Raw genomic sequence first — 1123631 nt, 5'->3', positions numbered from 1 at the left:
AGATATCCTTAGTCTGCCCAGCTTTTTCTCCCGTAAAGCAAAGTTGGTCTGAAAACACAGATGTAAAGATAGTTTCGTCTGGGAGCTGCCTTCCTTCTTACAGAATACTGTTGATCGCAACTGGGAGCTCACTGCATTAGCTTTACGACACCTTGATTCAATCTTGCTTACCATCCTGGGAGAACACACAACCTAAATACTTGATATCGACCTGTTCTAGCTTTGTATCACCAATCTGACATTCAGTTCTGTTGAATTTCTTACCTACTGACATCAATTTAGTCTTTGAAAGGCTAATTTTCATATATTCATTGCACCTATTTTCAAGTTGCAAGATATTAGACTGCAGGCTTTTGGCACAATTGCCATTAAGACCAACTTGTCAGCATAGGCCAGACGGTTTTTATTTCCACCTAACTGAATCCCTCCCTGTCAGTTTAAACCTTTCAGCAGATGATCCATGTAAACTACGATCAACAAAGGTGAAAGATTACAGCCTTGTCTAACCCCTGTAAGTACCTTGAACCAAGAACTCATTCTACCATCAATTCTCACTGAAGCCCAATTGTCAACATAAATGCCTTCGATTGATTTTAATAATCTACCTTTAATTCCATAGTCCCCCAGTATAGCGAATATCTTTTCCCTTGGTACCCTGTCGTATGCTTTCTCTAGATCTATGAAACATAAACACAACTGCCTATTCCTCTCGTAGCATTTTTCAATTACCTGGCACATACTCAAAATCTGATCCGGACAAACCATCTATGGTCTGAAACCACACTGGTTTTCATCCAACTTCCTCTCAACGACTGATCGCACCCTCCCTTCCAAAATGCTAGTGAATACTTTGCCTGGTAACTAATCAATGAGATACCTCGATAGTTGTTGCAATCCTTCCTGTTCCCTTGCTTATAGATAGGTGCAGTTACTGCTTTTGTCCAATCTGAAGGTACCTTACCAACACTCCATGCTAATTTTACTACTCTATGAAGCCATTTCATCCCTGCCTTCCCACTATACTTTACCATTTCAGGTCTAATTTCATCTATTCCTGCCACTTTATGACAATGGAGTTTATTTACCATCCTTTCCACTTCCTCAAGTGTAATTTCATCAACATCATTTTCCTCCTCCCCACGAGCTCGGCTGTTCGCAGCACCACCAGGATGATTTCCTTTTACATTGAGATGTTCAAAATATTCCCTCCACCTCTCCATTGATTCCCTGGGTTCTATTATGAGTTCACCTGAATTACTCAAAACCCTGTTCATTTCCTTTTTCCCTCCCTTCCTAAGATTCTTTATGACTGTCCAGAAAGGTTTCCCTGCTGCTTGACGTAGCCTTTTCAGGTTGTTACCAAAATCTTCCCATGACTTCTTTTTGGATTCAACAACTATTTGTTTTGCTCTGTTTCTTTCATCTACGTACAAATCCCTGTCTGGCTCGGCCCTTGTTTGGAGCCATTTCTGATAAGCCTTCTTTTTACGTTTACAAGCTGCTCTCACTTAATCATTCCACCGAGATGTTCGCCTTTTCCCATCTTTACACACAATTGTTCTTAGGCATTCCGTTGCTGTTTCTACTACAGCATCCCTGTATGCCACCCATTCACTTTCTATGTCCTGAACCTGTTTACCTTCTACTGTTCGAAACTTCTCACTAATCATATCCATGAACTTCTCTCTAATTTCCTCATCCTGGAGATTTTCTACCCTTATTCGTTTGCAGACAGATTTCACTTTCTCTACCCTAGGCCTAGAGGTATAGTTCACTACAGATCAGATAGTGGTCTGTATCATCGAAAAATCCCCGGAAAACTTGTACATTTCTAACAGATTTCCTGAATTCGAAGTCTGTTAAGATATAGTCTATTATGGATCTGGTACCCCTAGCCTCCCATGTGTAGCGGTGAATAGCCTTATGCTTGAAGAATGTATTCGTAACTGCTAAACCCATACTAGCACAGAAGTCCAGCAAACTCTTCCCATTCCCATTAGCTTCCATATCTTCTCCACATTTACCAATTACCCTTCGGTATCCTTCAGGTCTGTTCCCAACTCTCGCATTGAAATCGCCCATTAGCACTATTCTCTCCTTGCTGTTGACCCTGACCACGATGTCACTCAACGCTTCATAAAACTTGTCAACTTTATCCTCATCTGCACTCTCACATGGTGAATACACGGAGACAATTCTAGTCCTAATTCCTCCAAATGACAGATCTACTCACACCATTCGCTCATTTACGTGCCTAACAGAAACTATGTTGCGTGCAATGGTAGACTCCGCCCTTCCCTTTCTAACACCTGTCAAGTACACTTTATAATCTCCTATCTCCTCGTTATCTCGCCTTATGGGAGCGATTGTCAAATTGTGTCTACAGTAGAAACCCACTGTAGCAGCATATAGCAAGAACTCCATTATGATGATTACTATCTTTTTTTCTGTCCCTTGAAAATTCCTGTATTAAACTGTGTATTAATTATCCTTCGGTTATAGTGAGAACCCTTATCACTGATACATCTGTTATTACACGCGATTAAACCTGGGTTATTTTTTTCCCCATTATAGATATTTATGCACTCCAGCGATTATATCAAAGGTGTATGATCATCTTTGGTATATTTTTCACGCTAAGTGCACTAGTAAGCTCTCTAGTCGACGTTCTAACTCGGAGGGGTTGTCGGGGTCGATTAGTAATACTCGTCGACTTGTGTTGTGTAAAGACAATTTAAAAATGGAAGAGATCTTTCTGTAATAAATGTGTAAATAATGAGGCCGATAGTAGTAGTAAACTCACTCAACACCAAGCACAGCGATCGACGTTTTAAATCTAGCACACTGGTATGCCAAACACTCGATTGACGTTGAACCCATATATGCCCACAGGTTCGAAAACGACCCACAATAGTCATTTGCCATCATTTATCTCCATGCATTCGTTTTCGACTTAAAATCATGATTATGTATTTGTCAGCATGTTGGCTATTATTGTGAATGTGTGATTGTTGATTTGAAGCTGTATTGTTTGCCTTGTAACTGCAAACAGATTGCTGTGTTACATCCTTCAGCATAGTATTGATGCAGTGCGGCAGAAAATGTAAGTTGACAATTTTGCTATTTATTATTTTAGCTTGGTTCTTGTGCTGTTACTTAGAGTAAAGAATATAGTTTACGAGTACATGTCCCAAGTTTTTAAATTTTTCTATATGGTCATGTAATTAAACGAGATATTTGATATGGGTCGTTTTCGACCCTGTGGGCATATAAGGAACCTCTCATGCATTTCATCAAATATGATCATAATTGCATTATTGCTCAATGATAAGATATAGCTTAGTTTCTTTCCGTTATTATTGCAACGTATTTATATTTGGGGAGAGGGAATTATCACGGGAATCTATTACCGACTCGGTACTAAAACTTGAGAGTTCTTCTCATGTTTGCTAGTTTCCCAAGCAGTCTTATAACTTTTGAGATTTTAGAAGAGCTTGAAAGGTTATCTTCCAAACAAGAGGTTTCAACTATTGATGTGGCTATACAACCTCCCGCTGATGAAGGTCATTGCTTCAGACAAAAGGTGTAAAGGCAACAGGAACTGTTAGAAAGGACCGTACAGGACACTGTCCACTAAAGGGAATTGATGTTATGGGCAAGGAGCGTAGAGGAGCATTTGACACCATGTTAAACGGTATCAATGCAATTAGGTGGCGTGATAACAACGTTGTTACGCTCGTGTCAAGTGAGTACAGAGTTCATCCTATTCAATCCACGCAAAGGTACTCTTCAGCACAGAAGAAAGGAATTGTCATTCCTCAGACATTCGGTTTTCATCAGTACAATGGTTATATGCGCAAAGTGGATCAAATGGATAGCAATGTTGTTGTGTACCGGGTTGGAATTAGGGGAAAGAAATGGTACACACCGATTGTATTTTGGCTGCTAGATGTTTATGTGAACAATGCCTACCTTCTAGCTCGTTCCCTTGGAAGAACCAATGATCTTCTATCATTCCGTAGGGAACTAGCTAAAACGCTTCTTCTGAAATATGGAGTTGCGCGAACACAACCCGGCCCATCTACCCGATCAAGGAATGTCATAAAGAATGTCCCAGAAATTTCACGCAAGTGATGGTCATATGATTACTGTGGGTCAGAAATGTAAAAGATGTGTTTCGTGCAAAAGTAAAACCACGAAAGAATGCAAGAGATGCAATGTCGCGTTGCATGATAAATGTTTCTTAAAGTTTCATGCATAGCTTTTCATGAAGTCTGAGACTTCAGTGTAAGATGCACAGTGCTTGTAACTTTCTAGTGCTGCAATATTTTTGTGAATGTGTTGTAATTCACCATTGTACTTGAACTCATAATTATGTGTAATAATATTTGTGTATAATTGTAATAAACAAAACAATAACATTTCACACAATAATGGTTGTCTGTATTAGTAAATAACTGTAAGATATATTATGACAACAATTTAGGAAAAGGTAGTTTATATGCCCACAGGGTCGTTTTCGACCCATGGCCAATCAGACAGTAATGCTAATAGAAACACAAAATCAGTGTTGGCATTGACCTAATATCACTAAAAGAAGCAACAAATGTGAAAATGAGCGCTTCATTCAAAAACAAAAGTTGCGGGCATATATGGGTTAAGTGTATATGTTCAAATAGTTGATTGTAGCTCCAATAGATGTCACCCAATGCAGTCTTTCACAGATTCAAAATGAAGGATCAGTGTATTGATCTATAAACATACGAACCACATTCCTTAATAAAGTAACTTTCTGTTTACAACCGAACACGTGCTGTCTTCGCTTGTTGAGAACTGCGTGTTTATTCTCATTGCCTTCACGCTCTTATAAAATGAGCTGCAAATCGTACAAAAGTGCAGATTACTTTCATGTGGCGAAGTTAGGGCACCCGGCCCTCTCTTACACTCAATCACAATACAACAAATAATATTGAGGCTGCCTATTACTAATTAAGCTTAAGTTACACACCCACACAATATGCAACTTATTAGCTCGTTAATTCAGTCCTCTTTTCTCTCTCACACAGACACTTGCATACACACTTACAATTTACACACTGATCAACTACCCTTACGTTAACATTATATAAAATTAACATAACCATTTTAAATTTTTCAGTTACCAATCACACGCACATATACACACTTCAATCGGTAACTCTCAACAGGAAGTCTTAGCAAGTTATTTCAAATTTGAGGAAAGAGTCAATGGCCCTGACACTTACTGGCAGGGAATTCCAAAGCCTGGAACCGGTTACAATAAAAGAATTATACACAGAAGAGTAGTGAAGAGGTATAGCTAGAGTGGAGCCAGAGCAAGTGTTATGGTTATGGAAGGAAGAGAGGAAGTGAAGTTTAGATGAAATATAGTGGGGGGGGGGGGTTTACTATGCAGAAGTTTGTGTATTAAGAGGCAGCCGGAGTCAGTTTTAAATCCACCTTTTATTTCAAAATATCGCCACTAGTCTCGGTGCTGTCGACAGCTAACTCCAATGATGGTTACATCGCTAGTGCATAGATAGCAGTAAGAAAGGCCGAGCGAGCGATTTCCCTCTCACCCTCTGGCATGTCGTGTCACCAGAAAGTTGAGATAACAGTACTTGCACGGAGCTGATGGTGTTGACATCTGTACGGAATGCGAAACATTCCAGGAAATTATTGAGCCTGGGTTAGTGCTGAGCAAAACAGAGAACAGTCAAAACAACGTACTGTTTCCGACAAAAATAAATGAAATGGCGTATGGCTTTTAGTGCTGGGAGTGTCCGAAGACAAGTTCGGCTTGCCAGATGCAGGTCTTTTGATTTGACTCCCTAGGCGACCTGCGCGCCGTTATGAGGATGAAATGCTGATGGAGACGACACATACACCCAGTCCCCATGCCAGAGAAATTAATCGATTATGGTTAAAATTCCCGACCGTGCCGGGAATCAAATCCGGGACCCTGTGACCAAAGGCCAGTACGCTAACCATTTAGCCATGGAGCCGGACACAGTTTCCAATGTTGAAATGAAGTAGTGCATCAACCCCGTCCCTGCCTCACGTCTTTCCCTGTACCGGCCAGTCAGTGATACATAATATAATTCTATCCAATGAAAATACAAACTGATATAAAATAAGTGAATTCATTTACGCATTTTTTAGTCGCACAGTGATACTTTGGACATACCGCAAAGATTGTAACACGACCAAGAACGGAATTTTCCAACAACCCCGAGTCAAAAAAAAGCCTTGCAAATTTATAACAGTTTTTTCCCTTGGAAACAAACGGTTCTGAAATATATAAACAATGTATAAAACATCCCATTGTACATTTTGTTCAAATTTGGATTCGATCAAATAACGTGTTTTCGGAGACGCAGAGGTGCCGGAATGTTGTCCTGCAAGAGTTCTTTGTGTCGACACGAGGCTGACATATTTGAGCACCTTCCATTACCACCGCACTGAGCCAGGATCGAACCTCCCAAGAGGCAGAAGGCCTGTGTTTCATGCTTCGAACCGCTGTGTGAGTCTCTTTGTCTTTACAAAGACGGATTTGAAATTGTATGTTTTCGTATAAGTTTTAAATAATAAATGTTACAGCATCTAAAGATCCATTAGTACTGTATTTCATGACTTGAGTGGAGTGTAATTAGAGGAAGTACTAAGCTAACAAAAATAGCAGTTTATTCTCGCTCTCGGTGACGTCAGGCGCTTTAGCCAATAGCAGCGCTGCTCTCAAAAATGACGATCTGACCTGTGAGTTATTCTAGTTACGTTGGAATACCCCATTTCCAAGAAATACAAGGATTGTAAACGACTGTTTTGTATACTTACCCGTTATGGACCTCTGGAACGGTGCTGGTGAAGAACGCAACTGAGGGGCACTGCAACTTCCCTCTGTAGGTGGGGGTAGTAGAATAACACCCGCAGTATCCCCTGCCTGTCATAAGAGGCGACTAAAGGGGGCCCCATGGGCTCTGAACTTGGGAGTCTGGGTTTGCGACCACGGAGCCCTTAGCTGAGTCCTAGCATTATTTCCACTTACGTGTACCAGGTTACTCACTTTCATCTATCCTTCTTCAAGTTTCATCTCTTTTCAGAAGATCGGCTACCATCATAGAGATTATTGCTTTGGATGTTGCTCAGTAGTGGAACAGCTGAACCAAGTTTTCAAATTATCAATCCAAGGAATGCGCCTTCTTCCTGGTCTTCTTTTGCCTTGTATCTTCCCTTGAATAACCAGCTGCAGTAGACGATATTCTCTCCTCTTATCTACCCTATCCGACCACATTTGGTCAACTCTTGTTCTTTTTCGACCGCGACGGTATTACGTAAGGAGGCCTATGGAGTCTTTCATTTTCATGCCCTTCATGGCCCTCGTCTTTCTTTGGCCGATACCTTCATTTCTCGAAGTGTCGGATCCCTTCCATTTTTGTACTCCCTGATTAGTGTTGTATAGAGGATGGTTGCCTAGTTGTACTACCTCTTAAAACAATAATCACCACCACCATCACCGCACTGCAACTGAAAAACGGTTATATTCTTGTAACTGTTTCAGTCAACGACGGTTGTGTTCCCGAAACGGTTGCGTTCTATCTGTCCCAGCTGTAATGGGTATTTCAGACAATGACATTTGCACGGAGCCTCAAGAAGGGTTGTAATGCAGAAACAGGGTAGGTCCGCCTGCATGCCTCGTATCGAGAGCAAGGGAAGCAGTGTATCGGTGAGTTAGCGTGCACACTAGTAACAAACGTAGATAAGTATGTTAAAGTAGCCCCTTAGAGAAAAATATAAACTTCCCTACGGTATAGTTTGCTTCTAATTTGAACACCATCTTGACTTAAAACAAGTTTAGGAAAACCGTGGTTCAGAGCTCAATTTTATATGGAGATTTGTTAATTTAATTACCATTTTATAACTATATTTGCATTTCTTTTTGAAATACTTTTACACTAATGAAAAGTGTATCACAGACTACCGTGCGCTATAAAAACAAAATAATTTTACCTTGTTCCGTTTCCCTATAAAATCTCTTACAAACTTTTGACCCATGTTACAACTACCACTGAGCTGGTGGCCAGCCGTTCCAGCTCCGGCCGCCTGTTAAGACAAGTATATGATATTCACGTCTCTTATCAGATTTTAACCAGTTCAGTGCTTGATAGTAAGGAGTAATATGCACATCATACCTTAGGTTAAAAATGAATCTAAGGCAACAGTTCATAATACGCTGCAGTTTCCTAGTTTGTTCTTTAGTAGCGTCTACCAAGATTACATCACTGTAGTCACGGATAGGAAGAATTAGGGTCTGTGTTAGTCTTTGTCGCATATTTAGTGGTATAATGTCTTCATTTAATTTCAGTGGGTGTATAGTAGCAAACACATCTGACCTACGTTTTTGATATGTTCTGTCCAATTTAGAGTTTCAGTCATAGTCACCCGAAGATTTCTCACTGTTTTATTGTACGGGATTGTGCTATTATTTATTTGTAGAGGAGGACTGATTGAATCGTTGATCTTCTGTAGGAGCTTCTGGGAACCGACAACGATAGCTTACAATTTTGATGAATTTATGAGAAGTCTGTTTGCGAGAGCATATTCACCGAGTTGTTTCATGTCATCATTTATGCATTTTACTGCATTTGGTAATTCGCCTGAACTGCAATGGTAATATATTTGGAGATCAACGGCATATAGGTGATACATGTTTTTAGAGAAGATGAAATGTCATTGATATACAATGTAAAAAGCAACGGTCCTAAAATACTTCCTTCTGGCTTGCCTACTTTACTTGTACGCCATTCTGAATTTCTTTCGTGAGTTATCACCCGCTGCTTCCGATCATTCAAATATGACGTAAAAAACTTCAGTACTAAAGGGTTAAACAAGTAAGATTCTATTTTCTTAATTAGTAGCTGTAAGTCTATTGTATCAAATGCACCACTGAAATCCAGTAGTGTTAGTACTGTAACTTGTCGTTGTTCCATAGCTAGTCTGATGTCTTCTGTTATTTTAAGGAGAGCCGTGGCAGTGCTGTACCCTTTCTTAAAGCCTGATTGTAATGGGTCATGGAGAGAATAGTTATTTAAATATTTCAGTACTTGATCATACACCAGTCTTTCCAAAGCCTTAGAAAGTGCTGGAAGAATAGAAACTGGGCGATAGAGGTCAGTTTAGGATCGGTTATATTGGGCACTGGGATGACATTAGCTTGTTGCCAGAGTGCAGGGAATGTTCCATTTCTGAGACAGTAATTGAATCTATGTGTGATAATCGGGAGGATAGTGCCTATTATATTATGTATGAAATGCATAGGGATGTCATCTACTCCTACTGCTTTAGATTTAATAGAATATAGTACTTTTTATATTTAGTTGCAAGTGACGTCTTGGAAAGAAAATTGAGGACGGTTAAGTGGAGGGATGGCTGACTGATTCATATGTAATTCTGCCTGATTGTTTTAAACGCGATTCGTTCTTCAGAGAAATATGTAATAAGTTCGTCTAAGGGAACAGTTGGTTCTCGTTGCTGTTGTTGGCCTTTTACAATACCAAGTGAGCGTAGTTCTTTCCAGGAATTCCTTGCATTTAGTTTTCCTGAAAGACAGTTTAAGTACTTAAATTTCTGATTTCTTGCTTAATTCTGTTCCTGAGTACCCGATAGTATTCAAAATTTGATTCATTACGGGTGCGTTTATACCGTCGGAACTATGAATCACGGCGAGCCATCAAATTCTTAATTTCGTCATTTAATAATGGGCAAGGGGGGGACTCACTTTCACTTGTTTGGGAGCGTGTTTGTCGTATAGGCTTATAATGAGGGAATTTAGTTTGTTTATTTTTGCGTCAATATCGTCTAGTAGTAGAATATCATTCCAGGATAGGTTGTAGGCTTCATACTTCAGGTGATCTAGATATATCTCTTATATTCGTACAAGTGGTGATCTTAAGTTTGTATTTGGGTATGCGAAGAGAATAGGATAAACAGAATAGGTCGTGTGTTGAGATCGATGGAACAGGAATTTGGCCGTGATTTAAAACTTTCTGTGGATTGTTAGTTATGATTAGATCAATTAGTGAGTGTTTAAGTGTGATTATTGCTATATATATGGTTGATGGGATTTAATGGGAGAATCGCAAGGTTACAGGAAAATAGTATATCAAGTAGTTTGTCCTTCTGAGCTGATTCTTTAGTAAGTTTATATTTAAGTCTCCTAATAGTACGATATGTTTGTAAGTTGGTACTAGGTTGAATAAACAAGCTTCCAATTCAGTCATGTTAGAAGTGCATGCTTATTGTGAATGGGAAAATGATTTAGTGCCCTCTGTGGAGAAAAGTGATAACGATTCATCTGATGAAGTCGCGAGTGTGAACCTGATGAGGTAGGTCCAGCAATGGTTAACGATTTTTGTCGGAGGATATATCTGGTGTTGATTCAGATGACTGGTCAGACGCCGATTAACCTGGACACATGCCCAATTCAATGAACACCGGAATGAGTTAATTACCTAGTGATGAATCTTGCATTCAGTTTTCCTGAAAGACAGTTTAACCGTTACGTGAAACATTTTTTGACCACAGTAGAAAGATCCTTTACTAAATACTGCAGGTATAATAATTGGAGGCCTGTTACTTAGGATGAGATGAGTACTTTTTTGTAGGACTCTAGATGATGACCTGTATCATAAAAAAGCCTAGGTTAGAAATGTATTGGACAACAGACATGTTTGCTGGTCCCATATTCAATGAAGTTATGCATAGAAATCACTTTCAGCTCATTTTAAACGTTACTGAAAATGCGTCTTGGTGTGGGTGTGCTAAGTACCCATTGATGAGAGCCCAACTTAGCACATAGCGGCGAAACGCTGGCAACCAAGAATGAGTTAGCTGAAAAATTCATAATGTCCAATAACGGACCATTAAATTGGTATTAGGACATTAGAAGGCGAATAAGTTTGAGTTGTGTCTTTAAAAGTAGGAAAGATCAGAATATGAAGATAAAGTTGGAATTCAAGAGGACAAATTGGAGCAAATGTTCGTTTATAGGAAGGCAAGTTACGGATTAGAATAACTTGCCAAGGGAGATGTTCAATAAATTTCCAATTTCTTTGAAATCATTACAGAAAAGGCTAGGAAAACAACAGATAGGGAATTGGGCAAATGGTCTAGTGGACAGAGCCCACTCGGACATGTCCGTATCAACCAAGTCCCATTGAAGATGTACACCACGAGACATTGCCTCAGACAAGCTTGCTGGCGCAAAGCAGAAGCCCTTGCATCCGCAATCCTGTTTCAGGACCAATCAAATTACTCAATTTCGAACAGGCTGTTTCATGACTAATTAGATTAAAATAATCTAATAATAATAATAATAATAATTTTATTGCGCACAATGTAAGTAGGGATTTTTTTTTTTTTTGCTATCTGCTTTACCTCGCACCGACACAGATAGGTCTTATGGTGACGATGGAATAGTAAAGGCCTAGGAGTGGAGAGGAAGCGGCTGTGGCCTTCATGAAGGCCCAGCATTTGCCTGATGTGAAAATGGGAAACCACAGAAAACCATCTTCAGGGCTGCCGGCAGTGGGGTTTGAACCCACTACCTCCTAGATGCTGGCTCGCAGCCGCGTGCGCCTAACTGCACGGTCAACTCGCCTGGTAAAAAGGTTTTTTAGAAATACAGTTAGTGAGTGAATGAATCTGTAGTATGGTATTTCTCCATGGACCACCCAAATATTTAAAAAAGCTGAATTTTGTCTAAGACCGTTCCAGTTATGAAGAAAATTCATATGACATTTCCTGCAGAAAATTTACACAATGATTAAAATAATCTTCCGCTATGATGTTCTCGAAAGTTTAGCATCACTGCCAGATAGACTAGTGGGAATCCCACGAAGAAACAGTGTCTGAAAATTAGTTGTACTATTACCGGTACATAATATTACATAATGTACTTAAAAACTGGTACAATTCTTAATAAAGAATTAAGAAATAAGCCCACAGCAGTTCTCAAATATAGATAAGCATGCATAGCACTCATGAATACAACTGTAACCTACAAGTGCTTTCCACAGAATGGCGGGGTCATTCTTCAACTTGCCTGTTAAACTTACATACTGTGCTTCATGTGACCCCGCTTATGCAAAAAATGAGGTTTTTGTTGCTAGTTGCTGTACATCGTACCGACACAGATAGGTCTTATGGCGATGATGGGATAGGGAAGGAAGCGGTCGTGGCCTTAATTATGGTACAGCCCCAGCATTTACCTGGTGAGAAAATGGGAAACCACGGAAAACCATCTTCAGGTTTGCCGATAGTGGGGTTCGAACCCACTATCTCCCGGATGCAAGCTCACAGCTGTGTGCCCCTAACCACACAGCCAACTTGCCTGGTCAAAAAAAATGAGTAGGTAGCTTATTCATTAGTGAAGGTTGGTTTCTTTTTAAGCATCACAGAGGCACTTAAATAACAATAATAATCATCATGTGAAATTTGATCTTCTTACCTGAAGGGATATTAGAGACACAGTAAGTGAATGAGTCTGTAGTATATTTCTCCGTGGACCACACCCAAAAACTCAGTGGTGGTGATTATTGTTTTAAGAGGAAGTACAACTTGGTAACCATCCTCTATATAACAGTAATCAGAGAGAAAAAATGGAAGGGGCCCGACACTTCGACAAATGAAGTTATCGGCCAAAGGAAGACAAGGGCCACGAAGGGCGTGAAAATGAAAGACTCCCTAGCCCTCGCAAACCTAATAGCGCCGGGGTCGGAAAAGACCAAGAGTTGACCAAGAGAGGTCGGATATGATAGATGAAAGTGAGGAGCCTGGCACAAGTAAGTGGAAGCAATGCCAGGACTCAGCTGAGGGGCCCGTGATCGCCAACCCACGCTCCAAAGTTTAGAGCCCCTGGGGCCCCTTTTAGTCACCTCTTACGACTGGCAGGGGATACCGTGGGTGTTATTCTACCGTTCCCACCCATAGGGGGAACAAAAACTCAAAAAGCTGAATTTTGTCGAAGACCGTTACAGGTATGAAAAAAATGCACAACATTTTTTGTAGAAAATTTACTTTCAAGGCCACAAACTGCACTTAAATTTTTGAGAGAGAGCCAACCACTTACCCATTATTTTAGTTGAGGTAGAGCAAAAATTGCCCAAATTTGGGACATGCCCCTGCATAATTCCTCTCTAATTTGAAAAGGTGATATACAGTATATCAAAATCAAAAATATTCTTTGCATGATTCAGGATTTCAAGCTATATCCTGAACAAATTTCAGCTCAATTGGTCCAATAGTTTTTGAGCCTATCCAGTACAAACACCATCTCATTTTTTATGAATAGTAATATAGTGTGTTACCGAGCTCGATAGCTGCAGTCGCTTAAATGCGGCCAGTATTCGGGAGATAATAGGTTCGAACCCCACTGTCGGCAGCCCTGAAAATGGTTTTCCGTGGTTTCCCATTTTCACACCAGGCAAATGTTGGGGCTGTACCTTAATTAAGGCCACGTCCGCTTCCTTCCCATTCCTAGCCCTTTCCTGTCCCATCGTCGTCATAAGACCTATCTGTATCGGTGCAAAGTAAAGCAACTAGCAGAAAAAAAAAATGTGTGTTAGAAATGACTATGTGCAGCTGCAGCGTATCGGAGTGCATAGTTCGGGTGGCTCCAAAGTCTGCTCAGGGTCAGATGCGAGCAGAAAGCTCAAGTAATTTTGTAACACAGTGACTACACAGCGGTTCTATAATAATAAAATAGATGTTAGCAAAGCAACTTGAAAAGGAATGAATTGTAAGCCTAATGACTATTGCGCACTTACCAATTTCACAGCAGCATGTTCACCACAAAGTTCCAAGAACAAGGCAATGCGTTTGACTTTATCAGAAACTTTCCCCTATGTTTCACTGCGCATGGAGTTCACAAAATTGGTTATGGCTACTTTCAATTCCTCAATTGTTCTGGGAATAGACTTCGCAGCGCCGCAGAAAAAAAAATCTACAAGTTGGCTACAGCCCTCGTGAAAATATTTGTTCCCCGAATATACTGCTTAAAAACTGCACGCAGCAATTGGAGGTATAAGCACATAACTTCTTTTTCATTCAGTTCCGCAATGAACGGGTGCAAAATTTCATTACAGTAAGCTTCTGAATCTACCGCGTTAAAAATAACAGCCCAATAATTTGTGAATTTGAGATTGCATTCCACATGCCAATCTTTTGAGAATGAAGTTGTGTTTCATAAATTGCATGTGGACTTTCAGATTCCAGAGTTGGGTATTTTGACTTTTATGTAACCAGTTAGTTTTTGGGTGCTGGGGAAACTGTGAGAAGTGGGCAACCAGTACCAAACTACATCAAGATTGCAACAGTAAATGTCCTGACACTGACGGGAAAGACAGAAAAACTGGTTGACTTCTTGAAAGAAGAAGATATAGCCATACTTGGACTGTGTGAGACCAAGAAGAGGGGTACAGCAGAAATTCCTCTGAAAGAAGGATACAGGCTGTATTACTGGACCTGAAGCAAAAAATAGAGTGGCCATCATACTTAGAAAAGAAATCCAAGAATATGTGGAATCTATAAAATGTGTTAGTGGTAGGATGATGGTGGTGAGACTCCAGTTTGAAAATGGCATGAAAGATTTATTTCAGTTGTATGCCCCACAAATGGGATGCATAGATGAACATCTAGAGGACTTTTTAGAGGAAGTGCAGAGACAGATAGAAGATAAGGAAGTGCTACTGATGGGAGATCTAAATGCACAAGTTGGAATGGAAAGACAAGGAAAGGAAGATGTTGTAGGGCCCTTTGTATATGGAAATGTAAATCCAGAAGGCGAGTTGTTGTTGGATTTTTGTATGAACCACCAAATGATTGTTGGAAACACCCAGTTTAGGAAGAAGAACAGTCAGAAGATTACAAGGTATGGTTGGGGAGACAGACGAACAAAGACCACGATTGATTATATAATCATAGAGAAAAAATACCGGAAGAACCTTTTAGATGTTACAGCCATGCCTGAAGAAGCCTTTGGTGGAGATCATAGAATTGTGATAGGAAAACAAAAGTGGGAAAGATCGGAAAACCCCCATTAAGAAGAGAGAAACAAATTAAAGTACCGAAGTTGGAGGAGGAAAGCATACAAGAAGAATTTCAAAAGGAAATAATACCCTTGGTACCCAGGACGGAGATGGGAAATGTTGAAGGTGCATGGAAAAGATATAAGGGAGCAATGGTTCGATGTGCAGAAAAGGTATGTGTTAAAGCATCATAAAATGTGAAAGACAAAGAGACACACTGTTGGAATCATAGGGTAAAGATTAAAGTGAAGGAAAAGATATTGGCATGGAAAGCTTGGAAATCATCTAAGACAGAAGAAAACGTGGATGCAAAGAATTTGGCCAAGTAGTGGACGAAGAAAAGATGAAAAGCTGGGCCTTATTCATCCAGAAATTGAGAGATAATATGCAGGGCAGCAAGAAATTATTGTATGGTATCTTAAAAAATAAAAAGAGAGATCAAGTAAATGCCAGATTTGTGAAGGATGAAGGAGGCATAATATTAACAAAGCCAGAAGAAATAAGATGGAGAGTATTTTCAGAAGTTGCTGAACATGAGAACTAATGGCAGTCATTTAACGGACCACCAGGAAAGGCAATTAGTTGATGAAGAATGGAAAAACTGCTGGAATAGATGAAATTTCAGTGGAGATAAAAGGCAGCTGGACCTGTTGGCCTGCAGTGGACATATCAAGTTCTCAGAATTGTCTGGCAAAAAGGAATAATTATCCCAATTTTCAAGGAAGGCGATAAGAAAGTACTGAAGAACTACAAGGGAATTACTCTGATGTCCCATGTTGCTAAGATAATGGAGAGGATACTGGAAAGTAGGACAGGGTTGAAAGTCAGATACAGGAAAATCAGTTTGGTTTCAGAAGTGGAAGGTCAACAACAGAGACCATTTTCATTATGAGACAACTAATGGAAAAGCAATGGGAGTATGGAAATGATAGTGATGACATTCATTGACAATGAAACGGCATATGACAGTGTCCCCAGGACTAAAGTTTGGGACAGTCTGGTGCAAAAGGGAATTGGACAGGGATTAATAAAAATGATCATGGCAATGTACAAGGAATGTTGTAGTTACGTGCAAACACAAGTTTAAAATCACTAGTGGACTGAGACAGGGAAGTGTTCTATTGCCAATCCTGTTGTTTTCAATAGTAATGGATGACATCATGAGAACAGCATATGGAGGAAGAGAAATGAACATGTTATTTGCAGATGATGATGTGATTTGGGAAGAAGAGGACATGAATGTTCAAGAACAGTTGGATGTGGTGAATGAGAAGATCGAAGAATATGGATTGAAAATAAGTGCAGAAAAGAATAAAACTTGTTATGACTAGAGGGGAGAAAGAAGGGAAAAGTCAGATTAGACTTGCAGACAAGACCCTGGAAGTAGAGGAGACGTTCAAATACCTGGGGAGTGAATTAATGGAGAATGCTCGACTGGATGCTGAAATTAGTAAGAGGATTCAAGCTGGAAATTGTTTCTATCATAGTGAAAGAAACATGTTATGGGACAAAGATGTGCCAATGGAAGTAAAGGAAACTATGTACAAGATGTATTGAAATGAAATGGCGTATGGCTTTTAGTGCCGGGAGTGTCAGGACAAGTTCGGCTCGCCGGTGCAGGTCTTTTGATTTGATGCCCTCAGGCAACCTGCGCGTCATGATGAAAATGAAATGATGATGATGACTACACATACACCCAGCCCTCGTGCCAGCAAAATTAACCAATGATGGTTAAAATTCCCGACCCTACTGGGAATCGAACCCGTGACCAAAGGCCAGCACGCTAATCATTTAGCCATGGAGCCGGACACAAGATGTATTATGTACCCATAACAACTTACGGAGCAGAAACTTGGACAATGACAAAGAAGGATGAGAGTTGAACACAGGCAGCCGAAAGAGACAAAATAAGGAATGAGAAAATCCAGGATGAAATTGGAGTGGAAAAAATGAATGACAGAATAGAGCCAATCAAGATGGTTTGGGCGTATAAAGTGAATGAGTGATGAAAGAATGCCAAAAAAGGTTATGGGAATGGGAATGCAAATGCAAGGAAGGAGAAGCCGCGAACGACCATGATTGTGTTGGAAGGACACAAACCAACGCAGTATTAGAGAAAGAAACCTGGACTGGGACACTGTTGGAGGAGGAGTGGTGGAAAGACCGAAGAAAGTGGAGAGGAACCATATTTACCCCTACCTGGCTACAACTGGATAATGGGAAATGATGATGTAACCAGATATATGCAACCAAGCTTTATAGGTAAAAATGTTCCATTTAACACTTCATTTCCATGATGATTAACTAACTGCTGGAGCCACTCACAACCACTGGGTGATTTCAGACAAAAGAGTAACATTACAAGAATGTTGCAAAATCTTGTTATTATGTCCACCTTATTCAATACATAAAAATGTTTATTGTCTCGAAGGGCATTTATTACAATACGAATATTAAATGGGACATGTTTCGCTCGTTGTGTCGAGCATCTTCAGCCATTTTGTACGATTATCTCAATTATTTGTTCATTAAAATGTTATTACACAATAAATATCATTACTATATAAAAAGTAAACAGGAAGAACTAACAATTAAAATGGGTCTATAATAGACGTTAATCACAGGAGATTGATATCCAAGTCATAGTAATGTGCCAATTAAATTGTAAGATTTGGCTAAAAATTCCCGTTTTTTCTAACACTACTAGTATTAAGTAATTTATCAAAGTATAATATTCATATGAAGATTAATGAATTAGAAGATTAAACTTGCAATATACTCTCGTTAGATGAGAATTACACCATTATTAAAAGATGAATCATTGGAGGTTTGTAGTCTGTTGTATGTGTTATATTTGCAGTCTTCATCAATTCCCAACTGATTTGAGTCGGCCAATATTTACTGGTCTGTTTGTTATTGAAGCGTGGTTATAAGGGACACAAATATTTGTTACTTAGTTGTTGGTGAGCTGTTTACTGCAACGTTATGGATGAATATGACTGTAACAAAATAAAAAGAACTGAAAAAGGAAAGTTAATGTCTGAATATGAAAACATTTATATTTATTTAGATCAGTACTTCAACAGGGAAAGAAACCTAAATGATGCAAACACTATAAAAAGTCCATTAATAGAACATCTACCAAAATTGCTACAAGCCTTCAAATCAGATAACAGTAACATTTTAAAAATTTTCAACCTTAAACCTTCTAATACGTCAACAAATACAACTCCCATCTTGAATATACATAGACCCCCCTCCACAAGTTAAGTCAGCATCCAATACCCGGCCTACGTTCCCTACTTATCCTCCTCACGTTATGCCAGTACCCAAAGCTCCGCCCACAGTTCCTTCTCTTTCCCCATCTACTCGCCCTCCACCACACCCACCCCATACGTATAACGCAAAAAGTAAGAATATGACAACAAATACTCTCAGTACTGCAACAAGCACTGCTAGGCACCATAGCGTGAAATAAAAAGGGGTAAGTGATGTTTCAACCTTAAGAATCTATAAAAACAATTACACACCATCACACTCATAACATTCTTTTGTTACAGACATACTCATCCATAACGTTGCAGTAAACAGCACACCAACAACTAAGTAACAAATATTCATGTCCCTTTTAACCACACTTCAATAACAAACAGACCAGTAAAAATTGGCCAACTCAAATCAGTTGGGGATTGGTGAAGTATAATGCATACAACAGACTACAAACCTCCAATGCTTTATCTTTTAATAACAGTGTAATTCCCATCTAACGAGAATATATTGCAAGTTTAATCTTCTAATTCATTAATCTTCTTATCCCTTTCAGACCTGAAAGAAAACTGGCGGTGTGAATTTTTGTTTGTACGTCAGAAACAGACTAAAATGCTCTTAAATACATATATTTTTAGTTTATTCTACAAAATAAAAATTAACATCTGAAAAAAAAAGCACCCGCACAATTATGCGTGTCAAGACTTAATTCACTACTTACAAAAAAGAAAAATTACCTCAATGCATATGAATATACATATGTACATGATCAAATGTTCTATTTTACAGTGGGGAATAATTTAAAACAATTAAATCCTCGTTCAAACACAAGCAAACGTTACATTTTCTACATTGAGGAGGAGTTTTGCTATTACTGCCCTTTTGGCAGCAACAGCTTGTCGTGAGACCTGAAAGAAATCTGGAGGTGTCAAAACGTCAAAAACTTACTAAAATGCTCTCAAATACATGTTTTTACAGTTTATTTTACAAAATAAGAACTATCGGCTGAAAAACAGAACCTACACAATTGTGCTTGTCAGGACTTCATTCACTACTTGCAAAAAATTAAAAAATTCAACTCACTACATGTCAATATGTACATGACCAAATGTTCTATTTTACAGTGTGGAACGATTTTAAACAATTAAAATTTTATACATTACATTTCTCATGTAGATTACGAGTTTTTCTTTAACAGTCCGTTTTGTGACAGCACCCAGCACTCCTGCATGCATTGTCTGTAAGGAAACCTAGCCCGGACATATGTGCGTATCAACATTCAAAACCTCATGGTATTATGTACGATGTTGTAAGTTCACAATTTACGTTTGCTACACAATCTACACACTTCATTTATTATATTCTGATATTCAGTAAAGCTTCTAGATTAATATGAATGCAATAAATAAATAAATAAATAAATAAATAAATACCTACTTTGGGCATTACTGCTTCCTGCCATACTGCTAATGAACTGTATTTTTAAACTCTTCTTCCTGCCCCCTGGTGGTCAAGTACTAAATAAAAACAGCTGAAGTACATGCTACGTGTCCCGCACAAGCACTGCAGTCCAGTCTAGTGCCAAGAAAACGTCAAATAAGCTAAGACAAATAAAATACGAACCCGCACAATTATGCGTACATGGTCTGAAAGGGATATGAACATTTATACTTTGATAAATAACTTAACACTGGCAGTGTTAGAAAAAAACGGGAATTTTCAGCCAATTCTTATAATTTAATAGGCACATTACTACTATGACTTGGACATCAACCTCCTGTGATTAACATATAGTCTATTATAGACCCATTTTAATTGTTACTTCTTCCTGTTTACTTTTTTATATAGTAATGGTATTTTATTGTGTAATAACATTTTAATGAACAAATAATTGTAAAATATGGTTTAATATAATGACTCAACCTTGAGATATTCGTACAAAATGACTGAAGATGCTCGACATAACGAGTGAAACATGTCCCATTTAATGTTTGTATTGTAGTAAATGCCCTTTTAGATACAATAAACATTTTTATGTACTGAATAAGGTGGATATAATAACAAGAATTTGTAACTATTAGTAGCAAGTTCAATACGGGCAAAAACATGAAATTGGTCTTATGCAATAAGTGGTATGTTACGAGCTGTCAGTGGAGAGATGGCGTGGAATGACATTAGTAGACGAATAAGTTTGAGTGGTGTCTTTAAAAGTAGGAAAGTTCACAATATGAAGATAAAGTTGGAATTCAAGAGGACAAATTGGGGCAAATATTTGTTTATAAGAAGAGGAGTTAGGGACTGGAATAACTTACCAAGGGAGATGTTCAATAAATTTCCAATTTTTTTGAAATCATTCAAGAAAAGACTAAGAAAACAACAGATAGAGAATCTGCCACCTGGTTGACTGCCATAAATGCAGATCAGTAGGGATTGATTGATTGAATAATTATTTTCTGTGTCCACCGACTTCAACTTCAATTTATAATTTAGCTTCCTTGCTGCTTCTGTGAAGACAGATATGCCAGTCTTCTGTGCCAATTTCTGCATAGATTTTGACAGACTTTGCCTGTCAGAAACATCCAAAAACTGGTGGTTTACTGCACTTCAGAGCATTGAATATGGCACTACAGCTACAAAATTACCTATTAAATCTTGCACAGTATCACAATGTGGTAGAACTGAGTTAGGAAACCATTCGTTCAATCATCTTTTCACTGCATCCGTTTATTTTTCACCTTCCCCACAAAACCCGTTCCACTAAAAACGTTCGCTCCTCTGTAGTATGCATCTTAAGTCTGCAAGCTACCGACCATCTCCACGGACCTTCACTTTAACTGCATTGCATCCTGCTTGTCTTGAGTGTTGCCAACAAATAAAGTATCACCGCCAGCCAATGTCATAGCGAATACTCTTTTTTAATGGACTGTAGATTATGTAGATAAATGCTACAGTATAGAAGTACATTTTTTATTTTCAGTCTCTTTGTATGTTACATTGAATTAACCTTTAAGTCAAACAGTATTTTATCTGATCTTTCTGATCTTTTTCCATGTACGTAATTGGGGTCAGCACTTACTGGGGATTTGTTGCAGTTTTCTGGCCGTATGCCCTTCCGGACGCCAACTCTATGTGGGGGGATGAATTATTACTGCATTTTTATAGTATGAGCCTAAACACCCAGCTCGTGATCTCAGCCAAGGCAACTTCCACTCTACCTGTGTATATTTCCAATATTCATGATCTAATTTGCATTTTCCTATTTATGAAGGGTCTGTCTTCTACTCCAATCAATTCACAGCGTTGTGGGGGACGAGTTTTGTGAGCCATGTGACATTTCTCACCCAGTCTAACTAGCATGACTGAACTCGTCCACATTCAGTCTTCGCAACTGCAATTTCACTGCTACGGAGTACATACCCATACAAATGCAGGTGTGATTCTTGCATTTTCTCTGCAACTGGGGTAATCTTCTGCACATCGTTCCTGACATGATCTATTCAAGCCAAGCCGTTGGACCATCGCAGCATCTTCATTTCCATTGCCTGTTTGTGGTAGAATTTGCATGCAATGGAATTTTCTTACTGCACAGGACTCCAAAAGCCAGGCACCATTTATTCTATGCGACACCAACTGTCTTGACATTGGAAATGGTACTGCACGAATTGGGTCACTTTATTGAGCTGAACACAATACTGTCTGTATTTCCTATATATAACAAAAACACTGACATAAAAATATGATCTGCTCATTATATGGAGGTTCAAATGTATTTGGTCTCCATATAAAAAAAACACTGACAAACACGATCTACTCTTATATGGAGGTCCAACTCTTTTCCTACAAATGCCACCTGGAAGCACTGTTCTTTAACAGTCTGAAAATTAATTTATCATGCACTTTCACTACACATCTAACAAGGTAAACAAGTCACTGAATTTTATAACAGTTACAGTGATCCCTCGAATATAAATGTCTGATAGCCATTGTGCCATATTTCCAGGCATTCTCGAGAAAATCGGCTTTGACAAATTCTAAGTGCATGGTTCAGTGAATAATGCCAGAGTGTAGTAATCAATGGCTTGCTGGTTTGGCATGGTTTGCTTTTTCTTTCTCCTTCCATTCCCTTTTACGTACTGAATATTCTAGGTTTGTTTAGCATATGTCTAAGGACATGTTTGGCTTGTCTTCCTATTTGACACTTGTGGGTGTGAAAGGATGATGAAGATGAGGAAGAAAGTGAAACCTGGTGTCAGCATGTAAATTACCCTTGTCGTATAACACCAAAGGGTCTACTCAAGGCTTAACGTCCTCACCCCATGGAAAAATTGCCACCAACAGCGTCGTACACCTTGTCCACATGAACACAGTAGAGAGGTTAGGAACTGAATGCAGGCTTTTGGAATGCAATCTAGTGATAATATTTGTAATGGCTCAAAAGCTGTGTACAAAAATGAACTACTCTGGATCGGAAATTAAACATTTTTGTATATTTCCATATCGAAATGAAAATTAAATGCTAAAGTAATGTCATTAACAACCATTTTCCTTAATTGCTAACTGCACCTTATTATTCTTGATTCTGAGCTGCAGTGTGGTATTCACCATAAAAGCACAGTGTTCTGTGACATCTAGCACACTGCACAAATGTCCTGTTTTTGCAGCGGCATAATTGTTTCAAAATTTTTGCACTGACACAAATAGGTCTTATGGCGACTATGGGATAGGAAAGGACTAAGATTGTGCCTGGTGCAAAAATGGGAAACCATGGAAAACCATCTTTAGGCCTACAGACAGTGGGGTTTAAACACACTATCTCCCAAATGCCAGCTGACAGTTATGTGCCTTCCATGCAGCCACTTGCTCGATATCGGAAAAACAAACTTCATTTACATTCATAAAAATTCCCTTGTCGTCGCACAGTTTTGCAGTTTTGATAATTTCTCAACATTAGTGTCCGGGCTATGACATGTTAGTATTTAATTTTTGCTCCAAAGCAGAAGAATACAAACATGTTCCACTTTCTACCCGATGTTTTTCATTTTTTTAACCCATGTTTTGAACAGTTACAAATGTACTATAGATAGAATGGAATTAAAAAGAAAGAGAAAACTATATATGCAGCAGGACCTGAACCAGTGGTCCCTCAATTACTACACTTGGGTGTTACACACTGAACCCTTCCCTTTGTGCTCACTTCGTTAACATTTAGTTGATATAAGGAACTTTGAATTTGTCAAAACCTATTTTCTCGAGAATGCCTGGTTATCTGTAACAATGGCTTTTTGAGAGGTTCCCTTGTAAAACATACATAGAGGAGGCTAGGGTCTTAATCAATACGTTTTGTGTATTTCATGTTAGAGTCAAAGTACAGGAGTATCAAAATAGAAGAACTGTTTATAAAATATTAGCTGGTGCTGGTCTCAGTGCAAACATTCGCACCTGGTAGAGACCTGGAGGAAAGTTGTTCTGCTTTGCTTCTCTTATGCTCGTCAGCCCAGCTTGTTCGAACAGCGACTTCAACACGCCGATGGGGCGAGTAACCGACGAGTCCTGCTCATCGATCTCCACCTTATCGCTCGATGTTAAGTTCTCCTTGACAACGATGACCCCGTTAGGTTTTAAACCTTCACTGCAAAAGAAGAAAGAGTTTAGTGGTGAGAGCAAGCAGATTTGTCATTTTACATTTCCACTTTCCTTCAAGCAGATTACAGTATACTGATCCTTATATTAACAAAAATTACAGGGAAAGTATGTCACATTAAAATAGTGAACAATGACTGGATATTTCTCCTTGATTTCAAATCTTCCATAGCAATGTCTTTCTCAGGAGTCCAGAGGGTAAATACATCACATGGCTACACAGAAATGTTAAGGAGAATAAAATGTTTGTTTCCTGCTATAATCACTTTCTAAAATGAGGTATTGTGCAAAACCATTCTTTGACACATCTGTACATTGGAGAGAAAACAAAGGCTAGTATACTAAATTTAAGGATAGAACTATCAACAACAGCACAAAACTTAAGTTGATCGACGGTCTGATGTTTCCAATCACCTTGTATGCCCCGAGACATAAGGAGATAGGATCTCAAGAGGCTTGGAGCAGAGGACAGGCTCACGAGCCATCTGAAGAAGATCCAGAACTTCCTAGGCTTTCTACATAAGTTTAGAGCTATTTTATCCCTGGCCAGGCACTACCTGTTGATAAACTTACAGTGAGCTTTGGTGGTAGTGGTGGTGATTGTTTTTAAGAGGAAGTATAACTAGGCAACCATCCTCTATATAACTCTAATCAGAGAGAAATATGAAAGGGATCCGACATTCCAAAAATGAAGGTATTGGCCAAAGGAAGACATGGGCCAGGAAGGGCGTGAAAATGAAAGACTCCCTAGGCCTCGGAAAGATAATACCGGCGGGGTTGGAAAAGAACAAGAGTTGACTAAGGGAGGTCGAATAGGTTAGATGAAAGTGAGGAGCCTGGCGTGGAAGCAATGCCAGCACGTATACTGTGGTCGCCAACCCATGCTCCCAATCTGAGAGCCCCTGGGGGCCACATTAGTCGCCTCTTACGATAGACAGGAAATAAGTGAGCTTTAAAGGACAGATTTCTTTCACAACGTTTTTAACCCAAGAAATGGGGGTTTGGGAATTTATGATTTGGCAGATTCAGCTGTGAGGTATATTCACTCATATTATGGTAAAGCTTAAAATGATGCACTGGAGAGAAGTGATGTACCATTTGCAACAACAATTGTGATGCTCTTCTACGACAAATTATGTCACTCTGTACTCCTTGCTTCAGGCTATCACATTTATAAAAATGTCATACGACTGCTAAAATTAAGATCACGGCACGAATCTAGAGCATACATGTGGTTCTACATGGCACAGAGCTGAAAAAACTAACATAGCATTGACCACTTCTTCTCTAGCTAGGTCTATCCTGCGGTGGGGTCTAGGTGTAACCATTGTAAATGCTTTTCATTGGTACAGGATGAGAACAGAAAAAGACGGGAAGAAAGCAATGTCTCACCTTGAATTCTGAGGGAAACTGATTGAGGAACTTTCAATGAGGTGAGTAAAGCATGATCATCCATCATCGTTTGATGCATGTGACAGACTGAATGGGAAAGTACATTTCATTTCACAGCAACACCAAGACTGTGTAGATTGCTGCTGTGAGAATGTGACTACATTCACGTGTTTGTTCCCAACTGTACCACACAAAGTTTGACTACACGACATAAACCAAGATCAGAAAGAATATCAAAGCTAATAATTCATTTTCGAACTGAATAATAAAACTGTGTAAACTTTCTAACTAAACCAACATTCACTAATTAAATATGACTGTTTAAAGTAAAAATTTAATCCAAAACAATGACAACATGGCACACACCTGAGAATACTAACCTCTAAGATAGGAAAGATGGCACACAGATGAACAAGAATAATATATTTTAATAATGGAACCTTGCAGCAAAGAAATAAATAGAGTTATTTGGTGCACAAGAGCCACATTTCAATAAAACTTTGGTGACTGATCAATTAACACAGCTGCTTCTTCTTCCAACCCTTTTCACAGTTATTTTGCAGGATTTAGCCCAATTTTACGGCCCGATTCCTTGTCTTTTTTTTTTCTTTTCTTTCCTGCTTGTTTAATGTCGCACTAACACATCGAAGGTTTTCGGCAACAGAGGGATGGGAAAGGACTAGGGCTGGGAAAGTACCAGCCGTGGCCTTCATTAAAGTGTGCCTGGTGTGAAAATGGGAAACTATGGAAAACCATTTTCAGAGCTGCCAACGGTAGGATTCAAACCCACTCCCTCTCAAATGCAATCTTACAGCTGCGCAACCCTAACTGCACAGCTAACTTGCTCAGTTTATTGTAAATATGTACAAGATATTAAAAAAGGAAGATCAGGTGGATGTGAACTGCAGGGATACAGCAAACATTAAAAATTGTGGAGGAAAGAATTTATTTTAACCTTGTTTCTATGATAAGTTTCCGACATAATAAGAATCGGGCAAAATCAAAATAAATGTCAACTTTCATGATCAACATGGACTGTCATTCTTGACTTCATTGTAAGTACTGTTTGCAGAAAGTACGTGTGTGGGTTTTTCTTAATTCCTCAGTGAGCTTGAAAACTGACTTGATTATTAATACAGTGATTTATTTCATATGGCAGTATGAAGGACACCACTGCATCTTCAGCTTTATGAACATTATACTCAGTTAAGGGAATCTCCATTATTGCTGCTTAGTTTGTACTGGTAATATTTGATGATATTTGATATGCAACTAGTCAAGTTGACAGCAGTGATGCACAGTACTTACGACAGCCATATTTGCATTCTTACAGACCAACCTTACATGACTGTAAGTATAATTTATGGAAAATTTGAGTGTGCTATAAAGCTAACAGCTAAACCCATACTAGCACAGAAGTCCAGCAAACGCTTCCCATTCCCATTAGCTTCCATATCTTCCCCACATTTACCAATCACCCTTTCGTATCCTTCAGTTCTATTCCCAACTCTCGCATTGGGAATAGAACTGAAGGATACGAAAGGGTGATTGGTAAATGTGGGGAAGATATGGAAGCTAATGGGAATGGGAAGCGTTTGCTGGACTTCTGTGCTAGTATGGGTTTAGCTGTTACGAATACATTCTTCAAGCATAAGGCTATTCACCGCTACACATGGGAGGCTAGGGGTACCAGATCCATAATAGACTATATCTTAACAGACTTTGAATTCAGGAAATCTTTTAGGAATGTACGAGTTTTTCGGGGATTTTTCGATGATACAGACCATTATCTGATCTGTAGTGAACTAAGTATCTCTAGGCCTAGGGTAGAGAAAGTGAAATCTGTCTGCAAACGAATAAGGGTAGAAAATCTCCAGGACGAGGAAATTAGACAGAAGTACATGGATATGATTAGTGAGAAGTTTCGAACAGTAGACAGTAAGCAGGTTCAGGATATAGAAAGTGAATGGGTGGCATACAGGGATGCTGTAGTAGAAACAGCAAGGGAATGCCTAGGAACAACTGTGTGTAAAGATGGGAAAAGGCGAACATCTTGGTGGAATGATGAAGTGAGAGCAGCCTGTAAACGTAAAAAGAAGGCTTATCAGAAATGGCTCCAAACAAGGGCCGAGGCAGACAGGGATTTGTACGTAGATGAAAGAAACAGAGCGAAACAAATAGTTGTTGAATCCAAAAAGAAGTCGTGGGAAGATTTTGGTAATAACCTGGAAAGGCTAGGTCAAGCAGCAGGGAAACCTTTCTGGACAGTAATAAAGAATCTTAGGAAGGGAGGGAAAAAGGAAATGAACAGGGTTTTGAGTAATTCAGGTGAACTCATAACAGATCCCAGGGAATCACTGGAGAGGTGGAGGGAATATTTTGAACATCTTCTCAATGTAAAAGGAAATCATCATGGTGGTGTTGCAAACAGTCAAGCTCTTGGGGAGGAGGAAAATGATGTTGGTGAAATTACGCTTGAGGAAGTGGAAAGGATAGTAAATAAACTCCATTGTCATAAGGCAGCAGGAATAGATGAAATTAGACCTGAAATGGTGAAGTATAGTGGGAAGGCAGGGATGAAATGGCTTCATAGAGTAGTCAAATTAGCGTGGAGTGTTGGTAAGGTACCTTCAGATTGGACAAAAGCAGTAATTGCACCTATCTATAAGCAAGGGAACAGGAAGGATTGCAACAACTATCGAGGTATCTCATTGATTAGTATACCAGGCAAAGTATTCACAGGCATCTTGGAAGGGAGGGTGCGATCAGTCGTTGAGAAGAAGTTGGATGAAAACCAGTGTGGTTTCAGACCACAGAGAGGCTGTCAGGATCAGATTTTCAGTATGCGCCAGGTAATTGAAAAATGCTACGAGAGGAATAGGCAGTTGTGTTATGTTTCGTAGATCTAGAGAAAGCATATGACAGGGTACCGAGGGAAAAGATGTTCGCTATACTGGGGGACTATGGAATTAAAGGTAGATTATTAAAATCAATCAAAGGCATTTATGTTGACAATTGGGCTTCAGTGAGAATTGATGGCAGAATGAGTTCTTGGTTCAGGGTACTTACAGGAGTTAGACAAGGCTGTAATCTTTCACCTTTGCTGTTTGTAGTTTACATGGATCATATGCTGAAAGGTATAAAATGGCAGGGAGGGATTCAGTTAGGTGGAAATGTAGTAAGCAGCCTGGCCTATGCTGACGACTTGGTCTTAATGGCAGACTGTGCCGAAAGCCTGCAGTCTAACATCTTGGAACTTGAAAATAGGTGCAATGAGTATGGTATGAAAATTAGCCTCTCGAAGACTAAATTGATGTCAGTAGGTAAGAAATTCAACAGAATTGAATGTCAGATTGGTGATACAAAGCTAGAACAGGTCGATAATTTCAAGTATTTAGGTTGTGTGTTTTCCCAGGATGGTAATATAGTAAGTGAGATTGAATCAAGGTATAGTAAAGCTAATGCAGTGAGCTCGCAGTTGCGATCAGCAGTATTCTGTAAGAAGGAAGTCAGCTCCCAGACGAAACTATCTTTACATCGGTCTGTTTTCAGACCAACTTTGCTTTATGGGAGCGAAAGCTGGGTGGACTCAGGATATCTTATTCATAAGTTAGAAGTAACAGACATGGAAGTAGCAAGAATGATTGCTGGTACAAACAGGTGGGAACAATGGCAGGAGGGAACTCAGAATGAGGAGATAAAGGCTAATTTAGGAATGAACTCGATGGATGAAGCTGTACAACGCATAAACCGGCTTCGGTGGTGGGGTCATGTGAAGCGAATGGAGGAGGATAGGTTACCTAGGAGAATAATGGACTCTGTTATGGAGGGTAAGAGAAGTAGAGGGAGACCAAGACGACGATGGTTAGACTCTGTTTCTAACGATTTAAAGATAAGAGGTATAGAACTAAATGAGGCCACAACACTAGTTGCAAATCGAGGATTGTGGCGACGTTTAGTAAATTCTCAGAGGCTTGCAGAGGTGGTGGTGGTGGTGATTATTGTTTTAAGAGGAAGTACAACTAGGCAACCATCCTCAGAGGCTTGCAGACTGAACGCTGAAAGGCATAACAGTCTATAATGATAATGTATGTATGTATGTATAAAGCTAATGAAATAAAATTCATCCTGTGTGGTTTTTGGATTGGGTGTTCCACGATGTTCAACAAATGCAATAAGCTGTACGCTCAATATCAGTGTAACATGAAAATATGTCTTCCCCTGTATTTAACTTACGCTTCTTGCATTTATTCAGTGCGCCATTGCTTATCACAACTTGGAACTTTGTGCGGCCAAGCATAGGACTTGATCTATGGTTTCTCCTGCAAGTAGTCTACCCTTCCTACACAATACCGAGCTCTATCTGGCAGTGAATTTCAAAAATTGTGTCATGGTCAATTTCATTTTTGGCAGTGGTACCCCTTCCTGAACAGTTAAGGTTGTACTTACCGTGTCCAATCAGCAGCTGGCCTGGTCACTATAAAGAGGGACTCAGTTTACTGAGAATGGTCATCGGTAGTTTGTCGGGACTTGAATATTCTCTCTCCCTCTCTCTGCATGGAATGTGACAAGGCATCATGGCTGGTGGACTCTAAAGGAAGGCACTCTTTAAAATGTGATTCACTGAAAGTACTCCTAAGTTCCCTACTGGTTGAGGGAGATGTTTTATAGGCTTTTAAATTAATGTGTAGGCCAATCATGTAAACGTTAGAATAAGGCATTCGGTTTTTCAATCAAATTATGAAGGGGAAAAAAAAAAAAAAATTGTCATTTAAGGAAGTAAAGGGTAAGTTACCTTTTGGCCATGTGGGCCTGACGGTACTGTAGGTGGTCGAGTGATTTACCCTCCATGCCCTTATTTCTCTTCTTTTACTGCAGCTAGCGATTTTCAAAATTTAAACCTTTATGAACCAATTTAGATTTTCTCACAGCTTAGGATGGGCTTATCCCCCGTTTCTATTTTGTGCCCAATTATGTCAATATTTCTTGTATCATTCTTTGGCATGTCATGTGATGTTTTGCTATTTTCAGATCTTTTCTTCTTGTTCTGGTGTAAAATGTTCTTCCAGCCTATAACATGGTGTGAGATTAGTTCTTGAATTCTAGGTTGGAAATCCTAGTTAGGATTTGATTACTAGAATCTTTTGAATGCAGGAGTAATTAAGTGTCAATAAGTGAATATTCTTTTGCAGTACGTGAAAGTACCAATTCTATTGTGTCAAATAGGAGCCCGTGAGCCCATTCCATGTTCCCGACACATCTGGAGCCGATCTGTCATCCACGAGCGGAGAACGGATATATCAGGTTATAGCTCTTATTCAAAACTGGCGCCGATTTTCACTATAGTAGTTAATGCTACGCTCAGAAGATGGCAGCACCATGCAGACACAGGTTTGATAGTTAACCGCTAGAGACCTCTGTGACATCACAAATATTTGCAGCCAGCTGTTGATTCAAATGCTTGCACGTGATAATTTGTAGGTGTTAGAGTATGTTAGTTTTTCTGGTATTTGTTTGATGCTTTTCATATAATGTCATGGAAAAGACTATGGACTGATGAGGAAATAGTATCTGCTTTGGATGTGAGTGATGATCACATTTCAGATATTAGTTTTTCTGAAAGTGATAGTGAAATAAGTGAAACTGACGAGTGTAAGAACAACAGCAGCACAAGTGAAAGTGTGGCGTCTGATGGCGACAATGACACAGAATGGAAAGATGTGTCTGATAGCATTCCTTTGTTAGGTATAAACCCTGGTCCAGTTCTTCCATCTAGTTTTGTTACTAATACAGAGCCTGTAGAGTATTTTGAGCTATTTTTTGATGATGACTTGATAAATATAATTCGTGAAGAAACTTGTCTCTACGGTGACAAAAAAAAAAAAAAAAAAAAAAAAAAAAAAAAAAAAAAAACCAAACAAACCAAACCAAACCAAATGAACACCCCCCACCTAACACAGGAGTCAAGGCTAAATGAATGGAAACGTCCTTTAAACTCAGATATAAAAGCACTCTTAGGAGTTGTGATAAACATGGGGCTTCACCCCCTCATGGATATTACTGAGTCTTTCTCGAAGGCATGGGTTAGTAAGGTACTATTCTTTACGGACGAATTTCCCCGTGATGAATTTTTACTCCAGTTTTGGAATCTACATTTTGCACACCCTCCCCCAAATCAAGATCTTCAGAGAAAAGTGTATGCTTCATTATATGCACAGTGAAAAGTTTTCTATTGATGAGAGTATGATATCCTTCAAGGGGAGAGTTGCATTTAAAGTATGAATATACTAACAACAGGTGCAGTCATGCCATCCCGTAAGGACATACATCAGCTCCAAAAGAAAAATCTGAGCAAAATGAAACAAGGAGACAATTTCTTTTCGTAAAGATTCTAAACTTGCTCTGGCATGGGAAGATAAAAGGACAGTTTTCATGTTGAGCACTAGCCACAAAGGGTCAAAGACAGATGTTACATCAGTCAGCTCCAAATACCCAAACAAGCCCCCAATAGACAAACTCAATATGACGGTAGACTACACGAAACACACATGGGTGGTGTGGGCCGTAGTAATCACCATATAGCCTTTTACCAATTCATCCATAGGACAGTAAAGTGGTATAGAAAAATGTTCTTCTGGCTCCTTGAGATAAGTATTGTCAACTCATATCTGCTGTATGTCATGGTCCAGAAAAACTGTAACTCCGAACCAATTACACATATTTTAAAATTCAGAAAAAAATATTCTGCTCAGAGCCAAAAAAGCATCCACTTGGGAAGGGTTAAGTTTTTCCCCTTATATCTTTATTCCTCTGTGAGCTTTAGTTTGTTAATGTCTGTAAGGCTGGTTCCCTAATTTTCTAAATTTCGTTATTATATAATATTCTATTGCTCTTAGATTAATTTTTGAGCTCATTTTATTTACTTATTTATTTGTGTTTTCAGCTTTATATATTTTGATTTTAAAACAAGATAAATTTAGGAGTTTGTTCTTTTCACAAATACCTCATCCAGCCCTGAGGCCCTACAGTCTACTGCTGCAACAATCAGGAATCACACAGTGATGCAACAGCTGACGATCTCTTGAAGGATTTCAATTGGAATGGAAGAGGAAAAATGGTACAAAATCACAGTGAGACTGAATCTTACGTATTCAAGTCGATAAGCCGGGAACCTCATAAGGAAACTTTCATTGATTCAAGTTTACCGAACAGTGAATGCAAATACTGTTGCTGCCAGACTGAGGAGCATCTCAAAAGCTAAGGTAGAAAGGCACATGCATGAGCTGTGTAAAAAAAAAAAGAACATCAGAAAAGATCTCAGCTCGAACCCCTCTTCGACTCTGATGGTGAGGTGCTTAATGTGTAACCTTGGACTTGTAGAGGACCTATAGAGAGAGCTAATGGTCTTTATGGAGTGTACCCAGAGTCTCTCACAGCAATAGGTCCTCAAACAAAACTATGAATTACTGAATTTTTCAAAGAGATAATGAGAACGGAATATTATCTATACAGTTTAGGGCCTGTACTACGACTGTCACGTAAACAGCCAGATACGTAGGCTGCAGTTTTTCAAACTATAAGTTAAACATTTTCTTGCGTACTACCAACGGATTTTAACGGCGGTATTGTAATGCGGAAGATGTAGTAACATTTTTATTGGGTTGGTAATAAGGTTACTGAAAATATAGTGAAATTTAGCGTGGTGGTATACGTGTTCCCTGGTGATTTCGTTTGTTTACCTCTATTCCTTTTGAAATTGTATTGCTAGAATCCAATATCAGACTTTTATTAAGCTATAATGTGGAAGTTCAGGTCAAAAACAGAATTAGGACTGAAATCTACACATACGAAAAAATATTAAAATTAATTAACTATGTAACTAAACTGTTATAGAAAATAAAGACTGAAAATGTAACCTGGATGCAAAAGTTAAGATTCAGGTTATGTATTTTTTTTTGTCTAGTACTATTTACGAGGATGCGCGTTACGGCGAAAGTAAAGTTTATATTCATAATTAATGCTACTGATGCAGCGTAGGATCATTAATTTGATTATTAATTCAATTTCTTGCTTGCTCATTGAATAAGTGTCAGTTTCTTTCTTTTCAATAGAATGTGATAATAGTTATTAGCAAGCATTTATCTCACTTTAGTGTAAATACTTAGTAGCAAGTTGTTATGAAGTCGAAGAAAAATAACCTTCTTAATATCGTCACTCGACGGACGAATCGCTAAGAACAACGTCATATACCTTTACCCCATATGTGCGTCGCGGATAGATTTGGAATAGAATCCACGCTTTTGACACGCATTCTAATGATTAGGAAATGTGTACTATCACCTCTAGTACCCTACCAACTAACATTTAGAAGGTAAAAAAAAAAAAAAAGTTCAACTATTGGGACTCGAACCCATGAAGAAATGCATAGTAGCAAACGATGTTGCCCTAACGACCACAGCTAACGATGAAGCTTGCTGCTGATTTGCTTGTGTGCAACTCATATAGTCAGTAGCAACAACTTGCTAGATTGGGAAATATTTTAAGAATTCTGTGATAGTTGGACTGGAACCATGCCATACTTTATAAATATATACACAGATTACATTGTAACAACTTAAATTTCGTACAACATCATGCACATGTAGATTTATCTTTATGTGTAGCCATCTTGATTCTTACAGTAGCGTCCCCGATAGGAGCAAAGTCCCAGATAAGAGCGTTAACTGCCTCTACAACTTCGGCATAGCTAACCTTGAGAATATTCTCCCAGATTGCACATAAACGAAAGTCGTAGTACGCGTTTTCAACCGAACTTCCAGATAAATGTGCTAACTGACACATAAATTTAAACTGAATTTTTATCTGGCTGTCGTAGTACAGGTCCTTAAACAACCAAAGTAAATGCCGTTCTGATACCAGACAAATAAGGAACTGAAGCTTCAGTTTACTGAACAATCTCTCTACTTGCAAGTTACTGGAAAGGTTCATTCTAAATCACATCCAAGAGACCATTGAGTAAATCATTCCGGTCAAGCAGGGAAGCTTCAGGAAACATCAGAACTGCTGTGATTAGTTGTTAATATCGACAACATTGGCTGAGTCTGGATTTCACCTGCAGCTTTTGTGGATCTCACAGCGGATTAAGACAAAGCATGGAGAGATGGACTGATATTCTTACTGAACAACACGCTCTCCGATAGGCGTTTTACATGTTTCCTGATGGAAAAGCTGATCACATGGAGAACTCTAAATAATGGTCTATCTCAAGGATCAGTTTTGGCCTCCATTTTGTTCAATCTTTACATCCTATTTATTCCAGATATCAACATAAAGAATATCCAAAATGCAGATGATCTAGCACTACTAATACATCAGAGCAAAATTCCCATGCATTGCAAGAATGCACTGACAAATGACATCGCTGTTTTAATTGACTACTTTCAGAAATGGAGACTCGAGACAAATCCATATAAGACTGAGGTCGCTGCATTTCATTAGCATAGTATGAAAGCATGTAGGAAGCTGAAAATGGTGTTTAGTATCTACTAGTAACTTTTGATCAGCCCTTGCTGTTTAAACAACTTTGCAAATCTCCTCCACAATGTAGCAGAAAGCAGCCTTGGAGCAGATGCACATATGCTCTGCACTGCTGTATTTGCCCTTGTGTAGTCTGGTGTGGGAAAACAGCGTCCATACAAGAAAAGTTGACAACCATCTGAATGAAGCCATGGTTCCGTCAGGTCCACTCCCATGCAATGATTGTGTTTTAGCGAATATACAAAGGTGGATCAAATTTAAATGAGGTTTAATTTTCAACACTTTTTTAATTTGCTGTTACAACATAAGGAAGTATACATCACTTTTCTATGTACCGTATAATCTCGAATACCACCCGCCACCGAATAAGACCCGCACCCTTATTTTGAAAGAACAAAATTTAAAAAATAGTGAAGTCAAAATTATTTACAATCTTTACTAACACACATCAAATGATTAGAAAATACAAATAAAAGTAAACAAACATTGTCAGAACGATATCCAACGAGTTCATTCATCCATCATCATCATCAGTACCAACTTCAAAACTTTCATTACCATCACCTTCCCACAAAATGTCGTCATCGCTGCCATCCATAGCATTAGAAAGGCTACATTTCCTGAAGCTCTTCCGTATGAGATCTCCAGGGATACGATTCCATGCCGTCAAAATCCACGAACACAGCAGCTGAACTTCCGGGCGCTGAATGCGACCAGTTGGCGTCAGTGTGTGATTATCAGCCACCATCCATTCTGTATAGAGCTGTTTCAAGGCTGCTTTTAACGGACGGTTCACGCAGACATCCAGCGGCTGTAGCATAGATGTCATACCGCCCGGAATGACTGCTAGGTCGGTTTTCCCATCCTTGATATGTTTCTTCACAGCATCTGTTGTGTGGCCGCGGTAACTGTCGAGAACACGCAAGCTCTTTTGTCCCAATAATGCACCAGGGCGACGTTGCCAGACAAACTTTACCTAGTCTTCCACAAGTGGGCTGTCCATCCAAGCGGAGTTCTGAGATCTGACTATAACACCAGCGGGTAGATTTTTAGGAAGCGTCTTTCGCTTGAGAACAAGGTATGGTGGCAATTTGGTTCCGTCGGCGAGAATACACAACATTACCGTACACCGTTGTTTTTCATTACCACCTGTTCTAATGGTAACACTTTTCGCACCCTTAACATTCACAGTCCTGTCCACTGCCATTTCAAAGTAGACTGGCGTCTGATATGCATTGCCAATTTGGAAAAGCAAATATGCATTTTCCTTCCGCAACCAAATTATGTGATGCTGAAACGACAATAACTTCTCATCGTAGACACCAGGACGACGCTGTGAAATTGAGGTACGCCTTCATACGCTCAATCCATTTCTTTTATAAAAATTACAAACCCATCCTCGGCTGGCCTTAAACCCTTCCGATGAAAATTCCTTGGCGATCTCTAATGCCTTTCGCTGACACATTTTGGATGACACACCATATCCCAATTCCTGCCTTTCTGTCACATATTTATGAAGTTTTTTTTTTTTTCAATTTCTGGAAACTGTACACTCAGTCCACGAAAAACTCTACGATCACCACTACATGTTAATAGCACATTTTTCTTCTTTCTACAATCACGAATGCATGACTCATCAATATTGTATTTCCTACCGGCGGCACGATTTCCAATCATTTCGGTTTCCCAAACTACTTTCAGTTTCTCACTCGCAGTAAAAGATCGCAAACGCTTTGTGGAATTCATGTTGATACTCCGAGAACGTGCGTGAGACTGACGCCAAGCACGGAAGTAGTGTATACTGAAAGCGGAGAGAGCATTGTTGCCAAGCCGCGCCAGCGGTGATGCCCGATTTACGCACATTTGGAAAGATAAATTTCCCAAAATTTTAAATAAGACCCATAACCCAATTTTTGAAGCGATATTTTCGAAAAAAGAGTGCGGATGGTATTCGAGATTATACGGTAATCTATGTAATTGGCAGCTTCTTTGAGCAGAGTTGTGTCACCAGCCAATTGCACACGGCTGCATCATCCTCAAATCGTTTGCCTCCTAGTACCTCTACGAGGGGTACAAAGGGATGAATATCCCAGGGCAATAGGTCTGATCTATAAGGTGGGTGGGTGAGTGGTGTACATCTCATTTCTTCCAATTTCTGGCAAGTGAGAGACGCAGTATGAGAGTAGGCATTGTCGTGAGGGAGGAAGACTTCTCATATTGGTTGGTTGAGTCATTTGCGGTGATAAACAGGTCTAATAGCTGCAGTATGGAGGTAGGCATTGTAGTGAAGGAGAAAGACTTCTCATATTGGTTGGTTGAGTCATTTGTGGTGATAAACAAGTCTAACCTCACTCAGAAAATCACAGTAATATGCTGTTTCAATGGTGTGATGCCTTTGTAAAAAATGAATATGTAAAACGCCATGCCAGTGAAAAAACACAGCAGCAACTGCCTTGCCAGCTTACAGTTGATTCTTGGTTTTCACTGGAGTTGCCTCATCCTTCCTTCACAACTTCTTACTTGGTTGTATTGGAATGGTGTTGCCAAGTTTCATCATAGATGACGATGTGATGCAATAAACCTCCATTCATCTGCAAATCTTGCGGAGTGCATTTCACTAATCCGCAGACATTTCAACTTCTGTTCTTCAGTCAACAGTTGAGGGACCCACCAGGATGAGAGCCTAGTTCTTTGTGATGATGGCTTGACAGCTCCCATAACTTAATCCGACCTGAGAAGCAATTTCGGAAACCATGAAATGTCTGTTGCCTTACATGAGATCATGAGTGGCATTAATGTCTTTCGTAAAGCTTGTCTGTGGATAAAGATCATGGATGACATTTTCAAGCCATTCACAGCTTTCCTTGAACTCCGTATGTCAAGCACACTCACAGAGTTTTCAAAGTATTTGGTCACTGAACTGTCCTTTCAATATCCACAAAATTTCTGTTGATTTCACGCCTTCATAAGTAAGAAATTTGATGATGATGATGATGTGTTGTGCAGTTCTGCAACAAACTTGTTGCACAGATATCATAAGCAGTACTAACGTACGAGTCTCAAAGGCTAACCGCCTGCCATCCGCACTCATACGCTGTAGAAGTTGCCACCCAATATCTTCAACATTACACACTCAGAACGCAAAGTTTCATTTAAATCTGATCCACCCTCGTAGCTCCTTCAGACATCAGAAGAAAAGCAGAGCCCCATCAAAAGTTCTGATACCAGGCAAAGAGGGAACTGAAGCTTCAGATATTCAAGATTGTTCATGTTATCCCATGTCAGAAGCTAGCATTCTTACTGAACAACATGCTCCCTAATAATGATTTACAGGTTTCCTGCATGGAAAAGCTGATGGGTGGAGGAGGACTCTAAATAATGGCCTATTTCAAGAATCAATTTCAGCATTTTGTTCAATCTTTATGTCCATTATTACGCATTTTGTAACATTCTGAAGCTGTTTACATTAGCTTGATCTGAACACACTTTATGTAAATCTGCCATTTCACTATTCCTGAGTGCATGTATTGAGTTATAACAAATACATAAGTAGCATCACTCACCATGCAGTGAACAAGCTGGTTTTCAGCAAAATGACTGCCTTTGGCAGGTAACAATGATTACAATGCTCTGCATGAATATGCAAAGTACAGCATGGGAATTACAGTGTATGACTAGAGTAGTATATTACTTAAGAGCCATGTGATGATGATGAAGATGAAAATAACAACAAAAATCAATAAACTTACCTGCATGCTCTGAAGAACTCAACAAAGTGGTAATCTGTCAGATGTCCTAAAACCCACTGACACCAGATTACGTCGTACGTGTTTTCAGGGGGACGGAAATGCTGAAGGCCTAAAACACAAAAAAGGGAGAGGATCTTGGCTGAAAAGTGAAAGAAGCTATCTAACAAAAAACACACAATTTGATAATGATCAGTGTTGGCCTCTGGATCCCAAGATCACAGCAGATTTTTGAATAGCATCACTCCACGTCGTATGATGTCGGCATGTAAAAGATGTCTACTGACACATTTGGTGTTTATCTGACAAAATTAAATAGGCACTTACACAAATGGAGGTCACTGCATTGTCCTACAAAGGAGGCTTGCAGTGGTGTCTCAACGGTGCACTAGTTGCCAACATCTTGGAATGGTGCAGGGGCGAAATGCTGGTAATTCCATAAATGAAAAAGCCTAGCAAGCCTGAATATATTACTATTTACACCGTTTGGATCACGGATATACGACAAAACCCCATGACACTACAGCCCTTGAAGGGCCTTGGTCTACCAAGCGACTGCTGCTCAGCCCGAAGGCCTGCAGATTACGAGGTGTCATGTGGTCAGCACGACAAGTCATCTTGGCCATTATTCTTCGCTTTCTAGACCGGGGCCGCTATCTCACCGTCAGATAGCTCCTCAATTCTAATCGCGTAGGCTGAGTGGACCTCGAACCAGCCCTCAGGTCCAGGTAAAAATCCCTGACCTGGCTGAGAATCGAACCCGGGGTCCCTGGGTAAGAAGCAGGCACACTACCCCTACACCACAGGGCCGGCATGGATATCCGGCAAGTTCCATTTAATTTTCTGTAGGGGGTGATACAATCATCATAAGCTCCCTGAAAGAAATTCTACAGCTACCCAAAGACACAGAGTGACACGAGAAGTTCATCTTCAGAAAATTAGTGCATGTAACATTCTTTGTAGAGCCAGAAACATTTCAAAAATACACGATTTGATAAGTGAAACTACACACTGTTTACAGGTTCTTAACATTATTGATGTGAACAGTTTAAAACAATCTTCCTCATTCTAGAAAAATCTGCCAAGAACTGAGGAAATATTTTCATAATACACATACAATCAATCAACACAATAAATTTTCTGATGCAACAACAGTGAAGCTTCATATATTGGTCAAACGGGCCTGAGTTTTACAACGTGGTACTTGGAACACATCAATGCCACTATAAAAAATAGATTCTCCGTCATGGGACAGCACATGTCCGATTTCAAACATAGTTTCACTTTTGTTCAACAAGATTATTATAAGGTCATTAAAAAGGGCATCCTACTCATAATTCTAGAGAATTGTTTCATTCATCTGGAATGACACTTTAATCCTAACTACAAACTTAATGAAATCTCTGAAAAACCAAATATTCTATCTGACGTAATTATCCCTATATATGATAAATAAAAATCTTGGAGAGAACAGAAGTTACAACTCTCCTACCACTTTCCACCATTCCTCCGTTCCCTTCCCCTGATCCTCATTCCTGCTGTTCGCCTCAGCTCTCATACTGCATTCGGTGCGGCGCCAGTTTCTGTAGTTTACAGACACATTACAAGCTGTGTATTGGGGGTAAGTCTCATGCAGCTTCAAGTTCTGTTTTTCTTTCTATTACTTCCTCTTTTATCTCTTTCAGAATGAGTTCCTTTTCTATTCTATTTCTTTTTCAGATATCAACTATGTACTTGATCCACTTGACAATTACAAAAAGTTTTTCCACCATACCAACAGTCCACTGATCTAAGTTGTAGATGTCCCCAAACAGCCAATCAACAAGAATGTAAAAATCTTATTCTTTACTCTTCAGTGAACCAACTCACTTCCACTCACACCACCTTTTTACAAATGCGCCAATCAACTGATTAATATCACCTGACAAGAATCAGGAAGCAATGAATGAAAGGACAATGTTTTAATGTCCATAATGATAACTGACAAAGAACTTGGGATTTTTAAAGCGTCTTCCATCATTTAGATATACAGTTTTCCTGTGTTCATATAAATTTTTAATAAGTTAAACTCGTCAATTCCTTATGAGGGATTCTAATTGTTATGACAAGCTTATTCTTAATTTTGTGCTAATCAGTTAATCACTGTCACCAATATAAAAACCCAATGAATGGATGGACAATACCTTACTGCTTTCACCATTAATGACAACATAACCCCAAGATTTCTAAGTGCTTCATATTTATACTTTGGTGTTTTGTGTTTCATTTATTTTGATATTGTACCAATTATGGTTCTTATGATATGGCTGAGGATGACCTCACAACATAGAGGTCAAAACTAGTCTCATTAATGAGTACTCTATGAATAAAACAGTCATATCTAAAGGGCATTGAATATGTAGACCCACTCCTACTTTATTAACTTGTGAAAAGGCTAATGTTACAAAAATGTTGCAAATTTTGGGCTCGGAAGACTTGGGAGTAAGGAGATAAGCTGCTCGACTATGCAGTATGTTCTGGGCTGTCAGTGGAGAGATGGCATAGAATGACACCAGCAGACGAAGAATCTGGAGTATAATAATAATAATAATAATAATAATAATAATAATAATAATAATAATAATAATAATAATAATAATAATAATAATACCGGGAGGTACACCCACCCCGTTCATTCAAATGAAGCTGCTTGAAGAATGCCATCTACAACTAAAATGCTCCAAAACTAATACAAGAAGTTTGGACTTTTCTCTACAGATGTCACTACTAAAAGCTTATGTTATGCCCTCTGGTGTGAAGAGGAACTACCTACTAAAATTCTTAAGTAATTTATTTTATTTTAAGGTTTCCTAAACTGAATTGATTATTCTTTGTTTTTGGCGTGTTGAAGTTTACAACACTTCTATCTCTGCCCGCCAGCTTCAAATGTTGACCAATAGAAAATTTTGCATACTTATTTTTCAGCCAATAAGCTCTGTCTTAAAGTTACCCAATGAAAATTGGGGGTGTGGTGAGCGTTAGCCCAGATATATCTGGAACCTATATATCTGGAACCTTCCTCTCGGGTATATAAGCTGGCCCATTTTTCGAGCCTGGTTGTCTTCTTGATCGTTCTATTTGACAGAGTGTGTGTTAACAAAGGAGGCACGGGTGCCTCGCCCATCATCGAGTAGACCATCAGCTCAAGGTAATGGCAGTCCTGGTTTTACTAAGTGATAATCTTTGAAAGCTAGCTTGAGGGGAAAGTTCCCGATTTTTAACTATGTAACTTTAATTTTCTGGAATGTAAATTCCAAGTTCAAATGTAAATTTCAAACAAGTCAAAAGAACCTGGCCAAAATCAGGGAATAGAGAGTGTGATACCCTCTCGTGTTCCCTATCAACCTGATTTTGAGGGGACTATGATTTTGTAACCTTTTTCAGTTTGTAAACCTTGTAATTTAAATATTCTCTCCATCTAGTCACCTCAGTAGTATACAGGCTTAGCCTTTTAACTTCGGGCCATAAAGCCCAAATAGGGTTTAAAACTTTCATTTTGATTCCCAAGGAATGCAAGTGTCCGCCTCCTCACCATTTTGATTTTTGGACCAGTAACCGAATCTGTTGTTTTTCACAAAGGCCCGGTAGAATGCGTATTCAATGCCCCTGTGAAATTCTATGTCATTCCTTTTATGTAAAGATGTAGATTGTTGAACACAGAAGACAGTGAATACTGTGTGTGTTTGTAAAAGGTAGGTTTTGCCTTTGATAGGCCTGAAAAGTGTGAAATTTCAGAAATAGATTTCTAAGTGTAAATTGATAGAGCAATAACGCTCTTCATGTTGATGTAAAAGAACTTGGGAGACTTGTCTCCTTCATTGTTTGTAAATGGGAGCAGTTGTGCTCATGTAACATTGGTAATAAGGGAGCTGCAAGCTCAAGTTTGCTAATTTGTCATTAGTAATTGTTCTGATTTTCTAAACGTTGTGACCTAACTTGTAATTGTACCTGAAATTGTAAAGTCTAACTCTGAAAAGAAACCAAAAGATAGCTGAGAAAGAAATATCGCTATAATTTTAAAGTTTTAAATCAATCTTCTGATTACCGTATCTCGAGCCATTCATGCCCGCACCTTCTTTCACCTCTGTCCACCACGGTATCCCCATAACAAGTGGTAGCAGAGCGTGGTTGAATGGGTTTCGATCAAGCCCCTTTAGGCATAGATATCAAGGATAATTTAATAAAAAACCACCTATTCAATACTTTCCACGTTTAATGTGGTTATTATCTACATGATTTTATGTAGACTTATTTGGTCAGGTACATGTTTCACCCATTATTTTGGGCATCTTCAGCCTGTAAACAACCTTTAGGTCAAGGTTTGGGACCTTTTTAACCAATATAAACATACCAATATATACACTATATACAACATATACATTATATACAATATATACAAACATAAGTCAATACAGTATTTTTGGTCCTAATCTATCTAATATGGAAAATGTCCAAAACTAAAATGGATCTTCTTTTCGGTGAAGAGGATTGCATATCGGGGTTTATGTGACCCCTATATCATATTAAGTTCTTGACGTATCGTGTCTGGTGACAGGATGTGTCGTCAATCAGTTCAAATCTCCACTTATTGTTGACGACACATCCTGTCACCAGACACGATACGTCAAGAACTTAATATGATATAGGGGTCACATAAACCCCGATATGCAATCCTCTTCACCGAAAAGAAGGTCCATTTTAGTTTTGGACATTTTCCATATTAGATAGATTAGGACCAAAAATACTGGATTGACTTATGTTTGTATATATTGTATATAATGTATATGTTGTATATAGTGTATATATTGGTATGTTTATATTGGTTAAAAAGGTCCCAAACCTTGACCTAAAGGTTGTTTACAGGCTGAAGATGCCCAAAATAATGGGTGAAACATGTACCTGACCAAATAAGTCTACATAAAATCATGTAGATAATAACCACATTAAACGTGGAAAGTATTGAATAGGTGGTTTTTTATTAAATTATCCTTGATATCTATGCCTAACGTCATCTTCAATACGGAACAATAATGAGAGTTGTTACTTGTAACAAGCCCCTTTTGACGACTACTTATAGAAATTGAATCCGAACTCTAAAAATTTTCTTGGTTGCTGGGAATTTTCAAAATTCGTTAGATTTTCTATCAATATGTCTAGTCCTTCTGAAATCCTTGCACCTGGGTACCTGCGCAAGGAAGAATTAATTTATGAGCTTCCGATTAGGAAGGTCCAATCTGGCGGCACGGTTGTTGCAGATATTGCCAAACTTAAGGAATCTTTAGAACTTCCTATTGTATCCCGGCATTTGGGGACAAAGATATTGATGGGGCTCTGTCCACTATCACGGATAATACCACTAAGCTAGCTTCTGTAGTTAGATTTTTTGAAATAAGTGATCCTTTGACTAATCAACTTAAGGGGACCTTGTAGGTAACGAATGTCTCATTTAATTAAATGCTAAAAATGAACATATTTAGGTATGCCCTGTAGACAAAATAACCATTACATTATCTTTAAGAAATTCATGGATGTAGGGTATCTCATGTTAAACAATGCCATGCATATTTAGTACATTTGCATTAATGAAGTCTGAGAAATAAAATAAGTAATTAGGTGATGCATTTCTTTTCAAAAGATCACAATGTTCAATGCTCTTCACGCAAGTATTTAACCCTAGAGAGCTAACGCTTCGTCAAAATGATGACGGCCATGATAAAATTTCTCTCCCCCACCCCTTCTCGCAACTTCAGCTGCTTGGCTCCTTCAGTACCTTCATTTGTCCTTGAGCTGTGGGTGATGTTACATCGGTAGCGTCGGAGACCTGTCTCATTAGTGTGTTATGTGCTGTGCGTAGTCTTTCTGATTAAGCCTTAGCTTAGCCATAAGTATAATTCGCTATTCGACTGAAGTTGCTGAACTATGTTCGCTGTTTTATTTTAACCCACTTAACAAGAATCCTTCCTGCTCTCTGTCTAGGTATTGAATCACACCTTTTGGATATTTTCATCTGAATTTCCAGTAATCAAATGAATTGTAGAAGGACAAGAAGATGGCCACTTTGTGTCTTCTTTGGTATGCTGAATATTATTCTAGTGAACTCATGTGATTTATGTTCACAATAAGTTCAACAATAAAGAAAAGCCTTTGACTAGGAAGCAATTTGCAAAAGAGCTGCAGTATGAACTTATGAAGCCATGGGTGACACATCGCCTTGGAATGCGCAACTTGCCGTGCATGCTGCGCTCATCTATGGCAGAAATACTTCACGTGAATATGCCTATAGATGAAGCAGAATGCCTTGAATCAAGAAAATGCAAGAATGCAGTAAGAATCGGAGGCCGACAAAAGTGTATTGTTGTCATTGCTCCAGACCTTTATGCGGGGAACATCAAACAAGATGCTGTTTGGAATGCAACAATGGACGATGAATGTAATCGGAATGTTTGTGTATGCTGACAAGACTCTATCAAAGAAATGTATCATGTAAAATACAAAAATATGTACCAATAAGTAATTTTTACATAGCAATAAATTTGTTCGTCAAAATGACTATGCGTTAGCTTTAACGTTCCTTGTATACAACATTAGCTTTCTAGGGTTAAACATCTACACAATATATTGACCTAAATTTGCATCACTTTCAATATTTGAGAACGAAAAGTAAGTTCAGTAAGTTTCATGGTTATTGCTCTCTTAATTTTCAAGAAATATGTACCTAAAACTGAAAAAAATTACTTTTCTGGTAATTTTAATTTAAAAGTTTTACACATGAAATACAGTACTGCCTTCATAATTAGAACAATCATGCCCCATAATCTACATTATCTGCATCACCCCATAATCTAGATTATCTGCATCATTGGCTTCTTCCCTCTTCCTTTTAGTGTTCCTCTGATGCTTTCTGGCATCTTGCCAAATAACGTTGGTTCGCTTTTTAACCATGATCACTCGCTGATTGTGTTGACACCTGGTTCACTACCTAACAGTTTCTTCTTGTCACATACTCCTTCATTGAAGCAAAAAAACTGCATCATACACATCAAATTTCATTGTTTACAATCCCACGTACACAGTTGCTGGTAACTTTGTCCATATTACAGAATTGAAACCTTCATTTGGATTTTGTGTTGCACCATGCAAGCATTATAGGAGATTCGGCTTGCTTAGTTCCCTGTAACTAGGCTTTATTGTCTCCATTACTGGACCAGATAAGGGATGTTTGTGGCCATAGGTGCTTCCTTCCTTTTAATTTTATCGGAACCTGCACCATATATATGTAGTTCAACTTTTTCTTGGAAGCACTTAGTTTGTCTTGGAGGTTAGGTTCAGTTTTGCACTTACTGTTCCTTATTTCAATAATAGTTCCTTTAGACTCCCTACACTGACTTATGTTACAGGTGTACCTGATTAACTCTAAATTTAGCTTTGGGGGATAACTTCTTTAACCTAGGCATTGTAAGATCTATATTTTTAACACAATTCAACACATGCACACAAATCACAAACAAGATGAGAACTGACATGTATTCCTGCCCAAACTCTCTCTCCAGAGAATAAACAAGGAAACTGCACATACAGTACTGCCAATACACGTATTTAAAGATTACCGTTATCACAAATACGCTTCTGTGACACTGCTTTACAGAGATCTATGTCTTTTAGTTTCAGCAGGGGTGTGGCATCCATTGTGCACTATGGCACAAACTAATTTATATTTCAAAAACTAACAATTCGGTCGTCATGAAACAAACTAAGATTTATTCAGGAAAGTGTGCGTAATTAAACTAAATAATAAAATAAATATCCCAAAATTGAACCCTTTAGCCTACAAGGTCCCCTTAAAAGAGTTCAAGCTAGACTGTTTCATTTTTATAATATGTCTAGGGACCTACTGTCTCTAAAACTAAGGGATGATCATGCGAAGGAGCTAGTCGGATATGTCTAATAGGGTTAGTCAATTGTTGTCTCGGGCCGCTAGTGCTAAAATTGACCCTGTTCAAACTGTAAACCTGGCTGCGGAAGAGGACTCTAGTAAGGCTACTGAGGTAGGAAATCAGTGGCTACCCAACAAACATCTGCCCCATCGGAACAAGTGTCTGATCACTTAAAACAACTTCCAACTTTCTTTATGAGTAATGCAGTGTTTGAACCTTCTCAACCTCCAATGCCGTCCCCTATTATGTCACCCGGTTTTAGCAGTTTGTCCCGCCCCTTAGCCATGTTGCTTAAAGGCATATCCAAGTTTTCCATTAACTAATGAGTTGATTTCATTTCTAAGATTCTTAGTCGAATTTCAAGACCATGCAAGCCTTGGTATTTGCTCTCTCTCACTCTCAAATTCTTCAAATAGTTTACCCCTATTCCATAGGCGTCCTTTCAGACAAAAAGCAATAGCTGAAAGATGTTCGATAGAAGATTTGCATGCCCATCTTCTGGCTAACTTTATTCCTGCTACAGCAATGTCATCCCAAATACAGAAGAACTACTTCAGAGTACAGAGGTTGGATGAAAATCTGGCTGACTTTATTAAAGATATAAAGTTTTATACAAGGGTATTCACTCTCCATTTCCCAAAAGAGCAAATTGTGCAAAGCATAGTAGAAGGAATCTCTCCACCCTATAGGTCGTACTTATGTTTTGCCGCTCGACCCCACATCTTCTCGTGTCGTGGCAGTGTCAGCGGAAGGAGTGAGGTACGCTGACACATTACGAGTCACCAGTGAGCCTTCTCCGTCATCTAATAGTTCTCGACCACCATCTCACTGAACCTTCCCTACACGCAAGTGTTATGCGTGCAGATCGACGGAACACCTTCGAAATAAGTGCCCCTTGGTAAAATCTAGCACAACTAGGAATGGAGCAGGTCCGTCCCAAGGTTGTTTCAAATACGGGTCATTTTCCCATATAGCCAAGAATTGCACTTCTCTTAACAGCACACCGTCCTGTTCAACTTCTGGTGCTGCCTCCACTAACCCAGGAAATAGGAAGCGACTAGTGTCATCGGCTGAGTCATCATCATGTTCACCTTTCCGAGGCTCAGGCCCCGTTAAATCAGGCAACGAATCCTCTAAAGAAGAGACTTCCTCTAAATTATCATTTGAAGGCCCTAAGGAATGCCTTAAAATTGCTTTTGAGACCCCAGAATTCGTGCCATTTCTGAAAATTGCAGTGAATAACGAACCCGTCATGGCGTTGCTAGATTCAGGGAGTGTTAGCTCCATTATTTCCGAGGAGTAGTACCTTCAACTGAAAACTTGCTGTAAATTTCTGGACTATCATTTGTCTTCTATTAAATGTGTTTCGGCAAATTCGTCACCATTGGAAATTTTAGGCTTTATTTTTGGTAAAGTTCGAATCTCAAAATTTACATTAAGTTATTTGTGGCTAAACAGTTGTCTAGCCCTGTAATATTGGGGGCCGATTTCATGTCTCATTCTGGTCTGGTGTTCGATTTTCAGAGCAAGTCGTGCACCTTCAAGTTTGTTAGTAACCTTAAAAGTCCTCTTTTGAGATGTAACTCTTGTGTCGTTTTCATCTATTTGGCCTACCCAGAGTGAGATATGTCGTTAGATCTTGGGCATCTACCTGAGGATCAGGCTGAAAGTATTAGAAGGTTATGTCAGTCTTTTCATGACGTATTTTCAGAAACCCTGGGCGTCACTGACCTTATTGAGTACAAGATTGAGCTAGCCGATTCTATTCCAGTTAGGTTTCTTCCTTACAGGCTATCTCCACCTAAAATGAAAGCTCTTAAGGAAATCATTGAGGAAATTATTTGACCTTCAAAGTCGGCGTATTCATCGTCCATTTTTCTTGTACCGAAACCTTAAGGTGGTTTCAGGCCTGTCATTGATTACAGGGCTTTTGAACTGTAAGGTCGTGTTACAGTCTGTGCCCCTTCTTTATCTTCATTCTTGTTTTTCATGATTTTGCAAGGCTAAGTTCTTTACCATCATCTTAACCAGGCATATAACCAGATACCTCTGGCAGAAGAATCCAAACATCTGACGGCTTTCGCCACTTATTGGAATTTGTATGAATACAACCGTGTGCCTTTCGGTCTCCCCATGGGTGCAGCTGTCCTTACTAGACTACTGGATAGGATCTTCTCCGATATCAAATTTTAATATCTTTATCATAATCTCGACGATTTCACTGTGTTTCCAGAGACCTTTGAAGAACACTTAGATCACCTGAAGGAAGTTCTCAGACACTTTCGGAAGGCTTGGTTGACTGTCAAATTATCTAAGATAGCTTTTGCTAAGCCTTCTATGTCATTCTTAGGGCATATTGTGTTGCCTGATGGTGTTTCTATCGACCATTCCAGAACGCAAGCTATTCGTGACTTTAAGCCTCTTAAGGACATCAAAGGAATCGCTAGGTTCATAGGTATGGTGAATTTCTTTTGGAAATTTATCCTTAACTTCGCTAAAAGAGAGGCGCCCCTGAACCTACTTCGTAGCAAAGGTGTCAAATTTGAATGGGGGCCGCAAGCTGCGTTTGAAGATCTTAAATTAGCTCCTTGTAACGCCCCAGTATTAGCTATGCCCGATTTCTCTAGGAAATTCATAGTCTAAACTGATGCCTCTTCCTCTTCTGTTGCTACAGTACTTCAGGAAATGGAACTCAGAAGGCGGCCTATGGCCTATGCATCTAGGACTTTATTGGCTCAAGAAGCCAAATAGTCTGTCTATGAATTAGGAGGTTTGGCAGTCCCGTTTGCCCTGGAGAAATTCCGCCTCTATCTGGAGCATGACAAATTTGAATTAGAGACAGACAATCGAGCTTTGAGTTGGGTCTTAGCTAGGTCTCGTTGTACTCGGCGTATCGCCCGTTGGGCTATCAGAATTTCAGCCTTTCAATTTGATGTGCGACATATTAGAGGATCAGAAAATGTAGTTGCAGATGGACTAAGCCGCATATTTTCTAATGATGTTGAGACCAGTGAACAGGAAGATAGTTCTTCTCTTCCCATGCCCATAACTTCTAGTATTAGTGCTATTTTGACTGATGCCCGTATGTTATTTCATGATATCTAGTAATATCAATGAGAAGATCCCATGCTGGCTCCTATAATGGGAATCCTTTCTTCTGGGGAACATGTTGTCTCTTATATGTTGAGGAACAGGGTTTTGTGTTGCCCTTCGAAGCACGATCAGAAGATGAAAGTAGTTGATCCAGCTGTGCTTGTGCATATGATTTTCAAATACTATCATGAGACCCCATTAGGGGGGCATTTAGGAATCTTCAAAACAAGAGAAAAAATCAGGGAAATGTTTATTTGGAAGAGTATGGATGGCAAAATCAGAGAAATGTTTAAAGCGTGTAAATCTTGCTTGATTAGTAAGCCCACCTTGTCAACTAAGCTAGGGCTATTGTCATCCCATCAAGCATCTCGCCCCATGGAACGTTTGTACATACACTATATCGGACCTTTCCCTCAATCGAAGGGGAACGGGAATAAATTCATCTTTGTATGTGTAGACGGCTTGACTAGATTTTCATGGTTATTTCCGTTATTTCTGTTTTGATCTGCCCATATCCCATGTAACTACTTCCACTTCTTACCCTCAACCATCTCTGGCTGAGCGGGTCAATTGTAATCTTCGATCTAATTTGATAGCTTTTATTTTTTTTCATTTTTTTTTTTTTTTGCTATTTGCTTTACGTCGCACAGACACAGATATGTCTTACGGCGACGATGGGATAGGAAAGGCCTAGGAATTGGAAGGAAGCGGCCGTGGCCTTAATTAAGGTACAGCCCCGGCATTTGCCTGGTGTGAAATTGGGAAACCACGGAAAACCATCTTCAGGGCTGCCGATAGTGGGGCTCGAACCCACTACCTCTCGATTACTGGATACTGGCTGCACTTAAGCGACTGCAGCTATCGAGCTCGGTGTGATAGCTTTTCATCATGAAGACATTCCAGGTGGGATACTTCTCTGCATTGGTTATCTTTTGCTCTAAATGCAGCAGTTCATGAGTCCCACAAGTTCACTCCTGCCTCTCTCATGTTCAAGTTTGTTCCCTACACGCCACTGTCGAATCTTTGGTCACTCAATGACATATTGCCAGAAACAATAGATCCTGATAATATTAGAGACCTGTGGAAGAAGGCCAAAAGTAACCTTAAGGCTTCTCATGAAAAGGTTAGAGAGAGATATGATCGTGGACGGAGGCCCAGCAATTTAAAGATCGGAGATCAGGTCATGGTTAAGAATTTTGTACCTACAGGCAAGCTTACCCCCAGATTTCATGAACCATGTATTATTTTAGATTTCTTAACACTGGTCACACTTTTGGTGAGTAACCCAGCCACTGAGAGGATATTTAGGGTTCATATCTCCCAGATAAACTAATATAAATCTTTTGTTTTTGCAATATAGGCCACAATGTTATGGCAATAAGAAATTAGCTATAGATCCTTCCTCAACAGCTCAGTAACTTGGAAGTCATTAGTTAGAGGGTATGGGGAGGCCTTCTGACCCGCCCATATGTATCTATAGTAGCATCTTGTGGCTGTATATGTTATCCTGTACAACTCTCCCCTCTAGTAAGGTTTATTTTCTCCCGTTACATGGTTGCCATTACCCTTCCCCGCCTCCAAAATCAAGCCTGCAATTCACACACTCATCCTCGATGCCGCCCGCCTCATATGAACCTGCAGCTTAGAAAAATAACAACTCTCGCTCTCCATCAAACAATCTCTGTCGCCAAGTAAATTACTGTTTCAGTGCCCCCTCTGTCATCTGCGGCCATGTCTCAACATCTGGAGACTGATGCTGGCGTGGGGTAAGGGCCCACCCTGCTCTGGCCCAGTCTCCTGCATAACGGCGTATTGGAACACCATCCCTTCCGGCGAGGGCTGATGTGCGGTAACTTAACCACCTACCCACCTTGGAGCAGTGTCTCTATATCTGGTCTGTGGCGACCATCACCATGGCTAGCCCTCTCAAGGTAGCGGGAGAGATGTATCTGAGGGTACTTTGGGGGTCCGAGGGACACCACCTTGGTATCAGAAGCGGTGGCCGCTCTTGCCGTCAAAAATGAACTTAACATCGCGGACTTCTACGGCTTCAGAGAGACTTCAGGACTTGTTTTGACATAATTTTTTTTTAAATGAACTTTTATCAAGAAAATTTCTGTCTATAAAATTCAACTTAAATTTGTCTAAGAAGCAAGACTTCAAAGTGTCACTGCGAAGAAAGATTTTCGAGGGGGGAGGTCTGTACCGGGAAGTACACCCGGTCCGTTTATTCAAATGAAGCGCCTTGAAGAATGCCATCTACAACTAAAACATGCAACAACTAATACAAGAAGTTTGGACTTTTCTCTACAGATGTCACTACTAAAAACTTACGTTATGCCTTCTGCTGTGAAGAGGAACTATTAAAATTTGAAAGTAATTTACTTTAAGGTTTCCTAAACTGAAATTATTATTCTTTGTTTTTGGTGTGTTAAAGTTTACAACACTTCTGTATCTGCCTGCCAACTTCAAATGTTAACCAATAGAAAATTTTGCATACTTATTTTTCAGCCAATAAGCTCTGTCTTGTATCTATTTAAATTACCCAATGAAAATTGGAGGTGTGGTGAGCGTTAGCCCAGATATATCTGGAACCTTCCTCTCGGGTATATAAGCTGGCCCATTTTTCGAGCCAGGTTGTCTCAGTAATTGTTCTAGTCGAGAGTGTGTGTTAACAAAGGAGGCAGGGGTAACTCGCCCATCATCGAGTAGACCATCACCTCAAGGTAATGGCAGTCCTGGTTTTACTTAGTGATAATCTTTGAAAGCTAGCTTGAGGGGAAAGTTTCAAATTTTTAACTATGTAACTTTAATTTTCTGGAATGTAAATTCCAAGTTCAAATGTAAATTTCAAACAAGTCAAAAGAACTTAACCAAAATCAGGGAATAGAGAGTGTGATACCCTCTCGTGTTCCCATCAACCTGATTTTGAGGTGACTATGATTTTGTAACCTTTTTCAGTTTGTAATCCTTGTAATTTAAATATTCTCTCCATCTAGTCACCTCAGTAGTATAGGCTTAGCCTTTTAACTTCGGGCCATAAAGCCCAAATAGGGTTTTAAACTTTCATTTTTATTTTCAAGGAATGCAAGTGTCGACCTCCTTACCATTTTCATTTTTGGACCAGTAAATGAACCGGTTGTTTTTCACAAAGGCCTGGTAGAATGCATATTCGATCATCATCATCATCATCATTTCCCTTTATCCAGCTGTAGCCGGGTAGGGGCAAATATGGTTCCTCTCCACTTTCTTCGGTCTTTCCACCACTCCTCCTTCAACACTGTGTCCCAGTCCAGGTTTCTTTCTATATTGCTGCGTTGGATGGTATCCCTCCATCTCAATCGTGGTCGTCCACGGCCTCTCCTTCCTTGGATTTGCATTTCCATCAGCTTTTTTTGGCATTCTTTCGTCGCTCATTCGCTTTATGTGCCCAAACCATCTTAGTCGGCTCTTCTCTATTCTATCATTCATTTTTTCCACTCCAATTTCTTGCCGGATTTTCTCATTCCTTATTTTGTCTCTTCTACTCTTCTGTATCATACTCCTCAAGAACTTCATTTCGGCTGCCTGTATTCGACTCTCATCCTTCTTTGTCATTGTCCAAGTTTCTGCTCCGTAAGTTGTTATGGGTACGTAATACATCTTGTACATAGTATCCTTTGCTTCCGTTGGCACATCTTTGTCCCATAACATGTTTCTTACACTATGATAGAAACAACTTCCAGCTTGAATCCTTTTACTAATCTCAGCATCCAGTCGAGCATTCTCCATTAATTCACTCCCCAGGTATTTAAACGTTTCCACTACTTCCAGGGGCTTGTCTGCAAGTCTAATCTGTCCTTTCCCTTCTTTCTCCCCTCTAGTCATAACAAGAGTTTTACTCTTTTCTACACTTATTTTCAATCCACAATCTTCCCATTCACCACATTCAACTGTTCTTGAACCTTCCTGTGAAATTCAATGTCATTCCTTTTATGTAAAGATGTAGATTGTTGAACATAAAAAACAGTGAAGATGCGAGTTTGTAAAATGTAGTTTAATTTAGCTTATTGCCTTTCTTATAAATTTTGTATTCTTATTGATAATTAAGAAATTATTACTTTCTTAAGTTAGTGAGATCTACTTTTTACATATTTGAGTACCACATTAAACATTTCCTTTTAAATAGTCTCGGATTGCCTATGCCTCTAATTTCAGCTGGGATTGAGTTCCAGGAACGTATGGTAGCAGGTATGAATGAGTTGTTGTACAAGTTACTGTGGTGAATGGGAATGGACAAGAGGGAACGTGTGTATGACCTTGAGGGAGCTCTATCGGAAGGGGAGAGCTATTTAAAGTCTGTTCTAAGATAGTCTGGTTTGCTTGTTTGCAGAATACTATGGAGAAGGGAAACAGCGTGGTATTTACATCGTTCAGTCAATCTTAGCCATGGCAGCTGAGAGAGGAGAGGGCTAATATGAGTTTGGATTGGGATAGTGTTTTGCTCATAGTATTATAAACTACATCTCCGTAGTCAAATATTGGAAATATTAGACTCTGAACTAATAATTTTCTTGTGTTTCTTGGAAAGAAGTCCCTCATCCTTTTTGCAGAATGTAATGAAGAGAATACTCTTTGACAAATTTTTGTGACATGTTCCGACCAACTTAAATATTTATCGAATACTACTCCAAGGTTCTTTACATGATCACTAAATGTTACTGGTATTCCACTGAGCGTAACACTAGGTATAGATGTGTTTTGTATTTTAGTGTGAAATTTATACGTGCCAATTATGATGGCCTGTGATTTTGATGGGTTCACTTTCAGGCCATGTCTGCTAGTCCAGTCATTAACATTTGCTAGGTCTTCGTTTAACTTAGTGATTGAATTGTTTAAGTCATTAGGCTTTGTGTGAATATATAATTGAATATCATCTGTATACAGGTGATATTTACAATTAGTCAGCATCTCAGATAAGTCGTTCATGTACAATGAGAACAGAAGTAGTGACAATACTCCACCCTGAGCCACGCCCAACTTAGTGGTTTGCCACGAATATGTATCGTTTCCCACTGATACACACTGCTGACGATCACCAAGATAGGACTGTACCCAGGTTAAAGTGCTGTATGAAAATTTCAGCATCTTAAATTTAGCGAGTAATATGTCTCTAACTACACAGTCGAAGGCTTTGCATAAGTCCAAGAGAATAAGTTAGTCATTTGTCCTTTATCTATCGCTAGTTGCATGTCATTTGTCACTTTAACTAATGCCGTGGTAGTACTGTGGTTTTGTCTGAATCCTGATTGATATTTGTCATGTAAGTTGTACTGTATAAGATATTCAGTCATTTGCTTATGTACTATTTTCTCCAACATTTTTCCTAATATAGGAAGGATACTAACAGGACGATAATCTTCGGGGCCGTTGTTTTTAGGGAAAGGTTGGATGATTGCATGTTTCCAATTCGAAGGAAAGACTCCAGTCATGAGTTGTTTTTTTTTTTTTTTGCTAGTTGCTTTATGTCGCACCGACACAGATAGGTCTTATGGTAACGAGTTATTAATGATATGCATGACCGCTGGAAGTATGATGTCTATGATTCTTTTTAAAAGAGACAGGTTGATTCCATCATGGCCAGTGGACCCTGACTTTATTTCACTGAAGACGCCTCTAATGTCACTGGAGGTCACATGAGAAAAGTAGAACTGCTCGCCATTATGTCTTGCTTTTGAGGATATTCTGTAAATTACTGCTGCTTTGGTCTATTCGTCAATCTGAGAGGATCGTGAGCTAAAATGTGAGTTTAGATCAGCTAGTGATACATTACAGTTGTTGTCATTTGTCTTGTTTTTGCATAATCCCTTTTCGCAAAGAGATTTCCAAATATGACTAGAATTTTGAGTGTTCAAAATATCATAAGAGTGACGTATTTTAGCATTTCTCATTAACTGTGTTGTTCTGTTTTGGAGTTTTTTATACTTTCCGAAATTGTCAGATGTAGGATGTTTCATGTAATAATTATAGGCTGCATCTCTTATTTTCATCTGGTCACGTATTTCTTGGCAAAGCCATGGGTTTGAAGGTCTCTTTACCCTAACAGTGTGTAGTGGTGCATGCCTGTCATACAAAGTCAGAAGTAGTTCGTTAAAATGATTTACTTTTCTGTCAATGTCATTTATGAACTGAATGTTGTGTCATGGTGTGTTAAGAGCATCTTCAAAAAATGCGTTTGCATTAAAGTGTTTAAAATCTCCATATGTAATTAATTTCGACTTGAATTTAGGGCACTTCAAGGAAAACGCAGCGTAAACCATGTCATGTTGGGAGAGACCGGGAACGGGCATTTGTCCATGAGTTAGGATTCGGTTGGTATTATTAGTAATTATTCGATCGAGGAGCATACACGAGTTGGCAACATGATGTGTAGGGTTTAGGGGTAGTATTGTGAAATTGATGGATGAAAACACCTCAGTCAATCATTTTGTTTCGGTAGATTTGTTTGTAAAGTCTGTATTAAAGTCTCCCATTAAAATCAGACACTCATACCTGGGTGTTACGTCATGTAGGGCTCCTCCAGATTTGTGATGTTACCAGTCCTCGGTGGACGATACACCACACCAAGCAAGCACTTCGTACCATGAACTATGAGCTCAACAAACAAGAATTCAGGGCTATTAGAGAACTCACTGGGGGATTTTAATATCACCTTATAATTCATATCATCCCATTATATACATATCGACTCCTCCACCGAGCTTACCGCTTCTGTCATTCCTAGCTAATGAATAACCATTCATAGCAACAAGAGATGAAGGGATAGATTGATGCAACCACGACTCAGAGAATAGTATGCCATGCAGGTTACAGGTTGAGATTATTTCAGAGAATTCCGGAAAATGAGGGAGAATGCTCTGAGTGTTTACATGAGCTATTTGTAAGGAGGTAGGGTAAGGCGAAAGAATGTCCTGAAGGTGATTAGCGGTACTTAGGGTAGGGGCTGGGAGATATAGGTAGTGACCTGCTTGGGACTGTGGGTTGGAGAGGCTGAAACTAGAGGCATTTGTTTCCTGGTTGCTTGTTGCTGCCAACTTGAAATTTAACTGTAGATATAAAAGGAAAACCTACACTACATAAAATTAATTAAAAATTGAAATAAATTATTAAAATGTAGGCTATAGCCACAGTTGAAATTCTGATTAAAGTTTTATACAGCGGTATTTAGTTTACAGAATGTCGGCTCATGGTTAGCGAATACGATCGAGATCTTCGCGGTTTGACACAGGTATTTTACGAGTTCCCTGCTTAACATAAATTATGCCACCCTTCGACCACACGTTCCGCACAATGAACTTACTTATAGCGTCCTGCAGAAGCCGCAGTCTCTCTGGGGTTAGGTCTTCTCTAATTGTTTTGTTTGTACCCTTGAGTTTCTTTTTGTTTACAAACAATGCATTTCTTTTCTGGTACGAAACTAACTTCACAATTATGGGTCTTGGACGGCCATTCTGACTTTTCCGAACCCTATGTGATCTGTCTATTTCGCCCACTGAGAGTTCCACCCCAATTACTGTCTTCGTCACCTGACCTTGGATGAGATTGGCAATCATGCTGAGAGTTTCCTTACTGCTCAGCGCTTCCTGCACTGCTTCCTTCACAATGGCTTCCATTGGCTACTCTTTAACTTTGGGGGGCATGGTTGTTTTTGTAGATATTTCACTTCAGGTTTCACTGAACACTTCACGAACACTCTGACGTGAATAACTGTACAAGTTAGAATAATGTATCACACTTACGACTGTCAAACTGCTAAAATGCACCTCCTAATGCCGCACAAACCACGAGCCTCATATTTCGTGACTATACACTATCCGCCATTACTTTAATGTAGGTTGTGCCTTTGATAGGCCTGAACAGTGTGAAATTTCAGAAATAGATCTCCAAGTGTAAACTGAAAAAGCAATAACGCTTATTTATTTATTTATTTATTTTTTGCTATTTTCTTTTACATCACACTGACAGAGATAGGTCTTATGGCTATGATGTGATATGAAAGGCCTAGGAATGGGAAGGAAGAGGCCGTGGCCTTAATTAAGGTACAGCCCCAGCATTTGCCTGGTGTGAAAATGGGAAACCACGGAAAACCATCTTCAGGTCTGCCGACAGTGGGGTTCGAACCCGCTGTCTCCCGAATGCAAGCTCACAGCCGCGCGCCCCTAACCGCATGGCCAACTCGCCCGGTAACGCTCATGTTGATGTAAAAGAACTTGAGAGACCCGTCTCCTTCACTGTTTGTTAAAGGGAGCAGTTGTACTCATGTAACTTTTTTTGTGCGGTAAAAAGGAAAACAGGTGGGTTTTATGAATTTCTTAACGCAGAATTTGAGTAAAAAATTAGTTTTGGCGTATCACATCTGGTTTAGTGGCAATTTTACAAAATGTTATTTAGTTCTTATGTAAAATTGTTGATACTTAGTACTGATTAAATTTGATATATTAATGTAAATTTCAGCTTGCAAAATGTAATCATATTTTGCGTGCATTAAATACATTGTTTTGTAAGCAAGTAGATGGTTTGTATTATATTTTTAATGTATACTGAAATTTGTGAAACTGAAGCATAAAGCGCCTATTTAGTTTCGGCTGTACAGTTGCTTTTAAATTAATATAACCGTACCTCGAATAAAAATTACAAGGTTAAACATACATAGTTTTGTTACTTACATTATGTGCAGGTTAGATTCACACCTCCGTCTTTTTCTGTTTTCCGTGGAATTTCCCGGTTTTTGAAGTTCTTGAATGATCTCTAGAAGGGTCATCTGGTGCGATCGACCAACAGTAATCGGCCATCATATTCACATCCAAACATCCCTGATAGCGTCGTTCTGTATCTTTGAGATCCTGGTGAAACCTTTCACCTTGTACTTCACTAGCTCCTAAATTTGGAGGGAAATAATCCAGATGCGAAGCTAAGAAATGAAGCTTATGGCTCATATTACAACCGAGTTCCTTAAACTTTACCAACATTTTCCTTACAATTTCTTTGTATTGAGGGTCCTTAATGTTTAGTCACTACATCTCTGAATGCGTTCCATGCCTCTTTCTCAATTTTGGTCATCGTGTCTGTGAAATTTTTATCCTTCATTAGTTTACGAATCTGTGGTCCATCAAATACGCCTTCTTTGATTTTTGCATCTGATAATGAGGGAAATTTAGTGGATAAATATTGGAAGCATAGGCTTGACATACTGTTTCATCAATCCTAATTTGATGTGCAAGGGTGGAAGTAGAATTTTTTCACGGTCAATTAGACTTACATTAAAGACATTTTTGGCTCCTGGCTGTAGTTGTTTCCTTTCTGACCAATTCACTGTATCCGAATGTTTATCCTGTGCCCTGCTATCCCATTTGCATAGGGAACAGGGAAATTTTGCGTAGCCTTTTTTTGTCCCAGCAAAATCCAATGATCTTCAAATTACTGCAAATTTGCCACCCATGCTCGTGACATTTAATTTTTTCAAGCACCAACTTTAAGGTCTCGTATGTTTCAGACATTTTTGTGGAGTGTGTAAGTGATACGGATGCCAGAACACTTGTATTATGAGGCAAAACAGCCTTTAAACTTCTTTTGGAAGAGTCAATAAAAACACACCATTTACTTGGATCATACTCTTTCTCTCCCAATTGACGCAGAAGATTTGAAACATCTGTACAAAATACAAGTTCATCTTCTTGAGTATAATACTTTCGGAATTCTTTATCACGATTTCGGTACCAAGAAAATGTATCACTGTGTGCCAACATATTCTTTTCGCGCAATCTTGAACCAAGTAATTCCTTTTTTCTTTGGTTAGTTCTAAGTTCCTTATCAGATCATTCAATTCGGATTGCATGAATTTGTCTGAAGGTGTGTCATATTGATGTGGCTCGAAATCTATTTCTTCATCATCAGATTGCAATGAACTGCTGCTCTCCTCACACTCAAGTGAGTAGGTGGAGTAGGTACAGGTAAGTCAGGTCCATGAGGAACTGGTCGAAGAGCTGACTTGAGTTTCGGATATTTAATTTTGTTTTTACTTTTCTTATTGTAACCGACAACATGGGTCATACAAAAATAACAGTCATCATGATGGTTCTTTTAATCTCCCCATTGCACGGGTATAGCAAACGGCATTGAGTTTCATTTGCCCTCATACCAGTAATATAGTCCCTTGACACAGGTATTGCATGCAATATGAGGTGCGAAAGATTTGTGTTGATCCCCAAGTTTCAATCTGAAGTAAGAAAAATAAAGTTTCTTTACAAACAAGTCTATTTGACGCACCTTGGAATCACACACATAAACTCCACAAATGTAACAAAACTTTTGAGGACTTTGCTTACCCTGTCTTCTGTGCACCCCTGAAACACTAGCCATGATGGTGTTAAAACACTAGAACTTCATTTATTAGTGATCAATTTGAAATTAAATTACATTAAATCTCGCGCACACAATTGGCCTACAATTAAATGAATGTGAACTTTAAAAGACGCACTAAACACGTACCGGTACTTCTTGGAGCCCGTCTCAGGCAACACTGTTATCTTTGAAAGGAAATTGCTTTATCAGTCCATCATAAACATTGCTTAAGGGCTGGGGCTTTTAACATGTCTGTTTATTCAAGTGGTCTAAGATGAAAGACAAACTCTCAACTGTCTTATCTTCAATCCTACATACCTCGCTGTCTATTGCGTATCTGGGGGACTTTGTTATGAATTTACCAGGAAACCCCCAACTATAAAATGAACATTTAGACAGCAATAAACCTGTAATAAATGCAAATAATAACATATCAAATCACATAATTGTATTCTAAGAAAAGTTGCGCGAGAACATCTCTCAACAATACATCTTACGAATTCATGCAGGTACTAAAATACCGAATAGCGTCAAAACTAGACCTGATAGGAAAAAAATAGCATCATTTTCGGAATCAGGGCAGCTATTTCCATAAGAATTACATATTTTCGATTTTACCGCAAAATCATGTTGGTTAGTGTAATTATTCTGATTTTCTAAATGTTGTCACCTAACGTGCAAGCAAAATTTTGGTACCTGAAATTGTGAAGTCTAACTTTGAAAAGAAACCAAAAGATAGCTGAGAAAGAAATATAGCTGTAATTTTAAAGTTTTAAATCAATTTTCTGATTACCGTATATCGACCCATTCATGCCCGCACCTTCTTTCACCTCTGTCCACCACAGTATCCCCGTAACAATAATAATAATACTAATAATAATAATAATAATAATAATAATAATAATAATAATAATAATAATAATAATAATTACTTTTAAGGTTTACAGAGACATCAAGGTGCCTGAATTTTGTCCGGCAGGAGTTCTTTTACCTGCCAGTAATTCTTACAAATACTTAAAAATTTTTAGTGGTTCCACCTATTCAATACAAAACAATGTTGCCTGAATGTATTACAACATATTAACTTTATGTAGCAGTACTAGTTTCGGTGTTTCTTTAGCGCCATCATCAGCTGCAGAAAAGTAATGAAAACTGGCAATTAATATAAAATATACATCAACATTTTTGTACAACTAACTCCTATAGACCTATAGACGAGGGTAATCCCAAAAATAAGGTCTCGTATTTTTTTTATAAATACACAACTCTGTTCGTGTGGCTGTTGATCACAATACTGTGAAGAATGTTTCGCACGCTTGCATATAAACATGCGCACGCCGCACTAAGGCACTCAGTCTAGTCTTGGCTTGGCAGCCGTTGAATACGGAGCTCCCATTGCTCCCAAGTGCAAAGTGTGCGCAGTTATTCGGTATGTGAACACAGAAGGTACTGAACCGATTGAAATCCATTGCCAATTGATGGGAGACCGTCAATTTCCATTGAGACAGTCGTGAAGGTTGAGCAAATCATGCGTGAAGATCAGCGGATCACCCTGGATGATCTCTGCGCTTTGTTTTCTGATGTTCCCCAAAGTGCCGCTCACAGAATTTTAATGGAAAAGTTGAAATACCGGAAGGTGTGCACAAGATGGGTGCCAGATGAAAGATGAGGTTCACAACTTCCTGAACAGCATGGCGGCGAGCTGGTATAACATGGGCATACAAAAACTGATGCAGCGTCTACAAAAATGCATCGATCGAAATGGTGATTATGTAGAAAAATAGGTAAATGTTCAAGCTGTAAAATGATGTAAAGCATTGTAGAAATAAACAGGTCTATATATTTATTAAAACAATAGGAGACCTTATTTTTGGGATTACCTTTGTGTATATTTAGATAAAATACAGAATTGTCTCATATTTCTACAAGTTCACAAACTTGTGGGTCAAATGTTACAATTAAAAACAACCTGAAGAAAAAGGAATAAGATTTGTGCGCATTCAAAGTTTTTCATCTTGGGGTACTGCATTTGATCTTGTTTACTTGGTACTGCTTAAATTAATCCCTTTATTTTTAACACCTTGTATGTCAGTTCAATAGCACTGGCCTACAAGGTCGAATATACCGAGTTAAAACTGTATACATTCAAATTTGTTGGTGTTAAAACACTAAATTTGTTTGGTTTGAACTTATATTATAACTTAGAAGACAAAATACTGTGTAGCCGACATACTTTGTCCTTGTGGCAGCCTCCGCGTGGGGGAAGTTGTAATAATAATAATAACAACATTAATAAAATTAAATTACATCAAAATCTCATTGTGCTTGCGTTCGGTTATAATTTTATGTACTAAAATGTGCCATCCTCTAAAAATTTGATTCCTGTAGCAGAATGTTTACTATGCTTGGCAGTGCTGTTGCGTGTAACCTAATAAGGAGGAAACGTACAAATATGTTCCGAAGATGTTAACATGGACTATGTATGTTTCTCAGTTCAATATTGGAAACCTCAACAAACCGTAGACTTAACATAGCGGCTGTAGCACAATGAATTGTTTTTAATTGTGACATTTGACCCACAAGTTTGTGAACTTATAGAAATATGATACAATAACTTTTTATTTTATCTGAATATATATTTTAATATAGGGTCTATATGAGTTAGTTGTATAAAAGTATTGATGTATATTTTATATTAATTGCCAGCTTCTCATGACTTTTTTGCAGCTGATGATGGCTCTAAAGAAACGCCAAAACTAGTACTGCTACATAAAGTTAATATGTTGTAATACATTCAGGCAACATTGTTTTGTATTGAATAGGTGGAACCTTTAAAAACTTTAGAAGTATTTGTGATCTCAGTTCAATAAGGATAAAATAAAAGATGAAATTTCTTATGCTAAGCCAGTAATTCTATCAACACGAGGCTGACGTATTTGAGCACCTTCAAATACCACCGGACTGAGCCAGGATCGAACCTTTTAAGTTAGGCTCACAAAGCAGCGCTCTGCCATCTGAGCTACTCAGCCTGGCAATATTAAGTAGAACTTTTAGAGGTATGAAGGTGAAGCTGTAATTCAAGAGGACAAATTGGGACAAATATTCATTTACAGGATGAGAGGAATTAGGGATTGGAATCATTTGTCATGGGAAATGTTTGATAAATTTCCAATTTCTTTGAAATCATTTAAGAAAAAATCACTAGATAAACAACTGTTAGAGAATGTACCACCTGGACGAATCCTAAATTCAAATCAATGATGATTAATTAATTGACATTCCCATCAGGTCTGGTAGAAACCTAAAGAAGCTGGAATCCATCTTTCCATGCTGCACTTGCTCCTAGGGAGTGCTCCTGAGGGAGTCAACCCTGGAAGCCATTTCCAAAAGAATCCTCTCTGAATCCCCAGCAACTCGGATTACAGGTAGACTTTGCAGCCGCCACGCAGTCAAGACTTGGACGGTTTTGTTCAGTGCATGTTAAACGATGCCATACCCCATAGCATATACACAAGGGTTCCAACTCAGGTATTCGTCTATGTCAGGACCTATGTTTCAAGGTGGGTACCGTCCGAGCTTCTGGACATAGTGCCACATAAGGTGCCTTTTCCTGTGCAACATGGAGATTAAATTTTGAATCTGTCCAAAAAAAAAAAAAATCCTCAAGAGATGACTGATGGCCACTGGACCATTTTAGCCCCCTTCTACTACAGGCAGGGATTACCTGTGGATGTTTTCACACCCTCCCATCCACAGAGAGTCCAATTCACGAATCCAATTGCGCTGTCCAGTGTCTTGCCAAGGTCACCTTGTATGGCATGGAAATATTCTACCTCCCCCACCCACAGGGTGACTAATCGTCCTGTCGTACATTTTTCTCTGACTTGCTTCACATTTTCATTCACTACATGGTTCCATTAGGAGATAGCTTGTACGTCGACTGAAAGCTAAACAGATCACCACTCAGATTTATACAGGGTTATTCACCTAACATGTTACACGCAAATAACTTCTAAACCATTGAAGATATCAGCATTCTGTTTTCATATTCGTAAATGGTACGCAGGGTCTTGTAAAATAACGTGCTACTTAGTCTCTGGAGTGATTAACAACCGAGATATTGATACTAATGCCATATTTTTAAATGGAACGGCACAATTTTATACAGAAAAGTTCATCTGCGTACAAGTTCAAATATGTTGGTATTTTCAAAATCAGACAATTACTTTTTGAGATATAAATAAGAACAGCATGCGCGGTTTTGCATGCCGCATCAGACGGTGTGAAGTCGGGCAAGGACATATTGAAGCGCAAGCTGCTTCCTGGTCTTGATTCCAGCCACAGAATGGATACCAGGCATGTACTGTAAACATAATGTGGTGTACCGTAACATACCCTGGGTGTGCAACGTTATTGTATGACTGGCGAACACACAACGGGGAAGGGAGATTAAAGTTGTATTGTTTTGTTTTGACATGTAATAGGCTGTGCTCAGTTTAGCGTTTTTTTCTGACGGATGGGAATGGGAAGGATTTGGAAAGAAAGTCGGCCGTGGCCTATCACAAAGGTACCTATCCGGTATTTGCCTGATGTTGAACATGGGACACCATGAAAATCAATGTCAGGTTTGGCGAGGCAGGACTCGAACCTATGCTCTCCCGAATGCACGCTACTACAGTCGCGCTGGAGCTCTGCAGAGATTAATGCGTGTAAAATAAAAACATAAATAATAGTGTTGCTGCCATTTCACTACGATCAGCTCTGAACATTTGCTTTTCTAGAAGGAGCTCTTCCGGTGTTTTGTGTTATGTTTATTTCTCAACTCATAGAGTAGTATGAACTGTACACCAAAACCAGTGACAATTATAGCTTTCGTTATGCTCCTTTCAAGGCAAAGTACTTATTTTATTCGTTTTAAACACATCAACCCTTTCTGTCCTGTCATGTGTTCGCCTGTCATACACACTTTGCAAACCCATCGCATGTGTACGAGGTGCTTACATGCCTGGTACCCATTCTGTGGCTGAACTCACTCCCAGAAAACTGCTTGCGCCTCAATATGTCCTTGCCCGACTTCACGCCGTCTAATGCGGCATGCAAAACAGTTGTTCTTACTTATATCTCAAAAAGTAATTGTCCGATTTTGAAAATACATATTTGAACTTGTAACGCAGATGAGCTTTTAAATCAGCTGTATAAATTTGTGCCATTCTATTTAAAAATATGGAGTTAGTATCAATATCTCGGTTGTTAAACACCCCATGAGACTAAGTAGCACGTTATTTTATAAAACCCTACGTACCATTTACGAATATGAAAACAGAATGCTGATATCTTTAATGGTTTAGAAGTTATTTGCGTGTAACATATTAGGTGAATAACCCAGTATATTAGTAAGGATTACATTAGCACTCACCAGTACTGAAGTAGTTCTCCACCTTCTTATTAGGTCCAATAAATGTTTTAGCTTCCTCTAAGAATTTAGGATTCTGTTCCACCAAATCCACTTTGTCGAAGAACTGAAGGAGGAGATGTTTGGTGATCCTTCCAATGCCAGCACCACAATCTATGGCCCGTCCTGTTCCAGGAGCATCCTTCAACTGCGCAGAGAAAGGACTCTATCTACACCCAGTATATGTTAAACATTTGAGAAATGTTAAATGTACTCTTAAATCTGGTACCTTGAACAAATTTTTCAAGAAGGCTTTTGATCCTTGAATGTCTGTGTTGGAGACAAAGCCAAACCCACCGAGCATGCCATCCACAGTAGGCGGAATTTCGGACCAGTACTTAACGGCATGTGTATAGAATGGATGTTCCTCTGCGCTTTCACCTTCATCCATCGCACTCTCCTGAAACATAAAGAGCTTTTAACTTCACCGAGTAGATATGAAATGATGATGTACTTGAGGTGGAATGAAAGGAAGCCATAAATGAAAAATTAGATGAAAAATAGTAAAAAGTGGAGAAGCCCAATCAGAAGTCAAAGTAAAGGGGTGAAAGAAAGTTTTTTCCTTATTATCCTAGAACAAGCTATTAATAAGTAATCCAAGGGGAGAACATGAGGATGCTCAGATATGCCAATGACACTGTAGTACAAGCTGACATTCAACAAGACCTTGAAATTTCATACAAAATATTGAACACAGTTTGGAAACTAATGGGTTGAATTAACATTGGTCCTCTTAATGCTCTCCTAACAGTTACTTGACAAAGGGGCCCCTAAAGCTCACATATCATTAATCACAGTCCTCCCTAACTAAGGTACAGCTCTCAGAAGTAGCTTTCAAATTTCAATTGTGTGGTACAAATCTGAGTCAAAAGAATGAAAGTCATATTACTGTGTTCAGCTTAGAACCATTCATTTCTTGGATATCTATGTTGGATAGTGTTATTCTCAGGGTGTCAAAAAATGTGTAAAGTTAAAGAAAATACATATTTGCCCGAAACATTGGGAGAGCTTTCTCTTAATGCTAAAGGTATATTTTGAAGAGCGGTTTTTATTTTTCACATAGCATCTTCCATGAATGATACTGATGGTGAAAGTACATTTAATTTTGATTTCTGTCATTCACTTTCCATGATCAGCTGCAATGTGATGTTTGCAGAATTTGAAATTATATTGATACTAACTGATGTACCCGTGCTTCGCTATGGGATTCTCAGAAAGACTGACTTTGTGATTTTCCTAACTGAAGTCAACATAGGTCATTACAAAAACATCAGTAGGAATGTAGCAATTAAAAGCAATGTTATCATATAAAATACTCAATCAAATGAAAAACCGCACATTTTATTACTTTTAACGAACAGTACTAAGGTGCCAATCTAACAGTCCAAGGTTCCAGAGCTGGAATGACCAGGCCGCAGTATGCCGTGAACACTCCTCTGCCATTATTCGGTTAAATATGCACACTGCTCATTCCAATCAGTGCCTCAGAGTAGGGATTAAATAGCTCAAATGCTATGATGAACAAGTGTGTTACGTACCAGTAGTATCAGAAAATTTACGAACCAGAGGAATGGCATGCTAAAAAGAAAGTTATCTAACTCCCAAGCTACTTCCCGTCAATATTCAGGCAGGCTGTTACACTCTGTACGACTGGGGGAGTTGCCCGTGTGGTAAGCTGTGAGCTTGCATCCGGGAGATAGTGGATTCGAACCCCACTGTCGACAGCGCTGAAGATGATATTCCATGGTTTCCCACTTTCCCACCAGGCAAATGCTGGGACTGTACCTTAATTAAGGCCAAGGTCGCTTCCTTCACACTCCTAGCCCTTTCCTATCCCATTGTTGCCATAAGACCTATCTGTGTTGGTGCGACGTAAAGCAACTTAAAAAATACTTGGTACGCAGCAGAAATCTTATCTACCGGAGATGAGTGGCAACAGAAGACACAAAGCACATCACAACAAACAATGGTCAATGTAATGTGATTGTTGATCAATGTTATGAGCTTTCTATATTGTAAGCCTTCACATTTAGTTTCCTTTTGACTCTGTGATTTGTAAAATTATGTATAGCGTAGACTGTAGTTACTTATTCTCCTACTTGACATACCGATTTTCATTAAGTTCTGTTTACCCATTATCTCATGACTCGGCGCTGATATGGAGTTAGTAACAAATATAAAAATTCATAAATATCTTTGTGATCACAGCCGGTACGGTAACAATGTGTAAGACATAAATGATCGGAAATTTAATACTAACTTTAGTTATGTAGTATTAATCAATATGACCTCTAATAACAAATATTTGAGAATTAAATTTTAGGCCTTCCCCTAAACTACCATTTCATTCAGCGTGAACAATATTATTTATGGCCTAGATTATAGCGACTTATTCCCCGACTTTTGATTTTCATTAAAATAGGACCACTAATAACAAATATTTGAAATTTACATTTTAGGCCTTCCCCTAAAGTACAATTTTTCTCAGCGTGAATACAATTATTTATATCCTAGATTGTAGCAACTTATTCCCCGGCTTTGCATACCGATTTTTATTAAAATACAACCACTAATAACATAAATATTTGAGAATTAAATTTTAAGCCTTCCCCTGAACTACCATTTCACTCGGCGTGAATACAATTATGTATGGCCTAGATTTTAGCGGCATATTCCCCGACTTCACATACTGATTTTCATGAAATTCTCTTCAGCCTCCTCATCGTTTCGCAATCATCGTCCACAGAGATCCTTTTTCAGCTTACCGAACACATGATAATCGTATGGCGCTAAGTCTAGACTGTAAGGAGGATGTTGCCATACCTCGCACTTGAATCGCTGCAGCAGTTTTAACGTTTGGTGGACCATGTGAGGTGTTGCGTTATCGTGCAACAAAATCACACCGGCGCTCAATTTTCCCTGCCGCTTATCTTTAATTGCCTTAGGAAACCTTTGCAACGTTTGACAATATGAAGCTGAGTTGACTGTCATTCCTTTCGGCATAAATTGCACATGCACCACACCTCCATGTCAAAGAACATTGCTGCCATTACATTTCCTGCTGAAGGTTGGACCTTGGCCTTCTTTCGTGGTGGTGATGGGGTGTGCACCTATTCTATCAATGTTCTCTTTGTTTTGGGGGGTGAAGTGGTGGACCCACGTTTCATCCCCTGTGAAGATTCGCTGCAGAAACTCTTTGCCCTCCACAGAATACTGTTACATGCCACCCAGTGGTAGCCCCTTTCGTTACTTCCAGGAAGGCGCTGGTGACTCAAGATGATCTGGAATCTCCCGGCCGGCTTGTGGGGTGGGGCCGGCCTTTCCGTGTATTGATCTCGGTTTTATTATTTATAAATTTCATTTTCCGTATTGACAGATTCAAAGTATAGATAAGAAAAGTGTTTTTCCACCAATCAATACAATTTATTTTAAATAGATTAAACTAGTACCGGTTTCGGCTCTTTAACGGCCATCATCAGCTAGTACATGGTTTGTTTCCAGCCATTAGACAATTCACAAGTTGTTATTGTATTAGACATCCGGATGTCTAATGGGGGATGGAAATGTGTACAGCAGCATGTAATTAAAATATCAGTAGTCAAGGTAAAAAGTTACAATAAGTTAGAACATGAGTATGTAGGACATATTAAAACATATGGGTCATAATATAAAACACTTAAAAAGTTTTAACACATTAAAATTTGGTAAGTATAGGTAGACACTTGTTAAAAAATTTTAGTTCATGTTACATAGGTTCCATTCTTCTATCTTCTGTGTAGTTCCTTTGCTTTTATGTTATGTTGATTTTAGCTGTGTATGGTAATCTTTGAGAAAGTTCTGAAGCTGGTATGCGTCATATTGATATGGACCTTTGTCATGAAGAAATTTTTTTATATTGTGTTATATATTCCAACTTGTGATGTACTCTGGTAAGTTTTAATATAGTAAACAGCAGGTCTTGAGTTTGAATTAGAAGTAGTTGGTGGCAACACCTCTCTCGTCTACGTTTATGGTTGTAGTCTGTAAAGATAAGGTAATATAAGTATACCGGTGGTGTGTGTATGAAGGAATGCCTGGTGTGTCTATGGAAAGAGTACTTACTTTAGTTGTTGTGGAAGTCTTGTGCCGATGTGTTTGAAGGCTTGTTGTGTTCTACTGCGAGTGCGTCTGGGGCTCATATTAGTTGTGGAGGGGGATGTAGGTGGAGGGGAAAAGGAGTGGCCGTTGGGGAAGTAGGGGCGGGGTCGGGCTTATGATTCGTTGGTTTGTTGGAGCGTGTGTTTACTATTTTGAGGTAATCATTCTTTAGTGGCGGAATGGCTTTGTCAAAAATGATGCTGGTTTTTTCAGTAATATCATTAATGTTATGATTGGGGTTAGCGTATTGGTCTAAAGAAATGTAGAAATCTTCGGTTATGTTGAGCAGTGGGCCCTTGGAGTTTATGTTCAGTATCGTCATGTCGTTATTGATGTCTGTGAAACTATGCTTGGATTCTTCTACATGTTGGCCTATTGATGAGAAATGGTTATGTTTTACTGCATTTACATGTTCATTGTAACGGATGGTGAAGTTTCTGCCTGTACGTCCTATGTAATTTGTGTCACAGTTGTTACATTTGATACGGTAGACACCTGATTGGTTGTATTTATTGTTATTGACTGTTTTAGTGTTATGTATAATGTTGGTACTATTGTGTGTGGTTTTGAATGCTATTTTCATGTTGTGCTTCTTGAAAATATTAGTTATAGTATATATATGGGTGTTGTTAAAGGTAAATAGGGCATAGTCTTTTTTGGGTTTGATTGATTTTACTAATTTAGTTTTAGGTTGTGATTTTATTTTGTGAATGATTTTGTTGACCATTTCTTTGCTGTATCCGTTATGTTTAGCTATGTTGTGGATTAACTTCAATTCATTGTTTTGGTCTTCTGTTGTCATTGGGATGTTAAAAGCTCTATAAATCATACTATAATAGGCTGCTCTTTTTTTTGTATTGGGATGAATTGAGTCATTTTTTATGGTATTTGAGGTGTGTGTGGGTTTCCTGTAGATTTTGTAAGATAAGTGGTTGTCGTGTCTGGTTATTGTTAAGTCTAGGTAATTTAGTGTACGGTTATTTTCTGTTTCTTTGGTGAATTTAATTTGGGGATCTAGAGTCTTAAGTTTGTCTAGTATAGCTTGTGCGTCAGTGGATCTATTATCTAAAATTACGAAGATATCGTCAACAAATCTGCACCAAAAATGTATATTATCTATTTCTTTGACGTATGTTCTAAGTAATCTATATATATTTCTGCTAAAATTCCGGAGGTAGGCCTTGTTGCTGATAAATGGTATCGTGAAATCTGAAATAGTTATTGTTTATGGCGAATTCAAGTAAGTTTATGAATTTGTTTATTTCTAAGGTGCTCAAGTTGCTATTGTTTTTTAGGTTAGATTCTATTATTTTGATTGTTTGTTTAACAGGAATGTTAGGGTACATATTTATTATGTCAAAGGAAGCAAGGGTGTGGTGGTGTTCAATCTTTAGCTCTTTGGTTCTGTTGCAGAAATCTATTGAGTTTAGTATTGTTTTGTTTGCTAAAAATGTATAGTGCTTTTTAAAATTTTTTTGGATGAATTGCGATAATTTGTAGGTTGGACTGGCTCTATAGTTTATAATTGGTCTCATAGGTACGTCTTCTTTATGTATTTTTGGGTAGGCTTTCGCGGACGGTAATTGGGGGTTCATTGTTATGAGTTTGGCAGATTCAGTTTCGGTGAGAAGAAAGTGTGTGTTTTTAAGTAAAAATTTTAAATTCCTTTGTATGTTATTGGTTGGATCTTGGCGTTTAATAGAAAAAGTATTGTCTTGGAAACATTTTTTAGTCTTTGTTATGTATTCATTTTTATCCATTATAAACGTAGTGTTGCCTTTGTCGGCCTTCGTTACTAGTAAATTGTTCTGTTTTATTTTATTTTTAAGTTTGTTTAAGTTCGATCTATTGGTGGTATTCATGTTTAGGTTATTATTGTGAATGTTATTGATGTATTGCGGGATCTTTCTGCTGATTTCGTGTCTAACTTCGTCTCGTACGTCATATGGGATCCTTTGTAAAGCAAGTTCTGTTTCGGTAATGGTAGTTATAATATTCTAGTTTAATCTAGTTTAATCTATTTAAAATAAATTGTATTGATCTCGGTGGCTGGCTTACCTGCGAGTTCCTTGGAGATTCAACGGGAATGTTCTGCCTGTAGTGACATTGTGAAGTTTCTGGATCAAGCGAGCTATAAAAAGGGAGGCTAGCCGCGGACAGTCAGTAAGGGACTCCCAGTCAAGTGATGGACTCTGAGTCAGAGTTGGGCTCCGCGGTGGAGACAGTGTGACATTCGGTAAGTTGGGGTTCGGTGGCTGGGCTGAGGGCGACAGAGGTGTTAGCTGTAGCTAGTGTCCCACCAAGGTCTGAACCAGGAATGGTTGTTGTGGTGTCTGAGAGACCAGTGAGTGTGTAACTGGAAGCGAAGATGACTTAGTAATTGTGGTATGAGGTAAGGTGATGAGCATTATCCAGGACCTCATGCATAGATCACTCAACCTTGTGGAGAACTGGTGTCGGGAAGAACAACTATCAATCAAATTGAACAAGATAACTCTGGTCCCTTTTACAAGGAGAAAATTAGAGGGAAGGAGATCACTGAAGCTCTTAGGGCAAGATATATATATGGAAGAACAGGCACTGCATCTAGGTATAGTCTTAGATAAAAATCTAACCTGGAATCCATATATAGAAAGGAACATAACCAGGGCCAAGAACTTGCTGTATGCATGTAAAAGAGCCGTTGGGAAGACACGGAGCCTATGACCATCAATGGTAATGTGGATAAACATAATGATTATTAGACCGTTGATGGCCTATGCTGCAATCATCTGGTGGCAGAAAGTAAGTCAAGGAAAAGTCGGCAGTAGATTGGATAGCCTACAGAGAATGGCATGCATAGCCATAATTGGGGCTATGAGAACTACGCTGACAGAAGCCTTGAATACTTTACTAGACCTCCCATCACTATGCAATTTGTCCGGCTCCATGGCTAAATGGTTATTATTATTTATTTTATAAACGGTCAATATAATTATTATTTGACTTGTTTTATATGACGTGGCTCAGGCTATGAAGCCTGCTGTTGTGCCAAACCATCTTATATGTGCACATTATTGTGCTACACGGTTAGCGTGCTGGCCTTTGGTCAAAGGGGTCCCGGGTTCGATTCCCGGCAGGGTCGGGAATTTTAACCATCGTTGGTTAATTTTGAGGCACGAGGGCTGGGCGAATGTGTTGTCTTCATCCTAATTTCATCATCACGACGCGCAGGTCGCCTACGGGAGTCAAATCGAAAGACCTGCACCTGGCGAGCCGAACATGTCCTCGGACACTCCTGGCACTAAAAAAGCCATATGCCATTTCATTTTTTTTACTATGCAATTTCATAAAAGGACAGCTAGAATTGGCACAATCAGAGTGCTAGAATGCACAAAGACCCAATCTAGGACACTGTAAAATTAACAAAGTAATAACAGAGAGGTTTCTACACATGCCTTCTGATCATATGATACAAAAGTACAACTTTGAAAAACCATTTAAAACCCAGATAATAAAAAAGACTGGGATATCAACAAATCGTCGTCTTCCTTTAAAAACCTTGTAAGTCCGGTTTTGGTCATTTTTGGAGTCTTACATGGTTTTTAAAGGAAAAAATGTGCTCTAACTGAATTTAAAACCCTTGTAAGTCTGTGGAGGAACCCTGCGCCTCTATTGGTCAAATTAATAAGCTCGTATGTCCAAGAGAGCTGTTCATAGATTAAAAATCTCGTATCGGAGACTTACGAGCAAAATAAATTTATGCTATTTGACTCTTTACCTTAAGAGCCTCGTAAGTTTGACATATGTGCTTTTTAATGCCAACAATGTTACAATTTTACCACCAGTACCACATTGTAAAGCAGACTACATTAGAGTTATACTACACGCGCCTTTCACATGTTGACTTCCCTTTCGACTGAAAATGGATGACAGGTGCTACAGGGGTAAAATACTTGTGGAGAAAGCATTACAATCTTATTTAGGTGAGTAATGTTACGAATATTATTTACTATTAGATTGCATTAATATTCTTTACCTATTGCTTTTACTGTGGAAGCATTATATTTTCAGGTGACAGTAATACAGAACATAGCGTCGATAACTGTTCCAAAGTACAGAATGTAAAACAAGACGGACAAGGGAGTACTAGTGAAAAAGGTACTGGTAATATCCGCATAAAAGTGTTCTTGGTTATCTCCTTCACCTGTCATCTAGGTGTTGAAGCGCACCTAACTTGGAAATATTCAAGTGATATTGAATTGCTTCTGTGTATTTCAGGATTCACTGAAGAAATCTATGATGCAAAACTGAGGAAAGAGTTGGACGAGTTCTTACAATTCAATCTCTTACAGCCGTCTGCTGTTCCGATAAACTTGTATAGTGGTACTTGCAACAGTGAGCAACATTTACATGATGATCTTCAAACTTAAGAAACTCTTTCTAATACAGAGTTATTGGAAACTCCTGTTGCTATAGCTTCTACAGAAAATATTATTTGTGATCAATCTACTGATGAACCTCAACATGAAAGTGACAAATTACTTGTGAATTCTGTTGGTTGTGTTAATGTAGCTAGTCCAAATGATAACGCATCTGTTAGTGCTGATGGAGTGGAACCAATGAAACGAACGAGGTCAGGAAAGAACCATGCTCGACCTGATGAATGGGTTGTCAGGAAAAACCAAAAGAAGAGGGAAATGGGATTGCCATATGAAGGTCTTTCAAGAGGGAATGATGAAAAGTGGAAATATCAAGCTGCTCGTCAAGAAAGGAAGATATTGCCTAGGTGTAAGTGCACTTCGATTGAAAAGAAATCTGTAATAAGGTGCAAAGAGTTGACGCATTTGAAACAGGAAGAAATATTTCAACAATTTTGGAAAGTAAGTTGGAAAGAGAAGAAAATGTACGTAAAAATGTTCATAGACGTTTCACACACTAAGGATATTAAAAATCGCCATGGTGATTCTTCTCGAAGAAACAGGCCACTGACTTTTCATTTGGAAAAGAACTGCCTTCGTATTAGAGTATGTAAGCAGATGTTTCTTAATACCTTAGGCATCAAAGAATGGTCAGTTCGGAACTGGGTCAAAAATGGTAAAATCCATGAAACTACAACAAATGAAGAGAAATCACTGACCAAGACGCAACAGAAACACAAGGAAAGTCAAGAACACATTCACAGTTATCTCGTGATGTTTCCCAAAGTTCTGTCTCATTACTGCAGAAAATCTACTGCCAAGCTGTATTTGGAACCAGACTGGACATCAAAAGTTCACCTATTCCAGGAATACCAAAATTATTGTGGTGAAAATCATTTAGGAGCCATGAGATTCAAAGTATTTGATGACATATTGACTGAAATAAATATTTCAATATTTCAACCGAAAAAGGATCAGTGTGATATCTGCATTGGATACAAGATAAAAAATGTATCTCTTGAAACTTACAGTGAACATCAAAAGAAGAAAGACGAGGCAAGAAAAGAAAAAGAGAGAGACAAGGTTGTAGGTGTGTATACGATGGACCTTCAGTCTGTTCTTCTTTGTCCATCCCTGAAAGCATCGGCGGTGTACTATAAAACGAAATTAGTAGTGCACAACTTCACTATTGTTGATATAAAAACAAGGAACAGATTTTGTTATTTGTGGGATGAAACAGAGGGATCTATGACAGCTAACAAATTTGCTTCAATTATGTGTTTTTCATACGTAATGAGGTACCATTTGAGCGTGGTGATGAAGTAATTCTCCATAGGGATGGATGTTGTCATCAGAATAGGAATATCACACTATCTAATGCACTTCTAAATCTTTCTTCTTTGTGTGATATTACAATTTTTTTCCTTTTTTTTTTTCCTAGTTGCTTTACGTCGCACCGATACAGATATGTCTTATGGCGACGATGGGACAGGGAAGGGCTAGGAGTGGGAAGGAAGCGGCCATGGCCTTAATTAAGGTACAGCCCCAGCATTTGCCTGGTGTGAAAATGGAAAACCATCTTCAGGGCTGCCGACAGTGGGGTTCGAACCTACTGTCTCCCGAATACTGGATACTGGCCGCACTTAAGCGACTGCAGCTGTCGAGCTCGGTGATATTACAATTACACAAAAGTTTTTAGAGAAGGGGCACACACAAATGGAGTGTGACTACATGCACTCCACGATAGAGAAACGTCTTAGAAATCAAGATATCTATTCTCCAGCAGTATACACAGATGTCTGTAAACATGCAAGGATGAATCCCAAACCCTACAATGTCAAATATCTTCAGCTTGACTTCTTCAAGACTTACAATAAAGCCTGTACGATCTACAAATCATTGCATCCTGGAAGTAAAGTGGGAGATCCTGTTGTTACAGACATTTGGGCCATTCATTACAACCCAAGTGGGACTATCGATTACAAGCTGAATCACTCTGACTCTTGGAATAATCTTCCTGAAAGGAAACAAAGGGGTGATACTCAGTGTGCAAAGGACAAGATTCCACCACTGTATACTCAAAAGCTGAAGATCACGAAAGAGAAATGGAACCACCTCCAACAATTAAAACAAGTACTGGACAGTGAATATCACCATTTCTATGATAACTTGCCTCACGAATAAGGACGACAGTCATATTTTGAATCTGATGTTACTGAACTGTGGGGCATAACTGTAAATATTTAGTTTTAGTTTAGTTGTACGTTTTTAGATTAAATAGAATAAAAATAATTACTAAAATAATTAACAAGTTGGTTCTTCTATTCTTTAATAATAGTCTATAAATAACTACAATATCTGAACTCTTTGATTTTCTCTTCAGTGTTACTTTTTCAAAAAAACATTACGAATCAACAATCAGTACATTGGTAGGTCTTTCTTTTTCGTATGGCTTTTATTGCCGGGAGTGTCCAAGGACATGTTTGGCTCACCTGGTGCAAATCTTTGTACTTGAAGCCCAAAGGCGACCTGCGAGTTTGGATATGGAATGATGATGATGATGATGAGGTAGGGAGAGTGTGAAACCCGGTGTCGCCACGTAGCCTACCCTGTCGAATAGCACCTAGGGGTCTGCTCAAAGCTTAACGTCTCCATCCAACAGACGAATCACCATCAACAGCGTCATATGCCCTCCCTCCATAGTTGAGTGGTTTGGAATTTAATCTAACGTTTGACACGCAATCTAGTGATTAGAAATTGTATACCACCACCTCCCCTATCCTGTCGGCCAGCATTCTGATGTTGAACATTTTTTTGATGAACGGGACTCGAACCGGCTAACTTCAAGGAGTTAATGATCACGGCCACCACGCGGACTATATTGGTAGGTAAAATTAAAAATTATGAAAAAAAAACTATGGACTTATAATTGTTCATTCCACATTTTTACTTCAAAAACCTCGTGACATAAAATGTGTTGAATTTAAGATTAAAGAGCTCGTAAGTCCACATTTGATCGAATTATAAAATGTATATTACTTAAACATATATGTCAGTGTAGTCACAAGATGAATTTTATGCGAATTAACGGAAGGCACCTATAAAAGAACAAACCGGTCAGCATTTGATGTCATGGAATGTTTTTTGTCTCTCCTGTAAAATTTTATAATTCTGACTTACGAGGTTTTTAAAGAAAGGTGACGAAATGGAATACTGAAAAAGAAGATATAGTGTGGTGGACTGATGGCTCAAAGACTGGGGATGGCACAGGAGGAGGGATCAACGGGGTAAGACCTGAGAGATCAATCCAGATGAGACTGGGCAAACACACTACAGTCTTTCAAGCGGAAGTGATAGCTATCACAACATGTCTTGAAGAAAATCTGAAAATGAACTATAGGAATAAGAACATTTTTATGGACAGCCAAGCAGCCATTAAGGCTGTTACCGTGGTTTGGTGGATCAGCAGAGGTGAAAGAAGGTGCTGGGATGAATAGGTCTCAATATACAAAATTAACGTTAATTTAAAATTTAACAAGGTTATATTTTCTTTTTAAGATCAAGAAATAACAAATAAAACAGGTACTCAGTAGCCTAGCAACAAATCGAGAATGTACAATTACAGTGTTACAGGATTTGGGCTCCGAGAGCCAGACACACAATTCTTGAGCAATTAGCCCAACTTTAGCCAGATACCAGGTTTGACAAAGGGGCAGAAAACCCCAATCATGCCCCAGAGCACTTGCTCCCTATTACTCAGTAAAGCCTCCTTGAGGCACACAGAAACCAAAATTTTAAGAAAGAGCAACCCGCTCTTAAAGTTCAAGCCTATCAAAGGCCACACCAAACTCCACATTCAAGCTGTCCTCCAAGTACAATAACACAGGGGTAAAATTACCCAACCTACTGAGGCCTTCTCAGTGAAGAAACCGGACAATGACATGACCCCAAAATACCAATTTGAGTGGAGGCGTACTTGCACTCCTAATACACTTTATTAAAACCTAATTTGGCCTTAGGCCGCTTATGCAAGGGCTAATCCCATTCTACGGAGGTGACATGATAGAAAACTTTATGACATTACGAGTAGAAGGGAAACAGTTATGAAAACGTAGTCACCTCAAAACAAAATGAATGGGAGCTCGAGAGGGTTAGGCACTCTCTATCCCCATTTGTAGTTTAAAGAGACAGAATTTATACCAAGAGTCTTTTACATTTTAGAGGAAAGTTACATGGTAAAAAGTATCAAACCTGCCCCGAGAGTTAAACTGCTGAGCTAGCAAGAAAAGAAGTTATTAAAAGGCCATTACCTTATTGATGAACCGCTGCCCAAAGAAAGAGGCGCTTCCCGCCCCCTGCTACATAATTTACACAATGATAGATGTTACTGAAGTGGCCCGGAGACCAGAAAATCAGCAGTTTATATACTCTCGTGGAACATTCGAGACCTTTCATGAATGATAACACCCGCCCACAAGCCTTTTATTGGACGGCCAAAAGATTACATGTCAAAACTGGAGAAGAAAACCAGGATTGGTGGAAAATTAATTACATAAATTTACGATTGGCCAATTTCAAAACTGGGGGAAAGAACGGATTAACATTGCCAACTTAAACAAGGGCTGAAAGAAATTTAATAAAGAGCAAACTTATGACTACAAAATTTCTTCAAAGAAAGTTCCTTCACTTTGCACTAGGGTGCACAATTGTAGTTCTTAAGTGGTGCCATCTAGAAGAGAATGTTCACACTTCTTGCTACAGAGAAAACAAATATGAATCGAAAAAGACACGGTTCAGAACACTTCAAAATTTATAGTAATGACATCTGATAAACTTTAGAATTAACATGGTTGTTAGAGTTCCGGCTTCCTCCAGTAGAGGAGTTTCAACTGGCGCAAAGTTTGAATTAGCGGAGCGGAGGTGTACCGCCCGGTACAAAGGCAATAGAAGCTGTCCGGATAATATCCAGAATTGTCTTGTATCGTCACTTCTCCTGAAGCACTCCAAGTACAACATTGTCAAAATAATATGGGTACCAGGGCATGCAGGTATAGAAGGATATGAAAAGGCAGATAAACTGGCCAGGAAAGGGGTAGAAACACATTTTGTAGGCCCAGAACCTGTATGCAGGATTTCCTATGGACAAGCCCAACAAAACATAGGAAAATGAGTACAAAAGAAACAAATGGAGAACTGGAAATATACTCCAGAATGCAGGCTTGCAAAGGAACTGATAAAAGGACCAAACAAGAAGCATACTAAAGAATGTTGAAACTCAGCAGAGAAAATATAAGATGGGTAGTAGGACTGTTGACAGGACACTGCCATCTGAAAAAACACCTACATAGAATTGGAGTAGTAAGAGACAATATATGTAGGAAATGCAATGAAGCAGAGGAATCAGCTGAACACACACTTTTCGAATGTGAGGCGCTGGGTAGAATCAGATTCTCCACTCTAGGACTACCAGGTGTAAAGAGAAAAAATCCAAGAAGACCCAATAAGAACAACCTGCAGCTTTGTGAAGGGAGCAGATATATCTAGGTGGGAATGAAGGTAAAACATGGTAGCAAAAGATCTTAGAGGTCGACGCTAATTAGGAACTAATATTTAGAGGCCCCATGAAGAAAAGAACAAGACAGAGGCATCTCTCTTCTGCAAATTGCATACAAGGTATTTTCAAAAATATTGCTGAATAGAGTAGAAACATCACTTGACAAGCAACTGGCTGAGTATCAATCTGGATTTTGAAAAGGTAGATCTTGGTCAGAACAAATATTTAACTTAAAATCCATAATTCGCCATAGGATATTGAATTCAAAGGACACTGTTGTGACTTCTGTAGATTTAAAAAAAAGCCTCTGACTCGGTTAATAGAGAAACCATACATAAACCTATTTGTGAATTCGGAGTGAAAACTAAATTGGCAAACCTAATATGTGAAACACTTATTGTATGTATGGACTAAACATACATACAATATGTGAAACACTTACTGACACAATTTCAAAGGTGAAATTTATGGGTGAGATATCAAAACCTATTCAGATAAATACAGGGGTACGGCAAGTTGATGGTTTGTCACCCCTTCTATTCAACTGTGTTCTAGAGAAAATTGTAAGAATTGGGAATGTAAAGCTTAAAGATCATAACATTTTGCCGGTAACTAGATAAAAAACAAAGGCATTGAAATAAATTGCCTAACATTTGCAGACAGTTTTGCTATATTGTCAGAAAGCCTAACAAATGCAACAACACAAATCAATCTCCTGGAAGAAATAGCCAACAAGACAGGTTTGAGAATTGCCAAAGAAAATACAAAATTTATTACAAACATCAAGAATGCTCCAAAATAATTCAAGAAAATGGTTTAGACAAATCTGTAGTAGAAGAAAGGGTACACAAGATGGAAAGAGCATATGGTATCAAAGAATTTTTATAACAAAAAGTGTCTGCCAAAAAATCGTAAAATAAGACACTACGCTACAGTGGTGAAACCGGAATGTCTACATGCAAGTGAATGCCTGGTACTAAACTATAGATTAGATAAATTTGAGGTACTAGAAAGGTGAATTGTCGGGCCCGTCGTGAGGGGTAGCGTGCCTGCCTCTTACGCGGAGGCCCCGGGTTCGATTCCCGGCCAGGTCAGGGATTTTTACCTGGACCTGAGGGCTGGTTCGAGGTACACTCAGCCTACGTGATTAGAACTGAGGAGCTATCTGACGGTGAGATAGCGGCCCCGGTCTCGAAAGTCAAGAATAACGGCCGAGAGGATTTGTCGTGCTGATCACAAGACACCTCGTAATCTGCAGGCCTTCGGGCTGAGCAGCGGTCAGTTGGTAGGCCAAGGCCCTTCAAGGGCTGTAGTGCCATGGGGTTTGGGGTTTGGTTTGGTTTAGAAAGGAGAATCATGAGAAAAATCTTAGGCCCTCTGAAAAAAACAGAAGTATGGAAATTAAGATCTAATGATGAAATATACAGGAACATAGAAAACATAACAGAAACCATAAGAAAAAGGAAACTGCAATTTTTTGGACATATTTACCGAATGGATGATTCCAGATTAACAAAAAGGATTTTCAAGTACCTTTGGGATAAAAAGGCAACAACTAGCTGGGTTCAAGAAGTAAAGAAAGGTTTAGAAAGAAATGATATAAGAGAAGAAGAAACTATGGAGATTTTTAGAAAGAGGGTAGTAAGTATGGAAGGATTGCAAGGAAGACTGAACAAGAAACCTGGCGCGACGAAGTGGTCGGAGGACAGAAAGAAACAGCATAGTGAAAGGATAAAAGAATATTGGAAGGAAAGGAAGAGAAAACAAAGTATGAAGAACTGAACTGAAATACACGTGGTCCTTAGCAAAAATCCAAGAAGACCCTATAAGAACAACCTGCAGCTTCATGAAGGGAGCAGGTATATCTAGGTGGAAATGAAGGAAAAACATGGTAGCAAAAAATCTTAAGAGGTGGACGTTAATTAAGAACTAATATTTAGAGACCCCATGAAGAAAAGAAGAAGAAGAAGAAGAAGAGAACTGGAGGTGACAGAACTGTAGGCTGTACTGTGTGTTTGTGTAATTCTGTGGAATGAGAATCGCCATGAGCCACCGAGGAAACGTGCTATCGTGAGTGCGAGGATAAATTGACCTGTGTTAATGTTTGCTGTTGTGAGTATCGTCCTGCTGTTGAATACTGTTGAGCTGTTTTGTCATTCACTGCATGGAACTGTGCGAAGTACGTCTGTGGAGCTGAACCAATGAACAGTCCTCGTGTGTTGTATAACCAGTGGCACTGTGTTCAAATCCAGCTGTCTACACACAGTGGCTGTAGGAGGTGACTGGACTTTGGGAAAGTAAGGATTAGCGAACCAGGTAAAGGAACGGGCTGGACTCTTGCTGCGCCATAAAGTAGAGAAATTTGTAAATAGACTGGTAATTAGTATGGCCAATCATAACTGGTTAGAATTGTTTGTGTTTAAATATGTGTGTGTGCATTTATTAGGCCATCCTGAAATAAATTAGAGTAATGAACAAGATGGAGTATTATTCGTAACAATACTGTTGCAAAAATGCCAATGACTATAGGAAACGCTGTCACATGTGAACATCGGTGAGCAGACATAGGACTCATCTTTGACACAGTTTATGAAATTCAAATTCAAGGTGCTGGTGAACAATGGAGAACACACTGCCATATGAAATGTTCAGCATGCTGGCAATTTCCTGCAGTGTTATGAGCTGGTTCTCTCTAATGATCCCATCCACACGGTCACGATTTGCAACGGTACTGGACGTTGGAAATCACTGCGATATTCATCCGTGAGATGCGTGCGTCCGGTTCAAAATGCTTACACCACTTTACAATACCTGGGCGAGAAATTGCACGCTTACCACATACAGCAGTGATTTCACGATGATTGTCCATGCAATCGAGCCGTTTAGCCCATAGAAATCTGATCGTTCCACGCACTTCCAATTTGGAGTGAACATCCAGTTGTCACGCCAGTGAGCCTAGCCCGCTCTGCACACACAACATGACAGGAAACCACACCAACCTTCCTCTCGGACGTGTCAGCAGTTACTTTAGCTTGCTCCGCATTGGCCACGGTCACGACACACAGCGTGCTCTCATGGCAAGCTAGTGTAACTTAATTTTCGATTCACCCTCGTATCTCTTCATATATTCTTTCAATTTCCTCATCATCTACTGAACTAGTAGGCATACAGACCTGCACTATTGTGGTAGGCATTGGTTTGGTGTCTATCCTTTCGTTATGCTGGTCGTAGTAGCTTACCTGCTGCCCTATTTTTTTATTCATTATTAAACCAGCTCCTGCATTTCCCCTGTTTGACTTTGTGTTGATAATTCTGTACTTGCCTGACCAAAAATCCTGCTTTTCCTGCCAACGTACTTCACTTATTCCAACTAAATCTAACTTTATTCTATCCATTTCCCTTTTGAGATTCTCTAACCTACCATAATTCATACTTCTAACATTTCACGTTCTGACTTGCAGAATGTCAGTATCCATCTTCCTGATGATTGCCGCCTCTTGTGTGGTCCCCATCTGGAGATCCGAATGAGGGATTACTTTACCTCTGGAATATTTTACCTAGGAGGAAGCCATCATCAGTACATCATTCATACAGACAGAGCTGCATGTCCTCGGGAGTTAGTTACAGCTGTAGTTTACCACTGTTTACAGCCGTGTAGCAGTCTATATCAACACAGCTAAACCATGTTGAGTATTATGTCTTATTATGTATAAAAATGATATGAGTAAAGAACTGGACTCAGAGATAAGGTTTTTTGAGGATGATGTTTTACTGTATTGAGTAATAAATATGTAACAAAATTGTGAGTGGCTGCCGACCTGGACAATGTTGTAAGATGGGCAGCAGGCAATGGTAACGTTGTTAAATCAGATGAAATGTCAGCCTGTAAATTTCACAAAGAGGAAAAGTCCTCTGTTTTAATTACTGCATTGATGAGGTAAAAGCTCCTCATGGGGATCATTATATGTACTTGGTGTACAATATAAGGATTTCGTAGGGAGTTTCATTGGGCTAATCACATACACAGGATTGTAAATTTAAAAAAATAATAAATTAAAAAAAAATTACAGATCCCTTCATATGGTGGTTTAGGGGTTATAGTAAAGATGTAAGGAAGGCGGCAAGTTGATTACACATCCAGAATATATAAGGAGTTGATGGAAAAAGTACTGTAATTTGATAAGCTGCTAAATGTGAGAAATTGTGCAGAGGTGGTAGTATACTCAATACTAACGACTCAACAGTAGAGGATAATATAATAATGTTAGAGGTGGGATTTACAGTCCATAAAATGGAAATGAGGGAGGTACCAGGGATGGATAAAATTAGTGTGGATATGATAAAGGCTGCTGAACTTATTGGACTACAATGGCTGTACAGATTGTTAAAGTGTATATGGAAACAGAAATGTGTGTCAGAAGACTGGGAAAAGGTAATAATAATACGAGTCTTTAAGAAAGAGGACAAAAGAAAGTGTGTGATAGTTAGTTCTTTTTTTGCTAATGGCTTTACGTCGTACCGACACAGATAGGTCTTATGGTGACTATGGGACAGGAAAGGGCTAGGAGTTGGAAGGAAGCGACTGTGCCCTTAATTAAGGTACAACCACAGCATTTGCCTGCTGTGAAAATGGGAAACCATGGAAAACCATCTTCAGGGCTGCCCACAGTGGGATTCGAACCCACTATCTCCCGGATGCAAGCTCACAGCTGCGCACCCCTAACCGCACAGCTAACTTGCTCGGTACTATAGAGTTTTAATTACTCTTGCAGCCAAGCCAAAGAAACTACATCTAATACAAGTGTACATGCCAACAACGGAAGCCCCTGATAAAGAAATGGAGGCAATCTACGGAGCTGTAGAAGATATATTACGACAAACTCCATCGAAGGAACTTGTTTTAGTTATTGGCGACTTCAATGCCTAAGTAGGGAAAAGTGCAGAAGACCATCTGGAAGGTACAGTCGGGGTGTTCGGATTAGGAGTATGAAATCAGAGAGGAGAAAACTTCATCCAGTTTGCAACTGAGAACAATCTTGCCATAATGAATACCATGTTCCAACATCATCCACAAAGACTGTCGACCTGGATCAGTCCCAGTAAGCAATATTGGAATCAGATTGACTTTATAATAATCAAGAAGAGATGGAGGACTTCCACGAAGAATGTTAAACCTAGGTATGGTGCAGATTGTGACTCTGGCCACAAACTGCTATTAAGTACATTCTCTCTAAAGGTATGGTTCCTGAAGAAGAGGAAAAGGCAGGATAAGGATAAGGCTTACTTAGGAAGGAGTGATCATGATGTCAATGTCTATTGGCAAAATATCAAGGATTGGGCTGGAGAAGCACTTAGGGCAAGTGAAACAATTCAAGTTAATAAAAAGAAACACTGAATGACAGATGACACAATATAACTGATAGAAGCAAGGCGTTGCATTAAAAGCAAACTCACTGATTTGGACTATGAGGATCGACTGCATCAGATCAGCCAGAAGATAAAATGAGCTTGCTATCAGGAGAAAAACTCCTACCTGAGAAATATTTTTCCAAGCTTGAGTGACATGCCATACGAAACGAAACCCCATAACCTCTTCAGAACTGTCAAGTACTGGTATTTGACCAGAGAATTCAAAACCCAAACCCACGTAATTGTGGACAAATGGGTGTGAAGATCACAGACCAAGAGGGAATCACGCAACAAGAAGGTGACAGTACTATTGAATTTGTTCAAGGAAAACCGGGGCCATGCCGACCCCCTGGATGGACCTTACGAACTGGAACCTGGTATCTTACAATCTGAGACCGAAAATGCCATCAGTCAGCTGAGAACCCGGAAGTTACCCGGGATGGATGGCATAATTGCCGAGGTACTGAAAGCCATGGGTAAAATTGGATCAAACAAAATCCTAGAGCTATGTGGATCAAACAAAATCCTAGAGCTATGCAGTATCATCTGGAAGACTGGGAGATGGCCAGATGAATAGTGTCACTATCTTCATTCCCATTTACAAGAAAGGTTCACTGGATGAATGTTTCAAGTACAGAACTGTAGTTCTCATCCCTCACGTGAGCATGTACTTCCTATAATGCTATGTGATTTGCTATCAATGTAACAAGATATTAGAAAAGAACATCTGATAGGCAGGTTGTAACCAGTTTTCTGAAAAAAACTGCCTGTATATTTATTTTAAGGCCTCCCATTAATGATATTTTAATGTTATCAAGCTGGAAAATTGCCTAAACAAGGTAAAGATATAACTGGTACAAATACTATTCAAATCAGACGACTGATAGTATGCTTACGTTCTGGGAAACACCTCACACAAGAATTACAAATGAAATTTCTTTTTCTAGGCCCTGGGATTTAACAGACTCCACTCACAACAGCGTTGTTGGCTTGGGACACTTTATTAGTTCCAGTCAGAGAGCAATAAAAATTAAGTACTTATTCAATAAAAATTTACTGCCTTATTATTCAATTTATAATAATAAAAGGAAGTGTTTGTCTGTCTGTGTGTATGTCTGTGATGCCCAGCCAAATCTACGGCATGCAGAGATCTGAAATTTTTAACATAGGTAGAGAGAAGGGGATCCAAATGCACCTCGAAGCTGAATTTTAAATTTTAATTTTCATTAGTGAGTTATGAATTGAAAAACTAGTGGAAAACGTGTGTTGGGTTATCCATTGTGCTGTCACGAGGATTAAATGTATAGATTCACTGTCGCTAAGCAACATACATAAGATGGGTAGAGAATATAAATCAAGGAGCCATTTTAAGTCCACTGTGCAGGAAGCAATTTCAGTCCTCAACACAGAGAGCCATATTCAGTACCGGTACTTAATATCCAGAACAGTTTGTCTGTGTGAACATGTGCGATGCCCAGCCAAATCTACAGCAAGCAGAGATTTGAAATTGTTAACAGAGTAGTATTCTTCTTATTTTTTATCATTTCAATTATTTATTTCATATTTACCTGATATTCATTTCCTTCACTTATTTTTTAGTTGCAACAGCGCTGTAAATAAAACACTTCGAAATGCATGTTAGGGTTAGGCTCAATATTTAGCCAATATTCATTTCATTCACTTGAAATTTTCATGCATTGATACGTCAAGGAGCAATTCTTGCTCTGAGAAATGAAGCTGTAAAGATCAGCAACAAGCAGCTTTTATGTGTGTGATGCCCAGCCAAATCTACGGCAAGCAGAGATCTGAAATTTTTAAGAGAGGCTTTTATAAACGAGTCTTTAAACAGGTAAAGACCTGCCTTCATTAATTCTTTTATTATTTTTATAGTTTCAACTATGGAGCAAGACTTTCAGTAAAGAAACTGATGCCGAATATTATTGAAGCGACCATCATGACTGGACGTGCCACGGAGAAAGTAGTCTTCATTCCAGGGATTCAAATCAGTCCTTTGAATATACCATTTCAATTTAGACATCTGCAGTTCCCCGTTAGTTTGGGTTTCGCTATGTGCATCAACAAGGCACAAGAACAGTCACTTAAAAATGTAGGACTCTATCTTCGGAAACCACGCTTCTCCCATCGTCAAATGTACGTTGGTTGTTCAAGAATTGGAAAGGCGAACACTCTGTACATCTTAGCTCCAAATGGAAGGACACTTAATATAGTTTTAATATTATCTCTACCATCCACCAACCCCATTTCTTAAACATTGAAAGTAACAATATAATTTAAAATAATGTAATTCATGCAATTTATGAAAAACCAATGTGTGTTAATAGATATTTTTTTTATTTTGCTTTCAAATAAATGGTTTAAAAACATCTAATGGTTGAATTAATAAACACGGGCAAAGCCGCAGGTGCATGAATCTATATGGGGCTATGCCTATAATTATACAGGCTGACCAGATTTGTATTTGGCCAAAGGAGAACATTTACCCACATACCTCAAATACACAGATGAGCCACCCCGACCCAGAAACATTTATTGTGCCTGGAGTGCAGAGATGTACAGGTGACATGCTGGCAGCATGGTACATATAAAGCAGGTCTATAGGCTTGCTGTTAGTTGTGTCTCCAGCATCAGAATGGGAAAAAGGAGTGATCTCTCTGAGTCTGATAGAGGTCAAATTGTGGTGGCACGGGGTCTTGGTACAAGCATCTCTGATATAACATGGCTTGTTAGCTGTAGGTGCCTTCGTTGCAAGCACATATCAATAGCAGTGAAGCAAGGGGCAAGCAATGACATGCTGTCCAGCCATGTATCGACAGTGGCTCATTGATGCCAGAGGCCAGTGGAGGCCGTGCCACATTTTTCGTAGCGACTGCAAGGCCACAGTATGAGTAAGCACCCAGAGGTACAACACTAGTAACCAAGATAATGTTCCTCAGTTCACAGTTTAGCGAACACAGCTGCGTATGGGACTATGGAGTCGAAGACCCAGTTGAATCCCAATGATGACTATATTTCACCAGTAGCAGTGCATGAGGTGAGCACAAAATCAACAATGGACTGTGGATGTTCGGAAAGAGGTCACCTGGTTCGAACCTGGTAGACAGTCGAGCATGTGTATGTCAATCACCGCTGGAGACTATGGCAGCTGATTGCTGATGGAGGAGATGTGATATTACAAGCAAGTTAGTCCACTTTTATGCGGTAAACACTTTCACTTTACAATTATGATTATATTGGGCTATACATTCACATTCTAAATTCCTTTTTTCTCTTATTCAGTTACAGACATCTCATAATTCCTCCCAAGGTTGAACTATGCAACAATGGAAACGTTAATCAACAAGAATGGCACAATATTTTTTAAACAATTTATCAGATGAGCACCAATGAACAATACCAACAATATGTTTCCAACATACATGCTTTAACCTATTAAACATTACCGTCCAACCATGCTTCTTTCTAAAGGAATATTTAAATCCAACACAATTGACTTTAACCACAGTTCCGGTTTTGCAACAATATACTTATGATAATGACCATAACCACCTTTGAACGAACCAGCTGTAAAACCTTCAACCTAATGTTCATCCGTAAATAGAAGCCCCAATTCATGCTGTGATCAATCTCTAGTCAAACAGTTGGAGATACTCCAATTTACGCTATGATCTTTTTTTTCTCTTTTTCTGCTAGTTGCTTTACGTCGCACCAACACAGATAGGTCTTATGGCGATGATGGGACAGCGAAGGGGTAGGAGTGGGAAGGAAGCGGCCGTGGCCTTAATTAAGTACAGCCCCAGCATTTGCCTGGTGTGAAAATGGGAAACCACGGAAAACCATTTTCAGGGCTGCCGACAGTGGGGTTCGAACCCACTGTCTCCCGAATACTGGATACTGGCCGCACTTAAGCGACTGCAGCTATCAAGCTCGGTAATACGCATGCTATGATCAACCTCTAGCCTATATGTACACATTTGCATAACTTTCTTCCAGACGTCTCAGACGTATTCTAGTCATTGTAAAATAAAATATTTTATTGCTTCCTTGTTCACAAATTCTGGCATTTAGTTAATGTACATATTGTAAACTATGTAAATATGTAATAAGCATAAGACCATTATATTTAGTATTTGATATTAATTTAAGTTTAGTATTAAGTTTCAATATTAATAGAGTTAAGACTTGACCTTAAGATTAGTATTAGGTTGAAGATGCCCAAAACTAGGGCGAAACATGTCCCTAACTAGTGTTTATATTTCATGCAGAATGTAATCACTACAAAATATAATTGTATTGAATAGGTGGACACAGTTATTTTATTCGAGGAGATGTGATAGTCTGTGTGGTGCTTTCATGGTACAATGATACACCAATCTCAGACAGCTGTCCAGTTATCTGTACTTTATTGGGAATGTCAATGATATTTGTGCTGGCGACAGCCACTTCCAACAGGACAATGCGTCATACCACTGCCGGGATTGTGAAGGACTTGTTGGAGGAACATAATACTGAATTACTATAATGCGGTAACTCCAAATGCCCAGGTATGAACCCAAATGGACATTTGTGGCTAGACGTGGATAACTGGATTAAACCTACATCATCACAGCCCCACTGCATGTCAACTGGAAGACTGTCGTATGAGATACCTCATGCAATCCTGTTGAATCAACGACTAAAGTTTGTTCAACTGTTGATGTTCTGTCACCCTCCACCTTCAATACAACATTATGAACTGTGGAAACTAGGGTATAGTGAGAGTGTTCTTAACTTCACTGGAAGAAGAAGGCTTGGTTAGAGGAAACTGCTGTAAATTTCCACGAAAACTGTGTTGAATATTTCGATCTGTAGTTTAAATACATCAAGGACTTGAAGGATTTCCTCTGGGCTTCATTAAAGCATGTTCCTATGTGGTCTTGATATAGATGAAGATACTGAAGTATCTGATGAATTTTAATTCTTAACAAGGTAAATAATACCAGAAAAATAAATCTACAGAATAGCTTGGATGATCCTGAAGTTGTAGACAAACGATGAACAGAAATCTTTGTTCACTTTAAGGATTGAGAAAGTTGGATTTTAGGCCTGGATATAAATCCAAGATTCTGTTTCCAGCTGTACCCTAGGATTTGTTTACTTTCAACATCCACAGATGCACAGAATTCTTTTAGTTCTTCTACCCTCACTCCTCAACTGCATCATATCCTATGCCTTGCAATTCTCTCTCCAAAAATGTGTTTCATTTTCTGAATATGTGGTTCTATCCTTTACTTTCAACTCACTAAAACTGCAATTTATGTTATCACCACAGATCACCTTACTTGTGAGACAGTTTTCAACCAGCACTTAACAAGTCCGCCTGTAAGCACGGAAAAGCAACATGCCTCTCCTAATTGCTACTTTACTTCCTGCGTAGAAAAAGATGCAAACACTTCAGTAGCAATGACCTCACATTTAGTATGGGTGGACAAAAATTTTGGCTTAACACACACTCAAATTAGTTTCCAGCAGCAGTCATTTCCACTGAAACTCTGATTTTCTTTATGATAGGCTGAAACTCCTTCATATGAAGTTATTTCCCAAGATCTCTGGATGTTGGTTCAGTATTTTGCTGTTTAAGTCTAAATTCAGCCTCCACTGACATAGTGGGTGAAACAAGGTGAGAAAGAAAATGTCCAAAATGACCGAGATTGTTGAATCCACAGTTTTCTAGGTTGCAAGGCTGATTGGTGACAGTCACAATGACAGTTGGAATCATGTACATCATATGTATAGTGTGATGTGTAAATACATACCCTACAGTTCTCATTTATTTGTATTATTTACTTGAAAGTATCAACTACTTCCCAGACAATGAGGGCTGCCACAAGAATAAAGTTTAATGTGAAACAAAATAATGTAAAACTAAAATTCCAAATTAAACACAAGAATAACTCTAAAACTACAAAATACTTTGTAAAATACCAATCAACGTCACTGTACCGGCTGGTACACCTCCACGCCGCATTTGAATTTTCCGCCTTAAAGTACTCCTCTACAGGAGAAATTCTGAACTTTAACACCTGTATCAACTTATAAGTATTCTCAGAAGATGTCACTACCCCAGATTTTCTGATTTTGAAATTATCAATACTGTGCGGATTTCAACGTGTTTTTTTTTCTATTGGTCAAGAAGTGTGGACATTCTTTTATAGATGTCTCTACTAAAAAACTATGATCATGCACCCTGGTGCGAAGTGAATGAACTTTCTTGAAGAAATTTTGTATTCATAAGTTTTTGTTCTTACTAAATTTCGTTTTTTCATGCGTGGGTTGGCAATATTAATCCTTTCTTTCCACCTGTTTTGAACTTAGCCAATCAAATGTTTATGTAATTAATTTTTGACCAATCGTGTCTTTCTTCTTCGAATTTGTATGTAACTGTGTACTCTAGCCAATAAAATCTTGTGGGTGTGTCTTAATTATTCATGAAAGGTCTCGAACCTTCCCCGAGGGGATAAAAACTGCTGATTTTCTCGGCTCTTCGCCACTCGAACAACATCTAACCTAGTGTATGGAAGTGTAGCAGGGGCGGGTTGCGCCTCTTCCTTTGGGCAGCAGCTCTTCAACAAGGTAATGGCCGTTTAACATCTTCATTTCTTGCTAGCTCAGCAGTTTAACCCACGGGGCAGGTCCGAAACCTTTGATATGTAACCTATCTCTTGAAACATGTAAACTTTTTTCAGTCTTTGTAAAAGTTCATATATCTTTAACTGTAATTTGGGGATAGAGAGTGCTTCACCCTCTCGAGCTCCCCTTCATTTTGATATGAGGTGACTACGTTTTCGTAACCGATTTTCTACTCTTCCCTAGTGTGGGAATAGCCCCTGTTTAATCAGCTTCGTGCCACTTAGGTTTTAACAAGCGTTCATGTAGGAGTGCAAGTACTCGCCTCCATTCATTTTGCATTTTGGGGCCATTTACTTAACCCAGTAGGTTGGGTACAAGATACCCCTGTTTCATTATGAGTTGTGCCTTGATGGCAATTAATTGTAAAGTATGGTATTGCCTTTAATAGGCTTGAAAAATTGAGAGCGGGTCAGCTCTTTCTGAAGTGGTAAAAGTGCCTCTAAGAGGCTCGATATGGTTTTTGGAGCTAACGCTCCTTGAATGAAGGGGTTTTCTGCCCTTTGATCTAGTGTGTACCTTGGTAAAGCTGGGCTAGTAGCTCAAGGATTGTGAAATTGGGGCTCGAAGCCCAGAACTTGTAAAGACCCTGAAACTCGGGCTTTTGTTTGTAAAATTATACCTTGTACCTGGTTATTGGATAGTTGTTGACTTCTTGTATTTGTTTCAAATTCTATTTAAAAAAAATTGTAAAATCTTGCTATGTTCGAAAATATAACCCTAATTGGAATTTTAATTCATCTTTCGGCCTTGTAGTTAGACCCATTCCAGCCCGCACCTTCTTTCACCTCTGCCTTCCAAGGGTAACTCCGTAACCGTCACAATAAAGATATCTATAAAAAATCACTTTATGCAAAATTAACAGGTAATACAAATCCTAAAAGTAAACATTCAAAAACGTACTTGGGTAGCACCGGATACTACAGCTTGTTGATATTATTTTTGAAGGCTATCATAGTAATTCTACAGGTACAGGAGACAGAGCTGGTCATGATAAGAGGAACCAGCAATGGCACTGGAAGAGGTGGATAGCTTCTATAATTAATGATAGAATTGCTAAAAGAGAAATAGGACAAAAAACTTTCCAGTCCGCCAAACACACAAAATGTCAATAAAAGTTATAACACTATAAACATACCTGTAAAAAATACACACTATTACACAAAGAATGACATGTTTCGTTCTGCAAGAACGTCCTCAGATTCTATCAAATTGCTTAAAATCATATGTAAATATGTACAGTATTGTTTATGTTGCGTAAACTTGTCAATGATAGAGAGTTAGGTGATAATATCAACAGCTATTAACAAATGATGATTTTATAAGTACTCAACCAACACTGTATGAACATAATGAAAAACAAAATTCTGTACTTATCTGGATTGCCGAAGCTTAGTCCGTTGTCACCAAACACTATTTCATGATGATGATGATGATGCTTGTTGTTTTAAGGGGCCTAACATCGAAGGTCATCGGCCCCAAACAAACACTATTTCATGACTGTGGTCAAGGATAAGCTAGTGGAAGATTTTGGGCAAAGTACGATGTTCCGCGGAGAGGGGAGGAGACGCAGGAGAGGGCCTAATGGACGTTATGGATCATTCCTATCGGATAGGGGAGAGCAGGTCAGTACTTTCTCCAGGTTATAATCTAGCATACTGTGCTGTGGAGAGGGGATGGGGAATTTGATGTGAGTGTTGTGGAATCTTCCTTCATCTAATGGATAAGGGGCAGGAGGAAGGCCGGAGGGGGGGAGAAGGCTATTAACCTTCTTCGCATAATAATGTATTTATGTATTATGGATAAGTGCAAATTAATGATTGAATAAAGTGCAAAATTGAAATGGAGAGTATCTATTAGACGTTACTTTTACGATAGACCATATAAAAAATGCTGTCAAGCGCTAATTTAAACAGTAAGTGTTGACCAGATGTTATGTAAGTAGAGTGAAGAACGGGGAATTGTTTAAATGTGTATGGTCATTTAACCCACATGTGCCCACTGTCGACATTTGTCGACGTTCATATCTGAATATTGTCAATCTTATATCGGTAAACCGGAAGAATATTTTTGAGGCGCATAGTTTGATACTTACTGCACAGCACGAAAACAAGGAACACTCGATTTTGCGCCTTATTGTGTGGCTGCCTATGAAATATAATTCCATATACACTCAAGAGGATGATGCTTCCGTCGCGATGAGTAATATTTTCTTATAATATTGTTACAGTTGAAAGTAAGATCGGACTGTTGTGTTAAACATAATAACAAAATGTGCCCTTAACACATTTTGAATTCATTTATGGCTGATTTATAGTTGATTTTGTCCAGCAGAGCACAAAATTTTCACGTCGACATATGTCGACAGTGGGCGCGAATGGGATTGCCTCAGTACTGATATTGAATTTTCATGTATTCTTCTTAGATTGACTGTCGAGCAGATCATAAGCATCCTGGAGGAATCACAAGACATCCCAGATGCTAATATATACTGTAATGGTTATAGCGTCCGCCATGCCAACTTGCTACGGGCCGAGCTCATCACCCATCACCCCACCCCCCTTACGCTCAACCGTGCCAATTGCGAGCACCATTTAAGTGCTGGGCCGGCCCTTCTCTCTTCTATCCGCCGCACTGGACGACGGAAATTACTCGACTGTTAATCTGGAGTCTTCTATCTCGCGAGTTTCCTGGATATATCTAGCATCCGGACGATTCTGGAAGGGCTAGTGCAGGTATATAAGAGAGGAACGACCTGCCTACAGTCAGTGAGAGTTAGTTCGTGAGTGAGTGAGCGAGAGCGAGATTGAGTTCGCTGGTAAGAGTTAGTGAAGAGCTCAGTCAGTGATAGCTTGGGCTGAGATGTCAGCCTGATGGAGTATCTGCCTGTTGGAGCTGAGGGCTCGTTCCTGTTTCCCTGATGTCGTGTGTGTATGTGTGTGTGTCCCTTGAGGCCGGCTGCTGGAGAAGAACCTTGGGTGTTCTGGAGCAGAGCGAAGGGAACACTGGGTGCCGACTGCGAACGGGGTTCGACGGATTGAGCGAACAGCGGATACTATCTCGAACTGCGAGATTGATGTGTAGGCTGTGGACCGTGACAGCGCTAACGAGTGTGACTGAGTGGCTGAGTGAGTGTAGTGTAAATAATCGAGGACTCTCTCTGTGTGTGTGTCATTGCAGATGGAACATGAGAAACTAAGAGAGAGCACGAACCGTGTAAGTGTGTAACCGTGTACTTGTGTAAGTTGTAAGCTCGGCTATCGTCTGTGTGTGTGTAAATCTGTAATTGTAGTGCTAAGTTAATAAATCTTAGAAATGGGAGGCTACCAGGTTCTGTACTCATTTATTTACTTATTTACCCCGCCAACACGCTACAATACATAGAACCACCTGAAAATGCTTAAGATAGTGACGGGGATAGCGATGATGATGAGTCATGTGGAGATACAAACAGACTCTGGTAATCAACTCTGGGGTGGTGCTGAACTAGTTTCTACAAAAATAAATGAACACTGTTTGACCCCAAAGGGCAAAGAGGAAAATTTAGACCATCTCGGCTTCACAAGGTACATCGTTAGGGTATATATCCGATCTTGTGCCACTATGCGTCCTAACGTAGGAAGACCGAGTATGAAAGTATCTTCACGTGTGTTGCCAGAAGGGCGTTTCAATGGGGTATCCTGCTATCTCGAAACAAGAGAGAAGCAAGCGCGGTGCGCTCAATGTGGTAAAGCTGCCAGAAAACAGTGAAAAAAATGTAACGTTGGCTGCCACGTCCTTTGCTTCGAGGCATTTCACTCATGCTAAACCAGACTGGATGACAAAAAGCAGAGTGTAACCTCAAAACACAGACTAAACTGTTTTGAAGTTCTACCCGTAGTTTTCCTTTTTTTACTATTTTCAGAGTGATCATACTTGCTGAAACTTTGGTATTGTGTGTGTAACGAGTACTACAAACATACAAATATTGTCCTTTTGTTTTGAAACAGTGTGCATTATAAATTGAGACAAAACTGTTCCTCATTTATGTTTGAATCATATATTTTGTATTATTTTGTGCTTATTCAACACTTGTGTGACTAATATTTACTAAGTGATTAATTATTACATTCATATGAGCTTAAAATGTGAAGAAAAGTTCCTTTATTGAGCATGTCTTTTACCCTACCCGTCCATGCTCACTGTCGACATATGTCGACACGGTAAATCTCCGCGAAAATATGTTATTGAAACCTAAAATCATCATAACCCTTTTATTTAGGTTACAAACAACTGTACTTACAAAATATATCGCAATATTCCACAGATGTAAATTTTGATTGCTTCCTTAGTATTCAAAGACTTACTTTTATTTTCGATGTGTAAAATTTTTAGGCCTGTGCTATTGTCAGTGAAATGGTGTTAACAGTCGTATATATGCTCTCCGAAGGCTGAATGCCAATAATATCTTATCACATTTTTGTGTTCTTTCTATCTTGTGTGGAAATTACGTTTTGCTTGTCTTATATACGTGGCATTGCAGTTAGGTTCTTGGCACTTGCATGCATAGACTCCTGACTTGGAGAAAGGGTCTCTTTTGTTTAGGTTGCACTTGCTCACATGTGCCTGCAGCGTGTTGTTCATTCTAAAGGCTACTTTTAGACCTTGTTTTTTGAAAATATCAGTTACTTTGTATGTGTTCTTGTTAACGTAGTTGAGGTGCACGCAGAAAAAGGCGAAACAAATATAACTACGAACTGACCCAATACCGGTTCTACAATCAGAGACGGAAGGCAGTAAGGCGGGTGTTGAAAAACAAGTCCGAGGTGTGTAAAATCGACCTTGGAAATATCCATAGCTCCTTTTCCGATACATTTTCCCATGAAAATTTACACGAAAGGGAAACTTACCCTTCAAAAATCACTGAAGCGGAGCGTGTGGAAATTAATGAAACGTTCGTGCCCACCGTGTCGAAGGAGGAAAATACGTCATTATTTATTGTTGACTTGGCGCAGAGATCGCCGGACCACCAAGGGGAACCAACCCACGGAGAGGACCCGCACCACACCCCCCCACAGTCTTCCCCCGCTAGACCCCGTTTATTGAATTCTTTCTTTGTACATTTATATTTACATATATTTACATTTTGGTAATTGTTTTCTTGAGCCTCTTCTTTGGTTAGAGTCTTTATGTCCTTCTTGCTGATCGTATTCACTACATATGTATCAATTTACATAATTACATATCAAGCACAAGTTATATATTTTACACATTTTTAAAGGTAAATTTGTTGTTTCGCGGAGCCTCTTGCTTGGCTATAGTTTTTAGGTCCATTTTGTTTTTGTATTTGTAACATATGTGCTAGGTAATACGATCCACTTTTGTATTTCACAAGTTACATTATTTAATATTTATTTATACAGTGGTTTACACTACTTAGTACGTCTCTTGTGGGGTATGGTCTGTCTTGTCTTGGTGTTATTTGTTTGTTTATAAACATCTGTGGTAGTACTACTAGTCACATGTTTGTTTGGAATGTCATTCATAGTCGTAGTGGTCACTGTGTTAGTGGGTCAGTGCACACCGTGGAGGCCACTGCGCAGGCCAACTGTTGCCACCGGCAGCGCCAATGCACCATGAGAGACCCCGTCTCATTACCAAGATTAATGCCTGCTTGGCCATCAGATGATACAGATGTTGATTCCAATAGGGAATCTGAAATATTTGTTCCGAATGACTAAATTTATAATACCAATATATATGGTCCGTTATTGGACATTATAAATCTTCCAGCTAACTCATTCCTGGTTGCCAGCGTTTCGCCCCTGTGTGCTAGACCAAAAGCTCATAGTACTAAATTCCTCAATCTGTCCCACCTGATATACCCTTTCCTGACATGCAGTTTCAAGAAAATTGCACAGAAATTTTTATCCGATAGCGATAAAATTATTAAAAGGGCAACGAAGGAGATATTGCAGTTGCCGACAGATACCCCAGATGGCATGATGTACACCGAAAAGAAATACAAAGGACTCGCTCTGATTAAAACCTCGTGGGAAGTTTACCTACAATGCATTAATGCCTGCAATATCTTGCTGAAGACTTGGTGTCGCTTCGAGGGATTCTCAAGTGGAGAGTCGGGGATGTATAGAACGCCTAAAACTAACAAACGCTGATACCCAGAAAACAACCGCCAAGAACGGCCTGTACGATACTAAGAAGATCCGTCAAGAGCTACGAGAAAGTGAATTCACCTCCTGGTGTTCACTACCGCAAAAAGGACTCGGAGTACAACTTTACAAAGAGTATATACCAGCAAACTCTTGGGTGCGAGATCATACCTGACTCTCTTGTAATGAGTGGAGAGAGCCTATAAAGATGACTGCTAATGTTTCTGCGGTGCGCTCGGTGCCAGGCAGATCCCTGGACAACAACCTCTGTCGGCATTGCCACGGAGAGAAAGAAACTCTTGGTCATGTCCTGGGATTCTGCACATGCGGGGAGCTCCTAAGAAACACGCGGCACCACCAGATCAGATCCTTCATTGCCGAAGAATGGAGAAAGAAGGGATTCAATGTACATGAGGAGGTACACGGACTGGCCATAAATGGTAGTTCGCAGAGAATTGACATCATAGCCTTTAAAGAAAACAGCTCCCAAGGATTCATATTAGATCCGACTGTCAGGTTTGAGCACCATAGCGGTCAGCCAGAGGAGGTTAATCTATAAAAGATTAACAAATACAAACCCACTATCCCTTACTACAAATCAAAATACCACCTTCAAGAAATTGAAATAATAGGGATAATGGTCAGAGCTCGCGGTACCATACCTCGTCACTTTGTCGCCACATGGAAGCGCTCCCAACTCCCAATGAAGCTCATCCCCGAAATCGCGACCCTCGTCCTCCGAGCCTCCATCAAGATCATGAGGCACCACCTCTACAGCTAGGTTTGAATTTTCTTTAATTAGATATGTACAGAAAATTGATATGTTTTACCTTGTTCTTAGCGGCAGCCTATAAATACAGGAGGTCTTTCCAAAATAAATGGAAATTATATAACCCTCTACAAATATTGAGCTATGCTGCTGAGGGATGGACAGTAGCCACCAGAGAGGCAATGAAAATGAAGCTTCTCGGAAGTACAAACGGTGTAACAAGATGGGACAAAATCAGGAATGAAGAGTTCAGAAGGAAGCTAGACGGGGGACTAGTAGGTGGTTTGGTAGCAGACAGAATTCCACGAGTAAATCTGGAATAAAGGTGTGAGGGAAAGAGACCAAGAGGGAGACCCAGGATACTGGAAGAAAATATACAAAGGAGGGCAGTGAAAGGAGAGGATGACCCAATAGCTCCCTAGACGACGGTGACAAGTGAATGATACTGATGATGTAAGCTGAGTTAAACCAAATACAGTAGAGACAATACGTGACACTCAACGAGATATTGAGGGACAGCTATTAGAGCTCTCTCTAGCGGATTGACCTGAGAACTACTGATTCTGTCATAAGAGCATGTGTATTTGTGTGTGAAGTTTTTGGTGTTATTTGTGCGTTTTCAGTGAGTTGACATAATTAAATAGTAGTGTGTGTCATTCCTTGATATCTCCTCTCAACATGAGGGGAAAGGTATGTGCTGTGTTTGGCTGCAGTAACTATGAAGTAGAGAAGAATGTGCGCTCTTTCTTCCGGTTCCCTTGTGACAAGAAAATGTAAGTAATATTGTGTTTGCATATATAATCTTCCAGTGACAAAGAGATTTTTATAGTACTTCATAATCTTCTGACCTGCTCGACCCATATTTTAACTGGCTTAAAATATAATACGCACATTTTATTGTATAGTGCAGCAGTTAACCACCGATGTGTTGTAGGTGTGATCTGTGGGTTTGATTTAATTCAGGAAGATACATATGCATATGAGTGTGGCTGGTTGTGTTCCAAGTTACCCCATTTGGAATGCCGTAATGCGTTGTCAAGTACTGATGAAAATATGGGTGATTTAAGAAATGAACATATTTTGTTAAAACAATATGATGGAAATTTGCTTTACCGTAATGTACTGGCATTATGGTAATTATAGCTTATAGGGAAAGTTTGAATGTTTTTGAGGCTAAATTTATAGATTTTCTTTCTGTTAGTAGGCTTCAAGTTAAAAGGAAAATTGTCCAGCTCTTAAATGTAAATTAATTGAATCATGTGTGTAAGGAATGTGCCGATATTTTTTGTTGACAAGTGTTTTAATATGATGATACAATGCTTTTAAATGAGAAAAAAGAAAAATCTAGCCATGAACGTTCAGGCAGGAATTCTAAAGCTAAAAAAGTAATGCATAAATGAAAGATCAAGCCCTTTCACAGCAGTCTATTTCACATCTTGATTATATGTCTAATTTCAGTCTTTAAATAATAACCTAATTCTTCATTCATTTATCCAGAATTGCTTTAGCAACTTTGAAGTTAATATCTTAGTATCACTTTCTTTCTAGACATAATTTAATTATCCATTTCCGCATATACATTTCCATTGATATTTGAATTTAGAGCGAATTTTCAGGTCAAGCCACTAGGAGTGCCACTTGCAACTTGTCTCCCATTTTAAGAAGGCTAAATCAGGAAGTGTCGCGTATTGTCTCTACTGTATTTGGTTAAACATGCTCTAAAATGGAACAGATGCTGAAAAGGGACGCTTGGAAGCAGCTCATCTCATCAAATTCCCTTTTTATGACTTCTGAAATGGCTAAGCAATGTATTCTACCAAAAATGACAAAACCTCTGTTTCACTTTGTAGAAAGGTAAAATGAAATGTACGGCTGTAACTCATCTTCCTCCTATGTTGGTCACTCAATTCAAGCAATGAATATCATTATTAATATTCACTGAATAAAAATAAATACAACAAACCTGCTGCTTTATGTTTTATGTGAGAACTTGATTTGAACTGGATAAGAAAAGAGAAATGCATTTACACGGCAAACAACATTGTACTGATATTGTCTTTTCTGATCAGAAATAACAAGTGGCGAGTTACATCTTACCTAACTTAGTTTATAAATTACCAGCTAGCTAGTTAGCAATGATATAATTCATTTAACAATAACATAGCGATTGATCACCTGATACAATACTGCTTTCAGCGCTCACGAATACACATGAGCCATAAGAACACTCGTGGCTATTATCGTATCAGTCACTGCTGATCTGCATTTAGGGCAGTCGCCCAGGTGGCAGATTCCCTATCTGTTGTTTTCTTAGCTTTTTCTTAAATGATCACAAAGAAATTGGAAATTTATTGAACATTTTCCTTGGTAAGTTATTCGAATCCCTAACTCACCTTCCTATAAACTAATATTTGCCCCAATTTGTCCTCTTGAATTCCAACTTTATCTTCATATTGTGATCTTTCCTACTTTTAAAGACACCACTCAAACTTATTCGTCTACTGATGTCCTCCCACGCCATCTCTCCACTGACAGCTCGGAACATACCACTTAATCGAGCAGCTCGTCTCCTTTCTCCCATGTCCTCCCAGCCCGAACTTTGCGACATTTTTTGTAACGCTACTCTTTTGTCGGAAATAACCCAGAACAAATTGAGCTGCTTTTCTTTGGATTTTTTCCAGTTCTTGAATCAAGTAATCTGGTGAGGGTCCCATACACTGGAACCATACTCTAGTTGTGGTCTTACCAGAGATTTATATGCCCTCTCCTTTACATTCTTACTATACCCCCTAGATACCCTCATAACCATGTGCAGAGATCTTTACCCTTTATTAACAATCATATTTATGTGATTACCTCAATGAAGGTCTTTTCTTATATTAACACCTAGGTACTTACGATCCCCAAAAGGAACTTTCATCCCATCAACACGTAATTAAAACTGAGAGGACTTTTCCTATTTGTGAAACTCACAACCTGACTTTTAACCCCGTTTATCATCATACCATTGCCCACCGTCCATCTCACAACACTATCGAGGTCACCCTGCAGCCGCTCACAATCTTGTAACTTATTTATTACTCTGTACAAAATAACATCATCTGCAAACAGCCTTATCTCTGATTCCACTTCTTTACACATATCATTGATATATGTAAGAAAACATGAAGGTCCAATAATACTGCCTTGAGGAATTCCCCTTTTAATTATTACAGGGTCAGATAAAGCTTCGCCTACTCTAATTCTCTGAGTTCTATTTTCTAGAAATATAGCCACCCATTCAGTCACCCTTTTTTCTAGTCTGTTTTTGACATGCTCTATTTTGAAAAATATCTAATTCCCTCCATGGGAACTTAAAATTTTAAATTTGGAATTGTTAGGCGGGCAATAATTCCATTGTGGAGATTTATCTCCCATATGCAGTTCTCAGACTGTGCCTCCTATAAATACCCTCAGCGCTCACGAATACACATGAGCCATAAGAACACCTGTGGATATTATCATATCAGTCACTGCTGATCTGCATTTAGGGCTTCTGATAATTTCACCTGCATACACCCCAGCGTCAGTGGGTAGGGTCTGACACGTCCTAAGACAAAACGCTGGTTAATAGAGCGAACACCTGAAAAGCCTTACATCTGATCTGTTTTAGTCCAATAGCACTCCTATTTGCCAATAGTCTTCCATGATCTACCCTATCAAATGCCTTAGATAGGTCAATCGCAATACAGTCCATTTGGCCTCCTGAATCCAGGATATCTACTATATCTTGCTGAAATCCTACAAGCTGAGCTTCAATGGAATAACCTTTCCTAAACCCAAACTGCCTTCTGTCAAACCAGTTATTAATTTTGCAAACATGTCTAATATAATCAGAAAGAATGCTTTTCCAAAGCTTACATGCAGAGCATGTCAAACTGACTGGCCTGTAATTTTCAGCTTTATGTCTATCACCCTTTCCTTTAAACACAGGGGCTACTATAGCAACTCTTCATTCATTTGGTATAGCTCCTTCAACCAAACAATAATCAAATAAGTATTTCAGATATGGTACTATATCCCACCCATTGCCTTTAGTATATCCCCAGAAATCTTATCAATTCCAGCTACTCTTCTAGTTTTCAACTTTTGTATCTTACTGTAAATGTCATTGTTATCATAGGTAAATTTTAATACTTCTTTAGTATTACTCACATCCCCTATCTGGACATTATCCTTGTCACCAACAATCTTTACATACTGCTGACTGAATACTTCTGCCTTTTGATGATCCTCGCATACACACTCCCCTTGTTCATTAATGATTTCTGGAACGTCCTTCTTGGAACCTGTTTCTGCCTTAAAGTACCTATACATACCCTTCTATTTTTCACTAAAATTTGTATGACCACCAATTATGCTAGCCATCATGTTATCCTTAGCTGACTTCTTTGTTAGATTCAATTTCCTAGTAAGTTCCTTCAATTTCTCCATACTTCCATGTGACTTCCCCTCTCGGAGAACAATCATCAAATGAGAAATGCAACCATTCAAGCTAAGGGCGCCAATCTTTAAGTTGAAGACTTAAAGATAAAAATTTATAATCAAGCTTGGACGGACTCTTATCACAGGGGTGGGGTGATAGTACACTAATCATTAAGCAGGAGAATTAAAAATCAAAAGGCTAATTAAGGCAGATTGATTAAAGTGAACTAGAAAAATACTATTTATTATATTTAATATAAATGACGACGGTTTAACGAGAACTGAATTTAAATTAACAAATGAATTTAACAGAAAATTGAATGACTCTACTTCGCGAAAACTTGCAATATCTTTAACTCGCTTGCTCACCATTTAGTCTTGTTCTGCTGGTCCTTGGGAAGCTTCCATCCTTGTAGCGGGAACATCATCGGTCGTCTTTGAGATCTCTTCATCTGCAGCTAAGTACCATTCCTGCCTTGTAAATTGCACCCACCACTAATTGGAAGATGACTTCAAAACTAACACTCCCTATTATGCTTTATCCCGTATATTGGAGATAAGCCCTAAGTCATAGTTAGCAGAACCACCTTGGGTTATTTGGAGAGGATACTCAATTAAGAATCCTTCCAACTTTACTGAAAATGTTCTTTGAAGTTTCATTTCTATCTAGATTAATACTACCTATTGACTTAGACTGGTTCAAACCGGTCTTGTCGCCGAGCTGTACTTACTTCCTGATGAGAGTGGCTATACATCCCTCATTCAGAATTTCTAAGTACCACGTCGTGGTAATGAAGTAATTAATGTAGAATACTAATGCAGAATCAAACGAAGAAGATTAAATAGCCGGTCACGTAGAAGATCCAAGATGCAAGATGCAAGATCCCTGCCAAGAGCTCCAGCACGCCCTTTTATAACCTTCACTGGCGCTAATTACAGGTCGCTACACGTGGTCCAATCAGATGACATGTCTCTCCCCACTCCAGATATTAGAGTTGACGGGTCTTAACTCTGATATTAACTGTTCTTCTATTGGTCCATTCTCTCAGTATCCATGGCAATATGACGCTCCTTTCAAAATATAGGCGTTGATCCGTTTGAATAATTCTGGTCGAAATACGGTAGCTTTCGTTGGGACGCGTGAACACGTGCTCGCTTTCCTAGAACTTGGTGTCTAAATTTGTCCTTCCTCCCTCCTCGGTGATGTGGCAAGATAGCGGAAATCTACTGCAAGTTAATTTTAAACAAATGTCGCAAGAATCTAAGTGAATATTAGAATATTCAGCCCTCGTTTATAAGTCGTAGTTACAAAGTAATGAAATGATAGTGAGCAAATGATTAAACATGAATTATAATACAATTACATACTAAAATAAATATCATGACGTTAAATTCCTGAATTAATTACACATAATAAAATTAACATAATTACACTGTAACGTCTGGAACGTTACATACGCCCCCATGAGTTCTTAACAAATATCACATGAGTTGAGAACTCACACACTTACTCCCACATTGACTTGAAATACCTCTATTACCTGCCCATAACGAGCGACATTATTTTCATACAATTAATTATATCTCACTCTTTCCATCATATCTCTCTTAGACTGCTTACCATTGCGACTGTCTGTTATTTCAGTTCATCTTGAGGTATAGCTAAATTATGCCCAACATGAGCAACTTTTCACTTTTGTAAAAAAAAAACAAGATTATCCTAGAAAATATAACATAATATATATACAATTCAGATTACAGACTCTGCCGAGTGTCTATCTGTCCTTTTACTCCCCACATCTCTCCGACATTCTTTGCTAGATAGCAATAACACGTTCTCTTCCAATCTTTTACATTAGAAACATAGAAAACAAATAATACAAACAATTTACACTTTTATCACTCTTTCGAATGTTTCAACTTTATCTTGAAGCAGGATGCAATACACTTCACTCGAATACACACGTGATTTAAGCTCACGGTAAAATTATTGCAAGTTAGAAATGCACATACGGGAAAATTAATTATTTGCCGTCGTCAGCTTTAATTAGCCTTCTGTAACATCTCAGAAAACAAATATATAAAATTTCATGGCCTCACATACGGAAAACAGATGATCGATCGTCTTTGAACAAGCGTAAATCTACCGCCACACAAACACCTTCCTTGTTTACAAACACAACTAGGAAATACCACCACAATTGAGACGTAAACACATACCGCTCGTAGTCTGACATAACAAGTAGCAACTTCCCCGAGTTACTGACCTATATCTCACAATCCGGTTCAGCCACCTCACACGACAGGTATCTCCGTAAACTACTAATGTTATATGAACCATTCATTACGCTCTCGCCATCCGCTAACTTGTAAGCACAGGGTCCTAGTTTTCTATGTACTTTATAAGGGCCTTGATATAACAGAAAAAATTTCTTCGTTACCTTATCCTCACTATTTGACAACACTGGAACTCTCACCAAAACCATATCACCTACCTCAAAGTTATCAAGTACCTTACGTTTCTGCTGTCTTTTACGTTTATCTCCAGATTTAATCAGGTTCTCCCGTACCAGTCGGACGTAAAATTCAGCATTACGAGGTGGTTCCTCAGGCAAACCTAACACTCTCACTACGCTCTCGTATTCAATACACAAACGTATTGATCCATCAGACTTAGGCACAACAATTAAGGGATTAACATATTGACTGTTTGATAATTCAATCACATCGTCTGCTAACATAGCTTGAATTTGATCCTCTACGGCTTTTGCATATTTGTGTGGTATCGGATACCGCGGTCCGCTGAATGGAGTCTTATCCAGCACAGAAAAAGAATGTTCATACAGATGGGTAACACCAGGTTTCTCGGAGAAAATCTCCACGTGTTCACATAACACTTCAAATAACTTGTCCTTCTGGATTTCATTTAACTCATTTCTACTTACGGCTTCTTTCAAGCCACATATTTTATCCTCATGAATCCACAACTGGCACAACTTCAGGCCCTCACTAGCCTCTTCATTTACTTTAGAAACCTCTCTCATTCTCCACACTGTACTAACTTCCGTTTTCCTCTGAATTTCCTCCTCAAACTTGACCTTGATATCCTCATTATTCCACCTCAAATTTAGCACAAGATCATCGTAATTTAACTGAGCCAATTTTAACGTTAACCAGTCAGATCCCAAGATAAGATCAAATATCAAATGCGGAATTACCAAACATATCTGAACGCTAATAGAATTATTAATACAGATCGGGACAGCTACTTGTTTACAAATTTGCTTAGACTTCTTTCCAACAGCCGTAATGATAAACGTAGACTTAACAGGCATTTCCTCCAACTGAATACCCTGTTTCACTAATGACTCATACCACTGAGAACTAATACATGATATTTGGCTACCAGAATCAATCAAAACTTTAACCCACGCCCCCCAGACTTTCAATTTAACAACGGGATTGACTACTTTATTACTTGAATCTCCATTATTCTGCTCGGGTTCATACAACAAATCGTTTCTAACATCTAGGTCATATGGTAACACTTTCATGGCAAGACACTTCGCTACCTTCGTACTAGGCTGGAATTCTGACCTAACATTACAGCCTCTAGTTAGTTTAAAGTTTCCCTTTGTGTATTGACGTTGGACTCATTAGTACATTGCTCTGGCCTCCGTTGGGAATTTCCTGTCCTATATTCAGGTACTCCGCTCCTGCTGTTCTGCTGAGGTCTGAACTGATTGCGAGCTTCGTGATTCTGTGTTCTACCGTTATGTCTCATTCCGTTGTGATGACTAAAGTTCTGAATATTCTCCGTTCTACTCCTAAGGTTACCTAACGCATCAAAACTGCCTAGTAGGTTCTCCATCTCCTGAATAGTTCCAACTTTTTGCATGCAGGCCGCTTCTCTCACCCTGTCCGGAAAATGTCTTAAAAGTAGTCTTACTACATCAGACCCTTCGGTTATACCATCTAAGTTCTGACAAATCATGACATGTGCCAGGAAGTACTCGGTCATAGTAACTCCTTCATGCTGTTTGTACCTCCCAAATACCACCCTTTCTCTCTCTCGAGCTTGTATCGCTTCATTCCAGAATTTCTCTCTAAATTTATTTCTGAATTCTTTTAGGTTCGTCATCGTCTGCCTATATACCATGAACCAAGACCGAGTTTCTCCTACAAAAGCATGGTCAATATTTTCCATAACGTCTTCCCAGTCCATAGACCCTTCCTCTAGACGCTTTTCAAATCGTTTTTCTATCATCTTAAGGAAATCTAGCGGGTTCGTTTGTTTCCCATTAAATTTAGGTAGTTCAATTTCCCTAATGTAGCTATTTCCTAGACATTGCCTTCCCGTGAAAACCTGTTTATCCTTTGCCACCTGTTTTAACTTATTTTCTGCTTTCTCCATCCGGCATTCTACATCTCTGTCTCTCCTATCAATTTCTCTCTCCAAATTAACCTGCTTCTCTTTCAATGTCCTAATTTCAATCTTATTCTCTTCAGCTATCGCAAACCTTTCTTCACTTGCCCGGGTCTCATCTTCTATTCTAAGCTTTACCGTGTTAATCTCTTGTTGGACGTGGTCTTTAAATATCCGTATTTCCCCTCTTTGAGTCTCAACTCTCTTATCAATACTAGTGACCTGCCTCATTACTTCCTCCCTAGTAGAGTTGTTTTCCTTCCCCATTAATTCCAAGAATTCACTTCTCTGTTCCGCAAACTTTTCTTCTACCTTTTTTCCTTGCCGTACATATTCACTTTCCTGGTCCTCTAATCGCTTATTAAAATGTTCATTTTTTACCACCAGATCGCGTAACTGCCTACTGTGTTCGTCCATTCTCCGATTCGCTTCCTCCTTATTTTCCCTCATCTCCCTACTTAATTCAGCTTTAGTTTGCTCTAACTGTTCTTTAAGTTCATATTTAATATTCTCAATTTTAGTGTTAGTTTGTTCTAATTCACTTTTAAGCTCAGATTTAGTTTGTTCTAATTCACTTTTTATTTCAGTTTTACTGTCCTCTATCTTACTTAACATTAACTGCATCATTCCCATTAACTGATCATTATTATTACTTTCATTGTTAGTATTTACTTCCGCTTCGCCCCCCATCCTACTATCATCTGACTCCATACTGACTTCTTTCTGCTTGCCTTCACTCTCCATACTACTTACACTTCTATCTTCAATTTCCTCTCCTAGACTACACAACTCTTCCTCTGAACTCAATACATTATTGCCTTTTATCGCCCGTCCACTGCGCAACATCCTCTCCTCTTTCGTCTGATCAGCCATGACCCTTCCCACAATCAAACACTCTTAATGAAACGTGGATATCCAAATTTTGCCCATAATACTAATTCTGATATCGTTACCGTTATTAACTGCTCCGTACTTAATGATTTTCTCGCCACACGTTGGAGCGGCATTTATGTGACTTCCCCTCTCGGAGAACAATCATCAAATGAGAAATGCAACCATTCAAGCTAAGGGCGCCAATCTTTAAGTTGAAGACTTAAAGATAAAAATTTATAATCAAGCTTGGACGGACTCTTATCACAGGGGTGGGGTGATAGTACACTAATCATTAAGCAGGAGAATTAAAAATCAAAAGGCTAATTAAGGCAGACTGATTAAAGTGAACTAGAAAAATACTATTTATTATATTTAATATAAATGACGACGGTTTAACGAGAACTGAATTTAAATTAACAAATGAATTTAACAGAAAATTGAATGACTCTACTTCGCGAAAACTTGCAATATCTTTAACTCGCTTGCTCACCATTTAGTCTTGTTCTGCTGGTCCTTGGGAAGCTTCCATCCTTGTAGCGGGAACATCATCGGTCGTCTTTGAGATCTCTTCATCTGCAGCTAAGTACCATTCCTGCCTTGTAAATTGCACCCACCACTAATTGGAAGATGACTTCAAAACTAACACTCCCTATTATGCTTTATCCCGTATATTGGAGATAAGCCCTAAGTCATAGTTAGCAGAACCACCTTGGGTTATTTGGAGAGGATACTCAATTAAGAATCCTTCCAACTTTACTGAAAATGTTCTCTGAAGTTTCATTTCTATCTAGATTAATACTACCTATTGACTTAGACTGGTTCAAACCGGTCTTGTCGCCGAGCTGTACTTACTTCCTGATGAGAGTGGCTATACATCCCTCATTCAGAATTTCTAAGTACCACGTCGTGGTAATGAAGTAATTAATGTAGAATACTAATGCAGAATCAAACGAAGAAGATTAAATAGCCGGTCACGTAGAAGAACCAAGATGCAAGATGCAAGATCCCTGCCAAGAGCTCCAGCACGCCCTTTTATAACCTTCACTGGCGCTAATTACAGGTCGCTACACGTGGTCCAATCAGATGACATGTCTCTCCCCACTCCAGATATTAGAGTTGACGGGTCTTAACTCTGATATTAACTGTTCTTCTATTGGTCCATTCTCTCAGTATCCATGGCAATATGACGCTCCTTTCAAAATATAGGCGTTGATCCGTTTGAATAATTCTGGTCGAAATACGGTAGCTTTCGTTGGGACGCGTGAACACGTGCTCGCTTTCCCAGAACTTGGTGTCTAAATTTGTCCTTCCTCCCTCCTCGGTGATGTGGCAAGATAGCGGAAATCTACTGCAAGTTAATTTTAAACAAATGTCGCAAGAATCTAAGTGAATATTAGAATATTCAGCCCTCGTTTATAAGTCGTAGTTACAAAGTAATGAAATGATAGTGAGCAAATGATTAAACATGAATTATAATACAATTACATACTAAAATAAATATCATGACGTTAAATTCCTGAATTAATTACACATAATAAAATTAACATAATTACACTGTAACGTCTGGAACGTTACATCCATAACCATTTCTAACTCTATTTCGTTCCAATCTGCACCTCCTTCTTAGTCTCTTTACATCTCTGTTATAATACAGTGGATCTTTACCATTCCTTACCACCTTTAAAGGTACAAACCTATTTTCACATTCCTCAACAATTGCTTTAAACCCATCCCAGAGTCTGTTTACATTTTTTTATTTACCATTTTCCAGTGATCATAGTTACTTTTTAAAAACTCCCTCATGCCTCTTTCATCAGCCATATGGTACTGTCTAATAGTCCTAATTTTAATACCTTCCTTTCCTTCACATTTATTTTTAACTATGACAAAAACAGCTTCGTGATCACTAATACCATCTATTACTTCAGTTTCTCTATAGAGCTCATCTGGTTTTATTAGCACCACATCCAAAATATTCTTCCCTCTAGTTGGTTCCATCACTTTCTGAATCAGGTGCCCTTCCCATAATAACTTATTTGCCATTTGTTGTTCATGCTTCCTGTCGTTCACATTACCTTCCCAATTGACATTTGGTAAATTGAGTTACTTGTAAATTGAGATCACCCGCTACAATCACGTTCCGTTCCTTATCGTTTCCCACATAGCTGATTATCTTATCAAATAATTCTGAATCAGCGTCAGCGCTACCCTTTCCCGGTCTGTACACTCCAAAGACATCGAGTTGCCTATTATCTTTAGAGATGAGCCTTACACCCAGAATTTCATGTTTTTCATCCTTAACTTTTTCTTATCATACAAATGCTTCTTTCACCAGAATGAATACTCCCCCTCCTACCATTCCTATCCTATCTCTACCATACACACTCCAGTTCCGTGAGAATATTCCTGCATCCATTATATCTGTTACCGTGTTTTTGCGGTAGGTAGAGGTGAAAGAAGGGTCTCAAACTACGGAATCAAAGTTAATGTAAAATTTAACAAGGTTATATTTTCTTTTCAAAATGAAGAAATAACAAGCACGGCAGGTACAGAGTAGCAAGGCAACAAAAGGTGCAATTACAGTATTTACAGTATTTGGGCTTCGAGCCCCGAATTCACACTTCTAGGGCAATTAGCCCAACTTTACTCCAAAATAAGTTTTAACAGAGGGGCAGAAAACCCCATTCATGCTCAGGAGCACTTGCTCCAAATTACACAGAAAAGCCTCCTCGAGGCATACAACCCTCAATTTTCAAGAAAGAGCCACACGCTCTCAAACTTTAAGCCTCTCAAAGGCCACACCAAACTCCACCTTCAAGTTGTCCTCTCAGGACATAGACACAGGGGTAAAATACCCAACCTACTGAGGTCTATTAAGTGAGAAAAAGGATTAATTATATGACCTCTAAAATAATAATTTGAGAGGAAGCGATCCGCCTTCCTAATACCTTTTGTTAAAAACCTAACCTGGCTCTAGGCCGCTAATGCAAGGGCTAATCCCATACTTAAGAGGTGACTTATGGAAGGAAACAATTTACCTTACATTAAGGAAGAATCGGTTGAGAGAAATAAGTTCACCTCAAAGCAATATGAGTGGGAGCTCGAGAGGGTTAAGCACTCTCTATCCCGATATGCAGTTTAAAAGATAGAATAGATACTAAGTGTCTTTACATTTTAAGGAAGGTTACATTATGGAAAAACTTCGGACCCGCCCCGAGAGTTAAATTGCTGAGCTAGCAAAGGAAGAAGTTATTAATCGGCCATTACCTTGTTGTTGACCGCTGCCGAAGAAAGAGGCGCTTCCCGCCCCCTGCTATGTACTTTACACACTAAAAGATGGAACAGAAGTGGCGCAGAGACCCAAAAATCAGCAGTTTATATACTCTCGCGGAAAGTTCGAGGCGTTTCAGGGAAGAAAACACCCACCCACAATCACTTTATTGGTTAGGGATAAGCAGCATATTCAAGTTGGGGGAAGATACATCAGATTGGTCAGAAATTAATTAAAGAAATTCGGGATTGGCTAAATACAAAACAAGGGGGAAGAGAGGGGTATACAGCCAACTTAAACAATAACAGAAAGAAATTTAACAAGAAACAAACTTTTGAAATAAAACTTTCTCCAAAAAGCAGTTCTTTCACATCGCACTAGGGTGCACCATTGTAGTTTTTCAGTAGTGTCCTCTAGAAGAGAAAGTTCACACTTCTTACTACCGGTAAAACAAAAATACATCAAAAGTGACACAGTTCAAAAACTCCAAAATTTCCAAGTAGTGACATCTTCTGAGAAACTTGAAAATTAATACCGTCGATAAAGTTCAGACTTCCTCCAGCAGAGGAGTTTCAACTGGCGCAAATTTTAAATTAGCGGCGTGGAGGTGTACCGCCCGGTACAGACCTCCCCCCCCCAAAAGTTCCTCCAGGGGTGACACATGAAATTTGTTTGAAAACCAGGTCCAAGTTTTGATGTTGATATGGAGATTAATTGCAGAAGTATTTATAAAATTTTCTTAATTTGGTTTGATTCAGTTTCAAAATTTTGTAATAACCGGTGAAGTAAAGTCTTTATGTTTGCAGAAGTTAAATTCAGAAGGAAAACTTTAGTTTTTAAAGTTGAGGAAAATTTTCTAAGTCCACCAAATATTGCAGTAGAATACCCGAGAACAGGTAGTAAAGTTGAACTGGAATGTCCATATAGCTGGATATGTACTTCAAACGTTGATGATTTTAACGGCCAGACCAGCCGCCACTGCTTGCGTTCAGAGGAGGCCGCCCGGGCCCCTCAAGTACCCTGAGATACCGCTCGCCCGCACTATGAGGGGAGCAGAGGTGTTGAAGCACGCCGCGCCCGCGGTGAACATATACAGGCTGCGGGCCAGTAGCAGGTCGTGCGCCGCACATCAGCCTTGGCCGGGAGGAGAGCTCCGGCTCGCCGTGCACATGTCGTCCTCGCTGGGATCGAGGGGGCCCTTCCTCTATCCCAGTCGCGGCACAGTGCCGCGCGGCTGCGGGGGCACTGAAACATTAAAGTTAGGCGGCAGAATTTTGTTGGACCAGAATACTAGTAGGGTACATTCATTGTGGTGAGGTTGAGGGGCCAGCGGCGTGGAGATATTTATTTAATTCCCACAAGCCACTGTGTGTAGTGGAGCAGGAGACGGGAGCGTGGTAATGGCCGTGGTAAGGACAGAATGGCAGTTTAACTAATCGGGGGAGGTTTACAAAAATGCTTAAATATAGAAAAATATTATAGAAGGGGCAGAATGCCTGAAAAGAGAAAACTCAAAAAAAAAAATATAACCTTCATAATCCTTTCAAGATTATATGAGGCAAGTTAGCATAGAAATTATACCGGTTTCACCTGCGACAGGTGAACCCTAAATATCCTCTCGGTGGCTGGATTGCTTAATAACAACGTAACCGGCGTAAGAAAATCGAGAATTATGCACGGCTCATGAAATCTGGGGGCAAGCTTGCCCGCGGGAACAAAATTCTTGACCATCACTTGGTCGCCTACCTTCAAATTGGTGGGTCTCCGTCCACGATCATATCTTTCCCTAACCTTTTCATGAGACACTTTAAGATTGGCTTTAGCCTTCTTCCAAAGATCTTTGATATTATCCGGATCTATTGTCTTGGGTAGATTGTCACTCAGAGACCAGAGGTTAGAGAGCGGCGTGTTGGGAACAAACTTGAACATCAAAGAGGCTGGAGTAAACTTGTGAGATTCATGAACCGCCGAATTCAAAGCAAAAGCTAACCAATGCAGGGACGTGTCCCACCTGGAATGATCTTCATGATGATAGGCAATAAGCGCGGACCTGAGATTACGGTTAACCCGTTCAGCCAGAGATGGTTGAGGGTAATAAGCAGAAGTAGTCACATGAGAGATGGACAGGTCAAAGCAGAATTTACGAAATAGATTAGATGTAAAAGCCTTAGCATTATCAGATACAATATATTGACACGGACCAAAAGAAGCAAAGATAGAATTTAGACAAGTAATGGTGGACTGAGCGGTAGCCAGCTTAGTCGGAAATAACCAGGAAAATCTTGTAAAACCATCTACACATACAAGGATGAACTTGTTGGCATTTCCCTTCGACTGGGGGAAGGGTCCTACATAATCAATATACAGGCGTTCCATGGGGCGCGACGCTTGATGAGAAGATAACATGCCTACCTTGGTGGACATGGTGGGTTTACTAAGCAAGCAGGATTTACAAGCTTTTACTAGTTCACGGATTTCACCGTCCATACCTTTCCAGATGAACCTTTCACGAATCTTTTCACGGGTTTTAAAGATTCCAAGATGCCCCCCTAATGGGGTCTCATGATAATACTTGAAGATCATAGGTACAAGAACAGCTGGAACGACGACTTTCATAATCTTATCATGCCTCGAAGGGCAACATAGAACACCATTCCTCAGTACATAAGGGACAACATGTTCCCCAGAAGAAAGGGTTTCCATTATCGGAACCACCGTCGGATCTTCACGTTGGTATTTCTCAATATCCCTAAAGAGCATGGGAGCATCTGTTAAGATGGCATTAACATCAGATAGTAGGGACTCGGGAGGTGATGAACTGTCGACCGGTTCAAGGATCTCGACGTCGTTGGAAAACATACGGCTGAGTCCATCGGCAACAACATTTTTGGTCCCTCTGATATGCCTGACATCGAATTGGAAGGCAGAAATACGGATGGCCCAACGGGCTATACGACCAGTACGACGCGGCCTACCTAAGACCCAGCTTAAGGCTTGATTATCTGTCTCCAGGTCGAATTTGACATGTTCCAGATAGAGACGGAACTTTTCTAAGGCGAATAAGACTGCCAAACCTTCGAGCTCATAGATGGAATACTTGGCTTCTTGAGCCGATAGAGTCCTAGATGCATAGGCGATGGGTCGCCTCCCTAATTCAGTCTCTTGAAGAAGGACTGCAGCTACTGCTGACGACGACGCGTCAGTTTGGACGATGAATTTCTTTGAGAAATCAGGCATAGCAAGGACAGGGGCATTACAGAGAGCTAATTTAAGATCTTCAAAAGCGGCTTGTTGAGAAGGTCCCCACTCGAATTTGATGCCTTTCCTACGAAGAAGGTTTAAGGGCGCCGCTCTATTAGCGAAGTTAGGAATAAACTTCCTGAAGAAATTCACCATACCAATGAACCTGGCGATACCTTTAATGTCCTTGGGCGGTTTAAAATCACGGATGGCCTGTGTTCTAGAATGATCGACTGCAACACCATCAGGTGACACAATATGCCCTAGGAATGACATAGAGGGCTTAGCAAAGGCAACCTTGGACAACTTGACAGTTAACCCAGCCTTACGAAGGCGAACGAGAACTTCTCTCAGATGATCTAGATGTTCTTCAAAGGTCTCCGAAAATACGACGACATCATCCAAGTAGTGATACAAGTACTCAAATTTGATGTCGGAGAAGACCCTATCTAGCAGCCTAGTGAGTACAGCTGCTCTTGTGGGGAGCCCGAAAGGCACACGGTTGTATTCGTATAAATTCCAGTCCGTGGCAAACGCTGTAAGATGTTTAGACTCTTCCGCAAGGGGAATTTGATTGTAGGCCTGATTCAGGTCCAAGATAGTAAAGAACTTGGCCTTACGAAACCATGAAAAACAAGAATGAAGGTCAGGCAGGGGCACAGATTGTAACACCACCTTCCGATTGAGAGCCCTATAATCAATGACAGGCCTGAAGCCCCCTTGGGGTTTCGGGACTAGAAAAATAGGTGACGAATACGCCGACTTAGAGGGCCTAATAATACCATCCTTCAACATCTGATCGATGATTTCTTTCAGAGCCTTCATTTTAGGTGGAGATAGCCTATAAGGTGGAAAACGGACAGGAATCGAATCCGTGACCTCAATTTTGTATTCAATAAGGTCAGTAACACCAAGAGTATCAGAGAACACCTCTGGAAATGACTGACATAATTTACAAATACTATCAGCCTGCTCCTCAGGTAGATGTCTAAGGTCTAACAACATCTCATCCTGGGTAGGCGAAATAGATGAACATGATACAGATTTACACTTTAACAAGGGGATTTTACAATTGGAAGCAAATTTGAATGTGCACGACTTACTCTGAAGATCGAGCACAAGACCAGTGTGAGAAATGAAGTCAGCTCCCAATATGATGGGGCAAGACAGGTGCTTAGCCACAAACAATTTGATTTTCCATGTAAATTTAAAAATACGAATTTTGACCTGTACAGAACCTAGAATTTCTACTGGAGATGAATTAGCCGAAACATATTGAACAGTAGATGAGCCATAGTCAGGTAGTTTACAAACAGACTTCAATTTTGAATACCATTGGTCCGAAATAATTGAACAAACCCTGCCTGAATCTAATAGAGCGGTTATAGGCTTGTTATTCAACTCAATCTTAAGAAAAGGAACAGGTGCGGGGGTATCCGCCTCAATCCTAAGACACTCTTTGGGGCATTCAAAAGATGGATTTGCAAATTGAACGTTCCCTGAATTTACGACCTTTTTGCCAGGGGCTGAGCCTTGGGAAGCAGAATTAGTCGACTCAGCCGAAGCCGCTAGTCACTTGGTATTATTGGCATTGGTGGGATTTGCACCAGAGGTTGAGCAGGAGGGGGTGCTATTTGAATTTGGGCAATTCTTGGCGATATGTGAGAAAGCCCCACATTTAAAACAGCCTTGTGATGAGCCAGCTCCATTATTTGCCCTACTAGCTTTGATCAATGGACACTTATTGCGAAGATGGTCAGGCGACCCGCAAGCATAACATTTACGGGGTGTGACTGGTCGGCGAGGTGGAGGCCGAGGATTACTAAACGAAGGAGGGGGTTCTTTCGCGACACGCAAAGAATCGGCGTATCTAACTCCTTCCGCTGAGACGGCCAATGCTTCAAGTTCAGAGAAGGTTTGCGGGCACGCCGCGAAACACAAATATGACCTATAGGATGGTGAAATTCCTTCTACAATAGCCTGTACAATCTGATCTTCAGGAAAATGAAGAGCAAAAACCCTAGTATAAAACTTAATGTCTTGTATGAAATCCGCCAGATTTTCGTCCAATCTCTGTACTCGATAATAGTACTTCTGAATCAGGGAGGACCTTGCCCTAGCCGGGATGAAGTTAGCTAGCAAGTGGGCGTGGAAGTCTTCGATCGATGATTGCTCGGCAATGGCTCTAACTATTTTGTCTGAGAGAATACCTATTCCATAAGGATAGATGATTTGCAAAATTTGACATGGAGAAAGAGAAAAAACAAGGGCATGATCCTGAAATTCAACCAAAAACCTTAAGAAAGAAATAACTTCACTGGTAGTGTTAACAGAAAACTTCGAGATACCTCTGAGCAACATTGCCAATGGATGAGGCAAGCTGCTGAACCCAGGTGACATAGTCGGTAAAGGTTTAAGTGGCAAGGAAGTTAATTCAGAACGTACATTATTCAATGAGTTACGGTGTTCTGACTCGTTGTCCAATGGGGCAGAGATAGTTTGAGCAGCAACGGTTATCCTATTGACTTCTCCCTTAGGAGGCTCTTCCTCGCTACCTGCATTCATCGTGGTGGGTTGATCGATTTTGGGAGGAACTTCCCCAGTTAACAATTGGGTAACCTTACTGGATAATTCAGAAATATTTTCAAGCAACATACTAGCTTCCTTCCTCTGAACGTCATTCAACTTCAGAGACAACAGATCGTTAACTCTATTTGAAAAATGATATAGCCTGGCTTGCACACGCTTAATTTGATTAGGAGAAGGATCATTTTCGTCAAAAAAACTAACTACAGATGCTAGCCCAGTAGTATTCTCGGTGATCGTGGAAAGAGAGTCGTCAATTTCTTTCTCTCCCAAAGTGGGGATGGAAATGGGCAAATCAAGGGACTCTCTAAGCTTGTTTGTGTCTACCGCAACCGTGCCTCCAGATTGCACATTTCTGATAGTTAATTCATAGATTAACTCCTCCTTGCGCAAATAGTTAAGATGGAGAACATCGCGAGGGCCGGGCATGATGACAGAACAATTTTGAAAAAATCAGAAACTTCCAGCAACTGAGAAAATTGTTAGAGTTCGGAACAAAACAATGTTTAGCCGTCAAATGGGGCTAAATTGAGACCCATTCAACCACGCTCTGCTACCACTTGTTACCGTGTTTTTGCGGTAGGTAGAGGTGAAAGAAGGTGCGGGCTTGAACGGGTCTCAAACTACGGAATCAAAGTTAATGTAAAATTTAACAAGGTTATATTTTCTTTTCAAAATGAAGAAATAACAAGCACGGCAGGTACAGAGTAGCAAGGCAACAAAAGGTGCAATTACAGTATTTACAGTATTTGGGCTTCGAGCCCCGAATTCACACTTCTAGGGCAATTAGCCCAACTTTACTCCAAAATAAGTTTTAACAGAGGGGCAGAAAACCCCATTCATGCTCAGGAGCACTTGCTCCAAATTACACAGAAAAGCCTCCTCGAGGCATACAACCCTCAATTTTCAAGAAAGAGCCACGCGCTCTCAAACTTTAAGTCTCTCAAAGGCCACACCAAACTCCACCTTCAAGTTGTCCTCTCAGGACATAGACACAGGGGTAAAATACCCAACCTACTGAGGTCTATTAAGTGAGAAAAAGGATTAATTATATGACCTCTAAAATAACAATTTGAGAGGAGGCGATCCGCCCTCCTAATACCTTTTGTTAAAAACCTAACCTGGCTCTAGGCCGCTAATGCAAGGGCTAATCCCATACTAAAGAGGTGACTTATGGAAGGAAACAATTTACCTTACATTAAGGAAGAATCGGTTGAGAGAAATAAGTTCACCTCAAAGCAATATGAGTGGGAGCTCGAGAGGGTTAAGCACTCTCTATCCCGATATGCAGTTTAAAAGATAGAATAGATACTAAGTGTCTTTACATTTTAAGGAAGGTTACATTATGGAAAAACTTCGGACCCGCCCCGAGAGTTAAATTGCTGAGCTAGCAAAGGAAGAAGTTATTAATCGGCCATTACCTTGTTGTTGACCGCTGCCGAAGAAAGAGGCGCTTCCCGCCCCCTGCTATGTACTTTACACACTAAAAGATGGAACAGAAGTGGCGCAGAGACCCAAAAATCAGCAGTTTATATACTCTCGCGGAAAGTTCGAGGCGTTTCAGGGAAGAAAACACCCACCCACAATCACTTTATTGGTTAGGGATAAGCAGCATATTCAAGTTGGGGGAAGATACATCAGATTGGTCAGAAATTAATTAAAGAAATTCGGGATTGGCTAAATACAAAACAAGGGGGAAGAGAGGGGTATACAGCCAACTTAAACAATAACAGAAAGAAATTTAACAAGAAACAAACTTTTGAAATAAAACTTTCTCCAAAAAGCAGTTCTTTCACATCGCACTAGGGTGCACCATTGTAGTTTTTCAGTAGTGTCCTCTAGAAGAGAAAGTTCACACTTCTTACTACCAGTAAAACAAAAATACATCAAAAGTGACACAGTTCAAAAACTCCAAAATTTCCAAGTAGTGACATCTTCTGAGAAACTTGAAAATTAATACGTCGATAAAGTTCAGACTTCCTCCAGCAGAGGAGTTTCAACTGGCGCAAATTTTAAATTAGCGGCGTGGAGGTGTACCGCCTGGTACAATATCATTTCTCAGTATTCACAAAAACGCACACATGGATGCTGTCAATTGTGTACACTGTTTTATTTACAAATTATATACACATTATACACACACATTAGTGAACCACCATCCCAAACTGAATCAAAGAAGAAGAAGAAGAAGAGAAGAAGACTGTCACATTAGCATGTCAACCAACTACCAACACGACAAAATCTTGAGTTCACACACTGAATTCGGCTTAACGACTTGCACTCGCAATTCAACTCCATTCGCAAGATAGTCTTTCTTATACCTTGCCTGGCCAGGCTTCTAGAAAAGTATGATACAACATGCTTTCTCGTATCTTCTCGAGTCTCCAATAACCTGTGTACAAATGGACAGAACATTCTGCAAAACTCGAGTGATAAAGGTGCATTGTTCTAGACTATAACCCTGTGTTGCACATTACATTGGATTTATACATATTTACAGGTAATAATAAATTATATACTATTAATTACGTGTTCTTACATTAAATAAAGTCGGATTAATATACATACAGCAGAAGTATTATGACATAACCTCATGTTTTGTTACATAAGACAGATCATACAACACACAAATAATGATACGGCTACGATTTATACCAAATAAAGTCCGTACTGACAACCTCTTGTACATAACTACGTAGATAATAATAGTAATAATAGACGTAAACAACTTCAAAGCCACACCTCACAAGTAATAATAATAATAATAATTATTATTATTATTTATTTATAACGTGTCAGAAGTACACATAAGTTTTAAATTAAATATGAGGAAAGAACATAAAACATAATATAAATTCTTCAGTGACGAAGAGCTACATTAAACTATGCGAGTCCAAAACCTTGCGACATCAAGTGCATTTCGCTTCGCTTTAACCAGGTCTTCTGTTGTGCAACTGAATGGGCATGAACTACATTGCAGCAAATGGGCTGTGGTCTGCTCTTCTCCACATACACACAAGGTACTGTCCACTTCGAAACCCCATTTCTTCTGGTTGACCCTGCACAGCGTAACACCAGAGCGCAGTCTACTCAGTGCTCTCCAATTCACCCAATCTGTAACATGGCCAGGAGGGAGTTCCTCTTTTGGGGTCATCTATTGACTGATATTCGTATGTTGACTCCTGGAGTGCCAATCTTGAATTCCTGCAAGTGTTTCGGTTACTCTCAAGAAGCTTTTCCTAGACTTAAGGCGCTGGCGTGGTGGCTCATATCCAACAAAGTGTGGGCTTCAGATGTCAACGTCTTTCTCTTTTCTTTCTTGGCTGCCACTTCACGGTGGATATCGGGAGGTGCTATCCCTGCAAGGCAATACATTTTTTCCAAAGGTGTAGGTCTCAAATATCTAATAATAATGCGGCAGGTCTCGTTGAGTGCTACATCAACCAGGCATGCATATTCAGCTGCAGAATAGCAGAGCGAAAGGGCAGATGTCCACACTGTGTCTGGTTGTACTCCCCAAGATGTTTCAGTTAGCTTTCACACAATATTGTTTCTAGCAGCCACTTTCTGCTTGATGTTCAAACAATGTTTTCTGTAGGTTAAGGAACAATCCAGAGTGACTCCGAGGTACTTCGGGGTAGGATAGTGTTGTGATGCTATGCCTTGCGAAGTGACCTTCAGATTTCAGGAAGCTTCTCTGTTGTTTAGATGGAAAACACAGGTTTGTGTCTTAGTTGGGTTTGGTGTTAGTTGATTCTTCTTGTAATAGCCAGCGAGAGTGTCTAGAGCTTTGGACAATGTTTGTTCAATCGTCTCAAAGTTATCCCCCTGAGAAGTGATGATACAATCATCAGCATAGATGAAACTATTTGTCCCGGCGGAAAGAGGCTGATCACTGCTGTAAATATTGAAAAGCATTGTTGATATAATAATAGATAGTCAACGGTCTCGAAGGCGAAAGAGGAGTTCCATTTCCCAACGGCGGAGAGAACGGAAGAACTGAATGAAGCAAATCTTTCTGCATCTGTATTCGGAGCGAGCGGCAGGGAATCAGCATCTGTTCACCTAGTTGGTGCGGCTGCAAACAAAGCTCTGGAACTACCCACTCCATTTCTAACCACCCAGCAAGAGCTGGACCCACAAGTGTCAACATGCATAGACATGGATTGTGAGAGGAATAACTTATACCCCAGGTGGTAACCAATCCACCAATGCTCTAGGTAGCATCGCAACCGGACCGTTGGATTCTGGGGAGTCCGGCCAACCGCGAGAAAAGAGGGAGTAGGAGACCTCTGGCAAACTTCCCATCAAGGCAAAGACCGACATAGGGACATTGAATATCAACACGCTAAACAGAGCAGGGAAATTACTAGGGTTGGAAAAGATGCTAGAGGAACAGAAGATTCAGATATTAGGAATCCAAGAGACGTGCATAACAGATGACAATACGATAGACTTCGGCAACTACAGGTTAAATACCAATATAGTTGATCCATTATTGGACACAACAAATTTTCCAGCTAACTCATTCCTGGTTGCCAGCGTTTCACCCCAGTGTGCTAAGTTGGGCTCATCAGTTGGTAAATAGCACACCTACCAAGGCGCATGGCTAGTGCATACTAATTTACTCATTCGGAACAAATATTTCAGGTTCCCGATGGGAATCGGCATCTTTATCAACTACAGGTTATTCAAGAGCAAAACAGACAGGAAAGTAGGTAAAGGAACACCGCTCCTGGGAATGGCCTTCGCTGTCAACAAGAACATACTCATCCCAGTAACAGAAGTCAAACCAATAAACAACAGTCCGATAACGATAAAGCTCAAATGTGCTAACAAGTACTATACAATAGTCAACATACACACACCAGTAAATGAAGATAACAAGAGAGATAAAGAAGGAGTCAAACAGTACTGGGACCAACTTGAAAAAACAATGAGAAAAACCCCTAAAGGAGATGTAAAAATTCTACTAGGTGACATCAATGCGCAATTAGGTAGAGAAAGAAGATCCAGAGGAACAATAGGACATTACCCCAGACATAAATTGACAAATTCGTCAATCTTCCCTTATGCGGGACCCTATTGCCTTTGTTAGTTTTAGCCTGAATTACACAACTTTGATGATACAAGTGTCCATTCGACACTCCATGTCATACAATGTCGACATGTTAAAGATCTCTGGTGACAAATTCGGTGCTTACCCAACAAAATTACTTAAAACTCATCCATGTATTTATTGTTCAATAAGAGATCCAGTTTACTCAAAATGGAATGTTAGGCAGCCTATATAGTGTCAAATGAAACTGCCTACACAAGGTAGCTGCGGCCATATGATTTTGGTGAGATAAGCGATATAGTTTAAATTGTGAAATATTCAAATCTGGTTTAAAATGGACAATTATGTTTGGAATTATGGCTTCATTTTTCCAAAAGAGAAAGTGATCCTTTCTTAAAGGTTTGTTTTTCACTCTGAAACTTGGTTTTCAGGCTCAGGAAGGTCACAAAGGAATAATCTGTCATGTTACATTGTACCTTCTATTTGTTGATTCAAGGTTATTTCCAACAACTTATGACCAACTTATAGCAGTATGCCTGTCTGAAGCATTTTGAAGTCTAGAAGAAGTTACTTTTGAGAAAAAAGTTAAATTGGAACCTACTAGCACATAAACCTTTTTTGGTTCTATGACCATTTAAGACCACAGATGTTAAAAAAAAATGCTTAATCCTGACAATTATTTCCAATGCCCTACACAGAAGGAACCCACCATTTCCCTAATGCAAGCATAGCCAATAAAAAGAAAAATGAGGTTGTCGCTTACCTTCCGAACACTGGATATCTATATCTCTGTAAGCATTCCTGAAACAAATAAACAAAGAGATGAGCTACAGCAAGTTTCTAAAACTAATGCACTAAACTGCTCCCCATGATAATCTCCTTTCACAATGTCTGAACACTGTCCAGGAATTCACCCACACACAGGCACGAATGACACACCTTTGTGCAGTAGCAACATCATCTGGTGGCCATGTCTTCCTGCAAACACTGAGCTCGCATTTCAAACTGCTACTTTTCTAGAGTCATAACGGGAGTGTCAATTATTTCTGAATGCCCTAAATATCAGTATCAATTATGTGACCTGGAAATGAAACCCCTAATTTTGAGTGTAAAACTGAAAAACTCCACAGAGATACGTCAGTGGAATGAACGGATGTTTTATTAGATTTTAAGACAGTAATATATAACAATAATTCAAAGAAAATGGTTTCTAATGATTGTGAATGCACTCTTTTAATCGTTAGTGTAACAAACCAAACAAACTAGTTACTAGATTTTAAGACAGTATACGAAGGTCGATCAAATATAAACAGGATTTTTGTTCTTGAACATCAACACTTCGTAGGACTGGCCCCACGCTTCTGCTATGCTTAGGCAGGACCGTTAGGAGTGGGGAGAGCGTGCTGTTAGATATTTCCCGCCATTTCATCAGTAATGCTCACGATATCGGAGCAACAGGTACACCCCTCCACTGCGCAACGCATAATTATAAAATTTCTTGCTCATGAAGGAGTTACAGTGGCGGAATTTTACCAGAGATTGACTGTACAGTTCGGTGATCAAACATTGTCAAGGACGCATGTGTGTAAGGAGTGGCAGAGGAAAGGGGAGGCAGCATCAGTGAAAGCCAAGGCTCGATTGTCAGCTGGCAAGGTTCTTGCAACCGGTTTTTTCTCAATTGGCGAAGCATTTTGCTGATTGGTTTTTTGCATGAGCAATGCACAATCAATGCTGCTTTACACTGCGAGCTGTTGACCAAGGTGAGGGTTGCATATTGCCACAATAGACGAGACCAACCGATTCGACTATGCGTGGCCCCATATTGCAGCTCTGTCTCCAAGCTATAGGAAATGCACTGGACTACACTAGATCATCCTCCTTACAGCCCTAACTTATCGCCCTGCGATTTCCGTTTGTTCGGACCGCTTAAAGAAGCTCTAGGAGGACAACGATTTGAAGATGACGGTTGTGGAAGACTTTGTGCGCAACTGGCTGGTGACACGACCCTGGTCTTTTTATGATGAGAGCATCAAAAAGCTGCCCATACACTGGGATAAATGCATTTCCAAAGTAGGAAACTATGTGGAAAAATAAATTGTAATTGTCTTGTGTTTTATAATAAATAAATTTAAATAAAAATAAAATCCTGTTTATATTTGATCCCCCCTCATATCAATATGCTAGTGAAATGAAACATTGAAGTTTATTAGATTCCAAGACTGTGATATATGATAAAATCAAAATGATTGTGATGTACTATTTTAATTGTTAGTGTAAGCAATCAAGGATGATCCATGGATCAAAATTAGTACTGAAATGTAGATGTAAATAAATCAATTTTACAACATTTATATAGTATCGATTAGGTAGGAATGTCAGAAAACTGTAATTGTGGTCGTTCAATACTCGCAACGTTATATAGGCGCGCTGAATCCTCCCCTGCAGCTGGACTCTGTGGATGGCTCTCGGTTGATGGACAATGCTGCACCCGTCGAATTCTCCCACAACCTCATTGTAGGTCAAACATGACTGGGGGCTGCATCGTATCTCCGTCTCCTGCATACGTACATTTGGCTCCCTCTTCTGACATCGATCTGGTCTTGAACTGAGTCCAGCACGTTCCCCAGGCAGTGATCCTGTCAACCCGTGGGGTTTCCACCTTCATGATGCCGGAGCCGCCATTGTTGCTGATAGACTTCATTAGTATTAGTATCTCCACCGCCATTGTATTATCGTGTGGGGCACTCACTTCCTCCTTCAGGTCTCGAACTCCGGATTCAACAACTGCGAGCAGCACTTCGGACCGCTTCCCGTGCAGTTCGTTGTCTTCCTGCAGGACATCACTGTTCACCTTGGTTTCGAGAGAGCCCACTTCATTTTGTGGATTTAACTGTTCGCCAATCAGTTCACTTAATTTAGGCTTAAGTTCGCACGTAATCTTACATTCCAGTTGATCACAGCTGGATGCAACTTTACTTGCAGTTTGGTTATACATAGATTTAACTTCGTCCAGCATATTGAGGAGAGTGTGGAACTGTTTGGTATTCATTTTGTCACTCAGTAGGGATTTCTGTATGTTCTGAAATGCGCTACCAGCTTCACGAATTTCTGACACCAGTTTTACATACTAGATTATCCACTAGTTTATCACACTTGTCCATTCCACTTCTGACACCAGTTGTAACGTGTTGTGGGGGTCGATAAACAAAGCCAGAACCTGGTAGCATTCTGTTACTAATAAGGGACACCGTTGACCTCGAACGCTCGGAACCGCACAAAACTATGCTTAGAATAACAAGTAATCATAAACAAAACAGTGGTGTGCTTCATTTCCATGTAAAACTCTGCATTTGTCTGCTGGCGCCACTAGATGGTGGCATAGTGTAGCTGCACTAACCAGTGCTCCAGTTGCATGAGTGGTACAGCTGCAGTACGTATTTGTCTCTTGGAGTTTTCACAAGCGAGTTACTGTGTAAACTGTGTATAGTGCAGTGATATCATGAAGAGAATTAATCCTACGCATGTGGTCCAAATATTAGGGACCAAGTTGCGACGTGCTGAACATGGAAATGACATCGGGGCCGAGGATATGGAGTTTGCGGATATATTATATAACATAATAATTCAGAAATATAATGGCGATGACATAGAAATACACAACATTACGCTGGATATATAAACAGATTTTTAAGGACGGGAGGAACTTGAACCTGAAGGTGGCTCTTCAAGCAGTATACGACATTCATCTCCAGAGCAACAGGAACAGTCAAGTCAAAGTGAGTACGAACTCTCTCCACCCAAAAAGACGAGGTCCAGTGTATTAAAAGATATTGATGACAGCGTACTAGAGAACATTTATGAGGACTATTACAATCGTGGCTTCAATTCCTATAGCAAACTAATGAAGCGCTCTAAGTACATCAAAAGTAAATCAAATTGCACATTAATTCTAAATTATACTGTATGTCTAGCAAACGGGGAGCAGGTGCTTGTTTCAAAGGAAACAGACTGTTGCAATTGCAAACCATAAAAGAGTACGTAATATCGCAATTTGATTGTGCAAGGAGGTAAGGGTAACTCGTGTCCTCATCCCGAGGTGGGGCAGCTCTTTTCAGGCACACCTCCAATGGAGGTGAGCTGCATGTACCATTTCAACCACATACCAGCCCTCCTGCCATTCTTAAATTTCTGGCAGTGCCGGAAATCGAACCCGGACCCCCGAGGACGGCAGCTAATAACACTAACCGTTACGCTACGGTGGCAGAGCGTGCAAGGAGGTATGGATCTACAGTTCACTATTGGCATCTGCAGATGTGGGCACAAGAAGGGGCTAAAATGGTTGGCTTGGTCAATTTCAAAGCTTCCATTTCCTTTATCGACCATCTCAAGGCTGAATATGGCATTTCATCCAGGCATATTACTACATTTGTCATATGTAAGAACATAGGAAGACGACAATAGTATACGTCAGAAAGCACAACAGTTTGTGGAAGAAGTGAACATGTTTATAACAGAGGAGGGTGTGGAGAAACGTAATGTTTGGAACAGTGACCAGAGTCAATTCCAATATGAAATGTCTTCAGCATCAACACTGTCCTACAGAGGAGAGAAAACTACAGGTACTGTGTTGCAGTCTGTACATAGCTCTACCCAGAGCTGCACAACTGATGTGGCTTTATCAATGGCAGGCAGACTAGCAAACAAGTTGTACATGTGTTTTCAAGAGACACAAGGCACTTTCGGTCCAAATATTTTACAGAAACTTGGAACAACCTGTCCATGAAACATTCATGTGGAGGCAAGCAAAAGTGGAAAAATGACTAAAGAACACATGAAACGTTTTCTAACTTCAGTCCTTGGCGAACATGTAACAAATGAAAAGAGCCTATTGTTGTGTGCTTCCTGGGCAAGTAATACAGATCGTAGCCTTCTAGATGCAAGTTTTCCAAACAAAGATGTTATACTGAAGATATTGCCACCGAAAACAACAAAATATTGCCAACCCCTTGATGTTTACTTCTTTCGGCAATATAAACTCTATATCAGAAGGATTACTGATTTTGTAAGACTACAAGGTGCCAAACCACAAGTGAAGGTACATGATCATTATTCCATCATGAAACTTCACTCTGTGATTTACAATCAATCTGCTGCACCTACGTTTAAGCTTAAGTTGCAATATGCTTGGCGAAAGCCAGGTTATGACATGACATACCATCATCATCATTTAAAAATGTAATTAGTGTGGCTTTTGATATTGGACTGCGTGAATGTGAAAGTGATTTGGAATGTGATAACGTGGCTTTAGTGAGGTGTGCACATTGTTCTCTCCAACTTTGTTTTAACCACTTCATCGAAATCCCGCATCTGCACTTTGAGGACTAATATGAGCAATGTCAGGTGTGTGGTACTGCTGTATATGTGTGTTTTGCGCTATTATAAGTCCTTTAAGCAGAGAGTTTTTGGCTTTGCTGATTGAAAATTTAATGATACACTGACGCCATTAAATTACATATACTGTACTTTCCTTCCTATGGTATTGCTATCTTGTCACTTTGTTTCTCTTTGTTAAAATGTTACTTGCGGTAGAATGCAACGTTTTGAATGGAAATGACTCGCACCACTGTTTTGTTTATGATTGTGTGTTATTCTAAGCATGGTTGTGTGCGGTTCCGAGCGTTCGCGGTCAAAGGTGTCCCTTATAAGAGTTATTAACTAAGCAAAAAAAACTACACATTTACACACAGGATTACTGAACTCACAACTTTCACTCATAACACACAATTACACAGTTTGCTCCCTCTGTATCTTTCTCTCTTGTTTACACCATTTATTTGTACTAATTCACCCAGACTAACACTGCAGTTTCACTTAGTCACACAGTTACTTTTGTTACTGCTGTCACGGTCCGCAGACCACAGCCTACACATGTCAGTCGCGCAGTTTGAGATGGTATCCGATGTCCACTCACTCTGTAGAACTCCGCAGTCTACACACGCTGGCACCCAACGTTCCTTTCGTACGAATTTGGAAAACACCGAAACAAAATAACAGTATGGAAAGGACAGGGAAGAGAACTACCTAAATAAATCCGTAACGGCTGGCATCCATGTATTACTTAACTGACAGCCACTGTCCCAGTTGAAATTATTAGGATTTTTAAGTATTTCCACAGCTTCCTGTATAATCCTAGACCTGTAGTGTTTAGTATGGGTAAGAGCTCGAACATCTTGGAACATGACATCATAACCTGACGATAAGGCGTGCTCAGCTACTGCTGACTAGTTGGGCTGGTTGAGACAGATATTTCTTTGGTGTTCCTTGATGCGAGTCCCAATGGACCAGCATTTTTTGCCAATGTATACCTTGCTGCAAGTACAAGGAATTTTGTACACCCCAGGGTGTGATAGTGGGGACAATTTATCCTTGCTTTTACCTACACTGTGAGCAATTTTAGTGACGTGACAAACACAGATTTTATATTGTGCTTGCGGAGGGCCTTGGCAACTTGGTCTGTGGTTCTGTGAATATAAGGCAGGTAGGCAGTTCCTTTCACTTCTTTCTGTTAGCTTTGCTTAGCTGTCCCCTGGATGGAAGGGCTCTATGAGCACTATTGTAACCATTACCCCTGAATGTGACTTTGAGTGTGTCCATCTCCTCCTGGATATCTGATGGCTCACAAATTCGTATCGCTCTTGTAGTGAGTGTCGTGAGAATGCCCTGTTTTTGTACTAGATGGTGGTGAGAATCTGCATGGTGGTAGCGATTTGTGTGAGTAGGCTAACAATTGATGGTATGTCCTAAGGAGCTGTCCGGTTTCTTTCTTACTAGAACATCCAAGAAAGGAAGGCATCTGTCCGACTCCATCTCTATAGTGAATTTAATCGAAGGATGTTGCTGATTTAAGTGATTTAAAAATACATGACGTTTCTCAGGCCCTTCTGTCCATAGGCCTACCACAAATGTCATCAACATACCTCCAGAAAATCTAGGTTTGATGGGCGCCGAAGCAATAGGCTTAGCCTCCTTCTCAAAATGCTCCATACCGGGCGAGTTGGCCGTGCGGTTAGGGGCGCGAGGCTATGAGCTTGCATCCGGGAGATAGTGGGTTCGAATTCCACTGTCAGCAGCCCTGAAGATGGTTTTCCGTGGTTTCTCATTTTCACACCAGGCAAATCCTGAGGCTGTACATCAATTAAGGCCACGGCCACTTCCTTCCAACTCCTAGGCCTTTCTTATGTCGGTGCGACAAAGCCACTAGGAAAAAAAAAAAAAAAGTCCATAAATAAATTAATAACAGTGCCGGAATTTAGTCCCTCAGGAGTTCTTTTACATGCCGGTAAATCTACAGACACGGGGCTGACGTATTTGAGCACCTTCAAATACCACCGGACTGAGCCAGAATCGAACCTGCCAAGTTAGGGTCAGAAGGCCAGCACCTCAACTCTCTGAGCCACTCAGCCCTGCAAATATATAGCCACTACCGGCGAGAGTGGACTTCCCATAGCCACACAATCCTTCTATTTGTAAAACTGCCTACCCCACAAGAAATAGCTCAAAGTCATGCAGAGGTGAAATAGCTTGGTAATGTCCTCAGGGAGCAGATGCTCATTGAGAGACATGACCGAGTCAATCGACACTTTCGTGAACAAGGACTCCACATCGAAACTCGCCAGAAGTGCATTCAGTTGAAGGGTTATGGTTGACACCTTATTAACGAAATACATATTAAAATAGTCGGTACGTCCTATTTGCGGCCGAAGCAACTTGCTTAGGTATTTAGCCAAAGCATACGTAGGAGAATCTATCGCGCTAACAATAGGTCTAAAGAGAACGTCTTATTATTTAAGACTTCCTCATGAACAGTCGAGATTTTCTTCTGATTACGCGGAGCAAAGTTCTTTGCGAAACGTAGAGTTTCACCTTGTTTTCTTGACACGGCATAAGCCCAAAAACCCATATCATGTCTACAAATACAATTTAGGCCTACATCAGATTTATTGCAAATGAATGCTATTTGCTAGAAATATTAAAATATTTTGAGTAAAACCCCACGAAGTACTTGGCAGTGACTATGTGCTAATAGAACTGACAGCAGTAGATAGAAAATTTCACATTATTACGTTCAACAGATCTCCGAAGTATGACGCTCAATCGATTTTATATCGTACAAAAAACGTTATCAGTTGCACCTCGGCAGGAATAACTTTCGTCGGCAACCAAAATAAAAACTATGGCATGTAAATACATGTCAAAGGTGATTGACGCAATCTCTCCAATGCAACAAAACGTAAACCACTGCTGCTTTAAGAACGTGGTAATTTCTTTTAGTGGACGACTTCTTATTAATTTGAGACTGTTAATAGAATTGTTTTGTGCAGAAATAAAATCAGGATTCTGATTAAGATACTACTCCTCGTAAGATTAACTATAATACTGTACTTCAAGACACATTTTAATTGTGAGCTTTTAAGTATTACGATATGTATTTTAAAATATTTGAGAGAATATTGAGTATTAAGTTATACTTAAAAATATAGCAGTTTACTCACAAATTTAAGTAGGCATTTCTCAACCGAGTAGCGAATTGAAGAAGTCGCAACACATGTTTTCTAAAGAAAATGGATTGTAAATTGCTTTGCCCGGCTTTTTCGGGTGTTGTCGCGTATTTTGTTTTGTTTCCATTGGCGGTTGACGTTTTTCTACTGTCAGTCCTGAAGTCGCCAATCAGCTGATCCAGAATCTTTCCAAACTCCAACATGGCAGATATGAATAAGGCAGAAAAACTTGCTGCGGCCAGACGAAAAGTAAGGGCGAGATTTTAGTATTGTTATCTACACTAACTTTTTATATTTCAACAAGAGTATTTTAATACCCATATTAGAATCCATTGATTCTGCACCATAATTTTGTAATATGGATTTGACGTGGCATAATGGGGGAGTGTCGTACCAATCTGTCAAGATTTTTACGGTCTTGTGTTTTCTTTCCACTAGCTAAAAGAGTACCAGAAGAAGAATAAGGATACTACAAACAAGGCAGATTCGCAAAAGCGCACTCCGAAATCTGCTTCTGATGGCGGAAGAAAAGGTCCGTACGAGCAGAGTTCTGTGTTCGATTCTGGGACGGGAGAGTCATCACCGAATTTGGTACGTAACTTTATTGTAAGAACATTTTGGAATTTTGATGAACGTACGTGTATTGACTGTGTTTTCATTAAAAGGAGGAAAGATCACAATATGAAGATAAAGTTGGAACTCAAGGGGACAAATTGGGGCAAATATTCTAGTTTTTAGGGAAATTGTCTGCTCTGTAGTTACAAGTTTAAACTCGATGTTAAATCTCCAGTTATTACTGTGTGGAATAACATCATTGCCATGGATAAAGATAGTGCTGCAAGATCTTTTATCTTGTAGATGGCCCTTATCGCTGCCGCAGTTCTTTCTTCTGTGCGGTAACTTAACTGAAGGACACTGCTGTGGTTTGAAGAGCTATTCCTAAGTACTTAAATTTGCTGACCGTTGTTACTAAGAGTTAAAAGAGTGTCTTTTGTAGAAGGTCTCCCTCCTTTTCTGAAGGTCATTTGTACCGCCTTTTGAAGGTTGAACGTGAGCTGATTTTTGTTAACCCACTTTTCTAGAAAAGCAGCTGGAATTGATAAGGTTTCAGGGGATATACTAAATACTATGGGTTGGGACATAGTACCATATCTGAAGTACTTATTTGATTATTGTTTGCATGAAGGAACTTTACCAAATGAATGGAGAGTTGCTATAGTAGCCCTTGTATATAAAGGAAAGGGTGATAGACATAAAGCTGAAAATTACACGCCAGTCAGTTTGACATGCATTGTATTAAGCTTTGGGAAAGCATTCTTTCTGATTATATTAGACATGTTTGCAAAATTAATAACTGGTTTGATAGAAGGCAGTTTGGGTTTAGGAAAGGTTATTCCACTTGTAGGATTCCAGCAAGATATAGCAGATATCCTGGATTCAGGAGGTCAAATGGACTGTATCGCGATTGACCTGCCTAAGGCATTTGATAGGGTAGATCACGGACTGGCAAAAATGAATGCAATTGGACTTGACAAAAGAGTGACGGAATGGGTTGCTCTGTTTCTAGAAAATAGAACTGAGAATTAGAGTAGGTGAAGCTTTGTCTGTCCCTGTAATAATTAAGAGGGGAATTCCTCAAGGCAGTATTATTGGACCTTCATGTTTTCTTATATATATCAATGATATGTGTAAAGAAGTTGAATCAGAGATAAGGCTTTTCACAGATGATGTTATTCTGTACAGAGTAATAAATAAGTTACAAGATTGTGAGCAACTGCAAAATGACCTCGATAATGTTGTGAGATGGACAGTAGGCAATGGTATGATGATAAACGGGGTTAAAAGTCATGTTGTGAGTTTCACAAGTCCTCTGTTTTAATTACTGCATTGATGGGGTGAACGTTCCCTTTGGGGATCATTGTAAATACCTAGGTTTTAATATAAGGAAAGTTCTTCAATGGGGTAATCACATAAATGGAATTGTAAATAAAGGGTACAGATCTCTGCACATGGTTATGAGAGTATTTAGGGGTTGTAGTAAGGATGCAAAGGAGAGAGCATATTAGTCTCTGGTGAGACCCCAACTAGAGTATGGTTCCAGTGTATGGGGTTCTTACCAGGATTACCTGATTCAGGAACTGGAAAAAATCCAAAGAAAAGCAGCTCGATTTGTTCTGGGCGATTTCCGACAAGAGAGTAGCGTTACAAAAATGTTGCGAAGTTTGGGCTAGGAAGACTTGGGAGAAAGGAGACGAGCTGCTCGACTAAGTGGTATGTTGCAAGTAATCAGCTTCATTTTCCGTATCAAAATCTAATCACTGAGATTTACAATATTAAAATTCTTCCACCATTTTGATACTTTTTTATTTGCCTTTTAGCAAATTTTTATTTGTCAACAGTACATGTTTTGTTCCTATTAGGAACATCCTCAGCTGTTATTAAAGCTTAGGTGAATTGCTAAGATTTTAAACACATTAATTTGCAGGTACATTGATTCTCTTAAAAACTACTAAAATACCAATTAAATTAAATAATATTAAAAACAATGTAGGGGTTAGTGTGTTAATGATATGAGAACGGATGATTACCTAGTTTTTAAGAGAATCAATGTACCTGCAAATTAACGTGTTTAAAATCTTAGCAATTCACCTAAGCTTTACTAACAGCTGAGGATATTCCTAAGTAGGAACAAAACATGTACTGTTGACAAATAAAAATTTGCTAAAAGGTAAATAAAAAAGTATCAAAACGGTGGAAGAATTTTAATATTGTAAATCTCAGTAAGTGGTATGTTCCGAGCTGTCAGTGGAGAGATGGTGTGGGAGGACATCAGTAGACGAATAAGTTTGGATGGTGTCTTTAAAAGTAGGAAAGATCACAATATGAAGATAAAGTTCGAATTCAAGAGGACAAATTGGGGCAAATATTCGTTTATGGTAAGGGGAGTTAGCAATTGGAATAACTTACCAAGGGAGATGTTCAATAAATCGCCAATTTCTTTGCAATCGTTTAAGAAAAGGCTAGGAAAACAACAGATAGGGAATCTGCCACCTGGGCGACTGCTCTAAATGAAGATCAGTAGTGATTAATTGATTGATTGATTGATTGATTGATTGATTGATTGATTGATTGATTGATTGATTTCTAACTCTAACAAGGAGGCTTGTAAGCTGACTTTGTTTGATGACCCTATTACCATTTCATTTGCGTATAGGATAACTGTCGTGTCAGGTGAAGATTTTACTATATTCGTAATGTCGGCAGTGGTGATGTTGAACAGTAAAGGGCTCATCTGGTCACCCTGCAGTACTCCATTCGTTTGTCTGATCGGGTCTGAAGTGTTGACTCCATCTTCAATCTCTATGTTGTTCACCATCAAGATGTTATTTACCAACTTAATAAGGAGATGAGCTTCGCTAATCATGTTTTTGAACTTTGTTAGGAGAATTTCTCGATTTACTGAGTCAAAAGCCTTCGTGAAATCCATGAAAACTGCATAGTACTTTCCTTTGGATAATATTAATTCTTGTTCTATATCCTGGAGCACGTATTTTACAGCATGAAGTGCGTTTCTTCTGGGCATAAATCCAAATTGGCATTCTGGGATTGTTACAGAATCTTGCAATTTCTTTGTAAGGATCTTCATAAATATTTTGAGGATGTTGTTTTCCAATGCAATGCCTCTATAAGAATTGGGATCATTTGACTGTCCTTTACCCGTGTATAGAATTTTCACTGATGATCTCCTCCATTCCTCGGGTATAGTTCCAGATCTTAAGCAGGCATTGAATAAGTTCGTCCAGAAAGGCACTAACATTTCTTGAGTTTCTTTGAGATGTTCTATATGATTACCATCTGGGCCAGGAGTTCTCTTGACTTTCGACTGATTCACAGTTGCTCTGACTTCTTCAAGTGTATCCTGGATTATATTTCCGTCTGGAGTTGTGTTGATTGTAGGGATTCCTGGGTTTTATTTTCCAGATTCAGGACGCCTTTGAAATGTTCTTCTGATTCCATAGGTATTTCTTGAGACCTTGATACGATATTTTTTCGAAGGACTATAAATGGGTCATGTTTTGCTGCTGTAGCTAGTTTCTTTGCTTCGGCTTCCAAATATTTAGATCTCTTGGAATGTAGGAGTTGTTTGTACTCTCTTCTGCCTTGTGCATAGAGATGAAGATAATTGTCTGAGCCAACAGTATGGGCATTGTGTAGCTGTTCTAGAGTTTTCTTTCGTTTGAGGTAACGCTCATCAAACCAAGGTTGAGCTGTTCATTTTCTGTTTGGTAGTGAGGCCTTGTGTAGTTGGTCAGTTACAATTTCTAGTGCTTCATCTATGTGTCCTTCAGTTGCAAGCTGTTCTGCCTTGAGGATTTCTTTACGTTTGAGAGTTCTTGTATCTATTCTTCTGAAATACTTGTTGTTGCTCGATGTTGAGGTTTGATGTGGGCAATGGAGAATAATATCTGTTGCGATCGGTACATGTTTTCTTATCGGAGCTGCACCTGTGGTCCACAGTCCTTCTTGATTTTTTTTTATGACGATTCTCTTCTCTTTATAGAAAACGAGATCAATAGTGCTTGATCCATTGTTGGCAATGTAGGTCTTCTCTTCTCTCTTATTTATTAGATTATAGCCTTCTTCTGTTAGAATCTTGAGCACCAGATCAGATTTTTGAAGCGGTTTATCAACACGACAGTTTAGATCACCTGCTATGATAATGTTGGTGTTATTGTTTGTTTTTGAGATCGCTGTGGAAAGTTTCTCTATGACGTCCCCTGACTAACTTTCAGGATTGATATTTATGTTGATGTCAGTTGTTTTTACTATTACCATATTGTCCTCTTCATATATTTCTTTTAATTTACCAATCGTAGGTTTCAGAAAGCATGAAACTCCCTCTTCTGGTCTGCCTTCAGTTGGTTTTGCAGGAGCATGAATTCCATAGAAGTCCGGGATGTCTGTTGGTTGAAGTAGAAAGGGTCTCTGTAATTTTCAGTGCATCTGCTTGATTTATCGATTCTTGTGGTATCAGTGAAATTGCACTTTTCAGGCCTTCTGTATTCCATAATATTATCTTGAGAGCCTTGGTTTTACTCCAGGGATGCCCCATCATTTCTTCTCCATGAGAAATGAAAACGCCTCACTAGTATTCCTTTAGGCCAGAATTGTGGGTCCGATGTTTCTTTCACGTAAGTGAAAAGAACACCAATTTTGAAGGCTTTCTTTTCGCCAAGGGTCTTCAATTCTTCACACACTATTTGTCCCTCAATTCCATTTTTGATGAGGTACGACTTGATTTTGTTTGTAGTGACATTATTCTTTAGTTTTCCTACGTATAACCACGCAGTTTTGTCAGCTGCTTGTAAGTTGTCCTCGCCTTCCTTCATTCCAATTACTGCCTGTGTGCGGTGTTTTTTCCCTCAAACTCAGAGATCACGAAAGGATAGAGAAAGTAAAAGCACACTTTCTTAAATGTACTTTAAGAGTTGGAAAATTGGCTCCATCGCGTCTAGTATGTGAATTGGCCAAAGAAACTTTTAACATTCAAGACCTCAGAATGCGACTCCATCTGACATCTACTGGAGCTTACAATGAACTTCTACACAGAAGGGAAGAAAAGAAAAAAGAAATCGACTCTGACTTTTATACCTCAGATGACATGTTGGTGAGAAACTGGACCAAAGAAAGTAAAGATCAAAGACATATCATAACATGTCTCTCCATTCATAGTTTTCACCACAAGATATGCACTTTGAAGTCTTTTCATAATCCAGATGATAATTGTATATACGTTTTATGTGGCAAACAGTGTGACAGGTATCACATCACGACTTGCAACAAGAGAATCATGTTGATAAGTGAATATTGTAAATCCTAATGCCCATTCGGGTGCCCCTTTCTAATAATAAAAATCTCCAGTTATGACAAGGTTCTTTTCAGGATAGGCCTACACAAGTTGTTTTAGATTGTATAAGGAGTCTGATCTTCCTAGTAAATGCATTCTTTCAGTCTCACATGCAGACTGATCTTGATCAGCGGTGTGTATGAAACAATTTCAAGATGGTGACGTAAGCTTTATTGAAAAATGTACTGATAAAAATGGAAATACGTGTTTCCATAAACACTATCACCCTGTTTTGTGCAAATTAAATTTTAGCGTGTAAGAGCATGTGAACAGTGGCTGCCTACTAAAGGAAGTTTTTAGTAGATAAATCATCTAACTTGATATTGTGTAGAGATTATTTAGTTACAGAATGGAATCAGCTTTAGATAATCCTTAACAGTATGTTGGACTGATGGATTTATGTATGTGACCACCCCTCTCCACTGGCTGTGTGTGCTGTGTCACATAGCACCTCCCAGATTGAGAAGACTAAACAATCTGGTGCAGTTCTGTTGTAAAATATAATTGAACTGGGGTCTTCCCATTCATGGTGATATAGCTGTAGGATTTTAGCAGCTGAAATTTAGATCTCCAGCACAAGAACTGATCTGCAAGTGGTATTTAGAATGATGCAATAAGAGTTCACAGGAATGGCAATGCTTAGCACCATCCGAAGGGATTTGATCTGTCATGGAGAACTTAGGTTGCCCTCAAATAAGTCCGATCAAGTCATGGACATTGCGGCTCTTTACTACATAAATGGGGCATGTGACCTTCCCTTTCTTGTGATTGTGGTGACGTGAATTAGTCAGTCCAACATATTGTTATGTATTGTCTGAAGAGGTCATTTTCAGGATCTACAGAGAACTTTGCGAGAGCTTCTGAACTGGCTATAGCCTACAGTGGCTGGACAACTTATGAATCCCTAGTTCTTTGCTGAATGTCAGTATATGGCATATTTGTTTACATAGATATTTGTGCTCATCTATATATATGTGGTGCCATAAGCTAAATAAATAAATAAATTAAATAAATAAATAAATAAATAAATAAATAAAATATGCCATAATTTTCACTGACATTGGATGTATGAATATACACTCTCAAACACATATAACTGAATTTTGCATCCCCCCCACACACACACACAACTAAACTGAAGACTGGGTGGAGTGTGAGGCATTGAGCGTAGCAGCCTCATACAGAGCAAAGAGTGCTAGGTCAGATGTACAGCCTTCCTTCAATCTATATGTGGTAGGGAAATCATTAGAGATGTTTTTCTGATAAGAGTATGTGAGCAGCGCACAAACCTGGCTGACAAAGCGTTTAGGCAATGAAAGTGTCTCAACACTACCTATGTAGTACATCTTGGGACAGAATCAAAGTGTGTGTATGTGCATGTTATATGAGTAAAAATAATGGCATGTTGTGTTGTTGCAGCCTGTCTCAGCATCTCCTGTTCCTGCACAAGAACCACCAGGACCATCCAATGGCTATCACAGCTCAGTATTTCCCCCACTCAACACCTCTCAGTCATTGTTCTCCAATTTAGTGGACTCCAGAGACTTTTTTGATAACTTGCCTCCTCGCTCGCCTGGTGAAGTTGAGGAACCACTTGTTAAGAAAGAAGAACCTAAAGATGACCCTCCTGTTGGCGAAGTTCAGCAGGCAATGTCCGAGATGCCAGAGTGCGATATTAGCGAATTAGACGACAGACTTTCAGTTTCGAACATTCTGAAAGTAACATCCATGCCTGAAGATAGCCTCATTAGTTCTAGTACAGAGAGTTTACGCCAACTCTCTCTGCAGGTGAATGGACTCATTAATGACTCTGTGGAAGTGTCTGGGACTGGAAGTGCTCACTGTGAACTGGAGAGGAGGAACCAGGAACTTGCTGCGTTGTTGTCTGACAGGGAGCAGAAAATAGATCAGCTGCAGCTTCAGCTCAAAGAATATGTGAGTACATATATACATCTGTGCTCTTGAAATTTGCAGTGTAAACCATTCCTCATTTAGTTAATATTACTGTAAAGTTTTTTGGTAGTAGATACCTGACATGTTTAGTTCTATAAGAGTCTGTCACTTGCCACTGATTGTAAATGGCTGGAATAAGTCCACCTCATATAGTGATCAGATTACACTAAGATCACAGAACATTTGTGCAGTAACCCAGCGTGTACCTGTTAGTTTGCATTTGGAAGGTAGTGGGTTCGAACCCCACTGTTGACAGCTCTGGTTTTCTGTGGTTTCCCATTTACACCTCAGGCTATATCTTAATTAAGGCCACAGTCACTTCCTATCCCTGTCGAATACCATGATTGCCTGCCTCAAACAATGGTCTGAACAAATAGCAAAAAACTTATGAAGTTCAGAGGTGTCAAATATTAAAAATATTACACATTCATAATTGGTGTAATCACTGACTAGTTTATACAGTGTTTTCCAGCCAGGTTGAAGCATTTAGAGTTCTTCTCCACCTTCCTTTCACCTAGCACCATTCATCAGTAAATTCTGTTCCATTCCAGGTTCCTTCTTGTAGAAGTCTGTCTTCCTTTTTGGTATCCTTCCCTCCTTCCTTCCCTTAACACTCCGTCCTGTAATCTTCATTTCCTCCCTCCGACAATCCTATCACAATTCTTAGGGATTTTATTTCACTGGCTTGAATTTTACTCTTCTGTGTTCTTGTCTTTGTAGGTGATCTATATCCAGCCTTGCATGTGCACATTTATACGCTTGCAAATAAGTGATTTGATAGAATCTGGCTATGTTCTTATTGAACGAAACATGTCTTATGTCTGAAAAACTGTAAGATCATTCCACATTTGTGGGTCTGACAACTGTTCATATCATATATTATTGTAGATATCTTCCTGCAACATTTGCAGGCTGCCACAAGGACAAAGAGTACCATTATCCGGTACTGATAGATATTACTTCACAGAAGGTATTTACTATAAATGCTTCAGCCTGGCTGGTAAACATTGTAAGCTTTGGAAAGCATTATTTCTGATTATATTGCAAAAGTAATAACTGGTTCAATACAAGGCAGTTCAGGTTTAGGATAGGTTATTCCACTGAAACTCAGCTTGTAGGATTCCAGCAAAATATAGCAGATATCTTAGATTCAGGAGGTCAAATGGACTGTATCGCGATTGACCTATCTAAGGCGCAAATCATGGGAGACTAGTGGCAAAAATGAATGCAGTTGGACTAGACAAATGAGTGACTGAATTCATGACTATATTTCTAGGAAATAGAACTCAGAGAATTAGAGCAGGTGAAGAGTTATCTGATCCTGTACTCATTAAGAAGGGAATTCCTCAAGGACCTTTGTATTCTTAAGGTGCGTACACACTTGCGAGCATATTGTGAGCCGAGCAGCTCATGAGCCGCTCACATTACCATGCTCACAAGTGTGGATGGGGTTCTGAGCGTAATGCGAGCACTCGTTGAGCCGCTCGGACTTGAGCCGACTGGAGTCAGTTTTCTAGGTTAGCACAAAGGAATGCTCACGCTCAGCGTGGACAGCGAAGGAACGTGCTTGCAAGTGTGTTCGTGACCAGTGAGCATCCTGCGAGCATGGCGACCTGGTCGGATGAAGATGTGCTTACACTAAGAGACATTTATCAGACACATTCTGTTTTATGGGACCCAAAAAATGGGGAACACTTTAAAAATAATGTGAAAGAGGATGCATGGTGGGATATTGGAACAACAATTGGATGACCCCCGGATGAATGTAAGAAAAAAATTTTCTTTCCTGGGGTCACACTGGAGGGAAAAGAGCAAAGAGAAAAGTAGTCGCACTGATGGATAAGCAGAGTTTCTTGCTCAGAAGACATGTTTTGATGGAAGCAAGACAGACTGATCCTGCTCGCGCGCAGATGGCTCAAGCGGTGCTCGCGAGCCGCTCGGACATTTTAGTTTTCCATGAGCGGCTCATGAACACTTCGGCTCACAATGTGCTCGCAAGTGTGTACGTACCTTTACATATATAAATGATATGAGTAAAGAACCAGAATCAGAGATAAGGTTTTTTGCAGATGATGTTTTACTGTATAGAATAATAAATAAGTTACAAGATTGTGAGCAACTGCAAAATGACATCGATAATGTTGTGAGATGGACAGTAGGCAATGGTATGATGATAAACGGGGTTAAAAGTCAGGTTATGAGTTTCACAAATAGGAAAAGTCCTCTCAGTTTTAATTACTGCGTTAATGGGGTGAAAGTTCCCTTTGGGGATCATTGTAAGTACCTGGGTGTTAATATAAGGAAAGATTTTCATTGGGGTAATCGCATAAATGGGATTGTAAATAAAGGGTACAGATCTCTGCACATGGTTATGGAATGTGTTTAGGGGTTGTAGTAAGGATGTAAAGCAGGGCGCATATAAGTCTCCAGTAAGACTTCAAATAGAGTGTGGTTTCAGTGTATGGGGCCCTCACCAGAATTGCTTGATTCAAGAACTGGAAAAAATCGAGAGAAAAGCAGCTTGATTTGGTCTGGGTGATTTCCGCCAAAAGAGTAGCGTTACAAAAATGTTGGAAAGTTTGGGCTGGGAAGACTCGGGAGAAAGGAAGCGAGCCACTCGACTAAATGGTATGTATGAGCAAGTACAATTTTAAGTCTACCTGTCCACAAAATAATTCATTGATTATTATTTCATTATCCTTTTATTCGCGGAACATGTTTCATCCATTACATGGACATCATCGGCCGCTACCTACCAAGATTAAAACTAAATTAAAACACACCGGCCGAGTTGGCTCTGCGGTTGGGGGCGCGCAGCTGTGAGCTTGCATCCAGGAGGTAGTGGGTTCGAATTCCACTGTCGGCAGCCCTGAAGATGGTTTTCCGTGGTTTCCCATTTTCACACCAGGCAAAAAAAAAAAGGGGGAGAGGTTGAACTAATTTACATAATACAAGCAAAAAATGTGCCAAGATGGCTCAAACTGAAGATGGCTCAAATGAGTCGAAACATGTTTGAATTTGATTACTCCATCTAATGAAGGAATTATATGATGTATTGAATTAGGAGAATACACTTAATTTTACCTTTGTAAAGTGAAAACCGTCAATACGGAATGATTCTAATATCTTGTAATGTATCTCTGTGGATGTACATTTCCATTTATTTAGGAACAACCTCTTCTATTTACAGGCTGCCACTAATAACAAGGTAAAACATATCAAACTTTATCTATACAGTTCTATTAATGTAGAGGTGGTGTCTCAGGATCTTGATGGAGCCTCGGAGGATGAGAGTCACAATGTCAGCCATGAGCTTCATCGGAAACTGGAAGCACTTTCATGTGGCTACAAAGTGACGAGGTACGGTATCACGAGCTCCGACCATTGTCCCTATTATTTCGATTTCCTGAAGGTGGTATTTAGATTTGTAGTAAAGGATAGTGGGTATCTATTTTTAATCTTTTCTAGATTGACCTCCTCTGACTGACCGCTATGATGCTCAAACCTGACAGTCGGATCTAAGACGAATCCCTGACTGTTGTGTTTAAAGGCTATGATGTCAATTCTCTGTGAACTGCCGCTTATGACCAGTCTGTGTGTCTCCTCGTGTAGATTGAATTCCTTTCTCATTTTTTCAGCAATGAAGGATCTGATCTTGTAGTGCCTCATGTTTCTTAGGAGCTTTCCGTGTCTGCAGATTCTCCGGGCATGACCAAGATCTTCTTTCTCTCTGTGGCAATGCCAACAGAGTTTCTTTTCCAGGGATCTACCTGGCACCAAGCACACCGCAGAAACATTAGCCGTCATCTTTATGGCCTCTCTCCACTCGTTACAAGACAGTCTGGTGTGATCTCGCACACAAGAGTTTGCTGGTGTGTAGTCTTAAGCAAGATGTTCCAGGCATTAATGCATTGTAGGTAGACTTCCCATGAAGTTTTAAAAAGAGCAATTCCTTTTTATTTTTTTCTTCATTGTACAGCATGCCATCTGGAGTATCCGTCGGGAACTGCAATATCTCGTTTGTTGCACTTTTAATCATTTTATCACTATTGAAAAAACCTTTTGTGCGATTTTCTTGGAACTTTGTCAGGAAAGGATGTGTTAGGATTGGACGGATTGAAGAATTCAGGACTATGAGCTTTTGGGCTTCCTTAAGCAGTGGCAGCGATGTTAGAAGTTGGAGATTATTATGACGATCTTTCATTACGACAGTCTCGTTGAACACTTGTTTATCCCTGAAGGTAGTTGCGAGATAACAAATTTGTTCACTGTCTGCAGTTGAGTCAATCCTACAATCTTCCTCCACAGATAGTGACCCTTGCTTCAATTTGCTGGCGTAGCAGGGCGAGAGGTGATACTCCCACGTGGCGCGTCCCAGGTGGCGGATAGGGGGATCATAACCGGCTTGCCGGCAGACTTAAGCAAAATAAAATACCTCTCGCGGACCAAACACACTACCCCCTGCGGGTGGGGGACGCACATGTAGAACACACCCGCGGTATCCCCTGCCTGTTTTAAGAGGTGACTAAAAGGGGCCCAAGGGGCTCTCAACTTGGGAGTATGGATTGGCGACCACGGGGCCCTTAGCTGAGTCTTGGCATTGCTTCCACTTACTTGTGCCAGCCTCCTCACTTTCGTCTATTCTATCCAATCTCCCTTGGTCAACTCTTGTTCTTGTCCGACCTCGACAGTATTAGAGCATTCGAGGCCTAGGGAGTCTTTCATTTTCACGCCCTTTGTGGCCCTTGCCTTTCTTCGTCCATTACTTCATTTTTCTAAGTGACGGATCCCATCTTTCTTCTTTTTTCTCTCTCTTTACCCCCTATGGGTGGGGGACGCAGATGAATAATACATCCACGGTATCCTCTGCCTGTCATGAGAGGCGACTAAAAGGGGCGACCAAGGGATGATTGAATTAGAACCAATAAACTACTTTTGATTCGTACCATCACACGGGGAACATCATGGGTTGCCTGTACTTGCGAGTAGTACCACTAAGTTAGGTACGAAATAAGTTTGTGATTGGTAGCAGTAAGGAGGCTGGCCTGGGGGTTTCCAGTACCCATGCGTCGTACCATGTGAGCAACACCGCGGGGCTGGGCATAGCCTGTGAGTTGTACCACTATATGAGTGACACCGTTGGTCTGTGTTGCCTGTGATTGGTGCCCACTATGTGAGGAACACCACGGGAATACCGGCGCCCGTAATTAGTACACCTAGGTGAGGAACCTCATCAGTTTGCGTTGACTGTGAGCGCCATTGTGTGAGAACACCATAGGTCTGCGTTCCCTGTTCGAAGTACAATACTTGTGAGTAGTACCATCTTGTGTGGAAAACCGTGAGTCTTCGCTACTTCTGATTAGTACCCCAACATGACAAATACCATGGTTCTACTTTACTCGTGACATGTACCATTCTGTGGGGCCTTAGACATGGATTTTGCACCCCTTTAGACATCAAGCAGCATTGTGCTTTATAAGTGGTCCCTTGGTCAGTAATACTATTATTTACGATCTTTTTTTGAGTCTGCTCCACTGTTGTTTTTTTGGGTTCATGTCCATTCATTCTTCAACATTTTTTATTTTATTTTGGTCAGTGGATGAATTTGAACTTTTTGTTAATTCATTTCATACCATTAGGGGCCAATGACCTCGATGTTAGGCCCCTTTAAACAACAACCATCATCATCAATTTCTTCAAACCTTCTGCAGGCTAGCCGAATAAGATCTAAAGCTGTTTCTTTGTTCTCCCCGCAGCTGAATCTAGTGCTGTCACTGCCTTGCTGCTTGTCGCCTTGTGTCTGGTCTAGTAAAAGAACTACATGTACTGTATATCCACAGAGATACGTTTGTAAGAATATACATGGTCCATTTTGTTAACAACTTGAGATGTTCCCTATTCAACTCGATTATCTAGCCCCATTTTAAGAATACTTGACAACCAGCTATCCATTGAACTCTACAATTTTTATAATTTCTTCAAATCAAGACAAGATTCCTTTTTACAAGTGTTCTTTAAATAAGTGTACTCTTATAAGAGTTGTTGTAAGCAAGAAGTCATAGTTTTAGGTTTTATCGACTTAGATGGTTTAATCATTGTATTTTATACAGGATAGCTTAAGCATTAGGAGTACTCCTTAAAAACCTGTGTTTTAATTTAGTCTCGATTTTAATCTTACTTAATAGGTAGCAGCTGTTGATGTCCAAATATCAGATGAAACATGTTCCACATATAAAAGGATAATGAAATAATAATCAATGGATTATTTTGTGTATTGAACATGTGGACCCTCAAATTATACTTGCTCATACATAGTAATTTTCAGTACGGATCATAACTTGTAATAAGTGGTATATTCTGAGCTGTCAGTGGAGAGATGGCATGGAATGACATTAGTGGACGAATAAGTTTGAGTGGTGTGTTGAAAAGGAGGAAAGATCACAATATGAATATAAACTTGCAGTTCAAGGAGACAAATTGGGGCCAATATACCTTTATAGGAAGAGGAGTAAGATACTGGAATAATTTACGAATTGAAATCTTCAATAAATTTCCAAATCCTGGAAAACAGTGACCTAATTTCCAAATTCTTTGCAGTTATTTAAGAAAAGACTAGGTAAACAATGGATAGGGAATCTGCTAGTTGCTTTACGTCGCACCGACACAGATAGGTCTTATGGCGACGATGGGACAAGGAAGGGCTAGGAGTGGGAAGGAAGCGGCCGTGGCCTTGATTAAGGTACAGCCCCAGCATTTGCCTGGTGTGAAAATGGGAAACCACGGAAAACCATCTTCAGGGCTGCCGACAGTGGGGTTCGAACCTACTATCTCTCGAATACTGGATACTGGCCGCACTTAAGCGACTGCAGCTATCGAGCTCGGTAGGGAATCTGCCACCTGGGCAACTGCCCTAAATGCAGATCACTGGTGACTGATTAAGTTTTTTTCTTTCCTAAAGGTTAAAAGAAAACAGGATAGTTTCAGGGTGGTTGTTAAGGTCCATAGGTCCGGCTCTGTGGCTAAATGGTTTGCGTGCTGGCCTTTGGTCACAGGGGTCCTGAATTCGATTCCCGGCAGGGTCAGGAATTTTAACCATCATTGGTTAATTTTTCTAGCATTGGGGCTGGGTGTATGTGTTGTCTTCATCATTTCATCCTCATCACGGCGCGCAGGTCGCAGGTCAAAAGACCTGCACCTGGCAAGCCGAACATGTCTTCGGACACTCACGGCACTAAAAGCCATACATCATTTCATTTCTGAACATGGCTATTGACCCCTTTACTGTGGCTGGTACAATAATTGAGTAGAGAATGTCAGAACTTGGTCCAAGTCTTTTCAAGAAGTCCTTGGAGTACGGTGATGAGGCCAGTGATGCTTATAGACTCAAGTATGTACAGTATTACCCCTGTTTTACACTTTTCAAGGGACCCAGGGAATACTGGTGAAAACGGGAGAAAATGAAAATCATGGGAAGCAACATATATGTAAAAATGCTCTGGAAAAGGAGGGAAATGTTAAGAAGAGACATATTATTAATTTCTAGAGTACTAGCTGTTACACACAGCTTTGCTCGCAGGGATTTCATAATTTGATGAAATTAATTGTTCCTTGGTATTGCACTAAGTCATTATCTGAAAATCCCTTAAGTATAAAAACTCACCGAAAAATTGTGTTTCATTTGTCTCGGAACCTATTTGTAAACCACGTGTGTGGTATTGCCTTTTGGAGCTAAGGTGACCGGGCTACTGGCAGAACTTACTCTGGAACATGCAACATGAAACTCTACATGCGAGAAACAGTCCTCTCTCAAATCAAAAACAAAAAATGATGTGTTTCCTTATTTTTGAAGGAGCTTCCAAATACCAATTTTCATGCCTGTAACACGTTAAGCTTATGAGATATATTGTAGATATACTCATTTTAAAAATTCACCCACTTTTTCCATTCTTTTCACCCCCTTAAGTGGATTTCCAAAAAAAAAAAAAAAAAAAAGTGTTTATTTTTAAAGGTGATTCCAAGTACCAATTTTCACGTCTGTAACATCTTCAGTTTTTGAGATATTTGTACATACATACGTACATTATCATTATAGACTGTTATGCCTTTCAGCGTTCAGTCTGCAAGCCTCTGTGAATTTACTAAACGTCGCCACAATCCTCGATTTGCAACTAGTGTCGTGGCCTCATTTAGTTCCATACCTCTTATCTTTAAATCGTTAGAAACCGAGTCTAACCATCGTCGTCTTGGTCTACCTCTACTTCTCTTACCCTCCATAGCAGAGTCCATTATTCTCCTAGGTAACCTATCCTCCTCCATTTGCTTCACATGACCCCACCACCGAAGCCGGTTTATGCGTACAGCTTCATCCATCGAGTTCATTCCTAAATTAGCCTTTATCTCCTCATTCCGAGTACCCTCCTGCCATTGTTCCCACCTGTTTGTACCAGCAATCATTCTTGCTACTTTCATGTCTGTTACTTCTAACTTATGAATAAGATATCCTGAGTCCACCCAGCTTTCGCTCCCGTAAAGCAAAGTTGGTCTGAAAACAGACCAATGTAAAGATAGTTTCGTCTGGGAGCTCACTTCCTTCTTACAGAATACTGTTGATCGCAGCTGCGAGCTCACTGCATTAGCTTTACGACACCTTGATTCAATCTCACTTACTATATTACCATCCTGGGAGAACACACAACCTAAATACTTGAAATTATCGACCTGTTCTAGCTTTGTATCACCCACCTGACATTCAGTTCTGTTGAATTTCTTACCTACTGACATCAATTTAGTCTTCGAGAGGCTAATTTTCATACCATACTCATTGCACCTATTTTCAAGTTCCCAGATATTAGACTGTAGGCTTTCGGCACAATCTGCCATTAGGACCAAATCGTCAGCATAGGCCAGACTGCTTACTACATTTCCACCTAATTGAATCCCTCCCTGCCATTTTATACCTTTCAGCAGATGATCCATGTAAACTACAAACAGCAAAGGTGAAAGATTACAGCCTTGTCTAACCCCTGTAAGTACCCTGAACCAAGAACTCATTCTACCATCAATTCTCACTGAAGCCCAATTGTCAATATAAATGCCTTCGATTGCTTTTAATAATCTGCCTTTAATTCCATAGTCCCCCAGTATGGCGAGCATCTTTTCCCTCGGTACCCTGTCATAAGCTTTCTCTAGATCTACGAAACATAAACACAACTGCCTATTCCCCTCGTAGCATTTTTCAATTGCCTGGCGCATACTGAAAATCTGATCCTGACAGCCTCTCTGTGGTCTGAAACCACACTGGTTTTCATCCAACTTCCTCTCAATGACTGATCGCACCCTCCCTTCCAAGATGCCAGTGAAAACTTTGCCTGGTATACTAATCAATGAGATACCTCGATAGTTGTTGCAATCCTTCCTGTTCCCTTGCTTATAGATAGGTGCAATTACTGCTTTTGCCCAATCTGAAGGTACCTTACCAACACTCCATGCTAATTTTACTATATGAAGCCATTTCATCCCTGCCTTCCCACTATACTTCACCATTTCAGGTCTAATTTCATCTATTCCTGCCGCCTTATGACAATGGAGTTTATTTACCATCCTTTCCACTTCCTCAAGCATAATTTCACCAACATCATTTTCCTCCTCCCCATTTGCTTGGCTGTTCACAGCACCACCAGGATGATTTCCTTTTACATTGAGAAGATGTTCAAAATATTCCCTCCACCTCTCCAGTGATTCCCTGGGATCTATTATGAGTTCACCTGAATTACTCAAAACACTGTTCATTTCCTTTTTCCCTCCCTTCCTAAGATTCTTTATTACTGTCCAGAAAGGTTTCCCTGCTGCTTGACCTAGCCTTTCCAAGTTGTTACCAAAATCTTCCCAGGACTTCTTTTTGGATTCAACAACTATTTGTTTCGCTCTGTTTCTTTCATCTACGTACAAATCCCTGTCTGCCTCGGCCCTTGTTTGGAGCCATTTTTGATAAGCCTCCTTTTTACGTTTACAAGCTGCTCTCACTTCATCATTCCACCAAGATGTTCGCCTTTTCCCATCTTTACACACAGTTGTTCCTAGGCATTCCCTTGCTGTTTCTACTACAGCATCCCTGTATGCCACCCATTCACTTTCTATATCCTGAACCTGCTTACTGTCTACTGTTCGAAACTTCTCACTAATCATATCCATGTACTTCCGTCTAATTTGCTCGTCCTGGAGATTTTCTACCCTTATTCGTTTGCAGACAGATTTCACTTTCTCTACCCTAGGCCTAGAGATACTTAGTTCACTACAGATCAGATAGTGGTCTGTATCATCGAAAAATCCGCGGAAAACTTGTACATTCCTAACAGATTTCCTGAATTCGATGTCTGTCAAGATATAGTCTATTATGGATCTGGTACCCCTAGCCTCCCATGTGTAGCGGTGAATAGCCTTATGCTTGAAGAATGTATTCATAACAGCTAAACCCATACTAGCACAGAAGTCCAGCAAATGCTTCCCATTCCCATTAGCTTCCATATCTTCCCCACATTTACCAATCACCCTTTCGTATCCTTCAGTTCTATTCCCAACTCTCGCATTGAAATCGCCCATTAGCACTATTCTATCCTTGCTGTTGACCTTGACCACGATGTCACTCAATGCTTCATAAAACTTGTCAACTTCATCCTCATTCGCACCCTCACATGGTGAATACACGGACACAATTCTAGTCCTAATTTCTCCAACTGGCAAATCTACCCACATCATTCGCTCATTTACGTGCCTAACAGAAACTATGTTCCGTGCAATGGTATTCCTGATAAAGAGCCCTACCCCAGACTCTGCCCTTCCCTTTCTAACACCCGTCAAGTACACTTTATAATCTCCTATCTCTTCCTCGTTATCTCCCCTTAACCGAATATCACTTACTCCGAGCACATCCAGATGCATCCTCTTTGCTGACTCAGCCAGTTCTACTTTCTTTCTTATAAAAATAATTCACCGGGCGAGTTGGCCGTGCGCGTAGAGGCGCGCGGCTGTGAGCTTGCATCCGGGAGATAGTAGGTTCGAATCCCACTATCGGCAGCCCTGAAAATGGTTTTCCGTGGTTTCCCATTTTCACACCAGGCAAATGCTGGGGCTGTACCTTAATTAAGGCCACGGCCGCTTCCTTCCAACTCCTAAGCCTTTCCTATCCCATCGTCGCCATAAGGCCTATCTGTGTCGGTGCGACGTAAAGCCCCTAGCAAAAAAATAAAAATAATTCAACTCCAAACAGCCATTGTATGCGCTAAAATTTACAATGCCAAGAATGTGCACCACTTTACATGCCTTTCCCTTTTAAGGACACACCACCAATTGGAATGTGTGCAACTCTTGAAGTCTCAAACAAACTTTTTACTATTTTTTCCAAATCCTCGTATTTGGAACATGATGCTTATTTCCTCTTTTTGGAGTTTGGTCTGCATTCTGTAGCATTTGATGATATGATTTCTCTGTTTTTTTGCCATTGTATTCAGTGTGGATACAGAGAGCTGCAACTTACGTACCAGTGCAGTACGTGTTCTGTACAACAAATCAACTTTTTCCAATTTTTGGACCTTCTCTTCCATAGTGAAAGATTTGCATTCCTTCTTTTTTACCCATTCTAGCCAAGAAAGGAAACACCAACTTCGCCACTACAAATAAAGGCAAATATAATAATAATATAAAGCAATAAAAAAAGGATTAACAAATATGTACAAACATTAAAACAAATGATGCAGCAAGAAGATTGCAAAAGATGACTTTGGCTGCTCAACTCAGATAACAAGAACATAACAAATAACAAAAATACTGTTTGTATGTCAATAATCCGTGGACTCTAATTTTAGGAGAGACTTTAAAGGAAGAAAGAAAATTGGCTTTAATCCTTTCACTCAGGTCTACTGCTCTAGCTGTTGGGAGGGAGTAGTGCCGCGCACCCCATGGACTGCTGTAGCAGTCGTGCTGGAGCTTTGCCTCATAGCCGGTCGACTGGTGTAGAAGTCGCGTCTTTCGGCTGTTTTCCATTTCACTACGATAGACTGCTGGGGAAGTTCGGCCTTGGAGGTCTCTCGTGGCTGACTTAGGAGTCTATAGTTATAGCTGTGATCACCAGATGACAGGAGTAACCAGTTCGAAGACGAAAGCAATGTACAATAATTGAAATTAAAATGGTTCCTCCTATTCAATACAAAGATATTTATAAACTTGAATGAATCACATGTCGTTCACATGAGGTACCAGTTTTGGCACTAAACTTGTGCCATCATCAGCCAACAAGTCAAATCGGGCAAACACAATATAACTTTAAAACAACTTTAAAACACATTATAACACCAGTACAGATGTATATGACATAAAATATAGTATATTATGATGTTGCATTTCAGTTTAAAATATATTAAAATGACGATGACTCCGTTGTTGTGTACCCATGGCGGTTTGTCCAGCTTGTATATGTCTTTAGTTTTTTTTTTTTAATCTGTTAAAATTATGCTGCGGAGTTTAATGTCATATGAAGTTAACACTATGGATTTTCTGTGGTTTGGTTCCGAAAAATAAACATGTATATGATGAACTTGGTTGGATCCAAAGAATTAATTCCCACTTCAATATGGGTTTTGGAACCTGGAGAAGAAATTAAAAGTCAAATTAGGCAAAAGATAGGAAGGAAAGACTAAAAAGCAATGTGTCCAGTATGTTACTCACTTCGCACCTACCTAGTTGCTCCCCTATGCTCAATTTAGCCTTCAATCACTTTTAAATTGTGATAGGCCTGATGACGGAGGAAGCTCTTGCCCTCATATTGGGTAGTGACTTTGAAGATGATGATGATAGTGATTTATCATCTGATTCTGGTGACGGAACGACTTCCATCACACCTACTTCAGGCACATTTTCTACTTCAGTTACAGCTTCTTCGTTATCCTACTTTGACGATTCGACTAAAGATGAAGATAGTGAGGATGAGGACCAGCTGCCTGAACTAGCGAGCACAAAACTTAAATTGGAAAAAGAAGAACCTGAACCCGAAGAAACATAATTTCGACGCAGCTAATTCTGGACTGAAAAGTTTAGTGGACAATGTTAAGTTTCTTTCAGCTATTTTTTTAACACGAGTATCATAACTCTTCTGTGCGAGGAGACTAATAGATACTTTTCTCAGGAGATGGCTGCAGGTGGAGTTCCGCATTTAAAATAAAATACGTTTAACCTCTTCCTGTTCTCTTGTCACATCGTGAGCCGTATGCGGATGGGAGAGCGGAGCGGGACAAGTATCACGTACAGCGGGCTCGGTGAGCCACTCATTGCTCGCATCCAGGGGGTCATGCCACTGTACTCGCTACGCCGGAGTGAAAGAGTTAATTTGTGTTTTTATATACAGGAATTTAATCCTACATAATTATGTTCTCCAAAACCAATTTAAATTAAAACTAATGGACCCTTGCTGCTCCGCAGCAATCCATATAAATCTTAGATGACTAGTCTTGATATGTCTGTCACAGTCATATTGTTTTGCCTGCTCTTTTCAATAGTTTTATGAACATTCAATACCAGTAATGTAGTTTATAACACTTCTTTCCATTCAATATTCTCTGTGTTTTGACCATTTGCCATATCTGTATCTTTTGATTATCAAACGATCTTGCCCGACATCGCGCAGCATACAATTGACCGTGACTGAATACTGATTCAGGTAAGTAGACTATCCACTTTTTTCAAGAGTTTGTCCCTGCGCTTTATTAATGCTCATACAAAAGGTTAGTCGACTTGGTACCTTCCCGTCTGTTCGTACTTGAACGGTTTTCTCTTAGCAACACGTAAGTTATTAGGAACGTTCTGCCATCTGTTAAATATATTCAGAACCTGAGGAGGGTCAGAGAATCAAACAGTATCTAGCAGAGAATAGTATTCTTCCATCATCAGAGGAAGTGTATACTCTCTGGCTACACAGATAGTAATCAAACGTGGCTGCATGAAGTGACAATAATAAGGATGAAAATCACATATATCAGAAATATTAAAGTGTTAGTCGCTTGGCAACCTACTAAGTACAGAATGTATTGCGGATTAGCCTTGCATAAGCCTTCATCTGCAATTACTGTATTGCAGTTGTCATTTAATGATTTGATTTTATGATTACTCAAAGTTTGCTGAACTTGGAGACCTATCAATGTCTCATGATTTACCGGCACGTAATTCCGGAGAGAATAAAACAGAAATGAAGCAAATCGGTCCAGCAGAACGGATGGACGGATTTGCCATAGCTGTTTTCAGTAAACTCTTTTAGAGATTTGTTGGATATGCAACCTGCTTGTCGGAATTGTCATGTGAATTGCACACCTTCCCCTGTTGTTTGTAATTGGCTTTTTCGCCCATATGTTGTAATGAGTGTGCCTAACGGTTTTATCTTTGTAGAAACATGTTGTGTGAAGTGCTGAGAATTACCGTTTGATTTTTTTGAAGTCGCAGTTTTTTTCCCCACCAGGTGTCTTTAGCCTTGAATGAGCAGTTATGAGAACTTGTAGCCATACTTAATACACGGTTCACATTTCACCTCTAACATGCCACTGATGTTGCAAAGACGAAAGCCGGACAACGCTATAGTATGATGATGCTTGTTGTTTTAAGGGGCGTAACATCGAAGGTCATCGGCCCAACGCTATAGTATAACAGGATCCATTGTTTGAGGCAAAGTGGTACAGGCACCAACCATATTTCAAATAGTGGGTGCAACCAAGTTTTTCTACACAAAATTCTGGAAAAAATATAGGTGGAGCATTCAGGTATGTATGTATGTATGTATGGTAAATGCGATAAATCAGCAACAATAACTTTAACAACAAAAGCAAGTGTAAAACAGTATTTGTAACCAAAAAATAACAAACTCGGGCAAGACAAAGCTGAATCACTTGATAACTTCACGTCTATGGACCAATGTAGCTTTTCAAAGAATGAACTTGCACGGGTTAAGCATCACAGAATATCTAGATGCATAAATTCTATGCAACAAAGTGTGTGAGCGTTATCATTTTACAATTTGTACACAGAGACACAATACTCTAAAGGAATACAGCAAAGAATAATGTATGTTGTATCTATTTGATCAGTGTATACTAATTTTATGCACGTTTGTGCGCTCTTACCTTAATAATATAAATTCCATGAGAACAAACCGTGATTGGTTGAATTGGTCATCACGCCATGGTTACTCAAAGCATTATAGGGTGGTTGCGACTCCATTTTACTTCAATTTTTTTCCCTCTCGAACAGCCTAACATGCCGTAAATGTCAGGAAGCATAAAATGTTGCAAATGCACATTGTGAAATCTGAGAGGACAAACAAAAAATGTTGTAAACAATGGGAAGACATTGAATATGGGAACGTAAAAGTAGGGAAATGCTGTATATATCTTCGTAGTAAAGAACTGTGGTTTCACATATTTGCCTTTCTTCAAGGTCACTTAATTTGTCTCGAACCGGATAGTTAGCTCGATGATGTAGCCTGCTGATGTGTGAGGCTTGATGGCAATGATGACAAACCTATAGTTTTATTTTAATTTTGCACTTTTGACCTCACGGTGGTATTCACAAAATTTCTGATTTGTATCTTTACCAGAAATAAGGAAATTATAGAATGCTCATGGTTCTGAGCTTGACCAAGTTGTTCAGTACTTTTAAAAATGGATACTAAAAAGGTAAAATCTCTTTTCTTTTGCTGTTCAAAGAGACCAGCACTTCTTTTTATTGAGGAGAAAGTCCCTTGACAGTAATAACTACTTACATTTTATAACTGAGGGCTATTTTTGAAAATGTTTTGGGTGCGACAAGAAAAGACCAGTAATGTTAAATGTACTTGCATATAATCACTATCTACAGATCATTTAACAGTTGGAGCAAAATTCCTCTCTGTTTATTTATACTCTTACTTTGCGAATGATCACAGGCATAAAGGTCTTCTTTGATTGGCTAGATCCACAATTTTCCTGATGGTTTCATATATTGTCATAGTCCACCTCATTTCAAGTTTGAATGCTAATTATACTAATAAATGAAGTGTAATTTTAAAGCTGGCAGTCATTATTTTGATGTGCCATTTACGTTTTGGGTCTTGTTTCACATGAAATAACACATTGTACAAAATTACATTAAATGTAACAAAAACTTTTCAATCTGTCAAACACACTGCAATTACAGTATGTATAAATTATAACACTATAAACATATCTGTAAAAATACACACTATTATACAAACAATGACATGTTTCGTTCTACAAGAACATCTTCTGTACAGTCATGAAATAGTGTTTGGTGACAACGGAGTTAGCATTGGCAGTCTAGATGAGTACAGAAGTTTTTCATTATATTAATACTTGTAAATTTATTTTTTGTCATTACTGGTTCATATTATCACTAAACTCTATCATTGACAAGTTTACACAACGTAAACAATACTGTACATATATAAGCATGTTTTAAGTGATTTGATAGAATTTGAGGATGTTCTTGTAGAACAAAACATGTCATTCTTTGTATAATAGTTTATATTTTTACAGATGTGTTTATAGTGTTATAATTTATACTGTAATTGCATTGTGTCTGACTGGCTGAAAAGTTTTACTTACATTTAAGTAAGTCGAAACTGAAAAGTATGGCTTCATTCTGAACGAAAAAAATTCCATTAGAAATAGACAAAATATGGATTGTTTCGCACTTTTTAAAAGAATTGTTATTCTTTTACAAATTTTTATGGCTTACTGCAATGTTTATTTGAAATTTCAATGCGAAAACGAGCTTTCATGAGAATGTCGTGAGCATTTTGAGAGATATGGGTATAGACTTCAGACTCTGTTAGTGGCTTAGTTAATTGATGAGACATGTCTTAGAGCATGTCGAGTAAGAACCTGGAAATGAAATAAGAAGTGTTAGTTCCATCAGAGAGAGAAGGCTGTGACTGCGCTGTTGCTGGTGTACCACAGTGCATCGCTCAGCGTATGACAGCAGGGAGCACTGGCTATTTCAGCCTGGTTTGCAACAGCACCCACCTTGGTGCACAGTTAGAACCGAAGCACAGAGCTAGTACGCTTCAATCCTGGCTTAACGGAAACTCCTCCCATCAGAACTGGGCGAGCCTTGGCCTGCAGTCTCCATTCAGCAGCATTGGCTGGTCTTCACTTCTATTGGCTCATGGCAGGACACACCCTTGTACAGATTAGTATAGCAATGGTCTTGCGTGACAATGGCTAGAAGTACAAGAGGGAGTTATCCAAAATTCACATGTTTTTTGCATGGTTTCGGTTGGAGTCACTGAGCTATTGTGACACTCCGTTAGTCGAAATTGTGAGGGGTGCATAGCAAAGAACCTGCCTGGCAATTGTAGGTGTTTTTTCAAGTGCGTTAGTACTTTTATTTTACAGCAGTTGGTTGCAGTTGCATTGAATTCTGGTAGTGATGCCATATTTAAAAATTTCAGCCAATGGCTGGATCCCTAGCCTTACCTTTGCGTATGAATTTACGGGAAAGTGTGTTTCAGCAATCCCACACATCCCAACTACAAGTGGACTTGAGCCAGCTACAGGCCGAATCAGAGACACGGTTGGCTAAAGAACTTCATCCAGTGCAGGAGCAACTCCAGCTTCACATTCAAACAGTGGGCATCCTGGTGGGGGAGAAAACAGAGCTCCAGGCAGCCCTTGCCTCAAGCCAGCAGATGGCCAAACAGAAGGCAGGTGAGTTGGCTTAACATTACCAACATAAATACTTTGGTAAGATGGGCATTCTGTTCGTGGGGAGAAAGCAGAACTTTAGCCAATGCTCACCTCGAGCCAGCAGATGGCTAAACAGAAGGCAAGTGAGTTGGCTTAACATTACCAACATAATTACTTTGGTAAGATGGGCATATTGACCGGTTAGGAGCACGCAGCTATGAGCTCGCATCCGGGAGATAGTGGGTTCGAACCCCACTGTCGGCAGCCCTGAAGATGGTTTTCTGTGGTTTTCCTTTTTCACCCCAGGCAAATGCTGGGGCTGTACCTTAATTAAGGCCACGGCCGCTTCCTTCCTATTCCTAGGCCTTTCTTGTCCCATCATCGCCATAAGACCTGTCTGTATCGGTGCGACATAAAACAAATAGCAAAAGATGGGCATCCTGGTTGAGGAAGGGCAAGAAAGCCAGTTCTCAGCTTGAGTCAGCAGATGGCCAAACAGAAGACATGCGAGTTGGCTTAACATTACCAACATAAATACTTTGCTAAGGTGGGCATCATGGTGGGGGGTGGGGTGGAAGAAAGCACAACTACAGTCATTGCTTGGCTCAAGCCAACAGGTGACCAAACGGAAGACAGGCAAGTTGGCTTAACATTACCAAAATAAATACTTTGGTAAGATGGGCATCCTGGTTGGGGGGGGGGGGGGGGAGAAATTACAATTACAGCCATTGCTTGGCTCGAGCCAACAGGTGACCAAATGGTAGGCAGGCGAGTTAGCTTAACATTACCAGCATAAATATTTTGGTAAGGTGGGCATCCTGGAGGGGGAGAAAACAGAGCTCCAGGTAGCACTCATCTCGAGCCAGCAGATGGCCAAACAGAAGGCAGGTGAGTTAGCCTAACACTACTGCCTTACAACTGTAAATGCCGCATGGGTCCAGATTTCATCAGAGAAGTTTAGAATGAGAATTATAAAGGGAGGTTGGGAGGTGAGACCGGGGAAAGGAACTGTTATCTGACCAATTGAGCAATCATCAAATGTGGTTTGATGGTATGAATGGGGCAGGAAGATGCAGGTATTACAGTGATAGTAGAAAGTTGCAAGATGATGTTGGGTGAAGTGCAGTTGTGACTACTTTGTATGGGGCAGGATGACAGGTCATACAGAGGCTGTGTTCATAGGGTAAATAGCCAAAGGGGTTGGGGATAGGTGTAGTTCATAACGAATATAATTTCTTTTTTTAAGTTAGGTCAGCATCTCAATGAGACTGTGGGGCTTTTAGGAAGATTATGGATCGTGAGGTGAGGACTTCTGCTTGTCGTTGGTGGGTTTGAGGTGTGCAGGTTAAGGTGAGAAAAGTGAGGACGACACTGTACCAGACTATGGGTTTGATAGATTTCCCATTACATAAAAACTATGTGAACATGTTCACCATTGAGCATATTACCTATCCCAAGCAGCTAAGGTGTACTCGGTTGATGTGGGCCACTTGACCCTGAGGTTGGAGCATTTTACGAGGGATCTGGTTGGGTTGGACAAGATAGATTGTAATGAAACTTGGCAGAATGATCCGTTACGAAGGAGCCATACCTAGTGCTATAGAAGCTCCAGTGTACAAAGGAAAGCGTGATAAACATAAAGTGACCGAGCTCAATAGTTGCAGTCGCTTAAGTGAGGCCTGTATCCACTATTTGGGAGATAGTGGGTTCAAGCTCCACTGTCGGCAGCTCTGAAGATGGTTTTCCGTGGTTTCCCATTTCACACCAGACAAATGCTGGGGCTGTACCTTAATTAAGGCCATGGCCACTTTCTTCCCACTCCTAGCCCCTCCTTGTCCCATTGTCACCATAAGACCTATCTGTATCGGTGTGACGTAAAGCAACTTGTAAAAAAAAAAAAAAAAAAAAAAGCATAAAGTGGATAATTAAAAGCCAGTCAGTGTGATATGTTGTATGTAAGCTCTGGAAAACCATTCTTTCTGATGAAATTAGACACTTTTATGGAATTACTAATGGGTTTGATAGAAGACAGTTGCCAGGCTGAGTGGCTCAGATGGTTGAGGTGCTGGCCTTCTGACCCCAACTTGGCAGGTTTGATCCTGGTTCAGTCTGGTGGTATTTGAAGGTACTCAAATACGTCAGTCGCGTGTCGGTAGATTTACTGGCACGTAAAAGAACTCCTGCGGGACTAAATTCCGGCACCGTAAAAGAGTAGTTGTGAGACGTAAAGCAAATAACATTATTATAGAAGACAGTTTGAGTTTCGGAAAGGTTATTCCAATGAGGCTCAACCTGTAGGATTCCGGCAACATATAGCAGATATTTCAGATTCTGCAGGTCAAAAGGACTGTATAGCTATTGACCTATCCAAGGCTTTCGATAGGGTAAATCATAGGAGACACTGCTTACAAATATGAGGGCCATTGGCCTAGACAAACGTGTGATCGGGTGACTAAATTTCTAGAAAATAGACCTCAGAGAATTAGAGTAGGTGAAGCATTATTTAATTCTGTAATGATTAAGAGGAGGCTTCCACGAGGCTGTATTATTGGACCTTGATTCTTTTTTATTTATAAAAGTGATATGAGTAAAGAACTGCAATCACAGGAAAGGCTGTTGACGGATGATGTTATACTGTATACACTAATCAATTAGTTAAGGGATTGCAAGCAACTGCAAGATGACCTCGACAGAGACGAACAGCAGACAATGGTGTGATGATAATAAATGGGGTGGAAAAATCAGGTTGTAAATTTGACTAAAAGAAGTCCTATTGGTTTTAATTACTGTGTTGATGGGGTGAAAGTACATCATGAGTTCACATCATTGACGAGGTTGTAAATAAAGTTTACTGATCTCTTTATATAGTTATGAGGGTATTTTGGGGTTGTAGTAAGGAGTCAGTGAATGACCTGCATAAGCAGAAACATATCAGGAAGGAGAAGAAGTCAAGGTGAGGGTGTATAAGTCACTGGTAAGACCCTCAATTAGAGTATGGGTCTAGTGTATAGGATCCTCACCTGGATTACTTTATTTGAGAACTGGATAAGATCAGAAAAAAGCAGCACAGTTTGTTCTGTGTGATTTCCAACAAAAGAGTACTTTTAGGAAAATATTTCAAACTTTGGGTTGGGAAGAGTTCTGAGTAAGGAGGCGAGCTGCTCGACTAAGTGGTATGTGATATAGATGTTGATTCCCATAGGGAATCTGAAATATTTGTCCTGAATGAGCAAATTTACAATACCAATATAAATGGTCCGTTATTGGACATTATAAATTTTCCAGCTAACTCATTCCCGGTTGCCAGCGCTTCGCCCACGTGTGCTAGGGTGGGCTCATCAGTTGGTACCCAGCACACCTACCAATACGCTGGCCAGTGCACACCGTGGAGGCCACTGCGTAGGCTAACTGGAGCCACCGGCAGTGCCAATGCACTAAGAGCCTTTGTCTCATTATCAAAAATTGATGCCTGCTTGGCCATCAGATGATATAGATGTTGATTCCCATAGGGAATCTGAAATATTTGTCCTGAATGAGCAAATTTACAATACCAATATAAATGGTCCGTTATTGGACATTATAAATTTTCCAGCTAACTCATTCCCGGTTGCCAGCGCTTCGCCCCCGTGTGCTAGGGTGGGCTCATCAGTTGGTACCCAGCACACCTACCAATACGCTGGCCAGTGCACACCGTGGGAATCAACATCTATATCATCTGATGGCCAAGCAGGCATCAATTTTTGATAATGAGACAAAGGCTCTTAGTGCATTGGCACTGCCGGTGGCTCCAGTTAGCCTACGCAGTGGCCTCCACGGTTTGCACTGGCCAGCGTATTGGTAGGTGTGCTGGGTACCAACTGATGAGCCCACCCTAGCACACGTGGGCGAAGCGCTGGCAACCGGGAATGAGTTAGCTGGAAAATTTATAATGTCCAATAACGGACCATTTATATTGGTATTGTAAATTTGCTCATTCAGGACAAATATTTCAGATTCCCTATGGGAATCAACATCTATATCATCTGATGGCCAAGCAGGCATCAATTTTTGATAATGAGACAAAGGCTCTTAGTGCATTGGCACTGCCGGTGGCTCCAGTTAGCCTACGCAGTGGCCTCCACGGTGTGCACTGGCCAGCGTATTGGTAGGTGTGCTGGGTACCAACTGATGAGCCCACCCTAGCACACGGGGGCGAAGCGCTGGCAACCGGGAATGAGTTAGCTGGAAAATTTATAATGTCCAATAACGGACCATTTATATTGGTATTGTAAATTTGCTCATTCAGGACAAATATTTCAGATTCCCTATGGGAATCAACATCTATATCATCTGATGGCCAAGCAGGCATCAATTTTTGATAATGAGACAAAGGCTCTTAGTGCATTGGCACTGCCGGTGGCTCCAGTTAGCCTACGCAGTGGCCTCCACGGTGTGCACTGGCCAGCGTATTGGTAGGTGTGCTGGGTACCAACTGATGAGCCCACCCTAGCACACGGGGGCGAAGCGCTGGCAACCGGGAATGAGTTAGCTGGAAAATTTATAATGTCCAATAACGGACCATTTATATTGGTATTGTAAATTTGCTCATTCAGGACAAATATTTCAGATTCCCTATGGGAATCAACATCTATATCATCTGATGGCCAAGCAGGCATCAATTTTTGATAATGAGACAAAGGCTCTTAGTGCATTGGCACTGCCGGTGGCTCCAGTTAGCCTACGCAGTGGCCTCCACGGTGTGCACTGGCCAGCGTATTGGTAGGTGTGCTGGGTACCAACTGATGAGCCCACCCTAGCACACGGGGGCGAAGCGCTGGCAACCTTGAATGAGTTAGCTGGAAAATTTATAATGTCCAATAACGGACCATTTATATTGGTATTGTAAATTTGCTCATTCAGGACAAATATTTCAGATTCCCTATGGGAATCAACATCTATATCATCTGATGGCCAAGCAGGCATCAATTTTTGATAATGAGACAAAGGCTCTTAGTGCATTGGCACTGCCGGTGGCTCCAGTTAGCCTACGCAGTGGCCTCCACGGTGTGCACTGGCCAGCGTATTGGTAGGTGTGCTGGGTACCAACTGATGAGCCCACCCTAGCACACGGGGGCGAAGCGCTGGCAACCGGGAATGAGTTAGCTGGAAAATTTATAATGTCCAATAACGGACCATTTATATTGGTATTGTAAGTGGTATGTTCCGAGCTGTCAGTGTAGGGATGGCATGGAATATTAGTAGATGCATAAGCTTTGAATGGAGTTCTTAAAAGTATGAAGAATCATAATATGAAGATAAAGTTGGAATTCAAGAGGACAAATTAGGGCAAATATTCATTTATAGGATTAGGTAGCAGTTAGGGACCCTCTTCAGAGGCAGCCCTGTCCAGGGAATGGCGCCCCCACCTGTGTGAGTCCCAGAGCACACTGACCTGGTGTGTACCATCTGGTAAGGGTCCCAGCTCAGGGTTATGAGTGAAGACTTCAACAGAATCTACAGCAGAGAAGATGGACTTTTGGATCTGTGGAGATTGCAGAAGAGGCAGTCCAGTACTCAGGGAATAGTATGAGTACACTATTTATCAGCAGCGTTTGTTTACCTTGTTAGGGGTGGCTGCAAGGGCATCTGTTCCCCATGTAAGGGGCGGTCTAAATAATTGCTGGCAGTAGCTCTGAAATGCCTTTGGGAGTGGCAACCCCATCGTAAGAATATCCTGATAATGAGTGACGATATACCATCAACACCTGGCAGGAGCTGGACAAGGGGAAATGAAAATGATGATGGTGATGATGATTCATTTATAGGAAGAGGAGTTAGGGTTACCAATGATGGTATTTAGTAAATTTCCTACTACTTTGAAATCGTTTAAGACTAGGTAAACAATTGATACGGAATCTGCTACCCTGCTGAAAGCCTTAAATGCAGATCCTTGATTGATTGATTGATTGATTGATTGATTGATTGATTGATTGATTGATTGATTGATTGATTGATTGATTGATTGAATGAGTTCTTGGTTCAGGGTTCAGGGTACTTACAGGGGTTAAACAAGGCTGTAATCTTTCATCTTTCCTGTTCGTAGTTTACATGGATCATCTGCTGAAAGGTATAAAATGGCAGGGAGGGATTCAGTTAGGTGGAAATGTAGTAAGTAGTCTGGCCTATGCTGACGACTTGGTCTTAATGGCAGATTGTGCCCAAAGCCTCCAGTCTAATATCTTGGAACTTGAAAATAGGTGCAATGAGTATGGTATGAAAATTAGCCTCTCGAAGACTAAATTGATGTCAGTAGGTAAGAAATTCAACAGAATTAAATGTCAGGTTGGTGATACAAAGCTATAACAGGTCGATAATTTCAAGTATTTAGGTTGTGTGTTCTCCCAGGATGGTAATATAGTAAGTGAGATTGAATCAAAGTGTCGTAAAGCTAATGCAGTGAGCTTGCAGTTGTGATCAACAGTATTCTGTAAGAAGGAAGTTAGCTTCCAGATGAAACTATCTTTACATCGGTCTGTTTTCAGACCAACTTTCCTTTATGGGAGTGAAAGCTGGGTGGACTGAGGATATCTTATAAGTTAGAAGTAACAGACATGAAAGTAGCAAGAATGATTGCTGGTACAAACAGGTGGGAACAATGGCAGGAGGGTACTTGGAATGAGGATATAAAGGCTAATTTAGGAATGAACTCAATGGATGAAGCTGTGCGCACAAACCAGCTTCGGTGGTGGGGTCATGTGAGGCGAATGGAGGAGGATAGGTTACCTAGGAGAATAATGGGCTCTGTTATGGAGGGTAAGAGAAGTAGAGGTAGACCAAGACGACAATGGTTAGACTCAGTTTCTAACGATTTAAAGATAAGAGGTATAGAACTAAATGAGGCCACAACACTAGTTGCAAATCGAGGATTGCGGCGACGTTTAGTAAATTCACAGAGGCTTGCAGACTGAACGCTGAAAGTCATAACAGTCTATAATGATAATGTATGTATGTATATGCAAGATTTGTACATCATGAAATTCAGTTTGTGATGTCAAAATCTCAATTTTAGTATAAAGTGCTTTATGTAACTTTACTCCTCCTCCTGCCCTATCCAGTCTGATATAGGTTTCTCACCCTGTGGTACCGATAGTGTCCAGAGCCTCTTCCTGACGTGTCTACTGCCAGACTACTATATTGCACTGTGGTCCATCCATGTTAGAACTATCAATATTCATCACTGTCGTTGATTTTATGGTAAAATATTCAACCCCCACAGTCGCTTCTTAGTGCCGAGGTTTCTTTAACTTACACTCCTCCAGAGTGCGGAGTGACACAGTGAACAATTTTAAATGTCAACACTCTCTACTAATTACCTTAATCCATTTTTTCAGCTAGCAGGACACTAAAGGTGTAATTTAAAATCCTACGGCACACTCATATGATTCTTATATTATATTCTAGAATAAAAGCAACATTTAAAAATGAATTTTCTTGGATATGGATAGAAATACAATTTCATGAAAGAAAACAATTACAGTTACATAATAATTTATATTTTGTTTATATATGGCTACTTTCATTAATAACACCATGTACTTGATCTTCGTGCCCTTTATTTGTGGCCAGGTCACCCTCATTATCATCAGCTGTCACCACTTCATTGTGTTCATGCATTTATTTATTTCTTTAGTGAATGGTTTTTAGTGCCAGGAGAGTCTGAGGGCATGTTCGTCACACCTTGTACAGGACACCCTTTTACGTTCTGTGTATCTGTGTGTCAGATGATGATGATGATGGTGGTGAGGGGGGAGGCAGGCTGAGGAGACACAGCCTATTCCTGCTGAATAACACTAAAATGTCTGCTCTAGGCTTAACATCCCTATCCAATGGACAAATCACCATCGACAGAGTCATACGGCCTTCCTCTGTATAAATACTTCGGAAAAGTTTGGAATTGAATCCAGGTTTTTGGAACACAGTCTAGTGATTAGCAATTGTATACCACCACCTCTCCTACCCTGATGGTAAACTGGCTAATCATGGCTAACCTTACTGATCATGGCTTTGTGTTTGTGCAGAAAATTTTGCTTCACATAAATAGGATATAGAAAAGGGAAGGAGAACTTTCACAGCCTTTGTAGAAATATCCTTTCTGAACAGAAATCCAGAATTATGCAGTGTCTTGCTTTGAGTACAGCAGGTAGCAGCTGAAACTCAGACAAGAGGTGGGTGGACAACTGTCATACTCTCCATGACCATGAAATGGTGCAACATTGTCTTAGATTACAGAGGAGTTACATTACTAAGACCAAGGCAGCTCCATCCTCACCAAGCATTCTTAGGAATCAATAACAGTCCACACTACCCAATTGGAATCTGCCAACGGAAGGAATTCTAGCTAAATATTTTTCAGTTTTTTACTCAAACTCTTAGTTTCACCAGAAATAGAGGCTTAAGCCTTGCCTAGAATTGTATTATTAAGATGGTTAAAGTGACATCTTGCAGCTCTCAAACATGTTGTCACGTTCTGAATAGGTTTTCAGCACTCTGGTGAATCTCCTCCTGTGGTTCTTCTCCCTCTCCCTCTCCTGTTTTATTGAGCTTAGTGAGCCAACCTTGTAGTATCTCTGCTCTCAGGATCATATAGTGTACCAAACTTCCCTCTTGCAGCCGAGGTGGAGGAGCTCCAAGGCCGCCTGAAGGTGTCTCGACACAAAGTGATGGAGCTGGAGAAGGAACTAGCTGCCATGAGTAATACGAGGGAGATGTTGGAGAACAGTATTGCTGAACAGGCTAAGGAAATAGACACTCTCAGGCTGGAGAATGGTACGTTGAAGAGACAGCTAGAGGAAGTGGAAGAAGACGCATCCGAAGTGAGGCAGAAACTGAACTCTGTCAGCAATGAACGTGCTGTCTTACAGCAGGAGATGCAGGAGAAGCAGTCTCAGATTGACTTGCTGCAGTTAAAAGTACAGCAGGTGAGACAACTGAAAGGTAATTGAATGTCACCTTTGTTTATTCATGCCCCAGTTCATGATTCTTAATGTTGACATTTTGCAATTCTCTCCTAAAAATACTACTCACAGAAGTAGCATGTTATTAAACCACTATTCTTTGGGGATCCTTAAAACTAAAATACTACTCCCAGAGGTTGCATGTTATTAAACTTCTATTGTTGTGGATTAATAGGGGCCATAAAACTAAAATATTACTGAGAGATATTGTGTGGTTTGCCATCAACAGGGACATCACCTCTCGGGTGAAATAAGACACTAATGTTCATGTCGTTGCAGCTGACCACTTCGGACAGGCCAGATGTGGATCATCTCCTGGAGGCGATGCACCAGCAGAAAATGGCCTTGGAGTGGCAGGTGTCAGAGCTGCAGCAGACCGTGAAGTCCATGGGAGTAGACAGAGAGCACGCTACTCAACAGTATCAGGACTACTTGCAGCAGTTTGACACTCAGCTTAAGAACATGGCTGAAAAGGTAAGTCCTTATTTCTATATCCCAGGCAGTTATTCTCATATCCACACAAAGATCTTGCAGTTGGCGCTGAGACACAAGCTGTACTGATTCTTTGAGCTAAATAGGCTGGAAACTGTGCAGGATGACGACTATGACTTATCCAGCAATGAACATGTGGATCAAGCTGCGAAAGAAGCGGAACTTCTCCCACCGATACTATGAACGTAACTGCTGGAGATATTTGTTCTCAGTGATGCTGAACTATCTTGGTGTTCTGGGAATCGGAATGGCCAACTATCCGAACTTCTAAAAAGCTGAAAACAGTTAAGAAGACAACTATGGTTGATGGTCTTGTTTCCAATTTTTGCAGAGAGAAGCCCTAGTTTTGTGCAGATCGTGGAAGATCTACGCCTCTTACCTCCTAAAGAGGGAAGATGTGAACCGATTTCACCGTGGTCCACTTCCCAACTGAGCATGTTCTTCTCTCTGGAACCTCGGCTCGCAGGAAGCACTTGAACTTACACTAGCCGATGACAACAATACTGCTGATCTCATCTTTCAATTTACGTGTGAGAGTGGATTAATGATGCATATATACGTTTGAAGTAGAAATACCATCAACAGGGAAAGAACAAACTCAAACCTCTTTTTAGAAGGAACCAAATTAGGATCAGTTTCTCACTTTAAGTACTTCAGAAGCACAATCTCGAAAGACAATATTGTTAAGCTGGAAATTCTCGGCAGGACACAGAAAGCATATAAACTTTTAAGATTGTCAGAAACCTACTCTGGGACTACAAAATACCACAAAAAGCAAAAACAACCCTGTACCACACCTACTTCATACAATTTCTCATATAGAGGCATGTTCACTACTAAACAATGACTACGGCAGAGTTGAGACAACAGAAATGAGATTCATTACAACAATGAATAAAACTACTACAAAGGACAAAATAAAGAACGAAATAGGAAGGGCCTCATTACCAGTGTAATAAAGAAGCACGGACGTCTGTGCTATGGGAACATTATGAAATAAAGAGTCTAACCGGCACCACCCTCTAGGACCCCGGTAACATCCTAGCGGTGATGAGGTTAATAACCTTACCCACCAGCTGAGGTAAAAAAGAGAGAGAGAGAGAGAGCCTGGTGTGAAGGTTGCTATTGTGTCCGCCCCAAATGGGTAGATTAAGCGAACACAAGAGAGAACAAGGGCCAAAGTGAAACAAGTCACAGTACATCAAAATATACAGGGATAAAACCAACACCAGCCAACAACATGATGCTAAAATTACCCAAAAGGAAAAAAAAAATAATAGAGACACTTACCCAAAACGTGGAGGAAAAGCGGCTTAAGGCCCGTGGACACCCAAACAAAGAAATAGTTGCAGCGCTACACCAAATGTGGTAAATGAAAACCAACTTTAAGTGATATGAAAGACAACTTTAATAGAAATTAAAATGAGAGGTAACAATTCAAAAAGATAATATCTGGAGGACACCCAGGTTCATCATTAAAAGAGAAGATCAAAGTCAGATAATAACTTGAACCAGGTGTTAAAGAATGTAAATACTCGTTTAACAGTAATTAGATTAACTTGCAAGAACTTAATATGTTGAGTTAATAAATAGCCAACAAGGCAGCTTTAAATAAGAAAATGTAGACTTCATTTAACAAATAATAAAGGAACTAATCCGTAAATATCAACAAGGAAAAACAACAGTGACCTCCATACCTCAAACAAGATAAGTAAAATATTGATTTAATTGTGATCGATCACGCGTTTAAGAGAAAAAAAATACCATACTTAGTAAACAATCAGTAGTTCCATGACCTTTAGGCCGGTTGCCTTTTAACTTTACCACAATTCAATTTCTACCAAGGGCAATTTCCAAGATCACACGAAAATAAAGGTTGAAGTTACACATTTCGCCCAGACAAGGAACGAGACGAAACGACAAAGAGGTTGGCCGAAATTAATCACTTTATATGAAAGAAATGCCAACGATACCAGGCAACAAAAATATTTCATCAAAGAAAAACACACGAACCAACAACAATCCCCATTAAAAACCAAACTGCCCACAACAAATACCCAAACACACGTTGCCATAGTCACGGACAAGCGAAGCACAGTCTACAAATAAGAAGGAAAACCAACGGTTTTAAATTAAAAATAAAATTTCACAGAAATCCCAGAAACAACGCAATAAAACAAAGCAAGGAGAAATAAATCCCAGAAGGCAAGGAACCCGAAGGAAAGCTAACCCCGCTACCTTGGAAACAGCGCCTTGGTTCACACCTTAAGATACAATCAAAGTGCAAAAAAACCTTTTACTTAATTTTAAGATAAACACGCTAATTTCTTTCACCGTGCGAACTGCATTCTAAAATGATTAATTGCCGAAACCGTTTCCTATGGTTCACAGACGCACACGATATCCAGCACAAATTTCGAAGAGGAAGTCTTAATCCAAATTATTATTATTATTATTATTATTATTATTATTATTATTACAGTTATCTTGAAGTACGCCGAAACACATTAATCTTCTTGCTTCCCCAGAATTACTTTAATCCAAAACAGTTACATACCTTTGAGTCCAGAAAAATTGAGAAGTCCAAACCTGGCCATTGTTATTGAAGAGCGGCAACCACGAGGCCGTGAACTAAGGTTGTTCACCAAGGATCCTGGAGAATTATCGTAGCAAAAACATAGTCCAATGAAACAGTAGGAGACCAGCAACTAATGGAATAAGGGATAATCCCTCTTAAGTTGGATTTCACGGGGGTTTCAGCACAACCACCCGCCGCATAGCGGGACACACACATTCACGTCCATCCATGGCGGCTACAGAACGCCGACTCCCCTGAAGTAGTCGCGGGTCGTCCACACTAGACTCGCTGCACCAACTCGCGCACGCGCAGTAGGCGCAGACCAATACTCAGTTCAGCAGCGCACGGCATACCATAACAAAAGGGTATATTGGCAAAAGCCGATTGACATAGAATTTCCAAATGGCAACACACACACGCCAGTTCGAAAAGGATATGGGGGGAGTCTCAAACTACTTAATACTGTCTCAAGAGTGAAAGACCTGCCAGAAAATAATTTAGCCTTACTCTCCAAGGGGAAGGCCAAAGAATCCCTGGATAAAGCAGTAAAATCAGATGTGGAGGAGAGGGGTCTCAGATGGAAAGATGTCCTGGAACAGAATGAATTTGGAAAATGATGGTGATGGTGGTGGTGAACTTACAAATTTGAAGTGTTCTGTTACTCAGGGAACTTGTATTACCTTTTGATATCTTAGTGTTCATTTCCTCGTAATAAAATAATTCCCTTCTCCCCCTTCATTATAAAAACTCATTAATTTAATATAATATAGTTTCTGTCTCCTTTTGCAGCTTGCAGCCATGAGCACAGAGAATGAACGCCTAGTGAACAGGGAGCAGAATCTAGTGAAACACATATCTGAGTTAGAGAAGCAGCTTCAGCAGCCACCACCGCCACCACCACCACCACCGGAGCCTCGGGAGATGGAAAGCGCTGTGTCTGCTCTGCAGGCTGAGTGTCGAGACCTTGCTGAACAGCTCAGTGCACAGGTAGGAAGGACATTTGATCATCACTTTTGTTCTTTACTGATAAGTCAAAGGAGCAAAATAGTTTGAATCGTTTCTTTACTATTGGTTTCACCCTAATTTTAGGATTTGAAATTTTTTCCCCCTCAGATATCACTATCCATTCAGTCAAGGTCGGCTCTTGGATACTTCCACCACACTGCTCTGTTTCGCATTGCTGCTTTCAGTGGTCCATTCCTGTCTTGGTGTCTGCTTGGATGGTGTCGATTCAACAAATTCTTGGACGATAACAGACATAATTGACGACTCCAGTAAACCAGTACACATTGAGTCCCTGTCTTGTTATTTTGCCCTCCAGAGACTTCTTTGGTCTGATGCGACAAGGAATGTGCAGAAGACCCCTCCAGCATCACAATCTTCCTGTGGTCAGCTTTCATCACAGTGCACGTTTTACAACCCGAGTTTGTAATGGGGAAGTTGACGACATTGACTGTGCGGGAGTTTGTTGCAGTCTTTACTTTTCCATAACTTGTTCAAACTTAGCATTGCACTGCAGCCAAGGACTATGTAATGCTTTATTTCAGGATTGGATTCTCCATCATGGTGGATTTTTCATCCAAGGAATATGAAATCTTGGATGTTTTCTATGCTTTAGTAGTTGATTTTGATTGTATTGGTGTCATTGAAAGCTGTTGTCAACATTATTGTTTGATATTGTAGATATAGACCAGCCTTGCATTTTCTGCTTAGACTGTAAGAATCATATACAGTGGAACCTCAATTCTCTGTTTTTGGAGGGACCGGGGGGGGGGGGGGGGGCACACGACACGTGCAATACGGGAAAACAGAAAATCTGGGAATGAATTTAAACCATCAACAATTTGGCTAAACATCACAAAAATGGCATGTGTTTAATTGTAATCTTACAAATACTCCTAACCAAACTAAATTACAGCTCTAATGGGCCTTTGCCTACCAAGCGAGCGCTGCTAAGCCTGCAGATTACGAGGTGACGCATGGTCAGTGTGACTAATCCTCTCGGCCGTTATTCTTGACTCTCTAGACCAGGGTTGCCATCTCACCATTAGATAGGTCCTCAACTACGTAGGCTGAGTGGACCTGAAACCAGCGCTCATATCCATGTAGAAATGCCTGAACTTCCCGGGAATCGAACGTGGGACCTCCGAGTGAGAGGCAGGCAAGTTAGACTGTCGGGCTAGCTTCAAACATGGATTATAGAAGCTAAAAATCTCAATATTTTACATTCAGTTTTACCGGGGAAACTTCATTTTCCCATGAAAACTTTCTTGTTAGCAAATTTGATTAATCAAACTCATCGAAAAATCTAATAACGCCAAGCCAAACAACAGTTGACTGCAAGTAGTGTTTAAATTCTCTAATCTAATAAAATGAAGCCTCTTAAATACAAAAGCATCCAATATGGTGGCAAAATCCCTTTTTTTAAATTTTTTTAAAATGTTATCTTCCATTGTAATTTGGTCATCCGCATACAGTTCGTAGAAAGTTTATGGAAATGTTGTACTGCGTAAATTAGGCCTACATGGACTTTAAAAGTTTATGTTGAACTCTAGCAAACTTGAGAATATGGTTTATATTATATGCATTATATTCAATTCTGCTCGTCACTAAACATAAGCAAATTGGAAAAAGAAAAAAATATCATTAAATCTCCAGTAATGTCTGTTATTCATAACCTTGAGCTCAGCTGGAAAACCCGCTCGCTGCCCAAGCCAGTGCGGGTGGGAAATGACACAAACTCTTTAAATGTTACGCTGCACAAATAAAACTATCTTCTTGTGGTCAGCTTTCTTCATACACAAAATCATAAACGTAAAATTTCCAATCTTATATTAGGACCAAAATAGTAATAGGCAGTCCCAAGACCTCCCATGGCTTCGTGTATGTAAGGTGCAACATCCTTTTTGGTCTCGAGAATATAGCCACATCCGATAATATTAAAATACTGGAGTCTTGTTACGAAGGAGCAATTTCAGTATGACCCCAATACGCACAACAAGGTTCATGGTTTTTTGTCCAGGACAACGTTTGCCCACACACAGCCAATATCGTCAAACAGTTTATGGCAATAGTTTGTCAGATCTCCATCTTCCAGACTTCTTCCTATTCCCATGACTCAAACTTGCTTTGAAAGAAAAGAGATTTGATGATATTCCTGACATCCAATGAAACGTGATGAGGCTTTTGAACACCATCCCAAAGGAAGCCTTCTTGCAAAGTTTCCAGGACATGTACCACCGATTTCAGCAGTGCATAGTTATGGGAGGGGATTATTTCGAGGGACAGTAAGGTCACTGTTGTGCATTGTTCATCTATGTTGATAGTACAGGACTATTCACCGAATTTTATTGTCACAGGTTGTAGTACGGAAGTGGAGGAAAGTGATGATGAGCCAGATTTCAACATTCTTAAATATATCAAACCTTACTTTGACTAAATTTCTGATGATACCAATATATAAGCAACAGAATAATTGAACAATTGTGATATTAATAAACTAAAGGACTTGCATATTTCCCCAACAGAAAAGAATGTCGCCAAATAGTGCACTGCATTGTTGGCTACAGCAGGCCAAAGTTTTTGGCCGTGTAAGAAGTTTGGTGTTGCTCTTCATTAAGAAGAATGTACGCGAGCAGACTTTCAGAAGAAAACATTTATAGATTTATTTTATGTGTTATGCTTTGTTAAGCTGTTTGAATATGTTTTCGCAAGGTGTCATTGGATTTAAAATCAAAACATAATTTGCTACATTGTGATAAATGTGTCCTTAGCTGCAAGAGAAGTCAGCCTTGCAGAAGAAGCTGGAAGACGCATCGAGGCAGATCAAGGAGTTAGAGACAGACCGACCTGATGCAGACCGTTTGCTGGCCACTATGGAGAGCGATAAGGTGGCGGCTGCCCAGGCTGTTGCTCAGAATCAGAAACTGAAGTCTCAACTGGAGGAGCTACAAGACAGCTTCATCAAGATGGTAAAGTCATCCTTTGTTCTGGCAACCTTTTGTAAGATACAACTGGAGGTGTTACAAGATGGTAAAGTAGCTACCCTCCTTGTTTAATTTCCCTGTTCTGTCATCCTTATGTAAGATACAACCAGAGGAGTTACCATCCTGTGATCCTTCTTGCCTTCTACTGGTCTCTCACAATTTAAAACAAGTATTCAATCTTTCCTCATCCTTACCCTACACAAAAATCCCCACATTCATTTTGAGGTGTCCACCATCCTCACTGTGAACCACACTAACCTGCACCCTGCCCTCTGAGTCTGTATGTCTTACCCCCCATCATCTAGCAGGCTTTTCCCATTCACACCCAACACCACCTCTCCTTCGTGCCCTTAAAGGTTCTGAAATTGGACATCAACTGGGGTGCAGTTCTAGTGAAGCACTCAGCCTTAACATGATATAACTGCTCCTCCTTGCTTATATCTCCCCTCCCTTTAACTCTCAACAGTGTCTTCTTTTCAACATTGACTTTTCCGCTGACAAAGGCTGCAGCCGAAAATTCTGGACCCTTGTCTTTCTTTAATGTGTACTCTATCCATGTGTGATTACACAACAAGTTGGTGCTCTCATATTTTAATGCTGTTATGTAAGATACAGTCACATTCCTGTTCTTCAGTTCTGGGTCCACAGCCACAAGCCTCTGTGAACATTCAGTTTGGAGTCTTCTATCCCTCTGCCAGCTCATACACATGGCTTTGTCTTAACGTAGGGAAACTTTGGCTTCAGTTAAAATCATTAGCTCTTTTGTAAGATATGATTGTGAAAATGGTAGCAGTTGTTTCTTATTGTATTTTATACAAGTTTTCACGCAAATACCTGCTTGTCAAAACTGTCTTCAGCACCTATCAAACCAGAAACAATTGTTACCAACATTTTAAACAGAATGCATTATAGTCAATATAGTTGCACTAAACAGAAAAAGGATAAATCTTTTTCGAATTACTTTTCCCCCTGAGGTGTAGTATTCATGCAATGAGTAGACCGTACATCCAACATCTCAATGCTGAGTGTCAGGTGGGGGTAATGGTCCCCTCGAGGGAGGAAATGACCCTGGAATCCATCACACATTAGCCACAGTGGTAAAGCAGGCTTAGGAGGAGCGTACTTCCATCGTGGTTCCCAACGGTCGTGGAGGCAGAAGAGGTCATGCCAGAGGAGCTGACTGTGAAGGCGCAGTTCAACTTTTCTTCAGCCGGTGACCATTTGTTGCAGTTTTGGTGTTCTGAAATCACACGTCTTATGCTTTGTGTGCCGTGATGAATGGCCCATGTATCATAGTGGGTGGGACACTTCATGGCAAGCAGCAATCCGCCTTAAACAGAAGCATGCTAATGGCAATCTCTTCTGCCATTTCATTTAGAAGTTCACGTTAACAGAACTGATACTGGCCTGTGCCTGTTAACATGGCCAAATTCTGGGCAGATATTTTGTAAATAACTGTTTAATTTTATGTAAATATTATAATTTCATATATTTTTATCTAATTTGTATCTGCAATCTATATTGTGCTACTGACACAAATAAATAAATAAATAAAAATTTAGGAGTTCAATGGCAATGGGATAAGGACAGTCGTAGCAGGTTTTGAGAGCTACTAGTCGGGACCTGCATGTTAGCAGCAGCTGTGTGATGGCCACCTTCCTCAGACCTGAGACTACAGTACTCAGGGATCTGGCCTTGCATCTGTGACTGGACAGGCTGGTTTAGGGTAATTGCTGCACACCCTGAATAGGGAAAGTTCTAGAAAACTTCGGTAGTCACACTTGAACCTGCCTGGGAATCTGCACTCAGGAGATCACTCCAATTTTTGCGGAGAAACTAGGAAAGAAATATATGTACATGACTACTGGAATGTGAAATGTCAGGACTCTAATGGACTTCATGAATCAGAGAGAACAACAGTACAAGCTAGCTAGGTTGGAAGTAGACGTTGTTGTTATTGACGAGACCAGTTTGGCTTACACCATCTTATGGTCAGAGGCGGTGGTGTTGGCTCTGCAGTGAAAGAACATCAGCTTAATGAAAGACTAATGACTCATCGAATTCCTCTTGCTGGAGATAGTTTTTTCACCCTTGTCTTTGCCTATGCTCCCACGTTAAACGATGATGAAGATTCCAGGAATCATTTCTATCACCAACTAAACAGTGTTCTTGCCAAGATAGCTACTAAGACAAACTGTTTTTACTTGGCAGTATTAATGCCAGGGTGGGAAGAGACAATCAATTATGAGGAAATGTCATGGGTAATCAATGTGTTGGAAATTGCAATGCAAATTTACTGCTACTTCTTGGTCTCTGCGCTGAGCATGAGCTTATATAAATTGAAAAATTAGTATAATGGTTCCACCTAGTCAATACTTATAAGTTTATATACTATTTGAAAGTTGTAAAAGCATCTTATTAAAATTACAGGACATGTTTTGGTCGCATTAGGCCATCTTCAGGTGTCTAGAATTAACTTAAAATCAATATACTAATAGTTACAAAACATGGATAAAATTCACACTCATATGATACGTGGTATTTACAAATTAAAAAGTACATGTTGAATCATCATCAAATGAAGTAGTCACTAGATGTAATGTAATGAAATTGGAACAGTTCTATGTAAAATGATGAAGATGTAATTAAATGTTTCTTCTGTCCTTAAAATTCGTTTCAGTCCGTTGATTCAGTAAAATTGTTGTTCCATGTGGAAAATGATTCATTGCCAGCCAGACTATTGAGTAGGAATCAACTGTCATCCAGTCATGTTTTGCGGTATGAAATCTAGAAGGAAAATGAAAAATTACTTAGATGAATATTAAAACTAGGGAAGCAAGATTTTGATAAAAATATAGAAAAACAGATATAAAACTCAAAACAGCTCTGTGTTTGTCATATCATGCTTGTATGCTGTCTAAATTGACATGACACTAAGTTGGTAACACGTTAGTCCTTGTGTATGACCAATGTTTATTGGCAGAGGGGAGCATGGGAGGGGAGGGGCAATGTAAACAAATGGAGTGAGGTGTGGAATGCGTACGTGAGACTGGCGTGTACCGTATTTACTCGTGTATTAGACCCCTTTTTTTTCCCACTTTTACAGCTAAAAAAAGTAACCAAACCAAACCCCATGGCGCTACAGCCCCGAAGGACCATTGCCTACCAAGCGACCGCTGCTCAACCTGAAGGCCTACAGATTACGAGGTGTTGTGTGGTCAGCACGATGGATCCTCTTGGCTTACTAGGCCGGGGCTGCTATCTCAGTTGTAATCACATAGGCTGAGTGGACCTCGAACCAGCCCTCAGATGCAGGTAAAAGTCCCTGACCTGGTCGGGAATCTAACCCGGGGCCTCTGGGTAAGAGGCAGGCATGCTATCCCTACACTGCGGGGCCGGCAAAAGAAAAAAAGTGGGGGTGGGTCCAATATGTGATAGCCTGAAATTTTGTGCAGTGGACACATGACTTCTAGGTTGTAAAGGGCTATAAATTATACGTGTAAACATTCTACACTATTATTTAACAAACTTGTGAATGTATTTGAGTTATACTGGCTATTTTCGATGGAACACAGTATTTCTAAATGTAAAAAGACAATAAATGGTGAACACGACTTTTAGGCCTACATATAAAAATAAATAGTCAGTTTTAATTACTCTTATATCATGTCATTCGTTACATCTCATTAATTCCTCTGATGAGGTTGACATCAGGAAGGGCATACGGTCGTATAAACTCTCTACGACGATTTGTCTCACTTCATACTCAATCCTGTAAAGTAAAGGGATACGGACCTCGTATAACCATATTTTCTCGCATAATTAATGGAGTTCTTTTACAGAAAATACAGGCAAAATCTTCGGATGCATGAATTATTCAAGGAATTCAGATATTTAAAAAATTATTTTCAATTCATTTACATTTTTAAAATACATCAAATATAATATGCACACAATTTTTTCAGCTCATTTTCGGTTATCGTTATTTGGCATGAAATTCCAGTGTGAGATTTTTTTCTGAAAAGTCAAATAGGGTACATCAGGTAAGTTGGACATTCGGGTTTGAAGTACCAACACTGTAAAATATTCTTCCTGTCACGAGCTGGCAATACGACCTGAAGTGAAATAAACATGAATAAATAAACGTACAATTCATGTAAGTACGTTATGATATACTGGCAAAAAAAAAAAAAAAAAAATTGTCCAACACGAGAAGGGCTGGGCTAGATTTCCTCAAACATTCCTATCCAATCTTGTACGAGTGACGTGTCTGTCCACCCTTTTTCTTGGATACGAACGTGGATCCCTCGCAGAAATTTTACTTAAGGCATTGTTTTTCATTTTAGAACAGTGTAAGATGCAAGCTTTCTGCCATCACCTGTTACAGCAAGCATTGCGGTACATTGTTTTTCACTTTCGGTTGTGCGTACAATAACACTCGATGTCCCCTTCTTATTGATTGTTTGACTTTGTGGCATATGGAAACTGATTGGCGTCTGACCTGCGGTTCCTTCACTTTACGCCTCTCAAAGAAAAATGTATGAAATTCATTTACTCTTAGGTTGAAATCATTCTGCATTTTTTGGCATATTGTTGTTCTTCGTCAGGGAGAAAGTCCATTTCTCTTAATAAAATTAATCATCCTGCCTCGGCTAACCTTCAGATCTGTCCGAGACACTGACTCCATGTGCAGCAGCTATTTCTTGTCCTTTAAAATAAAGCATTTTGTGAGAAATGGCATATCCAACATTGCCATAACAAAATAATATATTTATGCAGATCCTCCTCTACTTTCAGAAACACCGAGCGAGTTGGCCATGCGGTTAGAGGCGCGCAGCTGTGAGGTTGCATCCGGGAGATTGTGGGTTCGAATCCCGCTGCCGGCAGCCTTGAAGATGGTTTTCCATGGTTTCCCATTTTCACACCAGGCAATGCTGGGGCTGTACCTTAAGGCCACAGCCGCTTCCTTCAAACTCCTAGGCCTTTCCTATCCCATCATCGCCTTAAGACCTCTCTGTGTCGGTGCGACGTAAAGCCACTAGCAAAAAAAAACTTTTAGAAACTTGCCGCCTTTTGGTCTGCGAAATGATTTGTGAGACTTGTTGATCGCTTGAAGTGCACTTCTGTTACCATGGTAGCGCACGTTGCATTCGGACGCTGAATACTTGCGGCCCTATGCTCGTGTGTTTCGGTGTTGTGAGTTTACATGATGCAGTATCACTTGAATTCTTGCCCACCGTCAACTAACAAGCAATTTTGAGATCACAGAAAACGAATGTCCTGTTCCTGAAACACTCATAAATACGTTTGTATCAGACTGGAATAGAGTGTCACTAGTCACTTCAGTGCTGATTCTCTCACTGTACTAGTGCAGTGGTATTCCTACGAACTGATACCAGCACATTGCAGTATTTGGAATGCCTGGTTTCGCAATAGGAAAGCTACTACCTCAGTAATTGACATCTTTATTTCGAAACTCATTTGGAGCTGTGTGATGGATGTTCAAAGAAGTGGGTGCGTCAAATACGTGACATTTCTTTTTCTCCACTTTAGACCCAGAAATTATGGGATACATAACTTGTGCAAGGGCGTGTTAATTATGTGAGAAAATACAGTATCATATTATGCAATATTGATGCAAAATAATAGCCAGTCATTTTTCTCCGTCAGTTGAACAGTAGGCCTACCACACAGTAAACCTGATCACTGCTTTCATTTGAATTATCATCTTGCTTCGCCAACTTCCCTGCTACCGGCATGTCGTCATTCCAGTGACGTTATCTTCACTGCCATCTCATCAGCCAGGCATTGCAGTCGAGAGCATTGAATGTTCCGTCTTTTTGAGCCTTTTAAAAATAGTTTAATTCTCGGCTATAGAGTCTAAACAGTGTGGATCTATTCCCAAATGGTTTCTGGAGATGGTCTCTGATATTCCCAGTTGGCGTATGTCTGGCAGAAGCCACTCGTTCCAAATAAAGCTGTGTAGAACGCGTGCCAAACTACCAGCTGATAACTAGTGTATGTTACGAGTTGCATTTCCGAATGTAATACGTAGTGACTGGAAGCATTCTTTTGATAACTGCGACTGTTGAAAGCCAGATCATTATTTTTAAGTATATTTCATTCTTGTTCTTAACATTTATCACATCAGGATTTACCTAAACAGCTGTAAATGAGATAAGAGAGACTGCATTGTTCAGGTTAGGTTTGCTATCACCCGGATAGTGCCAAAAGTTCCACATCGGAAAGAATAAAAATAAATAACAGGAAAGTTTGCCGCATTTATGGATATCTGCAGGTGTGGCGGTAGTGCGTTTCATCATCATCATGATTAATTTTGTACGTTTGTTGTCTCCATTTTTTTATTAACACATACCCTAGGATGTTTTGTTTGGCATATCCGAAAATTATTAACAGTAAGCAGGAACATAAAATAATAGTTAGGTACGTTGGCGAGTAAAACAGTCATTATGAATGGGTAGTTTATATCACGTTTTAAACCTACTTCTCTCCAAATAATACCTATATTGTCCCACGTTAGGATATATTAAATGATCACTTTATTAATGATCTCACCAGCTATATTAATAGCAACAACCGTGAATATTCTCAACTAACGTAAACTTGTTTCGTCATCCCAAGGGTGTGCAGCTCGTTCTTGACACGCCCCCAGTGGAGGGGAGTTACATGTACCATTTTTACCGCATATTAACCGTCTTGCCATTCATAAATCTCTGGCAATACAATACCGGGAATAAAACTGAGACTCCTGAGAACGGCAGCTAATTGTGCTAACTGTTATGCTACCGAACATTATTAACTACAAAACACAGACATATAGCATGATAACATGACTGATGCATGCTTGCAATACGCGGGTCGGATACGAAACTATTCACCTATTTGTGCGATGTCACCAGAGCTGCAGTAGGCCTATGCTACGAAGGTGGACATTTATTAACTACGGAACACAGATGTATCGCATGACTTGAATGCGTAGTTTCATTTTGTGGGATGTACGGACGAAACTATTCACAGATTTGTGTGATATCATCGGAGCTGCAGTAAGACTTGTACCTGCTTCAAAGCGGAATCGTTTTTGTTCTCTGACGAATTACGTTGGGGGGGTCTTGTATGTGAGATTTTTCTTCATTTCCGTTGTCTCGAAAAGACGGGGGTCTAATACGCGAGTAAATAAGGTAACATGGTGATGGCAATTAATTGAACTTATTATAAAAATTTATGATTTCATCGTATTTCATTTCATTGAGGTTGAAGGTTCCATTAAATCTTTGATCCAAGTGAATGTGGATATCTTCCCAGATATTGAGTAATTTGCCCTTCTGTAAGATCTTCATTGTATTCATGTCGTTTTCAATGGAAGTATAGGAGTGCTTGAAATCTTTCATGTGTTCGCTTATGGCTCAGAATCTGAAGATGGCCTAATGTGGCCGAAACATGTTCTGTAATTTTAATAAGATGATTTTACAAATTTGAAATAGTAAATAAACTTATAAGTATTGACTAGGTGGAATCATTATACTAATTTTTCAATTTATATAACATAATTGTCAATACGGATCCAAAATGAAATTTATTTCATGAGCATGAGCTTTTCATCACCAATATGCAGTTCCACCTACCTAACCGCTTTAAAGCTGCGAAAATGGCACCTCATAGAATATGTCAGTGATCGACAGTGAGACATGAAAAAATGTTCTGATTAACACTTTCATTACCAGCTTCTGCTTCTGGGGCCCAGCCATTTTTAAAAAGCCACGTACTTGACAGCTGAGTTCTACATTATTGCATATTAAAGAAATCACTATTGAAAAAGAAATATATTTACATACAAAAGACGTAACATATGTTTCCTCACAGTTTTATTTGCACCCGTATATACGTCAAATATTGGAGCCGCTCGACGATAGAAAGGAGACTCAGGATCGTTGTTCCTGTCTAGATTACTATTTACGCTTCCAGTGCTTTCAGTACACACAGAATCACATTCACTTTCACTATATGAAGCTATCAGATCTTCACCTGAATCGCTATTGTGCAAAATATGTACATTTGTTCTTCTGGAATCATTCTATCGCTACAATGTTTAATCATGTTTGAAACTTCGTCTACTACACAACCACCGCCACTTGCTATTTTACTCGGTTTGAGAAGCACCAAAATTAGCTTTTAAACAAAGAGTAAAAGAACATAAAGCGAGGGTGGTACAGTGTTGAGAAAAGAAGAAAAATCTTCTAGATAATACGCTTCTGGTCTCTGGAAATAGAAGCATATTGGGTTGAGCTACACTAAATGAGCACTAAACGACTTTACTCCTCTATGGGCGACAGAAGACGGCGTGCTTAAACAACCATCCTCTTCTATGGTAGCAAAGGTGTTAAGAGGATTGCTCTGCATGGACTTCTATTTAACTAAGGATCTTCACACCGTAAACCAAGATCTTTCTTCTCGACCACTACTGGGAGAAAATTCACTATCACCAAACTTCAGAATAAAGCTGTGAGTATTGTATTCAACATTAGAAATCATCGTAAGTAGGGCCCCATCCTCAGAAATGTGTAGGTCACCTATATGGCGTCAATTCAGAGGACCTGTACCAGGCCTCTCTGGAGGCCATACAGCATTAATATATGTATGTATATACGTATAAACATGCGGCACCTTGTGACAAGCACGAGAAGGCATTATTAACCTGTTGTCCATGTGAGGGGTGGCAGTACTCCTTTTTAAGATGCTTAACCGCCAGTTACCAATTCTGATGTATGACCAGAGACCACTTTGTTTATGACCTGTTGTGCAATGACGTCATGTATTGAGTGTCCAAAGAACACTTTTCATTTCAATATGTATGCATATCATTGAGGTAGCAAAGTAACCAGATTTCTTTTTTTGGTTCTGTCAGCTCATTCTGCTGAGTAACTGCTTCTGCAGTACTCTGGAGAGGCAGGTTTTTTAATTGATTCCCACGGTATCCCCTGCCTGTCATATGAGGCGACTAATAGGGGCCTCAGGGGCTCTGAAATTTGGAGCGTGGATTGGCGCCTACGGGGCCCTGAGCTGAGTCCTGGCATTACTTCCACTTACTTGTGACAGGCTCCTCACTTTCATCTATCCTATCCGACCTCACTTAGTCAACTCTTGTTCTTTTCTGACCCCGACAGTATTAGAACACTTGAGGCTTAGGGAGTCTTTCATTTTCACGCCCTTTGTGGCCCTCGCCTTTCTTTGGCTGATATCTTCATTTTTCGAAGTGTCGGATCCCTTCCATTTTTTCTCTCAGATTAGTGTTACGTAGAGGATGGTTGCCTAGTTGTACATCCTCTTAAAACAATAATCACCACCACCTCTATCAGGAAGTAGCCCCGAGACAGAATTAACCAATTAAGGTTAAAATCCTCGACCTCTTGGACTAAAGGCCAGCATGCTAACTATTAAGCCATGGGGCTAGACGTCATTTGCTGGTGCTAATGCTGTCAGTAACTTGCAGATGTTCTTAATGCCTTGTAAACTACTAAATATGTATGTTGTCCCATTGGCAATGCACATTCTTTACATATTTTTGTTTTGTCTCTTGTAAATATTAATTATTAACATTGAAGTATTTGTTCATATTACTGTATTTCTCCAAATCCAAGACAACCCTGAATGCACGACGACCCTCACTTTTTCCTTAAAAAAATTAAATCAGGCTTAAAAAGTGCTTTGTGAAATCATAATTTTATTTATAACAAATTTGAGATTTAATTTGAGAAGTAAAATATACACAAGTACGGTGTCATATAAATCTTATCTACTTCACTAATCATTTTCATTAGAGATATCCGATACTGCCTTTGAAAGTTCTGGGAATTCCTATTCACGAGCCCGCATTCGTATCGCATCTCATGTTACGACCATTACAACCCTGCATTTTTCACGCCCATACCTCACAATTCCATGTTCGACTTTAAAGTGCTCTTGTTGCGGGCCACTGAATGCTCTTCTTATACTGTACGCATTTTTTGACTACCTTTGTCTTCACGCCAACCCTGAACGTTGGCTTTAATTATGCCATATTTTCTTGCAGCTGCACAAATATTCTTTATTTTTGCATGTTTAATAACCATTAATTTAAAATTGGCATCATAATATTTACAAGAACTCGTTGAAAAATTTTGTCAGCAATACTTGTTCTATGTGTTTCTGCAATACGATGATCCATCTATAAAACTCTTGCTAAACATCGGGTACAACTGGTTGCTGCTAGACGCACGGCTTCAGCAGCTTGCAGGGTACAGTATAATAGACGTGGACATTGAAGGTCAACAAGTTTTGTGAGCAGTGATATGGCCATTCCGCACTAGCGTATTTCGCACACATACCTCACAATTTCATCTTTGACTTCTTTGAAGCGTCCTTGTTGCGGGCTATTGAATGCATTTTTTTGTACAGTACACATTTTAAAGCTATCCTTGGTTTCACACTACTGCCAAAAATTGGCTTTAATTATGCTGTATTTTCTTCTGGCTGTGAAGTTATTCTTCATTTCCATGTGTTCAATAACCATTAACTTTAAATAGGCATCATCAATGAAAACCTGCTGAAAATTCGCCAGCAATACCTGTTCTACATGTCTCTACAATACGACGAACCATCATGAAAATATTCCTGTTGTCTATAAAACGGTAAGCATCAGGTACAGTAGACGAGTTATAACTCTGTCACAGAGTAACCATGGCCTTTCTGAGAATTCTAAGGGTTGTATCCTTGCTATTCTAATTCAAATGACATTTCCTGCACAGCTGGGGCTCGAAAGTACATTACGGTTGACCTTGCAATTAGCTCAAGAGAGTAGGCCTAATGTTTTGATGCCATTCTGCGGATTTGAGAAACTTGTTTTAGAGGCTAGTAGAATTTCATTCTGTTTTCACTATTTTCCGGAACCAGTGACGTTACACAGAGGCACTGTACAATTGACTGCCATGGCTAGCGATGTATATACTGCCGTGAGTGAGAAAACCAGTCGTGCTATAAACATGAGCACGTTAATGTTTATTGGTTGATGCTATTGCAGAACAGCTGCGTGGAGACATCAAAATAGTTCATTAGCCAGTTCATAGCATAATGCGATGTTACGTGCAAAATGTCCAGAATATAATTTCTCAAATAAAGTCAGAATAATATGCACAAACAGATTCATTGTCATTAATATAAGCAAGCAATTCAATCTGAAGAATGCCGGGAACCCATGCCCTCATGCATGACCCGCCATATTGAATCTCTAGCCTCTATGACACCGTCCGTTTGCGCCGTCTTGCACCTTTAACCATAATGACACTCCGTTTGCAAAGGCTCGACGGAAGCTTTACCTCCACTCACCTCCATTGAGTTGATGTGGAACGTGGTAAACGGATATGTTGCACTTAATAATAAAACTCGTAGAAGTCAGAACATTAACGAGGCTCTGGTGAGTGTGACAGCTGAAATGTGGCGTGCCTTTTATCACATGGTGACGGAAGAACTCAGATTCTGGGAATCGGACAGTCTTAGCAATAGGACTGTCGACCGTATTTTCATTAATCCGAATGCTATGAGTGGCAGCGAGAAAGAAAGAGAGAAATCCGACCTGGAAGGAGTTTGTCCTTTATCAGATTCTAATTAGGCAAAGTAGGGGGAGAGATGATACTCGTACGTGGCGCGTCCCAGGTGGCGGATAGGGGGGGTCCTAACCGGCTTGCCGGCAGACTTGAGGGAAATAGAATACCTCTCGCGGACCAAACGCACACCCCCTGTGGGTGGGGGAGGCGGACGAAGAATTCACCCACGGTATCCCCTGCCTGTCGTAAGAGGCGACTGAAAGGGGCGACCAAGGGATGATTGAATTAGAACCATGAAACTACTTTTGATTCGTACCATCACGCGGGGAACACCATGGGTCGCCTTTACTAATGAGTAGTACCACTATATTTGGTACACAATAGGTTTGTGATCAGTAGCAGCAGAGTGTGGTTCACCTGTGGGTTTCCAGTACCCGTGATTAGTACCATTGTGAGAAACACCATGGGTCTGGGCGTTGCCTGTGAGTTGTACCGGTACTCACTATGTGAGGTACACCACGGGGCCCGTGGGACCGGCACCCGCAACTAGTACACCTAGGTGGGGAAACTCATCGGTTTGCGTTGGCTATGAGTGGCGCCATTGTGTGGGAAACACAATAGGTCTGCGTTACCTGTACGAAGTATAATACTTGTGATTAGTACCATCTTGTGTGGAACACTGTGAGTCTTCGCTACTTTTGATTAGTACCCCAACATGACAAATACCATGGTTCTACTTTACTCGCGACATGTACCATTCTGTGGGGCCTTAGACTTGGATTTTGCACCCCTTTAGACATCAAGCATCCTCGATTCAGGATTCTGCTTTATGAGTGGTCCCTTGGTGAGTAATAAATTATATATGATCCCTTTTTTTTGTTGAATCCACTAATTTTTTTTGTTTGCTCGTTTTTTGTTGTTGTTTTTCTTTTTGCTTCATGTCCATCCATTCCTTCTTCATGACAGTTTTTTTATTTTGGTCAGTGGATGATTTTGGATTTTTTGTTATTTCATTTCGTGCCATTAGGGGCCAATAACCTCGATGTTAGGCCCCTTTAAACAACAAACATCATCATCATTTCATCCGCATCAGTGATATCTGGCAACAGTATGATGTAATCGCGGCAATCAGGCGAGTTAATGACAGTTCCTAAACAACCCCACGTGACTCTTGCCATGTTCTCCGAAGTAGCCCAGTCATTCTCCAATCAATGTAAAAACCGCAGATGGATACATGATGCTCTTTGTTTACATCAGTTTTAGTTCTCTCGATGATGGCAGAATAATAAAGACGCAGACTTGAAGGTTGAGTTTTGTGCATGCGGTGGGTGAAAGGAAGCAGCATGGTTATCGTGGTAGCTGCCAGTGGTGTTCATTACTGTTACGCCACAAATGCAAGACGACCCTTGATATATCACATACTGGGCGAGTTGGCCATGCGATTAGGGGCGCACGGCTGTGAACTTGCATCCGGGAGAATAATGGGTTTGAGCCCCACTGTCAGCAGTCCTGAAGGTGGTTTTGCATGGTTTCCCATTTTCACACCAGGCAAATGCTGGGGCTGTACCTTAATTAACACCACAGCGGATTTCTTCCCATTCCTCGGCCTTTCCTATCCCATTGACGCCATAAGATTTATCTGTGTCAGTGTGATGTTAAGCAAATTGTAAATAATAATAATAATAATAATAATAATTAATAAATAAATAAATAAATAAAATTTATTGCATGAAATTCTGAGAAAAGACAACGTCTTGGATTCGGAGAAATATGGTACATAGTATTTATTTTATGTAGGTTATTGTTAGTGTTGAAATGTCACTTCACAATTCCTATACCATAATTGTACAGTATGTGTGAGAGCGAGGTAAATGAGGTGTAGAGTCGTGTTAGTTACTGAAAAGAGAGATCCATTTCGTGTTCCAGAGCAATGACAAAATGGAGCTAACGGAGCGTCTTCAGCACGAGCAGCATGTCAATAAGGAACTGGGAGAGAAACTGGCTCAGCAACAAGTTCAGCTACATGATGCAAGGTCAGAGCATTTCTGTTTTTTCTGTCAACAGATACGACAATCTGTTTATAGTTTTCTCTCAGCCTCACATCTCTTGATAACATATATCCTTTATTTTGCCACAGTTATTCTTTGTTCTTGCTAATATTTATGAATAAAAAGGAACAAGAAGTTTGTAGGCCAGGCTGAGTAGCTCAGAAGATACAGCGCTGGCCTTCTTTGCCCAACTTGACATGTTCAATCCTGGCTGCGTCCAATTGTATTTGAAGATATTCAGATATGTTAGCCTCATGTAGGTAGATTTACCAGCATGTAAGAGAACTCCTGTGGGACGAAATTTTGGCACTTTGGCATCTTCAAAAACTGTAAAAGTAGTTATTGGGACATAAAACCAATAACATTGTTATTAGAAGTTTGTAGAATTAGTTAACACGATATTATGATCATGGTCACCAGACCTATATTTTTATTATGAATATTGATAGAACATACAGTGTAATACGGCTGTTGCCATCGTTACTTTACTCATTACCATGATGATTGAACAGTTCTTATCGAAATTGTTGATAAGTTTAGTCTAGCATGTTTTACTGCAATGGTAGGGACAGAGCACACCTCAGGCTTAGGATATTCTTTTGTCTCGACAATATAAACATGTCCTAGGTCATTTCTCAAATCCTTTCTCTTCTCTGTCATTATTTAACTTGTTACGACGACGATTGAACAATTTTATTTAGCGTATGGCAAATACATGGACAGTCATTGTAATCATGAAGAGTTGTCTTGCAAATGGTTTGCCCTTGTGATAAGTAGGTTTTGAGCAGCATGTTCGTATTTTTATAGCTTTGCAAGTCATTGGTCTTCTTCGGAGGCGTTTACCTTCAACAATCTCAGTCGCCAAACTGCCATGCTGAATACTGCAGCCCTCTCTAGGGACACCAGGACCTTGACGTTGAGTGGGGGCTTTTCTTTTTTTAATTAATTTTCAAATTCCTCTGTTGAATAAATAGTTTAATTTTATTTTAATTTTTGTTTCCATTTAACATGTTCTTAGGGGACAATTGCCTACTTGTACTTCCTCTTAAAAGAAGAATCACCACCACTGACCTCGAATGACTTAATGTCGCCAAGCCAGACAAAAATTAAATGCAATGTACTAAAGTGTCCTAATGCCATAAAATGATGAACACAGACTGTTGTTCTCTCTTGCTCTCGCTCTCTCCAGTTGCGACTCCTCCGTTAGATGACACTGACGCTGTTGTTTATAAAATTTGATCGGCTAGTTAGTAATAAGAAAATGTTGGAATTGGCCAAGCCTAAAATCTCTTTGCAAGGGAGCATAGCATGACAAGTGCTATCTTACTTTGAGGAATACCTCCCTGTGCTTACAATGGTGGGAGGATTGGAGGGATGCAAATGAGATACTGGCAGAACTAAATGAAAGTGCTTGGAATAGAGCTGGATGGAGACGCAGGTCAGGATATGTTCCTTGTTATTATATTGTTCAACGACCTTTGTCTGGGTCTCCATCTCTCTTAACATGTCAAAACCATCTGTGTTCTGACATCCTCATTTCTTACCTTGTCCTCCTATTTCGTCTTTGCTATTTTACTTCTGAAAACTTTCATCTCGCTGGCCTGTCTTTTTGTCAGTGTGCAGGTCTCAGGATGGGAAAATAATACCAGTTTCTCATACTCTGTTATATTCTGCATCAATTTGCTTCCCAAGTACTTGAAGCTTATCCAAAATTTCAGGCTCTAATCTGCCATTTTTGCAGGACCATTCTTTTCTCCTTCTCCTTCTCCTCTGCTCATCTATGTATTCCATATTTACCATTATATTCACCTGACCTTATACTTCCTCTCCGTTTGCTTCCCATACTTCAAGCAACTAAGTCCACTTACATTCCTTAAACTTAGAAAATGAATTATGGTTCATTATGGTTTACAGAACGAAGCATGTTACGTTGTTACAGAAATCATCTTGAACAAAAGCAGCAGCTTCTCATTGAGCTTCAGGAAAATTCATCGAAACTATCCAGTGAGGTTGAGCAGCTCAGGCAGTTTGAAGAGCAAGGAAGGTTAATGAGTGAACCACAGGTTTGTAACCTTCAGTTAGTTATCTATAGCTGATAGAGTAACTCAGTGATACAGGCTGATGAGTGAACAGCAGGTTTGTAGCTCTAAGTTAATTATCTGTAGTTGGTAGAGTAACGCAGTGATGCAGGCTGATGAATGGACCCAGTTTTGTAACCTTCAGTTCGTTACCTGTAGCTGATAGAGTAACTGACTGGTACAGGCTGATGAGTGAACCGTAGGTTTGTAACATTCAGTTAGTTATCTATAGCTGATAGACTAACTCACTGGTACATGCTGAAGAGTGAACCACAGGTTTTTAGCTTTTAGTTATCTGTAGCTGATAGAGTAACTCACTTGTACAGGTTGATGTGTGAACCAAAGGTGTGTAACTTTAAGTTAGTTATCTGTAGCCAAGGTTGAGTAACTCACTGGTACAGGCTGATGAGTGAACCAAAGGTGTGTAGCCTTAAGTTAGTTATCTCTAGCCAGGATTGAGTAACTCACTGGTACAGGTTGCTGAGTGAACCACAGGTTTGTAGCTGTAAGTTAGTTATCTGTAGTTGACAGAGTAACTCACTGGTACAAGCTGATGAGTGAACCAAAGGTGTGTCACCGTAAGTTAGTTATCTATAACTGATAGAGTAACTCACTGGTACAGGTTGATGAGTGAACCACAGGTTTGTAGCTGTAAGTTAGTTATCTGTAGCCAAGATTTAGTAACTCACTGGTACAGGTTGATGAGTGAACCACAGGTGTGTAACCATCAGTTAGTTATCTATAGCTGATAGAGTAATTCTGTGATACAGGCTGATGAGTGAACCACAAGTTTGTAGCTGTAAGTTAGTTATCTGTAGCTGGTAGAGTATCTCAGTGATACAGTCTGATGAGTGTACCACAGGTTTGTAACCTTCAGTTAGTTATCTGTAGCTGATAGAGTAACTCACTGGTACAGGCTGATGAGTGAATCAAAAGTGTGTAACCTTCAGTTACCTAAAGGTATGTATATATATATATATATATATATATATATATATATATTGTATGGAACAAATGATGTACATTATTGTACACAAATATGTACATAATAAATTAAAAGTGAATATCAAGACTCTTCAGCCAGGAAAGCACTGGAACTGATGCTTTCATGAACTCTTCCCAAACACCTGTGAATCTACATTGTGGACACGTCCTAATGATGTGGTTCATCGTCTGTTCTTGAGCTCCGCAGTCGCAAGTAGGTGAATCTAGCCATCCCCATTTGTGCAGCGTTGCTTTGCACCTATCCTGACCAGTTCGTACACGGTTTAGTTGGCACCACGTACTTCTTGGTAGATCAGTTCCTGGAACATGCTGGGAAGGATCATCTAATTGTATTTGACGAGATGATGAGAAATCTCTCCACCCTTCCTTCCATACTTTGCTGATGTTGAAAGGCCCTGGCTGCTTAATAATGTTACCATCCCAAATAGGCTTCCTGGATTTCAGACCCATGGTTGGTGGATTACTCAGTACTGAGTGAATCGGAAGGTGTTTAAAGTCAGGACAGATGTAAGTTTTCCAAGTTTGAGCAGCAGCTTGTTGTCTTCTCAGTTGTGGAGGAGGTATACTTGCCAGTACGTGCAACCATGGCACAGGGATTGATCTTAGTGTGCTTGTTATGATCCTTAAGGTCTCATTGAGCTGAGTATCCACTCTGTGGACATGAGCACTTCTGTACCATACCGGTGCACAGTATTCGGCAACAGAGTAGACCAGTGAAAGGCTTGCCATAGGAGGAGTACTTGCATCAGCATCGCATGTTGTGCCGGCTAGTTTGCGAATGATGTTATTCTTGGTCCTAAGTTTTCCTGCAGTATTCTCAATGTGTTTTCTGTAAGTCAGAGAGCGGTCGAGAGTAACTCCCAGGTATTTTGGGTTAGGATTGTTTCTCACCCTTTTTCCGCAGAATGTAATGTTCAGCTCTTATTTGGAGATTCTATTGTTAAGGTGAAAAGCTGTGACCTCCTTTTTTGATGGATTTGGGCAAAGCCTCCATTGTTTGCAATAGTTTTCTAGTTTTTGTAGATCCTGTATCAGGATTTCTTCTCCTTCTTCAAGATGGTTAGTTTGAATTGCTATGGCAGAGTCATCAGCATAGCAGAACTTATGGGACATTGTTTCTGGTACATCGCTTGTATATAGGTTGAAAAACAATGGGGCTAAGACGGATCCTTAAGGGAGGCTATTCTTGATGGTGTACGACTTGCTACTTGATAGAGTAACTCACTGGTACAGGCTGATGAGTGAACCACAACCGAGCTCGATAGCTGAAGTCGTTTAAGTGCGGCCAGTATCCAGTATTCAGGAGATAGTAGGTTCGAACCCCACTGTCGGCAGCCCTGAAGATGGTTTTCCGTGGTTTCCCATTTTCACACCAGGCAAATGCTGGGGCTGTACCTTAAGGCCACGGCCGCTTCCTTCCTACTCCTAGCCTTTCCCTGTCCCATCGTCGCCATAAGACCTATCTGTGTCGGTGCGACGTAAAGCAAAAAAAAAAAAAAAAAAAAAAAAGTGAACCACAGATATATAACCTTAAGCTACTTATCTGTAGCCAGGTTGAGTAACTTAGGGCCTGTACTACGACAGTCAGATAAAAAGTGCGGTATAAATTTATTTGGCAGTTTGGACATTTATCTGGAAGTTTGGTTGGAACCGCATACTACGACTTTCGTTTATGTCAATCTGGGAAAATATTCTCGAGTATAGCTATGCCGAAGTTGGAGAGGCTGTTAACGCTCTTATCTGGCACTTAGCTCTTATCGGGGATGCTACTCTAAAGAATCAAGATGGCTAATCATGAAGATGAATCTACATCTGCATGATGCTATGCGAAATTAAGTTGTTACAATGTAATTTATGTATATATTTATAAAGTATGTCATGCTTCCTGTCCAGCTATCACAGAATTCTTAAATATTTCCCAAGCTAGGAAGTTGTTGCTACTGAGTATATCACTAGAACACAAGCAGGCAACCGTAAGCTTCATGGGTAGCCGTGGTCGTTAGGGCAGCAAAGCTTGCTGCTTAGCAGTTTTACGTTGGTTCGAGTCCCAATAGTCTAACATGTTTTTTACTTTGTAAATGGTAGTCGGTAGGGTACTAGAGGTGATAGTACACATTTCCTAATCATTAAAATGCATGTCAAAAGCGTGAGTTCTATTCCAAATCTGCGACGCACATATGGAGTAAAGGTACACGACGTTGTTCATGGCAATTCGTCCGTCGAATGAAAATGTTAAGGAGGTTATATTTCTTTTACTTCATAATAACTTGCTACAAAAGTATTTACGCTAAAGTGAGATAGATGCTTGCCAGTTACTATTCTCACATTGTATTGAAAAGAAAGAAACTAACTACTTATTCAATGAGCAAACAATAAATTGAATTAATAATAAAATTAATGATCCCACGCTGCATCAGTGGCATTAATTACGAATATAAACTTTACTTTCGTCGTAACGCGCAACCTCGTAAATAGTACTAGACAAAAAAGATACATAACCTGAATCTTAACTTTTGCGTCCAGGTTACATTTTCAATCTTTTTATTTTCTATAACAGTTTCAGTTTCGTTATACAGTTAATTAATTTTAACATTTCTTCGTATGTGTATATTTCAGTCCTAATTCTGTTTTTGACCTGGACTTCCACATTATAGCTTAAGAGTCTGATATTGGGTTCTAGTAATACAATTTCAAAAGGAATAAACAAACGAAAACACCAGGGAACACGTATACCACCGCGCTAAATTTCACTATATTTTCAGTAACCTTATTACCAACCCAATAAAAATGTTACTACATCTTCCGCATTACAATACCGTCGTTAAAATCCGTTGGTAGTACGCAAGAAAATATTTAACTTCTAGTTTGCAAAACTGCAGCCTACGTGTCTGGCTGTTTATCTGACAGTAGTAGTACAGGCCCTTTGTGGCACAGACTGATGAGTGAATCGAACACTTAAAACTAGGATTACTGCAGCAAGGGGAGTCCTGGCTGGCTGATTAGGAAGGCCACAGACATCCATACTTTGGAAGCTTGATCTACATAAAAAATAAACAGGTACATGTTCAAGGATTTGCCATTGCCCCTCATTTAGCGAGAAAATGGAATTTTAAGTTTAACAGCCTGCTTACCAGTCTTGTGCTTGAGGGGTGAAAGCCCCTGGGTTCAATTCTTGGCCATGTCAGGGAGGTTTATTTGAATGTGAGGGCTGTTTTGAGGTCCACTCGTCGTTCGTGGGAATAGTTGAGCTGTCTATCGGTGAGATAGCAGCCACGGTTTGGAATGCCGATAGTAATGGCCAAGAGGATGCATCACCTTGTAATCTATAGGTGTTCAGGTGAGCAGTGGTTGCTTGGTAGGTGAAAGCCCATTAGGGCTGTAGTACCATGGGGGGCAGGGTTGGCAAATTCCTTGGAATTACCTGTAGTACCACTGGTCTAGTAATCTGCATCCTGAGAGGCTGTCTTGAATTTGAAGCGTGCCATTGCCTCATTATTACTTTCAGAGATCATACCTAACCTTTAATGTACTACAGTCCACTGCCTGACAGAGTATCAGACTACACTGGTGGAATTTCTTTCTCTACCGACATTATAGTCTGTAGTCTTTTACCAAAATTCCCATATAAATGAGAAATTTTGAATTAATATCTTCTAGAAAAGATGGGGTTATTCTGTATGGAATGGTGTATCCTATGATAGTTACTGATTTACATAACAGTGATTACAAATGCTGTGACGATGTATAATGAGTTTACATTGGAATTTTAATTTTGTACAGTATGAGTGTCACTCATTAGATATCAAGTGAGTATAATATGGTAATATTTATTCCAATTCAGCCCATGTCAGTGACACATGCGGAGATCATTCTGAGTCACTTCTTTTTGCATTGAATAAGACAGCACAAGGATGTAATTAATTATGACACTTCACAAGGCACAAACACAACATTCAATTAAATGATAAATTTCACAAATAAGCATGTGAGAACATTGTCCTCAAAACTTGCATTTTGTGTTTAGATCTTTTGAAACAGGTCGCATACAAACGCTACAGCACATTTCTCACTTTGGAAATTCAATTTTTCTGCCTTCCCCTTCTGCAAGCGTGCGTTGCATCTGCGAGATGTACCGTTCGTACGCCAGTATTAGGAACACTTTGCACCTTAGCACTCTGTCTCTATAAACGTTAAGTGAATGTTCATACAGTGGAACCTTGATTCATTGTTTCCGGCTATTGCAAAAAAAAAAAAAAAAAAAAAGTAGGAAAGCAATCGATTTGGAAAACACCCGTTATAAAGCAGTTGCAAAAAAAAAAAATAATAATGTATATACTTTGATTATAGATGCACTTAACAAACATAATGATGAATAATGTAATGATAAAAAATGTAACCATAACCATTTAGTACCTTCACACCTCTTGCAAAAAATCATTACGGTACTGGCAAAGTCTGTAATAGATGTTTGTTTTTTGGCCTGATTACGTTTTATATGGAGCAATGAACTTTCAATATTCAAATAGTTTGCTGCTCGCTGCTGTCAGTATCATGAGTGTAAAATGTAGAATCGAATTGTTTTGAATGCGCTCAGAACTTCAGAAACGTTCGGCGGTGATTTGACGTCTCCACTCTTGCTGCCCCATAATACACATTCGTCAGTTGATAGTGTGATACTGCCCCACAACTCCTGTACACTGAGAGCAGAACATGTGAGAAGTTCACTGTCTGTTGATACATACATATAAAATTCCACGTTGTTCACGTCCAGCTTTTCCCAATCATCACACATAGGTCACTCATTGACGACATTGTCCATACATTAAATCATATAGTCCATATATTCGACACTTTCATTCTAGCTGCACTTCCAGAAACGGTTATGAATTGTGGCTGGCGAGTTCTGATCCCAATCGGTTGATTGATTGATTGATTGATTGATTGATTGATTGATTGATTGATTGATTGATTGATTGATTGATTGAACAGTTATGAATTATGACTGGCGAGTTCTGATGCCTAGCCGATGTTATGAAATGAATTGCCTGCGGACGTTGATTTTCATTTCAGAACATCTTTTTGAAACGCCTGGATTTCTGAAACTTTCCTATAACAATAGGCACACGCTTATCGCACCCATCACTGTTACAACACAAAAGAAGAGCCATGCGATTATTTGCTTTTTCCCACCATGACACGACACTCCTGTGACAACACAGATGAAACGGGCTTCTTTCACAATTGTCTTCCTGACCGCACAGTAGCAAATGTCTCTGGGTTTCTATCCCTTGAGCACCGTCGGCAGGTTTTCAAACCACAGTTCCGTACCTGTTGTATCTACAGCAGCACTCCCCTTGAAGCAGGAGATCCATCCATTGTAAACTGAGAAATCTGTGAAGTTCATTCTTTCTGCGATATGGAGGCATTTTTCTCATAAGGCATTGCTGTCCACAGGAATGCCTGATATTCAAGCTTGTTGATACCAGGTAAAGAGTACAACCTCCAACTCTTTGTATGTAGATTCTTTTCCAGTCTTTGTTTTCTATGTCATATCAAAAAATCCACAAAATAAGACAATTAGTAACAACAGTGCATGACAAATGCACACACAAAATGAAATACTGTACTGTAACAATGTAGTCCACATTCCTGACATCGCTTGCCTTGAATACTGTGGCTCAGAACTCGGCTGAAAGTAATGGAGCTGTTAGTCATGCAACATGGCCCTGTTTGGACGACGTTATAGCAGTTATTGATTCAACATGGCATGGCACAGCCGCTGTCACAGCGCGGCTCGAAATTACATCAGATAGCCCGGGAGCGAGACAGAACAGGCGAGCGTGTATATTGATATGATGATTGATTGGGGTTTAGAGGTTGTCAGACCAAGCTCGATAGCTGCAGTCGCTTAAGTGCGGCCAGTATCCTGTATTCGGGAGATAGTGGGTTCAAACCCCACTGTAGGCAGCCCTGAAGATGGTTTTCCGTGGTTTCCCATTTTCACACCAAGCAAATGCTGGGGCTGTACGTTAAGGCCACGGACGCTTTCTTCCCACTCCTAGCTCTTTCCTGCCCCATCGCTGCCATAAGACCTATCTGTGTCGGTGTGACGTAAAGCAACTTGAAAAAAAAAAAAACGACAGAGAGGTCGGGACTGAAAATTATGAATGGTAGATCTGGAGAAAACTAGAGTTCCAGGAATGATCGATTGAGGTTCCACTGTTCTTACTAGTGATGACTAATTGTTTCAGTGTATGGTTAGTTATTTAGGAAGCATACATTGCCATTTACCAGAAACCTCTGTACTTGCACACTACTGTATGTTTATATTTGAATTATTTTTTTGTCTCTCCATCTCCATTGATGTTAGTGATTATACACACTATTTACAACTGAACTCAGGTAGGGGCATTAAGCCCAGATTTACGAGCTAGAGGAGTTAACCAGACAAGCCAAAATTCTGGGACCAAGGAACTGAGAATCGAGATCTCGTGTTATTGCTCCACAGCTCAACCTCACTGTCAGCTGTCCTCCCACCTCCTTATTCAGCGAGGTTGGCATCATCCCCCATCCCTTATCAGTAGGGGTAGTCTTCTGCCTGTAGTTTTTTCTTTACAGGAGCGGGCAAGTGGCGTGGTTTCGGTCTCGTAGCAATTAGCTTGCATTGAACCCCACTGTCGCAACCCTGAAGATGGTTTTTGCGTGGTTTCCCATTTTCACACCAGGCAAATGCTGGGGTTAAACCCTAATGAAAGCTGGGGTCAGTTCCTTCCCACTGCTGGATGTTTCCTATCCCATTGTCACCATAAGACCTGTCTGTGCTGCTGTGTCATAAAACGAAATGCAACATTTCTTGACAGAAGCCGTATCTTTTGCATCTGTCTCTTGTCAAAGCAAAACTTAGTCACATGTCTCCTTGTGGTGCTTAGTAATGACTGGTGTGTTGTACTGCAATAGCACTTTATGGCACAATAAGGGAGGCAATGGCAATGCCGAATCTCCTCACTACCGAGGTCGATAGCTGCAGTCGCTTAAGTGCGGCCAGTATCCAGTAATCGGGAGATAGCGGGTTTGATCCGCTCTGTCGGCAGCCCTGAAGATGGTTTTCCATGGTTTCCCATTTTCGCACCAGGCAAATGCCGGGGCTGTACCTTAATTAAGCTCATGGCCGCTTCCTTCCCATTCCTAGGCCTTTCCTATCCCATCGTTGCCACAAGACCTATTTGTGTCAGTGTGATGTAAAGCAAAAAAAAATCACCTCACTCATGCCACGATCATCTCCCTCTGTGGATCAGTGGTAGAGTGTCAGATCCCAAGACAAATCCAGCAGAGGTAGTCTGATTTTTGAAGGATGGAAAAACGTTCACTCAACACTGTGTTGTATGATGTTGGCATGTAAAATATTTGGTGATTACCCAATAAAAATCTTTAAAACTGTGCCAGAGTTGGCCAAGAGAGATTGGTTTACTCTGCCATCTAGTAGGTGTGGAATAAAACAGAACATTGAAATTGACAAGCAAGCCTCCAGATGGTGTCAAATTAAAATACTTGCACACGGTAGCTGAGGCCATACAATTATTATTATTATTATTATTATTATTATTATTATTATTATTATTATTACCTATAACATGGTAACCTTAGGTGGTGTTATTTAACAGACAATTCTTTCTTTTTTTTCACCACATTGTTCCTTGATCTGTCAAATGTACTGTCTATACAAAAATATATATTTTCATTATTACAATTTCATTTCTGCACTAACTCTCTTGTTCACAGAACAATGGGCAACAGACGTCCGATCGTAAGGATGATATGTTGGCATCCTTATCAGCGAGTGTTCGCCAACTGGAACTAGAACGAAACCAGCTTCAATTCGAGCTGCAGCAACTGAAGCAGCATTCTGGTAAAAAGCTGTTTTTATTTTCAAAAACAAATACCATTGAACTACCGCAGGCCCAGTAGACAAAGCATTCCAGACATAGGTGTCTTATAATTGAGATCCATGTTCCTAAGAAGAAGATCAGCTTTCCACACAGAACTGTTATCCTGAACTCTTTACGGCCTCTGTGTTCAATCTTAACACCTTACAGAACTGCGTACTTTGGATCCCTTAGCCCGGAGCTTGCTTTTGAGTTTGAATTCCACCATAGACAGCCCTGAAAATGGTTTTTGCACTTGCGTCTGCTGTCCGATCCCATCATTGCTTTAAAACCTATCTTAGTCAGTACAAAGTAAAATCAATAGCAAAAAATGAGAACTTTTTAAAATCTGGCTCCAACCACTACTTATTTTTCTTTATAGAATGGAACTGTGGGTTCCTAGAAGTCAACAATCAAATACATTTCTAAAGCATGTAAGTCAATGCAACTCTTTTGGCGGACCTGCAGTGAAACATTCCATTTACCGTTACATAATCCCTTATGAGACCTCAGACGTACAGCCTGTCTCAACTTTATAATTTAAGTTTTTTCTTTATGTTTTGATATAGGCACTTGTGTTTGCAATACATGAGTATTGAAATGTTGTGTCTAATAAACAGTAGCCAGACAATTCCTGTAACTACTCAGCTGGCAAGCATAGGGCAGTGACGGTGCTCGAGTCATCATCTCTCTGTTTATCTGTAGTGTGGTAGTTGAGGTGGAGGTGAATACATCCGCAAGTAATCTAGTGGAAGTGGCACATGATCCGCTCTTAATGCTATAAGTGTATCAACCACAAAGAGCGTGAAAATGAAAAATGCTAATACTATTGGAATCAGCAGAGAACTAGATGATAGAGAGATAAGGAAAAGGAGATTGTTGCTAGGCACAACATGCTCCAGGTAATCTCTCTATTCGGTGAACTCTTGTGACGAACCGAGAACTAGAGTTGACCGAGAGAGAGACTTGTGGTAGAAGCTTCATGCTGTTGAGCACTTTGAGTTAGCTGTGCTAATCTGTGGCTGGCCTTACTGCTCATCACTTCTAGGAATATAAGATATTCAGGGAATTTTCAGGTGTGAATTGTAATCAAGATTGCTATTTGCCTTCTGTCTTTGGTTCCTTAGTAAATGACTGCTCTTTGTTACAGTACATGTGGCCTGTTTCAGATCCTCATGTGCTGCCTCATCCTGATGTGGACCCTAAAAGCTACATCTGCATGAAGGAGGCCATGGAAAAGTTGGAGGCAAGGTTCACTAAAACCATGCAGGAGGTGGCAGAACTGTCTGATGAGAAACAGAAGTTGGAACATATAGTGCTACAACTCCAGGGAGAGACCGAGACGATAGGTGAGACCACGCTGTAACTAGCTTTACACACATTAAACCTCTTGATGATTCTGTACTGACTTACAAATCATTAGAGTTGACTCCTAAGAGAAAATTATATTTTTCCACCTAACACTATTATGAAAGATTTTACACTATAAATAAATAAATCATGAAAAGACTATAACAGAAGAACATATTTCAATTCGTGTTGGACCATTATCAGCTTGCTAACAATTAAATTAACAAGAGACCTTCTAAAACATTACAAACAAAATGATACATAAAATAGTGTGTTATGAATAATAGGTCATTGATATGGTGCAACTACACTTGTGCATCTTGATGCTAAATACGCACTGCGTTATTACAAATTATTACAAACTAGCTGATGTACCCGTGCTTTGGTATGGAATTCTACACTGTATACAGAATTCTAGGTTAAGTAGTGTACACGTTGTGAGTATATCAGTGTAATGGCAGGCCCTCTTGCCTCAGTCAAGCTGGGGAGTTTTTGTTATAATCACAGACACTGTCTCCACCTGCCTTTTTACATCCTCAGAAAGACTGTGTTTGTGGTTTTCCCAACTGAAGTCAAAATAGGTCATTACAATGACATCAGTAGGAGTGTCATGATAAAAAGCAATGCTATCACATGAAATACTGAATCAAATTTTAAAAATGCAAATTTTCTCACTTTTAACGAACAGCACTACTCTATTCTAACAATTTACGAACTTCATCATATAGACCTGTATTGATACAGTTTAAATTAATAACTAGTGTTAGGTTTAATGGTCCACGCAATCAGTATACTTCACTTTACAAGTGAAAACTATTTAATATAAAAATATATTAAACATAATTTGGTACATGTTTCGTCTCATTTGAGATTTCAGCCATAACGTCTCGTAGCAGGTTACATTGCCCATTATTGCTGTCTAATAATTTAAAAATGGAAGAACCCATGTCATATGCTGCAATTTGCGATAGATGCCACTTCACCCAAGCTATGGACTAAGCAACCAAAGTCTAAATTCATCTAAATCCATAAATTTTCTTGTTATAGTCTCCCCACTGTTGTTGGGGGCAGTATAATAACATCCACATTATCCCCTACCTGTTGTAAGAGGCTACCAAATGTGGGCCAGGTGCTCTGAACTTCAGAGGGTGGGTAGGTTGGTGACCACCAAGCCCTTAGCTGAGCCCTGGCATTGCTTCCACATACCTGTGCGAGGCTCCTCACTTTCATGTATCCTTTCTTCCTCCCTTGGTCAACTCTTGTCCTTGTCTGACCCCAACAGTATTACGTATGGAGGCCTAGGGATTCTTTCATTTTCATGGCCTTTGTGGCCCTTGTCTTCCTTAGGTCGATACCTTCATTCTTTGAAGTGTCAGACCCCTTCCATTTTTTCTCTCTGATTAGTGTTATACAGAGGATGGTTGCCTAGTTGTACTTCCTCTTAAAACAATAATCACCACCAGTCTTACCATAGTCGGTACGGCAAAACTGAATAAGACATAAATTATTGGAAATTGTATTCTATATAACTTTCGTTATGTAGTACTTTTCAATAGGACCAATAACATAGGTAATTCAAAATTAAATTTTAGGCACCTTCTCCTAAACTACCATTTCAGCCAGGGTGAATAAAATTATTTATAGCATAGACTGAAGTTCTTTATTCTCCAACTTCACATACCGATTTCCATTAAATTCTGTTTACCTATTTTCTCGTGGCTCGGATGTCTCTCATCATAGCCGGTACGGTAAAAATGTATCAGACATAAATGATCGGAAATTAAATTTTATGTAACTTTAGTTACATAGTATGTATCGATAAGACCACTTATAACATAAATATTGAATTACATTTTAGGCCTTCCCCCAAACTACTATTTCACTCAGCGTGAATAAAATTACTTATGGCCTTGATTGTAGTGACTTATTCCCCGACTTTACATACCAATTTTTATTCAATTCTCTTCAGCCGTTTTCTCGTGATGCCCGTACGTACAATATCACGTAGCAGGCAGTGTGCAGAGAGGTAGAATTCGTGAACAGTGGCGATGCCAACAGTTGGCGAAAAAGCGTGGCTTATATAATCAATTCATACGCACCAAACAGTACTGTCAATGCCGATGAAATTGCATTGTTTGTTTTATTTTTTTAAATACTGGGGCCAAACGGACTTATGGTTTTAAAGGAGAGAATTGCCAGCCGGGAAATGAACTGTGTTGCTATGCGGTGCACACGGAAGAGAGAGACTTCCTTTCCCCGTCATAGGACAGTTCGAAAAGCCACGATGTTTTAAGGGCGTCGGGCACGTTCTGTGCAGGTACAAGGCATCTAAAAATGTAAACAACACAGCAATCCAAAAGATAAACCATTTTGCACAGGGGAGCCAGTAAAATTTGTCCTCGTCTTTGAATCGTGTCTTTTTTTTCCCTTTCGATGCGTGAGGTTATGTTTGCCATTGTTTTATCCAAGTGCATTATTTGAATAATGTAAATGCACCTTGTTTGATACATTTCTGAAGAAAAAAGAAAAGAATTCTGTGCCATTTGAAAAGTTTTAACACATTGGAGACTGAGTCTTAAGGTGGCATATGGGCAGGCAGACCGCCATATTTTGAAGGTTTTTAAAAAAAATTGTAGAAAATAGTAGCTAGGTTGCAATTGTAACATGTATATATCATCAAAAAATTAAAAGTGCCTATTCTACAGATTAAAAAGTTGCATTAAGATCTACGTATTACATTACACATTTTCCAACGGTATGCCTTTTGCTACAACAAAAAAAGTTTGACAACAAAGTCTTGCACATAATGAGCTTGAGTGTGGAATAGTTTTAAGCATTCAGGGATGTAAAGTGCTACAGAACACTTTGGATACCACCAGTATGTCTGTTTTCTCGTTACTTTCCCATTTTCCGCTTTTCCTTTATCTGCACTGGCTTTGCAAGTGCGTCCATATCACCAAAAGTACCCGGCAAATGTGAATTATCATCGCTTGTTTCACTTCATTCTAAATGAAAATCCAGTCATATGAAAATCATGAAACATTAGCTAAATAAACTACAAAGTGCAAAATCACACCTGGGTGTAATATGATAGAATAGGTTATATATACCTTTATCACTAACATGAAGTTCGAAATCAGGGTCTAGATCTGAATCATCTACCTCTTCTTAACCACTGTCATCAAAAATCTCTTCTAAAATCTCTACAATTTCACCTTCATCAGATGATCCAATCATTATTGCAGAAACAAAACACACTTCGCACGATGTGAACAAAACTCTGAAAGTGCGCACCTTGAGCAGCTGGAAGCATGAAGTGTAGAAGCGAACTCAAGCTAAAATAAGCTGCTATAAGTTCAGAGAAAATGACAACAGAGGACACGAACGCACAGTATAGCTGTTATAAAAGTTCTTTAAAGTGGTATGTATACTTTCTGCCTGATTCTCATCCTGGCTGTGTTGACAATATAACAAATACGCGTGCCCTGTTTAGCCTTGGGCATGGTCAGTCTGAGCTGTTACCCCACCCCGATACACACTTGGGCTCAGTCTCCAATGTGTTAACTGACAATCAAGATGATTGCGTGCATTAATGGGTCTTAGAAGTGCCATGGCGGGGAATCGTACAAGTATAGTCACTGTACAGTACTGTTGTTGTAATGCAGACGGAAGTGAGAGACTTTCTCCCCTCGTCATAGGAAAGTTCGATGAGCCGCAATGTTTTAAGGGCATCGGGTACTTTCCGTGCAAGTATATAAAAGGCATCTAAAATGCATACGGTACAGTAATCCAGTGAATAAAGCACTTGCACAGGGAAGCCAGTATGGATTTCTCCTCATCTTTGAATCATGTTTTCTTTCTTTTGATTTCATTGAGTGAGGTTATGTTTGCCAGTGTATTATCCAACTGCATTATTTGAATACTGTAAATGCATGTTGTTAAATACATTTTGGAAATAGTTTTTTCCATGGCATTTGAGAGGTTTAAACTGTGAATCAGTGTTAACAGCATGCAGTGACGGGTCTTATTGTGACGCCGAATTACGTGTTGACAGTTAATTCGAAATCACGTAATTCGAAGTCCGATTTTTGCGTCCCAACAACTTCGGATTAACGACGTTTTACTGTAATCTAACTAGCTGTCATGATCTGTTCTAGAAGCAGAAGTTGAAGTATATAGTGCTGACACTCCAGCCGTTGCTATAAGACCTATCTGTGTCAGTGCGACGTAAAGCAAATAGCAAAAAAAATATATTAGTGTGATTTACTTTATGTTAATATGTGTTATTTACATGCTGATTTTTTGTAATGTGGTTGCAAAATCACAATAATTAATATGAGCTGCTTCGAGCAAAGCCCTACATATAGGCTGAGTGCAAGAGGGTTAAATATCTGTGATCTCTTATCCAATCGGATGGCGACACACTCCCAGATGTTTGAAGCAGAGTAAACGCTGCCTGAATGAAGTGGCGCCAAGTCACAGGAGTCCTTTTTGATCGGAGGGTGCCAGTGTATCTGAAATCGAAAATCTATAGAACCATCATTAGACCAGTGGCACTGTATGGAACTTAGTGTTGGCCAGTCACTAGGAGACATGAACAACAGCTGCATGTCATGGAGATGAAGATGCTTCACTGGCCAGTGGGATTTACTAGACGATTTACTAGACTGGATCACATCAGGAATGAGGATGTTCGGATGGCTTTTGGTGGGATCCCAGTCCCTGAGAAAGTATGAGATAATAGTTTGCGATGGTATGGCCACATGCTACACCAAAACAGTTCTTCAGTTGTGAGAAGGGCATTAAACTCATGTCCTGAGGGCCTCAAAACACAAGGGCGATGAAGGAAGCGCATGCTCGACACTCTGCGGAAGGACATGTACGTAGTGAAAGTCTCTGCTGAAGATGCACAAGACTGCATCAAGTGGAAAAGGAAGTGCAGGACGGCAGACCCTGTGATTAAGTGGGATGTACTCAGAAGAAGAAGAAGAAGAAGAAGAAGAAGAAGAAGAAGAAGAAGAAGAAGAAGAAGAAGAAGAAGAAGAAGAAGAAGAAGAAGATATTGGAAAATTCTGCCCAGTATATTTGGATAATATCCTTATTTCTAGTGAGAACGTCTAACAACATGTTATAAATGTAACAAAGGTTTGTGGAGAATTGTCACTTTGCATAGTCCTGCGTAGAGTACCTTGGCCATGTTTTGACTGCAGAGGGCTTGGAGAGGCAGCCAGAGAAGAATCAGGTTCTTGAAGAAGCACAGCTTCCTTGAACTCAGCTTGTGCGGCTGGTACAGTAGCTGCGTCCCTTGTTTTGGAGAGAAGGTAGCTCCACTCACAGACTTGCTACACTATGACCGGCCATTCCGATGGACCAACAAGGAAGAGACTGCATTTTAAGAAATCGAGACAGACATTTGCAGTGCTCACAGTCTAGCTCATCCAGATCCCCAGCTGAAGATGTATCTACAGACCGACACTAGCAACTAAGGTTTAGGTGGAACAACGGTGGAAGTGACATGAGTATGCCAGTAGAAAACCATCTGCCACAGGAGAAATGTTACTGCACAGCCGAGAAAGAAGCTTTGGCTCTGGTGTGGGCCGTAGGAGAATTTAGAGGGTACTAAGAGGGAAGAAAGTTTCAATTATATGCCAATAATGCAGCAATGGCTCGTACTAGCTTTCTGAAAATGGGGCATCTACTGTGTGACAGAAGCCTCAGCTTAGAGACACGTCACAACTTTGTCAAATGCTATATATATTCAATGCTTCTGTATGGTGCTGAAACATATATTCAATGCTTCTGTATGGTGCTGAAACATAGACTCTGAAATGTAACACAATTAAGAGAATAAATGCCTTCTATAGATGTGGGTGTTCCGAAAGATGTTATGGATCTTGTGGACTGACCTCGTCTCCAATGCTGCCGTACTCAGACGTATGGGGAGGGAATGAATGTTGATATGTATAATCAAGAAAAGAAAGTCAGCGTACCGTGGGCATATTATGAGGAATGAAAAGTACAACTTACTTAAATTGATCATGCAGGGTAAAATTGATGGACGTAGGGGTTGCGGTCAAAGGAAACACTCTTGGGTGAGGAACTTACCAGATTGGACAGGACTAGATTCTAGTAGACTGATGAGGATAGCTGAACATCATGCAGACTTCGCTGTGATTGTGGCAAACCTTCAGTAATTGAGAAGACACTACAAGAAGAAAAATGCAGCATCAAACCCAGCTCCAAATCTAAACTGATGCTATGGGCCTTGTTGCTGGCAGAATTTGATTTTGATATATGTCATGTTTCTGGATGTACTAATCAGGGAGCGGATAGTTTATTTAGGCATGCAGCAATGGAACCAGAAACAGGAAACACTATTGTAGAGAGGGAATTTCTCAAGAAAAGGGGAACTGTAAGTAACGAACCTGTCCTTACGATTATCCAAAAAGTATTTGTCTTGGAAATCCTGAGAAAATGACAAGATCAAGATAATTCCTGTTGGATCATGGCTCGTTGGGTTGGTAGACACAGTTCCGATAGCCTTCTCGTTCCAAAGGAATTTACAATGTGTTATAAGAACTTCCATGTTGAAAGAGGTCTTTTAATGTACAAATCTCATCTTATCTCCTACATGCCTGCAGTAATAGTTGTTCCCAGGTTACACTCGATGGTCATCCTGGAGAAGTTCCACAACAGTGCTGAAGCTGACCATCCAGGGGGAGAAGAAACATTTCAAGCCATCCACCGACTGTTCGTTTGGGTCATCATGTGAAAGGACATCAAGAACTATATTTGGGGATGCTACATTTGTGCCTGTGTCAAGTTGAGCAACCATAAGGCAGATTCCAGCTGCCAAGGATGATAACCATGGCATCTTTGGGAGGTCATAGCCTGAAGGGCCCACATCCTAGGACACCGAGGGGCAAAGTTGAACTTTTGGTAGTCACTGTCCTTTTCGCTATACCTGAAGCATAATGGGAAGGATCTCCACGACAACATATCAACTGTGTCACCAGATACTTCCCAGCAGAGCCAACTACATTGTACTGGTGACCGAGAGATTCGATCGGCCCCCACTTCCGGTCAAGATGACACAGCAGTCTCACTCACTGAATGGCAGCACAACCAGCAGCAAGGCATCCAGAGGAAGCATCCAAAGACCGAAAAGAGAACACTTGCCCAGGTTAAGGCTCTAGATGCCAAAGAAGACCAGGTCTTCCTACCAGGCCAGAAGGTACTGCGGCATAATCACCCAGTCAGTGACAAGATTGGTGGATTCTAAGCAGGCCTCACACCAAAAGTGGACTGGACCCGTAGAAGCGGATAAACGGTTAGGTCATGGAGTGTACTTGCTAACGACCACCCCTCCAATCAAGGGCCACGCGGTGGAGCTACAAGTTCAGTTTGAGCCGGATGCAGCAAGGAAATCTGTTCCAGCTGAAGTAGAAGTGGGTGGGCAACGGTGTGGTACCATTGACCCCAGACATTGGAGCAATCCAGCCACGACAAGGAGGAAACCAAGCTCACCAAGAACTGGGCCAAGGAGACTCTGAACCAAGATATAACTTGCATCTTTGGAAGTGTTGACAACAAGTGAAAAATAGTTGTATATTATAGAGGGAAAAAATTATGCAAGTTAGGTTATGTGTATAACTAAAAACAACTTTGCAAGTACAGTGGAAGTCGGCTATAGCGAGTATGGCATATAAAGAGAACCCTGTTATAACAATTTTTTTGCTGTCTCTTCAAAATTTCTATATTAAACTGTGTATTATCCTTCGGTTACAGCAAGAGTCCTATCACTGACGCATCCGTTATTTCGAGCGATTAAGCGCGCACGATTTTTTTCCGTTACTGATATTTATGCACCCCAGCGATTATGTTGCATGCGATCGAATACCTTCAGTACTGTTTCCTCGCTATGTCCAGTAGCGAGTTTTCTCATTGTCATTCAAAGGCGATGTTGGAGTCTATTAGTAATATTCGCAGCCGGGCTGAGTGGCTCAGACGGTTGAGGCGCTGGCCTTCTGACCCCAGCGTGGCAGGTTCGATCCTGGCTCAGTCCGGTGGTATTTGAAGGTGCTCAAATACGCCAGCCTCATGTTGGTAGATTTACTGGCACGTAAAAGAACTCCTGCGAGACTAAATTCCGGCACCTCGGCATCTCCGAAAACCGTAAAAGAATAGTTAGTGGGACGTAAAGCAAATAGCATTATTATTATTATTATTATTATTATTATTATTATTAGTAATATCCGTCAACTGCTGTTCTGTAAAGAAATTTTGAAATGAAAGGGAACATATTTTCATAATAAATGCGTAAATAACGTGTCCGATAACAATGGTTAACTCGTTAGAAATAAAGGCTAACTAAATGATCGCTTAGTTTTAATGCTAAATACTGCAATTAAGTAAGAATGGGATACACCTCGAGATATGGCAGAGTGCATAATTAATTTGAGAGGTTAGGTAATATTTTCTCACATCTGGTTAAATTATGGATAGGCTATTATGTAAATTTATAGCGAGGTTTAAATTTCTCTGCTGGCGCTTGAAGTGTGTTTTCATCATACACATTGTATGGTTAAGTTAGGATAGGCGACACTGTTTGAATAAGAAAACTGAAATGTTTGCCACAAAATGCAATCGATCATCTTTGATACGGTATAGTTTTCTCACTATGTGCATTTGCGAGCTCTCTCGTGACATTCGATTCGATTAGTAATACCTGTCAACTGCTGTTCTCTAAAGAACATTCAAAATGAAAGAGGATAACGTTTTCGTAATAAATGCATAAATAACATGGCTGATAGCAGTTGTTAACTCGTTAAAAAAAAACTGTAAACGATCTCTTAATTTTAATGTTATATACTGAAATTAAGTAAGAATGTGATACACCTCAAGATATGGCAGAGTACATCACTGATTTCAGAGGATAGTTCATATTTTCTCGCATCTAGTTAAATTTCAGAAAGGCTAGTCACATGTAAATTTTTAGTGAGGAGGTTAGCATTTCTGTACAAGCGTTTCAAATATGTTTTATGATACGTATACGGTTAGGTTAGGTGATGCCGTTTGAAGAAGAAAACTGAAATGTTTGCCACAGAAGCCTCTGGAATGATACCATATTTCTCTAGATCCAAGACTACATTTTCTTTCTCAGAATCTCATGCGAAAAATGAAGGGTTGTCTTGCATTCACGGCCTAACAGTAATGAATACCACTGGTAGCTACCGCGATAACCACTCTGCTTCTTTTCACCCCCGTATGCACACGCACACACAAAACTTGTCAACAGTAAACGACCACCTCTTTGTTATACATCGCTAGCCGTGACAACCAGTTGTACAGTGCCTGTGTGTAACATCACTGGATCTCGGGAAATAGTGAAGAGAGAATGACGTTTTATTAGTCTCTACAAAAACGTTTCTCAAATCTGCAGTATGACATCAAAACATGCGAGCCTTTGAATTCTTAGAAAGGCCACGGCTACTCAGTGGCAGAGTTGTAACACGTCTGCTCTATCTGACGCTTAGTAAAATTTAGTTTTATAGACGGCAGGAATATTTTTGTGATGGGTAGTCGTATTGTAAAGATACATGGAACAGGTATTGCCGGCGAATTTTCAACGGCTTCTCGTCGATATTATGATGCCAATTTTAAGTTAATGGTTATTAAACACTCAGAAATGTAGGATAATTGTGCAGCCGTAAGAAAATATGGCATAGACCTCACTAAAGCCAATATTTGGCATTAGCGTGAAGATAGCTAAAAAATGCATACTGTATAAAAAATGCATTCAGTGGTCTGTAACAAAGACGCTTCAAAGAAGTTCAGGATGAAATTGTGAGGTATGTGCACGAAAAATGCAAGGGCGGAATGGCCATACGGTTGTGCAGTAAAGTCGTTCGTTGACCTTCAACATCCACGATTAGGCCTATACATCGCGCTAACTGCTGAAGGCGGCCAAACCCAAACAGTTGTATAGACAACAAGAATATTTTTCTGATGGATCATCGTATTGTAGAGACGCATGGAATAGGTATTGCTGGCAAATTTTCAAGGAGTTCTCTTTGGTATTATGATACCAGTTTTAAGTTAATGGTCCTTAAACGCGCAGAATAAAGAATAATTATGCAGCTGCAAAAAAGAATACAGCATAATAAAAGCCAATGTTCGACGTCTAAAAATAGTCAATGCGTACTGTACAACAAAGGCATTCATATGATTTTACAAAGCACTTTCTGAGCCTGATTGAAAATTTTTGAATGAAAAAGTGGGATTTGTCTTGGATTTGGGGAAATACGGTACTATAATTTTATCAAACATACATTTTCACCTAGTATCAGATTTTGAAAAATAACAAACAAGTAAGCCGGAGTGTAGATATCATCCACGGAAACGCAAGTCTTGAACAAACTGTGTGTGTTGGGGGGGGGCATGTATCAGAGGTTAGGTTAGTTTTTTTTTTTTTTTTGCTTGTAAATCATTTTTCATGTGTACAAATCATTCAGCAAGCTTACTGGTTACACTTACAGTATGTGACTATAATAATAAAATAATATTTTTTTTGGAAAATTCATTGTAAGTAGATTACGATTTCATGCCCTATCACTTCTAAATAACAGTCTGCTTGTCATTGGCCCGTTTAACACCCACATTTCTAGTAATCATAACTATTTCTTGAAAGTAGAAAGTTCAGGCTCACTAAAAAACAGAAATGCAAAATTTAGTCCTAAAATGCTATTTAAAAAAAGACTGTTATCAGATAATGAAAACTCCTGTTTGTTTTCAGGGGAGTACATTGCACTGTATCAGGTGCAGCGTAGTATGTTGCGCCAACGAGCCCAGGAGAAGGACGAGCAACTGACTCGCCTGAGGAAGGACCGTGAGGAGATGAAGACCAAACTGAAGGAGCTAACGAACCTCGTAGAGACGCTGGTGGCTGGCAAGTCGGAGCAGCACGAGCTTCAAAACCAAGAGCCGCAAGGTGAGGAGTTGAATAGCTGATGTTTTTCTTAGAATGTGCATGGTTTGTTAGTTGCGCACTTGCACACAGTGTTATATTTCCAAAGAGACCCGCTTGATGCCCAAATCTCTGTGGTCTTACACCGTGGTTAGCCACGTCGAGTCTCATTGTGGAAAAATATTCACCTTCAGATTGTTGGCTGGCAGCAGTCTCTAGATTGTGTGTCAAAATCCTGGGTTCAATTCCAAACCTCTCCACAGTGTTCAAATGTAGTGAGATTATAAGACACTGTTGATAGTGATTTGTGAGCCTCTGTGGCTCAGGCGGCAGCGCGCCGGTCTCTCACCTCTGGATATCATCATAATCATCATCATCATTTCTTCACTCCAGCAAGCCGGGTGCGGTTGTGTACGAGCCTCCTCCAGTTTGTCCTATCCATCCACAGATGCTGCTCATGTGTGCGACACCAGTTCACATCTCTAATTTCAAGGTCCTTCATTATCTGTTTTTCCCAAACATCACGAGGTCTTCCTCTTGGTCTCTTCGCAGGAACATTGTGGTCAAAGTATGTTCGAGGAGTCCTGTGAGGGTTCATTCTTTTCATGTGACCATACCATTGCAATCTCTTCACTTCTAGAGTCTCCAGCAAGCTTCTTTCCCATCCAAGCTGTTGTCGGATATCCACATTCCTTATTTTATCCATTTTTGTTTTTTGTAGACAAGAACGGAGAAACTTCATTTCTGTTGCCTGAAGACGACTCTTTGTTGGTCCAGTAAGTGTTGCTGCTTCCAGGCCATACGTCAGTATAGGTACTAGATATATTTTGTACAAGCTGATCTTGGAAACTAACGGAAATGTTTCATCCCAAAGTATTTGACATACAGCGTGATAGAATTTGGAAGCTTTCTGTATTCTGTTGCTAATCTCTTGATGTGTGGTATTGTCTGATGACAGAAAAACTACCTAAATACTGGAAGTTGTCTACAATATCCATCTCCTCATCTCCAATTCTTAGATGAACAGTTGGAGAGTTTCTACTCATCACCAAGCCAACTGTCTTCGTTTTGCTGATTTTGAGACCTAAGGTTGTAAAAGCTTCATGCCAGAGATCTAGTCTAGTTTGTACTTCAGCTTCTGTCTCACCCCATACCATTACATCATCAGCAAAAACCAGGGCATTAGTTGTTGGATCCTTTCTCTTAACTGCTTTTAAAACTTCATCCATTATGATTATGAAGAGAAGTGGTGAAAGACAAACTTCCTTGCTGGACTCCACTTTTCATTTCAAACCAACCTGACCTTCCATCCTAGACCTGGACACAACACTTGGGTTCATCATATAATCGTTGTACTCGTGCTATGATGTCATCGGGCACTTATGTCTCTAACATTCCCATATATGCCTGCGTGGTACATGGTCATATGCTTTCTCGACATCCAGAAAAACAGTTATAAGTGTTTTACCTTTTTCCCAATAATTCTCATAGAGCATTCTGGTGGCAAAAATGAGGTCTATAGTTGATCTATGAGGTCTAAATCCATGTTGTTCCTCCTCAAGTGTAGGTTCAACATATTTTCTAATCCTGCTCTCAAGGATGGATTCGTAGATTTTAAGGCCATGTGACAGCAGAGTTATACCTCTGTAGTTGGTACATTTCTTTCTATCACCTTTTTTCAACAATGGGATGATGACTCCTTGCTTCCAGTCACTGGGTATTACATTCTCTTTCCAGATTCTATTTAGTACCCTGTACATCCACTGTTGTCCTACCTCTCCTAGTGCTTTGATCATCTCAACACTTAATTCATCTGATCCAGTTGATGTGTTGTTTTTCAGCTTAGATATTGCTGTCTCTACTTCCAACCATGTCAGACCAGTGGTATTTGTGCTGCCAAAATCATAAGGCTCGTCATCTAATGGAGTGACATTTCAGTTCAGCAAAGTTTCAAAGTGCCTTTGGAACTCCTGTAATATTTTGGTCTTATCCCTAGTCACCTCACCATTAGGAAGTTCTACAGATTGGATAGATTCATTTTGAGTTCTTCTATTCCTAACAATACTGTATAACAGTTTTTTATTTCCATCCTGCATTATTTTGGTAGCCAGATCTTCCTTGCATTTCTGCTTTTCAGCTACAACCAACTGCTTGACCTGTAATTTTTTTTCTTTCTGTAAAGTGACAGCTTCTCCTCTATTTCGTGTTGATCTCCCCACGTTCTTGCTTGATATAAGGATCTTCTTGCACAATTTCTCTCATTGATAGCCTTTTTAATATCATTCCACCAGGCAGTTTCTTTAGGTTTTCTTATTTGACTCTGTCGTCCACATACTTTTTCTGCTGTACCAACCACAACCTTCTTTAGAGTATCCCATTCTTCATCTACCAATTTCAGTTCTTCTCTTGGCAACAACCTGCGGACACCTTCACCTCTGGATACCGTGGTTCAAATCCCAGTCACTCCATCTGAGATTTGTGCTGGACAAAGGAGAGGCGGGACAGGTTGTTCTCTGGGTACTCCGGTTTTCCCTGTCATCTTTCATTCCAGCAACACACTCCACTATCATTTGATTTCATCTTTCAGTCATTAATCATTGCCCCAGAGGAGTTCGATAAGCCTAGGCAGCTGGTACAATTCCTATCCTCGCCGCAAGTTGGGGGCTTCATTCATCCCATCCCTGACCCGGTCATTTACTGGAAAACAAGTTGTAGGTTTTCAATAGTGATTTGTACTTTGGATGGAGATGTTAAGCCTTGAGCAGACTTGTTGATGTATTTGAAAAAAAGTAGGCTGTGTGGCAGCACAAGATTTCATCAGCATCATTACACACTGCACAGTACCAGTCATCTGCGAATTAACATAAATTAAACCAGGGGCAAGGCTAAATAAAAAAGAGAAAGTATTGATTAGGTGGAACCTTTTTATCATTCATTGATTGGATTCTAATAGCTTCACGCACTCCCACACCCACAAAATAGAACATACGTATCCACACTACAGGGAATTTCAGGGCAATACATAACACGACACAAAATAGTTAACATGAGAGAGCGATCTCCAAAAACACTGGCCCGAAGAAAGATCATCATCATCATCATCTGCAGTTTCTGGCTGTTGGCAGAGTCTGCTTGAAACATAAGCCTCTCAATCTCCTCTTGTCTTCCCACCACTTCTCCCCAGTCACTCTTGCCCAGTCCTCACCTCTTCTCTGTACACACTCTTCCACTCCTTTTATCCACCTGTCTCTTGGTCTTCCTGTTGGTCGTTTACCTGTTATCTCCATTTCGTGCATCCTCCTCAGTATCCTTTCCTCTGTTATTCTCTACATGTATCCATACCATCTAAGTCTAGATGTCCCCCTATTCTTCTTTTACTATATCTCGATCCTTCTCATTTCTCATCTTATCCAGTCTTGTCACTCCTATCCTGCTTCTCAGAAATTTCATTTCACTTGCCTGTATGCTATTCACGGCTCTCTGCCTCATTACCCAAGTCTCAGCTGCGTACATCAGAATAGGTATATAGTACATCCTGTATATCACCCTTTTGCATCTCTGAGGGACATCCTTGCTCCAAACCAGGCTTCTGACATTTTTCAGGAATGCTCCTGCTTGTCTTCCACGCTTGATTATTTCCTTATTTCTTCCACTTCCCAAGTACTTGAAACCCTCTACCTTCCTAAGCTGTTCCCCTCTAAGCAATATCCCTCTCGTAAGTCTCTCCTTCTGTCTAGTTGTTATCACTATCTCGCTCTTTTGGGCATTACATTTCATTTCATATTGTTCCACTTCATCTACCCAAGCACCTAACTGTTCCTGGATATCCTCTTCCTTTTCTCCCCAAACTAACAGGTCATCTGCAAACATCATCACTTTCATTTTTCCTTCTCCAATTTTTCTTGCCACTTTTGTCATTATCTCGTCCATTGTTACTACGAAGAGCAAAGGTGACAGAGCACTTCCTTGTTTTAATCCACCTTTTTGCTTAAACCAGCCTATTTTCTTTCCTCCTGTTTGCACATAACTGACACTCCCATTGTACATCTCCTTCACTCTTTCTATGGTCTGTTCGACACCTTTTCTCTGTAAGGGTTCCCATACCTTGTTTCTACACACACGGTCATAAGCTTTCTCAAAGTCCACGAAGGCCATCACAAGATCCTTACCCCGTTCATAATGACGCTCTTGTAGCTGTCTTACAGCGAATATAAGGTCTACTGTAGAGCTTTCTGATCTGAAGCCATACGGCTCTTCTCTTAACTTTTCTTCCACCCTCTTTCTGATTCTATTCTCCAGAATCTTCTCAAACACCTTTGCACAGTGGCATATCAATGTGACTCCCCTATAGTGCTTAAACTCTTTTCTATTCCCCTTCTTGAAAATGAGTATGATAACCCCCTTCTTCCAATCTTAAGGGGTCTTCCTTTCCTTCCATACTACTTTCAACACACAATAAAGCCACTCTTTCCCTACCTCTCCTGCTACCTTCACCATCTCAATACTCACTTCATCTAACCCTGGGGCTTTCCTCCTTTCATCTTGTCCAGTGCTAGCTCCAATTCTGCCCATGTTAAGTCATTTCCTTTTTCCATATTTCTTACTTCCTCCCTGCTTCTACTTTCCTCCTCAGTGCATCCTTTTGGGTTTAGTAAATCTTCAAAATGCTCCTTGCACATTCCTTTGAGTTTCTCCATTTCCTGCACTTCATTTCCCTTTTTGTCTATCATTATAACATCTTCCCTCATGCCTTTCCTTTTACTCTTGACCATTCCATACAGAACTTTTTTATTTCCTTTGCTATACTTCTCCATCATGTTTGTCCACTTTTCCATCCATTTTTTCTTCTCTGTTACAACCTTTTTTGCTTCTTCCTTTTTGGTCTTATAATCTTGTCTTGTCTCCGTTGTCCTCTGTTGACACCCCACTCTGAAAGCTTTATTCTTCTCCCTAACTGCCGCTTTGACTCTCGTTCCACCATGGGGTCTCCTTGCATCTTTTCCTGGCACTAGTTCTCCCACACACTTCCTCTGCAGTTTTTACTAGTGTCCTCTTGAATCTTTCCCATTCTTTCTCTCTTGTTTTTGTATCATCTGTTGGCAAGTTCAATCTTATTTTTTCCTGGTATCTGGTATTCTTCCTTGTTTTCTTTTTCCTTCAGTTTCCATATTTTGATACGTCTTTCCTGCTTCTCTGTTCTCTTTTTTTTCTGTCATTTTTCTCAGTTTCATTACCAATAGTTTGTGGTCACTATTTAGGGCTTTGATGTTATTACCTTTACATCTATAACATTCCTCTTCATTTCCCAGTCGTATAAAATCAAAATATAAACAAACACTAAAACAACTCCATTATTATAAGCCAGACACCACCAGACGCCTCATCAGAAGATATTTAATATGAAGACGACCATTACTCGCAGATGAATGCTAAATGGAAACCTATACAGGCGTCAAAAGATAAACGCCAAGCATATTATCCATTTAAATCTTCTAAATAAGTTGTTAAATCCTGTAAAGGGAATTTCACCAACCAACACAGCCATCTTGTCCGTGCACAAGATTCCAGCCATCAGCAGAGTGTACAAAATGCAAGGAGATAACATGCCACCAGTTTGGCATGTGCTGCTATCTAGTGCAAGATTTGTGAAAATTAGAGTAAGATTTTGAAGAATTAAAGCCCAAGTCACACAAAAACATAAACGCTGAGTGTGAGGTGGCTCATCTCCTACTTGTGAATAAGATATCCTTATTCCACACAGTTTCACACCCGTACAGAATACTGTACATCGCAACTGCGAGCTCACTGTGTTACCTTCACTGTACCTTGATTCAATCTCACTTACTATGCTACCATCCTGGGACAATACACATCCTATATACTTGAAATTATCTGTCTGTTCTAACATTGTATCCCGAATGTGACATTCAATTCTTAGGTTTCTTCCCTACTGACATCACTTTCATCCTAGAAATACTAATTTTCATGTCCTACTCGCTGTACCTATTTTCAAGTTCCAAGATACTAGATTGCAGGCTTTCAGCAAAGTCTGCCATTAAGCCCAAGTCATCGGCATAGGACATATTACTTCATTAACAGGTCTTGGTGAATAATACAGTGCAGCACCAGAATACTGATGTTATTATTTTGCTTCTCAAATCCTCCCTGCTTGTTCACAACTGTAATGACAGCTTGAAATGTGTCCACAATAGCACAAGTGTTAAAGACGAAGTACATCTAATAATTCTCTTATAAGCTGTTCTAACAAAAATTAGAAGTTATCTCATGTATCATTCTGACATAATGTGGTGCAATAAAGAGATAATCTCGGAGTTCGATGCATCAGCCGATTTAGCATTTCTTATTGTGCACTGCTGGACTCCTGAATGACATGCTTCTTCATCAGTAAGATACACACTTCATAAGATGCTGTAAAATTTCATTTCTGAGAAGAAGAAGCTTTTTAAAAAATTGACTTTTTGTTTCTGCAGTTTTAATTTTTTTAAATCTGAAACTAATGTTCGCAAGATTATTTAATTTTTGATGGGATTTAGTTGTAATGTCTCCAAATGTTGAATTCTTTCATCACAGATACCACTTGTGAACATACAAGGCATTCAAACAAGTGGTCAAGGTCATTAAATTATCTGTCCTTTCCTTTCCGTTCCTCAGTGTATTAAGACTGGCTGTGAAATCCAAACTAAAACACAGCTCCAAAGTAAAAAAACACGCCACTTGATCACATCGTCCTTTACAGACTATGTACCATAAGAGGCCATGTCAGTTAGACACGACGACAAGGTGAAGTGGAACGAACCTTCAGCTGTGCCTTGCTTATGATTATAAATGTATTGTTGATAAACTTAACCATAATAGGTATTTGTGTTTGTTCCTCTACTGATTTGTCTAAAGCTATTAAAAACTATTTAAAATAGTATGTGCTGGTCCACCTTGTCAATACACTTGAAATGTGTCCGACGCAATAGCAAACATGTTTCAGGAACATAAGATACACACTTCATAAGATGCTCTAAAATTTCATTTCTGAGAAGAAGCAGCTTTAAAAAATATGGCCGATTTTGTTTTTGCAATTTTAATTGTAAATCTGAAACTAATTTAGTATTTTAAATAGTTTTTAATAATGTATTGTTGCAAGATGATGGGGAATGTGAAAATATAGGTGGTGGATGGAAAAGAAATGTGAAAAATTTCTGGGGACCAGTTTATTAATGAACACGGCAGATCTGGGCTTGACCATACTGATTTAGTGTATTAGAATTCTGTCTCTGATGATGGTCCACCATTTAATTTTGTGCTGTTCAGACAGTTCTGTGACAGGATTGGAATAAAGTTTACCATGCTCAGAGTAATGAAATAGCAGAGTAGGTAGTCCTATCAATTAAAACTTATTTAAAAAAGATAACTGATAGTGTTGAACTAATATGAGTTTAGTAAATAAGGTCTAAAATATTTTGTGTACTTGCATAATACACCCTGCTTAAAAACTTGAGTTACTTTGCCTGACCTTCCGTCATTGTGAAAGCGATAATTTTCTATTGCATTTACTCGCTTTATTAGATCTACATATACTAGTAATCTGGCTAATACAAGTCATTGGGACTTGGCGTCTGTCCCTTGGTTTATCCTCGAATGATCAACTTCTTCATATTTTCTAGTCTCCTCATTACATTGCCAAATTATTTCATTTTACAGAGCTGAATCTGACGTGACATTTTCCTTTAAATTTTAAGCTCTTTTAGAATGGAGTTGTTTGTGTGGTGATAGGTCTATGGAATTATCAACATCCTTCTCATTTTGGTTGAATTGATGTAATTTTTCTCCTTTCTTAATGTCCAGGTCTCGCATTCATACATTACTATGGAAAATACTAGACAGTTCAGTCTTATTTTCTACCGGGCTGTATAGTTGCAGTCGCTTAAGTGCTGCCATTATCCACTATTCGGGAGATAGTGGGTTCAAACCCCACTGTCAGCAGCCCTGAAGATGGTTTTCTATGGTTTCCCATTTTTACACTAGGCCATGGCTGCTTCCTTCCCACTCCTAGCTCCTTCCTGTCCCATCGTCGCCATAGGATCTATCTCTGTTGGTGCAATGTAGAGCCAATTGTCAAAAAGTGTTATTTTCAGGTTCTTGGAAATCTGTCAGTCCTTCCAAAGTTTAGGTAATTTTTTTCATTTTCATTGTCACTTTAGCCAGATTGCATCTTTGTTTTCTCTCTTCTGTATAGATTTTGTGCTGTGTTTATCTCACACAGTTGTATCTTGCTGGGTTATGAATTTTTGAATGTGTGAATTATATTTTGGAAGTAGGGGTATGTTGCTCTCCAGCTCTGAAGGTGATGTAGCTTAATCTAATTGCGTTTAGTGTAAATATAGCAAAACGATGTCTAGATCAAGTCTGTGAAGGAGGTGATTAATTTAGCAAAGGATCTTCAACCAGTTATGGTGAATCGGTGCGTTTGGAGTTCTTCAACTTGTGTTGCTGATTAACCACTTGCCAAGTGAGTAACAAATGTGATGAAAGCGAGAACAGGACCTGTCACACACTAGAGTGATAGATTTGAAGCAAAATATTATTTATTTTTGTACAGTGCGTAATGATGGCTAAAATTGCTTCGTGATCTGCTGTATGCTGTTAGGCTGTAGGAAAATTGGTAATCCCAAGGTGTAACCTATAATAATGTACGAATGCATGGTCATTTTTAGATCCTTGTTCTCCATTTTTGTATTTGTGCTGTTTTGAAAATGCGGGTGAAGGCTATGGCTGATGGCCTTAATTTTTCATCTCTGTACCCTTCCTTCCCCGGACACATCATTCACCCCTTTTTTTTCACTAACACATTAGAAAGTATAAAAGAAACCAACTGTAGAGTGACATATGCTGTCTTTATTCTCATGTATGACAAAATTAAGAGCAACACAAAGTTGTGTGATCATAAGAGGTATGATTCACCACAGACTGCTTGAGGGTATTTTACTAGGTGAAGTGTTGAGAAACTGAGTTCCTGGCTTCAGTGGTGTTTGAACCCACCATTTCATGAACACAAGCTCATTTTCCCTCTGTTTTCTCAATGTTATCAGTTCTTGCAAGATGTGTTGACCACCCTGCAAGTTCTGAGGGCAGTATTATTTCTTCTTGCTATAAATGTCAACTGGTCCTTAACTTAAACCAGCTGCAACATATGGAGAAATGGGTCATCAGTCAATGCCACCCTGTACTTGCTACCCCTACTGTTTTTACCACCTACACTTCCCTCAAAAATTAACTTCATAAGTCTTAAGATGTGTGCTCTTCATTAGTGATCCAACGCACCCATCTTATGTAAGACGACATTTCAAACGATTCGATTCTATTCTCTTTCTAGTTATTGCTCATGTTTCACTTCCATACAGTGCCATGGACCAAACAAAAATCATGAAAAGCATGTTTCTAATGTGTTTGAAGTGAGCTTGTGCCAGTCTGTATTTTATGTCCACTTATCTATCGATACGTACGATAAACGTGATGTTCTTTTGCTAGGTCTGATGAACGGAGACGTAGACGTTCCCGAAGAACCTACAAATGAAGCTGCAGGCAAGATCATGGCCCTGCTGTCAGAGATTGGGAGCAGTAATCTGGTAGAACCCCAGATGAAGGGTCCTGATAGCTTTCATCCCTGTCCCTGGTGCTCAGGAAGACTTATTACTATATAGTGTTCAGTATTTTTTAAGTGCTATGTAAATTACTGTTCTTTAAATAAACTAACCTTTGTACAGTACTTGCTTTTGTTATTATTGGTATTGTAAGTGATCAGAGCTCAGAACAAAGGATGATAGTAATAACAACACTAGCGATACATATAAAAATATACTAATAATACTAGGATTAATAGAATAATATTCTTTTAGAGTTTTTACTGTTATGTTTCATGAAGACTTTGCTCCACGTCCATAGAAGGGAAACTCATCCGACCAGGACTACAACCGTTTTGGCTCTAAGATATGTCCTTCATGTCCACATGTCTATGAGTTCTTTAATAGACAACAAGATCATCAGATGTTAAATACGTACTCCTAAAACCGGAGAATATTTCAGCATTCTAGTAGGGCTGCTTTAAAAAAAAAAAAATCTCTCACAAGAATATTGTGCTGTTATGTTTCATGAAGACTTTGCACCATGTCCATAGAAGGAAAACTCGTCCGACCAGCACTACAACTGTTCTAACAACGATGCTTGGAACTTGGAAATCACTTGACCACTGTTATATTGATTTTTTTTTTAAATGCTATTTGTTCGAGGTGTCGACCTATAGAGATCTTTTGCCCCTACTTGCACCATGTGATATGAACCTGCGTGTAATTGGAATGGAAGAAGTGTAGAGTGTTGAATGTGAGGAAAGGAATGTTAAGGGCGACACAAACACCCAGTCCCCAGGCCAGGGATATTAATAATTTACAATTAAAAATCCTTGACCCAGCCGGGAATCGAACCCGGGACCGCCAGGTGACAGGGGGACGCGTTGCCCCGTACACCGCAGAGCCGGACTTGTTATATTGATTAAACTGATTGGTCACCAGATGTCTCTATTGTATTCTGAGGAGGAAACTGTTCTTGGCTCTAAGTAATGTCCTTCATGTTCACATGTCTATGAGTTCTGTAATAGACAACAAGATCATCAGATGTTAAATACATACTGCTAAAGCCTGGAGAATATTAATTTCATGGACTGTATTGGATTATTTAGACAAGTACCACGGGTTTTACTGTGAAATCTGGATGAATGCTCATGGTGTTGTGATCTGCCAAGAAAATCATGTTTTGTTACAACTTAAGGGCTGATTGCAGAAATGATGACTACTTTTAAGCCTTAGACAATGTCTAAATCGAGCACGATCTTCCATTGCATAAACAATTTTCAGGCGATTTTTAACTAGACATCTCTTCAAGTTTCAATATTGGTTTGAAAATAGAGATAGAAGTATCTTTCATGCAACTCTTTGTTTGTCGCAACCAATAAAATTAATCGGTGCGTGCGCTGAACACCAGTCAGCTGTTTGTCTTCCTACACATTACTCAAATATGGGTAAGCATGAGCATGACTTGTCCACAGATAATAGAGCCATCTGGTGACAAATCAGTTTAATCAATATAACAAGCCCGGCTCTGCGGTGTAAGGGGTAACGCGTCCGCCTGTCACCCGGCAGCCCCGGGTTCGATTCCCAGCTGGGTCAGGGGTTTTTAATTGTAAATTATTAGATTCCCTGGCCTGGGGACTGGGTATTTTTGTCGTCCTTCAGTGGAAATTAAATCTCATATTATCGACACTATAGCGGCACACCACCATTTGGGAAGTGTAGCTTTGATTATAGTGTTGTTACAGTGAGTGTAATCTACTCATAAATACGGTAGCTTCGACCAAGGAAGATGAAGCAATAGTAAGTGTAACCGAGTGTGTTGTACGGGCCATATAGATGTAGTTTGCATTCTGGAGATCGTAGGTTCGAAACACATCATCGGCAGCCCTGAAGATTGTTTCCCATAGTTTCCCTATTTTTACACCAGGCAAATACCACAGCTGTTATTATAGCCGCAGCTCTTCTTCCCCAGTCCTCTTTAAACAATAATCACCACCACTTGCCTTTTCCTATCTGATAGTTATACAGATGTTGATTCCCATAGGGAACCTAAAATATTTGTCCTGAATGAGTAAATTTATAATACCAATATAATGGTCCGTTATTGGACATTATAAATTTTCCAGCTAACTCATTCTTGGTTGCCTGCGTTTCGCCCTCGTGTGCTAAGTTAGGCTCGTCAGTTGGGACTTAGCACACCACCCAAGACGCAAGGCTAGTGCATACCGTGGAGGCCACTGCATAGGCCTTAACTTAGCACACGAGGGCGAAACGCAGGCAACCAAGAATGAGTTAGCTGGAAAATTTATAATGTCCAATAACGGACCATTATATTGGTATTATAAATTTACTCATTCAGGACAAATATTTTAGGTTCCCTATGGGAATCAACATCTGTATTATTTGATGGCCAGGCAGGCATCTATTTTTGGAAATGAGACATAGCTCTCATAGTGCATTGGCACTGCTGGTGGCTTCAAATAGCCTATGCAGTGGCCTCCACGGTATGCACTAGCCTTGCGTCTTGGGTGGTGTGCTAAGTCCCAACTGACGAGCCTAACTTAGCACACGAGGGCGAAACGCAGGCAACCAAGAATGAGTTAGCTGGAAAATTTATAATGTCCAATAACGGACCATTATATTGGTATTATATCTGATAGTTGCCAAAAACTTATATGAATATATATAAAAACCCATACAACCTACCTTTTTGTTGTGACTATTATGTGTGTTTACTTGGCAGTAAAAATATAAGTGAATCCCTCCCAGTTGATGTATGTGACAGCCCACAGATGATCGGGACACGTAATTCTGATATATAGTTGAAGTGACCTATAATTCCATGGAAACTACCCCATGTATATAACAAAATATATCGGTTGCCAAGAATTCTATTAAAGTTGACAGTTACCGCACTATCTTTTTGTCAGTCTCAAGAAACAAGTCTTTCAAAAAGCGAAAACTTATTTTAGGATCTATCTCCCCGGACATGTCAAATGAATTGCTGCGATTTAGCAGCGGATGACCCACAGAGAGGCCGTCAGACTAACCTTTCTTCCTGGAATCGTCTCAACATATGTGACATGTTTCATGGTACATAACCTCTGATTGTGATTCACTCCTCTCGTTTGAGGTTAAACAGTGCTCTCGGCAGTGTTTAAACATGACTGGTTGAACACCGGTTTTAGACAGTGTCTAAGTGATAAATAACGTCTCTGCAATGCGGCAGCCATACTTTGGCATTGTTTAACCGTAGACATTGTCTAAATACCGTTTCTACAATCGGCCCTAAATGTTTATGGCCCATTTTCACACCAGGCAAATGCTGGGGCTGTACCTTAATTAAGGCCACGGCCGCTTCCTTCCAACTCCTAGGCCTTTCCTATCCCATCGTCGCCATAAGACCTATCTGTGTCGGTGCGACGTAAAGCCCCTAGCAAAAAAAAAATAATGTTTATGGGTAGTCACTTTGTTGCATAAAATATTACAATACAGGTTTCTTCTCTATTATTGCAAAAAACGTTTCATTAATAAATTGCTTTCTATATTGTAGAACTTTTGTTGCTTCTCCTATAAACTTGTCTTTCCTTTGTCAGTGCCTCAATTGGTGACGTTGTTGTTGGTGGACTGGTTTGATGCAGCTCTCCATGCCATCCTATCCTGTGCTAACCTTTTCATTTCTACGTAACTACTGCATCGTACATCTGCTCTAATCTGCTTGTCATATTCACCTTGGTCTACCCCTACCGTTCTTACCACCTGCACTTCCTGCAAAAACCAACTGAACAAGTCCTGGGTATCTTAAGATGTGTCCTATCATTCTCTCTCTTCTTCTCATCAAATTTAGCCAAATCAATCTCCTCTCACCAATTCCATTCAGTATCTCTTCATTCGTGATTCGATCTATCCATCTCACCTTCAGCATTCTTCTGTAACACCACATTTCAAAAGCTTTTATCCTCTTTCTTTCTGAGCTAGTTATCATCCGTGTTTCACTTCCATACATTGCCATCCTCCAGATGAGAGTCTCTCTAATTCCTATATCAATGTTTGAAGTGAGCAAATTTCTTTCCTTTAGAAAGGCTTTCCTTGCTTGTGCTAGTCTGCATTTTATGTTCTCCTTACTTCTGCCATCATTAGTTATTTTACTACCCAAGTAACAATATTAATCTACTTAATGCCTTTTCTGGAGAGCCCTACAATTAACAGTGCTCTATGTCTTGGGATATGGACTAGAGCAATTTTGTTACTTTCATTGATCTGTCTCAGTGTTATCCTTGGCTTTGACAATATGAAAGCATGGCCAACTTGATGCGTTGCTGAAGCTAGCTCCTTACCGGCCTTGGCACTCTGGTCTAGGCACTGTAATGAGAGTAGTTTCATAGCTCGACACATGGCGCTGGTGGCCTAAGGTTGTGCAGGAGAAATACATACTCCTCTGTGGAAAATATATTGACTTTGATTGCTGATTTATCTTAATTTAGAGGTATGGAAAATATTACATAGGTTAATACCTGTTAAAATGATTAATTCTAAAGGCTACTTTTGTTGATATTTGCTAAAATAATTTTGTGAAGTAAAACTGCAGAGAGATGGAATAATCCATATGATGTTCCTTAACTGTGAGGAATAACAGTAGGTAATCATCTTTATTATCCATAGCATTTAGATACATAGTAGAACTTACCACAAGGGTATTGTTCAAAACTCTTGTCTTCTGGTGTTAATATTGAGATTAAGCATCATTGTTCAGTTATTTTAAAATTCTTTAAGTTGTGCTATCAGGAAGGGGGTGTGGTTGAAACATAAAATAACTATTTTGTACTTAAATATTCGGTGTACGGATAACAGAAATATTTTAACTCAAACATAATTTCAATATTTACTTTCAGATTACCTTCATTCATACTTAGCACTAGTATTTTACATAAAAATTCACTGAGAGAAAAGTATTTTGAATAAATACTTGGTAAACTGTTCATTGCACAGGCATCATTTAGCTTCACACGTTAGCCTTACTGCCATAACAGTAATGGTTCCTACTTGTCCGTGTTTAAATGTTGAAGGTCAGGTTATCTTGGATAAAACTGTTATATTGCTATCATGTGGCAAATATGACTCCGCCTGAAGGATTATTCAATAAAAGAAAGTTTAGGGGTAATAAATGCATGAAAATAGAAATGGAAAATGAAGATGAAATTGCTAATTTAAGGATGGTAATAGGGAGCTATAATGCAATTTTAGGTGTTTAAATTATCCTTGTGCTTGTACGTGATTTCAGCTTCAGCATTAACACCAGAAGACAAGAGTTTTGAACAATATCCTACGTCTGGGTCATAAGGACACTTCTCTGTTCCTTACTGTCTGGTCAGACACCATGACTCCAGTGACTCTCCTGAGGTCTTGTTACAGTTCTCTGGTAGTTGTTCAACGATGCTGCAACGCACAGATGGTCAGATATTGGTCATCCTGTAGGGTTATGCCTACAAACTTGTCCAACCCTCCTTGTGAACTGGCCTGTCTCATTGTAGCGATTACACAAGCGTTGAATAAAGTGGAAAAATGCAAAAACTTTCGACTGATAATCTGAAAGATTGCATATTTTACCACACAATACCATTATGTCAGAAACCAATGGCACAGAATGGTAGAAATTCAGAGCACATATAAATACCATACCTACTTATCTCTCTGGCTGTATTGTTTTTAGTAATTTTTATTCTGGGATTCTTGGTAATAGTCACCTATAACTAGGACAGTTAGAAAACACTGACGGATCATACTTCTTTAGTACTCTCCTACTTTTGCCTACAACTGAATAATCATGTTTTGAGATAAAGGCTACAGACAACAGAAGAAGCACAATATTAATGTTAGGCACGAAGTTATCGCGAGAAATTGCTTTGAGCCACTCCTTAGTTTTGTCTTTGTCTAATGGGTATCGTGAAATGATAGTGTCCCTTCACTCCTTTTCCTGCCTGAAGTACAAAAAGGTACACAGCAATACGACATTTTCGAATATTGCAAGCACAGTTAAAGAAAAACAAATCACTACACAATTAAGAAAATGAATTAGCACATAAAAGAGAATTCTTGTTTAGGATGAAGTTACAGCGAGAAATCGCTTTGAGCCACTCATTACATTCGTTCTTATTTGCAGGAAATTTCTGTTCGAAGCACAAAAACGCGCAAAACAGTATCGCATATTCCAAGATTTGAAAACACAGTTTAAAAATCCAAATCACTACACTACACAACAAAAACAAACTAATTAGCGCACAACTATCAAATCTCAATAACAAACGAACAAATCATTACGAACCCATTACAAACACTTATGACAGCAAAACAATACAAATGAAACTGGAAATAGGATCATTTGCAGTACACAGTTTCCAGTCTGTGCCATAGGTGGCCAGTGCTCTAGCGGCATTATGGAGAAACTTACCTATTACAGCCGAATGTTGGGCTTCACAAGCAATTGTCAAGGCAGGTATGATAGATAGATAGATAAGAAATGGGTGAGCCCTGTTTTCGCAGAGCTCCACACGTAGGTCTATGAAGACCCTTTGTGCCCCAAGGCAGGTATGAAGAGTGCAGTGACGGGGTGACTAATATATGACCAATGCTAGTAATGCTATTCCTTATGCAACCAATCCCTGTTGTGAATGGTGTGAAAATGTTGCCCATATATCTTCGTACATACATGTCAGTGGGCTTGGCAGACTGACATATAATAGCAACCTCTGGCTCAGTAAGGAAAGCAACAGGAAACTACCTCACTCCTCATATCCACAGTACGTCTCTTCAGTGGTACCCAGGTCATCTAAGATATATAACGGTGCAGCTGATGAGGATCCAACCAGTCTGAGAACTGAAACATACACATGATGAATAAGGATAAAAACTTAATCGAAGCCAGCCAGCCAGCCAGCCAGCCAGCCAGCCAGCCAGCCAGCCAGCCAGCCAGCCAGCCAGCCAGCCAGCCAGCCAGCCAGCCAGCCAGCCAGCCAGCCAGCCAGCCAGCCAGCCAGCCAGCCAGCCAGCCAGCCAGCCAGCCAGCCAGCCAGCCAGCCAGCCAGCCAGCCAGCCAGCCAGCCAGCCAGCCAGCCAGCCAGCCAGCCAGCCAGCCAGCCAGCCAGCCAGCCAGCCAGCCAGCCAGCCAGCCAGCCAGCCAGCCAGCCAGCCAGCCAGCCAGCCAGCCAGCCAGCCAGCCAGCCAGCCAGCCAGCCAGCCAGCCAGCCAGCCAGCCAGCCAGCCAGCCAGCCAGCCAGCCAGCCAGCCAGCCAGCCAGCCAGCCAGCCAGCCAGCCAGCCAGCCAGCCAGCCAGCCAGCCAGCCAGCCAGCCAGCCAGCCAGCCAGCCAGCCAGCCAGCCAGCCAGCCAGCCAGCCAGCCAGCCAGCCAGCCAGCCAGCCAGCCAGCCAGCCAGCCAGCCAGCCAGCCAGCCAGCCAGCCAGCCAGCCAGCCAGCCAGCCAGCCAGCCAGCCAGCCAGCCAGCCAGCCAGCCAGCCAGCCAGCCAGCCAGCCAGCCAGCCAGCCAGCCAGCCAGCCAGCCAGCCAGCCAGCCAGCCAGCCAGCCAGCCAGCCAGCCAGCCAGCCAGCCAGCCAGCCAGCCAGCCAGCCAGCCAGCCAGCCAGCCAGCCAGCCAGCCAGCCAGCCAGCCAGCCAGCCAGCCAGCCAGCCAGCCAGCCAGCCAGCCAGCCAGCCAGCCAGCCAGCCAGCCAGCCAGCCAGCCAGCCAGCCAGCCAGCCAGCCAGCCAGCCAGCCAGCCAGCCAGCCAGCCAGCCAGCCAGCCAGCCAGCCAGCCAGCCAGCCAGCCAGCCAGCCAGCCAGCCAGCCAGCCAGCCAGCCAGCCAGCCAGCCAGCCAGCCAGCCAGCCAGCCAGCCAGCCAGCCAGCCAGCCAGCCAGCCAGCCAGCCAGCCAGCCAGCCAGCCAGCCAGCCAGCCAGCCAGCCAGCCAGCCAGCCAGCCAGCCAGCCAGCCAGCCAGCCAGCCAGCCAGCCAGCCAGCCAGCCAGCCAGCCAGCCAGCCAGCCAGCCAGCCAGCCAGCCAGCCAGCCAGCCAGCCAGCCAGCCAGCCAGCCAGCCAGCCAGCCAGCCAGCCAGCCAGCCAGCCAGCCAGCCAGCCAGCCAGCCAGCCAGCCAGCCAGCCAGCCAGCCAGCCAGCCAGCCAGCCAGCCAGCCAGCCAGCCAGCCAGCCAGCCAGCCAGCCAGCCAGCCAGCCAGCCAGCCAGCCAGCCAGCCAGCCAGCCAGCCAGCCAGCCAGCCAGCCAGCCAGCCAGCCAGCCAGCCAGCCAGCCAGCCAGCCAGCCAGCCAGCCAGCCAGCCAGCCAGCCAGCCAGCCAGCCAGCCAGCCAGCCAGCCAGCCAGCCAGCCAGCCAGCCAGCCAGCCAGCCAGCCAGCCAGCCAGCCAGCCAGCCAGCCAGCCAGCCAGCCAGCCAGCCAGCCAGCCAGCCAGCCAGCCAGCCAGCCAGCCAGCCAGCCAGCCAGCCAGCCAGCCAGCCAGCCAGCCAGCCAGCCAGCCAGCCAGCCAGCCAGCCAGCCAGCCAGCCAGCCAGCCAGCCAGCCAGCCAGCCAGCCAGCCAGCCAGCCAGCCAGCCAGCCAGCCAGCCAGCCAGCCAGCCAGCCAGCCAGCCAGCCAGCCAGCCAGCCAGCCAGCCAGCCAGCCAGCCAGCCAGCCAGCCAGCCAGCCAGCCAGCCAGCCAGCCAGCCAGCCAGCCAGCCAGCCAGCCAGCCAGCCAGCCAGCCAGCCAGCCAGCCAGCCAGCCAGCCAGCCAGCCAGCCAGCCAGCCAGCCAGCCAGCCAGCCAGCCAGCCAGCCAGCCAGCCAGCCAGCCAGCCAGCCAGCCAGCCAGCCAGCCAGCCAGCCAGCCAGCCAGCCAGCCAGCCAGCCAGCCAGCCAGCCAGCCAGCCAGCCAGCCAGCCAGCCAGCCAGCCAGCCAGCCAGCCAGCCAGCCAGCCAGCCAGCCAGCCAGCCAGCCAGCCAGCCAGCCAGCCAGCCAGCCAGCCAGCCAGCCAGCCAGCCAGCCAGCCAGCCAGCCAGCCAGCCAGCCAGCCAGCCAGCCAGCCAGCCAGCCAGCCAGCCAGCCAGCCAGCCAGCCAGCCAGCCAGCCAGCCAGCCAGCCAGCCAGCCAGCCAGCCAGCCAGCCAGCCAGCCAGCCAGCCAGCCAGCCAGCCAGCCAGCCAGCCAGCCAGCCAGCCAGCCAGCCAGCCAGCCAGCCAGCCAGCCAGCCAGCCAGCCAGCCAGCCAGCCAGCCAGCCAGCCAGCCAGCCAGCCAGCCAGCCAGCCAGCCAGCCAGCCAGCCAGCCAGCCAGCCAGCCAGCCAGCCAGCCAGCCAGCCAGCCAGCCAGCCAGCCAGCCAGCCAGCCAGCCAGCCAGCCAGCCAGCCAGCCAGCCAGCCAGCCAGCCAGCCAGCCAGCCAGCCAGCCAGCCAGCCAGCCAGCCAGCCAGCCAGCCAGCCAGCCAGCCAGCCAGCCAGCCAGCCAGCCAGCCAGCCAGCCAGCCAGCCAGCCAGCCAGCCAGCCAGCCAGCCAGCCAGCCAGCCAGCCAGCCAGCCAGCCAGCCAGCCAGCCAGCCAGCCAGCCAGCCAGCCAGCCAGCCAGCCAGCCAGCCAGCCAGCCAGCCAGCCAGCCAGCCAGCCAGCCAGCCAGCCAGCCAGCCAGCCAGCCAGCCAGCCAGCCAGCCAGCCAGCCAGCCAGCCAGCCAGCCAGCCAGCCAGCCAGCCAGCCAGCCAGCCAGCCAGCCAGCCAGCCAGCCAGCCAGCCAGCCAGCCAGCCAGCCAGCCAGCCAGCCAGCCAGCCAGCCAGCCAGCCAGCCAGCCAGCCAGCCAGCCAGCCAGCCAGCCAGCCAGCCAGCCAGCCAGCCAGCCAGCCAGCCAGCCAGCCAGCCAGCCAGCCAGCCAGCCAGCCAGCCAGCCAGCCAGCCAGCCAGCCAGCCAGCCAGCCAGCCAGCCAGCCAGCCAGCCAGCCAGCCAGCCAGCCAGCCAGCCAGCCAGCCAGCCAGCCAGCCAGCCAGCCAGCCAGCCAGCCAGCCAGCCAGCCAGCCAGCCAGCCAGCCAGCCAGCCAGCCAGCCAGCCAGCCAGCCAGCCAGCCAGCCAGCCAGCCAGCCAGCCAGCCAGCCAGCCAGCCAGCCAGCCAGCCAGCCAGCCAGCCAGCCAGCCAGCCAGCCAGCCAGCCAGCCAGCCAGCCAGCCAGCCAGCCAGCCAGCCAGCCAGCCAGCCAGCCAGCCAGCCAGCCAGCCAGCCAGCCAGCCAGCCAGCCAGCCAGCCAGCCAGCCAGCCAGCCAGCCAGCCAGCCAGCCAGCCAGCCAGCCAGCCAGCCAGCCAGCCAGCCAGCCAGCCAGCCAGCCAGCCAGCCAGCCAGCCAGCCAGCCAGCCAGCCAGCCAGCCAGCCAGCCAGCCAGCCAGCCAGCCAGCCAGCCAGCCAGCCAGCCAGCCAGCCAGCCAGCCAGCCAGCCAGCCAGCCAGCCAGCCAGCCAGCCAGCCAGCCAGCCAGCCAGCCAGCCAGCCAGCCAGCCAGCCAGCCAGCCAGCCAGCCAGCCAGCCAGCCAGCCAGCCAGCCAGCCAGCCAGCCAGCCAGCCAGCCAGCCAGCCAGCCAGCCAGCCAGCCAGCCAGCCAGCCAGCCAGCCAGCCAGCCAGCCAGCCAGCCAGCCAGCCAGCCAGCCAGCCAGCCAGCCAGCCAGCCAGCCAGCCAGCCAGCCAGCCAGCCAGCCAGCCAGCCAGCCAGCCAGCCAGCCAGCCAGCCAGCCAGCCAGCCAGCCAGCCAGCCAGCCAGCCAGCCAGCCAGCCAGCCAGCCAGCCAGCCAGCCAGCCAGCCAGCCAGCCAGCCAGCCAGCCAGCCAGCCAGCCAGCCAGCCAGCCAGCCAGCCAGCCAGCCAGCCAGCCAGCCAGCCAGCCAGCCAGCCAGCCAGCCAGCCAGCCAGCCAGCCAGCCAGCCAGCCAGCCAGCCAGCCAGCCAGCCAGCCAGCCAGCCAGCCAGCCAGCCAGCCAGCCAGCCAGCCAGCCAGCCAGCCAGCCAGCCAGCCAGCCAGCCAGCCAGCCAGCCAGCCAGCCAGCCAGCCAGCCAGCCAGCCAGCCAGCCAGCCAGCCAGCCAGCCAGCCAGCCAGCCAGCCAGCCAGCCAGCCAGCCAGCCAGCCAGCCAGCCAGCCAGCCAGCCAGCCAGCCAGCCAGCCAGCCAGCCAGCCAGCCAGCCAGCCAGCCAGCCAGCCAGCCAGCCAGCCAGCCAGCCAGCCAGCCAGCCAGCCAGCCAGCCAGCCAGCCAGCCAGCCAGCCAGCCAGCCAGCCAGCCAGCCAGCCAGCCAGCCAGCCAGCCAGCCAGCCAGCCAGCCAGCCAGCCAGCCAGCCAGCCAGCCAGCCAGCCAGCCAGCCAGCCAGCCAGCCAGCCAGCCAGCCAGCCAGCCAGCCAGCCAGCCAGCCAGCCAGCCAGCCAGCCAGCCAGCCAGCCAGCCAGCCAGCCAGCCAGCCAGCCAGCCAGCCAGCCAGCCAGCCAGCCAGCCAGCCAGCCAGCCAGCCAGCCAGCCAGCCAGCCAGCCAGCCAGCCAGCCAGCCAGCCAGCCAGCCAGCCAGCCAGCCAGCCAGCCAGCCAGCCAGCCAGCCAGCCAGCCAGCCAGCCAGCCAGCCAGCCAGCCAGCCAGCCAGCCAGCCAGCCAGCCAGCCAGCCAGCCAGCCAGCCAGCCAGCCAGCCAGCCAGCCAGCCAGCCAGCCAGCCAGCCAGCCAGCCAGCCAGCCAGCCAGCCAGCCAGCCAGCCAGCCAGCCAGCCAGCCAGCCAGCCAGCCAGCCAGCCAGCCAGCCAGCCAGCCAGCCAGCCAGCCAGCCAGCCAGCCAGCCAGCCAGCCAGCCAGCCAGCCAGCCAGCCAGCCAGCCAGCCAGCCAGCCAGCCAGCCAGCCAGCCAGCCAGCCAGCCAGCCAGCCAGCCAGCCAGCCAGCCAGCCAGCCAGCCAGCCAGCCAGCCAGCCAGCCAGCCAGCCAGCCAGCCAGCCAGCCAGCCAGCCAGCCAGCCAGCCAGCCAGCCAGCCAGCCAGCCAGCCAGCCAGCCAGCCAGCCAGCCAGCCAGCCAGCCAGCCAGCCAGCCAGCCAGCCAGCCAGCCAGCCAGCCAGCCAGCCAGCCAGCCAGCCAGCCAGCCAGCCAGCCAGCCAGCCAGCCAGCCAGCCAGCCAGCCAGCCAGCCAGCCAGCCAGCCAGCCAGCCAGCCAGCCAGCCAGCCAGCCAGCCAGCCAGCCAGCCAGCCAGCCAGCCAGCCAGCCAGCCAGCCAGCCAGCCAGCCAGCCAGCCAGCCAGCCAGCCAGCCAGCCAGCCAGCCAGCCAGCCAGCCAGCCAGCCAGCCAGCCAGCCAGCCAGCCAGCCAGCCAGCCAGCCAGCCAGCCAGCCAGCCAGCCAGCCAGCCAGCCAGCCAGCCAGCCAGCCAGCCAGCCAGCCAGCCAGCCAGCCAGCCAGCCAGCCAGCCAGCCAGCCAGCCAGCCAGCCAGCCAGCCAGCCAGCCAGCCAGCCAGCCAGCCAGCCAGCCAGCCAGCCAGCCAGCCAGCCAGCCAGCCAGCCAGCCAGCCAGCCAGCCAGCCAGCCAGCCAGCCAGCCAGCCAGCCAGCCAGCCAGCCAGCCAGCCAGCCAGCCAGCCAGCCAGCCAGCCAGCCAGCCAGCCAGCCAGCCAGCCAGCCAGCCAGCCAGCCAGCCAGCCAGCCAGCCAGCCAGCCAGCCAGCCAGCCAGCCAGCCAGCCAGCCAGCCAGCCAGCCAGCCAGCCAGCCAGCCAGCCAGCCAGCCAGCCAGCCAGCCAGCCAGCCAGCCAGCCAGCCAGCCAGCCAGCCAGCCAGCCAGCCAGCCAGCCAGCCAGCCAGCCAGCCAGCCAGCCAGCCAGCCAGCCAGCCAGCCAGCCAGCCAGCCAGCCAGCCAGCCAGCCAGCCAGCCAGCCAGCCAGCCAGCCAGCCAGCCAGCCAGCCAGCCAGCCAGCCAGCCAGCCAGCCAGCCAGCCAGCCAGCCAGCCAGCCAGCCAGCCAGCCAGCCAGCCAGCCAGCCAGCCAGCCAGCCAGCCAGCCAGCCAGCCAGCCAGCCAGCCAGCCAGCCAGCCAGCCAGCCAGCCAGCCAGCCAGCCAGCCAGCCAGCCAGCCAGCCAGCCAGCCAGCCAGCCAGCCAGCCAGCCAGCCAGCCAGCCAGCCAGCCAGCCAGCCAGCCAGCCAGCCAGCCAGCCAGCCAGCCAGCCAGCCAGCCAGCCAGCCAGCCAGCCAGCCAGCCAGCCAGCCAGCCAGCCAGCCAGCCAGCCAGCCAGCCAGCCAGCCAGCCAGCCAGCCAGCCAGCCAGCCAGCCAGCCAGCCAGCCAGCCAGCCAGCCAGCCAGCCAGCCAGCCAGCCAGCCAGCCAGCCAGCCAGCCAGCCAGCCAGCCAGCCAGCCAGCCAGCCAGCCAGCCAGCCAGCCAGCCAGCCAGCCAGCCAGCCAGCCAGCCAGCCAGCCAGCCAGCCAGCCAGCCAGCCAGCCAGCCAGCCAGCCAGCCAGCCAGCCAGCCAGCCAGCCAGCCAGCCAGCCAGCCAGCCAGCCAGCCAGCCAGCCAGCCAGCCAGCCAGCCAGCCAGCCAGCCAGCCAGCCAGCCAGCCAGCCAGCCAGCCAGCCAGCCAGCCAGCCAGCCAGCCAGCCAGCCAGCCAGCCAGCCAGCCAGCCAGCCAGCCAGCCAGCCAGCCAGCCAGCCAGCCAGCCAGCCAGCCAGCCAGCCAGCCAGCCAGCCAGCCAGCCAGCCAGCCAGCCAGCCAGCCAGCCAGCCAGCCAGCCAGCCAGCCAGCCAGCCAGCCAGCCAGCCAGCCAGCCAGCCAGCCAGCCAGCCAGCCAGCCAGCCAGCCAGCCAGCCAGCCAGCCAGCCAGCCAGCCAGCCAGCCAGCCAGCCAGCCAGCCAGCCAGCCAGCCAGCCAGCCAGCCAGCCAGCCAGCCAGCCAGCCAGCCAGCCAGCCAGCCAGCCAGCCAGCCAGCCAGCCAGCCAGCCAGCCAGCCAGCCAGCCAGCCAGCCAGCCAGCCAGCCAGCCAGCCAGCCAGCCAGCCAGCCAGCCAGCCAGCCAGCCAGCCAGCCAGCCAGCCAGCCAGCCAGCCAGCCAGCCAGCCAGCCAGCCAGCCAGCCAGCCAGCCAGCCAGCCAGCCAGCCAGCCAGCCAGCCAGCCAGCCAGCCAGCCAGCCAGCCAGCCAGCCAGCCAGCCAGCCAGCCAGCCAGCCAGCCAGCCAGCCAGCCAGCCAGCCAGCCAGCCAGCCAGCCAGCCAGCCAGCCAGCCAGCCAGCCAGCCAGCCAGCCAGCCAGCCAGCCAGCCAGCCAGCCAGCCAGCCAGCCAGCCAGCCAGCCAGCCAGCCAGCCAGCCAGCCAGCCAGCCAGCCAGCCAGCCAGCCAGCCAGCCAGCCAGCCAGCCAGCCAGCCAGCCAGCCAGCCAGCCAGCCAGCCAGCCAGCCAGCCAGCCAGCCAGCCAGCCAGCCAGCCAGCCAGCCAGCCAGCCAGCCAGCCAGCCAGCCAGCCAGCCAGCCAGCCAGCCAGCCAGCCAGCCAGCCAGCCAGCCAGCCAGCCAGCCAGCCAGCCAGCCAGCCAGCCAGCCAGCCAGCCAGCCAGCCAGCCAGCCAGCCAGCCAGCCAGCCAGCCAGCCAGCCAGCCAGCCAGCCAGCCAGCCAGCCAGCCAGCCAGCCAGCCAGCCAGCCAGCCAGCCAGCCAGCCAGCCAGCCAGCCAGCCAGCCAGCCAGCCAGCCAGCCAGCCAGCCAGCCAGCCAGCCAGCCAGCCAGCCAGCCAGCCAGCCAGCCAGCCAGCCAGCCAGCCAGCCAGCCAGCCAGCCAGCCAGCCAGCCAGCCAGCCAGCCAGCCAGCCAGCCAGCCAGCCAGCCAGCCAGCCAGCCAGCCAGCCAGCCAGCCAGCCAGCCAGCCAGCCAGCCAGCCAGCCAGCCAGCCAGCCAGCCAGCCAGCCAGCCAGCCAGCCAGCCAGCCAGCCAGCCAGCCAGCCAGCCAGCCAGCCAGCCAGCCAGCCAGCCAGCCAGCCAGCCAGCCAGCCAGCCAGCCAGCCAGCCAGCCAGCCAGCCAGCCAGCCAGCCAGCCAGCCAGCCAGCCAGCCAGCCAGCCAGCCAGCCAGCCAGCCAGCCAGCCAGCCAGCCAGCCAGCCAGCCAGCCAGCCAGCCAGCCAGCCAGCCAGCCAGCCAGCCAGCCAGCCAGCCAGCCAGCCAGCCAGCCAGCCAGCCAGCCAGCCAGCCAGCCAGCCAGCCAGCCAGCCAGCCAGCCAGCCAGCCAGCCAGCCAGCCAGCCAGCCAGCCAGCCAGCCAGCCAGCCAGCCAGCCAGCCAGCCAGCCAGCCAGCCAGCCAGCCAGCCAGCCAGCCAGCCAGCCAGCCAGCCAGCCAGCCAGCCAGCCAGCCAGCCAGCCAGCCAGCCAGCCAGCCAGCCAGCCAGCCAGCCAGCCAGCCAGCCAGCCAGCCAGCCAGCCAGCCAGCCAGCCAGCCAGCCAGCCAGCCAGCCAGCCAGCCAGCCAGCCAGCCAGCCAGCCAGCCAGCCAGCCAGCCAGCCAGCCAGCCAGCCAGCCAGCCAGCCAGCCAGCCAGCCAGCCAGCCAGCCAGCCAGCCAGCCAGCCAGCCAGCCAGCCAGCCAGCCAGCCAGCCAGCCAGCCAGCCAGCCAGCCAGCCAGCCAGCCAGCCAGCCAGCCAGCCAGCCAGCCAGCCAGCCAGCCAGCCAGCCAGCCAGCCAGCCAGCCAGCCAGCCAGCCAGCCAGCCAGCCAGCCAGCCAGCCAGCCAGCCAGCCAGCCAGCCAGCCAGCCAGCCAGCCAGCCAGCCAGCCAGCCAGCCAGCCAGCCAGCCAGCCAGCCAGCCAGCCAGCCAGCCAGCCAGCCAGCCAGCCAGCCAGCCAGCCAGCCAGCCAGCCAGCCAGCCAGCCAGCCAGCCAGCCAGCCAGCCAGCCAGCCAGCCAGCCAGCCAGCCAGCCAGCCAGCCAGCCAGCCAGCCAGCCAGCCAGCCAGCCAGCCAGCCAGCCAGCCAGCCAGCCAGCCAGCCAGCCAGCCAGCCAGCCAGCCAGCCAGCCAGCCAGCCAGCCAGCCAGCCAGCCAGCCAGCCAGCCAGCCAGCCAGCCAGCCAGCCAGCCAGCCAGCCAGCCAGCCAGCCAGCCAGCCAGCCAGCCAGCCAGCCAGCCAGCCAGCCAGCCAGCCAGCCAGCCAGCCAGCCAGCCAGCCAGCCAGCCAGCCAGCCAGCCAGCCAGCCAGCCAGCCAGCCAGCCAGCCAGCCAGCCAGCCAGCCAGCCAGCCAGCCAGCCAGCCTCGGAGTTCGGTGCTACAGACGAAAGGAAGAAACACGGTGTGAACGGGGGGGAGGAACCACAAGACGCGACGAGTGCACATAAACGGAGTGAAAGGGAGAAGACAGAAGCACGAGGTGGGTTGGTAAAAGGGAGGAGCTTGAGCCTGAAAGAAATGTGGGAGAAGACGAGTAACCTGGACATAGGTGTAATGACAAGTAAAAAAGCAAGCAGTAGCAGCAAATAAAGTGTTTAAGCTAAAGGGAATAGTGGAAGATGTGTGTTATTTGCAGTTGAAATAAGAGTGATCAAGTATTAAATTAGCAGGAGGTGAACTGTGTGTGGATAAAAGTAAATAAGTGTAGCGAGGCAGTGGTATTCAAGAATGGTCAATAGCAATGAAACGTAAGGAGAAAAAGTGCACAGTGACACGGTAGTGGAGGTAACAATGAAATGGGAGGAGAAAGAGTGATCAAGGACATGGCAATGGAGGTAACAAGATAGCTGGGTTTGCAATGTAAGTAGAAATACAGGAAGGTCAGTGTTCAGAAAAGATTGTGCTGAGTAACGTACCAGGCCGGAAGAGACATGCCGCGTGTTTAAAGAACAGACACTGTCTGCTTACAATATTGCATCCTCCACAGCAATGTGTTATGGGTTTAGTTTGCACTCTACATAGCAATATGTTATTGTTTAATATCTATATGCAGCAATGCGTTATTGTTTTAGTATCTGATTATTATACTCCCAGACTACATTTCTGCCACGGCCAACAGACTATCAATAAGGGTTGATCTCGGGTCAGGCGGCAGTGTTTATTCTGCCTATTGCCATTTTTTTTCTATGATTTTTTTTTTCATGAGTCTGTTTGTTTATCAGGTGACAGTATTTTCCTTTTCCATTTGTGAGCTGGTTTAGGTAAGAATTGTTATTTTTTCTCCACATAAATGGATCATATACATATTATGTAGATCTGGAGAAAGAATAAAGAATATGAATATGAATGAATATGAATAAAGGGCCGCTACCCAAGAGAATTGCTGTGGTAGGTACACGTGGAAACAGAAGTAATGGGGGAAAGGAACTCGTGAAAGAGAATTTTGGAAAACAAGTTTGAAAATAACAAATATATTATACCAATCTCAAAGGGGTAACAAATTATCTTTACATCAGAACAAATAGTATGAACCAGCATATGGCGTAATAAAAGCGTTAAGTTTGATTTTAAGACACGTAGATGATACAAAATTTGATTACATCGTCATAACCGAATTCCTAAGCACCAATCACTACAATCTTTGGACATATGTTCCAACACTTCAATTAGGGGAAAGAGAAAAAGAAGGGGGGGGCGGGGGAAACCCATAGATTCTGAAAACAGTTTCTTTGCATTAAATTACACAATACGCTAGAAGGGAGGTACATCAAATAAAGTTTCAGGCTCGTGCCAGTAGAATACAAAGTTGGTAGTGTCATACACTTGCTAAATAACCTCACAAATTGATACAATGTTTAAAATAAAACATCGTAATGTAACCTCATGCCAAACAATTCAAGAGATTCAGAATTGAAATAAACCAATCTCCAGTCCAGGGAGTGATCCTTTTGGTAGATTAGAAGAAAAAAAAGGAATTCTAACAAATGATCCCAGAAGGGATTAAAACACACACGCATGCGCAGAAGCGATAATAAAATTGAAGCTAACTGATGAACATACAAATTAAATTAGCTGACCACATCTTTTGAGCAAGCACCATTTTTACGCATAATGAACAGATAGATGGGATAAGAAAAGAAATCAAGATAGGTAGAAGATAAAGGATAGAACAAGGAAATAAGAAACGGAGGAATGGGATAGGATAAGGATCAAGCCGCCAAGTCCCCAGCACTGACAGACGCGATGCAAAAGTTCATCTCAGAAGGTAGGAATGTTTATGGACTAGAATTTTACATCAGCTGTCCAGTACACCATTTACACCACATTTTAGGAATATAAATGTCCAAAAGGCAGAACATTTGCACTGCACGAATACTCAGATTTGTCCTGAAGGGACCAAAGTTCAATTTTCGTTACTACGCCGAAGCCCAAGTATAGCAAGGTAGGGCACGTTAAATGATAGAAAGAAACAGTGTCTGCTCACCCTTGACAGAAGTCAAGCACGAAGTTCACAAGTAAAATGGACACGGTCCAGCCGTGTGCAGAGTTCCAGCTCCCACTGTCTTTAACAAGGTTATACCACAACTGACCTGCCAAATGAACGACACAAGGCCATATATATATATATACGAGCGGGGTAGATCGAGAACATACTATAGGCGTGACGTCAGAGTGGATGCGCCATGCAGGCGAGCGGTGACAGCAGTAGTACAAGCAGCCGGGAAGCCGACAGTTCGTAACAGCAGACGGAGAAAAGAGCACCAATTCGAAGGGGAGAATTTTATTACGTAAGGTAAGCACAAACAGCTCGCAACAATATAAACTGTTCAAAAAAAGAAAAAAAAATTTGGACTCTTTATATTTTTCTATTGAAGCATGGGTTTCTCATTTATGTACATTTCAAAATGCTTACTCCCATGATTTGGTTATTATGATTATGATTATTATTATTATTATTATTATTATTATTATTAAATGTTAAAAGTAAAGTTTTCAGCAGTAACGTGGTGGTACTATTATGAACCTAAGGAAAAGTGTTAATTTGATTGTGATGCCTGAACGAGTTCCCACAAGTGTTAGTTACTAGTGTTCGATCCCTTATTGATACTATTTATTTTACCGGGCGAGTTATCATGCGGTTAGGGTTGTGCTGCTGTGAGCTTGCATCCGGGAGATAGTGGGTTCGAACCCCACTGTCGGCAGCCCTGAAGACGATTTTCTGTGGTTTCCCATTTTCACATCAGGCAAGTGCTTCTTTCCTTTCCTATCCCATCGTCGCCATAAGACCTATCTGTGTTGGTGCATCATAAAGCAAAAAAAAAAAAAAAAACTATTTTTGGGTTATCCTTTCTTTTAATTTTATCTTATTTTCTGAACCTTCGTTATTATTGATTCTCTTTTGTTCATTCATGAATTCCATTATTGTGGGATTGCTGTGATTGGTGCCTTCTTGTAATTTTGCCTGCACCAGTAACCATGGTGTTGTTTACCGATTTGATGATTGTTAATTATTGAATGACCTGAAGTAGTGGAGATATCATTATCCCTGGCATAATTTATACCCTGTGCTATAATTCACGTGAACTTTGATTCTTTTCTGATGTTTTAATACCGTTTCCCTTTATCTCGTTGTTTTTTTTTCGTCCTTCTTCGGATGTTTGGTTCTTTAGCCTATTTCTGGCTCCTTATTTAATTTATTTTATTTTGACGCTTGTGAAAGCTCATGGCATGAAACTTGACCCTACCCAAGTGTACCTAATACCTTTGAAGGGTGACTGCTAAATTTTGTGAGGAAATTGGTTAAGAACGTGGGTCATTAATTGTAATGTAGGTGGTACTTAATCTACTAAAAATTATCTCTTCTTTTAACTTAAAGGTGGCCATCTATAAACTGTTTGAGTTAGCTTTTAATTTATTTCAAGTAAGTTTTTTTTTAATCAACTCATGTTACACCTCATTGAGCCTGATATAAAGGTATTATTTCCTTCTCAGTTGTTAAACATATTTTAGTAAATTTTAAAATTAAACGTTTTTTTGAATCCTAGTATCTGGTTTGTTTTTTTTCAACTAGTGCTAAACCGGTTAATATCGTACCAGTTTTGTTTCACAGTATCTACGGCAACTCCTAGTGTTCTCAAGGTAAATATTTCATTGCCTTGGTCTTTATTTGTGTGGGGTATGTGCCCAGAACTTCGGTTCATCTTTAAGATTTGTTTAATCTTGTATTGTACTCGTACCAGCTCAAAGGACAGTACCGGCTGGTGCATGACTTATTTTTACTATGAAAACATTGATAAACAAATATTTTGACTGTTTTTAATTTCCGCCGTATTTGGACACTACTGTTGCTGTTATCCTTCCAGCCAGCGCAGCAATGCAATGCAATGCAATGTATCATTATCGGGACTTCCCATGTTGGAAATCCTGACTTCACATATATCTCTAGTACACTGCTTTGCCGTTGAACCAGTCAGTTAATTTGCTTCCAATAATCAAGACGGATGTTCGTGGTTTAGAATGGGAAAAGTAAAGAGTAGCGACACTGCATGTTTACGACAATATGTAAGTGAATTCAAAGATATATTCAGAACAGATAACAAAATATTGCAAAACAACATTCTCAATCAATACTTAAGTGGACACAAGCATACAGCCGCAATGAACCGTTTAAAAAACAACCAACTAGGTAAACTCTTCTTGGTGAATTGTTAGCTTCCTCCTCCTCTTCTTCAGAACCATCACAGTTAGCTAAATATTCCACTGATATATGCAACGCATTTATTTCTGCAGACATTCCAGTTTAAAAATTCAGTAATCCAGTATTTAGGAATTTTCTTCAGAAATATAAGCATATGGATCCTCCAGACGAATCAACATTACGTAAGTACTATCTACCTAACTGCTACAAGGAAACAATAAATAAAAATAGAAAACTGTTGAAAATGAAAACATTTCGGTGTCATTTGACAAAACAAGTGATAGTAGTGGAAGGAAAATTGTTATTGCTGGAGTTCTAAAAGATGATGGGGCGCAGTCAGCTAAATTTTTTCTTTTAGCATTTGAAGAAATCTCTGCAGTGAATCACACAACTGTAGCATGTGCCTTCAGTGATATTATGGATATTTTCTGGCTGGGGGTGTGAAATATTATAATCTGTTGTAACTAGTTACTCCCTATATGATTAAAGCCTGAGAGGGACTTCATGTCACGTGTTCAGCGCACGCTGTGCATGGAGTCTGTGAAACAATTCATGTACTTACCCAAATGTGGATAAATTGATTGCTAATACAAAAAATGTTTTTGTGTGAAGTCACTCACTCCCTCCCTCCCCGGTCATTACCCATTGGGTACTGGGGTAGACGCTGTTAAGTATTATGCAATGAATTTTGAACAGGTTTATTGTGTGATTAATGAACTTGATAGAGAAGATGCATCTTCAGTTGCAATACTGCAGGACATAGTTCAAACTCTGTGTGAACTAACCATACTTAAAACTGATTTAGACTTCATTAGTGTAAATTTCTGTTTTCTCTCACACTGCATTACAAAGTTGGAGAAAACAAGTCTACTGTTGACAGAATGATTTAAAGAAATCAACAAAATTGAAAACAAAATGAAGTCTGCAGTTCAAAAGCAAATAAAACTAAAGGTAAATTTTCTTTCATGCCTAAATAAGAATAAAGGGTTACACATGATACAAAATACCTTTCAGATATTTTAATGGAGAAGAATGTGGGAAACTTTGAGCCGATGGAACATCTTAGTATCAGTGACGTTGCATGTTACAAATATACAAGTCTAACATCCTGTGATGTTGAATGTACATTTTCAAGACACAAGTCATTGTTCCATAAAAATTGTCACAGCCAAATTTAATCTCTACTTTTGTAGTTCACTGCAACAGTTCTTCACTTGCTGATTCTGTCATCTAAGGTTCAGTATTGCATGAACTACTACAACAAATTTTCCTTTCTAAGTGACATGGGGTGCGGATCAGTATTTCTCCCCTCAACATCGTCGTTCAACATCGTTGCATAATGACGATATACTGTCTGCTTTACCATTTACCCTACCGAAATTCAAGTGATGAGTGATAGTTGAATAACTTGCACTGACGCGGATTCAAAATTATTTGATAGGATAGTCAGCTATGTGGGAAACGACATGGAAAGAAATGTGATTGTAGCGGGAGATCTGAATTTGCCAGATGTCAATTGGGAAGGAAACGCGAACGACAGGAAGCATGGCCAAAAAATGGCAAATAACAGCTGATTCAGAAAGTGATGGAACCAACTAGAGGGAAAAATATCCTGGATGTCGTGCTGATAAAACCAGATGAGCTCTATAGGGAAACTGAAGTAATAGATGGTATTAGTGATCATGAAGCTGTTTTTGTGGTAGTTAAAAATAAATGTGATAGAAAGGAAGGTCTTAAAAGTAGGACTGTTAGGCAGTACCATATGGCTGATAAAGCAGGCATGAGGCAGTTTCTAAAAAGTAACTATGATCGGTGGAAAACGGTAATTAAAAATGTAAACAGACTCTGGGATGGGTTTAAAGAAATTGTTGAGGAATGCGAAAACAGGTTTGTACCTTTAAGGGTGGTAAGGAATGGTAAAGACCCACCTTATTATAATAGAGAAATAAAGAGACTAAGAAGGAGGTGCAGACTGGAAAGAAATAAGAGTTAGAAATGGCTGTGGAAGTAAGGAGAAATGTCAAGATAGAGGAGGAGACTAAGGCCAAAGAAGTAATAAAATTTACATAAGATAACAATGACATTTACAATAAGATACAAAAGTTGAAAACAAGAAAAGCGGCTGGAATTGATCAGATTTCTGGGGATATACTAAAGACAATGGGTTGGGATATAGTACCATATCTGAAGTACTTATTTGATTATTATTTGGTCGGAGGAGTTATACCAGATGAATGGAGAGTTGCTATAGTAGCCCCTGTGTATAAAGGAAAGGGTGTTAGACATAAAGCTGAAAATGACAGGCCAGTAAGTTTGACATGCATTGTATGTAAGCTTTGGGAAGGCATTCTTTCTGATTATATTAGACATGCTTGTGAAATTAATAACTGGGTCGATAGAAGGCAATTCGGTTTTAGGAAAGGTTATTCCACTGAAGCTCAACTTGTAGGATTCCAGCAAGATATAGCAGATATCTTGGATTCTGGAGGTCAAATGGACTGTATCGCGATTGACCTGTCTAAAGCATTTGATAAGGTGGATCATGGGAGACTACTGGCAAAAATGAGTGCAATTGGACTAGACAAAAGAGTGACTGAATGGGTTGCTATATTTCTAGAAAATAGATCTCAGAGAATTAGAGTAGGCCTAGGTGAAGCTTTATCTGACCCTGTAATAATTAAGAGGGGAATTCCTCAAGGCAGTATTATTGGACCTTTATGTTTTCTTATATATATATATACTGTAAATGATATGAGTAAAGGAGTGGAATCGGAGGTAAGGCTTTTTGCGAATGATGTTATTCTCTATAGAGTGATAAATAAGTTACAAGATTGTGAGCAACTGCAACGTGACCTCGGAAATGTTGTGAGATGGACAGCAGGCAATGGTATGTTGATAAACGGGGTTAAAAGTCAGGTTGTGAGTTTCACAAATAGGAAAAGTCCTCTCAGTTTTAATTACTGCGTTGATGGGGTGAAAGTTCCTTTTGGGGATCATTGTAAGTATCTAGGTGTTAATATAAGGAAAGATCTTCATTGGGGTAATCACATAAATGGGATTGTAAATAAAGGGTACAGATCTCTGCACATGGTTATGAGGGTGTTTAGGGGTCGTAGTAAGGATGTAAAGGAGAGTGCATATAAGTCTCTGGTAAGACCCCAACTAGAGTATGGTTCCAGTATATGGGACCCTCACCAGGATTACCTGATTCAAGAACTGGAAAAAATCCAAAGAAAAGCAGCTCGATTTGTTCTGGGTGATTTCCGACAAAAGAGTAGCGTTACAAAAATGTTGCAATGTTTGGGTTGGGAAGAATTGAGAGAAAGAAGAAGAGCTCCTCGACTAAGTGGTACGTTACAAGTAACTATTCTCATTTTGGTTCCATATTGAAGATGACGTATGTCTCTAATATTATTACAATATTTTTTTAAATCCACCTGTTCAATTGTATTGTATTGTATTGTATTGAACAGGTGGACTTAAAAAAAATATTGTAATAATATTCGAGACATAAGTGGTATGTTCCGAGCTGTCAGCGGAGAGATGGCGTGGAATGACGTTAGTAGACAAATAAGTTTGAATGGCGTTTATAAAAGTAGGAAAGATCACAATATGAAGATAAAGTTGGAATTCAAGAGGACAAACCGGGGCAAATATTCATTTATAGGAAGGGGAGTTAGGGATTGGAAGAACTTACCAAGGGAGATGTTCAATAAATTTCCAATTTCTTTGAAATCATTTAGGAAAAGGCTAGGAAAGCAACAGATAGGGAATCTGCCACCTGGGTGACTGCCCTAAATGCAGATCAGTATTGATTGATTGATTGATTGATTGATTGATTGATTGATTGATTGATTGATTGATTGATTGATTGATTGAACTCTGGGTCACCACATAGCCAGTGTAAACATTCCTTGTAGAATGGGATACCTGCAATGATGGATGACGAGCAGTGACTCGGCCCACATAATATTGTACATTTTTAAGTCGAGGATCATCCCGGAATTATTGAGCAAACAACACCTCTGTAAAATACTCCCCCACTCATAACTTTCATTGGAACAAAGCGGAACAATTTAGAAAAGGAGAAAGATAAAAATACTTTAGTGGAGATGATAAAGAATCACTAGAAGAACTTGAAAGTAGAGGAGGTCATAGAATGTGAACAACTCCAAACAAAAGGATACTTAAATCATACAAAGTGATTAGAATATGTCATAGTGAGGAGATATCGTCTTTTTCGACTTCAGGGAAAAGAAGAAAAATATAACGCTCAATTTCCTCCTTTGGAATGTGGAAGGGCTTAAAAACACTTTGACTTTAGCTTCAGGAAATCTCATCGACAATCAAGATATTATTATCATGACTGAAACATTTGCAACCTCCGAAATCAACATACCTGGATTCTACTCAGAGCAAGTACTCGCCATACAAGGGCAATGAGGCAGACCCATGAGTGGTATTGCCTGCTTCTTTAAACCTGTTGTTGGAAAGTTGTCATGCACTTACAGAGATAAGAACATTACCATAATGGAATCTAACAAATTACCGGTAATAGGATTATACGTCGATCCTTCCTCAGCAATGGAAGACGTATTAAATATTCTTCTGACTGCTCTATTGAAGGTGAATCAAGAAAATAATACAATCATTGCTGGAGACTTAAATTGCAGGATAGACAACAATGAATATCGAGGTCATGAATTGCTTCAAACGTTGGAGGAAGAAGGATTTACTCTTGTCAACAGCAAATCTGACAAGACGTACTTTGCCTACAATGGAAGCAGTACAATTGATGTTATATTTTTCAAAGGAGCTGGACTTAAACTAATTGTTTATAAGGTATGCTACTCATCTCCAGAGTCAATATCAAAGAAGCACTGTCCAGTCTCAGCAATATTTGATTTGGATGTCCTTTCTCACGCATGGAATACACCAATCGTTATGAAGCCTATATAGCTAGAAAACTTAATGAGAGTGTCCTCCTGCAAAGTACAGAGAAAATCATTGACTTAAACCACAAAATAATGAATAATGAATTGGATACTGCAGCTTATGTTTTAGAAGACATCTTCAAATCTGCCTTCATCACAATAACTCTGCAAAAATCCAAAAAATGGTTCAGTCACACCTGCTATCTGGAAAGAAAACAAGTTCTAAACTCTCTTCAGGTGGCGAAAACAACACTGAATACAGAAGATTTAACTAACTACAGTCTGCTCAGAAATAAATACAAAGAACTACTGAAGACTTCTAGAAACAAATGTTTTGAACTTGAAGCAATGAAGATGGGAGACTATGCCAAGAAGGACCCATTCTTAGCATTAAAACCACGTAAAGTCCTAACAACTGGTAAAATAGATATGAACACCTGGGAGAAACACTTCTCACTCATCCTAAATCAACAAAGATCCTTAACAGGCTATTCAAGAAAGTATGTTGAAGCAGACAGGATAGGCATCACTCTTTTATAATGGAAAGAAGTCTCTGACACTATATTTAAACTAAAAGATGGGAAAGCACTGGGTCCTGATGGCATTTTCAGTGAACACATTAAAGCTTCAGCAAATATATTACTTCCATCCATAACGAATCTTATGAATCTATGCTTGTTACTAGTATACATCCCGAAAGCATAGAAAACCTCCACATTGAAGATTTTATACAAAGGAAAGGGTAACTTGCTTGATCCAAATTCCTATAGACGGATCGCCCTGGCAAATAATTTGTTAAAGTTACTCACTAAGCTAATAACCACTTGACTGATGGAAGAAATTGAAACCAAACTTCCTGAAGAGCAATTTGGATTCAGAAGAGGAAGAAATACTCTGCACGCAAAAAGAAATCTATTGGACGATATACATAACATCTTACGACTACCAAGGGATAAATTTCACACAGTGTTCATAGATTTTTCCAAGGCCTTTGATAATCTTAAAAGAAACATTATTTTGTCAAAGCTTGATTCTCTTGTAGAGGACAAGGCTCTCACTATTCTGATCCATAACATGTTAAGAAATAATAGTCATCATTTCAGACAATATAACTTCATTGAGGAAGATCATGCAGACAAATGGCATTCTACAGGGGGACCCTCTCAACACTAGCTATCTATGATGTGGTTCAAGCGATAAAAGAGGTGTCAAACAAAGTAACCATGTATTTGTATGCTGATAATCACCGGGTGAGTGGGCCGTGTGGTTAGGAGCACGCAGCTGTGAGCTTGCATCTGGGAGATAATGGGTTCGAATCCCACTGTCGGCAGCCCTGAAGATAGTTTTCCATGGTTTCCCATTTTCACACCAGGCAAATGCTGGGGCTGTACCTTAATTAAGGCCACAGCCGCTTCCTTCCCATTCCTAGGCCTTTTCTATCCCATCGCCGCCATAAGACCCAACTGTGTTGGTGTAATGTAAAACAAATAGCAAAAAAATAAAAAGGTTCTAGGATCACACGATGTTAAAGAGCTACAAAAAGCACTGGATGCACTGGAGAAGTGAACAGATACAAATGAATTGCAAGTGAACACTGAAAAGATTGACTACATGATTTTCAGGAAGGGAGGACGAATACCATCAAGTGACAAAGTGACTTATAAAGCGCAGACATTAAACAACGTAAACAGTTTTAAATATCTGGGCTTGACAATGTAGTAGACAGTAAACTCCTTTAGGCTTCATATCAGTCTACGTGCTGTGGCAGCTGTGAAAGCAATATTTGACATCAAGAATTTAAATAGATTCTCTCTTAAGATGGCCATGATCTTGTTTGACCCAAAAATAATTCCTATTTTAACATATGGACTGGAAATCATCTGGGATAAGCTAACAAAAATGACCTACACACTCTAGAAAAAATCAAAGCCAGATTTACTAGATCAAGACTGGTTTATGAACTTGCAAAAGAGCCTTTTTTAATTGAAGATTTGAGATTCAAGCTACTCTACCTTATACAGACCATTGGAAGAAACTCTTGGATGAAAGATTGGCCAAAAGGAATGATATTTGTACTGAATTCTACTCGATTGAAGCAATGACGAATAGAACTTGGACCAATACAAACCAGGATCTCCGATATTTTGTCAATTCTATGGCAATTCAAGGATACCACTATAAACTCTGCAAAACTAACATCTTTCATGAAACTGATGATAGTTGTGTGTGTGGACTATGTGATTTGACTTGTTCTCGTTACCATGTTGTGGAATGCTCTAAGCGAAAAAGGCCTATAATAGATTTATGCTTAAATGACATGTAATCGCTTTATATACACAACATTATAATATTATAACATACGATCATCTGAAATAGAATTCCAATAATTGCAGATTTTGTAACCTTCCTCTGGGTGTTTCTGTACTTCTGTAGCTCCTCAGAGTTTTCTTTCAAGATTCTTGAGTACAGATGTTAAAACCTTGTGGTTTCCTTCAGAGGACCACTTAGCTACAGCTGCAGTTTCCATGTCTTGGTTGTTGGTTCGAAGGATATTTTCTTTAAGTCTGGTCAAAATTACTCCCTTTGCTTCACGTACACAGCAGATACTGCAGCTACATTCAATGTGGTAGACTCCAGACTGTCTTTGACTAATTGAAGACGAAGACCTTTCTTGTGACTTGTAAATGGTCTTGACATCATATTTACTTAATATCTTCCTGTCTGACTCTGAGACTAACCAATTAGTAAGTTGGCTTTTGGTCCAACGGGTCCAAGGTTCGATTTCCAGCCAGATCAGGGAATTTAACCTTAACTGGTGGCTTGGGGACTGGATGTTTGTGTTGTATTCAACATTAGATTTCATCCTAGGTAGGGCCCCATCATCACGGACATGCAGGACGCCTATGGGCGTCAACATGAAAGACCTGCAACAGGCCTCTTCTCAGGCCGTGCTCCATCATCACCATCATCTTCTCAATCTTGTCTGTCATGGCAGTATTGAAGTCTTCCCCTCCTCTGTTCTCTTCCATGGTGACCTTGGTCCATGTTGACTGTTATGTAAAAGGTTCTGGTGAAAAAGTAGAATAGGATTAGGCCTTGTATAAATTAGGCCCAGGTTTTTTTTGCTTGTGTTTAAACCCCATTAACTGTTTATTCATTTGCCCTCAAATTGAAGCTTGCTAAATTTTTGGCTTTCATTCTTCTTCTTCTTCTTCTTCTTCTTCTTCTTCTTCTTCTTCTTCTTCTTCTTCTTCTTCTTCTTCTTCTTCATTTAGGCCTACGATGGACCACATGGTTCTTAACTCTGGTGAGCTTTTTTCCTCCTCTTAGCCCAGTATTCCTTCATTCTAGCACTATGGATGTCATTTCTTGAGTCCATTTCACTCCTACTCCTGGACGCAGTGATTTAGCTGTTAGTGACTGGAGAGAGTCAGATGTCTTGATTAATTTCTGAACTTATGTTGGTTGTAAATGTTAATGTGATCAGTGTTTAAATATTGTAGGTATTTCTGAACTAAATTCATCCATTTGGCATTTGTTGCTTTCCCTCTAGATACAATGTTGAAGATCCTTGAAGTGAGTGTCTGGTTGTCCAGCCTGACTATGTGACCATAGAACATTAGTCTTCTCATCCTCATAGCTGTTGTAATGCTCTCTCTATTTTACTGTACAGTTCCTTGTTGTGCCTGATTTTGTACCCATCTCCTTCTTTAATGGGAACCATAATCCTTCCGAGGATCTTTCGCTCTTTCAGTTCCAGTTTTCTGAGTTGTCCTTTCCGGGTCATGTTTAGACATTCTGAGGCAACAGTACAGATGGTCTTACTACGATGTTGTAGTGTCTAAGTTTAAGATTCAAGGAGAGGGATTTAGACTTGTATATGTTCTTACAAAGATGATAAGCTCTTTCTAATTTAGTGCATCTACTCTTCATTGTAAGGTCCTCATTAACATTTCGGGTTATCCATTCTCCAAGATATTTGAATGAGTTGGCCTTGTGTATTATTTTGTCCCCCAGAGAACCCCCTGTGGGTGGGGGACGCAGACGAAGAATACACCCACGGTATCGCCTGCCTGTCGTAAGAGGTAACTAAAAGGGGCCCAAAGGGTTCTCTACTTCGGAGTGTGGGTTGGCGACCATGGGGCCCTTACTTGAGTCCTGGCATTTCTTCCACTTACCTGTGCCAGGCTCCTCACTTTCATCTATCCTGTCCGACCTCCCTGGGTCAACTCTTGTTCTTTTCTGACCCCGACAGTATTAGAGCATTTGAAGCCTGGGGAGTCTTTCATTTTCACGCCCTTCATGGCCCTTGCCTTTCTTCGTCCGTTACTTCATTTTTCAAAGTGACGGATCCCTTCTTTCTTCTTCTTTCTTCTCTCTCTCTACCCCCTGTGGGTGGGGGACGCAGACGAAAAATACACCCACGGTATCTCCTGCCTGTCGTGAGAGGTGACTAAAAGGGGCGACCTAGGGATGATTGTCTTAGAACCATGAAACTACTTTTGATTAGTACCATCACACGGGGAACACCATGGGTCGCCTTTACTTGCGAGTAGTACCACTATATTAGGTATGAAATAGGTTTGTGATTAGTAGCAGCAGAGAGTGGTTCCCCTGTGGGTTTCCAGTACGCGTGAGTCGTATCCATGTGAGCAACACTGCGGGTCTGGGCGTTGCATGTGAGTTGTACCACTATATGAGCAACACTGTGGGTCTGCGTTGCCTGTGATTAGTACCCACTATGTGAGGAACACCGCGGGAATACCGGCACCTGTGACTAGTACACCTAGGTGAGGAACCTCATCAATTTGCGTTGGCTATGAGTGGCGTCATTGTGTGAGAAACACCATAGGTCTGCGTTAGCTGTACGACGTACAATATTTGTGAGTAGTACCATCATGTGTGGAACAGCTTGAGTCTTCGCTACTTTTGATTAGTACCCCAACATGACAAATACCATGATTCTACTTTACTAGCGATAAGTACCATTCTGAGGGGCCTTTGACCTGGATTTTTGACCCCTTTAGTCATCAAGCATCCTCGATTCAGGATTGTGCTTTATAAGTGGTCCCTTGGTCAGTAATCTGTACCGGGAGGTACACCTCAACACCGCGCATTCACAATTAGCGCCTTAATAAACTCCCCTATCGATCAAGAGGTGAAACTAATAACACAACAAATTGGAACTTTAATCAGAAGATGTCACTACTTAAATATTGAGGAATTGTGTCATTGTGAAGTTTCCTAAATTGATTGAATTTCTCCTTGTTTTGTTCGCCATTCATCAAGAAGTTTGGACATTTTTCTACAGATGACACTATTAAAAACTATGATCACGCACTCTGGTTCAAGGTGGAAGAACTTATAACTTAAAGAAGTTTTGTATTCCTAGGTTTTCCATAACTGATCTATGTTCATTTATTTTTGGGTTGGCATTACTTCCTTTTCTTTCCACCAGTTTTGAATCTAGCCAATCAGGAATTTTTGTAATTAATTTTCAACTAATCCCACATTTCTTGTTCACTTTGAATCCGCCAATAAAATTTAAGAGGGTGTGCCCTGATTCTTGAATGCTCTAGAACGTTCCCTGAGGGTTTATAAACTGCGACTTTTCACGTTTCCTGGTCAATTGATCATCGTCTATCTAAGTTTGTGTGTTAAGGCAGGAGGCAGGGCCGCATCTTTCTTCGGTCAGCAGAACATCTATAAGGTAATTGCCACATAACTTCATTCTTTCTTGCTACCTCTGCAGTTTAATTCTAGGGGAAGGTCCGACTCTTAATTATGTAACCATACTTTTCTAAAATGTAACTTTTCTTTCGGCTAATGTAAAAATTTCATGAAATCTTTAATTGTAAATCGGGGATAGAGAGTGAGTTACCCTCTCGAGCTCCCCTTCATCTTAATTTGAGGTGTCTGCGATTTAGCAACCCTTTTTTCTGTAACGTATTACAGTAATTTCCATGCGCGCCACCTCAAGTAGCTTGGGATTAGCCCCTGTTTCATAGGCCAAGAGCCCTGTAGGTTTTAAATTTTCATTATCTGGGAGTGCAGTGTACGTCTCCATGCACTTTGTGTTCGGGCCGTTCATTTAACCTGTTCTTTTTTGCAAAAGCCCTGTAGGTTGGGTACTAGATACCTCTGTATAAAAATTATATTCAATTTGTAAGTGTGCGTTGAGAGGCCAGATATTGTAAGTTGATGTTGCCTTGAGTAGGCTTGGAAAACTGAGAGCCTGTTAGCTCTTTTTCAAAGTTTTGTAAGAGTAAAGTGTGCCTCTGGAAGGCTAGAAATTGTATTTTGGGAGCAAGTGCTCTTTGAATGAGGGGATTTCTGCCCTTGACTAAATTAGTGCTCATTTTGTAAATTTGAGCTGGGAGCTCAGGAATTGTAAAACGAGGGGCTTGAAGCCCAGAATCTGTAAAAATCACTAATCTTGGACTTTCCTAGTCTTGTTTCAAGATTGCTTTTGTACCTGAAATGTTGTTATTTGTTGAGTTGTTTTTTTTTTTGAAGAAATATAACCTTCAGTTCAAGTTTTAAATTAATTTTGATATTGTAGATAGACCATGGGTTCATGTCCATCCATTCATTCTTCATGACTCTTTTTATTTTGGTCCGTGGATGATTTTGAACTTTTTGTTTGTCATTTCATTTTGTATGATTAGGGGCCGATGACCTCGATGTTAGGCCCCTTTAAACAACACGCATCATCATCATCATCATCATCATGTCCCCCAGAGAAATGAAGCTGGGTGCTTCTCTGATGTTGGTCAGAAATTCTGTTTTGTTGACAGCGATCTTCAGCCCTACTTTAGCTGCTATGCATTCGAGGGAGGATAGCTGGTACGTAGCTTCTTCCATACTTAAAGCTGAGAGTGTGAGGTCATCTGTGAAGGCTAAGCAAGTGACTGTTAACTTGTCTTTTTTGTAGCCGATTTTTAATCCAGAATTGTCAGCTAGTGTGTTTGTCTATTCCCAAATGACCTTCTCCAGCAGAGAGTTAAACAAGATGGGGGATAAACCATCTCCTTGTCTAACACCTGTTTTGATCTCAAACCTTTTTGATAATACCCCTCTGAATTTGACTTTGGACATGGTGTTCGTTAGAGTAGCCTTCACAAGATTCAAAGTCTTCTTATCCAGTCCCATTTCAGTTAACGTCTCAAAGTTACCAAGTCGTAGGCCTTCTGGAAGTCAACGAAAACTGCTACATAGGGTGAGGTGCTGAAGTTTTTGTAGGTAAAGATAGTTTTTAGGTTCAGAATCTGCTCTGTGAATGACCTTGGCTTCCTAAATCCAGCTTGGTACTCTCCTATGCAAGAGTCTAATTGTGCCTCCACTTTTTTAAGCAATGCTTTGGAGAATATTTTATAAGTCACTGATAGGAAAGAGATCCCTCTATACAGAGTCCGCCAGAAAAATGTATACACTCTTTGTTAGACGATATCGGGATATGGACATTGTCAACTATTGTCATTGTTTTTAAATGTTGTAGTATGGTCTTTCGCCTAATAGATGTCGGTACTTGCATCACGATCGTGGGAAAACATAATGGCTTGAGCATGCTTGACATTCGGGCAACGAAAGTACATTCTGAAGTGGTTTATCAGGTTTGATAATGCCATTGAAGTACAACGTCAGTGGTGGAGGGAGATTGAAACATGACCCCCAACACGCCTAACAATTAAACGCATTACTGGGAAGTTTGAGACGCATGGAACCATTTGTGATATTCACAAAAGAAGATTGGAAAGAACGTGCACAGCTACCAGTCCTGCTTTGTCGGCGCACGTGTTGGAAAGTTTTGCTAATTCTCCACCGAAGTCTGCTACGTAATGTGTACGGTAAGTGGGGATTAGCAGCACAAGTGTACGACGAATTTTGAAAACAGCTAAGTGAAAAGTTTGCATCCCACGGTTACTGCATGCACTCAATGAGGACGATCCCGATTGTTGAATGCAATTTTGTGAATGGTATCAGCAAATGGTAACCCAAGATGAACAATTTCTGACGCAGTTAGTGTGATCTGATGATGCACAGTTTAAAATTAATGGTACAGTGAATCGACATAACTGTGTCTACTGGGCTCCGGAAAATCTACATGTTCATGTGGACAAGGCGGTCAATCTACCTGGAGTTAATGTCTGGTGTGGACTGTCGTCGAGGGGCTTACTAGGACCCTTTTTCTTTGATGGTACTGTCACTGGAGCAGTGTACTTGGAAATGTTACACACATTAATTTTACCAGCTGTACGTGCACTTTATGGAGCCGATGGTGAAGTCTTCTACCAACAGGACGGGGCGCCACCACACTACCATGTAGCAGTACGAGCTTTCCTGGATGACAGTCTGCCAGGACATTGGATTGGACTACGAGGGCCCATTGGGTTCCCCCCCACGCTCGCCAGATCTTACACCTATGGACTTTTACTTGTGGTGAACAGTGAAAAATCAAGTCTATCGACGTAAGCCACGCACGCTGGAGGCCATTCATCGGGAGATTACAGCGGAATGTGCAGAGATCCCCATTCTAACATTGACGGACGTAGTTGCAGCGACCGCTCGTCGTTCTGCTATGTGTCTGGCAGCCAACGGTGAACATTTTGAACATCTCATGTAACCATATGTTTAACTGAAGACAGTACTACGTGTGTAATCAAACTTTAAATGTAAAAGAACAGACAATAAATAGTTTTGTCCCGTAAAGAGTGTATATATTTTTCTGGTGGACCCTGTAGTTGTTAGTCTAACTTGTCTCCTTTCTTGTGCAGTGGGTGGATGATAGCTGAAGTCCAATTCCTTGGTAGTGTTTCTGTTGTCCAGATGTCAATTATGATTCTGTGGATACTGTCAATTGACTCTTCATCTGCATGTTTCCATATTTCTGCAATGATGCCATCTTTGCCTGCTGCTTTGTTAGATTTCAGTTCAGAGATGATCTGTTTGATTTCTTCTTTGGTAGGAGGAAGGGAGTCAGGGTTAATAACATTCTTGGGTTGAAATTGTAGTTTTTCCTATTTTCATACTTATACTTGGTAATGATCTTTAATTACAAATCAGGCTGAAGCAAGATTTAGAAGTGCTGTGACATGTTGACAAGAATAACATCCATCTTCAAATCTCCTCTGGCTTCCGTGGGGATCAAAATAAGGGAATTTAAAATAAGAAAATGGATTCAAAAAGTTATTTTGTATTACATTTTATTGCCGTCACAATATACACTTCCCAGGTTATTAGGTAATGGAGAAAAAGTTAGGAGAAAACTGGAGGTTCCATCACATGATTGAGTTGGAACATTCTTAACCTCTGAGGTTCAACATTCGTCTTTGGTAAAATGTTATTATAAGGTATTGTGATGATGATGATGATGATGATGATGATGATGGAGAAGTAGAAAACTGACTACTCCATCTTTATTTTTGTACAATATTCACTTAAGTCCAGCAGAGACAGTCAAGGACATGGCTTCAGTTTCTCATCAAGAAGTCCACAAAATTAGAAAAGAAAATCTCACTTGTAGAGAGGCTACAGCTATCCACTCCATCTCATTTTCCACTTCGTCAGCAGGGCCTCTATAGCCTATATGGAGTTGAGAGCTAACCACTCCATCTCACCTTCTACTCCATCAGCAGGGCCTCTATGGCCTATATGGAGTTGAGAGCTAACCCCTCCATCTCGCCTTCCACTGCATCAGATGGGCCTCTATAGCCTGTATGGAGTTGAGAGCTAACCACTCCATCTCACCTTCCATTCCATCAGGTGGTCTCTATATCCTGTATGGAGTTGAGAGCTAACTACTCCATCTCATCTTTCACTCCATCAGTGGGATCTCTATAGCGTGTATGGAGTTGAGAGCTAACCACTCCATCTCACCTTCCACTCTATCAGGGGGGACTCTATAGTTTGTTCGGAGTTGAGAGTTAACCACTCCATCTTGCCTTCCACTCCATCAGGGGGTCTCTACAGCCTGTATGGAGTTGAGAGCCAACCACTCCATCTCACCTTCTACTCCATCAGATGGGCCTCTACAGCCTGTATGGAATTGAGAGCTAACCACTCCATCAGGAGGTCTCTATAGTTTGTACGGAGTTGAGAGCTAACCCCTCCATCTCACCTTCCACTCCAACAGGGGCCTCAATAGCCTCTATGAGAGGAGACTAACCACTCCATCTCACCTTACATTCCCTCAGGAGTCTCTATAGCCTGTTCCTTAGAGCTAACCACTCCATCTCACCTTCCACTCCACCAGGGGGTCTCTTATAGTCTGTATGGAGTTGAGAGCTAACCACTCCATCTTACTTTCCACTCCGCTAGGGGGGTCTCTTATAGTCTGTACGGAGTTGAGATCTAACCACTCCATCTCACCTTCCACTCCGCTAGGGGGGTCTCTTATAGTCTGTATGGAGTTGAGAGTCAACAACTCCATCTAACCTTCCACTCCATCAGACAGGTTTCTATAGTCTGTACAGAGTTGAGAGCTAACCACTCCATCTCACCTTCCAGTCTACCAGGGGCCTCTAGAGCCTGTATGGAGTTGACTTTAAATACTCTTGATCATTGATAGCAAAATAAATATTTAGCTAGAAGAAATTGGTTGCACTTAAATTATTTGTAGAATTACAAAATTGCTGTATACAAGTAACCGATCTCTCTTTAAATTGCTATGAATTGTGTAAAATTATCTCTTAAGGAATCCCCTTTGATTTTCTCCTAAGTTTTCATTTGTACAAAATACTTATCTTCCTTAAATACATTTAAAATAAATTAATAAATAATGTTTAAAAATGGAAATGTCATGAAAGGCTTCCACAGTCATAAAAACAGAGAACATGAAACAAAAGCATAGCTCATGCTGGGTGATGGAAATTGTCCGTCTGGCTGATGGGACAAGACTTGAGGTCACATTCTCCAGAACAGTCTTTTGTTAGTACTACAAGCTGATGGGACAAGACTTGAGGTCACATTCTCCAGAACAGTCTTTTGTTAGTACTACGAGCTGATGGGACACGAATTGAGGTGCACATTCTCCAGAACAGCCATATCCGTCCAGTCTTTCTGTCTTCTTCCGATCACCAAGTTGCGGATGCAGCCTCTGAAGTTATCCCTTGTTCCTAATGTACCTCCTGTGGCGTTATCTGTAACAGAAGTTGTTTTTAGACTCTACTTCTAGAAGGTACAGGATCTAGCTGTGCCAGACAGTCACTTACCAGGAAGACCACCAACAAACAGTGGACTTCTCGTTCTTGCCAATGAATTCCCTCCATTCTGCGACAGCCCGTACTGGTTGGGGAAGTTGTCCACTTTCAGCGTAACTCCCGACGGCACGTAGGAGGCGTGTATGCTGTGCCACTCATTATTGCAGATGTAGTAGCGAGTTGGAAAGGAGTGTTCGACCCGTAACGGCTTCTTGTCTCCGGTGTCACAGGTCATCACCACCTACCAGGACCAATAAACAAACCACTACATTTGATTACCGCAGGAACATAACGACATGTGTACTAATTAAGGTGAAACCTTGCAACATTTCTGCATGCTTGTTAACTGTACTGTCTTTTCAGTATTTCATTCATACAACACAAAGATAGAAACACAGAACTGCCTCCACCTAACTTTGTAATGATTTCTAGTTTCACAATATTGTCATATGCCAGGTCCATATTTCTATTTGCATTACAATTGCAACAACAATACATACAGTGACATTCCAGATGGAATAACAGAGTGCAAAGTGTCACCATCATAGCTGTGTTAAAGTTAGCTGAAGAATGAATATCTATACAAAAAAGCTGACTTGCCAATAAACCGTTACTGACATTTAATTTCTATATTTCCGAATTGTAGTAACCATGTCACAAATTCCTTTTCATTATTGAGTGCAATACTTTAATTTTTGGTCATATTTCAACATTCTGGATCCACACCACGCCAGCCCCATGATGTAGGGGTAATGTGCCTGCCTCTTACCCGGCGGACCTGGGTTTGATTCCCGGCCAGGTCAGGGATTTTTACCTGGACCTGAGGGCTGGTTCGAGGTCCACTCAGCCTACGTGATTAGAATTGAGGAGCTATCTGACGGTGAGATAGTGGCTCCGGTCTAGAAAGCCAAGAATAACGGCCGAGAGGATTTGTCATGCTGACCACATGACACCTTGTAACCTGAAGGCCTTCGGGCTGAGCAGCGGTCGCTTGGTAGGCCAAGGCCCTTCAAGGGCTGTAGTGCCATGGGGTTTGGTTTGGTTTGGTTTGGTTTTGGATCCACACCACTGGATGCCACAATGTCCAATCTCCTAGTGAAAGTACCAGGTGTATGCATAAGTTTTTGCTGGTTTTTGTGGTATAAAAAACCATGTAATTTTCAAGGGAAATTCATTTTTTGTTTATCAAAATATTGGCCATTGGCTTCTACACACTTCGCCCATCTTTCAGGTAAGCTATGAATACCGTGCCAGAAAAACTGCTTGTCTTTTATGAAAACCATTCATTGAGCCATTTTCCAACTTCCTCGAAATTGCTGAAGTGCTGCTCTGCGAACATGTGCCCCATTGATGCAAAGAGGTGATAGTCAGATGGAGCCATGTCGGGGAAGTGCGGCAGGTGCAATTTCAAGGTGTCTTTCACTGGTTTTGCTGTGTGAGACGGCGCATTGTCGTGTAGCAAAATCACTTTGCCATGTCTTCAGGCCCATTCTAGTCGTCTGTCGATCAACGCGTGATTTAAATTAATCATTTGTTGGCAATAGCATTGAGTTTGAGGTGGGTCATCATCCAGCAATGCCTGCAACTGCTGTCTTCGCACTTTTGTGGTCTACCAATGCGCACTGTCTTTCACAATGAAATCACCACGTTTAAATTGTCGAAATCATGTCTCACATGTTCTAATCAATGGAGCTTGTTCACCATATGTTTCTACCACCAAACGCTGACTTTCCACAGCCTTTTTCTTTTGATTAAATAAGAAAAGCAATGTGTGCTGCAAATGTTCTTTTTCAGGCACAAACTTCAACATGATCACTGAATGATACAACACAGACGCTAGTGCTTGGTGGATTCAACCTGTGTTAGTTGGTAGGTTAATGTCAGATGAAAAAGCTGACATATATGTCAAATTCATACTCTGTGTACTGTTTGCTGGCACCATCTCTTAGTGAAACTGGTACAAGCACATCATCACAAACAGGACCGTGATCACCCACTGCTGTGGGTTCTGTTCTTGTGTACTCCACATGACTTAATAAGGTGAAAATCTATTTCAAGCAGAATGCAGCCATAACTGTTCATTATTTATTTTTTATATCAATCAATCAATCAATCAATCACTACTGATCTGCATTTAGGCCAGTCACCCAAGTGGCAGATTACCTATCTGTTGTTTTCCTAGCCTTTTCTTAAATATTTTCAAAGAAATTGGAAATTTATTGAACATCTCCCTTGGCAAATTATTACAGTCCCTAACTCCCCTTCCTATAAATGAATATTTGTCTCAATTTGTCCTCTTGAATTCCAACTTTATTTTCATATTGTGATCTTTCCTACTTTTAAAGACATCACTCAGATTTATTCGTCTACTAATGTTGTTCCACGCCATCTCTCCACTGACAGCTCAGAACATACCGCTTAGTTGGGCAGCTCATCTCCTTTCTCCTAAGTCTTCCCAGCCCAAACTTTACAACATTTTTGTAACGCTACTCTTTTGTCGGAAATCACCCAAAACAAATCAAGCTGCTTTTCTTTGGATTTTTTCCAATTCTCAAATCAAGTAATTCTGGTGAGAGTCCCACACACTGGAACCATACTCTAGTTGGGGTCTTACTAGAGACTTATATGCCCTTTCCTTTACATCCTTACAACACCCCCTAATTTTTAACACTTTTCTAAGTCAGTAAAAGTTATTTTCATATTTCTCCCAATGTTCAATAGTTTTCTTTACTTCACGTCACAAAAATAAAATCAAGCTGTTCTTCAAATTGCATTTCCTCCTTTTCTCTAATTCTTCCCAACTTTTGGGTACATGGGACCTATTTGTCTTTCGGCATACTCTTGACTAGTCTGCACATTCCAAAATTGGAACCACTTAATCTATTCCACACTGTGACTGCCAGTTTTTGAACACTGTGCTCTTACAAGCGAGTCTGCTTTCCCTTTCTGCTGGTGTTGCCCTCTTTCTGCAGCTTTTAGCACTTGTCTAGAAGGCTGTCTTTATAGTGGATTACATCAAACAAACAGGCACTAACAGAAGACAATAATGTTCCTCTGATGTCAGACTGAGCAACACTTCAGATGTGAAACTGAAAACCACAAACCATTATCTTAACTCTGGTGACAGAACTTAATCAAATCAAAATTTAAAAAGAATACATTGTTAAACATGCATAGACTGCTACTATCTGAAAGCCTGTCTATGAGAGGAAGAAGTGTTTCCAGAAGAAATGCCTTCACACCTTTTCAAGAGACAGAGCAACAGCCTTCAATTGTGGATGTGTTATGGAACCAGAATTGCAAGAAATAATAGTTACATCCTCAAACTGAATATGGCAAGGAGAATGAATACTGCTACTCACTTCATCTCACATTAGCTGCAGTTTCAGGGTAGTGTGCTTGTGTGTAAGTGAGACCAGACATTTTAGTAAATTCCAACAAACATTTGGCAGTTTTATGATTTTTAAGTAAATCTACAATCTAGAGAGAATATTTATGCAAAATTCAAACTTGCTAGTCAGATAGAAATCAAAACACAAGCTTCTAAGCACCTTGAAAATCTTGCTCGAGTCTACAAGGGACACTTTTGGATGAAATGATCTCATAAGGTCAGCCCCATGGTGTAGGGGTAGTGTGCCTGCCCTCACCCGGAGGCCCTGGGTTCTATTCCCGGCCAGGTCAGGGATTTTTACCTGGACCTTTGGGCTGGTTCGAGGTCCACTCAGCCTACGTGATTAGAATTGAGGAGCTATCTGACGTTGAGATAGCAGCCCCGGTCTAGAAAGCCAAGAATAACGGCCGAGAGGATCCGTCGTGCTGACCACACGACACTTCGTAATCTGCAGGCCTTCGGGTTGAGCAGCGGTCGCTTGGTAGGCCAAGACCCTTCAAGGGCTGTAGTGCCATGGGGTTTGGTTTGGTTTTGGTTTGATCTCATAAGATCAGTGGCATGTTGGTGACAGTAATTAATATGTGCAGACGTAAGTAATTTTACAATAAATTTTAAAATTTATTCACAAGGTAAAGAGACATGCCAACTGGAACATTATTTAAGGAGTTATTTAACACTTCTAGTACACTGCAGATGGCTGCAAATTTATTTCAGCTGTTAGTCACATTCTTGTATATTTCTGCTGAATGTATGTCGTTTAGGGTTATGCTACAAAATTTCATGGAATTTATTACTGTATAAGAAACATAATCCACTCCATAGTCTCATTTAAATCCCTGATCACCCCCCCCCCCCATATCAGTATCGCTCCTCCAGTATCTCCACCCTGTTTCCCTTTCCTTCACACACTTTTCTCACATGCTTAACAATTATTGAGCTTCAGGGCAAGGCTCGGACACACTCACCATCACAAGCTGTGATGTAACAATCAACCTACCTTCCCATCATTGAGCTCCAAGGATAAGGCGGGGGCTCCTGAAGACTCTGACACACTCAGTAATATTCCACTTAATTCGGACGTTCGAAACTGTAGTTCAAATTCCTGAAGGTCACTGATTTGGAATTCATTTTCTGAAACATATTTGAAATGCAAAAGTCAGGTATCAATCACATGATGCGCGCTTTAGCTCTGCTTATTTCTTGTATTCAAAATGAATTGGGGCTGGGATTATTTTGAAGGAAATAAAGTGACGCTTCACAAGATGAGACATTTCTTATTTCCAAGAGCATTAAAGAGTAAAATATACATGAATATATTATGAATTAGTCAATGCTGCATCACACCTGTCATTCCTCTCAATATTTGAAAAGTGTGCAGTAAGCCTCAAAACACTGTTCCAAATGCAGTGGAACCTGACATTTTTGGCAGAACCACATCACTTCAGCTCTCTTCTTGTTCTTATGTTTTACTACTACTAAAACGTTTTCATTCCTCACCTGAAGGAGGAGGTGGGCCTCTTAGACGGTTACGCCGTCTCTCAGGCCGAAAGATTTGTTACGGTGGAGGAGATGCATGGAGAAGGTGAGGGGGTTGGCGGCCGTGGCCTATACTAGGAACTGTCCCAGCATTTGCCTTGGTGCAGGAGAATGGAAAACTATGGAAAACCATTATCAGCACAGCCGACAGTTGGGGCCAGCCATGAGGTCCAGCCCTATCCCATCTCCCGAAGGCAGAGGCGTAGAGCCATGGTAGAGCCATGGTAGAGCCATGGCCACCCCTCCTCTGCTCGGTTGGCCGGTTAGAGTGCAGAGCTGTTGTACCACGGACCAGCTGTGGCCACTTATGGCCAGGACCCACTCCTCATCCACCGACCTCTTATGTTTTGTACTAACTTTACTGACACTGAAGGGGGATTGCTTTCATGTAGAGGGAGGAATAGGAGTAGGGAAATGAATCCAGTTCCTGGATTCCAACCTAACACGGTCACCAGCCAGTGAAGGTCTCCCTGAAATTCTCTGCACTGGAAGACTGACACGGCTGATAATTCCTTCAACTACATCTCCAACAATACTCTAGTATACAACATAGGTCGTGTCCAATGGCATTCACACCATGAGCTATGAACCAGGGAATTCTTTTAATTTATTAGCATCAAAGGTCCACACTCAGTCCGCCTGTTAAGCTGTAACATGGTCATCTCCTTTCACTTTCTCTTTGATCACTTTGTTCACCAGAACTGTTACTAGTACTACTTGGACAACTACTAAGTTCACAGAATGAACTATATTTGTAATCCTCATTACTTTCTAAAAGGTGATGTACCAAGCTTGATAGCTGCAGTCGCTTAAGTGCGGCCAGTATCCAGTATTCGGGAGATAGTAGGTTCGAACCCCACTGTCGGCAGCCCTGAAAATGGTTTTCCGTGGTTTCCCATTTTCACACCATGCAAATGCTGGGGCTGTGCCTTAATTAAAGCCACGGCCACTTCCTTCCCACTCCTAGCCCTTTCCTGTCCCATCATCGCCATAAGACCTATCTGAGTCGGTGCGATGTAAAGCAACTAGCAAGAAGAAAAAGGCGATGTATGTTGGTAACTTTCAGTGAATTACTGGCAGCCATGTTGTTTACAAGTCAACCTCAGAGTCTAGAGATAGCCTACCTGAAACTAATAGTACCAAGCACACTATCAGTGTGTGTTATCAAAGAACATATAACATTGGAGGCAAAGAGTCTCTACACCAATCACAAATGTGATTCACTCTGCCATCTCTTGAGGAAATGTTGAATTACATTAAAGTTAGACAATGGAACAATTCCATGGTCTGGCATTCAATCCATGGAACAGTTCAATGGCTCGGGCTCAATGAGTTAAATGCGCACCCATAGAGCTATTTACAGAACTTATCTTTCTGAAACATAATTGAAATACAAAATGTCAGCTAAAAGTGCTTGTCAAATGTACGACATGTCTACCTATATACTGAAGGTATAATTGCATTGCGTGAAAATGGGAAACCATTACAAGTGACAAATATCATCAATCAATCACCACTGATCTGCGTTTAGGACAGATTCCCTATCACTTATTTACGATTCTTTTCTCAAATAATTGCGAAGAATTTGGAAATCTATTGAACATCTCCCTTGCTAAATTATTCCAATCCCTAACTACTCTTCCTATAAACAAATATTTGAGACTCAATTTGTCCTCTTGAATTCAAACTTTATCTTCATCCTTCCTACATTTAAAACCACCACTCAAACTTATCCGTCTACTAATGTCACTTCACACCATCTCTCCACAGACAACTCAGAACATGCCACTTAAGCCTGGTTCACACTAGATGTGCCGAGCTGTTCTGAGCAAGTCATGATCCGCGCGTGGATCGACAAGGCCGATTCACACTATACGTTCCACGGTCGAGTCGATCCACGCTCGGTCACCCTTCTTCTGTTCAGTCTATCCCAGTAGGTCCGCTAGTAAACAGCAGTGCCAAAAATTAAAATGCCTTTTTCAATCGAATCATTAATTAAAATTGGCCTTGATTTTGGACCAAGAAGAGGAGAATTTTTCACCTTATTTTCAGAGTTAGATAACGATGAATCAAAATTCTACCAGTACTTCCATATGTCGCATTTTATGCGGTTGTTGGGGTTCGTTGAAGCATATATTCAACATATGAATACTTCGTTCCGAGAACGCATCACGCCGGCTGAAGAACTTGCTGTATATTTGTGCGATAAATCATACATTTCTTGATACGCACGCACTCAATTAATCCTTCGTCGTCCATGGTTATCGCAAAAGTGAAGAGCGGCATCATGTTGATTCTTCGCCCTTGGCCCTTCACGCGTTCACACTAGACGGTCATCGATGATCCTAGCCGAGCCGTTCTGGTCTCAGATCGGATGGAGACCGATGAGATGGTCAGTTGATATTTCCTTGCACGGCTCGGAACATGAAGTGAGAACGATTCCATTTAATTTAATATAAGTGATTTTTGATCAGTCTTGATTGGAACGGCCCGGCGCATCTAGTGTGAACCGGGCTTTATGATATAGATGAGCCCAAATTGGCACACTGGGGCAGAACGCTGGAAACCAAGAATTAGCTGGAAAATTTATCATTTCCAATAACAGACCATTTACATTGGAATTCTATACCACTTAGTCGAGCAGCTTGTCTCTTTTCTCCCAAGTCTTCCCAGCACAAACTTTTCAACTTTTTGTAATGCTACTCTTTTTGCAAACAATCAACCTCATTTGATTTATCAATTTATGCTACTCTTTTTGTCATAAATCACCCAGAACAAATTGAGCTATTTTTCTTAGGATATTTTCCAGTTGTCGAATCAAGTAATCCTGGTGAGAGTCCCATACAGCCTTACTAAAAACACCTAAATACCCTCATAACCATGTGCAAAGATCTACACCTTTTATTTACAATACCATTTATGTGACTACTCTTTCCTTATATTAATATCTAGATACTTACAGTGATCTCCGTAAGGAACCGTGTGGAGGAAAGGAAACCAGGGTAGAGTGTTACCCAGAAATTAGGTTGAGGCAGATGTTGAGGATAGTAGAAGAGAAAGAGGAGGGAGAAGAGAAGGTGGTGGTGTTTCACAATGGTACCAACAACGTAAGGCAAGAGGTATAAGTACCAACATAGTTGGGGATCTGTGGGATCTGGTGAGTGCTGCACGGTTGAAGTATAAGGAAGCAGAGATTGTTATCAGTGGAATAATGTGTAGGAGGGATACTGATTGGATGTGATCGAGGATTTAAATGAGACTATGGAGTGGGTATGTGGGAAATTGGAGTGAGATTTCTAGATCCAAATGGGTGGGTAGGAGATAGGGACCTGCGCTCAAATGGCCTTCATTTAAACCACAATGGTACGTATAAGTTAGGCAATTTGTTTAGAATGGTAATAGGGAGGTATATTCAGGGAAAGGAGGTGGTCTAGGGAGTGGTATAATAATTATAATTTCGTGTGGCTATTTCTAGCCGAGTGCAGCCCTTGTAAGGCAGACCCTCCGATGAGGGTGGGCGGCATCTGCCATGTGTAGGTAACTGCGTGTTATTGTGGTGGAGGATAGTGTTATGTGTGGTGTGTGAGTTGCAGGGATGTTGGGGACAGCACAAACACCCAGCCCCCGGGCCACTGGAATTAACCAATGAAGGTTAAAATCCCCGACCCGGCCGGGAATCGAACCCGGGACCCTCTGAACCGAAGGTCAGTACGCTGACCATTCAGCCAACGAGTCGGACAGGGAGTGGTGATAAGGGTACAGGGATATGGAGGTCAAGTAGGGATGACATAGGAATGTTAGTGTTGAACTGTAGAAGTATTGTAAAGAAAGAAATAGAATTAAGCAATTTAATAGATATATACTTACCAGATTTTGTAATAGGAGTTGAATCATGGCTGAGAAATATAATGGATGCAAAAATTTTCTCATCTAACTGGAGTGTGTATTGTAGAGATAGGATAGGAATGGTAGGAGGGGGAGTATTCATTCAGGTGAAAGAAAAATTTGTAAGGTACAAAAAATGTTAAAGATGACAAACATGAAGTTCTAGGAGTAAGGCTCATTTCTAAAGATAGTAGGCATCTTGATGTATTTGGAATGTACAGACTGGGAAAGGGTAGTGTTGACGCTGATTCAGAATTATTTGATAAGATAATCAGCTATGTGGGAAACGATATGGAAAGGAATGTGATTGTAGTGGGAGATCTCAATTTATCAAATGTCAATTGGGAAGGTAATGCGAACGACAGGAAGCATGACCAACAAATGGTAAATAACTTAACTTGGGAAGGACAGCTGATTCAGAAAGTGATAGAACCAACTAGAGGGAAGAATACTCTGGATGTGTTGCTGGTAAAACCAGACGAGCTCTATAGAGAAATCAAAGTAATAGATGGTATTAGCGATCACGAAGCTGTTTTTGTCGTAGTTGAAAATAAATGTCATAGAAAGGAAGGTCATAAAAGTAGGACTATTAGGCAGTACCATATGGCTGATAAAACAGGCATGAGGGAGTTTTGAAAAAGTAACTATGATCAGTCAAAAATGGTAAATAATAATGTAAAGAGACTCTGGGAAGGGTTTAAAGCAGTTGTTGAGGAATGTGAAAACAGGTTTGTACCTTTAAAGGTGGTAAAGAATGGAAAAGACCCACTATATTATAACAGAGAAGTAGAGAGACTAAGAAGGAGGTGCAGGGTGGAAAGAAATAGAGTTAGAAATGGCTGTGGAAGTAAGGAGAATTTGAAGGAACTTACTAGGAAACCAAATCTAGCAAAGAAGTCGGCTAAGGATAACATAATGGCAAGCATAACTGGCAGTCATACAAAATTTAGTGAAAAATGGGAGGGTATGTACAGGTACTTTAAGAGAGAAAAGGGTTCCAAGAAGGACATTCCAGGAATTGTTAATGACAAGGGGAGTGTGTATGCGAGGATCTTCAAAAGGCAGAAGTATTCAGTCAACAGTACATATTGTTGGTTACAAGGATAATGTTCAGTTAGAGGAGGTCACTAATACTAAAGAAGTATTAAGATTTACCTATGATAACAATGATATTTACAGTAAGTTACAAAATTTGAAAACTAGAAAAGCGGCTGGAATTTATAAGTATTGGGGAATATACTGAAGACAGTGGGTTGGGATATAGTATCATATATGAGGTAATTATTTGATTATTGTTTGCATGAAGGAGCTATACCGAAAGAATGAACAGTTGCTATAGTAGCCCCTGTGTATAAAGGAAAGGGTGATAGCAAAGCTGAAAATTACAGGCCAGCAAGTCTGACATGCATTGGGAAAGCATTCTTTCTGATTATATTGGATATGTTTGCAAAATTAATAACTGGTTCGACAGAAGACAGTTCGGGTTTAGGAAAGGTTATACCACTGAAGCTCAACTTGTAGGATTCCAGCAAGATATAGCAGATATCTTGGATTCAGAAGGTCAAATGGACTGTATCGCGACTGACCTATATAAGGCATTTGATAGCGTAAATCATGGGAGACTACTGGCAAAAATGAGTACAATAGGTCTATACAAAAGAGTGACTGAATGGGTTGCTATATTTCTAGAAAATAGATCTCAGAGAATTAGAGTAGGTGAAGCTTTATCTGACCCTGCAATAATTAAGATGGGATTTCCTCAAGGCAGTATTACTGGACCTTTATGTCTTCTTATATATATATATAAATGATATGAGTAAAGAAGTGGAATCAGACATAAGGCTTTTTCGTGGATGATGTTATTGTGTACAGAGTAATAAATAAGTTACAAGATTATGGGCAATTGCAAAATGACCTTGATGATGTTGTGAGATAGAGAGTATGCAACGTATGATGTTAAGCAGGGTTAAAAGTCAGGTTGTGATTTTCACAAATAGGAAAAGTCCTCTCAGTTTTAACTACTGCGTTGATGGGGTGAAAGTTCCTTATGGGAATCATTGTCAGTACGTAGGTGTTAATGTAAGGAAAGATCTTCATTGGGGTAATCACATAAATGGAATGTATGGGAATCATTGTAAGTACCTAGGTGTTAATGTAAGGAAAGATCTTCATTGGGGTAATCACATAAATGGAATTGTAAATAAAGGGTACAGATCTCTGCACATGGTTATGAAGGTGTTTAAGGGTTGTAGTAAGGATGTAAAGGAGAGGGCCTATACATCTCTGGTAAGATCCCAACTAGAGTATGGTTCCAGTGTATGGGACGCTCACCAGGATTACTTGATATGAGAACTAGAAAAATTCCTAAGAAAAGAAACTCGATTTGTTCTGGGTGATTTCCGACAAAAGAGCAGCGTTACAAAAATGTTGCCAAGTTTGGGCTGGGAAGACCTGGGAGAAATGAGATGAGCTACTTGAATAAGTGGTATGTAGATGTTGATTCCCATAGGGGAACCTGAAATATTTGTCCCGAATGAGTAAATTTATGATACCAGTACAAATGACCCGTTATTGGACATTTGAAATTTTCCAGCTAACTCATTCCTGGTTGCCAGTGTGCTAAGTTGGGGCAACTGGGGCGAATATAACTGTGAACAGAGTTAGACTGTAAGTGTCAGCTGGGGAAGAGTAAGTGTGATTTGTGTTCTTCTATAAGCAACAGTGTGAACAATTAGTGCGACTGGTCTTGAGAGCAGAGAGAGCACAAGCTATGTAATTGTGTGTAAGTACAAGAGTTAGTAATAAATCTTAGAAGTAAAGGCCACCAGTTTTATGTTTATTTGTCTACCCTGCCAACTGTAGCATCCGAACCCACAACTTTCTGCAGTTCGGAACAATGCGACACCAGTGTTTTGCACTTAACATCTCTGTGATATGTACTGAGCATGATCTAATATGTAGCAAGCATACCAAAGAAACACAGGTCATTTTTCCACAGACTGTATGAATGTAAAAAACCATGTCTGGAATGAGGAAGTACCAAAGAAGCGTAAAGAGATAGTGAACAAAAGGTATTATGTACCCATACTGCGGCTGAGACCTGGACCATGACAAGTAGGGAGGAGAGTAGAATTCAGCCAGCGAAATGAAATACCTAACAAGTATGATAGAAAAAACAGACTGAGAAATGAAGATGTGAGACAGAATGTTGGAATGGAAAACCTAAATGAGAGAATTGATAGGAGTAAACTAAGATGGTTTTGACATATGAAGAGGATGGGGAAGAAAAGAGTACCAAAGCAGATGATGAAGTTCAAGGGAAAGTGGATGGAGGAGAAAAGAGTACCGAAACAGATGATGAAGGTGAAGTTCAAGGGAAAGAGAGTGAGAGGGAGATCTAGAACAAGGTTGATAGATTCAATAAAGAGGAGTGCAAGAAATAGAAACCTCGACTGGGGGGAAAGTGATAGAAGAGGAGTCGTTGAAGGAGAGAGGAAGTGCCATAAATGCCCCGACCTCAAAAGAGCTGGATAAAGGGAAAGGAGGATTATGATGTACCTTCAAAAAAACAACCACAATTTCACTTCATTTATGTACCAGAGAAAATTTAAAATTTATTATACTTGATACCACTCATGGTCACTTTCTTTTTTTAAATCTATATCAAAGAGCCTGCCCAGTTGACCCAAGGTCCACTCAGCCTCTGGGAACATTTGATGAGTTATCTCACGATGACTGTCTAGAAGGCAAGCCTTCGGGCTGAGTACACTGAGGCCCTGAGCACCTTAGGGTTTGGTGTTAGCATTCAGGAAAATAACTTTTTACTTTCTTTTTATTGCACTGCTGACACCATGGTACAGCCTGGTCAAAAGTTTTCATAAAAACACCGAAGCTTGCATCCTCTCGTGTTAGTGATGCAGTACTTTGTGGATTATAGGACTCCAGTACAATTTACAATTGTTCAAAAATGCATGATAGTAAAAGAACATCAGTTCTGGCAGGCTGGATGTAGCCCCCAGCTTGTACAGTTAGGTAACATCTAAATCTCACCATATATAGCATATGCGTCGCCTGAAAAATATGAGCCTCGTTCGACTTGAGGGAAGCACTGGCCAACATTGTGAAGAAACCTTCGAGGTCCAACGAGATCCTCCATCTGATTATTGACTTGTAACTGGCGGACACACCCTTTGAAGGCCTCCACTGACTGGACCTGCAGGAAAAAAGTTCTGAGATTATGCTCACATGACATTGATTTCAGCTTGGTAAGTACAATGGTAGAGCATTAGCCTTAAAAGACATGACACAAGGCAACAGTTGAAAACATAATTTGAAGAATGATGGAGTAAAAGAACAAAAAGACAAGTTGAAACTGAATTGAGAGAAGATCAATTTAGCTTCAGAAGAAATGTAGGAACATGTGAAGGAATGCTGGCTTTATGTCACTTCTTAGGGAATCGAATTAAGAAAGACAAGCCCAAGTACTTTGGCCAGAAAAGGCATTTGATAATGTTGATTGGAAAAAGCTTTATGAGATTCTGAAGGTGATCAAGATCAGATAACGAGAAAGAATAATTATCTACAATCTGTACAAAAATCAATCTACAGTCATAAGAATTGAGGGCTTTGAAAGTGAAGCAGCAATCCAGAAAGGAGTGAGGCAAGGCTGCAGTTTGCCCCGTCTCCTTTTCAATATTTACATGGAACAGGCAATAAAGAAATCAAAGAGGAATGTGGGAAAGGGATCACGATCAAAGGAGAGGAAATCAAAACTCTGAGATTTGCTGATGATATTATTTTATTTGAGTCTGCAGAAGATCTGGAGAAATTGCTCAATGGTACGGACAAAGTCTTGGAGAAGGAGTAAAAGATGAAAATAAGTAAATCCAAAACAAAATGTGGAACGAAGTCGGGTGAGGCAGGAAATATTAGATTAGGAAATTAAGTCTTAAAGTAAGTAGATGAATATTGTTTACTTGGGTAGTAAAATAACTAATGATGGTAGAAGTAAGGACATAAAATGCAGACGTGCATAAGCAAGAAGGGCCTTTCTTAACAAAAGAAATTTACAACTTGTACAAAATTGTGTTGGTTATCCTCCTTGTCAATATTCAATATTACATCCAATTAAGATGAAATTTTAGATAAACATGTTTTGACACGGCACAGGGTCATCCTCGGTAAAATATAAATAAACTAAAACATTACACACACAATATGAAGTGCTTGTTAAAAAACAGGATGTAAATTAAAAATATGAGGTGGTGGTCATCAAAACAGTTTTTGAGCTGGAGGCCTTTTTGTTACAATATTCTCGTTGTCTCCTGATGCAGTTCAACGGATATCTGTACACTGTTGATTTAATTATTATATTCAGTCATAGGCTGACATATGTAAGTTGTTATTGAAGCTGAACCATCTGTTTTCTAGTCTGTAAACTGGATAATAAAAATCTAATTAAGAGTTAAGAAATGGTGACTGGCAGGAAACATTTACGGTAGTTACGTTACGTGGCCCGCTTGTATCACGCGTATTTTCTGACTATGGAGTCCAGCTCTCGACTGACGAGCTCCCACAGTCGAGGCATACGACGTGTGGAGTGGAGAAATGCGGGAGTGTGGGAGTGTGCGGGATTGTAGGGGGTGGTGACTGAAACCGAGTGTAATAATTTTTAACATCATATTTTGTGTAGAATATTTTTAGTTTATTATATTTTTATTTTACTGAGGATGACCCTATGCCAGGTCGAAACATGTCTAACTAAAATTTCATCTTTATTGGATTGAGTATTGATTAGAAGGATAATCAACTAAATTCTGTACAATTTGTAAGAAGTTCAACCTTCAATCCAGATCTAACATGAGATTTATAGTCTGTAATAAAAGAAATTTACTCACTTCGAACATTGATTTAGGAATCAGAAAGATGTTTTTGAAGACTTTTGTTTGTAGTGTGACATTGTATGGAAACGAAACGAGTACGATAACTAGCTGAGAAAGAAAAGAATAGAAGCTTTTGAAATGTGGTGTTACAGAAGAATGCTGAAAGTGAGATGGGTAGATAGAATCACAAATGAAGAGATACTGAATCGAATTGGTGAGAGGAGAATGATTTGGCAAAATTTAACCAGAAGAAGGGATAGAATGATAGAACACATCTTAAGTCACCCAGGATTTGTTCAGTTGGTTATTTAGCAAAGTGTAGTTAGAAATAATGGTAAGGGTAGACCAAGGTATGAATATGACAAGCAGATTACAGCAGATATAGGATGTAGTAGTTACGTAGAAATGAAAAGGTTAGCACAGGATAGGATGGCATGAAGTGCTGCATCAAACCAGTCTATGGACTTATGACCCAAACAACAAAACCCACAACAACAACAACAATTTTATCACTATCATAGTACAGTAGAATTCCATTAGTCCAGCATCCAACAGTCCGGAACGCCTGATGGTCCGGCACCATTCCAGGATTGTTAATGTTGTTATCTCTTAATAATGATCTCTCATGAACAATTTGATGGATTATTTGTCGAAACCACTGGAAGTGTATTTTTTATTATTTCAAAGTTAATAGTGCAAATGTATTTGATACAATCCAGTTGTTATGCATTGACTTGCTTAAAGATCTCTGTCTCTGGAAATATTCAGTCTGGAAGGCTGTGTGCTACACTGAGTGCTGGAAAGCCAACCATATGATTAAAAAAAACAGATTTCAAAAATTGAATGAATGGGCCACGTTCAAAAATGTATTGGAACATGCCTTCAAAAATTGAAGTGGACAGAAAGAAAAGAGAAGTTGTAGATAGAAAGACTCTAAATGGTAAAGGAAGACTTGGAGATAAAAACATTGATGAACTTTGGCGTTATTATCGAATGGCAATAAGAAACAACACAATTGAAAAGAGGACTGTGTTATTAAACTAATGATTCTGCTGATCAACATTTTACTGCAAAACGCCGTGTTACAGCTGTTTTCACTCTACGCCTTAACCTATATTGTAGTAAGAGGTACCGCCCGATAGTCCGGCATTTTCGGTAATCCGGCACCAGGCCGGTCCCGATCGTGCCGGACTATTGGACTTCTTCTGTATTAACAAGTTGTCACATTTTAAAATTACAATTTTGAACACCATTAAATAGAGTTACGTTATACTGGATACATCACTTTTCATCATGTTGTAGCAAATCTGTAAATTACATGTCTGTTTTTGAATGTTTTTGAATTCCCATAAGGCATGGAATTTGCTATTATTTGCACAGAGCATAACAAAAGTTAATTATTTATATAAATATATAAATATATAAATATTATATAAATATTATTTATAAAATGAAGTGTAATACTAATTGTTTGAATATTGCCTTCTTTTTAGAATAGGCCTATAGTAGAACCACTTTTTTACGAATCTCAGGAGAATTTGATATTTCCTCCTTAAAAAGGAGTTTCCCTTAAAAGGTGGTTCAAAGAAAATAGGCTATATGTCACACAAAATAATAATACATTTATGTCTTTAACTAATGTAATGTCAAGAAATAATAAATGAACGTGTTAAGAAATAGTAAAATAGATAAATTAACACAAGAACAAGAGAAAATATTTATAAAACAGCAGACATAACAAATTCCTTAACCTGCAGCAAGGAAAAGAGAAATAGGTTTTACTGACTTGCAATTGAAGGAACAGAGACCATAACATGATTTTAAAGAGATTTGTGAAAAATAGACCATGAGAACCTTCACTTTCTGAAATAGTCCAGTACAGTATTTGCTTTCTCTTGCCCAGATGCCTCACGGCAAGAAGTTTTCTCTCAGTTTGGTTGAGATTCTTGATGAGGTCTTCATCAACATTGAAGGAGGAGAAGTACCAGCAAGCAATATCCAGTCTCTCCACTGCTGCCCCAAAAGTTGGTTCTACTGGATCCTCTTCTTCTTTCCCTTCAGTAGTTAGTCTTTTTGTATCATCACAAAGGTCTCCAAGATCCATCTTTCGAGGAAAGAAATAGCTCTTTGAATCAGGGTCTTCCTGTACTTCACTTTCACAGAATGAATAATGCCAAGGTCCAAAGGCTGCACAGGTGACTGGTGCAGTTAGGTGGAAAGAAAATCACTTTGATATTCTGCTGGAAAGATGTAACTGAAGGATGAGCTGGACATCTGTCTCACCAGCACTATCTTCCTTCCTGCCGATCCCATCTTAGCATCCAAGCTTCGTAAAAATTTTAGAAATATCTCCGATGTCATCCACGCATTTTTTGTTTAAATTATATTTACACAGCAGTGCTGGTGTTCTTCAAACATCTTGGATTCTTAAAATTTCCAATTATTAGTGGCGGTAATTTTTCACTCCCGTCGCTGTTAACACATAACAATGCTGTCAGTCTTCCTTTACTTTTAACATTTTTGCCTCCATGAACAGCATATGTCTTGGATGGGAGCAAATTGTAAAACACTCCCATTTCATCGGCGTTAAAAATATCCTTAGCAGCATTTCCTTCAAGAAGTCGAGGCAACGTAATTTTTTCCAATACACAACTGTATCATCATTAACTTCTGCACTCTCGCCGCACATGTTTTGGAATGAAAGATTGTGCCTTTTTAAAAATAATCAAACCAGCCATTAGAAGCACGGAAATCGACCAAACCTAGCTTAAGTGCGACTCCTCAAGCTTTTTGTTTAAGTATGTTCCCGTCAATTGGAGCATTCTCACTTCTTCGTTCTCACTTCTTTTTCCCTTGAACCATTTCATTAAAATGTTTTCTAGGTCCTTGTATGGTGAAGTACGAATATTTTTCCGTATTTTTCCCCCAGAACTGCACTCCACTTCTGTGGTCAGTATAGCTTCCTTCTGTTTCATGATAATGGCTCGCCATGATGCAGTATTCCACCAATACAAGGAAACAAATAATGAAATAGATTTTGAACAGTGTCGTCTTTTATGTAACTGAACAAAGCAATTAATTCTCAATAGCAAATTTAATCACATTGAAAATGTAACAGGGAACTAAAATGCACGTGACACCCGGAACCAACTTTGAGCTATGGGAGTTGGAAAATGTAAGGAGCCTCATGTGCCAATTATATCTCTCGATACACTAAACTCTTACTTCGTAACTAACCCAATAAAAGAATCTCAACCTCAAAACCATATCCATCTAAATAAAAGAATGAGTGATCCTACAGATAACGAACAAAATTTCTCTTTTCACGCTGTCAGTGTAAATGATGTGAAGCATATTTTTAAGTCAGTTAAGTCACAAGCTAAAGGAGCAGATAACTTCCCAATAGGCTTTATAAAAAAAACATTATTGGCACTGTCCTACCAATCATTACCCACATTGTAAACTATTGTCTAACCACAGGGACGTTTCCAACTGCATGGAAGGATGCTCTAGTAACCCCAATATTAAAGCAAACCTCAGCAAATGCGCCATCTGTATACCGGAATATTTTGATTCTTCCACCCCTCTCGAAAGTTCATGAATGAGCTGACACGAGCAGCTAGTAGAATTCTTAACCAGTCATTCTCTTTTTGATCCATTGCAATCTGGATTCAGAAAGGGACGCAATACTATGACTGTCCTTTTTTCGGGTAATAGATGACATATTCCTTACAAGTAAATCTTTCCTTATTATCGTTGGATGGGGGTTTAAATAACAATGTGCTTATGGCGAATTGGCTGGGCCTTTAGAAAATCTTTGTTAAAAGCGCAAATTCCTTAAAACCAGGCATGATAAAACGGAGTTCTACTGTATTACTAAACTAGTTGCGGAACTCTCCAAGATAAGCTGCACACCAACGAAACCCTTCTATTACTATCCTTATAATAAAATAGGCGTATGCCAAAAATGTGCCTTAGTTAAGAAGTACTTACGACTTTGTCAGGCAGTGGATACCCAGACTTGGGTAAGCCTCCCATGTACAGGATGTTCCCAAAGTTCAGTTTCTTGGGCACTTTGATGGAGCCAACAGGTTTAGAGTCAACAGCCAATGTCAGGGTGTGGTCCTCCTTCTGAAGACTGACGTGGTGCCAGGCACCATCATTTAACATTTCTGGAGCTTCCACCTTAAAACTCTTGTCTTTCTTGTTCTTTGCTTCAATGGTAATTTTCTTGTTGCGCAGCATCGCCATCAAATACGGACGCTGTTTCCTCCTGGATGGCTAGTCAAATTGTAAAAATACAATCTGTAGTACAAGTACACTGGAACTCAAGGTCATCAACCAAAGTTAGATTACAAGCTAGTTTAAAATTTAAGTAAAAGTTAGTTTAAAGCTCATTTTAACTTTGTTGTAGACAAGTATAAACTACAAGTTAGTTTAAAACTGAAGTTAACTTTCTTGTAGACAATTATAAACTATAAGTTAGTGTAAAAATAAAGTTAACTCTGTTGTTGACAATTATAAAGTACAAGTTAGTTTAAAAATAAAGTTAACTCTGTTGTTGACAATTATAAAGTACAAGTTAGTTTAAAACTGAAGTTAACTCTCTTGTAGACAAGTATAAACAACAAGTTGGTTAAAAACTCAAGTTTCTCTTGTAGACAAATAGAAACTACAAGTTAGTTTAAAACTCAACTTAATTCTCTTGTATACAAACATAAACTGCAAGCTAGTTTAAAACTCAAGTTAATTCTCTTGAAGACAGGTATGAACTACAAGTCAGTTTAAAACTCAAGTTTACTCTTTGAGTTTTCTGATTCTTTGTGCTCATTTTCTCTCACACACATTTCAAGAAACAAAGGAATTTCTTTGTCCCTCTACAGTAAAATCAAATCATAATTTAGCCTAATCTTTCTCCAAAATCAATATTATGAACATTTTCAGCCATATTTAACCAAAAGATGAAGTACAATTGTTGAGTTGAAGCCATCTTAAAGCCTTTATGTGATATCTGCATCATAAAGCAAAAAGTAATTAACAGTTTCTCAAAATTGATAATCTGTAAATTAAAATTTTTAATCCTTTACAAGTTGCTTTGCATCACAGCGACACAGATAGTTATTATAAATTAAAATTGTATGTCTGTATATCTACCCCTTTGTCTTTTTTCTGGTGCAGTGTCGGGGATGAGGTGAGATGAAATTCTATAACATGTTTTTACAGCCAGATATCCTTCCCGATGCAGGCCTCGGTTGAGGAACTAATGGAGATGAAATGAATGATGATGATGAAGAATAAAATTCAGTAAGGAGGTGGAAGTATAGCCATGGAATAGGAAATATCCCGGCATTTGCCTGGAAGTGAAAATGGGAAACCATAGAAAAATCATTCTTAGGACTACTAACGGTGGTGTCTTAACACACTTATCTCCTGAATGTAGAGCTTGGTTCCATAGCCATAGTGCCAGTCCATTCAGTTAGATTATAATGGATATGAATGTATCTGTACACTTCGTTTTCATCTCAGATTAGGAGAAGTCGGGTTGTAAGTTTCCTCTCAGTTTTAATTATTGTCTTAATGGAGGGAGAGTATTCATGATGATCGCTTAAGTACCTAGGAGTTAATGATCCTCATTGGGGTAACTATTAACAAGGTTTAAATAAGGGGTACAGTTCTCTTCATAAAGATATATAGGGGTTGTAGTAAGGATGTAAAAACCAAGCTCGATAGTTGCAGTCGCTTAACTGCGGCCAGTATCCAGTAATCGGGAGATAGTGGGTTCAAACCCTATTGTCGGCAGCCCTGAAAATGGTTTTCCATGGTTTCCCATTTTTTCACCAGGCAAATGCCGGGATATTTCCTATTCCATGGCTATACTTCCACCTCCTTACTGAATTTTATTAAGGCCATGGCCACTTCCTTCCCATTCCTAGGCCTTTCCTATCCCACCATCGCCATAAGACATATCTGTGTCGGTGCGACGTAAAGCAAATAGTAAAATAAATGGATGTAAAAGAGGGGCCATACAGGCACTTGAATGACCCTGATTAAAGTATGGTTTCAGTGTATGGGACCCCCTCCAGGATTACTTTATTTGGGAACTGGGAAAGATCCAAAGGAAAAAAGCACAATTTGTACTGGGTGATTTCCAAAAAAAGAGTAGTGTTATGAAATGTTATGAAAACATTGCAAACCTTTGGCTGGGAAGATTTCGGAATAAGGAGACGAGCTGTTCAACTAAGTGTTCCAAGCTGTCAGTGGAGAGGTGACATGGAATGACATTAGTAGACAAATAAGCTTGAATCAAGTTCTCAAAAGTGATCATAATGTCTACTTAGTATAAAATAATTTGTCTCTCTGTCTGCCTGTCTGTTTGTGACAGCTAATCTCAAAAACCACTGGATGGAATTTCATCCGGTTTCCACCATTCTATTAAGCATTTCTAGAGAAAGGTTTATACATAGACACATTCATCTATGACCAAAGGACATCAAGCAATAACAATTTAGTGAAGCAGGTCAAAGGAAATAATGGCCGTTCGTGCACTTTTTTTTTTTTTTAGCTTACTGAGGGTAATGATTCTAGCAAAGCAAGTTGAAGAAAAAATGGTCGTCCAAGTGCCTCTTTAGTTTACGCTGGCTAAATTGTTAAAGATACTGCCATTAATGCTTTCACGGCCCGTACTTATAGACATGATGCTGTATAGACTTTTCACCTTATTTTCTTGACACGGCATAAGCCCAAAAGTCTATACAGCATCATTGTTAAAGATACGTTTATACTATGAGGGTAAGAATTGTTCAGCATAAAATAAGTTCCACAAAAAAGTTCAGGACAGCATATGCCTATCTTTAACACATAACCCACTATAAAGGATTTTATGTTACAATTTGCAGAATATACATCAAATTTTAAAGTTTAAAAAAAAAAAATTAGTTAATCTTTATCAAAATAAATTGCTTATTCCCCTCAAGTAACTAATGCAGATTAAGATGTAATTTACAGAATGTTATTTTAATCTATACTTTCAGAGATATTGTTGTTTTCATTTTTTTGAACAGTCTCCATTCTGGAATGTGGAAATGAAAATGACCAGCTTCAGATTGACTGAGTAGATTGCAAGCCAGCGTACAAGCTATCAACAACTTTTTTGAATTAGGTTGAGGCAGATACTGAGGAAAGTAGAAGAGAGGGAGGAGTGGAAGGAGAAGGTGGTAGTGTTTCACGTTCGTACCAACAACGTAAGGCAAGCTGATATAAGTACCAACATAGTTGGAGATGAGTGGGATCTGGTAAATGCAGCACAGATGAAGTTTAAGAAAGCGGAGATTGTTATTAGTGGAATACTGTGTAGAAGTGATACTGACTGGAGGGTGATTGGGGATTTAAATGAGACTATGGAGTGGGTATGTGGGAAACTGGGAGTGAAATTTCTAGATCCTAATGGGTGGGTAGGAGATAGGGATCTGCGCTCAGATGGCCTTCACTTAAACCGCAGTGGTTCGTATAAGTTAGGAAATTTGTTTGGAAGGGTAATAGGGAGGTACATTCAGGGAAACGGGGTGGCCTAGGGAGCAGTGATAAGGGAACAGGGAACTGGAAATCAAGTAGGGATGACATAAAATTGTTAGTGTTGAACTGTAGAAGTATTGTAAAGAAAGGAATAGAATTAAGTAATTTAATAGATACTGGTATATATTTACCAGATATTGCAATAGGAGTTGAATCATGGTTGAGATATGATATAATGGATGCAGAAATTTTCTCACGGCACTGGAGTGTGTATCGTAGAGATAGGATAGGAATGGTGGGAGGGGGAGTATTCATTCTGGTGAAAGAAGAATTTGTAAGCTACGAAAAAGTTAAAGATGAGACACATGAAATTCTAGGTGTAAGGCTCATTTCTAAAGATAATAGGCAACTTGATATATTTGGAGTGTACAGACCGGGAAGGGGTAACACTGACACGGATTCGGAATTATTTGATACGATAGTCGGCTATGTGGGAAACGACATGGAAAGAAATGTGATTGTAGCAGGAGATCTGAATTTGCCAGATGTCAATTGGGAAGGAAATGCGAACGACAGGAAACATAACCAACAAATGGCAAATAAGTTAATATGGGAAGGACAGCTGATTCAGAAAGTGATGGAATCAACCAGAGGGAAAAATATCCCGGATGTGGTGCTGATAAAAACAGGTGAGCTCTATAGGGAAACTGAAGTAATAGATGGTATTAGTGATCATGAAGCTGTTTTTGTCGTAGTCTATGTGGAATAATAAATTGTAATTGCCTTGTGTTTTGTTGTAGTAGACAAGTTTGTGAAATTAATAACTGGTTCGATAGAAGGCAGTTCGGTTTTAGGAAAGGTTATTCCACTGAAGCCCAACTTGTAGGATTCCAGCAAAATATAGCAGATATCTTGGATTCTGGAGGTCAAATGGACTGTATCGCGACTGACCTGTCTAAAGCATTTGATAAGGTGGATCATGGGATACTACTGGCAAAAATGAGTGCAATTGAACTAGACAAAAGAGTGACTGAATGGGTTGCTAAATTTCTAGAAAATAGATCTCAGAGAATTAGAGTAGGTGAAGCTTTATCTGACCCTGTAATAATTAAGAGGGGAATTCCTCAAGGCAGTATTATCGGACCTTTATGTTTTCTTATATATTTAAATGATATGAGTAAAGGAGTGGAATCGGAGGTAAGGCTTTCTGTGGATGATGTTATTCTCTATAGAGTAATAAATAAGTTACAAGATTGTGAGCAACTGCATCGTGACCTCAAAAATGTTGTGAGATGGACAGCAGCCAATGGTATGTTGATAAACGGGGTTAAAAGTCAGGTTGGGAGTTTCACAAATAGGAAAAGTCCTCTCTCTTCATTGGGGTAATCACATAAATGGGATTGTAAATAATGGGTACAGATCTCTGCATATGGTTATGAAGGTGTTTAGGGGTTGTAGTAAGGATGTAAAGGAGAGGGGATATAAGTCTCTGGTAAGACCTCAACTGGAGTATGGTTCCAGTGTATGGGACCCTCACCGGGATTACCTGATTCAAGAACTGGAAAAAATCCAAAGAAAAGCAGCTCGATTTGTTCTGGGTGATTCCGACAAAAGAGTAGCGTTACAAAAATGTTGCAAAGTTTGGGTTGGGAAGAATTGAGAGAAAGAAGAGGAGCTGCTCGACTAAGTGGTATGTTCCGAGCTGTCAGCGGAGAGATGGCGTGGAATGACATTAGTAGACGAATAAGTTTGAGTGGCGTTTATAAAAGTAGGAAAGATCACAATATGAAGATAAAGTTGGAATTCAAGAGGACAAATTGGGGCAAATATTCATTTATAGGAAGGGGAGTTAGGGATTGGAATAACTTACCAAGGGAGATGTTCAATAAATTTCCAATTTCTTTGAAATCATTTAGGAAAAGGCTAGGAAAACAACAGATAGGGAATCTGCCACCTGGGCGACTGACCTAAATGCAGATCAGTATTGATTGATTGAAGGTGATTTTGAAAGTAGAGGGTGCTATTATAACGTTATGTAATCTACACCCAACAAAGTTATGCAATGGGACGTGATTGGTAGTGAAAATTTTTAAAAACTGTTTGATTGAAGCTACTAATTTAACTGGCTGTAACACAGGAGGAGCAGAATTAACACCGACAATCCCTATTATTCCTTCAGATTTGTATCTTGATTTCAAATGAGTCTGATTCCCAGTAAGAGTCTACTTTGGCATGACAATAAACAAAGCTCAGTGTCAGACACTTAGCATGGCTGGAGTTTATCTGAGTGGAGAATGTTTTTCTTTATGGACAGCTTTATGTGGCCCTTTCACATGTTACTTCAAAATAAAATCTCTTTGTGTTCTTTGTTGGAGGAAAAATGACTAATCCCGTATACAAGGAAATCTTGTAAATCTTCGGCTAAAAGTAACCTACCACCTTAAATTCATAATTGCTCCTGTGCAAAGCTAGTTTGAATATAAAGTTGAAATTCAAGAAAACAAATTTGGGTATTAATTTATAGGAAGAGGAATTAGGGATTCTAATAATTTACCAAGGGAGGTATTCGATAAATTTCAGACTTCTTTGAAGAAATTTTTTAAAATTACAAGTTGCTTTACGTCGCACCGACTCAGATTGGTCTTATGGCGATGATGGGGTAGGAAAGAGTTTGGAGTGGGAAGGCCATGGCCTTAATTAAGGTACAGCCCCAGCATTTGCCTGGTGTGAAAATGGGAAACTACAGAAAAACATATAAAGGGCTGCCAACAGTGGGTTCGAACTCACCATCTCCCGAAAGCAAGCTCACTGTTGCGCGCCCTTAACCGCATAACTAACTCGCTCGGTTTGAATTCATTTAATAAAGGACCAGATAAACAACTGATAGGAAATCTGCTTCCTGGGCAGCAGTCCTAAATACAGAACAGTGGTAGTTGACTGTTGAAACGTAGGTTCAGTTCAATTCTTGTCTGTCTGTCTGAAAGTTTGTGTAAACATCACAGAATTTAATTTCAGGGATATCCAAAGAGTGCACTAGCCTTATCCAAAGGAAGGCATCATGTTTCCATGGTCTGACACTGTAGTTAGCTGGTTCGAGTCCCCTGGCTAAAAATAATATTTTGACAGTCAGAATGTTCACTGGCAGGGTAGGAGAAGTGGTGGCATACAATTTATATTCAGTGAGGAGTGAGGACATATGACACTGTTAATCGAGATACACCCATCGGTTAGGAATGTTATTCAACAAGAGGAGGTTTCACCTAACAATCATCATCTCACTCCAAGATGTACATTACATGACATCACAGAGATACAAAGAAAAATTGTACAAACTATTGTACATAATGTAAGTTGCGCAAACTATAATTCTAACTTACATAAAGAAAGTTGTGCAAACTGTAACACAATGCGACAGTGAAAAAACTTTTTTTTGCAAATGTCCCATTCAGAGACGAAACAGTGGAACTTGATATATCCTGACTGTTGTCCTACAAACATACCCAACACTTTCAAATCACCTCACACCACCCAATTTTGATCCTCATAATGAATGGTAGTAAGAAGCACTTTAATGCTGTCATATGTTTCCTTCAGGTGCACAGAATGGCTGACAGGTATTGAGGCATACATGTTACCATTGTGCAGCAGAACTGCCTTCAGGTTTCTTTTACATGTGTCAATAAACAGTCTCCAGTCACCTGGCACATATGGAATGTTGAACTGACCTATCAAACCTTGTACATCACTGCAATACACTAACAAATCATTTTGAGCAAAATATTGTGTGAATATCAAGTCCCTTTTTCTGTAAAATGTAACGGACGTACCAGCTGCCAACAAATGTCTTTCATGCAGTCTTGAACCTAGGAGCTCTGTTTTATCACAGACTAAATAATTTTGATCTGACTGAATGAAGAGAAGAAGGCCCCCTTATCTGTGCCTACCTCAAACTCAGCATCACCCATCTCCTGCACGGTATCTACGAAGACGGTTTGAAAAGTTCTTGGAATCACCGCTACATGTCAGTGCTAGAGCAACGAGGTTCCCGCGTGATAATCACACATCCTTTGTGAGTGAACACGTGGCGTGTCAGTGCTCTAGCTGCAGGAGTGTGGTAGTGACGACTCTTTGTTGTTGTTCCCGCGTAGTGATTTGTGACAATGGAAAAAACTGAGATTCGAGCAGTGATTAAATACTTTGTAAAGAAAGGTATGAAAGCAAAGGAAATTCATGCCGACTTTCAGAACACACTGGGGGACTCTGCTCCTTCATTTTCAACTGTTGCCAAGTGGAGCAGCAAGTTTAAATTTGGTCGGGAGAGCTTGGATGATGATCCGCGTAGTGGGCGGCCAAAAAGTGTTACGACCCCAGAATTTATCGCAAAAGTGCATAAAATGATCATGGAGGATCGTCGACTGAAAGTGCGGGAGATTGCTGAAGCTGTAGGGATGTCTTCTGAATGGGTATATTATATTTTAACCGAAGAATTATCCGCAAGATGGGTGCCGCGGCTCTTGACATTGGACAATAAACGCACCAGACTGGAAATGTCCGAACAAAGTCTGGCCTGTTTTCAGTGCAACCAACAAGATTTTTTGCGCCGGTTTGTGACTACAGATGAAACTTGGGTCCACTACTATACCCAGAGACAAAACAGCAGTCAAAGCAGTGGAAACATGCTGATTCACTACCACCAAAGAAAGCAAAGGCAGTGCGTTCGGCCGGAAAGGTCATGGTCTCAGTTTTCTGGGATGCAAAAGGCATTCTGCTGATAGATTATCTTCCTACTGGCCAAACAATTACGGGGCAATACTATGCAAACCTCCTAGACCAACTACAGGAAGAGATACGCAAAACAAGGCCTGGTTTGGCAAGGAAAAAGGTCATCTTTCATCAGGACAATGCTCTGCCGCACACAAGTGTTATTGCCATGGCAAAACTTCATGAACTGAGGTACGAATTGTTGCCACATCCACCTTATTCACCTGATTTGGCACCATCAGATGAAAATCTATTCCCCAAGCTGAAAATTTTCCTCGGTGGACAGAGATTTTCTACAAGGGAAGAACTGACAGACGAATTGGAGAGGTATTTTGCAGGCCTGGAGTAATCTCATTTTTGAGATGGGATCAAGGCATTGGAACATCGCTGCACCAAATGGATTAGTCTACAGGGAGACTATGTTGAAAAATAAAAGCAGTTCCACCGAGGTAAGATACTTAATTCTAGTACATTCCGAGAACTTTTCAAACCACCTACGTATGTCATCGTCACTGTCGTCCATATTTAATGTCTCCACGAACCTACTACGCTGGCGTAGCAGGGGGAGAGGTGATACTCCCACGAGGCGCGTCCCAGGTGGGGGATAGGGGGGTCCTAACCGGCTTGCCGGCACACTTGAGGGAAATAAAATACCTCTCGCGGACCAAACACACTACCCCCTGCGGGTGGAGGACGCACATGTAGAATATACCCGCGGTTTCCCCTGCCTGTCGTAAGAGCCGACTACAAGGGGCGACCAAGGGATGATTGCATTAGAACTATAAAACTACTCTTGATTTGTACCATCATGCGGGGAACGCAATGGGTTGACTGTACTTGCAAAACTAGTACCACTAAATTGGTACGAAATAGGTTTGTGATTAGGAGCAGTAAAGAGGCTGGCCTGGGGGTTTCCAGTACCCGTGCATCGTACCCATGTGAGCAACACCACGGGTCTGGGCGTAGCCTGTGAGTTGTACCGCTATATGAGCAGCACCGTGGGTCTGCGTTGCCTGTGATTAGTACCCAATATGTGAGGAACACCTCAGGAATACCGGCACCCGTGATTAGTACACCTAGGTGGGGAACCTTATCGGTTTGCGTTGGCTCTGAGTGGTGCCACTGTGTGAGAAACACCATAGGTCTGCGTTCCCTGTACGAAGTGCAATTCTTGTGAGTAGTACCATCTTCTGTGGAACACCGTGAGTCTTCGCTACTTTTGATTAGTACCCCAATATGACAAATGCCACGGTTCTACTTTACTCGTGACATGTACCATTCTGTGGGGCCTTAGACGTGGATTTTGCACCCCTTTTGACATCAAGCATCATTGTGCTTTATAAGTGGTCCCTTGGTCAGTAATAATATTATTTATGATCTTTTTTTGAGTCTGATCCCCTGGTTTTTTTGGGGGGGGGGTTGAGTTCATGTCCATCCATTCATTCTTCATGACTTTTTTATTTTATTTTGGTCAGTGGATGAATTTTAACTTTTTGTTATTTCATTTCGTACCATTAGGGGCTGATGACCTTGATGTTAGGCCCCTTTAAACAAGAATCATCATCATCATCATCATCATCATCATCATCATCATATCTAATTGCAGAGGCTGTGGTATAGCCATATCCAGACCATGTAGAACAGGATGAATCAGTGAGCGAATGTTGTTCGGATACTCAATGCTTTTCTTGTTTTTCTTGTTGAAACCTGTAACCTAACAAGAGCAGAAGTAGCAGTCATCGGTATGATTCTGTTGCTCCTGCCAGACCATACGGATGGCAAATCATAAGGACTGACTTTTTCTTTCCTGCTGTCCACCATCGTAAATCTTCTACACACACAACACACATGAAAAAAAAAAAGCCCATGCTTTATTGATGTTGCCTAGTTTCACTCTGAAATAGGCATGGTAGACCTTTCTCATGAAGACAGTAATGTTTCTTCAGTCTTTTTTCACCACAAGCTCACCACAAATATAACAAAAACTGTTAAGAGAGTTTACACAGCATTGGGTAGACATTGTGCACTAACATGTACTTCCTTGCACAAACACAACACAGTGATGGACAGTCAGCACCATTTGCAATGTGACAGTTCGCTGTGTGCCAATAGGGGCTTAAGTGTTGAACAGTTGAAAGCAATGTACCACTTCTGAGCAAACCCTGTATATCATGTATGTTATCATTATTGCAAAATATGTAATTTGTGCGAAAACTGTGGGTGATACAATGTTTTGAGTATCATTTTCAAATTCAGGAGGTCGAAATACATAAAGAATGCCTACATTTAAAAAAATGATTTTGTGATCTTAGTATTTGTTACATCATGATTTGTACATAAGGAAACTTGTGCAAAGTATGATAATTGTATACTGTGAAAATTGTGCAAACTGTAATGATACATAATGAAAGTTTTGCAAAGTCTAATTTCATACTGTGAAAATTGTGCAAACTGTAATTGTACGTAATGAACGTTGTGTAAAGTATATTGTATACTGCAAAAATTGTGCAAACTGTGTCCGGCTCCATGGCTAAATGGTTAGCGTGTTGGCCTTTGGTCATAGGGGCGCCGGGAATTGGTTAATTTCGCTGGCACAGGGGCTGGGTGTATGTGTCGTCTTCATCATCATTTCATCCTCATCACGACGCGCAGGTCGCCTACGGGAGTCTAATCAAAAGACCTGCATTTGGCGAGCCAAACTTGTCCTCGGACACTCCCGGCTCTAAAAGCCATATGCTATTTCATTTCATTTGTGCAAACTGTAATTGTACATAATGAAAGTTGTGGAAACTGTAATTGTATGTAATGAAATGTATGCAAACTATATTTGTATATAATGAAAGTTGTGCAAACTTACTTATATTCAGATGTACACTTTAGTTCTATCTAAAACAAAATGGGTAGAAAATCCTCTATGTCTGACTGATATTTCTGAATTTAATCTTTTGTTGCCAAGTCCATTGCTGACAGTGATATAATGTTCATCGTCAACTAGCTGATAATAGTTGTGGTTATAAATCTACATGTATATTAGCTGTTATTGATTAGGAAGATATTCAGATGACTGTCACTCAAAGAGTGAGGCAAAATGTATCTATTTGTTGTTATGTCTTTTAGTGCTGGAAGTGTCCAAGGACATGCCTAGCACTTGTGGATGACCTGCAAGACTATGATGATGATGAGATAGGGAGAATGTTGGCACATAGCCTACACCCATCCAGTAACACCAGCGGGTCTGCTGAAGGCTTAATATCCCCATCCAATGGACAAATTACCATCAACAGTGTCATACACCCTTAATCCAAACGAACACTGCAGGGAGGCTGGAACTGAATCAAGGGTTTTGACATGCAATCTAGTGATTAGAAAATGTGAACCACCACCTCTCCTACCCTGCCGTCTAACATTCTGATAGCAAATTTTTTTCTACGAGCGGGACTAGAATCTTCTAACCACGGTGTATGATCATATAGACTTGATGCCTTAATGATCATGGCAACCAGGCACGCATGAGGGAAGAAGGAATCAAAAGAGGGGGATTGGAATGAAGAAAACAAAATCAAATGGTATTCAACTCAACAATAACATCACCCTGATGGACCGCTGCACTGTCACTCATCTCTGCTCAATCAACAACAGCTAGCAGTAATTTACACTGTTCAGAGAGGAGATATATATTGCTACGGCCTAGACTGCATGATCGGAATGAAGACGAGATCAGTACATGACCTAGAGTTCTATGAAGGTTGCAGGGTGTTCAATGAAGCATGTATCTCACTTGAACACTATTTTTGCTATGTAATATATCACTCACGGGCACAATGAAGAGCAACCCATTTGGATAATGAGTGCGAAATCCAAACTGCAGTACAAAGTTCCTCTGTAGGATGTTCTTCCTGCCGAGGTTCATACGAATGTAGCTCTCCGGAGAATCACCAAACTTGACGGCCCCGGGCTCCAACGAATAACTTGCCACTTTGTGACATTCAGATGGTGGTGCAGGGAGAGAGGGGGGGAAGTCTGGGTCCTCCAGCGAAGGTTCAGGGCCCAGCCGGCCGATCGCAGCGTGCTCAAAGGCTATGGGCTCGTCAAATTTGATGAGGCTGGAACAAATATATGAAATAAATATCACATGCAGGAGCACAGAACAAAGATGACCCTTGCGATGAGATTTGCTGGAAGAGCTGATAATCAGTACAACACTGGTAATGTAAACCCAAAGAGAATCTGTCATGGGGCAACAGAAGGAAAGCATTTCGTAGTAGTACTAATCTTAAAAATAATTCCTTAAGCTGGCATTTGGCAGAACACAATCCAAATACAGCACAGTGCATATAAGTCCAGCTATAAAACTGTAAACCATTTCATATTGCTTCCTGTTCTGTACCTACAAAACACGATGCTCTATTTTTTTAATACTCTCAATTTTCCTCTTAATTTAGCTGACTTTCACATTTGTATGAAAACACACACACAAAAAATCAGTAATCGTCTTTTGGAAAAGGAACTAAATCTGCCTTGCGGGTGTTAATACTGTATTTTTCATGTAATCCAAACAGACCATAGTCGAAATTACGAAGATCGATCAAATATAAACGGGATATTCGTTCCTGAACATCAACAGTTGGTAGGACTGATCCCGCGCATCTGCTATGCTTAGGCAGGACCATTAGGAGTGGGGAGAGCGTACTGTTAGATATTTCCCGCTGTTTTGTCAGTAACGCTCACGATGTCGGAACAACAGGTGCACCCCTGCAATGCTTAATGCATAATTATAAAATTTCTTGCTCGTGAAGGAGTTCAGAGGCGGAAATTTTCTAGAGATTGACTGCACAGTTTTGTTTTCCTGGCATAAAAAGTTCAAGGAAGGACGAGAACATGTGGAAAAATCAGCAACACAATCGCCGTCCTCTGACCAGTATTACAGATGAAAATTTTTTTTTTTGCTAGTTGCTTTACGTTGCATCGACACAGATAGGTCTTGTGGCGAGATGATGGGATAGGAAAGGCCTAGGAGTTGGAAGGAATCGGCCGTGGCCTTAATTAAGGTAAAGTCCCAGCATTTGCCTGGTGTGAAAATGGAAAACCATGGAAAACCATCTTTAGGGCTGCCGACAGATGAAAACAGTCAGTCGTGCGGTTAAAGACATTATTGACGTCGATCGACGGGCGAGAGTATCAGAAATTGCAGAACAGGTCAGAATCAGTTATGGGAGCTGTCAAGCAATCATTACAAACGATATATAGTTCCGTAAAGTGTGTTCCAGATGGGTCCCTCGCCTTTTGACTGAAAATCTGAAGTTGAGACGTCAAGGTTTGAGGAAAAAGGTGATGCATTTCTGAGTCAGATCATCACCTGTGATGAAACATGGGTTCACCACTGCACTCCTGAATCCAAACAAGCCAGTAAGGAGTAGCAGAGGAAAGGGGAGGCAGCACCAGTGAAAGCCACGACTCGAATGTTAGCTGGCAAGGTTCTTGCATACGGAAATTCTAAGTTCCCATGGAGGGAATTAGATATTTTTCCACCAATAGAGCATATCAAAAATCAGATCAAAAATTAGATGTATGGCTTTTCAGTTTGCTCTATTAACCAGCGTTTCGTCTTAGGTCTGACACTAGACTCTTCAGAGTGGGATGTGTCAGACCCAGGTTCTTGCAACCGTCCTTTTTGACTGGCGAGGCATTTTGCTGATTAATTTTTTGCATGAGCGACGTACTCAATGCTGCTTACTACTGCGAGCTGTTGAAGATGGCGAGGATTTCATATCACCGCAAAAGACGAGACCAACCGATTCGACAGGTCATCCTCCTCCACGACAATACGCGGCCCCATACTGCAGCTCTAACACTGTCTCCAAGCTACCAGAAATGCACTGGACTACACTTGATCATCCTCCCTACAGCCCGGACTTATCGCCCTGCGATTTCCATTTGTTCGGACTGCTTAAAGAAGCTCTAGGAGGGCAATGATTAAAGATGACGAGAGTGTGGAAGACTTTGTGTGCAACTGACTGGTGACACGACCCCGTTCTTTTTATGATGAGGGCATCAAAAAGTTGCCCATACGCCAGGGACAAATGCATTTCCAAAGCAAGAAACTATGTGGAAAAATAAATTGTAATTGCCTTGTGTTTTTCAATAAATGAATTTAAATAAAAAATGAAATCCCCTTTATATTTGATCCATTACCAGGGTTCTACTCTATTTCTTGGGTAGTAAAATAACTAATGATGGCAGAAGTAAGGAGGACATAAAATGCAGACTAGCACAAGCAAGAAATTTGCTCACTTTGAACATCGATTTGTGAATTTAAATAAGATAAGCAGATTAGAGCAGATTTAGGATGCAGTAATTACATAGAAATGAAAAGATTATCAGGATAGGGTGGCAGGGAGAACTGCATCAAACCAATCTATGGACCGATGACTCAAACAGCAACTACTGCATTTAATTAATTAATACAGTTTCCCCCATGAGGTTACAACAAAAGTAAAGTATATTAATTACAAAACATTGCATGCCTTTGGTGAATGTCTCAGAAAAGTTAGCAAAGAACACAAGGTTCAGAAGTGAATTAGGATGTACAGTTTGCAAATTACATCACAACATCGACAAATCACTCGGCCCACTGCACCTGTCCCTATCACAACCTATTAGCTATGGAAACTGCATACTATTGCTTGGTTATGCAAATTAATTATAAAACACTAATGTCTCACATTTCAATTTATATAGAGCACGTCTGGCCAAAGACCACAAGAGTGAGACAATTGAACAATAGCCTCTTTGGAGATTACAATCTCAGAACTGAAATGAGAGAGTGTACAAGAGGACAGAAATCTCTAAATCCCTAGTGCAAAAAGTAACACCTATAATAGTGGTTTTTCTTGACATACAGAAGACATATTTGGAAGTATCACACAAGAAGGTAGTGCTGAAAGAGATTGTGGCACAAGTAAAACAACTGTACTAAGGTCCTAGGTTTGAACTTGCTCTTCATAAGCATTGTGGATGGAATCATCAACATAGTCAAGTAAGACAAAAATACATATGCACTGTTGTTTGCGATTAAGTTGGTGAAAAGAGCAAATTTGGCTCTAAAATTGGTCTAACCAAAACAGTATGCTTGATGAACGAGCAGAATCTTGGAAGTGTTTTGACAGCCAATAATTGATTAACATATGAAATTCATAGCAGTGTTAAAGTGGATGCTGCATTCGCCAATTCTGTTTCTTTACTATTATGAGACAGGAGGGCTAAAGTGTCACTTTTTAGGACCTGCTTGCCTGACCTGTGTTGCAACACCAACCAGTAGATCGACAAGTCTAACTCCAACTACGGTTACAACAGAATGTGCTTGATATTATAAAACAATTATGACTTAAATGATTTTGCCGCATTGAGAATGTGTTGAGAGATGGCTGTATGAAGACCAGGACAGGAGGAGCCCAAAGTGGAAGAAGATACTGGAAAGAACTAGAGGTAAGAGGTACGTTCATTCCCACACCCAGTCTGATGGAGAGCTCTATTTTATCTAGCAGCCGGTAGAGACCCTCTTTAAGGCAGCTCTACTTCAGGGTGTGGTGACCGTGCCCACGTGATTCCCAGAGCACACTGACCTGGTGCGTAACATCTGATGTGGGTCCCAGATCAGGGTTACGAGTGAAGATCTCAACGGCATCCACAGTGGAGAAGGTGGTGTTTAATACAGTGTAAGTGGCAATGGAGGCAGCCCAGTATCTGGACCATGTTAGAGGCAGGTATCAAACCTGAACCCAAAGTGTGTGATTCAAGGGCAGTGTCTGATCTCCATGTTAAGAGTCACTGTGAACTTAACTCCTCTGAGGCTAACAACCATGATTGTATCTCTCGTCGATGTCTAGGCAGCGCCCCAAACCAAGATCATTCAAAAACAGCATTATGGAAAGATCAAGCATAGGCCATACCCCACCATAATCCACCAGTGTCAAGAACAATGTCAGCGAGCCTTTGGATTCTGCCACTTCTGCAATCTTCAATGTCAATTCACTACTTAAAATTGGAAACCTCAAACATCTCATCCATATCCTGTCCAAACAATAATAACAGCATTACAGAAGACGAGGTTCACAGATGAGTCAACTTTTGAATCAGAAAGTTGTAGAATTTTGGAAGGAAAAACAGGCAGGAGAGTAACGAAAACCATCCCTCAACAGCGAACGTGTTTCATAGTCAATAAGTGAATCCCAGGAGCAATCACTTACTCCACTTCCAGAAACAGCAGAATTTCCACCCTTTCTTTCGAAGTAGCAAATAAGCTCTACATTGTAGTCAATGCACACTCACCCACAAAATGAGAGTAAGAAAAAAGACCCGGAGAAGGTAGGGGAATTGGAGGAAACACTATCCAAGGTACCAGACAACAATTGAGAACTTTGGAAATATGTCAGCAACAGGGCAATCGTTGAACTGACAAGAATCCTGAACAAAAATTGGGAAGACGACAACCTGCCAGATGGATGGACATCAGCATTGATACACTCATAAGAAAGGAGACAAGACAGATGTCAACAATTGCAGGGGAATATTGCTGCTACCAGAGACGTATAAGATCTTTTCAAAGGCACTGCTACATAGAGCAGAAAACAATTGGAACTGCAAATTGGTGAGAATCAAGGGCAGGTCATGTGAGGAGCAGATCCTGAACCTGAAGTTGATCATTACATACCAAAAATAGAGGAACAAGAAATTTGTGCTCACACATGTACCTATGATTCATTAGATAGAGAAACACTGATCCACATCCTAGAAGAAATAGGTCTAGATAGGAAGACCAGAGAGCTCATTAAACAGATGGTAACGGACACAACATCCAAGTCAAGTTCAGAAGGCTCAGACAAGGAGATGGACTTTCTTTCTCCCCTTATATACAACTGTGTGCCAAAAGAAGAGAAACAAACAAACAAGGAATAGGTGGTATGTGAATGGAGCGGAAGAAAGAGGAATTGAAGTTGACAGTTTAAGCTCTGCAGATGACATTTTGGTTCTGCCAGTGTCAAAACATGAGGCATAGAACCAGATCGCCCAGCTCCAGCAACAAGCGAATAAGACAGGCCTACGGATCTCTGTCGAGAATACGCAGTGCATGACCAACATTGAAACAGCATCTAATAGAGGGAGAAAGAATTCAGAGCTTGGAGAACTTATAATATCTGGGAGAGTGTCAGAAAAAGTGCACTGATATTGAGAAGCAAGACTAACTTGGCAAACAAATTAACTACGAAAACCTACAACAACAATATCTCATATGTAAAAAAAAAAAAAATTAAATTAAATTAAATTAATAATGAATCTACAAACTTTCACCCTGTCAAGGTTTCAAAAACTCTTCCAATAAGAGTTAAAAGGTCACAATCCTACTACTTTCACATTACCTGCTAGCCACAGCTGATGTTAAGAATAACAACATCCTGAAGAACAAGTGTATAGTGTTAGCTGAGTGGACCATTTTATTATCTTAAGATATTTGAAGATATAATAGCTGTATGTCAATCATTTGTTTCAAGTAATAGTTGAACATCTAATTAATTTGTCATTCAAATTAAGTCATTGGATTTTGGTAAATTTCCTTGCTAAGGAGGAGAATTATATTTTCTCAAAACATGTACAATTAGATACCTATGTATCAAACAAATTTTTGTTAGTACTAACAAGGCAGATCATATCACCCTGGAAAGGCAAAGTATCATAAGCGACAAAATATGAGTCTATTACATGTAATAAATATCAATAAATTTCAATAAAATATGAGTGTTACAGGAGATGAAAACAACTAGTGAGTCGAATACTAACAGTTATCATTCTACTCCAAAAATGAATGTTTCACCTTATTGTCATATTAGGTTATGTATTTATTCAATCGTAGAAAAAAGGAACTTACTTTAAAGTTATGAATGTCGCTTACGATTGTTTGCAGATCGTTGTCAAGTGCACTGTTTGACAAAGTGGTCCTCTTATGATAGCTTTTGTAGTGCTTTCGATATTTTGGAGAGATTGGTTTGAAGGAATGTAAGACATGAGAATAATAAGAGATTTTCTTAAACTATTGTATTAAGAAATGCAAATAAAAAACAATAGGAAAATTGACTTACTACACTACAATAAGAGAATCAAAGAGGAAATTGCACTGATTACAGTACAATATTTACTCAGCACTCTGTCTTGTGTTGCCTGTTAATCTCCTTGTGGGATATCATCCATCAGTCATCAGAAGTCCACTCGGTTTCCATAGCAACTCACTCACTAATTGATTCACAAGATAACCACTGTCATGTCATGGCTTGTGGCCCCCAGTTCCAGAACAACACTGAGTCAACAACAAACATTATTTTAATTAACAATAACAACATCCTGAAGAACAAGTGTATAGTGACCATGCCTTTCGAGTTGACACGATGTAGGCGACCTCGATTAAAACCCTTCTGTTATTTTTTATCTTCTTCCAGTTGAATTCTTTTATAATACTTCTCAAACTGATTCAACCTTTTTTTCTTTTTTTTTCTGATACCACCTCCCTGGAAACCAATCCTCTATCCTGACACAGGTAATAATTTAGATATTGATGGAGTTTTTTTCTGAAGAATGTAAAATTCATGGATTGGACATTGAAAACTTAAAAATCCATTACATGTTTTTCCCTTTCCGTGCTTTTCCTGGTGTAACAAATTAAGTTTTTTCAGTCTTGTGATCTGTTCTAATATTCTTTTCTTCCTACTTGTTTAACGTCACACTAACACATTGAAAGCTTTTGGCCACAGAGGGATGGGAAAGGGCTAGGATTGGGAAGGTAGCGGCTGTGGCCTTAATTAGTGTAAAACCCGAGCAATTGCCTAGTATGAAAATGGGAATCCAAAGAAAACCATTTTCAGGGTTGCCAACGATGGGATTCAAACCCACTACCTCCCGAATGCAAGCTCACAGCTGCACGACTATAACTGCATGACCAACTTACTCGGTTAAAATTCTCTTGACCATCCTCTGCAATACTTTTGTTGCATCTGCTATTTTTTTTTGTACTTTCAACAATTCCCTTCTATAATTTTCTTGTTTTTTGTTCTTTCTCTGCTCAGCTTCCTTGTTCATAAAACTATGAACAATGAACAATCTCCCGTGTTTATCCTTTTGTTATTGCAAACTTCAGTTTAGAATTTTTAGCGGCATAATTCACTTCATGCACAAACGGTAGGAATATTGATGATGAACTAATTTGTTTAGCTACTGGTCATACTTGCTCAGTCAACTCTGTCACAAGAAGCAGCTCCTTCTCTTCCCTTCCCACCCCTCTTCTGTATTCCACTAGTATACTAGCTGTCAATCAGTATGCGATAGGTCCACTAGCAGGCTTTGCCTTATGTTTCAAGCAGTTGCAAAACGTGTACTAGAGCAATGACCGACAACAGTCACGAACAATGAAACTGACACATCTCACATTTCCTCCAGAATTAAAACTTGTCGCTTACGATAAAAAGATGTAATGACTGGTTGCTTACAATAACCTGGTGTTCTGTATAGTACTGATGGTGGTTACGATAATTTCCTTTTTATGTTGTTTTTATCCTCTAGATTCATTTGATGCTTACGATAACTTGCCAGCATGTGTAGTGGAGTCCGATTGATGTACAAACATCGTAACCTCAATTTTGACAAAAAGGTTGCTTATGATACTTTGCCTTTCCACAGACGGTATTAACTCGTGTTTATCAGTGTAGTGAGATTGTTGCAGGAAAACTACAGTGTAGGAGGACCTGAAAGTAATGGGAATTCAAGTTATGGAAGTCAGCAACGGGAAGCTTACAAGTTGAGAATCAAGAACACCAAGAGTTTTCAAGAAGAAATTAGATCTCTTTGGACAGAAGAGAGGACGAGATTGAAATGAGTGAAAGAATTAAGGAGTACTTGGTGAGGATCAAAGCCCAGAATTAACATGGTCCACAGTCAACTGAAACAAAAGAAGAAGAAAAAGAAATGAGTGTTTCCTCACCTTGGAAGCTTGCACATGCTGGGTTATTGGAATTCTGAATGGCAGGGGTGCCACAAGTCTTTCAAAATATCCCTAAATGATAGTAATCCTGATTTCATCAATGAACACCATTCATTTAAAAATCTTTGAGGAAACTTATGACGTACAGCTTCTGTAAGTGTTGTGTTTGGCTTTTCAAATACATACACCTTTAATTGGAAACCATTCACAAAGGAAAAATAAACATGAATTGCACAAAATTATTCAGAAATAGATAACAACAGCTGATTTCTTGTGGTCAACATGACAAATTACTGTAGTTAATTTGCTTGGTGTATCAATCATCCCAGCATAGAAGAATCAAAGAAGAATTAACAAGAAGTTACTGTTCTGATTGACTATTTTCTTGTGTTGTGCATAAAGTTGAGCTGTTATGTTAATGTTTACTTTTATGTTCATGTAATCCATTGTGAATGGTTGTACTGTATTACACAGCATCCAGTTTTCATTTTCACTGCAAACTCTCCTCTATTGAAACTCACTGGTTGTTGAAGATGACATCCTTGATCGCTCCCACAAGTGGCTGCGTACTTGCCACCATGTGATTCACGCTCATGGTGTGTGGAACTCCTCCAAAGAAGAGACCGCCTGCCTTGCCAGCGACTTTGATGCTGTATTCACCGTCGCTAAGAATTCCAGTCCCTTCAGCTTTCTCATCCACCCGTAATTCGAGCTTGCGTCCCGACTTTGTCACTGAGACAGCGTGCATCTGTCCATCCGTATACGAGCTGTTGGACTCGATGACCGTCCTGTTCTCCCTGATCCCTACGTAGATCACCACGTGACCATCTTGCAGAGAAGCAGAATAATAACCCTCGTCCGAGGTGGTTAACATGAGAAACGTGTTGGGCTGTAAAGTTCGAAACACAAATTCAAACGAAGATTTTTTCTTTTTTAAAGGATGAGATTCCATATGAAGATATCCTCTTCCTTGGAAGCTGACAGCTTGTGGAGACAGAGAGCAAGAGGCTTCCACACCGTAGAACTTGCCTGACAAGGGATTGAGACCACTGTTTCCCAGTTGAATGTCTCTCACACAGCCAAGAAATGAGCCTGGCACTTTTAAGAAGCTGGAGTCGAAGGAAAATCCAGGAGGTATCCCTCCCAGTACAAACTCCATTAGGTCGGGAATGTCATCCTCGCGCGGAGGTCGACTGGGAGATGCTTGACTTCGTGATTCTGCTTCCCCTTCGCTGTAGGCGAGAAGCTGTGCTATAAAACAAACAAATGGTGACACTCAGTACTTCTGCAGTAAATACTACTACTACTACTACTACTACTACTACTACTACTACTACTACTACTACTACTACTACTACTACTACTACTACTACTACTACTACTATGATAACAAAGCAATAGCTATATACAATATATATTTACAAAATACACATGGAGGAAGGGAACATGAAAACAGAATAGTGAAATTACTGATAGATAATGGAAAGAAATTTCAGTTACCAAATATGTAGAATAGGATATGAGGAATTCTCTGTCTATGAGGCATCCATAAGTTGTCTATGAATCAATGATCAATGATCTGCATTTAGTGCTTTGCCCAGGTGGCAGATTCTCTATAATTGTTTACCTAGACTTTTCTTAAATATTTTCAAAGAACATGGAAATTTGGAAGAGCTGTTGGTATCATGGCATAAGGTATGGACATGGGTTGAACAAGACTAGGAAATGTGACAGGATTTCAAGTTACCTACATCATTTAAGGCAGCACCTGCTTGAATAGATGACCTCTGTGGTCGATTCAGAGCTGCGTGTGATGTTATAAGGACCGTGTGGCACATTGCAACATCTCTGGCATAACAGATTGGCATGACTCAGTGGTGAGCTGTCTAAGGTGACCAGGACTGGCTGGCTCCTGTGCATACACCAGTTGTTTTGCATGGCCCCACACGAAAAAATCCATTGGCATAAGATTGGGTGATAAGGTGGGTCAGAGAACGGGCCCTTCACTTCCTATCCATTTATCAGGATCCATCACATGGAGATGGTTTCGGACGCCCACTGCTGCGTGTGGTGGAACCTCATCCTGTTGACACCACATCCTGCAGTGGTCAAGGAGTAGCTCATGTTCCAACATGGTGCGAGTTCTTTCCCTTTAGTTTCCTGGTGGTTTAATATCGCACTAACACATGGAGCCTTTAGTTTCCTCTTGTGACTTGTTCACCATCACTGGACCCACCCTATCATCTAGCTGCAGGTTGAAACCAATTTCTTGGACAATATCCATTATTTTAGTGCAATATTTTTATGAGGCATCTCTTTCACACCAAACACAGCTAGTGACTGGCAATGCTAGTATTGGTCTACAGAATAGGTTTTATGCTCTATTTCGGAGGTGCTCACGCTGGGCATATCGTCTCGCAGGGGCCCAGCACTGGAAGCGGGTGAACAGGCAGCCAATGAACATACTGGCATGCTATTCAGCCACAGTGATATTGTGGTTATATCACAGGCTGTAAATCATAATTTATGCCTTTCACTTCATTTCATTTCATTTCAGTTCTCGCAGTCAGTCTCGATCACTGCATCTATACCTGAGTTTGAAATGGCGGCAAAAAGTAATGAAAGAAAGATGGCAGAAATCCACGTCATTTTAAATTTATGTTGTAAGTAATAAGTTATTTATGTTCATGTATTTTGACTGAATTCAAGAAATAGATAGGCCTACAACCTCAAATACTTTTGTATTTTACGCAAGATTTCGTATTTTACGGAATGAATTATAATTTTCACTATTATATTTTAAGGGGTGCTTTTAGAAAAACCTTTAATATAATAAGGAGTTAAGGTGGATAAGCTGTGGGTTGTGGTTGCTTGAATTTAAATTATCTGATAAACTCACCAACAATCCAATCTTGCCTACTGGGAATAACATCAGTTAGATTATTTATTTGAAGGCATACTATATATTTATTTGGTAGATTCATTTACATTGTTGTTGTACTTTAATCTTGGGTAGTAAATATCTATGTCCTCACTCGTGATGAAACTCCCTTGCTGTTTAGAGGCCAGCTACTATTATCGAATGCCTGATAAGATTTAGATACTATTTTCAGAAATTCAGTGAACAGGGAAAGTCACACAACACTGTGAAAAATCAAGCAATAAACTTGTTGAATTATGTAAAAATATTATGTTTTGCTGAATGAATAACAGGAATTTTACCTTTTTTAAATGGAAATACTGTCATTTACATCCAAAGAATTGTAAACCCTGTATCTTTCTAAACTATAACACAAAAATTGTGTGTCCATTTTCTTTGAATGTACAAATATAAGAAAATAAGACTGACTGTTTATATCAAGCACAGTATAAATCAAACTGGAACATCTCTTTTCTGACCATTATAATGTTTTTTTTAATACTGTACGGTAACGCAATCAACATTTCAGTGAGTAGTGGAGGAGAGCTTCGTAATCACAATCGAACGTCATTGCTCTACTTCCCTCTCAAGTGTGTTCGCTCTCTCGCTTCACTGTGAAGTATGCTTGCTGCATTAGCTGCTCCCATTTACATCACGCCAGCCTTAACGGATGCCCAGCTGAGCATCTCTGCTCTAGTTCTTGTTTTAGCTGCTTGATGGCTGTTCTGTCTTTCTTTAGACTGAACTGCCTCCTTCAGTGACTTAAGAATGAAAGGCAACTGTGGCCCTCTGCTATTTGGTCCTCAATAATGTTGGCGAGTGTGTTCTAAAGCTTAGTTCACTGTGCACTTCACTATGATGTCCATGCAAGCTTCTTTCTTTTTAGTAGGCATGTTTAGTTGTCAGTAATATTTTGAATGTCTGGAAGACCTAAAGTGCCAAAGTACTTAATTGATAAAGTCAAGATGCTATACCAGAAGTGCTACAGCTGTGTCCAGATAGGCAACGGACGATCAAAATGGTTTGAAACAAAGAGAGGTGTCCAACAAGGAAGTGCCCTATCACCACTCCTGTTCGTAATAGTAATGGACAAGGTCATAAAATCTATCAAGAAAATGGACAGTGAACCAAACGCCCTGGTATTTGCTGATGATGTGCTTTTATGGGGAGAGACAGAAGCTGAAGTTCAGAAGAAACTTAACAAATGGAACAACACATTCAAAAATTTTGGACTGAAGATGAGCAAAAAAAAGACAGTGGAAATGACCATTAACAGTGAAGGAACAAGCTCAAATATATTTCTGGAAGGAGTAAAAATCAAATCAGCTTCCCACTTCAAGTATATCGGAAGCACAATCCCGAAAGACAACACTGTCAGGCAGGAAATACTCAGCAGGACACAGAAAGCATCAGATTTCTACAGTCAAGTCAGAAATCTTTGGGACTGCAAAATACCACAAAAAGCGAAAACAATCATGTACCACACTTACTTTGTACCAATCCTCATGTATGGTTTAGAAACATGTACCTACTAAACAAAGACTTCAGTAGAATTCAAGCAATTCAAATGAGATTTATTAGAATCATGAACCAAATCACCAGAAAGGACAAGATCAGAAATGAAGTGAATAGGAAAGTAGCTGGTATTGAGGTTCCTGTTACTAGTGTCATAAAGAAATGCAGACTTCAGTGGTATGGGCACATAATGAGAATGAACAGGGAAAGACCTACCAGAAAATATTTTGACCTTAATCTCATTGGAAGAAGACCACAGGGAAGACTAAGAAAACACTGGATATAGACTGTAAGATCAGATGTGGAGGAGAGAGGACACAAATGGGGAGGATGTACTGGAACAGAAGATGTATGAAGACAGAAGGAGATGGCGAGCGCTTGTACACCACACCCGGTGTTGGGGATATCACTAATAAATAAAACACTGAATCACTTTACTTCGTCATGGCTGCCATCTTTATTCTTACTTACTACAACCCAGTACAAAACAAAAGCATAAATACAAGCGATATGGCAGTTTGCAGTAGCTCCACTAGATAGCAGGAGCTCATACTTGAAATACTAAACTATGTACAGTGAGATTGCATATTCAAATCATATAATGCCGTTAGAGTGTGTACGAGTCCTTTTCTATGAATCTCCAACATCCTCCCCACCCTGGTCTATCTCGAGTGGGATGACCAGCTGGACAGGTCGTGTCACATGGTTTCCGTCTGAGGTGCGAAGAATAACCGTTCTAGTTCTCCCGTCACGTCCTTTGCGTAATTCTTCAACCCGTGCTTTATTCCACAGGTGTCTTGGGCGTGTATCCTCTTGTAGTAAAACTACGTCACCGACACTGATTCTTGACCCATGGTCTCTGGGCTGGCGAACTTCGTGAAAATTCTGTAATAAAAGCAAATACTCTATACTCCAACGCTTCCAGAAGTCGTCAGTCATTCACTGGAGTAGTCTGAAGGTTCTAACAAGGTCTCGCCTAGGTGGTTCTGGTCCAGTAGGTATTGTGGTGAACAACTTTACACGGAAGGCAAGTGTGTAAGACCTTCTTGATTGTTTGGCGTGCTCGCAAGATGCAGAATTCTGTGCGTAGTTCAGTTAGTATGGCGGGAACACCTAGGTCTTGTGTTTAATACGGCTTCTGTGCTGGTCAAAACAGTCCGTAGCCCTTCATCATCAATAGTGGAACGTCCAAGTATATTCTGTAGACATCGCTTGGTGAGGCCGATTAGTTTTTCCCACCATCCTCCCCACCAAGCGGCACGTGGGGCAATGAACTTCCATGTAATACCTTGCTGGGCCATATAGTGGTGTGTCCGTGCCACTGTCAGTTCTCTCCACAAGTCTGTTAACTCTGCGTTCGCTGAATGGAATGTCTGAGCGTTGTCGCTGTAGATCGTGTGTGGTATACCATGTCGGCCTATAAACATCTGCAAGGCCTGTAGGAATTTGTCTGTCGACATGTCACCGCACAGTTCCAAATGTAAGGCACGCGTTGTTGCACAGGTGAATAATGCATTGTAAGCTTTCTTCATGAGGTTGCCAGAAGTAACGTACAGTGGTCCTACGAAGTCTAGGGCTGTTACTTCGAATGGTCTGCAAGGACGTAGACGATCCAGGGGAAGTGGTGCTTCTAATTCCGCAGGTCTCCCCCGGTGAACAACTTTACACGGAAGGAAGGCAAGTGTATAAGACCTTCTTGATTGTTTGGCGTGCTCGCAAGATTCAGAATTCTGTGCGTAGTTCAGTTAGTATGGCGGGAACACCTAGATGGTGAAGTTTTGTTTTATCAGAAGTTTACAGAAAGCATGTGAGCCATCCAGAAGTATTGGGTGCTTTTTGTTGCTCGAGATGTCTGCGTGTTGTACCCGTCCTCCTAGTCGGAGGATACCATGTTGTAGAAATGGATTGTAGCGAAAGATCATCGAAGCTCGTGCTAGTGGAAGATTATTCTTCAGGGCTTGCAGTTCAGAAGCAAAGCATTCCTGTTGTACTTGCTTTATCCAGTACATTCTTGCTTCTTCCATTTCTGAGGCTGTGGAGTTGTGACAATACTTGGTTTTCTCCTTCAAACATTTCACGAATCGTAGAATCCACGTGGTAACTCGTAAAAGTTTCCAGTATGTACTAAATCGTGATACAGCAAACAATGGTGCTGGGGTGGTGGTTGCAAGAACTTGAGTGGTCTCCCTTTCCTCAGGTAGACTCATATTAGTAGGGGTGACATCTCTGGGCCATGAGTAGGAAGGTCCATTCAACCACGAAGGTCTGTGCCACCATGAGTCCAAGGACTCCAGTTGGTGTGCTTGAAGTCCTCTAGAAAGGTGGTCAGCTGGGTTGTTAATTCCGGAACAGTGTCTCCACTGACTCGACGTGGTATGAGTCAAAATTTTAGTCACCCGGTTACAGACAAATGTCTTCCAACGGTTGGGATTACTTCGTATCCACCCTAGTGTGACTGCAGAATCGCTCCATAACGTGGCAGGGATGGACGTTACTCCAGTGGCTTCATAAAAATAGTGTAGAAGTCGAGATCCGACCAAGGCTGCTAACAATTCGAGCCTGAGAAGGGTCACTTTCTTCACAGGAGACAGTCTGGCCTTGCTGAAGACTAAACGAACAGTGTAAGCATCGTCGACAAGTGACCGGACGTACAATATGGTGCCGTATGCTCTTTCGGATTACATACTATCCACTTCATATCCGTATCGACTATAAGATCCAATTAATTGAAGGAACAAGAATCCACCTGATCGATACTTTCACTTTTATTTAGCCTTAGGCTATTTCAATAGACATTAGATTAAAAGTTCAGGACATGTTTCGAATGCGTTGCATTCATCATCAGCTGCTTGCATTTGGCAAAAGTAAAAATTAGCTAAAAGCAGTCTCACAATTTTCTTAAAACCTTAAAAACAAGTGTTAGTAGTGCGTGTGTGAATGGATGGGGGGGGGGGAAGAGGGGGGGGGGATGCATTGAAGGCGTTTGTTAGTTAAACTAAGACTTATTATTAAAAATCTTAATGTTAAAAACACTGGAAAATTCACAAGACTCATAGTGAACTGTATTTTAGTCCATCAGTGTTTTTAACATTAAGATTTTTAATAATAAGTCTTAGTTTAACTAACAAACGCCTTCAATGCATCCCCCCCCCTCTTCCCCCCCCCCCATCCATTCACACACGCACTACTAACACTTGTTTTTAAGGTTTTAAGAAAATTGTGAGACTGCTTTTAGCTAATTTTTACTTTTGCCAAATGCAAGCAGCTGATGATGAATGCAACGCATTCGAAACATGTCCTGAACTTTTAATCTAATGTCTATTGAAATAGCCTAAGGCTAAATAAAAGTGAAAGTATCGATCAGGTGGATTCTTGTTCCTTCAATTAATTGCTCTTTTGGAGGCGTCGCAAAACACGTGCAGTGATAAGTCTGTGCTGGAATTAGAAATGGCAATCCATCATGGTATCAGGATTGGAGAGAGGTGCTGTAGGTGTGAGAGCCAATCGTTCTATTGATGGGCGAGATTAGGTGGTAAAATTTCTTCCCATGCCAGTCCTTGGTACCAAGTGTCTTGGAAAAGGATTTTGGCAGTGATTGACACGGGTGAAAATAGTCCAAGTGGGTCGTAGAATCGTGCGGTGGCTTTCAGTAACTGTCGTTTAGTTGCTGGCTGTGTGGATAGTTTTGCAGTGACGTCACCTGGGGTTGTAAAGAGTTGGTCTGATTCCGCATTCCAGTCGATACCTAATACTCGTGTCTGCAGTACGACTTCTTGAGTTTCTGGTTTCCGAATGTTCATTAATGGCAAGGAATTCGTGACCCATTTGGAGAGTGTGAGTCGAATGTGGCGCAGGAGGGCTGTCATTTCATAATAAAGAGTAACGGCCGTATTGTCATCTTCTACGCTGGCAGTGAAGTCATCCATAAGTGTGCAAGCATCTAGGAGAGGCGCTGCCATGGGATACATGTTGTGATGTAGGGTAGCTAGTTCACGGAGAGTGGCTGAGAGGAGGAACGGGCTACAGATGAGGCCAAAGTGTAGGCGGGTGAATCGTATGTTACGACGTCCTCTGTTGTCGAGTAGGTTCCGCCTGTAGTAGTTTCGATGCAGTACCAAAGAAATCTGGTGAGATTTCTATCTTTTTTGTCGAGGGCTAGCTGGAGGAACGCCTGGGTAACGTCACATGCGGTGGCCTTTTGGTGCAATCGAAACCTTAAGAGGGTGGCAAAAATTTTGGGTAGGAGATTTTGACCCATGTGGAGGGCATCGTTGAGGGATGGGAATCCTGGTTCATGAGAGGAAGTGTCGTACACTATTCTCCATTTAGTGCCATCTCGTTTCTCCTTCTTGACGGCATGGTGTGGCAGATAAAATATATTTCCAGGGATTGCAGTATCGGGGGCTAGTTCCACTTACTCTCGAAGCATGTAGTCCAACATTTGCTTGTGATACATGTTCTTGAAAGTTGCGTCTTGATGTAGCCGTCTCTGTGGTATTCAAAACCTTGCCTCGGTGGTTGCCAAATTATTGGATAAGACTGTATCCCGTTTGCGAGGAAGGGACACGACTCTTCGTCCGTCATGGATGCAGTAATTGTCGTGGAACTCTTGAAGAATAGCAGCATCTGTGTCGTCTAGCTGTCAGTGTTTCGTCTCTCGAATGCCGATTGTCTCGAGGTCCCAAAAACATTGCATGGAGTCATCAGATATCTCGTCATTGTTGACAGATACATGGTTTGTCATGACATGATTGACAGTGGTGCCAGAATGGTTGCCTGTGAGGACCCAACCGAAGATTGTTGGAAGTAGGACTAAGGAGGGTGTGATGGGCTGTGGTGGATCTAGTTTCATGACTTTCCAATAATTGTCTGCACCAATAAGGATTTCAATTGGCAAGTCATCTGCATCGTTGGTTTTTGAATCAGTGAGTGGCAGATTGCTGTGGTTAAGAGTGACTGCTGGGTGAGATGAATAAGTGTTGGCAGTTTCGAAAGCTGTGATAGTGATGGCGGTTTTTGTCGAAAATCCGATCATTTCAAATTGGGTGAGTCGACATGGCTGAAAGCTATTGCTAGTTGTTTCGAAGGCTGTGACTGCTAGGTCTCGAGTACAGATTACTGGTAGCTGTAGAGTGTCCAATAATGATGTGGCAATAAAACTTGATTGACTTCCAGCGTCTAGGAGGCATCGTGTGATTTTGTGTGCCCCTGTTGGTCCTTGTATCTGAACACGGGCTGTCTGCAGAAATGAAAAACTGGGTGGTCCAATTTCAATCTTTCCAACAGAAGTTGACTGGGATTGGCTCTGGTTGCAGATAGATATGTGGTGAAGTTGTCTGCATTTAGAACATGACACTCTTCCCTTCTTGTTGCAGCTCTGGACGTTGTGACTTCGATTGAGGCAGAGAAAGCATCTTTTGGAGAGTTTCAGCTTCTCCACCCTAGCTTAGGGTAGGACTACTTGTGTGTATCCCTGTGCCCAGTGACCCCTGCTTTCACAGAAGGCACAGAATGGTGTTATTGTGGGCTTGTTCTGCTCCCTCCTTAACTTTTGTGGCCTAGTACTGACAAGGAGAGCAGCTGCTGTAGGTTGGTAAATTGATGGAAGTGCGATGCTAGTCTCTCCCCTGAGTTTCTGAGTGCTCAGGGCCGCTTCTACCTCCTCACAAAGAAATTCTATCAGAGACATCATATGACCTTCAGAGATTTTGTTGTGCTTTGCGTGAATTAGCCAACGTGTGCAGACTGCCGCTGGAAAATCTTGTAAAATCTTCAGGGCAATCACGCGTCCGTAAACATTAATGTCTTCGCCGAGCGTCTTGAGGGCTTGAACTCTACAGTGGCACTCCAGGTATGTCACGTTGAGATCATCAGGATTCTCTGATAAGGTGGGTGGTAAATTCTCCAGGTAGTTCAGATGAGCCTGAATTATTTTATCCTTGTCGCCATAACGTTCAGTAAGTAAAGTCTTGACCTGGGCGTACATTTCTGAACTAAGTGCTATACCATCGACAAGTTGCTTGGGTTCTCCTTGTAGATATCCTCGTAATAACACGTGCTTGCTAATGTCTGGAATCATGGTGGTGTTGTCAACAGCTGTCTCGAACTGTTCCCAGAAACGAGACCAGAACTCTATGTCACCTGAGAATGGCTCAATGTGTATTGTCGGGAGTTTAAATTCTGGAACAACTGGGGGTGGAACATAATAGCTAGAACTGGGAATGGATGATGACGCATTTGTCTCTGCTGGTTTCCGTGTAAGAATTTTGTTGGCATGCTGTATAGCTCTTGTTGCACTGTCAACATAGTTTTCACATGCCTGTACATCTGTTTCATAATCTGTGTCGGGTAACTGGTCGTGTATAACATCGTCTCAGGAAACTAATAATTGCAAAGTGTTCTGAAGTCTATCATGAAGATATTCTATTTTGTCATAGTCTGGTGTATTTGTTTTATCTTTTAAAAGATTGACAAAGCGCGTTAAATTTGCTCGCAGAGTAGTTCGCTTTCTTTTCAGAAGGGACAGGTCTTGTATAGACATCGCTGAAGGTGTGACAGACGGGTGATTTATGACGGCTGAGGAGGGGGTCCAGATGAACGTGCTGCAGGCAGTGCTTTGTTCCCGTGACAGTAGGTAGTTGGCCGGCAATAGTCCGCCTTGTTTCCAATAGGTGGCAGCACTAGTCACACAGACCGGCGTGGAATTGTTTTAGAAAAAACGATATTCTTAAATCATGCAGAAATAATATCTACACCAATGCAATAATGCCGTATAATCCCCATATAGCATGCTATGTTAGTGATTCAGTACACTGTATCTCAGAAGAAATCACTGTTCTACTCATCGTGATCCTGGGTCGAGTGGCGTGATGAAACATTCCCTTTACAGGAGATCTGTGGTTACTTGGCGTGAAAGTTCTCCAAATCTTGAAAGTTTGTGATGAAACGTATCGTAACTTGAACAGATGGGTTATTTCGGCATCATAAATGTTGGGGATATCACTAATAAATAAAACACTGAATCACTTTACTTCGTCATGGCTACCATCTTTATTCTTACTTTCTACAACCCAGTACAAAAGAAAAGCATAAATACAAGCAATATGGCAGTTCCCAGTAGCTCTGCTAGATAGCAGGAGCTCATACTTGAATACTGAACTATGTACAGTGAGACTGCATATTCAAATCACATAACGCCGTTAGAGTGTGTACGAGTCCTTTTCTATGAATCTCCAACACCTGGGTGGTGGTGGTGGTGGTGGTGGTGGTGGTGGCGGTGGCGGTGGCGGTGGCGGCGGCGGTGGCGGCGGCGGACATTTTGAAGAACACTTTCCAAGTTATCAGAATGATTGCACTTCTTACTCATGTGAATTTGTACAGCTAGGCACTTGACGATATCTTTAACTTAATTTAGCAGACCATGGAAGCTTCAGATCTAAGATCTGGATCTGAAATGTGCTCAGCAAATGTGAATAGCTCAATATAAAAGTTATTCACAAACAATAGTGAGTTGGTGACTAACAATATGGATGTTGTGAAGAAGAACAAAGACAACTGTACACTTGAATTTGAATGTGTTAATTGAGCCAAGAGTACTGTAAGAGGATGAATTAGAAACGAACAATAGTGATAAAATTCATGGAACATTAAAGAGAAGGAGAGAAATACAACACAGAAGGAACGATGATTCAAACAGAGAAACTTAAAATCATGAGTTATGACTATGATGTTGTCATGTCTACAAGAGCAAAGTAATATCAAGTTAGAAAATTATGCTCTAGGCTGAAAAACAGTCTGTGAGAAGGCAGATTTGTTGAGTCTAAACTACAATGCAGCTCCGCCATCACAACAAATGACGTGAACAAATCATCAGTATCATATGGGTGGAATGGTGATTGCTTACTGTGTCATATTATTATGCCAGAAAGGTAAAATTAAAAAAACAAACCAACAGATTATACAAGACTTGGCTTTATGGATGACTCAAAATGTTGGGTGAGGCAGAAAAGGTATGACTGCGAGACGGAATAAACAACGATTCTTTCAAGCCTTGACTCTAATATGGGTAATCTGTGCAGTAGAGTTCTCAGTCACCTGCATGTAATGCTAAATTTGTGGTCAGCATGAAGTAATAAATACATCATAGGATATAAACTTCATGGTTTTCATCCGTATTGAAATGTGATCACAATAATAATTAAACTTATGTTGTAATGGTCCACTATTCATAGTATAGAAAAGGTGGACCATTATGACATAAGTTTAATTATTATTGTAATGAATAAATTCCTAAAACACTCACCAGCTAAATGAGATGCTTGTTACCTCCAGGAAGAAGATGCTTGTAAACAGTCCTGAAGATGTGAAATAATGCCTTGTTCTTGAGATATTTCATAAGTGAGAATCAGCTAAAGTCCAGAAGAAGCAACAAAACTGCTGGAAAATAGTATGCAGGGAAAATCTGTGTAACAGACAGTACACAACTAATGGCTCGAAAAAAGATTCCCTTATGGGCTACACAGGGCAGAAAAGGAGGCCATTGCATGGACTTAGTCATCTGATTTTAGAATACGTTTTTGACTGCATAAATTGTACAGATCTGTTAACTTATTTTATTCCTGTTTACATTTTAAATTACAAGATGACAGCACCAAATGTCATTTAAAGAGCATTGCATGGAGAACATAGAAATATCTTTTCATTAAGGCAGAGGACGTCGCTGACAGTTGTAAGCTCAGAGCTGCCTACTGAGTGCACATATGGTGAGGAGAGGGACAAACATTTACCAAAAAGAGAAAGATAGAGAAACAATTCCTAAAATACCTTGTTCCAGTCCAGCATTGAAGAATCGGCCAGCTTCGCAGGATATCCATTTACCAGTGTTGAACTTCCTCGTCGTATTCAACTCCAGGAGAGAGTTTTTACCATAGCCAATACGGAATATGATATGGCCATCTTGTAGCATCAGTGCAACAAATTGATCCTGAAAGATAGACAACACGTGTAACACGTTCATCATGCCATGAACACACACTAATAAACAACATGGCACACTGGTGCTGCTAATTCCGAAAGGTTTACAACAGAGCAACAGGTGATATGTTAAAAACTGATGAATTAGTTACAGTACATGCACAAGAAAAAAGAACACATAACAGGACGAACACAATGGCATGCCAGTTCAGGAAGATGGAGCAACTAACATCTCCACATCTTTACAAAACTTTATTATAATGGCTTTCCTGTCAAACTGTGTGGTTATAATGTAGTGTGATTATGCCATGAGTTGAGTTGAGTTGAGTGAAGTGAAAAATGATATACAACATAACTAATAAGGCTTATTTTAGATTGTACATGTTTGCTTTCAAGCCAGACACAAAAAAACTAGAGCGCTTCAATCTGCAAAAACCATCTTGAACATCAAATGGGAGGACCTTCTCACCAACCTTGCAGTTCTTGAGAAAGCGCCTACTATAAGCATTGGGGCTACCATCACTGGCCACCATCTCAGATGGATAGGACACGTCCATCGCATGAGTGAAACCACTTCCTTGTTATTTCCTATATGGTGACCTTTGCTCCACCACAAGACTTCATGGAGCCCCTGTCAGCCATTTCAAGGATCAACTAAAGTATACTATGTAAAGAGCTGGAATTAACACTCAATCCTGGGATATGCTTGCTGAGAATCATACACTTTGGAGACACACTGTGTTTACATCAGTTACTGTGTTTGAAGAGGAACAATGTAGGCATGAAGAGACTAAATGCTAAGCAGGGAAGCTCTATCAAGCTCAGCTCTCCCCTCCCCAAACCATTCCATGTGATCTGTGTGGGCGTATGTTTCATGCCAACATTGGGCTACTAAGACATATGAAACATTCCGTATAATCCCAAATACCACCTGCCACCAAATAAGAACCACACCCTAAATTTTAGATGGCAAAATACGGAAAAATATAAAAAATCAAATAACTTGCACACCTATTTAATTTTCTTCAAATATACCACAAATATAAATTCAAACAGTTTACAATTAATAAAACCATCACAAAAATCATAATTAAAATCGGTCCAATACTCAGATCATTCACAATTTACCGTCGTCATCTGAAGTTTCACTATAGGAACTTTCGTCGCTGGCATCTTACTACAAATAGTCGTCCTCACTACCGTCCACTGAATTTGAAATTCCACGTTTCTTAAAGCTTTTGGACACTAGATTGTTGGGAATGCGCGCCCATGCGGTCTTGATCCAGCTGCATATTAGTCCCACTTCAGGCCTCTTCACTCGTCCGGTTGGTGTTAACGTGTGATCACCATCAGACGTTCATTTGGTGTACAACTGTTTCATTGCATTTTTGAAAGGCCGGTCCACGCACGCATTCAACGGCTGGAGAATAGAAGCGAGTCCTCCAGGAATTATCGCAAGATCGATTTTTCCTTTCCTTATCATATCTTTTACGGCATCAGTCGGATATCCTTGGTAACTGTCCAACACAAACGTGTTTTGTTTTTGTAACAAAGCTCCCGGGCGACATTGCCAAATGCACTTCACCCAGTCCTCAACTAACGCACTGTCCATCCAGCCAGACTCATGTGCTCTAACAATAACACTGGACGGCAAGTTTTCTTTCAGAAGTGTTTTCCTTTTCAGAACCACATATGGAGGGAGTTTGGTTTCATCCGCTAATACACACAACATTACCGTGTGTCGTTGCTTTTCGTTACCACCTGCTCTGATGGTTACACTTTTAGAACCCTTCGTATCCACTGTATTTTCCAACGGCATTTCAAAATAGACAGGTATCTGGTCAGCATTCCCAATTTGCGACAGCAAATAAGAATTTTGCTTCCTCATGAATAATGTGACACTGAAGGGCTGTTAATTTTTCTTCATATGCCCCAGGGAGACTTTGTGAAACAGACGCACGTCTCCGAATGCATAATTCCTTTCTCCGATAAAAGTTTTGGATCCATCCACGGCTTGCAGTAAAACCCTGTGTTTTGAGTTGTTTAGTGCTTTCAAATGACACATTTCACTAGGAACACCATATCCTAACTCACATTTTTCTATCACAAATTTGTGGAGTTGTTCTTCAGTTTCCGGAAACACTGCACTTTGCCCGCAGAATGCTCTGTGTTCGCTGGTACTTTTTAGAAGTTTTAATTTCTTCTTCCACCAATCATGAATACACGGTTCATCAATATCGTACTTTCTGCCAACGGCACGATTTCCGTATATTTCAGCTTCGCTTACAACTGTAAGTTTTTCACGCACAGTAAATGACCGCAGACACCGTTTTGAATCCATCAATTACTATTGAGACAGCACTTTCACGGGACAGATACGGAACTCGAATGTGAGCGAGGTAGACTTCCATAACCAACTGTCTCGACTCACGTAAAGTACAATATCCTGTGAGATCAGCTATTCGCACACCCAGCATGCCAGCAACACTTGTGAAACAAATGACAATCGAGCATCCACAGCAGCGGCTTTCATATTTACCCATATTCTTTGATTTACCATATTTCATTACCTTACATTTCGCATTTATATGCCCCTGTAACTGTATTGAGAAAAAGTCGATCTTGTTTTCTAGAACGCAATTAAAACACAATAAGACCCAAATGCCCGTTTACATGTGGTATATTGAGTACGGTAACCATATTCAAATCTATTTCAATAATCCTTGAAAACGTAGTAAATATTTTCGAAAATGAACAGCTTGAATACGACCCGCTGAATATGTGATGAAGAAAGCCCTTGATGACTGGACTGGAGGCGTATCAATTGGTGGACGAAAAATCAGTAACCTGCGCTTTGCTGATGACACCACTCTCCTTGCCAGCAGTGAAGATGAACTTGCAGAATTACTAGCAAGGGTAAAATATTCAAGTTTAGAATATGGGCTAGAGATCAACATGAGCAAGTCCAAACTAATGATAATTGACAGAGTGGCACAGATCCAGCTGGCAGGTTGATTAAGGCAACTGGAAATGGTAAATGACTTTATATACCTTGGGTCGACCATGTGTGATACTGGAAGTTCCGACAAAGAGATTAGGAGACGTATCACCTTAGGGCGCGTTGCCACGAGCAAACTCACAAAAATATGGCAGAGCAGAGCAATTACAAACAGTACAAAGATTAGTCTAGTGATTCTCTTGTGTTCTCTGTCTTCCTTTATGGTTCCGAGACCTGGACCCTCAAGGCAGGAGATAAGATGTGGTGTTGGAGAAGGATGCTCCGTGTACCTTGGACGGAAAGAACAACTAATGCATCTATTATTCAAGAACTGAATATCACCGAACGTCTCTCCTCTCACGTCATAAAGAGAATCGTCCAATTCTTCGGACATATTGTAAGACGTGATAGTGAAAATCTGGAGAAATGTGTCATGGAAGGCAAAGTTTTTGGCAGAAGACCACGAGGAAGAACATCGAGTAGGTGGATTGATCAAGTTCTGCGTACCACCGGTCTGACTCTTCAGCAGGCTTTAAGAGAAGCTGAACATCGTCAAAGTTGGCGCCGCTTAATCCACAATATTGTGTGAAGTCAAATGGGGTTACGATGCTCAGCAATGATTTACACGACATATGATGATGATTTTGGGGAAAAAAGTGCGGGTGATATTCAGGATTATATGCTAGGTTGTGTAATAATAGCATGGTCATCTGTGTAGATGAAGTTTTCCATTCCTTCAGGTAAATGCTGGTCATTGGTATAGATGTTGAAAAGGGATTGGTGGAAGGACACTTCCTTGGGGTAACCCATTCTTCTGGGGTCACCATGAATTTATTTTTTCCTAAAATTCTGTTGTGTGTTGCAAGCTTGCAATGTGTCAATCCAAGGGATCATTGCAGCTTTTTCATGAGCACTGCGTGGAGAGCCTGTCCTCATTTTCTCACCAAAGGAAATCGCATTGAGAGCTGCTGGGTGCAACACTATTTTATACATTTTTGCCTTCAGATCTTTTGGTCACTGTGAACACCAGTGACTTATCTCTAAGCTGGGTGTCATTTGTGGATATTGTTAGAGATTCAAGGTATTTGAACTCTGTGGTTTTCTTCAAATCCCAGTCATTGATGCTGATGGTACCAGTGGTTTGAGGACTGCTTTCCAGATATTTAGTCTTTTGATGACTGAAACACATGTCATTCTCTGTTAGTCTATCTTTCCAAGTTTGCATCTGATTTTGAAGTGTGAGAGGGGTTACATAAATGCCACATACTCTGCATCCAGGAATGAGGGGACTGTATATCAGTCTTAGCTGCATCCATGCAAAGGATGAGTAGTAATGGAGAGAGTGCTGAACCCTGATGGATGCCAACAGTGATTTTAAAAGGTAGAGAGATGCCAGCACCAGACTACACTAGAAACATTTCGATAGAGAAGTTGGATCCAGCTTGTATGCCATAGTACTGGAGAGCTATGTGGGACCCTAACAAAGGTGTACAGTCTTTACTTTTCCTGCATGTTTTTCCAACACGAAACGTGTGGCACCCGTTCAAAGAATTTCATGGCGTGACTAAGGAGACATCTTGCTCACAGCTGTGCTGGTGGTCTATATGTGATATCTCCACGCTCTCCCAGTGTTTTACCTTTTACCTTTCATTCTTCATCTTGTTGATGGCCACCATTACTTCTTCTGCTGCAGTCTGTGACAGAAACCTAATGACTCACTGTCTGAGCTCTGAAACCCCACAATGTAGGAATTTCAAATTTTTCATGATGGTTGCCGTATGTGTTAGGTACTCTCTAAGAAATGGTTTGACAAACTTCCACCCTAGGGGATAAAACAAGGGTTAATAGCAAAGAAAGAAAAAGAAAGAAAACAGTTATTCATTCCTCTGAAACCGTTCGCAATACAAAGTTGATTGTGAGGAACTCCAGAAAGACTTAGACATGGTTGTGAGATGAACAGTGGACAATGGTATGATGGTAAATGGAATGAAAAGTCAGGTTGCACATTTCACCAAGAGAAAGAGTCCTCTCGGTTTTAATTACTGTCTTGATGGGGATAACTTGAAGAAATGGGGATTCACCACAACTGATAGAACGTGATAAATGCGGACAAGAACAAACTACGAGCCACATGATTCAGTGCCCTGGTGCCTTATGTGCCCAACATCTTGCACAGAGGATGATCTTCTACAAGCCACTCTGAGTGCATTACACATTGCAAAATCCTGGGCATGTGTAATATGATCTCACATGTTATGTTTTGTGTACTTCAAATTGACTTGTACATTAACTGTAAATTTGTATGTTTTCGACCAGAGGATTATAACAACAACAATGATGACGACGACGACGATGATAATAATAATAATAATAATAATAATAATAATAATAATAATAATAATAATAATAATAATAATAATAATAATAATAATTGTACCGGGAGGTACACCAAATCCCCGTGCATTTAAATGAAGCACCTTGAAGAAGGCTATCTATCATATAAAAATTGGAACATCTAGTACAAGAAGTTGGGACGTTGATCAAAACAAGTCACTACTAAAATGATGGAGTAATATGTTACTTTAAAGTTTCCTAAACTGACTGGATTTCTTTGTTTTGTCACTGGTTAAACAACGATTTCAAGAAATTTGGACTTTTCTCCATAGATGGTTCGCATGGAAGGACGTGGGTTCGAATCCCCGTTAGGAAGTCGTAAAATTTAAGAAACGAGATTTCCACTTCCGGAGGTGCATATGGCCCTGAGGTTCACTCAGCCTACACCAAAAATGAGTACCAGGTTAATTCCTGGGGGCAAAGGCGGCCGCACGTAGAGCTAACCACTCTACCCCATAACGTGCCAAGGTTAACAATGGTGGAAGCCTTTACCTTCCACTCCTCCAAGGGCCTTCATGGCCTGTACGGAGGTGACTTTGCTTTGCTTTGCTTTCTCCATAGATGTCTCTATTAAAGAACTGAGGTAATGCACTCTGGTGCAAAGTGGAATAACTAGAAATTTAAAGAAATTTTGTGTTTGTTGCTTTTCTGAACTGAATTGACTTTTCTTATTTTTGGTACTTCAAGGTTTGCAACACTTCTTACTCATCCCGCCAGTGTTGGTTTCTGAACAATCAGAAATTTTGTGTATTTATTTTTCAGCCAATCATAGGCTTCTTGTAACCTTTTGGTCATCCAATAAAATGAGAGGGTGTGTCCAGATTTAGTCCAGAGCCTTCTTGAAACTTCCTCTCTGGTATAAAAGCTGTCGCTTTTTCGAGTTAACTTGGCTTATTGATCATCGCAATACTGAGTGTTTTGTGTTGTGTTAAGAGAAGAGGCAGGGATCCTCATTCTTTGGCAGGCAGAACACCAGCCCAGGTAATGGCCACCAGTTTTCTATTTCTGTAGTTACCTCTGCAAGCTGAACTTGAGGGGAAGGTTCCAATCTTTAACTATGTAACAGTCAATTTCGTAAATGTAAACTTTCTTGCTTCTCACGTAAAATTTCATGTAAGTCCTAAGGACTTAAACTGTAAATCAGGGATAGAGAGTGCGTTAACCTCTTGAATTCCCCTTCAATTAATCTTGAGCTGACTAAAATTTTGTAACTGCTTTTCTCTTGTAAGTTGTAAATTAACTTGTTCTTCTAGTCACCTCAGTAGTGTGGGATTAGCCTCTGTGTCGTCGGGCCGCAAGCCCAAGTAGGGTTTTAACTCTTGATTTCAAGGAGTGCAAGTGTATGCCTCCATACATTTTGTTTTTGGGGCCAGTAATTGATCCTATTAATTTCCATAAAGGCCCAGTAGAATAGGTACTAGATACCCTGGTGTAAACTAAAAGGTAATTAGTATGGTGTTGTAAATTGTAGGTTGTGCCTAGAGAGGCCTAGAAATATAATTTTATTGAGCAAAGACACTCTAATCTCTAATGTAAAAGGTTGCCTTAATGAGGCTGTAAGTGTTGGGAGTGCTGTCTTGGTAGAATTTGTAGAGCATGTAAGCTCTTTTCTGGTAATGTATTAGATATTTGTGTGGTGCCTTTGGAAGGCCATAACTTGTGCTCTTGAAAACCATTAGCGATGTTGGGACCTTTATAAGATATGAGCTTTAAGCTCAAAATTGTAAATTACTAATTCTTGAGTTTTCTATTTTGTACCTAACTACCTGTACCTGAAATCTTGTTGTTTGTTAAAATTTAATATCTGAAAAGAAATATAATCTTTATTTTAAAGTTTTAAATTAATCCTTGACTCTTGTAGATAGACCCATTCCAGCCCGCACCTTCTTTCACCTCTGTGATCCAAGAAAACATGGCAACAACAACAACAACAACAACAACAACAGCAATAATAATAATAATAATAATAATAATAATAATAATAATAATAATAATAATAATAATAATAATAATAATAATAATAATAATAATAATAATAATAATAATAATAATAATAATAATAATAATAATAATAATAATAATAATAATAATAATAATAATAATAATAATAATAATAATAATAATAATAATAATAATAATAATAATAATAATAATAATAATAATGGGGGTGTTATTAAAAGGAATGATCTTTACTAGGGTAATCACATTAACAAGGTTGTAAAGAAAAGTTACGGATATCTTCACATGGTTATGCGGGTGTTTAGGGATTGCAGAAAGGAAGTAAAGAGATGGTGTATAAGTCTTTGGTAAGACCCCAATTAGAGTATGGTTTCAGTGTATGGGATCCACATCAGGATTACTTGATATGAACACTGGAAAAGATCCAAAGGAAGGCAGCACAACTTATTCTTGATGATTACTGACAAGAGTAGTATTGCAAACTTTGGCATGGGAAGACTTGAGAGTAAGGAGACCAGCTGCGTGACTAAGGGTATATTCCCAGCTGCTGATGTAGAGAGGGCATGGAATGATATTAGCAGACAAATAAGGTTGAGTTGAGCTTTTTAAAGTAGGAAATTATGAAGATAAATAGTTGGAATTGAAGAGGACAAATTGGGGCAAACATTCATTTTTAGGACGAGGAGTAAGGGACTGGAATAATTTATGAAGGAAAATGTTCGATAAGTTTCCAAGTACGTTGAAAACAATTAGGAAAAGGTTAGATAAATAACTGATAGGAAACCTGCTACCTGGGCAACAGTGCTAAATGCATATCAATATGACTTATTGACTGACTGATTGATTGATTGATTAATTGATTGATTGATTGATTAATTGATTGATTGATTTGAAATGCCACATAATTTATATCCTAAATGTTAAGAAGGATAAGGTTTGAAAATATTTCAGCCCTGAGGGGTTAAACGAGCGTTAAACGCTTAAACTTGAAATTTGCTTTCTCCACAATTTGAAATTGAGGAGCGTTTTTTTTTTTCAAAACTCAATAAGTGCAATAAATTTTGAAATTGAGTTATGCATGCTAATATTATCAGTTTGACCTTGCCGACCATCCTGTGCAATCATCTTTTGCATAAGTCGATATTTGCCATGTATAGAAGTGGTTGAAATCACTGGGTTTTTGCAAAAGTTGATATATGCTCTCAGAAAGTTAAAGCAATCATCGATAAATGCAGTTAACTATTAATCACGTGGCATTCTCATGGGTAATCGGTGGTACAATAGAACAACAGACTCTTGATATTAATGTGTTCATTCAATAGGATTGATAATATAGATTAATACCTTACTGCTTGATGCTAAGCGCATTAGAATCTAATAATATTATGTAATCTTACAATACCAAGTAGCCTATATTATAAAATGTATGACAATGGAGCTAAAAATCAATAAATATTCAAAAAATATTATTCACAAAATAAAAATAAGTAAATAATTCCATAAACAAAATTATATCATTCAGTTAGAGTATTAATTTGAAGTTCCATTTTGCCAGAGTATTTGCATATATCGACTTTTGAAAAAACATGAGAAAATTATCTTCTAACCTTACCTCATCCTCTTAAGTTTTAACAAGTTCTATTCAGGTACCGTGCTTGTCTCTACTGGAACTAATATCGATGAAAATTTGAAATGTTTCATGCATATGCTTCTAAGTGAAAATAATAAAAAAAACACATTTCCTGAAAACTGATGTTTGCTGCAAATGTCGAGTTTTGGAAAAAATGCTCCCAAATTGGTGCCATTTGGTGACTAACTACATAGACGTCTCTCTCAGAGCCATTTGCTCTTCCAGAAAGATGATCCCAATTTCAACAGTTAAAGTATTGTTAAGTGGTTTACAACTAAATTTTATACCAATTACTCACTTTTTTGTCACTTATTCCTAAAAATATGAGTGAATTTTCATCCAGGGTTCTAAACTTCAGGGTCAAGCTGAATTCAAACTTGTTTGGAATGAAGCTGGTCATGTTGTGTGAGGAATAGCCGTCTCCACTGAAGTAGAAAATGGCCTCATCTTTTGTCTGCCCGGCCCTGAAATATATAAACAACTTGTTTGTAAAATACAGTTAACAGCTGTCACAGAAACATAATGGCAGTCTCGTATTATCCGTTGATCAGTAACCAAATTTAAGAAATAAGTGATCCAGAAAGGAGAAAATTACTTAAGTTTTACGCAGCTTTGTGATAAAACAACATCTTCTCTGAAGACAATGCTGCAGTACAGCTCATTCATTTTTCTTGTCTGGAAGGTGAAGAGATTGAGCTCTAGACACATCATTTCAAGCATCTCAAAGGTGCATTGCAGAAGTGAGTGAAGCTTAGCATTCCTGATTCAAGTGCATTCTCTTTGATGGCAATCAAGTGCACCAATATGAGAAATAGGTACTTCTGATTTCAACAAATATCAAATCTCACACCATGATAACATCTGATGTTGGTTTCAAATGCAGAAAATTCAAACATCAAATACACCTGGTACTTTAATCCTGTTCTCAAATCAACAGTGGCCATTATTTCCATAAAATGGCTTGTATTGTTACTTATTTTGTTTTTACAAAAGGTGGCAGCCCTGAAGAGGAAACAAGGACAATCTTGTCCAGCTCCGGGCCTAACTGTCCTTTGTTCCAAGATGTCCTCTGTCTTGTTGGGGACTGGGTGTATGGGCAGACACGCAGGTCAACTCGAAATAGACAGGTCTCTCTTTATCACTCACAGTTCTTCTCTAGTCATATGTACGCCATCCTACGCATAACCTAACTCTTGTAAAACCTTCAATTATTATGCTAAGTACGACTATACCCTGTAAATATGTACTGTACATTTGTATAACCTAAAATACGTACCGTGAATACGTCTAACCTCAAATACTGTGTAGTCGAAAACTGTAGAAAGCTCTGTAACATTCGTATACTGGGTATAATCCACTATCATTCTGATACATATGGAGCTTTCTGGAAACTTACAGTAATAATTTATTATCCAGATACATGTAGAAACATTAGGAATTTTGTAGACCTGTCCAAGTGTGTTTGTAAATGGTAATCGAACATTTGACTTTGATTTAATCCAATCGAGAGGTCGGTTGATTGTTTGTTACTTGTGTATTCAGATGTGTTCCATTCACAGTGTTGCAAGAACATTTCCAGAAGTCGATATTTCTATACTGTTTGACAAACAGTATATATATCGAGCTTTCAGTCAGACAGTAAGAGACAGTGCAGTAAGAGACTGTAGAGTGTGTGTTTGAGTAAGTTGATATCTGTATTTGTCAGAATCAATTTGAGTGAGAGGGTAATCAGTCTTGCCTTGTGATGGCAAAGTGAAGTGTGTGGACTGTTGATATCTGTACTTTTCAGAATCAACTGTGATGGTGAGGAGAATAACCAGTGTGAGAACTTGTTGATATCTGTACTTGACAGAACTAAAAGTAAATTGATTCAGTGTGTTTCCCTTAGCTGATTCCTATAGGGAACCTGAAATCTGTATCATCTGATGGCCAGGCAGGCATCAATTTTTGGTAATGAGATAAAGTCTCTCATAGTGCATTGGCACTGCCGGTGGTTCCAAGTAGCCTATGCAGTGGCCTCAACGGTATGCATTAGCCATGTGTCTTGGTGTGTGTGCATTTAGCAACTGATGAGCCCAACTTAGCACACCGGGGCAAAACGCTGGCAACCAGGAATGAGTTAGCTGGAAAATTTATAATGTCCGATAACGGACCATTTATATTGGTATTATAAATTTACTCATTCGGACCAAATATTTCAGGTTCCCTATGGAAATCAACATCTATATCATCACTGTGAGTAGCCAAGATCAATGTTTTTAGGATGGGCAATAATCTGCAGGTTGCATAAAACTGGGTGAATAGGCGCAGCTGTACCACTCGGTATACACAGTACATAGCAAATAGGCCTCGCACCCATCACCGAGAAGGCACGGGAAAAGCATCTCTAATGGTAAGATCCTTTCCTGCTTGCACCTGGAATGGTTGACAATATCACCTACTTCTTTTAAATTAATAGGCAACGTCCACATGGACGTCTAAATTAGCACTGACATGACACAGAAAATGCTGTACGATGCCCAAAATCATGCAGAATGGTGAGCCAAGATTAAAACAGCGGACCATGTACCAGTGGGAAAAGGCTAGAAAGAAGAAGAAGAAGAGGAAGAATGTTAATTTTATTTTAAAAAACAACTCTTGTATCATGTGAGTAATCTCCTTCCTCAGCAATCAGTACGTAATCTCCCCTTTCCAACTGTGATCCTTGAAATATTTCCTGCCCACCTGCAATGAGATACTTCCTAGTGTTAGTCTGAGTGTAGCTAAAGAACTTACCCCTCCAAGCAGGCAGTACAGGCATGTTTGGTTTCCGTTGCAAAGTTCCACAGGCCGAGGGGCCACCCGTCTAGGACCAGCTGGTGTAGACAACCCTGCAGCCCGGTGCTTGTGGAATACAATTGCGGTGGTCGAGGTTGCTTTGGAGGAAGTCCTCCTACCCACACTGTGTCTCGCGGGCCAACATTGACGATACTGAAGCCAGCCTCTGAAGTGTTGGTCACGGGATTGCCGTCAGCTTCGGGAGAACCGTCTGGTAGGACCTGGTGCCTCACCGAAAGCTTGGCGATATTACTGGTCCTACAACACACATTACATTCATGTTTTGTTCAGTTCTCTATGAATCTGAGGTCCCCAAGTACAATGATTTTGCCTAGTGAAGGCATTTTGGACACAAAAAAAAGGTCAAAATCTGAAAATGAGATTTGGTAAGCAAACTTTGGGGTATCATGCTGTGGTATAGCACACTCCTACTTACTGAAGAGAGAAAACCCATTGTGTGTGCAAAGCCTAACAACAACATTTCAAACTGGAAAACGAAAACAAAATTAGTGTGCCTGCAGTATTTTAAAAAGCAAAAGAAGACTCCTTTTGAAGAAGAGAGCTGTATTTGGAAATTAATTGCACAATTCAAAGTAAATTTTTTTTTTTTTCTTAATTTAAACTATTAACTGTCTCACACAATACTTCCATATTTTACACAACACAATATCACACAACATTCCCATATATTACAGAACACAATATCACACAATACTCCAGTATGACATAATAATTCCATATGTTATACAACACAATCACACAACACCCCCACATGCTAAACAACACAATATGACACAACATTCCCATATCTTACAGAATACAATATCACACAATACTTCCACATGTTACACAACACAATATGCACAACATTCCCATATAATACAGAACACGATATCACACAATACTCAAGTATGTTACACCACAACATAATACATACTTCCATATATTACACAGCACAATATCACACAATACTTCCATATGCTATACAACACAGTATGATACGACATTCCCATAGATTACATAACACAGTATCACAGAATACTTGCATATGCTACACAACACAATATCACATAATATTTCCATATGTTACACATCATAATAGGACATGATACTTCCAGATTTTACAAAACTCAGTATCACACAATACTTCCATATGTTACACAATACAATATAACACAGTACTTCCATATGTTACACAACACAATATCACATAATATTTCCATATGTTACACATCATAATAGGACACAGTACTCCCATATTTTACAAAAATTATTTCACAATACTTCCATATGTTACACAATGCAATATAACACAGCACTTCCGTATGTTACTCATCAGAGTATCACACAGTACTCCCATATTTTACGCAACACAATATCACACAATACTCCATATATTACACATTATAATAAGACACAATACTTCCATATTTTACAAAACTCAGTATTTCCACATGTTACACAATACAACACAGCACTTCCATTACAGTATCACACAATACTTCCATAAGTTACACAATACAATACACACCTGTCAACTTGTATGCGATACCAGTTCTTATCTTCTTTCAGTTTACCCGTCTCAATTAGTCGAGGATGTGTGACAACGCCTACACCACCTCCAGCATTCCAGACGAAGCGAATACTCCGGTTCACCATCTCAACAGCAATGAACTCCTTCTGTAAAGCAAGCAGCAGGTAAGCTAACTGTTACACTGACAGTCAGTAGTTCTCTTGTTGTTACTCAACTCACCGTGGTTTCGCTGGAGAGATAGAGTAGTGATGCGTCTTGAGCATCACTTTCTATGGCGTAGCTGATCACAATGGATGAAGTAGTGCTTGGTGCCAAGTTAGCCATCTTGTAGGAACGCACGCACCCAACTCCTGCACGACTCGTTACGGACAAATGGATCTGGAAGTATTTTTACACATGAGTACCTAATATTCACAGAAGAGAAGGCTAGAGTGACATTTTGACAACAAAATAAAATGCAGTGTGCTCCTGGTGAAAGTTATTTGTGTTCTGTGGATAAGTGCACCTGGTGGGGTCATTGCATTGGGACAAACACAAACAACTAGTCCCCGAGTCAGACGAATGAATGAGATGCGATTAAAATTGAACCGGTGTCAAGGTATTGATGCTGAACATTCAGCCAGGCATGTGTAAAGCTCTCTTCAACTGTGGCCTTACTCTCTTGAAATCACAATGGGTAGAAGAAGATCATTGTCTGAGGAGTTAACACACAAACCATAATGTCTCTATGATGGCATACACTAATTTTGAACAGACATCATAAACAATGAGAAAAAGAATGCAAAACCACAAACCATGAAACTCACAGACCAACAATACATGGACATTCACAGTGACATTAGAAAATGCAGACTGACATAGGAACACTGGCAAGAATCACACAAGACAAAGCAGGGAGATGCCAGGAGGAACAACTAGGACCAGAAATATGACAGTCCCATATTTACAACTAAGACTAATAATAAAAATCGGTGATTGTAGTTTAAGGGGAAGTACACCCTCAGGTGATGCAGCCCTGCTAAAATCCAAGGTAGAGGACCAATGAAGTCTGGGCTGATGACAAATGAGTGATTATGCAGTGCTGAAACTACAGATCTCACAACCTCTTTGTCCAGCAAGAATTTTATTTGGAATTCCTAGACACGGTAGAGAAAGTTCATTGTCTGAGCTGGAAGAATATCTTCCTATTTCCCGGTATGGGGTCGGAGATGTGGAGATGTGAAATTATAGGCCATGTAATTATGGGTGGATGTCCTTCCTGACGCCAACCTCAGTTGACGAGATAATGAATATGAAAAAAAAAAATGATGCAGAATGAAATTGGGGATGAAGGTGGAAGGAATTGACTGTAGCCTATGAATAGGAACTGTTCCAGAATTTACATCAAAGTAAAAATAGGAAACCATAGGAAAAAACATTTTCAGGCAGGCAAAAGCAGTGTGTGAACCCAGTTATCTCCCAAATGCAGAACTTAGCTCCATAGCCATGGTATGTTAACATGTGTGGCCACTCTGCTTAGTGGAAGTTAAAATATATACACCGGGCGAGTTGGCCGTGCGCGTAGAGGCGCGCGGCTGGGAGCTTGCATCCGGGAGATAGTAGGTTCGAATCCCACTACCGGCAGCCCTGAAAATGGTTTTCTGTGGTTTCCCATTTTCACACCAGGCAAATGCTGGGGCTGTACCTTAATTAAGGCCACGGCCGCTTCCTTCCAACGCCTAGGCCTTTCCTATCGCATCGTCGCCATAAGACGGCGCGACGTAAAGCCCCTAGCAAAAAAAAAAAAAAATATACAGTAGCCTATGTTGTAAAGATGAAAGCTAACTTCCAGCAGTGCTCTCCACTGCCCATTTGTTCTTGTTTGAGTTGCTGTGCATCAAGGATCAGCCCAGTACCACTTTTGTTGATCTTGTGTATGGACACAGCTAATTGGCACACTATTCATCACCAATGACACCTTATTACTCATTGAGAAATGTCAATTCAGGTTCTGAATTCAAATGAATAATGGTGTGTGGTCAAATATTAAGAAAACAGAGAAAACATGGAGTGTGGATCACAGTGAAATGTTCATATAGATGGCAGGGATCTAATCAAGGTAAAAAATGAAAATTAAAAAATTCAGGTTCATGGTTCTTTAGTTAACACTTGATGGTGACAATCTAGATGGTTGCTCTCGGGTTAATGCAGCCTAGATGAGGTGGCAGCAAACTACCAGAGTTCTGTGCCCTTGCTGCATGCCCACTCACCCAAGTTCAAAGTCTCAAAGACTGTCAACCCCTCCGTCAGCTCGCCTCTCAATTCAAAAGAACACATGCTGCAGTACAGAGATTCATAATGAGTTGGCAGAGCCATACAGTGACAAGTACATGTTAATCGGACTCAATTGGTGCCAATAGACAAATGGAGTTGTATGGTTTCTGGTTTCAAAGGACAAAGAATATGTTTTGAACTGGCTTGCATGCTTCTGCAAGAAATCAATCAGAATTCAAAGTCGACCTTATTTTCTTATATACAAACAGTCCATTCATGTAGTGAAAACAAAGGCTAACAGAGCAGTAAGAGATTGTTCGCGGGAAGGCATTGTTCAACGGAAGGAGTCACAACAATTTATTGCAGACGAAAATTTTGATTTGAAGGATTTTATTAGTATTTTAAGAGAGAGACATTTATTTTATGATAATTTGATTTATATGTAGTTTTACATGTTTTAGTTACTGGACAAGTCTATCACTTTAATTGAATTTTATGTAGAAGATTGTAAATTTAAAGTTTATTTGATGGTCACACCTAATATTTTAAATTGAATTGTTTACTGGTACTATATGAGTTTTAATATGTTATACAGAGAAGGTGTCTTATGATCTATAATAGCTTGATTTTTGTTAAATATGAGGTGGTGATAGGTCAAGTCCAAGACGTTATTGGTGGTTTCTGGGCCAATGAAGAAGAGAATGTGCAAAGTTCTCGAAACATGTACAGCGCTTACTGATTGAAATAAATGAACAACTACAAATTTTTAATAGTATTGACAAGGGTGATTTAGATATATAGCAGTGATTTTCGGTGGTGAATAGATTTAAGTCAATATGGACCAAAACAAATTAAACCGTAATGGTTAAGTTAATAAATTCATAAGTGCTACATCAAAATAAAATGCACATGTGTACCATGCGAGCAGGGCTCATCACTCCACCACGCACAATGCTCACTACATGATGAGCACTGCTCGGCACTCCATGCTTATAGTTTAAAAGGAAGTTTACTATAATATACTGAATAGCTAAAGAAATAGGTAGATATGTGGTATTTGTAAGATAGTGTTTTAGGTTAAGGCCTTTAAGTAAGGTTTGTGGAAGCGGCCATGTCATGGCCAAATCACCAAGTCTTCAGCTTAAGTTTTACCATCTCTTGCCCACAACAGAACTTGGGGAAATCTCAATGTGACAAGGGAGATCTCTAAATCATGACAGATTTTTTTTTTGCAGGGAAGGTTTTAATGCTGTGTTAATAATTCAGTTTACCAGGTGAATTGGGTTGGGAGCGCACAGCTGTGAGCTTCCATCCGGGAGATAGTGGGCTCGAATCCCACTGTCGGCAGCCCTGAAGATGGTTTTCTGTGGTTTCCCATTTTCACACCAGGCAAATGCTGGGGCTGTACCTTCATTAAGGTCACGGCCGCTTCCTTCCAACTCCTAGCCCTTTCCTATCCCATCGTCGCCATAAGGCCTATCTGTGTCGGTGCAACGTAAAGCCACTAGCAAAAAAAGGAAAATTCAGTTTAGTAGAATTAACCAATGATGATGACAATTTAATGTAATAGGATCTTTTATAAACTTCCTGTAATGTGATTTTATGTCCAGCTCCATGGCTAAATGGTTAGCGTACTGGCCTTTGGTTACAGGGGTCCTGGGTTCAATGCAGCCAGTTCCTGTTATGAACGGTGTGAAAATGTCGCTCATAGGATTGGTTGGTGCGGGCATTTCAGTGGGCTTGGCAAACTGAGATGTAATAGCAATGTCTGGCTCAGTGAGGAAAGCAACAGGAATCTACCTCACTCCTCATTTCCTTAACACGTTGGGTGCCACGTGACGCCATCACACTGGTCTTCAAATTTGAGATGGCGTGATGCCATATGGCGGCACACAGGTCTTGAAATCAAAGATGGCGTGACGTCATATGGCGGCACACAGGTCTTGAAATCAGAGATGGCGTGACGCCATACACGGCACAGCAGAGTTTTGGGCGATGCGCTGTAGAAAATCAGCTGTGGCATCTATGCGTGTAAAATTGGTACTACATGAAATGCGAACTATAGGGTCTATTCCAGCTATGTATTGCAACTATGTGCCACCATAGAGCGCCGCAGTATTCTTCCATAACCACTGACTGGCCAGTGATCATTCTTAAAAGTGAAAGCGCCCCAGGCATTGTTTTTTCCCTCGTTTACGTGCGAATTATCATTCGATTTGTATAGCTCTGCAAAAATATAAAGAAATGGAAGATATTGGTAATATTCTTGGTAGAAATGGTGACTTACCCAGAAGAAAATTAGTGAATTGGATATTTCTGAATTACTTATGGATTCTGATGGAGAGAAAGATGGAAGTGTTGATGACAGTGAATATAACGCTAGTGACGATGAGTGCCCTGACAGCATGATGAATGTATCGAGTGATGTGGAAGACAGTGGTGATACTGATAGTGACATTTATAGGTGGGGACGATGCTGGTGCAAATGGTGTATACAATCATGTGAACAATGATGACTGTGGTCCTTGTGTAGGGACACAGAAAGATATTCCATTTACAAGCCAGGAGCATCTAAATCTTCAAATTGATACTTCTTCAGCCACAGGAGCACGCACATCAAGAATTTTGAATTGGTCTACAACTAACCCTCAAAAAGAATAAAGAGCAGACCAATGGCCACATGATCCTTTTAGTCACCTTCTACGACAGGCAGGAATTACCTGTGGATTTATTCAACTCTTGCCATCCACAGGTGGTCCAACAGATGGTACCAAACCACAATCCGTGTCCGCGCCTAGGTCACCCTTTTCAGTTGCCTTTTATGACAGGCAGGGTATACCAGGGGTGTATTTTTCATCTGCGTCCCCCACCCACAGGGGGTAACAATATATAATGTAATATAAGGACTTGTTTTGGATTAGAGCAGGTTTTCGTAAATATGGTGTTAGTTTGAATTATCACATAAATTTGACATCTTTGAAATTTGTGTTGTACATTCCATATAAAACATCAAAAAATTATGTGACACCGTATGGCGTCACACTATATTTTATGCTTAGTAAAAATTGATGTGACACCATATGGCGTCACACATGACCTTGGTATGATGAGATAAAGTTTACTTACTACATCATATTAATATATCGCAAGATTATATAAACAGCCTACAAGATGTATAATTGCTGTGGCACCAGCAGAATACTATTGAAATTCATGCCTGGCACCAGTGGAATAGTGTGCTATAATCGGCTTGGCACTCAACGTGTTAATATGCCTGGGCCACCTATCAGCTGATGGCAAAGCTGTTGAGGTCCAAACCAGCTTCCGGGTTGAGCACTCAAATTACACATAATGCCATTTTATTCTGATAATGTTTTTAATATTTTGATAAGTTACACATGAAATAGGAAGGCTGAAGATAGATAATGAAGTAAAAATTCAAGTTATTGATCAGCTAAACCATTCCAAATCACACGACAGGATTTACTGCAAGGAACCAAATAATATAAAAGTGATTCAATAAAATCGGATATTCTTTTTCTCATTCTGTTATTAATTAAACATTTTCTTTTTTAAGGTATTTTCTAGTATGTTGCAACTGACTGGAAAACTTAGAGGTTATCTGATTACAATTTTGAATGAAAATAATCATTCGTAAAATTCGTCAGGAGTGTTCACTTCCATTCCACATTGGTTTTTTTTAAGTTTTGGAACTCTTTTGCTTTCCACTTGGGTAAGTAACTCTCCATAATGGTAGGAAGTGCACAATTGCAGGTTGTGAGATAACGACAGCCAATCTGAATACACGTTGGAAAATATAGTACAATCTGAACTGTTCGCTGTTGTGTACATACTGTAATATGATTGGATCTGAATCAAGATTTTCAGCACTTGATTACTCTGGAAAAAATAACAAAATAACCAGATCAATTTCAACATTATTAAAGAACACATAATTGGAGGGGAAACTGCATCAAACTGTATTTTAACTTTGGATGCATTTAATACGTTTTGAAGCATGTCTGCTCTTCAGACCACGCAACTAAAAGGTACGATTCTTACACCGTTGGCAGTATGGCGAGCTTGAGTGATCTTGTCCTGCAGCTCTCGAAGGCGGCTGGCAATGGTGTTGTTCCAGGTCTCAAATCTCTTCCTCTGTTCAGCAATCTTTTCCTGCAAGCTCGACCACTGCTGCTTCGACTTGAGCATGTTCACCTGGACTTCGTTTACTGCAAACAGCAAGAGAAATCAGGTCCAACTTTCATTATCAAATTGTTTAAACAGAAGACAGATCATAGAGTTGCTTGTAACATTTTGTCAATCCTGTATATAACAGACATGAAAGTAAGTGTTTGGGCTTTTGCCGTGTCAGAAAACAAGGTGAAATTTTTCTCCACGTCTTCAGAAAAAAATCTCATCCGGATTTCCAAATTAGTACTCTCTTCATCACTCTAGGCTGTGTGCTATGGGTCATACTTTCATAACATGTATAAACCTGTTACTGTATTACATTCTTACTTATTTTAACTCCTGTGTCTTCAAACTCATTGTAGTATGTCCTTCTTCCCGCCCCTGCACCCTCACTCCTGTGTCTTCAACCTCGTTGTAGTACGTCCTTCTCCCCCGCCCCCTCACTCCTGTGTCTTCAATCTCGTTGTAGTACGTCCTTCTCCCCCCCCTCCCGCCTACCTCACTCCTGTGTCTTCTACCTTGTAGTACGTCCTTCTCCCCCGCCACTTCACTCCTGTGTCTTCAATCTCGTTGTAGTACGTCATTTTCCCCCGGCCCGCCCACCTCACTCCTGTGTCTTCAACCTCGTAGTACGTCCTTCTCCCCCGCCACCTCACTCCTGTGTCTTCAACCTTGTTGTAGTACGTCCTTCTTTCCCCACCCCCTCACTCCTGTGTCTCCAATGTTACATCCTTCTCCCCCCCCCCACCTACCTCACTCCTGTGTCTTCAACCTCGTTGTAGTACGTCCTTCTCCCCCCCCACCTACCTCACTCCTGCGTCTTCAACCTCGTTGTAGTACGTCCTTCTCCCCCTCCCACCTCACTCCTGTGTCTTCAACTTCATTGTAGTATATCCTTCTTCCCCCCTACCCCCTCCAATCATCGCACTCCTGTGTCTTCAACCTCGATGTAGTTCGTCCTTCTTTCCCCGCCACCTCGCTCCTGTGTCTTCAATCTCGTTGTAGTACATCCTTTCCCCCCCGCTGGTAGGGGTGAACAAAGTGCTATTTTGCTGTCAAGTATGTCACTGATGCCACACCAACAGCTTCTAAACATAGTTTACACGATAGGGAATGGAACTGCGAGCATGTAAGTAATACTCCAGAGTATCATTCATGCATCACAACTGTAGAAATAAATAATTGTTGCTGTAAAGAAGTGCTTTTAAAGTGTCGGTGATAATATCATGTAAAGTAATGAAAATAAATGGTACACCAAGGCATAAATAAGTTCAATTAAATGGTACGTGAATGGGTTAAGGAAGATGATGGAAGAGATAGTGAGTTTGAGGGAGGTAATTAGGCTTGTAATGGAGGACAAGAATGAAAAGAGGTCTCCTTCAATCAATGTACAGGACATGGGAGGTAGGCAAGAGCAAGGGAAAGGAAGGGGAGAAGTTATGGAAGACAGGTGGGCTAATGTTTAAGGGGAAGGTAAATGAGAGCTAAGGGTTTTCCTCAGTGAGTGGGCCAAGGAGAAGTATTGGTGAGGGATTGGTATGGGTCACTACAGGTAGAACAGCAGAGGGAAGATGGAGATCAGGGGAGTATTACAGAGGGGGAAGGAGGGGGGGGGGGCGGCAAGAGGAAAGGGAAATATAGAGTAGAGGATAGGAAGAGGACTAAGCTACGAAGTATGTTCCGAGCTGTCAGTGGAGAGACAGCGTGGAATGATATTAGTAGACGAATAAGCTTGAGTGGAGTAAAGGATTGGAATAATTTATCAAGGGAAATGTTTAAGATGTTGAAGAAAAGGCTATGGAACAATTGATAGGGAATCTACCATTTGGCTGACAGCACTAAACGCAGAACATTGATGACTGATTGAATAGATAATTGTCATTTCACACCTCTTCTATTTATATTATAATATAATATTTCACTTCTTGAAATTTAATATAATATAAACTATGAGAGACTGGCTATGTTGATTTTATAAGTGCCACAGGAACAGGCACAGATAGAACTTTATTATTCTATGATAATAAGTCTATTTTGTTTTATAGAAATGGCAGGCAAAGACCAAGTAGAACTAATTTCATTTGTTTTAATGTGCCAAAATCTGGCACAGTAAATTATATTTTCTTCTTCTTGTTTCATTGAGGCTCCTTGGACCACATGGTTCCTAACTCGAGTGAACGTTCTTCTTAGCCAAGTATTCCTTCATCTTTGCACTGTGGGTTACTTTCCTTTCCTGAGTCCACTTCACGCCCACTCCAGGACGCAATGTTTTAGCAGTCAGTGACTGGAGAGTGTCAAATGTTCTGATCAGCATTCTAAATCTATTCCTGTTGAATATATCTGGGATCAATGTTTAAAAATTCTAGGTCTTTTTGAACCAGTTTAGTTCATTTAGCATTTGTCCCATTCTCTCTAGAAATGTTGTTGAAGATTTGTGAGATCAGTCTCATGATGTCCATTCCGTATGGAGTGTCAAAGAGTGGGCACAGCAAAATATGTTACTTTCTTCTTATTTTGTTTGTTTAATATATTGTATAAAGTGCCCTAAGACCAGCCATGTAACAGTGTTACAATAATGTCAAAGCCAAGAGGAAAAACTATTTTATACAGTGGGTATAAAAATCCATGCCTGGTCTAGTCCTGGTTGGGGACTGGTTCTGAATTGAGTAGGAGCCAGTCAGTACTCATCAGGGAACAGACTGGGATGGGGGGCCTCAACTGTGACATGGCGTGTCCCAATGGCTGATAAGGGAAGTTCCTGTAGATATTCAGGGCAGGTGCGAATAAGGTTATACAAAATAAGCACCCGCAGATCAAGTGAGGCAATCCACTGCCTTGTGGATAGGGTTTTGACCCAAAGGCTATGGGAGTAAACCCAGAAAGAAAATCAAGCAAGGGCAGAGGCTTTAAGAGAGCAAGCCTCTCACTGTCCTACTTCATCACAGGGTTAATTACACGTATAGAGTGAATTTCAAAACAATTCAGAGAAATATTAGATATAAAGCCGGACAGATCACAAGATGATGAATTGGTGAGAAATGGAATAGGAGAATCGGAACCTGGAATATTACCTCTCTGACAGGCAAGGAAAGATGTTTTTTTTTTTTTTTTTTTTGGTAGTTGCTTAACGTCGCACCGACACAGATAGGACTTTTGGCGATGATGGCTCAGGAAAGGCCTAGGAATGGGGAGGAAGTGGCCGTGGCCTTAAATGGAGGAGATGAAGAAGTACAAACTCGAAATTCTCGGGATCAGCGAAGTGAAGAGAAAGGGAACAGGGGCAATGGAGCTGGACCAGGGATATATTCTGTGATATTCAGGAGTAGATAAGAGAAGTAGGGCTAAAGAAGGAGTCGGAATTATCACAAGTGAACAATTAAGTAATAAAGTGTTGGATTGGAAGGCAATAAGCCCAAGGATAATGAGATTAGATCTGGATCTGGAAAATAACCGAAAAGTTGCTCTCATACAAATATATGCTCCTACTGAAGATAGTGATGAGATGGAAAAGGAGATATTTTACTCTATCCTCCAGAGAACATTGGACAAAGCTAGAGATACCAGAGAATCAGTGATAATAACTGGGGACTGGTATGCTAGAGTTGGGAAAGGGATGAATTCTGGCCATGGAAGCTTGGGTAGGTATGGGGCAGAGAGAAGTCTGAACAGCAATGGGAAGAGAATGCTTGAGTTCTGCATAGATAATGGAATACGAACAGAGAATAAATTCTTTCTTCCCTCAAAAACATATCCACCAAATTACCTTAGAGGCAATAAGCATAACTGTACTGTGTGTACAGAAAGAATACCCACTATGATGTAATGGATGAGAGGGTGCTATTTGACAGGAGTAGGCTATGTGCCAGCACTGGGTTTCACCCTCTCCCTTCCCACTATCATATATCATGTCATTCATTTCATCTCATCAACTCCTCTGATGAGGTTGTTGTCAGGAAGGGCATCCGGTCATAAAAACCCGCCATGACAGATTCATCTCATCTCATCCCCGACCCCGTAGAGAAACAGGGTCTGTTCAAGGCTTAACGTCCCCATCCAGCAGACGAATCACCATCAACAGCGTCATATGCCCTCACTCCATATGAACAATGCGGAAAGGTTTGGAATTTAATCCAAGCATTTGGCACGCAATCTAGTGATTAGAAATTGTATACCACCACCTCCCCTACCCTGTTGAATAACATTCTGTTAGTGAAAATGTTTTCGACCAACAGGACTCGATCCAGCTAACCATGGTGTCAGATCGCTTCGATTTCAACGTCTTAATTATCATGACCACAATGCAGGCAACCTTTCTAATAAGATAATATATATATATATATATATAAAATAATAGACTGACTGACTGACTGACTGACTGACCGACTGACTGACTGACCGACTGACCGACGGACCGACTGACCGACGGACCGACCGACCGACCGACCGACCGACTGACCGACCATCTTACAAGTAACAACTCTCATTATTGTTCCGTACTGAAGATGACGCTAGGCATATAATCTCAAGGACAATTTAATAAAACCACCTATTCAATACTTTTTATGTTTAATGTGGTTTGAATCTACATGAATTTAAGTAGACTTATCAGGTCAATGGGAATGATGCCGGTATTCATACAAGACTGTATCAAGTGTCTAGGATGTTCCTTCTCAATTAAGCAGCAGCCTAAAACTAAGAAACAGCCTAATATTGTATTCTTTACAATTCCTTGTCGTTATATAAGGCCCGAAGTTAAGACACTTACAGTTTCATTCACCACAATGTTCATGAGCAGTCTATATATATATCAATCGTTTTTAAATCTCCACTAGTGTTTGACAACACATTTCAAAGTTACGTCAAGAACATGAAAATGAAATATGTGGGTCAAATAAGCCCCAGTATCAATATCCTCTTTTCTTCAGACTTATGATAGAGAAGATCCATTTTAGTTTTGAACATATTTTTAAGTTAAATAAAATAGAACTGACAAGTTTTAACTGTGTAAAAACACCGTTAATTTAAATTTATATTTTCATTCACAACAATCTTGACCAGCCTACAATTAACAATCAGTTTTAAATCTCCACTTGTGGTTGACAACACATTCTGACATTAGTTACGGTACGTCAAGAACATGAAATGATATAGGTGGGTCAAGTGAACTCTGGTATTAATATCCTCTTTACCCAAGACTTATGATAGAGGAAGAAGATCCATTTTAGTTTTGGACATATTTTCAAGTTAGATAGAATAGGACCGACAAATTTTAACGTGTTAAAACACCATCATTTTATGTTACCCACAGTTATGTTTTGTTCACATTTTATTTCAATTATTATCCTGGCATGTTAGTCTTAAGAGATTATTAATGTTTGTATATTATACTATATATGGTTAAAAAAGGTCCCAAACCTTGACCTAAAGGTTGTCTACAGGCTGAAGATGCCCAAATAATGGGTGAAAGATGTACCTGACCTGGTAAGTCTACATAAATTCATATAGATTCAAACCACATTAAACGTGGAAAGTATTGAATAGGTGGTTTTATTAAGTTATCCTTGAGATTCTATGCCTGACTCATCATCGCCGAGCCAAAACTACTGGACATAAAGTAATGAAATTTTGAAGAACATTTATATTAGAGTGTAGGTGCTCACTAAGGAAGGATTTTCGGGTATTCAGTCGCTAAGGGGGTGAAAAGGGGGGGGAGTTGGGTAAAATTTTTAAATGAGGATATCTATATCTCAAAAACTTAAAAGTTTACAGACGTACAAATTGGTATTTTGAATCTCCTTTAAAAATAAAGAAACATGTGTTTTTTGTTTTTGCAAAATCCCATTAAGGGGGATGAAAAAAGGGGGAAAATTGATTGAATACCTTTTGTGAGGATTCGCATATCTCAAAAACTGAAGATGTTACAGACATGAAAATTGGTATTGGAATCTACTTTAAAAATAAAGAAACATATTTTTTTTGTTTTTGAAAAATCCAATTAATAGGGGGTGAACAGGAGTGACAAACGGGCTGGAATTTGAAAAAAATATATCTAGGCCTACAATATATCTCAGACACTTAACATGTTACAGAGTTGAAAACTGGTACTTGGAATCTCCTCTAAAAGTAAAGAAACGTAGATAATTTTTTTTGGAAAATCCACTTAGGGGAAACTGAAAAAGGGGTGAATTTTTAAAATGGGCATATCTACAGAACATCTCAAAAACTTAACATGTTAAAAATGTGAAAATTGGTATTTTTAATATTTTAAAAATAAAGAATCATGTATTTTTCGTTCTCACAAGAAACCACATAAGGGGGGGAGGGGGAAATTTTTTTCTATTTGCTTTACGTCGCACTGACACAGATAGGTCTTATAGCGATGATGGGATAGGAACAGCCAAGGAATGGGAAGGAAGCGGCCATGGCCTTAATTAAGGTACAGCCCCAGCATTTGCCTGGAGTGAAAATAGGAAACAACGGAAACCCATCTTCAGGGCTGCCGACAGTGAGATTTGAACCCATTATCTCCGAGATGCGAGCTCACAGCTGTGCGCCCCTAACATCTCAGCCAACTCGCTCGGTGGTGGTGGTGGGGGAAATAAAAAGGACTGAAAGAGGGTGAATTTAAAAAAAATTAGGATAGTGATATCTCAGAAACTGAAGATGATACAGACGTGAAAATTGGGAGGTATTTGGAGTCTTCTTTAAAAATAAAGAAATACGTACTTCTTTTTCTCAGAAAATCCACTTAAAGGGGGCGAAGGAATTGAAAAAAGAGTTGAATTCTTTGTATGAGGATGCTTATATCTCAAAAACTAAAGATTTTAAAGAAGTGAAAATTGCTATTTGGAATCTCCTTTAAAAATAAAGAAACACAGATTCTTTTGTTTTTGGAAAATCCACTTAAGAGGGTGAGAGAATTGAAAAATTAATTGAATCATTTGTATGACGGTACTTATATATAAGAAACGTAAAGATATTACTGATGTTAAAACAGGTAAGTGGGATATCTTTCAAAAATAAAGAATCACACATTTTGGAGGAAAATCAATATGGTAGGGGGAGTTGAATTCTTTTTATGAGGATAAATATATCTCAAAACTGAAGATGTTAGAGTCATGATAAATGGTATTTGGAAGATCCTTTATAAACAAAGAAACACATATTTTTTGTTTTCAGAAAATTCACTTAAGGGGGGAGTGAGAAAGGAAGTGAAAAACGTTGAATTCTTTTTACGGAGAAACTTATATCTCAAAAACTGAAGGTTACAGACGTGAAAATTGGTATTTGGAATCTCCTTTAAAAATAAAGAAACACATATTTGGGGAGGGGGGGGAAGGTATCGGGCAGGGGGTGGGGTGAAAAATGAATTGTATTCTTTTTATGAGGATACTTATATCTCAAAAACTAAAGATGTTACAGATGTGAAAATTCGTATTTGGAATCTCCTTTAAAAATAAAGAAAACCTGCATTTTGAGTGGGGGGGAGTGATCAAATTAATGGGCGAGGATGGATACTTACATCTCTAAAACGGAAGATGTTACAGACATGAAAATTTGTATTTGGAATTTTCTTTTAAAGTAAAGATATACCTATTATTTTTCTTCGGAAAAAAACACTTGCGGGGGGGAGGGCAAGAATGAATTGAAACATCAGTTGACTTCTTTTTATGAGGATACTTATATCTCAAAACTAACAATGTTACAGACGTGAAAATTGGTATTTGGAATCTCCTTTAAAAATAAAGAAACATGGTTTTGAATTCTTTTTATAAGAATACTTATATCTCAAAAATTGAAGGTGTTACAGACATACAGGCATGAAAAACTGGAATTTGGAATCTCCTTTAAAAATAATGAAACGTATGTTTTTGCTTTTGGAAAATCCATTTAAGGGGCTGAAATGAATTGAAAAAGCGGGTGAATTTTTAAAATTATTACTGGTATATCTACAATATATGTCAAGAACTTAACATGTTAGAGGCAAGAAACATTGGAGTTGGAAAGTCCTTTAAAAATACAGGAACAGGTACGTTTTTGTTTTCGGAATAGGCAGTTAACGGGGCGGAAAGGAAGTTGAAAAGTGATTTGAATAATTTTTTATGAGGATACCTATATCTCAAAAAATTAAAATGTTACAGACATGGAAATTGGTATTTGGAATCTACTTTAAAAATAAAGAAACGTGTATTTTTTTGACTTGAGACAAGACTATTTCTTACATGTACATTTCTGTGTCGCATGGTCATCTTAGCCCCAAAAGGCAAAACCTCAAATGTGATTTACAAAGAGTTTCTGGGGTAAATTAAACTCTATTTTTCAGTGAGTTTTTATACTTGGCATTTTCAGATAATGTCTTAGTACAGTGCCGAGGAACGATTACTTTTATCAAATTACGAAAATGACGCGAGTGAAGCCACGGGTAACTGCTAGTTTATATACATAAGAAAACATAAAGGTCCAATAATACTGCCTTGAGGAATTTCCCTCTTAATTATTACAGGGTCAGATAAAGCCTCACCTACTCTAATTCTCTGAGATCTATTTTCTAGGAATATAGCAACTCATTCATTCACTCTATTGTTTTGTCCAAATGCACTCATTTTTGCCAGTAGTCTCCCATGACCCACCCTATCAAATGCTTTAGACAGGTCAATCGTGATACAGTCCATTTGATCTCCTGAATCCAAGATATCTGCTATGTCTTGCTGGAATCCTACAAGTTGAGATTTTGTGGAATAACCTTTCCTAAACCTGAACTACCTTCTATTGAACCAGTCATTAAATTTGCAAACATGTCGAATATAATCAGAAAGAATGCCCTCCCAAAGCTTACATGCAACGCATGTCAAACTTACTGGCCTGTAATTTTCAGCTTTATGTCTATCAGCCTTTCCTTTATATAAAAGGGTAACTCTCCATTCATTTGGTATAGCTTCTTCATGCAAACAATAATCAAATATGTACCAGTACTTCAGATATGGTACTATATCCCAGCTCATTGTCTTTAGTATATCCCCAGAAATCTTATCAATTCCAGCCAATTTTCTAGTTTTCAACTTTTGTATCCTATTGTAAATGTCATTGTTATCATATGTAAATTTTTATACCTCTTTAGCATTAGTCACCTCCTCTATCTGGACATTATCCTTGTAACCAGCAATCTTTACATACTGCTGACTGAATACTTCTGCCATTTGAAGATCCCCACGTCCACACTCCCCTTGTTCATTAATGATTCCTGGAATGTCCTTCTTGGAATCTGTTTCTGCCTTAAGGTACCTACACATACCCTTCCATTTTTCACAAAAATTTGTATGGCTGCCAATTATGCTTGCCATCATGTTATCCTTATCTGACTTCTTTGCTAGATTCAATTTCCTATGGTAATATTTATTATTTTTATATTATATATATTTATATTCTATAGAAGAATAGGCTCATACATAAAATTACAGTGATATTTTATTAAAATTTCCAATCAGATGCTGCACTGAAACAGAAATTGCTCTGAATCACAAATTACATTTAAAACATAAAGAAATAATATTAATTAGGTGACAAATAAAAGTAACTTAATTAAACACATGGCAAATCTTCTTCTTCTTCTTCTTCTTCTTCTTCTTCTTCTACTACACTTGTGTGGTTGCGGATGCGAACTGTGTAGCACATATGGGTTTGGCTCTATTTTACGGCCGAATGCCCTTCCTGACGCCAACCCTTTATGGAAGGATGTAATCACTATTGCATGGTTCTGTGGTTGTTGGTAGTGTAGTAAACACATAACAAATATTTAAAATAAAATGATGAATGTATACTGAATAAGCATAAATCCCAAAGAAATTTAAGACAAACTCTGTCTTGAAAGTTGCTGCTAAACTACAAACATCTTGGAGGAAAACTGACAGAAGAGAAGCCTGAGATCGAAGAACTTTTGGCTACAGTGTAAAAACAGGGTGTAAGCCTGGGGCAGCAGATGTAGCAGTAGCCCATCAACATAGTAAAAGTACTCATATGGCCTCAGCTACTGTATGCATTTAGCCATTGGAGCCATTTAGCCTGCCTACCTGTCAAATTTAACATTGTGTTTTACTCTACCATGTGGGTGAGTTTTAATTAATTTTGTCAGGTTAACATCAAAAGTGATGTGCGGTGTCAAATGAAATTCTTACTGCCCTTCAAAAATATGATTACCTCTGGCAGGTTTTATCCACAGAGGAGGACTTGAACCATGGTCATAGGTAATGATTACTTACGTTTATCCCTGATGATACTGAGGTCCTGGTCGTCACTGATCTTGGTCAGAAGAGGTCGTAATTTCTTGTCCACGTCCCTTGTGATCTGGTTCGCCGTCATGTTTGTTTCCTTGTTGACCGCCAAGGCTTTGTTTGCACGCATCATAGCATCTTCAGTAGACTTGAGAACTGCAACAGATATAAGATGTTACAGATCCTGTTGTGAGAGTCATTGTTACATAACATTTGGAGTGCTACTCACTCTGATTACTCTTCAGTTTCTCCAAGTCACGAAGAAGGGCATTATTTTTGTCTTCGGTGTTTTTGGTAGTCTCCTTTAATCTGCTGACAGCAACCTCTTGCTTCTCGAATTCAGACTGCACCTCTTGTACCTTGAAGACCTGCTCCTCAGCTCTATCGTGCAGAAGTTTAGACACAGCTTCCGTGGCCTTCGCCTTTTCTGGAAGAGATTCTGCTCGTGATCCAGGATGTGCCTAGAACACAGCAAAGACATCACTGTACGTATTATAGGGAACATGCACAAGGAAGTTATGAAGTGCCATTGTCTCTGCATCCTAAGGAACACTGTCAAAGTACTTCTCCTCCTAATTTTAACAAATTTCCCTTACAGAATTACAAATCTATACCGTATTCCATTCATTCATCTCATTTTATAGGGTAGGCCAAATCTCCATATTCATTACTTCTCAATTATAAAACGTTTGACATTCCCATGTAATCAATACTATTTGTAGTAGTAATTAAATATATTTGTACATTTTTTAAAAATTACAGGACCAGTTTCGATCTGAGATAGATTATATACAGCTGGTATACCACAATCCCAATAACTAAAATATAACTATGATTAAAATATTATTCTTTTTAAAAATTTACACACTGGTTTGTTGTTACAAATCACATGGTAAAATGGGTATGTTAAATCTATTTGCATCATTCAAACACTTGTGAAATACACTAATGCCACACATTGGTACGGTAACTTACGGCCCACCCTCTACGTAAATTATGTCAACAATATTTGCTGTAATTTTGGAGATGAAAAGAAACACAAAGTACTCACGGTTACGTAAGCAATATCCGCTGCTGCACTAGCGTTCCGAGCAGATTGTTGAGCGGCACGCAAGGCATCAACGATTTTCTGGTATGCCTGACTGGCTCTAAGTGCAAAGTCAGCATCTTGGCGAGTTGCATTGAACAGGCTGAAACAGAAATTATCCTTTTAGTGGAGGTGAAGAAACCTATGAATGAGCCAAGTGACTGGTATATTAGCATGTTTAATTGGTATAATGCCAAATGTTCAGTCCTTGTTTGGAGCCATTTTTGATATGCCTTCTTTTTACGTTTTTACATGAATGAAAAACTTATTTAGCATATCATAAGAGTCTGGAATATTGCTACAGGGTGCTTGTAGTCCTCCTCCAGATCTGTAGTGTTGTTGTCTCTCCATCTCATTCTTGTGCTGACATGTTCCAGCTTTACTCACTTCTTCAGCTCATCCCAGAGAGTTTGTTCCCAACAACAATTTCTTTCAATACCACCTTTCACAATTATTTTCATGTTCCAAAGACAGTTTTCTGTGAGCAAACTGTGAGTTTCTGTCAGTACAAGAATTATTCCTGTATGTTAATGTATCCTGTGGAGACGAAGGGTTCTTCTGATTTTAGGGAAATTATATTTTGAAAGTTAAACATGTAAAATTTGGGATGTGTCATTTTAAAGTGCACTTCCAAAAAACTTGAACTGAGCATTCCTCGTCTTGTTTTGAATAGCTCATCACAATCTGTAGACACTTTATCATAGATTGAATCTTTCAGGTGGTGGGAGAAAGAATACCAGCTGCCATTTTGTTAACAAGAAATGAAATAAACTTAAATAATTAACAGCTAAATACATCTTGACTGGAGCAATCATTAACAGATTTTTCATTTGTAACGCACCTTTTGTAGCTCACACAGGAAGGAAATGTAACATAGACTTTTGTTTCAAATTTTGAAAAAACTGTATTTTGCTTAAGAGTTTTGTAATACTGAGGCCAACTGTTGATATATGTTCATAGACCTTTGTTCAGTAAGAAACTCCACTTCCACAAAGATCTTTGTTTGCTCTTTACTGTATCATAATTAACACCTTCACAGCCAATAACGACACACCTGTGTCACACTCCATGGCGAATGTTAAAGATAGTATTTCTGCTAGTATCTATATAAACAAGCAGATCTCATCTGTGCATAGTTAAGTTGTTAAACATATGCTCCATCTGGGCATCGGATTAATTGTTAGTTATTATCTCTGTAGTCATTACAATTCGGCATACTTTTCTGGGATGACAACAGAGGATAGCGAGGTTGCAGGCCCTTATCAGCAGAAGAAACACCATCTCGTAAGCTCCCAAAATCTATCGCACCACCTACAAGAGCACATTTTGACAGTAAATGTGTGGCTAAGGAGAATGGGTGTAGATTACGAAAGCTGTGCAGACAGTGTTATGAAGAGGGGTGCCACAGGACAGCGTGTTCTACTGCAGCGAGTGTCCAGGACAACCAGGCTTGTGTCTTGAGCAATATTTCGTGGAATCCCACAGAAGACAGATGTAACTGATTCCCAAACAATGCCATATCTACTAGTATTTGTTGCAGCGCACTATTAGAGGCTACTGTACTGACTATATACATTGTACACGGACTGTTCATGCAGCAATAATAAGGATTTTACTACAGATCATTTTTATGAAAAATGTTTGAAAATTAATCTGTTGTAGAAAAGTTATTGAATATCTACGGTTGAACAAAACATTCATTCCTCTTCATTCCACTTCATTACCTGTCGTGACGCACACACTGTGTCAAATGGTACCAGAGGCGAAAAGCTCATTAGAGTGCCGCTGATGCACCATGTGCATCATGGCTCCCATCCACAGAAATATAATTGAAATAATTAAAATGATAATCTAAAACGCATAAGGACACAAAAATTAACTCCGTTAAGCAACAAATATATTATGGTACCATGGTAACGGTTACCGATATCCGAATAACCACAGACTTGTTCAATTATAAACTTCTATGTGTCTCTAAAATACAAGCAGTTAAGTTACAATGAAAAAAGCCACAGCTTGATGGTTGATAACATCATACATACTCCCTGTATTGCTGCGCCCAGCGGAACAACTTGTCTGCATGCTCCTGTGCCCTCAGGACGTACTCCTCCTTGTAGAGAGGGTTCAGTCTGTAGAGAATACCCTCCTTCTCTCGGAGAGCCTTGGTAATGCTCGAGACCTCATCATCGTCCTCCATGAACAACTGTAAGCAAAATTAATCAATCAGCATTATAGTGAAGACTCGTCTTTGTCTGAAGTATGTTCATTAAACCCATGGAAGTGACAGATTACAGGTCTCCTTTCACATTTCGAGGCTTTGCAAGGGAAGCTGCTTATATTAGTGATCCTCAGTAAAAGTAACTAGGTCTGTCCAGTAATTTATGATGATCTAGAAAATCATAAATTAAGTCATATGTACAAAGAGAGGAACAGTAAGGAAAGAGGAAGCAACAGAAATACAAGACAAGGATAAACCTAAAGAACAAGGACAATCTCCACATCTTGATACAGTTAGGCTCTCTCCTCTTCTTCTCAGCCTCCAACGAGCTCCTTTCTGCTTTGTCAGGAGGCCAGGCTTTGAGATGTGGGATAAGATATAATTGAATAAATACAATGAAAGAAAAGAGATAAAAAACACATAGGGATAAAAGGTGCCCAACAGAGAGAGAGATCATACAAACCTTTACATTTGTGTTGGCCTGGCCAAGAAGAAGACTTGCGTTGTTGACTAACATTTCTGATTCATCTGAAAGAGTATCCACTTCATTCTTGATGCGTAGTATCTGCTCCACTTTACCCCTGGGCTTCGATATCCTCTGGATGTGTTGATCGGCTTGATTCCTCACCTGCAAAACAACACAAGCATTATATTAGTTCAAAGATATACTCCAACTCCGTCAATAAAACCCAAGACTTTTTAAACTGGAGCTCAAATTTAGTCTTATGTCACTTTTACAGTGCAGCAGAATCCCTCTCAAATAACCAGCAATACCAATGCAGTGGCATTTCCATTTTAAAAAAATAAGAAATAAAAATGGTACAGCATTTGATGGTTATCGACAGCTTCTCTCCTATAACACTTTCCCTCCACAATGGAAATGATCATAATGAATTTGTCAGCCATGTTATTGGTACCGTAAATCTGATCAAGAAGAAGAAGAAGAAGAAGAATACTCTCCGTCGATAGCACAAGTATTGTGAAAAGCGCCAGACAACGTTCCTTCATTCCATGGAAATTGTTAGCCCACGATGTAATATAATTGCTATTCAAGTGAATTTTTTAAAATGTCGGAGAGGTGAATGTCAGGAAGTTCAAATCTTCCCTTGTCACAGCCCCCAATAGCCCAACCTGGTTGTTCATCATCATACTCGTATGTTGTGATATCACACACCTTCTGTGCTATATTTGTAAATATTTAGTTATACTATAAATACCAGTTTACCAGGCGAGTTAGCCATGCAGTTAGGAGCACGCAGCTCTGAACTCACACTAGGCAAAAGCTGGGGTTGTACCTTAATTAAGGCCACGGCCGTTTCTTTCCCATTCCTAGGCCTTTCTTATCCCATCGTCGCCATAAGACCTATCTGTGTCGTTGTGACGTAAAAAAAATAACAAAAAAATTACCAGTTATGTTGGTTATATATTGCAATTTTTCATCATTTATATGCTGGTGCAGGACTTCATGGTCAGTGTCAATAGACAAGCTTTGATGGTTTTCCATGAATGATGATGATGATGATGATGATGATGATGATGATGATGATGATGATGATGATGATGATGATGATGATGATGATGATGATGATGATGATGATGATGATGATAATAATAATAATAATAATAATAATAATAATAATAATAATAATGGAGAGAGGCACGGCTGCAGTTTGTCATCTTCTTTTCAATGTTTACATAGAACAGGCAATAAAGGTAATCAAAGAATTATTTGGAAGAGGAATCACAATCCAAGGAGAGGAAATTAAAACTGTGAGATTTGCCAGTGAGATTGTTATTTTATCTGAGTCTGCAGAAGATCTGGACAACATGCTGAATGGTATGGTCACAGTCTTGGAGAAGGAATATAAGATGAAAATAAATAAGTCCAAAACAAAAGTAATGGAGTGCAGTGGAATGGTCAAGTAATGCAGGACATATTAGACCAGGAAATGAATGAAGTCTTAAAGGCAGTACTTTAGATGAATGTTGTTACTTGGGCAGTAAAATAACTAATGATGGCAGAAGTAAGGAGGACATAAAATGAAGACTAGTGCAAGCAAGGAAGGCCTTTATTAAGAAAAAAATTTACTCACTTTGAACATTGATATAGGAATCAGAAAGACATTGAAGACTCACCTGGAGCATGGCATTGTATGAAAGTGAAACATGGACGTCAACTAGCTCAGAAAGAAAGACAATAGAAGTTTGGCAGCCCTGAAGATGATTTTTCATGGTTTTCCATTTTCACACCAGGCAAATGCTGTGGCTGTACCTTAATTAAGGCCATAGCCGCTTACTTCCCACCCCTAGCCCTTTCTTATCCAATCATTGCCATAAGACCTATCTGTGTCGGTGTCACATAAAGCAACTTGTAAAAATAAATGTAAAGTCACTCTGGACAAGACCAGAGTTTTATTCAATCAGCATTGCCCTAGGAAAGATATAAGGATAAATCCAGCATTTATAGTTTCAGTTGATCAATATGCCAGCTGAAATCTTTATAAGCCTAAAAGGAACAGTGTTCAATCATTATGTCGTCCTCATAATGATATATGGCAATGAGACTAGGAGCCCAGATGCAAAGAGTATCCATAAGCTCATAGAGCAAAGGAAAGCCACATATTGGGTATTTTCTGCTAAGACAAGATGATCAATGTTTCAAACCTCTGTGAAAGATGTTGCCACTACTGTGAAGGAAAGGAAATGCTCACAGATGTGAGTACTTTAGAGTCCTGTCTTCCCTCGACAGATTCCACCTTCAGTTTCCTGTCTGAATATATGGCACAATCCTTTGTTTTCTTCTTCTCTTGGGCATTAATTATATGCAGCTTCCAGTTGAGACAAAAAAATCAACATTCATATAATTGGTCGAAAATATCATCACTATGCATGACACCGTGTTGCTGCAGAATGTACACATTATTCCACACATGATGTATTTCCAGAGATAACACTTATAAAATGAAACAAATGAATCATAGCTGTCACCAGTGCACTGAGGAATAGTTATGCTATGTACAAGGTAAAGTACATCTGCCACCATTTTTCTGTAAATTGACAAAATCTAACCTCAAAGTTAGGTCGGACTTGAACTGTGCACTAACGTTATCATTTTCTTCCTTTGTTCCTAGGCTTTTGCCACTGGTATGGCCCCTCAAAGAGTGATGAAGCCCAACCTGCTTGATGAAGCTCAGAAGTACACAAAAGAGCTCATCAGGGAACAAGAGCCTCTCCTTGACCACCTCGTCTTTGCTACTAAACATCATCTATACGAGAAACAAGTAATGAACGTTGATTCACTCACCTTCATTTCTGTGTTTGAAGCATTCTTCAGGAGACCGAGCAAATCGTCGAGGTGACTCGTCAACGTCTCGAGCCCCTGCCGCAAAGGATTCAGGTCAGTATTATCCGAGAGAAGTTGCTCGATGGCTTTCAGCTGTTGTTCACATTTCCTAAACCACAACATGGAGCTAGTTGTGTACTCTTAAAAACACAAATATGTACACTCCACTTTGTCCCAAATGTTTCTCACCCCCTTTCAGAGCAGGGGTGACATCAAGCTCAAGCCTCGTGTGGAACACAAAACACAAATACTACCACATACCTGGAAAAGAGAACATTTATTAATAAGAGAATGATGTGTTTCGTTCTAATCACCTTTTAAGAGATGTATTAGTTCCAACTTTCCAATACAAATCATGATATACACTAAATCACCAAGGATAAAATGTTACCTTAAAATTTAGGTCATGTTTCATCCCTCTTGTGGGACATCCTCAGCTATATACAGGGTGATTCACCTAAGTTGCCCGCCTCAAATATTTTCTGATCTATTAAAGATATAGACATTCTGTTTTAAATTCTTAAATTGTATTAAGGGGCTCATAAAGTACTGTCCTATTCCTCTTGATCACATACGTGATTACCGAGAAACTGGTAGCAACTTTGTTTTCTCAAGACTATACTAATCTCACCCAATAGGACAATAAGAATCAAGCAACAAATTCAGTGAGGCGCTTATTTTGCAAATTCAACGAGTATTTTTGGAGATATTGAAGGATTTCATATGTGTGGGTATTGACAGAAAGTGAAGTTCCACTCACTGTGATGTCCCGTGTATTGTCCTCCTGCATGACTCACGCTTTGTTGATAAACACACATACCGAACGTATTCCATACATAGCATATTGTGATGGTATTGTGCAGTCAAACTGTTTGATGGTCAGCCACACTCGTAAGAAGAAAATTAGAAGAGTCATTCACAAGAAACGAAATGGGCAAGTTTTGTTTCACTTTAAATTTTAGTGTGTAAATTAATTCAATTGTCTCAGGTTTGCCAGTACTGAAAGAGTACAGAACTTACGATATCAACTCAACCACTGCCTGTTGCTAATGTACAATGATCTTACATGTTGGCTATAAGGAGGACCAAAGAGCCCAACAATAATGTTGTCCATTAACCCATTCCAGTCTGGGCCTTAATATCCCTAACAAACGTTCTGGACTGGGCATTTTTAGGGATATTTAAAACATTATATCTCTGTACCTGTAGGAGATATTTGCATGATACTTTCGTCTTTGTGCTTGTTTTAGCATCTAGTTTTGAAAAACGCTGTTTGTATAATGTCAACTATCACTTGAGATTTTAAAATTGTTTATATATTATACCATGTTTTGCGACTGGAAAAAAGGTCAGACAGATAACTAAGCAAGTACAGTTTTCTGAAATACTGTAATATTTACCCTATTTTGCTAATATAAAATGTGCATTGCAATTACAAAACAACAACAATAATGAGCACAATATAAAAATAATAATTTTTCATAATAATAGTAATAATTACAATAATGAAAATGGGAGCTCTTAAGAAATTTTATTTTAATTGATAAATTTTGTCAAAAGTTACTCAAATGTAAAATTATTGTTCCATTTACCACAAAAGACTTCTGAGAAAATACAGTCTTCTAAACAGACAACTTTACTAATATGTAGACAATCTTATGCATTCATGCAAATTTGAAATACGTGGGAACATGTGCTAGACCGTAAAATGAACTCGAGTCATAATGAAATGTAAGAAGTTGTTTCGAATTCATATGTCAATAATATGTTCATTTGCGCATAAACTTATAATATATCATAAAATGTCGAAAATATCACTTTCGTCAAGCACGTGTTTGCCGCAAGAAGCAATGTCTTAGAGCTTACTGAGTGACAATATCTACTGATGCATGTTGATTGAAAATATCGTAAATTCTCTAACTTAGACATATAATACTGCCATCTGCTTAAATACTCTCGTAACTAATACAGGAAGAAACAAAATGTAACCAACAGAATACGTGGATAGCTCGTTCTCTATTTTTAGTGAATTGTCAAACCTTACTACGGGCTATGCCCACAGCGCGGCCTGAGCGTAATTTCGGCCGCTGCAAGCAATGCTCACAGTTAGATTGGAAAGAGTTAAGTTTACATCCATTCTTTCCAACGACCATTTCATTCATTGGATTTTGAAGTTGTTGATTTCATCTCATGTACTATGTACTCATGAGCAGGACAATAAATCACTTAAATTATTACAATTTCATTGTGTTATCTGGTCTTTTTCTGATTCAATGGCAATGAAACAAAAGCTTTGTAATGCTGTAGCCCTAGATCATACTGCTTTCTTCCTCGAGATAATGGTGAGGTTGTGTATGTTTATCAACAAGGCGTGAGTCAAGCACGACAACTACGCGCCCGACATCAAGGCGAGTGGTGCATCTTTTTCTGTCTAGTGCCTACACATTTGAAACCGTTCAATATCTCCAAATATATTCATCGGCTTTGCAAAATAAGCACATCACTGAGCTTGTCGCTCAATTCTTAATTGTTCTATTGGGTGAAATTAGTATAGTCTTATTTAAAAAAACAGAGCTGCTATCTGTTTTTTTGTAATTACGTATGTGATCGAGAGGAATAGGACAGCATTTTATAAGCCCCTTAATACAATTTAAGAATCTGGAAATGGAATGCCTATATCTTTAACAAATAAGAAGATATTTGAGGTGCACAACTTAGCTGAATCACCCTGTATAACTTCAATGATAAACGTATACACACATGAATTTAAAAAGTATGTAACCAACGGGGCCAGTGGGGGAGTAAGTAGTTCATTTTGGCATTGTTTAGTTTGGTTCATTTTTCTTTGCAGTTCCCATTTCATTTTAGTTTATTTTCTTTTTTAGACTCCTCTTTTATGTCTGGTGGGATATCACTTTCACAGTTTATCAATATCAAGTTCTCTTTAATCCGTGTTACGTTAAGATTTCTCTCCGTTGTTCCCTATCACTTTATGAGAGGTACATTGGACCCCATCGATATGACTTGTTTACCGCCCCATATCTTACAAGTTTGTACAACAATGACAGCTGCTCAAGGTGACACTGTATTTCTTATCAAGATATCAGCAGAATATTTAAGCTTTTAGTATATTTCTCATTGTTTTACACGTGTCTTGTGACAGCGTTGTCTCTTACAGCGGGTTTCCCTCATTGGTTGGCCGGTAGGCGCGCCCAGGTTATCTGCCTTCCGTCGACTCATCACGGCCTGCTCTGTGCCTAGCGACAAGGACAGCACTTCACTCACTTTATCCGTGCATGACATGAGATAACAATTATAATTAAGAAAATAAGCTCGTACCTAGTGACAGGAGATGTTGGAAATGTTCTCCTCCTGCATCCACACATTTCTGGCATCGTCTTAGAAAACTCCGATTCACAGGTGTAAGTTTATCTTCTGTAATGGAGGCTATTGCTCTCCGGATATGTTCTTTCAGTTCGTCCAAGATGTGAGGGTTTCTTGCATACACTTTATTTCTTAAGCTCTCCCATAAATAAAAGTCACAAACAGTTAAATGTAGGGACTGTGATGGCCATATGTCCGCACTAATAACACGGTCTTCAAAAATCATGATCACGTGGATGCAGTTCATTTACTACAGTTACCTCATATGGTAACTTGTTTCAATTTTAACATTTTCGCAGCTTGCCATGCTGAACTCTTTGAAACCCCAGCTTCTGGTCCAAGTCGTCTTAGGGATTTTGTAGGCATATGATCTAATATTTCTGTGACTTCATTTACTCTATCCTCGACAAGTATAACTTCGCTTCTTATCGAATAAAGAACCAGTTCCTCTCAATTTGTTTACAAGTTTCTGCACGGTCTCTCTTTGTGGAGGGCGTGCACCTGGAAATTGTGTTATAAATAGCCTAATGACATCCCTGCAAGACTCTGTTTTCACATAATTATCATACATAAATATCCTTTCCTCTTCTGTGTTCACATGTGGAGGCATTATGAGAATTATACCCCGAAGTAACGCTTCACAACTCGAGAACAGTTGGAGCGACAGATCAACACTTAAATACACGTTCTAAACACGGACCTGAACTGCGAAGTGCGGACATTCCCGTGCTGTCGCTGCGTTGTGTAATGGGAAGTGATGAGTCAATGGGAGGCAGATAAGCTGGATGCGCGTGCCGGCCAATCGATGAGAGAAACTCAATGTACAGTGGCATCTTTGTTCATACATATTTATCGAGTGCACATAAGACATGGATTTTTGACAAATCCATTTCAATTTTCAATTTTAATGCAACACTGTGCATGTTTTTAATTCATATTTGTATGTTATTTTATCATTGAAGTTACATGTAACTGAAGATGACCCAAAAGAGGGATGAAACATGTCCTACATTTTAACATGACCAAGAGTTGTGTCCAGCTCCAGGATGGAAGGTCAGGTTGGTTTGAGGAGTCCAGCAAGGAAATTGCCTTTCACCACTCCTCTTCATAATCATAATGGATAAAGTTTTAAAAGCTGTTAAAAGACAGGATCCAACAACTAACGCCCTGGTTGTTTGCTGATGATGTAATGGTATGGGGTGAGATGGAAACAAAAGTACAAGCTAGACTAGATCTTTGCAATGAAGGTTTTACAACCTTAGGTCTTAAAATCAGCAAAATCAAGACAGTTGGCTTGGTGATGAGTAGAAACTCTCCAACTGTCAATCTAAAAATTGGAGATGAGGAGATGGATATTGTAGACAACTTTCAGTATTCAAGTAGTGTTCTGTCCTCAGACAACACCATACATAAGGAGATTAGCAACAGAATACAGAAAGCTTCCAAATTCTATCGCAATGTATGTCAAATATTTTGGATGAAAAATTTCCATTAGTTTCCAAGATCAGCTTGTACAAAATATACATGGTACCTATACTGATGTATGGTCTGGAAGCATCAACACTTACAGGATCAACAAAACGTTGTCTTCAGGCAACAGAAATGAAGTTCCTCCATTTCTGTTTATGAAAAAAAAAAAAAAAAAAATGGATAAAATAAGAAATGTGGATATCCGACAGCAGTTTGGATTGGAAAGAAGCCTGCTGGAGAGCCTAGAACTGAAGAAATGGTCACATGAAAAGAATGGCTCCCCACAGGATTCCTCAAGCATACTTGACTGCAGTGTTCCTGGGAAGAGACCAAGAGGAAGACGGAGAGGGAGAAGCAGATTTTTGAGGACCTTGAAATTAGAATGTAAACTGGCGTCGCATATATGAACAAAATCTGTGGATGGACAGGTGAAACTGGAGGAGGCTCGTACAGAAACGCACCCGGTTCTCTGAAGCAAAGAAATGATGATGATGATGATGATGATGATGATGATGATGTTATCCTTGGTGATATATCATGATTTGTATTAAAAGGTGGAGCTAATACATCTCTTAAAAGAGACTAGTCAATGTCAATAAGGGATTCATTATGAAGTTTATTATATGCAGTGTTTCGTTCTACACGAACATCCTCAGATTCCGTCAAATCACTTTGTTTTCTTTTCCAGTTTGTTATAGTAATTCCATAAATTTGTATTTTGTGTTTGACAGACTATAAAACTGTACTTCAAGAACATGGGTACAGTAAGTTGACACAAAAAAAAAAGAATGGTTTCCATCTTTTAAGCACTGCTGACAGCTGCAATACTTTCAGTACCTTTTGTCTCTGATAATCTTTTGTTACAACGTTGTAGAGTTTTTGAGACAATGGGAAGGAAAAGACCAGGACTGGAAAGAAGCAACTGTGGCCTTAATTAAGATAGGGATTTGAAAATGGGACACCATGGAAAACCATCTTGATGGTTGCTGATGTAGGGTTTCAGACTAACTATCTCCTGAATACAAGCCACATGGCCCATATCGTGCAGCCAGCTTGCTCGGTCGTTTTGTTAAGACGGTACGGTACAAGGTCTTGACTTCTTTTCCTGGTGATTTGTGATTGCACACAGTTGAACATCAGCCACATTCTTACAGTTCAAAAGGTATCACACCTTCTGCCAGTCCAGACATCACTGGGAAGGAATGACAACAACGAGAACTTGGAACAGGCCAAACAAAATTACGAGGCTGTGTTGAACATTCAGGTCACAAACATTTGAGACAAAGGTGGTACCATATATAAAATCTACCAGCCAATTGCCATGTACAAACACAATAAAGGAAAACTCACATCATCAGAACAGGAAACAAACATAAAGTTCAATTTACCATCAAAGAGTGATGGATGACTAGACAACCTCTTTGTACCTTTATCCACATCTGGTTACGTTGTCCACCATTTCTGCTCACATTGACTAGGTTTTGCAAATTCAAATGATTTTGTCCTTTGAGTTTTGTAAAATATCACTTACTGGACCAATTTTAGCTATTGCAGCATGACAGTCAGTGCTGAGTACTGTTCATTTGTTACTCAATGATGGATTATTATATTTGCAAACATATACCAGTTGGTATTCACAAAGTCATTTGTTTCACATGGGGAAAGATGTAGAAAAATGTAGCTATTTAGTTGAAGGCCTTGTTTTACTGTTCGAAGATAAATACTGCCAGGGTGTTCAGACACATGAGAAAGAAACATGCAGAAAAGAAGGCATGTTCATATTCAGACAGCCTTCTTTGAAGCCTGCCCATGTGCAGTCACTTGGTAACATGACCTTTTCTCCAGTACCTCTAAGAGATTAGTAACTTGTAGACACATTTAGGGGATTTAGGCTCCTCACCAGCATGTCTGGTGCTTACCCAAATAGTTTAATGCTTTAATAACGCTCTTCCCCAGCACCTACTCTTAACAAAATTAAAACTGTTATTGTGGACTGTTTTATGCTCTATAATTCGTGTGCATGTAGTTTCTGGATATCTTTAATGGTTTTAAACAGTAAGTTGTTTCACAAAAAACATTAACCATCACTTCCTTTCGTCACAGTTCAAACCTTCTTCGGGAGATCCTATACATACATTTTCAACCTGCTGTTTTGGTGCCCCAATAGATTTATTGGGACCCTACTTGTCCCCTTTTGTCAGGCCAATTTATTCTCTATGCAGTATTATATGCAATCAAACCTGTGTTTTTTAAGGTAATTTTTCATATCCATCACCATTAAAAGTGGTCTAAAAAACAACAAATAATGGACAAGAGCATTCATTGCACTGGCCGTGCGTCACCTGGTAATCTGAGCATCGGTTGCTTGGATGGCCAAGACCCATGAGGGATATAGCACCATGAGGTTATCACTGCTGAGAGGAAATACTGTCAATGGGCATTGTGTGCCATGAGAATCTACAAACATGGTAATTCTCTCAGAATTGAGAATTATGTGATAAAAGAAGAGAAGATCCAACATGCTGAATAGCAAGTTTGTATTTACTGCTGGACTGGTACATTGCAAGAAAGGTAGTGACAGACAACTACATCATCATGGCATTCACAGTCAAAATGGTGGTGAAGTGGTATGAAGAGGCTAGAAATCTTGTTTTGGGTATTATCAAACAATTTTCTGGAACTACTGGAAACCCTTCTTCAACAGAATTCCTGAAGCCGCAGGTAGAAATTGCTAACTGGCAAGGAAATGATAACAGCATTATGGGGATGTTTACAGATAACACTACTTGAAATTTTTTGTCTTATTTCTGAGACTTCTGAGGCTGGATCGAATCACCAAAGACAACAGAAGAAAAATCATAGCTTGTAAAGTGAAACATCTACTTTTCATCTAACATACTGTATGTGGAACTACCATATTATACACAAAATATGAGTCGTCCAGTTTCAAAACCCATTATGTGCAGACAAACAAATTTTTCAGGAAGCGCAAAAAACTGTCATTTGTTATGCATCAAAGATAGGAGGTTGAAATTTCGTAATTAAACAGTAAGCATTCATCTTTGTCATACCGCAAAATCTCCACAAAATACAACTTATAAAACCCATCTTATTTCCAAAAAACATTTGAACATAACGAGTTCTGCAGCAGTTTTGTGGAGATAAAAGGTATGTGCAGAAGTATGTGGAATAGACTATGCAGGTTTATGGTGAACATGTTTTGTTAGCTACGTCTGAAAGTATTACACTATGAAAATAGCACGAATGGAATAATTTTTAGGTTAGGATATAATGTTTGGTAATCTAATCCTGGCTCTTTGATTTTATGATTACATCAAGAAATTATCATTCATTCAAAACGTTTTATAAGTTCTTTAACATTTTGTACAGTTATATGAACAATCCGTTATTGTCCTCAACAAAATCTCCCACATCAGTGCCATAGTTTGGTATTTCACTGTTTAAAGTTTGCCACTGGTCAAACAGTGTCTTGTAGAATGTGAGGTCATCATTACTAATCCACTCTTTCCCATAATGTTTGGTCAGCAATGTGCTCAGGTCGTTGAGCTTATCCTTCTTTAGAGGAAACCCTTCCTCCACTGATCCTGGCACAATAGCAGAAAAGGGTTTCCCATGCTTCGATATGCTTTTCTTTTTACCACAATTGCTGTTGTAGTTTACTTCACCTCTTATCACACAGTTGCCTGATTTTGTTCGTGTAAGTGTGATCCTCTTACAGGGTTCTGGGACATAACGAGCTTCGGTGCATAACACACGCTGCAGCAGTTCCAGTTATTTGTCGTCTTTAAACATATGGATTAAATGGACTTTGCTCATGTATTATATTACTGGATTGTGTATTTTGATGAGCTGCATACAACGGCGGTGATAACTCACTTTGAGAAAAAATGGACAAAAAGGGTTCTGCAACTGGACGACTCATATCTTTTTTCTAAAAAATGAATAAAATAAATAATTAATATTACCAATCAATGCTGATATTTCAGATCATATTATATTGCATCACCGAACAGTTTCAAGAAACCCACCAGGATTGATTCACTCAGTAAACAACTTCAAGCTACAGCAGAAATGGAATAAAGAATGGTCCACCAAAGCACCTCCACAATGGCAACGAGTCAAACAGGCCCCGTTATTTAGCTACCCCATCAGTTATGGGTCCTATTAAACCGGATATGAACTAATCATGGATGCTGTGCTGCTTTGGCATATAAATGGGGTTGGAAAGCGTTAGCTGCCTGCGACTGCGGGAATGACAGTCAGCCAATCTACCACATCACCTTTGAATGTCTTATCAGGTGTTACCTAGGCGAGAGACAAGATTTTATTGATGTGACACCTGGACTGTAATGTATTAGGGCTGCTGGAAAGTGTCCATCATGAACTTGTTTTTCTTTTCTTTGTTTTTCCTCCACTGTTTTGTGTTTTATGTAAGTGCTCCGCTAAATAATAAGTAAATAGATAAGTAAGCCTATGATGTTTCTAATTACATTATTTTTGTAAATGTGCAACTGAAGGCAGGTTGGGGTTGCAAATCTCTAAGCATTCATAAGCACCCTGTTTTGAGCTTCACAGTCACATTACTTTAGACAAGTTTATTAATAATACTAGCTACTCGCTCCTGAGTCACCTTCACTATCATAAAATTGGAAGCTGGTGTTGAGAAACCAGTTCCTAATTAGTTTCAAGATACGAGCAAAACTACAACTTACTTGCACATATTGAAGAAAGTCGCACGCTACTGCACAGACTTACCGAGACTGGTGTGACGTCGTAACTGTTGTAACCAAGGTTGAGATTTACTAAACACAACTTCTTTATTGCTTCAAATGCAAAATACACTATTTACACAAATAAAACTGAAATTTAACTTGAAGCAAAATGAATTAGGAATCTTGAGAAAGAGTCTATCTTTTGTACACTATATACAAGTTTGCAGTATTTACATCCACTACTATCTCGAAAAGATAGTCCTTGTGATATGAAAAGTCGATAGTCGAAAACTATCAGAAGTACTGACATAAATGTTTTGGAAAGTCCTTCCTTGCTGAGTTCATAAAAGCAAGTTCAATGTTGGAAGAATTCTTACTTAGCGAAACTAAGGGAGCTTGCATTAATTACGGAAATATAACGGTATGTAATAGTATGACTGGATATGGGCAGCGGAATAGGCAAGAGGAGCGGTGACCAGAGGTGAGACCTCGTACTGCCAGAAATTCAGTCCACCTGGCCGAAGCACATTTTCAAGAGGAGTAGCCTCCGTGCTCGACGTAGGGTGTATTCTGGAGCTGGACACCGGGGCAAGTGGGCATCTGGACAGGCTGGGAGTTCCTCTTTATAGTACACACACGACGGTCCAGGCACGCGCACTGAGGGCTGCGCGTCGAGGCTAGAAGAATGACACCTGGCGCGCGTGTAGCTGGCTGGCGGAGCGAGAAGGGAGCGCCGGACATACAACAGTAACCTGTGTGCAGTCAAAGACTTCCTAGTGCAGAAAACCCTGTTATTGAAGAACTGGGATTGATGAGGAGAGAGCCTATCTATTTGAAGATGAGGTGATTGTCCTCGTCTCCTACTTCTGTTGCTCCCTCTATCCACACTGACCTGCCATTGTGTTCGTCCTATAATACGTGTTCCTCTCTTATTCCCCTCTCCTCTTATTTATGACTAAACTGAATAACTAACTCACTGAATACAGCGCCTGCACACGTCTCTCACGTAGTGTTCAGCTCGAGGAGAAGCTGCACACTAGTAACTTTTTTTAAACGATGGAAATACAACAACAGCTGAGGGTTTCATTGGGACGGGGTGGGGAATGATGCTCAGAGCAGCTGTAAACATTAAGGCTGAGGTCGCTTCAGATACAAGCAGCCTGCAGTAGATGGATTGACACTACATTTTACAACTCACCTGAGTGTTGTAACGGCGTTGTTCTTGTCAGCCTGCAGGATCATATTAGTGTTCTGGATGGTCCTCAGCAGCTGCTGGGCCTCCTTGACAGCAGCATCGACACTAATAGCACCAGATTCATCTCGACCGTACCTCGTGAGAGCCTCCACGATACCTGAAATGACACCTGTAGTATTTAACAATACCCTAACTCATATGGCAGTTCCCACGATCCCTACAACAATACATCTAGTGACTTAATGATGGACCTGGACCAACATTAAAAAGTGAGGTTTCCTTTGCATGTTGACCCTCTGTGAATGTGGAAATAAACCAACCATGGCTCACCTCCTCAACTGCAGCTCATGCATGCTTCAGTGCACTATAGAAGACCTCGGGAAGACTACACCAACAGCTGAGATCATGCTAACTATGGGTTCATTTTGATCTAACTGTTAGCTTCTTCAGCCTGTCAAAACTATATCAGGATAAAATTAAATTTAACAAATACCTCAAAAAGATACAATTTAATTAAAAATAGAATGGCACATTTCTTTCTTGAAAGAACATCATCAGTTTCTATCAAATCACACATTTTATTTGTATTTTTAAATTTTCTTTATAAATTGAAAAATATTATTAAAAAGTGCAAAACCTGTGTCCTCTCTTCTAATAATTGTTGAAATGTTGTAACTTACTTTAATGAATTACTCCTCATTTGGTTCTTCTCTCCTCACTCAGCCACCTAGCAGTGCGATGTGGTGGTCACTAGTGTCGCATCAGCTGGCTTGCTTACCAGTAACTTTCTGTTATGTCATGGTCTGGGGATGTCATTGGCCATCGCAGAACTGTAATTATACTCTAGTATTATTAATATTATTATATTTTAAATTGTTTTTGAAATATTTAGGGGATTTTCAATGAGCACTAGTGAATTAATACATTAATGTATTAATTGAGTTTGAATTGTACTTTATTGCTACGTGATTTAATTAAGTAGAGTGAAGAGTGGGTAATATTTTAGGTGTGTGTGTGATCATTGAGGTTGTCCTGGTTGGCTTTTTCCCTTGATGTGTGTTTCTAATGCGTCCTTTATATTTAATGATTTGGTATTATTTTCCATGTGTAATATTTTAAGATCTGTGCTGATGTCTGTAAAGAGATAAGTGTTGTATTATATGTGTGCAGAAGGCTGACAGCCTGTTGTGTCTAATTGCAATTTTGTATTGCTTTTTACCTTACAAAATGTGATTTCCACACTACACTTCACAGACATCACCATAAATCTTTAAATATTACATATAGAAAATAACAAATAAATGTAAAGGAGCCAATAAAAACACACATCATGAAAAAAACCCAACCAGACTAACCTCAACAACCACACATATCTAAAACTTGCTTAATTAAATAAGACGCAATAAAGCACAATAATCCAAACTCCATTAAATTATATATAGTAATTAATTCACTAATGGTCATTAAACATCTCCTATACATTTCAAAAAACATTTAAAATACAATAATATTAATAATAATGGACTACAATTACAGTTATGCAGAAGCCAATGACATAACAATAAACCTCAGTGATCACACACCAAAATGATTAGCCAATCTTCACTATAATAAATTGGAATCACATATCAGAAAAGATCAACCATTCAAACTCTATTAAATATCTCCCAAATTATTCCAAAATAATTTAAAATATGATGATGATAATGATAAAAGACTGACTATAATTACAATTCCACAAGGCAAATGATGTAACAGAAAGTTACTGTTAAACAAGCCAGCTGGCACAACATTGCACTCCCAGGTGGACCAGTGAAGAGAGAAGAACCACTTTAAAGTAAATTACAACAATTTAGTAATTATAAGAAGGGTGGATGTAGGTATTAACATAAATGGTGTTACACTTCCTAATAATATTGATATGAAATTGTTCCATGCTCTGCCCGAGTACTTCTTTGAATGTATTACCTGTTAATTATGTGTGAAGTGAATTTTTGTGGATTTCTTTATTGTGATCTTGATTGATATTTTTACAAAGTATTTTGTAATTTTAGAGTTATTGTCATATGTTTAACCTAAAGCTTCAGTTTAGATTAATTTGTTTTGCATGGAACTTTGTCCTTGTGGCAGTCCAGGTTGTCGGGGAAGTAGCTGACCCTTTCAAATAAATATAAAAATGTAACTGAATTGTATTCCCACATTCACTGTAGGTATGATGTAAACAGCCATTGGGACTGTCAGCAATCAGCCTAGTGAACCTGAAAACTGCGCATTACAATGGAGACTGAACTTGGACTTAAACAGAATCCATACTGTCACAACTCATCTCAGCAGGCCCAAAGCATATGGAACTGACACTAATATTGGTCATGATATGGGCATAAGCCCAAAAGCCCATATCATATCTATGAGTACGGGCTGTGAAAGCATCAATGTTAACACTAATATTGGTCGTTTTCAAATAATTTCTATATGCCACTACCTCCCAACCCCCCCAACCAGTGATGTCTTACCGTCCATTGTACCGAGCTCGATAGCTGCAGTCGCTTAAGTGTGGCTAGTATCCAGTATTCGGAAGATAGTGGGTTCGAGCCCCACTGTCGGCAGCCCTGAAAGATGGTTTTCCGTGGTTTCACATTTTCACACCAGACAAATGCTAGGGCTGTACCTTAAATAAGTCCACGGCCACTTCCTTCCCACTTCCAGCACTTTCCTGTCCCATCGCCGCCATAAGACATCTGTGTCGGTGCGACATAAAAACAACTAGCAAAGAAAAAAAAAAAAAACCTTCCATTGTATTTCTCTCAGTTTTAAGTCATATATGAACCAAGTTTAAAGAAATTGCTCTTTAACTGCATGCAACCTGCTAAGTACAGAATGTATTGCAACCTAGGGCAAGCATTCATTTGCAACTATTTGAAATATGATTTTTATATGTCACTCCCTCCCAACCTTATGCTTGTCTTACGCTCACAGTGTTATTTTTGCTGATGGTACATCACATATGTACAAATATGGTTGAGAGCTATGTGGAACATGATTTGATTTTTTTTTAGGATTAATAAAAGTGGACTGAACTTGGACCAATGCCTGATGATTCACCGCCAGGTAATTCTGGAGAGAATAAAAAGAAATGAACCAGGCAAGTTGGCCGTGCAGTTAGGGGAGCGCAGATGTGAGCTTGCTTCCGGGAGATAGTGGGTTTGAATCCCACTGTCGGCAGCCCTGAAGATGGCTTTCCGTGGTTTCCCATTTTCACATCAGGCAAATGCTGGGGCTGTACCTTAAATAAGGCCACGGCCGCTTCCTAGGCCGTTCCTGTCCCATCGTCACCACAAGACCTATCTGTGTCGGTGCGAGACGTAAAGCAAAAAAAAAAAAAAAAAGAAATGAAGCAAATCTGTCCAGTAGAACAGCCAGATGAAATGGAAATAGCTCTTTTCAGTATTTTTTAAAATATATAAAATATATAAATTAAGACAATCATGATGATGAACACAATAATAATAATAATAATAATAATAATAATAATAATAATAATAATAATAATAATAATAACAACAATAATAATAATAACAATAATAATAATAATAACAATAACAATTGTACCGGGCGGTACACCTCCGCGCCGCTAATTCAAACATTGCGCCAGTTGAAACTCCTCTACTTGAGGAAGCCTGAACTTTAACAACCATGTTAATTCTAAAGTTTCTCAGAAGATGTCGCTATTGTAAATTTTGAAGAGTTCTGAACTGTGTCTTTTTCGATTTATATTTGTTTTCTCTGTAGTGAGAAGTGTGAACATTCTCTTCTAGATGGCACTACTGAAGAACTACAATTGTGCACCCTGGTGCGAAGCGAAGGAACTGTTTTTTGAGAAATTTTGTGTTCATAAGTTTGTTCTATGTTAAATTTCTTTCAGTCATTTTTTGGGTTGGCAGTATAACCCTTCTCTTTCCGCTTGTTTTGAATTTAGCCAATCCCGAATTTCTCTAATTAATTTTTGACCAATAACGTATGTCTTCTCCGATTTGGATATGTTGCTTGATCCTAGCCAATAAAATTGAGGGGGGTGTGGGTTCTCATTCTTGAAAGGTCTCGAATGTTCCACGAGGGTATTTAAAATGCTGATTTTCTGGTCTCCGGGCCACTTCAGTAACATCTTTCCTTGTGTGATTATGTAGCAGGGGGCGGGAAGCACCTCTTCCTTCGGGCAACAGTTCTTCCATAAGGTAATGGCCTTTTAATAACTTCATTTCTTGCTAGCTCAGCAGTTTAACCCTCGGGGCAGGTTCGAAACTTTTATCATGTAACCTTCCTTTAAAATGTAAAAGACACTTGGTATAAATTCCGTCTCTTTAACTACAAATCGGGATAGAGAGTGCCTAACCCTCTCGAGCTCCCTCTCATATTGTTTTTGAGGTGACTACGTTTTCATAACCGTTTTTCTTCGCTTCATAATGTAATAAGTTTTCCTATCGTGTCACCTCCGTAGTATGGGATTAGCCCTTGCACATGCGGCCTAGTGCCAAGTAGGTTTTAAAAAGGTGTATTAGGAGTGCAAGTTACGCCTCCATTCAACTCAGAATTTTGGGCCATGTAATTGACCTGTTTCTTTACTTAATAGGCCTCAGTATATTGGGTATTATTACCCCTGTTCTTGTGTGCCTGGAGGGCAGATTGAAGGTGGAGTTTGGTGTGGCCTTTGAATAGGCTTGAACTTTGAGAGCGGGTTGCTCTTTCTTAAATTTGGTTTCTGTGTGCCTCGAGCAGGCTTAACTGGGTAATTGGGAGCCAGTGCTCCTTGGTATGATTGGGGGTTTCTGCCCCTTTGTTGAACCTTATACATAAGTAAAGTTGGGCTCATTGTTCAAGGATTGTGTGTCTGGGGGCTCGAAGCCCAAATCCATTAACAAATTGCAATTGTACATTCTTAATTTGTTGAAAAGAAAATATAACCTTTGTTAAATTTTAAATTAACTTTAATTTCGTAAGTTGAGACCTATTCATCCCAGCACCTTCTTTCACCTCTAACTACCACGGATAACTCCGTAACAAGTGGTAGCAGAGCGTGGTTGAATGGGTCTCAATTTAGCCCCTTTTGACAGCTGACCATTGTTTTTGATTCAAACTCTAACAATTTTCTCAGTTGCCGGAATTTTTTTATTTTTTTTTCAAAAAATTTCTGTCATCATGTCCGGCCCTCGCGAGGTTCTCCATCCTTTCTACTTGCATAAAGAGGAATTAATTTATGAATTATCTTTCAGAAACATTCAATCTGGAGGCATGGTTGCAGTCGATTCCAATAAGCTAAAGGATTCCCTTGATTTGCCGATTACCGTCCCAACTTTGGGAGAGAAAGAGATTGACGACGCTCTCTCCATGATCAATGATAATACTACTGAGCTAGCATCTGTAGTTAGTTTTTCTGAAGTAAGTGATCCATCTCCTAATCAACTCAAAAGAGTACAGGCCAGGTTGTACCACTTTTATAACAGGGTATGCGATCTTTTGTCTCTGAAGTTATATGACCTTCAGGGTAAGGAAGCTAGTGCCCTCGCCGAAAACTTGTCCCAAATGTCTAGTAAAGTTAGTCAGTTGTTATCTGGACCTAAAGTCGACCAGCCTATGGTAGTAAATATTGTAAGTGGGGAGGATTCCTCTAAAGAGGAAGGAAGTAGTACTGCGGCGGCTACCCAACGAACATCTGCCCCATTAGAAACGGTGTCCGATCATCGCACGTCCATTCCACCCTGTGTGTTAAATAGGGCACCTTCGGAATCTGCTTCTCCGCCACTTAGGCCCCTTTCTACTATGTCACCTGGTTTCAGCAGTTTACCCCATCCATTAGCTATGTTACTTAGAGGTATTTCCAAGTTTTCCGTTAACTCCACTACTGATGTTATTGCTTTCTAAAGGTTTTTAGTTGAATTCCAAGATCATGCCCTTGTTTTTTCTCTGTCTCCGTGTCAAACCCTTCAGATAATTTACCCTTATTCCATTGGTGTCCTCTCAGACAAAATAGTTAGGGCAATTGTGGAACAGTCATCCATAGAAGACTTCCATGCCCATCTGTTGGCAAATTTTATCCCCGCCCGAGCTAGGTCATCGCTCATTCAAAAGTACTACTACCGAGTACAACGGTTGGATGAAAATTTAGCAGACTTCATCCAAGACATTAAGTTTTACACTAGGGTATTTGCCCTTCATTTTCCTGAAGATCAAATTGTTCAGGCCATAGTGCAAGGTATTTCTCCATCATACCGCTCATACTTGTGTTTTGCGTCGCGTCCGCAAACGTTTGCCGAGTTAGAGGATATTACTGTCTCAGCCGAAGGAGTTAGATACGCCGATACACTGCGTGTCGCGAAAGAACCCCCTCCATCCTCTAATAGTTTTCGGCCTCCTCCTCGCCGAACCGTCACTGCCCGTAAATGTTATGCTTGCGGGTTACCTGACCATCTTCGCAATAAGTGCCCACTGATCAAATCTAGTAGGACTAATAATGGAGCAGGTTCATCCTGTTACGGTGTAACGCAATTTACCCTACCCTGTGAACCTATTTTGAACTGGCAATATCGCCGTAGAAAATCTTAATCTTTCTATATGTCTAAGCGGATGATTTCCCTCGTACTACTACGTGCTTTGGTGATACTCATCGAACTTATTTATGATTCTTATTGTGGACTGATGGCAACGTCTTTGGATTATCGCATTTCTGAATTGTACGGACTTTCTTTTCTCTTCTAATAAGTGCTGCAATCTTCCGCCAGACACCCACAATGAGTTTCCCCTCCCTAACCGCTCTTCTACCTATCAGAGCGCGGCTACTTCCTGATGAAGCAAACCTCGCCATTTTGACCCGGGTCAGTACGCTTTGGGAAGTCATGGCATGCGGATGTGTTAATTGGATTGTTAAGATGTTGGCGTCATGTTGGAGTATAGACCCCGGCTAAGGGTCTTGAGATGTGGGTTTTAAACCCTAATTACTTTGTTTCCTGCATCGTCCTATTATGATACCTTTCAACTAATTCTGACCAGGGAAAACCGAACTTATCAGGATGCATCTGTAAGTATGTGAGGAACTAGCTCATCATGTCTGAGCGTCAGCTTCACCCAAGTAAGTGGCTTCATCATTTGGCAAGTTATATCCTGTGATTATGAAACTGCAAGGAAATTCGTGTGATTTGTGTCTTGAAAATTAACTCTTTCAAGGTGGAATTTCGTGAAAATAATTATTTTGGAAATTACTAAGCGAACGGACGTGGTGGTTAATTCTAATAATATATCAAAATTATTGGCATGTAAAGACTACGAAAATAAGGAAATCCTTTTTAAATTAACTATCATTTTCACCCGTTAATGAACTCATTGATCATGTAAATTCAAAATGTGTCGGGCACTTAGTGCCCTTTATACTGCGTGAGGTTCCGCAGAAGCATATAATTCTGGTTTCCTTGGTTTAAAAAAAAAAAAAAAAACCTTGCTTCTATTTTTCTGGTATTTTAAACTTTTGTGTTTCCTGATTTTATTTTTGTTTCTTGCCTTTGTTGTGGCTTGTACCATGTTTGGTTTGCGGGCGTATGTTTTCATTGCTATGGTAACGATTTGCCTTTGGGGCATGATGGTGATTGTTGCCTATGGGTTTTGCGTGTTAATTGTGGAGCCTGAGTTTACTTAAGTATTTTCGATTTTTGTGGAAGATTTCTTGGTTCCTCACTTGATCTCTTACGGTCTTCTTCCTTTTCCCCCGTTTAACTGTGTGTGTTTTCCGTTCGTTAATCTTATTTGACCCCTCGTAGTTTGTTAATTGGGCTAGAGTTCCATGCTCCTGAGAAGCCTCCTCTTATTAAGAAAGTTCAATGAAACTCGTTAATTGAGTGGCTTTCCCTAGGTTTAATACGTTAATTTGAATTTAATTTTAGTAAGTCTAACAAACGGTCCCGTTTAAACCTTCTGTAAACAATTTAAGTTTTAATTCGAATCATTTTCTGTTATTATGGTAATGTTATCAAAGTGTACTATTTCTGGTAATGGATTTAGTGTCTTTAATTAGTACAATTTTCTGTTTTTAAGTTAATGATTTCCATCAGTATCATTTTCTGAAAAGGACTACGTTTTTCAGTTTCATCCGTGTATTTTCTATTATTCACTAATTGTTTTGAACTACTTAAAATACTTTTATTCCCTCAGATAGGACGATGTTCTTTTGGTTTCATGTTAAGTTTTCATTCTTTAATTAAAAGTTTATTTCATTGAAACCAGTGTCTCCTTTATTATCTGTGGGGTTCAGCGCCGAAACAAGGAATTTTTATCCATTTCCTCTGGGAGTTTTATTTGGGCCTTCCTGGGTAAGTAACTGTTGGATGTAATTTTCCTATCCTTGTGACTGATTTCCTTGATTTGTTTAATAAACATTGTTTATTTAACACCGGTTTATAGGTAGTACCGACCGGTGCATGTTTGCTAACCGTTAGTGTAGTGTCTTACTGCGCTGGTGGCTTAGTAAAGTGGTAGCAGAAAGCTCTGGTTGTCTTTTTTTTCTTGAGGGCGCTGCTAACCATTGTCCTCCTTTCCCCTTTTTTTTTTTCCCCCTGGGTTATTGTACTTGTGATGGCGTTGAAGCGCTGGATTATGAAGGATGACTGTGTATGGTAATTATATGCATAATTGTGAAAAGAAATGCATTCATCTTGTTTAAAGGTATTACCTTTTGTTTCATGTGATTATCTTCATGGAGTTCTGTGTTTTTCGCCTTCGTGGTGTTTTGGTGTTTCGGGTCATGTGTACAGTTGGTAGCTCTCCTCTACCAGCTGTTTGGTTCCGGTGTAGCTGCTTCCTCGTTTCCTGCTTCTCAGGTGACCTGTATCTTTTCCTCTCTTGTTTCTTCATAAATTGGTGAGTACGGGATTATTGATTTAATTTGGAATTTGGTGTATTATTGTAAACCTTGAAACTGTTGCTAGTATTTATATTTGGACACAAATCGATTGAGCTTGGGCTTTGAGCATGCTACGGTTTGCAGTGTGCTCTCCGTGATTCGTGTGACATATCTGTTTTGATATTTTAAAAACAACGTGTGTGTTCTCTATACTACTTCGGTGTGCATTAATTGTAATTTCTACTTGGTAAGCTCGTGTGATTTTATTCTCCGTGTGAAGTGCAATTGGGGTTTGGTTTAAAGTATGATGTGATAGTTCGTGATTTGGGAACGCTTTATTATATTATTTGTCCTAGCATTGTGTCTTGATTCCCAGATTTAGTGTGGTGATTATAATTAGTGTTGTTCTCTGGCCTGTGTATTTGTCAAGGTGTGTACCAACATTTTATATGAGAAACTACTGTTTCTTAGTGTGTTCTGCTGTACTAGTACTGGCGTGTGAACGGAAATTTTACTTAACCTAAATTTAGGCCTAAGCATCGTGTGTCATTCATTTGTGCCACTGGTATTGTACCATCATATATTGGAAATTATCTTCTCCTAGCATCGTTATTACCTGGTGCCACGTATTTTAATTGTTTCTGGTGTAGTGTGATTTCCCTGGCGGTCGTGTTTTCCGTGCCCTTTGTGCATATTTATGTATAAAATCGACCTTGGCCTTGCTCGTATGGTTTTCATGCTAGCTCTGATTTTTCTAAATTAAGTGAAACCTAACCGGTGGTGAATTATTTATGCTGGTTTTGGATTTAATACGCTCTATTGTGTATCAGTAACCTTGGCCTGGCAACCTTATTTAACCATTATTGTTTTACGTTTTCATGCAGTGTCTTGTGGCCAGTTACGTCATTTACTGGTGTGATAGCTTGGCAAGCCTGTAATGCCTGTATTAACCTGTGTAGCATCTGTTTTGATTATTTATGGCCTGTTGATGTGATGGCTCTGCTTTTGTTGCGTGTTTGCTGATCTGTGCTAGCTGTGAGGTTGGGGTTTGCAAAATTGCATGAATGAAGTATTTCATTTTTACCCTGTCTCACGGTTGGTATGGATTGGCGAACTGCTGGGCAGAGGTTTGAGTCATTCACCCACCTCGTCCTTAATATTATGTGTTATGGGGAAAGCATTGGTTACGGTTTGATACGGTTAACTTGTGAACCTTTTACCTGCGATGTATGTGATAATGTGCTGTTGGAAACTACCTTTGGCCTAATTGAGATCGTTCTTATGCTCGCCTTGCTTCCTTTGAAAATTTATTGAGATCTACTGTTGAAAATTGTTTGGTAACCTTTCTGGGCTACTTGAGGTTCGGTCATGCTTTCTAGTAGTGTCATCTTAACTTGATTTTGAAATTATATCTCCTGTATAATTTTTTTCTGGAGTTCTGGGGGCTGTCGTTGGTGATGTGTTCGTGTGCCTGCTGGGCGATTGCTGGCCTATGCTGATTGTGGGACTGGTGTTCGCCTATGGCGTGAATATGTACTATTCTTACCCTGTCTCGCTGTTGGTGTGGGGTGGTGAGTTGGTCGGGGCTCACTCGAGTTATTTCACCAAGGATTCTGTTTGTGTGGGGTTATTGTGTATGCATTCGTTATGGTTGAATTCTGTCAGGCCGTAACTGTGTGGATGCCTTGTTGACCATGTGTCTGGACCTATTCAGGTCTTTACTAGTTCATCCGTGCTGGTTATTGGTTGCTGGTAGTCTTCTATTTCTAACGGATACCGTGCTCTCCTATTAATTTAACCTGTTCCCTTGTTGTAGTGTGGTCGGTTAGTGTGTGGCTTTCCTCAAGTTTCTGGCTCATACATTTTGGTCTTGCTTTAGTTAACTTATGATTTCTGAAAAAGGTTGTCCTGTTAACCTCCTTGCGGTTAGGTCTGGTTCATGTGTGGATATTCTTAGGTGGCTAGTAGTTTCTTGTATGGTTTGTGGTACTCTGTCATGGTCATTGTGTTAATGGAATTCCTATGTTGTGAAAATTTATAACCTATTTGTATTTAATTGCATTCCATTTTGAGTTGTGGATTCCATCGGCCTCCCTACCATTTCTACTGTGTTGGATTGCTGTTGAGCTAATGTGATCTGTAGCCTGAGGATGGAAAAGCCTCTTAACCTAATAGGATTGGGTGCAGATCGGTGTTGGGTGATGATATTGGTACCAAGTATTTGTTGTTTGGGGTTTATATTTCGGGGTGGGCATGATAGTTTCGCAGCATGTCGTTGAGGGTTCTAAGTGTCCCTTTTTCCCTATTGGGTCTGGCGCATGCATGTTGGAGCTAGTCATGGTTATTTTATGGGTTCTGTGTTGAGTTGTTGGCTCATTATGACATGTCAGGTATGGACTGGTTGTTGGTCTTGTTATTGTACCTTGTGTCTTCGTAGATTTGGAAATACCCTTCGGTGTGGATCTATTGCTCTGATGGAATGATTTTAAATTGTGTTATGTAACTTGTTGGTTGTGTGTGTCCTGGTTTCTTCGCTTTTGGCCTCAGTGCATTACCTATTGACCTGACGTTATCTTGTGTTCTTTTGGTACTTCTTGTTAAAGCTCAGTTAATGTTCACCTGTCACTCTTTGACATCTTTTCTCTTCAGTGGATCTAATTTGTCTTTTGACAAGGTTGTTTGGTCATCTTGCCGTTCTATGGGATTATTAATCTGGTATGGGACGGATCGTTAGTTCCTGGGCGGTACCGAAGTCGCCCAACTGTTAGATTATGGAGTCTACGTGTTGAGTTCCTTTATTCTTCATTATCAATGAGCATTTGCTAACGTCCTGCCATCTTTTCTGCCATGTATATTTTATTTTTCCTTGTTTCCTGGTTGTATGGAAGGGTACCTGCTTAGCGGTAATGCGGCAGTATGAATCTGCGGATGTCATATATTATTAGTCCGGCTAGCTCCGAGGTCTTGTAGAAGACAACCGGTAGATTAGGTTGCGTAGGTCATTGCTCTAATTTCCTGATGGTCACTTGGTTTGAGGTGGATTTCATCGCCTTTTCTTACTTAATCAGGTGTCCTGTGTGAAAGCATGTTGTTGTGAATTCTATGAAGTTTGAGGTTTGGTGACTTCGGATTGGTTTTCCCTACTGAATTTCTTTCATCCATTTTCTATTCCGTTATTCCTATGGTGTTATCGAAGCAACCATTATGTATTTAATATTATCCATCCCAAAATTAATCTTGGCTTGGTATTGTTGTCGCTTGTTCGGTTGTTGATGACAAACATTTAGCGCACCTCACCATCTTATTGAATCAGAAGTCTCCTTCCGTACTGCCAACGTTATCTTGTCTCGAAGACTTTTCCTCTAACCCTAGGATATTTTCATTTTCCTAAACTTGCCGTAGGTGTGTGATATTCTTGAGTTGAAGTTCTGTTTCCTCTCAGTTCTCTTATTCAATCAGGTAATGTGTTGTGATTGGGAATGTTGAACCAGTAATGGGTGCAAATTTTCTTGATGTCTGTAATAATGTCTTAAGAAATTTTAAAATGCATTAATTGCTCACCGAGCGGTAGTATTGAGGTGGTTTTGTTCTAATAATTTGAAATTAAGTGTACCTTCGGAATGTCCGCTCCTGTAATGTGTTATGGTTAGGAATTTAGTACCTCTGAAAATACCGGGGCTTATTTTATGTTCACTGTGATGTGGTTGGTCGTGACCTGGTTTGGTAAGTACATGCGATATATGCCTTAACTTAGTGTATTACCTAGTTAAGTCTTCTGTAAGGTACTGTTATTTAACTTGAGGTTGTGGATTTTTAATATATTGTGGTGATGTTAACGGGTAATGGACTTCCGTTATGTGGAGAATCTGAACCTGATTATTACATTGCTCATTGAAATTGGTGTCAAAGTTTCTATTTTCTAAATCTTGGATGTGTGCACGTATTTTAAGTGTTGTTCATTCTGTATGGTGGTATTTGTCGAATTGCTCATGTTTGTGCGGTTTACTCATGTACTGCTCTGTCGGCAAACCGATACTCTTAAGTGGTATGCTCTGGCCCTGACTCAGTCGATTGTAGTTGAGATTTTAAATTTAATTGACAGTTGGATCTTAGTATCCGTCGGAACGTAGTCACCAATTTAGCCCATCTTTCCTCTGTTTTCCTTCTTTGCTCTTTTGCGGTTATGGTAAATTTTAATTATGTTAATGAAACAAGAGGCTGCATTTCTTGATAATCTAGAGAACATTTATTTCCTAACCTGTAATAAAGTACTTAATCTTAATATTCTTTAAACGGGTGAATTGTAATGTGTAACAGGCTTTACTAGAAGCGCACTGCCTAAAGAGTGTAAATTCAGCTAAACCTAGCTGTTTTAAACGTTAGGTAAATGGAACCCTGTTTGAGAGAAGCGTGATGTCTTTACTAAACTCTTACCACCACAAACTTGAACTGAAGTGAGGATTGTGATATTAATATGACTCAAGGTCAGTGTGTTATTGTTATGCATACAAGAAGTCGTCATTTGTGGTCTCTATCTAATGTAGACTTGATTTGAAAATTAGCTTACTTCTTGACCACTAAATTGAACTGGAAGCTATATCAGTGAATACACTAAGCTTCGGGGGGAGAGGGCTGTTACGGTGTAACGCAATTTACCCTACCCTGTGAACCTATTTTGAACTGGCAATATCGCCGTAGAAAATCTTAATCTTTCTATATGTCTAAGCGGATGATTTCCCTCGTACTACTACGTGCTTTGGTGATACTCATCGAACTTATTTATGATTCTTATTGTGGACTGATGGCAACGTCTTTGGATTATCGCATTTCTGAATTGTACGGACTTTCTTTTCTCTTCTAATAAGTGCTGCAATCTTCCGCCAGACACCCACAATGAGTTTCCCCTCCCTAACCGCTCTTCTACCTATCAGAGCGCGGCTACTTCCTGATGAAGCAAACCTCGCCATTTTGACCCGGGTCAGTACGCTTTGGGAAGTCATGGCATGCGGATGTGTTAATTGGATTGTTAAGATGTTGGCGTCATGTTGGAGTATAGACCCCGGCTAAGGGTCTTGAGATGTGGGTTTTAAACCCTAATTACTTTGTTTCCTGCATCGTCCTATTATGATACCTTTCAACTAATTCTGACCAGGGAAAACCGAACTTATCAGGATGCATCTGTAAGTATGTGAGGAACTAGCTCATCATGTCTGAGCGTCAGCTTCACCCAAGTAAGTGGCTTCATCATTTGGCAAGTTATATCCTGTGATTATGAAACTGCAAGGAAATTCGTGTGATTTGTGTCTTGAAAATTAACTCTTTCAAGGTGGAATTTCGTGAAAATAATTATTTTGGAAATTACTAAGCGAACGGACGTGGTGGTTAATTCTAATAATATATCAAAATTATTGGCATGTAAAGACTACGAAAATAAGGAAATCCTTTTTAAATTAACTATCATTTTCACCCGTTAATGAACTCATTGATCATGTAAATTCAAAATGTGTCGGGCACTTAGTGCCCTTTATACTGCGTGAGGTTCCGCAAAAGCATATAATTCTGGTTTCCTTGGTTTAAAAAAAAAAAAAAAACCTTGCTTCTATTTTTCTGGTATTTTAAACTTTTGTGTTTCCTGATTTTATTTTTGTTTCTTGCCTTTGTTGTGGCTTGTACCATGTTTGGTTTGCGGGCGTATGTTTTCGTTGCTATGGTAACGATTTGCCTTTGGGGCATGATGGTGATTGTTGCCTATGGGTTTTGCGTGTTAATTGTGGAGCCTGAGTTTACTTAAGTATTTTCGATTTTTGTGGAAGATTTCTTGGTTCCTCACTTGATCTCTTACGGTCTTCTTCCTTTTCCCCCGTTTAACTGTGTGTGTTTTCCGTTCGTTAATCTTATTTGACCCCTCGTAGTTTGTTAATTGGGCTAGAGTTCCATGCTCCTGCGAAGCCTCCTCTTATTAAGAAAGTTCAATGAAACTCGTTAATTGAGTGGCTTTCCCTAGGTTTAATACGTTAGTTTTAATTTAATTTTAGTAAGTCTAACAAACGGTCCCGTTTAAACCTTCTGTAAACAATTTAAGTTTTAATTCGAATCATTTTCTGTTATTATGGTAATGTTATCAAAGTGTACTATTTCTGGTAATGGATTTAGTGTCTTTAATTAGTACAATTTTGTGTTTTTAAGTTAATGATTTCCATCAGTATCATTTTCTGAAAAGGACTACGTTTTTCAGTTTCATCCGTGTATTTTCTATTATTCACTAATTGTTTTGAACTACTTAAAATACTTTTATTCCCTCAGATAGGACGATGTTCTTTTGGTTTCATGTTAAGTTTTCATTCTTTAATTAAAAGTTTATTTCATTGAAACCAGTGTCTCCTTTATTATCTGTGGGGTTCAGCGCCGAAACAAGGAATTTTTATCCATTTCCTCTGGGAGTTTTATTTGGGCCTTCCTGGGTAAGTAACTGTTGGATGTAATTTTCCTATCCTTGTGACTGATTTCCTTGATTTGTTTAATAAACATTGTTTATTTAACACCGGTTTATAGGTAGTACCGACCGGTGCATGTTTGCTAACCGTTAGTGTAGTGTCTTACTGCGCTGGTGGCTTAATCCCAAGGCTGCTTTAAACGCGGCGCGTTCTCCCATATTGCCAAGAACTGCCCTAATGCTAACAGCACCCCCTCCTGCTCAACTTCTGGTGCAACTTCCACCAAGGCCAATAATAATATGTGACTAGGGGCTTCGGCTGAGTCGGCGAACCCTTCTCCTCGAGGCTCAGCCCCAAGTAATCATGCCGAAATTTCAGGGAAAAAATCTGTCTTCAAATTTATCTTTTGAAGGTCCCAAAGAATGTCTTAGGATTGCGGCGGATACTCCCGCACCTGTTCCTTTTTTCAAAATTGAATTAAATAATGAACCGGTAACAGCTTTATTAGATTCAGGCAGTGTGTGTTCTACTATTTCGGCTGAATGGCACTCCAAATTGAAAACTGCTTGTAAACTTCCTGACTATTGCTCATCTTCAGTTCAATATGTTTCGGCTAATTCTTCTCCATTAGAAATTTTAGGTTTATTATATGCCAAAATTCAGATTTCTAAATTTACTTGGAAAGTTAAATTGTTTGTGGCAAAGCACTTATCTTGCCCCATTATATTGGGAGCCGACTTCATGTCCCATACTGGGCTAGTGCTTGATCTTCAAAGTAAGTTGTGCACATTCAAATTTGCTTCTAATTGTAAAATCCCCTTATTGAAATGTAATTCTGTGTCATGTTCATCTATTTTGCCTACCCAGGATGAGATGTTGTTAGATCTTAGACATCTACCTGAGGAGCAGGCTGATAGTATTCGTAAGCTGTGTCAGTCGTTTCCAGAGGTGTTCTTGGATACTCTTGTGTTACTGACCTTATTGAATACAAGATTGAGGTTACGGATTCGATTCCTGTCCGTTTTCCACCTTATAGGCTATCTCCACCTAAAATGAAGGCGCTGAAAGAAATCATTGATCAGATGCTGAAGGACGGTATTATTCGGCCCTCTAAGTCGGCGTATTCTTTGCCTATTTTTCTAATCTTGAAACCCCAAGGTGGCTTCAGGCCTGTGATTGATTATAGGGCTCTCAATCGGAAGGTGGTGTTACAATCCGTGCCCCTTCCAGACCTTCACTCTTGTTTTTCTTGGTTTTGTAAAGCTAAGTTCTTCACCATATTAGACCTTAATCAGGCTTATAACCAGATACCGTTAGCAGAGGAATCCAGGCACCTGACAGCGTTTGCCATGGATTGGAATTTGTATGAATACAACCGTGTGCCTTTCGGATTCTCCACGGGAGCAGCTGTACTCACTAGACTGCTAGACAGGGTCTTCTCCGACATCAAGTTTGAGTACTTGTACCACTATCTTGATGATGTTGTCGTATTTTCGGAGACCTTCGAAGAACACCTAGATCATCTGCGAGAAGTCCTCAATCGCCTCCGTAAGGCTGGGTTAACTGTGAAGTTGTCCAAGGTTGCCTTCGCTAAGCCCTCCATGTCATTCCTAGGGCATATTGTGTCGCCCGATGGTGTTGCAGTCGATCACTCTAGAACACAGGCCATCCGTGACTTCAAGCCTCCCAAGGACATCGAAGGTATTGCTAGGTTCATTGGTATGGTGAATTTCTTCAGGAAATTTATTCCAAATTTCGCCAATAGAGCGGCGCCCTTGAACTTACTTCGTAGGAAAGGCATCAAATTTGAGTGGGGACCTTCTCAACAAGCCGCTTTTGAAGATCTAAAATTAGCTCTGTGTAACGCCCATGTACTGGCCATGCCCGATTTCTACAAGAAATTCATCGTCCAAACCGACGCGGCGGCGGCGGCGGTAGCTGCAGTCCTTCTTCAAGAGACTGAACTAGGGAGGCGACCCATCGCCTATGCATCTAGGACTCTATTGGCTCAAGAAGCCAAATATTCCATCTATGAGCTCGAAGGTTTGGTAGTCTTATTTGCTTTAATAAAGTTCCGCCTCTATCTGGAACATGTCAAATTTGACTTGGAGACCGATAACCAAGTTTTTTTTTCTTTTTTCTTTGCTAGTTGCTTTACGTCGCACCAACACAGATAGGTCTTATGGCGATGATAACCAAGCCTTAAGTTGGGTCTTAGGTAGGCCGCGTCGTACTGGTCGTATAGCCCGGTGGGCCATCCGAATTTCGGCCTTCCAATTTGATGTTAGGCATATCAGAGGTTCTGAAAACGTGGTTGCTGACGGACTAAGCCGCATGTTTTCTAATGATGTAGAGACCCCGAATCTGGATGATGGTTCTTCACCTCCCGAGTCCATACTGTCTGAGGTTAATGCCATTCTGACTGATGTTCCCATGTTGTTTAGGGATATTGAAAAATATCAGCGTGAAAATCCAGTGCTGGCTCCCATTATGGAAACCCTTTCTTCTGGGGAACATGTCGTCCCTTATGTATTGAGGAATGGTGTTTTATGTTGCCCGTCGAGGCATGATAAAAAAATGAAAGTTGTAGTTCCAGCTGTTCTTGTACCAATGATCTTCAAGTATTATCATGAGACCCCATTAGGGGGGCATTTAGGCATCTTTAAAACCCGTGAAAAGATTCGTGAAATGTTCATCTGGAAGGGTATGGACGGAGAAATTCGTGAACTGATAAAATCTTGTAAATCATGTTGGCTTAGTAAACCCACCATGTCCACTAAACAAGGGCTTTTGTCTTCTCATCAAGCGTCGCGCCCCATGGAACGTCTCTACATCGATTACGTAGGACCCTTCCCCCAGTCAAAGGGGAATGCCAACAAGTTCATCCTTGTATGTGTAGATGGTTTTACTAGATTTTCTTGGTTATTCCTGACTAAGCTGGCTACCGCTCAGTCCACCATTACTTGTTTAAATTCCATTTTTGCTTCTTTTGGTCCGTGTCAATATATTGTGTCTGATAATGCTAAAGCTTTCACATCCAATCTCTTTCGTAAATTCTGTTTTGACCTGTCCATATCGCATGTAACAACATCTGCTTACTATCCTCAACCATCTCTAGTGGAACGGGTCAACCGTAATCTAAGATCGGCCCTTATTGCCTATCATCACGACGATCATTCTAGGTGGGACACATCCCAGCATTGGTTAGCTTTTGCTTTGAATACGGCGGTTCATGAATCTCATAAGTTTACTCCAGCTTCCTTGATGTTCAAGTTTGTACCCAACACGCCACTCTCTAACCTTTGGTCTCTTAGTGATATTCTACCTGAGACAATAGATCCAGATAATATTAAAGATCTTTGGAAGAAGGCTAAAGCCAATCTTAAAGTGTCTCATGAAAAGGTTAGGGAAAGATATGATCATGGACGGAGACCCACCAATTTGAAGGCAGGTGACCAGGTGATGGTCAAGAATTTTGTTCCCGCGTGCAAGCTTGCCCCCAGATTTCATGGGCCGTGCATAATTGTAGATTTTCTTACGCCAGTCACGTTGTTATTAAGCAATCCAGCCACCGAGAGGATATTTACGGTTCACCTGTCCCAGGTGAAACCTGTGTAATTTCCGCACTAACTTAGCTCGTTTTTATTTTTTTTGTTACATTTTGAAAGAAATCTGAAGGTTATATTTTTGGTTTCATTTTGAGGCCTTCTGCCCTTGGAATTATGTTCTTTGTTTCCTAATGTTCATTGTACAACCTCCCGACCAGTTAAACTGCTATCCTGTCCTTGCCATGGCCATTACCACGCTCCCGTCTCCTGCTCAACCACACCAGTGGCTAATTAAAATGAAATAAATATTTCCATGCCGCTGGCCCCTCAGCTCCACCACAAGTACTGAACCCGAAAATCATTATGGTCCAACAAATTCTGCCGCCGAGATCTTAATGTTTCAGTGCCCCCGCAGCCGCGCGGCGCCGTGCCGCTACTGGAGTAGAGCACGGGCCCGATCTACTTCAGTAAGGTCAACCAGTGTACGGCGAGCCGGAGCCCTCCTCCCGGCCAAGGCTGATGTGCGGCGCACCACCTGCAACTTGCCCGCGGCCTGTAAACGTTCGCCGTGTGTGCGGTGTGCTTCAGCACCACTACCCCTCTCATGGTGCGGGAGAGCGGTATCTCAGGGTACTTGAGGGGTCCGAGCGGCCTCCTCTGGACACAAGCAGCAGCGGCTGGTCTGGCCGTCAAACTTAATCGACATTTAAAGTATTTATTCTGCTACATGGACATTCCATTTCTACAATTACTACATTTCTGGATTCAACTGCTACGTTTGGTGGACTTAGGAAAAGTTTTGTTTCCTTTCAAGAATTAAAAGTTTTTCCTTCTGAATTCAACTACCACAAGCATAAAGACATTACATCAAAAGTTACTACAAAGAATTTGAAACTGGATACAACCAATTTAAGAAAACTTGTTTGTAAATCCTTCTGCAATTAATTTCTATATCAACATCATAACTTGGACCTTAGTTTAAACAAAATTTGGTGTTCTTCTGTGTTACCCCTTGGAGGGACTTTTGTGGGGGGGAGGTCTGTACCGGGTGGTACACCTCCGCGCCGCTAATTCAAACATTGCGCCAGTTGAAACTCCTCTACTTGAGGAAGCCTGAACTTTAACAACCATGTTAATTCTAAAGTTTCTCAGAAGATGTCGCTATTGTAAATTTTGAAGAGTTCTGAACTGTGTCTTTTTCGATTTATATTTGTTTTCTCTGTAGTGAGAAGTGTGAACATTCTCTTCTAGATGGCACTACTGAAGAACTACAATTGTGCACCCTGGTGCGAAGCGAAGGAACTGTTTTTTGAGAAATTTTGTGTTCATAAGTTTGTTCTATGTTAAATTTCTTTCAGTCATTTTTTGGGTTGGCAGTATAACCCTTCTCTTTCCGCTTGTTTTGAATTTAGCCAATCCCGAATTTCTCTAATTAATTTTTGACCAATAACGTATGTCTTCTCCGATTTGGATATGTTGCTTGATCCTAGCCAATAAAATTGAGGGGGGTGTGGGTTCTCATTCTTGAAAGGTCTCGAATGTTCCACGAGGGTATTTAAAATGCTGATTTTCTGGTCTCCGGGCCACTTCAGTAACATCTTTCCTTGTGTGATTATGTAGCAGGGGGCGGGAAGCACCTCTTCCTTCGGGCAACAGTTCTTCCATAAGGTAATGGCCTTTTAATAACTTCATTTCTTGCTAGCTCAGCAGTTTAACCCTCGGGGCAGGTTCGAAACTTTTATCATGTAACCTTCCTTTAAAATGTAAAAGACACTTGGTATAAATTCCGTCTCTTTAACTACAAATCGGGATAGAGAGTGCCTAACCCTCTCGAGCTCCCTCTCATATTGTTTTTGAGGTGACTACGTTTTCATAACCGTTTTTCTTCGCTTCATAATGTAATAAGTTTTCCTATCGTGTCACCTCCGTAGTATGGGATTAGCCCTTGCACATGCGGCCTAGTGCCAAGTAGGTTTTAAAAAGGTGTATTAGGAGTGCAAGTTACGCCTCCATTCAACTCAGAATTTTGGGCCATGTAATTGACCTGTTTCTTTACTTAATAGGCCTCAGTATATTGGGTATTATTACCCCTGTTCTTGTGTGCCTGGAGGGCAGATTGAAGGTGGAGTTTGGTGTGGCCTTTGAATAGGCTTGAACTTTGAGAGCGGGTTGCTCTTTCTTAAATTTGGTTTCTGTGTGCCTCGAGCAGGCTTAACTGGGTAATTGGGAGCTAGTGCTCCTTGGTATGATTGGGGGTTTCTGCCCCTTTGTTGAACCTTATACATAAGTAAAGTTGGGCTCATTGTTCAAGGATTGTGTGTCTGGGGGCTCGAAGCCCAAATCCATTAACAAATTGCAATTGTACATTCTTAATTTGTTGAAAAGAAAATTTGTTAAATTTTAAATTAACTTTAATTTCGTAAGTTGAGACCTATTCATCCCAGCACCTTCTTTCACCTCTAACTACCACGGATAACTCCGTAACAATAATAATAATAATAATAATAATAATAATAATAATAATAATAATAATAATAATAATAATAATAATAATAATAATAATAATAATAATAATAATAATAATGTGTTATATGACCGAATTTGATGATGTTCTTTCAAAAATGAAACCTGTCATCTATTTTGAATTAAACTATATTTTTCAGGTATATTCTGTTGTTAAATATTTTTGTTTGCAGGTGTTTGTTAAATTTTACTTTAGCCAGAATTGGTTTTGACAGAATGAAGTTATAAGTTAACTGAGTCGAAACTGAGAAAGGCATGGCTTTCACTAACAAGAAAAGAGAATGCTCACCATTTTTTTCCCTTTTTAAGTATTTCTGCTACCTCCTTTGTTTAAGATTAATAATTAAGGATGTTACCACAGATGTGAAAAAACTTGAAGTAACTTGAAGAACAAATTAATGGAGGATAATGGGAGATCTGAATGCCCAGGTTGATAAAGAGAGACAAGATTGTGAAAACATCATCAGACCTCATAGCTTTGGGTATAGAAACTCTGAAGGAGACAGTTTGATTGATTTCTGCGTTTGAAACAGCTTAAGCATACAAAACACATTGTACCAGAAGGAGAGTCATAAAATAACACGATAGAATTGCGATGGAAAGCCGAATACCGTGATAGACTACATCATCACTGATGGCAAAGCTGGTCAGTATGTTAGTGCTGTCAAAGTCATACCCAGTGAGTGTCTAGATAGTGACCATCGGCTGTTAAAAGCTGATGTTAAAGATCTCCATGTCCCCAAAGTTAAGTGCAAAAAAAAAAAAAATGCCAAAGATCGAGATCTAGTTGTTGAAGGACTCCGAGAAGAACAAGGAATTACCAGGCAAGGTTAACAACACAATGTCCCAAAAATGAGATTAGAGGGTAGAAGAATAATGGATATTGTTCAAAGAAACTTTTGTTAAGAAATGGACAGCAAACTGAATGCCCCAGTATGTGCTGTTATGGGGAGATAAAGAAGCTGAAGAACAGAAAAAACTGACTGAATGGAACAATATGTTCAAAAATGCTGAGCTGAAGATGAGTAAAATAAAGACTGTAGAAATGACCATGAACAGGGGAGGAAGAAACTCAGAACTCTTTTTGGAAGGAACCAAATTAGAAATAGTTTCTCACTCTAAGTACCTCAGAAGCACAATCTCGAAGGACAACATTGTCAAGCTGGGAATACTCGGCAGGACACAGAAAGCATCAGACTTATACAATCAAGTCAGAAACTTACTCCGGGATTGCAAAATACCACAAAAAGCAAAGACAACCCTGTACCATACCTACTTCATACCATTTCTCACATTTGGTTTAGAGTATATGTACTCTACTAAACAATGACTAAAGCAGAATTGAAGCAACAGAAATGAGATTCATTACAACTGTGAATCAAACTACCACAAAGGAGAAAATAGGAAGATCCGTATTACCAGAGTAATAGAGAAGTGGTAGAGTTATTCAGACAACATACCACATTACCAACCACCACAGAAACACGCAATAATGATTACATCCCTCCATATAGGGTTGACGTCAGGAAGGGCATCCGGCCCTAAAACAGGACCAAATCCATACGTGTGACACAGTTCGCACCCGCAACTCCACAGATGTGGAAACTGTAGGAAAAGAAAAAGAAGAAGAAGAAGAAGAAGAAGAAGAAGAAGAAGAAGAGAAGTGGTATGAGTGAAAGACCTGCCAGAAAATACTTCAACCTTACTGTCTGAGGCGAAAGACATAGGGAAAGGCCAAAGAAATGTTGGATGGAGACAGTAAAATATGTGGAGAAGAGAGATCACAGATGGAAAGATGTTCTGGAACAGAAGATGTATGAAGACAGGAATATATGGCGAGCGCTTGTAAACTACACCCAGGAAACTGGAGTTGGACAATTATGATGATGTTGCTCCTGTTATAACTAAATAAGTACAGAAAGAAAGAAAGAAAGAAAGAAAGAAAGAAAGAAAGTAGGCCAATTGCCACAGTAAACCAAACAATCTACAAACAACATACCTTCAATGTTCTCCTGCAGGGACAGAATCTGCTCCAAAATGCCTGTTGCTTGTCCCCTCACCTGTGAGCCATGTTTGCTGCTCGTAGGAAGGTTTCTCGACTGAAAATGGAATATTCTACTTGAGTTGGTTAAGGAGCCAGCAGTAGAAGATGACACTTGAGACACTAGACCACAGTACCTTGGAGAGGAGCAGTTTAGCCTTTCTTCTCATTTCTTCAGCTGCGTCGTGAGGTAAACGCGAGGCCTCTTCCACAACACGTAGCCACTTCTCCAACCTGGTTCGTAATTCTGTTGAGTTATCACGGACGGACTGCAAAGGTTCCCATGGCGGAGGCACCAGTCCTTCTGCGAGATGGCCCGCGTTCTTCCGGAGACGAGCCGCAAGCTCATCCAGCTCGTTCAGGAGGAGGCCAGTACAACTGTCATTGCAGGCTGGCAACACACAGCGTATAGAGTTTCTACTTAACCCTTTAAATCATAAAGCCCAATTTATACATATCCAAAATTGTTTTGATCATTTTGTTTTCAAACAGCGTGGAAAAATATAAGATCTAACAACATTCATCTATACATAAAACATCATCAATATATAACATTCTTTTAACACATAAGATATGGAGAATCTTGCTTTGTGAGGTAGTAATCACTGATGAAGGGAGAGGTGGCTCCCGAATCCCATACAAGTTGAAATAACTGTATAAAATTAGGAATTTGATAATGTATTGACAGGGCGGATCAAACTATCACCCGTAGAATATTAATATGAATTTAGTCAATACGGACAAACCAAGGACCGAAAATGGTCAAATTTATTGAATATGAATGATAAAAACTCAGAATTTAATTTGTAAAATTACACTAACACTTTGTATAACTATCACAGACTGTCATAAACAAAATGTAACAATCAGTCAACTGATGTAACTGGTAACTAGAGAGACAGGTGGTGACTTATGTCTGTCTGAACAGGGCAGGAGGTAAGGAAGGGAAGTGTGACTCAAGAATAGGTGCTGGCCAGACTTTCCAGGGGTCCAACTAACCAAAGCCAAACTGGAGGGAGTCTACAGTCTATATAAAGCTAATTTTGTAACTGAAATTTTCCAGATTGTCTTTTCAGAAAGTATACACATACATTTCTATTACATTATGAGCCTTGCTTTCATGACTTGGGACGCAAGTATAAAATTAAGAACTGGGAAGTTATTGGTATGTTGTTTGGTACACGTGGAACAATCACAAATTTCTCTGTGAATATTTTCAAAAGGTTTCAACTCCCTACTAATGTTCTACAAGAAATGTCAACTGAGATTTTAAGAGATTCACTTCACATGGTACAAAATCATCTGTATAACTTAAAAGTTATCTGAATAAACAGAATCCATTGTGGGGTAGCTGCCTGCAAATTAATATTGCAACATTTTTAAAATTTCAAATGAAAATTAATTAAATGTATTTTATTATTGTCCTATGTAGGCTGAACCTTTGTAGTTTTCCTAGAATTAGGGCAGCTATCCTAAGTGGGTTTTCTCTCTAAAATAACTAAAAACTCACTACACTGCTGTAGAAATGTGGTCTATTTCTGCATTATTGTCGCTGCCACATGCCCATATGACCTCACTAAAATGACAGTTAACTTGTGAGACTGAGGGAAACAACGGAAATACCCAGCCATGGCACTTGGTCACTGTTGTCGGATGCCAGTAATATGTCAACATAGATGTTGATAGAAGGCATCTGACACACACAATTTCTTCACTAAATGCAGGTTACAGATGGTTCGTAGCATTTTGTTGTTTGCTGGGTCCCAAGGCAAAATTTTCACCCAGGCAAAAGAGCTTCCTCCTCCCTCCCCCTATCCCCAACAAAAGTTAACAAACAGGAAAGGACAACTAGGGTTCTACAATTTATGAAATGATTAGGCCTATACCGTAACCTTGTATGAATGTAGCTGATTTGTTATTTTCATGGAATATGATTTGCAGTTTATTTCATTAAAAATTGTGTTACATTATTGCAATAATATATTTTTATATTAGGTTAGATTAGTCATATTTGTGGCTTGGGATGATCATTGGTATGAAATAGAGACCATATTATTAGTATCTTTTTATGTTATTTTTAATTGAAACTACAGTATTAAAATCTTCATCAAACTCAGGAACAGCAAATGGGTTTCCAGCTTCAGAAGTCTGCTGCAAATTTCTTTTTCTATAAAAAAATCCTGAATGTTTCTTTTTACGAGCCATTCTTAACTCCTATCAAAACAATCTTTATGAACTACTGACATAAATAGATAATACCAATATAGTTGGTCCATTATAATGTCCCTATGGAAATCAACATCTGCATCATGTGATGGCCAGGCAGGCATCAATTTTTGGTAATGAGGCAAAGTCTCTCATAGTGCATTGGCAATGCCAGTGGCTCCAAGTAGCCTACGCATTGGCCTCCCCGGTATGCACTAGCCATGGGTCTTGGGAGTGTGCTATTTACCAACTGATGAGCCCAACTTAGCACACTGGGGTGAAATGCTAGCAACCAGGAGTGAGTTAGCTGGAAAATTTATAATGTCCAATAACGGACCAACTATATTGGTATTACATACCATTCAGTCGAGCAGCTCGTCTCCTTTCTCCCAGTTCTTCCCAGCTCAAACTTTGCAACATTTTTGTAACGCTACTCTTTTGTCAGAAATCACTCACAACAAATTGAGCTGCTTTTTTTGGATTTATTCCAGTTCTTGAATCAAGTAATCCTGGTGAGGATCCCATACACTGGAACCATTAGTTTGGGTTTTACCAGAGACTTATATGCCCTCTCTTTTGCATCCTTACTACAACCCCTAAACACCCTCATAACCATGTGCAGAGATCTATACCCTTTATTTACAAACCTATTTATGTGATTACCTCAATGAAGATCTTTCCTTATATTAACACCTAAATACTTACAATGATCCCCAAAAAGAACTTTCACCCCATCAATGCAGTAATTAAAACTGAGTGGACTTTTCCTTTTGTGAAACTTACAACCTGACTTTTAACCCCGTTTATCATCATACCATTGCCTGCTGTCCGTCTCACAACATTATCAAGGTCATGTTGCAGTTGCTCACAATCTTGTAACTTATTTATTCCTCTATACAGAATAACATCATCCGCAAAAAGCCTTATCTCTGATTCCACGTAAGCTTTGCCTACACTAATTCTCTGAGATCTATTTTCTAGAAATATAGCAACCCATTCAGTCACTCTTTTGTCGAGTACAACTGCACTCATTTTTGCCAGTAGTCTCCCATGATCAACCCTATCAAATGCTTTAGACAGGTCATTTGCGATACAGTCCATTTGACCTCCTGAATCCAAGATATGTGCTATATCTTGCTGGAATACTACAACTTAAGCTTCAGTGGAATAACCTTTCCTAAAACCAAACTGCCTTCTATCGAACCAGTTATTAATTTTGCAAACATGTCTAATATAATCAGAAAGAATGCCTTCCCAAAGCTTACATGCAATGCATGTCGAACTTACTGCCTGTAATTTTCAGCTTTATGTCTTTCACCCTTTCCTTTATACACAGGGGCTACTATAGTAACTTTCCATTCATTTGGTATAGCTCCTTCAACCAAACAAAAATCAAATAAGTACTTCAGATATGGTACTTATCCCAACCCATTGTCTTTAGTATATCCCCAGAAATCTTAACAATTTCAGCCGCTTTTCTAGTTTTCAACTTTTGTATCTTATTGTAAATGTCATTGTTATCATATGTAAATTTTAATACTTCTTCAGCATTCTCTACCTGGACATTATCCTTGTAACCAACAATCTTTACTTATTTGTACTGCTGACTGAATACTTCTGCCTTTTGAAGATCCTCACATACACACTCCCCTTGTTCATTAATTATTCCTGGAATGTCCTTCTTAGAACCTGTTTCTGCCTTAAAGTACCTATACATACCCTTCCATATTTCACTAACATTTGTATGACGGCCTTTATGCTTGCCATCATGTTATCCTTAGCTGCCTTCTTTGCTAGATTCAATTTCCTAGTAAGTTATTTCAATTTCTCCTTACTTCCACAGCCATTTCTAACTCTATTTCTTTCCAGTCTGAACCTCCTTCTTAGTCTCTTTATTTCTCTATTATAATAAGGTGGGTCTTTACCATTCCTTACCACCTTTAAAGGTACAAACCTGTTTTCACATTCCTCAACAATTGCTTTAAACCCATCCCAGAATCTGTTTACATTTTTGTTTACCGTTTTCCACCCATCACAGTTACTTTTTAAAAACTGCCTCATGCCTGCTTTATCAGCCATATGGTACTGCCTAATAGTCCTACTTTTAAGACCTTCCTTTCTATCACATTTATTTTTAACTACAACAAAAACAGCTTCATGATCACTAATATCATCTATTACTTCGGTTTCTCTATAGAGCTCATCTGGTTTTACCAGGACTACGTCCAGGATATTTTTCCCTCTAGTTGGTTCCATCACTTTCTGAATCAGCTGTGTGGTGTTACAATTAATAAAAAACTTGATATCTGTCGGTGTACGTTTTCGTATTCCTGTATAATATATTTGGACTTTTCGTATGTGTTGTTAGGCCTTTTGCACGGCACATTTGACACTCCTATGTTGGTAATATAGTGCATTCTACTGCCTGATAAGTGTACGTTAATGCCATCTATGCGCGTGCTATGGAACTTGTGGTGAGTTTGAACGCTGTTAGACAGATAGCGTCTGACTCTCTGAACTGACCGCTGTGCGCCAAGCGCTCTGCATTCTGAAAACGACTGTCTGCTGGCTGGTCTGCATTTGAACTGACTGGAGTTAGACGCTTTGTAATGTCTACGATATATTGCAAGATGGATTTCTTTGCCATGGGAATAGGATAAAGTGGTGTAGTGCATCCCTTTTTAGGGATTAGTTGTACATATAAATATTTAATTATATTTTAATTTGATGAATAGGATGTAGTGTTTAATGTAGAATTAATTTGTCGTGTGACGGGTGATTGCTGGGTGCACTGTTCATTTTTGGATTAGTTGGTAATTGTGTTCTTCTTTCATGTAAGTACTACATCTTATTTATTTGTGGATATGTTTTTGCTAAATTTGGTAGGCGCCTCATAGTTGGAAGTACTTATTTTTGCGAGGTGTAATTTTGTTCGTTCATTTTCGTCATGTGCACTTGTATTTTGGAGCCGTAGTATGTGCATTGTGACGTCCGTTAAACCCTTGGTGTGTTTGGGTCTTTTCCATTTTATTCTTCCTATTATTTATTTTATTTCTGCTAAATTTTATGTGTGTTTCTAGTGATGTTCCCTTCATGCTAGTGTTTTCATTTGAATTATTGCTGCCCATTCTTGTAAATTCTGCCGGCATGCGACGTTATGTTTTATTGTGACATATTGTTCTATTTATTTTCATTATATTATTACGGGTTCATTTCTCCTCGGTAAGGGAATATTTTGAATGGTGCACCGAGCAAGCTCTGTTGACACTAATTTTCCCTAATAATAATAATAATAATAATAATAATAATAATAATAATAATAATAATAATAATAATAATAATAATAATTTTGGGCTATTTGGTGACAACAAATTTCTTTATTATTCATTTTACAGGTAGTGTTTCTGCAGTATGTAAGGACATTGTTAATGGAGGGCTTAATACGTTCATCATTCTTGCTTTGTTGAGTCGCCTTATCACCTTGAACTGTGTCTGTTGCCATTGCTGGTTATCTTTGCCTGGTCGTTACGTAACCGTTGTATTATTATTATTATTATTATTATTATTATTATTATTATTATTATTATTATTATTATTATTATTATTATTATTATCTTATCACGTGGAGAGTCTGCCTCTGAATGCCGTTGTGTTTGGATTAATTGTTACTGCTCTCTTACAAGTGTGTATTTGAGTATGTGATTACTAACTTTTTGTATTACCTGACCAGTTCTCTCTTGAAGTGTAGGGCATATAAACGATGACTTCTCGTTTCTTTCCGTTTGTGGTTTTCTATTGGTGATGCTTAATTTTACTACGCTATTGGGTTCTATTTCTGGGATATGCTATGTGACTGACATTTTTCCTCAGTGATGTCTTTGTGATTGATTCGTGTGATGCGTTTTGCATTTATCATTTTCTGCTACGCGTTCGGTGTAGTGAACCCTCTATTAAGAATGGTCCTTAGACAATTTCTTTATTTTAAGTGCAGATATCATGTAAAATGATATATTTTAGGTTTATTCAAGGAGCTCCTTTATTAGTTAGGTCGCTAGGGTTAGTATTTCATTCTAGAAAAATTTTATGTTTTTGTAGATTTTGTACTATTTACCTAAATTATTTATTTATTTATTTATTTATTTATTTATTTATTTATTTATTTATTTATTTATTTATTTATTTATTTATTTATATTAAGAGATATTATATTTATTGTTAATGACCTCACCTTAGTATTTATAAATTATTTTATTCTTATTTACAAAGCACTAAATTTAACCTAAATTATCTTCAAAAGAAAAGAATTGTAGAGATGACTTAGCCTTATGTATTTATTTTTATTCGCTTGAAATTTAAGCTTTTTTTTTCTAACTAAACAAAATTAATTCTTTTCATCCAGTTTTTTTCTGCTAAAGATGTAATAGTTTGTAGTAATTTTTAGATTAATTATAGCATAGTTTTTGAAAAGGGTGTACAAAGTTTTCTTGTAGATGCTTGTTCTGGTTCCCCTTGTTTTGGGAAATGGGTCCCTTGTGCTAAATATTCACTCTTCCACATTTATTTTAAATTTTATTCTGTTTGTTGGATAACATTTTGATTTTGTTGCTTCCTTGTTGTGATACGCTTACCCCATGGTGTCACTAGCCGGACACCATTTTGATATCACTTGTCAGCTGTTCTTGCCGTATTAGCTTATTTGCCATTTGTTGGTCATGCTCCCTGTTGTTCGCATTTGCTTCCCAATTGACATTTGGTAAATTCGGATCTTCCGCTACAATCACATTCTTTTCCATATTGTTTCCCATATAGCTGATTATCTTATCAAATAATTCTGAATCCATGTCAGCACTACCCTTTCCTGGTCTGTACACTGCAAAGACATCAATTTGCCTATTATCTTTAGAAATGAGCCTCACACCTAGAATTTCATGTTTGTCATCTTTAACTTTTTTGTAACTTAAAAAATCTTCTTTCCCACCATTCCTGTCCTATCTCTACTATACGCACTCCAGTTCCGTGAGAAAATTTCTGCATCCATCCATTGACTTACAAGTGCGACTGATGTGTATTAGCCTGTATGCACAGGTGCATCTTACCCATTACTTATGAGCAGATGGAATCAACATTTTCAAGCCTTTCTTCTAGCCCAATATTCCTTTGTATGCAACAAGTGAGTTTGTTTTTGTTGCACTGACCATGTGTGTTAGTGAATCTTCCTCTCTTCTTCCTCACAGCCCCATGTGTGGGTGATCTTTCTCATTTCATTTTGGTCGTATAGATTTGGTGATCCTAGTTCTTTCAGATCTCTTTTCTGTCTGTATATATAAAGTCTTTAAAAATGTGTGGATTTTGTGAGTTAGTCTATTAATGTCTATTCTTTCTAAGTGACCCATGAATTGGACTCTTTGCATGCACATTGCGTCTGCAATTTTGGATAATATACTCCATCTTTGGTCCTTAGTGCTAGAATTTTCTCATTATTTTACATTCCTTCACTTGTATTTGCTTTTTTAGTGTTTTATGTTTGAGGGTAAGTGTTTCTGATGCTTAGAGAGCTTCAGGTTTAATTATTGTTGCATATTGGCAGATTTTGCAGTTCCAGGACAGACTTTTTATGTTGTAATTTCTTTTTTTTTTTTTTTTTACACTGAAAACCAGTCTCCATTTCCTGAATTCTCTATTCAATAGATTTTTTTTGTTACAATTTGCTGTAATCCATTCACCTAAATATCTGAATTCTTTCACTCAAGAGATCGCTCTGTTGCCAATATGGAGTTCATCTGGTGCAGTTTCAATATCTGACTTTTTTTTTTTTTTTTTTTTCCCCAAATGAAAATTGTAATCCAATTTTTGATGCTTGTTCTTATAAGAGTACAAGCTGCTTTTGTGAAATGGAGCTGTATTGGGCAATTAAGGCCATGTCATCTGCAAATGCTAAATAGTCTATTTCAATGGCTTTTAGTTTCGATTCTAGTCCATGTTTTGGTGCACCTGCTTATCTGAATTATCTTACAACTTTTTCAAGTGCAGGACTGGAGAGCAACAGGGATAAAGCATCATTTTGACACACTCCTGTGATTATTTGAAGTCTGAACTCAGTTCTCCCATACATTTTTCCTCAGATTTGGTATTAGCGAAAAAGTTTTCTTGGTTATCGCATACAAACTGCGAACACACAGTAAATTTATTCTAAATTACCAAATCTTTCCTTGCTTTGACACCCGAGACCTTAAGCCAATCTTGATCCCCGGGAAAGCGAAAGTAAATGCTGTCAGTTACTGAGGCACACCACTGTGCTTAACAGGTGCCGTGTTGCCAGACAACATGCAGCCAACAGGACATACTTCTCTCAACAGGTACTGTCTTGCCAGATCATAACCAGCCAACAGGACACACTTCTCTCAACAGGTGCCATGTTGCCAGACCACATGCAGCCAACAGGACATACTTCTCTCAACAGGTACTGTCTTGCCAGACCACATGCAACCAACAGAGAACATTTCTCTCAACAGGTACCGTGTTGCCAAACACATGCAGCCAACAGGACATACTTCTCTTAACAAGTACCGTGTTGCCAGACCACATGCAGCCAATAGGACACACTTCTCTCAACAGGTACCGTGTTGCCAGACCACATGCAGCCAATAGGACACACTTCTCTCAACAAGTACCGTGTTGCCAGACCACATGCAGCCAACAGGACATACTTCTCTCAACAGGTACTGTGTTGCCAGACCACATGCAACCAACAGAACACACTTCTCTTAACAGGTGTCGTGTTGCCAGACCATACACAACCAACAGAACACACTTCTCTCAACAGGTACTGTCTTGCCAGATCACACGCAACCAACAGTTCACACTTCTCTTAACAAGTACCGTGTTGCCAGACCACATGCAGCCAACAGAGAACATTTCTCTCAACAGGTACTGTCTTGCCAGACCACATGCAGCCAACAGGACACACTTCTCTCAACAGGTACCGTGTTGCCAGACCACATGCAGCCAATAGGACACACTTCTCTTAACAGGTACCCTCTAGTCAGACCACATGCAACCAACAGGACATACTTCTCTCAACAGGTACTGTCTTGCCAGACCACATGCAGCCAATAGGACACACTTCTCTTAACAGGTACCCTCTAGTCAGACCACATGCAGTCAACAGGACAGACTTCTCTTAACAGGTACCCTCTAGTCAGACCACATGCAACCAACAGGACACACTTCTCTCAACAGGTACTGTCTTGCCAGACCATAATCAGCCAACAGGACACAGTTCTTTCAACAGGTACCGTGTTGCCAGACCACATGCAACCAACAGAGAACATTTCTCTCAACAGGTACCGTGTTGCCAACCACATGCAACCAACAGAACACACTTCTCTTAACAGGTGTCGTGTTGCCAGACCATACGCAACCAACAGAACACACTTCTCTCAACAGGTACTGTCTTGCCAGACCACACGCAACCAAGAGTACACACTTCTCTCAACAGGTACCATGTTGCCAACCACATGCAACCAACAGAACACACTTCTCTTAACAGGTACCATGTTGCCAGACCACACGCAACCAACAGAACACACTTCTCTTAACAGGTACCGTGTTGCCAGACCACATGCAGCCAATAGGACACACTTCTCTCAACAGGTACCGTGTTGCCAGACCACATGCAGCCAATAGGACACACTTCTCTTAACAGGTACCCTCTAGTCAGACCACATGCAACCAACATGACACACTTCTCTCAACAGGTACTGTCTTGCCAGACCACACACAGCCAACAGTACACACTTCTCTCAACAGGTACCATGTTGCCAGACCACATGCAACCAACAGAACACACTTCTCTTAACAGGTGTCGTGTTGCCAGACCATACGCAACCAACAGAACACACTTCTCTCAACAGGTACTGTCTTGCCAGAGCACACGCAGCCAACAGTACACACTTCTCTCAACAGGTACCATGTTGCCAGACCACACGCAACCAACAGAACACACTTCTCTTAACAAGTACCGTGTTGCCAGATCACATGCAGCCAATAGGACACACTTCTCTCAACAGGTACCATGTTGCCAGACCACACGCAACCAACAGAACACACTTCTCTCAACAGGTACCGTGTTGCCAGACCACATGCAGCCAACAGGACACACTTCTCTTAACAGGTGTCGTGTTGCCAGACCACACGCAACCAACAGAACACAGTTCTCTTAACAGGTGTCGTGTTGCCAGATCACATGCAGCCAATAGGACACACTTCTCTCAACAGGTACCATGTTGCCAGACCACACGCAACCAACAGAACACACTTCTCTTAACAGGTGTCGTGTTGCCAGACCACACGCAACCAACAGAACACACTTCTCGCAACAGGTACCGTGTTGCCAGATCACATGCAGCCAATAGGACACACTTCTCTCAACAGGTACCATGTTGCCAGACCACACACAACCAACAGAACATACTTCTCTCAACAGGTACTGTGTTGCCAGACCACATGCAGCCAACAGGACACACTTCTCTCAACAGGTACTGTCTTGCCAGACCACATGCAGCCAACAGTACACACTTCTTTCAACAGGTACCATGTTGCCAGACCACACGCAACCAACAGAACACACTTCTCTTAACAGGTGTCGTGTTGCCAGACCATACGCAACCAAAAGGATGCACTTCTCTCAACAGGTGCCGTGTTGCCAGACCACATGCAGCCAACAGGACACACTTCTCTCAACAGGTACCATCTTGCCAGACCACATGCAGCCAACAGGACACACTTCTCTCAACAGGTACCATCTTGCCAGACCACATGCAGCCAACAGGATGCACTTATCTCAATAGGCCATGTTGCCAGACCATATGCAGTCAACAGGATGCACATCTCTCAACAGATACCATGTTGCCAGACCACATGCAGCCAACAGGATGTACTTATCTCAACAGGAACCTCTTTCCATACCACACGCAGCCAACAGGATGCACTTATCTCAACAGGAACCTCTTTCCATACCACACGCAGCCAACAGGATGCACTTATCTCAACAGGCCGTGTTGCCAGACCACACGCAGCCAACAGGATGCACTTATCTCAACAGGTCGTGTTGCCAGACCACATGCAGCCAACAGGATGCACTTATCTCAACTGGAACTTCTTGCCAGACCACATGCAGCCAAGAGGATGCACTTATCTCAACAGGAACTTCTTGCCAGACCACATGCAGCCAACAGGATGCACTTATCTCAACAGGCCGTGTTGCCAGACCACATGCAGCCAACAGGATGCACTTATCTCAACAGGAACTTCGTGCCAGACCACATGCAGCCAACAGGATGCACTTATCTCAACAGGAACTTCTTGCCAGACCACATGCAGCCAACAGGATGCACTTATCTCAACAGGCCGTGTTGCCAGACCACATGCAGCCAACAGGATGCACTTCTCAACAGGAACTTCTTGCCAGACCACATGCAGCCAAGAGGATGCACTTATCTCAACAGGAACTTCTTGCCAGACCACATGCAGCCAACAGGATGCACTTATCTCAACAGGCCGTGTTGCCAGACCACATGCAGCCAACAGGATGCACTTATCTCAACAGGAACTTCTTGCCAGACCACATGCAGCCAAGAGGATGCACTTATCTCAACAGGAACCTCTTTCCATACCACACGCAGCCAACAGGATGCACTTATCTCAACAGGAACCTCTTTCCATACCACACGCAGCCAACAGGATGCACTTATCTCAACAGGCCGTGTTGCCAGACCACACGCAGCCAACAGGATGCACTTATCTCAACAGGAACTTCTTGCCAGACCACATGCAGCCAAGAGGATGCACTTCTCTCAACAGGCCGTGTTGCCAGACCACACATGGATTGTTACAGTACATGTTATGAGTGTTACTGGACGATTCTCTCTACTGCCCTGACCTCATTTCCATCTCTTCAGACCATTGAAGCTGCACATAGGTGGTAAACAATTCAACGACGATATTGCTGTTCAGCATGACGTGGCCTCTTGGACTGGGCGCAGATTTCTTCCATGCCAGCATCAATGCCTTGGTGTACTGTTGAAAGATCTTAGACAAGAACTGTGATTACGTTCTAATGCATATCGGTGTCCTACTACTGTGTATCTCGCTTTAAAATTAAGTTTCTCTGTGCCAGCTCTTGTTACTTTAATTTGTATTTATGCAGCAAAATCAATGGCTTTGAGATGTTACTTCACTGCATTGGTACGGAATGTGTATCATCTTGTGCCACACATCATTCATAATGCTTCTGAAGATTATTGAAGATGTCCATGAAGAAAGGTTGCTGTAAGTACACAGATAATTATGTTATCTTCGTGCATAATTTGGCAATATTTGTTGGTGAGTCATGTCATGAAAACTGATTCATTCTACATGGCCCATATGTAGGCATCTGGGGTAATGAGATCACAAGATAACAAGTGCAAGAATGGGGTTGCATGACATAAGTGTCTCCTCTGCAGTGGGAGGTTGTAACACCTGTTGGAGTAGTTGTCGTGATTTTAATTTGTGCTTCTTGGACTTGCTGTTGTCCCCTTGTATGGCAGAACTTGTCAATGACAGCTAACATCATTCTGTTATTTGGTGTGTCCACATTAAAATGCTCCTCGTATTAATTTGTAACGTAAAGTAAACTTGACCCATTCTGGCACCCCACTCCATATCTTCTTCTTCTTCTTGTACCATATCCTCATTTGATGTCGGCTGTCATCAGGGAAATCTGGTTCTTGTTCTCAGCAACTTGGAAAAGAGTGGGGATGCTGAGCCCATGCCATACTCGTAGATTCCATAGCCAAGATATTCTCCTTCTTCCCGTACTTCTCCTTCCTTCAATTTTATCTTGCAAGATAAGAAGAAGAACTCTCTGTTTATAATTTTGAATGATGTGGCCAAGGTACTCAAGTTTCTTCATTTTGATGTCCCGTATGACCTCAAGCTCTTTGTTCAGGCGTTGGAGTACTTCGGTGTTACGTATTCTGTCAACCCATGATATTCTGAGCAGGTGTCAGTAGCACCACATCTCAAAAGATCAAAGTTCCAAGTCTTGGCACCATGAAATAAGACAGAAAATACATAACACCAAAGTAAACAGAGATGGAGATTGATCTTAAAGTCCCTGTTACAGAGAAGTTTGGTCTTTCTCTTGAATGCAGTCCTTGCCTGTTCGATCCTGGACCTAATTTCAACAGCATTCTTCCAGCTGTGATCAAGTATGCTGGTGGGATGCTTAAAGCATTGGACTTGCTCCAGTGATGTGCCAGCTACTGTCAAGTTAACAGGTTGAATGACATGTTTGCTTATGACCATTGCTTTGGTCTTTTTCATGTTTAAATGCAGACCTGCTGCAGCACTGTATTCAACCACACAGTTTGGTAATGCCTGGAGATCTTCAGCACTTGTTGCAAGCAGCAATAATGTTCCAGGTTAAACGCCTTCTCTTTTACCGAGCGAGTTGGCTGTGCGGTTAGGGGTGTGCAGCTGTGAGCTAGCATTCGGGAGATAGTGGGTTCGAACCCCACTATTGGCAGCCCTGAAGATGGTTTTCCATGGTTTCCCATTTTCACACCAGACAAATGCTGGGGCCACGGCTGCTTCCTTCCCACTCCTAACCCTTTTCTGTCCCATCGTTGCCATAAGACCTATCTGCGTCAGTGTGCAACGTAAAACACGTTATACCTTCTCCTCCGTTGTGGGAACCACAATTGTAGAATTCAACATAATACTGAATTCAAAATATGTTAAACTATTATATACAACAAATAAATGCATTGTTCATTGAAAACATGTACAAGAGATAAGCGGTAATCTCATTATTGTTTGTTTAGCCACATTATGTATGTATGTATGTATGTATGTATGTATGTATGTATGTATGTATGTATGTATGTATGTATGTATGTATGTATGTATGTATGTATGTATGTATGTATGTATGTATGTATGTATGTATGTATGTATGTATGTATGTATGTATGTATGTATGTATGTATGTATGTATGTATGTATGTATGTATGTATGTATGTATGTATGTATGTATGTATGTATGTATGTATGTATGTATGTATGTATGTATGTATGTATGTATGTATGTATGTATGTATGTATGTATGTATGTATGTATGTATGTATGTATGTATGTATGTATGTATGTATGTATGTATGTATGTATGTATGTATGTATGTATGTATGTATGTATGTATGTATGTATGTATGTATGTATGTATGTATGTATGTATGTATGTATGTATGTATGTATGTATGTATGTATGTATGTATGTATGTATGTATGTATGTATGTATGTATGTATGTATGTATGTATGTATGTATGTATGTATGTATGTATGTATGTATGTATGTATGTATGTATGTATGTATGTATGTATGTATGTATGTATGTATGTATGTATGTATGTATGTATGTATGTATGTATGTATGTATGTATGTATGTATGTATGTATGTATGTATGTATGTATGTATGTATGTATGTATGTATGTATGTATGTATGTATGTATGTATGTATGTATGTATGTATGTATGTATGTATGTATGTATGTATGTATGTATGTATGTATGTATGTATGTATGTATGTATGTATGTATGTATGTATGTATGTATGTATGTATGTATGTATGTATGTATGTATGTATGTATGTATGTATGTATGTATGTATGTATGTATGTATGTATGTATGTATGTATGTATGTATGTATGTATGTATGTATGTATGTATGTATGTATGTTCCTGAGACAAAAAATTAGTCACGCCCGGAGAAATCATTACAAGCATAATTTAATTCCATGTAACTCCGCCTCTAACTTGATAACTGCCTGTATTCAGTTAGGAAGTGAGTTTGCATTGTTGTGCATGTACATCGCATCCAGGTTAAGCCATCACACAATTCCACCAAATTGCAGGGATGCTGATGTTGGCACTGTTATAACATGCGGAGTTCAAGTCAGGTGATTTTGCAGGCCCATCAAGATGTAACAGGGTGTGTTCATAAAACCAGTCACATATGTCTCCAGCCTGATGAAATTTGCTGTTATCATCTTGAAAATTGAGGGTATCAACAGCAAACTCATCATGCAGATGCTGACTGAAAGGCAAACACCTGATCATCCAGAATGTTTAAATAAACATGCTGCTTCATGTAGTGGTCACCTCAGTGAATGGGCCAAATCCATGATATGAAAAACACCCCCAGAACATCACAGACCCAACTCTGGCTTGAACCTGACCTCGCACACATCCAGGATGAAATGCTTCATCTGGCCTTCAGTGCACTCAACGACGAGTGTCATTGGAATACAGGCAAAAACGTGATCACATTATGATCCGCCAGTCAGCCACTGTCCACATTCAATGATTTCTAGCTCATTGAAGATGCGCAGCTTTTTGTGCCTCTGTGAGGAATGGCCTCTTGCGAGGTGATCGATTCCAAATGTTCATTGCATGCACTTCTCTCGCTAACAGGTTGGTATGAACCTTCATTCCCTGACTGCAGGGGTTTGGAAGCGATTTTTGATTCACAAGCCGTGAAACACGTCTCCAGTCCCTCTCAGTCAGGATATTTTTCTGACTACAATTCTGACGTCGTGCTTTGTGGCCACGTGTTGTACACTGTTGCTTGTAGACTCACGGAATAGTCCGCTGAAAACCACCAACAAATCCAGCAACTTCACGCACCATATGGCCATAGGCACAGCCAAATGTGATCTGGCCCTTTTTGCCATTCTGTTGCATCCTTACATCTACCCATGTTGACATACACTATCTGCTTGAAACTGATCACTACTGCCTTATGCTCACGTACAGACAGTGCGTGCGCACTAGGGTGACTGATTTTTTGTCCAATGAACTTATGTATGATAGCAACTGGACTCACAGACACATCCATGTGGAGAGAGAATGTATCGATGTTGACACTGGCTGCAGTCTCGGCCCGTGATACCCACTCGACAGTTGCACTGGCCCGTTTCTTCGTGACACTCGTCACTCACGCTCCCATAAATGTTGCACTTGCAGGGAGTGCAGGAGCCTCCTTCCTGTCTTGGCAAACCAAACCAGCCGTAGGCACATCTGTAACAGGTATGGCTCAGCTGCATTACCATAGCAACATTGAAAGGAACACAAACACATAAAGACCTGTGATATTTGTTCTTATCCATTACCTACAGACCAGCAACAGAGAATAATTACTTATTCCATCATACGGGCTGGTCACAATGCAGTCTTGCACCTTCCTTCATGACTACAATCACAATAATATTTCTATGCCAGTGATCTCTGCCACAATAATTCCACATGGAACTGCCCAGCCTTTTCAAGTTCAGATAAAGGAGGAATCTACAGCCATATCCCAGAAGAGTATAACCACCAAAGAAACAGCAAGACCATCAAACTACCACTTTGACTATAACAACAATGATGATTGTAATCAACAACAGCACGATAGTCCTGTATCACAAGATGACAACATTGGAATAAACCTGGGTCGTCCAACAGCTGATGCTTGATTGATATTTAGTGCAGGAACTACATCCCAAACTGGAGCTTTGAGTGTTCAATTTGTATACTAGTGAGGAAAATTCGCACAACTACTGCATTCATGTCGGTAGATTTACAGGCATGTTAAAGAACTCCTGCGAGAAATAGTTCTAGCACCTCAGCGTCTCCGAAAACTGTTAAAATAGTTAATGGTACATAAAACCAACTACATTAAACTATTATTATTATCATTATTATGTTAAAAAGCCTCCGTGGCTCAGATGGCAGCATGCTGGCCTCTCACCACTGGGTTCCGTGATTCAAATCCCACTCATTCTATATGAGATTTATGCTGGACAAAGTGGAGGCAGAATAGGATTTTCTCTGGGTACTCTGGTTTTCCTGGTCATCTTTCATTCCAGCGACTCTATACAATATCATTTAATTTTATATGTCAGTCAATAATCATTGCCCCACAGGAGTGTGAGAGGCTTTGGCAGCTGGCACAACAATTCCTATCCTCACCGCTATATGGAGCTTTATTCATTCCATTCCTGACCGGTCGAATGACTGGAAACAGGCTAAGGATTTTCATTATTATTATGATGTTAGCTATGGCCTTCATATATATTTTAGTTATCAGTGCAGCTTGATGAACTGTGGGTTGTGAGCTTGCCGCCAATAACTCCAGACAAGAAGACCAACATAGCACTTGTATTAACCCGATGAGTGCTACGCCCGCCTATAGACGGGCTGACCCGGCCGGTCCACCAATGCTATGCCTGTCTATAGACAGTTCACGAGAATTTTAATTTTTTTTAATTTCCCGGTTCACTTTCGAGTGTTAATTTGATCTTTGACATGTTCTGCCATCTGTTGGGCATTATGTAGAACTAACTGATCACAGATTTTAGCTTCGGGAAGTAACTTACAGAGCTTTTTGTAGACGTCTGTGGTGTTCATCTCTGATGTAAACAAACATGGCGGAACAACAATTTAGTTGCTCTTGCAGCAATGTTATTTCGGATGACAGAATCTTTCAGTTATTAACCACAGTGGAAAGTGAGAGTGATAGAGAGAGTGCTGAAAATATTGTATGTGAGAGAGAAACAGAGCCTCCTTCTAAACGAAAGAAGAAAAACACGGTGAGTACAAAAGCTATTTTATCGCTAATTTTGTGGCGGATGGATTACTTTTCTTTACCAGAGTTTCAGGTAACTATGACAGGCTCTGAGGGCCAAGTAGTGTTTGATGACAACACGAAAATCATTGATTTTTCAGAAACTTTTTTGCCAGTGGAGTTGGTGGAGGTAGTTGAACAAATCGGCATCACAAACAACCAGTAGAAAACATTTAACTATCACCACATTCCAGGTTTGGGAAGTATTTTAAAATTTCAACTTATATACTTCTAAGAATTTACATGCATTAGTTGCCTACAGATTTTAGGAAATAATATTATTTTGGGCTCTTTACTTTGTATAAAGATAATGCACACATGGGCACATAAGTGTAATTTTGTTTTCTCTCAAAATAATATTGAACATAAGTGTAGGATTTTCCATTTGCATTTAGATTTATAAACAACCAACATCACCCCACTGATAAGTTAAAAATTGAGGCTTCTACAAAAATGTTTACATACGAATGAAAAAACTCAGCACTTTTTTGTTTTTGTCAACCAGCATGCTATTTTACGCCGTAATTCCTAGAACTGTCAGTCTTTCACCACCTCGCAACTAATACCTTTGCTCTCACTCTTGACCTTCAGTTCAGTCGAGTTTCGACAACAGTGGAAGCGATACATGTGTAATTATTTTGAGCAAACTCTTGGAACCCGAAGCTGGTTGACAAAGTCAACCGCGCGCCTGGTCATGTAAGTAAAATTTAGTTCTTTAAAATTTCCTTTCCTCTGTACTTTTCGGGTAATTAGGCAAAGTCAGGCGTAATTACATGTAGTATATTTCTATTTGAGGTCTCGTTTTGTCAATGATCAAGACATACCTGACATTTTGAGCCAGTTGTCGGATGAAATAGACGGCTCTGCATCGGACTTTTCGGATGGGGAGGAGGAAATTATAAAGGTTTCACATCAGGATCATAACAGTGATACGGAGCAGGAAGTCGATTCGGACAGTGAGATCTATGAAGACGGTAACGAAAGGGAATTTATCTTCAGGATAGATGGAGGAACAATGTGGTCCACAACGGACTTTTCAAAACTTACTTCGAGGGTAAAAGCAAGGAATGTTGTAAAAATACTGCCAGGACCGGAAGGGGAGGCGAGGATGGTATCAACAGAAATTGACTGTTTCATGCAACTGATAAACGCTGAGATGGTCGATGAACTATTATACTGGACTAATTTGCACATTTCTAGGAAGTAGGAGGAAGTGAATTACAGCCGCAAGCGTGATGCTAAATTTGCAAACCGCAGTGAAATTATGGCACTGCTCGGAGGATAATGTGTGAAAAATTTCTTGAACGTGGCAAACAAAGTTTATTGTTCATCCAGTCATTTCTTTGCTATTATATCTCAACATTTCATTGTATAATTGTGCAAATATTAAAATATGACCATTATTTTAATTTAATTATGTATCTACTACGTAACTCACTTTAAATAGGCGCAGTATTCATGTACCTATCAGAATTAGCACCTGTTCATGATTATCCATTTTAAGTACATTCATATTAATCACTAATACAAGTTTTTAATTTTATTTGGAGAATAACATTGAAACAATAGATAAAACGCCGTTAAATGAAATGTTTATGCAATTGGAAGCCTGTAAACGACTGAAAACATAACTGGTTGACAAAGTCAACGACGCGCCCGGTAGTATGACAGAAATTGGTGCGCCTGATCTACGGTTAAGCACTGAAAGGTTGGAATGCTAGTTGTCATCATTGCCAGGTTTAAGTCATGGTTTGCCAAGACGACAGTTATTCAAGCCAATGTACCAACAGAGGAGAAAAGAGACATTCTACAATCAACTACACTCCACTATCAATGATATCCTCTCTCCCCAATTCTGTTTAATGCTTTTGGTGAGTTGATGATGGCAGAAGCTCTAGAATACTCAAGTTTAGGAGTAGAAATCAATATACAAGTAAGTAAGCTCACAAATGATCAGACCTTTCTAGCTGGCAGCCCATCTACCTTGCAGGCAATTCTGTTCAAGAGTTGTATCAAAGGTGCAGAAATATGGTGTGAAAATAAACACCTCAAAGACAAAAGGCATGACAGTCTCAACATTTCCAAAAGACTGATTTATGACTCAGACATAGAACAAGTCAAGTCTTTTACTTACTGAGGTCAGAAGATTACAGAGGACAGAAGTTGCACCACTGAAGTTAAATGCTGTATTCCTCAGGCAAAAACAGTTTTTATGTAGAAGAGGAGATTACTATGTACCAAGTCAACCAAGTTTTGCCCTTCGGATAGTTGCATTCTATGCCTGTAAAATGTGGACACAAAATAAAACTGAAAAGAACCTTCATGACGCCTTTCAGATGCACTGCTATCGTAAGATGATAAATGTGACGTGGAGAGTTAAGATGTCTGGACACTGTGAACCAACAAAGACCAATCCTTCGCACAATCTGTAACCGTCACCTCGCATGGTGAGGTGGCACAATGCGTTCCTCCAATTTAATGAGAACTGTGGCAACACGGAAGGAAAACATACCTTCCTTAAACACAGTCTAATCGACATCCTGGCCCAGAATTATGTATCGATGAAGGAAACAGCAAATGAGAGAATGATCTGGAAATGTTTTATGGCACTGATCAGTAGTAGGACTGCAAACCACTGATGAAGATGAGATTGCAAGTGAACAGTCCAAGGGAAATTTGCTGTGCCCTAGTAATTTGCTGGCTCACCTGTCGCAGCGCTTGCCAGTGTAGCCCTTACGGCAGTGGCAGGTGATGACTTTCCCCCTGACCACTTGGCAGCTGACGGCAAAGTTCTGGCCAACGTTGGGGCAGGGACAAGGTCGACATGAGCCCACTGCTGGATCACCGTAGTAACCCTCTGCACACCGCTCACAATGTGCACCTCCAGTGTTGTCTGAACAGTTCTGTGAACATGAGAACACAAAATACACTATGAAATTCATAGTCATACATTCCAACAAAAATAGGTAAAGTACTAAATCACACCCGCCAATTAAGATGGCTGTGTGATCAGCTTGGCATAAGGGGTTAGAATTTGTTTTTGTATGTGTTTGCATATTGAGGTTTATATTCCTTTGTCTTTACTTTTTATTTCTTTGTAAATTGTTCCTGATGCATTTATTTATGTTTGGAATTAACACCAATTCACTATTTCTGTCTTCTTAGTTAAAGTGTACTGTCTCATTATCCAGTCTGTTTCTCAAATATGTTGTACATTTGTGGGCTAGAACATCGCATGTACAGATTATATGCTGGGTTGTTTCTAACTCCTTCCTGTACAAAACTGAGCATTTCAATTTTCCTTTCCCATCTTTCCTTGCCACTTGTCATTAACTTGTCCATTACTACAACAAAAAGCACAGGTGTCAGAGCACTTCATTGTCTTAATCCACTTTTTTGCTCAAACCAGTCTGTTCTCTCTCACAACATACACTCTCATTGTACATCTCCCTCATTCTTTCTATTGTCTGCTTCTCAACACCCTTTTCCTGTAAGGCTTCCCATACCTTGTTTTTGCTCACACGATCATATACTTTCTCAAAGTCCAAGAAGGCCATCAGTAGATCTTTACCTCACTCATAATGATGCTATTGCAGTTGTTTTACTGTGAATATAAGGTCTAATGTGGATCTTCCTAATTTGAAGCTATACTGCTCTTCTTCTCTTTTCGGTTCTATTCTGCAGAATCTTTTCAAAAATCTTTTCACAGTGACATATCAATCTCTCTCTCCTTTCTTGAAGATGGATATGATAATCCCCTTCTTCCCGTCCATACAGTTTTCAACACACGATAAAGCTACGTAAGGCCACGGCCGCTTCCTTCCCATTCCTAGGTCTTTCCTGGTACCCATCATCGCCATAAGACCTATCTGTGTCAGTGCAACGTAAAGCAAAAAAAAAAAAAAAGCTACTGCTTCCCTACCTCTCCTGCTGCCTTCACCATCTTGATACTTGCTTCATCTAAATGTGGGGATTTCCCTCCTTTCATCTTGTCCAGTGCTACCTCCACTTCTCACCATGTTAAGTCTTTTTGTATTTCCAGGATGCTTGTTTCTAGTTGGTGCATGAAGGAACAAGGCAAACGTTGAGATAAACCAGCAGGATATTGAACAAGTGTCAGCTTTCAAATATCTAGGAAGCATAATAATGGATGATATGAGAAGCAGCAGGGACGTAAGAACTTATATTGCCATCACTAGAGAAGACTTCAACAGAAAGAAAAGACTACTATGTGGATGCTTGGACTAGAGGTTAAGGAAGAGGCTGGCAAAATGCTTTGTTTGGAGTGTGGTGCTATATGGAGCAGATACCAGGATGCTAAGGAAGGTAGATGAAAAGAGGCTAGAAGCATTTGTGATGTGGTTATGGAGAAAGATGAAAAGGATATCTTCAGTAAGGGTTACAGAATGATCAGATACTGGAGAGAGCTGGAGAAAAGTGGAAATTGTAAAGAGGAAGTTGTTACCAATCATCCATACAAGGAAGAGGAACTGGCTACAAAGAGAGTGTTTGCTGATGGAAGCGCTAGAAGGATTGGTAAATAGAAGGAGAAGAAGAGGACGGAGAAGGTACCAGATGGTGGACAGTGTCAAAATAGCAGGAAAATATGAAGAAACTAAGAGTATGGCTGCAGACAGGACTGCATGGAGAGCGGCTGTGTGAAACCTGCCTAAAGGCAGAACACGTTATTATATATAAAATGTAAACAGTATAGTGCTAACCACCTCCAAAATTATGAGCGAAAAACATTGTTTTGAGAGACAGTTTTAATAGGGTAAAATATGTACCTAAATTATTAACTCTTTATGACTCATAAAGTAATTGTATCTAAAGTTGTGGAACAAATTTGTATTTTGAAATGTGATTTTTATCTCTTTTTACCCTGTTGATAAGGGAGATATATAGCTGGTGATAAAAGGAGCAAATAGTTTCTTATATTTGAACCTATAAAACTGATGCCCCCTTAAAGAAATGAACTTACTAAGCAATGTCCCGTCTCTATGTGACAAACTTTGGAGCGGCCATTACACTGGCACGGTCGAGCTTCACCAACCAAGCGGATCACAATGGTGGAACTTGCGGTGCTGTTGTCGTACCAGCGGTAGAAGCCTATGCTGGGATCCTGGCAGGACGTTGAGTTGTACTCTGAAGGACAGCTGCACAGTTCGACTCCACGAGCGAGAGGGTGTGGCTGACCAGGCACAGCCACAGCCGTGTCTAACGTCACCTCGGACAATCTACAACAGAAAGCCTGCCCGTATGACCTTGGAGAAACAGTCATCAAATTACATCAAGCAGGAATTCAAGGTCAGGATTGTGGCGTTATGGCAACATAAACTTGTGTTAAGTGCTGAATACCATATTTCATGTGGTTAGTGGTGCAACAGGATGATGGTGTGCGGGATCTACCATGTTACTGTGGCGGAGGATAGTGTTACGTGCCGAGTATGAGTTGCACGGACGTATATCGAGTGCGCGAGTGAAGAGAATTAACACAGCACAGGAGTGAGGGTAGGTCTCCCTCAGTCAAAGTCCAGACAAGAGAGAGGGGAAGGAAGGGGAGAAGTTGTGGTGGAAGACAGGTGGGCTAATGTTTTAAAGGGAAGAAAAATGAGGGCTAAGGAATTCATCAGGAGTGACTTCAGGAGATGTATCGATCAGGAATCAGTATGGGTCACTGCGAGTAGAACAGCACAGGAAAGATGGGGAACAGGGAAATGTTACAGAGGAGGGATGAGGCAAAAGGGAAAGCTAATTCTATGAAACAGAAACATAGAGTGGAGGATAGGAAGAGGGAGGTGGAACAGAGCTGTAGGAGCAAATAGTTTCTGCAGCCATCGGGGAAGTTCAGGGAGACCAGGAGAAGAAGAAATCTGAAGAGGTAGATGGTTGAGGTTCTGATAATTAAATGACTCTATTGTTAGGCATTTTGCAAAAATGTGTGGAGGATAGCGAATGAGGGTAAAGTGTTATCCAGATAAAAGCAGATGTTGAGGAAAGTAGAAGGGAAGGAGGAGGGTAAGGAGAAGGTGGTAATTTTACATGTTGGTTCCAACAACATAAGACAAGCACCAGTAGATACTAACATAGATCGGGATGATTAAGGGAGCAGAGATACTGACTGGAGGATGATCAGGGATTTCAATGAGGCTATGGAATGGGTATGTGGAAAGTTGGGAGTGAGATTATTAGATTCTAATGGGTCGGTAGGAGATAGGGATCTATGTTCAGATGGCCTTCACTTGCACTGCATTGGTACATATAAGTTAGGGGGTCTGTTTAGAAGAGTTATACATAGGTACATTCAAGGAAACAGGTAGCGGTGATGAGAGTATAGTTATCTGGAGGTCAGTTTAGGATGTCTTAAAAGTGTTAAACTGTAGAAGTAAAGAATAATATTAAGTAATTTAATAGAGACATACTTACCAGATATTGCAATAGGAGCTGAGTCATGACTGAAAAGTGATATTATGGATATGGAAATTTTCTCACAGAACTAGAGTGATTACCCTGGAGATGGGATAGGAACGGTAAGAGTGGGAGGGGGGGGGGGGGGGTATTCATAATGGTAAAAGAAGAATTTGTAAGCTACAAAAAGTTAATTAAATTTTAAGTGGGGTATACAGACCTGGAGAGGATGGCAATGATTTGATAAGATAATCAGCTATGTGGGGAATGTTATTGTAATAGGTGAACTGGCCTTCTTTAAACAAGTCAGCATCACAAGGCAAGCTCCTCTGTTACATTTTCTACATTTGCTAAAAGTATTTGAGTGAAAGCAGAAACCATAAATAAATGATGTACCTACATGACCTTAGTGAAGTCCATGGAGTCAGAAGCTCTAATCAGGATGTTTTGTACATTCTGAAGAGCTACCATCAACACCTCTCGCGTTACCGTCTTGATAGAGCTACTCCTTGTCTGCCAGAGGGACTCGTGGAACCTGCATAAAGAATAAAGTCATTTATAGAACAATGACAGGCCAGTGGTAGAGAGGGAGCATTCATCTTCCCTGATTGGATTATGAGTTTTAACATTTTGTTGCTACATGTGTGAATGAGACATGTGTCACAACTCAGTATTTCACGAAATTTATATTGCCAATCAGTCAACAATATGCATAGCGATCTTCATCACGTGCTAATTTTGGAATAGAGTAGTGGGTTCCTTGGACACATTCCATAGAAAAATGATGTCTTGCACCTATCACTTGCCTGTCTCAATATATGGCGTGTTCTCTCGGGCATCAATGAGGACATGAGAAATCAATATCAGAATCACTACCATCAAATAACTGCTCGTAAATATCATCGCAATGCACGCTGCAGCTAGTAGACAGAACATAAACATGTATTTCACGAGATAACGCTTCTAAAGCGAACTAATGCAGTCAAACTTGTATAACTCAAATATCTATGACTCGAATTTTCTATACCTGGAAGGGATTTTTGTTTCCCGATGGAATCTTACTTTATACGAAATGAATTTTGTTCATATGATAGGAATCTTGCATGTATGTGTTATATATTTTCAATAACTCGAGGTTCTATTACTCTAATTTTTTCAATACCTTGAAGGCTATTTCAAGCCCAGATGTAAAATGTGATTCTGTAACTCAAAATTATGCAGAACATAATCTATACATACACATTATCCCCATGAAAAAGTAGTTCCTCTAGAAGTAACCTGAACTTAAGGCATCTCCTTATGTAAGAATAGCAATCTCTAAATTTTAATGTTACCATTGATGCTTTCACGGCCCGCACTTATAGCCATGATATAGGCTTTTGGGCTTATGGCCTCTCAGGAAAATAAGGTGAAATTCTTTATGTTTCGCAGAGAACTTTGCTCTGCATCTTCAGAACAAAATCTCGACTGTTCACGGGGAAGACTTCTCCAAGAATGAAGTTTGAATTTAGACGTTAATGATAGAAGTGGAAGTGGTACGTTAATTCATCACCAGATGGCTCACCGTACACAGTACAGCGCTAGCATTCAAAGCGGAAGCTGACGGAACCATCAGAATCGGTCTGAGAGGGAATCATATAACATAACAGGTGTACACACATATGAAAGTATGACAATGACACAAGCCTGGGGTGAAACATCTGGTGATGAGGAACATATGAATTAGGAAGGTAAACACCAAAATGAAAAAAAAAAAATCAATAGTGAAGGGATTCTAAATTTTAATCAGTGTCTTGTTTGACTAGTTCCATGCCATAGCATCATAACTGTATTGCACATTGCAACCTTGAGTAGCTGTGTACCATAGCAGTTTAACATTCTACTTTATGCTACTTCACAACACCCAGCAAGCTGTCGACAGTACGGGGTGGTGTGTAAGTTGGGAGTTCATGGTCTGCTGGCTTGGTCAAGTCCTGGTCAGATTTTGCAGTTTTATTCAAGGACAGTCATCACTTAGTGAGGCCGTTTTTGGTGGTGTAAATGTGCTGGATAAATCTGTAGAGAGTACAGTGTTACGAAGAAAAATACAAAGGAAAATTATAGACTTCTCTTCAATAAGAATTTCTAAGTATCCAAAATGAGAATGTTCCCTTTAGAGGTATTATAAAGCTTGTTTTAAAACCAAATAGATAAAATATAATGGTATTGGTGGAGCTGAAGTAATTCAAAGTGTTTTCAGCCTCCACAAGATATTGAAGTTTTCGACTGTAATTTGTAGATGTTACCACTGTATTGTGGAATAGTTAAGCTGAACATCCCTCATTTTCCTGCAAATTTACTTCAAATTCAGTGTTAGATTGGACTTGAACTGCGCATAGGCAATGTCTGACCGATTCAGTACACCACGGTATTTTCTTTAAAATTACAGCTTAGTTAACATATGACCATTAAGTTTTGCAGCCTGTAACATTAAGAAATACAGTGAAAACTCTTTCATTCGAAATTGGTTTATGCCAATCCCCGATTTCAAATATAGACTTTCATGTGTTATTTCGATCGGTTAACTTGAAATATGTTTAATATATAATTTAAAGTTCTCATCAGGCCCCTAAACTATGTAAAATCTGGTTGCTGCAGAGCAGCTAACAAATAAAGTCATTGTAGATGACAATTAACGACTGTCTCGTATCCCACATTGTCGCATACGTGCCAGAATAGTAGGTTGGCCTGCTTCAGTTTTATGGGAATTAAAGCTTATATTGATGCTGATTCCTCCCCGTGGTGCCCCTGGATAGGTACAGGTAACTGTGTTGCCAGTACTGAACTGAACATCAGCTTTTGGTAGCCAGACTATCACTTGTGATCTTCTGGCTAATGGTATACGAAACGAACGATACTAGCTCTTTACAGAGCCAATCTGCAAAGCCCTTGGGAACTGTTCTGAGAGTCCTTTAAATCAACATCAAAGGAATCAGTAGATTACAAGTGACTACCTTTCCAAACTGGCATTGGAAAATAATGTTAATGTAATATGAATTCAGGAAACTCATGCCTCTGATCAATCTCAGCTTCATTCAAGAGGAAACATTCCTGGATACAAGTTACTGGGAGCTACTTATCATCAGTCTTGTGGAACTGCAACCTTTGTTCGAAATTCCATCACCTGCACTTATTTAGTTTTTGCTAATTCTGATGCAGGTATTTTCAACATCACTACAAAAGTTAATGATGTATCGATCATAAATATTTATAAACCTCCAGGAATTCAGTGGCCTAACAGTGTTCTTCAAACAGTCTCTCACCCATCCATCTATGTGGGTGATTTCAATAGTCACCATACTCAGTGGGGTTATAGATATAGTGATCAGTGTGGAGAAAAACTTATAGAGTGGGCAGAGCTTTGTAACAAAAGACAAACCTACCTGTGTTTCATAAAGTTCTTATGAACTTTCCACATAGTCAACATCGACCTGTCCTTCTGGAAATTGGAATGCAGATTCCTATTATAAGATCTTCTCCACTCCCTCGCTGGAACTTTAGTAAAGCTAACTGGGAGAGCTATTCAGCTGATCTTGACAGTACCATACGATGGATTCCTCCTGAGGTTAGTAACTACTCTAGGTTTGTGAAAGCTATTCTAACATGTGCTAAAAGACATATTCCCTGTGGAGTGAGAAAGGACTTTATACCAGGGTGGGATGAGGCTTGTGAACTACTTTATAAAGATTTCCAGAGGAGTGGTGAAAAGGATGTAGCTGACAAGCTTCTTCATAAACTAGATGAAGCTAGACGAAGCAGATGGAAGGAAACCATGGATAAACTGGACTTCAGACACTCAAGTCGAAAAGCTTGGAGCCTTCTGAAGAAGCTAGGAAGAATACCTCACAGTCCTCAGCTGAAACCAGAGGTTTCACCTAATCATATTGCCAGTCGCACTGCTAGTTTGTCCAAATCCAAGCCAGAAAAATTACACAAAAGGTTTATTAAAAATGAACTGTCTCATTTGAGAAAGCAGTACACTACTTCTTCCAACATTTCTGCTCCTTTTACTGAGCAAGAGCTTTTGCTTGCCCTAAATGAATTGAAAAATGGAAAGTCCCCAGGTTTTGATGGTATACACCCAGAATTTTTGAAGCACTGTGGAAAAAATGTAAGGAACTGGCTAGTGCAGTTTTTCTCTAACATACTCCGAACAAGTCAACTCCCTTCAGAGTTTAAACGAACTAAGATACTAGCTATCTTAAAACATGGTAAACCTACGGATTCTGTCAATAGCTACAGACCAATTGCCTTAATGAGTGTCTGCTTTAAGCTCTTGGAACGGCTTATCTACAATAGAATAAGCCCTCTAATTTTTAGAATCATTCCAATCGAACAAGCTGGTTTTAGATCTCAACGTAGTTGTGAAGATCAGGTGCTTGCTCTGACAACACATATTGAGACAGGTTTCGAAAAGCAATTAAAGAGTGGAGCAGTGTTTATTGATCTAACAGCTGCATATGATACAGTGTGGAGAGAAGGTATTGTGTATAAGTTCTTTAAACTAACAAAGTGTGGTCAAATGTCACGTCTGATTAACAATATGCTCTCAAATAGAATTATCCAGGTAGTCATGCATACAAATCACAGCAAAATAAAGGTACTTAACAATGGTCTACCTCAAGGATCTGTTCTCTCTCCTGTCATGAGCTCTCGTCAATTTGCTTATGCCGATGATCTGGCAATAATTAGTCAGCATGTGGATGCTAATGTGATATAGAGAACTTTAAATGCAGACCTGGATGTTCTGAGTGCATACTTCAAAACGTGGTGCTTGAAACCAAGCCCTAGTAAAATGGAAACCTGCTTCTTCCATTTAAATAACCGACAAGTGAATATCACCTTGAAAGTGTCACTTAATGGAAGCCTTCTCCCTTACAATGCCAACCCCAAATATCTTGGAGTTGCTCTCGACCGAACGCTATCATACAGAAAACATCTAACCAACCTAGCAGCCAAATTAAGGTCACGCAACAACATCATCCACAAGCTTGCTGGCTCCACATGGGGAGCTTCTGCATCTACTTTTTTTTTTTTTTTTTTTTTTTTTTTTTTTTTTGCTATTTGCTTTACGTCGCACTGACACAGATAGGTCTTATGGCGACGATGGAATAGGAAAGGCCTAGGAGTTGGAAGGAAGCGGCCGTGGCCTTAATTATGGTACAGCCCCGGCATTTGCCTGGTGTGAAAATGGGAAACCACGGAAAACCATCTTCAAGGCCGCCGACAGTGGGACTCGAACCCACGATCTCCCGATTACTGGATACTGGCCGCACTTAAGCGACTGCAGCTATCGAGTTCGGTCTGCATCTACTTTGCGTCAGCTATGGCATTGGTGCTTTCCACAGCTGAGTACTGTTCTTCAGTTTGGATCAACAGTTCTCATTCTAAAAAGGTGGACTCAGTCTTGAATGAAACAATGCATGTCATAAGTGGCACAGTAAAATATACGCCTCTTTTCTGGTTGCCAGTGCTCAGCCACATAGAACCTCCTAGAATTAGAAGATTGAACAACTTGTATAGAGAATACAATAAGATATTAACCAATCCTGATCTCCCTATCCATAAAGATGTTAACGTCAGATTCAGTCACCTCAAATCAAGATCTCCTCCTATTCAAACAGCACAGGAACTTGTTGGGAGGGATTTCAATCCTAAAACTGATCGGCAACAAGAGTAGAACAGCGTAGCTCCGATTCAATGGCAGACACTGTTCAATTATAAGAATCTTCCAGCTGGCTTTGATTTGCCCCGCAAGACATGGGTAGCCCTCAACAGAGTATGTACTAACCATGGAAGATGTGGATCAATGTTGTTTAAATGGGGTATGAGATCATCTCCAGCCTGTGACTGTGGTGCAGTTAAGCAGACCATCAACCATATTGTCACCGAATGCATTGGAAGGGCATTCGCTGGATCCAGCCAGGACTTTGTGGTGGCTTCTTCTGAGGCCATACAATGGCTAGAGAACTTGGATCTAACTCTTTGAACCCTTTTGCTTGCACGATTGTTTTCAATGTTATGCGTTTATCTTGTAATTATGTATATATTTTGTGCTGTATATCTTTGTATTGTTTTGTGTACGTTACCATACGCTAATAATAATAATAATAATAATAATAATAATAATAATAATAATAATAATAATAATAATAATAATAATAATAATTGAATTTTTTTTTTGCTAGTGGCTTTACATCACACCGACACAGATAGGTCTTATGGCAATGATAGGATAGGAAAAGCCTAGCAGTTGGAAGGAAGCGGCATGGCCTTAATTAAAGTACAGCTTGGTGTGAAAATGGAAAACCACAGAAAACCATTTTCAGGCTGCCAACAGTGGGATTCGAACCCACTCTCTCCCAGATGCAAGCTCACAGCCGCGTGCCCCAAACCGCATGGCCAACTCGCCTGGTTATCGCATTGTCAATGAGCCTTATTATTGCCATGAGGTACACGTACAGTACGGTTGCGGAGTTAATTTTGTTCAAGTTTTGTAGAGTCTAAATTCATTATAATGGACGAAAAGAAGACATACTGCAAAGACAATAGCAGAGAAATGATGGATAATCAAGGAAGTCGATGAGAAGATATGAGAACTAGAAATGAAATAGCCAAAACGTATGGAATACCACTATCAACACTTTCGACATTCTTAAAACATCAGGAAAAGATTGAACAACAGACGATAAAGCTAAGAAGATTGATCAAACAGAGACGAATTCGAGGAGCAAAGCACACGGAGGTAGAAGATGAGTTAATAGAGTGGTTTCATCAAGCCCGTTTAAATAATATTCTGGTGGATGGTCCACTGATAAGCCAGCCCCGCGGTGTAGGGGTAGCATGCCTGCCTCTCACCCGGAGGCCCCGGGTTCAATTCCCGGCCAGGTCAGGGATTTTTACATGGACCTGAGGGCTGGTTCGAGGTCCACTCAGCCTACGTGATTAGAATTGAGGAGCTATCTGACGGTGAGATAGCGGCGCCAGTCTTGAAAGCCAAGAATAACGGCGGAGAGGATTTGTTGTGCTGACCACACGACACCTCGTAATCTGCAGGCCTTTGGGCTGAGCAGCGGTAGTGCTGTAGTGCCATGGGGTTTTGGGGGGGTCCACTGATAAAAGAAAAAGCCAACGAACTGGGAGTGAAGCACGGATTGGACTGCCAGTGTTCGAACGGCTGGCTGCAACAATTCGAAACATGGCATAATATCACTAAGCAGGCAGTAAGTGGCGAAAGTTCAAGTGTTGTCGCAGAAGGTATTAACGAATGTCGGGAACGAGTGGCACTGATTTTAGCGAAATATGTACCCAAGAACACATCCAATATAGACAAGGCAGCTCTCTTTTTTAAAAATACCCTTTGCACCAGGCAAAGATTTAAGGCATTGAACACAAATTTTTAAGATAAAATGTTTTTCTGGTTGTTCATAATAATCACCCAATCTTAATCAATAACATTTACACAAAAAATGAAATTATACATGAATAATAAAGTTGTACGATAGAATCTGATTACATTGTTTCAGGAATGAAACATTTCTTTCTGTTATTAATTAAATGGGTTTATTTTTTACATGTATTTTATGGTACAGTAAAACCTTGATAATTCAGTGATTGGGACAACAAAATCGGACTTTGAATTACGTAACTTTGAGTTAAACAAATAACAAAAACATATTGAAAACCTGTTTCACCGACCGACCAAAACAACTTTCCTCCCAACCATTTTCAAAGAATAAACAAGGCTTGACGGCTGAGAAGGTAGGACATAAAGGGGACAGAGTTCAAATTCATTATGGCACTGAGAGAGAATTTTAACATAAAATGTTCATCTTAATCAATAACATTAAAAAGCTGGTGATGTACTTACAGGGAGAAAACCATGATTTGCCTGGGAATCAAACTCAGAACAATGAGTTAGACTTCAGGGTAATAAAAGACGTCTTATTTGATAGGAATCCCTTTATTTTCAGATGTGTTATGGAACTTACCGTACACCGTAGTGGCCAGCCGTAGGTGGGATCACCGGAAAGTGTTCGAGAATGATGTTGTTCCCTTGTAGTTGAACAAGAGGGTACGTAGACAGCACGTGGGAAGGTAGTCGAGAACTACTACCTTCAGTTTTCACAGTGAACCTCAAAGTTCCACCATATGACAGAACCTGTAACATGTGCATAATATAACTGTACCATGATGTTTCCTCGTATTTGAACCAGGGGGTATGTAGACAGCACATGGGGAGTATTCGTCGTCATAGTGAACCTGTGACACTAAAAATGTGGAAATATGCACAAAAATTCAACAATATGCACTGTTGACACCGAGACAGATGGGAACCATACTCTAGTTGGGGTCTTACCAGAGACTTATATGCCCTCTCCTTTACACCCTCATTACCATGTGCAGAGGTCTGTACCCTTTATTTACCGTTCCATTTATGTGATTACCCCAATGAAGATCTTTCCTTATATCAATACCTAGGAACCGGGCGAGTTGGCTGTGCAGCTGTGAGCTTGCATCCGGGAGATAGTGGGTTCGAAAAGACGTATGATATAGTGCCAAGAAAAGAGGTATGGGGAAGGTTTAGGCGAAGTAATGTTGCTGAGAAATATGTCAAGAGTGGTACAGCAGATGTACAGACAGGTGAGAGTGAGTATTGGAGAAACAGGGAAACTAAAAATTGGTTTGCAGCAACGATCTCCTTTGGATCCATGCCTGTTTATCATAGTAATGGATGTGATGACAGAGAAGGTGAGGGAAGTGTGGCACGATGGTGGATGATGTATGCAGATGACACGATACTGTGTTCAGAGACTAAGGAAGGAGTTCTTAGGAAACTAGAGTACTGGGCCTTTGCACTTGAAGAGAGATGGTTAAAGATCAGCAGGACAAAAATAGAATATCTGCGTGATCTAACTGCTGCAGGTAACAGATTACACTGCGGGCACAAATATGGCCAGGGAAAAAAAGAAAAACAGGTTGGTGATATTATCCTGATGGACATTAAACCAATGTTTTATAATATTAGCAAATAATACAAATACAACAAGAGCAGAAACATAACGAATAACAAGGACTATCTGTGTAATAGAAATAGAGTACCTTGTCTCCAAGAAACTGCTGCGGAAGCTGCCAATAGATGGGAGCGCTGAACAAGTAGCTCACTCCCATTCGAACATCGCCAGCATCACCAGGAATAACGTACAAGTTGTTGGTGACATTCAGTCGAGCTGTGCCATTCAGACTCATTTCCCTATTTCCAGGGAATGCCAGCTGAAAGAAAATAAATGTTTGCTTTATATTATCATTGCCAATTCTCTGATCAATGGTGGAAAACTGGAATAGGTACAGTGGGTCTCAAATACAACACAGTAAGCAATTTACCATAATCACGTGTTAAATCAAGATATCCAATCACTAAGCTGAAGGATTATGGAGAGAAAACTGGTCACCTCTTACTTTTTAAAAAGGCAGTCCAGTACAAAATGGAAGTGCTGTTGGGAATTTCAGACTCTCTGGAGTGTGACTGTAGAGACGCCAGATGTGAACCACATTGTCTCTCTGAATGAGTCTAACTGGAGACTGGGAAGAAATATTATATGCTACCCTTATGGCAATAGTGTGGCTAAACCATCTGACTATCAAATTCTAATTTTTTTCAGTATGTACAAACATTATCACTATAATATGTTGGTTGTCAAGTGTTACCCTGTACAAGTGTAGTTATGTTTTTACTGTCTCTTTTAATTTATGACTGTTACGCTCTTCAGTCTGTCAACATTAATAAATGAATAAATAAATTTATAAGCCACCTGAGAAAGAGACAAAGTTATTAACTGAGTGAACCAAAACTGAAAGAAATGGCTTCAAATATCAAAATTAATTCTGTAGGTTGAATTCGAAACAACGCATCAGAGCTAATGCGGAGCGATGCTATGTAACGCTGTTGATGGTGATCCGTCTGTCGAATGGGTACGTGAAACTTTAAACAGACCCCAGCATTTCCTTGTCGCAGAGAACTCTGGTGATTTGCCGTCGTTTCACTCACGCTGAGTTTACTTGCCCGCAAGCATCAAGAAGCGTTTTGCCATCCCTCGAAATATTTTTGAGTACTACTGCAAAATTACCCGAGCTCCTTGAACACCGTATATTATCCCCAACTTTTTAAAGCACTATTTTTCCCTGGTGAAATGAACTTGCACAAGACAGTTATTACACCATCAAATCAAGGTATTTCTACTGACCACTTATCACACATAAGGAACATTCGTTTTCTGCTGGAATCATACAACAAAAGCTTTAATACCACAAAATTTGTCATACATTAAAGAGATCTGAACTGTACTGAGGTAGGAAACTTCCTGAAAACATGAGACCATGAGATGAGGTATATTAGGAAGGAATTATCAGATTGACGACAATAAAAGTGAAACTCACATGAATGAAGCATATCTCTTGACTGTCCAGAGGATAGAGATGTCCTCCTGGTGATTGAGAGTCGTAAGTAATGGATAACGTTCGAGGGCGAGGTATCATGATCTGCGACCACGTCAACCCGGCCTGCGTGCACGCTGTCGTACGTCCGAAACAGAAGCACTGAGTGCAGCCGTCAGCATTCTCAGCTTGCAGTCCGAATGTCCCTTCTCTACAAAGTTGACACTTTTTACCAGAGACATTAGCCTGGAAAAAAATAACAAATGAAAATGGCCACTCCAGCAACAGTACAGCAACATTTCACTCTGCACAGGGCACAGTGGCCTCATGCACTGCCTCCTGTATGGTTCTGGGATTGTACATCACGCTATAGCTACAGTCACTCAAAAAAAAAAAATATATATATATCAGAACATGGTATGGTATAAGTTCCTCACAAGTTCAGAAACAAGTGAACTACAGTATATTTTGATAATAATTAAGTTAAATTTTTAATGGTGAGGAGCCTCTGAAGAGGCGTGGTGCAGGTCTTCTGATTTGACACCATATAGTCAATCTGCCAATCTGTGAGGGTGGACCTTTACCTAGGACGATTTCTAATGCTTAAGAGAACACACACCCAGCCTATATGCCATCGGAATTAACCAATGAAGGTTAAAATCGACGACCTGGCCGGGAATCGAGCCCGGGATCCAGTGGTCCAAAGGCCAGCACGCTAGCCATTTACCCATGGACCTGGACATAATTAAATTAAGTATGGGTTGTACATCAAGTGCTCCAGAGACTATACATAAAATGTATAACTTTTAGTTTCTTCAGTCTGCCGAAACTAATTTTGATTAATAAATGTTTAAACTACCTGAAAAAGAAAACATATTATACTTGAAAAAAGAAACAGCTTAATAAATACAATGACATGTTTCGTTCTACAAAGGACATCAAGAGATTCTATCAAATTGCACTCAAATATTTAGAAATGTATAAACATCTATGTTTATTTCTGTTTAAATACTCAAAAACTTGAAATCAGGAATTTATCTTACTGAATTACTCTTGGATGATACAGATAAAAGTATCAGATTTTAGTGTGTGTGACTCTGGATATGAAAATTCTTTCTCCAGCTCATCTGACGCAACAAACACACAAGGGGGTGGGACGTTAGTAATAACAGTCCTGGAACTATGCCTATTATTTCCGTTTGTAATATTGATCAAAGGCCAATGTTGCCGCCAAACTTTGATACTGAAACACACCCCATAGAATATTTATATATGTCATTTATGCAGAGCGTGGGTTCAAGTGCTGTGACTAATTCTTTGACTAATTTTTCCATTTTGATGAACAAAGACACAAAATGAAACCAAAACATGACTGAAAGTAGATTTTAGTAGATATATTTCATAACAGTGGACTAATGTGTACCGAGCAGAATAGCCGCACTACGACTGTGGAGCCAAGCTCTGCATTTGGGAGACGTGACTTTAATCTCCACCGTCGCTGTCCTGAAAATGGTTTTCTGTGATTTCCCGTTTTCACTTCCAGGCAAATGCCAGGACAGCACCTAATCATTGGCTAGAGCCATTTCCATCCACCTACAATTACTCACAATTATTAATTTCATCTTCATTAGCTCCCCAACTGAGGTTGACATTCGGAAGGGCATCCGACTGTATAAACGCACCATTCATCTCACCTCATCCCCGACCCTGTTTCAGGAAATAGAACTGACGGGTAGACATATAGACGACTAATCTGTACTTAAAGTTAACCAATGTCAGATCATGTCATGCTGTGTTCCTTGAGCCATTCTTCCAGGGAAAACAATGATGAGACTGAATTTATTAAATATTAAATAACGCATGTGGTTAATATGGGTATATTTTAATGGTTTTAGTAAATTTTCCCAAATTTTTCATGCATTTTTTATTTTACAATTTTTCCCCGTCCACGTCCATGAATAACCATCACTCGCAAAGGGTTAAGCTCAGAAGACTGGGCAGGCCAATGTACTGGATCTCAATGTCTTATGCACCATCATGAGAAGGTTGTGTCTACCCAATAATATGTCCAGCTTCTTGGCTCGATAAGTGAGCGGCCTTCTGTTCAAAGGTCCCGTGCAGAGAGAGAGAGAGAGAGAGAGAGAGAGAGAGAGATAGAGAGAGAGAGAGAGAGAGAGAGAGAGAGAGAGAGAGAGAGAGAGAAAACACACATCTTCACAAAACACATCACACTACAAACCACCACAATAGTTAATACATCCCTCCCTATAGAGAAGCACAACCAGTCATGAAACTAGGCTTAATCTACATTAGTACTGACATTAGGCCAGGAAAGAAGAAAGACCTCTCTGCATAAAGTGTACCTCAGGTTGCTGACCATTTTCCCTCCCACTCTGAAGCCACCTTTCTATAGGACCTTCCTCATGATGTGATCACAGTAGATGTTGTGTAGTACAGGCCTGACTCCTGCTTCAGTCTTGAAGGTGCTGGAAAACATTTCGTTGACCCATACTTTGGGTCTGTTGTTAGTGTAGACTGTCTTCATCAGACATGCCAGATGATCTGGAACTCCCATGTTCTGAAGTATGCCCTACAAAGGCTCCCACTTCATGGAGTCAAATGCCTTCCTGTAGTCAACAAAGCGCAAGAATGTTGGGATGTTGTACTCTCGGACCTTCTCTATGCTTTGCCAAGTGTTCAAGATTTGTGCCTTGCCTGCCTTCGCTCTTCAGCTATTTGTGGCTGAAGTAAGGTTATCAGTCTCTCATTGATGATGTGCTGGTATGAGGGATCAGCGTCACTGTCCTGTTGTTGCAACAACAACAACAACAAGCACACTACTACTATCTGTTGTTCGTCGGTAGATGCAGAGTGGGTCTCGGCCCATAAGTGGCCACGGCTGATCCGTGATCCAACAGCCCTGCACTCTGACCGGTCAACCGAGCAGAGGAGGAGTGGCTACGGCTCTACCGTGGCTCTAACACCTCTGCATTCGGGAGACGGGACAAGGCTGGACTTCACGCCTGGCCCCAACCGTTGGCTGTCCTTAGTATTGTTTTCCGTGGTTTTCCATTCTCCTGCACTAAGGCAAAACCCGGGACAGTTCCGGGTACAGGCCACGGCCGCCAACCCCCTCACCTTCACCATGCATCTCCTTTACCATAACAAATCCCCCAGCCTGAGAGCCTGCGTCACCGTCTAAGAGGCCCGCCTCCCCCTTCAGGGGAGGAATGAAAACATTTTAGTAGTAGTATCTGTTATAGACCTCCAAGCCAATAGCGACCGAATGCAAACCTTACAAGCCGTACATCTACAGTGCAGATGACTTTCACTGTAAACTGAAAACAACCATAGGAAATAACCTTTATAAGTGATGTCTTCAATGCAAAATTTGGTAATACACAGAATGAAGACCTAAAACAAGTGGCTGGTAAATACAGAATAGGAGACAGATCATCTCATTGAATTTGCCATCAACAACAATTATTCCATAATAATAATTTCATGTTACTATTTCTAGCTGGGTACAGCCCTTGTAAGGCGACCCACCGATGAGGGCGGGCGGCATCTGCCATGTGTAGGCAACTGCGTGTCATTGTGGTGGAGGATAGTGTTATGTGTGGTGTGTGAGTAGCAGGAATGTTGGGGACAGCACAAACACCCAGTCCCTGAGCCAAGGGAATTAAGTATTTAAGATTAAAATCTCTGACCTGGTTGGGAATCAAACCCAGGACCCTCTGAACCAAAGGCCAGCATGCTAACCATTTAGCCATGGAACCGGACAATTATTCCATAACAACCACCGTGTTAAAACACTACCTGCAAAAATTACATACCTGGAAAAGTTCAGGAGATAGAACAAGAAATCTGATTTCATTTGAGTAAATATCAGATAAAAATCACTGTTTCAGATGGTGAGAACACTTCCAGGTAACTAATGGCTAAAGTAATGATACCAGAACACCTCAACAAATCTGGGCCACATTAAAGAACTCTGTGATAACAACACTGTGACCATCCAAAAGGATCAAACGAAAGAAATAAACAAACAAAACAGAAGCTATGGATATTAGACGAGACAGTGCCCTTGTTCCCACCTGTTTACACCAGCGATTATTCTCGCTTCTTTCATGCCCATTACTTCTAACTTATAATAAGATATCCTGAGTACACCCAGCTTTCACTTCCATACAGCAAAGACCGGGCGAGTTGGCCGTGCGGTTAGGAGGCGCAGCTGTGAGCTCGCATCCGGGAGATAGTGGGTTCGAACCCCGCTGTCGGCAGCCCTGAAGATGGTTTTCCGTGGTTTCCCCATCTTCATACCAAGCAAATGCTGGGACTGTACCTTAATTAAGGCCACGGCTACTTCCTTCCCATTCCTAGACCTTTCCTGTCCCATCGCCACCATAAGACCTATGTGTGTCGGTATGACGTAAAGCAACTAGCAAAAAAAAGCATACAGCAAAGTCAGTCTGAAAACAAACCAGTGTAAAGATAGTTTAACCCTGGAGCTAACTTCTTTTTTACAGAATACTGCTGACCGCAACTGCAAGCTCACTGCGTTAGCTTTGCTGCACCTTGATTCACTCTCACAACCAACCTCCTAGATTCCTCTGTTATGTGCAATTCACATCCAAATTGGTCCTGCCACCTGTTTCAGCATCAGACCATTCAGTCATCACCCTTGTCCACTTTATGGTGTTCATTAAACCTGCCCACTTCCTCTTTTGAGACTAGAGGCTATTGGTCATGAGTCCAACTTGCTTGCTGTGTTCATTTAGATCTTCTATCATCTTCTGAAATTGTACGTAACTCACTGAGAAAAGGACAATGTCATCTGCAAACCTCAGATTTGAGATATTCCTACCAACAATCCTGATGCCATCCTGATACATTCCATTCCATTCCCTGGAAAACATCCTCTAATATGCAGGTGAAAAGGTGGGTCTTCCTAACAAAGTCCCTTCTCAATTTTAAGAGATCTTCCAATGTATTCATGCCTGATCCATGCTTTACTTTGGTAGTAGATTAGAGAAATTTTGCTCGTGGATATACAAGATTTTATTCTAAAGATGTGGAGCAAAATTCTCTGTGAAACATAAAGAATTTCATCCTTTCTTCTTGACACAGCAAAAGCCCAAAAGTTATATTACTGTGTCTATTATTACGGGCTGTGAAAGCATCAATCTAAATATGTCAGATATGTTCCACTGTTCTGGTACCTTGTCTGTTCGTTGAACATCTTAATAAGTAGGCCAACAAGTTGAACACACCTCTTTTGGATTTCATTCTTCTTGTTCATCACTTCTGGAACCAGCATGGACTGACGTGGGTTTTCACACCAGTCCGTCCATACTGTAAACTTTCCTCACTTTTTGACTGATTTCAGTTTTTCTTTTGTGGTTTTTCCCCTTTTCCAATTAGTTTTCCTGATGTCATTACTGATTGTTTTATAGCTGAGTTTGATTTTACTTCTTGTACGGCTGTTTATGTATTTCCCCTTTTTTTCTCCCTCTCTCTCATCTATAATTTGTTCCTCTGCCTGTTTTTCCTACTGGTCAACTGAGATGATTTTGAAGCCTCTTTTACTTGGTTTACAACATTGTTATAATATACCAAACAACCTTTATAATCCTCATCTAACACAGAAAATCTTATGAATTTCTATATTATTAACTTCTGAGGTTTGAATCAATTCCTCCAGTCTTTCTTTCCTAACATTTCAACTGTTGCTTGCACCATTCTGTGGCCTCTGCCACATTTAAATGAACAAAGTACAATTCCTAAGATCTTTGAAGAATTCCGTTCAAGATTCAAGCTACCACATTCGTTGACGAAGAATGTGGTCCTTAAAGCCCAGGAAGGTCCATTATCAATACAGTCATCAACGTTATCAGTATAGTTTGTCCTCATGGGGAAGTGTTTATATATACATTTTATCATAGAAATTCTCTCTGATTCTCCTACAATCATAAATACTTGAAATGATCTACCCATTCTGATTCTGTATTCCCAACCTCTTAGGTTTCTTTCCTACTGGCATCACTTTTATCTTGAAAATGCTAATATCATACCATTGCACCTATTTTCAAGTTCCAACACATTAGATTGCAGGCTTTCAACACAGTGTCTCATTAAGACCAAGCAGTCAGCATAGGACACTAACTGAATCTCTCCCTGCCACTTTATACCTTTCAATAGGTGGTCTTATGTTTCCAACCTGTCCTGACTTTGTCATTCCACTTATTCTTCTGGCATTCCCTTGGCCCTTCCACTACAGCATCCCTGTATTCTCTTTCTATATCCTGAAACTGCTTACTGTCTTTCTTTGGAATTTTGTTGTCCTGAAGATTCTCTACACTTACCCACTTCACTTTCTCTAGTGGGTACTTAGTTCACTGCAGATCAGATGGTAGCATGTCTTACTGAAAAATTCCCTGAAGACTTGAGTACTCATAACATATTTTCTGTATTCAAAGTCGGTTATGACATAGACTATTACGCATCTGGTGATCCTACCCTTGAATGCGTGACTGCAAATCTCATTCCTAATAAGAGTGCAAAAAGAACCTGATGCCAGGTTGAGTTCTCTAATGAGCCCAGGACCAAATCTAGGACAATAATAAAGCAAGTCAGTGAGAGGGAATAAGGGAGAAAAGTTATCTACGATATGACAAGGATCATCCCGCCTCGTACAGACGGTCAGATCTGAAGAGAGAGATTAAACACAAGAATAACCTGACCTGAATATACTTTCGTTTACATTTTAAACACTGTTTTCATCTTTGTAATTACTTTAAAAGAAAAGCAGCTATTTTGTTCTAACCTATTTTAATAAGAATAAAGTTAACACTGACCAATAATGAAGAATAATATCCATTTGCTCTGAAATAAAACACATTTGCTTTCAATGTATGTATTACATTTACGATACAAATTCAGTGGTTGATGCCACTGCTGTATGTAACTCCAGCACACACAACAGCGGTAAGCCTACACCTGAAAGGAAATAGTCTGGACAGCTAACCTTACAAGGGCATTGGCCAGTCTGATCACAGGAACACTGCCCGATTGACACGTCGCAGTGGTCTTCCCGTGTGCCGGCCAGATGACAGTCGCAGCGGCGGCAGTGAGGGAAACCGTGGTAGTGGCGAGCACAGCTGGAACAGCGGTCCCCAGCGTAACCTTCCCGACAGAAGCATCGGCCAGTAACGGCGTCGCACTTTTGGTGAACAGCCCCGGTCAACTCACAGTGACATGGCTGGGAAAAAGTGAATGAATTATTTTTATTGGCATGTCTATTGATATTACAGGTATGTCTGAGTCTTTGAAGGACAAGAGAACAGTTGCCAAGTTTGACAGCGACTGGAACGTCACTAGCAGTGTCTTATTGTGGAAAGGAGGTGTAGATAAGAATAAGGAAGTGTCAAACACACAGGTCACCATCAAAAGAGCTAACAGTAGAAAAGGAGAAGAATTATCTGTGTTACATTCTGGTCAGTTTTTTTCATTCATATCATTTTGTCCAAGGTACACGATTTTGGTCATATGTCACACAGTTTAGAAGTTATGAGGATAATGTCATTTAGAAGAAATTAGTGGTAAAGTTTCCTTGACATGCACTAACACTTCACTGACTGCTGAAATGCAGCTACTTACTTCTTAATTCAACACATCAAAACCAATCCAGACATTTACAAAATTCTTTCACTAGAATGTGCTGCTATCAATAAAATAATAGTTAGAGAGATTGAATTTTTGAGGGTTGTAAGATAAAGTGAAAGTGTTGGGGCAAGCAATGAAGTAAGGGTACAATGTCTCACCTTACATCCTTTCGAAGGTTCATATCCCCAAGCGTTGTCCATACACTGGGCACAAGTAGCTCCACGAGTGAACGGCGGGCAAATACAGCGGCCTGTGTCTGGGTCGCACAGATGACCGGGCTTGTCGCATGGTTCACAGGCTGTGTCAGGGGCAAAACACATTCACCAATCAGTCTCTACAAATTAAATTGCAGTTTTCTCTGCACACTTCAAATTTGTTTTTATCTTGGATCAGGGGTACAAAAGTCAGAAGGAGGTTTAGTTCAAGTTTTGCAGATGTTAGTGTAAATGGCTCAATAGAATTTCTCAAAAATCTGTAACTTAAGTTGAAGAATATCTGCAGTGGACAGTGGAGTTGCCACAACAACATTCTCCATTAATATGAGCTCTGTGTTAAAATACTTGTGTTACCTATCTTTTAAGTTTCATCGTCTTTACCGTACATATTCATGATTCTTTCACTTTTCACAAAATTCTAAGCAGGTATTTCCAAACATTTCTAAAACCTATAACTAACAAAGGTTGCAGAAACTGCAATTTCCAATAGATTTTTACTGTAGATATATTAACTTGCCACACAGGCATTTAGCAATAAGAGAAACCTTTTAATCAGTGCAAATTTAGACTTTGGAATTAGGAAGAAATTTGTGATTTCTTTTGTATGGAGTCTGCTATTGTATGGCTGTGAGTCTTGGACAATCAGAGACTAGGATTGGAAACGACTGGAAGCGTTTGAGATGCGTGTCTGGAGACGAATGCTAAGGATTAAATGGATTGAAAAGAGAACAAACAAAAGCGTTCTTCAAGAAAGTCAAGGGAAGAGAGAACTGATACTAACAATAATGCCAATATAGTTGGTCCATTATTGGACATTATAAATTTTCCAGCTAACTCATTCCTGGTTGCCAGCGCTTTGCCCCAGTGTGCTAAGTTGGGCTCATCAGTTGGTAAATAGCACACTTACCAAGACGCATGGCTAGTGCATACCATGGAGGCATCATCATCATCAAAAAGTTTTTCATTCCCCTCTGAGGGGGAGGGGTGGGCCACCTAGTGGGTAATGCCCACTGTCTGACCAGGGGAGTTGGGTGGGTTAAGAAAGGAGTGGAGGATTAGGGAGATGGGTAAACGGAGCAATTCTGTGGAAGAAGGAGGAGAGTTTCAGGCTCTTGCCTTTTTTTTTAAAATTTTTTTATGACTTTCTAATTATTATATTTTCCCCTTCCACTAATATTCTTGTTATGGGGTACAATATACATATATTTGGTACTACATCATTTACAATGAAATATATACAAATGTATAATCTATTTACAGTACAAATAGGGAGACGGCGCATACACGGGTTATTGTAGAGGGAAACAGTTACACAGATTAGATATCTAGTGGCAATGATGGTTTTTTAGTACAAAAGGGAAAGAAAATACAAGTTTATAATATATGTATAGAACTACAGACAGGATAGATGAGAAAAAAAATGGTGACACTGAGTTGAAGACCAAGCACACATACAGTGACTCTACAGACAGGACAAAGGGATAATACGTACGTGAAAGAAAGCACCAATAATACCATTTTGCCTACCTATATGTACATAGATTAAATACGGATATACATGGGACTAGATCTATGGTATATGACAGGACAGTGAACAGACTAAATGATTAAGCAGAGAATTTGATTGTGGAAGCGCTTCTTTCCTTGATATTATAATGAAGTTGGAAAGGGCGGTGATGGCAACGCCGACTCAGGCACAGCACAGTGATAGCACATTGAGAACCCAGAAAAGAGGGTATGGGGCGTGTTGGGAGTCTGGGTTGGAAGTCCCGTCACAGTTCAGATTCGGGCACCAACTTAGGGTAGGGGTAATGAATGGTAGAGGTGAAAGGGGGTCTGGATGAAGTGTGGGGAAGGAGGGGGTGAGCCTTGGTGGAGCTGGAAAGGAGGGGGGGAAGATGATCCCGGGTGAGGGCACGAAGGGTGGCACGTTGAAAATGGACGAGTACATAGGAATCGAGTTTGGGAAGGGGAAGATATCACAGAGGTCTGATGTGGGGAATGTGAAAGGAAGGCAGAGAGTATGGCGGACAGTACGCTGTTCCAGGGACAGGAGTGGATGGTAGAGATCGGGATTGGAGTGAGCAACAACTGCCCAAGCAGTGAGGCCATATGTGATGGGAGGGCGGACAAAGGTCTTGTAGGTAGGAGGAGTAGAGAGGAGTTTTGACCCCACCAAGTGCCGGCTAGGCAGCGGACCAGTTGGGCATGGATGGCGGTCTTGGATTTTAGGTGCTGGAAGTGCGGGCGGAATGTTATGTGTTGGTAAATGCCCAGGTGTTGTTTTTTTTTTTTGCTATTCGCTTTACATCGCACAGACACAGACAGGTCTTATGACGACGATGGGACAGGAAAGGAAGCGGCCGTGGCCTTAATTAAGGTACAGCCCGAGCATTTGCCTGGTGTGAAAATGGGAAACCACGGAAAACCATCTTCAGGGCTGCCGACAGTGGGGTTCGAACCCACTATCTCCCTAATACTGGATACTGGCCGCACTTAAACGACTGCAGCTATCGAGCTCGGTCCCAGGTATTTCAGGGTGGGTTGGGTGTGGATGGGGGTGTTGCAGAAACAAAGGCAGAGATAGGAGGGATCATGGGTGATGCTGAGTTTGTGGTGTTTACAATGGAAAAGGATAGATTGGGTCTTGTTAGGGTTCAGTTTAAGGTGCCAGCAGCCCCAGGAGATGAAGGAATCTAAGAAGGTTGAATGGTGTGGTTGAGGGCTTGTATGGAAGGGAGAAGAGCAAGGATGGCAGTATCATCGGCGAACTGAAGAAGTTGGATTGGTGGAGGGGGTTGTGGGATGTCTGCTACGAATACAATGAAGAGGAGAGGGCATAGAGGGGATCCTTGAGGAACACCGAGAGCGAGTGGGAAAGGAGAGGTGAATTGGCGGTTAATGGAGATCTGGGTTGTTCAGTTAGAAAGATAGGATGAGATGATCCATATATAGGAGAGGGGAAGGGCAAAGAAGCGAAGTTTGAAGATTTTCTATGGGAGTCAAAGGCAAGGTTGACGCCTAAGGTGATTAAGAGGGTGGGGCGAGCTTGATTGTTTGTTGGATGTGGTTTCGACAATGCGAAGAAGTTGGTCGGAAGTGGAAAGGCCAGGACGGAAAGCAAACTGGGAGTGTGGGAGTAGGTGGTTGGATTTTAGGTAGGGGTGAAGACGATGGACAAGGATTTTGTTGAGGATTTTTGCTAGGACAGTGATAAGAATTATGGGGCAGTAGGAGTCTAGATCAGATGGGGACTTACTGGTTTTGAGAAATAGAAGCATGGTAGTGCTCTTCCAGGAGGCCAGATAGAAGCCAGTGTGAAGAATGAAGGTATAAAAGGTCAAGGGAGTTACAAGGTCTAGTGGGGCTTGACGGATGTGAAGGTAACGGGTTTTATCGGGACCAGGAGTTGTATTAGGGGATTTGGACAGGACAGATTGGATCTTGGATTTAGTGATGGCAGAATTTAGGGGGTGAGGTGAAAGGATGTGGGTACTGGAGGGTAACATGGTGGGGGAGGGAGCCGGGGTTAGGTAGAGTTGGGTATCGGATATGTCAAAGTTGGAGTCTAAATGCGTGTTGAATCGATGCTGGAAGTGTTCGGCGAAAATCTCCAGAGTTTCCGTGGTATTGGCTGGAGTAACGCCACGGTGGATAATGGGGTAGCAGGAAGTGGATCTAGTACCGAGGAGACTGTCTAGTTTGCGCCAGAATTTAGTAGGAGGTGTGTGGAGGGAGTTGAGTTTGGTACGGGTTTGAGCCCAGGTGCGACGGGAGTGGGCTGTGAGGTAATTCTTGATAGTGCGAAGGATTTGGCGGTGTAGGCGGAGGAAATAAAGATCATGGGAGGACATGAATTCTTGGAGGTAGGATTGGGAAAGTTTTTGGTTTTTGACGAAGCGGGGAGGGAGTCTAGGTTGGGATGATGAGTGGAGTGCTGTAGGAATGCTGGAGTCTGAAGCAGAGGAAATTTTTTTGCTATTTTGCTTTACGTCGCACTGACACAGATAGGTCTTATGGCGATGATGGGATAGGAGAGGCCTAGGAATGGGAAGGAAGCGGCCTTGGCTTTAAATAAGGTACTGCCCCAGCATTTGCCTGGTGTGAAAATGGGAAATCACGGAAAACCATCTTTAGGCCTGCCGACAGTGCGATTTGAATCCACTCTCTCCTGGATGCAAGCTTACAGATGCACGCTCCTAACCGCATGGCCAACTCGCCTGGTAGCAGAGGAAATAGTGGAGAGGATGAATGTATTGAGGGAGTCTACAGAAGCTTGGTTGGAAAGAGGGAGAGGAGGGTTCTCTAGGGCTTGGGACAGTTGGGCACGATAGGAGGGCCAGTCGGCTTTGGAGAAGTTGGGGATGGTTGTAGGTGATGGACGAGGAGGGCAAGGGTTGGTGGAAGGGATTTGGAGAAGTTCAGGTAGGTGGCCACTACAAATACTAGGAAGCAAGTAGAGTTTTATAAGATGGGCAAGTGAATTGTGGGCAAGGATGGCATCTGGAGTGGTGTTGGAAGCGGGTCGAGAGTGGCCAGGTATGGGGATAAGGGAGCAGTCTCTGTCATTGAGGAGGGATTGGATGTTGCTCATCTCTCGACCGGAGTGGGAGGTAAGAGAATGAAGCTAAGAGAATGAAGTGGGGAAAGATATCGGCAAAATGGAAAACAAAGTCCAAGAGTAGGGGGACGTGGGAGCGATGGTAAATGGTGGCGAGGTAGAGGATACGGGATCGAAAATAGACTGTCGTAACTACTGATTCGTGGAAGGAAAGGGGGTGGGGTGAGTGTGGTTGCGGACGGGCAGTTTAGATCGGGTGGCTATTGCTGAACCCCCATGGCCTACACATCGGTGGAATGTGAAGCCGGGGAGGTGGGCATGCTGGTGATAATGTCCAATAACGGACCATTATATTGGTATCATGCTGGTAAGGACGTAACATTGTTTCATTGAGGAGGACATGGGAGGGGTGTTGGGTGGTAAGTGTTTGTAGGTGGAGACGTTTGGTGCGGAAGGATTGAATGTTTAGGAAGATGAGAGAGATAGGAGTAGTAGACCGTTTTCTGGATTGGACTTGAGCCATTGTTCAAACCAAGGTTTCAAGGGGAGTGAAATTAAAGTAGGCGTTAAGTCTGGAGTGGGAGGTTTGGAAGTGAAGGTTTAAGGTTGGCTGCCGCTTGAAGTTGGGCTAGGACCATGGGACGGTAATAAGTGTGGATGTTTAGGAGGTCATAAAATGGTTGGAGGGGAAGGGGGGGGAAGGGATCGTGGAGCTGGTGTGGGAGTGTTGATGGTGCGAACTGGGGCGACTAAGTCAGGGCGGTTCTCTGGAGGGGCGGGCCTTACACTGGTGGAAATACGTTGGTTGAGGATCAACGCAGGTGTTACACTTCGGTGGGAGTTGGACATTGGGGCAGCGGGAAGTAGGGTGAGCCTGTGAACAGTGACCGCACACCAGATGTTCGGCGTTGCAGTGAGCGGAATAATGTTGATTGTAAGTCAAGCACCGTTCAGAGCGGAGGGGCTGGGGTGTGGGATGGTTCGCCCCTACGGTGATGCCTGAAGATTGAAATCCCACTTGCGAGAACCCGATCGAGGTCCTCGGTTGTGGGAAGAAGGATGCGCACCATGAAGGTGGGCCCAGAGGCGTTCCTGATGCGGAAGGCCTTCCTAGCGGGAATGCCTTCCTCGTTGAGTTCTTGTAGTATGATTTGTTTCGGTATGTCCGGGTCCACTCCACGGATTACACAGCTGAAATGGCTGTGATGGGGGATGGAGGTGGAGTTTTGTTTATTGGGGAGGAGAGAGGTTTTAGGGGCATAGAGGAACCCAATTGAGATGCCCTGATGGTGTGAGTGAGACAGCATGCAGCGTCCTCCCCGTTGAGTTTGATGATGACACCGTTCATTGTAGGGAGAATGTCGGTGACTTTGTGGCGTTGCATGTTGAAGCAGGTGAGTGTGGTGAAGATGGTGTGTGGTGAGCAGTACTCTGAAGTGGGACTGAGGAGAAGGAAGGTGTAGGTACCAGATGGGACTTTCTGAAGGGTGCGGGGGTTGGTAATGGGTCGACGGACTTGAGATTGTGGTAGCGGAGGGAAATCAAAGGTGGAGTTGAGTGGGCGAGGGCAGTTGGATGAATCCATTTCTTCAGTCGCTGTTTCAGTGAGGTTTCTGATGGATGGCTGAGATGAGGCGCTGGATAATGGTGGGTCTGTGGCGAGTCTTTGAGGAGCTGATTCTGTGCCTTTGGGTGCAGTTCTTTTGTATTGAATCCGATAGTCTCGACTAGGTGCAGATTGGACCAACAAATGTCGATAACTGGGAGGGTCCACTGAGGGGCACATAGTAGCAGAGTGATGGGCAGGGGTGGTGATGGAGTGTGAAGTGAGGGCGCTGCTGGTGATTGCAACGGTAGGGGCGGCAGTGGTGCTGGTTGTGGCGAAGATGGTTGTGGTGGTGCCAATGAGGTCCATCGTGGCTGACAAGACACTGGAGTTGGACGAGTCCACACTAACCTGGCCTTATGAGGCCCTCGGATTGCTGATTACTTAGAAGTGCTTTTGCCTGTCTGATCCCTGGTTGGCCTTTAGGCAAACCCAGTCAGAACCGGAATTGCCGAACCCAGACCCAAGGTCAGTGTTCCACCAATACAAGATGAGAAAGTTCTGTATGTATGCACATCAGTCCACCTGAGCCGATCAAGTTTTCAAACAGCAATGAGATGTCATGCCAGTTTTGGGTGTAGGGCACCGTTGGATTTCCCAGAGGTTTAACATTGCCACACTAGATGGAGTTCACCTCAGCAAAGAATCCTCGTGCTGAGTCCCCGTGGAGGCCACTGTGTAGACTATTTGGAGCCTACGGCAGTGCTAATGCACTATGAGAGACTTTGTCTCATTTTCAGAAATTGATGCCTGCCTGGCCATTGGATGATATAGATGTTGATTCCCATATGAGTAATAATACCAATATTATAATACCAATATTATTACTCATATTATACCAATATTATTGGTATTATAAACTTACTCATTCGGGACAAATATTTCAGGTTCTATATGGGAATCAACATCCATATCATATCATGATGCCAACAATACAGAGGAGAAAAGCTAAATTCACTGGCAACATCTTGCAACATAATACCTTTCTTACCATTCTGCTGGAAGAGAATATCATGGGGAAGAAAGACCGAGGATGGCCAAGGAAATAATTCCTTGAAGACTTGGTACAGAGTCTTCATTATAGTTCTTATTATGACAAGAAGCGAGGACCTGAGGACAGAAAAGAATGGTTGCATAGACAAGGCCTTTAGACACTGGTGATGATGAATGCTAACGCCGAACATCACTGACATGGTGATGATTTCTAACAATGACGGTTGTTGATGTCATTAAGCAGCAAAACTTGACAGGCATTTCAATAAATGTTGAAGGTATGCCATCTTCTAAACGACAGTTATATTTATGTGCATAGGAATAAACAGCAGAGGCGCCCAAATGTTCCTGCATGAAGCTAACTGTAGGAAGGCCACATCCAGAGTATGGAAGTGCCATATTTGTGAAACAAGGAATTCAAGTCATCAATGCTCATTATACAGCTGAAAATAATATTGAGATTATCTCGTTGGAGGTTAGCAATTATGTAATCAGCCCTGTATTAAACCTCCTACTACAAGCTTTTCATTTATTCCAACTGAGATCTTTCACAAAGATAAGACAGGAAGCTTTAATAGCTCCTGTCTTGTTTTGGGTTAGTTACAGATAAACAGTAGTTTCATGGGCTGAAACCAATCAGCTCTCCCTTACCCTCCTCCTGTCAACAGTGGAAGTTGGCAACAAGGATACAATCCAAATCTCTTGTTTGTAAGAAAGCATAGATCAGAGATGCTCAAATTAGTATGCAATCCAATCCTACAAACACAACATGGACCGATAATGTGCCAGTATTAAGATCGCAAGAGGATCAATTAAAATGTAGATACAATTTTAAGAAGACAGAATTCTCTGAAATGCTGGATGATGAAATTCACACAGTTGCTTTTATAGCCAAAAATTATGATTGTTTTATTGATATTGATAAAAATCTTCACTGGCATCTATTCGAAAATGCTGCAGAATGAATAATATCCCAGACATAACCTTGGAAACAATTACTGTATCTTACTAGATGAGTTTTATTGGCTCTATGTAGAAAATCTTTTCAGAAAAGAAACTTCCCAGGCAGCATGTTCAGTCCTCTTGTGGATCAATGATGCAAAAAATGGAGCAATGGATGAAGCTGATGACAGAATGTGACATGCGCAGGAGCAGTCATGAGGCTTAGAGACTCAGCAGTGACCCTTGCAAGGACAATACACATGCACATTTAAAGGCAGACCAAATAGCCCATCAGATTTTGGTGAGGACAGCAAAGAGGTCAATAGAACAAGAAAGTAACATCCTATTTCAACCATTTGTTCAGGCTGAATTATAATCAGCGTTGAGTAGATGCAGGAATGGGAAATCAGCTGGCTTGGGTATCTATACACTGCAGAGCCACAGAATGAGGAACACTTTCATTACTTTCTTTTCTTAAACCTCAATTAAACTGTAAAACTCAAATGTATTCAATTTCAATTACAGTATTTTTAATCAGGCAAAAACGTGCACGGTTAATCCGCAAACCAGATAATCCGAGCCTGGATAATCGAGAGTATACTGTAGTTGAAATGCTTGGCCTGGCGAGGAAGAGCCTCCTAAGGGAGAAGTCAATAGGAAAACCGTTGTGGCTCAAACAACCTCTGCCCCATTGGACAACGAGTCTGAACGCCGTAACTCATTGAATAATGTACGTTCTGAATTAACGTCCTTGCCACTTAAACCTTTACCGACTATGTCACCTGGGTTCAGCAGCTTGCCTCATCCATTGGCAATGTTGCTCAGAGGTATCTCGAAGTTTTCTGTTAACACTACCAGTGAAGATATTTCTTTCTTAAGGTTTTTAGTTGAATTTCAGGATCATGTCCTTGTTTTTTCTCTTTCCCCATGTCAGATTTTGCAAATCATCTATCCCTATGCAATAGGTATTCTCTCAGACAAAATAGTTAGAGCCATTGCCGAGCAATCATCGATTGAAGACTTCCACGCCCACTTGCTAGCTAACTTCATCCCGGCTAGGGCAAGGTCCTCCCTTATTCAGAAGTACTATTATCGGGTACAGCGCTTGGATGAAAACTTGGCAGATTTCATCCAAGATATTAAGTTCTATACTAGGGTGTTTGCTCTTCACTTCCCTGAGGATCAGATTGTACAAGCTATTGTGGAAGGCATTTCACCATCCTATAGGTCATATTTGTGTTTCGCGGCGTGCCCGCAAACTTTCTCTGAACTTGAAGCATTGGCCGTCTCAGCGGAAGGAGTTAGATACGCCGATTCTTTGCGTGTCGCGAAAGAACCCCCTCCTTCTTTTAGTAATCTTCGGCCTCCACCTCGCCGACCAGTCACACCCCATAAATGTTATGCTTGCGGGTCGCCTGACCACCTTCGCAATAAGTGTCCACTGATCAAGTCTAGTAGGGCAAATAATGGAGCTGGTTCATCACAAGGCTGTTTTAAATGTGGGGCTTTCTCACATATCGCCAAGAATTACCCAAATTCAAATAGCACCCCCTCCTGCTCAACTTCTGGTGCAAATTCCACCAATGCCAATAATAAAAAATGACTAGTGGCTTCGGCTGAGTCGACTAATCCCTCTTCCCGAGGCTCAGCCCCTGGTAAACAGGTCGAAAATTCAGGGAACGTTCAATCTTCAAATTCATCTTTTGAATGCCCCAAAGAATGTCTTAGGATTGTGGCGGATACCCCCGCACAGGTTCCTTTTCTTAAAATTGAGTTAAATAATGAACCAATAACAGCTTTATTAGATTCAGGCAGTGTTTGTTCAATTATTTCGGATCAATGGTATTCAAAATTGAAATCTGTTTGTAAACTTCCTGACTATTGTTCCTCTTCGATCCAATATGTTTCGGCTAATTCATCTCCATTAGAAATTCTAGGTTCTTTACAGGTCAAAATTCGTATTTTTAAATTTACGTGGAAAATCAAATTGTTTGTGGCCAAGCACTTGTCTTGCCCCATTATATTGGGAGCTGACTTCATTTCTCACACTGGTCTTGTGCTCGATCTTCAGAATAGGTCGTGCACTTTCAAATTTGCTTCCAATTGTAAAATCCCCTTGTTAAAATGTAATTCTGTATCATGTTCATCTATTTCGCCTACCCAGGATGAGATGTTGTTAGACCTTAGACATCTACCTGAGGAGCAGGCTGATAGTATTCGTGTCAGTTGTGTCAGTCGTTTCCAGAGGTGTTCTCTGATACTCTTGGTGTTACTGACCTTATTGAATACAAAATTGAGGTCACGGATTCGATTCCCGTCCGTTTTCCGCCATATAGGCTATCTCCACCTAAAATGAAGGCTCTGAAAGAAATCATCGATCAGATGTTGAAGGATGGTATTATTAGGCCCTCTAAGTCTGCGTATTCTTCACCTATTTTTCTAGTCCCGAAACCCCAAGGTGGCTTCAGGCCTGTCATTGATTATAGGGCTCTCAATCGGAAGGTGGTGTTACAATCTGTGCCCCTTCCTGACCTTCATTCTTGTTTTTCATGGTTTCGTAAGGCCAAGTTCTTTACTATCTTGGACCTGAATCAGGCCTACAATCAAATTCCCCTAGCGGAAGAGTCTAAACATCTCACAGCATTTGCCACGGATTGGAATTTGTATGAATACAACCGCGTGCCTTTCGGGCTCCCCACAGGAGCAGCTGTACTCACTAGGCTGCTAGATAGGGTCTTCTCCGACATCAAATTTGAGTACTTGTATCACTACTTGGATGATGTCGTCGTATTTTCGGAGACCTTTGTAGAACATCTAGATCATCTGCGAGAAGTTCTCAATCGCCTTCGTAAGGCTGGGTTAACTGTCAAGTTGTCCAAGGTTGCCTTTGCTAAGCCCTCTATGTCATTCCTAGGGCATATTGTGTCACCTGATGGTGTTGCCGTCGATCATTCTAGAACACAGGCCATCCGTGATTTTAAACCTCCCAAGGACATCAAAGGTATCGCCAGGTTCATTGGTATGGTGAATTTCTTCAGGAAGTTTATTCCTAACTTCGCTAATAGAGCGGCGCCCTTGAACCTTCTTCGTAGGAAAGGCATCAAATTCGAGTGGGGACCTTCTCAACAAGCCGCTTTTGAAGATCTTAAATTAGCTCTCTGTAATGCCCCTGTCCTTGCTATGCCTGATTTCTCAAAGAAATTCATCGTCCAAACCGACGCGTCGTCGTCGGCGGTAGCTGCAGTCCTTCTTCAAGAGACTGAACTAGGGAGGCGACCCATCGCCTATGCATCTAGGACCCTATCGGCTCAAGAAGCAAAGTATTCCATATATGAGCTCGAAGGTTTGGCAGTCTTATTTGTCTTAGAAAAGTTCCGTCTCTATCTGGAACATGTCAAATTCGACCTGGAGACAGATAATCAAGCCTTAAGCTGGGTCTTAGGTAGGCCGCGTCGTACTGGTCGTATAGCCCGTTGGGCCATCCGTATTTCTGCCTTCCAATTCGATGTCAGGCATATCAGAGGTACTGAAAATGTTGTTGCTGATGGAATCAGCCGTATGTTTTCCAACGACGTTGAGAACCATGAACCGGTCGACAGTTCATCACCTCCCGAGTCCATACTATCCGATGTTAATGCCATCTTAACAGATGCTCCCATGCTCTTTAGGGATATCGAGAAATACCAACGTGAAGATCCGACGCTGGCTCCGATAATGGAAACCCTTTCTTCTGGGGAACATGTCGTCCCTTATGTTCTGAGGAATGGTGTTTTATGTTGCCCATCGAGGCATGATAAGATGATGAAAGTTGTCGTTTCAGCTGTTCTTGTACCTATGATCTTCAAGTATTATCATGAGACCCCATTAGGAGGGCATCTAGGCATCTTTAAAACTCGTGAGAAGATTCGTGAAATGTTCATCTGGAAGGGTATGGACGGTGAAATCCGTGAACTAGTAAAGGCTTGTAAATCCTGTCTGCTTAGTAAACCAACCATGTCCACCAAGGTAGGCCTTTTGTCTTCTCATCAAGCGTCGCGCCCCATGGAACGCCTGTATATTGATTATGTAGGACCCTTCCCCCAGTCGAAGGGAAATGCCAACAAGTTCATCTTTGTATGCGTAGATGGTTTTACAAGATTTTCCTGGTTATTTCCGACTAAGCTGGCTACCGCTCAGTCCACCATTACTTGCCTAAATTCTATTTTTGCTTCTTTTGGTCCGTGCCAATATATTGTGTCTGATAATGCTAAGGCGGTTACATCAAATCTTTTTCGTAAATTCTGTTTTGACTTGTCCATATCTCATGTGACAACTTCTGCTTATTACCCTCAACCATCTCTGGCTGAACGGGTTAATCGTAATCTCAGGTCCGCGCTTATTGCCTATCATCATGAAGATCATTCTAGGTGGGACACGTCCCTGCATTGGTTAGCTTTTGCTTTGAATTCGGCGGTCCATGAATCTCACAAGTTTACTCCAGCTTCTTTGATGTTCAAGTTCGTTCCCAACACGCCGCTCTCTAACCTCTGGTCTCTGAGTGACATTCTACCCGAGACAATAGATCCGGATAATATCAAAGATCTTTGGAAGAAGGCTAAAGCCAATCTTAAAGTGTCTCATGGAAAGGTTAGGGAAAGATATGATCGTGGACGGAGACCCACCAATTTGAAGGTAGGCGACCAAGTGATGGTCAAGAATTTTGTCCCTGCGGGCAAGCTTGCCCCCAGATTTCATGGGCCGTGCATAATTCTCGATTTCCTTACGCCGGTTACGTTGTTATTAAGTAATCCAGCCACCGAGAGGATATTTAGGGTTCACCTGTCCCAGGTGAAACCTGTATAATTTCTGTGCTAACTTGCTTCATATAATCTTGAAAGGAATATGAAGGTTATATTTTTTTTCTTTGAGTTTTCACTTTTAAGGCATTCTGCCACTTCTATAATATTTTGTTTTATATGTAAGCATTTTTGTAAAACCTTCCCCGAACCGTTAAACTGCCATCCTGTCGTTGCCACGGCCATTACCATGCTCCCGTCTCCTGCTCCACTACACACAGTGGCTTGTACACGAAATGGATATCGGCACGCCGCTGGCTCCTCAACCTTTCCACAAAGCCTGTGCCCTCAAAAAGACGATGGTCCAACAAAATTCTGCCGCCGAGCTTTAATGTTTCAGTGCCCCCGCAGCAGCGCGGCGCCGTACCGCTCCTGAGGCAGGGTACGGGCCCGCCCTTCTCCAGTGCGGCCAACCTGCGTACGGCGAGCCAGAGCCCTTCTCCCGGCCAAGGCTGATGTGCGGAGCACAACTGTAACTGGCCCGCGACCTGCATGTTTGCCGCGGGCGCGGCGTGCTTCTACACCACTACTCCTCTCATAGTGCGGGCGAGCGGTATCTCAGGGTACTTGAGGGGTCCGAGCGGCCTCCTCTGAACACAAGCTGCAGCGGCCGGTCTGGCCATCCAATTTAATCAACTACATGGACATTTACTATCAGCAATTACTACACTTGGGAATTCTACTGCAATATTTGGTGGACTTTGAAAATTTTTCTTCACTTTCAAGTATTAAAGGTTTTTCTTCTGAATTCAACTTCTACAAACATAAAGACATTACTTCAACAGTTACTACAAGAATTTTGAAACTGGATCAAACCTAATTTAGTAAATTTTGATAAATGCTTCTGCAATTAATCTCCATAGCAACATCATAACTTGGACCTTGTTTTCAAACAAAAGTTTATGTTATTCTGTGTTACCCCTTGGGGGAACGTTTGGGGGGGGAGGTCTGTACCGGGCGGTACACCTCCACGCCGCTAATTCAAATTTTGCGCCAGTTGAAACTCCTCTACTGGAGGAAGTCTGAACTTTATTTAAGGTGTTAATGTTCAGGTTTCTCAGAAGATGTCACTACTTGGAAAATTGGAAGTTTCTGAACTGTGTTGTTTTCGACGTATTTTTGTTTTGCTTGTAGTAAGAAGTGTGAACATTCGCTTCTAGAGGACACTACTGAAGTACTACAACGGTGCACCCTAGTGCGAAATGAAAGAACTGTTTTTTTTGGAGAAAATTTAATTTCAAAAGTTTGTTCTTTGCTAAATTTCTTTCTGTCATTGTTTAAGTTGGCAATATTAACCCTTTCTTTCCCCTTGTTTTGAATTTAGCTAATCCCGAATTTCTTTAATTAATTTTCAACCAATAATGTGTTTCTTCTTCATCTTGTGTAGGGGTTTTCTTTATCCACCAATAAAAAGATTGTGGGCGGGTGTTTTCCTTCCTGAAACGCCTCGAACTTTCCGCGAGAGTATTTAAGCTGCTGATTTTAGGGTCTCTGCGCCACTTCAGTACCATCTTTCAGTGTGTAAAGTACATAGCAGGGGGCGGGAAGCGCCTTTTTCTTCGGGGAGCAGTTCAACGTCAAGGTAATGGCCTTTTAATAACTTCTTTTCTTGCTAGCTCAGCAGTTTAACTCTCGGGGTGGGTCCAAAGCGTTTCTACCATGTAACTTTCCCTAAAATGTAAAGACTCTTAGCATCTATTCTCTTTTAAAGCTACATATTGGGATAGAGAGTGCTTAACCCTCCCGAGCTCCCACTCATATTGTCTTGAGGTGAACTTATTTCTCACAACCGATTCTTCCTTAATGTAATGTAAATTATTCTTTTCTAAAGTCACCTCCGTAGTATGGGATTAGCCCTTGCATTAGCGGCCTAGAGCCAGATTAGGTTTTAAACAAAATGCATTAGGAGTGCAGATCGCCTCCTCTCAAATTGTTATTTTAGAGGTCATGTACTTAACCTTTTTCTCACTTAATAGACCTCAGTAGGTTGGGTATGTTACCCCTGTGTATATGTCCTTTGAGGACAACTTGAAGGTGGAGTTTGGTGTGGCCTTTGATAGGCTTAAAGTTGAGAGCGAGTGGCTCTTTTTCAAAAAATTGAGTGTTGTATGCCTCGAGGAGGCTTTACTGTGTAATTTGGAGCAAGTGCTCCTGGGCTTGATTGGGGTCTTCTGCCCCTTTGTTGAATTCTGTATATCGTAAAGTTGGGCTAATTGCTCAAGAACTGTGTGTCTGGCTCTCGGAGCCCAAATCCTGTAATTGTACATTCTCGATTAGTGGTTTTGCTACTCTGTACCTGCCATTATTGTTATTTCTTGTTTTTTGCTAAGAAAATATAACCTTGTTAAATTTTAAATTCACTTTAATTTCGTAGCCTGAGACCTGTTCACCCCCCGCACCTTCTTTTACCTCTAACTACCACGGAAAAACTCCGTAACATTCAGCCAACGACCTGGACTTTGATATTCTACAAGTATTACTTGATATTTAGTGGTATTTGTTTTTGGGATATGACGTATATCATCCTCAAGGAGGAAGTGATCAAATACAGTATACCAGACCTGAACATCCACCGTGAGAGAAGCCGTAGAACCGGGGCAGACACTTGTCGCATGTTCGTCCTCCCACTCCTGGTTTGCAGGGACACTGTCCGGTGTGGGAGTCGCACACATCGCTGCGAGATCCGATGCGGTCGCAGTCGCAGGAGATACATTCACCTCTTGACGACAAGCCCCAGTAGCCCTCCTGAAAGAAAAGTAAACCAATGTCATCTGCCAGTAAGAAGAGAAGTCACTTCTAGGGCAAGTGCATGCCAATCATCTGCATTTACAGGTGTAACGATTTTAAGGAACTTGGAAATTCATCAAGCATTTCCCTTAGGAAATTATTCCAGTCCCTAATTCCTCTTTTTATAAATGAATATTTGTCACATTTTGTCCTCTTGAATTCCATCTACATCTTTCCTATCTTTAAAAGCTCCACTCAAGCTTATTTGTCTACTAATATTATTTCATGACATCTCTCAAGTCTTCCCAGCCAAAAGTGTACAACATTTTCATAACACTTCTTCTTTGTTGGAAATCAGCCAGAATAAATCATGCTTTCCTTTGGACCTTATCCAGTTCTCGCTTCAAGCAGTCCTGGTGTGGGTCCCAGACACTGGAACTATACTATAACAAGAGTCTTAAGACAGACTCATACGCTGTCTCATTTGCATCCTTCCTACAATTCCTATATACCCTCATAACAATGTGAAGAGATCTGTATTCTACACAACCTCATTAATGTCATTACCGCAATGAAGATATTTGCATATATCAACACGTAGGTATTTACAGTAATCCCCATGATGCACTTTTACCCCACACGGTAATTCAAATTGAGTTATATTTTCTAGAAATTCAATTACTCTTCTGTTTAGTCCAATAGTCCTCATTTTTCTCAGTAGTCTCCCTTGATCTACCCTATCGAAAGCCTTGGATAGGTTAATTGTGATACAGTCCATTCAACCTCCTGAATCTAAAATACCTGCTATATCTTAATGGAATGCTACAAGTTGAGCCTCACTGGAACAACTTCTCCTAAACCCAAACTGCGTTCTATCAAACCAGTTGGTAATTTTGCAAACATGTCTATAATAATCAGAAAGAATGCTTCGCCAGAGCTAACATGCAAAGTGTGTCAAGCTGACTGGCCTGTAAATATCTGCTTTACGTTTATCACCCTTTCCCTTGTATAGTGGGGCTACTATTGCAATTCTCCATTCATTTGATATTGCTTCTTCATGCAAACAGTAATCAAATAAGTATTTCAGATATGGCACTCTATCCCAACCCACAGCCTTTAATATATTCCCAGAAATTATCAATCTCAGATGCTTTACTAGCATTGAAATTTTGTATCTTTTTGTAAGTACAGTGGAACCTTGGATTGCAAGCATAATCCGTTTCGGCAACATGCTTGTAATCCAAAGCGCTCATATATCAAAGCAAGTTTTCCCATAAGAAACAATTGAAACGCGGATGATTCGTCCACAGCACAAACATATTTATTCGCATACCATTTCTAAAACAAAATATAACATACTACAAATTAAAGTGCACTTTACCTTACCTCAGAATCATTGTGGGTGAGAGGAGTTACTGTGTAGCACAAATTTCACTAACGAATCACTGCTGTCTGTTGGCTCACTGGAATTGTTTTCTTTTCATGCAACTTTAACGAGGAACCTGTCCAGTGACTGTTGTCTTTGCCTCTTTTTGAGGATTTCACAGAAATGTGACATTGTATTGTCATTGAACTGATTCATCGCTCCCACTGCTACAGCCTTATTCGGGTGGTGTTTTTCTACAAAATTGTGCACCGTTTCCCACATTTTGCACTTCTCCCGAATCTCAGTTGAAGTGAGAGATTTCATTGACTTTTCCTCCTCCTCTTCCCCGGATGAGATCTCCATAACCTCCTCCTGTTGTTCGCGATGCAGGTCCAACAGTTCGTTGGTGGTCAGTTCTTGGCTATGTTCTTCCACCAGCTCTCGAATGTCCACGTCATTCACCTCCAGCCCCATAGTCTTCCCTAAGGACACAATTTCATCGACAATCGGCAGCTCATTGTCACCAACAATCTGCTCAAGGTCAGGTCCAACAACACAATCAGGCCACAGCTTTCCCCAAGCGGAAGTGAGAGTTCTTTTGGTGACTCCATCCCAGGATTTATCTATGATCTTCAGGCAGTTCATGATGGGGAAATGATTTCTCCCAAACTCTCGGAGGGTAACGTTTGTTTCTTCCATCACTTAGAAGCATCACTGAAATAGTGCTTTGGTGTATAGCTTCTTGAATTTCGAAATGACTTGCTGATCCATAGGCTGGAGTAGTGGAGTAGTATTGGGAGGAAGGAACTTGACCTTAACGAACTTGAATTCCTCCAGTAAGTCATCCTCAAGGCCTCAGGGCCTGGAGGATGAGCAGGAGCATTGTCCATAACCAGCAAGACTTTGACAGGACAGGACCAAAGACCTCGTTCATCCATTCAACAAACAAACAGTGGAGGGGAAAATGAACACACACGTGCCGCTTGTATTGCAGAACCTCACTTGCTTTTCAAGTTACAATTTATTTAAAATGTTTGCTCGTCTTGCAAAACACTCGTAGACCATGTTACTCGCATTCCGAGGTTTCACTGTATCTTTATTATCATAGGTAAATTTCAGTACTTTTCCAGTATTAGTTGCCTCCTCTACCTGAATATTATCCTTATATCTAACTACATTTACATATGCTGACTGAATACCGTAAGTCCTCACATATACATTCTCCTGTTCATTAACCATCCCTGGAATATCCATTCTGGAACCTGTTTCTGTCTTAATGTATCTGTACATCCCTCCATATTCCCCTAAAATTTATATGACTGCCAATAATATTTGCCATCATATTATCCTTAGCTGATTTTTCTGCTAAATTCTATATCCTCTCCTTAGTTACACAACCATTCCTAAGTCTATTTCTTTCTAACCTGCATCTCCTTCCTAATCTCTTTATTTCTCTGTTATAATATAGTAGGTAGTAGGTCCTTCCCATTCCTTACCACCTTTAAGGTACATTATTTGTGTTTTTACACTCCTCAAGAATTGCTTTTAACCCATCCCATGGGTGGTTTAAATTTTTATTCACCATTTTGCACTGATCATAATTACTATTTAAAAATTCCTTCATGTCTCCCTTACCAACCATACGGTACTGCCTATAGGTCCTACTTCTACAACCGTCCTTTCTATTGAATTATTTTTAAACCGTGACAGAAACAGTTCATGATCACTTATACCATCGATCACTTCACTTTCTCTATAGAGCTCATCTGGTTTTATCAACACCTCATCTAGAATCTTTTTCAGTCTAGTTGGTCCATCACTTACTGATTCAGCTGTCCTTCCCAGATTAACTTATTTACCATTTGTTGTTTGAGCTTTCTGTCATTTGCATTACCTTCCCAGTTAATGCTGGGTTACTTAAAAACACCAGCTAAATAGCATTCCTATCTGAAAGATCTTCCTTGTGGAAAATACATAAACAGGAATGTAAGTAAAGGGTACAGATCTCAGCACATGGGTATGAGGTTATTTAGAGGTAGTTGTAAGGATATAGAGGAGAGGGCATATAAGTCTCTGGTAAGACCCCAACTAGAGTATGGCTCCAGTGTATGGGACGTTCATCAGGACTATTTGATTCAAGAACTTGAAAAGATCCAAAACAAACAGCATAGTTTGTTCTGGGCGATTTCCTCCAAAAGAGTAGCGTTATGAAAATGTTGCAAATTTTACATTTTACATTTTTATAAGAAAAATCTCTAGTTTAATGGACCAGGAAATCAGATAAAATAGGCCCTAACTCAATACCCCTAATGTTTAAGGAGTTTTTAGTTTTCTCACTTTTCCAAAGAGTTTTTCTGAAATCCATCATTTGAAGGTTTCTTTTGAAATCTATTCAGCTAGACTTTCAAATAACATAAACTGTTTAAATCATCCCAGTAAAAGTCTGGAAAGCAGTAACATCTGAAACCTAAACACACACGATTACCTCCACAAATTCTAGTGTTTTGGAAGTGGCAAGTCAAGTCAGATGTGTGTGTGTTTTTTCACAGGCATAAAATGGCCACCTGTCCTAAGTAAGATTGCATCCTAAGTAAGATTGCACCTTACCTTGGGAATACAGGAAGATAAGCAATAATTCTGTATTCTCTATCCACTGTAATAAATCCTGAAGTTGTCCCATCACAACCGCCCAACAATTTCCACATTACATTAAAGTGGAAAAGACACACCTGCACTGCTTGGCTTTCTGGATATATACAAGGATCAGAACCAGATACCATCTCCCGAGCATGAAAGTGGAGTGTCCCTCCAGACCTTATAGCCAGATAATTTTCTCAACGATTCATCACGTCTAACTGGAGTTGTCAGATTTTCAGATGGCAAATAAGTAAGACCACTCCAGCATCAAGTCAGTGGATTAATGAACTGAATTACAAATTGTAAAATGAGTGTGTGCTATAAAAAAACAAAGAAACAAACAAAACAAAACAAAACAAAACAAACAAACAAATAAACTAACACATCCCTGAAGCAAGAGAGTATATCACACACGTGAGGGACTGTTCAACTGACATCATAGCTGTTACCTTTGAAAGGAACCTATATCACTAGTGCTCATTAACCACATACGATCACAAACCAGTCGTCCATTAAAGAATTCTTTAGCAGGCCCCTACTCAAACTTATCTCCTTCCCTTCTGTTAACAAAACACTCCCAATGCTTCTTCCACTTACAAAAGCAATCGTGGGGTATTACTGATAGCAATTTCAATTTGATCTCTCCAAATGTCTGAAATCATCGTCCTTTCAGGATAAATTTCAGTTTGGGGACTAGAAAAATGTCTGCTGGCGCTAGGTCAGGTGAACGGATGTTCATCAACAATTCATGAACCAACAGCGATGCGTTCTCCGCCAGGAGTCTGCTTCATTTCTCTTTATGTTTTCTCCCAAATGTCTCAAGAGTTGATCTGAACATTTTTCCCAGTTTGAAGTACAAGCAGATGTCACCAAGAGCTGCTGAGCAATAACTATAGTTCGGTTATTTTCAGCCTTGTCATGTTAATATAGGTTGTCCATTAATCCCATAGTTTCTACTGTCCCAAAAGTTTCCCAAATGTCTAGGTAATGACGCTTTGCCACACTGAGTGATATTTTCCTTTCCAATAAGCTTGGAGGCAGGGGTTCTAGGACATTAGAATTGTTTTGTCTGCAATCTTGGTATTTTACTGTGATAAATTTTCAGTGGTTGGTAGCGGCAGTATATGTATGCTTTTCATTTTTATCTGGTTAGTTTGAATTGTTACGACATCCTGTTTCGCTCTTCTGCTAGTTGTAGTTGCAGTGTAAAGACGACATTGAGAAGCTTTTTAAATCTATGCATTCACTGCTTCAACATGGCAAACTGAAGATGTTGTTTTAATTGTTAAAAAGTGAATTTTCTTTTGTTACTGGTAGAGGAGAAACTGCAGAATGTACGTTGAACAAATTGAAGTTAGGGTGGCCTGTCTCGCACTGTGAATCACGAAAATGCTTTGCATGCGCGTCCCAGCTTATTTCCTTAAAAGTTTAGTAAATGTCATTTTTTTTCTTCATAAAAACAGAATAGATACTCAAACTTTACCTTACAAGCACTGCAAGTTCGTCCCACGACGTTAGGCCGACAGCTGCACTGTCCTGTGATGATATCGCACGTTGTATGAAGGGAGCCAGCCACATTGCAGCCACAACCTGGAGACAGATACAAAATATTAATCAAGAAAACTGGGTAAGGTCCAAGAATATTCTCAAGAAGTAAGAGCAAATTGAATTTAATCTGTGTAGCGAAACCCAAGCTAGCAAGCAAACAGTGTTCAGTTCTTGCCAAAGCCTTTTCTGGTCGTCCTCTCTGTTGTGAATGAGAATACATATCCTAGCTGCAGAGTGTTTGGTTGACTTTCTACAGTGGGGTGATGCTCTCCATAGTGAAGATGGACTATGGATACACTTCTCTGACCTAAATATGATTTAAATTCACTGATTTACAGCGGGCAAATATCTGACATGATGTTTATTGTTTCTAATGCAGTTTTTTGTGCTGATTTCAAATTTGAAAACTGTTTTGCTGTATCATATCAGGTTTTGAAAATGTTGACAAAGGAACAGCATCCATCAAAAAGTCTTTTCTTCATTTTTCATTATTTTTCATACAATGCCAACAATTTTCATTTGTTTCTTTTTTTATTTTCAGTGACAGTGGGTATTATGGACTCTAGAGGTTGCTCAAACTCACCAGATCTGTTTTGCTACATGTGCAGCTATGTAGCAGGCAAATCCCAACAGGAGACTTCTACACCATTTCTGAAGAAAGCATATGAACTATAGCTTGATTCAAAGGTGGACACCAAGTTCATCTGTTTGACATGTGCTTGCAACTTGTGTAGTTAGTTGGATAAGGAAAGTGAAGAACAACCACTTGGCATTTGATATGGCATAAGTCAAGCAAACCACACCATGTCTAATGTCACTGGATTCTCCTACAAAACTTGTGCATCTGTAAGTATGCAGATGGTCCATCAGTTCGTAGACCAATTTCACATGGTCCTGTTATTTGTCCAATACCAACAGCACCTGCAGAATACACAATTGATGGAGAAACACAGGAATATTGTCCTCTTTCATCTCTTTCCAACAAGTTGGACTGTGACTACTACCAACCTAGAGAAGATATTCATTTCGTAATTAATGTTGAACTTTGCAACCATGTACAGGACCTGGCACAAATAAAAGGACAAGGTGAGCTGATTAGTTCACATCTCAAAGAATTTCACTTGTGCAGTACTTTGCAATGAACAACTGCACGGGACGTTGAAGTCTTGGAGGAGTGGGGGAACACATGGCGACTGTTAACTGATTCATCTAAGACAAGTCTGCATTAGTATTATTACACAATGTAAACAGATATGCATCAATAGTGGTTATATATTCTACTCACCTGAAAAAGACGTATGAAAATATGTTGCTACTTCTAGAAAAAATACGCCATGACTGTGGTGATTTAAAAGTTATCACTATTCTCTTGGGAAAGCATGGACGGTACACCGAGTTCTACTGCTTCATTTGTGAGTGGGACAACAGAGATAGAAATTGCACTACATAAAGAATTGGCCGATTAGAGATAGAATGCTGCCACCAATTTAAACGTCATTTGTGCGTGACAAAGTTATCATGCCACCACTTCAAAGTTGGGGCTCATGAAGGCATTAGACAATGACTCAGATGATTTCCGGTAACTGTGCAGCAAGTTTTCGGAGATGGGTTACGCGTTCATAGGTCCGCAGATAAGGAAGATCATTGTTGACAGCCAATTTCAAGACTTACTGGGTGGTACAGTTGAAAGAGTCGTAGCCAACTTCCTTTGAAATTTTAAATCTGCTCACTATGTGAATGTTGTGCAGAAGTGCATAAAGATAAATAGGTTGCAACATTTGCCTTAGAATTCATCCCATGTCACATCTGGATTTCTTCCCGACAAACCTAGGCTCAGTCAGCAATGAATTTGGTGAACGTTTTCATCAGCATACCTTGGGGATGGAGTCGATGGTTGATGATGTCTATCAATAGAGGCTTACACAAGGGGCGAGATACTGGGGTTAGAACCCACCCCATGGAAGTTATACAAAACGAAACTGACTATAAACATTGAAAGTCAACTCAATGCGTTGGCTCTTTTGAACATTGTAAAACCAACAGATTCCATCTCTGTGGTGTTGTGGTTAGTGTGATTAGCTGCCACACCCAGAGGTCTGGGTTCCATTCCTGGCTCTGCCACGAAATTAGAAAAGTGGTACAAGGGCTGGAACGTGGTCCACTCAGCCTCGGGAGGTCAACTGAGTAGAGGTGCATTCGATTCCCTCCTCAGCCATCCTCAAAATGGTTTTCCATGGTTTCCCACTTCTCCTCCAGGCAAATGCCGGCATGGTACTTAACTTAAGGCCACGGCCGCTTCCTTCTCTCTTCCTTGTCTATCCCTTCCAATCTTCCCATCCCCCCTCAAGGCCCCTGTTCAGCATAGCAGGTGATGCCGCCTGGGCGAGGTACTGGTCCCCTCCCCAGTTATATCCCCGACCCAGAGTCTGAAGCTCCAGGACACTGCCCTTGAGGCGGTAGAGGTGGGATCCCTCGCTGAGTCTGAGGGAAAAACCAACCCTGGAGGGTAAACTGATAATGAAGAATGAACGAAAACCAACAGATCTCTTGAATCTGTTTTCTTAGAAACCTTGAGAATTGGATTTTAGATTGTAAACTGAACATACCATTCGCTGTAAAACCGGTCACCTTAATCAATTGTTCTCATTCTGTATTTTAATGTAAAATTTTGTAGTGTACTGCAATCTGAATATCACGGAAAACCACTTCCAGGATGGCTGAGGTGGGAATCGAGCCCGCCTCTACTCAGTTGACCTCCCGAGGCTGAGTGGACCCCGTTCCGGCCCTCGTACCACTTTTAAAATTTAGTGGCACAGCCTGGAACCGAACCCGGGCCTCTGGGGGTGGCAGCTAATCACACTAACCACTACACCACAGAGGCGGACAGTAGGGTACATGCTAAACAAAATTCGCGATAATTTTGCTTGTATAAATGGATTTTATTAAGCTTTTCATTTATTGCACTTTTACCTATGATTTCAGCGTAAATGCTCGACGGTGAAGTGTGGTCGTGGGGTAAGGCACTGGAGTGCGAATGCGGAACACTTGGAGTTCGATTACAGGTCGGGCTGACAATTGTTACTGAATAGTAAATGAATATAACCTTCAGTAATGGAGTACAAAGGAAGTGAGAGGTGCAGAGTATTCAATAGGAACCTGCTGGATACAATAGCTGAGTAGAAGGTATCATGGCGGAGACATGGACGACTTCAGAACTTAGAAGCAAATATCTGAAATATGGCGGATGAGAAAATATGAAGGAATTCTGAAAAACGACTATGTCCAGGAAATGTTTGAGAAGAAATACGATATGAGTAAGGTAAAGTGTTCAAGGGTTGAATTGAAAATGTGAGTAGCGCCTGAAGGGTAGGCAACCCGCCTAGTAGGGTTCAACGACCTACTTTTAAACAAGCCGACATAGAGTCCTCCCCGTATTTTTTGACAGGTGGGGTAATGGCTCCGGTTTCCCCTCTGAGGTCGGCCGACCGCTGCCTTCGACATGTTCCCAAACACTAGCCCACCGTTGGCCCTACATTTATGAACAGACCAGAAATCCTCGATTTGGTTCTGGTTACTGATTGGTTGTAAGCGATCACATGCTCATGCATGCGCACTAGAGTATATTGGGACTTGCTATTGTTCTTTAGAACCATCACAGTCATTTCCATTTTCAGTGATACCAGCACGTATGTATTTTTTCGCTCGCAGCCTATTCATTACATTTCGTGTTTGAGTTCCAGTATGTTTTATGTTTTTATCCCGTAATTTTTCGTGCTGACTTCACTACTTAGTGATGTCTAAACAACTTCCGTTATCAGACCCTATTGAAGATTTTATGATTTTATTTCACTACTTCTTTAGCCATCTGTCCATATAATACTTATTATTCTGATGCCGTAATTTAAGTCCTCTCTATTTGTATTCACCCCTGAGGTGCCACTTCATTCCGGTATTCATCGCCTAATACGCAGAAATAAATCACGTTAAGAGGAAAAGAATCGCCGTTACCTGTTCATGTGTTTGTGTGTTAAAATATTCAATAAGTGCTCGCAATGATTTTGGAGGTTTGACATCTTACCCCAATCGATAGAATACCCCTATGATAAGTGTAAGCATCACGGAAGCCCATATCAAATATGGAGTTTTCCGGAGGTGATGAGTAAGAACACGTCAATGAGGATTGGCTAAAACCTATTGATGTACATGTGAGGTAGTGGTCAGTAGTTAACTTACAAATAATCAAGGGATAGCTAAGGTAGTGGGTGAGGTTATCCACAGGATTTGGCATATTCTCAACCGCTGCACGCTCTTCTACACATTTTATCCCCATACCAGAACACTAGGATCTGATTATGGTTTCTGATTGGTAGACGTTAAATTATAACGCTTCCGCAATGTTAGGAATGTATATCGGTATTATTAACATTGAATTCATAAAAGTAGTATATATCCTCCCCTTCCCCTCAATTCTTGCAATCCCCGCTCGATTCAATCACCGGTCGCCATAGACAGAAGTGTGACGGGTTGCCTCCTGCACATCATACATTCACCTCTACCACCCCTGAGGTGTCACTTCATTCCAGTAGTCATCGCCTAATACACAAAGGAATCCTCTCTCCCAACACTGATCGTCTAGAAAAGCCATTCCCAAACTGTCGTCCGCGAACCCCTGTGGGACCGCGACGATAATCCAAGGGGTCCGCAATAATAATGTAAGTTGTAAGTACTTTCTTTCCTTCTTTCTTCCTTAATCTGTTCACCCTCCAGGGTTGGTTTTTCCTCGGACTCAGCGAGGGATCTCACCTCTACAGCCTCAAGGGCAGTGTCCTCGAGCATGAGACTTTCGGTCAGGTGTTATAACTGGGGAGAAGGACCAGTACCTCGCCCAGGCGGCCTCACCTGCTATGCTGAACAGGGGCCTTGTGGGGGATGGGAAGATTAGAAGGGATAGAGAAGGACGAGGGAAGGAAACGGCCGTGGCCTTAAGTTAGATACCATCCCGACATTTGCCTGGAGGAAAAGTGGGAAACCACAGAAAGCCACTTCGAGGATGGCTGAGGTGGGAATCGAACCCTCCTCTATCTACTCAGTTGACCTCCGGAGGCTGAGTGGAGCCCGTTCCAGCCCTCGCACCACTTTTTTCAAATTTTGTGGCAAAGCCGGGAATCGAACTCGGGCCTATGTGGGTGGCAGCAAATCACGCTAACCACTACACCACAGAGGCGGACTGTAAGTACTTAAAGAGCAAAATTTTATTTTACACATGCAATTCATAGACCGTTGTTACTGAATTTAGTAATTATGTCTTCACTGTTGTATAACTTAAATATAGTATTGTTACTCTTAACTTGGCCGATAGGTAGTACAAGTTAGTAGCAGAAAAAGAAGAAATAAAACTGCAGGACACTTGGAATTGCTAATATCCACACTCAGACCATATTTCCCTCCTCTGGTTGAGAAAATCTCGTGGATCAGAAGTTCTTTCTTTGAAACTAAACATGATCTGCCCTCCCTTAATGAAGATCAACTAGCCGAAGTATCTTAGCAGAGAGGCAGTGAAAAATAAATTGAAGTATGCTAAGGGTTGAAAATTATGTGGAGTGACATCTTTAGCTCCAGACATGGGCGCCCATGCCCGGGGGCAAGGTGGGGACGCCCCCTCCCCCTAGCTCTCAAGGAAAGGAAAAACATCTAATATAGTCAGGTGTTTTTCTTTCAAGAAAATTATTTTAAAATCTGGTAGTGGTAGTGGTAGGGGATACCGTGTGTGGTATTCTACCGTGGAATACAAGTCGCTATTCGTCTTCCAAAATATTAAAAATACCACATACCCCCAGGTCTAGCCTCCCCTACAAACTATCCTATTGGGCGCCCATGGCTCCAGGAAGTTCCATGGATGTATCACTACTCCACGTCTCTGATCCACTTTTGTGTCCATGAAATCCCCTATACCGTACAATTTACAGAAAGGAAATACTGCGTTTAATGCCTTTCATGACTGCGCATCTGTGCGAGATCTTTTCTACTCCCACACAAATAAAATCGAAGTACAGAAACAGAGCTAATATAGAGGCTGATCTTCGGTTCGAGCGACTACGCTTGTAAAACGCTTGTCCCATTGATCCAACAACCGCAACAAGTGATTTTTTTCAAGTTTGTTTCCAGACACGGACTCTTGTAATTATTAGCTGTGTCACATTGTTTTATAATTTCTGTGCATGTATAACGTACCTTTATGCAAATGAAGTTAAATTGAACTTTCTAAATATTAGTCCTAAATTATACGAATAAAGTCAATAATGGTATCATTGTCCGGCTCCATGGCTAAATGGTTAGCGTGCTGGCCTTTGGTCACAGGGGTCCCGGGTTCGATTCCCGGCAGGGTCGGGAATTTTAACCTTAATTGGTTAATTTCGCTGGCACGGGGGCTGAGTGTATGCGTCGTTTTCATCATCATTTCGTTCTCATCACGTTGCGCAGGTCGCCTACGGAGTCAAATCAAAAGACCTGCACCTGGCGAGCCGAACTTGTCCTCGGACACTCCCGGCCATACGCCATTTCATTTTTTTTAAATTGCAAAATTCTGTTTTTTTTTTGTTTGTTTACTGAATGCAGTACTATGTTCTGTGGCTAAGGGGTCCTTGGTCATGCTCAGGGGCCTCAGAGACAAAAAGTTTGCGAAACCCCGGTCTAGAGTACACAATTAAGAATATTATATGTATTTGTTACCCCATAATCCCGTCATTTCTCACCACATTCAATTCCACTTTGTACTCTATGTGTTAAGAGGAAAATTGTTCTTTTACCTGGCAATTTCTTTCCAGATGTCCGTGTTCAAGCCTGGCATATTTATTTTCACGTACCCTTGTGTTAGTTTTATTCGGTATAAATGTGTCAAAAGGAAAATTGTTCTTTTACCTTGCAATTTCTTTCCAGATGTCCGTGTTCAAGCCTGGCATATTTATTTTCACGTACCCTTGTGTTAGTTTTATTCGGTATAAATGTGTCAAAAGGAAAATTGTTCTTTTACCTTGCAATTTCTTTCCAGATGTCCGTGTTCAAGCTTGGCATATTTATTTTCACGTACCCTTGTGATACTTTTATTCGGTATAAATTAAACTGGAAAAGTTTTTTTTTTCTGATAGGCCTACCTTGCCATTTCATTTTACAGTTCCATGTTTTCCATTATTTCTCAAAAGACTGCCGATTTCTTTACAGGTATTTGCGTTACCTCTTTATTAGAGTTGAAATATAAAATAATATTTTTTTTTGGCTGTCTATGTCCCATCAATACCAGTGTGAGTAAGACACTCTTTGTAGCCTGTCCTACCCTTCAGTTGTACTCTCGGGGATGAACTAAAATGAACAAACGCTTTAAAGAAGCAAATTTTCTAATATAAATAATTATTTCAGCTTGAAAATATAGGCCATAGTATACATAACACTAAACCCTCTTGACAGTGGTATCTTGCTATCAAAATGTTGCTACTGTGATCTATTGTTTTTTTTTTTTTTTGCTAGGGGCTTTACGTCGCACCGACACAGATAGGTCTTATGGCGACGATGGGATAGGAAAGGCCTAGGAGTTGGAAGGAAGCGGCCGTGGCCTTATTTAAGGTACAGCCCCAGCATTTGCCTGGTGTGAAAATGGGAAACCACGGAAAACCATCTTCAGGGCTGCCGATAGTGGGATACGAACCTACTATCTCCCGGATGCAAGCTCACAGCCGCGCGCCTCTACGCGCACGGCCAACTCGCCCGGTGATCTATTGTTAAACGTAGGCAAGTCTGTAAAGAAGGCCTCAAAAAAAAAAAAAAAATTTGAATTTGAACGTAGTGGATGCACTGCGAACTTTTACCTAGGACTAGACTTGAGAACTATTAGGAGAAAGAAACTGAAGAGTTTGCATCGTACTAGCTAAGTAAACAAATATCTCCTTTTAATTACTTAAGAGGAACTTCTACAGTAACATGCTTTTATACCCACAGTCGAGTAACTAGGATGAACATTAAATAATTAAGTAAGGAACTCTCTGAATACGACAATAATACATATTGCATGAGCTACAGATTTAAATTACTTCGCAATGAATAACGCTAAGTCCAAGTGTACCGTGCTACGCATACGTGAGCATGTGACCGCTTACAACCAATCAGTAACCGGAAACAAATCTTGGATTTCTGGTCTGTTGATAAATGTAGGACCAAGGGCGGGCCTACAGGTTCGGAAAACGTCGAAGGCAGCGGTCGGCCGACCCCAGAGGGGAAACCGGAGCCATTGACCCTGCTGTCTAAAATACAGGGAGGACTCCATATCGGTTTATTTAAAACTAGGTCGTTGACCCGTGCTCTTCGGGTTGCCTACCTCACAGACGCTACAATCCCCACCCCCTTTCAATTCAACCCTTTGACAACTTCCCTTACTCATGTCGTATTTCTTCTGGACCATTTCCTTCACATTGTTGTTTTTTTAGAATTCCTTAGTTCACATTTTCTCATCCGCCAAATTTCATATATTTGCTTCGAAGTTTCTGAAGCCATCCATGTCACCGCCATGATACCTTCTACTCAGCTGTTCCTATTGGGTGCTCTACACCTCTCACATCCTTGGTACTCATATCACTGAAAGTTATATTAATGTACTATTCAGTAAAAATTCTCCGCCTCACTGGGATTCGAACTCCTGTGCTCTGCTTCCCTACTCCAGTGTGTTAACCTAAGACCATACATCACTGTCGGATGATGCCATTGAGATACTGCGTAGTGAAGTTCTACAGAGAAGAGAGCTAAAATGATCCATTCACTCAAGTGTGAGTACCAAGAATTTGATTTAGTAGGCGCAATGTATAAAAATATATACATAATGAATGTATTGACTTAAATAAGAATGAGTTATTTCTTTCTTAATCTGTTTACCCTCCAGGGTTGGCTTTTCCCTCGGACTCAGCGAGGACCGGGCGAGTTGGCCGTGCGGTTAGGGGCGCGTGGCTGTGAGCTTGCATCCGAGATATAGTGGGTTCGAATCCCACTGTCGGCAGCTCTGAAGATGGTTTTCCGTGGTTTCCTATTTTCACAGCAGGCAAATGCTGGGGCTGTACCTTGATTAAGGCCGCGGCAGCTTCCTTCCAACTCCTATGCCTTTCCTATCCCATCGTCACCATACGACCTATCTGTGTCGGTGCGACGTAAAGCCACTAGCAGAAAAAAAAAGAACTCAGCGAGGGATCCCACCTCTACCACATCAAGGGCAGTGTCCTGGAGTGTGAGTCTCTGGGTCGGGGGATACAACTGGGGAGGATGACCGGTACCTCGCCCAGGATGCCTCACCCGCTATGCTGAACAGGGGTATTGTGGGGGATGTGAAGGTTGGAAGGGATATACAAGGAAAAGGGAAGGAAGCGGCCCTGGCCTTAAGTTAGGTACCATCCCGACATTTGCCTGGAGGAGAAGTGGGAAACCACGGAAAACCATTTCGAGGATGGCTGAGGTGAGAATCGAACCCACCTCTACTCAGTTGACCTCCCGAGGCTGAGTGGACCCCGTTCCAGCCCTCGTACTACATTTTTAAATTTTGTGGCAGAGCCGGGAAACGAACCCGGGCCTCTGGAGGTGGCAGCTAATCACACTAACCACTACACCACAGAAGCGGATGAGTTATTTACTATTCATAACAAAAATTCCGCTGAATTGGGATTCGAACTCCAGCGTTCAGCATTCATAATGAAGTGCGTCACCGGATGTTAATATTGAGATACGAGGTAATGAATTTCAAAAGAGAAGGGAGCTAAAAAAATCCATTCCAAGTATAAGGGCGGGCTAGTTGTTGGGAACACGCCAAAGGCAACTGTCGTCCGGCCCCAGCTGTTTTAAATACAAGGAGGAATCTACGCCGATTTATCCAAAATACTTCGTGTAATCCTACTTTGCGGGTTGGCTACCTCACAGGCGCATGTTTCACTCCAGCGCGTTATCCCGAGACTGCACACTACTGCACCACTCTACTATTGAGATCTTGGGTAATGAAATGCAAAAGAGAACGGACCTAGTAAGAACTATTCACACAAGTACAAAAAATGTGCTTTTTTAGTAGGTACAATACCGTAATAATAGGTTGGACTGAAAAAAGATCGAATTATTTCCAATAGGCCTACAGCAAAAATACTTTTGCAAGTTTTAATTCGCTATCAGTGTTTAATAAACTGCAAGTACTGTTGCAAAAGTAAATGGCATAACATAAAATTACCCATCTAATAGGCAGTCCATTAGATGCTAATTAAGAACCCTTGTAAAGTCTGCAAACGTCGGTAGATGCAGAGTGAGTGGCCGCGACTGGTCCGTAATCCAACAGCTCTGCACTCTGACCAGCCAACCGAGCAGAGGAGGAGTGGCCACGGCTTCTACCGTGGCTCTACGCCTCTGCATTCGGGAGACGGGACAGGGCTGGACCTCACGGCTGACCCCAACCGTCGGCTGTCCTGAGAATGGTTTGCCGTGGTTTTCCATTCTCCTGCACTAAGGCGAATGCCGGGACAGTTCCTAGTATAAGCCACGGCCGCCAACACCCTCACCTTCTCCGTGCATCTTCTTCACCGTAACAAATCTCCCGCCCTGAGAGCCGGCGTCACCGTCTAAGAGGCCCGCCTCCTCCTTCAGGGGAGGAATGAAAATATACTTAGTAGTAGGGCCTAGTAGTAGTAGTACTACTACTATCTGTTATAGACCTCCAAGCCGATAGGACCGAATGCAAACCTTACAAGCCGTACATCTACAATGCAGATGACTTTCACTGCAAACTCAAAACAACCATAGGAAATAACCTTTATAAGTGGTGTCTTCAATGTAAAAGTTGGTAATACATAGAATGAAGTGCTGCCTTCCAAACATCCCGTAGTTGTGAAGATTGTGCTCTGGACACATATCAAGTCTTGTCATGTAGGAGTCATGGATTCGGATCCTCAACGGAAGAAAAATTATTCGAGCCATTCTGGTTGTGTTGTCTGTCGGAGACATGAGACGAGAAGTGTGTCCGTTTGTACACCTGTTTTACTTGAGCCACGAGTGCGGGATGCAGTTGATTTCGAGACTACTGACAATGACTTAACAATGTTTTTGAAAAATAATTGCAAAGTGTGGTTATGTCTATACATTTGTGCTGTGTACCGAGCAGTCCACCTTGATCTGACCTCGTCACTGCCCGTGGATTCATTCATACAAACTTCCACAAGAATTGTAGACCTTAAATTGTACGGTATATACAGATAATAGTGGAAATTTTGTTGAGACACACAAAGCCTTCAGTCAACTGGACTGGAACAGAATTTCCAAATACAGCATGGTGGGGAGGATGGAGGGGGGGGGGGGGGAATGGGAAGGAAGCGGCCGTGGCCTTAACTAAGATACAGCCTCAGCATTTGCCTGGTGTGAAAATGGGAAACCACGGAAAACCATGTTCAGAAGAGGCCTAGGAATGGGAAGGAAGCGGCCGTGGCCTTAACTAAGATACAGCCTCAGCATTTGCCTGGTGTGAAAATGGGAAACCACGGAAAACCATGTTCAGGGCTGCCGACAGTGGGGTTCGAACCCACTATCTCCCGGATGCAAGCTCACAACTGCGCGCTCCTAACCACACAGCCAACCCGCCCGGTAGCCTAATAAGGCTCCTGAAACATGTGCTAAGGAAAACTCTTGGCAAAGCTTCGCCATCCTATGAAGAGTTGGAAACGGTCTTATGGGACTACGAAGCCGTGATGAACTCTCGACCGCTCACATATGTGTCAGAAGGTAGTGTTGACCTAGCCCTATCTTGCCTAATATTTTTGTTAGATATCAAAGAAATGGGTGTTCCTGATTGTGATGTGGTGGATTTTGGTAACCTTAACCGACGGAACAGAAATCGTCAAAGGATAAGAGATAGCCTTCATCAGCGACATAGCATAGGTCAATTAGGATTAACTGCCCAAAAGAAGAGTCGCCAATTGCATCTAGGAGAAGTTATTCTTATTGGAGCAGCCAACCTCAAAAGAATCGATTGGCCTTTTTCTGTAGTGGAAGAGTTTATTCCAGGACACTACGGAGAAATTCGTCTGGTGAAACTGCTGTAGGGATCCTTTTCCGACCAGTCCAGAGGGTATATCCTTTGGAAATACGTGCAAAGGAAACATCAACGACAGATCAGCTTTTAGACGGTAATAGTGGTGACAACCAAGACGACTGTCCAAAATAGTATGGAAGGTAGTGGGGTAGATGGACATGTGCGAACTAGATAAGGACGTGAAGTGCAGCTACCTGCTAGAGTCCGACATGATTGTGATTACATTTGAGTGATAGTTTCATTCTGTTCATTTTCTTACTCGTGATGTGTTCTGATTTATTGTTATAGTTTTAGTAGTTGAAAATTAGTCACGACTCAAAGGTAGGAGTATGTTGAATAACTGAAGAGGGCTTTGTCATGTAAGTATGTAGTTTCCTTGGTGAGTCAAGCGTGGTATTCTTTGTAATCGCGACCAGCAGAGAAACATGTGCATTAAAGTCTTTAAAGGAAACTGTTGTAAAGTGTATAAAAATAAATCTGAGAACGCCGGGTAGACTTTATATTTAACAGATCTCTCCAAGATACGATCATCTATCGGTCACTAGTAGTAAGTAGCGAAATCTTAGTGTAGAGGAAGATCTCAACCACGTTCATCAAAATTTTCCAGAATGCAAGTTAAAATAGAATGAGATATTTCATTCTTAAAAAGAACATTATGAAATACCATCAAATATTTAGAAATGTATTAATACTTATATTTATTTCTGTTTAAATACTTAGGAACTTGAAATTTGGAACTTGCCTTAATGAAGTCCTCCTTTCCCTCCACTCCAGCATAGAATCCGAGGTGTTGAATAACTGTTGCTCTATGTTCTATTTTTGGTGCTCCCATTATTATTATTATTATTATTATTATTATTATTATTATTATTATTATTATTATTATTATTATCATCACTGTACCGGGAGGTACACCTCTACGCCACACATTTAAATCTTGCGCCAATAAGAACTCCTCTACAGGAGAAACACTGAACTTGGAACTAGACCTACTTAAACTTTTCCTCAGAAGATGTCACCTCCTTAATTTTGTGACTGTGAAGTTTCCAGTACTGTATAAAATTCTACGTGTTTTGTTTACTATTTATCAAGAAGTTTGGATTTTCTGCAACAGATGTCACTGGTGCGAAGTGAAGGAACTTTTTTTGAAGAAATTTTGTATTCATAAGTTTTTTCTTTACTAAATTTCGTTCATTCATTTGTGGGTTGGCAATATTTATTTTTTCTTTCCGCCAGTTTTGAATCCAGCCAATCGCTAATTTTTGTAATTAATTTCCGACCAATCCTGGATCTCTTCTTCGATTTTGAGTGTAACTTTTGATGTTAACCAATAAAACGCCGTGGGTGTGTCTTGATCATTCATGAAAAGTCTCGAACTTTCCGGGAGGGTTTATAAACTGCAGATTTTCACGTCTCTTGGCCATTTGATCAACATCTAAGTGTGTGTATGTGAAGCAGGAGGCGAGGGGTGCCTCTTTCATCAGGCAGCAGTTCTTCAGCAAGGTAATGGCCGTTTTACATCTTTATTTCTTGCTAGCTCCGCAGTTTAACCCGAGGGATAGGTCCGAAACTTCAATATGTAACCAACTTCTCTAAAATGTAATTTTCTGCCGGCTTATGTAAAAACTTCATAAAATCTTTAACTGTAAATCGGGGATAGAGAGTGATGCACCCTCTCGAACTCCCCTTCATTTTTGTTTGAGGTGACTACGTTTTGTAACTGATTTTCTTCCCTTCCATAACGTTTTAAAGTTCTTTATTATACGAGTCACCTCCATAGTTTGGGAATAGCCCCTGTTTCATCGGTCTAGTGCCTTTTAGGTTTTAAGAATGCATATTTAGGAGTGCGAGTACACGCCTCCATTCTATTTGGTGTTTCGGGCCATTTACTTAACCATTATTCGTGTTCCATGAAGGCCCAGTAAGTAGACCTGTCTATACCACCAATCTTGTCTTTACTAGACCTCTTTATTGCTACTGGTACCTGTTACATTGTTATTTGTTGATTTTGAAATTCTAAAGAAAAAAGAAAAGAAAATATAACCTTTGTTGAAATTTTAAATTAACATGACTTTGTAGTTAGACCCATTCATCCCGGCACCTTCTTTCACCTCTGCTGATACACGGGTAACCCCGTAACAATCATCATCACCATCATCATCGTGTTACAATTATTTCTGAGACTACTACTACTAAAATGTTTTCATTCCTTCCCTGAAGAGGGAGGCGGGCCACTTAGACGGTGACGCCGTCTCTCAGGTCGGGAGATTTGTTACGGTGAAGGAGATGCTCTGAGAAGGTGAGGGGGTTGGCGGCCATGGCCTATACTAGGAACTGTCCCGGCATTCACCTCAGTGCAGGAGAATGGAAAACCACGGAAAACCATTCTCAGGACAGCCGACGGTTGGGGCCAGCAGCGAGGTGCAGCCCTGTTCCGTCTCCCGAATGCAGAGGCGTAGAGCCATGGTAGAGCCGTGGCCACCCCTCCTATGCTCGGTTGGCCGGTCAGAGTGCAGAGCTGTTGGACCATGGACCAACCGTGGCCACTTGAGGTCGAGACCCACTCTGCATCTACCGACAATATATTTATAAAATAGGCTCTGGGATAAGTTACTTCAACTGGGGACCACAGGTAACAGATAATGTGATAATTATCATAACAATGGGGAAGGTCGTAATTGCAAAGCGATATATGAGAACTCTGGTCCAGTGAGAATTGCTGCAGATCTTGTCAAAATGCGCAAAAGAAACATGCTTCAAAGTGAAAATTAAGAATGCTCACGCAAGTCAAGTTAGGCCCTATCCGAGACTTGCCCGTTCCAAACAGACGTCATGGTCGAAGGGCACAAATGAAACATGATGTCCTCTGTCCCCGCATCTAATCAATATACGCACTTAAGATATTCAAACCCAGAACTAAAGGTATAAGGTTCGATGGTGATATTGTAGTGATTTTCGAAGGCAATGGTAAGAACTTCAAAAATAAGGCACGTGGAAAAATTCTGTTATCTCGGAAATTTAATCAGGAAAGACAACACGAAGTCACAAAAAGGATAACTCTTGCGAAAAAAGCAAATACAACATAACGATCTGAATACCGAAATTAGGAAATGACTGGTTAAACCTGAGTAGGTCCTTCATTATACGGCTGTGAGAGATGGACTCTAAGGAGCTGGAAGAAGATGACGAAAACAAGTTGGACAGAGAAGGAATTCACATACAAGTGAAGGAAATGAGAGGAGGAAAGATCCTGGGGAAGAAAGAAAGAAGTACATGGAGTACATGGGGCCGTATACCTACATCGAGAGAAACTAACCGACTGTACTCCCCATGCCGTGAAAAAACATTCGAGACAAATACTTCCTGTACTTCTTGATCGTTTCGAGAACCGCATGATTCGAGATGTAGCGCCAATCTTAAAGAATCGAATTTTGATATTCCTAAACAAGGAAAACTAGACAGCAAAGGGAAACTCGTGCTAATAGTTCTTTTTTCTTAGTAGGAATCTATTGGGAATTTCTGAGGGCGAACGGTAGGTCATCTGTATCTGGATATCTTATGTCTTTTAGCAGAAGTCATCCGCCGTACAGCTCCTTCTACTAACCTGTAGTGGAGTTGCAAGATAAGGTGCTTTCAGAAGGTTTAACCTCTCCCTAATGGTAGGCAACACTTCTAACGCCCGAAAGTAGTGAAGTCTTACGGAGACAGGCTGAACTGATGAAGAGTACTTGATTTTCATGTTTATTAAAAGATGTCTCTTCCTTTGACTTTGGAGTGCCGCCTAGGGACTTGGATTGTTTACAACTTAGTCGAGAATTGCTACTCTTTAGGGAATGCCGCAAGATGGCTCAAGTCTTTCCTTTCTAAGTTGCTACTAGCGTCCAGCTCGTCCCTATAAATGCTAATCTTGGACCTTACAATCTAGCTTTCTGCATCTTCGTTGAGTGAACGACAAGGAACAGAAGTTCTATCTTCTCTACTTTGTATTCTTGAACTGGTGAGGAAGCTTCAGCTTCTTGGGTTCAAACCAAATAGTCTCTTATGCGAAAGATTATCTGCACCAAGATATCCTGTACCAAAGATTATGTCAAAGACTAGATACTCTTGCTATATGATGTGTGTAAGACCGACAAGTCTTATACAATGGGAGCTCCTTCTTTCCTGTCCGGCTACGTGGCTAAATGGTTAATGTGCTGGCCTTTGGTCACAGGGACCCGGTTTCGACTCCTGACTGGGTCGGGAATTTTAACCATCATTGGTTAATTCCGCTGGCACGGGAGCTGGGTGCATGTGTCGTCTTCATCATCATTTCACCCTCATCACGCCGCGCAAGTCGCCTACGGGAGCCAAATCGAAAGACCTGTACCTGGCGAGCCGAACATAAAAGCCATACGTCATTTTTTTTCCTTCTCCCCTATTAACGACCTCTAAAGCTTTACCATTGAAATATATTACTCACTGTAAATTTCGGGCAATATATTCTACATTTAAATGTTTTTATGTGGTCATTTGTCCACACGTCTTGGCCCTGTTACTTCTCCTCTGGTTGCACTGAACTCATTAATAATAATAATAATAATAATAATAATAATAATAATAATAATAATAATAATAATAATAATATGCCTCGGCTGCCGGGCAGGCATTTTGATTTGACACCATGTAGTTACGTGCACGTCAGTTTCGACGTTCCGTTTTATTCTAGGTTTATAGATGAGGGGAAGGGGGGGGAGGTGGCTAAGTTTTACCGGTTGAACATCAAATGTGCCGACATGATACGACAAGGAGTACACTCCGATTGCTCTGGCGGGTTTGAACCAGCTACTTCTAAAAGCTAGTTTCTGAAATGTATTTTCGCTATGGAGAAAGGCACGATCAAACACTGTCGGCGGCACTCCTTGTGGACTGGTCTGGAGGCGTTCCTCGGAATACTCCTCCAAGGAGTAAACACATAAATTTGAGGATCAATTGTAGCTGTGAAGGCCAAGCCCGTACACGAAAAGGTGTTGACACGTAATCGCTCCATAATAAGTCGGGGCGCAACTCTTATTGGTCTCTAAACGTTTCTCTATGAGGACTACAGACTCCATGAATTATGCAGCACTTAAGGTACAAGCTCGTTCAAGTTAAGTACCAGTTCTTCATCACCACGTTCGCTGAGTAATCCCAGACTGGCTTTGCTCCACATTGGCCTTAACAAAGTACAGCGACCTTGGACTTGTCACCCATCTGTACTCCCTTGACACATAAACGTCCGGTGATGTGGAAAAGTATTGAAGTTACCAAGAAAATGTATAGTATAATGATGGAAGCCTGCGCGGAAACTGTCCGAGTTACGAGGAACTAGCCTTCGCGGGCTCTATGCAGCCACACACAGTGAGCGCGGGCGGGAAGTGATCCTTCTTCCTCCTAGGACGCCGTGTCTCGTTGATTATGATTGGTGGTGGTCATCATTGTTTAAAGAGGAAGTACAACTGGGCAACCTTCCTCTAACATTCTGATTACTCCTGAAACAACTCGAAAATGTTTTTTTGTTTTTTGTTTTTGCTAGTTGCTTTACGTCGCACCGACACAGATAGGTCTTATTGCGACGAAGGGACTGGAAGGGGATAGGAGTGGGAAGGAAGCGGCCGTGGCATTAATTAAGGTACATCCCCAGCATTTGCCTGGTGTGAAAATGGGAAACCACGGAAAACCATCTTCAGGGCTGCCGACAGTGGGGTTCGAACCCACTATCTCCAGAATACTGGATACTGGCCGCAATTAAGCGACTGCAGCTATCGAGCTCGGTACTCGAAAATGTCAGTGAAACCAGTGGCACAGGACCGTCTCCCCTGGATGGTGAGTTCACCTCTCAGGATGCGCTCTTCCTGCCTTATTTGACAAGTTTTCCTTTCTACCCACGATATTCAGAGCATTCTTCTGAACAAAAATATTTCGTAAGCTTCGATCACCTCTGCAGCAAAAGGCTGAGCGCCCAGTATTCGAAACCATACAGAAGGACAAGGGACATTCAAAATGCTCAATTCCAGTGGAATGATTTAAAAGCCCGATATCTCGTGTGGTACATCTGTACTGCCCTCCCAAGGTTCTTCAAGCGGATATTATTTGCTTCTGTATTTTCTCGGAAGAAATGAATCTTCGTTTGTTGTCCTCAGTAGGTGACTGAATGGTTGCATTCAGACGGCCCCGTGCTCGATTTTAATTGCACATATTCACAGCACTTCATAAACACACGACCAACCACTACAGAATTTGCGCTTGTCTTCATATTGTAAGTTGTCGGTGGATAGGTAATTAAATACACAACTGGCAATGTTTACTTTTAAAACTACACAGGCACACAATTTACTGTCACTCCTCAGCCACACTAAATGTTCACTCACTGGCTACAACTAGAACAATCACACTGCACATTCTTCCACAACTGACACAGTCTAAATCACTTCCAGTTATTCTCGCTGTCACGATCACAGCTGCTCAACCGATTTGAAATCCCGCATGACGCATAATACACTGTCCGTTCACTCACAACAGTCCTCGTCGACGACTGTCCCTTGCCGAACCCACGGCGAACTCTCCCAGACACAATATTCACTTCATAGCAGCTGGACCGCAAATTCAGCTCGTCGACGACAGACAGAACGAACGCAGACTGCCTCCAGCAAACGAGGTGTTGTTCACTGTGTAAGCACAGTGCAGGATCCAAAAACACAACACAATGAATTAACTGCAGCAATCACCGAGGATTGCAAGGAAAATAATCCATGCGTTAACGTGGTGCCACACGTGAGCAGTGTAATTGGGGTCAAAGGCGTACCAAGTTATTTTATACGGATGTATCCGTGATGATGTCACAAACTTTACTTTCAGGGAGGATAGAAAACGGCAAATGGATCAATTTGAGATAAGGAACTATATTCCGGAAACGATCGAGTCAAAAGGTTAGTAAAATTCTACCAATTTAAGTCCGTTTACCTGCACAAGTCTCACAAGCCGCTCCATTTACAACAAATGTTCGAAATGGCGTCCCCCATGCAGGCATGGCATCGTCGCACAAAGTTCTGTGTATCCGTTCGAATATCCCCGGTGTCATTTGAACAGCGTCGTGGGCAGAGAGAATTCTTGCCAAGAGATCCTCTTCAGTCTCGACAGGTGTCTCATATACAAGGCTTTTCACATGGCTCCACAAGAAGAAACCAAGTGGGTTGAGATCAGGTGAACAAGTGGGCCACAAAACAGGGCCCCCTATTCCTATCCTATTTGCAGGTGTTCACGAACCCTCAGTCTAAAGCGAGGTGGGGCTCCATCATGTTGGACGAAGGGCAAGTGCGATGTGTTCCAGGAACGTGGGTAGTACATCTCTGAGCATCACTGTGTACACTGCTGCTGTTAGGAACGGACGAGCGTAAAAACAACTTGGATTACACTAGCCTGCAAAAAAAAAACTTTTTTGTGCGGTAAAAACGAAAATAGGTGGGTTTTGTGTATTTCTTAACGCAGAATTCGAGCGTATCACGTCTGGTTTAGTGGCAATTTTACAAAACGTTATTTTGTTCTTACGTAAAATTGTTGATACTTAGTATTGATTAAATTTGATATATTAATGTAAATTTCAGCTTCTAAAACGTAATCATGTTTTGCATGCATTAAATACACATAAATGCTGCTTTGTAAGCGAGTAGATGGTTTGTATTATATTTTTAATGTATGTTGAGATTCGTGAAACTGAAGCATAAAGCGCCTATTTAGTTTCAGATGTACAGTTGCTTTTAAATTAATATAACCGTACCTTGAATAAAAATTACAAGGTTAAACATACGTAGTTTTGTTACTTACATTATGTGCAGGTTAGATTCACACCTCCGTCTTTTTCCGTTTTCCGTGGAATTTCCGGGTTTTTGAAGTTCTTGAATTATCTCTAGAAGGGTAGTCTCGTTCAATCGACCAACAGTAATCGGCTATCATATTCACATCCCAACGTTCCTGATAGCGTCGTTCTGCATCTTTGAGACCCTGATGAAACCTTTCACCTTATTCTTCACTGACAGCTCCTAAATTTGGAGGGAAATAATCCAGATGCGAAGCTAAGAAATGAAGCTTAAGGCTCATATTACAACCAAGTTCCTTAAACTTTACCAACATTTTCCTTGCAATGTGTTGAGGATCCTTAATGTTGCCAAGGAATTTAGTCACTACATCTTTGAATGCGTTCCATGCCTCTTTCTCAATTTTGGTCATCGTATCTGTGAAATTTTTATCCTTCACCAGTTTACGAATCTGTAGTCCATCAAATATGCTTTCTTTCATTTTTGCATCTGATAATGAGGGTAATTTAGAGGATAAATATTGGAAGCATAGGCTACTTTTATCTAATGCCTTGACATACTGTTTCATCAATCCTAATTTGATGTGCAAGGGTGGAAGTAGAATTTTTTCACGGTCAATAAGACTTACATTCAAGACATTTTTGGATCCTGGTTGTAGTTGTTTCCTTTCTGGCCAATTCACTGTATCCCAATGTTTATCCTGTGCCCTGCTATCCCATTCGCATAGGAAACAGGAAAATTTTGTATAGCCTTTTTGTTGTCCCAGCAACAATCCAATGATCTCAAATCACCGCAAATTTGCCACCCATGCTCTTGATATTTAATTTTTTCAAGCACCAACTTTAAGGTCTCGTATGTTTCAGACATTTTTGTAGAGTGTGCAAGTGGTACGGATGCCAGAACATTTGTATTATAAAGCAAAACAGCCTTTAAACTTATTTTGGAAGAGTCAATAAAAATGCCAGTTACTCGGATCATACTCTTTCTCTCCCAATTGACGTAGAAGATTTGAAACTTCCGTATAAAATACAAGTTCATCTTCTTGAGTATAATACATTCGGAATTCTTTGTCACGATTTCGGTACCAGGAAAATGTAACACCGTGTGCCAACATATTCTCTTCGCGCAATCTTGAACCAAGTAACATTTTTCTTTGGTTAGCTCTAAGTCCCTTATCAGATAATTCAATTCGGATTGCGTCAATTTGTCTGAAGGTGTGTCATATTAATGTGGCTCGAAATCTATTTCTTCATCGTCAGATTGCAATGCAAACAATAACAAATCGAATCGCATAATTGTATTCTAAAAAAAAAGTTGCGCGAGAACATCTCTTAACATTACATCTTACGAATTCATGCAGATAATAAAACACCGAATTGAGTCAAAACTAGACGTGATAGGAAAAAAATAGCATCATTTTCGGAATCAGGGCAGCGATTTCCATCTATTTTACCGCAAAATCATGTTGGCTAGTGTTATTAATAACTTTTGATTCAAACGTTTTCGGACTACGGTTCCTTATCTCAAGTTGATCCATTTTCCGTCCTCCATCATCCCTGAAAGTCTGTAACATCATCACGGATACAGCCTGTATTTTATTGGGCACGTAACATAATAAACTAAAACAATAAAAAAGGTTGGATTTGCACACGCACTCGAACTCTAGCATAATGCATAAGGGCGAAATAATTCTCCCTCTCTTGTCCTCGTAAGCCGACAGCCCTAAATACAGTTCATTGATTGACTGACTGAATGACTGATTGATTGATCGATTCATTCATTCATTCATTCATTCATCGCTACTGGTTATGAATGCGGGAGAAGGCATGGAGAGTTTCTCTAGAGTGCTGGTATCTGAAACATGAAAATGTGCCATGTTACGTGGATCACTAGAATCGATTATCCCAATTGGATGTAGGAGACTGGGGCAGGGTCTTGTTTGTATATTTGGCTGTGAGACGTACCGAGTTATCGGCGAGTTCTCATCTCTTATCTAAGAAAAACACACCCCTTATTTAGTTTCTGAAGCAGGTGTTCCTAAGCTTTACACGTATTCAGTTTCTTGATATGACGACGACTGCGTTATTTTAGCTTTCAGCTGCTTGGGATCAGGAACATTGTTCTCGATGTGGTCGTGTGGTTTAAACCTCACTGAATAATAATGAAAATGAAAATCCACAGCCTGTTTCCAGTCATTCGACCGGGTCAGGAATGGGATGAATGAAGCCCCCATCTAGCGGCGAGGATAGGAATTGTGCCGGCTGCTGAAGCCTGTCACACTCCTCTGCGGCAATGAGAAATGATTGACAGATGAAAGGAAATGTTAATGGAGAGTGTTGCTGGAATGAAAGATGACAGGGAAAACCGGAGTATCCGGAGAAAAATCTGTCCCGCCTCCGCTTTGTCCAGCACAAATCTCACATGGAGTAACCGGGATTTGAACCATGGTATCCAGCGGTGAGAGGCCGGCGCGCTGCCACCTGAGCCACGGAGGCTTCGCTGAATAATAATAATAATAATAATAATAATAATAATAATAATAATAATAATAATAATAATATACCGGGCGAGTTGGCCGTGCGGTTAGGAGCGCGCAGCTGTGCGACAGTGGGTTCGAATCTTACTGTCGGCAGCCCTGAAGATGGTTCTCCGTGGTTTCTCATTTTCACACAGGCAAATGCTGGGGCTGTACCTTAATTGAGGCCACGGTCGCTTCCTTCCCATTCCTAGGCCTTTCCTATCCCATCGTCGTCATAAGACCTATCTGTGTCGGTGCGACGTAAAGCAAATAATAATAATAATAATAATAATAATAATAATAATAATAATAATAATGTTGTTCGTTAATCGGCCAACTAGGGACCACGGTAAGTTTCAGTTCTCGTCGTAGGCTTTCTTGACGTTAACGTACCAGAGAACTGTTTTTGGTTTTGGGTCAAAATTATTAAAACTGCGTTTTGTCCATCGAGAGTCGTCTAGGTGACCATAGAACGAGCCCTGCGTTTGTGCATTGCGTCCATCACGTTCTGTATGTTCGGGTAGATTTCTTATCTGAATTTTCTTATGTAGATCTCGTTTATGTAGTTTGGGTCAAGTATATCACGGAGATATTTTTCTCTCGTTTTGCTCTAAGCGAGCGCACATTTCTAAGAGAGGATAAGGAGATACCGACTTGACCACCCTTAAGTCAATTTTCCGATAAAGAAAAAAAAAATATTGAGTGATTGTTCATATTTAAAGGAAATTCCAAATACCGATTTTCATGTCTTCTCCGAAAACAAAAATATAGGTGGTTCTTTGCTTTTAAAGGACATTCTGTGTACAAACTTTCACGTCAGTAACACATTCAGTTTTTTAGATATATGCATTCACATAAAAGGAATTCAACTCTTTCACTTATTTTCACCCTCCCTCCCCCCCCCCCCATTTAAGTGGACTTTCCGAAAACAAAAAGTATGTGCTTCTTTATTTTCAAAGTAGTTTCCAAATACCAATTTTCACGTCTATAACATCATCAGTTTTTGAGGTGTAACTATCCTAATAAAAATAATTCAACAACTTTCCAGTCCTTTTCACTCCTCTTACAAGGATTTTCCGAAAGCAAAAAGATAAGTGTAAAATACTCAACTAACAAGTTAAAAAATGCGTGTTTCTTTATTCTTAAAGGGGATTCCAGGTACCAAATTCCACATCTATAACATCTTCAGTTTATGAGATATAAGTAGCCCATTTTTCACTTCTTTTTACCCCCTTAAATAAACTTTCCGAAAACAAAAAATAATTGTTCTTTATTTTAAAAAGGAGATTCCAAATATCTATTTTAACTTCTGTAACATCTTCAGATTTGAGATATAAATAGCCTCATAAGAATAATTCAAATTCTTCTTCAATTATTTCAACCCCCACCCCGTTTAGTAGACTTCTCGAGCAAAAAAAGTTTTTTTTATATATTTAAAGGAGATTCCAAATACCAATTTTCACATCTGTGACATTTTAAGTTTAGGAGATATAATAATTTTAAAAATTCACCCACTTTTTTCAATTCTTTTCACACCATTAAGTTAATATTCCAAAATCAAAACAAAAAATTGGTGTTTCTTTATTTTTAAAGGAGATTCTGAGTGCCAATTTTACGTTTGTAACATCTTCAGTTTTTGAGATATTGTATATACTGTACATCCTCATTAAAATATTTCAACTCCTTCACTTCCCGCCCCCCCCCTTTCTATTAAGTGGACTTTCCGAAAACAAAAAGTACGAGTTTCTTTCTTTTTTTTTTTTCAAAGGCAATCCCAAATACTAATTTTTACGTCTGTAACATTGTTACTTCTTGAGACATTAAGTAACCTCATAAAAAGAATTCAACCCAGTTTTCGGTCTTTTCACGCCACTTAAATGGATTTTCCGAAAACAAAAACACACGTTTCTTTTTTAAAAAAAAGGAGATTCCATATCCCAATTTTCACGTTTGTAACGTCTTCAGATTTTGAGATTTAAGTAATGGATTAAACTCCCTTATCAGTTTAGTCCCTTTCACTCCTCCCTCACAAGTAGATTTTCCGAAAACAAATAAGTATGTATATCTTTATTTGTAAGGGAGGTTCCAAATAATGTTTGCGTCTGTAACACGTAAAGTTTTTGAGATACAATCATTTTAAAAATTGACCTCCTCCTGTTCACTTCTTTCAGCCTCCCTCCCCCACCTAATTGGACTTTCCGAAGAAGAAAAAACTGTTTCTTTATTTTAAAAGGAGATTCCATGTACCAGTTTTTTCTTCTTTAAAGTGTTCAGTTTTTGAGATATAGATACAGTATACTCATTTTAAAATTCACTCCCCTTTTCTCCCCATTAGCGAAGGAATATCCAAAAATCCTCCCTTAGTGAGCACCTACTCTGTGATATAAATATATCCCCAAAGTTTTATTTCTGTTTGTCTAGCAGTTTTGGCTCGACGATGAGGAATGAGTCAGTCAATCAGGACATGTTATTTTATATAGATACACTCATGCTCATAAAAACCAGAACACCTTGAAAGACTAGAGGTAGGCAGTTCATATTCACAGGACATCTGCATTACTTGTTCTGAGGAAACGACTCATCTAATCCTTACTTTTCACTTCCCCAAGTCCAATCACCTCGTACAGCAGCTGTGTGTAGACCGCTGGATCTGAATACAGGGCTACGGGCCATTCAACACACGATGACTGACTGTTCGTTGTCCGGCTCTATGGATAAATGGTTAGCGTGCTGTCCTTTGGTCACAGGGTTCTATTCACGGCAGGCTCTGGAATTTTAAACATCATCGGTTATTTCAGCTGGCACGTAGGCTGGGTGTATGTGTCGTCTTCATCATCATTTCATCCTCATCATGACGCGCAGGTCTCCTACGTGCGTCAAATCAAAAGACCTGCACCTGCCGGGCCGAAGTCCTCGGACACCTCCCGGCACTAAAAGCCATGCGCCATTTCATTTCACTGTTCGTTGGTTCGACTGCAGAGAAAGTCCAGTAATTCACAAAGTCACATGCAGTGAACAACAGCAACAGTTCGACAGTATTCAACAGCAGGTCGATACACACAACAGCGAATATTAACACAGGTCCATTTAACCTCACACTCATGATAACGGCTTCCCTCGCTGACTCAGGGCAATCCTCAGTCCACAGAAATACACAACCACACAGGACCGGTACCATCAGGTAGTACACAGTCTTCCGTCTTCTCCAGTCCACCTACTTACTGGACTCCCCGTCACCATAACAGCTCCTCTTTCAGACCTCGGTGGGACACTGGCGACAGCCCTGCCAATGCCCAACACACTGAGTCTCACACTTATTCCGTCACGGAGTCCAACTCTGACTGACTGACTGACTGTCCGCGGCTAGCCTCTCTTTTTATAGCTCGTGTAACATGAACCACAACATTCGCGAGGTGGCTAGAGGCAGAACATTCTCGTTGAATTTCCAAGAAACTCACAAATAGGCCATCCGACGACAACAATAAACGGAAATGCCAGCCATGCCCTCCAGGCCGACTGGGAGCTCCCCGGATGGCTGATTCACTAGTCCCTTCCAAGAAGTACCGAGAGGGGCTAACACAGGGCTGGTACGTAATAATATGTTTATCTGATGGTGTTCGATTACGTGTGGCCTGCAGAGAGCCGTGGTACAGGTGTATCTGGCAGTGTGATGATGATAACGATAGCCTACTCCTGTCGAATAATCCAAGAGGTGATGGCTGAAGATGGCTTTCCGCGATTTCACATTTTCACACCAGTTTCCAGCGCTGTAGTCCCAAAATTATCATAGGGTATACTCTAACTCAGGGCATGACAATCCCACATTCCAGACCACCCTGACTTTTAACATTAGTGGGTTACGTCTAGTTATAATAAACTTTCCTCATTTTGACACAATCAGGCATATGCAAGGCATTTTATTATGACAAAGGAGAAATCCATTTTTTTGCTATTTGTTTTACGTCGCATCGACACAGATAGGTCTTATGGGACGATGGGATAGGAGAGGCCTAGGAATGGGAAGGAAGCGGCCGTGGCATTAATTAAGGTACAGCCCCAGCATTTGCTGGTATGAAAATGGGAAAGCACAGAAAACCATCTTCAGGGCTGCCGACAGTGTGGTTCGAACCCACTATCTCTCGATTACTGGATACTGGCAGCACTAAAGCGACTACAGCTATCGAGCTCGGTGAACCCATATTTTAATGCACCAGTTTGAAAATCTGTGTTTCCTTACACAGTAGTTTTTTTACTGGATCTACTTCAAGCTCCTTTTAAAAAAGAAATAAGGTGCCTCTTTTGATTTGCAATCAACTGTGGTTTCGCAGCCACGTCTTCCTGTATTTCTCGGCTTAAATTAGTCAACTGGTGAGACATTTCAATGTATGAACATAAGGCTGGAGCCGTGAGCAACGAACGAACAATAAAAAATGAAATGGCGTGTGGCTTTTAGTGCCGGAAGTGTTTGAGGACAAGTTCGGCTCGCCAGATGCAGGTCTTTGACTTACCTCCGGTAGGCGACCTGCGCGTCGTGATGAGGATGATGATGATGATGATGACGACACAGACACCCAGCCCCGCGCCAGCGAAATTAACAAATTAACCAATTATGGTAAAAATTCCCGACCCTGCCGGGAATCGAACCCGGAACCCCTGTTACCAAAGGCAAGTACGCTGACCATTTAGCTAGGAGCCGCACACGAACGGTGACGACTTTAAATAAATGATGGCTGATAACGTTGTTCACCAAGCTGAACCTTCTGTGTGAAAATGGGAAACAACGGAAAACCATCTTCAGAGCTGCCGACAGTGGGGTTCGATCACACTATCTCCCGGATGCGAGCTCACAGTTGCGCGCTCCTAACCGCACGGCCAATTCACCCGGTCCACTTGTAAAAAAAACCCATCATGTATAATAATCACAAACATATAATCTACAACGCGAAATATACCAACGTTTACAAATGACAACTAAAAGTGTAAAACCCTATATTTTACATCTTATAAACAATGGCATATAGAAGAGACGTGAGTATGAAAGGTCAGGGAAGAACCGTAAGCTAAGTCATGTAAGAAATATCATGACAGAAGGCACATACTGTATATAAGTTTCTGTTGAGGTTCTTCCAAGGAAGGACGTGCGTGTGGAAGAAGGGAACTAACACCATTAGTTCTGCGAGCTTCTGATATCAAGGTGGTTGTTCTTTGTGCTGTGTGTTCTTGATATCATCTCTCAAGAGGCCTTCTAAGTTGAAAGAAGAATTATTTCATTTTAACTACAACTTGTTCCTTCATATTTCTTCATCTGACATATAATTTCCCCAGTTTCTGATTCCTGAGGGAAAAATGTCCATATTTTGGTTTCTCAGACGATGGCAACCCTAATTTTTAATCGTGATATGAAGTAGTGTAGTGTCATTCTGAGCTGTGTGTTCGCAGATTCTACATCGCACAACACGAATCCTGGATTACGTCATCTATTCCGTGATTTCGTAAAACTTGGCCTCGTGATAACATCTCCAGCCATCAGAACAGAACAGTCGGGTGTTGTGCGAGTCTGCCAGTCTTACGAATTGAAAAGCGAGGCAGAATTTTGACACACAGGCGATTTTATGTCTCCGATGTCTTAAAACAAACCTGCACAATTTTAAATGGTTTCTGAAGATACATCCTAACAATCTCTTCTCGCCGGGCTGAGTGGCTCAGACGGTTAAGGCGCTAGCCTTCTGACCCCAACTTGGCAGGTTCGATCCTGGCTCAGTCCGGTGGTATTTGAAGGTGCTCAAATACGACAGCCCCGTGTCGGTAGATTTACTGGCACGTAAAAGAACTCCTGCGGGACTAAATTCCGGCACTTCGGCGTCTCCGAAGACCGTAAAAGTAGTTAGTGGGATGTAAAGAAAATAACATTATTATTAATCTCTTCTCGCGCTTCTGGTAATCTGACTCAGAAATTCGCTTCACTCGCTGCAAAAGAGAAAAAAGTTACTCTAACGATGTCGATACATTACATGTTTTAATTAGTGATTTAAGCCTACTAGGAGGCGCTTATGACTAGTTCCTCTTGAATGCTCCCTTTCGTTCCCAATACCTCTTGAGTCCTGCTATTAGTTTTCCTTTCTTTGCTGTGAAAGTGGTTTGCGAAATTTAACGACTTTTGGTAGAGGAGACCACGAATTTACAAAATGTAGGGTGTCTGAGACATCAGTATCAGAAATACGAGCGGGAGCTAAGTGCTTTTCTACTTCTTTGAGCCACATTAAGTGCGCCTCTGTGGTGTAGTGGTTAGTGTGATTAGCTGCCAACCCTGGAGGCCCGGGTTCGATTCCCGGATCTGCTACGAAATTTGAAAAGTGGTACGAGGGCTGGAACGGGGTCCACTCAGCCTCGGAAGGTCAACTGAGTAAAGGGGCGTTCGATTCCGTCCTCATCCATCTTGGAAGTGGTTTTCCATGGTTTCCCACTTTTCCTCCACAGGCAAATGCCGGGATGGTACCTAACTTAAGGCCACAGCCGCTTCCTTTCCTCTTCTTTGTCTATCCCTTCCAAACTTCCCATCCCCCCACAAGGCCCCTGTTCATCATAGCAGGTGAGGCCGCCTGGGCGAGGTACTGGTCATCCTCCCCAGTTGTATCCCCTGACCCAGAGTCTCAAGCTCCAGGACACTGTCCTTGAGGCGGTAGAGGTGGGATACCTCGCTGAGTCCGAGGGAAAAACCGACCCTGGAGGGCAAACAGATGAAAAAGAAGAAGAGTCACATTAAATATTAACTTACAAAACAAAAACAACAAAAATAAGCGGACAGCTTGGCGTTAAAATACTTACAGCATTGAAGTGTACAATAATCCAACACATGCCTACAGTGTTGCCAACGTTCATAAACATAAACTTTGTATATAAAATTATAGCCTACTCTTTTTCTGTCTTAGCTCGTATCAGCAATCACCAGTACCGGGCGAGATGGTCGTGAGGTTAGGGGCGCGCAGCTGTAGATAGTATGTTGGAACCCCACTGTCGGCAGCCCTGAAGAGGTTCTCCGTTGTTTTCCATTTTCACGCCAGGCAAATGCTGGGACTGTACCTTAATTAAGGCCACGGCCGCTTACCCCATCTTCTCCATAAGACCTCTCTGTGTCGGTGCGGCGTAAAGCAAATTGAAAATAAAAATCACAAGTGATCTCCATTTAGGGCCGTCGCCCAGGTGGCACATCTCCTATCAGATGTTCACCTAGTCCTTTCTTAAATATTATTATTACAAAGATTTATGATTTATCGGAACATCTCTCTTGGTGAATTATTCCAAACGCTAATTCCTCGTCCTGTAAACGAATACTTGCCCCAATTTGTTCTTTTGCACTCGAACTGTATATGTACTAAACGAACTGCAGTTTTACTGTACGAGCAATGGTAACACCAACGCCGAAAATCGCTGACTGCAATCGTCATGGTAACGAGTTAATCGCGTGGCCGTCCACTCATGTTGATTGAAATGAGAAGAAAAACCCGAACGGGAAAAGGAGGTAGAATAGTGCCGAGGAGGAAGAAAACTAAACGTGATTATGGTCACGGTCTCTCCGCTGGACTCAACAGCTAGTACGTGTTAGTGGAATTCACACCTTGCACACCTTCTGTAACACCACATTTCAAAGGCTTCTATACCTTTCCATTCTGTACTAGTTATTGTCCATACAAGGTTGCACTTCAGACAGAGTATTCAAAAGCATTCTTCTAAAACACATATCAATGTTTGAAATGGGCAAAGTTATTTTCCTTGCTCGTAGTAGTCTGCATTTGATATACTTCTATTTTTTTTTTTTTTTTTGCTTTACGTCGCACCGACACAGATAGGTCTTATGGCGACGATGGGATAGGAAAGGCCTAGGAATTGGAAGGAAGCGGCCGTGGCCTTAATTAAGGTACAGCCCCGGCATTTGCCTGGTGTGAAAATGGGAAACCTCGGAAAAACATTTTCAGGGCTGCCGACAGTGGGGCTCGAACCCACTATCTCCCGATTACTGGATACTGGCCGCACTTAAGCGACTGCAGCTATCGAACTTCTACTACCCAAGTAACTATATTCCTCTACTTCCTTTCCTAAGTTAATATTTCGTGCATTACCTGACTTCGATTACTTTTGTTTAGGATTTACTTATATTCTTGTTCACTATACCGTTCAGCGATTCCTCCAGATATTGTGTACACTCACTAAAGAAGACGGCAAAGCAGAAAGTTGTTTGGTCCAAAGACGAGTTGGTTTAGGGCTCTATCAACAGTTACGACGGCCAATATTTCCACTTCTTATTATTCGTCGTACGGTGAAAATGAATCCGATACAGACAATTTGAGATCTTCTATATTTTTTGTCACGTGGAAGATATGTGATCTTCGCACTTTATTCTACGATAAAATAAGAAGGTCTGTTGTACAGCTTGAGTTCTTCCATACAGCCAATGTTTTATGGCTACTCGAGTTTCACCGTTTTCCCGACGTGTCGCCCCAGACACTTTTCCAGATAAAAACGAAGTGCAATGTCTGACAATCAGCAAGCTTCTGTGCGTCATCATGGCTAAATGGTTAGCGTGCTGGCATTTAGTCCAGGGGGTCCCGGGTTCGATCAACCTTCATTGGTAAATACCGATGGCTCTGGGGCTGGTTATGTGTGACTTCAGCATTAGAATTCATTTGGTAAGGCCCCATCCTCATAGACGCGCCGGTCGCCTATCCGGCGTCAACTCAAAAATTATTATTATTATTATTATTATTATTATTATTATTATTATTATTATTATTATTATTATTATTATTATTATAGCAAGCTTCTGGTATTAGAGCAAGAGGTACGTGAGTCCTTGCTCATTGCACTCAGGGTAACCGTACATATGGATCATAAGAGAATGGTTCTATTTCCTTCAAACTATTTACAGTTACATATTCCTGGTTTTCTTTTCCTTGTTTGTTTGTTTGTTTGTTTGTTTGTTTGTTTGTTTGTTTGTTTGCATTAGGTGCTCTTTGTCATCATGGCAACTTGCAAATGATACTATAAGGTATTCAAATAAGTAAAAGGAGGCCTGATATTGAATGTCATATATTGGAAGTTGGTGGAGGTTAGGTACAGAACACATCTTCATTTAAGGTAAAGTAACCGTAACGCTAGAAAATTAGGTAAGCTGCGCGGAGACACGTCTGTCATTGTACAGAGTTCAAAGAAATATAGTAGTTTGTCAAAATTACACGAGCTGCTCTAACTATCGTGTCAATCTACAGAGTTCAAACAAAGATAGTAGTTTGTCAACATTACACGAGCTGCTCTAACTATCGTGTCAATCTAAGAGTTCAAACAAAGATAGTAGTTTGTCAATATTACATAAGCTGATCTAACTACCATGTCAATCTACAGAGTTCAAACAATGATAATAGTTTGTCATTAGTACACGAGCTGCTCTAATTATCACATCACCGAGCTCGATAGCTGCAGTCGCTTAAGTGCGGCCAGTATCCAGTATTCAGGAGATAGTAGGTTCGAACCCCACTGTCGGCAGCCCTGAAGATGGTTTTCCGTGGTTTCCCATTTTCACACCAGGCAAATGCTGGGGCTGTACTTTAATTAGGGCGACGGCCGCTTACTTCCCACTCCTAGCCCATTCCTATCCCATCGTCGCCATAAGACCTATCTGTGTCGGTACGACGTAAAGCAACTTGAAAAAAAAATATCGTGTCAATGGACAGAGTTCAAACAAAAAACAGTAGTTTGTCAATTACACGAACTGCTCTAATTGTCGTGTCAGCAGAGAGAGTTCAAACAAAGGCAGCAGTTCGTAAACATTACACGAGCAGTTCTAATTGTCGTGTCAGTAGTGAGAGTTTAAAGACAGTTTGTCGACATTACACGAGCTGTTCTAATTGTCGTATCAACAGAGAGAGAGTTCAAACAAAGATATCAGTTTGTCAAGATTACAGAAGTTGCTCTAATTGACATGTCAATAGAGAGAGTTCAAACAGAGATAACAGTTTGTCAACATTACACGAGCTGTTCTAATTGTCGTGTCAATAGAGAGAGTACCGGGCGAGTTGGCCGTGCGCGTAGAGGCGCGCGGCTGTAAGCTTGCATCCGGGAGATAGTAGGTTCGAATCCCACTATCGGCAGCCCTGAAAAATGTTTTCCGTGGTTTCCCATTTTCACACCAGGCAAATGCTGGGGCTGTACCTTAAGTAAGGCCACGGCCGCTTCCTTCCAACTCCTAGGCCTTTCCTATCCCATCGTCGCCATAAGACCTATCTGTGTCGGTGCGACGTAAAGCCCGTAGAAAAAAAAATAGAGAGAGTTCAAACAAAGATTGTAGTAGATGTACCAATCTTATATCGCTACGCGGGAAATGAGATTGAAAATGTATTTTAAAGTTCTTAGAAAAGATAAATGGTCGGATAAGTTGGTGTGATTATATAATTCAATCTGTGTCAGTTGTTCGAGACATAATGAAGCTCTTTAAAGACCAGTTAGCAAATGCGCCTTCCAATGAATATCAAGCACCAACACTGACACTAATACTGAGGTGACTTCTCCTGAAGTAAGTTGCTGTTTGGGTCATCAGTCCAAAGACTGGTTTAATGCAGCGCTACACGCCACCTTATCTTGTGTTAACCTTTTCATATCCTACATGTACTGTAATCTCTTTGTCATATTCATCGCTTGGTCTACCCGTGCCACTTTTACAGCCTACAGTTCCTTCAAAAATCAACTGAACAAGTTCTGGGTGCCTGCGTCATCATTATATCTCTTCTTCTGGTCAAATTTCTCCCAATCGACCTCTTACTAATTCGATTCAGTTACTCTTCATTAGTGATTCAACCCACCCATCTTACTTTCAACATTTTTCTATAACACCTCATTTCAAAAACTTATATTATCTTCTTTCCTGAGCTAGTTATCTCCCGTGTTTCGCTTACGCACAATGCCACGCTCCAGAGGAACAAGTCTGCATTTTGTGTCCTCCTTACTTCTGCCATTATTGGTTACTCTGCTACCCAATGACAATATTTATCTACTTCCTTTAAGAATTAATTTCCTAATCTAATATATCCTGCGTCACCTGACTTCAGGAGGTATTTATTTTCACCTGTGCTCCTTCTCCAAGACTGTGTCCATGCCATAGAGCAATTTATCCAGATCTTCTGCAGACGCAGATAAAATAACAATACCATCAGCAAATCTCAGATTTCTAATTTCCTCTCCTTGGATTTTGATTCCTTTTCTAAATTCCTCTTTGATTTCCTTTACCGCATGTTCTATATAAACACTGCAAAGGAGAGGGAACAAACTGTAGTCTCGCCTCACTCCTTTCTGGATTGCTGCTTCTTTTCCATAGCCTTCGATTCTTGCAGACTGATTTTTGTACAGATTGTAGATATTTTTTCGTTCTCGATATCTGATCCCGATCACCTTCTAGATCTACGAATGCGTTGTACGTAGGCTTGTCTTTTTAAATTAGATCATCTAAGATCAGACGTAAAGTCAGAATGGCTTCGCGTGTTCATACATTTCTTCTGATCTTCTTTCAACTCAGATTCAACTTGTCTTTTCATTCTTCTGTAAATGATACGTGTTAACATTTTATAAGTGTGAGGTACTAAACTAATGTTTGTTTTAATATCTCCCCAAAACCCCGATCCTATACACTGCATCATGTTCGTAGTGTAACTGGTAATACGATGATAGTATTTAGGAACAAAAGTGTGGTTACAGAGCTCAGACGTCAGAATGAGTGGAACGAGTTGAAAGTACTGAATACCTTACTGCCAAGATTCCGCGAGTAATTGTGCATGGAAATGAGGTTACGTTATCGAAGGTGTATGTTATGTGAAACCATTGTTGCACAAAATTCTCATTTGGAGCATGTCTTAGCTGAGGCTACTCAACATACGGAAGTTACGTTTTATGACGATTCCGTGACCCAAATACACAATTTACTATGCTAAGAGTTATCCTAAAATCATGACATGCAATGATCAAAAGCTGAAAGATCTACATTGGATATAACAAGTGACCAGTGCAAGATTAAGCAGGCCTACGTTTTGCAGCTTGTCACGTTGGTGTAGATTGTAAATCTCAGAGGCACTGGGCTTATTCCTCGCAAGATCATGATAGTCAAGACTATTCTAGAATAGCTGCAATGTGTGCTAACTGTCTCCGATATAGTGAAAAAATGGTGAGCAGAAGAAACTTCCGACCCTGTCAACTTACCACCATGCAAGAAGACTGAGAACGAACTCAGTCCACGAACCTGCGCAGGGGGAAAGGTGATACTCCCACGTGGCGCGTCCCAGGTGGCGGATAGGGGGGTCCTAACCGGCTTGCCGGCGGACTTGAGGGAAATAAAATACCTCTCCCGGACCAAACACACTGCCCCCTGTGGGTGGGGTAGGCACACGAATAATACACCCACGGTATCCCCTGCCTGTCGTGAGAGGCAACTAAAAGGGGAGACCAAGGGATGATTGTATTAGAACTATGAAACTACTTGTGATTAGTACCACCACGCGGAGAACACCAAGGGTCGCTTTTACTTGCGCGTAGTAATACTATATTAAGTACGAAATAGGTTTGTGAATAGTAGCACACAGGAGCACCGTGCGGTCGGCTTTTGCAGTACCTGTGATTAGTACCAACATATGAGGAGGACCATGGGATGATAGCTAGCATGGTTCTGCCTTGCCTGTGATTAGTACCCACTATATGAGAAAAACCACGGGATAGCGGAAGGTCCCTGTGGTTAGTACTCTTATGTGATGAACACCATAGGGTTGTGTTGCCTGTAAATGGCGCCGCAATGAGAGAAAAACTATAGGTCTGTATTATATGTCGAATTTCATAACCTGTGAGTAGTACCATAATGTGTGGAATACCGCGAGTCTGCTACTTTTGATTAGTACCGCAACATGACAAATACCATGGTTCTACTTTCCTAGCGATAAGTACCGTTACGAGGGGCCGATAACTTGGATTTTGGACCCCTTTTAGACTGCAAGCATCCTCGATTCAGTATTATGCTCTAGCAGCAGCCCCTTGGTCAGAAATCCTATTGTTTTTCCGTCAGTTTCTATGAATGTAAGGTATTGCGGGTGGCATCCACTGATTGTTTTAAATTCATATCCATCCATTCATTCTTCGTCATCATGTTTTGAATTCTGGTCAGTGGAGAATTTTGGGCTTTTAATTTGTCATTCAATTTCGTCTCATTTCGTACCATTATGGGCCGATGACCTCGAAGTTAGGCCCCTTTAAACAACAAGCATCATCATCATCATCATCATCACCATCACGAACTCAGTCTCAGAGGTAAAGAGCAGTAATCGTTTCAAATTCAAAACATGTCTTAAATCTCACTCAGTACAGAACATCCGACTGTGCTATTTTATGTGTCCTTCTGGTTTTTTTTTTTTTTTTTTTTTTTGCCAATATGAGTTTCTGGCGGTTATGAGCTTGTTACAGAAAGGCGCACAATCAGTGCAGATGTGCCTTATGTCCAGACCCCTTAGCTGAAATATCGAACAATGAGGTTTTCATAAAGTTTAGAAACCCCTTGGCTCAGACATGGGGATGCCTGCACAGCACAAAACTTGCAGTGTCAGCCATTTTGTTTCTATTACCTGGTTGTTTCTTTGTTTCCTGTTATTTTAATCTGAGTTTATGGGTTGCCTACGTGATTAGTAGAGCCCGGATTTTTATGCATTCATAGCTTAGAACGCAAACTTACTGAAGCGAGTAGCAAGTATAGTCTACCTTCAGAACGAGTATGCTATGAGGTTTGCATAAAAATTAGGGGTACGGCCCATCAGAACTCCTACAATTTATGTTACTCTTGCTACACTGTGGAAGAGCGGGTGGCCGACACTTCCTGCTAACCAAATTAGTTTGCAGTGTAACCTGTTACTGCATAAAAATCCGGGCTTTAGTGATTAGTAACAAGGCGTGCGCATGGCAGCTTACACAGCGCAAAATACTGTACGTTCTAGTTCCAGACTCGCTGCTAGAGTTCGTGTTAACCCTCCACTGTTCAACACAGACGTATATGAAAATTATGAAGCAAAACATTAAGTTGGTGAATTTTTAGGTGAGATAGACCTTAAATAAATTATTTAAGGCGTTTATTTGTGTATTCAACTTGTGGTGAAAATATCTAGTTTCCATTTAAAAATAAGATTAAAATAATTTTTGGTGCATATTGATAAATAAACAAGGTTTTGCATTTAGCAACGAGGGTATTTATTGTAAACGTTCTATTCACATGATGTTTATTGCGCGTATTAAACAATTGTTTATTGCTGTGGCCATTCTGCAAAAGTAAACCTCAGGAAGGTAGTGGAATTTCTTTCCAAGAGTTCCCAGAAAATACAGAATTACGAGAATAATGGGTCAAAATTACATCACCTCGAGATGACAAGAAAAATATCGTGCGGCAACCTTTCTCAAAATCTGCAGTATGTAGTGAACATTATGAAAGCACGTGCTTAGCACTTCTACTAAAACCAGACTCCTTCTTCAAAATTCAATTCCAACGCTTTTTTTCAGGGTATCCATCGTATTTGCATGACAAAGAATAGGCTTGATAAAGCGCGTAAGCTACCTAAGAACCGAAGCTATGAAAATGCATTCTCGCAGGCAAGTAAAAATAATGTTTCAGACAATTTACAAGAAGAGCGAAGAAGTTGACATGGCCCAGTACAAAGTGCACTCAACTTCCACAACCAAGGTGAATGTGAGACAACTGGCATCACGTACTCTCAGTCTGGCTCCATGGCTAAATGGTTAGCGTGCTGGCCTTTGGTCACAGGAGTCCCGGGTTCAATTCCCGGCAGGGTCGAGAATTTAAACCTTAATTGGTTAATTTCGCTGGCACGGGAGCTGGGTGTATGTGTCGTCTTCATCATCATTTCATCATCATCATCATCATCATCATCATCACCACGACGCACAGGTCACCTACGGGTGTCAAATCAAAAGACCTGTATCTGGCGAGCCGAACTTGTCCTTGACACTTCCGGCACTAAAAGCCATACGCCATTCACGTACTCTCAAAAGGAAAACCATTAACACAACGCGAATGAGGTGTAAGAATAGGAAGTTGCTTGCCGAAGTGAAGGAACAAGGGAGAAAATCGTATGCTGAGAAACTCTATGCTACACTACAGGTTTCTAGGGAAGCGAAGGACTTTAAAGTTACTTTTTACTAGAACAACTGAAGGCATTTGGCAAGAAAAAGATATAAAGTATACAGAAGATATTATAAAAATGAATTTTGTGAGGCAGAGGAAATCGCCATAAGGCTAAGAATATGCAAACTTGCTACCGAAGTAGAACTAGCTAACAGATTGCTTTGTTTTATGTTCAGAGGTCTGGCAGCAAGATTTCGAATACCCCTGGCGTTTTTGGACGGCGCTGAACTCCAAAGAAAAAAGCTGCAAGTAATAGGAGCTGTAGAAGAAATATGATGTACTGTGTTGCGAACTGCGACCGATAATGCTAAAGTGAGTGTGGCTATATGTGAACAGGTGTTGGGCATGTTAAACCAGAAACGACCCATCCTTTAGATTAAAGTCACAAAATATGTCTGAGTTATAATTAAAGTCACATAATCAAGAATGGTCGGTCACAGATTCTAGAACAATCATTTCAAAATGACGGAAAAGAACTCTCAGGAAAGCACGTGAAGACTCTGTACAGACTACAGAGGAGCGTTATATTTTCCCAGTTCGCTAGTTGGCCAGAAAGATGGTATACTTCTCCAATTGTGAAAAAATGGACGTAAAGCGATTGAAATGTTTATTTGCAGTCTCAGTTGGAAACTTGTAGTTCTGTTGCAGGTGAACTTTTTCCCGATAATAGGAGTCTTGATATTTGCAATAAACTTATGCTCTATTCTCCCGAAATGCTGATAAGTTTTATATCTTTTCTGTTAATAATGAACGTCTAGACTGGCTAACTGAACCTTTTCCGCTTAGCCTACACTGAGAAACTTCGGCGTGCAGGAAGAAACAAAAATGAGACGTTAAGTACGGTACTGAGACCTGCCGTGCTCTTGTTATTACCACATAGTGGACAGTTGCGTGTATCAAGTATTTGTTAACTATGGGCTTCCGCTACGTGCAAATACGAAACTTCTTCAGTGGCGATATTTAACTGCTTTTCACTCACCTTAGGCAATTGAGAGGATTTCATGATATGATAGACTCTCGTGCTTGTACGTATGGAAGATGGCGTTGGCAGAAATTAATCTGCCAAATTATGTGATGAAAATACTAATGCGCCATTTAATTAAGTACGATTAATTTCATTATATTTATTCAAATGTCAACACGATTTTTTAAAACAAAAATGACTTTCCTATTTTTTTGCTTGTCCACCAACGCTGAAAGCAGCATCCGTGACGTTTGTACGTAATTATCTCGTAAGAGTGGCTGAAGAGAATACAACTTGCGATCACTGCCTGGATATGCTCACAACAATCACCACAAAGGCACCACTGTATATGCCGATTCAGAGACACGATAGGGGAGGAATTAAATACCCTAAGCCATCATTTGTGTCTCTGATGCTACTTCTTGTGGAATTTTCTTCTAATGCCATTTCACCGTCGAGACGAAATGCTAGAGCAAATCTTTTTTTAGTACTGTAAAACTAGGATGTTTAATTAACTGAAATGCAATGAATGTGATAAAGATAAACTTTGTTCTATTTTTCACATCAAGTCATTGAATCCACTGTTGGACAACGTTGGCAGAAAGGTGACGGACAAACGCGGTCATGAGAAGCAGTCTAGTTTTAAGCCTCTCAACAGGAAAGTTTTAAAGTTGTAGATGTGTACCGATGTGACGCAATTACCACAAGAAACATACCGGTAAGTTAAGTTTTCATAGTACTAAATCCTGCTATATGAATACCGAAGTGGTTTAAAATATACTGTGGATTATTTTAATTTCTACTAAGACGTGAACTTTCCGGTCGCAATTATATGACCTGACTCGTATGTGCTCTTCTTGAATTACTGTGCTATACATTCACTTTTGTTTATTAAACGTCATAGAAATATCATTTTTCTGCTCAAAACGCAATATTTTATGTTTGTAATGTCCTTTTACATGCAAGTTATTCTCGTAGTGCCAACTAGAATCGTGCTGAAAAACAGAGGGAAAGCCTGGCATCTAGCGGCGCTCTTTGAACTGCTGCTACTGTGTCAATTTAGCACTTGAAAAGACCGCGCATGCAGAGGCCTTTACTTATCTCTTAGGCAAAGGTTTATGACTTACAAATCCCAGGGTACTTTAATGGATCTTGATACAGTTAAAAAGAAGAGAAAAGTACTTAGGAGCAAATTATATGAGCGAGAAAGAGTGAAACAAGCACGAGAGATGAATGCACAGTATGTGAATTAGAAAGGGACTGTCACAGAAAGCAGACCACAAGGCTATGCTTGCGGGTAAGTTAACCTCACTTTCGCTTTTCTACAATTATTATGTAATTTTATTACTGAGATTATAATTGCTTGGGTCTTCATTTTACAGATGCAAGGGAAATTGTATGTCTACAAATATTTCTCCCGAATATGCGGATGAACTGTATTCCAAGTTTCTAGACAAAAAATTAACAGGATATGTACCTACAAAACACAATTGAGGTAAGGTGGTGGTGATGGTAATTATCCTCTTTATAACACTAATAAACAGGGAGAAAAAAAGGAAGGGATCCGACACTTCGAAAAATGAAGGTATCGGCCAAAGAAAGACAAGGGTCACGCAACATCATCCTCCACTTTACCTTTTCCCAAAATTTGTCTCATGGTCTGGAAATATTTCTTCGCCCGGCGTGTATAAGCTAACATCTCTGCGGCAGCTGCCCTCTTTGCATTGTCATTGATGTTTGTACTTCTAAGCTTTACTCCAAGCTCCTCACAAACACAGCAGGTTTCTTGTAGAATATGTATTTCAGATTCTTATCTGGGTAACGTTCCTTAAACAGTCGCAACGTGATTCGAACATTTAATTTAGGACTAAGAAATCTATATTCTCTACTCCTAAAATGAGCTTCTTGGACCGCGAACAAATTAATGTGATCCTCTATTGCCATAACAGTACTTGCAAGCTTTATATTACCGGACTGGCTTTTTTCCCGTACGATCGCAGGGAGACCGATGATGACAGATTGATGATGGTGATGATGATGATGATGACGCTTGTTGTTTAAAGGGGCCTAACATCTAAATCATCGGTTCGGCTAGCAGATTTCGAAGTCTTGTTAGCATCAGTGATGCCATGAACGCTTTAAAAAAAGTCTTTCTTACAGATCGGCACTTTCCCTCGAGATCCACTCAGCCAAAAAATAAACCAACGAACAACCTTTCCGTTCTTTTGTCATCTCGGTGATTACTCGGCAGTCTTGACCTCTTCCTGGCGATATTCCTTACCTCAATCATCCCCTGTGGGTGGGGGCGATAGAATAACACCCATGGTATCCCCTGCCTATCGTAAGAGACGACTAAAATGGCCCTCAGGAGTTCTGAACTTTGGAGCGTGGTTTGGCGACCAAGGGTACTTTAGATGAGTCCTGGCATTGCTTCCACTTACTAGTGCCAGGCTCTTCACTTTCATCTGTCCTATCCGAACTCCCTTGGTCATTTTTTTCTTTCCGACCCCGACGGTATTAGAGTATTCGAGGCCTAGGGAGTCTTTCATTTTCAACGCTGTTCTCCGAGTGATAGAATGGACCAAACACACGAAAAGCAAATGTTTGGTCTTATCGTTTTTCTCAACAGAGCCTATAACCTGTTGGCCAAAAGTTCTCTTTCAAGCCAAAGTAAAGCAGTCTCCTAAAAATCTGTTTAAATTGATCCAGAATTATTTCTCACAGAGAGTCCAGTTAAGCTTGGCTGGATCCATAGTAACCCGACATTAACGAAAGGATGGCCGCAAGGTTCGTGACGGAGTCCAGGATTTTGAAGTACGACGTTATGTTAGCCTTCCGCTTGCTCCATTATCGTCCTTTGCTGTTGGTTAGAGCGAATTCAATGGACTATTTAACTTCGTCTAACAGTACACTCAGTACATTATTTGCAATAAGAATATAAGAATCCGTCTGCGATGATAGTAACGAGGAAGAGAAGAGTGAGCGACCTTTAATCCCAGTAAACTGGAAGAGAACAACTTTGGTTAAAACCGTGTCATATTTGGGTGCCATTGTCGGTAGAAGGCTCGCCTTGATCACCTTGCAATGAAAGCCAGCAAGTTACTCACAACCAGGATCTTCTGTACCGTTCTCCGAGTTGCAAATGCGTAGTGAAAGACATTCGCTGCAAAATACACCAGTATTATATAAATATACAGAAGGCTCCCGCATTTTTGAACACGATTATCGAAGTGATTTATTCAAATAAGTCAGAATTGTTTTGTAAAGACTATCGATTGACTTCCACAACTACAGTTTTTGAAGCAGAACTTTTTGCTTTGGAACAGATGGTCAGATGGTTTATCGAAGACGGAAATTCTGCGCGTACGATATCTTTATAGAGATTTTCAAGCTGCTATTAAATCAGTTCAAGATAAATATAATTCTCAGCCGAACAGTTTCCCACAGTGGGTTAAAGGTTATGTGGGCATGGAGGGGAATGGATCAGTAGCGCGTTCAGTTTTAATGCCACTCCTATCGCGACAGTTAAAATGGATCTTCAGAAGGACAAGCAGCAAGACTGGTAAGCCCGTGTCTGTAGTAAGAGGCGACGAAAAGAAGTCACAGGGGCTCTGAACTTGGAAGCGTGGGTTGGCGACCACGGAGCCCTTAACTGGGTCCTATCATTGCTTCTACTTACTTGTGCCAGGCTTCTCACTTTCATCTATCCTGTTCGACCTCCCTTGGTCAACTCTTGTCCTTTTCCGATCCCGACAGTATCAGAGCATTCGAGGCCTAGGGAGTCTTTCTTTGGCCGATACCTTCATTTTTCGAAGTGTTGGATCCCTTCAATTTTTTCTTTCCGATTAGTATTACATAGAAGATGGTTGCCTAACTGTATTTCCTCTTAAAACAATAATCATCACCACCACCTAAAGAGGCAAAACGTGCGGGAATCTTCTGGGCAAGTACGATTTAAATCCTGTCATAAAGATAGCAGGATCTATCAGCGTAGTTAATAGTGGGGATGTGTTTAGTGCGCTCCACCCACAGAACAACAGCCACCCACTCCCGGATGTGCAGGAAGCTATCAACAGGTGTTGGAAGATGACCGCCTATATCCTGTACTGGTAGGCTCGGCACGACAGCTTTTGACGTACACTTCGTCCATCCATGTATGCACAAGACTTTGAAAACTACACAGTGTAGCAAAATAATAACTGACATCAACAGTACCAACGATCCATACACAGCCTTTCACAGTGGAATTTTGTCTCAACAATGAAATACATATCAATAATTCGTTTTAAATTATTCCAGCTAAAATGATCTTTTTAAAGCTTTAATCTGTAACAAGAAACATCTTCCTAACACATTATCGACTTTTCGGCTCGAAAACACTCCGCCAGGTGAGTACGTGCACATATTTCTCGTGTCCGTTGTCGATGATAGGAAACGTACAAGAAGAAAATAATCTGGGTAAATTAAAGTTACTCTTGAAATATTTTACTGAATCACAAATTGATTTTCCCACAAGTAATCAGCAAAATTATTATTGCAGTTACTATTACTTCACAGAAAGCCAGTCTCAAAGGAAATCACTGACTTTTCTTTCTGGAATGATACCCAAGTTTGCAACAACAACAAAGAAACATTACTTCACTGTGTGTTGCTTTAGTTTAATTTTAGTGGCTAATGTCACCAAACGAGACTAAACGTTATACCTTGGAATTTTCAAAATTACGTTTTCTCCCTATTTTTCAAATGAGTGAATATTAGCATTTCAGACAATTTATATCAATCAAAATCCCTCCGCTAAGCATCAAGCTACTGTATCGTTACATTTGCTGAACAGGCGCTATACTTGACGGAAGGTAACATTCGATGTATTCGATGTATTACGACTACTAGAATTTAACGATTAAAAATTTATTTCAAGAAAAGATTACGAGTAAAAATTACATTTAAAAAAGTAACGAATAAAACCAAAAAGTATTCCTTACAAATATTTCCATTACTTTTACTCAGTTACTTCCCAGCTCTTGTCGACCAGAACCGGAACTCTGGGGCAACAGTGGTTGTGCTGGTGGTGATTATTGGTGTTTTTTTTTTTTTTTTTTTTTTTTTTTTTTTTGCTAGTGGCTTTACGTCGCACCGACACAGATAGGTCTTATGGCGACGATGGGATAGGAAATGCCTAGGAGTTGGAAGGAAGCGGCCGTGGCCTTAATTAAGGTACGGCCCCAGCATTTGCCTGGTGTGAAAATAGAAAACCACGGAAAACCATCTTCAGGGCTGCCGACAGTGGGATTCGAACCCACTATCTCCCGAATGCAAGCTGACAGCCGCGCGGCCCTACCCGCAAGGCCAACTCGCCCGGTGATTATTGTTTTAAGAGGAAGTACAACTGAGCAACCTTCCTCTATTAACACTAATGAGAAGGAAAATGGAAGAGGTCCGACACTTTGAAAATGAAGATACTGGCGAAAGAAAGGCAAGGGCCTCGAAGGGCGTAAAAATGAAATGCTTCCTAGGCCTCCGTACGTAATACCATCAGATCGAGAAAGAACAAGAGTTGACCAAGGGAGGTCGGATATGACGGGAGCCTAGCACAAGAAAGTGGAAGCAATGTTAGGACTTAGCTAAGGGTCGCCAACCCACGCTCCCACGTTAAGAGTCCCAGGGATCCCTTTTAGTCGCCTCTCACGACAGGCAGAGGATACCGTGGACGTTATTCTACCGCCACCACCCACAGCGGGATATGGGGCAATTCCAGGCTTGCAGACTGGGCGCTGAAAGCCATGTATAAATTGGGAGTTTCTTCATTCCATCTTTCCTGTCATTTCTCTTCATCCTTTCAACATGTTCAAACCATCTCATTGTTTCAAACATTCTGGTCATTACTATCTCTTTTGCTATTATCGTAATATGGTTGCAGGAAACAATAGGTACTATCTTGTGGCATGTCCCCGGAAACTCACCCCTTGACTTAGTGGATCTTGTGCGGTTTTGCTTTTCTTTCCAATAACATCGGCGGCTGCAGAGTAGGTTTCCGCCTACAACTGGCCACGGTTCGTCCGTGGTCCGACAGCTCTGCACTCCGACCGGCCGAAGGAGTAGAGGAGGGGTGGCTACGGCTCTACTGTGGCTCTACGCCTCTGTATTCGGGAGTTGGAGAGGGACTTGTCTCGACCGTCGGCTGTGCTGAGAATGGTTTCCATTCTCCTGCACTAAGGCGAATGTCGGGACAGTTCCTAGTATAGGCCACGGCCGTCAACCCCTCACCTTCTCCGAACATTTCCTTCTCCGTAACAAATCTACTGGCCTGAGAGATGGCGCTACCGTCTAGGAGGCCCCCTCTCTTCAGGGGAGGAATCAAAACAATTCATTACCAGTAGTAGTAGCAGTAGTAGTCGAACAACAGTGGAGGGTACACGTATAAGTTTGGGAGGGAAGAAGGAAGAGTGTTTCAGACTTTTTGACTTTCAATTAGGACTTGTAGTTGCACTTTTGTTGCCTTTGCTGGCAGGACCTAGTGTTTACAGTGCACTATGTCTTCTGGTACGGGCTAGAGTAATTTTGTTACTTTCATTGATCTGTCTCTGTCTTATACTTGGCTTTGACAATATGAAAGTGACTGAGGTATGACCGATGCTAGTAATGCTATTCCTTGTGCAGCCAGTCCCTGTTATGAACTGTGTGAAAATATTGCTCATAGGGTCGGTTGGTGCATGCATTTCAGTGGGCTTGGCAGACTGATATGTAATAGCAACGGGAAACTACCTCACTCCTCATTTCCCTAGACGCCTCTTCAGTGATGCCTAGGCCATCTATGACAGCTGATGGCGGAGCTATTGAGGATCCAACCAGCCTTAGGGATGAAGACTGAACATACACATACAGTTGCACTTAATTTTCAATATCTAAGAGCACATTTTAAATTCTGAAAATAACAAAGGAAGTTTCTCTATCCAATGAAATCGCGAATAAAAGAACTGCCTACAGCATCACTTGTTTTTTAACCTTTCCATTATGTATATACAATTATTTTTTGTATTCGATGCTTACCTGTTTAGCAATGTTCCATTTCCCAAACAATGACAAGTGTTAAACCTTTTTAAATGTGTGTCTTGCGACCCTTTATGCTTTTTATATTCTGTCTGCGAGATTATTTAAATCTTTTTTTTTTTTTTTGTTTATTCATCCTTCTCTCCAAACAACAAGCATGGCAAACAGTGTAATTAATGACTGTTCTCACACTTACAGTTACGAAAATAAACTCCCAAGTTATATACAAATCATAAACGGAGGAGTTGAACTTACGCGTAAATTGCCTACTTTCACTTTGTACAATCTTCTCTATGTTTGCTACTGGTATTGGATGTCCTATTTTTTAAATTTCTAGCTTATCTTCTGCTGAAACGGAAGAACAAAGCCACGGACACAGGATGCCGTGACTTTGTCGCTCTGTTCTACAACCTTGCTGTTGATGGCGGTCATTTTCAACATTTGTAACCGTAACGTTTGTGATACACAAATATGTGTGTTCTAGTTATTCAACGTACAAAGATCACGTAGCTGTCAGGTTGCTTTTGGAACAGGTGATGGTGCTGATTATTGTTTTAAGAGGAAGTACTGTGCAACTTAGCAACCATCCCCCATTATAACACTAATCAAAGAGAAAAATGCAAGGTATCCAGCACTTTCAGAAAATAATGAAGGTATCGGCCAAATAAAGACAAGGGCCACGAAAGGCTTGAAAGGCTCTTTAGGCCTCGAATACTCTAATACCGTCGGGATCGGAAAAGAACAAGAATTGACCAAGTGAGGTCGGATAGGGTAGATGAAAGTGAGAAGCCTGGCACAAGTAAGTGGAAGCAATGCCAGAACTCAGCTAAGAGTACGTGGTCGCCATACCACGCTCCCAAGTTAAGATCCCTTGGGGCCTGCCCACGGAACATAGTTGGTTCGAACTCTACTGCCGGTAATCCTGAAGATGGCTTTCCGCGTTCTCCCATCTTGACAGCAGACAAATACTGGGGCTGTGCCCAGTAAAACAAACATAAAAAGTCCGACGTTGCAGCAGATCTCTGTTGTGTACGCCGACATCATACGACATGGAGTGCTACCCTTAAAAAGTCCGTCTGCCTGTAACAGTGGATGTGAGAGAGCTGTGGGAGGCAGACAAGAACGAGGCCACAAGGAAGCGTCTGTCGCGATAACGGAGCTGCGTGTGAGCGTGATAGCCTTGTCTTAAAGCTCCTCTTCTCGTTAGGTGTTTATTGATCAGGTTTTCCCAGTATTTCACATAAGCGGCTCGTAGCTAATTGTTTGGTGGAGGGAATGGCAACACATGATACGCCCAGCATTTTTTAACATAATTAGAACAATTTATACGAAAAGTATTCGGTGAGATATTCCCTGCAACATTACACGCGTGTGTAGCTTGGGGAGACATCACATAGCGAGTTTTGGTTCTACTCCCAGGACAACCCCAGACACGCAAGACATTTGGCGCGGAAAAGGGGATATATTCCGCTAGGAAAACTTGACAGTGTCGCTTTGCCAGCCAGAACATGCCGTACATAATGACCATCAAACATCTGTAAGAAGATGCGCCTCACCCAGGTGGAGTCCTGACAAAGTATCTCTAGGAGTGACAATCAGCTCACTAGACAACTTGGTCGCACAAGCTCGTACAAATAAAACACGACCAGGTCTCTACTTCATAAAACGCGACAGGTGCGACAATTTCGACAATTATGTCAGATCTGATAAATTTGTAAATACTGTATGTTATTACAATTTTCTGTTTCATAAACTGTTACAAGTTTCCCTTACTTGACAGGTAAAATATAGTAACTTGTCAAACTTAAAGATCTTGTTTCCTAAACACGACAATTTTATGTCAGACCTAGTAAGTTTACTGTAATACGCTCTCAAGAGCGATATCGATCATTGGATACGATGAATAGTTACTGAAATTGAGGGTTAGGTTAATCATTTGCTTAAAAGCCCGGCGTGGTCTCATTTAAGTTTCTTCTCTAGTCTCACAACTGCTGTTCCTGGAGTTCATTACCACAAGATAATTTAAATCACAAAACATTCACGAAAATAAACTCCCGAGTTATATACACATATTACAAGTTACATACGAAGGATCTACCTGTCACTTCTGCAATGACAATTCTACAAATTTGTAAATATGTCAAAGAGTAATGACATATCTGTTTCATAACACTACATGTAGCCTACAATTCGACAAATGTGTCAAACCTGTCAGTCCAAACGTTTTATGAAACAGAGATATGTAAAATTGTCGTACGAATCTGTAAACTTGTAAGCTTTTATTAAACAGGAAATTGTAATACGTAAACCTGTCTGACAATTTCCCGTCCCCTGTAAAATTGTATTTTTTATGAAATAGGCCCTGGTTAGATGTAAGAGAAGGCCAACTGACCTTAATCTTGCCAGGATAAGGAAATCAATCAATCAATCAATCAATCAATCAATCAATCAATCAATCAATCAATCAATAATATTAACATTATCTACATTGCTCTACTGTTTTCCTCATCAAGTGAATGAAAAGAGTTCGGGGATTCCCCCCCTAAGGTCTAGTGGCTCTGTCTCCTACTTGTCTTTTCCTGAAATTTCGGTTATAGATATTTTCCACATGCCTCGATATCGCCAAATGTTTACACTAATGTTTGTAATTTCGCTTCACAGATATAATATTGTGTACACAGTTCACGAAACAGAGAAATAAATACATCGTCCGTCCTCCCACGAGAGTGGCCATTCGGATCTGGAATACAATCAGGTTAGATCAACAGAATTTACAAACATTATAACTGTTTAATGCTGTTATTGTCTATTCTTTTTGGGGAAGAGTGTTAATGAGCAGTGTTAATGGGCATTTTAAATCAGTATGTTCAATTTAACGTGACAGGAGCTGAAAGTTACTATTTCCTTGAACGTTTTTCATAGACTTACTAAGGTAGATATCGGAGCTGCAAGTATTCTTAGCCTGCAGCAACGATCGTTTTGTAAAGATAAGATGGAGAGGTGAACGTGGCGAAGATTAAAAATAACATTGGAAACCCTAAACGTGGAGTATACACACACCCCAAATGATGACAGCAGCTGTAACTAATGCGAATTTCGCCAGATGGTAATGCGTTCGTACTTCTAAGCTTTGGTGACGTTTCAGTCAGTGAGCACCCAGAAGAACTATGTATAAATTATACCGTACCCGCCGGGGGGGTGGGGGGGCGTGTAGGAGGGTTCGAACCACCTCCAAAATAAAAGTGAACCTGACAACATTAAATAACATATACAGGTTTTGTAACAGCCTGCAATAAATTAGAGATATTAAAAAAACAAATATTTGCAAAATAAGAAATTGAATCCAATCTATAAGGTCTGTGCCATCTTTAAATGCTCTCTTTGAATATAGTTAACAAATTTACTGAACACATAAATGGAAATTTTAATTTTGGTGAGATATACGGATTGTTTGCTTATTATGTTCTACATTTTGCACCATAACAATCAATGTCAATGAACGAGTAGAAATATTTTAATGCTATCGAGATGCTAAAAGATTTAAAATATGAATCAAACCTCTAATTTTTTTAATGTTTACAGTGAAGCATATTGTTACCTCCATCTTTAAATAAATGACAGAAATCATTGCGTTGAACTGCACGCACGTGTTAAAGCGTGTTCTGCCCACCAGACCGCTATGAATTTACCTTTCTACTACCCTACTGAGTTGTAAAAGGTGTTGCTATAAAACTATTTCAAACTACTCTTTCTGTAAAATCTATCTGAAAGTAAAAAATTTGTTGTTACTATAGTTAGTTTTCGGACAATTCCACCCCCCCCCCCGCAAATCCTACCCCCTCCGAAAAATCGTGGGTAAGGTCTTGTGTTTAATCAATACTAAGCAATTAAAAAGTTGGTTGTTGATTTAGGCACTAACTTAACTTCGCAACTGAATGACGAATCTCGGAAAATAGTGGGTTCGAACCCCACTGTCGGCAGCCCTGAAGATGGTTTTCCGTGGTTTCCCATTTTCACACCAGGCAAATGCTGGGGCTGTACCTTAATTAAGGCCAAAGCCACTTCCTTCCCACTCCTAGCTCCTTCCTCTCCCATCGTCGCCATACGACCTGTCTGGGTCGGTGCGACATAAAGCAACTTAAAAAAAGAAGAAGAATCTCATAATAGGAAGATCGCACAATGCTAATTATGTAAAATATATTCTTGCACCATACATTTGACTAAATAACATAAGTTTGCGTGATCAACATGGGTAACACTACAGCCAAGACCATCTACAATAGTATCAGATCTTAATGCAAAATCAACATGGCCGACGCACCGGTTGAATGTAAACAAGCCTGTGATACATAAACATAACCTTCTGATTTTCGTATTGAATTGCTAAGTTGTCAATAATAACGTACCAATTTAAATATTTCATGTAAAATTAAAAAACAAAATAAGAAGATCCATCTGAAAATATACCGAAGAGCAATTTGAACTAAATGTCGACAATAGACACAAGTAACGCAGAGGCCTATTTGCAAGAAACATATTTGTGTACTTACATCAGCGACATTGAACACTAATATTGTATCATTAGAACTCTCTCAAACTCATGTATGACATGTCAAACGTTGAAAACAATTAGCAGGAAAGGTCAACAATATCCTTATTTCATGGATATGACATTGAAGAAATAAAAACCGACATCTACTCTATCTTATGCCATGCGCAAAACATTTCATCCTCTGTACGTCATATCACAATACATTCCTTATTCTTAAAGCAGTTTACTATTTTCATTTAAGAATGATCTACTTGGCGTAATAGAACCAATGTTATCTAAAAATAGCCTATACTTAGATAATCATTATGTGGAAAATTCAAAATATGTAGATGAACTAGTATGGTCCAGGAAATAGGTAAAATAGGATTACATTCTAAAATAACATTCCTTGGGTAAAATCTGATGCGTTTCAAGGAGTGGCAGTTCCATTTCAATCAATCAATCAATCAATTAATCAATCAATCAATCAATCAATCAATCAATCAATGATATGAATTTAGGGCTGCCGTCCAAGTGGCAGATTATTTATCAGTTGTTTGCTTAGTCTTTTTTAAAATCATTTCAAAGAAGTTGGAATTTTATCGAACTCGTATAGATGTTGTAGTGGGCAACCTTGGTAAATTATTCCAATCCGTAAATCTTCTTCCTATAAATCAATACTTTTTTTTAAACTAAAAAAAAACTAAATTTATTTGAATGACCTTTCTATTACCACACGCCTTCCAATATAATAGCCTACCCTGTTCACTCCATCTGTTATACTTCAGATAATCTTCATCTCTCAATAAGAGAAACGATTTGAAGTCCTCTGGTGGCATATGCATTTTCGTTTAAAGCACATTAACACCCAAATCGTTGACCACTTAAATTCGTACTGTAAATAACAGTATATCAGTTGATACCTCGTCCTCAAATTTAACAAAGAGAATATAATCTCATTCACAGATAAAATAAATAGCTTTATCACTTTTTATAATCTCACTTTTAAAACCTCAAAAGGTACAGTAGTTGGGCAATGTACTAGGACAGCCACCAACACTGAGTTCTGGCCTTATCCGGAAAATATAGCTCATCAAGTACGCGGAAAACATCCCTTCAACTAACAAATTTATCCTCGAATGTAATGCACCCTAATGAATTATTTATAACTACGAAATCATAACGATGAGTACACTTGATGTGAATGTGAGTGCATCTGTTTTTTCTTATGAATTACATCCAGGTACACAATACGATCGACACGTCCTAGTATATCATATTAGTTTTAAAACCGAATTTCAATAAAAACATCACTGCACTAACGTTTCCTAATAAAATCAAACTAACAGAAAGAATTAAACTGATGTTTCATACATCTGAACCAACTGAACGCGGCGCCATTTTAGCTTATATCGATAGCTGCATTAAGGTCTGATCACGGCGAATAGAAATGAATAGTGTGATGACTCCCTCTGAATCGCATGTTAATAGACACAGTGTACATGTTCTTCACCGCCTGCAGCGCTGCTATCGATATAAAGGCCAAGTTGGCGCGCTTCTTGTCGGCTTAAAGCGGAGGTGTGTAAACAGTTTCTGGTCTTTTTCGGTAGTTTTATAGGCGCAAAATATCTGGTGTTAACTTTTCGTTACAGTCAAATGAAAAACTTTTTTTTTCTCCCCAGAGGATCCCAGTCTGTTCTGCAAGTGGTCGAATACTACTCCACGACAAGATCTGCCTTTGAGTGACAAAAGTCGTATCTGTGATCTGCATTTTACCGCCGAACTTGTCCAAAACTGTGACAGTTTCGTGAAAAATTGAAATTCCAAGACAGGGACGCCAAAGATGTCCATATCAACGCCAATCTACTAAATCAGATGTTTCTTCCACTCATGATTATTCCATACTGGACTCGTTACTGACGAACCAATTTCTAAGTAATGTCCTTATGCCATTATTAAATATAAAATACAGTATTTCTTATATATTTTTCACTGATTACTTTCAAAATATGAAATACTATATCTTAATTTGTATCAAACATATATAGCAAATAAACACAGTCATCAATCAGTAAGCATACTGCACAATCCTGAAGCACCACAGTAATGAATACAAGGCTTCATATCATTTATTTAAACTATAAATTCTGAATTAAATCACATCAATTCCCATTTAGAAACACATATTCAGAGACAGCTGATCCCTATCTATCTACAATAGCCCCGCGTACTGAAGGAACTTATCAACCAACACAAGTCGTCACACTATAATTATATTTCTATTCGTCGTGGTCTGATATATCAAGACCAACTACAATACCTCCCTTAATCGACCTATCGAAACTGTCCATAATGGCGGCAATTGGAGTGCTAGCATGTGTTTGTTTTGAATAGTGGAATTCGTGTTGTTACCAAATACGTACGGAAATTTGAACATTATTATTCAAAAATCATACTTCTTCATAACCTTAGAAAGGTTATAGAGTCCTTTTCAGTGCCGTAAGAAGCTGTCTGTTCTTTAAAAAGCGTATTTATTCGATGTTCCGGTGGTGATAAAATTATTGTATTTATGTTCTACTCAGAACCCGTTTTCTTTATATTTTCAGTTATCTGTGCAGTATGTTTATAGTTTAATCAAATGGTCGTATGTGGTGTGAGTCTGAATGCAAGTCCAATTATAGGGGCAGAGCAAAATCTTCAGACCTAGTACTAAGGTAAATTGGTTAGGTGAATTCATAGAGAAAACTTCGAACCAAGTGATACTAGTGTTGTGCGCATTAATCATTTTGATATCTCATTTATTGTTAGGAAAAATGTTATACCAATAGACGGTGTTGATCCAGTTCGGGCACCATGCAAACTTTCGAAGTTAGCATTTTCTACAACCACCTAACGTACCTAAGAACAAAATTAAATCAGTCCCGGAAAGAACCGAAAAAAGTGACTCAGTGTTTCGACTGAGATATGAAAGTAATTTTAAAGGGGTACAAGAATGATGTAATTGAATTGTTTTACAGCGGAGATATGTAAACGAAATCTAACTCCATTCCTCGTGAGCTGAAATAAGGATTAATTGCCTCCTTTCTTTTTTATAAATTACAAAACTATTCAGGTGGCTTTTGGAGAGTTGAAATTTGGTTCGAGAGATGTATTTGTTTGCATGTTTTACATAATGGGCTGTGGTTACTGATAATGCTGCATGGTATTTCTGTAAGGTAAATAATGTTATCGTTGACATCTAGTTATCTTATTTTCCGTCCGGAGTTTCGTATGTGAAATATTTTCATAGTGTGTGTGTGTGTGTGTGTGTTTCAACCTGACGTTGATAAGATAATTCTCCCTTTGTTATTTTCCAACTGAAATTGCAATTAGATTTACAATAGAATTACGCGATAGCGTTGCGTTGGTGCATAATTATTCATATTTTGAATTAATCAGTTATATTTTATGACTTTCGACTTGTGATATTTTCTTTAGGTGACTCAGAATAAACGTGTTTAATCTTCCCCTTCTCATGTCGTCCACCAATGTCCACCATGATTTTTCTCAGTTACGGTCTGATGTAATTGTAGTTGGTCTTGGATTTGATTCGATTATCGACAAAATGATTTTTATTTCACTAAAATCGATCATTACGTGTGTTCGCTACAGAGTGGGCGCAGTGTTGTCACTTATTTTCACATTGCTCACATTTCCCTCATGTACCTATTTTTCCCACTGCTTTGATATTTATAATTTTATAAATATGGACCAAGCGTCACACTGCTGTAGTTATGTGACGAACAACAATGAAAACTAAACAACCGTATACCAGTATTTCTCCAACTTCCTCGGGCGATAAGTCATTTCAAATCCTCCTTTTCTTTTTACGGCGACCTTATAATTTACAAGTAATAATAATAATAATAATAATATTAGATATAATCCACCTGATAGCCACCCTATTAGGGAATCGAAAGATCGGCCTCCTAATTACTTCATATGAACAATATTTCTTTTATCTGAGTTTGCATGTAAGCGGTGTTTGAGTTAAAACTCAATATTAAGTGCATTTTATTGGAAAAATAAAATCCAATACATGGTATTTAAGTTCAGAGAGTACAAATGGTGTCTAACAATCCCCAATTAAATTTTCAGCACAGAGTCCGCTATGGTCTGGATAATGGTGCCTGGGATTTTGCTTATTCTTAGGAAGTCTCCTTAGGAATTGTCCCTCTAGCACGAATCATAAGCCCAATGACTTCCCATTTTGTAATTTCATCTTCTTCTTTCCGAGATCCGGAGGCATGGTTCATATCTATGACCTTATTTTCCTAACGCGCTGATCGAGGCTGTTGTTCATTATCATCGAGTATTATAGTGGGATCAATCACTATACCCGTACAGTACCTATCGCCCGGTCGATGACAATATCAGCTCGTCTTGTGGATCCATTTGTGGGAGAACATTCTACTTTTCATAAATCTCCAAGTGATGTTGTTTAAGGAAACTTCCAGCAATCAATGTGCGAATCAATGTGACGAGTGATTCTCAACAGCTCTCCCTTACGACAGAACCCCAATACATGAGGTAAGGTTTCGAACTCATCACACCTTCTACAACAGGATAATAATCAAAATAAACTTCAGTCTCAGCGAAAAGTTACTGGCATATCGCGTCATCAACATTGAAAATGTCAAATAAATCCCTTTTGAAAGATTTATTACGCTCATTCTTAAATTATTCCCTTTTTCTCACGATTCCTTAACCATGTCCATTTTTACTTTTCAAACTGGCATCGCTATTCGTCAGGCGTATTCACGTCAAGATCATTTTCCAGTTTTAGGTCCTTTTACATTCGTCCTGTGTGGTAAAGAAGAAAGGGCTCCAAGTCCATGTGTGTATAAGGGAACGACTCTCCAGGTTTATTCTTAGTACAGAGAGAGGGGAATATGAGCCCGACTCCACTATTATCGCGTACACGTCAACTTAAGTGTGAGAGGTTTGCCGAGGAAAGAGTTCAGGGATCGTTCCCAGATTTGCACTTCATGGCAACTTGTCTACAAAGAAAAAAAATAAAAGTCTCAGCATAATCTTAATCCCCTGTACTTCCGAAACATTTTATTTAACAAACATTACCAGCTCTAACCAGGTCGTGGAATTCCCGAAAAGAAGCAAGAAGATTTCTTGAACAACATACCTACGTAGTTCTCATGCAGTACAGATCTTAGCCATCCTCTACGGCTCGTTTCTGCGGAATGGTGACTGAAGCGGGGCAGCTGGATCACACACAGTTCGATTTTTATGAACAACAGTGAAGTTAGTGTTTTTACTGACACCGAAGGCCTTTCTGGGGTCACGATGAGGTCCATCTGGAAAGATCCCCTACAGAAACAGCTACTGTATTCAGTCTGCGCCGAATCTTGGGCATTTCTTATCTGAATTTCAGATTCTCTCTCAAAGCTCCCTTTCACTGAGCTGAAATGTTCTTGCCAGTGTGGGTATTTCTTCTTCTCACAAGGCACGCACACCGAGGCTGTCAATCGAAACGACAAAGTGGATTCGCCATATCTCACACGAGTAAGCACTTCCTACCATTTCCGCCAATTTCAGAGCACAGTGAACGATTCTTAAACGCGGAAATTACTTAAGTAACTTGATGAGTATTTTTTAAATCTACATTTATTTCACTCATTTCACAGAGGTTCCAGTGTGTTCAGAGAGAAAAGCCATTATAATAATAATAATAAGAAGAAGAAGAAGAAGAAGAATCGTGCGGGCTTACCTGTGTGCCTGTCAGATGAACATCGTAGGGCCCTTCAGAAATTTCATGACTTTTACTGGGTATGAAGCTGCCACTGTATTTGGGAACTGTGCAAGTCTTGTTGACGAGTTGACGCCCATAAGGATAAAATCTAGTGTTGAAGGCGGCAGAAATATCAAGTGTTCGACTGAGAGGAAATAACCGACCCGGTCGGTATTCGAATCCAGGACCTAGCATGCTAATCAGTTATTCACGGAGTCGGACGTATTTAAAAAAAGGAACACGTAACATCGGAACTGACAAGATCTTCATTATACGTTGTGTGGATCGTCGTCACCAAGTTACTCCCGGATAAAATTAATGTATGTATGTATGTATGTATGTATGTATGTTGGGCATTGAGCCCGAAGGCTGGTTTGATCCTCCACAGCTCCGCCAACAGCTGTCGTAGAGAGCCTAGGCGTCACCGAAGAGGCATACTAGGGAAATGAGGAGTGAAGTAGTTTCCCGTTACTTTCCTCGCCGAGCAAGAAATTGCTATTACATATCAGTCTGCCAAGCCCATTGAAATGCATGCACCAACCGACCTTATGAGCGATATTTTCACACTATTCATAACAGGGACCGGCTGCATCAGAAATGGTATTACTAGCATCGCTCTTACGTCGGTCACTTTCATATTGTTAAAGTCAAGGATGAGACTCAGACTGGTCAATGAAAGTAACACATTTATTCTAGCCCATACTAGAAGACATAGTGCACTACATGTCGCATCAAAAGCGAAAAAACCCCATGCTAAAATCCAGTAATGTCTCTAAACTAACTCGATTTTTAAACTTTTCACAAGATTTTGTTGGAAAGCAGCCAGTGTGGCAATTCTGATTTAAGGAAACATTTTAGAAGATGAACATTCTGGTATTACTATTACAATTTACGCCTATGACATTTGCATAACCCCTCGCCACATCCCCTTGATATCACCCCTCCCCCCCCACCTCACGGAACGCTGGATACAAGCTGTATTGAGACAAGAGCATCTTGACTAGCAGAAATGTGGCACAAACCATATGGTACCGGTACGACACTGGCAAACATATCTGGACGGCCAGTTTTGCAGTATCAGTTCAAATATTCGCTCAGTTTATGAAAAGAAGATACAGTAATATCGACTGTTAGGACAGTGGCAAGTGGACCAGGATCTCCAAGTTCCTCGACAGCCTGATAGCTCCTTCTAGGGACTAGTGGACACCATCGGGAGCAAAGGCGGTCCCGTCTTGGTCACCTTTCCAGGGTAACAAGACTGCTCAGGTGCACACGCTCTATTCACAAAACAACTTTTCTTGAGGAAGTAATACGATAATCTCCAAGTTCCGAAACATTGCTGGTGAAAGATAGTTCCATATACTCTTGGGCTGAATGAACCGTTTTGAACCCTGTACTCCTGTAACCAGTATTTGCAGACAACATGCACAATTTACTCTTCCATTTTTGCTTTCCTTGCTTGAGATTTTCTGCACAGCTTTCTAGTTTCACAGAAGAACAAACCTTCAATAATCGCCCTTACACTGCAAGGTACATTCCTTGAAGAGTGACGTCATCGAGAATACAAGTATGGTCATCTGCTGAATGGGAGCACTGTCTTCCTCTTATGCGCTTCAACAACCTCCGAGCGTTAACTTCATGCTTAAGAGAAACACTTTCCATAGAGTTGATCACAATTCATAATACAGTGCCCAAAATGTACTTTACTGTGCGACTCTCTTCGCCGCTCCCTAGCCCCCCTGTCTCCCTATAACCCTTGTAAACAAACCTCCTAACTTACACGTACCACTGCGGTTAAAGTGAGCTCTGCACTCCCAGACCAACCGGGTAGAGGACCGGCGACCACGACTCTACACTTCTGTACTCGGGAGACGGACAGGGACCGTCCGCTGTCCTGAGAATGGTTTTCCGTAGTTTTCCATTTTCCCGCGCTAAGGCTGGCCACCAAACCCTCACCTTCAAATCTCCCTGGCTAGAGAGAGAGGTGGCCCGTCTCCCCTTCAGGGGAGGAATGAGAACTCGGTTTAGGTTAGACCATCTGAGAGTAGATCCATATCTCCTAGCCATAGTTTGTTTGTTTGTCCAGCCCTTACCCCGCTTCTCTACGGGGTCGGGTAGGAGGCGAGATGAATTTGTCGTGGTGGGTTTGTATAACGGGGATGCCCTTCCTGACGTCAACTTCATCAGAGGAGTTAATGAGATGAAATGAATGACGTGATATATGATAGTAGGGAGAGGCTGAAACCCGGTGCCGGCACATAGCCTACTCCTGTCGAATAGCACCAAGGGGTCTGCTCAAGGCGTAACCTCTCCATTCGACGGACGAATCACCATCAACACCGTCATATGCCCTCACTCCATATGAGCACGGCGGAGAGGTTTGGAATTTAATCCAGGCTTTTGACGTGCAATCTAATGATTATAAATTGTATACCACCACCTCCCCTACCCTGCCGGCCAACATTCTGATAGTGAACATTTTTTCGACCAACGGGACTCGAACCGGCTTACCACGGTGTCAGGCCGTTTAGACTTCAAAGCCATAACGATCATGGCCAACAGGCGGGCTTCTCCTACACATAGTATGTCCCTATAAATCTTATTAATTCCAGCTGGTTTTCTAGTTTGCAACTTTTGTGTCTGTTTCTAAACATCTTAAACATAGGTAAATGTCAGAATTCTAAAAAACGACCATTTTATTCATGTGAGAAGGTAACATTATAAAAGATCAACATGAAAAAATGCTCATTCTTTTTTTTTCTCTTTAGGCGGTCACTGACGTACGAATTATTTATCCGAGATACAGAAGAGCAAAGGCAGGGTCGTTATCATCGCAGACATCGAATTGTTTTGTATAAGAGGAAATTCACTAACAATTACACACGAAATACATCCATTAACACCAATGTGCGTCAGCTGCGCCTAAATTAATCAGAGTTTAAAGAAAACATTCCCAAGAAGCTACACGATGGATCACGTGCTGCTTCTTCGAAATCCGTCGCCTCAGACACTTCGACAATTGCAGTTATTCAGAAGGCACCGTCAATTCAGGCGTCTCTGTTTCAGAGGCCGAGGATTCTTTCCTTACTTTATTCAAAGGGCAAGTTCTTGGGCTTCCAACAATCGATATTGCTTCTATACAGGACGCAAAAATGTCACCAGACTGTGGTTTCACATGAAAAAAGAAGAACAATTCCAAAGTTACGGGTAAAAGTCCAATAACTTTAGCAAGCGGCCAGTTGTCACTATATCCTCGAATCTGATACTGACAGCACGATACCGTTTGGCCAAGTTATTTTATTCGATGACATCCATCTCTAGCTTACCAGCTTCCTTTATAAATTCAATAAAAAGCGATGGCTTTGCTGATCTAATGTACATAAGAGGCCTATAAAATTAGATCCTAGATCATTGCTGATTCTGGCTGATCTATTTCTATGCGACACAAAACGGCGGAGTCCCATCAAAAAGTCATCTGTGGAAAGAATAAGTACAACTGAGCAGCCATCCTCTATTAACACTAACCAGAGGGGAAAATATTAAAGGGGTTCGACACTTCGAAAATTGAAGGTATCGGCCAAAGGAGGACAAGGACCACGAAGGGCGTGAAAATGAAAGACTCCCTACGCCTCGGAAACCTAACAACGTCGCAGTCGGAAAAGACCTGTAGTTGACCAAGGGAGGTCGGATAATATAGATGAAAGTGAGGAGCCTGGCACAAGTAGGTGGAAGCAATGCCAGGTCTCGGCTAAGGGCTCCCTGGTCGCCAAGCTACACTCCCAAGTTCAGAGCCCCTGGGGCCCCTTTTAGTCACCTCTTACGACAGCATGTGATATCGTGAATGTTATTCTGCCGCCCGCAACCACAGGGGCAGATGGAATTCAAGAGGATATATTGGGGCAAATGTTCGTTTATAGGAAGAGGAGTTAGGGATTGGAATTGTTTACCATGAGAGAAGTTTGATAAATTTCCAACTTTTTTGAAATCTTAAGAAAAGACAAAGTAAACTACTGATAGGAAATGTGCCACCCGGGCGACTGACTCAAATGCAGATCATTGATTGATTGATTGATTGATTGATTGATTGATTGATTGATTGATTTTGGCATAGATATGAACCAAAGGAAAAAATAATATATTTAGATTTCTTTACAACTATGGCTACGTGCTCACGAATATAAACCTCAATTAAAATATCTCCTCTAGCAAATCTCCCCTTCAAAGCGTTAATTGCAGCCATATAGCCTTTCAAACAGGGAAACTATCTACAACTTGACAAGCTCTTCATCCTACTTTCATAGAGTGGATCAGAATACGGGAGTGGGAATTATGCCGTCTAGATGAATCTGTTCAAAGTGACCCCAGAAAAGAAGGCAGTTTGTTAGATCAGAACAAAAGTTAACGAAAGTAGATCGGATAGGATAGATGAAAGTGAGGAGCCTGACACAAATGGAAGCAATTCCAGGACTCAGCTAATGGCCCCGTGGTCGCCAACCCACGCTCCCAAGTTGAGAGCCCCTGAGGCCCCTTTCAATCGTCTTTTCCAACTCCGACGGTATTAGAACACTCGAAGCCTAGAAAGTCTTTCATTTTCACGCCCTTCGTGGCTCGTGTTTTTCTTTGGCAGATGTCTTAATTTTTACAAGTGTCGGATGCCTTCCATATTTCTCTCTGATTAGTGTTATATAGAGGATGGTTGCCTAGTTGTACTTCCTCTTAAAACAATAATCACCACCACCATCTTAATTACAGGCCGTTAGCGTTTCAGCGTTCAATCTGCAAGCTTCTGCTAATTAACTAACCCGTTTAATTACACACATTTAACCATCGTCACATAGTTCTCCCCATATTTCTCCTGTGCTAAATTCACGTCTAAGGCCCCACAGAATGGTACATGTCGCGAGTTAAGTAGAACCATGGTATTTGTCATTTTGGGGTACTGATCAAAAGTAGCGAAGACTCACGCTGGTCCACACGATATGGTACTACTCACAAGTATTGCACTTCGTACAGGGAACGCAGACCTATGGTGTTTCTCACACAATGGCGCCACTCATAGCTAACGCAAACCGGTAAGGTTCCTCACCTAGGTGTACTAGTCACGGGCGCTAGTATTCCCGTGGTGTTCCTCACATAGTGGGTACCAATCACAGGCAACGCAGACCCACGGTGCCGCTCATATAGCGGTACAACTCACAGGCTACGCCCAGACCCGCGGTGATGCCCACATGGGTACAATGCACGGGTAATGGAATCCACCAGGCCAGGCTTTTTACTGCAACTAATCACAAACCTATTTCGTACCAATTTAGTGATACTACTCGCAAGTACATGCAACACATGGTGTTCCCCGCATGATGGTACGAATCAAGAGTAGTTTCATGGTTCTAATTCAATCATCCCTTAGTTGCCCCTTGTAGTCGCCTCTTACGACAGGCAGGGGATACCGCGGGTGTATTCTACATGTGCGTCCCCCACCCGCACGGGGTAGTGTGTTTGGTCCGCGAGAGGTATTTTATTTTCCTCAAGTCCTCTGGCAAGCCGGTTAGGAACCCACTATCCGCCACCTGGGACGCCCCACGTGGGAGTATCACCTCTCCCCCTGCTTAGCAGGTTCGTGGTGAAAGCTCCTTTTGGGAATCATTGTAAGTATCTAGGTGTTAATATATAAGGAAAGATCTTCATTTGGGTAATCACATAAATGGGATTGTAAGTAAAGGGTAAAGATCTCTGCACATGGTTATGAGGGTGTTTAGGGTTTGTAGTAAGGATGTAAAGGAGAAGGCATATAAGTCTCTGGTAAGACCCCAACTAGAGTATTGTTCCAGTGTATGGGACCCTCACCAGGATCACCTGATTCAAGAACTGGAGAAAATCCAAATAAAAGCAGCCCGATTTGTTCTGGGTGATTTCCGACAAAAGAGTAGCGTTACAAAAATGTTGCAAAGTTGCAAAATGTTCCGAGCTGTCAGGGGAGAGATGGCGTGGAATGACATTAGTAGACGAATAAGTTTGAGTGGCGTTTATAAAAGTAGGAAAGATCACAATATGAACATAAAGTTGGAATTCAAGAGGACAAATTGGAGAAAATATTCATTTATAGGAAAGGGAGTTAGGGATTGGAATAACTTACCAAGGGAGACGTTCAATAAATTTCCAATTACTTTAAAATCATTTAGGAAAAGGTTAGGACAATAACAGATAGGGAACCTGCCACCTGGGCGACTGCCCTAAATGCAGATCAGTATTGATTGATTGATTGATTGATTGATTGATTGATTGATTGATATTGATCGTCTCCTTATATATGTCCTGGCCAGGCTTCCAGAAAGATACGTTACAAGGTATACCTTCTCGAAAACACTAGAGTGCTCAATACATCGAAATAGTGTATAGAATATTCTCAGTCATTCTCGTCTACCTAATAGCATTCTGGAAGTTAAAGTGTGTTTCACAATTCTGGATTACAAATTATATATGCAGCTAAGAATGAATTATATCAGGTTCTTACATTAATTGAACTGATATAAATGTTTATGTACAGTACATGTGTCATGACATAACCTCACAAACAACGCGATCGTATCATAATAACAATACAAATACTAACTGGATGTAACACATCATAGCCATACATACAAGTGCCGGTAATACTAATACTAATAATAATAATAATTCGAGGTCGACACTTGTATTATTTACCCATGGGTGAGAGAATATTGTTTTCAAGTTATATCTGTTTATATGTAAGCTGCGTCAGAGCATACAGCGTATTTACATGTGATGGTGACATGAATTGTGAAGCATCATGTGTTACAGAGGATTGTTGAATTGGCCAGGTCAATATCCGCACGCAAGTTATCCTCGCTGCCATAAGAACTTCAACCATGTGGCCAGTTGTCAGTCACTTTGAGGCACAGCTCACTGGCCACATGTGTTATTTCACACCCGCAATGTGTTCATCAGAAAGCAGTAGGAATATTATAAAATACAGTAACTTTCCAGGCAGTCAAAATTTATTTCACCGGGCGAGTTGGCCGTGCGGATAGGGTCGCGCAGCTATGAGCTTGCATCCGGGAGATAGTGGGTTCGAACCCAACTGTCGGCAGCCCTGAATATGGTTTCCCGTGGTTTCCCCACTTTCACACCAGGCAAATGCTGGAGTTGTACCTTAATTAATGCCATGGCCGCTTTCTGCCCATTCCTAGGCATCTCCTATCCCATCGTCGCCATAAGACCTATCTGTGTCGGTGCGACGTAAAGCCAGCTGAAAAAAATCTAGTTCACTCTTATGAATTTCAGTCGCGTAAGTGGCTACGAGGTTTTTAAAAATCCTTTCTGGAGTGGAAGAAGACTGCCCATTTTCTCAGTCGCATAACTCAACACATGTCTAAAACATTTTAAAGTGTTTTCTTGACGTCAGTAGTTAGCGCCATAACTACTTTTAAGAGCAGCTTTATTGCCCTGAAGAAACCTTGAATTCTCAACTTGGAACACACTACTTATCAGTTGAACAATATTCCTGTCACGATCTTCGTCCAGAACATATTTCAAAGGTAGTGCGACGTGAAAATTGCTGCGCAGCCATTCTGACGATCACGTTCATTAACATTCTAATATATGGTGAACTTCTCTAAAGCTTTTCGAGGTTAAGTGGTCCCATTCCACAAAGTGACTTCTTGATCAAGGAAACGATGATGTAACAGTTTCAACAAGCGGCTATTGTCTACGGGGTTGCAAAAATAACTCTTTTAGCATGGACATGTTTTTGGGCTGATATATGCAGTATTTGGAAATAGTGTAAGCACTTTAGCGTGGGTAAAAAACCGACACCGTCTTAACCGGGTGATCAGTGTACGTCATATGGATGGAAGAACGACACCATTTTGGTAGGCGGAGAGGCATGCTTTTTGGAAGATGTTGAACGTATTAGACCTATGAAGGGAGGCTGTAAACAAAACAATGTCAAATACGAGAACTTTTAACTGGAAAACATTTATTACAATTCTGAACATTGCGGGAGGAAGAGAAAATTATTTATTGGACATAAAATCAAGCGCCCTGGACCAATAGTAGGTCCCATTTTATTTTCTCGTAATGACATAATTATCTACTTGTGAAAATTTAGATTTTATAATTCCACCTTTACAATACTGTAATTTCTGTAATTAAAATCTAAATTTTCACACGTTGATACTTTGACAATACGGGCTCTAATTTGAAATTTATAATGTGCAACATAATTATCTTCTTTTCAGTAGGCCTACTACTGTGACTTCGTGATTCCGTCCACAAACACGGCGTCATTCTATCATCCATTGTCTATCATTGTTTATGATTTATTTTTGTGTCCTTGTTAGTAACACATATTGTACGCTACAATATACTCTACATTTTTCTCTAAGAATCGCACAATAATTTAGAAGAAGGAGATACTAAAGCACTGTAATAGAGTTTTCTTCGTCATCTGTGTACCGGGTGTCCAAAATTAAAGTGATGTTATTGAGCGCGATACAGCACGGGCTGTAATGATCGTAGGAGTTTAAAATTTTGTAGATATGCTAACTAAGCAATGCACTCGCGAATTATGCCACAAATTTATTAGTTCCAAGTTTTGCCATCAGGCGAAAATGTTGTTGGGTATTCAGCCCGAAAGCTGGTTTGATCCTCAGAGCTCTGCGAACAGTTATAATGATAGCCTACGCATCACTGAGGAGGCATACTAAGGAAATGAGGAGTGAGGCAGTTTCCCGTTGCTTTCCCCACCGAGCCGGAAGATGCTATTACATATCAGTCTGCAAAGCCCACTGAAATGCATGTACCAACTGACCCTATGAGCGATATTTTCACACCATTCATAACAGGGTCTGGCTGCATAAGGAATGGTATTACTAGCATCGCTCATACCTCGGTCACTTTCATATTGTCAAAGCCAAGGATGAGACTGAGACAGGTCAATGCAAGTAACAAGTTTATTCTAGCCCGTACCAAAAGACATAGTGCACTCTAAGGGCAGTGTTCTGGAGCTTGAGACATTGGGTCGGTGGATACAACTGAGGAATATGACCAGTGCCTCGCCCAGGCGGCCTCACCTGCTATGCTGAACAGGAGCCTTGGTAGGGGATGGCGTGATTGGAAGGGATAGACTAGGAAGACGGAATGAAGTACCGTGGCCTTAAGTTAGGTACCATCCCGGCATTTGCCTGGAGGAGAAGTGGGAAACCACGGAAAACCACTTCCAGGATGGCTGAGGTGGGAATCGAACCCACCTCTACTCAGTTGACCTCCCGAGGCCGAGTGTATCCCGTTGCAGCTCTCGTACCACTTTTCAAATTACGTGGTGGCAGAGTCGGGAATTAAACCCGGGCCTCCGGGGTTGGCAGCTAATCACACTAATCACTACACCACAGAGGCGGGCATTATTATTATTATTATTATTATTATTATTATTATTATTATTATTATTATTATTATTATTATTATTATTATAGGAAACGTAAGTGGACAATAGAAGAAAAACTGTTCGCAATTTTTATGGGTTAACCTCCATTTCTGAATATATAAATGTCACTTTTAATTCAGATTCCCTTTCACTGGTGACGTACCAGCACCGCGTGTACAGTCTCACATGCTCGGCACTTAGCCCAGTTTTACGGCCTGATGCCGTTCATTAGGCTAACCCTATGTCCAGTCAGTAGTGTTTTTCTTCAACCTGCTTTATGTCGCACCGACACAGATAGCTTTTATGGCGACGATGGGAAGGAAGGGATTAGAATCGGAAGGAAGCGACCGTGACCTTAATGAAGGTACAGTCACAGTATTCAGCTGGTGCGAAAATGGAAAACCACGGAAAACCATCTTTAGGGCCAACAGTGGGGTTCGAACCCACTATCTCCCGAATGCAAGCTGATAGCTACGTGACCCAAACCGCGCAGCCACTTACTCGATTACAGTAGTGTGATGTGTTGTATGAAGAACAAAACCACCCAGCCCTTGGTTAAAATCCAAGACTCGAACTAGGGACTCTCTGAACGGAAGAACAATACACTAACCAAGGAGCGCACCTTTTAACTGTATTCATTATAAACAAATATTTATGAGCACTTCTCTCTAATAATCAGTCGGAGACGGAAAGCAAAAGCGACATAAAAGTGCGCAGGCTGTGATCTGCACGGAGCATTTTTTTTTTTTTTTTTTTTTTTACAAGTTGCTTTACGTCGCACCGACACAGATAGGTCTTATGGCGACGATGGGATAGGAAAGGGCTAGGAGTGGGAAGGAAGCGGCCGTGGCCTTAAGGTACAGCCCCAGCATTTGCTTGTTGTGAAAATGGGAAACTTAGGAAAACCATCTTCAGGGCTGCCGGCAGTGGGGTTCGAACCTAATATCGCGCAAATACGAAACACATGTGCGGCAGAGTTTCTATGGGGCTTTAACACGAGACAATTGAAATCACTGCGGCATCAAGACGAGCACCCTATTCACGGCTACAGGATAAAATACCTTTGTATTTAAGTACAATAATAATAATAATAATAATAATAATAATAATAATAATAATAATAATAATAATAATAATAATAATAATAATACAAGGAAAAGGAAGAATGAAAGATCTTGAACCAAGGAGAATTTTACAAGTACTTGTGGATCCATCAACTTAAAGGGATCAGTCTCTCAGCCATCAAAGAAAGACTAAAAACCCGCTTCCCTTGAGAGAGCCAGAGCCGTTTTATCGTTCCTAAACGCGGGAAACAAAGTAAAGGCAATTAACTCTTTCTCAATCCCTGTTCTCTTCTACTCATTTGGTGTCATTAAATGGTCTAAAACAAATTTAGTAGAGTTGGAGAGACACCTGAGGACCTGTCCGATAACAAACAGAATGCTTCATCCTAATTCGGCAATTGAGCGTGTGAACTTGCTACGTCTAAATCGAAGAAGAGGAATACTCGACCTCAAGAAGATACGCCACGAACAGACAGAAAACTTACGAAGATACTTCCATATAAAGTGAGATCAAAATATATTCGCGTTGTCTGTTGTGTTGAAAATAAATTTACTCCACTCAGTCTTAAAAGCATGTAAATTTCTCCTCTGAAAATTCGCCAACAGATCATAACTATAGCATGCCTGGAAGAATTAAAACCTACAACATGTTTTCCAGTCAATGACCGGGTCAGGGATGAGATGAATGATGATGATGATGCTTGTTGTTTAAAGGGGCCTAACATCGAGGTCATCGGTCCCTAATGGTACGAAATGAAACGACAAAGTAAAAGTTCAAAATCATCCACTGACCAAAATAAAAAATGTCATGAAGAATGAATGAATGAATGAATGAATGAATGAACATGAATTTAAAACAATCAGTGGATCCGACTCAAAAAACTATCATAGTTAATAGTATTATTGACCAAGGGACCTCTTCCAAAGCACAATCCTGAATCGAGGATGCTTGGTGTCTAAATGGGTCAAAATACAGGTCAAAGGCCCCTCAGAATGATACTTATCGCTAGTAATGTAGAACCATGATATCTGTACTGTTGCGGTACTAATCAAAAGTAGCAGAGACTTGCGGTATTCCACACATTATTGTACTACTCAGAGGTTATGAAATTCGACGTACAATACAGACCTAGGTTTTCCCACTTTGCGGCGCCATTTACAGGCAACGCAAACCTATGGTGTTCAGCACATAAGAGTACTAACCACAGGGACCTCTCCCTATCCCGTGGTGTTCCTCATATAGTGGGTACTAATCATAGGCAAGGCAGAACCATGGTAGCTATCATCCCATGGTCCTGCTCATATGGTGGTACTAATCACAGGTACTGCAAAAGCCGACCGCGCGGTGCTCTTGTGTGCTACTAATCATAAACCTATTTCGTACCTAATATAGTGGTACTACGCACAAGTAAAAGCGACCCTTGGTGTTCTCCGCGTGGTGGTACTAATCACATGTAGTTTCATGGTTCGAATGCAATCATCCCTTGGTCGCCCCTTTTAGTCGCCTCTCACGACAGGCAGGGGATACCGTGGGTGTATTATTCGTCTGCCTCCCCCGCCCACAGGAGGTAGTGTGTTTGGTCCGCGAGAGGTATTTTATTTCCCTCAAGTCCGCCGGCAAGCCGGTTAGGACCCCCCTATCCGCCACCTGGGACGCGCCACGTGGGAGTATCACCTCTCCCCGTGCTACGCCTGCGTAGCAGGTTCGTGGATGAGATGAATGAAGCCCCGAACTTGCGGCGAGGATAGGAATTGTTCCGGCTGCCGAGGCCTCTCGCACTCCTCTGGGGCAATGATTAATGACTGACAGATGAAATGAAATGATAGTGGTAGAGAGAGTTGCCGCTTTCTCCAGTACAAATCTCACACGGAGTGACCGGGATTTGAACTACGGTATCCAGCGGGGAGAGGCGGGCGCGCTGCCGTCTGACCCACAGAAGCATGCCTGGAAGCATAAGCGTAATTTGGGGGTTGCAAGGGGTGGTAGCTGACACCCCAATATTTTGAAGGAAATCGAATTTTCATAATATTACAAATTTAGAAATACATATTTTACAAGTATGTTTGCCGTTACTCTGCTTAATTTAGCTCAACAAAACAAAATGATCGTTGAAAAATTGTATACTTATATAATGGCGATAGAAATACTTTTTATTATTGTTCAGTTTTACCTTTCTCCCTGTTCCAATTAAAGTGTCGCTAAGAAGTTCCGAAAAGTGCTGGCGGGTGGGCGACGAACGCCACGAACTGCGGGCTGCGTCCCTACACGACTGTCTCGATGATCAAATGTTCAGATTAGGCCTACCTACCGTACGCGAGGTGGAGACACTGTTTGGTTATGTTACAGTGTAGTGTTTGTTTCGTTCAACTCCTGTAGTTATATTTGGTGGATGTTCTGTTTCTCTGCATTCTTCAATACTTTGAATATCTAAATGGTAAGCTAATCCTTTACTCTATTTATTGTTTTAGGTTTAGTACGTGCCAGTTTACGTTAATGATCATTACTATCTATTCTATATATAGGTATAGTATTATAGTATATGTATTATTATTATTATTATTATTATTATTATTATTATTATTATTATTATTATTATATAGGTATTACTATCTATTCTATGTGTAGAAACACTTTTCAGACTTGACTAACGCTATTAATTTTACTTGTAAATAAATAATTAGGCGGATATAGTATTTGTTAGACAACTTTGAAGCTATTCTGTCGGCTCAACAGGAAATTTCACAGCGTAGACAAGCCACCGAGCTCTATAGCTGCAGTCGTTTAATTATCCAGTATTCGGGAGATAGTGGGTTCGAAACCCACTGTCGGCAGCCCTGAAGATGGTTTTCCGTGGTTTCCCATTTTCTCAGCAGCCAAATGCTGGGGCTGTACCTTAAGGCCACGGCCGCTTCCTTCCTACTCCTAGCCTTTTCCTGTCCCATCGTCGTCATAAGACCTGTCTGTATCGGTGCGACGTTAAGCAACTTGTAAATAAAAATTAGACAAGCCAATGCTCTGTTAAAAAGCATGGAGGATTTCATTTTATTTTATTTACTATTACTCAGAAGAGTTCTAACACAATGTGACTCATCATCAAAGACCCTAGTCCAGCAATCTCAGCTACGAAGTTGCAAAATCACTGAAGAACAGCACACTTGAAAGTTTACGATCTTGTTAGAACTGAAGATTTGTTTACTTGATATTGTTCAATCACTGCATGGAGGTAGCAGAGAAATGTGGATTTAGAGCAGCAGATTTTTTTTTTACTATAATGGTCTTTGGTTATAGGCCTACACCATTTGGCCAGCTGGTTGTAATAAGGATAAGGATGATGCTATGTCTTCTCGCCATGAGGCCAGTCATGGCGTTGCTACGGGGTGGGAAGGCCATGGCAGGAATGTAGTAGTTAATGGGGTGTAACAATTAGAATATAATCTGGATTAACTATTTCAGTTTATTCAGGGTTTATATAGTTAGATTGGTGTTTTGTAGAAGGTGGATCAGTGCTGTGTGCATTTTGTTATCGTGGTCTTGAAGAGTAATGTTGACATTTGTGGGGAGTGGGATATGTAGTGACCGAAGCTGTGCGAGTAACTTTGTTCGTTGTTGCTCATACCTGGAACAAGAAAATACTATATGATTCGGACCCGCATCATCGTAATCGTAATGTGGGGAAACTTTCGAGGTAGTCACTGCGATGCGGTGGAGGTGGCAGCAGAGTTGCCAAGGAAACAATCCGACGAAAATTGGCCTTGGAAGTAAAGCTCCATTTGAGACAGTGCAACAGTACCTACTACAAAATTAAATGCTGTTTCGTGTTACTGATATACTTGAACAAGGGATAGGTAGAAAATTGCTCGCAATAGGGAAGACCTCGTGATCTCTGGTAATCACTATCCCTTCAGTCAAAATGCTCAAATTATGCCCGTGCCTGGGAGCAGAAAGAACTCTATGGTTCATATCCTCACCATGAAATCAACTCAGTACCTGAAACACGGCTACCTCCACGGAGAAACAGAGGAGTTCTTGATAGCAATCGAGGACAAAGCCAAAAGCACCCATAACTATCGCAAGTGTATCTTAAAGGAAAAGTGAACGAGAGATACAGGAGATGCGGAGAAACAGCATCGCTATGACGAGGTAGCGAAAATTATGCATGAAGAGCTGGGAATCAAGTAGGAACTTATGGATGAGAAAATCCCTTGTTATGAGTAAAGACCATCTGATAAGCTCCAAAATGGAAGGTTCGAGCGGTACTGGAATCAATCGCTGCAGAGAGACAGGGTCATAAGATCAAACAAGTCGAATAGTGTCCTTACTGACAAAGAAGACCGATCTGCTGAATGTGACAATCCCTTCAGATCAAAATATCCACCAGGCTTATGTTCAGAGGATTAAAAAGTACGCTGATCTCGCTGTAGAAGTTCGAAAACTATAGGAGACTGACCTGGCATCAGTGAGGACTTTAGTCATCTCCGCCACAGGACGCCTGCAACAACACCTGCAGGATGCGGACATCGCCTATACACTTCCTGTAACAGCAGTAGGCCTAGAAGTCGAGAGAACTTGACAATAGTTCCTCTGCTGATCGAGTGAAATTATACGGAAAGTAAACAGTTTTCGTGACAGAACAACCTGACGAAGAACAAATGCCTCCCCGCTCCCTTGGCGCCACTTTGTCAAGAGATCCCAACAACTCCCTAAGTGTTTTGGTTGCGGAGTTGTTAAACGCAAACCAAATTATATCCCTCAAAGTTGTTACTCCCTCGTATTTGAGGCCCAAATGTTCCTGAACCATTCGGACTTGTAAGCCCAATTCCGTTTCACTAAGTTCGTCACGTCAAGCCAGCGTCTTGCGAGCAGCAAGGGCGGCGACAGTTGACCTTGAGACCTAAAGTTGCAGCACTTCCTTAAGCATTTTTATTTGATGTAAGTTGAAAATTGTTTGATTCCCTGCAGTTGTTTAAAGAACCTCGCACGGGAGCAATTTTCAACTTATGGAGACAGTGCAGAGGACGTTACTATGTGCCTCCTTTCTCTGCGTGCGGTATCTAAACCTTCAGTGAAACGATCACAACTGGTAAATCATACATGTTACTAGTTATTATACAGAATGTAATTGCAATAGGGTATACGACCAACCAACAGGTGATAGAATAGTCTGTTCTAAGCAACATATGCGAAGATATTGCCAGCTATCTCTAAATTTAAAAAGTCACTGTTTTCAGGTGTTCAGTAACTCTTCATGCAGTAGTCTGTTCTAGGTAGAGGTTCCTGGGGCGTGGCAAGGTCGGTGAAGGGAAGTTGTTGCGTAATCCAAGCATCAATCTCCTATTAACATGGGTGAGGAGGAGAGGTGTCAGCTGATAAGAGAACAGCGGTGCTCGTCTTGTAAAATCCTACGTAAACAAATTGCTGCTGATGTTGTTGCAACCTCACATAGAGCGTAATACTGAGTAACCTACCTATTAAGTACGGGAAGTCATTGACTGATTAATGTTTTAAGCGGCAAAATAGTTTGCATACTGTTATGGCGCGAACGACATATTCCCTAAAATGCAGGGTGTAGTTGTCCAGTGTCTCAAAGTCTCCGAAGAACAACGACAAAGTCCCGATCACTCGGGTGTCTTCGGTTAGGATAATGTTCGCGACACATTCGTCTGGACCATGCTCTATTACATCTTCCGTCGTCATAAATTAAAATCATATGACACATTTCATGATTTGTATTCAGAGCTCGTCTGCAGGTCACCTAGAACATTGTACAGCTATGGAGTGGAGGGCGACCTTGCGGAAAAAAAAAGCAGCTGTGTTGATGTTCTGTTTAGTAAAGGAGAGTGTTCAATGCCTATTGACTGCTCAAAAACACTGACCGAATTATTGTGATTTATTTTCTCCTACACCAATTAAGACTGGATTAATATTTATGAAGATGTTTGCTTACGATACTATCTTCCACCATCAGTTCAAATAACATACCTCATTTCAAGTACACTGTGATATCTTGTTACACTTGATTCTTGTTCGGGATCACGGCGACAAGTAGTATCTAGACACCACTGTGGACCTTCCCGATAAGCCGTTTGACGGTTGGTATTGATGATTCAGTACTCTGTCTTCCAAATCTGTTTTCTATTATTTTGAACCCCCTGTGGGTGGGGGCAGTAGAATAACACCCACGGTATCCCTGGCTGCCGTAACAGGCGACTAAAAGGGCCTCCAAAGACTCTGAACTCGGGCGAGCGTGGGTTGGCGACCATGGGGCCCTTATCTGAGTCCTGGCATTCCTTCCACTTACTTGTATCAGTCTCCTCACTTTCATATATCCAATCCGACCCCCACCCCCCTGGTCAACCTTGTTTTTCCCGACCCCGACGGTATTCGGTTGCCAAGCCTACCCTTTCATTTTTACGCCCTTTGGCTCTTGTCATCCTTCAGCCCATACCTTCAATTTCTGATGAGTCGGATCCCTTAATTTTTTTTTTCTGATTAGTGTTACATGGAGGATTGTTGCCTAGCTGTACTTCCTCTTAAAACAATAATCACCACCACCATCTTCTATCATTTTGAAGCCATACGACGCAACATTCTGCGTACTTCTTTTCTCAAATGTTCTGGCAGAACACAGAGGCCTGAGTCCGGAGCGAATGTGCTCCTCTTCACACGGACACTAACGCTCACCGTTTTCGAAATTTCCTTCCTCTCTGGACAGGTCACAGGTTCAAATCCAGGAGCGGTAGTAAGTCGAGATCTCTGATTACACATTCAAGAGTGGTCCAGTTTACTCTGTCATCTGCTAGACTAAACCGGAGCGACGAAACTGACACCAGACAGCCTAGATGACGGTGGTGGCCAGCAACTATCTTCTAGGAGGAAGAGGAATCGGCGAAAGAAACACAAGGACCCCCTACAGGTCGACATTTAATACCATCGGAGTTGGGAAAGAACAAGAGTTGACCAAGGGAGGTTGGATGGGAGCCTGGCACAAGTAAGTGGAAGCAATGCCAGACCCAGCTAAGGGCCTCGTGGTCGCGAAACCACGCTCCCAATTTTGAGTGTCCCTGAGCCCCTGTTAATCGCCTCTTACGACACGCAAGTTGCAGGCAGTCCAGATATTATATACGGCTCCGTGGCTGAATGGTCAGCGCAGTCACCTTCGGTTCAGATGACCCCGGGTTCGATTACCGGCCGGGTCCTAGTGGTTAGCCTCAAGTGCTTAATTATCGTGGCTCGGGCACTGAGTACTTGTACTGTCCTCAATATCCCTGCAACACACACAACACTATCCTCCACTACAATAACACGGCAGATGCCGCCCACTCTGGTCGGAGGGGCTGCCTTACAGGGGCTGCACCAGGTTAGCAATAACAAACCAAACCAAACCCCATGGAACAACAGGGCCTTGACCTACCAAGCGACCACTGGTCAGCCCGTAGGTCATCAGATTAAGAGGAATCCGTTCTGCCCTTATTCTTGGCTTCCTAGACCAGAGCTGCTATCTCACCGTCAGATAGCTTCCGAACTGTAATCACGTAGGCTGAATGGACGTGGAATCAGTCCTCAGATCCAGTAAAAATCCCTCACCTGGTCAGATATAGAACCCAGGGCCTCACGTTAAACCGAGTGGACCTCGAACTAGCCCTCAGATTCAGGTGCTCGGGTGAGAGGCAAGCGCGCTACCCCTACACCCTTCAAAAATGGAAGTGTGATAGAAAGGGCAATGGAGATTCGACCTTGAGGACAATGCTATGAGAACACATGACTGGTTTCAACACTAAAATCTTGAACATGAAAACGGATTCGAGAGAATGTTTTTTTTTGTTTTTTTAATGTTTTTATTACAATTTGCTTTACGTCGCAGTGCCTCCGTGACTCAGGTGGCAACTCGCCGGCCTTTTACCGCTGGATTCCGTGGTTCAAATCCTGGTCACTCCATGTGAGGCTTGTGCTGGATAAAACGGAGGCGGGACAGCTTTTTCTCCGGTACTCCGATTTTCCCCGCCATATTTCATTCCAGCAACACGCTCCAATATCATTTCATTTCATCTGCCATCCATTAATCATCGCCCCAGATCCTCGCCGCTAGATGGGGCTTCATTCATTCCATTCCTGACAAGGTCGAATGACTGGAAACACGCTGTGGATTTTCGTTTTGTGTCACCCCGACACAGATACGTCTTATGGCGGCGATGGGATAGGAAAAGTCTAGGAGGAGGAAGGAAGCGACCGTGGCCTTGAGTAAGGTACAGCCCCAGAATTTTCCCGGTGTGTGAAAATGGGAAACTACGAAAAACCACCTTCAGAGCTGCCGACAGTGCGATTTGAACCGACTATTTCCCGAATGCAACCCGATAGCTATGTGACCCACTTTAGAGATACTTTCAAACAGGTGTTGATTTAAACTACAATGATATCTCCAAGCGACGAGATAGCAGATTGTGATAACATCCGGCCCACTGATGACAAACATATCACCGGCATTCAGAATTGTAAAGTTCCGATCATTCTCCACTGGATACTCTCAGAGAAACGGGCAAGAACAACAACAGGGTCACTTTCATGTACACATCTAATTAAGAATAAAAGGAAAATCCTAGCGGATTTTCTGATATTTTTGCAATAGCCCTCTTCTTTTTCTTTCCCTTTTTTTTTTCAAGATTGGGAGCAACAATTTAAATTATGAGGGCTGTCTGCTGCCATCGATACAGTCGACAAATACGAGTTACGCTAGACAGCGACTTTTCACTTCTTTTTCTTCTCGGGTGCATTGGATGTAGAAGCTGACACGAGATCAGACAATTATGCCTGTAATGTTCCTCAAAAATCAACTCGTTTCTTACCAAGAAATTTTGCTATTTTGCTTTACTTCGCACCGACACAGATAGGTCTTATGGCGACGATGGGATAGGAAAGACCTAGGAATGGGAAGGAAGCAGCCGTGGCCTTAATTAAGGTACAGCCCCATGATTTGCCTGGTGTGAAAATGGGAAACCACAGAAAACCATCTTCAGGGCTGCCGACAGTGGGATACAAACCCACTATCTCCCGATTACCGAGCTCGATAGCTGCAGTCGCTTAAGTGCAGCCAGTATCCAGTGTTCGGGAGATAGTAGGTTCGAACCCCACTGCCGGCAGCCCTGAAAATGGTTTTCCGAGGTTTCCCATTTTCACACCAGGCAAATGCTTGGGGCTGTACCTTAATTAAGGCCACGGCCGCTTCCTTCCCACTCCTAGCCCTTCTCTGTCCCATCGTCGCCATAAGACCTATCTGTGTCGGTGCGACGTAAATCAACTTGCCAAAAAAAAAAAAAAAAAGCAATCGTGGCAGTGTAGCACTGGGCTCAAGAGCTACACCTGGCCAACAGTGCGCCGTTGTGACACCACTACAACCTTCCTTTGTAGGACAATGCAGTGACGGTGCACTAAGGGAGGTATGTATCCAAGATTTTTTATATAAAAGACAAAGGCCAAATTCGAGGTAGGCCTACATACTTTCCATCGCGGAGCGAAACGATGGTAATTTCACGGTTGAAAAACCCCCTGTCGGTGGGGGTGGTAGAATAACACCCACGGTATCCCCTGCCTGTCGTAAGAGGCGACTAAATGGGGCCTCAGGGGCTCTGAACATGGGAACGTGGACTGGCGACTACGTAACCCTTAGCTGAGTCCTGGCATTGTTTCCACTTACTTGTGCCAGGCTCCTCACTTTTACTATCCTATCCGACCCCCTTTGCTCAACACTTGTTCTTTTCTGACCCTGGCGGTATTAGGTATCGAGGCCTAGAGCGCCTTTCATTTTCACGCCCTTCGTAGCCTTGTCTTTCTTTGGCCGATATCTTCATTTTCCGAAGTGTCGGATCCCTTCCACTTTTCTCTCCGATTAGTGTTATATAGAGGATTGTTGCTTAGTTGTACTTCTTCTTAAAACAATCACCACCACCACCACCACCACCACCACCACCACCACCACCTCAGGGTTGAAAAGGCTTTAATTTCATCAATATTTGACTTTTCACTCCTGGCATGTAATACGATTGAAAGAACAAAAAATAGGACTTTAACTAGGTTTTTATACCCCAAAACTAGACAGTGCCACAGACAAAGCAAATAGTAAACAATCATTTGTTGAGCATGCAGACAACAACCCAACAGGAACATCGAAACACTCAGTGTCTGAAAGACACTACGACTTTAAAACCATCAGAGCTGCCGTCTCAAGGATGACAGTATGGAATGAAAGATGGAGATCGGAATGAAGAAATGTGTGAAAATGAATGATAATAATAATAATAATAATAATAATAATAATAATAATAATAATAATAATAATAATAATAATAATAATGTAACAATACTTCACAACTTAAGCAAGCGGAGAAGCTCGGCGTTCGGGATACGAGTAAGTTGGAACAAAGTTTTCTGTTTTTCTGTCGTTTCCCCTTTCCGTTTTCATGCCAATTCCGGGACAGTCCCCATACACAGTCCACAGCCGATTACTGCACGTTATCCAATTTAATTCATCAGCATTTCATCTCCATTACCTCCACAATTCAGGCCGCCGTCAGGAAGGGCATCCGACCATGAACACATGCCATATAATTTCACGTGGTGCCGAATAAAGTGTAGACATACAATTCTTCACAGCTTAATTTGAAATTGTAATAAATTGTACTTTTTGTAAAAGAGTGAATTATGCAAGTTCTATACGACGCATGGGAAGGTGAATAGTCATTGGTAGGAAAAGGTAAGAGTACGGAGGCCTCACAAGAGTTAACCAAGAGGGGTCGGATACAAGCAATGCCACTCAAGATTTCGATGTTCGAGACCTCAATTCCTGACAGGCCTCTATAATATTTTGAAATATTTCCCCTCTTATCTCAGTTCCAGCACCAAAATTACCGAGCATCTGTCAGAAAAACTTCACAAGATATTCTCTTCATTATGCCCTGATGTGGTACTACTGTATCTCATGGAGTTCCAAGCAGTTTTCAACTCTAATGTGATCACATTCAATGAACAGTCTTGTGAAGAACAGTATTTTGGTTATTGGTGAAACCCTGCAACAATACTTCAGTTCTCCGCATCTTGTTGTTTTCATGTTTGACGAAACCACGCAATGAAATAGCCACACTGAATTGTCAATTTCAACAGAATTATGCATTTGAAGAACCCTTTTAACACTAGGACCGATGAACCAAAGTTATCCCATACTTCGTTGGACATGTGACAACCGACATTGATAGGGGTACCCACTGTTCTGTATATTTTTGTATCATTGTTGCTTTTGCCCGCTTTTTCTGAATTGTAGTCATGAAGTATGTTGCTGCTGGCAAACAGTAATTGTGGAGAGCTGAAGAAATAGAAACTGAATGGCAGATAATTCAAAGTCTGCCAGAAGACGAATCAGATTGTAGGGATCTGCCATCTGGTGCAAAAGATGAGGACTATTCACATGACACTGAAAGCGAAGATGACGATGATTACAACGGGGAGTGACGAACATCATCACCTTGCGCAGTTTATATATTCCGTTTTGTAATGTTGCATTCGTATTTTACAGGACTTCATCAGTTCACTAAGACGTGCCCGTGATCAAAATCATTGATATCTGCGATCAAAGACTCAAAGCCAGACAAGTATGGGAAAATGTCTGACTTGTTGTAGACAAGGACCCACAGTACGTGGTAAATGCCTCATATTACCTTGGAAAAAATGAAGAGAGACCAGTATTCCTGAGTTCGTAATAGAGAAGCTGATGTCCACCTTTATAAATAAGGATGAACACGTGACGTTACCTCGTTGTAGAATCCACTTAGTTTGGAACATAGGTCGTTCTGTTAACTGAGAGTGAATGTAAAAAAAAAAACCCACTTTGTTCTACATTTGAAAAGTTTTCTGTATATACTACTTGTGCTACTAACAATTTTTGCAAGTTGTAAAATTAAAGTGAATGTGCGGACGATGTTCAACACAAAATGTTAACTTTCTTGGAGAATTACAACCGAGTCCGGCGCCTTCGTTGGCGTGCTGGCTTCTGCTTTAGAGGAACCCGGGTTCGATTCCGGCCCTTAAGCTGGGTGAAATTCGCAACAAGTCGTAACCACCAATAAAATGAGAGAAAGGCCAATAAGGGTAAGACATTATGTATAAGAAAAAGCTTAAAAGGCTTTTTCATCACGGAATACCTTTAAAGATTTAGTAAACAATTTTAAAGGAGTGTACAGGCGAGTTCCAAAGACTCGCACGTTCTTCCTAAGTACAACCATTTAACGCTGTATTAACAAGAAGAGGTCGTCGGCTCATTACTCACCATACTTTAGTCCCTTCCAGGAGAGGAAGTGTCCCGAGTACCTAGGCCCTGGCGGTGGTGCTGGTCGCTCGGGCACACACACACTGAACACGCACTGAACACAGGTGTAACGGCACAACGTATAGGGTGCACGCACGCAGCTGGCATACAGCAGCAGCACGAGCAGCGGGCGTACCCGCGCTCCCGACATCTCCTCACGCACTGAGTCTCAATGTCTGAGTAGCGCCAGCTCCTCCCAGCTGCCCTGCCCCCCACCACTCCCATCTGTCTCGCTCACAACTTCGATCCTCATCTGGCCATTCATATCTTCAACAGTCTGGCATTAGTTAATGGAACAAATTAAAATTACCTGCCTGTTTTGCCCGAGTCGATTAATTCCACTACCTGGATGACTGGGTATTTGAACACACCACGCATCCCTTCACGTAGTAGTGCCGTCGGGAAGGGCATCTGGCCATCAAACCGACCTCAAGAAACTGAGATAAAGAAGAACAGAGCTTCTGGCCATTTCGGAGTAATGACCTTATGATTTTATCAGCAAGAACTCGACACAGACCACACAACTCTGGTTCCCATATGTAGGAAACGATGATCGTGCTGAGATATTTCCTTAAGTACTGGGGTGTACCACCCCAGCTAAACCCTACTTTCTGCTTATAACATTGTTCTTCGTCGGCCACCTTCTCCGTGCAGACCACGATTAACAGTTGCCGAAGTCACAGACGTAATAAGCGAACCGTGCAGACCCTGCTAAACAGTTGTAGAATCGCAGAGGTAATGAGTCAAGCCGTGGAGACCATGCGAAACAGTTGCAGAAGTCACAGGCGTAATGAATCGAGCCGTGCAGCCCTGCTAAACAGTTGCAGAAGTCACAGGCGTAATGAATCAAGCCGTGCAGACAATGCTAAACAGTTGCCGAAGTCACAGGCGTAATGAGTCGAGCCGTGCAGACACGCTAAACAGTTGCGGAAGTCGCAGGCGTAATAAGCGAACCGTGCAGACACGCTAAACAGTTGCAGAAGTCACAGAGGTGATGAGTTTAGCCGTGCAGACCCTGCTAAACAATTGCCGAAGTCACAGGCGTAATGAGTCGAGCCGAGCAAACTATACTAAACAGTTGCCGAAGTTACAGGCGTAATGAGTTGAGCCGTGCAGACACACCAAACAGTTGCCAAAGTCACAGGCTTAATGAGTAGAGCCCTGCAGACACACCAAACAGTTGCCGAAGTCACAGGTGTCACAGTCACAGTTGAGACGTGCAGACCATGGTAAACAGTTACCAAAGTCAAAGGCTTAATGAGATGAGATGTCCTTCTAGTGGTCGAAAGTATACACGAGTTCTGAACTGGCTCATTTTCTTCCGTTGTGTAGAGTAGGCAGTGTTGGTGTTGCTTGTGTGTTTACTAACGAGGTGCAACTCGTAGAGAGAGAGATGCCCTATTCGTCTGCTACCTTCAAAACACGTTTTCAAGGGTGCGATGATGAGGCTACAGAGTAAAGCAACATTTCAGAGAAAGGCCAGTACGTGAGAACAACGAAATGGTACCATACAGAATGTTGCCCGTAATTTTGGCAACACATGATCACACATTTCTTTATTTTCGTTGTACTGTAACGTTACAATGTGATATTTCGATCATATTAGAACATTGTTTCACTGACATATAAAGCTCTCGGTGCACGGACGTCGGGGATGTATTCATGCCGGTCGTCAAAACCTTATAGGTATTGGCATATCTGGGAAAGTGATGATGATGATGATGATGATGCTTGTTGTTTAAAGGGGCCTAACATCGAGGTCATCGGCCCCTAATGGTACGAAATGAAATGACAACAAAACATTCAAAAATCATAAAATGACCAAAAGAAAAAAATCGTCATGAAGAAGGAATGGATTGACATGTAGCAAAAAACAACAAAAAACGAGCAAACAAAAGAATTGGTGGATTCAATTCAAAAAAAGATCGTATATAATTAATTACTGACCAAGGGACCACTCATTAAGCAGAATCCTGAATCGAGGATGCTTGATGTCGAAAGGGGTGCAAAATCCACGTCTAAGGCCCCACAGAATGGTACATGTCGCGAGTAAAGTAGAACCATGCTATTTGTCATGTTGGGGTACTAATCAAAAGTAGCGAAGACTCATAGTGTTCCACACAAGATGGTACTAATCACAAGTATTGTACTTCGTACAGGTAACGCAGACCTATGGTGTTTCTCACACAATGGTGCCACTCATAGCCAACGCAAACCGATGAGTTTCCTCACCTAGGTGTACTAGGCACGGGTGCCGGTCCCACGGGCACCGTGGTGTTCCTCACATAGTGGGTACTAATCACAGGCAACGCAGACCCACGGTGTCGCTCATATAGTGGTACAACTCACAGGCTACGCCCAGACCCGCGGTGTTGCTCACATGGGTACGACGCACGGGTACTGGAAACCCACACGGGAACCACTCTCTGCTTCTACTAATCACAAACCTATTGTGTACCAAATATAGTGGTACTACTCGTAAGTAAAGGAGTCCCATGGTGTTCCCCGCGTGATGGTACTAATCAATAGTAGTTGCATGGTTCTAATACCAGCATCCCTTGGTCGCCCCTTGTAGTCGCCTCTTACGACTGGCAGGGGATACCGCGGGTGTATTCTACATGTGCGTCCCCCACCCGCAGGGGGTAATCTGGGAAAGTTGTTGCTCTGATTGCAGTTGTAAGCTTTCTTGAGTGCATCACATGCAAATGTTCTGGGGTGTGGATTTCCCCATTTCCCATTTCACATCAGATGTGTAACCTAATTTCATGATATTGCTTTAGCATTTTTTTTTTCTTAGATGGTTCAGTGTCTTCCACGTGGTAAGTGGAAGCTGGTTTTCTTTGACTCGCAGTTTATCTCCGAAGAGCTGTCCAGCGCAACTCAGGCTGTGTCTCAGTCGAGGTTTAATTATAATCGGTTATAGCGGATGTCTGTTTCCTCCCTTCGGTCTCTGCACCACTTGACAGGGGACTGAGTGCAACGTCCACAAGCTACGTAGCATATAGGCATTCCTGAAGATCACTCTCTGCGGTGTCTCATCTTCACATCACGCCACGATTCCTTCCCAATTCTACCTTAGGGTCATCGGAAATCTAAGTGAGTTAGTGAGACGTCATCCCAGCCAGAAAAACACTATACGGAGGAAAAAACGGTAGTCTCGATCTTTCAAAGGAAGAGGGTACCCACAAGGGAAGGAATAAATATTAAGGATTCCCTAAGGATCTGTCAAGATCGGAAGAGAACAAAAGTTGACCAAGGAAGGTCAGATAAGACGAGTAAGTGGAAGTATTGTCAGACTGAGCCAGCCACTGGGAGAAGGAAAGTGAGCACTGTCCCGCTAGATTTTCGTGACATGGTGACTGCGTGAAGCGAAAGATACAAAAGTCCCCGATGGCATCGCAGTGAGCAGTTATCATCTCAACATTGAAATCAATAAAAACGTATTTATCGCCTACCGACAAGGATGAAGGAAGAAAGGGAATGTTGTACAACGATCATACGAGACGGACGTAAGACATACGTGAAAAAAATTTGTTTTTTTGACATACTGTTGGTACTGTGACGGTACAGTCATGACGTCGTAAAGCACAGTACTTTTGTGTACGATAACACAATTCGTAATAACACGTGCTTGCTTCTGTGTGTCACTCCAGATGCAAGGTCACCTAGACGAAGCACACGAACTGGTAATTATGGTCTGTCTGTGGACTACGAATTGGTGGATATGCTATGGAAGCTCAGTTTCTCAGTTCTCCACATCCTCCCCACTCTGGTCGATATCCAGAGCGAAGACAAATCTTGGTACCGTAGGCCATCTGAAGTCGCTGCGTGGTCTCCTTTCTGTGATTCGCGCCTTCTGCCACAGACAACCAGGTCACGGACAATCCTGAAGAAGCACGATGTCTCCCACTCGGCACTCCCCCTCTTATCCGCCTGGAAGTCGAACTTCGAGGTAGCTTCCGAGATCAACAAGATACTCATTCCTCCATCCCTTTAGGATGTCCTCTTGTATTTTATCCCTGAGTGCGGCCTCCTTCCTCAGATCTATCCGATTCGCGGGTTCGGAGCCGGTGGGCTGAGCAGTTAGTCGTCTACCATTGAGAAAATGACTTGTAGTCAGTGTCTCAGATCCGTCTTCAATTAGTGGTCTTGAATAAACGACGGCAACAACAATGTTCTGAGGTCTTCGTCACTAACAACCTTTCGAAATGCTGGTATACACGCTACGATTTATCATGCAATAAAACAAACCCTCCTTCAACTTATCCATCTATTCCACGGCACCCATCATGCATGTATTAATTCTGTAGTCTACCTATGCTGTTTGCATTGCAAAACAAAATGAGTGTCGAAGTGAACGGTTAATGAAGAAACGTAGATCAAGATGAACCAGAAAATGGTTGTTAAAAGGAGATGAATTTTCTCATGAGAAAAGAACTACGGAATGGAGGCGGAGAATTGCGTAATTATTTGAGGACAGATGTTGATACTTATAGCCGTTTGCTGAATTTAGTCACGCCTTACATGTTCTGTGATTATCTCTTTGTTGGTTGATACATCTAGCGCTTTGTATTTTTCCATAACGGTCTCGTATGCCTCGCTCTTGCTATGGCGATCACTATAATCGTTGTTGTCTACTTGCCACAAGCAAGGAAAACTCCGATGCAGCACTATAAATTCATGAGAACACTGGCGGAGAAAGTATTTATTAAAATATGTATTTGTAACATTTCGTGATACAGACATCAAATCTCGGAAATTTATCCTCCTGCGTTAAGTCTTAATACATGTCGTCCGACCTCATTCCGTTCATGCAAGACGTACGTTTTGCAGTCCACATGTTCCGTCTTACTTGATACGATTTGTCTGATTCGACAAGACGTAGGAAAAATTGCAGCGTGTAAACCGGCCTTTAGGCATGTTTTAACCGTCCCCACCATTCTTTCCCACCAAGCCGCCCGTGGTGCTATAAATGTGCGAAGTACTAGCTGGTTCGCGGGTCAGTGAGGACCTGACTGAGTTGTTGCATTTCTCTGTGTGGGAGCCCCCTTCTTCCTATCGGAAAGTTCTTTTTTCTTGGCTAGTTGTTTTACGTCGCACCAACACAGATAGGTCTTATGGCAACGATGGAATAGGAAAGGCCTAGGAGTCGGAAGGAAGCGGCCGTGGTCTTAATTAAAGTACAGCCCCAGCATTTGCCTGGTGTGAAAATGGGAAACCACGGAAAACTATCTTCAGGGCTGCCGACAGTGGGATTCGAACCAACTATCTCCCGGATGCAAGCTCACAGCCGCGCGCCTCTATCAGCACGGCCAATTCGCCCGGTCGGAAACTTCTAGTCATGTGAAGAGCATGATATACGATTTATGTACAAGGCTCCCCACCTTAATGTGCACTGGTCCTGGAAAATCCACACCAGTAATCGAAAAGTGAATAGTATGCTGGACACGGTCTGCAGGCAAATGGGGCTTCGATTTCATAAATACGTACTTGAAGTAGACTGCAGGGTGTGCTAGCGGACAGAAAAGACTGCACGTGAGCGTGTAACTTGATCTTGAAATTCGAACTCTTATTATAATAGTAGTAGCGGAGTTGAGAGCTTGTGTTCGTATAGGTCAAGTCTCATCTCCCAGGTGCGTATAGCCTACATACAGTTCAAAAGCTGGCGGACAGATCATGCTGATAGTTATATGTGATTGCTATACTGTAAGACCGACTCCAATCCTCAGACCGTAATATGAAAAGAACATGGCGGCCCAAGTAGCAACTGGTAAATGTAACTTCATAAGGAAAATCGCTGTTAGACGTATGAAAACGCTTCGCCAACAATTACCCGTCACATATAATGAACTAGAATCACATATATTCTACTAGAACAGATTAGCACTCCCATAGTAAAAGACAACAACAAGCTGATTATTTAGAAATTCCACTTCGTCAAAAAACGTTTTCTCTTAGATTTCACGTCACTGGAGAGATGGCAATACATGATAAAACTGTTAAAATGATAGGTATAATATAATTTTGAATGATTAAAAATAAATGAAGGTGCGAAATTCCTCACTTTATTCACTCTCGTGAGAACTATGAAACATAACTTGCTGCTATAGTTTCGAAGTGAGGGACAATTTCTAATGTTCAGCACTCAATGAAAGGAAAATACACACGAAATGACAACACTAATCCAATGAACGTCCCTGGTGATGCTAAGCTTTCCTTTCTGGAAACTCTTAAAACATATGCTAATATATGCCACAACAGCACCTCTCACAATGATGGTAAGCTTAGTTATGAAACTTTCAGGCACTAAAGATATAACAGGCCTTTACGGATTGAGGTACATGAATGCAAGAACACTTTTGACTCTGAAGGATTGGTCTCTTTAACCCATATGGACGAGCTTCAATTTGATGTCTGCTTGATAGGTTAACAACAGCATGAATCGAGAGATCAAAATGAGGTAGGTATGCACACTACTGTTTTGTCATCGACTTCAAAATAGCCACGACGTATATTTCTAATCCACTTCTCCCTTAATGTTTTATCCCCGACAGAACTTATGAATAGGTGTACGAGAGGCATTGCCGTAGTTCGACAACACGATCAAAACAAACATTATAACAATACTGCATATAACTACTGATTAGTGTCTTTTCTTTTTTTACAAGCTGCTTTATGTAGCACCGACATAGAGAGGTCTTATGGCGACGATGGGACAGGAAAGGGCCTAAGAGTGGGAAGGAAGCGGCCGTGACCTTAATTGAGGTACAGCTTCAGAATTCGCCTGACATGAAAATGAGAAACCAAGGAAAACCATCTTCAGCGCTGCCGACAGTGGAGTTTGAACTCACTATCTCCCGAATACTGGATAATGGCCGCATTTACGCGACTGAAGCTATCGAGCTCGGTGATCCTAAGTGTCCACTGACTCGTATAATACACTCGCACACTTTTATTCTACAAAGAAACTAATATTTATCGTCAACTTTCATGAAATTACACCGTCTGAATGCGAAAACAACAAACCCACGTTTCATACATCTTGGAACGATCGAGAGTAGCGTTAAGGTCTGAGGATTGGAGTCGGTCTTGGCTATACAGTGTACTGGAATTAAATCTGACTTATCTGTAGTGAATGGGTATGAGAAGAGAGTTCTGGCTGCGTGTCGCCGTTGATGGCGTCACGTGGCGCGGATTCGCGACGTCGAGTTTTCTTCCGTAGTGTATAAGACGAAAGGAAGTCTCAACACTATACGGAAACAAGGGTATGTCACTGGTTTCTACGTGTTTTGCCACCAAATGTTGGATTTCATGATGTGATATTATATTAAGATTCGTGTAATTATAATACGACCGGGCGAGTTGGCCGTGCGTGTAGAGGCGCGCGGCTGTGAGCTTGCATCCGGGAGATAGTAGGTTCGAATCCCACTATCGGCAGCCCTGAAAATGGTTTTCCGTGGTTTCCCATTTTCACACCAGGCAAATGCTGGGGCTGTACCTTAATTAAGGCCACGGCCGCTTCCTTCCAACTCCTAGGCTTTTCCTATCCCATCGTCGCCGTAAGACCTATCTGTGTCGGTGCGACGTAAAGCCCCTAGCAAATATATATATATATATATATATATATATATATATATATATATAATACGTCTTACCGTCAACTATCAACAATACGCAGTGCAAAGAGAAAAGGAAACATAGACAGGAAATGCACAGAGAAAGGAGTTATGAAGGTTCAGCTTCTCAGTTCTATTTAACTGAAGCCCACGGACTACCACATTCTCTCTCATGAACCATAGTTTCTGAGCTCCACTACGCACGATATCGCACGGCAACCTTATCACGTCGAGAGGGGTGTTCATAATTGAAGAAGTGGACAAAAACCACTTTAGTAACAAGAAAATGTCAGAAGAACCGAGACTAGTTACCAAGAAAGCAAATCTAGTGATCTTGTATTACTCATCAATTGATTTCTGTTCAACTTAATGTAGCGATGACTTCACAGCAGTCTTATTCCGAGATGTGGTGACATTATGCCTTATTCAACGTCGGTGCTTCTGTGACATAGACAGCCGGCCAGTCGACAAAGCATTCCAAACATCGAGACAGTAAGAGCACATAACTGAACTGTTTACAGCCAGCTCAGAGAAGTGCGCCTCGCGCGCGAACGAGAGGGATAACGTGTTTCACGAGACATAGCAAGAATACAAGAATTACAAAAATCTGCCTTTACGGAAATAAATCTGCATTTAAGGTGGCATTTGACATTTCTTTCGTGATGCCAGCAGAATGAAAGAATAACCCTACAGTAGTTTTAGATTCAAGACTGAGAACATGTGTTCGCAGAGCAAAACATGCTCATGCGTGGATGCGCGAAAACTCTTTCTGTTCAATGTTCTAAAGAAATGCTTCATTCTCTGGGTGGTGCCTGTCGTAAGAGGCGACCTTGTGTAAGCGTGGGTTGGTGACCACGGTTTCCCCTTGCTGAGTCAGGCACACCTTTCACTTAGTATACCAGGCTCCTCACTTTCATCTATTCTATGCGACCTCACTTGGTCAACTCTTGTTATTTTCCGACCCCGATGGTACTAGGATATTCGAGGTCTAGGGAGTCTTTAATTTTCACGCCATTCGTGGCCTTGTCTTTCTTTTACCGATATCTTCATTTTTCAAAGTGTTGACCCATTGAAATTTCCCCTCTGATTAGTGCTAATAGATTATGGTTGCCAAGTTACCAATTACAAAATGCAAAGAGGCCGTGTTGCATACTGTAAAATCTATATTTTAAATGTGACAAGAGCCTGCTCAAAATTGACAAAAAATTAGCATGAAAAATAAATAAATATTTAATTCTGGCGACATGTCTTCGATATTTCTAAAGCATCGTCCTATTATTTAAGCGCTTCAAAGTAACTTCTCTCAGTGTTACAATCAGACAATTCTCCAGATTTTAACGATGGGAATTCTTCAAAATATGTCTCCCGTAATTGTATTTTGAACAATGACAGTTCTATCTTAAAATCGCGAATTCTGTCCCTTATAAAAGATTTGCCTTGCCCAAATGAGGCCTTAAGAGGCTTCCTTAAATCGCCACAGCCACAGCGAGAGGGCTCTCTCACATACGTGACAGCTTGCTTTCGGGAAAATGAAGGTTTGAATCCCAACCTTCCACATGTTTTTTTCGTGGTTTTCCGTCGTTTTCACACCAGGCTGTAAATAATAATAATAATAATAATAATAATAATAATAATAACAATAATAATAATAATAATAATAATAATAATAATAATAATAATTTCGTGTGGCTATTACTAGCCGAGTGCAGCCCTTGTAAGGCAGACCCTCCGATGAGGGTAGGCGGCATCTGCCACGTGTAGGTAACTGCGTGTTATTGTGGTGGAGGATAGTGTTATGTGTGGTGTGTGAGTTGCAGGGATGTTGGGGACAGAACAAACACCCAGCCCCCGGGCTATTGGAATTAACCAATGAAGGTTAAAATCCCCGACCCGGCCGGGAATCGAACCCGGGACCCTCTGAACCTAAGGCCAGTACGCTGACCATTCAGCCAACGAGTCGGACGTAGGCTGCAAACTTAATGAAGGCTACGGGCGCTTCATTGCCTGTCCATGGTCAGCATAAGACCAGTCTCGAAGTGGAAGTGTGCCTCTACCTCCAGCCAGAAGACTCAAGCGTCCAGGTGTGAGCGAGCCTGTCACCACGTCCGCTATCAACACTTCCAACTTCAAAGACCCCAAGACCTTTGTCGCCTTCTAGACTGACTGTCTCGACTGCACAGGCAAGCTGCACCAAGTCCTCGCAACGTACTGAACTTCTCAAACATTGCCTAAGACTGAGTCTTACGGCAGGAAAGAGGAAGGAAACGATCGTGGTGTCAAAATGGGAAACAATGGAAAATCATATTCAGTGCTGACCACTGTCAGACGTGCTTCCGCTAGCGTGTTGATATTCACATCAGTAACAATATACTGCTGGTTACTAATGATTCAATAGCGGACCGACACTTCGAAAAATGAACGTATCGGCAGAAAGGAAGGGAAGAATCGCTTTCTAGGGTTAGCGTGGCAAACCTAACACCTCTGACATCTCTGACGTGTTATCGTGCTCGTTTTTCAATCCGTCCTATAAAAAGTCCGCCAGAAATATGTATACACCCCTTACGGAACAAAAACTATTTATTTGAAATACTGATCACACATGTAGTACTGTCTTCAGTTAAGCACATGGTTACATTAGATGTTCAAAATGTTCGCCGTTGGCAACCGGACACAGATCAGAATGACGAGCGGTCGCCATAACTACGTCGGTCAACGTTGCAATGGAGGACGCAGCACATGTCGCTGTAACCTCCTGGCGAAGGACCTCCAGCCTGCGCAGCTTACGTCGATAGACAGTTCCCCACATGTGAAAGTCCATAGGGGTTCTATAACCTGGTGACCGTGGGGGGAACTCAATGGGCCATCTTCGTCCAATCCAATGTCCCTGAAGATTGTCATCTAGGCAAGTTCGTACTGCTACATGATAGTGTAGTAGCAGCCCGTCCTGTTGGTAGAAGACCTCACCATCAGCTCCATAATGCGCACGTACAGCTGGTAAAATTAATGTGCGTATCATTTCCAGTACACTTCTCCAGTGACACCATCAAAAAAAAGAGCTCCTACTAAGCCTCTAGAGAACAGTCCACACCAGACATTAACCCCTGGTAGATCGACCGCTTTATCCACATAAACATGCGGATTTTCCGGTGCCCAACTGTTATTTTGATTCACTGTTCTATTAAGTTTAAACTGGGGGCATTCAGACCATACTACCTTCGTCAGAAAGTGTTCATCTTGATTTACCATTTGTTGATACCATTCGCAAAATTGCAGTCGACGATGAAGATCGTCATCATTAAGAGCATGCAGTAATCATGAAATATAAACTTTCTACTCGGCGGCTTTCAAAATTCGTCGTACACTTGTACTGCTAATCCCCACTTTCCGTGCACATTGCGTAACAGACTTTTGTGGAGAAGTACCAATCCTTTTGAACACGAGAGCCGACGAAGCAGGACTAGTAGTTGTACGCGTCGTTTCGTATCTTCCTTTGTGAATATCACAAATCGTTCCATGCCTCTCAAACTAATCAGTAATCCATTTAATTGTCAGGCGTGTTGGAGGTTCTGTTTCAAACTCACTCCTCCACTGACGTTGCACTTCAACGGTATTATCAAACCTGACAAACCACTTCAGAATGCATTTTCGCTGCTCCAACGTCAAGCGTGCCCCAGTCATTTTGCTTTCCTACTATCGTGATGCAAGTACCGACATCTGTTGGGCGATAATACTGATAATTCAAAGCAATTGTCAACGTCAATATCCCCATACAGTTTGGCAAGGAGTGTATACATTTTTTCTGGCGGACTCTGTACTTAAGGATATATGAAAATGTAGATTAATTAATGTATGTTCAGTCCGTCAGCGATTCCGCTGGTGGGATCCTCAACAGCTCTGCCATCAGCTGTCATAGATGGCCTAGGCATCACTGAAGAGGCGTACTAGCCAGAAGTTGCTATTACATATCAGTCTGCCAAGTCCACTGAAATGCATCCACCAACCGATCCTATGAGCAATATTTTCATACCATTCATAGAAGGGACTGGCTGCAGAAGGAATGGCATTACTAGTATCACTCATACCTCAGTCACTTTCATTTTGTCAAAGCCAAGGATAAAGCTGAGACAGATCAATGAAAGTAACAAGATTGCTCTAGCCCATACCAGAAGACATAGTGCACTGTATACACTAGGTCCCGCCAGCAAAGGCACAGTTTAATTAATAAAGGACTGATATTCCTCCGTGTTATGGCCTAAACTTCCTGGAAAAAGAACCCCAGTGGCTTTGCGAAAAACGGAAATGTACTATTTTTTATAGTCTTGGCTCATTTCTTAAATTTTACATTTTGACATATAATACGAAAAGCTAATATGGTCTACCATTAGCATAGAATACTGCTCAGTATACGACTGTTAAATCATTCAGGTTTTCAAGCCCACTGGAATAAGATACATATTCAACAATTCCTGAGTGTACAGTAAACAGCAATTTGCCATCTTTTCACTACACTTTCTGTATTCATTCCTCTACAAAAAAATAAGGATGTAATAGGAGAGAATTGGCAAGTAACACACCACCACCAGTCCACACTTGAGCGACGACTTGTTTGCAATCTGACATCGTTGTGTGTAAAAGCGGACAAAAAAAGGATGTTTAAAAATTGGAATAACGTTTCAGAAAAATAAAATGACAGGAGATATTAATTTCGGTGCAAAGTCAGGGAGACGCAGCGCACTCTGCAGGAGATTGCTAGACTCAGTGGCAAGCTGTGGCAGCAACAGGTCCGCTAACACCTGCCTTGGAACGTCTCTATATGGACAGCTGACGTCAGTGACATAAATCTCTCTTTATGTCGTAATATAAAGATCTCCGTAATTAGAGCACTGGCTGACGACGATGAACATGTTTTCTTTCCCATCCTAAAGGGGTGGCGCGGGCCATCCGTACGGTTATGCCCACTCTCTGGCCAAGAGATGCGGGTAGCTCACTAAGATGTGGTGGTGGAGGAAGGTGAGTAAATGGATGTGAAAAAGTAACGAGGTGGAAGGGGATTTGCGGCCTCTTGTTTACAATTTCGAAAAAGGAATTGTATGACTGCTTGGTCATGATTTTCTTGTATAAACAAAGTGATTTACAGAAACTGTGTATGGACTGTGGTACTTCAACAAGTATATTATGTACAAGATTAACACATTATTATTATTATTATTATTATTATTATTATTATTATTATTATTATTATTATTATTATTATTATTATTATCGTGAATCCATACGAAAACCATGCTTTTATTACTTTTTTAGAAAAATCTACTTGAGATTACCACTGATTAATGATTTCTTATCATTCCTTTGTTTGAGTAGATAGACCTATATACAGTATGTATGTATGTTCAGTTCGTCAGCGATGCCGCTGGTGGGATCCTCAACAGCTCTGCCATCAGCTGTCATAGATGGTCTAGGCATCACTGAAGAGGCGTACTAGGGAAATGAGGAGTGAGGTAGTTTCCCGTTGCTTTCCTCACCGAGCCAAAGTTGCTATTACATATCAGTCTGCCAAGCCCACTGAAATGCATACACCAACCGACCCTATGAGCAATATTTTCACACCATTCATAGCAGGGACTGGCTGCATAAGGATTGGCATTACTAGCATCGCTCATACCTCAGTCACTTTCATATTGTCAAAGCCAAGGATGAGATAGAGACAGATCTATGAAAGTAACAAAATTGCTCTAGCCTATACCAGAAGACATAGTGCACTGTAAACACTAAGTCCTGCCAGCAAAGGCAACTATCTACAGTAGATATATATATATCTGCATCTGCCGCCAACTGATCCATTGAAGTAACCCAACAGCGCACTCCAGTGGTGGTGGTCGTGATTATTGTTTTAAGAGGAAGTACAACTGGGTAACCATTAACTTTTGGGGTCCAATGAAAGTCCCGCCTGCATCTTGTACATTATGCAAATACAGCGTGTTCCTCTCATCGGCTGGTCGGCAGACGCGCCCAGCATATCTGCATCCCGTTGACTCAACACTTCCCGTTACACAGCGCAGCGACAGCACGGGAATGCTCGCACTTCGCAGTTTAGGTCCGTGTTTAGAACGTGTATTAAGTGTTGATCTGTCGCTCCGACTGTTCTCGGGTTGTGAAGCGTTACTTCGGGGTATAATTCTCATAATACCTCCACATGTGTACACGGTAGAGGAGAGGGTATTTACGTATGATAATTATGTGAAAACAGAGCCTTGAAGGGAAGTCGTTGGGCGATTTGTAACACAATTTCCAGGTGTACGCCCTCCACACAGAGAGACCGTGCGGAAACTCTTAAAGTTGAGAGGAACTGGTTCTCGAGCACTTGACGAGGGAAACGTAGGTCGAAATGAAATCGCAGAAAGATTAGAACATACGCCTACAAAATCCCTAAGACGACTTGGACAAGAAGCCGGGGTTTCGAAGAGTTCAGCACGGCGGGCTACGAACATGTAACATTGAAAGAGAAATAGCCTCATTTACGGAAGATGAACTTATGCGTGTGTATCGGAGTTTACTAAGACGATGCCAGAAATGTGTGGATTCGGGAGAACATTTCTAGCATCTCCTGTCATAAGCTACGAGCATATTTTCTTAATTTTCTTAATTTTAATTGTTATCTCATGCCATGCACGGTTAAAGCGAGCGAAGTGCTGTCCTTGTCGCTATGCGGCGGAGCGAGGAGTGATACGTCAACGGAAGGCAGATAACCTGAGCGCGCCTGCCGGCCAACAGATGAGAGAGACTCACTGTATGAGAAGGAAATACTCACATAAGTAAAATGCTCAAACTTTACATTAAACATATGAACTGCATATTTCTTTATTATCCATCATGTTAAGGGGGGAGAGCTAGCTCAACACGGGGAAAATAGGCCAATATTCATTCGATTGTTATATATGCTACAAACGTTGTTGACAAATGCTGCACCTACCCCAAGCTTGGCATGCTTAAGAGCAATCAGAAGCAACTTCAATAATGTCAACATTTCTCGCCTTTTTAACAATATATCACGGTTTCCTTCATAACTCTCTTACTGATTCACGGATAATTATGATTTTTTCATAGTTTCCTCCTCATTCAGATCAATAGGATTTAAATTCGATTTTATATAACATTTTTATTTAAAAAGCTATTAATATTTTCTGGTGCTCGGAATAAAAACGCAACAAAAAATCCAAATCACAGTCTATGTTAATGATTGAAGTAGCTGGAGTTTTGACACACACCTTAAAAAAGGAAAAGTACGAAAATTCTTATAAACTTGGAATTTATAAGGGAAACAGTGATATATTCTTAAAAAGGCGGGAAATTTTGAATATTTTATTTTAAAATATTAAAATTATTAAAATTATGACATAATTGAAGTTGCTTCTGGTTGCCAGGAAGCATGCCAATACTGGGATATGTGCAGCAATTGTCAACAACAATTTTAGCATATTTAGCAATCGAATGAATATTAACCTATTTTTTTCCTTTGTTAAGCTGGATCTCCCCTCTTTTAATAAAATTATCAGCAACATTTTGTCAGTGTGTGGTACTTCCGGAGGCTTTTTTTTTTTTGGTGCAGTCCTGGGTTCCTTGGACAAGTCTCACAATAAAATAATGTCTCATTTCTACCTCCTTTCACTTTCCTGTCTGATCACACGGCACAGTCCTTAGTTTTTGGCCTCACAAACATCTGTGATATGTAGCTTCTCATTCAGACAAAATTCTTGGTCGCAGCTGATCCGTCGGCCGCGCTTACGGGTATGTTGCATCATAATGTCCCCCATAAGCCCCATAATAACTAGATCCCTGAAAGACTTGTGACTCACCTCAGGTTTATTTTCTACCTTTTTTCTGCATATTATATAGTTCAAAACTGTTCACTAAATCTACCGGCTTCTTTCCTGTATTAGGATGCGTGTATTCCATAGCAATGTTATGAATACTTGGAAAAATTGCGGTCGCCTTCTTCATTCATCACCTCCTACTAAACATCGTTTTCGCCGCTGCCTTGGACCTCAATTTCCTCCTCTTCAGACAAAAAATTCCTCTCAGATTCTGGAACACTAATTCCACTTTCAGAATAGTCAGCAAAGCGATGTGAATATTGCCATTGTCACACAACTGTCCATAAATATCATCAGGTCCATGCCGCGAATAGTGGACGCCATGTTGATAACAAATACAGTAATGCAACAGCGATGAACTACCTCCAAAGAGAAAGCAGGGCCGACTTGATTCGTCTCTCTAGCTAGCTCCAAGGAGCGCACCGAGAGATCCAGTCGGCCGTGAAAAAAAGCAACGCAGTTAAAACAAATTAACAGTAGATGTCAGCATGGAAAAAAAGAAATGTCCAGACAAAATAGTGTGTAAAGCTCGGCGCCATTTTCGCTCCAACATACGAAATATATAACCTTAAATTTGTGTCGGACTGGATTCGACGTAGGACCGGAACGGAAAATTAACAATGTCGGACTGAGTCCAGTATTGGACACCAAAATATCAACACTAATTAGAGGGAAAAATGGAAGGGATCCGAAACTTCAAAAATGAAGGTATCGGCCAAAGAAAGACAAGGGCCGCGAAGGTCGTGAAAATGTAAGACTCCTTAGCCCTCGAATGCACTAATACAGTCGGGGTCAAAAAGTAACAAGAGCTGACCAAGAGAGGTTGGATAGGATAGATGAAAGTGAGAAGCCTGGCACAAGAAAGTGGAAGCAATGCCAAGACTCAGCTAAGAGCCACATGGTCGCCAACCCACGTTCCCAAGTTAAGAGCCCCTAGCCCCCCTTTAGTTGCCTGTTATGACAAGCAGCGGATACCGTGTGTGTTATTCTACCGCCCCCAACTACAGGAGAAGGAGCAGCACTGTAATATCATATACTCAGCGTAATGGTCTCGGGTTCTATTTCAAGTATGTATCTGGCTCTGGGACTGGGTGGTTGTACTCGTCTTAATACAGCGCTTCACAGGAATACGCAACAGTTCCACATAGGGAAGGGTATCTGACCGCCTACCCACGCGCTTTACTTGAAACACGCTTCTTTATTTATTTAATAGCGCACAAATGTGCATAAAAAATACATTAATCTTTCTCATATTCTAGTAAAGATTTTGTTCTCTTGTTGCACTTGCTGAAATGATAGCGATCGCAATGTTTGTCACACAACATACACACGCAATGTAGAGACGGTTCATGAAATCCTGATCGCCGGCATAGACGATGGTGAAACCCATGTACCGCCAGCCTATTCAAAGCACTTCTCATGTCATTATTTGGGCCAGTCCAGCTGCGGTCAATCATAGCATCAGTTGAGTAGAAGTCCAGGCTGATTTCTGCTTGTTTCCTCTTTCTCTCTTGGAGAACTTGCTCTTCTTGCTGCGTATGTGGAAGCTGCATTCTCATTTTCAAATCTTCCAGTAAAAAAGTTTCTTTGGATAATTCATACGCAAGTCGTGATGGTGACATTTTGGAGATGCCCGATGTTCGTTTCAGAAATCTGGCCTTTACATTTTCAATAGTCCGAAGGTCGTACACCGTTAGTCTTTCCCAAATAAGTTCCATACCATATGTGAGAACTGGGAGGACCTTGGCGTAAAATAAGGCCATGGCTGTGTCTAGCGATAGTCTACTCGGGCTTCTTTGACGCCGCTTTGCTGAGATAACAGCTTACAAAGCTTGATTTTGCACTGAATCTTTTTTCCGTTGCTATCCTGGAATTTCCTACCGGAAATTCTCACTCGTCACACGTCTTCGTTATCGAAGCAGGCAATCGTTACCAGTTATTGTGGACAATCAAAAGTGTCTGCAATCATCGTACGGAGAAGTAGCTGTGGCAACTAGAGATAGGTTCAACGAAGTGATCCCTTCAAATTTTGATTTTGAATTCGCCAAGCTTATAAAAGACGTATTGTGGTGAAAATGCAAAGGACGTATAATTTGACCTCACTTTGTCCCAAATGTCTTCATATAAGTACGCACCTGTCACTTTTTGTAACGCAGAAAGGTCATACTCTGTGCTGAAGATTGTGCTGACAGATAAACGAATGAACTTGCATCAAGGCAATTAGTTCCCGTACGATGTTTGAAAAGGAACTGAATTTCGATAGAGCATGAATGCATGCATATTTTGAGATTTGATAGGGCATGAAAATCCGGGCTCTACCCATAAGACTTGTGACACAAACCAAACCAAACCAAACCAAACCAAACCAAACCCCATGGCACTACAGCCCTTGAAGGGCCTTGGCCTGCCAAGCGACCGCTGCTCAGCCCGAAGGCCTGCGGATTACGGGGTGTCGTGCGGTCAGCACGACGAATCCTCTCGGCCGTTATTCTTGGCTTCCTAGACCGGGGCCGCTATCTCACCGTCAAATAGCTCGTCAATTCTAATCACGTAGGCTGAGTGGCCCTCGAACCAGCCCTCAGGTCCAGGTAAAAATCCCTGACCTGGCCGGGAATCGGAGAGGCAGGCATCCTACCCCTACACCACGGGGCCGGCTCTTGTGACACAAAAGTAAGCACTAAATAAGCTAAGGAAGGAGAAGATGCATGTTGTCCTAGACTACAGTATATAAGGTTGTTAACGTCCACGACATTACACTTAGTGTAATAATAGTGAAATAAGTGTAAAGGGATAATGTAATGCATGTATCGAATTTAATGAATATCAATAAAAGATTGCTCCGGAACTGGGGGATGGGAGTATTCTATTCTATTCTAGGTAACATTGTCTAGCCACCTTTCCATCCCTTACATCACAGTATCACAGCCTGCACGGTTGCTAGGGTTTCACTTCCATCGTACTAACTTCCGTCACGCCAACTTCCGTAAGGCAAATTTTTAAACTACCCCCCGCCATAAGACATATTTACGTTAAAACGGCTTTGAAGATGTCCTTTAGTTAACTTTTGGCCAACACCTCTTTCACGAAACGTTTGACTGACGCTCTGGTTCAATTTCTTTTGCTTCGAGGTCCAAGGCAGCTAACCCTACGTAACGTTCTTTCGCTAACTTGACATAGGTAGTTCTGTGTTGCAACATCGTCCATGTTGAATACATCCAGAGGTTCTCGACTTGGTAACCACGGGGCCGCTGGTTCTGTGTGCCACCTCCCTCGGTTCCCTCTTGCTCTCTTCCCACTCGGACATTCTCACATACTTCTCTACCTTTCGCCGATACACTCTCTCGACCCTTCCATTCTTCCAATTTATTGATGTCTCTCGCTTTCCTGCGTTCTCACGTGGTCACGGTACAGTAGGAGTTTGAAGCCTGGAAGTTACTGATGCACATGTGGCTTCCACAATGCGCGTTCTCCTAAACGGCATTGGTTAGCCAAATAAAATACATAAATAAATAAATAAATAAATAAATAAATGAATAAATAAATAAATAAATAAATAAATAAATAAATAATAAATGAATAAATAAATAAATAAATAAATAATTTCCGATGAGGGTGGGCGGCATCTGCCATGTGTAGGTAACTGCGTGTTATTGTAGTGGAGGATAAGTGTTATGTGTGGTGTGGGAATTGCAGGGATGTTGGGGACAGCACAAACACCCAGCCCCCGGGCCAATGGAATTAACCAATGAAGGTTAAAATTCCGACCCGGCCGGGAATCGAACCCGGGACCCTCTGAACCGAAGGCCAGTACGCTGACCATTCGGCCAACGAGTCGGACAAGAAAACTCGCGTCCTCATCCGGAGGTCGTACAGGGTACATGGTACAAGGCATGTACCATTTCAACCACAAACCAGCCCTCCTGTCATTCTTAAATTTCTGGCAGTACCAGGAATCGAACCCGGGCCCACGAGGACGGCAGCTAATAACACTAACCGTTACGCTACAGGGGAGGACAGCACAGAAATATCGGTGTGCTTGTTGTGAGGGTGGGTTACAATGGCCGGTTCACTGAAGCACAAACTGAGGAGACGTGCTCAGACCGATCAAGGAACCCAGGAAAATAAGTGCGGTGTCGCCTCACACGTCCAAATGATGTGGCGAATACAAGAATGTGCTACTGCAGGGAACACCAGAAAGCTGGGTGGGAATGTTTAACATAAATCTTATGCGAAAAATGAGCACGCCATTGAAGCACTTGTAATGGGGAAAAGTTATATCGATAACACGTGGCTGCCAACTCGAGGAAATAACTCCAAATGCAATTTACTGTAGAGTTGAAAGATACATGATTATGCGATGACTAATCACATGCTGATTCTTAATAAACATTTAATTCAACGCCAGGATAACAACGGGACAAAATAAATAGGAATACGTACTACAGTGGCCTGCTGTCAGTTATACACAGTTGCATTGTATCTTCGATTTGGAGATATTCGTCGACTTTGTACACACCACCTGTAGACGTTACAAACGTGGTACGTGTCGCCCTTGCTGTGGTGTGTCCAAGGGGTGCAAGGAAGAATGCACAATTCCTTGTAAGGACCTCCTCTTCCAAGTGGTGGGGAAGTTACAGTATTATTCGATGAACACGACGTCGATACTGTAATAGGATGTATCTCCCCAGACAAAATGAACGCACCCTCAAAGAAAGTTCCACGTCTTCGTTGATATGCCACTCAGCAGGCTTCTCACAGCGTGGGGCTCGAATATGAAACAAGTGCGCCGCGGGGAGCGTTGATGGCCATCGCACGTCATTTGTTTGGTCAGCATCACCGTCCATCACACTGAGCCCATAATCAACAGGAAGGAAGTAGCTACACAGGCTGCCACATCACCGCCAGCCTCAATGAAAGTTGCATTCTGTATGCTTTGATTCATTTTATGTACCGGTAGACAATTGTGCCTTTAAAATGACATCTACAAAAATGTATTTCTTCTTGCCTTCCGTTGAACATACTGATCAAGGATTTTGGCCTAGTCCATTTTGTACAAAAAGTTGCCCTATGTTTTATTTGGATGTATGACTCTCCTTTCTATCAAATCATACATCAATATTTATCCACGATGGCAAGAAATGTATATTTATCCTGAAGCTGTCTTCTTTACCTTTCGAACATATCTTATCTTTTCTATCCCGCCGTGCTTCATTCTATTGGGTCTTGTACTCTCTCCATAAGTTCTAATGTTTGATAAACTCTTTGCCTTTCCTTTACAATAATTTACTCCTTGTCTGACAGGTTCTAGAAGCTTAATGAGGAAATCATACAATCCAGTAAGGGAATACAGACCAATAGCAATACTTTGAAGTCCATTCCAGATCAAATCCCCCAATCCTGTGTAATAAAATCTGTTTCTAAACGACATAGCTTACCATCAAGTCCTCTGGCTCCAGCACGAGTCAATGATTTTCGTAATGTGTCCTTGTCAACGGAAGTGATCGCATCAGAATGATCTGTGTTTTTTGTTTTAACAACTGTGCAACCTTCCTCTATTAACACTAATCAGGAGGAAAATAGGAGGGATCCGACACTTCGTAGCATGAAGGCATTGGTCAAAGAAAGAAAGGCAAGGACCACGAAGAGCGTGTTAATGAAAGACTCTCTAGGCCTCGCAAACCTAATAATGTCGGAGTGGGAAAATTCCTGACATGCGGCATCTCGCGCAGACCACCTACTTCTTGTTGGGATTGGTCCACATCCTCATACAGTGCGCTGATCTTTCAGCCTGCAAGAAACACTCGACACTGCTGATCATCATTCGTTTTATGTGTGAGAGTGAATTATTCAAAAGAAGTGTTCTGCTACTCAGAGAATTTACGTTCTCTTTTGATACTTTGTGTCCGTTTCATCTTATTAAAATATTTTTAAAATAATTTTCAAATTCCTTCGTTGAATAAATATTTTAATCTTATTTTCATTAACTTTTCCACTTAATTTGTCCGGAGAGGATGGTTACCTAGTTGTACCACGACGATGACCACCACTACCACCCCTACCACTACAAAAGTTGTGTAGTGTTTGCAGGAAAATGAAGAATTTTCAGCCCTCACTGGAATGCTCTGCTGCATTTAGAGAATGAGCAGACCAAGGAGTGAATTCAGCTCTCATTCTTGTCCTCATTGTTCACTTCGGGAGGATCTAGCATGTTACACAGCACATTGAACATTTCTTCTGCGTTATGCCCAGTATTAGATATATTTCAACAGCGGAACCATTTTCTTGAACATACCACATTTGATCAGCTCGTGGAAGGTGAGGAGTAGAATTTACCTCCTATTTTTCAAGAACTTTTGGCAGGGTGTTAAGGAACGCTTCAGAAATAGATGCTAAGTATGAGGTATTGCCGCTACGTCGGGATATGGCTCGCAGGAAACTTCAAGAAACATCGTATAGCTGCTATTATGACTGCCAGCAGTTTGTTTCTTCGTGTATCCGCACCCACCAACAACAACAACACTCTTAAAGCTAGAGCTGTAACTATTACCACTAAACGGTGAAGAACTACCCTCCAGAAATTTGTTTCCTGTTCCAAGTGTCGGGCCATTTTTAGCCTGCTCTTCCAGCAATTAATACACTTTCTTTAAGAGTGGTAAAGCATTTTACCAATAAATAAAGATGCCCAGACAAATTTTGACTTAACCCAGTAGTTTCAAAATAAACCAATACGGTTCTGCATATTTTCTCCCAATCAGCAAGTCTTCGTTTGAACATGTTATGAGTGAGATATCTAAAGGACCCATCATTGTATACTGTCCTTGATTTAGTTATATTTGCAGTTTTATTTTGTTAGAAACCATGAATTGCCACAAAATCACGTCCATTTTCGTTAATATTCCATTTAGCAGTATCTCTATTAAAACACTGACCTCGGTTTCTAAAGAACAGTGGCGTATTTGATAAAACACCAGTAATTACGGCAGTAACTCACGCCGGCAAATATCTCATTTCTACTCGACTAAGATCTCTTGTTTCATAATACCTTTCTTACTGCTGTAGAAATATCGCGGCAGACCGTCTTATTCACTTGTTATATTTAGGAGAGATTTACAGAACGAAGAATGGCGTATCTGTATTCTTTGAAGTTACTATAGTCCACCACCCTTGTTCCATCCTGTCACAAAGACTCCTTTTCCTAGTCACCTCGGTATCAATAACACTGCAAGGCAAACTTACACTGCAAAAGTAAAATGATTATTCAGGCCCACAGACTAACTTTATGTTAACCGAATGCTTTCCATGCTGATCAATATACGTTTTCATTCCGAGCATCTGTTTTAATTAATGCACACACTAGTGGCATAGCAACAATTTCATAAAAATTGTACGACAATGCAATTTATATAGCCGACGACAACCTTTCCAATACCTCCACAAACACACTGTATATCTCCTATTGCATGGAACTACGCTCCTGTGGCAAACGAGTGAAGGACTATTTGAAGTTGCTCCTTTGTCCTTTGGTGACAATGAATGGTTCCTTTTAGCATCATGAAGCAAGAAGGATTTAATAATTTCGAACACAGTTTGAAATTGATGAAAATATACACACTTTTTTTTTTCATTTAGCGAACAGTTCATTGTCTCCTATAATACACAGGCACTATTTCTTGGATTTCCTTGAAAATATGATTGTGTACATTCTTAGTAAGCTGAAACACTACAAAAACTACTTTACCCGACCAAGGGGATGGGAAGAAACGTCTAGTTATTTACTGGTGTAAATCTGAGAACGGCCCTAGTTGTGTGTTTATTGTGTTAAAGTATCACGGTAATTATTGGAAGACCGGTACGTACCACAATAAACACGCCTGGACCACCACTGTAGCACGACGAACAGAACGCGGAGCAACTGCTGCACTGTGAGTAGTTTTCTAGACTTTCGTTAATAACAGTAACAGATAAATTTCCAACAAAAATACGCAGCACAAGGAAGACGCTGAACACTGTTAGTAACCATGATATTCACATAAACAGTTTTAAAGGAGTATTCAAAAGAGTGCGAAAACTGACACTTTACCGTACATGGTAACATAAATTTGACCCATCCTGTACAAATGCGGAAGAATGTCAGCACTCCATTATGTACAAACCACACCATGAATGTTATTGATTTCACACAAAGATTTACATTTTTCAAAAAAAGACCACTATTTTGTTCCTTTCTTCTTGTAGGGTACCACCAAAGTTTGTGTTTCCGGTTATTTAACACACATTTGTAGCCCTTTTATCTGAATGTCTCCGAGCGGTTAATATACGCGGCTGATATCCTCGACGCAGCCGGGCAGGTCCCTACGCTGACGTGGACTGAGACCCATTGTGGTTAGAAGTATCCACCGTTACTGACATTTATTTTACCTGTTTCAGTTATTCACGAATTTGACTCATTCCAAAGAAGCCAGCACATTCACTGATCGATTCACATTTTCTTCTTGAATACGTAAATGTTATCTCAAACAGCTTTCTCATGATCGGCGGAGTGCAATTCATTAATCGTAACGAATGATTATATTCATGATTGTATAGAAAATAAATGAACTTTCCTGAGCAATAGGACGTTTTTCCTCTACGTCCATTAGATTCTCCTTTGCTTATAAAAGACGCCATATTTCTGCAACAATTTTGCTTGAAACAGTAAGGGGCTCTGGTGGAAAACCTGCCAAAATATAAGCACGAGTATAATCAATACACGACGAAAGCGTATAATAGAATAACTGTTAATATTAGAATTTGTTCTCTATTTTGAACTATTTGTATTATTTTCGTTCTATATTTACGGTATGTTTTGTGAGATTAGTTGTAATGAATCGATAGAAATTGGCATTTTGATTTTACATCAGGAAGATTTTGCTACGGAGTTCAAAAAAATAATATTTAAATACCAGTTTGAATTTAATATCTACTCATTTACTCCAGAGTGAACAACACTTCACAGTCTTTGCAAACTCTTTTAGTCCAAGTACGTGCCATTTTAACGCAGTCAACATTAATGTCAGGATCCTCCTCTAAATCACGGGGTTCACAAGTAGCATTGGGGAGATTTATTGAAAATTTCATCATGCACTCGCCTTTGTAATATGACAAATTAAGGACACCTCTCCATGATTCCGCAAAGTGTTCTTTTCAATAGCATCTCCACGTCTTCAATTGTTACCGCTGAGACACGAATTCTAATGCGAGATCTTTCAGGCGACACTCACGTAAAAGTGTTTTCTTTCTTTAATACATTTTGAGCGATCTCGAGATGGCCGTGATAGGTCCTTTCCCCTCTGATAAGAATGAGTTCTTAATCGGATGAACAATTTTCTTTTGCAGTTAGATAACTGGATATACAATGCTGATGAACCTTTCATGACACTGTCGATTTCTGTCCTCCAATCACAAGGAAACTATTCTTTGCCCATTCCTCGTACAGTTCCAAAACGTTTCATCACATCTGCATACTGTTCATCCATTTTCTGTACTTTATTCTCTACATTTCGACTCTACTCCTGGAGTCTTGGGGCTTGTAGACAATGGTCTTGATGTGCCGTCCCTAATTTAACAAGCTCGCGCACCAACGTGCTGCACAATGTTCGTAAAAATGCAGCTAATATTGTTGTTGTAGACCTTCGAGAAAGCCAGAGAGATAGTTCTTGACTTGTAAGTGCATTAGGCAGGTTTTGATACGGAGTTTTGTAGCTTGCGTTGTACATTAAACAAATTATCAACGGAGCCTCATAGTATTTTATCATGAGTAAATAAATGGTCTTGATAAAGACGTCGGTGCACTTTAGTGGCTTTTGATCCCGACTTCCAGACACTAGTAAAAGCATAAACTGGATAAAATGCATTAAGCAGGTTTTGAACCGGAGTCTCTCAATTGTATTTGTTCACATTCATGTGCTGGACGACATCCACCATGGTGGACTAAAAAAAGTGCACTTATACAACGTGTAAAATAATTTCCTGCTCAGTTCTTCCAACTGCAGATCATATGAAGGGCATTCTACACACCATGAGGCAGTGAAGAAGACCATAGGAACTGGGAGCATCGTGGGTGGGATACTGCCAAACAAACAAAATGTACTTTACCTCGATAATTAAAATTAAAATTTAAAATATACTGGACGTTCCAAGAGAAATGGGGCAATATGGGGCCCGGGACAACGGAACACTGTAGGTCGCCACAAGAACGTCCACGTCGTTAGAATCTGGAGCGGGATGGATCCTTACCACGACCTAGGCGCCACTCCGCACCTCTCTACTCTGCGGTATCCCCTCAGGGTTGGCAACCATTGGCTCCCGGACCTCACTTGTTTTGTTTTCTCCCGTTCCAGACAGGCCCAGCGAGTCTTTCATTTCCCCCTCTCTTTCTTCAGCCGATACCTTCATCTTGGAAGGATCCGGCGTCTTCCATGTTTCCCTCGATTAGTATTAACAGAGGATGGATCCCGGGAGCGTAAGAAATATTATACGGGCCCACCTGCCAAAATAAAAATCCGGGCCCTCTCAAATAAAATGTAAAACATATGAGTAACTAATATACACTATACAGGTAGTCTAGAATAACGTAATAAATTGTCAAATTATATAAACAAAGGGATTATTCAAGATTATTACAGATAATATGGCTAAATCGTTAGAGTACTGGCCTTTGGTCCAGAGGATCCCGGATTCGATTCCCGGCCGGGTTAATTCCAGTGGCTCGGGGGGTGGCTGTGTGTGCCGTCTTCAACATTAGAATTCACCTCAGGTAGGACCCCATCCTCACAGACACGCAAAGAACTGACTGAATGTTGTTATTACACAAATATTGTTGTCGAATGATGTGTGATAGAAGTTAAATGTTCGGAAAATTGTGTGCATAAGTTACGATCTCAGATGCACTAGGCATCAAATAGGTATAATTTTCGAACTAATATACGATATTTTGGCGTCAGTTTTCATGGCTGTGATTGTTTATAAATAATTTGGCACAGGTCGTTTGTGAGGAGCCTGTTGCAGTGTTCCGAGAGACGCCAAGAGCAAAAATATTGTTTACAGCTGTAAATAACTGCTGCTAGACGCAACCAAGTGACAATTATTCCTCTACGTACAAACTGTAAAAAAAACTCTTTCGACTGATTCTACAAAAAAGCCCCACGCCAGTTCCATGCAGAGTGACATTAGGCTATACAGTATATATATTTGCGAGTAGTCTGTGGGGCCCCTTAAACGCCCGGGTCCGCCCTGCAAGCCCTAACTTTACGCCCCTGATGGGTACTTCCTAACCGACTTGGAAGCGTCGACCCCCTGTCAGTGGGGGCACTAGAATAACACCCATGTATCCCCTGCACGTCGTAAGTGGCCACTAAATGGGGTCGCAGGGACTCTCAACTTGGGAGCGTGGGTTGGCAACCACAGAGCTCTTTAGCTGAGTCCTCTACTTACTTCCCACTGACTTGTGCCAAGATCCTCACTTTCACCTATCCTGTCCGACCTCCCTTGTTCAACTCTTGTTCTTTTCCGACCCCGACGGTATTAGAACATTCGAGGCCTAGGGAGTCGTTCATTTTCACGCCCTTCGTGGCCCTTGTCTTTCTTCGTCCGATAACTTCATTTTTCGAAGTGTCGGACCCCTTCAGTCTTTTTCCTCTGATTAGAGTTAATAGAGTATAGTTACCCAGTTGTACTTATTCTTATAACACTTTTTCTTTTACAATTTTTATCCTGCTTTACGTCGCACCGACATAATAGTCTCATGGCGACGATGGGATAGGAAAGGCCTAGGAGTGGGAAGGAAGCGGCCGTAGCCTTAATTAAGGCACAGCCCCAGCCTGGTGTTTAAGTGGGAAACTACGGAAAACCATCTTCAGGGCTGCCGGCAGTGGAGTTCGAATCCACTATTTCCCGGATGCAAGCTCACAGCTCACCGCACGGCCAACTCGCCCGGTCCTCTGAACACAATAATCCCCACTACCACCTGGGAGCGTGGTCTAGCGACCACTGGTGGATTAGCAGTCGTATTTTCTGAGAATACAACGCGCAAAGAGAAGTGCAACGAGCCCGGCTGAGTGGCTCAGACGGTTAAGGCGCTGACCGTCTAACCCCAACTTGGCAGGTTCGATCCTGGCTCAGTCCGGTGGTATTTGAAGGTGCTCAAATACGACAGCCCCGTGTCGGTAGATTTACTGGCACGTAAAAGAACTCCTGCGGGACTAAATTCCGGCACCCCGGCGTCTCCGAAGACCTTAAAAACTAGTTAGTGGAACGTAAAGCAAATAGCATTGATTGAGTGGCTCAGAAGGTTGAGGCGCTGTCCTTCTTACCCCAACTCGGCAGGTCCGGTGGTATTTGAAGGTGCTCAAATACATCACCCTCGTGTCGGTAAATTTACTGGCACGTAAAAGAACTTCTGCGGGACTAAATTCCGGCACTTCGGCGTTCCCTAAACCGTAAAAGTAGTTAGTGGGACGTAAAGCCAATAACATTATTGTTTATTTCTGTGTTGTAATCGAATAAATTATTATAACTGAGACTTCGGTATCGGTTACAGAGTATAGTTCCGTAGTTACTAAAAAATTAAACCAATTTTAAGTACAAGCACCGAAGTGGCGTATGGATCAGCAGCTCAGCCGTTTAAATTGCCTTTGCTGGCAAGACCCAGTCTCTACAATCAATCACAACTGATCTGCATTTAGGACAGTCGCCCAGGTGGCAGATTCCCTATCTGTTGTTTTCCTAGCCTTTTCTTAAATGATCGCAAAGAAATCGTAAAATTATTGAACATCTCCTTTTTGTAAGTTATTCTAATCCCTAACTCCCCTTCCTATAAACTAATATTTGCCCCAATTTGTCCTCTTGAATTCCAACTTTATCTTCATACTGTGATCTTTCCTACTTTTAAAGACACCACTCAAACTTATTCGTCTACTGATGTCCTCCCACGCCATCTCTCCGCTGACAGCTCGGAACATACCACTTAATCGAGCAGCTCGTCTCCTTTCTCCCAGTTCTTCCCAGCCCAAACTTTGCAACATTTTTGTAACGCTACTCTTTTGTCGGAAATCACCCAGAACAAATCGAGCAGCTTTTCTTTGGATTTTTTCTACTTCTTGAATCGAGTAATCCTGGTGAGGGTCCCATACACTGGAACCATACTGCAGCTGGGGTCTTACCAGAGACTTATATGCCCTCTCCTTTACATCCTTACTACAACCCCTAAATACCCTCATAACCATGTGCAGAGATCTGTGTATGTCTTCTGGTGTGGGCTAGAACAAATTTGTTACTTTCATTCACCTGTCTCAGTCCCATCCTTGGCTTTGACAACGTGTATGAGTAAATGTTAGTAATGCCATTCCTTATGCAGCCAGTTCCTGCCGTGAATGGTGTGAAAATGTTGCTCATAGGGTCGGTTATTGGGCTTGGCAGACTGTGCAATAGCAACTTCTGGCTCAGTGAGGAAAACAACGGGAAACTACCTCACTCCTCATTTCATTAGTACGTCTCTTCGGTGACACTTGGGCCACCTATGATGGCTGATGGTGGAACATTGAGGTCCAAACCAGCCTCCGGGCTGAGAACTCAACATACATACAGCCGTTAAACCACGGAGGCACCTAAATAAAACATATTAAACTTATCTTTCAATAGTGAATAATTCATTTGTTTCTATAACTTGGCAATATACTCCATCTTACCTACCTGCTGTAATTAAATTTATATTGGGTATTCATTGACTTTGCATTTTTTTTTTTTTTTTGCTAGTTGCTTTACGTCGCACCGACACAGATAGGTCTTATGGCGACGATGGGACAGGAAAGGGCTAGGAGTGGGAAGGAAGCGGTCGTGGCCTTAATTAAGGTACAGCCCCAGCATTCGCCTGGTGTGAAAATGGGAAACCACGGAAAAACCATCTTCAGGGCTGCCGACAGTGGGGTTCGAACCTACTATCTCCCGAATACTGGATATTGGCCGCACTTAAGCGACTGCAGCTATCGAGCTCGGTATTTTGCATTTCATTGAGGGGGCCGGAATGTTTATTTTGGCAGGGGGGGTGGGGAATAACATTCGTTACGCCCCTGTCTGGCAGAACTCAAGCACTGAGCACAGGAACGATATAAACATTAGACTAACACGAAGCCGATAGCGGAGGGCTCGTCATAGATAAACAGTATAGATCACAAGACTTCCGTGGCTGGCGATAACCCGGCCGTTGGGTGGTCCTCGAAGCCTCGCGTGTCGCAGGCCACACGCGGAGTGGCAATTACCCATTTCCCTGCAGTCTTCAGCATTCCTTACAACCTGCCTCGTAATTGACTGTGAAATGTAACATCGAACTTCAGCCTGCTTTGCCAATGAGCACGGCACTTCACTGCTCTTGCTCTGGGCAATTAGTAGTGACATCAATGACACGAAAAATATCGCCTCTAAACGCTCGGAAATTAATTGTCTGTTGTCTCAAAACCCCTGAAAATATTTGTAACTAAAGAAAGAAGTGGATGGAATTGTTGAAAAGAAATAGTCAGTTTACTTGTTGTAAGTAATGTTTACCTTCCTACTGCCATGAACGTCACCGGAAACACATACAGAATATGATGAAACTAGAACTCAAGGGTAGAAAAAAAAGAAAAGAAAAGAAAGAAAGAAAGAAAGAAAGAAAGAAAGAAAGAAAGAAAGAAAGAATAAATAAATAATTAAATAAATATATAAAGGTAACTTTTTGGAAGTATTTCAGTTAAATGCTAGTTATGTCACAAATATTCTACACTGGCACAACATTGCAGTGCGGACTGTTGAAACTATCAACCCTTGGCATTTGTTGAGTGGACTTACGGTTAGCACGAACAGTAAATATCGTATTTCCATTTAGAGCCATGGCTAAAACGTCCCGTAGCACTTAAAACTGTATTTTCTCTATATGGAATAGATTTACAAATACATGTTTTTGATGCTTCACTCCTAGCAGCAGAAAGACGCTCTGGCGGAGTTCAGTCAGCACTCTGCTCGACTTCAAGAAATATTACAAAATTCATCCTATCACCTTTTTGAACACAACAGAAGTTGTAAATTAAATTTTTTAACTCATATAAGGGAAACATTTTAAATTTCGCGTTTTATCGTGTTTTACAACGTAGTATTTCAATTGCAATTTCGAAGCAAAATTCACACTAAACTTCAATTTGGGCTCGCCTTAGTTTTAAATACAACGTTTCTTGCATGATGACAAAACATGAATCTGGATCCGAAAAGTGTGAACAGCTCAAATTTCCGCAAAAGTGTTGAAATGTATTATTTAATTTATCAAACTCGCGCAGTACTCAGCAAAAAAAGTAAGTAAATATGAAACAACTGTAAAGATACAGTCAGTTCAGTCAGCACTCTGCTCGACTTCAAGAAATATTACAAAATTCATCCTATGGAGAGAAAATGTTAATTATGGTGTCACAATAACATGTCGGTCAATAGAGCGATGTTCAGTCTCTCACTGTCGAGTGCAAGTAAGTTTTGATGACAAAGACAGCTAAAAATTCGCTACTAACTGCGGATTGCTACAAAAAGAAAAGCGAATATTTGAAGCAGTGCTCGAATGTTCGGGAAGAGACTCTCTGAGTAGTGTGTGTTGAGATAGTGTGTGTACCGTTAGTGACGTCACATTAGTTGTTACCGTAGGCCTTGGTCGCCAAGAAGTTTTGTGAAATGATGCAAATTAATCGCTCGTTATTAATATTTGAGATTCATTTATCGAAGGACACATTCATCATCATTAGCTTTTCGCAAGGGGAAAAGTTTGTTTTAACATTATTTTCATCAGTCTCTCGAAGTCATCTTTCATAACACGTTCTGAACTTGAGAGGTCTCCACTATTCGAGGAAACAGAGAAGTTTTCGTATGCCTTGCTAGGTTTCCAACAGTCTGTTAGGAGCTGTCCCACTTGGTTGCCAATGTCGAGGAGATGAAATGAACATGACTGTTCGCTCAGTCGGGCACAGATGTACAGCCATTTCTGTGCCTCTGTGTCTGTACTAGTACTTGAAGATTCTAATGGTATATTAGATATAAGTGTTGCAGGAGAGTCAGTTGCTCTCTACATACTTCTTCCCATACTGCAATATTACAATACAGATAAACAGTACAATATTTCTAACTAAAATACTCATTCGAAATTCGTCATATTACTGACTACTTCCTAAATTCATAATATTTTTAACATTTCTCTGGTCAGAATTTACTATTTGTCTAAGCAAGGTAAGGATTTTAGTGCTAGAAAATCTCAATTATACTCTAGTGTAAACTCGAACATTTCGGGGGACAAAAGGGAGCGAAGAGTCACAAAGGGCGTGGAAATGAAAGACTCCCTAGATCTCGCAAACCTAATACCGTCGTAGTAGGAAGAAAACAAGAGTTGACCAAGGGAGGTCGGATAGTAATGAAAGTGAGGAACCTGGCACAAGTAAGTGGATGTAATGCCAGGACTCAAGTAAGGTAACCGTACGCTCCCAAGTTGAGACTCCCTGTTCCCCCTTTTAGTGGCCTTTTACGACAAGCAGTGGAAACCGCTACCACCCTACCCACAGGGGCTAACCATAACTTTTGTTTCTAGAAATGTTTACTTGTATCTTGGAGACAGATGAACATCGTACCAGTTACGTAACTCAAAAAGTGACATTGGCCGTGTTTATTGACAAAATAACATGTATTGTTTAAAATTCCTTGATCAGGAAAACTGTTGAAGGAGATGTGTTTTTGACGTGGCGTAGTCTGTAAAAGGCTGAAGGACTTCAGAACAGTGAAGATATAGATATTCTTTTAAATTCCACGTGCATGCACTATAAGCTCTGTCAAATACCAGCGGACTGCGACAGGACTGGATCCCAAACCCTTGAGAAGAGACAATAGCTGGGAACGTGCCAACACACGTCAAACTTAAGATTCCAAGTGCGAGTGTCTGTCATTACAGAGATACCAGCGAGCACCGCAGTTCACTTTACAGGACCGAGCTGAAAAATGAGTGAACTCAGTAGACTGTGTGAGCGAGGCTGTGAAAGGAAACTCTTGTCCTGCTCGGCCTGACTGGCCATGTGGTCGCTTACGATCGCGTATTCTCTCAATCCTAGAGAACTGCACGTGTTGCCATGGTGATATGCATAACTACGTAACAAATAGAGCTCGCACTTACGGAATACTTCAGCACCTGGTCAACTTTGTGCGGAAAAGTAGCGCCATACAAGTTTGGGTAGTAACACAACATATGCGAATGCCGGGACAGTTCCTAGTATAGGCAACGACCGCCAACCCCCTTTGTCGGCGGATGCAGAGTGAGTCTCGGCCCACAAGTGGCTACGGCTCGCCGTTCGTGGTCCGACAGCTCTGCACTCCGACCGGCCAACCGAACAGAGGAGGGGTGGCCACGGCTCTACCGTGGCTCTACGCCTCTGTATTCGGGAGACGGAGAGGAGCTTGTCTCCACCGTCGGCTGTGGTTTTCCCATTCTCCTGCATTAAGGCGAATGCCGGAACAGTTTCTAGTATAGGACACGGCCGCCAATCCCCTCACCTTCTCCGAGCATATCCTTCACCGTATCAAAACTCCCTGGCCTGAGATACGGCATCACCGTCTAGGAGGCCCGTCGTCCCCTTTAGGTACGAAATGAAAACGTTATAGTAGTAGTAATAAAACACATGGCTTTCAAAGCTTCCTAATTGCGAATATTTCAATGTAATTACATAACAACCGAGGAACACACTGCATATCTCGCATAAACTGTTCAATTTCCGCGACAATTACTATTTCCACTCGCAAAAATATACACTTTCCGATGCATATGTAACGTATGCATTGCACTTAGTACAACGATTTTTTCATTACTGGTAGTGAAACAGGTCACTCTCAAGGATTCCACCATTTTTAGAAAAGTGAATGTTTTGTAATCATCTTAGAGGATGTTCTACGACATGACGTAAGATTCACATTCCTCTAACAGGAATTGATGAATTTAATTCATCAATCAGAGAGTTGAGATCCCTCATGAAATTTTCAGCTATTTCTCTACCTTCTAAATCGTCCGAATTAACATTCGGATAAAATTTTATCCTATCAGTGACAGATCTACTGAAGAGTTGAAATGCTGATTTAACGTTCATGCTTTGGAATAAATTGCTCAAATGAGCAGATGTGAGTGTATAGTAAGCTTTCAAGCCATAGAATTCTGAATGCTGAATTTTATTTTTGATGAATGGTGAAAACAGTAGAGATTCCAAGAAGATGAAGATGATGCTTATTGTTTAAAGGGGTCTAACATCTAGGTCATCGGCCCTAATGGTACAAGATGAGACGAAATGTAATGACAATTAAAAATACAAGATTCATCCACTGATCTGAATTCAAAACATGATGATGAAGAATGAATGAATACGAATTTAAAATAATAAGCGGATCCTATTCACAATCTTGCAAAATCCATACATGGACTAGAATTCAAAAAGACAACAACGAACAATGGTCATGAACTTGAAACAATTATGGATCCAACCCGCAATGCCCCACCTTCCCATAAAATATCACAAAACAGTGGTATAAACTGTACAAGGGACTGCTTCCAAAGCAAAATCCTAAATCGATGATGCTTGTTGTCTAAAGGGGTCCAAAATCCAGGTCGCCGGCCCCTCATAATGGTACTGATCGCTGGTAAAGTAGAACCATGGTGTTCCTCATGTAGCGGTACTAATCACAAGTAACATAGACTCACGATGTTCCTCACATAATGACATCGCTCATAGGTATCACAGACCCATGGTGTTCCTCACATAGTGGTACTAATCACAGGCTTCTCCCAGAACTGTGGTGTTCCTCACATAGTGGTACTAATCGCAAATAACGTAAATCTACGGTATTCCGCGTATAGTGGTACTAAAAGTGGGTACTGTAAATCCATAGTGATCCACCCCCGGTGATACTAATCACAGACCCATGGTGTTCCTCACATAGTGGTATTAGTCGCAAGTAAAGTTGGCCCGTGGAGCTCCTCGCGTGATGGTACTAATCACAGATAATCTCATGGTTCAAAATCTATCGTCCCTTGGTCACCCCTTTTAGTTGTCTCTTACGACAGACAGGTGATACCGTGGGCGTATTCTTCGTCTGCGTCCCACACCCACATGGGATTAGATTCCAAGACAGTGATGGCAATTAAAGCCAGAAGCACTCCCCCATGATTTTTCTACCCAAACATTTCTGCGAAGACAGTTAAGAAAACTCATGTGAGAAGGTAATCCTTACGGACAAATATAAATAGTATGTCTACCCAGTCGCTTCCGGAGGAACACATGGCCCTCAGGTTCACACTCTCTCTCTCCTTCACAGAGCGTAGCAGCATGTCATGTGCAGTTGCAGAGTTTTTGCCATGCTCTTCTGTCCTGCGCTAGACACCTCCCAACCATATACTTTATCTGGTTAATCCACCTCGCTGGAGTCCGACTCGTTGGCTGAACGGTCAGCGTACTGGCCTTCGGTTCATAGGGTCCCGGGTTCGATTCCCGGCCGGGTCGGGATTTTAACCTTAATTGGTTAATTCCAATGGCACGGGAACTGGGTGTATGTGTTGTCTTCATCATCATTTCATCCTCATCACGACGCGCAGGTCGCCTACGGGAGTCAAATAAAAAAAGACCTGCACCTGGTCAGCCGAACCCGTCCTGGGATATCCCGGCACTAAAAGCCATACGACATTTCATTTCATTTCATACCTCGCTGGAGCTCTTCCTCGGGTCTTCGTTTCTTGCCCTTTGCCCTCTACGAGATTTACTCCCCCAAAATGTAAGAAAACTGCTTGTCCAAAGTATGGTAATGCCAATATTCGACTACTGTAACGTAGTATACAGTAACCTGAACGCTTCACTTTCCACCAAGCTCCGAAAGGCACATAACGCATGTGTTCGATTTATATTTTCAGATATACCAAGTTTTAACCATCTCCCGCATTTGATAGATTTTCATGGCTACGCTTAAGAGAGCGACGAAATTTACACACTGTTTCCGTGTTACATCGTGTAATGAACCTTAACACTCCTGAATACCTTGCCACACAATTCCATTACCTAAAATCACCTTCCAGTATTCCTACCACATCATCATCCACCTCAATACTAAGCATTCCCATTCACCGCTCAACTGTCTACCGTAGATCATTTGTAGTCGCCGTAGGCCGAATTTGGAATTCCCTACCTGCTGAAATTAGGAGCGTGTCAAACCACCTCCGCTTTAAGAAACTTTGTAAAACCTGGTTAATAAATAATAATAATTTTAATAACATAGTAGGATTAGATCATAGCTAAGTTAATTAAAACATTTAATTGATACTTAAGATATTAAATTGTAGATAATTTAGTGTATATTTAACTCTTCATGTAGGTGTATGTATGGTCGGACAGAATAGCAGGCTTCATAGCCTGAGTCCCGCCATATAAAGCAAGACAATAAATAATAATTGTACCGGGTGGTACACTTCCATGCCGCTAATTCAAACTTTGTGCCAGTTGAAAATCCTCTACTGGAGGAAGTCTGAACTTTATCTACTGTGTTAATTTTCTAGTTTCTCAGAAGATGTCACTACTTGTAAATTTTGAAGTTTATGAACTGGGTCGTTTTCGATGTATTTTTGTTTTGCCTGTAGTAAGAAGTATGGACATTCTCTTCCAGACGGCACTACTGAAGAAATACAATTATGCACCCTAGTGCGAAGTGAAAGAACTATGTTTTTGAAGAAATTTTGTGTTCATAAGTTTGTTCTTTGTTAAATTTCTTTCAGTTATTGTTTATGTTGGCAATATTAACCCCTTCCTTCCGCCAGGTTTGAATTTAGCCAATCCCGAATTTCTTTAATTAATTTATGACCAATCAGGTGTATCTTCTTCAACTTGGATATGTTGCTTAACCCTAGCCAATAAAATTCTTGTGGGAGGGTGTTCTCATTCCTGAAACGCCTCGAACTTTCCGCGAGGGTTTATAAACTGCTGATTTTCGGGTCTCCAGGCCACTTCAGTAACATCTATCAGTGCGTAAAGTACGTAGCAGGGGGCGGGAAGCGCCTCTTTCTTCGGGCAGCAGTTCACCCACCAGGTAAGGGTCGTTTAATAACTTCTTTTCTTGTCAGCTCAGCAGTTTAACTCTCGGGGCAGGTCCGAAGCCTTTCCACCATGTAACTTTTCCCCTAAAATGTAAAGACACTTAGTATCTATTCTATCTTTTAAACTACATATTGGGATAGAGAGTGCTTAACCCTCTCGAGCTCCCACTCATATTGCATTGAGGTGAACTTATTTTCACAACCGTTTCTTCCTTAACGTAATGTAAATTGTTTCCTTCTAAAAGTCACCTCTTTAGTATGGGATTAGCCCTTGCAGTAACGGCCTAGTGCCAAGTAGGTTTTATATAAAGTGTATTAGGAGTGCAAGAACGCCTCCTCTCAAGTTGGTATTTTAGAGGCCATGTAATATTTTTGTTTCTTCTCTAAATAGGCCTCAGTAGGTTGGGCATTTTTACCCCTGTGTATGTGTCCTTGGAGGACAGCTTGAAGGTGGAATTTGGTGTGGCCTTTGATAGGCTTGAACTTAAGAGCGGGTCGCTCTTTCTTAAAATTTGTTTCTGTATGCCTCGAGGAGGCTTTACTGTGTAATTGGGAGCAAGTGCTCCTGGGCATGATTGGGGTCTTCTGCCCCTTTGTTGAAACTTGTATAGCGTAAGGTTGGGCTCATTGCTCAAGAATTAGGTGTCTGGCTCTCGGAGCCCAAATCCTGTAATCATTGTAATTGTACATTTTCGAATTGTGTTTCGGCTACTGAGTACCTGTTCTATTTGTTATTTCTTAATCTTTAAAAGAAAATATAACCTTGTTAAATTTTATCTTAACTTTAATTTCGTATTTTGGGACCTCTGCTGTTCCACAGATACCTCGGAATAATAATAATAATAATAATAATAATAATAATAATAATAATAATAATAATAATAATAATAATAATAATAATAATCATCATCATCATCATCATATTTTCCATATCTCTAGTTCTCCTTGATATGTGGTCAAAGAATCGCAAACGGACCAGCTAATATATTTCATGAGCCTGTCCTTGATCTTGAACTCTTCTAGGACAGAAGTGTTCGGTCGGTGCTCGGTCCAGTATACTCTTAGAACTTGGTAGTACACCCACATTTCCAGCACTTCAATCTTCTTCCTGCCGATCTCTGAGACCAATAGCAGGGGAGCAAGGCCAAGACTCTCTTCCCCAACCAGTCGGCGAAAGCCGCTCCTAAACCCGGCGGAAGCGGTGTCGTCAACCAGGGCTGGGAATCCCCCTCCCAGCCCGTCCAAACTTGAACAGAAAGCGAGGAAGAAAGGAAAAACATGCTCTCCATCCGGAGTGTATGTGTCAACGCCGGCAGGAGCACCTGCTGCAAAACCTGCGCGCTTCCCTCGTAGGAGGAACCCCGCCGCCGAAAAGAATCGAAAAACTTTTCTGGGAACCTCTAACCCTCCGAAGCCTCGTCCGAGACGAGGTGATGGCCGTTGAGGGTCCATCTCCATTCTCAAATGAAGAAGTTAGTGTTTAGGTTAGAAAGCGCCACGCTGCTAATAACCTTTTAGAGTGGAATTGCGGCGGTTATGATAGGCTTTTTATTGAGCTGCGCCAGTTAATCAATCAGTTCGCGGCGAGTGTAGTCTGTATTGAAGAAACTAATCTCAGACCAGATCATCATATGGTCTTGAGAAATGTTAGACTACAGTGGAAAGAACGGGATTATGCCAATTTGGCATCCGATGGCGTTGGTATCTTCACTCGTTCAGATATCTGCAGTGAAGAGGTTCCTCTAAGAACGTAGCTGCAGGCAGTAGCGGTACGTTTTTCGTTGCCCATCATAACTACAGTTTGTAACGTTAACTTCCCACCAGGTCAGCCTCTTAACATCAATACCGTAACTGATCTCATAGATCAGCTCCCACCTACTTTCCTCTTATTGGGTGATTTTGACGCCCATCGCTCATTATGGGGCTATGAAATGCCTTGCTCCAGAGGAAGGAAGTTGGAAGAGTTGGTAAGAGAGCTGGATTTATGCATTTTGAATACAGGGGAATCAACACATTTCAGCGTAACGCACGGTACCTTCTCTCGCATTGACGTTAGCTTGTGCAGCCGAGCACTTATTCCTTTGCTTCGGTGGGATGAACATGAAGACCTCTGTGACAGTGAAATCCATCGAGGTTCCTCCCCGTTGGATTCTTTTTGGCCGAAGTTCACATCCATCGCTATCTTTAACGACGCGAATAGCCGGATCGTAGACGACGATATAACTGATATCACACAAGGTATTCTCGCTGCTGCTGAGGGGTCCACCATCCTTTCAGGGACTCCTTGACGAAAATTCGTTGCTTGGTGGAACAAAGAAATTGCAGCAGCTGTAAAAGTGTGACGTCGCACTCATAAATGCTATCGAAGGCAGCCTACTCTCGCCAAACTAATAACAATTAAGAGAATTCGCACTAAGGTGCGAGTTCTTATTTCATGTGAAAGATGTTTCGTCCATGACGTCATATGGCGAATACTGTTTTCCTCCGTCTATTGCGTGTCCGAGTAGGAAAGGCATTTCGCAAGACCGATCGATCGATCAATCAATCAATCAATCAATCAATTTAACAATCAACACTTTCGTCCAGATTTCCTGTAAACGTTTTGGCTAGTCTCTTCTAAAACGACTTCAATTGTCAGCACACCGATGAACCATTACCACTTACCTAACACGATGTAGGACCACCTTTTGCGCGCAGAACACAGAAGCGTGGCCACTCGGGGAGGCATCGATCCAGCGAGTTGGCGGAAGGTATCTCGGGGTAGCTGTAACAGCTGGAGGACCTGCGGTGGTGATGATTGTTGATAAAGTGATCATACCTACAGCATATCGTAATTATAGCTACGAATCCTATCTACGAATGACATATGACTGTTAATATCGTGACTTGTAGTTTGCTGTGTTTTCTGAAACACAGGAGGAACGTGCCCTTTCGTTTCGAGAATCCCAGATTTCAAGGAGTTATTTTAAAAGCCACATTTAAAGTCATTTAACCGGTAAGTTGGCAACAGTGTTCGAGCTGTGCGCTGGTGGTGCGAATGAGGACGACTGGATGTGCTAATCTCGTTTCCTTCCTGCCGCTTGCATTTCCGCCTCTCAGAGGTCCTCTGGTAAGGTACCTGTCTGGAAATCTTCCACTCCCCTGGCTGGATAAAAAGGGAACCCCGTCCGCTTTTTAGCTAAAGAGGGTGGGATGGCGACCTGAGCCTGGCACGGTTTCCAGCCGACCTCGCTTGTTCAACTCTAGTTCTGTTCCGACTCGAACGGTATTAGGTTTGCAAGACCTAAGGAGTCTTTCATTTTCACGCTCTTCGTGGCTGTTGCCTTTCTTTAGCCGATACCGGTACCTTCATTTTTCCTAGTGCCGGACCTCTTCTATTTTTCCTCTGAGGAGTGGCAATAGAGTACTTCCTCTTAAAACAAGCAATCTGTGCCGTACCTTGGGGACACCAAGGGCATTGCACTGCAACGGTGTGCTCATCGAAACATAAACATCACACATATTATTATTATTATTATTATTATTATTATTATTATTATTAATAATGATGTTTGTAGTTTGAATGTGCCTAACAGCTAGATCATCGGCCCCTAATGATATGAGGTGTTACGAATTGAAACGATAATTAAAACTTCAAAATGTATTCACTGACTAGAATCTAAAACGAATGATTGGCAAAAACACCATGAATCCAAAACAATCAGTGGATTCGATACACAATGGCTCATTTTCTGGGATGGTGTGAGTTGTCCAAAGGGGTCCAAAATCCAGGTCACTCGCCCCTCATAATAGTGCTAATCACTGGTAAAGCAGAACCATGATGTTTCTCCTATAAGTTATAGTAGTACTAATCACAGGTAATATAGACCCAGGGCGTGTCACACATAATGGCACTACTCACAGGCAACACAGACCCCTGGTGTTCCTCAGATAAAGGTACCGTCCGCGGCCGACTAGATGTAAACCACCTAGACTTTCTGGAAGATTTTATTGATTACGTCGAATTCTGTAATGGTAGCTTCACTAGATAAAGAAACCTATTGCATTTTCCATTCGTTGGCATATCATCACATGTGGTACGGGAAGGACTTGAACCCAGAGAGAGCAAATATATTTATGTACCAGACCTTTTGAATCAGATTAAGTCTTATCGCTAAGGATCCCTTAAGACTAGCTGCAGTTGAAATCTCAGTTTGTCCAAACGTAAAGACCAGGGGCCTGTTCCATGAACAAACTTAGCAACTTTTCAACTTTGCACTTTTCACTTTTCAGTTCTTGCAAAGTGCAAAGTCTTTCTGTTCCACCATGATCTAGGTTGTACTTTTCAATTTCTTCGCAAAGCGAAAAGTCTTTGCGAATGAGTGATCCGATCGAGTTTATTCCATGAGCAAACTGTATAGGCCTAATACTCCATGATTTTAATGCTTTACTTTTCGCGGCGAACTTGACAGTATAATTGTCGTACCGTTAAAGTTTTTAACATGGGAAAGAAATGTTATTACTAGAGCCCGGATTTCCATGCACTATCAAATCTCAAAATATGCATGCATTCATGCACTATCATATGGCAAAACATGCACAATAAACTGGTAAATATGTACTATCAAAATTCAGTTCCTTTTGAAACATGAACAAAAACTACCCTAATTTCTCAAAATTGTCTTGATTTAAGCTCATCCGTTTATCATTCAGCACATACTTAAGCACAGAAAATTATCTTTTTACGTCACGAGAAGTGATAGATGCATAATTCAATGAAGACATTTGGACAAAGTGAGGTCAAATTGTACGTCTTTTACATTTTCACCACAATACGTCTTTTATAAGCTTGACGAATTCAAAATCAGGATTTGAACGAATTAGTTTGTTCAACTTATCTCTATCTGCGGCAGCTGCTTCTCCATGCGATGATTGCAGATACATTTGAATGTCCTCAATAAGTGGTAACGATTGCTTGCTGCAATAACACAGACGTGTGACGATTGAGAGTTCCGGGTAGGACATTCCAGGATAACAATGGTAGAGGGTTCAATGAAAAACCAGAATTTGTAAGCTGCTATCCCAGTAACGCGGCGCCACAGAAGTGCGATACAAGGTTTCTTTTGTTCGTCTAACAGACGAAAAATGAGCCGTCAATGATTAATGCACAATTTACGGTTCAATTTATAGCAATGTACAACTGTAAAACTGGGACACCTTATTCCTAAGAATTAGATTTCGACGTGGGGCCTTCCGACTTACGTCATTGTTTACTCAAGCAACAGATAAGAAAATGTTTGGTTAATTGCATTATACTGTAGGACCTGTACCGTATGTAGGCTACTAACTATGGTTGTCACATAGGATGCCAGGAATACATTCTCTCCGTCTCTCAGTAATAGACATACTGTAGCCTACAACGTGAAAAATTGTCCCAAATTCTGCAAACTAACATTCAGAAACTGCACTATGATGCAAATTAACAATATATATATGCGTCAAAGTCAGAATAAAAGCCATATTATGCAATATTAAACGTCCAAATATGCGCTATTAAATCCAAAATCTTCCAAATATGCATTATACATGAATTTTCTCCGAAAAATGCCAAAACATGCAAACATGCACGGATAAAGAACGGTTATTTGGAATTAAGCCCTAAAACGAATATTTGCAAAGTTTGAGAAGTGTAGCTAGCTTATTTAAAAACATGCATTTGCATGGAAATCCGGGCTCTAGTTATTACAAGAAGCTGGCTATGCTGGAAGTTGTCAAGGAGAAACGTGACATCCTTTTTGGCAACCTCTCAAATGATGACACACATCAATGTTTACGAGAGTACCGTCAACACATCCACATACAGAAGGGAATTCACCCTTCATTAGAAATCCCATCACTAAATTATGTGGATTATCAGGCCAACGTATTGTTAGGAAATATTACATTTACATCTACACTTTGATAACAGTTCTGCAAATAATTGATTTTAGTGTCCCATGCCTTGCTGCTACATCGTGCAGCTGAGCACCATTTACTAACCAATGTAAGCATATAAAATTTGTTCTTTTTCGGAAAGGGATTCACTTCTTTTTGTTGCATGTTTCAATAAATGACCGATCATTTCAAGAATAGCCTATAGTCAGCCTGTGTTGGGGTAATACGAAATCACTCGCGAAATTCCGTCGAAGTGAGGTTATGAAAATTAATCCTGCCTTTGTACGTTCTCTTATTGGACTCTACATCACTGTCCTCACTGGGTGCTAACAAAAGCTATCGTTGTAACGTGTTTATATCACTAAACAAATTTCTACGCCGAGAAACTAGTGTACATACTTGTTAATTAACAGACGAAAAGGGAATCATCTCGTTGCAAGATTTATGAAAACTTTTCACTTCATTTCTTTGCACTTTGCATTTCTGTATCAATGGAGGAACATAACAGGCTTGAAAAGTGAAAAGATTCCTAACGTTTCACTTTTCACTTTGCACTTTGCAAGCTAAATCTGAAAAGTGATGGTGGAACAAAATCTGAACTGAAAAGTGCAAAGTGCAAAGTGAAAAGTTGCAAAGTTCGTTCGTGGAACAGGCCCCAGTTTCTTTCATATTTACAAGCGGAATCGCCTAGCTTTCGGAGAGCCTATGGCAGATGGTGAGTGTAATGGTAAGATGGAAGACTTTCGCGAAATTTACACGTGCACCTGAAGCTTGAATGTATGCACGTAGAATCTCTTTGACCTTCACAAGTTCTCCTGCTTTGGTGAGTAAAACCATCACATCATCTGTGTAAGCCTGAAGTGTGAAGTTCTTTCCTCGATAACTGAGACCAGTAAGTTGTCTATCAAGCTGATGAATGAGCGGCTCAATTCCTAAAACAAGAAGTACCATTGATAATGGGCGTGCCTGTCTAATAGATTTCCTCACTTGTATCAATGGGGATAGAAACCTGTTTATCATTACCCTGGAGAACGCTGGTTTGTACAGTCCTTCAAGGCTTTCAATCAAACTTGTAGGAAATCCAGAGTGATACAAAGCTCTCCAAATATTATCATGCGCAACTCTATCAAAGCCTTTGTTAAGATCAATGTTAATAAAAGCAGCTTCAGAGTTTCGGTCAACTGAGTAAAAAGGAATATCTCGGAAGGCAAGAATATTGTGCAGAATACATTTTCGAGATATGACACAGGTTTGTCCTAGTCCGATCAAACTAGACAAGACGTTCTTGATGCTGAGTCCTAACGTTTAGCAAGCAGCTAGTAGTCCATGTTCAAAATAGTCAGGGGTCGGTAATCGGTGATACAGTTCGGTGAATTTTTCTTCGGGATCAGAATTATAATTCCCTGAGTAAAGGTTGATGGGACTTCGTTTTCTAGAAGATCATTTAGCACTCGAGTACGTTCCTCCCCAACCAGGTGCCAAATATGTTTATACCATTCGTAGAGCAGACTGTCCGCCCCGGGCGTTTTGTTTGTCGCTGGCTGTCTCAGCATGTGTTCAACTTCCTCTGTCGTTGTGGAAATTGTCAAGTGACGTGCAGCCAAATACAGTAGAGACAATACGCGACACTTACGGATTTCGCCTTGATAAAATGGGAGACAATTCGACGGTGGCGCTCCTAGTGACTTGACCTGAACAAATCGCGCTAAATTCAAATACGAATGGAAATGTATATACGGAAATTACGTCTTAAAAAAAGTGGTATTGAAATATTAACTTTGAAGTTGCTAAAGCAATTCTGGATAAATGAATGAAGAATTATTTAAAAGGTTATTATTCAAAGACTGAAATTAGACACATAAGATATGAAATGGGCTGCTGTGAAATGGCTTGATCTTTCATTTATGCATTACTTTTTTAGCTTTAGCATTCCTGCCTGAACTTTTACGGTTGGATTTGTCTTTTTTCTCATTTAAAAAACATTGTATGATCACATTAAGACACTTGTCAATAAAAATATCGCCACATTCCTTACACACATGATGCAATGAATTAACATTTAAAAGCTGGAAATTTTCCTCTTAACATGGAGCCTACTAACAGAAAGAAAATCTATAAAATTCCGGCTTTAATCTGAGAAGAGGGATTAAAGAAAGAAAAGTATGAAAATGTTGTCGATAGTGATGCTTTGAGGAATATTTACGTACAATTAGAGTAAAAATGTAACATACCCTTGGCTGTATAGTCGAGGAGTTTTAAAGTCTGGACAGATCTTATAATTCTTATATAAGCGTAACGTCCCTTCTTTCTTGTACACCTTATCCAAATCACTTCTGTGACATTTCAAAACCCACAGATCACACCAACAACAACACATCGGTATTGAAGGTTAACTGCTGCACTATACAATAAAATATGCGTATTACATTTTATGCCAGTTAAAATATGGGTCGAGCAGGTCAGAAGATTATGAAGTACTATAAAAATCTCTGTCACTGGAAGAATATATATGTAAACACAATATTACTTACATGTTCTTGTCACGAGGGAACCTGAAGAACGACCGCGCAGTTTTCTCTACTTCGTAATTACTGCAGCCAAACACAGCACATACCTTTCCCCTCATGTTGAGAGGAGATATCATGGAATGACACACGCTACTATTTATGTCAACTCACTGAAAACGCATAAATAACACCAAACACTTCACACAAAAATACACGTGCTCTTATGAGAGAATCAGTACTGTTCAGGTCTATCCGCTAGAGTGAGCTCCAATAGCTGTCCCTCGATATCTCGCTCAGTGTCGCGTATTGTCTCTACTGTATTTGGTGCAGCATCGCTCGACCTAGTCTAACATCTCGTCCGCCGCTAAGTTCGACATTTCTTCCTATTTGAAGAATTCTTGAAAGTATTTCTGTCCTTCTGCAATTAGTTGGTCACGCGTCGTCAATAATTCGCCATTTTCACTTGCCCTCTGACGAATATACTGGCGATTTGCTGCACGTTTCTAATCAGCATGTTGTTAAATAACCATTTTTTTCTTGTTCAAGCTGTTTCAAGGTAACACGACTAATACCGATAAAAACCAGCTTGTTCTCGAAAATAGAGGTATCGCATCGTAAAATTATCTTTTCTTGCTAAAATTGTAATTTAGATCAAATGTTATTGATTTATCCACTGAAAAAAATAACTGGTTTAACCCTCCCGAACCATCTATCATCTACATTCTGATAACTACTCTTATAACTTTGACTAATATGCTGTTACAAGTCGCAGTAAATTTTATTCATTTTGAAAACACCGAGAACTTAATTTACACGTGCATCTGCCTGTCAACAGTTTATCAGTAGCATGTGTTTTGAAGCTGTGGTGATCAATAAAGCTATAGGAAATATTTTACAATTGTGAAGTCGAGCAAGTAGCGTATGGGAACTGTGGGCACGATCAATTCTTCATTTGGATATACCTCTGCAGAAGGTAGCTATATTGGACTTTATTCCCCTGAAGAACATTCCATTGTATTGTATTGGTCAGCCCTTGTAATCCAGGGCAGTAATTTAACACTTCTGATGATGATGTACTTTGTTTTACATCACACCGACGCAGATAGGTCTTATGGTGACGATGGTATGGGAGAGGCCTAGGAGAGGAAAGTAAGCGGCCGTGGCCTTAATTAAGGTACAGCCCCAGCATTTGCCTAGTGTGAAAATGGGAAACCACGAAAAACCACCTTCAAGGCTGAAACACTTCTAACTGATCTCGTGGGTGTTAAGTACAGTTTAAGTCTCCGGCTAATGAAATGGGAAGGGTCGTTCCGAGGTGAGGGAGAATATCGTTTCTGAAGAAACGGACTAAACTCCCCGTGCGTGGGGTCGGTAGAATAGCATCTACGCTTCCCCGAAATGAGTCTGCCATTGCTTCAGTTACTTGTTACCTTCATCGTTCCTATCCGACCTCTTTTGGTCCTCTTGTTCTTTCCCAATTTGAACGGTATTAGTTTTAGGGAGTTTTTCATTGTCACGCCCTTCGTAGCCCTTCTCCTTGTTCCGCCTATTCTTAATATCTCCTCCATTTTCCTTGTTTGGTGTTAATAGAAGATGGTTTCACCATCACCACCACTCTCTCGAACTAAATCGTTCATTCTTCTTAGCCTAGAAGGTTCTATAAGGGCAATTTGAAAATAGTGGGTTTCACCGAGTCGCTGATAATGCGTATTGCCTCATTTAAGACCGTATCCGCGGACAGAAGAGCCGAAGAACATACCAATGCCATCGAAGAGTGGACGCAGAAGTTGGTGGAGGATGTTTATTTCTTGAACGGCAATGTCCGCAGGAGTCAAGGATGTGCAGGGTGGTTCCTCTACTGCACTGCGCATGACAATGGCCGCTGTCACAACGCTACCCCTGAGAGGTAGGAGGTGCTAGAGATCTGTTCTCCAAACTACAAAAACCACTTCGAGGGAAGCGTTCCCATACACTGCTACTGGCACCACACATCTGGCAGAAGGTACGGAGGTTATATGTCTATGTTACCACTGTTTGTTTTTTCCACCCTCGTATGCTGGTTTTTGTGGATCAGTACTCAAGGTTTCCTTGCATACACGTTCACGTCTACTACCATATCGAATTTATAGCCACTTTTTAATGCTGTATCTGGGACTCCAGCCTATACTCACTCCGACAGAGGGACACTGTTTATGTCATAGAAATTAAAGGGATTCCTGAATTCCCTACGAATCGCCACCAGCAGAAGCACTCCCTACAAACTCGCTGGGAATTGTAACGTAGAACGGTATAATAGTGTTTTATGGAAAATGTTGTGCTAGTACTGATGTCCCTTAACTTAGACATTGCTCTCTGGAAATCGGTCTTACATGAAACTCTTCACTCTACATGCTTCCACAATATACTGGCACTACTGCATGCAAATGCTGAATATGCTTACCACTTACCGGACGGAAGGAAACTCATTGTATTTACACGAGGCCTTGAACTCTAAAAAAAAAAAAAAAAAAAAAAAGCCTAGTGTACTCCAGTCTAAAATAAAATTACCCTCCATTGGATGAGGACCTTCCAGGACCAATGGAAGATCAAGGCCTACTCCATCTGTTGAAGCTCCAAATTGAGTCAGCATGAAGCTTCGGTTTCAAGAAGAATTGTTCGACCCTCACTGTCGGTAGCCCTGAAGATGGTTTCCGATGTTCACATCAGGCAAGTGCTGGGGCTGTATCTAATTAAGGCGACGACCGCTTCCTTCCTACTCCTAGCCCTTCCCTGTCCCATCGTCGCCATATGACCTATGTGTGTCGGTGCGTCGTAAAGAATTGAGACGTCCACTCCCTTTTATCGGGGACAAAAGAAATTGAATTCAGGTATTTCCTACATCACGGAGAGGTTCAAGAACGAAGCTACCTCCGAAGACTACAAATAAACAAGTTATTTCATTAATTTACATGCCCTATGGCTCCACCTTATGTTGTGTTAATTACTTCTTTGTGTATTACTTTTATAGATTATCAAGTGTCTCTTTTATTATAGTCTTTTGTGTGCATTTGTTTTTAATTAAACCTTTCTGAGGGTCTCTCCCATTACAAGGAAGAATGACGTACATGTTATGAAACGACTCCCACGCAAGCCTATGTGCCCATAAGATACCGAGGAATTGATGCGGAAACTGGACATGGACGACCATACAGATCGTATCAATGAGATTGTATTATATTATGTTCTGCTGTTATATGTAGCAATGTCAGAAAAAGCAAAAACTGGAGGCAAACTTATGTGTATAGAAGTAGTCAGAAAGTTATTTCGTGAAATACATTATTGTGTAAAGAAATAGTGTGTTCTGCATCACACCATCTGAAGAGTCTGTTTGTTTAGAGAAGTAGCGTATGTTTTGATCCTCGGTCTGGGGAATGTCGCTGTGATGCGAGTGTCGTGTACCAACATTCCAAGCGTGAGTGTGCATCTCTTCTGCCCATCCGTTCATGAGACTGCTTGGATTCTGAAAACGTTACGCCTATGCCATAAGGAGACAAGACTCGCCCTCAGTGAGACATTTCGGCTGAAGAAGTAGAAACATCCAGAGGATGTAAATAAATACATTTACTATTTTTACACACATCTGTCTCAAATCGTTGGAAAAGGCTTCAACTCGGTATTAAGGCGACCAGTTAGCTTTAGGTGAACAAGCTGATATTTTATGTTGTATGTACTTTTACCTTACAAAAAATAATAAGAAGTTGCTTTACGTGTCGGTGCGATGTAGAGCAAATTGTAAAAACAAAAAAAAAAAAAAACAAAAAAAAAAAAAACACTTCAACATCGCCCTCTTTCAGGTTGAAACATTACAAGAAGTAGCTTAGCTGTAGTAATGGTGGTGGTGATTACGGTATTAAGAGGAAATACAAAATGGGCGACCATCCTCTTTTAACAGTAATCAGACAGAAAAAAAAAAAAAGAAGGGATCCGACACTTCGAAAAATAAAGGTGTAGGCGAAAGGGAGACGAAGGGCACGAAAAGCATGAAAGAACAAGAGTTGACCAAGGGAGATCAAATAGGAAAGATTAAACTGAGGAGCCAGGCCCAAGTAAGTGAAAGCAATGCCAGGACTCAGATAAGGGCCCCGTGGTGACAACCCACACTCCGAACCTAAGAGCCCCTTTTAGTCGCCTCTTACGACAAGCAGGGGATACCGTGGAAGTTATTCTACCACCCCCCACCCATACAGAGGGAGAAGTAACGATGTCTGATCGTCATAACACCACACTATTTCTCGATACCAAATATGAAAGGAAAAAAAAAAGCAAACGTTGCATTCATTTCAAGTAATCTCCTTTAGTGTATCGGAGAAAGAAGCTCTGAAATATCGGACTAACCAACTGCAAACCCACTTACCGGTCCAAATCGTTCTCACACCGCCACTACACTACAGCAGTACATTGCTGAACGCTTGACCCTCACTCCCAGAGAGGTAATTCCTAAGAAAGATCATCGGCCCACCTCCAGCTTCTGATGGTAACTATCGCCTACGGTTATATATGATGATGATGATGATGATGCTTGTTATTTAAAGAGGCCTAACATCTAGGTGTCCGGCTCCATGGCCGAATGGTTAGCGTGCTGGCTTTTGGTCACAGGGTTCTCGGGTTCGATTCCCGGCAGGGTCGGTAATTTTAACTATCATTGGTTAATTTCGTTGGCACGGGGGCTGGGTGTATGTGTCGTCTTCATCATAATTTCATCCTCATCATGGCGCGCAAGTCGCCTACGGGAGTCAAATCAAAAGACCTGCACCTGGCGAGCCGAACATGTCCTCGAACACTCCCGGCACTAAAAGCCATACGCCATTTCATTTTTACATCTACGTCATCGGCCCCGAAATGTCATTACACTTCAAAACACCAAAATTCATCCACTGACCAGAATTCAAAATAATCAGCGGATCCAACTCATAATAATGAAAGTTAAAAATAATTCCCAATCGATCCCCTGACTAGAATTCAAAAAGACGACTATAAACAATGAACTTAAAACAATCAGTGTATCCGACCCGCAATGCCCCACCTTCCCAGAAACTATCTTAAAACAATAGTTTTACTGACCAAGGGGCTGCTTCCAAAGCACAATCCTGAATCGGTGATGCTTGTTGTGTAAAGGGGTCCAAAATCCAGGTCAACGGCCCCTCATAATGGTACTTATCGCTAGGAAAGTAGAACCATGGTATTTTTCATATTGCGGTACCAATCACAAGTAACGTAAACTCGCGGTGTTCCACACATCATGGTACTACTCACAAGTATTGTACGTCGCACAGGTAACGCAGACCTATGGTGTTTCTCACATAATGGCGCCACTTATAGGCAATGCAAACTCATGGTGTTCCTCACCTAGGTGTACTAATCGCGGGCGACGGTATTACCGTAGTGTTGCTCCAGTGGTACTAATCACAAGTAACGCAGACCCATGGTGTCGCTCAAATAGTGGTACTAATCACAGGTATTGTAAACCCACAGTGAACCTCTCTCTGCTGCTACTAAGCACAAACCTATCGCGCAGCTAATATATTGATACTACTCGCAAGTAAAGGCGACCCATGGCGTTCCCCGCGTGATGGTACTAATCGCAAGTAGTTTCATGGTTGTAATTCAATCATCCCTTCCCCGCCCCTTTAAGCCAGCTCTTACGACAGGCAGGGCATACCGTGGGTGTACTCTTCAATCTGCGTCCCCCATCCACAGGGGGTTGCGGTCATATACAGAGCTGTACTCTAAATTTGAAAAGCTCCAACTTGTTATGAGGAAGCGCCGTATTCGGTCTCGAATGCCTAACATCAGAATATCTCTAAGGATTCTCGATCTTCTCATGACTTGGGAATGTATTAGTCCATTGGTAATCGCAGTGAGGGAGGATCTGAAACACTGCTTCCGGAAAGAGTGGCACAAAGTGATCTTCAGAGAGAAGAATTGAAGGACTACAAGTGCTAATCGTGGGCCTAAGAGGCCGAAACGACACAATAGATCTTCGCGATTATTTCCTGCTATCTCAGGAAATATGTGTTGTGTTACAGACATGAGCTACGATCTCAGAGATATTCACGAATTTATACTTCCAACAGCGCCAAACATCTCAAAGTTCAATCGTCCTGGTCGTACATAACCGGCTGATCATCAGCGCATACTGATCACCAAGATAATGAAGAGTTGATGGTGGCCTGCACTCAACTGGACGTAGTCTTGCCGCACAACTGTAGCTTGAGCCGCATTCCTTCACAACGCTTTGTGTTATGGCCGCATAAATCTCAGTTAACAGGTGCAGGACGAGCACAGATATGTAGGTCGGTGCCCTCAGTACAAGAGACTGGGCTTCTTTCTCCACACAAATTGCAGTCTACTGTTCTGTTGGTACCCCTGTTTGTCACCAGAAATAGTGCAGTGTTCTCAGATGGATGGAAATTTCCCTCCGGATCGGGAAAATCTACTGAAAAATGTAGTGGGGCAAAACAGGAAAAAATCCTTCCAAATGTAAGGAAATTTTATCTGTGAATGTTTAAACTTTTTTTAATAGTTGCTTTACGTCGCACCGACACAGATAGGTCTTACGGCGACTATGGGACAGGAAGGACTAGCAGTGGGAAGGAAGCGGCCGTAGCCTTAATGAAGGTACAGCCCCAGCATTTGGCTGGTGTGAAAATGGGCAACCACGGAAAGCCATTTTCAGAGCTGCCGACAGTGGGGTTCGAACCTACTATCTCCCGAATACTGGGTACTGGCCGCACTTAAACGACTGCAGCTATCGAGCTCGGTAATGTTTAAACTAATTGAGGGCGGTAACTTAAAGACATTCAACAGTGATGTAGTACTGACGATATTTCGTGATACCTCTCAAGAACCACGCAACTGATTTGAGCAATTCTCTCCCACTTTATAAGCTATACACTGTATATCAGTCGAAAATATCGTCCGCCCCAACCTTTAACACTGCCATCGGTTATCCTTAGAACTCCACTTCTACACTTGTATTTCGAACACCATTCCTCCTAAATGATGATGATGATGATGATGATAATGTTGTTTGTCCAAGCCTTGTCCCGTTTCTCTACGGGTTCGGGTATGAGTGAGATGAATCTGTCGTGGCGGGTTTTTATGACCGGATGCCCTTCCTGACATCAACCTCATCAGAGGAGTTAATGAGATGAAATGAATGATGTGATATATGATAATAGGAAGAGAGAGGATGAAACCCGGTGCCGGCACATAGCCTACTCCTGTCGAGTAGCACCAAGGGGTCTGCTCAAGGCTTAACGTCTCCATCCGGCGGACCATCAACAGCGTCATATGTCCTCACTCCATATGAGCACTGCGGAGAGGTTTGGAATTGAATCCAGGCTTTTGGCACGCAATCTAGTGATTAGAAACTGTATACCACCACGTCCCCTACCCTGCCGGGCCAACGGGACTCGAACCGGCTAACCACAGTGTTAGACCATTTAGACTTCAACGCCTTAACGATCATGGCCACCGGAGGACTGAAATAATAATAATAATAATAATAATAATAATAATAATAATAATAATAATAATAATAATTGCAGTAGTAGAAATAGCACAGTGCTTCGTATATTACACATTGTTTACAAAGTCCGCCTGGTGGCCATGATCGTTAAGGCATGGAGTCTATATGGTCTGACACCTTGGTTAACCGGTTCGAGTCTAGCTGGGGGGAAAATTTTCACCGTCAGAATGTTGCCCGGCAGGGTAGGGGAAGTGGTGGTATACAACTTCTAATCACTACATTGCGTCCCAAAAACCTGGATTTAATTCCAAACCTCTCCGCAGTGCTCCGCAGTGCTCGTATGAAGCATATGACGCTGTCGAAAGCATTTGTCCGTCAGATGGCGACATTGAGCCTAGACCGGACCGCTTGCCTCCCCACCTATGGGTGGGGGCGGTATAATAACACCCACAGTACACCCTACCTGTCGTAAAGACGAATAAAATGGACCCCAGTGGATCTTAACTTGGGAGCGTTGGTTGGCGACCACGAGGTCCTTAGCTGAGTCCGGGCATTGCTTCCACTTACTTGTGCCTGGTTCCTCACTTTGATCTATTTTATCCGACCTCCCTTGAGCTACCCTTGTTCTTTTCCGACGCTGACGGTATTAGGTATCCAGGCCTAGGGAGTCTTTCAGTTTCACGCTTCGTGGCCCTTGTCTTTCTTTGGCCGATATCTTCATTTTTCGAAGAGTCGGATCCCTTCAATTTCTTTCCCTCTCATTAGTGTTAATAGAGGAGGATGCCTAGTTGTATTTCCTCTTGACACTAGTTCAAACTCTATCTTAATCATGGACCCTGCGAGCTGCAGACATCAGGAGGATCAACTCATTTGAGATGAGGTGGTGGACACGAATACAAGCCTTTCTCGACACAATATATGCTTCAATAAACAGGACTTGGTCACACAAACATTACAAGACACAAATGAACTGTCATCTCTATAAAATAAACAGTGGCATCTTTATAGTGGTGGTGGTGATTATTGTTTTAAGAGGAAGTACAATTAGGCAACCATCATTTTATAACACTTATCAAAGGTAAAAAATGGAAGGGATCCGCACTTCAGAAAATAAAGGCATCGGCCAAAGAAAGACAGGGCTCACGAAAGGCGTGAAAATGAAAGACTCCCTAGGATCTGCAAACCTAATACCGTCGGGGTCGGAAAAGAACAAGAGTTGACCAAGGGAGGTCGGATAGGATAGATAAGAGTGAGGAGCCTGGCATACGTAAGTGGAAGCAATCCCAGGACTCAGCTAATGACCCCGTGGTCGCCAACTTACGCTCCCAAGTTGACAGCCCCTGGGGCTCTTTTTAGTCGCCTCTTACGACAGACAGGGGGATACCGCCCCCACCCACGGGGGATGGCATCTTAACATTACAACATTCACCCCTCACTTCTTTGCTACATGACCAGATAGATTTACCTATGGAGGGTCATCTTCAGTTAGAATTACTCAGTCTGCATCTCCTGGTTGAAGTGTTGTTTTTAGGAGACTAGTGTTGTTCTCCTCGCGGGACCTGACGGCGAGTTGCTTCAATACTGTAAGCTCTACTTCTTCCAGCAATGAGTCATATTTACTTGTATGGACGTACTTCTTCATCGGTACAGGTCCACCATTGGTTAACCACGAAGGTAAGGAACTTCCATTGTGTGATCTTCTAGGAAGACATGTGGGGTGCACACTGAAGACTTCTTCATGTTGTTTCACCCGAGTGCTAGTTGGACCGTCCATCATATCTCTCAACTTAGCCATTCGCTTGGGAATTACACGGAGTTGTTCGATTATTGCTATTTTTTGAGACGTTAATAATAATTCAAGTTCATGTGACAAATAAAGAACCTCAATGAGAGTGCACATAGTAAGGAATTCCAAATGTAAAAAAGTTCGTTAAGTGCTTTATCACTGCGGCTGCACCCGGCTAGAAATAGCCACACGAAATTATTATAATTATAACAGAAAATTTCTCAAACATCGAAAGGGACATTAGGAAAACAAGAATAAAATTCTTCGGTCATCTCACCACATTGCCCGAATATCGATTGACAAAAAGGATAATAGATTATGTAACCTCGCTTAAGAACTCAACACCCTGGCTTCGAACTTCGAAAGGACCTCAAAAACGCGAACATTAATTCAACAGAAATTCTTTGCTATTTGCTTTACGTCGCACAGACACAGATAGGTCTTATGGCGACGATGGGATAGGGAACGCCTAGGAGTAGGTAGGAAGCGGCCGTGGCCTTAATTAAGGTACAGCCCCAGCATTTGCCTAGTGTGAAAATGGGAAACCACGGAAAACCATCTTCAGGGCTGCCGATAGTGGGATTAGAATCCACTATCTCCCGGATGCAAGCTCACAGCTGTGCGACCTTAACCGCACGGTTAAGCCACCCGGTAACAGAAATTAAGAAAGAGACATATTTAGACTCAAAGTCAATAACTGGGGAAGCTACAACAAACACAGTGCAGACCAAAGTGGTCAGAAGAACGTAAACAAGCCTTCTCGGAAAGAATGAAAGCCTATTGGAACAATAAGAATAATATTGGGGGGATTCGATACTAATAGCAATGGGGATATTCGCGCTGCACATAACAAAAGTTAGTATGCCTTAGACACTCTCATGCGTTTTCGCGGCACGAGCTACGATCACAGAGACATTCACTAATTTGTCGTCCACCAACGCCGAGACATACAATAAAAATTGGTAGCTATTAGCGGACCATGGACTTGTCATCTTGGACTGTGCAGACAGCCGCGCCCTATATGGCGACACAGCTGCGACCACTGGAAAATTATTGACTCCAAGTGACGGTCGAGTACCTCTCCACAGCAGCCATCCCACAGAACGGCATTAAACATCTTTTGTAAGGTTTTCAGACTCAAACAAGCAAGCCTCATTTCCGACCATCTGGTTCTCTTAGACATCAGCATCTTCACGAGTTTCCTGCAATCTTGCAGAAAGTTTTTCACGTGTTACTCCAATTCTGCACACCTCTTTCCCGTACTGCTCATGTATGACGAAAGGGGCCATCAAAGTTGAGGCCACAATAAAATTCATGAGCTCCAACAGACAAGCCCGAATTAGACCTTTGCAGAAGTGCCGAAACTGTAAAATTAAAATGTATGCCATTCTGTGAAGAGTATAAAAATACATACCGTATTGACCTTTTTTAAAATTATTAAATAATGCGATTTGGCTGCCTATCGTACAACACTGCCAGGCTTCCTCTGTGAAACACTGCTCCGTAATTTATTCTTCACGCATTAGGCTAACGGAAGGACGTGTTTGTCACTCTTCCAATGTTTTGAAGATTATTTCCGCCTCGTGTCGTGCATATGAACCTCCTCCCAAACCTAACACACTAACACAGTGCCGAATATCTTCTAGAATCGATCACTGTGCATTCCAGAACTTCCAAGATTCGAAACCGCGTTCTCCAAAGCTTCACTGTGAAGTTCTGACTGGTACTTCCACATGTTGTAAGGGTAGTTTCCTATAGGCGCAATTTAATATCACTCGCTTCCTCATGTCACAACGAAATAATTCAATTTGTTTGAACAATTTGTTTGAAATAAATGAATATAACAAATATGTGGAGTAAAGCCACATTATATTAACGAGTCTAACAAAGAAAGCTGACGAAAGCCAGTGAAATTTGCCAAAACGCTCGGCTTTAGACTTGTTAATATCAACTGGACCGGGCGAGTTGGCCGTGCGGTTAGAGGCGCGCAGCTGTAAGCTTGCATCCGGAAGATAGTGGGTTCGAACTCTAATGTCGCCAGCCCTCAAGATGGTTTTCCGTGGTTTCCCATTTTCACAACAAGAAAATGCTGGGGCTGTACCTTAATTAAGGCCGTGGACGCTTCCTTCCCACTCCTAGGCTTTTCCTATCCCATTGTCGCCATAAGACCTATCTGTGCCGGTGCGACGTAAAACAAGTTTTGTGTATATATAAAGCGGCTGTAATCTAGATACAATATTTACCGGTATTTATTTTAATAAATTACTATGAGCCACGAAAACCTACATTCATTAATGTTTGAACACATATTTATTTATTTATGTATGCATTTATTTATTTATTTATTTATTTATTTATTTATTTTCTGCAGTGTTTTTGTGTGAATGTGTTTGTTCTTGGTATGAACACTGCAGGAAGGGGAGCCGTTTGACAGTTTAGGGCCATTTTGTTTTAGGTCGCACTGACAAAGACAAGTCTTATGGGGACAATACGATAGGAAAAGGCTAGGAGTGGCAAGAAAGTGGCCATGGCCTTAATTAAGATACAACCTGGTATGAAAATGGGAAACATGGGAAACCATCTTCAAGGCTGCCGACAATGGACAAGCTCTTGTAATAAACACGCTTCACTGATCTAACGATCCAAAATAATCCGCAGTTTGAAAACAACAAACCGATAATCCAGTTTGGTTTTCTTCCTGTTTGTCCTCCGTAAGCATTTGTCACGTGGCACAATCCGTACAAGCCCGTGGTATCCTTTCCCATTCAGTGAGACCCTGTGAGATCCTGGAGAGTCTCAGGTGCAACAGAACCACGGACACACGCCGCAACCAAAAAGCATCAAAGAAACTCTCCAGGCCTTCCAAAACCTCATCTGGTGACCAGGCAATGGATGTTTACGGTTCATCTACATATTCCAATGGAGAATTTAGTGTCTAGGTTAAAAAGTGTCTCGCCAATGGTAACTTTTAAAAAATGTCCACGCTATCTCACTGTTACAGTGGAAACGTAACAGCTATGACAGGCATCTTACTGAGCTGCGCCAGCTAGTCAGTCAGTTTGTGGTGAGTATAGACTGTATTCAAGAAATTAATCTCAGATCATCATATGGTCTTGAGAAATTTTAGACTATACTTGGATTATACCAATCGGGCATCCGGTGGCAATGGATCCTCTAAGAACCAAGCTAGAGGCACTAGCAGTACGTGTTTCGTTGCCTGTCATAACTAGTGTACAATTTGAAATATTTATTTCCCACCAGGCCAACCTCTGAATATAAATGATGTAATTGACCTTACAGATCAACTTCCACCTCCTTTCCTCCTATTAGGTGATTTTAATGCCCATCACCTGTTATGGGACTTTGAAATGCTTTGCCCCAGAGGAAGGGAGCTGGAAAAATTGATAAGATGCATTTTGAATACACTCTACAGCATAGAGCACGGAACCTTCTCCCGCATTGTCATTAGTCTATGCAGCTGTGTGCTTGTTAGGATGTACACAGAAAAACTGTGAACATTTCCTCATTGTTCTACTTTGTCGAAACAGAAGTCCATTGAGGCTCCTCCCTGTTGGATTCTAAAACGTGCTGATTGGCCAAAGTTCACATCACTGTCTTTAACAACTCGAATAGCCAGGGCATAGATGATGATATAACTTTACTCATATCATTTATATACTGTATCAGAGAAAACATGAAGGTCCAATAATACCATACTGCCTTGCCAAACCGCCCCTCTATACATTATAGGATCAGATAATGCTTCACGTACTCTTATTCTCTTACTTCTATTTTCTAGAATTATATTCACCCAGTCAAACACTCATTTGTCTAGTCCAATAGCCCTCATTTCCGTCAGTAGTCTCTCTTGATCTACTCTATCAAAAGCCTTGGACAGGTCCACAGTGATGCAGTCCATATAACTTCATGAATCTCAAGCATTTGCTGAATCTATCTGGAATCCTAAAAGTTAAGTCTCACTGGAATAAGGTAACCTTATGAAAATCTAAACTCTCTTCTATCAAACCAGTTAGTAATTTCACAAACATGTTTAATGTAATTGGAAAGAATGCTTTCCAAGAGCTTACAATGCAACTCACGTCAAGCCTATAATTACTGTATTCTGTCCATCTCCTCTGCTACTAGCATCTGTGAAAAGAAGCTTTTCCTGTCTGAAATGTATAAAAACATGCCTCAGGAATGCTATTTCAAAAGAGAGTAGAGACCACGAACCTACTACGCTGGCGTAGCAGGGGGAGAGGTGATACTCCCACGTGGCGCGTCCCAGGTGGCGGATAGGGGGGGTCCTAACCGGCTTGCCGGCGGACTTGAGGGAAATAAAATACCTCTTGCGGACGAAACACACTACCCCCTGCGGGTGGGGGACGCACATGTAGAATACACCCGCGGTATCCCCTGCCTGTCGTAAGAGGTGACTACAAGGGGCGACCAAGGGATGATTGAATTAGAGCCATGAAACTACTCTTGATTCATACCATCATGCGGGGAACACCATGGGTTGCATGTACTTGCGAGTAGTATCACTAAATTGGTACGAAATAGGTTTGTGATTAGTTGCAGTAAAAAGCCTGCCCTGGTGGTTTCCAGAACCCATACGTCGTACCCATGTGAGCAACACTGCGGATCTGGGCGTAGCCTGTGAGTTGTATCGCTATATGAGCGGCACCGTGTTGCACAGGGTTGCCTGTGATTGGTACCCACTACGTGAGGAACATCACAGGAATACCGGCGCCCGTGACTAGTACACCTAGGTGAGGAAACTCATTGGTTTGCGTTGGCTATGAGTGGCGTCATTGTGTGAGAAACACCATAGGTCTGCGTTACCTGTACGAAGTACAATACTTGTGAGTAGTACCGTCTTGTGTGGAACACCGTGAGTTTCGCTACTTTTGATTAGTACCCCAACACGACAAATACCATGGTTCTAGTTTACTCGCGACATGTACCATTCTGTGGGGCCTTAGACATGGATTTTGCACCCCTTTAGACATCAAGCATCATCGTGCTTTATGAGTGGTCCCTTGGTCAGTAATCAATTCTGTATGATCTTTGTTTGAGTCTGATCCACTGTATTTTGTTTGGTTGTTTCCTTTTTTTTTTTTTTTGTTGGGTTCATGTCCATCCATTCATTCTTCATGACATTTTTTATTTTAAGTTGTTAAGTGGATTAATTTGAACTTTTGGTTATTTCATTTCATACCATTAGGGACCAATGACCTCGATGTTAGGCCCCTTTAAACAACAAGCATCATCATCAAGAGAGTAGAGAATATTGAAATTCAGAAAGAACTCCTACTGCAATTAATGAAGAAACAACAATTCTACAAAGACATCGCTGGTACCAAAGGATCAATTTGGGATACGCGAAGTTACAGAGTCAGCTGAGGAAACCATTGGTTTTGAGAAAATGAAGATGGCAATGACAATAATGAATAAGTTATAATTATCCTATCAAAGAAAAATACAAAGCCCATCTATCCCTCCTTCAAGTTCCATCGTTTTACGGAAGAAAGAACATTTCCTGGAACTCGAATAGAAACAAATAAGAGAAATCAAGGATGGTATTACCACTCACAGCATCTTGTCTCACTCTTCGTTCTCCACATCCTTCGACACTCCCCACACTCAACACTCAACACTTCGATGATATTTTCTAATCCACTCTTAAGGATAAGTCGATGTGAAGTGCTTATACCGCCATCTTGACTCGCGATGACTTGGCTATGAATATGGACTTTCTCATTGTTTTTTATTTGGACAGTTGTTATTAATAGGCTGTGTGCAAACATTTGTTATATCTTATTATGAAAGTCTACATTACTTAATTAGTCTGGAGGCAGTACAAGTGGTAGTGCTTGTGAATGCCAACAGGCATGTGATACTAGAATATCTTCACCAAGATATTTGTAGGAAGAACAGGAAAGACCATCCCAAAGCAGACCTTACAATACCAGCCCTTAGGAAGTTGCACCTACCTAACTTTAAATTAACAACTTGTACTGAATTTAAGTTTCACTGCAACTTTTCAAAATGGGGAGGAGGGTGACTAAGACAGCGAAGGGGAGCATATGAATATTCCCAACAGAAAGATTAAATGACTCTGTATATTTTGTCAGAGACTTCAAATGGTTACAAAAATACAGAATGGATGAATAGAGCACAAGATGTGAAGAGTGTAATATGGCACATGGAACAAAACCAGCAAGAACTAGAGCAAGCAAACTTTACAAAGGAAAAAATTAAATGTATCCTCCTTATTCAATACATCTACAAGTGAACTCTAATCAGACTTTATCAAGATTCAAGCGTATCCCTAAGGCAGTTTGTGATTTGTCATTCCAAGTCTCAAATTCCCATGTCTGCTAGCAATCTCAATGGCTACAAAGTTGATAACATCTCCATCAGGGTTGAAATATCAAGACAAGGGTTATGATGGGTCACACCTTAAAGAGCTTGTGTTAGCAGTGACAGTGAGTCCCGAGGTCACTTCTGTTTCAAATCTGCTAAAATATTCAAGCTACGTCAATACCACGTATAAAGAACATTAAACGGGAGAAATGGCTGGGAGTGATTAAGCTGACATTGCGCAGGAGGAAGGAGAGCCCGTGGGAACTACTGGTTCTGGCTTTGTCTCGCAACACAGTTCATTCCATGTTTCCGTGAGAGCAACACCTGTGTGCAAACTAAAGTGAAAATAAATGAAAAATAATAACAGACCTAATTATTCTCTTCTTCTTCTTCGTTTTGCCTCACGAGTAAGGCATCGTGACTATCATAATATTCAGCCCTCTAGCCAATGAACCATACTCCACCATTCTTCCCTATCTAAAGCTTTCAATGTGGTCAATCCATCGCGTTGGCACTTGTCCTCGCTGTCTGGTTCCCTGGATTTTGCCCTCAACAATCAGCTTTTGAAGACTACCATCTCGGCGCATTATATGTCCAAAGTAGCGTACAATCCACTGAGAGACCTTACAAGATAGACAAACTTTTATCTGAAGTTGGTTCAGGATTGATGTGTTCGTGCGATGAGCTGTCCAAGGAATCCTTAACATTTTCCTCCAGCACCACATTTCAAAGCTTTCTATCCGTTCACGATCACGTTTGAGGATGGTCCACATCTCTGCGCCATACAAGAAGACTGAGAAGACTAGAGATTCAACGAGCTTCTTTTTTGTCCACATCAAATATTTATTTACGATTCCTGTGTGCGTGCAGAAACTGCTTGTGGTGTTAGAAGATTATTTCCAAGAGGAATTCGGAGGTGTTCGAGTTTGAAGTTCACTGACTAGTTAATAGATTTTGTAAAATGGGAAATATTAATAATGAGAAGCAAAGAAAATGATGTACACTGCTAAGAGAAGAAAATCTTCAAGACATTAGACATCACCTGCAAATCTCTTAGCTGTCTTTCTCAGCAAACGGGAATTTCTTATGGTTCCCTACAAAGGACTACGAAGTTACTTAAGTTAAAACCCTATAAATGTAGGTCCTGCTGTAGTGCAGGAACTTAAACCAGGTGATCCTGTGTGTATGATTAGATTTAGTGAATGGATTTTGAATAAAGTGCATGATGGAGGAATAGATTCTAATCTCATTCCCCTCTTAGATAAAGCGTAGGTTCACTTATGTGCATACATACGTAAATGGTCTAAATAGCTGATATCGAAGTGCCACAAACCTCATCTGCTCAATGAAGAACCTCTTCATGATGAGAAATTAGGGGTGAGTACTTTCAAAGTGTACTAGAATTTATCAGGTAGTTACTCTAGCTTGCTCTTGTATTAGTAGGCTGGCAAGACGTGATAGCTTGCAGCTCGAGAAACTTACAACAGTACATCTTCTGTTTATTACTTTAATGAATGTTGGTATGATATTCTACTTCAATACAACTTGCTTCACAATCAACAAGTTCTTCCTCAGAAAAATCTTCCATTTTCTTAAACAAATAATATATACATAATAATATTTTTTTTCACACCTAACATCAAAGTAAAAAAATGAACTATTATTAACATGAAAACGTCATGTGAAAGGAGGGAATTTGTGTAAAGAGAGTATGATAGTTCCAGTATGAATACATATTTATCACAATAAATTAAAGAAATACGGTTCATGGTTAATTCTCTCTTTGCCATTCTGAATTCCTCTATCTTTTAATTATCATTCCCTGAAATTCTGCTTGCTATATGCCTCAACATTGTCATATTTTTTATTTTTTCTCCCACGGTTATTATCGCACAGCAGTTACGGTATATAATATGTTTTATATAGGTCACTATATTCTACACAAAATTACTTTCATTTCACTATCAATGTAGAATGGGCACCCAGAATGGAACCTTTGAGAAGTGTGCCAGTTCCTAATTGTGACCTTGAATGTTTTCCAGAACCATTCTTTTTGCCGTATGTTTATGAAGATGCAACTTGACTGTGTTGTGCACAATTTATATTTTAAAATCTTTGTCTTGCTCAACTTTTCAAACCGGCATCCTTGTTTTAAGACATATTCACATCACAAGAACAACATTCATGAAAAGTATTTTCATTAAACACTTGAACAAGAATCCAGCAGCAAAACAACATAAGACAACAGGTACGGAGTGAGCTGTTGGAGCAGTCAGATCATGCAACACAAGCAGAGCCATAGAACAACAATCATAACTTACCTTTACAGCCTGCCTTGGAAAAGTTGTAATGCGCTGGCAGACATCTGTCACAGCGAGAACCTCCCACTCCAGGGTGACACGTACAGTGGCCGTACACAGGGTCACACAACGTGGAAGTAGAACCGACAGTGTTGCACTCGCATGGCACACAGTTTGCAGACGTGTTACCATAACCAGGCTGAAATCACAACACGAATCCCCGTCAAACACACTGACATTGACATTGTGTCCCTATGCTGTATACAGAGTGTTGGATGTTCACCCAGATTAAGATAAATATGGACTGTTGTTAAATACATACACACTGTCAAGAAGATTTTCAAGGGGCTACTAAAAAATTTCTTAAATAGGTAACTTCTTAAAAGGGGGTAATATCTGAAAACGTATATCCCGAACTACATGTGGTTTCCTTGTTTAAGTTCTGAAAAGAAACAAACAAGTGTCTAATCAAGTCATATATATTGAGTTGGTGCATAAGTTCGTGGCATTTTTCCATAAGTTTGTTAAACATATTAGATACACATAAGAGGGAATGCAACTTTTCGATTCCGCGCCTGTAGAAATTACGTGGTTTTGAGTCAAAGAACTCATCAAGCCATGTTCGGAGCACATTTTCATCCAGAAAGGAAGTTCCTTGAAGGTTGTTCAATAGAGTGGAAAAGGTGCAAATCTGAGGGTGCAAGATCAGGTGAATACGGTGGGTATGGAATGACTTCCCAACCCAATTCCTGTATAGTGTTTTTTGTCAGGTTAGGAGAGTGTGGTACGGCGTTATCATGAAGCAGGCTGCAAAACTCTCTGTGAAATGGAGTGTGGAGTCAGAATTCCACTTCAAGATATATTGTAGGTTGTGGTCCGCCATGGTGGTGGTGGTGGTGGGGGGGGGGCAGTCGTAACATTTTTGTTTTGCGAGATGGTACTCTGGTTACTATGGGTTTATTTATCGGAGGTGGACAGAAACATTTTTGCTGAGTATAGGGATAATTCCATTGGACAGAGCATGGCAAGAAAAAGATTTTCTCATTTTAAGGAGAATCGTTCTGACATTAGTGACTCTCCATGTTCAGGAGGACCTTTGCAGTTTGACGAAAATCGTTTAAATGCATTAATCCAAAATGATTCACATCACTGTACTCGAGAACTAGCAAATGTGATGAACTGTTATCATTCCATCATCATGCGACATTTGCATTCAATGGGCAAGGTTCAATAATCGGGTGTATGGGTACAGCATGCTCTAAGCCAAAACCACAAAAATCAGCGGGTGGCCATATGTGCATCTCTGCTTGCTCTTCATCGATTGGCTTGTGAACAACACTGACCATTCCTATCCCCTATCATTACTGGCGACAAGACAAAGTAATGCTTTAGAGGAAGTGTCCTTAAAATCAACATAGGATTGACAACATTAAAACAAACAAAAAACTCAAGAGAAAATATATAAATTATTTCTACAATTGAAAGCAGTCGTCAAGGAAACACTTGTACAATATTCCATAGAGAATATGTCCTAAATGAATATTCTTTTCTTAATAATTCATGAAAAAAGGTCAATTTATAAATTAAAAATTATATAAATTTATAAGTAATTATCGAAATGAAGAAATCCAGATATCACAATGTGACTCTTAAGCATTACTTTGTCAATTTATATATTTTTCATCTAAACAGTGTTATGTGGCTGAAGATGTTGATAATATACAAAACATGTACCACTTTTAACCATTAAATTGCCTTAAGCAATCATTGTATCGACTAGGTGGAAAATAATAAATACTTAATTGTGAACAGATAGGTCTTACGGCGACGATGGGATAGGAAGGGCCTAGGAGTTGGAAAGAAGCGGCCGTGGCCTTAATTAAGGTACAGCCCCAGCATTTGCCTGGTGTGAAAATGGGAAACTACGGAAAACCATCTTCAGGGCTGCCGACAGTGGGATTCGAACCCACGATCTCCCGGATGCAAGCTCACAGCCACACGCCTCTACGCGCATGGCCAACTAGCCCGGTAAAGAAAGGGTGTCTTTATGCTAACATAAGGAAAAGAAAAGCATGGTTTATTGATAGTCATTTCTTTATTTGTAGTTCAATGTCTGTATTTGAGGTTACATATTGAAGTTACGTCATTTGCAGATAGTGAGTGGAGCTGTGGACGCTAGAAAATGGAGTGGAAGTGGAGAAACAGAACATTTACGAAATATTCTTCTTCTCTTTGAGTTCAATAGAGAGGCGAAAACAGCAGAAATAAAATTACTGATATCTGTCAGAGACAATACGAACTCAAATAAATAATAATCATCTGGCCTCAACTACCGTGTGATTAAATGCCATTTAGGCTGCCTGCTTGTCAATTTTGACACTACATTTTTAATCTACCAGTGGACGAAAGAATGGGTCTATGGCTGTGTTTGCATCTTACAACATGGAGTGCCATCCCTACAAAAACCAATTATCTCCATTGGATTTCAACCTACACATCCATAGAAACCTCAGTGAAGGAATATGGAGTCATAAAGGAAATTGCTATAAAGGCAAGGCTGGAAATTCCCATTATTGCAGTGCAATGAAGGAAATTAAATTCATACTTAGTTTTTCATAACATGAGTATGTAAGTCTGGTCTCACTAAAATGATAATATATTGCCAGAAGGAAATTTCATCAAAACTTTGAACTTAATTTAATCGAAAACATGCCTATTCCCTTGTCATGAAATTTTGTCAACTACTCACCTGGCACTGATCGCAGGTTCGCCCCACAAATCTTGATCTGCAGGTGCACTGGCCTGTCTGAACATCACAGCTATCTGTCACGACAGAGCCCACGGCACTGCATTTGCAGGCTAAAAAGAAAGAACATGACATACAAATTTCCCAGCTTTATAGAGAGAAAAACAAATTCTGCTTCCTCCAATATTGACACCTTAGTGATATCTAGTGATCTATGTTATTTAAAGAAAGACATTAATATAAATCTAGTACAAATGAAGATCAAACAGTTATAGATTGTACAGGGAGTATAATTTAGGACTTTGTACTTCTAGTCACAGGCTGCAGGAACCCCCATATGAGCACCACACGATGTGTTAAGAAGTGTTGACAGCTGATGCAGCAGGTGCTTAGATCCTCGCTCAGTTTGCTTAGAGCAATGAAGCATAGTGTGGTTTACATGGATATATCAATTCACAGAACAATAGGATCTAGTTTATCTGCTTGCTTTCTTTATTTTGTAGCAGTGTTAAGACAGCAGGGGGAATCAATGGAAATTTCTTAATTTATTGTTTTAAAAATTATATGTTTTGCTGTCGTGAAATATATAACCTTGTTGGGACCTTTGAACTTGGAAGAATTCTGTTTTAGAAACTCCTTTTTATGTCTTGTATCAAAATTATCATTTATCTGTGAATTTTAATAATTTTGTTTGTTATCAAAACTTGTGAGACGGCGTGTACCTACACGTGCAGTTTTAAAAGCGCATTTCCTGCTGCGTAAAATACTTTTCTGGAACGTTTATTATCAAGAAGAAAGATGAGACTTTTGATTGGAGAAAATAAGAGTTCATGTAATTGGTGAAAGTGAAAGTTGAGGGTCAAGCCCGCATTCTGATTGGTTCTTTTGGTGGTTGTACCATTTCCTGTTTCTCGATCTTACCAGCACCTTCGGTGGGAATGAGGTAGTCTCTGCGTCTTTTATTTTTGACCATCCTAGAGAGCAAGTACGCTCCCCCATCGGTCCCATCATGGGATACCTGGTCTCAGGGTACACAATGTTTCTTCTTTTATTTCGGTTATTAACTTCATTTAAATGTAATAATTTCTTTTCTTGTGCAGGAGTTTATCCTCGAGATTCACATTCACTGCTAAATTTGTCGAAATGACTTAGCTTGTAGGCCCACATTTTTTTCGGAGGAAATTGTTTTCAATTACCTTGTAACTAATAATGTAATTAACTTATTCCTTGGGTTTGCCTCCCATAATTCTGTTTCACCTAACACATACACTCAAAATATATGCTCATTACTGTACGGGTTTTAGGTAGTGATGCAAGTTTTCTGTGCCTCTATGTCAGGACCTTTTTTCCTACCTTCTCCTCTATGCACATTGTGCACAATAAATTATTATCTATCTATCTAAATTGTCATGTATCAATGGATACTTCCTTTTAAACTACTGATTAAAATTTCTTTTGTGCATTGCGCATGTCTGCAGGTGCGATTAACACTTCAATTTACTTTATAAATACCTTTGAGTTTTGTTTTGTTCTTTCTATTATGAGTTTTTCTTTGTTTCCTTTTTAAAATAAATATCTGTTATCCAAAGGCAATAACTATTTATATTTTCTTTATTCACAAAGGCTATGTTCCATTACTTCATAGGGTTCCATGCCAATTTCCACATCCAGTCTGCAGTTGTCATGTTTCCCAACCTGTTGTTTATGTTTTGTAGTGCATCACTTCAGCTGAACCTTAACTTTATTTTACTGTGTTTATAAATTGATTATTATTATTATTGTACCGGGCGGTACACCTCCACGCCGCTAATTTAAAATGTGCGCCTGTTGAAACTCCTCTGTTGGAGGAAGTCTGAACTTTATCTACGCTATTAATTCTCTACTTTCTCTGAAGATGTCACCACATGGAAAACTTTGAGTTTTTGAACTGTGTCATTTTTGATGTGTTTTTGTTTCGCTTGAAGTAAGAAGTGTGAACTTTCTCTTCTAGAGGACACTACTGAAGATCAACAATAGTGCACCCTAGTGCGGAGTGAAAGAACTATTTTTTTGGAGAAGTTCTTATTTCAAAAGTTTGTTTCTTGTTAAATTTCTTTCTGTTATTGTTTAAGTTGGCTGTATACCCCTCTTTTTCCCCTTGTTTTAGATTTATCCAATCCCGAATTTCTTTGAGTTATTTCCGACCAATCCGATGTATCTTCCCCCAACTTGGATATGTTTCTGTACCCTAGCCAATAAAGAATTTGCGGGAGGGTGTTTTCATTCCCCTAACGCCTCGAACCTTCTGCGAGAGGATATAAACTGCGGATTTTAGGGTCTCCGAGCCACTTCTGTTCCATCTTTCAGTGTATTAAGTACATAGCAGGAGGCGGGAAGCGCCTCTTTCTTCGGCTGCGGTCAACAACAAGGTAATGGCCAATTAATAACTTCTTTCTTTGCTTGCTAAGCAGTTTAACTCTCGGGGCGGGTGCGAAGCGTTCCACCATGTAACCTTTTCCTAAAATGTAACGACTCTTTTCATCTATTCTCTTTTAAAGCTACATTCTGGGATAGAGAGTGCTAACCCTCTCGAGCTCCCACTCATATTGTTTTGAGGTGAACTTATTTTTCTCAACCTATTCTTCGTTAACGTAAAACAAATTGTTCTCTTCTTAAGTCACCTCTTTAGTATGGGATTAGCCCTTGTATTAACGGCCTAGCGCCAAGTAGGTCTAAATCAAAGTGTATTAGGAGTGCAAGTTCGCCTCCTCTCAAATTGTTATTTTAGAGGTCATGTAATCAACCTTCTTTTCATTTAATAGACCTCAGTAGGTTGGGTATTTTACCCCTGTGTATATATCCTTAGTGGACAGCTTGAAGGTAGAGTTTGGTGTGGCCTTTGAGAGGCTTAAATTTTGAGAGCGAGTGGCTCTTTTGAAAATTGAGTGTTGTATGCCTCGTGGAGGCTTTTCTGTGTAATTTGGAGCAAGGGCTCCTAGGTATGAATGGGGTTTTCTGCCCCTCTGTTAAAACTCGTGTTTGGGGTAAAACTGAGCTGATTGCCCAAGCAGTGTAAAGTCAGGGCACGAAGCCCAAATCCTGTAAATATTGTAACCACCCTTGTGATTTGCTACTTTGTACCTGCCATGCTTGTTATTTCTTTGTTTTGGAAAAGAAAATATAACCTTGTTAAATTTTAAATTAATTTTACTTTAGTAGCTTGAGACCTGTTCACCACCCCGCACCTTCTTTCACGCATAACTACCACTAAAACACGGTAACAATTATTATTATTGTACCGGGCGGTACACCTCCACGCCGCTAATTTAAAATGTGCGCCAGTTGAAACTCCTCTGCTGGAGGAAGTCTGAACTTTATTGACGGTATTAATTTTCAAGTTTCTCAGAAGATGTCACTACCTGGAAATTTTGGAGTTTTTGAACTGTGTCATTTTCGACATATTTTTGTTTTGCTTGTAGTAAGGAGTGCGAACTTTCTCTTCTAGAGGACACTACTGAAGATCAACAATAGTGCACCCTAGCGCGGAGTGAAAGAACTGTTTTTTTTTTTGTGGAGAAAATTCAATTTCAAAAGTTTGTTCTTTGCTAAATTCCTTTCAGTCATTGTTTAAGTTGGCAATATTAACCCTTTCTTTCCCCTTGTTTTGTATCTAGCCAATCCCGAATTTCTTTAATTAATTTTCCACCAATAATGTGTTTCTTCTTCATATTGTGTAGGGGTTTTCTCGGTTAGCCAATAAAGTGTTTGTGGGAGGGTGTTCTCATTCCCCTAACGCCTCGAACCTTCCGCGAGAGTATATAAACTGCTGATTTTAGGGTCTCCGGGCCACTTCTGTTCCATCTTTCAGTGTGTAAAGTACATAGCAGGGGGCGGGAAGCGCCTCTTCCTTCGGCGGCGGTCAACAACAAGGTAATGGCCAATTAATAACTTCTTTCTTTGCTAGCTCAGCAGTTTAACTCTCGGGGCGGGTCCGAAGTTTTTCCATTATGTAACCTTCCTTAAATGTAAAGAAACTTGTATCTATTCTATCTTTTAAACTACATATTGGGATAGAGAGTGCTTAACCCTCTCGAGCTCCCACTCATATTGTTTTGAGGTGAACTTATTTTCTCAACCTATTCTTCCTTAACATTATGTAAATTTGTTTCTTTTCTAAAGTCACCTCTGTAGTATGGGATTAGCCCTTGCATCAGTGGCCTAGAGCCAAATTAGGTTTTGAAACAAATACATTAGGAGTGCAAATCGCCTCCTCTCAAATTGTTGTTTTAGAGGTCATGTAATTAACCTTCTTCTTATTTAATAGACCTCAGTAGGTTGGGTATTTTACCCCTGTGTATATGTCCTTAGAGGGCAGTTTGATAGTGGAATTAGGTGTGGCCTTTGACAGGCCTGAATTTTGAGAGCAAGTTGCTCTTTTCCCGAAAATTTTGTTTTCTGCGCGCCTCAAGGAGGCCTTACTTGTGTATTTTGGAGCAAGTGCTCCTAGGCATGAATGGGGTTTTCTGCCCCTCTGTTGAAACTTGTGTTTGGGGTAAAACTGAGCTGATTGCTCAAGGATGGTGATCGCGGGGCTCAAAGCCCAAATCCTGTAAATATTGTAATTGTACTTTTGTTGCCTTGCTACTCTGTACCTGCCATGTTTGTTATTTCGTGATTTTGAAAAGAAAATATAACCTTGTTAAATTTTAAATTTACTTTAATTTCGTAGCCTGAGACCTATTCACCACCCCGCACCTTCTTCCACCTCTAACTACCACGGAAAACTCCGTAACAATTATTATTATTATTATTATTATTATTATTATTATTATTATTATTATTATTATTATTATTATTATTATTATTATTATTATTATTATATTTGTGTAACCAAGCCATTAAGTGGTTACATATTTATTTAATTTATTTACTTATTCATTTGTCCTGAGCATGTACATAGCTAGTGAGTTCAGTTTAGTTTCTATAGGCACAGTCATGCCGCTTGTACGAGACGATTATGTCCGCTCGCCATTGTGGGCAATGAGCCTGCTGTCTCCCCTTCTCTGCACTCCTATTCCTTGGCAGTCTGCTATGAAGTCTTGAATTATACTCCCTGTAATACATATACCTCAAACTCCACATATTTATTTATTTATCCTATGGGTTTTAGTGTCTGGGATGTCCGAGGACATGTTTGGCTTGCCTTGTGTAGAGAGATGATGAATGAGGTGGAGGGTCTGATATTCTCAGAGACACTCTGCAAATTGTCAGTCACCATTTGAATAGTAGGATAAATTAGGAATGAAAGAAATGTGAAAAGAGGCAATGGAAACATAAGGGTTTAGAATTAGCAGTAATTACCTAACCGTCCAAGGGATTACAAAGCTGTTGAGTTCAGTTTAGTTTCTATAGGCATAGTCATGACACTTGTATGAGGCGATTATGTTCGCTCGCCATTGTGGGCAATGCGCTCGCTGTCTACCCTCCTCTGTGCTCCTCGAACGGTTAGGTAAGTACACTGGAAAGTACAGAGGAGCCGAGAGAAGGAAAGGGTTTGATAAATACACACATGTGGAGTGTTGTTCTGTATGGGAGTGAATCATGAACAGTAGGCAAAAGGGAGAATAAAATGTGACCTGGTGCTACAGAAGCCAGCCCCGCGGTAATGGGGTAGCATGCCTGCCTCTTTACCAAATATCCCAAGTTCAATTCCTGGCCTGGTCAGAGATTTATATCAGGATCTGAGGGCTGGTTTGAGGTCCACTCAGCCTGCATAATTACAATTGAGGAGCTGTCTGATGGTGAGATAGCAGCCCCGGTCTAGAAAGCCAAGAATAACAGCCAAGAGGATTTGTCGTTCCCAACCACATGACACCTCAAGCTGTAGGCCAAGGCCCTTCGAGGCTGTTGTGCCTTGGAGTTTGGTTAGTTATGGTGCTACAGGAGAATGTCTAGGATAATTCACAGAGACAAGAAAACTAACAGCTCAGGAGGACAAAAGTTTACTCCAACACAATGGCTTAGTGAAGGGAGGAAGAACATCACAGCAAGAGTTGTTGCCAAGACAAAGAAAGCATGTATTACTTACGTTTGCAGTCTGCCTGTGCAGGATCACCATAATGTCCAGGCCTACAGCGTTCACAGCGCCATCCCTCAGTGTTGCCGTGACATACGAGACATTGACCAGTCAGGGCGTCGCAGGGACCTCCGTTGCAGTTACAGGGTTCACAAGACGATCCTGGTTCCAGAGGGTTTCCAAAGTAACCAGCAGCACACCTGGCAACAACAACAACAACAACAACAAGATTCACACATCTCAGCACATATCTAGGTAGTTTATGTCCTCTGTGAGCACATTAGGAGCCTAACAGCTGAATGAAGAGGTTGCTTTACTTTTTAACTTATACTCAGAGGCTCTTGCAGATTTAGATTATGTACTTCTTGTTAATGGTGAAATCTTAATAATATCAGATATGCTGATGTTGATTTCTTGGAAGGCCTAAGAAATGACAAAGAAGTAAGTGAATCTTCTGGTTTACATATTAAAGTAAAGAACACAAGGTTTATGTCTGATGGTAAACATGAATATTATTTCTATATGAAACAGAAATTGGGAGAGCATTTAAATTTACATATCTGGGTGTAATATTCTTCTTATAATACACATTAGTTGCTATAGAAATAATATAAATAAGAAAACCATTGAGAGTACTCGTCCTTAGACAGTTTTCCTATTACAACTGTCCATAAATCGATCACAATACTGCAATCCCTCTTTAAGGGGATAAGCTCATCTAAAGAGTCGTGTTTGTCTTGAGGATCTCTTTAGCTGAGGCTGATCATAGTTTTCTCTGAGATCAGAGTGCTTCTCTGTTTCAAAGCAAGATTTACAATCATTGTACCACCAGTACAGTCCTATAATGAAATTAATAACTCAAAGCAAGATGGAATAACTTGTTGAGGTAAAGCAAGTTCTGAATTCACTGATATCCCCACTCTATCCTCTGAAATCTTCTTGATGAAAAATGAATGATGCATCTGTAACTTGGTTTCTGTTAAGGGAAATCACAGAGCCTTAGGGAGGTGTGAACTTGTTGGCTGGAGTGTACTTTAACAAGACAAAGTCGTTCTGGACTACACTGTGAGGCTTGACATGACATGACATTAGCAGAGTCAGTTTGCTTCTTATTTTTTGGCCAGCATATACAGCTGCTAGTTCTCATGCCTGAGGACCTGCAGCAGTCAATCAATAGCTTCAACAGCACATAGGATCATTTTGGCCTCACCATCAACGCACAAAAAAACAAGATCCTCATCCAACCTGCCCCAGGGACTAGCCTTGCAGAGATCAATGTCTCTGTTTCAGCAGTCATTCTGGAACAGGTAGATTACTTCTCAAACCCTGGGAGCATCTTGTCTAAACAATGTTACTCAATGGATCCTATACTGCCATGACATCTAGAAACTTGAAGGTTTTCATCGGCAGAAACATAATTCAAACTTAAATATCAAATGAGAAAACCATGTCTCCAATCTAGCAAGTCTTGAAAAAGTGTGCATGAACAGTGTAAACACCTCTATCATTGACCACTGGCTTCAGTGGACTGGGCATGTGTGCTGCAGGTTTCCTCACCAATTCCTTTATGGCGTACTTTCCTCAGGCACAGGACCCTGTGGTGCCCCTTTGAAGCCAGCTTAAGAAACAATGAAGGTTACAAACATCAACCCTGGGACACACTTCCAAACCACCTCTACTGCTGTTGAACTGCGTGAGCATTGCAGGCTTGAAGTGGCTGACTTACTCCATCAGATGCAGCCTCATCCTCCCCCATCCATCTAGGTCAATCTGTGAGGATGCATGTTTCACAGTAGAATTGGTTTGTTTGGCCATCAAAAGTACAAGCACAAACACCACTGAGTGCTAGTAAGCAAGAGAATTTGTAGCAGCTGACGACAACAGCTACCAGGTGTTCATTACGCATGGTGATACTAACCCAAGCCAGAAAATGCACATCAAATGAATGTCGGAATATCAATTCAGCAAAACTGAACTCTTTGGTAGAATTACTTCATAATTCAGTAGATAAATACTGAGCTCTTCTTCCCTGTTCTTTCCCTCTAGGACAGTTACCTACATGAATAATCCTGATAAACCACTCAGAAGTTCCATTGGCCTTGGGCCACTGGGGTCAATAAGGTGTAATATGTACCGAGGTGCTGACGAAACGTGGCATACTCATGACCACGGAATGGTGGTTGTTACCCGACACGTGCACATCAGGTACTCCAAAGTGTGAGAACCATTTTCTGCAGCAGTGAAAGCTGAAGAAATGATCTCAACCAGAGTAAAATGGGAGTACTGATCCATAGGTACGAGGACATATTTGTTGCCTCGGAACGGACCAGTAAAGTCATCCTAAATTTTGGACCTAGTTCCAGTAGGAAGTGGAGTGGACTGAATGAGGTCATGTTAATGAACATAAGTTGTATCTTGACAAGCTAAGCAGCCTCTAGTTGAGAATCCATTCTAGGAAACCAGCAGTGAGAGCGCAGAAGTTGCTTAGTGCACACAATACCTGTGTGCAACTCTTATGAAGAGATAGTGGAGTAATTATCCTCTCCCTCTCAGCAAGTCATCAATGTGAGTGAGATTTAGGGAAAAAATGCAAGTTGTTAAGAACCAGTTCCTTCACCAGTGCTGTTTGTTCAGCAATGATCTTGTGAAATTTATATATCACTTGGCTTCATTTGGCCTGGAAATGGGTGAGAAAGGATGGTGTGATAAATAATCTGAAGGGTAGATGTACCAAGAAAATATTACATCCTTGTAATACTGTACATATCAGCTAAGCAGTGTGTGTAGCTTAGTATCAGCTAAGCTACTCACACCGCAGCGTGAGGTCCAATTTGTTTTCCGCTATGAACTGAGAATTCCAGCAATTAATATCACTAAGCGCAGTGTCTACTTTCTTCTCAACAAGAATTCAAAAACTTCACATTCTGCACAACTCCAACAATCAACCATGCAGCCCAATCAACACGGCTTGGTTACTCAATACACCAAGTGCCAAATTCTCCACTTAAGCTGATACAGTGTACAGTCGACTCTTCTCCTAGAGAGTATCAACTACACATTTTGTTACTCAGACATTGTACATACTTGTATATTTTTATATATGTGTCAGTTTACATTATGTTCATTCTTAGTTCCATAGCACTCGGTCCACAACTGTTACATATTACCAGGACCTACTGAATTCCATGAGTCTATAATCATACTAAAAAATGTTTAACCTACAACACAGAGCACCTCATTTGTACTTTTATTCCAGACTTTTTAGCATATTTAGTCTACTTTTATTACTCACCTACATCACAGGTAATATTCCATTTTCATTTGCAACATTTTGAGTGCCATAACCCTTGCCTAATTCAACCACACTTCATATTGTAAATTCATAAGATTCTTACTGCTTAGAAACATGTTTTAGGATTTTGCCAAAAATTGTGTATGTTTAATATGACTGATGATGACCCCGAGTAGGGTTGAAACTAGTCCCAATGTAATGTAAATAACATTGTAAATACAACTTAGTACTGAATAGGTGGAAAACTCTCCTGTGCATTATTTATGTTATCTCAGTTCAATACGGACCAATAACATGAAGTTCATAACCCTTGATGTGTGACGCACATGCGTCATCATCGGCTGTCAATGTGTTAATTTGTTGATGTTGTTCACAACGAATTGAGGATCTTCTAAATATTGTCAGGGAATATCACAATGTCATCTGCATAGCAGATGCCCCCTTAATCATGATTCTCTTAGAGAGCATTGAACCATTTGTTACACTGTATACTCAATGATGAACAGCCAGTCAGAGATTAAAACATTCTGACAAGTTTTTATGGAAAGTAAGTGACCAAATGGACAATAGCAAGGGCCCATACCCTGCAAAGAGGATTACTCACGTTTGACAGTGAGCTCCCACATATCCCTGAGGGCAAGCGGTGCAGATGTAATGTTTTCCTGCAGAGTCAGGTACGAGCTCACATGTAGGGCTGAAGTTGTTGCTGGGCTCAGCGAGAGGGCAGGCGCAGCGTTGACAGTCTGAGGGGAAGCCCTGTTCCGCATCGCCGTAATAGCCTGGGGCACACCGACCACAATTGTTGCCCGCCGTGTTGTGCTCACATGTCTGAAATTAAAATATAGCTGGTTAGTTTGTGGAGCAGCAATTACAAACAGAAAAGTAAACTTTACAAGTAGAGGGAGAAATAGAAAAACAAAAGGATGATATTTAAATGTAATCTCAACACTGAGGGGGCATCAAAAAAAATCTTCAGTCTAGATAAGAAGGAAGAAGAATGGAAAGGGCAGAAATAAAAGGATACATATGAATACAGGAGGTAAAAGAGTAGGAACGTATCCTACTTTTATTAATAATAATAATAATAATAATAATAATAATAATAATAATAATAATAATAATAATAATAATAATAATAATGTGTGTCCAACCCTTGATCTGTTCCTCTACAGGGTCGGATATGAAGTGAGATGGATCTTCGTAGTGAGTTTTTATGACCGAATGCCCTTCCAGATGTCAACCTCGTCAGAGGAGTTAATGAGATGAAATAATGTCTGATATATGATACTAATTACTATTATAACAAGTGTTCGTGTTGACACGTAGCCTACTCCAGTCGAATAGCACCACAGGGTCTGCTCAAGTCTTAACGTCACCATCTGATGGATGAATCACTATCAAAAGCGCCATGTGTCCTCAATCCATATGAGCACTGTGGAGAGGTTTGGAATTTAATCCAGGCTTTTGGCACGCAATCTAGTGATTAGAAACTGTACACCACCACCACCTCCTCTACCCTGCCGGCCAACATTCTGATGGTGAAACTTATTTCCTCCAAGGGGACTCAAACCGGCTAACCATGGTGTCAGCCCATATAGACTTCATTGTCTTAACAATCATGGTCAGGAGGCAGGCTATTATTGACATGATACTGTATAGGCTTTTGGGCTTATGCCGTGTCAAGAAAATAAGGTGAAATTCTTTACATTTTGCAGAGAACTGTGCTCTGCATCATCAGAAGAAAATCTCGACTGTCCATGAGAAAGGATTCTTAAACAATGACTTTTGTAATTTAGACGTTATAATAGAAGTTCATTCGTCATCAGATGGCTCCCCGGAAGTGGAAGCTGACCGAACCATCAGAATCAGTTTACGAGGGTCGAATGCTAGTGCTGTGCTATGTCCGGGGAGCCATCTGGTGACGAATGAATGTACCATTTCCACTTCTAATATAACGTCTAAATTTCAAAATTTCAAAACCCTTTCTTGTGGACAGTCAACTGACTGACTGACTGTCTGTCTGACTGACTGACTGACTGACTGTGTATTACTGAACGTAATATTAAAATGTACGAAACTGGAATCTACACCTGCAAAACCAGCAGACTAGCAGTCAGAATACCAAATTCTCGCTGCACGAACACTTCAAATTCAGTGAAGTGCATGTGACAGATTGGAAGAGTTTCGTATTGCTGCACGAACAAAGCTATTGTTTCCATCTCTGAACACGGCTGCATAATGTGGAGATGCACTGGACACCAGGGTAATTGTAAATATTTACTGTGTTGTTTGTCATGTTCTGCCCATTTAACCTGTAAACTGTATCGTTTATGCAACAAATATATGAAAAGATGATCATTAATTTTACAAATAAACTGTAGAAGTTGTGTTTCAGGTTTATATATCAAATTAACATAGAAAGTCAATCCAATCAGATGCAAAAACAAGCTTACAGTTAACTATAATGGCTCTGGAAGTGATTGGTATAGACTCACAGAACAAGCTCCAGTGATGGCATCACATGTGGCCGCATGACCGTTGCAGTTGCACTCTCGACACTCCTTGCCCACTCTCACGTAACCATACTGGCAGTCTTCGCACGAGAGGCCCGTGTAGCCCAGCGGACATACGCAGCTCTCTACGGTGTGAGCAATGGCCTCGGCGCCGACGGTTGCCGTCGCTTGGATGGCAGCCCGCTGGAGGCTGAAAAAACACAAAACATTACTCAAATTCACTGCTCCACCAAACAAGTGACTACAGTGCAAGAGGCTTCAATGAACAAGGAGTGAGGATACCAGTGGTTAACTACAAAGGCACTCTTGGAAATTAGGGATGGAGTACCTGAAACACTTATCTGATTATTGTTATACATTGTTGATACCAACGTGAAAAACTACCTCCTCTTTATCCTCCTCCTTCTCCTCCCCTTTTCTCAACATCTGCCTAAACCTAACTCCTGGATAACACTCTATCCTGGTTCCCTTTCCTCCACACACTTTCCCCACATGCCTACCAATGGACAATGGAATTTCCCATGACCAGATCCTCAACTCTACCCATCTCATTTGATCTCTCTTGGTGATCTCTATATTTCCTGATGGATAGGAAACCTGCTTCCTCCTACTGAACCTGTTCCCTCCCTTTTCCTGGGGATCTGCCACCTTGCCAACTGCCCTAAATGCAGATTAGTAGTGATTGATTTATCCTCTACTCTACATTTTCCTATCCTATCTTTTCCTTTCCTCCCACTTGTCCCCTCCTCTGCAACAGTTCCCTGTTTCTCATCTTACCCCTGCTGTTCTACCTGCAGTGACTCATACTGATGCCTGTCCTAAATTCTGCCACATTAACCTACCTGTCTTCCACAATTTTCCTCCTTCCTCCTCATCCCTCTTCTACAACTTCTGTATCCTGTACAATGTTTGAGGGAGACCTACCTTCCTTCCTGTCCTGCTAGGGAATTCTAATTATCTCTCTCATACTCTCCAATTCCTCACTGATACACCTTAGTGCCAGCTTGGACCTCCAGTCCCTATACCTGCATTCCTTAGCCGTTCTTTACTCTTTTTTATGGAAAAATGAAAAATCAGCAAAAATAAAATAACTTAATCTGTAATGAAAATGAAATGCTGTATGGCTTTTAGTGCCGGGAGTGTCCGAGGACATGTTTGGCTTGCCAGATGCAGGTCTTCTTATTTGACTCCCGTAGGCAACCAGCGCGTCGTGATGAGGATGAAATGATGATGAAGACGACACATACACCCAGCCCCCGTGCCAGCGAAATTAACCAATTAAGGTTAAAATTCCCGACCCTGCCAGGAATCGAACCCGGGACCCCTGTGGCCAAAGGCCAGCACGCTAACCATTTAGCCATGGAGCCGGACACTTAATCTGTGAATTTAAAACTTTATAGGAAAGAAATACAGTAAAACTTGCTTAAAGCAGAATCTCAAAGGACCTCAATTTTTTTCTGAATTAGACAAGATTCCACATTACACAAAACACTGGTTTTTTGCCTTAAAACACCAATCACCACTGCTACATAGAACATGATACAGTATACAGTATTTTAAAATGTTATTCAGGGCTTACCTATATTGCCTACACATGACGCTCAGCTATCCAGATTGATGTACATAATACTGTATTATACTGATTTCCGAGTATTATTACATCAGTATGATACACAATATATCAGTTTGATACTGTAACAACAATGGATATACGCTCCTGAAACTTATTTTTATCATCCATCTCCTCCTCTTTCTCGCCCTTTCTCACTGCTAGAAGGGCTGTAGCTGATTCGAAATTGTGATATGTCATAAGTTGTTCATCACTTCAAATAAAGTTCCCTGCTTGACACAAGTTGGATAATGCCGATTTGTTTTCAAGTGCTTTCTATCACCTATATTACTGTACTTGTTTCTAGAAGATGGATTATTGGCCTTTCCCTCATGGAAATTCCTGAAGTGTTCCAGTGAAGGAGTGGAAAGGCAGCTGCTCTGATGGCAGAGATGTCCAAACACGTGCTTCAGTTTGTCCATGCAATGACATTGAACATATCAGCACCAGAAATGCATAAATACTGTACGTAGGACTACAACAGTTCGTAATATTTTCCGCATTGTATAAGTAGTTTTAAAAACGTTATTCATTTCCTTTTTTCCGCATTGAGGAGATCCTGCATTATACAAACATAAAAACATTATAACAAGGTAAGCTTCAGTAGGACCAAGAAAAATTTCCGTAGTGGATAAGTTTCTGCTTTATTCAAGTTCCGCTTTGAGCAAGTTTCACTGTACTGCCTTGAATATTACACAAGGATCAAGCAGTATACTGTACTAATGCAATGACTACACTACAATAATACTTAAGCAAGAACATTCCTTGTGTTATGTGATGTTCTCTTACCTGCATTCCACCTGGTCCGTGTGGAACTTTGCTCTCAGCAAGACGTGCTTCACGTCGGCAAGAACGCTCATTAGTTCATTTCGTGTTGCTTTCTCTCCTCGAAACTCCGTTCTCCGTGGACGGTTAATGATGTCCTTCACATGTTCTGGAATGCGGTACCAAGCACCTTCCACAAGCGGCACTGTCACAGTGATGTTGGTCTTGCGGTAGGCGTACTGACCGTACCCGAGTCGCAAACCATTATGTCCCTGAAAGTGACAGACAGTGGAACAATGACACTGGCATAAGTTCTTGTTTATTTTTTAACATATGGCTTTTAGTTTCCGGAGAGTCAGAGGACATGATCATCAGGTCTATCTGTTTGACACCCATGGGTGACGTGTCCTCTGGATGAGTGGTGATGATGATGATGATGATGATGATGATGATGATGATGATGATGATGATGATGAGGTATTGAAAGCATCTGCACATAGCCCAGTCCTGTCGAATCACACCTGGGGTTATGCTGAAAGCTTAACATCTCTCCATCCAACAGACAAATCACAGTCACCAACGTCATATGCCCTCACTCTATATGAATACTGCAGAAAGGTTTGGAACAGTATCAAGGCTTTTGGCACACAATCTGGTCATCAGAAATTATATACTACACCTCTCCTACCCTGTTGGTCAACATTCTCATGATGAAATTTTTTCCACCAACAGGACTTGAACTGGCTAACCACAGCGTCAGACAATTAAAGATTTGATGCCTTAATGATCATGCTCAGCAGGTGGGTATTTCTTGTTTATAATACTGATGATCTGGAGAAATTTGACCAGAAAAAGGTACAGCCTTTCCTGAGACACCCAGGGCATGTTCAGTTAGTTTTTAACAGGAGTGTAGGTGGTAAGAACAGTAAGGGTACACTAAGATATGAACATAACAAACATGTGGGATGAAGAAATAAAATAAGTGAGTGGCAGTGTGGTTTGGGTCATGTAGCTGTCAGCTTGCATTCGGGAGATAGTGGGTTCGAAGCCCACTGTTGGCAGCCCTGAAGATGGTCTTCTGTGGTTTCCCATTTTCACACCAGGCAAATGTTGGGGCTGTACCTTAATTAAGGCCACGGTTGCTTCCTTCTCGCTCCTATCTCTTTCCTATCCCACCGTTGCCATAAGACCTATCTGTGTCGGTGCGACATTAAGCAAAAATTGTATTGTATTGTAGAAATAAGAGGGTGACACAGTATAGGGTGACATGAAGAACTGCATCAATCCAGTTCAATAGCATTCTGAAAGTTTCTCAAGTAGTGTTACGTTCATGGTATCTGTGTGTCTGAGACTTTAGCATCATCGTGCGATTTTCTCCTGTTCGTGTGTTTACTGCAGTCTTGTTATTAGTGCTTGCTCCTGGAGCTCCTAGCCCCTGGCTTCAGTGATACTGCTGAACCTTCCTGAAGAATCAAGACAAACCTTTTAGCTGCAGAGTCTTGTGTCAGGAAATTCCCCTATCTGAGACTAATTCCAGCAGTCACCATCCAGCTGTGGTGCCTTGCACAGTTTTACCGACACTGTTCATAACCATCTGGATGGTGAGTAAGTGCCTCTTTCTAAAACGCATGATAATATTGATAAAAGTCCATAGGTATGATAATTTTGTGATCCAAGGTTGGCAATCATAAGTGTCAATCAAGTCTGAGGCCCAGTTAACATTTTACATATTCCTTAGTTATGTTTACTTGATGAGTATTAGCCACTCTTTCCTTATTCGTGCTGCAAGGCAAGTCCTACAATAAACTCCACTAGTATACTGGGTGGACAAAATAAACTGGCCCAGAAAACATTCACAATAGGGACTGACCATTGTTAATGAACATCACAGAAGATGCTGGAAATAGACTCATATAAACAAATAAAAACTGAGGAGTCCTGACTCCACTTCACTCAGAAATCACCGGCAGAACTCAACACGTGAAGGCTCGTCTGGATGCTTTAATGCATGCACAACAGTAAATTTGTAAGGATACAGATGCAGGTTCTTTTTGATAATAGTGTTTTGACATGATGATCTCATAATTCCCACTTGCACAGATAAACAGCGTTGATATTTCATCGGACTTTGTTCCAGGCTTTCCTTCACTCAAGCAGTGTTTTCTGGTGTTTAAACTATTTTCAGATAGTTACGGTTTTTATTTGCTACAGAGCCCGTTTCATGCCATTTTGCATTGAAGACTTTGCTGGAGGTTTTGCCAAAACACTTCGAGTCTTAAACTCTTGTGCAAACCGTTCCGCACAGGTTTTCCACAAATCCTGCTTCACATAACACTCAGCAATGAACACGCACTGTTTTATCATGAGCACCAGCTTGTGTTGCATTAACACTAAACACGTCTGCTCCACTCACTCACACGTAATGACAAAGCGACGTACTCCGGACAGAGCATGAGGGAGATGCACACGCGCAAACATTTGACAGTAACCGATTGGTGCATCAAATTCACAGTTTCCAGCATTTCTTGTGATGGGCCGTTCTCCTGTTCATTAATAAGGGTGAATTCTGCGTCAGTCTTATAAATATTTTCCGGGGCTGTTTCATTTTTTCCACCTGGTAGAAGAATATTTGTAAGAGCAACTTCACATTTTCATTGAAATGTTGATTTGAGATGAATATTTGATATATACACTATTTCAAATGAGGTAACCGTATAGAGTGTACATGTAAAAAGTTAATATATTAAAAATGTATAGCTGAATAAGTTAACATGGAGATAAAGAAATCTAATGAGACCTTGGGAAGGAAAATAGAGTAACTCACCACTAGGATGACGTTGGGTCCGACGGTAGGTTTCCCGCTCGTGTCTCCTCTCATGACCACCCAATCAACAGAGAAGGTCAGGTTGGTGCCGTAGCTTGTCAGTCTGTTGCCACGCCAACTTTCTGGAGCCAGCCAATAGTAGCTCTCCACCCCTGGCAACTCATAGTTCCCCACCGTCAAATACTTAGAGCGAGAGTGAATCGATGGAAGTACCGTGCGACTCACCAAGAGGTCTGTCACCAGCCACCTGGACAATGTGGACACCTGCCAGAAAATATTAGAGTAAAACCTCATTAATATGAACCCTCACCCTCTCTCATCAGACTGTGCAGGATGGTGTTGATTGAAGGAGAAAGAATCAAGGATGGTTCCATAAAAACTGGTGGACAAGACCTTGAAACTCGGGAAAGCTTCGAGGACTTGGAAAGCAAACTGTTGCAGAATTAGAGATGGATATCAGTAAAAGGATACAAACGAGTGCGAAGTACTTGATCTGAATTTATAATTTTAACTATAATTGTTTGATTAATTTGGGACCGTACTGACTTCAAACTAATCTATCACCTAATCAAGTTAAATCATATAGTTCCACCTTGTCAATACATTTTACAATCTTTCTTATTATGCCATGTTTCGTACATGTTTCAAGAACCTAATTGTTCTCTTCTTCAGCAGCTGTTTATTCTACCAATCACTTCTAAGACTTGCTAACATCACTAGCATTTTTTGCCTAATAAATAAATGACAATTTGCATATCACTTGAATAAATATTTACCACCTGTACCTAAGAACAAAATTATTGTGAGTCAGTTCAAATAAAACATCAAGACCTCTGTGTACTGTATTAAAATTTGGATTCTAACAAAAGTTATGTTTTTAGGAGGTAACGATATGAAAGACATTCTACTCATCTACTCGTAAATACTAGCAGGTTGGATTTAGAATATCAAGTCAAATCATGAACTGACCGTCTTAACCAATATGGCCCCTGTAAGAAGACTGAGGACACAGAGACCAATCTGAGTTATGGTATTCTTCAAGTTAATGCTGGCAAGAATCTTATAAAATCTTCCTCCTTGAGATACCTGGAGTCCTGTTTGCAGAGTAATGGAAATCTGAAGGATGAGATGCAAGCGAGAAAGTGGTGGAGAGAACTCACTGGTGTGCTCTGTGGCCAAGATATACCACTCTGTACATTGGGTAATTATCTACATTTCTTTTTTAATTGCTTTCATGAGGTTGGTTACATTCTTAAAATTTGCTCTTTCTATTTTTTTTAATGAAATGGTTTCTTTTTTCTTGGTCTCACTATAGCTGAGTATCAGTCATTTGATTCATCTCTACTGAAGGTTTCTATGGACCAAAGTCAGCATCATTAGTAATAACTTGTGAACATGAGTCTCAATCTGGTTTTTGTCACTAAGAGAGGGTGAAGTTCCAATTTAAGTCTTACCCTCTACACATAGACAATATGCTTAGCTTGAGATGTCATTTATTACACAAGAAGCAACTTCTTGATGATGATGCTTGTTGTTTAAAGGGACCTAACATCTAGGTCATCAACCCTAGGAACTTCTTGCAAGTTCCTCTATGTAGGGGTCTTATTACAGTCATGCATCAGTAAGCTTGGGACATCCTAAAGATACATATTTCACTTGTAATAAGCTAATGATGTGGTAAGGAAGAGCATTTTCTAAGTCAAAAGTTGTAACAGTACAAACTGAAATCTGAACCTTACCATTTCAAATATACATATACAGTATACATATTCTTATCATATATTTTTATTTATGGATGATGTATATTTACATGTATAGATGTATTTGTAAGTACTCAGCAAGTGACTATCAAAAAAAGGGAAGAAAAAAGAAGAAAGGCATCAATTAAACAATATTATAAAAATGGTAAAAAAAAAAAGGCAAGAACTATCAACTGTCTGATAATCTTGTATGAATTGTAAGTGTAAAATGATTACAAAGTTTATAAAGATTATAAAGAATTGCATGTGGTTCGGAAGGTTATAGAGGCGCATCTTATATTGAACTGAAAGATTGAAGAGTTATGTAAGATACTGACAAGTTACATGTATCATTCATCACATTAAAGAAATGTACATTGAAATGTTGTCATGTTTGATGTTGCCATGATTTTTTTTTTCCATTGGAATAGAAGATAACTGTACAGTGATTATAATAAATGTCAACTGAAGAGTGTAAGTTGTCTGGAGGCACGTTGTTGTAAGTAAAAGTATATTCAAAGTTTTTAAGTAACGAGGAATGCAAACAGTGGAAATTTCATTTCTTAAATTTTATGACTTCCTGATGGGGATTCGAACCCACGTCCCTCCGGGCGAACCGAGTATGCCTTTACCACCTCGGCCAGGCAGCTCCTTTTTATAAAAAGAGGAACTTGTAAATATAATTCCTGAAGACCAAAGAGGTATGTGTATTAGAATATAAGTGCATAGTTTATTTTATTTTAAAGAAATTACATATATTGAAGTGAAAATTATGTACAGTATGTATGAAGTTTGTTTAATCTTGCTATAATTTTGGAAAAGATTTACATGTATGGAGATAAGAATAAGCTTAGAGTCTAGATTTCATCAGCTGAGGACACACCCCTAGAGATAGTCATTTTCATGCTCAATTCATTTGTATTTTTTGTGAACATTTTAATTGATGAAAGTAAATATGAGCTCAGGTAGGAGTGCAGTAAATGAGTAAAATGAAGAGTCCTTCTTTGTTCTGCAATTCATGCTCAACTTATAAGCCTTAGCAATCAAGGTGGTTTTTTACATTGTGTATTAATCACATTTAACACAGGTATTGGAATAAGGTGACCCTCCATGGCTCAGGCAGCAGCGTGCCTGCCTCTCACCGCTGGATTCCATGGTTCAAATCCTAGTCACTCCATGCAAGATTTGTGCTGGACAAAGCGGAGGGAGGACAGGTTTTTCTCCAGGTATTCCTGTTCTCAATCTCATCTTTCATTCCAGCAACACTGTCCAATATAAGTTCATTTCATTTGTCAGTCATTAAACATTGACCTAGAGCCAGTACAATTCCTATCCTCGCTGCTATATGGGGGCTTTATTCATTCCATTCCTGACCGTACCTAATGACTGGAAACAGGCCTTGGATTTTCATTTTTCATCAGATTAAGGTGCATGAAAGTGCCGATTAAATTCATTGTTGAAGGTCATATTATAAATATTGATAGAAACAGGGATCACATGTCTTTCTTCACAGTACCCTGGGTATCAAAATATAAATATTTACGGTTAGGGTTTTCAGCCCTAGTGTCCTGCGACTGATAGGATGGAAATTGTCCAATGTGTTCTTGAACAGACCTTATGCGGTCATCAGAGAGTTTATGAGATGAAACAATGCACACTCCATTGTCAAATCCAACTTATTCTCCACTTCCAAAATTTTAACAGCCCTAATCAAACTGCCATCTGACATTTGGAATGTCACAAGTAAGAACTCTTTAGAAAACTTGATCAGTTTTCCTTGGTTATGAATAAAAAAATTGAGAAGTAACTGATTTCTGGGATGTTTCTGTTGTGGTTCCATCTGTTTCACAGGACTGCACAAAAAGGCAGTTCACAGAGTAAATGAACATAACTTCCAAAAAAAGTCAAAAGTATGTTTTCGTGCCTCTTTGGTTACTGGTAGCTCTTGAAAAAAAATGTAGGCAGTTATTGTTAACAAATCTCTTCCCTAATTTAGTTTTTCCCTTTTTAGTCACAACCTGAGTTTCTAAGGAGTCTCCTTTTCTTTCTTTGATATTTTCACGTTTCTGCCTGTTTTGAGAGTGCTTTTGATGTTCAATTATTGCAGAATGATCTTCACTTTCATGACGCTAGACCCCTTCATCCTTGACTTCACTTTCAGCAAGAAAAATAATATCATAGACATATTATTCTCTGAAATGAGATAAGTGAGTTATTTTTTTCATCACAAAAACCATAAATAAAATCTACATTTCAAATTTGAATGATATCCAACGAATCATAACATTCCTATAAAGAAAATAAGTTTTTCAAATGTTCTTTTTTAACACTGAATTTATACAGCTGTATGATTTTTTTATTTACCAATAAAAGGAACTAAAAACTAAATTAACATTTGAGTTTGTTTGAGGTTAGGTTTCACAATAACAATAAATCAACTTACCATTCTTCTGTATGTTCTGAACCAGATTGGTCATTATATTCTGAATAGGGTAAAACACAATATCTTCATTCATGATACACTCAGTAGTAGCAGGGAAAGTAAACAAGGAAGTCCTGCTACCTATGTGGTTAATAAGAAAGTTCTGACTTTCCATCAAACAGATTTGAATATGCAGAACAATATTTAAAACAAACTGACTTACACCACAGTTCCTTTCACTGCCTCATATAGAGATTTCAGAATGTGAGATTAAAAAATATTCCTGGCACTTTCATGAAAGAAAATATGGTGTCATCATATTTTGATGCTGCGAAGAAATGGAACATAATACAGGTGATAAAGTGGAACTGAAGAAAAGAGGCAGAAAGATGCAAGAGTTAATAGAAAGGCAAATACTAAAATATAGAAATATTTTGTCAGTGTTTCTTTAAACAATTAATTTTGTAAGCACAAATAGGTTTTTGAAAATATGTCTAAATTTGAATACTTCCTATTTTTTGGGTTAGAAACATACATTAATTGATTTGATTGACAATACTGGTAAGACTGCAATAACAGTGGTTACTACTAGTTGGAATTTCTCTTCAGCAGTTTAACCCTCCAAGTGCTATCGTCTCGCTACGAGATGATTAGAATCCCGGCACAAGTGCTATCATCTCGCAGTGAGACGATTCATAAAATCGGTATAACAACTCATAAAATCAGTATAACAATTGATTTTACGAATCTTCTGGCTGCGAAATGAAATTCTCTATCTGGTAGGCAGTGCAAGTTGGTCTTCGGTTGGGGAAGGAAAGCAGTAAGCAGCGATCTTGTCAGCTGTGAACTGGTCTTTCTTTACGTCTACTCAAACTGCCCAGTTGCTTTGAGCGTTTGAAGATTATTGTTTGCTAGCCAATTTGTGATAATGGTGTGCCTGATTTACTCTAATTTAATTGGTTTATTTTAGTTTAGTAATTATTATAATACAAACATGAGTGAACTAAGTGGTTCAAGTTCAATTAGAGAAGGTTTTTTTTTTTTTTTTTGCTAGTTGCTTTACGTCGCACCGACACAGATAGGTCTTATGGCGATGATCGAGAAGCATTGGAGGAGCTTGGGACTGATGAAAGTGAAGACGACATTGGTAATGTAGAAGATTTTCCTGATGATTTATCATTAGACAACTTTTCTTCTGGAAGTGGGGAAGTATATGACCCTAATTTAGATACCCTTGACTATAGTGATGTGTCAAGTAGTGATGTAGACAATCCAAACATGCTAACCCTATTAGGCACATCTAGACCTAATGACCCACCACAACAGACTCTCTCCGAGTCTTTTTACCTGTGACGTTTTATTATTCATTGAAGTTTCTATTATTATATATCATTGTACTTGTAATGAAATTTGGCACATTTTGTGTATCTTGGAATTTAATTTCAGATAATGTAGTGCTTGTGATCAACCTCAAAATTTGGAATATCTTTTGATATTTTCAAATATATGACTATTAATCCATTATACTTTTACTGATAATTGTAAGTAAAACATCCGACGACAATTCTCTTATTCTCTAATTCTTCCTGAACAAATTGATATATAATATGCCACATGTAGTTACAAATTTGTATTTATTATAATTTTTTTAATGTATCTGCATGCTGCCTTAAGAATACTCAACATTTAAGAGTGAAACGATCAGCACTTGGAGGGTTAAAGACCTCATTTCAGCTCATAATACAAAAGTAAATCATTTTTAGACAATTTGAAAGTGACAGTGTTACAGTTTAAAATTACAGGTTACTCCTTCACTTGGGATACAGAGGTTTATTGAGTTTGTGAAATGTTCTGTACCATCGAAGGCAGTAGTTTAGAAGACAGGTCAGGTCGGGCCAGGTCGAGCATTTCTCAAACAGTGGGGAGGTTAAACGTTCCCTGCTTGTGTTTCAGAAACTGGTGGTATGAGTACATCCAGAATTTAAGAGGATTTGGACAACAATGAAAGAGGTCACCGTCAGATGACAACTCATTAATTCTGGTATGTGATGACACTGAATAGGGACAAGAGTTGTTCTGTGTGACACTAGATGAGAAGGAAAAATGCACTTCTTTTTGAGAGAAAAAGGTAAAAGACAACTCTGTATTCACAAAGGATTTGCAATGAAGAACAAATTATTTGATCACCTTGACAAACTCTCTTGTGAAACAAGTGAAAGATTCATGAAGCTCACCAACAACTTCAATTTTAACATGAGGAAGAAGACTTCTATCCCCAGCCATGTCTTGACAAGGCAGCTGGTGTTCTGAACTTTTCTCACTGTGTTGAGATTGTTTATGTTGGTCAAAACCTACCGTGTTGAGGAAGACTGTCGTTGTTTCGCAAACGTTGGTCACTTCTGAACAGTAACAGGGCATGCATCCATCAGGGTTATTCTCCTGTAGGTGAAAGAAGCCAGGCTTACAGCGATCGCAGTGAGGGCCTTCCACGTTCGCCTTACAAATGCAGGAGAACTCGCAGTCCGTCGCCTGGGAGCCCACTGGATTGCACGGACACGGTTCACACCGAGGGTAGCGACGGAACCTTGGTGCACACTTGGTGCACTGATCACCAGCAAATCCCAGCTTGCACTCGCAACTCCCAGCAACCTGGCAACAGTCAAATCCATTCACTCTGTTTTTATTACACACACAACAAATTTTTATGATTTAGCCAACTCAAGGTATGACTCATACAGAACTAATTTCATGTTATATTATTTTGTGTTTTTGCTGTTAACAAAGAAGTAAAGATTCTAATGATTTCAAGAGGGATACTGGCCATCAATTGAGCAATATGCAGTTATCAGCCATTTAAGATTTGGGCAGGATACACTGAAACATATGTTTGATTATAAAACGTCTGAGCGATATTCGATGGTCAAGCAGGATCACTACCAGTTAACATGGGTATGGGTGTGTGGGTGTGTGTGTGTGTGTGTGTCCATGCATGCATGCATGCATGTGTCGTCGTCGTCGTCGTCGTCGTTGTTGTTGTTGTTGTTGTTGTTGTTGTTGTTGTTGTTGTTGTTGTTGTTGTTTGAAATTACTGAAGGCTCTTCTGGTACTGTGACTAAGATGGGAGCTGAAGGTTTTAAGTTTGTTGTGACAGTTGTAAAATGTATGTTAATTCAAATCAATTGGACCACTAAATTACTGCAAGATAAGCACTTTATTCTTGTGTGTTAATATTCAGCCTGAAGGCTGGTTTAATCCTCTACACCTGTCATACATGGCCTAGGCATCACTGAAGAAGCACACTAGGGAAATAAGGAGGGAGTGGTTTCCTCACTGAGCCAGAAGTTCTTATTACATCTGCCGGCTTTAGTGAAATGCATGAACCAAATAGCCCTATGAGTAACATTTTCACACCATTCATAACATGGACTGTCTACATAAGGAACACTTTTTTAGCCTCACTCATACCTTAGTCATTTTCATATTGTCAAAGCCAAGGACAAGATGAGACAGGCCAATGTTCTAGCCCATACCAGAAGACATAATGCACAGTAAATTTTCTCTTGACCTTATTACTATTTATGAAATACTTCCCCTCATGCAGACGTTTTTGCATTAATTTTTAGAAAAGAAATAGATATAAACTTGAGAAATTTAAATTGCAACCTAACTGTAACAACCACTTTTTAGAATTATTAATGAAACATTTTACAATGTATTTTGAAATATTATTTCCTTATGACTGAAGTTTGAAATATAAAATATAGAAATTAAACAGTTATATGATGTAGCAATGATTTTACTATTTAGTACGATACAAAATAACAATTGTAAGTATAATATATAAATATGATTGATATAGAGGAGATGTGTGGCAGAACAAATGGCAAAAGGAAATGGAAAGAGACACCATGGTGGAATAATAAACCAAGAGACAGTCCTTAAAAAGTACAATGCCTAGAGAAAAATATTTCAAAAGTCGGACAGATAAGGACAAAGAACACTATAAGTTGGCGAAAAAAGAATCTAAGCAGGTTGTCACAGCAGAAAGAGAAAAATGGTTGAATGAATGGAGTGATAAACTAAATGAAGATGTAGATGGCAACAGAAAATGGAATGATGAAGAATAGGAGGAGGGACAAAGAACAAACTAAGTATCTGACTAGTGATAGTGGGTATCTCATTACAGATGACAGAGAGATCAAAGAAGAATAGAAGAATTATTTTGATAAACTGTAAAATGTGAATGACATTACAAACATTCCATTAGATAGATTAGTTAATGACAGAAGGATGGAAGACACTATAACAGATCTGACATGGAATGATATAGAATTCGCATGGAAATACATCAAAACAGGAAAATCTCCAGGCATTGATGAAGTGTGTGGTGAAATGGTCAGGTCTATGGGTGATGCAGGAAAGCAGTGGATGTATAGACTTTTTCACAAGGTATGGAAGGATGGGCAGATACGAGCAGATTGGAAAAAAATGTATCATCATTCCACTCTTTAGGAAAGGTAACATGAAGAAATGTTCCAATTACAGAGGAATTACATTAACTTCCCAAGTGGGAAAGCTGTATGAAAGGATTTTAGAAAGGAAAATAAGACAATTGATAGAATTAACCCTTTGTTGCCTGACGGTACTTTAAAGTACCATCTCATATTTCATGGCTTTGGAATTATTCAGTAAATCCTACCCTTGTATTTTCCTCGTGGTACTTTCAAGTAACTAATTCTTGAAACAGAGATAGTTCATTTTTGAGGTTGGTATTGATGAAAAACGCGGCAGATCGTTCTATTCTTAGAGGTGTAGTCATAGTGTTACCACTGTAAACAAATGACATTTTGATTGATTTTTTTTTAGCTCCTATTGTTACATTCGACCTGGAAGTGATCTTAGTACATGTAAGTATGCTTCTGTAATGCAATAAAATACTCAAATTGATGAAATTTGCAATTGGTGTGGATATATAGCTGGAAGGGTAAACCTACCAGTGAACACCGAACACATGGAATTGGCTTTGCTATCAAGAATAAGCTTCTCAGAGACCTGCAGGAGCTTCCAACTGGACGTAATGAACGCATCATGACATTAAGACTTCGATTAAATGGCGACCAGCATGCCACAGTAATTTGCACATATGCCCCCACATTAGACTCTGATGATGACATCAAAGAAACATTCTATTCAGATCTGGATGACATCCTATCAAACATCAATCGACTAGATAAAATCATCTTGCTTGGTGATTTTAATGCCAGAGTGGGAAAGGACCATAAAGTATGGAATGGTGTCATTGGCAAGGAGGGAGTTGGCAGTGAAAACTCCAATGGTATTAGACTCCTCTCAAAATGTGCTGAGCATGGGTTGATAATCACGAACACCATCTTTCGCCAAAGGGATCGCTTCAAAACATCATGGCAGCATCCTAGATCGAAACACTGGCAGCTCATTGACTATGTAATTGTCCGCAAGCAAGATCTACGCGATGTTCTCATCACCAAAGCAATGACAGGAGCTGATGACTGTTGGACAGATCACCGACTTATTAGATCAGTGATGCATTTGTCACTGTCCACCCAGAGGAGGAAACAACGGAAGAGCTACAGACATACTTTTGACACCGAGAAGTTTGGCAATGCAGAAATTACTTCAAAATACAGAGAGCTCCTTCATCGGACTTTGCCGAAGGAACATCAACCTGATGTAACGCAACACTGGGAGAGTCTGAAGACCACTATTGAAGATGCTTGCAAAGAAACAGTAGGATATAAGACCAGAAAACATCAGGACTGGTTTGATGAAAATGATGAAGAAATTGAAGCATTGATATCACAGAAGAGAAAAGCCTTGCAAGCATGGCGAAGGGACATGAACTCCCACTCTAAGAAACAAGCCGTAAATATTGCCAAAGCGAATGTCCAAAGAAAAACCTGTGAGCTCAAGAATGCATGGTGGACAGCAAAGGCAAAAGAGTTGGAATATCTAGCAGATAAAGATTCACGACAGTTCTTCCAAGCGACAAAAGCAGTTTATGGTCCGACCACCTTTGGGAGGAATCCTCTTTGGTCCAACGATAAAAGCATACTTTTAAAAGATCAGCACTCCATCATGAATAGGTAGAAAGAGCATTTTGAAGACCTCATGAACCAGGGTTCGATTATTGATGAATAGGTGTATGATATATTAAAACAAGCTTCCATCAATGATGAACTTTGGCTCCCCACCAACATTAGATGAAGTTAAGCATGCTGTCAATCAAGCAAAGCGTCACAAAGCCTCTGGTCCTGATGGTATACCAGTGGAAGCTCTCAAAGAAGGTGGTGAGGAACTAGTAAGACACATTTAAATCTAAGAATTAAACAATACACATCTTACGAGAAGATAAAAACAGGGACGAATGTAGAAACAAATGAATCGTTGAGAAAGCAAAAGTTATAAATATTAAAAATAACCTTAATCACACATCTTGCAGTGCGAAAATGTTTGGCTTGAATGATTCCTGAATACAAAATGCACGCGCACACATTTCTGAAGAGCCAGCAGGCAGGAAAAAGTAAAGTGAAACCTTAAGAGTTCTTCTGAGAAGAGTTCATCATTTTTTCTATGTTCCGACTAACTAATGAAGTCTCCCTTGAGTTCCTGATAAACATACACAACAGGAAATTCTCCTTCACTCTCAACAATAGTTATAAAGACCAACGGTAAATTGCATTTTAAATATTGTGCAGAGACGTGAAAGCATGATCTTGAACATGATATAACTTCTTCATTTAACCCAATTTTTTACACAAGCTGTTACATTAAACAATACACATCTTACGAGGAGATAAAAACAGGGACGAATATTGAAACAAATGAATCGTTGATAAAGCAAAAGTTATACATATTAAAAATAACCTTAACCACACATCTTGCAGTGCGAAAATATTTGCCTTGAATGATTCCTGAATACAAAACACATGCGCACACACTTCTGAAGAGCCAGCAGGCAGGAAAAAGTAAGGTGAAACCTTAAGAGTTCTTCTGAGAAGAGTTCATCATTTTTTCTATGTTCCGACTAACTAATGAAGTCTCCCTTGAGTTCCTGATAAACATACACAACAGGAAATTCTCCTTCACTCTCAACAATAGCTATAAAGACCAACGGTAAATTGTATTTTAAATACTGTGCAGAGACGTGAAAGCATGATCTTGAACATGATATAACTTCTTCATTTAACCACCTATTTGAAGGTCTCTCTCTATATTACATAGCTTCATTAACACCACCATTCTGTAGATGCACAAAATAATCTTGTAATCTTCACAGGTCCGGTATTCAGCTCGACAAGAATATAAAATTGGTATTAAGAAATACGTTTTTTGAGAGTTTGGAGGTTGACTGTGCCAGTATTTGTGGTGTATTGTTGCAGCGTTACGTGTAGGGTATAATATAAATGTCTACATGCTAGCCCATTTCCCACATTTTGGCTGAAGATGACGCCAAACAGCGTCGAAACTAGTTCCAAGTGTAAATATACGTTGTAAATAAACTATAACATTTTGGTATTGAAAAGGTGGACCCTTTTAAGTTTCCTTAGTAAGACACATACATGAACTGATTGTCAAAATTTGGAGCACAGAAGAAATGCCTCCTGATTTCAGAGACAGTCTGGTAGTTCCCATATTTAAGAAAGGGGATCGAACAAACTGCAGTAACTATCGGGGAATATCCTTACTGTCGTGCCTGGGAAAGCTTATTGCTCGAATCTTGGCAAATCGTATTGTACCCCTGGTGGAGAAAATACTTCCAGAGAGTCAGTGTGGCTTCAGGCCTTCTACAGGAACCACAGATATGATATTCACAGCTCGTCAACTCCAGGAAAAATGTAGAGAACAAAATAGACCTCTTTATACTGCCTTTATTGATCTTACTAAGGCATTTGACTCTGTGAACCGAGAAGCTTTGTGGAAAATTTTAGCTCTATATGGCTTTCCGCAGAAATTTATTGCCATCTTGAAATTGCTCTACACTGATATGGTGGCAGCTGTCATTGGCAACAGCTCTATTGGAGAGCCATTCCATATCAATACCGGTGTTAAGCAAGGCTGTGTGATAGCCCCCACTTTGTTTTCCTTGTATGTTGCCACTGTCATGGAACTTGTCAGAGATGATCTCCCTCCAGGAATTCATATAACTTACAGGATGGATGGTAAACTTTTTAATTTGAGCCGTTTAAAGGCAGGAACTCGGACATCGTCTGCAGCATTAGTTGAGTTACAGTACGCCGATGATAATGCTGTCGTACCTCAGACACAAGAAGACCTTGTGAGAATCCTGAATGCTTTCTCTGCTGCGTACAACAAGATCGGACTCAAACTGAATACCAGCAAAACACAGATCCTATACCAACCAGCCCCTGGGGAAGGTCAAAGAGATATCAATGTCACAATTGATGGAGTGAGCCTTCAAGTTGTAAACACCTTCCCATACCTTGGCAGCACCCTCTCATCAAGCGCAAATATAGATTCAGAAATCCAACACAGAATTAACCGTGCAGGAGCATCCTTTGCTAAGTTAAGATCTCGAGTTTTTGACAATCACGATGTCAATATCACAACAAAGATTCTTGTGTACAATTCTGTTGTAGTTCCAACCTTACTCTACGGATCTGAATCCTGGACATAACTTGGCAAGACAGGGGCACAAATATCAGCGTTCTTGAAGAGGCACACACCACCAGTATAGAATTGATGGTTTTAAGACGCCAGCTACGATGGACAGGCCACGTAGTTCGCATGCCCAATAATCGCATTCCCAAACAAGTGTTTTACTCTGAGCTATCAGTAGGTAAACGCTGTGTAGGCGGTCAGAGGAAGCGATTTAAAGATGTAATCAAGGCTAACTTGAAGAGATGTAACATTGATGTTGATAACTGGGAGAGCTTAGCGCTTGATCGTTCATCCTGGAGACCACCAGTCCATTACGGCACACTGTCTTTTGAAGAAAACCGCCGACGTACAGCGAATGACAAGAGGCAACGTAGGAAAGAAAAAGAAGTGCTGAGAAGACATAGAAATAACATGACTGCTCCACCTGGGACTACCTGTCATCACTGTGGCAAATTGTGTAACTCCCGCATTGGACTGTATAGTCACCTCCGAACACACAGAAGAAGAGACATCCTACCTGGAAGACAAACCTACTCTATTACGAGTGTTTGCTATCATCATTGCTAGTAAATGGCGGGGTACTTAGAAGTACCGTCAGGCCATATGGAGGGTCTCATGTTAGTCATATCCAAAACCGAAAGTAATGCTTTCCTTCGATGGACATCAGTGTTTTTCTATGGAAAGTTAGTAAAAGTGTGTGCTTAGCATCTAATTTCCATGGAACAGAAGCCACAACTGTTTCTAGGAAACAGAAACAGCAGGATGGAAGTAATGTTACTGTTGATTGCCCGGTTGTTGTGCAAGACTACACATGGGTGGAGTGGACCATGCTGACAGACTTCGAGGCGTATATGGTTTAGACCGTCGATCCAAAAATGGTGGCATAGATTATGTTGGGGAACGATTGAGATAGCATTTGTCAATGCCTACATCATATACTGTAATCTGCATGAAAAAGTCCCTCTAATGGCATTCCGGCGTAATGTGGCCTTAGGACTGATGAACCAGAAAGAAATTCGCCTTCCAGGAAAATTTTCACATGATATGAGGTCACCAAACTCACCAGAGCAAACTTGTCCACCAAAAAGGACGAAAACAGAATATTCTGTGCCCAGTGATGTCAGACTAAGTAATCGTGGAAATCCTTTTGTTGTTTTTGTAAAAAACAGTGCTCGATGTGAGGTGTATTTGAGAAAGAAGGTGCAGTCAAGACTGCATTCAAAGTTTACTACATGTAGTGTTTTTCTTTGCTGCAATGAAAAAAAAAAAAAGAACTGCTTTGCAGAGTATCATAATGTGTCAGCTGTATAGGATGTATGCAAGATGTTCTACATATGAACAATAATATTAGGAAACTTCACTCTTATTACACATATTTGCTTTAAATTTTGCTTTTACATTTTTGTAAGAGTTTTAGGTATGAAAAACATGTTCTACTAATATTTTGAGACAATAAATGTGATATAATTCCAAAATGTGAACATTATCTACCGAAATATGAAGCCTCCTATATGCCTGACAGTACTTAAAAGTACCAGGCCCCAAAAACATACCAAAAATTAAAATTATGATTTGAAAGTATTAGCATTTACTACTTGAACATATTCCATTAGAATAAGGTGAAAAAATCAAGTATACTTATTATTTTTCACTATTCAGGCAACAAAGGGTTAAAGTTATCAAAGGAACAATACAGATTCCGGAATAGCAGATCAACAGTTGATCTAATATTTGGACTGCGTCAGCTAATGGAGAAATATTATGAACATAATTACTTTGGCTGGCCTTTCTGGATATCAAAAAGGTCTCTGATGCTGTAAACAGGGACAAAGTGTGGGAAGTGCTGAGAAACAGTGGAATCAAAAATGACATAATAAAACGAATTGAGAATTTACATGAAGACATCAGAAGTTGCATCAAAACACCATCAAGAATGATGGAACCCTTTAGAATAACTACGGGCCTAAGACGGGGTGGAGTTCTGTCACCTCTTCTGGTGACAACAAAATGAAAGTCCTGCTATTTTCTGATGACATCTGTATATGAGGAGATTCCAAGGGGGAACTTCAGGATCAGATCAATGCATGGATAGTAACAGCTAAAGGGTACTGCCTAAGATTCAGTCAGGAAAAAAGTGAAGTGTTGGTTATACAGAGAAATGGTCAATCTGAAGGTTACATTGAAATAGAGGATAAGCAACTCAAGATGTCCAACAAATTCAAATATCCAGGAAGCATGATATAAGCAACAGGCTCCACTGAAGAGGAACTTACAGGCAGGATCCAAGCTGGAGGAACATTCTATAGAGTTGTCCGAGACCTAATACGGAGCCCAAAAGTATCATTGAAATGCAAGCGAGCAATTTCTCTGACTTATTACATGCCATTCTTGACATATGGGAGTAAGACCTGGACCGATGGTTGGCAAAACAAGACGAGATAAAATTCATAATGAGAACATCAGGGACATGGCTCAGGTTGGCAGAATGCAGGGTAACATAACTCTGCATAGACTCAAATGGTATAGTCACATGCAAAGGATGGATCCTGATCACATACCCAGAAAAATGTATGATCTGCAGTTAAAATATTCAAGACCAAGAGGGCAGCCAAGAATGCAATATACAGATATGGTGAAAAATGACATTCAGCAATGAGGAGGGGACTGGGACAACATTGAAGAAGGAGAAAAGTACAAAGTTGGTGGAGGGGCTTCATTAACTGACCCATTGTATAGAAGGAACGACGTGGGGTATGATAATGATAGATGTTGATTCCCATAGGTAACGTGAAATATTTGTCCCAAATGAGCAAATTTATAATACCAATATATTTGGTCCATAACTGGAGATTATAAATTTTCCAGTACTGAGCTCGATAGCTGTAGTTGCTTAAGTGTGGTGAGTATCCAGTATTCAGGAGATAGTGTGTTCAAACCCCACTGTCGGCAACCCTGAAGATGGTTTTCCGTGGTTTCCATTTTCACAACAGGCACACACTCCCAGCCCTTTCCTGTCCCATCGTCGCTATAAGACCTATCTGTGTTGGTGCGACGTAAAACAACTTGTAATAATAATAATAATAAATTTTCCAGCTAACTCATTTCTGGTTGCCAGCGTTTCACCCCGGTGTGCTAAGTTGGGCTATTTACCAAACTAATGAGCCCAACTTAGCACACTGGGGTGAAATGCTAGCAACCAGAAATGAGTTACCTGGAAAATTTATAATGTTCAGTAATGGACCAAATATATTGGTATTATAAAATGTAATTAACGGACGCCAAGTTCATTTCAGCCTTATGCATGTCTCATACCAGATTTTTCTGGACGTTTTGACAATGGTTGAAAGAGGCTAAAAATACCTTATTTTCACACAGCTATTGAACAGTCACAGAACTTTAGCATTACTTTTCTCTTGGTTCTTTTACCAGAACTTGACAATGGCGTGATAAATGTCTACAGTTTGTTTCACTGCAAGTTATCTTCACTATACTCATAAAAGTCAGGCTCATCATCTCTCCATTCAATTTTAAAAATATAATCTTCCTTCATGCTTTCTTTACACTTTTTGTGCACCCACCTCAGAAGACAGCTGTGAGAGAAAAACACAAGGCACATAATTATCGATTTATGAATCGTCCATCATCTGAACAGAACATGTGATGAACAACAAAACTACATTGTCCGACTGAACTCGGAAATGGAGAAGAATGCATTGCTTGAAATCCAAGTTGACTCACGTTTGGGACAGCGAGAGACATGTTGACACCCGAGTTAACTCGAGCATGGGATGGAAAAGTTTAAAAGAAGATATGCAATGTTGTGTATATGGATGTTTGTGGTAGTGGAGTGGGGATATAAGGGAGAGAATGATGGTAATGAAAGGAAGGGGGTAGCATTTTTCAATTCTCGTCCATGGTAGCAAAACACCTAGAAACTGCCATGTTTTCAGGGAGGTATATGCTGCAGATTACCAAGATACCTGATAGAGTTGTAATTGAAATACCACATAAATTTAGTGTTGTGCACAAAATACTCACCTTGCCTGGCTGTGAGTCGTCTTTGACACAGAGACCTGTCGTCCCCACTGAGTGACAGTTACACTGAACGCAGGGAGTAGGGTCGTCTTGCGTCACACCCGATGGCCGGTACCAACCATCTTCACATTCACCACAGTTGATTCCCGTTGTGTGAGCCTGGACAGTGACACATCACCTTTAGTTTATGTTCTCTACTGAGCTGCTATAATAGAGGTGTAAGGCTTCAAAAGCTTATGGACAAATCAAATAAATACACACAACAGAGCTTTCTCCAACATCCGTAACTACTTGGAACTATTATCAGTTCTTACTGTCACCTGATTGTAAACATAAATGCCTGTAATATCCTGCTATAACTTACCCCTAATCCCACAATCCCCCAGTACATGAAACATTTTCCTCCTTGGTATTCTGTCAAATGCCTTCTTCAGATCTGCCAAACATAACTGTCCATTCCTCTTGTAGCATTTTCAAATTACCTGGCACATCCTCGAAATCTGGTCCTGGTAACTCCTTTGTGGGCTGAAACCACACTGGTTTCCATTCAACTTACTCTCAACCGCTGATCGCACACTCCCTTCCAAAATGCCAACGAACACCTTGCCTGGTATACTGATCAATGAAATAACTCAGTTGTTGTTGCAATCCTTCCTGTTATAGATAGGTGCAATTACTGCCTTTGTCCAATCAGAAGGTTACTAATATTCCATGCCAATCTTATTATTCCATGAAGCCATTTCATTCCTGCCTTTCTAGTATATTTCACCATTTCAGATCTAATTTCATCTACTACTGCTGCTGCTTTATGACAATGGAGTTTATTTACTATCTCCTGCACTTCTACAAATGTAATTTTACTAATGTCATTGTCTCCTGCTCATGAGCTCGGTTGCTTGTGACATCAACAGAAAGATTTGCTTTTATGCTGAGAAGATTTTCAAAATATTCCTTCCATCAGTCCAGTGATTCTCAGAGATCTATTATGAGTTCATCTAAAAAAGTTAAAAACTGGCTTAGTAACAACTGTACACAAGCTGCATCTCTCAAGATCACTCTTATAACAAGTTATCCCTCAAGATTTTATGTTGGATGAAGCTTTTTAACTCGTTATTTACCATCAGTTCAACGTCTTTTGATTACAGCACAGTAGGAATATACAAGACTGTCACATTACAAATGAACTTCAACTGAATTTACTTCTTCATAAAAAGTCTTGATATTTCTACGTACATTTTTCTGACTGTGAATAACGTCTTGTATTTGTTATGTGTGTTTATTGTTCATGATTTAGTCCTTTTGCCCTGTTCTCTTAATCGGCTGATGATGTCATTTTAAATGTCAAAACCGGTCCCAAAGTTAACATGTTGTAACTTAATATCGGTACAACTTAATAACAGTGTATTGTAAAGGTGGAACCTCCATACTTTCTTTTTAGTTTTGTTCATCTAATATATTAAAAACACTATTCATTTCCTTTTTCCCCCATTTCTGAGATTCTTTATTTCTGTCAAAAAAAATTCCCGGGGGCATGAACTAGCCTTTCCAGGTTATTACCAAAATCTTCCCATGACTTCTTCTTGGATTCAACAACTATTTGTTTGGCTCTGTTTCTTTCATCTATGTAAAATTCCCTATCTAAACCATTCTTTGTTTGGAGCCATTTCTGATACGCCTTTTTTATGTTTACAAGCTGCCTTCACTTCATCATTCAACCAATTGCTATTTTCTGTCTTTATACACAGTTTTTCCTATGTATTCCCTTGTTGTTTCTACAACAGCATCCCTGTATGCTACCCATTCTCTTTTTATATCCTGAATCTGACTGCAGATCAGATAGTGGTCTGTATCATTGAAAAATCTCCGGAAGACGCACATATTCCTATAAGACTTCCCGAATTCAAAGTCGGTTATGATATAGTCCATTATGGTTTTCGTGCCTCTACCCTCTCATGTATACCAGTGAATAGCTTCATGTTTGAAGAATGTATTCATAACTGTTAGAAGTCCAATAAACACTTCACATTCCCATCAGTTTCCATATTTTCCCCACATTTAAGCATCACCTTCTCACATACTTCAGGTATTTCCAACTCTCACATTGAAATTGCCCATTAGCACTATCCAATCCTGCTGCTGATCCTGACTACGATGTCACTCAGTGCTTCAGAAAACTTTTCAACTTCATCCTCATTTGCACCCTCACATGGTGTATACACTGAGACAATTCTTGTCCTAACTCCTCAAACTGATACATCTACCCATGTCATTTGCACACTTATATGCCTAACAGAAACTACGCTGAACGCTATGCCGTTCCTGATGAACAGTCTACCCCACACTCTGATCTTCCCCTTTTAACATCTTTCGTGCAACCCGACTCCCTTACTAAGCGACTTAGGCATCGCTCATGGTCACAGTCTAGAATGTGGCAAACAGTAACCCATACAATGAATAATAATAATAATTGTACCGCGAGGGTACACCCGCCCTGTGCATTCAAATCAAGCGCCTTGTGAAGTGACATCTTACTCCTAAAACTTGAAACAACTGGTGCAAGAAGTTGGAACGTTGGTCAACAGATGTCACTACTAAAGTGATAGAGTAATGTGTTATTTTAAGATTTCCTAAACTGACTGGATTTCTTTTGTTTTTTGTGTATCACAGTTGTCAACTCTTTGATCTCTTTCTGCCAACTTTAAAAGTAACCAGTTAGAAATTTGGGGTATTTAATTTTCAACCAATCAGGGTTTTCTTGTACATATTTAATATTTAATTAGCCAATAAAAAACTGGGGGGTGTCGGGCATTAGTCCAGATCTTTCTCGAACCTTCCTCTCAGGTATAAAAGCTAGCAATGTTTTGAGCTCACTTGTCTTCTTGATCGTCGAGTGTACTGAGTGTGTTCTAATAGTGGAGGCGGGGGCGTTTCACCTTTCATTGAGCAGTCCAGCGCAATAAGGTAATGGCAGCCATGTACTAACTAGGTGATAGCCTCTGAAAGCTAACCCGAGGGGAAGGTTTCCTGTCCTTAAGAATGTAACTTTAATTTCCAATCTTCAATAATGTAAACTTCATCTTCCAATGTAAATTTCAAAACTAGCCTAAAAGCACTTAGCTGAAATTCAGGAATAGAGAGTGTGACACCCTCTCGACTTCCCTATCACCTTGTATTTGAGGTGACAATGTTTTTGTAACCATTTCCTATCTGTAGCCTTCTAACTTAAATTTTCTCCATCTAGTCACCTCAGTAGAATGGGATTAGACCCTGTAACTTCAGGCCAGAAGCCCAAATAGGGTTTTATCTTGTGTGCAAATTTCAAGGAGTGCAAATGTAACATATTGATATTTGGGCCAGTAACTTTAACCTGTATTTTTCTTTCCCAACAAGGCCCATTAGATTCAGTATTCTGTACTCCTGTAGAAATTCTTAACATTAAGTGGTTAAACTATTGAGAGTTGAAGACAGTGAAATCTGTTTGAACTATTAAATGTAGATTGTGCCTCGAGGCCTGGAAATCATAAATTTTCAGTGAGCAAAGATGCTCGTGTTGTAATTGTATAAAGGGGAGGAGCATTGACGCTCTTTCTTTTGTAGCAGTGTTACTAAAACTGTCTAAAAGAAAGCGGGAGCAATGGTGATCAAATAACTCTTGTAAGATCAGATGAGTAATTGACGAATTTTGTTGATTTTTCCGATTTCTCTCATCTTGTATGTAAACAACTGTACCTGAAATATTGTTCCGTCACTGAGCGACTTGTTTGTTTATTGTTTGCAGTTGAATAGAAAGGGAGAAAAGAAATATAACTTTAATTTTAAAGCTTTTAATTCATCTTTTGATTGTAGTAGATAGACCCATTCATGCCCACTCCTTCTTTCACTTTTCTGTTCCATGAAAACTCTGTATTAATAATAATAATAATAATAATAATAATAATAATAATAATAATAATAATAATAATAATAATAATAATAGTAATTGTACTGGTTGGTACACCTATACGCCACACATTTGAATTTTCCACCTTAAAGTACTCCTCTACAGCTGAAAATCTGAACTTTAAAACTGAATTAATTCAACCGTTTATCAGAAAATGTACCTGTGTTAATTTCGAATTGTTTTTGTCTACTAATTATCAAGAAGTGTGGACATTCTCTCACAGAAGTCTCTACCAAAAACTATGATCATGCACCCTGGTGCGATGTGAAGGAACTTTTCTTGAAGATATTTTGTACTCATAAGTTCTTTATTGTTCTTTACTAAATGTTGTTCTCTCATTTGTGGGTTGGCAATATTAATCTTTCTTTCCACCAGTTTTGAATTTAGCCAATCATAAATTTCTGTAATTAATTTTTGAACAATCGGGTCTTTCTTCTCCAATTTTGATGTGTAACCTTTGGTCAGCCAATAAAATGTAGTGGGTGTGGCTGTTTTATTCATGAAAGGTCTCGAATCTTCCACGAGGGTATAAAAACTGCTGATTTTCTTGTCTCTCGACCACTTCAACAACATCTAGCTTAGTGTATGGAAGTATAGCAGGGGGCGGATAGCGCCTCTTCCTTCGGGCAGCAGCTCTTCAACAAAGGTAATGGCCTTTTGATGATGATGATGATGCTTGTTGTTTTAAGGGGCCTAACATCGAAGGTCATCGGCCCCTAATGGAATGTGATGGACGACATGATACATGATATTTAAAATTTTAAAATGTATCCACTGACAAGAGTTAAAAAATACGGTGATGAAAAAATGAGTATTAGATTAAAACAGCAGTGGATCTAATTCGCAATGTCTTATTTCTAATAAAATAAGAGAAAATACAGGGAGAAAAGGAATAAGGCATTGCATGGTGGTGCATATATATATAATTCATTTACATTAGACGTTAAAATAACACATTAAAATACGCAACACAAACTAAAATGAAGTCAATAGGTTAAAAGCGCAATTGAAACAAATACACGAAGAAAAAGGACAGACCACTACCCCTCATAAAGCGGATGACGAGGTCTGCTGACTGCTCGTCATCTCGCAAGATAAGGGAGATGGTACACGGAAGGTTAAGACTACGGCGAAGATCGACCAGGTCCATACACTCCGTAAGGATGTGTACCACTGTAAGGTGGTCGCCGCAGGTACACACCGGAGGGGGTTCTCCTTTCAAAAGATGCGAGTGAGTTATGATACCGTGGCCGATCCAAAGATGACATAATACCACGGCTTCCCTTCGCGAAGCCCGAAGGGAAGTCCTCCATACCATCGTTGTTCCTTTTATCGCTCTCAGCTTATTGGGAAGTGGAATGGCCTGCCACTCTATCTCCCAATGAGACATGACCAGATGTCTCAGCTGAGAGCGAATATCACTTGCTGGAACCTTGAAAGGCAACGGGGGCAGTGTAACTGCCTCCTTGGCAGCCCGATCTGCTAACTCGTTTCCCTCGATGCCCATGTGGCTTGGGAGCCACAGAAACGTAATTCTGGTGCCGGCATCCGAACACCCAGCCAGCAGGTCCTGGATCCGCTGCACCAGAGGGTGCCGAGGGAAACAGGTATCAACAGACTGGAGTGAACTCAAGGAGTCAGTACACACAAGAAATTGACGGCGTTCATTGTACAGTGCGTACTGCAAAGCTCTACAGATAGCATAGAGCTCTGCTGTGTACACACTACAGGTTTCCGGGAGAGCGAAAAGAAACCTATCATTGTCGACAACGAACGCACAGCCCACCTTCGTGTCCGTCCTTGAACCATCCGTGTAGACGACGACTGAGCCTGGATAGCGGCCAACGACGGACAGGAAGAGCCTCCGATAAATAGAAGGGTCCATGTTCTCCTTCGGGCCAGTGTGTAGGTCCAGGATTATTTCAGGTCGCCGTACTACCCACGGAGGTACCCCACTTGGTTGTCTGACAAGGCAAAGAACCAAAGGTACGTCAAACAATCTGTAACTTCTATCTAAACGTATTCCAAGCGGCTGCAATGCTCGGCGACGAGCGGCGTACAGCAAACGGTTGCCATTGTTGAAAACGCTAGAATAGCTTGGATGAAGTGGCATCTGTCGCAAATTAGCAGCATAAGAAAGAAGCAGTTGCTGGCGCCTCAGGTGTAAAGGCGGCACGCCAGACTCAGCGAGCAGGCTAGCTATGGGGCTTGTACGAAAGGCTCCCGTCGCCAACCGAACCCCGCTGTGGTGAATGCTGTTTAGCTTCGCAAGAACGCTTGGTCTTGCTGAGCCATATGCTGCACTGCCGTAGTCTAGGCGAGATAAAATGTGTGCCCTATAGAATCGTAGGAGCACCGCGCGGTCAGCCCCCCAAGAAGTGCTGCTAAGAAACTTCATGATATTAAGCTTCTTAGCACATTGCACTTTCAACTGTCGCACATGTGGCTCCCACGATAATTTATTTTCGAAAAGGATCCCAAGAAATCGGTAAGTGTCAACTACAGGGATAGCTACATTTCCTAAATAAAGTTCAGTAGGAGGGTGAAGAGAACGTTGGCAACAAAAATGGACAACACAGGTCTTTGTGGTGGAAAAACGAAAGCCACGCTCTAAGGTCCACTGCTCTACCCTCCTAATAGCTTGCTGTAACTGTCGCTCTGCGACTGCCATACTGCACGAGCTACAGTGCAGAGCAAAATCGTCCACATATAGGGACGGTATTACGGCTGGACCAGCAGCAGCGACAATACCGTTTATGGCAATCGCGAACAGAGTGACACTAAGAACCGATCCCTGTGGGACTCCATTTCCGTGAACGTGGTATTGCGAATATGTCCTCCCTACTCGGACACGGAATAGATGGAGGGACAAAAAATTCGCGATAAATACAGGCAAGTTACTTCGGAATCTCCATTGATGCAGGACTGAAAGGATGCCATATCGCCAGGTGGTGTTGTAGGCCTTCTCCAAGTCAAAGAAGACAGCTACCAAGTGCTGTTTGTGGAGAAACGCATCCTGGATAGAGCTCTCCAGGCATACCAAGTGGTCTGTGGTGGATCGAGCGGCTCGAAAACCACATTGGTACTCGGACAAGAGTCCTTGTTTCTCCAGACACCACACCAGTCTGCGATTTACCATCCTCTCAAATAGCTTACACAGGCAGTTGGTAAGACAAATTGGTCTGTAACTTCCTGCATACTTAGGATCTTTGTCAGGCTTGAGGACAGGGATGACTATGCCCTCTCGCCACTGAGATGGAAAATCACCCTCTATCCAGATTCGGTTGAACACATGAAGGAGATATAGTAAACTATCATCACTAAGGTGTTTCAACATCTGGTTATGGATGTTGTACGGTCCAGGAGACGTGTCCTTGCAAAGCGCTAAGGCGCTGCGGAGTTCCCACTCCGTAAAGGGCACGTTGTAGTCCTCTGAAGCTTGGGTGGCAAAACTAAGGTGATGACGTTCTGCCTCCCGCTTCAGAGGGAAGAAATCAGGATAGTAATTACCGGAGCCAGAGACATCCGCGAAAGGACTAGCGAGATGGTTAGCAATCGCGAGGGGATCAGTGGCGACACTGCCTGCAATGGAAATTCCCGGTACAGCAGATGATCCTTGAATACCCGAAATTCGTCGAAGTTTCATCCACACTTGAGATGATGGAGTATGTGACGTCATGGACGACACATATCTCTCCCATGAAGCCTTCTTACTTTGTCGAATAAGAACTCGCGCCTTAGCGCGGAGTTTCTTAAATGTTACCAAGTTGGCCACAGTAGGCTGTCGACGGTAACGTTTATGAGCACGGCAGCGTTCTTTGATGGCTGCTGCCATTTCATCGTTCCACCAAGGAATGAGTTTTTGACGAGGAGTCCCCGAGAAGAACGGAATGGACTCCTCAGCAGCAGCAAGAATAACTTGGGTGACATAAGTTATTTCTTCGCCGACGCTCCGCCTGATATCGTCATCAAAGACAGCTAGTGATGTGTACTTTGGCCAATCAGCATGTTTAAGTATCCATCGAGGGGAAGCCTCGACAGACTTATGTTTCAACAAAGTAAGGATGATGGGAAAATGGTCACTGTCACAGAGATCATCGTGTGTATGCCACTGAAACAGTGGTCTCAGAGCCCCATATGGGGTGATGGGCGTTAAAATCACCCAATAAGAGGAAGGGTGGTGGAAGCTGATCTATAAGATCAGTGACATCAGTTATGTTAAGAGCTTGACCTGGTGGAAAATAAACATTACACACTGTTGTTATGACAGGCAGCGGAACGCGAACAGCTACAGACTCGAGGGGAGTTCTTAATGGAACCTCTTCGCTGTAGGTATCATAACGTACAAAAATGCCAACACCACCGGAAGCCCGGTGAGCATAGTACCGTTCTGTCAAGTATGGTCTGAAATTTCTCAAGACCGTATGATGATCAGGTCTGAAGTTGGTCTCCTGAATACAGACTATACTCGCTGCGTACTCACTAATGAGCTTGACGTAACTCAGCAAGATGCCTGTCATAACCGTTACAATTCCACTGTAACAGTGCCATAGTGTGGACTATAACAGGAGTGTTAGGTTATGAGCGACAAAATGCTCATAAGCCTAAACACTATCTACTTCTACATCCGTAGATGTAGAGGACAGCGCGACATCCATCCCGTCATCTAAAGATGGCAGGGGTGCCGCCCAGAACTTCGACGCTTGTCGGGGGCGAGTAGTTCCCCTATGAGGAGAGCGCGCAGGTTTGGGAGCAGGAGTGCCTCCAGGCGTAGACTAATACCCCCCAGATGGGGGGCATGACTTCTCCTTCGCAGGGGAAGGCCGAGAGCACTCAGCATGGGCGCTCTTCTTCCCCTTCTTTTTTTCGAGTTTAGACGGGCTGGGAGATGGTTTCCCAGCCCTGATCGACGATGCCGCCTCCGTCAGCTGGGGCACGACTTTCGTCGACCTCCTAGGGGGGGGAGACTTAGTCGTCCCCCCTTGCTGTGCCGGCTGGTAACTGCCAGCCTGCACAGACTTCTGGTTGGTCGAAGGTGGGGTGGTACCCCCTTCGAGCTTTGACTATTTGCGACGTTGCTGGGAGCAGCAACAGTCGCCTTGGGCGCAGCGGTCTAGACAGGTGTCGAGGTTGTAAATGACGAACCTGGAAGACTCTGAGCTATCAAGCTATAGTCAAGTGTACGGGCAGGTGTATTCGTAGAATTAAACGTCCGACGCGCTTCCTGGTAGGAAAGGCCATCCAGGGTCTTGATCTCCTGGATCTTCTTCTCACTCAGGTATGTCGGACAATTCCGATCCCGAGGAGAATGAAAACCGGAGCAGTTAGTGCACTTGTATGGAGTTGTGCATTCCTCCGTGTCGTCAGCTACTCGTCCACATGTACCACATACAGCCTGATTCGAACAGCGAGATACCATATGTCTGAATCTCTGGCATTGATAGCATCGCATAGGAGGCGGGATGTACGGCCTCACATCGCAAGGATAAGTTCTTACCTTGATTTTCTCTGGTAACACTGACAACTTGAAATGGACAATGAAGGCACCAGTGGCAACGTCTTCACCAATGACCTTGCGCGTAATGCGCCGGACGTGTGTCACGCCACGGTTCTTCATGTCTTCCATCAACTCATCGTCAGTGTTCAAAATAAGGTCGCGTTGAAAGATGACTCCGCGAACCAGGTTCAAGGACTTACGCTCCTCCACTTTGACGGCGTTTTCGCCAAAGTGCTTGCACTTAAGCAACTGATCAGCTTGCAGTGCTGTACGAGTCTTTAGAAGCAAACTACCGTTGCGCATTTTTTTAAGTTCCTCCAGTTCGCCGTAGACGCCTTCGATGTGCCTACTAAAAAGGATCGACTTCACCAGCTTAAAATCATGCCTATCGGTTCTGGTAGCAACCAGAAACCTAGGGAAGCTGGATCCCATTCCTTCATGCTGCGCATGTTCCCAGGGAGTTGATACTCTCAGGGAAGCAAAAGTTAAAGACTTAGGTGGGAGACCACCTTGAGAGAGCCGACTTCGTTTGGAAGCCATGCCCAATAGCTTCCTCCCCAAATGCCACCCACTCCGATCAGGGGTCTCTGTAGCCGAACCAAGCAGCCAAGGCAATACCCACCTGGTCGTAGCAGGTACTGCCTGGGGTCCGATGTTGAACGATGCCTAATACGTGATGACTGAGGCAATGAGCACTAGGACTCCCTTCCTCCAGTCACCCGCAATAGCACGTACCCCATAGCATGTACAGAGCTCTAAATATAGAGAAAAGATAAAAAATAATTAATAATAATATGTCCTTCTGGCATTCGGCTGTGCGGGGACCTGTGTTGTCAGGCGGATACTACTGCCAAGGTACATGGCGCTCCCACCACGCAATGGCCTTGGGTGGACAATTGCGGACTTTTGGGCGTAATCACACACGTAAGAGGCCCATCTCCGGGCAGCACGCACATCAAAATATTTAAATGATCTACATCTAACCCTCGGAAAAATAATAAAAAATAAAGAGGGGACCATGGCCACATGACCCTTTAAGTCGCCTTCTACGACAGGCAGGGATTACCTGTGAATGTACTCGACCCCTCCCATCCACAGGAGGTCCAACACATTATACCAAACCGCAATCCATGTCCGCGCCTAGGTCGCCCCTTTTAGTCGACTCATACGACAGGCAGGGGGTACCGCAGGTGTATTCTACATGTGCGTCCCCCACCCGCAGGGGGTAGTGTGTTTGGTCCGCGAGAGGTATTTTATTTCCCTCAAGTCCGCCGGCAAGCCGGTTAGGACCCCCCTATCCGCCACCTGGGACGCGCCGTGTGGGAGTATGACCTCTCCCCCTGCTATGCCTTCGTAGCAGGTTCGTGGTAATGGCCTTTTAACATCTTTATTTCTTGCTAGCTCAGCAGTTTATCCCTCGGGGAAGGTCCGAAACCTTTTCAATGTAACCTACCTCTCTAAAAATGTAACTTAGTGCCGGCTTATATAAAAATTTCTTATTACTTTAACTGTAAATCGGGGATAGAGAGTGCTTTACCCTCTCGAGCTCCCCTTCATTTTGAGTTGAGGTGACTACGTTTTCATAACCGATTTTCTACTCTTAATGTATTAAAATTTTCTTATACGAGTCACCTCCCTAGTGTGGGAATAGCCCCTGTAGGTTTTATAAGGTTTCATGTAGGAGTGCAAGCAACGACTCCATTCATCTTGGTATTTAATTCATCTGTTCTTTTCCACTGAGGTCCAGTAGGTTGGGTACGAGATACCCCCGTTTCATTTGATGTAAGCGGTGCCTTGATGGCAATTTGTGTAAAAGTCTGGTATTGCCTTTAATAGGCTTGAAAAATTGAGAGCGGCTCAGCTCTTTCTTGTGTTTGAAAAGTGCCTCTGGGAGGCTTGAGGTTAAAAGTTGGGAGCAAGTGCTCCATGTAATTAGGGGTTTTCTGCCCTTTGGTAATTTGTGGTTGTGAGCTGAGAGCTCAGGAATTACTTGGGGCTCGAAGCTCAGATCTTGTAATGATCCCCTAAAATTTGTGATTTCGTAGTACCTGATGTTGGCTTGTTGTTTATTTGTTTCTTGTTGAATTTTGAAAGTCTATATGAAAATTGTTAAGTTCTGAAAATATAACCTTTATGAAAACTTTAATTCATCGTTCGGACTTGTAGTTAGACCCATTCCAGCCCGCACCTTCTTTCCCCTCTGCCTTCCACGGATAACTCCGTAATAATAATAATAATAATGACGAGGAGATCTAGGATATTCTCTACCGAAGATTGGTATTTGAGGCTGAGTATTGTTTTGTTTGATGGATGCAGACAACATGATATACCAGGCGAACCAGCTGCCTCTTATAATGTAGTTTTATACCAGCCACTGTTTATAGACCACCTGAAAACATTGATCACTGTTGTTATAGAAATAAAACAAAATGAATGCTAAAGAAAAAAACTCCATCAAGGACGTTGTGATGGCTCTAATTTCTCTTTATTTGTCCTAAGAGCCAATAACAATGGTGGTAATAAACAAGCAGGGCACATGAAGCCAATAGCCGACATACTGATAGGCTGTGGTTTGCTGAGGGTAGTGGAAGTACATCCTATACCAAACTTGACAAACATACAGGTGTTTACCAGTCGAATATGGCAGTAAATGACTTGGCAACGTGGGACTCCATCCTCTGACCCTGCTATGTTCTAACAAGCACTCTGATACTTAGCCCACTCAGGGACAGAACAAATGTGTAAGGTGCTTTGTTTAAGGATATCTAGAGTGCACATCTGCTCCACTTTGCTGTTTCTTGTCACTATTTTAAATGTTAAGCTAATCACTTGGTATAACTAGGTAAATGTACAACTGATTTAAAGGATGTCATAATATTGTTCTCATAGTACAAAAGGTTGCAGTGTCAGTGAAGTTTTTGTGGCTGAAGATCATAAAAATCACAGCAACCAGCTTTTGGGTTGTTAGGCCATGCTCAAGTTTAACTGATGAGCCCAAATAGCTCGTTCTGCACACAAACACACACACGTGGCTGTGAGGGTATGCAAGCACAACTAATGCATATTAAAATTATAAGGTGCACTTGGTTTGCCTGATATAGTGACCAGAGGTTTGTCCATTCCAGCTGGAAATGAGATCAAGAGAGACTTGCCAGACAGCCCATCAGGATGAGCACCCTCATGTAAAGAATATGTTTAGAAAATACTTAAACAGAGGAAATCAAAGAGGAATTTGGAAAAGAATCACAGTTGAAAGAGAGCTAATTAAAACTCCTAGACCTGCCGATTAAATTGTTATTTTATCTGAGTCTGTGGAAGATTTGGAGAAATTGCTGAATGTTATGGAGAGAGTCTTGGAAAGGATGTACCAGATGAAAATAAATAGATAAATCCAAAACAAACGTAACAAAATGCAGTTCAAGTTGGTGATGAAGGAAGTATTAGATCATGTAATGAAGTATTGTATGAAGTAGATTAATATTGTTACTTGTGTAGCGGAATAACTTAACGATAGCAGAAAAAAGGAGGACATAAAATTCAGATGAGCACAAGCAGGGAAAGACTTTCTTTAAAAAACAAGAAAAGCTTACTTCAGACTTCACTAGGAAAATGTTTTCAAAGACTTTTGTCTGAAGTATGGTATTGGAAGAAAGTGAAACAAGAACTAGCTCAGTAAGAAAGAAAATAGAAGCTATTGAAATGTGGTGTTACATAAGAAGAATGGTTTGGTCAGAAGAAGAGATAGGATTGTAAGACATGACTTCAGTGTGTACAGGTGAATAGTATGGGTAGAACAAGGAATTAATGTGAGGAACAGATTAGATTAGGCTAACACAGAATAGGGTGGCATGGAAATCTGAATCAAACCAAATAACAAAGGATTCTCACCGAGCAGTTGACACACACTCCTCCACCAAGATAGTCACCCTGGGTGTTGAGACTTAATCTCGCCATGGCAACGTCTGGGTCGTAGCGACAGCTCTCTGCGTGGCCGAAACACTCGCAAGGCTCGCATTGGGCTCCATCCTGGGGTGTGCCAGCTCGCCACGGGTACTGGTTGAAGAGTGGACAGCACCGATCACAGTTGTTACCACAGGTATTATGCTGACACTCGCATCGAGGGTGCTAAGACAAGAAATAGAACCACTAGTGACACAATTGATCTGTATACTTGTGTCTTCACACAAGGAGTGGATTAACACAATTTTGTCAGGGATGCAAATTAAAGGTCTATCTTTGGGAGCACAGCGGGAAATTCCAAGTTTTTTTTTTTTTTTGCTAGGGGCTTTACGTCGCACCGACACAGATAGGTCTTATGGCGACGATGGGATAGGTAAGGCCTAGGAGTTGGAAGGAAGCGACCGTGGCCTTAATTAAGGTACAGTCGCAGCATTTGCCTGGTGTGAAAATGGGAAACCACGGAAAACCATTTTCAGAGCTGCCGATAGTGGGATTCGAACCTACTATCTCCCGGATGCAAGCTCACAGCCGCGCGCCTCTACGCGCACGGCCAACTCGCCCGGTAATTCTAAGTTAAATTCTCAGGATAAAGTTTTGTAATGTTATTCTCAAAATGAGCCACATACAAATCAGATATAACAATAATGTAGAGCAGGGCCTCTCAAACTCCCAAAATCTCACGCGCGCAAACCGAGGCGCAAGGGCTCCGTGCACTGTCCATCGGTCTGACTCGGTTGGTGTAGTGCGCTGAGAGCGACAAAGCGTTCGGTGGTAGACGGCTTGTTTATCAGTGAAATAGATACGCGCAAGACAACAACATACTCATGGAACAACCTATTTCGAACGAAGCAAACACTTCCGAAAGTCTATTTCAATCGAACTGACAACTTCCGTATTCTCAGTTGTGACGGTAAAGCCAAATGCTTAATCTGTGGGACAATAATTACATGATCATCAGCATGATCTATTTTTCGATACAAAGGCTTTGCTCAAATTCTATGAAAATTTGTCAAAGGAAGATTTTCCTAAGCTGCATCAAGAATCAGCTAAGTTTATTTCTATGTTTGGTTTCACATGCATATGTCAAAGTTTTCTTTTCTTTTTCTGTTTTGACTTGTACAAAAACTAGATTGCATGTGAGTATTTCTGATCGTAATTTAAAGAAAGCTCTCAGAATTGCTGTCAGCCGATCTCTTGTTCCGAATATTACTGATATAATTGCAAAGAAAAAGGAAAGAAGAGCTAGAGAAGATACATTGTCTGCAGAAACCAAATTGAAAGATGAGTTTTTAACACCGGTAACAATGTCGCATACAACTAAGTGTCTCCGCTCACCGCACGTAAATATTTTCCAGTGAGGGGCATATCAGTGGGAAAGGTGAAGAAGGCCGAGACAGGCCGAACGGGTGAGAGAGATGTAGGGAAAGAGGAGTGGGGGTTTACACTCGGGTCAACCTAGTGAAGTCGTCTCCTGCACCTTGCGCCGCATAGTGCACGGGCGCATGCACCCTGAGAGGCCCTGCTGTAGAGAATAAGACATTTCTGCATGCTAACAGAGGAGAACTGAATCTCAGCTGATAGAGCAGGTGGAGAACAATGGGTCAGAAAAGAAGCAGCTAACGGTCTTACTTCTTACTAAATAGACATAGTAACATTCATTAGATAAGCTCAGTAATGTAGGTCTTCGTCACTCTACTCCCTATTTAATGTATATATAACTTGTGGGTAATACTACAGTCAACCTTCGATTATGCATGGTAACCACCCCACATAATAATACAATAGTCACAAACATGGCAAAAGAAGAAAGTTATTTAAAACTTACATCAATGAAAATATAAATTGTACAAAAATGTCTGTGGTTATTTGTAAGAGAGGACCCAGAGCCTTAACTTCTGCTACTTGATAAATAACGAAAGAAAGAAGGAAAGAAAGAAAGAAAGAAAGAAAGAAAGAAAGAAAGAAAGAAAGAAAGAAAGAAAGAAAGAAAGAAAGAAAGAAAAAGTAATTAATATGAAGAAGGCAACCAAGGAGTGGTTGAAGAAGGAACTTGAGTGTTGTTCGTAAGGGAGATGAAATAAAACGGAACCTCGATGTATGAAGATCTGAGTCGTAGACAAGCTGCAATTTGATAGAATTCTGGGTAACTGAAGTACTGAGACAGGAAATGATTGAAGACAGTCTAATGCGCACACAAGCAGGTACATGTGATTGATACTCCACTGCGGTTGAAATTAGGACAGAAAGACATGAAGAATTCATAAGTTAAAATAGTACTGACCTCTGGAATGTACACATTTAGATCATGTAGCTGAGTGATGATTGATTGTAGTTAAAGAGCTAAAACAGCTAGAGAATCTGTTAAAAGCACATTTCACACCCTACTGTATTTCACTGTTTTACTTCTGGTTAAAATCATTCACTGTACTTTAGTGAACTTTGAAAGCTTCTCACTTATTATATATTATTCTGTTTCTGGGAAAACAATACTGATAGAGCTTGCAGTTAGAACCACTGTGAGGCTCGTCTGTTAACTTGCTGCCCTGTTATGCTCACTGTTGGTGTTTCAGGAAAGCCAGAATTTACAGAAACTGAATTTGGTGGTAAAAATAAGTAGCAGCAGATGGCCATGAATGAAAATAAATGAAATATGGATGTGACAGTTGCTTCCTTACTTTAGAGTCTTGTGAGATGAACATGGACAGAATTGAGTAGCTTAGGATCAGCTGACTACATGGATCTAATTCTTGCAATAATTTTCCTTTAATGAAAAATATTTTGTTAAAACAGAACTGGAAGTGAAGATAAGTTTTGCCATATATAATTCTGTACTAGCGGTCAACAGGCAATTATTTTTGTTTGATAACTTCAGCCAAGTTTAATTTTACACAGTAATTCATATCTGATGTAAAACTATCATTGACACACTTCAATATAAAATTAATAATGACACAGAAAGTACGAATGTTCTTTTTTAATTTTAATTTTTTTTTTTTTAGCCTGCATGGTTGCCATGATCATGAAGGCGTCAAGTCTATATGGTCTGAGATTATGATTAGCCAGTTTGAGTCTCGCTGGTTGAAAAACATTCACCATCGGAATGTTGGCCGCCAGGGTAGGGGAGGTGGTGGTGTACAATTTTTAACCACTAGATTATGTGCAAAACCCTGAATTAAATTCCAAACCTGTCTGCAATGTCCATATGGAGAGAGGGCATAAGATGCTGTTGATGGTGATTCGTCTATCGGATGGAGATGTTAAGCCTTGAGCAGAACTCTTGGTGCTGTGTGTCTATACCTCTTAGTTCAGATGAATTTATGCGGCATTTTTACGTCCGGATGCCCTTCCTGACGCCAACCTCAGTTGAGGAGCTGATGAAGATCAAATGAAACTGGGTAAGGAAGCAGCCTGTGGCCTATCAATAGGAATTGCCTTAGCATTTCCCTCTAAGTGAAAATGGGACACCACAGAAAGCCATTCTCACGACAGCCGACGGTGGGCCTCGAATGCAGAGCTTCTTGGCTCTGTAGCCGGCCTCTCTACACGGTGTGAGACGAAATGAAATAATAACTGAAATATACCCACTGATAAGGGTTTTAAAAAAGATGATGAAGAAAATGATTATGAATTGAAAATAATCGGTGGATTTAACTCACAATGCCTTCTTTTCTTACGAAATTATTTTAAAATATATTAAAATGCAATAAAATTGAATATGCATTGCTTTTGAAGTGAAATGATTGTTTATTCAGTTTAAAAGCTCATCCCGTCAAAACGATACTTAAAAATATCGTCAGCGTAATTAACAATGAAAAAATCTACAGCCTGTTTCCAGTCACTCGACCGGGTCAGGAATGGAATGAAAGAAGCCCCCATCTAGCGGCGAGGATAGGAATCGTGCCGGCTGCCGAAGTCTGTCGCAGTCCTCTGGGGCAATGATAAATGACTGACAGATGAAATGAAATATTAACGGAGAGTGTTGCTGGAATGAAATATGACAGTGAAAACTGGAGTACCTGGAGAAAAACCTGTCCTGCTTCCGCTTTGTCCAGCACAAATCTCACATGGAGTGACCGGGATGTGAACCACGGAACCCAGCGGCAAGAGGCCGGCGCGATGCCGCCTGAGCCACGGAGGCTGCCGTAATTAATAATAAGATATTTTATTTTATTTTTTACAATCTGCTTTACGTCGCACGGACACAGACAGGTCTTATGGCGACGATGGGATAGGAAGAGACCGTGGCCTAAACTACGGAAAACCACCTTCAGGACTGCCGATACTGGGGTTCGAACACACTATATCTCATATGCAAGCTGACAGCTACGTGATTCAAACCGCGCAGCCTCTCACTCGGTTTAAAAAAATTAAAATGAATAAATATAAGGAACGCCACGTTTATACACGATAAAACAGGCCACTATCCCTCATAAAACAGATGACTGCTCGTAGGATGACGGAGATGGGACTCGGAAGTTTTAGACTACGGCGCAGATCGCCCATGATGTGTACCACGGTACACCGACCGCTGCAAGGACACGCCGTGTGAATGAAAATAAATTTCCCTAGTATAAAATGAGTGTTTTATAATAAGAATCTACTTTTGAAACGTGTGTGCAACATTTCGTCAGTGTTGAACGGGTGTGGGGTCTGGACACTGATAGAATTGACAATCAATCGAGTAGAATATGGCTTCACGAGAAAATACTTCGTATTCCACGCACAGGTCGAAAATCCAAGAAAGAACCGAACCAAAGTTAGATAAGAATTTGTAACAACAATGAAACTGGCATCTTGAGCACAAATCTGCCTCTTCTCAGAGCAAAATATCCCAGCCTCATTTGTGGCTCAGACAGAATGGAAGCTTCTAATAATGGCGTGTGGCCTCCGAAGAGTCCTGCTGCAGCTCTTTCGAGTTGACCCTGTATAGCCGTAGAGGCTCCTATCTGTTTGTGGTGATTTCTTTTTGCCTAATTTCGTCATTTAAAAAAAGTTATTTTGGTATTATTTTTCGCTATTTTCATTTTTATTTCGTCAATAATTTCGCTATATTTTTCCTCACTTCAGTAATAAAACTTAAACCAAAAGGTAGTTAATAGCATAATTCCAACAAAACATTTTATTTTTACATATGTATACGAAACATGAGATTTATGCTTGTGCTGAAAACACATATTGCATATATCAAAGCATGGATGTTTGGAAAAAATTATCCTGTCACTTTAAAAAGACATAGGGCCTAGCCTACGAGCATAATTTACACATCAGTCTGAAAAAGACAGAGATAGGACTGTTCTCTTGTCAGACATCGTAGTACATTACATTGAAAATGACCTCTCATGTTACTGACCGGGATGCATAAAGCCTTCACTGCAACTTCCACAAAATGGCCATTTATTCTGACATCAAGGAAAGAAGATTGGCTATCACATCAATATCTTTACCAGCTCTACATGAACGATCAACTATGTCTGAAGGTTCTTGAAGGATGCGAATTTGCTTTATTAGATGGGGGACTTCATCATTTTATAAATCTCCTTTCATTATGCTTCTTAGATCAAAGAGTTATTCCACATAATGTCGTCAATTATTTCGCGATTTTGTTTAAAGGTAAATACTTTCGCGTTTTGAGCCAAATTTGTAAAATTTCGTGATTTCGCGCTTTGCGATGAACAGGTGCCTCTACATAGGCGATCTCCGTGTCTGTGAGTATGCGGCCCTATGATGCCTTCAAATGATGAAGACGACACACACACAGAGCTCCCGAGCCATCGGAATTAAGCAATGAACCTTACATTCCCTGAGCCGGCTACGAATCTAAGCTGCTGAGGTGCTGCAATAGAAATTTCTGGCTCAGAGAGGAAAGCACTCCTCATCCGGCGTTTGTGAATTCAACAGACAGGGCGCGGAATGTCACTAGTGCTGGGGGAGCAGGGGGAAAAACGTGGAGCTGTCGAGAGCGAGTACGACTTTCCTTGTAAGGCACAACCTGCTGGTATGTGGCGAGCCATCACGAGTGGATCTGGGATTACAGGCGGCTTCTTAATCTTCAGGTCACGCTTCAATCCCGGCAGAGGTACAGGATAAAGGAGATATAAATTAAAATGTAAACAGCCTACGCGATGGGGTTAAAGCAATTGTTGAGGAGTGTGAAAACAGGTGCGTGTCGTTAAAGTTGTAAGCAATGGTACGGACTCAATATAATATTATAACAGAGAAGTCAAGAGATTGAGAAGGAGGTGCAGGTTAGAAAGAAATGGAGTCAGAAATGGTTGTGGAATTAAGGAAAGATTAAAGGAACGTACTAGAAAATTGAATTGAGCAAAAATTTCAGCTAGTTTAGGAATAACATCACGGCAAAGTTTCCTGGCAGTCATATGTTTGTTAGACACAAATAGAAGGGTATGTACACGAAATTTGATGTTTGCTGTTTAAAGCGGCCTAACAGCTAGGTCATCGGCCCCTAGTGGTACGAGGTGCAACGAAATGAAATTTAAAACTTTAAAATGTATCCACTGACTAGAATCTAATACGAATGGTGATGAAAAAAGGATCGTGAAACAACAATCAGTAGATCCAATTCACAATGCCGTCATTACTAGGATGATACGTATTATTTAAAGGGGTCCAAAATCTAGGTCACCGGCCCCTCATAATGATACTAATCACTGGTAAAGCAGACTCATGGTGTTCCTCCTACAGTGGTACTAATCACAGGTAATGTAGACCCACGGTATATCACAAATTATGGTAACGCCGACAGGCAACACAGACCCGTGGTGTTCCTCACTTAATGGTACTACTCTCAGGCAACGTAGACCCATGGTGTTCCTCACCTAATGGTACTACTCATAGGTAACGTAGACCCATGGTGTTTCTCATAAAGTGGTACTACTCATAGGTAACCTAGGCCCATTCTGAACATAGTGGAACCGACCAGTGGAATACACACGATGACACTTCTCACAAGCAACGCCAGACCCGTAGTGTTTCTCGCATAATGGTACTGCTTCTATATAATGTAGATCCATGGTTTTCCTCGCAAGGTGGTACTAGTCGCAAGTAACGTCGACCCATGATGTTCTGCACGTAATGGTACTAATCACAAGCAGTCTCGTGGTTCTAATTTCATCATCCCTTGGCTACCCCTTTAGGCGCCTCTTATGACAGGCATGGGATACCGAGGATGTATTCTTCGTCTGCGTTCCTTAGCCGGTAAGGTTATTCCAGTGAAGCTCAATGAACAAGACAATTTATAGAAGCATTCTATCAGCAGTTTGTAAAGATAGAGGAGGTGACTATCTGTAATACTGGCGAAGTACTGACATTTACCTGTGATGATAAAGTTATTGACAAAAAGATATTGAAGTTGAAAACTAGAAAATCAGCTGGGAATATTGATACGAGTTTTGTGGATATACTGAAGGGAAATAGTGCCCAATCTGAAATTACTATTTGATTACTGTTTGCATGAATAATCTATACCAAATGAATGGATAGTTTATCTCCAGTGCACAAAGGAAAGGGTGATAAACATAAAGTGGACAGTTACAGGCCAGTCAACTTGACTTACGATATTAACTACTTTTGCGAAACACTAACTGGTTTTATAGAAGGCAGTTTCGGTAAGGTTATTCCAGTGAAGCTCAACTAGTAGCATTTCAGCAAGACACAGCCGATATTCAGGTCAAATGGACTGTATTGCTATACACCCATCCAAGGCTTTGGACAGGATGGGTCATGGGAGACTATTGACGAAAACGATGGCTACTGGGCCAAACAAAAGAGTGGTTGAATGAGTGGCTCAACTTCTGGAAAAGAGAACTCAGAGGGTTAGAGTAGGTGAAGTGTTATATTTGATGTCTGGTTCCACGGCAGTGGTCCAAGCGTTCGCGGTCGGGTCGGGGATTTTAACCTTCATGTTAATTTCCACGGCTCGGAATCTGGGTGTGTGTGAAATCTTCAATATTAGATTTCACCTTAGGTAGGGTCCCAGGCTCAGAGACGGCGTCAAGTCGGAAGACCTACAACAGGATAGTATTATATCTGACCGAGCGCGTTGGCCCTGCGCTTAGAGACGCGGAGCTGTGAGCTACATTTGGGAGATAGTGGATTCGAACCCCACTGTCGGCATCCCTGAAGATAGTTTTCCGTGGTTTCCAATTTTTACACCAGACAAAGGCCACGAGCGCTTCCTTCCCACTCCTAGGCCTTTCCTATCCCAACTTCGCCATAAAACCTATGTGTATCGGTGCGACGTAAAAGAAAAGCACCTCTAAATGAATATTTGTTTATAGTTGAGAAGCTGATGAGGGCTCTGTAACCTGGAGCAGATCTTACCACACTCAGTCAATACACGAGATAAATTCAAGCAGACCTGTAAAAACTGTGAATGTTGACAAACTGAAAGGGGATTGATATCAGATTTCGACAACACCTGGCGACACTTCGGCTCAACAGTTGCTGTACATCTACACGACACAGGACTAAAGTATCAAATATTCAACATTCTCTCACCATTTTGCCAACACATCCAAAAGGGATAGAATTGAACAGTTTACACATTCTATAAATGTATTCCAGAAATTAATTAATAGATCCTCAAGACTCAGTGATAAAATTTAAAATGAATATTTAAAAACAATATTAAATTTTATCAAGAGCTTTCGGGCCTCAGGCGACAACGCGCCGGCCTTTCTCCGCCGACTTCTGTGGTTCAGATCCCGGCCACTCCATGGGAGATTTGTGCCTGACAAAGCGGTGGAGGGAGAGGTTTTTCTCCGGGTAGTTCAGTTTTCCCTGTCATCTTTCATTCCAGTAGCACTCTCCAATATCATTTCATTTTATCTGTCAGTCATTAATGCGACAGGCATCGGCAGCCGGCACATTTCGTCGTATCCTCGCCGCTGCATGGGGGCTTAATTCATTCCATTCCTGACTCGGTTGAAACTGGAAACAGGCTGTGGATTCTTCATTAAACGTTAAAAGCAACTGTGCGTTTGTGAGACGACACGCTCCTACAGGTGACTCAAATGCTATAAATGCTAGAGGCCTAGTATAATATTCTTACAAAGCAATCAAGCGGAGCAACAATTATTCCGGGCGAGCGAAATAAAACGAGCCCAGAAAATATTTACAATAGGACTGGCGCGGGATTAATGCTTGTTAATGAACATCACAGAATATGCTGGAAATAGCCCAATCTCTAGAAATGAAAAACTGAGTATCCACAATTCCTGACTCCACTTCGCTCAGAACTCAACTCGCGAAGGTGCGTCTGGACGCTTAAACGCAGGGGTTTCCAGATGGCGGCCTGCGAAGCCATATTTTGCGGTCCGCGAGGGATTTTAAAATATTCTATGACATGTGAAGAAAATTTACAAAAACTACTTCATAGCTCGTTCAAGAATGTATTACTTTCTGTACCCTTTATAGACCCAAGTAAGAACTAATTATTCTTCTTATTTATCTGCTTACCCTCCAGGGTTGGTTTTTCCCTCGGACTCAGCGAGGGATCCCACCTATACCACCACAAGGGCAGTGTCCTGGAGCTTCAGACTCTGGGTCGAGGGATACAACTGGGGAGGATGGCCAGTACTTCGTCCAGGAAGCCTCACCTGCTATGACGAACAGGGGCCTTGCGGGGGGATGGGAAGAGTGGAAGGGATAGACAAGGAAGAGGGAAGGAAGCGGCCGTGGCCGTAAGTTAGGTACCATCCCGGCGTTTTTCTGGAGGAGAAGTGGGAAACCACGGAAAACCACTTCCAGGAAGACTGAGGTGGGAATCGAACTCACCTCTACTCAGCTGACCTCCCGAGGTTGAGTGGACGCCGTTCCAGCCCTCATACCACTTTTCAAATTTCGTGGCAGAGCCGGGAATCGAACCCGGGCCTCCAGGGGTGGCAGCTAATCACACTAACCACTACAGCACAGAGGCGGACGAACTAATTCATTTTTTAATATTACTTCCTGTTTTTATGTATTCACTTGGACTGAATCTTTGATTTTTAAAATTAAAATTCAAACTTCGGCGGAAAATGAGCCCTTATAAATGCCAACGCTAGGTCTTAAGCATCATAAAAATGGCTAAGGGATCCATACCAACTTGAACTCCACGCCAACCTCACGGCGGACATTTTAAGCAACGTAGCATGCAATGAATACCAAGAAATACTTTAATTTCCACTGATGTACGAAGCGGATTCAATTCTTCGTTCTTCTCTCATCGGTAGTACTGACTGGTACACAGTCGAATAAATTTTCAGGGAAGTACTCCTGGAAGTACATTGCTGGGATTTTAGCCCCTTACAACTGTATATCATTGTTCCGTTCTCACTACTTTTGTCCTTCTTTAAGTTTTGTTTTGTCTACTTTATTAATTTGAGTTTGTCTTTCGTTTTTAAATACTTTTTTTCATTTATCAAATGTTAATTCAAATGAACTGACATTGTTGGCTGCTCTTCTTCAAAATTCAACTGTCCTGGGTATACTAGTGTTTATTTTTAATTCCACTCGTTTATGCAATTGTAAAATACTGTTTTAGGCAATTAAAATTGATTAAACATTAATTTCAATTGACTATGGATATTATTTCATACTGGTACCTCTGTTCTACTTGCGGAATTTTACGAAAATTGGCCTATGATTAAAGTCCGGCCTGCGATAATGCCTAAGAGTGCCAATGTGGCCCACGAGCCCTTACTAATTGAAAACCCCTGCTCTAGACACATCACAGAAGATGCAGGAGCAGGCTCATATAAGGAAATGAAGAAATTAACAGGTTACAGGGAGGAGTGGAGAAGAAGATTTGCTGCCAACCTATGTTCGGATTCAAAATTAACAAGACTTCTTGTCTGCAAGGACGATGACCTTACTGTTCTGTTCTTCTTCTTCTTCTTTTCCTGCCGCTTTTCCCACACCTGTGGGGTCGCGGGTGCGAACTGCGTCGCACATGTGGATTTGGCCCTGTTTTACGCCCGGATGCCCTTCCTGACGCCAACCCTCTATGGAGGGATGTAAGCACTATTGCGTGTTTCTGTGGTGGTTGGTAGTGTAGTATGTTGTCTGAATATGATGAGGAGAGTGTTGGGACGGACATATACACCCAGTCCCCGAGCCAGAAGAATTAATCAGAAGCGATTAAAATCCCCGACCCGGCCGGGAATCGAACCCGGGACCCTCTGAACCGAAGGCCAGGATGCTGACCATTCAGCCAACGAGTCGGACACTGTTCTGTTCTTCTAAACTTGTATTTTAACCATTGCTCCACATGGCACGATCACGTAGATCATGGCGACTCTTACGAATTTAATTTCATTAGTTCATTCACTATTATTGAGGGGCATGTTGCATTGTTTCTGTACCTCTGTTCTATTTGCGAAATTTTACGAAAATTGGCCTGTTATTAAAGTGCGGCCCGCGATCATGTAGCCCTCGAGCCCTTACAAATTGGAAACCCCTGCTTTAAGGCATGCACAACAGTATATGCGGGTCTTTTCTGATCATGTTTCGACACGACGATCTCTTAAGTCCCACTCGCACAGATAAACAGCGTTAAGATTCGTTGAACTTCGTTCCAGGCTTTCCTTCACTCGAGCAACGTTTTCTGGTGTTCCTCTTTTCGGATAGTTACAGATTTTATTCACCACAGAGCCCGTTTCACGCTATTTTGCCACTAAGTTTTGTATTGCAGACTTTGCTGGAAGTTTTGCCAAAACACTTCCAGTTTTAATCTCTTGCGCAGACAGTTGCGCACATGTTTTCCACGAATCGTGCTTCGCATAACACTCACCAGTGAACACGCGCTGTTTTATCATGAGCAACATTTTGTGTTGCATTCAACTGGTCACTAAACACGTCTGCTCCTCTCACTCAATCACACGTAATCACACAGGGACGGGCAGACATGTGACAGCAACCGAACGGTGCATCGAAATCACGGTTTCCAGCACTTCCTGTGATGGGCAGTTCTACTGTTCATTAACAAGATCCATTTCCGCGTCAGTCTTATAAATATTTTTCGGGCAAGTCACCATTTTGCCCCCTGACGATGGAGCAAAGTCTCTGAAACGTGTAGTGGACGAAACCATTTAATAAAACTTGTAACAGAATAGTCACGGACATAAAGAACATTTTTTATTAGTGTTCTTTTTACAGTGGCGAAGTTAGGGCTCGAGGCCTTCTCTTACACTTAACCACATTCTACTCGAAATCTTAAATAAAATTCTAAGATACTTAAAATAGTTAAAACTGCAAAAAAACAATAGAAATGAAAACGAATTAAAATACATTACTAACTAAATTAATATTAAAACTAATTAATATCAAATACTCTTCAAAATGAATAATCCTCAGGCACGCACACATTCATACATTTTTTTTTTTTGCTATTTGCTTTACGTCGCACCGACACATATAGGTCTTATGGCGACGATGGGACAGGAAAGGGCTAGGAGTGAGAAGGAAGCGGCCGTGGGCTTAATTAAGGTACAGCCCCGGCATTTGCCAGGTATGAAAATGGGAAACCACGGATAACCATCTTCAGGGCTGCCGACAGTGGGGTTCGAACCCACTATCTCCAGAATACTGGATACTGGCCGCACTTAAGCGACTGCAGCTATCGAGCTCGGTATTCATACTTCAACCATTCAGTCAGCTGTCCTCAGCAGGCGACCTTAAATCTTGACAAAGAGCTAGTTTCTCTGACCTGAGCTGGCAGGGAATTCCATAGTCTGGCACCGGTAACAACAAATGATCTATTTATTTGTGCGGTGCACTGGAATAGAAAGAAAGGATCTCGAACGTGTATTTAAGTTTTGAAATGATGATAAAAAGGTGAATTTAGAAGAAATATACAGTGACTGACTTTCAGCTAACACTCTAAACACCAGCGTTAAAGTGTGTAGCTGCCGACGTTTACCAGGCTTCGGCCATGAGACAGCCTGTTAGTATGGGGTGATATGAACATCGTACCCAATAATGTAAATAAATCGCAGGCAGAAATTCAGTGCTCGTAGAATTTTAAGTGTTTCTTCTCTCGTCATGTCAACTAAAACAACGTCACAATAATCAAGAATACGGAGAACCAGTGTCTGTATTAGTTTGACCTTTAGCTCAAATGGAAATACTGTACATCCCTCTGTGAAGGGTGAAGCACTCCAAAAATCTTTTTTACGTATTTCTTTCGTGTGATCAGACCAATCAAGTGTGTCATTCATAATTATTCCGAAATTTTTAACCGTTTTACTGTGGGGAATAATGTTACCATTCAGTAGGATAGACGGGATTGCGACATTGTTTGAGCAGCTCAGTAATTTTCGTGATCCAATTATGATTGCCTGAGATTTTGTGGAGTTTAGTATAAGACAATTTCATTGAGCATATATACTGAGTCGTCGGAGGACATTGATATGTTTTAAAATATTCTGCTACAGCACTAAAGTTAAACTTGCTAAACTGACTTAGTTATGTTATTCTAAAATTAAAAACTACCGTTGTTTAAATGATGTAGACGAACCTGGCTGTCGCCGCTCTGGGGACAGTTGCTGGCGTGTCCGAAGCAGACGCACTGCCCCCCGATGCTGATGTCCTTGATGGAGTAGAAGAGGCGACGTCTCATGGAGGCGTCATCGAGACCAGGGGACACGGACATGAACTCGGCGTTCAGTGTTCGGATCTTCTGCAGGCGGAGCCTCACGTAGCGAGCGAGGGTGAAGTCCAGCAACTCAGCACTGGAATCGTTAGCGCCGGGCCTCCCGTTCACCAGCGATGTGTGGATCTACAACAAGAACAACACCCTGTACTCGGCAAATGTCGCCACCCTATTCTCATCACTGCTGCCAACTTTACTAGTCACATCAGACATGGCCACCAAGAAACTAACCTCAATGTAAGTATCAATAATGGAGGTTCCCTTACCCTAGTAAATGATAAATCAAGATATTCATAATTAAGTCGGTTTTCAAGCTCAATGAGGAATTAGGAAATAAACACTCTCTCTCACCCTCACCCAATTTAATGTTATAATTTTTGCCTTTATTTCATGGTGTGGGTTACTCTAGTCACGTCCTAGATAGTGAACCATGGGCAACGGCTGAGTGGCCTAGTACATGGTCCTGAGAGTCGGGATACCAGTTGCTACGGAATGGGAGTGGGCATCTCAGAAATATTTTGAGTCATGACTCTCCTTGTGCTCAGGCGGCTAGGACTATACAATACACCAGTGGTCCCTAACCCGATTTCAATGTGAGAGTCCGGAATAGAGGATACGAAAGGGTGACTGGTAAATGTGGGGAAGATATGGAAGGTAACAGGAATGGGAAGCGTTTGCTGGATTTCCGTGCTAGTATGTCTATATGTGTGTGAATTTCTCATTGAACTGTTCTATGTGTTGTTCCGAAACCACAACAATGAACCAGATAGAGACTGGCAAAATGGCGGGTAGCCCGTTTCTCCGAAACTGGACTGGGAATTAAATGAAATGTGTGTTCCTGTAGTGCATGATTTTAATGTTAGTGTATAATGCCGAATTATCCTTCATAATTATGCTCACAACCAAACAAATGCCAGCCAGATTCACTTCGCTCATTTCATTACAGGATTACTAACTCATTGAACAGATAGTGCGGCTAACAACAGAACAGAGAAAGAGATCAAAGAAGAAGAGAAGCAGAATCCACCCCTGAAAGAGAAGCAAGACAACAGCAGAGCAGAGAAAGAAAACAAAGAAGAAGAGAATCGGAATCCACCCCTGAAAGAGAAGCAAGACAAATAGAAGACAGAAGAAGACATGAAAGAAGAAGAGAAGCGGAATCCACCCCTGAAAGAGAAGCAAGACAAATTGAAGACAGAAGAAAACATGAAAGAAGAAGAGAAGCTGAAACAATACCAGAAAGAGAATCCAGACTACAGCAAGTTAGAATTGCAACAACTACTTCCAGAATGCGCACCTGGAGAACTTTAGAGAATGCAGCTTTCGATTGCCACCCATCAGCGGATTATGCCTCCAATCCTTTGTGTCACATCGGATCAATGTCTATAACATGCCAACACTGTGAAGCAAGGAAGTGGAATGGTGAAACCACAGACATGTGCTGCAGTGGAGGAAAGGTTCAAGTGATGTCGTTAATGAATCCTCCCGAGCCCTTACATACTTTTATAACTGGCGATTCCATCGAGGCTAAACATTTCCTGCAGAATATTAGACGGTACAACTCATACTTCCAGATGACCTCTTTCGGTACCACCAAAGAAATTAGAGAACCAGGATTCATGCCGACTTTCAAGGTTCAGGGCCAAGTATATCATCTCATCGGAAGTCTACGAAGCCTTCCCAATAAAGACCCTACATTTCTGCAAGTATATTTTATAGGGGACAGTACACTGCAAGCGGAGCAACGTTGCAGGAATGTACCACAAACGAGAAAAGATATACAGTAGTATTTCAGTTGCAGGGCATGCTTAACCGTGAAAACTCCTTCGTCCGTAGCTTCAAATCGGCTATGGAAAAGATGAGTCCTGAATTCAATCCGGTTATCTTAGCAGACAAAATCCCATAAGGTGAACATGAAAGGCGATTCAATGCACCGACGACAGCGGAAGTGGCTCTAATAATGGCCGGGGAACATCATGGAGCAAGAGACATAGTTTTAGAACCTGAAAAGCTTCGGACTTCCGCGAACGATTAGAAACAGAGATTCCGCCACCCTGTGTGAAGTACATACAGAACGAAATTACGACAAAGATTTGCTCACAGCGTGCATCGACGAGAACAAGTAAGAAATGGTCCCAGAAGCATTTGACACGATTACCCGAGCTGTTTTTGATAGACGGGGTGGTATATTCTTCTTAGATGCTCCAGGTGGTACTGAGAAGACCTTTCTTCTTATAATCTTATTTTGCAAAAGTGCAACAGAGAAATTAGATTGCTATTGCTATTGCCGATGCTTCGTCCGGCATAGCTGCAACACTCTTGACAGGAGGGAGGACAGCTCACTCAACCTTCAACTTACCCTTAAATCTTACGAGCACGGAAAATCCCACATGCAACATTTCAAGTAGCACAGGAAAGGCCAAGGTTCTTCAGGATTGCAGGCTCATTGTCTGGGACGAGTGTACTATGTCCCACAAATCCGCCTTCGAGGCACTGGATTTCACCTTGAAAGACCTCAGACGGAACAACGATAGAATGGGAAGCGTCACTATGGTGTTAGCTGGCGACTTTCGACAGACGCTTCCGGTTATTCCCCGCGGAACCAGGGCGGATGAAATGAAATGCAGGCCTGCATCAAGTCTTCGTATATTTGGAGCGGCATTGAAAGACTAGGACTGTCAACAAATATGCGAGCAATTCTGAACGGTGACCCCTCTGCCCAGCATTTTTCCGACAATGTACTTCAACTAGGAAATGGTGCTGTGACTTCCGATCTTCAGGATGGACATGTGACCATGTAAAGTATAAGAAGAATTGTTACAACCCAACAACAGCTAAAAGAGGCGTGCTTTCAAATGTGGCGCAGTATTTCACCGATCACGCATGCTTGTGCGAAAGAGCGATTCTTGCTCCAGAAAATGAAGCTGTCAATGTCATCAATACGCAATTGTTACAAGAATTGCCCGGTCATTCACACATTTAGAAGTCTATCGACACGACATGCAATACCGATGAGGCTGTCAACTACACGGCAGAGTTTTTGAACAATTTGGAACCACCCGGAGTACCTTCACACATCTTGAAGCTGAAGATAAGGGCACCGATTATGCTTCTTAGGAATCTTAATCCTCCTTCCCTCTGCAATGGGACTCGACTCTCAATCAAGAACCTGGTGCCCAATATTATTGAAGCCACCATAATGACTGGACACGCTGCTGGTGAAGTAGTATTCATTCCTCGGATACTAATCATCCCTTCGGATACACCCTTTCAATTTAGACGCCTGCAGTTCCCGGTTCGTTTGAGTTTCGCTATGAGTATCAATAAGGCACAAGGGCAATCACTGAAAGTTGTAGGACTCGATCTTCGGAAACCGTGTTTCTCCCATGGTCAACTGTACGTGGGTTGTTCAAGAGTTGGAAATGCAAACTATCTATTCGTCTTAGCTCCAAATGGAAGGAGACGCAATATACAGTAGTATATCCTGAAGCTCTCTAAGGAAAAATGATTTTTCTTGGTATAATATGCGGTCGATATTTTGTACAGACAGGCTTCACACCCAGCTACGGTGTTTGATGTTGAAACATATTTTGGACTTTCAGGAAACTTTTTAGCCCATGAAAAGTAGAGGTCATCGCTTTAGAAAAATATATTCAACCAGGAGAAAGAAATTCTTACACTTGCATTTTATACTGAGCGCCAATTTTGAAACCCTCCCCAACTTGACTGTGACTGGCAGTATTAAGGGGACCTGCCATGACAATGAAACCTCCCCATCTCGATTGTTGCAACACCCCTTACTCGATAGTGACTCCCAATAGGCAATAATGCCTGCCATTATAATGGAAAGTCCCCATGTCCATTTTGATTCACATTAGAAAGCCGGATTTTTCATTTTCGCGTTTATTTGGAAGTTATCAACGAAAAACGGGCGGAAAACGTGTGTTGGAATATGACATTCCAAACAGGTTTCATCATGAAAATATGCATAGATTCATTGTTACTCAGCAATATATACATTATATGGCTAATAGAAGTCAAGAAACCATTTTAAGTTCATGGCATAGGAAGCCATTTCACTCCCTGACACGAGGAGCCATATTCAGTCCGTGATATCAGGAAGTGTTCGTCTGTGTGCATATTGTGCGACACCTAGCCACATCTACGGCACGTTGAGGCCTGGAATTTTTAAACAAAGGTGGGCTCAGCATTTCATCGATCACGAAGTCCGTTTCAAAAAGGAATTCTTGCTCCAAGAAAAGCTGTCAACGTCACCAACAAGCAAAATTTATAAGACATACTCGGTGTTCTATAAACTTACAAATCTATCGACACCACACGTAATACAGAACAGGCTGTGAACCACACGACTTAGCTTTCCAACAACTTGGTGTCACCTGGAGTACCCTGGAACATCTTGGAGCGGAAGGTTGTGAATATGAATCCTTCTCGCTGCAATGGAACACGGCTCTCAATCAAGAAACTAATGCCCAATATTATTAAAAGCACCATCATGACTGGACATGCCGCGTGCGAAGTAGCACTCATTCCTAGGATTTATATCATCCCTTCGGATATACCGTTACGACTTAGACGTCTACAGTTCCACATTCGTTTCAACTTCGCTATGTTCATCAACAAGGCACAAGGAAAATGGTTTATAGTTGCAGAACTCGATTTTCCGAAATGGAACTTCTCTCGTGGTCAACTGTACCCGTACGTGAGTTAGTCCAGAGTTGGAAAGGAAAACACACTATACATCTCAGCTCCATATGGGAGGAGGCTCGATATACTATATCCGGTGGAAAGAAGGTTGTTTTTGTGTAATATGGTCTTTTGTGTCGTTTTAATATGATTTGTACCATCCATTAACCCAAGAGCCGGCCCCGTGGTGTAGGGGTAGCGTGCCTGCCTCTTACCCGGAGGCCTCGGGTTCGATTCCCGGCCAGGTCAGGGATTTTTACCTGATCTGAGGGCTGGTTCGAGATCCACTCAGCCTACGTGATTAGAATTTGAGGAGCTATCTGACGGTGAGGTAGCGGCCCCGGTCTAGGAAGCCAAGAATAACGGCCGAGAGGATTCGTCGTGCTGACCACACGACACCTCGTAATCTGCAGGCTTTCGAGCTGAGCAGCGGTCGCTTGGTAGGCCAAGGCCCTTCAAGGGCTGTTGTGCCATGGGGTTTGGTTTGGTTTATTAACCCAATAGCTTGAGCGCTGAAAGTAAAAATAACATATTACACATGCAATTTATTTAAAAACATTGTGTGTTAAATAAGTTTCGTTTTGCTTTTAAAACAACAGTTTTAAAATATTTAACCATTGAATTAATAAATGCGGGCAAAGCCGCGGGTACATGCTAGTGTGTACATATGCCGTAAGCGTAAGTCAATAAGAATACACAAAGGCTAAGTCTGCAAAACGTACCAAAGTCGAGACAACACAAGATTAGGTTATGTTAGTTTGATAACGAAATTTCCTTCCATTTTAACTGAACTGATTTTTATAGAGGAGGTAACGTTGTTTTCGTTTCGGGAGGCCTTTTTGCAGATTTTTCTTGCTTCTTATACATCCTAATTTAATTCTATACATAAAAACTGAACGAAATAAGACCGTATTAACAAAATTATGCATTTGTCATTTAACACCAACTAGGCTATGTTTTTCGAACATGCGATCAGCAAGTGGGGTCCCTAAACTGCACGGTTAGTGACACCCAACAGTTAGAAAATAATTATAAATCTATACTTCAGTATTGTTAATAATGTTATTTGTTTTTACGTCCCACTAACAACTTTTACGGTTTTCGGAGACGCCGATGTGCTGGAGTTTAGTCCCGCAGGAGTCCTTTTACGTGTCAGTAAATGTACTGACACGAAGTTGACGTATTTGGACACCTGCAAATACCATCGGACTGAGCCAGGATCGAATATGCAAAGTTGGGGTCAGGAGGCCAGCGGCTCAACCGTCTGAGCCACTCAGCACGGCACCTTCAGTATTACTAGAGGAGAAAGACTAAAGGTGTTCGGTTACGTACCAACCATTTTAATACGGCGGCTGTCAGCTAACTGTAGGTCGACTTTTCTCAGAAACCAGTACATTTCTGTAGTGACCTGGACTGTAAGCAGTATGGGACTAACCACCACCGAAAGTTTCTTTCTACAAGCCCAACTGATTGCGAAAGAGATTTTAATATAGGCCATTGTGTTATTAAACGATCTGTGACTTATAAGATAATATAAAGTGTGTAAATTCTAAAGTGTGGCAAAAGTTTGGATTTTAACAATTACTGTATTTGTTTCTATAGACACCCGTGTTCATGAACTACATGTAGGCCTACTTGATATTAGCACAGTGTCTTACAGACGAGAATTCGCGCTGATATACTATAAAAGTGGAGGAAGTTGGCATCCCTCGCAGGTGATCTTATTCCCGAGAGATAGGAGTGTTCCTTGTAAGCTCATGACGGCAACCTCAGGGACACCCGACACAGGAGCTTGGACATTAATATGTTTTATTTTTTATTTTGTCACTTCATCGCCCAGGGATGGTTCTACCCCCGGATTCAGCGAGGGATCCCATCTCTACCGCCTCAAGGGCAGTGTCTCGGAGTGGGATACAACTGAGGAGAAGGACCAGAACCTCTACCAGGCGGCCTCGCCTGCTATGCTGAACAGGGGGCCTTGTGGCGGATGGGAAGATTGGAAAGGATAGTAGAGGAAGAGGGAAGGAAGTGGTCATGGTCTTAAGTTAGATATCATCCCCATGTTTGCCTGGTGGAGAAGTGGGAAACCATAGAAAACCACTTCGAGGATGGCTGAGATGGGAATCGACCCCCCCCCCCTCCTTACTCAACTGACCTCCCGAGCCTGAGTGGCCCCCGTTCGAGTCCTCGTACCACTTTTCAAATTTCGTCCCACTGAGGCTGACCATTAATACAGGGCCTCTCTTATAAACCCAGGCGTTTCTACTCTCCGAGATCTAAGCAGTTGTATGGGAGACGCGCGCATTGTTCTTGACCGCGCAAGAAGCGTGCACTTGTTCAATAGCCAGTCTGAATCTCAGCTATTAACATGGTAAGACAATTATTATTGCAACACCGTATTTTCATATGTAAAAGTTATTTTAAGTGCGAGTCTGCTCGACGGGTACGCGATGCATTTGTTCAGCAATTCATCATCATCATCATCTGTTTACCCTCCAGGTTAGGTTTTTCCCTCGGACTTAGCGAGGGATCCCACCTCTACCGCCTCAAGGACAGTGTCCTGGAGCTTCAGACTCTTGGTCGGGGATACAACTGGGGAGTATGATCAGTACCTCGCCCAGGGGGCCTCACCTGCTATGCTGAACAGGGGCCTTGTGGAGGGATGGGAAGGTTGGAAGGGATAGGCAAGGAAGAGGGAAGGAAGCGGCCGTGGCCTTAAGTTAGGAACCATCCCGGCATTCGCCTGGAGAAGTGGAAAACCACGGAAAACCACTTCCAGGATGGCTGAGGTGGGAATCGAACCCACCTCTACTCAGTTCACCTCCCGAGGCTGAGTGGACCGCGTTCCAGCCCTCGTACCACTTTTCAAATTTCGTGGCAGAGCCGGGAATCGAACCCGGGCCTCCGGGGGTGGCAGCTAATCACGCTAACCACTACACCACAGAGGCGGACTGTTTAGCAATTTCCTTGTGAAATGCCACATTCACGAGCACAGATTCACGTAATTGTAAATAAATTTGAAACTACTGGCTCAGTGCTCAATAAAAAGCATGCGCGCACACGAACAGTTTCAATAGAGGAAAAACTAAATGACACTGGTGCGAATCTTGAACGGTTACCGAATAAATCACTCACAAAATTAGCAAGTAGAGATTTCGATTTCTTCTACACATAGAGCTACAAACCTGTTACACATCAAAGCGAACAGGTTTACACGGGCAAACAACACTATCCTCCACTACAAAACACGCAGTCTCCTATACACGGTAGATGGCGTCCACCCTCATCAGAGGGTCTGCCTTACAAGGCTAGAAATAGTGGCACGAAATTATTATTATTATTATTATTATTATTATTATTATTATTATTATTATTATTATTATTATTATTATTATTATTATTATTATTATTATTATTATTCCAAAAGTTGGGTAGGGACTGCTGTTGAGGGTAGATCCTATGCCAATTGGAGGAGTAAAGACTTGATTGAAAACCCGCAGATGCTATTCTGAGAACTACAGTTTAATTTAAAGGCCCTAAAATGCGTACATGAAGTTCACCCTCATCTTTCCAGCAGCCAACCGCGTCACGTTCGTTCATTTTCACACGAAGAGGAGACTGAGAAGGCAACCAGTCAGGTGGCAGCTGATTGGGCGCAATTAGAAGTATAAAATTAAGCAACATTTGTCGTCCCTTGCCCTATATTAGGAGCCGGACACATGCGAGATTGCTTCGTTCAGGAATCATTTCAACCACCAACAGGTCTCCTAATGTCAAGAAGTGAAATGAAATGGCGTATGGCTTTTAGTGCCGGGAGTGTCCGAGGACATGTTCGGCTCGCCAGGTGCAGGTCTTTTGATTTGACACCCGTAGGCGACCTGCGCATCATGATGAGGATGAAATGATGATGAAGACGACACATACACCCAGACCCCGTGCCAGCGAAATTAACCAATGCTGGTTAAAATTCCCGACCGTGCCGGGAATCGAACCCGGGACCCCTGTGACCAAAAACTAGCATGCTAACCATTTAGCCATGGAGCCGGACAATGTCAAGAAAGACATGGTTTCTTAAGGCGATGGACGATGTATCCATTCCGACACTGCGGAATATACGGCCTTGTTTAGAGGTTGCCCTGCTACGCCACCTGTCGTCATTGTCACACTGTTCACGTGAATCAAAGTGTTGTCTCCAGGTTGTGGAACAAAGTTCCAAGACGCTCATTCAATAGCAGATCGACATCGCTGAATAGCATACACGCACAGGCCACGAGCTTCGGGGTACCTCAGGAATTGCTGTAAACACCCGAACTGAGCATAGTAAGCTCCATGAAGGGGGCTGTGTTAAAGAAGACCTCTCGGCACTCCTCCACTTCGACATCGCAGGGTGGCTCGCGTTCGATGGGCTAGAGTACAAGATTCTCCGACCAATAGTAAGTGGTTTTGCAGAGAGTGGATGAGATGGGTTTACCCTACAGGACGATAATACCGGTCCACATCGCGCAGCAGCTGGAGTGGCGTGGGACTGGCCAACGTCTTCCCCGGACATGATCTGGATAGACCTGCGCAGGCCTTCCTTAAAAGAGCAATTTCCAAGCGTCAACAAACACCACTAACGGTTCAACCCTGAAAGATACTGCCATCGAGGAATGGCACAGTTTGCTTCAAGAAATGCTCAACAATTTAGCACTCGACGTGCCCATCGCATTCAAGAGTGTCTCAGGGTTCGTAGAACTTACTGACTCACATGACTGCATTGAAAACTGTTTTTACCGAGAGAGTTGCTGCGCGGTTTCCGTCACGTAGCTGTCAGCTTGCGTTCTTCGGCAGCCCTGAAGATGGTTTTCCGTGGTTTCCCATGTTCATACCAGGCAAATGCTGGGGATGTACCATCAAAGCCACGGTTGATTTCTAGCTCTTTCCTATCTCATCGTCGCCAACAGACCTATCTGTGTCGGTGTGACGTAAAGCTGTTTAATTTGTAATGTTCTACTTGAGGAGGTGCCGTTAAGTGTCAGATACTGAGTGATACTTAACTGGTTCTAATTCAATTGAGAGTATCTTTAACAGATCTAACAGAACTAGCTGTTTTCTTATCCCTGCCAACAGCCCAACTACTCGCTGATGCTGCCACAGACATTCTCCAATCAGACATAAATTGGCATAATTTAGATGATTTTCATTCCACTGTCCTTTGATATTATCTTATGCAGTGAAAGTCGAACATCATGTTAAGAACCTGCAATTACCTGGTTACTCCCTTCTGAGGAATGACAGGCTTGGCGAAGGGAGTGGAAAGGTCAATGCTTTTGTCTCCCCCGCTTGAAGCCTCAAATTACCTGACAGTCGCCCCAACAGCATGCGCGAAAACCTGAATACGTGTTCAGAGAGATACAGGTCTCCACTGTGGAATGCTTGGAACCTTATTAAATTATTACCTTTGTACGAACATTTTATGATGATGGGAGACTTTGATACAAACCTCCTCCGAAACCACCTTTCACGATCCTCCCACATTTTCCCCCTCATCACACTGAAACTTCACTCACACTACTAGACCTAACCCTGACGCCCAGACCTGCTCCCGGATTGTCAGTCCACGGCACGGAGACTATAGCCGTATTAAAAACGAACAACTGTTGGAAGATTTGTCGATGCCGTGGCTTAAGGTAACTCATAAAGCTAATATTGACGATATCGATGATGATGCTGATGCTTGTTGTTATAAGGGGCCTAACATCGAGGTCATCGGCCCCTAATGGTACGAAGTGAAAGAACAAAAATGTCAAATTCATCCACTGACCAAAAAAATAATAATAATGTCATGAAGAATGAATGGATGGACATGAACCCAACAAAAAAAATAAGGAAACAACCAAACAAAATACAGTGGATCAGACTCAAACAAAGATCATACAGAATTGATTACTGACCAAGGGACCACTCATAAAGCACGATGATGCTTGATGTCTAAAGGGGTGCAAAATCCATGTCTAAGGCCCCACAGAATGGTACATGTCGCGAGTAAAGTAGAACCATGGTATTGGCATGTTGGGGTACTAATCAAAAGTAGCGAAACTCACGGTGTTCCACACAAGACGGTACTACTCACAAGTATTGTACTTCGTACAGGTAACGCAGACCTATGGTGTTTCTCACACAATGGCGCCACTCATAGCCAACGCAAGCCAATGAGTTTCCTCACCTAGGTGTACTAGGCACGGGTGCCGGTCCCACGGGCCCCGTGGTGTTCCTCACAGAGTGGATACTAATCAAAGGCAACGCAGACCCACGGTGTCGCTCATATAGTGGTACAACTCACAGGCTACGCCCGGACCCGCGGTGGTGCTCACATGGGTACGAAGCACGGGTACTGGAAACCCCCAGGCCAAGCTCATGACTACTACTAAACACAAACCCATTTCGTACCGAACATAGTGGTACAACTCGCAAGTACAGGCAACCCATGGTGTTCCCTGCGTGATGGTACGAATCAAAAGTAGTTTCATGGTTCTAATTCAATCATCCCTTGGTCGCCCCTTTTAGTCGCCTCTCACGACAGGCAGGGGATACCGTGGGTGTATTATTCGTCAGCCTCCCACCCACAGGGGGTGTGTGTTTGGTCCGCGAGAGGTATTTTATTTCCCTCAAGTCCGCCGCCAAGCCGGTTAGGAACCCCCTCTTCCACCACCTGGGACGCGCCACGTGGGAGTATCACGATATCGTCACCACATCTATATGGTTTACAAACAAGCCCCTTTACGAACCGCACGTGTCTGTAAAAGACAATCCCTGCAGTTAAACGATGATGATGATGGTGATGATATGGTTCGTGGTTGCAGAGTAGGTTTCTGCCTACAGCTGGCCACGACTGGTCCGTGGTCCGACAGCTCTGCACTCCGATCGACCAACGGAGCAGAGGAATGGAGAAGGGTGGTCCCCACCGTCGGTTGTCTTGAGAATGGTTTTCAGTGGTTTTCCATTCTCCTGCACTAAGGCGAATGCCGGGATAGTTCCTGGTATAGGCCACGGCGTCGCCCCCTCACCTTCACCGACCATCTCCTTCGCTGTAACAAATCTCCTAGCCTGTGAGACGGCATCACCGTCTAGGAGGCCCGCCTCCCCCTTCAGGGGAGGAATGAAAACAATTTAACAGTAGTAGGACGATGATACTGGAGCAATGGTAGCTAAAAGGGACGCAGCCCATAGGAAATGTAAACATAATCCGACAAACGACTGGAACAGTAAAAAGCTCGACTACGCTACCCCCGTGACTTTATAAAACCTGACGGAAGACCGGCTGGCTACCTTACGAAAGTCAATTCACTAGTTTGGACTTGAGGAACTGAATTATCACTTCGTATCCTTTCATGTACTTACCATTAAACGAAGAAAGAAAAGAAAATATTTTGAATGCAATTTAAACACACTATCTGTTGGTAGAGACAATATTTTTTGTTGTCTCATCACTGGAAGTACCGAGCGAGTTGGCCGTGCGGTTAGGGGCACGCAGCTGTGAGCTTGCATTCGGGAGATAGTGGGTTCGAACCCCACTGTCGGCAGCCCTGAAGATGGTTTTATGTGGTTTCCCCTTTTCACACCAGGCAAATGCTGGAGTTGTACCTTAATTAAGGCCACGGCCGCTTCCTTCCCACTCCTAGCCCTTTCCTATCCCATCGTCACCATAAGACCTGTCTGTGTCGGTGCGACGTAGAGCCAATTGCAATAACCACTGGAAGTGAAAGCAGCTATGTTAAGAATTAAAACTAAAACCAAAGTGGTAGACAAAATACGTATTATAATGCTAAAGAAAAATATCGACGCTATTATTCCAGTACTGACATTCAGATAAAGGGGTCCCAAATACGAGGGAGGGATAGTACACCCGAAAACATCACAAAAAGTCCCTATGAACATACGAGATCGTTTACGATTTAGGGACTTTCCAACTTTGTACGGGAAGTGTTGGTAACAGCCATACCTGGCACATCCCATGTCGAGTAACTGTCGCCATGTATACTGCATTCTAATGCAAAAAATCCTCACAATGTTCTAATGCACGCCTAAACACACTGCTTCAATGATTGTCGGACACGTTCGAACACTCCAGACATCGCACGTATTCGATGCAACCTTCTTCCATACGCTGAAGAAATACTGGCATCCGTGTCTCCTAAACACGAACTCTTCACCCCCGCCCTCCCTTCTAGCTATTAACCTTCATAGGTACTTCTTGTGTTGTTTTCTAGTATACTAGACTACTTGTCACACGTTTGGGAATACCCTATCTAACTTCTAGCTTAATATACTCTCAATGGTACTGCCTTACTGAGGACATAAGACAGGCTACTAATGAGCGACAAGCGACAATACTACTATTACTGAACTTTAGCAACGCATATGAGTCTGAAGATCAGGAATTGGTCGTATAATAACTTTATTACCAACGTTCCTCTGACTACTCTGTAATAGATGGTAGTCTATTTACACGATGGTTAACAACGTATCCTTAATCAGGGTAGCTTTTCTTCATGACAACATGCAAAACAGGATGTTCCACAAGGGTCAATCCTAGCACCTTTGCTATTTTCAGTCTTCATTAACGACCAAGCTAAAAACCTGACAGATTTCAAACATCACAGTTACGCTGACGACGCACAATTACTGTACATCTACGCAAAACCAACTGACGTTTCTACAACAAAGGAACAAATGAACGCAGATCTTGAAGAAGTAAGCAACTGGTCTTCCTGTAAACCCGGACATACCCCAGACCATAGAAACTGCCCACCCAATACTGTATGTAGACGAGTTTTGGCACGTTATGTGCATTAAACAATTTACTTTTCCACTCAGTCTCAAGAAGAAACTAGTCGAAACTCTCGTTCTCCCAATATTCGACTACTGTGACAAGCAAACACAGAACAACGTGCACAGAATGCCTGTGCACCATACAGTCATGGTAAAAACTATTCGTACACTTAATACTGAAACAAAAATAATTTACTTAGTGCACTTATTGCCATGTACATTGTATAACATCAATAGATTAGCTTTCTGTACACTAATTGATAGACGTCTCTGTCATTAATACATAAATAAATAAATAAATAAATAAATAAATAAATAAATGAAAATACCATGATTTCATACTCATAAAATGCATTCGTACAGTCCGGTTTTACTTTCGTTCCCCACTGATTTTTGTGCACATTTAGTACTTTGTTGGCAATCTTTTGATTTTACAATGGCCTCAAGCCGCCTAGGCGTTGGATGAACTACCTTGGAGGTGAAGGTAGGCCCAATCTTACCCCATTCTTCCAAAAGAGCCATTTTCAAAATTGGCTTTCATGAAATATTTCTTGTGCTCGGTCCCTTTTTAAGTTAAGCCCACACATGTTCATTCGGATTCAGATGCGGGGATTGGGGGTGTTACTATATATTTGGGTGTGTTGTATAAAATCCACAATCGTATAACAAGGGCCGTATGTTTTGAATCATTATCCTGCATGAATACACAATTACCCAGAAGTCCCATTTTTTCCGGCACTAGATGCTAGATGTTCGCTGAGCTCATGCACCCCCAAACCATTAAACAACCTCCACCATGCTTGACTGAAGGAAGCAGATTTTTTCTTCGAGTTCTGTGTTCGTTTTCCTCCACACCTTTTTGCCATATTCTTGAAAAAACAAAAGGTAATTTACTTTCATCCGTAAATATAACTCGATCCCAGAATTCTAGAGAAGCATGTTTATAGTCTGCAGCATATTGTAGTCTTTTCTACCTATTTGCTGGGGTAATTCAAGGTTTTCGCCTGGCATTTCTACAATGATATATAAAACTTCTGAATTGTAGAAGCACAGGTATTAAGTTTTAAATCATTTCCTAGTTCCGGCACTGATTCTAGGATTTTTCTTAACTTTCCTGAGGATTAGTCTTTTAGTTCGATAGTCTACATTGCATGGACGTCCATATCTACGTGCATTTTTGATAGATTTTATTTCACCATACCTGCCAATAACTCCCTGAATTGTAGATCTTGGTCTCTTCTCAAGTTTCGATATTTCCGAGAGCGATTTACAGTAATTATGATCCCGGATTAGAATTCTTCTCTCTTCTTCTGTTGTTTCTTTCATTTTGCGGCCCATCTTACTGATTGACTCTATCACTTGTTGTTCAGAACGACTGAAGCACAACTGACTTGGTACATGACGTGCCCTTTCCTGCTTACCTGAGTTGAAAGGGATGTTATCAAGGACTTTAATGTGAAATAAACCATCTGTACGTATACTTTTTATGCAACTATATTTGGAACTTTTTGGATTAAACGTTTGTTAAAACAAACATTTCTAAAGTACTATTGGTATTTCCGGTACGTAGATATATTCATGTTTCGCGAAATACCGAAATAAAGAAAAGCAGTGAAATTTCTAGCAGTCTATGGGCAATGCGTCAACTACAAACGACAACATTGCTTAACGTTTAAGGTGTAAGTATACTTTTTCACATGACTGTAGATATGTAATTCGAAATTTTCTGATCACGTTACCCAATCTCACCTTGATCTCGAATGGGTACACCTTGAATACAGACGCTCGCTGCATACCTTGACTTCACTGCACCAACCTACCTGTATGAACGATTCACAGTCTTTCTGAACACTACCAGAGCGGTGAACACGACACTGCTCGCTATTCGAAAATATAAATCCTCAACCTACAATTCCTTCACTTTTGTGGTCAGCTGTGAATGGAATGTCCTTCCGCAGGACGTCAGAAGGATATCAAACTGCAGAAGCTTTAAACGAGTACGTTCAAAATATATCCATGGGATGAGCAGTCTTCTTCTTCCTATTATTATTATTATGGTGTAGTGGTTAGTGTGATTAGCTGCCACCTCCGGAGACCCGCGTTCGATTCCCGGCTCTGCCACGAAATTTGAAAAGTGGTGCAAGGGCTGGAAGGGGGTCCACTCAGCCGCGGGAGGTCAACTGAGTAGAAAGGGGTTCGATTCCTACCTCAGCCATCCTCGAAGTGGTTTTCCATGGTTTCCCACTTTTCCTCCAGGCAAATGCCGGGATGGTACTTAACTTAAGGCCACAGCCGCCTTCTTCCCTCTTCCTTGTTTGTCCGTACCAATCTTCTCATCCCCCACCAAGGCCCCTGTTCAGCATAGTAGGTGAGGCTACCTGGGTGCGGTACTGGTCTTCCTTCCCAGTTGTATCCCCCGACCCAAAGTCTCACACTCCAGGACACTGCCCTTGAGGCGGTAGAGTTGGGATCCCTCGCTGAGTCCGAGGGAAAACCAACCCGGGAGGGTAAACGGATTAAGAAAGAAAGAAAGAAAGAAAGAAAGAAAGAAAGAAAGAAAGATTATTATTACCTATTATTTTTGTTGTTTCGGCCAGCTAAGGTCGACGTTAATCGAGCTTTAACTTTTACCCAGTAACGTCTCATTCGTTCTCGACGTTGCTGCTTCTTTTCCTCAGTCGGCGTCTTTCCTGTTTTAAGCTTAGGCTTTTCTTGGAAACTCCGGAGCGTTTTCAGTTTCATCTTCAGCGGGTTACGCTCCCGTATATCGTCACATGTAATCACCACTTCTTACAAGTCTCTTTTCACTTCCGTGTACCAGCCATTTGGCAGCAATAACATTCGATTTTGAATTCAGACTGCAATGTGCAGGTACTTGCGGTGACGTCATCTCCGCCGTGAGCCGTAAGTAGTTGGAGTTACTTACTCAAAGATAGCGCTGTCGTTGTTGTTATTATTACAGCCGGTCACTGAAAACAACTGAGAGATGTCTCACGAGTATGCGCTTCTCGTTCGTCATTTGTTACCTTATTTTCATTTGTCTGTTTAATTTCTATTGGAATACAAAACAACGACTTTTTTTTTTGCTAGTGAAATGTATCAATTCACATACATACTGCAATTTAATTTAAGAATTCATTCGTTGCTCTATGGTTTTCTTTTTAATTTACAGCGGATCAATATTTTGGACTGTCGGTAACGATTTTCGTAGTCTAAGAGGTCACATCTACAAAAAAGTTTTAGGTTTACAAAAATGATGACACTATTGGCGTTCATTCCAAACAAAAACAACTATGAGCGTTTGAAATTGCCGCTGCTGAGTACATGTGGGTGATAGCCTAAACTGCAGGGGGACCTATAATTCAAAACTGGAACACCCCCAATTTCAGATTTTCTAAAGATAAAATAATTAATGGATTCCAAGTTTGAAGTATGTAGTTCTATCTCACAAGGTAAAACATGGTTTTAAACTCAGAAAGAGCTGAAAGATCACATTCAGACCAACTTGTCACCGCAGTCCTACCAACGGAGAGCTTGTTTTACGTAAAAATATTAACATTCAAGCATGTTTTCCAAAGCCTATTTGCGCCCACAGAACTGAACGTTAAACACCTCTTTTCTTCAATTCTGCTTTCAAATCTATGTCATATTCCTCTTTCACACCATCACTAGAAGATGACAACACCTTCTTCTATAAATAAAAATACGAGTTTTTGTTTGAAAATCCCAAATTCGGAATACTTGACACCTTCAAGGCTGTCCATCTTCTACCGAATACAACACCAGTTCAACGCGGTGTGCGCTCGGTCTGTGTAGACTTGGAAGGTGTACAAGAGAGTGTACATCATAACCTAGGTACACCTGGTACAAGAGGGTGTTCATCACAACCTAGGTACACCTGGGACAAGAGGGTGTACATCATACCTAAGTACACCTGGAACCGAGGGTGTACATCGCAGCCTATGTACAACTGGAACAAGAGGGTGTACATCATAACCTAGGTACACCTGGAACAAGAGGGTGTTCATCATAACCTATGTACAACTGGAACAAGAGGGTGTTCATCATAACCTAGGTACACCTGGAACAAGGGGATGATCATCATAACCTATGTACACCTGGAACAAGGGGATGATCATCATAACCTATGTACACCTGGAACAAGGGGATGATCATCATAACCTGTGTACACCTGGAACAAGAGGATGATCATCATAACCTATGTACACCTGGAACAAGAGGATGATCATCATAACCTGTGTACACCTGGAACAAGAGGATGATCATCATAACCTGTGTACACCTGGAAAAAAGAGGATGATCATCATAACCTGTGTACACCTGGAACAAGAGGGTGTTCATCATAACCTGTGTACACCTGGAACAAGAGGATGATCATCATAACCTGTGTACACCTGGAACAAGAGGATGATCATCATAACCTGTGTACACCTGGAACAAGGGGATGATCATCATAACCTGTGTACACCTGGAACAAGAGGATGATCATCATAACCTATGTACACCTGGAACAAGGGGATGATCATCATAACCTGTGTACACCTGGAACAAGAGGATGATCATCATAACCTATGTACACCTGGAACAAGAGGGTGTTCATCATAACCTGTGTACACCTGGAACAAGAGGATGATCATCATAACCTGTGTACACCTGGAACAAGAGGATGATCATCATAACCTGTGTACACCTGGAACAAGAGGATGATCATCATAACCTGTGTACACCTGGAACAAGAGGATGATCATCATAACCTGTGTACACCTGGAACAAGGGGATGATCATCATAACCTGTGTACACCTGGAACAAGAGGATGATCATCATAACCTGTGTACACCTGGAACAAGAGGATGATCATCATAACCTGTGTACACCTGGAACAAGAGGATGATCATCATAACCTGTGTACACCTGGAACAAGAGGATGATCATCATAACCTGTGTACACCTGGAACAAGGGGATGATCATCATAACCTGTGTACACCTGGAACAAGAGGATGATCATCATAACCTGTGTACACCTGGAACAAGGGGATGATCATCATAACCTGTGTACACCTGGAACAAGGGGATGATCATCATAACCTGTGTACACCTGGAACAAGAGGATGATCATCATAACCTGTGTACACCTGGAAAAAGAGGATGATCATCATAACCTGTGTACACCTGGAAAAAGAGGATGATCATCATAACCTGTGTACACCTGGAACAAGAGGATGATCATCATAACCTGTGTACACCTGGAACAAGGGGATGATCATCATAACCTGTGTACACCTGGAACAAGAGGATGATCATCATAACCTGTGTACACCTGGAACAAGGGGATGATCATCATAACCTGTGTACACCTGGAACAAGGGGATGATCATCATAACCTATGTACACCTGGAACAAGAGGATGATCATCATAACCTGTGTACACCTGGAAAAAGAGGATGATCATCATAACCTGTGTACACCTGGAACAAGAGGATGATCATCATAACCTGTGTACACCTGGAAAAAGAGGATGATCATCATAACCTGTGTACACCTGGAACAAGAGGATGATCATCATAACCTGTGTACACCTGGAAAAAGAGGGTGTTCATCATAACCTATGTACACCTGGAACAAGAGGGTGTTCATCATAACCTATGTACACCTGGAACAAGAGGATGATCATCATAACCTGTGTACACCTGGAACAAGAGGGTGTTCATCATAACCTGTGTACACCTGGAACAAGAGGATGATCATCATAACCTGTGTACACCTGGAAAAAGAGGATGATCATCATAACCTGTGTACACCTGGAACAAGAGGATGATCATCATAACCTATGTACACCTGGAACAAGAGGATGATCATCATAACCTGTGTACACCTGGAACAAGAGGGTGTTCATCATAACCTATGTACACCTGGAACAAGAGGATGATCATCATAACCTATGTACACCTGGAACAAGAGGGTGTTCATCAGAACTAACAATATCGTACTGGTGGACTAAATGTGAGATGGACAGCAGACAATGGTATATTGATGAACGCGGTGAAAAGACAGGTTGTATTTTTTAAAAAGAAGAGAAGTACTCGAAGTTTTAATTATTGTGTTGATAAAATAGGAGTACCCCAAAACATGCGAAACAAATGCTGCCTAGCCGACAAGTTTGGCGTAGCTTGGAATGCAAACCTTCCAAGTCTACACAGACCGAGCGCACACAGAGGTGAACTTGTGTTGTATTCTGGAGACGATGGGCAACCTGGAAGGTGGTTTTCCCTTTTCAGACCCGGTAAATACTGTGTAAAAATATTTATTATTATCGACGATGGGGTTCGAACCTGCCAAGTTGGGGTTAGAAGGCCAGCGCCTTAACCGTCTGAGACACTCAGCCCGGCTTATTATTATTGTTATTTCCTTTTACGTCTTCTTATGGCGACGATGGGACAGGAAGGGCCAGTGGCTTTAACTAAGGAACAGCCCCAATATTTACTTGGTATGAACCACGATAAACCATCCTCCGACTCTTTCCAAAGAGCGTATGCTATGAACCCAAGACTTGAACTTACTGAACCAAATCCTCCTTCATTGCAAGTCATCTGCGTGATATCTGAGACAGCTCCGGTGGTACTGGCCCTCAGAATTGGCTCTTCGGCGCCAGCGATTTGGAATTTTACCGAGGTGTGTATGACGTCACCACGACTGCCTGCGATTTAATTTCTCTTTCACTCTACCAGATGGCCTCTTCTGCGCGATCTACGGTTGAGTTTTAATTAATTTTCTCGGGTAAGCACCAAATATGTCACCAGAGACATCGTATGACATGGAGTGTCGATTGGACACTTTCTCTCCGCCCTTCAAGAATCCGTCTACCACTAGCGGATATGAACCCGAAATCTTCGATGCATTAATTATGATTATTATTTATTTATGTATTTATTTATTAATTATTCGCTAATCGGCCAACTAGGGATCACGACAAGGTCCATTATACATTCTGGTGTTTGCTCAGTTTTCTATTGATCCAATAGCTTTTCATGAGCTCGCGATGTCTAGCGCGGCGTTCATCCGACCACTTTGCACCAGTTTTCCACTTCACATCCCGAAAAGTCCCAAAAGTCGCAATGCTTGTTCTGAAAAGGTCCTGTCTGTGCGCGTCATCTGACCGTAGGCCCTTTTGTTCGAGGTCTTTCTTGACGTTAACGTACCAGGGAATTGTGTTCTTTTTTTTTTTTTGAGTCAAAATTGTTAAAAATGCGTTTTATTCGTCGAGCGTCGTCCATCCGTCGTAGGTGACCGTAGAAGCGAGCCCTGCGTTTGCGCATTGTTGCCGTGATCTTCTCTATATTAAGAGTAGATTTCTTATCTGGATTTTCTTACATACATACCATGTTTGTAGTTTGGGTCAAGAATGTTGTGGAGAATCTTTCTCTCCTTTTGCTCTACAGTAACTTAACGAGCGCATATTTCTGAGGGAGGTCAAGGCATTCTGACGCATAGAGGGATACCGGTTTGACGACCGTGTTATAATGGTGAATGTTGGTATTTAGAGAAAAGCACCTTTTGTTGTATATGTTCTGGGTGGTTTGGACGGCTACCTCCATATTTGCTTTTTTTTTTTTTTTTTTTTGGCCGCTATTATTATTATTATTATTATTATTACTATTATTATTGTACCGGGCGGTACACCTCTACTCTGTTTATTTAAAAGTTGCGCCAGTTGAAACTCCTCTTCTGGAGGAAGGTTGAACTTTATCTATTCTATTAATTCTCTACTTTCTCAGAAGATGTCACCACGTGGAAAATTTTGAGTTTTTGAACTGTGTCACTTTTGATGTGTTTTTGTTTCGCTTGAAGTAAGAAGTGTGAACTTTCTCTTCTAGAGGACACTACTGAAGAATTACAATAGTGCAACCTAGTGCGAAATCAAAGAACTATTTTGTTGGAGAAATTTTTATTTCAAGAGTTTGTTCTTTGTTAAATTTCTTTCTGTCATGGTTTAAGTTGGCTGTATACCCCTCTTTTTCCCCTTATTTTGGATCTAGCCAATCCCGAATTTCTTTAATTAATTTTCCACCAATAATGTGTTTCTTCTTCCTCTATGTAGGGGTTTCTTTTCCCTAGCCAATAAAAATTTTGAGGGAGGGTGTTTTATTTCCCCTAACGCCTAGAATCTTCCGCGAGAGGATATAAACTGCTGATTTTAGGGTCTCCAGGCCACTTCTGTTCCATCTTTCAGTGTATTAAGTACATAGCAGGAGGCGGGAAGCGCCTCTTTCTTCTTCAGCCGTTCAACACCAGGTAATGGCCTATTAATAACTTCTTTTCTTGCTAGGTCGGCAGTTTAACACTCGCGGCGGGTTCGAAGCATTTCCATCATGTAACCTTTTCCTAAAATGTAATTACTCTTTTCATCTTTTTCTTGTAAAGCTACATATTGGGATAGAGAGTGCTAACCCTCTCGAGCTCCCACTCACATTTGTTTTGAGGTGAACTTATTTTCTCAAACTATTCTTCGTTTATGTAATGTAAAGTGTTCTTCTCTAAGTCACCTCTGTAGTATGGGATTAGCCCTTGCGTTAGCGGCCCAGAGCCAGATTAGGTTTTAAAAAAACAAAGTGTATTAGGAGTGCAAGATCGCCTCCTCTCAAATTGTTATTTTAGAGGTTATGTAATCAACCTTCTTTTCATGTAATAGACCTCTGTAGGTTGGGTATTTTACCCCTGTGAATACGTCCTTAGAGGACAGCTTGAAGGTAGAGTTTGGTGTGGCCTTTGAGAGGCTTAAATTTTAAGAGCGGATCGCTCTTTTGAAAATGGAGTGTCATATGCCTCGTGGAGGCTTTTCTGTGTAATTCGGAGCCAGGGGCTCCTAGGGATGAATGGGGTTTTCTGCCCCTCTGTTAAAACTTGTGTTTGTGGTAAAACTGAGCTGATCGCTGAAGTCAGGGCGTGAAGCCCAAAACCTGTAAATATTGTATCTCCCCTTGTTTTGCTACATTGTACCTGCCATGTCTGTTATTGCTTTGTTTTTGAAAAGAAAATATAACCTAGTTAAATTTTAAATTAATTTTACATTAACTTTGATTCCGTAGTTTGAAACCCATTCACGCCCGCACCTTCTTACGCCTCTACCTACCGCTAAAACACGGTAACAATTATTATTATTATTATTATTATTATTATTGTTGGCATAACGGTTAGTTCTCGTCCTCGGATGTTCGCGTTCGGTTGCCGGTACTGCCAAAGATTTAAAAATCAATCAATCAATCAATCAATCAATCAATACTGATCTGCACTTAGGGCAGTCGCCCAGGTGGCAGATTGCCTATCTGTTGTTTCCTAGCCTTTCCTTAAATGATTTTAAACAAACTGGAAATTTATTGACCATCTCCCTTGGTAAGTTATTCCAATCCCTAACTCCCCTTCCTTTAAATGAATATTTGTCCCAATTTTTTTCCCTTGAATTCCAACTTTATCTTCATATTGTGATCTTTCCTACTTTTAAAGACACCACTCATATTCGTCTATTAATGTCATTCCACGCCATCTCTCCACTGACAGCTCGGAACATACCACTTAGTCGACCAGCTCGTCTTCTTTCTCCCAAGTCTTCCCAGCCCAAACTTTGCCACATTTTTGTGACGCTACTTTTTGTCGGAAATCACCCAGAACAAATCGAGCTGCTTTCCTTTGGATTTTTTTTTCCAGTTCATGAATCAAGTAATCCTGGTGAGGGTCCCATACAGTGGAGCCATACTCTAGGTGGGGTATTACCAGAGACTTATATCCCTCTCCTTTACATCCTTACTACAACCCCTAAACACCCTCATAACCATGTGCAGAGAATGGTAGGAGGGCTGGCAGGTGGTAAAAATGGAGCATGCAGCTCACCTCCATCGGCGTGTGCGTGAAAAGAGGACACGAATTTACTTAATTTTTGTTTTTCAGGATGCTGTTTTCAAGCCCATAAGAATTTTCACAATTGAAATCTTTAATATTACTAACATAATAATAATAATAATAATAATAATAATAATAATAATAATAATAATAATAATAATAATAATAATAATAATAATTGTACCGCGAGGTACACCTCAACGCCGCGCATTTGAATCCAGCGCCAAAATGAACTCCTCTATTGGTGAAACAGTGAAACTGAAACTACACCAACTTATAAACTTACTCAGAAGATGTCACCACTAAAATCTGATGTAATTTTGTTATTGTGAAGTTTCCCGTAGTGTGTGAATTTCTGCTTGTTTTGTTGCCCTTCATCAAGAAGTTTGGACATTCTGCCATAGATGTCACTGTAATAAACTATGATCATGCACCCTGGTGCGAAGTGAAAGAACTTTTGATTTAAAGAAGTCTTGTATTCATAAGGTTTTTTTTACTAATTGATGTTCATTTATTTTTGGGTAGGCAATATTTATATTTTCTTTCCGCCAGTTTCGAATCAAGCCAATCCCTAATTTCTGTAATTAATTTTCTACCAATCACAATCTTCTTCTTCTTCTTCTTCTTCTTCGATTTTTGGTGTAACTTTTAAAGTACCCAATAAACGTGAGAGGGTGTGGCTAGTTTAATCCGGAATGCTCTCGAACTTTCCCCGAGGGTTTATAAACTGCGGATTTTCACGTCTCTTGGCCAATTGATCGTCATCTTACTGAGTGTGTGTGTCAAGCAGGAGGCGGGAGGCCCCTTCGTCAGCTGCTAGAACTTCTATAAGGTAATGGCCACATAACATCTTTATTTCTTGCTTGCTCCGCAGTTTGACCTCAGGGAAAGGTACGAATCATTAACTATGTAACCTAGTTTTCCTAAAAATATAACTTTCAGCCGGTTTAGGTAAAAACTTCATTAAATCTTTAACTGTAAATCGGGGATAGAGAGTGACGTACCCTCTCGAGCTCCCCTTCATCTTGGTTTGAGGTGACTACGTTTGTAACTGGCTTTCTTCCTTTCCGTAATGCATTAATTTATCATTATACGAGTCACCTCAGTAGTTTGGGAATAGCCCCTGTTTCATCGGTCTAGTGCCCTTTAGGTTTATAAGAGTTCATATCTAGGAGCGCAAGCAAACGCCTCCATTCATTTCATGTTCGGGCCATTTATTTAACCGGTATTCCTTTCACATGAAGGCCCAGTAAGTTGGGTATTAAATACCCCTGTATAGTCATTTTTTCTTTTCCTCTATTGTAAGTGGTGCCTTGAGAGGCCAGGAAGTGTTTGTTGATGTTGCCTTAGGTAGGCTTGGAAAACTGAGAGCCTGTCAGCTCTTGTTCAAAGTAAGATTACTGAATACCTCTTAAAGGCTGGATATTGTATTTTGGGAGCCAGTGCTCCATGAATTAGGGGATATCTGCCCTTGTATAAATTTGTGCACTTTTGTACATTTGAACCAGGAGCTCAAGAACTGTAAAAACGACGGGCTTGAAGCCCAGATTTTTAAAGCCTCTAAATTTTGGATTTTCTTGTCTTGTTCAAAATTTGTCATTCTACCTGACGATTCATTGTTATGAATATTTGCTAAGGTTGAAGTTAAGAAAATATAAACTTCAGCTTAAGTTTTAAATTCTTTTCTTGACATTGTAGTTAGACCCATTCACCCCGACACCTTCTTTCACCTCTACGATCCACAAATACCCCGAAATAATAATAATAATAATAATAATAATAATAATAATAATAATAATAATAATAATAATACACCTGGAACAAGAGGGTGTACACCATAACCTAGGCACATCTGGAACAAGAGGGTGTTCATCATAACCTAGGTGCACCTGGAACAAGAAGGTGTACATCACAACCTAGGTACACCTGAAACAAGAGGGTGTACACCATAACCTAGGTACACCTGACACAAGAGGGTGTACACCATAACCTAGGTGCATCTGGAACAAAAGGGCGTACACCATAACCTAGGTACACCTGAAGCAACAGGGCGTACACCATAACCTAGGTACACCTGGAGCAAGAGAGTGTACACCATAACCCAGGTACACCTTGTACAAGAGGGTGTTCATCATAATCTATGTAATATTATTATTATTATTATTATTATTATTATTATTATTATTATTATTATTATTATTATTATTATTATTATTATTATTGAGAATCGGGCCACATTGAACATTGATGCAGGAATGAGTTCTTGGTTCAAAATAGATACAGAGGTTGGACGAGACCTTGTTGTCCATAGTTCACTGAAAAGTACCAAAGTGATAGGGAGGGAAATGTAGTAAGCAGTTTACCCGATACCGACGACTTGTTCCTAATGGCAGATTGCACTCTAACATCTTGGAACTTGAAACGAGATACAGCGAGCGGAAGGTAGCCTTTCAAGTCTAAAGTAATGTCAGTAGGGAAAGCACAGGCGGATCAATTCAAGTATTCTCCTAGGATGGTAGTAAAGCTGAATAAGGGTATAGCAAATCACTTGAGATCATTCTGTAAGATAAGTTAGCTTCCGGATGACTACTACTACTACTACTACTACTACTACTACTACTACTAAGTTTTCATTCCTCCCCTGAAGGGGGAGGCCGGCCTCTTAAACGGTGACGCCGTCTCTCAGGCCGGTATATTTGTAACGGTGAAGGAGATGCTCGGAGAAGGTGAGGGTGTTTGCGGCCGTGGCGTATACTAGGAAACTGTCCCGGCATTCGCCTTAGGGCAGGAGAATGGGAAACCACGGAAAACCATTCTCAGGACAGCCGACGGTTGGCGCCAGCCGTGAGGTCCAGCCCAGTCGCGTCTCCCGAATTCAGAGGCTTAGAGCCACGGTAGAGCCGTGGCTACCCCTTCTCTGCTCGGTTGGCCGCTCAGAGACCAAAGTTGTTGGACCACGGACCAGCCATGGCCACCTGAGGGCCGAGACCTACTCTGCATCTACCGGCCTCCCGTATGAAACTATTATGTTCACTAGTTAGTTTTCAGAGTGACTTTCCTGTACGGGACTGGAAGCTAAGTAAGCCGGAAGTAAGAAGCGAAAAATTGCCGGGACAAATAGGTGGGAACAATGACAGTGTATATACCTCTCCGCCTTCCAAAGGGTTCAACTTTGAATAGAAGGAGGTGCAGATCACATCCTGGTCGCTCTTGTACGTGGGCTTCCCCGGGGTGGGCTGCAACCCGTAGCGCGTCCAGCACTCCTCGTCACTTTGAGCGTAGTACTGCCATGGCGAGAAGGTGGAGCCATCTGTAGAGCGTTCCAAAATCCAATTGGCAGGGCGGGGCGATATGGCGGCCTTGACGATCACGTATGCCACCTGGTACACCTGGAACAATAGGGTGTTCATTATAACCTACGTACACCTGGAACAAGAGGGTGTTCATTATCATTATAACCAAGGTACACCTGACACAAGATGGTGTTCATCACAATATATGTACACCTGGTACAAGAGGGTGTCCGTTATATCCTTGGTACACCTGGTACAAGAAGGTGTTCATCACAATAGAGGTACACATGGAACAAGAGGGTGTTCATTATAACCTAGGTACACCTGGTACAAGAGGGTGTTCATTACAACCTAGGTACACCTAGGACAAGAGGGTGTACACCATAACCTAGGTATACCTGGGACAAGAGGGTGTACATCATAACCTAAATATACCTGGAACAAGAGGATGTTCATTATAGCGTAGGTACACCTGGTACAAGAGGGTGTTCATTATAACCTAGGTACACCTGGTATAAGACTGTGTTCGTTATAACCTACGTACAGCTGGTACAAGAGGATGTCCATTATAACCTAGGTATACCTCGAACAAGACGGTGTTCATCACAATGTGGGTACACCTGGTACAAGAGCGTGTTCATTATAACCTAAGTACACCAGGTTCAAGATGGTGTTCAGTATAACTTACTGTAGGTACACCTGGTACAAGAGGGTGTTCATTATAACATAGGTATACCTGGCACAAGGAGATGTTCATTATAAACTACGTACACCTGGTACAAGAAGGTGTACAGCATAACCTAAATACACCTGGAATAAGCGGGTGTTCATTATAACCTAGGTACACCTGGAAGAAGAGGGTGGTCATTATAACTATCAATAACCTAGGTGCACCTCGTACAAGAGTGTGTTCATTATAACCTAGGTGCACCTGGTACAAGAGGGTGATGATCACAACCTAAGTACACCTGGTACATGAGGGTGATCATCACAACCTAGGTACACCTGTAACAAGAGGGTGTTCATCACACCGTAAGTACACCTGCTACAAGAGGGTGTAGATCATAACCTAGTACACCTGGAACAAGACTCACACACCACACATAACACTATCCTCCACCACAATAACACGCAGTTACCCTACACATTGCAGATGCCGCCCACCCTCATCGGAGGGTCTGCCTTTCAAGGGCTGCACTCGGATAGATATAGCCACAAGAAAGTAATTATTACCTGGAGCAAGAAAGTGTACATCAGAACTAACAATAACGTACCTGTTGGCGAAGTGTGAGATGGACAACAGAGAGAAGATGATGGACGTGGTGAAAAGTCAGGTTGTAATTTTTACAAAGGAGAGAAGTTCTCTCAGGTTTAATGATTGTGTTGATAGGATGAAGTCATCACAAGTACCTAGGTGTTAATATAAGGGAGGACGTTCACTGGTGCAATCGCATAAACTAACGTAGGTACTGTACATGGGGGTTATGGTTATGATGAGACTTGAGGGAGTTCAGGGATTGTAGTAAGGATGCGTAGTAAGGACTGCAGTGGAACGAAGTCAGGTGATAAAGGAAATATTAGATTAGGAAATGAAGTCTTAAAGGAAGTAGACGAATATTGTTACTTGGGTAGTAAAATAACTAACGATGGCAGAAGAAAGGAGGACATAAAATGTAGACTAGCACAAACAAGGAAGGCCTTTGTTAAGAAATGAAATTTGCTACATACTTCGAACATTGACATAGAAAGACGTTTTTGAAGACTTCCGTCTGGACTCTGGCATTGTATGGAAGTACAATATGGACGATAACTAGGTCAGAGAGAAAGAGAATAGAAGCTTTTGAAATGTGGTGTTACGGAAGAATGCTGAAGATAAAATTAAAATTGGGTATGGCTTTTAGTGCCTGAAGTGTCTGAGGACATCTTTCTCGCCAGTGCGGGACCTTCAATTTGACTCCCGTAGGCGATCTGCGCAGCGTCGTTATGAGGATGAAATGACAATTAAGACGACGCATACACCCAGCCACTGTGCCAGCGGAATTAACAATAATGGTTAAAATTCATGACCCTGCCGGGAATCAAACCCGGGTCCCCCGTGACTCGAGGCCAGCACTCTAACTACTTAGCCATGGAGCCGGACAATGCTAAAGGTGAGACGGGTAGATTTAGTCGCGAATGAAGAGATGCTAAATCTAACAGGTGAGAGAAGAACGGTTAGGCGTAATCTGACGAAGAGGAGAGATAGTATAATAGGACATATGTTAAGACACCCAGGACTTGTTCAGTTGGTTTTTGAGGGAAGTGCAGGCGGTAAGAGCGGTGCGGGTACACCAAGATATGAATTATTTGACAAACAGATCAGATTCCATGAAGAATATAGTCGTTATGTAGAAATGAAATGTTACCACACGAGAGGGTGGCATGGAGAGCTGCAACAAATCTGTCTGTGGACTGATGACTCAAACAAAAACAGTAAGGATGTAAAGGAGAGAACGTGTAAGTCACTGATAATACCCCAATTATTGTTTTATTCTGCGGGATTCTCACCAGGATTACTGGCTACGACGACAAAGCAGCATCATTTGTCCTGGCTGATTCCCGACAAAAGACTAAAATGTCACGGATATTTTGCAAACGTTGGGATGGGAAACTTGAACGTCAGGAAACGAACAGCTGGACTGTATGGCTTGGAATTATATTAGTAGACGAATAAGCTTCAGTGCAGTTTTTGAATGTAGGGAGAATGATGTTCGAATTCTGGAGAACAAATTGGGACAAATATTCACGTACAGGACGAGGAGTAAGGGAATGGAATAAATTATCAAGGGAAATGTTTTATAACTTTCCATTTAAGCCATTTAAAACTTCGACGACAGCCCTAAGTGCGGATTGATTGATTGATTGATTGATTGATTGATTGATTGATTGATTGATTGATTGATTGATTGATTGATTGATTGATTGAACAGTAGTGTTACGAAAATGTTGCAAAGTTTCGGTTGGGGGAGACTTGGAAGTAAGGAGACGAACAGTTCGACTAAGTGGAATGCAAATAACACACTGCTCATACACACACACAAAGTATCACAACTTTGGTATGAACTAGCGTACACACATGCTGTTTCACGTCCATGGTGCTCTGCAGGGTTCTTTTTTTAATCGCTTGGTGACATTAATGTGGCGGAATAATGAAGTCAAGTATATAACCCTTCAGTCGTAGTAGTTATCTTTGTGACCGCATCCCAAAGAGGAGTGGTTCGTGACGTAAGACATGGTCTGTCAGTGCTCTGTGATATGTGAGTCGTTGTACTGGTAAGCAGCACAGGCAGTGTAGAGCACAAGACATGGGAAGGCATTTACCATCAGAAAAAGTCATGCGTGCAGTAACCCTCTTGCAGGAAGGACACACGCAGCGTTATGTGGCAGTGTCTCGGAGTGTCTCAACCAGTCGTCTGCAGGTTGTAGCAGCGATATCAAGAGCTACACAGTGTCAAACGGTGACCTGATTCAGGAAGAAAACGGAAAACAATGCCACATGAAGACCGATTTCTTCGTTTACAGGCCCTCCGAAATCGCCGCAGTACGAGGTGAGCTTAAAGTGTCCCGGTTGACCCCGGATCTGTGATGGTTTGGGGAGAAATTTCTTTGAACCATAAAAGTGACCTCGTAGTTATTCAGGGGCGATTGGACAACTGTGCGCTACATTGAGGAGGTTCTGGAGAACCATGTACTACCGATCGCAGACAATATTGGGCAACATTTCACATTAGTGCATGATAGAGCCACTGCACATTTTGCTAGTTCACCCACAGCAACCCCGCACACTCCAGGAACTGACAGCAGCATTATTGAAAGATGGGAAACCATCTCCCACGATGCAATCCGGGAGCTTGTCAGAAGCATGCCACGCCGGTGTGCTGCTGTGCTACGAGCCAGAGGTGGGAACACGGAGTACTGAAAAGTGTTAAGTGTAAGTTTCAGTTTGTTTTTAGTTACATTCAAGTGCAGTGACTTTCGGTTTTGGACCACTGTGTCTGTTTGGGATAATCAAGCGTAAACGTGCGTGCATTTTTTATTCATTTTTGGCTTCTGTACAAATAAATGAACATGTTTTGGTTCTGTACAATCTCCGTTTGAAAAATAAAGGCACACAAATTATTACAGTCGACCAAAGTTTGATACTTTTTTTTGTGTCAGCAGTATATTCGTTATTCGACAGGAGTAACCTACGTGCCGACATTGGGTTTCACCCTCCTCCTACCTCATCATCATCATCATCATCACCACCAGCACCACACACGCACACACACACACACACACACACACACACACAGTCAGGTCGCTCATAGGCATCAAATAAAAAGACCTAGTCCGCCTTTGTGGTGTAGTGGTTAGTGTGATTAGCTGCCACCCCCGAAGGCCCGGGTTCGATTCCCGGCTCTGCCACGAAATTTGAAAAGTGGTATGAGGACTGGAACGGGGTCCACTCAGGCTCGGGAGGTCAAATGAGCAGAGGTGGGTTCGACTCCCCCCTCAGCCATCCTGAAAGTGGTTTTACGTGGTTTCCCACTTCTCCAGGCAAATGCCAAGATGGTACCTAACTTAACGCCACGGCAGTTTCCTTCCCTCTTCCTTGTCTATTCCTTCCAATCTTCCCATCCTCCATCAGGCTCCTGTTCAGCACAGCAGGTGAGGCCCCCTGAGCGAGGTACTGGTCCTCCTTCCCAGTAGTATCCACCGACACAATGTCTCACGCTCCAGGACACTGCCCTTGAGACGGTAGAGGTGGGATTCCTCGCTGAGTCCGAGAGAAAAACTAACCCTCGAGGGTAAACAGATCGTGTCGTCTCAAAACTCACGAGTCCCAAAACTCACGAATTCCAGGAAGAGGATTAGTAAGAACAGGTTTCGCTACCTGGACCAGTCTCAAAACTCACGAGCAGGGCCAGTTCTTCTTTGAATGGATGTCCACCCTATTAGTCATGGGATAATGGAATACTTTTAATAATGGAATAACTTCCATCCGATTATTTAAATAATCGAATGAGTTTCAAATATCATTCAGTTACATCGCACAGAATAATCGAATGCGTAATGAGGTGGGTTTTTTTTCGGTTTACGTGTGTCGGGTAGACAATCTACTGAAATAAGCGAATAGATGAACTCTTACTAAAAATATTAATACGCCTTTTTCCTGAATGAATCTGCAAGTGTTGAAACTAAATGAGTGAATTAACTGTTTTGACCTTTAATATCTCTAAATAAAATTCCTTATTCAAGTAAATGCCGCCTTCTGGCTGCATAATGGAACTAAGTCCCAGTACTACCAACTGACAGTTTGTTTTAACTAGCAATGGGCAATACACCTACTTTGATTTTATGTCGTCCGTCTGAATGCATAAATTGTTAGCATGCTGGCCTTTGGTCCAAGGGGTCCAGGGGGTCCCCGGTTCGATTTCCGGTCGGGTCGGAGATTTTAACTTTCATTAGTTAATTCCTATGGCTCGGGGACTGGGTATTTGTGCCGTCTTCAGCATTAGCCTTCATCTTATGAAGGGCCTCATCCTCACAGACATACAGGTCACCTATACGGCGTTAACTCCAAAGACCTGCACCAGACCTCCCCGGAGGCCACACGTCATTATTATAAATTTATGTGGAAGGTAAACAAATGCATTATATTAGCTTTAAGACAACAGCAAAATATTTTAATAATAATAATAATAATAATAATAATAATAATAATAATAATAATACACCTCGGTCTCTTTCATTCACCAGCCATTATTTTTCCCCTGTGGGTTGGGGTGGCAGAATAACATCCACAGTATCCCCTGCCTGTCGTAAGGGAAGCGTGAGTCACCGGGTACGTCATCCCTCCTGCGGTCATCGCAAGCACCTGCTGTCCGGAGTCGTGAATTTTGAGACTCATTAGAATGTTTACTTTAGCAACCAGTTTGTAGTCGTGAGTTTTAATACTATTTGTAACTCATGTTAGCCCGTGAGTTTTGAAACTCGTGAGTTTTGAGACGTAACCAAACAGATTAAGAAAGAAAGAAAGACCTGTCCGACATAAACCGAACATATCCTCTGACAATCCCGGCACAACAAGCCAATCGCTAAATAAATAATATAATATCAAAGTCGTCTCCGTACAGGGCACCATAACGTGAGGAACACCATGGGTCGACGTTACTTGCAGTTAGTACCATTATGTGAAGAACAGCCTGGGTCTGGGCGTTGCCTGTGGTTAGTACCATCGTGTGCATCCCATCGAGGCGGAGGAGCGGGCGCTCCTGACTACGCAGACTAACGTGAATGCGGGAGTAGATGCTGTACGCTGCGCTAAATTGTGTTGGTTCTCCTGTATTGAGAATAGGTCTGCACTACGTATGATTAGTGCCACTATATGAGGAACACCATGCGTCTACGTTGCCTGTGATTAGAACCATTACGTGAGAAAACGCCATGGGTGTGAGTTGCCTGTGATTAGTACCATCGTGCGAGGAATGCCATGGTTCTGCTTTACTAATAATTAGTACTATTATGAGGGGCCGGTGATCTGGATTTTGGAACCCTTTGGAAAACAAGCTTCATCTCAGAAAATAAGGCATTGTGAAATTGATCCATTGACTGATTTGGATTCATGGTCTTTTTTGCATTATCACTCATTTTAGATTATTGTCAGTGCATACATTTTGAAGTTTTAATATTATCGTGTCATTTCGTTACACCTCGTACCATTAGGAGACGAAGACCTAGCTGTCAAGCCCCTTTAAACAACAAACATCATCACCAAGTGCTCCAACGGGTGGCCTTCTTCATTGTCACTGAACTGACATTCTGGCCCGTTGTTAAAGATCTGCCGGCTCTAGGGATCCTCCGTCTGCTGAGCATACACTACTCTTTTTTTTTTTTTTACAATTTTGCTTTATATCGCACCGACACAGATAGGTCTTATGGCGATGATGGGATAGGAAAGGGCTAAGAGTGGGAAGGAAGCGGCCGTGGCATTAATTAAGGTACAGCCCCAGCATTTGCCTGGTGTGAAAATGGGAAACCACGAAAAACAATCTTAAGGGTTGCCGACAGTGGTGTTCGAACCCACTATCTCCCGAATGCAAGCTCACAGCTGCGCGACCATAACCGCACGGCCAACTCGCTCGATACACTACTTCTTCGGCGGACTGGCGGATCAGATGTCAACTGCTGAAGGAGCTCCCGCATGGCAGTGGTCGTTGATCGCTGGGATAATACCACATCACTCCCCATCGTGCCTGAATTGTTGCTGCCCTTACCCCGTAGGGCAAGTGACTATACAGCCTTGGCACAATATCACAAACTCCGCGTTATTGACATTAGAAGGGGGGCCTAACGTCGACAAAAGACTGGCCCGGTTCTTCAAAACTACTTATTGAAGCATACTGTGCCACCTCACTACTTCCCTCACGTTCGTGCGCGATATGATCAGCTCCTTCTCACAACATCATCTACGGACTCCAGCACTGAACAACTGGTGAATAACAAAGACGTTCAAAAGCCACACTGAAGAAGAAAGATTGATATATTTCATATTAGCGGTATCAGTATTATTTCATTCCAGGTATTTTTTAAGATATTACTTGTTGAACTTGAATGCATTATTCACTAAAAATGTGGGAGCCATTTATTAGTATTTACTCATTTGATGTTGATGCTATAGTTTTATTAGTCATTTGAATAATGGGTTCGATAATTTTCGTGTGTATACTTATTCCTATTCTGTGCACAATCGTTACATACGTATTCATAATATTCTCTCTGACGAATCACCATTACCGGATAAAAATTGCAAAAATATTATCCATCCGATAACACGCATTAGCAGAGTAGTGCATAGAGATGTCTCGGTCAAGAAATGAAGTACGAAATTCCCCAGAGAGCTGTCAGTTTAATGATAACAAAACCAACACCACCGCTACTCGAGTTCCGAATTCGGATGAGTACAACAGCGAGCTGACTAAATGGAAATCAAAGCTTTCTAAAAACCTAACATACGATGACTTCAACAACGCTGTCCACTTCTTAGTTTCAGTGCCTCGCATTCTTCCGGTGCCGAAACATCCCGCCCAAGACCTCTTGGAACCCCGAAAGGTCAACGAAAAGGGGCAGAGAGAAGAGAAGAAGTAAGCACATGTACGAATTAACTCAGTTTTGCTGTCACAATAAGTAACGAAAAGCCATATGACTTTTACAAATGAACGACCAATTCGCACACTGAATAAAGACTTTCCAGACATATTTTCTGAACCGAACAACCATAAAAGAGAGGAGCACCCTCAGAAAAGGGTACTCAGAGTGAAATCCCTGAGATGAATCCTATCATTTCTAAATAAAGACATAGTTTAGGCGACACAGAAGTTCTCTATATACACTGCAAACAGTCCTGACCACGTAATTGTCCGATCATTAAGAACAGCACTATTTTAGAGATAATAGCGTTCATCGCCACTTAGGGCCACAACGAAAGTAATGTGGACCCGCCTGTCAAAATAAAAATTCGGGCCCCCTCAAATACAACGTACAACAGGTAGGTAGAATTAACAAAGAGAAGGGATTATCGCTTGTAGTAATTTATTTCATTACAAAGCAGAAAAATATACCCCCAAAAAAATTAAAACACCTATTGAAATAAAGTTTGAAAAATATCACGTTAATGTCAAGCTATATGAACGAAGGGATTATTCGTTACTGTAACATTAAAAATGTTTAATAAGTTTTATTTTACTGCCACCGTGTTTTAACGGCTAAGCTGCTGATCTGCCAACAATGAACACATGGATGTTTGTACTTAACTTAATTGGTTTCATTTTTCAGTAACTACAGAACTATACTCTGTAACTGATATCCATGTGATGTCTGGGACATCACTGCATGTTTTTAATTATTGAACTATGTAATTAATTGATAAGATGTGTATATTTAATCACTGATAGGTCAATATATATATATATATATATAGGGTTTTTATCATCCATTTCAATCATCATTTCATTTCTTTGTATCGCGGCTATAACGTATTCTGAATGAACAAATTACTGGGTAAAGTATTTCAACATCATGCATATTTATAACTTGCAGTAAATTTTCCAATAGCGGTTGTGAGGTGACCAGAGTCAGCAGGCTAATTTCAGCCCAATTCCAGGAAAAGTACGTCTTCTAGGTTACGAGAGACCTTACCCTCTCTACCTCATGAAGAGACAGTTGATACATTATTAACACCCACTTTTCAAACTCCGCTTCGGGACGCTTCATTTCAGCGGGAAAGTTCAGGCTATGTGAATGAACGTAATGAAGCAACGTGATGGATTCACAGCAATACATCGGAGAAGGGATGAGACCTCGAATCTTACTGGACCATGTGATATGGCTGATGGAAGGAGACTTTTGAACCGATATATACCACTGACAAGAGCTGGAGAGGACATTAGCACTCTTATTAGCATTCTTATTCAGATTCACATTCTCACTCTTGGAAGAGACTCTTACTACGATTCTACGTCTGCACGTCGGAGAAGATTTTAACTTAGTTCACTTCGCATCTGAGTATATTCTACTCAAAAGTTACTCTCATTGTTACTCTCTTGTTATCGCAATGACGAGAGGTAGTCAACGGGAGACCGATTTTGACTAGTTAGAGGAGGAGAGCTTTTGTTATGAATTTAGCTACGCTACTGTTCCGTAATACGGAAGAATACGAGTGTATTCTCTCCATGAACATAACCCATGGTGGTTTTGCATTTAAAATTAGGACTCATTACGACTTTATGTAAGGAGTACAGTAGGATGTGTTAAAGACAGGAAGTAGGACTGGAATCCAATAACAGATGAAGCAGCCAGCACGAGAGATCCTCATATCATCAGCTTCAAGACAACAGAGTCTACAATTGGTGAGCTAAAGGCATAAGTTACTGCAAGTCTTCGCGCAACAGTTCATTTTTAAAATTAATCTCATTCAATTTTTCTTTTGCTTCCGTAAGTTCAGATTTCGTTAAAACTCCGTTACGTCACGTTTTTCATCTTAATAAATAGCTGTTTTAATTTTTATGTTCTGAAATTATTATTAATGATCCTTAAATTCCAAGTTAGTGTACTTAATGAATTTGTGTCCCGTCACCCCACCCCTGGGAGTTTTTTGAGTCTCATTACGTATTATTATTATTATTAATTATCTACTTTTGTTTTCAAGCCATAAGTTTGAAGACTGGCGCCCTTGGGATGCTCTTTATGGAGAAACAAATGACATATCATTTATTTATTTTAATATTAAAGTGACCCGCCACGTTATAATTTTGTCATACATCTGTGGGCCAAGTGGGTACGTCACATCCAAGTCTCGGTTATAATAATATATTCGATTACAAATCAGAAAAAAATACGAACAAAATTAGATAAAAACTATTCAAATAAAGTTTGAAAAATATTAAACCGCACAACTGATAAACCTATTATTAACTTGGCGCAAAGACAGCTCGTTCGAAACAGAGTCGACTGATGGTTATTGCAACCTCTTATTCGCATTATACATTGTAGTCCAGTAAAAGTGAGACAAAAGTTAAATGTTCTGCAAAATTTGTGCATAATGCGATCTCAGGTGCACAACACATCAAGAAACTATCACTGGGCGAGTTGGCCGTGCAGTTAAGGGCGCGCTGCTGTGAGCTTGTGGGTTCGAATCCCACTGTCGACAGCCTTGAAGGTGGTTTTCCGTGGTTTCCCATTTTCACACCAGGCAAATGCTGGGGCTGTACCTTAATTAAGGCCACAGCCGCTTCCTTCCAACTCCTAGGCCTTTCCTATCCCATCGTCGCCATAATACCTATCTGTGTCGGTGGGCCGTAAAAACACTAGCACAAAAACAAAGAAACTATCATTTCCTAACTGTTGTTTGAGTCATCAGTCCATAGACTGGTTTGGTGCAGCTCTGCATGCCACCCTATCCTGTGTTAACCTTTTCATTTCGACGTAAGTATTGCATTCTACATCTGCTTGTCATATTCATACCGTGGTCTATCCCTACCGTTCTTACCACCTACGCTTCCTTCAAAAACCAACTGAACAAGTCCTGGGTGTCTTAAGATGTCTCCTATCATTCTATCTCTTCTTCTCGTCATATTTAACCAAATCGATCTTCTCTCACCAATTCGATTAAGTATCTCTTCATTCGTGATTCGCTATATCCATCTCACCTTCAGAATTTTTCTGCAACACCACATTTCAAAAGCTTCTATTTTCTTTCTTTCTGAGCTAGTTATCGTCTATGTTTCACTTCCATACAATGCCACGCTCCAGATGAAAGTCTTCAGAAACATCTTTCTAAATCCCATATCAAATTTCCTGACTAAAATATTATATTTCGGTGTCAATTTTCATCGCTGCAGTCATTTTTCAATAATTTGGTGCAGGTTTTTTTTCCGAGGAAGTTACGGTGTTGCGATAGAAGGCAAGGGCAAAAACATTGTTTGTTTTCAGCTGTACTATGTTACATTCAACATAATAAAGTGCTGCTGGATGCAATAAAGTGACAATTCCTTTACTTACAAATCGTAAGAAAACAAAACTATTTTGACCGATTGTACAAAACCGCCCAGAACGTTTCCGTGCAAAGTGACATTAGGCTAGCGTATATTATTTTCACTTTTTTGCGAAGAGTCTGTGGGGCGCCTTAAAGACCCGCGCCCGCCGGCCCTGCCGGCTCTAAAGTTACGCCCCTGTCGCCACTAGAATGTTAACAACAGGGGCAGTACCATCGACCTTCACCAAAGCCCGTACAATTCTAGTTCATAAATGTGGGGATGTAAACGATCCCAGTAACTGGAGTGGAATTATTATGCGCTTCGTTATTGGACGAGTCACTAAGAAAGGTCTTGAAAAAATATGAAATGGCGTATGGCTTTTAGTGCCGGGAGTGTCCAAGGTCAAGTTTGGCTCGCCAGATGCAGATCTTTTGATTTGACTCCCGTAGGCAACCTGCGCGTCGTGATGAGGATGAAATGATGATGAAGACGACACATACACCCAGCCCCCGTGCCAGCGAAATTAACCAATTAAGGTTAAAATTCCCGACCCTGCCGGGAATCGAACCCGGGACCCCTGTGACCAAAGGCCAGCACGCTAACCATTTGGCCATGGAGCCGGACAGAAAGGTCTTGAAGAACAGTTTTGGAACTGCGGTGTGTTTCATGATAATCAAAGAGGTTACCAACACACCCAATGCTTACATTAGTACCTCGATTTTGGAAGCCTTTTTATAGCATGCTAGGCAAGGAAAAGATTTCTGAACCTGCACAAAGCTTTCGATAACATCGGACATCCGCACCTAAGGAGCACACTGCAGTCTGATGGATTGCCCGAAAAGCTGGTGAGGCTTGATAATATCTCTACAAGACGGTAACGTAACACAGGCACAGACCCGAAAACAAGGAACAAAAGCTATTCAAATTAATTCAGCAATGACTTTACAAAATACAATATTTTGTAATCGATATACTTTGTCCTTGTGGCAGCGTCCTCTGAAACCTGTGAAAGGTAGAAAGTGGCACGCAGTGTGCTGCACATTAACCACATTTTAGATGTCACTCTCGCTACCCACATGCACTCCTACCAGATCCGATGAACAATATGCTTCCCCCTCTGGGTGAGGGCGGTCCTTAGAGCGTGGCTTCCTCTTAAAACACCACCGGAAGCAGTGCGACACTTTATTCTCCATTGTCCTGCCCACGCACTTGGCCTGCCTCCCCTCTATGATCTACTCATAAAACAGCCCTAATTCGCAGATGTATCTCTCAGACACGAGATATTGCAATAGCATTTCATAAAAGAGGAAGCTGAGCAGGTGTCCGTCTCCGGAGAGCAGGGCCTCTCAGCATGCATGCACTGTGCACGGTGCAAAAGACGATTCCGCTGGGTTGACCAGAGTGCAGAACCCCACTCCTCGATTTGAAGCAATAGCGCTGTCTCTCTCTTTCCCCACGCCTGCCTCGCTCGCTCCGCCTGTCTCCCTCTTCCTTACTTGCTCCGTAGTGCTCCAAATCCGAGCCGAATTGAGCCGAGCTTAGCCGAGTAGCCCAGAGACGAAGCGTTGATCCGAGCCGTACCGAGTGGGATCGATGCACTGTGCACAGGAACTCTGCGTCTCAGATTGCACGCGTGAGATTTTGGGCGTTTGAGAGGCCCTGCCGTAGAGTAACGCTTAGCACAGGCTTGTCAAGGTGACCAGCTGACTGATAGCTCTAAGTGCATGAAAAACAGGTGTTACGAGCGCTAGTCCAGGACGTTGTCAGATAGCACAAGCCTGGAGGGTGTTCATAACTACAGTACTCCGTGCAATACAAGTATATATTGTAGACATGATATAGGCTTTTGGGTATATGCCGTATCAAGAAAACAAAGTGAAGCCCTTTACGTTTCGTAGAGAACGTCCCATAGGCGGCCTGCGTGTCTGTGAAGTTGGGGCCCTACCTGAGATAATTACGAAGACGGCACACACAAACACAGTTGTCCCCGATTCGTCTGATGTCCTCTCTGCAACTTCTCACGCACACACATTGTGATAGAACATCTTCATTGGAGCTTAATGCTGTCAGCTCCCGCTTGGAATACCAGCGCTGTGCCAGCATACAGCGAGCCATCTGGTGACGCGTGAGCGTGCCACTACATGTCCATTAAATTTAAACCCTCATTATTGTAGACATACCCGACACGACCTGGAATCGAACCCGGGACCCTATGGACCGAAGGCCAGCACGCTAACCATTTAGCCATGGAGCCGGACATAAACATAAGAAAATAGTCTACGATGAAAGTCACGTCTTTTAAAACAACCGTGTTGATTCAGAAGTACACACACTAGCAATTTAATGTGCCACAGTCTATCTGGTTGTGCATTTCCACCATTATTTGTTGACGTGGTAGTCATGGTAGTGATTACTGTTTTAAGAGGAAGTAAAACTGGACACCCATTCTCTATTAGGGGCCTAACAGTAATCGGACGAAAAAATGGAAGATGTCAAATATTCGAAGAAGGAAGGTATCGGCCAAAGAAAGACAAGGGACACGAACAGCGTGAAAATGAAAGACTCCCTAGCCCTCGGAATCTAACAGCGTCGGAGTCGGAAAAGAATATAAGTTGACCAAGGTAGATCAGATAGGATATATCAAAGTGAGGAGCCTGGCACAAGTAAGTGGAAGCAATGCGAGGACTTGAATAAGAGCCCCGTGGTCGACAACCCACACTCCCAAGCTTAGAGCACTTAAGGCCCGTTTTAGTCACCTCTTACGACAGGCAGAGGATACCGTGGGTGTTATTCTACCGCCCCCACCCACGGAGGGAGTTGCAGTGACAAGGAATGATTACCTCCATTGTTTGTGTTACGAGAGAAACGCGTATAGTTGCAATAAATGGATCAGATGTTATGAGCAGTCTATGAACTAAATTTATGTTTGTGTCAACTCTTGATGATTTGACACACATATTCATGGCTGGGGTCTTCCGAAAATTTGTGTAACGTGACGCGACAAAATTAGTGACGGGAGTGTAACCATAGCAACCGTGCAGGCTGTGATGTAAGGTATGGATGAATACTCAAGCAGTGTTACCTAGCAACCATGCAGGCTGTGATGTAAAGTATGGATGAATATTCAGGCAGTGTTACCTAGCAACCATGCAGGCTGTGATGTAAAGTATGGATGAATACTCAGGCAGTGTTACCTAGCAACCATGCAGGCTGTGATGTAAAGTACGGATGAACATTCAAGCAGTGTTACCTAGCAACCATGCAGGCTGTGATGTAAAGTATGGATGAATACTCAGGCAGTGTTACCTAGCAACCATGCAGGCTGTGATGTAAAGTATGGATGAATACTCAGGCAGTGTTACCTAGCAACCATGCAGGCTAAGTCTTATGGTTGCTTGCCGCTGATAGATGGTCATGACCGGAAGACAAATTTATGATCATTTGATTTTCGCAAAGGGAAAAGTGCTTTCTTTTTTCTAATAGAAAATTCTCGATGTTTTCTACTATCTTTATTCCGTGGTTTCTGCGCTTCTTCTGAAAGCATCAATCACATATCTTAACACCACCTCAAACCGTATTGTTGGCGATTGACCCATCCATACGTCAAAGGCATCACGATGTGAAATGTCAGGAGTCATTAAAATTCTATTGTTTCTTTCTTAATCTGCTCACCCTCCAGGGTTGGCTTTTCCTCGGACTCAGCGAGGGATCTTACCTCTACCACCACAAAGGAAGTGTACTGGAGCGTGAGACTTTGGTTCGGGGATACAACTGGGGAGAAAGATTAGTACCTCGCCCAGACGGCCTTACTCGCAATGCTGAACAGAGGCCTTGCGGCGGATTGCAAGATTGGAAGGGACAGACAAGGAAGAAGGAATGAAGCGGCCGTGACCTTAAGTTAGAGACCATCCCGGCATTTGCCTGGTGGAGAAATGGGAAACCACACGGAAAAACCCCTCTACTCAGTTGACCTCCCGAGGCTGAGTGGACCCCGTTCCAGCCCTCGTACCACTTTTCAAATTCCGTGGCAGAGCCCGGGAATCGAACCCGGGCCTCCAGGGATGGCAGGTAATCACACTAATCACTACGCCACAGAGGCGTTATATTGTTAACGCGCAATTCCTGTTGGTTGCTCTCAGTAGCATAGAACTTAAACATCACTTTTGTTTAAAATACAGAATATGGTGCAACTATTTATATTACAGTTCAAAACCCTCTCGAAGACAGTACTGTAATTGTACAAAATTTCAACCCAACGTCAATCAGTTTTTGTATTTATGTCAATATTGACGGCAAGTTATAGGTTAGTTAGGGCCTGTACATTTTTTATTGTCAGTATCACGTATTACATTGTAGGAATTCTGTGTGTATTTATTGATGTATAAGAGTCATTGTTAGGACGTTGTAAGAACTCTGTATTAAACTGGTGGCACTCTGTATCTGAAAGCGGGATCTTGGTAAAACAAGCAAACTAAATATAGAGAGTTATGCAAGATGTTTTGGTTTGCCAAAAACAATGTGTGTCCCCGGGCAGTTTCAAGGCGTCAGTGCGCCAAACAAGCGTGTCACAATTTCAAACGACGTGCCAGATGTGATAAATATGGAAGACTGGGATTAGCTAGTACAGAGAAAATCGTGTGACTTGTAGTCTATTTTATGACTGGTTTGTTGGAAGAGAGGTCTTGCTGGTGTTGAGTAGTGGAAGTATTGAGATAGGGTTGTCCTGCTTGAAGTGTGCGTTGTTTAGTCATATTGTATGCTGGTGTATGGCCGTTGGAGATTGGTCTTGTCTATGGATGTCCGGTTGGGACGCACTGCAGGATTAGAGATCATTATATGATATCTACACTAAATGTTATATACCCCATGAAGTGCTATGCCAATGCACTTGGCGTAAAACAACGTGAGTATGATTTCAATATAAAACAAGGAACCAAGAACCTGTCACCAACTTATTGAAGATTATGGCCGAGGTATGGTGGCATTTAACATCAACCTCCAACTACAATCAACCACTACAGATCAATTTGATTTGGGAGACATTGTTTTGACGTTGAAATAACTCTGTATTAAACTGGTGGCATTCTGTATCTGAAAGCGGGAAATCTTGGTAAAACAAGCAAACTAAATATAGAGAGTTGTGCAAGATGTTTTGGTTTGCCCAAAACGAGGTTATACTGCATAGGTTTGTGATTCAGTTATTCAGAATAGCCAGACTGCATACAAATTCAAGTAAAGGTTTTGTGTACATATGTACAGTGAGTTTGGCGTGTGGCAAAGGACGGAGAAAGTCCGTTGTGGAGCTTGTGTTTGGTTGGTACAGGTACAGTACAAGAGTGAACTGCTGTTTTCTGTACTTCAGTTTGATTCCGTTTGGCCCGGCGCATATTGGAACGCACGCGAAGCAGTTAAAGCAGTGCAGAGCACATTTTTGTAATTCACACAATTCATTGTATCATCCCAAGTTGAGAGGACGGTTTACGTCTACCCCGTGCACTGTTCAGAACACAGTCTCCTGCGCATGTGTCGCGTAATTTGTTGAGAAATAGGGGAGAAAAATATCACAGCCGTTCGGTCTCAACATGTTTCATACGATGTGAACGATGTAGACTACGTGACGACCAAATTTATTAAAACTAGATATTTGGAGCGAAATTGGCGAGGACGTCAATACTAATGACGTTAAGTACCAAAAAAAAAAAAAAAAAAAGTATTCACGAATTACTCTAACAAACTATTCAGAATACTTGAGGTGATTGAAAACAAATAGCCGGGTGAGCTAGGCGTGCGGTTAGGGGCGCGAAGCTGTGAGCTTGCATCTGGGAGATAGTGGTTCGAGCACCACTGTCGGTAAACCTGAAGATGGTTTTCCGTGGTATCTAATTTTCACAGCAGGCAAATGCTGGGGCTGTACCTTAATAAAAGGCCACGGCCGCTTCCTTCCCACTCCTAGGCCTTTCCTATCCCATCGTCACCATAAGACCTATCTGTGTCAGCGTTGTGTAAAACATTTTTTTAAAGAAAACAAATAGTCAGGCTGGGTGGCTCAGACGGTTGAGGCGCTGGCCGTCTGACCCCAGCTTGACAGATTCGATCCTGACTCAGTCCGGTGGCATTCGAAGGTGCTCAAATGCATCAGCCTCGTGTCGGTAGATTTACTGGCTCGTAAAAGAACTCCTGTGGGACTAAATTTCCGCAGCTAGGCGTCTCCGAAAACCGTAAAAGTAGTAAGTGGGACATAAAGCCTAGGCCTATTATTATTATTATTATTATTATTATTATTATTATTATTATTATTATTATAAAACAAATACTCGTAGAATAATGAAAGTGATGCTCGTAAATAGGCTACATCAACTGAAACAACGTGAAGAATATGCCAGCACGTCAAAGAGTAATTTGGCTTCGCGAAGTAGATTTGCGACTCAGGGAATAAGACTAAAAAAGTGGGACAATGCCATTTTTCTGGAACGTCCGATCATCCTAACAATTCAGTAGTTATCTCTTGATACTTGGTTCACTTGCCAGGTCACGCTTCCTCAAAGAGTAAACTTCTGCCTCTCTAAAAAAACAATAAATGCACTCTTGCTCTTATTGTGGGTCAATGGAAGCAACTGCTCCATACAGGATATCATCCGCAAAAAGCGCTGCGCTATCTGTGATTCCAGTTCTTAACTCGTACAAACATGTCCAGCTCCATGGCTAAACGGTTAGTGGTCTAGGGGATTCCGGGTTCGATTCCCGGGCGAGCCTGGAATTTTAACCTTAATTGTCTAATTCCCATGGCTTGGGGGCAGGGTATGAGTGTCGCCTTCATCATTAGAAATTATCATAGGTAGGACTCCACTTTATAGACGCGCAGGTCGCCGTAACTCGAAAGAGTTTCACCAGATCTCTCCGGAGGCCACACACTATTATTTATTTTCATTAGGAAACATGAACTGGCTTAGAGAACACCCCTCTTAATCACTACAGGATCTGGTAATGTAACGAACCTACGCTAAATCTCAGAGTTCTTATTTTCTAGAAATATAGCCACTCTTTTGTCTGGTCTAGTAGCCCAGTCTCCCGTGATCTACTCTACCAAAAACCTTGGGTAGAACAATTCCGATGCAGTTCATTCGGCCCCCTCGATCAAATAATAATAATAATAATAATAATAATACTTACTTTACGTCCCACTAACTACTTTACGGTTTTCGGAGACGCCGAAGTGCCGAAATTTTGTCCCGCAGGAGTTCTTTCAACGTGCCAGTAAATCTACTGACACGAGGCTGGCGTATTTGAGCACCTTCAAATACCACCGGACTGGGCCACGATCGAACCTGCCAATTTGGGATCAGAATGCCAGCGCCTCAACCGTCTGAGCCACTCAGCACTGCCCTCGTGAATCTAAAAATCTCTTATATCTTGTTGGAATCGTACAAGTTGAGCCTCCCTGCAATAACGTTTCCTAAACCCAAACTACCTTCTATCAAACCAATTTGTAATTTTGCAAACGTGTCTAATATAAAAATAAAGAATGCTTTCTCAGAGCTTAAATGCAACACACGCCGTGCTGGCTGGCCTGTGATAATCCGCTTTGTGTTTATCATCCTTTCCTTTGTACACTGGTGCTACTATGGTATCAACACCCCGTTTATATGATATAGCCCCTTCATGCAAACAGTAATCAAATAAGTACTCTATCCCAACCCATACTGAGCGGAGTACAGCTATGGGACCAAGCTCTGCATGCGGGAGAAGTGTGGGTTCGAATCCTACCGTCGGCTGCCGTAAGAAGAGTTTTCTGCGCTTTCCCATTTTCACTTCCAGACAAATGCCTGTTCATAGGTCACAGCTGATTCGTTCCACCCTATTGCCCAATTTCATTCACCATTATACATTTCGTCTCCATTAGCTTCTCAGCTGAGTTTGGCGTCAGGAAGGGCATTCGGCCGTAAAACAGGCTATATAAATTCATCTCGCCGATCCCGGATCAAGAAACGGAACTAAGGGTTAGACGTACATACTACAGTATATCGGGTTCATTGTTGCACGCGTAGTCGTTTTCGTAGAGATCAATTTGTAAAAGTCAATAATTTTTCTGTGCGAGTGAACCTGTTAGTCTCATAAATAATGTGTGTTCTAGTAACCAAAATTTTAAACATTCACGTTGAGTAGTTGTCTTGGTGCTCCACATGTTGTTCCACCTCAACTTGAGTCTTTCCCAAGAACCACAGACAAACTTTGAGAGCTGCCGACAAGTGGCAGAGCAGTGCATAACTCTTGGAAAAAGGACATAACGATGTCCTTCGAACAGAGCGAGGAATGTGGGAGACAATAGAAGACCGAATAAGGAGCGGACCGGAGAGAAAGTGCGGGGCATCGCTTATGAAGTACAGGTGTGATCAAGTGTAGTACGGCATTTGGGCCATTGCTGATCAAGTGTAGTACGGCATTTGGGCCATTGCTGATCAAGTGTAGTACGGCATTTGGGCCATTGCTTATGAAGTACTGGCGTCATCAAGAGAACTACAACACACGGGGCATCGCTTATGAAGTTCAAATGTCATCAAATGAACTACAACACATAGGGCATTGCTTATGAAGTACAGGTGTACTCAAGAGAACTACAACACATGGGGGCACTGCTTATGAAGTACAGGTGTAATCAGGAAAACTACAACACATGGGGCACTGCTTATGAAGTACAGGTGTAATCAAGAGAACTACAACACATGGGAGCACTGCTTATGAAGTACAGGTGTAATCAAGAGAACTACAACACATGGGGCATTGCTTATGAAGTACAGGTGTAATCAAGTGTAGCACAGCACATAGCAAATCACTTATGAAGTACAGGTCTTATCAAGAGAAGAGAGATGTACTGGTATGATCAAGAGAACTACAACTTACTGGGCATTGTTTATGAAGTACAGGGGTTATCAACTGAACTACATCGCATGAGGCATTACTTCGCGTATGAAGTACTGGTGTGATCAAGAGAACTACAACAAATGGAGCATTGCTTCGCTTATGAAGTACTTATGTGATCAAGAGAACTACAACACATGGGGCATTCCTTACGAAGTACTGGTAAAATAAAGAGAACTACAGCACTTGGGACATTGCTTATGAAGTAGCCTACAGCGTGATCAACGGAACTACAACACTTGTATGATCAAGAGTACTGCAGCACTCGGGGAGGGGGTGTTCCTTATGAAGTACTGATGTGATCAAGAGAAGTGCAGCACTTGGAACACTGCTCATGAAGTAGCCTACTGGTGTCACAAGAGAAGTACAACACTTGTGGCATTGCTTATGAAGTACTGGTATGATCAAGAGAAGTACAGCACTTAGAATATTGCTTATGAAGTACTGGCATGATCAAGAGAACTACAGCACCTGGAGCATTGCTTATGAAATACTGAGCCCATAATTCTACATTGCTGAAATACCAACTGCGATATGGAGAAAAAATGCGCATCCATATTTATTTTGCAAGCTCACCTCGTATTTTGTCGCTTGTCAACTCACAAAGGGAGGTGATCCCATAAATATTGAACGAGATCGGAACATTTCGGAGGACTGCGGGAAATTAATAATGAAATTCTGGCTAATAAACCTAACTGTGAGAGATTTCGGCACCGTCATTAACGAGGAAATAAGTTATTAAGAATTGTGGGAAACATTTGATGAAGCTAACTTCACAGGGTGGAAACGTATACAATTATGGTCAGGAAAAAGTTAGCACGCCTGGAGGCAGAGTGCATTTACACGTGTCAAGGACATAGGTCAAAATGCGCGGGAACCATCATACACGGAATTACTTACACCCTTCAAAGAAGCAGAGAAAATCAGCGAAATACACAATTATGATAGGAAAAATAGGAGGAATCTCTAGGGCAAGTCTCAAAAAAATCGTTTCGGCGGTCATCAAATGGAACGATTGCACAACAGTAGATAATCCAACGTACCGCGTCTCTAGAGAATGCATAAATACCCCCTCTACCAGCGAGACAGTCAGTCATCATTCAGTTGTCCGAGAGGTTGAACCTACGTCGAGCAATATCAAGAAGATAGGTAAGGGTTATTCTGCCCGAAGGCAGGTCCGAACCTCCGCAGAGGTGTTCCTGAGCCGGAGTTTACGTGCGGTAGGGTGGCCAGTTCCTTTCCGCTCCTCCTTTCCCTTAACCCTCACCAACAGCGCGTGGCAACCCATCCAACTCCTGACCACGCTCAATGTTGCTTAACTTCGGAGATCTCACGGGATCCGGTGTTTCAACACGGCTACGGCCATTGGCTATCAAGAAGAGGACTTATAAAATGTAAGTGTGTGAGATATACTGGGGAAGCTCAGAAGTCAGTGGCTTCAGGGACGAAAATTTTACCAAGTGGTAATGGGCAGCGAAGACAACTTAGGTACTGAAACATTGTTTTTATGGCATCCATCCTGGTAGGTGAGAATATCATTGGAATTTATTTGTAGGATTCATGAACTTCTGCGTAGGAAGATAGCAGAGTCACAGACAGCATTTTTGGAATTCTATGGACAAGGTTATTTTGATAATCTGTAAGGGAGAACTGTTGTGGTCTAGCAGAGATAACATCGTTTGTCTCACGGCTATTCACATCTGTGGAACACCTGGTGAAGAGGAGGTTTCCAAAAACATCAGCTAAATACTCCACACGTGGCTGTGTGGTTTTATTTTTGTGCATATGTATACAATAACATTTCTTAATTCGAGAAAAATATTGTTTGTTGCTTCAAGACGAGTGCAGAATCAGTGTATTGATAAGGTAGTATTTAAGGGAAGAATGCCTCCTACCATTATGAGGGGCTAGATTCAGAGGTGGCTGACGTGCAAGATGTAGCCAAGACAACGACGCCACGTCAAGCGGGACAATTCCAGGTCTGTCTAATTCAAATATTATGTTTTTGTAATTAGCGATGTAAATGCTTGTCACTGAAATTAAATAATAAATCATAACAGCGCGCTGTATATGTGGCGTGGGTAGAATTAAGTATACCGGGCGAGTTGGCCGTGCGCGTAGAGGCGCGCGGCTGTGAGCTTGCATCCGGGAGATAGTAGGTTCGAATCCCACTATCGGCAGCCCTGAAGATGGTTTTCCGTGGTTTCCCATTTTCACACCAGGCAAATGCTGGGGCTGTACCTTAATTAAGGCCACGGCCGCTTCCTTCCAACTCCTAGGCTTTTCCCATCCCATCGTCGCCATAAGACCTATCTGTGTCGGTGCGACGTAAAGCCCCTAGCAAAAAAAAAAAGAATTAAGTATGTTGCGATGACGATGATGTGTCTTGTCATTATTCCATTGTAGAGGCGAATTGCTTGTTATTAATGTCGGCTCGCGAGACGTTAAACTGTGTTTTAATTTCTTAAAGAAGTGAAGTTAAATATTATAATGAAAATCAGTGAAATAATGTTCGGGCCGGTAAAAGTTATAATAATGGTAACGATAAAAATTACCATTATAAGTGCGATAAAGTCAAATAATAAAGCAACCAAAAACAATAATTGTATCGTACATTTAAACTAAGCGCCTTTTAGAAAGCCATTTATAATATGAACAGTGCAACCTCTAGTGGAAGAAGTTTGGACGTTTATCATCAGATGTCTCTACTGTCGATTTAGGTGCTGCCTTTGGTGGGAAGATGAACAATTAATTTTCTAAGAAATTTTAATGTTGAGGTTTTCAGCACTGAAGTGTTGTAAATTATGTTTTGTGTTCTTTAGTTATTAGCACTGCTATCCCTTCCTTCTTCTTCTTCTTCTTCTTCTAAATGTTCGACAAATCAGGAATTTTTGATATTTATTTGTTATTCCCAGTGGAAATTGTGGGTGTGTCCGGGGCTGCGGTCCAACTCTCCGCTATGAAAGCTGGGACCTTCTGGGTCATGCCGTCTTTCCATCACTCCAGTCCAGCAGTAGAGTATGTTCATAGAGGAGGTAGGGGATACGCCTAACCCACCTCCGGAAGGCCCTCCAGCTCAAGGTAATGGCAGATATCTCTTAATCATGTAATAGTCTCAGAAGGCTAATTCGAGAGGAAGGTTTGAAACTTCTTTCTTAATGTAATCTTGTAATGTAAATTTTCAATATGTTCTAAAACCTTAATCTAACTTAGGAAATAAATAGTGGGAACACTATTTCATTCCCCTTCAACTTGGTATTGAGATGACTATGGTTTTGTAAACCTTAAAATTTTCCTTTTGTAAGGTAAATCTTTCTCTCCCTCTAGTCACTTCCGTAGTATAGGCTTAGCCTCTGTAACTTAGGGCCATTAGCCCATATAGCGTTTTAGGTATTTTCAAGTGAATTTCAAAGGAGTGCAAGTGCTCGCCTTTTAACATTTTGATTTTCGGCCAATAAATTGAACCTTTTCTTTCTTACTAAGGCCATGTAGAATAGGCACTTATTGCCTCTGCTGATGTTGATGTAACTTAGGCTGTCGAGCGAATAAGACAGTAGAAACTGGTGGTTGTTAATTTAAGCAAACGTTGAACTGTATATTTGAAAGGCCGGAATCTTGTAAATATTGGTGAGTAGTCTCCTAGAGAGCAAAGACGCTCTTTCTAATGTTGTAAATTTTAGAGCCCCGTCTCCTTTCTTGTAATTAAATGGAGCAATAGTGCTCTTGGGAATGGCGTAACATTTGAACTATCTAACACAACTCTTATTGTACCTGATTACTGTTTATCAAAGTTTAAATTCTGAAAAGAAACCAAAAATACCCAAGGAAAGAAATAAAATATCGTATTTTAGAGCTTTAAGTAAAAATATGATCATTTCTCTATCCACCCATTCATGCCCGCACATTCTTACACCTCTGTAAACCACGGTATCCCAGTAATAATAATATTCACGTCAGGATTAAATTGAGATAATAATAATAATAATAATAATAATAATAATAATAATAATAATAATAATAATAATAATAATAATAATAATAATAATAATGCGTTCAGGATTTAGGTAAACGAAATTTGCAGTTTATATCAAAATCCAGTGAAGGATGATAAAGTTTGACATTTTGATAAATTAAATTTTTTTGGCACTGTGTATTTGTGATATAGAAAATTACAGCATGCTATTTTGCTCCTGAGGTGCGGAAATATTTCAAGAAGTTAATTTTGAGATCATTATAAGGTTGTTTGGTTATGGGATCACTTGTACATAAAAGTTTCAAGCAAGAAGGAAATGGATTTTAATGGAAAGGAAATATTATGATAATAATTAGGAAGAAAGTTAAAGGCAGAGTAAACCTGTATTTTATACATGATACAGAATAAGCAGGACGCCGAAGATAAAAGGCCCTGTAGTTCGATGGAGAGGAATTTTTGTGACGTGGTGTATAAGTTGATGTGTAATATTTCTGAGACACGCTGTACAAGAAGAGCGATGTCCTGTAGCGATCCAGAACGATTGAAAAATGTAAGGGTTGTCAAATCCAAGTGAGTGCGTTGTAACGCATATTTTAAGTACAAGTGATGTTCTCCCCTGATTATTATTTAATGTAAGACCGTAGGTAACGCCAGTTATGTCAATGTGACGATTCTATTTGATACCAGCAGAGTGTATTTTGTGATAGCCGACCTCACGAGCAAAATACATTTTGACACAGGGTCAAGATAATACTTCATTATTGTAAATTGAAATTTACTCTGTATCTTTACGAGATGAAAACATCGCGGACTGGGTACATTGCGGGTGAGAGAATGAATTTTATTAGACTGAAAGTTCAAGTTGGTTTTAGTAAGAACAGTTTTCGAGCGATTTATCACTTTTATTTAACTTCATTGTTTGGCGTTTCTTCTAAATGCATAATGAATTAATGTTTCCCTTCATTTCGCAGTTTTGTTCCTTCAGAACGATGTAACGCAAGATCCCCTTGGATCAAGTGTTGTTGGTTCCTTGTGGACATCTGTTTGGGGTGATGCATGTTTCAGCATCGGGGTACCTCTGTAACTTAAGGGTGTCACGAGATGACAATACGTGGTGGAATTTTATTTTAGGACTGTGATAATTGCTGTTAACTTGTAATGAACACCATGCTTTCAAGTAATCTTTCAACGTATATTGATGAGAAGTTACTTCACTGGACAGTTTTCCGGCTCCATGGCTAAACGGTTAGCGTGCTGGCCTTTGGTCACAGGGGTCCCAGGTTCGATTCCCGGCAAGGTCTGGAATTTTAACCATAATTAGTTACATTCTCTGGTACGGGGACTGGGTGTACGTGTCGTATTCATCATCATTTCATCCTCATCATGACGCGCAGGTCGTCTACGGGCGTCAAATCAAAAGACATGCACCTGGCGGGCCGATCATGTATTCGGATACACCCGGCACTAAAAGCCATACGCCATTTCATTTGCTTTAACGATGGTACATTTTTGGAGTGTTGACATTGCAGGTCAGCTGGAGCCTCACATTCGAGTTATGCCGTGAATATCGCGATGGCTGTGATTACTGTTTTCAGTGATATTACGTGATATCAAATGAGATTTAAGTTTATTTTTATTTAGCCTACTTCACCGCATGTGTTTAAATTGTAATGAGGAATAAGTTAAATTCTTCGAACCTGTTGTTTAATTTCGATTTCACGCTTCATCGTAGGAAATAGACACAGTAATATTTCCAGATTGGAGTTCATTTCTGCAGCGAATTTTACTTCATGTGTTAGAGTTTCAACGAGGATCAGTATTAAATATCCGGACATTGTGATAAAGTTTAGATTTCGCCTTGCAGTATGAATGATGTGTAGATACTATAACGTTGGACCAATAATAGATTTAGGATGCCGCGTGTATTATAATTATCGTTTAGAATGAGTAGACACTGTAACGTTGACTCAACGACAGGATTAGAACGCCATCTGTACCTAACCAAGTCATAGGTTAGGCATTTTTGCGAATCGACTTGAACGATGTTAGTGTCTGCAGTAGTGGATACGAGTGTGGAAGATATTACCAGCTACTATTTGGACCACGTTTCGGCATAATCTTTACTAGGCGGAAGGTGCTCCCATTATAGCGATGCATCAGTAGAATCATGAATATAAGGGTTGTCCCACGTGGAAACCTGGATAATTGAGACTGATCCCTACTATTAGCCGCGTGCGATCAAGTTCGATGAACTTCCGTTTCTATTTGTTTTTTCTTTACTTTAAGATTTACGGTTCGGGTGTACGGTATAATATGCTAGTGCAGAGTGTTGACAGTTAATTTTTGTAGGATATACACTACGAATGCGGTTTCGATTCGTCAGCTGGTATTCTATTTTATTTTCATTTTAAGTTATTCAAATCATTTAGGTGAGATGTTGATCTACTAATCACTTGTAGCTTGATTTAAGGGGACAAGTGTAGATAGATGGATGTGTAATTGTAGTCGTAGTTAGAGAGAGTTGGAAATATTTCATGTTGTTTATTTTATATTGTTTACTTATATTTAAGGGCGTAAATCTTTCATAACCTGAAAGTTGGTTCATTAAGAACACTTTTCGAGTGATTTACCACTTTTATTTAATTTCATTGTTTGGCGTTTCTTCCAAATGCATAATGAATTAACGTTTCCCTTCATTTCGCAGTTTTGTTCCTTCATAACGATGTAACGTAAGATCCGCTTGGATCAAGTGTTGTTGGTTCCTTCTGAACATCTGTTTGGGGTGATGCATGTGTACCGGGCGGTACACCTCCACGCCGCTAATTTAAAATGTGCGCCAGTTGAAACTCCTCTGCTGGAGGAAGTCTGAACTTTATTGACGGTGTTAATTTTCAAGTTTCTCAGAAGATGTCACTACCTGGAAATTTTGGAGTTTTTGAACTGTGTCATTTTCGACGTATTTTTGTTTTGCTTGTAGTAAGAAGTGTGAACTTTCTCTTCTAGAGGACACTACTGAAGATTAACAATAGTGCACCCTAGTGCGGAGTGAAAAAACTATTTTTTGAGAAATTTTTATTTCAAAAGTTTGTTTCTTGTTAAATTTCTATCTGTTATTGTTTAAGTTGGCTGTATACCCCTCTCTTTCCCCTTGTTTTGTATTTAGCCAATCCCGAATTTCTTTTATTAATTTCTGCCCAATCGGATCTATCTTCCCCCAACTTGAATATGTTGCTGTATCCTACCCAATAAAGAGTTTGTGGGAGGGTGTTTTCATTCCCCTAACGCCTCGAACCTTCCGCGAGAGGATATAAACTGCTGATTTTGGGGTCTCCGGGCCACTTCTGTTCCATCTTTCAGTGTGTAAAGTACATAGCAGGGGGCGGGAAGCGCCTCTTTCTTCTCCAGCTGTTCAACACCAGGTAATGGTCTCTTAATAACTTCTTTTCTTGCTAGGTCGGCAGTTTAACTCTCGGGGCGGGTTCGAAGCGTTTCCACTATGTAACCTTTTCCTAAAATGTAACTACTCTTTTCATCTATTCTCTTTTAAAGCAGCATATTGGGATAGAGAGTGCTAACCCTCTCAAGCTCCCACTCATATTGTTTTGAGGTGAACTTATTTTCTCAACCTATTCTTCGTTAACGTAAAACAAATTGTTCTTTTCTAAAGTCACCTCTGTAGTATGGGATTAGCCCTTGCATTAGTGGCCTAGAGCCAGATTAGGTTTTAAAAACAAGTGTATTAGGAGTGCAGATCGCCTCCTCTCAGATTGTTATTTTAGAGGTCATGTAATTACCCCTTTTCATTTAATAGACCTCAGTAGGTTGGGTATTTTACCCCTGTGTCTATGTCCAGTGAGGACAACTTGAAGGTGGAGTTTGGTGTGGCCTTTGAGAGGCTTAAAGTTGAGAGCGAGTGGCTCTTTTTGATAATTGAGTGTTGTATGCCTCGTGGAGGCTTTTCAGTGTAATTTGGAGCAAGGGCTCCTAGGCATGAATGGGGTTTTCTGCCCCTCTGTTGAAACTTGTGTTTGGGGTAAAACTGAGCTGATTGCCCAAGCATTGTGAAGTCAGGGCGCGAAGCCCAAATCCTGTAAATATTGTAACTACCCTTTTGACTTGCCACTTTGTACCTGCCATGCTTGTTATTTCTTTATTTTGAAAAGAAAATATAACCTTGTTAAATTTTAAATTAATTTTACTTTCGTAGCTTGAGACCCGTTCACACCCGCACCTTCTTTCACCTCTACCTACCGCTAAAACACGGTAACAAGTCTGTACCGGGCGGTACACCTCCACGCCGCTAATTGTTGTTTGTTTTATATTGTTTACTTATATTTAAGGGCGTAAATCTTTCATAACCTGAAAGTTGGTTCATTAAGAACACTTTTCGAGTGATTTACCACTTTTATTTAATTTCATTGTTTGGCGTTTCTTCCAAATGCATAATGAATTAACGTTTCCCTTCATTTCGCAGTTTTGTTCCTTCATAACGATGTAACGTAAGATCCGCTTGGATCAAGTGTTGTTGGTTCCTTCTGAACATCTGTTTGGGGTGATGCATGTTTCAGCATCGGGATTCCTCTGTAACTTAAGAGTGTCATGAGATGAAAATACATGGTGGAATTTTATTTTAGGACTGTGATAATTGCTGTTAATTTGTAATGAACGCCATGTTTCAAGTAATATTTCGCAACCCATCCAAAGCAACTGATAGTCAATTTGGTACGATTACGGATCCATTCGGGGGATGTTACAATATCCGAGAGAATAGTCGACTGGTGGATACCCTTAATTAAATGTAAATCTGGATTTCTACGGATCGTGTAGGTTAATTCTCAGTTATCGTTTGGATAACTGCCCGATTTTCAGGTTTTCTTTTCCTTTCTGGTTTTGCTGTCCACATATCTTACTTTGCGTTTTCATTCTTTGGAAGACAATAATGTAAACAATTTCAAGATACATTTACCACTCACGTTATGCATCGTGACTGCGTGATAACATGGTATGACAAATTTAATTGATTATTTCTTGCTGATTTGCCAACGGCCGTAGCCGTGTTGAAACACTGGATCCCGGGAGATCTCCAAAGTTAAGCAGCATTGGGCGTGGTCAAGATTTGGATGGGTTGCCACGCGCTGTTGGGGGGGGGGGGTAAGGGAATGGAGGAGCGGAAAGGAACTGGCCACCCTACTGCACGTAAACTCCGGCTCAGGCTCACCTCTGCGGAGGTTCGGACCTGCCTTCGGGCAGAATACACCCTTACTTTACCTTACCTTGCCTATTTGGTAAATTTAATTATCGTGATTAGATTGAATAAAATTTAGTAAGGAAATTTCTACTCCTCATTTGAACCCTAACGATTGGTCAATGAAGTGACAGAGAAAAAAAACCGTAACGACCGCAAGATACGAGAGACGACATTGCTCTACCGAAGGCAGACAAACAACAATGGAACTGTAAGTTCAAGGGTTCACTAAAATGGCGACCAACTTTGGGGTCTATATCACGATAACGACGAGGGAGCATATGTCACGATAAACAAATATAACGATAACGGGAAATAATGTTGAGGCTAAAGCCACAGTATAAATAATAAAAGCCAGATGAAGACTAGTACTGAGCCACAGTTAAACAAATCATGCCCAGTGAGAGTGCTAAAATTTATTATGTTTAAGGAGGAGCATAACAACTTATTTAAGGAAGCCGACTCTGAAGACTTTATTAAGTTTTTGATGATGATGATGATTATGATGATGATGATGATGCTTGTTGTTTAAAGGGGCCTAACATCGAGGTAATCAGCCCCTAATGGTACGAAACGAGACGAAATCGAATGATAAAAGTCCAAAATCCGCCACTGAACAGAATTCAAAACGTGAAAAACGTGAGGACAAAGAATGAATGGATGGATATGAATCTAAAACAATCAGTGGAACCGACCCGCAATGTCTCGCATTCACAGAAACTGACGTAAAACTATAGTATTACAGACCAAGGGACTGCGTCTATAGCATAATACTGAATCGATGATGCTTTTAGTCTAAAGGGATCCAAAATCCAAGTCAGCGGCCCCTGACCGCTAGGAAAGTAGAACCATGGTATTCGTCAATGTTGCGGCACTAATCAAAAGTAGCGGAGACTTGCGGCATTCCACACATTATGGTACTACTCACAGGTAATGAAATTGGCACATGCAATACAGACCTATGGTGTTTCGCACATTGCGGTCCCATTTACAGGCAACGCAAGCTAATGGTGTTCATCACATACGTGTACTAACCACAGGGATCCGCACTATCCCGTGGTGTCCCTCATATAGTGGGTACTAATCGCAGGCAAGGCAGAACCATGGTGTCGCTCCTAAAGTGGCACTAATCACAGGTACTGTAGAAGCCGAAGCGAACTCTGTTGCTACTAATCACAAACCTATTTGGTACCGAACATAGTGGTACTACGCGCACGGAAAAGCGACCCAAGGTGCTCCCCGCGTGGTTGTACTATTCACAAGTACTTTCATGGTTCTAATACAATCGTCCCTTGGTCGCCCCTTTTAGTCGCCTCTTACGACAGGCAGGGGATACCGGGGGTGTATTCTTCGTCTGCGTCCCCCACCCACAGGGGGTGTGTGTTTGGTCCGCGAGAGGTATTTTATTTGCCTCAAGTCCGCTGGCAAACCGGTTAGGACTCCCCTATCCGCCACATGGGACGCGCCATGTGGGAGTATCACCTCTCCCCTTGCTACGCCTGCGTAGTAGGTTCGTGGTTTATTAAATTTTAATCCCTGTCAAAGTTATAAATTCTGGAAGTGATACTTTTGACTTACATTCAGGATGTATGCGTTAGCGTGTTGAATAATTAATTAAATGGAAGCAAAACAATTTTGGATATTTATCCTTGTTATTGTATTATAACTTCAGAATTTTCTTTCATTAAAGAATTTGTGATACAACCACAGTAATTAAATTTAAATAAGACAACTGTTGCAAATTTGTGCGTTTTACTTTTTTTAAGCGTAATAGCGTTTGTATGTGAAAACGCAGTAGTAAATTCTTTCCATAATGGTGTGAGGTATCTTGGCTGCACTGAACAGCCAGAGTACACATTTTTGTATTTGTTGTTATTGTGATGGAAGACCAAGTGACGATGGATCTGCTGAAGCAGGTGATAGAGAGTTTGGATAATAAGTTAGAGATTCAGAATGAGAGTTTGAGTAATAAACTAGAGAACGTAGTGGCTACGATTCAGGACACCACTGATGATTTAAAGATTAAGATTGATACACAAACTAGTTATAAAGAGTCCAGTGATGATTTAAAGTCTAGAAAGCAAGATACTAATCATGATTTATAACTTGGATTAAAATACACGGTAGATCAACTAGCGAAGGTTGAGATTAAAGTTCATGAAACACAGGCCACTTGCCTATGTAGAACTCAAAGAGGAAGTTAAGGGTGAGACAGATAAACTAAATCAGCGTTTCGATGATAGCCAGGTTGAAATTAAGAAAGAAATGGACAAACAATTTGCGGAAGTTCAGGTCAATCTCAAACATGATTTTGATAGACAGTTTGCCAAAATTCACGATAGTTTCAAAACAGATATGTAGCGTAAATTACGTGATAGGAAGAGATAAAGAAGGAACTTGAGAAACATTTAGTTGTAAGCCAGGCAGCACGTAAACAGCTGACTGATAGCCACTTAGAACTTAGAGTCGACATCAATCAACAGGTTATAGAGATGTGGAAGTCTGTGGATCATGATAAGGAGAAAACTTGAACGATAATGGAGGAGCAGCGCGAAATTTTATCAGCTGATATTGTCCCCGTGAAAATTGGCGATTTTACGAATATTTTGACATGTGGAAAGCAAAGATTTTATTGTCTGCTTGAAGCTGCAACACATCACTTGGGAACTTGTGGCGAGCCGTGGACGAGTTTTTTTTGTCGTTCAGAGGGGTGCGATACGTCACCGGCAGGACTGTGTCAAGGTTATAGCTAACCACGTGACTACCTTCGCACGCGCGACTCAGCCTGTTTCTGGAATAGTCTGCGCAAATTAAAGGTGATCATCAGCCAATTACCGTACTCGCTGAAGAACACGCCTTCCTGGGCTAATTATAAAAGGCCTTGCTTCGAGTGAATCGCTCTCTTAATGCTTAATGCTCTTCGCTTTACGCTCTTTTTAATGCTTGTTTGCTGCGTGAGAAATCACATCACCGGACCACGTGGAAGGAGAAATTTCAAGACAAGTCGACGCCCGTTCTACCAGAATTTAGTCTAATAATTAGTGAATTCTGTGGAATAAAAACGTCTAGGAGCCAAGTTAAGTGTGACAGTGTAGACGAGCTGTTTATATTCTGCGTGTGCTTGTACAAAATACTTAATTTTGTCATCTCAGTTACAGCTTGTGACCAGCAATCAACGAAGACGTCTTGGAATTGAAGATCTCAAGATGAAGAATTCCGCAACTACCAACATCATTTCATCGAGGGACATCCATCGCGGAGCCTCCATGGAGCTGTAAAAATGTAAGGCGTCTCTGGTAATTGGAAGAAGACTGGCCGGAGTATGCTGAAATAACTGACTGTCGACGGGAATCGAACTCTACAAAAACTTGAGTACCTTTTTAATTTAATTTATCTGTCCTATCTTCTGTACAACTAGAGATCTTTCTTCTTAAGTCGTAGATCTATCAGTTTGCTGTAGTTAGAAATATTTCATTTTCCTACTTCTTAAGGTGTCATGGTAGACTAGGTACGTGTGAATGAGATTTTGAAATCTATTAGAGTAGACATGTAGGTTGTCTTTGACTGACTTCCCATGCTTAAGGAGCTTAAGTTTAATAATCACTGACCACACGATAAATCTACTTTATTTGTAATATTGAAAGTTACCGGACGGAAAATTTGCGTGTACATCTTAAATGAATAGGGTCGAACCTAGTGTCTTTTAAAATCACTTGTTGTCTTTTATGATGAAGTCATCTAATTTTACGACATTCCAGGAGAATCAGTAGATGTAATAATCACTTAAATAATAATAATATCGATTAAAGATCGGGTAAAACAGAAGTAAACGCTCGTGAGCCATAAAACTACTGTAGAATTCCTAAATGTGAGATAGAATGTGCTCTGTTCATGAAGGGTCTGGAATATGGCCTATCCTGAGGGATATTTGTTGCATAATTGAGTAAATGATGAATTAGTGGTGATATTGATTTATTCTTGTGTATTTGGAGCGCAAGATAGATTATAATTAGTGGAGCACGTGTTTGTGAGTGTATTTCACAGGTAGGAAGTAAAAATAATGCGAGTAAGGCTCACGCTTGCGGTAAATTCAACCTGTAGCCCACATGATGGTAGTGCTTATGGATTTTACTAGAATCTTCCATTATAATCTCATGAATTAGATGAACTTGCGCTGATATGTGAAATGTATTTCGATCAAGTGATACCCATGACTTCGATCACTAGCCACCATTAATGTAAGAGAATTTCTGTGCACGGATTATTTCTGCGAGACATTACGCGTCCCGACCATTGATAAAAATCATAACTAAAATTGCCAAGTCAGGATTCGTTGTAAATAGTGTACATAAAACGTGTTTCCCTAGTGTGAATGTGTGTGTAAATGTGTATATTTCTCTTGTGCCATGTTTATTTCATTTAATTTTGATCTGGTTGCGCACTCGCCGTGACGCGGATCACATTCATCGTTGTGTGTTGCCTTAAGAAATAATTTCATGCCCTTAAGGGAAAGTTTAATTAAATTAAGTCAAGGAAGACTAGGAAGGAATTTAATTTTTTTTATTTGCGAGATTTAAAAGGAAAGATCATCTCGTTACTTTGTAAAGGCACTCGATTTGTAACAAAATTTATTTAACTAGCTCACACGTTGGTAATGTAAATTTCTAAAAATCTGAAATACTTTAAGATCAATTTGAATAGAAATGAAATGCAAAGATCAAAGGTAGAAATTTGTCAGCCGCATGATTGCTTTGAAACATTGTAAAAATAAGTCATTAATAATTAATCAAAAATCATTACTCTGAAATATTAATGATGAACATTAGATAAATGATGCGGTGGAGAATTAGTAAGAACACGATCGTGTTACAATGAAACAGGTTAACTGTATGACAAAAATAATAATAATAATAATAATAATCGAGATAATAACTAATTAATTTAAGAATTTTGGAAACAGTTTTTCTTTGCTACTGAAGTTCATGTTAGTGTCATTAACCATTATTAAATATTGTAAATGACTAATTCAGCTGTGTACATAGTAAAGACCACGTGTTGAGGCAACTTTAAATTGGTGAAACTTTGAACAGATGTTTATTTAGTTCTTTCAGTCAAATGTTTGGTTTAAAAAGGCAAGTGGCCTAATTACTTCTTTGGTTTCATTTACAGCACAGTAGAGCTGGAGATATGAACACAAGTCACTCTAAATCGAGGAAGAAACCCGATATTATGAAAGCTCTGTTATGTAAAAAGGAAATATTAGCAAGAATATTTTGTTGTTTAATTGCTTATGTGAATAAATGTCAGAGTGTTGTTTTAATATTTCTTTTTATCCTGCTTGGTCATCAATCCTTACAACCCTTAAATGCCTCTAGAAAGTGATAGCCAACGATCGAACGGTCCACCTTGGGACTCATCGCTCGATGGCTGGGCTTAGCTCGGGAAAAATGGGGGCATTTAAGATGGCTTAATCCAAGCGTGGGGCTCGAGATTGGCTTATCCAAGCTCGAAAATGATCTTGTGCTGTCCAGTGTTTATGACATTGACAAGATCAGATGACCAATTAAATTAGGCTGACTCTGACACATTTATTCGCCCAAATTCTTGTGGCTAACATAAGCACATGTTAAAGTAACTTGTATGAATATTGTTAAAAACAAATTCTTGCTGGTAATTAGAAATTTGAATTTGCTGCGATGATAATTAATTAAAGTTAGACTCATAATTGCGACCGATATTGGTGAAAATTTGGAACTTTCATGATATCGACAAATCGGTGCCTTTACAAATTTGATAGAGTTCGATTCCCAATATTTCAGTAGCCCGGTTAGAATTCTTCCAATACCAGAATAGCCATTTAATGAATAATTGTAACTATGGAGGACTTAAGGCAGATGTTGTTGGCAATGGAGGAGAGGATAAATGCCAGCTTAGAGAAAAAACTTAATGAAAATCAGGTGAACTTAGAGAAAGGACTCTTTGAACTCAATAATAGTCAAGCTAACTTAGAGAAAGGACTCTTTGAACTCAATAATAGTCAAACTAACTTAGAGAAAACCTTAGAGGAAAAGCTTAATGAAAATCAATTGCATTTAGAGAGAAAACTTAGTGACACTCAGGTACACTTAGAAAAAGGACTTAGTGATCTCAGTGACGCACAAATAAACCTCGAAAAATCTCTCGGGGAAGCTATTGAAGAGAAGTTGACGGACATTAAAAACCAAACTGAGGAAGGTTTAGGAAAAATATGTTCGGACATTAAACTTTTTAACGGCAAGCTAGCCTCAATGCAGAGCGAGCTCGTAATAGTCAAAAATGATTTCGCTACTATGAAAAAGGAGGTAAACGAAAACATTGCCAAGTCTATGGCGGGCATGTCCAATGAATTCAGTGAACGACTGGCAAACGTTCAGCAGGACATATTAACTGGAATCGACAAATACAAGGGCGAAGTTGAACAATCATTCCTGAATATTGAGGAAAAGATTGATACAAATTCAGAGGACCTTAAGGTTACGAAAACGGCTTGGGCGAAGAAATTCATTGGATTAAACGAGAAACTACAACAAGTCGAAAAGGGCATTCTCGACAAAATCGAGACATCCCAAGTCGATACCTCGGAACGGATGGATTATATCCACGAGTCGCTTGAGGATAGTTGGGGCGAAATAAAAACCATTAAAACCACCCTGATGAATGCCATACATAAGGTCACGACTGAGTCAAAAACTGAAACCGAAGGGATTCGAAAGGAGTACACGGATGGAATTAAGGAGCTTGTACATGAAATGCATCTCCTGAAAATCCAGAACGAGAACACTAGCAAGGTCACCAACTCATTGCTAGAGAAGCAGGCATTACTGGAGCAACGTGTAACCGGCACGGGTCTGACGTCAACTCCACTTGCAACTGCAGGGACAGGCGCTGCGAATACAATCGACATTTCTTCAGAGCCGACAGTAAATGCGTCTCAAATGAATACAACCGGCCAGACGCAAATAGTAAATATAATTCGTCTTCACGAAGACCAACCCAAGAAGTTCAATAACGTTAGAGGAAACGTGACTCCGAAAGGCTTTATTCGGGAACTGCAGGATTACTTTCGCGATGCGAAAATTCCACCAGAAAGGCAGTTAAGAGTCACCGAAAAATTCCTGGAAGACTCAGTTCATACCTGGTTTGTCGCATTTCGATTTTCGTTTGACGATTTCGAAAGTTTCAAGAAAGCATTCCTGGAGAAGTACTGGAATAGCGACGTCCAATACAACCTTAGGACGGAGTTATACGCCAGGAAATATGCATCATCTACGCCCACGAGATATGCGGACTTCCTGTCCAGCCAATTAAGAAAATTAAGGGAACTAGACTCACCGCCATCAGAACCTGAGTTGGTTAAGTTGATCACCCGACAGTTACCACCAGATGTGCAGAGGATCATGATAGCCTCAAATACGCAATCTGCAATTCAGGCTGAGGCGTTGTTAAGACAATTAGACATGACGTCCAAAGAACCAGTTCGTCAGGGACGGAACTCGGAACCTCAGATCCATCAGGTAACAACGAATAAGGAGGAAGAATCGAAATCAGTCAACCAAGGGAGAACGTGGAAACGTAACCCTGGAGGGCAAGATTCACCTCGTGATCGATCGCCTGTACGCAGAAATAGACCCATTAGAAACTGGGAATATTCCAGACGTAACGAGAGGAAGCGTCCATACTCAGATTACCGAAGGAGCTGGAACCGAAACCAGGACTTCCGCCACTCAAGAGGAAGGAGAGACTGGCGAGAAGAAGAAAAGGAAAAATATCTAAAAGACCTTCAAAACTCGACGCAGGAAAACGAACGATGGCGAAGAGCAATCCAAACCCAGGATACCAACCCTGATATCGTGGGAGCGGAAAGCCTTCAATACCAAGAGGCCAAGGCTCGGGGAAGCCAACATAACAACTCGAGTCAGGAGCACAGCCAAGGTGCTGACAAAAAAAAAAAAAACTCCATCTCCAGTAAGAGGAGATAGCCTGAATCCTGAAGGCAAAATCACTAAACTTCAAGAATGGATTGTGGTACAGGTCGACTCATGGACTACCAAGCCCGAAGACTTGTTAGATGAAGTTGGTCAGCGTAACAGCGAAATACCATCGACGTTACCCATCATTTCAGCACGAATCTGCAATGTTCACGTAAAATGTCTCATAGATACTGGATCGACGATTAGCGTCATTTCGACGGCATTTTTGAGAGACCTGAGGGACCGAAATGATATACCTGTCATACCGGTATCTCACGTAAAAATTAAAGGCATAATACCGGACAAGTCTGTCATGTGCAAACAACAGACATTGTTGGATGTCGAGATTGGACGGACGATATTTCCTCAAGTATTCCTAGCCATGTCCAACATTAAATTTAATATTATTTTGGGTGCAGACTTCCTAATGTCTTACCAAGCCATGATTGACATGCAGTCAAACTCCATTCAATTTAGGAAGGCGGATTTTTCCGAGACTGCCATGCTAAACCCTTCAGATGTAAACGATCCATTTGCTTATTGCGGGGAGACAGACGCCTTATCTCCGAGGGAAACCGAAGACCATGAGGCCTCTGAGGAAATTTTAATGGCCATGGATAAAGTATTAGAAGAAGGCGATAACGACATACACCCCTTCGATCTCATTTTTGAGAAATCAAGACAAGCCATGGGTACGGAAAAAGAACAGATTCAACTGCAGAATTTGCTACTGAAATATAAGAACTTGTTCGATTCCAAACCAGGTCTTATTCCCAACTTTCAATACTCACTTCTTGTGACAGACTGGCTACCCTTCAAGAAGAAGCCGTATCCGATACCGGAAAAATTTTACTCCAGGGTCGGCAAGATTATTGAAGAAATGGAGAGGGATGGAATCGTCATGAAAGCTAGCAGTCCATTCATTAACCCTTTAGTAGTCGTGTCTAAGCCAGACGGATCGCTGCGCGTGTGTTTAGACGCTCGATCCGTGAACGAAAAGCTAATTCCGGAGAATGATCAGCCTCCGACGATCAAAGACGTCATTAGAAAATTCAGGGGTATGAGATACTTCTCTTCTGTTGATTTTACGTCATCCTACTTCCATATTCTGCTCGAAGAAAAATCTAGGCTATTGACAGGCTTCATATACGACCAGCAAACCTATGTTTTCTGCAGGCTACCCTTCGGAATCCGTAACGCTGGCTGCGCGCTTATCCGAGCACTCGAAAGATGCCTAACCGACGAGGTTAAAGCCTTCACAACGAGGTATGTTGATGATCTCCTCCTAGCGAGTGAAACGTTAGAGGAACACCTCGTTAAATTGGAGAAACTCCTTAAGAATTTATCCGACGCTGGCTTCCACGTGAACCTGAAGAAGTCTCACTTTTGCAAGTCCGAAATTTTATTTCTGGGACACATCATAGACGGCGATGGCGTGAAACCCAACCCAGTCAAAATCGAAGCCATTAGTAATTTTCCTAAGCCTGTGAGAGTGAAACAGGTCCGGCAATTCTTGGGAATGGCCCAGTTCTTTTCGAACCACTGTCCTAACTACACTCAGACAGTTGCTCCATTGCAGGATCTCCTAAAGAAAGGCAATAGATGGAAGTGGAGCGCCGAATGTGACAAAGCCTTCACTAAGACGAAAGAAATGCTCGTAAACAACATTAAGCTGGGATACCCAGACTTTACTAGGCCCTTTATTCTACAAACTGATGCCTCAAACATTGGGATAGGAGCCGTTCTTTTCCAAGAAGACAAGGAGAACCCTGAAAACAGGACATACTTGGCTTTCGTCAGCAGGAAGATAAGGAAGCACGAAAAACATTACTCCGTAACTGAACTGGAAATGTTATCCATAGTCTACGCTCTCAAATACTGGCAGAAATTAATTTACGGATTTCCCATCATTGTCAGGACTGACCATCGTGCATTAACTTTTATGTTAAAAACAACTATGGCTTCCGAACGAGTTTTCAGATGGACACTCTTTGTACAACAATTTAACCTCCAGTTAGAACATTGCTCCGGGAAGAACAACCTGTTAGCCGACTGCCTGAGTCGAAACCCTAATTCTGAAGTCGCAGAGATACATCAGATAACATTAATTCAGGAAGACCACGAGTTCCTACGCAAACTTGGTTACCTTCGACAGGCACAGAAGCGGGACCCTAAGTTACGGCCTATCATTGACTGTCTCGAAGACAAACTTACCCCAAATGAGCCAGGATTTCGGAAAATAAAGAGACAAGCTAGAAATTTCCGTTATATCAATGGAACCCTGTATAAGTTCATTGACTCTGCTAGGACGAAACTACGAGCTGTTATACCGCCGAAGCTACGGGAACTTCTTACTTGGCACGTCCATCGAATTACAGGTCATGGAGTAGATAAGACTGTTGCCACGATATTAGAATCATTCACATGGGAAGGATTGAGAACCTTTGTAAATGATGTCGTCAGGACATGTGACACTTGTCAGAGAGTCAAACCAAGCTCTCATTTATTACAGCAAAGTCCCATTCCTATTTTGCCATCTGCTCCGAAAGAACTCTACGCAATGGACTTGTTCGGTCAGATTCCAACTTCTAAGCGAGGGAACCGTCATGTGGTTGTGACCATCGATGTGTTTTCCAAGTACGTGACGTTATATCCAATCCAGAAGGCCACTACTAAAGCCGTTCTGTGGAGAATCACCCGGAATATAATTCCTCACATGGGAAAGCCTCAGGCTATTCTAACAGACCACGGACCGCAATTCACCTCGGCCGAATTCAAACAAGCCATGACCCAACTGGGCATCAAACATGTACTAAATTCCGTGAGACATCCGTCTAGTAATCCAGCGGAACGTGTAATGCAAGAGCTGGCCAAGTTCTGTAGAATATTCTGCGGGAATGCTCATTGGAAATGGGTAGATGTACTTCCAATTATTATGGAATGTTCTAATGGCACTATTCACGAAGCTACCTCCCAAATTCCATCAGTGCTTCATTTTAATAATTACCCTGTGAGATCTTGGGATCATATCATTCAGTGTCCCGGAACCGTAAGACCTACTCCCCAGGAAAACATTGAGAAGGCAACGGAATCACTGAGACGCCACGCTGAGAGACGTAACCGAAGAGTTCAAGGGAGGAGATTTCACCGACCTCTCCGATTAAACGAATACGTATTATTGAGGAGACCAGCTGTGTCCGAGCCTACAAGCAAATTTTATGCTAAATTTGCACCCTTGTTTGTGGGACCCTACAAGATCATTAAAGTCTTTGGCAACAACTCCTATAAAATACAAAGTTTGGATAAATCTTACGAAGCTGTCCACAATGCCGCTAATTTAAGACTCTACCGAACACCTACACCACTAGCTGACACCGTGTAACCGTCTGTTAAAAGGGAAAAATAAGTTACTGAAGATAGAAATAAAATTTGAGAAACACCCTGTATGGAGAGACTAGGCTACTGGATGCTAGGAGCGGAACGAGGAACTCCGAGTCTCATACCTATCGCGAACTCAACTGAGTTACTACCAGGTGATTCAACCACCAATTTTCCGGAACAATAGTAATGGACACTGTCATGTAATAATTTCATCTACAACTGAAATTATACTCCAACCAAGGGAGAGATGTCCCCGTGAAAATTGGCGATTTTACGAATATTTTGACATGTGGAAAGCAAAGATTTTATTGTCTGCTTGAAGCTGCAACACATCACTTGGGAACTTGTGGCGAGCCGTGAACGAGTTTTTTTTGTCGTTCAGAGGGGTGCGATACGTCACCGGCAGGACTGTGTCAAGGTTATAGCTAACCACGTGACTACCTTCGCACGCGCGACTCAGCCTGTTTCTGGAATAGTCTGCGCAAATTAAAGGTGATCATCAGCCAATTACCGTACTCGCTGAAGAACACGCCTTCCTGGGCTAATTATAAAAGGCCTTGCTTCGAGTGAATCGCTCTCTTAATGCTTAATGCTCTTCGCTTTACGCTCTTTTTAATGCTTGTTTGCTGCGTGAGAAATCACATCACCGGACCACGTGGAAGGAGAAATTTCAAGACAAGTCGACGCCCGTTCTACCAGAATTTAGTCTAATAATTAGTGAATTCTGTGGAATAAAAACGTCTAGGAGCCAAGTTAAGTGTGACAGTGTAGACGAGCTGTTTATATTCTGCGTGTGCTTGTACAAAATACTTAATTTTGTCATCTCAGTTACAGCTTGTGACCAGCAATCAACGAAGACGTCTTGGAATTGAAGATCTCAAGATGAAGAATTCCGCAACTACCAACATCATTTCATCGAGGGACATCCATCGCGGAGCCTCCATGGAGCTGTAAAAATGTAAGGCGTCTCTGGTAATTGGAAGAAGACTGGCCGGAGTATGCTGAAATAACTGACTGTCGACGGGAATCGAACTCTACAAAAACTTGAGTACCTTTTTAATTTAATTTATCTGTCCTATCTTCTGTACAACTAGAGATCTTTCTTCTTAAGTCGTAGATCTATCAGTTTGCTGTAGTTAGAAATATTTCATTTTCCTACTTCTTAAGGTGTCATGGTAGACTAGGTACGTGTGAATGAGATTTTGAAATCTATTAGAGTAGACATGTAGGTTGTCTTTGACTGACTTCCCATGCTTAAGGAGCTTAAGTTTAATAATCACTGACCACACGATAAATCTACTTTATTTGTAATATTGAAAGTTACCGGACGGAAAATTTGCGTGTACATCTTAAATGAATAGGGTCGAACCTAGTGTCTTTTAAAATCACTTGTTGTCTTTTATGATGAAGTCATCTAATTTTACGACATTCCAGGAGAATCAGTAGATGTAATAATCACTTAAATAATAATAATATCGATTAAAGATCGGGTAAAACAGAAGTAAACGCTCGTGAGCCATAAAACTACTGTAGAATTCCTAAATGTGAGATAGAATGTGCTCTGTTCATGAAGGGTCTGGAATATGGCCTATCCTGAGGGATATTTGTTGCATAATTGAGTAAATGATGAATTAGTGGTGATATTGATTTATTCTTGTGTATTTGGAGCGCAAGATAGATTATAATTAGTGGAGCACGTGTTTGTGAGTGTATTTCACAGGTAGGAAGTAAAAATAATGCGAGTAAGGCTCACGCTTGCGGTAAATTCAACCTGTAGCCCACATGATGGTAGTGCTTATGGATTTTACTAGAATCTTCCATTATAATCTCATGAATTAGATGAACTTGCGCTGATATGTGAAATGTATTTCGATCAAGTGATACCCATGACTTCGATCACTAGCCACCATTAATGTAAGAGAATTTCTGTGCACGGATTATTTCTGCGAGACATTACGCGTCCCGACCATTGATAAAAATCATAACTAAAATTGCCAAGTCAGGATTCGTTGTAAATAGTGTACATAAAACGTGTTTCCCTAGTGTGAATGTGTGTGTAAATGTGTATATTTCTCTTGTGCCATGTTTATTTCATTTAATTTTGATCTGGTTGCGCACTCGCCGTGACGCGGATCACATTCATCGTTGTGTGTTGCCTTAAGAAATAATTTCATGCCCTTAAGGGAAAGTTTAATTAAATTAAGTCAAGGAAGACTAGGAAGGAATTTAATTTTTTTTATTTGCGAGATTTAAAAGGAAAGATCATCTCGTTACTTTGTAAAGGCACTCGATTTGTAACAAAATTTATTTAACTAGCTCACACGTTGGTAATGTAAATTTCTAAAAATCTGAAATACTTTAAGATCAATTTGAATAGAAATGAAATGCAAAGATCAAAGGTAGAAATTTGTCAGCCGCATGATTGCTTTGAAACATTGTAAAAATAAGTCATTAATAATTAATCAAAAATCATTACTCTGAAATATTAATGATGAACATTAGATAAATGATGCGGTGGAGAATTAGTAAGAACACGATCGTGTTACAATGAAACAGGTTAACTGTATGACAAAAATAATAATAATAATAATAATAATCGAGATAATAACTAATTAATTTAAGAATTTTGGAAACAGTTTTTCTTTGCTACTGAAGTTCATGTTAGTGTCATTAACCATTATTAAATATTGTAAATGACTAATTCAGCTGTGTACATAGTAAAGACCACGTGTTGAGGCAACTTTAAATTGGTGAAACTTTGAACAGATGTTTATTTAGTTCTTTCAGTCAAATGTTTGGTTTAAAAAGGCAAGTGGCCTAATTACTTCTTTGGTTTCATTTACAGCACAGTAGAGCTGGAGATATGAACACAAGTCACTCTAAATCGAGGAAGAAACCCGATATTATGAAAGCTCTGTTATGTAAAAAGGAAATATTAGCAAGAATATTTTGTTGTTTAATTGCTTATGTGAATAAATGTCAGAGTGTTGTTTTAATATTTCTTTTTATCCTGCTTGGTCATCAATCCTTACAACCCTTAAATGCCTCTAGAAAGTGATAGCCAACGATCGAACGGTCCACCTTGGGACTCATCGCTCGATGGCTGGGCTTAGCTCGGGAAAAATGGGGGCAATATTAAGTTATTAGACTGTAAGATAGAGCGAATTAGTGGAAAGTGTGGCAGTTCTCTAACGCTGAAAACCGAAACAGTGGATAAGAGACTGACGTAACTTCACGAGGAAGCAATTGGTAAACTCCAAGAGTCTCAGGAAAGTTCTGAAACGACGATTAAGGAAATTCAGGAAGAATTAGTAGAAATGAGGAATGACTTGGGTGACACTAAGCAGAACATGACGGGGCACACCAGAGAATCCAACGACAGGAACAGTAGTACTGAGGATATGAAAGAAATTACTTTAGTCCAGGAGGAGATGGATATGAAGGTTGGATTCATTAAGAATGAAGTCAATAGTTGGATCAGTAGTGTGGATGACATGCAATCCAAGGTGGATAAAGTTTTAAATCAACCCACGGCAGTTCCTAATACAGATTTTGGTTGTCAAATGCTAAATGGTAGTCATACCAAGTTTAGTGGTCAGAGTCCGAATGATGAGACTAGTTGATCTCGAGGCTCAGGGGTTACGAATGTCATAAAAATGATTAGGCTACATGAGGACCAGCCCAAAAAATTAATGGAGGCCCACATCTAACTCCGAAAATATTCCTTAAGGATCTTAGGGAATATATCCGTGATGCTAACATTCCTGAAGCGTGGCAATTAAGGGTGGCTGAAGGATACCTTGGAGGGGCGCCGTTATTATAGTTTAAATGGTTTCGAAACCATTTCCACACCTTTGACGAGTTCCAACATGCGTTTCTGAATAAATTTTGGAGCACAGAGGTTCAGCAGAGTCTGTGACTTGAAGTGTACACACGTAGGTATACAGCAATAGGCCCTACCAAGTATTCAGAGTATTTTACAGCTCAGCTTGTTAAATTACGCGGACGTGAAGCACCGCCGTCGAAACGAGAATTAGTTCAAATTATCCAAAAGCAATTGCCTTCGGAAGTTCAAAGGATGCTCATCACATCGAAGGTAGAGTCGCCCATACAAGCGGAGATGATCCTCCGACAGTTAGACCACACGCACAATCAGACACCACTGGGAGGAGGAAGATCCCATCAACATCACGTGAATACTATCAGCCAGGTTCCCGAAGGAGGTCACGAAATGTCAGACAAGGGAAAACCACAATCGAACGAAGTAAGAGGAGAGTATAGGAACAATTGGGAAAACTCACATCCTAGAAATTAGGATTGGAATAGGCGTAAAGAGAACTATCACCAAAAGAGGAACCCTAACTGGAGACGGATGGAAATGGAGGTAACCGCAGGCATTTTCGTAATGACTATAGTAACCGAAGGGACTGGGGAAATAACAGATCCAAGAATTCTCGGCATAACGACGATCATAGATGTATCGAGAGCGGGTTCGGTATACTGATGTGTGAGAAGAGCTCAGGAGGAGAAAGAAAGTGGAAGGGTGCCATTCAACACCAGCGAGTAAACACATAATGTTTTGGGGCTGAAGGGCTAGAATACCGGAGAGCGAATCGTCACGATCAGCGGGATTCCAACTTAAATCCTTTTGCGCCCAGTTTCGATCGTGATTCACAATCGTCACCTGATAGAAAAACATCAAAATCCCATACGTAAAATTTCAGTCGTCAACCCCAGTTTTTAAATACGAAGCGTCAGATGACTGGGTGATAGCACAAACTGACTCTTGGGTCATTAAATACGGTGACCTAATTGAAGACCATTTGAAACAGGAAATTAACAGAATAAAGAAACTACCCCTAATCAATGTCCGCATATGTAACCTTCAGGTCAAATCTTTGGTGGACAATGGTGCCAGTATCAGCATCATCTCCCAAGCTCTTTTTGACGATTTGAGACAACAAAACAAGGTGCCAGTAATTCCCGGGCGGATGTCAAAATATGAGTGGTCATTCCTATCAAAATTGCTGTTTATAAGGTACAGACGTTCTTAGATCTATAGTTTGCAAATTCCACGTTCGCTCATCCATTTGCGGTCATGTCCAAGATGCACCACAGTGTCATTTCAGGAGACGATTTCATTCGAGAAACCCATGCTGTGATTGACCTACGTGGATATCAAATTACATTCAGAAAATATGAGGGAGCGGAATTTGTTCAATTAAATGAGGAACTCGTGGAAGACAGAACTTTTGATTATGGCTAGGCCAGGTGGGCTATGTTTATCCGACAATTTAACTTTAAGATTCAGCATAGTTCAAGGGTTCAGAAAAATGGCACCCAACGTGGGGCTCGAACCCACGACCCTCAGATTAAGAAAGACGACATTGCTCTACGGAAGTAGCCGAAGCAGACGACTGCACATGCAAGATATGTGGTAATGCAGAGATCCTGTTGAATCAAAAGTAAGAGAGCCTGTTTTCAAATGCTTTAGTGCACTTGGTATACCAATAAAATAAAAGAAAATGTATTTTAAAGAGGGATCTGATGCTCAAGAAAAAGAAATGTTATCATCTCGGAGAAAGTATCCGTTTCACCTGACGTCTACTGTTGCAATTGTGAAGACTCCCGTTCCCGTGGGACAGGGATCTTCCTTATTATATAGAGAGGTTCAGAACATTCACTTCGAGTCCATTCATGACTACGCCCTCATATTTATGTTCGGTAATATATTCCAAACATTACATCAATACCGTACCGTATTCACCAGTGTGGAAAGAGAAACATTGAACACCATGGATGCAATGCTGAGTGCTTTAAAAGGAAAGGAATATTCAGTGAAACTTGTCAGTTCCAGTGAAAAGACACCCTCAAGGAATACATTAACAACGATGATGACTTGCATCCAAAGCCTAGAAATAACCCATTTTCGTCCATTTAAAAAGTGGGTTGTTAAGATTTCTATCAACAGCCACTGACTGATTATGGAATATGAACAAATCAGGAGGAACTTCACAGAAATTATCCTACAGTTAATTCATCATTCCAGTCCAGAAGTTCAGAGAGAGATGTTCAGAATATCCTATGACGTGTTGAAGATAACATTGTCTGAAGAGTCTTCTACAAATCTTGATAGATGTGTTGCTTTTCTGGATGCAGAAATCATTAGAGCAATCATAAATGAGGGATTTTCAGATGAAATGAATTCCCGTTATTCCCTTGGCATAATAGTGCGGTTCACTAGAAAGTGGCAATGAACATTTGGGCACCAACCAGAGACAGTACTTGACACAATATTGCCAGTGTTCCCATATCTGAAGTGTGCCATGGACGCAGTTCCTTCCTTAGCTCTTCATTTGTTAGAAATCCTTGAACCCGTACAAGTTGATATACGGACTTATTTACAAATATATATAAGGAACAAAGTATCAGAGAGCTTTGTATCAACCGCATTATATTTATTTCGATCTGTGAACTTCAGAAACCTTCCTTAATATCTAGAGCGGTTCAGGACATTCTCTTCCGAGTCCATTCATGACTACGCACTCGTATTTAAGTTCGGATATATTTTCCAAATATTACAGTAGTTCCGTACGGTATTCACCGGTGTGGAAAGAGAAAAATTCAACAACTTGAATGCAATGCTGAGTGCTTAAAAAGGAATGGAATATTCTGTGAAACATGTCAGTTCCAGTGAAAAGACACCCTCAAGGCAAACAAACAACGATGATGACCTGTATCCAAACCCTTGAAATAACCCGTTTTCCCATTTTCGTACATTTATAAAGTGGGCAGTTGAGAATTATATCAACAGCCACAGACATTATGGAGGATGAAGAAATCAGAAGGAACTTCACAGAAATTCTCCTAGAGGTTATTCATCATTCCAATCCAAAACTCCAGAGAGGGATGTTCAGAATATCTATTACGTGATGAAGACAATGTTTTCTGAAGAATCATCTAGAAATCTTGACAGATGCGTTGCTTTTCTGGATGCAGAAATCATTAGAGCAATCATGAATGAGGGATTTGTAGATGCAATTAATTCTCGTCATTCCCTTTGAATAATAGTGCGGTTCACTAGAAAGTGGCAATGCACATTTGGTTACCAAGCTGAGACAGTTCTGGACACACTATAGCCAGCGTGCACATATCTGCAGCGTGTCATGGACACAGTTCCTTCTTTATCTCTTCATTTGTTAGAAATCCTTGAACCCATACAAGTTGATATACGAACATTATTTACGAGTATAACAAAGGAAGAAATTATCAGAGGGCTTTGTGTCAACAGCATTATATTTACTATGAATTGTGAATTTCAGGAAAGCTGCTGCGAGTGGAAGTGTGGCCAGGTGCTAAGACTGCCGTTCGGGTGGGACAGGAACACTCCTTACTATCTAGAGAGGTTCAGAACATTCTCCTCCGAGTCCATTCATTACTATGCACTCATATCTATGTGCGGTAATATTTTCCAAACATTACATCAATACCGTATGGTATTCACCATTGTGGAAAGAGAAAAATTGAACAACTTAGATACAATGCTGAGAGCTTTAAAAGGAACGGAATTTTCTGTGAAACTTCTCAATTCCAGTGAAAAATCACCCTCAAGGAAAACATTGACAAAGATGATGACCTGCATGCAAAGCCTACATATAACCCGTTTTTCCATTTTCGTCCACTTATAAAGTGGGTTTTAAAGATTTCTATCCACAGCTACAGACTGATTATGGACGATGAAGAAATCAGGAGGAACTTCACAGAAATTCTCCTACAGTTAATTCATCATTCCAATCCAGAAGTCCAGAGAGAGAGAGAGAGAGAGATGTTCAAAATATCCTATGACGTGTTGAAGATAACATTTTCTGAAGAGTCTTAAAGAAATCTTGACAGATGTGTTGCTTTTCTAGATGCAGAAATCATTAGAGCAATCATAAATGAATGGTTTGCAGATGAAATGAATTCCCGTCATTCCCTTGGAATAATAGCGCGGTTCACTAGAAAGTGGCAATGTACGTTTGGTCAACAAGTTGAGACAGTACTGGACACACTATTACAAGTCTTCCCATATCTGCTGCGTGTGACGGAAACAGTTCCTTTTTTTTATCTCTTCATTTGTTTGAAATTCTTGAACCCATACAAGTTGATATAAGACAATTATTTACGAGTACATCAAAGGAAGAAAGTATCAGACAGACTTGTGTCAACCGCATTATATGTATTTTGATCTGTGAATTTCAGGAAAGCTGCTGCGAGTGAAAGAGTGGCCAGGTACTGAAGACTGCCGTTCCGGTGGGACAGGAATCTTCCTTAATATCTAGAGAGGTTAGGAACATTCTCCTCCGAATCCATTCATGACTACGCAATCATATCTATGTTCGGTAATATTTTCCAAACATTACAACAGCACCGTACGATATTCATCAGTGTGGAAAGAGAAGAAGAACAACTTATATGCAATGCTCAGTGCATTAAAAGGAATTGAATATTCTGTGAAACTGGTCAGTTCCAGTGAAAAAACAACCTCAAGGAAAATATTAACAACGACGATGACCTGCATCCAAGGCCTATAAATAAACCACCTTCGTACATTTATAAAGTGGGTTGTTGAGATTTCTATCAACAGCCACAGACTGATTATGGAGGATGAATAAATCAGGAGGAACTTCACAGAAATTCTCCTACAATTAATTCATCATTCCAATGCAGAAGTCCAGAAAGAGATATTCAGAATATCCTATGACATATTGAAGACAAATACTCTGAAGAGTCTTCTGGAAATCTTGGCAGATGTGTTTCTTTAATGGATCCAGAAATCATTAGAGCAATCATAAATGAGGGATTTGCTCATGAAATGAATTCCCGTTATTCCCTTGGAATAATAGTGCGCTTCACTAGAACGTGGCAATGTACGTTCGGTCCACAAGATGAGAGAGTACTGGACACACTATTGCCAGTGTTACCATATCTGCAGAGTGTCATGGACACATTTCCTTCTTTATCTATCCATTTGTTAGAAAACCTTTAACCCATACAATATGATATAAGGACACTATTTAAGAGCATATCAAAGGGAGAACATATCAGACAGCTTAGTGTCAACCGCATTATATTAACTTTGATCTGTGAACGTCACGAAAGCTGTTGCGAGTGAAAGAGTGGCCACGAGGTGAAGACGGTGGGACAGGAAATTTCCTTTATATCTGGACAGGTTCATAACATTCTCTTCCGAGTCTATTCATGACTACGCACTCATATCTATTTTCGGTAATATTTCCCAAACTTTGCATCAGCACCGTACGATATTCGCCAGTGTGGATAGAGAAAAATTGAACAACCTGGATGCAATGCTGAGTGCATTAAAAGGAATTGAATATTCTGTCAAACTTGTCACTTCCAGTGAAAATACACCCTCAAGGAAAACATTAACAACGATGATGACCTGCATCCAAGGCCTATAAATAACCCATTTTCGTCCATTTTTGAAGTGGGTTGTTAAGATTTCTGTCAACAGCCACGGACTGATTATGCAGGATGAAGAAATAAGGAGGAACTTCACAGAAATTCTTCTACAGTATATTCATCATTCCAGTCCAGAAGTTCAGAGTGAGATGTTCAGAATATCCTATGACGTGTTAAAGATAACATCTGAAGTGCCTTCTAGAAATCTCGACAGATGTGTTGCTTTTCTGGATGCAGAAATAGAAGAGCAATCATAAATGAGGGATTTGCGAATGACATGAATTCCCGTTATTCCCTTGGAATAATAGTGCGGTTTACTAGAAAGTGGCAATGAACATTTGGTCACCTAGCTGAGACGGTACTTGACACAATATTGCCAGTGTTCCTATGTCTGAAGTGTGTTATGGTCGCAGTTACTTCCTTATCTCTTCATTTGTTAGAAATCCTTGAACCCGTACAAGTTGATATACGGACTTATTTACAAATATATCTAAGGAATAAAGTATCAGACAGCTTTGTGTCAACCGCATTATATTTATTTTCATCTGCGAACTTCAGGAATATTCCTTAATATATAGAGAGGTTCAGGACATTCTCCTCCGAGTCCATTCATGGCCACGCACTCATATCTATGTTCGGTAATATTTTCCAAACATTACATCAGCACCGTACGATATTCACCAGTGTGGAAAGAGAAGAAGAACAACTTGAATGCAATGCTGAGTGCTTTAAAAGGAATGGTATATTCTGTGAAGCATGTCAGTTCCAGTGAAAAGACACCCTCAAGTAAAACATTAACAACGATGATGACCTGTATCCAAACCCTAGAAATAACCCGCTTTCCTATTTCCGTCCATTTATAAAGTGGGATGTTAAGATTTATATCAACAGCCACAGACATTATGGAGATGAAGAAATCAGAAGGAACTTCACAGAAATTCTCCTACAGTTTATTCATCATTCCAGTCCAAAAGTCCAGAGAGAGATGTTCAAAACGTCCTATGTATTGTTGAAGACAATTTGTCTGAAGAGTCATCTAGAAATCTTGACAGATGTGTTGCTTTTCTGGATGCAGAAATCATTAGAGCAATCATAAATTAGGGATTTGCAGATGTAATGAATTCCCGCTATTCCCTTGGATTAACAGTGTGGATCACTAGAATGTGGCAATGCACATTTGGTTACCAAGCAGGGACCTGGACACACTATTGCCAGTGTGCACATATCTGCAGCGTGTCATGGACACAGTTCCTTCTTTATCTCTTCATTTGTTAGAAATCCTTGAACCCATACAAGTTGGTATACGAACATTATTTACGAGTATATCAAAGGAAGAAATTATTAGAGAGCTTTGTGTCAACCTCATTAAATTTGCTTTGATCTGTGTATTTCAGAAAAGCTGCTGCGAGTGAAAGAGTGGCCAGGCGCTGAAGACTGCCGTTCCGGTGGGACAGGAATCTTCCTTAATATCTAGAGAGGTTCAGAACATTCTCCTCCGAATCCATTCATGACTACGCACTCATATCTATGTTCAGTAATATTTTCCAAACATTACATCAGCACCGTACGATATTCACCAGTGTGGAAAGAGAAGAAGAACTGGGATGCAATGCTCAGTGCATTAATAGGAATTGAATATTCTGTGAAACTTGTCAGTTCCAGTGAAAAAACACCCTCAAGGAAAATATTAACGAGGATGATGGCCTGAATCCAAGGCCTATAAATAAACCACCTCCGAACATTTATAAAGTGGGTTGTTGAGATTTCTATCAACAGCCACAGACTGATTCTGGAGGATGAATAAATCAGGAGGAACTTCACAGAAATTCGCGTACAGTTAAATCATCATTCCAATGCAGAAGTCCAGAAAGAGATATTCTGAATATCCTATGACTTATTGGAGACAAATATTCTGAAGAGTGTTCTAGAAATCTTGGCAGATGTGTTGCTTTTCTGGATCCAGAAATCATTACAGCAATCATAAATGAGGGATTTGCTCATGAAATGAATTCCCGTTATTCCCTTGGAATAATAGTGCGCTTCACTAGAACGTGGCAATGTACGTTCGGTCCACAAGCTGAGAGAGTACTGGACACACTATTGCCAGTGTTCCCATATCTGCAGAGTGTCATGGACACATTTCCTTCTTTATCTATCCATTTGTTAGAAAACCTTTAACCCATACAAGATGATATAAGGACACTATTTAAGAGCATATCAAAAGGGAGAAAACATCGGACAGCTTTGTGTCAACTGCATTATATTATCTTTGATCTGGGAAATTCACGAAAGCTGTTGCGAGTGAAAGAGTGGCCACGTGGTGAAGACTGCCGTTTCGATGGGACAGGAATCTTCCTTAGACTGCAGTTTCGGTGGGTCAGGAAAACTCCATAATATCTAGAGAGGTTCAAAACATGCACTTCCGAGTCCATTCATGACTACGCACTCATGTCTATGTTCGGTAATATTTTCCAGTCCTTACCAAAGTACCGTACGATAATCGCCAGTATGGAAAGAGTTAAACTGAATAACTTGGACGCAATGCTGAGTACTTTAAAAGGAATGGTATATTCTGTGAAATTGTAGTTCCAGGGAAAAGTACCCTCAAGTAAAACATTAACAACAATGATGACCTCCATCAAAGGTATATATATGTTAGGCACATTCGTCAATTTATAAAGTGGGTTGTTGATATTTCCATCAGCAGCCACAGACTGATTAGGGAGGATGAAGAAATGAGGAAGAACACAGAAATTCTCCTACAGTTAAGAGTCGAGAAAGAGATCTTCCAAATATCCTATGACGTGTTGCACACAAATTGTCTGAAGAGTGTTCTAGAAATCCTGGCAGATGTGTTGCTCTTCTGGATTCAGAAATCATTAGAGCAATCATAAATGAGGGATTTGCAGATGTAATGAATTCATATTATTCCCTTGGAATAATAGTGCGGTTCACTAGAATGTGGCATTGTACATTTGGTCACCAAACTGAGACAGTACTGGACACAATATTGCCAGTGTGCACATATCTGCAGCGTGTCATGGACCCATTTCCTTCTTTATCTATCCATTTGTTAGAAAACCTTTAACCCATACAAGATGATATAAGGACACTATTTAAGAGCATGTCAAAGGGAGAACATATCAGACAGTTTAGTGTCAACCGCATTATATTAACTTTGATCTGTGAACGTCACGAAAGCTGTTGCGAGTGAAAGAGTGGCCACGTGGAGAAGACTGCCGTTCCGGTGGGACAGGAATCTTCCTTACGCTGCAGTTTCGGTGGGAGAGGAGTCCTCCTTAATATCTAGTGAGGTTCAAAACATGCTCTTCCGAGTCCATTCACGACTACGAACTGATATCCATGTTCGGTAATATTTTCCAAATATTATTTCAGTATCGTACGATATTCACCAGTGTGGAAAGAGAAAAAATAAACAACTTGGATACAATGCTGACTGCTTTAAAAGGAATGGAATATTCTGTGAAAATTCTCAGTTCCAGTGAAGAAACACCCTTAAGGAAAACATTGACAAGGATGATGACCTGCATCCAAAGCCTACATACAACCAGTTTTCCCATTTTCGACCACTTATAAAGTGGGTTTTCAAGATTTCTATCCGCAGCCATAGGCTGATTATGGAGGACGACGAAATCAGGAGGAACACAGAAATTCTCCTACAGTTAAGAGTCAAGAAAGAGATCTTCCAAATATCCTATGACGTGTTGAAGACTAATTGTCTGAAGAGTCTTCCAGAAACCTTGACAGATGTGTTGCTTTTCTGGATGCAGAAATCATTAGAGCAATCATAAATGAGGGATTTGCAGATGTAATGAATTCCCGTCATTCCCGTGGAATAATAGTGCGGTTCACTAGAAAGTGGCTATGTTCGTTTGCTCAACAAGTTGAGACAGTACTGGACACACTATTACCAGTCTTCCCATATCTGGTGCGTGTCACGGAAACAGTTCCTTTTTTTTTTATCTCTTCACTTGTTAGAAATTCTTGAACCCATACAAGTTGATATAAGAAAATTATTTACGAGTACATCAAAGGAAGAAAGTATCAGACAGCCTTGTGTCAACCGCATTATATTTATTTTGATCTGAAATGTCAGGAAAGCTGCTGCGAGTGAAAAAGTGGCCAGGTGCTGAAGACTGCCGTTCCGGTGGGACAGGAATCTTCCTTAATATCTAGAGAGGTTCAGAACATTCTCCTCCGAATCCATTCATGACTACGCACTCATATCTATGTTCGGTAATATTTTCCAAACATTACAACAGCACCGTACGATATTCACCAGTGTGGAAAGAGAAGAACAACTGGGATGCAATGCTCAGAGCATTAAAAGGAATTGAATATTCTGTGAAACGTGTCAGTCCCAGTGAAAAAAACACCCTGAAGGAAAATATTAACAACGATGATGGCCTGCATCCAAGGCCTATAAATAAACCACCTTCGTACATTGATAAAGTTGGTTGTTGAGATTTCTATCAACAGCCACAGACTGATTATGGAGGTTGAATAAATCAGGAGGAATTTCACAGAAATTCTCCTACAGTTAATACATCATTCCAATGCAGAAGTCTAGAAAGAGATATTCAGAATATCCTATGACTTATTGGAGACAAATATTCTGAAGGGTGTTCTAGAAATCTTGGCAGATGTGCTGCTTTTCTGGATCCAGAAATCATTAGAGCCATCATAAATGAGGGATTTGCACATGAAATGAATTCCCGTTATTCCCTCGGAATAATAGTGCGCTTCACTAGAACGTGGCAATGTACGTTCGGTCCACAAGCTGAGAGAGTACTGGACACACTATTGCCAGTGTTACCATATCTGCAGAGTGTCATGGACACATTTCCTTCTTTATCTATCCATTTGTTAGAAAACCTATAACCCATACAAGATGATATAAGGACACTATTTAAGAGCATATCAAAAGGAGAACATATCAGACAGCTTAGTGTCAACCGCATTATGTTAACTTTGATCTGTGAACGTCACGAAAGCTGTTGCGAGTGAAAGATTGGCCACGTCGAGAAGACTGCCGTTCCGGTGGGACAGGAATCTTCCTTACGCTGCAGTTTCGGTGGGAGATGAATCCTCTTTAATATCTAGAGAGGTTCAAAACATGCTCTTCCGAGTCCATTCAAGACTACGCACTCATACCTATGTTCGGTAATATTTTCCAAACATTACATCAGTACCGTACGATATTTGCCGGTATGGAAAGAGAAAAACTGAACAACTTGGATGCAATGCTGAGTACTTTAAGAGGAATGGTATATTCTGTGAAACTTTTAGTTCCAGTGAAAAATACCCTCAAGGAAAACATTAACAACGATGATGACCTGCATCCAAGGCCTATATATGTGAACCACATTCGTCCATTCATAGGGTGGGTTGTTGATATTTCTATCAGCAGCCACAGACTGATTATGGAGGATGAAGAAATCAGGAGGAACACAGAAATTCTCCTACAGTTAATTCATCACTCCAAACCAGAAGTCGAGAAAGAGAGCTTCCAAATATCCTATGACGTGTTGAAGACAAATTGTCTGAAGAGTCTTCTGGAAATCCTGGCAGATGTGTTGCTTTTCTGGATGCAGAAATCATTAGAGCAACTATAAATGAGGGATTTGCAGATGTAATGAATTCCCGTCATTCCCTTGGAATAACAGTGTGGATCACTAGAAAGTGGCAATGTACATTTGGTCCACAAGCTGAGACAGTACTGGACACACTATTGCCCGTGTTCTCATATCTGCAGCCTGCCATGGTCACATATCCTTCTTTATCTCTTCATTTGTTAGAAAACCTTGAACCCATACAAGATGACATAAGGACACTATTTAAGAGCATATCATAGGGAGAAAATATCGGACAGCTTTGTGTCAACCGCATTATATTAACTTTGATCTGTGAACTTCACGAAAACTGTTGCGAGTGAAATAGTGGCACATGGTGAAGACTGCCGTTCCGGTGGGACAGGAATCTTCCTTAGACTGTCGTTTCGGTGGGACAGGAATCTTCCTTAATATCTAGAGAGGTTCAAAACATTCTCTTCCGAGTCCATTCATGACTATGCACTCATATCTATGTTCGGTAATATTCTCCAAACATTACATCAGTACAGTACGATATTCGCCAGTATGGAAAGAGAAAAACTTAACATCTTGGATGCAATGCTGAGTACTAAAGGAATGGTATATTCTGTGAAAGTTGTAGTTCCAGTGAAAAATACCCTCAAGGAAAACATTAACAATGATTATGACCTGCATCCAAGGCCTATATATGTGAACCACATTCGTCCATTCATAGGGTGGGTTGTTGATATTTCTATCAGCAGCCACAGACTGATTATGGAGCATGAAGAAATCAGGAGGAACACAGAAATTCTCGTACAGTTAATTCATCATTCAAATCCAGAAGTCCAGAGAGAGATGTTCAAAATATCCTATGACGTGTTGAATAAAATATTTTCTGAAGAGTCTGCTAGAAACCTTGACTGATGCGTTGCTTTTCTGGATGCAGAAATCATTAGAGCAATCATAAATGAATGATTTGAAGATGAAATGAATCCCCGTCATTCCCTTGGAATAATAGTGCAGTTCACTAGAAAGTGGCAATGTACGTTTAGTCAACAAGCTGAGACAGTACTGGACACACTACTACCAGTCTTCCCATATCTGCTGCGTGTCACGGAAACATTTCCACTTTTTTATCTCTTCATATGTTTGAAATCCTTGAACCCATACAAGTTGATATAAGAAAAGTTTTTACGAGTACATCAAGGGAAGAAAGTATCACACAGCCTTGTGTCAACCGCATTATATTTATTTTGATCTGTGAATTTCAGGAAAGCTGCTGCGAGTGAAAGAGTGGCCAGGTGCTGAAGACTGCCGTTCCGGTGGGACAGGAATCTTCCTTAATATCTAGAGAGGTTCAGAACATTCTCCTCCGAATCCATTCATGACTACGCACTCATATCTATGTTCAGTAATATTTTCCAAACATTACATCAGCACCGTACGATATTCACCAGTGTGGAAAGAGAAGAAGAACTACTGGGATGCAATGCTCAGAGCATTAAAAGGAATTGAATATTCTGTGAAACTTGTCAGTTCCACTGAAAAAACACCCTCAATGAAAATATTAACAACGATGATGACCTGCATCCAAGGCCTATGAATAAACCACCTTCGTACATTTATAAAGTGGGTTGTTGAGATTTCTATCAACAGCCACAGACTGATTATGGAGGATGAATAAATCAGGAAGAACTTCACAGAAATTCGCCTACATTTAATTCATCATTCCAATGCAGAAGTCCAGAAAGAGTTATTCAGAATATCCTATGACTTATTGAAGACAAATATTCTGAAGAGTGTTCTAGAAATCTTGGCAGATGTGTTGCTTTTCTGGATCCAGAAATCATTACAGCAATCATAAATGAGGGATTTGCTCATGAAATGAATTCCCGCTATTCCCTTGGAATAATAGTGCGCTTCACTAGAACGTGGCAATGTACGTTCGGTCCACAAGCTGAGAGAGTACTGGACACACTATTGCCAGTGTTACCATATCTGCAGAGTGTCATGGACACATTTCCTTCTTTATCTATCCATTTGTTAGAAAACCTTTAACCCATACAAGATGATATAAGGACACTATTTAAGAGCATATCAAAGGGAGAACATATCAGACAGCTTAGTGTCAACCGCATTATGTTAACTTTGACCTGTGAACGTCACGAAAGCTGTTGCGAGTGAAAGAGTGGCCACGGGGAGAAGACTGCCGTTCCGGTGGGACAGGAATCTTCCTTACGCTGCAGTTTCGGTGGGAGAGGAATCCTCCTTAACATCTAGAGAGGTTCAAAACATGCCCTTCCGAGTCCATTCATGACTACGCACTCTTATCCATGTTCGATAATATTTTCTAAACATTACATTAGTACCGTATGATATTTACCAGTATGGAAAGAGAAGAACTGAACAACTTGGATGCAATGCTGAGTACTTTAAAAGGAATGGTATATTCTGTGAAACTTGTAGTTCCAGCGAAAAATACCCTCAAGTAAAACATTAACAACAATGATGACCTCCATCCAAGGCCTATATATGTTAAGCACATTCGTATATTTATAAAGTGGGTTGTTGATATTTCCATCAGCAGCCACAGACTGATTATGGAGGATGAAAAAATGAGGAAGAACACAGAAATTCTCCTACAGTTAAGAGTCGAGAAAGAGATCTTCCAAATATCCTATGACGTGTTGCACACAAATTGTCTGAAGAGTCTTGTAGAAATCCTGGCAGATGTGTTGCTTTTCTGGATGCAGAAATCTTTAGAGCAACCATAAATGACGGATTTTCAGATGTAATGAATTCATGTTATTCCCTTGGAATAATAGTGCGGTTCACTAGAATGTGGCATTGTACATTTGGTCACCAAACTGAGACAGTACTGGACACAATATTGCCAGTGTGCACATATCTGCAGCGTGTCATGGACCCATTTCCTCCTTTATCTCTTCATTTGTTAGAAATCCGTGAACCCATACAAGATGATATCAGGACACTAAGAGCACATCAAAGGGAGAAAATATCGGACAGAGTTGTGTCAACCCCATTATATTAACTTTGTTCTCTGAACTTCAAGAAAGCTGTTGCGAGGGAAATGGTGGCCACGTGGAGAAGACTGCCGTTCCGGTGGGACAGGAATCTTCATAGACTGCCGTGTCGGTGGGACAGGAATCCTCCTTAATATCTAGTGAGGTTCAAAACATTCTCTTCCGTGTCCACACATGACTACGCACTCATATCTATGTTCTGTAATATTTTCCGAACATTACATCAGCACCGTACGATATTCGCCAGTGTGGAAAGAGAAAAATTGAACAACTTGGGTGCAATGTTGAGTGCTTTAAAAGGAATGGAATTAACTGTGGAACTTGTCAGTTCCAGTGAAAATACACCCTCAAGAGAAATATTAACAACGATGATGACCTGCATCCAAAGCCTAGAAATAACCCATTTTCGTCCATTTGTGAAGTGGGTTGTTAAGATTTCTCTCAACAGCCACAGACTGATTATGGAGGATGAATAAATCAGGAGGAACTTCACAGAAATTCTCCTACAGTATATTCATCATTCCAATCCAGAAGTTCAGAGAGAGATTTTCAGAATATCCTATGACGTGTTGAAGATAACATTGTCTGAAGAGTCTTCTAGAAATCTCGACGGATGTGTTGCTTGTCTGGATCCAAAAATCATTAGAGCAATCAAAAATGAGGGATTTTCAGATGAAATGAATTCCCGTTATTCCCTTGGAATAATAGTGCGGTTCACTAGAAAGTGGCAATGAACATTTGGTCACCTAGCTGAGACAGTACTTGACACAATATTGCCAGTGTTCCCATATATGAAGTGTGTCATGGGCGCAGTTACTTCCTTATCTCTTCATTTTGTTAGAAATCCTTGAACCCATACAAGTTGATATACGGACTTATTTGCGAATATATCTAAGGAATAAAGTATCAGATCGCTTTGAGTCAACCGCATATTTATTTTGATCTGTGAACTTCAGGAATATTCTTAATATTTAGAGAGGTTCAGGACACTCTCTTCCGAGTCCATTCATGACCACGCATTCGTATCTATGTTCGGTAATATTTTACAAACCTTACAATAGTAGCGTACGGTATTCACAAGTCCGGAAAGGCAAAAAAGTGAACAACTTGAATGCAATGCTGGGTGCTTTAAAAGGAATGGAATATTATGTCAAACATGCCCGTTCCAGTGAAAAGACACCTTCCAGGAAAACATTAACAACGACCATGACCTGTATCCAAACCCTAGAAATAACCCGCTTTCCTATTTCCGTCCATTTATAAAGTGGGATGTTAAGATTTATATCAACAGTCACAGACTGATTATGGAGGATGAAGAAATCAAAAGGAACTTCACAGAAATTCTCCTACGGTTTATTCATCATTCCAGTCGAAAAGTCCAGAGAGAGATGTTCAAAACATCCTATGACGTGATGAAGACAATATTTTCTGAAGAGTCATCCTGAAATCTTGACAGATGCCTTGCTTTTCTGGATGCAGAAATCATTAGAGCAATCATAAATGAGGGATTTGCAGATGAAGTGAATTCCCGTCCTTCCCTTTGAATAATAGTGCGGTTCACTAGAAAGTGGCAATGCACATTTGGTTACCAAGCTGAGACAGTCCAGGTCACACTATTACCAGTGTGCACATACCTGCAGCGTGTCATGGACACAGTTCCATTATCTCTTCATTTGTTAGAAATCTTTTAACCCATACAAGTTGATATACGAACATTATTTACGGGTGTATCAAAGGAAGAAATTATCAGAGCTTTGTGTCAACCGCATTATATTTACTTTGATCTGTGTATTTCAGAAAAGCTGCTGCGAGTGAAAGAGTGGCCAGGTGGGACAGGAATATTCCTTAATATCTAGAGAGGTTCAGAATATTCTCCTCCGAGTCCATTCATGACTACCCACTCATATATATGTTCGGTAATATTTTCCAAACATTACATCAATACCGTACGGTATTCACCAGTGTGGAAAGAGAAAAACTGAACAACTTGGATACAATGCTGAGTGTTTTAAAAGGAATGGAATATTCTTTGAAACTTCTCAGTTCCAGTGAAATACACCCTCAAGGAAAACATTATTAACAACGATGTTGACCTGCATCCAAAGCCTAGATATAACACGTTTTCCCATTTTCGTTCACTTATAAAGTGGGTTTTTAAGATTTCTATCCGCAGCCACAGACTGATTATTGACGATGAAGAAATCAGGAGGAACTTCACAGTTAATCTCCTTCAGTTAATTAATCATTCAAATCCAGAAGTCCAGATAGAGATGTTCAAAATATCCTATGACGTGTTGAATATATTATTTTCTGAAGTCTCTCCTAGAAACCTAGACGGATGTGTTGCTTTTCTGAATGGAGAAATCATTAGAGCAATCATAAATGAATGGTTTTCAGATGAAATGAATTCCTGTCATTCCGTTGGAATAATAGTGCGGTTCTCTATAAAGTGACAATGTACGTTTGGTCAACAGACTGAGACAGTACTGGACACACTATTACCAGTCTCCCCTTATCTGCTGCGTGTCACGGAACCAGTTCCATTTTTTTATCTCTTCATTTGTTAGAAATCCTTGAACCCATACAAGTTGATATACGAAAATTATTTACGAGTACATCAAAGGAAGAAAGTATCAGACAGCCTTGTGTCAACCGCATTATATTTATTTTGATCTGTGAATTTCAGGATATCTGCTGCGAGTGAAAGAGTGGCCAGGTGCTGAAGTCTGCCGTTCCGGTGCGACAGGAATATTCCTTAATATCTAGAGTGGTTCAGAACATTCTCCTCCGATCCATTCATGACTACGCACTCATATCTATGTTAGGTAATATTTTCCAAACATTACATCAGCACCGTACGATATTCGCCAGTGAGGAAAGAGAAAAATTAAACAACTTTGGTGCAATGCTGAGTGCTTTAAAAGGAATGGAATATTCTGTGAAATTTGTCAGTTCCAGTGAAAATACACGCTCAAGAAAAATATTAACAACGATGATGACCTGCATCTAAAGCGTAGAAATAACCCATTTTCGTCCATTTGTAAAGTGGGTTGTTAAGATTTCTCTCAACAGGCGCAGACTGATTATGGAGGATGAATAAATCAGGAGGAACTTCACAGAAATTCTCCTACAGTATATTCATCATTCCAATCCAGAAGTTCAGAGAGAGATGTTCAGAATATCCTATGACGTGTTGAAGATAATATTTTCTGAAGAGTCATCTAGAAATCTTGACAGATGCGTTGCTTTTCTGGATGCAGTAATCATTAGAGCAATCATAAATGAATGGTTTTCAGATGAAATGAATTCCTGTTATTCCGTTGGAATAATAGTGCGGTTCTCTATAAAGTGACAATGTACGTTTGGTCAACAAGCTGAGACAGTACTGGACACACTATTACCAGTCTCCCCTTATCTGCTGCGTGTCACGGAACCAGTTCCATTTTTTTATCTCTTCATTTGTTAGAAATCCTTGAACCCATACAAGTTGATATACGAAAATTATTTACGAGTACATCAAAGGAAGAAAGTATCAGACAGCCTTGTGTCAACAGCATTATATTTATTTTGATCTGTGAATTTCAGGATATCTGCTGCGAGTGAAAGAGTGGCCAGGTGCTGAAGTCTGCCGTTCCGGTGCGACAGGAATATTCCTTAATATCTAGAGTGGTTCAGAACATTCTTCTCCGATCCATTCATGACTACGCACTCAAATCTATGTTCGGTAATATTTTCCAAACATTACATCAGCACCGTACGATATTCGCCAGTGAGGAAAGAGAAAAATTAAACAACTTGGGTGCAATGCTGAGTGCTTTAAAAGGAATGGAATATTCTGTGAAATTTGTCAGTTCAAGTGAAAATACACCCTCAAGAAAAATATTAACAACGATGATGACCTGCTTCTAAAGCCTAGAAATAACCCATTTTCGTCCATTTGTGAAGTGGGTTGTTAAGATTTCTCTCAACAGGCGCAGACTGATTATGGAGAATGAATAAATCAGGAGGAACTTCACAGAAATTCTCCTACAGTATATTCATCATTCCAATCCAGAAGTTCAGAGAGAGATGTTCAGAATATCCTATGACGTGTTGAAGATAATATTTTCTGAAGAGTCATCTAGAAATCTTGACAGATGCGTTGCTTTTCTGGATGCAGTAATCATTAGAGCAAACATAAATGAGGGATTTGCAGATGAAATGAATTCCCGTCATTCACTTGGAATAATAGTGCGGTTCACTAGAAAGTGGCAATGAACATTTGGTCACCTAGCTGAGACAGTACTTGACACAATATTGCCAGTGTTCCCATATCTGAAGTGTGTCATGGGCGCAGTTCCTTACTTATCTCTTCATTTGTTAGATATCCTTCAACCCATACAAGTTGATATACGGACTTATTTACGAATATATCTAAGCACTAAATTATCAGACAGCTTTGTGTTAACCGCATTATATTTATTTTGAACTGTGAACTTCAGGAATCTTCCCTAATAACTACAGCGGTTCAGGACATTCTCTTCCGAGTCCATTCATGACTACGCACTCGTATCTATGTTCGGTAAAATTTTCCAAACATTACATTAGTTCCGTACGATATTCACCAGTGTGGAAAGGAAAAATTTAATAACTTGAATGCAATGCTGAGTGGTTTAAAGGGAAGGGAAAATTCTGTGAAACATGTCAGTTCCTGTTAAAAGAAACCCTCAAGGAAAACATTAACAACGATGATGACCTGTATCCAAACCCTAGAAATAACCCGTTTTCCCATTTTCGTACATTTATAAAGTGGGCTGTTAAGATTTATATCAACAGCCACAGACTGATTATGGAGGATGAAGAAATCAGAAGGAACTTCACAGAAATTCTCCTACTGTTTATTATCGTTCCAGTCCAAAAGTCCAGAGAGAGATGTTCAAAAAATCCTATGACGTGATGAAGACAATATTTTCTGAAGAGTCATCTAGAAATCTTGACAGATGCGTTGCTCTTCTGGATGCAGTAATCATTAGAGCAGTCATAAATGAGGGATTTGCAGATGAAGTGAATTACCGTCATTCCCTTTGAATAATAGTGCGGTTCACTAGAAAGTGGCAATGAACATTTGGTCACCAAACTGAGACAGTACTGGACACACTATTGCCAGTGTGCACATATCTGCAGCGTGTCATTAACACAGTTCCTTCTTTATCTCTTCATTTGTTAGAAATCCTTGAACCCATACAAGTTGATATACGAACATTATTTACGAGTATATCAAAAGAAGAAATTATCAGAGAGCTTTGTGTCAACCGCATTATATTTACTTTGATCTGTGAATTTCAGGAAAACTGCTGCGAGTGAAAGAGTGGCCAGGTGCTAAGACTGCCGTTCCGGTGGGACAGGAATCTTCCTTACTATCTAGAGAGGTTCAGAATATTCTCCTCCGAGTCCATTCATGACTACCCACTCATATCTATGTTCCGTAATATTTTCCAAACATTACAACAATAGCGTACGGTATTCACCAGTGTGAAAAAAGAGAAAAATAGAACAATTTGGATACAATGCTGAGTGTTTAAAAAGGAATGGAATATTCTGTGAAACTTCTCAATTCCAGTGAAAAACACCCCCAAGGAATACATTGAAAACGATGTTGACCTGCATCCAAAGCCTAGATATAACCCATTTTCCCATTTTCGTCCACTTATAAAGTGGGTTTTTAAGATTTCTATCCACAGCCACAGACTGATTATGGACGATGAAGAAATCAAGAGGAACGTCACAGAAATTCTCCTACAGTTAATACATCATTCAAATCCAGATGTACAGATAGAGATGTTCAAAATACCCTATGACGTGTTGAGGATAACATTTTCTGAAGAGTCTCCTAGATTCCTTAACACATGTGTTGATTTTCTGGATGCAGAAATTATTAGAGCAATCATAAATGAAGGATTTGCAGACGAAATGAATTCACGTCATTCCCTTGGAATAATAATGCGGTTCACTAGAATGCGGCAATGTACGTTTGGTGAACAAGCTGAGACAGTACTGGTCACACTAATACCAGTCTTCTCATACCTGCAGCGTGTCACGGAAACAATTCCACTTTATTATCTCTTCATTTGTTAGAAATCCTTAAACCCATAGAAGTTGATATAAGAAAATTATTTACGAGTACATCAAAGGAAGAAAGTATCAGACAGCCTTGTGTCATCCGCATTATATTTATTTTGATCTGTGAATTTTAGCTGCTGCGAATAAAAGTGTGGCCAGGTGCTGAGGACTGCCGTTCCGGTGGGACAGGAATCTTCCTTACTATCTAGAAAGGTTCAGAGCATTCTCCTCCGAATCCATTCATGACTACGCACTCATATCAATGTTTGGTAATATTTTCCAAACATTACATCAGTACCGTATGGTATTCACCATTGTGGAAAAAGAAGAAGAACACATTGGATGCAATGTTGAGTGCTTTAAAAGGAATGGAATATTCTGTGAAACTTGTCAGTTCCAGTGAAAAAACACCCTAAAGAAAACATTAACAACCATGATGACCTCCATCCAAATCTTATAAATAAATCACTTTCGTCCATTTATAAAGTGGCTGTTGAGATTTCTATCAACAGCCACAGACTGATTATGGAGGATGAAGAAATCATTAAAAACCTCAAAAAAATTCACCTACAGTTATCATTCCAGTGCAGAAGTCCACAAAGAGATCTTCAGAATACCCTATGACGTGTTGAAGACAAATTGTCTGAAGAGTCTTCTAGAAATCTTGACAGATGCGTTGCTTTTCTGGATGCAGACATCATTAGAGGAATCATAAATGAGGGATTTGCACATGGAATGAATTCCCTTTGTTCGCCCTGAATAATAGTGCGGTTCACTAGAAAGTGGCAATGTACATTTGGTCACCTAGCTGAGACAGTACTGGACACACTATTGCCAGTGTTCCCATATCTGCAAAGTGTCATGGACACATTTCCTCCTTGATCTCTTCATGTGTTAGAAATCCTTGAACCCATACAAGATGATATAAGGACATTGTTTATGAGCACATCAAAGTGAGAGAGTATCAGACAGCTTTGTGTCAAACACATTATATTAACTTTGATCTGTGAACACGAAAGCTGTTGCGAGTGAAAGAGTGGCCACGTGGTGAAGACTGAAGTTCCGGTGGGATAGGAATCTCCCTTAGACTGCCATTCCGGTGGGACAGAAAACTTCCTTTATATCTAGAGAGGTTCAGAACATTCTCTTCCGAGTCCATTCATGACTACGCACTCATATCTATGTTCGGTAATGTTTTCCAAACATTACATCAGTACCGTATGATATTCGCCAGTGTGGAAAGATAATAATTGAACAACTTGCATGCAATGCTGAGTACTTTAAAAGGAATGGAGTATTCTGTCAAACTTGTCACTTCCAATGAAAAGACACCCTCAAGGAAAACATTAACAACGACGATGACCTGCATCCAAAGTCTAGAAATAACCCATTTTCCCATTTTCGTCCATTTATAAAGTGGGATGGTAAGATTTATATCAACAGCCACAGACTGATTATGGAGGATGAAGAAATGAGGAGGATGTTCACAGAAATTCTACTACAGTATATTCATCATTCCAATCCAGACGTCTAGAGAGGGGTGTTCAGAATATCCTATGACGTGTTGAAGACAATATTTTCTGAAGAGTCTTTTAGAAATCGTGATAGATGTGTTGCTTTTCTGCATGCAGAAATCATTACAGCAATCACAAATGAAGGATTTGCAGATGAAATGAATTCGCGGCATTCCCTTGAATAATAGTACGGTTCACTAGAAAGTGGCAATGTACGTTTGGTAACCGAGCTGTACAGTACTGGACAACCTATTGCCAGTGTACCCACATCTGCAGCTTATGGACAGAGTTCCTTTTTTATCACTTTATTTGTTAGAATTCCTTGAATCCATACAAGTTTATATAAGGACATTATTTACGAGTATATCAAAGGAGAAAATATCAGACAGCTTTGTGTCAACCGCATTATATATATTTTGACCTGTGAATTTCAGGAATGCATTTGCGAGTGTAAGAGTGGCCAGGTGGTGAAGACTGCCATTCCGGAGCGACAGGATAGAGACGGTCAGAACAATCTCTTCCGAGTCCATTCATGACTACGCACTGAAATCTACTTAATGTTTGGTAATATTTTCCAAACATTACATCAATACCGTACGGTATTCACCAGGTGGAAAGAGAAAAATTGAACTACTTGAATGCAATGCTGAGTGCTTTAAAATGAAAGGATACTTCTGTGAAACTTGTCAGTTCCTCTGAAAAGACGCCCTCAAAGAAAACATTAACAACGATGATGACTTTCATCCAAAGCCTATAAATAACGCATTTTCGTCCAATTATAATGTGGGTTGTTAAGACTTATATCAACAGCCACAGGCTGATTATGGAGGATGAAGAAATCAGGAGGAACTTCACAGAAATTCTCCTACAGTTTATTCATCATTCCAATCCAGTAATTCAGAGAGAGATGTTCAGAATATCCTATGACGTGTTGAAGACAATATTTTCTGAAGAGACTTCTAGAAATCTTGATAGATGTGTTGCTTTTCTGGATGCAGAAATCATTAGAGCAATCATAAAAGAGGGATTTGCAGATGAAATGAATTCCCGCTATTCCCTTGGAATAATAGTACGGTTCACTAGCATGTGGCATTGTGCGTTTGGTCACCGATTGAGACAGTACTGGACAAATTATTGTCAGTGTACCCACATCTGCAGCGTGTCATGGACAAAGTTCCTTTTTTATCTCTTCATTTGTTAGAATTCCTTGAACACAAACAAGTTTATATAAAGACATTATTTACGAGTATATCAAAGGAAGAAAGTATCAGACAGCTTTGTGTCAACCGCATTATATTTATTTTGACCTGTGAATTTCAGGAAAGCATTTGCGAGTGTAAGAGTGGCCAGTTGGTGAAGACTACCGTTCCGGTGCGACAGGAATCTTCCTTAATATCTAGAGACGTTCAGAACAATCTCTTCCGAGTCCATTCATGACTACGCACTCATATCTACTTAATGTTCGGTGATATTTTCCAAACATTACATCAACACCGTACGGTATTCACCAGTGTGGAAAGAGAAAAATTGAACAACTTGGATGCAATGCTGAGTGCTTTAAAACGAATGGATAATTCTGTGAAACTTGTCAGTTCTTGTGAAAAGACACCCTGAAGGAAAACATTATCAACGATGATGACTTTCATTCAAAGCCTATAAATAACCCATTTTTGTCCATTTATAATGTGGGTTGTTAAGATTTCCATCAAAAGCCACAGGCTGATTATGGAGGCTGAAGAAATAAGGAGGAACTTCACAGAAATTCTCCTACAATTAATTCATCATTCCAATCCAGAAGTCCAGAGAGAGATGTTCAGAATACCCTATGACGTGTTGAAAACAAATTTTCGAAAGAGTCTTGGAGAAATCTTGGCAGATGTGTTGCTTTTCTCCATGCAGAAATCATTACAACAATCATAAATGATGGATTTGCAGAGGAAGTGAATTGCCGTTATTCCCTTGGAATAATAGTGCGGTTCACTAGAAAGTGGCAATGTACATTTGGTCACCAAACGGAGAGAGTACTGGACACACCATTCCCAGTGTTCCCATATCTGCAGCGTGTCATGGACACAGTTCCTTCCTTTCCTCTTCATTGTTAGAAATCCTTGAACCCATACAAGTTGATATAAGGACATTATTTACGACTATAACAAAGGGAGAAAATACCAGACAGCTCTGTGTCAACCGCATAATATTAATTTTGATCTGTGAACTTCAGGAAAGCTGTTGCGAGTGAAAGGGTGGCCAGGTGGGGAAGACTGCCGTTCCGGTGGGACAGGAATCTTCCTTATTATCTAGAGAGGTTCAGAACATTCTCTTCCGAGTCCATTCATGACTATGCACTCATATCTACTTAATGTTCGGTAATATTGTCCAAACGTTACATCAGTACCGTACGATATTCACCAGTGTGGAAAAGGAAAAATTGAGAAACTTGGATGCAATGCTGAGTGCTTTAAAGGGAATGGAATATTCTGTCAAACTTGTCAGTTCTAGTGAAAAGACACCCTCAACGAAAACATTAACAACGATGATAACCTGGATCCAAAGCCTAGAATTAACTCATTTTCCCACTTTCGTCCATTTATGAAGTGGGTTGTTAAGATTTCAATCAACACCCACGGACTGATTATGGAGGATGAAGAAATCAGGAGGAACTTCACAGAAATTCTGCTACAGTTAATTCATCATTCCAATCCAGAAGTCCAGAGAGAGATGTTCAGAATATCCTATGACGTATTGAAGACAATATTTTGTGAAGAGTCTTCGAGAAATCTTGACAGATGTGTTGCTTTTCTGGACGGAGAAATCATTAGAGCAATCATAAATGAGGGATTTGCAGATGAAATGAATTCCCGTTGTTCCCTTGCAATAATAGTGTGGTTCACTAGAAACTGGCAATGTACATTTGGTCACCAAACTGGGACAGTACTGGACACACTATTGCCAGTGTTCCCATATCTGCAGCGTGTCATGGACACAGTTCCTTCTTTATCTCTTCATTTGTTAGAAATCATTGATTGAACCCATATAATATGATATAAGGACATTATTTACGAGTATATCAAAGGGGACAGTATGAGACAGCTTTGTGTCAACCGCATTATATTTATTTTGATCTGTGAATTTCAGGAAAGCTGTTGCGGGTGAAGGAGAGGCCACGTGGTTAATACTGCCCTTCCGGTGGAACAGGAATCTTCTTTAATATCTAGAGAGGTTCAAATCATTCTATTCCGAGTCCATTCATGACTACGCACTCATATCTATGTTCAGTAATATTTTCCAAACATTACATCAGTACCGTACGATATTCACCAGTGTGGAAATCACAATTTTACAATTTCACTAGAACAATTTCGTATGAGAATGTGCTGAAAGCTTTCAGAATATTGCCTGCTGTGAACTTGTCATCCTACTAGCATCTTCAACCTGAGGTTAATGTCGAATTAGTCAGAGCATACTACGAATTTTAGTATATGGCGAGCACCAAACCTTGTACGAGATTGCGCTGAAACACCTGGCACTCCTTATACGGGATAGGAGGCACCATGTGCCTTTTCTAAGTCGTTGTGGATTTTCCATAATTTCAAATGTGCTTAAAAAGGCTCTATATAAAGGGAGACTTTTGCTGGTTTGAGCTTCATATTATCCAGTCACAAAAATGGTCACACTAATAGATCACGTCAAGAATCTTGGTGATAAATCACTGGAGACTCGGGTGAAATCTTTCAAAGTTCTGGCACCATCTACAAATAAGATGCTGCCCCGTGGACGCCATCAATGTCACAGAAGAAGTTGGATATACTGATGGAGAGGATGATGTCCACAGATAGCCATGAAAAAGAGGTGGCATTAGACTTGCTGAATTGTACATTACAGAGAGATGATATCTGGACTTCGATGACAGCTTCGAAAGCAGTTAATATTGGACAGTTACTCCTTTCAATAGAAGTGACTAATGAAAATTTGGAGATAACTTCGAAAGTACAAAAAATGCGCTGCCTACTGCTAGCTCAAGTATCAGTAATGGATTTAAACCCTGCTGCTGAAGGAGGTTTCCTATACATTAAGGAGTGTTTTCCCACCCTGAGTTTGGCATGGGTGAAACTAGTGAAGTACGATTCGTATGTGCTAAGGGCTCTTGAGTATGCCTGGAGCGATGACAATAACGAAGCACAGGTGCTTAATTTGTGTCATGTAACAGGAGGAATTATTCTGAAAGACTTCCCAACTGAAACTTTCCTCCAAAGAAATTATATTTTAAAAGAATTATTCAGAGCTGTCGATCAGACAGTCTCTGTGAAAGTAAGATTGAGCATTGTTCAGGGAAGTCATATGTGTTGGCGGACTTAGTAAGCAGGAACCCCAACGATGAGTAAATGATGTAAACCATCTAGATCTAATCCAGGAAGATCAAGATTTCCTGATAGAGTTGGGACAACTAGGAGACCCTAATTGAGAGACTATTTTTGCGGGAAAATGATATCATACATTCGAGGGACACTTCCAGCTGAGGATGCACGATACTTTCTCATCCAAAAACTCGCTGACAACTACTTGTTTGTAGATAAGACACTTGTGAAATTTGTAGATGGTGATCATGTAAAATTCTGGAATTACCCCCACAGGGATTGATAAGGTCCTGTCAACCATTCAAGAGGCCTTTACCTGGATGAATTAACGTGAAAATGAAAGGGAAATCATCATTACATGCGACACATACCAGCGGGTTAAGGCAAAACCCTTACTTAATTCGACAGGCGCCTATCCCTCCCTTAACTTCACAACCAAAGGAGCTATTCGATAAGGATATTTATGGGCCCCTCAGGAAAGGAAAGCGTGGCAACAAATATATCTTAGTAACTATTGACGTATTCTTCAAACTTAGGACCCTGTTTCCCATGCAGAAGGCGAATTCCAAGCTTGTTTTAAGATGTATTTCCCGTTGCATCATTCCAGATATGGTCAAGCCGAAGTTCCTTCTTTCAGATCATGGTCCCCAGTATACTTCCGCATAGTTTAAGACGGCCATTCAGAACTTGGAAATTCAACACTCTCTCAGTAGTGTTAGACATCCTGAGGAAAATCCTAGCGAGAGGGTGATGCAGGTAATTGCAACATTCTGCAGGATTTATTGCGCCCAAGAGCACTTTAAATGGGTCGAGGTGTTACCTCTGATAGTCAATTGTGTTAATAACACCGTACACGAATCTATAGGGAGGATTCAATCCGTCGTTCATTTTAACCAATACCCTATGAGACCTTGACATGACGTGGTTCAGTGTCCCAGTGATCCTCGACGGTCACAGGAATTGTGTGTTAAAAATACGGCTGAACACCTACGTCGGGAGGCAGATCGCCGGTTGTGTAGAGTAAGAAACCGAAGATTCCATCGTCCACAAGAGGAAAATTAACTGGTGTTCGTAAGGAGACCCATGATGTCTAAACCACAGGAAAATGTCACACAAAATATGCTCCCGTATATGTTGGACCATTAAAATTGTTAAAAGTTTCATGAACAACTCTTATAAGATTCAAAGTTTGGACGGCAGCAGGAAGGCCATATTTAATGCAGCAAACCTGAAGATACACCATGCTCCAGAAGAAATAATTCTACAAACCGATGGCGTCGCCATACCGAGGAGGGGGATGACCGCCGGAGAAGAGGAGGTCCTACAGCTCGTCAACATTGCTACATTAACAGGGGAAAACCAGCCGAAGAGCCAATCGAAGGAAATGTGAATATCAGCATTAGTCTGGAGAAAGACCAGGAATGTCCACAATGCCTGTCCTTAATAGGAGATTTCGTCGATAACATATGCAACGAAATCTTATTGGTGGCAGAGGAAAACCGGAAGATGCGTGAGAGGATAAGTCTTACGTCAGGAATGAGATTGATCAGAGAATACGCTGTAGAATTATGGTTCATTTTGGTGTCAAAATACATCTACACCTTTCAAATTGTGAAGAAAATTTTAAATGTTTCCACTTTATATGCAAAATATTTCGTCATTTTAGGTGGATTATGAGCCCTTAATTCTATATTGGTGAAGTGCCAACTGCGAGATTGAGAAAAACGCGCATCCATATGTTTATTGCAAGCTCACCTCGTGTTCCGTGGCTTGTCAACTCACAAAGGGAGGCGATCTCCAAAATATCGAACGAGGTTGGAACATTTCGGAAGACCTCGGCAAATTAATAACGAAATTCTGGTTAATAATCCTTATTGTGAGAGATTTTGGCACTGTCATTAACGAGGAAATACGTAATTAATAAGTGTGGGAAAAATTGATGAAGCTAACTTCACAGGGTGGAGTTATTTCTAATTATGCTCAGAAGCAGGAGAAATCAGCGCAATACACCAGTATGATCGGAAATATAGGCGGAATCTCTGGGGTGAGTCTCAACGAAATCGGTTCAGCGGTCATAAAATGGAAGGATTGCACAATAGAAATGCAACGTACCGCGTCTCTATTGACGTCCGAAACGGGGGAGGAGCTTACGGTCAGCTGTTTCCAATATGGCGGCGAGATAGTGACGGGAAGTAAACATGACAGTGATCGGGTGTGCGTCTGTAGGATTTATTAAGTGTTCAAAATGTCTTTGGTGTCATATGCGAACTGTTGAGAGTTGTCGGAGATTTCACGCGTCCATTGGTGAAAGGGAAAGAAATATTCAAGCGTAATTACTTGATATGTGTAGGTAAAAAGTTTGAAACCGAAGATGAAACTGGTGTTGTAGCGTTGTGTTTACAATCACCCCACATCGATTCAAAACCGCACAAAGTTAATGTTGTCTTGAACAAGGGGGTGAAAATGTGAAGTGCAACTGTATATGTAAAGCGGGTTTGTCAGAGAAATGTTACCGTTGACACGCTGATTCACCTTAACAGTTAAGCTACTGTAATTTTCCACTATTAGAGGTTATGGAGTAATTTCTTGTTGATTTGGTCCATGCCAAGCCTTAGCCAGGTGACGGGGGAGTTACCTGTTTTGTAAACTGTAATCTTGGGGAAGAAGGAAAATAATAATTCTACTAAGTAAATGTTGTAAAGCAAATAAATCCTAGGCTTTATACAGGCTGGTGTCGGAACAGCCCACATAAACTTAATGTTCTTCCATTTTTACCATCAGCACAAAATTTAGAACTTAGAACCGACAATAATAAGTATAAAAATTATAACTGCCTACAGAATATGCAGACCAAAGTTGGAAAATTATAGTTTAAGAGTACTATAACCTCTACAGTCAGAGCTGTTTGGGGTTGAAGAATACTTGGTTTGTCCAATTCTACCAAATAATTAGGTTATGGCTTCTAATTTAAGATGACCGGGCGAGTTGGCCGTGCGGTTCGGATCGTGAAGCTGTGAGCTCGCATCCGGGAGATAGTGGGTTCGAACTCCACTGTCGGCAGTCCTGAAGGTGGTTTTCCGTGGTTTCCCATTTTCACACCAGGCAAATGCTGGGGCTGTACTTAATTAAGGCCACGGCCGCTTCCTTCCCATTCCTAGACCTTTCCTTTCCCATCGTCGCCATAACACTTATCTGTGTCGGTGTGATGTAAAACAAATAGCAAAAAAAGTTAATTTATGATGGAAAAATACTACATATTTTCTTTCATTGTTAGAAGTATTTTATAGGCAATTTAAATGCAGCGCTTAATTACTACCAGTTAAAGATATTACTCACATGTAGATAGTTAATTTACGTCTGCTGTTACACATATGAAGAAGTTTACAAAGAGTGGATTACATTCTATGTGCGGCACAGAAGTATTAGGCTACAAGTTTATCAGTATTTTTGATGTAGCTAAATCTTTGTGAATACAAATTAGAGACAATAAGTATCAATGAGTACAATAAACAGTACCGATACCTACGCTGTGGAAAGAAGTCGTCTTTACAAGAATGCAGACTGCACACTGTCATATATCGCGTAACGCGTTTTCCAATTGACAGTGCGGAAACCCATCTTTCTCTCTGAACTTTTTGTACAGAAAAGTAGTGAACAGATTTCGCATCCGTTTTATACGATTTGCAACCGTATACAGAGCAGTAGCTCCTCAAATTTGACAATTTTCTTTCTGTTTCCATCACGACGTCAATGCTTCGCCATGTAAATAAATCTCACCAGTCACTATGTTGCAGCTTCAACATTCTACCGCGTGGCTGCGCCATCCAACTTTTCTGACGTCAATAGAATGCATAAATACTCCCCCCTCTACTAGCGAGACGGTCTGTGATCATTCAGTTGTCCGAGAGGGTGAATCTACATTGAGCGATATCAACAAGAGGACATCTAAAATTAAAGTGTGTGAGTTAGAATGGGGAATCTCAAAAGCCAGTTGGCTTGGGAAACGAAAAATTTACCAAGTGGTAATGGGGAGAGAAGAAAACTTAGATATTGAAACATTGTATTTATGACATCCATCCTGGCAGGTGGGAATATCATAGGACTTTTTTGTAGGATTCATGAACTTCTGCGTAGGAGGACTCCAGAGTCATAGATAGATTCTTTTGGAATTCTGCGAACAAGATTATTTTGATAATCTGTAAGGGAGAACTGTTGGGGTCTGGCGGAGTTAACTTCATTTGTCTCACGGCTATCCACACCTGTGGAACACCTGGTGAAGAGGAGGTGGGAAGTTTCGACAAAGTGCATTAGTTGAATACTCGACACGAGGCTATGTGGTTTAATTTTAATGTATATGTACATAACAACATTTCTTAAAGTTAATTACTTCACGAAAATTGTGTGTTAATTCAAGACGAGTGCAGAATCAGTGTGTTCATAAGGCAGTATTTAAGCGAAGAATGCGTCCTACTGAAGCGTCATTTAACTAAATACGCTTGTTATGTCATATACTTTGGACAATGTACTGTCTACGCGACATATATTTAAATGGTGTCTCTTATCGGCACTTGTAAGTTTTGGTGAATTATTTCATTCCGCTATGGACCTCGTGTTCACGGCCTAGTTATTGTACGGAGCTGTGATTATATCACGATTATATGAAACTGGAATTCAACACCGTTTGGAGTATGGGATGACTAAAACCTTGTATCTGGTAGACTTGGGTTATTTTAATGCATGAGCGCTCTGAACTGTTAGCATACTGGTCATCTATCCAGTCTAAACGTGGCAATTGTGACCTTTCGTCACATAGTTTTCTGTTTGGTAGTGCCTCTACAGGGTATCATAGTATGGTGGACAGCTACATGGACTTCTACGCCATCTATGTGTGTACATAGCAACTACCAACAACTGTGTGGGTTTGGGCGGTCTCCGCCACAGCGTGTAGCGGTGTTAGACTGTGTCGCGCCATGTAGCGAAGTGTGGAGTTTATCTTTCGGCTGTTGGACTTGCTCGTGACTGGACGCTAATGGCTTAGTGCTAATACCGCTTGGTATCGGCTAATTGAGGAGAGTATACCTCGCCAAGCGAGGACAAAAATGTGTTGTACAGTATCTTAAGTACATTTATTATGTAAGTTTTTAAATTCTTATTTGTGAGTGCCGTAGTAATTGTGTATAACACGAGGAGGTTACCTGGGCATAACTGATCACCATGAATGTACGCCTTTAGGTTTTATTACTGTGTATATAACTTTCTTGGTATGTGTTACTGTATTCTATGAGTGTATTTATTGTAGTTGAAATTATGCCACTGTTTGGTGATGGCGTTCATACTTGAAGTGTGTGGTGTGTATATCGGCGAAGTGCATTGTTTGCTCTAGGTAACCGTCTAAATTCTTTGTTGTTTTTTTCTAAATTTTGCGTTTCCCTTTGTTTATTCTTATTTCTGGTGTATCTACGTGTGTTTCCCCTGAGTTTTTTGATACGCGTGCTGTTTCTATTTGTAAATTTCATATTCATTGGTGTTATTTCCGCGTTTATGTGGTGCACATGACCGTTTTTCTTTGATGTTGTGATTCTCATATTGTTTTAGTGCATCGTTTCGTGTGTTTCGGCCTCCTGTTACCCGTGTTCCAACCTAAGTACTACGTTTGCACTAAACACCACACCTTTAAAAAATATTATTATTATTATTATTATTATTATTATTATTATTGGTAGTAGTATTAGTATTATATTTCGTATATTTCATTATTTGCTTGATACGTATAGTTAGGGATTTGTATTGTATATTTCTGCATTGCTGCGGGTGGTTTTATTTCATTATTACTTTATGAAATGGGCATACCCACATTAATTTCAAATATGTAGTTCCTTAATGATGTAAAGTTTGAGGTTTAATTGAGGGTTTGGGCAACCCTAGTGTGGAGCGATCGTAGTTTTGGCCATATCCACTCTTGTGATTGTTATTTGCTTATCTTATGTTATCGTCGTGTGGCGGTTACGCAACTGAAATTGGGTATTATTGTCTCATCGGGATTTGCGTCCTCTGGTGTGTGCCGCTGTGAATATAATGATGGATTGTTTGTGGTATTGAGGGGAGATCGTGTGTTTTCTATCTCGTGGTTGCGTGTCCTGCTTTCATTACATTATTTATTTCGGGTCGTGTTTTTGTTATTTTACATGCCTACAAGGTTGGGTGATTTAATTCATAATTTATTTGTGTTGATATTAACTTCCTTGCGGTATGGTGTTTAACATATTGACCTGTTGTGTGGAGTTTCTATTTCTTGTGATGGGTAGTTGATCTACGTTATGTGGGTTTTACGGGGAATGATCCTTCCACTAGGGTGTGTCGGAAGTCCTCTATTAAGTAATTTGTTGTTATTCTTATTAAAATTTTAAGTTTGTTTCTGAATATTTACTAGTAACTTGTTAGGTTTTAAGCTATCCGGTGCACCAGGATTTTCTTTTAAAAATGAAGAAATGATTTTATTTTAAAGTATATTCATTTTATTTATATCTAAATTATTTATTTTACCAACTCTTATGGATGTTATTTAGATTTTCATTCCTTCAAGTTCATTTTATTTACCAGGGTCTAGAGATTTCTTTAATTTGATGATATGTAAAATGATTTTTCTTTTAAGTATACATTTATTTTCAAATTTTAAAATTGGTGTCATTTGAGTGTTGTCCATCGCAATTCCTAGTGATCCCCCAACTCTAACCTTATTTTACGGGTAGGGTCTTGCACTCTTCCTCGTTTCCTTGTTTTCTTATATTGAATTGTGGAGTTACTTACTGTTTTTGTTTCATTTGCTCCTTTGTTTATTTTTGTATGATGTGCACACGTCCCTATGACGCTAAATTCAGAGGTGGGTGGCGTGCAACATGTAGCCAAGACAACGCCACGTCAAGCGGCACAATTTCAGGACTGCCTAATTCAAATATTATGTTTTTGTAGTTAGAGATGTAAATGCTTGTCCCTTTAAATTAATTAGTAAATCATAGCACCGCGTTTTATATGTGGTGTGTGTAGAATTATGTTGCGATGACGATGATGTGTCTTGTCGTTATTCCATTGTACAGGCGAATTGTCTGCTATTTATGTAGGCGCGCGATACGTTAAACTGCGTTAACATTTCTTAAGAAAGAGAAGTTAAATATTAGAATGAAAATCAGTGAAATAATATTCGGGCCGGTAAAGTTATAATAATGATAAGGATAAAAATAACCATTGTAAGTGTAATCACGTCAGAATTAAATTGAGATCATAATGATAATACGTTCAGCAATTAGGTGAGTTTTGCAGTTTATATCGAAATCCAGTGAAGCATGATAAAGTTTGGCATTTTGGGAAATGTAAGTTTTGTGACACCGTGTATTTGTGATACAAAAATTACGGCATGCTATTTTCCTCCTCAGGTCCGGAAACATTTCAAGAAGTTAATTTTGAGGTCTTTATAAGGTGTTTGGTTATGGGATCGCTTGTACTTAGAAGTTTTAAGCAATTTATTGCAATGGAAAGGAAATATTGTGGGAATAATTAGAAAGAAAGCTAAAGGTGGTGGTGGTGGTTATTATTGTTTTAAGAGGAAGTACAACTAGGCAACCATCCTCTATATAACACTAATCAGAGGGAAAATATGGAAGGGTGCCGACTCTTCGAAAAATGAAGATATCGGCCAATGAAAGACAAGGGCCACGACGGGCGTGAAAATGAAAGACTCCCTAGCCCTCGCAAACCTAATAGCATCGGGGTCGGAAAAGAACAAGAGTTGACCAAGAGAGGTCGGATAGGATAGATGAAAGTGAGGAGCCTGGCACAAGTAAGTGGAAGCAATGCCAGGAGTCAGCTGAGGGCCCCGTGGTCGCCAACCCACGCTCCAATGTTCAGAGCCCCTGGGGCCTCTTTTAGTCGCCTCTTACGACAGGCAGAGGATACCGTGGGTGTTATTCTACCGCCCCCACCCACAGGGGGAAGAAAGCTAAAGGCAGAGTAAGTCTGTATTTTATGAATGGTGGACAATGAGCAGGACACCGGGGATAAAAGGCCCTGTACTTCGATGGAGAGGAATTTTTGTGATATGGTGTATAAGTTGATGTGTAATATTTCCGAGACAGGCTGCATAAGAGGAGCGATGTCCTGTAGCGATCCAGAACGACTGAAAAAAAAGGGTTGTCAAATCCAAGTGAGTGCGTTGTAAGGTCTATCTTAAGTACAAGTTGATATTATCCCATGATTATTATTTTATGTAAGACCGTAGTTAATGGCAGTTATGTCAAGGTGACGACTCTATTTGATACCAGCGAAGTGCATTTTGTGATAGCCGACCTCATGAACAAAATACATTCTGACTCAGGTCAAGATAACACGTAATTATTGTAAATTGAATTTTATTCTGTATCTTTACAAGATGAAAACATCGGGTGAGATAATTAATTTTATTAGAGAGTTCAAGTTGGTTTAGTAAGAACACTTTTCGAGTGACTTACCACTTTTATTTAACTTCACTTTTGGCGTTTCTTCTATATGCACAATGAATTAATGTTTCCCTGCATTTCGAAGTTTTGTTCCTTCAGAACGATGTAACGTAAGATCCTCTTGGATCAGGTGTTTGTTGGTTCCTTCCGAACATCTGTTTGGGGTGATGCATGTTTCAGCATCGGGGTACCTCTGTAAGATAAGGGTGTCACGAGATGACAATACATGGTGGCATTTTATTTTAGGACTGTGATAATTGCTGTTAACTTGTAATGAACACCATGCTTTTAAGTAATATTTCAGCGTATGTTGATGAGGAGTTACTTCATTTGACAGTTGACGATGATACATGTTTGGAGTGTTGACATTGCAGGTCAGCCGGAGCCTCACACTCGAGTTATGCCGTGAATATCGCGATGGTTGTGATTATTATTGCAGTGATATTACGTAATATCTAATGAGATTTGAATTTGTTTTTATTTAGCGGACTTCACCGCATGTGTTTAAATTATAATGAAGAATAGATTAAACTACTCGAACCTGTTGTTTAATTTCGAATTCACGCTTTGTCGTAGGAAATAGACACAGTAATATTTCCAGATTCAAGTTCATTTTTGTAGCGATTTTTACTTCATGTGTTAGAGTTTCAACGAGGATCAGATTTAAATATCCGGACATCGTGTTAAAGTTTAGATTTCGCCCGGCAGTATGAGTGATGTGTAGATACCATAACTTTGAATCGACGATAGATTTAGGATGCCGCGTGTATTATAATTATAATTATCGTTAAGGACGAGTAGACTCTGTAACGTTAACTCAAGTACAGGATCAGGACGCCATACATACCTAGGCAAGACATAGGTTAGGCATTTTTGCGAATCGACTTGAACGATGTTAAGTGTTTGTAGTAGTGAATAGGTGTGTGGAAGATATTAACAGGTACTATTTAGTTAGGGTGACCAGATGTCCTGCTTTTCGCAGGATACTCCTTTTTAACACCGTTGCCTGCAGTCCGCGAAGAGGCTTTTTGTAAAATATCCTGCGAAAATACTGCGAAATATTTTTGCATTACAAATGGTTTCAATTCTTTTGCAGAATGTGGTATATATAATTATTAATGTTTTAATGTTTTAAACGAATGAAAGGGAACGAGAAATAAAGAAAGGTGGCTACAGCTTCAAATATAAACACTCCCGTTTTCGATTGTCATTGCGGTCGTTACTTTCACGACGGGAAGAGCAGTTTGGAGCAGTGTAGTTGTGTACTGGCGTTGTGACAACAGCTCTTTCACAGCTTTGAGTATATCGTAGGCAACGGTACGGGTGATTATCCAGATGATCAGGTAGTGTGGTTTAAACTAGCCGTGGTAATCATGCCGAAAGTTAAAGGCAAATATTTACAAAATATCGAACTGCAGTTTCTCTACCCGTTTATAGTAGGCCTACCAGATAAATCGAAAAGCGACGTTCGCTGCACGAAATGTTCAGCTTTGTTTTCAATAGCAAACGGCGGGAAAAGCGAGATTGTACGACATTTGGATACTCAGAAACACAAAACTCGCTGACAATGCTGCTGCATCCAGCTCATTTCTCACTACTTTCTTTCGAGGAGCTGAACTGGGGTCGGCTGAACAGAAATTGGCAGCTTCTGAAGGCAGCTTTGCATTCCATACTGGTAAACATAATCAAACATTTCGCTCGGCAGACTGCACGTCTAAAGTGCTTCAGATGTGTATCGAACCAAAATATTCGTGAGCTAAGACAAAGTGTGAAGCTATTGTCATTAATGTGATTAGTCCATTTGCGATATCTGAAGTGAAAAAAGGATTGGAAATTGTGAACTATGTCTCGGTCTACACAGAATCTTCAAATCATAAATCCACCAAAATATTTTCCCTTCTTGTTCGCTATTTTATTTACAACAAGGGGGTACAGGTAAAATTGTTCTATTTTGAAGAAGAGGTAGGGGAAACTATTGACATTATTTCGTCATTTGTCCTGAAAACGCGAAATGATTTTCGTCTTGAAAGTAAAGTGGTTGACTTTGTGCAGACAACACTAATACTAACTTCGGTAGCACATCTCGGAAAGGTTCTATTATGTTGGTGTTGGTTGCAGTGCTCACATTCTCAACAATGCAATACAAACTGCTGTGGACTGTCTTTCAGTTTGTGTTCAAAGTGTAGTGCAGAAAATCTACTCATATTTTCACATTTACACTGTACGTGAGACCTCCTTGATTGACTTTTGTGATTTCGTCGAAAATGAGTATTTCAAAGTTCTTGGTTTCAGTAGAACAAGGTGGCTTTCCTTGTTACCTTCCATTGAACAAGTACTGAAGTTGTATCCAGCTCTGAAATCATATTTTGAACCACAAAGCAGGTGTCAACTGTAATCAAACAGTTCTTTGATGATCCCTTGTCTGAGGTGTGTTGAATTTTGTGCATACACAAATAGCAATTTTTCACAGTGTTATTCAGTTATTAGAGGGGCAATATGCTGTTATGTTGGATGCCTGTAAAACACTTGAGGATCTCAGGAAAAAGCTCTCAAATAGGCTAGACTGTGTTTGTACCCTCATTTGTTCAATCTAAACTAAAGAACCTTGAAAATGATGGCTTAGTTAATGTTTCACATTTGAAGAGAAATGTTGTAATATTTTACTCCACTTGCTTGGAATACTTAGACCAGTGGACTTTTCATTTTTCTGAACTCAGTATGTTGAAATGAACTGGCGTATGGCTTTTAGTGCCGAGAGTGTCCGAGGACATGTTCGGCTCGCCAGGTGCAAGTCTTTCGATTTGACGCGCTTAGGCGACCTGTGCGTCATGATGGGGATGAAATGATGATGAAGACGGCACATACACCCAGTTCCCGTGTCTGAGAAATTAATCAATGATGATTAAAATTCCCGACCCTGCCGGGAATCGAACCCGGGACCCCTGTGACCAAAGGCCAGCATGATAACCATTTACCCATGGAGCCGGACATTTGCGCGGTGACACACGTTAACTTACAGTGTGCACCACTCGCAGCGCAGTGGTGCATTTCTCCCACTAACGCACACACCCTATAAAAGTGGTCTGTGTCATTCGCGACCAAAACGGTGCATTCGTCCTCAAGAGATATCTAAACAGTTATCTGTTCAAGTTCTGGGTTAGACAGGAAAACTTAATATAATACGTACAAAGAAATAACAACCGAATGGAGTGGCTATGGAACCAAACTCTTCATTCGGGGACGTGGGTTCGAGCCCCACAGTCGGTTCTCCTGAGAATGGATTTGTATGGTTCCCAGCACACTAACCATTTAGCCATGGAGCCGGACACTCAGTGTATTAATTTGAGCAGATCTTAATTCTGTGTTCGAATGGAGTGAGGTACAAAGGTCATTAGATTTTGTACTTAAGTACACCAGGAAAGACATATGTGAATTAATGCTTTTTGATGAGATTCTTCATGTCAGGGAATATGTCACAGTTACTAAAGTAAAGGAATGGAATTCGGCTCGTACACCAAATCATTTGAGGTGGGTGGAAATATTCACTAATTTTGAAGATTGGAATATTGGCTTCAGGAAAATAGGTGATATTGTAGAATTTGTGTTAAGGTTGCCTGCTACAAATGCTCCAACAGAACGGGTGTTTCCATTAATGAACAATCTTTGGACATATGAAAAATCCAGTCTAAAGCCTGAAAATGTAAAACACATGGTAATCACTAGGTGCAACTTGGATTATATTTGCATAGAGTTTTGTGACATACTGCGTGGAAACTTAAAAGTTGTTGAAGACAATTCATTCGAGTGAAAAGTACGAGATCCTGTCACAGTGACTTCACACTGCAACGTGTTAATGTAACTCTGTGTGTTGTAAACAAATGTAATAGCATAATAGGTTACTAGGTTAATAACATTTGGTAATTTTTGTTATTGAAACACATTACTTCCTTTTTGTAGCATCTGCAAATCAGAGTGTTTTTAAGTTTTATCATGCTGTAGTGAGTAATAATGTACGATTCGTTGTATGCTTTTTACGCTTGGTATCGCTTAAAAGGAACGAGAAATATCGGCGATCAAGTTCGCTGCTATATCATATTTACGATCAGATCCTGCTTTTTCTCTGTGAATATTTGGTCACCCTATATTTAGGCCATGTTTCGGCATAATCTTTACTAGCCGGAAGGTGCTCCCATTATAGCGTTGCATCAGTAGCGTCATGAATGTAAGGGTTGTCCCACGTGGAAACCTGACTAATGGAGACGGATCCCTACTACTTAGCCGTGCGTTCAAGTTCGATGAATAAATTTTGGATATCTTGTCTCGGCTTTTGAATGTTCCCCCTTTAGTCACCCTTTGTAGTATGGGATTAGCCTCTGTGTCAGTGGGCCTTAAGCCCACGTAGGCTCTCGTCTCTTCCAGAATGTTCGCTAAGGAGTGCTGGTGTTTCGCCTCTTTGCTCTTTTTTACTGGCCTGTTGTATGTAACCTTTTCTTTTTATTCTTAAGGCCTTGTAGTATGGGTAATTATGCCCCTGTATATTCTTTATAGTTCTTAGGGTAACCATGTCTACGTTTTGGTTCTCTTTGGGAACGGTACTTAAATTATTGGCAAAACTTTAAATCTTTATTTAATCTGGACCTTTTCTCTACGGAAATATTTAAGGAGAGCACTTTAGAGACGTCTAGTCTGATTTTCTCAAGTTATTGAGAGTGCGACTTGACGGAGGCTTGAGGGGTAACCAGTGTATGAACACTTTGAAGTGGGGTCACGCTAGGGGTTACCGAGTGTAATTTAGACTGTAAATAGCAACCGATTGCTTGATTAAGGTTAATCTCTATTGTATCTGGGAGCTGTGACTCCTGCTCTTTCGTATGTAAGTTAACCACTGGGAGTTTCTCCCAATTTACTTTGTACCTGATTTAGGACTTCTAAGTCCAATGCATTATTGGAGCTGAGGAGCTCGTTGTTAATATTTCAACCGTTCCTTATTATGTCATTGAATTATTCTCTATCTCTCAGAATTTTAAAAAAGGAAAGAAATAAAATGTCCAAATTTCGTTAAAGTAAATGTTTGCTCTGTGTCATCCCCTGCCCAGCCATTCAACCCAGGCGCTTCCTATTCGTCTGTGAGCCAAGGAATCGCGGCAACAATATTCACTGCAGTTTATATACTTTGATCTAATACATTAAAGAGTTAGGTCTACAACCTCAAATATTTTTATAATCTACGTAATGAATTACAACTTTCACTATTACATTTCCAAATGTGCTTTAGAAACTTTATTTCTAATATAATACTGAGTTAAGGTGGATAAGCTGTGGCTTGTGGTTGTTGGGGTTTAAATTATCTAATAAACTTACCAACAATCCAATCATGCTTACCGGGAATAAAATCTGTTAGGTCATTTATTTGAAGGCATAGTGTAAATATATCTGGTAGATACAGTACATTAACAATATTGTTGTACTTTAATCTTGGACAGTCATAATGAAACTCCCTCACCATTTAGAGGCTAGCTACTATCATCGGACCCCTATTAAGTTTTAAATACTAGGCTATATTCAATAATTCAGTGAACAGGGAAAGTCACACAACACTACAATACTATGCAAAATCAAGCAGTAAGCTTATTGCATTATGTAATTATATTACTTTTTACTTAATGAATAAAAGGAATTTTACTTTTTAAGTAATGGAAGTACTGTCATTCCAATACAAGCAAGTGTAAATCATAGCTTGTAGGCTTGAACCCTGTGCCTTTGTAGATTGCAACACAAAAATTATAACGCGTCAGTTTTCTTTGAATGAATAAATACAAGAAAATAAAACTGACTGTTTATATCGATCGCAGTATAAATCAAACCGGAATATCTTCAAAAGGTTGGAGTTCTTGTGATTATAGCGTTTTACTTTAAATACTGTACTCCAATCAGCATTTCGCTGAGTAGTGGACGAGAGCTTCGTAATCGAACGCGTCTGCTCTCTTCCCTCACAAGTGCGTTCGCTCTCTCGCTTTACTGTGACGTATGCTTGCTACGTTAGCTGCCCGCATTTACGTCAGGCCAGCCTGGCTGCGCTGGACTAGCCTCAACGGGCGCCCAGCTGAGCACCTCTATGTCTCTCAGTCCAGGGAGAAGTGATACGGTGAAGATGTTCGGAGAAGGTGACATGGTTGGCGGGTGTGGTCTATAACAGCGCCTTAGTGCACAAGTCTACTACACACCTCTCTCTGTCAAGAAGTAGACTTGCATGGTTAGCATCCTGGTCTTTGATTCAAGAGGTGCCGGATTCCATTACCGGCCGGAGATTTTAACCATCCATCACTGGTTGATTGCTCTGGCTTCGAGACTGGGTGTGTGTGTCGTCTTCAACATTACATTTCGTCCTAGGTAGGGCCACCCATAAGCGTCAACTCGAAACACCTGGGGCAGGTCACCACTTGGATGACACTCACTGTAAAGTGGGGTATGCTTCTGACGAGGAAATCCAGACTCGAGAACATTTGCTATCAGAGCAACTTCGCAGATACGGAAGAATAAAAAGGAAATTGTTGCCGTTCTGAGAATAGAACTCACTTTAAATGAAGCGCCAGCGGCCACGGCTCGAACGAAGCTTTTTCGCGGGCAATATTACATCTTATAAATTAAATGTTATTGGTTGTACGTCCCACTAACTACTTTTACAGCCATAAAGATGTCAGAATTTTGTCCTGGAAGAATTCTTTTTCACATCAGGCTAAAATAATTGAGCACCCTCAAACAACACGGGGCTGAAGCTCAGGCCAGCCACCGAGCGCATGAAAGTAGCTGTAAATAAGAGCAAAATTTTAGGGCTTCGCCTAAATTATGACCAGGGTCGCTTCATTTCCACTCCTAGCCCTTTCCTGTCCCATCGTCGCCATAAGATCTACATTATATGTGTAGATGGGTCGGTGCGATGTAAAGCAAATTATTGTAAAAAAATGACCTTTAAGATCCACTAGTGACCTTCAATCCGTGTTACGTAGAAAGACTACACGCGCGTGTGTGTTTTATTCTTTAATACTTTGGGTCTAAATAGCGACTTATTATAACTTCACACAATTCTATAAGAACATGGCACAAGGAATAGCGCCTCATACTGGACAAATAATATCCGAATCCTTGAACTTATGCTATTCGATTCAGATGGACTCTCGTTCTACTCCACAACAACAACAACAACAACAACAATAACAACAACAACTTCAACCACCGCATCCAACTCAATAACAGGAATCACTACAAGAAAAGCTGAATTCAACATTCAGCAACAAGTTTTACCAATATTACAACCTCTTAAGCTTCATCTCGCAACAATCACTGACCGAAAACACACTCTAGATAATAATGTTCTTCTTAATTCTAATACTTTTTCAAAGAAATTGAATAGTTCACCTCACCGAACTCCACTAGAATGGCGGTACCTTATTCAAAACAGACGGAAGAAGACTCGCACCCCAATAATAACGCAACGCAGCAATGTATCCATATTGTTGTCATCCATTGCACATGCAATTATCAGCAACTCATACAAGACCTGGAATCTATTATCTAGTCAACCCAGTGGAAACTCAGTTCATATTAACACATCATCAATTAATTACTACCGTAGACTTACTAAATATTTCGATAAAATGCGCCAACAGTACCACACATTTTAAGTCCCCATACACCAACAAATGTTCGTTTATTATCAGACACGTACCCTATCCTCCTTCAGATGAAGAAATGCTTGACGAATGGATTGCATTAAATTACCCAGTGATACGGCACAGGTTACCAGACTCGATTACTCGTCTTTTGCGATCTGTTGATAAATTTGATATGTCACACAAAAATGACTGTAAACTAGAGCCTAGGGTGTGTCCGTTGTGACGGTAACATCACTATTAATAATGCACAGTTCCAAGACCAGCCTCACCCAAATGCGGCTACGATCACCCAGCAAAGTTTAAGGGTTGCAGTTAATAGCACGGCCACGCCGCCCCAGACCAGTTCTCACCGCTAGCCAGCTCGTCGAGTACATCAGCCCCTGACCAGTTGACAACACGTTCAGCAAACCTGCGTCAACACACAGTCAAGACAGAAACACGACAAACTCACCCTATTTCTCATCAAGACAACACTCAAAATGATCTCGTAACCAAAATCCTTAACGCTCTTCGTTCATTCCTAAATCCTTCCTCCCAGCAACATTGTCTTCGTAGCACTCTTAAACTGGAACGCAGTTTGCGAGAAGTCCGCCTATATAGCATTTTATCACCTCGACGGTTGCAGGGTATGCTTCGTCCCACAGGTCGCCACGGGTCTACTGTGACTCTACGCATCTGCACTCGGGAGATGGAGAGGAGTTGGTCCGCTGTGCTGAGAAGGGTTTTCCACGGTTTTCCATTCTCCTACACTAAGGTGAATGGCGGGACAGTTCCTAGTATAGGCCACGGCCGCCAACCCTCTCACCTTCTCCGATACAAATCTCCCGGCCTGAGAGTGGTGGTGATTATTGTTTTAAGAGGAAGTACAACTTGGCAACCATCCTCTTTATAACACTAATCAGAGGAGAAAATGGAAGGGAACCGACACTTCGAAAAATGAAGATATCGGACAAAGAAAGACAAGGGCCACGAAGGGCGTGAAAATGAAAGACTCCCTAGCCCTCGCAAACCTAATAGCGTCGGGGTCGGAAAAGAGCAAGAGTTGACCAAGGAAGGTCGGATAGGATAGATGAAAGTGAGGAGCCTGGCACAAGTAAGTGGAAGCAATGCCAGGACTCAGCTGAGGGCCCCGTGGTCGCCAACCCACGCTCCAAAGTTCAGAGCCCCTGAGGCCTCCCGGCCTGAGAGACGGCGCCTCACCCTTCAGGGGAAGAATGAACTCATCCAAATTATAAAATATATCGAACAGGTAGACCAGCCAGAGTTGCATCTGGCGGTGTTGCCATTTTGTATAAGAAGTAGCATACAACACAACTTGGTATTTCTACCTGATGTACCCGACTTTGAACCCACGTGTATTAGAATTCAGTTACACAACAACCCAGACAACGGCGTCATAGCGTATATACAGTAAATAACCAGAAAGAACGCTCAACCCAATCGTTATTACTACAGCCGGGCTGGATGGCTCAAACGGTTGAGGCGATGGCATTCTGACCCAAATGGGCAGGTTCGATCCAGGTTCAGTCCGGTGGTATTTGAAGGTGCTCAAATACGTCAGCCTCGTGTAGGTAAATTTACTGGCACGTAACAGAACTCCCGCGGGACTAAATTCCACCACCTCGGCGTCTCCGAAAACCGTAAAAGTAGTTAGTGGGACGTAAAGTAAATAAATTGTCATTACTAGATTATTCAATCAGCATAAAGCTGTTCTCGTTTTGGGAGATCTCAACTAAGAACATAAGGCGTGAATCTGTATAGTTACGAACCCAAGTGGCAGGTGTCTGTTAGATACCACAGAATGCAATGCAATCAACTCTTAGCACCCCAAGAACCCACATTTTCTTCTTATAACCCCAGTGTAAGACAGACATCCTTGATATAGTTATGGAGAACTGAGAAGACGAGCCTCCATAATTCCTTCCTCTATGTATTTTCTTTCTATGTTTTATTTTCTCTTTGTAATGTACATTGTTGATAGTTGATGGTCGGAATAGCGTATAGCGTAAGACGTATTATAACTACACGATTCTTATTCTAATATCACGAAACCCAACATTGGGTGCGGAAACACATAGAAATCAGAGACATACCCTTGTTTGTGTATAGTGTTCAGACTTTTCGTCGCCTTTTTACACTATGGAAAGAAACTCGACATCGCGAACAACATTATACAAAGACGACTCCACGCCACGTCAGCTCACATCATCTCACGCCATCAACGGCAACACGTTGCCAGAGCTCATCATTTACTACAGATAAGTAATTTAATTCACGACATTCCAGTTCAAACATAACTATTAGCGTAATCTATGCACCAGCTTTGGAACTGCTTGTAGGCTGTATCTTTCGTTACGTAGATGAGAGACGAGACTTAAACTACGCCAACACTCCACTACTATTAACACAGTTCGAATTTTAAGATCAAGTACACGCTCATGCGGCTAACATAAGCACTCTTTTTCTATTTGCTAGCACATCTTGCAGGCTAGTACAAAGTACGCAATCACTCCGGAACAAGGCCGGTCAAGAATTATTACTGGCACCGTATCCTACAGAATGACAAGACGACAATTCTGTGAACAAGCTACCACACTTGAGAAGGAAGCTAAAGACCGAAAGAACAGCTGTGACAAAATTCATTACAGCAATAAATAAATAGCGCACCTCTCAGAATACCAATATAATCGCATCAGACTCCAAGATGCTTTAGGTCGACTCACCACCATCGATAATGCCATACAGGAAATGTTAACAGACACTGAATACGATGCCGATATCGGGAAATGTTAAGAATACGTAGACATCGCGAAGAAGGCGATTCTAAAATGATGATGATGCTTGTTGTTTTAAGGGGCCTAATATCGAAGGTCATCGGCCCCTAATGGTACGAAATGAAAGAACAAAAATTACAAAAGTATCCACTGACCAAAATAAAAATAAAAAATGTCATGAAGAATGAATGGATGGACAGGAACCCAACAAAACACAAAACAAACTAACAAAAACAAAAACCAGTGGATCGGATTCAATAGAGAACGAAAATAACATTATTACCGACCAAGGAACCACTTATAAAGCACAATGATGCTTGGTGTCTAAAGGGGGTGCAAAATCCATGTCTAAGGCCCCACAGAATGGTACATGTCGCGAGTAAAATAGAACCATGGTATGTGTCAGGTTGAGGTATTAATCAGAATTAGCGAAGACTCACGATGTTCCACAAAAGATGGTACTACTCACAAGTATTGTACTTCGTACAGGCAACGTAGACCTATGGTGTTTCGCACACAATGGCGCCACCTACAGCCAACGCAAACCGATGAGTTTCCTCACCTAGGGTACTAGTCACGGGTGCCGGTCCCAAGGGCCCCGTGGTGTTCCGCACATAGTGAGTACTAATCACAGGCAACGCAGACCCACGGTGTCGCTCATATAGTGGTACAACTCACAGGCTACGCCCAGACCCGCGGTGTTGCCCGCATGCGTACAACGCACGGGTACTGGAATCCACCCGGCCAGGCTTTTTACTGCAACGAATCACAAACATATTTCGTACCATGTTAGTGATACTACTCGCAAGTACATGCAACCCATGGTGTTCCCCGCATGATGGTACGAATCAAGAGTAGTTTCATGGTTCTAATTCATTCATCCCTTGGTCGCCCCTTTTAGTCGCCTCGCACGACAGGCAGGGGATACCGTGGGTGTATTATTCGTCAGCCTCCCCCACCCACAGGGGGTGTGTGTTTGGTCCGCGATTCTAAAAGCATCACAGGCAGTAGAAAAGGAAAAATTTACGCCGGCAACACCCGTCACGCACACAGTAAAGCTATCTGCAGTAAAATTAGAAAAAATCACAGGTGACATTGAGAACTGAGCACGCTTTTGGGAACAATTCAACACATCTATCGATAACAATCAATCTCTCGCTAACATCGATAAGCACGTTTTCCTTCGCTGGAAGGAGAGCCCAAGAACCTGGTTGATGAAATACCAGTGATGGATGTTGCGTATGAATAAACAAAACATATATTAATTTATCGCTACGGAAACAGTGACCGCATCGTTCAAGTCCATCTGGATTATCTGGAAGCCTTGCAACCAATTTCAGACGGCAATCCTTCTGCTCTAACTACCATCTACAAAGAATGCAATCGACGTACACAAGTTTTAGGAGAGAACGTAGATCTCTACGGATGGATGTTAGCCCCGAAAATTCTGCGAGCGTTCTCTGAAGATTTTGTCCGCCGTTGGATAATATATTTATTCCAGAAGAGAGGGCATTCACGAACGTCATATCACTAAGCTAATGGAGTTCCTAAATAAAGAGGTATAGGGCGCTATGATCATACAGAAAATCAGGGGTGATTTCCAATCACCGCATTCCTTCATCGCCACAGCCGCGACGCTACACGTAAACACTAATTCAAAGCGTCCGGAAACGGAAGCAAAGTGACCACTTTTTGCGTTTTGTGTGTACTGTGAGACTCGAGGACACTGTGCCTAGGACTGTGAAAAGATCTTCAACATACCTGAGTGGACTGAAAAGCTAAAAGCGACCAACCGATGCTTCGCGTGTCTCAATACAGGTCACAGTATCATATTATGCCCAAAGAATAGTAAGGCTACACGTAAACACGAATTCAAAGCGTCCGGAAACGAAAGCAAAGTGAAGAGTAAGGGTTCCATAAAAGACTTAAGACATCAGGTGCATTCATCGACCTGACATCTGCTTACGACACTGTCTGGGGACGTGGCATGATCTATAAAATCCTACGCAGAATACCTTGTAGAAGAATAGCCAGACTTGCGGATAACATGTTAACGAATCGCAGATTCCAAGTAATATTGGGAAACACCATCAGTAATAAGAAGAAACTTGACAATTGGCTGCCTCAAGGCTCTGTCTTGGCCCCACTTCTCTTCAGCCTCTACATCTCTGACATGGCTTCAACCACTTCAAGAAAGTTTGGCTATGCAGATGACTGGGCAATTTCTATTCAAGACGAACAGATCGAAAATGCTGAACATACCCTAACTACTGATTTATGCATTCTTGAAGAATACTTCCGAAAATGGAGGCTGAAGCCAAACCCAAACAAAACTACAGTGACATGTTTCCACTTATGCAATAAGCTAGCTAATCGTGAACTAGAAGTGTACCTGGGTAAAAATCGTTTGACCCACACCAATGCATTAAACTATCTGGGGATCACATTAGATAGAACCCTCTCCTTCAAGAAACACCTAAAGAAAACGGCTGAAAAACTGAATTCTAGAAACATACTTCAGAAACTCTGTGGCACTACATGGGTTTCGTCAGCCGACACTTTACGCACTACCGCCCTCAGTTTGGTCTACTCAATAGTTGAGTACTGTTCTCCGGTGTGGCTCAATAGCAACTATACCAAACTTGCTGATGCCCTATTGAATCAGGCAATGAGAATTTTATCTGGCACAGTAAAATCAACACCTACATTCTGGTTACCAGCACTGAGTCATATTCCAATAGCGAAACTCAAACGCAAACACGCCTTACTCCTGGAGTATAAGAAGATAAATGTAAAAGATCAGCTACCAATAGCCTACACCAGGACATCATTGCTGTTGAAGCCAGACGTCTACGTTCGCGGAACCCCTCCATCCGGACAGCGAGACACCTGGTGAACAATAATTTCAACCTCTTCCAAACCTGGAAGGAAGAACTGGTGAAAAACATTCCATGTCAGCCGCAAGACATCACAAGCACCACAACACCACCAAGTGGCTTTCACAATTAATATCTTTCTCAAAAAATGTACTTGTATAGTTAATTATACCTTTAATCCTGGTTCTATAAGGCTTAGTAGTTGTTGTAGGACTTACAGTTTCTTATGAAATCAATAAAATTAGCCAACAGCCTTGTTCAAATGTATACGTTATACATGTTTAACACTGGGCAATAAGAATTATGTATTGTAGCCAAAAGGATAAATACGAACACTGGCCTGTTTGGAAAGACACGAGAGGACGTTGTAAAATATGTATTAAGCTCAATTCATATGTGTTGTGTGAAAAATGCGAGGTCTACCTCTGCTTCAACAAAAACAGAAACTGTTTCAGGATATTCCATGTGTAAATTTGAAAGAAAATTTTTATTTGTAACTAAAGTTCCAGCATGCAACTCATCTGTAAATACAATAGAGTAGAATTCCATTAGTCCGGCATCCAACAGTCCGGAACGCCCGATGGTCCGGCACCATTCCAGGATATTTTATGGTTTTTTTTTGTTTGTTTTGTTTTTACGTTTGTGACAGTTGAAGCACACGGCGCGGTTCGAAACCACCCAGAAGTGTCCAGTAAGCGTCTATTATTAGACACAATCCGCATTGTTGGCTGTCACCACACACAGGTTCAGTTCATTGTTTTGACTGCGAGCACTTTTCGCTACAGTTTTTTTCTTGCTATCTAGGATCCGTATTGCAGTAGTGCAGTAGTGTAGTGAACATACATATCAAAGTGGCCCGTGGAAGTTTTCTTGGTATTTAAGCAGTGGCAATGTTCTCGAAACTGAAACCTTCTTCAAGTTCCAAATCAGGAGAGAAATATAAGCACGTAACTTTGACCATCAACCATAAACTGGAAATCATCAAACGCCTGGAGATTTTTTGAGTCACACTAAAATATTGTACATTACCTAGGTAGCAGGTAGGGACCCTCTTCGGAGGTAGCCCTGCCCAGGTATTGGCGCCCCTGCCTATGTGAGTCCCAGAGCACACTGACCCGGTGTGTAGCATCTGGTAAGGGTCCCAGCTCAGGGTTACGAGTGAAGCCCTCAACGGAATCTACAGCAGAGAAGATGGACTTCTGAATGGTGGAGATTGCGGAAGAGGCAGCCCAGTGCTTAGGGAATAATATAAGTACACTTGGCATCAGCAGCGTCTGTTTCCCATGTCAGGGGCGGCTGCAAGGGCGTCTGTTCCCCATGTAAGGGACGGCCTAAATAATTGCTGGCAGTAGCTCTAAAATGCCTTTGGGAGTGACGACCCCATTGTAATCAATGCTCCTGAATAAGATTCGGAGTGACCAACCCTGAAGGAGTTTAGTCTTCACCCCTAGTAAATTTCTTTACTAGTTCGCATACGATGATAAACAACGACGCAGATGTCACTACCCCAGGGAGTATCCAATCTCCCGTCACCAATGGTGGCGCATTCAGGCCTTCGGATTCTGGGGAGCCTGACCTCATCGTGCGGGGAAAGTCGGAGTTCCCCAATATCACCAACCTACTGAGACCCAAAACTGTCACACGCTTTGGAACCATCAATATTCAAACCCTCTGTAAGACCGGAAAACTCAAGCAATTGACGGACATCCTGCATAAGCGCAAAATTGCAATAACAGCAGTCCAAGAAACCCGATTTACTGATGATGTGGCTTTTGAGTCAGAAGGTTATAGAGTAATCAAGGGGAAACCAGCATCTAAGAACACACATGGCTCCAGCGTTTTTGGTACAGCTTTTTTAGTACGACGTGATATAATGGATTCTGTCATCGGATTTACATCAGCTAGCGAACGCATCTCTGTGTTATCTCTAAGATGTGGCAACAAGGGATACTCTATTGTAAATGCACATGCTCCAGTTAATGATGACAATAAGAAGAACCCTGAAAAGGTCGAAAGTTTCTGGCAGATGCTAGAAGACGAGATCGGTAAGATCCCCGGTCACCATGTCAAAATACTCGTAGGTGACTTCAACGCTCAACTGGGAAAAGAACGACAGTACCAAGATATACTGGGGCCTTACACAGCACATAGACGAACAAACACCAACGGCAAGCGCTTAATTGAACTGTGTAGATTACATCAGTTGAAGATCATGTCCACAGTTTTCCCCAGAAAGCCAAAATACCAGACCACCTGGCAATCACCGAACGCAGCTATAGGATCATTTCAAATCGATCATGTTGCAATCAGTGTAAAATGCAGGAAAGAGATCATGAATGTCAGAGTTCGTAAAGGATGGAATGTTGATTCTGACCATTTCTTCACACAAATAAAGACCAGATTACTGCCCAAACGAAATATACCTTCTACCACAGTTCCACCAAGGATTGATCCCCAATTCCTGTCGGAGAATAAAGAACGCTTTGCAACCGACATCTTGCAAAAAGATATGAAAGACTGGAACCAACTGAAGTCCACCATATGCGAAACGACCAATAACCTCGGACAACCTCGAAGGAAGAGACGACATAGATGGTGGAATACTGAATGCGATCTTGCAGTTGATGAGCGTGCCGCAGCGTGGACGAAGTGGTACTCGACTAAACGAAAGGAAGATTGGGAGAATTTCAGAATGATGCGGAAACTGTCGAGTAAGACCATCAGACGTGTAAAAAGATCTTACGATCGGTCAAGACTGGAGAAGTTAGATGAAGAATTCCAAATTTACAACACCAGAAACTTTTATCGGGCCTTCAAAGAGGAACTTTCAGGTTATAAACCACAATGTCTTCACTTTAAGAATACAGACGGGGAGTTGGTCACCTGCAACAGCCAGAACGTGGAACTTTTGGCAAACTACTTTGAGCAGCTGCTCAATTGCGAAGAGCCCACGGAAAGATTACCTGTTGAAGATCCTCCAGAGATACACCTCCCATCTAACCCACCAACAATGCAGCAAGTTGCTAATGCCATCGGACATCTTAAGAACTGCAAAGCACCCAGGGAAGATGGCATCATTGCGGAAGCTTTAAAAGCAGGTGGAAATAAGATCACAGAGGCCATACACCAGATCTTGTTCGATTGCTGGGAGACTGGCAGGATCCCTGATGACTGGAAATCAGCTATCATACACCCTTTACATAAAAAAGGTGACCGCAGTGATGTCAACAACTACCGAGGGATATCTCTGCTGTCAGTAGCATACAAAGTGCTGTCAAGGATTTTACTGGACAATGTAGAAAGCCAATGTGATCGAACGATTGGTGAATATCAAGGAGGATTTCGGCGGGGACGGTCTTGTACCGAACAGATCTTCAACCTAAAAACCATTCTCCAACTAAAACAAGTAAGGAGTATGAACATCGCTGTGGTTTTCGTCGACTTTAAAAAAGCTTATGATTCCATCGACCGCCGGACACTCTTCTCGTACTGCAAGAACGAGGTGTTGATTACAACACACGCACCCTCATCCAACAGACTCTTACGGATACAACATCTAAGGTGAAGTTCAGGGGAGAACTATCTCGGACTTTCAAGATAAAAACTGGAGTACGGCAGGGTGATGGCCTCTCACCCATTCTGTTTAATCTAGTGCTTGATAAAGTCATCAAGAACTGGAAATGTACACTGAGGAATCTAGAAATCAAACCAGTTGCCATTGGAGCCGGGACTCGAAAGATTGAGATCAGGTGCCTAGCATTCGCAGATGACATTGCAATCCTAACCAACAACTCTAAGGATGCTGTCATTGCTATTGAAGCCCTGCACGAGATAGCGGTGAAGGCTGGATTACACATATCGTATGACAAAACTAAGTACTTTGAGACTCGGCATCCCGGTAACCCCCCTTTGACGACCATACATGGAACGATTGGGAAAGTCAATCGCTTCCGCTATCTTGGTGAATGGGTCCACCCCAATGGTAGAGACGGTACATCCATCCTAGAAAGATGTAACAAACTCAATGCAGCGTACCAACTATCCTACAACCATTATAATAAGAGGTGCATTTCGAAAAATGCTAAGATCTGTCATTACAAAACTGTTGTCAGACCACAGTTTTTGTACGCCTCAGAGACCCTCCTGATGAACAAAAAAGGCACCATGGATGATCTAGAGAAAGCCGAAAGACGTATCCTCAGGAAAATTCATGGACCGAGATTGCTCCCAGATGGAACCTACAGACTTAAATCGAACTCTGAGCTGTATCGACAGTTAGAATCAGCCAATACCAGCATGCGACGTAGGAGGCTTAAGTTCTATGGACACCTACAACGAATGGACAGCAACAGGCTTACCAAGAAGATCTTTTCTTTGGTTAAAAGCTACAAGACTGGAAGCTTGTGGCTTAATGAAGTACAGAAGGACTTGGATTCGGCTGGGATTTCAGATATTGATATAGAAGATCGTTCCAAATTTTGTGCTATGGTACAGTCTTGGACCCCACCACCTAGAGTTCCTAGAAGTCGGAAGCCCCTTTCACAGGAGAGAAAGGAGAAATTATCAGCAGGGCGCAAGAGATATTGGGAACAAAGAAGAGCATCGAGGAAGAACTAGTCACCAGCGCTCCTTAGTGGGCTTAAATCAATAATAATAATTGTACATTACATGTATGTAAACGGAATGTGTTTAATGGAAATTTGGTGCTGCCCTAATTTTGAGCTAAAGTTATAAAACTAATGATTCTGCTGATCAACATTTTACTGAAAAATGCCGTGTTACAGCTGTTTTCGCTGTACGCCTTAACATATACCGTAGTAAGAAGTACCGCCAGATAGTCCGGCATTTTCGGTAATCCGGCACCGGGCCGGTCCCGAACGTGCCGGACTATCGGACTTCTACTGCATATTGTTTTTAAGAATTTTTTTAAAAATTGTGGAGTCAGTTAATATATCCAAGTTTACCTCGTAATCATTTCCAGAAAGGAGATATCACCCTAAAATGGTATTTTCATTGTAAAATGTATTTCTCCCTTTAATGCCCAGTGTCACATATATGTAACATACCATAATTTCCAAAATACTTTGAATATCAAAAAATTTTCTCTGGTTATGTTATTAGCAATTATAAATGAGTAAAAGGTAAGAACACCATTTTTTTTTAATTTGTGATTACTATTCTGGGCACTAGAGGGTTAAATCCAAATAAGCCGCGTTCCAGTCACAACATCCTACTGCAAGAAATGGGTGAACTCCTTGAGAAAGTCATACGCAAAATGATTATTAAATTTATCAACGCTATTACTCATCACCAGTTTGGATTCACAACTCAACATTAAATAAGCCATCAGCTTTTTAGATTAACTGAACATATTATTCGTGGATTTGAAGCAAGAGAACACAGAGTAGCACCCTTTCTCGACATAACTCAAGCAACTGATCGTGTCTGGCAGAGAGGTCTTCTTTACAAACTAGGTATTCCTCAATATCATTTGAAGTTTCCTCCATAAGAGAACATTCCATGTACGCAGTGAATACTCACGTTCAACCATCCATCATGCAAATGCTGGTTGTGCCTCAGGGCAGCATTTTCTCCCCAATTCTTTCCAATATCGTCTGACATCCCCTCCCTGCCAGCAGTGAACACAGCGCCGTTGTTTATACGTCGCATTACGGAACAGACACTGCTTCTGCTATCTTACAAAACTCATTGGATATCGTTGCTCACTTGCTTACAAAATGGAGCTTGCAATGAAACGAGGTGAAGATCGTTGACATACGGACCCTTTTCCCGTACGACTATTTGGGAGAGGAGTAACGAGGTTACCACATGAGAAAGCCATCAAGTACCCAGGATTGATGCCAATGTAACCCACAACCCAACACTCCAACTAGTAGGCTAGTGTTGAATTTTGCGTTGAAAAGTCAAAAACCGCAGTTTTTATGACCAACGATCTATACTGTAGACATTGAAAGCATTCGATGTAAGTATGACACCAAAAGCTAACAATGAAAATACGTTTATTCCATACTATGTACATGAAAATAATGTAGTTAAACAACTTCTACGAACATGCGATGTAACACAGACTTGCTACATGGCTAACAGTGGTATGGGGACCGATTCTGGTTATGCTTTTACACAATAACAATGCAGAAATATAATGGGGATGATACAGAAATTACCACCTGACGATGAGGGCGGTAGAATGACACTTACGGTATTTCTGCATGTGGTAGGAGGCCACAACGGCTCTCAATTTTGGATATGGGTTGGCGACCATGGGTCCCTTTACCTCAGTCCTGGCATTGCTTCCACTTACTTTGCCAGGCTCCTCACTTACATCATATCCGACCTCCTTTGGTCAACTCTTGTTCTTTTCCGACCCCGAAGCTACTAGGTTCCGAAGGCTAGGGAGTCTTTGATTTTTACGCCCTTCGTAGCCCTCGTCTTTCTTTGGCCGATATCTTCATTTATCAAAGTTGTGGAACCCTTCCAACCTCTGATTAGTGTTACATAGAGGATGCTTGCTCAGTTGTACTTGCTCTTAATAATCAACACCATCTGACAAAGAAATGAACGACGTTACGCTGGACATATGATTCTGAAAGAGAAGAGCCTGCTGCTGAAGGTGGCTTCCCCTTGTGGGTGGGGTGGTAGAATAAAACCCACGGTATCCCCTGCATGTCGTAAGAGGCGAGTAAAAGGGGCCCCAATGGCTCTGAACTTTGGAGCGTGGACTGGCGACCACGATTCCCTTCGCTGAGTCCTGGCATTGCTTCCACTTGTCCCGGGCTCCTCATTTTCATCTATCCTATCCGATCTCTCTTGGTCAACTCTTGTTCTTTTCCGACCCCGACGCTATTAGGTTTGCGAGGGCAGGGAGTCCTTCATTTTCACGCCCTTCGTGGCCCTTGTCTTCCTTTGGCCGATATCTTCATTTTTCGAAGTGTCGGATCCCTTCCAAATTTTCTCTCTCTAGTTGTATTTCCTCTTAAAACAATAATCACCAACACTGAAGGTGGCTGTTCAGGCTGTTCAAGAGGAACGGGAACCTTCAAGTCAAAAGTCGATGTTCACTGCCTTAGAAGACATTTATGAAGACTATTGCAATCATAGCTTCAACTCTTACAGCAAATTAATGAGCCGCTCTAAGTGTGTTAGAAGTAAATCAAACTGCAAGTTAATTTTGAATTATGTGACTAGCAAACGACGAGAAGAAGCTCACTTCAGAGGACAGTCACAATTACAAACTTTAAAAGAACATGTAAAGTCTCAATTTGAGAGTGAAGGGCGCATTCAGCTATAAATCACTATTGGTATCTACAAATGTGACCACTGGAATCGTTTAAAATGGTTGGCCTGGGTATTTTTTAATCGCCAATCTTAAGGTTGAATACAGCATTTCATCCAGGCATTTTACTAACTTCGTAACACTAAGGATATACGCTCAAAGGCACAAAAGTTTGTGAAGGAATTGAACAGATTTATAACAAATGGAGTGTGGACAATGGGCATGTCTGAAACAGTGACCATAGTCAATGTCCTCAATGTCAACACCTTCTCACACAAGAGAGAGAACTACAGCATGTGTGTTGCTAACAAGCTGTATATCTCTTTTCAAGAGATGCAAGGCACTTCCGGCATTATGGAACTTGAAGTAACATGCCCATGAAACATTCATGTGGAAGCGAGCAAAACTGGAACAATGATGAAAGAAAATATGAAAAATTGTCTAACTTCAGTCCTTGGTGAACAAGAGCGTATTACTGTGCGACAAGATAGTACTCTTTTAGATTCAGACAAAGAAATTATACTTACTTAAGATATTGCCATTGGAAAAAAAGGACAAAATATGACCTACCTATTGATGTGTACTTCTTTCTTTATATGAGGAGAATCACTGATTTTATAAGACTACAATGTGAAAACCGCAAGTGAAGTGACCGGGCGAGTTGGCCGTGCGGTTAGGGGCGCGCAGCTGTTTGCTTGCATCTGGAGGATAGTGGGTTCGAACCCCACTGTCGGCAGCCCTGAATATGGTTTTCCGTGGTTTCCCATGTTCGCACCAGGGAAATGCTGGTGCTGTACCTTGATTAAGGTCACGGCCGCTTCCTCCCCACTCGTAGGCCTTTCCTATCTCATCGTCGCCATAAGATCAATCTGTGTCGGTGCGGCGTAAAACAATTGTAAAAAAGAAAAGTGAAGTGACATGATCGGCATTTCATGATGAGAATTCACTCTGTTACAAGATATTAGCATCATTTCGTATTGCCAGTTTTCACTTTACAACAGAAAAGTTTTTATTACGTCCTCGTGTTCCATCTTTTGATGGAGTGATTTTAATCAAACATGTTTCGGCCCATTTTGAGCCATCTTCAGCGAAAAAGCACTAACATTTGTTATTCTTTCGTTAAGCTTGTACATAATTTTTATTCAGAGCGAGCTTACATTAGATTGTATTACTCTTCAATAGATCTTCCATTATATTTAATGGATGCCAATTGTGCTGTAAATGGATATGAATTTCCCTTAATGAATTAATTAATTTCTGTGTGGACTGTTTTGCCGCGCAATGCGCGCCTGCACTCTGTTTTTTTAATGCCTAATATGGATGACATTCAATAATACTGAAGAGAGGGATTTGTGTAAATGAATGCAGTTGTGCTAGGATTGGACTTAATATGATATTGACGATTTCCACTATTTCGAGTCACACGACGCTGCACCTGGCCTTTGTCTCTCTTATACCACGTCCACTAGCTTCTGTTGCCCTCCAGATTACATGAACATGTAACTTATTGAAGATAGACTGTTCTCACATTTTAATTTATGAATTTGTCCTCATTTCAGAGTGACATAAAAGACTTTTAGACTGAGAGGTTTCCAACCTTGCCACAACCTTGTTTTGTTTTAGATTTATCATCATATCTCGATGATGATGATGATGCTTGTTGTTTAAAGGGGCCTAACATCTAGGTCATCGGCCCCTAATGGTACGAAATGTAATGAAAAATTAAAAGTTCAAAATCATCCACTGACTAAAATAAAAAAATGTCATGAAGAATGATTGGATGGACATGGATCAATCAGTGGATCCGACCCAAAAACGAACACAAAAAATAGTATTACTGACCAAGGGACCACTTCTAATGCACAATACCGAATCGAGGAGGCTTGTTGGCTAAAGGGGTCCAAAATCCAGGCCAACGGCCCCTCATAATAGTACTTATCGCTAGTAAAGTAGAACCATGGTATTTGTCATGTTGGGGTACTATTCAAAAGTAGCGAAGACTCACGGTATTCCACACATGATGGTACTACTCACAAGTATTGTACGTCGCACAGGTAACACAGACCTCTGGTGTTTCTCACACAATGGCGCCACACATAGACAACGCGAACGCGGAACCCATAGTGTTCCTCACCAAGGTGTACTAATCACGGGCGCCGGTATTCCCGTGGTGTTCCTCATATAGTGGGTACTAATCATAGGTAATAAATGCCCACGGTGTCGCTCATATAGTGTTACTAACCACAGGCAACGCCCAGACCCGTGGTGTTCCGCATTTAGTGGTACTAATCACAGGTACTGAAAACCCACAGTGAACCACTCTCTGCTGCTACTAATCACAAAACTATTGAGTACCTAACCGAGTAAAGGCGACCCATGGTGTCCCCCACGTGATGGTACTAATCACATGTAGTTTCATGGTTCTGTTTCAATCATCCCTTGATCGCCCCTTTTAGTCTCCTCTTATGACAGGCACGGGATACCGTGCGTGTATTCTTCGTCTGTGTCCCCCACCCACAGGGGGTAGAAAAAGAGAAAAAAGAAGTGATCCGTCACTTCGAAAAATGAAGTAACGAACGAAGAAAGGCAAGGGCCACAAAGGGCGTGAAAATGACTCTCTAGGCCTCGAATGCTCTAATACCGTCGGGGTCGGAAAGGAACAAGAGTTGACCAAGGGAGGTCGGACAGGATAGATGAAAAAGAGGAGCCTGGCAGAAGTACGTGGAAGAAATGCCAGGACTCAGCTAAGGGCCCCGCGGTCGCCAACCCACGCTCCCAAGTTGAGAGCCCCTGGGGCTCCTTTTAGTCGCCTCTTACGACAGGCAGGAGATACCGTGGGTGTATTCTTCATCTGCATCCCCCAGCCACAGGGGATCATCATATCTCACTTGGATTTTATATATTCTTTCTCGTTGGTTTTAACGATACTCTTTCAACATCAATTCATGTAGCTTTTAATATTCTTTCACTGAAGATGGGTCAAAATGAGCCCAAACATGTTTGATTAAAAAATCACTCCATCAATATATGGATGCATGTATTGAACAGGAAGACGTAATAAAAAGTTTTCAATTGTAAAATTCACTCTGTGCTATACAAGCCTATGCTGCAATATATTCGGCAAAAGGCAGCTTATGACATTGACATACCCATATCATCGTCTGAAAATGTAGTTAGTGCGGCTTAAGTGTCGCTGAATGTAAAATTGTGACTTTAGTGAGATGTTCTCTCCCGTTTTTCTTTAACCATTTCACTGAAATGTTCGTGCAATCCTAAAGCAGGTTAGTAGATCAAATGTGTTTTACTTATCGAGCAGAGGGTTAGTGACACTGTTGTTGCTCACGGCATTGAATTATGTGTGGTTTTTCTCATGTTCCTTCATACGGGGTCGAGGATGAGATGATATCAATTTATATGGCATGTTTTAACGGCCGGATGCCTTTCCTGTCGCAGACTTCGGTTGAGGAGCTAATAAAGATTTGAATGACGGTGAATGAAATTTTGTAAGCAGGTAGAAGAAACCGGCTGTGGAACTGTCCCAGCATTGGGGAACCATACAAATCCATTCTCAGGAGAACCGACGGTGGGGCTCGAACCCACGTCCCTGAATGAAATGTTTGGTTCCATAGCCACTCCATTCGGTTGGTTTTCTACGTATTATATTAAGTTTTCCTGTCTAACACAGGACTTGAACAGATAACTCTTTAGACATCTCTTGAGTAACAATGCACCGTTTTCGTCGCGAATGACACAGACCACTTTTATAGGGTCTGTGCGTTAGTGGGAGAAATGCACCACTGCGCTGCGAGTGGTGGTGGTGGTGATTATTGTTTTAAGAGGAAGTACAACTAGGCAACCATCCTCTATATAACACTAATCTGAGGGAAAAATGGAAGGGATCCGACACTTCGAAAAATGAATGTATCGGCCAAAGGAAGACAAGGGCCACGAAGGGCGTGAAAATGAAAGACTCCCTAGGCCTCCATACGTAATACCGTCGGGGTCTGAAAAGAACAAGAGTTGACCAAGGGAGGTCGAATAGGATAGATGAAAGTGAGGAGCCTGGCACAAGTAAGTGGAAGCAATGCCAGGACTCAGCTAAGGGCCCCGTGGTCGCCAACCCACGCTCCAAAGTTCAGAGCCCCTGGGGCCCCTTTTAGTCGCCTCTTACGACAGGCAGGGGATACCGTGGGTGTTATTCTACCACCCCCACCCACAGGGGGATGCGCTGCGAGTGGTGCACACTGTAAGTTAACGTGTGTCACCGCGCAAATATCTGCTGTGGTCTCACCGCGTGTTGCAATGGGCTACTAAATAATAACAATAGGACTTCAGAGAATTTTACAGCTATCGGTCTAATTCTTCCAGTCTTGAACAAAGTGGCCATATTTGCAAAATAAATAAATAAATAAATAAATAAATAAATAAATAAATAAATAAATAAATAAATAAAAAGAGAAGCATCGGTTCACGTGTATCACCACGCAAGTATCTGCTGTAGTCTCAATGAGTGTTGCAATGGCCGACCTACATTATAACAATGGGACTTCAGCTATCGGTTCACACACATCGGAAAACCCTACCATTTCACGACAGAGGAAACGTAATGATTTACGTATCAGTAGTGGTGATAATGAGATTACTGTTCATGTACACATTCAACAATGCTGTCTTCAAAAAAAAGTAATTTTGGCCTATTTCTAATACGATATCATGTTAGCGTAAGGTAATGCTGCTAGGGAAGCGATTCATTGTTACCGTGAATGCCCTCTGTCAGAGAAATGTAAGCATATTTCAGCTGTTATTTATGCAGTTCACTTAGAAATAATCAACCCTGTGAATGGTCTTGCCCTCTCAGCTCAAATGCGGGAAAAGAGACGTTTAACGAGGGGAACGGATTAGAAGAACTTTTTCCAATGGAAATTCCTGATTTTGAAACCGTATCGTATGTACTTTATTAAAACGTTTGCACGAGGAGGAAAAGGTCAGGATAACTCCTACGACAGCCTTTCTGAGGATGTAAAAATGCAGGTGGAAAGTGAGTGTCTGCGATTATAATGAAAACTCCTCAACCTGATTGTGACTGATGGTAGGCAAGAGGGCCTAGCATTACAATGAAAATTCCCTAACTCAGTCTGTATATGAGAAAAGACGTTTGGGGACTTCCCCCGTCACATTTCTAGGGTAACGTTAAGAGCTATGTAATTTAATACAATCTTGCTCACAACGTGTCTGCTACCTAACCTAGAATTCTCTATACAATGTAGAATTCCACAGCGCGAAGCACGGGTACATCAGCTAGTTTTCTTATAAAACACCTTCACATTCAGGGTACTCAACACTTCGAAACAGGCATTCCTTGACAAGATATCGTCAAATCTACTATCATCGTGTACCTTAATAAAAAGAGCACTATCATCCACGTTAAGTGAAACGAGGAGTTTGTTGTGAGGTCATCAAAAGTTGATCAAACCATAGCAAAATTCAACTCGTCTCTCTAAAATACTACCACTTTCTGTTGGAAAGAGATGCTTCCTAATCACAAATCATGGTTCAATGCGTTCAACGGTTTGGCCTTTGATTTAATTTTCCCGGTGCATATTCCTTATACATTTCTCCCGTAGAGCTGTATATTCAGGGAATTTAAAAACTGAAGTACGGTATGTGCAACAGTATAATTTAATCTACAACCTGGTACGCAGCACGAACAATCCATTTTGGCAAATGCTACAGCCGTTATGGCACAACAATAGACTAGGTTATGCACAATTATTTACACCTCTAACACTTGGCTTTCACAATATGAATTACTCGTTAATGACTACGTATATACTTTATACTTAATAACGCGGTCGAAATAGTACTTCCTAACCTCTAAACACAATATAAACAATTATAACCATGTCCAAACCACACATCCCTTACGATCACCACGAATTCCACCATTTTCCCGCCGATCGATAGTAGCATTATTGTCTGAGATATTGTAGTCGGTCTTGATCGCACGTACTCCAGCTTCTTACAGTCAATTGTTGATGAACATGCCTCACTGCCGTCTCGATCCTCCTATATTGCCTGCTCTATGCAAGGCTCTTTGCGAATAAGCTGCTACAAAATTTCTCCGCTAGATGGCAGGCATAGACGCACAAAGTTCTTAACGCGTTATGACGACAGCCTACAAAACACTATGCAGTATAGTCATATGTTCACTGAAGCTCGTAAATTACATCAGTAATATTAAATATGATAATATTACCTTATGACGACGTAGTTGACTTCTTCATGTCACAATGTAAAGATTTTCCTGGACGACGGCTTGGAGTGATTCACCGGGTGGCTGACATATTGTGTTCTTGCCAACGCAATATCAGTTAATAGAGGTTTTACGAACTTGGTCAGAATAATATCACTACCAGTTTGCTGATATTCTTTGACCTCACACAGTAGCAGAATACATTCTGAAAGGGAAGGAGTATCAAATCCTTGTACTGCGTGATTTTGAAGGACTTCCGAGAGTAGGGCATAGCAGCTTCAACAAACTCCTGCAGATTCTTCATCAGAGCAACAAAACAAGGTTTTGGGTATCAAAGTCTTCCTCTGTCCTGATGCATAATCAGTTCCATTTAGTGGTGTCGAAGATCTAGGCAGTGAGATGTTGCTGACGCAAATGTCACGCTCCATCCTCTCTTCAGCAACATGAACCAAATACCCGCAAATTAGGATCTTATTTGGTGTTTCTAGATTGAACGGGACATTTTCATTTGGATTTTTGAGGTTGCCCAAAATGTCTAAACATGAAGACGTTTGAGTTTGTTGATGTCCATCACAATTCTTATCACTAGAAATCCACTATCCTCCACAGCTTTAATCACCTCCTGAAATAAGGTGTAAAGGCTACGGATACGAGAGTAATCTGAGAATATCTTTTACAGACCTTCCCTACATAAAGTCGACAGCCACTTTTCTCTTAATTCCCTTCTAGACGGTATTTCATGGAATCGTATATCTTCTGGCTGCGAACCACCTTGCAGAGATTTGCACAATGGTACACGACAGTTGAATATTTTGGGGAGGGGGTGGAGGAGAATCTGGTTTCAGTTCTACAAAGAAAAAATATATAACTTGCATAAGCGGAAGAAAACAAGCACACTTAAAAATAACTTTTAAAATATCTATAAGCGCAACACGATTAATTAATTTCACAGTTTTATACAAAATATCACTTGTACAAACGGAAGTGAACAGGCAAGTATACTCATTGTACGAAATAACTCAGCTTTTCACACACATACATGCATCAGTAACACAATGCTACACCCACACTGACTGCGAGAATTGTGCGTCTATGACTGCACTCTTGTGGTGACTTTAAGAAATACTGGTATTCGCGCCCGCTTCTATTAATCTAGTGGCATAGAGCAGGCAGTATAAGAGGATCAAGGTGACGGTGACATGCCTCTAAGTAGTTCTCGTAATATCAACCAGCAGCAGCACATTGCTATACGCACGGAACCTAAACTCGTGTGGTCTCCGGAGAGGCCTGGTGCCTTATATGCGACCCGCACCTCTCTGAGGAGAGGTTCATATCCATGATGAATTATACTGTTGAACACCATCGGGATTAATCAATGAAGGTTGAAATCCCCTACCCCGCCGGGAATCGGACCCGGACCCTTTGAACAAGTTTTTTTAATGCTATTTGTTCGGGTCGGGGCGTCGACCTAGAAAGATCTTTTGCCCCTACTTGCATCATATGTGAGGAACCTGCGTGTATTTTGTGAATGGCGGAAGTGTAAAGTGTTGAATGTACGGAAAGGAACGTTAGGACGACACAAATACCCAGTCCCTAGGTCAGGGATATTAATCATTTACAATTAAAAACACCTAGCCCGGCCGGGAATCGAACCCGGGGCCATCGGGTGACAGGCGGACGCGTTGCCCCCTACACCGCGGGGCCGAACTTGATCAAGTTCATTATTCAGCCATGGAGCCGGACACTGTTACAGCAATGAACTATTTATATTCTAAGCATGTTTTTTCAGTGGTTCAGAACGTGCAGAAACGCAAGATACTAGAGTGCAGGTCATTCATTCCAGAAGAAATTTATGTTTACGTAAGAGACGGCAAATACTTTTTCCCAACTGGAAAGGAATTCTTTAAAGGTCAGGTAAATGTTCCCATTAATTGGAACATGCCTGCGGCTTGTTAACATTCCCACGGTCGGATAGATTTTTTCATTCTTTTTTTTTTTCTTTCTGTTAGTGGCTTTACGTCGCACAGACACAGATGGGTCTTATGGGATAGGAAAGGCCTAGGAGTTGGAAGGAAGCGGCCGTGGTCTTAATTAAGGTACAGCTCCAGCATTTGTCTGGTGTGAAAATGGGAAACCACGGAAAACCATCTTCGGGGCTGCCGACAAAGGGATTCGAATCTACTATCTCCCGGATGCAAGCTCACAGCCGCGCGCCTCTAACCACACGGCCAAATCGCCCCGTCGGATAGATGTTGGCGGCCATTTCAATGCAAACGTAAATTTCCCTTCCTCTTGAAATGTATCTTGTTAAATTCTTGACTTCACACGACAAATCCGTAACATTTTAATTATTTAACGTACGTATCACCTGCATCTATCAAATGACTGCAGTTGCTAAACTCGACGATGTGGCGGATGGTTTTATTGAAAGCACTACAGAGTATGTCAAGTCCTTCGGGCAAACGGTGCTCTATTCACCTGTCCAAAATGAACATGAAGACAAATGAGATAACTGCACTGTCAGACTATGAATAAACTGTGACCAAAATTGAGAATTGTTGAACAGGAAAGGGCTCCGCTTTTTATTATTCTTTAGTTACTCGCTGAAACTCGTTAAGACATGACTGTCAATAGAGTAGATATTTACTGAAGGATTTCCTTATATAGGACATTCCTCGTACTTTATGTTTTTACAATTTTCCTTACACCGAGCTCGATAGCTGTAGTCGCTTAAGTGCGGCCAGTATCCAATATTCGGGAGATAGTGGGTTGGAACCCCACTGTCGGCAGCCCTGCAGATGGTTTTCCGTGGTTTCCCATTTTCACACCAGGGAAATTCTGGGGTTGTACCTTAATTAAAGCCACGCCGCTTCCTTCCCACTCCTAGCTCGTTCCCGTCGCATCGTCGCCATAAGACTTATCTGTGTCGGTGCGACGCGACGTAAAACAACTTGTCAAACAAAATTTTCTTTGCCTGGTGCGAAAATAGGAAACCACGGAAGAATCATCTTCCAGACTGCCGACAGTGGGGTTCGAACCCACTATCTCCCGAACGCAAGATAGCTACGTAACCCAAACCACGCAGCCCCTTGCTCGGTCATTCCTTGTACTTCAAACCTTGTACCTTTCTTCACTATTACAGCTTTAAAATATCGCTCTCTTGACATTGCAACATTTAACTGGCCATGGCTGAAAACTGACTGAGAACTTCACCTTTGGGGTTTATTGATCGTGATACAAAATGTCAAGCGAATTGGAAATTGATGCCCCTTGAAAGAAAATGGAAGCGTTTTTTCGGATATTGTTAAGTCATTTTGAGGGACCAGAGCTCTCTGTCCAGCTTTATCTTCACTTATTATTTCCAAATCTAAACAATTTTCGTACATACTTCTTAGAATTATAACCTAATCTGATTTCGTTTAGAAGTCGTTGGAAAACGTTCCGATTTTTAAGGAGTATAACTATGGCTCTAGCTTTTACAATAAGAATATGTGGAGGCAAACCATTAATTCCAAGGAAGTCAAGAATTATGTACGAAATTGAAGTAGCTAGCTTTCATCTTCAGTATTAATTTGTTGCCGCTAGTGTATGGTTTTCAATTACCGGGTAGCCTATAAGCCCAATGACTTTCAAATTAATTAATTAATTAATTAAGAAGACAACTTTCGAGAAAATGATCTTTCACAGAAGTGAACGTTTTGCTATAAATTTCAATTACGATATCATCATGTGGTAAAATTCTGGCTGGTAGTTCAATAACATTTGATCCGTCACCATCTTGTGAGGGGCAGTCACCGTTACCGATTTCAAGCACAAAAAAAGTCAGCGAATTTAATTCATTTTTGTGGCTTTGCCCGCATATTTTATGCAAGTGGCGTATTTTGAGAAAGGTTCAAAGAGGATATGATTTAATACAACTATAAATAAATAATTGTTTGGCGATAAGCATGTGGCAAAACAGACACAATCTTTACGAAATCTCTCCCAGCAACAATAATTTTCCTACCAGAAGGAATGACATATGGCTTTTAGTGCCGGGAGTGTCCGAGGACAAGTTCGGCAAGCCAGATGCAAGTCTTTTGATTTGACTCCCGTAGGCGACCTGAACGTCGTGATGAGGATGAAATGATGATGAAGACAACAAATACACCCATCCCCCGTGCCGGCAGAATGAACCAATTATGGTTAAAATTCCCGACCTTGCCGAGAATCGAACCCGGGTTCCCTGTGACCAAAGGTCAGCACGCTAACCATTTAATCATGGAGCCGGAGAAAAGTCGTTACCTATGATATTTTTTAGAAGACGATTCACACACGTTATTGAACGACAATTTGCCATTGGGGCTTTATCCCATATTGAGCCGTGCTAATCGAATAACGCCAGCTGCTTTGGAATTTAATTTTAAACCAGACACCGAATTTTCATTTAAATTTATAGGAAATTTGAATGAAATGTGCACTGTTCAACAGGTGGGTAATAAAACAGCCTCTATTCCTATCCACGAAGTACAGTACAGCGGACCAGTACGACAATGACTGCACATGTGAGCCTTCTTCCCTTCCACATCCCCTATCGTGCCTGCTGCTCAGCGCTTTCGCGGTTCATGCAAGCTTGAAGTACTGGCGAACGCATTAGCCAATTAGAATGCTACATTATTCTTTAAATATTTAAAAATATACGGCAAGAAATGTTATGCTTTAAAATACACTCTGCAAATATATAGGCCAAGAGATTTCGTAAGAATGCTTTACGATGTCAATCGGTTCAGCCGTTCTCTCAAAATCGATGTAACAAAAATCAGCCTACTGTTTTAAATATATAGATAATTTATTCAGTAACTTCTTTATAGTTTATATTGAGACCTTTTTTAAAATTGGTTATTTCAGAAACTTACACTTAAGAGGCTGTTTTCTTTAAACAGCACGTTTCTTATAATCCAAATTTATGTTGTGCGTTTCTTCTTCTTCTTCTTCTTAATCCGTTTAACTACAGGGTCGGTTTTTCCCTCGGACTCAGCGAGGGATCACACCTCTAACGCAGTATCCTGGAGCGTGAGACTTTTGGTCGGAAGGATAAAACTGGGAAGGAGGACCGGTACCTCGTCCAAGTGTGCCTCACCTGTTATGCTGAACAGGGGCCTTGGTGGGGGATAGGAAGATTGGGGGGATAGACAAGCAAGAGGGAAGGAAGCGGCTGTGGCCTTAAGTTAGGTACCAACGCGGCATTTGCCTGGAGATGTGGAATCCACTGAAAACCACTTCCAGGATGGCTGAGGTAGGAATCGAACCCCCTCTACTCAGTTGACCTCCCGAGGCTGAGTGGACCCCGTTTCAGACCTCGTACCACTTTTCAAATTTCGTGGCAGAGCCGGGAATCGAACCCGGGCGTGGCAGCTAATCACACTAACCACTACCCCACAGAGGCGGACTTTGTGATTTTCTTTGGGATATTGAGTGAGTGCCTTTCATGAAGTATATTTCATAATATCGAAGAATATTTTTACTTGCGTAGTTCAATAACTAATAATGGCAGAAGTAAGGAGGACATAAAATTCATTAATCAACGAAGGGGTTTCTTCAGAAAATAAATGTGCTCACTTCGAATACTGATATAGGAATTAGAAAGACGGTTTTGAAGATTTTCGTCTGGGAGTGTGGCATTGTAGGGAAGTTTTTGAAATGTGGTGTTACAGAAGAATGCTATTTGTTCGGGTCGGGGCGTCGACCTAGAAAGATCTTTTGCCCCTACTTGCATCATATGTGAGGAACCTGCGTGTATTTTGTGAATGGCGGAAGTGTAAAGTGTTGAATGTACGGAAAGGAACGTTAGGACGACACAAATACCCAGTCCCTAGGTCAGGGATATTAATCATTTACAATTAAAAACACCTAGCCCGGCCGGGAATCGAACCCGGGGCCATCGGGTGACAGGCGGACGCGTTGCCCCCTACACCGCGGGGCCGAACTTGATCAAGTTCATTATTCAGCCATGGAGCCGGACACTGTTACAGCAATGAACTATTTATATTCTAAGCATGTTTTTTCAGTGGTTCAGAACGTGCAGAAACGCAAGATACTAGAGTGCAGGTCATTCATTCCAGAAGAAATTTATGTTTACGTAAGAGACGGCAAATACTTTTTCCCAACTGGAAAGGAATTCTTTAAAGGTCAGGTAAATGTTCCCATTAATTGGAACATGCCTGCGGCTTGTTAACATTCCCACGGTCGGATAGATTTTTTCATTCTTTTTTTTTTCTTTCTGTTAGTGGCTTTACGTCGCACAGACACAGATGGGTCTTATGGGATAGGAAAGGCCTAGGAGTTGGAAGGAAGCGGCCGTGGTCTTAATTAAGGTACAGCTCCAGCATTTGTCTGGTGTGAAAATGGGAAACCACGGAAAACCATCTTCGGGGCTGCCGACAAAGGGATTCGAATCTACTATCTCCCGGATGCAAGCTCACAGCCGCGCGCCTCTAACCACACGGCCAAATCGCCCCGTCGGATAGATGTTGGCGGCCATTTCAATGCAAACGTAAATTTCCCTTCCTCTTGAAATGTATCTTGTTAAATTCTTGACTTCACACGACAAATCCGTAACATTTTAATTATTTAACGTACGTATCACCTGCATCTATCAAATGACTGCAGTTGCTAAACTCGACGATGTGGCGGATGGTTTTATTGAAAGCACTACAGAGTATGTCAAGTCCTTCGGGCAAACGGTGCTCTATTCACCTGTCCAAAATGAACATGAAGACAAATGAGATAACTGCACTGTCAGACTATGAATAAACTGTGACCAAAATTGAGAATTGTTGAACAGGAAAGGGCTCCGCTTTTTATTATTCTTTAGTTACTCGCTGAAACCCGTTAAGACATGACTGTCAATAGAGTAGATATTTACTGAAGGATTTCCTTATATAGGACATTCCTCGTACTTTATGTTTTTACAATTTTCCTTACACCGAGCTCGATAGCTGTAGTCGCTTAAGTGCGGCCAGTATCCAATATTCGGGAGATAGTGGGTTGGAACCCCACTGTCGGCAGCCCTGCAGATGGTTTTCTGTGGTTTCCCATTTTCACACCAGGGAAATTCTGGGGTTGTACCTTAATTAAAGCCACGCCGCTTCCTTCCCACTCCTAGCTCGTTCCCGTCGCATCGTCGCCATAAGACTTATCTGTGTCGGTGCGACGCGACGTAAAACAACTTGTCAAACAAAATTTTCTTTGCCTGGTGCGAAAATAGGAAACCACGGAAGAATCATCTTCCAGACTGCCGACAGTGGGGTTCGAACCCACTATCTCCCGAACGCAAGATAGCTACGTAACCCAAACCACGCAGCCCCTTGCTCGGTCATTCCTTGTACTTCAAACCTTGTACCTTTCTTCACTATTACAGCTTTAAAATATCGCTCTCTTGACATTGCAACATTTAACTGGCCATGGCTGAAAACTGACTGAGAACTTCACCTTTGGGGTTTATTGATCGTGATACAAAATGTCAAGCGAATTGGAAATTGATGCCCCTTGAAAGAAAATGGAAGCGTTTTTTCGGATATTGTTAAGTCATTTTGAGGGACCAGAGCTCTCTGTCCAGCTTTATCTTCACTTATTATTTCCAAATCTAAACAATTTTCGTACATACTTCTTAGAATTATAACCTAATCTGATTTCGTTTAGAAGTCGTTGGAAAACGTTCCGATTTTTAAGGAGTATAACTATGGCTCTAGCTTTTACAATAAGAATATGTGGAGGCAAACCATTAATTCCAAGGAAGTCAAGAATTATGTACGAAATTGAAGTAGCTAGCTTTCATCTTCAGTATTAATTTGTTGCCGCTAGTGTATGGTTTTCAATTACCGGGTAGCCTATAAGCCCAATGACTTTCAAATTAATTAATTAATTAATTAAGAAGACAACTTTCGAGAAAATGATCTTTCACAGAAGTGAACGTTTTGCTATAAATTTCAATTACGATATCATCATGTGGTAAAATTCTGGCTGGTAGTTCAATAACATTTGATCCGTCACCATCTTGTGAGGGGCAGTCACCGTTACCGATTTCAAGCACAAAAAAAGTCAGCGAATTTAATTCATTTTTGTGGCTTTGCCCGCATATTTTATGCAAGTGGCGTATTTTGAGAAAGGTTCAAAGAGGATATGATTTAATACAACTATAAATAAATAATTGTTTGGCGATAAGCATGTGGCAAAACAGACACAATCTTTACGAAATCTCTCCCAGCAACAATAATTTTCCTACCAGAAGGAATGACATATGGCTTTTAGTGCCGGGAGTGTCCGAGGACAAGTTCGGCAAGCCAGATGCAAGTCTTTTGATTTGACTCCCGTAGGCGACCTGAACGTCGTGATGAGGATGAAATGATGATGAAGACAACAAATACACCCATCCCCCGTGCCGGCAGAATGAACCAATTATGGTTAAAATTCCCGACCTTGCCGAGAATCGAACCCGGGTTCCCTGTGACCAAAGGTCAGCACGCTAACCATTTAATCATGGAGCCGGAGAAAAGTCGTTACCTATGATATTTTTTAGAAGACGATTCACACACGTTATTGAACGACAATTTGCCATTGGGGCTTTATCCCATATTGAGCCGTGCTAATCGAATAACGCCAGCTGCTTTGGAATTTAATTTTAAACCAGACACCGAATTTTCATTTAAATTTATAGGAAATTTGAATGAAATGTGCACTGTTCAACAGGTGGGTAATAAAACAGCCTCTATTCCTATCCACGAAGTACAGTACAGCGGACCAGTACGACAATGACTGCACATGTGAGCCTTCTTCCCTTCCACATCCCCTATCGTGCCTGCTGCTCAGCGCTTTCGCGGTTCATGCAAGCTTGAAGTACTGGCGAACGCATTAGCCAATTAGAATGCTACATTATTCTTTAAATATTTAAAAATATACGGCAAGAAATGTTATGCTTTAAAATACACTCTGCAAATATATAGGCCAAGAGATTTCGTAAGAATGCTTTACGATGTCAATCGGTTCAGCCGTTCTCTCAAAATCGATGTAACAAAAATCAGCCTACTGTTTTAAATATATAGATAATTTATTCAGTAACTTCTTTATAGTTTATATTGAGACCTTTTTTAAAATTGGTTATTTCAGAAACTTACACTTAAGAGGCTGTTTTCTTTAAACAGCACGTTTCTTATAATCCAAATTTATGTTGTGCGTTTCTTCTTCTTCTTCTTCTTAATCCGTTTAACTACAGGGTCGGTTTTTCCCTCGGACTCAGCGAGGGATCACACCTCTAACGCAGTATCCTGGAGCGTGAGACTTTTGGTCGGAAGGATAAAACTGGGAAGGAGGACCGGTACCTCGTCCAAGTGTGCCTCACCTGTTATGCTGAATAGGGGCCTTGGTGGGGGATAGGAAGATTGGGGGGATAGACAAGCAAGAGGGAAGGAAGCGGCTGTGGCCTTAAGTTAGGTACCAACGCGGCATTTGTCTGGAGATGTGGAATCCACTGAAAACCACTTCCAGGATGGCTGAGGTAGGAATCGAACCCCCTCTACTCAGTTGACCTCCCGAGGCTGAGTGGACCCCGTTTCAGACCTCGTACCACTTTTCAAATTTCGTGGCAGAGCCGGGAATCGAACCCGGGCGTGGCAGCTAATCACACTAACCACTACCCCACAGAGGCGGACTTTGTGATTTTCTTTGGGATATTGAGTGAGTGCCTTTCATGAAGTATATTTCATAATATCGAAGAATATTTTTACTTGCGTAGTTCAATAACTAATAATGGCAGAAGTAAGGAGGACATAAAATTCATTAATCAACGAAGGGGTTTCTTCAGAAAATAAATGTGCTCACTTCGAATACTGATATAGGAATTAGAAAGACGGTTTTGAAGATTTTCGTCTGGGAGTGTGGCATTGTAGGGAAGTTTTTGAAATGTGGTGTTACAGAAGAATGCTACTGGTGAGATGGGTAGATCGAATCACGAATGAAGAGATACTGAATCGCATTAGTGAGAGGAGAACGATTTGGCCAGAACAAGAGACAGAATGACAGGACACATCTAGACACCCAGAAGTTGATCAGTTGATTTTTAAGGGAGTGAAGGCGGTAAAAGTAAAAGCGGTAGGTGTAGACCGAGGTATGAATGTGACAAGATTACGTGTAGTTACGTAGAAATGAAAAGGTTAGCACAGGACTGTATGGACCCAAACGACAACATGAATAAAACATGTGTTTAAGATCACTTCCACTGTCATTTAACCCGTACCGTAGAAGTAAAACGGTAAATATTATGAGAGTGATGTTGACCCGCTCCCGACTACTGTATTTACGTTTCCCAGGTCCACCAAAAGACGCGCTATGAACCAACCAACACGCGGTGTCTAGCGGAAGACCAATGAACTACTTGAAGGAGAGTATGAGGAACATCCCATTCTACGCTTTCAAAATAAAGCGTCGTTTAGCCACTTTCTCACAGTTCCCCCTTTTACTCGTAGCTTGACACGCGTGGAATTTCTGAGCATTCACAGTAAACTGCCTGTGCAGTAATATTTTTAGAAATGGTAGAAATCACCGACACGGAACGAGAGTGTCAAAGGTTACAACAATGTCCTAATACCGCGCAACAATGCATCTGAGGACCAAGCAAGATATCCGTGCCATGGGTTCGAATCCCACTTTAAGAGCTCCAAATGTTACCTATATAATCTACCGTGATCAAAGAAAATAATAATAATAACATACTTATTCATTATAGAATGTTATGCCTTTCTGCGTTCAGTCTGCAAGCATCTGTGAATTTACTAATAGCCACCACAATCCTTTATTTGTAACTAGTTCTGCAGCCTCGTTTAGTTCTGCATCCCTTATCTTTAAATAATTGGAAACTGAGTCTAACCATCATCATCTTGGTCTCCTTCTACCCCTCTTACCCTCAAGAAGAGAGTTCGTTACTTTTCTAAGTAACCTAACCTCCTCCATTCGCCTCACATTAACTCAACACCGAAGCCGGTTTATGAGTACAGCCAGTTCATTCCTAACTTAGCATTTATCTCCTCATTCTGAATACCCGCCTGCCATTGTTCCCGCCTGTTTGTACCAGGAATCATTCTTACTACTTTCAAGTCTTTTATCTAAAGAATACAATATCCTGAGGCCATCCAGCTTTCACGCCCATAAAGCAAAGTTGATCTGAAAACAGACCGATGTAAAGATAGTTTCCTGCGGGAACTGACTTCTTCCTTACAGAACACTGTTGATCCCAACTGCAAGCTCACTGCATTAGCTTTACTGCACATTGATTCAATCTCACTTAGGTTTTTTTTTTTTTTTTTGCTATGTTTTACGTCGCACCGACACAGATAGGAATGATGGTGACGATAGGAAAGGTCTAGGAATGGGAAGGAAGCGGCCGTGGCATTAATTAAGGTACAGCACTAGCATTTGCCTGGTGTGAAAATGGGAGACCACGGAAAACCATCTTCAGGGCTGCCGACAGTGGGGTTCGAACCCACTATCTCCCGGATGTAAGCTCACAGCTGCGCGCTCCTAACCACACGGCTAACTTGACTGGTAATCTCACTTACTATAGTGCCAACCTGGGAAAACACACATCCTAAATACTTGAAATTATCAACCTGTTCCAGCTTTGTATTAGCCATCTGTCATTCAGTTCTCTTAGGTAACTTACCTACTGACATCATTTAGTCTTGAAGAAGCTAATTTTCATACCGTACGCATTGCATCTACTTTAAGTTTCAAGATATTAGACTGCGGGCTTTCGGCATAATCTGCCATTAAAACCAAGACGTCACCATAGGCTAGGCTGTTTATTACATTTCCACCTAACTTAATCCCTCCCTGACACTTTATATCATGCCCTTCAGCAGATGGTCCATGTAAATTATGAACAACAAAGGTGAAATATTACAGCCTTGTCTAACCCCTGTAAGTACCTCGAACCAAGAACTCATTCTACTGTAAATTCTCACTGCAGCCCAATTGTGAACATAAATACATTTGATTGATTTTAATTTATCTACCCTTATCCCATGACCCTCAGTACGGCGAACATTTTTCCCTCGGTATCCTGTCACATGCCTTCTACAGATCTACGAAACATAACTGTCTATTCCTCTCGTAGCAATTTTCAATTACCTGCCTCATACTGAAAATCTGATCATGACAACCACACTGGTTTTCATCCAACTTCCTTTCAACCACTGAGCGCACCCTCCCTTCCAAGATGCCAGCGTACACCTCGATAGAAGTTGCAATCCTTATGGATAGGTGCAATTACTGTTTCTGTCTAATCTGAAGGTACCTTACTAACACTCCATACTAATCTTATTACACTATGAACCCATTTTATCCCTGTCTTCCCACTATACTTCATAATTCCAGGTGCAATTTCAGATATTCCTGCTGCTTTATGACAATGGAGTTTATTTACCATCCTTGATACCCTTTTACGCTGAGAAGATTTTCAAAATATTTCTTCCACCTCTCCACTGATTACCTGGGATCTATTATGCGTTCGCCTGATTTACCCAAAACACTATTCATTTCTTTTTTTCCTTCCCTTCCTAAGATTCTTTACTACTGTCGAGTAAGGGGTTTCCCTGCTGTTTGACCTAGCCTTCCCAAATTATTACCAAAATCTTCCCCGCTACTTCTTTGATTCAACAACTATTTGTCACAATCTGTTTGTTTCCCCTACATACAATTCCCTATCTGCATTAGTCCTTGTTTAGAGTCATTTCTGTAACGCCTTTTTTTTTTTTTTTTTTTTTTTTTTTACAAGCTGCTCTTACTTTATCATTTCATCACGATGTTCGCTTTTTCCCATCTTTACACACAGGGTTTCCTAGACATTCCCTTGCAGTTTCTACTACAGCATAACTGTATGCCACCCATTCTCTTTCTATATCCTGAACCTGCTTACTGTCCACCGTTTGGAACTTTTCAGTCATCATATCCATAGGCTATACTTCTAATTTCCTCGTCCTGGAGATTTTCTACCCTTAACCGTCTACGGACAGATTTTACTTTCTCTGTCCTAGACCTAGAGATACTTAGTTCGCTACACATCAGATAGTGGTCTGTATCATCAAAAACTCCCCGGAATATCCTCACATTACTGACAGATTTCCTGAATTGAAAGTCGGTTATGATATACTCTATTACGGATCTGTTGCCCCTACCCTCACATGTGTAGTGGTGAATAGCCTTATGCTTGAAGAATGTATTTGTAACTGCTAATCCCTTCAGTTCGACTTCCACCTCTCGCAATGAAATCGCCCATCAGCACTATTCTGTCCTTTCTCTTGACACTGAGTACGATGTCGCTCAGTGCTTCATAAAACTTGTCAACTTCATCCTCATCTGAACCTCCAGACGGTGAGTACACTGAGACAGTTCTCGTCCTAATTCCTCCAACCCCCAAATCTACCCATATCATCCGCTCATTTACGTGCCTAATAGAAACTATGTCGCATGCAATAGTATTCCTGATGAACAGTCTCCCCTTCCCTTTTTAACACCCGTCAAGTATACTTTATAATCTCTTATCTCTTCCTCGTTATCTCCCCTTACCCGAGTATCATTAACTCCTAACACATCCAGACGCATCATCATTGCTGACTCAGCCAGTTCTACTTACTTTCTTTCCATAAGCTCCATTAATATTGATAGCTCCCCATCGAATTCCATTTCGTTCGCCAAAGTTGTTTCCAAGGAGTCCCTCGCCTGTCAAAATGGGACTCCGTTACTCCCATAGGTCCGAGCCTTGCTTAAAATAACGTGCTCGATAAAAATTCTGTGAAGCAAGATGCTACCCTTACTTACACATAGTCCAAGTGAGGATCTCTCCTCTAACGGGTTAGAGACCACCGGTGGATTGCATAGTCCTAGCCACCTGAGCACAAGGAGGGCCATAATTCAGAATATGTCCGAGATGCCCATTCCCATTCCACAGCAACTGGTATCCCGACTATCAGGACCACTTACTAGGCCACTCAGACGTTGCCCATTGTTCACGAACTAGGACGTGACTACAGAAACCCACACCATGAACCATTAATAATAATAATAATAATAATAATAATAATAATAATAATAATAATAATAATAATAATAATAATAATAATAATAATAATAATAATAATAATATTTGCCTGGTGTGAAAATGGGAAACCACGGAAAACCATCTTCAGGGCTGTCGACAGTGGGATTCGAACCCACTATCTCCCGGATGCAAGCTCACAGCATCGCGCACCTAAACGCACGGCCAACTCGCACGAAAAAGTTTCAGTGGTGGCTTTAAAATTAGAAAGGATCACAATATGAAGATAAAGTTGGAATTCAAGAGGAAAAATCGGGGCAAATATTCGTTTATAGGAAGGGGAGTTAGGGATTAGAATAACTTACCAAGGGAGATGTTCAATACATTTCCAATTTCCTTGCAATCATTTAAGGAAAGGCTAGGAAAACAACAGATAGGCAATCTGCCACCTTGGCGACTGCCCTAAATGCAGATCAGTAGTGATTGATTGATTGATTGATTGACTGATTGATTGATTGATTGATTGATTGATTGACTGATTGATTGATTGATTGATTGATTGATTGATTGATTGATTTTGATTTTCGGGCCATTAACTTTAACCCATTGTTTTTCACAAAGGCCTGGTAGGTTGGGTACTCGATACCCCTGTTATACTCTATTTAATTCTTTTCATGTAAAGATGTTAGACTGTTGAGCATTTAAAATAGTGAATTGTTCTACTGTGTAAACTGTAGGTTGTGCCTTTGATACGCTTGGGTGTGTGGGGGTGGGTACGGTTGTAGGGTCACATTGGCTTAAAGAATTGTTGACGGGCTTGACTAGAATTGGAGTGGGAATATCGGTGTATTGTAGCTTGTTTAGGATGATGGGTATGGATCTATTGCTGATTTATGTATTTATTTATTTTCTGCGCACTACAGGATTTCTAATCCCAATTACAGTGGCAAATGTTTACACGTGTGTTTTTAATGTTTCAATCAGTCTAATATCATAATATGTTAACTATTCTAATATTATATTTACGTTGAGAAATAAATAATATTATATATCTAATCCTTACAAGAAACAAGTAGATAAAACAATTTCGTATCTAAACTAGTCTAAGAACCTAATATTTATTTATTTTATTTTATTTTATTTTATTTTATTTTATTTTATTTTATGAAATACTTCCTCTCATACAGAGGCTGCCTTGCGACAAAGTATACTTTTACATTTATTTTTAGAAGATAAATAGATATACTGTACTTGATAAATGTTGAAGGTAACCTAATTGTAACAGTGATTTCTTAGAATTATCAGTGAGCCCCTTAAGGCTATGATGGCAATCTCCCGTAACGCTGTAACTGGCAGACAATGAGAAAGGAACAGTATTTCACATCTAATCTAATTTAATCTTTACCTAAAAGAGGAAAAATAAATAAATAAATAAAACCAAAAAAATCGTAATTTCATATCTAAACTATTATTTTTTTCTAGTTCTAACACTTATAATTACATTTGTGGGATAGGGCTTAATGTAGAATGTTTATAACACTTTTTTTTTTGTTCAAATCAGCATTACAGAGTTTTCACGGAGATGGTGAATTGTTGTAAAAACAGGTCTAGAGGTACACTGAAGTCTAAAGAATTATTTTTCTGAACTGCACTGTTGTAGACATTTCATAGAGTGGGGAATTTTTTGTGAGCGGTTGTTCTGACGTTTTTATTATGAAAAGTTACATTTGTCCTCGCATTAAAGCGGGGCACGTGGAAGCTTAAGAGGCATAAAAAGTCAGGGTTGTGAATAACAGAGTTTACAGTTTTGTACAGAAACTTCATGTCATCCTTTTGTCTCCTCAGTTCCAAGCGTTCTATTTCAAAATTTAGGAGAAGTTCGTTGTATGCTATGTGTGGATAATTACCGGGTTTTTTAAATGTAAGTATTTTAAATATCTCTTTTGGATTTTTTCGATCTGTGCAATATATATTTTGTTTGCTGGATTCCATATCTGTAGAGGTGTAGGAGTGACAATAAGGTGATTATTGTGGATCTCCTGAATGATGGCAATCTGGTCGCTTATGATTGGTTCTATTGCTTGAATGACTGCATGGCGGGTGAGTGGGATAGGTCATGGGTTTGTAAGCGGGATGATTAGTAAATTGCATTTGTTTGCGATAGGGTAAGGAGTATTTTTCCGGGTGTAGTGGAAGGGATGTTCGAATGGGTGTTCTTCTTCTGTTCCTTCGATTTCTTTGGGTTCTTCTTTTCCTTCTTCTTCCACTTTTTCTTGGTTGGGCGTGGGGTGGGTGGCTAGAGTGGTATGGTGTTTGTGGGGTATATTATTCTTTTTTAGGAGTTCTGAATGTTGGAATGTTGTGATTTTGTCATAAAAAAATAAAATGTCATGTATTATATCTTGTATTAGTTATAAGAAAACAACATTAATAATTAAGGTTATGTGTTGGTAACTCAGGTCAATTGAGTCGAGTGGTTTATCTTGGTTTGCTTTGTTCTTTGAACTGCTTGGTGTGTGTGATAGTTGTTGTGGTCAACAACTCGTAATAAAAGGATGTGTGTGATGAAGCTGGTGTTTCTATGGTATAATTTGCTTACCTAAACCAGTGTAATGAGTAGAAATGAAGATATATCAACACTGAAAAAATGTGCAGTCGAGAGGGCTACTGAGTATAATGAAAACGTAATGATTGCGGTGTTCTTCTAGGCTGTGAATTAAATGGGTTACTGGATGAAGGATTTTAGCAACTTGCCGTCTGTGTCGGTTTCGTGATTGTTGGGTTTTGCTGACCGGTATAGCAACAACATAGTGATGGTCATTGAGGGGACAGGTCTGATTAAATGTGATTGATAGGGGGAGGTTAAACTTTGAATACGGGCCCCAGCTACTCAATCCACCGAGGTTATTCATATTCCTGGGTTGGGGGTTAGTCATGGCGTGGGTGACGAAGGAGGGTACTTGATGGGTTTTCAGAAAACACTAGAACGGTCAAACTCCGTAGAGGACCAGCGTCTAAATTTTTGCGCACTCAGTGGGTACCAGTCGTGTCAGGTGTAGTTTTAATCGGATCACGCCGAGACAAGACACGAACAGATAACCACACTGGGCACTAGACAATTTGCTTTCTTCTGGGCGCCTGGAATGTCTGCGATGAACTCGGTTGGCAGGGGGTGCTTTGTACTACCTGATCTGTGGCTGGCAGTTAGTGATTGTTGAATTTGAACAGGCTGTGTGACGGGTGGCCTGTATTGGCGAGCTAGGTGCACGCGGGTAGCTGGTACGTACTGATGTACCGAAGGTCTGGTAGTTGTCGGCGTTGTAGCTAGCAATGACGGTGCTTGGTGCTCGTGGGTGTGCTCCGCGCGAGCGCTGGAGTACTGCCCCCGAGTGTGTGTGTGTGGGTGGGTGGGTGTGAGTGACTCCATATGAACACTGCAAAGATGTTTCTAATTGAATCCAGGCTTACGGCACGCAATCTGGTGATTGGAAATGATATACTACCACTTCTTCTACCCAGCGGACAATATTCTCCCGGTGAAAAATATTTCGACCAAGGAGATTCTCATCGGCTAATCTAAATAAATAATCAACAAATCAATCAACTAGATTTAAGGCTGTCGCCCAGCTGGTAGATCACCTATACATTGTTTACCTACCATTTCTTAAACGTTTTCAAAGAATTTGGAAATTTATCGAACATTTCCCTTGATAATTTATTCCAATCCCTAACTCCTTGTCCTATAAACGAATATTTGCCGCAGTTTGTCCTCTTGAATTCCAATTTTGTATTCATATTATGATCCTTCCTATTTTTAAAAGCGCCACGCAAGCTTATTCGTCTACTAATGTCATTATCCTCTGACAGCTCGCAACATACCACTTACTTGAGCAGCTCGTCTCTTTCCTCCCAAGTCTTCCCAGCCCAAAGTTTGCATTATTTTCGAACACTACCCCTTTGTCAGAAATCACCCAAAACAAATCGTCCTGGTTTCCTTTGGATCGTTTCCGGTTCTCGTATTAAGCAATCCTCGTGAGGATTCCATATTCTGGAACCACACTCTAATTTCGGTCTTACCAGAGACTTATACGCCACTCCTTTACATCCTTACTACAACCTGCGATGGCCCGCCCGATGATCGTTACCCTGTTCGAGCCCTGTAGGTAGAAAAATTCACGATCAGAAAGCTGACACCTACTCGGTGTCAGATTGTACAGACTTGACGCCCTGCCGGGCTGAGTGGCTCAGACGGTTGAGGCGCTGGCCTTCTGACCCCAACTTAGCGGGTTCGATCCTAGGTCATTCCGGTGGTGTTTGAAGGTGCTTAAATACGTCAGCCTCGTGTCGGCAGATTTACTGGCACGTAAAAGGACTCCTGTGGGACTACATTTCGGCACCTCGGAGTCTCCGAAAACCGCGGGACATAAAGCCAATAGCATTATTCTTAACATGACGCCTTAACGGGTATGGCCTTCAGGCGGGCTATTGGATGGTATATATCTTATTGCGAACATTTTGAAAATATTAAAACAGCATTTGACTAAATATACGAACGGTCCTGTTCTAAAGGACTTCCCAATACTGAATACGAGAGAGTATTACTGCACGTGCGATGTGGTGCGCCGTCTTGGGATATTACACCGTCCGTGGCGCGCGTACCTCTAGTAGCACGTCATGTGAGATGTCACCATCACCTCTGTAACGAACGAGGCTATGATTCTTACCCTGTTCGAGTCTCGTTGGTTGAAACAAACAGGGTAGGAGAAATACCAAACCTCTCTGCCGTGTTTATGTGGAGTGACCGGGGGAGTTAGCCGTGCGGTTAGGGGCACGCAGCCGTAAGCTCACATCCGGGAGATAGTGCGTTCGAATCCCACTGCTGGCAGCTTTGAAGATGGTTTTCCGTGGTTTCCCATTTTCACACCAGGCAAATGCTGGGGCTGTACCTTAATTAAGGCCACGGCCGCTTCCTTCCCTTTTCTAGGCCTTTCCTGTCCCATCGTCGCCATAAAACCTAGCTGTGTCGGCGCGACGTTAAGCAAATAGCATATGGAGTGATGTGCCTCACCCCCTCTACCTCATCAGACGCGGAGGTTTCTTCCCTGCTCGCTGGCGACACGTGCACAGGAAGTGCGGCTGGTTCCTTGCCAGATCGCTCACCGACATAACCGTGCGAGTTAGCACCTGGCCTTCATTTAGCTCAGAATGCTCTTATTAGGCGACACTTTCGCTTTTCCGGGAAACGTGGTGGTGGTGATTATTATTTTATTTTGAGGAAATACAACTAGGCAACCATCCCCAATAACATTAATCTGACAGGAAAAAAAAATGGAAGGGATCCGTCACTTCGAAAAATGAAGGTATCGGTCAAAGGAAGACAAGGGCCACAAAGGGCGCGAAAATGAAAGAATGCCTAGGCCTCGAATGCTCGAATACCGTTGGGGTCGGAAAAGAACAAGAGTGGACGAAGGGAGGTTGGATAGGATAGATGAAAGCGAGGAGTTTGACACAAGTAAGTGGAAGCAACGCCAGGACTCAGCTCAGGGCCCCGTGGTTGCCAACCCACGCTCCCAAGTTGAGGCCCATGGGGTCCCTTTCAGTCACCTCTTACGACAGGCAGGGGATACAGTGGGTGTTCTCTACCGGCCCCATCCACAGGGGGCTTTTCCGGGAAAACTTTTCCCCGACAAAAGTTGGAAATTTATGCTCTACAGGTTCGCTTTAGCTTTAAATAAGAGTCGCAGATCTTTCTGATGGCCAAGATTTTGAAAAAGGACTCTGTTTTCAGCAACTTTTCCGTCCAAAATGTTGCGAAGGAAGTCATCGCGTCTATAAATGTGACTGACGATTGTTTTGCCTTTCTTCTTTCAATTCCTTTAATGAGGCTTATGTTCCCTGTGTCCAACGGCTCTGCAGACCCATCTTCGCCTCACGCGTGTGGTTGCTTAATGTGTTTATTACCGACCTCAGGTGTTCAGAAAGCTCAGGCGGGGTCCAAGGACATCGCGCTCTCTCCGTACTCCCATTGAGCGACCACTCGTCTGGAAGCGGTCCAAGTGATACAGCGCGAGTGAATGACTCTTTGACGGCTGAGCGCTCAGTGTAGACACCGGCACGCAAAGAGAATCCCCAAGGACAGAATGTACGGCAACTCGGCGTCTCTAGCTCCGAATCCTTACCAACCGTTGAATGTATCGAGAGTTAACGGCAAAGGTACACACTTCCTTCCTGGCAATCTGCCTCCGAGGTTTATGACGTGAGGTGGTGGTGGTGATTATTGTTTTGTTTTGTTTTGTTTTTCTTGCTATTGGCTTTACGTCGCACTGACACAGATAGGTCTTATGGCGACGATGGGACAGGAAAGGGCTAGGACTGGGAAGGAAGCGGCCGTGGCCTTATTTAAGGTACAGCCCCAGCATTTGCCTGGTGTGAAAATGGGAAACCACGGAAATCCATCTTCAGGGCTGCCGACAGTGGGGTTCGAACCCACTATCCCCCATATACTGGATACTGGCCGCACTTAAGCGACAGTAGCTATCGAGCTCGGTGATTATTGTTTTAAGAGGAAGTACAGGTAGGCAACCATCCTCTACAGGCCTATAACACTAAACAGAGAGAAAAATGGAAGGGATCCCACACTTCGGAAAAGGGAGACAAGGGCCACGAAGGGCGTAAAAATGAAAGACTCCCTGGGCCTCGCAACCTAATACCGCCGGCGTCTGAAAAACAAAACAAGAATTGACCACGGGAGATCGGATGGGATAGGTGAAAGTGAGGAACCTGGCACAAGTGGAAGCAATGTCAGGACTCAGCTAAGGGCCCCGTGATCACCAACACACGCTGTTTCTTCTTCTTCTTCCCCCCCCCCCCAAGTTTTATTAACATTTTGGCATTTGGTCCGTAAGACCATGCTGCCAGCTCTGTACATTTAGAAAACAGGAAGGTCAAAGAGCAACATCTTTACAACATGGGACCGTTCATGGCATTGTGGCTAATTGGTGATAGAAAGCCATGGTACGGGAACTTTGGTTGGATGAGAACAGTTTAACTACGCTATTGCTCGATATATACGGATGTCATAGCTGCTGAACAACGACGAAACGGAAGTGGGAAGTGGAACTTTGAGTTGTATAAGCATTTGATATAAATTGGTTACTTGTAGTTTGTATCTAGTGCATCCTAAAATTGTATGGTTGAGGTCTGCTTCTTGATTGGGGTCAGAGGGACAATTTGGGGAGTCTATGACTTTGAGTCTAAACAGGTGACTGGGATAAGATGCATGTCCAAGTCGCATTCTGATAATTGATGTGGCGAGTTGGAGATAGTAGATTGAACCATGGTTTCTGTGGTAAGTGTCTCTGGATAGCGGCGTAATGCTTGCCTTTGATGAGTTGAGTTGTTGCCCAGTAATTTGACCATTCTTTGTTAGCCTGTTGTTTGATGCGGCTTTGGAAGTCCGTGTATGGTAGGCGTAGTGCCTGGAACTGGCCTTCTGTAATGCTCTGCTTTGCCAGTTGGTCTACGGTATCATTGTGTATAATTCCAGTGTGACCTTTGATCCACATAAGATGACCTTCTTTTCCGTTTTCCTTAGCTTGGTATATGCAACTTAGGATGCCCATGATGTATTTATTCGAACGCGTGTTCCTGCATGGTTGTTCTAGTTTTTGAAGTGCACTCTTGGATTCCGTGAGAATTAATATTCTGCTGAAGTGCTGGACGCCGTACGTGATGGCTGAGTTAATGGCAAGTATTTCAGCGGTGAATATTGAAGCTTCTTTAGGAAGAGAGAACATTTTGCAAGTGTTGAGTGCAGGGCAGTAGTACGCATATCCGACTCCTTCTTCGGTCTTAGACCCATCTGTATATATCTGAGTATAACTGCCCCAGTATGCATTGATGAAATTTGTTACTTTTTCGTTGATATTGGTATTGCAGATTATAAAATCTGGAAGATGAAATGCGGATGGTTGAAATACTGAAAGTTCATACCTCTGTCGAAATACTGGAAGCGATGTCTCTTGAAGAGTAAGGGGTATGATGTGCTGCAATTTCTTGATACTTTTGACCAGTAGAGGTGTCCGTAGTCATCTGTTCCTCTGTCACACAGTGGAAGGAGGCGGTGCAGTTTAGATGTTATAGGGTGGCTGGTTATGGACGAGCGTTGCAGAAGAAAGTTGTTGGCAAGCAGATCACGTCTTATCTGAAGGGGCATTTCTTTAGCCTCTACCAGTAGTGCGTTAGTAGGACTTGAATTCATGGCTCCGAGACATATTCTGACTGCGCGGAACTGTAGGACATCTAGTTTTAGAAGAACATACTGCGGTGCGTTGCCGAAAAAGATGCAGCTATAATCTAGTACAGATCGGATTAACGATCTATATAATAGTAATAGGACAGATGGGTCAGCTCCTCATCATACTCGACATAATGCTCTGATTATGTTTAACGTTCGGCCCACTTTAGTTGCCAGGTACTCGACGTGGGTTCTCCATGTAAGTTTACTATCGAGGTACAAGCCTAGTAGCTTGCCTGAAGTCCGTAAGGGGAAGGAATATGGCCTAAGATGTACAGATGGTGATATTGAGTGGAGTTGCTTTCGAGTGAAGACAATAATAGAGGATTTTGTTGGGGATAAATTAAGACCTGTTTGAAATGTCCAGGTGTGGAGTTTCCTTGCAGCGTCATCTAGCCATAAACATGTTAACCAAAGAGACTGCGACGATGCGTAGATACATACGTCATCTGCATACTGAAGAACTTTGACTGTTTGTTTAAACATGTGATCGAGATCTGCAGTGTAGGTGGCATACAGTAAAGGACTCAGGGAGACCTTTTGTTACTAGTCTGGGCCCATACAAGGTGTTATCTTGGGTTCGAATATAGATTGTCCGCTGGAAAAATAAATTATATATACCTCGCACGTATATTTCGAGAAGACCAAGGTCATGTAGCTTTTCAGAAAGTACTTGTATACTAACGCTGTCTTATGCCCCAGATATATCGAGAAATATGGCGGTAAGGTTAACCATGGTTTAGAAATGTATGTTCAATGTCCGTAGTCAAAATGCTAAGATGGTCGTAAGTAGAACGACTTTTCCGGAACCCATATTGAGATCGAGGCAATAAATTGTGAAACTCTAACCACCATTCCAGTCTAAGTTTCAACAGCCATTCAAAAGTTTTAGCTATGCATGAAGATAGAGCGATGGGTCTGTAAGAAGAAGCTTCGTTAGGATCTTTACCTTGTTTTAAAATTGGGACAATAATCTGCGTCGTCCAATCGTCGGGAAAATTGGTTTCATTCCAAATATGTGTGAAAAGTAAGAGCAATATTTCCTTGGCATTGCGAGAAAGCATGCAGTAATGTATATGGTCATATCCACTCCCCCCAAGTTGAGAGCTCTGGCGACCCTTTTAGTCGCCTCGTACGACAGGCAGGAGATACCGTGGGTGTTATTCTACCGCCCTCGCCCACAGGGGGATTTATAACATGAGCCTTCTAATTTTTTACAATTTGCTTTACGTCGCACCAACACAGACAGATCTTATATCATCGACGAGGCAGGAAAGGACTAAATTGGGAAGGAATCGATCGTAGATTTGATTAAAGTGTGAAAACAGGAAACCACGAAAAACCATCTTCAGCTGAAAACAAGCAACTGTCCGATTTCATTTTGAAACCTCCTTCATGATTTAGACGATGCTACGCGGAGAAGATCGATGGAGACTATGCAGAATTCCTTGGAGCCTTCCAAAGAAGTTAGGCAGAGTGCCACAGATTCCTCAGCCTCCATCTGCTGTATGGGCTTCGCGGAGAGATGCCGTGATATTATGTCGTCTTCGGATCGGCCACGGTATCGTGACTCACTCGCATCTTTTGAAAGGAGAACCCCCTCCGGTGTGTACCTGCGGCGACCATCTTACCGTGGTATACATCCTTACGGAGTGTATGGACCTGGTCGATCTTCGCCGTAGTCTTAACCTCACGGGTACAATCTCCCTTATCTTGCGAGATGACGAGCAGTCAGCAGACCTCGTCATCCGCTTTATGAGGGATAGTGGTCTGTTTAATCGTGTGTAATGATGTCCTTTGTGCTCGTGCCTTTGTGTCAATTGCGCTTTTATCCCATTGACTTCATTTTAGTTTGTGTTGCGTATTTTAATGTGTTATTTTAACGTCTAATGTAAATTATTCATAAATATCTGTACTACCAGGCAATGCCTTATTCCTTTTTTCCCTGTATTTCTCTTTTTCATTAGAAAATAAGGCATTGCGAATTAGATCCACTGCTGTTTAATCTCATACTCATTTTCTCATCACCATTTTTTTAACTCTTGTCAGTGGATACATTTTAAAATTTTAAATATCATATATCATGTCGTCCGTCTCGTTCCATTAGGGGCCGATGACCTTCGCTGTTAAGCCCCTTAAAACAACAAGCAGCATCATCATCATCATCTGCTGTATCTCGCAATCAAGTCTCTAGCTGAATCGCAAACACATCGAAAGTGAACGTTGAAAGTGAAACCTGACAAATATCTTAAAAGGTCAGACAGCAGTTGAAACATATGAAAAGGCACAGCCATGCAACATCGAAATTTTCAATTTACATTCAAGGATGGCGAGCTTCTGGAAGCACTCAAGGGGAAGAAGAAAGGAAAATCTCCAGGACTCGACAGTATTCCCCACGGCCTGAGTAGCTTAGACGGTAGAGCGCTGGCCTTCTGAATCCAAGTTGGCTGGTTTGGTCCTGGCTCAGTCCGGTGACATATTTGCAGATACTCAGCCTGGTGTCGGTACATTTACTTGCACGTTCAAGAACTCCTGCGGAGCAAAATCCCTGCACCTCGGTGTCTCCGGAAACCGTGAAAGTAGTTAGCGCGATGAAAAAGCAATGTACTACTCCGAATTTATAACACACAATGGAAGGACACAAAAATTAGCCTGTTTTAGTTTTTCTTCAAACTACATACCCACCGTCCCCAGAGTTCAAACGGTGATGGGTCCAGGCTACAGTGACTATATGTACAGTGTGGCCAACGAGTGCTTCATTCTGACTGTCTCCGCCATCTTTTAGCCAAATGTTCCCTCAGTTAATTTAAACGTACGTATTCTGCACAGGTTAAAGTAACTCTTAAAGCAATTTCAGTGAAGTGTAGGCTACTTGTTATAACGTTAATAGTACCGAAAATAGGTTTTTATTATACACGGTGGATTATTTAGTATTATTAGTTTTTAAATGTATGTGAATTAACATATTTCTGAGGTCTGAGTTTTGAAGAACATTACACCAGGCTGTTGGGCTTATAGATGCAGAAGCAGATCCGAACGGTTTTAAAATGTAATCCAGACAATTGCTTGTTTTCAGCTCTGAAAGTAGCACATTATAAGACACACCTAGCAATGAGTAGAGTTGTCTCATGCATTATAATGTTAACAATAAACAAAAAATGGGTTAGTAATTTTAAGGCCTGGGCAGTTAATGTCAGATTTCTCCGATAATATTCTCCGTATCGAAAACCTGTCCACAACGAAAGTTGTTTAGAATATAAAATCCGATCTTTTACGTTTCTTGCGATTTTGCCGTGTGAGGAGAAATAACGGAGATTATCACGATTTTTCACAAATTTCCAAATATCCCCGAAAATACACTGACTGACAGAGCAAATGCAACACCAAGAAGGAGTGGTCAGAACTTTATGCCAATTGCAGGGTAGACTGACGTCACTGAGGTATGCTCATGATGTGAAATGCGCCGCTGTGCTGCGCACGTAGCGAACGATAAATGGGACACGGCGTTGGCGAATGGCCCACTTCGTACCGTGATTTCTCAGCCGACAGTCATTGTAGAACGTGTTGTCGTGTGCCACAGGACACGTGTATAGCTAAGAATGCCAGGCCACCGTCAACGGAGGCATTTCCAGCAGACAGACGACTTTACGAGGGGTATGGTGATCGGGCTGAGAAGGGCAGGTTGGTCGCTTCGTCAAATCGCAGCCGATACCCATAGGGATGTGTCCACGGTGCAGCGCCTGTGGCGAAGATGGTTGGCGCAGGGACATGTGGCACGCGCGAGGGGTCCAGGCGCAGCCCGAGTGACGTCAGCACGCGAGGATCGGCGCATCCGCCGCCAAGCGGTGGCAGCCCCGCACGCCACGTCAACCGCCATTCTTCAGCATGTGCAAGACACCCTGGCTGTTCCAATATCGACCAGAACAATTTCCCGTCGATTGGTTGAAGGAGGCCTGCACTCCCGGCGTCCGCTCAGAAGACTACCAGAAGACTACCATTGACTCCACAGCATAGACGTGCACGCCTGGCATGGTGCCGGGCTAGAGCGACTTGGATGAGGGAATGGCGGAACGTCGTGTTCTCCGATGAGTAACGCTTCTGTTCTGTCAGTGATAGTCACCGCAGACGAGTGTGGCGTCGGCGTGGAGAAAGGTCAAATCCGGCAGTAACTGTGGAGCGCCCTACCGCTAGACAACGCGGCATCATGGTTTGGGGCGCTATTGCGTATGGTTCCACGTCACCTCTAGTGCGTATTCAAGGCACGTTAAATGCCCACCGCTACGTGCAGCATGTGCTGCGGCCGGTGGCACTCCCGTACCTTCAGGGGCTGCCCAATGCTCTGTTTCAGCATGATAATGCCCGCCCACACACTGCTCGCATCTCCCAACAGGCTCTACGAGGTGTACAGATGCTTCCGTGGCCAGCGTACTCTCCGGATCTCTCACCAATCGAACACGTGTGGGATCTCATTGGACGCCGTTTGCAAACTCTGCCCCAGCCTCGTACGGACGACCAACTGTGGCAAATGGTTGACAGAGAATGGAGAACCATCCCTCAGGACACCATCCGCACTCTTATTGACTCTGTACCTCGATGTGTTTCTGCGTGCATCGCCGCTCGCGGTGGTCCTACATCCTACTGAGTCGATACCGTGCGCATTGTGTAACCTGCATATCGGTTTGAAATAAACATCAATTATTCGTCCGTGCCGTCTCTGTTTTTTCCCCAACTTTCATCCCTTTCGAACTACTCCTTCTTGGTGTTGCATTTGCTCTGTCAGTCAGTGTATATATTTTATCTAAAATCTGTGCACGAACGAGTTGGCAGTGCGGTTATATTAGTACCATGAGTAGAATGGTACAATATATTATGTTAACCTAAATAACGAGGTCGGTGATATAATTTTGTCTATCCATCGCTTAACTAATCAATTATTTTCTATCTTCTGTGTGTGTTAAGATTTTATACGTAACGAAAAGTCATAGATAAAAAAGTACATTATATGTATAGTTTGATGACATTACGTTGTACATTCTGATATGTTAAACCATGCAACCAGGAATATGGTACCGGTAATATTAATATATATTAATTATTTTACAATTAACCTTACGTCACACCGACACAGGCAGGTCTTATGGCAACGACGGTGGGATAGCTAATCAGCCGTGGCCTTAATTAAGGTATAGGCCCAGCATTTGCCTGGTATGAAAATAGAAAACCAGGGCTGCCGGAAGTGGGGTTCGAACCCACTATCTCCCCAATGCAAGCTCACAGCTGCGCGCCCCTAACCGCGTGGACAACTCACTCGGTGGCCATGTTAAAATATTTTTTTTATACGTAGGCTAACTTTACAGTCATCATGTGCATTATTCAAGACAATGAGTACGCCCTTTTATGTCACATGCATTATATTATAAATATTATTACAGACATACCCACCAGCACAGAATTTCTAACTCTTAAATAATTGTGACTTCTTGAAGGTATATTTTGAAGTCTTTTGTCAGGTAGTCAAACTCTGATTACAACACATACTGATATATACACACAGTATATCTTAAAATATCTTAAAACATTGAACTAATCTATCCTTTATTGAAATAATAATCATATCACTCTCCTTCATCTATCAGCTGATTGAGTGCTTGGCTAAAACAAGGCGGCTGGACTGGACTTGGCCACACTGTACATAGTAACTGAAGTTCAGGCCATCCAGAAACTAGGAAAACCTACCGATAACCCAGATAGCTTTGATCAAGCAAACTCCTAAAGCCACTCCGTCTTGAGCAGGCTAGCGCTGACGACTCATAGCGCGAAACAGCCTGAAGAGTGGTGTAGTGAAATGAAATGAAATGGCGTATGGCTTTTAGTGCCGGGAGTGTCCGAGGACATGTTCGGCCGTAGGAGACATGCGGGTCGTGATGAGGATGAAATGATGATGAAGACGACACATACACCCAGCCCCCGTGCCAGCCGAATTAACCAATGATGGTTAAAATTCCCGACTCTGTCGGGAATCGAACTCGGGACCCTGTGACAAAAGGCCGGCACGCTAACCATTTAGCCATGGACCGGTGGCGCACCCGAACCCAGCCACCGCCGTCTATAAACTGGTACCACCGTAACACTCCCCCACCCCTCGTATATTACTTAGGAGAGGAGCACTACCAGGGAGGTTATATTACTAACGAACCATAAAATAGCAGAAGTTCATCACGCAGTGGAAGCAAAGTATTAATATCAATATCGTTACCGGTACTGTAATTGAGGATTCGACCTAAACAGAGAGAAAACGGGTCTTGAGCTGGACTTGTGCCTTGTAATCCGAGAGGCATCTACGCCAATAAGAAAAGATATGGATTGCGAGCATAATTCGTTCCGGCAACATGCTTGTAATCCAAAGCGCTCGTATATCAAAGCAAGTTTTCCCATAAGAAACAATTGAAACGCGGATGATTCGTCCACAAAACAAAAATATTTATTCGCATACCATTTCTGAAACAAAATATAACGTAAAACAAATTAAAGTGCACTTTTCCTTACACTCGAATCATTGTTGGCGTGAGGGAGACGAGAGATGACATGAGAAGCGTTACTGTGTAGCACGAATTTCACCACGGCTGTCTCTTGGCTCACTTGAGTTGTTTTCTTTTCGTGCAACTTCAACGAGGAACCTGTTGCTTTTGTCTCTTTTTGAGGATTTCACGAAAATGTGACATTGCATTGTTATTGAACTAATTCATCGCTCGCTGTGCTACAGCCTTATTCGGATGGTTATTTTCTACAAAATTTGTCACCGTTTCCCACATTTTTCACTTCTCCCGAATCTCAGTTGAAGTGAGGGATTCCATTGACTTTTCCTCCTCCTCTTCCCCGAACGAGATCTCCGTAACCTCCTCCTGTTGTTCGCGATGCAGGTCCATCAGGGTTCGTTGGTGGTCAGTTCCTGGCTATGTTCTTCTACCAGCTCTTGAATGTCCACGTCATTCACCTCCAGTCCCATAGTCTTCCCTAAGGACACAATTTCATCGACAATCGGTGGCTCATTGTCAACAACAATCCCCTCAAAGTCACGGCCAAGAACACAGCCAGGCCACAGCTTTCCCCAAGCGGAAGTGAGAGTTCTCGTGGTGACTCCATCTCAGGCTTTATCGATGATCTTCAGGCAGTTCACGATGGGGAAATGATTTCTCCCAAACACTCGGAGGGTAAGGTTTGTTCCCTTGGTCACTTCGAAGCATCGCTGAAATAGTGCTTTAGTGTATAGCTTCTTGAAGTTCGAAGTTCGAAATGACTTGCTGATCCATAGGCTGGAGAAGTGGAGTAGTGCTTGAGGAAGGAACTTAACCTTAACGAACTTGAATTCCTCCAGTAAGACGTCCTCAAGACCTCAAGGCCTGGAGGATGAGCAGGAGTATTGTCCATAGCCAGCAAGACTTTGAGCGGCAGATTATTTTCTGAAAATTATTTCTTCATCACAGGACCAAAGATCTCGTTCATCCATTCAACAAACAAACAGGGGAGGGGAAAACGTAGGCACACGTGATGCTCGTATTGCGGAACCTCACTCGCTTATCAAGTTACAATTTATTTAAAATGTTTGGTCGTCTTGCAAAACACTCGTAGACCAAATTACTCGCATTCCGAGGTTTCACTGTATCTAATTAAATATATATTTTATTCACAATAAAAAACATTGCTGAATGCTCCGTGTGAAAAACAAAAGGAATGAAGATTAAAATAAGAACATAACTCACTTTATTATATTTGGTTACTTTGGTATTACAACGGCGAAGAAACTTTTCACTTCGATCACAAATCCCAATTATAATACGGTAAAGGATACTTTACTCTCTGGCCATCTCATTAATACCGGTCATTATCAGACTTGGCCCAAAAGACGAGAAGTTTTCTTCTTATTCCCACACCAAAAAATCTGTTTCCTACTATAGGCCTATTAACAATCCTCAAGGATATCTCAAGGGGCAGTGTAGTAAAAAAAAAGTTACTGACACAACAAGAGGAGCAAATGGCCAGAATAAAGAAAAGGTGCGCTGAATGCAAGTAATATAGAATAGGTTCGAACCTGAATAAACATGTTGTCATAGTCACATCGAAATAAAATAAAATGTTAATGAGAAATATACTCAAATGCGCCAAAAATAAAAATTGAAACACTATTAAACAAAATCTTAGAATGCTATATAGTGATGTACGTCCTATTAAACTCATTCGCACATCCACATATCCAGAGACCCAAACATGTAATCCAAGAACGAAGAAGTAAGTTGGTGACAACACATAAGGCTGTAGTCAGTATCATAAGGCAAACCATGAACCAAACGCTCAGATAGCCTAGAGCAAAACAGTAAACCAGAATGCAAGGTCTACTCATAAGAGACCATTCACGAAATCACAATAATATCCCAACCAAAGACACTTGTTACTAACACAACCCCATACTTCACGGAACATATCATGTGCAGACACGAGGTGTATATCGCCGGCAATAAACTTAGACGCAGGGTTCTAGGCGTGAGCAAAATATCGTCGTCGCACAGGAAACCAAAGTTCGATCTCAAACCTCAGAAATATTCACCCCGCCGCTCAAAACATACAACAGGTTGTATATTAACTATCATTCCCGACATCACACACGGGAACCAAAACACCGATTGAAATAAAGCATAGATAAATCAAGTCGCGAGCCAAAATACCAGAAATGAATATGATAATCACGAATATAGCGAAATATCTCAAAATAAAATGGAAGAACAAGCATACGTTCCAGGAGTTCGACCAAACACATTTAAAGCGATTAAAACATCGTCGGTAACTCGAAAAGGCCATCCTAAAAATTGTCGACTCCATTATATCTTCAATGACATACCTAAACAGTGTGTCAAGTCAAGGAGAAAAAAATCCAAAATACAAATACAATGACCTGTCGTCATTGGGTTAAGTTAGGATTGCACGTCACATCTTCAATTGAAAGGAAACCATTCTAGTGCGATGAAAGAATCAAATCGCAAATTATGTGAACCTATTTTAATGACCAAGACATTTAGAGATCAAGATAGTGTCTCAGCACGACTCATTTTTCCAGGCTATATTTCTCTATGCTTTGATAGTTCGGTAAATGAAATGGCGTATGGCCTTTAGTGCCAGGATGTGTCCGAGGACTTCGGCTCGCCAGGTGCAGGTCATTTGATTTGACACCCGTAAGCGAACTGAGCGTCGTGATGAGGATGAAATGATGATGAAGACGACACATATACCCAGTCCCCGTGCCAAGTATGGCTAAAATTCCCGGGACCCCTGTGACCAAAGGCCAGCACTCTAACCATTTAGCCATGGGGCCGGACTGAGACGGTGAGCACGTGGGACAGTGGCTTCTGTACCTCACTGTAAAGAGGTGGTCCTGTATGTTATGGCTACTCACACTTTGTTGTTATCCAGCAATGAATTAGAGTAATCTGTTGCACAATGATCCGTCTATCCGCTCGGACCATACAAGTCACTTGATGGTCAACACGTTGTACTCCACGACATCTGACTCCTGGCGATGGTGGTATTGCCCCAATCTACGTAGCCATGGTACACTCCGGACACCGTGGCTCATGGAATAGCCCGCAGTATCGTACCGACAATATGGCTGAGATCTTGTGTCTTACCCATCCTCTACACGGTCAGTACGAGGTGTGACAACATTGCAGTCATTGCACGTTATAAATTTCGGTATAACTTTACATCCCGCAGCCCAACGTTTATAACATTATAAGGAAGTGAAAATAATGCAGATCTTACTTGGAATTCATTTTAGAGGAGAGATGTGTTCATTGCGAAGTCTAGGAACCCACCATCCCGCCCCCAGAAGTACATTTACTTTTATAACCTAATAAAGAGTAGCAGCCGCCATCGTCCATGGCTAAGTAGCTTCTTGCATTCTCATTGGTCAACGGGAACGGAATGTGACGTCATTGCCATCAATGCTGATAAATACATTGCGTTACCAACCCCGGCTGAATAAAAGCACAAACAAAAAAACACCATGTAAAATAACTATGCGGCTTTCCATACGAAACTAGGGGCCGAGGGCCGCTTCGCGGCTACTAACCGTCCAGACCAATAGTCCTGTCCACGGCAAGAATCCTAACCGTCCAGACCAATCGTCTTCCTTCCAGACCAATCGTGTTTCCTCCCGAAACTAGAGGCCTAAGGCCGCTTTGCGGCTTCTAACCGTCCAGACCAATGGTCTTGTCCACGGCAAGAATCCTAACCGTCCAGACCAATAGTCTTGTCCACGGCAAGAATCCTAACCGTCCAGACCAATCGTGTTTCCTCACGAAACTAAGAGACCTAGGGCCGCTTCGCGGCCTCTAACCGTCCAGGCCAATGGTCTTGTCCAGATCCTATCCTAACCGTCCGCACGGCAAGAATCTTGTCCAGATCCTATCCTAACCGTCCGCACGGCAAGAACCAGTCCAGGCCAATCTTGTAACAATAATCACCACCACCAGCTATCGAAGCACCTCACTCATTGGTTCCTAAGTACAGAGGTTGGCAGAACTGAGCACCGGTTTTGCGACTGTGTAAACAAACGAGAGTCGCTCCGCGCGCGGCTAAATGTAACGAGTACTGGGCTGCGAGAAGTACATAAAGCATTGATTACATTTTATATTAGAGCCCGTATTGTCAAAGTATCAACTTGTGAAAATTTAGATTTTATAATTCCACCTTTACAATACTGTAATTATCTTTATTACTAAGACTACATTAAATTACACTCGTGAAACATGTTTCGTCCTCTTGTCCTCATGTTTCACGAGTGTAATTTAATGTAGTCTTTGTAATAAAGACAATTACAGTATTGTAAAGGTGGAATTATAAAATCTAAATTTTCACAAGTTAACATCGCAGTCATGTACCACACCCCGCCGACCACAGCGCCAGCTAGCCAAAACGGCAGCGATCTCCAGTTCAATTGCTTGTCAGTGAATAGTCTACGGTAGAGTACTGCTCTGCTAAACAGTCCAAACGTTAAAAAGATCAACGCAGTCTTGAATCAAACCACTCGTCTGTTTTGGTTGCCTCTTTGAGCCTGCAAGAATAAGACAACCCGAGTCCAGCTCTCCCCACCCATCAGGACACCACTCGTCCCGAGAGGTTACACTTCTTTTCAGCCAGACCCCAATGGAGGTGACCTCCCTGTACGATTTAAACCACATGCCAGACCTCCTGCCGTTCTTAAACCTCTGGCAGTTCTGGGAATCGAACACGGGCCTCCGATCACGCAACTAACTACTACGTTACGGCTGGCCTGGTAGTCATGACAGTTATAATGCCAAGTCTTTAGCCAGTTCGAGTCCCGTTGATTGAAAAACGTTCACCAATAGAAAGTTGGCCGCTAGGGTAGGAGAGGTGGTGGTATGCAATTTCTAATCACTAGATTGCGTGCTAAAAGCCTCGATTAATTCCACACCTCTCCACATTTTTCATTTGAAGTGAGGGCCAATGGCGCTATTGATGGTGCTTTGTCCGTCGCATAGGGACGTAAAGCCTTTAGCAGACCCCTTGGTGTTACCTGACAGGAGTAGGCCACGTGCCGACACCGGGTTTCACCCTCTCTACCTCATTATAATCGTCCCACATCCAGACGTGCAGGTCACCCATGGGAGTCTTATTGAGAGACCTGCACCAGACGAGCTGAAAATATCCTCCTCGGACACTCCCGGCACTAAAAGCCATACGATAAGTAAATAAATAAAAGGCATCGCCTTCAGATGCTCACCAGAAGAACCTGTAATGGAGCAGTGGAGTGGAGTATGCCGCGAGGAACTTGGCTTGGCTTGAAGAGAATCTGAACCAAAGCAGCCACGGACGGACGATGTGGCTCACCCATCATATCTGAGTAGAATATCAAATGACTCACCTGTTTGAGGTCCAGCGTGATGGTAACCCACTCGAACTGCGGCCCACTCGCCAAGGTGGGACTCTGCCACCAGCTGGGAGTGCCGTCTATGGCGTTAGTGATGGGGTGACTCTTAGTTGCAGTGTCGCAGACCCCGCACTGGGGCTCTCTCATCTGCACGTGCTCCACCAACTTGCAGTAGACCTCGGGACCCGCCTGGCCGCACGTAGCGTTCGCCGTGATGCTGGCCCGAGACGCCAGGTTGAACACAGTGGGGAACAAGCCGCCGCCGTTCGCGCCGCCACCGCTGATCCCGTTTGGTCCGTAGTCAGATGCATCTGAAACAATCAGTCGTCAAAGGTCATGAACAATATATAATGCCATTAACCCAAGACAGCAGAAATTAAGTGCACAAAAGTCAATGAACATGCAAAGAAAAACAAATGAAGGTTGCAACAAAACTTGAGCCTTCTTGGTTGGTGTCCAAACCTCCCCCCGTCTCCCACCGTAGATCTGTTCCAAGCCTTGATACGGCGTTATCTGTTGCCAGATTTTCAAAATAAACTGCGGAGTATCCTACGATACGTTTACTGGCAAACTTTTCAATGGAAAAACAACGTTTATCAACACAAGTTGTCTGTTGTTCATTACTATATAAGTACACATTTATAATGATCTCACATTTTACACATTTTGAGATCACTGATTACAATTTCCTTTTTCTTGTTTAATCTTACCACATATTATTATCGTAATTCGCTGTTACTTCAGGTTCAGCTTTAAGCCCCTGTGGGCGGGGCGATACATTACATCAATGGTATACCCTGCCTGTCGTAGAGGCGACTAAAAGGGGTACCAGGGACTCTCAGCTTGGGAGCGTGGCTTGGCGACCCCAGTTTTACTAGCAGAGTCTGGCATTATTTGTCAGGCTCCTCACTTTCAAATTGCGTAGCTGACCTGTCTTGTTCAACTGCTGTTCTCATGTTTGCAAGGCCACGCCCTTGGCTGAAACCTCCACTTGCAAAGAATCAGACATCTTCCATTTGCTTTTCGATCAGTGTTAATGGAGGATTGCTTACAAACAACACCACAGAACAACTGTGCCTTTAGTCATAATATTGAAAGATACGTTCCGACAGTTATTAGAGTGATGTCAGTTTACTGCCCGCCTGGGTGGGGAGAAGGGAGTACGGAGTATGGTTGCCATGGAAACGTGAGCGGACCTACTACGGTTGCCATGAGGATACGGCTGCTGGCCGGCTCTTGTTGCTTGGAGTTACCAAACCTCTCACTTCTGAGTTATGTGCAACACAACATAGCGAACAAGTGAGCCGGGGAAGGACGTGGGTTCGATTCCCCGTCAGGAAGTCGTAAAATTTAAGAAACGAGATTTCCACTTCCGGAGGTGCACATGGCCCTGAGGTTCACTCAGCCTACACAAAAAATGACTACCAGGTTAATTCCTGGGAGCAAAGGTGGCCGGGCGTAGAGTTGGAAGCCTTTACCTTCCACTCCTCCAAGGGCCTTCATGGCCTGTACGGAGGTGGCTTTGCTTTGCTTTGCTTCCTACTAGCAATAATAATAATAATCGCGTGTGGCCTACGCAGACGTCTGGTGCAGGTCTTTTGAGTTGACGCCGGATTGGCGACCTGCTTGTCTATGAGGATGGGGCCCTACTTATGATGAATTCTAATAATGACGGCACACACACCCAGCCCCCGAACCATCGGAATTAACCAATGAAGGTTAAAATCTCCGACCAGGCCGGGAACCGAACTCCGGGCCCTCTGGACCAAAGGCCATCACGCTAACCATTAAACATGGAGCCCGACATGCTTCCTACTTAAAAACCTCCGCTCAAGTTTATTTGTCTACTAATGGCATTCCACTCCATCTCTCCGCTGACAGCTCGGAACATACCACTTAGTCGAGTTGCTCGTCTCCTTACACCCAAGCCTTTCCAACACAAAGTTTGCAACATTTTCGCAGCACTACTCCTTTGTCGGAAATCACCCATTGTGTTTTCTAGTTCTCGTATCAAGTAATCCTGTTTTTAAAAAAATGAAATGGCGTATGGCTTTTAGGGCCGGTAGTGTCCGAACATGTTCGGCTCGCCAGTTGCAGGTCTTTTGATTTGACTGCCGTAAGCGACCTGCGCGTCGTGATGAGGATGAAATGATGATAGAGACGACACATACACCCAGCCTCCGTGCCAGCGAAATTAATTATGGTTAAAAATCCCGACCCTGCCGGAAACCGAACCCGGGACCCCTGTGACCCTTGTTACTTCGTAAAACCGTTCTATAACGCTTTTCTTATTTTACATTAACAAAAACGTAAATACATAAGTAAAAGCTGCATAACTTACTTCCAACTAACTGAAGTAAAAAGGACACATTTAGACTGATACCTTAAAAACACGCCATTCTGACTTACCCGGACCGCCCGCTCTCCGTTACGGTTCCTGGGGATGTTTTAGGGCCATTTTTGTTTGTTGATATCTAATAAACTAACTGTTTTAACATTTTAGCATCAACTAGGGAAGAAATACTATTTGTCTGAAAAAGAGCGATGAAACGCGATTGGATATTTCAGAATTCGATAGTCCTCTTTCTGGCTCGTTGCACCAACTATACATATGTATTTGGTGGGTTTCACATCCACCAGCTAACCCACAGAGATAGATTGTTGGACGCGCTCGGAACGGTCAGCTGTTGGTGGTGTTCTGTATTTGTATAGGGATAAAGTAGTTATTTCATGGTAAAAATACTTAATTATTTGTTTGAGTGATCCAGTCAGTGTAATAAATATCGTGTGTGTTTGGTGATTGAAGATGTAACCAAGCTCAGTAATATATTTAAAAATTGCATTGCGTGGTTCTGCTGGTAGGTTACGTACGTTAGATTTACTTTGCTTCGTTTTTGAGTGGGGGAATATAGGAAAATAGTGAAAGACATTTTGGTGATATGGAAGTGTGAAAGGAATCATATTCCGCAGTGTTAAAAGTAAATGATATTGTAAAACTAACTGATACTGGAGGGGCGTGTTTAATTTACGATTAAAATGTACTAAGATACAAGGTAAGATAATGCCAACTTCTTCTGAAGTGAACAATCAATGCGACATCTGTCGCAAAGAAGTAGGCAACAACGATCATGGTATACAATGCGAAGGATGAGACAAGTGGCAACATGTTGACTGCAATGATCTCACGCAAGATGAATACGATATTATAAAAAGGAAAAATTGCAAAATTTCTTGGCTCTGTGTAGAATGCAAGCCACGGGCTTTGCGGAGATGCATTACAAAAGACGAAGAATAAATAAAAATCCTAACGGATAAGGTTCAAGAACTATTGAACTTCGTGGAAAATAAATTACAAGAGAAAATTCGGGAAGAAATCGTATCTCTTCTACCAAAGGGATCAGATATATATCAAGTAGGACAACCCGTAACCAAGAAGATCAAACAGAAGGTACCAACACCTCCAACTTTGAATTTTCATCAACTTAAACTACCAAAGACGAGACCAACGAACTCAACGACTCCTGAACCAGCGCTGGATGAACAACAGGTAGGTCTACACGACTCACACATAACAAGAAACACAGAGGAGAAAGAAAACTATACAGAGAACGATCAAGGAAACCAATGGGCAACTCAGACTTATCGTAGAAGGAAAAAGGTCGTCATAGGCACTAAGACTGACTGGAGATAATAGAATCAGAGCTGGTGACAGTACTGCATGGTTGTACATGGGCAAGCTCCATTACACCACAACTACAGATGGATTAAAATCTTACCTGAAAGAAAACGGAACATCTGGAGAAATTAAGTGTGAGGAACTGAACAATAGGGGAAACAATAAAGCGTTCAAAATTGGCGTGGATTTCGGAAATGTAGAGAAAATCAACTCATCGGAACTGTGGCCAAAACGTGTTGTGATAAGGCGTTTTCGTTTCTTCAAGCAAAGACAGGTTGGAGTACCCCTCCGAAGCGAAAGAAATGACTGAATCAAAAGAAACTTCACTATTGCTTTGGAATACAGAAGGTTTACGAAATGTTATGAGATAATGCACTACACGGGGACAAAGTCGTTCTAACAGAAACATTCTTACTGGACAATTTTAGTGTGAACGGATTCTATAGTCATTATGTCACGGCACTCACAGGACAAACAGGTAGACCGAGTGGAGGCATATCATGCCTAATTAAGCCATGGCTTAGACCCACAAAAGTTGTACATAAAACTCAAAATTTGTTCGGTATTAGCACTAAAGTTGGCGTAATTCTTTGCGCATACTTCCCTCCAGAATCGTCGTTACTTGAGATAACAGAGTCTCTAAGCAACAAGGTCGAAAACGAGCCCACAATTCTAGCAGAAGCCCTTAACAGCAGAATATATATTAAAAGTAACAAAACTGAGGCAGTAGCATAATTTTTAGAGCAAGAAGGTCTGCTACTAATTAACGATAATCGACTCCCAACGTACCTATGCCACAATGGAACAAGTGCAACTGACCTAGTCCTTTCAAACAATCAGATCAGAATCCTCAGTCACCATATTTTAAAATCATCTACGTTAATGGGCATCAGGAAGCACCTGCCGGTCTTAACTTCTCTGACAACTACCTGGAAAACTCTTCAACCTCAGCAGAGGAATCAAGTCAGAATGAAAAGAACCATTAATGTAGAAACACTCAAGCAAGATGCGCACACCGCAAAACAACAGGTCCTCCGGGAACTAAGTAACGGACAACTTGAAAATTCAGCCCGGATTATAGAAGACACAATAAAAACAGCAGTTGGACCACAAGGAAACTCTTTTCATAAGTCAACACCACGGTTCGATGCTCAATGCTATGCCAAAAGGAAACATGTAATAGACTGCCTACATAAAACAAAATCTAGTTATAAAAACGCACAAGAACTTGAAAGGTACAACAACGCTCGTCAAAAATACAAAGAAAATCTGAAAGGAAAACAAAGAAACTATCTAGACATGAAACACACTCAACTGACAGAAGAAGCTGAGGCAAATCCTTTTGTAGTACTAAGACCAAGACAACCGCATTTTAGTAACAACATCGAGATAGAATCATGGGAGAAACATTTTACGTCGATTCTTAATTACAGAAACCTCGGTACAAATATCGAAGTAGATGAAACCTATGAATCAAACTACCGCACTATCACTGAAAAAGAAGTTGCAGAGATAATAACAGAATCTAAGAAGAATAAAGCTCCTTGCCTGGACGGTATATTAAATGAACACTTGAAATCTTCATTCGAACAGATGAACATGTTATGGACAAAACTGTTCAACAAATGTTTAGAAAAGGGAGATACACCGCAGTGCTGGAGGTATTCCAAAATCAAAATACTTTACAAAGGGAAAGGAAATATAGACGACCCAAATTCTTATAGAGGTATCGCCATAGAGAACAATGGCTTTAAAGTGTTCGCTAAAATTCTTTGTAACAAACTGACCAAGCTGGTTGACAACTCTATCCCGGACTCTCAACTTGGCTTTCGAAAGGGTAGATCCACACTCCACGCAGTAAAGAATATGTTAAATGACGTCGATGATAGCTTAAGGATGGAAAAAGGAAAATTCTTCGCAGTATTTATAAACTTTAACGAAGCTTTCAACTTGCTGGACAGAGAAGTACTTATCACGAAACTGGCCATAATAATCAGAAACATTCTATCTGACACAAGAGTGATCATAGACGATGGCATCATTACGTCCAGTGACATAACCCAAACGAACGGAGTACTACAGGGGGACCCAATGAGTCCTATGTTATTCAATATCGCAACTTCCGATGTGACAAGAAACATCCATGAGAAGGATAAGAAAGTCGTGATGTACTTGTATGCTGATGACATCGTCATAGGAGGACCAGTCCTGCAAGAGGTGCAAGATACACTCAACAGACTATCGGAATGGGCTATAGAAAATAAATTCACAATTAACACCAAGAAGACAGTTCAAATGACATTCCGGAAAGGAGGAAAGATTGTATCAGAAGACTTAGGGGGAAACAAATTAGCAATTGTAAATCAGTTCAAATACCTGGGCATTACCCTCCAAATGACCCGGACCACCTTCTCTATACATGTTAAAGTAAAAGCAACAGCAGCGATTAAAGCCATGAAAAACATACAAAATCCAGAGAAATTATCCTTGACCATCGCAATGAAACTATTTCAAGGGAAAATAATACCGCTTCTAACATACGAAATGGAAATTATATAGGACCATTTAAAAATAAGCGACCTAGGAACCCTAGAGAAAGTGAAGGCCTCATTCCTCAGGAGAACACTCGGTGTATCAAAATACACCCGATCAAAACTTGTATACGTACGAACAAAAGAAGACTATCTAATACAAGAGATCAAAAATAAAATCCTTCTACCTTCAACGGACGGCTTTCAGCAAACATTAAGAAGACGAGAACAAAAAATAATTGATATTAAGTGGGAATTTTACAGCACTGGCGCGATGACAAAAAGGGACTGGAACCAGTCAAACTACGAGTGGAGACATGTGGTCACCATCATGCAGTCTGCATCAATAAGAGGTTCCATGAACAGTGTTATTCGTGTATATGTGAACTGTGTGGTGAGAGTTGTGGAAGATACCGCTTGCAGTTTTGCAAAAAGAGATCAAAATCATTGTGCGCACTTCTTAATTATTATTATAAATACTATCTGTCTCACAAACAGGGACGCAAGTAACAACAAATCATATGTAATATTCCGCCATAACATAGGTATAATTTTCACGGAAGATATCGAGTCATGTAAGCCTACAAGTTAGTAACAATAAAGACTTGAACCAGCACAGTTGTTGCAAGCCTTCGATTGCTGTGGCTCTTATAATGAAATGTTAGCTTATATTAGAAGAGTTTCCTCTATTCAAAAAAAGGAAAATGGAGTTCTTAAAATATCACCTCCGCATAAACTGCAAAGAGAGTTGGGTAATCCATGTCATACGAGTTCGACTTACTCAGCCGTAGATCGCTCAGAGTAACAAAAACGTCGAAAATGGCGTGGAGGCAGTCTAAATGGTGTCAAATTGAAAGTCCTGTACAAGGTAGCTGAGGTCGTACGATTATTATTTTTTATTATTATTTCTGTTTTCTTTCTTTCTTTCTTTCTTTCTTTCTTTCTTTCTTTCTTTCTTTCTTTCTTAATCTGTTTACCCTCCAGGGTTGGTTTTCCCCTCACACTCAACAAGGGATCCAACCTCTACCGCCTCAAGGGCAGTGTCCTGGAGCGTGAGACTTTGGCTCGGGGGATACAACTTGGAAGGAGGACCAGTACCTCGCCCATGCAGCCTCACCTGCTATGCTGAACAGCTGCCTTGTGGGGGGAGTCGGAAGATCGGAAGAGATAGTCAAGGAAGAAGAAAGGAAGCGGCCGTGGTCTCAAGTTAGGTACCATCCCGGCATTTGCCTGAAGAAGTGGGAAACCACTTCGAGGATGACGGAGGTAGGAATCGAACGCCCCCACCTCTATTCACTTGACTTCCCGAGGTTGAGTGGACCCCGTTCCTGTCCTCGTACCCCTTTTCAAAATTTGTGGCAGAGCCGGGAATCGAACCCAGGTTAACTCATATGAGAAAACAAATACAGTGGTATCTTCTTTCAGCATTCGGGTTCGTGCGTGATAAGTTTCCTCCATTTATGGCTGCTCCTTCAGATCTTCAGAGATCAGACTATTTCCCGCTATTTCACGAACTAGCCTGCCACTCTCAATCTGTACATCCATCCTCTTTTCAAGGGCCGATAGAACACAATGTTTGTCATCGCCCGAAATTCACGATAATTCTTTATAAGGACTGTGCACTTAACGCACTTATTTTCATCGAGTTTTATGTTTCCCAGTCCAGAAAAGCGCAGTGTTCAACACTGTCCTTGCCGCTGCTAATGCCAACATTACTAAATCCTCAGCCACAAAACTTCAATGTCTCTTTCAGGAAGGAAAGAAAATTGTGAAATTCCATTGTACAAGAAGGAATATTTGATTCTATGACGACAGATGAGTACACCAGTAGAGATCAGTTACTACTGACCGACTAATCATAGTTGTACGAATTGTTTTGTCAATATTAAAAAAGTAACTAACCCACATATGCCACTGACTGCTAAAATAGGGAAGGAATATTGTACGCTAACTCTGACCAAACTTCAAACAGTAGTGCAGTGTTGCAAATCACAACATTCTTCGGAGATGTTGCACTAATAAATGTACATTACCCCTGTTATGGTCGCGAAACACATTTTCTAGTAGTTTTCTGGTAGTAAAAAATATTGCGTATGGCTTTTAGTGCCGGGAGTGTCCGAGGACATGTTCGGCTCGCCAGGTGCAGGTCTTTTAATTCGACGTCTGTAAGCGACCTGCGCGTCATGATGAGGATGAAATGATGATGAAGACGACACATACACCCAGCCTCTGTGCTAGCGAAATTAACCAATGATGGTTAAAATTCCCGACCCTGCTGTGAATCGAATCCGGGACCCCTGTGACCAAAGGCCAGCACGCTAACCATTTAGCCATGGAACCGGACTTTCTGGTAGTAATTTTCTTCTTCGAAGCCGCTGGATGCTAATGGCAGGAAAAGTTCACCACGAAAATATGTGAAAGGAAGGTCATGTCGCAACGTCCGCCCATACACAGAAGTCTCTCTCTCTCTCTCTCTCTCTCTTGGGCTGAAGCATAGACATATAGATCTAGACTGGCAATGAGCAGCAGGATTCTGAAGCCGAAAGCGTGCGGCCACGGCCATCGTACGTCACTACACTACCCCGATGAATTAATGTAAACTAGTAGGCAAAACGGGAATATTGGACAGGAGATAATTAAAATAATTAAAAACACATCGAAATAATAACAACACTGATTAACTTAGACCTATTAGGTCCTTCATTTTACCGTTAAAGAAAGAAACACTGGTATATCAATTTACGAATGTCAACCTGTTTTAGACCGATCTATGGTCAAATCGATTCCCATTCAACTCTCTTACAGCACGATTTACACGTGTTTTCAGGTTTGTTTGTTTGTTTGTCCAACCCTTGTTCCGTTTTTGTACAGGGTCGGATATGAAGTGAAATGAATCTGTCGTGGCTCACCATCAACAGCGTCATATGCACTCAATCCATTTTAGCACTGCGGAGTGGTTTGGAATGTAATGCAGGCTTTCGGCACGCAATCTAATGATTGGATATTGTATACCACCACCCCCCTACCCTGTCGGCCAACATTCTGATGGTGAATTCTTTTTTCGACCAATGGGACTCGAACTGGCTAACCACGGTGTCAGACTGTTTAGACTTCAATGCCACCAGGTAGGTTCTGACACGTATTTTCAGGTACGATAATGCAATTACAGTAATAAGGCGATAGACTTGCGCGTCCTTTGAGTTTCGATCTAAAGCATGTGAGCTTAAACTTGGAAAAAAAAAAGATGGAACGTAGCTGTGACTTCATTAGGTATGTTCCCTTTCATAACTGAGCTTAAACTATTACATGTGTTCTCTCCGAAATACATCTCAGTAAGTTTGCACACATGAACATCTTTCGTAGGAACATGCAGATTACCTCCATTCTTGAAAGAAATGAATGGATAAGGATTTTCTAACAATAATGTTTAATGTTATTTATTTTTAAGTCTCACTAACTACTTCTGTTTTCGGAGACGCCGAGGTGCCGGAATTTTGCCCCGCAGTTCTTTTACGTGCCAGTAAATATACCGACATGAGACTGGCGTGTTTGAATACCTTCAAATACCACCAGACTGAGCCAGGATCGAACCTGCCAAGTTGGGGTCAGAAGGCCAGCGCCTCAACCGTCTGAGCCACTCAGCCCAGCTAAGGATTTTCTTTTTGTACAATAGCTTCCTTGCAGGTATCACACGGTAGATAATAACTGACTAACACCTTTACCACCAAATCCTGAGATATATTCAATAATATTCTGTGATAATAAACCTAACACCTATTTTGATTGTTACAAGCTTACCAATCCTTCCACTCTAATTTTAACAGTAATTTTGATATCCTTACAATGTATCTTTAAAGAATAGAAGAGATCGAGGCCACTATTATTTCATTACTAACACCACCGAAACAAAACTTTAAATTATAACCCAATGTTTTATTATTATTATTATTATTATTATTATTATTATTATTATTATTATTATTATTATTATTATTGTACCGGGCGGTACACCTCCACGCCGCTAATTTAAAATGTGCGCCTGTTGAAACTCCTCTGCTGGAGGAAGTCTGAACTTTATTGACGGTGTTAATTTTCAAGTTTCTCAGAAGATGTCACTACCTGGAAATTTTAGAGTTTTTGAACTGTGTCATTTTCGACGTATTTTTGTTTTGCTTGTAGTAAGAAGTGTGAACTTTCTCTTCTAGAGGACACTACTGCAGATCAACAATAGTACACCCTAGTGCGGAGTGAAAGAACTATTTTTTGGAGAAAATTTTATTTCAAAAGTTTGTTTCTGGTTAAATTTCTTTCTGTTATTGTTTAAGTTGGCTGTATACCCCTCTCTTTCCCCTTGTTTTGTATTTAGCCAATCCCGAATTTCTTTTATTAATTTCCGACCAATCGGATCTATCTTCCCCTAACTTGAATATGTTGCTGTATCCTACCCAATAAAGTTCTTGTGGGAGGGTGTTTTCATTCCCCTAACGCCTCGAACCTTCCGCGAGAGGATATAAACTGCTGATTTTTGGGTCTCCGGGCCACTTCTGTTCCATCTTTCAGTGTGTAAAGTACATAGCAGGGGGCGGGAAGCGCCTCTTTCTTCTCCAGCTGTTCAACACCAGGTAATGGCCTCTTAATAACTTCTTTTCTTGCTAGGTCGGCAGTTTAACTCTCGAGGCGGGTTCGAAGCGTTTCCACTATGTAACCTTTTCCTAAAATGTAACTACTCTTTTCATCTATTCTCTTTTAAAGCTGCATATTGGGATAGAGAGTGCTAACCCTCTCAAGATCCCACTCATATTGTTTTGAGGTGAACTTATTTTCTCAACCTATTCTTCGTTAACGTAAAACAAATTGTTCTTTTCTAAAGTCACCTCTGTAGTATGGGATTAGCCCTTGCATTAGTGGCCTAGAGCCAGATTAGGTTTTAAAAACAAGTGTATCAGGACTGCAAGTTCGCCTCCTCTCAAATTGTTATTTTAGAGGTCATGTAATCAACCTTCTTTTCATTTAATAGACCTCAGTAGGTTGGGTATTTTACCCCTGTGTCTATGTACAGTGAGGACAACTTGAAGGTGGAGTTTGGTGTGGCCTTTGAGAGGCTTAAAGTTGAGAGCGAGTGGCTCTTTTTTGAAAATTGAGTGTTGTATGCCTCGTGGAGGCTTTTCAGTGTAATTTGGAGCAAGGGCTCCTAGGCATGAATGGGGTTTTCTGCCCCTCTGTTGAAACTTGTGTTTGGGGTAAAACTGAGCTGATTGCCCAAGCATTGTGAAGTCAGGGCGCGAAGCCCAAATCCTGTAAATATTGTAACTACCCTTTTGACTTGCCACTTTGTACCTGCCATGCTTGTTATTTCTTTATTTTGAAAAGAAAATATAACCTTGTTAAATTTTAAATTAATTTTACTTTCGTAGCTTGAGACCCGTTCACACCCGCACCTTCTTTCACCTCTACCTACCGCTAAAACACGGTAACAAGTGGTAGCAGAGCGTGGTTGAATGGGTCTCAATTTAGCCCTTTTTGACGGTTAAACATTGTTTTGTTCCGAACTCTAACAATTTTCTCAGTTGCTGGAATTTTTTGAGTTTTTCAAAATTGTTCTGTCATCATGCCCGGACCTCGCGATGTTCTCCATCTTAACTATATGCGCAAGGAGGAGTTGATCTATGAATTGACTATTAGAAATGTGCAATCTGGAGGCACGGTTGCAGTAGACACAAACAAGCTTAGAGAGTCCCTTGATTTGCCCATTTCCATCCCCACCTTGGGAGAGAAAGAAATTGACGACTCTCTTTCCACGATCGTCGAGAATATTACTGGGTTAGCATCTGTAGTTAGTTTTTTTAATGAAAATAATCCTTCTCCTAATCAAATTAAGCGTGTGCAAGCTAGGCTGTTTCATTTTTCAAATAGAGCTAACGATCTGTTGTCTCTAAAGTTGAATGACGTTCAGAGGAAGGAAGCTAGTACGCTCCTTGAAAATATTTCTGAATTATCTAGTAAGGTCACTCAATTGTTAACTGGGGAGGTTCCTCCCAAAAGCGATCTACCCACCACAGTGAATGTAGGTAGCGAGGAAGAGCCTCATAAGGGAGAAGTCAATAGGATAACCGTTGCTGCTCAAACTATCTCTGCCCCATTGGACAACGAATCTGAACGCCGTGCATCGTTGAGTAACATCCGTTCGGAATTAACTACCTTGCCATTGAAACCTTTACCTACTATGTCACCCGGGTTTAGCAGCTTGCCTCATCCATTGGCAATGTTGCTCAGAGGTATCTCTAAGTTTTCGGTTAATACCACCAGTGAAGTAATTTCATTTTTAAGATTTCTTGTTGAATTTCAGGATCATGCCCTTGTGTTTTCTCTTTCTCCATGTCAAATTTTGCAAATCATCTATCCTTATGCAATTCTCTCTGACAAAATAGTAAGAGCCATAGCTGAACAGTCATCTATTGAAGATTTTCACGCACACTTGCTTGCAAATTTTATTCCTGCTCGCGCGAGGTCATCTCTGATTCAGAAGTACTATTATCGTGTACAGCGCTTGGATGAGAACTTGGCTGATTTCATACAAGATTTTAAATTCTATACTAGGGTGTTTGCTCTTCACTTCCCTGAGGATCAAATTGTACAAGCTATTGTGGAAGGTATTTCACCATCCTATAGGTCATATTTGTGTTTCGCGGCGTGCCCGCAAACTTTCTCGGAACTTGAAGCATTGGCCGTCTCAGCAGAAGGAGTTAGATACGCCGATTCTTTGCGTGTAGCGAAAGAACCCCCGCCTTCCTTTAGTAATACTCGGCCTCCACCTCGCCGATCAGTCACCCCTCGTAAATGTTATGCTTGTGGGTCGCCTGACCACCTGCGCAATAAGTGTCCACTGATCAAGTTGAGTGGGACAAGGAATGGGGCTGGTTCATCACAAGGCTGTTTTAAATGTGGGGCTTTCTCACATATCGCCAAGAATTGCCCAAATTCGAATAGCACCCCCTCCTGCTCAACTTCTGGTGCAAATTCCACCTATGCCAATAATAAAAAGTGACTAGTGGCTTCGGCTGAGTCGACTAATCCATCTTCCCGAGACTCAGCCCCTGGTAAACAGGTTGTAAATTTAGGGAACGAGCAATTTTCAAATTCACCTTTTGAATGCCCCAAAGAGTGTCTTAAGATTGCGGCGGATACCCCCGCACCTGTTCCTTTTCTTAAGATTGAGTTAAATAACGAGCCTATAACAGCTCTCTTAGATTCAGGCAGTGTTTGTTCGATTATTTCGGCTGAATTGTATTCTAAATTGAAATCTGTTTGTAAACTACCTGACTATGTCTCCTCTCCTGTTCAATATGTTTCGGCTAATTCATCCCCATTAGAAATTCTAGGTTCCTTACTGGTCAAAATTCGTATTTTTAAATTTACATGGAAAACCAAACTGTTTGTGGCTAAGCACTTGTCTTGCCCCATCATACTGGGAGCGGACTTCATTTCTCACACTGGTCTTGTGCTCGATCTTCAGAGTAAGTCGTGCACATTCAAATTTGCGTCCAATTGTAAAATCCCACTATTAAAGTGTAATTCTGCATCATGTTCTTCTATTTCGCCTACCCAGGATGAGATGTTGTTAGACCTTAGACATCTACCTTTTTTTTTTTTTTTTTTTTTTTGCTAGGGGCTTTACGTCGCACCGACACAGACATCTACCTGAGGAGCAGGCTGATAGTATTCGCAAATTGTGTCAGTCCTTTCCAGAGGTGTTCTCTGATACTCTTGGTGTTACTGACCTTATTGAATACAAAATTGAGGTCACGGATTCGATTCCTGTCCGTTTTCCACCTTATAGGCTATCTCCACCTAAAATGAAGGCTCTGAAAGAAATTATCGATCAGATGTTGAAGGATGGTATTATTAGGCCCTCTAAGTCAGCGTATTCTTCGCCTATTTTTCTAGTCCCGAAAACCCAAGGAGGCTTCAGGCCTGTCATTGATTATAGGGCTCTCAATCGGAAGGTGGTGTTGCAATCTGTGCCCCTTACTGACATTCATTCTTGTTTTTCATGGTTTCGTAAGGCCAAGTTCTTTACTATCTTGGACTTGAATCAGGCCTATAATCAAATTCCCCTTGCCGAAGAGTCTAAACATCTTACAGCGTTTGCCACGGACTGGAATTTATACGAATACAACCGCGTGCCTTTCGGGCTCCCCACGGGAGCAGCTGTACTCACTAGGCTACTAGATAGGGTCTTCTCCGACATCAAATTTGAGTACTTATATCACTACTTGGATGATGTCGTCGTATTTTCAGAGACTTTTGAAGAACATCTAGATCATCTGCGAGAAGTTCTCAATCGCCTTCGTAAGGCTGGGTTAACTGTTAAGTTGTCCAAGGTTGCCTTTGCTAAGCCCTCTATGTCATTCCTAGGGCATATTGTGTCACCTGATGGTGTTGCAGTCGATCATTCGAGAACACAGGCCATCCGTGATTTTAAACCCCTTAAGGACGTCAAAGGTATCGCCAGGTTCATTGGTATGGTGAATTTCTTCAGGAAGTTTATTCCTAACTTCGCTAATAGAGCGGCGCCCTTAAACCTTCTTCGTAGGAAAGGCATCAAATTCGAGTGGGGACCTTCTCAACAAGCCGCTTTTGAAGATCTTAAATTAGCTCTCTGTAATGCCCCTGTACTTGCTATGCCTGACTTCTCAAGGAAATGCATCGTCCAAACCGACGCGTCGTCGTCCGCAGTAGCTGCAGTCCTTCTTCAAGAGACTGAACTAGGGAGGCGACCCATTGCCTATGCATCTAGGACTTTATCGGCTCAAGAAGCCAAGTATTCTGTCTATGAGCTCGAAGGGTTGGCAGTCTTATTTGCCTTAGAGAAGTTCCGTCTCTATCTGGAACATGTCAAATTCGACCTGGAGACAGATAATCAAGCCTTAAGCCGGGTCTTAGGTAGGCCGCGTCGTACTGGTCGTATAGCCCGTTGGGCCATCCGCATTTCTGCCTTCCAATTCGATGTCAGGCATATCAGAGGTACCGAAAATGTTGTTGCTGATGGATTCAGCCGTATGTTTGCCAACGACGTCGAGACCCATGAACCGGTCGACAGTTCAACACCTTCCGAGTCCATACTATCTGGTGTTAATGCCATCTTAACAGATGCTCCCATGCTTTTTAGGGATATCGAGAAATACCAACGTGAAGATCCGACGCTGGCTCCGATAATGGAAACCCTTTCTTCTGGGGAACATGTTGTCCCTTATGTTCTGAGGAATGGTGTTTTATGTTGCCCTTCGAGGCATGACAAGATGATGAAGGTTGTCGTTCCAGCTGTTCTTGTGCCTATGATCTTCAAATACTATCATGAGACCCCTTTGGGTGGGGCATCTTGGAATATTTAAAACTCGTGAAAAGATTCGTGAAATGTTCATCTGGAAAGGTATGGACGGTGAAATCCGTGAACTTGTAAAAGCTTGTAAATCTTGTTTGCTCAGCAAACCCACCATGTCCACCAAGGTAGGCCTTTTGTCTTCGCATCAAGCGTCGCGCCCCATGGAACGCCTGTATATTGATTATGTAGGACCCTTCCCCCAGTCAAAGGGAAATGCTAACAAGTTCATCTTTGTGTGCGTAGATGGCTTTACTAGATTTTCCTGGTTATTTCCGACTAAGCTGGCTACCGCTCAGTCTACCATTACTTGCTTTTTTTGGTCCGTGCCAATATATTGTGTCTGATAATGCTAAGGCGTTTACATCAAATCTTTTTCGTAAATTCTGTTTTGACTTGTCCATCTCTCACGTAACTACTTCTGCTTATTACCCTCAACCATCTCGGGCCGAACGGGTTAATCGTAATCTCAGGTCCGCGCTTATTGCCTATCATCATGAAGATCATTCCAGGTGGGACACGTCCCTGCATTGGTTAGCTTTTGCTTTGAATTCGGCGGTTCATGAATCACATAAATTTACTCCAGCCTCGTTGATGTTCAAGTTTGTTCCCAACACGCCGCTCTCTAACCTCTGGTCTCTGAGTGACATTCTACCCGAGACAATAGATCCGGACAACATTAAAGATCTTTGGAAGAAGGCTAAAGCCAATCTTAGAGTGTCTCATGAAAAGGTTAGGGAAAGGTATAATCGTGGACGGAGACCCACCCCTTTGAAGGTAGGTGACCAAGTTATGGTCAAGAACTTTGTTCCCGCGGGCAAGCTTGCCCCCAGATATCATTCTCGATTTTCTTACGCCGGTTACGTTGCTAGTAAGCAATCCAGCCACCGAGAGGATATTTAGGGTTCACCTGTCCCAGGTGAAACCGGTGTAATGTCTGTGTTAACTTGCTTCATATTATTTTGAAAGGAATATGAAGGTTATATTTTTTTTTGAGTTTCACTTTTAAGGCTTTCTGCCCCTTCTATAATATTTTGTTTTATATGTAAGCTTTTTGTAAAACCTTCCCCGATCCGTTAAACTGCCATTTTGTCCTTACCATGGCCATTACCACGCTCCCGTCTCCTGCTATACACACTGTGGCTTGCTTATATTAAATGCCATGGATTTCTGCACGCCGCTGGCCCCTCAACCTCTCCATAAAGCCTGTGCCCTCAAAAAAAGATGATGGTCCAACAAATTCTGCCGCCTAGATTTAATGTTTCAGTGCCCCCGCAGCCGCGCGGCGCCGTGCCGCGACTGGGCTAGAGGAAGGGCCCCCTCGACCCCAGCGAGGACAACGTGTGCACGGCGAGCCGGAGCTCTCCTCCCGGCCAAGGCTGATGTGCGGCGCACGACCTGCTACTTGCCCGCAGCCTGTATATGTTCACCGCGGGCGCGGCGTGTTTCAACACCACTACTCCCCTCATAGTGCGGGCGAGCGGTATCTCAGGGTACTTGAGGGGTCCGAGCGGCCTCCGTTTGGACGCAAGCTGCAACGGCGGTATCTCAGGGTACTTGAGGGGTCCGAGCGGCCTCCGTTTGGACGCAAGCTGCAACGGCCGGTCTGGCCCTCCAACTTAATCAACATCAACTACATGGACAGTTACTATAAGCAATGACTACACTTGGGAATTCAACAGCAATATTTGGTGGACATTGCAAAATTTTTCATCACTTTTAAGTATTAAAAGTTTATCTTCAGAATTCACCTTCTACAAACATAAAGACTTTACTTCACCTGCAACAACAAAATTTTGAAACTAAATCAAACCAAATTAAGAAAATCTTATAAATGCTTCTGCAATCAATCTTCATATTAACTTGGACCTTGTTTCAAACAGATTTCATGTGTCACCCCTGGAGGAACTTTTGGGAGGGGAGGTCTGTACCGGGCGGTACACCTCCACGCCGCTAATTTAAAATGTGCGCCTGTTGAAACTCCTCTGCTGGAGGAAGTCTGAACTTTATTGACGGTGTTAATTTTCAAGTTTCTCAGAAGATGTCACTACCTGGAAATTTTAGAGTTTTTGAACTGTGTCATTTTCGACGTATTTTTGTTTTGCTTGTAGTAAGAAGTGTGAACTTTCTCTTCTAGAGGACACTACTGCAGATCAACAATAGTACACCCTAGTGCGGAGTGAAAGAACTATTTTTTGGAGAAAATTTTATTTCAAAAGTTTGTTTCTGGTTAAATTTCTTTCTGTTATTGTTTAAGTTGGCTGTATACCCCTCTCTTTCCCCTTGTTTTGTATTTAGCCAATCCCGAATTTCTTTTATTAATTTCCGACCAATCGGATCTATCTTCCCCTAACTTGAATATGTTGCTGTATCCTACCCAATAAAGTTCTTGTGGGAGGGTGTTTTCATTCCCCTAACGCCTCGAACCTTCCGCGAGAGGATATAAACTGCTGATTTTTGGGTCTCCGGGCCACTTCTGTTCCATCTTTCAGTGTGTAAAGTACATAGCAGGGGGCGGGAAGCGCCTCTTTCTTCTCCAGCTGTTCAACACCAGGTAATGGCCTCTTAATAACTTCTTTTCTTGCTAGGTCGGCAGTTTAACTCTCGGGGCGGGTTCGAAGCGTTTCCACTATGTAACCTTTTCCTAAAATGTAACTACTCTTTTCATCTATTCTCTTTTAAAGCTGCATATTGGGATAGAGAGTGCTAACCCTCTCAAGATCCCACTCATATTGTTTTGAGGTGAACTTATTTTCTCAACCTATTCTTCGTTAACGTAAAACAAATTGTTCTTTTCTAAAGTCACCTCTGTAGTATGGGATTAGCCCTTGCATTAGTGGCCTAGAGCCAGATTAGGTTTTAAAAACAAGTGTATCAGGAGTGCAAGTTCGCCTCCTCTCAAACTGTTATTTTAGAGGTCATGTAATCAACCTTCTTTTCATTTAATAGACCTCAGTAGGTTGGGTATTTTACCCCTGTGTCTATGTACAGTGAGGACAACTTGAAGGTGGAGTTTGGTGTGGCCTTTGAGAGGCTTAAAGTTGAGAGCGAGTGGCTCTTTTTTGAAAATTGAGTGTTGTATGCCTCGTGGAGGCTTTTCAGTGTAATTTGGAGCAAGGGCTCCTAGGCATGAATGGGGTTTTCTGCCCCTCTGTTGAAACTTGTGTTTGGGGTAAAACTGAGCTGATTGCCCAAGCATTGTGAAGTCAGGGCGCGAAGCCCAAATCCTGTAAATATTGTAACTACCCTTTTGACTTGCCACTTTGTACCTGCCATGCTTGTTATTTCTTTATTTTGAAAAGAAAATATAACCTTGTTAAATTTTAAATTAATTTTACTTTCGTAGCTTGAGACCCGTTCACACCCGCACCTTCTTTCACCTCTACCTACCGCTAAAACACGGTAACAATTATTATTACTAGGTCCTAGCTGCAGTCCATTACGAGGAGGCTATCACCGACAAATACACAACGGAAGGAAGTGAATGACGCAACTTTAATAGTAAATAAAATTGTATTAATAGGTAGGCAATAGGTGTACATGAGCACATGTACGCCACTTACCGATGTACTGAAACTCCTATTCCTTCCTTATTCTCTCTTCGTAATTACAAAAAACCTCACCCAAACACTACTTAGGTATTCACCATTCTGCCACACAGTAGTTTGCCGAAACATTAATGCGAAATGTGCATTAAAACAACATAAAACGAAACTGCACGTAACACAGTAACATGCATCTTTATAGTGGCTCTGTAGTGATGTAAGATGGCAGCGACCACAAGCTTCCGGCTTCACTTGCACCAATGCTACGAGATAGGGCGCTGCCAGTCTATTTACTATATGTCTGTGGGCTGAAGTATAGTATTAGTCAGAGCTAAAAGGGAAGAGAAGGGCCATGAAGGGAGTGAAAATGAAAGACTCCCTGGGCCTCGCAAACCTAAGAGAAGAAGAGTTGACCAAGGGAGGTCTGAGAGAGAAGCTAGGGATACAATGAGGGCCCCTCCTTCTTACGACAGGATGTACACCTAACGTAGTCTGTAACAACAGAATTTTGTCTGTACTCGTTCTTAATTTCGGATTAGCTAAAACAAAAGTCGATCGCATGTGCAATGTGGAATGTACATGTAGAGGAAACAAGGTTACCAACATTCGTCCGTCGTAGTCTTCAAGGGTCTAGAAGTCTACAATACGACGTCCCTGTCTGGCATCCCACCAGTGAGGAAAACAAGAGGAAGTTAAGCGCAGTCCAACATCGAGCAGAGCCACTCATTTACAGACAAGGTTGCAAATAAATCATTAACATCCATTAACGTCGTGACCAACTAAAAATACCCAATATTTCTCCGACAATCTCTGGCTGGATCTGTTGAAATGCCCCCCACAAATGCCCTTGAATATTCGTGCACAGTTTCTTTCTGATAAGTTCACATTAGAGCAAATCCAACTAACAATTCTACAATTCTTACACCTCTTCGAAAATTACAGCATTTAGCAGGCGGCTTTCTCTGAATCAAAGATATCTCCTGTTTCAAATTGAGGCACTGACATGGGAAAAGTAGTGTCATTACAAGTGAATTTTACAGGAAAAGAAAAAGAAATAGTTTTTTCAACATTCTCAAGCAGATGTTACTGCAAACAAATCATGTAAAATCAAGGAATAATCCATTTATCATTTTAACATACAAATTTATGCTAACTATGCTTTAGGCACAAATTGTGCGATAAAATACGTTGTGAAAAATCTCTGTCTAATCAGTTTTTCAGCTGACTTGTATGTATCAAGCGCAATTTTCACCATAAAACGCATGATATTTTTCATCCAAAAAATTCAGCATAGCCAATACGTTCTTTTTTTCGGTTCTCTGATGTTTGGTCTCCTTCCAAGTGGTTGTTGTTGATAGCGTGATAGGACAGCCGTCTTTCGAGGATGTTCCTCTCCTTCCACGGTTCAAACTCGTTGCCTTAACTGAGGGAAATTCAGCTCATGAAACCCCTATTCAGTTCACAGCATTTAAATATCTCTTGCTTTCCATGGCAAAGTCACAAAAATCCCCAGGCGTCATCATGTTTGCATCATGGCTGATGCCACCCACCAGCATCGGAGGGTCTGCCTTACTAGGGCTGCACCCGGCTAGAAACAGCCACACGAAATTATTATCATGCATGAAATGGTCGAAAATGTTTAGCCTCTCTGTTTTTTTTCCGCATCTTCTTCTGGAACCATTATTGGGCACACGTAGTACCTATTTATGAAAACAAAGAACTAGTATGAACGTCATGTCAAGATGTCCGCAATAACGACTTAACCATTTTGAATGGCATTATGGCAACTGAAATATCACTATGGGTGACTATAAGAGCTATAAACAAGGTTTACATCCAGTTGCCTGTCAACAAATGGCAAAGAAGATACCTAATTCCACCAGATGCATGGGCTGACTTACCACCTCCTCCATGCCAAACTTCTTGGACTTAACACAGGTACCATCTTGCGTCAATCATAGAAACGAATCTACTCGACCAGTTGGCTTACTATCTTTTCCATGCCATTGGCATGAGCGCTTTCTAAGTTCTTCACGAAAAATGTTATATTATTATTATTTCTATTTATTGTTTACCTTACTACCTTTTCCATGTCGATGCTTCAATTGTCTCCACTGTCTCAATACTGTCAAAAGAGTACAGCAAACATATTACTGTATGATATTCCATTTGAGCAATAAGTACATAAGCCCTTTGGAAATTGAGCGATCGCTAACAAATCTACAAAAAGATCACAGATCGGCGCAGATATGTCAAGGTGATTTGACTCTCCGGCATCCTTCGTCTGTTAAGATTTATACTGATGGCTCAAAAATACCAATAAGTGGCGTGGGATGTGCATTCTACTGCTGTGAACAACACGAAATTCAATGTTTCTGTTTGCCAGAACATATTTCCATCTATGCAGCAGAAGCTAGGCCTATTGCCATTATAAAATCCCTCAAATATGCAAGACGATTTTATCCTAAAGCACTATCCTTACCGATTTACTGAGCGTCCTTTTCTACACTATCTACACCGCTTATCCTCCAGAAACCCAATATACCGTACACCACTCCAGTATCATTCAAAAAACTCCACAGACTCAGTTCCAGAGTAAACTTTATATCCCGCACAGGGATACGACATAACGAATACGTAGATGCCATAGCGTAATCTTCAGGCCTTCGGGCTGAGCAACGGTCGCTTGGTAGGCCAAGGGCCCTTCAAGGCTGTAGTGCCATGGGGTTAGTTCGTAGCGAAGGAAGCATGCGTTACTGGCCAGGACATCACTATTCCCAGCAACTTCAGCGATTATAAGGCAACTGTACATAAAAGAGCACTAGGTAGTCAGTGGACAAAGAAGTGCGAAGAAACAAAGAGCTATAAAGGCAAATATTACTCGATGATCGAACAGAACTCACCGCGACGTCCTTGGTTCGAACAATGGAATGAATAAGAGTTGACCGGGCGAGTTGGCCGTGCGGTTAGGGGCGCGCAGCTGTGAGCTTACATCCGGGAGATTGTGGGTTCGAACCCCACTATCGGCAGCCTTGAAGATAGTTTTCCGTGGTTTTCCCATTTTCACACCAGGCAAATGCTGGGGCTGTACCTTATTTAAGGCCACGGCCGCTTCCTTCCCACTCCTTGCCCTTTCCTATCCCATCGTCGCCATGAATACGAGTTGAACAAGAAAGTGCTCATCCACTACATGTCCATGTACCCCCCAGTTCAGAGAGTGAAGTACAGGAAGAGTTTTTTACGAACATCGCAGGAACTAATCGGATCAGCCAAAACAGCCTGGTTACATTTATAGAAAACAAGGGCTCTCAACATCCCTGGACAGATAACAGTAGCTGAATGCTTACCACACGGTTACAAGGAGAACTGGACAACGTGGAAATCCATGATTTGGTTAAGATCAGGTGTGGGCAGATCCAAAGTGACCTTAGCGAGATGGGGTTACAACGATGCTAAACAGATCAAGTGTGAATGGGGGGCAGACCATAGTCTACAGCATATGCTTCAATGTCCGCTGGGGCCATCCTCCTGTACAGAAGATGAACTCTTTCAAGCCACAAATGTAGCAAAGTTTTGGTCGAAATGTGTAATGTGACTGAATTGTATTTGCAACTTGTTGAAATACATTGTGTAAAAATTGTTGTAGATACGTATTTTGAGCACACAGAATGATTTTCCATATACAGTATTTGTGAAACATTGAAAGGTAAAATGTAAGGATACCTGTACATACAATTGGGTATCCTTAAAATGTACTGTATAAAATTGTTACAGGAATGTAATTGTTATCTCACAGTAAGATAATATAAATTGGGTATGATTCATAGAAGGGCAGCTTTATACTGTATATCACTGTATATGTTCAAATTTGTTTCATTGAATTTGAATGTATAACTAATGTATTTTATAATATCCAGATGGTTGTTTGGTGTGTCAAGGATTTAACCCCCCCCCCCAAAAAAAGTTCCCCTTTCACTGCGTCCAGCTATCATCTCTCTCTCTCTCTCTGTGTGTGTATTTCGCTAGAACAACGGCATACCAATGAAATGTTGCTCATAGGAGTAGTATAATAGGCGGGTTCTGCCGCCACCTCCACCTCAGGCTCCCAGTGGCCACCTCCACCTCCACCTCAGCCAGAGGCCTCCCAGTGGCCACCTCCACCTCCACCTCAGCCAGAGGCCTCCCAGTGGCCACCTCCACCTCCACCTCAGCCAGAGGCCTCCCAGTGGCCACCTCCACCTCAGCCAGAGGCCTCTTCCAGTGCTGCCAACTTAACCTAACTAGCGCGAAATTTGAATTTGTAAACAAAGCCACGTGCTTTTTGACAGACAACAACGCACCGCTAACCTCAGTACTGCCATCTTGACGGGCCTAAACCTCAGTAGTGCCAACTTAACCTCACTAGCGCGAGGTAAACAAAGCCACGTGCTTTTTGACAGCCACGTGCTTTTTGACAGATTTGTAAACAAAGCCACGTGCTTTTTGACAGCTGTCATCGACAACAACGCATCGCAAACCTCAGTACTACCATCTTGACGGGCCTAAACCCCAGTAGTGCCAACTTAACCTAACTAGCATGAGGTAAACAAAGCCACGTGTTTTTTGACAGCCACGTGCTTTTTGACAGATTTGTAAACAAAGCCACGTGCTTTTTGACAGACAACAACGCATCGCTAACCTCAGTACTGCCATCTTGACGGGAATAAACCTCGGTGGTACCAACTTAACCTAACTAGCACGAGATAAACAAAGCCACGTGCTTTTTGACAACCACGTGCTTTTTGACAGCTGTCATCCGCCATCTTTAAACTACAGAGCGCTGTGCTGCCCTCTTTCGTCACCTGTCATCGGCAGTGCAGCCATCTTGGCGGGCCTAAACCTTAGTGCTACCAACTTAACCTCACTAGCTCGAGATAAACAAATCCACGTGCTTTTTGACAGCTACGTGCTTTTTTGACAGCTGTCATCCGCCATCTTTAATCCATAGAGCACAGTGCTGCCCTCTTTAGCTACTTACCTTTGAAATGTGGTGGCGGATAATTTGAAAAAATGCTTTATTGACAGCAGCCATCTTTGAGCGCCGTGCTACACTCTTTAGCTAGTTACCTTTGAAATGTGGTGGCAGGCAATTCCACATGACAGCAGTCATCTTTAATCAAGAGAGCACCGTGCTGCCCTCTATGTGGTGGCGGCAAATTGAAAAATTCTACATGCTCTTGTTTGGAAACAAACTCACGCGCTTTTTTGACAGCCGTCATCCGCCATCTTTAATCAACAGAGCACAGTGCTGTACTCTTTAGCTAGATACCTTTGAAATGTGGTGGCGGCAATTTGAAAAATTCTATGTGCTCTTGTTGGGAAACAAAGCCACGTGCTTTTTTGACAGCTGTCATCCGCCATCTTTAATCAATAGAGCACTGTGCTGCTATCATGCGGGCAATTTCGTCAGCGGTCATCCGCCATCTTTAATCCAGAGAGAACAGTGCTGCACTCTATGTGGTGGCGGTAAATTCCACGTGCTTTACAAACCCATGTGCTTTTCTGACAGCTGTCATCCGCCATCTTTAATCTAGAGAGAACAGTGCTGCACTCTATGTGGTGGCGGTAAATTCCACGTGCTTTCCAAACCTATGCGCTTTTCTGTCATCCACCATCTTTAATCTAGAGAGAACAGTGCTGCACTCTATGCGGTGGCGGCAAATTCTACGTGCTTTACAAACCTATGCGCTTTTCTGTCATCCACCATCTTTAATCTAGAGAGAACAGTGCTGCACTCTATGTGGTGGCGGCAAATTCTACGTGCTCTTATTTGGAAACAAATTCTACTCGCTCTTCAGCTGTCATCTACCATCTTTAATCAAGAGAGCACCGTGCTGCCCTCTTTGTGGTGGCGGATAATTTGAAAAAATTCTTTTCGACAAGCAGCCATCTTTAATCCAGAGAGAACAGTGCTGCCCTCTTTAGCTACTTACCTTTGAGGCGGTTAATTTGAAAAATTCTTTTCGACAAGCTGCCATCTTTAATCCAGAGAGAACAGTGCTGCCCTCTTTAGCTACTTACCTTTGAGGCGGTTAATTTGAAATATTCTATTTAACAAGCTGCCATCTTTAATGAAAAGAGCATCGTGGTGCTATCTTGCGGGTAATATTTTACGTCACAGCTGTCATCCACCATCTTGCATTGCTAACCTTAGTGCTGCCCTCTTTAGCTACTTACCTTTGAAACAAAAAAATCTATTTGACAAGCTGTCATCCGCCATCTTTAATCCAGAGAGAACAGTGCTGCACTCTATGTGGTGGCGGATAACTTGAAAAAATCTTTTTGACAAGCAGCCATCTTTAATCAACAGAGCACCGTGCTGACATCTTTAGCTACCGCCATCTTACATCGCTTACCTCGCTGCTGCACTCTATGTGGTGGCGGTAAATTCGAACAAGTTTAATCACGCATCGGGAAAGCTAGAGTAAGCACGTACTGCAGTGATGACGTCATCATGCATGTTTAGACTTGTCCGTTTTCTTAAGAGTAAGTCGGTGTAAAGGAATGTGGTAGCGGTAAATTCGAACAAGTTTAAACATGCATCGGGAAAGCTAGAGTAAGCAAGTGCTGTTGTGATGACGTCATTGTGCATGTTTAGACCTGATCGTTTTTCTTAAGAGTAAGTCGGAGTAAAGCAATGCAATAAGTACAACATTTTTTGAATGCGATCAAATATTTATTTACAAATGTACTACAACAGTGTTCGTTTTTGCTGCTGACAAGGTTAGTGTGCTTCTTAACAACGTATGCTTCTGAAATGCCTCCTGCAACATTCAAATTAAACAAAGCATTTAGAAATATATTATACTAAGTATGTTATGCTTTACAGAGAAGATCATATACTTCTTACCCTGCTGTTATTCCTTTTCGGAATCATCATCATCATCATCATCATGAGGTACTAGAGAAAGTTCATTCATACACTGTGTACAGTGTTCAATCCTAGGATTTGGTCCATCCCAATCATCATCACCATTTTCTCCTCGATGCTTGTAATGTCGTTCACAAGTTCTGCATAAAGCTACTTCGATTGACATCTTACTGTGTAGAGGAAGGATGTCCCAAAAATTATGTACGTAAGAGGCAGCGTACGTATATAAAAATCCTGGTGGTAAGTATTGAATAAGATGTTTCGGCATCGACGATCTACGTTTATAGAACATCTTAATAGCCTCACTCACTCGTGAAACATAAATAAGATGTTGCGTATGAGCATGCAAACAGCATGCACATTTACAGTTTTGTTCCATAGCGTACGATGTCGAAGCACACACTAATGAAAATGATAAAGATCTATTCTTATTTATAGTCTCGTAACAATATTCGTTAGCGGATGGTAAGTAACATCACTCATATGAATAATAAGACAATAGGCTGCTGTGTTAGCAGGAATGTTTTCAGATGTTTCAAATTCTAAACGAATATCAACTGGAGATTCTTTTATAGATTCTTCGTGATAAGAGCAGTCTATAACTACAATCGGTGCTTTATTTTTAAATTCTTGAGGTGTAAATAGCGGACGATCTTCTTTCTGATAATACGATGATTGAAATTTACAAAACATGTCATAGAGCATCCCAAACTTATTTTTCTCAAAGTTAATGTCGATGTTTTCGTAGGGATACGTAATTCCATTGAGATATAGTCTAACGTGTCTTAATTTGCAGTGATCAAACAGTGAGCTATCTTTTTCGTGATTGAATTTACGATTAGTTTGAAATCCAAAAATAATGTACAAGGGCTTCTCAGTAAAACGTGATGTTTTAACAGCCCAGCTATGCTTGTTTGTAGGTGGTAACACAGGATATTCATGCAGCTCCCAACTTCTAAAACGTATAGGTAATGGTGTATCATTTTCTACAATCTTGAGCAATCGAAGTTTTTCACGATCAGATAAGGTTACATGTGGGATCCGCCACAGTATACGATGCAGTGTTATTTTCGATTCTACAGGTGTTTCTACTGCTTTAAGAGAATTGTAATCACTTCGATCACGGATTAGAATAAGCTCTTGTTTTACGTTGATTATAATACGTGTAAAGTCTTCTGCGAATCCAAAAATATGTTTCAGTGATAACATACCCGTAAAAGTTCCATCCTCATTAATCATCCAGTTGTTAGTAGCTTTTGGACACCATCCAGCCATCCGCAAAAGATTACTTTCTTCATCACAGAAAGAAGGGTAGAGTTTCATTGCGCTTGTAATACCAACATTCTTCGTTCGATCTATTTCAACATTAGTTACTTCATATCGCGCTTCAGAAAAGAGAAAAGCTAGAGCATGGTTGTTTAGTTGTGAAGTGCTTGGTCCACTTCCATCAGACTTTTCTAATCGTCCTTCAATATAGAGGTAGCTTTCGTGTGGTAAGGTGTAAACATCTTGTTGATTAATAATAAAATGAATTTCATCATTGTTATTTAATCCAAACGTAAAAGGTTGATAGGAATGAAGCTCACTTCGTACTACACCTTCACGACTTTCTACTGTATTCGTAATGTCTAGCATTTCTTCCATTCTGTTGTAGTAGTGTATATCCTAAATCTTGGAGTATCTGCTTATGGGTATCTGTTAACTCGATGAGTCTCTGCACACATGTAGTATGTCTTCGGAATGTACACCGTGTTTTATAGATGGTTTTCATACTGGTTTAAGATGTAGTTTGTAAGCTACGTACGCGTGCTGATCTAAATGAATAAGCTGATTATGTTTATTTACAAGTCTAAGAGTAATGTTGCTAATGTGTTTTACAGACACAGGATGATAAAGAACTACTGCTGGTTTCTCACAAATAGTATATCCACGTTCCTCTGTAACAATAAAGTCGTGCAGGACGTGCGAAGGTTGTAGATTACTATTCAAGTCTGTAATAATATTACAAGTAATGTTCACATTATAATCATCGAAGAGTTTTATAGGTTGATCAGACTCGTAACGTACGTTCGGTAGGAGCTCCCTCGATGAAAATCCAAGCAGTGGACCAATCGAATCAGGTTGTGATTTGAAGTCAATCTTAAATGATGATTCAATAACACATTTATGCGTAATGTTGCTTATAGTGATTGAGAACTTGTAATTATGATTACTAAAACTATCTTCCCCAAACTGATCAATTAACGTACTTTCAATATAGTCGTGAATATCATCTACTGTATAACTACCTGAGGGTAGTGTTAGCACATACTCATCGTAATAGAACTTGTTTAAACCATCACGCACATTATAGATTTTATTGTAGCTTTCAAACGATACTAGTCCAAGACTATGCGGCTGATAACCAAGTTCGATTGGCGGATTAAAATAGATGGTTGTTTCAGGTCCTTCTCCACGTACAGCAAACGTTCTTTCACTGTTCGTCATCACGTAGATACTAATACACTTTCTCTATTGTCTGGGTTTGATATAAGAACATAAGACATAATCGTCCGCACATGCGTGTATTAAAGTTTTGCACACGGTTTTTATTGTAAACAATGTCTGCACTGCTTCCGAAATAACGTATGAGCTCAAAAGGAGGAGGTAAATCTCCATAGCTATCAAAATACCATACTTTAGATTTACGTTTTACATAAGCAACGTAATGAGTTCCAGGTCCACGACTGTCGTCCAAGTTAATTACGGCACTTTCACGTTCACGTGGACGTGGACGTGCTGGTAGTTGATCGCGCATATACACTCCTCGAAAATAATGAATTCCTAGTTGTTTAGCAAACGTAAAAACTTCATCATGCGTTAGAGCTCGATATGGCAGTGCATTCAGTAGACGTTTTTTGGAGAAATGTAGATACCAAGCCCTTTCTTGTATGGCGCTAGCTTCATGTTCACACCTTTGCCTCGTAACGCAATTGCCTCCATCGTCTTGTTATGACGTTCACTCTCTTTCAACTGTTGTTTCGCTTCTTCTACAGCTTTGACAGTTCTCGCTACAGCACTAGCACCACCTAGCAATGACCCTAAAGCTGCTAAGCCAGCAAACAGCGCAGGAAGAAATCCTCCTCGTTTTGGTACAGGAATAATTCGCGCACGTTTACTAAATATTGCTCTGCACTTTGGAGAAATTCTCGCTCTTGCTGCGCGTAACGCCTTAGTAATAGCTACACGAGGATTGTATTCCCCTCGAATAGCTTTTTGCGCAGCCTTTATAACATCTTTCCATCCAACAGTTTTTACTTTCTTCTTCTTCTTCATGTCGTTTGGATATCGTTGTTTCACCATGCTGGACACGACTTTACTAGTCAAGAGCAAATCATAAACTAACCGTTGCCTCTTGTTTCGTTTAATATATATATTACTATTACGTACTTTATGATTCAGTTATCATGAAGATTATAAAGCAGCAAGACACGCTACCTGTTACCGACATTGTACCACATCTCTTACCTAGTTCTAGTACAACTACAAGAAAACGTCATGGAACGTTGTTTCCTTTTACTGTTCGATGTATTATATCAGGTCCGTCGGGATGCGGTAAAACAAATCTTTTACTCACACTTATTACTTCTGTAAATGGTGTACGCTTCGAGAATATTTACGTTTTCGCAAAGTCACTCTATCAGCCGCTATATACTATTCTACAAACTGTAATGCACGATCTAGTTAAAGATGGAATAAGATATTTTAAATTTAATTCACATGAGCAAGTACCATCACCAGACGATGTGCTTCCTAATTCTCTAATGATCTTTGATGATGTCGCAACAGAACAGCAAAACGTTATTCGTGCATTCTTTAGTATGGGTCGACATAAATATGTTGATTGCATCTATTTGTGCCAAACCTATTCTCGTGTGCCCAAGCAGTTGATACGCGACAACGCAAATGTTATTGTGCTTTTTCGGCAAGATGAGCGCAACATGCGACATGTGTATAACGATCATGTTAACACTGATATGACATTCGATGACTTTAAACGTATGTGTGCTAAATGTTGGTCATTACACCGTTACAGCTTTTTAGTTATTGATAAAGAAAGTGATGTACAGCATGGACGATATCGCATGGGTTTCGATCATTTTATATGCATTAACACAGAATTACAGTAACTACTTGATTAAAAACCACCATCATGTTAACATCTAGCAAGGAGATCACAAAACATATCATCCAAGCTCGAAACAATATTCGACGGAAATTTAAAGAGCTTAAACGTATTCAAGCAGACACGGATTTATTTTTAAAAACACAACTAAGTACACCACTCAAAGAAATTTTTAATTCTACTTCATTACCGCAGTCTACTTCAAGTTTTGCTTCTATGCAAACATCATATCATAAAGAGAAGCATGAAGAAGAAAAGCATGAAGAAGATACGGAAGAGAAGAAGCAGGATGTAGATCAAGAAGAGGAAGATAAGGAAGAAGAAGAAGAAGAACTTAATGATGCATCACCATCTAAGCGTGTTGAGTTTTTAACTACAGATGTTATTGCAGAAACACCTACTACATCGACGCAAAATCTACCATCTTTGTCTGAGGTTATGATTACACCAGAGTATCGCAATCAGTTTAGAACTTTTATTCAAGATACCTATGGATCTCTCTTTGCACCTTATATAGAAAAACTTTTTACAGGACAAACTGACACTACCTATGGTATTCGCTACGAAGATGACTGTTTCCGGATAGGAAATTCAAATGTTAAGATTAATAGCAACAAACTCATTGTAAAAGGTGTTACCTATAAACCTACGAAAGGACTCTTAGAACTTCTTTTCTCACGAATACCTGACAAGGATATAATTTTACAAGATGATCTTAAAAAGTATAAAGCAATACATTTTGCTACCGATGCAACACGACGTAATTACAAGAGAACAGAAGCTGTAAATGCGAATAAGAGTTACAAGTATCGTGAGTTTATTTCTAAGCTGTTTCCGACTGCACGTAGTCTAGACGTTATCTACAAGCCTTTGTTGCCGTATGTGGATGTAAGATACTGGAATGACCCAAACTTACTCGTTGAACGATTACAACTTTTAAGAGCATCGCAAGAGGCTGGTCACACGGGTCACGGATCAGAAATTCTAGAAATAGAAAGAGAACTACGTTATGCCGGTATTATTTTGTAATGGCTCGTCAAGAGAAGATCTCACCTGTAAAGGTAAACATCGCACATGAGTTACATAAACCAGCACGTCGCACCTACTGTCGCAGACGCGTTATTACACGAGGAAAAGATGATCTCTGGCAAGCAGACTTAGTAGAAATGATTCCATATGCTTCTAGTAATAAGGGCTATAAGTATCTACTTACTGTTATCGATGTGTACTCAAAGTTTGCTTTTGCACAACCCGTGCGTTCTAAAACAGCAGCTCAAGTTAAAGAAGCATTTAAACATATTGTTGAAGAATCGAAACGCTGCCCAAGGCTTCTTCAAACTGATCAAGGTAAAGAGTTTTACAACAAGGATTTTTCTTCTTACCTCAAGTTACTTGGCATTCAACACTACTCTACGTTCAGTAATCTCAAGGCAAGTGTTGTAGAACGCTTTAATCGTACACTCAAAACAATGATGTGGCGAGAATTTACAGCGCAAGGTTCATATCGTTGGATTGATCTGCTACCTAGACTTTTATCTACCTACAACGATACACCTCATCGCACTATCGGAACAAAGCCACGTCTTGTTACAAAGAATACACCTCGTCTAGATGCTATTCATCTTGTAATCAAAACAGCTGATCCACGTCGCTATCGCTTTAAAGAAGGTGATTTCGTTCACATCAGCAAACACAAGTCTATCTTTGCAAAAGGATACACACCTAACTGGAGCACTGAAATTTTTCAAATCAGAAGTGTTAAGCTTACTAATCCAGTTACGTATTTACTTCGCGATCTCAGAGGACAGCCTACTGAAGGAGGATTCTACATCGAAGAACTGCAGAAAACAAAATATCCTGATCACTATTTAGTTGAACGTGTTATTCGACGTCGTGGTAATAAACTGTATGTTAAATGGCTTGGTTTTAATAACAGCTTTAATTCATGGATTAATAAAGAGGATGTACTTTAAATCTTATGTGTGTTTTCTTTTAATCCTCTACGTTTCCTTTCTTCTAATTCACTAGGACATGCTGTAGGATTAAACAACACCTGTAATATGTTTTGACAATTCATATTTATTTTAGAATATATATACATACATTTTTATCCTTTGTTCATGTTACGGTCTTTGACACTCAGTTTTCGTTTTATTACACCAACAACGACAAGTGCTGCTATATTCTTCTGAGCAGCTAAAGCACTAGGTAATAACACATACACACACAGCATAACTTTACGAAGCAGATTTGAACAGCTACACGACATACTCTATGCAGGCAGCATGTAACTACATGTCAGGCGAACGTGTTCTAGGGCCGCAGGGGAGATGAAGCACGAAGAAAAGAAGATCAATCACTCTATTGATGAGTCCACGCCCAACATGCTTCCTCATCTTTCTCCCAGCACGTTTCTTCACCTTTTCCTTGTTTACTCTCTCCACAGCCATGATAAGTGTTTATAAGCGAAGACAATTCGTTAGTTTTAGGTCCGTGATACAGTTTAATTAGTTGACATGTACGGCACTGTCTCACAGAAGGTCTTCTAGCTAAACTCACGTGTTCATGATGTAAACTACACGTTTGAAGCTCTGACAAAACAGGATCTTGAGTCCACTCACGAGGCACCTTATCCCAAATCTTCTTTACAGCATTCGCAGCTACATTGACCAAAAATGCCTTTGGTAATGCATTTAACTCTTCTTCAGTAAAAGTGTTTAGTTTCTTTTTGCATGCATAAAACTTTACGATCGCCTTTTCAACTGCGTTACACTTAGTATCTGTTAGAAATGACATGATGTCTTTACTCTACAAATGTTTCTTTTACACTAAGGTTATTTCGACACTGCAGTTTACATATGTTGTTCACTTCCCGGCATGCACTGCGACACAACCAATCAAAGAGCATGCATACATGCTGTAAAGACTGTTTAGTTGTTTCTCTACTATGCTCTTTCGGAAGAGTTTTAAATGATGGGCACCCCAATTCATGCATGTCGATAACTTCACATGATGATGGTAGAAAATCACGCAACCATTCTTTCTTTTCACAACCCTTTAAAAGAACAAGATCTGCTCTTGACAAATGTGCATTCATCATTAAAGGTAAAAAACGATAAGGTATTCCTTTTTCTTCCCACTTCAAACCTAAATTGTTTTCAATCCACTGAGTCTGCTTTTTATCTTCATCTGTTTGCAAACAGTAAGGGAACGGTGGACTAAATACTAAACTAACAAGTTTTGGTGCCCACAACACACAGCAATCTAACACAGCCACCTCTTTAAACACAAACTTGTTTCCGTTTACTTTAAAGCCTTGCACATCAACTATTAATGTTTTCGTCATGTTTGCACTCCACACTCTATCACTGTTTCCCGAAGACTAAAGCTTTTAGTCAACGAACGGGTTTAAACATGCATGATGACGTCATCACTGCAGCACGTGCTTACTCTAGCTTTCCCGATGCGTGATTAAACTTGTTCGAATTTACCGCCACCACATAGAGTGCAGCAGCGAGGTAAGCGATGTAAGATGGCGGTAGCTAAAGATGTCAGCACGGTGCTCTGTTGATTAAAGATGGCTGCTTGTCAAAAAGATTTTTTCAAGTTATCCGCCACCACATAGAGTGCAGCACTGTTCTCTCTGGATTAAAGATGGCGGATGACAGCTTGTCAAATAGATTTTTTTGTTTCAAAGGTAAGTAGCTAAAGAGGGCAGCACTAAGGTTAGCAATGCAAGATGGTGGATGACAGCTGTGACGTAAAATATTACCCGCAAGATAGCACCACGATGCTCTTTTCATTAAAGATGGCAGCTTGTTAAATAGAATATTTCAAATTAACCGCCTCAAAGGTAAGTAGCTAAAGAGGGCAGCACTGTTCTCTCTGGATTAAAGATGGCAGCTTGTCGAAAAGAATTTTTCAAATTAACCGCCTCAAAGGTAAGTAGCTAAAGAGGGCAGCACTGTTCTCTCTGGATTAAAGATGGCTGCTTGTCGAAAAGAATTTTTTCAAATTATCCGCCACCACAAAGAGGGCAGCACGGTGCTCTCTTGATTAAAGATGGTAGATGACAGCTGAAGAGCGAGTAGAATTTGTTTCCAAATAAGAGCACGTAGAATTTGCCGCCACCACATAGAGTGCAGCACTGTTCTCTCTAGATTAAAGATGGTGGATGACAGAAAAGCGCATAGGTTTGTAAAGCACGTAGAATTTGCCGCCACCGCATAGAGTGCAGCACTGTTCTCTCTAGATTAAAGATGGTGGATGACAGAAAAGCGCATAGGTTTGTAAAGCACGTGGAATTTACCGCCACCACATAGAGTGCAGCACTGTTCTCTCTAGATTAAAGATGGCGGATGACAGCTGTCAGAAAAGCACATGGGTTTGTAAAGCACGTGGAATTTACCGCCACCACATAGAGTGCAGCACTGTTCTCTCTGGATTAACGATGGCGGATGACAGCTGACGAAATTGCCCGCATGATAGCAGCACAGTGCTCTATTGATTAAAGATGGCGGATGACAGCTGTCAAAAAAGCACGTGGCTTTGTTTCCCAACAAGAGCACATAGAATTTTTCAAATTGCCGCCACCACATTTCAAAGGTATCTAGCTAAAGAGTACAGCACTGTGCTCTGTTGATTAAAGATGGCGGATGACGGCTGTCAAAAAAGCGCGTGAGTTTGTTTCCAAACAAGAGCATGTAGAATTTTTCAATTTGCCGCCACCACATAGAGGGCAGCACGGTGCTCTCTTGATTAAAGATGACTGCTGTCATGTGGAATTGCCTGCCACCACATTTCAAAGGTAACTAGCTAAAGAGTGTAGCACGGCGCTCAAAGATGGCTGCTGTCAAAAAAGCATTTTTTCAAATTATCCGCCACCACATTTCAAAGGTAAGTAGCTAAAGAGGGCAGCACTGTGCTCTATGGATTAAAGATGGCGGATGACAGCTGTCAAAAAAGCACGTAGCTGTCAAAAAGCACGTGGATTTGTTTATCTCGAGCTAGTGAGGTTAAGTTGGTAGCACTAAGGTTTAGGCCCGCCAAGATGGCTGCACTGCCGATGACAGGTGACGAAAGAGGGCAGCACAGCGCTCTGTAGTTTAAAGATGGCGGATGACAGCTGTCAAAAAGCACGTGGTTGTCAAAAAGCACGTGGCTTTGTTTATCTCGAGCTAGTTAGGTTAAGTTGGTACCACCGAGGTTTATTCCCGTCAAGATGGCAGTACTGAGGTTAGCGATGCGTTGTTGTCTGTCAAAAAGCACGTGGCTTTGTTTACAAATCTGTCAAAAAGCACGTGGCTGTCAAAAAACACGTGGCTTTGTTTACCTCATGCTAGTTAGGTTAAGTTGGCACTACTGGGGTTTAGGCCCGTCAAGATGGTAGTACTGAGGTTTGCGATGCGTTGTTGTCGATGACAGCTGTCAAAAAGCACGTGGCTTTGTTTACAAATCTGTCAAAAAGCACGTGGCTGTCAAAAAGCACGTGGCTTTGTTTACCTCGCGCTAGTGAGGTTAAGTTGGCACTACTGAGGTTTAGGCCCGTCAAGATGGCAGTACTGAGGTTAGCGGTGCGTTGTTGTCTGTCAAAAAGCACGTGGCTTTGTTTACAAATTCAAATTTCGCGCTAGTTAGGTTAAGTTGGCAGCACTGGAAGAGGCCTCTGGCTGAGGTGGAGGTGGCCACTGGGAGGCCTCTGGCTGAGGTGGAGGTGGAGGTGGCCACTGGGAGGCCTCTGGCTGAGGTGGAGGTGGCCACTGGGAGGCCTCTGGCTGAGGTGGAGGTGGAGGTGGCCACTGGGAGCCTGAGGTGGAGGTGGCGGCAGAACCCGCCTATTATACTACTCATAGGGTCGGTTGGTGCATGCATTTCAGTGGGCTTGGCAGACTGATATGTAATAGCAACTTTTGAGTCGGTGAGGAAAGCAACGGGAAACTACCTCACTCCTCATTTCCTAGTACGCCTCTTCAGTGATGCCTAGGCCATCTATGACAGCTGATGGCGGAGCTGTTGAGGATCCAACCAGCCTTCGGGCTGAGGATCTGAACATACCGTACATATAAAGTAGGCTAAGCCTGTGTGCTTCAGTGTGTGTATGGGATTGGGGGGGGGGGTAAATTATTGAACCATTTATTTATTAACAATGTGTTAATGGGGGTCATGTGAGGCGAATGGAAGAGTATAGATTACATAGGAGAATAATGGACTCGGTCATGGAGGGTAAGAGAAGTAGAGGAACACCAAGACGAAGATGGTTAGACTCGGTTTCTAATTAAAGGTGAGAGGTATAGAACTAAACGAGGCCAAAGAACTTGTTACAAATAGAGGACTGTGGCGGCGTTTAGTACATTCACAGAGAATTGCAGACTGACCGCTGAAAGGCATAACGATCTATGATTATATATGTATGTATGAAGATTTTAATGGGGTCATACAAAGGAATTATGTGTACATAGCAATACTTTCTTTCTTTCTTTCTTTCTTTCTTTCTTTCTTTCTTTCTTTCTTTCTTAATCCGTTTATCCTCCAGGGTTGGATTTTCCCGCGGACTCAGCGAGGGATCCCACCTCTACCGCCTCAGCGACAGTGTCCTAGAGCGTGGGACGTTGGGTCGGGAGAATACCACTGGCGGCCTCACCTGTTACGCTGAACATGGGTCTTGTGGGCGGATAGGAAGATTGGAAGGGATATGCAAGGAAGCGGCCGTGGCCTTAAATTAGGTACCGGCATTTGCCTGGAGAAGTGGAAAACCAATTCGAGGATGGCTAGGGTGGGAATCGAACCCCCCTTTATTCAGTTGACCTCCTGAGGCTGAGTGAATACCGTTTCAGCCCTCGTACTACTTTTCAAATTTCGTGGCAGAGCCGGGAATCGAACCCGGGCCTCCGGGGGTAGCAGCTAATTACAATAACCACTACACCACAGAGGCGGACTTACAGGAATACTAATTGCTATAACTGTAAATATGTAACATAGCAGATGTTAATCAGTAACGTATACATAATCAACGGAGATGGGGACAGTGCTCTTTATCCATTTGCTGCACACAAATTGTAGCAACATTTTTTTTTTAAATAAATAAATAATAACATGGGTTCATGTTGTTTGTGTGAATATCGCCCCGATATAGGTGTTTCGGGAATATCCGGAGCAGCTGCCGCCCAAAACTATGTAAAGTTTTATGCACTTTAAACGTATGAATAATATTAATTATACTGCAGGTACACCTTCTCCGTGCATTTGAACTGAGCGCCTTTTAGAAGGCCATCTGTGTTATCAATCTGAAACTATGTACTGGAAGAAGTTTGGACCTTTAATCTTCAGATGTTGCTACTATCGACTTATGTGCCCACTCTGGTGGAAGGACGGACAGTTAATTTTCAACGCAAAATCCTATTATATATGTTAACTTGAAGTGTTTGTAAATTGTTCTTTATTTTGTATGTGCTGAAGTAGTCAACACTGCATGGCTTAGTTCTTCCTTAAATTATTAGCCAATCAGAAATGTGTGTATACATTTTGTAGCCAATTAAAATTATGGATGTGTACAGGCATTCTGCCTGGAGAGTTCTGGAACTTTCCCTTTTTTGCTATAAAAGCTGGAAGCTTTAGGGCCATGTTGTCTTCTTCATCGCTCCAATCTAGAATGCATACGTTGTAGTGGACGCATGGGCAGTCTTGCCCGTCGTCGAAGGTCCACCAGCTCGAGGTAATGGCAGACATCTTTTTAAAATGTGATAGCTCCAGAAAGTTAACTTGAGGGGAAGGTTTCAAAATTCTTTCTTTATGTAAATTTCTAAAGTTTAACATAAACTTTTAAACGTAAATTTTCAGGCAAGTCTAAAGACTCTATTCAAATCCCTGCTGGGAAATACGTATCTTAGAAAACTAAGAGTGTTCACCCTCTATTAATTCCCATTCAACTTGCTGTGGGGAGTGACTATGATTCTCTAAAAATATACATTTTGACTCTATTTTGGAACTTAATATTTCTCCATCTAGACGCCCTCTGTAATGCAGGCTTAGCCTCTGTAACTTACGGCCATAAGCCCATGTAAGATTTTAAGTGTTTTTCACATTGTATATCAAAAGGAGTGCAAGTGCTCCGCCTCCTAGCATTTCGTTCATGGCCGTTTTTCTTAAACCTTTGCTTTCTGTACATTTAGGCCATTTAGGATGGGCACTTATTGCCCCTGTTTAAATTCCAGTTACTTACAGACTATTGTGGATCAGACTGCCGAGCGAAAATGACAGTAAACACTGTTTCCGAAGTGATCTAATGTGAAACTTGAATAAGAAACTTGAGCCTTTGGGAGGCCGGACTGTAGTAAATTTTGGAGCTGGGTCTTCTCCAGTGTCACTGAGTGGAGCAATTATGCTATTTGATATAGTGTACCTTTAGAGCTACAACGCTTATTCCTTGTAAACTGTTGTGCCAATTATTTTCTTTGTTGTATCTGATTAGGACTTTATAGTCCCACCTAGTTATACGAGCTCCTGAACTGTTGGTATTGTTACTTATTCAGATTATCTATTAAATTTAAGTCAGAAGAAATAAAATTTCAGAATTTAGTGTTTTAAATTATCTTAATTTAAATTATCTTAAATTTTCTCTGTCCACCCATTCACCTCTGCGCCTTCTTACACCTCTGCAAACTACAATATTTCCGTAATAATAATAACTGCACCGGGAGGTACACCTTAACCCCGTGCATTTAAATGAAGCGCCTTGAAGAACGCTATCTAACACACAAAACTTGAAACACCTAGTGCAAGACGTTGGGACGTTGATCAACAGATGTCACAACTAAGGTGATAGAGTAGTATGTTATTTTAAGGTTTCCTAAACTGATTGGATTTCATTTTTTTCTTTTTCTTTTTACTGTATTCAAGTCTACAACAGCTATTTCAAGAAGTTCGGACTTTTCTCCATAAAAGAACGTATGTCATGCACTCTGGTGCAAAGTGGAATAACTAGAAATTTAAAGGAAGTTTTGTGTTTATAGGTTTTCTGAACTGAATTGACTTTTCTTATTTTTTATACTTCAAGGTTTGCAACACTTCCTTCTCATCCCGCCAGGTTTGGAGTTTGGCCAATCATAAATTTTGTGTATTTATTTTTCAGCCAATCATAGGCTTCTTGTAACTTTTCGACCGTCTAATAAAAATGAGAGGGTGTGTGTGGTTTTAGTCCAGAGCCGTCTCGAACATTCCTCTCGGGTATAAAAGCTGACAACTTTTCGAGGTAACTTGCCTTATTGATCGTCGGGTTACTGAGTGTGTTTGTTAAGAGAGAAGGCGGCGGCCTCATTCTTTGGCAGTCAGAACATCAGATAAGGTAATGGCCACCAGTTTCTAACTCTGTAGTTAGCTCCTCAAGCCGACTCGAGGGGAAGGTTCCAATCTTTAACTATGTAACCGTCAATTTCCTAAAATGTAAACTATCTTTCTTCTCATGTAAAAGCTCAAGTAAGTCAAAAGTACTTAACTGAAAACCGGGGATAGAGAGTGCGTTACCCTCTCGAATTCCCCTTCAGTTAATCTTGAGGTGACTGCGATTTTGAAACTATTTTTCACTTGTAAATTTTAAACTAACTTGTCCATCTAGTCACCTCAGTAGTTTGGGATTAGCCTCTGCATCAACGGGCCACAACCCCAGTAGGGTTTTAATATTTGATTTCTAGGAGCGCAAGTTTCAGCCTCCATACATTTTGTTTTTGGGCCAGTAACTTTAACCTGTACTTTTCCACAAAGGCCCGGTACAATAGGTACTCAATACCCCTGTAATATTTCTTTCATGTAAACTTAAAAGACTACCAATATAATTTTGTAAATTGTAGGTTGTGCTTGAAGAGACCTGAAAGTGTAATTCTTATTGAGAAAAGACGCTCTAACCACCAATGTAAAACTTTTGCCTTGAGTAGGTTGTAAGGATTTGGGAGTGTAGTCCCCTGGGTAGAATTGTACATCATGAAGACTCTTCTCTTGTAATGTAATACATATTTGTGTAATACTGAGTAGTGCCTTTGAAAGGCCGTAACTTGTAATCGTTGGAGCAAGTGCTCTTCAAAATTGTGATTTAGAATTTCCTGTGAAACAAATTGGGAGATTCGTCTCCTTGCCTATCTACTAATCGCAAATTTAGCGATGTTGGGACCTTTGTAAATTATGAGCTTGAAGCTCCAATTGTAACTTACCAATTCTTGGTTTTTCTGTTTGTCGATTTTGTACCAAACTAGCTTTGTACCTGAAATCTTATTCTTTCACCAAGTGAATACTTTTGTTAAAATTTAATATCTAAAAAGAAATATAACATTTATTTTAAAGTTTTAAATTAATCTTTGACTATCGTAGATAGACCCATTCCAACCCGCGCCTTCTTTCACCTTTGCGTTCCACAGAATAAAATAATAATAATAATAATAATAATAATAATAATAATAATAATAATAATAATAATAATAATAATAATAATAATAATAATAATAATAATAATTGTACCGGGCGGTACACATCCACGCCGCTAGTTCAAATATTGCGCCAATTGAAACTCCTCTACAGGAGAAAGTCTGAACTTTAAAAAACTGTATTAACTCAACAGTTTCTCCGAAGATGGCTCTGTGTGAATTTTGATGTGTTTTTGTTTATCATTGATCAAGAAGTGTGGACATTCTCCAACAGATGTCTCTACCAAAAACTATGATCATGCACTCTGGTGCAAAGGAATGTACCTTCTTGAAGAAATTTTGTATTCATAAGTTTTGTGTGTACTAAATTTTGTTCTTTTATTTTTGGGTTGGCAATATTAATCCTTCCTTCCGCCAGGTTTGAACTTAGCCAATCCCGAATTTCTTTAATTAATTCTCAACCAATCGTGTATGTCTTCTTCGATATGGACATGTAGCTGTAAGCTATCCAATAAAGTTGAGGGGGTGTGTCTACTCATTCTTGAAAGGTCTCGAATTTTCCACGAGGGTATAAAAACTGCTGATTTTCTTGTCTCCGAGCCACTAGTATAACATCTAACTCAGTGTGTGGATATGTAGCAGGGGGCGGGAAGCGCCTCTTTCTTCAAGCAGCAGCTCTTCGACAAGGTAATGGCCTTTTAACATCTTTATTTCTTGCTAGCTCAGCAGTTTAACTCTCGGGGAGGATTCGAAACCTTTAATATGTAACCTACCACTTTAAAATGTAAATTCCTCTTCTGTTTATGTGAAAACTACAAATCTCTTTCACTGTAAAGCGGGGATAGAGAGTGATTTACCCTCTCGAACTCCCCTTCATTTTGAAATTGAGGTGACTACGTTTTTGTAACCGTTTCTTCTCTTCATTAATGTATTAAAGTTTCTCATACGAGTCACCTCCCTAGCTTGGGATTAGCCCCTGTATTATCGGCCTAGCGCTACATAGGTTTTAATAAACTTATGTGTAGGAGTGCATGTATTCGCCTCCATTCAATTTTGTATTTTGGGCCATTTAATTAACCTGATGTTTGTTTTCTGCATGTGAAGGCCCTGTAGGTTGGGTATTAAATGCCCCTGCTTCTTTGTGTGCCTTGAGGGCAGTTAGAGGTGAAATTTGTTGTGGCCTTGGATAGGCTTGTAAAATTGAGAGCAGGTCCGCTCTTTCTGGTATTCTGGAAAGTGCCTCTAGGAGGCTTAATATTGTAATTAGGAGCAAGTGCTCCTTGGCATTATGGGGTTTTCTGCCCCTTTGTTCAATTTTGTACCTTGGTAAAGTTGGGCTAATAGCTCAAGGATTGTGACTGTGGGGCTCGAAGCTCAAAACCTTGTAAAAAAAACCCTGAACGGGTAAAATTATTTTGTACATGCCTTTCGTTGTTATTTCACCTAGTGGACATTGTTAAATGTTGTTATCCGTTATTTGTTGATTTTGAAAAGAAAATATAACGTTTGTTAAAGTTTTAAATTAACTTTAATTTTGTAGTTGAGACCTATTCCAGCCCGCACCTTCTTTCACCTCTGCTGTTCCACAGATACCTCGGAACAATAATAATAATTGAAATATTCTGGATTATTACATTTTTGAGAAACTTCCAGCTTTCTCCGGACATATTTCTTCCATCAAAACACTGCACATAACAAAACTACAATTTCCGATTACTTCTGTCTCATATACCGGACGGGCTACGATCACACACATATTCACGAGTCCAGATTTCCATCATCAACGACGAACATCGCTGATTTAATCGTCAGGATAGCGAGTTAAATGCGGCATGAGCATCAGCACGTACTGATCGTGAATATAACCGGGATGAAACATAATACGAAGAAAGTGTGGATTGCCTGATATCGCAGATTACTGGCAGGTGTGCTCTCTTCTCTTTTCTTTTCTTCTCCGGTAGATGCACAACCACTGTAATTCGCTGGCTTACAACCAGACGGTTGCAATTCCACAAATAACCCAGAAGAATTTTGAGTTAATACCACCATGTGATAGAACATTGCTACCGTGGAACTGTTCCAACGACATTTCTAAATTTCTGCAAGTTAGTTTGGATTTATAAGCTAAGAAGTGGCCGTTCTCGCACAGAAAATTTCAATACAAATTCTGCGGAATAATTTATATTGTTAATGATTAATAACTAGGAGTGGATATAGAAATAATTTATCAAACAGTTTAGCATTTAAATTATGTTATAACTTTTTTTATTGAAAATGAAATTCGTTGTCCTATGGCAATCTGCAGTGGCAGAAAAAATTCAAATAAATAACAGGAATTTTGTGTAAGCATTGCAGGAGTGTTATGGAACACATTTAAAAAGAATTGAGCAAGGTCAAAAGCAGAGTCATCTCCGTACAGGCCATGAAGGTCCTGGGAGGTGTGGAAGGTAAAGGCTTCCATTATCCGTACCCTCGGCACTTGGTGGAGTAGAGTGGTTAGCTCTACACCCGGCCGCCTTTGCCCCCAGGAATTAACCTGGTATACTAATTTTTGGTCTAGGCTGAGTGAACTTCAGGGCCATATCCACCTCCGAAAGTGGAAATCTCGTTTCTTAAATGTTTCGACTTCCTGACTCGGCTATGCATGATCCACAGGTAACCGTGGATTGTTTCCATCATCACCATGTGGGGAATGTCACGAACAGTCAGGGTCATTGCTTCTTTTGACTAAGGGTTCATCTAAACAAGGCCCAAATGAGATTGGTACATGCCTGTTTAACCGTCTAGTGAAAAACAGAAATGTTTTGATGTAGGCTGTGAAACAATAAAAATTATCTTACCAGTCACTTTGAAGTTTTATTAAATAACTCAATTTTGTGCTGCCTCGTCACGTGTTCGGCGTCTCCACACATGGCCGAAGGAGGAAAGCGAGTACAAGACGACGATATTAGACTGAATTGCCAGATGTGGGTGAGGGCGGTATCTATTTCTTACCTTTCGTAAGAGAACTACATGGGTTCTCAACTTCGTGACAATAAGGGCTGTAGCTGAGTCTAGCTGTGCTTCCACTTGCCTCTTCACTTTCATATCTGACCCACCCCGAGAGATCGGCGAGGTCAATAGAGCACAGTCGCCCAGCACCAATTATCAGGTGTAGAGGACAGAGCGCCAGTTCCCACCGGCTTTTTGTGTGTCTGAGTGCCTTGGAGCCAGCCCACTTGTTCCTAGTGATAGCCACTCGCCTGCTGCACTTCCACATTCTTCTGTTTAACTTGGTGTTCGTGAAACCTGCAAGCTTCATATTTCGTTCTGTCCTGTTTCTTTTTTTTTTTTTTTTTTTTACGTCGCACCGACACAGATAGGTCTTACGGCAACGATGTAACAGGAAAGAGCTAGGAGTGGGAAGGAAGCGGTCGTGGCCTTAATTAAGGTACAGCCCCAGCATTTGCCTGGTGTGAAAATGGGACACTACAGAAAACCATCTTCAGGGCTGCCGACAGTGGGATTCGAACCCACTATCTCCTGAATACTGGGTACTAGCCGCACTTCTGTCGTACTTCAAGGCCGGACGTGTTTCTGCGGTCTTAACACGACACAAACACCCAGTCTCCGAGCCAGTACGCTGACCATTCGGATTAGGAAAAAGTAAATAATACTCTGAGAACGAAGAAATATGGCCAAAGATGATCAAATATAGTATAATTATGACCAATAAAAAGTGTGTCACCGTGTGGACACGAACCCAGGACTGCGACATTACTTGTTTCTCCTCCTGATGTACAACCCCGTCGCCCAGTTGATTAAAAAAACTAGAAACTCGTTCTTTTTTCGCTCAGTTTATCAAATGTGCTACAGGACTAATTCGCGACCTCTTCTTGTGTCGCCTCATTTCCTAGTTTGTTTTAGAAACTCTTACTTTCACGAGATTCTAAAATTACCAGGAGACCAAATAACAAATACAATTGCATAGAAATGTTTTTCTTAGGTAAAATGTCGCAACAATGAATTTTCATTTTCGAACATTTGGAAACAAATACCTCCTATAAACCACACAAGAGTTTGATATATCCAGGATGAAATACAGTAATACAGGTACATAGTGTCGTTTCGTGTATCACAACCTGGAAATGTAAACTTTACAGTAATAAATAAAAGGTTGCGATGTGTTTTTCGACATAAATATGTCTTATGGCTGGGGGTCATCCGAAAATTTGAGTAACATGACGCGACAAAATGTGTGACGGAAGTGTAACCGTAGCAACCGTGCAGGCTAGGGTATAAGAAAGGGATGGATGGCAGACAATGTTACCTAGCAACCGTGCAGGCTAGGATATAAGAAAGGGTTGGATGGCAGACAATGTTACCTAGCAGCCGTGCAGGCTAGGATATAAGAAAGGGATGGATGACAGACAATGTAACCTAGCAACCGTGCAGGCTAGGATATAAGAAAGGGATGGATGGCAGACAATGTTACCTAGCAACCGTGCAGGCTGTGATCTAAGGTGCGGAAGGATGGCAGACAATGTTACCTAACAACCGTGCAGGCAGTGACGTAAGGTACGGATGGATAGCAGACAATGTTACCTACCAACCATGCAGGCTGTTATATAAGAAAGGGATGGATGGCCAGACAATGTTACCTGGCAAACATGCAGGCTGAGATATAAGATACGGATGGATGGCCAGACAATGTTACCTAGCAACCATGCAGGCTGTGTCTTATGGCTGGTGACCATCTGAAATTAGCAGCCGTTAGTGAATGGCGATGACCGGGAGACATATTCATGATCATTTGATTTTCGCAAAGGGAAAATTGGTTTCTTTTTAGTGAAGGTTGTCCCTTTTCACTCTGGCTTAGTACCGTGTATGGTTTCTAACACCTGTGGCATGCTTTGATGTCATCTTAAGGAACCAGATCGCTTTCCATCTGGGCAACTCTAACGTGGTCTTGGAGTATCTGCGGAGGTTGTGGATAATCAAAAACAGACGTTTTCAACCTGGCCCATGATTGCTCAATGTGATTCATGTCCGGTAAATTAGCTGGTCAATTCATGCGGTTGATACCCGTCTCTTCATGAATTTCCTCACTAGTGCACCTCGATGAGCACAAGCTTTGTCGTCGACGAAAATGAATCAGCAGCATATTCATCCCTAAAGTATTGTACAAATGGTCCAAGAATTTCATCGGTATACCACTGGGCAATTAATGACCCTCGAATTGGTATCAAAGGTGTACGATGGCCACGCATAATCCCAGCCCAAAACATCATACCACCACCTCCAAATGCATTACTCTCCAGAACACGCTGCTACTTCCCACCGCGGCGTTTACGTCTTCACACACTTTGTCGTCGTGTGATATCGTGTTTCATCTGCAAACTTGACATTACGCCATTCATCCAACTCCCAATTAATATGTTGGATGGTCGTCTTCTCCCCTCAACACGATGATGATTCTCTAGTGGAACACGTAGAATCCGTTGAAATGACCTTAAATGGGCAATATGCAGCCAACTGCGTACAGTTTGTGCAGATGCATGGACCTCGGTTGCCCCCGAGAAGTCATCTTGTAATTGTTGAGCAGTCGAAGTTGGGGCGCTGTTACGCAGATATACCGATCTTGATGTAGAGTTGTCACCCTCGGTCTGTCGGTCACATCATTGGTCTCACGACACCTTTTCCACTTTTTTTGACACTACACTTTGGGTAAACCTTACGAACCGCGATACTGCTGCTTGTGTATCTCCATCCTGAATCAATGCCACAATTCTGGCTCGGTCAAATTAACAAATATACATTGCGCATGAAACGTAAACACTAGCTGGAGCTCATACTACACTGTATACACTACTACCAGTCTTCATCTGAAATGGCACAGTTCGCCCTAGGCTCAACACAGACCGTAGGTAGTGACATTTACTGTAATGTAAACAAGCAATTGAATTACTTGTGTGTATGCAGTGTTCTCTGCCACTTACAACAGCACTACAACATTTATATTTTTTTATTTATTTAAAGTTACTTTTTTACTGATTTTTCTTATTCTTATAATTTCCTTTTTAATTTTCGATTTACAGACGTCACACACACACACACACACACACACACACACACACACACACACACACACAGAGTCTGCGAGCCACTGGAAATAATTACGGTTAAAATCGCAGACCTGGCGAGGAATCAAACCCGGTGCTTCTTGAGCCATGAAGCCGAACAACCATTCCACATGCCCACAACATTCCAAACTCTTTTTGTGGTTGAACTAACGCTCTATATTGGTATAAAAACAGTAATTATGGCTCTGGTGCAGACCCGCAGGTGATGCGTGTGTTGGGGTCTGGACAAACACCTAGTCCACGAATCCAGAGAATTAACTGTTCCATGAAAGCGGCTGGGAATTGAACCCCGTGTCTCGAGGACCGACCACTCAGCCATATGCTTTAGCTCTCTATGTGGATCAGTGGTAGATTGTGAAACTCTGAATCTCAACATAGCGGGTTCAAACCCGATACACGCGGTCGGAGATTTCTGGGGTCCATGTCGTACGATGTCGGTATGTAAAAGAAGTATGGCGACACAATAGCTAACAACATCTCTCGTCTGGTAAAGTAGACAGATACTGTACCAACTTCAGTCTCTTTGCTTGGTAGCGAGACCTAGTGTTCTGACCTGATTTGACTGTGACTGAGGTATGAGCGATGCCATTCTCTGTTACGAATGATGTGAAAATGTCGCTCATAGGGTCGACTGAGCTTGCCACACTGACATAAAATAGTAGCGTCTGGGTCGGTGAGGAAAACAATGGGAAACTGCCTCACTTCCATAGTACGGGTCAGCCATAAATAGTGAGCTGCAAGATATCCCAGTTCATGAAATAGACTGTTACACGATTTACGCGTAGTCTGAACGTGATTCACAACGAGACGACATACAGCTATATAGGACAATCTTTGTCCCGAATACCTGCTCACATGTGGGCGTCTCTAGTGCGCCATGTTTACCTTGTCTTTCTCATATATTGTATAACTGTTTGTCTTGTCCATGTCCTAGCTTACTATCGTTCTTGTTGCTCATCATACCTGCAGCAGTGGTTATAAAATCACAGAGAAAGCGAAGTTTGGACGACAGCAAAACGAACTTATGATAGTAGTCCGTACGTACTATGATTAAAATTATAAAAGCAATAATGAGGTGAAAATGAAACTCCAGCGGGAGACCAGCGCCTGTAAGTCAGGAAGGCACACCACTAGACCAATAAAAAGCATCAATCTAGAGGGACACAGGGTAATTCGTTGTATATCAGCCAACGTTTCTCGGGAGCACAGAATACGAATCTGAAGTGAACTGACCTTACTCTCAAAGAAAGAAAGAACGCATGTGTGGGTCGGGTGTGTTGATGATAAGGGAAAGAACAAACCACACAAAATACACATCACAAAGTTAATGACTTTTTATTACTGGTTAATTAAAGATAATAATAGTACTATTGCTTTTTAGTCCCACTAACTACGTTTACGGATTTCCGAAACGCCGAGGTGACGGAATTTTGTCCCGCAGGAGTTTCCTTCGTGCCAGCAAATCTACCGACACGAGCCTGACGTACGTGAGCACCATCAAATACCACCGGACTGAGCCATTATCTAACCTGCCAAGTTGGGCTCAGAAGGGCAGCGCTGTATCGTCCGAACTACAATATAGAATATATTGCTGCGTTTGAAGAGCAGAAAAATGCTAATATTTTTCAAAATCATCTCTCAGAACGTGCTACATATACACAGGAAGTTTAGTGCGGTTCAGGTTCAGTAAGTAAATTGTTCAATTCATATCCGGGAGGTAGTGGGTTCCACTGTCGGCAGCCGTGAAGATGGGTTTTCGTGGTTGTCCATTTTCACACCAGGCTGTACCTTTACTAAGGCCACGACCACTTCCTTCCCATTCCTAGCCCCTTCCTATCCCATCGTCGCCATAATATCCATCCGTGTCGGTGCGGCATAAAGCAATTTTTTTAAAAGTTTAATTCATGAATATAAGGATTGCAGTTCTTGTTTCCATTGCCAAGCAACTTGTGCCATCGAGAACATAAAAGTGGTCACATCCTTCTTTGATCCACACTTCATAAATACTGGCACTTCCCCGTGGCAAATTGTGATCCAACACTCATCGAAAATGAGTAAAGGTTTACAGTCACGTTGGACAGCACTGGACGGAGAAAGATGCAGCTTAACTGCCTTGGTTTCGCGTTGACAGATTCCTGATAGAAACAGATCCTACTGATACGTGACCCTTTTCCTCCAAGAATCCTATCCGACCTCCTTTGGTCAACTCTTGTTCTTTCCCGACCCCAGTTAGAGTATGGTTCCAGTGTATAGGACGCTCACCAGGATTACTTGATACGAGAACTAGAAAAGATCCAAAGGAAAGCAGCACGATTAGTTCTGGACGATTTCCGACAAAACGGTAGTTGCAAACTTTGCGCTGGGAGGACTTGGGAGTAAGGAGACGAGATGTTCGACTATGTGGCATGTTTCGAGCTGTCAGTGGACAGATGGCGTGGAATTACATTAGTAGACGATCAAGCTTGAGCGGAGCTTTTAAAAGTAGGAAACAAGGACAAAAGTGAGCAAACAATTCATATGAGGAGTAGTAAGAGACTGGAATACATTATTAAGGAAAATGTTCGATAAATTTCCAAATTCTTTGAAAACGTTTAAACAATTGGTAGGGAATCTGCCACCTGGCCGATAGCCCTAAATGTAGATTATTGATGACTGATTGAATGCTTGGCTCATCCGCATCAGAAATCATTGTACCAGATAAGAAAGCCGTTCTCTCAACTGAGACAGCCGGATGGAGACTTCACAACTTTCGCAATAGCCCATCTAAGTTAGACCATGTCTATTTCTAACAGCCACGGGGCATATTCCCGATAAACAGGAACTGCGTACTGTACTGAGTCATCTCTGTACGAGCAGCAAAACAGACGAGAACGATGGTAGGAGTGTACAGCGCTACCACGCACTCTGCCGTATCCAAGACACTTGTTTTTCACGACAGTAGTTCCGGCTCATCAGCTCTTATCTACCAAGAAAACACTCAAAGCTCCATGTCTCTTATTGATAGGGTGATAGTAGCCAAGTAACTCCACAATGCCGTTCAGCGTTCAGTCTGCAAGCTCTGCGACCTCGTTAACTTCCACACATCTTATCATTAAGTAGTAAAAAACTGAGTCTCCCTCTAATTCTCTTACCCTCCATGCATCACCTATTCCCCTCACATGAATGTCATTCCGACGAGTCTACCCTCCTGCACCTGTTTATAACAGTAATCAAGCCTGTTACTTCTAACTTCTGAATAAGACATCCTAATTCCCCCAGATTTCAAAGTTGGTCTGGAAACAGACAATGTGAACAAGCAACCAGCAGCTAAACCACCAACTATAAACTATAAACTATAAACACTTAGGGTAAGGCGCAGTCAGTAGCGACTCTTCCCCAATCAGGGGGCCTAACACTTGCCGCTATTATGAGCGAATTGGCCGTGAGGTTAGGATAGCGCAGCTGTGAGCTTGCATTTGGGAGATAGCTGGTTGGATGCCCATTGTCGGCAACCCTTAATATGGTTTTCCGTAGTTTCCCATTTTCGCACCAGGCAAATGCTGGGGCTGTACCTTAATTAAGGCCACGGCCGCTTCCTTCCCACCCTAGGTCTTTCCTATCCCATCGTCCCCATACGACATATCAGTGTCGGTGCGATGTGCAGCAAACTGTAAAAAATAAAAGATATCTGCCGCTGTAACGAGTCCACAATGTTGTACGTTGCATTGTCCGGCTCCATGGCTAAATGGTTAGCGTGCTGGCCTTTGGTCACAGGTGTCCCGGATTCGATTCCCGACAGGGTCGGGAATTTTAACCATCATTGGTTAATTTCGCTGGCACGGAGGCTGGGTGTGTGTGTCGTCTTCATCATTATTTCATCCTCATCACGACGCGCAGGTCGCCTACGGGAGTCAAATAAAAAGACCCGCGTCTGGCGAGCCGAACTTGTCCTCGAACAAACCCGGCACTAAAAGTCATATGCAATTTCATTTTTCATTTACGTTGCATTTATTCAAGTTTCTCTTCAAAAACCGTAAAAGTAGTTAGTGTAAAAACAAATAACATTACTATCAAGTTTCCAGAACGCACAAAAAATCTAAGTATAACACGAAATGCGACGAATTTTCTTTCAACAAATAAAACAGTCATGTAAAATTGGAGTTCCTTCTTACAATTCTTATCTTTTATTACAATTTGTTTTACATCGCACCGACACAGATAGGTCTTAGGGCGACGATGGGATAGGAAAGGCCTAGGAGTGGGATTGAAGCGGCCTTGACCTAATTAAGGTACAGCTCCAGCATTTGCCTGGTGTTAAAATGAGAAACCACGGAAAACCATCTTCAGGGCTACCGACACTGGGGCTCGAACCCACTATCTCCGGATGCAAGGCTCACAGCCGCACACCCCTAACCGCACGGCCAACTCGCCCGGTCTTTCAACAAATAAACAAAGAGAACAATTGTCTTTCAACAAATAGCCAAATGTGTTACAAGAGAACAATTTTCTGATTTACCTACCTACCGAAGAGAATCTAAAGTAAACTGGAAATAATGTACCGGTAACTAGCTGAAATTCGGTTTGCATTACCGATTACTTAAAGAAAATATCAACTTCGTTTTACGTACCTTATTTGTATCGGATAGTTTCTGGACCTGAGATACTCTTTCCTCTGAATCTTTTCCGAATATCTCAGCCACATTTCTTTTTCGCTTTCTGAGTCGAATTGCAAGGCATTTTGTACAGAGGTAGCATAAACGTTTCTTCTAAGGTAGCCCAAGTAACATAACATCGCTCGTATGATGGTGCCGCTTACGACGTTGTTACGGGCCATCTTTCCTCAACCGTTCTCACAATGGTCGAGAAAACTTCGAACGAAACCTTAGTTTCAAGTAAAATTCCTGATCTGGCGGAAATGAAATGGCGTATGGCTTTTAGTGCCGGGAGTGCCCGAGGACATGTTCGACTTGCCAGGTGCAGGTCTTTTGATGTGACGCCTGTAGACGACCTGGGCGTCGTGACGAGTGTGAATAATGATGACACATGCACCCAGCCCCCGTGCCAGAGAAATTAACCAGTTTAAAATTCCCGACCTTGCCTGGAATCGAACCCGAGACCCCTGTGACCACTATCTTGCTAATCATTTAGCCATGGAAAACTTGGGGAGAATCGAACCCAGGGCTTCAGGCTCGCTACCCCTAGACCGCGAGGCCAACTGCAGCTGGATCCGATCTAGTTCAAAATATGAATGCATCATTTCGTAGTTTAAAAAATAAAATATATCATCTCCCTTTGAGAGTGTTGTAGGTGGGTGGACCTGAAGTGAAGAGATTCCAACAGCACAGAACGCATTCGAGCAAATGGAACACAGGCAAATGATATGTGGCGGGGGAGAATAGAGGCATCTCTTGACCTCGTAAATCTTACAGCATCGATGACAAGACTCAGCTAGAGGTGGCATTCCTCGAAACGAAAATAATTCTTCAGATGTACAATAAATGTGCTCTGTTCTTTTTTTAAGTACGGTCTGAAAAAGTTGCTTACAAAAAGCTTCTTCTTAATCTGTTTACCCACCAGGTCGGACTCAGCGAGGGATCCCACTCCTACCACCTCAAGGACAGTGTCCTGGAGCGTGAGACAATGGGTCGGGGGATACAACTGGGGAGATTAACTAGTACCTCGCCCAGGCGGCCTCACCTGCTATGCTGAACAGTGGCCTTGTGGGGGAAAGGGGGGGGGGGGTGAGAAGATTGGACGGGATAGACAAGGAAGAGGGAAGGAAGCGGCCGTGGCCATTAGGTATCATCCCGACTTTTGCCTGGAGGAGAAGTGGGAAACCACGGAAAACCAGTTCCAGGATGGCTGAAGTGGAAATCGAACCCACCTCTACTAATTTGATCTCCCGAGGCTGAGTGGACCCCATTCCAGCCCTCCTACCACTTTCTCAAATTTCGTAGCAGAGCCGGGAATCAAACCCAGGCCATCGGGGGTGGCAGCTAATCGCACTAACCACTACACCACAGAGGCGGACTTACAAAAATCTTTCGAATTTAATTCAAAAGCTTTGTCAAACGCCATTTTTAAAATTGTATTTTACATCCGCCTCAATGCCCTCATCCAAAATCTTAGAAATATCGTGTGAATAACTTATGAAGTTGGTAACATAATATACACTCGAATAATTTTGCTACTGAGGATAATATTGTGACCAGATGGTAGTTGTAGACATGATATGGGCTTTTGGGCTTATGCCGTGTAAAGAAAACAGGGTGAAACTCTTTATGCTTCGCAGAGAACAATATCAAAAGGGACACTGGCTATCAGTTAAGTAATACGTGCTTGTCAGCCATTAAGGATTTGCATAGGCAGTTCTATTTCATGTCCTTTCACTATCGTTATTTCGTTTCGGTGTTTTCCAAATTCGCACGTTCCTCATCACCAGATGTTTCATTCCAGTCAGTCATACTTTCATTTGTGTGTACACCAGTTGCCGACCCCGTGGTGTAAGGGTAGCGTGCCTGCCTCTTACCCGGAGACCCCGGGTTCGATTCCCGGCTAGGTCAGGGACTTTTACCTGGACCTGAGGGCTGGTTCGAGGTCCATTCAGCCTACGTGATTAGAATTGAGGAGCTATCTGACGGTGAGATAGAGGCCCCGGTCTCGAAAGACAAGAATAACGGCCGAGAAGATTCGTCGTGCTGACCACACGACAGCTCGTAATCTGCAGGCCTTCGGGTTGAGCAGCGGTCGCTTGGTAGGCCAAGGCCCTTCAAGGGCTATAGTGCCATGGGGGAGTACACCAGTTATACCTGCCACCTTCCAGACCGATTACGATGGTGCCGTCAGCTTCCGCTTTGAATGCTAGCGCTGTACCGCGTACGGTGAGCCATCTGGTGACTTCTATTACTAACGTCTAAATTCAAACCTTCATTATTGTAGAAGTCTTCCTCGTGAACAGTCGAGACTTTCTTCTGAAGACGCGGAGCAAAGTTCTCTGCGAAACGTAAAAAGTTTCACCTTGTTTTTTTGACACGGCATAAGCCGAAAAGCCCGTATCATGTCTACAAGTACGGGCCGTGAGAGTATCAATGTTAACAAGAGGATAGTGATTAGGTGGGGTGCTGAGATCACCCCAAAGTTGTGCTATGATATCTCGGACATGAATTCTTCAGCAAATTTCTTACTTATTTTGCATACTACTCACATCCGTTTAAGCCAGTTTTCATAACCTTACAACAATAAATTAATTAACAAAGAAATTAAAACCTTTGGAAGATATACTTATTGATATATATATTAGCTTTTTTAGCTGCTTGTTTCTACATGTTGCTATTTTAAGCATTTTGCGGTTTGGTGTTTTACTAACCTAAGCGTAACACGCTTTCATAAAACAACACAATTTTAAAGATATTCTGTTTTACAAAGAGAAATTTTGAAAGAGAAAGAAACTGAAAATCTTGAATGCAAATAGGAAAGTTTCTGTCTTTAGTACCACAGTTAATGTAAAAATCACTCGCTAATGTAAGGATTATATCATACTGTATTTTCAATACACTTCTGTCACGAAACCATTACTGAAATTTTAAGTCACCAGTGTCATCAGAGGGAGGATCATTGCAGCACGTGCGGCATATACTCTCCATATGATTCAGGTACATGAACTGTTGACATCTCAAGCAGAAGTGTATGGTTTTCTTGTCTGACTTCCTGGGACAAACAGTGCATCTTCCTTTTCTACGGTTCTCATTTGCGGGAACTGGTGGTAATATACTTGTGTCAGACACGTTGGTTGCTTTCAGCCGAATTAACTTTGGAACTGAGGTTGACAGTGCTCTCTTCGCAACTTGAGGTTTCACAAGTTCTTGGCCTAGCTGACGAAGGAAATATCGCCTTTTAATGGTAGAATCAGGATTATTAGCCATAAAAATCACTTGCGCATCGATGCACGCTAGATCGATCATCCGGAAAAATAGTTATTGGCCATCTCTGAGTTTTCCTTCCTGTAGTGTAAGTAGCTGACATCTTGTCCACCGTATCTACTCCACCCTTTGTGATGTAGTAAAAACTGTTTATGACTGGCTTCTTCTGGTTTCCGGTAGAGGGGTCAGTGTCTGATGAATGAGGGTGCTTGGTTGATATCATCACAACATTCTTGCATGTGATATCGTTACAGTGTCCAAATTCAGTGCTGTAAATTTCTCTTTCCTTGATATCAGTCAATGTTTTCGGCAACTGAGGTTTATTTTTATTTTTTTCACGGTGCCCATAAGCGTTAGTCTTTTCTTTAGTAGTTCTTCTGCTAGCGGTATGCTGGTAAACCAGTTATCAGCCGTGATATTCCTGTCCGTACCATAGATATGCTCTGTGAGCCTGAGGACGACACCTTTCGCTGAATTAGAGACTCGGAAAAGACCGTCGGGCTGTTTTCCACAGTGAATTTCCATGAATGATGTATACCAAGTTCTCGCATCACAGAGTATTTGATATACTTGATTGATTGATTGATTGATTGATATATTCGATTGATTGATTGATTGATTGATTGATTGATTGATTGATTGATTGATTGATTGATTGATTGATTGATTGATTGATTGATGTTTGGGTCTAACATCGAGGTCATCGGCCCCTAATGGTACGAAATGAGACGAAATGAGATGACAAATTACAAGTCCGAAATCCTTCGCTGACCAGAATTCAAAGCGTGAGGACGAAGAATGAATGGATGGATTGATATGAAGTTAAAACGATCAGTGGATCCGACCCACACTGCCTCACATGCACAGAAGCTGGCCCAAAACAATAGTAGTACGGACCAAGGGACTGCTTCTATAGCACGATGCTGATTCGATTAGAATGTGCTCGTTCTCGAAACGGGTTCAAAATCAGGGTCATTGGCCCTCATAATGGTATTTATCGCTAGAAAAGTAGAACCATGGTATTTCCCATGTTGCGGTACTAATCAAGAGTAGCTTAGACTCGCGGTATTCCATACATTATGGTACGACTCACAGGTAATGAAATTCGCACTTGTAGTACAGACCTAATGTGTTTCGCACATTGCGGCGCCCTTGACAGGCAAGGCAAACCTATGGTGTTCATCGCCTAAGTGTACTACTGTAACCACAGGGACTCGTACTATGCCGTGGTGTTCCTCATATAGGGGGTACTAATCATACGCAAGCCAGAACCATGGGTTCCTTCATCCCATGGTATCGCTCATAATAGTGCTACTAATCACAAACATATTTGGTACCCAACATAGTGGTACTACGCGCAAGTAAAGGCGACCCATGGTGTTCCCCGCGTGGTGGTACCAATCAGAAATAGTTTCATGGTTCTAATTTGGTCGTACCTTGGTCGCCCATTTTAGTCGCCTCTTACGACAGGCAGGGGATACCGTGGGTGTACTCTTCGTCTGCGTCCCCCACCCACAGGGGGTTGATAAAGAGGAAAAAGTAGTGATCCGTCACTTCGAAAAATGAAGCAATGGACAAAGAAAGGCAAGGGCCACGAAGGACATGAAAATGAAAGACTCACTAGGCTTCGAATACTGTAATACCGTCGGGGTCGGAAAAGAACAAGAGTTGACCAAGGGAGGTCGGACAGGATAGACGAAAGTGAGGAGCCTGGCACAAGTAAGTGGAAGCAATACCAGGACTCGGCTATGTGCCCCGTGGTCGCCAACCCACACTCCCTCAATTTGAGAGCCCCTTGGTCCCCTTTTAGTCGCCTCTTACGACAGGCAGGGGATACCGTGGGTGTATTCTTCATCTGCGTCCCCCACCCAGAGGGGGTGATGCTATATTTGGCCGGTTCGCTTGGTAGGTATTGTCGGAAGAGACATTTCCCCCTAAACGGTACAAGCTGTTCATCAATACATTTGTATTCTCCTTCTTCTTCTTTATCTGCTCACCCTCCAGGGTTCGTTATTCCCTCGGACTCAGTGAGGGATCCCACCTCTACCGCCTCAAGGTCAGTGTCTTGGAGCTTCAGACTCTGGGTCAGGGATACAACTGGGAAGGATGACCAGTACCCCCTCCCAGGCGGCGTCACCTGCTATGCTGAACAGGGGCTTTGCGGGGGGGGGGGAGATTGGAAGGGATAGACAAGGAAGAGGAAAGGAAGCGGTCGTGGCCTAAAGTTAGGTTCCATCCCGGCATTTGCCTGGAGGAGATATGGGAAACCACGGAAAACCACTTCCAGGATGGCTGAGGTGGGAATCGAACCCACCTCTACCCAGCTGACCTTCCGAAGCTGAGTGGACCCTGTTTCAGCCCTCGTATCACTTTTCAAATTTCGTGGCAGAGCCGGGAATGGAACCCGGGCATTCGGGGGTTGCAGTTAATCACTACACCACAGAGCCGGACCTTTTGTGTTCTCCAAGGCAGTAAAACTTTTGACAGTTCTCGGTAAATGCTGTAAACAGTTCTGTGATCGGAGCTAATTTATCCACTTCTCTACGCTGTGCACGATCATTTACGGCGTCAAACCTTAGACATCTCAAAAGAAATAAAAATCTTGTCAGCGACATGGCAGTGTGGAATATTTCTACTCCTAGGCCATTTGTAGAAAATAATTCTTCAAATTTAACTTGGCTGCTCGGTAGGACCCAGCTATGACCAGTAATCCCATGAATGACCTAATTTTCATTTCATCTGTTTTGCGGCAAGCACTCTGGTTTGTAACGTAAACTACCCCGATTTTTTTCAATACATACAGTATATTTGTACACTGCGTGATTGCTTTGATTATACCATCGGTCATGAGTACACTGAAACAATCGTGTGGTGTTTTAGCAACTTTTGCTTGCAATCTAGTAGGCCTACCTGGTAAATGCGTTATGATATTCTGTGACCTGGTGCATACGTTACTTTTCATTCTAATATTTCGTAACCACTTAGTTTTTCTGTCCTTTCCAAGCATAAATTTCGTCACTCCTGTTGCAACCGGGTTTGCAGAAGGAAGAACAAACAAAACGGGAGATGAACTCGTTTCACCCTCATCAGCCGCACATTCATTCGATTGTTCACTTTCAGTCAAATGCTCACTAAGTTCACGAACATTCCACTCACCATCATCTGTCTACTGAAAATCGCCACATGAATCTTCAGTTTCTTCTTCAAGCATTCTCCTTATACACCGTTGCTCCTTTTCGGACGACATGGCAAGGCAAACAAAGCTTCCAAACTAAACTGGCTGCATAATCTAAAAACGACTTTGCCAACAAAGATATTACGCAAGTTGTTAGGTGGGGTGTATACAGCATCCCAGTGTCAATAAATAAATCAATAAAAGTTTATAGCATTCAAACTGTTTGTTTGTTATGGCCAACAATGAGCTGCTTTCAAATGACAGTGTTCGATAAGAAGTTGAGATGGGTTAGAGTAGTTCACCGGAAGGACCAGTGTCAGAACTGCTCAGTCCCTGAAACAAATAGTTCTTTGGGAGCAGTTATTTTAGTTCCTACTCTTCTCCCTCAGTAACTTCGCTTGCAAGAGTCCCAGGCGGCTGAGCTGCCGACAATGGTCCGTGACCATCACGTGGGTATGTTGAGGTTTTGAGCGCGAACATTATTTGTGATATATGTACTGTTGTGGATTGTTGGGCGTTTATTTTTGAGGTGTCTTGACATATTACTCATATTTCCTCCTTTCACACTAATTTCCGCTTTGCAGTATCGACATATGCCTTTTTTTTTCTGTATAGCTAGTCCTTCTTTGAAGCGTTACTCATCCCGAGGAGCAGTTCTTTCGGAGCAGTTCAGTCAGGAACGACACATCTCTAGTAAGAAGGTACTGAGCCTGCCACCAGCATAGCCAACTTAGTAACTTTATAGCAACATAACAAATAGTAATGCTGGGGTGTTGTGAACACCCCACGTAACAACTAGAGGGTTAAGTAGCAGCCGGTTACCAGATTTAAATATTGAACATACCCTAGATTTTCCGAAGCAGCAGTTAACTCGATCGTTTATAACACGCTCTCAATCCTTGATGACACAGGCATAGACCTCCAGATGTTCAGTTATCTTCTACACACATATTCTGGAGACTCACATGTTGAGTCATTATTGCCTGCCTCGCTAGGCAAATTGGATGGATTAACATGGTCAATTAGAGGCTTGAAAAATTCAAATTTCTCTCTGAAGCCAATTCTCATTAAAGTGAATTTCAAGCAGCCGTTTGACACCAGGAATTTTCTTAGGATTTATAAGGTTTTGTTGCTGTGTTTCGATGAGTTCGGAAACAATTGCTTGGCATTTTATAATAGCTACTATCATAAATTCACTCAGTGGAAGTACCATAAACACAAAACATACCACTATGTCATAGTGTCATAGTGTAGAAACACAACACAAGCTGTAAAATTTCTTCTGGACGAGATAGAATCAGCACTAAGAATGCCCAAGGGAAAATACTACCCAGTCTTCATTGATTACAAAAAGGCTTTTGATCTTATAGACAGAAAACAACTACTACAAAATATCGAAGACATGATTGGAAAGACACACTGCATTAGTAAAATAATAGAAAACATTTTGACATACAACGACATTGTAGTAGATGATGGAATAACAACATCTAACAAAATCAGACAGACAAATGGTGTACTACAAGGGGACCCCATTAGCCCAACACTGTTTAATATAGCCACTGCGAACATCACCAATATCCTTCGAAATACAATGGAGACGACCCTCCTGATGTACGCCGACGATATGGTCATAGCGGGCCCCAACAAAGAGGAATTACAGACGACATTAAAAGCCCTGGCAAAATGGGCACTGGAGAATGGTTTTGAGATAAACATGAAGAAATCAGCACAGATGACATTCAGGAAAGGGGGAACAGCATCACCAAAGGACACGCTGTTATTGAACAACGAAGAGATGGAAGTGGTTAATAAATTTAAATACCTAGGCATCACCCTGCAGACAACGGGTCGATCATTCAGCTACCATGTGGAAGAAAGGACAACAACGGCTATTAAATACATATGTGGACTCAAGAACCTTCATCGCTTATCGCTGAATGACTTTTTTCGACGCCACAATAACACCAATAATAACATATGGCATAGAACTAATATGGAGAAATCTAACGTACAAGAACCTCGAGAGAATTGAAAAGGGGAAGCAAGATTCATAAAGCACTGCCTGCGAATAGGGAAGTATGCACCATCGAGACTTGCCTATGAATTAGCAAGAGAGACCTTCTTCATAAAGGATATCAGGTATAAGCTCAGCCTGCCATCTACTGACGCTTGCCAGGCACTTCTAGCTGCTAGACAAAGGAAACGAATGGACATCAACTTGGAATTTTACAGTACTGATGCAATGCAAGACAGATCATGGACAAACGCTAACGAAGAACAAAGACACACAATCACAAGACTAGCCATTCATGGCTACCACCACAAGTTATGTAGCAATAAGAAATTTCACCTACCAAACGGGAATTGCATATGCTCGCTCTGTGGAAAGTGCTGCGAAAAATACCATATTGTGTTATGTTCAAAAAGGACCAAAAGCATCACGCAAATTAGCAAATAATAATTTCAAATTTGATGTAACCATATTGTATATGCCCTTTCGGGTGCTTTTCCTATTAATAATAATAGTGTAATGTAAACAAAGTAAGAGAGATGGCTGACACTATTTTCAATAGGGGAACTAACCCACTTACAGCTGCTTTTGCTTCTCATAACCGTTGGAAACTGCTAGAAAACATCAACGAGAATCCATTACTTCTAGGGGCGGGTGGGTTGGACCCTGAACACATTTCTCCTCCAGAATCATTTCTACTTACGTAAGAATATCAGCATTTAAAATAACATATCATGTAATAGTCTTTGCGGAGTAGACTGTATATTTCTACCAAATATTTCCATTTACGCGGGCATCCTAGACGGTGACGCGCTCCCTCAGGCCAGAAGATGTGTTAAGGTGATTTGAGGTGCGGTAAAAGTGAGAGGGCCTATAATAAGAACTGTGACGGCATTATTCTTGTGGGAGACTGAAGTGTAATCCTTTTGGATATTAGAGGCATTGAGTGTTAGGAACTTTGAACCCTAACAATGAATATTGTATATAGTTTTCCTTGAAGCTGAAACACACTATGGCAGTGTATTGTTTACGTTATGCATCGAGTGTTCATAGACAGATGGACGTATATAGAAATCACTCACCACTTTCAACATATTTTTTTGGTGAAACCCGGGAAATGATGAAGCTAGTGTTATACACCTCTCTAAAGAACCAGAGATACAAGGAAATGCCATTTGGTCCTTGTTTCAATGACGGTGAAATCCTGACATTCACCTCCCCGTGGTAGAGAGGGGGCAACGACTGCATATAAAAATTATATTTTGTATGGAGGCGGCTAACGAATGAAGGGACCGATTATCTCCCGGTATAAGGAGATCCCCTATACCAAGTGCCAACAGTCTCTTTGAGAGTGGATGAGCGGGTATGGGTAAGGGCACTCTATTGTCCTGGGGACAAGAAATTGTTCCCAAAGGCGGAGGAACCAGTTTGGTCAACGGCATCAGGATGCAGAAGGCAACGGGAAACCACTGCATTAAAGATCCTGAGAGATATTCCAATAAATTCACATGGCATGGCTGCAACGTCAAGATCAGAGCTGGCCGTGTGGATCGTCTACCTCCGTTTGGAGACGACGTCTTAAGAAGAAGAAGTGTTATACAGGTATACTAGTATTTATGTGTTATGTTTATACTGTTCACCATCTTCAAACTCCGAAAGGATAATCGACATTTTAACGAGAAGACACTCATCCCTACTTACCAATTACAGATAAGCCAGAAATAATTCAAGTTTATATCACGATAATCCTCCTCTGCGAACCATGTGACCTTGCCGCGGTGGGGAGGCTTGCGTGTCCCAATGATGCAGATAGCCGAGCCGCAGGTGCAACCATATCGGATGGGTATCTGTTGAGAGACCAGACTAACGAGTGGTTCATCGAAAGGGGGGTAGCAGCCTTTCGGTAGTTGCAAGGGCGGCAGTCTAGATGATTGACTGATACGGCCTTGTAATAATACTCAACATGGCTTAGCTGTGTTGATACTGCTACACGGCTGAAAGCAACGGGAAACTACAGCCGTAACCACCTCCCGAGGACATGCAGCTCTCTCTGTATGAATGATGTACTGATGATGGCTTCCTCCCGGGTAAAATATTCCGGAGGTAAACTAGTCCCCCATTCGGATCTCCGGGTGGGGACTACACGAGAGGGGGCGATCATCAGGAAGATGGATACTGACATTCTGCGAGTCGGAGCGTGGAATGTTAGAAGTTTGAATCGTTGTGGTAGGTTAGAGAATCTGAAAAGGGAGATGGATAGGCTAAAGTTAGATGTAGTTGGTATAAGTGAAGTACGTTGGCAGGAAGAACAGGATTTTTGGTCAGGCGACTACCGAATTATCAACACGAAATCAAACAGGGGTAATGCAGGAGTTGGTTTAATAATGAATAAGAAAATAGGGCAGCGGTTAAGCTACTACGACCAGCATAGTGAAAGAATTATTGTCGCCAAGATAGACACCAAACCAATGCCCACCACAATAGTGCAGGTCTATATGCCTACTAGTTCAGCGGATGATGAAGAAATTGAAAGAATATATGAGGAGATAGAAGATTTAATACAATATGTCAAAGGTGACGAGAATCTAATTGTGATGGGAGACTGGAACGCAGTGGTAGGCCAAGGAAGAGAAGGTAGCACAGTAGGAGAATTTGGATTGGGACAAAGGAACGAAAGAGGAAGTCGGCTGGTTGAATTCTGCACTGACCATAATTTAGTCCTCGCCAATACTTGGTTCAAACACCACAAACGACGGCTGTATACGTGGACGAGACCTGGAGACACTGGAAGGTATCAAATAGACTTCATTATGATTAGGCAGAGATTCAGAAACCAGGTGTTGGATTGCAAAACTTTCCCAGGAGCAGACGTGGACTCTGACCACAACTTGTTGGTCATGAAATGCCATCTGAAGTTGAAGAAATTGAAGAAAGGAAAGAATGCAAAAAGATGGGATCTAGACAAGTTGAAAGAAAAGAGTGTGATGGATTGTTTCAAGGAACATGTTGCACAAGGACTAAATGAAAAGGCCGAAGGAAACACAGTAGAGCAAGAGTGGAGAGTCATGAAAAATGAAGTCAGTAGGGCTGCTGAAGAAATGTTAGGAAGGAAGAAAAGATCAACTAAGAATCAGTGGATAACTCAGGAGATACTAGACCTGATTGATGAACGAAGAAAATACAAGAATGCTAGAAATGAAGAGGGCAGAAAAGAATACAGGCGATTAAAGAATGAAGTGGATAGAAAGTGCAAGGTAGCTAAGGAAGAATGGCTGAAGGAGAAGTGCAAGGATGTCGAAGGCTGTATGGTCCTGGGAAAGGTAGATGCTGCATACAGGAAAATCAAGGAAACCTTTGGAGAAAGGAAATCTAGGTGCATGAATATTAAGAGCTCAGATGGAAAGCCACTTCTAGGGAAAGAAGACAAAGCAGAAAGATGGCAGGAGCATATCCAACAGTTGTATCAAGGTAACGATGTAGATAATTTGGTTCTGGAACATGAAGAGGCTGTTGATGCTGATGAAATAGGAGACCCAATTTTGAGGTCAGAGTTTGACAGAGCTGTGAGTGACCTAAATAGGAACAAGGCACCTGGAATTGATGATATTCCCTCTGAATTACTGACTGCCTTAGGAGAAACCAGCATGGTAAGGTTATTTCATTTAGTGTGCAAGATGTATGAGACAGGAGAAGTCCCATCCGATTTTCGGCAGAATGTTGTTATACCTATTCCCAAGAAAGCCGGTGCTGACAGGTGTGAAAACTACCGCACTATTAGTTTAGTATCTCATGCCTGCAAAATTTTAACACGTATTATTTACAGAAGAATGGAAAAACAAGTTGAAGCTGAGTTGGGGGAAGATCAATTTGGCTTCAGAAGAAATGTAGGAACACGTGAAGCAATCCTGACTTTACGTCTGATCTTAGAGGATCGAATCAAGAAGGACAAGCCCACGTACATGGCATTCGTAGATCTAGAAAAGGCATTCGATAATGTTGATTGGACCAGGCTATTTATGATTCTGAAGATGATAGGGATCAGATACCGAGAACGAAGAATTATCTACAACCTGTATAAAAATCAGTCTGCAGTGATAAGAATCGAGGGCTTTGAAAAAGAAGCAGCAATCCAGAAAGGAGTGAGGCAAGGCTGCAGTTTGTCCCCTCTCCTTTTCAATGTTTACATAGAACAGGCAGTAAAGGAAATCAAAGAGAAATTTGGAAAGGGAATCACAGTCCAAGGAGAGGAAATCAAAACCTTGAGATTTGCCGATGATATTGTTATTTTATCTGAGACTGCAGAAGATCTCGAGAAGTTGCTGAATGGTATGGATGAAGTTTTAGGTAAGGAGTACAAGATGAAAATAAATAAGTCCAAAACAAAAGTAATGGAGTGCAGTCGAACGAAGGCAGGTGATGTAGGAAATATTACATTAGGAAACGAAGTCTTAAAGGAAGTAGATGAATATTGTTACTTGGGTAGTAAAATAACCAACGATGGCAGAAGTAAGGAGGACATAAAATGCAGACTAGCACAAGCCAGGAAGAATTTTCTTAAGAAAAGAAATTTGCTCACTTCAAACATTGATATCGGAATTAGAAAGATGTTTTTGAAGACTTTTGTGTGGAGCGTGGCATTGTATGGAAGTGAAACATGGACGATAACTAGCTCAGAAAGAAAGAGAATAGAAGCTTTTGAAATGTGGTGTTACAGAAGAATGCTGAAGGTGAGATGGATAGATCGAATCACGAATGAAGAGATACTGAATCGAATTGGTGAGGAGATCGATTTGGCTACATTTGACGAGAAGAAGAGATAGAATGATAGGACACATCTTAAGACACCCAGGACTTGTTCAGTTGGTTTTTGAAGGAAGTGTAGGTGGCAAGAACGGTAGGGGTAGACCAAGGTATGAATATGACAAACAGATTAGAGCAGATGTAGGATGCAATAGTTACGTAGAAATGAAAAGGTTAGCACAGGATAGGGTGGCATGGAGAGCTGCATCAAACCAGTCTATGGACTGATGACTCAACAACAACAACATCACGATAATATTTAGCCTAAAGAATTACAAGTATTTATATAAGATCTGCCGTAATTATTTCGAGAAATCCAATGGGGATTGTAGTGTAATAATAATGTTATTTGTTTTACGCCCCACTAACGACTTTTATGGTTTTCGGAGACGCCGAGGTGCCGGGATTTAGTCCCGTAGGAGTTCTTTTACGTGCCAGAAAATCTACCGACACGAGGCTGACGTATTTGAGCACCTGCAAATACCACCGGACTGAGCCAGGTTCGAACTTGCCACGTTGGGGTCAGAAGCCCAACGCCTCAACCGTCTGAGCCTCTCCGCCCGCCAGGGGGATCACGCTCTTTGTCACCTAGTAAAATTACCGCAGAGAAGGCGGTGAGCTGTGAAGTCCATTATGTCAGCCCGAGAAGACTCTGACGTTTGACTACACAGTTTGGAAAAGAAGTAATTTTACACGGTTCATCGCCACTACTAAGAGCTTTACTCCCCCTCTGTGGGTGGGGGCGTTATCCTCTACCTGTCTTAAGAGGTAACTAAAAAGGGGCCCCAGGGGCTCTCAGTCTGGGAGTTTGGAATGGCGACCATAGCGTCATTAGCTGATCCTTGGTATTGCTTTCATTCCTCAATTTCATCTGTCTATCCGCCCTCCCTTGGTTAACTCTTGTTCTGTTTCCAACCCCGACGGTATTAGGTATCGAGGCCTAGGAAGTTTTTCATTTTCACGCCCTTCGTGGTCCTTGTCTTTCTTCGACCAATATCTTCATTTTTCGAAGTGTCGGGCCCTTTCCCTTTTTTCCCCTCTGATTAGTGTTAACAGAAGATGGTTGTGCTTCACCACCACCACCCCCATCACCATCACCACATCCACAGGTAGCTTTACTGAGGATACAATGGAGGGGTCCGGTTCAAAACCTGCTATCCGAGAGATAGTAGGTTCGAATCCCACTATCGGCAGCCCTGAAGATGGTTTTCCGTGGTTTCCCATTTTCACACCAGGCAAATGCTGGGGCTGTACCTTAATTACGGCCACGGCCGCTTCCTTCCAACTCCTAGGCCTTTCCTGTCCCATCGTCGCCATAAGACCTATCTGTGTCGGTGCGACGTAAAGCCCCTAGCAAAACCTGCTGTTTGCATTTTTGGCCAATTTGGGTTATTAAATGCGTCCGGAAGTCCGGAACATAAGCTATAAAAGTGCACCAACGTCTTTATCAAACTCATTTATCTAGCCATGTTAGAAGGCTGTTGAATATGAGGCTCCGTTGCGAAACTTGCTTAATGGACAACGCAAGCAACAAAGAAAGCTCTGTATCAAAACCGGCCTAATGCACTTACAAATTAGGAGGCATCCTGTCAGGCTTTGTTGAAGTTGTACAATAACAACATTAGCTGCATTGTTACGGACATCATTCACAGTATTGTGCAGCTCGTAGGTAAGCGAGCTTATTAAATTAATATCGACGGAGCATCGAGACCACTGTCTACAAGCCCCAAGACTCCAGGAATACAGTACAGCAAATGGATGAGATGAAATGTTTTGTAACTTGTAGGAGAAATGGGCAAGGAATAGTTTATTTATGATTGGAGGAAAAATCAACAATGGAATGAAAAGTTCATCAGAATTGTTTTTCAATTATCTAACTGCAAAAGAAAGTTTTTCATCCAATAAAGAAATTCCTTTCTTGTCAGAGGGGAAAGCACCTATCACGGCCATCTCGAGATAGCCCAAAATGGTTTAAAGGAAGGAAACACTTCTACATGCATGTCGCCGAAAAGATCCAGCACTGCAATTCCTGTCTCAGCAGCAAAAATTGTGGACGTGAAAATGGTAATGAAAAACGACTCTGGGGATTCATTGAGGGATGTCCCTGATTTGTCATATTATAATGGTGTGGTGGCTGGAGAGAAAATCCCGGATGTTGCCTGTGATTCACGTGATCCACAGTTTGTGTGAAGTGTTCCGTAGTACGTACTTGGACTAAAATAGTACGCTATCCAAAAACTGTGCATGTATCACTAGGAGTAAATGTGAAATATTATATGTAGATATTAAACCCAAACCGGTATTTAAAGATTGTTTGTAAAATGATTTGTGTGAATTCCTAGTAAAATCTGCTTAATGTAGAATAAAAATATAGGCTAAATTTCTATCGATTCATTACAACTAATCTCACGAAAAATGCCGTGAATATAGAATGAAATTAATACAAGAATTTAAAAAGAGGAAATAACTATATAATAACACACACTCATTCAATCAATACTGATCTGCATTTAGGGCAGTCGCCCAGGTGGCAGATTCCCTATCTGTTGTTTTCCTAGCCTTTTCTTAAATGATTTCAAAGAAATTGGAAATTTATTGAACATCTCTAACTCCCCTTCCTATAAATGAATTTTTGTCCCAATTTGTCCTCTTGAATTCCAACTTTATCTTCATATTGTCATCTTTCCTACTGTTAAAGACGCCACTCAAACTTATTCGTCTACTAATGTAATTCCACGCCATTTCTCCGCTGACAGCTCGGAACATACCACTTAGTCGAGCAGCTCGTCATCTTTTTCCCAATTCTTCCCAGCCCAAACTTTGCAACATTTTTGTAACGCTACTCTTTTGTCGGAAATCACCCAGAACAAATCGAGCTGCTTTTCTTTGGATTTTTTTCCAGTTCTTGAATCAAGTAATCCTGGTGAGGGTCCCATACACTGGAACCATACTCTATTTGGGGTCTTATCAGAAAGTTATATGCCCGCTCCTTTACATCCTTACTACAACCCCTAAACACCCTCATAACCATGTGCAGAGATCTGTACCCTTTATTTACAATCATATTTATGTGATTACCCCAATGAAGATCTTTCCTTATATTAACACCTAGATACTTACAATGATCCCCAAAAGGAACTTCCACCCCACCAACGCAGTAATTAAAACCGAGGGGACTTTTCCTATTTGTGACACTCACGACCTGACTTTTACCCCGTTTATCATCATAGCATTGTCTGCTGTCTATCTCACAACATTATCGAGGTCACGTTGCAGTTGATCACAATCTTTTAATTCATTCATTACTCTATACAGAATAACTTCATCTGCAAAAAGCCTTACTTCTGATTCCACTTCTTTACTCATATCATTTATATTTCCTCGTTTTTCTCAAAACTATAAAATATACTTCAGCAGGTCTTGCAGCGAAGCCCCTCAATATACTGATGATTAGCGCGCTCGTCACGTTAAGAATCAGACGACCTTCTCTCAGACACAGACTCCGACTTTAATAGTGGTGGTGATTACTGTTTTAAGAGGAAGTACAACTAGGCAACCACCCCCTAAATAACATTAATCAGACAGAAAAATGGAAGGTATCCAACACTTTAGAAAATGAAGAAATCAGCCAAAGAGAGACAAGGGCCACGAAGGGCGTGTACATGAAAGGTTCCCTAGGCCTCCATACGTAATACCGTCGGGGTCGGAAAAGAACAAGAGTTGCAAAGGGTAGTCGGATAGGATAGATGAAAGTGAGGAGACTGGCACAAGTGGAAGCAATGCCAGGGCTGAGCTAAGGGTCCCAAGATCGTCAACCCATGTTCCCAAGTTGAGAGCCCCTTGGGTCCCTTTAACACTTGGTTACACGCGCCGGCGGGGAATCGCCGCCAGATAGGAAATGTTGCGATTTCAGCAGTTGTGTGACATGTGGAGCCATGGCACTTTAGGACATTCTGTACACACACAATTTGCGCAGGGTGGGAATGTAGTTAGTTCTCTGCGGGATCTCGCTAGGAATGGATTTTTTTTTATTGTTTGGAGCGGGGATTCACCGCCTGCGCGTGTAACAGTGCTAGCGTTGTTGTGTTCTTTGCTTTGTTAGTGTTCGTCTATTGTTTGGTAGACCATGGACTTCGAGAAAGAGCAAACAACGCATAAGAGAACTTTTTGATGGCATGGAAACAATGACATGAAGATTAACGGAAGCCTACTTGCAGTAAAAATCACGATGGCGGGAAAACACCGCCAACGCGTGTAACGACGTCGTAGTTTACGCCACCAGCAAGAAAATTAGATGATAAGATTTATATAGTTTCTCTGTCATACTGTAACTAGCCGATATACCCGTGCTTCGCTACGGAATTCTACATTGTATACAGAATTCCAGGTTAGGTAGTGTACACGTTGTGAGCAAAATTGTATTAAATTGCATAGCTCTTACCGTTACCCTAGAAACGCGAAGGGGAAGTCACCAAACGACTTTTCTCATGTGAAGACTGGGTTAGGGAATTTTCATTGTAATGGTAGGCCCACTTGCCTACCATCAGTCACAATCAGGTTGGGGAGTTTTCATTATAATGGCAGACACTCACTCTCCACCTGTCTTTTTACATCCTAAGAAAGACTGTCTTAGTGCTTTTCCCAACTGAAATCAACATAGGTCATTACTCATTACAATGACGTCAATAGGAATGGCGCGATTAAAAGCAATGCTTTCATAGGAAATACTCGATCAAATGAAAAACTACACATTTTTTAAAACTTTAACGAACAGTACTACGCTGTCGATCTAACAGTCCAAAGTCCCAGAGCTGGAATGACCAGGCCGCAGACAGCCGTGATCCGTGAACACTCTTCGTCTTTTTTCGGCGGGGGGTGGGGGGGGCGAATATCGGAGAGTCTCAGAGCAAACACTATGCCCTTTTACTAATCTGTTTCTTAGGAGTACCCGATGAGTCGCAAAATCTCAATTCACTACACTGGCGGCGGGAAAACCTATCTGACTTGGAGACAAATTTTGTCCTCTAAGCCAGAGGAGAAACCCCCTCTTCACTGCTAATTTGGAATAAAATGAATGTAGAATTTAATAAAAGTGAAGAGGAAGAAGCTTTTCTTAAGAAACGGCTCTTTTCAGGGTTGAATTTTGAGTTATCTAGTGAACTGCGGTGCTATAATTTGGATTAGGCCTAAATTGTAATTCTAGACCAGGTCATACTACTACTACTACTACTACTACTACTACTACTACTACTACTACTACTACTAAGTGATCCTCTGCTTTAAGTGTGCGCACTGCTCATTCAAAACAGCGCGTCAGAGTAGGGATCGAATAGCTGGAAAACCGTGATGAACCAGTGTGTTACGTACCAGCAGTATCAAAAAATATATGAACCAGAAAAATTCCATGCTAAAGAAGAAAGTTTTCTAACTCCCCAGCTATTTCCCGCCAATATTCAGTCAGGCTGTTATACTCGGTACGCAGCAGTAATCCCATCTATCGGATTTGAGCGGCAGCATAAGAGACAAAGAACATCGCAACAAACAATGGTCAATGTAATGTTATTGTTGATCAATGTTATGCGCTTTCGACATTGTAGGCCTTCACATGTAGTTTTCTTCCGACTCTGAAATAACATTCTTGTCATAGTCGGTATGGTAAAACTGAATAAAACATAAATGATAGGAAATTGTATTCTCTATAACTTTTGTTATGTAGTACTTCTGCCTTTGCTGGCAGGACCTAGTGTTTACAGTGCGCTATGTCTTCTGGTATAGGCGCTAGAGCAATTTTGTTACTTTCATTGATCTGTCTCTGTCTTATCCTTGGCTTTGACAATATGAAAGTGACTGAGTTATGAACGATGCTAGTAATGCCATTCCTTATGCAGCCAGTCCCTGCTATGAATGGTGTGAAAATGTTGCTCATAGGGTCGGTCGGTGCATGCATTTCAGTGGGCTTGGCAGACTGATATATAATAGCAATTTCTGGCTCTGTGAGGAAAGCAACGGGAAACTGCCTCACTCCTCATTTCCCTAGTATGCCTCTTCAGTGATGCCTAGGCCATCTATGACAGCTGATGGCAGAGCTGTTGAGGATCCAACCAGCCTTAGGGCTGAAGACTGAACATACATATGTAGTACTTTTCGATAGTACCAATAACATTGGTATTTAAAAATTAAATTTAAGGCGCCTTCCCCTAAACTACAATTTCATACAGGGTGAATAAAACTGTTTATAGCTTAGACTATAGTTCCTTACTCGCCGACTCTATATACCGATTTTTATTAAATTCTGTTAACCCATTTATTCGTGGCTCGGCGTTGATATGAACTTAGCAACAAAAATACAAATTCGTGAATATCTGTGTTATCATAGGCGATGCAGTAAAAATGTATAAGACATAAATGATCGGAAATTCAGTTCTATATAACTTTAGTTATGTAGTATTTATCGATAGCACCAATATAAATATTTGAGAATTACATTTTAGGCCTTCCCCTAAACTACCATTTTACTCAGCGTGAATAAAATGATTTATGGCCTAGTTTGTAGTGGTTTATCCCCCGACTTTACATACCGATTTTCATTAAATTATATTCAGCCGTTTTCTTGTGATGCGTGTACATACATACAGACAGACAGACAGACAGACAGACAGATAGAAATTACGGAAAAGTAAAAAGTGCATTTTCTTGCTTGTTACTGTGGACATGACCGATACAGAAATACCATTGTTCTCAAATTCTGAGCAATGTACAGACAAAACTCTTATTTTATACATGTAGATTAACAGCGAAAGTAGAGTAGGACCAATATAAAACAATAACACTGTGGCATTTATCTAGAAAAGATAACACAAATAAGCTTCTAAAAGAACACGAAATTAACAATTTATATAAGGTGAGGGAATCCCCGCTATGCGTGTAACTGCGTTATAATTTCTGCGCGTGTAACCAAGTATTAAGTCGCCTCTTACGACAGGCAGGGCTTACCGTGGGTGCTATTCTATTACTTGAGAAGAATACACCAATAAGGCGAAACGGGGTGTACCTACACGAGGGGTGGAAAGGAAACTCTCCTTTGCCACTTCTGATCTGTCTATAAATGAAACTCCCATTACGCCCACTACCTCTTAAATTTCCGTCAATGTAATTAGAATTATTCTCCGGCGATATCGAAACTTGGATGCGGTTCTGGGAACAATTCAAGACATCCGTAAAGACCCGCCACTTTCAACAATAAATAAACACGTCTTTTTACGTCGAGGGATTGCCGTAACTACTTCCACCTACGAGCACACTAAGGTCATTTTATGGGCAAAATGCGGAGATCGGAATCGCATAGTATAGGTCATATCGACTAATTCGTGGAAGTCCGACCTATCAAAACATTGCATACGACGTACATTGCAGGCCCTGGAAGAGGATACTAGAGAGCGAAGTGCAGAAGTCGACCACCCTCTAAATTGTAGTTTTGAAGTTTGAAGGACGTTCCTCTCTTCTTAAGAAACCGTTTTTAATTTGTTTAGTGAATTCTGACGTGTCTGAATTTGGAATAGGCCGTTCTAATGTGTTTGAATGTGTAATAGACCGAAATGTTAAGATTTAATATGTTTTTCTTAATCCGTTTACTGTCCAGAGTTGGTTTTCCCCTCGGACTCAGCGAGCGATCCCACCTCTATCGCCTCAAGGACAGTGCCCTGGAGTGTGAGACATTTGGTCGTGGATACAACTGTGGAGGAGGACAAGTACCTCGTCCAGGCGGCCTCATCTGCTATGCTGAACAGACGCCTTGTGGGGGATGGGAAGTTTGGGAGGAATAGGGAAGAAATCGGCCGTGTCTTTACGTTAGGTACCATCCTGGCATTTACCTGAAGAATAAGTGGGAATAGAACCCCCTCTACTCAGTTGACTTCCCAAGGCTGAGTGGACCCCGTTCCAGTCCTCATACCACTTTTTAAATTTCATGGCAGAAACGGGAATTGAACCCGCGCCTCCGGGAGGTGACAGCTAATCACACCAACCACTACACCAATCAACTAGTCCACAGAGGCACACAAGTTTTAATAGTTGCGGGTTATAAGATAGCCAACCGAGTATTTGACTTATAACCCGTTTTAGCAGACGGAGAGAATTCTACACTTGGTCATCTTGAACTTCTGCTTACTTGTGATCCAACTGTTGGACATGCAAGTCATTTCGTATCTTCCTATTGGATCTCAGCAATGGAGCTTTGGTCATTCTGCGCAAGAGTTTATTTTGAAAGACCTGGAGACGTACGTTTAAGTGGAACCCCAGGCCTCGCAATCATTCAGCAGGATGGGTCTCACGCACGCTGGGTAAATACTCGCATTTCTCTTCATGGAGAGAGAGATATATTTATTACTTAGCAGTGGTCTAAGACAGTCCGCCCTGGCTGATGCTCGTTGCAGGTCCTCGCCTATATTGTGTCTCCAGGTGAGCTTACGGTCCATCTTTAGGCCTAAATACTTGACAACACTGGCTCAGAGGCGGACAGTGTTGTCAGTTGTAAGATGACCAGGTCTGGTCTTCGTCGAGTTAATGGGATTGCATGTGTTTTTGCGCGTTCATTTTGATTTTATTTCGAATGCGTCAGACTCAAAATCTCGCTATCCAGGACTGCAGCAGCGAGATGGCATCTCTGTTTCTCTCTTTAATAATAATGCACTGCTGTATCTCTACTCCTTGAAGTACAGGAAGATCGTACAGAGTTGGTGGTACACCGTCTGTAAGTGACGGAGAGGTGGATTTTTCTCCATCACAGGTTACATGAAATTTCCTATCATAAGAGATAGGAGTGAATAATTTTAACTAATTAGGAATATATTTACCGAAAAGTTTAACTGTCGAGCTGGGATTGGCTGAAACGGGAGGCGTGTACTGGTTGCCATAGTAACTGCCACCTCCTATTACCACGCTGAGAGCTGTGAGAACACGCACATTGTTTTAATAGCACTACAAGTTGTCGTGGCAGACAGTGTCGACAACTTTTTCTACATCAAACGGACTGCTGGCACGGTACGTCTGAACTAGGCGGAGAGCTGCGTTTGGACCGGTGGCAATTGAGCCTCTCGAAGACTTTAGATACGTGTGTGTAATGACATGCTTATGAGTCTGTAATTTTGAAGGAATAGTTTATCTTTACCTGGTTTAGGCCCCTTGTGGGTAAGGGCATTACAATAACACCCATGGTATCCCCTGCATGCGGTAAGAGGCGACTAAAAGGGGTTCCAGAGGCTCTAAACTTGGGAGCGTGGGTTGGTGACCACGGGGCCTTTACTTACTTGTGCCAGGCTCCTCATTTTCATCTATCCTACTCGACCTCACTTGGCCAACGGTTGTTCTTTTTCGACCCCGATGGTATTGAGTATTGGAGCCCTAGAGAGTCTTTCATTTTACGCCCTTCGTGGAACTTGTATTTCTTTGGCCGATACCTTCATTTTTCGAAGTGTCGGATCCCTTCTATTTTTCTCTCTCCGGTACTGTTATATAGATGATGATTGCCCAGTTGTATCAATCAATCAATGATCTGCATTTAGGGCTGAATCCCAGGTGACAGATTACCTAGCTTTTTCTTACACTTTTTCAAAGAACTTGGAAATTTATCGAATATTTCCCTTTAAAATTTGTCCAATCCCATACTCCCCTTCCTATAAATGAATATTTGCCCGAATTTGTTCTCTTGAATTCCAACCTTATCTTCATGATCTATCTTTTCTACTTTCAAAGCTCCACTCAAGCTTATTCGTCTACCAGTCCTACTCTCCACTGACAGCTCGAAACATACCATATACAGTGTTGCCAAAACGTTTAGGGACACCCGTATATTTCAGACTTGAACAGAGTATCCCTATTCTTTTAAACTTATGATTTATTTCAAGTACAACTGATATAAAGTACTCTAATATCACGTTTGGTTGAAAATTTGAAGACTGTAACTCAAATAGTTCATGAGTTATGATTTTTTTTAACTGACCTTGATAGTGAAGAAACAAATAATACAATTAAAAAGCCATCCAACAATGCTACTGATCGTTATGTGGTTACTAGGCGATAACAACACCTATAATACGACCCCTGTTAGAAGGTGTTAAAGGAGTTCTTAGTCATTTTGCCAAAAACTGACCTTGATTTTGAAGAAACAAAATAATACAAAAACAAAAAAAATTATAACTCATTAACTATTTGAGTGACAGTCTTGAAATTTTCAACTAAGCATGATATTAGAGTACTTTATATCAGTTGTGCTTAAAATAAATCATGTTTAAAATTATAGGGACACTCTGTTCAAGTCTGAAATATATAGGTGTCCCTAAAATTTTTGGCAACACTGTACTTCCTCTTAAAACAATCACCACCCATGTGAAGATTTCTCTGTTGGTTTTTTCTTTTTCTCTCTCTTTTTTATTCTCTCACAAACCGCGCTGGTTCGGAGTGATGTCAATTAGGTCGTGAAGACGAAACATTACCTCTAATATTCAACAACAACAATAATAATTTTTTGCTAGTGGTTTAACGTCAAACTACCACATCGACGCAAGGATGGGAGGGAAGCGGCCGTGGCCTTAATTAAAGTACAGTCCCAGAATTTGCCAGGTGTGAAAATGAGAAAGCACGAAAAACCATCTTCACGTCTGTTGACGGTTGCATTCGAACACACCATCTCCCGAATGCAAGCTCACAGCTACGCGACCCTAACCGCGCGGGCGACTCTCTCAATAATAATAATAATAATAATAATAATAATAATAATAATAATCCAGGGTGAATGGCTCAGACGGTTGAGGCGACGTCCTTCTGACCCCAACTTGGCAGGTTCGATCCTGGCTCAGTCTGGTGGTATTTGAAGGTGCTCAAATACGTGAGCCTCGTGTTGGTAGATTTACTGGCACGTAAAAGAACTCCTGCAGGACTAAACTCCGGCACCTAGGCGTCTCCGAAAACCGTGAAAGTAGTTAGCGGGACGTAAAGTATTATTATTATTATTATTATTATTATTATTATTATTATTATTATTATTATTATTATTATTATTATTATTACGTGTTGTGATGTGCGACAAGGGAGTGTAGTAGACTTGGAGACGGCTCGAAATCCTCCACCAAGACGAGTTGTAAATATTCCCTTTGTCTAACGTTCTGTAACGCGCCACGCCCTCAAATGCCAGTGACTCAGCCGGGTTGGAACAGACAGACACTGATGGTGAGCTCAAAGAAAGATGAAGATGACTATTCCTACGAAATACTATCAGAATTAATTATTGTACAGGGTGTCCCCAATATGAAGATATGAAGATAAAGTTGGAATTCAAGAGGAAAAACTGGGGCAAATATTCATTTATAGGAAGGGGAGTTAGGGATTGGAATAACTTACCAAGGAAGATGTTCAATAAATTTCCAATTTCTTTGAAATCATTTAGGAAAAGGCTAGGAAAGCAACAGATAGGGAATCTGCCACTTGGGCGACTGCCCTAAATGCAGATCAGTATTGATTGAAGTTATTTTATAAAGATATAATTTACCAAAGCTTCAATGTTTTCGTTTGGTAGCAGTATTCACAGCTCCGTCGTCCCCTGCATCCTAAGACTGCGGGTTCAAACCCGCTATAACAGGATCTATTGGAGAGACTCAAATTATTATGCTGTGATCCAACACAAGTTTAGTGTTCCTGGTATGCAATTAAATATTTTAATTATTATTTAAATAAGTCCGCCTCTGTGGTGTAGTGGTTAACGTGATTAGCTGCCATCCCCGAAAGCCCGGGTTCGATTCCCGGCTCTGCCACGAAATTTGAAAAGTGGTACGAGGGCTGGAACGGGGACCACTCAGCCTCGGGAGGTCAAATGAGTAGAGGTGGGTTCGATTCCTACCTCAGCCAACCTCGAAGTGTTTTCTGTGGTCTCCCACTTCTCCCCCAAGCAAATGCCGGCATAGTACCTAACTTAAAGCCACGGCCGCTTCCTTCCCTATTCCTTGCCTGTCCCTTCCAATCTTCCCATGGGCCTCTGTTCAGCATAGCAGGTGATGCCGCCTGGACAAGGTACTGGTCCTCCTTCCCGGTTGTATCCCCCTACCAAAAAGTCTCCAATTCCAGGACACTGCCCTTGAGTCCGAGGGAAAAACCAACGCTGGAGCGTAAACTGATTAAGAAAGAAAGAAATTATTTATTTACATAAGGCAAAATTGTTTTTCTTGGTAAAGTAGCATGGTTGCACACTGTTTTTCGTCTTTTTGGAATGACCATGAACATTTCGTTAGAGCACATTCTGCTACTAAATACTGATTTAGTTAAATGTTGCTGTTATTAATGGCTGAAATGATTTATACATGACCATTTCCAAACCTCCTACGCACTACTTCATCATATTCACTTAATAATCATAGCTACCTGTAATTACCGTGGAGTGATGATTACTTTAGCTTCCCTATTAGACACCAGGATCAAATAACTCTAGTTTTCCCCTGGTGAATTATTTATGTAAGAAAACACCTGAAACACTAATAAATTGCAGGACATGCGCCTGTGAAGAAACACTTAAAAAAATAGAAACTTTAAAGAACAATCGCCAGACAGAGTTAGATACGAATGAAATAATCGAACCAGAAGAATTAAATATAGTGTCACTACAGGGAAAGAACAGAGGTGGTAATTCCAGACAGCGCTGACGGGCCCCTTGTCAGTAAATCACACGTCTCTCGTACCTTCTCCTCCCGATGAATAAGAACCGCCATCGCTGTGCGCTAGGGTTACCATAATCTGAACCCCCAAAACGTGAACAATCTCAACGGGATTGATCAATACGCTCTTAGGACTGCCGAATCTCGAATGAAACATTATTAGTTCAGTTTTTTGTCAAGTGGCTATGTTTACATAAGAAAAAAATAAAATTTTAACTGTAAATCGGGGATAGAGAGTGCTTTACCCTCTCGAGCTCCCCTTCAATTTGGATTTGAGGTGACTACGTTTTCATAACCGATTTTCTTCTCTTCATTAATGTGTTAAATTATTTTTCTTATACGAGTCACCTCCCTAGTGTGGAAATAGCCTCTGTGTAATCGGCCTAGTGCCCCTTAGGTTTTAACAAGTTGCATGTAGGAGGGCAAGCAACGCCTCCATTCATATTGGTATTTTGGGCCATTTCATTACCCTATGACTTTTCTTTTAAGGCCCGGTAGGCTGGGTACGAGATACCCCTGTTTAATTCGTGTAAGTTGCACCTCGATGGCTAGTGATTGTAAAGCTTTGTATTGCCTTTAATAGGCTTGAAAGATTGAGAGCGGGTCAGCTCTGTATGGTGTTGGGGTAAAAGTGCCTCAAAGAGGCTTGAGATGTGAAGGTGGGAGCAAGTGCTCCATGTTATGAGGGGTTTTCTGCTCTTTGGTAATTTGTGGTTGTGAGCTGAGAGCTCAGAAATTGTTAAACTTTGGGGCTCGTAGCCCAGAATTTGTAAAGACCCCTTAACTTGTGCTTTCGTTTGTAAAGTTACATTGTACCTGATTTTTCTTTGTTATTTCACCTAGTGAAAATTGTTATTGTTGTCTATTGAAAATATAACCTTTATTTAAATTTTAAATTCATCTTTCGGACTTGTAGTTAGACCCATTCCAGCCCGCACCTTCTTTCACCTCTGCTGATCCACCAAAACACGGTAATAATAATAATAATAATAATAATAATAATAATAATAATAATAATAATAATAATAATAATGTTATTGGCTTTACGTCCCACTTACTACTTTTTACGGTTTTCGGAGACGCCGAGATGCCGGAATTTAGTTCCGCAGGAGTATTTTAACCTTAATTGGTTAATAGCTCTGGCCGTATTTGAACACCTTCAAATACCACCGGACTGAGCCAGGATCGAACTTACCAAGCTGGGGTCAGAGGGTCAGCGCCTCAATCGTCTGAGCCACTCAGCCCGGCTCAGTAACAAGTAGCCTAGTGGATGTTGGGAAGCACGGCTTTCTCCTGGGATAACCTTACAAGTCAAATAGTTTCTCTCCGTGCTGAAATGTAGTCGATTCATGATTTTGCTCCACTAATTTTATACGTTTTCTATAAGAAAACAATGAACAAGGCTAGCTGTAAGAAGCATTTGTTCGCCCTCTTCATTCCCCATTCAATACCATATCCTCCATGGGATCGCTCAGAGCCTAATCTTTCCTGCCCTACATGTCCATTCAGATTTCCAGCCACCCATGTTGGGCAATATTGCTTAGGATCGCATCTAAGGCAGACCAGAACCCTTCCTTGATGCTCGAATGGCATCCGACTTGCTACCGATTCCTTTATTAATTTGGAGAATATTTCAATGAAACTGGCATTTGCTATTCTAAAATAAAGGGCAATTACAGAATTTGAGAAACGAGTAAGCATACCTACATTCAAATCGACATTAATTCCACACAATCCTAAAACACTTCGTGTACAGCCAGAACGTCCAGGCTAATTATGTCAGACTGGTCTTTGATCAAACGGATCCCGGGTTTTGACTCCCGGCCAAGTAGGGTATTTTAACCTTAATGGGTTTATACCTCTGGCCGTCGACAGCATGACTCCATCCTCATACCCACGCCTCTCCGTAGATCACAGGCCATTATTCTTGAAGAACACGGATGAAGGAGTTTCTGAAGTGACAAGTCACTTGACTGAAGGAATTGTGTGCAGCAGGTCAACACCAGCAGGGGGTATTGTTGCACTGTTGCCACTTTCAGGTAGAGAACAGCCTGGTCCTGCCCACGTCTTGAATACACTTGATGAATAAAGCTGAACACATAAATCGGCTTCGGTGGTGGCGGTCATGTGAGGTGAGTGGAAAAGGATAGGTTATGGTCATGGAGAGTAAGAAAAGCAGAGGGAGACTCAGTTTTGAAAGTGCAGGGCTGGTTGAAGGAGGCGGTTATGTAATTCGAAGAGGCTGTAAGGTATGACACTCTACCATAAAGAGCTATATTGTGTTAGTATTAACATGTTCGTTCGCATCACCTACAATCCAACATCAACCGTGTCACTCCATATGAACACCGCGGAGATGTTTGGAATTGAAATCCGGCCTAGGGAGTCTTATTTTCATGCCAATCGTGGCCCTTGTCTTTCTTTGACCGATACCTTCGTTTTTCGAAATATCGGACCCTTTCCATATTTTCTTTTTTGATTACTGTTTATAGAGGATGGTTGCTCAGTTGTACTTTCTCTTAAAACAATAATCACCACCACCAGCACCTTTCCCACCAACGGTAATCGAATCGGCCAACAACAGTGTCAGTCGGTAGCCACGTGCCCCCTTGACCAGGCTGGCAATACATCGACCTGCTTATAGTGGTATAATGCTATCTTTAGGAAATACAGTCGAAACCGTACATTGCGACATCGCTTTTAACGACGTATAGGATTTAACGGCGAAACTAACGGTCCCATCCCGTCTAAATCCTATATAGGCTACACACTGTGTTTAAAATATCCCTTATTACAACATATCGTGTAAAATAGCTTAAATTTTATATTTTCGGGTAAATATATCGACTATAACGTCCAATGTTGATGTTAGTTTGTTACGCGTTTGGGCATTGTTTTGAGGTGTGTAAACAGTCTCTTGAAGATAAGTTGATGTGAAGGGATTATACCGCCATCTTGACCCACGGCGACTTGGCTATGAACATGGACATTCTCATGGTTTTCGATTCGGACAGTTTTTATTAGTAGGCTGTGTACCTGATCTTGTTATATTTTGTTATGTTTGTTATATTTTATTATGAAAGTTTACGTTTGTTAAATAGTCTGTTGACAGTGCAAGTAAAATTTGCTCAGTGTAGCTGTATCTTGTGCTTCGTGAATAAATAAATAAATAAATAAATAAATAAATAAAAGCTCGTTGCCATTGATAATTTAACGGCCCGTACTTATAGACATGATATAGGCTTTTGGGATTATGCCGTGTCAAGAAAATAAGGTGACATTCTTTACGTTTCGCAGAGAACTGTGCTCTGCGTCATCAGAAGAAAAGCTCGACTGTCTACGAGAAAGGCTTCTAAAACAATGAGAGTTTGAATTTGGACGTTACCCAATAGAAGTGGAAATGGTACGTTCATTCGTCACCAGATGGCTCCTCGGACGCGGTACAGCGCTAGCGTTTGAAGCGGAAGCTGACAGAACCATCAGAATCTGTCTGAGAGGGTCACATAACCTAACAGGCGTACGCACATATGAACTGGAGTCGATCTTGATATGAAGGTATGACATTGACACAAGTCTGGAATGAAACATCTGGCGATGAGGAACGTACGAAATTGGAAAACACCGAAACAAAATAACAATAGTGAAGGGACAGGGATATTTTCTTCTGATGACGCAGAGCATAGTTCTCTGCAAAACGTAAAGAATGTTACCTTATTTTCTTGACAGGCATAAGCCCAAAAGCCTGTATCATGTCTATAATGTAAAGCTTATTTTCAAAGTTATGTTTTTAGTAGAATGTAGATTTCAAATCAGTTTGTCTTAAATATTTGAGACAAGCTCCGCTGTGAAGATGTCGCAAATGAAAGAAAAAATGTTTAATAAAGAACAAAAGGCACACCAAACACGGCGATTACAAAATGCGAAACAAACATCGGCGTTGTGAAAGAATTGGGTGTTCACACTCTACGATTTCTACAATTTGCAAGGACGGAGAGAACATCTCATGTTATTAGCTAAGATCGTGTGCGACGTTACGCTACTTCTTTCCTCGCTTATTATTTTACATTTTGCTGACATATTACTGCTGCACATACTGTGTAAACATTAGAAGAAAAACGTCTTTTAGTCCCACTCCACAAATACAAATTTACAGAAAAGAAAGGTTTGTGTGATTATTGGCTATAACGACCGTTGATTGGCGGTCCCTTCAGAGTCGTTAAAACCGGTTTAGGCTGTAATTACATTTATCAATATTTTACGTGAGTTTTTAAGGGACGATAAAGCGGGATGAAAATTAGAAGAGAAAATTTAAAAAAATGTTTTGTGACCGGAAACGGGTTGAGCACACTTCTCTCTGGACAATCACATCTGGTCTGCGGTGTGGGTGGTGGGCACTGGTACCGGACTGCAAATTTTGGGCTCCTCCCCCAGTCGTTCGACATTTGGAATTCAAGAGGAGTCATAACTGGAATTTGGGACTTCTAAAATGTACCATTTTTCAAAACCAAATTTAAAACACAAGCATACATATATTAATAAGATAGAACACTACAAAACATTTGAAGTTGATTAGTTAATTTGTTGCAATATTATTAACAAATAATGTTTACGTTTATATGATGCATAAAAATTGCTCTTTGCGACACAGTTTTCATTTTTTTTGGGGGGGGGGCTATAATTTGGCAGGCTTGTCAAACATACCCATATACTTAAAAATAACTCTGGGTTTTGCAGTCAGGTATAAACTATTGGAGATATAAATTTTCCATTTATTCATTATTCATACAATAAGTAAAAATCTAGTTTGGTGCTATTTTAGGAACAAAAATATGAAGATAATATTCAATTGATATTAAAATGCAAAACTACGTTTAATTCCTGTACGTATTGGAACATTCTCTGAAAATTTCAAGTGAACCTGATAAGAAGTCTGTCGCAAGGAGGATTTTATACATGGCAATGAGCTGATATTATTTTAAGTCAGAGAAATGCAATTGAGAATGTGAAGAAACATACTTGCTTTGAAACTGCTCTGGACTGTTACTTCCTCAGACTTCTGTCTCCTCCTATGCACAGAGTAAACATACTACAAGGAAAATATATTCCAGCGGGATTATTGAAATGGTAGTCCGAAATAATTTTGAAGCTAATGATGTCTGACAACATGAGAGAAAGGGGGCGTATGCTCGCTCTATATACGCCGTGCCGCTACCTTTAAATATGGCATTTAGAGCTTTAAAATGGCGTTTGTGTCGGGGAGATGGTGGGTTCGAACCCCACTGTCGGCAGCCCTGAAGATGGTTTCCGTAGTTTCCGATTTTCACACCAGGCAAATGCTGGGGCTGTACCTTAATTAAGGCCACGGCCGCTTCCTTCCCATTCCTAGGCCTTTCCTATTCCATCGTCACCATAAGACCTATCTCTGCCGATGCGACGTAAAACAATAGCAAAAAAATGGCGTTAAGGCAAAACTGATAACGGGATTTGAAAGACGAAGAACTGAGGGATTTTTAAAGTTATAATTCTTCTTCTTAATCTGTTTACCCTCCAGGTTCGGTTTTTCCTTCGGACTCAGCGAGGGATCCCACCTCTACCGCCTCAAGGGCAGTGTCCTGCAGCGCCAGACTTTGGGCCGGGGATACAACTGGGGAGGATGACCAGTACCTCGCCTGCTGTGCTGAACAGGGGCCTTGTGGAGAGATGGGAAGATTGGTAAGGACAGGAAAGGAAGAGGGAAGGAAGCGGCCGTGGCCTTAAGTGAGGTACCATCCCGGCATCCCGTGGGAAGCCACGGAAAACCACTTCCAGGATGGCTGAGGTGGGAATCGAACCCACCTCTACTCAGTTGACCTCCCGAAGCTGAGTGGACCTCGTTACAGCCCTCGTACCACTTTTCAAATTTCGTGGCAGAGCCGGAATCGAACCCGGACCTCCGGCGGTGGCAGCTAATCACACTAACCACTACACCACAGAGGCGGGCAAGTTAAAACTCAAAATTCGATATTTTGGTGAACAATCGAAACCTTTCAGTCATGACTGCCCTTAAGCAAAATAAGTATTTAATTGATTAATTAAAGGTAGTTGTTTCTAAAGAGAGAAAGTTTAAGTGAACTACAGAATGAATGAAGGATTTATCAGCACAACTCGAGCCGAGTCAACGGTGTGTGGACCCATCCAGGCATTGACCACGGCCAATGTTGCTTGAAGTATTTGCAATGGGTATAACCTAGGACCAAGGCCGTACCCAGGGAAGAGTATTCAACCCCATGCCGCACCCCGCACCCAGAAATGAACTTGGAAAATTTAAACAGCACATACGGGTTTTCGAAAATTCAACCCATTAAATCAAAACTATTACGAAATCAAGAATTTGTAAAATAAAACAATTGAATTTAACCTATAAAACTGTGCCGTCTTTGAATGTTTCGCTATGAATATAATTAACTAATTTACTGAAAAAATAATTGAAAATGTAATTTTAAATAGTTATTCGTTTATTTACATTCCAGACCAAGGTATTCTTGTCTAAAAATGTTTTACTTGGATCTTTACAGAAAACGGAAAACATAAAGTATATGCCTTAAAATAATAAGTGTTTAAATAGGCATGCATTTGAATGGTTATTTTGTCTTCTTTTTTTTTTTTTTTTTGCTTTACGTCGCATCGACACAGATAGGTCTTATGGCGACGATGGGAGAGGAAAGGGCTAGGAGTGGGAAGGAAGCGGCCGTGGCCTTAATTAAAGTACAGCCCCAGCATTTGCCTGGTGTGAAAATGGGAAACCACGGAAAACCATCTTCAGGGCTGCCGACAGTGGGGTTCGAACCCACTATCTCCCGAATACTGGAAACTGGCTGCACTTAAGCGACTGCAGCTATCGAGCTCGGTTATTTTGTCTTCACTCTATATTAACAGTCCATGTGGATTATGTTTCAGATATACTTCACAGAGATGCTTGTACTATTTTGTCGGCCTTATTCCCAGTTATGTGCAGCACTAACGTTTACGGGATGCCGGATGCCCTTCCTGATGCCGATGTGTGTTTCTGTGGTGGTTAGTAATGTGTAGGTGAAGACCTAGGACGATCACAAACACCCAGTCAACGAGCTAGAAGAATTAACTAAACGTGGTTAATATCCACTTCCCGTCCTTAAAACGAACACCGGCCCCTACGCCAACAATTCATCCTGGTAGCCGCACTTTCAGATATTCTCGGTAGAGCCTGAATTAAACGTCCTTAAGAGGATTTTATATACTTTATAGCAAAGAATTCAAATAACCAATTCGTTTTCCTTAACACAATAATCACTTTTTATTCTCATATTTTTCAAAATCCTACAAGACTTTGTCCTCAATAGTTGCTGCCCATTCACGCTTATAAATAAAAATTAATTATTTCTAAACAGTTCGTGATGGTCAGTGGAAAAAAAGAATTTTCCTTACAATAACGAAGTTTGTAAAACCGTCACCTGAGTCAATCGATTAACAAAAGGCCAATCCCTGCCTCAGAAGCATGAAAATAAACGTTCACATACTAGCAAGAGGAAAATCCAACGGGAGTGGTACACATTCAAAAACCAAACAAACCCCAAGGCGCAACAACCCTGAAGGGCCATGGCCTACCAAGCGACCGCTGCTCAGCCCGAAGGCCTGCAGACTACGAGGTGTCGTTTGGTCAGCACAACGAATCCTCTCGGCTGTTATTCTTGGCTTCTTGGACCGGGGCCACCATCTCACCGTGAAGTGCTATACTGTAGTTTATTGGAGTGTGGGGACGAACTGATCTTGAACTCTTTGTATGTAATAATATACATATGTAAGATATAAATTTACTGCATTAACACCATTTATGCATTTATTTGTGTGCACGATTGACGAAATATCAACCATTTCTTACCCAAGTTCCCTCTATACGAATAGAACGTATAATATTTCCCGCTTAAAAAGTACGTATTAGTGAATACTTCTTTCTTTCTTTCTCTCTTTCTTTCTTTCTCAGTCCCGTTTACCCTCCAGTGTTGGCTTTTCCCTCGGATTCAGCCAGGGTTCCCACCTCTACCACCTCAACGTGAGACTATTGGGTCGAGGTATGTGACTGGGCAGGAGGACCAGTACACCGCCCAGACGGCCTCACCTGCTATGCTGAACAGGGGCCTTGTGGGGATGGGAAGATTGGAAGGGATAGGAAAGGAAGAGAGAAGGAAGCGGCCCTGGCCTTAAGTACCATTCCGGCATCTGCCTGGAGGAGAAGTGGGAAACCACGGAAAACCACTTCGAGGATGGCTGAGGTGAGGCATTGTCACTGGCTTCTTGTTAAGTTGGCTACTGTTCGAATCCCAGTCAGTGCACGTAGAATTTTTGAAATCACTCACGTAATTCCACGTAAAACTGGAGGTCTCGTGGCTGTGATCGCGATGTTGACTGTTGCGTCAGTTGACCTCTCGAGGCTGAGTGAACCCCGTTCCAGTCCTCGTACACGTTTCAAATTTCGTGGCAGAGCCGGGAATCGAACCCGGGCCTCCGGAGGGTGACAGCTAAGCACACTAACCACTACACCATAGAAGAGGACTTATAATTATTTCAAAAATGAATTCGTGACTTACGGACTTGAAGAATGGAGTAAAAATGTTGAACATAAGTGAGTCAAACTATGAGAAGTGGCTCCAATTTCACCAACATTACCTAAATGCAAATATTATAATAATAGTTGTAAATGAAATATATATTGGCAATAGGTAACTTTGAAAATTCAAAACATTATAAAAATGATAAATTAATTTTATGCAATGTTTAAAAGTGCATAAATCTATAAATTGCGAGTTATAAATGAAATAAAATCACGCATAAAAACTAAGTACAGTATTAAATATGATACACAGATGTAATACTTCTAAATTTAAATAATCACTTTTAATAAACATATAGAAATATTATCATGTAATCGAGCCACTATAAGACGTTTTCAAAAATGTTATAAACTTGTAAATATCTTTTATAATAATTATAGTTCAAAATGGGTTTCCTTCATTTATAAACCAATGACAGAAATTTTTGTCTCGCTCTGCCCACTATGCCGCGGTTTCCATTATTTTGTAAATGGTACGGCTTTAAAAATATTTCATCGGCCGATGCAGAGTGGATTTCGGTTCACAAGTGGTCACGGCTGGTCCATGATCCAACAGCTCCTACATTCCGATCGGCCAACCGAGCAGAGGAGGGGTGGCCACGGCTCTACCGTGTCTCCACGCCTCTGTATTCGGGAGACGGCGAGGGGCTGGTCCCGACTGTCGGCTGTCCTGAGAGTAGTTTTCCGTGAACTAAGAGGAACGCCGGGACAGCTCCTAGTATAGGCTACGGCCACCAACCCTTGCACATCTCCTTCACATCCCCTTCAAGGACGGAATGAACACTTGTATAGTTAGTTCATTAAAATGTTTGAACCGTTAATATTTCATATCTCAAAAATATAGCATTTTTATTTGCTGACAGTGGTGATTATTGCTTTAAGAGCAACTTCAAATAAGCAATGTCTACCTTGCTAGCGCAAGTAGCAGCGCTATTAATTGCAGTTATCGGAGGCTGAAGGTTAGCTTCCCGATACCGCCAGAGATTTAAGAATGGCAGGAGGGCTGGTATATTGTTAAAATGGTTCGTGCAGCTCACGTCCATTGGGAGTGTCTGAAAAGAGCTGCATCACATCGGAACGAGTTTTGTCCCGCTCCATGGCTAATGCTGGCCTTTGATCGAAGGAGTTCCCGGTTCTATTTCCGACCGGGAAGGTAATTTTAACCTTCATTGGTTAATTCTTCTGGTTTGGGAGCGGGGTGTTGGTACCGTCTTCAGCATTAAAATTCATCTTGTTTAGGGCGCCACCTCAGCGAAGCGCAGGTGTCGTACAGGACGTCATCTCGAAAGATTTGCATCGGGCCTCTTCGAAGGCCACAGGCCATTATTATTATTATTATTATTATTATTATTATTATTATTATTATTATTATTATTATTATTATTATTATTATTATTATTATTATTATTGACTCTATTGACTCTAACAGAGGGAATGTGGAAGATGCCCGCCCGACCTTAGAAGAACGAAGGTATCGATAAAAGAAAGGGGTGAAAATGAAAAACTTGTTAAGTTTTTCAAACCTGATAACGTCGGGGTCAGAAGAGAGCAAGAGTTGACCAAGGGGGGTCGGATGGGAAAAATGAAAGTGAGGTGTCTGACTCAAATAACCGGAAGCAATGCCATACTCAGCTCCGGGAACAGTGGTTTCCAAGCCATGCTGCCAAACTGAGAGCCCCAGGTTCCCGTTTTAGTTGCCTCGTACGACAGGAAGCGGATACCGTGGGTGTCATTCTATCATCGCCATCCATAGATATTTATTTCCTCCTTAAGTCCAGAAAGATTTCTTAATAATTTAGTAAAGAATTTCTGAAATATTCAGTATACTTCTTCTGGTGCGAACTGTGTCACAGATGTGGATTTGGCCCCGTTTTACGGCCAAATGTCCTTCCTGACGTATCTGCAACGATGTATCCACTATCGCCTATTTCTGTGGTGGTTGGTAGTGTGTTGTGTTGTCTGAATATGGCCACTTCTGCCAGGCTCCTCACTTTCATCTCCTATCCGACCTCCCTTGCCGGCCTGGCGATGTAGCTTACCTGCCTCGTACCAGGAGTCCCAGGGTTCGATTCCCGGCCAGATCAGGGATTTTTACCTGGATCTGAGGGCTGGTTCGAAGTCCACTCAGCCTACGTGATTAGAATTGACGATCTCTCGGACGGTGAGATAGCGACCCCGGTCCAGGAACAGGCGAGTCAGACTGAGTAGCTCAGACGGTTGAGGCGCTGACTTCTGACCCCAACTTGGCAGGTTCGATACTGGCTCATTCCGATGGTATTTGAAGGTCCTCAAATACGTCAGCCTCGTGTCGGTGGATTTACTGACACTTTAAAGAACTCCCGCGGGACTAAATTCCGGTATCTCGGCGTCTCCAGAAACCGTAAAAATAGTGGGACGAAAAGCCAATAACATTATTAATAATAACAACAGCAGAAAGGATTTGTGGTGCAGAGCACACGACACCTCATAATCAGGTCTTCGGGGTGGGCAGCGGTCGCTTGGTAGGCTACTGATCTTCGGGGCTGTTGCGGCATGGGATTTGTCTGGTTTTCTCCGACCTCCCTTGCTCAACTTTTATTCTTTCCGATCCTGACGGTATTTGGCTGCGAATTCTACGTCTTTCATTTTCACGCCCTTCGTGGCCCTTGTGTTTCTTTGGCTCATAGCTTCCATCATTTTACGAAGTGTCGGACCCCTTCTAATTTTTCCCTCTGATTATAGAGAAAGTATATGACAGGGTACCGAGGGAAAAGATGTTCGCTATACTGGGGGACTATGGAATTAAAAGTAGATTATTAAAATAAATCAAAGGCATTTATGTAGACAATTGGGCTCCAGTAAGAATTGATGGTAGAATGAGTTCTTGGTTCAGGGTACTTACAGGGGTTAGACAAGGCTGTAATCTTTCACCTTTGCTGTTCGTAGTTTACATGGATCATCTGCTGAAAGGTATAAAATGGTAGGGAGGGATTCAGTTAGGTGGAAATGTAGTAAGCAGTCTGGCCTATGCTGACGACTTGGTCTTAATGGCAGATTGTGCCGAATGCCTGCAGTCTAATATCTTGCAACTTGAAAATAGGTGCAATGAGTATGGTATGAAAATTAGCCTTCCAAAGACTAAATTGATGTCAGTAGGTAAGAAATTCAACAGAATTGACTGTCAGCTTGGTGATATAAAGCTAGAACAGGTAGATAATTTCAAGTATTTAAGTTGTGTGTTCTCCCAGGATGGTAATATAGTACGTGAGATTGAATCAAGGTGTAGTAAAGCTAATGCAGTGAGCTCGCAGTTGCGATCAACAGTATTCTGTAAGAAGGAAGTCAGCTCCCAGACGAAACTATCTTTACATCGGTCTGTTTTCAGACCAACTTTGCTTTGCGGGAGCGACAGCTGGGTGGACTCAGGATATCTTATTCATAAGTTAGAAGTAACAGACATGAAAGTAGCAAGAATAATTAATGGTACAAACAGGTGGGAACAATAGCAGGAGGGTACTCGGAATGAGGAGATACAGGCTAATTTAGGAATGAACTCGATGGATGAAGCTGTACGCATAAACCGGCTTTGGTGGTGGGTCATGTGAGGCGAATGGAGGAGGATAGGTTACCTAGGAGAATAATGGACTCTGTTATGGAGGGTAAGAGAAGTAGAGGTAGACCAAGGCGACGATGGTTAGACTCAGTTTCTAACGATTTAAAGATAAGAGGTATAGAACTAAATGAGGCCACAACACTAGTTGCAAATCGAGGATTGTGGCGACGCTTAGTAAATTCACAGAGGCTTGCAGACTGAACGCTGAAATGCATAGCTGTCTATAATGATAATCTATGTGTGTATTAGTTTTAATAGGGGGTGGTTGCCCAGCTGTAAATCCTTTTAAAACAATAATCACCACCACTCCTGCTTGAATATGAAGAGGAGAGTGTTGGGACAAACATAAATAACACAAATACCCAGTCCCCGAGCCAGATGAATTAATCAGACGCGATTAAAACCCCCGACCCGACCGGGAATCGAACCCGGCAATCTCTGAATGCTGACCATTCAGCCAAAGAGTCGAACCTTCTGAAATATTCAGGAAATGAGAGAGTAAAGAGGACAGCACCCACCTAGCCAGCGAGGGAGAGGAGGAAGAGTTCCACCCCGAGATCTGGTGAGGTGAGCGACACAATGAAGCTGAAGGCAAACCGGTCGCTTGAGGTCGATGACCAAGCGGGGTCAGTGGCCATCCTGAGCAAGTTCTCACCACCCAACCAGTCTGATATCGTTCGGGTTCCCTTGGCGGAACAAATGTTTACTTACCATCAGAATGTTCGCTGGCGGTATACAATTTCTAATCACTAGATTCCGTGCCAAACTGCTCCTTGTGTACTAGTGTATTCAGTTCAGAGAGCCCCGGGTTCGATTCGTGGCCGGGTTGAAGACTTTAACCTTAAATGGTTATTTCCCCTGGCTCGGAGGCTGAGTATTTGTACTGTCTGCAACATTCCTGCAACTCATCCACACCATCCTCCATTACAGTAACACGGCAGATGTCTCCCACCCTCGTTGGAGTGTCTGCCCTTCAAGGACATGTCGAACATGTCCTCGGACACTCCTGGCACTACAAGCCGTTCATATGGAGTGAGGGCATATAATGACGACTCGCTCGTCAGATGGAGACATTAAACCTTGAGTACACCCCCTGGTGTTATTCACAGGCTGTATGCCGACACCAGGTTTCACCGTCTACGTACCTCACTATCATCATCATCATCAACATCCGACACACACCAGCGCAGGCCAAATAGAAAGGCGGAACATAACATGTGCTCGGACACTCGCGGCATTACAAGCCGTACGTATGAAGAATTTCGTCAAGGGAGTGGCTCGCCGTTTCACTCCGACTCTTGGGTGTTCTCTTGGTCAGCCCAGTTTTAACATGGGGCTACACCAATGTTTCCTCTCATATTTCTTTCTTTCTTATCTGGTCAAGTCCGGTTTGACCTATCCACTATAATACTAATTTGTATTGGCTTTACGTGCCACTAACTACGTTTACGGTTTTACGAGACGCCGAGGTGCCGGAATTTAGTCCCGCAGGAGTTCTTTCACGTGCCAATAAATCTACCGACACGAGGCTGACGTATTTGAGCACCTTTAAATTAAATGGTGTATGTCTTTTAGTGCCGCGAGTGTCCGAGGAAATGTTCGGCTCGCCAGGAGCAAGTTTTTGATTTGACTCCCGTAGGCGACCTGCGCGTCGTAATGAGGATGGAATGATCATGAAGACGACACATACATTCAGCACCGGGCGAGTTGGCCGTGCGCGTAGAGGAGCGCGGCTGTGAGCTTGCATCCGGGAGATAGTAGGTTCGAATCCCACTATCGGCAGCCCTGAAAATGGTTTTCCGTGGTTTCCCATTTTCACACCAGGCAAATGCTGGGGCTGTACCTTAATTAAGGCCACGGCCGCTTCCTTCCAACTCCTAGGCCTTTCCAATCCCATCGTCGCCATAAGACCTATCTGTGTCGGTGCGACGTAAAGCCCCTAGCACCTAACCATACATTCAGTCCCCGTGCCAGCGAAATTTAACCAATGATGGTTACAATACCCGACCCTGCTGGGAATCGAACCCGGGATCCCTGTGACCAAAGGCTAGCACGCTAACCATTTAGCCCTGGTGCCGGACTGAGCACCTTCAAATATCCCTACACTGAGCCAGGATCGAACCAGCCAAGTTGGGGTAAGAAGGCCAGCGCCTCAGCCGTCTGTGCCAAGCAGTCCGGCTTTTCTAGCAGCACAGGTCTCACCAAGGTCTTGCAAATTTGAAACTTGAGGTCAACTTGCAACCATTTCATCCAGGTGGGTGTCCGTGAGGGAGATTTAAACTAAACTCGTGTCCTTATCCTGAGGTCGTGCAGCTCTTTTCAGGCTCACCCCCCCCCCCCCCCCATGGAGGTCAGCTGCATGTACCCCACCTGCCATTCTTAAATTTCTGGCAGTACCGGGAATCGAACGCGGGCCCTCGAGGAACGGCAGCTAATAGTGCTAACCATTACGCTACGAAGGTGACATCAGTGCTCTCTACACTCGAGATGTTGAGACGCAATCCCTGCTATGCAGCCCCAAGTTACTTGGAATGCGAGAACTAGCAGAATGCACCGCGACACGCACATTCTGTCATCTTGCATTTGGGAGATGCTGGATTCGAATTCTGCTATGGACAGCCCGTTTCCGTGGTTTCACGCCAGGCAAATGCTGCCTTGGCTACTACCTTCTCAGCCATGTACTTCCCGGAAATCCATCCCCCTGTGGGTGGGGGTGGTAGAAAAACACCCACGGTATCCCCTGCCTGTCGTAAGAGGCGACTAAAAGGGGCCTCAGGGGCTCTGAACTTTGGAGTGTGGGTTGGCGTCCACGGGGCCCTCAGCTGAGTCCTGGCATTGCTTCCACATACTTGTGCCAGGCTCCTCACTTTCATCTATCCTATCTGACCTCTCTTGGTCAACTCTTGTTCTTTTCCGACCCCGACGCTATTAGGTTTGCGAGGGCTAGGGAGTCTTTCATTTTCCCGCCCTTCATGGCCCTTGTCTTCTTTGGCCGATATCTTCATTTTTCGAAGTGTCGGACCCCTTCCATTTTTCCTCTCTGATTAGTGTTAAATAGAGGATGGTTGCCTAGTTGTACTTCCTCTTAAAACAATAATAACCACCACCACCACCCGGAAATCCACTAGAATTAGAAACAAAATGCATTTTTTTTGTTTGTAAAAAACTGAATTTTAAGTACAAGCTTAGTAAATACTTCCACATTTTACTTACACAATGGAGTTGCCACACAAATCTTCGATAAGCAACAAGAGACATCAACGAATTAATAATAATAATAATAATAATAATAATAATAATAATAATAATAATAATAATAATAATAATAATAATAATAATAATAATAATTGTTACTGAGTTCTCCGTGGTAGTTAGAGGTGAAAGAAGGTGCCGGGACGAACAGGTCTCAACTTACGAAATTAAAGTTAATTTAAAATTCAATAAGGTTATATTTTCTTTTCGAGATCAAGAAATAACAAGTACAACAGGAACTTAGTTATATAGTAACAAAATAAGAATGTGCAATTACAGTTTATTAATGTATTTCGGGCTTCGAGTTCCAGAAACACAATCCCTGAGCAATGAGTCCAACTTTACTTATACACAAGGTTTAACAAAGGGGCAGAAAACCCCGATCATACCAAGGAGCTCTAGCTCCCAATTACCCAGTAAAGCCTGCTCGAGGCACACAGAAACCAAATTTAAGAAAGAGCAACCCGCTCTCAAAGTTCAAGCCAATTCAAAGGCCACACCAAACTCGACTTTCAAGCTGCCTTCCAGGCACACAATAACAGGGGTAAAAATACCCAACCTACTGAGGCCTATTCCATAAAGAAACAGGACAATTACATGGCCCCAAAATACCAACTTGAGTGGAGGCGTAACTAGCACTCCAAATACACCTTTTTAAAAACCTATTTGGCACTAGGCCACTTATGCAAGGGCTAATCCCATACTACGGAGGTGACACGATTGAAAAATGTTATGACATTACGAGTAGAAGGGAAACTGTTATAAAAATGTAGTCACCTCAAAACAAAACGAATGAGAGCTCGAGAGGGTTAGGCACTCTCTATCCCAATTTGTAGTTAAGGAAACAGAATTTATACCAAGTGTCTTTTACATTTTAAATATAGGTTACATGAGGAAAGTTTCGAACCCGCCCCGAGGGTTAAACTGCTGAGCTAGCAAGAAAATAAGTTATAAAAACGGCCATTACCTGATGGTTGAACTGCTGCCCGAAGAATGAGGCGCTTCCCGCCCCCTGCTACATAATCACACTAGGAGAGATGTTACTGAAGTGGCGAGGAGACCAGAAAATCAGCAGTTTATATACCCTCGCGGAAGATTCGAGACGTTTCATGAATGATTACAACCCGCCCACAAAATTTTATTGGATAACAGCAAAAACTAATACACCAGACGAAGAAGAAACACCTTATTGGTGGAAAATTAATTACAGAAATTCCTGATTGGCTCCATACAAAACAGGCGGAAAGAAAGGATTATATTGCCAACTCTCAAACCACAGAACAAAATTTAGCAAAAACAAAACTTATGAATGTTAAATTTCTTCCGGACAATTCATTCCTTTAGACCAGAGAGCGTTATCAGTTTTGGTAGAGACATCTGTTAGAGAATGTTCAAAGTTCTTGCTATGGAGCAGACAAACACGAATCGAAATTGACATAGTTCAGAACACTTCAAAATTTACAGTAGAGACATCTTCTGAGAAACTTTAGAATTAACATGGTTGTTAAAGTTCAGGCTTCCTCCAGTAGAGGAATTCCAACAGGCGCAATGTTTGAATTAGCGGCGCGGAGGTGTACCGCCCGGTACAATAATAATAATAATAATAATAATAATAATAATAATAATAATAATAATAATAATAATAATAACAATAATAATAATAATGGCGTGTGTCGTCCAGAGAGGCCTGGTGCACGTCTTTCGAACTGACGCCTGATCGGCGACCTGCGCATCTGTGAGAATGGACCCCTAACTGCGATGAATTCTAATGTTTAAGATACATATACACCCAGCCCCGGGGACAAAGGAATCAGTCATAAAACCCCCGACCCAGCGAGGAATCGAACCCGGGAACCCCTTGGATCAACAGCCAGCACGCTAACCATTTAGCTACGGAGCCGGACATCAACGAAGTTAAGAGCCACGTTGCTTTCGGGTTCACAATGGAGACGAATAACCGTATAACCCGCCTGCAAGTTGTCATTTGTTTGTCAAAGATTTTCAAAAGCGAAAGCAAAACACTCCGCAGCCACCACAAGTTGAAATTGGTGCCATGTCACGTCTTTCCGATACACGATCGTTCCTCCACTGTGGGTCTGAGACACTGAACAGACGGAACAAAGGTTTCGTCAAAAGAAAGGGAGCGGCTACAGACGGCGTCAGAAGAGAGCAAGAGCCGACCAAGTGAGCTCCCCTTTTAGTCACCTCCTAGGTCAGGCCCCACGAGACGAGGTAGTGACGTCACATAGCTGTGGGCTTCATCAACATGCCACACCTACTAGTGCAGACTGCGCTACATTTCCTCCCAATGAACCCCCATCTTGTGTAAGTCAACTCATTGGCTGTAAAGTGATACTGATTCCGGTTTTCAGGTAACGTGCAATGGTACGAATAATTGAAACGGACATACACCGTCACCATCATCATTCTCATCCCACATCCAGATATGCAGGTCAAATAGAAAGATCGAACACGTCCTCGGACACTGCCGGTACTGAAAGCTCACGACTCAGGGTGATTTAACTTACCCCTGGAATACAGACCCAGCGTACATCGACACTGTCTTCATCATGTATACATTTGTTTAGTGTTAAGAACTAAGACGTCACTTATCACGTGATAAGTATTCGAAGAAGCCATGTTGGATCTCCTTAATCAACGTAGGAGTAAGATCTATGCTACATAATGATTTTCGGTTATCTGGAGTTGTGTGGCAGCTAAAGTATTATCTGGCACAGCAGGTGTGAAACATAGAGCATTTGCGGCGGGCGGCTGAGACAGGCCTCACCTAAATTCGCCAATGAAATGAATGGTGAGCAGCGCGCTCTCGGCCACATCATATCTTCTTCTTTAGCTTATCCCAATTTATTGGAGTCTGACCCAATTTTAAGTCCGGAGGCCCTTCCTGACGCCAACCATATGTGGTGGGATCAGTCCATGAACGTATTGTGTAGATGGTGAAAAGAAAAACGGAAAACCGACCCAGAGGACTTTGACATATCCAACCGGCCGGGAATCGTACCCGGTGCTCTCTGAACCACAAGGAGTCACCCTGATCTGACCAGATGACACCTTACGTTCACCTAGGACTGGGCATTGCCAAGTGGAGTGACTGACACAGTCCACCGCAGATCTCATACCACCTTTTCCATGACTGATTCGGGCTTTAGTTGAGCTCTAACGTCGCTAGGCTGCTCACGAGCACCTGAAAAGGAGCCGTCACTGAGGTGTCTATAATGAGGCACGAGGGAGTTTTTAATAAGTAACTATGATCGGTGGAAAACGGTAAATAAAAATGTAAACAGACTCTGGGATGGGTTTAAAGCAATTGTTGAGGAATGTGAAAATAGGTTTGTACCTTTAAAGGTGGTAAATCAAAGCAAAGTCACCTCCGTACAGGCTATGAAGGCCCTTGGAGGTGTGGAAGGTAAAGGCTTCCACCATTGTTAACCTTGGCACGTGATGGGGTAGAGTGGTTAGCTCTACGCCCGGCCACCTTTGCCCCCAGGAATTAACCTGGTACTCATTTTTGGTGTAGGCTGAGTGAACCTCAGGGCCATATGCAGCTCCCGAAGTGGAAATCTCGTTTCTTAAATTTTACGACTTCCTGGCGGGAATTCTAACCCACGTCCTTCCGGGCGAACCGAGCATGCCATTACCGCCTCGGCCAGGCAGCCCCTTTAAAGGTGGTAAGGAATGGTAAATATCTACTATATTATAACAGAGAGAGAGCCTCCGTGGCTTAGGCGGCAGCGCGTCGGCCTCTCACCGCTCGATGCCGTGGTTCAAATCCCGGTCGTTCCATGTGAGATTTGTGCTGGACAAAGCGGAGGCGGGACAGGTTTTTCTCCGGGTACTCCGGTTTTCCCCGTCATCTTTCATTCCAGCAACACTCTTCATTCTCATTCCATAGCATCTATCAGTCATTAATAAATCACTTTGGGAGTGGCGACCCCATCGTACTAAAATCCTATATCTGCTTCATTCATTCCATCCCTGACCCGGTCAATGACTGGAAACCGGGTTGTAGGTTTTCATTTCATTATAACAGAGAAGTAAAGAGACTAAGAAGGAGATGGAGGTTGGAAAGAAACAGAGTTAGTAATGGCTGTGGAAGTAAGGAGAAATAGAACGAACTTACTTGGAAATTGAATGTAGCAAAGAAGTCAGCTAAGAAAAACATGATGGCAAGCATAATTGGCGGCCGTACAAATTTTAGTGAAAAATGGAAGAGTATGTATAGGTACTTTAAGGCAGAAACAGGTTCTCCAGGAATCGTTAATGAACAAGGGGAGGTCGGTAGATGCAGATTGGGTTGTTGCCCCATACGCTCTGTACTCTGACCGGTCATCCGAGCAGAGGAAAGTTGGCTACGGCTCTACAGTGGCTCTAGGCCTCTGCATTCGGGAGACGGGTCTGGGGCACAGTGCCGGACTTCACGCCTGGTCCCACCCGTCGGCTGTCCTGAGAATGGTTTTCCGTGGTTTTCCATTCTCCTGCACTAAGGCGAATGTCGGGACAGTTCGTAGTATAGGCCACGGCCGCCTACCTCCTCACCTTCTCCGCACATCTCCTTCACCGTAACAAATCTCCCGGCCTGAGAGACGGCGTCACCGTCTAAGAGGCCCGCCTCCTCCTTCAGGGGAGGAATGAAAACGTTTAGTAGTAGTAGTAGTGAACAAGGGGAGTGTGTATGCGAGGATCTTCAAAAGGTAGAGTATTCAGTCAGCAGTATGTAAAGATTGTTGGTTACAAGGATAATGTCCAGAGAGAGGAGGTGACTAATACTAAAGAAGTATTAAAATTTACCTATGACAGCAATGGCATTTACAGTAAGTCACAAAGTTGAAAACTAGAAAAGCAGCTGAAATTGATAAGGTTTCGGGGGATATACTAAAGAAAATGGGTTAGAATATAGTACCACATCTGAAGTACTTATATGATTATTGTTTGCATGAAGGACCGAGCTCGATAGCTGCAGTCGCTTAAGTGCGGCCAATATCCAGTATTCGGGAGATAGTGGGTTCGAACCCCACTGTCGGCAGCCCTGAAGATGGTTTTCCGTGGTTTCCCATTTTCACACCAAGCAAATGCTGGGGCTGTACCTTAATTAAGACCACGGACGCTTCCTTCCTACTCCTAGCCCTTACCTGTTCCATCGTCGCCATAACACTTATCTGTGTCGGTGCGAAGTAAAGCAACTTGCTTGTTTGCATGAAGGAACTATACCAAATGAATGGAGAGTTGCTATAGTAGCCCCTGTGTATAAAGGAAAGGGTGATAGACATAAAGCTGAAAATTACAGGCCAGTCAGTTTGACATGCATTGCATGTAAGCTTTGGGAAAGCATTATTTCTGATTATATAAGACATGTTTGGGAAATGAATAACTGGTTTGATAGAAGGCAGTTTGGGTTTAGGAAAGGTTATTCCACTGAAGCTCAACTTACGAGATTCGGCAAGATATAGCAGATATCCTGGATTCACGGGGTCAATTGGACTGTATCGCGATTGACCTGTCTAAGGCATTTGGTAGGGTAGATCATAGGAGACCACTGACAACATGAGTGGAATTGGACTTGACAAAAGAGTGACTGAATGGGTGGCTCTGTTTCTAGAAAACAGAACTCAGAGAATTAGAGTAGGCGAAGCTTTATCTGTCTCTGTAATAATTAAGAGGGGAATTCCTCAAGGCAGTATTATTGGACATTTATGTTTTTTATATATATCAATGATATATGTAAATAAGTGGAATCAGAGATCAGGCTTTTTGCAGATGATGTTATTCTGTACAGAGTAATAAATAAGTTACAAGATTGTGAGCAACTACAAAATGACCTCGATAATATTGTGGGATGGACAGTAAGCAATGGTATGATGATAAACGGGGTTAAAAGTCAGGTTGTGAGTTTCACAATACTACGTTGATGGGGTGAAAGTTCCCTTTGGGGATCATTGTAAATACCTAGGTAGTAATATAAGGAAAGATCTTCATTGGGGTAATCACATAAATATGATTGTAAGTAAAGGGTACAGATATCTCTAAACATGGTTATGAGGGTATTTAAAGGTTGTAGTAGGGATGTATATAAGACTCTGGTAAAACCGCAACTAGAGTATGGTTCCAGTGTATGGGACCCTCACCAGGATGACTTGATTCAAGAACTGGAAAAAATCCAAAGAAAAGCAGCTCGATTTGTTCTGAGCGATTTTCGACAAAATGTTGCAAAGTTTGGGCTGGGAAGACTTGTGAGAAAGGAGACCAGCTGCTCGACTAAGTGGTATGTTCCGAGCTGTCAGTGGAGAGATTGCGTGGGAGGACATCAGTAGACGAATACGTTTGAGTGGTGTCTTTAAAAGTAGGAAAGATCACAATATGAAGATAAAGTTGGAACTCAAGAGGACAAATTGGGGGGCAAATATTTGTTTATAGGAAGGGGCGTTAGGGATTAGCATAACTTACCAAGGGAGATGTTCAATAAATTTCCAGTTTCTTTGCAATCATTTTTAAAAGGCTAGGAAAACAACAGATAGGGAATCTGCCACCTGGGCGACTGCCCTAAATGCAGATATCAGTTAAGTAGACTCCCTATCAGAGCTAGTAACAACCAGATCATTGGTTGACAGCTTCCTGTCCTGGGTGTGTTGTTGCCCAGTTCTCGAGTCATCCCGGTCTAGAATCGAAGCCGGATCCTCCGGGTACGACGCTGTCTAGGGAGGTTCCCTTCCTCATCACCACGTCAAGTGCTCCTTGTAAAACAAAGCTTCCCTCTTACAATATCATTGAGGTACACTTCAATAAGCGGGCCGCACGCACGGCCGGCATTAAAGAGATCCTCTTAATGAGTTAAGTCTGTAATTAAACTTGGCTCTGCTCCAAGACGTGCTCCCTCTACGATCTCATAGAGGAACCGAGCAGTACTCTTACAACTCATTTATCAGATTGTGAGTTTCCAGCGTATTATTATCCTATTCCAATATGCGTCGCTCTATAAAATTATGCATCTAGCCCATTCACGGGCCTTTTTTCGACTTGCATCACGATTTCCGGATGATGGTGATAATAATACACCTTTACAGGGAGGGATTTTGCCGGTAGCCACAACTGTATTCATTAAAATCCAGTAATAAATGTATGTACCTAGAAGAAATCGTTCTACCTTCAGGATTAAATCGCGAAGCAAACAAAGAGGGAATTTCTAAATTTCAAAACGCCTATAGAATCATATGGAATAGGTATAACAAGATAATCATTATCCCGGAACCCAAAACTAACACGCTACAGCACAATCATCAAACCTGAAATATCGAAAACATCATTGCAGAGAGATCAGTAATTCGAGATATAGAAGAGCAAGAAAGGAACATTTTCGGTCCAGTCTCCAAGGAAGGAATCTGGATGAAAACGGAATTACTTGAGTTTTATCAACAATATGACGCTGCCAGGAAATGGCGATCGAAATTCTAGTCTTATTCTCAGACCGAACTATGATGACCGAACTCTCATTGAAAGTCAAGAGCAATTGTGGACCAAAGATGGAAAAGGGTAAAAGTGTCAGAAACATGTTTTCCAGTTACCGCCAATAATAGATTTCCCGAGCACAATGGCACTTTCACCCTACTTTGCAAAGGAGACCAGGAATTAATGATTACCTACGGCATTTGAAATGCAAGTATACTAAATCCAATACATTTTATATAATTACATATTAATATTTAGCTTCTATAAATCTTAATCTATAAACCTCATTTCTTAAATTAAGTGACTCAGAAATTAGAAAATGTATGAGTCATAGGACACTAACACAATGAACAGCACAGAAGAATTGCACTGGGCGAGTTGGCCGTGCGGTTAGGGCCACGCAACTGTGAGCTTGCCTTTGGGAGATAGTGGGTTAGAACTCCACTGTCGGCAGGGCTGAAGATGGTTTTCCGTGGTTTTCCCATTTTCATACCAGACAAATGCTGCGGATGTACCTTAAATAAGGCGACGGCCGCTTCCTTCCCACACCTAGGCCTTTCCTATCCCATCGTCGCCATACAACCTATCTGTGTCGGTGCGACGTAAAGCAAATTGCAAGAAAAAAGAAGAAGAATTGCAGCACGAGACGCTGGCACATTCAGCCTTCCCCACCACACTCAGCTGGGTACACTGGACTGTGGCTCTACCTGTTGAACTTCCTACCAACTAAACTAATGACCTCTGGCACATACACAAGTTACCACCATATGCGGCATGGCTAATACATCCCTTTATTGCAAAAAAAAAAAACTCACATTTTTTATATTTCGGCACTTTCACCCTTTTCCATATTTGGTCTTCAATTGAAGGAGACCTCGAGGACGCAACCATATTTCTAATTTGTTCTTGAAATGAGCAAATTAAGAAAGACCTTCCTTTCTTGTACTATAGGTCTTTTCTGCTTTGATGGCGGGCGGCCCACATGCTGTCAGAGGAAGCGGGGAGCATGGGGCCGACCAATCCAGCACGACGTGAGAGGCCGTTAAGGGAAAGAGACAGAGGCCACTATTACAACGTTGCCAGGAGCGCCCGCGCACCTATTGAAGTTGTGTTGAAATCCGCATAACTTTGAAATACAGAGCTTCGTGTGTTATAATTCGAGTATGGCCTGTGGATGAGTTTTGTTATTTTTTTATTTTTAAAAACATTTTATTACATCTTCGATGTAGTACGATACGAGTTAATTAATAATGCATATAAAAAGTGCATTGAAAACAGACCGAAAAATAATTCGTCCAAAAGTACAGAGTTACACAACACATTTGTTCAGTGTCGGGTATTCACCTTTTACGTAATACCGTAACTGAGGAGAGTTCTTCTTCTTCTTCTTATTCTTCTTATTATTATTACATCTTTATGGAATCCGTCGATTGCCTTTGTTATACAGTTCCTTTTGATTCGTTTGCGCGGTATTTGAAATGAGATGGAACCAGATGACTGGGTAGGTAATGTACTTTACTATATGCTGAAAGGTTCGCGTGCTAACTTGACAAGCTTCCGACACTCTCTGCTGCACTTTATACACACTCACTAAAGGGCCATTATTTTCTGCTTCTTTTTAAAATATTCATGAACAATGCTGATCATTTTTCTACCTTGGCTCCTTATCTCCTTCCTCTTCGCCATTGTAAGAGATATATAGTGCAGTTATTACATACAACAACAACAACAACAACAACAACATAGAGCAATGCAAATAGAAACAAACTAACGCCACATCACATGCCACGGACACGCTAATCGAAGAATGCAGTAAAGGACGCGGCAAGAAGTACTCATAAAACATGAATTATCCTAAAACAAACTCGTCTAGCAAACTCTTTGCAATACCCACACGCACACTACAAGGCTACTCGGCAACACAGCAGTTCGAAGAGCGAAGTGAGCGCGGCAAACTCCCCGAGAGACTGAGTAGTTCTCAGCGCCACCGCCACGCGATCTTTCGCCTGATTGGACAGCGACATACTGCCCGCACCCCACCACCCCTGACAGCATGTAGGCCGCCCGCCATCAGAGCAGAAAAGACCTATAGTATACGTATATTTTATATCCTCCTTATTTCTACTACTGTGAGGAATATTCATGAACTTCGTTTAAGACTTTTACTTCCTGATTTAATGTTACCTGCATCACTTTAGCTCGTTCAGCTCCATTTCATTATGTATATATTTTCATCCTGTATTCCTTCTCCAAGACTGTATCCATACCATTTGGCAATTTCTCCAGATCTTCTCCAGACTCACATTACAAATCTGTCCGGCTGGTTAGCGTGCTGGCCTTTGGTGACAGGGGCCCCGGGTTCGATTTCCTGGAATTTAACCATAATTGGTTAAATCCCCTGGCACGGGAACTGGATGTATGTGTCGTCTTCATCATCATTTCATCCTCATCACGACGCGCAGGTCACCTACGGGAGTCAAATCAAAAGACCTGCACCTGGCGACTCGAAATCCTCATACACATCCCGGCACTAAAAGCCATACGCCATTTCATTATCACAAAATTCCGAGTTTTTATTTCCTCTACTTGAATTTTCCGATATCTTCGTTGATTTCATTTACTGAAAACTGCAGACCTACTTTACTTCCTTCCGCATTGTTGTTTCTTATTCGTAATCCTCAATTCTTATCATTGCAGACTGATTTTCTTTTTACACACTGCAGAAATTTTTTTTTTCTCGGTATCTGCTCCCGATCACCTTCAGAATCCCAAATGCTTGGTCTTGCCATCGCTCTCGAATGCCTCTACGAATGCTATGTACGTGGGCTTGTCCTTCTTAGTCGATCCTCTAAGATCAGATGTACAGTCAGGATTGCTTCACGTGTTCCTACATTTCTCCTGAAGCCAAACTGATCTTCATGAGTTTCAACTTATCTAAATAACAGGTGTTAACATTTTACACGTTTGAGATACTAAACTAATCGTGCGGCACTTGCTTTCTTTTTAACAATCGGATGGGACTTCCATACGTCTTACACAACATCGTTCTTCTCGTGTCAAAGTCCGTTATTACAATAAATTATATTTCCGATCGGTAATTATAATGAAATGTATGCAACCATTTTCTATAACATCATTGGTAATACAAAGGAAAAGTTTACAAAATCAACAGATTAAAAATTTATTTATTTATTTATTTTTTTTTTCTATCCTTTAACCTTATAGTATTCCCTTACCTTTATCAAAATACTCTCACAGTACTGTATAATGATGTCTGAGTTAAGCAAATTCCTTGAGTAATTTCTAAGAAAAGGGCACGTAGGCCCTATATAAAGAAAATACATATCTATAGAAATATGCATTTGAGGCTATGTGTTTCACTAAAATCGTCTACTTACATATATTATTCAGAATATTGTTTCCTCTTATATTTATGACAGCAGAGAGAAGTTGAATGTACCGGGCGAGTTGGCCGTGCGCGTAGAGGCGCGCGGCTGTGAGCTTGCATCCAGGAGATAGTAGGTTCGAATCCCACTATCGGCAGCCCTGAAGATGGTTTTCCGTGGTTTCCCATTTTCACACCAGGCAAATGTTGGGCTGTACCTTAATTAAGGCCACGGCCGCTTCCTTCCAACTCCTAGGCCTTTCCTATCCCATCGTCGCCATAAGACCTATCTGTGTCGGTGCGACGTAAAGCCCCTAGCAAAAAAAAAAAGTTGAATGTCAGCTAACCTAAAACCAAATTTCAGCTCCTGAAGTGTCCGCTCCATGGCTAAATGGTTACCGTGCCGGCCTTTGGTCCAAGGGTTCCCGGGCACGATTCCCAGCCAAGTCGGGGATTTTAACCTTCACTGATTAATTCCGAAAGCTCGAGGGCAGGGTGTGTGCTGTCTTCGGCATTAGAATTCATCCTCACAGATACGCCTCTGCGGAGGCCACACACCGTTAATACTACTGCTCCACAATTTGCAGCTTTACGGAGAGGACTCACAATTCTCTTTTTCGTCGTCCGACGGGTTACGCCTCACCTATAATTTCGCACCCCGCTGACCATAATAAAGCACAGCGGCTGGCACCGAGATGGAGGTCGGCCTTCCCTATACCTACACTTGCCTCGTTTGTGATGTCCACCTCGACATTCTGGAAGAGGATATTCTCACTGCCCTTCGCCCATCTGGAGTCCACTGCGCTTCCCGGCTCTTCGCCGGCCCAGGACCTTCAGACGCAGTACTGCTCTATTTGGCTTCTTCAGCGGACCGGGACCACATCATTCACCATGGAGCACTGATCAACAATCGTCATTATCGTGTGGTAGCTACGCCCCCAAACATCATGGCACAGCTCCCCGACAGCGACCAAGAAACTCCTGCATCAGTCACTTCGTTTCCAGCAACAACACCTCCTTCATACCGCTCACCACCTCTACCTTCGCCTCCTCACTACACCTCCCCTGTCATTACCATCATCACTACTCTTACCACCACGACCACCACCACCACTTCTGCCCACACCTCCCCTAACTTTCCTCTCACAACTTCCGTAATGTCCCATCCTTTTCCTCTTATGACGTTTCCTCCCCCCGCTTCTCTCTCCTCTGCTCAAAATCCCGCTCAGCTCCAGCCGCCGGCCGAGGAAACTACAGCACGTCGCCTATCATCGCCACCACCACCGCCAGAACAACAGCCAACTTCCAGCTGCGTCGTCTGTGGGGTAGACCCTGGTCTTCCTTCTGACCTCATCGCCCATACCCTTCGCCAATCAGGACTCCCGGTACAACGCGCCTCCCGAATCTTCAACGCCGATGGACCTACATACCTGCTGCGGCTCCATCTACCGACGCCCGAAGATGTTCACCGCCTCGTCCATCATGGCTTATACCTCCACGGCCGTCACCACCGCGTTGAACATTCCCGCTCTCCTCCCCAATCCTTGAATCGACCACCCTCACCTCGTCGACGTCCCCGGCCTACCCCTCCTCCCCAATCTTCTACTTCCAATCACCATTTCCCCCACCTCCATCCAGTTCCTTTTTCCCACATCTGCTGCCCTCCGACAATCTTCGCTTTCTCCTTACGTCACTTTGCGCACTTCTCCTCCTTTTATCACCTCTTCGCTCTCCACTTTTTCCCTAGCACAACTCATTAAATCTAGTTTCTCTGTATAGCTGTATGATTCACTTGTATTGTACTTAATTCATAATATACTAATAAAGGCATATGTATCATTACACCTCACTTAGCCAAGAGCCCTCTCCCTCCCATATTCTTTCACATCACCTTCTCCCAACTCCCACTTTCCACACATCTCCTCCTCTCCGCCCAAGCTCTCGGCCAGAGGGAGGGCGTAACCCTTCAGGTGGCCCGCCCCACCCTTTCAGGGTGGGGAATGAAAACTTTCTCGCACGCACGCACGCAGCTTTACACTCTGCAGGAGCTGACAGGTTCAGAATACTGAACACCTGGTGAAATCCAGTTCCTTACACCACTGAATTGCATATATTCGTGCCTTCTTCGTTTTCTTAAAAACCCTGGAAACCATGATCATCGCATTACTGCTCAACAATCACAGATCATATGTAAACACACAGCGTCTCTTCTTTTTCTTCTTCTCATTTTAATTTTTTGCACAGTTTTTCTTTAATCAATCAATCAATCAATCAATCAATCAATCAATCAATCAATCAATCAATCAATCAATCACCACTGATCTACAGAAAATTTAGGGCAACACCCAGGTGGCAGATTCCCTATTAATTCTTTACCTAGTATTTTTTAACTAGGAAAGTTATTTAAATCCATAATTCCTGCTCCAATTAGCGAATATTTGCTCTAATTTGTCCTCTTGAATTACAACTTTATCTTGATATGCCATCTTTCCCATTTTTAAGAACTTCCTTGAAGTTTATTTTTCTACTGTCATTCTACGTCATTTCTCCACTGACAGCCTGGATCATACCATTTCGTCGACCAGCTCGTCTCCTTACTCCCAAGTCTTCCCAGCCCAAAGTTTGCGACATTTTCGTAACACGACTCCTTCGTGGGAAATCGCCCAGAACAAACTGTGTTGCTTTTCTTTGAATTTCTTCCATTCCTCGAATCAAGTAATCGTGGTGAGGGTCCCATACACTAAGTGGGGTCTTACAAGTGTCTTATACACCCTCTGCTTTACATCGTTCCTACAACCCCTGAATACCCTCATAACTAGGGTACAAAGAAGAAGAAAAATATGTAAGCAAATATGCCTTAAAAGTAGCTAAATATGAACTAAAAATGTAAAATGTGACTTAAGCATTTTAGGGATAGGTAGCAAGTATTAGAGTACTACTTAACATTAAAGGTATCGAAAAGTGATAATACAGCAGGCACATTTAATCATGCGAACTGACAGAGTTACAGTAGATAAAATAAAGCTGTATTCATTCATTCACTATCGCCCGCCTGGTGGCCATGCTCCTTAAGGCGCTGAAGTCTAAAACGGTCTGACACCGAGGTTAGCCGGAACAACAACAACAACAACAACAACAACAACAACAACAACAACAACATTCATTCACTAACAATTAATTTGCTAAAAATAAACAAAAATGAAGTAGGCTACAGTATTATAATGTTGGTCGAAAAAAATGTCACCATCTGAATGTTGGCCGGCGGGGTAGGGGAGGTGGTGGTATACAATTTATAATCACTAGATTGCGTGCCAAAATCCTGGATTAAATTCCAAACCTCTCCGCAGTGCTCATATGGATTGAGGGCATATGACGCTGTTGATGGTGATTCGTCCGTCCGATGGCGACGTTAAGCCTTGAGCAGACCCCTTGGTGCTATTCGAGAGGAGTAGGCTATGTGCCGGCACCGGGTTTCACCCTCTCCCTAGTATTTTATATCACGTCATTCATTTCATCTCATTAACTCCTCTGATGAGGTTGACGTCAGGAAGGGCATCCGGTCATAAAAACCCGCCACGACAGATTCATCTCACCTCATACCCGACCCCGTAGGAAAACGGGACAAGGTTTGGACAAACAACAACAACAACAACAACATTCATTCATTCACTAACAATTAATTTGCTAAAAATAAACAAAAACGAAGTACAGTATTATAATGTTTAAGGGTATCGTTGGCGTACATTCATACAGAATCTCTTTCTCGGAATCATGTCTTCTAAACCTTTTACCTATCTCTTTCGGAAAAAGAAAGAAAAATACATCTACTACAATATCTTAAAATCCTGTGTTTGAAAATCGAAGAATATAACATGCACTTTGTTAAAAAAAGAAAACGACGCCTCAGTTTAAACAAAAATGCACAAAATATAACCAAATATGACCTTATATCACTAAAATAAGCAAAATATGACCAAAACAATAAAAATGGCCGAAATATGCATTTATATGCAACATAAAATTGCTTTAAAAGGGGTAGAGAACCCATCAAACAGAGTTATTTTTCAGATTTCGAGTAAGATGACCCCAGGAACATCCGAACCTTACTCATAACCATATGAAAAAATCTGTAAGTTTTATTGACAACCTTATTAATGTGATTATTCCAATGAAGATACAGTGATCGACATGAAGTACTTTCACCCCATCAACGCCGTAATTAAAACTGACAGGATTTGTCTTCTTGGTGAAACTTATAGGCTGACCTTCCATCCCGTCTGCCATCATACCGAAGTCTGCTGTCCTTCTCCACACATTTCTCTCTTGGGTCAGTGCAGGATTGGCAGTATCCGATCTGATGTATGTATGGCCTGCTTCTCGCATTTCTACCCAATACAGAGCCTTACCACATCTCAAGAGCATTGATTCTCCTCTTCCCTTCTACTTCAAGTCTCCAGGTTTTACTTCTGTAAAGGCAAACGCATTAAATCAACGTTTTAATGAGTTGTTTCCTTACATCTTTATTGGCGTTAGTTGAAGTGAGGTGATCCCGCTTTCTGCTGAAGGCTGCATGAGACTGATTTATCCTGCACACTATTATTACAGGTACACTCCTTCACACTCTCCAGCCTATGTCAGACTTCGTGCCATGCCTGCTCACTGCGAGGATTTTGATTTTGGCCTTGTGTAAGTTCATATCGAACCCGATACTAAGGGTAGAGTTTTGTGTTCGGTCCTCCGACATCTCTTACTACATTCACACCTTTCTGGAGTATACATTATGAGCAGTCTTGTTGAACTCGTCCGGAACAGACTCCACATGACTCAAGTATCTTATTCCTAAGTATCTTGAAGAGCAAGTCTTAACAAATGAAACAAAGGAGTGGTTCTTTTTCTGGGACACGGTACGCTTACTCCTCCTAAAGCCAAACGGCTCTTCCCCCCTCCACTGTCCTTTCCATCCTGTTTAAGTATCGTTATTAAGATCTTTGAGGCTTGTAGTGTTCACATCTCTTTGCCGATTATCTTTTTCGCAGGAGAAATCCTCAGGCAATACACCAGTTCCATAAATTCTAAGCACCATATCGCAGAGTGCATCTTTCACACTGGCTACAGCTGGCTTGATCAGTTCAGCGGGAAGTTCAACTTCAGGTGCGTTCTTGTCTTTCAGTGTTTGGACTGCTCGATCAAATCAGGCTGTAGATAAGAGGTGGTAGAAGAGACTATTCCAAGCAACATTGTCAGTCATCTTTAAATTAAAAATTGAACGTTATGATTTGGCCTTCCGAATACGCCTTCAACATTCCAGCGATTCATAAACGAAGTTCGGTATGGACTGGATGTTGTGGTTTCTTATCTAGATGCCATTATAATCAAATCCGCCAGTATAGAATTAAAAGTTCTGGAACGACTTTCTAGTTATGGGCTTCGTATCTATTTTGGAGTCTTTGTCGGATACTGGGTAGCACCGGATCGCTCAGTTAGCTGTACGCTCCTTGTGGAGTCAAGTACTGTCCTCGCCATCAGTTACAGTGTGTGTGTACCTATAAATATGTCTTTTCCCTATCTAAAGACTTTTAGTTTTATACAGTTGGTATAAAATAGATGGAATAGCAACGAGTATTTATTAGTGAATGTAAAAGTTTTAAAATATCTTATGTTAATTACTGCAGACAAGCAAGAATTAATTCATTAATTCAAATATGCGGCACCATGGCCAAATAATTAGCGTGCTGGCGTTTGGTCCAAAGGGCACGGGTTCAATTTCCAGCCGGGTCGGGGATTTTAAGCTTCATTGGTTAATTCTGATGGTTCCGGAGTGTGTGTGTGTGTGTGTGTGTGTGTGTGTGTGTGTGTGTGTGTGTGTGTGTGTGTGTGTGTCGTGTACAGCATTAGAATTTATCACAGGACCTCATACTCACAGAAGAGCAGGTCGCCTAATGGGCGTCAACCCGAAAGATCTGCACCAGACTTCTCCGGAGACCACACGCCATTATTATATTAATTCTAATAATATATATTTAATATATTTAGACCTTGTAGTAGTAGTAGTAATAGGAAACATAATTAAAATGCCAGTATTAACCGGTCTTAAATATCACCTCTCTGGGCTAGAAGAAATTCTGCTTGCAGCACAGATCGTTCACAGGATCTTTTGCTTGTCATGCTCAGTATGTAATGAAGGCTCTCAGGGTCTAACGCCGAGGGATGTGGAGTGTTGTGTATGGATAACGAGATGCGTATTGTCGACATCTGTATCTGTCTCTCTTAGCTGATCAACAGCAACATTTCTGGCAAACCTTTAGGTGCAATTTTGCCGGAAGTTAATAACAGTCCGACAGTTTACAAGTGATTACTTTCAAATTCTTCATTCAAGTTTTGACCACACATTGTCACAAATATGTTAATTTAAGTTTATGACGGGATCAGCAAGTTCATTTCCAAATTGTACCATATGTTGTATATATTAGTGTAAATTGTGTAAAAAATAGTTTTTAAGAATAGTTCTAGTACAAGTTAATCTCCTAATAGACTGTAAAAATGTACAGATGTTTTAAATCCCATTCGTATCATGCCGTTCTCATTACCGTCACATGAGAGTTGACAGTTAATATTATTTCCATTGGATGTGAACTTATTATGGATGTCACATTTGAACTCTTAAACAAGAACAGCTTGTTCACTCCAGTATGACCTAATGTTCTTGTACTACAGTGCAAATTGTTATAAAAAATATTGTTTTATAATAATCCTAGTAAACATTCACTCAGAGCTCTGACTTGGAGTTAGAATTCATTTTTGACAATGCCTGCAATGACAGGCGAAACATGTACCATACTTAAACTTAATATAATGACAATGTCATAGTCCTAAAGACTTTACTAGTATTGAATAGGTGGTTTCAATCAATTAATTGTTTAACATTTAATACTCCAACAGTTTCCAAAAAAGTATTTAACCGCATTTAAACTGACTTGTAAACAGAAAATATTTCCTTTCCGTCAATAACTTGGAGGTGTTTAGTGTTATATTTTAGGGAAGCATGTATTTCTTGTAGTTTCTAGGCGATTCACGATGTGTACTGCGTTCCTGAGAAAAGTGTTTGAAGAATGTAATGTTTGACAGCATTATTCACAACGTGAATTTATGATGGCTAAAGACGAAACGTTCATACATTATAAAATGCGTAAAAATGCCCGCATTCATCCAAGTATGAAACATGCACAATCAATGAAAAAATACACTAAAATATGCACTTTCATTTTTATGCCAAGTTCCTTATTTAGCTTACCTTTTTTGGCACAGTTGACAACCAACATCATTTATTGGCTTCTGCATAGTCCTACGCTTATCAGTCAATATGTTTTTGTCGGCAGAGAATGGCATCTCTACAACACAAGAGTTATGGATGCAAACTGAAATTAACACATATGTGACAGTGTGCGATCAAATTCTTCATTCAAGTTTTGACCTCACATTGTCACAAATATGTTAATTTGTGATGTAGAGGGGTCATCCTCCGCCTACAAAAACATATTGACTGAACAAAAGAGTCCGAGTCCGGGTTCGCGTTTATGACCCTGTCCACTCTGTTCTTTGCCGCCACACCGGGCTTAACTGAGGAATATAAGTGACAATTGGTCTACCAGTGGCAAACATGTGAGTCCTAATTGGTTATTGCAGAGCGTAGTTCACAGGTTTTAATGTATATTAAATCCTGCTGCACATTTTTGTGTTTAAACGCTGCTTGTGCATATCTGATACACTCTTAATCATCTGGCGAAAAACTGTCTACTACGTAAAAAGAAAAAGTAGGTATTTACTTTAGAGTGAAATAAGAGAAATGTTAATTTAAATCATTACAGTTAGGTACACCGAGTGAGTGGCTGCACTGTGTGAGTCACGTAGATTTCAGCTTGCATTCGGCAGATAGTGGGTTCGAACCTCATTGTCGGCAGCTCTGAAGATGGCTTTCCGTGGTTACCCATTTTCACACCATGTAAATGCTGCGGGTGTACCTTACTGAATCAAGGGCACGGTGGATTCCTTGCCACTCCTAGCCCTTTCCTGTCCGATTGTCGCCATAAGACTGTGTCGGTGCGACGTAAAAAAGTAAGTATCAATTTTATTTTATAGCGATTTAACCCTTAAATGCATAGTGATGCAGATCTACACCATTATATTTCAAAGCACGTATAGCTCATAGCCGACTGTGTATCTGTGTTGTCTTCTCTTAGAAAATCGATAGTTTCTTTCGTAATCGATTTCTGAAACATCCAATCATGTTTCATTGCTCTTTTGTTTTAAATTGGCGGTTTAGAGATTGCATGCGAACTATGCGGTTATGTGTTGTATTGTGCTGTTTTGGAATGTTTGCCTTAATTTACGAGAGTTAGCTTTACATAAATATTTATTCTCAATATAGTAAAGGTATGTACTTCATTCTATAGGCGTATATTTAAAATATTACCTCAATTACTCGTTGAACTTTGAATTATTTATATGATGTAGAAATACATCACCATGCACTGTGGGTACTATCTTTTGTATATTTTTGTAGGACGGCTCGTTCATTACGAGAAAAGGATATCGAGCGGTTACTTGCTGATCTGGAAGGTGGATATATTTCTGAAGATGGATTGGATGATGATGATGATGATGATGATACACAAGACGATTTCTACGTGACTGATAATCAACTGATAGAAGATTAACAGGACGATCAGAGCAGTTCGGACGAAGAATGTTTCCCACCGGAAGTTGAAGAGCAGCCCACAAATTCATCTTGCCAACCACCAGTATGTACTGAAGAGTTCAATAAGAAAAAGTTGATTTGGAAGAAGGCGAATTTAGTTTACAGTGACGCTGAAATTGCATTCCAAGGCAGTACTGTAATGAACGCTGACATTACAAATCTAGATACTCCATACAGGTGCTTCCTTCACTTTTTCACCCATGCTTTCATTCAAAGAATTACTGATGAAACCAATCTGTATTCTACCCAGTAGAATCCCTCAAATCCATTTGTTGTGACAGCAGGAGATATAAAGAAGTTTCTGGGAATACTGATGTTTATGTCAGTTCAGAACTTTCCAAGTGTGAGATCGTTTTGGTCCACCAAATACGGCTATGATCCAGCGAAAACAGTCATACCAGTAAATCATTTCGAAAAATTCGTAACATACTCCATTTCAATAATAATGACCACCACCTACCTAAGGAGCATCCAGACCATGACAGACTCCATAAACTGAGACCAGTTATTGAGCACCTGAACAGAAGATTTTCTACTATCCCTCTTGACCAGTCCCATTTTCTGAAACAATACCTGGCTAATAAGCCTCACAAGTGGGGTTTCAAACTGTTTGTACTCTGTAGTTTGAAAGGTTATGCACATAAATTTGAAATGTATTCCGGTCAGGAGAACAAGACAAAGAAGCTTGTAAATGAGCCTGATTTAGGAGCTGATGACGATGATGCTTGTTGTTTAAAGGGACCTAACATCGAGGTCATCGGCCCCTAATGGTACGAAATGAAATAACAAAAAATTCAAATTCATCCACTGACCAAAATAAAATAAAAAATGTCATGAAGAATGAATGGATGGACATGAATCTTACAAAAAACAAAAACAAACAAAAACAAAAACAGTGGATCAGACTCAAAAAGAAGGTAGTTAATTAGAGTATTACTGACCAAGGAACCATTTATAAAGCACAATGATGCTTGATGTCTGAAGGGGTGCTAAATTCACGTCTAAGGCCCCACAGAATGGTACATGTCGCGAGTAAAGTAGAACCATGGTATTTGTCATTTTGGAGTACTGATCAAAAGTAGCGAAGACTCACGGTGGTCCACACAAGATGGTACTACTCACAAGTATTGTACTTCGTACAGGGAACGCAGACCTATGGTGTTTCGCACACAATGGCGCCACTCATAGCCAACGCAAACCGGTAAGGTTCCTCACCTAGGTGTACTAGTCACGGGCGCCGGTATTTCCGTGGTGTTCCTCACATAGTGGGTACCAATCACAGGCAACGCTGACCCACGGTGCCGCTCATATAGCGGTACAACTCACAGGCTACGCCCAGACCCGCGGTGTTGCTCACATGGGTACGACGCACGGGTACTGGAATCCACCAGGCCAGGCTTTTTACTCCAACTAATCACAAACCTATTTCGTACCAATTTAGTGATACTACTCGCAAGTACATGCAACCCATAGTGTTCCCCGCATGATGGTACGAATCAAGAGTAGTTTCATGGTTCTAATTCAATCATCCCTTGGTCACCCCTTGTAGTCGCCTCTTACGATACCGCGGGTGTATTCTACATGTGCGTCCCCCACCCGCAGGGGGTGATTTAGGAGCAACGAACAATGTTGTCCTCCGTCTAGCAAGAGTAATACCAAGAAATGTAAATCATATTATTTATTTTGATAACTATTACACCTCTTTACCTTTTGTTCATCACTTAGCTAAGGAGGGAATTCACTGTGTTGGAACAGTACAGCAAAATAGATTGCCTAATTGTGATTTGCCTGGTGAAAGCACTTTGATGAAGAAGAACATTCCTAGAGGAACATATGAAGAACAGGTTGCTGAATATGATGGGGTTACTTTATCAGCAACAGTGTGGAAAGATAATAAGGTAGTCACTTTTTTATCTACCTATGTGGGAGCTGAACCTGTTACCAAGATTCGTTGGTATGATAAAAAGTTGAAAGAAAAGGTAGAAATTCCATGCCCGCAAGTAGTACCGGAATACAATATGCATATGGGTGGAGTAGACCTGATGAACAGCTTTTTGGGACGATATCACATACCTGTAAAGAGTCGGAAATGGTACTTGCGTTTATTTTATCACCTAGTAGATTTCGCGGTGATAAATTATTGGGTTCTGTATATGAATTGTGATGCTAACAATGTTGCCACAAAACAGCAACTAAGTCTGGGTCAGTTTAGAAACGAAGTGGCCTATTCATTGTGCAATGTAGGTAGTAACCAAGAGGTCAAAAGAGGAAGACCAAGTAATGGTTCACTTGAAAAGGAAATACAGGCAAAGAAAAGATGGGGTCCTGCACATCCCTTGCCTTCCAAAGACATTCGGACTGACAATGTTTCCCATTGGCCAGTGTTTTCCAACCGTTTGCATTGTAAAATGCCGGAGTGTACTGGAACTACTCAGTGGTCGTGTGAAAAGTGTAATGTTCCACTTTGCTTGAACCAAAAGAACAACTGTTTCAAAGCATTTCATACATCGTAAACAGAGAATGTGAAAAGTATGTCCCTTCTTGTAGTATCTGCTAATATTACTGAAGCTATGTCTGTTTTGCATGTTGATGTAGATATACATCATACACATTTTAGTAAATAACAATGATTCTATTGAACTTAGAATTTTTAAAATTATTTTTCCTTGATTCTGACGTATTATTTGCTTTCAATTAATTCATTTTATGAAAATTTTTAAAAATCTTGCATTTAAGGGCAATGACGGCGTATAATGGAAAAGATGAAAGCGAAGCTCAATTCACAAGGGAGCGTAAGAACGGAAAATAAAACTCGGAGAAGGGGAAATTACGCCAGGACATTCAATTTTTGAAAAAAAAAAAATCATTACAACATGCATTTAAATTAAAGATAAATTGATTCTTCAGCCGGCCTCGTGGTGTAGGGGTAGCGAGCGTGCCTCTTACCCGGAGGCACCGGGTTCGATTCCCGGCCAGGTCAGGGATTTTTACCTGGGCCTGAGGGCTGGTTCGATGTCCACTCAGCCTACGTGATTAGAACTGAGGAGCTATCTGACGGTGAGATAGCGACCCAGGTCTAGAAAGCCTAAAATTACGGCCGAGAGGATTCGTCGCGCTGACCACACGACACCTCATAATCTGCAAGCCTTCGGGCTGTGCAGCGGTCGCTTGGTAGGCCAAGGCCCTTCAAGGGCTGTAGTGTCATGGGGTTTTGGGAATCGGTTCTTCATGGAAGAGCTTAAGTGGATTTTTGGCGTAAACGAGTTTATGGTGGTAAAAGTTTCTTAGAGGGTAGACGCATCTTTCAGTTGTGAAAGGATGTGAGCCTGAGCCTTAGAAGTATATGAAACTATCCGTCTCTATTTTCCTTTTATGTATGTAACGACTTAGTCAGCAGACTTACGGCACTTCTGTGCTCATTGTTGGGAAGATTAGATCTGCATTCTTCCGTTGTTTTCCTTCTTTCTTTCTTTCTTTCTTTCTTTATTTCTTTTTCTTTTTTCTAGTGGGTTTAAGTCGCACCGACACAGATAGGGCTTACGGCGACGCTGGGATAGGAAAGGCCTAGGAATTGGAAGGAAGCGGTCGTGGCCTTCTATTAAGGTACAGCCCCAGCATTTGGCTGGTGTGAAAATGGGAAACCACGGAAAACCATCTTCAGGGCTGCCGACAGTGGGATTCGAACCCACTATCTTCCAGATGCAAGCTCCCAGCCGCGTGCCCCGAACCGCACGGCCAACTCGCCCGATTGTTTTCCTTTTCGCAGTTGGAGATACTGTTAAATCTTTTCTAATGTGGAGGGAAACATTGATAAATTTACTGAATGTGTAGAAGTATGGATTTCAGTGATGATGTTAAACTTAATATAGTTCTGTTTATGAAAACGCGTAAGTCAATTATTTTTTCAAAAATGTTTATATTTATTTTTTCAAAAATGTGTATATGCTTCTCTTATTAATCTGCGTTGTTAAGATCAAACTTTCATCGTGTGAACATGCCAAATATGTGGCGGAAAAAGTTTACGGACTTAGTTTTCATCAATGATGATCGGGAAGATTTATTACGTTATTTTTTGCCATTTCCAAGCAGTTGACTTTTTTGACTTACGCCCTTTCATAAATAACAGATTCATACTATGTATATTATATGCATGATTAAGCTAAAACTTGCAATCATGCACGGAAAAAGGACACTTATTTGGAACCGGAAAGTAATGGAATGTTTGTTTGAGCTAAGTTCCTATAAAAGCATGGAGTTACATGAAAGTGATGACTTCCACCCTTCGGAGGAACGCAGACACCCAACATCCCCGAGAACGCTGGCCAGTAGCTGCATCAACACAAGGTGGGGAGACTCAGCTCTCAAAAACACGTGTGTTTGACGGTTTACTGCAGCACAACCTTGGCTCAATGGTCGGTTCGATTTCGTGCGTATAGCTCGGGGTCTGGGTGTTTCTGCTCCTCTCAATCACATTACAAACACGTTTACACCTTTACATACGAGGCACCGACTCGAGGTTAGGACATTCTCTTTCCTTTAAGTTTTTGATCTCATCTTCCTGATGACACGCCCCTCATGTACTCACGTCAGTGTTGACTGACTTAGCTCCTAAATTCGGTAAATATGAGTGAAGCAAGTTTTCCACTCCTTGTTTCATTTCTCACCTTCACAGTATGGAAGCAATTTGCAGTGTTATTGTTTTTATGTCCCATTACTTTTATGGTTGACGAAGACGTTCAGATGCCGGAATTTAGTACCGCAGGAGTTCCTTTAGTGCCAGTAAATCTACCGACATGAGGCTGATGTATTTGAGCATCTTCATATACCACCGGACTGAGCCAGGATGGAACCTGCCAAGTTGGGGTCAGAAGGCCTGCTCCTCAACCGTCTGAGCCACTCAGTATAGAAGCTGTGCGGCTGGTGCAACTGCAGTGTTCTGTGAGGAAACCAATGGAAAACAACCTCGTTTCCCTGTAGGATCAGGGCTGAACTCTGTATGGCTCTCAAACTAGCAGCCTTCAAGGGTAATTAGAAGAAAAAATAAAATATACAAAAGAAATACGAGGAAAATTAAAATTTCTCACATCGCCGACCGAGTCATCAAGTCTTTCAGTACTGTTTCTATCCACGAGCTTCACAGTTTCACCTGCACCTCATGCAGCACACCTACCTACTGGCATTTGGATGATTTGTAAACTCACAATTAAGATTAAAAATGCTTTGATACCGAGTGTGTTTGGAGAAAATGTCATACAAACAGGGAATAGTGTATTAATTTAGCCTGTTTCCAGTCATTAGACCGGGTCAGGAATGGAATGAATGTAGCCCCCATCTAGCGGCGAGGATAGGAATTGTGCCGGCTGCCGAAGCCTGTGGCACTTCCCTGGGACAATGATTACTGACTGACAAATGAAATGAAATGATATTGGAGTGTGTTGCTGGAATGAAAGGTGACAGGGAAAACCGGAGTACCCGGAGAAAAACCTGTCCCGCCTTCGCTTTGTCCAGCACAAATCTCACAATGAGTGACCGGGATTTGACCACGGAACACAGCTGTGAGAGGCCAGCGTGCTGCCGCCTGAGCCACAGAGGCTCTTTCTGCATTATTTTATTACCATTGTGAAATACAGACAGAAACACTTAAATTTATTGTGATGTTTAATCATACGATCTTGTCTTATGTAGGATGTGCATTTAAAAGGACGGTTTTCAGTCAGTTAAAACTGCCTCAATAGTAATAATAATAATAAGGCAAATACTCGTACTTTTGAAAACCTATATTTCGTGGGTGTATGTAGAGAATAGAAGTTGAAGGTGAGATGGACAGATCGAATCACGAATGAAGAGATAATGAATCGAACCCACGAGAGAAGATCGATGTGGCTAAATTTGACGAGAAGACGAGATAGAATGATAGGACACATCTTAAGACACCCAGAACTTGTTCAGTTGGTTTTTGAGGGAAGTGTAGGCGGTAAGAACGGCAGAGGTATGAATACATCCTCTGTGCGTAGGGGCGGTACAATACACCGTGCATGGGGCGGTACAATACACCATGCATGGGGCGGTACAATACACCTTGCGTGGGGGCGGCACAATACATCGTGCATGGGGCGGTAAAATACACCGTGCGTGGGGGCGGGACAATACACCATGCATGGGGCGGTACAATACACCGTGCATGGGGCGGTACAATAGTGTGCGTGGGGCGGTACTATACACCGTGCATGGGGTGGTACAATACACCGTGCATGGGGCGGTACAATACACCTTGCGTGGGGGCGGCGCAATACATCGTGCATGGGGCGGTACAATAGTGTGCGTGGGGCGGTACAATACACCGTGTATGGGGCGGTACAATACACCATGCATGGGGCGGTACAATACACCGTGCGTGGGGGCGGGACAATACATCGTGCATGGGGCGGTACAATAGTGTGCGAGGGGCGGTACAATACACCGTGCATGGGGCGGTACAATACACCTTGCGTGGGGGCGGCACAATACATCGTGCATGGGGCGGTACAATAGTGTGCGTGGGGCGGTACAATACACCGTGCATGGGGCGGTACAATACACCGTCCATGGGACGGCACAATACATCGTGCATGGGGCGGTACAATAGTGTGCGTGGGGCGGTACAATACACCGTGCGTGGGGCGGTACAAACACTGTGTTGAGGCGGTACAATCCACCTTGCGTAGGGGAAGTACAATACACCGTGCGTGGGGCGGTGCAATACACTGTGCGTAGGGGCGGTACAATACACCGTGCATGCGGCGGTACAATACACCTTGCGTGGGGGCAGCACAATACACCGTGCATGGGGCGGTACAATACACCGTGCGTGGGGCGGTACAATACACCGTGCATGGGGCGGTATAATACACTGTGCGTAGGGGCGGTACAATACACCGTGCGTGGGACTGTATAATACACAGTGCGTTGGGGCGGCACAATACACCGTGCATTGGGCGGTATAATACACTGTGCGTGGGGGCGGTATGACACCGCGTGCGGGGACGGTACAATATACTTTGTGTTGAGGCGGTACAATACACTGTGCGTGGGGCGGTACAATACACCATGCGTGCCAGCCATCCTCTATTCTGTTAGGTCTGACACTTCGGATAATTAAGGTATCGGCCAAAGAGAGGCGTGAAAATGGAATGGGGTCGGAAAACAATAAGTGAGGAGCAAGACACAATGCCAGTCTCAGCTGGAACCGTGATCTCCAACCCACACTGCCTGGACCCCCCAGCTCCCACCCACATGAGTGCTTTTTAAGCGATACCTTGCGGTGTCGGTCCTATGAAGTGTACACACCCACTATCATCAGTATGCGTACGCCACTATATCTACTTATATGGCCAATGCCAAACTCGGCAGACCGATGGGTCACGTTGCGGGAGATGGTGAGTTCTTATCCCACTGTCGGCGGCCCTAACGATGGTTTTCCGTGAGATTTCCAATTTTCGCACCAGGCAGTTAGGGCAGTTCCTTGCGACGTAAAAACAACAGAGAAGATATTTAAAATATCGTGTGAACCAGTTAGGAGAAAGCTGATCAAATGAGTTATTGTTCTAATGACTGCGAAGAATCAGTCCGTAATATGCTAGCGGACAAACAGGTATCAGAGCTACCAGTATAGAGAACAGGTGCGTCCCCCGCCCTTTGTCCAGCCTGCACGCCACACACACACACCTGTACAGAGATAGAGGCTTACCTTTCTTGTTAAAGCCGCCGTACTTTGAGCCAGCCGATAACACGGGGCCTAGCAGTAGAAGAGTGCAAATCAGTGTCTGTTCCATCATGTCACGAACACATGACAAGTTAGCCGCACACACGAACCACAACACTCCCGTCTGCCCTGCCTAGCAGTTCGACTCGCACTACAAGGACCAGACGCCAGAAGCTGTGCTGCCATCTCGAGACAAAGAACTTGTTCGCGCTCTCAGCGCATTCTGCCGACCTGTCTACCACAGTCTGGTGGAGTAACCCCTCACACCCTCTCCAGAAGCACCGGTATAGCTTGCATTAACTCTTTTCTTAAAAACTAAGCCAAGTTTTAGTTAACTCATGCCCGGGTCTCGGATTTTGAATAAAACAGAATGTCATTTACTATTATTAAATAAAGTACATTGTAATAGACAATCTGAAGAAGCGACAAAATTTACACTTCATCTCCCTTCGAATATTTCCTGTGCTAAATATTGCACATTTTGTAAACATTCAACATTCCGAAGTATTGAAGCAAGGGCCTTCGAAGGGCATGAGAAAAAATTGAATCAGCTTTCTCTTTATACCACAAACCACTGCTACGTGCAGTGCGGTCGGAAGAGGAAAGCATTAAGTCAATGACTTGCGGCCTTGGTCGGTGGATGCAGCGTAGGTCTCGGCCCACAAGTGGCCACGGCTGGTTTGTAGTCCGACAGCTCTGCACTCCGACCGACCAACCGAGCAGAGGAGGGATGGCCACGGCTGTACCGTTGCTCTACGTCTCTGATGATGCTTGTTGTTTAAAGGGGCCTAACATCGAGGTCATCGGCCCCTATGGCGTGAAATGAGACGAAATGCAATTTAAAAGTACAAAATTCATCCACTGATCAGAATTCAAAACGTGATGATGAAGAATGAATTGATGAATATGAATTTAAAACAATCAGTGGATCTGACCCGCAATGCCTCACAATTCCAGAAACAATATTACTGACCAAGGGACTGCTTCCAAAGCACAATCCTGAATCGATGATGCTTGTCTAAAGGGTTCAATATCCATGTCAACGGTCCCTCATAATGGCACTTATCGCTAGTAAAGCAGAACCATAGTATTGCTCAAGCTGCGGTACTAATCAAAGGTAGCGTAAACTCGCGGTGTTCCAAACATCATGGTACTACTCACAAGTAATGTAGGCTACATCGTACAGGAAACACAGACCTCTGGTGTTTCTCACATAATGTCGCCACTCATAGGCAACGCAAACCCATAGTGTTCCCCAAATAGGTGTACTAATCACGGGCGCCGGCATTCCTGTGGTGTTCCTCACATAGTGGGTACTAAACATAAGCAACGAAGACCCATGATGTCGCTCGTATTGTGTTACTAACCAGAGACAACGCCCAGACCCGTGGTGTTGCTAACAAGGCTACGACTCACGGGTACTGCAAAACCCACAGTGTACCCCGCTGGACTGCTACGAATCACAAAACTATTGAGTACCTAATAGAGTACCTAATTACAAGTAGTTTCATGGTTCTGAGTCAATCATCCCTTGGTCGCCCCTTTTAGTCTCCTCTTACGACAGGCAGGGGATACCGTGGGTGTATTCTCCGTCTGTGTCCCCCACCCACAGGGGGTAGATAAAGAGAAAAAAGAAGAAAAAAGTAGTGATCCGTCACTTCGAAAAATGAAGTGACGGACAAAGAAAGGCAAGGGCCACGAAGGGCATGAAAATGAAAGACTCCCTAGGCCTCGAATACTCTAATACCGTCGGGGTGGGAAAAGAACAAGAGTTGACCAAAGGAGGTCGGACAGGATAGAGGAAAGTGAGGAGCCTGGCACAAGTAAGTGGAAGCAATACCAGGACTCAGCTAAGGGCCCCGTGGTCGCCAACCCACACTCCCAAGTTGAGAGCTCCTTGGTCCCCTTTTAGTCGCCTCTTACAACAGGCAGGGGATACCGTGGGTGTATTCTTCATCTGCGTCCCCCACCCACAGGGGGTGCTCTACGTCTCCGTATTCGGGAGGCGGGAAAGGGCTGGCCCCAACCGTCGGCTGTCCTGAGAATGGTTTTCCGTGGTTTTCCATTCTCCTACATTAAGGCGAATGCCGAGACAGTTCCTAGTATAGGCCACGGCCGCCAACACCCTCACCTTCACCGCAACAAATCTCCCGGCCTGAGAGACGGTGTCACCGTCTAAGAGGCCCGCCTCCCCCTTCAGGGGAGGAATGAAAACGTTTTAGTAGTAGTTGCTGCCTTCGGCGTCGTATTCCTTACTCAATGTTCGCCACACTGCAAGATTTTCGCATGTTACATTATTTCGCGGCATTTCCTGGCTGCACATAGCTTACTTTAGAGAACCTAATAATAGGAAGCGTGTGTTACATAGATAGTAATACGTCCCGAAAGAAAAAAGAGGTGGTGGTGATTATTATTGTTTTAAGAGGAAGTACAACTAGGCAACCATCGTCTATATAACACTAGTCTGAGAAAACACTGAAGGGATCCGACACTTTGAAGAATGAAGGTATCGGTCAAAGAAAGACAAGAGCCATGAAGGACGTGAAAATGAAAGACTTCCTGGGCCTCGTAACCTAATACCGTCGGGTTCTGAAAAGAACAAAAGTTAACCAAGGAAGGTCGGATACGGTAGATGAAAGTGAGGAGCTTGGCACAAGTAAGTGGAAGCAATGCCAGGACTAAGCTAAGGGTCCCGTTGTCGCCAACCCACGATCGAGAGTTTGGAGCCCCTGGGACCCCTTTTAACTGCCTCTTACGACGGGCAGGGGATACCGTGGATGTTACTCTACCACAGACCACCCACAGGCGTTTTTCTGCTGTGATAGAATCTTATATGACGCCACCTTGGCAGTCAATTGCTATTGAATGGATTTAAGATCACTTAGGCTCAAATTAAAAGTGCATTTGACTTCATCAAAATGTTAATTTAAAATATTAGTAGTGGTTCAAGTTAGGTTTGAGGTAAGATCGTAGGGATTCATTCGATGATCATCTGCCATGCCCCAAGTCTCAGACGGAATCAGGACGAGCCTGTCCCGTTGTGGATTCTAGCCCTCCGACCGGAATAGGGGTCTTGGGTGGTATCTCATAACAAGATTGTCTAAAGCTGCATTCATGTTTGATGAGGGGGACCTATTGGAACGGAATCGGAACTGGTCAGAATATGACCTGCGCCCTTTTTAGGGGTGACTTATCTAGGATGACCTAGGGACGTTTATAGCGGAGACCAAACGTATCATAGTTGCCCAGCGACGAGATGAAGTAATTGGGACTGTTGATCAGTCCAGGATAGAATTTCCGGGACGTCTCTAATCTCATCAATTCTTAGGGATTGATGGATGTCCCGATTTCGTTGAAACTATTGTGCACCAGAGATGAGACGCAGCGCACGGTTTGGGCGTGCTACACCTTATCCAGGTGTGTTCTGTCTTCCATTCCCCAGACTGGACTGGCATACTCTAATATTGGTCGAAGGGATGTCTTGTACAGCGTGAGGCTGTTTTCTAGATTTAGGCCTTGATCGGCTTTCATAAGAGGAATAATTTCAGATAAGCATCTATGGGCAACAGCTGAGTGGCCTGGTAAGTGGTCCTGAGAGTCGGGATACCAGTTGCTACGGAATGGCAGTGGGCATCTCGGACGTATTCAGAGTCATGGCCTTCCTTGTGCTCAGGCGGCTAGGACTATACAATCCACCGTGGTCCCTAACCCGTTAGGAGAGAGATCCTCACTTGGACTATGTGTAAGTAGGGTAGCATCCTGCTTCATGAATTTACCGAGCTCAGAACATTTTAAGCAAGCCTCGGACCTATGGGAGTAATGGAGTCCCACTCCCATTTGACAGGCGAGGGACTCCTTGGAAACAACTTGGCGAACGAAATGGAATTCGATGGGGAGCTATCAATATTAATGGGGCTTATAGAAAAAAGAAAGTAGAACTGGCTTAGTCAGCAAAGAGGATGCATCTGGATGTACTAGGAGTAAGTGATATTCGAGTAAGGGGAAATAACGAGGAAGGGATTATAAAGTGTACTTGACGGGTGTTAAAAAGAAAAGGGCAGAGTTTGGGGCAGGGCTGTTCATTAGGAATACCATTGCACGCAACCTAGTTTCTGTTAGGCATGATATGGGTAGATTTGGCACTTGGAGGAATTAGGACGAAAATTGTCTCAGAGTATTCACCATGTTAGAGTGCAGATGAGGATGAAATTGACAAGTTTTATGAAGCATTGAGTGACATCGTAGTCAGGGTGAACAGCAAGGATAGGGTAGTGCTAATGGGCGATTTCAATGCGATAGTTGGAAATAAACCTGAAGGATACGAAAGGGAGATTGGTAAGTGTGGGGAAGATATGGAAGTTAATAGGATTGGGAAGCGTTTGCTGGACTTCTGTGCTAGTATGGGTTTAGCGGTTATGAATACATTTTTCAAGCATAAGGTTATTCACCGTTACACATGGGAGGGTAGGGATACCAGATCCATAATAGACTATACAGGGTTATTTACCTAACATGTTACACGGAAATAACTTCTAACCATTAAATATATCAACATTCTGTTTTCATATTCGTAAATGGTACGCAGGGTCTTGTAAAATAGCGTGCTACGTAGTCTCATGGAGTGATTAACAACCGAGATATTGATACTAACTCCATATTTTTAAATGGAATGGCATGAATTCATACAGCTGATTTAAAAGTTCAAATATGTGTACAAGTTCAAATATGTAAGTATTTTCAAAATCGGACAATTACTTTTTGAGATATAAGTAAGAACAGCATGTACTGTTTTGCACGCCGCATTAGAACGGCATGAAGTCGGGCAAGGACATATTGAGGCGCAAGCAGTTTCCTGGGAGTGAGTTCAGCCACAGAATGGATACCAGGCATGTAAGCACCTCGTACACATGTGATGGGTTTGCAAAGTGTGTATGACAGACGAACACATGACAGGACAGAAAGGGTTGATGTGTTTAAAAGGAATAAAATAAGTACTTTGCTTTTAAAAGAACATAACGAAAGCTATAATTGTCACTGATTTTAGTGTACAGTTCATACTACTCTATGTGAGTTGAAAAATGTACATAGCACAAAACACCGGGAGACATCTTACTAGAAAAGCAAATAGTCAGAGCTGATCGTGGTGAGATGGCAGCAACACTATTTTTTTATTTATTTTACGCGCATTAATCTCCGCAGAGCTCCAGCGCAACTGTAGTAGCGTGCATTCGGGAGAGCGTAGGTTCGAGTCCTGCCTCGCCCAACCTGAAAGTGATTTTCATGGTGTCCCATGTTTAACACCAGGCAAATACCGGATAGGTACCTTTGTGATAGGCCACGCCCAACTTCCTTTCCAAATCCTTCCAATTCCCATCCGTGAGAAAAAACGCTAAACTGGGCGCAACTTATTACATGTCAAAACAAAACAATACAACTTTAATCTCCCTTCCCCGTTGTGTGTTCGCCAGTCATACAATAACGTTGCACACCCAGGGTATGTTACGGTACCTCACATTATGTTTACAGTACATGCCTGGTATCCGTTCTGTGGCTGGAATCAAGGCCAGGAAGCAGCTTGCGCCTCAATATGTCCTTGGCCGACTTCACGCCGTCTGATGCGGCAGCAAAACCGCGCATGCTGTTCTTATTTATATCTCAAAAAGTAATTGTCAGATTTTGAAAATACTTACATACTTGAACTTGTACGCAGTTGATCTTTTAGGCCATATCAATGAATGTGTGCCGTTCTATTTAAAAATATGGAGTTGGTAGCAATATCTCGGTTATTAATCACGCCATGAGACTAAGTAGCATGTTATTTTACAAGGCTTAGGGTACCATTTAGGAATATGAAAACAGAATGCCGATTTCTTTAATGGTTTAGAAGTTATTTCTGTGTAACATGTTAGGTGAATAATCCTGCATATTAACCGACTTAAAATTCAGGAAATATGTTCGGAATGTACTATTTTATCGGGGATTTTCGATGAAACAGACCACTATCTGATCTGTAGTAAACTAAGTATCTCTAGGCCTAGGATAGAGAAAGTGAAATCTGCCTGAAAACGAACAAGGGTAGAAAATCTCCAGGACGAGGAAGTTACACAGAAGTACTTGGATATAATTGGTGAGAAGTTCCGAACAATGGACAGTAAGCAGGTTGAGGATATAGAAAGAAAATGGGTGGCATACAGGGATGCTGTAGTAGAAACAGCAAGGGAATGCCTAGGAACAACTGTGTGTAAAGATGGGGAAAAGCAAACATCTTGGTGGAATGATGAAATGAGAGCAGCTTGTAAACGTAAAAAGAAGGCTTATCAGAAATGGCTCCAAACAAGGGCTGATGCAGACATGGAATTGTACACAGATGAAAGAAACAGACCGAAACAAATAGTTGTTTGAATCCAAAAAGAAGTCGTGGGAAGATTTTGGTAATAACCTGGAAAGGTACGTCAAGCAGCAGGGAAACCTTTCTGGACAGTAATAAAGAATCATAGGCATGAAGGGTAAAAGGAAATGAACAGTGTTTTGGGTAATTCAGGTGAACTCATAATAGATCCCAGGGAATCACTGGGCAGGTGGAGGGAATATTTTGAAAATATTCTCAACGTAAAAGAAATCTTCATGGTGGTGTCGCGAACAACGAAGCTCATGGGGAGGAGGAACATGATGGGGAAATTACGCATGAGGAAGTGAGAAGGATGGTAAATAAAACTCCATTGTCATAAAGCAGCAGGAATTGATGAAATTACACCTGGAATTGTGAAGTATAGTGGGAAGGCAGGTATGAAATGGCTTCACAGAATAATATGATTAGCATGGTGTGTGGTAAGGTACCTTCAGATTGAACAAAAGCAGTAATTGCACCAATCTGTAACCAAGGGAACAGGAAGGATTGCAACAACTATCGACGTATCTCATTGATTAGCATACTAGGCAAAGTATTCACTGGCAACTTGGAAGGGTGGATGCGATCAGTCGTTGAGAGGAAGTTGGATGAAAACCAGTGTGGTTTCAACCACAGAGAGGCTGTCAGGATCAGACTTTCAGTATGCGCAGGTAATTGAAAAATGCTACGAGAGGAATATACAGTTTTGTTTACGTATCGTAGATCTAGAGAAAGTATATGATAGGGTAGATGTTCACCTTACTGGGGGACTACAGGATCAAGAGTATATTATTAAAATCAATCAAAGGCATTTATGCTGACAATTGGGCTGTGTGAGATTTGAAGGCAGAATGAGTTCTTGGTTGAGGGTACTTACAGGGGTTAGACAAGGCTGTAATCTTTCACCTTTACTGTTCGTTGTTTATGATGATGCTTGATGCTTGTTGTTTTAAGGGGCCTAACATCGAAGGTCATCGGCCCATAATGGAACGAAATGAATGACATGAGACGTGAAGTTATAATTTTAAAAAGTATCCACTGACTAGAGTTAAAAAAGAATGGTGATGAAAAAAATGAGGGTGAGATTAAAACATTCAGTGGATCTAATACGCAATGCCTTATGTTCTATTAAAATAAGAGAAAGTACAGGAAAACGAAGGAATAAGGCATTGCCTAGTAGTACAGATATTAACACATAATTTACGTTAGACGTTAAAATAACACATTAAAATGCGCAACACAAACTAAAATGAAGTCAATGAGATAAAAGCGCAACTGACATAACACCAGGACAAAGGACATCATCGAACACGATAAAACAGACCGCTATCCCTCATAAAGCGGATGACGAGGTCTGCTGACTGCTCGTCATCTCGCAAGATAAGGGGGATTGTACTCGGAAGGTTAAGACTACGGCGCAGATCGACCAGGTCCACACACTCCGTAAGGATGTGTACCACGGTAAGATGGTCGCCGCAGGTACACACCGGAGGGGGTTCTCCTTTCAGTAGATGGGAGTGCGTCAAGATACCGTGTCCGATCCGAAGGCGACATAATACCACGGCTTCCCTCCGCGAAGCCCGAAGGGAAGTCCTCCATACCTTCGTAGTTCCTTTTATCGCTCTCAGCTTATTGGGAAGTGGGATGGCCTGCCACTCCATCTCCCAATGAGACATAACCAGATGTCTCAGCTGAGAGCGAATATCACTTGCTGGAACGTTGAAAGGCAACGGGGGCAGTGTAACTGCCTCCTTGGCAGCCCGATCTGCTAACTCGTTTCGTTCTGTGCCCATGTGGCTGGGAAGCCACACAAACGTAATTCTGGTGCCGGCATCCGAACACCCGGCCAGCAGGTCCTGGGTCCGCTGCACCAGAGGGTGCCGAGGGAAACAGGCATCAACAGACCGGAGCGAAATCAAGGAGTCAGTACACACGAGAAAGTGTCGGAGTTCATTGTACAGTGCGTACCGCAGAGCTCCACAGATAGCATAAAGCTCCGCTGTGTACACACTACAGGTTTCCGGGAGAGCAAAAAGAAACCGATCATTTCCGACAACGAACGCACAGCCCACCTTCGTATCTGTCCTTGAACCATCCGTGTAAACGACGACTGAACCTGGATAGCGGCCAACAACGGACAGGAAGAGCCTCCGATAAATCGAAGGGTCCGTGTCTCCTTTCGGGCCAGTGTGCAAATCCAGGATGATTTCAGGTCGTCGTACAACCCACGGAGGTTCCCCACTTGGTTGTCTGACAAGGCAAGGAATCGAAGGTACGTCAAACAATTCATAACTGCTATCCAAGCGTATCCCAACCGGCCGCGTCGCACGAGGATAAGCAGCGTACAACAAACGATTGCCATTGTTGAACACGCAGGGATAGCTCGGATGAAGTGGCATCTGTCGCAAATTTGCAGCATACGTAAGTAGGAGTTGCTGGCGCCTCAGGTGTAAAGGCCACACACCAGACTCAGCGAGCAGGCTAGCGATGGGGCTTGTACGAAAAGCTCCCGTCGCCAACCTAACCCCGCTGTGGTGGATACTGTTCAGCTTCGCAAGAACGCTTGGTCTTGTGGGGCCATATGCTGCACTGCCGTAGTCTGAATGGGATAAAATGTGTGCCCGATAGAATCGCAGGAGCACCACGCGGTCAGCTCCCCAATTAGTGCTGCTAAGAATCTTCAAGAGGTTAAGCCTCTTGGTGCATAGCACTTTTAGCTCCCGCACGTGTGGCTCCCACGATAATTTACTGTCAAAAAGGATCCCAAGAAATCGGTAGGTGTCAACAACTAGAACAATGACATTTCCTAGATAAAGCTCAGGATGTGGGTGAAGAGTACGTTGACGACAAAAGTGCACAACGGAGGTCTTGCGGCAGAAAACCGAAAGCCATGTTCTAAGGTCCACTTCTCCACCCTCCTAATAGCTTGCTGTAATTGTCGCTCTGCGACTGCCATACTGCACGACCTATAGTGCAGAGCAAAATCGTCCACATATAGCGACGGTATTACTGCTGGACCAGCAGCAGCGACAATACCGTTTATGGCAATCGCGAACAGAGTGACACTAAGGACCGATCCCTGTGGGACTCCATTTTCTTGAACGTGATATTGTGAATATGTTCACCCTACTCGGACACGGAATAGACGGAGGGACAAAAAATTCGCAATAAATACCGGCAAGTTACCTCGGAATCTCCATTGATGCAGGACTGAAAGGATACCATATCGCCATGTGGTGTCGTAGGCCTTCTCTAAGTCAAAGAAAACAGCTACCAAGTGCTGTTTACGGAGAAACGCATCCTGGATAGAGTTCTCCAGGCGGACCAAGTGGTCAGTGGTGGATCGAGCGGCTCGAAAACCACACTGGTATTCGGACAAGAGTCCTTGTTTCTCCAGACACCACACGAGTCGGCGATTTACCATCCTCTCAAATAGCTTACACAGACAGTCGCCTTGGGCGCAGCGGTCTGGACAGGTGTCGAGGTTGTAAATGACGAACCTGGAAGACTCTGAGCTATCAAGCTGTAGTCAAGTGTACGGGCATGTGTATTCGTAGAATTAAACTTACGGCGCGCTTCCTGGTAGGAAAGACCATCCAGGGTCTTGATCTCCTGGAACTTCTTCTCACTCAGGTATGTCGGACAATTCCGATCCCGAGGAGAATGAAAACCGGAGCAGTTAGTGCACTTGTATGGAGTTGTGCATACAACATGTACCACATACAGCCTGATTCGAACAGCGAGATACCATATGTCCGAATCGCTGGCATTGATAGCATCGCATAGGAGGCGGGATGTACGGCCTCACATCGCAACGATAAGTTGTTACCTTGACTTTTTCTGGTAACACTGACAACTTGAAAGAGACAATGAAGGCACCAGTGGCAACGTCTTCACCGTTGACCTTGCGCGTAATGCGCCGGCCGTGTGTCACGCCACGGTTCTTCATGTCTTCCATCAACTCGTCGTCAGTGTTCAAAATAAGGTCGCGGTGAAAGATGACTCCGCGAACCAGGTTCAAGGACTTATGCTCCTCCACTTTGACGGGGATTTCGCCAAAGTGCTCGCACTTAAGCAACTGATCAGCTTGCAGTGCTGTACGAGTCTTTAGAAGCAAACTACCGTTGCGCATTTTCTTAAGTTCATCCAGTTCGCCATAGACGCCTTCGATGTGCCTACTAAAAAGTATCGACTTCACCAGCTTAAAATCGTGCCCATCGGTTCTGGTAGCGACCAGAAACCTAGGGAAGCTGGATCCCATTCCTTCACGCTGCGCATGTTCCCAGGGAGTTGAACCTCTCAGAGAAGCGAAAGTTAAAGGCTTAGGTGGGGGACCACCTTGAGAGAGCCGACTTCGTTTGGAAGCCATGCCCGATAGCATCCTCCCCGAATGCCACCCACTACGATCAGGGGTCTCTGTAGCCGAACCAAGCAGCCAAGGCAATACCCACCTGGTCATAGCAGGTACTGCCCGGGGTCCGATGTTGGACGATGCCTAATACGGGATGACTAAGGCAATGAGCACTAAGACTCCCTTCCTTCAGTCACCCGCAATAGCATGTACCCCATAGCGTGTACAGAGCACTAAATGTAGAGAAAAAATAAAAAATAATTAATAATAATATGTCCTTCTGGCATTCGGCTGTGCGGGGACCTGTGTTGTCAGGCGGATACTACTGCCAAGGTACATGGCGCTCCCACCACGCAATGGTCCTGGGTGGACAGTTGCGGGCTTTTGGGCGTAATTGCACACGTAAGAGGCCCATCTCCGGGCAGCACGCACATCAAAATTTTGAATGGTCTACATCTGACCCTCGGAAAAATAAGAAAAAATAAAGAGGGGACCATGGCCACATGACCCTTTAAGTCGCCTTCTACGACAGGCAGGGATTACCTATGGATGTATTCAGCCTCTCCCATCCACAGGAGGTCCATCACACTATACCAAACCGCAATCCATGTCCGCGCCAAGGTCGCCCCTTTTTGTCGCCTCTTACGACAGGCAGGGGATACCGCGGGTGTATTCTGCATGTGCGTTCCCCACCCGCAGGGGGTAGTGTGTTTGGTCCGCGAGAGGTATTTTATTTCCATCAAGTCCGCCGGCAAGCCGGTTAGGACCCCCCTATCCGCCACCTGGGACGCGCCACGTGGGAGTATCACCTCTCCCCCTGCTACGCCATCGTAGTAGGTTCGTGGTGGCCTATGCTGACGACTTGCTCTTAATGGCATATTGTGCCGAAAGCCTGCAGATTAATATCTTGCAACTTGAAAATACGTGCCATGAGTATGGTATGGAAATTAGCCTTCCAAAGACTAAATTGATGCCAGTAGGCAAGAAATTCAACAGAACTGAAAGTCAGATTGGTGATACAAAGCTGCAACAGGTAGATAATTTCAAGTATTTAGGATGTGTGTTCTCCCAGGATGGTAATATATTAAGCGAGATTGAATCAAGGTGCAGTAAAGCTAATGCAGTGAACTCTCGGTTGCGATTAACAGTATTCTGTAAGAAAGAAGTCAGTTCCCGGACGAAACTATCTTTACGTCAGTCTGTTCTCAGACCAACTTTGCTTTACGGGAGTGCAAACTGGGTGGACTCAGGATTCCTTATTCATAATGTTACCGTTGTTACCGTGTTTTTGTGGTAGTTATGTGTGAAAGAAGGTGCGGGGTGGTGAACAGGTCTCAAGCTACGAAAGTAAAATTAATTTAAAATTTAACAAGGTTATATTTTCTTTTCAAAATAAAGAAATAACAAGCATGGCAGGTACAGAGTAGCAAGTCAAAAAGGTAGTTACAATATTTACAGGATTTGGGCTTCGCGCCCCGACTTCACAATGCTTGGGCAATCAGCCCAACCTTACTTCAAAATAAGTATTAACAGAGGGGCAGAAAACCCCATTCATGCTCAGGAGCACTTGCTCCAAATTACACCGAAAAGCCTCCACGAGGCATACAACACTCAATTTTCGAAAAAGAGCCACTCGCTCTCAACTTTAAGCCTCTCAAAGGCCACACCAAACTCCACCTTCAACTTGTCCTCTCTGGACATAGACACAGGGGTAAAATACCCAACCTACTGAGGTCTATTAGATGAAAAAAAGGGGGTAATTACATGACCTCTAAAATAACAATTTGAGAGGAGGCGATCTGCACTCCTAATGTATTTGTTTCAAAACCTAATTTGGCTCTAGGCCACTGATGCAAGGGCTAATCCCATACTAAAGAGGTGACTTTAGAAATTGACAAATTTACATAATGTTAAGGAAGAATAGGTTGAGAAAATAAGTTCACCTCAAAACAATATGAGTGGGAGCTCGAGAGGGTTAAGCACTCTCTATCCCAATATGTAGTTTAAAAGATAGAATAAATACAAGTTTCTTTACATTTTAAGGAAGGTTACATAATGGAAAAACTTCGGACCCGCCCCGAGAGTTAAACTGCTGAGCAAGCAAGAAAAGAAGTAATTAATCGGCCATTACCTGGTTGTTGATCGCTGCCGGAGAAAGAGGCGCTTCCCGCCCCCTGCTATGTACTTTACACACTGAAAGATGGAACAGAAGTGGCCCGGAGACCCTCAAATCAGCAGTTTATATACTCTCGCGGAAGGTTCGAGGCGTTAGGGGAATGAGAACACCCTCCCACAAACACTTTATTGGGTAGGATACAGCAACATATTCAAGTTGGGGGAAGATACATCCTATTGGTCAGAAATTAATAAAAGAAATTCGGGATTGGCTAAATACAAAACAAGGGGAAAGAGAGGGGTATACAGCCAACTTAAACAATAACAGAAAGAAATTTAACAAGAAACAAACTTTTGAAATAAAAATTTCTCCAAAAAAAGTAGTTCTTTCACTCCGCACTAGGGTGTACTATTGTTGATCTTCAGTAGTGTCCTCTAGAAGGGAAAGTTCACATTTCTTACTACAAGCAAAACAAAAATACATCAAAAGTGGCACAGTTCAAAAACTCCAAACTTTCCACGTAGTGACATCTTCTGAGAAAGTAGAAAATTAATACCGTAGATAAAGTTCAGACTTCCTCCAGCAGAGGAGTTTCAACTGGCGCAAATTTTAAATAAACGGCATGGAGGTGTACCGCCCGGTACAGACCTCCCCCCCAAAGGTTCCTCCAGGGGTGACACATGAAATCTGTTTGAAAACAAGGTCCAAGTTATGATGTGGATATGAAGATTGATTGCAGAAGCATTTATCGAAATGGCTGAAATTTAGTTTGATTCAGTTTCAAAATTTCTTTTAGTAACAGCGGAAGTACTGTCTTAATGTTTGTAGAAGGTTGAATTGAGAAGGAAAACTTTAGTTTTAAAGTTGAGGAAAAATTTTCTAAGTCCACCAGATTTTGTTGTTGAATTCCCAAGTGTAGTAATTGCTGATAGTAACTGTCCATGTAGTTGATGTTGATTAAGTTGGATGGCCAGACCGGCCGTTGCAGCTTGCGTCCAGAGGAGGCCGCTCGGACTCCTCAAGTACCCTGAGATACCGCTCGCCCGCACTATGAGGGGAGCAGTGGTGTTGAAGCACGCTGCGCCCGCGGTGAACATATACAGGCTGCGGGCAAGTAGCAGGTCGTGCGCCGCACATCAGCCTTGGCCAGTAGGACAGCTCCGGCTCGCCGTGCACATGTGGTCCTCGCTGGGGAAGAGGGGGCCCTTCCTCTAACCCAGTCGCAGCACGGCGCCGCGCTGCTGCGGGGGCACTGAAACATTAAAGCTAGGCGGCAGATTTGTTGGACCATCATCATTTTTTGGGGGCACAGGCTTTGTGGAGAGGTTGAGGGGCCAGCGGCGTGCAGAAATTCATTTCAGATGCGAGCCACTGTGTATAGTGGAGCAGGAGACGGGAGCGTGGTAATGGCCGTGGCAAGGATAGGATGGCAGTTTAACCGTGCGGGGAAAGTTTACAAAAACTTACATATGAAACAAAATATTATAGAAGGGGCAGAATGCCTTCAAAGTGAAAACTCAAAAAAAATATAACCTTCATATTCCTTTCACGATTATATGAGGCAATTTAGCATAGAATTTATACAGGTTTCACCTGCGACAAGTGAACCCTAAATATCCTCTCGGTGGCTGGATTGCTTAATAACAACGTAACCGGCGTAAGGAAATCGAGAATGACACACGGCCCATGGAATCTGGGGGCAAGCTTGCCCGCGGGAACAAAATTCTTGACCATTACTTGGTCACCTACCTTCAAAGGGGTGGGTCTCCGTCCACGATCACACCTTTCCCTAACCTTTTCATGAGACACTTTAAGATTGGCTTTAGCCTTCTTCCAAAGATCTTTAATGTTGTCCGGATCTATTGTCTCAGGTAGAATGTCACTCAGAGACCAGAGGTTAGAGAGCGGCGTGTTGGGAACAAACTTGAACATCAAAGAGGCTGGAGTAAATTTATGTGATTCATGAACCGCCGAATTCAAAGCAAAAGCTAACCAATGCAGGGAAGTGTCCCACCTGGAATGATCTTCATGATGATAGGCAATAAGCGCGGACCTGAGATTACGATTAACCCGTTCAGCCAGAGATGGTTGAGGGTAATAAGCATAAGTTGTCACATGAGAGATGGACAGGTCAAAGCAGAATTTACGAAATAAATTAGATGTAAAAGCCTTAGCATTATCAGATACAATATATTGGCACGGACCAAAAGAAGCAAAAATAGAATTTAGGCAAGTAATGGTGGACTGAGCGGTAGCCAGCTTAGTCGGAAATAACCAGGAAAATCTAGTAAAGCCATCTACGCATACAAAGATGAACTTGTTGGCATTTCCCTTTGACTGGGGGAAGGGTCCTACATAATCAATATACAGGCGTTCCATGGGGCGCGACGCTTGATGCGAAGACAAAAGGCCTACCTTGGTGGACATGGTGGGTTTACTGAGCAAACAAGATTTACAACCTTTTACTAGTTCACGGATTTCACCGTCCATACCTTCCAGATGAACATTTCACGAATCTTTTCACGAGTTTTAAAGATTCCAAGATGCCCCCCTACTGGGGTCTCATGATAGTATTTGAAGATCATAGGCACAAGAACAGCTGGAACGACAACCTTCATCATCTTATCATGCCTCGATGGGCAACATAAAACACCATTCCTCAGAACATAAGGGACAACATGTTCCCCAGAAGAAAGGGTTTCCATTATCGGAGCCAGCGTCGGATCTTCACGTTGGTAATTCTCGATATCCCTAAAGAGCATGGGAGCATCTGTTAAGATGGCATTAACATCAGATAGTGTGGACTCGGAAGGTGATGAACTGTCGACCGGTTCATGGGTCTCGACGTCGTTGGAAAACATACGGCTGAGTCCATCAGCAACAACATTTTCGGTACCTCTGATATGCCTGACATCGAATTGGAAGGCAGAAATACGGATGGCCCAACGGGCTATACGACCAGTACGACGCGGCCTACCTAAGACCCAGCTTAAGGCTTGATTATCTGTCTCCAAGTCGAATTTGACATGTTCCAGATAGAGACGGAACTTTTCTAAGGCAAATAAGACTGCCAAACCTTCGAGCTCATAGATGGAATACTTGGCTTCTTGAGCCGACAAGGTCCTAGATGCATAGGCGATGGGTCGCCTCCCTAGTTCAGTCTCTTGAAGAAGGACTGCAGCTACTGCTGACGACGACGCGTCGGTTTGGACGATGAATTTCTTTGAGAAATCAGGCATAGCAAGGACAGGGGCATTACAGAGAGCTAATTTAAGATCTTCAAAGGCGGCTTGTTGAGAAGGTCCCCACTCGAATTTGATGCCTTTCCTACGAAGAAGGTTTAAGGGCGCCGCTCTATTAGCGAAGTTAGGAATAAACTTCCTGAAGAAATTCACCATACCAATGAACCTGGCGATACCTTCAATGTCCTTGGGAGGTTTAAAATCACGGATGGCCTGTGTTCTAGAATGATCGACTGCTACACCATCAGGTGACACAATATGCCCTAGGAATGACATAGAGGGCTTAGCAAAGGCAACCTTGGACAACTTGACAGTTAACCCAGCCTTACGAAGGCGATCGAGAACTTCTCGCAGATGATCTAGATGTTCTTCAAAAGTCTCTGAAAATACGACGACATCATCTAAGTAGTGATACAAGTACTCAAATTTGATGTCGGAGAAGACCCTATCTAGCAGCCTAGTGAGTACAGCTGCTCCCTCGGGAAGCCCGAAAGGCACGCGGTTGTATTCGTATACATTCCAGTCCGTGGCAAACGCTGTAAGATGTTTAGACTCTTCGGCAAGGGGAATTTGATTATAGGCCTGATTCAAGTCCAAGATAGTAAAGAACTTGGCCTTACGAAACCATGAAAAACAAGAATGAAGGTCAGGAAGGGGCACAGATTGCAACACCACCTTCCGATTGAGAGCCCTATAATCAATGACAGGCCTGAAGCCTCCTTGGGGTTTCGGGACTAGAAAAATAGGTGAAGAATACGCCGACTTAGAGGGCCTAATAATACCGTCCTTCAACATCTGATCGATGATTTCTTTCAGAGCCTTCATTTTAGGTGGAGATAGCCTATAAGGTGGAAAACGGACAGGAATCGAATCCGTGACCTCAATTTTGTATTCAATAAGGTCAGTAACACCAAGAGTATCCGAGAACACCTCTGGAAATGACTGACACAACTTACGAATACTATCAGCCTGCTCCTCAGGTAGATGTCTAAGGTCTAACAACATCTCATGCTGGGTAGGCGAAATAGATGAACATGATACAGAATTACACTTTAACAAGGGAATTTTACAATTGGACGCAAATTTGAATGTGCACGACCTACTCTGGAGATCGAGCACAAGACCAGTGTGAGAAATGAAGTCCGCTCCCAGTATGATGGGGCAAGACAAGTGCTTAGCCACAAACAGTTTGATTTTCCATGTAAATTTAAAAATACGAATTTTGGCATTTACAGAACCTAGAATTTCTAATGGGGATGAATTAGCCGAAACATATTGAACAGGAGATGAGTCATAGTCAGGTAGTTTACAAACAGACTTCAATTTTGAATACCATTGGTCCGAAATAATTGAACAAACACTGCCTGAATCTAATAGAGCGGTTATAGGCTCGTTATTTAACTCAATCTTAAGAAAAGGAACAGGTGCGGGGGTATCCGCCGCAATCCTAAGACATTCTTTGGGGCATTCGAAAGATGGATTTGCAAATTGAACGTTCCCTGAATTCACGACCTTTTTGCCAGGGGCTGAGCCTTGGGAAGCAGAATTAGTCGACTCAGCCGAAGCCGCTAGTCACATTTTATTATTGGCATTGGTGGAATTTGCACCCGAAGTTGAGCAGGAGGCGGTGCTATTTGAGTTTGGGCAATTCTTGGCGATATGTGAGAAAGCCCCACATTTAAAACAGCCTTGTGCTGAACCAGCTCCATTACTTGCCCTACTAGACTTGATCAGTGGACACTTATTGCGAAGATGGTCGGCGACCCGCAAGCATAACATTTACGGGGATTGACTGGTCGGCGAGGTGGAGGCCGAGGATTACTAAAAGAAGGAGGGGGTTCTTTCGCGACACGCAAAGAATCGGCGTATCTAACTCCTTCCGCTGAGACGGCCAATGCTTCAAGTTCAGAGAAAGTTTGCGGGCACGCCGCGAAACACAAATATGACCTATAGGATGGTGAGATACCTTCCACAATGGCTTGTACAATCTGATCCTCAGGGAAGTGAAGAGCAAACACCCTAGTGTAAAACTTAATGTCCTGTATGAAATCAGCCAGATTTTCATCCAATCTCTGTACTCGATAATAGTACTTCTGAATCAGAGATGACCTCGCGCGGGCGGGAATAAAATTTGCAAGCAAGTGTGCATGAAAATCTTCAATAGATGACTGTTCGGCTATGGCTCTTACTATTTTGTCAGAGAGAATACCAATTGCATAAGGATAGATGATTTGCAAAATTTGACATGGAGAATGAGAAAACACAAGGGCATGATCCTGAAATTCAACTAGAAATCTTAAAAATGAAATTACGTCACTGGTGGTATTAACGGAAAACTTCGATATACCTCTGAGCAACATTGCCAATGGATGAGGCAAGCTGCTGAACCCGGGTGACATAGTAGGTAAAGGTTTCAGTGGCAAGGAAGTTAATTCAGAACGTATATTAGTCAATGAGTTACGGCGTTCAGACTCGTTGTCCAATGGGGCAGAGATAGTTTGAGCAGCAACGGTTATCCTATTGACTTCTCCCTTAGGAGGCTCTTCCTCGCTACCTACATTCATCGTGGCGGGTTGATCAGTTTTGGGAGGAACCTCCCCAGTTAACAATTGAGTGACCTTGCTAGATAATTCAGAAATATTTTCAAGCAGCGTACTAGCTTCCTTCTTCTGAACGTCATTCAACTTTACAGACAACAGGTCGTTAACTCTATTTGAAAAATGAAACAGCCTGGCTTGCACACGTTTGATTTGATTAGGAGAAGGATCATTTTCATCAAAAAAACTAACTACAGATGCTAGCCCAGTAATATTCTCGACGATCGTGGAAAGAGAGTCGTCAATTTCTTTCTCTCCCAAGGTGGGGATGGAAATGGGCAAATCAAGGGACTCTCTAAGCTTGTTTGTGTCTACCGCAACCGTGCCTCCAGATTGCACATTTCTAATAGTCAATTCATAGATTAACTCCTCCTTGCGCAAATAGTTAAGATGGAGAACATCGCGAGGGCCGGGCATGATGACAGAACAATTTTGAAAAAAAATCAGAAAATTCCAGCAACTGAGAAAATTGTTAGAGTTTGAATCAAAGCAATGTTTAGCCTACAAAAGGGGTTAAATTGAGACCCATTCAACCACGCTCTGCTACCACTTGTTACCGTGTTTTTGTGGTAGTTATGCGTGAAAGAAGGTGCGGGGTGGTGAACAGGTCTCAAGCTACGAAAGTAAAATTAATTTAAAATTTAACAAGGTTATATTTTCTTTTCAAAATAAAGAAATAACAAGCATGGCAGGTACAGAGTAGCAAGTCAAAAAGGTAGTTACAATATTTACAGGATTTGGGCTTCGCGCCCCGACTTCACAATGCTTGGGCAATCAGCCCAACCTTACTTCAAAATAAGTATTAACAGAGGGGCAGAAAACCCCATTCATGCTCAGGAGCACTTGCTCCAAATTACACCGAAAAGCCTCCACGAGGCATACAACACTCAATTTTCGAAAAAGAGCCACTCGCTCTCAACTTTAAGCCTCTCAAAGGCCACACCAAACTCCACCTTCAAGTTGTCCTCTCTGGACATAGACACAGGGGTAAAATACCCAACCTACTGAGGTCTATTAGATGAAAAAAGGGGTAATTACATGACCTCTAAAATAACAATTTGAGAGGAGGCGATCTGCACTCCTAATGTATTTGTTTCAAAACCTAATTTGGCTCTAGGCCACTGATGCAAGGGCTAATCCCATACTAAAGAGGTGACTTTAAAAATTGACAAATTTACATAATGTTAAGGAAGAATAGGTTGAGAAAATAAGTTCACCTCAAAACAATATGAGTGGGAGCTCGAGAGGGTTAAGCACTCTCTATCCCAATATGTAGTTTAAAAGATAGAATAAATACAAGTTTCTTTACATTTTAAGGAAGGTTACATAATGGAAAAACTTCGGACCCGCCCCGAGAGTTAAACTGCTGAGCAAGCAAGAAAAGAAGTAATTAATCGGCCATTACCTGGTTGTTGATCGCTGCCGGAGAAAGAGGCGCTTCCCGCCCCCTGCTATGTACTTTACACACTGAAAGATGGAACAGAAGTGGCCCGGAGACCCTAAAATCAGCAGTTTATATACTCTCGCGGAAGGTTCGAGGCGTTAGGGGAATGAGAACACCCTCCCACAAACACTTTATTGGGTAGGATACAGCAACATATTCAAGTTGGGGGAAGATACATCCTATTGGTCAGAAATTAATAAAAGAAATTCGGCATTGGCTAAATACAAAACAAGGGGAAAAAGAGGGGTATACAGCCAACTTAAACAATAACAGAAAGAAATTTAACAAGAAACAAACTTTTGAAATAAAAACTTTCTCCAAAAAAAATAGTTCTTTCACTCCGCACTAGGGTGTACTATTGTTGATCTTCAGTAGTGTCCTCTAGAAGGGAAAGTTCACATTTCTTACTACAAGCAAAACAAAAATACATCAAAAGTGACACAGTTCAAAAACTCCAAACTTTCCACGTAGTGACATCTTCTGAGAAAGTAGAAAATTAATACCGTAAATAAAGTTCAGACTTCCTCCAGCAGAGGAGTTTCAACTGGCGCAAATTTTAAATAAACGGCATGGAGGTGTACCGTCCGGTACACATAAGTTAGAAGTAATAGACATGAAAGGTTTTCTTTCCTTTTTTTTGTTTTGCAAGTTGCTTTACGGTGCACCGACACAGTTAGGTCTTGTGGCGACGATGGGACAGGAGAAGACTAGGAGTGGGGATGAATCGGCCGTGGTCTTATTTAAGATACAGCCTCAGCATTTGCGTGGTGTGAAAATGTGAAACCACGGAAAACCATCTTCAGGGCTGCCGACAGTGGGGCTCGAACCACTATCTCCCGAATACTGGATACCGGCCGCATTTAAGCGACTGCAGCTATCGAGCTCGGTAGACATGACAGTAGCGAGGATGATTGCTGGTACAAACAGGTGGAAACAATGGCGGGAATGAGGAGAAAAAGGCCAATTTAGCAATGAACTCATTAGATGAAGCCGTACGCATAAACCGGCTGTGGTGGTGGGGTCATGTGAGGCGAAAGGAGGAGGAAAGGTTACCTAGGAGAATAATGGGCTCTTTTATGGAGGGTAAGAGAAGTAGAGGGAGACCAAGAACGACGATGGTTAGACTCAGTTTCTGACGATTTAAAGATAAGAGGACCACTCAATTAACTGTGAGACGTAGTGTAACATTTTGAAATACTTAAGGTACGTGTGAATTTGTATATGACGGTGTTGTTATGTTAAGGTCATGTGAGGCGAAAGGAGGAGGATAGGTTACCCATAGTATTGTAAGCCGTAGTGTCACGCATTGAAAATTCTTAAGTTATGTGTGAATTTGTATATGATGAAGATGGATTTAGAATGTTAAACTAGTAGTATTTCTTGTAATATTTTCTTCCATGGAATTACTTGTTGTACTCCTGTTGTTGTTGTTGTTGCCGTTGTTGGGTAATTGTGTTTTAACTTTATTATCACACTACTTTAGGTGATAATTGACTCTGGGATATCTCCCAATAATATATTATTATTGTTACGGAGAAAGAGGTGAAAGAAGGTGCGGGCTTGAATGGGTCTAACTCAAGAATTGAATGAAAACTTTAACAAAGGTTATATTTCTTTAGAATTTCAAAAATTAACAAATAACAACATGACAGGTACAAATCCAAGATTCAGAACTTTAACAATTTTGGGCTTCAAGCCCCTCGTTTTACACTTATCGAGCTCGATAGCTGCAGTCACTTAAGTGCGGCCAGTATCCAGTAATGTGGAGATAGTGGGTTCGAACCCCACTGTCGGCAGCCCTGAAGATGTTTTCCGTGGTTTCCCATTTTCACACCAGGCAAATGCTGGGGCTGTACCTTAATTAAGGTCACGGTCGCTTCCTTCCCATTCCTAGGCCTTTCCTATCCCATGGTCGCCATAAAACCTATCTGTGTCGGTGCGACGTAAAGCAAATAGAAAAAAAAAAGTTTTACGCTTTCTGAGCTACGAACTCAACTTTACGAAATTTCAATTCAAAATGAGGAACAATTTAAACAAGGGCAGAAATCCTCTAATTCAAGAGCGCTTGCTCCCTAAATTACAATATTTAGCCTTCCAGAGGCACTCTTCACTATTACAAAACCTCGAAAAGGGCTAACAGGCTCTCAGTTTCTTCAGCCCACTCAAGTAAATATTACACGAAAATCTGACAATCTCTGCACTCTCAAGGCATTATTCACATATTGAAATATGTTACACAGGGGTATCTAGTACCCAACCTACTGAGCCTTTGCGATGAAAGAACAGATTATATAAACGGCCCGAACACAAACTGAATGGAGGCGAACACTGAGCTCCAGATAATGAAATATAAAATCCTACAGGGCTCTTGGCCAATGAAACAGGGGCTATTCCCAAACTACGGAGGTGGCTCGCATGGAAATCGCTTTAACACATTACAGGAAGAAAACAGTTACGAAAACGTAGGCATCTCAAACCAAAATGAAGGGCAGCTCGAGAGGGTAACTCACTCTCTATCCCCGATTTACAGTTAACCCTCTACTGCATACCGTTGCCATTAGGCAACAAATAACTTTTCACCTGTATACATGGATAAATATTGTAGGCAGAGGTAGTTTTACGTGATGCCTTGTTTTTTATTATATATATATATATATACATAACTTAAGACAGCCCTACAACCAAAGGTATTCCTTCCGCCCCGTCAACATCCACGCGTACCAACCACCGTTTATTTTACGTGGGCCCTCCCCATCATATTACCACAGGCTTCAGGAGTACCTCTGGCTCAACCTCAAAGACATTACCGACCTACGGTCGTGCAAGTATACTTGCGCCTTGCAATACGTACCCATGGCCAGTAGGCAGTAATGTTCGGTCTTTGAATGTTAAAGGCTTAGCGTTAAATCGTGAAAAAACGTATATATATTCCAATATGGCAATCCACATCACATACGAGTGTTAAGCTATTAGGCCCAGTTAAGAATTGCTGATACATCTAAAACACTGAGCGTAGGTTGAACATTAAACTTGTAATATTCTTCACCAAACGAAAACGAAAAATAATTCATGCAGTAGAGGGTTAAAACTTTATGAAATTTTTACATTAGCCGAAAGAAGATTTACATCTTAGAAAAGTTTGTTACATAATTAAAGATTCGGACCTTCCCCTCGGATTAATTTGGCGGATACAGCAAGAAGGATATAATTTATGTGGCCATTACCTTGTAGATGTTCTGCTGGCCGAAGAAAGAGGCGCCCCGCCTCCTGCCTTAACACACACACTTACAAAGACGGTGATCAATTGACAAGGTACCCAGAAAAGCCGCAGTTTATATACCCTCAGGGAAGGTTCGAGAGAAATCAGGATTTATTGGTTAAGTCAAAGTGAACAAGAAATGCGGGTTGGTTGAAAATTCCTGATTGGCGAGGTTCAACATTGGCGGAACGAAAGAGAAATGTTGCCAACCCAAAAATAAATTAACATAGATTCAGTTATGGAAAACCTAGGAACACGAAACTTCTTTAAGTTATAAGTTCTTCCACCTTACACCAGAGTGCATGATCAGAGTTTCTTTTTTCTTTTTTGGTAGTGACATCTGTGGAAAAATGTCCAAACTTCTTGATGTATAGCAAAACAAAACAAGGAGAAATTCAATCAGTTTAGGAAACTTCACAATAACACAATTACTAAATATTTCAGTGGTGACATCTTCTGAATAAAGTTCTAAGTTCTTGTAGTATCAGTTCACCTTTTGATCGATAGAGGAGTTTATTAAGGCGCTTATTTTGAATGAGCAGAGTTGAGGTGTACCTCCCGGTACAATTATTTATTATTATTATTATTATTATTATTATTATTTTTGTACCGGGCGGTACACCTCTACGACGCAAGTTCAAATCTTGCGCCAATGGAAACTCATATACTGGAGAAACCCTGTAATTTAACAACTGAACTAACCCTACTGGTTATCTGAAGATGTCACTGTGTGTTTTTGTTTTTCATTGATCAAGAAGTGTGAACATTCTCTAACAGATGTCTCTACCAAAAACTATGATAACGCACTCTGGTGTAAAGGAATGAACTTTCTTGGAGAAATTTTGTATTCATAAGTTTTGTCTTTACTAAATTTTGTTCTGTCATTTGTGGGTTGGCAATATTAATCCTTTCTTTCCGCCTCTTTTGAAAGTAGCCAATCAGGAATTTCTGTAATTAATTTTTGGCCAATCGGGGCTTTCTTCTTCAATGTTGTATGTAACTGTGTACTGTAGCCAATAAAAGTTTGAGGGCGGGTTGTTATCATTCATGAAAGGTCTCGAACTTTCCACGAGGGTATATAACTGCTGATTTTCTTGCCTCCGGGCCACTTCAGTAACATCTAGCTTAGAGTGTGGATATGTAGCAGGGGGCAGGAAGCGCCTCTTTCTTCGGGCAACAGATCTCCAACAAGGTAATGGCCATTTAACATCTTTTCTTGCTAGTTCAGCAGTTTAACTCCCGGGGAAGGTTCGATACCTTTAATATGTAACCTATATCTTTAAATATGTAAGCCTTTTCAATCCTTGTAAAAACTCCACTTAATTTGAACTGTAATTCGGGGATAGAGAGTGCTTTACCCTCTCGAGCTCCCTTTCATTTTTGGAATTTGAGGTGACTACGTTTTCGTAACCGTTTTTCTCTTCCTTCTTAATGTGTTAAATTTATTTTGCAGACTAGTCACCTCTATAGATTGGGATTAGCCCCTGTGTAATCGGCCTAGCGCCACTTAGGTTTTAAAATGTGTATTTAGGAGTGCAAGTTCACGCCTCCAGTCCTTTCTGTACTTTGGGCCAGTAACTTAACCTGATGTTTTGTTTTCTTCATGCGAAGGCCCTGTAGGTTGGGTATAAAATACCCCTGTTTCTTTGTGTGCCTTGAGGGCAGTTAGAAGTAAAGTTTGTTGTGGCCTTTGATAGGCTTGTAAAATTGAGAGCAGGTCAGCTCTTTCTGGTATTTTGGAAGGTGCCTCTAAGAGGCTTGACATGACTAAGCAGGAGCAAGAGCTCAATGTAATTAAGGGTTTTCTGCCCTTTGGTATTTTGTGATTGTGAGCTGAGAACTCAAGGATTGATGAATTTGGGCCCGTAGCCTAGAATTTGTTAAGACCCCTTAACTGGTGCTTTTCTTGTAAAGCGGCATTGTAGCTGATTTTCTTTGTTATTTCCCCTAGTGGAAACTGGTTAATTTTTTCTCTAATCTTGGACTTCTTGATCGTGTACCTGATTTAACTTGTTGTTATTTGTTGTACGCTCAAAAATTCTATGTCACCATTGTTAAGTGTTGAAAATATAACCTTTATTGAAATTTCAATTCATCTTTCGAACTTGTAGTTAGAGCCATTCCAGCCCGCACCTTCTTTCACCTCTGATGTTCCACAGATACCTCGGAACAATTATTATTATTATTATTATTATTATTATTATTATTATTATTATTATTATTATTATTATTATTATTATTATTATTATTATTGTACCGGGCGGTACACCTCCACTCCGCTAATTTAAAATGTGCGCCTGTGGAAACTCCTCTGCTGGAGGAAGTCTGAACTTTATTTACCCTATTAATTTTCTAGTTTCTCAGAAGATGTCACCACCGGGAAATTTTTGAGTTTGTGAACTGTGTCATTTTCGACGTACTTTTGTTTTACTTGAAGTAAGAAGTGTGAACTTTCTCTTCTAGAGGACACCACTGAAAAACTACAATAGTGCACCCTAGTGGGAAGAAAAATAACTGTTCTTTGGAGAAAATTTTATTTCAAAAGTTTGTTCTTTGTTAAATTTCTTTCTGTTATTGTTTAAGTTGGCTGTATACCCCTCTCTTTCCCCTTGTTTTGCATTTGACCAATCCCTGTCCTTCTGTATGGTTTTGAAGGCTGGATGTTTAGTCCTTTGCTGGAGATATGGATTGAAGCTTTCGAAATGTACTGACGAATGCTTCGAATATCCTGAGTAGAAACGAAGGTCAATGGGGAAGTCCCAACTCATCATCCAGGGGAAAATTGAAACCAAACCATCCACGGCGAGACGGAGGGATTCCTGGCTTAACGATCTGCGCCGTTGGTATGGACGAACTCCCATTTAAATCTTTCGAGCCGCTATTTCGAGAGTTATCAGAATCAATTGCATCGCCAACCTTCGTAGGCTTCCTAAGAAGAAGGAGAAGAAGAAGAAGACGTCCTCATTAATCGAGTATCGGGTTCGATTCCCGGCTGGGTCAGGGGTTTTTAATTGTAAATGATTAATATCCCTGGCCTGGGAACTGGGTGTTTGTGTCGTCCTTAATGTTCCTTTCCTCACATTCAACACTTTACACTTCCGCAATTTCCAAATACACGCAGGTTCATAACACATGGTGCAAAGTAGGGACAAAAGATCTTTCTTTCTAGGTTGACGCCCCGAATAAATAGCATTTTACCGGCTCCATGGCTAAGTGGTTGGCATGCTTGCCTTTGGCATCAGGGATCCCGGGTTCGATTCCCGGCAGGGTCGGGAATTTTAACCATCATTGGTTAATTTCTCTGGCACGGGGGCTAGGTGTATGTGTCGTCTTCATCATGATTTCAGCTTCATCACGACGCGCAGGTCGCCTACCGGCGTCGAATCAAAAGACCTGCACCTGGCGAGCCGAACTAGCAATTCCTTGGACACTCCAGGCACTAAAAGCCATACGCCATTATTATTAATAATAATAGCATTTTAAAAAATCGGGAAGACAACAAAGACTTCTGTTGCTAGGAAACGAATTAGCGATGTACGGAGCAAGTTTCGAGATGTGGAATCTGGATAAAGCTGTTAAAGCAGTGAAAGAGATGTTAAGAGGAGTCTTGTGGTCGCAGTGTCCACTAGAGCAAGGTACGCAGTGCTTCAGTTCTTTTAAGATAAAATGTACGGCTCTCACAAGAAACTGGCCGCACTTCAACAGTAAGTTCCACCCACTCCTGCTCTGTATCGTGGCCCGCATTTCAAGTTGATACTAGTTTGTTAGGATCAATTAGCGTCCAACAGTGTACAGGGTTGTGGGTAGTATATTTCGTTATAAAAACGTTTCTTTTGGCGATGAGCACACCTCTCCTCCACAAACATTTTAAGGTAACTTTCATATATTTTGTCCCCCCGAGTGCCTCCTGCCCCATCTTACGCTGCTACCGTATTGTATTGTATAAGAATATAACTTCAACGAGGCCCGAACTCGTAACCTTCGATTCACTACGCGAGTTATTCTTCTTATTTCATAAACATGAAGCGGATAATTAGAGGCCAATCAGTTTGAAATGTGTTGCTTGTAAGCTTTGGGAAAGCATTCTTTCCGATTCTATCAAACTTAGACCGCAGTTCAGGTGGAAGAAAAGTTATTCCACTCGACAGCTTGGAGGATTCCAGCAAGACACAGTATAGCAGATATGAGTGTTTTAGATTAGGAGGTCAGATGGAATGTAGCGCTACTGACTTATCCAAGGTATTTGATAGAGTAGATCAAGGGAGACTACTGGCAAAAATGAGTGCAGTTGGTCTAGACAAGAGAGTGAGTGAATGGGTGGCTATATTTCTATAAAATATAAAGAATAGGTGAAGCATTATCTGATCCTGTAATCATTAAGAAGAGAATTCCTCAAGACAGTATTATTGGACCTTTGTCTTATATACAGTACTAGCAGATATGCCCGTGCTTCGCTACGGGATTCTCAGAAAGACTGACTTTATGGTTTTCCTAACTGAAGTCAACATAGGCCATTAAAAAAACGTGAGTAGGAATGTATCGATTAAAAGCAATACGCGATCAAATGAAAAACTGCACATTTTCTCACTTTTAACGCACAGTATTACGGTGCCGATCTAAGTCCAAAGTTTCAGAGGTGGAATGATCAGGCCGCAGACAGCCGTGAACACTTCTCATTCCAATCAGTGACTCAGAGTAGGGATTGAATAGCTCAAATGCTTTGATGAACCAGTGTGTTACGTACCAGTAGTATCCGAAATTTATGAACCGGAGGAATTGCATGCTAAAAAAGAAAGTTACCTAACTCCCCAGCTACTTCCCGCCAATATTTAGGCATACTGTTCCACTTGTACGACTGGGCGAGTTGGCCGTGTGGTTAGGGGCGCGCAGCTGGGAGCTTGCACCCGGGAGATAAGGGATTCGAACCCCACTATCGGCAGTCCTGAAGATGTTATTCCGTGAATTTCCATTTTCACAGCAGGCAAATGCTGAAGCTGTACCTTAATTAAGGCCTGGGCCGCTTCCTTCACACTCATAGTCCTTTCCTATCCCATCGTCGCCATAAGACCTAACTGTGTAAGTGGAACGCAAGGAAAATGAAAAGAAAATGACTCGGTACACAGCAGTAATCCTATCTATAGGAGATGAGTGGCAAAAGAAGACAAAGCACATCACAACGAACAATGGTCGATGTAATGTTATTGTTGATAAATTTTATGAGCTTTCTATACTGTAGACCTTCACATTTAGTTGTCTTTCGACCCTGTGATATTAGGGCATCTTATAAAATTATTTATAGCGTGGACTGTAGTTCTGTAGTTCCTTGTTATCTGACTTTACATACCGATTTTCATTAAATCCGGTTTAGCTATATTCTCGTGACTCGGCGCTGATAAGGACTTAGTAACAAAAATTCAAATTCATGAATATCTCTGATCATAGCCGGATGGTAAAGTTATGTAGTATTTATCGATACGACCACTAATAACATAATTATTTGGGAATTAAATTTTAGGCCTACCCATAAACTACCATTTTATTCAGCGTGAATAAAATTATATATGGCCTAGATTATAGCGACTTATTCTCCAACTTTGCATAGCGATTTCCGTTAAGATAGGACCACTAATAACGTAAATACTTGAGAATTCCATTGTAGGCCTTCCCCATAACTATCACTTTTCTCAGTGTGAATACAATTATTTATGGTCTGGCTTGTAGCGACTTATTCTCCGACTTTGAATATCGATTTTTATTAAGATATGACCACTAATAACATAAATATTTGAGAATAAAATTTTAGGCCTTCCTCTAAACTACCGTTTCAGTCAGCGTGAATACAATTACTCGTATTTATGGCCTAGATTGTAGCGACTTATTACCCGACTTTGCATACCGATTTTCATCAAATTCTCTTTGGCCGTTTTCTCGTGATGCGTGTACATACATACAGACAGACAGGTAGACAGACAGACAGACAGACAGACAGAAATTACGGAAAAGTATAAAGTGCATTTCCTTGTTACTGTGGGTACGACTGATACAGAAATACCATCCTTTTTTAAATTCTGAGCAATGTACAGACAAAACTCTTATTTTATATATAGATATAAATATGAGTAAAGAACTGGAACCAAAGATAAGGCTTTTGCAGATGACCTTTACTCTATAGAGCAATACATAAGTTATTGCGAGCGACTGAAAAAAGACCTCGACAATGTTGTGAAATGGACAGCGGCAATGGCGGGGTTAAAAGTCAGGTTGTGAGTTTCACTAATAGGAAAAACCCTCTCAGATTTAATTACTCCGTTGATAGGGTGAAATTTCTTTATGGGGGATCAATGTAAGTACGTAGGTGTTAATAAAAGGAAAGATCTTCATTGGGGTAATCACATAAAATAGATTGTGCATATAGGGTACAGCTCCCGCACATGGTTATGAGGATATTTAGGGGTTGTAGTAAGGATGTAAAGGAGAAAGCATACAGACCTCCGGTAAGACCCCAACTAGAGTATGGTTGCATTGGTTATGTAGACCAAAGGTATCGGCGAAATGTCACTGTAACACTTGTCCCAAATTGAACATAATAATTGCTTTTACACCAATAAAGTAAAAATCCTCGGTAAACAAAAAAATACCGTCGTTACTAGAGAAACATCTAAAGAAATATGTATACGTACTTGCAGGCCGTGGACAACTCTTTTATGTTGTATTCCGCTGCTCGCGCCATCTTTTGTTTCTTTCTTGAGGTCCAGGGCTTGCACCGACGAATGGGTGTGCTATGTCTGTGAATTGTCATTATCTTTGTCCATATGACTAGCGCGGGCAGTTCAAACAGCAAAATAGCATGATCCCTGTTTGTTGAAAGGAAAATAGCATGATCCCTGGACCAATAAATATATAATTCATTGAAAGAGTTAGGGCACAAAACGAATGAGCAACTAATATGGATACACACTTTACTACCTTACAACTATTTTTTTGCAGCGCTTCCGTATGTGTTTTGTTTGTCGAACACTTTCGTGTGTGCTGTCTTTGCCCACTGAAGTTGTTTGAATGAATTAGGTGTCGTTTTCTTCATTTTGCTCATTCGTTTTGTGCTCTAAACTCATTCATTAAATGATATATTTATTGGTCCAGGGATCATGCTATTTTCCTTTCAACAAATCAGTAATATATTTATTGTATTATATGTGATTCTTACCAGAAATACTTGAGTCGAGAAATTGAAAATATTCAAAGTAAAGCAGCTTGATTTGTTCTTCGTGTTTTTCGACAAACGAGTAGAGTTACGAAGATGTTGGAAAGCTTGGGTTGGGAAGACTTGGAAGAAAGGAGACGAGCTACTCGAATAAGTGGTATTTTCCGAGCTATCAGTGGAGACATGACGTGGAATGATATTAGTAGACGAATAAGTTTGATTGGCGTTTTTAAAAGTAGGAAAGATCACAATATGAAGATAAAGTTGGAATTCAAGAAGACAAATTGGAGCAAATGTTTATTTATTGGAAGAGGAGTTAGCGAGTAGAATAATTTACGAAGGGAGATGTTCGATAAATTTCCAAATGCTTTGCTATTGTATAAGATAAAACGAGAAAACAACTGATACGGAATCTGCCACCTGGTTGACTGCCCTAAATGCAGATTAGTGGTGATTGTTAAAAGGATAAGTAGGAGTTCGTGTGTACAGTATCCACCCTGCTAATACGAGGGCTGTAAATAAAACAGTGCGAATATTGGCAGAACGTAATGTTTAATGAACTAAGAAGTACAACTGAATAACATTCCTTCAATGTAGTCACATTTTGCCAAGTGTCGGGAAGCTGTTCGGGACCGTTCGCAAGGCGTTCTCTGTCGATGACAGCAACGGAGCTCCCTACTGCACGGAGTACAGATGCCACGTCAGGAAATGGAGAGGTTCCTTCGACTTCGGAAACAGGTCGAAGTCTCAAGGACCCATGTCTGGTGAGTACGGAGGGTGTTCCAAGCAAGACCTTTCAATGCCACCGTTGCAATAAGAGCTTGACATTGTTCGCGACATGACAACGCAACGCGATAGGGCGATCGGGCCGCATAGCCGGACGCAGATGTCGGCAATAGTAGTCACTGTTGATGGTTTGTCCCTCAGGCACAGCATGCGTAAGAATATCACCCTCGTAGGCCACAATCAGCATAAGTTTCACCCGACTGGGCTCCTTTCGAAATTTCTGTGGACGTGGCGAACTTGAGTGACGCTTTAATTCAGGCTCGTAGGCTCGTGTCCACGTCTGCGGAAATGCATCTCCTTGGTTGTGGTACCTGCCCGGGTGGATGCCAGCCAGTGCATACCGGTGCCATTTCTGTACGTCGGTGAGTTGATGTGGGAATCAATAGCACATATCAATGTAACTAGAGCACTAACCATTCCGGGGAGCCACGCTGTCATTGGCTGGTGCGCGTGACGTCACCCAGAGGATGGTGCTACCGTCAGATTCAATGCATTATGTGTTAAAGGGTACAGTCAGCTGAGTGCTTCTTTGAGTTAATCTTGTTAGGTATTTTAAATAATCTCCACTTAGTCTTGTATCTTTAGAAGACATAACATTTATCGCTAAAAATTAATATGAAAACATAGCGCCTCAAATCTGTAGCTGTAATGATACACATACAGTACACTCACAGCGGCGATTGCGAAATCGACAAAAATGACATTTTATGAACGAAGTACTCGAAGTAATAAGCATATAAATGAGGTAAATACTGAATTCAGCACTGTTTAACTTAACATCAAGGACAATTAGTATCCAACTTGTAATAGTTAATTAGCCCCAGGGGCTCTTAACTTGGGAGCGTGGGTTAGCGTCCACGGGGCGCTCATCTGAGTCCTGGCATTATTTCCACTTACTTGTGCCAGGCTCCTCCCTTTCATCTATTCTATCCGACCTCTCTTGGTCAGCTCTTGTTCTTTTCCGACCCCGACGGTATTAGGTTCCCGAGGCCTAGGGTATCTTCCATTTTCACGCCCTTCATGTCCTTTTTCTTTGGCCAATATCTTCATTTTTCGAAGTATCGGATCCCCTCCATTCTTCTGTCTCTGATTAGTGTTATATAGAGAACGGTTGCCCAGTTTCACTTCCTCTTGAAACAATAATCACCACCACCACTATTACAGTTAATTATCACAGCTTCAAAAGAAAGGAAATACGAGTTATATGACATGTAGGTTACAGGAAATGCAGTAATTTAAGAATATTGTTATACATCTAGAGTTCTAGACTCATATTCTATTGGAGATTTGTCTTAAATGATGATAACGCTACCCAGAAAAGATTGTTCTTCACAGCATTCTTTCGTAAAATGTTCATATATCTTTTCTGGTTTTTCTAATCCTAATGAATGTTTTTTTTTTTGTCCTCACATACAACGGTATTATTTTGCTGTGAATGTCAGTAAATTATGTTGACCTAAAATCACGTCATCAAATAAATCGTAACACTTCGTTTCGTCGAAGTTGATAACTGCTACCTTCTCTAAGTGCTTGTGTTTTTACTTTCAGCCTTAATGAGATCGATAACCTCTGTCAGAATTCCAGGTTTAAATTTAGAAATGCTTGACCCAATTTTGAAAGGCTGAGTGATAAGCTATAGGATATCTCTATTTTCGCAAATAACCATATGCCTAAGGGCTCTCGTCTATTGGAAGTGAAAACCTGCGAAAAGCTGCGATGACGATTTCGTACGAACACGCACGAAAACGGCCGAACGATCCAAACCGCCGAATCCATGCGAGACTGCGTCCATTGGAACCGCAGAGGTGCCAACTATTACGGATTGTTCGTAATTATTACAGGGGAAATCATTACAGAAAAGCTGTTCTATCCAGAAAAAAATAAGTTTCTGCGAAAAAAAGGGGAAAGAACTGCTCAACCCTCCTCGTTTCAATGCTCGTGAGTTCGCAACTAAACATATTCGACGGTTCCTTTTGCTACCCGTGGGCGCTGTGAAATTAATTGTGCGTCGGTGGATGCAGAGTGGGTATCGGCCCATAAGTGGCCAGGACTGGTCCGTAGTCCAACAGCTCTGCAGAGGAGGGATGGTCACGGCTCTACTGTGGCTGTAAGCCTCTGCATTCGGGAGATGGGACAGGGCTGGACCTCACGGCTGGCTCCCAAACGACGGCTGTCCTGAGAATGGTTTTCCGTGGTTTCCCATTCTCCTGCACTACGGTGAATGTCGGGACAGTTCCTAGTAACTATAGGCCACGGCCGCCAACCCCCTCACCTTCACCCTAACAAATCTCCCGGCCGGAGAGACGGCGTTACCGTGTAAGAGGCCCGCCTCCCCCTTCAGGGGAGAAATGAAAACGTTTTAGTAGTAGTATTCATTGTAAATGAAGGAACTCTACACTGCTCTTCTTCACTATAAAACCTTTATTAATGTTGTATTTGCACTATTGTATTACGTGTACCTCACAGTAGCTTTTCCACAGGAGTTTTCAGTTTGTTAGGGAAAATCAAACAGAATTTAAGCCTACATTAAGCACATCTACACTGGAATCGCGTATAGTCCAGAAGACGAAAATATCATCACGGGGCGGGGGGAGGATGCTTCAAGTAAACCTACACTGAAAAGCAGCTGCTAGGTGCGAAATAAGCTAGAAAGATTGTTTTATCACAGTAATGTGTGAGCGAAGTTTAGAATACGTGCTGTTATTTAATACAAGGACGTAGTCAAATTAGTAAAAGCAGAAATAACTGCGCCACTGCAGAGTGTAAAATTATGGCTTATAAAACTAAGAATATATATTTACCACAGCTTTCTAAAAATTATAATTTATGAGATAAATGGATGTTATGGTGTCAAAGACCTGATAAAATCTTTCCTAACGCTGCTAGAATTTGTTCCGCACAGTTCCTCCCTCACAACTACGAACGGGACTTGAAAAACGAACTGCTGGGCTTGCCATTAAAAAAAAAAAAAAAAAAGGAAATTCAAGGTAGAGGATGTGCTCTCCCAAAATATTCCTGACTGGCATTGAAATGACATCGATGCTTCAGATACAAGAAATGATAACGATCAGTTGACAAAATTTGCGCCATTAGTGGTATTGAAATAATTACTATACTCATATTCTGAACGGAAAAATAATATGAAAATATTGTGAATAGGCTATTCCTGTTACTATATTTCCTCCTCTCTATAATTCTCTACTTGTAGGCTATTCATAAATTATTAGTCTACATTAGGTTCTACAGAACTTCACAAGTCAACGAGTACAGACACTATTCTGGAAGCAGCTGACAATAACAGAGAAGGAATCAATCGGCTGAAAACAGAAATACAAACAGACCTACTGTAGACGGAAAAAGTGTCATTAAGGAAATAATTTATGACCGTGAACAAGTCCCAACTTACAAAATATGCTGCACCTGTTACGAAACGATCTCCACACAATTCGAAACAAGAAGCACGTAGTGAACCGAAACGTGATTCTATCCGGACCAAATTTGGTCTCTTCTATGCAAAGAAAAGAGTGTGAAGTGGGCCTCCAGGACATTTTAAATGCCCTTACCTTAAGAGCTCTCTCTGTCCTCGGGCTTCTCGTCCACTGGAAGCGAAAACCGGCGAACTTCGAGTTCGGACGAATCTGTGGGAAGTCTGTTCGAAATCGTGCGTACGCTATCATCGTTTGGCTGCGTATTCGGCCAAGTTATTTAGTAGGTGTATGTGTGAGAAGATGGCGTCTGCTGAAGATTGTGTGATCTCTGTACATTAGATACATCTCAGTTAGCGAGAAGAGCTCAGAAAAAGAGACGGGAGTCTGTAAATGATGTTACCGAAAAGGCAAATGTTCGGTGGATTATCACATATATGGGCTAATCTGGAAAGGGACGAAAGACAGTACTTTGGTTATGTTCGCATGACATGTGAAACATTCCGATATATATTTCAAAAAGTACCTACAATATTAGTTAAAGAAGTACAGTAACTTTCGAGAAATTGTTTCACCTGAAAAACGTCTAGCTGAAACTTTGAGGTAAGCAATGCTCATTTTGAAATATGAAGCTGGATATTTTCTCCCCTTCTCTCCACTTTTAACATTCATTTCCTACTTTCCAACCAGACAAACGAAATTTTCTCTTATCCTAGAGCAGGGATGGCGAACCTTTTCCAACTAGTGTGCCATTTTAAGTCTGGTTTATTATTCTCAACTGTCTACTGTGTCACTTGTTATTTTCGTTTGCAATTGCTACCATCCCCCCCCCCCCCCCCCCACAGCCACCATCTACACCGACTTTCATCCCTAATTCAAAATTGTGTTTCTGAATACGTTATTACTTATACATATGTACATTGTAAAAATAATACATTTCATTGCATGTTTCGTGGTCGTATTTTTCCAATATCGCAAATATACTTAGTAGCCATGTCATTTATGTTAGGTTTATAACTTTTTGTCTCAATAACACACGAGAAACTATTAGATCTGAACCAAGACTGTTTCTAACTGTTGACTTCACAACGTTCATTGTAGAAAACAGCTGCTCGCAAACAAAGTAAGTAGCACTGTAGCAAGTTTCTTCATGGCCGAAAACATTTGTGGCAGGCTGTTCAACTGGTCAAATATTAAGTTCTCCGGCTTCTGGAGAGAGTATTCACCATCAACCTCAATTTTCATCAATGCTACACGAAGCTGTACAAATTTGTTCAGCCATGTACCTACTGCTTTCTTGAAATTCAATCAAGTCCATTTCTAAACTGTGAACCACTCAAAAAATCTGACCTTCATATCGCTCATTTGTGCAATACAGTATGAGGTTTTGAAATAAAGTGCGATAGTTTCTCCAAATCTCGAAATTGGGATAATCCCTTGGCAACTATTTGTCTTACAAAATTCAAAACAGTAAACAGTAACTGACTAAGAAAAATTGCGCGATGCTAGCAACCACAAACAAGTTAAACTTCACTGATGTGGGTGAGCAAATGGTTCGTCGGCTGCATCTGACATTTATCTCACTTGACTTCCGGACCTATCAGTGTTGCCATAATGCATGTCCGAATGGAACTAGAATTTACATTTTCGGTATTTATTTCTTAAATCTGAAACCCTGTGACTATACGATGCACGAGATATGTATAATCTATAGTACAAGACGTACATAAAATCGTTAATACGCATGTGGTGTGCCACCGAAATCGTGTCCGCGTGTCACCTAGTGACACGCGTGGCATAGGTTCGCCATCCCTGTCCTAGAGTATGTTTGTAACAGCGAGAGGTAATAGACAGCGGAAATGATTCTCTCTCATCAGTGCGATAGAGCTTGGTTCGAGCGGCCACAGCACTTGGGAGTATGTGTGGAGTTTCGTTGTCAAGTCACAGAATTATAACATTTATCTGAAATGAGAAACTTCATCTTTGTTTTCTATAATCTGAACACTGGAGGCAATGATTTATTATATACGGAACTTTTAGAACATATTTGACAAAAAATAATCAGACGTAGGTATGAAGTGATCGGAAGGGAAAATATAAACATTACTAGACAATGAAAATTGCACTTTGTTGTTTTTTAAAGAATCTTCAGATATAAAGATCAAGTAAAGTGGTATAAAATGAATAAACTATAAAAAATTAAATTTACCTGGCTCAATCAATCAATCAATCAATAGTGATCTGCATTTAGGGCAGTCGCCCAGGTGGCAGATTCCCTATCTGTTGCTTTCCTAGCCTTTTCCGAAATGATTTCAAAGAAATTGGAAATTTATTGAACATCTCCCTTGGTAAGTTATTCCAATCCCTAACTCCCCTTCCTATAAATGAATATTTGCCCCAGTTTGTCCTCTTGAATTCCAACTTTATCTTCATATTGTGATCTTTCCTACTTTTATAGACGCCATTCAAACCTATTCGTCTACTAATGTCATTCCACGCCATCTCTCCGCTGACAGCTCGGAACATACCACTTAGTCGAGCAGCTCGTCTTCTTTCTCTCAGTTCTTCCCAACCCAAACATTGCAACATTTTTGTAACGCTACTCTTTTGTCGGAAATCACCCAGAACAAATCGAGCTGCTTTTCTTTGGATTTTTTCCAGTTCTTGAATCAGGTAATACTGGTGAGGGTCCCATACACTGGAACCATACTCTAGTTGGGGTCTTACCAGAGACTTATATGCACTCTCCTTTACATCCTTACTACAACCCCTAAACACCCTCATAACCATGTGCAGAGATCAGTACCCTTTATTTACAATCCCATTTATGTGATTACCCCAGTGAAGATCTTTCCTTATATTAACACCTAGGTACTTACAATGATCCCCGAAAGGAACTTTCACCCCATCAACGCAGTAATTACAAATGAGAGGACTTTTCCTATTTGTGAAACTCACAACCTGACTTTTAGCCCCGTTTATCAACATACCATTGTCTGCTGTCCATCTCACAATATTTTCGAGGTCACGTTGCAGTTGCTCACAATCTTGTAACTTATTTATCACTCTATAGAGAATAACATCATCCGCAAAAAGCCTTACATCCGATTCCACTCCTTTACTCATATCATTTATATATATAAGAAAACATAAAGGTCCGATAACACTGCCCTGAGGAACTCCCCTCTCAACTATTACAGGGTCAGACAAAGCTTCACCTACTCTAACTCTCTGAGATCTATTTTCTAGAAATATAGCAACCCATTCAGTCACTCTTTTGTCTAGTCCAATTGCACTCATTTTTGCCAGTAGTCTCCCATGATCCACCCTATCAAATGCTTTAGACATGTCAATCGCGATACAGTCCATTTGACCTCCTGAATCCAAGATATCTGCTATATCTTGCTGGAATCCTACAAGTTGAGCTTCAGTGGAATAACCTTTCCTAAAACCGAATTGCCTTCTATCGAACCAGTTATTAATTTCACAAACATGTCTAATATAATCAGAAAGAATGCCTTCCCAAAGCTTACATACAATGCATGTCAAACTTACTGGCCTGTAATTTTCAGCTTTATGTCTATCACCCTTTCCTTTATACACAGGGGCTACTATAGCAACTCTCCATTCATCTGGTATAGCTCCTTCGGCCAAACAATAATCAAATAAGTACTTCAGATATGGTACTATATCCCAACCCATTGTCTTTAGTATATCCCCAGAAATCTGATCAATTCCAGCCGCTTTTCTAGTTTTTAACTTTTGTATCTTATTGTAAATGTCATTGTTATCATACGTAAATTTTATTTCTTCTTTGGCCTTAGTCTCTTCCTCTATCTCGACATTATCCTTGTAACCAACAATCTTTACATACTGCTGACTGAATACTTCTGCCTTTTGAAGATCCTCACATACACACTCCCCTTGTTCATTAATTATTCCTGGAATGTCCTTCTTGGAACCTGTTTCTGCCTTAAAATACCTATACATATCCTTCCATTTTTCACTAAAATTTGTATAACTGCCAATTATGCTTGCCATCATGTTATCCTTAGCTGCCTTCTTTGCTAGATTCAATTTTCTAGTAAGTTCCTTCAATTTCTCCTTACTTCCACAGCCATTTCTAACTCTATTTCTTTCCAGTCTGCACCTCCTTCTTAGTCTCTTTATTTCTCTATTATAATAAGGTGGGTCTTTACCATTCCTTACCACCCTTAAAGGTACAAACCTGTTTTCGCATTCCTCAACAATTTCTTTAAACCCATCCCAGAGTCTGTTTACATTTTTATTTACCGTTTTCCACCGATCATAGTTACTTTTTAGAAACTGCCTCATACCTGCTTTATCAGCCATATGGTACTGCCTAACAGTCCTACTTTTAAGACCTTCCTTTCTATCACATTTATTTTTAACTACCACAAAAACAGCTTCATGATCACTAATACCATCTATTACTTCAGTTTCCCTATAGAGCTCATCTGGTTTTATCAGCACCACATCCAAAATATTTTTCCCTCTGGTTGGTTCCATCACTTTCTGAATCAGCTGTCCTTCCCATATTAACTTATTTGCCATTTGTTGGTCATGCTTCCTGTCGTTCGCATTTCCTTCCCAATTGACATCTGGCAAATTCAGATCTCCTGCTACAATCACATTTCTTTCCATGTCGTTTCCCACATAGCTGACTATCCTATCAAATAATTCCGAATCCGCATCAGTGCTACCCTTTCCCGATCTGTACACTCCAAATATATCAAGTTGCCTATTATCTTTAGAAATGAGCCTTACACCTAGAATTTCATGTGTCTCATCTTTAACTTTTTCGTAGCTTACAAATTCTTCTTTCACCAGAATGAAAACTCCCCCTCCCACCTTTCCTATCCTATCTCTACGATACACACTCCAGTGCCGTGAGAAAATTTCTGCATCCATTATATCATTTCTCAGCCATGATTCAACTCCTATTACAATATCTGGTAAATATATATCTATTAAATTACTTAATTCTATTCCTTTCTTTACAATACTTCTACAGTTCAACACTAACAATTTTATGTCATCCCTACTTGATTTCCAGGTCCCTGTTCCCTTATCACCGCTCCCTAGGCCATCCCGTTTCCCTGAATGTACCTCCCTATTACCCTTCCAAACAAATTTCCTAACTTATACGTACCACTGCGGTTTAAATGAAGGCCATCCGAGCGCAGATCCCTATCTCCTACCCACCCATTAGGATCTAGAAATTTCACTCCCAGTTTCCCACATACCCACTCCATAGTCTCATTTAAATCCCCAATCACCCTCCAGTCAGTATCCCTCCTACACAGTATTCCACTAATAACAATCTCCGCTTTCTTAAACTTCACCCGTGCTGCATTTACCAGATCCCACACATCTCCAACTATGTTCGTACTTATATCAGCTTGCCTTACGTTGTTGGTACCAACGTGAAACACTACCACCTTCTCCTTCCCCTCCTCCCTCTCTTCTACTTTCCTCAACATCTGCCTCAACCTAATTCCTGGATAACATTCTACCCTGGTTCCCTTTCCTCCACACACTTTCCCCACGTGTCTAACGATGGAATCCCCCATGACCAGAGCCTCAACCCTACCCACCTCATTTGATCCCCTCCCCTCCTGGTCAGCCCTATCTTTCCTGATAGCTGCAGAAGCTACTTCCTCCTCCCTTTTCTCCTTCCCATGACCCTGTTCCACCTGTCTTTTCCTATCCTCTGCTCTACCTTTCCCTTTCCTACCGTTTCCCTTCCTCCTACTTCCATGCATCTCAGCAACAGTTCCCTGTCCCTCATCCTCCCTCTGTTGTTCTACCTGGAGTGACTCGTACCGATTTTGCACAGACACCTGTCCTGAATTCTGATCCTGAATAGAGCCCTTGGCCTGCAATCTCCTTCCCCTTAGAACATTAGACCACCTGTCTTCTACAACTCCTCCCTTTCCTTCCCCTCCCTCTTGTACACCTACTGTAACCTGTACATTGTTTGAGGGAGTCCTATCTTCCTTCCTGTCTTCTGTGAGAATCCTAATTATCTCCCTCAAACTTTCCAACTCCTCCCTCATACCCCTCAATGCCTCACCACACCCACAATAAGTACACTCGCGCTCCTTAGCCATTCTTTACGGGGGAAAATTTTTAAATAAAAAAAAATAACTTATTTGCAAAAAAAAAAATATATGAACGGAGGGATATATTGTCTGGGATAGTACACAACAATAAGGTAATTAATATACGACTACACTACAATACTACTTAGTCGTGCTCTATTTTTTTTAATCCTACAACCCCTAACAGGATAAAAGCTGCTGTTAATTACTGAATATCGAAAGTAATACACAAGAACTACACAATTCCAAACTGCAATTAAGCCTATCCTAATTTCAACAATATTTTAGTAAGAGTTTCTACGGATACCTCTACTACACCAGTACTACACAAATATTTTACAATAATAAAATAAGCACACTAAATTCTAATAGGATATTACTCGTATACTACTGTACAGTAGTACAGTACCCATTTCTCTCGCCACCTCACTTCATAACAACTTCTGCATATCCCCCATGTGACAATTAGACTCTCGCTGGTCGCACAAATACTTCCCATCTTGTACCAGAAGTACCAGCTTCCCAGCATTGATGATGCAGCTCTTCGGCCGAAACATCCAAACAAATATGGATAGTTCGCAGGTGTTCGTGCGTTCTCTGTCGAACAACGCCGGTTCCAGACGTGCCAATCTTTGAAGTGATTCACTTAATAAACACGCAATAAATAATTAGCAGCTGACCGGAGACCGTTTACTAATGTTACTGTTTGGAACAAGCTGTTGAAGTGTCCTCACAGTGACGTCACAGGCTAAGAGAGCAGTTAGCGCGGGAAAGGGATTCTGGCACCCCTGATCACATATAGCAGTTAACTACAGCAGATATTTTAATACTATATCTATCGATTTACTTACTATAAGATTAAGAAAATAACTTAGAAATACTGAAACAATTTATACTGTAATTGCTTCGATATCAATAGGCAAAGTATCAGCACTTGTATGGGTACCATTATGAACAACAGAGCCTCCGTGGCTCAGGCGGCAGCGCGCCGGCCTCTTACCGCTGGATACCGTGGTTCAAATCCCGGTCACTCCATATGAGATTTGTGCTGGACAAAGCGGAGGCAGGACAGGTTTTTCTCCGGGTACTCCGGTTTTCCCTGATATCTTTAATTCCAGCAACACTCTCCGCTATCATTATCTTTCATCTGCCAGTCATTAATCATTGCATCAGAGGAGTGCGACAGGCCTCGGCAGCCGGCACAATTCATATCCTCGCCGCAAGTTGGGGGCTTCATTCATTCCATCCCTGACCCTGTCATTGACTGGAGAACAGGTTGTAGGTTTTCATTTTCATTATGAACAACATGAGCAGCACGGCCAATACGATGAAAGTTCATTTTTAACTCATCTGTTAGTCTCTGAAATACATTGTTGCTACCACCTCGTTTCTGTCCTCCGAAATTGGTGTTGCAATTATGTGCAGAAAACACCATCATTTTCACAGTCATTTGGTGCTTTAGCAAAATATCTATGCAATGATTTGCAAGCAGTTGTGCTGTTTCTCCTGTTATGTTTTCTGACTCCATGGCTAAATTGGTTAGCGTGCTGGCCTTTGGTCACAGGGGTCCCAGGTTCGATTGGTACATACATATCTGTACTAACTTCACTATTATTATTGTTACGGGGCTACCCGTGGAATGCAGAGGTGCAAGAAGGTGCGGGCTGGAATGGGTCTAACTACAAAGCTGAGATATTGATTAAAATTGCATTAAAGGTTATATTTTCAAAAATAACAAAACAATTTTCACATAAAAGTTCACATTTTAACAAGTAACAACAAGTCAAATCAGGTACAATACCAGGAAAGCCAAGATTTAGAGATATTTTAACAATCTGGGCCACAAGCCCTAATTTTTACAATTTCTGAACACTCAGCTCACAACCACATATTACCAAAGGGCAGAAATCCCCTTATTACGTGGAGCACTTGCTCCCGCCTAGCACTGTCAGGCCTCCTAGAGGCACATATCCAAATACAAGAAAGAGCTGACCCGCTCTCAATATTTCAAGCCTATCAAAGGCCACAATGGACTTTACTATTAACTGCCCTCAAGGCACACTTACAAAGAAACAGGGGTACCTTGTACCCAACCAAATGGGCCTTAGTAGAAAAATAATAGGTTAAGTTAATGGCCCGCAAAACCAAGAAGAATGGAGGCGAGTACTTGCACTCCTACATGAAATCTTTTAAAACCTAGAGGCTCTAGGCCGATGAACCAGGGGCTATTCCCAAACTATGGAGGTGACTCGTATAAGAAAATTTAATACATTAAGGAAGAAAAAGTTACCAAAACGTAGTCACCTCAAGGCAAAAATGAAGGGGAGCTCGAGAGGGTAAAGCACTCCCTATGCCCGATTTACAGTTAAAGATATATGAAGTTTTACAAAAGTGACGGCAATTTACATGTTTGAAGATAGGTTACATAATGAAGGTTTCGGACCTTCCCCGAGGGTTAAACTGCTGAGCTAGCAAGAAAATAAAGATGTTAAACGGCCATTGCCTTTGTGAAGAGCTGCTGCCCGAAGGAAGAGGCGCTACCCGTCCCCTGCTACACTTCCATACACTAGGCTAGATGTTGTTCGAGTGGCTGAGAGACAGGAAAATCAGCAGTTTTTATACTCTCGGGGAAAATTCGAGACCTTTCGTGAATAATTAAGACACACCCACAGTCGTTTATTGGCTGGCTAAATGTTACATATCAAAATTGAAGAAGAAAGACACGATTGGTCAAAAATTAATTACAGAAATAATTGATTGGCTAACTTCAAAACTGGCGGAAAGAAAAGATTTATATTGCCAACCCACAAATGAAAGAACGAAATTTAGTAAAGAACAAACTTATGAATACAAAATGTCTTCAAATAAAGTTCTTCCACTTCGCACCAGGGTGCATGGTCATAGTTTTTGTAGAGACATCTATCAGAGAATGTCCACACTTCTTGATCAATAGAAAACAAAACAAGTTGAACTCCATACAGGACTGACAACTTCGTAATCACAAAATTTACGGTAGTGACATCTTCTGAGAAAACTTATGAGTTGATACAGTAGTTAAAGTTCAGAGTTCCTCTTGTAGAGGAGTACTTTAAGGCGAAAAATTCAAATGTGCGGCGTAGAGGTGTACCAGCCGGTACAATTATTATTACCGATACTGTACGAAGGCGGACATGAGCATACACGCTTAATGTACCGGTAGTAGTTCTACCAATCGCTTCAGAGTGTTCGTTTTTTCGCAAAGGGAGTGCTTTCACAAAGGTGGATAATAGTCGTTGTATGATTACGACTTCAAACATAACAAATTATGTCCGAACATACAATAACAAAGCCATGCTATGAATTTAAGAAAATAAGAGGCAAAACGGAATCAAAGTCTAAAATTCGGGGGAAATAAGCGTTCCTTTAAAGTTTTGTCGGGACAACGGGACCAGAGGTTTAAAAAAAAGACTATTTCGTTAAGAAAGGGACGTCAGGTCATTCTAGCTTACACCGAACTCGAGTGAAGGAGGTGAAACAGGCTTGTCTTGCCAAGGAATGGACCACCAGAAGGTATTTGCTCGTGTTCTGCAAAAGTAAATCCAATACACATCCTTTGCTTGCTTGCTTGCTTGCTGCTTGTTGTTTAAAGGTCATCGGCCCCTAATGGTACGAAATGAAACAACAAAAATGTCAAATTCATCCACTGACCAAAAAAAAAATGTCGTCATGAAGAATGAATGGATGGACATTTACCCAACAAAAAACAAAAAAAGAAAGAAAAAAAAACAACCAAAATACAGTGGATCAGACTCAAACAAAGATCATACATAATTGATTACTGACCAAGGGGCCACTCATAAAGCACGATGATGCTTGATGTCGAAAGGGGTGCAAAATCCATGTCTAAGGGCCCACAGAATGGTACATGTCGCGAGTAAAGTACAACCATGGTATTGGCATGTTTGGGTACTAATCAAAAGTAGCGAAACTCACGGTGTTCCACACAAGACGGTACTACTCACAAGTATTGTACTTCGTACAGGTAACGCAGACCTATGGTGTTTCTCACACAAGGGCGCCACTCAGAGCCAACGCAAACCAATGAGTTTCCTCACCTAGGTGTACTAGGCACGGATGCCGGTCCCACGGGCCCCGTGGTGTTCCTCACAGAGTGGATACTAATCAAAGGCAACGCAGACCCACGGTGTCGCTCATATAGTGGTACAACTCACAGGCTACGCCCAGACCCGCGGTGGTGCTCACATGGGTACGACGCACGGGTATTGGAAACCCCCAGGCCACGCTCATGACTACTACTAAACACAAACCCATTTCGTACCGAACATAGTGGTACAACTCGCAAGTACAGGCAAACCATGGTGTTCCCCGAGTGATGGTACGAATCAAAAATAGTTTCATGGTTCTAATTCAATCATCCCTTGGTCGCCCCTTTTAGTCGCCTCTCACGACAGGCAGGGGATACCGTGGGTGTATTATTCGTCAGCCTCCCCCACCCACAGGGGGTGTGTGTTTGGTCCGCGAGAGGTATTTTATTTCCCTCAAGTCCGCCGGCAAGCCGGTTAGGACCCCCCTATCCGCCACCTGGGACGCGCCACGTGGGAGTATCACCTCTCCCCCTGCTACGCCTGCGTAACAGGTTCGTGGAATACACATCCTTTATCCCGGCATGTTCTTTCTCATATCGGAGCATACAACAGCGCCTTCTTTGCGATAAGAAAAGGGAGAGTCTGGATATACACTGACTGACAGAGCAAATGCAACACCAAGAAGGAGTGGTTCGAAAGGGATGAAAGTTGGGGAAAAAACAGAGACGGCACGGACGAATAATTGATGTTTATTTCAAACCGATATGCAGGTTACACAATGCGCACGGCATCGACTCAGTAGAATGTAGGACCACCGTGAGCGGCGATGCACGCAGAAACACGTCGAGGTACAGAGTCAATAAGAGTGCGGATGGTGTCCTGAGGGATGGTTCTCCATTCTCTGTCAACCATTTTCCACAGTTGGTCGTCCGTACGAGGCTGGGGCAGAGTTTGCAAACGGCGTCCAATGAGATCCCACACGTGTTCGATTGGTGAGAGATCCGGAGAGTACGCTGGCCACGGAAGCATCTGTACACCTCGTAGAGCCTGTTGGGAGATGCGAGCAGTGTGTGGGCGGGCATTATCCTGCTGAAACAGAGCATTGGGCAGCCCCTGAAGGTACGGGAGTGCCACCGGCCGCAGCACATTCTGCACGTAGCGGTGGGCATTTAACGTGTCTTGAATACGCACTAGAGGTGACGTGGAATCATACGCAATAGCGCTCCAAACCATGATGCCGCGTTGTCTAGCGGTAGGGCGCTCCACAGTTACTGCCGGATTTGACCTTTCTCCACGCCGACGCCACACTCGTCTGCGGTGACTATCACTGACAGAACAGAAGCGTGACTCATCGGAGAACACGACGTTCCGCTATTCCCTCATCCAAGTCGCTCTAGCCCGGCACCATGCCAGGCGTGCACGTCTATGCTGTGGAGTCAATGGTAGTTTTCTGAGCGGACGCCGGAAGTGCAGGCCTCCTTCAACCAATCGACGGGAAATTGTTCTGGTCGATATTGGAACAGCCAGGGTGTCTTGCACATGCTGAAGAATGGCGGTTGACGTGGCGTGCGGGGCTGGCACCGCTTGGCGGCGGATGCGCCGATCCTCGCGTGCTGACGTCACTCGGGCTGCGCCTGGACCCCTCGCACGTGCCACATGTCCCTGCGCCAACCATCTTCGCCACAGGCGCTGCACCGTGGACACATACCTATGGGTATCGGCTGCGATTTGACGAAGCGACCAACCTGCCGTTCTCAGCCCGATCACCATACCCCTCGTAAAGTCATCTGTCTGCTGGAAATGCCTCCGTTGACGGCGGCCTGGCATTCTTAGCTATACACGTGTCCTGTGGCACACGACAACACGTTCTACAATGACTGTCGGCTGAGAAATCTCGGTACGAAGTGGGCAATTCGCCAACACCGTGTTCCATTTATCGTTCGCTACGTGCGCAGCACAGCGGCGCATTTCACATCATGAGCATACCTCAGTGACGTCAGTCTACCCTGCAATTGGCATAAAGTTCTGACCACTCCTTCTTGGTGTTGCATTTGCTCTGTCAGTCAGTGTAAACCGATATTCAAAGTCCTGGTCAGGTTTGCCCGAGATCAGTCACATTCCTATATATATATGATTCGTTGTGCCCAACTGTGGAGCGCGTTTGAACTTATTTTGCACAATGTTTCTTCTTCTTTTCTTCCCAATATCTCCATTTTTTCACTGTGTTCCTTTCTGCGTATTTCTGTCCAGCCTGTATTTTTTCTTGTTGGTTTCTCTGCAAATTTATGTTTGTTTACTAAGCTTCTAAATTTCATTCTATCTTGAATGGTTTCGTCCACAATACCCATTTCTTGTAGATCTTCATGTATTTCTGCTAACCAATTGTTGCGGATTTTCAGGGTTAGAGCTAGATTTAGAATTTTCTTTGTCAGCCTGTTGTTATCCATTCTGTGTAGGTGTCCGTAGAATTTTAGTGGTCTCTCTCTGATGGTATATGTGATTTTTTCTGTGAACTGAAAAATTTCGTGTGGTTTCTGTTTCATCCAAATTCCATTTTCGAACTTTGGTCCCAGGATTTTTCTGAGAATTTTCCTCTCTTGTTTCTCAATGCTTTTCATTTGTGACCTGCCGCCTATGATCAGTGTTTCAGATGCATAAAGTGCCTCTGCTTTGATGACTGTATTGTAGTGTCGTAATTTTGCATTTTTTGATATGCATCTTTTGTTGTATCTGTTCCATGTGATTTTGTAAGCCCTTTGCAGTTTAGCAGTTCTTTTTTGTTAGCTTCCTGATTTAACCCCGCTGGCTGAATAATTTCACCTAGATACTTGAATTTGTCTACTTGGGAAATTATTCCACAATTGGTGATTAATGGTTGATTGTCGAATCTTGATTTAGTTCCTTCCATAAACTGCGTCTTTTCAAATGAAATTTGAAGTCCGGTTTTTGCGGCTATTTCATTCGATTTTTCTATGGATTGGATTGCTTCTTGTCTGTTGTTCGAAAGGATTGCAAGGTCATCTGCGAAAGCTAAGCACTCAAGGTGAATTTTGATAAATATATAATTATTTATTTATTTATTTCGATTTTCCCCAACTGTAGATTGTCCCTGAGGACAAAGACTACAGTACAACAAGGTGCATTTTCTTTACAACTTGCTTTACGTCGCACCGACACAGGTACGTCTTATGGCCACGATGGGATGGAAAGAAATTGGCCGTGGCCTTAACTAAGGTACTGCCCCCAGCATTTGCCTGATGTGAAAATGGGAAACCACGAAAAACCATCTTCAGGGCTGCCGACAGTGGGGCTCGAACCCACTATCTCCCGGATGAAAGCTCACAGGTGCGCGACCCTAACCGCACAGCTAACTCACCCGATAGATGCATTTTAAATAACCGGGTTGATTACATAATCGTTGGTCAGTGCATTTGACATCTGTGGTTTAATTAAAAAGTTTGCAAGATGTCGTTCTTCAGCATTTTAATTGAATATTTCAAGGCAGTCACTGTAACTTCTCTTATTGAAGTTTTGGAGAACTTGACGAAAAAAAGAAAGGAATGGTTTCTATAGCACCAATCACCCAACTGTTGCTCTTGTTGCTTCATATCTTGCTTTCTTTTCCTCGTGAATCTCATTATGTTGTGTTTCGGACGTTTCGAATCTGATCGTCGGATCTATTATACTTTAATCTTGGCTGTCGAAGACAGGATTACGTACTAGTAAAAGGCTACGCCCCCACGACTTCGCATTATCGCTTCTTCCTTCCATCACGAATTTGGAAATACCTTCTCGTGAGCGCTATGTCCTGTTAACCCTAGACGGCGCGTCCCCAGGTGGCGGATAGACGGCCCACATATAAGTGGGATGGTTCAGACTTCCCGGAAATGAATCCGCGGACTAACAGGCAGCCCGATTCCTGGGGGCTTAATAATACTGGGACACCCACCCTCCAGGGTTCATAAATACGGAGGGCCCTAGCTCGGGCTAACGAGTGAAGACCTCAACGGCATTTGCAGTGGAGAAGATAGTCTTTCTGTACAGCGTAAATGGCGGAGAAGGCGGTCCTGCACTGGAGTTGAATGTGAGTAAAAGGTTCCTCATCATCAGCGAAGGTGGAGAAGAGGGACTTCGGTACGGCAGAGCTGATGGGGGGAGGCAGTCCACTGTCCAAGGTTAAGTGGACAGTTCCTGCTGGAGGGCAGCAGCTCCAACGGTACCATGTAGTGGCGCTTGAGATGGACTTCACTAGCGGCACTACAGTGGACGTGGGAATCACAGCTGTAGCAGCCTCTACGGTCCCCACATTGCGGGGCAGAAAGGAAACGGAAGTCCTACTGAGCTATCTTTCCAAAACATTGAATATGATTATGTTAAGAGTTATTAAAGCAACGGCCCTCACTCCGGGGCAACCCTTACATGGGGAGAGGGTGTTAGAAATGCCCCAAAGACAATAAGTGATAAGTTTCAAATTTACAACAAAAGAACAAGAGTTGACACTTGGAATGTTCAAAGTTTGTATATGGCTGGAAAGCCTGCAAACGTTGAAGCAGAAATGCAGCGCCTGGAGATCAAAATTTTGGGCCTCAGTGAAGTTAGATGGCGTGGATCAGGAACACATAAGACTCAACACAGATTCCCCTATTACACTGGAGGTGATGCTCCTCGACATCAATATGGAGTAGCTCTGCTACTCTCATCTCATCTAGTGAAATCAGTCATTTATTTCATTCCTCTTGGAGATAGAGTCATTCTTCTTACACTGCAAACATCACATCGTGCCATGAATATTGTCCAGGTTTATGCTCCAACAGAAGATAAGGACGACGAATTGGTAGAGGAATTTTATTCCACTTTGGAAAAGTCAACGACTCTTACAAAGAAAAGGGAGATAACAGTGGTCCTCGGTGACTTCAACGCAAATATAGGTCTTGGCGTGGAGGATGACATTGTTGGACAATATGGTCCTGGTGAGAGAAATGCCAGAGGAGATCGCCTGGTAGAGTTTTGTTCAGAACAACAGCTATCTGCCATCAATACCTTTATCAATCTACAGGTACATCCCCGACGCTTGTATACATGGACGTCCCCTACGGACTGCGACGGTCATTTTGCTGGAATCAGATATATTTCATCCTCATTAAATGTCATCTGAAAAACTTCGTGAAATCGGCTGAAACCTACCCCGGCGCGGATGTTAATAGTGATCACAATACCATCAATTTGGATTTCAAACTCCATCACCTTGTCAAGATCAGACACTCTGAAAAACCTAAGCCCATTAATATGGAGAAAATTTACAACCTCGAGGCACGGACTCAAGGAAGAACGGATAAGTGCAGTAAACAACCCGGGAACAGTCGATATTGAATCATAATGGTTTGTCCTAACGATACTCAAGAAACAGACATTGGATATTCAATGAGCCCAAAGAAGCAGCCATGGATGACGGATGAAATATTACAACTTATGGAAGACACATGGAAGATGAAGCAAAGGGATAAAGATCAATATGAAGAGTTGAACAGGGCAGTGCGGAGAAAATGCAGGGTGGCAAAGGAACGTCGGCTGGTGGAAAGATGCAGTGAAATAGAATATCTCCAGAAGAAACATGAATTCTTCAACCTCAAAATCAAGGAACTTACTAGGAAATATAGCAAGCTATATAAAGCTATACACAATGATACCAATAGCATTATTTTGGCGGGAGCTGAAGAAAAGCTCAAGTGCTGGAAGGAGTATATTGAGAATCTATTTAGCGATGTGCGGCCAGACAAAACACCCTGTATTGAAGAATACAGGGAAGCAAGTCCTGACATAACAAACGAGGTAGTATTGTATGTAATCAAGCTTCAGAAGAAAGGTAAAGTTGTGGGTCCGGACAAGATACATGCAGAAACTCTCAAACTCATTTTCAAGGTGATGGTAAAGACCTAACCCTGCTAACCGCACTTTTAAATGCAGTATATAAGGCTGGGAGAATTCCATCTGACTGGTTAAGATAAACTTTTGTTACCATACCTAAGAAAGCTAGTGAATCACATTGTGATGATAGTTGCATGATCAGCCTTATGTCCCATGTCTTAAAGGTATTACTACGTAACATCCATACTGGTATCTATGCTAAATGCGAACGCCAAACTGCTCCTACTCAGTTTGGTTTTAGAAAAGAACTGGGAACTCGCGAGGCGCTTTTCTCTCTGAACGTTTTGACTCAGAGATGACTGGATATGAATGTTAACGTGTACTCATGCGTCATTGACTACCGAAAAGCTTTCGATTGCTTATCTCATGCAAAACTTGCTGATGTTTCAAAAGCTATTGGTGTTGATACTGGTGATCTACGTATCATCACTCAGTTCTACTGGAACCAAACAGCAGAGATCAAAATAGAGGGAGACACAACTGTGCCCTTTCGTTTTTAATACGTATTAACTCTGAGGCTGTGTTCAGAGAAGTTGTTGAGGATGTTAACCTAGGAATCAGGATAAATGGCAATGCCATTAATAACGTCCGCTTTGCTGACGATAACGTTGTGTTCGCCAGTAACCTTTCTGATCTTCAAATTACAGCATTATTAATAACATCGTAAGAATCGGTGCAGCATTTGGTCTGTTCATCAATATTGGCAAAACCAAGCTGACTGTGTTTTCGAAAACACCTAAGCAGGCCTCCCTGCACACTAATAACACAATTGTTCAACAAGTGTCATCTGTCAAATATCTTCGGGTCTATAGTGACTGAGCATTGCGATCCCAAGAATGAAATTTTATCCAGGATTGGGCGAGCCAAAAATTTGTTCAAGAGTTTGAGGGCCCTATTCACCAGTAGAGATCTCAACATTCGGCTCCGAGTTATCATTGTGCGATGCTATGTTTTCCCTGTCCTTCTGTATGGTTTTGAAGGCTGGATGCTCAGTCCTTTGCTGGAGAGACGGACTGAAGCTTTCGAAATGTACTGACGAATGCTTCGAATATCCTGAGTAGAAACGAAGGCCAATGGGGAAGTCCTCAACTTGTTAAATGAGAAAAAGAGCTTCTAACATTCGTCTAGGAATTAAAGTTTAGGTACATCATGAGAGGTGAAAGATATGAACCTCTCCAACACATCATCGAGGGGAAAATTAGAAGAAAACGATCCACGGCGAGACGGAAGGGTTCCTGGCTTAACGACGTCCGCCGTTGGAATGGACGAACTTCCATTTAAATCTTTCGAGCCGCTGTTTCGAGATTTATCAGAATCAATTGGATCGCCAACCTTCATACGCTTCCTAAGAAGAAGAAGAAGAAGAAGAAGAAGAAGAAGAAGAAGAAGAAGAAGAAGAAGACGTCCTCATTCCTCGACTATCGGGTTCTATTCCCGACCGGTTCAGGGGTTTTTAATTGTAAATGTTTAATATCCCTGGCCTGGGGATTGGGTGTTTGTGTCGTACTAAACATTCCTTTCCTCACATTCAACAATTTACACTTCCGCAATTTCCAAATACACGCAGGTTCATAACATCCGGTGCAAAGTAGGGACGAAAGATCTTTCTTTAGAGGTCGACGCTCCGAATAAATAGCATTTTACCTGCTCCATGGCTAAGTGGTTAGCGCGCTAGCCTTTGGCCACAGGGGTCCCGTGTTCGATTCCCGGCAGGGTCGGGAATTTTAACCATCATTGGTTAATTTTTCTGGCACAGGGGCTGGGTGTATGTGTCGTCTTCATCATCATTTCATCCTCATCACGACGCGCAGTTCGCATACGGGAGTCAAATCAAAAGACCTGCAATTGTCAAGTCGTACAACGTCCTTGGACACTCCCGGCACTAAAAGCCATACGCCATTATTATTGTACCGGGCGGTACACCTCCACGCCGCTAATTTAAAATGTGCGCCAGTTGAAACTCCTCTGCTGGAGGAAGTCTGAACTTTATTGACGGTATTAATTTTCTACTTTCTCAGAAGATGTCACTACCTGTAAATTTTGGAGTTTTAGAACTGTGTCATTTTTGATGTGTTTTTGTTTTGCTTGAAGTAAGAAGTGTGAACTTTCTCTTCTAGAGGACACTACTGAAGAACTACAATAGTGCACCCTAGTGCGAAGAAAAATAACTGTTCTTTGGAGAAAATTTTATTTCAAAAGTTTGTTCTTTGTTAAATTTCTTTCAGTCATTGGTTAAGTTGGCAATATTACCCCTTTCTTTCCCCTTGTTTTGAATCTAGCCAATTTCGAATTTCAGAAATTAATTTTCCACCAATAATGTGTTTCTTCTTCATCTTGTGTAGGGGTTTCTCTTTATTCTCCAATAAAGTGATTGTGGGCGGGTGTTCTCATTCCCCTAACGCCTAGAACCTTCCGCGAGGGTATATAAACTGCTGATTTTAGGGTCTCTGCGCCACTTCTGTTCCATCTTTCAGTGTGTAAAGTACATAGCAGGGGGCGGGAAGCGCCTCTTTCTTCGGCAGCGGTCAACAACAAGGTAATGGCCAATTAATAACTTCTTTCTTTGCTAGCTCAGCAGTTTAACTCTCGGGGCGGGTCCGAAGCTTTTTCCATTATGTAACCTTCCTTAAAATGTAAAGAAACTTGTATCTATTTCATCTTTTAAACTGCATATCGGGATAGAGAGTGCTTAACCCTCTCGAGCTCCCAATCATATTGTTTTGAGGTGAACTTATTTTTCTCAACCTATTCTTCATTAATATAAGGTAAATTGTTCTTTTCTGAAGTCACCTCTGTAGTATGGGATTAGCCCTTGCATTAACGGCCTAGTGCCAAGTAGGTTTTAAATAAAGTGTATTAGGAGTGCGGAGAGCCTCCTTTCAAGTTGGTATTTTAGAGGCCATATAATTAACCTTTTCTCACTTAATAGGCCTCAGTAGATTGGGTATTTTACCCCTGGGTTTATGTCCGTTGAGGACAGCTTGAAGGTGGAGTTTGGTGTGGCCTGGGAGAGGCTTAAAGTTGAGAGCGAGTGGCTCTTTTTTTGAAAACTGAGTGTTGTATGCCTCGAGGAGGCTTTACTGTGTAATTTGGAGCAAGTGCTCCAGGGTTTGATTGGGGTCTTCTGCCCCGTTGTTGAAATTTGTATATCGTAAAGTTGGGCTAGTTGCTCAAGAATTGTGTTTTCAGGGCTCGAAGCCCAAATCATGTAAATACTGTAATTGTACTTTGTTGCCTTGCTACTCCGTACCTGCCATTCTTGTTATTTCTGAATTTTGGAAAGAAAATATAACCTTGTTAAATTTTACATTAACTTTAATTCCGTAGTTGGAGACCTATTCACACCCGCACCTTCTTTCACCTCTACCTACCACGGAACTCTCCGTAACAATTATTATTAATAGCATTTTAAACAATCGGGAAGACAACAAAGACTTCTGTTGCTAGGAAACGAATGAGCGATGTACGGAGCAAGTTACGAGATGTGGAATCTGAATTACGTTGTTAAAACGGTGAAGGAGAAGTTAAGAGGAGTCTTGTGGTCGCAGTGTCCACTAGAGCAAGGTACGCAGTGCTTCAGTTCTTTTAAGATAAAATGTACAGCTCTCAAAAGAAACCGGCCGCACTTCAACAGTAAGTTCCACCCACTCCTGCTCTGTATCGTGTCAGTCACTCTGGCCCGCATTTCAAGTTGATACTAGTTTGTTAGGATCCGTTAGTGAGGCGATGGTGGCCAATGCTTTGAGTTATAAGAGGGACGAAAAATGCGTCCAACAGTATTGAGGTGAGATTTCAGCACAGGGTTGTGGGTATTATATTTGGTTATTAAAAAAAGTTTATTTTGGCATGAGCACACCTCTCCTCCACAAACATTTTAAGGTAACTTTCTTATATTTTATCCCCCCGAGTGCCTCCTCTCCCATCTTACGCTGCTACCGAATCAAAAAGTAAGTTTAACTTCTGAGTTATGGACAGTTATGAAACCTCTACTCATAGGCAACATGCTATGACAACAAACAATGTAAGTTCACTTTTCCACACAGTCCCCAAGAGACTGTAAACATTTCTCGGAACGGTCAACCAACTTTCCGATTCCGGATGCGTAGAAATCACCTCTAGCGCTATGTAACCACCTGGAGACAACTGCTTTCACCTCCTCATCGTTTCGGAATCATCGTACACCATGATCCTTTTCCAGCTTACCAAGCACATGATAATCGCATGGCGCTAAGTCTGGACTGTATGGAGGATGTTGCCGTATCTCCCACTTGAATCTCTGCAGCAGTTCGGACGTTTGGCGGGCCGTGTGAGGTGTTGCGTTATCGTTTAAAAAATCACACCGGTGCTCAATTTTCCCCGCCGCTTTTCTTTGATTGCCTTACGCAACCGGTTCAACGTTTGACACTACGAAACCGAGTTGATTGCCGTGCATTTCGGCATAAATTCGACGTGCACCATACCCTCCACGTCAAAGAACACTGTCGCCATTTCCTTTCCTTTCGTGGTGGTGATGTGATGTGCACCGATTCCATCGATATTCTCTTTGTTTCGGGGGTGAAGTAGTGTACCCACGTTTCATCCCCTGCGATGATTCGCCGCAGAAACTCGTTGCTCTCCACAGAATACCGTTGCAAAAATGCCAGTGACGATTGGAAACGTTGTCTCTTGTGAACATCAGTGAGCAGACGTGGGACTCATCTCTGACACAGTTTACGAAATCTAAGGCGCTTGTGAACAATGGCGAACACACTGCCATACGAAATGTTCAGCACGCTGGCAATTCCCTGCAGTGTTATGCGCCGATTCTCTCTAATGATCCCATCCACACGGTCAACATTTGCAACGGTGCTGGACTTGCGGGCCTGCCTCGCGATATTCGTCCGTGAGATCCGTGTGTCCGGCGTCAAAATGCTTACACCACTTCACAATACTTGGGCGGGAAATTGCATGCTCACCATATATATACAGCAGTGATTTCACAATGAATGTCCGTGCAATTGAGCCGTTTAGCCCATAGAAATTTAATCGTTGCACGCACCACCAGTTTGGAGTGAACATTCAGTTGACGCGCCATTGAGCCTAGCCCGCTCTGCACACACAATACGACGGGATACCACACCAGCCTTCCTATCGGACGTGCCAGCAGTTATTGCAGCTCGCTCCGCAATGGTCACGACACACAGCGTTCTCTCGCGGCGAGTTAGTGTAACTTAATTTTTGATTCGCCCTCGTAATAACGTAGAGTTATAACACGTAGTAATGATTTCTAAGGCATGAAATTGAGCCTCGTAAATCTAACAATGATATAGATAACAACTCGAGAACGTTTAATCCTTTCAGACCTGGAAATTTATCGTCAATGACCTATTAGAGTCCTGGTGGACTATTTAAAAAAAACTTTATATTTTCCATATCAGTTTAGCAAATTGGTTGAAAGGAACTAAAGAATATCAAAATATGAATTTCACAGTAGTTAGTTTCAAAATAATGAAACTACACATTTGTGTAGGATAGTTTTATGCTGACAAATGCGCCAGCTCTATTATAGTAAATTTTAATAATGAAATGTAAATCAAAGGAAAAATTTAAAAAAACATGGTTCAGCCGAAACACAAGACACATTAAAAATTTAAAGGAAATTAAAATCAATGAAAACCTGGTTCTCCAGTATTCGAGAGATAGTGGGTTCGAACCCCACTGTCGGTAGCCCTGGAGATGGTTTTCCGTGGTTTCCCATCTTCACACCAGGGAAATGCTGGGACTGTACCTTAATTAAGGCTACGGCCGCTTCTTTCCCACTCCCAGCCCTTTCCATTCCCATCGTCGCCATAAGACCTATCTGTGTCGGTGTGACGCAAAGCAACTTGTAAAAACCCTGGTTCAATTTAAACATAAAAACACTAGAAAAATACAATGCGTTTATATTTTAGCATTGTAAAAGTTTGAGCAGATGCCTACGCTCTCACGTGAAAGAGGCGAAAGCATTTCTTGTCCATTGACAAACACAAATAGACATTACACTTTTCGCATCGGACTCGACGTCGTGTTTTTCAGTCCTTGTTACAGCAAGCTCTTGCAGTTTTTAGGTCATCCATTACCGGCCAGTGGTCGATCCATCAGTTCGTTCGTCCATGCTGGGAAGAGGTGCACGCCAGTTTTGTGGCTTGATATTGACCACTTCTTCATCGCTGGATTCTTGAAGAGATCTTTCATCTTTTGGACGACAAATGAGAGATTCTGCAAAACCCATTCTGAATTTTAGTAGATCCACTCCGTTTTTCTTGCTGACACTGCTCATTTTATAGCCTATTCTGTACTGAAGCCAAAAGTTCATTACGACAAGGGCCATGAAGTGCAGAATGACCCTTAATGTCCATTTTCTGGTCTTGAACCATATTCTGTAAATTTCGATCATCTTATTAAGTAGGTCTACTCCTCCCATATTCTTGTTGTAAGTTACTATATCAGCTGAACATTCAACATTCAGCAACATACCTTCACTCTAGGACAATCTTTTTACAAGTGTCATGGGTTCAGTATCACAGACTGAGGATAGCAGTACAAAACTCATATTGTCTATCCACTTTATAGCAACTACTTTCCCATCATCAGAACATGTTCCATCATAATGCCCTCGTCTTAAATCTCTGTCTGGAGTAAATTTTATCTGTTGCAATCTGTTGAACATCAGTATTCCAGTTGCAAAGAATCTCTCTGCATAAAGCTTTTGCATCAATTCAATTGTTGTGAACTAGCGATCAAAGTACAATACGCTTAGAGGTGGAATTGTTTCTTTCAGTCGTAGAAAAACAGAAGGTCACAACACTTATGTCTTTCTTCATGGGTAGAGTTGCCCGCTCTCCTTGATATAGTTCAAAATCTACCATAATGCCATCTGAAGTGGTTATCACAAAATTCTTCAGTCCAAGGGGTCTAGGTTTATTTGGCACGTATTGCTTCGGACTAGTTCTTCCTGCAAATGGTACCATTTCCAACAGAATAATTACCTGGGGTCCTTTCAATTGATAAATATCCGCGCCGCACAGCATCAAGAACAGGTTGCACTTTCCACAAACGATCTCTCTCAGCTGGAGGGTGATTAGTATTGTGGGGATCATTACACTTACTGACTTGCCAGCTACAGTAAACACAACATTTGGATAGAACTGCCTGTTTATTCTGTACGGAACTTTAAATTGCCGTTTCCTACAATGCCGTCCATAGATAACAATATGTAGAAAGGCACTCGATGTATTTGTGTACTATATCTTGTTTTAATTACGCTGCCATGAAAATCATAAAGAAGACGGTCAGTCTACACGCTAGTTGCCTAGTGTGGTGACGTCCAGCTGCTGCCCTCTAGGTTCTTGTGGCGGAGGGATGACGTGGTTTCGCCACAGTATCAATTGCTGGCGGGACCTAGTGTTTACAGTGCACTATGTCTTCTGGTATGGGCTAGAGCAATCTTGTTACTTTCATTGATCTGTCTCAGCTTTATCCTTAGCTTTGACAAAATGAAAGTGACCGAGGTATGAGTGATGCTAGTAATGCCATTCCTTCTGCAGCCAGTCCCTGCTATGAATGGTGTGAAAATATTGCTCATAGGGTAGGTTGTTGCATGCATTTCAGTGGGCTTGGCAGACTGATATGTAATAGCAACTTCTGGCTCGGTGAGGAAAGCAACGGGAAACTACCTCACTCCTCATTTCCCTAGTACGCCTCTTCAGTGATGCCTAGGCCATCTATGACAGCTGATGGCGGAGCTGTTGAGGATCCAACCAGCCTTCGGGCTGAGGACTAAACATACATACATACATACATCAACTACGTGAAAACAATTCCTAATTAGGAAGAATATGTATCTGGGCATTGTTTTTGCAAAGTGGCTTCAATGAAATTCCAACAGTCCAGTACATTCTTAGGCGCGGAAATGGTAGGCTATACAACCCATATAAAAATGCATTCCGAAAACTTATGTCGGCAGCATTTGTTTGCAATTCCTTCCCAAATGTGCTTAAGCAATACATGTGAGTGTACTGCGAAGTGCTGTCAAAGAATGATTCCGGGTAGAAAGTCCAGCTCCATGTCTAAATGGTTAGAATGCTCTCCTTTGGTCACAGGGGTCCCGGATTCGATTCCCGGCAGGGTAGGCAATTTTAACCATCATTGGTTAATTCCGCTGGCACGGGGACTGGGTGTATGTGTCGTCTTCATCATCACTTCATACTCCTCACGACGCGTAGACCTGCACCTGGCTAGGCAAACATGTCGTCGGACACTCCCAGCACTAAAATCCATACGCCATTTCGTTTAATGCAGGTAGAAAGCATTAAAATAATGTAAAGATGCCCCAACTTCTTTACCCAGGCACTGATCACTTACGTCAACTGAATGAATTGTGCTGGTAAATTTACCTTTTTTCCACTCAACTTGCTTTCGTTTCTCAATTCACTTCCTACTGCGCTTAATTATGGGAACATCGCTGCTCTTACTAGAGCCAGCAGAAAAACACTGTTTTTGAAATTTAAATTATTCAGAAGCACCAGCCTCCTGCGTCCGGGAAGAATGCTCTACCGGATCAACCTCCATATTTCCTTCACTTCGATCTCCTTCAGACTGCACTCCATCTGCTTCGAATTTCCACCCCACCCCCCCAAACAATATCTTGCTCTGCATTAACGAGGCTGTCCTCAGCTATGTTCATAAAGAAGTCTAAGGGGTCCTCCGTGACGGCAGAATTATCAGAAGTTCTCCCGCCTTCCTCATCGGAAAGAGCCCCAATCTCCGAGCTTTCAACATCTTTTAACAGAAGGTCCTCTATCTTATCATCATCTAGACCAGGGGTTTCCAAATGGCTGCCCACGGGCCGCACGTGGCCCGCGAAGCCACATGATGCGGCCCGCAAGAGCATTTTAATAAATAATGTGAAGAATAGTTACAAAATAATATTTTCTAAGTCGTTCAAAAATGTATTTTTTATATTCGTTATAAACCCAAGTCCGAACTAGTTCATTCTTTAATATTATTTCCTCTTTTTAAAAATTCACATATCTGAATGGATTATTTTTCATTTTTAAAATTTAAAATCCAAATTTCAGATAATGATTGTTACTTTTGATGTTTTTCGGAGACGCCGACGTGCCGGAATTTTGTCGGGCAGGAGCTCTTTTACTTTCCAGTAAATCAATCGACACGAAGCTGACGTATTTGAGCACCTTAGGAATGATCTAACGTCGAACCTACCAACTTCCGAAGGCCAGCGCCTCAACCATCTGAGCCACTCCAAATTTCACTCTTTTATGCAATTGTAAAATAATGTTTTACCTAAATAATTAAAATTATCAAACCTTTATTTCAATTGACTTATGCACATTAATTTTTCATAATGATACTTCAGTAGGCCTACTGTATGCAGAATTTTAAGAAAATTGGCCTATTATTCAAGTGTGGCCCGCGAACATCACTAAGGTTTCCAATATGGCCCTCGAACCCTTACGAATTGGAAACCCCTGATCTAGACAATCAGAAAAAAAAAAAAAACTTATGTAGATCCAGTTCCAACACAATTATCTGGAAACAAATATTAAAAACCACTCAGGGAAATACTAAATATATGCATGCTTCATGTCTACCAACATGCTCTCTTAGTTGTTGTGATATTCAGAGTGATAAAAGAAACCTCTAGTGATATTTTGCAGCCTAATTTGATAACGATTCCTTCAGTACATACAACACTCATTTTGTAGTGAAGTCCTAACCTACACAATTGTGTAGGTTCACGTTTAAGGACGATCTGTGTCAAGAATTTTAAATGCACTGTTAATTATTTAACATGAATGTGAGATCATATACTCTTTTCGTGTTATTTATCTTCCAGCGGAGTGAAAATCAGATAAAATACGACGATGAATGAAATACTTATTAGTGCACGACTGCTTGCTGCTGTGCTTGCACTGTCACCAAAACAAACAATGCTGTGCGGGAAAAGGTTGACCAACTATGAAAACAAAATTTTCTGGCGGTACTCTATAACCTACACAATCACTACGTGGCTGTCTGAGCCACATATACGATATATTGTTCACTGAAAAAATAACATATGTTGCCTACACAACTGTGGATGTTAGGTCTTCGCGCACACCTACACTATTTTGTAGGCAGGGACCGAAAGTGTTAACTCAAACTGCTTACAAAAGTGTACTATGAATCAGCAATAGTGCCTGGAGCTTCTATCACATTGATGTCCGACAATAAGGTAGCGTCGGTTCATATTTGTGAAGATTTCGAAACAAATTGTGAAGTCTTCATTATACTTGAGCTCAGAAAAGTGGAGTCATTTACATACCAAGAGGTTTCCTTGGAACACGTGAAGAGTGATGGTGCAACTGGGCAACCATTCTCTAATCAGAAGGAAAATGGAACAGGTCCGACAGTTCGAAAAATGAAGGTATCGGCAAAAGATAGGGAAGGGCAATGAAGGGCATGAAAATGAAAGTAGTCCTCGACACCTGATACCGTTGGGGCCGGAATAGAACAACAGTTCACTAGCGGTTTAGCACAGCTAAGTGCAAGCAATCCCAGACTCAGCTAGGAGAGTCGTGGTCGCCAACTCAGCTCGGAAGTCTCGTGCGCGGGCTGAATGAAAGGACGGCCTCAATAATCGCATTAAGAGTCCAAATAAGGAGACACGTTTGATACACAGCCTTACGAGGTCAGGACAAGTCGGACGGGGAAGACAAGTCTACTCAGCTTGGTGCCACAAATGTTTAGTGCGACCGTAAGTCCACTAACTGAGTCTAGTCTGCTTACGTCCTGTCCAACCTCTCTTCTCATGTCTCCCCCTGTGGGCGAGGGCGGTATTCCCTGCCTGTCGTAACAGGCGACTAAAACGGGCTCCAGGGGCTGTTAACTTGGGAGCAGGTGTTGGCAACCACGATGTGCTTAACTGAGTCCTGGCATTGCATCCACTCACTTGTGTCAGGCTCCTGATTTTCATCTATCCTATCCGACCTCCCACGGTCAAATTTTGTTCTTTTCCGACGGTATTAGAGCATTCGAGGCCAAAGACCCCTTCCATGTTTTCCCTCTGATTAGTGTTAATAAAGGATAGTTGCCCAGTTGTACTTCCTCTTAAAACAATAATCACGACCACCACCATACTGTGCTTCCACGAGACCAGGGGAGTCTTCCCTTTGTTTACTTATATTTTCTCTTCTAATTACGTAGTTATGAACCCCTGAGAAACTCATGCACCTTACTCCTTGTTGCAGGCCCCGGGGAGACAGAAGATGAAGGTTTTGGGTGAGTACTAAGTCGTTCTTGTAAATGTGTCTCTTAACAAGCTCGTGTAGATCAGCTGATCAACTGCACGCAAGTGTTGCGACATGGGGTCGGTATTGCCAACTCGAATAATAACCTGGTAAAAAATAAAATCATTGTGCACTTACCTCTACAAATCGTCTTGCTGTTCTGCTTCGTCCCGACATTCCTTGTTAAGACCAATTTCTTTGTCATTTTTGTCAATTACATTTACATGGCTAATTAGGGAGACCAACCTAGGACTTTTCAGATGATGATAATAATAATAATAATAATAATAATAATAATAATAATGGCACACCGCAGGAAGGATGTGGGTAGAGGTAATAAAAACATCTAAGACATATTATATCTAAGAAACTACTTCATTTACGTGTGCTTTCTTTTCTTTTTTAACTATCCAAAAACAATACAGATTTAATTTACAACAAAATTAATTAGGTAACTATAAGTTAATCAACAACAAGCTTCCGAAGCTTAAATAACAAACTGTTTTAGGAGAAAATAATTTTGTGCTCTCAGAGCAATAGAATATGCAAGTTCCTTTTCAATGACAAGCGAGGTTAGACATTCACGTGCCCAGAGCATGTAAGAGTATAATATTGATTATCCATTTACAGAGAAACAGGTTTTTTCCATACCATACCATACCATACCTTTTTTCCTTCTACAACACTACATATTTCTCCACCAGCTACGTAGAAGAAATGTAACGCAGTATCCCCTTCCTTGGATCCTCCCTCCTGCCTACCTCCCACCGGCTAACCTGTTGTTAGGCCGGGTGGGAGGTGAGGGGAGGGACGAGCACACATCACCTGTTCTCTTCCTTTCCTCTCTTTCCCCTCTCCCCTAACGGAAATCAGTAATCTGAGAGGGGGACATCTCCTAGGCTTCCCCGCCGGAACACCAAACGTAGGAGCCTCCCATCACCCCCTTCCCCCTTCCTTGTGAATTCAGACCTGACCTACCTTACTTGAGTTAGGTCACTGTCTCTCCTATATTAGTTGACACACCTAGAATAATTATCTTGCGGAGAACCTTCACAACACGTCCTTCTGTCTTTACTATTTTTCCTGAGACCCCAATCATTCGTCATTTTTCAACCATCACACTTCGACTCACTGTATTAAATGCTTTTTTCGAAATAATAGCTGCTATGAACACTTTCCCTCTTTCCTTTCTCAAATATTTCTCAAGTATCATCCTAATAACATTTTATTGTCAGTCGTCCTTCTACCTTTTCTAAACCCACCCTGAAAAATCGACAATATCCCAAGTTTCTCAACCCAATTTCTCAATTTATTAGCTAAAATGCCTGTATAAACCTTACTCAACGAATCCAGCAGAGTTATTCCTCTATAGTAACTCGGAAGATTTCTATCACCTTTCTTCCTATATATTGGATAATTAACTTTTGCCACTCTCATAGGAAACTTCCATTCTCAAATACCTTATTAAATAACTTTACTATACACTCCCTCATCTGTCTATTCTTCACTATTTCTTTCCAGAATACATTATTTATTCCGTGTCTACCTCCTGCTGACTTGTTCTTCATTTTTCCTGCCACTTCCATTATCTCACCTCCTGTTATCTCTTCATCCAGCTGATAGGTCACCACCACGAATCCCCTCTGCATCACCAATTTCCCTCTTGATTCTCTCCATTTGTCTCCCCCAGCTAATAATTTACGAAATTAATCCACCCAATCTTCGCAGTCTATCTTCGTTTTACGAACCCCCTCTCTCCTTGTTAATTGTATTCACTCTTACCCAAATTTTATCAGGTTGATTCATTTCATATTCTCTATTTGTCGCCTCCGTCTGCTCTCTCTGATTTATTTCTCTCAACATATTCTCACCTTATATCCTTTCCATAATTCATAAAACTGCTTTCTTCTTTCGCTCCCTCCATATTCTCTTAAATCCTTTAGCGCTTTCATATCTGTTACGGAGTTATCCGTGGTGGTCAGAGGTGAAAGAAGGTGCGGGCTGGAATGGGTCTAACTACAAGTTTGAAAGATGAATTAAAATTTCAACAAGGTTATATTTTCAAAACTTAACAATGGTGACAGAATTTTGAGCGTACAACAAATAACAAGTTAAATCAGGAACACAACCAAGAGAAAAATTTAAACAGTTTCCACTAGGGGGAAATAACAAAGAAAATCAGGTACAATGCCGCTTTACAAGAAAGCACCAGTTACGTGGTCTTTACAAATTCTGGGCTACGGGCCCAAATTCATCAACCTTGAACTCACAGCTCACAATCACGAAACACCAAAGGGCAGAAAACCCTTAATAACATGGAGCATTAGCTCCCAACCTTACATTTCAAGCCTCTCTAAGGCACTTTTACCACAACACCATAAAGAGCTGACCCGCTCTCGATCTTTCAAGCCTATAAAGAATATAACAAACTTTTACGCAAACTGCCATCAAGGCATAAAAAAAGAAACAGGGGTATCTCGTACCCAATCTACTGGGCCTTAGTGTGCAAAACCAGGGTAATTTAAATTGCCCAAAACAAAAGGATGGAGGCGTGAATTTGCACTCCTAAATCTACATTTTAAAACCTAAGTGGCGCTAGGCCGATACACAGGGGCTAATCCCAAGCTAGGGAGATGACTCGTATGAGGAAACTTTAATACATTACATTAAGGAAGAGAAGAAACGGTTACGAAAACGTAGTCACCTCAATTTCAAATGAAGGGGAGCTCGAGAGGGTAAAGCACTCTCTATCCCCGAATTAAAGTTCAAGAAAACTGAAGTTTACCAGAAAAAAGGGGTTTACATGTTTAAAGGTTTACATATGAAAGGTTTCGAACCCTCCCCGAGAGTTAAACTGCTGAGCTAGCAAGAAATAAAGATGTTAAAAGGCCATTACCTTGTTGAAGAACTGCTGTCCGAAGAAAGAGGCGCTTCCCGCCCCCTGCTATCATATTCACACACTACTCTAGATGTTACTGAAGTGGCGCGGAGACAAGAAAATCAGCAGTTTTTATACCCTCGTGGAAAATTAGAGACCTTTCAGGAATGAGTAGACACACCCCCTCAATTTTATTGGTTCACTAATAATTACACATGGGAAATCGACAAAGAAAGCAATGATTGGAGGAAAATTAATTACAGAAATTACTGATTGGTTAAATTCAAAACAGGCGGAAAGAAAGGGTTAATATTGCCAATCCACAAACCACGGAACAAAATTTATTAAAGACAAAACTTATGAATACAAAATTTCTTCAAGAGAGTTCATTCCATTGCACCAGAGTGTATTACCATGGTTTTTGGTAGAGACCTCTGTTAGAGTTTGCCCACACTTCTTGATTAATAAAAAAACAAAAGCACAGTAGAGTTAGTTCAGTTTTTAAAGTTCGGAGCTTCTCCTGTAGAGGAGTTTCAATTGGCGCAAGATTTGAACTTGCGTCGCGTAGAGGTGTACCGCCCGGTACAATAACTACTACCCTCAATTCCTTGCATTCATTATTATACCAACCTTCTTGCCATTCCTTCTTCATATTACTAACCTTTGCAATTCTAGCTACCTTTTTCATCGGGTACTCGATTAACTCAACTGCTCTATCCGTGCTGACTACCAAATCCACCACACTCCCCCCCCCCTTCCCTGTGGCGTAATAAATGTCATTTTCCCTTCCTTATCTCCATTCCACCAACCGTTTAAGATGTATATATTAGCTGCCCCACACAATTCCAGCAATTTTAAACCACAGCTATTGCACTCTTCATCTTCACTACACCTCGATCCCTTCATCTTCCCACCTCGCTCTTTACTATGGGCGGGGCCTAAGCCCCCTATTGTTTCATTGCAATCCCCCCAAAAAATCAGTCCATCTTATTCGTATTTACCCCAATCACGTTTATTTCCATTACAAGATCCTCGAAAAAATTTCATTCGCGTAGGGCGAATTTTTTTGGATGGTTGTACAAAGAAGCTAAACATACGTTCTTTATCTCCCACCCCCATCCCCTCTATTAAATATAATCCAGATCACCTCCTCTATCTCATTTTCGATGTTTTCCATTCGCTAACGAATCTCTTCCTTTATCAAGACTACAATACCTCCGGGGTTCTTCCCCCTTGCCCTCTCCTTTCGTTTGGTTTTATTCTTCACCACAAACCCTCTCCATGTAAACGCCTCCCCTTCACCTAGCCATGCCTCTAGTAGGACTACAATTTCAAAATTCCCGACCCTCTTCCTTCCTTGTTCTTATCCCCTTCGCTCACGTTACTTGCCGTACTTCTTGTTATTTTTGCACATTCCCTTCCCGCGTCCAGACCATCATTTTTACTCATTTTTGAACACCTTTTATTCACTTTCTCACCCTGACCTCTCTTATTCTTCCCCCACAGGTCTTTCAGACTCAAGGATCTTCCCCTCGTCAGAGGTTCACATCTTTTTACACCCCGTTCCCCTCTCTTCTTTCACGATACTCCTCACCGCCGATTCCGTTTCTTTTTTCATCCTTTCCCCTTGCACCTGGGCCTGGTGATCTCTGCTCTCTCCACTAGCGCCTTCACATACCTTGGACTTGCTTGTACTGACGCTGCCTGCTTGATCATCGCAATTCGACCTCTCTGTAACTTCTTCGCCTTGGTTGACACCAAACATCCTTCCTGTTTATGAATATTATCCATTTCCTGCAGCTTGTTCACAGACCACGTTTTAAACCATCTTCCATTCCGCACCACCGGGTGTTGTTCCCTAATGAAATTTCTCAGCTCTTGGTTCCTGGCTCTCTTTAGGTGGTTATGTAAAATTCTAATGATTCTACTTTCTTCACTCCCCATGTCTCGTCTCACCCACACTTTCTCGCCTTGTAAGTTTCCAGCATTTCTAACCACAATATCCGCCATCAAGGAGGATAACAACTTTATTTTAATTGGCCTATGCCCTTTCACTTTACCCACTCTTTCCGCATCGTCTATATCCACTTCAGTAAAATTACTTTTTATTTTGTTCTGTGTCACATCCACCACCTCGTACACTATACCCACTTTATTTTCCTTCAATCCCTCCTGTAAACAGTAGATGAAGATATTTTTCTTCGTGCGTTGCTGGCAGCTTATTGCCTCTTCTCTCTTCACCTTCCCCCGTTCCTCTTCCAAAGATTTCATATACTTTCTCAAAAGGACTACTTCTTCAGCATTATCTTCCGTCTTCAATCTCAACTTCTCTACTTTCTCCCCCAGTAACCTCCTCATATCCTTAATTTCCGTCGACTGCTCCTTCCTTGGTCTAGTGGACACGCCTCATTCACAATCTCTTTAATAGTCTCAATTTCCATCCAACCAATGTTTCCACTTGGGCCGTGGCCTGCGTTCAATTCCACGCCACCAATCATTAGTAAAACTGCCACCACTGCCACCGATGCCACAACTATCCTCTTCTCCAGAAGTCTTCTGCTTTTCATTCTTCCTACCATTTTCATACCCCTGCATCCTGCCATCCTCCAATAACTGCTCGATATTGCGCCAAGGACATCTTCATCACTCCGCCTCACTTTGCTACTTGCGCTCGACTGAGGTTTTTTCCGTCACGTCAAAAAGGGGAAGAGATTACTCACAAACAGAAATTAAGCTCACATTACGGAATTGAATTGAATATCAAAACAAATGTAGAAACTTACCGCCCGTTGGGTGGCCATGCTCGTTACACTGCAGTTAGCCGGTTCGAGTCCCGTTGGAAAACATTTTCATCAGCAGATTGTTAGCCGTCAGGGTAGGATAGGTGGGGCTATACAATTTCTAATCACTAGATTGCGTGCCAATTGCCTGGATTCAATTCGAAACCTCTCCGCAAATTTCATATGGAATGAGGACATACGACGCTGTTGATGGTGATTCGTCCGTCGGATGGGAATTTTCAGTTTTGAGCAGACTCCTTGGTGTTACTGGACAAGAGTAGGAACTGGCACCAGGTTTCACCCCCTCCCTACTATCAAATATCACGTCTTCATTTCACCTCATTAACTACTTCGAAGAGGATGGCGTCAGAAGGGCATCCGGTCGTAAAAACTCGCTACGACGATTCATTTCACTTCATACCCGACCACATAGAGAACCGAGATAAGGGTTGGACACACACAAATGTAGAAATTTAAGAAGAAGCAGAAGCACAAAGAGAACGGGGATGATCAAAACATTACCCATAATCCTCGAATGATGACAGGAGTACTCGTATGGTTTAATGGGGAAATAATGTCCTTTCAAAGAGAGGACAAGCCCAAACTAAAATGCGCCAAGGGGGAGGAAAAACTACAATCCAAAATATTTAAAGTATGTTCAATTTTAAATAAGCCTAGTTGCAGGGAAAGAAAAATTATAAGGGAAACGAGGGTCAACACTCGAACGTCCTTGTGAAATTTATAGCCAAATGCTGGCGCTTGCTTAGTCTTATAATGTGTAAATAAAACTGAATATAAGTCCCTACCGTTCGAGATTTCACAGGAAATTAACAGGGGATATCTAAATTCCTACCCTTCCTCCGTCCACCAGCAGAAGAGTAGAATGATCATGATATTGAGAGGCCTGGCCTAGATGGGAGGTCATTATTCCACCAGGAGAGAACCAAGAAGTCGGTGACATGTATAGCGAGGTGACTGCTGATTGGGCACAGTTAGTGCCGAGCAAAGTATACACGAATGGGTACCAGCGCCTAAAGCTGTATATATCTCCTTTAAAGTTCGGGCATTAGGTGGCATACAGAATGAAGTACGAAGTGTAGCCTATGAGCAAGCTGAGCAGTAGGACAAGAAATAATAGTAGTAGAAGTGGGTTCAACGGTTGCTTACTATATGGCATTGAAGAAAATTACAGAATGTTCAACTAACTTCAGGGGAGGACTAAGTTCCATACCATCTATCTTTAAAGCTTCAAAAGTTGGTCTAACCATCGTCGTCTCGGTCACTACTTCTCTTACCCACCATGACCCAAGGCCATTATTTTCCTAGGTAACTTATCCTCCTCCATTCGCCGCACAGGACCGTACCAACAAGGCTAGTTTATGCGCACTATCTCATCCACCAAGTTGACTTCTAATTTAGCCATTATCACCTCATTCCGAGTACCCTTCTGCCATTGTTCCCAGATCTTTTTTACCAGCGATCCTTCCCGTTACTTCACACGAGATCTTTAAGAATGGCAGGAGGGCTGGTGTGCCTCAGGGCACAGCCGGCACAAAGTACGTGGAAACAATGGCAGGAGGGTAGTCACGGTGCATAAACCGGCCTTGGCAGTGTGGTCTTGTGAGGCGAATGGAGGATTGTAACAGTATATGTACAGATGTAGGACATGGACTTATGCTCTCATTTCTTATCCTTCTTTTTCAGGAGCGAGCCTGACACAGAAGATCCGGTAAGTTATCACGCATACAAAGTAGCAATGGAACAAATTACAGAATGCTTAGCAAAGGAGTCAAGTGGGCCGTGGGGACTACTTCATAAATATCGACACATGTGACAAATTCAACAATTATGTCACATATGACAAATTTGTCAATATTTAATTACAATTTTCTGCTTCATGTATGTTATAAGTAGAGCCCGGATTTCCTAGCAAGTGCATGTTTCTAAATAAGCTGGTTATACTTCTCAAACTTTGCAAATACTCGTTTTATGGCTTAACGTTTCCAAATAACCGTTCTTTTTCTCTGCATGTTTGCATGTTTTGGCCTTTTTAGGAGAAAATTCGTGCATAATACATGTTTTGAAGATTTTGGATTTAATAGCGAATATTTGGGCGTTTAATATTGCATAATATGACTTTTCATCTGACTTTGGCGCATATATAATGTTAACTTGAATGATAGTGCCTTTCATGACTGTTGGTGTGCAGAATTTGGGACCATTTTTCCATGTTATACAATATGCGTGTTACTGAGAGACGGAGAGAATGTATTCCTAGCATCCTATGTGACATTAGGTAGAAATCCTATAAACCAATTAACCAAGCACTTTCTTATCTGTTGCTTGAGTAAACATTGGCGTAAGCCGGAAGTCCCCACGTCGATCTCTGTAATTCTTAGGAATAAGATGTCCCAGTTATACATTGTTCGGTTATGTTAAACGAAAAAAAGTTGTATCACACTTCTGTGACTCCGCGTTTCTAAGATAGCCAGGAGATGGCAGCTTACAAATCTTGGTTTTGCACTGAACCTTCAGTTGCTATCCTGGAAGTTTTCTACCCGAAACTCTCGCTCGTCACACGTCTTTGTTATCGCAGCAGGCGAACGTTACTGTGGAGAATTATCTAATTGACCGTACCTGTTCGCTACACAGCTAAGGAGTTTGAGCCTCCATGGACGTTAACATACTCTTGCTATCTACTTAATATAGACTCCATGAAAGTAATAGTATAGTAGTCATGGTGGTGTTTGATGCTGTTGTAGCAGAGGATAATTCTTTGTAAGAATAAATCAGTAACCTATGACATTTCAGTGTTCTTATGAAGTAAAACATTACATAATGGTGCCGAAACCCGTTTATGGAACGATCAGCGGCTAGAAAGACGCGGACAGACAACAGTAAGCAGCATCACGCAACATCGCCGTATCAACAAGAAACCAGCTAACCCAAGTAAGATCTCTACTTACATTCAATTTCTTAAGCAACGGATATACATTTGAAGGAATATACGTAATTATGTACATTACGAACAGACTCACTTGAAGTGTTACGAACCATCATTGTACGTTTCAAAGTTCGTCGCAAAACAGTGAATATTACAAGAGTGTAAAGCCTCTGTTGACAGGATCAGTACTATACGAAACCAACGCTTGAGATTTAACCGTCGTAAAAACATAATACGGAAACCCGGACTGTTTACGAATGCAGTGTAACTTCAGGTTGCAGTAAAATACCAATTACATTACAGATATAGGTTAAAGACAGGAATACGGTTATGTCCATGTACGTAGTGTGTGTTATTTTCGTTAACGGTATTCGTGCATAATTCAGTTCAGGGAAACATGGAGAATACGAATATTAACGCACCTACTGCTCAGTTTACAGTTTCAAATGCAAACATTTTACAAACAGAAAGACGCATTCGAACAGCAACCAGATCGTCGGAAACTAGACTTGTTCAAAGACTACGAACAGCGATCGAAGATGGATATGATGACATCGAAATGGAAATATTAGCGCAAAGATTACACGAACTACTACTAGATTTGAGCGAAATTCAGAAACGGATACAAGCAATGCAGAAACACATTGAGAAAGAACAAGTTGAATTCTGTAGTGAGGAATCACAAAGAGGCAAAACATTCTTCATGCCACATCATGCAGTAATTCGAGATGATCATGAAACAACCAATGTGAGGATCGTATTTGACGCTTCTTCACACGAGAAAGGCGAATTGTCTTTGAACAGCAACTTAGAATCTGGCCCCAATCTGAATCCAGATTCAACAGCAACCTTACTTCGGTTACGAACGTTCAACAAATACATTGCAGCAGACGGGAAACAGAGCTTTTTACAGTTGATTCTGAATGAGAAAGACAGAGATTCCACTCCTTTTTTCTGGTTTAAAATGATTCGTTCAGAAGAAGGGTGGCTGAGAAGCAATGAGACCACAATATACCGTTTCTGTCGACTCCCATTTGGGCTGACATGCAGCCCGTATTTGCTGGCAGCAACTTTAAGACAACTAGTAACGATGATGAAAGACAAATATCCAAACGCATTAAGAATTCTAGAAGACAACGTGTATGTTGACGATCTAGCAGCAGGCGGAGACACAGATGAAGAATAGATAGACATTTATACAGAGATGAAAAATTGTTTCAATGAAATCAGCATTCCACTTTCCAAATGGTTATCAAACTCAATAACAATGAACCAGATGTGGCGAGAAACGAAAGAAGTGGTCCGGCAAAATACATCTATTTTAGGCATTCCAACAGATACGCACACAGCAGCACTCATGCCCTGTACTAACAGAGTTGTCCTGAAGACTGCAGCAAGAATTTACGATCCATTAGGCCTCCTATCACCAGCAACAATTACAGGAAAGATTATTTTCCAAGAAACTTGGCTGAGAAACCTCGACTGGGATGAGCTTTTGCCACATGATTTAGTTCAGAAGTGGAACCACTGGCTTATAAAACTAGAAGAGTATTGGCCGAAATCAGTTGAAATATCACAAACAGAACTTGATAAAACAGGAACAGAACAAAAGAAAACAGTTTCCCATGCTACCGCAGCTAAACAGACAGAAGCGATTTTCGATATTACAAGATATAGCAGATAAACCAAAGTTCTCAGGATTACAGCATGGATTTGGCGATTTACACGAAATACACGCTGTCAAGAAAAAACGTTAGGCCCACTCCAATTAGACGAAATTCAAACTGCAAAGCAGTTTTGGATTAAACATTCACAGAGAGAATCGTTCCCAGAAGAAATAGAAGCACTACAGAAAAGGTCAGAACTACCCAAGCAGTCCAAAATTAGAAACTTTTCTTCATTCATCAAACATGGCATTCTTAGAGTTGGTGGACGTTTACAATTTGCCAGTTTAGATGAAAACGAGCAACATCCCATTATTTTAAATGGTGACCACCATTTCACAAAACTGTTAGTAGAAGAAGAACATAAAACCCAATTTTATGTAGGAACTCGAATTTTGTTGAGTATTTTAAGGACAGACTTTTGGATACTTCGAGGACGACAGATCATCAAGAAAGTCATTAGACAGTGCTTACCGTGCAAAAAACTGAAAGCAAAGGCAGCTTCGGAAGTTGAACCCCCTCTTCCGGCAGAATGCGTAACTCCTAGCAGACCATTTGAGACCACTGGTGTGGACTTCGCAGGTCCGTTATATTCCAAGAATGGAGACATATTACGGAAAAGATACATTGCATTGTTCACATGCGCTGTACACTCGGAGCTTGTGACAGACATGAGTACGGAGAAATTCATTCACGCCTTACAGCGATTTATTGGACGAAGAGGTTTATGTCGAACAATTTGGTCAGATAACGCACGAACATTTAAGAAAGCTGAAAGATAACTTAGCACATTATGGGAAAATCTGAAAACAGAAGACATTGTGCATTTTTTGAATGGTAAAAATATTCATTGGCAATATATAGTCGAACGCGCTGCTTGGTGGGGAGGATTCTGGGAGAGAATGGTACAGACAGTGAAAAGCTGTTTGAAGAAAGCCTTAGGAAGCAGGCGGTTCGATGATGAAGAAATTTACACAGTTCTCGTCGGAATTGAAGCAACAATCAACAGTAGACCCTTGACGTATGTGGAAAACGATCATCAGCATCGTGCGCTGACACCAGGACATTTTCTTATTGGTGATAACACAACAAGGCTACCAGACAGAAAGACCAATGTTGAAGATAGTAACAAAACAAAGGAAGAAATGAATCAGATGTGGATAGAAAAACAGTCTGCACTGAACACATTTTGGAAGCAGTGGAGGAACGAGTATCTATTGGATCTAAATCGTTTCCATGAAGTTCAGCAACGGAACCAGAATCGTCCACTTCTTCAACAAGGAGATCTGGCGCTGCTAAGCGACGATAAACTACCAAGGCAAATTTGGAAGATAGCTAGAATCTCCAAACTCATCATGGGACGAGATGGGAAGATCAGGTCCTGTGAGCTGACTGACAAAGAGGGGAGAGTGTTTCGAAGACCCATTCAACTGGTACATCCATTGGAGTTGAGCAACCGTGATACGGCTCAAGGTGGGGAGTGTGGAGAATTATCTAACTGACCGTACCTGTTCGCTACACAGCTAAGGAGTTTGAGCCTCCATGGACGTTAACATACTCTTGCTATCTACTTAATATGGACTCCATGAAAGTAATAGTATAGTAGTCATGGTGGTGTTTGATGCTGTTGTAGCAGAGGATAATTCTTTGTAAGAATAAATCAGTAACCTATGACATTTCAGTGTTCTTATGAAGTAAAACATTACAGTTACCAGTCATTGAGGACATTCACAAGTTGTGACGTACCCACTTGGCCCACAGATGTATGACAAATTTATAACGTGGCGGGTCACTTTAATATTAAAATAAATAAATGATATGTCATTGTTTCTCCAGAAACAGTATCCCAAGGGCGCCAGTCTTCAAGCTTATGGCTTGAAAACAAAAGTAGATAATTAATAATAATAATAATGCTTAATGAGACTCAAAAAACTCCCAGGGGTGAGGTGAACGGAACACAAATCATTAAGTACACTAACTTGGAATTTAAGGATCATTAATAATCATTTCATAAAATACAAATTAGAACAGCTATTTATTAAGATGAAAAACGTGACGTAACGGCGTTTTAACGACATCTGAACTTACGGAAGCAAAAGAAAAATTGAATGAGATTAATTTTAAAAATGAACTGTTGCGCGAAAAGTTGCAGTAACTTATGCCATAAGCTCACCATATGTAGACTCTGTTGTCTTGAAGCTGATGATATGTGGATCTCGCACCGGCTGCCTTCTCTGTTGTTGGATTCCAGTCCTACTTCTACATTTCCTGTCCTTAAAACTTCCTACTGTACTCCTTACATAAAGTCGTAATGAGTCCTAATTTTAAGTGCAAAACCACCATGGGTTATGTTCATGGAGAGAATACATTCGTATTCTTCCGTATTACGGAACAGTAGCGTAGCTAAATTCATAATAAGAGCTCTCCTGCCCTATACTAGTCAAAGCCGGTCTCCCGTTTACTACCTCTCGTCATTGAGATAACAAGTCCCAATGAGAGTAACTTTTGAGTAGAATATACTCAGTGCGAAGTGAACTAAGTTAAAATCTTCTCCGATGTGTAGACGTTGAATCGTAGTAAGAGTATGAATAAGAATATAAATGAGAAAGTCCGAATCTCCGAATCTCCAGCCCTTGTCGGTGGTATATATCGGCTCAAAAGTCTCCTTCCATCAGCCATATCACATAGTCCAGTAAGATTCGAGGTTTCATCCCTTCTCCCTTGTATTGCTGTGAAACCATCACGTTGCTTCATTACGTTCATTCACATAGGCTGAACTTTCCCGCTGAAATAAATGTCTCGAAGCTGAGTTTGAAAAGTGGGTGTAAATAATGTATCAACTGTCTCTTCATGAGGTGGAGAGGGTAATATCTCTCGTAACCTCGATGACGTACTTTTCCTGGAACTGGGCTGAAATTAGCCTGCTGACTCTGGTCACCTCACAACGGCTATTGGAAAAGTTATAAATATGCGTGATGTTGAAATACTTTACCCAATAATTTGTTCGTTCAGAATACGTTATAGCCGCGATTGCCTACGTGAGTGCGATCGAACAAGCCTGTGCCCAATTGGAACAACGTATCCGAGCGAGAAATTCACAATCCCGAACACTACAAGATCTTGAAGACGCCCTTTCAGAAGAGTGGGGACATCTGCCTCAAGAGGCATGAGGGCCGTTGTGAAGTTGTTCCCCGTGCGAAGGATGGACATTGTCCTTATTAAGGCGCGTAATTACTACGTAGCCATTTTGTTATCACTTTCTTCATGATGCGTTATACAATGACGTCATGTAGTGAGTGTCCAAAGAGCGCTTTTTATTTCAGTTCAAAGGAAGGGTTGTTTTCATTTCAATATGTGTGCCTATCATAGAGCTATGCGAACATGTGGAGATATGGATTGGACCGCCCGTGTTGAACAGCGGAGCTACTAAGATCGTGATCACCCTGTCAGGTGTCGACTGTGCACACCTTGTGTTAACAGCGTTACAACAGAATACAACAGCTTGTAGTGTTCGGGATTGTGGATTTCTCGCTCGGATGCGTTGTTCCAATTGGGCACAGACTTGTTCGATCGCACTCACGTAGGCAGATCTTTTGACAGCCCCTTGCCTTTAGCTTGTCTCCAATTTGTTTATAACATTGGGAAGCCTTCAAAGGCGTATAGCGCTGTTGCTTTACCGGAAGTTACGAGGAGCCTCATATAAACAATAGTGTATTTATCTCAACGTCACAGAAAGTGAAGTCATCTCCATATAGGCCACGAATAGGGGTGGAAGGTAAAGGCTTCCACTATCCGTAAGCTCGGCACTTCGTGGGGTCACCTTTGTCGCCACGAATTAACCTGAGGCTGAGTGAACCTCCCGATGTGAAAATCTCATTTCATGAAGTTTTCGACTTCCTGACACGGGATCAAACCCACGGCCAAACAGCCCTATCTCAAGGTTGTGGAGCAGTAACATGTTAATGGAGAGGTCCACGCCTTTTACTGTGCCTCAGAATGGTGAGCACGGCACCTCCTTAACGTGTTTTGTGCACTCCAACCTGTGACGAGCCGGTCTAGATACTAACCTGTAAAGCTCTAGGTGGAATGAAAAGGAAAAGTCGAGTGCTTGAAACACTCGGCTCTGTAAAGGGAGTCTGCACCAGACATGAGCAGTGACACACACAAAAAGTAGTGAGAATATATTTAGTGCCACTGCCTAATATTTAAGTGGTTTCATTCCAATGGCAAGCAGATACATTATTTTGCACTGATCGGAAGAGTTTGAAATAGTTATTATCAAGACATTTTTTAGCCAACCATAGGCCGCCTTAAAACGTAAATATATGATTAATTATATCTGTCTGTCTGTCTGTCTGTACGTATATATGTATATACATATGTATGTTTCAAGGTCGTTAATCAAGGGTAAGGGTAGGCTGTCAATCAACGCACTGGAGCAGAGGCATTGTGTATCTAATTGTGGACCTTTCTTTCACAGACGGAGCTGGTCAGACCGCGATGGCCTGTCACTCAGGAGGAGCTACGTGGGTGCGGACTAGTTCGAGGTACGTTGTTGACTCACTCAGGGGCCGGTAATCAGCTTTCAATTCATTCGAAAAGGGTGTAAGGAGTCTGGTTTCAGGGAAAGCGAGCGGAATAACTCTGCTGATTGTTTTGCTTGTTTCAATTTATTTTCAGAGTTTCCAACTGCTCCTCAGAAAGATGGCTTTCCAGCCCTTCCAGTGATTAAAAACTATTAACGATCATCTTTAATTTGGTCTGATTCAACCGTACAAGTCGATTCCTCTTACTCTGATGTGCACACAAAGCAACGCTTGTTGAGACCATGGACGCTACACTGCAGATAGCGACATCTAGTTTGACATTAACTTTATAGGTTCGGGATTCCATTCTTGGCTGGGTCGAAGATTTTTAATCACGCTTGGTTAATTCCTGTGGCTGGAGGAATGGGTTGTTTGTGTTTGCGGCAATCTAGCACACAGAAAGACGGTCAATCGGTGACTTCATTAGGGTAGAAAATATATATATTTGGTCGCGGTGTGACATGTAGCATACCCCTGTGGGAGGGGGACAGTAGAATAACACCCATGGTATTCCCCGCCCGTCGTAAAAGGCAACTAAAAGGGGCCCAGGGGCTCTGAATTTGGGCTTGCGACCATGGGGCCCTTAGCTGAGACCTAGAATTGCTTCCACTTACTTGTGCCAGTCTCCTTACTTTCATCTATCCTATCCGAACTCCCTTGATTAACTCTTGTTCTTTTGTGACCCCGACGGTATTGATGATGATGTTATTGGCTTTACGTCCCACTAACTACTTTTTACGGTTTTCGGAGACGCCGAGGTGCTTTTCATGCCAGTAAATCTACCGACGCGAGGCCAACGTATTTGAACACCTTCAAATACCACCGGACTGAGCCAGGATCGAACCTGTCAGATATCTGAAAACTACCAAAGGAGTAACTAAGGCAGGGTAAGGAAGGGACAACCTTCAATTAAAAGTGTTTCCGTGGAGCAGAAAGAGGTGCTGGGTGGAATGGGTCTATCTACTATATCAAGGATTAAGTTAAAACTTCAACATAGGTTATATTTCTTTTCCAATCACAAACTTAACAAAATTTTCACTTAGTAAAATAACAGGGTTACAGGACAAATAACAATCTTGAAACAAGAATTGGAAAACCCAAGATTAGAGAATTCAACAGATTTGGGCTTCAAGCCCCTAATTTCCAACTTTACAATACCGCCAATTAGTTTACATAGACAAGGAGAAATCTCCCAAAACAAGAGCACTTTGCTCCAACCGATACAATTTACGGCCTTCCAAAGGCACCCCTCTATATTACAGTAAATTAGCAATTACAGAAAAGAGCTTACATGCTGTCCAATTTTAACCAAGGAGACTGTGCTCCCAATTTCTTACAGCCCACTTAAGGCAACATTACACCAAAAATCTTACAAATTTCTGGACTCTCTCTAGGCCCAATTTACAATTTACATTTTTTTTACACAGGGATAACTAGTACCCAAACTACTGAGCCTTCATATAAGAGAAACTGAATGGAGGCGTACACTTGCGCTCCTAGAAAATTAAATATAAAACCCTCATTGGGCTCTCGGCCTGATGATGCAGGGGCTAATCCCAAGCTACTGAGGTGACTAGAATGAAGGTTAATTACGCTTTACAGAAAAGAGAAACATTTACAAAATCTTAGTCACCTCGAACTAAGTTGAAGGGGAACTCGAGAGGGTAACGCACTCTCTATCCCCGATTTACATTTTAAGTTTTTTAAATGAAATTTTACATTAGCCGAAAGAAAGTTTACATTTTAGAAAACAGGAGGACACATAGTTAGAAATTAGAACCTTCCCCTGGTGTAAGTCTGCGGAGGTAGCTACAGAGAGATATGACTGGTGGCCATTACCTGGGCTGATGAACTGCTTGGCCTCCTGACTTAACACACACACTCTCAGAAATTCGATGATCCAAAGACAAGGTAGCCGGAAAGGCCGCAGCTGATATACGCGAGGGGACGATTCGAGAGTGTTCTGGACTAAATCCAGACACACCCTCTCATTTTTATTGGCAAATTCAAAAGGTACAAGAAATGTGTGATTGGTTGAAAAATAATTACAGAAAATTCCTCATTGCCCAGATTCAAAAACTGGCAGAATGAGAAGGAAGTGTTGCAAACCTTGAAATAATAAAATAAATGAATGTTAATTTAGTTGAGAAAACAATAATACAAAACTTCCTTAATTCATTAATTCTTTTACCTTGCACCAGAGTGCATTACCTTAGTTTTTGTAATGACATCTATGGAGAAAAGTCTAAACTTTTTTACGTAAACCAAAACAAAACAAATAAGTCCAGTCAGTTTAGGCAACTTCAAAATAACACATTACTCGATAATTCACTGATGACATCTTCAGGTCAATGCCCAACTTCATGCCGTAGGTGTTTCACGTTTAGTTAGGGAGAGAGCGTTCCTGAGGCGCTTCTTTTAAATGAGCGGAGTTGAGGTGTACCTCCCGGTACAAAAAGAAACACAGATTGTAACCTTTTCATTATCACTATTTATTTTCGCTGAAGAATAATATTCCTGTTCCAGCTGATGCAATAAATAACGTTCTGTAACTTTATTATTGATGTTCCAAATATATCTTCCCGAATACAAGTACACTGTGGTTCTGTTGCAGTGTCGCTACCAGACAAGGATGTGAAGCTTCGCAGGACCGCGAGCTGGGTACAAACACATCACAGCTACACACCACCTCCTAACGTGCGATGCGGTCATCAGTCACTGCGGCTTCTTGGTGAGTTACTATACTGTTTAATGTTCTTCGACTTGCACGAAGCTGCTTACTGCGCAGGGCTGAGAGCTATTCTGGAACATACATACATCCATAATCTTGGCCATTTTGAACATTTTTTTGGTCTCTTCTCAACCTCCTTGTCGATGGGGACAGAATTTGGACTTAAATGGCATCCGGTTTTTTTTGCTAGTGGCTTACGTCGCACCGACACAGATAGGTCTTATGGCGACGATGGGATAGGAAAGGCCTAGGAGCTGGAACGAAGTGGCCTTGGCCTTAATTAAGGTACAGCCCCAGTATTTGTCTGGTGTGAAAATGGGAAACCACGGAAACCAGGGTTGCCGACAGTTGGATTCGAACCCATTATCTCCCGGATGCAAGCTCACAGCCGCACGCCCCTAACCGCACGGCCAACTCGCCCGGTTAATGGCATCCGGAGTATCACCGTTCATCTCAGCAACCCAGAAAACTAAGGATTCGATATTATTATTGGTTGTTTTCGATTACTTTTATATATCACCCCACTTGGGTGCTAGGATTGTAATTCATACGTACACCAATATACTGGAACATACACAAAATAATGGATAATCTTAGTCGTTTTTTCCGCCTTCTCAGCCCTCATGCCGAAGGGGAATATAAATTATATACTAATCAATTAATCAACTATATCAATTATCGGACTGTCGCCTAGGTGGCAATTGTTCGGCTCCATGGCTAAATGGTTAGCGTGCTGACCTTTGGTCACAGGGGTCCCATAATTGGTTAATTTCGCTGGCTCGGGGGCTGGATGCATGCGTCGTCTTCATCATCATTTCATCCTTATCACGATACGCAGGTTGTCTACGGGCGTCAAATCAAAAGACCTGCATCTGGCGAGCCGAACTTGTCCTCGAACACTCCCGGCACTAAAAGTCATACGCCATTTCATTTTTTTCCCTATCAGTTGTTTACCTACTTTTTTCTTAAATATTTTCAAAGAACTTGGGAGTTTCTCCCCTCAGTGAAGTGACCCCGAAAAAATCGACAGTATTTTCTATTATTTGTATAAATATCACCCTTTCCCCCTCCCTACTAGGGGTATTTACTTCCACAATCTCCGGTTAGTAAGACATATGTGTACGAAGTTTGGTTGACATTGTTTCACTGGTTTAGTAGATGTGAAATATACATAGATATACACATTTATGTAGATAGATAGACAGATAGATAGATAGATACATAGATAGAGTTATACAGTAGATACGTATGGCTACACGTCCATGTTCCAATATGGGGCTCCTGGAGCGACAGAAATGTGTAATTTGTAGTTCGTGTTTTTTAAGAAATGTTTCATTGAAATATTATGACATCCGGGTTGTGTTACTCTATGTGAGCGGTTTGGTTGGTTCTTAGTGAACTACTACTTATTACTATGATAGCGGAGAGGAATGCGCTGTGCATTCTAGACCCAGAATATGTGGCATTAAACCAACCGAACAGCTAAGGAAGTGTTCCTCCTAAGGGGGTTACGCTGTCTCTCAAGCCAAGGAGATGAAGGTGAAGAGGTGGTGTTCGAACTGCCCCAGCATTTTCCTTAGTGCAGGAGAACGGAAGACAATGGAAAACCTTTCTCAGGACATCCGCCTCCCGAATGCAGAGCTTTAAGGCTGCGTCCTGGAGAGGGAGAATATTCTGTAAGACTAAGGGAGGAGGCGATAAGGATTGCCGAGATGCTGTAGTAGAGAAGTTATTATGGTACGAGGCGTGAGGATCACTAGTGACCTGGATTGTTCGACATGGTGGTGCCATCTCGTAACAGCTAGTCCAGTGTCGTCGTGTCGCGTCACCGGTGCTTCGTCTAAACTGACCACCATGTCAGCGCTAGCCTTCTAGCAGTGTGACCCTGATGAGAGATTCCTTTTGACCGATGTGTCCCTGAAGTAGTGTAGGAGGGCTGATTGAACTAGCAATGGGGTGTAACGCACCGTACAGGCGTGGTGGTGAGTGAGTCTTCCGCGCAGCTCCATTGTCTGTCTCAGGACGCGAGGGATGGGATCTTCTTTCAACTCATTGTATTCTAGTAATTACCGGTGGTTATGATTGCGGTCGCGTTTCCATTGTGTGGTATGTTTTTATTTCCTCTCGTTTCTCGAAGCCAAAGAAACTTCAGCCTCATACTTAGGACTGGGTTGAATTGCAAACATCTTCAGTAGGAACGTTATTGGTGGGGACGAAGATAGAGATTGCGCTGCTTGTAGACGATGGAATTTGTTCTTCTGTAGACATGTGAAACTCTCCAGTTGCAACACTGTGTACTGTGTCCCAGGATTGCACTGAGCTTGATATACACCTCGTACAATCCTTTCCAGGTTCTCCGAGTATCATGTATATGGCTGCGTTCTCAGTGCGATGGTAAATATGTTTGGCCTGTGACAACCGTTGGCTACGCTTCATGCGTATTAAACTCGGACTGATGTTTGGTCTTGGTAACGCGAGAAAATTTCTCGAGATGGCATTCCTTGAACCATCGAATTTCTTTGGATATCTCTATGGACATGCTCCCCGTAGAGACTGGAACCGCGTGGACATTTTAGAAGTGTCGTCGTTTTAGCTAAACAATCCAGACCAACTAACAATTTTTATAAACCAATATAATTGCCAAACTAAACATTAACAATGATTAATGTAATTAAACAAGTTAGCATATGCAATTTACAAAATGTATTAAACATTAGGCATATAAAACAACATTTCAGAGTAGTGTTAAATAGAAATGAATGTTAATACAAGAACGAAACTCTAAATTACACTGCGGAACATTCGTCTTTTCAATTTATGTTGCATAAGATTTTTCGAACCGAGCTCGATAGCTGCAGGCCCATAAGTGCGGCTAGAATCCAGTATTCGAAAGACAGTAGGTTCGAACCCCACTGTCGGAAGCTCTGAATATGGTTTTCCGTGGTTTCCCATTTTTCACTTTAAAAAGGTTGAATTGCAAAAGAACTGCCGCTTTCAGAGAAAATGTAACTTCAGATTTGAGATCAGCTCACCTAAATCAAGTAATAACAAAAGTGTTGTTCCTCAGTGTTATTTTCGTGGTGAAATCTTTGAAGTCCATCTTCTTTCTTCTTAAGCCGTCGTCTCCAAATGGAGGTAGACGATCCACACGGCCAGCTCCGATCTTGACGTTGCAGCCATGCCATGTGGATTTATTGGAATATCTCTCAGGATCTTTAATGCAGTGGTTTCCCGTTGCCTTCTGCATCCTAATGCCGTTGACCAAACTGGTTCCTCCGCCTTTGGGAACAATTTCTTGTCCCCAGGACAATAGAGTGCCCGTACCCATACCCGCTCATCCACTGTCAAAGAAACTGTTGGCACTTGGTATAGGGGATCTCCTTAAACATCCACAACTGGAGCATGCGCACGATTTATCTTTACATTTTGAATACGTAACTTGTATTTGCTAACAGTTAGGTTACAGAACACTCAACAGCACAATAATTTGCCGGCAAAGAAGTATGTAATGTTATACTTCAAGAAACGCCAGGATATTCGCAAACAATAAGTTCTTCGTATTTCATACAATATGAGGTTGATCCTCTGCGAGGGGCAATTTTTGTGCTGTTAAGTGGACATTACCTCTATATATTTATGCATTTATCAGAAGCGTAGCCAGGATCGGCCATTGGGGCGGGGGAGGTTATAGGTACAAAATTATGATAGAACACATTGAAAGTGCTTGTGCGCATGTCACGCAAGACTTGTCATTATAAGGACACGGATACAAGTTGATATTCACACTACAAGATATTACTTTAAAATGTAGAACAAGAACGTTTCAATCAAGTTCAACAGTTTTACACCGAATGGTGTGTTCATGATGATGATGATGCTTATAGTTTAAAGGGGCTTAACATCGAGGTCATCGGCCCCTAATGGTACGAAATGAAATGGCAACAAAAAATCAAATCATCCACTGACAAGAATAAGAAAATGTCACGAAGAATGAATGGATGGACATGAACCCAAAAAGAAACAAAAAACAATAAACAAACAAACAAAAAAAACAGTGGATCCGACGCAAAAAAGATCATAAAGAATAGTATGACTGACCAAGGGACCACATATAAAGCATAATCCTGAATCGAGGATGCTTGATGTCTAAACGGGTCCAAAATCCATGTCTAAGGCCCCACAGAATGGTATATGTCGCGAGTAAAGTAGAACCATGGTATTTTTCATGTTGGGGTACTGATCAAAAGTAGCGAAGACTCACGGTGTTCCACACAAGACGGTACTACTTACAAGTATTGTACTTCGTACAGGTAACGCAGACCTATGGTGTTTCTCACACAATGGCGCCACTCAGAGCCAACGCAAACCGATGAGTTTCCTCACCTAGGTGTACTAGTCACGGGTGCCAGTCCCACGGGCCCCGTGGTGTTCCTCACATGGTGGGTACTAATCACAGGCAACGCAGACCCATGGTGTCGCTCATACAGTGGTACAACTCACGGGTACTGTAAACCACCAGGCCAGGCTCTTTACTGCTACTAATCACAAACCTATTTCGTACCTAATTCAGTGGTACTACTCGCAAGTACAGGCAACCCATGGTGTTCCCCGCATGATGGTACGAATCAAAAGTAGGTTCATGGTTCTAATTCAATCATCCCTTGGTCGCCCCTTTCAGTCGCCTCTTACGACAGGCAGGGGATACCATGGGTGTATTATTCGTCTGCCTCCCTCACCCACAGGGGGTGTGTGTTTGGCCCGCGAGAGGTATTTTATTTCTCTCAAGTCCGCCGGCAAGCCGGTTAGGACCCCCCTATCCGCCACCTGGGACGCGCCACGTGGGAGTATCAACTCTCCCCCTGCTACGCCTGCGTAGCAGGTTCGTGGAATGGTATGTTCAGTTACAATCTAAAATCCAACCTTCGAGGCATCTTATGAAATAAATTCAACAGGTCTATTGGTTCCACAATTATGTCTTTGAACGTTTGTTTAGTTCATTGTTATTGTCAGTTTCTGTTTATTTTATCTTTGTAAAAAGTCCATGGGGGGAGGGGGTTCTAACCCCCAATAACCCCCTGGCAGCGCCCCTGGTATGTATGTATGTATGTATGTATGTATGTATGTATGTATGTATGTATGTATGTATGTATGTATGTACTTATTTATTTATTTATTTATTTATTTATTTATTTATTTATTTATTTATTTATTTATTTATTTATTTATTTATTTATTTATTTATTTATTTATTTATTTATTTATTTATTTATTTATTTATTTAGCTTATGACACCTTACATATATACGGATGATTCTTTTCAAATATCTACTGTACATAAACAGACATGTGTTAAATTGACATTCAGCGAAGCACTGTGCAACCTGTTGCAGAAGCTCTCACCAAGTCGTCTGTAGATCCTCTTCGGACTAAATATGTTTGATTATTGATTCACGTCACAACAGTCACACGTAGAGCCACATTCTGGTGCCTCAGCACTGAATTGAACTGAGGCTACCAGATCCCCTGGCCTAAGATTTAGAAAAGAATGTCATCTCTATAAGGATCTATTAAAGATGTTTTCCGTTCTTAGAGGTGGCTCAAATTTTGTAATTTTTAAAATGTAATTTTGTTTGAGATCACGCCAGTGTTATTGTGATGGGGTTCATGCATACAAACTTGTTGGTTCTGATGTGTTGCAGCAGCAGATCAGCGGGAGCCTTTGTCACCTTTATCTAAACTGAAGAGGAGGTTCGACAGGGCTATGCTGCGCTTGGAGCGTGAAGTCCTATACCAAAGGAAGGAGCGACCACTCTGTCGTAAGTAAATCTGCATTGTTTTTATACAGGGTCCACTACAAAATACACTGCCGAAAAAAATAGTACACCTGGAAAAACGACATCGATTTTGATCCGATGACCCCAGATGCCACCTGGGGGATAGTAGATGTACTGACAATGGTTTCAATGTCATCCGTCAACAGATAGCGTAGTGACATAGCTGCCAGAGCGCCATTTGCGTGTAGCCTTTAATAAGGAATGTTTACAGCCATAAGGCTCGGTGTGATGTAAACGTGTGAAGCAAACGGGCGCCATGCCACGGAGACGTCGTGCTTCCTACAGCCAACTGAGCGAGTTTGACAGGGGTCAAATTGTGGCCTTCCGAGTGGCGGGATGGTCCTTTCGGACAATTGCCACGCAAGTTGGACGTGCTGCGTCAATTATGCAACGATGGTGGCTATAATGGTCACGTGAACATTCTCACACCCGTAGACGAGGTTCTGGACGTCCACGCAGCACAGACGTCCACCAAGATCGTCGTATTGTAAGGGCAGCAGTGGCAGATCGTACAGCTACCATAGCACAGATAAGAGGATTTGTGAGCCCAGAAGTGTCAACACGAACTCTTGCCAGCCGGTTACTGGCAGTTGGACTACGGGCACGCACACCTCTAGTCCGTCTAGGATCACTTGGACGATGGAATGCCGGGCCGTGGTCTTCAGTGAAGAAAGCAGATTCTGCCTGCACGCAAGTGATGGTCGTTTGCGCGTACGACGTAGACGTGGCGAGCGCCTTATGGTCTGGTGTGCGATAATCTACAACTCTCGTTCACATTTGGCGTTTGTGGAGAGAACGCTGACCAGTGCTCGGTACGTGCAGAATGTTGTAAAACCCGTTATTTTTTCATTCTTGCTACAGGAAGGTGATGCGTTGTTCCAATAGGATTATGCTCGCCCACACACTGCGCGTGAAACTCAACGTGCTCTGCAAGACGTACAGCAATTTCCCGCGCCAGCACGATCTCCGGACTTGTCTCCCATTAAGTACGTGTGGGATATGGGATGACAACTGATATGTGCGACTCGTCAACTCACAACTCTTACAGAACTACGTGAAGAGGCCGAACAGGCGTGGAATAATGTATCCCAAGGCAGTATTCACCATTAGTATGATCCAATGGATGCCAGAATCAGCGCCTGGATTGCCGCCCGTGGAGGATACACTATGTACTAATATGGGTGTTTCAGTACGGATCGACAACAGGTACCTCAGTACCGTTTGAGCTATTGATCTGTAAATGTAATCATTTCATGTATTCCATATGCACTGTTTCAACAATAAATCCTGAGTGAATTGGAAACTCTAAGAGAGTGTACTAATTTTTTTCCGGCACTATAGTATTGTCTTACATTCATGCAGGTCCTACTACAACATATTTTTGTCTTACATTCATGTAGGCCCTACTACAACTTCAGGTACATCACGGGTCAACAAGCGCACCAGGTCCGCAGCAGGACTGGATGAAGACAATCTACCCCCCACGAAGAGACGGCGCGTTGACAATTCTGGTAAGTCACCTCTATTTTCTCCCTACAGGACAGTCTGTTGTGTGAACATGACTGCTCTAGTGTACAGTGGCGTAGCAATATTGGTGCGGCCAAAACAGGAAATGCTAATTCTCGCCGTTAATGTCGAAAAGCTGTGCATAATACCATTTTCGATCTTTGTACCGTGTGAACAGTAATGACGGAGATACTCACGATAACCTCATTTCTCAAATAGTTTCAGATTTTGTCGGACACATCAGTTCAATCTAATAATTGTACATATGAAGAGTTATAGAAACTACATTATCCGAACATTTGTACATCATACATGTTTAGCGCACGGGATATTGACGAGTTAAAAATTCTGAGTGCTAGTCCTTCAGAGCTTAACATCCGAGACATTCGGTCGGCTTGCGTACCTCTGATGGAATTAAGTATTGAAGACGATTATTATCTTTTTCCATGAACACCACCGTGTGGTTCTGAACACCGAACAAGAAGAAGCCAGCGTTCATTTGTGGCAATTCACCTGCAACTTCGGAGCGACTGAGGTGGTCTGCATGGTCTACCTAGATGATATCATCGTTGCAGGAGCTCCCGGAGAGTGTTCCAGAGACTATGAGGTACTAACTCTGAACCCTGATCAGCGTCAAACTGCCCTACCTAGGCCACACTGAGCTATAAGACGTTCGACGTGCAACTCTGGCTTAGAAGGCAGTGATTTACCAAATGCTGAGCGAAAAACTGTTGGAATTCCAATTGATACCTTGTGTAGAGTGTTGGATGTGGCTATTAGCAGACGTCCTGAGCGGACCCATAGCGACGTACGTCCGTAGCTAGATGCGCGACCGGATCTACGGCTGGATCTGCTCTATGGACCTATTCACTATTTTAGAAGCTCTAAAGTCTGCGCTGAATCAGGAAGGAGGCTACTTTCTAATGACCACCCACTTGTTCTCTGCAGTCTACTGATGCCTGTTTCGCACAACAACCACTGCTGCAGCAGATTCATGGCCTACTAGCCAGGTTGTGTGATGCTGACATCAGAATCACTTTCGCGTGGCTCCCAAGCCACATTGGAATTGCGGGAAATGAACTTTCGGATGAAGCTGAGAAAGAATCAGCACTTTTGCCTCCTAGACCTATGAACGTACCTTGTTCTCAGCTACGTGGAACCATCTTGGCGTCCTGGGAGTCAGAGTGGCTAGCTATCCGAAATCCCAACAAAGGTGAGAGCAATTAAGAAGACAACTACCGTGCGGCAGTCCTTTTTCCGGCCTTCACGGAGAGGACGTAGTTGTATGTAGGCTGAGGATATACTATAGAAAATCTACGCACTCTTACCTACTGAAGAGGGAAGAGCCCCCAGTGTGTTCTTGCGGTGCCGAATTCACCGTTGCCCATATCCTCACAGTGTGTGCCCCCTCTAGGGACACCAAGACCTTGAAGTCGGTGTGGGGGCTTGTGTGCTTGTCGATCCCGAGGGCTGTACCAGCTCAGAGTTACCCATTCTGGATTGGCCTCGGTGTAGGGCCAGACAAACAAGGTGCCCCCGAGTTGCGTGTGCCGCACCTATGCTCTTTATTCTTTATTAATATTTCTACCCTACTATTCTCAACTTCTTAAATTTCATTCCTCTTCTTGTCTAGCTAACCTCTCTGCCTCGGGTAGAATAGGTTAGACCGGAGGTTTCAGCATCTACCAATCACATATTGGCGAGGGAGTGTAGTTATTAGCGACCCGCTCCAGAGAACGGGCGCTCTCTGGAGTAATAGCCTTGCCTTTGGCACTACTCATGGGCTCTGCCGAAGGTCGACTTCATATTTCCTGAGTACTCATGGGACCATAAACGGAGCTTGTCTCTTCTTTATACAACACTTCTTCAAAGGATGGCACTCTTGAAAAAACGGTGGCCAAGATTGCAAAGAAATGTAAGCGGTATACTCCAGTTCCAGCTGATTATTTAAATAACGAACGTCTTCTTCGATTCCTGCTTGCTTCCAGGGTCGATGGTAAAAGTTTTCTTGATGAACGTCCTTTTATGATCAGTAATTCTGTCGAAGAACTTGTTGCTGGTGAAGTCGACGAGATGCGCACGCTCCGCGATGGATCCGTACTAATAAAGACATTTACGGCTGAACAGTCCAGACGGCTATTTAAAGCCAGGTTATTCGTAAAGGTAGAGGTCAAAATCGAGAAGCACCAAACCCTGAACTCCTGCAAGGGAGTATTATTCCACAGGGATTTGGTTAAGTCTTCCAATGATACTATGATCCGGTACCTAGCACGTCGGGGTGTGACCGGCGTGACGACGTTGGGGCGATAAGCTGCTCGATACGAGCGCTTTCATCCTTCCCTTCCACGCCGAGGCCGTACCTGAACGAATAAAGGTGGCAATATATCGTCTAACTGTTCGTTCTATATTTCAGCACCAATGAGGTGCAATGACTGTCAAAAGTTTGGCCACATCTCATTGCGATGTACAGGTTCGACGACCTGCAAAATATGGGGAAAGTGCGAGCATGCTGGGGTTGAACGCACACCACCACCTTTGTGCGTCAACTGCCCGGGTGTGCATGCTCAATCTCAAAGAAGTGCCCCACATTCAACTAGGAGAAAAAGATCCAGGAGATTAAAATGCTCGATAAGTCTTATCCAGACGCCCGGAGGAAGTTCAAATCCATGGCTGCTCTGGAGTTCTCAACCTCTTTTGCTGGGAAGGTCGCGAAAGTGCGGATCACGTCAGAGTCTTTTGATCAGAACATATGTAAGGAAATTGAAGAGTCAATGAAAGAACCAGAGAAAGGCGGGACGTCAAAATGATCATTATTGTTGATATTGCCTGGGAAGGGCCCTTCCCAGTAACGTTCGGCTGGGAATTCCTCCCTCACCAGACCGGGGGGAAGACTTCCCTAAATAGGGCTGGAAAGTCCAGCTCCCTTACCAAAGCCCAGACCAAACAAGAGGAGAAGGGGAAGCTCCAGAACTGCCCCAAGAAATTGGAGAAGAAACCTTCTTGAACTCAGTCGGGGTCACAGGATCCCCGAAGAAATCCGCCAAGCCAACTGCCGGTTCTCCTCCAAAGAAGAGGGAAACCGTGGGCAAGAGAGAGAGGCCCCAATGGCCTCTTGCTAGATCGCTTTCAGGAGAACACAGTTCTTCCAAGAAGAAGGCTCACATTTCCCAATCAGCGAGATCACCATCCTCGGAGAAGTAAGTCGCCATGTCTCCCTCTGCTGATGAGACAATGGAGACTGAACCATTCATTATCGTGGATGATAATAATGGCAAAAAGGACCACGACATGGAAGGCGAGAACTGGCAGGTTGTTGATCGAAAGAAGGGCAATCAATTGTTCTAATTTCGTAATGCTACCAATCCACACAATGGCACTATTGCAGTCTGTCTCTGCGGCCTCTATAGTCTGTCTTCAAGAATCTCGTTTGATATCTGGACACGACACGACTATGAAAGGATTTCGTCTTTATTCTAAAGGTAGAGCAGCTGTGGATGGCACGGCGACTTGGGGCGACTGCACTACAAATTATGATCGCTCAATTACCTCCTCCTTTCCTCATGCTGGGAGACGTGAACGCCCGTGACACACTCTGGCATTCTCGGTCTTCCTGTGCTAGGGGGAAGATTGTCGAGCGATTGATCAACCTATTCGACCTTTGCGTGCTTAATACAGGGGAACCAACACATTTCAGCAGCGCACATGGCACATTCTCATACCTGGATGTCACTTTGTGCAGCCATGCGCTAGTTCCCCTGCTACAGTGGCAAGTACACGACGACCTCTGTGATAGTGACCACTTCCCGATAATTATATCTCTCTTGAATCAAAGATAGTCCGAAGTAGTTAAGCGCTGGTTAATTCGGCGAAAAAATTGGCCAGAATTTTCCAAACGCGCAGTGATGGCCGATGATATGCTGGAGTCTGTTGACGACCACGTTTCTTCCAATACTACTGGTATTTTGGCTGCTGCAGAGGAAACAAATCCTTCCTCGTCCGGTATTCCTCACCGGAAACAAGTCCCATGTTGGACCGACGAAAATGCAGCAGCCATACATGATCGCCGACGGGCTTTTAAGCATTATCGTCGGAATCCTACGATGGCCAATCATATCACATTTAAGCGTCTGTGCGCGAAGGCCCAGTTTTTATAGAGTAAGTGGCGACGATGGGATAGAAAAGGACTGGGAGTGGGAAGGAAGCGGCCGTGGCCTTAATTAAGGTACAGCCCCAGCATTTGCCTGGTGTAAAAATGGGAAACCACGGAAAACCATCTTCAGGGCTGCCGACAGTAGGTTTCGAACCCACTATCTCCCGGATGAAAGCTCACAGCTGCGAGCCCCTAACCGCACGGCCAACTCGTCCGCTGAGTAAGTAAGAAAACGAGGTGGGAAAAGTATGTCTCTTCCATGACGGCACATACTCCGTCATCACAAGTGTGGACAAAACTCCGCCGTATTGTCGGAGCACAGAATGTGCCCTCAGTCCTCGGAATCTGTGCGCTAAGCAGAGACACGACTCTTGAACCGGACAAAATCCACAATCAAATGCTTCAGCAGATGTATCAAGGGTATCCTCACCTTATTCAACAGAATATGGAGCGAGGGTGTGTTTCCATCTCAATGGCGTGAGGGAATTGTGATACCACTTGCCAAGCCAGGTAAAGATCCAAAACTGCCAATATGCCTTAGAAATGGCCTTTGTAAGCCATTTGAAAGGAAGGTTAACCGGCGTCTTGTGTGGGCCATGGAAAAGGAGAGTCTCTTGTCTAACTACCAGTGAGGATTTCGCTCTCACGGGTCTGTCACTGATCGTCTGGTCAGGCTGGAGTGCGCCATTCAAGTGGCCTTTCCCCGGAAGGAACACCTAGCTGCCGTGTTTTATGACCTGGAGAAAGTTTATAATACTACTTGGCGATATGGGATTCTCTCTACACTACACGAGTGAGGATTTCGGGGAAATTTGCCAAAATTTATTGAGAACCTCATGTTCCTCCTGCTCTTTCGAGTCCGAGTAGGGAGGGTATTTTCTCAATATTACGTTCAGAAAAATGGAGTACCTCAGGGATTGGTACTGAGTGTCACGCTGTTCGCAATCGCCATCAATGGCATATTTGCCGTTGCTGGGCCCGCAGTCGTTCCATCGCTGTATGTAGACGATTTAGCTCCACATCTGCGGAAGGGTGGTGTTTGCTGAGAGACAGCTACAGCAAGCTATTAACCGAGTCGACAGATGGGCCCTGCAACATGGTTTTCGATTTTCAGCGGCGAAAACCTCAGTTGTACTTCTGTCGATATCGGCTTGTGCATCATTAACCAGAGCTCCCTTTGCGAAACAGTGTCTTACCAGTGGTAGACACCTGCAGATTCCTAGGTCTCCATTTTGATAAGAGACTAACGTGGCAGCCCCACATCCGTTATTTGAAGGTTGCCTATAACATGCTTAAGTTTCTCAGCGGCACTTCGTGGGGGGCTGACCGGGAGGTGCTGCTACGTTTTTACACGGCAACGGTCCTCTCCCGAATTGACTATGGAAGTGCGGCTTATGGCTCAGCATCAAATCTTGCCTTTTAAACAGTATTCACCATAGTGGAGTTAGGCTGGCAACGGGAGCTTTCCGTACTAGCCGCATCCCCAGCCTACTCGCTGAAGTGGGAGTTCCATCTTTACGGATTAGGAGGCAGCAGTTACTCCTCACGTACACTGCCAAAATTCGCGAAATGCCGCTACATCCAGGCTATCAATGCATCTTTTGTACCCAATACCACCAGAGGTACTAAGACCGGCCGAATGCCACACGGCCGGTCGGGTTTCGAATTGATAGCTTGTGTCGTAATTTAATTATAGATATCGGTGGTTGTCTTGGACAAACTTTTAGCGAGGTACCTCCGTGGTTAGTTCCGCGACCGAAAATACGTCTGGAATCTAGATCGTCTCCGTGGACCCAAGGTGAACACGGATTCCTCCGTTCATTGGGTATTTCCGGGAGTTCGTTCACCAATATCCGGCCGCAAAACATATCTTTACGGATGGTTCTAAAGTCGGAGATAATGTTGGTTGCTCTTTCGTCACCGATGATATGAGCACGAAGATCTTGATTCCTAGTGTATGTAGCGTGTATACTGCGGAGCTTTACGCCATCTTAGAGACTCTGCAGTTTGCACTGGGTGACGAAAAAAGCCACTGTCTTATTTGTACCAACTCGTTAAGCTCTCAGCAGTCTATCGAAGCCCGTTTCTCCCAACAACCACTGGTGCAGCCGATTCATGACCTTCTAGCCAGGTTCGCGAGGCTTCCAAGCCACGTTTGGATTGCGGGAAACGAACTTGCGAATGAAGCTGCAAAGGAAGTGGTAGTTTTATCTCCAAGACCTATCAATGTACCTGCTGAAGATATTTGTTCTCAGCTAACGTCGAACCATCTTGGCGTCCTGGGAATCTGGGAATCTGAGTGGCTAGCTATCCGAACTCCCAACAAGCCGAGATCAATTAACCCATATCTGCCCAGTGCACACAATCGTGTGCATTATTGCTTTGAAAATATATTTTATATATGCTCAAGTATTTCTCAAATCGTGATGTCATCATATCAGGTTGGTACCATTCAAAAGGCGGGAACCCACTGTTGTCTCTGCTCATTTGTAAATAGTAGAGTCTTCTGTCATCATGTCGGGTCCTAAAAGTAAGTAATTTATTCATATATTCTTGCTGTTTTCAATTAAGAATGTTTGTGTTATATAATATTGAGAGTCCTAACTCATATTCAGATATACTATATTATTGATATCTTTTAGTTATGAGGTGTTAATTCTTATAAGATTACTAGCGCACTGGGCATGGGAGGAATGCGTGTTTTTTATACAAACTGTTTTAGTGTTTCATCGTGTTTTAGGTATTGTAAGACTCTTACCACGGCAGATGTGCTTCAAATTCTAGATGATGATGCTTTGTTAGAGGCTGATATATTTATACAGCCCCAGAAAATTATATGTTGAGCGATGAAGATAGTGATGATGAAGACTCAGGAGAAAATGTAAATCATTTATGTGGAAATCAATTGCGTGGAGGAGCAGAGTTCGTTGTGAAGAGAGTAAAACAAGAAGGTCAAGTTGAGATAGAATGTGGCGGATTACATGACAGTGTAATTGATGACAAGGTAACTAATACGGCTGGTGTGCCACATTTGCCTTCTAGTTATGATGTAGTGGGTTCTAGCCAGAAACGAAGCAGAGGTGGGTTCAAATGGGAACATGCAGACCTAGCTGCTAAGACTGAACGTACCTGGGAATTGCCGGACTGGAAACACCATGATAAAGAACCTGCAGATTTATATGAAATATTATTTGATGACGAGGTTATTTCATATATTGTAGACAGTACAATAGCTTATGCTCATCAATCCGGTAAAAAAAAAAAATCACTGAGTACTGAAGAAATGAGGATATTTATAGCCATCCTATTTTTAAGTGGTTATCTCACCGCTTCCCGTACAAGAATGTACTGGGAGACAGCGGAGGATACTCACCATTCGGATATAGCACAAGCGATTTCAAGAAATCGTTTTGAGCAAATTCTTCCTTATTTTCACGTTTGGAACAATGCACATCTCGATCGCAATGACAAATTTGCAAAAATACGTCCTCTATGGTCCATGCTCAATGAAAGATGGCTGTCTGCTTTTTCACAGGAAGCAAATCTGAGCATTCATGAGTCAGTGTGTCCATACATTGGTCGCCATGGATGTACGCAACACATCCATGGTAAACCTATCAGGTTCGATACAAGATATGGTGCAATTCAGCAAGGCTGGGCTATATGGTACAAAGTGAACCATATCAGGGAGCGTCTACAGAAAATACCATTCCAGAATTAGGAGTTGGTGGGTCAGTAGTTTTGGATCTACTCAGTGAATTACCAGGAAAGTACAGTTTATATTTCGACAATTTTTTTACGTCCATAAAGCTGCTAGAGCGCTTAAATGATCTGGGTCATGATGCGACAGGAACTATCCGTGCGAATCGAGTAGAAAATGTACCACTTCAAGAAACTCCCACGTGGATCATATGACCAAGTGACAGATAAAGAACGGAATATCACGCTTGTCAGATTCAAGGACAACAATGTTGTAACAGTAGCTTCAACTAACTGTGGTGTCCATCCATTAGGAAAATCAAAAAGGTGGAGTAATTCAGCAAAGAAATACATTCAAATCGACACTCCAGCATGTTTCTTTAAGTACAATACTTTCATGGGTGGCGTTGACAGGGTTGATCAAAATGTTTCTTCGTATAGAATAAAATAAGAAATGGTACTGGCCGCTTATTGCTTATCTCCTGAATGACTCAATGAAAATCTACAGGCTTGCAGCAAAAGGAAGACAAGAACCTCTAGATCTCCTTGCTTTCACAAGAAATGTTGTGAGAACATACCTGGCTAAGTACAAAACACTGCGTCATAGGGCTGAGCGGTCGCATATTTCAGGGAAATGGAAGATTGGAACCGAAGTGCGTCTGTGTACAAATGTCCTTCATGTGCTGGAAACCAGTGGCACCATCAAACGTTGTGGTATGCGAGTACTGTGTGGTATGCAATGTAGGTTGCCATATTCATTGCTTTGCGGTCTTTCATTCATATATTTCCTTTCTGGCCAAACTTTGTGAAGACAGTGTAGTGTTATTTATTTGATATACTGGGTTATATTTTAATAAAAGTGTTGATTTATTTAATTTAATTTATTAATTGATTTAGTGTAAGTGATTCTTTTGTGGTTCCTATCTAAATAATTGCATATAAATGGTAAAAATGTTATACTTCCAATCACAGAAAACCCCTACTCTCCCATGCCCACAGCACGCACTGTATGAAATAAAATTTAAAATAATCAATCTATTGTTGTTATAACATTTTAGTAATGCATTACGTCCTAGCTTAAAAATTAGAACAGAAATATCCTTGGGCAGAAATGGGTTAAGAAGACAACTGCCGTGTGACGGTCCTCTTTCTGGCCTTCACGGAGAGAGGCCATAGTATTTTGTAGGCTGAGGATAGGTCACTTGTGATCTACCCACTCTTATCTCCTAAAGAGGGAAGACCCCCCCCCAGTGTGTTCATGTGGTGCCGACTTCACCGTGGCCCACATTCTCGCAGAGTACGCCGATCCCTCTGGCCTAAGACGGAGCCTCAGACTGCAGGAACCACTCGAACGCATTAGCCGATGACGCGACTACTGCTGATCTCGTCATCCGCTTTATGTGCGACAGTGGATTAATCAAGGGTATATAAATTACAAGTGTACTGATACTCAGGGAAATCACTTTCCCTTTTGATTCGTTAGTAATTTTTCGGGCTAATTAAATATTTTTTTGTTTATTTTGTACTGCATTTCCAAACTGCTTTCTTGAATAAATAATTGTGTTTTTATTTGAAATTTATTTTCCACTAATTTGTTCAGAGAGGATGATTACCTCGTTGTACTTCCTATTAAAACAAAAATTCACCACCACCACCACCTGGCCAGCACGATCTCCAGACTTGTCCCATCAAGCACGTGTGTGATATGATAGGACGACAACTGACACGTGCGTCTCGTCAACCCACAACACTTGTAGAACAACGTAAAAATGTTGAACAGGCGAGGAATAATGTATTCCAATTCAGTATTCGGCATCAGTACGACGGAATGGATGCCGGAATCAGCGCCTGCATTGCCGCCCGTGGAGCATACACCATGTACAAATATAAGTGTTTCAACATGGATCGACGGCTGGTAGCACAGTACCGCTTGAGCTATTAATCTGTAAATGTAATCATTTCATGTACTCCATATGCACTGTTTCAACAATAAATCTTGAGTGAACTGGAAAACTCCAAGAGGGTGTACTAATTTTTGTCCAGCAGTGTAGTATTGTCTTATATTCATGTAGGTCCTACTACAACATATTATTGTCTTACATTCATGCAGGCCTTACTACAACATATTATTGTCTTACATTCATGTAGGCCCTGCTACAACTTCAGTTACGTCACGGGTCAACAAACGCACCAGGTCCGCAGCAGGATTGGATGAAGACAATCTACCCCCCACGAAGAGACGGCGCGTTGACAATTCTGGTAAGTCACCTCTATTTTCTCCCTACAGACCAGTCTGTTGTGAGAACATGACTGCTCTAGTGTACAGTGGCGTAGCAATATTGGTGCGGCCAAAACAGGAAATGCTAATTCTCGCCGTTAATGTCGAAAAGCTGTGCATAATACCATTTTCGATCTTTGTACCGTGTGAAGAGTAATGACGGAGATATTCACGATAACCTCATTTCTCAAATAGTTCCAGATTTTGTCAGACACATCAGTTCTATCTAATAATTGTACATATGAAGAGTTATAGAAACTACATTATCAGAAAATTTGTAACTCATACATGTTTAGCGCACGGGATACTGAGTCCTTCAAAGCCTAACATCCGAGACATTCGGTCGGCTTGCGTACCTCTGATGGAATTGAGTACTGAAGGCGACTCTTCTTTTTTGCCATGGTTATACGACACCTTGGACACCACCGAGTGGTTCTGAACCCTGGACAAGAAGAAGCCAGCGTTGCGTTGTGGCAATTCACCCGCGACTTCGGAGCAACTGATATGGTCTACATGGTCTACCTAGATGATATCATAGTTGCAGGAGCTCCCGGAGAGTGTTGCAGAGACTATGAGGTACTAAAACTGAACCCTGATCAGCGTCAAACTGCCCTACCTAGGCCACACTGAGCTATAAGTCGTTAGACGGACAACTCTGGCTTAGAAGGCAGTGATTTACCAAATGCTGAGCGAAAAACTGTTGGAATTCCAATTGATACCTTGTGTAGAGAGTTGGATGTGTCTATCAGTTGACGTCCTGAGCGGACCCCTAGCGACATATTTCCGTAGCTAGATGCGCGACCGGATCTACGGCTAGATCTGCTCTATGGAACTACTCACTATTTTAGAAGCTCTACAGTCCGCGTCGAATCAAGAAGGAGGCTACTTTCTAATGACCACCCACTTGTTCTCTGCAGTCTTCTGATGCCTGTTGCGCACAACACCCACTGCTGCAGCAGATTCATGACCTACTAGCCAGATTGTGTGATGCTGACTTCAGAATCACTTTCGCGTGGCTCCCAAGCCACATTGGAATTGCGGGAAATGAACTTCCGGATGATGCTGAGAAAGAATCAGCACTTTTGCCTCCTAGACCTATGTACGTACCTTGTTTTCAGCTGCGTGGAACCATCTTGGCGTCCTGGGAGTCGGAGTGGCTAGCTATCCGAACTCCCAACAAAGCTGAGAGCAATTACGAAGACAACTACCGTGTGGCAGTCCTTTTTCTGGCCTTCACGGAGAGAGGCCGTAGTTGTATGTAGGCTGTAGGTTAGGCTATGAAAGATCTACGCGCTCCTACCTACTGAAGAGGGAAGATCCCCCAGTGTGTTCTTGCGAGCCGAATTCACCGTGGCCCACATCCTCACAGAGTGTGCCCCCTCTATGGACACCAAGACCTTGACGTCGGTGTGGGGGCTTGTGTGCTTGTTGATCCCGAGGGCTATGCCGGCTCAGGGTTACCCTTGCAGGATTGGCCTCGGTGTAGGCCCAAACTAACAAGATGTCCCCCGAGTTGCCTGAGAGGTGTCCGTGCACTTTATTTTTCAATACTGTTGTTCCGGGGGTTTCCGTGGAACACAGAGGTGAAAGAAGGTTCCGGGGTGAATGGGTCTAACTACAATGCCAAGCATAGAATTTAAAACTTAAACTGAAGGTTATATTTTCAGAACTTTAAACTTAACAATTTTTTCATGCCAATATTAGAGGTACAAGTTGCAATCATTAAAGCAGATTGGGAAAAATCCAAGATTCAGAACCTTAACACTTTGGACTTTAAGCCCCTAGCTTTACATTTCCTGAGCTACAAGCTCAAATTTACAAAGAGCACAAATTATTCCGGGACAGAAATCCCCTAATTCAATAGCACTTGCTCTCCAAAATCTAAATATCTAGCCTTCCAAAGGCACTCTTTACTATTACAGAATTTAAAAAAAGAACTAACAGGCTCTCGGTTCCATACTGCCTACTCAAGGCAAGATTACATTAATATCGGGTCTCTCAATCCAATATTTACACATGGAACCTATTTTTACAGGGGTATTAAATACCCAACCTACTGGGTCTTCGTGGAATAAGAATAACAGGTTAAATTAGTGGCCCGAACACAAAAACGAATGGAGGCGTCTACTTGCACTCCTAGATATGAACACTAAAAAACCTAAGGGGCTCTAGGCCGATGAAACAGGGACTATTCCCAAACTATTGAGGTGACTCGTATAGAAATTACATTACCACATTACAGAATGAAAAACAGTTATGAAACGTAGTCACCTCAAGCCAAGATGAAGGGGAGCTCGAGAGGGTACATCACTTTCTATCCCCGATTTACAGCTAAAAATTTATGTTTTTACATTTGCCGGCAGAAGGTTAAATTTTTAGAAAAGAAGGTTACATAGTTAACGATTCGGACCTTTCCCTCGGGTTAAACTGCGGAGTTAGCAAGAAAGAAATGTGTTATGTGGCCATTATCTTTTAGATGTACTGCTGACAGAAGAAAGTGGCCACCCGCCTCCTGCTTTGACACGCACACTCAGTAAGATGTCGATCAATTGGCCAAGAAATGTGAAAAGCCGCAGTTTATAAACCCTCAGGAAAGGTTCGAGATAATTTAAGATGAATCAGGACACGCCCTCTTAATTGTATTGGCAGATACAAAGTGAAGAAGAAATACGGGATTTTTTGGAAATTAATTACAAAAATTAGGGATTGGCTAGATTCAAGACTGGCGGAAAGAAAAGGAAGAATTGCCAACCCAAAAATAAATGAGCATCAATCAGTTACAAAACCTAGAAAAAAAAAATTCTTAAAATCATAAGTTCTTTCACTTCGCACCAGGGTGCATGATCATAGTTTTTTGTAGTGTCATCTGTGGAAAAATGTCCAAACTTCTTGATGAATGGCAAACAAAACAAGCAGAAATTCACTCAGGTTAGGCAACTGCACAATAACAATATTACAACATATTTCTCTCGTGACATCTTCTGAGTAAAGTTCTAACTGGTTGTATTATTGGCTTCACTTTTGATTGATAGAGGAGTTCTTTTAGGCGCTAATTTTGAATGCGCGGCGTTGAGGTGTACCTCTCGGTACAACTGTTCCTACCCTTCTATTCTCATCTTAAATTTAATTCCTCTTCCTGTCTAGCCGACTTCTCTGCCTCGGGTAGAATAGGTTGGAATGGAGGTTTTATCTTCTCCTAATCACAGTTTCGGGTCGTGGCGAGGTGATGTTTGGCTACTGGGAGAGTAGTTCTTAGCGACCCCCTCCAGATACCCGGCGTCCTCTGGAGTATATAGCCTTGCCTTTGGCACTACTCATGGGCTCTGCCGAAGGTCGACTCCATATTTCCTGAGTACTCGTAGGATGAAGAACGGAACCTCTCTATTCTTCTTCTAACTCTTCTTCAAAGGATGGCACCCTTCAAAAAACTGCGTCCAAGATTGCAAAGAAATGAAAGCGGTATACTCCAATTTCTGTTGATTATTTAAGTGACGAACGTCTTCCTCGATTCCTGGTTGTTTCCAGGGTCAATGATAAAAGTTTTCTTGATGAATGTCCTTTTATGGTCAGGAATTCTATCGAAGAAATTGTTCCTGGTGAAGTCGGCGAGATGCGCAAGCTCCGCGATGGATCCGTACTAATAAAGACATCTATGACTGTACAGTCTAGACGGCTACTTGAAGCCAGGTTATGGGCAAATTCGAGAATCACCAAACCCTGAACTCCTGCCAGGGCGTTATATTCCACAGGGATTTGGTTAAGTCTTCCGATGATACTATGATCCGCTACCTAGCACGTCGGGGTGTGACCGACGTGACGACGTTGAAGAGGTGCGTGGGTGATGAGCTACTCGATAGGGCGCTTTCATCCTTCCCTTCCACGCCGAGACCGTACCTGAACGAATAAAGGTGGCAATGTACCGTCTGACTGTTCGTCCTATATTTCAGCACCCATGAGGTGCTATAACTGTCAAAAGTTTGGCCACATCTCATTGCGATGTACAAATTCGACGACATGCAAAATATGTGGGAAGTGCGAGTATGCTGGGGTTGACTGCACACCACCACCTGTGTGCGTCAACTGCCCGGGTGTGCATGCTCAATCTCAAAGGAGTGCCCCACATTCAAGCAGGAGAAAAAGATCCAGGAGATAAAAACGCTGGATAAGTTGTCTTATCCAGACGCCCGGAGGAAGTTCAAATCCATGGCTGCTCCGGAGTTCTCCATCTCCTTTACTGAGAAGGTCGCGAAAGTGCGGATCACGTCAGAGTCTTTTGTTCAGAACATCAGTACAAATAATGCATTGAAAAGTCAAGCTTTCCAAGAACAACTCATATGTAAGGGCACTGGGGACACAAGGAATGAACCAGAAAAGGGCGGAACGACAAAATGTGCGTTATTGTCGACGTTGTCTGGGAAGGGCCCTTCCCAGTAACGTTCGGCTGGGAAGTCGTCCCTCACCAGGGCGGGGGGAAGGACTCCAAAGCTCCCCCAAGAAATTGGAGAAGAAACCTTCTCCAACTCAGTCGGGGCTCATAGTATCCACGAAGAAATCCGCCAAGACAACTGCCGGTTCTCTTCCAAAGAAAAGGGAAACTGTGAACAAGAAAGAGAGGTCCCGGAAGCCTCTTGTTCGATCGCATACAGGAGAACCCAGTTCTCCCAATCAGCTAGATCACCATCCGTGGAGTGCTCGGTCGCCGGGTCTCCCTCTGCTGAGGAGACAATGGAGACTGAACCACTCATTGCCGTGCATGATGATAATGACAAAAAGGACGACGACAAGGAAGGCGAAAACTGGCAGGTAGTTAATCGAAAGAAGGACAACCAATGGTTCTAATTTCGTTGTATTGCTACAAATCCACACAATGGCACTATTACAGTGGTACTGCAATAGTTATCACTATTGCCTGGTTGAGTTACGTCAATTGATATCCGTCTCTGCGGCCTCCATAGTCTGTCTACAGGAATCTCGTTTGAGGCCTGGACACGACAGGACTATGAAAGGATATCGACTTTATTCTAGAGACAGAGTAGCTGCGGATGGCGCGGCAACTAGGGGCGTTTGTACTCTAGTTCGCTCCGACATCTTCAGCGAAGAAGTACCGCTCCGTACTCAGCTCGATTCTGTTGCAGTTCGCACTCCGTTGACAGTAATGACAACGGTGTGCAACGTGTACATTCCACCGGACTACGATCTTAAAATGCATGCACTGCAAGATTTGATCGCTCAGTTACCTCCTCAATTCCTCATGCTGGGATACATGAACGCCCGTAACACACTCTGGGGTTCTCGGTCTCCCTGTGCCAGGGGGAGGATGCTCGAGCGATTGATCAACCTGTTCGATCTTTGCGTGCTTAATGCAGGGGAACCAACACATTTCAGCAGCGCACATGGCACATTCTCACACCTGGATGTCACTTTGTGCACCCGTGTGCTAGTTCCCCTGCTACGGTGGTAAGTACACTGCGACCTCTGTGATAGTGACCAATTCCCGATAATTATATCTCTCTTGAATCAAAGACAGTCCGAAGTACCCAAGCGCTGATTACTTCAGCGGGCAAAGTGGCCAGTATTTTCGAAACGCGCAGTGATGGCCAATGATATGCTGTAGTCTTTAGACGACCACGTTTCTTCCAATACTACTGGAATTTTGGACGCTGCAGAGGAAACAATTCCTTCCTCGTCCGGTATTCCTCACCGGAAACAGATCCCATGGTGGACCGACGAAATCAAGCATTACCGTCCAAATCCTACGATGGCCAATCATATCGTATTTAAGCGTCTGCGCGCGAAGGTCCGTTTTTTTGATTCGAGAAAGTAAGAAAGCGACGTGGGAAAAGTATGTGTCTTCCATGACGGCACATACTCCGTCATCACAAGTGTGGACAAAACTCCGCCGTATTGTCGGTGTACAGAATGTGACCTCAGTCACCGGAATCTCTGCGATATGCAGAGACACGGCTCCTGGACCGGACAAAATCCACAATCAAATGCTGAAGCATTTGAGTGACAGATGGCTCAAGGATATCCTCACCTTATTCAACAGAATATGGAGTGAGGGTGTGTTTCTATCTCAATGGCATGAGAGAATTGTGATATCAATTCCCAAGCCAGGTAAAGATCCAAACCTTCTGGACAGTCATAGGCCAATATGCCTTATAAATGGTCTTTGTAAGCTATTTGAAAGGATGGTTACCCGGTGTCTTGTGTGGGCCATGGAAAAGGAAGGTCTCTTGTCTAACTACCAGTGTGGTTTCCGCTCTCAGCGGTCTGCCACTGATCATTTGGTCAGACTGGAGAGCGCCATTCAAAAGGCCTTTCTCCGGAAGGACCTTCTAGTCGCCGTGTTTTTGACCTGGAGAAAGCTTACGATACTACCTGGCGATATGGAATTCTCTCCACTCTACACCAGTGGAGATTTCGGGGAAATTTGACAACTTTTGTTGAGAACTTCATGTCCCTCCGGCTCTTTCGAGTCCGAGTAGAGAATGCATTTTCTCAATAATATGTTCAGGAAAATGGAGTACCTCAGGGAATCTGTCCCCGGAAGTCCCCGGGGTCTGTTCGCAATCGTCATCAACGGTATAGTTGCCCGCAGTCGTTCCATCGCTGTATGTGGACGATTTAGCTCTATATTACAGCTCCAAAAGGGGGGCGTTTGCTGAGAGACAGTAACGACAAACTATTAACCGAGTCGATAGATGGGCCCTGCAACATGGTTTTCGATTTTCAGCGGCGAAAACCTCAGTTGTACACTTCTGTCGATATCGACTTGTGCATCCGCTTACGAAACAGTGTTTTACCAGTGGCAGACACCTGCAGATTCCTAGGTCTCCATTTTGTTAAGAGCCTGATGATGATGATGATGATGATGATGATGATGATGATGATGATGATGATGATGCTTGTTGTTTTAAGGGGCCTAACATCAAAGGTCATCGGCCCCTAATGGAACGAAATGAACGACATGAGATATGAAGTTAAAATTTTAAAAAGTATCCACTGACTGGAGTTAAAAAAAATTGTGCTGAAGAAAAATGAGGGTGAGATTAAAACATCCCGTGGATCTAATACGCAATGCCTTATTTTCTAATAAAATAAGAGAAAATACAGGAAAACGAAGGAATAAGGCATTGCCCAGTAGTACAGATATTAATACAAAAGTTATGTTAGACGTTAAAATAACATATTAAAATGCGCAACACAAACTAAAATGAAGTCAATGGGATAAAAGCGCAACTGACACAAAAAATACTAGGACAAAGGACATCATCACACACGTTAAAACAGGCCGCTATCCCTCATAAAGCGGATGACGAGGTCTCCTGACTGTTCGTCATCTCGCAAGATAAGGGAGATTGTACTCGGAAGGTTAAGACTACGGCGCAGATTGACCAGGTCCACACACTCCGTAAGGATGTGTACCACGGTAAGATGATCGCCGCAGGTACACACCGGAGGGGGTTCTCCTTTCAAAAGATGCGAGTGAGTCAAGATACCGTGGCCGATCCGAAGACGACATAATACCACGGCTTCCCTCCGCGAAGTCCGAAGGAAAGTCCTCCATACCTTCATTGTTCCTTTAATCGCTCTAAGCTTATTGGGAAGTGGAATGGCCTGCCACTCCATCTCCCAATGGGACATAACAAGATGTCTCAGCTGAGAGCGAATGTTAAGAGACTAACGTGGCAGCCCCACACCCGGCAGTTGAGGGTTGCCTGTAACATGCTTAAGTTTCTCAGCGGCACTTGGTGGGGGGGTGACCGTGCGGTGCTGCTACGTTTCTACACGGCAACGGTCCTCTCCGGAACTGACTCTGGAAGTGCGACTTATGGCACATCATCAAAATGTACGCTGAGCCTTTTAGACAGTATTCACCATAGTGGAGTTGGCTGGCAACGGGAGCTTTCCGTGCTAGACGCATTCCCAACCTACTCGCTGAAGCGGGAGTTCCATATTTACGGATAAGGAGGCAGAAGTTACTGCTCACGTATGCTGCCAAAATTCGTGAAATGCCGCTACATCCAAGTTGAGTGTATCTTTAGTACCCAATACCACCAGAGGTACCAAGAACGACCGAATGCCACACGGCCGGTCGGGTTTCGAATTGATAGCTTGTGTCGTGATTTAAATATAGATACCGGTGGTTGTCTTGAACAAACTTTTAGCGAGATACCTCCGTGGTTAGTTCTGCGACCGAAAATACGTCTAGATCTTCTCCGCGGACCCAAGGTGAACACGGATTCCTCCGTCCATCGGAGGTATTTCCAGGAGCTCGTTCACCAATATCCGGCTGCGAGACATATCTTCACGGATAATTTTAAAATTGGAGAAAATGTTGGATGTTCTTTCGTTACCGAGGATATGAGCACGAAGATCTAGCTTCCTAGTGTATGTAGCATGTACACTGCAGAGGTTTACGCCATGTTAGAAGCTCTGCAGTTTGCACTGGTTGACGAAAGTAGCGACTTTCTTATGTGTACCGATTCGTAAAGCTCTCTGCGGTCTATAGAAACCTGGTTCTTGCAATACCCACTGGTGCAGCTGATTCATGACCTTCTAGTCAGGTTAAGTGATGCTGGCACCAGAATCACTTTCGCGTGGCTTCCAAGCCACGTAGGGATTGCGGGAATCGAACTTGCGGATGAAGCTGCAGAGGAGGCGATACTTTTACCTCCAAGACCTATCAATGTACCTGCTAAGGATATTTGTTGTCAGCTACGTCGAACCATCTAAGCGTCCTGGGAATCGGAGTGGTTAGCTATCCGAACTCCCAACAACTTGAGAGCTATTAAGAAGACAACTTTCCGGCCTTCACGGAGATAGGCCATATTATTGCGTTGGCTGAGGATAGGTCATGGACGATCTACGCAATCTTGTCTCTTGAAGAGGGAAGATCCCCCAGTGTGTTCTTGTGGTGCCGACTTAACCGTGGCTCACATCCTCACAGTGAGAGCCGGTCTCTCTGGCCTAAAACGGAGTCTCGGCCAGCAGGAAACACTCGAACGCATACTGGCCGATGACGCGACTACTGCTGATCTCATCATCGGCTTTATGTGCGAGAGAGGATTAATCAAGGGCACGTAAATTACAAGTGTACTGTTACTCTTGGAACGCACGTTCCTTCTGATTCGTTAGCAATTGTTTTGGCCTAATTCAACAATTTCTTGTTTTATTTTGTACTGCGTTTCCAAATTCCTCCGTTGAATCAATAATTTTATTTTATTTTAAATTTATTTTCCACTAATTTGTTCAGAGAGGATGATTGCCTAGTTGTACTTCCTCTTAAAACAAAAATCACCACCACCACCAATCACAGAGTGTGCCAATCTCTCTGGCCTAAGACGGAACCTCGGTTTGCGGGAGACACTCGAACTCATGCTAGCCGATAATGGGAATGCTGCTGATGTAATCATTCGCTTTATATGCGAGAGCACATTAATCAAGGGCATATAACTCTGAAGTATTCTGCTGCTCAGGTACCTAACTTACATTCCTTTTTGATGTACTTGTGTCAATTTCTACTTTATAAAGTAACTAACACATAGAGAATTACGCTTGCGATCTACCCACAGACAAATGACATGACAATTCCTCTGAATCATGCTGTAAGAGAGATGAAACCCACGTCGTCGGTCAACAGGTTAGCTATTTTTAAGCGTTTGTACAGAGTCGCTTTTCGTAAACATTAATAAACATGCCATAATAAGCGCAAATTATCAGTACTATTAGTATTTCGATACGTTTTCATTACTTTCCGTCCAGTATTCTTAATGCTGCTGTAGTTTGATATGTATGCAATATATTATACAATGTGTGAAGTAAGATGGCGGCAACCACTCTAGCTGCTCATTGCCACCAGTCTGTTTAGGCTTCTACATAGGCGAAGTCCAAGAAAGTACGAAAAAGAAGAAGAAGAATAAGACTACTATATGTCTGTAGTTAATACTAAAATGTAAATCCTTCAACATATCTGTTATTGTAACCGGTGCGATGAAAATGTAGGAGACACAATTGGTGGAAAATTGTACAATTTTTTATATACAGGTTTTGGACCAGGGAAGTTTATGAGAAATAATCGCGAATATTGCGTGTTTATTATTATTAGTCATAAATTAAAAGTGCATAAAGATCGGAAATAATAATTTCGTTCAGCTAATCTTAGTCTCGTTCCCTGATTATGGGGTCGGGGATGAAATTATATGGCATGTTTTTACGGCCGGATGCCCTTCCCGTTGCCAACCTTAGTTGAGGAGCTAATGGATAGAAAATGAATAATGATGAATGAAATTCCCAAAGGAGATGGAAGGAATCCGCTGTAGCCTATGGATAGGAACTGTCCACCGAGCGAGTTGGCCGTGCGGTTAGGGTCACGCACCCGTGAGCTTGCATTCGGGCGATAGTGGGTTCGAGTCTCACTGTTGGCAGCCCTGAAGATAATTTTCCGTGGTTTCCCATTTTTCGCACCAGGCAAATGTACCTTCATTAAGGCCACGGCCGCTTCCTTGCCACTCCTAGGCCTTTCCTATCCCATCGTCGCCATAAGACATCTGTGTCGGTGCGACGTGAAGCAAATTGTAAAGAAACTTTCGATGTATTAGTGCGACATTAAACAAGAACTTCTGACGGGAAGTGGAAATGAGAAACCACAAAATACCATTGCCAGCACAGCTGATGGTGGGTTTCGAACCCCTGTGTATCCATAGACACTAACTTGGTTGATCTTAACGGAGAAATTTGACACTTCCTGTTTTGGTCCCTGTACATCCGTCATTCTCTTTCGACTTTATTAAAACGAAGTGTACGAACTGTTTCACAGGTGATAAAGATGAAGCACGCCCAGAAATGGCTGGAGATGTGGATAAATGGAGAAGAAGAAAGGGCCGAATTGCAAGAATTCAGCCAAGAAGAAAACCACTAGATGTACTGAGGAAATATTATATGTAAATATATAGTTACACTACTTTTACCAAATACAGTGTTTTACTCACTCATGTTTCCTGTAGAATTCACTTTTTCTCTTGTCACTGGACGAATGAAAGTGTGTGACATGTTTACTTCTCTGACAGATCTAGTGAAGCAGTTCCAGTTTTCCAGATACTGTTGGTAAGCCGCTTCATGACATGGTCCAGTGTCAGTCTTTGCCATAGTCATCCTTCTATCACCTGGGTTGTTCATTTGAGGATGCGCCGACTCTATCTTAACTTGTCCATCTTGGACCTCAGGAACTTAATCTCTGATCCCTCAGTGTTTCAGTTCGAAAGCTCAACACTGGTATGAAATGCTAAAGAAGGGTCTTTGTGGCTAACTTGTCCCTGGAGGCTTATCTGTGCTCTCTTCAGCCATCTCTGATAAGAGAACTATTTGAGAACATCGCTGCAGAGATTCCCATCAGGAATGTGGCACTTCCCTCGTTTGTGCTAATGACAAACACGTTTATATTTTGTGATATTTGAAACCATCTTCAGCTTCTTCGGTCTGCCGGGAGCAATTTATGAAGGAATACATTTAAGAACTACCTGGAAAAGGAACAAATTAATTCAATAGAGTGATGTGTTTCTTTCTTCAAAGAACATTGTCAGATTCCACCAAATCACACTCGAAAATATTTAGAAGTGTATAAACATTTCTGTTTAAATCCATATTTACTTGAAATTTTGAATTTATCTTAATGAAGTCCTCACTTCTCTCCACTCTAACATAGAATGCGAGGTGGTGTAAGACTCTGTCATGCTGAACTGTACTTGTAGCTATAATGTCACCTGGGACACAACATGGACATTGGATATGAAGGCCATTTGTCTCATTGAACTATACACATCTACCAAATCACACTTCAAAATATTTGTAAGTGTATAAACCTCGAAGGATTTTCCCATTTAACGCCCTTAAGGAGGGATTCAAACTCACTTTAAGAACATCAGGATACTAAATGTTCCATCTTTGATGATGGATCATTTTGACTACTTAGCTGTTTTATGAACTACATATATCAGATTCATACATTGGACCATCAACAGACAGTGATATAACCTACATGTTACTGTCATAAGACTTAATGTGTTCTTCACGGCCCAAATTTAAACCATTGTTTTTGAGCATTTCAACAAACATTATTACTCTGTAAATTGCTTTGTCTGTAATTTGAACATAATCTTTCCATTATTTTTTTTTTTAAAAAACATTTGTTATTTCACATATGAAGCAACCTGTACACAATTGATACATTCCTATCAACGTTTTTAAGTTAGTCTATTCTTATTATCTTCAGAAGACTAGTGTCAAGTGAAAATCTAAGAATTTTAATGTGGACTGAAGTGTATCACTTTTTTTTTTCTATTTGCTTTACGTCGCACCGACACAGATAGGTCTTATAGCGACGATAGGATAGGAACGGTCTAGGAGTTGGAAGGAAGCGGCCGTGGCCTTAATTAAGATGCAGCCCCGCCATTTGCCTGGTGTGAAAATGGGAAACCACGGAAAACCATCTTCAGGGCTGCCGACAGTGGGGCTCGAACCCACTATCTCCCGATTACTGGATACTGGCCGCACTTAAGCGACTGCAGCTATCGAGCTCGGTGCACCACTTTTAGCTCAGGGTTTACAAACCCCATTTTGTTTAATGACTGTGTCCTTATTTTAGTTTAAATTATGTAAATTAATAGCTGAAGATGACTGAGTCAAACGGTTGAAACTAGCCCTATTCGTAAAATATTTATACATTGCTTAAGTGGAATAAATCGTCAAGTTACAAACTACGATTGCAAAATGTTAGTGACTGTAAACTCCAGCGATGTTTACATATCTATCATTTTAATAAGTCTCGAGGTATGGAAGTCAAACTAAAGTTGTGTGTACTTTCACTTCCCACATCATACGAGCCCTTGTTTTCTTCACTTCCCACTTCCCACATCATACGAGCCCTTGTTTTCTTCACCTTTGAGCTCGTAACTTCCATCTGCCTGTGATGGGGCACACTTCCTCTCTTCAAAAGGCGTGTTAGGAAAGTGACGAGCACACTCTTTCTAAAAACATAGAAACTAGGCAAGAAATGTATCTTTCCTCTGGTTGTACCAAGACAAGTGCGCTGGTCACACCACCACCCTGTGCAAGTGTGGCAGCTCCTCCAGATTATCTCCAAATTCTCTCGATAAATTATTACTTCTCATAATTTGTACTTTAATTAGTGACCCCCTGTGGGTGGGGGCGGTAGAATAACACTCACGGTATCCCCTGCCTGTCGTAAGAGGCGACTAAATGGGGCCCCAGGGGCTCTGAACTTTGGAGCGTGGGTTGGCGACCACGAGGCCCTAAGTTGAGTCCTGGCATTGCTTCCACTTACTTGTGCCAGGCTCCTCACTTTCATCTATCCTATCCGACCTCTCTTGGTCAACTCTTGTTCTTTTCCGACCCCGACGCTATTAGGTTTCGAGGGCTAGGGATTCTTTCATTTTCACGCCCTTCGTGGCCCTTGTCTTTCTTTGGCCGATACCTTCATTTTTCGAAGTGTCGGACCCCTTCCATTTTTTCTCTCTGATTAGTGTTATATAGAGGATGGTTGCCTAGTTGTACTTCCTCTTAAAATAATAATCACCACCACCACCACCTTTAATTAGTGAATTCAAGCATTTCAAATAATTTCTCGTGTGCTTTGCAAAATAATTGCTTCTTAAAGTTCTCATCTGCGGGGAAAAGACGCCGTGCAAGGGCACCTGTTTGATGTCGAAGCAGCGGTGCAGCTTCTCCTTATTCATTACTGAAACGTAACGATTACAATTTAATTCCAAGAGGTAAATTACGAGTAAAAGTTAACAAAGCGAAATAACTAGTAATTAAGTTATTTTGCAACTCTACTTTTAAGTGTTTCATTCTGTCAGAACTCTTGCAAGATTAAGAAAACATTTACACAATAATAGAATTCTATTATTTTCTGGTGTTTTATTAATGTTAGACAGACTGATAAATAAATCAAACAAAAAGAAGAGGAACATATCTTCTCTTAAATTGCACAGAATAGGGAAATACTGCCTTCCTTCAGGCTCATCTCAGATGTACCCATTTGCTTTTTTATACAGTATACTTCTTACGTCAGAATCTTGAGAACCAGAAATTTGTAACAAAAATAACAAGTATCTTTGCCTCTTCCTGAAGGTATTATGATCTTACTATTTGTTTCTTAATTCCTGAGCTCTAACCGTTCTTAATTCTCAACTTCAGCCTTCATAATTCTAACAGGAATCAGAGTTTTTCTTGTGTTCCTATGGCTCTCCTAAAGCCTAGACAATGGTAACGCCTCAGTGGAATCCAGAGTTCTCAAGTACAGAGGACTAGATCAGTTAGAGACTATGCGACCAATGGTGCAAGTGTTAAATTGTTATAACACCTTTCACTAATGTATGGCTATTTTGCTGTGTTTTATCAAGTAAGACTAGGTGTGTCGAGATTGTCTAAGTCTAGAGGCACGAGTGTTCAGTGACGAGCGAAACACTAACTGAAAAAACATAAAATAAAATAAAAAAGCTGCTCGATTTGTTCTGGGCGATTTCCGACAAAAGAGTACCGTTACAAAAATGTTGCAAAGTTTGGGCTGGGAAGAACTGGGAGAAAGAAGATGAGCTATTCGACTAACAAGGGGGCATTCCATACGCGTCATCACCGATTTCGCTGAAATTTGTAGAACATGCAGGGCTTGGCTAGAAATGAAAGTACCCAAAGTGGGAACTCCAGATGGCCAAGGGTATAGAAAAAAAAAGAAATTTTGACGCGGCTCTCGCTCCGTATAAGCCACTTACGTTAGTAGTCACGCCGAGCAGTAGTTGGCGTAGCGGTAAAAGCTTGGACTAGTGATTCGATGGTCGTGAGTTCGACTCTCCGCGTGGAGAGCATTTTCTCAATTTTTATATTATTCATTTATTTTCATTTATTTTATTTATTTATATGCAAAGGTATATAGGACGTCATTTTTTTAATGAGCACACAATTGTAGAAAATTTGGAGTTACGAACTTTCCCGACGTGTTCAAACAGAAATTCCCCTCTTTGGGGAATGTGCCATAGTCGTGAATAGTCGTTTCGCTGAAGATTCATTTTCACCTGACAAGTGAAGGTTGCTCCTGGCGGCTGTACACAAACAACAGATTCTTGGCGCAGGTAGAAAGAAGCCCAACAGTGAAATTCCAATTTTTTTTTACATTTTCTATGTCTTTAGCGTATAAATAAATAAAATGAATTATTCACCGTCCGCCTCTGTGGTGTAGTGGTTAGCGTGATTAGCTGCCACCCCCGGAGGTCCGGGTTCGATTCCCGGCTCTGCCACGAAATTTGAAAAGTGGTACGAGGGCTGGAGCGGGGTCCACTCAGCCTCGGGAGGTCAACTGAGTAGAGGTGGGTTCGATTCCCACCTCAGCCATCCTGGAAGTGGTTTTCCGCGGTTTCCCACTTCTGCTCCAGGCGAATGCCGGGATGGTACCTAACATAAGGCCACGGCCGCTTCCTTCCCTCTTCCTTGCCTATCCCTTCCAATCTTCCCATCCCTCCACAAGGCCCCTGTTCAGCATAGCAGGTGAGGCCGCCTGGGCAAGGTACTGGTCATACTCCCCAGTTGTATCCCCCGACCAAGAGTCTGAAGCTCCAGGACACTGCCCTTGAGGCGGTAGAGGTGGGATCCCTCGCCGAGTCCGAGGGAAAAGCCGAACCTGGAGGGTAAACAGATGATGATGATGATGATGATGATGATGATTATTCACCTCTTTGCGTAATTGGAAAATGAATAATATAACAGCTGACAGAAAAAACACCCTCCCCACGGCGAATCGAACCCACGACCAACGAATTACCAGTCCGAGCTCTTACCGCTATGCCAACTACTGCCCGTAAGTGGCTTATACGGTGCGAGAGCCGCGTCAACATTTTTATTTTTATGTTCTATACGCTTGGCCATCTGGAGTTCCCACTTCGGGTACTTTCATTTCTAGCCAAGCCCTGCATGTTCTACAAATTTCAGCGAAATCGGTGGTGACGACTAGGTAATGTCCCCTTGTAAGTGGTATGTTCAGAGGCGTCAGAGAGGCATGGCGTGGAATGACATTAGTAGACGAATAAGTTTGAGTGGCGTCTTTAAAAGTAGGAACGATCGCAATATGAAGATAAAGTTGGAATTCAAAGGGACAAATTTAGGCAAATATTCATTTATAGGAAGGGGAATCAGGGATTGGAATAACTTACCAAGGGAGATGTTCAATAAATTTCCAATTTCTTTGAAATCATTTAAGAAAAGGCTAGGAAAACAACAGGTAGGGATGTTGTGATTAGATGGGGAATACGTTATCGTATACCTTACGTAACACACTATTTTATTCAACTACTTATTTTACAAGATGGCTACCGCTCAGATCATATATATAACAAAGGATATCCAAAGATATGTCTCTCCCGGGAAGTAGCATCTTTATCTATTCATCTCGAATCCCCAACATCCTCCCCACCCTGTTCAACCTCCAGAGGTATGACCAGCTGAGTAGACCTGACAATGCGAGCGCCGTCCGTCTTGGAGAGCACAACTGTCCGGGCGTGTCCGTCTCGTCCATGACGTAACTCCACGACACGAGCCTTATTCCACATATGACGTGGTCGGTGATCTTCCTGCAAAGGACGATGTCTCCTATTCTGACGACAGGGCGTGTTCCTCTTGGGCGTCGTACTTGTGGAAGTTTTGCAGTTGCAGCAGGTACTCTTTATTCCATCGTTTCCAGAAATGATCCGCCAGTTGCTGCTGGAGCCTGAATTCTTTAATGGGAGAGTTTACCTGGGGATCAGGTCCAGAGAGTAGTGCAGTGAGTTGTCCGCCGACGAGGAAATGTGCTGGAGTAAGAACATCTACGTCCTCATCCTTAGTTAGTGGTCTGGAGTTCAGCGCGGCTTCTATAGATGTCAGTAACGTCTGCAAACTGTCTTGATCTACTGAGGATTGTCCCAGAGTCTTCCTCGGACATCGCTTGATGGAGCCAATCATCCTTTCCCACCAGCCTCCCCACCAAGCCGCGCGTGGTGCAATGAACTTCTATGTGATGCTACGCTGTGATAGATACTGGTGAGTCTTTGCATGCGAGATCGTTGTCCATAGATCTACCAGTTCTCTGTTTGCACACTGAAACGTCTGGGCGTTGTCAGAGTAGATAGTGTGCGGAATGCCACGTCTTGGCACAAATCTCTGTAGTGCCTGTATTCACTTGTCGATGCTGAGATCTCGGCGTAATTCTAAGTGAAGAGCTCTGGTCGTCGCACATGTGACATGTGAAAAGGACAATGTAGCATTTTTGTGTGGCGTGCGCTTCCTTTACGTATAATGATCCGGCAAAATCAATACCTGTTACCGCAAATGGTTTCTGTGGAATGACTCGCTGCGGTGGAAGTTGTGCCTCAATTGCTTGCCCAGCGATGCCTCGGGCCATTTTGCAAGGTAGGCAGCGGTGTAGGATCTTCTTAATGGCGCGGCGTGTTCGTAGTATCCAGAAGTTCATTCGGAGTTCTGACAGAACTATTCGCACTCCCAGGTGATGCAGGCGAATGGGCGTGTCCCTAATCAGCAATTGCGTAAAGTGATGATCGCCATCAATAATTATGGGATGACGCTGTTCGTGGGTAAGTTCAGAATTTTCTAGTCGTCCACCAAGCCTCAGGATTCCATCTTCCAGAAAGGAATTGTTGCAACGTAGTTTAGATCCTTCTGGAAGAGAGGCGTTGGGTTGTAGCGCTCTCAGTTCAGCAGGAAAGCAGTCGATTTTGGTGGCTTGTATCCAGTAGTTGGGTGCGGCAGTAAGTTCTTTAGCAGTGAGTTCTCCAGTTTCATGGTCTTTGTGACAAAAGATACGTGCCAGGTAATGTACCCAAGCAGTGACACGCAAAAGGCGCGCATACGAACTGAATTTTGTGCAGTTAATTATGGGCAACGGCAAATCCACGTGGAGGACTTGTTGGACAGTGCTCTTCGTCTCTGGAAGTGATGGTGACAGCAGATTTCGAGGCCAGTGAGAATATACCTTTGCTAACCAAGATGGCCCATGCCACCACATGTTTAGGGACTGTATCTGATCTGCAAAAATTCCACGAGATAGGTGATCTGCAGGGTTGTCAGATCCTGGGCAGTGTCGCCATTGCGATGGTGTTGTATAAGATTGGCTCTCCGTCACGCGGTTACAGACGAAGGTCTTCCACTGATTTGGATTACCACGTACTCAGCCCATGGTCACAGTAGAATCTGTCCATAAGATGGCTTAAGAGACGTCACAAACAGTTGCTTTACTGTAATATCGTAGAAGTCACGCTCTTACTAACGCTGCTAGGAGTTCAAGGCGTGGTAGGGTTACTTTCTTCACTGGAGCTAGTCTTGCTTTACTACAAGCTAAATGAACTTGTACAACACCCTCATTAGCTGTTCGAATGTACAGGGTTGCCCCGTAGGCTCACTGAGAAGCGTCACAAGAAATGTGGATCTGGGTATCTACCTCGCTTGAGATATGTACCCAACGAGGTATGCGTACTTGCGAGAGAGAAGGGAGATATAAACTATCCATATTTGCCACTGAGCAGCAAGATCGGAAGGTCCAGCGAACACCCCGACACCACGTATCCTGAAATTTTCGCTTCCCGATGAGTGATACCGGCGTTAACAATCCAAGAGGGTCGTAAAAGCTGCTCGCGATCTTCAAAATCTGTCTGTTGGTCGTTGGTCCATCTGAAATTTTGCGCAGGATTTCGTCCGTATTTATCGAAAAACAAACGCTTGAAGCGCACCAGTTCATGCCTAGAACTTGGATCTGTAGTACACTGTCTCTTCCTTCTGTCTTCCACATGTCCCGCAGGTCAACCGAATTAGTAGCCCATTTTGCGAGAGGGAGGCTAATGATCTTCATCAAGGCGGTGAGTTCATAGTAAATCGTGATCACCTTGACGTCTTCTCTCGTTCCAGTAAGGATGTCATCCATGAAGGTTTTGCTGTTGATTAATGATGAAGTGTTTGGTAACGATAGTCGGTGTTTGTCAGCAGGTTCCCTGATATTCGCAGAGATTAAGAATGGGCTGCACGTTAGGCTGAATGGAAACCGAGCGAAACGGTAAGTAACGATGTCATTCGTAATGTGATAATGTCCTCCTTCGACCTGAGTCACTTTGTACCACAGAAATCTGGTAAGGTCTTTCTCATCGAGAACTAACTGAAGGAATGCCTGTTGTATATCAGCGATGACTGTACCTTGTTAAAGTCTGAAATGCAGGAGAATGCGTGTGCCAATACCGTGACGTCTTGCGGAACACATGGCTGCGGCAAGAGAACGTGAGAACTTTCGAAAGCAGAAAGAGAAATAGTAATGTTCGTCCAGGCTCCTTTCAAATTAAATCGAACAACTTCCGCTCGTTTGAAGTCGTTGGGTTTGACTCAAATGTACATACAGTTAGTTCTTGTTGCCTGATAGCCTCTAGCTGAAGACCATCTACCGGCGATTTGGCGATAAAGCTTGACTGACTGCCTGCATCGAGAACACAGCGAGTGTGTCTGCTTAAACACCCGCTGGACCAGTAATCCACACCTGAGCTGTTTGCAAATGAGTAAAACCGGGGGACGTAACATTTACCCTTCTACGGCAGTTTGAGAAGGCGGAGTAGATAAAGTCTTCTCATTCTCGTCATAGATTGCCCTCTGGTGTGATTTCTTACAATTAGTACACTGTGCTTTACCTTTTTTGCTGCACTTTGAATGGTGTGCCCACGATTAAAACAAAGAAAACAACGTGTTTTTTTTTTTTTTACTTCAGTTTCTGGATACGATCGTGTATGGTAGTTATCGTTCTGCAGTCTTGACCCCAATAACCCCGTTGTTCACAGAATACGCAGAATGGATCATTAGATTGTTTACTGTTTTTTGTGGGCCCCTTTGTTCTAGAATGAATTTGAAATGCGACTGTAGTTGGTAAAACACTACTAGAGTTTAGGGGCTCTCCTCGAATCTTTTGTGTAACAAGAGCGCCTTCCACTTCTCCTAGGAAATCAATGATGTCAGACTCCGGGATCTCGTTTCGTTTGGAATGAATTATCCACCGAGTACAAATGTCGTCAGGAAAGGCTCGGAGAATTTTTGGAGCTAGCACTCGTCCATATCCGTTGACATTTTCGCCTATGGCCTGTAATGAACGAATGCGCCGGTTACATTCTATGTAGGTAGTTCAGTGATTCAGGTGAAACAAGTGTTATGCGTTTAATTTCTTTCAAATAATCGAAGTGCGCCTGAATAATTCTGCTTTTATTTCCGCACCGTGCCATTAGTATCTTTTTTTCGTGTCTTCGTACGTAGATGCAGTCACAGATACCGTCGACAACCATCTTAAGCTCTCCGTCGAAGTAGCTGCACAGGAAAACGTGCTTTCTTATTGTCGAGAGGGTAGGGTTTCTATCTACAGACGATTCAAATTGTTCCCAGAAGAGCATCCAAGTTTTGACGTCGCCTGCAAATAGTTGTAGTCTAATAGTTGGAAGCTTCACAGTGTGAGTCATTGTTGCGTCAGACGTAGGAGTTCAATGCCAGTTCCGCAGTGGTAGTGGACAGTTTATTTTCTATCTCCAAACTAGCCTTTTGAATTCCACGTTTTGCTTTGTCAATATAATCATCGCAGGTAGGTACGTCAGAATTAAACTCCGAATCTGACAGAAGATCATGAATTGAGTCGTCCAGCTGCGTTAAATGTGATAAAGATTGCTGGAGTCGGTCTCGGTAATACTGGTAATCATTAATGGACGTGTCTCTCGTCAAGATGTCAATAGCCGTGAGGAACCGAGTAACGTTATTCCTTTCTCTAGTTCTCTTTCTTTTCAAGGTGTGAATCGTCGCGGTCGAGTCAGCATGTCGAGTGGCGGTCCCTTCTGTAGTTGCCATAATGACCGTGTAATAAATCTTTATTGACAGCTGCTCGGCCACTGGGTCTGTTGTTTACGTGAGTAGTACACCGTAGTGGCCCGCAGAGCGCGTCCTTCTCTTGAAGTTCGAACAGTCTCGTCGTGTAATACACCGTACTTGAGTTATTACTGGTAGATGGCAGCACGTGTCACAAGCATGCTGTTGGAAGCGCCTAGTGTGGTAGTGATTTATTATTACAAGATATTAGAATCATTCCGTATTGACGGTTTTCACTTTACAATGGCGAAAAATGAAAGTATCCTCCTATTCAATACATCATATATTCCGTCATTAGACGGAGTAAACAAGTTCAGACATGTTTCGGCTCGTTTGAGCCATCTTCAGTGAAAAAATTAGGGGGGTTGGAATAATTATTTACATAATATGAGTTGAAAAAATGCTAAAAAACATAATGAAAGCATAAATGAAAAAACAAACAAAAGAGAGCCTAGACGGAAACAAAATAGCACAAATATACAATATTTACATCAATATGCAGAGCAAAACAACTTATTGCGACAAAATTCAGTGAAACAGGTGTTAATTTGAAATAATAATTGATACTAAAAACTGCGTTAACCTAAGAAACAAGGGAATGAGAAAACAAATGATGCAGATGGAAATGAATAATAGTAGCACATGGTGGGGTTGTGGACCTCATAGTTTACAAATTATTAGTTTATAAAAACGACAAAACAGTTTGAAATCGCTGTCAAAATCCTAGTGGAAACCCATCACATCAAAATGGTCAGGAGGAGAGCGGGAGCAAACATTTTGAGAGAAACCAAGCCTGAATTAACCTGCAGGCGAAAAGCCTGTGATAAGGAGAAAAAACACCTTAAATTTAAGGCTTCAGAAATAGCAGCATTCTTAATATCTTCTCAATCTAGCGGTCCCTTTCTTCATTATTGTTTCATAATGTTGGCTGGTGTTTTGCCTTATTATAGATGCGGCCCTTCCGACCCCTCTATAATAAGGCAAAACACCAGCCAACATTATGAAACAATAATGAAGAAAGGGACCGCTAGATTGAGAAGATATTAAGAATGCTGCTATTTCTGAAGCCTTAAATTTAAGGTGTTTTTTCTCCTTATCACAGGCTTTTCGCCTGCAGGTTAATTCAGGCTTGGTTTCTCTCAAAATGTTTGCTCCCGCTCTCCTCCTGACCATTTTGATGTGATGGGTTTCCACTAGGATTTTGACAGCGATTTCAAACTGTTTTGTCGTTTTTATAAACTAATAATTTGTAAACTATGAGGTCCACAACCCCACCATGTGCTACTATTATTCATTTCCATCTGCATCATTTGTTTTCTCATTCCCTTGTTTCTTAGGTTAACGCAGTTTTTAGTATCAATTATTATTTCAAATTAACACCTGTTTCACTGAATTTTGTCGCAATAAGTTGTTTTGCTCTGCATATTGATGTAAATATTGTATATTTGTGCTATTTTGTTTCCGTCTAGGCTCTCTTTTGTTTGTTTTTTCATTTATGCTTTCATTATGTTTTTTTTAGCATTTTTTCAACTCATATTATGTAAATAATTATTCCAACCCCCCTAATTTTTTCACTGAAGATGGCTCAAACGAGTCGAAACATGTCTGAACTTGTTTACTCCGTCTAATGACGGAATATATGATGTATTGAATAGGAGGATACTTTCATTTTTCGCCATTGTAAAGTGGTAGTGATTTGATAACAAATGACATGCGAAATGACTATCCATTATGATGATAGGTTATGAAGTTTATAGTTAACAATTTCTATCAGTCATGCGAAAACTTAAAAATGTCCATGCTAACCTTCCGTATTTCTCAAAATATTGTAGTGTAAAAGGTATCCTCATCCGTTTGTAATTTCCGTCAATGGCCGTCATCTTTCATGAGGTCTAGTGACAATTTCCAAGGGCACTTCAAATCACTGCACTTCACATCCTATTTTCGTGTAATACTGCGCAATACCTGTCTTCTCGTGAGTATGTGGTCCGTATATTGAACTGAAATGCTCCCGGATTTCGGCACCAAAATAAATGTTGTGAATAGATGGGCAATACGTTATCGTATACCTTACGTAACACACTATTTTATTCAACTACTTATTTTACAAGATGGCTACCGCTCAGATCATATATATATAACAAGAGATATCCAATATGTCTCTCCCGGGAAGTAGCATCTTTAGCTGTTCACCTCGAATCCCCAACTAGGGAATCTGCCACCTGGGCGACTGCCCTAAATGCAGATCAGTAAGGATTGATTAACACTGTGCTTTATACAATACCTTCATAACATTCAATACAAAGTAAGACCTCGCAACAATGTAATCCAAAAATAATGCAGTACAACTTGGGCTTCCAGCTCTTACACCAACCTCATAGATACGCAGCTCAACACCACAATGCGTATCATCACCGGCACAATGAGGTCTACACTCATACAGTTATCGTCTACTTATTCTCAGCCATATCTCCCCACCAGATCTTCGACGTATAAATGCTCTCCTCGGGGAGTTAAAGAAAGTAATTAATAATCCCCAATTACCAATACATGGGGACATCGTAGCCCGCCTGGTGGCCATGATCGTTAAGGCGCTGAAGTCTAAAACGGTCTAACACCGAGGTTAGCCGGTTCGAGTCCCGTTGGTCGAAAAAATTTTCACCATCAGAATGTTGGCCGGCAGGGTAGGGGAGGTGGTGGTATACAATTTCTAATCACTAGATTGCGTGCCAAAAGCCTGGATTAAATTCCAAACCTCTCCGCAGTGCTCATATGGAGTGAGGGCATATGACGCTGTTGATGGTGATTCGTCCGTCGGATGGGGACATTAAGCCTTGAGCAGACCCCTTGGTGCTATTCGACAGGAGTAGGCTATGTGCCGGCACCGGGTTTCACCCTCTCCCTACTATCATATATCACGTCATTCATTTCATCTCTCATTAACTCCTCTGATGAGGTTGACGTCAGGAAGGGCATCCGGTCATAAAAAACCGCCACGACAAATTCATCTCACCTCATACCCGACCCCGTAGGGAAACGGGACAAGGGCTGGACAAACAAACCAATACATGGGGACATCGCTGGTATCCATCTGAATTGTCTGCGGTCTCAAAATCCACCAATAAGAACTGCAATAAAATTGAAGAATACCAACTTCAATATAACAAAATAATAGCAGGGAAGACAAGATACTAGGCCCGAGTCAACTTTGCTACACATTGCTTCGTCGCTACCACCTGAATTTGAGCTTCCGCATAAAACCTGGTCTACTCTTAACACGATACGATCGGGCCATGGTAACTGCGCAGATTTCCACTACAAATGGAAAACAATTTCTAAATCTAACTTCGACTGTGGTGTCTCTAAGCAGATCATCCAGCATATTATCACCGAATGTCCAGGAAAAAAAGTACATTGGCGACATCAGTGATTTTGCCCATGCGTTTCCAGAGACAATTAGTTACACAAGCAACCTGGACATAAAGATATAGTTGGTTTTCCAGAATCATGTACGTATATATTGTATCTGTAAAGCCATACGCTGAATAAATAAACTTCTCCACAAGATTTCTAAATCTTCCATGACTTACTGCAACTTGCTCTTCTTATCCTGAATCTCACTTACTGCCCCTGTACACATGCTGTTAGCGGGGACAACTCTGAGAGACGGTGTTCGTAATGTCTCGTCTTAGAACTTGTTGTACCCGAAAACTCATACGATGCCGTCACACTAAGAGTTCGTACCAGTACCATGTTTGGCAGTCATTGATAGGTTTCCAGAAATGTAACAATTGCGTGTTTCTTGGGGCAACACCTTCCACGACGTCTGCGTGTTGCAAGCACATAAGTTTCCTCCATAGACAAGATGTAGTTCGTCGAACAAATTATAGGTATGCTGAATGCCTAGTAATAGACATTTTGTCATACTGACACTCTCTACTCGAGGTTTATTTATTTCAATATTACCGGTACAAAGCGGAGGCGGGACAGGTTTTTCTCCGGGGACTGCGGCTTTCCCTGTCATCTTTCATTCCAGCAACACTCTCCAATATAATTTAATTCATCCGTCAGTCATTAATCGTTGCCCTAGAGGAGTGCGACAGGTTTCGGCAGCCGACACAATTCCTATCCTCGCCGCTAGATGGGGCTTCATTCATTCCATCCCTGACCCGGTCGAATGACTGGAAACAGGCTAGGGATTTTCATTTCAATATTACCGGTACTTTACAATAATTTTGATTTCTTCGAGTCAAAAATGACCAGAATTAACCTCAAAAAGTTACAGCAAAGTTGTGGGGGATATTCCCGATAGCGAGACACAACAGGTTCAACATTGTCATACTTATTCTTATTCTTCTACAGGCGATTGGCCACTTTGTAAGTTTTTGCACATCCCACTGAATTTCGGTGACCCTCCTTTGAAAGTGCTCAAGAAAGATGATCTTATTAATCCTATTATGCCATGTTCGGCAGTCATTGACAGGTTTCCAGAAATGTAGCAACTACGTGTTTCTGGGGGCAACATCTTCCACGACGTCTGCGTTTTGCAACCACATAAATTTCTTTCATAGACAAGATGAAGTTCATCCAATAAATTACCCTGTTTCTGGAACATCAGACTCGGGAATAAATGCTAGCGATAACCGAGATCGTAATTGTTTTCTTCTGATGTGTACAGGTCAGTTAAGCCAAGGCTGTAACTCTGCCAGGCAGATGTTATCCCATAGACGTGCAACCCACACAGCAGGGGTCAACAACCACCTTTTAAACAAACTCTCACAGGCCCCTCCCTGTATTTTAGACAGCAACGGTAATGCCTCCAGTTTCCCCTCTGGGGTCGGCCGACCGCTGCCTTCGACGTGTTCCCAACCGCTAATCTGCCATTAGTCCTACATTTACCAACAGACCAGAAATCCACGATTTGGTTCTGGTTACTGGTTAGTTGTAAGCAATCACATGCTCACGCATGCGCGTTAGATTATATTGGGACTTGCTATTGCTCTTTAGAACTATCACAGTCATTACCATTTTAACCTGCAACACCTGCTTTACCCTTCTTTTAATGCACTGTGAAAACAACTGGAATCCTGGAACCTCTGTGTTGCAATGTACAGTTCAGTGATTACTTTTTGTGCTATTGTGAAAGTACCATCTGCCATCTAATATTTAGCTCAATGTTAAATTTCCAAATGGTCATCTAAAGAAAAAAAAATATGATTGCCTTCTCTGTGGTTCATGGTGTGGGTTTATGTAATCACGTCTTAGTTCATGAATCATGTTCAACGGCCGAGTGGCCTCGTAAGTGGCCCTGAGAGTGGTCCACTTGCTATGGAATAGAGGTTATGACCCTCCCTGTGCTCAGGTGGCTAACAAGGAGAGGCCAGACCCTGCGTCCAACCGATTTCAACGAGCTTCAACGTACTCGTTGGGGGACACTCAACAGTCATTCGTATATAAGGCTGACAACGTCCGACAGTGATATATGGTCTCTGGGTAAGGCATTGGAGTAAAAATATCTGAACTATGGCGGATGAGAATATATGAACTGAGGAATTCTAAAAAACGACAATGTCCAGGAAACGGTTGAGAAGAAATACGATATGGGTAAGGTAAGGTGTTCAAGAGTTAAACTGAAAATGGCGGAAGGGGGGAAGTAGCGCCTGTGGGGTAGGCAACCCACACGTCAGGGGTCAACAACCACTTTTTAAACGAACTTTCACAGACCCCTCCCTGTATTTTAGACAGCAACAGTAATGCCTCCAGTTTCCCCTCTGGGGTCGGCCGACCGCTGCATTCGACGTGTTGCCAACCGCTAATCCGCCATTGGTCCCACATTTATCAACAGACCAGAAATCCACGATTTGGTTCTGGTTATTGGTTAGTTGTAAGCGATCACATGCTCACGCATGCGCGTTAGATTATATTGGGACTTGCTATTGCTCTTTAGAACTAACACAGTCATTACCATTTTCACTGATACCAACTTGCATATATTTTTTCGCTTTTAGACTACACCTTTATATTTATTGTTTGAGTTCCTGTATGTTTTATGTTTTTTCATCCCGTAATTTTTCGTGCTGACGACACTAATTATTGATGTCTAAATGACTTCTATTATCAGACCCTATTGTAGATTTTATGATTTTATTTCACTACTTCTGTAATCATCTGTCCATATAGTAATTATTCTTATCATGTAAACGTCAGATACCGTACTTGAAGTAATCGTTTGTGACCGCAGAAATAAATCACATTAAGAAGAAAAGAATCGCCATTATCTGCCCATGTGTCTGTGTGTTGAAATATTCAGTAAGTGCTCGCAATGATTTTGGAGGTTTGACATCTTACCCCAAACGATAGAATACCCCCTATGATAAGAGTCAGCATCACGGAAGCCTATATCAAATACAGGGTTTTTCCGGATGTGATGAGGTAAGAATACTCAAAGAGTTATTATCCCTAAAGAATTGGTTAAAGTCTATTGATGTACATGTGAGGTAGTGGTCAGTAGTGAACCGACTTACTCTTCACTGTGGTGTCAGTCTCTCTTCCAATCAACTACACGCCGGCGTTCAAGAAAATCTCAACAAGTTTATGTCTAGGTCAAATAAAGGTCGAAATGCTTTATAAATCCAATCATTGAGTGCTAATGGTCAAGGGCTACCGTTGATGAAACTTCCACACTCGCAAATAGCAATAACATAACAGTATGAAGACACTACTGTCAATGATTTACTGTTCCCACTTAAGTCATTTCAAATATTGAGTAACATGTAAAATTTTCTTAGAAAATGCCGTCATTATACTCTACTATAGGTTATCTAGGGTTATTTTTGAGGATCGTACGTTATTACCAATCTGCAAGTTCACTAACCAAATGTCAATAACTCAAATAATAAGACAAGCCATATTACATATCGCTATATGCGTCAAATATATCCTGATCCATAGCTGCTTGAAATAAACGGACATCAATTCCTTATTCGTCGTCGTATTAATCATAATTCCACGCCTAATATCTCAATGCATATATTATTTATAACATTGACAAGTCTTACCTCAATATTCCCGACGTATATGAGCTCACCGTAAATATAAACATCATTAATTCTTTTCAAAGTACCGCTCAATTCACTATATTCAATATCTCATCAGAATTCACATTATATGGATCAACAACTATCATTTATATAGACGCATACTTCTCTCATTAAAGTATGAAGATATTAGGCATGTATCAATTTACATTAGGTAAAAGTTGACGTCGTATCCGTACGTTAACCTATAATTCAATATACTATATATTCTCGTTTGAAATATCTCATTTCACATTATGTACGGCAATATTCTTTGAAAGAAAACTAAACATTGCAAGCAAAGCACATCATTTGCGAGTGTTATCTTTCCTACACATGGGAGTGTTTATTAGTTTTGGAAGATTACCTAAATCCATCAGTTAAACATCAACATTGGTACATTCGCGCTGAAACTCGATATTGAGATCACCTCTCGAAGATATATATCGACCTAGCTCTCGTACAATCACCATCGACAACTTGATATCACCATATAACTACAATTTAAGAAAAGAAATTTGTGAAACTTAACTTAATCCATCTGCGTTTCTGGACTGGGATGGCTGCTTCCTGGTTCTCCTAGGACGTTCATCTCCGGGTTATCGCTGCATCATGACCGGGCTGCGGCCACGATCCTCGGGTCCGTAGGAATGGTTGGCGGGTTACCGTCAGACTCTCGTCCCATCTTCAGTTTAGCCGGTCATCACGTAGCTCTCGAAGACATGCATAAAACACATATTTGAAGACATCATTAGCTTCCTTAAACTATACTTAAGTTGAGCAGAGTAGGTTATGTGACAAACGTCAATATTATAATTTGAATGATCTTAAGAGGTATCTTAAGTGTTGCTGTGCCTTCACTAGACACATTAATTGATCGATTTTCGCTAGTTTATTCGGAACCTGCGCTCCACTATTTTATTTGTTTATTCCCTTTTTTTTTTTTTTTTTGATAGTCTGCTTGGGATTTCCGTTACGACTACGAAAAATATATTCTTCTGTTCTAGTTGCCTATCAATTCATACGTAAATCTCTTCCTGGCGACTTCATGCGATGTTCACCAGTTCTTATTGTTGTTTCTTCCAATTAAAAGTCACTGCATTCATTTAAATCACGGCCATTTGGATTCCACATGTCTGCACTTTCTTCCAAGATATTCATGGCCTATTTAATTCTGCACGTCTGTATATTACAAGTCGTATTTTCTGCCGCATGATTTCCGACACTTTATCGCTATTCACGGCAAAACGACGATTTTAGTATCGCGATTCTAAATGACCAGGGCAATGAAATGGTACAGTAGTTAACTTCCAAAGAATCAAGGGTTAGCTGAAGGTAGTGGATGAGGTGATCCACAAGATTTGGCGTAATCTCAACCGCAACATCCTCTTCTACACATTTTATCCCCATTCCAGAACACTAGGATCTGATTATGGCTTCTGATTGGCAGACGTTAAATTATCACGCTTCCGCATTATTAGGAAGGTATTTTGGTATTTGTACCATTACACTATTCCAGAAATGAACTTTCAATCAAGCCCGAGTAAACACGATTACCCGTAACGAGATAAAGTAGATTGAATAATTTCATTGTACGTCATAGAAGTCTAGATTAATATAATATCGAAAGATATATGATCATGATGGCAGTGTAAAGACAAAAACACGGAATTTGGATTTTTGAGAAGACCCAACACTGAGAAAAAATGACAAATTCATTTGCAATCCCAGCATACGGACGTACCGGTATCGAAGATAAGAGGCAAAATTATTCCGACAAATACTTCGTAAAAGAAGAGAACTGAACAAAAGGAGCATATAAACCATATTGATCCATTGAGTTATCTCAAAAACAAGGCAAAATATAAATAGAAAACGCGTAAATTCATCTTAAATACGTAACAAGACTGAATACCACCCAGCTATGAAACGCCAATTAAAATCAAACGACCAAAGAAGAGGCTACAATAATGCGTTAATCTTGCTAAAACTTGTGAAACAGACCAGTTTAATATAAATTTAGTGATAACTGCCGACATATTAAAGGTCTGAGCATACAAATTAGAGACCAACCCAAGAAATTTATAGTTGATCAATAAGAAGGCCTTGAATATTTTTAACATGTGTCAGCTGATATCAATTATGTATTCTAATTTCATAACCGAGCATCTCAAGATGGCATCCCACTAGGAAGATGGGAGACAGGCTACCCGAGGTTACCTGAGCCAAACCATGACGAGCCCGAATTACAGAGAACGTCTGCATAGCCACCCACCAACCACGAGGATCGCTCCCAGCTGCAGAAAATGAACCAGATCTACGCCATTCCAGGAGCGGACGGAAATAAGTTTCTTATATTATGTTACGGAGATACCGTGGTGGACAGAGATGAAAGAAGGTGCGGACATGAATGGGTTTATCTAAAACACAAACGATTAATTAAAACTATAAAATTAGTGTTATATTTCTTTTCTAGGTTGTCTTTTCGTTTTTTCAAAGACAAACTTTATAATTCAGGTAGAAAAGTTCATAAGATAGGGTAACAAGTTTAGAATATCGAATAACAACAACCTTGTATCCATAAGCGCTGCAGCTCCCTAAAAAAAAGTCAAGGAGACGAACCTCCCAATTTCTTTTACAGTGTATTCAAAATATACAATGTTTCAAAAGAACCTTTTGCTCCACAAAATAATCTAGAAGACCACTCCCCAAACATTATACCACACCAGCCTTCCAAAGGCACCATTTAACCATTACAGAGAAGGAGCATCTTTGCTCTATTAAAATTTTACACTTGTAAACCTAGTTCCAGAAATGTCCAGGCCTATCAAAGGCACCACCCACATTTTACCATTTAAACAGTATTCACTGTCTTACACACTCAACAGTCTAACCTCATAACATAAAAGAATGGAATTGATCTTTACAGGGGTTTCGAGTACCCATTCTACTGGGCATTTGTGGAAAACAACAGGTTAAAGTTACTGGCCCAAAAATCAAAATGATATGGAGGCGGACACATGCACTCCTTGAAATTTACAATTAAAAGATTAAAACCCTATTTGGGCTTCTGGCCCGAAGTTACAGAGGCTAATCCTACACTACCGAGGTGATTAGATGGAGAAAATATTTAAATTACAAAGATTTCAAACTGAAACAGGTTACAAAATCATAGTCACCTCAAAATCAAGTTGATAGGGAACGCGAGAGGGTATCACACTCCCTATTCCCTGATTTTGGCTAAGTTCTATTGACTTGTTTGAAAGTTACATTTTAGAAAATTAAAGTTACATTAGTAAAGGTTGGAAACCTTCCCCTCGAACTAACTTTCAATGACTATCACTTAGATAGGACTGCCAATAATAAAAACAATTTCGTGGGGCTATTTCTAGCCGAGTGCAGCCCTTGTAAGGCAGACCCTCCGATGAGGGTGGGCGGCATCTGCCATGTGTAGGCAACTGCGTGTTATTGTGGTGGAGGTTAGTGTTGTGTGTGGTGTGTGAGTTGCAGGGATGTTGGGGACAGCACAAACACCCAGACCCCGAGCCACTGGAATTAAGCAATGAAGGTTAAAATCGCCGACCCGGCCGGGAATCGAACCCGGGACCCTCTGAACCGAAGTCCAGTACGCTGACCATTCAACCAGCGAGTCGGACAGGACTGCCATTACCTGGAGCTGATGGATTACTCTGCGATGGACGAGGCTCCCCGCCTCCTTTATAAACACACACACTAGACTGGAGCGATGACTAAGACACCCTGGTCGAAAATATGCCAGCTTTTATACCCGAGAGGAAGGTTCTAGAGAGCTCTGGGCTAAGGCCCGACACACCCCCAATTCTTATTGGGTGATTGGTTGAAAAATAAATATACAACATTTTCTATTGGCCATCATCTTAAGTTGACTGGAAGAGATCGAAGTGTTGTCAACTTTAACATACCAAAAATAAAGAATACTAAGTGTACTAAACCTTAAAATTAAAAAATACTTAACAATTTTAATAATTCTTCTTTCCACCAGAGGTTATAAATGTTGTATGTCCGGCGCTCCCTTCTCGCTCCGCCAGCCAGCTACACGCGCGCCAAGTGTCATTCTTCTAGCCTCGACGCGCAGCCCTCAGTGCGCGTGCCTGAACCATCGTGTGTGTACTATAAAGAGGAACTCCCAGCCTGTCCAGATGCCCACTTGCCCCGGTGTCCAGCTCCAGAATACACCCTACGTCGAGCACGGAGGCTACTCCTCTTGAAAATGTGCTTCGGCCAGGTGGACTGAATTTCTGGCAGTACGAGGTCTCACCTCTGGTCACCGCTCCTCTTCCGCTGCCCATATCCAGTCATACTATTACATACCGTCATATTTCCTTAATTAATGCAAGCTCCCTTGGTTTCGCTAAGTAAGAATTCGTCCAACATTGAACTTGCTTTTATGAACTCAGCAAGGAAGGACTTTCCAAAACATTTATGTCAGTACTTCGGATAGTTTTCGACTATCGACTTTCATATCAAGGACTATCTTTTCGGGATAGTAGTGGATGTAAATACTGTAAGCTTGTATATAGTGTACAAAAGATAGACTCTTTTTCAAGATTCCTAATTCATTTTGCTTCAAGTTAAATTTCAGTTTTATTTGTGTAAATAGTGTATTTTGCATTTGAAGCGAATAGATAGATAGATAGATAAGAAATGGGTGAGCCCTGTTTTTGCAGAGCTCCACACGTAGGTCTATGAAGACCCTTTGTGCCCCTTGAACGGGTTTGCCTAGTCCAGACCTAGTGCTCCTATAAAGGATACTAGTGTCCGGATTTTGGCGTTCCTGATGTCCTCCAGGCTCACAAAATGTGAGCCCAGGTATCGATGTCTAGTGCTTGCAAAAGCCTCGCACTGACATAACACATGCGCGGAGGTCTCCTCCTCCTTGCCGCATCTTCTACACATCGGATCCTGGGTGATTTTCATGATGTGTAGGTGTCTCTGTAAGGTATTGTGGCCTGTTAACAGTCCAACTACCATTCTCATTCTGGTCCTATTCAAATTCATTAGGACCTTTTATAGCTTTGACTAGGCCCTTTGATAAGTTCACGTGCCTGTCTTGCTATGGTTAACCTCTTCCAAATATCTAGGTGAGACTGGTTTATCCATTGGGATATTGCCAGTCTCACACTTCGGAGTGACACTCCCAGGAAGGGCTCTGGTCCTGTGAAGGAACCCATTGAGCCCTGTTTCGCTAGTTTGTCAGCTTCTTCATTTCCACTGATTCCTGTGTGCCCAGGAACCCATAATAAGGTAACTGAGCTAAACTCACACAGCTGATCTAACATCCTTTGGCATTCCCATACCAGTTTTGATGTTGTTTTAACTGCACATAGTGCTTTTAACGCTGCCTGGCTATCACTACATATAGTGATGTGTCTTCTGTGTCCAGGCATTTTCCATATATTTAAAGCACAGGCTAGTATTGCGTATACTTCAGCCTGGAAAACAGTAGCATATTTACCCATAGGAAGGGAGAGCCTTGTCTTAGGCCCCCAGACCCCGGCGCCTGTGCCCGCCTCCGTCCGCGAGCCATCTGTGTACCATGTACAGCCCCCAGACTTAAGACGGGCCCCAGCGTCCGCGGCCCACTCCTCCCTTGTGGGTATCACCAGTGTGAATTTATAATTCAAATTAAAGCTAGGCTTCATCAGATCCCCGATCATCATTGTCATAGGGCAAGTCTGGTGAAGCCTTGTAAGAATAGAGGCATGACCTCTATTCGGGTTTTTGAAGGACCATCCTCCGAGTGACCAAAGGCGATAGGCACTCATTCCCGCTATTACCTTAACATATAAATGTAAGGGGGGAAAACCTAGGATGGCCTCCATTGCACATAATGGTGTAGTATCCAGTGCCCCTGTTATTCCTAGACACGCAAGTCTTTGGACACTGTTTAACTTGGTGCTCACAGTTTTACTCTCTGAGCCTGGCCACCAGACTATAGATGCATAGGTGATCGTGGGCCGTACAATGGAGATATAGAGCCACTGGACCACCCTAGGTCTTAGGCCCCAAGTCTTCCCGACGGCCCTGCGACAGGCCCACATAATCTTGCGAGCCTTATCCACCTTATGATCTATATGTTTCTTCCAACTCAGTCTTGCCTCAAGGATTACCCCTAGGTACTTAACCGAGGTTGTCTTAACTAATTTTTTTCCGAATAGGAAAGGCTCTGACAGTCCGTCTAGCCTCCTCCTCCTGGTAAATATCACGAGCTCCGTCTTATCGGGATTAACCGACAAGTCTGTCTCGTGACACCATCTTTCCACCCTACGTAGAGAGTTCTGTACGAGTTCGGAAACCGTACTGGGGAAATTTCCTACCGCCATCAGGCTTGTGTCGTCTGCATAGCCTTGGGCGTATATTCCTCCAACATTTAACCTGGTAAGTAGTTCGTCCACTACCAGACACCATAATGTTGGTGATAATACTCCTCCCTGTGGACACCCCCCGTCTATATTAGCTCTCAACATTACAGCGTTGAGAGTAAACAGAACTTGACGGCCCTGCAGTGAGGCCATAATCCATTTTATGAGCATACTGCTCACTCCTCTTCTCTCTAGACTACGTTCTATGGAGCCCAAAGATGTATAATTAAAGGCTCCTTCTATATCTAGGAATACAACCATAGCAAGTTGTTGCTGATCCAAGGCACTCTCCAGCCTAGAAACCAGCTGGTGTAGTGCCGTCTCAACCGACTTCCCTGGTTGATATGCATGTTGATGAGAATACAGGGGAAAGTCTCTTAATACTTTCTCCCTGATATGTCTATCCACCAGTCTTTCCAAGGTCTTAAGTAGAAAAGACGTTAGACTAATGGGTCTATAATCCTTAGGTCTAGTATATGAAGACCTTCCGGGTTTAGGTATAAATACCACTTTCGCCTGACGCCACAAGGAGTACACGTACCCCATAGTGAGACAGGCTCAAAAGATTCTGACCAGGTATGGTATAAGGACCCCCCCCCGCCTCCTGAAGAAGCGCCGGGAAGATCCCATCCACACCTGGGCTTTTGTAAGGGGCAAAGGATTCTAATGCCCACTTAACCCTTCTTGGGGTAACAATCTCTGCGGCTTCCCTCCAGCCACTTTTATCGGGTCTGAAGGATCCGCTCGATTCTACCTCACTATTCGTGATTACCGAACCTGGAAAGTGGGCATCAAGCAGTAAGCTCAGGGTCTCCCCCTCTGTGGATGTGTATCCACCAGAAGGAGTCTCCAATGAGCCCAGCCTTGCCCTTCTATCCAAGGTTAAAATTTTATGAAGCCTTGCCGCTTCATGTTGACTTTCAATGGAGTCACAAAATTGTCTCCAAGATTTCCTAGAAGCCTTCTTGACTTCTGACTTGTACCTTCTTTGTGATTCTTTGTAAGAATCTAGGCTTTCTTGATCCTGAAGTTCCCTGTATTTATTCCAGAGCCTTCGTGTATTTCTCCTCAGGTGTTCAAGATAACTATTACACTTGAAGCTTCCTGTTACTCTTTTTGCCTTAACAATAGGGCAGTTTAATTCATAAGAGGTAACCAGTGTCCGTGTGAGAAAACTCACACTGAGCTCCAGCTCCTCTTTGTTTTTAATTATATTTGAGGGTCCTCCCTCCAGTCCCCTCCTCACGTCCTCCCTAAAAGATATCCAATTGGTTCGTCTAGGGTTTCTGTAAGACGGGATCTCGAAGGAGCCCTCCATATAAAACACAATGTGTCTATGATCTGACAAGGAAGGCTCCAGAGAGACCTTCCAGTCTTTAAATTCCTGCATGATTCCTATGGAACCCAGGGTAAGATCTATGATCCCTTCGCTCCTATTATTAATGAAGGTAGGGGTATCACCAATATTCATGATCTCAAGATCAGTTGTACATAGAAATTCTATGAGGTGCTCTCCCCTTCGGTTTGTATTTTTACTTCCCCAAATGCTATGATGAGCATTGGCATCACATCCTACTACGAGGTTTAATCCTTGTTTCCTACAGTATATCACCAGTCTCTTGAACTCCTCCGGCGGGGGTGGAGATTCAGAGTCTCCTGGGAAATATGCAGAACAGACAACCAAGTCTCTTGGCTGTCCGCCCTCTTCATATCTCATTAGGACTGCTACTAGGTCTCTAGTAATGAAACCCGGTATAGCCCAAGCGTTATGATCCTTAACTAGTATACATGCTCTAGGCTTCTCCTCTGCTATTCCACTGAATAGAGTGAAACCTGCACAATTTAGTCCCATGATATGTCCCTGTCTAAGCCAGGGTTCTTGTATCAGGGCGACCGAAAACCCGCCTTTCTGGATACTTCTATTAAGTACCCTAGAGGCCGCTATACAATGTTGTATATTTGCTTGTATGAAAGTAATCATTCTTTACTTTCATAGAATACTTTACCTTATGCGGTCTCCGGAACTTGCAGCTCCGTCTCCCGCGATGGATCCTGGGGTTTGGCTGGCCCCAGTTCCTGTCCGGGCTCCAGCTCTTCGCCCCTGCTGGTCTCGGTTTTATCTGTGGTGGGGTTGGTCCTCTGCTTGTCACGCTTGCCCTCCACTAATGTGAAGGTAGCCACATGCACCCCGCAGAAGATCTTCTTCCCCACCACTTTCTCCACATCCCTGGAGTCCATGCTGACCACAAGGCGGACGCCTCTCTTCTCCTCCTTGCGGTCGTAGACCCTCCAGCTGGCGGGATTTAAGCCATGGTTCTGGCGTGCCATTCTTCCCAAAAGGACGTTATTGTCCTTTGGTTGTCCTGGTATCCAGACCATGACTCTCTTTTAGGAAAGGAGTTTGTCCATGCCCACAATTGTGAGCCTGGCTCCTTCCCACGGTTGTATACCTGTAACAAGGCTAGAAAGCCATGCTACAGTTTCATTGTTCTCCGCTATGATGACGGCCGCACCCCTTGACAGATAGCAGTCCAGGAACTGAGGCTTAATGGGCCCCTGCTCCGGAAGCTCGTCTATCAGATTGGTGATAGCCTCTTCCACAGCTTCCACCTGTTTCTCGGATAGCTGCTGGTCAGGATATCCCGCAGGTACTATGGCCATCCTGATCCCAGCTTTAGCTATCCTGGCGTACTCCACTTTGGGTCTCTTGCGGGTCTGCCGATCTTCTTCTGGGGTTGCCCCCGACAGAAGTCGTTTCCCCGCTGGCATCTTAGTGGGTGGGGTCCTCTGTGCCCTAGAAGCAGAGCCCTTTTCAGGGTCCCGCCTCTTGTGCCCATTGGATCCCTCCACTTTTGTCGCTGTTGTGGTAGTAGAAGTCCCCTCAGCCCCAGGAGTTAGGCCTTCTTTGGCCTGCTCCCGGGCCTTTAAGGCCTTCTTGTATCTCCTCTTTTCAGCGCCAGAGCGCTGTTTCTTCTTCTTCTTCACCTGCAGATTGCCCACCTCTTGAGTGAGCCCTCTAATTGTTGAAGTCGAACTGTCCGAGGGTATCTCCGAAGAGTCCCCTTCGGTTGTTGTTGTTGTGCTGGTATTTCTCTCGGAGGCCCCAGAAGAGCTCTCCGGTTTATGGGTGGCTACGGAACTCATGTAGGTCCCACGAGTAGCTAGGGAAATATATGTCCGCCCAGGCAGAGCCCCGCATACCTGGGTAAGGCTACTTACTTCGAGAGGTCGCCAAGTATCTCGAAGGCTCCGTTCAAGACACATCTCCCATGTGCCATGCACCCCATCGGCACGGGTCGCGTTACACCTTAGGGTTGGGCGGTGCTTTAGCTTCCTCCTCCTTGTATGCCGAATGGTTACCCAATAGGGCTCCATTCGGCATCGCAAGAAAGGAGCTACTAGTCCCCCTCACCGCGAAGAGGATCTTCAATTGAAGAGGGTAACCAAGGTTAGCCCCCTACAATTGTAGAAGCACACACGAGGGAGTTGAAGCGAATAATAAAGTTGTGTTTTGTAAATCTCAACCTTGGTTACAACAATAAACATAGTTTTTTCGTAGAGACATTTGTAGAGAAAAGTCCAAACTACTTCTATTAGTTATTGCAAACTTCATTTATCAGATGGCGTTCTCCAAGGCGCTTCTTTTGAATGAACGGGGCATGTGTACCTCCCGGTACATATTCAAATACGTAATTTGGTAGTAAATATTTGTGAAGACCATGTATAGTCAAGTGTAGATCGTCAAAAATGACCTACAAAAAGTTAGATACTCGCGAGTGATTTCAGTATAGATTGATGTAAAAGGAGTTAAGTAGTCATCCACAAAAATAAGCAAATCCCAGTTAGATATTAAAAGAGATATACAATCCAAGAAACGTTATGCCATGGTTGAAGACGAAGTTCTTATAAAAAGAATGTGTTTTGGGGTTATATAGATTCCAAGTACCGTAGTAGTATGAAAGGAATGTAGGTGATGCACAATAGTGCCAAGTCCACTTTTTTGTGATTTTTGACATATTGACACTGCAGGAAACCTTCAGGCCATACTTCAAATCCCTTTCCGTGGTGATTGCTATATTTAATATGAAAGGAAGCTCTCTCTTTTTAATTTCACAGTGTATGACTCACTGAAAAATAGAACTTGCTTTTTATGGGATGAGAGCAACGGAAAAGAAAGCAGTGCTGAAATCGGTAGCTGTATACTTAGTTAAATAGCTCATCTGATTCCGGAAGTTGAGCATCTATTCCTGTATGCGGACACGTGTGGTGGACAGAACAGGAACCAAAATATGGTGTCTGGTCTACTATACGCCATGAACACGCAGTTACATCCCAACCTGAAAACTTATAGAAAGTGGCCACAGTTACGAGCCGATTCCATTCCTGCCGCTATTGAAAGGACGAGACAACATTTATACTCCTCATGAGTACGAAATTGTCATGGAAATGGCCAGAAAGATTTAGATCCATTGAGAAAGTGGTAATGCACAACAGAAATAAAGATGCCAACAACGAAAAAATCAATTGGTCACGCATAAAATGCGCTTTACACAAGGTAGCAGCTTGGTGAAGGTTAAGTATTCTGTGAAGGACGAATTGTGTGAGATGCAGCTTAATCCTAAGAGCATCAAATGGGATGAAATCACTCCTCAGCCAAAACACAGACAGTTGCTACCTATATCACTTCAAAAGAAGAAGAAGAAGAAGAAGAAGAAGAGATTTGTTGACTATGTTGAAAACTGGAGTCATCCCAGCTGAATATAAGGAGTTTTACAACAGTTTGCCTTCGGCAAAGGGAGTATTTGACGGAGCTGTTTTGGCAACCGTAGGAATGGATGAGGCAAATGAAGAGGACTAGATGACAGTAAATACCCCTTGGATCGGAAATCGGTGTAAAATTCAATTCATCTTGCTTGCGATGTATGAAAATAGCACATGTATTCACATCATGCAATACTGTTTGGATCGGGGATACAACTGGAGAGGAGGACCAGTACATCGCCCAGGCAGCCTCACCTGCTATGCTGCACAGGGGCCTTGTTGAGGGATGGGAATATTGGAAGGGATAGACAAGGAAGATGGAAGGAAGCGGCCGTGGCCTTAAGTTAGGTGCCATTTGCCTGGTGGAGAAGTGGGAAACCACAAAAAACCACTTCAAGGATGGCTGAGGTGGGAATCGAACGCCCCTCTACTCCGTTGACCTCCTGAGGCTAAGTGGGCCCAGTTCCAGCCCTCATATTATTTTTCAAATTTCGTGGCAGAGCCGGGAATCGAACCCGAGCCTCCGGGGATGGCAACTTATCACACTAACCGTTACACCACAAAGGCGAACATAACAGAAAATTACCGTTATAATAGGCAATCCATTAGATGCTAATCACGAATCCTTGTATATTCTACAAACTAACTGTAATATGAGGATGTTCATATTAATAATAATAATAATAATAATAATAATAATAATAATAATAATAATAATAATAATAATAATAATAATAATGGGAGCATTAAAATACAACACCTAAAAGTAAAATACAGTGTGTCATTGATTTAGCCAGGGCGTTGGCCGTGGCCAGGCGGAAGGTCAATGGACTGGCTAGCTAGCTGGACTCGCAACAATGACAAAGCAACGGTTTTTCAACACCTCGCATTCTATGCTAGAGTGGAGAGAGAAGAGGACTTCCTTAAGATAAGTGTGAACATAGTGCCTTGACTCTGAATAAATGGTCGTTAATATGCTTCTCAGTGCGAGTGAATGCACGTGTCTGCGTAACCATCTATACCTCAGGGTTTGAATAAATGTGTGTAGGTATATAAACCTAAAATACAAACTGTGTAAGTTACCTTGTGCTCAGTTTTCCTTCATTCTGTTCCATTCCCAATAAAGTTGTAGGTTGGTGGTTGGGAGAATTGCTTATGCAAGTTAGGTGTGACAATTTGGTAAATATAGGTATTCATTATGAAATAATTACCAGTCACAGCTTTTACTCATTTATATTCCACAACACGTTTCAGGGCTTATACTCTATCGTCAGGTAGTGAAATTGTAACGTTTAATTGTTGCTCTATTTAATATACAGTTGTTTTCTAAGAATATTATACTATTTTATTGAAAACTAGGGGCTACGTGCATCATTAATTTGTTACATCTATGTTGAGTCAACTATAGGTGCGTGTCATCTCAGATATATTCAGTTGCTGCTGAAGCTTAGCTTCTGTACTTCTGCTTATGCAGAATGCTGTACACTGCATGTAACTGTGTGAATTACTGGACTATCTCTGGAATTGAGCCAAGGAATAGTCATCGTGTGTTGTGTAGCCACTAACACTGTGTTCAAACCCAGCGGTCTGCACACAGCTGCTGTATGGGCTGACTGGACTTGGAGAAGTGAAAGGAAGGATTATAGCCGTCCCGTGTTAATTCCAACCGGCTGGGACTCCCTGCTGTGCGTTAGACGGCAATTAGTAAGCGTGGTCGCTCATGGCTGAATAGAATTGTGTGTGTGCATTATTGGAGTTTCATTCGTAACAGTATCATGTTTTTTAAATGTCATTATTTCACCATGTGACGACAGAGCCTCGACTCTAAAACGTATTGTGGAGTACAACGTTTACGTGATTGGTAACAGTTTTAATAATTTCGCCATTGATGCTTTCACGGCCCGTACTTATAGACATGATATAGGCTTTTGTCCTTATGCCGTGTAAAGAAAATACGGTGAAATTCTTTACGTTTCGCAGAGAACTGTGCTCTGCGTCATCAGAAGAAAATCTCGACTGTCCACGAGAAAGGCTTCTTAACAATGAGTTTTTGAAATTTAGACGTTATAATAGAAGTGGAAATGGTACGTCCATTCGTCACCAGATGGCTCCCGGGATGCGGCACAGCGCTAGCGTTCGAAGCGGAAGCTGATCGCACCAACAAAATCAGTCTAAGAGGGTCACATAACATGTGTACGTAACATATAGCACTGACAGGTCTATGGAATTGACACAAGCCTGGAATGAAACATCTGGCGATGAGGAACGTACGAATGTGGAAAACACCGAGACAAAATAACAATGAAGGGACAGGGAAGGGAACTAGCTATGTAAATTCTTAATGGCTGGCAATCAGGTATTACTTAATTGATAGCCAGTGTCCCTGTTGAAATTTTTAGGATTTCTACGTATTTCCACAGCTTCCCGTATAATCCTAGACCTGTAGTGTCCAGTGTGAGTAAGAGCTCGAGCATCTTGGAACATGACATCATGACCCGACGACAGAGCGTGCTCAGCTATTGCCGAATGCGAAAGTGGTTATGGACACTGACGAGTACAAGAATAAGATCTCGGCTATATTGCCACAGCCTGTTTACAGACTGAGCTCACGTGACCCCACCACTCGTGTGTCCAACGCCACCGTGAAGCTCTTAAGGCAATATTCAATTCCAAAAGAGGAGGCTAAACAACTGTCCCCGGGGGATACAGTGCCACCTAGATTATATGGACTGCCTAAGATCCATAAAAAAGATGTTCCACTCAGACCTATTGTTATTGCGATAGGTTCCCCTACGTATGCTCTGGCTAAATACCTAAGCAAATTGCTTCAGCCACACATAGGACGTACTGAATCGTATGTCAGAGACTCTCGGTGTTTCGTCAACAAGCTGTCAACCATAACCCTTCAACCTAATGCACTTTTGGTGAGTTTCGATGTGGAGTCCTTGTTCACTAAAGAGCCGATTGAATCGCTCATGTCTCTCATTGAACACCTGTTCCCTGAGGACATTACTAAGCTATTTTACCACTGCATAACTTCCAGCTATTTCTTGTGGGGTGCGAATTTTCATGAACAGACGGACGGAGTGGCTATGGGAAGTCCACTTTTTGCCCGTAGTGGCTAATTTTTTTATGGAGCATTTTGAGGAGGAGGCTATTGCTTCGGCGCCCGTCAAACCTATGATATGGTGGAGGTATGTTTATGATGCATTTGTGATCTGGACAGAAGGTCCTGGGAAACGTCATCTATTTCTAAACCACCTAAATCAGCAACATCCTTCAATTAAATTCACTATGGGGATGGAGTCGAACGGATGCCTTCCTTTTTTTTTTTGGATGTTCTAGTAAGAAAGAAACCGGACGGCTCCTTAGGACATACCGTATATTGCAAACGATTCCAACTGAGGTGCTCCTATGGCCCCGGCCGGCTCCGGCAGCAGCCCCAGCGCTATGCTTTAGCACCGGTGAGCTGGTGGAGGAAGGAGGGGAAGTGGCAGAGGCAGAATCACAGGTCGTCAAGTCAGCGCGCAGCTTACGAAAACAATATTATTCATGACAATTCTGTGAACACATAAACACACAATTTATTCTGCACATACATTGCGTTTGCCTTAATGTACATTTAGCGTTTGAGTCGATTGTTGACATCGATTTGCGGCAGCTAATTTACCAGTATTGGGTACAATCGATCTGGCAGTAGAAATTCTAAGTACAACCTCTAAGACAGAATCAGTCAGAGAAGTCCTAGTTCTACATATATTTAAATTCAGAATTGAAAACATCTGTTCCGCAAGCATAAGTAAATTAGGCGTAAATTTTAAGGCAAGTGCATGAAGTCTAGGAAATTCTTGTGAATGAAGACCTTTCTGAAAGGAAATTAAATCACCGCTGTAGTGATAGTACCTCTCCATTAGGATTGCGTCGCACTGTAGTTTTATCAGTCTGTTTGGAAATATGATGGTGATTTTTCAAGATGCGCTGAAAATGGGGTCATAAATATTTCAAGCTGAGGTGCCATATTATAAATTTCTTTGAATCGGGCACTGAATTCATTCTGCAAAGTCTGTAACGACGTCTGATAGCCTCCAACATTTTCGTAAAGGACAAATGTAATGATTTTAATGAAGGAAAATTGTCAAAATTTCCGGCTTCAAGCTGACTTTTCAATAATAAAGTCTGCACTTTGAAGGCCTTAGTTCTATCACACGTGGTGCTAATCAATTTGTTTCTCCGTTGCAATGATATATTTAACCCGGGAATGCCGTGCGGTTCCGTACGGTACCAGTGCGCATTATTTCAGATTTTCTCCTACTGATCGTTACTCGCTCCATATATCTGGCAACTCTGCTTTACATTGTCAAGGTGATACTCCCTACAATGCCTGAAATCAACGGAGGGTTTTATTGGACTATTTGTTGGCGGCGACAACTGCTTGGAATTTCAAATCGTATCGAGAGGAATAAAGATGACTGCCCGTCTAAGGTAAGTTGCTTTATTTTGTTTATAAATGTTGATAATACAATTATGTATCCCAGGGTTTATTATCTTGAAATAGCAAGCAATCGGTCAGAATTTCTGTATTCGCTGTCATGACACTAATTATTTCGTTGGTACAGCATGGTACCGCACGGCGCTTACCACACCTTCTTGTTTCTTTTCTCCTCCTTACTTCTAAGTGTGATTCTAGAAAAACAATTCATACTGTAGTCGCAAATAGTGATTTATATGGGCCATTGAATTGTATAATTGTACTGTAGATTATACTCAAAAGTCCACGTCATAATGCACGTGGAGAACGCGATGTATCGCGTCTAATAACGTGTAAAATTCTTTTCAGTGGCTTGACGCTTGATGAAGTTCTGTGCATTCTTGAAGAGGATGATACTGAAGCTGAAGCGATATACATTGAAACACCGGAATCCAATGTATTATCCGATGAAGATTCGGCTGGGGAAGATGAAGGTGGTCTCGCAGACAACCTTACGGGACGCCAACTCCGAGCACAAGCTGAAGTAGTGCTGAAGCAGCAAATTCCGCACAGCAGTAGTGAATCCATGTCTGATAATAATCCACGGCCCGCGAAGAGAGCGAAATCAGCACCTCGTCCACCAGCTACCTGGATGGCGGATGACCTAGTTCCCACAACAGTCCATTTCCCTAGTGCGAATTTTTCCACTTTTCGAAATATGACGCCGACCGAAATATTTGAGTTGTTTTTTGACGATGAAATTGTGAATTTCTTGTGCTCTGAGGCTACCAAGTATGCCCTATTTAAGAATGAAGAAGATCCCAAAATAACCCCCGAAGAAATGAAAGTATTTGTTGCCATTTTACTTCTAAGTGGCTATGTGCGAGTGCCTGGGAAAAGACGATATTGGGAGAACGAGGCCGACGTCCACCATGAGTTGGTCAGCAGTGCCATGCGCCGAGATCGCTTTCTTCAAATAATGAGATTCATTCACTGTGTCGATAATAACACTATGGTTACAGATGACAAATTGTGAAAATTAAGACCTTTCATGAATATCGTAGAGAAGAAATATCGTCAGTATTTTACAGCGGAACAGGACTTGGCTTACGACGAGTGCATGATACCATACTACGGAAAACACGGGTGTAAGTAGTTCATAAGGGGAAGCCGATCAGATTTGGCTTCAAAGTGTGGTGTTTGAACACAGTTGCTGGATATTTAGTGTCTTTTCAAGTTTATCAAGGGAAAAATCCCTTTGCCAATATACAGTATGAAACCGAATTCGGTAAAGCTTCAGCTCCATTAGTATCTATGATGGACCAGCTACCTGATGCCGTTCAACATCTGCCCTATAGAATTTATTGTGATAATTTGTTCACCGGTTTCAAATTAGTGAATCACCTTCGCTCTCGAGGATACGGATTTACTGGGACCATTCGAGAAAATCGAATCCCAAAAGACTGTCTACTGACTTCTTCTACTGAAATGAAGAAAAAGAAACGAGGCACATTCGAATACGCCACAAGTGAAGAAGAAGGAATAATTGTCGCGCTCTGGGTTGACAACGCAGTAGTTACTGTGGTATCATCCTGCCATGGTGTGCAACCTATGTCAAAAGTTAGTCGGTACAGTCAAGCTGAAAAGAAAAAAGTGTCAGTCCCACGTCCAAAACTATTCGGAAAGTACAACAACTGTATGGGTGGGACCGATCGTATGGACGAAAATGTAGCCCTCGATAGGATTGGTATCCGTGGTAAAAAGTGGTGGTGGCCAATATTTACATGGCTTTTAGACATCATGGGAACAATTCGTGGATGCTGTTGAGGAAATCGGGCAATGAAATTAAACAGTTGGACTTTAGGAGAGATATTGTAATGACTTACCTGAGGCGTTATTTGCAACCTCCTAAGACAGGTGGACGTCCGTCGACGTCACGTGGAAGCAGCATCGGAATAAGGTACGTGCAAAATATTTATTACGATATATATATAATTGGATGGTATTTTGAAGGGAAATAAGTACATTTGTTGTCACTTCTTTTCATTTTAGAGTATCTGACACCTTGAGGCTCGATGGCCTACATCACTATATAGCTCCAACAAAACGACGGCGATGTGCAGCCACCGGATGCGAATCCCGCGTCCGCACAGAATGTGTCAAATGTAGTGTGGGCGTATATATAAACTGCTTTATGTCATTTCACACCAGTGAAAAGTGAAAATAGGTGACTATGTATCATGTCTGAGCTAATGTTGTTTTTCAGAAATCCTAAAGAGATGTCGCAGATGAACCTATAAACACCATTTGGTCCTTTATTGCAAAGATATTTGTATTTGTAAGTGATATTCCGTAACAATATTAAACATTAAACTACATGGTATTCTAAAGAGGAAACAATTTTTAAGTTTTACCCAAAAGCTATGTCAAGCGCCGTGCGGTACCGTACGGTACCAGGCCGTCATTTAGAAACCAACCAGCCAATTTTTAGAAAAATGACTTTTAAATGTTCTCTAATATGTGAATGCAGGGAATATTAAATAAAAATTTTAAAAATCGAAAACTGAAAACTCCGGCGTTCCGGGTTAAACCATTCAAATAAGACGTTATGTCCGCCAAGAAAGCGAGGTCAGCTACCCATTGTTTATTCCGCAAAGTTCGTTATGGAGAACCTTTCATCTTCATGAAGAGAGCAATTTCTTTAATTATTGCAAAGAAAGTTGCTAGAACTTTCGCGGAACTTAACCAGCGCACAATACAATAAAAGGGAATGTCGCTACATTCTGCCTCGAGATATTTTAAAAATGCTTTTAACTGCCGATGGTTCAAACCTTGCTTTCTGCAGAAATATACACATTTTGACACAGTATCCATAATAGATTTAAAGTTGCAAAAGTTTTTTTACACATAATTGTTTTTTCTTGATATAAAACACAATGTACCGATAATATGGAAGTATCGTGCACCTTCGTTTTGACGCGGTCTGCAAAACCTTGTCCATCCGACGACGTCGCTGGTGCGCCGTCATCACCGACACTACAGTACACAGATTTTCGAGCGATAAGCCCATATCGTTCATTGCGTCTTCAACATTTGCAAATATATCTGCGCCGGTGGTAGTATCTTTGAGGGAAATGATGTCCAGTAGTTCCTCAGTTATAGTGAAGTCTTTTTCGAGTCCCCTTAAGAAAATAGATAGCTGTGCCGTGTCATTTTTGTCAGTAGTCTCATTGAGAGCAATCGAGTACTTCTTGAAAGTGCCGCATTTGTTCCGCAATGGCTCTTTCAGGTTGGCACCAAGTTCCTTTACACGGCGAGAGATGATTTATTTTGACAAGCTTATCGCCTTAAAGTGGGCCACAATACCCCCGAGCACTCTATTAAACATTATTTTACAAATTGACCACTTTTTTCCATTTTCAGAGCTACAATATAACTTTCCTCGAACTGCGCCTTCTGAAGTCTTGGGATAAAATAATGATCTTTGTGTTTTCTTAGCAGCACATCTATATCTAATTCTAAACATTTCTTAATAATACATACCCAAGAAACGAAAACAAATCCCCTAAATTTCGTGTAAAAAAATCCTAATGAGTAAGTTGTTACTTACTTCTGAAGAATTTGGCAATTCCGATTTTAGCTTAGCAGTTCGTTCGGTTCTTGCTGCGCCAACAATGTGATCGTAGTTTTTTTAAGCTTGTTTAATATGGTAGTGTCGTCGAACTTTACGCTCAAAATGAAATGGCAATCGAACCAGGGGCTGCCTGACCGAGGCGGTAAAGGCGTGCTTGGTTCGCCCGGAAGGACATGGGTTCGAATCCCCGTCAGCAAGTCGTAAAATTTAAGAAACGAGATTTCCACTTCCGGAGATGTATATGGTTCACTCAGCCTACACCAAAATTGAGTACTATGTTAATTCCTGGGAGCAAAGGCGGCCGGGCGTAGAGCTAACCACTCTACCACATCACGTGCCGCGGTTAACAATGGTGGAAGCCTTTACCTTCCACTCCTCCAAGGGCCTTCATGGCCTGTACGGAGGTGACTTTGTCTTTGTCTTTTGGCAAATTGAACAATGAATTTCCCTTCGGTATTGACAACAAAATATGAATCCACCTATGAAGGATTAAACGACATTTTTAACGAAGGAGAAACCAACTGCTCCACTGTCTGTTCTATTATCGAATAGATTCTACTGAGAATGACACACACACACACACAGAATGAGAGTGAACGTACTGTCTCGTACGCACACATGCACTGACCACTGCTTGGGGTAGGTGGGGAAGGATGGGAACGTTGCTGCTGGTGCGCCCCAGCAGTAAGTGCTCGAGTTGGAAAGGCCTGGTCTATTGTAAGCCTACCCACACAAATCGCTATCTTCATGCAGATTCTCACCACCATCCAGCACAAAACAAGGCATTCTCATGACATTCGCCAAGAGGGCGAGACGAATTTGTGAGCCATCTTATATCCAGGTGGAGATGGACACGCTCAAAGTCATCTTCAAGGGTAAGGGTTACAGCGATTTGCAGATCCTAGAGCCCTGCATCCCAGAGTAACGACCAAGCAAAGCTCACTTGCCTTACATTCACAACACCGCAGATCGAAATGTCAAGCTCCTCCGCAAACACAATATAAAAACCGTGTTTGGCACCGCGACTAAAATTGCTCACAGTCTGGGTAAAACCCAGGACAAATTGTCCCCACTTTTACATCATGGGATATACGAAATTCCCTGTACTTGCGGTAGGGTATACATCGGCCAAACATGCCGGTCCATTGGCACCCGTATCAAGGAACATGAACGTAATATTTGTCTCAACCACCAGACAAATCAGCAATAACTGAGCACGCTCCATCGTCGGGTCATGATGTCATGTTCCAAGATGCTCGAGCTCTTACTCACACTGGACACTACAGGTCCAGGATTATACGGGAAGCTGTGGAAATACGTAGAAATCCTAACAATTTCAACAGGGACACCGGCTATCAATTAAGTAATACCTGGTTGGCAGCCATTAAGGATTTACGTAGGTAGTTCCCTTCCCTGCCCCTCCACTATTGTTATTTCGTCTCGGTGTTTTCCAAATCCATACGTTCCTCATCGCCAGATGTTTCTTTCCAGGCTTGTGTCAAAGTCATATATTACGTACACAGGTTATGTGACCCTCTTAGACTGATTCTGATGGTTCGATCAGCTTCCGCTTCGAACGCTAGCACTGTGCCGCGTCCTGGGAGCCATCTGGTGACGAATGAACGTACTATTTCCACTTCTATTATAACGTCTAAATTTCAAAATTTCATTGTTAAAGAAGCCTTTCTCGTAGACAGTCGAGATTTTCTTCTGCTGACGCACAGCACAGTTCTCCGCGAAACGTAAAGAATTTCACCTTATTTTCTTGACACGGCATAAGGACAAAAGCGTTTATCATGTGTATAGTTTTAACAATTCACAGTCAAGGACAAGGCCTACATAAAACATGCCATGTTTTTATTAAATCAACCTCAGGTTTATTTTCCAATTTATTAATAATTTTACTGATATAATTCCTATTGAAATCATTGTTGTGGCTATGTTGTATTTGTTATTGATTTCTCTATTACATTTTTAGTAGAAAATGGAACTTTAAGGCTGGTTAAATCTATAAACATTAAGCCCCCTTTTTTTTTTTTTTTTTTTTTTTGGGATGCTTGGGTGTAAGAAATTTTATCTTATGTTATTCATAATGTGAGTGGGTTTTCTGAAAATGTTGAATGAAAAATAATAAAAACAATTTATAATAATGGTGAGGTTGAGATAGTTTAAAGAATGACTGATTTCTGATTTTTTTTGTCAATATAGAATTAAGGAAGTTTAATAAAGTTACCCCACCTGAAAACCGTTGGTCACAAATAACAAAGGTGTTATCAGGGCCGTCGCGTGGCATGTAGGCGTCCAAGACAAGGCTTAAATTGGCGCCCCCCACCCCCGGTAAAACTCGTAAAAGACTCTTTTGCAGTGTCATTTTCTTTTGCTAGAATGGCGAGAGAGTTCAGCCTTTCCTGTGCCATTGTAGAGCGCAAATACGTTTTTATAAGCTTAAGCCTACTAAAGCTTCGTTCGGCACTAGCAACTGTCACGGGTATTGTTAGTAACACTCTTACTGCGACCCACAAGTTTGTAAACAAACCTTTATTGTTTGTGTTTTTGATCATACACAAGACTACTTTTGGTGTGACTGTGTTCTTTCCATGATCAAAAATCGAACTTACATGTAAAAGTTCAAGATACAGGTCAATGCCGTTGGTATCAGACACTTTGGTTGTTTTGTCAGTTAAATGTCTTTCAAGGTCCAAACAACTTTGTTTTCGATCTTCTTTTCCTGGACGTTGAGCGACATTATCCCCAAATCCCCAAACTTGTTGGTGTTCTTTCAACGCAGTTGACCTCTTCGTAAGTAAGTTCAAAACTTTATCCACTAATGGATAAAAAACTTCTCTCATAAAGGTTTCTTCAGGTGACTATTGCATTTCCTCAGAAGACTCATACAAAAAAACGCGTTTTCGTTTATGAATCCTTTTCTCGGGAAAATCAGGTTCGATTCCAAGTTCAGCAGCTATTTCTTTAGCGGAGATTACTGCGTCCACATATCCATTCTCTCTAAGCCTGTTTAAAAACTCCAAACACATACTGAACTTTTCAGAACGGTCACTGATGTCTACCTCTTTCCCTTGAATGCTTTTACTGATCAAATTAATTTCAAAAAGAATGTCATTCCACAAGATCAAAGTTACAGTGAAGGAAATGTCTTCCATCTGATTAGTGAAACATTGAGCTTCAGAAGCTGATTAGGGGTCATCAATTTTGTCGCCTAACTCAACCAATGCATCCCTAACTTCCGCGTATTTGTATCTAACAGCCGGAATGCGCTTATGCAAGATACCCAACGCGATTCACACACTTGCTTTAAAGTAAGTCGCTTATTCTTATTACACACCAGCGTTTCGTTGAACTAGAGAAGATGGTAAAGAGGCGTTGTAAAATACCAAATAAAGATGTAGACTTAACGGATGATTTTGCTCCATCAGCAATTACTAGGTTTAGGCTATGGCACCAACAAGGAATGAACACAGCCAAAGGGAAGTTGGCCAGTACACCGGCTTGAACTCCTTTATGTACACCTGCTATGTTGGCGCCGTTATCGTATCCTACCACGACAGTTTGTCATGTTCAAACCACGCTCTTCAATTTTTTTGAACAGCAAGTCAGCGAGAGCTTCTCCAGTGGTTTCTTTGGCAACTCGATAGGCTATCTTTCTTCTAATTTGATCTTCCCATCATCATCTTCAGTGACGTAGCGAATCGTTAATGAAACTTGCTCCTTGTGACTTATGTGTGGAGGATAACGGAAAAATATCTGGCTTCCTTCATTTTCGTCAAGATGCTTTGCTGTACTGACTCACCTAGTATAGTTATTAGCTCATTTTGTATTGACACACTTAATAAATGAAACTGTGTTTCTTTGTTAGTTATACGTCTTTAGTGTTCTATTACTACACTATCAAATTTTCCTAAAAGTTGCACAAGTCCAAGAAAGTTTCCATTATTTTTTGTGAAAACTTTGGAAGATGGCCCATGAAAAGCCATATTGTGCTCTGCTAGATATGAAGTAATCTCCACTAACCGTCGCAATACTTCTGAACGCTGACCCTCAGTTTCAATTTGCTTCATGATGTGCTGGTTGATTGATGTGTCTCCTTTAATTCCTTTTTCTGCTTCAAACCATGTAGCCATATATTTGAAATGGTCTGGTGACAACTCATGGGATAATAAACGGTCTGCCAATTATTTCCAGTTGTTAAAACCCATTGCTTGACCAAAATATGACTTTGATGAGAGATTTAACAATCTACAACAGAAACAATAGACAGAATCTGATTTTTCTGAATAAATCAACAATCGCCTTTATATTTTTTCTACATTTTCCAAACCCCGATACCGAAATTGGTTTGAAATGTGCCTATTTTCGTAATTTTTTGGGTAATCATGGTCTTCTTTAGAATATTCAGTGGACCCTTACAAAACAAATTCATTACTTTGAATGTGCGTAATATGCGCTGGCCACGTTGCAGGATCTAATGTAATCACCGGCACCTGCTCCGATTTGGAAATATTTTCAATTTCAGTTTCAGTGCCTGTTGACTGTTCTATCACTCTTTTATTGCCATTATCACTATCACGATCACTTGTAACGGTATCATCAGTAGGGGAAGATACAGCTACAAATTCAGTGTCTTTGGCCTCTTGATTGCTACTTTGTGAGGAGGAACTACAGCTAGGTGCAGACGTAGCCTACTGGTCTCAGTCGCGGTAACATTTTGTGTTGTATTAGTTTTTAAAACCGGGCAATTTGGCCGTGCGGTTAGGGGCGCGCGGCTGTGATCTTGCATCCGGGAGACAGTGGGTTCGAATCCCACTGTCGGCAGCCCTGAGGATGGTTTTCCGTGGTTTCCCATTTTCACACCAGGCAAATGCTGAGGCTGTACCTTAATTAAGGCCACGGTCACTTCCTTCCAGCTCCTAGACCTTTCCTATCCCATCGTCGCTATAAGACCTACAGAGGTGTGAAAATTATTAGAATAATTGCGATTAACAGCACTTTTTTGTTTATCTTCTAATTAGGTGTACTATTTAACTTTCATTACGAGTTTAAATGTTAGTATTGCACCCGCTCATGCAGCGGTCAGTGTCAAGTTATCCCGGTAGCTCTTGATTTCTTCTCAGGGTATTCCATTTTCCGCTCATAAAATCTGTGATTTTATATATATAATTATTTTACGTGGTTTCGAATGAGAATTTGTCCGCTGGAATACGCACCACAGGAGTATCTACACGCATAAGTTCGAACCAGTAACCAATATCTTCAAAAGAAACTCTTTCCGATTGTAGAACTAGTCAATTGCTTATTTCTATGAAACTTATTAACTAACTTACAACTAGACGTTACCTGAACAGAAATTAAAACACAGTCACTTACTAAGAAAAAAATATAAGATTATTTATTGACTAAAATAATGTTTGATGTTAGATGAAGTGAAATCTGGGTAGTATTAATTGATTAATATTTAATCATTGAAAGACTAGAGTCAGCGCTGGCTCAAATAAAATAAATAATTAAAGCTTAAAAAATGCTTACATTCTCTCATAACTTGAGACAATATTAAATAATGTGAGCCTCCCCATTATAACCATTTTGAACTGGCCCTGCGGCCTAGAATAATTTGTGTCAAACGGCTTACGCCAGTATACCTTTTTTAAAGTTACTGTAGTCAGCGGGCCATTGTCTGGTCTTGTGATTGGTTGCGCATTACTGCGCATGCGCCCGCCGGTCGACTACCAGGCAAAACTGGCCTGCTTCCAGCTGGCCGACGCGACACTCAGTTCGCTTGAGGCAGCCATGTTGAGCTGGTGTGTATTTGTGTCCGGCGTCATGGAGTGTTGGAGTACCAAGAAACCACCGTAAATTGAATGTTAACGGGGATTTTCCCCAGCTAAACTAGTTGAAGACCTCCTGCCTTTTCTTCTGAGCTTTTTTGGATTTATTTTTTCGTCTGGATACTTCACAACGAGGTCTAGATGCCGGCGGCGTGACTGTATTCCTTCGTCAACAATGTCAGGTTAAAATTCCTCTCATTTCTTCATCACCAAAGGTATGTACCAGTGTTTAAAATCATTCTAAACGTCGACCAGAAGAGAATTTTGATACTTTCGGAGATTTCTGGAAAAGTAATAATAATAATAATAATAAATATTTGGACTTCGTGGTTAAATTAATATCAATTCGTGTGTGTGGTATCGGAAATCTGAAAAACAGTTTCGGCAACTAATCACAGTAATGTGGAAGGTTCACCATGAACTAAATTGGAATTATTAATTTAAAATTTTACTGATCTACTTTGGCATTTTAAATTGTAACTTTCCTTGTAAACCAAGGTACAGTCTCCAAGGTACCGAACCTTACCTCTTTCGGCTTTCTGTTTGCTTTCCTGTGTTTTGTTTTCTAATTTGTTTGGTATGTTTTCTTCCCCCCCCCTTCTGGGGTTTTTTGGGTGAATTATTTTTCTCTAGCCTGGTTTCCTCCGTGTTTTAGGAGGCGTTGCTTTGGTTTAGTCGTTACCTTGGCAACGGTTCGTGTGTGTATTGTTGTCGGGTGAATTGTTGTCTGGCGTGTTGTGCCTGTGTGGATCTTGGATTTTGTTCTTCGGGGCCGAGTGTATCGGTTACTGTTTAAACTAATTTGTTTATTTTCTCCTCCTTTTAATGTTGTGTTACCTTTTCCTTGCCCCGCGTGAGGAGTTTTTTTAACGTAAAATTCTGTTTGTCTTGGAAACTGTCCTTGGTGGTAACTGAACGATTTCAAATTTGGTAATTATGAGAAAAGACCGCGTTGAAGATCCATTTTTTTTGAATAATTGTTAACTTAATATTTTTAAATTTATTTAACTATCCGTGATCGATCACATTTAATTTAAAGGTAACATTTATGTAAGAAAGTCATTTTGTTTCCCGTTGTTTTCTGATCACATTTTATTAGGTACGGAGGTCACCCTTTCTTTCTTGTTGTTTTCATTAAGTTCTCTATTTATTATCTGTTAATGAGTATTTATTTTTCATTAATTGTTATTTAGTAATGAATTAATTTTCTTTAAAACCCCACCTGGGTATATTCTAATTTATTTTACTTATTGTTAATTTCCTTTTCCATTTTTTCAACCTTATGTTGATTTTATTTACATTTTGCCATTACGTTTTAAAAATAAACTTAGGCTTTATCATCTTAATAACTTGGTTTGTTACCTACCTTTTGCCCTTCCATTAATTTTTTTTTACTTCATGTAAATGCTGGTTTTCATTCGCCACGTTCGGTGGAGCACTGCCATTGATTTTCTTGTGCATTAATTTCCACGGCCTTTTGTTGTCTTCCTCGCTGCTTCCGGTAAGTTTTTTTATGATTTCTTGTTTTTAAATTGTGCTTGAACTTCGGTGTTATTCTTCTTGTGCCCATCTTCTTCCTCGTGTTCGCTATTACTCCCATTTTGGGGCGGACACGCTAACAACCTTCTCACCAGGGTCTCTATCTCTCTCCCCCTCTCTCTCTCTCTCTCTCTCTCTCTCTCTCTCCATCCTTTTTTTCTCTCTCTCTTTTTCTCTCTCCCTGGTGGATAAGGTTTTTCACCCCATCACCCCTAGGTGGTACCGGGGTCCTAGAGGGTGGTGAGCGGTGAGAGTGGTATCAGAGCGGTGGTTGTTTGTTGTTCCACTGTTGTTGCTCTGCTGCCTAATCTCTGTTGTTTCTGCCTTGCGCAACCTAACTTTCCTCCCCTCCTACCCTTGCTTGGTGCAGTGCTGTGGCGAATGTTGGTGGATGGAAACCAAAAATTGAAAAACTAAAAGTGTTATTGTCAATAACTATTGTAAAAGGGAGTGCAAGGATCTTGTGTAATTTTTTGATTATTTTGTTCCATGTTTGCTACCATGGCGCGTGCCGTTACGAACCCCTCCTTCCTGCGTCGTGCCGAATTGGAGTACGAGTTATCCATTCGTGGCCTTGAACCTGCCCGTACTGTTGCTGAGTGCGCTGCCTTGCTATCAGCCAACTCCCAGGTCCCCATTAATGTATTTTCTATTGACAGGAGTCGAGTGGGTGAGTACCTTAACCTGATCTGTGACAATCTTAACGAAATTAATATTATTCGCGAAGAGTTTATTGAATTGCCTCCGTCCAAAGCCCAAGTAAACCGGCTGAGGGCCAGAGCTGACCACTACTCGGGTCGAATTCAGGATTTATTATCTATTAAGCCTGATTCTGTTTTTGTGTCAGAATGTGCTAGGTTGTTAACGGTGGTTTCTGGCATCACCTCTGATCTAGATTTGCTGTTGATTAACAGAGATATGGAGAATTGTGCTATTTCTACTGGACTTAACCCTACTGTACCCACCCCGAGTGTCCCTTCCCACCAAATTGCGTCCTCGACCCATGCCCAAGGTCAGTGCTGTGTGACTGCTCCTTTACTGGAAACCTTAGTCTCTAAGCTAAATTCGGCGTCATCGCCTAACTGTTTAAAGGAAGTCTTTCGGGGAGTGAAGTCCTTTTCTGTAAATTCTATCGATGAGTGTATTCGATTCCTTCGGTTTCTGGTGGAGTTAACCGAGACTGGTAATGTGTACTCAGTCGATGATTTGGGGATTTTCCGCGCCCTCTTCCCTCATTGTGAAGGGATTCTAAAGAGAGAAATTTCTGAAGCTATCTCTAAGAATTTATCGATTAGTACCTTTCATGAACTTGTCCTTTCCAAATTTATTCCCTCTCTTGCTCTCCAAAGTCTTGTGCCCCAACACTGTTTCCGGACTCAGTTCCTGCATGAGAACTTGCTAACTTATGTGCTGGATCTGCGATTCTTTTGCAAGGTTTTTAGAATTTCTGTGCCAGAATGTGAAATGGTCTCTAGAATTTTAAAAGGAATATCTCCTGCGTACCGCTCCTATCTTTCCTTAACCCGTTGCCCTACTACCTTTCAAGAATTGGAAGAGGCCTGTTCCTTTGCTGAAGATGTCAAACATGGGGATGCCTCCAGACCTGTGAATTTCCCTCCCCCTACTACTACCAATTGTCCCGTCCTTCCGTCAACACCTAAGGTAGTGAATGCCCGTAAATGTTACAACTGTGGGTCCCGAAATCATCTAAGAAATTCCTGCCCTGACGTTAGACGTGGTCCAGGCGCTTGCTATTCCTGTGGCTCTAGACAGCATGTTAAAAGAAATTGCTCTTGGTAGACAGAAATGGTACTCAATGACTAGAAAGGGAAAGGGCAAAGTCTGCCAATTCTAAGTTTGTAAACCCTGAATCTCGTAAGAAACCGGTGTGTCCCCCTAGGTGCAATAGTATTTCTGCTCATGCCCCCTCCTCTGGCACGTGCATATTTGTCGAAGTCAACAATGAACCCGTAGATGCCCTTCTTGATACTGGAAGCGTAGTATGCTTGATGAATTATGCCTGGTATTGTCAAAAGAAATCCTCGTGTAAACTTCCGGAAATAAAACCCACTAACTTAAGATGCGTTTCGGCTAATTGTCAGTTCTTAAATATTTTGGGGACTGTGAAGGTCAAGTTGAGGATTGGGAATTTCACTTGGAAGATCAAGTGCTTGGTGACATCCAATTTATCATGTAACATTATTCTGGGTACCAATTTTCTCTCTTGGGCTGGTGTCGTTTTGGATCCTCAGTGTCGAAATTTCTTTTTTAAATTTTCTCCTGACCTGAAATTTGAATTGATTAACGTTCCCTTGAAAATGCCTAAAGTTTTGTGTGTGGGTTACCCTGAGTCAGATGAGTCTAGTGACATCGATCGGCTTGACCTGAATCATTTAGGAGATGCCGAAGCACAGCAAGTTCGTGATCTTTGCAGGGAATTTCCCGATGTGTTCACTAGCAAGTTAGGCTTGACCAACGTACTCGAGTATGACATTGAGTTGTCGGACCTGCAGCCTGTTCGATCCCCTCCTTATCGCCTTTCCCCACCCCGTATGTTGGAATTAAAGAAAATCATTGAGCAAATGGAAAGAGACGGAGTGATCAGACCTTCGACTTCCCCGTATGCGTCCCCTGTGTTCTTGGTACCCAAACCTTCTGGTGGTTATCGTGCTGTGATTGACTATAGGTCTCTAAATAGTAAGATTGTACTCCAATCTATTCCCCTACCCGACCTTCATACTTGTTTTGGATGGTTCTCAGGTGCGAAATTTTTCACTGTCCTGGATTTGAACCAGGCTTATTACCAAGTGCCTTTATCGAAGAGATCTATTCCCCTCACTGCCTTCATCACCGACTGGAACTTGTATGAGTTCCTTAGACTCCCGTTCGGGCTAAGCTGTGGAGCAGCTGTGTTGTCAAGGTTGTTAAATTCCATTCTCTCTGACATTAAGTTCAGCTATGTCTTTAATTACCTGGACGATTTATTAATTTATTCAAAGACCTTCGAGGAACATATGGTGCACGCTAGGGAAGTATTGCTACGGTTAAGGAAAGCCGGCCTTACAGTGAAGTTATCAAAGGTAGCTTTCGCCAGACCCAGCATGTCTTTCTTGGGACATGTAGTTTCTTCTGAAGGCGTTTCCATAGATCATTCCAGAACTCAAGCCATTAGGGATTTTCCACCTCCCAAAGATGTCAAGGGCGTTGCTCGATTCATTGGTATGGTCAATTTCTTTAGGAAATTCATCCCTAACTTTGCTGAAGTGGCTGCCCCGTTGAACGACCTTAGGAAAAAGAATGTAAAATTTACTTGGGGTAAAGCCCAGGAGGAAGCTTTTAATTCATTGAAGGTCGCACTGATTAATGCACCTTTGTTAGCTATTCCCGATTTCGAGAAACGTTTCATTGTCCAAACTGATGCCTCTGGGCGTGCTATTGCTGGCGTTCTGTTACAAGAACATGAAGATGGGCGTAGGCCCGTGGCCTACGTATCTAGGGTCCTCAATGATCTGGAGTCTAAGTACTCCATTTATGAACTAGAGTGTCTAGCTGTGCTGTTTGCTCTGGAAAAATTTCGATCATTCATTGAACACGTCAACTTTGATCTGGAAACCGACAATCAGGCTCTTTCTTGGGTGTTGAACCGACCCAAAAGGACAGGTAGGATAACTAGGTGGGCATTACGGATCTCATCCTTTAATTTCAATGTTCGCCACATTCGTGGGTCTGAGAACGTCATCGCCGATGGCTTGAGCAGGATGTTTGAAGGTCATCCTTGTGCGGAAGCCAACCCATGTGTCGATGAGCTTGCTGTCAATACCGTTGGAGTTAGTGCCATCCTCACCGACTCCCCATTGCTGTATCAAGAAATTGGAGATCATCAAAAAACTGATCCGGATCTGAAAAGGATCATTGATACAATCAGTAGCGGGATCGAAGTGAAACCTTACTCCTTATCTAAGGGTGTTCTCTGTTGTAAGGGTCGCAAGGACCATAATTCCAAAATTGTCGTTCCTAAGGTTCTGGTACCTGTCATTTTCAAGTATTACCACTGTTCACCCCTTGGCGGTCATCTAGGAAATTTCAAAACTCGTTTGAAAATCAGGCAATTCTTTGTTTGGAAGAAAATGGATAGTGATATCAGGAACATGGTCAAATCTTGTAAATCTTGCGCCATCAGCAAACCTAATTTGAATAACCGGGTGGGATTATTGTCTTCATCACAAGCTTCGCGCCCCATGGAACGACTGTTCATAGATTTCGTAGGACCCCTCCCCCGATCTTCCTTGGGAAACACCCACATTTTTGTCTGTATAGATGCCTTCTCCCGGTTCTGTTGGATCTTTCCCACCAGGTCCACTAATTCACGTACCTCTATCTCCTGTCTAAATTCCATCTTTGCATCATTTGGCCCACCTAAGTTCTTAGTATCTGACAACGCTAGTTCTTTCACCAGTAACTCCTTCAAAAGGTATCTGTTTGAGTTGGGCATTTCACATGTCACCACTATTCCATACTATCCAAATCCTTCTTATGCAGAGAGGTTGAATCGGAACTTAAAATCTGCGTTGATAGCGTATCATCATGACAACCAGTCCAAATGGGACTCCTGTCTGCATTGGTTGGCCCATGCTTTCAATTCCGCTACTCATGAGTCCCATGGTAAGACGCCTATGTCTTTAATGTTTGGCTATACTCCGTACTCCCCTATGTCTAACCTGCTATGTATTGAGGATCTTCTCCCAGACCTATCTAGGCCTAATGATGTTCAAAAGATCTGGAACGAAGCAAAAAGGAATCTAGCTGTGTCATACGAAAAGGTCAAAAGGCAGTACAATAAAGGTAGGAAACCGTCAAAATTCAATGTTGGTGATCTCGTGTATGTTAAGTGCTACCCAATGAGTAAGGCCGTGAATAAGTTTTCGGCAAAACTTGCCCCTAGGTACCAAGGCCCGTGCACGGTATTGGAGTTCTTGTCTCCCGTTTCAATTTTGGTAAGTGACCCTGTAGCAAAACGTATTAGGCGCGTTCATGTTTCTCAAATTAAACCTGGTTGATCTGGCAAATTGTACCGCATCTTCCGCTGGATGGATGCACCTTTGGTAGCTGACCTGTATCGTTAGTGAATTTAGCACGCATACTGTGGGATGGCGAGCGAGTCAATCTGGTCCTTTCTGTGCCTCGTGTTGGTGACTCTAATTTAGTACTTCTTGTATGTTACTGTTTCTAGGTGTGGATCCTTGTAGTTAGAGATTGTCTTTCCTTTATTGTCTTGTGATGGTGGTATTAATTAATACCTTGGAATTGATATCCTCGTTATCTAACCTTATGCTTATGTAGTGCGCTAACGAAGTTCCGTTGGGGAAATCTGATGACATCTAACTTAAATTGTGCTTTGTTGTCCCTCTGTTTTCTCTAGGCTTATGTAATTTCAATGACTTGTTTCTTCTGTGGCTCCGCATCGGATTCCTTCCGCTGAACCCTTTGATCATCTTGTGACTTAATCATTGCTGAGCTATGGTGTGCCTGGGATGGAATGTAAGGGAGTGTGTCTGGTGCCTGAGTGTTTACCATTTTGTCATCCTTTCATAGTGTGCGTGTGTCTGAAGACGTGTGGTGCTTAGTCATGATTGGGTTGCTATTTGTGCCATTTTAGTATTGTACGATTTCTGATTGTGGTGTGTTTCGATCTATTGGTGTCGGAAAAGTTCCCTGCTTGCCTTCTGCATGGACTCCGTGTCTTAAAGGTGTTTCTGTTCCGGATACTGATGTTTGTATTCATCCATGATTGAGAGATCTGACACTCCTACTTTTGGGCACTCTTCGCGGCTGTTCTAAAGGTGGTTTTCTATGCGTGAACCCTCTATATTATTTTTCCTGGAATGGGTTTTTGGGCTGAATTTATCTTCCTAACCTTTTGGTTTTGGGGTTATGTAGAAAATCTGTCTGCGATTTTTCCTGTGGGCGTTCGGTTGGTGCACTCCTGCCAGCATTATGGTTGTATCTCCTGTGTTGTAACTTGGTAATGTTGTTGTGAGTTGTTTGGATCCTTTTGAAATGTGGACCATTAGTAACGTTGTGTAATTTTCCTTATCTACCGGTTGGCGTGTGGAGTTTTCGGTGGTACTGTCGGACTTCCTTCCTGAGGATATTTCTCCTTTTGTGCTTCTGTGGGATGGACCTAGTCCTTAATCTGTACCTGGTTTGCTGTTGTAATTTCTGCTTGGTATTGTGCTGTTAGGTTGTGGTCTGTGAGCACGCGTTGAGGATAGTTATCCTTTACCTCTCTATTTATAACCCGTGCTGCTAGCTTGTCATTATTTAGGTAATCGTGTTTGGATTACGTTGTTTGGCTGTCAAGACACCTTGGTTGGGATGCGATTTGTCCTTTAATTTACCTCTGTGTCACGGTAGATTTGGTTGTTGGTTTGGTATCCACTACTCCGAAGAAGCACACCTTAGGGTGGGCCATTCTTAGTTATCTCTTGGCTCTGGGATTTTCGACTTGTTCTTCCTCACGCAGAATTAGGTTCGTGGTTACTATTCTGTACCACGTTGCCCGGTGCATTTATTTTGGGTAGTTGTATCTTGATGTGGCCGTTGTGGATGACTGACTGATCGCGATTTTTCCATCTGGTAACCTATAGGAGTCTCCCGATTGCCCATCGATGCTACTCTTGCCTGTCTTACCTCTCGGTAACTCGAGTGGTTTCTGCGTCCCTTCTTTCTGATGGTTTTCCGCTGGTCTGTTCAAAAATTAGTTTTCTATGCTTGAGTCCTTACCTGTGTTTTGTTGGTGATCCTGGATAAGTTGCCGATCCCAGTGTGGTTTGTATTTTGCTCAACCCCTCGTTCTTGACCCTTGGACTGATTGACGAGTTCACCACTCTGTGGTTGTGTGTGTGTCACTCCAATATCTAAAAGTGTAATTTGATAGGTCATTCATGTGTCCTCTTAGTTTAACGTCTGGTATTCTAAACCATATGTTCCAAGGACGTCTATTCTTTGGAGTGGTCCTGTACCTTTATTAATATATTTTTCTTGTGGATGATTTGTGCTTGAGTAATATTACCGCTTTCCCTTCCGTTATGTTCTTGATCCTTAGGGATATCTGTCTTTGTCCTAGTTGGTATTATGTGCTGGATTGTACCCTATATTTCTATGTGTTCTTGTTCATTGTTTCTCTACGTGTCATGGCTAAGTGTCCTTCGTGGCAGTGTAACATGGTATATTTTATGTAGTTTCCCTTTGATTTCTTAATTGTTGTCGTATGGACCCTTCTTTTCCTTTGGTACTATATTGGACCAAGTGGAGAGCTCTGGGCTTCAGCTAGTTTGTTGGTAACTAGCCTATGTAAAGTTAATTGGCGGATCTATGGATCCTGTAACTGAATACTCACCTACTTTAATTTCCTGATTTGTTTTTGTGTTCCTCCCTCTTCTTGTGGTTTTGCCCCCATTCGGGTTTTCCGGTGCGTTTCATTTCCCCTGTAGTCTCCCTTTGCAACACAAGATCATGCGTTTCCTTAATATCAAAGGAGACTTGTAAAGGTATTCGTGCATTAAAATTAAATTACTACCGTGCTTGAGAAAATAACCTGGATGCGTGGACTTATAATCATGTGGTTTTGTTTAATTTTGGTCAGTATATCTGTGATTAGTGTGAGAGTTGCCAAACCTCAAGGTGAACTGCGTCATGTGTCATAAACTGTATCATTGTGTGATGCATTGAAAACATGCGTATTAGGTGAACCTGAAACTTTGGTGAACTCTGGTCGTTGTGCTCTCTATTTGATGACAAACATTACTCTGGTGATTTTCCGAGTGCTCGGTTAACATTTCTGGACACTGATGTTGATCGCACCCCGCCAATTATTTCTAAAAACTATGTGATATGGAACTGTGTCTTGGACTATTAATCTGGTCATGTGAACTCCTAACTAAAATTAGTTAATCTTGGTGGTCGTTTTCTGTGGGACTACTCCGCCCAAATTTAGTGTATGTGTGACCACCTCATCATTGATGGCATGTGCATGAGGTTTTGTCGTCGATTCGGGGCGGGAGGGCTGAGACAATATTAAATAATGTGAGCCTCCCCATTATAACCATTTTGAACTGGCCCTGCGGCCTAGAATAATTTGTGTCAAACGGCTTACGCCAGTATACCTTTTTTTAAAGTTACTGTAGTCAGCGGGCCATTGTCTGGTCTTGTGATTGGTTGCGCATTACTGCGCATGCGCCCGCCGGTCGACTACCAGGCAAAACTGGCCTGCTTCCAGCTGGCCGACGCGACACTCAGTTCGCTTGAGGCAGCCATGTTGAGCTGGTGTGTATTTGTGTCCGGCGTCATGGAGTGTTGGAGTACCAAGAAACCACCGTAAATTGAATGTTAACGGGGATTTTCCCCAGCTAAACTAGTTGAAGACCTCCTGCCTTTTCTTCTGAGCTTTTTTGGATTTATTTTTTCGTCTGGATACTTCACAACGAGGTCTAGATGCCGGCGGCGTGACTGTATTCCTTCGTCAACAATGTCAGGTTAAAATTCCTCTCATTTCTTCATCACCAAAGGTATGTACCAGTGTTTAAAATCATTCTAAACGTCGACCAGAAGAGAATTTTGATACTTTCGGAGATTTCTGGAAAAGTAATAATAATAATAATAATAAATATTTGGACTTCGTGGTTAAATTAATATCAATTCGTGTGTGTGGTATCGGAAATCTGAAAAACAGTTTCGGCAACTAATCACAGTAATGTGGAAGGTTCACCATGAACTAAATTGGAATTATTAATTTAAAATTTTACTGATCTACTTTGGCATTTTAAATTGTAACTTTCCTTGTAAACCAAGGTACAGTCTCCAAGGTACCGAACCTTACCTCTTTCGGCTTTCTGTTTGCTTTCCTGTGTTTTGTTTTCTAATTTGTTTGGTATGTTTTCTTCCCCCCCCCTTCTGGGGTTTTTTGGGTGAATTATTTTTCTCTAGCCTGGTTTCCTCCGTGTTTTAGGAGGCGTTGCTTTGGTTTAGTCGTTACCTTGGCAACGGTTCGTGTGTGTATTGTTGTCGGGTGAATTGTTGTCTGGCGTGTTGTGCCTGTGTGGATCTTGGATTTTGTTCTTCGGGGCCGAGTGTATCGGTTACTGTTTAAACTAATTTGTTTATTTTCTCCTCCTTTTAATGTTGTGTTACCTTTTCCTTGCCCCGCGTGAGGAGTTTTTTTAACGTAAAATTCTGTTTGTCTTGGAAACTGTCCTTGGTGGTAACTGAACGATTTCAAATTTGGTAATTATGAGAAAAGACCGCGTTGAAGATCCATTTTTTTTGAATAATTGTTAACTTAATATTTTTAAATTTATTTAACTATCCGTGATCGATCACATTTAATTTAAAGGTAACATTTATGTAAGAAAGTCATTTTGTTTCCCGTTGTTTTCTGATCACATTTTATTAGGTACGGAGGTCACCCTTTCTTTCTTGTTGTTTTCATTAAGTTCTCTATTTATTATCTGTTAATGAGTATTTATTTTTCATTAATTGTTATTTAGTAATGAATTAATTTTCTTTAAAACCCCACCTGGGTATATTCTAATTTATTTTACTTATTGTTAATTTCCTTTTCCATTTTTTCAACCTTATGTTGATTTTATTTACATTTTGCCATTACGTTTTAAAAATAAACTTAGGCTTTATCATCTTAATAACTTGGTTTGTTACCTACCTTTTGCCCTTCCATTAAATTTTTTTTTACTTCATGTAAATGCTGGTTTTCATTCGCCACGTTCGGTGGAGCACTGCCATTGATTTTCTTGTGCATTAATTTCCACGGCCTTTTGTTGTCTTCCTCGCTGCTTCCGGTAAGTTTTTTTATGATTTCTTGTTTTTAAATTGTGCTTGAACTTCGGTGTTATTCTTCTTGTGCCCATCTTCTTCCTCGTGTTCGCTATTACTCCCATTTTGGGGCGGACACGCTAACAACCTTCTCACCAGGGTCTCTATCTCTCTCCCTCTCTCTCTCTCTCTCTCTCTCTCTCTCTCTCCATCCTTTTTTTCTCTCTCTCTTTTTCTCTCTCCCTGGTGGATAAGGTTTTTCACCCCATCACCCCTAGGTGGTACCGGGGTCCTAGAGGGTGGTGAGCGGTGAGAAACTAATGTTCAAATTCATATTAATACATGTCTCAATATTCGTAGCCATGTTCCGAAAAGTATTTCATTTTCACAAATTATGTTTGAGATCACTGAGCAATCAAGGAATCAAATAAAATATACATTGTGAATACTGTCCCGTTAATTATTAAAATTATCCTTACAACATATAAATCGTCATACTGAGATAAAATAAGTGATTCGTTAACTTGGAAAATGTAATAAAATTACATGGGAAAGACTAAGATTGTAAACGCGAATCTGTTCATATTTTCACGTAATTATTTCCCAAATATACTCTTGTGTGAGTATTAAATCGTAAAAGTGTTCATCAACTTTCATTCATAAATTATTCATTCATAGATCTGCACTCTGATTATTTGGTCACATATTTCGAGTACGCACAAGTAACAACTCACGGGCTAAGACAATACCCCCCTAAAGCCTACGACATATGGCTCCTAACTAACCATTATTATATTCTTCATATTTAAAATACTCGAATAGAAATCATATTGCATGAAAAGAAATAAACATCCAACTAAATTTTTCAAGTAGTTTCAAATCCACACACTCCTCTATTAATGGCTCAATGTGCTCTAGCGTTCTGCTCTATCTCAATACTTCATATATATACGAGCTATTCAACTTGTATGGATAGTATGGAATGAAATTATTGTAATGTCACCGCACCACGAAATATTAGATGTTTACTAAGTCATGAGTCTAGTAAACTGTACATTAAAGTACACTCTTATTCATAGTACCTGTCATTTACCAATGTCAGACATAAATATAACTGTCACGATACACTATTCTACCATAATGCTTGTCTATCTTACCTTAAAATGGTCATCTGCGCGATGTTCTCTCCTTGTCATATACTTTCAAATATGGCACAGAAACTCACCTTGAAATTCTAATATAACGTTATCTCGTCGAATGGCAATTCTTACACTTCCCGTAGAACATAAACAAACCTCTACACTTTAACTATTCATCAATATACTCCAATAAATAATCACATTTCAACACTATTCCAAAGATACATTAACATAACACCGGCTTTCATATAGCCGTATGCATATAGCCATTACTCCCAAAACTATATGCTAAATATACTAGAATTGCCTTGTAAAAATACGTAGTCAATAACCTTTATCTTAACACCAGTAGTACGAGTTCAATGCCCTCTTTCTATGAAGAAAGGAATACTTAATTTGACAATAATCATTGTATCGCGCAGGTACTTCGTGACGTAATCTATATTCAGGTAAGCGAGATTAATCGAAATTTCACTAGCAAATTAGACTCATTGCTTCTAGGTATTCACAAGTAACACTTCCATCTTTTATCCAAACTAGTTTCCACTGTAAGTATTCAAGTGCGGTAACCTGTATATGTCATATTAGCATTCTAATTCTAGACTTCCATCTTATCTTAAAATCTTAGATATCTCACACTTCACTTTATATTACACACGCGTTCTTAATTACTCCAAAATATCACCAAATATTCAGCACATGCCAAGTTAGATTGAGGGTGCAGATTACAAGAAACTACTCTACTAAAGAAATGTATGGACTTAGCTCGTCAGTTGCTACGTCTGATCTGGTTGTTGCTCCATCCTTCGGTTGCGGCTAGACCCTCAGATCGGATCTGGATCTCTGGTTGGATTGCACGCTCATGGTCATCAGCTGGTCACATGGCTCGCCGGTCCACTCCTTCTCGTCCGGTCCTTTGGCTGGCCGGTGCTCATCCACGTCATCATATCCACTGATTGGCCGGTCCAATCATCCACAGCTGATCCTCTGGCTCGACGGTGCATATCCCCAGTTCAGTCCACCTTGTTAATTTAGCAGACAGTCATCATCTTGAATCTGTAGACCACAAAAAGAATTCCATTTGCGCAATAATTAGTCATGATATATTCCATATTTCAATTATTTATAGATATCGTCGAAGTTTTTCTTTGCTCTGAAAATTTCTCCGTAAAATAGTTATTAGATTTACTGCTACGGTAGTTACTATCCTCTCGTACGAAGTTATCAATATTGAAAAATGGTGAATTCCTATCCCTTCGATCGTAGAGTGGCTCCTCACTAATCCAAGTCAATCATATATCACCAAAAATTATTTATATATATATATATTTTTTTGGCTCTTTTCTTAGCATACACCGGTGAATAATTTAATCGTATGCTATCGCCGATTATAAATAATCAATATTCTCCACAGTAGCCAAGAATATTCTTTAAATACGTAGCTCCGCTCGTTTCTGCGTCTTGTTTCTGCGAATGTTATTTCTTGAGTATCTTCTTAAACAATCCTTCCGCTGCTATATTTTTTAAAAACAATTCAAAATGAGCCTCTACTGTTCTGCAGTGTCTTCGAAAATTATCCGTTCCGTGACGTACATTGCCTCCTATACGCTGCGTTAATATTGAAGTTCATTGCCTTAGTTGATCGCATGGGCCATACCTTCCTACGCTGCCATTTTGTAGTTGGTCTTCGAGATGCGAACGGGCACATTTAATCCCCCGACACGAAGAAAATATATTGGTCACGATATATTTTCTCATTGTTAACTTGAAACTCAAATGTGACTTTGCATCTCGTATATTCTTTGCCATTCCGATATTATCTATTCGATTATCGAATATCAGCAGATTGATATCGATTCTGCCTTAGTTGCACTAGTTTGTTTACATGACCCGTAACCATGTATTTAACAGCTGATTTTCTTCATTTCATCAGTCCTAATAAAGATATTTAATGCTTCCTCCTAGCGTATTTCACGATGGTAGGTCGTTTATTGGCTTTAGATTTTCTTGTTTCTTAAGTTCTTATTACATATGCTGATTCTCTTGAAAGTACAACTTGATGTTGCATGCATTATGTATGTTACGATATTTGCCATTTAAACTTGCTATTTCATAAGCATTATTCCCAAGTACGCGCTCGATTCTGTAGGGACCATTGTATAACGGCAAAAATTTAGCACATATTTTTGCTGGTGCATTTGATATTGGTGCAGTTTTTAACTAGAACTAGATCTCCTTGCTTGAAAGGTGCATGGTACTTCTTATTCCGTACCCTTCTTAATCGTTTTTGGGACTGATCCTTGAGTGTCTGTTGGATCTTTAGATTTATTTCTTGGGGATCTGGCTTTTTATCTAGCTGCATAGTGAAAATGCTGTCCCATGTTCTCTGTGGGTGAACATTTTTATGGGCTACGCTAGGAATCTGGGCAATTGATTGATTGACGGTGTTGTTTAAACTTTCAGCTATGATGTCGAGCATATCTATCCATTTCCAATGTTGTTGACTACAATATATTCTCCCGAATTTAGCGATCTCCTTCATATACCTCTCTACGGGATTAGCTGCTGGATGACGAACTGAGCATAACGTATGCTTGATGCCCTCATTTCTCATTCGATCGCGGAACATAACTGATGTAAATTGTGTTCCTCTATCAGTAAGGATCCTTTCAGGTTTTCCCATTTCAGGAAACGTCTTATTAATGAGGCCATGTAAAACTTGTTCAGTATTGGCTCTCTGAATGGCTTGCAATGAAATATATTTAGAGAATATATCGATAACCACTAGTATATATTTCTTTCCCTTTCTAGCAGTGGGCAACTTTCCAAAAATATCTATTGCATAAATTTTCTGAGCTCTAGATGGTATTATTGGGATCGGTTTATGACCGCATACGTAATTGTTATGCTTTACGCTCTGACACACATCGCATGTTTTTGCTATGTTTCTTACTGATCTTCGTAATCCATTCCACGTGAATTTTTCCATTATCGTTCCAATGACCTTGTCTATGCCAGCATGTCTGGTCATCTTGTGAGTATGCCAGATTAATTCTCTTTGTAGCTCTTCTGGTATTACAATTCTTTTGCTGTTACTGATCTTGTCCACTACTTTCAGTAGTATCCCATCTACGATTTCATAGTTCCTTATGAATTCTGGCGCTGATTCCCTGTTCTCCAAGTTATCGATGATGATCTTCAATTTCTGGTCAGATTCCTGAAATTCTCTCAAATTTTCCAATTTTCTTAGCAGTTGTTCGTCTTGAGTATCCAATTCGATTGCTAGCACCTCTTCTTCACTTTCATGTGGATTTCTACTTAACGCATCAGCCAAGATGTTTTGCTTTCCACTACAATGTTCTATCTTTAGGTCAAACTGTTGAGTGAATAACATCCATCGCGTTATCCTTTCGCTGATCATAACGGCTTTCAAACCAAAAGTCAACGCCTTGTGGTCTGTCCTTATCGTTACTGGGTACCCATAAATTATACGTCTCCATTGTTGTAATGCGTGCACTATCGCTAGTAGTTCAAGCTCAGTAGTGGTGTAGTGTTGCTCATGTTTTCTAAGTTTCCTACTGGTAAATGCCAAATAAGTTCGTTTTTTGGTCACGATATCTTCTTGATATAGGCAGGCTCCTACACCAACGTGCGATGCATCAGCTTGAATTATGAATCTTTGTTGATAATCAGGATATCCCAGTTTGATACTTTTCTTCATCAGCTCTTTCATATTGATGAAAGCTTGTTCTGCCTCATCATTCCACTTCCATTTATTGTTGACCTTTAGCAGGTTCTGTAATGGTGCAGCCGTCTCTGTGTAACCTTCACAATGGTCTGAGAAGAATCCAGTCATCCCAAGAAATTGCCTTATATGCTTTACCTTTGTCGGCCTCGGGAAATCGCATATAGCCTTTATCTTTACGGGATTTGGTCTTATCCCTTCTCCATCGATCACGTGGCCTACAAAAAGTACTTGGCTTTGGCAAAATTTAGATTTTGATAGATTTATTTTGAAGCCAGTTCTCTGTAAATTACTTAATAGCTTTTCCAATTTGACACAGTGTTCTTCGAAAGTAGAGCTCGCAAAGACCAGATCATCAACATAACAATTTACGAAGTCCTTTACTTCACTCGTTAGGCTTCTGTCTAGTGCCCTTATCAATACTGCCGAACTGACCTTTAACCCGAAAGGTAGTCGACAATAGGCATATGTTTGGTTATTAAACATAAAACCCGTTAACAACCGTGACTTCTCTTCAAGGACAATATGGTGAAATGAAGCTGTGCAGTCCATACTCGTAAAGTATTTCTGACCTCTAAATCTCTTCACAATGTCCTTAATTTTGGGAGCCTGGCTATACTCTGGAATCAGTCTGGAGTTTAGGACACGAGCATCTAGGCACAAACGCAGTTTTCCGTTGTTTTTCTTTACAATTACTATAGGATTCAGGAATGGAGTGGTAGTCTTCACGATCAATCCATCAACTAACATTTCCTCGATGATTTGTTTAACTTCAGTGAAATACTTCTCTGGCACATCATATATTTTTCCCTTGTATGGCGTCCAGTCAGTAACTATCAGTTTGTACTTGTAGTTAGGAATCTGCCCAGGTTAATCACTAAAAACTTCAATATATTTATTTATGATGTTGTACAATATTCGTTTTTCTTCTGCTGTGATTGCAGCTTGAGTAATAGCCTCCCAAATTTCAGATTTTTCGCAGCTTTCCTCTTCAATTGCAACGATTTCTTCAATTCTCATAATTAATTCCGGCTCTATTTCTGTGCTAAGATCTTTTTCTTCTAGTTCATGGCTCTCTCCGTCCAATAGATCCACTTCTTTTCCTTCGATCTTCAACCATTCGTTTTCTTCAAGTGAGCTACTAATTTGGACTCTTTCTACGGTTCTATTTCCATCATTTTCTACTACCGGGAACCGAATTTCACCCTTTTCCATATCAATTGTCATCCTAGAACTTATCATGAAGTCTATTCCAAAGATGACGTTGTATTTTATTTTCTTCATAACCATGAATGGGTGCTCGAATTCATATTTTCCGATCTTTATACTTAAATAAGCTTGTATCTTGCACTCAACTGACTTGTCAGGAATTATACCTCGGATTTTTACACCAGATACAGGTATAATCGGTATCTCTATTTTCTGGCTTAGCTCTTGGAATAAGGTATGTGACATTACACTTATGCTAGCTCCAGAGTCCACTAAACAGTACAACCGGGTGTTGAACACTTTCACAACTATTACTGGTAACTTGAATTTAGGTTGGGTTTCGTGACAGGTATCCTCTCTAATTAAATCCTCGGGTTGAATGTCCCAGTGATCTATTTGTGCTACTACCCAACTGCGAATTTTGACAATATTCTCAAACGGTTTAATATTTACAATTTCGTGTCTAGTTAGTTCGTCATCGGCGTTTTTTTCCCCGCTCAGATGACTGGGAATTGTCTGTGTTCCCATGGCTCTCATGCTCTTTCCAGCCTTCTTCCTGTCTCCTTCGTTTATAATTCTGAAGTTCGAGACTTTCTGCGCCTTCGAGGTCGCCGTTTATATCCTTATTTTTGATGGCTTCCTCCCATCGGCTCATATTTTGTCTCTGTTCCCTCAGCTCTTGGAGATATCGCCTGTTCTCTTCATTTTGACTATATTGGGCAGGTCTTCTCCTCTCATCGTATCGCCTCCTGTTCCTCTGATATGGTCGACTTCTATTGTTCCCATATCGAGTATTATTCCTATACTGGAAACTGTTTCTATTTCCAATTTGCCCACATCTTCCGTGCTGTTGTCCACTGTACTGGCAATAACATTTCCTCGGTTCTTTGTTTTGGGCTCTGATACAATCTTCTGCCCTAATCTCATCACCCTTATCTAGTCCGTGATTGGTGATTTCAGGACTAATTGTATTAACTGCTTCTATTTGTCTAAGATTTCTGGGGTTCCTCTCTATTAAGCACGATGACGTTAGATCGATCTGTCTTAACCGTCTCTCCATGTCAATAGCAGTTTGTATGTCAGAGGCTGCTAGTAATCTTTGTATTTCAAGTGGTAATTGCCTCTGAATAGTTTTAATCGCCTCCAGTTCGCTAGGTAGAGAATCTAAGTCCTGAAAACGATGAAACTGGAAAGAGAAGAAATCGCTGTAGCGAGTTTGGCCTGCAGTCGAAAATTTCCTCGAGTACAGCTCTAATCTTAGCTGTTGCTGGATCTCAGGATACCAGAACTTCCTCAGGAAAGCTACCTTAAACTCTTCATAGTTGTGGAATGTGTATTTGAACGCCTGGAACCAAATATTTGGGTTCCCGTCCAGATGTTTTTCAATAATTCGCAATTTCTTTTCCTCCTGAATCTTTCCTTCCTTGAAACATTCCTCTATGTCCCTAAGGAATTGCTTCGGTGATGTCTTAGCCGAACCGTCGAAATGTTTCGGGCGGTCGTCGTAATTTTTAATAATATTAATTATCGTACTTCCCTCACTCTGGTTACTACCGTTTAATATTTCTAGATCTCTTCTAGTTGGGTCGCTTATCCCTGAAGGTGTGTTCTCTCTCTCATTAACCTGTACTTCTATTGCTCTTTGCCTATCACTAGAGCTTGAGGCCATAGATTTCGCCGTGTGTGATTCCACCTTCATCTCCTGTATTTCCCTTCTAATCTGTTTCATCTCTTCTTCTGTCTTTTCGATTTTTCGTTCCGATTCCACCTTGTTATCTTCTATCTTCTGTTTCAATTAATCAATTTTCTGTGCTACTTTGTTCGCAGCTTGGTCATATTTCTCATCTAAGTCTTGTTGCCTTAGATTTAATCCTTGCATGCCAGTCGTTATATCATTTATTTTCTCTTCTTCCAATTTTCGGATCGTTTCCTGGCTCTCTGTTACCATTTCATTTATTTTATTTATTTCCTCGTGCATCTCTCTGTTTCTATTTTCCATGGTTTCTGTTAACCTCGTCTGCATGTTTTGGATTTCGTTCTTAACTTCATATACTTCCGACCGTGTTTTCGCTGTTTCTTCAGTCGCTTCTTCTTGTTTCTTGCGTAGCTCATCGATCATCCCTTTGTGTTCATCTTCTATTTTTCTAACAAATTCTTCTAAAGATTCTTTCTGTTTTAGCTGATCCTCTCTTCTTTCCTCTCTCATCTCAATGATACATCTCTGGAATCTTGATTCCCTTTCCTGTTCTTTCTCTTCTTGTTTCTGTTGCCATTCTTCTAGTTTCTTCTCTTGTTCCTTTTGAAATTCCCTGAACCATTCTTGCTGTTTTCGCTCCTTTTCAGTCCGTCTTCTTTCCTTCTCTTCTTCCAGCTTCCTCTCTTTTTCTTCACGTTCCTGTCTCTCCTTCTGTCTTTCTTCTTCCAGCTTCCTCTCTTTTTCTTCTTGATCTCATTTCGGAACATGTTACGAAATAAAGAAATTAAAATTCCGCTATACGGCATCCAATATTTATATGTATGGCCATCAGCCTTTACCATAGTTAAAATCAATTAAGTTTCATTTCATATTAACTTAAAATCACCTTATCCTACATTACTGTTGTTAAAGAAAAGCAATCATCTACTAAACAACAATAATTCCTTATCAATATTCTTCACAGGTGCTACAATGTGATAATAATTAAATAAATTACTCAATACATTGGTAGCTCTTTTCCTATGCCCGATACCTACATTTCGAGCTTCAACACTGGACTGCCGATTAAGTAGTGTGAGTTATCGGACAATTTCTTACTCTCCCGCGATGTCTTTCTCTTCATTGCTTCACGATTGAGCAGCTATTTCAACTCTCCCGCGGTGTCTTTCTCTTAAATCGTCCAACATTCGTGCGACATTTTCAACTTCTATTGGCGAATAATTCCAGTACTTTTCTCATTAATTGTTCCACGATTGGGCATCCATTTAAAACTTTCCCGCGGTGTCTCTCTCTCTTAAATCGGGTCCCACGATTGGTGCAACATTTATCTTCCGCGGCGTCTTTCTCATTAATTGCCCCACGATTGGTGCGACATTTTATAACTTGCACCCGCTCATGCAGCGGTCAGTGTCAAGTTATCCCGGTAGCTCTTGATTTCTTCTCAGGGTATTCCATTTTCCGCTCATAAAATCTGTGATTTTATATATATAATTATTTTACGTGGTTTCGAATGAGAATTTGTCCGCTGGAATACGCACCACAGGAGTATCTACACGCATAAGTTCGAACCAGTAACCAATATCTTCAAAAGAAACTCTTTCCGATTGTAGAACTAGTCAATTGCTTATTTCTATGAAACTTATTAACTAACTTACAACTAGACGTTACCTGAACAGAAATTAAAACACAGTCACTTACTAAGAAAAAAATATAAGATTATTTATTGACTAAAATAATGTTTGATGTTAGATGAAGTGAAATCTGGGTAGTATTAATTGATTAATATTTAATCATTGAAAGACTAGAGTCAGCGCTGGCTCAAATAAAATAAATAATTAAAGCTTAAAAAATGCTTACATTCTCTCATAACTAATGTTCAAATTCATATTAATACATGTCTCAATATTCGTAGCCATGTTCCGAAAAGTATTTCATTTTCACAAATTATGTTTGAGATCACTGAGCAATCAAGGAATCAAATAAAATATACATTGTGAATACTGTCCCGTTAATTATTAAAATTATCCTCACAACATATAAATCGTCATACTGAGATAAAATAAGTGATTCGTTAACTTGGAAAATGTAATAAAATTACATGGGAAAGACTAAGATTGTAAACGCGAATCTGTTCATATTTTCACGTAATTATTTCCCAAATATACTCTTGTGTGAGTATTAAATCGTAAAAGTGTTCATCAACTTTCATTCATAAATTATTCATTCATAGATCTGCACTCTGATTATTTGGTCACATATTTCGAGTACGCACAAGTAACAACTCACGGGCTAAGACAATACCCCCCTAAAGCCTACGACATATGGCTCCTAACTAACCATTATTATATTCTTCATATTTAAAATACTCGAATAGAAATCATATTGCATGAAAAGAAATAAACATCTAACTAAATTTTTCAAGTAGTTTCAAATCCACACACTCCTCTATTAATGGCTCAATGTGCTCTAGCGTTCTGCTCTATCTCAATACTTCATATATATACGAGCTATTCAACTTGTATGGATAGTATAGAATGAAATTATTGTAATGTCACCGCACCACGAAATATTAGATGTTTACTAAGTCATGAGTCTAGTAAACTGTACATTAAAGTACACTCTTATTCATAGTACCTGTCATTTACCAATGTCAGACATAAATATAACTGTCACGATACACTATTCTACCATAATGCTTGTCTATCTTACCTTAAAATGGTCATCTGCGCGATGTTCTCTCCTTGTCATATACTTTCAAATATGGCACAGAAACTCACCTTGAAATTCTAATATAACGTTATCTCGTCGAATGGCAATTCTTACACTTCCCGTAGAACATAAACAAACCTCTACACTTTAACTATTCATCAATATACTCCAATAAATAATCACATTTCAACACTATTCCAAAGATACATTAACATAACACCGGCTTTCATATAGCCGTATGCATATAGCCATTACTCCCAAAACTATATGCTAAATATACTAGAATTGCCTTGTAAAAATACGTAGTCAATAACCTTTATCTTAACACCAGTAGTACGAGTTCAATGCCCTCTTTCTATGAAGAAAGGAATACTTAATTTGACAATAATCATTGTATCGCGCAGGTACTTCGTGACGTAATCTATATTCAGGTAAGCGAGATTAATCGAAATTTCACTAGCAAATTAGACTCATTGCTTCTAGGTATTCACAAGTAACACTTCCATCTTTTATCCAAACTAGTTTCCACTGTAAGTATTCAAGTGCGGTAACCTGTATATGTCATATTAGCATTCTAATTCTAGACTTCCATCTTATCTTAAAATCTTAGATATCTCACACTTCACTTTATATTACACACGCGTTCTTAATTACTCCAAAATATCACCAAATATTCAGCACATGCCAAGTTAGATTGAGGGTGCAGATTACAAGAAACTACTCTACTAAAGAAATGTATGGACTTAGCTCGTCAGTTGCTACGTCTGATCTGGTTGTTGCTCCATCCTTCGGTTGCGGCTAGACCCTCAGATCGGATCTGGATCTCTGGTTGGATTGCACGCTCATGGTCATCAGCTGGTCACATGGCTCGCCGGTCCACTCCTTCTCGTCCGGTCCTTTGGCTGGCCGGTGCTCATCCACGTCATCATATCCACTGATTGGCCGGTCCAATCATCCACAGCTGATCCTCTGGCTCGACGGTGCATATCCCCAGTTCAGTCCACCTTGTTAATTTAGCAGACAGTCATCATCTTGAATCTGTAGACCACAAAAAGAATTCCATTTGCGCAATAATTAGTCATGATATATTCCATATTTCAATTATTTATAGATATCGTCGAAGTTTTTCTTTGCTCTGAAAATTTCTCCGTAAAATAGTTATTAGATTTACTGCTACGGTAGTTACTATCCTCTCGTACGAAGTTATCAATATTGAAAAATGGTGAATTCCTATCCCTTCGATCGTAGAGTGGCTCCTCACTAATCCAAGTCAATCATATATCACCAAAAATTATTTATATATATATATTTTTTTGGCTCTTTTCTTAGCATACACCGGTGAATAATTTAATCGTATGCTATCGCCGATTATAAATAATCAATATTCTCCACAGTAGCCAAGAATATTCTTTAAATACGTAGCTCCGCTCGTTTCTGCGTCTTGTTTCTGCGAATGTTATTTCTTGAGTATCTTCTTAAACAATCCTTCCGCTGCTATATTTTTTTTAAAACAATTCAAAATGAGCCTCTACTGTTCTGCAGTGTCTTCGAAAATCATCCGTTCCGTGACGTACATTGCCTCCTTGTAGCTACTCCAACCACTACTCTTATACTTTCATATCTTCCACACAATATAAATAACATTTGTTTGAGCGCCAGTTGCTTTTTTAAGAAAAACAACAAAATTCGGTAGAGCATACCTCTTATATCAATTATCTCAAGGCGTGAGGTGATAAACTCACATATTTGGCAATATACAGGGATATGGATCAGGACAATATTAAATTACTGTTGCATTTCCACAATTGAGGATTGTACATGGAACTGGAATCACTTATTATAATTAAAAATAAAACTGAGTTTATGACTAAATTTACGTCACAATGAACAATCATTTACGTCTTTTAATTTAACAAAAGAAATATATCGTGAGATTTGCGGTACAAAGAAAAGGAAAATTTAATCTAAACAAAAAAAGCTATTGGCATGAACTTGAAGTGAGATGTGATATCGCCGCTGATTACACTCTTCTTCATGTTATGAATGCATAACATGTCTGATGCTTTAATTACCTGTTGTCTGCATACACCGCTGTTGAACTTGAAATTCTTGGGAAAACCTGTGAGCTGAAGTCGGGAGCCGTCTGTTGTAATCTTCTTATATAACAAGGAGTTGGCCTACATACCATGTACGCGTGTAGGGAGCTCCAATGTAATTACGTCCACTCAATATATTTTAAATAATTGGAAAATATTATTGAAACATCTTGTGAAGCCCATCCTCACAAGAAGATGATGTTTCTTTATCAGCATAGTACCCGTCTCTGCTCGGATACAACCACCACTTGTAGACTTCCTCGATGATTACCTCTTCAAACACAACTCTTAGCTCTGACCATCACACTAAGACCACTTCTTCCATTTGATACATCTGACTGTTACATATGATCTGCACGATATCAACTGCTTATGATCTGAGTACCATCAACTGAATGATATCATCTCAAACTCTCACTACCGTTGCCTCGACTTATATCACCTCGCGATGACGACTCATCTCCCCACTCACTGTTCATCCCTTCCACTTCCACATACAGTAGCTGGCGAATACTGACACTTGGTCGCAATCACGTGTCCACGCACTGATGTCATCAGTCAAGTGTCGTCTAAGCGTACCCAAGCGGTCCGAGAATGACTATGCCGAATGCGTCACCGGGAAAACTCCTTGCACAGTTAAACATAGCCTCGATTGCAAAATACTATGCCAGCTCATCTAGCCAAAGTTACAAGCCACAGCATGACAATATGAAACCAACAAATCTCACTTACTACAATACAGAATAATTACAAACATATTTCACTTAACCTATGATTAAATACAATAATATACGTGATACCTAATTATTACAGTCTAAGTGATGAGAAACAGAATATATAAAATCTAATGAATCTGGTTAATAATAATAATAATAATAATAATAATAACAATAATAATAATAATAATAATAATAATAATAATAATAATAATAATAATAATAATAATAATAAATACTGAATGGAATCTGTAACCCTGTTGTACGGTTACAGAACGCCTCCCTCATGAAATAATCGATTAAATGAATCGATTGATTCATGAAATATATACATAATCACCTGAAATCGAGTACACCATAGATACATGTATAAAAATGCCCTTTACAAATTTGGTACATAGTATCATCCATCTGGATGTTCGTTGTTACACATATAAAACATTTATCAATTATCATTTTCACTTTGATTATACAGTATTATTTACATACAGATTACATTTCTTTCTCACTTCTGTCGTTTCAAACGTTCATTGAGTGTTCATTAGTAATTCTCGAAGACATTTCATTATATACACTGTCTCCAAGCACTGGAGTTTATTGCACTGCCGTGCTTCACTTATTATCACAACACACGCTAATTTCACTGAAGTCCTGTTCGCAATGCCAGCTTCATAAAACATGGTGAATTAACATAATAATGAAAATTAATCAACAAACTCACATGATATATTTCTTAAGATTTCTTATATTGTATGTTCCTACGATATTTCCTTCCTTGTCTTCTAATGAATAAGCACATTTCCCAATCCGTTTCACTACGGTGAAGTATCCCTGATATAACAAGAAAAACTTAGAAAATTGACCAGCTTCTGCTGATGACGGGAGTGGCACTCTGAGTAGAACCTTGTCACCAAGCTCAAATTCATCCAATATAGTCTTACAAAAATTATCATGCACAATCTTACCGTGTTATCCTTCTTAGGTATAATAACAAGTGGATTTAAATTAGGACTACATGATGGTTCAATTATATTATAATCTAGCATAATGTCAATCTGCTCTTCAACAGCGCTAGCGTATTTTAACAGAATGGGATATTTCGGTCCTACAAAAGTTGAGTTATCAATAACATTAAATTTGTGTTCGTAAAGATGTGTTCTACCAGGCCGATCGCTAAAAACATCACTATGTGATATCAATAATTCACACAATTCGTCCTTCTGACTTTCCGCTAAATTACATTTCTCCACTGTCTCATACAATTCATCTCTAGAATCTCTCTGTATGGACACATGGCAGACATCAATATTTTTTCTCATATTAGGAATTTCACAAGATCCTTCCGTACTAGAACACACTTTATTCGCACTAATTTCTGACAAAACATCATATGGTAAACTGACTTCCCTGCTACTCTTTCCCCAAATAAGATTGACATTACACAGATCAAAATTTAATTTAGCCTTGTGACACGTTAACCAGTCAGTACCTAAAATAACGGCATAAACTAAATTAGGCACAACTAAGCATGGTTGGAAAATACATTCTCCACTTATGCTAATGGGGACAGCTATTTGTTTATTCACTCTTTGAGACTTGTTTCCAACAGCTGTTACGATGAATGTATTCCTCACTGGAATTTCCGCTACCTCATACTTCTCTCTCAAAACTTCCTCATACAGCTTGGAATTTACACATGACTTCTCACTCCCAGAGTCCAACAAAATCTTAACTTTTCTGCCCCATATCAGCAGTTCAATCGTCGGTGTAACAGTAACACTACTTAAATTATCCTCATTACATAATATAAGATCACTTAACAAATCTTGCCTTATATCTAAATTTAAATTACACTTATAAAATTTATTGTCTACGATTAAGTCGTCACTTAAAATATTTGAATTATTGCTACTTAGGTCACAATCATGTTCACTTACAACTATAGGCTGATCGACATTAACATACTTATCTACCTTATACGTGAACTCACCATTTACGGACTGTCTCAGTGACCTGTTTATACAGTCCGTTGCGCGTTTAAAGTACTTGGTTCGGTTACGACTTGTTGGTTACACACCTCAGTCGGCCTCCCCTGTTGCCTATTTCCTCTAGCGTCATTATTATTATTATTATGGCCTGTATTCTCCCGCCTCCCAGCTTCTGGTTGATTACCATAATCACGCCTCCCAGTCCTGAAATTTTCCGAACTATTTTGATAATTTCTCTCCCTGTGGAAATTATTATTAGGTCTCTCCTGATATTCTCTTCGGTAGTTACGATTATTCATAGGCCTGTCCTGATTATTAGATTGGTTACCCCTTCCTTCTACATTCCTATTTAGTGTCCTACTATTATTCAAGCTACTACCTAAAGCATCAAAACTTTCCAACAAAATCTCCATTTCCTTAATAGTCTCCACTCTTTGCATACAAACAGCTTCTCTTATTCTATCGGGATAGTGCTTAGCCATAAGTCTAACTATATCAGCCTCAGGTCCAATACATTCTAAATTTCTCCACACCAAGACATGAGCTAAAAAATATTCTGTCATTCTTACACCCTCGTTAGAATTATACCTGCCAAACATTACTCTCTCTCTCTCTCTACTCTGAACACTTTCACTCCAAAATTTAGCCATGAATTTCTCCTTAAATTCAGTTAGACTAGACATCGAGCTTTTATATACTTGAAACCAAGACTTAGTCTCTCCTACGAAAGCATTAGATAAGATCTCCAATACAGTTTCCCAGCTAATAATATTGTCTCTTAATTGAACAGCAAATTTCTTCTCCACTACTCTCATAAATTCCATCGGGTTGAACTCTTTCCCAGAAAACTTAGGTAAATCATGATCTCTAGTGATTAAACCATTATTTACAATTATCTCACGTACATTCTTACTATCACGCACTTCTTTCTGGAGTACTCTCTGGCAACTCAGAAATTTTTCTTCCACTGTTTCCTCGGCCCTTTCTTGAATTTTTCTTAATTCCTCCTGCAACTTTTCTTCCGATTCTCTCACCTTCTGTGATAATGATTTTTGTTCACTCTCTAGATCACCTACTTCTCCAAGTTTTCTTTCCACCTGTTCTACCCTACTAATACATTTTCTAGTTTCTTGCCCCACTGTATTGGTTATCTTTTCAAACCTTTCTTCTACTAACTCATTGATTTCTGCTTTATTAGACTCAATCTTGGCGCCTAATTCATCAATCTGTTTGATGCATGTCTCACTAATTTGCTCTATTTCCGTATGGAGATTGCTCCGACCCAATTCCATCTCAACTCTGATGTCACTACACTCCCTATTTACCTTACTTTCTAAATTATTAATTTGCTTACTTATTTCTAACACCTTATGATCTATCTTATTACTAACATCATCGATCTTCTTATTAATACTAATACCCTGAGCTTCAATTTTCTCACTAATGATATTATTCTGAGATTCAATTTTCTCACTAATAATAATATTCTGAGATTCAATTTTCTCACTAATGGCATTATTCTGCTCAGTCATTTTGGACATCAGCAAATTAAATAAACCCAGGTCAATCACCCCTTTACTTTGATCTTGCGTGACAGCGTTTTCCTCAGTTTCTACTACTTTCTGACTTTCAGCAGGTCCCACCTTAGTCACCAACTTCCTATTTATGTTACCACCTTGGATTTTCTTGGACACAATAACCTCAGCCTCATCACCTGACTGCATATTGCTATCCTTGTCCATCTTCGGTTTCCTGCTAATTTTTCGCGATCTCAAAGCTATTTCCCCTTGCAATTCCTCTGACATTACCCCTGAAATACAAACTTGAACAAAATGACCTTCCTAACATTACTCGGTGAATTTAACATGTGCGTACTCATTAAAAGAACTGATCCATGTATATTGCCATTCAGAAACACTTTTTCTGAAGCTTCGAGCCCCACGTTGGGCGCCACGTTGTAGCTACTCCAACCACTACTCTTATACTTTCATATCTTCCACACAATATAAATAACATTTGTTTGAGCGCCAGTTGCTTTTTTAAGAAAAACAACAAAATTCGGTAGAGCATACCTCTTATATCAATTATCTCAAGGCGTGAGGTGATAAACTCACATATTTGGCAATATACAGGGATATGGATCAGGACAATATTAAATTACTGTTGCATTTCCACAATTGAGGATTGTACATGGAACTGGAATCACTTATTATAATTAAAAATAAAACTGAGTTTATGACTAAATTTACGTCACAATGAACAATCATTTACGTCTTTTAATTTAACAAAAGAAATATATCGTGAGATTTGCGGTACAAAGAAAAGGAAAATTTAATCTAAACAAAAAAAGCTATTGGCATGAACTTGAAGTGAGATGTGATATCGCCGCTGATTACACTCTTCTTCATGTTATGAATGCATAACATGTCTGATGCTTTAATTACCTGTTGTCTGCATACACCGCTGTTGAACTTGAAATTCTTGGGAAAACCTGTGAGCTGAAGTCGGGAGCCGTCTGTTGTAATCTTCTTATATAACAAGGAGTTGGCCTACATACCATGTACGCGTGTAGGGAGCTCCAATGTAATTACGTCCACTCAATATATTTTAAATAATTGGAAAATATTATTGAAACATCTTGTGAAGCCCATCCTCACAAGAAGATGATGTTTCTTTATCAGCATAGTACCCGTCTCTGCTCGGATACAACCACCACTTGTAGACTTCCTCGATGATTACCTCTTCAAACACAACTCTTAGCTCTGACCATCACACTAAGACCACTTCTTCCATTTGATACATCTGACTGTTACATATGATCTGCACGATATCAACTGCTTATGATCTGAGTACCATCAACTGAATGATATCATCTCAAACTCTCACTACCGTTGCCTCGACTTATATCACCTCGCGATGACGACTCATCTCCCCACTCACTGTTCATCCCTTCCACTTCCACATACAGTAGCTGGCGAATACTGACACTTGGTCGCAATCACGTGTCCACGCACTGATGTCATCAGTCAAGTGTCGTCTAAGCGTACCCAAGCGGTCCGAGAATGACTATGCCGAATGCGTCACCGGGAAAACTCCTTGCACAGTTAAACATAGCCTCGATTGCAAAATACTATGCCAGCTCATCTAGCCAAAGTTACAAGCCACAGCATGACAATATGAAACCAACAAATCTCACTTACTACAATACAGAATAATTACAAACATATTTCACTTAACCTATGATTAAATACAATAATATACGTGATACCTAATTATTACAGTCTAAGTGATGAGAAACAGAATATATAAAATCTAATGAATCTGGTTAATAATAATAATAATAATAATAATAATAATAATAATAATAATAATAATAATAATAATAATAATAATAATAATAATAAATACTGAATGGAATCTGTAACCCTGTTGTACGGTTACATCCTATACGCTGCGTTAATATTGAAGTTCATTGCCTTAGTAGATCGCATGGGCCATACCTCCCTACGCCGCCATTTTGTAGTTGGTCTTCGAGATGCGAACGGGCACAGTATATTTCATTTCCATCTTTCAAGAGTGATTTGGAAAATTTATTGTCTTACAAAAGAGTAATTTCAGAACAACTGGGGCATTTCTTCGAAATTGTGTCATGTTACCTACAAAGTGTGTTTGAACAGTTGACTTCAGAATTCAGGTTATGCAATTGTCGGAGTATTTTGGTATTGTTATGATTGTGTTACCATAGTTTCCCAGCTGATTTCTCTGCCTGATTTATTTTGATTTAGTGGTTTTTATCGAACTGTTAACATTGTTAATTGTGTGGGTGGGTGTTTTTGACAATGCGCAAGAAAAGTGACCTTTCTCCCAAGAAAGTGGCTTTGGTCAAGTGTCTTCTGAATGAAAAACATTACACGCAAGGAGAAATAGATGAGAGATTACAAATTTCACAAACATTTGTGTGTAGAGTGAAGAAGTCTTTGAATTCTGGTTCCGAATATGCAAACTCTCTGGGAGGAAAATGCGGAAGGAAAAGTAAATTCAGTCCTATGACTGAAAGAAAATTACTTCAAATGGCAATTCTGGATATCGTAAGGTTGGGCTTATGGCTCAAGAATTGTGTGTCTGGCTCTCGGAGCCCAAATCCTGTAATCATTGTAATTGTACATTTTCGAATTGTGTTTCGGCGACTGAGTACCTGTTCTATTTGTTACTTCTTAATCTTGAAAAGAAAATATAACCTTGTTAAATTTTATCTTAACTTTAATTTCGTATTTTGAGACCTGTTCACCCCCGCACCTTCTTTCACCTCTGCACATCCACTATACTCCGTAACAAGTGGTAGCAGAGCAGAATTCAACAAAGGGGCAGAAGACCCCAATCATGCCTAGGAGCACTTGCTCCTCTTTACACGGTAAAGCCTCCTCGAGGCATACAACAACTCAATTTTCAAGAAAGAGCAACTCGCTCTCAAAATTTAAGCCTATCAAAGGCCACACCAAACTCCACATTCAAGTTGTCCTCCAAGGACATGAAAACAGGGGTAAAAATACCCAACCTACTGAGGCCTATTAAGTAAAGAAACAGGAAAATTACATGGCCTCTAAAATACCAACTTGAGAGGAGGCGTTCTTGCACTCCTAATACACTTTATATAAAACCTACTTGGCACTAGGCCGTTACTGCAAGGGCTAATCCCATACTAAAGAGGTGACTTTTAGAAGGAAACAATTTACATTACGTTAAGGAAGAAACGGTTGTGAAAATAAGGTCACCTCAATGCAAAATGAGTGGGAGCTCGAGAGGGTTAAGCACTCTCTATCCCAATATGTAGTTTAAAAGATAGAATTGATACTAAGTGTCTTTACATTTTAGGGGAAAAGTTACATGGTGGAAAGGCTTCGGACCTGCCCCGAGAGTTAAACTGCTGAGCTGACAAGAAAAGAAGTTATTAAACGGCCATTACCTGGTGGCTGAACTGCTGCCCGAAGAAAGAGGCGCTTCCCGCCCCCTGCTACGTACTTTACGCACTGATAGATGTTACTGAAGTGGCCAGGAGACCCGAAAATCAGCAGTTTATATACCCTCGTGGAAAATTCGAGGCGTTTCAGGAATGAGAACACCCTCCCACAAAAATTTTATTGGTTAACGGCGAAAACCCCTACACTAGATGAGGAAGAAACACCTTATTGGTGGAAAATTAATTACAGAAAATTATGATTGGCCAGTTTCAAAACTGGCAGAAAGAAAGGGTTAATATTGCCAACTTAAACAATAACTGAAAGAAATTTAACAAAGAACAAACTTATGAATTCAAAATTTCTCCAAAAACATAGTTCTTTCACTTCGCACTAGGGTGCACAATTGTAGTTTTTCAGTAGTGCCATCTGGAAGAGAATGTCCACACTTCTTACTACAGGCAAAACAGAAATACATCGAAAACGACCCAGTTCAGAAACTTCAAAATTTCCAAGTAGTGACATCTTCTGAGAAACTTGAAAATTAACACAGTAGATAAAGTTCAGACTTCCTCCAGTAGAGGAGTTTCAACTGGCGCAAAGTTTGAATTAGCGGCGTGGGGGGTGTACCACCCGGTACAAATCTATCAATCATCCCACCCTGGAGTGTTATGTCAGTTCATGGTACATGACGTCTGTACATTGTAGAGGGTATGATGAACCAGAATCAATCCAAAACAGTACTTGAAAGAAGATTATTGTCGCAAATGTAAGAGTGGTTTCCCAATGGTGACTTGGTATTCATGCACGATGGTGTTCCTTGCCATAAAGCAAAGTCTTAGACGAAGTTTCTACGTGAAAACAAAGTAAAAACTCTTCCTTGGGCTGGCAATAGCCCAGATCTAAATCTTATTGAGAACCTCGGGACTATTGTGAAGAGAAAACTGAAGAGAAACAGCATTACAATCAAGATAAATCTCATAGAGACACTCATTAATATATGGCACCATGATAAAGAAATCAAAGATTCCTGCAAAAAACTTGTAGAAATCATACCAAATCGCATTAAATCTGCCATACAATCATAAGCCATGCATATCAAATAATAAATATGCTATTAATTTCAATTGGAAGGAAAATATCAATGAATAAATGCCATTTTATACAAAATTTTCAAATTATTCTGTACCGGGAGGTACACCTCTACGCCGCGCGTTCAAAATGAGCGCCTGAAAGAACTCCTCTATCTACCAAACGTGAAACCAATAATACAAGTTAGAACTTTACTCTGAAGATAATAATTTCGTGTGGCTATTTCTAGCCGAGTGCAGCCCTTGTAAGGCAGACCCTCCGATGAGGGTAGGCGGCATCTGCCATGTGTAGGTAACTGCGTGTTATTGTGGTGGATGATAGTGTTATGTGTGGTGTGTGAGTTGCAGGGATGTTGGGGACAGCACAAACACCCAGCCCCCGGGCCATTAGAATTAACCAATGAAGGTTAAAATCCCCGACCCGGCCGGGAATCGAACCCGGGACCCTCTGAACTGAAGGCCAGTACGCTGACCATTCAGCTAACGAGTCGGACTACTCTGAAGATGTCACCACTACAGAAATTTGATGTAATTTTTTTATTGTGAATTTTCCTGACCTGACTGCTTTTCTACTTGGTTTGTTTGTCATTCATCAAGAAGTTTGGATATTCTTCGATAGATATCACTGCTAAAAATTATGATCATGCACCCTGGTGCGAAGTGAAAGAACTTTTGCTTTAAAGAAGTTTTGTATTCATACGTTTTTTTTACTCTATGATGTTCATTTATTTTTGGGTTGGCAATATTGATCTTTTCTTTCCGCCAGTTTTGAATCTAGCCAATCCCAAATTTCTGTAATTAATTTTCCGCCTATCACAGCTTCTTCCTCGATTCTGAGTGTCACTTTTGAATTTAACCAATAAAATCATGTGGGTGTGTCTTGATTATTCATGAAAGGTCTCAAACTTTCCCCGAGGGTTTATAAACTGCGGATTTTCTCGTCTCTTGGCCATGTGATGGTCATCTAACTGAGTGTGTGTGTCAAGCAGGAGGCGGGAAGCCTCTTCATCAGCTGCTAGAATTTCTACCAGGTAATGGCCACTTAACATCTTTATTTCTTGCTAGCTCCGCAGTTTAACCCTCGGGAAAGGTCCGACTCATTAACTATGTAACCTACTTTTCTAAAAATGTAACTTTCTGCCGGCTAATGTAAAAACGTCATAAAATCTTTAACTGTAAATCGGGGATAGAGAGCGATGTACCCTCTCGAGCTCCCCTTCATATTGGTTTGAGGTGACTACGTCTTGCAACTGGTTTTCTTCCTTTCCGTAATGTCTTAATATATTCTTATACGAGTCACCTCCATAGTTTGGGAATAGCCCCTGTTTCATCGGCCTAGTGCCCCTTAGGTTTTAAAAATTTATATCTAGGAGTGCAAGTACACGCCTCCATTCAATTTGTGTTTCGGGCCATTTTACTTAAACTGATTCTTTCCTCAACGGCCCAATAGGTTGGGTAGTAGATACCTCTGTTTCAAATTTGTAAATTGTGCCTTGATGGTAAGTGATTGTAATTTTTCTGATATCGCCTTGAATAGGCTTGGAAAACTGAGAGCACGACAGCTCTTTTCTAGTGTTGTAAAAGTGCCTCTGGGAGGCTTGATATTGTGAGTTGGGAGCAAGCGCTCCATGTATGGAGGGATTTCTGCCCTTGTGTAAATTTTGCTTTTGTAAATTTGAGCTACACTCGAGAAATTGTAAGACTAGGGGCTTGAAGCCCAAGAGAGTTAAAGTTCTGAAATCTTGGATTTTTCTATTTTTGTCATTGTTATCTCATTGAGTGAGAATTTGTTAACTTGTTGCTTTTCAAAAAATATAACCTTCAATTTCAGTTTTAAATTCTTTCTTGACATTATAGTTAGACCCATTCATCCCGGCACCTTCTTTCACCTCTGCGTTCCACGGGTAACCCCGGATCAATTCTAACAATTTTCACATCACTGTATCTGCGTCAGTGAGACGCAAAGCTACTAGCAAAAAAAGTTTTTAAAAATAGTTAGTTTTGGCACTTTACTTAATAAAGCCTCATTCGCTAACTCACTGTCCTTGTAAAACGTTTTCCTGTGGGCCCCTGACAACTTTGTTGACATAATGCTTGAGTTTTCCACTAATCACTATCACTATGCACTTCACAGCAACATCGTCCAGTATTCATAAAGCTCGTAAGGTAAGGTAAGGGTTATTCTGCCCGAAGGCAGGTCCGAACCTCCGCAGAGGTGTTCCTGAGCCGGAGTTTACGTACGGTAGGGTGGTCAGTTCCTTTCCGCTCCTCCATTCCCTTACCCCCACCAACAGCGCGTGGCAACCCATCCAACTCCTGACCACGCCCAATCTTGCTTATCTTCGGAGATCTCACGGGATCCGGTGTTTCAACACGGCTACGGCCGTTGGCATAAAGCTCGTAACGCAAGGGGAAATAAACTACTAGCAATTGGCGTAAACAGCGACGGCGTGTCTATATCAATGTCACAATAAAACCAAGTAACTACGACAAGTGCAAACTGTGTGCGACGCGCACTGCGGGTGGGGAGGGGTATTGATGACGACTCGCCGGCGCCGATAAGTCACGATCCTGCTCCCACCCTCACCACCTGCTACCACAGCGGACAGCGCTGCTCAGTATACACAGTTACTACAGTACATTATGCATTGAGAGAATTTGTGCGCACTCAGCCATGCATCCATTGTATTATTGTATAACACAGAGACCAATACGGTCGTCTATACAATTAGACTACAAACGCATAAAATATATTTTTTTAGTCACGGCGGCGCCCCCCCCCCCCCCTCCCCGATCGTGGCGACCGAGGCGGTCGCCCCACCCACGCGACGGCCCTGGGTGTTATCTACATATGAGTGAAGAATTATCTACAATCTGTACAAAAATCAGTCTGCAGTAATAATAATCAAGGATTTTGAAAAAGAAACATCAGTCCAGAAAGGAGTGAGATAAGGCTGCAGTTTGTACCCTCTCCTTTCCACTCTTTATACAGAACAGGCAATGAAGGAAATCAAAGAGTAATTTGGAAATCAGAATCCAAGGAGGCGGAAATCAAAATTCTGAGATTTGCCGATGATATTGTTATTTTATCCGACTCTGCAGAAGTTCTAGAGAAACTTTTGAATGGTATGGGCACAATCTTGAAAAAGGAGTACAAGATAAAAATAAGTAAATCCAAAACAAAAGTAATGGAGTACACTAAAAGTTAGGTGACGCAGGAAATAGCAGACTAGTAAATGAAGTCTTAAAGGAAGTAGATGAATATTGTTGCTTGGATAGTAAAATAACTAATGATGGCAAAAGTAAGGAAGGCATAAAATGCAGACCAGCACAAGCAAGGAAAGTATTTCTTAAGAAAAGAAATTTGCTCACTTCAAACATTGATATAGGAATTAAAAATACATTTTTGAAGACTTTTGTCAGGAGGATGATATTGTTTAGAATTAAAACATGGATGATAACTAGCTCAGAAAGAAAGAAAATAGAAGCATTTGAAGTGTGGTGTTTCAGAACAATGCTGAAGGTGAGACAGGCAGACTGAATCACGAATGAGGAGATACTAAATCAATTGATGAGAAGAGAACGATTTTGTGAAATTTGATCAGATCATCTTACGACACCCAGGACTTGTTCAGTTGGTTTATGAGGGAAGCAAAGATAGAAAGAAGAGTAGGGGTAGACCAAGGCATAGATATGACAAACAGATTAGAGTACATGTAGCATGTAGTAGTTCCGTAGAAGGGAAAAGGTTAGCAGAGAATGGTGTGGCATGCAGAGTTGCATCTGCACACTGATGACCAAAACAACAACAACAGCAACATATTCACTGATTATTTTGATATTTTCTAAGTTATATACGTCTGCAAGGATTCCTGAGGCTGCTGGTATATTTATTGTGATTAAAGTTGTTATATAATATAAAGTACATATTCTTTGAAGTTTATGTTAAAGGAACCTGTATCGATCCGAGTCAAAAGTG

The 1123631-nt window shown here is 41.3% G+C and overlaps 3 protein-coding genes across 7 annotated transcripts; 1 reads left to right on the top strand and 2 right to left on the bottom strand.

Annotated features, from left to right (window-relative positions):
• Positions 1–23692: 23692 nt before the first annotated feature.
• On the bottom strand, positions 23693–131284 carry Ntmt (N-terminal methyltransferase). 5 transcript variants are annotated; one of them, XM_067145373.2, is made up of 6 exons: positions 131155–131284; positions 123366–123403; positions 65811–65981; positions 65546–65729; positions 38687–38795; positions 23693–23997 (listed from the first exon to the last, which is right to left on the bottom strand). In XM_067145373.2, exons 3-6 carry the CDS (start codon positions 65970–65972, stop codon positions 23763–23765), a joined length of 690 nt encoding a protein of 229 aa, XP_067001474.1. In that variant the 5' UTR covers positions 65973–65981; positions 123366–123403; positions 131155–131284; the 3' UTR covers positions 23693–23762. The 5 variants fall into 5 exon arrangements, with proteins under 5 accessions (XP_067001474.1, XP_067001476.1, XP_067001478.1 ...); XM_067145375.2 differs by lacking the exon at positions 131155–131284 and adding an exon at positions 130726–130819; XM_067145377.2 differs by lacking the exon at positions 131155–131284 and adding an exon at positions 130795–130813.
• Positions 131281–219534, top strand: LOC136871787 (golgin subfamily A member 2). The gene is made up of 14 exons (XM_067145372.2): positions 131281–131409; positions 131599–131751; positions 138488–139003; positions 156567–156762; positions 165391–165698; positions 166014–166208; positions 169594–169791; positions 172578–172775; positions 186314–186420; positions 188375–188498; positions 197298–197424; positions 198610–198789; positions 209586–209780; positions 219297–219534. Exons 1-14 carry the CDS (start codon positions 131362–131364, stop codon positions 219467–219469), a joined length of 2718 nt encoding a protein of 905 aa, XP_067001473.2. The 5' UTR covers positions 131281–131361; the 3' UTR covers positions 219470–219534.
• A 34556-nt stretch (positions 219535–254090) lies between these two features.
• Positions 254091–936632, bottom strand: wb (wing blister). The gene is made up of 47 exons (XM_068227209.1): positions 936501–936632; positions 816376–816692; positions 675427–675669; positions 648717–648977; positions 635129–635365; positions 621807–621962; positions 611466–611759; positions 604950–605213; positions 602150–602397; positions 599734–599941; positions 597843–598066; positions 593959–594146; positions 587895–588004; positions 585167–585344; positions 443229–443335; positions 437577–437760; positions 422022–422161; positions 421226–421459; positions 414202–414444; positions 412867–413037; positions 411756–411925; positions 404126–404260; positions 402299–402554; positions 400024–400220; positions 395536–395729; positions 379532–379785; positions 379353–379452; positions 355971–356124; positions 345147–345294; positions 342306–342470; positions 341667–341827; positions 339589–339727; positions 338767–338998; positions 338526–338693; positions 328141–328307; positions 322045–322203; positions 321823–321971; positions 320250–320549; positions 317773–317938; positions 308344–308503; positions 295607–296336; positions 286878–287166; positions 274784–275071; positions 268959–269121; positions 260485–260618; positions 256109–256337; positions 254091–256036 (listed from the first exon to the last, which is right to left on the bottom strand). Exons 1-47 carry the CDS (start codon positions 936586–936588, stop codon positions 255891–255893), a joined length of 9648 nt encoding a protein of 3215 aa, XP_068083310.1. The 5' UTR covers positions 936589–936632; the 3' UTR covers positions 254091–255890.
• Positions 936633–1123631: the final 186999 nt, after the last annotated feature.

Source organism: Anabrus simplex, chromosome 4, assembly GCF_040414725.1.
Source record: "Anabrus simplex isolate iqAnaSimp1 chromosome 4, ASM4041472v1, whole genome shotgun sequence".
Lineage (NCBI taxonomy): Eukaryota > Metazoa > Arthropoda > Insecta > Orthoptera > Tettigoniidae > Anabrus > Anabrus simplex.
Note: the sequence above shows the minus strand (reverse complement) of the source record. Positions and strands in the feature narration are given on the sequence as shown.

Excerpts from the sequence above, each read along its gene's own strand:
- Ntmt (XM_067145373.2), bottom strand. The coding sequence starts at position 65,972 with ATGGATGAAGGTGAAAGCGCAGAGGAACATCCATTCTATACACATGCC. Across the intron at positions 38,796-65,545 it reads GGAGAACTACTTCAGTACTG|GCCTTCAGCATTTCCGTCCC; the intron begins GTGAGTGCTAAT and ends TTTGTGTTTTAG. Across the intron at positions 23,998-38,686 it reads GAGTTCTTCAGAGCATGCAG|TGAAGGTTTAAAACCTAACG; the intron begins GTAAGTTTATTG and ends CTTCTTTTGCAG.
- wb (XM_068227209.1), bottom strand. The coding sequence starts at position 936,588 with ATGATGGAACAGACACTGATTTGCACTCTTCTACTGCTAGGCCCCGTG. Across the intron at positions 605,214-611,465 it reads CGACAGTCTTCCTCAACACG|GTGTCCACATTGTCCAGGTG; the intron begins GTAGGTTTTGAC and ends ATTTTCTGGCAG. Across the intron at positions 338,999-339,588 it reads CGGATATTGCTTACGTAACC|GCACATCCTGGATCACGAGC; the intron begins GTGAGTACTTTG and ends GCTGTGTTCTAG.
- LOC136871787 (XM_067145372.2), top strand. The coding sequence starts at position 131,362 with ATGGCAGATATGAATAAGGCAGAAAAACTTGCTGCGGCCAGACGAAAA. Across the intron at positions 131,752-138,487 it reads GAGAGTCATCACCGAATTTG|CCTGTCTCAGCATCTCCTGT; the intron begins GTACGTAACTTT and ends GTGTTGTTGCAG. Across the intron at positions 198,790-209,585 it reads GGGAGAGACCGAGACGATAG|GGGAGTACATTGCACTGTAT; the intron begins GTGAGACCACGC and ends GTTTGTTTTCAG.